The 867,574-nt window shown below is 38.5% G+C and overlaps 1 protein-coding gene across 2 annotated transcripts; it reads left to right on the top strand.

The window, feature by feature from the left end:
* Positions 1-20,758: 20,758 nt before the first annotated feature.
* NAALADL2 (N-acetylated alpha-linked acidic dipeptidase like 2) lies at positions 20,759-520,607 on the top strand. Of its 2 annotated transcripts, XM_049803241.1 has the most exons (16): positions 20,759-20,792; positions 48,202-48,264; positions 120,734-120,812; positions 231,548-232,049; positions 279,603-279,873; positions 301,134-301,253; positions 332,361-332,511; positions 377,781-377,924; positions 388,324-388,416; positions 392,905-393,110; positions 394,622-394,741; positions 427,020-427,166; positions 447,618-447,713; positions 488,311-488,404; positions 499,216-499,414; positions 516,502-520,607. In XM_049803241.1, the coding sequence occupies exons 4-16, from the start codon at positions 231,556-231,558 to the stop codon at positions 516,698-516,700; spliced, it is 2,334 nt and encodes a 777-aa protein (XP_049659198.1). In that variant the 5' UTR covers positions 20,759-20,792; positions 48,202-48,264; positions 120,734-120,812; positions 231,548-231,555; the 3' UTR covers positions 516,701-520,607. The 2 variants fall into 2 exon arrangements, with proteins under 2 accessions (XP_049659198.1, XP_049659197.1); XM_049803240.1 differs by lacking the exon at positions 120,734-120,812 and having other exon boundaries at positions 20,766-20,792.
* Positions 520,608-867,574: the final 346,967 nt, after the last annotated feature.

Below are 867,574 nucleotides of genomic sequence, written 5' to 3'. Positions count from 1 at the left end.
TGGGGAAGACCATGGTGAGGCAGGCTGTCCCCCTGCAGCCCAGGGAGGTCCACGGGGGAGCAGATCTCCACCTGCAGCCCAGGGAGGAGCCCACGCCAGAGCAGGGGGATGCCCGAAGAGGCTGTGACCCCGTGGGAAGCCCCTGCCAGAGCAGGCTCCCGGCAGGACCCGCAGCCCTGTGGAGAGAGCAGCCCACACTGGAGCAGGTTTTCTGGCAGGACTTGTGACCCCGCAGGGACCCCATGCTGGAGCAGGCTGTGCCTGAAGGACTGCAGCCCGTGGAAAGGACCCACGCTGGAGCAGTCTGTGAAGAACTGCAGCCCATGAGAGGGACCCTACAGTGGAGCAGGGGAAGAGCGATGAGTCCTGCCCCTGAGGAGGATGATGTGGCAGAGACAAGGTGTGACGAACTGACCCCAACCCCCATTCCCCGTCCCCCTGTGCTGCTGGGGGGGAGGAGGTAGAGAAAATCAGGAGTGAAGCTGTGCTTGGGAAGAAGGGAGGGGTGGGTGGAAGGTGTTTTAAGATTTGGGTTTATTTCTCATTATCCTACTCTGGTTTGATTGGCAATAAATAGTTAATTTTCCCCAAATTGAGTCTCTTTTGCCTGTGGTGGTAATTGCTTGAGTGATCTCTCTCTCTCTCCTTATCTTGACCCATGAGCCTTTCATTATATTTTCTCTCCCCTGTCTAGCTGAGGAGGGGGAGTGATAGAGCGGCTGCATGGTGCTTAGTTGCTGGCTGGGGTTAAACCACGACAGCGAGCTCCGGTCCAATGACCAATTACGTATCTATCATTATATTTAAATAGTGTGTTACTTAAGGCAAGGTATTTGTGGCATAAAATATGAGTAGCCACTGCTTTTCACTCTACCAGCTGAAGGGTGAGGCAGACCTGCTGACAAGTAGCAAAATGCCACGTGGCTTATCTGCCCGACTACCATTTGTGACTTTCCCTACCTGCATGGTTTCAAGCACGGAATTCATAGATTTACGCTGCTGGGGCTGTTGCATGCAGGATGTTGAGACAGGCTCTCACGCACAGAGTATTATTAGCGGAGGCTGCAGCTGAGAACACACAGGAAGAAAAAGGAAAACTCACTCGTCTGTGGGCAGCTGGGAAGACCAGTGGTGGGGTCCCCAGATAAGTGTCCTCTAGGGGCTCTCTCCTGTGCAGCAATGGTGAGGATGAAGAGGAAGATGATGATGGGTTTTGGCATGATTTTCCACTATTTATTATATGCGTTTTTCAGTGGGATCAATTCAGACTCCCTCTTGGATGTTCCTCTTTGTGGCGTTACAGCAGATTATGGTAATTAGATAAAGTGTCGCACATTGGTTGTTAACCCTCTGTGCACATATATTACTGGATAATATTTTAGTATTTAAAATCCTAATAGTGTTTAGTATACAAATGCTGCTGTGTTGTGGGCTATGTTTTAGTTATCTCTAATATAAACTAACATCTACAAAAGGAGGGATGAAAAGGTTGGGGGAAAGGGCTGATTTTCACACCAGTGGTAATGGCTTCCCTTGAGAACCTGCCATATAACATTACTGGGGTTTGCAGGTGCAAAGCCATGGGAACAATAAACAAAGAGGTGAGAACAACAACGGGAAAACACTGCCTCAGCAGCTGATGTGAAAGATTACAGAGCTGCAAACAACAGCCCCTTAGCACTGCTAAGGCTGAGGCACTAAGGCACAGTGCAACAGGCCAGATTCAGTTTTCGCATAAGCAAATGGGATGTCATAATGCTCTATGTCCCATCTTGGCCTCAGACTTGAGCCATAGTCTTGCAATAGAGTATGAGAACATAGCCTGTACATCCAGATATACACGAGAGCCAGTATATTCTTTGGGTTTCATTCTAGATTTTTTTTAAATATGGTGTTTGGACAAAGGAAAAAGAATATAATCCTTTCTAAATAAACAAACATAAACTCACATCTCTTCCCCTCCTGCCGTGCAGAAATCGGGATTCTGTAGCCCACAGATCACAAAGTGAGACATGCTGAAGTACAGAAAATATAGCCCAATCAAGCTGGTAATACAACCCAGATTTTAGAGATGAAGGTCTCTAAATTAAGAGTGTTCTGCTGCTGACCCCCAGGCTGTTAAAGCTCATGACTGTTTGCTCCAGCACCACAGTTGCTATGGCAATTCATATAGACAAAAGCAGTAACCTTTCAGGATCCAACCAGGTAAAAAAATAGGACTTAAATTATACTCAGAAACAAACAGGAAGCTGATATAGATGCCAAAGAATCAATATACTGTATTCTTTGTGTCTAATACCATTTCACAGGCAGGCAGCTGCATTCTGTACAAGCTGCACATTCCCAATGCCTTTGAACACTTGCAGCACATAGAGCACATCATTTCAGGAACTCTGACTTGGAATAAAAATTTAAAAACTCATGTAAAGAAACTGGGAATAGGCAACAAATGTCTAAGCAGACCCAGACAATGCCTACTTGGATGCTATTCTAAAAAAAAAGTCAGATGGTGTCTTATTAGAAGATAGATATTTTTCAGATTTTTTGACGTGATGCTAAGATGGAACCCAAGCACCTGCAAATGACAAATCTCTTTAACAGCAGGGAGACAAGCATGTGGATATGATGGGATCTGTTGTATTTTAGAGATAGCAGGCTGGACCTTGTTTCCATTTAATTAGTGAATCCATCTTGTTCATGCTCCTGGGACTATAGCACCTTAAATTGCATTAAAATGTGCTTCTCAGTAGAAAGGGAATTGGAAAAGGAAACAGAATTGTCAGCAGTACTTTTATACAATTGCATAATCTTGGTATTGTCATCTCCAGTAATGAAGTCAGTGATATAAATAAAAGATTTATCAGATGGAGACCATAGATTTAGCATACTGAAACTTTCTTAGGTCCCTCACAAATGTCATCATAGTATGCAAAGTATCACCCCAAACAACAGATAGAACACGTACCTGAATCTGCACTTCTAAGAAGGATTTTCAGTCCCTGACTTCTTTTTCCTCACCTGGAAGTGCAAATGACCCAAAAAGGGTGACAGACAGGTACTCCTACCCTCCTCCCACAAGGCAGTCAGCAGAGCTTCTAGATGGGCCAAACCAGAAATGCTGCGACACCAGAAATGCTGCGACTCTGACAAGACTGTGGCATGAGAGACCTTCCTTATGGGGCACTATCAAGCTAGAAACAGTCACCCATGGCAAAGTTAGAAGCATGAACGTCTGTCAGCTCTCATCGACTGTCACAACAGGACTCACCCTGATTGTACGAAGAATTTGACCAAACCAGTATTACTGTTAACGTTGATGAGCATCGTTGCAGGGAAGAAGTGACTGTATCTCCTGTCGGGTGCAGCTTCTCCTTGCAAAGCAATGTGCTGGCACAACTCGGTACTGTAACATTTCATTCTTTGCCCTGCCCGCACATCTTCCTTCTCGGAGAGCTGCAGATACACCAAGTAAATCAAAGGTATAAGGATTTATGAAACCCAAAGCAGCACTGGATTTTTGGAATGACATCATGATTGTATATGGGTACTAATAAAAGGCAAAGGTTCCCTGAAGCCGCAGGCTATAAAGTGTAGTAGAGCAATATGATTAAGACAGAGTTAAGCTGTATTAAACTTTGAAGAAAAAGGCATTCCATAGTGACATGTTAATAGATCCCAGGAAAGATTTGTTAATGGACTAAAAATTGAGAAGCTCTTTGTAAGCAGCATTAAGGAAAAAGAAAATCACTGTTTCTCTATGGGTGAGATTCACTTAAAAACAAGCCGGACAAGGCAAAAGCACTGGGTACACCCAGAGCTGCCTGGCTGGGGCTCGGAGGCAGGAACGTGGGGCTGGTCCCAGCGCGCTTCCAGCCCCGGTGCTGCATCATGGTTCTGCACAGCCAAGCCTGGTTTAGGTCTTTCTTCGCATCACACTGAGCGTACGAAGGTGGTTTGGGTTGCAGTGATTTCCTGAAGACTTCTTCCAGAGTGTGAACCACAGAGTGTGTCACAAGATGTATCTAAATAATGACTATTTTTCAATTAAAAGACACTGCGGTTGGGCAATAGCTAAAAATGAAATACCATGTCATCAAAGTCTGAACCTTGTAAGGACACCGAGCCCAGTAAAAACTTGATCTGGCTGGTGCGAGATAGTAAAATTGACACTGATAGCCACCTGAAAGCAATTGTAATAAGGGCAAAAAAGTGGCAGTAAAATGTTTGTCTTGGCCTGATCTCACTTCTGTGATCTCCTTTCCAAGCTGACATATTGGAAGCAACAAAAGTGACAATATTTTGGAGCACGCTCTCCTCTGAAAGGCAGAAAGCACCAGAACGAGTAATACTGTCTCCTCTCGATCGTGAAAGGCTGATTTATTCTTGCTGCATTATCATAAAAGGTATCATATATTTTGTAACATGCTGAAAGCAGTGGGGGACCTTTCTTGGCCCATATCTTTGGCTCAACTTTATTTTTCTAACCAGATACTTTTAGGTTTCCACAATATTAAACAAAACCAGAGCAAAGGCAAACAAATCAAGCACATTTCTTCAAATTAGTTCATAATCTCCCCTGCAAGTGGTCAGTTTTGCATTAGCTATCAAGCATTTTTAAAACCAACTTTTATCCCACGGCAACGAATTCCATGAATAAAATTTCTGTGATGACATTCATATCTAAGAAATTAAAACCTCATGGTTGACTTTGTCCACGGGCTTAACTCTAGACAATTTCTTTTCTCCGCCACCTTGTCCAGACGCACCCAAGCTTCTCAGATTTCCTAACATAAAATCTAACTTGCTTTTCATAGACAATGAGAGAGTGGCACCAGGAATTTTGGATGTGGCTTCAGAGAGGACTGGATATTACCAGGGATAATTGCACAGCTGCTATCGTACCATCAAACACAGAGCCCTTTTCTGCAAAAGAGGCTATCCTATGTGTTTGATGAAGGTGAGCCATGTGTATCAGTGGTGACAAGAATTAATAAAACAGCTGGCTAAACACCAGCACTGGTACTACTGAGGTCCAGCCTTGCTGTGCTTCTGCTAGGATTTCTACAAATGGTTCTTCAGACTTTGTCTTCAGACCTGAGGCCGCGAGGCACCATGGCCCAGCAGGATGCTGAGGAGTACAGCACCCAGCTGATGCTTCGGTCACCCCTCGTGCTCGAACTCCAGCCCTGATGATGGTGTTCCTCTCCTGCCCTCATAGCCAGGTGTTTTGCATTTGGGAGCCCAGGTGATGCAGGCTTCTGTCAGGTAATTGCAGCCAGGTGTTTTGCATTTGGGAGCTCATGAATTACATATAGATGCCAAAGTAGGAATAGCCTGGTTTAGTTCTACGAGCATTAGTGGTTGCAGCCCGGTAGCTGGGATATACCAGCACTCCTCACCCCCCCAGGAGTCTCTACTGGAAAGAAACTTCCAGAAAGAGGGGGTAAATGGGAGATGTGAGGTGAGAAGGGAAGAGATGGGCAGGTGGCAGAGGGGCTGCAGCTCTGGGACCATCATCTCCTGCAGCTGCAAAGCAGGTTTGGAGGAAAAACTTAAAAAAATGAGACACCTGGAATATCTTCAGTGAGGGAAGAAGATTCTTCTGCAAAGGAAAGGGGGGATTTTGACTGTCTTAAGGGCAAGGTAGGAAGCATTTATATGGTTATTTTACAGATATTTCTAAATGGATGAGCCTTGGCAGAGGAGTGTGTGTGTGAACCAAGAAAGTCAAGGGAAGTGCAGCTGAGGAGCTGTACCCACTCACCTTGCTTGTTGTGCAGCAAAGCAATATAATGAGTCCAAAGAAGGAATTCAGTATTGGGGAGGGAAGGGTCTTTTTTTTTTTTTTTTTTTTTTTTTAAAGAAAAAGTCATACTTCTTTCTAACAAAGTCCTACACAGTAAGAAAATGCTTAAGTGTTGGCTTTCTTAGGATACTTATGATCTTAATTACTTTATTGATTCAAGGCTTGCACTATATATATTTTTTGTTCTATCTTTTTTTATCTCTCATGTTTTTACTACAGTTAGCACTAAAATTTAAACTATGCGAGATGGAACTGTCCTAGGGCTTTTTGTTTGTTATACATCGCAGGGGTTTTTTTAGATGATTTTCATATTGGTAACTACTTAGCTTTTTCTTCTGGCTTTTGTTTTCTGTGAGGAAATAATACCCCTTCTCTCCTTGTGGAAGAAGGGGAGTGACATGTGGGGTTTTGGGTTTGGGGTTTTTTTGTTGTTGTTTTTATATCAGTACATATTTTTTTTAAGTGAGAACAGTTCTCCTTCCTAAAATATCTACCTTTTGGTGAGCAGAGTAAATAATGAAATTATGTATTTATCATTTGTTTTTATTTTTTAAAGGCACACTAGAGAGGAAGGCTATTTAGCAAATCAGGTACAAAACTAAGATCTATGTTTTAAGAGCTGCGGGGGAGTTGGCAGAAAATTGGCTCTCGTGATGAAGCGTTATTCAGTCCATCACACATTTGAAGTCCAATTTTGCCCCTGAGGTGAAGAAAGTGGTATTTTTTTCCTCTTCTATATAGCCTTGGAATTTGGAGGATTTTCCTTGTGTGACTACTGTACCACTTGGCAGTGCCTCTGACACATGTAATGATTTGGGATGTGCTGAGAATGGCAGGGGCAAAACATAGGGGTTTGCAGAGCTAGGGAAGTAAGGGTAGTAGGAATGGGACAGGACTGTTATCCAGCCTTGCTTCCCCCACATAGCTGCTCTTCACAGTGGGAGAATGGGGATTTTACTGTTTTTGTTCTGGACCTCTTTCAGTTTTCATTGCTCTTGATAAAGAATTAATAAAAATCAGTGGTGTTTGAATTAACTTGTCTGTGTGCACAGGACCAGCCCAGAGGCCCTGAGCATTGTGCACGACCTGTTTAATGTATTAGGGAGTCATCAACACTTCTATATCACCCCAGCATTGCCTGTGCTTTAGGGCTTTGTCTGTGGTTAGGACTGCCTCATGCTTCCTAGCAGCAATTCGAAGGTAGGCTAAATCAGCCATTAAATTAAAAATTGAGAGACTAAGTCAGCTCTAGTTATTTGAATGATTGTATTGCTATAAATCATTAATAAATATATCCCAAGAGGTAGGAATGGGAGCATGGTGGGTCCCCTCCCAGGCAAAGCTTCAGCAAGCGGTATTTTCAGTATCCTGGAAGCAATGTGCGCTTTTGGAGGGCACGGCGAGCAAGAGGAAAGGGGGATGCACTGCAACAACACCTCTTCAGCATTTCCCTTCTTTCACGTACAGCTTATTACCTTCAGTGTCACCGTGATGCATGAGAGTGACTGTGAGTGATGTTGATTGTGTGCTGTGGGGAGGATGAAGCCTCAATTCTCCTCTTTGACTTTCCAGCACTTCTTGCTAGTACAGAGTAAGATTATTTTCCTGCCTTTTCCTGTTCCTCTTCAGAGCACTCTAAGAATACTAACAACGTTCTTGTTGCACTGTGCTTTGCTGAGCACCAGGCTACGAAATCCAGCTGGCACTTGCACAGAGATTCATATGGAAAACTGTCCTGGCTTCCTCCTCTTAACCCTCTATAAGGCCAGACATTCTATGTTTCAAGATATAAATGGAAAAAAAAAAAGGCAAGAATATAATGTAGAAACTGCTGTTGTGTACAGCTCCATAGTTGAGATTGATGTGTTAAGACTGTAGCTTGAAGATAGAGGGCAAATCTTGTGAAAATGTTAGTACTTTGCTCTGTAAAAGAGGAGAGAGGAGGGGGGAAAAAAAAAGTTTGGAGAGAAGGAAAAATAATTTGAACAACATTCTGAGCAAAAGTGCCAGAAGGAAGTCGTACATATTTCGGAGACAGATTGGGCAAAGAAGCCTGGCAAAGAAAATCCTTGTAGCAAAGCTGTTAAAATGGCATTGTCTTAGAGCGGTGAAACAACTCTGCTTTCTCGCATTTCTCTGCATGAGTTAACTTGACCCCAAGCCATTGTTTCCTATGGGAGTAGAATAACTTGATAGGCAGTGTGAGGCAAAATTATTTCAAGTCTTTCAGCATTGCTTCCTGTAACCAAAAAAGTAAACACGGACATCAGCATGTAAACAGGATGCTCAGCTGTAAATTAGAGCAAGATGTAGCTTGTTCTACATTCAGCTTTTCCAAAAATAATTCTGCTTTAGTAAATAAGACATTCTGTATGTGTATCCTACTTTAACACATTTCAGATTGCTGTCAACAAACTGTAGGAATTTAGTAGAAGGTGTTTGCTAAATAACAAGTAAGGCAAACTGAATTTACTAAATCAGACCTTCTCTGGTTTTGTTGCTAAACTTTTGTATGGAATATGCCTTTTCTGTTTTTGGATAAATGCTACCAGGGTTTTACTGTTCTATTTGTGAATGTGGCTGTTGTTATAGAGCAGTCTTATGGTTGAGATACTGGCATAAACAAGAGGTGGGTGTTCTAGTTCTAGCGCTGCATTACTGGGGGGGGGGTTGGCTCTTTTTTAAAAATAAAAATACATTTTTGCAAGTAGGGCTGGTTGGTTGTTTTTTTTTTGAACCTGATTCTTTTTTTGTTTTCCATTTTGCTGCTGGCAAAAATGTGAGCTCTTTGGTTTCTAGATAAAACTGCTGCAGTTTCTCTTGGAAATCATAATTTGGATATATAGAGCTGCATCTCATAAAATAAACCATAGTTCCCATGGTATACTGCATTGACTGAGTACAGGGAAACTGTGATACATTTGGCTCTATGGGGGACCTGACAGCAGCCTTCCTGTGCCTTTGAGGAGGTTGCCGAGAAGAGAGAGCCAGGCTCTTTACAGCAGTGCATGGCAGGAAGCTGAGAGGCAATGGATGTGAACTGGAATTACAGAGGTTTAGGTTGGATTTAAGGGAAAAGCTTTCTCATCATTAGGCTAGTCAAGCAGACTTTGGCCATAGAGTTTGTGTAGTCTCCATCGGCAGAGACTTTTCAAAACCTGATTGGATAAAGCTCTGAGCAGCTGTGGCAGCCAGACAGCAGTTTTGGATCATAATCTAACATTATTTTTTTTTGTCAAAACCTGGTGCAACTGTATAAACTTCCTTTTGAAGTATGTGGGTATAGTAGCAGGCAAAGCAAATTATAGCCCAGGAGTCTGGGAGATTTTTTTTTCCCTTGACATTACAGTGAAGGTGATGTTCTTAACATTAGATATATTGCAGGGATGTCGTAGGTACAGTGCAACATGGTGACTTTCTGACTTCTTAAATATCAGACCCTGTTTACATAAGCTACACTTGAAAGAATTTCCAAAATACTATTCTCATTAGAGTGTCAGAAGGTAAGTTGGATAACATCCTTGACAATGAAGGTTAGGAATAGGACAAATACACCACCTTTATTTTTTTTCTTATCCAGATACAGCCTATTTTGTAATGCATGCCACAACTGTTGTAGAGGTTTGCTCTCTGGTACCAGCAGTGAGTGATATTGCTTGGAGGGTTAAATCAAAGTGTGTAGGGCAAGTGTAAATATAAGGGAAAGAGTTAATGGAAAAAGGGTGGTTGCTTGTGGCTTGAACTCTTTCTCCCTCCATGTGTACATACATGGTGTTAATGCTACAGTTATAAACCAGTGTCCTGGTTTCAGCTGGGATAGATTTAATTGAGTGAGCAGCTGCATGGTGCTTAGCTGCTGGCTGGGGTTAAACCATGACAACCAGTCAGCTTACTGTACCTTTTTGGCTCTCGACTACCCTTTAGCTTCAGGGTGAGAAGTGTGAGGAGGCAAAATCGATGGGCTATGAAGACTTGTTTCTTTCTTTTTCAGATGTGTGTGTGTATCACTGCTAACACTATGTACTTAAGAGCTCATAAGTGGTCAGTCTCAGCATAGCTATTTACAGTGAGAACAGATGAACAGGCTCTTGGATATTGATTTACCTTGGTTGGTATCTTGGTGTAATTTGCACCTTGTCTGCACCAATATGTAGAGATACATCTGAGGAGTGGGTGATTTCCCACTTCTAGGAATGTAAGTGTTGCACTTGCCCCTGTAGCAGAGATTTTTGTGGATTTAAATATCCAGATGGTGATAGTTGGCGAAAGTCGTATCTTAAAAGGTTTAATTCATGCTGCAATTGTTCATTTTGATGCTGGAGATGACTTTAGAGTAGGAAGTGTTTTAAAATGAAAATGTTTGTCTAAGGACATTTCTCTTTCAAGTCTATGAGTAAAAAGAGGAGGGGGACCCAAAGGAGCAGCTACTAGCTGTTAATGGTGGGGTACTGATGTGAGTCTATTTTAAGTGATAGACCATTGAGAACAATGATGATGCTTTCAGCTCAGAATATACCCTTTTGAGCAGTCAGGCAGTCCGTAGAATGGCTTTGGCCACATGCCATCTTCATCTTAAGAATCATACTCCAGGCTGCTAAAGAATATTACACTGGTAGCTAAAAACTGGGCACGGTGCATGTCAAAGGTCTCGGTCTCTGCTGGGAAATTCTGTTCTCTGCATGCAATGAAAAACACTTATTTTTCTGGGTATGTTCTTAATGCAGTTCTGATTTTGCAAAAAAGGGCAAGGAAACCCCCCAGAAGAGTGGTATGAGACTGTCCAGTAACAGGCAAGGACCAGAAGACCCTCTGTTACCATTACCCAGTTTATAAATGTTATGCACTTCTTGGTTTAAGCTTTGTATTTTAAGAACATTGTTCCTCAGCTGGGTGGGGCTCTGAGCATCTCTGTTTACTGAGTGCTCCAGGACGGTATTATGGACCCTTCAGTATGAAAATTAGTATGTAGCTTGCAGCTTAAAATAAAGACAGATTTTTGACATTCCAATTCCTGGTTTAGGGGTGCTCTCATCACTCTGTAGCTTTTAATTAGAGGGAGAGTCTCCAGTTAGCAGTGTAATGTTGAAGAATAGTGCTGCATTCTTTTTATCAGTAGTTTTTCCTTGCACTATAGAAAAAAAATATCAAATCGTAGCACCGCAGACAAAGCCAGTGACACTGCGTGTTCTGTCACAGATGTAGGTGGTTAGATGGGGAACAGGCTAAAGGACAGTATAAAAACTCAATTTGAGTCAATTAGTATAACTGTTTGCAACACTTAGCACTAATTCTCTGTTAGGATATCCCCACAAGAAACTAAGCTGTAATGAAGACTGTTATCCATGTCCCAAACTTTGCTGGTTACAGAGTCACAGGAGCTCTGCATAAAAGGCAAGGAAGGTCAAACACATGAATATTAATGTGTCATCTGAATTCTAGATACTATGTGAAAAGGAACAAAGATGTCTGGAGGTGGTGTATTGCTCTAAAACATTTAAAGTGCAAAAGAGAACAGGCTCTACTCTGCCATTCTTAAAACATAAGAGGTAAAAAAAAAGTAAATATAGGATGTATTTTATTTTTTGTATTTTTATGGGCAACACCAGTACAGTTCTTAGTCTGCTGCCCAGTCAGCCTTTTGGCATACCACAAAGTCAGACTAATTGCTAAAATCATAAACATCCACATCTTCAAGTGGGTTGCTTAAAGTTATCCTGCTACATCTTTATAAAAATTAAGAAGTAAAAAAACCAAAAAAAATATAGCTTCCCCTTCCAAAATTCTCCTCTGACATTGTTGTTCTAATAAAGTGATTAGACCTCCTTATCCCAGCTAGGGATGCTGCTAAACGAAGTTGAAATACCCATCTTGCTGGGATTATCCTTCAGGCACAATTTAAATGACCCACCAGCAAATATATCTGCTTTAACTTGACATTTGTTGTCCTTGCTGCTTTCTCCTACTAGTTCTGTAAGAGAGTCTAATTTTTCCCTTGGAGTCATGAATAGTGTTTAAAAAAGAAAATATCTGTCTTTATTCTTAGAAATGACATTCTTGTTGATGAGCCCTCTACTTTCTTTCACTTGCGAACCTTAAATTGTATGCTGCTTTGACAGCATTTTTATCCTTGGAAGTATCCAGCTATATCATCACACTTCAAAAAAACTGACCGTTCAGAGCCAAATTGTTGTCTTGCTGCATGTGCTGGTGCTCAGTGTGAAAGTGAACCAGACCAATGAAAAGCTATTTTATTATATGATGGCATCTTCAGGCCAGTGTTAGTTTGAAGAGGTCTTTTATTCTACTTAAGTTACTACCTTAGCAGTCTGCATATTATGTTTTGCTTAAAAGGTAATTTAATCACCCTTACTCTTAAAAGCTTTGGCCACAGGGAGTGAAACTGTTAATATCCCAAGATAATACCAACTGAAATGAGAATCAATGAAAACACTAAACCACCCCTTCTGCCATCTAATAAGAGGTACTGAAGCAGTGCTACCTCTCACATGGTCTTTTCTGGATCCTTTCTACTTTCCTGTACTTCAGGTCTTTTTCTCATTTTGTTCAGGCCAGCATCTCCAGTTACTGCTCAGTACTTATTCCTTTGCCCAGCATTTAACAAAAAAAGCAAGATTTTCCTATAAAATTGGCATGTATTTCTTTTTACCAGTCTCAGCTATGGATTTGTTTATCCTGATTAGAATTAAAGCCTGTGCACTGCCAGAACTAGTGTGAAGAGATCAAGTGGGATTCAGTCATGTGTTTTCATTTAAATTGCAATCACAGAAGTGTGTTTGAAATTAAAAGGTTTAATAACATCTTCTTTACAGTGGCCTGCATTAGGACAAGTAAATCAGGTACAAGCTGTATTTTAAAGAAAACCTAAGCTGCGGACAAACAACCCCCCCAATTTATCCGCTTTAATCTGGGTTGGTTTTTTTATTGGCATGACTTCTGCTATATGCAACAAATGGGTAGCACTGATAGAAGCAGATAAGATTTTGATGAAATTCTGGTGCCCTATTAGGTTTGCAGTCATCTTCTAGTGTTTGTACTATTTGACTCCCTTTATTATAGTTTGCTTGGGAGCATATCTTGAAAACAATGAAGAAGGGAGAAGATTAACATAGCATGTATAGCCCCTATTTAAGCGTACGCAGTATTGTATAATAGGGGAGTTTGCACGAAACAAACAGCCAGGCCCTGCCTGGAAAAGTTTATAGTCTGGTGGCACAAACAAAAATACCCAATAAATACAAACACAGAATGGTATGTGGCCATTGCAATTGGTATTAAATAGAAAGAAATTAAATTCTTCTGTTTCTGTGACTTTGTTTTGCAAAGTGCATCAGTTATGATAACTTGTTATTGTTTCTTTGTATAGATTATCTGTTGATACCCTCCCCTTCTAAACATTAGCTCCTGTTTCAATATTCTGAATATTCAGCAGACACCTTCTTAAAACTTGCAACTTCTGTCCTTGTTTTAGAAACTCTTGTGACAATTTTGCTTCCAAGTTGTAGTATCTCTGCACCACTGGTGTTCCATATGGTCACTGTATTTATATGGTTCACTTAATTAGCTTCCTCTAATAGGGAAGGACTGCACTGGGCATAGGATCTAGTGACTTTCCTGATGGATCACTGGGCAAAGCCTCCACTTGTTAGGACTTTGACTGCAATGTGGTTTTAATTACTTCAATAGTTATGAAAAATAATCACAAACTACATTAAGAAAACAGTGTTGGGAATCTTCTTGAAAACCTTTAAAAAAGTGTAAAGAGGTGTCTAGAAGCTAGTTAGGCTTACATTTATTAAAAAAAAAAAGAAATTAGATTTCCTCCTATTTATAAGCAACAGTAGAAACATTTGGACAACTTTCTTATTCATCATTTTCTTACTCTTCAGAGAGTAAACTTGTTGGGATGAATCCTTTCCACAAAGTAGGCTCTTTTTTGTGTCTTGTCAGAGATAAGGTGATTGTGTGGAAAACCAGTGATGATAGGGATCTGTAATTACTTCTGACTGATGAGCATATCTGACATTGTTTCCTGGTATCCACTGATACTTCTAGGAGGTAAGGGTAAAACAAATAATTTCCTCTGCTGGCACAGTATATGTTTTGTGCTTGCTGTGAGCTTTTGGGCAGGATTGCTTGCTATACCACAGTGTGAAAATATTAGTAAAAACAATGCACGTCTGGGGACCAGCCTGTTAAATGTTTCTATCTTTCAAGTTGGTACAGAACGAGTAAAAAGAAAATGAGTCCTGTGAGACAGAGAGCTGTTTCAGATGTCAGTCCTCCAATTAACTCTGTAAGGGCAAATTAGAGCATCTTTGAGTAAAGGCCATCTATCTTTTCCTCGTAATAGGAGTGGTGGCAATATAATTATTTTGAGTGGTGAAAGCACAAGATTCTCTCTGGGACGAGTGTGTTGTCTTGATGCAAAAGTACTGGTGTATGCAAAATCAGACCTGGACCCTGTAGCAGCTTTAGTTATTTTAAGATAAGCATTTAAAATATATATGAGATTTTAAAGTTTCTAAGAAGTTTTAAAAATGCGAACTGGTCAAAATAAGGCTGAGGCCTTGGAGCTCAAATAACTACAAGCAAGCTTTCAAATCTACAAGTAACCCTCAAAACTACCTCTATCTGAATGGCTTAAATGAAATACTGTTCTCTGGAAGGGTAAGAGGATAATATTTAGTTTAACTGCACTTTATTTGGTACTTCACAAAATGATCAGTTGCAGGACAATCATTAAAATCATAGGCTATAAGTTACTGTCCTTTGAAGTAAATTATATGTTGCAAGATATGTGGGTCTTTGTCTTTTATCACACCAAATAGAATATGTCTAAGCCACTGGTGGTTGGTTTTTTTTAGGTTGTCCCTTATTTTGCAAGGCCTGCTGCTTCTAAAGAAAATGTTTCGATTTAATAAAGAATAAAACCTCTTACATTTGTGTTGGTTTAAAAATTGCTGTTTTGTTTAAGTATATTTTCTTGCTAAGTACTGACTATAATGCAGCTCCTGATAAAATCAACCAATTAAGTAATTAGGGGTTGTCTCCTTCCTCTTCTCCCCACAATCTCCTTCAGCAGTTGCCTCTTTTGTTCAAAAACAACTGGAAGCCAGGTTATGTGAAGAAACCCCATGATGAGCTAAATGATCAAGACCCAGAAAAGCCTGGAGCACTAAAATCCGTGGTGTTCCTCCTCCATTTGGAACAAATTACCTATCCCAGCTTCAAACCTCAATGGGGGTGAATATAAATTGTTTTTTATTTAGTCTTAATGTTGTATTCGCCACCCTACCTGTGCTCTGAGTATTTGCTGTAAGTGTGAGCTCTGCAGGTTGCCAAATGACCACTTTCAATGCTCTATCTTCTGTTTCTGTTCTAGTTTTTACTGTGTTAGCCATCCTAGATTAGAATCTGAATGCTGTGTTGAACGTGAGGTGGAGAAACCTGGAGAGGAGGGAGGGAAGTCTGTCTGGAGAACAGCAATGCATGTGTATCATGGTAAAAAGGCATAAGAGGATCTGAAACTGCCAGGCTTTGGTTAAAAATTGGATAGTTAAAAAAAGAGGTTATATTCTATAAGTAAGATTAAGGGAAATTAAATTGGAGGATTAAGGCTCAGGTTCTGCACTCTCATTTTCTGTTTCAATTCACAAACACCTTCTAAAACCCACCACTGAAGTGATTATTCTTTAAATAATTAAAAAAGCAGGAGGCAGGCTTTCTTCTTCATAATCTGTGGTTATAAGATTTATCATAGGAACTGTTTCTCTTGTGAAACAACTTAGAGTGTTGTGGAGATCTGCTTATTAGAGGTGTTGATTGTATTCATTCATCTACATCTCTTTAATGTTTTGGTCTATGAACATCTTGAAATGTACACCCTGAACTGTTTTAATAAATTAAAATTGCCTCTTAGGAACCCCCAAATGTGATCTTATTAAGTCAGTGACAAAACAACTTGCTTCTGGTAATGCATGAAAAATGTCCATAACAGCCTCAAGGATTTTAGAACAACTGATGGTACCTTCCATGTTTCTCAGTGTTTCTAAAATGGCAACGTTTTGATTAACAGTAATATTACAAAGATTGTTTATTAGAAAATAATTTTTTGGAAGACAGTGTACTGGGGCCAGTGTGGGCATGGGAGCGATTCTTCAGTAAATCATCTTGTTCTCTTTTCAAGTTCTTGTAATCTGAGAGGAGAATGGAGGAACACATAGTTGAGGGGGGCAGGAGGAGGAGACTTTTTGTTTTCACTTATTGATTTGCAATTTTTTTTCATTGGAACACATATATGTTTTAAATTTTTTTTAGTAAAAGCTGTATACTACAGGTATTTCCTTGTACTCAAAGCTGTTGTCTATCCTGGGCAGCTACCAGAACCCAAAAACTTCCAGAGTGGGTCCTCTGGTCCATAAAAACTACAAGCTTTGAATACTTAAAGTTATAAATAAACTAGGCACAGACTTTGGGGAATCACATTTTGCAACTTAGGATACAGCCTTCCTGAGTAGGAGGGAAAAGGCTGAGAAAGTCCACTGCAGAAATGCACTGATAAGAGATGGTGGACTTCCATTTAATTTCAATGTGATTTCAAAGTTAAAAGAAAATGTGGTACTTCTATGAAGTAGGGAGTCATTTCCTTTACAAAAAAATCCGGCTCTAGTGTAAGCTTGGACAAAAATCAGAATTGCCTGCTTTTGCTAGTTATTCTGCTTTGTAAGGCAAGGATCAAGGAATAAAAAGAAACTCCAGGCTAACTGCAGAACCACACAACGTCTTTTGTATCACTATGCACTACTTAAACAGTAATTCAACATGATTGGACATTCTTCCAATTGTGTAAAGCATGTGTACTCGCATGCCTTTTTTAGAAGGTATTTCACTGCTTATGGAATAATGAATAATTAATGGATTGTCTAAATTTGTTGCATTACTTGTTGTTTAGTTATCCTTTTCTAAGTACTTGGGGAAGCCATGTTAGCCTTCTAGGTGTAATTTTGTAATCTTCTTGCTTCCATAATGCTATACAGCTACACGATCCACTGAGGCCAGGTGGGAGTATAGTACTTTATTGTATAGGGGGTAGAAACATACTGAGCAAAACTGGAGTTATATTAGGGGGTGTGTTGAGGCAGGTATGTTCAATGCTTAGGATGCTTGATACATAAAGAGCAGGTCTAGCAAGTTTATACCATCCACTTAATGTCTTCATTTTTTAGAAGCTATTGCTATTTGCAGACTTTATAGGTAGATAGCACTCATTTTTGTTGGTTTGTAGTGTACTTTTCCAAATTCATTATTTAAAAGGTCATTTTCCAAGGTTGCTAGGTCTAAAATGACCACTCTTGGCAGCAGTTCCAACTGTCTGTTCATTTCATTAATTTTCTTGCTGAATCGTGGATTAGTTCTGTAAAATACATATATCCAATTAATTCTTCAGTATAAAAAGCAGAGACTGCTCATAAAAAGGAATTTTAGACCTTCAAACTACATTTGGCAGATGCTTTTAATGGTATTTAATTTCTCGTTTCCCCAGGTGGGGTTTCTGTTACTTAAATGTGTGGTGTCTTTAGCCTATGTAAGGAAACAAGCCTTGACATTGTAGGCATGCCTACAAGTCTTCTTGGTCTCTAGCTTCTTTGATTAAATACCGCGGGAGTGGACGATAAGGGGCAGGACTGTAGGTCCCTTTCAGACCTTTAAAATGACAGTTTGAATGCCCTCCTTCTCCTGCAGTGGAATAAATAGTCCTGCCAACTACAGTGATCTGTGTCCTCCAGCAAGGACTGGAGAATGTCACCCTTCATGGTGTCAGTCCATAAATGTATGAAATAGGTAGGATTTTTTTTTTGTTGTTCGTAGGCTGAAATTGTTTAAAAATAAGGTTTTTATGTTGGTACCTCTAATATGACCCGAAAAGGCAGTGTTTTAACATCACATACTAGCAGAGCCACGAGATGGCACTTTTGCTTCATGTAACAACTAAAGCTCAATCACTTAGCAGGCTGGTAAAAAAACAAAAAAGAAACGAACAAACCCAGCTTTAACCTAGAGAAGAAAAGCAAGCTTATTCTTGTGAACAGCAATTTAAAGTCAGTAGTTAAAAACATCAAATGGATTCCTTTCAACCTAGCCTTTTTGTGAAGCACAAACTCTCTTTCTTTCTGTCTTATCCAGTATCTCAAGACTGACTTAACATCTTCAAGCATAACATTCAACTTTTCCATGTTTCCATGAACATTTCCAAATTACCTGAGATACTTTTGATAAGGCAAGATGCATGTAAATAGTCAAGTGTTCTATGGATGTGCTATTTTTATGTGCTATTTCCTTTCAGATAAGTTTTATGTGGAAGCTTTAAATTTATATTTGATTGTCTTGTATGATTTTTTCTAGTCATGTCATATTAAGTTTTTGCAAATTTGTTATCAGTTGGAGGGGGTTTTTTTCTTCATAATTTAAATCTATTTCAGTTTTCCCAACTGTTGGAGCATCACGTGCTTTTTTGTGACTCACTTCTGGAGTGTGTCGTCCTGATTCAGTATTAAAAAAAACCCAAACATAATTTCCTTGCCAGTTGACTCAAACTTTTCCCTTTGGCTACACCTCTGTACTGTGGAAAGTGAATGCTTGCTTCTCTTGCTGCCTGTAATGAGGCCGATCCCTGGCAAAAATGTTGGGGGAAGGGAGGAACTGTTAGAATGAGAGCAGGAAGACAAGGGTTTGGGTAGCAAAGCTAACCTGGTTTTAGCGAAAGGGTAATGAAACTTTAGATTTGAGTGACTTTTTGATATTGCTCAGAGTAATTAAGAGGCCTGTCCAGTATTTTTGACGAAAATGCAGCAGAGGTCTGAGACCTCAAGCAGCCTGCTTTCTGGTTACCCAACTCCTTTGGCCCCTTGTGTGAAAGCATGTGGAGTCATGGCTGACACACTGATTTGCTGTTCGGACGATTTCTCTGCTGCAATGTTAGCTCAGACTTGTGCCAAACTCTAGACTATCTAGAAGTGGTTCACAGCAGAAGCAAGGAAATGCAGAACTGTGGTGGCAGTAAATCTGTTTTAAACTTAAGTCTCGGCCTTTCACATGGAATAGGCACGACTGGCTTAAGCTACAGGCACAAAAAAGTCTGTTAGTTATGGTGTGACTAACAAAACCAGTATATAGCTATGGCTCTAACTTGTAGGTGGTCTAGAAAAGAGAAGAATGTAGGATGGAGCAGAGTTGTAATGTGTTCTTGGAGGAGAAGTGAAAATTGTGAATGAAAACTGATGAATCATGCTTTGAGTATATGTATTTGTACACCTAAATGCCCGATGGATTTCTGTGTCTTTGGGCAAGAAAAGTATGCCTCCAGTTGCAGTTGTGTAACTTCTCCTTCTGCTTAATGTTGGAAAAACTGCTTTATTAATGAGGATTGTAGATTAGTTCACCTGCTCTTCAGTGATTGCATTGCTCTGTGCTTTCTGAAATTGCTTTCAGAGCTATAGCAGTCTAACCAGACTTTCCCATTAATACTTTATTAGCAGAAGCTACTTCTGTTATAAATGCCCAAAATTTGCTTTTCTGTCTGCTAGTATGTGTACCATATGCATGGAAGACTTTTAAAAGACACTTGTTTTCTGCCTTCTCTGCAGTAGCTGTTGGGTTAAGATGCCCTTTTTTTCCCCAATAGTAGTTCTTATCATCCAGTAGGGAAAACATTTTAATTGTTCTCACTTTTTCTTCCTTTCCCTCCTATGGGGAAGGATATGTCATAAATGCCCTTCTGAGTAATGCTTCTTGACATATTTTCCCTTTTTAAAATTAACATTTCTATTGCTGATTCTCTTAAACAATACTAACCCTGACTCAAGACAGTGAAATTTAAGAGGCTGTTACTTCTCCTGCCTTTGTTGAAGACAGCTGAGCCCTGTAGCTTGTGTGGTAGCACCCTGGATTACAGGACAAATTGTAGATTTAGGACAGGATGAACAGTAAAATGATTCCAAGCAGAACTAAGTCATTAATTGGTATTGAGGAAATTCCTTTTTTATAAGGAGACAGTATTGTAATGGGACTGCATTCAAGATCAAAGTTTAGCTATGGACATTAAGAGGCTTTGTGAAAGCAATATAATTACAGCAGTTCAGACACCTGTGAAACTGCGCTCTTGCCTTTCAGTCCTGCTGATTATGAGTGTCAGACGCGTGTCCGTAGGGCTCAGATCTTCACTCCCACAGAGCTGTGCTGGGAAAACCTGCGGGTCCTGCCTGGTGCTGGGTGCACTTGACTACTCTCCTCTCCTCTCCCAGGTGCCGGGTCTGTGGGTACAGAGTTTGTTACCGCCTAACCTGTACAAAACCCCGCGTATCGCAAATGATCACCAAAACCCCTTAAAACAAGGCTCGACCACGGCTGTGAGGTGGGGGAAATCCTCTCACCCCGCAGGAGCTACGCCCGCAGGCTCTGCGGCTTGAAATGCCGCTAACCGCCACGCACGTTAACCTGCCCGACCTGTTGCCACATCGTGCGAGAAGCTTTCCACAAACTTTCTTCTCCCCACGTTCCCCGTGGTGTCCCGCTCGCCTCTTCTGCTTCGGCCCCGGCTGACTGGGGAGGGGGGTGGTTAAGGGGAGGGGGGGTGTGGGGTTCGGGCAGGCCCGTCCCGTCCCCTCACGGCGGCGGGAGCAAGCTCTCCGCGCAGGTAGGGAACCCCTGAGGTGGGCGAACCGGGGTGCGCTGCGAAGACGAAGCGGAGGAAGGGCACGGCGCCCGCAGCCCCCCTGCCTGCCCCAGAGCGGGGTGTGTGTGTGTGGGGGGTAAAAGCCCGCTGCCTCCCGGAGGGCCGCTTGCCGGGGTGGCCCCTGCTCGGCCGCGGCCGCTGGGGGAGAGCGCGCTCCCCGCTTTACGGCTGCTGAAAACCTCCCTCGGCGAGCGCGGGGCGGCCGTACGGCGCCGGGGCACCCGGGGCGGGCAGGTAACGGCGCGGCGGTGAGGGGAGGAGGCGGGAGGGCGGGCAGCGAGGAGCCGGGGTTCGCCGGGCCCCCTCCCCCGGTACCGGTATTTCACCTCTACGCGGAGCAGCGGGAGGCCGGCCCCCGTCCGTCTGTGGGGCTGCTGGGGAGCCCGGCTGTCAGCCGGGGCTCGACCTCACGGCAGCGCCGTAGGCAGCGGAGGCGGGAGGTGGGTGGGTGGGTGGGGGGGAACTTTGTCGAAGCGAGGCAGTTTTGTGGGTGTTTTTCTGAAAGTAAGTCTAAACTCGGTAGCAAAAAACCAAACCAACAAAAAAAAGTAGCTCCGAGCCAACGCCGGCGGGCTCCGTGGCTGCTCCTTCGCCGCCGCCGCCGCCGTGAGGGGAGCGGGGAACCGCGCGCCCTTCCGCGGGGCACGCGCGGGCGCTAATTGCTCCGGCGCTGCCGTCTGCTAATGAAGGGCGGGGGGTTCAGGACCGGCGTGTCTCTTCAGTCAGCGCGGCGATGTTTTTTCTCTCCGGTGGCCGGGGAAGGAGGGTCCCGGGTTGAGCGCGATGGGACAGGTCACCCTGCACGGCCGGTGTGTCCTGCGGGACGGGGCAGCGGCTTCTCCCGCTCTTTTCCCGTTCCCGGCTCCGAGGTAACTCGGAGTGTTTTACTGTTTGCCTTCTGTTCGCCTCGCTATGGTGAGAAGTTAGACGCAAGCCTTGACTCGGCTAGGTTTAGCAGCTGAGTTCTGTGCTGAATTGTGTGCTAGGTCCTTTAAAGCTTTTAAATATTCAAAAAGAAACCCCGAAACGTAGTGGTTTGTGGCACTGCACCTTGAAAACTTTCACGTTTCAAAGCAACGAACTGGATGAAAACGTGCTTTCCCCTCCCTCGTTTTGTGCACGCTTAGATTACCTGAAACATACATGAGTAATTTCACAGATTTCCCTGTAGGATAACTTTGTAGTCCTGCTGTGTGATCCACAGTGTCTTGGTTTCTGCATCCACGTGGAGCTCCTGGACTTCAGTAGGTTTCTGTACAGTAGGTCTCCCTTAACTGAGATGCCCTCGAAATTGTAATTAAAACGTACTCTGTAAAGGCTATGGAGTTGACATTTGCAAACAGTGCTGAGGCATCTTGCTGACTTCAGCCGAAATTCGCAGCACTGTTGCTGAGTCATCTGGACAGAAATATTCAGGGGAAGAAATAAAGAATTTAGATTTTAACCTAATATGAACAGTCCGTTTCATGTTGGCTTATTTATTACTTGGTATGTATTTCTTGCATTTACAGTCAAATTTATTTGTTCGGTGGTTAGCACATGGAAAACATTAGATGACTGAAACTGTAACGATGCCAGAATCCTGTATATCAGGCAATGCTATATATATATTTTTAGAATTTTAATCTAAAGAGCTCTTGTATGAGGCCCAGTGCATCCGTAATGTAGCATTTATCTCCAGTATCCTCAAAAGACTGAAGAGTATCTTCTGAATTTTGATCTTGGATCACATTCCTAGTAGATGTCTTAACTGTGCGATAATCTGCTGTAAAGTTAGTCACCTGAAACAAGCCAAAGAATGATCTTTTGTAGCAGATATTTTGCAGGTTTTTTTTAGCTGGAATTTTTTAATGAAAAGCTGTAGAGATATACAGACAACATTTTCTTAGGAAAAAAAAAAAAAAAAGAAAAAATCAGGCAGAAAACCACTTTTCTCCCAAGTTTCATCAGGTTTTTCTTGTTTTAAGTGACTATCTAAACTTTGCAATTTTTTTTTTCACATCCTTAAAGTAAAAACACTTTTACTTTGTTGAAGATAGCTGAGACAACATTAACAGGCCAAATCGCTCCATAATGAAGCGATACCTCTGTGCTAATGGAAGGCTGTTTAGTTTGCTTGGAAGAGTTTGGTGCAGGTTGTTTGTTGAAACCAGAAAAAAAGGATTAAGTGGTAAAAATGTCAGAATTGTCCAAGTCGATAAAAAGATGCTCATGGTTCATATGAGCGTCACAAGCTGCAGATTTTCTTGTGGTATCAGCTCCTACTAGTCATGCTGAATCATATGACTTCCCGCTCTGTTAATCTTCATAGCTGAAGTCTTAGCTTGTCACTTACTGTGGTACATACCTGCATTATTTTTTCCCCTTCTTAAATAACCTCCAGGTATGAATGCATACTAGACAAAAATAGACCTTTAAGTTGCTTTTTCTTCCCCTTAATAAACAGATTTATTTCAGAGGAGTAGTTCTTAGTGATGTACGTGTAACCCTCCAGGGAATGTGTGCTGTAGGTCTTCATTATGGCTAATCTGTCAAATAGACATCTTCTAAATTCTCAGACTTTTTCACTGGCTCTGGAGCTCCTGCTCTAAATGTACTTTTGTTGGCCAAGATAGCATTCCTGCAGTACGGTGTATTTATTTAGTATGGAACGGGTGCATAGGCTGTTGTGTGGGGGTCTGTCCCCCCGCCCCCAGTGTGACATTTGCTTTGGTGCTTAAGTGTATGTATCTATAAATACACATATATTTATAAATAAGTTTATTAGCAGTATGCAATGTAATGTGAGGAAATCCTGATAGATGGTTCTGAATTAGTGATAAAACTTAGAACTGGGATCCTGGAAGTTGCCTTCCTGTGCAGGTAACTCTTTGGTTTGCTGATTTGTAAAACAAGAGTCATGACGCTTTCCTGAAGATGGCTATAATTAACACAGCAATGAAATACAGGTGTTATCTTGAGCTGTCGGAGACAGAACAGATACTGAATGTCTATTTTTTTGAGGGACAAAGTTGTTTTTTTCTTGCCATGTAGAGATACAGTGGTGCCATTCTTGGTTTTGACTTTTGTGCGTTTGATCTATTGGAAGAAGTAGCTTTCTGGGACTATTTTTGCTTGATTCTTTGCCTGATGTGTCTCGGCGTAAACCGCAACTGGTGTTGGGAATGTCAGTCATGTTTGTTCTAATACTATACGCCAAAACCTTCTGTTAGGTGGCTGCGTACAAAGGGGACCAACACTATATTTGTATCTTCTCAACAGGTTGTTGGCAAACCAGCAACCACTGAGTCTGTGTATGGACTGCCAAGAGCGGAACTCTTTTGTGTTGGTGTGACAAAATGCACTTCTATGGATATAAAATTTTGCACTAGCACTTCCGTGGAATGTGCACCACAGTTTAGTTCACAAGAGTGCTATGCTAGCTACCAGTTTCTGCAGCAAAACTGCTTTGTTGGTATTTGTATTTTTGTTTGGACCTCCTGTATTATAAATTTTTGAAACTTATGTATGTGTTCTTTTGATTGCAAACCAAACTTCTTTGAACTGAAATCTTGTAGGCATGATGTCTCTCCTCCCTCTGTCCACTTACATTTCTCTTCCAAAAGCTTGGGTAAGATTGTTAGAGCAGTAAAGAAAGCACTTGTTTTTGTTCCTGACTACTGTGGTTGTCTGTCTTTTTTTGTGTGGGGGGTTTTTTTTGCGTGTTTTTTTTTTTTTTTAAAGTCAGTGCTGGGTTTAGATTCAGAAGTTTTAGATTTCCAGAGCATGTCAGCATAAAAACTCACATCAACACAGCTATACTACTTAACAGTGAAAAAACCCTGATTCCCTCCACTCCCACCGTGCACTTAAATCATGAAGTGAAGTAAGGAGAAGAAACATTTTCCTGTCTCCTGTTTTTCCCTCTTTTTTTTTTTTTAAGATTTTCATGTTCCTTAACTGTGTTGCTGAAGTGGTTGAGAGTTGAAATTTGATGTGGAAATTGCCTCCATTGAGAAGTAACTCGGTGTTCTGACTGAGTTATGATCAGTTGAAAACAATGCACTCTATTCTTGGAGCCCTAGCAACATGTGCATTAAAGCACTTTGTTTCTCCTCAAATATGCACCTACTGCTTATGTCAGTTGCGTATGCTTGGTTAACATTACTGTGCAGGGAAGTGGGGAAGGTCATCGTTCATTCTACAGTAACTATATCATTCCTATAAAGCAAAAATCGAGTACAGTTCTTACAGCACGAGCTAAGTGCAGAACAGCAGTTATTTTCTATGAGCCATTTACTAGCCGTGGGTTCTGTTGGTCAGCTGGAATCTAGCAGGGAGAAAAATATTAAGACTTGAATATCTCAAAATGTAGTCAAAAGGTAATGAAATAAAGGTTCATGAACACTTTTGTTCTCGTTTCTTGTACAAATGTGCTTGCAGTTCTGTGTGAATATCTGAGAACCACAGAATATGTATGGGAGCTGAATAAAAGTGAGAATATGCTATTTATTATTGATCCATTACTTGTGTTGAAGATCAATATCCTGACTTTATTGACATTGGTTGTTGACCTCAGTAAACCTTGACTTTTAACTCAGACTGATTAACTCTAAACTCTCTACATTAGTAAGTGCTGCGTTCCTCCTTTATACAGAGCCAAAGGATCCAGCCATTGTATAGTTCTGCGGTTTCTGCTTGAAAATCAGAAGGAAATGCCACCCAAGCACATGTGTGTAGGGAGAGGGAAATATCTAAGAGTCATCTGGGAGGTTGAATCGGTAGGATCATTGGGTCTGTTCCTTTGTTCTCTCTTCATTGTTGTTTTTGAGCTTCTCAGTAACTATTTTCCATGTAAATACGGATTAAATTACGGGAGATCTTGAGGAAAAAGTTCAATATGTTCCAATCTATATATGATTAAGCAGGAAATGTACAGCATTTTTGTATTTGACATTAATGAGGCCACTCCAAGAATCCTCTGTGAAGTTTAGGCGTTCATACTTTAAGGAGGATGTTAAAGTCAAAGAGAATTCAGAGAAAAACCGTAAGAATGAATATGGGTTGAAAATAGCTCCGGAGGGAGAAGTTCCAAAAGCTTAGTATGTTAAATATTATCAAAGAGAAGGGCAAGGAGGGACTTGATAGCAGTGTTGAAGTGTGTGCATTGTGAACAGAAACTCTATGATGAAGCAGAAAATCTTGGTCTAACAAGATCCATTGGCTAAAATATCAGCAAGACACATTTGCAATAGAAATGAGAAATGCATCTTCAGCAATGAGGGTAATTTATTGCGGGTTATGGTATAATATTTATCAAAGGAAAATTTTAATTTAAATGTGGTATTTTTCCTTTAAGATGGACCCGAATAAAAATTGAGGGCCTATATCCATGCTCTATAGAAGTCAGAGTAGACAATCACAGTATTCATTCTGTTTCTAAATACATGAATTTACATTGAAAAAAAAAAAAAGTAATAAAATATGGTTCTTTAACCCAGGATACTGTTGAAATTAGAACAGAGCTGATGGTTAACTCGAGACTTTCAAAAATGTCTGGAATGCTTGGAAACAATGAACTTCTAGAATAAGTTCTGTACTGAAGATTGCCAAGTCATGTTGGCAGCAAAATTCTTCAGCAATGTAAAGATGTCATTACACTCAATTTCTGCATTAGTAGGTCTTGGTCATTGTCTCTAAATACTAGATTAACATGCCAGTTGCTAAGAGTCCTTTACAAGTTTCCATGAAATATTGTGGAAGTAAAGGTAGTTGAAGTCAAGAGTCTGAAAGAAAGGTGAAATTAAAAATAAATAAATAAATAAAAATTAAAAAATCCTGCTGTCTTTGAGTAGCCTGCATGGAAGAGAGCACTTGGGCTGCTTTAGAAGACAGCTGAGTACAACAGGCTGGTTAACAGAAAAGCCTACTCTGTGTGTGTGTGGGGGAATTATTGGAGGGTTTGCAAGGAGGGATTTGTAGATCCCGCAGAGATTTTGGGGAAATCTGTGTTATAATGCATTATCTCCTGCAGTGAAGAGCCAGCAGGAATGTTCTGAGGTTTTTAGTGTGCTCAGTTTTACATGCCTTTAGCAGGTGATGCTTTCAGGTCTTAGGCTTAGTGGAATTGTAGGCAGCATAAGTAGAAATAAAAGAATTGTAAATCAGAATAGTGAAACCTCCTTTTGAGACTTAAGTTTGACAGGAAGAGCAGAAATCAAGCTGAAGTGCAAGTCAGATAAGATATGACTGTCTTGTATAAACTCTTCAGCTTTTTGGAGAAGATATCGGGAATCAGCCTTCAGCCTTCAATATGATGAGAGGATCATCAAAACAAATGAAGGCGGCCCAAGCAAACCCACATCACTCAGTCTTTTTGCTTAAATCCCTGAAGATACTGAAGGAGTGACCAGGGAAGTGATTAGAAGAGCCTGGTTTGGCGAACTGACTCATGTATGCAATGAGGACCAGCTGCTTATAATACTGCAGCAAATTAGAGCAGGAAGAGTCTGCATCTGGAAGGATTTTTGAGAGTGTGAAGATGATTGTACTTCTTGTCTCAAGTGATAGGGTGCAACTATCCAGAAAGTTTCATGATATGCGCTGAAGAGAAAGCTAGATATTTGTTGTAGTATTGATCAATGTAAAAGTTGGAGATGTCTGCTAAAGTGGGTTTTTTAGGGCTCAGCCAACAAATTCTAAGCCACTTACTAGAAGAAACTGTGCAATGAAAAGTACTTAATGGCTTAGGAACCAGTGGGTGATAGATGAATGAAGTACTATTGGAAGAAAAGAAAGGGAGGATTCCAAATGCTGTAATTACAGAAAATCCTGCATGAGTGCATGTGCAAGGTAGAGATGTTTGACCATGCATTGTTTTTCTCCTTCTTAATAGCAGAAGGTAATTCATAGATGTGTACATATTTTCCTTCTGGGTTGTTTTTATTTCTTAAATGATTATTTCTTGTCTTAAGTTTATGTTTAGGCATTTTATTTAACGTTCTAAATAGCTCCACACAGGTTTTACCTTTTCTACTTCATATTTACATTCATGTTAGGGATTGCCTAAATTTGTTTCAAGTGTTTTCTTTGTAATGGTGATGAAAATTTAATGTTTATGAAAGAGAAGTCCTTTTTTTTTTTTAATGCACTGACTTAGGCCTAAGACTATTGTCAGTATGTATGATGTAAGGGGGTATAGGCCAAGTTTGTGGTTTGAAAAGGTTAACTTTGGCAAAACCGTAATGAGAAGTATCTGTGTGGAGTGATGGGTGAGAAATTCTTAAAAAAAATAATTATTTGCAGAAAACCATGTGTATACTGGCAATTTCCAAGTAGACTTGGGTGTATTTATCTACCCATTATAGTTCTTATTTTACGGATGAATATGCTAAGTGCTATTCAGAATTATTTGGCCATATGTTCCTGTTTTTATGGAACTTCATTTTGCAGGCTCTTTATATAAATAAAATTATTCTCTCCATGATGGCGCGTAGTAAGAGGAAGAGAAAAGAATGTTATTTCAAATGTTATACCTTTTGCAGAAGAGCAGATGGTGTTTGTATGTGGGGCTTCAAGTAAGTTTTACGCTTTGAAGCGACTGCTTTATTCCAGATAGTCTAAGTGGAAATTATTGTTTCTAGCTCCTCCGGAGCATACCAGGTTATATTACACTGGATGTCAGTACATTTTAAAGTCAGTAAAGACGTGGAGTTACGACGACCCTCTGTAGCTTTATTTCACTGTATTTGTATCATGTGGATCGGTGTCCACATGCAGATAACGGTTGCTTGCTGAAAGCTTCTTGTGTGCCATACTTTGGCAAGACGGGACTGAGGTGAGGCTGAATGATCTCAAGATCCTGCATCTTCATTTGTGCCTGTTTACAGATGAGCATAACACTTGACTCTTGTAGTCCTTGCGACTTCCTTCAGTTGCCACAACTTTGCAAAGCTGATAGGGCGGTCTTTCGGTGACGTTACCCAACTTCTTCAACACCTTTGGATGCATCCCATATGCTGTCACAGTTGGTTCTCTGCAGTCAATTTGATGCACTTCGTGAGCTCTAAATTTGATACAAAGCCCCCCAGGAAAAATAGTTGGCAGATGATTAATTTTCCTGTTTGTCTTTTAATGTGAAATTTGACATCCACTGATCAGGGCAATTGTGGAAAACAGTGTGTTTGGCGATAAAGTCTCAGATGAATTAATAGATGGAAACTGCAGGCTGCATTGAAACACTGTATTGTTAAACATGCCTTTTTTTATAAATGTGTTCTGAGAGATTTACATCTATGAATCACAAACATCATGCTGGTTAGAGACTAAGGGCAGGGATTTACATTGTATTGCTGTCTAAAATAGTTGTCTTTCACTATTCCATTGCTTAGTTTGTTGTTGTTTTTTTTTAATGGCAATATTTGGGCATGTTAAAACACATGCTTTCCTTGTGGTGATTTGCTTCAACTAACTTGGTTTTAGAACTATTTTAGTAGGAACAAATCCATATGAACTCTGCACAGAAATTATTTCTTGCATGAATATTTGAAACTGTAATTAGAGGGCAGCGAAGAATATTGAACTGCTGTAGAGACACACCTTATATTTAAAACAGATAAAGAATTATGCTGGGGACTTAGAGAATTTTGTAATCTTCCTGCTGATAGTGGCTATTGCTGTGGGAACCCTTGCAGAGCATCTATGGTATGAAGGAACTACTTCTGAGGAAGAAACCGGAACCTTGGGGCTCACCTGTATATAAAAGTGAAATGTACTGTGCCTCTGGCTAGTATAGTAGACTGCCTGAGGCTGAATTATGGAAGCCTGTTAAAATATTAGTGGATTTACTCATTTAGAGGTCTCTGAGAATACCTGTGGAAGAAAAGAATTGACAGATCAGACTGCTGTTTCTCTTAACCATTAAAGGAGACAGTTGCAATGCAGTGCCCTCTTCTGTGTTTTGTAAGTGGGACTGTAACAGCAACTCAGACTGTGCATCAAGTTGGGGAAAAGAAAAAAAAAAAAGCTCCAATTAAAAGGGGAGATAGTTACATATAGTGTCAGAAATGTGCCTCTGAAGTTTTTCTTTTAGTAGTGAGGTGCCGCATTACTGCGTATTTTTACTGTATCAAGTGAGGAATAAAGCCTATACAATATTGTTTACGTAAGTGCTTACACAAGAGAGGCATATGTTGAAATTCTCGGAGAAGCCTGGTCTTGTTTTCAGGCCAGAGTATTGGCCCAGAGCTGTTATGTGAGCATATGTTCCACATGCTGAACTACTGGTTATTCAGACTTCTTTCTCAGTCACAGACAAGCATGCAAAAGTACACAGTTTTCTCCCAGGATGGAATGAGAACAAATGCAAAGATATTTTTAAATCAGATTGAATTCTTGTTTTCCTACCAGTTAATCACGTGTATTAGATGTTTGATGAGTGTCTGCTATTTGAAAAACAGATATAACACGGGCAAGTATGTCTGGCACAAGCCAGATGGCTTGATTTTTGTCTTCATGGAAATAGTAAAAAAAAAAATAAAAAAAAAATAAAAAATACATGTAGTGAGCAAAGAGGCTGTGGAGAACATAGTGTTTCCGGCTGGGGGAAAGCATCTCTAGTTCTGATCAATTACCAGACTTTGCAATTTTAATACAGAGCTTTTCTTGATTACTGAGTTGTGGCTTCTTTTTACTTGCTTGATCCACCTACTTGTAACACTTTGAAAATGAGTACTTTGGGACATGCTTTCTCATTTTCATCCTTGGTCAAAAAGTTTTTTCTTGGTGTTTTCTAACAGCTGTTTTTCATAAGTGTGTGTGGAAAAATACTCATTTCCCGTGCAGTCTAACTGGCTTTTCTGCACTGTTAATACTCCACATAACAAAAACAGATTCTGCATAGATACTTCATTCTTGATGTTTTTTCTATGCCAGTACTTAAGTCCAGATTTTAGTTGAGTGAATAATTAACTTTGAAACTATGAAAGTTTAAATTCACTAAATTTGCATGTGTATTTTACATGGGTTTCAGCTTTCAAACCAGTTCTAAAGAATACTTCAGTTTTTTTAGATCAAATAAGGTCTGCTCTGCAGGAAAAGAGAATGTATTTCGAGTGATTTCTTTTTTTTTTTTTTTAATTAATATGAATGTTCAAAGGTCCAGCACTTCAGAAACAGAAATTCCCAGGAGCAAAGATTTTTTCCTGGAATGTATGTTCAAACATAGGATAGTTCTGTGGTGCAAGTGTGGAGTTTGTTTGGTTTTTTTTTTGTTTTGTTTATTTGGTATGGTTTTGGTGTGTTTTTTTGTTTTGGTAAAGTTATTTTATCATTGTTGGCTTTTGTTTGTAAAAAAGAACATACTGCTATTTTATTTTGAGTAATGTACAGATGGTTCTTGCACATAAAAATTATCAATTTACCTCTGGGTATAGGGAACTGAAATGAAATACACATTTTCATATATGTAGTGGTTATATACTAAAGTATGTAAGCATACAAGAATTTATGTATGTGCAATCTTGATCATGTAGGCTTGTGGCTTCTGAATTTGAAAATAGTTCCAGAAAGGTTGTAGAGAATATTTATAGGAGTTTTTCCGAGTTCCTATTCTAAGAGGAATCAGAGATGTGTTAAAGGAAATGTGTGTTTATTAGGAAATACATAGTTTGAACAATTACTGCATTGTTATCTCAAATTATGTGAAAGTAACCTGAAATGGTCTCCCTTTTGAAATAGGCGTTTGTGCTTCTCTTACAAACTGTATGTATAATGCGAAGATTGAAACGTGTGTTGTCTAGTTGCTAACAGATCAGGGTTCGACGGAGTTGTCTGTGTGTATTGATACCTTGAGAGCAGATGTGTTGACTGTCTTTGGAAGGGTGGGTGGGGTGAGGTTTAAGGACCTATTATTCAGTCTTCCTTCCAGCAAAAGACTTGTGTTCCAATACATGAAAGGAGGGGAAAAAAGTGGTTGCGAGTATCAAATTATAGTTGAATTATTACAAGTAAGATCCTTGCTCTTGATGCTGCTCCTTAATGCAGAATTGTTTTTTGTTTGGCATGTCATTCAAGCATAAATGAGAGATTTGAATAAACTTAACTCTTGCTTCATTTTTCTCATGATTAAGTATGTTTTTGAAAAATAATACTGATGTATAAGGACTACTTTCTGCTATAATATGTTCTAAGTGGCAAAGCCTTAAGTAATTTATTCCTTTTTCTAGCAGATACTTTGTGTGATTCAGTTTTGAAGTCCAATTCATTCTATGTTTAATAGAAACACTATTTTTTTTTTGGTTGAAAGGGGCTAATTAATGATACTTCCTAGAAAGATGAGATAGAAGCGTCACCAAAAAAAGAGGGGAAAAAAATTTCTTGACCTTTAGTGTGTAATTATTTTTAGTACCAGTTCAAAAGTCTGAAAATCACTGATGTCCTGAGAAGGCATAAAAGTGCCAGTGTAAAAGATATATCAAAGTAATTCAGTTTTTCAGAATTGAAATAAATGTGATTTAAAGGGAAACTGTCAAGATACTTAGGTCTTAAAACCACATTACTGGAAATTTGGTTTTTATTCTGTTAGAAGGCTTGCATTTACACTATTGGTTCTAGAATAAATTAACTGAAAGCTGTAGGAAAAAAACCAGAGATTATTATTGCAGTGCTCCCTAGAGAATATTAGTCCATTTATTGTTTATCTCTTGCTTTGGGGGAATTCCATCTAGAAACATTTATTTGGTTACCTCGTGCAATGTGAAAGTGTTCCAACCAGCTGTGTGAATGTACCTCTATTTAAAAGTGCAGATTGACACCAATTTATACTGGTTTATGAAGAAAAATGAAGAAAAACCCCCAGATTTTTCTTTGATACTATATGGAGGATGTTGTCTTACAGCGATATGAGATGTGCCTCACAAACTGGCTTAAAATGTGGACTGACCCTTGTTCTGATTTGCTTGGAGTGGAAACTTGGGTAGATATTTTACGAATAACAGGAAGCCGGCAATCTGGAAATAGATAAAACTTGAGTAAATCACTGGCAATCTAGACATCGGAATCTTCTTGTCTTGATTAGCTAAATAACTCTTCCTAGGAACATTTTGGATGCACCAACAAGTTCCTTAATTTACAGAAGCTAATGTAAATATTACCTCAGTCTTTCCTGGTAATCTTTTTTAAATCAGGGCTTTTCTTAAGACTTCATTTCTGATAGTCCTATAGGCACTGAGTGTACCATAACATGCAGTACAGTCTGTGTGTGATACCTGTTTGTTTCAGAAGTTTTTTTAATCCTCACTAATCAGGGTCTTCAGAGGTCTGTGCTGTACTTTGTTAGTTATTGCAGCAGGTTAAAAATTAAAAGGAAGTGTCAATGAAAAATAATTTAATCAGGAGTACTTTCTGCAGACTCAGTACTCAGACTCCGGTTTATGAGGGCTTCATAACAAGAACAGCAATACTAAGTAAAGAGGGGTTCAGTGTTTATCTAAGATACTGTTAAGATGAGAGATTTCTGGAGCTTTTCCAGGGTGCATTTTTGAAGGCTGTTAGAATTTTTGTAGTACTCGTGGATTTTTTTATGTACTCCCTTGACTGTGTCACCTGGACTGAACAGCAGGTCAGACTTGAACAAATTAAATATACACAGCCTAAAATTTGCAGGATTTTGCAATCGGATGTCATGAAGTTAGACCCATTTTTTAAAAAATTGGTGTTCCTTTAATGGATTCTAGATAAATATTGCAAATATATATTTTTAAAACCAGCCTGCTACTAAAATACATGCCTTGATTTGTAAGCTTCTAAATTATTTTCATTAGCAGCCCAGTGTCTTTCCATTATTTAGATATGAAAATCTGGACAAGATTTATTCCTTCCCCGTAGCCACTAACCTTTGTTTCTCTTTAGACTTCTTCTGATGTTGTTTTAAGCCCAGGTTTCCAGGATGGGGATCTGTGGGTGTATTAGGCAAAAGAAAAGACTTTACCTGGAATATGTACCAATCCAAGATGAACCTGAGGTATCTGGTATCTGAGGTGCTAGACTTTTGTAGTGACTGCTTTAGTCAGCCCAATTTAGGGGAAATTAAACTTAGATCTCTGGATTTACAGGTTGACCACCCAGTGCTTAAGTCAGGGCTCTTGCTCAGTAAAGCATTCATATTTGATATTATATGCTTCCCTCTGCTAACTCAACAGAATAATGTATAATGTTTGTTGAAATCTCAGTGACTCCACTTCTTCATGAGGAGATAATTATTTGTTTCACGAATAAAGATCTGCCGTCACTGGCAAACTCAGATGACTATAAAAGCTTTAGAAATGGCTAAAACAAAATAGGGGATGTCAGTGTTGCCCATTTAGTGCTCTGAATGCTTCAACAGTCCGGTCTGACTTCTCAGTTGAAGGTCAAGAGCTGATGTGAACAACCCCAGTTCTCACACCTGCAGGGTCCCTTCCCTGTAGTCCTTATGCACGTAGGTTGGCATAAGAGCAATACTTGCATAAGAACAGTACTTGTATTCTTGAAGTCAGCTTATTATGCTAATGTGAGAGTACAAAACTTGCATCTTCTTACGTCAGTGGGCATCAAAGGAATCTTTTTAATTAATAGTAAAAGATGCCATGAGGAGAGAGTGGGGTCTTGTTACACAGAGTAGAATATCATATACAAAGTAGACTTGTAAAGGGTTAGGCTAGAATAATGAGTACCTAAGAAAAGTCTGAATTGTTGAGATGCATTGCCGTAGTGCTAAGCTAGGGTGGGATTCAGTTAAAAAAAAATAAAAAATCCAGCAAACGAAGTTGGAATGTGTTTATAGTGCATTCTCTGCTTCAAGAGTAGCTGTCTGAATTGGATTCCTAGTGAGAATTTATGAAAGTTTTATGCATAAGTAACAAAGATTCATGAATAGCTTATTTCAATTTGATTTTTCCTCATCTCTGCGTGAGTTTATTAGTTTTAGGCAGGCCTTGTAAGGATTCAAACTATTTTTTTTTTCTAAAATTCAACTCTTAGTACTGTCAAATTTTGTTTCCTTTTAACAAGCAGAGATCTTACTTAGAGATTGCTAGAGCGCTGCAGCTCAACGCATCTGTGATTCATGCCTGTTCTCATCCAAACATGTTTGTTGTTAGACTCCAGTGGATTTGAGGTCAGACCTGCTGCAAATTTGGTAGTTTGAAGAGAATTAATTTGGTGGAAAGAAATGTGTGAAAAGACTTAGAGTGTTTTGTACTGCTGTTTTGACTAATGCAGACTTGACTAATACAAGTTAGTTGTGTCCTTTTCTGTTTCCCCCGCCGCCCCCCATCACATGATATGCTTTGACTGGAACAAGTGGTTACTAACAGAGGCAAATTAATGTTAATCAGCTTATAGAATGAGTCCAGTTTGAGAGGTGAATTAAAAAATGTAAACCCCAACCCCCCAAAAGCCTGTTTATAAACTAGGTTATAATAATATATTTATATATTACTGAAATATAGTTTCTCCAACCTAGTTCCAAGTTAATTGAAAAAATATTTTTCTAAATCAGAATTAAAATACCAAGAGCAGAGCTAATATTCTGTCTGAGTACAAGTTAGATAATTCTGCAAACTGTGCATGGTCAAACTAGTATTCCATCTACATAAAGCACAGAAGGATCGATTCCATGCAGCTGTATTCCTTACCTGCTGGAGTTACTCAGGAGGCTGCTCGATGCTCTGAGGCTGCAAGAGGCATGGAGTTCCCTGTGCTCCCAGTGTGCTGATTTCGTGGTGTTGCTGGATGTGTTAATGGGACTGGGAGATGTTAAAAGCAGCTTTCCATGGGTTGTAAGCCATGCAACAGAAAACTAGTAGCTCTGTCAAAGCTGGGGATAAGCTTTTGGGGAGCTCCTCAGATGACATAATCCTGTTGTTCTCTAGACTGTGTGGCTATTGGAAATGTAGTCATGAGCTTTAAGAATACTGTCTCGACTGCTTTTTTTAAAGAATTTGAGATTTTTTTTTTGCTTTTTTTGTGGATATTCTCTGTTCACAAGGAGAATGTCCACAATATGAATATCTAACTAAACAGAAGAGGTAATGAATTTAGATTTGGAAGATTTGGTCAATATTCAAATGCAGCCACTGTTCCCCTGTGTGGCCTCGGCCAAGGCTGCCTTTCTGTCTATAAAATGAGCGATGTTGTGCTGTCTTTCTAAAGAAATTTCAGAAATTGCAAGAAAAAGCAGTGGCTTTGATCTAAAGATTGTAGTTTTGTGTAGTCATATGACTTTAGAAACCTTATTATGTCACTCTAGTCATCAGCCAAAATTGTAATCTCATTGAATGAATGATGAAGCTTATTGTCAATGGCAATCAATGTATCAAGAATGAAAATGTAGCAAGACAGTTGCTAGGATAATGAATACTTGAAAATACAATTAAAAAAGACAAAGCAAAGGCAATATAAATAAATGTGACCTTGTTTCGTTGTGCACTCAGGTCAATGATCGCAACAGGCCTATGCTGCTTTGTACTGAATATTCATGGTTTGAATAGGAAGGCTAAAAATGGATAATTATGGAGGCAATGATATGTTTTGTCAGGCTGTGTTAATATCCTTTGGGCTGTAACTTAATGCTGATCTAGTAGTAACAACATCATAGTGTCTCCAGCTTCATGTGAACTGTAGTTTCTGATCGATGATAATGCATTCCACCGTGACTTATGCTTCTCATGTACCAGGCTTTAATGTGTTCTTTGACTTCCCCTTACAATGTATCTTATAGCATAAGCTCTAACTAGAATAATAGTAATAGAAAAATCTTTTTTTGATAATGAGGAAAGCTCTGCAAATATTCACAGCATATCACGTACAATTCCTGCATCAGGCTTGTCTTGAGAGACAGGTGTTCTTAGTCAAAGATAAATGTCTGGCAAAAGGATGCTTTGGTTCATCACCAGAGACGGAGTAATTTAAATGAAATTGCATGTTTGGATCTGTTTTGTGTTCAGTTAGATATTTGTATTCTGGACATTTTCCTTGTGAGCAGAAGATATTTGGAAAAAAAGGGAAATAAAAAAAAAAACCCAACAAACCAAAACAAACCCCAAACCTCAGACACTTAAGAAATAGGAAGTGTTTTCCAGAATGGATCATTGGGAGGAGCTGTTTATTACAGCTTTTATGCATTAAATCAGCAGCAAAGGAATGATGAGAGAGTGGGAAGGTGATACAGAGCCAAACATACTTTGTCATGAGTGGGGAATACTCTCCTTTAGTAGGAAGTGATCAATGGCTTCAAAAAAAAAAAAAAAGTGGTCACTTCAAGGGAAAGGACTAATTCAGTAAAATTGTAAAAAATCTTACTGTATATTAACTGTAAAATGGCAGTGCAGTTAGGCCACATCATATAGGAATGAGCTAAACAGGCAGTAGTTGTACAACTGTCCATTCACACAGTGGTGAGCTCATGAGTTCCAATTAAGACAAGAACTGTTCCTACTATTGGAGTACTCAAAGGATCTTTTTTAACAGTAATCCTAATATACCTGGAAGGTAACCCACCTCATAAAGACAATTTGTGTTTGTATCCTGATATGATAGAGTGAAAGGGGAAAAAATTTCTTTGTAAAAATTCTCCACCACTATCTCCATAATCTCTACTTGAGTGAGCACCAGCCAACTGAGAAAATGAAAAATTATAACCTGCCAAGCATCAGTGGCAGGCTGAAATGAAAAAATTTCAAGTTAATAACAGTGATGCCTCAGAAAAATTTGCTGGCCAATTTAACATTGCTTTATCCAAGGTCACATCTTGCAGCTGATTATTTTTAGTAATTTGCAGATGAGGACTTTCTTTTTATCTTTCTTATGGCAAGGGAAGATCAGGGAGATGCCAGGTATAGTTTTAAACTCAAGGTTATCAATCTCTTTGGATTAGAAGTAAATCACGTTCCCTGCTTATTTGCTTAAGACTGGGCACAGAAATTATTTCTGTTGTAGTGAAGTGGGATGTCTATGCTATCCTTTATGGCAGCAAAGTAACATTGAGAGTCATGGATTTGACGGGTGGACCACTTGGTGGATAAGGAATTGGCTGGATGGTCGCACTCAAAGAGTTGTGGTCAACAGCTTGATATCCCAGTGCAGAGCAGTGATGAGCGGTGTTCCTCAGGGGTCAGTCTTGGTACAAGTGCTGTTTAACATCTTCGTTGGCGACATGGACAGGGGCACTGAGTGCACCCTCAGCAAGTTGGCCAATGACACCAAGCTGCATGGTGGGTGGTTGACATGCTCTGGGGAAGGGATGCCATCCAGAAGGACCTTGACAGGCTTAAGAGATGGGCCCGTGTGAACCTCATGAAGTTCAACAAGGCCAAGTGCAAGGTCCTGCACATGGGTCAGAGCAATCCCAAGCACAAATACAGGCTGGGTGGAGAATGGATTGAGAGCAGCCCTAAGCAGAAGGACTTGGGGGCGTTGGTTGACAGAAAAGTCAACGTGACCCGTCAATGGGCGCTTGCAGCCCAGAAAGCCAACTGTATCCTGGACCGCATCAAAAGAAGCGTGGCCGGCAGGTCGAGAGAGGGGATTCTCCCCCTCTGCTCTCATGAGCCCCTACCTGGAGTACTGTGTCCAGCTGTGGGGCCCTCAGTGCAGGAAAGACACGGACCTGTTGGAGCGAGTGCAGAGGAGGGCCGGGCAGAAGATCAGAGGGCTGGAGCACCTCTCCTGTGAAGACAGGCTGAGAGAGTTGGGGTTGTTCAGCCTGGAGAAGAGAAGGCTCCGGGGAGACTCTAGAGCAGCCTTCCAGTACCTAAAGGGGGCTACAGGAAAGCTGGAGAGGGACTTTTTACAAGAGTACATAGCGATAGGATGAGGGGTAATGGCTTTAAACTGAAAGGGGGGAGATTTAGATTAGAAGTAAGGAAGAAATTCTTCACAATGAGGGTGGTGAGGCAGTGGAACAGGTTGCCCAGAGAGGTTGTGGATGCCCTGTCCATCCCTGGCAGTGTTCAAGGCCAGTTTGGATGGGGCTTTGAGCCACCTGGTCTGGTGGAAGGGGTCCCTGCCCATGGCAGGGGGGTTGGAATTAGATCATCTTTAAGGTTCCTCCCAACACAAACCATTCTATGAATACAAAAACTCACAGCGGAGTGAGATTGATGAGGGGGTTGAAAGTAGGAGAAGCTAAAACTTAGCAGAGTTTCTTCTGGACCACACTCTTGCTGATGTTCATGTGATGATTTTTACATAATCTTGTTAAAAGGGATTATGTTGCACTTTTTCAAGGTTTCTTAAGGAATGTGAACTTGTTGCAAGCTAATACAGGAGACATACTGTAAGTGGAGTCCTGTGAAATAACCAAAGCACTTTAGTGGAATCCAAGGTGTGAACATCACTAGTGAACTGTAGCTGCACTTAATTTCCTCTGGCACAATCTATACAATCATCTTAACATTAGAGTGAACCTTGCTACAACATTTGCAAAGGGTTGGCACACTGTCACTTACTCAAAATAGACCATTCTTCAACAAATGGAACATATCATTAGTTTGGGAGTGGAAACTCCTGCTCCGGGCCTGCGGTGCGAAGGGCTGTGCCCGGGGAAACCCTCTGTGCTGTTTTAATGTGGTTCTGTGGTCCTTCTAATGAAGGATATGCAACATCCTGATATGCTGAGTGTACACAGTGTTTCTAGGGAGATTTTGTGGTCTGGTAGTTCAAAAATCTTGTTTGTGGTTGACTGTTTCAGCAACTGAGTTGTTCCCGAGCAGAAAAGAGTCCAGTGCTTCTGTCTGGTGTGGAAAGTGAAGGGCACTCCTTACTGGAAGACTGATGGTGTACCCTATTTGTAGCTGCTCTGTTTTCTAATGGGATAGGTCTTCTCTGGCATTAAAATAATAAATATACTTAGGCAGGTCCATTGAAGGACTCTCCAAAAGCATTCATTTTTATTCCTGTGTGAGCTTTGTAAGCTAGGGCTATTCTGTGTTGAGATGGATGGAAGTGTTGCTGGAGTGCTTTTCAAGAACAAGAGGATTAACTCGCAAAAGGTGTTACTGGTGGTCGTTGATGATCACTGTGGTCAGAAGCCTGGGTTGAAGTCTTGGTGTCTAGAACCAAGTTGTCTGGGCATTTGCTCAGTAGGAATGGGAGCTGATCCCCAGCTGGATTTCCCAGCTTTCCATGGAAGTTCCCTATCGGATCACTCATATCCTGTCTGTTTTCTGAGATCTGACAAGATTGCAGCTTGAACCATGTTTAATTTTTCTGGCTGTCATGCAATGCATCATCTTGAGTTAGTTCAATAGCCCTAATCTAATGCTTACTGCAATGAAACTGTGAGTGTATCAATCGATACTTATTTCAGTAAATGTAAAGCAAAATGAAAATTCTTTTGACAACTTCTGTCCATTTCGTTATCTCTTTTTTAATCACAAAACTGTCTCTTAAAGTTTCCACACTTCCTTAAACTTTGTAGCCTGTCGTCTTTCATATATGTCAGGCTGATGCCAGCAGCTCTCTCCTCTCCCAAACAAGGTTCCATCTAATGCGTTAGGTTAATCTGCTGCGTTCCTGCAGCAGAAGGAGGCTGAATCTTTCCTGACATATCCAGGCAGCTGTGGTAGGCAGACTTCTGGACCTAGGAGCAAAAATTTCAGGGAACATGAGATTTCAAACTTGATGTTTTATTGCCTTGTTATTTTTCTTCCTCAAAAGTAGTCTTGCTTTAGGATATTTGCAATGCAAGCAAAGCAAAGAAGCTTTAGTATTGCTATTCTCTAGCATCGCTCAGTCTTAGCATCTAGTGTTATGGGATGTCTAATATCCAGACTCTGAGAGGGTGTGCTCTGTCCCAGGCCAGACAGAGCAGCAGTTGTTGGATTATGTTCACATGCAAAGTGGAAACCCTTCACTGAACTATGTGGTATTTTTCCCATTTATTCTAAGACTGCTTTCTGTTTATGCAGGGAATGATGTATCTGCGTGTAATATTTCTAAGTATATGCGCTCTCATATACACACCCTTTCCACCATTTTTATGGCAGTATAAAGGAGTCTTAGTGGAGATTAAATTTCTCCCCTTTTTCTGTAAAACATAGCTGTATTCAAATTTCTAGGGTAACATTTTCATTTTAATGTTGCAAATATTAGGAGGTAAACATACAGGTGAGAAGAAGAAACAAAGCATAGAGAAGATAAATATCTGTACACAGCTAGGCATGAGCTTTTCTTCATACCTTCCAGGACAGAACTGGACTAGTTATCCCTTTCTTCTATTTACAGCAGCAGTGTTGCTTTTAGATGCTTTGTTCTGCCTCCTCTCCATGGGAATGAAATGACAGGGCACAACTGTCTTGTGCTTACTTAGATATGACCAGCTGTATGGTATGGATGCGTAGTAAGTACTCTGTGGATGGAGGAGATGGCATTTGTGGCTTAAGGCTTGCAGTTGTAAAATTGCAGTTCTTTGCCAGCTAAGGGGGTGCAGCAGGCTGTTCTCAAAATCAGGCCATTTTTGCTTGCTGTGAAAAGATAGAGCTTGACTCCTTTTCAGAAAGCTTAATGCTTTTGCGCTCTCTTCAGCCAAATGCTGATAATAGGCTCTATAAGGGAACTTTTGTGCAATGATTCATTTAGGAATGAAATTGCATGTAGCAAAAGTGGACTTGACCAAGAGAAAGGTAAGGTTAAAGCAAGTATTTAGACTTTTTAAAAGCTAGTCAGAGTAGATTAAGGCCACTGAGCATGCATTAACACTTCAAAATAGAATGACAAAGCTGCACTTTTTTCCTGCAAAAACCTTCTAGAACATTGTATGTCTATTAATGAACTCTTCTTTTAAAGTCTGTCTCTTGTGGGAGGTATTTCAGTATGAGGGTTCTTGACTTGTCATTGTGCGGGAGGTCCAAATTCTACATCTTGATTGACCCTTCTGGCCTTAAAACACATGTAAGTACTTGCAGACTGTTGGCCTTTTGTTTTGTTTTCTTTTGAAAATGTTGTTTTAAGGTAACTCACCCTGTGGTCATACTTTTATAAGTATTTTTCTGGTAGGCCTTGTACTTTTGGGGCTGATAGTGAAATGATGGGAGAGATTTAAAATAGATTTCCTTTTTGAAGCTTGTGTGTGCTGATTATTAAAGTGTGTGAAAGGAGTTCTCTGACCCATTACAAAATAATTCTTTTGCCAACAGAAAACATAATGCATTCTGATGACACTTATAATTGCAGTACTTCTAGAACAATTACCCTGGTAGTTCATTTTCATATTGTTGGAAATCATATTAGCATGTTATATTAAATTGAAAATGGCATGCTTTGCTCTGTGCACATCTGGAAATACTCATTGGGTTTACTTGAGAGCAAATGTGTATTTACTTCGCAGGTAAGCAAACATTTAGCTATCTTGACAGGAGAATGCATTTTAGCATCACTTGCATGTGATACTACATCCCTATACAGCTGCGTTTTTCCAAGTTATAGCCAGTCCAAGTAGTGGTGGATACTGAATGCTTCAGCATATTGGTTTCCAATGGCTATGAAGTTTTGAATTGTGCCAGAAACCAGTTTGTGGTCAAGCATTAGCCTCTGTGTCCTCAGATTCATTTGCTGATGTTGCCTGTCTCCAGTTAAATTATGCACTTTTGTACCAGGTGAAGTTGTAGCTTTGTACTTGGTACAGAAAAAGGAAATAGGTCTCACAACTTTGAACAGTTGCCCTTTACTTAGCTTTTGCCACTCTTCACCCTGAGCTATGATAAACACGCCCTTTCCTTTGGCAAAGAGATGGTTGAATTTTTCATATGTAACTGAAGACACCTTGTTAATGGAGTGCCAAAAACTGAAGCAGTAAGGACTTCTCTGTAGAGGATGAAGAATAAAGGTAATGGGGTAATGCATTGGCACAGAATGAGAAGGCATTTTCAGAAGTAAAAGTAAAAAACAAACAAAACCAAAACCACCACCACAAAAGTTAACAGTGATGTCTAGGTGGCTGTGATTGGCCTGTATTAAAGTCAGGCTTGTAAGTTAAAACTAGAGTAAGCATAGCTTTTCCTGTGATGGACTTGGACATCCTAGAAGGTCTTTTGAACAGAGCTCATCTTGTATTTTGAGATTAAATTACCGTGATGAAAAGAACTTCTTTGTGTGCTTTCTGGACATGTATTTTAACCAGACTGTCTTGGAAAGAAGCCTGGGACTAAAATGAGCATTTTCTTGATGTGATGTCTGCGCGTTTTGTTTCACAAGAGAGGAGGAGGGGGCTCTGGTCATTCTCCCATTGGATGGGAAGAGCTACCTAAAGCAAGTTGTCAACACTCAATTTTTTTCACACTGGTAATGTTATTGAGGTTAATGATTTTTTTTTTTTAAGTAAAATTCACAGCTAAAAATACTGTCCAGAGTGTGAAAAAATTGTTAAATTAGCAGTTATTAATATGCAGGGATTGTAAGTTGAAATCAGGCCGGGTGTGGAAGAATTCTGAGTGCATAGAAATCGGTGTTACCATCTGACCTCAGTTTTTTCCCATTATGTTCTTTTCTAAAAGCCTTCTGCTTAACAGCTCTGTATAATGATTTATATTTCAGATAACTCCAGGTACTTATTCTGTATACTTCGGAATCCTTCTGCTGTGTCTTTTTGTCAGATAGACAAAATGCTGCCCTCTCCTAGCACTGCATGAGGCTACCCCAGTTTAACTTGTGATACAGCTAGAACTGACAACAGGAGTGAAGGTTTTGTTGTATGAGCACAACTGGGGATTGGAGTGAAACTCCAGTTTGTACATCCAGTGGGCAGTCACTGGATAGGAACTTATTTTGGTTGTTACCAAGCTGGGTGGCAATTATTCAGCATGTAGAAGATGCTGAACTAGCCAGTCTTCTGAAGCTGTTAGTGTCTGTCTTTTTAGTGACTAAATTTAAAAAAACAACCAATGTTTCTTCCAGCAATGCATACTGCTTTTTCTGTGTGTGTGTGTTCAGGATAAAAATGTGTGTGACCTTGGTTCAAAAAAAAAAAAAAGTACAAGATCAAATTCCATTGCATAAAAGTGCATCTGAAAAGTTAAATAAAAATCCTTTCCTCCAGATTAAGACTGCTGCCTTTCTCCTCCCTTTTAAACATTTAAACACACTCTTTACATGATGCTTAAGCTTTCAAGTCAAAGTTACGAGGTGCTTTAGCCAGGCTTGAGTCTGAGAACGAGACCCAAACCAGGACAATAACAAAATGACACAAAGATTGACTTCACTGTGCTTGCTGGATGAAGTGAAAACTGCTGAAATATAAATCCTATATCCTGGGATTTCACTGCCTGCTGGAACTAATCTCATTAACTTAAAACCACCTGAGGCTTAAGAGAGATATACGCTACCAGGAGAAATTATATTTATCTCATCCTAGGGGGAAATCCTTTCCCTCCCCCAGCTTACCTTACTTTTGACTTTGTCGTTCTTGAATTACCAGGTCACTTCTCCCCCATGGGAAAGTCGTCATAGCTCACAGCAATGCAATTACTGTATCTGAAGTTCACTGCTGTATGAATGCTGAGATCACTGCTCAAGGTTTTTCTTCTTAAATAATTTCCTAAAGAAAACAAAGATTGGGAAAACAATGTGCTAGCATTATACTTGAAATTCCTCCAGAGTTACAGAAAAAGATTCCAGAAATAAAGACAAGACTTAAGAAAAAGAGCTTATTGAAGATATTTAGGTGTTTATTGCTGTTGTAAACCAAATACTGAGTTTTCTTTAACCAGTAAAGTTTTAAGAGATTAGTTGCCTCTGATAACTGGTAATAGGATGCAGAAATTTCAAATGCAAGTTTGCAGTTTTAAATCCAATGAGTGTTGTCAGTGAGAACAGTGTAGTTATGTGGTTGATGGCTGCACTCTCATTTGGATTGAGACTAGATCCCAAATCTACGTTCATTATTAAAGTCCAGCCAGTAGAAATACTCCCTTTGACATGGAACGATTTTGGGTGATGCCTTATCTGATAGTCTTGTTGGACTTTGCAGCAAGGCAAAATGACCTTGTTCAAGTGTCTTTTAATGTTTGTCTACTTATGAAAAAAAATAAATAAATCAATTTTGAGTTATCCATTAAACAGCTCAAACATAGAAGGGTATTAAGAAGAAAAGTAATAATAAAGCTGAGTTAGCTCTCAAAACCAAAACCTAAAGGCCTGATCTCTGAGCCAGTATGCAGACAGCTATGAGGCCCTGTTTCTGTTTCATCCTCATCGTATGAGTGGAGAGCAGGATAGAAGGTTGCTTTGCAACACTCTTGTCCATCAGTATGGAGGACAAGATGAAGAAAAAGTTTGTGTATTCAGAATGTCCTTCTTCCTTGTTACTAAGAACAAAAGTGATGCTTCAGACCATTTGATTGGTATAACTGGTACTCTGTATCAATGTTGGACCCTCTCTCTCTTCCATGGAAGTCATGGAGTTTGGATGACAATAGTCTCGTTGCAGGCCACGTGAGGGTGTGCAGAAGATGTTTCCCTGTTCTTGAGAACAAGAGAGGTTTATACATTTCCAGCACAGAGAGGCGTGTTCATCTCCTAATTTACCCCCAAAGCCACACTGTTGTTTCAGGGAGGTTGAGTAGGGTATAGATTAGACTAAACTTGACTGAGCCATTACGGTGGTAAAATTTGATGCTTGACATTAAAAGGAAGGTGGTTTAGGCAGGAATAATGATCAGTGAATTTATGAAGAACGGATAGGATGAAGATTGGGTTGGGGGGGGACAGTAGGATGGTTAACTAGGGGTTTTTGGTTTGGGAGGGTGTTACTTATTTTATTTGCTTAGTGGACCTACAATTAATGTTTGATTTAGCAGTTTCTAGTAACAGATGGATATGAACTATAATATACTTAATGTTTCCAGCAGTGTTAGTAATAGCTCAGGTTAATTCGTGGTGCAGATAATCAGGAGTGTAGTGCTTGTGTGTTGTGACTTGTTCAGAAGCCTGAGTTCCTTGATAAATGGTACAGCAGTTTATTGGGTGAACTTTACTTTTTATATGCAAGGCAGTAAAATTTTGAAGGTTGAAAAACCAAGAACAAAATGTGGTGAGCACTCCAGTGTTTTAATGGACTTTGTTGTTCTCTGATATTTAACTTCTTTGAACATTCAAGTGTTCTACTCTGTTGGTGTGAATACCCCATTGAAGATATTTAAGGGACTACAATGAAATGCATATGAGGAAATAGTTAAGTGCATTTGTGTGTCTGGATCAGAAGGCCATGTAACTTACCTGGCCTATATAGTGCTAATTATGTATTGTTGTGATCTTGTCTAGATGTAAGTGAATTTGGTCAAGTGTTTTTGCTTGATTTTTATTGAATAATGAATAAATCAGTGAAGGTATAAATAATTATGGGTATTGCGTTGCTAAGAAGAGAGACTCTAGTGGTGTATGCTTTCTGAACTCTAGTGTACATTCCTTTTCAGTCCTGCATAAAGTAGTACAGCGTATTCTAGTTGATTTAGTGATGGACAGGCTGTTAATTCTTAAAATAGCTAAGGAGTAGGAACTCGACACCTTGAATGATTTATGTGTTTTCTTTGTAAGCTTGTTTCTGTTTTGTAACCTTTAAAATGTGGGTTTTATGAGTGGTATCATTAAAATTTATACTCCCTCTAGTATGTGATGTTAGTCATTATTGCTCTGCTGTGCCTCCAGATCACCTGTCTGAATTATAAAACAGACTTCCTTGGAGCTAAATAGTAATTTTTTTTCCTTTCTAGAGTAAATGCGTGTTGACTTCATTATTTTTCATTGGTGCTCCCATGCTGGAGCAGAGGCCAGAATCTGGCCTTTTCTGCTTTCCATCCAAATGTGAAAGGTTGCTAGTAGTAACTGTGTGTTTCTAAGAATGAAATATGAAGGGTCTTTTAACTTAAGAAATTTGATATCAATCGGAAGAAACTGCCAGAGAATTTGTTTTGAAGTGTTTTTTTGAACTCAGACTGATATGCTCAGTAGGTGATTTAATGTTGTGCTAGGCTTTGTTACGCTAATTTTAAGATGTTTCACTGAAGAGTGAATCTTCAGTAAGAGAAAATCCAAGCTAATACTGCAAGCGAATCACAGTCCTTCTTTCAATCAGTTGAGATTTTTTAAAAGATGTGATATACCAGGAACGACTTTGCGAAAGACTTCAAAGTTAACGCCTTTAGTCTGCATCCTCAAATTGAGGGTGCCAAAAATGCTTCTTTTAGAAAGCTCTGCCATATTCTAAAAAGTTGTGGGTTTTTTTGAAGCCAATGAATTGAATGGAAAATGGAAGTTTTGCTTGAGCCGTGGACTACTGCACTGGTTCTCTGAAGGTTGTCAAGCAAACTGCTCTGTAGCTCATGAAGATGACCCATCACTCTCTTATTTCAAGAAATGAAAGATCTTTATTCACAGTTTATGTAGAAAGATCATCTAGCAGATTGTGATATAGATAATTCATTGCAAACTCCCCAAACATGGCTTAGCCAGATTTCATACAGATATGATACGGCATTGTTCTCTGAAACACAAATAGAGGCAAATGTTTTTGTTTTTTTATCTCGAGCTTGTTTACCTCATGCAAAAGAGCTAAGATTCAAGCTCTTCCTAGCAATGCCAATATAAGAGGTTTTTTTTCTTTTACAAAAATATTGCTGTTGTAATAACAAATGTTTTATTGGTGTTAACAGAGGATAAGATGCTGATTTCAGTGCAGCCTGAGGCTACCATGATGTATTCAGTACTGTCATCTAGCTCCATTGACAGATATGTGATATAGTACTAGAACACAACTTTGAACAGCAAAAATAGTGTTATTGTTGGAAAACTTGGGAGTGAAATAGCTGCGATTAGAGGTATGTCAGAGTAAGCGCGCTCAAGCATTAGGTCCTCGAGCCAGTGGCCCCTTCGTGAAATATTTGGTATCATGCTGCATGTTGTTACGGTTATTAAAATTTGCTGTCTGCTTCTGTTCCCAGAATGATTATTCTCTCAATATTTGCAAGGCAAGTTTCCTGTCACGTTACAAATTTCCCTATTTAGTTTTGCAATAAAGAAAATGTGAGCATCAGAGGTTCCTGCATTGAACACTTCCAGTAACATAATTTTTACAGCTGTAAAGGGATGCTCTGTGGGCTTTTGCTCTCTCCTAATATCAACTAAGGTCTTTTTTGAGAGTCTTGTCCTCACCTCATCACACATGCTGCAACTAGACTTTGATTAAAGTAATACTATTGAGTTGAAGTTTAATTTGCTCTATGCTACTTAAGCGTATTTAAAAGAGTGAGCAGGCTCCATACATAAGTGTCAGTGAGGTAGCGAAGAAGGTAGAAAGAAGAGCTGTGATGCTGATTAGAGGAGGCTGAGTAGAGTTTTTCATAGGGTTAATGCTTTCCAAATTGGAGGATATAAGATTGAAAGTGAAGGGCACACTCCTTGTAGAGGGAAAGTGGTAGAGTGGTCCTAATGCAGAATCTCATTAAAGCAACTGTCAGGATTCCTCTATTTTACCATCATGTCCCCTATTCTATAAGAGTCAACTGTCGTTTTGAGTGAGCATACTGCCAAAGAGGCATTTACAAATAAATGAAAAATGTCACAATTGATTTTGCTCCTTTCAGAGTACTCCGTGTCAGCTTTGTCACAAACCCTTTGTTATTCTCTTTTTCAGATCTCTTGTCTGGACATTGGAAATAACTTTGGATGGTTCTGGGCTTCTTTCTGTTGACCCAGGGTAAGCTCCTGGGATTATGACTTTTTATTAACATTTGTGCAACAGTTAAATAATATTGACTTTTCAGTGCTTATAAAGGATGAAACGCTAGAAATTCATACCAATTACCTGATGAATGTATATCAAAGCTACATAGTACTATCCACACTTGAGAATGCTACTAACAGAACGGATTTATTTCTTAGTTTCTTCTATAGGAGTATTTGTGAATTATGGTAATTACTTTGCAAATGTTGCGTGCAGCAGTACTAGCCACGTAGAATATATATATAGCTACGTATTTTTATTTGTTTCTAAAGAATGTGTACTTCTAAGTTGATAGTGTTCTTCTCTTTAATATTTGTAATTACTCATTCTCTTTCAATGTATGTTATATGGTTATTATAGTGCATATTGCTGCTTGTAAACATATCGAAAGGTAAGCTGTTTTTCTTATGTATTTGCTGGCTGAGTAAGCGAACCTAATGGGTAGTATCAGTAAACCCCTTTTTAATGCAAAACTGTTAGCGCAAGAATGAATATCTGTTGGAATTTCATTATAAGAAATACTTGAGATGGTTTAGATAGTGAAGTATCTAAACTACTATCACTTCTAGTAAAAAAAGTCTTAGTTATTTTCTCCTTGAACTTCGGTTTTGCGATAGCAATCAAAAATGCATGGAGTGTTTTACTAAAACTGCTGTGAAAGAAACTTCATTAATGTCTATAGAAATGCCCGTGATTCCTTAAATAGGAGTTGAAGGTTTTTAATGACAGACCTAGTGCTACACTTATGAGTAATTTTTGTCCTTTTTGCATTTTCTGTGATGTCCAAGAAGTGGAACCTGCAAATAGTAATAGGACAATAGTTTACTACTATCTACTAATGTCAAAAGGTAAATTTGCACTGTATAGAAAGAATTGTTTTGTGACACTGAGTATTTCTGAAGGGATTCTTCAACAGCGATTGACACACGTTTTGCAATCTGGCAAACAACACAAAGTCTCTATTTCAGTGCATGTTACTTTTTGTCATAGCGTATTTTAAAGAGTTGCTGCATTTTATCACTATTGCTAATAACAGATTTTTAAAAACAGAATAACTGAAGAAAATGACATTGCTGCAATTTGTGTACTCCAGAAACTCCTAGGAAATCCAAGAAGGGATTGCAGTCTTTTAAGGGAAAACAAGAACAGTTTATGGTGTCACCTGCCCTGTATACAGATTTCTTTTACATTCCTCTTTTGTCTGAGATAGTGAGGTACCCTGATTAGCTCTACTTTTAACACAGCAGAAATATCTTTGCATTAGTGTATGCATATTTGTCAGCTCTTTGAGCATTTTTAATGTGTTACATTCACAGTAAGCTTTTACAGTTCTGATATACCCTTTGGTTTAATTGAAATGAAATGTGTTGAATTTGTTTTAAAACAAATTTTCAAATTAATATCTAAAATAACTGTTAACTTTCCTGAAAGTCTAGAATTTTTATTTTTGTTCTTTTAACTAGAAACTAAAACTTGTTCCCTAAAACTACCAAAGAATACCCTTAATTTGTATTTCGGACACTCTTTTGTCTACATGTTAGTAGAAATTTTGGGACAAAGCTCTGTAAGGCAGTCCATGGTCCTGTGTTAGCAGCGGGCTGTTCAACCTTGCTTTTCTTCTACTTGTATTAGAAGAAAATCTGAGATGTGAATCTAGTACAAAAACAGAAAATGAGTTCTGGCAGTGTGAAAACTGATGACATAATTTCAATGACTTAAACCAGACAGTTCAAGGCTGTTATATTTGTGTAATTAATTATTGTTGTTACTGTAAACAAAGACAGAAGGAAGGAAGGAAAACTTAGATGAAAATGAAGTAGAACTCAGCTCTATGCATCCCCCAAACTCCTCTCCCCACTTGACTTTAACAGTACAGTAAATTGTTTTAAGGTAAATCTAAATGGAATTCCGTAGCATTTCACATCTAAATGGGGCATGCACTTACAATTAAAGCAGTGCTGCAAAAGGAAATCTAGAACGCTTCCGTAATGCCTTGAAACAATAGCAAGGTATTGGCTAACTATGACTTGGCAGATTTGCAGAAGCTTAGACTTTTGATCACCAAATCTCTGCATGTAAACATGTTATGTAGTTTCATAATGTTACTGATGTTGATTTGTCCGAGCTTCTTCTATAGAGCTGGGCATACTCTGATGCATAGTTATGCATATGTAAATCTCTGTGTGCCAGCTGATTGCATATATGAGAATTACTTCCGTATATTAGTCTGAATCATAAGATTTCTCTCAACTGCTGGATGTCCCTACAAGCAACGGATGAAATGTACTGATTAGCAAAATTACCATGAGCTAGAATATAACTTTAGTGGGAGATTGTTGAAGATGTCCATCCATCAAATAGCAAACACAGATTAATAAAAAAAAAGAAACATGTGAACACCACAGCTGCTTATTTAGTTCACTAAGGAACATTGCAAGTAGGGAATGAGCCTACAAAGACCCAAAGGGATACACAGAGCGTTTGTTCCAGTGAGAACCCTTCTTCGTAGCTGGTGAAAGACAGTGCTGTACTGCTGTAACAGGTTTCCAGTACGCTTATTTTCAGCCAGGAGCAAGGGAATAGGGTAGTGAACTGAGAGCTGTATCTTTCGGAATCAGTTTCTGTTCTTTACGTTTTCATTTACAGTTTAAAACTATTAAAATTTCAGTTTAACTGATTGTGATCTCCCCCCACCCCCCCTTAATTAGGTTTAGCTATTAATAATGACAGTTATTTGTTTGGCTCCTGAACCCAGAATATTTCTTCAACACCTTTTCATGCACAAATGTCCCTTCCTATTAAAATTAATAAAGGTGCTCTATTTCTAGGTCATGGGGACTTGTTGGTCTCATATTTCAGCACGATGAATCACAGACCCTTCCCAATCCCCAAATAAATGACTCTTCATGGCATAAGATGACTCTTCTATAGATGAAGAAAAAGTACTTGAAGAAGGAGGGAAGTAAAGGAGGGTAACCTGGTCAAGTGGGGAAAGATAAGATTTGACAGAGTTATCATTCATGAGTTTGTCAATTAGGTCATTACAATTTCACTTTTAGAAGAAGTGTTTTAAAATCCTGAAGATCCTTGCTCATTAAATTCAGGCCAGTTTCTAGCACCTCTTCTGACTTGTACCATGTTACTCCTTGAGTGTCTGTGTTACTCCATTGACTTCAGGGAGATCACTCATGGAATAAAGAAATTGTTCCTCACCTCTTTGTATCTGAGGCTCTGTTCTGTGCTGCTGCTGCCTTTTAGCTGTTAGAAAACTTTATTATCCAACTGGTTTCCTCTGAAATGTTTTGTGTAGTTGCTTTATAAATAGCGTTGCTTCAAGTGGTGTAATAGAACTCATAGCAGAAAAGACATGTGAGTATGACATGCCCATGAGACAATGCTAACAATTTGCAGTTCCTCATTGCTGTGGCTGAATGAGTTGGTTTTAGGTAATTTACTATTCAAACAGGAATAACGAGGTAAAATGCGTTCTACTCATTTTCATTGTGGCACAGTGGTCAAGCCTGAACCACTTAATTTTAGGGCTTGGACAGAGCAAAGGAAATTGCTATTCACTTAATTGATCATTCTCTCATAGTTGCCTCTAGCTGTAACGTGTTAATGATGGTCAGAGAGATTAACCATTAGAAGATCCCCCAAACTGTATAGGAAAATACCATGAAGTAGCTTAATGGTGAAACAGTTTAATTGCTGCTTAATCAGCAGAGCAAAGGCAGGGAAGGAAGCTCACGTGCTGACCCCTGTGTTCCAAAGCAGTTTTTAGTCAAAACAGTGACTTGAAATGCATGTAATATGATCATCTGTGTATAGTATATTTGAGAGTGGAGGGAAGTGTCTTTGGCTGTGTTTCCTCGGGTCATCTTGGGAATATTTTCAATGCTCAAAAGCGTTAGTAGGACCTAATGCATTTTATCCCCCCCCCCCCCCCCCCCCCCCCCTTAAATTGTAGTATTTGTTTAAGCAACAAATAATGATAATTGCAGCTGGAGGGTTTTTTTGCATTTACTAGAGCAACATTGTTTGAAATTCCATAAAGGATTGGTTCCCAAGTACATATGCCTGCATATAGATTTGAATTACTGTAAGAAAATCAGTGAATTGCCATTGAGGTAATAGTATTGGCTCTATTTGATAAGCCTGTCATTGGGGCTCCTTTGAAAATTATGGCAATAATTAATGATGGCTGAACACAACTCCTATGACTTCTGTAGGTCTAGAAACATGTTATGCAAAGTTGTCCCTGAGTCCGGTGGTCTTCAGCAGAGCCAAGATTTCACACGTTGCCTTCATATAAAGGAAGCAAATACAGCCTTCCATCCCCCACCATCTGTTGTTAGGGGTATTCCCTTATTTTCCACTGTTTAGAGGAAGAATTTGGCTCAGTGTTCTCAAATTAAGTATAGACACATAATTAAGATTTTTAACATTTGTAAAAACTGGACTTACATGCAGGAGGTAGATTGTGACAGCCTGCTATGCCATACTAAAATGACATGTAAGTAGAGCAATGTTTTCATCAACAGAAATGTGTTGCTGTTTAAAGTTGATTCTCTCTATAGGGGGCCATAATGTAATTAAAAGACCATAGCGTAATCCTTCAGGATTGCATATTAATTCCTTAGAGGGACAAATTCATCTTTTCTGACTGTAGTGGTGTATGACTGACCATGGAAATACTATAGAACTATAAAATGGTCTGTAAAACAAAGTATAGGTTTTTTTAGACTAGTATATTTATTTTATAAAACTAAAAGGCTCATACTTCTAACGATTTTTTGCTTGTAGCAAACTGGAAGTGAAAGTATTTGTCTTAAAATTAAAAATTGACGTGGAATGCTATGTACTTTTCCTTAAAGAAACTGCATGTAAAATATGTCCTCTGTGAGGACTGAAGAGTATTAGGAAGTCTGTGCCAACACAAGAAGAATCTCTTGTTACAGATGATGGTGAGTTTTTGCAGCTAGTGTGAACTAATGCAGTGATAGCTGCATACTATAAATTTTAAGGATGAGAATTTTGAGCAGGTTTTTTTTTTCCAGCAGTGGGTGGAGAGCTGGGTTTGTCTAATTGAGACAGTGTTACAAATTAGCCTTGTTTGGATTTTTCTTGGATTTTTCTATCTTTTTTTTTCTGTATGACCAATGCTCTAAGTGTGAGTTTGTAGTAGAGGATTGTGCTGACTGGAAGGGGAAGGAAGCTGCCTGTGTGCTGCTCTGATGGAGAAAGACTAGGAATATTATTCAGTGAGTTTGATCAGAAAATACTTTGTGTGCAAGTCCCTCTGAGCTGACATGTTCCCCTGCTCATAGCAGGAATTCTGAAACCCATGAGGGCATTATTTTACTGTCTTTATTTTGCCCATGTAGGACATCTTTCTGATTGTGCTATGAAGTGTATCACACTTGAAAGGTTCTTTCCAGCCCACCACACTTGTGTGTTTCTGCTGTGTTTCAGTTTGTACTTAGAATTTTAATTTGGGCATCACCCCTTCCTTTACTAATATTTTCAGCAGTGGTGGTGGAAGTAAGTTGTTAGCAAGGCCCTTGCCTGTCATGTCCCAAAATGAGACCCTTTTCTTGGCGAACAAACTAGACCTTTGCTATGGCAAAGGCTTTGGGAATGTGCAACAAAAATTCAGAAGTCTAGTGAAGGAAGCATTGAATTTAAGCCCGGCCTTGACTACCTCATTCAGGTTGATGTTCAGGTTGTGATCTTGTTGGAGGTTACATGCCTTAGTGCAAAGAAGGGCATGAGTGTCTCCATGCATCCAAATTAGAACTGATGACTCTTGTGTGTGACACTACCTCGATTGAAACCAAAGGCTGGTTGTAGTGTAATCGCTATTTGTTAATTGATAAGTATCTGGAGTAGCGTGCAAAACAAATTTCAAAACGGCCAAGGTATTTGATCATTATTTCTCACATGTCTATTGAAAAATTAAAGAAAATACGGAAGTTTAAAAGATGCTTCTGACCCTGCTGTAGTTCAGGGAAGAGGTGTAATATTTGGCAGCCTCATGGCATTCTCAGTATACTTAATTCTTTATGACTATACTGTTCTAAATACAGGACAGCTGAGTTAAAAAGTGAATGTTTCCTGTACCTTAAGACCTAGGAAGGAGATAGTCTTCTTGGGAGAGTTTTGACATTTGTTTTAATGGAAGCAGGATCAAGCTCAAATGCTAGGTTAGAATGACATTTAAAAGTGATCAACAATACTGATCAGTGAATCGAGCTGTTCAAGGTGTTTAGTTTAAGAGACTCCTTTATGTAACGTATTGTCAACTCTGCGTTTTGTTTTTTTAATTATTAGAATATAGCTATACCTGTATGAATAAACCATCTTCATCCTGGTGACGTTGGTGACAAAGCTCTGATGGATTTCAGCAACATTATGAATCTCTCTGCTGGAGATTCAGTTTATATGTATAGATACAGTACTGTTCAAAGCAAAATATTTCACAGTCCTAGTATGAACACTTTCAGTGCTCTAAGGCATCTCAATGCATTATGGAAAAGAGCTCATCTCTGCCGAGAGAAATATTTTGCAATGGTTTTATTTTCACAAAAGCTAAAGCCATAACCAAGAAATGATGACCCAATTTTTGATTAAAATGCCAAATCAGCCCAGCTCCCCTCCCCTAACAAAACACCTGCACAGCAAATAAATAATACTGTAATTAAAGTAATGGAGGTTTCAGCTTCAACAAGGAGGATATCCAATATGTGAGGCTTGCAGAAAATGGAACTTAAAAGCCTGATGTTTCAATGCATTGTTGAGAGATGGGATCGAGGGACTTAACTGTAGGCAGGTCCAGCTTTTTGGGAAGCTTCTCTTCGAGGTTTAAGTATTCTTATTGTTTTCACCTCTTCTCCAAGTCCGCCTGTGCCTTCTATCCCCATCAGCTATGCCTGCTGTCTTCTTAAAACACTCTGCACTGAGAGTCACTGACTTTGTTACTGCAGACCTTATGGATTTGCTGGGAGTTCGCTGAGTAACACTTATTACAAGCTTTATGTTAGTGGTTACTTTTACGAAGTATGACTTTTTTTCAGATAAATAGGATCCTTTATCCTAGGTAGTACTATCACTGTTTTTGTCACCAGCTACATGATGAATATCTTCCAGAGAATGGTAAATTGGATTTTGGAGATAAAATTTCATGACCTCAGTTTACCTCATCTGAAAGACAGTTTTGTTGGTGCATCACTTTAGAATGTTTCCTTTAAAACATATGATGATGCTTCACATTCCCCCATTTAGAAGGTGCTTTTCCCCTTTACAATGTAAGTAATAAACGCCTTCTGTTCCTTTTTGGACCTCCTAAAACTTATTTAGTCCATTTTCTTTGCTTTTCTGTGTTTATGTTCACGTCTTCATTTATCCATTAGTTCTCTTCCTTTTAACACCACAGAAAAATCTGCCTAGTAGATACATGTTGAGATATGAGTAGAAATAAAGGGTGGGGGCAGAACTAAAGGGGCTGACAGAGACAGAGCAGAAGACAGGGGATGTGGCCCTTGGCATTTTCGTTTTGAATAGTTCAGTGGTTCTGTGACGTTTGTAAGAATACATCTGCAATGAGAAGTGAGAGTGCCTTGTTTTTTATAGCTTTTATAGTGACATTAGTTCCTTCAACCAAATGTGAGAAGCCTGCTACCTTCCTTTTTCCTAGTGTTTTTCATTTGTTTTTCCCATACCTCAGCTTCAGCTGAAGCTTGACAAATGCAGGTGTTCTTACAACTTGTCTTGGAGCTATACTTCTGATTCTTCTCTCACCTTCCTTTGCAATAAGAAATATCTGTTCAAATGTTTTTTATAGTTTCTTTATGATAGGCATTTCAGATACCTACTGCTGAATAAATAAAACTGCCTTCCTAGCTTAAGGAGCCTGGGATGTTTTTTCATTTGTTTCTTAAAATCTGTTGCAGTACAGAATGTAGTTGGTTGTCATAGTAAAGAAAGTGGCCTGGCATTGAAATGAGAACATAATTAAAATTATTTTTACTTTTCTCGGGACTTGGAACAAACTTACTTAAAGCTTTTCTTAGAGGTATTACACCTAACAAGCTCTCTTGAGAGAGATCGTGGCAAAGCAGCTAAGCTATCAACGGAAATACTGAATGGCTGCATTCCTTGGGTTTTGCTTAAATTTGAAAGTAGATAGGAACTGTGAAGAAATATAATGCAATCTGGTAAAGAAGCTGCAGCATAACTCCAGTGGCCTCAGACACAGTAATGTACTAGTATAAAAATCTCATATTAACCTGGAATATAGGTAACATCATAAAACTCTCTGAAGTTGCTTAGCTTATGTTCGTCCTTGATGCATCATCTTCAATGTCTTGTGATGTTGAGATCAGTTTGTGCTGTAAACTGTGGAATGGAAATCGGGTCTTTTCACTTGCTGTAGAAGAGGCCCCGTGACCCTTTTCTGGGCTGTGTTAGATTATGGCATGCTAAATGCAAAATGACCACTGAGCTGAAACAGCAGTCAAATAGTGTTATGTTCTTGGTTTTAATCTTATGGCAGGTTAAGGTTCACTAAGCTGCTGAAGCCACTCGTGGTCTGAGGTTTTCTCTCCCTGCCCACATGAATGTACATGTGTACATGATAGAGTCATAACACTGGTATTCTAGGGTTTGAAGCAAGTGGAGAGGGAAACAGTAATTCTTGGGTGTTTCAAATGTTTCCTGGTCCTTTTTTAATTGGGAATGCTTGTTAATCATGGAGTTAATTGGAATGTGCAATACTTGTTTTATTGTAATCCTTTCTCAGAGTTTGTGAATGTCTTCCAATACAGGATCAGTAGTAATGGTTTTGCAGAGTCACAGCCCTTCTCTTTCTACATCTGAAACTTACATTGAGTTGTAGCATGTCTTTTGTTTGTTGTTTTGAGGAGGAGATGATACAGGGGTCTTGGTGAAAAGCATGCTTGAATTTGAGGAAATAGTTGTTCTTCCAAAAAGTAGTGTTTTACCTGATTACTTTTGCCGGCTTTCAGCAGACTCTGGAAGATGATACCGTAAGCAGATTGTCTTAAATAAGAAAGAATGCAGCTCTTCATTGAATTATGATATTACATTCTCAAAAAGGAGCACAGCGATGTGGGGATGCATAGATTTGGACAACAGCTTTGAAGCAGCAGGGGACAAATCTGTTGATTATTGCCGTACACAGCTGTATGTCTCTCTCTTAGCGGTACGCTGTACTCCCAAGTGCTCTGACCGGATGGGTTACTGTTTGACTTTCGGTAAGAGCAAAGCTTCCAAAGACTCGAGCTGCAATGTTATTTAGGTGTGCCTCGTAGCATTTTTCAAAATTGCTAACATGCTTTCAAGACTAAAGTTCTATTGAACAACCTGATCCTTGTAAACCTCCGGAGCTAGGTAGCAGACCGCTCTAGATGTTTTGGGGAAATACCATTGAATATCTTTCTCCATTATTATGCATTCACACACATTTGAAAATCTGGGATCAGAATATTGGTGTCTTGCATATTCGACAATGATGAGAGTTGTGACTTGCAAAAATAGATCTGCATTTTACATAATGCCCCTGAAATCATGAAGCTTTTAAGTTCTGATTGAACTGTAGAATTGCTTCAGAAAACTGTTTGTTTTATTATTATTATTATTATTTAGGATTTATTACAATCTGATTTTTTTTAAAATGCATTGAGGGACGTTTTCTTGTACCTTCTAGACTTCTTGATGTTTTCATTGGAGCAGAGACGGTCTATTGTGAAAGGGGTTGCAAAACATCCCACTTTGACATTCTGAGCGCATTGTTTTAGTTCATACACAGGTGTGCACATACACACAGCAGGGATCCTACTAGAAAAAATTCTGGCTTGTCAGGAAAGGTGTACCTACAACTTTGCTTGAAATGCCTCTGTGATTCAGGGACCCCTGCTAGTTAGGCATGTTCTGTGTTAGTCTGTACATGTGTATATGCAAGAATGGGATGCTGCCAGATTGCTTCGCTGTGTTAAGTATTAAATGATCAGATATGCCTTTTAAAAATAGTGTGTTATTTGGGTTGGCTCAAGAAATTGAAGGTGAAGGGTTACAAAGCTGTCTTCACAGGCTGTATTATCGCCTTGAAAATAGAATTTTGTAATTACTTCACGCGCATGCATGTGTGTGTCTGTCCAATTATTGTCTGGTAATAAAGTTTGTTCAAAAAAAACAACCCAACAAACCAAAAAAATCAACCTTAATGAAACAATTTTAACATCTGAGTAAAATACAGAGAACGATGAGTATCAATGTAAAAGATCGTGTTGCGTGCAAGTTCCAGTCAGTTTAAATTGTCTGGCTTTTCTAACTATTCAAAACTTAAGTCATGCTGAAGGCATTAAGGTACTTCATGTTTAGCCAAACACATGAAAGAAAGAGTGAGTGACCGCAACAAGGAGCTTTGATAACTTAAATTTGAAAATGTTACCTCTTCTGGCAATTGAGGTGTGTATATTTAGCAGGAGCTGAGGAGTAGACTGTGAGCAGTTATGCCTGTGTTCAATTTCGGCCTTCTTCCTAGCCAGAGCAATAATAATTTGCAAGTTTACAGGGATAATTTTTCTTAAGGCTGTTGGTTCTTTTTGTGTAGTGTCTCCTGTTCAAAAAGTAGTAAACTGGAATCGGTAGTATCATTAGGCTTTAAATGGGGACAGACTGCTGAAAGTGTGCTCTGTTATTCAGCAAGCCAGGTAGGCATCATTAGCTAGTAACTCCCAAGCTGCAGCCTAATCTACAGCTTCTGTATTGCACCACTCAAAATGTAGATTCAATCCTGATGTGAAAGGTGGGAAGTGTGGATCAGACTTCATGCGATGCCTTTTCATTCCTTTTCTAATAGAAAACTAGTGAAATGAATTTATTGTCTTGCTCTTTTGTATGGAGAAATGGTGACTGAATGAAAAAGAAACCATTGTCAACTCCTAGAAATATGGATGGCTTTATTAAGGAGCATATGTATGTATACACAGGTGTCTTTTTCACGTACCTGTAGGCAAAAAACCTTCATTTTGTTTCTGTGAAGGTCAGTCTGGAATGATTAACTTAAAAGAAATTATCAGTATTACATACTGAAACAATAAAGCTTTATAGTGTGTTGGTTTTTTATGTAAGACTCCTACGACAATATAATTTTCATGACTGTATTAAAATGTCATTAATGTATTTAGTAACTACTCATCTATGTTCCATTAATTATAAAAGATGAAATTAGATACTAATGGAACTTATATTCTGAATTCTAAAAGAGTAACTTTATTTGCAATAACTGTAAGTATGTAATCCTCAGGTTCTGGTCTTAAACTATCTTATTTGATAATGTAACAAAATCAGTGATTCCAATGTCTTAAATTAGTATCAGTAAAATCCAATGCATGTTTAAGTGTAAAGATTTTATTTCAGAACAACCCGTTTTGTTGGTGCTGTATTGCATTAGTGTGCTGTGTTGCTACAAATCAATATGAATTTAAATGAAATAATTTGCTGCATCCTGCAACAGCAGGGAATTACTATGATAGTAGTTTAAGTCTTTTCTTATTTAGGGCATAGTTGGTCATCTCTAATGAGTTTACTTCTGACTTGGATCAGTATAACCAAAAGTAAAATCAGGTTCCTAAACAGCCTCTCTTTGTTAAAGAAATAAATATACATGCTAATTTTGGTACCATTTCTGGACAATCATGGCAGTTAAACTGCAGGATCTTCCCTCTTCCACCCTTAAACTTGCACATGGATGGGAGACAAACTGAGACCAACTCTTGTCCTGTTTCAGAGAGACTAGTAAAGTAAAAAAAAAAAAAAAATGGTAGAGCTCCATGTGCACTGGGGTTGCGATAATGCCTCTAGTATTTTGATACTGCTGTATAAAGTAGTCTTAAAATTTTCAATTGATAACCTTTCCTGTCTACATGTGAGTTTGTGAATTTCTGTTTTGTAGGAAAACAAACAACCCCAGTATGCTTAGTTGCCTCTTTCTTCCTGTTGTTGATTCTTTACATAACAAAATTACATTTAGACCTGTCTATGCTGTGGTACAATAGAAAATGGGAAAGAGTTAATTTTACTCTTCGCTCAACTTCCCTTTTGCAGAGAGCTCCATATGAGGACACAAGCAGAAGTATTTGATGCCTGTTGCTTTTTCTGCTGCATTTCATTAGTGTTAGGGGGATGAAACTGATGTGTTACAATTGGTGGCAATCTGCATTAGAATCAGGTTAATTTACAATTGGTTTCTAAGTTAGGTTTCGTTTTGATTTTTTTTGTTTATTTGTTTACAGTTTCAGTGAAGCTTGAAAGAAGGTATCATAATAGAGGGTGCATGAAGATATTAGCAGAAAAAAAAAATTGTGTCGAAGCACTTGGGGCTTTGAAGTTCAATAGAAGCAAACAGTAGAGGCAGACTGTTACTTAATAGTATCTCTTGCATTGTAAACATTTCAAATGAAAATGTTTTTTACATATTTTCCAAAAATCCAGGTGGGAAAAACTACTTGTGGTGGTGTTACTTCTGTGAATGTTAACTATTTTACAGATCTTCTAGTTTAACTCGAGTTGCACAATTTATATGGCTAAAGCTATTGTTTTATTTGGTATCACTTTCCATGACCACCCAATCCAATGACAAAACTCTTGCTGATTTCTGCGGGAGATGCAGTTGGCCTGTAGTAAACCTGGTAAGTCTATAGGTACTGTGTTGTAGAAAGATGACTTGATGTTCAGTGCACTGCAGTATTGCACAAAATAGGGTTTTCTGTAGGTACTGTAGATGTACACGCTTTATTCTGCCGACTGCATGTTTCTGTTTTTACTGGAAGCGTTATTCTGGATGCTTTGCTCTTAAAGGTTTCTCTTTTTCTCACAATCAGCACATTCATTTTTTTCCCACTACTCTCTCATATCCCTTGTGTTTCTAATTAACATTTCAAAATCACCGCCTGTCCTCTGTTCTGAATAATGTGTGCTTGTTTGCATTCTGGTAGCACACCTCTACGGTGAATGCAACACCAATTAATAAAATTTTCAGTTGTAAAAAATAAACAGTTTCCATATATGGGTTTATTCTTAAACCATAATATATTCACTAGTTTTTATCTGACAGGCCTTGAGTCCTAAGAGCTGGATTAGGCAAAAGTTTTAAACTCTATTTAGGCTGAGTAAGCAGATATCTTTGTCTAATCAGTTAAACATGCTGCACTTCCTTATAGCTCTCTACAGGAATAAAGAATTAAAAAAGGCAAGTGGTAAGTGAATATCTCAAAGGGTATCTATTGTTCGTTAAAACGTGCTTCACCTAAAAAAATATCCTTAATCTGCAGATTTCCTGTTCGCTCTTAGGTTACCAAATTATATATGAATATGAAATTCAAAGGCAAAGCTTAGTCACTGAAACTATTTTGCTGGCTTTTGCTTGCAGTTTTACTGTACTGCTTTTTTTTTCTTAAACTTGATCATCTAAAGTAATTGCTGTCATGAAGTAAGAGATAAGGTATAGGCGAATTTATGGCTAAATGCTTTGAAAAATAAAAGCTTTGTGACTTAAAATTTGCTTTCAAAATTTTCAGAGCTGTCTAATTTCTTCAAGAAAATGCCTTTAGCATACTCACCCTTATTTTATAAAATTCAGAACTATTTATCTTTTCCAAGTAGACGTAAGATATGACTTAACCAAGAATGCATTGAAATAATCAAGATGCAAAGCAGAGATATTATATGTACACATGTTTATGCCTATAACACAATGAAAAAAGAGGAGACTTTTTTTTGGCAGAAGACATCAGACCAACAGCAGCAAAATAAAGGACATATTTTCAGGTGGATTCTTTTGTCCGCTTGTCAGAGGCTTCCTTTGAATGTTAACCTAGGTGTTTCTCATCCAGGAAAGACTTTCAGTAATATAATTTAAGTATTATCGTAGTTTCTTGCTCTCATGCTTGGTTAGATCATCTCTTACCATGGGCAAGACTAGAACATATGGAGATATTTGGCAGCCTGTCTGAGGACACTTAGTTAGTTTATGGCTCAGTAAACATCCAAAATGAGAGATGGCAGGGTGGTCCTCTTCATGAGAGCTGTGAAACAGATAATTGTCCAAAGCTACTGTACTTGGAAGTTAATGAACAGAACCATGTAAGTAATTCTCACTATATGAGATCCGTGTCACCTTGGTCCCTGTTGCCAAGTGCTGATAGATCTTTAAGCGTAACACCTTTTGTTTCTCAGCTGTGTAACTGCGTGACATAAGTATGGCATCTGTAGTTTTATTTCAGAACATGCAACCGATTTTGTATGTTAAAATAAAACCGAATGCCTGCATGTGGAATTTTACAACAGTATCAGTGGTGTTTACTTTCTTAGAAAAAAATAACGTATTTAAATATATACTAGAGCTGACCCCTGAAAAAATTACTTCACAACCCCTCCTTCATGAAAACTCTTCATGAGGCTCTTGGAAGTACAACTTCTTTGATGTCTGTTAAAAAGTTTGCGTGAGATGTCACTTTTTAAATTGACAATCTTGAACACAGAATTATTGATCTCTGAGCTGCAATAATACTTGTGAGGAGGGCTCTCCCAGTATATCTTTGGTAGTTAGGCAGTATTCAATGCTTAATGTTTTTGCTGTACATTATTTGTGGATAAATTAGTTGGCTTTACAGAACTTGTTTGATGGCTGTGTCTCACTGTGTTTCCTTTTGCACAGAAGGAAAATTTGGGTCTAATATCAGGCCTCAGAACTGATGGGAAGTCATAATTGTCTTTTGAAAGCGAGAGGATTTATCAAATGCTTGAACCTTAGGAATCAAGTGGGAAATTTGACCTATGTACTAAATGTATGGAATAATTTAGTCCACTAGTTTTGTGAATCTGAGGGTCACAGCTACAGATGGAGAAATCCTAAACACTAAATTAACCAAATTATAGTATTGCTGGTGGTTTAAATATTTAAATCAAGGTTGTATATCATTCTAAAAGATGTCATCTAGCTCAGCTAGATGCATGTGGGCTCAGTGCAGAAATTACTGAGTTAAATTCTTTGGCCTGTGCAATGTAGAAGGTCAGTCTCAGTGATCACAATGGCCCTCTAAATGCTGTTTGTCAAAAACAAACATTCAGCTGAATGCATTTGAAGAAGCATGAAAACTGCATTTATTAGAAATGAGATGTCAATAGATTACATGGGTTGGAATAAGCAGATAATTGTGAAACTATGCAATTAGACTGGATGGATAAAATGAATGGCTTCATGAAACTGATGAAAAAATTGCTGGTTTCATGTGAGCTTGAAAGTAATATTGGTTTATCTTTTTAAACAAAAGAAAAATCTTCTCAAACTTCAACACATACATAGAGTTGACTGTTGCAATTATGACTGAGATTTACAAAACTAGTGGACTGTCTCTTTCCTTCCATATGTGTTTAGTATACAAAACAGGACTTCATGCATACAGTTTTTGTTTGAGTTCTAGTGTGCTTAAAGAATCTGGTTGCCTGAGGAAAAGGGAAGGTTCAGGAATCTGAAAACAGGCTCCCAAAAGCATACCACAAGGTCTGAATGTGCCTGTGCACACACCTGCACCTAGTTTGTTTTATGCGCTGTTGCACCTGAGTGGAGTCAAGTGGCAATAAAAGAAACCTTTATATTGACTATTTGTTTTCAAAAGAGTTTCAGATACCTGTGAATTCAAAACTTGTGGTAGTTTTTGGGTATAGTTTAGTGAGCTAAGTAAAACTTTCCGTGCTCAGAAAGAGCATGATTAAATCCTTAGCGCTATTAGTGTTACAAAAAATGTTGAAGTCAAGCAAAGTGGCGGTGTTTCTATTGTCTAGATCATGAAAAAATAATTTGCAATAAGCATAAATGCAAATGCTTTTAAATCAAATGGGTATTCTTCAATATGCAGCATATTTGTCTTATTTTCTGGGTGCTTTTGCTAATCCCCTTGGTGGTACTTACAGGTGAAATGTACTGCTAGTCTGGAAGGACATTACTACTTATCTTTTTGCTCAAAATATCCATAAACGAAACAGTGAGTGGCTTAGGAAAATGTAATTTTGTGTACTGGTTAGTGACTGAATAATACATTTTAACTTTAGATGAGCTGGGAGCTTAGATTAAGTTTTAAGAATATTCTTAACCTTATACGTTAGCACATAATTCTACTGTTTCACTTATTCTTGTGAACTTCTGGTCTTTGTCCCCTTGTTTTCCATGTGGGAAGCAGCTATCTGTGCAAACAAAAACAAGCTTACAGGAGTAGTGCCTTGATTTGTGTAGGAAGTATACTGGGTTGCCTAATCACCTTAAAATATGTCGGAATTTAGTAGTGACTTTTCCCATACCTGGAAATATTTAAACAGATGCCCATGGGGAAAATTGAACAGAGTGAAGCAAATTGAATCAGGTTTAAGAATTCATGACCTTTCTGTCCTACATATCGAATTCATTTTTCTCAAATGCTGTTCATATTGTGCTGCATATTAATTGCGTATTGCGTATTCTTTATTCATAATATACCACTGATAATAACATAAAATTACATTTTTAATTCCCAATGATACCTTAATTTAATGTTTCATTTACTTCTCTTCTTTAACTAATCTTCTGTCCTCTGAACAGATTTGATTAAAATCGCTACATTTATTAAAAAGAAATGGGCTAAAATATATCAGTTTGGTCCCACAAGGAGCCGGTATTTAAAAATTCTTTTCTGGGGGTATGCCTTTCATTGCATGGCAGGTTTTAGGGGTGGAGATGGCTGATTAAAGCTCAGAAATAGCTAGGATATTGGAAAGTGGAAGAAATTATCTGCTTTAGTTACTGCTTTCTCATTTTCCAGGTAAGCCATTCTACTTCATCCTTTCACTGGTCTCCTGAAGCTGTAGTAATTATGAATTTGTGAGATTTGGGATGGGATGCGGGAGAGTGAGGAGTGATTTCAGGTGATCTATTCTTTTTCCTAGTGCTGTTTGCCAGGAGACTCTTTCAGTCTGCGCCAGCTGTCAGGCAAGTGATGAGGAGAACTCACTCAGGGCTCGCTTCCCTTCTGCGAGTGTCAGGCTGGGCAGTCAGTGACAGGATCTTTAGGATGGGATAACGCAGCCATGTAAATGGCCCTGCTGCTGCAATTTGATATTATCTTCTGGTCAAAAGAGGCTTTTTCCTTTGTGACTCCAAAGCAACCAGCAAAGCCTTCTATGTGTTCTGGCATGGGATGAAGGCTGTTAGGGTTAAATGCTCTCCTTTCACTGCGTAGATGGAATTTTGGAGCTATTTCACCAGCACGCAACAAGTTTTTAATGTTTAGACCTTGTTTCTTTACACGTTCAGGTGAAGATACTTTGCAGTGCTACCTAGATGAATTGCTACAACTGTGAATGTCAGCCTTGCCGTTGTTATGATGCAGTCAGTATGTCGCACTTCACTTGTGCCAACATGCATAGCTCTGGGAATCCTGCAGTGCAAGCTTACTAAGTGATTCTGGATAGGTGCCTCAAAATCCTCACTTTGAAGCTTTTAGGGGAAAGGGAAAACTGAATGGGCCAGAAAGTTCATAAATGTGCATTGATTCTTGATGGAGGTTATTTACTGATGAAGGACGTCTGTCTTGATCTTTTGTGTTTGTACAAGACCAAAATCTTAAGTTTGTGTTTACATTTAGAAGTTGAATGAATGTCTTGTGATTTGTAACTTTACACTTATTTTGTTACTTTGGCTTTGATTTGAATTTTTAGTGGTTTAATCTTCTTAATTTTCTGTTGAATTATGTGATTATCTTTGCCCATTTGATGTCCTGCATTTCTGTGTAATTAGGATGTTGTAATCTTGTTTCTTGGTGTGTGAGAAGATTGAGTTAATGATATCTTCTTAGGAAGTATGGCATGACATTGGTAACTGGTTGTGTAAATTGGTAGGGAGGAGCTCCCTTATCAGTCAGTAAAATTTAAGCATTGGTCTTTTCCAAAGCTAGCATTATGAAGAAACACTTTTGAAATACTTGCGTTTATTTTTATATTATTTTTATATTTGTCCATCTCTGTTCTCATTGTATGGCTGACAAACTGCATTCAGAAATGTTATTTACTGCTTGTATAGTGACAGAGCTTTTTTGGAAGTGTGAGTTAATGAAATTTAATGCTGTCTGTGCTGTTTTTTTTTTAGGTCCTGCGAGCACCCATTAAGTAGGTTAGCTGCTCGCTTGTTAAGCACTTTGAACAGCGTGAATTACCAAGCATCCACCTTTAATGTGTGCACCTACTTCTCATATTCATTCTAATTTTCATTCATGATTAATTTTATCTCTTCCTGCTCCCGTCACCTTGATTCTGCAAATTCACAACTTAGTGCAGTATCCTCAGAGCGCTAGGCTTTACCTCATCATCATCAATACAGCTGTTTTCATGGTCATCAATGCAAAAGCTTGTCTTCTGAAGCCCGGTGCACCTCTGTCAGTAAGGAAGGAGCTGGTTGTGTCAGAACTGTGGCAATTCGATGGCTCGGCTGGGAGGCAAACTCTGCACAGGGTCCGTGTGTGTGCAGCTGTTTTTTGAGGAGCTGGATGGGTTTTAAACTATGTACAAGTCTTCGGTCTGTGAATGAATTTCAGTCATGGGGAATGACTCTCAGCTCCAGTGATGAGGCAGGTTTTTTATTTCTTTCTTTTGTTAGGAAGTCTTGGCCTGGTTTTGTAGATGTATGTATGTTTTTGTGTAATGTATGTATATTTGTGTGTAGAAGAATAATACATAGTAGTCATTTTGTCAGGCCTTATCTCTATAACATGTAGGTTCCTTACTGTAGATAAAGTGCAAACTTTGTTACTGTCCTACAGTGTGCAGCAATTAATACGGAAATATCCATTGGCTGTTTGGAAGTGGGGAAGGTCTTTAAGAGATGAGGTGACATGCTGAAACTTTCTGGTTTTAATTGTAGTTGTAACAATCAAACTCCTAAATTTAATAAATTTTAAATAGAAGACTACATAGTGATACTTCTAGCTGAATTTTATTCGTTTGGGCCTTTTCTTTTCTTGCCAACATTTCAATAATTGTAGCTTCTAGTGCTTTTGTGGGGAAGAGCATTTCAAGAATTGTGTATGTTTTTCCTTGAAAACCAGTGTGAGAAAGAACTGCCTTTGGGATACTGGGGCTGTTTTGTTGTCTAAATAGTGTGGCAAAGGACTTGTCTCCAGTGATAACCTTGTAGCATTTTTCAGTTTGAAGGACTGTGCCTAAGAAGTGGCACCGCTTCATGCCTCTGACAGTTTAGTAGTGGGCCCTAGAAGTAAAGCAAGAGGTGGCAGGAGCAGGCAAGCAAAACTGGTATTTGTATGATGTAGGTAGCCTTGCCTCTATCAGCTTATTTTCTGTCACTTACACAGTTCTTGTCCTTGTCTGACAACCCTTTATAACTTGACTCAGTCTGTGTTATTACTTTCATTTCTCGCTATTACTTCGTTCTTCCTTAAGATTCTTTTCTTAAAACTTTGAGTAAGAAATCTGTCTGGAGGGAAATACAGGTTTTGTATTCACTAGAAGGAGATTTGGCACTTCAAACTTACGCTGTTATGTTTCATTTGCAGAGCTCTTCTGATCCAATCTGTTTTATGGTTCTTTTGCAATTTGCATAGATCTTCAGTTTGCATATCTGCCTGTGATAATGGTTGCTAGTGTTAATAAGTTAAGAATGGGTTGAGAGAGTTGCTTTAAAATACATTCTTAACTGGTGCTTAATTTCAGACTAGGCATCAACCCTTTTGTGAATGACAGATTGGTTACTCAATGTCACATGCAGAAAATCATGCATATATCGGTGTTTGACAACATCTGTTTTTAAATAATTTTACAAAACGTTTGTAAAGAATTTTGGCATGATATTATGAGCGTAAACCCTTGGTAGTGCTACTGCCTTAACTTACTTCATCCCAAAAGGAGAACGGTTTAAGTGGTACTCATTCCCTGCCCTGACTTAGGCTTGAGTGAATCATCATAGACAATCTGCATGGATTAAAAACAGAGGTACAATAATGAAGTTTTTATAACTAAGTAGTTGTCCTCTGGGTGCACCAACTTAACTGTTGGTCATGGATGAACTTTTTTGCTGAATACAAAATGCTGTCTTGCAGGCATTTTTCTTGTGTGGTTATCGATCGTGGAGACTAGAACTCATCTATAACCTTCATTATACTAGTTTTGACAGTATATTTGCAGACGTGTGGAATTTGATTTTGAAAGAATGTTTTGTTCTTAAGTGATACCAAGTAAAACTATATTCTCAAACTTGAGTAACCATCAGTAAAGTTCAGGTGGGCATAGCTTCCTAATTGTCATTTATATACTCAATATGTTAAAACAATGAAAAAGAAGAAATACTCCAAACTAGTAATATTTCTAGGTACTTCATTGTCCTCCATATCAGACAATGACTTGATTGCAGTGATCCTAAATGATTGTAGATCCATAGCCCACTTACATACATTCTGAAAAACACTCCTTGGCAGCATATTCTTTCTTAATAAAGGCTTAAATATTTGTAGGTATTACAGTAAAATATGGAGTACTTGGCTTAGTCCAGGTTAGGCCCCTATTTTTTTGCAAGGTGTTATATAAACAGTAGAGAAATTCCATCACCCGTAGAGCTTATTTTCTAAGTACTCCAGGCGGGTAAAGGGTATGATCAGAAGCACAGAGAATACAGACCCACCTACGTTTGTCTGGCAGGCCATTGAAAAAACCCAGATTTCTGGATGTGAGTTGGGTGGTGATGCTGCTATGTGTATTACATTAACATCAGGAGGCCTTTATCGAGGACTTGATCTCTACTGTGCTTTATTGCCAAGAATCATTCCATAAAAAGACATTTGTCCAAAATAACTCGTGTATTAGATTTGATGAGCAGCAGCGGGCTGATGGAACAGAAAATGATGTTATGAAGGCTATGGTAGTGCAATATAGTAGTAGAGTTATAAATTAAATATATTAGCTTGCATAATAGGTATTAGGACTAGATCAACACCTGTGTGTGTGATATAACTGCCTGGCTTCTGTCCAAAGTAGTTTGTTTCTTAGTTCTTGACTGATGATTTTGAACACCTTTTATTTGAGTTTCAGGTAATTGACAAATTTATAGGAGGGCATGCACCTTTCTGGTTACGGTTGTTCCGTGTTAATATCAGTGTAGTTTTACAGGGTAAATGATGATAAAACCATTCATTTCTCTTCCATTGTAAGGAATAGTAGAAATTTAAGGCCACGTTTCTCTGTGTAGGAGGATGGAATATCCTAAAGAATTAGACTGTGTTCATCAGCACTCTGGATAATGAGAGCTTTGGTATGTAAACACAAGTGGGGGAAAAAACCTGGCTTTTTGGAAGTCTTTGTTAATGAGTACACACTTGCTGAGAGATAATAAATGATAGCCTTTTTGAAGGGGCTAGAAGAAATATCCAGATGAAAGCTTTTGTATTATAGAACAGATGCATTAGGTTAGTTCCTTGGCTGATATAATTTGACATATTGATGACATGGATTACACTAGCTAACAACCTGGAGATTATTCAGGCGTTTGCATGCTGTCTTTTTCAGAAGATATGAAGGGGAAGTCAGAGACCACTTAATTAGAAGATGTAAAACACTGGGCAAAAAGGAGGATAATGTAGTTAAAATATGAAGATGAAAGAATAACACTTTAACCATAGTGTCTTGTGGTAAGCTTATATTATCCTGCCAGTGTATTGGAGGAAACCATATGCCTGCTGTCTGAGTCCACAGCATGGAGATGTACGGGAATCTCACCATACACCACTCTACTGGTCTCTTATCTATTCTAGTGTGACAAATAATTCTGCTCAGCTTGTCAGCAGTGACAGCTGAGACTTTTTGCTTAGATGCCTTGACAGTGCTTGTATTAAGCAGCTAGGGCCATACACTCCATTAAGTTTTTGTAAAATGAACTGTCTGCGACTTGCTGTCTCGCTGATACTGGCAGCATTTGTGAGCTATAATCCTCTCCGGCTGCAGGCTGCCCGAGCGAGTGCCTTCAGCCACCTGACAGGTAGTGAGTCGGGGCGTTTTTAGTGGAGTCTTCGGGGGACAATATTTCCTTAGATGGACAAGATGGGATTCCACTGACAGTGGATGTTTTAAATGATGGTCAAAATATATTGTGGAAGACAACCGACTTCTCTGAAATGGAAAAAACCCAAAAAACCAACCAACCCCCAAAATATTGGTTTTTGATATGCAAGCAATGGCCATATGCAAATAAGTGGTAGGTACCACTGTATGGAGATGAGATATAGTCTGTGGACCACTTAAATCTCGTGATGCGATTGCTCTGTGTACCACCTACAACACACTAGATAAGTTTGAAAATGCAGCAACTTTTAGAGTTGGGAATTTCATTTTTATGGAAGAGAAATACTGATAGAGACGAGTTACATCTATAATTGCAAATGCAGCCATTAATAGCCTGATGATAAATAGAACTGAAGGTCCATTATTGAATTCTTGATTAAATATATGGAAGAAGTTGCAGAATGATTTTTTTTTTTTTTTTTTTTTCCTTGGTATCTCCGCTGTGTCAAGGTACTGACTGTTGTTGTGGTTGAGCTGCTTCTGCCTGTAGCAGATGGTGTAGCATTACAGATTCTCCAGTGATGCAGTTGCCGTATCTTGGCCTCTGGTTATATGGGTTAGTTCACTAGGGTCTTTCAGTGACACTGTTCGAGAAGTTTTAACTTCTGTTTGCTTCCCAAAGGTGAAATGTGAATAACATCTACTTCATGGAAGAGTAGAATATAAAAATTTCTGTTAGGATAGTGTTTTTAAAGTCTGAATTTAAAGGCATTTTCTGGATGTAGGTGTGCCCTCGTGCACACTCATGCAAGCACACCATTTATACTAAACAGTTTACTGAATATTGTACTAAAATCAATAGATACTTAACTTCTGAAACTTGCATTTCATTTTGAAACAATTTCCCCTTAAAATATAAATGATAACGACAGAAATGGGGATTTAGAAACTGTAACAGTTCTGCTTGATGTTTGAGTTGTACGTATGACTTAAATCAGTATTTCTTATTCACGGCATCATGTCTGTTCTGTCTACTTGGGCATTGCAAGAATTTGAAATTAGAGCGTACTGCTTATTAACAGAAGAGCACAAATATAGAGGTGAAATGAAGAAAATGGGAGTCCAAATGGATATTCAGAGTTCTTTCTATTTCCTTATAAATCTCTGTCTTTTTTTATTTTGCGATGTTTGTTCTTACATAAATATGTAGCATATATTAATATATTATACACATTAATGTAGGATATGATTTATGATCGTGTATGGTACTATTGTTACCTGTGGTTCATACAAACCAGCTATGAGGATTACAAAATGGTTAGTATGTGCTGTTGCACCTAAGGTGTTTCAGTATCTCTATCAGGAAAAAAGTTATTTTCAGAGCTTTGTAATATAACTGTAAAAGTTTGTGCATCCTGTGTTAAAACTTGGCATGAAACGTCTCACCAAAGGAGAACATACAATTTTTTTTTAACATGTGACTTAACGCTTTTTCCTCCTCCGTTGCAGTGATTGCAAAATGGAACTTGGCAGACTGACAGCGTAATATATGGGTTGGAACGTGCATCTTGGGCCACTTATATGGGTTTGTGTTTTTAAAATGTTAGGAGCAATGGAACCAATTTATTTAATGTGCTATGCGTGGAAAAAGCACATACTGAATATTAAAAGAGTAAGTCTTGGGAGAGTCTGAAAAAGTGGGGAGCCACAGGCCAATAACTGGCTTAACACAAGGAAATGTGCATTGAAAAGGATGGATTGAGCAATTGAAGATGGGATTATAATATGGTGAGTTGCAGCTGGTTCAGGAGAAGGACTGGCACTGAAGCTAAGCCCGATTCTTCAAAGCTTGCCAGAGGTTAGAAAAACGGAAACAAAACTTCTTGGCTGAAGTTATGGATGAGTTTTGTTGCAGCCTGGGAGTGTAATATCTAGATGCCCCGTGGTTGGGGGCAGGTTATGTTTTGTTTCTCATTCCAGTATGTGTTCCCCAGAAGAGATTTTTTTTTTTTAGTATAGCTTCTTACATGAACGATATTACATTGATGTGAGAGTTATTACAACTACATGCATGTGCTATCGAAGGGCTATGCTGCTCTGGCAGTACTGGTGTAATACTAATGTGCTGCTATTGTCCGAGACGGCGAAGGCTTTGCTTTGGATAGTGGTAACATCAAGTGTAAGTTATAGCTGTAATTCAGAACAGATGTAGGTCCTAGTTCTGCACTGAAATCTGAGCGGGAGGAAACTCACTCCACCTACGGCCATTTAGTTTGGGACACAAGCCTTGAAGATGGAGAGTGAACAAAGAGGGCTGTATCTGAATCCCTGTGTCCTCTATACCCGTCTGAGTATTTGTAGTCAATTATCCTTTACATGCTTGGTGCCTTTTTCCTTCATTGACTTTAAAAGTGTCTGTTTGTATGAGTGTGGGCGTGCAAGTTAGGTTTTGATCTCCTTTGCTTTCTGCAGAAGTAACTCTTGATGCCAGATTTTGTAAAATCTGGTTTTGTTAATGCTGAGATACTCATATGCCAATATTCTTCTTGAAAGAATATTTTCTTGACGAGCCCTGATAACGGAAATACTGGCATACCTGTACAAGGTACAGGCCTACATCAGTGTAATTAGAATTGGGGTTAGGAAAAAAACAAGATGCTTTTAAACTTAGATTTCAAACCATGAAATGAAAAGACTTGAATTTCTCACTTTTGGCAGGGAATGAATTTCAACAGTAGTATGATATTCTGAGTTTGACAACAGAGATGTTTAAGAAGTGTTTTGTTATAAATTGGAACCAGTGCTTCCCTATTGAGTGTGTAATTGAACTGTTTCAAAATAATTATTTTTTTGCTGTATTCTTAAATTGCCTGTTTCAGGCTCAGTTTCTTATTCTTGATATTTATTTTTATTTTTGAAAGCAAGAATTGTATCGCCTTTTTATACAGACTCATGAAGTATGATTATAGTTTTCATCTTAAAAAAAATATGCTGGCTATTGGAAGTCTGTTAATGAGTTAAAATGAGTTTGTACTGCTGAACTGCCAGGTAGCTGGTGACCCCCCCGGCCCTTCCCCCAGTAATCTTTTTACTTCATGTACATGTGCTTCTTTCACCCACTACGTATTAGAGGTGAAATGGAAAACAAAAAGACTACAAAGCTGTTAAGCCCTGGTAATGAAGGCTGGGTGTCACTATGTGATCAGGGGCTTGGTGATCAAAGCAAGAAAACCAGTGCAGGTGACTACGTCCTGCCTGCCTTGCATACATACTCAGAAATTACGTACCACATCCCAAAGAAATCCTTAGATTGCCTAAAGAAATCCTTAAGTTTTGATATTTCAGAAGGAGGTCATGTGTACATTACATGAGATAAAATTTTCTGTGCTTCTGATTTACTTTTTCCAACCTTCTGAGTTCATATTTTAAAGTTTGCAAGCATGAATCCGAGATGTGAAAGTATTATGTAAATATAATCACACGACTCCATGAAATGGAGTCTGAGGAAAAATGACCCATGCGTTTAAATGCGTTTAAAAAAAAATAAAAGACAATTTAACTGGAATGCTCAGCAGACAAGGCTTAAACTAGAAAGAAGTGCATGTCTTTTAATTGACAGTCTCTTTGTAACCTTGTAGTCTCATAAATTAACTGTTCTTAAGTACTAATGACCTGGGAAAGGCAGATGCTGTATCCAGCTGTTAAATGTTTTTTTAATGCTTCCTTTTTTATAGAGACAGTTAATTCCAGGGTAAAGCCTAAAACCATTTCATGAGAAAAATTCCTAATGTAGTCCTCAGATGACTAACAAGAACAATGATAGTATGCAAAAGCATCATGAACATCTAATATTAGCTATTAACTTTACAGCTAGTTCTAATACATTTTGGGGAGGAGGGAGACAACAGTCTTTACCCCTTATGCCCTGGCAACCTGCGGTCTGGCTCTGGGAATTGTAGCACTCGGTTCCCCGTTGAGCCAAGCCCCTGCACAGCAGCCCTGTGAGTTGTATGTGTACGGGTGGGGAAGGAGGAAGGGCAAATTAGGACTGGGGAACCCCATAGCTTTGCTTTCTCAGGTACCCTGCCAGAAGAATTGAGCGTTGTGCGGTTTGTGGCAGAAACCCGGTTAAACTGCTTGCAAGGTGACGGAATATTCTTTCAGTCTCCCGTAGGCGTCTCATCCTCACCATGTTCTCAAGGTCCAAACTTCTCCTGACGCCCCGGCGCCGTAGAGGAGAGCCGGATGACGTGGCAGGCAGGCGTGCGTGCTGCTGCTGGGTGTGCAGCCCAGAGATGTCTTCCAGGGTCTGACCCAAGGCTCCTGCCCTGGCTGGCAGGATTGCTAGAGCACGTGCCAGCGCTGGGCTTCTCCTCGCGGCACGTGCTGGGTCACGGTCATTGCTCTGGTGAATTGGGTCATTGTTCTTAACCTGAATGTTGGGACTTAAAGCACTTGTCTGCCTTCCAGACCTCCGAGGGGATTTTTGACACTCAGTTACGCAGCTTTCTCTCTCCACGTCAGAAGTGGGTTTTTTCCTATAATAATAAATTGTCATTTTAGAAGTTAGGACTGTGAGATCATAGAATAATTTCATTGACAGCAGTGCGGTCAAATGGTAGCGGGTCTGAGTTAGTGATACGCTTGGCAGTCCAAGTCTTACTTGCTTCTGGATCTGTGGTTCAGAACCACAATATGCTTCTTGGAGGTCTCTGGAAGTTATGTGGCTAGCTGAGGTCTAACTTACCCTTTAGCTGAAAGGGAGTTGCTAGGAGGAAGGAATTTTTAACAGATTTTGCTGACCAGAAGAAACTTGATTGCACACATCTGCTTTCAAAGGGGGAAGGATGGAATTGCTGAAAAAAAAAAAAAAAAAATCACTTGTCAAAAGTTTAGGGATATCATGTGTAGTGCTGCCTCTTGTTGTCTTTGCAGTACAAAGAGTTTAATCTTTAAAATGTGATTTTTTTTTTATAGTATTGGAACCAAATTTTCATTTAAATCAATGAGGGTGGAACAAAATCTCGCCAGCCAGAAATCATGAGAGTACTTGTATTTATTTGTAAATATTATGGTAAGATCAGTGAAATAGTTATGGTAAAACAATTGGCCGAGCACTTGGAGGAATAGTGTTTTGTCAGCTGTTGTGTGTTGATGAGACTTCTGATAATAGCTGTCACCTGGGCTATGCAGTAGGCACCTGTATGATCTTGGGGTGGGGTGGTGGTTTCCTATATCTCCTAAATGTTACCATTGCAAAATGAAATGCATTGTTAAAGTGAGTCTGCTTATTTCCTTCTAAAGAGTAAAAGCATGGAAATGCATTATACTGAAGCACAATAGGATTATTTGCTTAAAAAAATGCTTTTTTCACTTAGGTGTGTTCATTCTTTGGTACATTACCTAATGGACTGACAAAGGAGAGACCTTTGGTCTTAAGTTTAGCCTGTGACAGACTGCAGTCACAGCAGATTTTAAAACTTTATTTCAGTACCTCTTAGTTTTGTAACGATATTTAAGTACACTGTACAAACTTTGCTACTAATAAACCCAGGGATATGTTTTTACACTGCATTCGTCTCTTACTGGCTTCTTCACATCCTGGTTTCACATCATACGTTTAACCTATATTCATAATTTTCACTTTTTTTAGTTTGTGTCGTCTTCTATATTCCTCCCAACTGTGTCAGAAAGCAGTCATAAAACCAGTTTATTTTTACTCCATATGGAAGTTCTTGGGTATTCAGAAAGATTATATGAGGGTTTTAGTGCTGACTTCATCATCTGTGATCCTGTTCTTACTCAAATCCTAGCTGCCAGAACCAATAAAATAATGTCAGAGGACTTTTTTTATGTGTGTGAAGTTATGTAATTTGTTTTGTAATTATAATGAATACAAAAGCAAGAATAAACCCTTTGTCACTAATTATTACATGGGAAAACAAAACATTTAAATGTTTTAAAACTTTTATATTGTGGAGAGCATTGGGAATGATGCCATGTCAAATATTTATCCATCTCTTTCAGACTAAGTGTTGTGTGAGGTAAGAAAGAAAATGCTGCTAGAACAGTAGAAAACAGTTCTTACCACATTAGACATCTATCATCCTTACAGGGAGGAAAAAAATGTGCTCTGCATTACTTGAAGGTTCTGGGAGGTAGGATGGAGACTAGTTCTGTTATGGGAACAAATCATTTTGCCCTTCCTGTAAGAGGTCAGTGTTTTTGCAGCTGCTTTTTTTTCCTGAATATACTGCACTTAGGTGGCTGTCACTAGAAGCTTGATGGTTACCAGTAATACAGCTCTGTATTTGTCACTGCTGAGAAAATGTGGAGGAGGAGAACTGAGCAGAGAGGTTTCCTCTGCTGAGAAGGGACCTCTGAAGGATGGTCATGTTCTACTTTGGCCTTGACTGGAGGAGAAGCGTGCATCTGTCCTGCCGAACGGAACAAACTGAATTGTGCCATGTTTGAAAACAGAAAACAGCTAAGCTTAGGTAATCGGAGCCTTGGTCATTAGGCCGTGAAACTAATACTTGTCTGTGTATTTACCAGCCGCATGATGGAAATTACAAGGCAACAGATTTCTGTCACCAAATTCAATGCTGCTGCTGATATTACATGTTCCTGGTAGTCTGAAGAGAGGAGTCTAGCAATGTTTTTCTGTGTAGCAATCAAGTTATCTGAGGTCTGCAAGTGATTTCTTCAGCTTACAGGTACTTGCACAGCTGGCATAAGTGCTGGCTGTGGTCTTCAGGTCAGAGTCCCTGAAGACAGGCTTCATGGTCCTCCCATCGGTCTCAGTTGAAGCGTCTTGGCCTCTTCCTGAGCTGGAATTGTAGCCTGCAACTTACTTCAAGAAATAAATGAAAGAATACAAATGCAGCTGTATGAAGGCAAGAATTCAGCGTGGTTCTTACAATACATATGCTGGGTTGATCAATTTGTTTGACAGTTTCCTTGAACTTATGCCACTGATCAGAATAACATTGCTGTTATCTGTGTTGGTGGTTTCATCAAGCTTATCTCGTATCAGGCAGTTCAACTGTTTGCCTAAATAAAATATTCTTGATGTGTGTGGCTGCACTAGGAATTACTGTTGCAAGCCATTTAGGAACAATGACCTGTTTACCCAGGAATAAGGTGAAAAACTCCTGTATGTTTTTACATTAAAAAAAGTCTGATAAAATGGAGTATGCATTAACAAGTGACTAATAACAAAGGCTGTGAGCTTCAGGCAGCCTTCTGAGCTATGTCTGTCCCTTTTACCAACTACAGTAAACGATTTGAGAATCTGCTAAAAGGGTATTTCATTCAACAAGTTATTTGCGCAGTGGCACACTTTAAGTTAGAGGAACAGGCTTCTAAAGTGATGTTATACGAAACAGTAGTGAATCATAGGTCTATGTGAAATATTTGCTTTGTGAATTTTTTCCCCCGTGACATTAATCCAGTTTTAAGCATGTGAAACTTCTGTGAAATTGCAGCAATTTTATTTAATTGTGTTGAATAAAGTCTCGTATCAGGAGGGAACCAGGAGGCTGCGGATGCTTATTGGTCATGATATTAACTTGTATTTAGCTTCAATGAGGAAAAGCTCTTAAGCAGTGCTTAATTTTGAGCACAATAATCCTTGTGGTTGTCAGTGAAACTATTCTCCTGCTTAACGTTCAGTACACCTTGAGTGGTGTTTGTGAAGGGTTGTGTAATACCCCATTCCATACAGTTTTACATACTTTGTTGTCATATCATCTATAATTGGGTATTAAACACAGAACTTCTGATATGTAGCAGGCTGGTAAACTTAGGCAAAGTAGTAATTGCCTAACGACTGAGCAAACTACTGTGAAAGTTAATGTTAAAAGTTGGAAGATTGGAAAATTTATGTCTTGACTTGCTAAAATCCTCTCTATTTTGCTAAATCGTGGTTCTCTTGATCTCAGTAGTCTGTTAATTTCGTGGGCCTTTAGCTCTCTGCATTTGCAAAATGCAAGAGTAATTGTTTGAACTCTGGGCATTAGATAAAAGCAAAAAAAAAAAAAGCTGTAAATATGCATGGCCTTCATAGGTGTGTTTAGAAATAGGGAAATGAGACTGCTGATTTTTCTGCATGGTGTTGGGATGGGACACATTAGTTAGGAGGTTCTGTCTCAAAACCAAATTTAATCTGGGTCATTCTTTCAATTCCTTGAAACCAAATTTGCCCTTAAGTTAAAAAGTAGACTATTCTGGTTGTTGATTTATTGTGGTTTGGCGGCTCAGGCGAAATACTGAATCGGTACAGAAGCGTAAGGTTAAAAGTTGAATCACTACCTGAACAAGAACCACCCCAGGATCTATAGCTAGTGCCCGTTCTTCTATACCCAATGGACATCCATGCCAGAATCTCTTGCTCTGCTTTCCTTAACGTATGGCAATCCAGTCCTTGATTTGCTACAGTAGGGTCTTGTTTAACCTAGTTGGGACTATGGCTGTGCTGCTTGGGCTGTCTGGTCTTCTGTTACAGGTGTTTGCTAATGTAATGCTTCCCTTTTAAACTGAAGGACAGTCACATTTGCGAATGCTTGTGCTACTTTTTGGTATCGAAACTGTGGCCTTCACCATGACCACCCTTCCCACTTAAGTTGCTCTCCTCTTGGCTCAAGTCCTAACAGGAAGAGCGAGTTGTGTTATGTTCTAGAAACAGACCCAGAAAAATGGTTATAGGACATAGTTTGAGCACCTTGTTGCTCATTATCAAATACTTGGTATTACTTGCTGAAGTCAAGTGACTGAAATAAAGCAAGTCTGGAAAAAAAAATAAAAAATTCTGGTAATGTAAAATTCACATCAGCTCTCAGAGCTTTGATCTTACCTGGTTGAGTGCTGGTATGTACAAAATGTGCTCTATTCTCCTGTTGAATGAAGAACTTGCTATAGAATGAAGTAAACATTTTTAATTGCCCTGTGTCAAAAAGAATTCAAAGAGCTGACCTATATCAAAATAATTTGTACAGAAGGCATCAGTATGATAGAAATCTCTCTAAATATCCTGAAGATACACAAGTGTTGTCTGATTTGATTGGTTTCTTTAAGAAAACTGCTGAATATTAATTGTAAAACTGTAAGAAAAAGTTTGCCTTTACCTGTTCCCAAGATTGTAAATTTTAGGCTGCTTTAATAATAATTGCAAAAGAACAAAAATCCCCCAAACAAACCCACAAAAAACCCCTGTTTATCTTTGATTTGGATAGAACATTTCAGACAAACAGGATACTACTCAGCCATTCCTAGTTATTGTATTTGTTATAGAGGCTTTTGCCAACATTAGTTTCATGAAGCCAAAAATAACTTTGGCTGCAAAGAAAATATATTTAAGGAGAAGAAAAAAAAATCATAAACCCAATCAATTCTGAGAAGGCTCAACGGGTAGAACTGAGTGTTCCTCACGCAATGACCATAAGCTTTGGCAGTGTTAAGTGTAGCATTGCTTCCAAATAAAAACAATTTACCTTCACAGTAGTTAACTGTGTTTTACACCGCTAAGAGAGTTTTAGTTGTGTTGTGGTGGTAGTATTAAAGCCACTGTGCATCACTCCGCTGCTGTGCAGTTCTTTGGAGGAAAACTATTTAAATTAAAGGCATAATACTCATTTTACTCAGGAACTGCATAGAAGATATGAATGAAAGAGCTATCATGCTGATGAAGAGCTATGTTGAAAGGCATCAGGTAGAATTTATGTTGGAGCAACTGTCAGTGAAAATGGTAATTAATCGAGACCCTTACACACCCTTTTTTATTTTGATCTCTATGAGAATCCTATGAATACGACAATGGGGTGTATTCTTCCGATTAATGACTAGCCTGAACCAAAACGTTTCTACAATTGATCCATCAGATTGAGTTACTGTTTGTGATTGGTTTTCTGTCTAATGTAATAAAATATAGCTTTTTATTTTCTATTCAAGGACCTAATATTTTCAGGACTTCTCAGATTTGAAGGGCTGTGGAGAGGTAAATGAGTTTGCATGTCTTAATGACCAGAGAACAATTTAAAAAAAAAAAGAGGCTAAAACCACAAGACTTCATTCAAAAAAAGAATGTCACATAGATATGTATATTTATATGTATATAAATATATAACACATGCACATTGATAAATATACTACTAATGCATATTATTTTTACATGCATTAAAAAAAAAGCACAGTCTCTTCACAGCAGTTTGCCACTATTAAGTGCATCAGTATATAAAGGTTACGCCTGGCTCTGTATTTAGTTTATTGTTGATTTAGTTTATTGTTGGTGTGAACTTGATACTTAAGCATCATAAAGCATTTATATACTTTTCAGAACGCAGGATGCATTTACAGAGCGTGCAGTTTGCCTCTACCTCTTTCTTTCTCTTACTTCAGAGCCTGTAATACTAATTTTTGAAGTTTTTCATTAAAGTTTCTGACTTGTTCAGAGTTGGTCAATAAATGACATAAGTCGTGTGTGAAAAGAGAAGATTCTCACTAACACCCTGGAGTGTTTAAGCTGATTGGACTCTGGCAGTGATCGTAATTGCAGTGGGAATGACAAGCGCTGTGCTCTACTGATCCCTCATTGTGGTTTCTGTAAAAGGTTGGACGTACTATGTAAGATTTTTGTCTCCTGTAATTTTTTTTTAGCATTTATAAAGCTATTGCTGTTGTCTTAATTTTGAACAATTGTGAATGTCAATTCACTTCTACGCTGTACTTCAGAAATAAAAATACCCCCTCCCCCTATCAATTATTAAAAACCATTATGGTGCAGGCGTACCTGATTCTTCCTGCTCTCTGGAGCTCTATCGAACAGTCTGGGTGTTGCACTGTGAGCCAGGCTGCAGCGTGCTCATGGAAATTGTGCTGCTGACTCCAGTGGGAATAAAATTAGTGTTTATAGCCTTACGTGGCAAGGATTTTTCTTTTAGTGCAGCTCATGTTTGAATGAGCTTCCTCATTCCTGATTCTCAGCAGAGCATTAGACCAAAAGGTTGATTACTACTGCCATAAACCACTCAATGTATGTACTCTTTTTTTATTTGAGGTCTCCCCATCTCCTTTCAGAGGAAAAAAAAGGAATGTAATCCATTACCACCTACAACTTTTTTTACCAGTTTTCTGTTTAAATTACTTTTTCTGTATTAATTTTCACATTAGCTGTCTCTTTGATGTAATAATTGAGTCTGCCTCAGAGTGAAAGGGAAAGAAAAAATCAGAGGGATGTGTTTGAGATTTAATAAGAGGCCATTTGTAAAACTGCATTATTTATTAAAACTCTGGATGATTTCTGGTACTGGTTTTGGCTTTTTTAACATACTATTATACATAGAGGTAGCTGCCTAAGAGGTGACGGTATCTAGAAGATTTTATAATGTAAAGGGACAAAACTGGCATCTGTCCTTATAGAAGGGCAGATCTGTTATAGCTGTAATACTGATCTTACTGGAGTTCAATAACTTATTTCTTGTTAGCTTTAATGCGATTCATGTTAGTTAATGACCTGCAATCAACCTGTACATAACTCGTAAGTGCCCGATTAGTAGAACATTTGAACATAGGAGAACATGGTGTTAAAGGTCTTCTGCAGTGGGGCACAGGAGGTTTTTTGGGGGTGATGTTGACTGAAAATTTCAAAGCAGATAAGGAGGTCCTCTTGGTGACCATCATCTGTGCTTGTGCAAAATGTAATCAATCTGGGGGGTGCTGTGGTGGGGGAGTGGATCGAAACAGTTCGTATCTCGGGTAGTTATGAAATAATTTGTTCAACTTAGATTTTGCAAGCCATTACAAGCCATCACCTGGTGACATCGGGGTGCCAAAAGCCACCAATGACCAGTCATGTTATTTTCTAATTTTCTGTTATAAAATAACTGAATTTCAGACTTTCTTATGTCAGTGTGCTTATGCTCCTTGTTTTGTATGTATGTAAGGGAATTTTATATATATATATATATGCATGTAAAAACCCCAAACTACATACAAGAAGGCAGAGGGGGTTTGGCTTTTTTTAATAATTAGGTGAAGTAAATTATTTTTTTTCTTTTTCTAGACACAGTTGTTTATATAATAACCTGTGGGGTTAAATAAAGTGCCATTGGGCTGCAGATCCTTGGATATCACTAATCATAGTGGTTATCCTAAAGATGATGCATTTAGCCTTATCTTGTGCGTGTGTGTTATAGGACACAGGGTTGTCAGGAAAATCAGTATGGAGATACAGTTGCCCCAGTCATTAATAGCATCAGAGGAAGTGGATGCTTTCTGGTTGGAAGTCTAAGGAGATCCATGACAAAGGAAAACTCCAGACTTGCAGAGAAGAGAGTACTGTAGAGTACAGTGTGCCTCTCCTGAAAGGCTGGGCAATGGGGAAATGAAAAAAAAAAACCTTTGAATAATTGAATGTGGTATCCAAGGATACAGGAATAGGGAAAGGGGAAATGAAGATGACATTTTGCAGTGACACTATGACATTGATTTTCATAAATCTCCAGTTGTAGATTAATGAAATGTTTTATTTTGCACACGGGGAGTGCTGCTCTGTGCGCTCTGACAGCTCATTAGATGCTTATTGTGGTATAGGTGGTAGGAGGGGTGCTGAAAGCTCAGGGTTTAGGAAGGGAAGTGTTTGGTACTGTGCATCATACAATGTTGATTCTGGTGCTTGCTTCAAAGTTTTAGAGCGGCATCAATTTACTGTCTCGATGGAGTGAATCTTGCCTGGCGTTGGGCATGCTAACTAATGCAAATTTTAACTGCGTGATAGATAGCTGGAACCAGAAATATCTCCCAAGTCACCATTCTGCCACTTGAAAGCTTAAGGTGTAAAAATTTATGGCCGACTTGCTCAACTTGTGCCATCGTGGGGCATTCAATTATGGATCTATGAGGCTAGCTTGATATTTTTCATTTTCTAAACTTCCATGCAGTTATTCATTTCAGGACAGATTCAAAGTGTAGTGTTCTGGAAATTGTGTGTCCCTTCTCCCTTAAACACTGTTGAACTGCTGCTGAGAAGCCACAAGGGGAATAAAAAAAATAACCAAGCTGAATCAGATCACCAAGACTATTACATGCTGCCACCTGTTCACAGGGATGATGAGGACTATGGGTAGCGCCTGCTTGTTTAATGACCACTATTTTCTGTCTGGTCATCGAAACAACTCTGAATTTTTGCATTACAGTAGTTCCGTGGTTTTTGCATATATTGAAGTTACTTGAATTGGTGATGATTTGTTTGAAACTTCAACATCACAGTATTGTTGGACTTCTATGCTGTAAGCGGTTCAGTGGCTGCCGGACTTTACTCTGCTTCTTGCCCAGGGTTGTACAATCCAGATGTGCTTGGTTGGGCAATAGGGGACAGGACTAGCATTGAAAGGAAATTTAGCCAAGGGGATGGTCGGAGTGTAGCCGTCGAGGTCAGCAGGTCTGCGTGCCAATACATAGCTTTTCAAGTCTAAATAGGTTAAAACTGTTGGTAGGTTGAACATTATGGCCTGCTTGAACCATGCACACTGTTATTTGTAAATGTCTGTCTTAGGATTCTCTCTTTACATAGTATGTGATGTACGGTATGAACACCCTCCTTTTTTCCCTGCTTGTGCTGCTGAAATCCTAACTGGTTTTGTTGCCATAGATAATCATTAACTTCAAGCATTTTTGGTGCTATTCGTACACAGGGAAGGAAACAGCTGAAATACTGCCCGGTTTGCTTTGGCTCCCTGGGAAAAACCAAGCTTTGTTGTGGGGAGACAACTGGTCACCTACAGGAGCTGCTGTCTGAGGGCTTCCCTGAAGTTAAAACCAAGCCACTACTGCTGTGTTCAGGAGACTTGTTCCAGGTAGAGGGTGAGGGGACACGGTGGTGAACCACTTGCTGAGCATCTGCCAGGCAGATGGGTGACCCAAGTGGGAGAAACTATAACTGCTCTTTGTCATGGCCAGTGGAGAGCCTTTCCCACTCGCTATGTGGACGTGAGAGTAACTGGGTTTGTATTTTAAAAGAAGCAGTATCCTTTGAAGAATTTAGGAAGTGCATTGAATGGAGATGCCAGCCAGTCTGCAGATCTGTGGATGCTTACAGAGGTTTACCTGAAGTCTCGGTTATTCAGTGTTCTGTCCGAATACATTTCTCGGTATTTTGCAGACAGGGCATGCAGTTAGAAAGCCTGCCTTAGGCTGAGAATTCCCAAATGTAGTTGACCTAGTTGTCACTCTTGAGGATAAAACTTGCGTTGTACAGTGTGCTTGGCCACGTACAGGTCCTGGAGACACCGTTCCAGACTCCTCTTTTTCTTGCATATTACTTAATAGTAGTTTGTGTGTTGCTAGTTGTAGATACATGAACAACCTCAAGGGGGTTGGTGGTGAGGGTTGTAATCCTCTCTAGGTACTCTATTAGCTGGGAAAGAATATGCTTGTAAAACCTGATGTTTATTTTTTTTTTTCCTTAAATAGTTATGGTATTAAGCAATACTAGTGTAAGGTAGCGTAGATAGATGTAGCCCGTATCTCTGTAAATCTGTCTCTAATCCTGTCTAAACCCATGTGTTTGGCAGCTTAAGAGTCATAAGTACAGGATGCAAATGTGAAACATCAGGGATGTTTACACAGAGTGCTAAGGTATGATTCATACTGAAATAATTTTATGTTGTGAAGTATTAGCAGAATTCACATGACTGCCAGAACTTGATAATGTGTGAAAGCTGTGACAAAAACACTTGTGGTGCAGTTTTGTTAAAAGAAGTTTGAGAAGGCTCGTGTATCACTGTAAGAAATAAAATATAAAAACATTTCAGTGAAAGTGTTTTAAAAGTTCGACTGTCAAAGTAAATTGACGGAAACTCTACAGCGTTCTTTGGGGAAGCACATAAACATATGATGAATTTTAGGAGTTTGATTAAGCCCTGTTCACTCTGATAGCAGTTAAAAGTTTTCCTCTAGCAGAGCTTGTTCTCTGTAGATGATTCTGTGCTTCTCTGTTACGGTGTGGCTGCTCATACATCCCCAGAGGTCATAGCACACAGCTGAATTGTAGTGGCTTTTCATTTCATACTGTGTGTATTCGTTAAGGTAGGAGTTTTGGTTGTGTTATAGTTTAAGAAATGGCTTTCTAGTGTACGTAGCTGTTTTTATGCATTTGAAAGAATTGTGCATTAGAAAAATGTTGTTTTCATGGATTGGAAAATACTGATTTCCTAATACTTTAATGGAGGCATGTCCTTGCTAGAGAAAAGGAGACCTTACACACACAAAAAAGCTGCTGCTAGACAGAATATGCAAAAGCAAATAAATAAAACCCATTAGCAATGATTGAAAAAATGTGTTGTAGGTGATTGTTGCATGAATATCCTTTGTTTAAAATTATCTACATTTATTACTTCATTCCAGAAGAAGAAAGCTGAGGGGCAGAAGGAAGTATAGAAAGTTGTGGTGTTTTTTTGTTGTTTTTTTTTTTTCCCCCTAAGGATTTTCTTTTTTCTTGAAAGCAAAGCACTTGTCATTCTTCCCCTTAAGTAGGTTTTTGTTTAGTCGTAATGTAACTTACAGCAACGTAGGTAAATAGTTAATAGCAGGGAAAATAAGTATAAACCAGTTACTGGGGAAGCTGTCTATGGCAGCCTGTTCTCCATTCCTACAAAACTAACGGGCTTAACTTCAGTCACGGTTTAATTAATATGCAGATTGTTTTCACTACTACTAAAGCTGATGGGCATTCTGGAGACAGTCATCTGTTATTTAATTTTTTTCTTTTTAATCAGATTCCAAGTTCTTACTTAATCCATGCCACCTTGCATTCTTTTAAAAATACAATACATATAGAATACATTTATGTATAAATAGTTGTAAGTACGTATCAGTTAACAGTATTCAAATTTGTCACTTTACCTTGCTTGGAGCGGCACTTTGGGATACTTAATAGTGAATGTACAAAGCAAGCATGGCGATGCTTCCTTTGGCTTGAGAATTTAGCTACAGCGGAGCCGGGTTTTACATCACTTGAAAGTGGTGTGGGCTGATTATTTCAATGGGTTCTTTCCCAAATGGTAAAATAATATTAGTACTATTCCCAAATGGCCACATACTGTTGGTAATTTCTCGAAAAGGGGGAAAGTGAAAAATTTATTTTTGAGCAAGAAAAGCCAAGTAAGACAACATATGATGTGTCAAACAGCTATATAATTATAGGAATGGAAAGACGAAAATAAAGCTGAGAAATAAAAATATTCAAAATGAAAATATTTGATCTTTATCCCAAATCCTAAAATCGAAAGCTGATGAGAAGCTTCTCTTGCTTTGTAAAAGACTGACTTGCATCAACTGTCTCTATTTCTTGTGTTATTTTTCCCAGTGTTGCCATTGCTGCTAATCTTTCCTGTCAATGCTTTCCCAGCTCTCTTAAATCTCATGTTTTTTCCAGGCTTGCTTGAAACTGAGAGGTAGACTAATATCCTTCTCCCTGAGGTATACTTCTGACTGTTTGCCTCTGCTGGAGGGTAGAGGTTAGAGATCGAGCCTGCTTAATGTATTTACTTGAAGTTTTTCTTTGAGATGATTAGTGCTTGAGTTTACTGAAAGTATGAATCCCAAACTTCCTTTAAAATATAAGCCAGCAACTGGGGATAAGTAGTGGTTAACTACTTAAGGCTATTTTTGTTCTGTAGTTGGCGGAAACCTGGAAGACTTGATGTTTATGACATGAATTTCCACTTTCTTTTGCAGGTAAGCTTTCTGTACCAGCAGCAGATTATGAAAACATACATTTTAAAAAGTGGTGAAATGGTTTTAAATGAGTCTTAAAGCGTTTCTTTTTTAGAGATGAACTATCCTTATGTGCTTATCAAGTCTTTTGCAAGTTAAGATGGATGCTTGATTCTTTGGGCTCTTTCTCTGCAAAATAGCTAAGCAAGCTTTTTATTCAAATGAAAAGATTGCTATTGAAATCTATTTAAAGATAAATTGCAGAAGTTACTCTGACATGCTAGCTAAATTTTCTAGGAGTGTTTGCCGCTCTTAAGAGTGTGCTACAGAAACACACACACACGAATAGGAGAAGAGACTGGTAAAGGAAATGGTATGGATGTTTATATTCCCTTCTTATTAGCTAAAGCAGAAAAACAGACGTCCCAATTTTCATCCTACTTCTTCAGATTGTTTATCCCCTAAAACCAGAATTTCAACACAAGAATCCAAGCTGAGCAATGCAGCTGACAGAGACAGCAGGTTGGGAAGTTAGCAGTGAAGCAAACAAACCCTTTCCCATATCATACTCTTCTGTGCTTGCTACCCTTTAAAATAAAAAAAAAAAAAATTCTCATTCTCTCAACATCCATGTGATAATATGTAGTGCAATAAATGCACAGGTTCAGCTGTTTGTTTACTTTCTGAGAGTGGCCTGTACTTATCAGTTTATGTATTCAGCACAAGTTGTTGAAAGCAGTATAAGTAGAGACAGAACTTTAGGGGAATTTAGAAGTGCACACAGTATTTTCTTTAGAGATGGAGAAAGAAGAATTTGATACATCGGCAAATGAGTCTTGAGTTCCTGAGTTAGTTGTGAAGATGTGTATAGTGTGACTTGGCCTAAAGATGTTCTAACAAGTTGGACTTACTGGTGTGAGTGTTTTTTGTGATAGCTCCACTAAGTTCAACAGCTTTGCATTATTTATAGCCATCTGCTTGATGTGTTGAAGGCTCTGGCTCAATTAGATTACCTTTTAGCAGTAACAGCTCTCAGGAACAGTACAAACAGACGTGTCTGGCTGCTGCAGAATAAATAGGAAAGTAAATAAAGTCAGTGGTGTCTTCCTTCAAGTTTCTCTAACTGCTTACTTATAGAATAAAATGGACATGTAATGAAAATATCCCAACCCAAAATCTGTGGTGACCTTTGCCCTACACTGTGAAAAGGGAGTATGAAGGTATGGAAGTATCCATGTATTTACAAAGGGTTAAACAACAACAACAAAAACCCCAAAGCCCACAACCCAATGAGTTACAAATGCCTCAGCTTCTGAATTTTCAAAAATGTACATTTCAGTTTTGTAGGATGGAGTTAGTTATAAACTTAATGGGGGTGGGGGGGGGGGGAGGGCGGGTAAGAATGTGACATTTTAAACAAGGTGTTTAGAAAGACCAGCTAAGAAGGATGGAAACGGCAACATACTGTGTAATCCTGTGGGCACAGACAAGTCCTTCAGTCCTTTTTCAATCTCTGTTTCTAATAGCACCACTGGGAGAACAGAATTTGTCTTCTGCATGGTCTGGTTTGGAGAAAAATTCTGTTCACAAATGAGTCATTTCACTGTGGAAACATGGGATGAATGAGGTAAATTGCAGTGACTCCCTCTTGATTGTGGGTGGAGAAAGGAAACGAACATCTAATATTTTTAGAGAACTGTAAGTTGTAAACAAGAGTGGCTGGATCCAGAATTATTCTGTCTGCTGAATAATCAGGGTGAGATTGAGGGGCAAAACAGTATTTGACCTTTGCTGCTTTTCATAACAAGGCTGGAAAGTGAAAAGATGACTCGAAGTCAGCAGTGGTGTAATACCAAGGAGAGCTCAAGTATGCATTCATTTATTTGTGCTCAATAAAGCCATGAATAGATGCAAAATGGAGGATGTTAATCAACTAAGAGGTGTGAGTTCTTAGGTAAGTTGAACGTGACAGTGTTGATTTGCAAGAAAAATGTTGAGGAGTAGACTTCTAAGCTTATCGTGTTCTTGCCGAAAACCTGCACCTGTATGTAGGGGTGCCCTTTGTCAGCAGCCATTCCTGAGAGCCAACAGCTCAAAGGGGATGCAAAACATATAAGTCCCACGGTCAGTCAGGAAAATTCCTCTGGGAAAACTGTATCTTTAGTGGAAATGCACAGGTTGGTGTAGTCCTAATTTTTTGGTTTTTTTCCTTTTTTTTTTTTTGTGTTGAATTTGACATTTTTTTAACTGATCAAGAAAATCAACTTTATACTAAGAGTCAGTGTTAACGTTGACACAGTGGAGCAGTTTCTGTAGTTGGGAGCTTTTTTGCATTTTGATTATTGTTTGTTTACAGGGGAAAAAAAACCCTAAAAGAATGTGGAATTCTGCCTCCATGGAGATGAACAGATGCTGTCCACTCTAAGGGCCAAGGCTAACTGGAGCACACACAATATCAATAACATTCTTATAATTATGTGATTTGGGTTTTAGCGTCTGCCTCCTTCTTAATTGTGTAAATTAAAACTGATACAAATTATTGCGACAATGACAGTAATTGCAGATAGATAAATTAGAGGAACAAAGACGCTGAAACTAATTTGATTGCTCCCCTACATCATCTTGGGCTGCAGTTGTATGGAAATGCTGCCATTTGTTCATCTTGTGGAAGTTGTTTTTCACTTTCAAGCTGCTTCTCAATATTCTGAAATCAGCCCGTTATTATCTTAGCATGACATTTGGCCTGCAGTTCCCAGCTAGGAATGAAAAAGGCTATCATTGGTCCTCTCTGCACAAAATAGCTGGGCAGAACATTTCTGTATACAGGAACTGTTATTCTCACCTTTTGAAGAGCAATTTCTTTGATGACTCGGAGAATATTTGACCTTCAAAGTAAAAGCTGCAGGCAGTACAATTTGCCTTTATAGCAGTTGTGTAGGGGTTTTTTTTGTGTGTATGTGTCTTCCTTGTTAGTTTTGAGAATAATCTTTTTCACTTTTCTGTGAATTGTAGTGATCTTTGAACTGGTTAGTCCCATTTGGACTTAGAACCAAGTTACCAATAGTGGAGAACAAGTAATGTTGAAGAAAACATCCTTCTTTGAAAAGCTCATGTCATTTTTAAAAGCCTCTTCAGAGCTGTATAAGGGAGAATCAAGTTTCTTCTCTTTCTTATGTAAGATGTACAGTGATTATTTTTTTTCCTGAAAAACACCGTCTGTTGTTGCCTCTCAAGTTGAAGCTAAAGGAAAACATGTATGACGTGCAGATGGAAAACCTGTCCACAAGGTGGGTGTACACCAAACAACTGCAGGCCTTGCTTTTACTTGCGTTTAAGCACACTTGCCAACTAGCAAATATACGTAACCTTTCATCAAGTTGAGGATGACCTCATGAAGTTCAACAAGGCCAAGTGCAAGATCCTGCACGTGGGTCGGGGCAATCCCAAGCACAAATACAGGCTGGGTGGAGAATGGATTGAGAGCAGCCCTAAGCAGAAGGACTTGGGGGCGTTGGTTGACAGAAAAGTCAACGTGACCCATCAATGGGCGCTTGCAGCCCAGAAAGCCAACTGTATCCTGGACCGCATCAAAAGAAGCGTGGCCGGCAGGTCGAGAGAGGGGATTCTCCCCCTCTGCTCTCATGAGCCCCTACCTGGAGTACTGTGTCCAGCTGTGGGGCCCTCAGCGCAGGAAAGACACGGACCTGTTGGAGCGAGTCCAGAGGAGGGCCGGGCAGAAGATCAGAGGGCTGGAGCACCTCTTCTGTGAAGACAGGCTGAGAGAGTTGGGGTTGTTCAGCCTGGAGAAAAGAAGGCTCCAGGGAGACCCTACAGCAGCCTTCCAGTACCTAAAGGGGGCTACAGGAAAGCTGGAGAGGGACTTTTTACAAGGGTACGTAGCGATAGGATGAGGGGTAATGGCTTTAAACTGAAAGGGGGGAGATTTAGATTAGAAGTAAGGAAGAAATTCTTCACAATGAGGGTGGTGAGGCAGTGGAACAGGTTGCCCAGAGAGGTTGTGGCTGCCCTGTCCATCCCTGGCAGTGTTCAAGGCCAGGCTGGATGGGGCTTTGAGCCACCTGGTCTGGTGGAAGGGGTCCCTGCCCATGGCAGGGGGGTTGGAACTAGATGGTCTTTGAGGTTCCTCCCAACCCAAACCGTTCTGTGATTCTAGGAGTTGTGAGGCTGCTCAGTAGAGAGGTCAGTGCACCTAGTAGATAGGTCAAAGCAGATCCTGAGCCGTTTATAATTGTTAGGATGCTTCTTTTTTATTTTGTCTCCTGTCAGAAGAGCTGCAAGAAGGACTTCAAGGGAATTTGGATATATTGTTCATGGTAAATTTAATCTGGAGCTTATGCTTCTAAATTCTTGAGCACGTTTAAAAACTTTTTTCACTAATTTTTAAAAACTTTTATGTACTCTGGAACACTGTAGCACAAATAAACATTGTCAGCAATTAAATATACCACTTTTAGCAAAGGAACAACTGTTTTTGTATTGAAAAGATTTTTACACTAACATTCAAAGATCTCACTGAAAGAATAAATATTTAAACTTTGCTCTACTTTGTTAACTGTTGAGATTATTGATGTGGTCCTTAATTTTGACGCAGAAAATTCAATACATTGGCCTGACGGAATTAGTGTCACAGATGCACACCAGGCAGGGGGAGGGCAATTACTGTATCGAGGTAATAACTGTTCTTGGGACCCTAGTGTTTTCTAAAAAAGAGCTATTTCTATTGCGGGATAAGATTGTTGATTAAAAAAAGCTAGGGGAAAAAGTCCACACTAAATAGTGAATAGTCATTGTACAACACTTGTCTCATTAATAGCTACTGTATTGCAGTAGGTATATTAATATAATACTAAGATTTCAATTTCAAATTGAAACAAAATAATGCATATCAGCTTAGGATTGTCTTTTCTATCTGAATACTGTGTATTAACAGACAGTATATTTGTGGTTAGTGATTTAGGCAAAATCAGTGGAGTTTTGCTAGATCTATATCAGAATATGTAAACAGAATTTTGCCCTCTGTTCTATTAGATTGGCCTCTTTCATTCATTATAATATCTAGGGTTTCTTTAGCTCTGCTGGGAATAGGTTGAGAAGGTATCTTCTGCTCTGGGGTCTGGTTTTGGGCTGTAGAATTCTAAGCAGCTGTTAGAGTATCTAAGAAGTTAGTGTTTTGCTACAGTGTTGTCCTGCTTTTGAAATCCAGTTGTGTGTGTTACATATTGTATTAACTTTCATTCAGTGGTGAAGATGGACCTGGAAATTCAGACCTCGTCAGTTATCTACAGTTTCTTTCCCTTTCGTTTCCCTTTTGCAGGAGAGGGTTGCTGGTGTGGAGATTGCATCGCAACAGATGCAGTTTTTCAGAGTGACGTCTAGTTGCTTTGCTATTATGACATCTGTTCTGAGGAAAGAAGCTATTATGGTATATTTGTGTAAAAATGTTTTTGCTACCGCTTTTCCCAACTCAGTGTGTCTGTAGGAGGCTTGGGCAAGAGGCTAAAAGCTGCATTTTATGGAATGTGTGTTCAACTTCGTGTGACATTTGGATATATCTTTGGACAAGGAGCTGAATTAGTTCTGTGTTTTGGTTTCTGGTACTCTACTCCACTCTCTGCAAACTAAATGAATAATCTGTCCTCTTAATGCAGTGTGGGTTTTGATACACTGTTCTACTTCTTAATACAGAAAAACCTTCAACTGTTTTTCATTGTGGGAATAAATGTATCAAACTAATCAACAGGCTGGAAGAGCTGACCTTTGTAGCAGCCGGGCAGCAAATTCCTGAAAAGCATTGCTGGTTTTACTCCGTCCCTCGGGAATTGTTTTCATGATTTATTTTTATTCCCAGTAAATTTTATGTAACCAGAGGACAGCAAGCACTTGTTAAAAGTGCGGGGATCATTCCCCTTTGCTCACATACAGTCTTGATGAGAACCTGATGGTCCAAAGTACTATATGTGCTCCTTTTCTTGCGGGGGCGGGAGGATGCTTATTAGCCTTCTACAAGATTAGGGACTGTAAGAGCAAGTAACCATGAACAGTTGTTTACTGCTAAGTAAAAACACATGCAAGTTCTTCCGTAATACAGAAAAATCCATCTTCATATAGCCTCATCTTTGAAAAGAGCACTTTACGGGTGATTAGGGAGGCACTGTGCAGGGGAGATACTCCATACAGTAAGCTCAGCTTAAAACTATGAGAAATAGCAAGTGTCTTTCACAGGCACTAAGTTTGTAAGTAAAAATATGACTCCCAATGTAGAGGAGAAAGAAGACGTGCTTCTGAGAAAAAAGAACTATCTATTTATTTAGGACTATTTGAGTACTTTAGTTAGAGGTGAGACAATATACAAGTAAAAGGATGGTGAAATTTCTTCCAGACTAGTTGCTTAGAATAATTTTTAAGGCTTTTGTTCTACCTTGTCTTTCTTTCCTCCAAGACCTCGTTTAATTTGTAAGACACTAGGATAGTATTTATAGAACAAAAATCTCTTAACCGTAAGTCTGGTGATGTATTGGTATTTAAAGTAGTGGTAATGCTGTTAGCAAGAAGCTTTAATTGCATGATTATAGACCAACAAAATTAGGCTCACCGACGTGCAGTCATGATAACCTGGAGATATGCTAAACTCTGAATTCAAAGATAAGATTTCTCCTCTCTGCATCCACACATTGTCTATATAATGTTTCTAAAAGCATGTACTTCAGGGGATTTGGTGCTTTCCCCTGCATACTCCTTTGCCAGGCAGTTTTGTGATAGGTTGTATGAATTTCAGCATGTTGAAAAGGTTCAGCATCTCAAAGATGGTTATTCACCTGATGCCCTTTGCAAAATCCCTCTCTGTGTGCAAGTTGCCTACCTTCAAAATGGTTATCTTCGAGGGTACCGTGTGAATAAGTCTATCAGGAGCCCAAGGTGCACAGGGGTTATTGTAGCAAATCCCAGCAGTACCTGCAAGTTGGCTTCACTCACGAGCTGCAGCGGGAACGCTGCAGCCATGTGTTTTGTTAACCGTGCTGGAGAAACACCGTAGCGAAGGACTCAAATTGCCTGTTAACAGAAGACTGAAGGTTATGGTGACAGGTCAGTTGGTAAACATGGTTTACTGTTCTATCTTATTCTGTGTCTGTGCTAATCCATACCTACTTGCTATAAACTGAGAGCTTTTATGAAATTGTCCACATAATTTGGATATTGTTCTAGATTATATTGGTAGGGGTTTTTGGGGATGTGATTTTTGGGAAGCGTGAGTTACCAACAGGTGTAAGTGACAGGGATGGTAACAGACATGATAACAGTCCTTTTTCTCTCATAAAGTATTACATGAAGTCCATGGCACTGCCTGCTTTAGAGCAACATACTAGCTTTTTGCGTGGACGAAGCAGAAACATGCTGCTTATTATTGAGAGTGTGCTCAGCAGCACAGTTGGGAATGATTAAATGCAGCTCACAGCAACATCTTTGCTCATGATACAGTGATTCAGCACTTCTTCATGTTTCCGAGCAAAGAATAGGGCTGCAGCCATCCCCTAATTGCTGTCAGCCTCATACACAATGAGTGTTTTCTGCTTGGGTCCTGTGCTTTGCCCATCCTCCGCACTTGCAGTCGCTTAGTTAAACTATAGCAAGTTAACTTACATAGGTGTTATACCCTGGAGATAGCGGTTGAATAGCATCATTCATTAAAACAAAACAAAAAACCCTACATAGCCTCTGCTTCTTTTCATTTTGAAATAAGAAAATGATCTTGGCATAGGGCATTTCCTGGGGATTAATGACTGGCTGGGGTTAATGGCCCTTGGCTGCGCTGTGGGCCATCAGCTCCTCCCTGCTGGTCATTAGTCTGCAGGAAATGCCCTGTGCCAAGATCATTATTGTTGTATTTGGGTTCTTTGAGAGCTGAATTTGGGAACCCACACTGCTCTAATGTGTGAGAGCCTGCTGGTTTTTCTTACATTTAGGCCCTACACGTTGTTTTTTTTTTTTTTCCTGAGCTTCTCTGAAGTTTCCAAACGTTTCGCTTAATGGAAAGTGACTGTAACGCTTCAGGTCCTTTAAAAATATTTTACTGAGCAGCAACCAAGGTAATGGTAAACTTTGTGGTGAAAATAAAAGTTCTGTGTAGCAAACCGTTTTGGAGAGAGTATATACTTGGGGGTAGTCTGTGCCTTTCAGCAGAGCCACGAGCAAAAAGCAGCGCGTTGTACTTGGCACGGGAACTTGAAGACGGTCGTGACAGGCAGCGTGTCTGTGCTTTCTACTGTAAGGTAGGATTGCAGGACTCGCGGTCTGCATGAGCTGTAAACCACTTCTTCAAGCAAAGATGGTTCCCATTTTAAAAAGATTTTTGCTTTCTTGGAAAATTAAGAGTTAGAAGAGATGGGCTAATTTTCCCCCGTACCACCTGTCAACAGTGTGCAAGATGTGGGGTTTCTGTTCATTCTCCCCATATGATTTCAAGTTCAGAATGCCCAACTTTTTTTTAAAGCTTATGAAGCTTTGTTGTAGTCTGCATTGAAATCAGTTTAGGGTCGAATACAAAATTCCAGAAAAAAACCCCAAATCCTTCAAGTAGGTCAGTTAAGTATTGTGGCCTGGAAGTGGCAATTCATGACTACTGTCTTATTTCTTTAATAAAAAAAACCAAACAAACAAACAAAACAAAAAACAACCCCCACAAAACCAGACACCAGCAGCCCACCCCAGCTATGAGTTTTCTCCTTACGGAGAAACTATCTGATCATACTGGGTGATATTAGAAGTAAGGTTATAAGGAAGTGGAGCTTATATGGCAAGTTGTAAATGCAGTGTTGAGGAATTCAAATGGTAATAAAATTGGTACTATGCATACATCTAATGTTCCTGGATGACCATTTTTCAGTGAATTAATGAATTCACTAAAAAGAACAAAAATCAATGTTTTGCCCTTATTTTTTTTCTTCTGAAATGCTTTTTCCTTGCTCCTTTCTTTCTCTCCATGATTCAGACTTTCTGAAGCTCGCTCTTTCAGAAGTTTTGCAAACAGGCAGCCTGTGCTGTCCTCTTCCCAGTTCTCAGATGTATGCTGTGAAGCTGCTCTGGGTCAACAGGAGACCTTCGTAATGTGCTTTGCAGATCTTGAAAATGCCACAGTGTGCATGGGATTTGAAGACAGCAGGAAGCTTAGTAGAGACTGTCACATCTGTATAGACTTTTTGATGGATTTAGTAGGATTTCAGCAAAGAGAGGAAGAGACATTTCATGAGGAGAAAAGGTCCTGGATCAGGTCCACATACAAACTCCTACAGATATTCAGATTCAGTGTGGGGTTTGGATTTTTTGGGATGAAAGTGTATTCACAATCCAGCCCTTGTGCCTACAAGTCAAGGCTTATTCCCATTATTGTAGAGGAAACACTCCAAAGTCATTCTCTGTAGTAGTGATTAACTGTCAGTCTGAAATTTTTACCTAGAAAGTGTGATATGACAAGAAATAAGGCTTACTAATTCTTATAAGTAAACAATACTATTATAGCTCCTTAGGTAGCATTTTTATTCCAGAAGGAATGATAATTCCTACTCCATCATTAAGCCTGTAACAAGGAGAAGTCAGCCTGGCACGTTACTGGCTTGCCATGTGCTTTTAGAAATAGATGTTTCTGTTTTGCCATTTAGTGGTGAACATCATTGAGTATCTGAGATGATGTAGGTAAGTCAAAGTTCATATTGTTGTCGATGCTCTTGAGAGACTCCATTTGCGAAAGCATAGAAAAATGCAGTGAATAGTGAGGGAGAAATGACAGGGGTGCCTTTTGTTCACCTAATCCAGGAAGATGTAAAGGAAGGGGGAAAATTTCTGCTTGTAAGGAAACCTTGTATAAATTCCACGATATCTTCATTTTGTTCCTAGTCTGGTAAAGTCATCTTTTATTGCTCTCAGTCTATAAACTTTGCGCAGAAGGACCTAGTCTATGCTGTAGCCTTTTGGGTTGGTAGGCATCAGTTCTTTTTGCAAACCTTTGCTTACTTTCCCCCTTACTTTCTCTCTTTCTGTGTTTTTTTCTTTTTATTTCTTCCCTTTGGAGGGAAGGAGAGGGAAGAGGGGGTGTCGTAGGGGAAGGGCAATAAGCCGTGAGAAATGGATTTCCCAGCCTGTTCTCTCTTTGCACCCAGCCTTGATAATGACTGGTCAGAATGGGACCCTGGTACCAAGAAGCGGGGAATCCCCTCTTGGCTATGTTGACCTTGGTAAGGGGGAGGATAGTTGCATCTTTGTACACGAAGCCTCGTAAGTGGCCGCGTGTTCACCCCAGAGTGACTAGTTTTCACCAAACTGCATCCTGCCTCTATCTGTAGGCTCAATGAAATCCCATGAAACTCTCACCTCCATTGGTCCAGCTCTCATAGTCTAGTGAAGTGAACAGAAATGTTGCTGTGTTCTTGGTTAGAGAAGCCTTGAGCAAAAAAACACTCGGTGCGGTGCAGAGATGTGTAGCCTGCAACCTGACCTTCTGCTGCTGCTTGTGCAGTTGCTTTTAACATTGAGAGGTAGTTGTAATGCATCAGCATTCTCAATGCTAATGACTTGTATACGTGTAACTAATTTTCTAAAGTACACGCAATGATAAACCAGGCTCCGTATCCTTATTTGTCGGGAGATATATTTATAACAAACTTCAGTAAGTCTTTACTTTTTGTCAAATGTAGCTTTCAAATACTGTTTGTGTTGTCAGATATAACTCAGTATTTTACTTTGTTAGTCTCTGGATGTGAAAACAAAGGTATTAGTTCCTTGTTGCTTGTGTGCTCTTACGATCAGTGGGTTTGCAAATGGTTAAGAGGCTAACAGTTGTTCTGTAGTCAGCAGCATTAGCAAGGCTCAAGAGTTCAGTACGGTACTTATATCGGGTAGGGGTTGGTGCCGTGTTTACTGTACAGTTAGAAAACCTGTCAGAAATTGAGTAAATGTTAAAAAATGTTGTGGGCTGCCGATAACATTTCAATTAGAATTAATTTTAAACTGGGAATTATAAAGCTTTTTTGTTGGTGTTAGGATCATAATGAAGCTGAGTTAAGATTTTCTGATGTACAGAGCAGAATGCCAGTATTTGATTGTTATATGCCATACTTGTTTGACCTAACTGTGGTTTTGGATCTGTTTTCAGAAGTCATACAAGTTTTATCTTACTTAGGAATGTTTTTCTATTGTCTTAATATTTACAGAGCAGTATGTGCACTCCAGCTCTAAGTCAGAGCATGGTGAACTCTGGAAGCAGGATGATGCCCATATTTTACCTACTGTATTAATTCATTCCAAAGAAAGATTATTTCATTAGGTATTATTTTCGAATGTAAAAATGAATAGGTAGTTCTGTACATTTCTTAGCTAAATTTTAGCTACTATTTTTCTTTGCTTCTCATTTTCTACCTGCCAAACACTTGAATGTGTTATCCCAGTTACGAGAGGGAGCCTGTGATAGTGGCTTATTAATTGTAGAAAAGTAAGTAACTGTCAGTAACACTTTAAAAACAGTTAGCCAGATACTTGTCTATATATATATATATATATGTATTGCTTAGTTTTGTTGGCTTCAGCAGAAATTTATCATTCTCTTTGAAATGTGGAACATCTTAGAGGAAAGAAAGACTTAGCATTTGCAAACCCCATGATACCAGGAGAACTCAGTTTGCAATCATAAAGAGAAGCAGTCATGCCCAAGAGACATCACTCCTGGACTAAGAAAAATGTTTGCCAATCAGCAATATATAATGAATAATGAACAATATTTGTCATCTCCCTGAAAGTGGGGCATTGCAATGTGGATGGTACAGCTGTTATTCTTTAATTGCAGCTGGATTAATAAAATGTAATTTTTACAGCCCATTTGCAACATACCACTGGGGAATACGTTTTATTACCACTTTGGGTGTCTTTTAGATAATAAATTTGTGCCTTTTGAGCATAAGTGTTTGGCTTCAAATCCCAGATACAAGTTTATTAAAAATTGTAATAGTTCTTGGAGACTATAAAATGAAATGAAGTGCACAAAATGTGCATTTCCAGTGCTTGATTTTAAAACCATTTTATTACTTGACTGATTTCAAAGTTTCCGACACTAGAAAGTATTGAATTTAAATAATTATTAAATATTTAACCAACAAGACATACAGCATTATTTTCAGGAGAAGATTTATATTTGTTAGTAATTAAAGATTTAGAATGGCACTGAGACGATGTGGTCGTAATATCGAATTTTTAAAACTTGCACGATGTTTATGCAAAGCAGTGGCACTGTAGGGAAGCAGAACTAATATTTGAAGTCCGGAACAAGAGCAAGACAGTAGTTAAATGATCTGCTTTACAGAATAAGGCTGACCTGGTCAAAAATAATTGACAAGGCTTTTAAGGATAAACTGGGTCTTAATGCTGGTTGAGTGGAATCTCCCATTGAAATTGAGGCTAAATCAGTTCATGGTTGTTGGCTAATTTCCCTTTCCTTATCACAGGTAAACTCTCTGAGCAACTGTCAGAGATGCAAAGCTACCCCTGGACAAAAATGCTTCCCTACAAACTCCATCAGACAACCAGGGTAATTTTTCGGTTATTTATGAAAAGAAGCACCGCTCAGGATGCTGCTTTCCACATTTGTATTCTTGCATCTCTTTGCCATCTGTATTAAGCAGTTATTCCCATTCAGTAGGAAATATAGTGAAACAAATAGTTTTCTTATTTTTGGGATGCGAGACCTTTGCTTCCACTTTTGTAATTTTCAAGTTTTAAGATAGTAATATACAAAGGTGAAAAAGGTACCACAGTGCAGATGTTGCTTGTTGATGCTATAAAACCAGGTAGCGGCTGGCTTTTTTTCCTTTGCTCTTCCTGCTGTTCTCTAAGCAATCCATCTGTGTACATGTAAGTGAATGTTGTTATTTGGGGCCGACAAAAGCTGAAGGTACTCTCTTAGAACTGGGATGAGGTTTGTTGACTCTGATTTGGTTAAATAAGCATGGTACCTGGTGATTCCAGTCTTGTTTCTTTTACAGCATAGTATTATAACTTAGTTGGTTAAATTGAGCAAATATTGCTAGAATGAAACAAAAATAATCAGTTCTACTACTAGCATTTTAAGGGGACTTATTAAGACTGTGCTCACTGTTCTCTGTGTTAAAAAAAAAAAAAAAAAATTTTGGCAAACAAGATAGCCTGTCAGCTTCAGGGTGAAGGCTGAAGAGGAGGAGTCCTAGAAAAGGTGATACTCTGTGATGTTCAGAGAAACTCAATTTCAGTATTAGATTTTTGCCAGAAAATTGATTCTGCTCCTTGTTAGAGTAGTGCTTATAAACAGAGGTGAGTTAAGTGTTTGCAGCAGCCAGCCCCACTTTATGAAAGGTGCACAGTGATGTTGCAGCCAGTGTCTAGCACTTCTACATAATTACAAGCAACTAACTCTACCTTTTAATAAGCGACAGTGTTTAGCGTGGTTATCCAAGTAGTGACATGGAAAACCAGTTTTTCCTATGGTGTTTAACTGTAGTTTTGCTGTAGTGGCTAGACATATTTTAGATTGAATACGTTTCTGTTATTCCTTCATCCTTTTAAGGTTTTACTCTGAAAATTGAAGTTAGTCTGTACAGAGGGAATCATCTCCCATCTTTAGTTTATTCCAGTCTTATCTAAAATAATGCGTCACAGGCCAGGAGTAATGCAGCCCTTTTATGGATGACTGTTTAATTAAGAACAAGACCAAGGTGGGGAAAGAAACTTGGAGAGTTTGCTCTGAGCAAACACTAAATGTAATGTTTCTTTGTTACCCTCTGAGAAATCCTCTTATCTCTGAGCATTATGTGGAAGGGAGGGATAAAAGATGAACCTAGCCCTCGGTTAAATAGAAATTTGCTTAAAGGTGAGAGCAGAGTAAAAGGGACTATGTTAAACTTGAACTGTAATTACTGCATCTGTGTCAGGGTTTGAAGGCTCATACACTGCACTAAGCTTCTATAGAAAAGCAGTCTAGCTATAGTCATGGTTTTTTTGTTCTTATTTTCTTTGCTGCTTGATGAGTGAACTTGACTGGGTTACTTTACACGCGATGATTGTACTTGTGTGGAAAGAAAATTCTAATATTTTTTCCTTTTTTTAAAAATTTTTTAAATCTTTAAGGAATTTGAGGTTGAAAACTCAAAATGAGCAATAGATAGAAACTTGCTGTACCTCTTGCCACATAAAGGATTTTCTCAGAATTTAAACTTGAAAGAGAGACGAGCAGAGAACGATCTAACCTTGGGACATTACCACGTGTCATGTGGCTGTCAGTAAAAGATGATCTGTCTTGTGCGGGGCGCTCGTTATTACACCTTGACCATGGGAATCATGGCTGAAACCAGATTTTCTGTTAGCTTGACGTATGACCTGCTAGGTACTCTGCAAAATATCTATGTTGTTTGATTTTTAATCAGATGCAGTGGTACAGACAGATGCACGTGGTTTGTATTCAGTAATATGCCAGTGGAAATGTTGCGGAAGGATCTCCTGTGAATTAATTTTTCCTGGTAATTAATTGTCTGAAGACTTGAGTGGCTGAGTTAGGAGAAATTCGAGTATTGCATCACCTGGAGGAGAAGGTTAAAATATAGAAAGTCCATTAACCTGCTAACTCATGTTTGTCCCTTCTGAAAATTCTTCCTTCTCCTGTTTCTTTATTTTCACAGAAATGTTAAGATTAGGGGTACTGATTCAAAGCACTGTAGGAATTTGGATTTGCTTGTGGTGTTAGCAGTCAGATTTGTATTTATGTATTATTTTGAGGCACTAGGGAAATTGTCTGTGAGCATTTATATTAAATATTGTTCTGTCTCCATGTTTTTCGGTGTGTTCACTGCTATGGTATTATACAATCTTTGTGAATACAAAGATGCTTATGAAATGTTAAGGCTGACTGTATTTGATTTCACATCCAGAAGGACTCCCTGCCACAGTGTTCAGCTGAGCCACTGTGAGTAACCCTCAAGTCTTGAACACTGGTGTAAAGCGCTTTTTCGTTTGTGTCATGGGGGTGTTTTTGTGGATTTGAAGCCTTTTTGGGGTGTGTTTTCAAATGCAAAAGCAACTGGGCTTTCAGCTGTTCAGAACTGGCAAAGCAGGTTTGCTTGGGCCTGCTAAAGTGGCGCATGAAAATCTTGGTTGTGTGATTCAGTTTTGGGGGGTGGATATCTATGGACCTAAACAGGTCCACGAGTATTTTTTTATTTTTAGATATACAAATTAACTGTATATGTTTATTTCAAACGCATGTGCCTGACTTCAGTCATTGAGATTTCTTATTAATTTCTTGTGTCACTGTCAATGTTGGACTGTACGTGAACAAGATTTCCGTAGTATCATTTGAATAGTGTTTTGTAATGGTAGAGCCAGCAGGAAGATAAAATTCAGGAAACAATTTGGCCACAATTAAATGGGAGGAAAAAGTACGATTCTGACAATTAAATTGGATTCTTGTTTAAAACACATGAGGTAGAAGTATATGGTAGTCTTCAGGAAGCATAAAATGCAGTTAACTAGCACCAGCATTCAGTTACTTGCTAATACTATATGTGATTTCTAATTACTTCTGTAGTTTGTCATTGTTCAACACAATCAAATCTAATTGGCCAGAAAATTTTTCTTGGATCGTCATAGTCTATGACTATGTTTTTACTGTTATTGTTCCAGCTTCTTTTTCATCACCCCAACCTTTAGTGCTTCATTAAGTCTTAAATTAGATTTTGACAATCAGCCTATTTTATTAGAATTATCAAAAGAAATATACACAGCAAAGTCAAAGTGGTGGCTCCAGCATCATATTTTATTTCATATTAGCAGTTTCTTGAGGGTTATCAAAAGCAGGGATCCTTTATTTGTAATTAAATACTCCTCACTTTAAAATCATGACTAATAAATGTCAAGAGCAAGAAGAGGCACTATTATTCAGTGAAAGTCCTTGGATATGTTTTAGGGTGAAAACCTGTAGGTGTGAAGGTTGTTAGTTTTTTAAATGTTGTAGGGTTGCTTTCATTGCAAAATCCTAAATTTAACCTCTTCAGATAAAGCTCAAAAATCATTGAAACATTTGGGGAGCTCTTCTTACCCTACAGGAAGCTCTTGACATTTATGGTAATTAAAAGTGAAGGTATCTATTAAATACTTAAGTTGTTCGAATAAACACCAAACTGGCGTGCAGCTGTAAGAGTGTATGTATCTTAATTAGAGCTGGTCAAAACTGTTCAGTGAAACTCTTTCCTGGGTTTGGTGGTTGGGTTTCTATGTCTTAATGAGACCCAAACCTTTGAGGAAACATCGACATAAATGCTATGCAAGCGACCCGGAATGAGGTTTACCCTTCAAAAATATGCTTGCCATTGGCAGATCCAGTTTGGTTGTTGCAAAGCAAGGATCTGCAGTCCCTTCTCCCTCCCTTGCTCTTGTGTAGATGTTTTATAGTCTGTTTTGGGGTAGGTGTTCTAGGCCCTGTGTGGGTTTTTGGTTTTTAATGCAGAATAGGAAAAGAGACATCGATTTCATTCACTTTTCAAAATCTTATGTTTCTCTGTGGAGTAGAGCCTTGTTTCTCCAGTTGATCCTGGCCTCAGTGTCCCAGCTGCTTGTCCTGATCCTGACTTACCAGCATTAACTCAAGTATTGGGACTTCAGAGTGTCTAAAAAGAATTGGGATTAGGGCCAAATTTTGAAATGTCACTTTCCTATTGGGCGGTATTAGCAAAACATTATTTGTTCTTAGTGCAGTTTTAAAGGCTGCAGGAATTGGGGTCTAACCTGTAGAGAAAAACATTAGTGTTACCACTCATTTGACTGTAAGTCTGAGTGAAAGTTGCAGAGTGCACATGAAACGTGTCTCCTATTCTGTTTATTCTTGCCTATTACTAGAACATTTGGGTGTTTTCCTGCCATACAGCGAGATAGTCTCCAGGTTGTTTTTTTATGGGCTTTTTTGCCTTCTTTTTTCTCGTCTTGAAAGAATAAGTGTGTGGATTTTGTTTTATGTAACAATTAAGGATGCATCAAAAATATATCTGGTTGAACTAACACGGAGCAGATGCTTTAACTGTTGTGTTACATAGTAATAGCACTGTATTTGAAGCACAGCATTGTAATTGGAAGGGCATTTTCTTTCCAGTGATGAAAGACTCCCCTACAAAATGCTGAAGTCTCTTTCCAGTTTGTAGGGTTTTTCACACTGGACAGTGCATTTGGTGGTGATGGAAACAACCAGAATAAAATACTGGTTAGCAGAGGAAGCTATGGCACTTATTTTTAAGAAGTTATAATACAATAAATAATAAAAAATTGTTTTTTGGGTACCATTTTAATTTAGCTTAAAAAGTTACTTTAAAGATGTTATGGGAACATGTTTTCAATGCATTTCATAAGAGATTTTTTTAAGCATGTGACTTTTCAAATTTGATAAGTATGGCACTCTCCTCTGTTTGTAAATGCAAGTCTTTTCAGTGTACTTTTCTGTATATTAGCTTTTTTTTATACTTACTTTTCCAAACATGCTATGGAGAAAAGCATGCAGTCCACTGTTACTCTGAGGTAAACTGGATTTCAGTGTAGTCTGTTTCAAATTAAATGAAATTGTTTATTAGTTTTGCAGTTCTGGAGAGCAGAGGCACCCTTGGGTTTTTATTGAGCTGATGAGGGATATGTTAGCCTATACATCCAGAGAGGACTGATGCTAATTGGGCTTTTCACTTTGATAAAGTCCTTGGTTTCAATGATGATACGCAGGTCGGCTGCATCTTTTAATTAAAAAAAAAATAAAAAATTAAAATCCTATGCTGCAATTACCTAACTGTTGAGCAGTTTATATATGCAAGTATGCTCTCTTGTGGTAAGCCATTTTATTGAATCCTCCACCAGTTCTAAATTTTCATCAATTTCATTTAAAACTATCATTTTTCTAATCTATCGTTCTTTCATCATGCCATGTATTTTAGCAGGGTTTACAGTGTGATTAAAATGGCAGAGCTCGATTTGGTATGTGCAGTTGTCTATATTTTGAAGTTCTGTCCGGTGCAGGGAGTGATACTCAGTGCTTGAGCAGCATGTGACTTTTCTGGTAGCATCCAGCTTGATGTGGAATAAGGTGCTATTTAACTAACAATGATTATGTGATTTAGGGCAAGCTATTTGTATATCCTCTAAACATCAGGCAGTAAAGGAAGAGGAATTCTTGTTCCGAAGCATCTTTATCAGATCTTAGTAGTGGCATGATTTGTGCTTGTTACAACAGCTAAGATGTTGATTAATTGAGACTGAGTCTTCGAAGTTTAGCCTCTCTAGACTTATCCAGTAATCAAAGGGGGGGGGGGGGGGGGGGAGGGGGGGAGAGGCAAGACAACCCAGACATGGCTCTGATGTGGGTACTCCTGGGTGGCCTGAGCTGCAAAGGTGTATTCCTTCGCTCAGCATCGCAATAACGCTATCACAAGTATACATATAAATTCAAGAAGCTTAAAACCAAATACATCTCACTTGCCTCCTCTCAAAAACAATCAGCAAGACTGTTTTAATTTTCATGATTAGCCTAACATCCAGGAAGTATAATTTAATAAATAGCTAAGATACTTGTAATCCTCTAAATATTCCTCGTATTGCAGCTGGGGTTTCTACTCAGATTCTTTACTTAATGAATAATTTACATACAAATTTCCTTACTGTTTTGCCTGGAGGTGAGGATAGCCAAGCGTCAGTAAAAACATGGTATGTTCAAGTGATCTCAGTCATGCAAGTCTTTGTGTGTACTTTCCTTCAAGGGAAATAAGGTCCTAAAGAAGAATTTCAGAGAATGTTTCTTGAAGACCATGAAATTCTTGAGTCGACTTAAACCCACAAACACTCAGCACGCTTCATGTAAGCACAAGTGCCATTGACTTCTGTGGAAGTTTTGGCAACCTGGCAACTCAAAGATCACATTCCCGTGGTCACAGAGATGATTTAATGTGTGCTGCTGTGCATGAACATTTACTGTCAAAACAATCAATTATTCAGAAGGTATGTGCTATAGTAGAATGATCTCATTTGGCACAGAAGTTGGATAACGTGTAGGAGATGGATGGGATAAGAGCATGCTGGAGTAATACCTTCCATTTGCTGGAGCTTAATTTAGTTGAGGAGATGAACAGCATTTTTAAAAGAACTTTTTGATGCGTACATGTTACTTCTTTTGTTGTTCTTTAATTGCAGTTATGTTTTCATTAATGAGAACTGAAAAGCGCAATCACGTCTTCCAGTTTTCTTCCATTTTTATGTAACCTGAAAGAAACAGTGAGTTTAAGAGGTTGAGCATGTGACGTGTTGACTCAGCTCCTCGTGAGAGCTTAATAGGACCCTGAGCAGAAACCTGTGCTAGAAGCTTAATATAAATATTTTATGGAGAAATTGAGTAATATTTTAAGGGACAGAAGTTGGTTAAACAGCATCAGCAGTTTCAAACTATAGAAGGCAGACAATAAATTGCACTGTTCACAGTGATAACTTTGTATGAAAGGGTCACGTATGAATGTAGAGTTTTAAGATGATGCTGTATCACTGAACGTTTGCACACAACTGTATGCTAGCGATGCTGTTTTACTGCTTCTTATTACACATAATGTTCCTGTGCCCAGTGTGTTTTACTGGTAGTACGTGAGTGTTTTCAGCTGAAGACTTTTTCCATGGGACTGGTTGCTCTACTTGGCAGTCATCATCTCTCCTGTAGAGGATTTCAACTTTGCAGTTGTTTTTGTTTCCTGCTGTCCTTCACGCTTCTTTCTCCTCCATGTCCTTACCCACACTCCTCTTCCACCTCCAATACTTAAAAATCCCAAGAGTTTCAAAACAAAGAAATGTTTTCATTTGAAGTTTCAATTATCAGCTACTCAAGTCAGAAACACTTTATCCATCTTTGATATTGATTCAGTTTTCTGTAGTATATGTGTGTTATAGATAAGATGGTATACTTTTTTCTTCTGGTTCAATATGCGCCCTTCAAGCTTTCATTCTGATCCTGTTGGATCAGATTTTCTGTCTCTTCTTTCTCACCAGAGGGTACTGACAAGATAAATACAGAACAAGGCAACAGCAGCTTCCATTTTACCCCCCTGTGATGTCAATTTAGGACACAGAATGATGCATGGACTAAATAATAATAAATAGATGTGTTTGAAATTCGTAGCTGTTCAATGCTTGACTTTGCAATATTAATGCATTTTAATTATTGTTCAATTTTCTAGGCAGGCTGAATAATTCTAATCACTCATGCGATGCAGCATCATAGTAGTGCCCACAGAGTTGACCAGCATCTAGCAGCGTGCCTGGAAGCTACAGATCTGTAAACAGACCCTACTTGTTGTCTTTGAAAGAGCAAGACCTCTAGTAGTTTGTCCTGTCAACTTTAGGTAAGGATGAGGGTTGCGCAGCTTGTTGGTGTGGTTCACGTAAGCTTTCAGATGAGCAAAAGAAATTTATGGTTTGGAGTATGTTAGACTCTGCAGTAAGATTTTTTTTGGAGAGCATTGTTGACCATGAGTCTCACTGCTCTCTGTGTCTGTTTCTGCTCTCTTCTTTGCCCTCTCCATGTTTTCTCTGCCTCTTCTCCCCAACTTTTCTGGTCCCAGTCTGCTTTTGCTGCATGATGAACTCCATTTCCCTAAAAGCAGGCATGCTGTGGTAAGATTTCATGTTTGTTCTTGAATTAATGAAATCATGTCTTGGAAACCTGTTAGAAACATTTGCTCTTGGATTAAGAAATTCCGAGTTTTAACCCACAGAAGAAAAAACCTGGCAGTTATCACTGCAAGGCATCTGGTTCCATGTGCCTGTAAGTTGGGCAATCCAACATATAGTCAGTACTATCTAGTATGACTGCTAGCCATGTAAGCTATGTGAAAACAACTGTTACTTTTTTCCACTCTTTCCCATTCTGTCTTGTTGCCAGTACTACTTTTAGTGTCCAGTGCTCAGCACCTGCATTGCGTTGTCATTTTTATTATTTTTCTGGTACGATTATAAGCTTAACTGTCTATAATGCACATTCTTCTATGTCTAGAAGAATAAGAGAATGGAGGAGGAACTCCTAAAAGAAACTCCTTTCTGTAGTAGGTTAATGTATGAATTAATGGTAAGGATCCCTTAACTTTGGGCAGAAGGAGAATCATATGGGAGTTGTATTGGTGTTGGAATTGAAAATGTTTTAAGGCCTGAAGACCTATTTCAAATGAGTGATGTTTTATCTTTTCTCTACATACTTATTTTTACCCTTCAAAAGATGGAAAGAATCAGGCATCCTCCTTTTCCGCAATGAATAAAGTTATTTTTGTGTTGGAAATAAACAGCCAGTCTCCAAAGCTGGAGACAGTTTTTCTTCTAGGCGGGTGATTTTCAAATAATTAATTCAGTCATATGCAGAATACTCTTGTTCTTAGAAGTGTTCTTATTTTTGTATGTCTGCCGGCGAGGTTTTCTGTATATGAACCTTGAAACAAATTTCAAAGCTATCAATTTTTGTAGCCACATTTATTGGTTTGGCAGCAGTTCATTCTGAGCTTGATGCTAAACATGATTATTATAAGTTTATTAACTACACTTACTGTAAATAACACAAATCTGCCCAGCTGTGCTAGCAAAGTGGTGTGAGGCTCACAGGGTGGTGCTGGTATGTGTATTTGTGTGACATATGCTACTGTTCAGAATTTAACTTTATTTTCATGTTTTCAAGAAAAAGAATACTACTTGGTGGAGAGGGGAATTTTAAGCAGTATTCCTATCTTGTGAAGAAAATTATTGAGCATCTGGAGTTGCTAAGATTTTTTACTTTTTGTCTTTCAAAAATGAACTGTTTCTGTTCTATGATCCTTAAAATCAATCCCTCAGCTGAAAAACATGTAGAAATGACTGGTTACTCTTGGTATTTAAAGTAATGTTTAGAGGCTCCAGCTGGAGTCTGGCACCTTTTATATTTGGTTGCTGCATGCAAACAACCCCATCTCCCAACCCAACCTCTGCCCCAAAGAGCTTAAAATGAAATGTAATGGCAATGGGCATAGCTGGAGGAACACAAGTTAATGCGAGATAGCTGTGCCTGGCACAGTGAGCAGGAGTCACAGCTGCTTATCTGTTGTCAAGTGTTCATTGGGCATTACAGCTGAAACGGAGTCTTTTTGGGGCAAACTTCCAAGCGCTTGTGCCTGATTCTGTTCCCATATATTAGCTAGCTCCTGAGAAGTGAGGGTGAGGCAGAGGCACATGCTGCCTGAAAGGTGGTGCGTTAAAATCAACAAATTTATGGCGTATCCCCCTGAGGTAGGACGACTATGTGCAAATGTGTCAGCAGCAGAGCCATTCCTGCTGGATGGAGTTGTGAATGTGAGTACTGTCCTAGAAATCTCCTAAAACCAGGGAACTGCGTAAGAAAGAGAGAGTTAGTGATCCCATTAGAAAAAGCCAAGGGTTGAACTTTAGTAGGCGCAAAAAAACCCATCCAACAGGGAGGGAGGAAGAAGTTGAGGTAGAAGAGGAGAGATGCCACGCGTGTCCTACCCCTGGGAAGATCTTCAATCATGGCTCAAGCCGTGCTGTGCAGCAGAGACCTTGACCATGGGACTGCAGGAAACCAGCTTTCATTGCTTGCTTGACGTGTCTGCAGAAGGTTAAATCACATGTGCGGTGCGTGTTAGTGGCCCCTGGATATTTCTGTATTGATCTGTTTCTTAATAACGCATAATAGGCAATCAGAGCTTTCCTGATCTTTTCACAGACATACTATCAGTGAGAGTCTTAAATCACAGGGCTGGTAGTGGCTGTGTCTGACCTGCCTTCCACCAACACTAGAGTACCTTTTATTTCCACTGGGACTACTCCTGACTTATCTGATGGAGAATCAGGCGCTGTATTTGGAACAGTTGTAATTCACCATTCTATGGCCTCTCCGCGAGGCAAGATACATCTGCATTTTGTTAAAAATTTTATTTCAAAATAAAATTGGTACAGGTCGTAGATTTGATCTTTTTTTTTGTAGTATTTTTTTTTCTTCTAGCATGAATAGGAATGTTGGTTTTGCATTATTAGCCAAGGTGTGTGTTCTGCCCTGTTTAGTCTTTGCACTCATTTGTGAGTCTCTTTTGTAGAGTGGTTTAGGATGGGATTTTTTTTTTGGTTGCTGAACTAAGTGGGATTTTGCAATTCTGATATCACCTCTGTTCCACCTATTGTAACATTGACTTTTAGCAATGTATGCTCTTAAATCAATATGATGTTTATTCGTACTTGCTGGTGACACACTTAAGTCTAGCAGCAGCTAACTGCAAACATACATTGCAGTGGGGCAATGGGTTAAATTAGAAACCAAGCAAAGAAGACTTCAGAATTAGTTTTTACTGTTTGACACTATGTGTAATACTTGTTACGTGTCTCCTGGACTACAGGAATTCATAATTGATAAAATAGGTATATTGTCCTTTGCTTTTGCGAATATTTAGTTGATAGTGTAGGCCAACAGAAATTTGTGTAATTCTGTTACTGTCTGTATTGTGTGGAAGCATTCATGGTGCAAACCATTTCTTAGTTACCTGATTTTGCATTTGACAACATCAGAAGTTAACTGGAATACCAAAATAATGCAACAGCAACAATACCACAAAAATTTGGCATTTAGCACTAATATAAGTTTGGCTGTCTCTATCATCTCCTGGCTATTCCTTTTATTTTTTATTTTTTTTTCCCTGTTCTAGTAAAGGTGTAATTAGTCATGGCTTTTTTGTGTTGGTTCTTTAATAATAAAAAAAGGAAAAGGCGTTGGGGAGAAAACTAATTCAAATTTGCTCAGGAAGTAGGAGAATTGCAGGCTAATTTGGATATTTTGAGCAAAATGTTTAAAGTTTTATATCTAGTATAATAAATATGCTGACCAATAATAAGTCAGCAAAACTCAGTGTGGCTGAACTGTTCAACATGAATTGGCTCCTATTTTTCCTTTCATCTCAGACAGATGGTAGGCTGCTAGTGCTGCGGTTCACCGGGTGGATATCCCTGTGCCAGGGTTGTCCAAGGAAGCTGAAAACCAGAAGATGCAATGGACTGAAGCTGAGAAGCTCAGAGCGCCTGTCTGGGCAGGGGGAAGGGTGGAACCTGAGATGTAGGTCCCACATCCATGGCATGTCCTAACCACGAAACTACAGGCAGAATCGGATGGGAATCATGCCTCCTCTTTCCTGCTGAATCGGGGGCATTGAGTGGTCCTGCTCCGAAGTAGTGAGGAAGAGGAGGGTGACCTCCTGATGGGGCTGTCTCTCTAGAGGGGTGCTTCATCAGCTGTGATGAAAGCAAGGAAGAAGAGGCTCTTCTCCCTGCCCATCCCCTTTGTGAAAACATGGGATAACTATAACGCGGTGTCTTCTGAAGGATTAGATGAGGCAGCACAATTTAGGGCTGGGCAGAAATACCTAACATAATTCAGGGTAAGCTAGCTTGAGTGCAGTCTGGTTTCATTAGTGTACAGCTCTGAGTTACTGTAGTGTATTTAACATGCCTGAACGAGCTCATCGATTACTGCTTGGTGCATCTCTACACCACAAAACACTTCGCTATATAAAAATGTATCGAAAACTGTCTCCATGCTCTTTGTCAGCACTGAGGCTGAATCACCTTTTCCTGGGCTCACAAGCCCTCTGTGGTTCCCTGGACACAGGAGGATATTTTAAACTTGCCGAGTGCCCAAAGTCGCCTTTGCCTGTAAAGCCCCCCCAGCTGCTGCTGAACCCCTTGAGCTGTGTGTGTCCTGGTGGGGGACAGAACCCGGAGGATCAAGACTGAAGATTTTGTAGAGGTGAGCATGTGTAAAACGGCAGCTCAGCCTTTGCCGATGAGCCAAGAACGGTTTCCCTTTTAAAATTTGGCTGGCTGTGTGCTGGGGCAAGATGGAGAGGTATGGTCTAGTATTCTCCCCATACTTAAAAACAACCTGGGCCCTCAGTGTGGTGTGTTTTCATTGGAATTATATATATATTTTTTATTGCCAATTTATGAACTCTGCTGGTATAAGGAATTTAATAAAAATGCTGACAGATGATTATCTATAGTAGTGCTATAATAAACCCTGTTTTGGTGAGGTTTATAACTTAGCAGTTGCAAAAGAGAACAAATTATTAGATGAAAATAGTTATAAAGTCTGGAAATTGACTTTTTGCTATTTTTAATGATAACTAGTTATAGAGAGACAGACACATTTTCACAACTGGAATGAATCTTGATGAGAATACAAGTAAAAACCTGATGTATATTATCTGAGGGTTTTTTTTTTTTTGCCAAGGGAGAAAACAGAAACCATTTTGAAGATGAACCTGTTGTCTGTGTTCTGTCATCAAGAAATTTGCCTTTCCCCTCATTTGCTTTATTTCTTTGTCTGAATACACTGAGTGTATGAACCTTCCCTCTCCTTAAAGGAGAGAAGCTTAAAGATAACATATGGTGTGTGTGCGCCCACTAAACCTGATAAACTGATACTACTTTCCTGATATAATTTCAGAGGACATAAAGGACATATTCCAAAACCTGTTAAAATCGACAGAAGTTCTGCAAACTTAGTGCAATTTGGACAAGGCTGGAAGTGAAACCTATCACCGAGTATATCATTACAAGTTATTTTGTTCTCCTTCAGAATATTACCCTACATTGGTTATCTTGCGTTACGCACTTGCTGCTTTGAAATACTGCAGGGGGCCTTATTCTTAGTTTGTGGTGGTCTAAACTAGCAAATACTTGTTTTATCTCAGTATCAAAAACTAGACTGTGTCTTTAACACTGACAAGAAGCACTCTTGAGACAGCGACTGACCTTTTGAAATTGGTAAAGAGCCCTCGGGGAATCCCATTAGGAGCAGGGAAGGTAGATAACAGCTTCTTCTACCCAAAAAAGATATGGTGTTCTGCTGCTTGTTATTAGGGGCCCTTGTAACTAAACTCAGTTTCTTTGGCCTTCTCTTTTGATTCAAACCAGCCATCTTTGTCCCTTTAGTGGTAGATATTTAGTTATTTTTCTCTGAATATATAAAGACAAACTGTTGGGAGTTGTTATCTCGAAGAGAAAGCGCAATGCCACCGTAGGTTCTGTTTCTCTCCATGCAGTGACTTGTACTGGCTCTTTCTTCTTCCAGCCCTTTGTTGAGGACCAGAGATGCAGAGTGGATGCATCACGTGCTACAAGGGTTGGTGGTAGCACTGAAATTGCTTCTTGATTCCCAGCTGCACCCTGGCACTAGCTGGAGCAGTATATCTATCAAACTGTATGTGCCGCTGAGATTTGAATTGCATGTATTGATGTTTTTCATACATATAATATAAATATATGCTGCTCTACCCGTAATGTAAGAAGATGTAAGTAGTACTATGACTAGATGCTTTCTGGAAGTTTTAGATGGAAGAAATTGGAAGGGGGTGATAGGTTGGGTTGTTTCAATAGTGTTACTCCTCCACAGAAACTTTTAATTGTAGTTTCCTCAGTGTTTGATTCTTTTTTTTTAATTGGCCAAATTTTTCTCACTCTTAGGTGGAGGGGTCCTTGGAGAAGCTTCCTTCTTTTCCAGGCTTAATCTATCATGCCTTTAGGTCTTGGAACTTAACTTTGAAATGATAAAATAGGAAAATAGATACATCAAAACATAGCACCGTGCCAGCTACTAGGAAGACAGTTAACTCTATCCCAGCTGAAACCAGGACAATCAGCTGTAGGTATGAGCTGGCCATTTCCAGTAGCAAGACTGGAGATTTGTTGTATTTGTTTTGCCTGATTAAAAAAGCATGAGTTTTGGAAGACCTTATGAAGATTGAAAGGAGGCAATAATGTCTCTGTCATGCTGTGGTCTGAGAACTGGGTAGTAATCATAGCATTCTCGTGTTCTTTTTGCTCAGGGTTTCTGATTTCAGAGTTTACAGATGTGGCAATTGTGAATCCGAGGCTGAAGTTTCATAAGAAATATTGAATCTACCCCTAACTTTTAGACTTTTGGTAAATGAAATAATGACAGCACAAAGAAAGGAGAACCTTTTCAGTATTTACTGTTTGATCTGATTGCAAGTCAGAGATATTGCTGTAAATCTTTAATGGAGTACCAAGAATTAGAACAGTATTGAAATAGTATTATTTGGATAATGTTTTAATTGTTTCAAAGATGATAATAAAAACTGGGGTTTCTTCTAGGTTTGGGGGTAATAACTTCACATTATTGAAGTGTAGTAGCTTCATCAAGTTGATACTTTTCTTCCTTCACGAAGATGTGAAGAAAACTCTTTTGTACGGTCATTTTCAGGTTTTGTGTTCAAACCTTGGATTGAGAATGCCAACTCTTTTCAGAGGTTGAACAATGTTGTGGGAAAATTATAGTTTTGTTTAAATTCTTCCGTTCATCCAGTTGTATGGGTGCGTATTATTGCCTACACAGGGATTGTGTAGAAATTGGAAAGATATATTTGGATGGAAGGTTCTTCTGAAACACTTTTCTTTATTAAGAGAGTGGGAGAAATCCATGGTGGTTATCAAGATTTACTGCAATCATGCTTCTGTGTTTTATGTGTTTCAAAATCAGAAAAGTAAATGAAAGGAGTCAAAATAGGTGTTTCAAAACTTCTGAAAATCCATTCTCGCAATGATGCTTAGGCTATTGTTCTAGTCTGCTTCAGTTCTATGGTAGGTCATAACAGTGGGTAGTAATTTAGATATGCAACAAAGCCATCCCATTACTTCTTGGAAATAACAGAATATTTTGAGCTTTTATGCTTAGACAAAGACAATTTAATTGCAGTAAGCCCTTCTGCAAAACAGTAAAAAAAAAAAAAAAAAAATCAATCAAAGAAGAAAATGTTGCTTCTGGAGTCTTAAAGTGGAATGTAGCTCTGTATTTCTTAACTACAACTGAATGTGTAAATTGTTCTTTTAATGAAGTTACTTTGAATGCTAATCATAATAGCAGGAAATACACAGCAGAAGCTTATACCTTCCTGATTGTGTTGATTTGTGAACTGTCTGCTTTTGCAAAGACTGGGATGGCTGCACAGCTGGCTTGGGTTCATATTTTAGGCCATTGAAGGTGTTTTCTTGGCAGGGGTGAGACTGCCAGAAATCATATTTGTTGTTTTACTCCCACAAGGGTTTTCACATCACACACCACCTGCCTGACCACATGAACGTGACTGTTCAGGGCAGTCTGACTGGGCAAAGAGCAAATCGGAGAAGAAACTAAGGAAGAGATGATACCTAGTGATGGTGTATTTAAAAAATGGCTGTCGCTGGTCGGAGCCCTTCTGGTACTGGGAACGTAGGTTCCCGGGGAGCAGTTGAAGGTGATCCTGGCTGCTGCCAATAAGCAGCTCTGCCATTACCAGCTGCCTTGAAACTTTGCCCTAAACCTTCTCCTCAAATACACTCTGTCCATGTAATACGTAATTGGCAGGGTGGACCCGCTAGCTGAAAGATTAAACGGCTTGAAATGCCAATGTAGAAAGCTTAAAAAAAAAAAAAAAAAGAAAAAGGAGAAAAGAGCTAATTCGTTTGCTCTGGTACTCTCAAGTATTCACTACTGCCTTACTGTGACCGCCAGGTCTCGTGCTGGGACGTGGGCTGCTCCCCTCCCTTCGAGGGCAGGGAAGGCAGAGATGTACGCTGCGGAGGTGTCACGTAGTTTGGTGAGGGGCTGGTAGCAGGGGTTCACTAGAGGAGAAATCTTCAAAGTCTTGGGTCTACAAATGATGACATTAGTTTCAATTAGTACTCGCTGTGCGTGTAACCCTGCGTACTGTGTCTTGAACTAACACAACCTCTCTTCAGCAGGGTGAGCTGCGCATCTAGTAGCGGGGACTTTGCACTTGGAAGGCTTTTTGAGCTTGAGCGTGCTACTATATTCTGGCAATTCAGGGAGCTGTGTTTGGGAGCTTACCTCTCTAAAGAACAAAGAATAAAAGCCTGTAGCTGCGTTGCTTAACCTTAGTCCCTTACCTCTGGTGTCTTTGCTTACAACATAGCCCACCGGTGTACTCCAGACCCTATTGACTTTGGAGCGGGTCGTCTTCTCGTGCTGCAGCAACTTCTGCATCTCCAAGGTTATACATAGTGGTCTCTTGCACATGTGGAAATACCTTGTTCTCTCCTCTACAGTGGTAGGATCGAAAGATTACTCTAACCCCTCTTTCTTTTTTCAGCCTTTCAAGGGAAACTCTTTTGGTTACTGCTATTGTGTCTCCACATAACTTGTCAGATGCCTTAAGTTTCTATACTAATACTGCAGTATAAGACAGCGTGAGTAAATAAGATGGTGAGAATAGAAGTAGTTTCTGTAGATTGCCCTTAAGAACCAGCAGACCTACTGATACCTCAGGCACCATTAATTCTTGATTGGGGCATACCAGGATTGTCAGAGGAGCCATCTGCTACTTTGTTCTGTGTGTATTTATTTATTTATGAGTAAGGTGAATCCTGACATATCACATGGGAGAACTGTAAGGGGAATGATGTTTTTTATTGAGCTTCCTGCAGAACATCTTACTGAGAAGGACAGTTTTGCTTTTGTTGTTGATTACTTCTCCTGATACTCTGCATCATGAAGTGTTTCTTTTTATATTGTGCTCACTGACTGTTTTCTGACTAATATATCTTGATATTTGCTACTTGAAGCGGCATACAAAGAAGCTGTCATCACCAGCTGTGTAGAAGACATCTGAGAAAACCATCAATAAGTATTAAGAAGCAAATGAAAATGTCTCTGCTGCCCTACTGAATTTGACTTTTAGTACTTTTTGCCATCTTTCTCCCTTGGCTCGACATGCTTAAAAATACTTTGAGAGAGAAACATTTTGCTAGCTGCCTCTTCTGTGATCTCCAGGTGCACAGGCCTGTGCCCAATTTCTTGCAATGCAGAAATAAGCCGGTTGATCACATTTCTGTTGCCTTTCTGAAACCTGTAATCTTCAGGCCCTACTAAGATTTAAGGCATATCGGGATAGGTTACTTCTGTGTGCCTAAACATTTTAGATTGAAAATAAATGTTCAGGCCCTATCAGGAATAATCTACTGTTCTGTTAAGAAGGAAGAATAGCAAGTAAGCTATTACCACAGAAAATTTCACTGCAATTTTCTTTTGCGTAAGTTTAAATTCTGAGTAGAGAGGTTGTCAATTAGTGTGCAGATTTTTTTAATTGGCTATAATAAAAAGCTAATTGGTGTTTTGCTTAAAGAGTGAATTAAGAAAGTGTTGCTATAGAAACTTTGCATGTGTATAGTGCTGCTCTACATAACGGTGAATATAATAGTCTAATGACCTTTCTGAGCCAGCTGTATAGTCAAGGAAAAAGTGTTAAATTCAGTCTTGGTGAAGTGATCATTAAGGAGTTTGTGACTTCACCCATTTCATTGCCTGAAAGCATCTCTGGCATTGTCTTGCTGAATGTTTCTCTTGACTCGTGTCAAACCATATAATAAATGCTGGTCTCGGAAGACCTGAACTTTTGTAAAATCCAAGTGCTCCAATTTTCGATGTGTAAACTGATCTGTAATCTATCAAGCATGAAATGTACTACTGGGAAAATTTCATTTTCATAATCTGAGAAAGTGTGATGATGGATCGTAAGTGACAACATCTAATCCGTTAGCAGTTGTATTCCTCCTTCCTCTCCCCGCCTTCTCTAGCCCCTGAATTCTAAGCCTTACGTAAAACACAGGAGTTATAAGTCAAATTGGATTTCTGTTCTAATTTGCAACTTTCTCTCCCAGCAAACATGGTTATCTTCTCAAAAATATACTTTGCTGGGGAGAGAATAATTTCTTTGGGATTTGGGAACAGGAACTTTTTCCTTGGGCTAGTGCTTGCCTACCTACATTACTTCAGAGTTGTTATCGGTAATTCTGCTACCTGCTTAAAAGTTAGATACAGGTGGCATGGACAAAAAATTAGAAGTATATTATGAACATAGTCATGTCTGCAGAGGAAATTGGTCGGTCATGAAATAAGTGTCTCTGTATGGTACAGGGGAAAACTGAAACATGACCTGTCTTCAGTTCCCTGATCCCAAATCTCATTGTTACGACGTAAATGAACAAATCGTGTTGTCCTCTGTTTAACTGTGTATCTAGCAGATGCAGGGGAGTGAGATCCTGCAGTTATTAGTCACAGTCACAGAAAAACCTTAAAATGTTCTGCATGTTTTAAATGATGCTGTGACTATCTAAATGCAAAAGACTGGACAACTAGCTGTAGCCTGTGGAAGAGTTCACTGTGTTCTTTTTTCCTCTGGTTTTCCAAAAAAGAGAAACCATTCTGTGTCTGCTAAATTTGCCCCTGTGCTTGTTCTTCCAACTGGTAAAACATAAAAATCTTTTTGACTTTGAGTTTATGATTTGACCTTCTTTTGTCTCCCTTTTTTCTTCTCAGTAGATGCTTAGAAGAAATCCAAGATTCTTCTAAGTTGGTGAATTTCGGAGAATCTCTCAGAATTCTTTGGAATTGTACAGTAGGCTTCTTTCTGTACCTCTGGATCATGACTGAGTAGTATCATAACTTAGCGGCTATTTTTCCCTTGATACATATATGTAAGCCCTATTAGTGTTAATGCCTTTTTGAGATGCTTCCCTCATATATTCAATATCTGTTACTGATGGATGTCTAAACCCTAAAGTCTTATGAGTTGCATGGCATGTGGCTATCTCTAGAGCTTAATAGAAAGTTGGATTTAATCTCACAGTTCATCTTTTGAGCAGTAAAACTGTAAGACAGATAAAATGTTTTAATGTGAAGCTTTTATCTGAGACCTGTGAGCAAATAAGTCTTTTTTCTGATCCAGGGAAAGGACTGCTTTTACTCCCTTCCCCCCCCCCCCCCCCCCCCAAATCTTGCCCAGTAAGACCGTAACTGTAATGTGTGCTTCCATGGGCTTGTATAGTTTCAAGGTGAAGTTTTGCAGAAAAGTAGTACAATATTGTATTTATGACTGTCAAGGAAACGTGCTTTTTGGAACTCAGTAAATCCATCCTTACTTCATTTTAAATTTTTGCTGCTTTGCTTCAGTTTGTTGTCAACTGTTTTTGTGAAAAGGGGACCGGGTCTCTGAAGGGCAAAACATGAATCTATTTAGGACTGGTATTTTCCTCTTAGTTTTACATGACTGCACAAGGCTCTGAGCATCCTGATCTAATGTTGATGTTATTCCTGCTTTAAATGGGGGTTGGACCAGATGACTTTTTAGGCTTCTCCCAACCCAAATTACTTTATCTCTGGCAGGGTTCAAATCTACAATGATAAAGGGACTGTCTTCCTGTTCTTTCATTTTTATGAACTGTGACTCTGCGGGGTTACCTTGAAGGCAATTACAACAGCAACTGAAGTATGAATAGTTAAAGTAGCATCAGCTGCGGGTAGGTTTTTTTTTTTTAAAAGATAATCTATCTCCAGATGACAAATTCAAACATGTCTTTTAAAATTTTCTTCTACAGCTTTTATTCTCCCCATTATTTAAAGGATAACTTTGGTCAGACTTTTGAATGCATACCTAGGAAAAGATGTAAAAGCCAGTTCATCCCCCACCCAAAGCCCACCTATCTCTCAACCACTCTTTCTCACCTTCTTACCTGCATAAGGGGAAGCCTGTTTCAACATGGCTGGTACAGCCGATATGTTGGATCAGTAAAAGTTATATGAAAACCTAGTGCCTGGGAGACAGAAACTGCACTCCTGCTAGTTCAGTGCATTATTTGTTTGTTGGGATGAGTGTCGGCTGTGGTCCTACAAAATAGAGTATTGGAGGAGCCCAGTGGGTTCTGCAGTGTGGATGTCGATGGGACGCCTTGGAAAAGAAGCTGCAGCGCCTGCCTTTTTTATTTCTTTTTTTTTTTTTAAGGTAACTTCTTTGTTGCCCTGATATAATTGTGTTTACAGAAAATTACAATGGCACAATGTGGTTACTATTGATCCTTTTTTCCCTTTTGTTTTATAATTTATGTAGTGCAGCAATGGAGGGTTATTACTGGACTTATCTGTAGAATCTTTATAATAAGCTTTGATTAGTACTGAACTGCAGGGATATACACAGAGACTGTTTAAATATGTACTGAGCTACCTTGTTTTGCTTGGGGAAGGAACACACTGGCACCTTTTGCTTTTCATTAAAAAAAGGAGGGATATTAATGTGGATGATAATGAGATTGCTAGTGGGAAATAGGTGAAAAATTGAAATGATTGGAATGTAAGGGGTTTTCTGATAATAAGAACGCTTCTAGTTTACTGATGGATAAACAAGGCAATTCTTTATTGTCTAGTGTTCTGTAGTAGAGTAGAACTACCGCAGGTTCCCTGCATATGAACCTGCTGCTTCATGAACCAGACCTTGCTGGATGCGAGGACATTGGTTTTGACATTTTTGGCAGTCACTTCGTTTCTTTAAATGAGAGAAATACTTCATAACTACCAGCGTGTTTAAAAATATGTTCTACTTTGCTGCTGTGTCAGGAAAATGAGTCTTCTATTTATATTTACAAGTTACATCATTGCAAATGGTTAGGTTTCTATTTCAATGAATGGTATTATAAAATGTGATGTGTTCCTCTTTTGCAGAGAGTTAATATAGAGGCCAGATTGAAAATATGCCTTCGTGAAAAAGTCTCCACAAAACTCATCCCATCTTGGCTTTAAGGTAAATGAAAAAACTGTATCAAACACCTCTTCTAACTTTTCCTCTCATAGTTTTTCTGTTTGAAAGAAACGTGAGGATATTATGTGCTCAGAACAGAGAAAGAAAGTATTGTAAGGAGTTAAGTTGCAAAACTTAATATTTAGTCAAAATAAAGTGTAAGCATGAGCCAATAATTTGGGGTAGGCTTCAGTAATTAAGCCAAATGACAGTCAGTGGCATGAATGCTTATGTGTCTTACATACTGCCTTGGCAAGTGTCTGTTTTGTCTAAAAATTGAATATGCATATGAAGGAGAAATCACTATAATTCAATGGAAAATGTGAAATTACAAAGGCAGCAAAGTATAAATAATTGAAAATCAGGTTGCAACTCTAGCTTCTGTATTTCGTGAGCTCAGTTGCAAACAAAATTGCTAGAATGGGAATTCACATTTTTGTTGTTCTTAATTTTACTTTCGTGGTACCATACTCCTGGTATAGAGAGCAAGGCAGTGAAAATGACGAAGGGATAATTAAATATCTGTAGGAAATAAAAAGCCAAACCAGACTAATTTTCAGCACTCTACAACTTTCATTATATATGTATACACTTTGATTTCTCATGTATGTAGAAAATGTATCCTCTAACACTGCCTATTTTTAGTCTTCCTCCTCCAGAATTTTTTAACTTGCTGTGTTCCGTGGTAAGACTTAGCAACAGCTTGTTTTGTTTGTGAAACCATTGCAGGAAATAATTATTTTAATAACTTTATGAACAGTGAATTACTTGCAAGTATAGCTAAGTATTCTTAATCTTTACTAAATAGTCCTTTATGTCCATACCTTGTTTGACTGTTTACTATGTCTTATTCATTTGTTGAAATCACTCGAAATGGGTAAATTTCAGCGTTTGAAGCTCTTTGGATCTACTTGCCCTGCTGTGTCTGCAGATGAAGGGATCGGTGAGATTGCTGTACGCAAAAAGTGTTATTTTCAAGTGGCACTTTCTCCAAATTTTAACCAATGCTATTAGGCATAATAGAAACCATATGCTGCTTCATATCCCTAGTATTAGGGGTTGTGATACTGGCACTTGCCATAAAACCAAGTTCCAGGCAGCACAATAAATTCAGTTGTGTATTTGGTTTAAAGGCCCAGGTTTTGCCCTTAAGATCAGGTCGGTGCTTCTAGAACCAGATCAAGACAGAAGGGCTTGCAATGATGAAATACTTTGACTCTAGAACTTGCAAAAACATGCTTGTAGAACTTGGTCACAATTAAAAAAAAAAAAGGAAAAAAATACATTTCCCAGTAGTTCAGAGTGGTAGCTCTGTCTAGCCGGGATAGGTATCTGCACTATATACTCAAATATTTCCCGTAAGCATGGTAAGCGGTTACCTTGGTGTATGGAGGGTTGGGCTTGCGGAGAGGCTGCTGTTCCTGAAGATGGGGTCTCTCCCGATGCCTCTGGGCCATGTGGTCACAGCAAGAACAGTTTCAGATTCTTGTGTTTTCTTTCTTCAGCCTTCTTGATGCTACCAAATAAATTCAGCAGTTCCTTCAGTTGTATCGTGATGGTTTCATGGTTTAAATAGTTTTAAAGTCTCGATTAGACTGTGGCATCAGAGAGGAAATATTTAAGTAATCTGGCAGAGTAGAGATTGATCAGTATTGCATTTGTCTAATTAGCAAATAGGCACGACTATGCTTGTTATACTAAAGTAATTATAATATAAAATGGGCAACATAAAATCCATTTTTCTTGCACTATATACTTCGGGTGCAAATTATAGAAGTTTCATCTGGAACGTGAGTCTGTACAAATGCTTTTGTGCTCTAAGGAGCAGACAGTAGTAGTCAGGATGTTTCCTTCCATGCTGTAGAATTGTCTCCATCATCTAGTGTTTTGACAATAGAGTTGTTTCTGTGCATTACATATGCTTTGCTAAATTTCATTCATTTTGATGTCTTGGTTCATGAAGTATAACAAAACACCCAGGAGCCTTATAAAGGAATTGTGGGAGAGTAGTCATCCCGGGTGATAGCACTGTTCCTTCTCTTATCAGTTCTTCATGTCAACTATAGTGTGTTTTTTTCTCCTCTGGCAGTTGCTATATACAGACCATGGAATAATTCAAAGCTAGAGCAACCGATGTGGTTGTCCTGTCTGGAGGCAGTAGGCCTTCCTTGGAATAATTATTTCTGTGTGTTCTGTAACTGTACTTAAAGCAAAAGCCTCCAATCCTGAAGATACCGGTGATGGAAAAGCTGTCATGATTCTTGGAAAATTGCCCAACAGATTACACCGTTGGAAAACATTTTTCCTGTTTATTTCTTGAATTTGTCTGAATTGGCTTGAAGCATTGAAAATAGCACTTTTTTTTTCCCCTGCTCACCTGTGAAACCTTATGCTATCATATTTCTGATCCTGGCTTAATTATTTAGACTGCTAGTTAATCACACCCTAACTTCTATATAAATATCACATTAAGCTCTTTTAGCCTTTTCTTTGTAAGGGTGTTTTACAGTCGTCTTCATGGTCTCTGTCCTAATAATCTCTAATCAAGCTCCTTCTCCAGTGATGGGTAACAGACCTGAAAACATGTTCACATGGTGGTCTCAAAAGTTAAAAAAAAAAAAAAAAAAAGAAAAAAAAGAGAGATAGACAATGCATCTTCTTAGTTGTATGCTTAAGAGACACCTGCACAACATCGCACTGGGAATCTTGTGTTTTCCTGTTCTATAATTATGGATTTTGCAGTGTTTGATGTTTTTTAGTGCTTTGTAGTAAGTTTCTCAATATTTTAATATTTTTCTTCACTTGAGGAGGTCAGTTCTTTCTCATGGAAGCTAGCAAGTTAACAAGACTCTGAAATACCAAGAATGTATTACAGGTTTATTTGATGGTAGCGTTAAGGCGATAGAACTACGGACTTTTGCCGAAAGAGCTGTACCTTCCCCTCCGTCCTCAGCCATGGCCCTGCCACTTCCCCTGTGCCACGTGGATGCTTGGGCTGCAATGGGAGGAGGTGGATGAGAGCTGCTCTGGCTGAAGGTAACCTGGGGCTCGGGAGGGGAAGAGTTTTCATCTTCCTTTGCGTTGTCTAGCTCTCTTTATGGCTGCATAACTTACCTGCTAGTTGCCTGCAAGTGGAAGTTAACCTGTGGCTTCAGGATGGGCAGGCAGGAAAACTGCTGCTTTGGAGGTGGTGCATGTTTATGTTGATATTAAGGACAGTGGATCGGTACCTCTAGTGGTTGAAGTACTGCTTTGTTTCCATGGAATACATTAAAGATCGTGCATTTCTACTTGTGAGATCAATTGATTTTTATTTATCTCGACAAGGTTTAGAATAGCATTTCGTCATGTTCAGTGCCATTCTTCTGGAGTTAAAAAAGCTGTCATCTGTTATTTTATTTTTTACAAATTCAAAGGACACTTTAGTACTGTCAGCGTGAGATCATCACTGTCTAATAATAGACATTTTAGAAGATTTCTATTAATGTCAACTTTTAACAGAGCCCTCTTACTAAAAGAATTGTACCTTATAATCACGCTGTGTGTTTCACTACAAAGCAATTATAGGAATTGTGTGAATTGGCTAAAATCTATTAGCTATTAAAACTCGGAACGTAACTTCTGATCAGAAAGAAAGTGATCTTGTTTAACTCCCCCCCCCCCCCCCCCCCAAGTCTACGAGAGTGGGAGCCTGCGAGGGAGAAAAGAAAGGGAGCTGATGGTGGTTAATGGCTAATGAATACAGCTAAGGATACAGGAATGGTTGCCTGGCAACACGGGGAGGATGGGCTGAGGTCCCCTGTCAGTACATAGGAGTTGACAAATGGCTCATCTCTTGAGCTCACCAAGACTGACTTCTGCATTTTTTGCATACTTTATTCTCAGTAATTATCATAGCTGGGCTAGATTTGTATATTTTATGTTTTGTCTCTATGTATTTCATTCTTTAAAAAGAAACACAAGAAGAATGGAAGCAAATCAGGTGTTTTAGATAAAGAAACAAAAGATGTTGTGAATTCTGTCCCGTGCAGTTATTACGCTTTCAAGATGCGAGCCGTGTTTAGTAAGAGATTTGCCTAAAATTGCAAGCTCTTGGATCTAATTCCAGGTAAAGTTATGTTTTCTTAGCCTGAGAGCCCTCTGAAAATGACCATTGATACGCTCAAGGCTGAAAGATGATGAGCTGGGGTTTGTTTTATAATTGCAACCTTGAGAAGATTGCCTTTTTTTTGTTGTTGAAACACAGTTATGCACTGACACATCTACTTTGTTTCCCTTCTTACATGGAATGATATCAGGCTGCAAACTAAGTGCGTACACTGAGGAGCATGACAGACTTGACCTTGTACAAGTTGTTCTAATGACAATTCAAATGAATTTTCAATACAGGTGTCAGTATGAGCTGTAGATTGTACTGTAGATTTCTGCTGCGATATAATTGTACGTAGGCGGTACTTCGTTAGGGAGATGAAGGGTGGCCTTTGTTAGTTTGGTGTTCTCTAGAAGGGCTTAATGGAGAAGTAGATGGACATTACCACATGAAGGTGGTTATCATTAAGTGAATATTGGACTATAACTTTTTTCTTTCCTGTGGAGATAATTACAAAGGAAAAAGTTGCAACTGGCTTGCAGACCCAGGTTGCACAATATGATAGGCTGTGTAGTTTTGCTATTGCCAGAGGAAGTAATTTTCTCAGCCCTTTCGGCTCTCGAGAACAGCTTTGGTGCCTTAACGATAAGGTCAAAGCTGTAGGAAACAGGTTGGGTTCTTGTTTTGAATTGTTGGACAGGAGATCTACCTAGCCATTTTGTGCCTCTCTCTTCCAGGCAAAAATGAGGTCAATATGTGTACATCTGCAATTGTATTACCTTTGGAGTTCTTAAAAAAGAAAAAAATCTCTCTCCTACTGGTAAGAGCAATTGTCACTTGCAAAATGCTTGCTTCCATTTTTTCTTGTTGGGTTCAGTGTTTTTGTTAATGGTTGTTGTTAAGGCTGAACCTTTTTAGAGCATTTGGTGTATTGTGAAACCTGACCGGCTGTCAAAATGTCGAGTGTTTGTATGGAAATGTTTTAATGGAAGCTGCAAAGAAATCTGTTATGTTTACTGGATATTTTGTAATCATCAGACTTTGAATAATCTAGACAAAATCAGTGTTTTCATCTAACTTCTTTTTCTGCACAGTCTATTCTCTCTGTCCCCATGTAAACACACAGAAGCAAGATAGCAGCAGGCAACGGCATGAAATTACTTCCTTGTCATTGGAGATAGAAAATCAGGTGAAAGGTTGGAAATGTTTCAATTTGTGTAGCCAAAACCTTAAGGCAATTGTCACTAACAAGATGGTCTTCCTCCTTCATTCTTCATGTTGTAAACTGTAGCTTCTGACTTACTATTTATCTTTTTAATGGTTTATACTTAGCCCTAAGTTTGCTGCAGCGTATTGAGAAATGTTTTGTAGCTTATGATGATTCATGGGAAAGCTTGGGTGAACTGCTCTGGACTGTATTACTTGGTAACTTGTATTCTTAAGGGCAACTTTGGTCTGTAGGTAAGATTACTATTTCCCATCATCTGCATGTTTAAGTGTCTGCTGATACAATTGTATTAACTTAAACGTAACCGCCATGATTGAAGGAACTGCGTACTGCACTAGAATTATGGCAGCTTTTGGATCCAAGTGTTTGAAGGTGTGCTTTAATCTACTATATCAACGAAGGAAAAGATTGCAAATTTAAGATTGACGAATCTGTGTTCATGTCTGTCACAACCCGTGGTGGACAGACCAGGGAGGGGTCCTGTTGAGTTCGGAATTCCCTCGGGCTAAATTAAGGTGAAACGACACCAAATGATCACTTGAACTTTTTATTCATGCCAGAAGGAACCTGAACTTGGAAGGCGTAACAGTAGGTGGTGTGGTCTCTCACAACAGGAGCTGGCATGAAACTACCTCAGTAAACCGTGTAACCCGTGGTGATCACATAGACATCAATTCAGGGAAGAAAAGCAGGAGACCGTCCCGTTGAGTCAGGAGGTTCAGAGCAGACCCCCTTGCTTTCCAGACTTCTCAGAGAGGAGCCCAGGGGCGGCTGGATCTGCTCCTAGTCCCAGACTTCATCAACGGTTTATGTCTAAAGGGATGGGGTGTAGGGATTATGGGAAAGGAAAGAGAAAGAGAGACAGAAAGAAGAAAAAGAGGAAGATTTCGCCGGTCCTGGGTCCAGCGTTGCTCCAGCTAGCCTAAGAGTCCATTTCCAGTGGGTGCACACAAGTGGGGCTTCGATTCGTGCCCTTTTATCATCTCCTTGTCCCTCCTTCGGGCGGGCACTCAAACTCATTAGGCTAACTAGGTGTCATACATGGTTTGTGCTTCTAGAACCTTCGGCAAATGGGTTGGTCGGCTTGGGGGTCATTTGGGGAGTAGCTGCTTCTTCCCTGCGGACATGACCCTTGTTTGATGTTTGGCCATGCACGGTGAGCTGCCCTGCTCAGCACGTCAGAACAGGGAGCTGCGCGTCCTCCGGCATGCCCTCCCGTTGCCGATCGGCTTCTCACTTCTGATTCCTTGCTAGGCACAACTTGCCCCACCACAATGTTTGAGACATTAACTCTCTCGGTCTCTCACAATGTCCAAAATGTCCAAATTGTTGGCTATTTACTTCCCTATGATAGATTCTAAGATGGTAAAATACCTTAAAAATTATTATAATTGAACCAAGAAAATAAGTAAGGATCAATAAGTTCTTTTAAAAAAAATTGTGGCAGTTTCTCTATCTGTCCCATGCAGTGCTGTTGAAAAAAGTCTGGCCAACTTCTGTAATATCACCAAAAATGTTCTTTTATTTAAAACCAAATTAAATAATTTTAAACTTCAAATAATTGTTGGCCGGCTCTTGTAAGGAATACAAGTGGAACATATTAAATGTTTTCAGCATTCTTTCGGAATACCTGCTGGTCAGTGTCTTATGAAATTTCAGTATTATTAATCTATTAACACATTGGTTACATTGGAACATTGGTTAAGAAAAACTAAACTATGTAAGTTGTGTTTTAAAATGATGCTTTAAGTCAGACAGTTTTGATACTTTCAACTTACTTTTGCATGGGCTTTCTTTAATTTTCATCTACTGCCTCATACTGTAGTAATTCGTTGAGCTTTTGCTTTTCTTATAGGACTCAAACAGAAAAAGACAAGGAAATATCAACCCAGAGCAGGCAAGAGTTAAAGACTTTTTAAATTTGTTTAGATTAATTTTTTAACTTTTTTGTGTACCATGAGCATTGTTTGCAAGTGAGGTTCTGATTCCTTTCCTTAATTATGGACACAGAATTAACTTATCCTTCATTTTGGCTTCTATGCTGTTTTATTTGCCTTACATAATACCCTGTCTGAGATATGGAGACAATTTATTGATTAAGCATATGAAACAAGTGCCTGGTGTGTAAGCAGGGAGAAAGGGGCATGGGTAATGTATTTTTAGATCTCATTTCCTATGTTGCTTCTGTATTAAAAAAAATTATGTGAAAATATACTAAGCAATGCAATAACTGCATACTAGTAAATATAAAGCCAACAGCTGTGTTTTCCAAGAGTACACCACCGCAACTGGAATTGGGAAAAATAAAACTTTATTGCAGATTTGGGGAGAAATGGAAAACAATGCTAATCTAAAAATCATTTATCTTCCAACCTCCCCCCCCTCCCCCCCTCCATTGGGGAGAATAAGATTTTGCTGCCTTTACTCTCTCTGGAAAAATATAGCTCATTCTGTTCTTTAGGAGTATTGCATAGATAATTCAGAGGTGCAAACAACGATGAAGTGTGTTATTCCATACTAGAAATGCTTTACATAGGGAGTTACTTACAGTAAATAGTTGAACTAACTAGTTTGGAAGAAAGGAACAATTTATTCAGTCTGAAGCACAATTCAAGTGCCCTGCTGTCAAAGAAGGTGTGCCAGGCTAGAATCTGAGTCTCAGTTTGTATAGTCCAAGCGCGCATCACCTACCCCTCTGATTTTTGCAGAGTAGTTAAAAACTAATGAAATGTGCTTTACTATGAGATGTGCTTTATCTGCAGAGGGCTTAAGCAGATGTGATGTGGAAGTGTCTCACTGGAGGGGAAGAGATGGTAAATTATGGGTGTGCTGAAGTTGGCCTGCATGTATACGTGCATGCTGCACGGTGCAGCTGGATCAAAGAGGTTGCGCTCACCTAACAGCTTGTCAGCACCAAAAAAAAAGCTGTCTTGTTCCCGTGTTCTGCACTCCTTTGTGGGCTGATTAACGCTTTTTAAGTAGCAGAAAACTGAGAAGTGATAGGAAAAAAGTGGGTAGCTTTCTGCTGGTGAAAGCTTGAAGCTTTCTGCTTTCTACGATTACTCAGCTTATCGTCGCTTCAGAAGACGACCGCACCGGGCACAAGGAGGCAGCAAGTCTCCTGGCTATAAAAGCAAGAAACGGGTGTAGGAATATCATCTTAGTGACAACTTCTTGTCGATATGCCCCCTCATTTGTCAGTAAGTGTGTACGTATCGAAAGCATTTGTCAGACTTCCCATGCAGAGAGAGACTTGCTGTTTAGCCTGGTTGATGGTACGACAAGGCTGAGTTTTGTTGCTTTGCTTCATTTGGGAGGGAACTGTTCGCCAGCTCGTAGCACTCGATGGGGTGTACGTATTGCAGCTCATGGCATTTCACAAAATGGCTGTCTTGCTCTATGTGGCAGTCCCACAAAGTGAGGTAATCTGTTAGCATGCTATTGCTTCTTTGTAACATATACATACATCTATATATATTTATATATACATATATATATATAATTTTTACAGCTCTTGTGTTGGAACAATCTTTACTGTTTGAAGATTCACACGTAAGATTCTTCTTGGCTCTTCTATATTTGCTGGGGTAGAAGATACTTCAGAGTCCAAGTCTTCATTGGCTCAAAAATCCATCTCCAGATTAAATCACTGTATTTTATAGAGTATATTTGCTATAAAAGCTTAATTATGTGGCTGGATGCAAGCTGACCTACTTAAACCACACCTCTTCCCAGCTTTGCTAGATCTATCTAGAGATGAGTGTTCATTTTGCCAAAATCTAAACACAAGGTCACCCATTTTTGTGTTTCATAGAAGTACTTTCTCTAAAAGGCTAGAGTAAGGCTAAAATGGTGTTTTGTTTTTTTTTTTAACCCGATCAGCTTTTGATCCCCTGTATGAGGTTTTTAGGCTCTGTGCTTCCTAATGTGATCTTAGAATAGTAAGATTTACTTCTTAGTTGTGCAAGATGGAGTTCAGTATTAGCTAGCATTTATAGCATTAGCTCTCTTGCCGACAAATATTAGAAAAACATTTTTCGTTCCCTCGCTCTTTTGCTTTCCTTTTTTTAAGCTGCTTACTTTTGTCATTTGATTTATCCTTTGCTTTCAATTATAACTACAAGATTCATCAAGAATAGAGGTGGTAGAAATAAATCGTGCAGAGATTTTTTAGTAAAACAAACACATTTTTAAAATGCACTTGTTTAATTGCACTGCTTTTATAAATAATCAAGTGGATTGAAGGGCAGTGAAATTGGTACCCTTTTTACTAGATCTTCTATACTCTGCATTACCACTATCATTTGCAGGCCCAGATTATAACGTATCAGCTTCCACGCATCAGATCTTTATACTTGTTTGCATAAATTGATTTTGTTTAATACCAAAAAGACCAAATTAGAAGGAAAAAGGAGAAGCTAATTCTTCTTTTTTCTATCTTCTACAAACTGACTTCATACTAATGTGTTTGGCTTCTGTGCACTCATCTTTCAGCTGCTGAAGTCAGCTTGAGTTGTTGTTTATTTTCTACAGACTCATCTATATTTTCATTAAGTAGGAAGTCTAAAAACATTAGCAGTGAATCAGGAGGCCATTGCTGATTTTGATTGCTAACATTTTTTTGAGGTTTGGTTGCTAAATCTGTGTGAATGAAAACTGAGGAGCAGGAACTGATTAGGAGAAGATATTTAAAGAAACTTCAGAAATGATGTTTTGACAACGCACCTGTTTTCTGTGGAGGGAAGAATATCTCTGTTGGGGAAGGCTGTCACAGTGTTCTTGTTTCAGCTTTCCAAATCAGGACTTTGAGAATGGAGAGACAGAGACGTTGAGTTGTTTTCTTACCGTCATAAAGCTATCAAATGAGGTCACAAACCAAACTGTAGTCTTAGATCCCCCTCTACTGTGTTCCATTTGTCAGTCACGTCAGGACTGATAGACCTTGGAGAGACAGAACAATTATCCATGATTACGGTATTGCAAAAAGTAATATATGCATTATTAACAAAACAACAATTAATGAAAACTCCATGGATGTTTTGAACACTGTTTTCTTCTGCATACTAATAAATTCACCTGGCATGTGATTTTCTCACTCAGCAAGGGATCCTGGAGAGCTTGAGCTACCTGGTAGTCATTTTGCTGGATGTGCTTTTGAAAAAGGAGATTGCTCCTCTGTGCAACCATCCTCCAGGGAAGTGGCCAAGGGGGGGGAAGAAACCTCCTGTTGGGTCTGGAAGGCCTATGTCTTGGTTCTGCTCAGTCCATATCAGTATGTTTCAGGTTAGAGTGGTGGTTTGGAGCCTTTTCCAGTCTCTTAAAAAAAAAAAAAAAAAAAAAAAAAAAAAAACAAAACCAACAAAAAAACAAAAAGCTTTTTTGAACCTCAGAAACTTTCTTAATGGAAGACTCATTAAAACTAGGTCTTTTCACCATAAAATAGTTGTTTCAACTAAGTGATATTTTTCTGATGGCAAGTAGTTTTCTGACAAAAAAGTTGAAGTGAGCTGTAATTAGTGCTTAGAAATAAATGAGAACAAATATACTTTGTTTCCTGCTAAGCTCCAAAGTGGTGATGTTTGCATCTATATGAAGGTTTATACCATGGCCTCCTTGTAACTGGTGAAAAACTGTTTACTACAGCGAGGCATGGAAATAAAACTCAGACAAGCCGGAGGAATGTGGGATGAAAATCTCAGCCATGATGCAGTAAGTCTTTCTTGGGTTTTGCTCGCTCCTCAGCACTGTCTGTGTGCTGTCTCTGCCTGCTGGCACTCAGTTGCTCCTTTTTTTTAGTGCATCGTTTGCATAAACACTGAAAACCTATTTCACTGTGGTATTTGAGACTGGTTATCCTTGCTTTTGTATTTGATCCATTTTAATTGTGGAAGAAAATATTTTTCCCTCCCATCTCCTATTTTAATTGAAGTTGTAGGCTAAACAAGTACTTGTAATTTGGAGGCTAACCAAATAATGCTGTTCCTTTCACCGTACCATTTTCCATGGAACAAATAAAATAGCCATGTTGCTTTTAAAAACCAAACAAATAATCACCACCAACAAAAAAAACCCCAATCACCAGCAATATAAAAACCTGAATGTCAGTATCTATGCCCTTCTGTTTTGGTGAAGGAGACAGGATTGGCACTGTCCCTTTTCTCTTAGCAGTCCTTCCATTATTGAAGGTGAAATATTTGTTGTTTTTTTCCTGTGAAAAATGTCGGTCTGTGGTGCCAGGCGGGTAGTCGCTACAAAAACTTTGTGGACTGCTTCTCTCCAGTGATATGCTTTAAAACACTTTGTTATTAACTAGCAAGCTTACACAGAAGCTGGATCAGGGAGTCTCTTAGTGATTTGTGTAAAAGAACTCTGTGTATTCCCAGTGCTTACATTTTAGTTCTAGATGTGATTTATATTATCTGTGCAATTTCACATGTAATAAGTGTGCCTCATTATTGATGTTTTTGAAACAGTGAAACTATATTCTTTAGGAAAAAAAACCCAAACACCCACTTGTGTTTCTATTACATTTGTAGAGTATATGGCATAATACATCTGGGAGTTTGGAACATGTTACTGGTGAAAAATGACAGCAACTGTGTTAGCTGTTGATGACATTACTTTTTTTGTATTAATTCTGTAAAATGTCTAGATTCGTGAGTAGAAATGAGAGTCCTGAAAGCAATTTGGCCAGCACACACAGGAAACTTGTGCTTTTCTGAAGACTTTCAGTTGCGAGAGCCCCTGTCTAGATTTGCAGAGCTACCCAAGAAAACTTGTGCCAATATTCATATCCTCTAGCAAAACTTATCGGTATTGGTGGAGAGTACTCTGTTTCTAATAACAATTGAACTTGGGCTTGTAGTCATCCATGATGTTTGCGGTGTGATGCAGTGATCTGCTTGGCATGGCTCTACGCACAGCATACGATCTAGCTTTTCTCTTTTGTAGCCCCGATCGCTATCATCATCAAATTATATTTCTGCTTGTTGTCTGTCAAATGCGTTCCTTAGAATCAAGAAACATTGTAGTTGCTTTATGGCAAATCTACAGTATAACTTTTTCTTTTCTTCTGGGAGCAGAACAAAACCACTGCATTTTCACATTTGGGTCTTTCTAGAGAGAGTGACTGAATTAAGAGTTCCTCCTTTGGAAAGCACTCCGTTTAAATCATTGCACGCAAGTGAGCACGACAGACTGTTTTAGGAGAACATAAAACGAAGCTAGCCATTTCTCACCATCAGTCATTGTTGGAAGAGGGAGTGTGAAAAATCTTGAGTTTCAGTCCTTTTTGCACTATTCCCACTTGTAGGCTTCATTTGAAAGGAAAAAGTATTTTCAGTACTATCGCTCTCGTCTCTTGAATTCTTAAAAATATTTAAGAGTTAACAGAAGGTGATGCGATAAAATGCTAGAACTTAAAGTACAGAATACTTCTGTAAGTGCTAAAAGCATAAAATCGGAATCTTACTCTTTAAGGAAAGTGTTGGTACTCGGTAGCTAAGCAAAATGTTGGTACTCGGTAGCTAAGAGGAATAGTTATTTTTGTTGCTTTAGACTTCTGTTTTCTTTGGAATTAGTAGCTCTCTTTATATGGGGGATGACCTCATAGAATACAGTATTGAAGGTAAAAACTAATCATTATGATTTCTCCCACGTTTACAAGTTATAATAACATAGGCTATTTTAAGGATTTCTGTCTTTCAAGAGATGGACAGTTTGTGTTTGGAGAGGGCAGAAATACTTTAGATGCTTCTGTCTCATCAGCTAATTACCAAATATATTTTGCTTTGCACTGCAGAACTTCACTGATAAATAAAGTTGTTTTTCTTAATTATGTCATTTAAGTATAGAACAGCTCAAGCTTGTTTGAATATAGAAACTCAGCAGCAAATCTTTGACTTCCCCAATTTTGACGGTTAAGGAAGAGTTTCTGTACAGGTTCCTCCACTGTCCCCAGGAATGGATATGGGCAGCAGAGGTATTGGTTCCCAAATCAAACTAATAGTAAATGGTGCACTTGCCGTAGTGGCCTTGTTTGAGAGTTGAGATAAAGAAAGATCAGTGCCCAAATATTTTTCCTTTTCCTGTCTTAGGTGCGTTTTGTCAGCTTTGAAGATCGTGCAGATGTTCTTTTGTATTAGGGACCTGTTTGAAAAGCAGGAATAGACCTAGTCAGACCCTTTAATAAAGTCTCAATATCTGCTCTTGCATGGTCATTTCATTAACTGTACTACTGGGTACTTTCAGGAAAGGCCACTTTGGTTTTCACTCTTGAAGTAATCACAAAGCCAGCAAAGTTCTTGTTTATGCATTTCTTGCACACAAAAATAATTGAGTCTCTATCCTTAAGTAGAGGAAGCTGCATTGGAACCGAGCTGAAAAAGACCTCCATCCACTAAAAGGGTGTTTCGGTTGAATGTTTCATTCGTACTGTCAAGTGGAAACTTAGTAAATTAATTCAAGGTGATGTTCAGCATTGGAACTGGAAGTTGCTGGGTGTCTGCTGTGCAGTTGGGGAGGTTCCCCGGGTGTCTGGTGGAGTCTCACCTTCTGCACCGACTCTGAAATGGCCAAGGGCAGCTTCAGTTCATTGACGGTAAATTGATATTCTAGGAGGGATGAGCGTGGTGAAATGTAAGAACCACTGACTGCAAATTTTGGGCTGTGAGCTGATACTGAGGATTATGGGGAAGAAAGCTAGCAAAAGCTCAGCTAAACTAACAAATAAAATAATGGAAGGCTCATTTTTCAAACGTAAGTTTATTTTGCTTTTCTCTTTGCTTTCTTGGTAAGAGCCTATTCTGACTGTGAACTGGTCGATTTAACCCAGCTAATTTGCTAATCAGGCAAGAGTTACGCATGAGGCTTTTCTTGTAAACTCCTTCAGTTTGTGAACCAAGTGAGAAGTTGTTTTGGAATTCATTGTTCCAGATGATTCAGGTTTGGGATGTCTGACTTACCTTCTCTAGCAAAAGTCAGATGTTTAAGCATGGCTAAAAGTTAGTTGCATATGTGGATGAGGAAGGTGCTTGGTGTGTGAAGAAAAAGTTGACAGTGAATGACAAAAGGACATAAATATCTTTTTATTTCTGCCTATGTGATGATTAGCCTGAGGAGTGTTACCGTCTGGGGATATTCTTATTCCTAAAACAGACACTTGTTTGAATTAGCATAGTTTGTTTCAGTAATAGCACTTTAAATGTACATGCCACCTAGCCTGAATTATTTTGAAAAACTATCTTCAATTTTCCCCCCCTCTATGTTTCTGTTCTAATAATTATTTCAGTACTTTAAAAAAAGGGCTGAAAAAGACAATACAGTGTAGTTTTAAAAATAGACTTATTTTCTACTGGATTAAAATAAAAATTGTAATGCTATTGATTAGACCATTTTGAGTGTAATCCAGAGGGAGGTTAAGATTGTGAGAGCTACTTAGCTCTTCTAATTTGCCATTGTTTGTTCCTTTAAAATAGTGCTGTGGCTTCTCTTTGATTTTTGTCACTGGCAGTAGCAAATGTAAATGTTAAATAAAACCAACTTTGTAGGCAGAGACACAGGTGTACTTGTTCAACAAATTGATCACAAATGTATCAGACACCTGTTATTTGATTTCCAGAGCAGAAAAGACCAAATATTTTCTTGGAACTCAACTTGAAGTCTGGCTGGATAAGATTATCTTAAAAGTTTGTGTCCTTGTGCTGGAGGAGGAGGGAAAGAGGAGCAAAATAACCTTGTGTTTTGTTTATAACCCCTTTGTGTTCCGCAGTCTAAACAATCTCAAAATTACAGTGTTCAAGTAAAGCATTTTCCTTGGAGGTAATCTTTGTGGAAGGCAGGAGAAGGGTGGTTTTGGTTTTTAGGTTTGGGGTTCATTTGCAAAGATTTTGCCAAGGGGCACCGCATCTGCAGGGATCATCCCTCTCCATGACGGAGAGCTGTGGCTGCAAAGTTCCCACCCCACAGAGACTGGCTTGATAGTTACCAGTTAGTTTTCCTATGAAATGCAAGTTCAGAGGATCTTTAAAATCAGTTGCAAACTTTCTGCAGGCTTTGGCATTTCGACGAAAACACCTGCCGCAAAAGGGAAATATTCTTCAAATGGCTGCCAGTGTGAAAGTGAAAGGAAAGGGTGGGGAACAAATGAGTGGGAGAGTCCAAGAGGAGACAAAGCAGCCTTGCCTGAAGCACATGTTAATCAAAGGAGATCAAAGGATATGATGTCAGTTTATAGCGAAACAGGTCAGGCAAGCCCAGGTAGCTCAGGAAGCAGCATACTAATTATTCACAGAAGAAAGTCAGGTATACAGTTACTGGTTACGGTGCTGCAGTTGAAAGTCAGGAGGTCAAAACTTGCACAGCAACCAAGTCAACTTGATAAAACAGCTTGGCTCCTTACGGGGGGGGGGAATTTATCGTTTTCTGGAAATGGGAGAGAACGAATCTAGCGTATCGACTCCATCCCAGCGAGGTAAGCACGTGCAACTAGTGAAATGCTGTGCTCTTTGGAGGTTTGGGGCATTGTTGGTCTCTGCATGTGGGAGCTTGTTTTGCTGTCGGCTGTTGCAGCGTGAGCTGCGTGTCCACACAAGAGGACGTGTTTTTGCACGTGCATGTGTTTTTGGGAAAGGAGGAAATCCACATCCCTCATCTCTGCAATACATTATTTAAAAAAAAAAAACACTGCATGAATTCAGGAGGGTAAGGGAAGGTCTGATAAGATCGTGTAAGCGTTTGGCACTGTATTGTCAACAAAGGTTGCTTTAAACTTAAGGTGATCTGTGGAAGTTGAGGTTACTGTTCTGTAATGTAGTTCAGTGTGCTGCAATTTTTTTAATTGTTTTTTTGATAGGAAATGCTTTGCACAACTGTTTTGCACAAATTGAGTACCTATTGCGTGTGAGCAGGGCATGCTAGATGCATAAAGGTGAAAGATATTCTTTCCAGTTTGCATTCTTGGCTTATTCCAGGTTGTTGTCTTTTTTTTTTTTTTGATCTTCTGTGGGTTGTGCTAAGGTAACACCACACATGCATGCAAAATAGCCCGTGACAGAGTATTCTGGCCTAGGTGTTTTAAATTTGCAATAGAAGCCTGAACACAACAGTTCATACATCTTGCTTAGTCCTTCTTTTGCAACATCAATGTCAAGTTTTTGCTTTGAGAAGGAATGTTTTCCCAGTAGCCCTTTTTTCTTCCAACAGGCAGTTTTAATGTCCAAGGAAATATTATCTTCCTGAGGAATTATTCCATTATTTTATCTTCTTAACATTCAGTGGTTTTTTTTCCCCCTGTCATTCAACCTGTGCTTTTCTTCTGCTTGACTTTACCATTTTCTTCCTGGCCTCTTTTTCATGCTTTGCATACCAGGAAGGGATAAAGCCTTGTATCTATTTTAGGTTTTGCAAGAATCCTGGAGCTATTGTAAAAGTTGCAAATGATTTTCTGAGAGCTGAAATGGTAACTTCCTAGTCAACGAGAAGCTGTGTTACTATTATTCCTTGAAGTTATTCTTTATATACGTGCAAGCATGTTATACTGTAATTCAAATATGTGTCTCGGACCTGTGTTAATTGGGAGTAACTCCGTTAATGCCGGAGTAGATTTTGTTCACAGACAATTTCTATTCCACTGTTTTTTTTGGTTGGGTTGTTTGTTTTGGTTTATTTTTTTGATGTGTGTTAATAAGTATGTATATACTACACAGAAAACATACACTAGCAAATTCAATTTTGATCCAGACTTTAACTTTGAAAAAAGCAACAGTGATGTTGGGTGGTATACAGGTCTAAACACCATTTCTAGTGTGGTAATGAGAGAATTGGTATTGTTTCTTTGTTCTCTTTCTTCATTCAGGATCTGACTTCAGGTTACGGGGGTATGCCGTTCAGAAATATATCCAGCCTAATTCTGGTCTTAGCTTTCACGCTGTAAGTGAGGAGCTATTTCACTGTTGATGATAAAATCATATTGACAAAACCGATGTAACATGTTTTCAGGCCTGTTGTATTTTATACAGGTCTTTTGGGAGCCATGACTGTGATTCTTCCTTAATTTGTGCCTTTTCTCCATTAGCGTAAGTGAGCGTAGTCAAATGGAATTCCTCTTGATTTGCAGTAGTGGTAATGGGACAAGATTTAGGGCTGCACAGCAGCAATACTGTTTTTTTAAATAAAAATGTTCTTTGTGTACGCACATGCAAGCACACCCACCCCCAGTATAACTTTTTTCAGTTGCCATCAATCCGATGTCTTGGGTTATTTCCATGTGTGCTTGTTTTTAGAAACTGTCCAAAATAATTGGTGATTCAACTGGTATTTTTTAAGGAAAAAAAAGGTGGAAAAATTAACATTACTCAAGATACCTGTCAAAACCACTGCTAGTGAGACAACTTGCATTTCTTTTCATGTTATTTATTTTTAGAGAACTTTGTGCTTGTATGAATTACTAAAGGTGCCAGATTGACAGCCCTGGAGGCTGGCTTCACTTATTCATTAGCAAAAGAGGTATGGCCTGGGCAGCAGGTGCACAAACCTACTTGCTGTGCTATACCCATGTGTCTCAGTTTTGCTGTGGAAAAAAACCCACCCTTTTTGAGGATCCAAAGGTTTCAGTCCTGTTCACTCCTTGCCTTTCCCTGCAGCGTTTTCTTCTAAGGGCACAACATAACGGTCTCGTGATGATTAGGTTTGTGCACTAAACACTACGCAGAGACCTTTATTTGATTTCACCAAACAGCCGTCAGATGGTGAAGAAAGCTCGGGGCTTACATAAGTCAGTAATTCTTGCCATCTGGTCAATCAGTAAATATAAGGTCACTCTGCCGTCACAGCATTTTTGTTTTGCACCGAGTACAGTAAGCTCAGAGAATAAATTAGCTCTTGGTTCCATGTCGTTGTTGTGCTGCTACTTCGGTAAATGCTTCAGACCTCCCTTTCTGCGGAGGCTTGCAGCCTGGGTGTGACAACTGAAAAGAGCAAAGCCCAGAACAATAGGGCTTTGACTGCCAGCCATAAATTGATTCTTCGTTCAAGCGAGCACACTGAGAGCCCTTCAAAAATGCACTGCAACTAACTGAGAGTATCTTGTATTTTTACGGTGGTTTGGGTTTTTTTGCTTTGTTGTTGTTGTTGTTTTTTTTGCTTTTAGAATCAAGTTCAATTCTTTCACGTGTGGTGTTGTTTTCAGTCTTCCTCTGAATTAAGTACTACTTACTGGAGAGTATGACAATATTAGCCCCATAAGATGCAATTACTGTAAATTTTAATTTTATGATATTGTACATGAGTTGTAATTGATTTTACACTGCACTGTGTTGCCAGATGATCATAGTAGTTTTGCTTGTTTGCTAAGTGTGTGTAATACATGCTTGCCTCTCTGGCCCGCAGAGGACAGCGTTAAATTGACAAGTTCAAGTTAAAGCAGCCTGTTGTTTCTGTTCTCGGGGGGCACAGTAAGTCAGCAAGAATGAGAAGAGTCCTATGAGCATTATTAATACACCATCCTGAAAATTTTGGTTTTTTTCAGGGCTCCCTTATGTGCCATTTATTAGCATCTCTAAAGCATTTTAATAAATGGTTTCATTATATATACCCTTAACATAAACATATGATTAAATAAGTAGAATATTTCTTAAAATACTCTCCAGCAAGTTCACGTTCCTTCCGTAATTAATCTGGGCTTTGGATCAGCTCCGAACTGTGCATTCCTTAGGGTTTGTTCTTGTGTTCTGATGGTGATTTTTAGATCTATATATATATGTAGTCTCATGAAACATTTACAGACCATGTCTAAAGGAAGCAACTACTACTTCTTGCTGAGAAAGGTGATAGGAAAATATCAAGAACCTATGGAAAGAACATCTCATGCTTGCGTGGGGCAGTGGGAATTAAAAAGGGAGTGTCCCAGAAAGTGAATTTCAGAATAGTGGCTTTTCAGTCTCGAGCTTTCCTTTCTTAATGAGAGGGCTTCTTGGCTACCAGGTCTACCCTGCTTTTGACAGGCTATACGAAGAACAGTTTTGTTTCAGACTTGTGTTTTTGAGCAGGACTGAATAATGCTAATAAATGCTGTAATCAGCTGCGGTTATTAACTGTGGTGTTCTCTAACAAAAGGTGGTAACTCTGAGGGTCCACTATAAAAATGCTTCCTTCCCTCTTTGCGTTCGATGCCCTCAGTCCTCAGAATTGAGTGCCTGTTTGCGCTCTGGATGGTTATTAGCAGAACATCATTGGGTCCCTTCTTGGCTCTTTTTGAATGATAATAGCGAGGGTTTCCTGTGACAGCATTTCTTACCCAGATCGGCTCTATTCCCCAACCGGGTACAGTAACAATGGGTAATTTAAAATAATTCATTTTATTGCTGCCTCCTGTAGATTTTTGACTTTCATTTCAAAGTGGTGAATCTAGAGAGCTGGAGAAGTACGTTCTGATCACTATCCTGGTGCTGTGAAAAATATGAGATTCAAATAGTCCTGCAGAGCCATCAGCAGCTGGATCAGCACAGAGCACTCTTCTGACTTCATCTGAAATAATTCTAACATTTTCTGGGTGCTTTTAACTCTTTTATCACAGGTATGCTACTTTTTTTTTTTTTTTTAGCTTTAATTTCCTACTTTATATGTGCTCATGAATCGGGATTTGGGATTTCAGCTCTACAGAAATATCCTCACTAACATAAGCATATTAAAACTGAGAAAACTGCTTAAATCGAAGCATGTTAACTATGAATCTCTCTCCAGTGGTGAGAATCCACTGCAGAACTGGATATCAAACTCAAGACTTCCAGCTCCCAATCTGCTTTGTATTATTGTTGTTTTGCTGTTATAATCCTTTCTAGTTCTTAGAGGTATGTTGCAGATGATTGCATCCTAATATATATGCCTGAAAATGAAACAAGATAGCAACATCTTGCTGCAATAAATAGAACTGAAATTGAAAATGTAGTAGATGTATAGTAAAAGGATGATGTTTGCAAAGTGTCCGGAAACTTTTCCTCATAATCTTGATCATAAAGCTACTTCAAACTTTGAAATTCTACCAAATATCGAAATAAGCTCTTGTCGGCAGTAGGGTCTGTGAGATGCAGTGTTTGCCACTCGGGGAAGTGATCCAAGGGAAGCTGTTGGTTTTTCCCCCCGAAAACAGCACTCTTCAGTGTGTGTGGTAAGTGTTAGATTTATTTTGGCCGCTCCCGTACCTCTTTTCTCTGAAAGTATGTCACTTACTGGAGAAAAGTAAAGAACTGAGGTTGATGCAGAGGGAATATCTATGTGGTTTTAGCAGTTCAGGCAAAAGAAACCAAGGTTTATGTAAACTTCTTATGCAGATATGTCATAATCTAAAGAGTGCTCTGCATTCATGGCAGGTCCTGACATGGTCTCTTTCGTCCTCCTTCAAGTACTGGAAGCTTTCTGGAAATGGCTGGAATTTTTTCCACCTCCGTACAGGGATTGTATTCCATAATCCTGGTGGAAAAGGGGTGGTGGTGAGGGGGTTTATTTTATTTGTCTTTTTCCTGTGCTTGAAAAACCACATCTTTGCTCATCTCCATCACAAAGGAGGTGGTACAGTCCTGGGGACAGTATCCTGAACAGCATTCTGCCTTGCAGTGAGTTGTTGAGATGTGCTTTATAAAGACAGACAAGGTTGTCTTCTTCATTGCAATATCATTGTGATCAAGGTATTTAGAATTTTTTTTTCCCAAGTAATGGGTTTTGTTGGGGTTCTTTTTTTTTTTTCTGGTTGGTTTGGTTTTGGTTTCTTCCCCCAAGGCCTGTTTTCTTAATTAGTCCCTTCATACTTATGATATTCTCAATATTCCATTAGATATATGGACATCGACTGACTGTAATGTAGTAACGTTAGTGTAATATAGTATGCTTTAAGTAATGATGAAAAAGTAGGACAAAGTAGTTTTTATTGGAAGAATTTCTACTTTTCAGTGATCATATGTGGGTATTTTTTGCTCTTGGGTTATTTTTTCTATACCGTTGTCTTTGTAATTCAAGTTAGATTCAAGCCAATAGGAGAAACATCGGTTACTTAGGTCATCTAAGCAAAACAAAAAGCGTACTGGCACAATATCTGTGCAATAATGCTCTCCCGTGTAGTATGTCGTGGATTTTTAAAACATTGAAACAGGTCATTGTAGATTTGTTCCAAATTTGGAGACTTGGTTTTCTTAGTTCTCCTGATACTCCTACTGGTTCAGGGGGTGACTCAATGCATTTCCAGGTTGTTGTATGTATGTTATTATGTATTGTATATCCTAAGGTGTATGAAGCAACTCTGTATTAGTGGAAGGAAATTTTAGTGAGTGTTTGAGTAATTTTCTATCTCACTTGTTTCTAATCGTAAGGCCAAGCACGCTGTTTGAGAGAGAAGGCATACTGCTTGAATTTACCCTTCTGAAACTATTTACGGATCGTTAAACTAAGAGCACCCTGTGAAGTTCGTCAAACAGAACATGATAGACACAGAAAATGTTTTATGTCGTGTCGTTTGCACATGCCTTGAGAAGAGGTGAAGTGCAATGGGTAAAGAGTTTTGCCCTCACTTAGTGATGTTGCTTTTGTCCTACAGGTTTCGGTAGTTATTGGAAGAATCCATAGTCATGACAAGTAGTTAAAATAGAGCATGTGTAAAAAAATGTGGGGGATTTTGGCTATTCTAGTCTTATATACTAGGGAAATGAAGCTTATGCTGTCTGTCAGATGAACTTGAGAATGTTCAGGTAAACTTTGGGTATTTTGAATGCTACAGAAGAGTATTTTCCCAAATGATTTTGTCAGAGATTGGTTGATGTATGGTGCAGTAAATGTAGCTGAAGATATGTTTTAGGTATAGGTGGTTGGGGGCAGCAAACAAGTTTAATTACTTGTCAGTGACTTCAGATCTTCATAGCCTAAGATTAATTTTTAATTACACAAAGCTGTGCAACCCTGAGGAAGTCTGGGCATGTCCACGCTTACAGAACAAAATGCTGCCTGGTTTGCTGAAGAAGGGCGCGTGTTTGTCAGAAATACTGTGATTTCATTACCTGCTATAGTATTTTCTAACTCTAATTACTTCAGAGAAAAAGTAGAACTCTGTAAGGATGCAGTTTAGCTGTATTTAATGTCTATATCACAGTTGTGACAATTTTTAGGAATCCCATGGTTGTGGAATATATGGAACTGGGAACAACAACTGCAAAACTCTTTCTTTTGCATTTAGTCAGCAGTTGGAGAAGTAAGAAAGATTTACTTGATCTACATCAGGGAAGTAGCTAGAAAGCATTGGAAACCAGCAGTTAGCTTCAAGGAGACTTGTCCTGTTCTTCACTCTCAAGAAAGATGTGCGTGTTCTGTGTAGTAGTGCTGGAGCTTTGCGCTCAAATTTTTAATTTCTGGTTTTTTTTTAGAGTCCACTGTCTCCACTGTCGTGTTTACCTCAGGACGGTGTTTCAGCTGGTGCAGAGCCACGGCGTACCTTTGGACCTGCACCGGTACTAGGGGTCTGCTCTTGCAGAGTGTTGCTGCGGCTGCTTTTGCCTTTTTCCAGTTTTGTGTTTCTGGTTATATTTTGGTCATATATGGAAGCCCTTCTTAGCATTCAGGAGAATAAAAAGCATAACCTAAAGTTAACTAAATCCATCCCTGTAGAAACAGTCACAGAAAGCGGAGCTGAGATTTTTAGCCTGAATGTTACTGTGAATCTATAGTGTTAGGCATAGTTTCAAAATAGCTGGCTTTGTCAATTTGTATGTATATTCATCTTTTCCTTCAAACAGCACTTGTATAAAAGTGGCATTTCTGCTGTCTGTGTAAGCTCAGATTTTATGTGCCTTCATAACACAATTAAGTTTACCGCGTTTTATTCCTGCTAGCACTGCAAAGAGAGACTGAGTCAGACTATTTGCTCTTGTGCTTCATCAGCAAAAATGTTTACCAACTTTCTAGTTATGTTTTACTTGTGAAAAGGCAATGGAAGTAATGGGGTTGCACTGGTGTCAGAGGGTTTAATTTGGCCTGTGTTGCTATTAGCATTGATTGAGACATAGGAGCAAGAAATAATCCAGTTAGACTTCCCCTGCCCAAGGCTGAGTTTTTGGGGCTGACAGGAAACAAATATACGGCTTTTCACTTCTAAACTGAGTATGTTTGACCTGAAAGTCTGAGATATACAGTATCGTGGCCATGTTGGATGTGCAACAGAAGTGTTTGTTCTCTCTCTTCATGGAGGTGATGCGTAGTTGTTCTCGATTAACTGCACTCTCTTCTTGTTTGCTCTTCTTTTTCTCTTTGAGTCTCTTCTCAGTATGCCTTCGGTGGAAGAAAGCATAGGTGGATGGTGTGGGTTATAAATACAAAGCCATTCCAATACACCAGTAAATTAAAGTACAGACACCATATTACTACAGGTCCTGGCAGTGTCGATGACTCTGGTACCTTGCACGCCATCCCTGGGATGCTGCCTCCCTCTAACAAAGGCTCCACGAGCTCTTAAGGGACCGTTAATTTGAGTCTCTGTTAATTCATGTGCATTTTGGCTGTCCACCTGTAACTGTATGGTAGCTGATGGTTAACTAGCAGATAATTATATAAACTCATGTCCTCTACATACCTAAACAACAAAACGTTTATAACTGTTGCTTTCCTGGTACAGAGAATTTTTCCTATTTACTGTTTCTATACTTACCAAATTACATGTAAAAACCATAAAATCCTTTATATTATCCATAAACATAATAAAAAATGCTACACTACATAACTTTGACTTAGTCAATAATTCTAGGCTTAGCCTGAGGGGTTGAAAAGAAAATTATTCCTGTTACAAATTTTAATTATGCCATAAACTTTGGGAAATAGCTATTGATCTTCAGCATCTGGCATCAGAAATGTTGCCTGCTTTTTTTGGTTATTTAGTTTGTGAATAGCATTGTCATATAGGATAAAAATAAAAAATGTCACAAGAGATGAAGATGTACCATATGCAAATGAGAATATTTTGGTTTGTTTATGTACTAAAAATATTTTATTGCTGAAGAGTTTTTTGTTTCTTACGAGATTTTTTTTTAGCTATCTCCAGAGAAATTTGCATTTGAGATGCAAGAAAGCAAATTCTAATTCTATCAAAGACCCTTTCTCACCATGGTATGCTATAATGTGTACAGTATGTTTCTTGTCTTAGAGGTACATTTAAAATTGCAATTGCAATTCAATTGACTTTTCTCTGTTGTGGAAAAATTATACTTTCAAGGGACAGGTGAGGCAAAGGCTGAAACCTTTTTTCTATACTTTTTGCCTTAAACCTGGGTTGTTAGACGATGGGTGTTTGTGTAAAAAAAAAAAAAAAAAGTCTGGCTTAAAGTAGTACTATAGAAATTCTGATCTGCTATGAAATCAGTGGCAGAGCTAGCATTGCTCTTCAGCACAGTGAGCTCTTACTCGGGTGTCATGGAGTAGGAGGAAGAGGTTTTTAAGGCATTGGAATTTCAGAACAGCGTGTGATGAGCGCGGCATTAGAAATGCCGACTCCCTTTCTAATCATAATAAGGCCTAGAGCCAAATGTGTTGTTTCATGGCATGTCTGCTTATGGTTCGTGAGGTTTGACTGTAGGTGAAAGAAGAGGGAGAACTGAGGTGATCCCCGAAAATAGCCATTTCAGGTGACTGGAAATACAGGCTATACTCTCACTACAATTTCAGTACAAGAATCCTTGTAGGCAGCGTAAGATAAAGCTTCCTTTCTTTTCCCCCATCCAAAATAGTCTTTGAGGAGACGCTGCTGGGTGCCCTGCTTCTGAGGTAAATGGTGGAAGATAGTCTTTCCCATTCAGGAGAACTGGAGCTACACAGAGAGAAATGCTTTAGAGAGCTCCAAATCACTGGCCCTTGGAAGGGCGATCGAGGGCAACTCGCTGTGATGACAGAGAGCGACGGAGACTCCGAGTCCTGAGTATGTGCCTGTGGGACCAAAAAGTCCTTGCTTTCTCTCCAAATGTCTACATCGTGTAAAGCAAGGAGGTAGTTTGTGCGGTCCGGAGAATTGTGTCCTGAGAATGGCCAAATTAGTGCCATTTTAGTTGGTGAAATACAAAGATACAGTGAACGTAATCTGAGTGCCAAATATTACGTTGATGCATCTATATTAAAAGGAAGAACGTTTGTAAAGCTATAGCATATGGGTAGGCTGCTCTGTAAAGGAAACTCCCAGAACACCCTCAAGAAATATTGTACTTTTCTCCTTATTTCAGCAAGTGGTGGATGCACCCCTGTCACTTCATGCTTGTTAGTTTTAATTCGATTCTCATCTTTTTATCTTCATGCACCCCATGGTGAGCACTAATACCAAGCGGTATCTGAAGTTTCTCAAACTTTGTGCACGTTACAGCAATGCTGTGACCTCTTATTGAGTAAGTAAACTAAGCAAAGTAGGACAAGGATGACTTCAGAGAGGCAGCTTGTAGTAGCTGTTGCCAACTCTTCGGCAGGAAATTGCTCCCCCGTAAGAGTATCTGCCAGTGGCGTATTGATGCTTGAACCCTTCTGGCTGACTTTACTCTGCCCAGCCTTGAACAAAAGGGGTAGAGAAAAATATCATTGAGGCTTGCAGGCATTTGAGGTGGCCAAGCTGACAGGTTGCACTCCAGCAGGTAAACGGAAGCCTATTAAGAACACACAGAGACAAAATGTGTTGTGTGAGCGTCGAGTGTTTTGTTGAGATGAACCTCAGCGAGGAAGGCAGCTGTGGCGGTTTCAAGGACACAGAGCAATGTTGCGGTTTCTGAAGGCTTTCTGTAGCAAGTTCTGACTTCAATATTTTTATATAAGACTAAATGTCTAAATTGAAACACGCATCTGCATTCTCTTGACGGAGCACGACTAAGGCGGCATCTGTGTCTGGCTGCAGAGCCCTCTCTGTGAAATGAAAAACATCACGCCACCCCCAATTTTGTCTTCTCTGAAGAACCCTAATATCGCTTGAATAGTATTTTTTGTCTGCTTTCATTTTCTGAAAAAAACCTAGATGTGTGAAATGTATGCGTTTTTTATGTGTTCAGCCATTTATTGTGGTGACAAAGGGAAGCTCAATACCTTGAAAAAAATAAGCTCTAATTTTTATATACTCCAGTTTTTTCATGCCTTGATTATTTTTTTTTTCTTCCCCTCCACAGTTACCCTTTAGCCATTTAGTTCGGGCCTTGTAGTCCAGAAAAGTTCTGCTGTTTAAGTGTTCAGCCATTTATTGTGGTGACAAAGGGAAGCTCAATACCTTGAAAAAAAACAAGCTCTAATTTTTATATACTCCAATTTTTTTATGTATTGTTTCTGGCTGGCAGGTCAGATTTGTACTGCTGCCGTATGCAGCAACTTAAAATTCATGTTGGTGTGTCACTGCAGTTACTACACTTGAGCCACCACACCAGAAAACTATTAACTTTCAGTTAATGATAACAGAAAATGTTTTATAATAAACTGTGAAATAACGTAATCATCAGCAAAAGGTGTAAAGATTTTATATTAAAATGCAATTAACTTCTGCCTTTTTTTTTTGTTTGTTTCTTTTTAACAAATCGGTTATGTAAGACATGCAGTTAATTGGCTTTTGCTTTGGAGGGGATTTGTGTTTGCTATAACGTGGTGTCTGCTCCAACAAGAGATGACTGCCGCTAAATTTTCTGATGTTTACATGTAGGGAGATAGGGTCCCTTTTGGTAGGAAGAGAAGAAAGCGGTAGCTTGGACCTGTTAAAGCTAGGTGCCGAGTTGTACCCTGAAGACTCAAAGCCATAGACGGGCTAAGACAGAAGAGGTCACGTTTCAATTTTTGGCTGAATAACGGATAGTCTGTATGGGCTTCGCTTGCCCCTTGTCTTGCTTTGTGCTGATCGCTTGCTTTGCTTTTTACCTTAGATTCTCATTGGAGAGAGGCAGATAGGAACTGTCTGAGCTCTGGAGGCATTGTGGGGTTAAAATCTGTCAATAATTCTCAAGTGCCTTTATCTTAGCGAAGGTAAATACCAAAGCGTCAAGGACTTCTTACAAGTAGCTTTGTCGTTTTAATTGGCTTACTTGTAACAGTAAAAGAGAGTGTTCAAATGAAATGGAAAAAACCCGTGGTGTTTTATGCAAAAGGAAGCTTTCCTAAGAGGCGAGGTTGGAACGTGCTGAGCTATTAAAGATCAAGAGGAAGAGTAAAACTCTTACCATGAAGGATGGGAACTGAAAGGTTGGGAGAGAAAGATGAATGAAGAATTTGATAATTTGTTCAGAAACCACTTCTGCTGGAGTTGTGGTCAGTTATGAAGGCTGGTGGCACCAGCCACCTTCCTTTTGCACTGATGGGAACCGAAAATCAGGGAGTAAGTTTCCACCTTCCCGAGCATGTTTCTTGTTTCAAGACAGACTTTTCAAACACCAAATTGGCCGTCCGTCTGAAATGCTGTAGGCATGGTACTAATAACAGTGTTATAAAACAGGTTTAAAAGCAAGTCTTGATGTAATTATTCACATTATCTCCTTCCTATGTCATGTGGAAGATTCAGGAGAGGTTTCTGGGTGAAAGAGGGATTAGTTACTTGGGTGCCCTGTGTACAGCAGTTAAGTGAACGCTTTTCCTTCTCTCTTGTGCTTTAAAGCTCTGCGTCACAGTAAGTATCTAAGCATTCTCCAGAGGTGATCTGGAAGTGAAGGGTTCACTGTATATTACTTCAGTGTTGTTTTTTAATCTCCTTTATGACATTTCCAACTCATTTTATAATGCAGATATCCATTTGCTACAGAAGAGAATTCTTGTGATTTTTTTTAATTTTTTTTCATTTTTTTTTAAGAATTGAAAATAGAAATTTATCTAGCAGAATGATTTGATTTTTGGTTGACTAATGGAAATGCTAAGTATGTTAAGATGTCAAACATCTTTGAAAAAATTCTAGCCCCCTAAATTTACTTTTGTCAAATACTATCCCAAATACAGTCTTTCTTAAATGTGACAGCTGAGATTTGCTTTATAAATGCAGTGTTATTGTTCTGTTTATTCTGATATCACTGCATTTTGTATTTTTAAGGGTAAACTGTATTCTCCAGTCTTGGTATGGATGTCTTAGAGTCAGGAAACAGCAGGTACTGATCTTCTGGCTCTACTGAAGGTGGCTCTTCACCTCCTTGAGGGACATCTCAAGGGTCTATAAAGCAGTCTTTCTCTCACCATTGCATTCTTCAGCTGAAGACTAGAGATTACAGGTTACATACCTGTAAATCATGTCCCCAGGTTTCGTGCTTTTATAGGCATAGGAGTTAATCGATCTGTGACTTGAAATCCATCATACTTGGAGGCTTTGTGGTGGCTGGGTATATATGTCTACACATGCAATACAGTGATGTTGTTTTGCCTACAGCCATTTTTCATAGATCAATAGCATGTAAAGCACGTTGCCCACCTTGGATATGTAGTTTTATTTTGTGAAATTTTGCCCTTCCCACAAGAGCGTGATGGGGACAAGTGGGTAGAGGGTGAGGGAAGGTTGCGTAACTCCTTGTTGTACATGTTCTGTGGTTACACACAGAAGGGCAGTGGTTAAAGTTCATGGTTGTTTACACACTTAGCTTATTACTGTATTCAGCTTTAAATAATTTAGAGATGATGTTTCTTGCCTTTTCAATATGTGGTTGTACTGTTAACCTAGGAAGTTACTGATACTTTCACAGGCAATAATCATATTATTTCTCCAGTCATCTGCCTTAGTCAAGAAACCTTTCCTAAACAGTCTGTGAAGGTGGAGGAGGTGGGTTTTCTTCTTTAGATCTACCCAAAAGGGAGCGAAAAATCAAATTGATTCTAAAACCAAAAGAAGTCCTAGTGTCATGATGTAGATAGCTTTAGGGTGTTGGGTTCTCTGGTTTCTTTTATTTATGTAATGAGGAGAGTCCGGTGTAGCTTTATTTCTGCCTATTGCTTTGTCTTGAATGCAGACCAAAAGAAAACATTTTACTGAAATTAGTGTCTGTGTCCTATTTCTGCTGTGGTTACTGCTAGTTCTGCTAGGTTACTGCTGTGCTCCAACTAAATGAGGATAAGGTCCAACAAAACCTGGCTTTTGTCTGTTTGAAGTCAGCTGTTGGGTTTAAGAAACTGGGATTGTTCCTTTTTTTTTTTTTCCTAGTTTGGTGTCAGCTGCAGCTATTTGAACTGGATTGTATCTTTTATTGCAGTTACAGCAAAACTAAAAGATGCAGGAAAGAAAAATCACCTTCATAGTTCTAAAGAGACTTTTAAAAAAATAAAATAAAATGGGTTTTCTGTTGTCTCAGAAACAGATGTTTGTTTAAACCCAATCATGAACTTGCACTCAGATTTAATTTATTGTTGAATTTTGTTCCAGTCTTTTGTAAATGAACTGCCTCAGGAGCAAGTGAATAGGAGTTTTCTATATACTGAAGACTTGGAATGGGGCTTCTCTCAGCGGAGTTAAGTGTCCCAGGAAAAGAAAATTGCTGATGAAGCAGGCTCATGTATGGAGATATTTGTCAGGGTTTTAAAGGTGCAGTAACTTCAGTTTGTAGCACATCTCCAGTTAAGTCTGAGTAATTGAATTGGGTCCAAATCAAATCTCAGTCTTCAAAACTCAAACTTCTAAAAAGTGATTTTTGTGGTGTTTTCTGGTTTTGGCTGTGGGAATCTGTGGCCTTGGCTGTGTTCAGCTGTTTCATATGCAGCGCATCTGAGTGCAGACAGGTCTTAAGTGGAGGTGATGAGATACAGCTGGTATCTTTAAATTATTTTTGACTGGATGTGAAATGGGCCCACTGAAATTTCATGATGGTCATCTTGTTTTTCGGTATGGAAATTCTTACCTGATAAGCAAACACGAATGCTTGAGAATGAGGTTTTGTACCAAACCCAAGCTTGAAAACTTTCTCTGAATTGCAATCATGTACTCTAACAGATTATAGGTATTCTAAGCGCAAACATACATGCCTTTTTACTACATCTATGCAGTTTGTCCTAGCTATCATAGTCGATTTGAATTCTTTCTCTTGCAGATATTTTTTTTCTGCAGTCTTTATTTCATTTAATTCTCTTTAACTTGTCCATATTTCTTCAGAATTGGAAGAGGGAGGACCCACTCCATGTAGTGACCCATATCTGGCTTTTCAGAGAAACAAACAAAAAAAAAGAAATAAGTAATGTACTGACTATTTCAATCCTTAAAAAAAAAAAAAAAATATAAATACTAAATTTAGGTCTGGAATGCTCATTTGAAAGAATAAATTAGTTGATCGTGTATCATAAAAAAAAATAAAAAAAAATATCCTGTTAGCATGCTTCTATTAGACTGTTTTCAGCAAACATTTTTCTTGTTTTCTGTTTTTCATGGTATTTATGGGCTAAAAAGTTATATTTGGCTATATTTTTCATTCTGTGTTGGTTTTATTTTGGTATTTGTTTCATGAAGTTAGTGTTTAGATCTTTGAATATGCACATCTGTTATAAAGATGAAAAACTGATAGAGGCGTGATTGCTTACTGTAATAGGAAAAAATTAAAATCTTGTATTCCGTGGAATAGAATAGGAGCAGAGTGCTGAGATAGGACATTTGAAAAAGCATTTTAAATGTTACTGGATTGTTCAGTTATCGTTTGTAAACCCTGTAACCGTGAGGCATTTCAGCCATTTTAAATTACTAGTGTATAAATGTTTAAATTATACCAACTATAAAGATAAACATTTCTATTATGCTTCAAAATTTGAAGATCATCAGTAACTTCCTATTCTTCATAAAGTTCAATTTCATGCAAGAGTAGCTGATGTTTTCAGATGCAGTCAGTGATGCTGTGGCTTCTGCAGAGTTTTTAGTTGGTAAGGGAGAAGAAATCAAAGAGAAATAATTTTGAATAGCATATGGTTGATTTACTAAGGCCATTGTGACAGTGTATCCCGTATTGTGTTGTTAAACCCAAGCGTTATGATATTAGTCATTTTATGCATCATCATAATTGTATAATTATTGTATTTTATATACCCAAGTTTGTTCCCATTAGCTTTTAGTCTTAAATCATTAGAGGCAGAATTTAAATTCCCTGTGAGTTACATTTTCTTTTTTTCCCCCCTAATCGGGTCAGTCTTTGGAAAAAGCTCCTGTAGATTTTGACTTTACCCATTATTAAAGTTTTCCTTTCTCAAACAAAAACTTGGTATTTCTAAATAGTTTGTTGTCTTTTTATAATTAACTGAAATTAGGACATAGTGAAAATGTGTTTTTAACTATGTTAATAGTCCTATTTGAAATTATTTTCCTCTTTCCCATAATGAATCAAATTTCTAATGATTCTTCCTGTTTACTAATTTGCATTGTTGTCTGGCTGCCGTGCATTTAATCAGCAAGAGTAAACTGTTAATATATCACCAGGAATCTGTCAGGAGTATCTATGTAGCGCTACGACTGCTGACAGGATATGGAAATTCACTGGAAATGATGGGCTCAATCCACTGGGGATTTCATCTCTTGTCAGAAACACAATGACTGGCATCTCAAAATCTTCAAGTAGAAGATGCAGTAACCCAGCTCTGGTATGGGGCATTGTGCTTATCTAGCAAACCACCTGCTTTCTGTCCGGATTAGTATGCTGTTCTTATTTTGCTGTCTACCAGTAAGCAGCAGAAATATGTTTATTTTGGTAGTAAGCATTTAAAAAAAGGTCTGGGTTTATATTGTTGTTGGTTTATGTTTATTGTATTAACAGACGGCTATGAGTTGAGTTGAATTACTTTGCATGGTTAACTACAAAATAGAAGTTTTCAGCTAGTTCTAAAAAGACCCAAACAAACCCAGTCGAATGGTAATCGGACACTTATTTCCTTTGGTAAGAACCTGCTACTTATGGAAATTTTACAGTTGTTTGGTGTTCCATATTAGGCAAAATATCAGTGGTGATACTGTATACTCCCAACTTCCTTGCTGTTCTTATATTGCCAAAGATGCTCTAACATTAATAATGGTTCATGTGCTTAAAAAAAAAAAGAAATAAATTAGGAAGACAAAGTTGGGTTAAGATGATTTTTTTTTTTGGGGGGGGGTGGTGGTTTTTTTTGGTGGGGTTTTTTTTTTTTTTTTGGTAGAAGCCCAGAGACTGTACTGAAGTTAGAGGGATGATTCAGTCTTCATCTGATCACAGTAATTAAATCCAAAGTTAAAACAATAACTGACCATTAATCTTGGAAAAACTAATTAAAAAGTTCTAAAAGAACAATAAAATGATTTTTCCAACAGTAAAGATTCTCACCCTCTGTATGCATTTCTGATAAATAATGGAAGGCTCAATGAATGTGGAAAAAAGAAAGCAAATAAGTCTTACTCATAATTTTTTTGTTTGCTGCTTAAAATGACAGTAACCACGATCTCTGTGTGATTGCGCATCGTTTGCTGTCTGGTTAGGCTCTTATAATTTAGCGTAGTTCACAGATACAAATACTTGGAATAGTCCAAATTTTCCAAGTTGTGCAATACTACAACAAGGAACAATTATTAAAAGCTCCTAATCATTGGGTTTTTTTGGTGTTGGTTGTGTAGGTTTGGTGGTTTTTTCCTTTTTTTTTTTTTAATTTAATGTAATTACTTCTAACCCCAAACTACATCTTTAATTTCAATTGGAAAATGGAATACTTGGGGGGGGGGAGATTGTCATATTCAAATGATATGATAAACTCTGTCCCTGTTTGTCTGTACCAGGTCTCTTTGCCTATCACACCACCAATGAAGAAAGAAATTCGAGTGGTTTCTCCCATCTGGTTATACCCTGTTAACTAATTCTTAGACAATGGTAATATAGGAAGAAAAATAACTCTTTTGGTATTTCCAATGTTGCACATATTCCACAAATAATAAAGCCTTAGCTCGTCACTGTTTCTTACAATTTAATTTTGTTGTTGGCAATATCAGGGCGTAAAAATTATGAAAGCATATTGCAGTCTTGCTCTTGAACTTTATTTTTTTTTAATTGTTAGTAGCAGATCCTCAACACTATTTGAAGCTTGAAATATAGTTATTAAATTTATGTGATAGGGATGTTGCTGTGCTCTTTCTTTCCTAACTTTTGAGCCAGGTTGGCTGTGTGTTGTGTTAGGGGGAAGGAAGAGCGAGGGGGCTTTGTCAAGGAAGAGCCAGGAGCTTCATAACCTGATTATAAAAATGATTATTGTACACTGCCTGCATTAGGAAAGCATTAAACGCTCATTAGGGCTCTGAAGTGTTAGCCATTATAAACCTGGCTGCAGTGGGCATACAACTTTTATCTTGCGTGTTTTGCTTTGATGCAGTAATAAAAGTGTAAATTAGAAATGGGAAGATCCTAAAAGCAAAAATAACAACAAGAAAAAAAATTAGTATTTTATAGTCCTTTGCTACGGCAAAATATTTTTTTTTCCTCTTTTCCCGTTAAGAGGCAGAAAGCTAATCCTACCCAAGACACTTTTTTAAGTGCTTATGGAAGAAATTATACCATAGGGACTCAACCTGCAGTTACAGCTCAGAGTTAATGTGATACCATATATTAAAGTGATGAAACTACACTGCATCGCAGCTAAGTAGCATACATTTGTAGGAAGGACAGGTACGTGACCTAAAGGATATTTTCCTAAACCTGGAGCCTGAAGTGATGTACCTGGATCCTAACTGGCATGTCAGTGATCTGTTGTCACGTTAGTAATTCGTCGGTGCGTTAAGGCCCCGAAACTGTGCTCCGACAGGTCCGTGCAGAATCCAGCAGTCGTCTGTCTTCCAGGTTGTTGCACGTTTGCGACTGTATTGAAACCAGGCGGGTCTGTGACAGTGAAACCCCCTTTTTCACCCTTCTGCATTTTTTTTTACCTTGAGTTTTATTTTCAGTCAGATTCAAGATTATTACAGCTTCTGTAAGTATACCGGTAAATAGCGAACCAGTTCCATGTTACTTTAACAATGCAGTAATCTGTTAAAACTCCTAAAACATCGTCAGTGCTGGTATACACGTTGCAGCTCTAAAGTTACGGCAAACTCCAGCATCTCTAGACTGTTCCTAGTCTGATGTCTACTTGGCTGTTCAAAGGTCGTTACGGGTTGTTTCTCTCTTGAGAAATGCAGTGTGTGCTGGGTACACAACATTACGCAGAGTTTTATTCAGCAGGTGCTGATAACAGACTTGATTTGCCAGTTTGCTTGATGCTAGATCATGTTTCCTGCTTTGCAGGCCGTTCAGTGTAGAAATTGGTCTAATTTACTTCAATTTAAATGTTAATGATCCTCTTTTTCTCAAAGCAAAGGGAAACATGCACAATCGCTCTGAAAATAAAGACTTGTTCTGGCAATTCTAGTAATAACTTTATGTCTAAGTATCCCCTTTAAATACTTGTTTGGCTATTTGGCATTAAAATATTTATTCCGTAGAAAACATTTTAAAGGCATTGATCAGAGATTAAAGTTTTAGACTCAATCTGACAATATATGTACTTATTTGAAGCCAGTAAAATGCATTAAAATAGTTTGCTTTTGCTGCTCTCAGGTTTTTTTTGCAGCTCCATAATAGTTATGGAACTTTGAAAGTGCTTTACAAATTCTGGGAGTCGAAATGTCAATATTTTATCAAATGTGCCGTGAAGTTTTATCATATGCTTTATTTTGAAAACTTTGGCCACCTGCATTTATGTAATAGCGTGTTTTAGAACCCTTACTTAAATCGTGCGCCGAGTCTGCTTCAAAACCATGTGCTACTGTAAGAGGAAGCAATCCTTGCCTTGGTGAGCTTCCTTTCTAAGGAAGTATTTATTTAGAATAGAGCAGAATCAGGTATACGTGGTATACAATAAATTTTTAGAATAACGCAGAATCAGGTATCCATGGTGTACAATAAATAAGTAGTCACTTAGGATAAAGCAGGATCAGGCATACGTGGTACAAACTAACGGGTGGAGAAGAAGAAAGTGGTACGTGTAGTCGGACAAGCACGGGGACCCTGGGCGTCGTGGCTCGTTCCGCAGCCGAGTGAAGCGCATCGCCCCGTGCACATCACTCTTGGAGCAGTGCCGCTGGTGAGCCTCGTGGGCTTGAAACGAATGTGAGAGTACTGCCGGTGTGAAAACGTGACGGGGGCCTGCGGATTACTATGTTCTGCCACGCTGTGAGCAAGGGAGATAGATTTTTGACTGTTTTTCAGAATTGTTGTGATTACCAGCCTCTGTCTAGTGCATTATAACAAAATACAGTTGCAAAGCTGGTGCTGGAGTGGAATGCAAATGAGTGCCTGGGATGTTTTAATACCTTGATAGCAGGCTGGACTTGCGTTGTACATTAAAGGAGTTGATGAGAAATTAGCTAGTCTGTTCTTTAAAACATTCCAAAAAGTGCTAATTTTGTATTGCGAGTGGCCGTCGGTGCCTCCTCTCTCCCTTCCTTCCTTCTTTTCCAGCCTGGCTCCCTGGAAAAAAGGGTGAGGGTCAGCTTGCTGTCTTCAAAGCTACATTCTCGGCATCCATCTCCTCTTGTCACATGCATGTAATGAAGGATCAGCAAAGATATACCTTCCACATCCAGGAATCGTGCTGGATAAAATTGAATTGAATGTTAATGTGAATGCAAGTAACTTACGCCGTCAAGGTGCTCCTGTACTGTTCATGTCTTTCCATATGCCGTGAAGATGGAGAATCTCCCACAATTTTTATGCTGCAACTTTGTGTTTATTTTGCAAGACAGAGGGGAGTTTTTCCCCCTATGTTTATCGGTCTGTTCAAGCGGTTTGTGAAGTTCAGTCATTTTCAGTTGCTTTCTCATTCATTAAATGGGCACATGTTTACCATCTCATATACAGTAGGGTACAGAAAGTTGCTTGCTCTAAATAAAGTGAATGTGGATATTACAGAAAATGCTACGTGCATTCTAAACATAAGAAAATATGTCTGCTTTCTTTTAAAATGAAAGTACTGTTTCTGTTTATGGTAACAGCTGGGGCTCCCATTAATTTTTATTTTGTTCTTCAAATATTGTTTATAGGCAAAGGTGTTAAACCAGTTATAATTACATCACCACAGTTGCTGTTTGGAATATCGTTTATTGGCTTTGGATTAGGTGTCTTAATTACTTGATTGCTGTATTTTGGATTTGGGTAAATCTCTCCATTTTGGTGGCATTCCAAGTATGATTAATATCAGCAAAAAAATACCGGAGTCATTAGCCTTTAGTGTTCAACATTTTTCCGTTTTTGTCAAGATGGAAGAATGTGTCAATAAGAAAGCAATTTTCATTTCAAATGAGTGCTCATAAATATGTAGAAATTAAAAAGCAATGAATTGTTTTTATGAATTTTAATGGATGGTATGGTGCAGCATTATGCAAAGGAAATGAATGGCATAAATTACAGTAGTATATTAATTCATATCATTTTCCTGTAACTCATTTCATATGTGTTGCATCTGTGTACAACCTAGGCAAGGCGTTGTCACACACATTGTTAATCTTTTCACACAACACTGAAACTCATCCATTACTAAACTGGAACATGGTAATGTTTTTAATGGTGCTAATTAAAGCTGTAGCACTGTTTCAGAGGGGTTGAGGAAGGGAGGTTTTCTCTGATAGACAGTGTAAGAGGAAAGGATGTAACAAGAAGCACTGACACGTTTTAATGCTGTATTGGCATTGCTGTGGTTTCCTGCTATCTTTTAACCACATTAAATTTCTTAATAAGTTAAATAAATGTTAATGTAGAAAGTAACCAACTAACTGTATACATTTCACTCTGCATTTCCCTTGTTGAAAGGGACCCAAGTAAAGGATTATTTGACAAAGTGGTATTGTTGCTTTTTATAGTTATTTATTTTACATCTGTAATAGGGATAGAGCATTGTATGTGGTCGCAGGGTGAATTAATGGGTGATGATAGAAAGCGTCTTGCACAATTTGTAATGGACACCAGCAGACAGGAATTTTGTTTCTTCCTCTAAAATCTATGATCAGAGCGAATTGTGGTGTTCAAGGACAGAATAGGACAGTGGGTATAGGCAGGCATGTATTTAAGATGGAAAGATCACAGCTGTATCTGTTAAAAAAAAAAAAACAAAACGACAAAAAACTCCCTTATAAACCATCGTTCAAGTGTAGCTGTGGTTTCAGAAATAGTCAGAAGGCTACAGAAAGACCTATGTGCTGAACTGGGGAGGCAATTATTACTGGTCAGCTTCGGTGACTTTCTTTAGCAGTATGGAAAAAAAAACAGGTTCAAAGCAGAGTCATGCTGAGTTTCAGATAGATAGGTGCTCGCGGGGGAGAAAGTAGAAAGGAAGATAAGTAGAAATGAGGCAGTGACTTAAAGCTGGCAGAGTTGTTTTCAACCTGGCGGCCGCGGACTCAAAGAGTCAGTGCGCTCTTCTTAAGGATCCGTGAGGGTAATGAAGAAAAACAAAACTTGCCAGCTGACCTAAATTCGCTATACAGGAGTCTGAACTGGCAGGAGAAAACTTCAAGGGTCAATAAACTGGAAACCCCCTGAGTTAGAACTTAAGTGCCCAGACCTGTCCTCAGTGAGATTTGCTGGAACATTAATTACTAATAACTGATTGGATACTAGATTACTTCCCTACCAACACTTTAATTAACTGCAATTAAAATTTTAAGTTTGGATTGCACTTTGTACTAATGGCTTCCTACAAAGTTTTATTGCTTTGCTTTTGCAAAAGATGCTGTGCTTTTTTGATTAAAAAACTAACTTCCTGTTAAAAAGAAAGACCAGAAAAATTCTCTGTCCAGCTGCTTTTTATTTTAGCCATCTTCAGTGGGAAAATTAGCCTTTGAAAGGTATCTACACTTTGCAAAAAGCAGAACCTAGATTCTCTAGTGTATCCAGATATGCAAAAATGGGCACTGTAGAGCGCGAAGCTGAAAATCAAACACCATGTCACAGCTATAAAGGGATATCGCATACGTTGTACAAGACCTTTTCAGAAGTTACTTCATTAAAGTATTAACTCAAGACAGTTTTTAAGACCGTTCCTAATTTCAAAGGTAGTTACAATAATTCATTAGACATTACATCTTAAGCACTGATCTATAGATTTAAATCAGTAAGTTGCTGAAATCAGAAGACTCAGCAAGTTCACTAACTTGATCATCCCTGAAGATAAACCTTTCTAGTTTTTCACAGCGCTGAGAAAAATACCAATCTGTGACTTTCTGTTGATTTATGTAAATGAAAAATATATCCCCAAATGTATTCCTTCTGAAGAAAAAACTATTCATTTCCCTCCCATCCACCTTGTGCAATGCAGTATTAGGTAGCAACACATGAACATCTCGAAGTGGAAATCAGGTGTACATCTGCAGCCGGTTCATCTTGCAGCAGGCAGCGTGAAGATACCAGGTTACTCAATATTTGTTTACATGTCTCCATATCCTTCCACATTACATGATGTCAACTTGCCTTTCGAAACAAATTTATTTCAACTGAATGCAAATTTACATAGTGCAGGAAGGAGTGGTGCCTAGGAGCACATAACCAACTGCAAATATTTTCCAAGTATAGTTTTTCTTTCTTCTAGGTATGTTTATAGAGGAAGATGTCTTTCACTTCAGAAAAATTTCCAGTATTCTGTTGATTTGCTGTTTAAAATCAGATATGTTTTCATTCCAGAAGTTCATTGAGCAAGGACATTTTGAAGTCAGTAGCCTAAAGGCATTTGTTTCTTTTTGCAGCAATTTTCAGATATTTCCTTGATTCCTGACTTGTTTTTTTTGAGATGCCCATTCTCTAATATAACTTCTACCCAGCTTCCAGCTAGCTCCTTATATCAAACCGGTCTTCGTCCTTGTCCTTTTAATTTCCTTTATGCAAATTTTAACCCGTAGAAGAATAACAAACATACAGAAGAGTCAAATAAAACAACTCTACAAAGAAAGTCTGTTCATATCTGGAAAACTTAAATAGACTTTAGAAAAGAGACTGTTTTCATTACACTTGTGCCTATTTTTATGTCTCCTGAAATGGCTAGAACTAATATCAAAGGTTACATGCAGTATCAGTAGGCTTGTGGGGTTTGTTTTTAGAAAAGAAAAAGCTCTGCAGCTTGGAGATAAAATGTAATGTAGTAGTTGCTAGGGTAACTGCATGTTTTTGTGAATAGTGGAACAAATTAGGTGAGCAAAACATCTGTAAATTGTCAATATGTAGTTTAGAGCTGCCCTTAAGCTGCGGAAGTTAACCTCTTCAGACCTGCTAGCAAAGCCAAGGACCACGGAGGAGGAACGCTCCTGCTGCGCTCTCTGTAAAGCTCGTACTCTGGTGAACGCTGTCACCTCTCCTGGGGAGGCAGAGGTTTGCGGTGGCGGTGGTGGGTCTTCAAAGGGCCTGCGAGCAGCGATGAGTCTGGCTTGTGAGCGTGAAAACCGGCTGCTTTTGTTTCCCCTGGAGCGATAGAATGGGTTGGTTTGCTCGCTGCGTCCAATGTGCTAGTCTTATCTTCTGCCTCTAGCGATGACTGGTCTGTGGCTCCGGAGGCGGTTCTGGAGAAAGACAAGCTGAGCGGTCCTGCCCCGAAGGACGGGACCCCGTCTCCTTGTCCTACCTGGCTGCGTGAGGACCGGTGCGTGCCCCGAGCCTTGTGTCAGGGGTGGCCCGTTCTCATTTTCAGCTTCTGCTGGAGGTGGTTCTTGGTCGAGTGCGCTCCTAAAGAACAAATACAGACTTGGTCCCCCGGAGAGATGCATACCTGTAGAGGTTGAGCATCTCCCACCCGCAATACGACCAATACTCCTCTAAGAACACACAGTAGCTGAGTGCGTATGCAGTTACCTTTGCTTAACCTCACACTTTGACAGCTCGAAGTAGATGAGGCCTAGGCGTTATTGTCAGCTGCTTTCCGGACATAACCAGCTAGCTCTTTGCCAACTACGGGTGACCACTGGGACATGGTTTGAAAAGGTCTGAAACATAAATTTTACAGGTTGAAAGCCTGATGCTGTTATGCGATTACTTTAAAGAGTGCTGGCTTGGGGCTCCAGTCAAAATCTGACCCATATCTAGAGAGAGGTAGGCATGATTTTATCTGGGAGGAAAAGCTTAGTGAGCATCTTCTGGCACACCAGAGGCTAAAGACTAAAAACGAGAGCAGTAAGAATAGCAAATACCTTAATGGTTCCAAATCCTTTCACGATAATAATGATTGGCCTCATTGTCATTCAGAGCAGGGATTATTTTCCAGAAGGAAGTCAAAAAGTCCAGGTGTGTCTAGATCTCAGTAATTTTATGTGCCCATATTCTGGGCTTAAAGAAGATCTTTGTTTCCTACTTTTGACTTACACAAATTAAACCAAAGGTGTCTCGATAAGCAAGTAAGCTACAGTTGTTTGAGTTTTGCTGAATGCAAAGAACCAACAGTTCATAAGTAGAAAATTAGTACAGGGAAAAGACCTTCTTTCGTCCTATTCTTGTAGTTAATTGTCCAAAGTGTAAAATCACCTGAGAGTGGCACGCTATAGCAGGATTAGCACCTCCTGTGTAAAACAGGAGCAGCGAGGTTACGTGGTCGGTCAGGGTAATTTGAAATGTGGAGGCAAAGCTTTGTATGATTAGTTTGCAATGTTAGCCCTTTACAAGAATAAAATTAATTGTGGTTATGTGGAATGGGAGGTGAGGGGAAACACCCAAGCGTTGTGAACTAGGTCTTCCTCGTCCTGTAAGGCGTATGCTCGGACGACTGGACGAAGCATACAGCTACCTGCTTGGGAGAACAGCAATACCGAGGGAGCTCTGCAGGCGGCTTTGTCAAGACCATCTTCACTGCAGGTCACCTAGATGGATGTGAGGGCAACTCGGACATGCCAGTGCTGGAAACTCCAGCGGACTTGTTTTCTCCCACCACTAAATGTTTTGAATAAGCTGTAGCTCCTGCACCAAACGGAGCCCCACGTGTCGTCGTGTGAAGCAACTTCTGCGTGAGAGTTGCACTCAACTTCTCAGGAGCTTTTGTTATTTCTGATGGTGGGGCCAGTAGGTACCCGTAGAGCTGCACCTATTTTGGGTTAGATTTAGCCCAGCTGGAGCACACATCATCTTTATTCAGTAGATGGTCATTATGTGATGCAGCAGATGCTTTAGATCTAATGGGTCAGGTTTGCAGTTAAAAAAGTAAGTATGGAGTAACTTCATTTTAAGTCCATGGCCATACTTACCAATTAGCCACAAGTAATCAGTTGTAGAGTTTGGCTTGTTACAGTTTTGAATTGGAGTTGCAAAGCTAAGTGCAGCTTTTAATTTTCTAGGGTATTTGTTGTTGGTTTTGTTTTTTTATTATTTTTTTTCCCTAGGAAATTCCTGCAATTGCTGTTCCTGAAAAATTTTAATGAGAATTTTTTTTAAGCACATGAAAATTTTGACTATTAGGTTTTGTATTTAATAGTGTAAATTGACCTTCAGTAAAAAGACTTTGTGCTGTAGGGCATTATTTGTTGAACCTGCCTAAATAATTCAGGAATTAAGAATAAATAAAAATTAGTTTTAAATTGGGAAATGAGGCATAGACAGAACTACATGGGGTTTGGGTTTGCTGGTCTGTACACAGGTTCTAAAATATTGTGAAGAGTGCATCTCCATAAACAGGAAGAAATATATTTTAAAATTAGGCAGGTAACATTTTATAGAGAATTATTTGGTCTTTTAGTATAGACTGTCCAGATGAAAGAAGTCTATTTGTCCCAGCTCAGAAATCTCCTCCATTTCATTCCTTCTAGCTCAGTGATTACCAGAATCTCATTTTGGAGACACTTTCAAACCCAACCACCTGTGGTCAGAATTGGACCATGGGATTCTTAAAGATTTTATAAAAGCGACAATTATGTTAGTCTGACATTGCTTGCATCCATTCCCATGGTGTTTTCCACTTCACCTAACTAACTTTTTGTGTCTCTTCAAGCTAGTTGCAATCAGAATTGCTTTTTACAGTGAGATTTGAGACCATATAAGAAGGAATAAGTTATTAATGCGGGGCCTCATGCAGCCCCATCAATTTTCATTCTCGCTTTCCCAAAAGTGAGAAGAGGAGATGCTGAGAGCTCTCCCACGGAGGGTAGGACTTTGGGCACTATATTAAAAATGCAGGCAGATAGAGAAACAAAACCCAGTTTCTTGTGGCTCTCGTGTTTTGTTATTTTAGGTGGTAAATGCTTATTATGTACACTTCAAAATTGCACATCCCATATCTCTGCGCTTTGTAGCGTACGCTTCCAAATAGCATTATCAGAGTGGGGAGATAAACGTATTCATAAAATATGGAGCTTTATAAATATCTTATTGTTTGCTTTCTCTTTTAAAACACATTTATCTGGAGAATTTACTTTCATGACGTCCCTCTTCTCCCAGTGAGAACATAGATTTCTCCTCTGTAGGCCTCCTTTAAGAGCAATGGTTTTCTTTCTTTTCAGTCCTTACTTTGCTTACCGTAGTTGTTCTTGCTGTTAAGAATTCCTCAGTTTCCTTCTGGAGATCTCTTAATTAAAAGCCATGAGCCTTTAATTATCTACAATTCCAGCAAGGTCTCTTCAGAGGATAAATGATGTCAGTTCATGGCAAATGTTGACACCTGCATAATTTATACTACCTTTTGGATGAATGATGATTATTTCTCAGAAGAACAATCTCAAATCTTTATTGGAAGACTGTACTTGTTATTGGCCTCTAACAGGAAGATCCAGGCTTTTAATAGCTGTCAATCTGGAACGCATTTGGATCCTATCCAGAAAACACACTTTTGGCCTGTTAAACAGAATGTATGATTTTGCATGTTAAAAAACCCCCTCTCTGTAGACAGCAAATTTTATTCAGAAGAGTTGGACCTAAAAGGTAAAACTAAAGTAAGAATTTTCTGGGTTTTTTTCCAGCCTTATAGCAAAGTCTGTTTGCAATCTGTCAGTGGGAGAAATGAAAGAGTTGACCGAACATTTGAGTTTAGACATGATAGCTAAAAACCGTATTCTGGTTTTCGTCTACTTGATTGGTATTTTAGTAGTTTACTGGAGCAAAGACAAGACAGGTGGGGCAAACCCACTGCCACTGAAAGTGTAGCAGAATGATCTTATACTGTGGTCATAAATATAAAATATGTGGCTGTAGGATGGATGGAAAGGGAAGGTGTTTCCGTGCCTGATACCTAGGGGCTGCGATAGCAAAGAGAAGAAGAAAGAGTGACAGAGGTATGTATCCATCCATGTTGCATGCAGTTCCTTTAAACTGCAAGAAAGCGTTGGCTCTCTGTGTGGTTTGGTTTTCCCTTGTGGAATGTCATAACTCCTGAACTACCTTGAGGTTCTTTGGATCAGAGATATTTTTTTGCTTGTAGACAGTTAGAAAGAAAAGGTGTGGGGGGGAATAAATCAGCCTGATAACCAGAGACATGATAATCACAGTGGCAAATGGAAAGATACCAGTTACAAGAGAATTCAGGCTAGTTGTGGATTTAAATCTCAATGCGAATTGTGGCTGGTTCTGACAAACAGGAAGGACAAATTCAAGAGATAGTTTGTGTTGCCAACAAATGGAACAAATTCTGGAGGAAAAAAACACATTACCTTTGTTTCTGAAACTCATAACAATGACTATATTTATAAGGGGTTTTGCTGCAGCAATAAGTGCACAGCACTTATTGTGTCTCTGTCCAGAGCATTCATTTGATTGAATATTGCAAATATTACTTAAATGTGCTTTTAACGTGTATTACTTTGTTACAATAGAAAGTGAAGTTTTCATTCTGTACAAATGTATAGAAAAGCAGCGTGGTATATCGTGTGGTTGTTACAATTGAGAATGTAATACTGGGGAAGAAGTGCTTTATAATATGGGGGGTGGGCAGGATTTAACAGTAACTATGCCATACTTCACTATAAAAGTTATATTTTCTAACAAAATTACTATTTTAGATGGAGCCACAGTGTTTTTGAAGGGTTGAAGCATGGGGAAAGTTGAATTTGTGGTTGAATATAATGTGCTGCAAAAGGGATGTTCTTGATGTCTGAACTGGCTGCTAGTTAGTTTTAGATTAATGTGCATAAACTCCTTCTCTTTTCCTAAGGAGGTTCACAGGCATTAAAAGCCAGGGCATGTTGTGCTTCTGGAGTGATGTTAATAAGTACAATGCATTCCCTGGACTAATCAGAAAATGGGAAAAAAATTGATAGTACTGTTGTATTTACAGGTTGGTATTCTCAGTCAGAGATATATTGCTGAGATATATTTAAAAATAGCCAGATAACTTGCACTAATAATAACTGACATAACTGAATACATTGTCCAGAAGACACAAATGTTTGAAGACAGGAGTTAGCTTTCTTACTGTACCTTACAAATTTGGAACCAAGAATCTGAAGGTGGATTTGGGTTAATGTGTGCTGTGAATGCAGGAGTGGAGTGTTTGAGAATAAGCTCTTATAGACTGATCACCATTGTGGGCATGTGTTGAAGATTTGTGATGCAAATATGTGGAGTGTGGGGTCGAGATTAGAATCCAACTGATGACTAAAAGGCCAAAAGCTGAGATAAGATAGATCTAAGGGTTATGAACCTCCTGTCTTATGGGGCTTTTATTTGCGTATAGTCCTGGGATTTTAAAACTCTTCTCATCCCTCTGAATCACTAGCTGAAAAGCTAAAAACGTAGAGCTAAACATAGAGCAGAATAGGGCTGCGAGGCCTTTGGGAGGACAGGATGACAGCTTTAAGATGTAACGGTGGTGCTACTTGTGTTAATGTCGGTATATTGCTGATATTGAGGGGTATGTATCAAGTTCAGAGAGGTTTTGGTTGATAATAGAGGCCCAAGAAATTTAATGAGCGGAGAATATGAACTGTTAGGACACCTAGTACATACACCTAATAAACTATCAAGATGGTTGTACAAAGGGAAAAGCTTTTTTTAAAGAAAAATTACTATGGATGATAATTTAAAGGAGAAAAATTTTAGTATAAAAGGATCTATCGTTATTTAAAATGCCAAAATGCTTTATTACATTCAGGATCTCCTCTTATTTTAACTGCTGAAAATTCAGAGAAGCCCTTTTGACCTTCCACTGTTTAACAACTGTCAGTGGCTGAGCCATTATATTCATAAGCAGTTTTACAGTACATCTTACGGTACTTCACCTATTTATATTAATACCTTCATACCACAACCTGAAGCACAGCTCCTTTCTAATCAAACATTCAGTTACAGGTGGCCTACCAAAAAGATTAATGAAATGCAGACTTTATTAGCCACAGTGGAACGTGTAATTTGACTATTGAAGTTACTACTGTTGCTCACCTAAACCTGCACCTTTGACCACAGGAATTGAATGCGTTTGATCTCTGAAAGTGCTTAAAGAGGATAATTGGCTGATGCAGAGGATGGGAGCATCCTGAGGTAGGTGGCACTGTGTGGACCAGGTGAGAGGAGTACTTGCCTGGTGACACACATTCTTTCCCTCGTTCTGCTGCGGTCCTTTAGGCCAGGTTGCAGGTGAAAACTCACGTCAAACGGCATCAGCGCGTGCCGATGCGCAGCAGGGCTGCACGCTCGGCAAATGTCCGCCTTGCGGCACACAATTATATGTTAGGCAGGTAAACCCACGTGCTGCAAAAGAGAATTTAAAGGGCCTGGAGGAAAAGCAAAGTCAGGCTGGTTTAGTTTTTCCCCTACAAAATGTATAGGAATAACCGGAGTGCGGTCTTCTGGTAGGAACAGGAGTTCGTTGTTTAGATGCTGATCTAAGGAAGAAATAGTTGCGTTGTAGCATACGTTTTTATTAATTTTTTTTATTATTCTCTGGACAATACAGGTCTCCTTCAAAGAAGCCTGTAAGCCCATGTGGCAATCCTTGTTCATTTGTCTTTTATACTTCTAGATCCCAATGCAAAGAGACTTAAGAGATAAATCAATGTTCTGTCTCCTTCTGACTTGCTTTCAGATTTGTGCATTTTTAGCCCAGGCTTCTTAATAAAATGGATTTGTGTGGTGAGGCTGTGTCTGTAGGTGCATGCTTTTGTGCTTAGCATTAGCGATAGGGAACGCGCAGTTCGTAGAGGAAAAGGAGCCCAACAGCAGGTGGAGCAATGAACTATTTACATCACTGTATTCTGATATTGCATGTGCTTTTTTTTTTTATTATTTTGTACTTGCTCCATCTCCCTTTTCCTCAGGCTGTTCAGATCAATTGTCAAACATCTGCGTGTCAAAAAAAAAAAAAAAAAGCTTGCCTTTCTATTGGAAGATTAATTGGGTTATTTCAGTCACAGGAAAGTTGCCAGCTCTTATAAAAGTGGGAGGAGAAGGGACACAAATTCTAACAGCTATTGATTAAGAACAGATGTATATTCAACGGCATGCAAGATAAACTGTTCTTTCCAGGGATTTGATAGATAGGGTGCTTGCTTCCCAGTTTCCTGGGGAACACTGCAGGCCCCTCTGTTAGGCTGCAGAGGGTGTTACCTAATGAATTTCCATTGATCACACGATAGCGAGCATTGATCAGGTCTCTGTTGCCACTCAAGTCCCTACTCCTGCTGCTGCTTCTGCCAACCTTCCTCCAGTAGAAAATAACAGTTTCCAAAGGCTGTTTTCCTCTGTTTCTTTTACTACTTTGTCCTATTAAGGACTGACTTGAAATGATGAACGTTCCTAGAAAAGATCAAATCCTAGAAAAATCAGCCCAAAGAGCACACTCTTTTTATCAATTACTTTATTTAACACATAAAGTGTCCAGCAGAGTGTATAATCCAGTGTTTTGGTCAATTAGTAAATCGATATAATCCAAAGCAGATTTATAAACTGCACAGAGACAACCTGGGGAACAGGATCTTTAAAGCCAATAGCATCAGCCAGCGTGTCCGAAGTTATAATGACAAAAGGACTGGTAAGAGAGTAACTAAATGCTAGATTGCTTTGTCATGCCATTGTGAATAAAAGGGACTCTGCTTTTATACACAACATGAGGAAAAACCACTGTTGGTCTACCGTAGCGCTTTTGTGATTTTGTGTGCGTTAGCTCTATGTAGGTAGATAGCTACCTCTACTAGAAAGAATAGAGGAAAAATATAAAGAAGGAAAAGAAGAGCTTGATAGTAGAACTAGTAGGGAACTTCATGAAACAGTAATTCCTAATCCACTTGCAGAGTGATCTTGAAGTGTTTCAGGTGCCCTCTGCACATCATAAACCATAGATGTGGTTCAGGTTTTTGTTCTCTTCTGTCATTGGTATTGTGCTTGTTTGTCTTGCCAAATTAATTATTGAAATTTTTTGCACGTGTTTGAGCTGTGTTGTTCTTTGGATGAAATCTGGATTTATTTTTAAAGATTCCCTGTCACCTTTTATTCCTGCAAGTGTCCTGGTATTTCTCTTGAATTTCACACTGGGGCTCATACGGGACTACATTTTAGTACTGCTGCAGACTTCCTCATGTGAAGGCCACGTCGCCTGCAGATCACTGCACTATCAATAACTCTATAGGATTGACTAGCTGGCTGTTAACTTTTTGGTGGGTTGACAGGTATTTTCCTGGTTGTTAGCAATAGAGGTCAAACTAACATACCGGTCTCCTCCTGTCTACAGAAAGTACTGTTCTTTTTTGGTTTGGTCTTGTATTGTGCTGGGCATTACCAGCAGTGTCCAGTGGCTCACCATTTTAATTTGAAAAAAATTATAAAGGACAAATTTAATCCGGACAGCAAGTAGCTATTTGAAATCCAGCTCTTTGCTATTCGGCGTGGGTTGTGTGTGGCATTTTTTGCTCATCCTTTTTGGGTTTCTTTGCTGTTACGTGTATAAAAACTATCTAAGATGGTTGACTGCTGCGGGGTCACTGCACCGCAGAAGACAGGCATTAAAAAGATTATCTGTTCAACCTCTGGTTCAATTTTTGACCACAATCCCACCAGCATCGCTTCTAGCAACTGTGCTTCACCAGGTATCGCTGCAGCAACTCCCAAGTAGGGTGGCTGAATTGCAATGCTCCTTAACTGAAGGATGCTTGGATGAAGGGAAGGAAAAAGACCACGTGACTATGTGAAAGTAAATCTGTTGTAAGATAAATTATACTTTTTTCTTGCATTGTATCAGGCAAATTAAAATTGCATAAGCGTTGGTATTAGTTTCTAAATTTCAGTGACGGTACAGCTGAAAGAAATGCCTGCAAGCAGAGAGAAGTTAATTTAATGAAATATTCAAAGATTGTACTTAACCTCCTGACGTTGGCCCTTAGATGTGTGCACTGCGCACTTGTTGCTGGGAATGGGCTGCGCTTTTGCTGCCAGAGAAAAGTTGGCTGGAGTATCCAGAACCATCAAATTCCTGAGAATTTTCTCTTAGTGAAAGACAAGAACTTCTCCTTAAATGTGGAAATGATAGATGGAAGTATATACGATAATGTGTGTTAATTTATGACGCATCACAACCTGTATGGGACTTCTTTTCAGAGCATGATACTCTTTGAAAGAATTTCCTTTGTAGCTAGAAGCTGAGGAAATAACAATGGTTGTCAGAGTTTTGTCCGAGAGATAAATATTAATGAAATTCTTCATATAAGCTATGGTAAAGCCTCTTTGGAAATTCAAGCAGATCATTTCTATCATTAGCTGAGAGCTCGTTTGTCATTCATGAAGTAGCTCATTCTTCTGGAAGAATGTAACTATGTTATTCAATGAAAATTTCAAGAAATCTCTGTGCCGTGTGTCATGTGGTCTTCTCTAACTCATTTTATAAGAATAACTATTTCAATCAATTCCCAGATTCTGAAATTACTTTAAAATATCTGTATTAGTTATAAACATTCATGATGTTTTAGAGAACACTTTAGATGGTATAAAACTTATGGGTAGTTTGCAGGCACCTACAGAGAAGTAGCATTATTCATGTGAGAAAATAATTTTTTTTAATCACCTTGTGTTTTGGGGCTTAACTGTCTTTGAATGCCTCCTGAGAGCTTTCCTGTAATAGCATCCTCCGGGCCGATGACTCCAGCCTCTCCCGTATCTGCTGTCAGCCGTTGAGGTTCTCCACACTGTTTTTCCTCCTTAGCATAGCCATACCTGTACTTTGAAGTTACATTGCGTTAACTCAAGATGTTGTCTTCTGATCTCTTTCAAAGAAATAATAATGAAAATATAAAGGTCTTCGCGATTCCAGCTCCTCGGGCTAAACCACCTGCTAGCTGCGATTAACGGAGGCTTTCCATCGCTAGTATTTTCCCATACCGCCAAACTTCAAAGGAAATACATTAAGTGTTACTCAGTATTAATGATTACTTGTAATGTTATATAATGCAGTTTCTGGCTTTTCTTGTCTTGCTTAGAGATTCATGTAACTTTGCCTGTCAATTCATTTAGAAGTTTTGATTTGAGTTTTATGAAAATGGCTTGGTAACAAAGGCCGAGTAAGTGTTGTCATCTGGTTTGACCAAAAATCTGGCCAAAATTTGAGGGCTTTCTAAAGGGAGTAGGTTTTTTTATTTTGCGAGATGTCTTGTCTATGTAATAAATAATGTGTAAGTATTTCTTCTGGTGTTTGGAGAATTCAAGCAGAATTTATTTGTTCATGGTTCAAACCCTCCTTCAGTGTGCTTAACCAAAACGCACTTTGTGGGCTGAACTGGCTGTATCCTTGACTCTTTGATTCTCTGTCTTGACTCTTTTTTTTTTCCTCCTCTCTTCCTTGAGCATACATCCCTCCAATACAGCCTCTTTGTTCGCACAGTTAATATTATTCACAAGCTTGTCTTTGGGGTGGAGATGTGTCCCCTGTACTTTGAGAGTGCTGTCATTTTAGCTATCTCCGTCCAACAAGAGACTAAACACTGCCTTATATGCAATAAAGTACGGTGGTGAAAAGTCTTACCCGTTCAGCTCCAGTGGAATTTTATGCAAAATACAGCAGTATTCTTGGCTGTTTTATTCATACAGGTGAAGAGACAGCTACTAGGCTTAGAAAAATGGGGGGGGGTTATTTTTCACTTTGGAGCATCTGAAATAACATTAATGAAAGGAATAAAACTGTATGATTTGATCAGTACATGTAAACACAAAATAAAATAAAAACAAGGCTGACAGTAATGAGATAGAGAGAAAGCAGCAGAAGAATTACAGGTTCAAAAAAGCCTATCAGTGTTATCAAGTAAAACCCCACTTAAAAAACATTGCGGTGTTTTTACATCATAAGATCTCATCCTAAGATGCTTAAGTAGAGATAAGATCAGTCGTACTATAACTGCATGCATACTTGAATCTAATTTATTGCATTTGTAGTTTTCATTTACTCATCACCAAGACATTGATCCAACTTCCACATAGTTGTAGCGAATTCAAGTTTTAGAGCTGATTTTTCCACCATTTGAGAGACAAGAGTGACTGGTGAAATGCAACAGGAACTCTAGGCTTAGATTAAAACCTGCCTTGCCACTGAATAATGATAAATGTCCAGTTTTTATAAATTTGCAGTGGAGCTTTATCTCAAAAATAAAAGAAACCTGGAAGCTGAATAGCAGAGAACTGAGAAGGTATTGGGTTTATTTTTCTTCTGGTAGTCATATTTTCATTTTAATTCTTCTTTTAAAAGAACTGCCCAACTCAAATTTTTAATTCTTACGATGAAAGCTTTTTTGACTTAATAGATACTTTTGTTGTGTAACATTTATGAGTAATTTGTAAAAATCTTAGTTGTATTTTGGAAAGTTTGACTTTTTAAAAAAGTGTTTCAGGATGTCTTTTGTAGCTCTAAAGTAGTGTTTTTTTGTTTGGTTGGTTGTTTTTTTTTATTTATTTTTTTAATTCAATTAAAAAAAAATCCTCCAGAGACATACAAGTACAACGTTTTTCTAACAATGACATATACATGTTTTTCATTTGCCTCTAGATTTTAGTACTAACTTTGAGAGCAGGAAACTAAACCCAAATATTTCCTCTAATGTATTAAATCCATTTAAACCAAAAGGCTTCCTCTGTGAGAATTTTTTGGCATTATAACCTTCAGTTCTACCACTATCTATTATAGCACCATTTTGCAGCGCATAAGGTTTTTACTATAAATAAGCATTTTTTTGCTTGCTTATACTCCTGTGAAGTATAGCATTTCGGGATACTGTGTAGATCTTTGTGCTTTCCAGTATTTATATTCTGCTTCAGTCGCCCATCTGTAGCCATTACGACAGAGGTGATCATCTTTATTCAGATGATGGTAAGGCTTATGTGTATATAGTTAGTTTCCTGTAGCAGTCACAACTTTCAGAGAATAGCTTACTTGTAACTTACAGAAGGTTGGTTTTGTTGTATTTAGGAGAAATTTCTTTGTTTATATGCTTCAGTAATCTTCTCCAGGGTTGGTCCACGCTGGCCCTACCTGATGCTTCAAAACCCACATCATTTCTCTTGGAAATAGTTTACAGTGTTACAGTTTGCCGCTGTTGTTTTGGATTTATCCAGTGTTGTAGAGGAGCACCCTAGAAGCAATATGCCACAAAATAGTCAGTCATTAGGTCAGATTTGCAATTTCTTCCCAACTTGATGCTATGTAGTAGCCTTAAAATATTGCAAGAGGGACATGGTGAATCTGAGCTGTCACGCAGCGTTCACTGAGCATCTTCTCGTTGTTGGGAGTTTTGTATGAGCTTTTCGTACTCAGTCGGTGACTTGACGAGCTTTCGCTTTTCCCTCTGTTTTTGACCGTGCGGAGCCTTTCTTATTCAACTATGTTCATTATTCTTTTCATGACAAATTAATGGTATCTAAAAATAATTTCAAAACCAACAGCATAATGCCTTTCAGTAATTGTTAAGTGTGAGTGAACTGACTAGGCTAAAATAAGAATCAGGCTAATTAAAGCTCTCTTTGAGGACAGTGGTGCTTGTAATTAGAGATGCTCAGGAAATGTTTCTCTCTCACTCCTCACCACTCCCCACCTTTTTTCTCCCACAAGGTGACGGAAAGTGAAGGGAGAGTGCGCCCATCTGAACAGCCAAATGCTCGAGCGTTATAGTGCTCACGTGGGAAACTTCAGCGGTTTCCCCAGAATGTGAGACCTTATAGTGAGGTTTTTAGAATGCATTTCTGTGAAACTTCTTGGATTTTATTTTTTTTTTAAGAACCAGTGCTTTCTGAGGGAAAACAGTTTTTCTTAGAAAAATCTCAATAATCTGTTATTTGCAGTGGTGGAGAGGGGGTGTTAAGTGAAGACCTATGATTAGATAGTGTGGTCGTAATGATGCAGCAGGACTTCTGCTCTTATAGTATCAGCAGTGTGTGGAAACCTTACTTTAAGAATGCTTTACCTCTTTTGATCAATTTTTATTCCTCATTAACTAGGTGAGAAATTACATTATGAACTACATTGTAGGTGTACCATAATCTTCCCCTCCTGCACCTCAAGGTGGAACACACAATCTAATCTCGAGTTGCGAGGTTACTTCTGGAAATACAGAACGTGGAGAGAGCTTTGCGTGGGGAGGGGGGAGATGCCTGCAAGTAGGGGAGTTTTGTGTCTGTGTAAACCTCAGTTTGCCAAATTTTTCTAGTAGGCAAAAACCTATTAGATGCCATAAGGTGATTTTTTTTTTTTTTTTTTAATTATATTACATTAATCTATAGTCTCTGAAGAGAGCAGTCTCATTTGAGGGAAACATAAAATGAATATCTCTAAGAAACAGCTTCCTTCATGCCAGGAATGACATGTGGTCTTATAAAATGCAGGTTATGAGCACCAATCTGAAGATGATATTTCTTATTCTTTATTAGGCCTTTTAATCCTGCACTGCTTGCATCCTTTATCTAACCAATTTCTATTTTAACAATTGTAATTTTTGTATTAGCATCTTTGTATGGAGAATTGCAAACCTTGTTGTATTGGTTTTGTCTGGCAAGGTTTTGGTAGCAGGGCGGGGGGGGGGGGTTACAGGGGTGGCTTCTGTAAGAAGCTGCTGGAAGCTTCCCCTGTGTTCGAGAGAGAGCGAGCCCATACCAGCCGGTTCTAAGACGGACCCGCCGCCGGCCAAGGCCGAGCCAATCAGTGATAGTGGCAACGCCTCTGTGATAACATTTTTAAGAAGGAAAAAAGTTTGGACGAGTGAGAAACAGCCGCCAGAGAGAGGAGTGAGAACATGTAAGAGAAACAACCCTGTGGACACGCAGGTCAGTGCAGAAGGAGGGGAGGAGATGCTCCAGGCACCGGAGCGAAGATTCCCCGGCAGCCCGTGGGGAAGACCCTGGTGAGGCAGGCTGTCCCCCTGCGGCCCAGGGAGGTCCACGGGGGAGCAGATCTCCACCTGCAGCCCGGGGAGGACCCCACGCCGGAGCAGGTGGGTTCCCGAAGGAGGCTGTGACCCCGTGGGAACCCCGTGCTGGAGCAGGTTCCTGGCAGGACCTGCGGATCTGTGGAGAGAGGAGCCCACGGAGCAGGTTTTCTGGCAGGACTTGTGACCCCGTGGGGTACTCACGCTGGAGCAGTCTGTGCCCGAAGGACTGCACGACGTGGAATGGACCCATGCTGGAGCAGTTCGTGAAGAACTGCAGCCCGTGGGAATGGCCCACGTTGGAGGAGTTCGTGGAGGACTGTCTCCTGTGGGTGGGACCCCACGCTGGAGCTGGGGAAGAGTGTGATCAGCCCTCGTCCTGAGGAGGTGAAGCGGCAGAAGATAACGTGTGATGACCATAAACCCCATCCCTGTCCCCCTGTGCCGCTGGGGGGGCTTGGTGGTGAAATCCGGGAGGGTAGTTGTGCCCGGGAAGAAGGGAGGGGTGTTCTGAGATTTCGTTTTATTTCTCATTACCTTGCTCTGGTTGATTTGTAATAAATTGAGTTAATTTTCCCAAATTGAGTCTGTTTTGCCCGTGACGGTAATAGTGAATGATCTCTCCTGTCCTTATCTCGACCCGCAAGCTTTTTGTTATATCTTTTCTCTCCCCTGTCCAGCTGAGGATGGGGGAGTGATAGAACGGCTTTGGTGGGCACCCGGTGTTCAGCCAGGGTCAACCCAGCACACTTGTCCATTTGAAAGATCTTTGGTTTGCATCCGTTCTGGTTTTACTTGCTTTCGTCCTAACTTAAGGATGCCTGCGTTGCAGTAAGGTGGGTCTTCTAAAACTTTAAGACTGAATATCATGTTGAAGGTAGGAAATAGTATGAGAAGACTGTCTCTTCAAAAATAAATTCATATTTGTGAAGTGATGAAGCTTGCAGCAGCACTGAGCATTTGTCACTTCTCATTGTTCAGTAGTGGGCACGTGGTACAGCTGTATAATGTAAATTTAGCAGTGTAATTTTTTTTAAAAAAAAAGAAACTTTACACTGACTTTTCTCAGTGTGAACAGGTTCCAAAGTCTTCAAGGTTTTGTTGGTCCTACACTTTTTATGTCACCGCAGTTTCTAGTGTCTTGAATATGGCTTAATTGGCTCCCAGATGTGAGAACAAAATGGACCCTTTTTTCAGTTATGTGGGAAAACACGGACATAGGCAATTACATCGTTTGAGTGTATTGGTTGGGAACCCCATAGACTTTCTTTTTTATATCAGGGCTTCCTTTTTATAATCAGTGAGAATTTTGTGTGGAAGGTTTTGGGAATCCAATGTGGATGTATATTTCCTATTCATGCAGAAGTCTAAAACCCAGCATGACTTTGTCTTTGCAGTAAGTTATATTTTCCCTGAATTCTTTGCATTACAAACCGAGTGGTTGGATGAAAAACTGGTGCTACCAGCAGCAATGTTGGTATGATATATCCTTGTCTGTTGATAATATATTTTAGCATAGCACCTAAATAAGGACAACCCCTTACAAAAGAGTGCAAAATAAAAAGAAACGGGTTCTAGTATTAATAATTTAATATTGATGTGAAATTTAGCTCTTGGGATGTTTTTTAGCAGCCACCATTAGCATGAATGTAATTCCAAAAGTGGTTCATGATATTACTGTCTTTTCATGGTGGTGTTAGTACAGTAGTCTTAATGGGGCAAACATACTTCTAACTCAAGACCACCTTCACCCAATCGGCTGCTACTAAAACTCTCCTCGTGTTTAAGCCTTCTTCCCTTAATAAAAATTCACGGGAACAGAAGAGAGGTGAGTGGTGGCAATACAAAATATATACCATCAGACACAAATATGTTTTATGAACTTGTGTCATATGAAGCCTTGGGAAATCTTATACTCAGGAATGCTTTCACAAATTACGTATATCTTGTACGTGCACAGGAGCAGTTTACATATTTTTTTTTATTCTTCAGGGTGTCTGCAAGTGGGTCTATTCTTGCCGGTTCAGTCTGAGCTAAGAAATACATCAGTAAGGCTCTAGACTTTGCAAGGTCACTTCAGATGGATAGAGTTGTATGAAATTTCTTGTTGAGACTTGAAAGCAGATGAAATTCAGGTGGTTTTACTCTTCAGTATGATGTGAATTCCTTATTAGTTCAGGAAAGTAAGTAAAAGGTCTAGTCGAAGTGTCACAGAAGTGATTAAAATGTTCTTCCAGGTTCTGCTGTTACAGACAGGGAAGGAAACCATAGTTTTGGGAAGAGGAAAGTAAGCCCAATTACCTCTAGGTAAAAGTGGCAATTTCCTTTTTACCTCTTTCCCCACAGAAAAGGCATTAGAGGTTCTGTAGAATGGATCGGTCAAAAAAAGAGTTAAATATTGAAGTCAGTTACATGAGGCTTAATTACAGCATTATATATCGGATGCTTTACAGCATTAGCAGCAATGTCTCCCATGTCCCCCCTCCCACTGCCACAACTCAGGAACCTGGAGAACATGGTACCACATCATTTTTCATTGTAGTTATACCTTCTAGTTATGGAGATAGTACGATTCTTTCACTTAAAAGTTTGGTTTTTGGTTTTTTTTTTTTTTTTTTTTTTTTACATTTCATCACACAGAGGGGTGAATTACAGTGCAGTCGCGTCTGGGATGCATTTGATAAGTTTTTCAAGTATCATAAGTATTTTTGAGATTCTTCAGGTTAGTTGCAAGCTCTGGCATTTCAAGCAACGACAACAGAAGCAAAACCACGCATCTATGAGTAATTTGCCATTTCCCAATAACCTTCCAAATGGAATTGAGTGGGTTTTGCATAGCTTTCACAATTGCTTTGAAGAGCATTCAAATGTACCTCTCATGTTGAAACAATCTTGTATTTAGGTTTCCCACACACCAGCCGGTAGTGTGTCCTAAGTAGTCCTCTGCAGGGCATTCCCAGACTGGTGTGTGAGAATTTAGTGGTTGAACCACTCCTGTTTCTTCCGTGCAGCTGCCAAACCAGTTGTTTTAGCTATCGACTTTCCCTTTTAATCTTTGCGGTCTTGGTTATTCACATGTACTAAAGAATGAATGTTATTAACTCGGATGATGACAGAAGTCCTGAACGTAAACTTGTTTAAACTGGGTATGTAATCTGAAATTTATAAGAGGAATCTTCAAGTGGAAGCAAGTTCTCCGCCAATAGCGTTGTAGGTTCTGTTAGCTTTTCAATCTATATTTGAAAGTAAAACTTTCATATTTTCTCTTTAGTCTTGTGTCAGAGAGAGTCTTCTCTAAACTAATACAAAGACTGTTGCATTTAACTTAATACAAATAGGGAAACAGGACCTGCAGGGACCACAAAACACATGGCACATACCTTGGGACAATGGTACGGAGGAACACAGTAGGTGACTGGTCCAGGAGAATCTGCTGAATAGGTACTGCGCGTGCCCCCATGTATCACGTCAAAAAGCTCCCAGTAGAAACATGAGACCTATAGTAGAAGACCAAATGCCACAACCGTATTATGCTTTGCAATGCCATAAGAAAAAAGCAAGAGAAGTAAAAGTCATGGCCACTGCACTGGTTATTTGCAGTAGAAGAACGTTGTTAAATAATATTCAAGCAGGCCTAGGAATGGGCCATGATGAGGAAGGACGAAACAGAAATGTCAGTGGTCTTTGCCACTCTTGAGACAGATACTTCTTCCCTATGGCAATAGATATCAATATAGTTTGAAGTCTAATTCTTAATGAGCAATCCCTTAGGCTCCCTGCAGCTGTGGGAAAGTTTCTCATTATGTTCTGTAGGGCTTAATTTTCCATGCAGGGCTGTTCATGTTTTCAGTTCAAGAGAAAAAAAAAAAAAAAAAAAAGAAAGCGTTACTGATGAGAGATGTTGGAGAAAAAAGACTGCTGGTAGAGATACACTGAGCAAGAGCTTTCAATCCTTGTTTAGACTTAGACACTGAAGTTTCAGCATGTCTTAGATGGCAAAGGAAACTCATTCATTTGAATGTTACTGAAGGGCTTGCTTTTCCTCTTAACCCGTATCACTGTGTCTTGATGCTTGGGGACTGTGGTCCTTACTAGACGCCTTGCATTCAAGTGGTGGGAGAAACTTTTTGAGAGTTTGAGGATGGTAAAGAAGAGCAAAGAGCTTATTTTCAGCTGCTTTGCTCTAACCGTGTTTGTGAGTTGGCTTTGGCTTAGGCCTTGCAACTGTCTTCAATCGTTAGGTAAAACTGCCAATATAGAAGGCCAAATCTAAGGTATTAGAACTGAAAATATTTGATACTTACTTGGTTTCATAAGACTCTCCTTGTAGTCTCTCTCACTTGTAAACTATGTAATTAACTTGGTCTGTGTGATCAGTTTGCTTTAATATTCTTTCAAAATCACTGTAAAATAACAGACTTTGGAGTAGTAATCACAGAAGTAATGGGGAACTGTAATTCCTGTAAGTATTTTAGCTGTTACATTTTTTAATATGTCAATAAATCTTTGAAGTATTAGGACTCTGTTTTACAAACCTCAGGTATTAAATGGAGAACTTGTCATTTAAAAATGAGTTTTGGTGCATAGTAGGAGTAGTAATACAAGAAACTTGATATAGTACACGCTCTAGAAGCAGTGAGAAAAACAGTAAGGCCAAGGTAGTCAGCTCTTGAAGATCTATTTCTGCAGTATTAATATAAGCATGAAACTAAGTTCTAGTCCAATTTAAACAGCTCTTGAAGGTCCCGTTCTGCACTTTAAAATAAGCATGAGACTATGTTTTAGTGCAATTTAAAAATAATTAATCTCAAATAAATACATAGTGGCAGTATAATTGATGCAAATCTATGTAAATAGGTAGTTATGGTGAAGTAGAATGTAGTATTACTGAATGGACTGCTCAAGTTTTCATTATCTAAAAAGTCTGAAGACCCTGCTTACCAAGAAAAATATACTTTATTCTATACCAGTTGCTTTAAGTTAATTTGAGAAGCAGATGATCATTTTGGACATTAATCATAATAATTAGGGACAGATTTAGTGAGCTTTAGTGCAGTTCTCAACTAGACTAATAGTTGTGTAATCCAGTGTTTATTAATATAAATGAAGTAAATTAGAAGCATGCCATTATAAAGCGGAGGAAGAAACTTCAGGAACTTTCCTGGATCCGCCCAAAACTCCATTAATTTACAATGACACGTTGTTCTTCAGTAGTTGGCTTTGTTTTGTTTCAGTGGTTATTTCTCCTGTAGTAATAGTGCAATAGTGCTGCAGTTCAGCCCGGATAAGTAGCCTAAGAGAAGAATGTGTGCGGTGATCTCTAACCATGTTTACAGTTACTTGTATCCGTAGATTTAGATATTGGGGTGGAGAAGGGAGTAGAGAATTTACCAGCCACGGGAAGTTGTGCATTTTTATTTTGTACATATTCTTATCAGTAAGATCGTGTTCTTCATTCATCCGGAGGCTCTGAGCCAGGATTGCCAGCACATGCAAGATTTCATGCGTATGGAGACTCCCACCCCAGTGTGGTGCAACAGTTTATCTATGAGCGTTGCCACGCAGAAGCCGAAATAAGAAACACCGTGTATGGCAAAGTCTCCTCGCTTCTTCTCACAGGTAGGGGGGGAGCGAATGTTCAGCCTGCGAAGGACGCGGCAGCTGCATCCATCTCTGTCCGCCTTTACTTCAGAGAGGAGGTGGCGCGTGATGGAGCGCAGTGTAGGCGAGAGGTTTTCCCCAGCTCCAAATGTTTCATATCTTTCCGTTCCTGAGACCGGTCGCCTTCGGGAGTCCGGGTTTTCCCACTCTGGGGTTTGCCTGGAAGATAAACGCTTGCGTGTAACAAAATGCCCCAGTGTCTGGGCTTCTGCTGACCTTGCCCTGGGGTTCTGGCAGGAGGTGTGTGGGTCTCCGTGTGCTCCTGTGGATGGTGAACGGAGATTTCCAGGGGCTTTATGGAACTAGTGTGCTGAAGCACCTTCTGGTTGAGCCGTGTGTGTAGTTAAGGGGAAAACCTTGGATTTCTTTAGGATTAGCATCGGTTTCTCATTATAAACCTGATGTTTCAGCACTTGCGGAAACGCGAGGCTCTCCTGATGGCCTGCTTGAGCCTTGTGGATTCTAATTCTAGCTTTTCTCTTTCAAAAGTGTTTTTTTTTTTTTTTTTTTTTTTTTTTAAATTAGGAAGAAAATAATGCAGGTTTCACAAGATTAAAGACTTCTAATACCTGAAGGGTCAAAACGTCTATAAATTAAAAATCTCCATGTGCATTTAGCAGCTGGAGGAAATCTGCGTGCGTGTGCATGTCTTTTCCTACTTCCTCTGCCAAAACCCACTAACCAAACCGTTCCACAGATCCCCAAGAGCCGTCCGCAATTTCTTCCTCAGATTTTTTCCTTTTAAAAGTAACTCCCCCTTTCCCCCTGAAATGGAAGGCTTTTTTTTTAACGGCATGGTTCCTGACCTCCTTTCACCTTTTTATTTTGGATACACAGGCTTAGCTCTGTGTTGAAAATCGCATTGCAAATCTAAATACCAGTAGGAAACTTTAGAGCTCACTTTAGAAAAAAAGGGCAAGGAAGGCAGCAATTGCCGTATTCATGCATTTGGAACAGCAGTTTCTTCTAATGCAAAATACTGGACGACGGTTGTAAAGAAGATCATTTCTTATCCAATCCAGGCTCCTGCTTACAAATCACCTGACAAAAATATCATTAAGAAGTAGTTGTGTGACATGTGCTCATCCGTCACTCCGGTTATTCCACAGCAGCTTTCCAGCGAGCAAGTTGGGAAATAAGACCGGCTTTCCAGTGGAAGCTCCTTAGGGTAGGTGGTTTCAGTTTTGCCTCCCTTGGTTTGAATAAGACAGGCCTGTTTGCAGTTGTGAATTCTTTTGGAGCGTGCCTTCACATGCAACTTTTCATACTTTTTTGGATTGCCTTAAAAGAAATCCATACCTGTAGTTGACCTACTTATTCTATGCAATTATTCTACTTTGCTAGGGTGTATGCACATCTTGTTCTCATCTCCGTATTTTCTTCCCGTTTGGCAGATATTTCATTCCTTGTTAAAAATACCATATGGTTGGTAGTGGGAACCCGAGTTGAGTGTTTCTATTGTTACAATTACTGGCCAGAAGAATGGAGGCAGAAATCAGGCTACCGCTTTGCAAAATCACTGGTCATTCACTGCTGTCTTGGAAATCCTGCTGGATTAATTCAGAAGTTTTTAATAGTGACGAGTAAGGCAAAGGTAGGCCTGCTGAAAGCAAGTGAAATGTCAGGGATTGTTGGTTCTAGTTAAAAATGCACCAGTTTCTCACCAGAGCTTGATGCTGCACATCTCTGTATAAATCTGCTAAGAGACTTCCAAGAGCCGATGGGTATCTTGTGCCTAATTATCTTGTGTGTAATGCCAAATTTACTCATATGTTTCTTCTTTCCTGGCTGTAGTGCTACAATATTTTTCAAAGCTCCAGAGTCTGCAATCTACATAAATTGGGTGTTTGTGGATCAAATTGCATCTGAGTGGGGGTGTGTGTAGAGAGGATTCAGCCCTGGAAAACGCTGAATGCTCTGTGATCCAGCAGAACTTACTAACAAGCTAAGATTTAAGTAGTTTTCCTGAAGACACTGGGTCATTTGGTGTTTGTTACTGGCTTGGTACTGGGACTCTTACCATTTTGTATTATCTTTCCCTGAAACGATATAATTAAAAATCAGCAAATCTCTTCAACTGCTAAATATAAGCCTTCTTTTTTTTTTTTTTTTTTTGGTTAAAATTTACACTCTTCATTTGTTGTTAAATGATTACTAGTATAGGAAAGTAATGACGCTTTACTTGCCTTTTGTTACTAAGTGCATACAGGTTACTGTGGATCTTCATAGAACACAGAGAACAGATTATGGATAAAATAAAAATTAAATATAAGTTTTTAGCCTAGATATAGTAACTTTTTGGCAATATTAACATATGCAGAGGGAGGACCAATGACTACTAACTGCTTAGTTATGCAAATTACTATATGGCATCTAATACTGTCTAGTGAGTTGGTCACAGCACTTTTGACCCTGATGTTTTGCTTCACATTTTTCTTCTAAATGTTGCTTTCGTAGAGTTGCCCTAATAAATTCTTTCCTCTGTTTTCCAAAGTGTCGCTTTGCCCCTTGGCTATCATAGGGAAACAGCTGTGATTTAAGACATCAGCTTTGCTATTAACATCAAGTGGCTGCATAACAACTATGAATCATCTTTATGAATGTGTTCTGGCTAAATCATAGGACTCATTAGGTGTGGATGGATGGATATCTGAGATAGTGATATAGGTAATAGGCTGTCTTCTAAGATAATGAGAAAGTTTTCACCTTCACTTCTCTTTATATGCTTGCTTTGGAAATGGTGGCTTTCTAATACAAATACTTGCAAACATGCAGCTGAAAATGAGTCTATCACTGTAAATCCAGTCATATGCACAAGACTGATTCATATGATTGAATGGTAATTACTCACAATTGGGACTTCTGTAGCAGTGTATTTTATCAGACAAGAGCAAATTAAATTTATTTATTTTTTTTCAAGTTGGAAGTTCACTGGCACCTGATGGCCAAGAAAGAATCATCCCTGGTGTTCCGTGAGGGAAGGTGGGGAGATTTATGGTGCTGAATCACACAGGAATGTGCAGAAAACAAATTTCCTGAATTTTTCTTTTGCCAAAACAGCCATTTAAATAGCATGTATTCCTTCTACACAGGGTCTGTCTGGGAAAGTATTTAATCTTTTCTGTATAATTTATTAATTTCAAAGAAATTATTTCATTCTTCTACGGAAGAACCCAAAGATATAAGCAAATTGCCTCTTGGCCAAGCCATATCTCTTAACTCAGCAAAAACAATTCACCACCACCCTCTCCCCACCCCCCCCCCCACCCCCAAATAAGCTAGGTTAATCTGCTCTTCTTGGTAATTTTTTTGCTATAAACAATTTTTTTAATAGTTGCTCTCTAAATACTAATTTTAGTTTGATAAAGCTTTCAATTTATTTGCTGCAAAGAATGGTTATTTAACAACACCCCCCCCAAATCAGTCTGAACATTAACTGCCTCAAGACACAAACTCATTAGAAGCACATACTCAGATTGATTGCGCTGATACTGATGGCGATGATAATAATAATTGCATTACAGTAGTGCCTTAGGATTCTAGCTGTAAATGAGGTTCTCATTCTTGTAGGTACACAGCTAACATCTGCTCCAGCCCTGAAAAGCTTCAAAACTAGAAGTGAAATAAGAAACAATGAGAGCTTGAATACAAAGCCTCCATTTAAAGGGGAAAAAAAAAAAAAAAAAAAAAAAGAAAGAGAGGCCTATTTGGATCCTAACCAGATATGCCAAATTCTGTTCTTCAACACGTTCCGAAAAAGCAAAATATCTTTCAAGATGATAAACCGTTTAAAATAATTTAAGCAGAGCACTTACATGAAACACTGTCATGCAAGAGTATGGCGAGTTCTGCTCTCCGATTTGTGGTAAGCAGTTAATAAAGAAACAAAATAATGAATGATGCGGATTTCAACTGTAGTAATGCACCTAGTGCTAGTAATAAGCAGGGAGCACATACGCCTCTTTGAAGGATGAATGGAGGTTTATACCGAGCTATTGCTTTTACAGTCAAGCAGATGTCAGTAGGCTTGCTTTACAGGATATTATGATATATGAAACTGAAGGCTTTTGGGTAGTAAAAATTACTCCTGTCAATTCGTCTTTGTGTATGGCACTTTGATATATCATTCACAGCTTAATTATATTGTCGTAGTTGAGAGATTAAAACAAAAGTCAGGTTGACTCTTGCTTAAACCTCTCTCTGAAATAATGGTGCGAGGTTGAAGGGGGAAGAAATCCATAAGATCTATATAAAATTCCATTATAATGTATTGTGCCATCAATAACAGGTTCCTTCCATGATGCAGTTTCACATAGTGCAGTTAGGGAGATACTCATCGGCTATCACTCACTACACAGGAGCACAAACAACTAATACCAGACATACCAGGAAAAAAACCCAAACCCGAGAGAGTGGGAATTGTCCTTTGTACAAGCCCTGGAGTGGCTGGGGTGTGGGTTGTGCCAGTGGAATTAGGGCAGCTGAACAAAGACCCAAATCTGTCGGTGCAGGTACGGGACTGACCGTCACAAGTGTTTGATAACCCCATCTAGGAGGTCTTTTGTCGTCACCTTCGCCGACGTGGAGATGGCTGCGTGTCTGCAGAAGGGGACGTTGGGCAGGTGGGCAGCCGGGACCCCTTCAGCTGCCGTCCCTGGTCAGAGGGGACCCGAGGGACTCCCCTTCCCAACCCGGGGTTGGAAAGGCTTTTTTGGATGCCGAGCTGGGCTCAATTTGTTACCAAGGAGACGTGTGATTTTGTGTTTGCCTATTAAATGGCAAGCTACAAATGACAAAACAAACTCTCTAATCAAAATAAATTGCGGTATGTCATTTAGGCATGCAGGTTTTGAGGCTTAATTATTATCAACTACATTGATTAAAGCAAAACCAATCAAAACCCAAAGGAGAATTTTCTGTGTTCTCAGACTCTCTGGTACTCTTTGTGCTTGGGTATTTTATCTGCATAAAATAAGTTGCTTTTACATGAAGGTGTTTATTGAAGTGAAAGCATATGGGTACCTAATAACGGTCTATGTGGCATCCAAAAAGATCTGTGCAGTTAAAGTAGAAATTTTTCAGGAAGATGTGTTTGGCATGTTGCTCCTGCACCTTGTGTTTCTGGATGATACTGCAATGCATCTACAAATTGAATGTAATATTAACGATTACTGCTGGGTGCTGCAAAAAAGAAAAAAAAAAAAAAAAAAAAAACAACAAAAAACTAGACAAGTAAATGTAACTTAGGATAAAGCTGTTAATACGGGTCATTGTATTATTTGTTGCACATGTTTATATATATTGCTTCAAATGATGGGTTAAGACATGCACTTTATTTAGCAACTTCCTCCTGTAGCTGTGGTTATGCCCATGGGTGGCTTTCAGAGTGACAGCTTTGAAGGCAGGGAAAGGTTGTTTATCTTTGAACTTCAGGATGAGAAGGCAAAGGTGTGGACAGGCAGAGGTGCTGGCGATGATGCCAAGTGGTGTACGCTTGGTTAAAATGGCTATTGAGGAACTTTTTTATCATTGAAAGTGATCACTTTCAAACACTGTTGAACTGCTTCTGTGGGTGCAAAGGTAGAGCTGCTCCATATCCACCTGTCTGGGGAGGCGGCACACGCTGACAGTACACTTGACGGATATGCAAGAAAGTAGATTAATGAAACGTTGGTAAAAAGTTCAGACGTACAATCTTCTTTACTTGCTCTACTGCTGAAAGATTAGATTGGCTGTCAAATTATTAATCTGAGCCTCCTAACTGTACCAATTTAGTGCCTCTGCCTCCCTTTTCTGTAGTTTAATGAAATTGTTATTGTTGTTATTGCTTCCTTCAAATATTAAAGAATCTAGGAAATAAAAGAAAAGGAAGAAAACATTACATGATTCTATGGTACCTCAATTTAATGAAATGGGTTTGATTTGAATGTTTTCAGATATTTGCTTTGCTAAAACAAATTCTTTCCATGTATGCAGAGTACTTGTACAATGTAGGTAAATACCTTTTTACCCATTTTACATGTTTGGAGAAAAAAAAAAAAATTAGTATGCTATAAATTTGGAAGAATGGTATCATGAACTGGTAGATTGCCACAAATTGCTTGTAGAGTATGTGGCACGTGTAGGTGAGAATTTTAAGAAAGCTTCTGATCAGTGTCAGAAAACAACCCTTCAGCACTCAAAACCCAAAATTTCAGCTTTCTAGGAAAATGAAGACACGCCCCCCCCCCCCCCCCCCCCCCCCCCCCCCGCCATGCTGAGACCCCAGTTTGAATGAAGATGGACCCGTGATCTGATAGTATGTAATTTGAGGACCTTGCCCTGGGTGGAAATGTCTTTGTCGTTATTTAGAATTAACCTGCTGCCCCTGAAGGCGCAGTGTAAATTCATGTAAAATGTATTGAGTGATGTGATTTGGGTGTGTTAAAATAAGAATTTTAATTTTTTTTCCGTTACAGTTAAAGACTTGTTGAGAATAGCTGTCTTTCTGAAGAGCTTTTCACATCTGTTTTTATCTTGCTATTTTAATTGTCTAGTGCCGTATCTGTGTGCAAAGATTCCTTTTTCTTTTCTGTAATAAATTTATGTAGGATGCTGCTGAATACTGTTGTTATGTGGAATTGCCTGGCTTGACTTGGTGATACTAATGCTGTTTGGGTGATCTTTGTCTGTCTGATTGAGACATAATAAAACGAGTAAATGTTTCTTTCTTGGTGTGGGGGTAATTTGCTTTTTAAAAAAGGAAAGAGGTGGAGTCCAATGTTGTGTAGTGATGGCTGGCATAGTAATATTTTTGTTCCTTTAGAAAAACATTCACTGGGCAGGGGACCAAAAGCAACAGTTTACCTACTATTAATCTCTCTGTGGAATATTTAGTCTTCTCTTTTTGGAGGGATTTGCTAATAGAGTGGTTTGCCTGAGTAACCAATGTCTTCTGAAGGAAGAATAAATAGATTTGTTTATAGCAGGTTGATGAGATTTTTCATTTTCTCTCTCTGTATGTATTTATTACATTTTGTATGTAATATAGTAATACTGGCATCTTAGAGAATAAGTTTTGCAAATGAATGTTTCTAATGAACTTGAAGTTGTTTGTGTCTGTTTTTTGGCCACACGATATTGTACTGTTTAGCAGCCATCCTCATGTTTTGCTTTTGAATTCAAAACAAACATCACAGATGCAATTTAAAAAAAAAAATAATTTGGCAAAAGTGTATGGATATTGTATTCTTAAAGCGCTACAGGCAACCTGGAACTTTCAAAGATGATGAGAATGCAAGCGTAGCCCTTGCAGATACCGTGGCGTTAATGCTCCAGAGATATGCTGTGTCAGAAAGTCCCACAGACAGCTAATCTGCAAGAAAGGGGGTTCTTCAAGGTACTGATTTCAGTACTTTGGTCCTTTGTTTTTCCTTGTGTACCCCGTCGAATGCTAATATTGCCTGCCCTCTTGAAGCATAACGTATATCACACCGTTGGCCAGCTTTGCCGGTGCTCCTTGCGTGCTGGTTTGGGAGGTGAGGAGGTTGCGCACACATGGATCTGCTTGAGCCCTGTCTCGGCTGTTTCCAGAAGTGAATGGTAGAAGGTTGGAGGGATTTGGGGTTAGTGTGGCACTTTAAATGCAGGTGTTGTATTATTAGGCACAGCTGAAGGAATTTTAGGCCTAATTCACCCTGGAAGAAGTGATCTAATTTGCCTGTTTCTGCCCTGCCACACTGACTTCTGCAGGTTTGGCTAGTTGCATATATGAAAGAAATCTTGAAAGTCTTCATTTTTGTAAGTTATTAATCAAATAATTCTCTGAAATTTTTCTATTCTTATAGTGCGTTGAAGATTTTTAGTAGTTTTTTAATTTCATTCTGTAGTTGTACTTTGTAAATGATCATGTTTAGTTACTCTACTGAAAAGCTTATTTGATTTTCTTTACGTTTGTACTAGTTCTAAATCTTAGTGTTGTAACTTTTTTTTTTTTTGATGGTAGGAGCTCCTTGCTCTGCAGCCCCCTAGTTTTCTTTCTTAGGTAACTGTAAGATAGATGACTTTTTAAGTGATAAGATGTGTTCATGTGTTGTTTTGTAAGTAATGTATTTGATTATTTTGATGATAAATGATTTCTCCTACTGTACGTGATTTCAGCAGAAAAATTTAGAACTGGACTAAACTACAAGCCAGTACCATTGAACATTTCTGTGGAGATCTTGCAGGTTCTTGACTTGCTGGCTGGCTTGATGGGGAATCTGAGCTCATTCCTGAGTTTACCCCCAAAGTTTCCTGTGAGCAAACAGTCTCTCCTAATTTGCCTGTTATAGGGAAATGAAAGTAATAATCTTCTCTCAGATCAAACCTGATATTTAGCAATATTTTCAGATATTGAGAAGAAAAATAGATTTTTGTTGCCTGCATACATTTGTAAATTACTGCGCTTGTAAATTACTGCAGAATTGCTACAGTAGATTACTGCACTGTAAAATACTGCTTCTCAGTGGTTTGGGAAGATTTTTTTATGTACATGCCTCACTTAAGAGATACTGTAACATTAATCAGATTTATTTGAAAGGTATTATTAGATTTTGTGTACTTTGTACTGAATAGTAGCATATCCTTAGCAATGATTACTCATAAATCCTGCAATTATTTAAAGAATAGCCTCATGATTAGTAGCATTGACTGTGTTATCCTGTGTTATTACAACAGTATGGAAGCATTTTCATAATAACCAGGGATTTAATTGGTACAAAGACTTATTTGCAGAATACTAAACACATTGGTAAGCAAGGCATTTGAATTGTGCATTACAGGCACCCAGAGTATTATCAGCTAATTAGGTACTGGAAGGGCATATGTAGTGTTAGCGAAGGCTGTTCAACTTCTGAACACAGTTGTTCTTCAGTATTAAAATGGCTGGAACAATGATTATAAGTTTTATGTGACTTTAAGTATGTTTTATTACCTTCTGTGAACAGTTTCTAAAATATACTTTTAAGCAGTTTTCAGGGAACAGTGCATGATTAAGTTTTGCAATGAAGCTACTGATCTATATCTAGAAAATTGTGTAGGAGAAGTGTTTACATCAGTAATAGAATGGCATAAATATTTAATCTGTTTCCAGGAAAAGCTGGGTTTTTTTACCAGTAGATGTATTTTGTCAGGTGCTGGGAAAGTCTGCATATAGGTTGATTGGTCCAGGTAAAGGAGATGCATTAATGGGAGTGCGATACCTTGGGGAGTTCTTGATTATTAACCTGCCAGTTTTAAATTCCATCTGTAACGCACTAATCAAACACTTGTGACGGTTTAAGCTTTATTGTCACCCTTAAACCTCTACAGAAGGAGGATTTCCTCTGAAATCTGGTCTGTTTCTTACTAGGCATAATTAACAGCTGTGTGATCTGTTTTGTTAGTTTTTCCTGCCTTCCAGGGCAGTGTCATCTGCAGACTTCTTTTGCTTCAAGTCTGTGGTATTTTATCCTCTTTCCTTGCTGTTCCTCACTTTTCATTCAATTTCTTGGCAGAAATGGTAGCCCATAGAAGTATTTTGTCTTTTGTTCAAGCCTTTGATTGCTTATGACCAGTCGGCTGTCGAAACCCTGCATCTGCTGGTACGCTACAGAAGTTAGCCTCGCTAGAGGCACAGTTTGTTTTTCTAAGGAATTAAACATTTTATCGTATAGGCGTGGAGTTGAAAGTAGATAAAAATATATTATTAATGCTTTGCAGAGGAGGAAAACTGTTGCTAAGCAGGACAGCGTGGATTGTCATTTCATGAATAAGTGCCTTTTTCTTTTCAAGTGTCTGTGTAAGGCGCGGAGGTGACTCTCCTTGCCCAGGGCAGCACAGGACGACACGGCGTCCTTGTCCTTGCCCTTTTGGGCTTGCAGAAGGGATACTCGGTGAATGTACTGGCTGGAGAGACGTGTTCCTCTCTCCTTCCCGCTCGGGATTTGACTCGACGGAGCCAGCCGAGGATCCGACTACACCAAAGCTACGCCGTGTCCTAAGGGGGTGGTTGTAGACGAGGTAGCGGGCACCGGCAGCGGAGGAGTCACGGTAAGAGAGAGGGGAGAACACATGCCTTCTGCTTGCTCCGCAAACCAGACTTAGCTGGCCCTGGTGCGGGGCGGTGCTGGGAGGAGGGAATGTCCCCAAAAGCTGTCCGTGTCTGAGAAGCTGGGGTGTTGCGTCGGGGCTGGAGTCGAAATTCTGCAGTGGTTTGGTTTTTCCAAAGAGGGCTTCTTCCGACAGAGCTTGTGCGATAGTAGTGCCTCAGTACCTACGGTGGTGCTTGAGCCTTGTCATCTCATTAAAATGCCAAAGCTTACGCTGTGCACTTACTCTAAATTAGGTAGATATATTAACGTAACAGGCCAATTTTGTCCTCCAGTAAGTTTATCATACCTGCGCAACAAAACGAGTAGTCTCAAAATGGCAGAGTTCACTCTTCATTGTGCCACTGGCGGGTTATTTACTCGTTTGTTTGAAAGCACTGTCAGGATCCCCTTAATTCCCCCTGCCCCACCTGGAAAGGTCTTTTTCACCTATTAGACCAGAGCTGTAATGCATAAAGTGCTTATGGGGGGATATATTTCACAAGTACAGCTGAAGGTAAATGACTGACAGGGTGTTGTGAAATCATGCCGCTGGCAGAGCAGGCAGAGAAAGGATCTCACCGCTTTAACGGTTTTATGCTCTTCCAGCAGTTGGTGTGCCAGCCTTTCAGGGCATCGTGATACAATTTACTTATCTAATATCTGTAATTAATGCGCGAGTGCAGTCTCATTTTGAAGATAGAAGATGATGAACGGCAATAAGGAACTTTATTTCTGTTATGTGTACTACTGTTCAGCCAAATTATTGTTAAACCCAGATGTTTTATGACTTTTTGATAATAGCACAGGGTGTTTTATTCTTGGTATTAATTGGAGTTACATTTTTATAAAGTAGAAATTCATTCTGTCCTCCATTAAATGAGTGAAAATCACACTATTTGGCAGTTTATGATTCTAACAGTTCTTGCTTTTTAGAGTTGTGTAGAGGGAAATTCAAATTTATGTCCTATATGTTGCTAGTCTGGGACAGGCAGAATTAGAGGGCAGAAACATCGCATACTCACAGCTCAGCATATAGCTAGAAAATAAGTCCAAGACTAGTGTATTTTTATTATTTTGGTTGAAGAAGCTATTAACTGGTAGTACATGAGAGAGTTTTAAAAGAAATTGATTTGCTTACTAACAATGTTTTCTTGCCTGAATAAGAGCTTAATCATATTGGTGGGAAACAAAATTGATGAACCTTTAACATCAGATGGTACAGAAGTAGTGATTAGAAACAATTTGCCTACAGTTTAAAAGACAGAAATTTAGATTAAGCACAACTGAAACATTAATTTAATCTAATTCTGTTGAAGTCATGGGGAAAATCTGCTGCTGTAAAATTAATCTTACTCCTCATTTGCAGTTATGAGAAGGGTAAAATAATGTCAGTATAATTCCAGTGTAAAAGTCATCGATATACTTCTTTCGCCTTCGTACCTGATGCAAGAAGCATGCTTCTCATTTATGAAACGTCCTCCTCCTCCTGTGATGTTGCTTGCTTTCTGCCATTCACTATCAACAAAGCAGTCTAGATTTAGCTTTCCAAAGCCAAGGAAGTGAGATCCCAGCAGTGAAAAGCCTGCTTGGAACAGGATTTCACTAAAAAAGAAAAGTGATTCTCCCAGCTGGTCTATGGTCTTGAGCAGGAAAGACAGAACAACTGTGGTATTGGAGCTGTTTCCAGAAAGAAAGGCAAAAAAGCTCAAATTGAGCACTGTTGTTTTCTTCTCCTGCCAGGATTCTGGTCTGGGCATTCAAATCGTTCGGACTTGAACTCAGGTTGTCTTTTCCCCTTGTCCGTTTCCCACTGATTTCCGTAAACCATGGCGAAAGGAATCACGGGGGGTGGGGGTGTGTGTGTGGTGTCTGTCTCCTCTGCTGATGCTCTTTTGTGTTGTACAACTACTTCAGTATTCACTGCACTGTTAAGTAGTTTTGTTGTTTTGTTTTGTTGAGGGGTGGGTGGGGTGAGAGAGAGACTCTTGCCCTTTGACTCAAGCGCTTACTTCATAGGAAGGGCTCTCTGATTCATAGAAAAATGTTTCTTGCTGCCAAAACCAACAAATTAATTCGTTCAGTCTCTGAACTAAAAATGTGTTATTGCCTCCTTCATTGTGCAACAGCAAAATGGGAATTTTTGGCTCCTAGATTTCAACACCATCCTTCCCAAACCTCTGCCAATGGGTCTGTTAGAGGAACCCTAACAGTCTGGCCACAATTTATAGTGACCTTTTGTAGCAGAAGTCCCAGGAGACATGTGCTGTCTGATAAAGCTCATGAAACTGAATTTGTATTCCCTAATACCAGCAAGATCAAGTGTTGCCTAATGTACAGTTAAATCTTTGCACTTAATGTGCTTCTCTCTTCTCCTTTTGTCAAGAGTGGGGCATCAGGCTGGTTGGTTGGTCCCTCTTCCCAGCTTGTAATTAGTGAGCAATAAACCGTTTCCATTTAGCCAGGTTCAGAGGTAGGCAGGTTTTCCTCTTCTGTTTAAACTCCCCACTCCCAGTCCCAATTCAGCAGCTACATGCTTGTGTGCATCTGGGCTGAGCTTCCTGCGGTCATGACAAGAATTGCTGATTTGCTGAGAAAAGTAGCATCTACTGGGGTGTTAGAAGCTTCTATCATCTAAGAAGAGTGGTACGTCATCCTTCTAACATCTGATTTATATTCAGTTAGAAGCCTGTTCTGGGGTGTTTTGTGTAGGCTGAAGTATTGCCATGAAGGCTTAAAAATGAAGAGGTCCAATATTGTGATAGCTTTGTGACAGATGTGGTGAGAACTGGAGTGTCACTGCTAAGTTAGCTACTAGGCAAATAAGTCTTCATGTAGTCTCTCAAAGGACTGGCCAAGGTCTATGCAAGACGATTCTGGTACCGTAGGAAGAAGGTACTGACTGTGTGATTCATCTCTTAATTCGGGATATGTGTGGAGCAATTCCTGAGACGGCAGCAGCGTATCTAACAGGTTATATACATGATCGACGTAGCAAGACCTGTTCAATTTCTGTGGGCTAGCAGGGATGCAGTAACTGGCCGTGTTTGCAGAAATGCAAACTTAAACTTGACTTGGCTAAATCTGAAGTGAAAGAGGGCTTCGCTAACGCACGTTACCTTGCATTTTATGAGCTAAGACCAGGTGACTGGAGAGTTGCCGTAGCTCAGTTGATGTGGGTAATATATTAGCTTGTGACAGCTTTATCATGTGTCTGAGGTCTAACTACACTGTCTAAATATCTTTATTAGTGTTTGCAGTATACTGTACATACTTGCATACTAACGTGTGATTTCTGAAGGTCAGATATGTGAAAGATTATTATGCCTACGTACATAGATACCAGTACAAGTAAAAGCTAAGCAACATGAGCAGTTTTAACAATGCTGGCTTTTTACAAACTAAATGCTTTTGTGTTTGTGTGGAAGTTGTGTTACAGTAGAAAGTGTGCACAGGCAATAATCCTGATGCGCTAGCTCACTAATGCCAAGGCTTTCTGTTGATGACATCTGTCATCCCGTTAAATAGGAGACCTTTATTATCTATCTGCTTTGGAGATTTAAATCCATGAAGGACTTGCCGTCTGAAAAAACTGTGCTACGTAATGCTTTCAGATAACTTACCCAAATGGATGCATTTGTTTTATGCTTAAAAATGTTTCTTCAACAAAAAGTATATTGCTATGATAAAGCAGTGCAGTTGTTCATCTGTGGATTACATTTATTGCAGAATTCCTTTAAAGGGAAACAAAGTATTTCATTGCTCTCATCTACTAAAAAATATCAATTAGCGTGCCAGACTAATTAATCTTATGAAAACTAACAATCGAATACAGCACATTTCCTCCCATAGGAACAGACAGTACTTCTAAAGGTCACCATTTAGCTGTGCACCTCCTTTTATTACACTTTCTCTCTCTCTCAAAAAAAAAGGGGGGGCGGGGGGGAGAAGGAGTGGCTGGGTGATGAGAACTCGGATCTCTCTAATGCTTAATAAACTTAACCTTTATCGTGGTATTGAACTTGATCCTGCATGAAAGAAGAGTGTATGCTGCTTTAGAGGCATTTGTGCTGACTGTTAGTTAATCATTTTTATTTGCTTTATGGATACCACATGGAATATTTATTCAAATTCTTCAGAGCATAGTAAATATGAAGAGAGATTAAAGCAGCAGAGTAGGAAGGATGGCTCCTCTGCAAGGAGGGTGTGTGTGGATACAAGTGACCGTAGGGGATGCGTATTGACTCAAAAAAAGATTTCTTCGTGAGCAGTCATCCTGATGTCTGATTCTGGACATACTTAAATTCTTAAGGTGCAGGTAGACCTAGGTATGCGATTTATACAATATTTTTATCCAGGGTTCTGCTCTGTAATAAATGGTTAAACTTTGACATAACTGAAAAGAAATACTGAAATTTTTCTGCTCGTATGATCATATTAGAAAGTCTGTGGAAAAACAATCAGTTTGAAAAGAAAAAAAAGAGTATAAAATAGAATACTTTACATTGGGGTATTCTCAAAGCCCATCAAATTCAAAGCTTTCAAATTTCATCTCCGATCAGGCATCTTTTATTGCTGCATTGTAAGGAGTTAAGTATCTTTTCTCAAGTAGACTATAATTCTTCATCATATATGGTATGCTAAGTTGCTTTAGGAGGTAACTAGAGAATGAATTTTTTTTATTACTGATCCCGAAGTAGTGCCCAGAAACTCATAGGTTCCATAAGCGTTTCTAATGATCCATTAAAATCATCCTAACCATGATAGATTGTAGGATGCTATGTTTTACGTCATGATCCTCATCTGTACTAAAGTTAAGTTCTTGTTTCCTTAATTGAATATTAAATTTATTCTATTCCTTGGTAGACTAGATCCTTAGCAAGTATAAATCTGACTTTTCTTTGCAGCAGGTGCTAATCTTGCCCCAAATATACATGTTTACTGTGGCTCTTTTACCCAAAACTTCAAGTTAATTTGCCACATTGTGCTGACTGTGCGATAAATGGTCTCTACCTTCAGATTGAACGGAAATATTGTGTGGAAAACCTGAGTTCCTACTGGCAGGTAAGCTGTGGGATGGTGCTGTCTGTGCCGCATCAGGGATTAGGGTTCTGCAGATGACTTCTCAAACAACGATGGACCATCACGCAGAATTGAGAAGACTGTAAATGGTATCAAATAATTTTTTCCTTGTCTCTTGTTTGTGTGTTTTCCTCTGAGAAGACAAAGCTAAGCGTTGCTGAGAAAAGGCACTGGAGATGATGAGTGTGCATTTACCAGGCAGTAATAGAAATAGGGCATGAGAAGCATAATGTCCTCTACAATTTGTTTCTTTCTCTGTTCTGCTTCTGGTTTCACATCAATTTTTATCTTTTTCCGACTTGTTTTTCTTTTCCATAATACTGGTATATTTAGCGAGCAGCATCCCAGATCAAGAAAGTCTGTTCTCTACCTCAGGGATCCCAGCAGAACTATTTTTGGTTTCTTTGGGCTGAGGAGTGAGGTCAGGGCAGGGCTGGTGCCAGCAGTGAAGACGACGGGGTGAAGAAACAGTCGTCCTCTCAGCCGCATGCAGCAAAACCAGTCATTGCAACAAGCGTTAAAAAAAAAAAATCCTACCAGCAGTGGTAGCGGTTGCTCTTTGAAGTCACCTCACCTCCGTATTTGTTTTAGGAATGTCAATAATTCGTAAAATTTGACTTGCTTGTCAGTCAGTACCAGCCTTCCCAGATGTGTGAAGAGGGACTGGAAAGGCTCCTTCACGTTAAAGTCTCTTTTGTCACTGTCAGTTTTGCTGCGGAAAACATCCATCAGCGTCACTAGTGGGAGGAAGTTGTGCTGCCTCTGTCAAAGTCTAGTGCTCCTGCTTAGTGGATTTTTGTTGTTGTCGTCGTCTTATACTCCTCCAGGAAACCCACAGGATCACTTGTCTGACACTCTGTTGGCTTCCAGGGACGTAATGTGTAGCTTCCTCCAAAAGGTGTAAAGCCTGGTGTTTGCTCTCTGTGAACAGTAAGTGTCTTCAGAAGTCAGAAAGCTGCTTTCTGGCTGACTTTATTTCCCTGAGAAATATACGTGCAAACTTTTTGCTACCTTGCGCGCCTTTATAGGTGAAGTAAAATGTGCTGGCAATTGTGGCTTTAATTTTTGTGTGGGCAGCTGTTTCACTTACATAAGTATTACTCCTTTTGAGAAATTGCTAGAAGATATAAAAGTTTAAGTTCTCTGCTGGAACGTAATTCTTGCATTCATAAAAGACTTGCATCTCCCAGCCCCTGTCAGCATGCTATGCCCATCACATGCTTGAACATGTCTTGCTGCTCTTCTTAAAAATCTAACTCTCCTGCAGGCACCAGTTAACAGCGAGGAGTCAACTACTGAGAAAAATAAAAATAAAAAAAAAATGCAAAGCCTCCACCAGTCAGGCCTTTTCCTCGAAACGAAGGAGAATAAATTGTAATGGCTGTGTCCTCAGCGAGGTCGCCTGTCAAATCCCAAACAACCGCACTCCTTGAGGCAGCTACCAACACTCTTCCTTTACAGAAAACGTCCTGTCTTGTAGTTGGGCGCCTGTTTGATGGGCTAAAACACGCCTGTTGCTCTGTGGCCCACCCTGTCCGTGCTTCTCCACAAACGCAGCTCGGGGCTGCTGACCTGCAAGGTAGGGCTCGGTTCCCGGTCGGCAGATCTGCTAGGAGCCGCTCCAGGTCGCGCCGAGTTGCTCGTTGTGCGTCCCGCTCGGCGTTTGCGTCGTCTCTGCCATCAGCCGTGCTCCGGCTTGCTGCCACGCCGTCGCCCGCAACGTGCTCCTCCAGCTGCCTCAGCTCCCTTGTCACGAAGGGATAATTTACTGCAGATTTCCTTTGCTTATTAAAAAAAACCCCAACAAACAAGAAACAACCACCCAAAAGCAAACCAGAGCAAACCCACCATTTTCCAACCACGCCAAGGGAAGTCCTTTACAGAATCCCATTTTCCACCATTTCTTTACGTGCTGAAGAGACAGACTTTAAGCCCATCTCCATGGCAGCCTTTGCTCAATCCTCTTTCCTGCACAACACTACAATAGCACTGCCCACCTTCCTTGGCTCTTTTGGGCATTTTCCAGATAATTTACTAAGTGTAAATGCGAATAAACCCATGGGGCCTGATCCAGCTGTATAAATTTCTGTCCTCTGGTGTCCTCAAGGAGGGACCACTGCCTTCTGCCCAGGTCAGACCACGAGATTTACGCAAACTGTGTTTCTGCTGCGGTGGCTAAAAGGAACTTTGAACTTTCAGAATGGCAAAAGTACGTGACTTCTTGCGGGCATGTTAAGTGTGAAATGCTCTGTATTAAAAGTGGATTTAGAGGCGTATTATTTTTGAGGTTGCCTTCATTAGCTAAAAAGGTGATGTCGTTGAATGTGTGAAAGAATTAAACTGATAATTGTGATGCTTGAAATGTTTTTTACCTGTTAGATATTTGGATATTCAGTTAAGTGGCTGTGTAGTAAATATTTCAGGGATGTTGTTGAACTAGCCTTAACTGGCTGTGTCCAGGCTTCCTATAAAAGGGCTCCCCCCCCCCCCCCCCCCCCCCGGAAAAGGGACATATTTATCAGAGGGGAAAACTCTGTAAAATATGGAGAATTTCTTTGTGACTTTGTAACAAGGAGAGGTGAAGGTGTTTGCATGCAGGGTATCCTTTTTCATCTGCTGCAAGTATTTCATACAACTCTGGAACTCTGGCTGCAAGATATCAACAATACTTTTCCATGGCTTACTACTTAAGTGAATAATCAGCTAACAGTCCCTTTTGCAGTGGGTTTGATTTCATAAAATTTGCTACTGGAATGGTATTACAGCTTGCAAATATTTCAGAGTCAGCTTTAATATAAATTTTTATACTATGCTAGAGTGAAGCCACAGACTGAAATAATTTTACATCACAAGTGGTTCTAAATGAAAGTACTTGCAGATTATTTCCATCACACTTGTGGAGGAAAGAATCTATTTCTGCCTAAATAATATTTAAGTCCATTACCTTATAAGAAAACAGTCATTTCAAGTTTTAGCACCTGAGTGGTGCTGAACTTTAGTGATAGTAATAGGCAGGTAAAAGTGCTGAAGAATAAAACCGCTGCCTTCTCAGGAGAAACCTCTCTCCGAACAAACCTCGAGAGTCCTACTAGTAGGTCCTGGATAGGCAGAGTCCAATGCACTGAAGCCTGATGATGCGGCATCTTGGCTTACTTAACTTTTGGAAGTATATATAAATTTATTTTATTTTTTTTAATATGTATATATGTATAGATATACACACACGTATATACTGCTGATATTTTATACACATGTAATATCCATTCTGACAAAGGTGTCCATAGTTTTTCTGTGCTTCCGAAACCACAACCCAAATCACTGCCTCGGAAGAATCAGAAATCCGGGACCTCCCCTGCTCCGCATGCTGCTTCTGTAGAGGGAAACAGCCCGGTTTGGAATAGCTTTCCTACGCGGCGTCTTGCAGATGTGACGTGTTTTGTTTTCAGAGTTCTGACAATTTGTGGAGGAGAGAAGGGGTGGGCAGATACCAATCCTTTAAATACCATGCAACATTGACTGTGCACCTGCCAAAGCTCAGAGGAAGCTAATTGAATCATGATTATAGTCGTTGGAAAAATGACCAAACAACGCAGCCCCAGTTATAAATTTGATTATGTAAGTTCATGTGGACATGTCTCAGTTGAGGTGAGAGAAGGTAGTATTTGTGTGTGCAGGCGTGCTTAATTGTTTATTGCTGTGGCATTAAACAAGGTTATTGGCTTCAGGATCTCAGGTTCACATTGAGCCACACACCACTGAATTTTGAGACTGGGGTTTTTGCTTGACTAGATCAAGGAAAATAAAAATCTGTTTACGTTTATAAATTTTCTAAATGTCATTTGATTTGTGTAACAATTACTGGCAGAAAAAATACTTGTTTCTAAGGGTTGTTTGGTTGGTTTTTTTTGTGTGGAAATAACACTAAACAGTATGTCTGTAGCTATTCGTAATGCCAGTAATGAGGATGGAGGGGGAACTGACTTCTTATGTTAGGATTTGGGAAATGCCGTATCTGCAGTGCATCACTTATATAGCACTTATGATTTGACTGAACTACAGTATTTAGTTGTTGTTTTTTTTTATTTTTTTATTTTTTTAATGGCAATTTTAGAAAATTCCAAGTAATACATGCCAGTCACTTTCTGAGGTGGGCAAGGCCGCCTATTTCCAGTCTACAGGCATGGCAGAGACTGAGCCTTTGGTGTTTTCCTCGATGCATGCGTGCTCTTTATCATTCTCATGAGATTTTTTCCCTTAGATTTTAAGGATTGTATAAATACATATATGCTTTCCTGTATTTTCTGTTGAGGGCTAGGCTGTTCCGTGAATGGCAGCTGTGGCTTGCTAGGAAGCTTCTGAAGAATTGTAGTGTTAAAGATTAATTTTGTTCATTTACAGCATAGATGTAATTGAAAGGTATGTTGTAACAGGTCTTTGTATTAATAAATGAAACAAAAAAGTATTAAAGCAGAGTTTTGGAGTTTTAAGCCAACTCATTGATTTTTGTTTTCATAAACCACAATACGAAAGCAATAGTGATAATAAGAATATTCTAATTCAGCTAGGGAAAGTAATTATTCTGCATACAAAAAGCGAAACAAAAGCTGTCTCAGGTATTCCTGTGAACTTTAAAAGCTTGGCTATCTCAAGAAATGAAAGTATGCATGGAGAAGAGGTGACTTACGTTTTTTTCTTGCTTTCTGCAGTTTTGTTTTGTAATAGCTGCCAACAGGTTGTCTAGGCTGACAAAATTATATATATGACAGTACAAAGTACAGGCTTTTGGTTGTCAGAGCAACCCATATATTTTGGAGCAATGGGTAGTAGGGTGGATCCAGTGAGATTTCTAAGTGATATACAAAGAAAGATGAGAATTGAGCCTGTGTTGCCACCCACACTAGATGTACAAATGGATTTTATGGAGTGGGTTTTTTTTAATGTATTTATTAAGGTATGAGAAAGGAGAAGAAAGTGAGGTTGTCTAACGGCATGCGTTATCTTTTAAAATGATATAAGCTATAAGAGTTTTTAAAAGCAGTATTTCAAAAATGGCTTCAGGGCATTATTCTTTAGCTTGCTTTCTCCTTTCACCCAGTAATGATGATTGGGTATAATTTCCTGTATTTGAAAACCTTCTTCCTTTAAAAGAAAAAACTCAATATACAGCACTAGGAATATTCCAGTTGCCAGTCCCTTTTTCTTAACGTCTACTGTCGGCTTCTGTGGAAACATTTCATGCGTGTTCTAGAGAGTTGCCTTTGAACTTGCTGTAGCAGTAGCCCTGGAAGGATTTAGTGTGGTGCAGAGCTGCTGGACAGCTTGGGCTGCCGACCCTCAACTGCGGCGTGAGCGAAACGCATCCGTCTTTTCAAGGCTTCTCTCCGGCGGGGTTGTTACTGGTACAAGAACTGAACGAGTCTTAAGTCATGTCATTTGTGGGGAAACATTTGGGAATGCAATTTTGATTTGAGAGTTGGCTGTGGAAATGTGGCACTCTTTTTTTTTTTTTTTTTTTTTCTTTTCTTTTTTTTCCCTTAAGAAAGTTGCTCTTTTATTAAATATTTGGGCTGGGACTTCAGCCGGTAATCTACATTCTGTCTCTATCAAATGTTTCTGAAGCGGTAAGTCATTTGCATGGGGAACAGTAGGAACTGCTGAGTCAATACTGGAAGATTTAGCAAATCTTTGATGGTGGGTATACAGTTCAGGTTGAGTGAGCACAACTGTCTGCACCTTTCTATATCCAGGCAATCCTCACTTTACATGCTAAAAACCTGTTAATAGCTCTGGGTCTGTCTGTATTGCATAATATAGCGTTACCTATCTCAATGTTCTGGTTCAGCTTATGTGGTAGCGCAGTATATGGCCATTCAAAACATGATTTAGCGTTGCGCTATGGACTTGTAAGCCATAACCTTGGAGCTGTAGCTTCTCTCTAAGCCCTAGGGACAGCAATAGTATTCTTCACAAAACACTAAGCTGCTTTTCAAATTTTGCCATGGAGTTCAGTGCTTTCATTTCACCAAAGCTTTTGTATATCTGGACTGTTTGTATTTTAAAAATCAAGGATAAAGATGTTCCTACATCTCTCACATTGTTAAGTTTCCTTATGGTACCTAAACCAAGCTGTGGTTTCAGTGAGAGGCATTGAGCAGTATTGCAGTGGGAACAAAGAGAAACACTGGGTTTTGCCATACTTACTCTTGAACTCTGGCTGCCTTAAATTCGGTCCATTAAGTCTCGTTCTCCTGAAGAACAGAGAGATTAGAAAAATAGTATGATTAATAGGGTCAAAATCAGAAATTTTAGTGTACAATTAAAGAAATTGGTTTTCAGCCATAAACTGAGACACCGACATTTGCATACAGGAAAAAAAAAAATGTGTAAGTGTCTGCCAGCATGTAAAATTACCTGTCATAGTAACATATGCATATGTATTTTGTTGAGATGTAGTAGGTGCGCATGAAATCTGCCAAGAAGCTTGTGCTATTTAGGATGCTCAACTTTTAGTCCCTCTCTGGAGGCTGATATGTAGCAGTTTCAGATTTGTAATATATATTTGGTAATACAAAAGTATGAAAGTTATATTAAACTATCAAAAATGTATTTTTTAAAAATGTGATACTTTGTTCTTTGCCAAAGTCCATGGGAATTGTCGGACTTACATTAATGACCTCTGTATTTTGCTGTGTTTTAAAATGAGATTCTAAGTGAGAAAAGATGCTTATTGGAATTCCCTAAGCCAAAGTAACCTTTACTTTCTCAGAACTTGTTAGAGTGGTATTACCTGCTCAGCTTCTATACCGAGAAAAAAAAAAAAAGTGAGAAAAACAGCAACAAAAAAAAAAAAGCTGCTACTGACTTGAACGTGCCCTGGCTTAGTCAAAGCTAAAAGATCGAAGGAAAATACTTTTTCTCGTTTCTCTTTACAGCATAGCTATCTTTTTAAGATAAGATGTGAACAGCTCTGTAGTACTATCGAACATCTAAATTTATATGACAAGATGTCTTCTTAATTCATGCCAGATCAACACAAAAGGGTATTATTCTAATAACAAAATGGCAGATGGAAAAGATACATTGATTTTTTTTTTTAATTTTTATTTTTTTTATCTTAACTCATTTTGTCTAACCCATTTTTGTGAGTTACTTGGAACATTTTGCAGAAGAAGCTAAGGTTGGGAGGAAACTGTTGATGTGTTGGTATGTTTACGTAGAGGCATAAGCAGTTCTGTTCTTCAATGTCAGCAGTGGAAGCAGAGCAGATTATGAATACATGTTTATACATTTTGACTTTAGAAGCCAGTGTCGTTCATAGAAAATATTTGCAGAATTTTTATATTCTGAATAAAAGTTTTGAAAAAGGATTGAGTAGTCAGACATTAAATAATCTTAGACCTCTCAGGAGTCCATGTAACTACTGAATGTTACTAGTTTAAGCGTGTTGTTTCCTTATGAAATCTCAGGTCTTCTTGGACTAGTGACAGGGATGACATTGGGCTTTGAGGGGGAGGGTGTTTTTGTCCTGTGGGGTTTCTTTTGTTTGCTTTTTGGTGTGTTTGGTTGTGGTGGTTTGGTTTTTTTGTTGGTTTTTGGGTGGGGTTTTTTTTGGTTTTTTTTTTTTTTTTTCTTTAACAAGAGCATAGTGCTTTATGAAAGCCATCTGCTGGGTTAGCAAAAATTTCAAGCTCAGGATCTGTAGACATATTGCCAAAAATCGCTACCCTTGTTGCTGAAATATTCCCTTTTATGAAAGTAGATATTGGTTTATTACTCCAGCAGCTCTTTTGAAGAGGATCAGTCAGATCAATTGGAAAATGTTCTCATCTGTGTAGAGTTGGAAAGGCACGTGCAGGTGTATAAATCTCGTGTTTTGGTGTGTTTTCTTTAACCCTTTGACTCCCAATTAATAAAGTGGAGGACTAACGAGCTCTTCTGTGATTTTAGTGCCTCAGCATGTTCTGGTTGGGGCGATATAGGCATTATTTGTAAAGGAATTCTTGGATCATGAGATGCATGAAAATAATAGCTTTCCTCCCAGAGCTGTGCAGAAATCGCTGTATGAACATGAGATGGTAAGACTAGCCTGTAGGACTTGCCTAGTGTAGCCACAATTCTTATTTACGTCAATTACAAATGGGGTTGCTGATGCTCCTACTTACCTATTAAAACCAGATTTGTCTGTTTTTCTGCACTATACGAAGGAAAACTAGGGGAGATCTGTTATGCTTCTAATCTGAGCATTTGAACAAGTAACTGATAAAATGTCAAATGCTACCCAGACGTGTTCTGTAGGAATACGACATTTTTGGATGTTTGCCTTACTGTACTGTAAATGTTAACAAAAGTAATAGTAAGGAAACATTAAAACTGCTTGAACACAACTAAAAAAAAATAATTAAGAATAATACAAATAACGGAAAGACTTTCTTAAAGCTTTTAAATGTTATTTTTAATTTTAGCAGGTTTGTTATGTTTCAAACAGGTGTCCTTTTACATTGCACTGTGTCCCTTTAAATTCAGAGCCTCTTCGTTAGTCTAATGCTCCTTCTCCTTCCGAGCATGGTGTGTGCCTTCATTGTGCTTCATCTCAGTGTGCCACCTCTGACCATTAATGCAAATTGAAGGCCAGATAAGAGTGGCTCTGGTTTTAAATTGGTGCAACTCACAGCAGAATCTGTCTCCAGTTCATATTAATGACTGCAAGTGGGAGAAGCTGCCTGAACGGATAGAAAGCTCTAATGAGACCACGTTCCTTCACCCGTAGCTGTATCTGTGCCACCTAATCTCTTTTCTATATTAACTGCTGAATCAAGTTCATTTAATTGTATTTTCAGTTAAGTTCTGCAAAGAGCAAATATGAGAATAAAGAAGGAATCCTGTTTGCATGTCCAAACGGCTTTCTCTAAATTCAGTGCTTACTTTTTTCTTGATAATTGCACTTAAATTGCTCCACGGCATGCATGGCTGCTCTTGGGGGTCTGGTGGAAGGCGCTCTGTTATTTTAGTCTTGCTTCTTGGAGCACCTGAGGCATTGCAATAGCCCACACCCATAGCCTTTTTCTTTGGAGGAAATTCAAATAACCATCACGAGAATATTTGCTCGTCCATACCGCAGTTAATAGCAGAGAGATTTCCGTGCAAAGGCACAGTCTGTCAGCAGACCAAATATAGTATAGTGTGATTTTTGTATGCTTGACTAAGGGCAATATTTATTTCATCATTCGAGAGCTTGCATGAAGGATGTTATTCCCACTGTGAGTGTCAGAAGGGATCTTCAGGGTCTTGCAGCAGATACCCTAAACTCCTTTCTTTGATAAAGTACCTTTTGTCAGCAAGTGTGTATGTTGGAAATTAGCAGTTCCTTCAGCACGAAAACCTTGACATTGAATATAATTGAGGAGGTTAGTGTCGGCATGTTCGTAAGTATTACCTGTCATTTGAAATATGACAGTGCTATAACTGCAGGACCTTGGGGACTTCGGTGCATTGGCACTGCCATCTGACTGCCTTGGAGTCTGCGAGACAGCCTTCCGAGCGACTTCGACCCTGAGATAATTAACACGGCCCTGGAGGCTTCTGCCTTTTGCTTTTCTGCACTTGTTGTTTAATAAGATGTTTGTTGCTCTGCTTGTTTCTGATGCAGTGGTGTGCCTTTAGGGACACAGGGTCCTTCACATTCTGTCACAGTTAGTAGGTTTAGGTAAAGCTGTCTGCGCATCCATTTCTTTCATTTCCAGCAAATTAAAATATTATCATCAATTAGCCAGCTATACTTGGCTGGTGGCTTGCTTCGTTTCTGACAGGATGCACGTATTTATGTGGAATGAAAACAAGGCGAGAGAATGTTTGAAACCTGATTTTTTCTTCTGGCTGTTGAATCGTATAATAATGGTAAAATGGTTGAATGGTAAAATGACATCATGGGATGCAGAAATGAAAGGCAGCACGCAACGCTTCTGGCGGGGGGATGAGCGAGGGCTGAGGTTGTTGCTGGCTGGGAGGTGCAGCCTCGGGGTGGAAGGCTATCGGCCGGCCGCGGTCAGAGAGACAGTTGCTTGAATCGCTCACGTTGGTTGCTATCACGATAGTTGAGTCCATAAAATCTTTTTGGTATGGGACTGAAAGCAAAATGTGCTTTTAATAAGAAAGGGGAAAAAAGAGCTGAGAAGTTTGAAGCGTCTCGGTGAAGGCAAGCTGAACACAACGGGTTTTACGTTTCCAGTCTGTAAAACTGTGTTTTAAAGGGTTTTGAAAAATTCAGCTGTGTTGCTCCAAAGAGATTTGTGCTAACACGCTGACTCACATGGCTGAGCTTCTTTTTGAATATCGTAAGAACTCAAAGCAAATCTAAATGATCAGCTCCAGTGGATGGCATTATTGAGCCAGGGTGCTTTCACAAAGGTGCAGTTTTAGCCACCACTAAAGCTTCACAAAGTCGTCTTGTTTCTAGGGAATTGTCTGTTTCAAGGAAACAAGCCTAAAAAATACTCTCCTCCGTTTTTTTTAACGGTTGACTTTTTTTTTGTTTTAAAATGTGTTTATTTCTGAAGGATACAACAAATACAACGAGCATAACCTTGCGTGCGCAACCTCAGAGAGCTGTGGTTACGGCATTTAACTTTCATTTCATTATATAAGAACAAATGAAACTGGAAAGATGTCTCATTACACCCGTTTAGTTTGAAATACTTCTAATCTGTCTTGCTTGTGGGGAGTATCGTTCATAATTAGAACTGGGAATCAATGCAAGATAGTATCGAACAGTGAGTTTGGCTGTTTTAGAGAAACGCTTTTACTGGAGAAGCTCTATCAAATAGAGTTGCAAATATTGAAAAGATTAACATATAAACCACAATCCACCCGTAAGGACTCACAGTGTAGTAACATATTTCAAGTTCATTAGTGTATTATTTCCACTGTCATGCTAATACGGAATGAAAGAGGGAGATACAGCTGTTTTCTTCTAATAATCCTGCGCTAGTTCGGGAGTTAAAGCCAAGATGACTGAAAGCTACAATATACTAAAGACTCTTTCTCCAGTTCTTTTACATTATGAATATAAATATCTCTTCGGTTACAGATATTAGGCTTTCATTGTATAGCCCACCATTAGGCATAAAACATATGAGAAGGCTGTCTACGTTAGGTTATTGAAATTGTACTGATTTACAGCTCTTCTGTACCCTCACTTTGCAAATAATAAGGGAAAAGTAAAGGGAAAGGGTATTGTGATTTTTACATAAATACATTTATCTTTGACTTTCATTTAGGAGTGCGATGTATTTGGCTGACATGGACTTTTGTTTGTTTGTTCTAAAGCGTGACTCCAATATTTGTTGTTTAGTTGTAACCTGGCTGTCTAAGAAAGTAGTAGTGTGATACATCATTCTTCGCTAATGTAACGCCTTTAAGAATGGAGTTGTAGATTTTGATATACATCTTAAAGTATTTGGCTGGCTTGGGAAAGGAAAGCGCTAAACTTAAACCCAAACACAACAGAGTTCACATTTACTGGGTGTACATTTAAAATAATTAGTTGACTGCAAAATCACACGAGTATTCAAATAATTCTGAGTTGCTACTTTTCTCGCTTAAAACTGTTTTGGGGGGGAAGAATCATTTTCTTAGTGAAGATAATTAAGTGCAAGATGTTGATCAACTGTGGCTAATACTAAGTAATTACTGCTTGGATTTCAATCAGCAGTGACAGAAGACTTAAGCGCAAGAATGTACAAACTCGGGATCTATCGGATGTGATCCAAAACCGCGTTGAAGTGGGTGGGACTGTTCCGTGGGGCGCAGCCATTTAGGCATCTCGGGTCACACGCTGCTGCTTTCGTTCCGCCTTGTCCTCTGCTCTGAGGCTGCAGGATGTTTAATGGGAATTACTTAAATAGGCAAAGAATATGGGAGGATGTTAGAGGGCTTGCAATGGTGGAAAGAGGCATACTGTCCAGATGTCCTTTTTCACAAAGCCATTTAACTTTTATTTATCAGAAAATGATGAAGTTCTGTCTGTTTTCCCAGTAAATGGTAGAAAATAGCCAGAATTAAGTGAGTAAAATTAACAGTAATAAAGTTAGGGAAGCATGAAATTAAAAAAGTGATTGCTGTAATAAGGTGTAAAAGTTTTCCAGAAAAAAAATAGTACCCTGTTGATTTGGCGAAAAACAATATTAGTACTACTTATTAAAGGGGAATACATTTATATTATCAGTATCTCATCTGTGAGGTCTACATACTTTTTGGATTTGCCTGCTCCGTTCTATTTGATTATCTCAAATTAATGTCCTTTACAACTTCTAATCAATTTGTCCTTCTCATTTTAATGATAGGTAAGTATTGCTAGCTTAGTTTCGAAAAAGAAAAAAAAAAAAAAAAAATTGAAGCTGAGGCTTATGAGATAAGTAGTCAGAATCCATTAAAAAGGACTTCAGTTCTAGGTGCTGAAAGGTGTCGAGCTAGGTGTTTGCTGATACTTGAAGTAGCATTTAGGTACTTCAGTCTGCAATTTTATACAGTGACAACTCAATGCAAATCTATATGCAGCCCTTGAAACAAAAGCTCGTTCCTCCGAGGGAGAGCATACTTCCAGGGATGCAGGGAAACGTTATTTTAGCTTTTTATCACTTTTGCTCCCCCCCCTCCCCCCCCAAATACTCGTGTGCTCTGCACAGAGCTGAATGACTTTAACAAGGGAGTGGAAAAGGAGTGAGTGTGAAGGAATATGAGTGGGGAGCAAGACCGAGGTCATGGGTTGTCATATAGGAGTTCATTGCTATTCTAAGAGATGGCTTTGGATTTGAATCGTCTCGGGAACTGATGCTCCCTAGAAATTGCTGAACTTTAATGGGCTTGTGCTTAGGTCAGGAGAGAAGCAGACAGGCTGAGGGAGATCAATTTCTCCATCAGTCCTAGAGTTCTTCCACACAACATCTGGCATAGCCCAGTTTTCTCTTTAGTGGATCTTGCAGATGAATCCTGCTCTGTCAGATTTATTTATTTCTTCCCCCTCCACCAGCTTTCATAGTTTACAAGTGGAAGGATCAATGTAGGCCAGTAAAATTTTGGTCTAAGACTGAACAGCAGAACAGCGAGAAAACTGTGGTTTGTGTTATACAAACACAGCGTTATGGCAGCATTAGTTTTTTTTTTTTATACAGGTGTGATTAATACCATTGCACTGAAATCTGTTGAGATGCTTTTTCCCAAACATCTTCAGTAAAATGCAGATGTAACTATCCCAATAAACTTAGAGAGAGGAGATATTCAAGGGAGTGTCATTTTAATAAATTGTTTTCATGAAAATTAGGTTTCCTGGCAAATTAGTAATGGAGTTCCCTTGAGATGCTCTGCTTTCACAGTTCTCCAGTTGGCTGGTTCGTTTGGTGTTAAACAGCTCTAACAGATCCGGAGAAGTTGAAAAGCTTGATAAGGTCAGAATGGTGAATGACTGATGAAGACGCATGTTATTCACAAAAAAATGCATCTGGTTCTTTGAATGCATTTCTATTCATTTTTTATCTCCATGTTAGACTTTCACATCTTATATAGAAATGTCAGCACATTTATTTTTTTTTAATATTGAGCTTTGCAGAGCTGATCTTTATTGTTTTCTTGATTCTTGCCCTTTTAATAACCTTTAAATATAGGTCCACTTGTAGCTGGCAGACCAGCTATTTTGCCGTGAGGTTTTGAAAACGGACTCTTGCAGAAAGTATAGTGTGTTCCAGGCATCGTTAAATTTCCCCGTGTGTTGTTATCCGAGTCACATCAGCTCAGTGGCACATTAAGTAATAGGCTGTCATGGTCTGTTGTTATGGAAGAGTTCCCATGAAGTAGCAGTGGGTGTATCTTATGTAACAAGCCTATCTTTAGACTGACGTACAGGATTTCACATTCAGAGCCAGGCAGGGATGTAGCTGATGTTTCGTTTCCACCGTTACGTCCATTTTATAAATGCACATAAGTAGCACTTGGAAAGCGGATGCTGCTGCTTTTCGTGCCTGCTAAAAGGAGATAGTGTTTCTTCAAAACAACGTGTTCTGGAAAGAATAACAGATTCCAGATCCGTAACCGAAATGCCATAGCCTGGTGCCCTGCAAGAGATCAAGAATTTGTCCTGTGGCACAAAAAAAGCACAGTCTGGGGAGAGGTTGTTTCAGTTTTGGTGGCATTTTAAAGAATCGCTTCAGGACCCGAATCAGATGTTTCTTAAGATACCTACTGCCATTGGCGAATGCCTCATTTTAAATAACACGCTTGCCGAGTGACCTTTGAAGAAAATCACTAATATCTTTGTTTGGTGTACAGAGGGCATGGATCTCATAGAGCAGTTTCTGGTAAATGGAGTATATTACTTCTATATCAATGTCACACTGTCAGAAAGTGGCACTTTGTTAAGATAATGTGACCTTTAGAGTAATCATCTTTCAGTCCTTTATTCTGTCTTTGGTACTGTGAATCTCTACTTTAATTCTTAATGCTTTTTGATGAAGTAGCTGCAACACAAAATTGGAAGTACTCGTGTTATTGCCTTTCAGCTATCTAAGAAGTTTTTCTTCATAAATGGCACAGGTGTCATTTTGTCCGTGAAAAACTTCTGTTTGCTGACTGTAAAATGTACATCTGTTCTAAAATGTAAATTTGGTCAGCATTTACATATTTTATAAAGGAAAGAAACTGATATAATAATGGGTATCAACTGCTTTCCAATGGCTCTCTTGGAAAAAAGAAAAGTGGACAAAAATTGCCCTGTGAGCTTTGCGCAAGGTTGTCTGTCACAGGAACAGAAAGCCACCGTGCTGGAGCAATAATTATTTAAAAGGAGAATATGAGGCCAGGTCTGGGTTAGATACATGGATTTGATTTGAATACTAGGACTACTATCTGCTAGTATTTTTTTGTATTAAATTCCCAACGTATTTTTTTGAGGAGACGCCCTAGCTTCAAAATTCTTGTTCTTAATCAGATAGTCCTTACTGAGCATTCACTGAATCAGCTTGGTCTCTTTCCCATCTTCTTTCTTGGAGATGCTCCATTTAATACGAGTCATACAATGTGCTTTGGGTCAAGGAAGCAGACTTCTATGCTTCCATAAATATGTTTCAGTTTTAGAAACGAAGGTTCTTGTTGTTGTTTGTTGTTTTTTTTTTTTTTAACTACCAAAACATTTAGCTGTAAGCTTTCTGTCCTGCTGGGTTCTTAACCTGGTAACAGTGCTGGTTTTCAGCAATTGTTCTTTTTGCTTTCATGTCATGAGGCCTGTAGTCATAGAAAAAGATCCTACTACTCGGAATATGAACCAGAGGTATGCCTGATTGCTTTTTCAACCTCGCTGCTGTGATATAAGTCCAAATGGAGTAGAAATATAATAGCAAAATACAGCTTAGTAGCTTCATGTATGTATTTTTTTAAACAAAATTGAAGAAATGCTGACATTTCACTGGAGAGAAGAGCATTTTCAGAATAGAAGAAATCATTTTCACAGAGCAATGTTTCAGTAATTTTTTTTGGTTGTAATTGTACAAAAGCTGTAAGTTTTAAATACTTAAAATATTTCTACATTAAGATACCATTCCGACTTATGCCTGAATTCCTGTATAAAATCTCAGCATTATTACTGTACTTGGGTAACTGAACAAATGATTGTGCTGAAATTTGAAAAAATGTAACATATATTAACATTTCTGAGACAAAGAGGGAAATATTTTATTTTCTTTGTGCTTAAAATTTGGAAGTCGGATCCTGTGTTTAACAGCAGCTGTTTTGAGTCTTGTGTTACTTGAAAGGGGAAAAATACCCATTACTGGCAATATTTAGTGAGAATCCTGAGAGAAAGGAATTTACTTTCTAAGCCCCCTTTAAATCTTAAAATTGAAAATTTACAAAAAGGTAAGTCTTACGGGGATTACTTTTGATATGATTTTTGATACTGATTGCTTTTGACTGCTGAAATCGGAAACCTTGACACCCCCCCCCCCCCCCCCCCCCAAAGGGTCATCATGTGATCCAATTGGAATAAAAAGGTTAATTTTTTCCTAATGATTTTAAATGATAATTGCTAACGATAAACTTTCAGGCCTTGCAAATCGCACAGTAAAAATCTATTAGCTGCAAATGTCTCCTACTGTGGATGTCCTGCAGGACCTTAAAAAAGTGTTGGAGAAGAAATAAGCACAAATAATGATAACTTAGTCCCATAAACCTTTTAATAATATTTTAAACAGGTACTAGGTACACTGTAGATGTGTCGAGTTTGTTAAAGATAATACTTTAGCTCAGGGAGCCCATTTGGCACTTCAAGTGAATCTCCCAGATGGAACAATATCATTAAAAATTAATTGTATAACCACTGGACCTGCCTTTAAAGACTTTTGAACTGCTGAGGCTTTCTAATCGTATATTGTTGCTCTAGTTCACCAGTGAAGCGAATCCAATGACTTTTTCGGCGTATGGCCTACTTCTGTTAATGAAAGTACAATTTATTCACTTCAACGTATAGATTGTAAAACTAATCTCCTAGTTGACACATTATGCTCTTCTGCATGTTTAACTTCTCTTCACTGAGCCAAAAAAAGTATATAGTAAATCACGAGGGACGCATCGATCAACCTGGCATCATTTAAAATCCAATTAGAGTTTGGGATTGTAGTCGCTGTTGGTGTCAAATACTGAGCCAGGCTCTTCTCTGGCGTTCCAGGGTTGCGCTGAGGGGAGTTGTGTCAGCCGTGGGTCTGGCCCGTTATACTTTGTTAGGGGTCTTTAGCATTCCGGGGAGCTTAAAAAAACAAACAAACAAAAAAAACCCGATTTTTTTTTTTTCCCCTCCTGAAGAAGCTTGTTTAGTGTTTTCATCTTTTCACACTTTTTTTCCCCCTAAATGTTGGTATTTTATTTTAAAGCAAAGCAGCTATTACCTGTCCCAAACAGGCAAATATTCTAGTCCTCTCCTACATGGCTTCCATCGTAATCTTGCCCTTTCTTGTTATTTAACCATGAGAAATAAAGTCATAGGTCCTAGGTGCTTTATCAAAATAGTTTTTGAAGCCTTGGCAATGCTATTTCACCGGGTGTGTGAAATCTGAGGGTTACGGTAGAATCTGCGACGTCAGTTACTCCGGTTTCAATACAGCTGGTTTTCACCTGTAAAGATGACTCGGCATCTAACAACCCCAGAGTGGGAGTGCAGTGATTACCGTGCTGTTGTATCGTCTGCTCCTTTGACTTACGGTCACCGTATGCCACCTTTCCTTCCCACGGAGTGACTGACGCTGCGGTGATGGGCTCAATTGGGATATGTCAAGTATCTTGTTTGTCAGGATAGTGGCCCATTGGGTTATTGCAGCTGGGGGGGGAGAGAGAAAACTGGAAGGCTGAATCATACAGCATTTGTCATCTAGCAACAGTCTATGGGTGTGTTAGAGAACAGCTTTACACCTTGGGCTGACAGGATTTGCTTTTAGGTTTTGGTTTTGTTTTTTTTTTTATTTGTTTAGGGGTAGCGTTACCACTTCATTACTGTTTCATTCACTGATAGAGTTGTACCTCTGGGCTTTCTTTTTCCTTCCTTACCACTATTCACTATCATGAAATAACTCTCAGATGGTAAAATTAATCAGAAAACATCGGCGGCTGAAACAGTAGCGCTTCCATTTGTTTTGGTTCCGTCACTGCTGAAGGAGGACGAGATAGCTGAGCTGGCTCTTGGTTTACTTTCCGCTCCCTTTCCGAGGCAAACTAACTCATTTTGGCCTCTCAGCCTGGGGGGAAGGAGCCGGGGGGCTGCGGTTACGGCCGAGGTAGCGAGGATGCCGAGAGCTCCTGCTGCCCTCCGTGTTCACGCCGCCGGCCGAGCGGGCTCTGTCCTGGGGGCTCCCTGCATCTCCCACGCCTGTCTTTGTATTCCTGTGAGTGTGGACATCTCCTTTGTGCAGGACTCTGGTATTTTTTTTTTTTTTTTCCTGGAGGGCAGAAGTAGGTTGTTCTTCAGCTGGCTCTGCTGGCTTTATGCTAGCAAGTGCTTTCCTTCTCCTGTTCCTCAGCTGCCCAGTCGCAGCAGCTTTAAGGCTGTTTAGGGTCATTTTAATAGTCAGAAGCCTAATACTCTGGCACTAAATATTTAAACCCGACAGTTATTGCTGTCACTTTTATGTTTGAATATGGTATTTGTTGCCACAAAAATAGTTCAGCAGTAGTGTAGTTTTGTAAGTAAATACCAGATAATAATTTGAATTTATTCTGTTATATAGCTATAGAATATTCATGCACATATACAGTTGTGCGCATATATATTTGTGTATACTTAAGTGAATAATTTATGTACAAAATATCAGCCATTTCTAAAAAAAAAAAAAAAAAATAATGCCCCAAAACCTCCCAAACAACAACAGCATGGATGCAGTAGGACATGCAGAGGATTCTAATGAGACTCTGAATTCAGACTTTGTCTTTTCACAACACTTTGTTGTAGGCAGACTGAAAGGTAAGTTAAAGGTTCATTAAATAGCATTCAATTAAAAAAAAAATCCTGATTGTCTTATATGGTAAATGCACCATTACACTTTGAACTAGTATGTCATATTTGATTTGCACTTCCTTTTCTGTTCACAAGCACAGCACAGAATTATATCGTATTTATATATTGTTTTCATTATTAGGTTTATTTTAATGTACTTTTTCCGGTTTAGCTAGCATTTCAAGGTACAAGTCATAAACCTGCTTGGAAAAATGCTAGGGATTTTCTACATCAGAGTGACCTTTTGTGATGTTTCTGTTCTGTTTTGTTAAGTTATAGGGGAAAAAATTGTAAGAATCAAAAAATAAAATTAAAGCAAACAGTTATAAACACTTCACCTCGCTTTTTTAATGCCATTTACTTAGCCAATGAAAACTAGGAAGGAAAAAAATAAGGATATTGCAAAGACAAGGTGACACGCCAATCAGCTGTGCTGCTGTATTTCTTCTCCTGTGCATTCAAACAGAAAAGCCAGTCCCAAGTCTGAACTGATTGGGTGTACAATTTGGAAAGAGGTTATCTTCTTTGTGAAATTGAACATTAAATAATAAATGTTTTGTATGCTGTTTTATAGTGTCATAAAATCCAGAACCCAACTTCCACAATCCATTGCTGTATTGGAGTGAGTTTGCTGAGAAATGGAACTAAACAAAAAATGGTACAATGAAAGTTTGCGTTGTGAGCTGCTTAAATCGTAAGATTCGTTTTTTAATTCAAATTAGGCAAACAATTACGGCATTTGTAGTCAGAATTAAAATAACCCAATAGATTAAACTAGTGATTTTTATAATGTTTCTTTTATATATGTCTCTCTCTATATATGAATTATATGAATTACTACTTATACTTTGTGACTCAGATATACGACCCTTCAAGCTATTTGACCTTTACATAAAGAAAAAATATATACTGTTCTATGAAAAAATTGAAATCCTATGTGTACACTTGTAGGATAAATGTTTCACAACCATTAATTCCACCCTATTCCCCCCCCCCCCCCCCCTCCTTTTTTTGCCTCTATCTTAATGTCTCACTAGAAGACATACTGTAAAGCCAGCAGCGACTGGGATGTACTGAGTCTCATAGTGACAGTTCCCCGATTATTCCAATACATTTGCATTGACTTCGCTACGTATTTATGCTTCAATTTCTGCACATAATGCAAAGGGTGATACATCTGTGATATAATTCCAAATTCCTTAGGTTAAGATGACTCCCACTGACTTAGCAGACTGCCAATCAAACCTTATGTACTTTAGTGTTTATCTCAGCATCTTCGACTATTTCAGAGGCAGCAGTTCCTTTTCTAAAACAGTGAAGTTGCTATAATGGCATTCAGGAGAGATCCTTTTTTTCTCCTTCAGCCTTCATTGGCATATGTGGTATGTTAAGTAGACCACACAATCTTACACCCCCCCCCCCCATTTTCATTAAAACCGTTCAGTTTCTGGTTTACCTCTGGTATCTTGTCTGTATCATGCTTCTCCACTTCCATGCCATTCTGTGCTTCTGCATAAAATGAAGAATTAAGAAGACTAACTTTTCTTCATTGCTTTCACGCTTTAGCAGTATCAGTGTTCTGTGCTGATGCAAGAGCAGATGTTGTGTGTACATCTTTCTGACCTCTTTGTACCTGCAAAACTAATGATAAATTATCTTGTTCGGTGTTACATAATTATAGTTATTTTCTTGTCTTAAGAAACTTGCATTTTACGTTCCTAACTTTTTTTTAATGTTAAGTGTTGTGTTAGGAATAAACCATGGTATAGAACGTCTTGTTTATTACTGTTTCTAACTGCAGAATAGATGGGTGGAAAATCATCGCCAAGTCAACAAAAGCTATTACACTGCAATTAAAAGATCAGACTGGACATTGTTTATTCCCTCCCTCTTTCTTTTTTTTGGGGGAAACATGTTCTAGGAGTTATGTAATTAAATTATTACCTGCTGTACCACCATCTGCTTACATGGTTTTGAAACGTTTCTAACCTCTGTGTGTGTGTACACTTCATGACTTCAAGGAAGTGCCAAAAAAGCCGTGAACGTACTCAGCAGATGGACTGAGCAACTCGCAACCTCCAAGCAGTCAGTCTTGATTGTTCTGGGTATAATTAAGCGTATTTTCTCTAAATCTAATTATTTTGTTTCAAAACATGGCGGGGAGATGTTTATAGTGTAATAGTAAAATATTCCTTCTGGGATGAAGAACTACTCGAGTTCATGTCTGTAGATAAACGTTATGTATTTCCTTAGTAAGGTCAAACACCATTGTATATAGCTAAATAGTTGTATCATTATCTTCTAAGTTAAAAGTATTTCGACTCAATTCTTGCACTACAGTATGCCATAGGTAAGTCTTAAAAATGACAAAATAGATCCGGATACTCATAGTAGGCCTGCCAAAAAGTGGACTTTAGATTTCAATACTTAAAAGCTTCAGGTATGTGTTTGTGTTCCAACGTTATGGTATCTCACTCAAAATGATTGCAATATTCAGAGGCTTAAAGTTTGAGCATGTTGTGCAACAAAAAGCAGTGCATAATTTCAGTTTAGAGGAGAAATTACAGATATGAAATCTGCGTGGAAGAGGGAGGATAAAATCTGTCTCTAAAAAAGTAGTAGGAGAACATCCTCCCCAGCTGAGTAAGGGCAGGGGTTATTTGAGTGTGCTTGCTTGTAGATAACAGGCCACGAAGATCTTTGAAAACATCCCTTGGTTCCAGGTCTGATACTGAGTGAATGATGGTTTATTGGGGTGTTGCTGTAATACCAGCTTACGCTACCCGGCAACTGGATTCTTGCTAATTGAATGGGTTGTACTGCTAGCTGCTTGCAAAATCAGAGCTTGTTGCCAACAGACTGGCTTTGATCTTATGTTACATCTCATCTCAGTCCAGTAGCGGTCCTTATATTTTATTAAAATAGTGAAAGTAAATGGTGAGAAGCCTTGGTGATCATTGGCTTATGAGTTTAAACAAACAAAGAAACAAACCAGAAAACAAATATTATTATTAGATGGTAATGCAAGTTGTGATGTGTGATGGAAAACTATTGCTGGCTCAATTCCGCTGCATCTAGCGTATAGTTCGGAGAAACTGAGCAAATTAATTTCCTTGAATACTGGTGAGAGTTAAGGAGCCTCAGCAGTCCAGAGACATTCATTATGTGCCAAAAAAGCATAACTGATCCTCTCAAACACATGTAGGCTAGGAATTTCATAGACTGTTGTGCAATCATTAATAATCTCGGACCTTAGTCACAAACCAGAAGTCTTAAAAGGTTCATTAAATGAGAGTTCATTCTGGTTTTATTCAGCTGTGTGAAGTCTAAGTTGCCATAAGCCTGGAAGAAGTTTTTGCTCACTACCAACGTTATGTAACTTTTCCAATTTCTTACTCATTTTGCAGTCATTTTGACCTTGGTAAAACAGATTCAAACTATGTTCAAAGGCATTTAAGTACCTTTTTTCAGTGCTATAGTAAAAACCTCTGAAGTTAATACCCTCTCTATATTTCATACCCCTATATATTTATTTTTCTCATTCTCATTAATTTAATTAGATTGCAGTCCTTCTTTGCTCTTTACCGAGAGATCGCTCTGCAGGACAAATACATTTTTAACTTTGATGCCTAATGCTAGATGTGCATACTCATAGGTATCTACTCAAATAAAAGTGCCTGAAGTAAAGTATTCTCCTTTCCCTGCATACAAAGTTCTCAATACAGTCAGTAAAATTGCTAGGAGTTTTTGATAATCTACATCTCTAATGAGAAAGTCATCTCTTTACTTCAATGATAACTACTTCAATGATACATAAAAGTGCTTTAGAACGGAGGTCAATGTCTTTTATCCGGGTTTTGTTTTTGAGATCACCCAGCAGCTTAACAACCAGCCGGGATATAAAATTCAGTTCTCCAGCTCTTTGTAGTAGTCTGCACTAGGTAGCAAAGTTTATGGGCGTTTAGCCAACTGTCTTTTGAAGTGTTGCATCCACCTGTTTCGACATTAATCAATAAAAATAAATTCCATATGTAGCCCAAATACCCGTCTTTGTGGGTCCCAAATTACAATGGCAATAATTAAAATGTTTACTTTCATGTCCCAGATGGTCACTGTGGTAGATAATAGTATTCACTGCAATTATTTTGGACTAAGTTTAGCAGTGGAAGATAAAAATCCAGTATGATTTTGTAATGGCACACAATATTTAATTGGTTTAACTGTAGGCTTAATTATTTCCAGGTTCTAAAAGTAAAAGAAAAATGGAAATGGATTACAGGTCCAAACAGATTTATGGAGGGTTTACAAGTTACTTATCTAGACATGTGACATAATGGTCACTTTGGGGTTATTGTCTTCACATTCAATGTGGTAGGTTTTGGTCGTGACTTTGTAATGGTTATATTTGGGATATTTTTTGACAAAGTTATGAAGATGGCAAATGGAACCGATTACTTTTGATCATGCATATTCAGACCATACCCTTTGTAATATATAACAGTGCAGCTAAAGCCTTTGTGTCTGCATGAAGCAGACTCATAGCTTGATACTTTTTAAAAGAGAATAAAAAATTGAGTATTTAAGTAATGTAATGATTAGACACGAAATGTAATGTAATTGTAATGATTTTGTTTGTGTTGTTATAATATACCTAGTTGTTTCAGGCTGTATTTTGGTAGTATAAATATTCTGTGATAAAGCAGTGTTTTATGACTTGCTGAGTTTTACATTTTCATGCCATTTGCCTGACATTTGGTCTCAAAACAGCATTACTTTTAAGTGCCATTGAAGATCATTTATTTTTAATAATGTCCCTGTTCATAAATAAATTATAAAAGCTATGAGACGTACTTAAAATAGTTCACTGTGTCTCTAAATACCTTTAATAAATACAGAAGTATATAGGTATGCATGTGTATCTAAAATACAGGGAATTCTGTATGTTCACTGTTGGAGAAAAAAGCACATTCAAATTTTCAGTCTTGAGTTTCAGTTAATGTACAAACTGTTTTCTAATGTCATTTCTTGATTAATCTTAATTATAAATTTAGTTACTTTAAATTTTTTATGAGCTTGGGTGACTTTTCACTAGAGACTGATTTGCCTCTCTTTCCTTGCTGTAAATCATGAAAAACTTTGCAGTGTGAAGCTCGGTGGAAGACATTTCACTGTAAAAACCAGTAGAGATGAAGAAAGCAATTCTGCTTTTTCTAAATTGCGTGCCCTGATCCTCTTCCTGTGGAAGCTCATGGGCATATTTTGACGACTCTTTTCTTTTTTTTTTTTTTTTTCTTTTTCCCTGAGCTTGAAATTAGGTCATGTATAAATAAAGCTGATTAAGTTGTTTTGTGAGGGAAATATTCCCACTAAAAAACTAAATTTAATCAAAATGCACATTTTTAGTGAGGAAATGTTTATTTCTAAGAGGAATAATTAAACATGTAAAATAAAGCAGGGGGTATTCAGTTTTGAGTGACGTTTCTGGGGAAACTGAAAAATCAGTTTACCATTTTTGAAGTTGAAGAAAATTATGCATAGAGTTGGGGATCTGTATCCCTATTTCTGTACTGTTTGTTAGCTTGATATTTCAAAAGGGAAAGAAAGGCAGGAGAGACCAGGGACATACTGATAGCCACTAGAGCAATCTACACAATTTCCTAGAGGCCTGTAGAAAGACAGAAGCAGCATGCGAATGATGATCAGTTTATACATTTGTTTATTTTATGAAGACTTGTCTTCCTTTAAGGAGACACCTAAATATTGTGGTAGAAAAGAAGACAGGCAATGGGACTATAATTCATATTGCGATCAAAAAGTATTGGTACAATGTTGAAAATACTTGTCTAGGACTTTGCATTACTTAATAGTCAATTATCTTATTCAGAGTCGCTAATAGCGTGTTTCTTGGAGTCCTTTTCAGAGTCATTTATGGATTCTGTTTTCCTGAATATTGTGAAATTGTTTTCTTTGGAAACTAGCTTATTGATTCTGTTCATCTGGTGGGTTACTTTTTGAGAATGCTGGTTTCTTAATGGTTCCTAACACTGTTCAAACAGTGCAAACTGGTGACTGAGGTTAGAATTAGTTTGGGAATAAAGTCAAGCTTTACAGATTGAACAACTTTGAAATTTCCATGAAACTCTCAAATGTTTTGAAAACAAAGTTGTCTCGAGTAGCAGGAATTTCCATTCGTTTTAGTCACTTGGAAAATGCAAAGATAAAGCAGATAAATTGCTAGGAAGCAATTAAATGTCTTACTGCCAGATGAAAGGAGGAAAGCCTAAATCCTGATGGTTTTTGTCCTCCAGGATGAGGGGTTCGCTTTATGGGACCTCTTAGAAAGGAAAAGTTTGCTTGGTGAGGCTAGATCCTGCTGTCTGGTTTGGTCTTTCCAGAAATCAGCCTGTTGTCCATATCCAAACTTGCGGAGCTTCTGCAGTGAGTCCTGGTAGGAACACGTGTGTCTTCATCTCGCTCCAACTCAGCTGAAGTTACGGAAGGGTTTTTTGGAGATGTAGGATAGCAATAGCAAGGGATCGTATAAGACGTATGTGTGACCAAGTCTGAATTGACACAGCCCTTGTTTGTTTGTTTATTCTGTAATTTCTTACATAGATGCCTCTAAAAGGGGTGTTTTGTACACATTTTGGTGATGTACGTATTGTGTCAAAGACTGCAACGAATATGAGTCATGTAAATGAAATGCTTCATTTATCAGTGATTCAGGAAATCTGCATCGTTCTTGTGCTTCAAGGGTTACAAGTCAAGCAGTTTTCAGCAAGCTGCTAATCTGCTATGCTTGCTATATAGTTATAGTTGCTTGCTATCCCAGGAGTTTCCGGCAAATGCTCATACAATCTGATTAACATGGTTCACATACAAAGGGCGCTGGCCTGGGGACTACCACATCTCATTAATGGAAATGAATTTTTCATGCCATGGCTGCTATGTCTGTATGTTATGACTTTCATTTCTTTTTCGATTTCTGTCTTTTTTCTGTTTTGGGTTTTTTTCAGCTTATTTTATTTTATTCTATTTTTATTTTTAAGCAGGAGTGTTTGTATGAATTTTAACAACTGGTTATATTACAGGTTTGATGTTTTTTATTTTTGCATGCGGATGCTATTTTTACTAAGAAACAGATGTAGCAGCAGCAGCAAAAAAAGGAGAGAAGTGGCAAACCTTTGTGTTCATATTGAGCCCTTTAGCTCTGATTGAATACTTGATGAGTCCAGTTTAAGGATGAGGTGACTCGATCTGTTCTTGGCAGCAGTCCTGCTTTGAGTGGGAGGTGGGAGCAGGTGACCTCTGGAGGTCCCTGCCAGCCAAAATTTCTGTGGTTCTGTGAATTGTCAACTTTTCAGTATAACTTCCCAGAATTAAGAGAATTAGTGTGATTGACATATCATCCCATCTTTTTAAGAAGCTGTAACATCTACTGTGACGTGAATAGCGTTCTGTTTTATAGCTGAAAGCAGGGAAGAGAGGGCTTAGTCTTCTCTCAAAGCTGTTGCTTGGAGTCATTTTGGCTTAACGTTGCTTTTTAAAGGAATTTGGAAAGAAGAAGTAGTAGCTCCTATTGGCTGGTAAGCAAAGTATGCTCAGTTGCTGGTCATCCACAGCTGCTGTTCTGTGCCATTTGCTATTATTAGTTGTCTTGTACAAGAATGCGTACCTGAATGTGGGTATCCAGCATCTTAAAAGATCATCAAGACACGTTTAGCTGATGGTGTAGAGCTGAATTAGCACAAACCATCAGTCCTTCTGTTCATGCACAGTTCCTGCTTTAGATAGGAAGTGCTGAAATGCCCCTAAGCATCAATTATATAGTTTATAGCGTACTTTAACTGAGTATACCAAGCTGTATGTTTCTTGAAGACGTCCTCTTAGTTCTTGTCGTAATGCACACTTTGCTTATCTTCAATGGCTAATGTCTCTAAAGCAAAAAGTACTACAACGTAAACAAGTTAAGCTCTAATAGCTATGCCCAAACCCTGGACTAGTCTGAAAGAACAAGAAGGTTTATTCAAAGTTTTTCCTCTAAAGCAGCTCATCTGTTTATTTTAGATTGTGAAGTATGTGTTGTGCTCCTAAGGCTGCCCTGTTCATGCTGAAGAAGTAAGATATTTACTTTTTAAGAAATTATTGCTTAAGAAATTAGTACGGGTGAACTATTAATAAGGACTCCTCAGTTCAGCCTAATAGCAGTCTATGATAAATTCTGCATATATAAAAGTTTAAGTGTCAGCTTGTAGGTGTCAAAAGCAACTATAGCAGGCTGAGATGGACAACTGAGAATTGAGGTAGTCTTTAGGATAATGGACTTCTCTAGGTTATTTAATGTAATGCCCTCATCTTTGTACATCTCAGCAAGGCTGAGAGATTTCTGTAAGTGGTGATTGGGAGTCCGTCAAAGGCTGAACGTAAAACCATAGGCTGAGCAGCCGTGCCTCTTCTCCCAAGGCTGTGGTCACACTTGGGTAGGACTTGGCTGAAGAAGCATCAGATCTGGCTGCTCCTTGTGACACTAATTCCGTAAGAGCTGACATGAAAGTGTAAAATTCTCCTGGGGAGCTACTGAAACCATATATATTACTGCTATATAGAGCTTTACGTATAGACGTACTTCACAGATCTGAAACGTGTTGCAGAGTGAGCGATACTCAACTAAAGGAACAAATCAGTTTTTAATTTAATATACTTCCACAATGAACTCAATGCTGGCTGATGTGGAAAGGCGGTGTCAAGAGTGGCAGAGCTGCCTGACAGATATGTATGCGGACAAAGTGGCAGAAAGAAGGGATGCTTCCTTTGATTTTTGTCCCTGGAAATCCACTGAGGATTCCTCTGTTGACCTGAACTAACGCACCTTGGATTTTCTTTTAAAGAGAAATCATAAACTCATTTCAGCATGTAGATATTGGCAGATTCAGGATGCTGAATGTCACACCGTGTTGACTATGTGTGAAATAACATGTTGTGATAAATTCACAGGAATTGTACACCATGCAAAATTACACCTCCAGGCAGGCTCAAATGACCATACTCTGACATTTCTCAAACTTGACAGCTTATTTCAGTGGAGATTTATTAAAAAAAGGTCAAAGGACACCAAACATATTACTGCTTCACTCTTCGCCTGTAGCTATAGCAACACTAAATCTTCTAATATTACATCTTACGGCAAATTAAGGTTTCCTCGTTTAGGTCCTAGAAACAGGAGTAATGGCTTGAAGGTTTCATGACCACAATATGCAGAAACAACCTCGCGTTGTACCTATCATACGCGGGGCTGCTGCAGCTTAATGGCTTCAGCGAATGTCGCCTTGCCTTGCCAGGAGCCGAATCAGGACCGATAAGGCGTGAATAGCTCGATTGCCTTCTGACGGGAGTCTGGAGCGTCGGTGTGCCTCGGCATGTGTATACGGGTATATAAATGTGCTTTCATAAACATGTTCCCATCCTGGGTTGCAATAGCGGTTGCCTTGGCAACATCACTCTGTGTACTTGAGCTTTAACATTCGAGAGTTCACCCAGAAAATAAATTTGGCGTGATTATGAAGTAAACTTGCTTGTTTTCTGAATTCTTTGGATACAGATCGTTGAAAAAAGCAGAAAATTATGTTACTGCCTTACTGTGTTTTCTGCTATAAACCATACACAGAATCATTAAAGCTGTCATCCATCAAAATATAGTAAAATTCCAATAAAGCTAAATTGTAAATGTTACCATCTTCTGCTCCATAATATTTTATTTTTAGGGGCTCTATGTCATTGTTGAAATTGATAAAACTCAATAAAACCCCACTGAGCAAGAAATGAAAAAAAAAAAAATAAATTTCTGTAGAATGTACTCTGAAATAATGATTTTATTTTTTTAAGTTCTGACCTATTTTTCTACAGCAAGTTAGAAGGCCACAGGATAGTGACAGTAGAAACACTTGATTTGTGTGTATCAGTATTTTAAATGTATCATTTAAAAGCTGGTTTTATCCAAAAAATTATTCTTGACATGAGACATTAAGGCTTCATATGTCATGTGTATCTCTAATGTCCATGTGAAATCTTAATAATAGGAAGATTTGTCTTCTGTAACTGGGTAAGTTTGCAAAATTCATCCTATGCTCTGAAAACCAGCCTAGATAGTTTGATCTTGCGAATCACCAGGAGCAGCAGGGAGTTTGCAGGTGAAGTCCATTCTGCTCTCCCCCAGGCCTCTGTCAGCTCTGGTCTCTTCAGCAGAAGCCGTAGAACCAGGGTTTTCAGAGTATTTGCCATCTCCAGCTGGAGCCCCAGCTCTTCTATGGGAACAGAAGCTGTGCACAGGTCAGTCACACATGCAGGTTTTACAGAGGAAACCTCTGACTGTAAATTTATTCTTTTTAAAAACAGATTTGAAATATCGTCTCTTTTTAAATTGCCTTCCCTCATGTGTGCTCATTTATGTATCTGAGATCATTCTGCTTGGAGATGACATGTCCTAAAGTGTCGAAGTTGCTTAAGAGCTGGCTTCCTTGTAGAAGAGATGTGGAAGCAACTTACTGTCTGTAATCTACATTTTTACCGAAACTTGGTCTTGGGTCCTGAGCGTGTCTCACGCTTGCAGGTCTGCTGCCTGTTGTGTCCTTTTATCAGGGGGTAGATCCCTTCAGGGGTTAAACTGAAATTGCAGGGCTGACTCATGTCCATCTCATCTTTGGACTAGACTAAGGCAGATAATATTGTATCCCAACTGCTCTGGAGTCATCAGTCTGGGTTTTGGGTGTGTTTTTTTTGTTGTTGTTGTTTTTTTGGTTTTTTTTGTTGTTTTTTTTTTTTTTTTTCCCCACAGCAGAATGTGTTCATATTTTCATTGCTAGATTTTGCCAATTATTGTTAAAAACCAGGAATGGAGTTTACATTCACAATGAGGCCAGATTCCTGTTTGTAGCACATCCATAAAAGTGACCTTTTGGTTTTTTTTTTGTTTTGGTTTGGTTTTGGTTTGTTTAAAAAAAACATGGTTGAAATCATGTTGTTATTTTGTAATAAGGTGTTATTTTGCACCTTCTGAAGTATAGTAGGCTCCCATTAGCACAGTTTCTTAGAGTGGAGTAGCTTGCAAGTATACAGTTTGCAAATTTTTAAAGTTAAAATTACTTATTTTTTTGCAATAATTTAAATGTGATTGACTGTAATTAAAGAGAAAAAAAGATATTGGGGGTAGGGTAGAAGTGAAATGTGCCCAAATCAAAGACTGGCAATGTAAGAATTTCCAAAGCAGAAATGAGTCATATAAAATTAACTTTCTTAAGAATTGCTAGGGCCTGTTATTGCAGCTATTGCTGTCAGCATTTTCAAGTTAAACACCATTTACAATAATTTTATTTCACATCAAATTCAACTATAAGCTTAAATGCAAATGCCCCAATAATAGGTTTTGTCTTGGTAAAGCTTTATGTTTTATTTCTTTCAGAGGCAATTATAATGTCTGGGGAAATGTAATGCAAAATATATTATTGATGAAACCTTGAATTTGGAAGAAATACATATGCAGGCAAACTGAATATTAGGTTAGTTTACGGGCAGTTGGTATGAGGAGAGATGGGAAAACGCAAAGATTAACGTGTTCAAAGAGCAGTTTTGGGTGGGTTGATCGCAGGAGGAGGTGGTTGCTGCTGACCATCCCAAATCCCACTGGGCGTGAGGGGCAGAGGAGCTCAACAGCTGGCTTCAGCCAGGATCCAGCGGTGGCTGCAGTTTCACCCAAACTATGGCAAGGACTGGCTGAAACACATGGCTAAAAGTTCTTTTGCAGGGAACGCATTCTTACGTTTTACAACCGCATCCCTTCTGAATGCATTTTCTTTGCCGTAATTGTATCGTGTCTCCAAGTCCCTGAAATCCAAAGCAGGGATAAGAACTCCAGTGTTTTTTTTTTTTTTTTTTTTTTTTTTTTTTTTTTCTGAGGGACCCTTGGTGTCAGGTAGGCTTCCCTGGGGAAGCCAAGGAAGAGATGCTGCAGCCGGGTGGCAGCTCCATTAGCGGGGAAAGGAGGAGCGAGGGGCTTTGGGAGGGCGGTGGGGAGGGATGGCGTTGCTTTGGAGGAGCAGAGCCCAGTGTGCTGGGGATGGGGCTGGACAGGAGCTCAGGGAGAGGTGTGGGAAGGTAAATGGCGGGGAGGTGGTTGGGGCAGGAGAGGCTATGTGGTGGGGCTGTGACCTAGTGCAGATGAACAAAGGTAGGACATCATTTCTTCCCCTTACACCTAGTTTAAGAAATACACAACGCGCACCTCCTAGCGCTGGGAGTCCTGTTTCTCCATCCACTTTTTTGCTTTACAATGCTATCCACCGCCCTTCCCAAGGAGAACAGTGGGATCTGAGTGTTGAGCCCAAAGGAAAGGTGAGTAATTCATGGACTAAGGAACCGGGGTGTGGGGGGCTTCTCCCACCTTGTTTGAGACTCTTGTTCTGATGTTTGCAAGTGAGTGCGGTAAAGAGCGAGCAGCTAGAAAACTGAGCTGTTACCCACCCAAACTGGAGGGAAAAGCTGTTCTGAAAACAGAAGCAAAGCAAAGTCAGCAGCACAGCACGTACCACAAGAAGTGCGCGGACTCTGTAACAGAGTCATTTATAGTGATCTGATTACGCTGCAGTTTTAATAAACCTCCTAGGTAGGCTATGCATATATCACAGATGCTGTTAGCTTCTATAAGTTCAGTAAATAGTTCTGAGTTTTGTTTCAGGCAAATCGGTGTTTGCAAAGTAAACATGTCTAAGGATGGAAAAGATCTATGTTAGTAATACATGCCCAGCGTATTAGAGACCGGCTGGGTCTGCCTCGTTTTTATGGGATAGTTGTCTGCTCGGTGAGAAGGAGCTTCCTAGCAATTCTTCTTGTTCTGAGCCCCAGGCCTTCAAAGGTTCTGAAAAGGTGGCAAGCAAATACATATGTGTGTACCTATGCACACCTGGATGGCCCAGGATATTCTAGCTGAAGCAACCGATGATTTGATCACTGCTTTGACAGGCAAGTTAACTCTTGCTTCCAACTGGACTTCACTGTATGCAAGTCTTATCAATCGAGGTGCATTATAGACCCCGTTCTTGTCGTGTAGTCATCCTTTGTGTTAATATTTATGGTATCATGGTCCGCACGGCTGTCTGTGATATAATTAAATTGGTGAGAGATTTTGAAGAAGTTAAATATTCTGTTGTCCTGGTTAAACCACGACATCTGTATCACTCACATATGCCTAAAAGCACTTAGTAGTGTTATGTGAAGAGACAAGTTGGACTCACCTGTGTTCTACACACCTTCTTTCTCAAGTCTAATCTCTCTGTTCTGTCGTCTGCTACAACACTGCACGTTCTTCCAGTTTGTTTTGAGTCAGCTAGAGAAACGTGAACAACTGGAAAGTTCTGTCATTTGTTTTTATATGATGGTTGTGCTGAGTGACAAGGAACTTAATTGTCCTACTGTAACTGAACTGGTTGCCAAGCCCATATCCCAAACGTGAGGGAAGGGAAAAATCATTACTGCAGAAAATTAAGGAAGTGATGATGGAAATATCACATTATTCTTTGAATTACAGTGTAATGTAATGCCGCTGTTGACAAAGGCGTCATAATCTCTTCTGCAAAGAACTTTTGCAAGGTATTTATAACCCTGAAGAAGTTTGTCTAGGCTTGAAACTTGGCATCATCTCATCTAACAAAGTACTAAATTGTTGTCATATACACTGTAAAGACTTGTATGTGTGGTGGGTGTTGATTTCCATGACAAGTACAGCTATTTGCCTTTCAAACAGGTGACAGTATCTGCTTTGGGGGTTTGCCTAGACACAAAAAGATTACAAGGACTTAAAGCTAAAGTACTCCGTATAGAAGATACCGAGAAGATAATAAAAATTAAAGAACCTTTAAAAATGGGAGTAGCCAACAACCCTGGGTTTCTGGTTTTATGGCTATACAAAGAGGCCGCAATGCCTCTAGTGCAATTTCTGGGTAAAACCTGCCTTTTCAGTAATGAACACTAAGTGGCCCAAGAAGGCGTTTGCTATGGGCAGCATGTTAACACTTGCCACTCTTCCTTCTGTGAATGAGCCTGCTGATTGTCTCAGCTATTTATGAACTGGATTTAACAACTACAGCGCCAGTCACAAAGAATTTACTGTTATATATTCATAGTGGTCTTCCCTTGTAGGTTTCGTAAAATGCGTGTATAAGCTGACCTTTCTGTTGTGGAGGTATTAGAGAGTGGCAGTGATGCAGATGCAATACCTTTCATGTAGTCCTTATTATGTAGTTTTCAAAGGCTTCATTGATAAGGGATTCAAGCAGGAAAGCTATCAGAAAAAAAGTTTCTGATTGTTTCGTAACAAGATGTACCTATCAGAAGTGTTATTTTTAAGATCAAAGAACAGTTACATAGTTTTGAAATGGGCTCATTAAGGCAATAATGATCCGATAAAGCTGACTCTCCTGATTACTTGTGTACAGTCAATTGAAAGGATATTTGGTATTGATCTGATGGCTCTCTACAAACATTCTCCCCACAAATAAATGGAAGTATAGAAATGCACATCAACTTTATTGGTCGTCAGCTTGCCTCTGTCCAGTATTGCGGAGTTTATGATCCCCTTTGCTGTCCCTATAGAATGGCTTTAAAGCTCACTCAGTGCACATTTAGACTTCTGGCATTTTGCAGTTGCTCTTTTATCTTTATAATAAAACATGTATTTAACAACAATTAAATGTTGAAACAGCTTGCTGGCAGATGGGATAGATTTTCTATCTCCTGAAGTTTTCAAAAGTGGCTTTCAAAAATGTGTTCATTTCATGGTCTGTTACAGAGAAGACTGAACCAGAGTATCATCGTGGGTTTTTTTTTCTTGACTTCGTAGTTTATCCATATTTCTGTTGTCTGTTTTTTGTTGTTATTCTCCAAGTAGTGTTTATCCCTTTATTTCCTACCTAAAATTACATTTGATACATAATCTTTAAGTCACGCCTACTTCTTTAACCAGCCAAATACTAAACAGAACTGCTAATATAGATTACCTGGTACAAATGACTTGTGCCTTGAGGACCCCTTCCTAAAATCGCTGTTGGCATGGTTAAATACAAGGTGGGCCCTAATCTCAGGTACTTCGTGGTTACTTGTGTTTTGTTCTTACACTCAAATAATGAACTTAGCAATATTAGTAGCAAAAGCGAAGATGTTAACTGGGGCTACTCTTGCATTCTTTGCATTCTAACTAAAGTGAAGGACACGCATTGCTAAGAAGATCCCATACTCCAAAGAGTGGTTGCAAATATAAAACTGAATTGAATATTGATTTTTGTTTTAGTTTGTTTAGTTGTTTGGGTTTTTTTCCTGGAGTGAGGTAACTGGTTTTGGTGCCTTGTATCAAAATTGAATTGCTGAGATACTAAGCTGTGGAATGTGGTTACTACTCATCTGCGGTAACAACCATTTGAAGAAATTTCATAGGAATTTTTATTATGCATTTATGTGTAGATTTAAATAACCTTTATTAATACAGTCCATTGAACAATAACATACGTTTTTAAAATGACATACAGAGAAAACTTAACTACCATAGATATGCAATGGTCAACATTTATAAACTCAGCAAGCTTAATAATTGCCGTGCAACTGCATCTGAAAAACTGCCTTAATTCCTGTTCTATGGGTTAATACTGTACTAATCTGTTAAGGGTTTATTTATTTGGCTAAAGCAGTTTGTTAAATGACTGTAGTAATTCTAGAGTCAAAATTATGTATTTATGGAATACAGTAGTGATTTGTTTTGCTTTTAAAGGACAAAACACTTGCCTTTAATTTCTAATAAAAAGCAGTATGAAATGGAGTCAGAAAGATGAGGATGTTGGGTAGCTGATATTGTCTAGTAGTGACATCTGTCATTGATGGTTTGCAAATTAATTCCTCCACCAACAGGAGGAGATAGAGTGAAAGGGCAGAAAACAATTTGAAAATTAGTTAGCTCAAATTTCCAGAGAATATTAATAAGTCACTTGATATCCAGTTGGTGCTTGTTAAGAAGCTTAGCGCACCAGGGATCGGTTCTGGGGCTGACATTATTTAAATATCTTCCTTAACAACCTGGATGAGGAGACGGCGTGCTCCCTTGAGATATCTTGAGGTGATGCACAACGGCGGGGGAAAAGGTTGACCTGCTGGATTGTAGCGCTGCAGTTCAGAGGGACCTTCACAAACCTGAGGGCTGGGCTAACAGAAAGTCTGTAAAGTTCAGCCAGAACGCCTTTGCAGGCTAAGCCATTTGTTGACTCAACTGGAATTTAGAGACTTAACATTTGTTACCATTAGTTAAATCAATAATGCAGATTTTCACGCTAATGTAAGGTGCTTTAGTTTAGCTCGGGCTAAAGTCTGATGCTTCCAGTACATATAGAAGAATTTGGACTGCAGGTGGCGAATTGGTTTGCCAAGTGTGTACAATAGCTACACTTGAAACGTATACCTCAAGTATGGGCTCTCTTGACTGTTCGTAGACTGCCTGACGCTTACAGGCGAGGGATATTTCTATGGCTGTACAAGGAGATAGGATCTGTAAATTGGTACGGTATAGAGCGAGATAGTCTTTTAGTGGACAATGGGCTGTTTCATTATATTAATGCTTTCTAACAGTTTGCTCTCTTCAGAGAGCTTCAAAAAGCTAAATTCTACTTTGCTGTTAGAGTAGGTTCATCTATTATGTGGCCTCAATAATGCTATCTGGAGGTAAGTTTTAGAGAAAGAAAATGCCTTAAAAGGTAAAAATGGAGGAATAATGTAGTGTTGTAGGTGTCAGTCCAATATCCATCATTGTGAGAGGTTTAATATCTTTATCTTCGTTTTATTCTAATTGATGAGTCAGTCTGATGTTTGAAAAGCCCTAAATTACAGATGCTTATGTGATGGAACAGCTATTGTCAAAGTGTGGAGGAAAACGGCACCCTATTGTTGCAGTCTGTTAAAAATGATTTGTTGAAAATTGACTTTGAATGTTTGTACTGGAGGTCAGAGTTCCCTTTAGAGGGCTCGTACTTCCATAGAAATATCTCGAAGTGCCACAGATATGTCTTGCTATTAAAGGAATGATTTTGATATAAATACTTACCTGGCAGTGCTTTTGATTCATTAAAATGGGAAAAATAAGTGGAACAAAACAGCTGGGACAATTTCTAAGTAAATTCATCAGTCATTCAGGAACTATGCATTTAAAATACCTATAAATAATAGAATGCTCCATCTAAATGGAAGCCTTTTATTGATGTGTAAGTACAGTGTCACCCTGAAATTTCTTTTTTAACTTGTCATTTCCTTGCGTTTAGAATCAGATCAGCCAAGTTATATTATTTCTACTTTTTCAACTTTATTTTAACAGCGTTATTTCGTATGGTGTGTGAAATGAAATTGATACACGCAGTTCTTAAGCTTTAAAATTACTTCCAGGTAATAAATAATTGTTTTGGAAACTCTGTGCCTTCACTCAATTTTCTTTAATATTATCTTGGGGACTGACGAAATAATACGATAACTTTTGTGTTTTTGCCATTGGCACTTGTAAATTCCCTTTATTCATATACTTACAGTATATTATATTCCCTTAAATAGCTTCTTTCCCCTCTGTCGGTGTTCATGGGACTGCTGATCTTCTACAAAAGAAGACAGGACGATGGAAACGGGGAGAGTGAAATACTGAGAACCCCTTTTTTGCTTTTTATTGTATGTGTTTAGTTCTCCTAGGTTTACGAAGAATAATTAAATTGTTTATGTATACATAGGGAAACAAACACTTAGGGGTTTTTTAACTTTTGTTTTAATAGATAAAAAGATGGCCTATCACAAAGTGAATGCAGACCAGAGAGCTCAGGGGCACTCTCCGTACCTTGATAACGATGAGCTTCAAGCCACAGCGCTGGAACTGGAATGGGACATGGAAAAAGAGCTGGAGGAGCCTGGCTTTGACCATTTCCGACTGGATGGTGCGATCCAGCATCACCTGGGGAACTCCCAGAGCCCTGACCTTGATCTCGAGCCCATCCAGCCTTCATCTTCTCCAAAGGGAAGATTCCAGCGCCTTCAGGAAGACCCTGACTATCTCTCACACTATACAAGACAGGCACCAAAGAGCAACCGCTGCAGTTTTTTCCAGATACTGAAAGTATTTTGCACTGCTTTGATTTTATTTATTTTTGGAATTATGATAGGATATTATGCACGCAAGAAATGCCCTTCTTCCCCAACATCTCAAGAACCAAATAACCCTCATATCTACCGTGAAATTCTCAAGGAAATCAAAGCTGAAAATATTCAACAGATTTACAGGTATGTACCTTGACAACTTTTTGTCTAAATGCTAGGAGCCAATGTTAAGACTTTTTGTGATTTCTTTTATGTGGAATCTTATTTACAAGCCTTGACTTTTTCTTCGTGTTCAGTTCTCTCGTGATGCTTGGGAAGCTTTCATAAACGTATATGAAACTAGAGTAATTTTTAACAATGTGGATTTGTGTTAGTCCTTATAGTTTTTGCTTTAATGATGTTCTATTGCTAAATATATTAATATTAGCTTTAATGTATTTGAATTGAAAAATATAGATAATTCAAAGTGAATAGAAAAAGAGACGATAGACCAACTGTCCTAGATCCAGTTGATTGTCAGATAACATTGTTGAAAAGCAAGATTTTAGATGCTGTTTTGTAATATTTGGTGCTTTAAGAAATCCCGGTGTAGTCTCTGGCAAATAAGTGAATCCTGGCTTTTATTTTTAAATCTATACAGGAAGCAAGCCTTTAGTCTGCATGGGTTTGTGATGGAAAAATTGACCTCTGAAATGATTTTTTTTTTTTTTTCTGTAGTACCTGTTTTATGAATATAAAATGTTATAGGATATCTACTGACTGGGTTTGATTTTAATTTTTTTTCCCATGTGGAATCTTTTCACTGCTTTGAGAGTTTATATAACACGTTCGTATCGGAGTATAATCACTCTTCTGTAGCAGTGAATGTGGAAGAAACTAGGTTTTCCTGCCAACTTTTGAAAGTTATTTCTGTACGAGGGGGGAGATGAGCTTATTTCTGGCTTCTGGAACTGCAAGTTCCTTTTTCATGATAAAGGAAGCGCATTGCAGATTTTTTGATCAGTACCAGTTCAGAAGCAGCAGAACTTAACATCCTGAGGTTAGAAAGGACTGTTGTCATGGACATCCAAAGAGTTGTTCTTGCGTAGATCAGAAATAGGTTGAAAGTAACCATGGAAGTCTTCTAACATAATTTGTCTTTTATTACATTTGCTAACTCAAGCCTAAAATCCTGAAGCAGTTAGTACCACGTTTTGAGCCAACACTGTTAATAAAGTCAAGGGAAAAAAAATAGATGTGAAGGATTTCATGTCAGTTTTCACGTGATGAACTGTCTCTACTTTATACAAATCACACTATTTTCATAATGGGAAAGGGTATAGGTGATCAAAAATGTTGATTCTGAATGGCAAAAAATAAACGTCTTCTCAGAGAGTAAATTGAACAGAATTCTGTCATTAGGCTTAGTCATGAACAAAGTATTGCAATAAGCTAAGCCCTACTGGTTGGATATTACACAAATCACAGCAAATTGCAGAGAAGTCTGTTAGGATAATACACCAATACTTTGTGTTTGGGGACTGAGAATTGCTTGCCATTTTATTATTTCAAAGGGTGTTTAAAACCCTTCCTTTTCAAACTCTTCTTCACTTTTCAAACTATTTCAGCTAGCTATTAGGTTATTAGTGAGAATCTGGACTTTAGGTAAAATGAATTATATGAATACTTTGGAACTTAAAAAAATTACATAGTCGCTATCCTTTAACATAATTCTTAGCATTTGGTAATTTTTTTTCTACGTAATAGCATGTTTTCAACAAATGTGGTCAAGCATTAATTCAGCTACCTATCGATTCTCTATATAAATATATAACCAATGCTTTTAGTATACCACATTATCCAAAAGATTTTTCTTCACCCAACATTTTGATCTGAGACAGTCTTTATCCCATGTTGTGTTAATTTGCTTTCCCTCAACATCTGTTCGGCAAGAGTCAGAGTTACTGCAATGAAACCTGCGTATATGTAGCCCCACAAATATAGAGCACGCAACATATGTTGCTTGGGAAAGAAAAGGCCCAAACCTGACAAAACCAATATGTGTTATTGTAAGACTTCTTTCAATATAATGTACTTTGAGTTACTAGGAATAAGTGGCAGCTGCTTAGCTTGCAATTTCTAAATGTTACTGAGAATGACATTAATTTAATTTTCTTAGCTTACTACTTGGATCAGACTCAGTAACGGTAAGGGATTTTGCTAAACAGTCCTGATAAAGGACTTAGGAGAAAAAAAAAGTGTATAAAAGACAGAGCAGTGCCAATCATATTGCCCAAGCAGACATCATCCTAGTGTGCTTGGAGGTCTGGAGTGGGAGCTTCCTACTGCGATGAAATCTGCTGTGGTCAGATGAAGCTTTGAGGATTGGAACCCTCTGGGCTTCTGAAAAGGTTGCAGAAGCGCGCCAGGGAACTTGTGTTGATTTTGTTGGGATTTGGACCGGATTCTGTGCGAGCTGAATGAAGCCTCTCTACCAGTCTGTGTTAGGAGTGGAGAATCATGTAGGATAACAGCAGTTTGTCTGCTCGGGTTGCTGAAACGGGGGATGCAGGTGTTCCTGTCCAGCTTCTCCATTGGAGGCTCTTGGTCAGAGCTTGTGTGTCGCTCTTCTGTCAATCCCATGCTGGCTGTCTACATCAGCCAGGTCTGTCTTAAGTGTTTTTCCCAGCAGACATACTAGAAACGATTAGGTAAGAAAAGTAATTGTGCTGGCTTGCGTTCCTTCAACTTTGCACCTTGCTTCCCATGAAATGTCAATGCTACAGAAATTCAGTGCAATTCAGCACGATTGTAATTACTGGCCTTGGTCAAGTTGCCTAATTAATGATACAGCCTAAGTAAAGATTATCTCTGTAAGCCTTTTTGATCATCTCCCCTCACCCCCGTAGGGAAGCGCTTACAGTGTTGATGATAAAAAGTAGAAATCATTTTACTCCTGATATTTCAGAGGTTTGAAGAGGACTTTAGTTGTCCAAGGTGCCTGAAGAGGGAGAAAGGAGTCACCACAAAAAAATGAAGACTTTTCCTTACCCTGTACAACACATTTTACATGCTGACAAAAATTAGGATAAATATTGTTAATAGTATTCAATCAGAAAATCTAGCATTTTCGGAGTGTGAAAACTAACTTTGCTCTGAGAAGCAACCTGTTCCATAGTACGAGCAGAGTCAGAACTGGTAAAACCAGGCATAATTCTGCAAACATCACTGAGCTGATAGGAATCTAGTAGTAGTATATCTCTTTGTGCCATGATTATGACTTCTTTTTGGTTTCCTTTTGGAAGATATATGAAAAGGTTTTAGTTCATGTTTGGTGTAACTTAGCTCCCACAAGCCTTCAGGGTGAATATGAAAAGGGGAACAATCCCACATCCAAAAGAGATCAAATAGAAGTCGAGATACAGAATACCTTGGGCGCTGTTTAAAATTATATTTGTAACCAGCAGAACTTGCTAGGGCAACACAGGTGGAAAAACCTGGTAAAATTTGTAGGCTAAAAGTAGGCTATCTCCTGGGACAGCTAGGTTGAGACTCCATGGCAAGACTGAGTTTTTGGAGCCGTTTTAGAGAGGGTGTGTCAAGAGGGCATAGCTGGAGAGTAGTCATCTGTGCTTTGAGTCCGCGGTCTTGCTCCCTGAGGAATGTGTCTGCAGCCGCGAAATATAATTGTTAGAATAGGAAAAGCCCTGTTTTCAAAAGTGATGAATGCGTTTAGATGTGGAAGTATCTAAAGTTTATAATAAATGCTTAAGGTCATAAGAGGCAGACTTTCAAAAATACAGAAACGCCCAACGATTTTGCTAAGCACGCTGTTGGATTCTCAAAAGTAAACGAGCCCAATTTTCAATGAAAACTGACTTTTTAAAGCTCCTTCTTAAAACGGGATTCAGATTTCTAATACCACTGAAGTGCTTTTGAAAATTCAGCTGTTTTTTCCTTCTTGCTGTGTGTATAAAGGGCGTTGCTAAAGTGTATCTTTATCCTGTTGCTGTGCATCTACCAGATGCAGATTAACTATCCAATGGTCATTACCACGTAATTGAATTATTTGCAGCAGATTTGTGTTTATAATGAGTGGATTGATTTTTTTTTTTTTCCTTCTCCTTCCCCAAATTAAAGATGAGTGTGCCATTTGTGCGGTGTAGTGTCCCCTCTGCCTCCTGGGTGATTTTTTTCTTGCCCTACCTTCAGGAAGAAGACAAGGGAAAAAAAATCTGAGATGCCCTGGTCTGGAGTTAGAGGGAGTGTTGTCACTGACTTCAAGGTTACTGTCACTAGCTGCCAAGATTTTGGTCATCATATATGTTGCTAAGCTTTTATATTTTAGAAGGGTAAAACATTTCAGTGTTGTGCAAACTGAACTTTGGTGAGTGTTTTCAGTTAAGGTTTGATTTGAATGTTATTAACGAAATCTAAAGGGACAAGGGAATGATAGCATAGAAAGTAGCAGAAATGGTCTCGTCAAAGACCTCTAAGATTATAATAACTACTGCTAACCCGTTTGGCATTTTTTTCTTTAAGAAAATATTTTGTGTTGCATGTCTAACAGTGCCGAGCATTTCAACAGGGGAAATACAAAAGGTGATATTTTTATTTTACATGAAATTATTTTAATTTTGTTGCTCTAAAACCAGATAAAAATGAAACAATCCTAATTTGTTTGGAAATTGTGGGGCTATGATAATGTTTTTTAGCAAGTTGTAAGTTTGGCGTTGACTCTTGTAAATCAAGCCAATAAACAAAGATTCATGTCGAATAATAAGGGTAAAGAAAAATGGACAATTGTGTTGATGTCAGTGATAACTCTAGCTATACCTTTTTTGTCAGATTAGTTAATTCTCTCAAACATTATTTTTAAAATTCTTATAGCCTTATTCTGCTTTACTCTGTAATTCCTTTCAACAGTCGTACATCCTGGTTACTGTCAGATTCACAGTCCTCTTGGATACATTTTTCCATGATTAAGACTGGGTTGGGGGCCACAGTCGGAAGAATCTTTGCTTTGCTCTTCAACCAGTCTATAGAGCAGCTCCTACATTTTAACTCTGCTTTTCATCCTGTATATTCTGACTCAAACGCTTTCTTCACTATCATTTTTTTTTCCCCCTCGAGCAATAGGGAGGTTTAAATCCCTTCGTAATACATCTAGTTGTAACTAACTGTCCTTTGGAGGCATATCTGTTCCTTCTTCCAGCTGGCAATATCGCCTGCAGAATCTCCCAAATCCATCTCTAGCAAGAATTGATTTGTCACTGGTGCCTGATGCCATCCATAACTTAAGCTTAATTCTTCAAAGGGCTTTGGGAGAGTAGGCAGCAGCAGCTCTCCTACGCGGTCATGGACAAAGAAACAAAAGTGCCTACGCAGTGAGAAAAGGAGTTTACTTGTTTCTTCTGAAAGTGAACTGAGATACTTCCATACCCAAGTTTTTCTTGTCCCTGATCGGTCATAATCAGTACTGCTAAAACCTTGGAGCTTCAAACCTTTTTATCGGGTGAAGCCTGCGGAACACAGACCTCACAAGCAAAGAGAGCCTAGAACTTCTTGGAAAATTTCAGTTCTGGAGATTTGGACTGAATTAAATTTACAGGCTGCTGCTTGGCAAAATTGCCTTTGCTGTCCCAGGAAGGAGAAATTATGGCAGGAGCAGAGCCTCTTCTTCTAAAGGAAGGGTATGAGGAGAGAAAGGAGGGCTCTGGTGACTGCTTCGCTGAGGAAAGACCCATTTTGTCCCTACTGCTGTTAACAGCTACTGTTAATTAATAGGTACATACTGACATCTACATGGCTGATGGTAGCAGTCTGCTGGCCTAGACCACTGCTCGCTTGTGATCGGAGCGGTTGTCTTTGTGTCCCCTGTACACAAGAAAATTCTGGTTTCTTTTTGTCATGCCAGCAGTTGAAAAATGCATTGCAAAAAGCAAATCTCAGTGGGAAGTCATCCTCTTCCTTCCTGTATATCAGTCTCAGATATCTATTGTATTGCCATAAAAGTATTAGAGTATATGCAAGTATTAAATGTATTTAGACTGAGTCTGAAGCCCTTCCTACTACGTCGTCAGAAATGGATGTTGGCATGTTCCTGGGTGTAACCGGGAGCTAAGCGAGCTCTCTAGATTTATTTCATTCCCACACTCTGTGTAATCACTTGGGATTCTCTTTATTCACATGATAATTTTGAATGTGTATTTATAAGTACAAAGCCCCTTTTGAAAGGAGATAAGAGCAATGGCAAAACAGTGAAAGTTCCCACTTATCCTCCTGGTAGCTCCCCAGGGAAGAATGGCTCTGAGAACATGAGGAGGTGTCTTTTGTGGAAGAAAGATGCCCTGTGTGACCTGAGCGGTATCTGTGGAACGGTGACTTGATAAATTTAGGCTCCAGATACCCACTTATGTCAAATACGATTTTTTTTTTTTCTTTTTTAAGCAAAAAAGAAGGTGATGTCTGTACTTCAGAGGTGTTAATAGAAAGGCTTGTCTGGTTTATAGTTTTCTTTGGTTTCATTCAATTCCCCCCCCCCCCCCCTTTTTTTTTTAATAAGTTCCCAAATATAGCTCTTTCATTTGTTTTTCTGTAGATGAAAGAAGGAAGCATTATATTGATACAATGCTTGACAAGGAGGTGTAAGTTTGTTACTGTTAGGGTCAGTTACAGCATATGCTTATAAAATTCCTCTTCCTTTTTGAAAAATGTCTTAGCTTATGGTTTCCTTAACACTGAAGGGGACAGGTTTCATGTTTCAAGTCCCCTGTGTGGTTCACCGAGAACAATTTTTTCTCCGTTGATTTTTTTTTTTTTTTTTTTTTTTAATGGTAACCATAAAACCAAATTGATTTTTAGATGTTTGATTTGGGAAATCATTTACAGTAAAGTCTGATTTTTGTATTATGGCCGTGTCCTTTGTAAACAAAGGACACAGCATTGCTTTAAAATATTTTTTCAAAGCAATACACTGCTGTGATAATGAATTAGATCCAATAAGCTCTATTATGCCACATCAGCATAATAAGTAGAGTCCCTTGATAAATTTCCTTATCTGTCACAGCCCGCAAGAATGGCTTCTGTCTTAACTGCGCCTTTGTCAAAACCAACATACAGTTCTGTGCTAGGGAAAATAGAAAAATCACAGTTGGGCCAACTTACCGCTTAAGAAACTCTTTAAAGACAAAAAATGTATTTTAGTTTGTCTTTGAGATGTAAAAAAGTAAAAGAGAGATTTTCAAACCTCTGAGACCTCTCAAAAGAAGAGAAGCAGAAGGTTTTGTGTGGTTTATGTGATGTCCTGGGTGGACATCATATGTCATCAGTGTGAAAACTGAGAATGAGGCTTTTGAATATTTTCTTATAAACGTATCGTTCTAGGAGGTGTATTTTGTGGAAAAGCAAAATGTATAGATAAGCTAATTGGGAATTTTTGAAGATGATCTCCCCCCCCTCCCTCCCTCCTTAAATCTGCCAGGTTTTGTGGTACAGGTGTCTGTTTCGGTGCAACATTCCTAGGCTCAGGGTGGCAATTTGAGAGGGGGAGATGGGGGACAGCTCAGTACTGCCGGGCGGTTACACAGGACGTAAGGGACTGAGGGTCACCGTCCTGTTCTGCGGTAGGTGGAACAGAACCTGGCACCTGATCTTCTCCCATTGCAGTGCTTTCCTGCGTGACATCTCCGTGTTGGTACAGGGCATCGCGTTTTCTAAGAAAAAGTAACACTAGTTTTTGACAGGGTCCAGAGTATGAATGAATTCTGCTCTGATCACTTATTTTTGGGTTGTGTAATCCTACTTACTTTAAAATTAAAGATTACCTTGCAGTAATTGCCTCAAACTCGTCGTAGCAGAACTGCGGTTCGGATTTAGAGAGAGAACCAGTTTCCATGGCCATTACCTATCTACCTCTTTACCATGACTGCTGAAAAGTGTGGGGCAATTTAGTCCCAATTAGAACAGCAATTCTGAATGGTGACAAGTACTACTTTTCTTAATAGATGGTGAAATGAGCTGTGTCAGCATAGATGAGAGAGTAATTTGCGTTTTAAAGGTCTGGCATACCTTGGTCCCGCCTGCTTGGGGTAACGTAGGGATCAGGGAGGGACTGATGATACCTTGAATCTTCCTGTTTGCTGGGTACCCCAGGACATCTCGCTCTCCCCTTTGCGTGGGGCTGTTCGGAAAGCTTAAATTTTCAGGGGTTTGTTTCTGTTGCAGCATGACAGACTGGAACAGATAGTGAAACGAGTATGGATTTTTAAAATCCATACCTCTTAAAAAAACTTTTGGTGAGTGGTAGGCCCTGTTCTTGACTTTACCTGAAAAAGAGAAATACTTAACTAGACATTTCTGAGCGATTCTGACATTAATGCTGCCTGAAAGGCAGTATTTAGAGGCAACAGACTTATTTACGTTGCCATCTATCAGTTTTATAGATGTAACCAAACCATATTTCTTCTAACAGAAAGAATCTGAGGGAAAAAAGCACATGGCCTGCTGACATGACAACCAGTTTTCATTTTAGGCTGATTGCTTCCAATGCGGAAATACCGGAGGATACAGAAATTGGACAAAGTTGTCCTTCGCTGTCCAGTCCTCGCAACTCAACACAAGGAGAATCAGCAATTTTGGCTAGCGGTCCTAGGCACGTGCTATGAAGATACTGAAAAACCAACCTTTGAGAACAAAACCCCTTAACAATTTAATTAGTGGCACTAGATACGCCGACTATCTACTAATTACCTGAACGACTGCAAGAGTTTGCTCCTGCTGAGTTAACTGTATTGGCTCTCAACTTCTCAGCGATACAGCGTGCTCAGAGGGTGGCTGTTTTCTCTGAGGAGATGGTGGCACAGGGCATTGCAAAGAGTTCTCTTGTAAAATTTCTTAAGCACCAAACGCTCGCGAATTCCTGTTTAGGATGCATCTCTCATCAGCAGAGTGTAAAACTGAAGTCTATTGGTACTCTTGAGATACGGTGTTAGAGTGCTGTAATTCCATGGTATGCTCTGCAACAATTAGCAATTAGTTTCCTGCCTGTACACATAAATCAAATTAACAAAGCCTCGAGGGGAAAGAGTTTTCTCAGCCCTCTTTGGTGGTGCTTTGACATCCAGTTCCCTACAGTCAGCACCTATGACAGCTATTTACTAGAAGCCTGCTAATAAGTCAGACTGTTACCAAATTTACTGGGAGCAGCAGGACTGCCATTTGTTGTGCAGTATGAAGTTACTGTTCATACAGCGTTCGTAACTGAAGGCTACTAAGGAGCATTGCTAGGAATCGATCGGGGATAATGAAATTGATATTGTCTGAATAATAATCATTTTTAATAGGAGTCTTCTACAGTAGTCTTGCATTAAGGGGCTTCTGTTCTCAGTTCAATCCTCTTTGAAAGCTGATGAGTTTCTGAAGTGTAGTAGCTGCCACACTGAAACAAATAGGAAAGGTATCGAGGAGCTGGGGCTTTTCCCAGGAATATTGGAACTTGCACAGCGTTAGACTCTTCAAAAATTAAACAAGTTGGTTGGCTTGTTTTGAATTTCTAGAGTACTGTTTATGGACAAGAAGTTAAATAATGCAGGAGGTCTGTGCGTATGTCTGATTTTTCTCAGTCTCAGTAACGGGTAGTCTTTAAACATGCAAGAAGTCTCATCCTTCGTATAAGCTGATGTTTCCCTTGGACACATGTAATTGACACAAATTTACATGCATATGGATTGACGGATGAATTAGTTCCCGTCCAAGTTAAAATACTGACTTACACTCAACTTATTTTATGAGTATTTTTTCAGGGGTGAAAATGTTGAAATATTCCAGCTAGATGGAATTTTCTCTATCTGTTATTCTTTTCTTTTAGTAAAATATAAAAGTGGAAAAGCGAACTGAAATGTCACTATCAAATCGAAGTGTTCAAAAGGCTCAGAAGTAAAATTGTTTGGAAATCTTGTGTCTTGGAAATGTCAGGATGTTTATTCCTAGTTGGGGAATTTTGTGTGTGTGTTGACGTTTCCTGCCAAAGCAGTGTCTGGTCCTCAACCATCTTAACGTCTTTGTTTATCGTTTGTGAAAGTTGGTTACTTAACAGAATGGAGAAGATAACATTAACTGAAGTGAGCAGGTAACGTTTGAGGGTTTTGTTCATTTTATCTTTTTTTAATAGGTGTTCAAACTTTATTAGCCAGCGGGCTAATTAAGTGGGTTGTGTGAGGCTTAAGCGAAAAGGTCACTGCTACTGTGGGGGTTAGGATCCTGTCAAAGATTGACTTCTCTCCAGCAAATTTCAGAAAGCTCTTCAGAGCAGAGTTTGTATGAATTGTAGTATTTTTGCTGAGATCTGGATCTAGAGAAAGGAAGTAATTTGGGATGTCTTTCCTTTGGAAGTTAGGGTGTGGCTGAAGACTGGTGCAGTAATCTTCCTATATAATAGAGAACTGACCAAATGACCAAAGTTTTGAAGGATGCTGCCTTGTCTCAACTATCCAATACTTGTGTTATGCTCTAGGCAATAATGCATTTTGCTTCTGCTCGAGTGGTGAACTGGAGCCTGTAGACTGGAGAAGCCCAGGACTTCTCCAAAACGTGAAGCGGGGGGACAGTGGGAAGAAGGATTGATAATCCGAAATGGATAAGGAGTCATGAAAATGTCAGTATGCCTTTGATGGAAATTGTTTTCTTTGTTCCAACAGGGCAACTGTGATTTAGCAGAGAGCTCACATATTTACAGTTATGATTGTGGCCGACACAGGAACACGTTCCCAGCGGTTCTGGAATCTGTTTCCTGTCGAAGGCTACGTGAGCCAAGGCTGATGCAGTGCAGATTGAGACCATTCAATTATTTAAATAGCTGGCTGAGTGCTATTTGTAAGCAAAAGGTGGTGGCTCTGGGAAGTTGTTTGTTTCACGGCCATTTGTTAGTAATAGTTACTGAATGCTTTTATTTTTAATAAATGCTAAACTAGGTGATGGGCCCTGTGATGTGCATTATTAAATAAATAGACAAGCTTAGAAAAAGGCCATACGGTCGTGAATAAAGTTTCTGTTCCCTGTCAACTATTTAGGGAACAAAGCAAGAAACTGAATTATTCATGATATGTTTAGTGCAAGGCAAATGGACCTGCCGCTGTGTTGCTAGCAGTGCAAATAGTGACTTAAAAAATACAAATGGTTTTCTTTTCTATTATCATGCTTGTTTTTCCTCTGCTAATATTTCTAGAAACTATTTAAGAAAATTAAACCTCGTGACAGAAAAGAGTTAAGTCTGCATAGTTCCTCAGAATCCTAGCACAGACACTGTGGGGGTTTTGTTTCTAAATTATTCAGCCTGTGTGCTAAAAAGACACATATGACTGTGTTTTGGAAGTTAATACAGGTATTCCTTTTCTTCTTGTGGAAAACTTTTTTTTTCTTAATTGAAATAAGTTTTGTAAAGGCTGTTTCCTATAGACAGAAATACATATGTTTATATAACTTTCTATTCATTTGTATATGGGGGTTTGTGCATATGTGAGTACATGGATCTAATTTTGCTTAGTAGCTGAAGTTCTCTCATTTACACTACACTTCTCAAAGCTGTCATATATTCTGGTGCTCAGGGCCAGAAGTACTTCTTGTATTCACAGTTCCTTTGAAACTGTAAGAACTCAAAATACTATGATGACTGTGTTATATATGCCCAGAGAGTTATTAAGCACAGAGTTCTGCACTGGAGGATGGTCCTCAACTCCTAATAAAGTTACTTGTCTAGCATTTGATGGGAAATAAATATAGGTCGGGGGGCTTATTCATGTTAAAATAAGTATTGTATAAAATAAAAGATTAAGTTAGTCAATCACAGTGCAGAAATATTACCACGTGAAAATAGATACCTGGGTTGCTTTGTCTGGTGTGGGGAAAAAATACAACAAGAACCAGTGGCTGGAAGATCAAATTAAAAATAAAAGTATACAGCACAGAGAAGGTGATGAATGGAACAAATTTCGTTATTACTTTGTTATGTTGGATGGTCTTTAGCCAAACTGTGTTAACAGTTTTCAACAGAAGGCAAAATATATGTCTGTGGCATAGAAAAGGTGAGGTGAGATGATTTAGTGGTGTCTTTCTAATGTTTTTTTCCAGTCTCTGTGTTTCATCAGTCTTGTCAAAGATTTTATTGAAGCATACCAAGATCAGTCAAATTTGTTACTTGTACAGAAAAGATCTTAGTGCAAGTTTGAAAACTGATAGTACTTTGGATGTGGAATGAGTTCCTCAGCAGGTAGCGCTGTTCTTTATTTCCTAATCATCGTATAAGGACAATATGAAAATTTTTCCTGCTTTCAGATACAAACTCAGAATATGGATCCCCTTTTTTGAATTCCTCAGAGGAGTAGGAATTTTTTTGAAATAGGATTTAAAAAAAAAAAAAAAAACACAAGAAAGTTAACTCTGAATATTTGACCACATTTTAAAATTACACTTGGCATCTACGAACTGAGGGTTGGCGTATAGCCTGCACGTTTTGGTGTCTGTACCTCCGGGTACCCAGAGCAGGAGACGACAGCCAGGGGAACACAAGAAGTGATTTCTACATGTGTTCTGCAGCACTTGTAAAAACTCTTTCAGATGAACGACGGCGTGAATGCATCATATACCCAGTCTTGTTACATTGTGGGTCAAGTAAACTAACAAGCAAAGTAAGAAAAATCTTAAAAGCAGGTAGAAAAGATTGCACTCCAGTCTATTGTCCTGAATGGCAGTGTGGCCCGATTCTGCTAACTGTCCCACTGGTTTCGGGTGGCTTTCTGTCAGAGGAGAAAAGCGGTTCTTAAAACACACTTCAAAGGCTCAAGCCTGCGCTGTCGGCCTCTGCCTTTTGTCAGCTATGGTCAGATGAGATGGGATTTTGCAGTTCTTCATCATTTGGCTTCTAAAAAAAGGCAATGATAACTTCATCTGACAGAGGATGCTAGCATTCAGCTCCAACGTTTTTGGAGTTATCGCTTCTTTTCCTTTATTATTGAGCTGTTCTAGCTAGGATGCCTGAGAGGGTTTGATATTAATATTCTCTTTTGATTAAGAAAGCAAACTAGAACAGAGGATTTGGGCTGTGGCGGCTGCGGGAGGCGAGGCGGAGCAGGGTGCTGTCGCGGGGCTGCTGGAAGGCGCGCGGAGCTGTTTATAGCACTGCGAGGCGGTCGGGCTTTATCTGGGATTTGCAGCTCTCTGCTAGCAAAACTTTTTTTTTTTTTTTTTTTAAACAGGCTCTGTTAAAATAAGAATCATTTGGTATTATTTTAGAAATACAAAGCTAAATAAATTAAATCCGACTTTAGTCTTACGGATTTGGAAATTGGTTTTACATGCTTTCGTCACATCCTGGCCGGATTAATCTAACTCTATTTTTACAGTTTTGCCAGCGTTGCCGCTGCAAAAATTGTGTACAGATTGCAGCGGCGGCAACGATCAGCAGCTCCCCGAGGAAGAGCAAGGCTCGCAGAGGTTTAGGTCTCTTTTCTGTCTCTCTCGTTTTCTCCTGACTTAGTACGTCTTGAAGTTAAAAAGGTCTCGCTGTTTGGGAAACAGTTAATTGGATCAGGATGAGTCATACCCAGAGTTAAATGCTGGCGGTACGATTGGTTTCCTTCCCCTTAGTTAACGTAATTAAGACTGACATTAAAGATCAAATTATCCTGTACCAAATTAGGGCCTCAGGTAAGTGGGGAAGCTCTTCAGGGGCGTTCCTGCCTGGCGAAGGGGCCTGTGGGGGCCACGCCAGAGAAGCCCTGTGGTGCCCGGAGGAGCGGGGCTGTCCTCTGAGGCCCAGGCTTCAAACTCCAGCTGCCCCGGTGCTCCCCTCCGGGGAAGGAGGCCTGCTGGTGGCTGGCAGGGAGCGAGCCGGGACGCTGCCGCTCTTCTCCTCCCCTTCCCAGGCGCAGGTGGGACGCGGGTGGGAGGGGGATTACGGTGGTGACTCGCAAACGTGTGAGGAGCTGTCCCGGTGGCCGAGGGAGGCGCGGAGAAAGGTACGGGCTGAATTCGGAGCGTAAGGGGCCTGGTCGGTGCGTACGGGCCGCGGCCGGGGTTCGGAGCTCTGGAGCAGAGCTCCGAGGTCGCTTTGCGGCAGGTTCCTCCCTGCCCCGGCTGGGCACGCTGCCTCCCTGGCATCTTCAAAAACCGGCCGTTTCCCAGATTGTTTTGGGGAGGCGTCAACATTTTTCTAGCAGGACTGCGGGATTGTACGTACCGAATCTAAACGTCTTGCCGCTTGGCCGCCTTTCCTCAGTTACCCTTCCCCCAGCCACCTCGGGAAGATCCCTGGGTCCTTCCAGGACATCCCGGCGGAGCCGGGCACGCTCCTGCCGGCAAAAGGCGCGATGCCACCGGAGTCTTCTGACTTCTGAGGGACTTCGCGTGAGCTGTCTTCTTTCACCTATGGTTGGTTTCTCCAAAACAGCTGACTCTTTGAGATCTGGTCCCGTTTGCTTCATCTCAGATAGGAGCGGCTGACATTTCTGCAGCACCTTTTAGCATACAATAATAAATTTCTTTACACGCTTACTCAGAAGTTATTTTATCCTCCGAAGAATTCAGGATGTTTGCGTTTGAAATGCAGTACTGAATAATCCAGTCTACCGAAAAATAATTAACTTGAAGATTAGGTTATATACTGGATCTTTTGGTACATAAAGACATTTTAACGCCTTTTATTTATTGTGTGTTAAACACTGCTTGCTGGCTGCGTTATATTATGTGGCTCTTAGTTCAGCAGAGAGAGAAAACAGACTTATCTAAAGGTGAGTCTGAAGTATTTGTTGTGTGCTGTTGTGCCACTCATGAAGAGTGACTTTGGGATGAGAATGGTGATATTCCACCAGTAATTTGAGACACATTACCCCAAAGGAAAAGTTGTTACTTTTTCTGGAATGAGGGGAAAGTAATTTTATACGGAGAAAGATGGTAATAATTGTCATAAGGCTTACTGTAGTCGTACGCTAAATAGTTTGCTAGTTTCTTATGCCAGACTATGATACAGCAAGTAAATTGTGCCTGATAAAAACAGTAAAAAGATAACTTCAAAGAAAAAGCGTGACCTTAGCAAGAATGACAGGGCAGCTATTCCAGAAGCAACAAAAGCGTATCGTAGTACTGTCTATTTGTAATGCTTTAAGTAGATGACTCGATAGTAATGGAAAATTAGTGTTCTTTTCTAGATTTACCTCCAGCTAGAAGATGCATCTTTATGCTTTCTTGTATTGCAGACAATGTATTAGCTTCTCTTTCAATTGCAAATGCTATTGAAGTTTGCCAGAAAAGGTCTTATTTTTCTTTGCCCCCACCGATGTTTCAAATCATGGAAGCATTAGAATTTATTCAAGATTTGTTCATTATTGTTATAGCCGAGAGGGAGATAATTCATCTCTTTTAGCGTATTTTTGAGACCATATTTAAACTGCCCTGGGAATATTTCAGAATGCATAGTAAAATCAAATGATTTTCACTTACAGTATTATTTGAGCACTAACTTTGAGAAGAGACCATATTCTACTAGATAAGGAAAATTAAAATGAGTACTTGCTTACAGGTAATTATATGGCTCTGAGTGTATGTAATGGTGGAAAGCTCCGTGGAGAAGTCCTTATTTGATCTTGAAGGCAATGTAATAAAGTTTGCAGTTAGTTTTCCCTGCTTACCAGAAGAATTTCAGACCAACTGGAAATACTATATTTTACCAGCCTTGAATACATGGAAATGTTGAAGTACAGCTTCACAAAATAGAGCTCTCTATATAGTTGAAAGTTTGAATTTTCAGAGGAGGCTTAATTATTTAGGGAAAATGAAGATTGGATGAAGACAAGAAAGGCTTCTTGATGGTATTTTACTTGCATTCCTTTCAGAATGTGTATTCTATGATAGTGTTTTGATTTCATCAGATTAATTATGTTTATTTGATTTGTCCTTTAAAAAAAAAAAACAAAAAAAAAACCAACACCAAACAAAAGACAGGCATGAATCCTTTTCCCTGAATATTGTGTAGAATTTTTCTCATCATCTTGTATCATCAGATTTGAGGGGAAGGGAGTAGTCAACTAAATATGGATTCAGCCATAGCTGGTTTTTAAATTACTATGGTTCCAGTTATAGATAGAAATAACTTTAAAAACATAATAAAAATGAATTATGAATTAAAATGAATTCTAAGTATCATTTTAAGCAATATACTGAAGATCATTAAAATGGAGCTGTGGTTCTGAGAGGAGTAGAAAGCCACATGATGAACTAAGGCAGATGATATTATACTTGAATTCTCCTGAAATATTTTCCCTTGGTTTTGCCACTGAAAGATAGCCCCCCCCCCCGCCCAGTTTGCAGCTACCTTGGAGATGGTCTAAATATGTAACTAAGTAGCATGAATTTAACTTAGTCCTATTTCAAAATAGATTTAAACATTTGTTCTTGATTCCAATTTCAGGTTTCCTAGTATGCACTTATTTTCCTGAATTTCCCAGAGTTGTTCTGAATTTACTATCATGTACCTGATTTCAGAGTCTTTTATTTAAATATTAAGTATTTATGGTTAACAGAGTGACCATTTTAATATATTCTTTTTGTTAGGTGAGATGTCTAGCATGTCTTGGCACGGCTGAGCAATATGGAGTAAAATGCTGGGATTTTTTTTTTTTACTTAAAAAAATTAGCCATGACCATGCATAATTTTAAGATGGGTCCCAGGAAAATCAAGTTAGGTTGCTTTATAACATTGTTATGCACTTGTTTGTTGAAATCTTTTAAAAGAAATACTTCTGTGCATAGAAGGACCAAGTTAACTTAAGACCATGAGAGTATGGATTTTAAAAATCTGATTTATCAGGTATGTAGGCTGGAAACTCTTTGGGTTGGTGAATGCTTTTTGTAGCTGTATAGACAGTGGCCCATGTTTTGGAGTCTTGAACTCAAACTCCACTGTTTTGAGCAGTAGAATGCCAATAAACAGTAGTAACACTGCCTTTGTTTTCCTAAAATTAATGCCTGCATGTGTAGCTTATGCTACTTAAATTTCCAATGCACACTTAGCCATAATTGTATAAAATGAGAAAATTGTAAGCACGGAATTGGAGAGAGGGTGAAGCTACTGCTGCTAATGAGACCTTAATTGTTGAAGTTCAAGTTAAAGGCTGAATATTCAGAATTGTATCGTAGACTGTAAACCCCCCTAACACTTACTGCTTATGGCATTTAAAAATGATTGGGCACTTCAGTTTAATTTGCTTGGAAGGTGAAAAGTGTATAAGACATATTTGAACCTAAAAATAATTCTGACAGCTAATTTTTACATGCATGAAAAAAGTTTTATAGTGGAAACCTTGGCTTTTAGCGTCGTAGAGCTAGAGTCCTGCTGTCATAAAGGCCCTAATGATTTCTGACTTAATTATGTATCTGAACACTTAGGCTGATACACAGTCACTACCCTTTAGAGATTCATGTCTCGGTACCAAATACCGAATGCACTTTTGGCTACGAATCCTGCTCTGCTTTACCTCTCCAGCTGCACAGCTCTGCTAAGATGTAGGAGATGGATTCTTTTCTTGTTAGTATTTCACATCAAAGTTAAGCTTCCCACACGCACCTCCTTAATTTATTAATAAATGGCATAAGCACATTAGACCTCGTTTGCTGATTGTGTAAAATGCTTTGGGGCAACCGTTAGGAAAAGCCCTTCCGTATTTGTAGCAACCTCCTTCTACGTGCCCATCAGCGTGTTAGTCAAGTGGTTCCCAAAATGCTTTTGCACCCCTCTGGGGATCCACACTGCCTTATGGGGAGGAAGAGAGGAGCTGGACCTTTCAACCAGGTATGTCCCTCTTAAATGGAGAGCAGTGCTGGGACTGGAGAGATGCTGCAGCAGCTGGAGCTGCCCTCCGAAATGCTGCTTGTCTCTTTTGGGACAGGTACGTCCCTGGGAAAGGGATGTCCCAGGCTGACCTGAGAAACAAAGGAAAGTACGGCCAAATAGGATGGGGCATGGGGCAGGCTCATCTCTGGCTGGTTGTGGAAACAAAATGGTGAAGGAGTCATTAGTAGAAAGACACTTGTGGGTTTTTTGTTTGTTTGTTTGTTTGTTTTTGTTTTTGGTTTTTGGTTTTGTTTTTTTTTTGGTTTTGTATTAAACCTGCTGGTTTAATAGTTAAGAAGTGTGACATCAAAAAGGTTCTGCATCAAAAGTGCTTCAGGCACGTTTTTGAAAGATTGTTACCCTTTGGTTACAGTTAATTCCATTTTAAATATGTTTCTTTTCACTTAGAAAGTTCAGCTAGAGTTTGGATTGCTTCCCTGTTGAAGATAATTTGATTTCAGATTGCAGCAGTTTAGAAGTACATAGATAGAAGAAAAATTCTTCCATAAACGCTGCACTGTATGTAAATCATCCTGTTCAGGCAGGGAGTTTGGTGCTAAGTTACAAGTTATGTTTTACAAGTGAATGATTTACGGTTTTGATATAACATTTTAAAATTCTGCTGCGCATGCCTGTTTTTTAATAGCTCGTGTGTTATCCAGCTGGCACATACTATATCTATGTATGAAAGGGAATGTTGAAGTTAAAACAACTGAATGGAAATGGGGTTTCAGAAACATGCCGTGACGTTACTATTTTTTGTGTCAGACAGGCTAAAACTGATCGGAGTTCTCAGTAGGTTGGCAGAAACGTCAGTCTCGGACTATGTTGAACCTGTTTGGGTATGATGCATTATTTGCTGATGCCGTTTCCTTGTTTACATAAGTGGATTTGCATGGCTTGGTGCTCCAAATATTGGACTACTGAAAACCACCTGCATCTGCTGAGGTATTGAGACAGAAACTCTGGAGGCTGGCCAGGTTTCTGCAGTGCTTTTGCTTACGTGGTTGACAGTAACATCTGGTAACGCAGATGTTGAATTCTAGAGAGCCATAATTATTTTGAGAGTAGGGAGAAGTTGTCACACGTAGTTATTATCATGCTACTATCACAGGTATTAGAATCAAAGAGATCATTTTGTTCTTTGACAGCATATGTTTTCTCAGCTTTGGAAATGTGCTATTTTGATGCCATGCAATATGCAGATTAAAAATCATCTCTTTTTTTTTTAAAGCAGCTTGAAGGTTAAAGAAGAGCGAAGAGACTGTAAATGCAAAATGTTTTGTTTCTTCAGAGTACCAGTTGCATTGCAATTGTGAAAGGCTGCCAAAATATGCTTCTGTGCCCTAGAGCCCCTCATAAATAAGCATTGGATTTCGTACTAGTTGAAGGGAAGTGCCTTAGCTCTTGTTCATCTCAGGTGTTAGGGTTTTGGTTTTGCTTTGGTTTGTTTTTTGGGTTGGTTATTTGGGTTGGTTTTAAACTCCCTGAATCATTTTCAGGCACGCTATTATTGGAAAGAATAAGACAGCTGAGATGTTGGCAATTTATGTATTTACAGGGGTATTATAGAACAAATATTTGAATCTACTAAGAGATAGATTTAAACTCTATTAATAGAACAATTCTGGAAATTTTAATTGAATTGTCCAACTTGATATCAGGAATTAACATCCATTTTTATAAGAACCACCTTTCATTGAAACAGGAAAAAAATTGTTACTTCTTGATTTGTTCACAGTAAATAACAAATTTCCACCTTAAAGCTTTGTATTTGGACATCTGCACAAGTGGAAAGGAGCGACTTGTGAAATTTCTCAAGTCTAGTCTGATGCACGCTAACGTTTTAGCATTTTTTTTCAAAGCTTATGTTTGCAGTAATAACATTTAAAAACTTCTTGGACAACACAAGTTTCTAATGTGGCTAGGAACAAACTGCAGGCACTAGCGAAATCTCCCTTCTCCCTAGGTCTATAGGAGCCCAATCAAATGTACTTAAAAATCTTTCCACTATCTAGGACAAGTTGTTTGGGTTTTTTTGTTATCTTACACCCGCATATGAAGGTATGAAGAGAATTTGAGTAAGTGGGACCAAATACAAGTAAGCATCCCATGCTAAGAGTACAGATACTGTAAAGTTCTCCTAATGTCTTTTACTGTGCAGTTTAAATCTAAAATTAGTAGTGAGAACAATTTTATAATAATCTGTATTTATTCAGCATTAGAAATTGGTGCTTTTTTCTTTAAAACACAACTTTATTCTTATCTTACTAAAAATGTGTTGTTTATTTGAACATCTGAATCGTTTGTCTGAAGTTGCTTAGAAGTGTGTTAGTATTTTTCAAAATCATCGGCTTCCCTATCCATGTAGCTCCACAAATGCTCGGGCAGCCAAGAGGAAAGCGAAATCACAAATCGGTCGTAATTTAATTGTTTCTAAAATTGTCTTATTGTGCTGTCCAGACTTCTGCACATTTAACTTGCTTTTGTCCTCAGTTTACACTTACATTTTAGGCTGCACTTACCGCCAGATGAACACAGCGAACTGCTGACTGTGCTTGACAGTCACTAAAATAATGGAATGCCCTTCATCTTCTGGGGTGATGCTTCTATTTAGTTAAGATGGCTTTTTACCTGCTTTACTACTTTAACCAGTGCTCCAAGCCCTCTGTGGTTTCTGGCCTTTCCACAGTAGTGCCTATATATTGTTTTACTTTCTAGTGGCTTTGCATTCCTCACATAATCGTTTCCTCCTTTGCACACCGCCAGTGCCCGAGTTTCCCAGGGTGAGTCATTATGTGGGTTCAACTTGACTTTGAGGCAAGTGCTTTATTATTTTGTGATGTGTTGCATAGGAATGGTTACCATGAGACGCATATTTTGTAACTTTCTGATATGGTTTGTTGATGCAACAAGCTTAAGCGATTTAACATCGTTTTCTGCCCTCTAGTTTTACTGCTGCTGGATGAAAAGGTCTGTTTAGTTTTATTCTCATTTTTTATTTGTTGAGCACCTTGTCTTTGAACTGTACTTACGCAGTGCACTAGGTCAATTTTTAGTTTTAGATGCTTCTCAGTTGCCCTCATATAACTGCATCAGTTAACCCCGGACAAAAAATTGTGTCGTTTTTACATCTTCCATGCAACGTCTTTTTTCCTTGATTGTATAACTGCCTGTGACCACGTGAATTCCCATGCCGTCTTGCTAGCTGACATGTCAACACCCTCCTGCGACAGTTTTCTTGCCCAGTCCGTTCTTGGCGTTCCCTGCCAGCTTTTCCTCCTGGAAAGTGTAGTGGTCCATCCTTACTCCCTTCCATAATAAAATCAACATTTGCTAAGCGTCTACATTGACACTCTGCAGATAATTCCTATTCCACCTTATTTGAAATTATTGCACTATTTCAGACATACCTGAAAAGATTTGCATGTTTATATGTGATTACATATCCATATTGTAATAATGGCAGGTAAATTACACTTTAATATCAGAACTTTGTTCATAGTGTGGTTCTGTGACTTACAGGTCCATTTGATTACACTGGAAGCTTGCTTGTGACAGCACAATTCAGATGTATGTTTCCCCATTTCCTTTTTGCTTTCTTCTTAAATTTGGTCTTAATTTCTGACTTTGTGTTTGAAATGTGTGTGTGTGGGGGGGGAGGTTGTGGTGTAGAAAGCATCAGAATGGAGCAATACAGCAACCACCTCACTACTGAACTGCTCTGGCTCTTTGTTGGGCAGCTCTTGGCTGTAATTCCTGTTGCCCTGGACGGACCATGGATCAGAAGCAGTTGGTCTGTGAGGCCACTCTTCAGTTTACTTGTTGGGTTATTTTGCTCTTTGCTTCTTTACTGTAGCCAAAATATTAAAGCCTTGCAGTATTATCAGATATACTTTATGAACTTGAGACTTCATGTGAATATATTTCATCATTTCGTCTGATCCTGACTTTTCTGCTGGACATCTACGTATCCATATGAGGAGCCGTGCAACTGGGAAAAATCTGATTTAGCAAAGAAGCAGAACCAGGCAGAGTTTTTGTTCTAGGATGGCCCTTACTGTCTTACTAACGTTTTTCAAAATAAAGCAGGAGTTGCTTCTTTGTAAACTTTTTCATGTATGCGAGAGGGTATTTGAGAGCTGTTTTTTAAAGACTGGATTTTGCCGGCCTTGCTGCAGTGGGTCTGCTAATTTGTCAGTTAGTCTCCCTCTGGGGTATAATTGCCAGATGCTCTCTGATGCTCATTAAACTGGCATCAACATCCTTATAAAATCTGTAAAGATGGACCATAATGCTGCTACTTCAAATAGGGAAAAAAAACCCCTATTGTCAGCACTAAGAAATGCAATGGTTATAACATGCCACAGCAGACATCTTGACTGCAGTGGTCTTCTATGGGGGGAGGGGGGGGGAAGGACTAGTGAAGAAAAAATGAATTTTTCCAAATGTTAACAATATTTTTTGCCAGCTTATATACTCGTAACACTTCATACTTATATTGATGATGCAAAATATTCCATTTGAGAAAATGTGAACTTAAATTTTCAACAGCAGCAATATGTTGGGTAACATGGTTAATTCTGCCCAATAAGCATTGATCTTGGTATTATGTTGAAGAGAGACATAACAGTACTACTTGTTGTACTTATAATTTCTATCGTAATTATGGAAGGTGGGTTCTGAGAGTGAGATAGCAGAGCAAGCTCTCCTGAAGCCAATTTTTAAATTGTTTCTCACTTAAAGAATGTTCTGGTTTCAGGCAGAGGTTGGGTAAGTATCTTAAAGCTTAAAATATAATACAAGGTTACCTTATGTCAATATCAAACAGTTTTAAAATATTGTCTTTTTTTACATGAGAAATGAAGAGAATACAGAATTAGTGATAAAATTTGAAATGCATATTTCCGAATTTAACTATGCCCAATAATACGAAAAGGTGTGGACTCCAGTTTAGCAACCCGTAACACTGTGAATTAATTAAAACCAACAGCAGCAAAAAGGGAAGAAGATAAACAGTAGACATTTTCAGCATCATCTTAACTTTCACAGTTAAGACTGTGCAAGTTAGCCCCACTTCTGAAGATCAATAAACTTCACAGATCAGGCATGTAATTGAATTAGTTTACTGCCTCCTGTTCCATGCCAATGCCAAATGCATCAGAGCATACTGTAAGAATTCACAGTCAATAATTATGGCTCAGTTAATGGTTGTATTATGCCTTGAGGTAAAGTGTTTCTGACTCTTCTGCAAAAAAAAATATTTTTTGTAAGGCAAGTGCATATTTTCATTAACCATCTAAATGCATCGTTCTTTCCTAAATGTTGCCTAGCTGCTCTTTACAATATTTTTATTAAAGTGAAAAAAAAAGCGGCTTCCATCCATCATTTTTTGTGATAATTCTGCATAAGAGAGGAGTTTAATTGGGTGCAGAGTGGAAAGAGCATACAGCCTCTTGTGGTGGCAGATGTGACGGCTCTTGGGCGAGTAGCACCTTGAAGTGGCCTTTCCGCCATTTGCAGTAGCACGTAACGACGTTAGAGGAAACCTTGGAGTTGCTTCCTTCAGAGAAAAGTTTTGGTGTCCTGTCATAAGGAAGTTTTGCCACTTGTATAATCCAGTCTATTTTTTTTTTAAATCACCAAGCCTTTTTATTTTTTTTTTTCGAATTTTTCCAGAGACAAAGCCAAACTTATGTGCAGTCTGGGTGTTGTTGGAAGCAGTAAGATTTGAGATGTGTCTGCAATGACAGTTAGAAATGATTTTTATGTCACTCTAAAATCAAGACATACTTAACCTGGGAAGAAGGTGAAATACGTAGCCAATAACAATATTGATTGCTCAGAGGAAAACACGTGCATATAAGCTGTTGCATTCCTGGGCAGGGGTGTTCGTGTTGGGTGCCTGCAGAGACTCCCACTTCCAGCAGTGGCGGCAGGTGAAGCAGCGGGTTCCTCCTGGCGTACCCTAATGCTAGTGACAGGTTTCTTTAAAGATCTACTCCAGATAGCTCTCGCAAGTATTTATTTCCAGAGCTTAGTTATTTCAGGCTTTATTAACGATGCTAGTGTAGCCCTTTTCCTCTACTTTTGCAAATGAAGCTTGAATTGCAGGTCATGTAGAATCATAATTTAATGAAGAACATTATTTAATAAAACAAACTTTATCACTGACTTGTACCATGCTATTCCTTTAATAAGTAGCTGTTCCCTTTTGAATTTGTGGTGATTAGTTTATTACTGCCGATTTTAAAAAGACGACAAATATGTCTTCATATACTTTTTAAATATGGCTACAGCTTAAATTCAAACAGATTACTTAAAAAGAAGATTAGAGGTTATTGATTACATATTCTGCTCATGCAATGGAACACTGGGACGCGTTGCCTGCTTCCGAGTTAGGGAGGTCAGCGGTAGAAGTCCTATTCCTTCTGTCCAAAACTGGATTGCATTATCAAAATATGTATGGTGGCACGTGGTGCATAAAGGCGCAAAACTTTTTATTGAAAAATAGAGAATGTTCGGTGTATAACAGCATCTGTATTGAGGGTGAACGTAATCTTTCACGTATTTGCTTGCACACACAAATTTGAAGAGACTGACAGAAACAACCTTTATACATTATTTTGAAATTTTCTTTTAAACTGTTTACTTTTATCAATATACATTAGGTTTTTATGAATTTCAGAGGGATTTTATTGTATTTTGTAGCTGATAATGTAATTGCTAAACTGCCTTTGGTAATCAGTAAATCTGAAATGCAGAAATCTTTTCTGTCCTTTTCCTGCCTTTAGTATTATTGACATTATTAATTAAAAAAAACCAAACCAAACCAAAAAACCCACTTAGTTTAATGAATCAGCTGTGTTCAGGTGAATACCTTGGAAAATTATCAGCAAAACACAGAGTAATAATCAGTTGATACACTGTCATTGCATATAAGGAAATTTGAAGTTAACATGGTATTGATAAAACCTAGGTAGGTTGTTGCATGCCCCTTTCCAATTTTAATCATAACGTCTTCGTGTATGCATATAAGTTCATTATTTTCTTCTGGTATTAGTTTTAATAAATTGTTTGTTTGTAGTACACTTATTTTCATTTTGTTTTTCAATATCTTATCAGTGATATTGAACGTATCAGATTGGCAGCCCTAGAAAATTACAGCCTCTATCAAAATTCTCTGAAATAGTTTATTCCTGGTAACGTGTCTTGCTTTTCTCTGGAAGAAATTTTAGTCACCAGGAGGTTTTTGGTAGATTTTTTTTTTTTTTTCTTTTTCTCCTACTTCTTGATTGACTTGCGTCTGGCGGATGGTTTTGTGAACTTCCTGGGCAATGAAAGTCAGTTTGCACTGGATTAAGACGGCTATGCTTTTTATACATTTTTGGTGACATACTGATATCCTAAATTCTTAGATCTCTCTTTGGTTACTCTGGAGTAATTGTTAACATTTTTCCTAGACTTTGTGAATTAAATGTTGGTTTTGGTTTTGTTTTTTTTTTCTTCCTAAGGCCGTTTGTGTTCAGGTGATACTTAATTTAAATGAGTGCTTGTTATATTTGAAGTAGGGGCAGAATTTGGATGGAGGAGAATTGGAACTCACAGCAGTTAAAGTCAGAACAGGTGTTGATTGTTCAGCTCCCCTTCGATCTCCTGGGATTTGAAGTTAAAGAGTCTGGATTTTGCCGTAGTGTCAGATAGAAGATGCTCATTTCACTGAGTCCAAGAATAAGGGTTGTATGTGTAAGAGCTTTGATGGGATTGACCTTGATTTCCAACTGATTTTGAGGATGAGGGGAAACAATAGTTTCCCCTTATTTTTCAGCTCAGGGAAAAACTGATGGAAATTTTCAAAATTCTCATTTTGGAGATGAAAAAGGGTAATGCGTCTTTTCAATAATAGTTGATGTTGCCATTTCGCTTATTCACTGAAATGAAGACTTTTGCCCACCTCTTGGATCTGGACTGATTCGCTAGCATTTTCTGACTGTATTAAGATTTGCTAGATTGATAACTAGTATCACTTGGAAAGGTCACGATGGAAATCTTTGTATAAAAGTAAGAAAACCTTTTCTGGTTACAGAGTCCATAGGGGCCTTCAGATGCAGTTGTATGTATCTGTGGTTGTGACGTGCTGTCAGCGCAGGTGTCATAAAAAGTGAGGCCAAACCTGTCAGACACATGCATCGAGGATATATCTGCTTTTGAAACTATCAGTCTGGAGGAGACTGATAAGACGACCAAAAGTAATCTTGAGTTGAGAAAAGCGAGAGAACAGCAGGATTTAAGATGATAGGGGAGAGGTGAAGTAAACAAGAAAGACAGGCTTGGGGATGACAGCTTTGTACTTTTAGTGTTAATGAACAACATCCCACCTATCACAGCAGAGTGTGTGTCCGGTAATCCTCTGGTGACATCCCGGGAGCCCAGCCTGCGCCTGTGTGGCTTTGTCACTGTTGGTGGCTTTTTTTTTGTTCTCCTGCCACCTTGCTGTCCGGGAAAGGGAGACGAGGGCTGGGTCTTTTGGTCACCCCCGTTGCACATCGCGCTGTGTCGCTGCCGGACATCCCTGCTGCTCTGCTGCCTTGAGTGTAGGATCTCTGTCGAGGCTCTGTTACCTTTTCAAAAGCAAGAGGCACCCGGGCTGGTTGTATCCTTAGCGGGCGTTATTGTGTCATGATGGTTAGAGGAACAAAACCATCGTCTTCATCCTATACTCGTCTGATCCTGACTTGCTTCAGGTTGTACCGTCAGCCCTGGAGCTAGTTTGATAGTTTGAGCTCTGAGGTGGAGCCATATGGGACAGTGATATATGTGACACCTGCATGCCAGGTACCTAGTTGAATTTATGGAGCGCGTGAGGATGCCTCACAGGTCCCGGGTGGCTGTTCATCTCCTGCTCCCTTATCACGAGGATTTCCTTGGCTGCGTCCTTGCAGAACTTAAACCTCCTGAATGGTTCGGATATGTGACGCTCACCTATGGAGTCTCTGGGATTTGGGGGAGCGGGTCAGGTTGTTTTGGTATACTAATCAATTTTTATTTTTCTCCCTACCCTTTACTTAGTACTTAAAGTATTTCTTTTATGTTTACGCTTATTAAGTGTCTAGTGGTGAGGCACTGTCTTGTGCTGTCCTATCACACCTGTTAAAAATTACACCTGTTTCTTGTAGATAAGGCAAGAAACAAATTACTCTGGGGTGCCTTTGTCTGACATTTCATTTGTCTTCCAGATTGTGCAAGGGTAGTTACTTTCATGCCAAAATTAATTATGGACAACGCTGGAATTGCTTAATCTGTCAGAAGCAACAGGAGAAGAAAACATCCGTATTCGGTGCCAGAGGACTGGGTGAATAAGGAAGAGCGGGGAGGTTTCCAGACATAAATAGGAGTTTTCTCACTCCTATGTTCAGCTGATTTTTCAGAGTTCTCGCTGAAGTTGATAAAATTTCTGCATTCATCAAAATTGCTCGACTGTGTCTTAAATTAGCAGGGTGACACTATAGCAGATGGTTGAAGAGTCAAGTTGTTTTCCCTTTTTTCTATAGTAAATTTATTCGCAGTGTATACAGTGCTCACAACAAAACTATACTCTCCTTCAGTCGTTCACTGTTTCAAGAAGGAAATACAAGATTTATTCTTTGAAATGGCGTTGGCTGGATATCATCTTATAGTCTAAAGAATGTAACAGGTAACTACATAAATTACTGCTATATTCTCGGCATGGTTTCAAATGAATGACTTTATTCCTCTTAAAACCATTACTGTATGTCTTTTTCACCAGTAACAGTGTGTAAGGGACTGCTTGCTGTTTCCTTACACTGCTATGCCGAATACTCCCTTCAGTTTAAGTGCAGACAGTAACTTTAAACTATATTTATTTGTTTGGAACAAGTCGAAATCCGTACGCGGGGTTGTGGCTTTGCTTGTTCTTTCCTCTGCGAGTGCCAAACGATGCGCCCTCCATCTGGTGGCAGGATTACAGCGGAAAAGGAGAGGATTAGGAACACATTTACAGGAAAAAGTAAAAGCCTTTCACTGACTGTTGATTTAACAAGGTAATATCTCTGCAGTCAGAAATTAAATTGTTAGCCTGGGGTTCTTCTAGAATAGCCTTCTTGTTGTTTAGAATAATTTTCTTTATATTATAGGAAACGAGCAGGGCTTATACATATCTTATTATGTCCTTTTCCTCTCATCAGTGTAAATCGAAGTGGGGTTTGGCTCAATGTTCACAATACTCCAGACGCCTCTGGTTTTCTCCACCTCTTTACAGAAACATAGATCTTATGGTGTAGCATGCAGCAGCTATCCAGCGAGCATGAGGTAGAGGGTATTTCTATTCCATATACTGCTTTTATTTACTTCAACTGTGATTGCGTGCCTAGACTAGAGGAGTGCAGCCGTTCCTGGCAGAGTCCCAAACCCCACGCGTATTGAATATCTTCTAGTGGGTCTGTGCTTGCCGAATCCTCTGAGCTGCCACCAGGCTTCCGCAAGAAAAGGGACCCCAAAGGCAGCAGAGCTGGCCGGCAGCGGGTGACATTTCTGTGCGGGCCCTGCAGTGGTGGCCCCAAACCTGCCCTGCATTGGCAGGGCAGGGCAGGTTGGGTCATGGCACGGCAGCTTGCTAAGCATCAGATCAGAGGAGCATGAGACCGCTGTTCCTCTGTGTGACTGTCTCACTACCTTAATTTTTTTTAATATCGCATGATGCAGAATTGCCAACACCACGTGGCAATATGTTTCATCTTCTATCTGTTGTTACTTGTTCAAGCAATGAAAGAAATTCTGCTAAATAGGAATCCTTTTTTTTTATTTGGTGTCTGACTGCTGAGTGTTCTTGGGTCATTTCTGTCACATTCTCCTTTGTAATCCTAAAAGCTAACATATTTTTTAATAAAAGCTGAAAATCTGACATCACAATATTCCAGGAGCCGAGACATGAGATAAATGCAAAACAGATTTGCATGGCTAGAAACTTTTTATTTGTTGCTGTAGGCATTTCTGTAGGAATTGGAGAATAAGGCTGGGGGGAGTGGCTCCACTGTGAACCATGCATGACATTTCAAGTACTATTTGCTTGTCTTAGTAGTGGCAATTTTATTCTGTGAAAATCTTGCCAATAATTTGCCGCATTACACTGATGTGCCTAAAATGAGAGTTGTTTAATGGACAATGGTATCTTGGCAGCTCCTTGTGTCTTGCGCTTTTGCTCCTGTGCGCCAGCTTGTGTTTATAAAATCGCTTTAAGCTGTATTTTATAGGTTTGAAGCACTGACTGGACCTTTTCTGGGAATGTGCCAAACATTTTCTGGGTATTGTGAGTAATAATGGCATTGATATAGTCAAGAATCCCAAAACCCTTCTGAATTTTTCAGTTAGTACTTCTTCTTGAGTGTGCCTGTGTTAGGAGATTGAAAAAATGGCAATGTTAAAATTCATGTGTTACTGATAGTCTCCCACTCTCAAAAATAACTCATTAAATATTGTCTCCTTATGATCATATGTATGATGCCATATTCATTATGCATTCATCAGCTGTCAACTGCAACTCTTAATTTTAATAATGTTTCTAATGCTATGCTTAGCAGGAATTATTTGATAATCGGAGCTGTAATAATTGGAAATACTTGCTTGGAGTTGGGTTATCAGATTATGTTCATCTATCTATTTCAGGCTTTTTAAAGCTTTTTATATAAGTGACTTCTTTGGTTCCGGGTGTATCGTTTTTATGTTTTCAGTTATATAGGGAAGATGTATAAAAATTCAGTACTTGGCTACTGAGGGAGGCTACTAGAAGAAAATACTTTGTACATCATCGGTCCACCTGTTTTTGGAGGGTGGGCAAAATATTGGTTTGGTTGCTCAAAAGAATTTTCTGCAATAATGGTTTACAAATGTATTTTCTGATAGAAACAGGTATGTTTGAATTGAGTGCTTCCTAGGAGTAGTGCAAGAGAGAATTACAGTTGGTTTTGGCATTAGAAGATTTTTGAAGTATACTGCAAATAATGCTTTCTGTATGTGCCAACATTTGATAGGATTTTGTAATGTGAGTGTCACATTGTGGAACTGATGAATATGAAGATAGTATGTAGAAAGGCTTTGATTAATTTAAACTTTACCCTTTGTGTGGTACCATAACTTTCTGGGCTTGAATACAGGGGCGCAGCTTTGCTCTGTAATTAACCTGAGTGGACAGAGTTCAGTGTATGTGAGGTGGTCCTGTAATTTTTTTATCTCTAGGAGCTTACATTATTTTTTTTTTACCTAGTTGGATAGTGGAATTTTATTTTTTTTTTTTTTTTTTTTTTTTTTTTTAGCTCTGAAAATGCTTCTGTAATTGTCTTATTTCCAGAAGATACTAAGGAGTCATAAACTACCATCAGTAGGCTTGGGAGTTTCTCTGTGTCTTGGAAAATACAGGTCTTCAGCATGTTAAAATCCAAATACTCAAGGAAGACTAATCTTTGCAAATGGGAAAAACAGGTGTTGCTTTTGTTTACTTAAACTTTTAGTTGGTAACAAAATGTCTGTTTTTCTCCCTTTCAATCTTATGGTTTTGGCAGCTGTGACCCTGCAGAGTTAAACAAAGTCTTACAAAGAGAGCCAGAGAAACAGGTGAATATGTTTACCCAGCAGGACAGCCTAATGCGTGTTTTTTCCCTTTTGAAAATGGGAACTAACAACAGCTGAAAGCTGTTGTGGGGCTTTCTCCCAGGCTTTGGTGAATGGCACTGCCCGGTGGAAGGAGCAGCCCATTGTAGCTGTGTCTCCTGGGGTTCATGCTTCATCTGGCAGGAGACAAGTTGGACTGTAGCTAGAAGTGTCCGAGGGTAGAGAAAGCAGGTTGTGTTCCAAACATCTTGTTTGCTTGCTGTCATCTGGAGTTGCATCGAAATCTTCTGGTGTTTCTGCAATCAACCTTAAATTAGAAAATAACAGCTGCAGATTAAGCAGTTGTCAGGCTTCTTCCAGTCACAGCAATTCATGCTGCGTGCACATGCATGCACGCATTCAATCTGGCACACATGTATGCATGGCTTACCAGTTATGCCTATAGGTTTATATATATATTCTATATATTTATCTGACATTTGAACAAAGAAAATGCAATTGTTAAAATTTGCTTTCAAATGACGTGTTTATGTAAGAGACCTGCACTTTTATAGGAAGAAAATTAGGTATTTTTCTCTGACAGTTCATCTGGTTTGGGGTTTATCCTTAATTTAGCAGCATGTGGAAACCTGTATATTAACAATCGTTTTTTCATGCGTCATTGTTCTGGTAATATGAACGGATAGAAACAATGTGCCTTCCAATGTCTTTAACTGTGCTTTTTTCTATTCATTCACCAACACAGATGTATCTTTGTATTGTAAAAGCATATGTTGGTTATTGAAAACTGCTTTAGTTGTAGGAGATAGTCTACTTCATTAAGTAGAGACCACTTGGTCTCATTTCATGTCATCTCCTGGCTACTTACTGAGTTTTTTACCTGGTTGCTGGAGTCCTGCAGTTTATTTTATCTTATTAATAGCACACCTTTTAAAAGGTCAGGCCCATTCAGCTAGAAGATTTTGATGTGGTGATTTCATTTCAGGAAACAGAATAGCTGGTGCCTACTGTGGGTGCTAGAGAAATGCTGGAAGTGGGCTTGTGTGGGATGGTGGCTTGTTAAAAGATTGTAATTAATCTTACAGAGAGGATTTGCGACAGAAAGATACTTTGCTAGCTAGTTGATGAGCTGGAGTAACAAATATGTAGTGTTTAAAAATGTGTAGATAAACCCAGCCTATTTTGATTGAGGCAGGTTCCTTGTTCCATCAACAGAGCTGAATAAACAGTAATTTTCAGGTGGAGGGCAAAGGAGTAGGGGAGGGCTTGGGACAATAATCCCTTTAGTGGAAACAGCTGCAGCTGGAGATGCATGAGGTTATTGGGTGAATTTCCAGTACTGATAAGGTAGCAGCGTATTTGAAGGCAGAGCATTTGGTGTGTCTCTTGAGACTTAGGGCTGAGGCTGGAGCGAGTGGAAGAGGATAAACCGTTCGGGTACCGAAAGGTATGACACATCTTGTCCTCAGAAACACACGATGTTGCTGACTTGCCAGTCTTCCACAGGAAGATTTTATAACCGAGGAGGAAATAGGCTTCTAAACCAGCTACTTAGCGCTTTAATAAAACTCCTACATATGTGACCTAATTTTCAGTGCTCATCATTTTTAATTCAGGTTTTTATATGTCTAAATATGGATCTGGGATTCTAATGTTAACCATCCATTAAAAACCAAAATGAAGTCTTGGCTGGAGGCAATTTGATTAATCTGTTTTTTCCAATTGCTGATAGATACACTAAATATATACCTAGAGAGGGTAATTTTGTTGAAGATTCGAGAAATGCATCCTAGCAACGTACTATACAGTAAGCTATAAAGCTATTGTTGTCTTCATATAAATGTATCATTAAACTGCATATCCTAATATATTGGCCAAAGAGAAGATAATGCAGAGCAAGATTATTCTCATTTCCCATTTCTCAGCTCTAAATGTTCACGTCTGCCTCTGGATATCGGAGTTGTACAAAATCTTCTCATAATGATCCCTCCCCCCCAAAAAAACCAACCCTCTCAAATAAGCTGCTTTTTTGTTCCTCCAAAAAAGAGGTGGTGTATTAGTCATGAAGTGTATGAGTAATATTATCAAATAAAATTTAGAACCTAATTATCAAGTTGGAAAAATATTTCACCCATTTTTGTAAGAATTTGTGCCTTTTGTGAGCTTGGAGAGCAAACTGTCATCTCAGGTGACATCACTTTTAACTAAAATTTTAAAACCTGAGTTGAAGGTGGCAAAACACTTCCAACAAGCTAGGCTATTCCTCTCCCCACTCACCATCTGGATATTGCCAAGTAGATTATTTTTATAAGCCTATACTTCTGGAGTGTTTCCTCTTTCTGTCGTGATGTGCAGGACAAAGGGCTGGGGAAGGCGTATGTGGTCCAGCTCCCCTGTCAAGTTGAATTCTTTCTTTCTCCACTCAAGGTCTGTTTGCCTCACCAGTCATTTTTCAGTCCCAAGGCTCAAATATGTGATGTTATTTGTTTTTTGATCCTATCAGCTTAGTATACAGAGCAACATGTTATAGTGGAATAGTGGGCTGGAGTTGACAAGGGACGTTTTGGGGTGAAATGTGGCAGACAACAGATTTGAAGCCATCGAAGACTGAGGTTACCAAAGGACAGTTCATAGTGGGAAGAGGAGGATGGTGAGGAGAGGTGGTAGAAAAACTCTGACGAAGAATAGTAAAAAAAGTGTGTGACATGAGGTGACAGCCCCCCAACACATAACCCAAAATCAAAGCAAATTGCAAAACCTCAGAAAGAAGAGGAGGTATAGGCAGGACTTGACAGTTTTGACAGTATGGAGTTCACCGAGAAAGATAAAGCAAAGAGTTTTCTCTTTAAAATAACTGGGTTTAAGGACTTTACCTCAATTCACACTGACTGGCACGTATTTGGGTGACTGTAGCCTTTTTGCTCTCGCTCTATGTATACCAAGACTCTGCATTTACATAGCGTTACTGCCATTAGCTAAGGAAATTTGCTATTTAAAACAGTATATAGAAAAGATGCTCCCACATGCAATTCAAAATAGAAGCTTAAGTCTTTTTGCTTTCCTAAATCCTGTAGGCACTTTGGAAGATATTGCTTACATAAATATCACAGCTAATAGTGTATTTTGTTGACAAAACTATTAACTTCACTGAAAATATGCTTAGCGTCTTCCCTTGTGTTCTGTTACAATGATTTTGGATAAAGTGAATTTCGAAGCTTAACCACATGTGATATTTCTTTTAATTGGCGATCAGATTGAATAAAATCCACAATTTGTTTCACTCAATATTGCATGCATTTCCGGATCATTATTTTCTTCAGCAGCGAGGCTCACAGTAATGTAGTTTCCCTACTCCTTTTGCCTTTCTAACATGTCCTGAATTGCTCAGGTCTCATAGTAATTGGTGCTTGTACTTAAAGGGAAGTTTTAATTACAAGTAACTTGATTAAGCATCTAACCAAAATTCAGAAGTCAATAAATGCTATCCTAGTTGTCCTGTCTCTGCCCTGGAAGAAATTGAAGGAGTTGATCTAAATTTAAGTGTATATATTTTGGCTTGAAAGGAGCTTACTTGGTTCTAGTTTTAATTGGGATTGGGGGAGAGTTTGCAGTTTGCGCTGAGGTGATGTGTTACTGCTTTGTGGCAGCGGAGTTACGGAAACTGCTTGCGGGCATGCTTTCAGCCAGCAGAAAATGGAGAGAAGTAAAAGCCTCCAAGGATTTCACATTAAACAGAACAACTACTTTAAAGTCATGTCTACATATGGATTTGCACTTGTATAATTTAAATCATTTTATTAAAATAGATGCGTGCAAAATCTGTAACTTGCTATTAAGATGTGTGGCTCTGAGGAATAAATGCACATGAATTGTTGAGTTTTTCGCTGTCGTGTTCTTCTCTTTTTGGCAGAATTCTGTCCGCAGTGAAAGCGTCAGTGAGTACGCAGCAATACGGGCTGTTAATCTGAACCATTTGGGTGTGGGTGGAGGAAGAAGTTGAATGGGCGCAATCCTCGTTAGACTGCAGTGAAACTGTTACTGTGTTCCCATATTTACTAAGTAAGGTAGATTTGTTTTCTGAAGAATTCCAGTAAAATTCAATTCAATTGATCTTTAGTTTCCCCAAAACACAGACTTTACAGATACCTGTGTTTTAGTGGCTATTGCTTCAGGTATAGTTACAATTGTCAATTTTTACTTTTTTGTCTGTTTATACATTTTTGACTGTAGCTGCACTGCTAAAGCTGTTGTTTTACTTTTTCTTTCTCCCCTGATTCAAAACATCTGAAGCTGCTGCGTATGGTTCAGCTGGATTAAATATATTTAGACTTCCAACCCCTTATTAGTTTTTCCATTTTGATATTTACCCTTTTTACGTGTCAGCAAATGTGTCATATGCGTTAATGTCACAGATTTTTAAGGAACTCGATGAAACCTTGCGTCTGCATAATCCACGTAGGTAGCTTACCAAGAATACAAGTATTCACGTCATGTTAGTAGCAAATAGACCATCTGCCTCCCAGAATTCCTCCAGCTAGTAGATAGTTTAATAGATGACTTTGTCTTCATAATAGACGGAAGAAGCAGTGCAGGATGACCATGCCAATATTTTTATTTTCTGCAGTGTAGATAACGTGACTGTGATCTGTACATGCATACCCAGTGAAAAGCGTCTCCGCCGCTGAATTTCTGAATCCTGTTTCGTGTCCTTGTGTCTGTCTGTAGCTTCCTTAACACCACACTAAGAACAGACTCAGGCTCGGAATCATAATATCTTTGCAGGAAGAGAGACGAGAAAATGCACCAAAATTTACCATTGATATGTAATGATTCTGCTTTTTTTTTTTTTTTTTTTTATTTTTCTAAAGATTTAATTGATACTGCAGCTTTGGAATAGAGCACTTTCCTCTTTACTGCCTAGCAACAGCCACCCCCCTCTGGCCTTCAGTTTGAAACATCGCTGTACTACAATAGCCCATTTGTACTTGCAGTAAGCAATTCAGGTGATTGCACATTAAAGTATGTTGAATACTAGGGGGCATTTTTCAGCCTTGATTCCGATTCCTGAACATCTGCATATTGCTGTTGTTTTCATCTTTTATTTGTGCTTTATTTGCTTAAAAATGGGCTTTGAAATTTTAGTTAGGTCGTGAGAGAGGCTGAAAATGAATTAGACCTTTTAAGTATTACTCCATGAAGCCACCACCCACTGTTCCCGGGACGCTCTGTGTGGTTTATTTTATTTTTGGATAAAGAAGGGCCAGAAGTCCGAGGGAAGTCTAGAACAGGCAAGAAAATGTGGGTAAATAGATTGCTTTGGGGGGAGCAAGCTCCACTTTTGGGCTTGCAAGGTGAAAGGAGGGAATGTTGTATACCCAAAAGTGTAAAAGCAGGTGGAGGAGAGTGGGTAAGGTCCCTTTCCTGTGACTTTTTTAGGAGACTCTGCGCTGTGACCCCTACGTTTTGCCCTGTGTCGTAACATGCACCTTGAGGATGCACTTTACTGGAGATGTGTGGACTTTATAGAGCAACTGGTTTGGATTCTGTGGCACAGAGCCTGCTGAGAGGAGGCGAAGCGGGTAGATCAACCTTAGAAATGACAGAAGGGACTTTTTTGTTTGGACCTGAAGTGGACTGTGCAGATGGTTGCAACAGAGAGAGACTGACTGCAAATTTTGCTGGACTAAGAGCAAACTTCTCAGTGCAGAGTGATGACTTTGGAAGCCAAATCTCAAAGCAGCTCCAGACTTGAGATTGGCAGAGGCTTAGAACTGAGCAAGCAAATACTTTGAATTCTGCCTGCTTTAAAAAGTTTATCATCCTAGTTATAACCCTTGTAAAATTTACTTTTTGAGTCAGAGCCCGCTTTATGTTTTGGGAGGACTCGCTTCAATGCAAAGACCCAGCTCTGGCCAGGCCGGGTTGCTGTCTTGCACACACCGGTGTGCGATGAAGTCTGGCATGAGGCAGACTGCACAACAACTCTGGAAATCTTGCATTTAAGCTTAGTTATTTATGTGAGAGCTCTGGGGTTGTTTTTTTTTGGGGGGGGGCAGGGGGAATCTATTCTTAAGAGTGGATTCTCAGCACTTTGAAAATCTGACCTGTTTTATACAGTACGTAAAGATGCGTTCAGGACCATTCCTTCTTGCAGCAAATGAGTGATGAAATGAGGAGGCTTCTGAGGTCAACAGAGCTAAAGGACTTGGTGAAGTTACTGGAGAGGTATGGAGGTGAAATCGGAATAAAGGACAGCAGAGGAGTAATAATTGGCTTTGATGGAGCCAAGCGATAATTGGGTACTGATCATTCATTTCCAGTGCAGGTGACATATTCACAGTGTCCGCTTGTTGGAACTCGGTTTCAGGAGGGGTGGGGACATACTGGAAGAGGGTCAGAAGAGATCGGGGAGGGCAATCAGCTTTCAGGAGCAGGAGCTCTGAGGAAAGAGATGAAAAGACTAGCATTTGGCTTAAGACAAGATCAGATGAAGGGAAGGCCATAAGAGCAATCCTTAAGCATGTAAAAAAACTGTTGCAAAGAGAAAAAAGATCGGTCTGTTCTCAACATCAGTGGTGGAAAGGAGAAAATCAAGTGTGCTCAAATGCAGCAGTACGTAGGGTGATTATTTAAGACAGACGAGGAGTTTCTATATTTGGAAGGGGGCAGGAAAACATCTGCCTGGAGTGGCAGTCGGGTGAGCTGAGCCTGCCTTGAACCAAATGATCTCCTGTGGTCTCCTCCCAAGCCTCTCTCTATACGGTTGTATGCTTGCTCCTTTGAAGAGAGCTTTTGTATATCCACAAGCAATTTGATTTGCGGCACAGCATAAATAACTTCAGGACGCTGTTTTTGTTATCAGTGTTGATTACCTCAGTCGTATATTGGAACTGAAGGGTCAGTTCAAAGATGTCAGTATTTTCAGATAAAAACAAATTCAGCTGAAACGCAGTTCAGCCAGTGAGATGGAGGTTATCTGAACTAAGCCATGTGATATGACGTTCATGATAACATTTTCCTTGCATAAGTACGTCGAAATGGTGTTGTATCCGTTCTCCCATTTCTCTTTTAATCCGCAGTTTTCACTTTAACTAACACACCTGAATGCACTTTTAAATATTTTCACAAAACATCCGAGCTGACGTATCAGCTAGAAATATCTCCAGTTCCATTGGGATTGCACTGGTAAGTTAACATACACTGGTAAGGAAAAGAGACTAGTAGCAGAAAGGCTGCGTGGCATCATCTTGTGGTTATCTTAGGCTTTCCTGTATATAGGGTTAACTTCTTGAGATGCGTGAGGTAAAATGAAGGTTTTACCTTCCTTTTAATTTTAAAAAATCAAACATTTATTTGGGGATTTATCAAATTCCAAATAATCCTAAATTTTCAAATAATAGGTAGCTTTTCTAAGCATTGTGAAGTTTTTCTAGGATTTCGGGTTAGCGTGCCCTCTAAATTCCTCATTGTCCTTTGGGAACTGGGATATTATTCAAAAGTTAAATCGTACCGTTCAAATAAAGATGTCCAGTGCCATCAGAATAACACCCGGCGTTCAATCTAATTGCTTTTTGGTTTGTAGTGTAACCTAATGATTGGCAATCGAAGGAATAAAATACAGCCAGTTGGGCAGTATTGAGGTTGGGTTGGTTTTTTTTTAATCAGCGGATTTTTCTATATAAAAAGCAAGGTTTCAAGGTGGGTTTTTTTGATCAGTAGATTTTCTGTATAGAAAAGTGTTAGTGAAACATCCACTGCTATCTATTCACATACATACAGAAATGGTCTCTTGCTGTAAGTAAATGTAATTGTCTCTGACAGTAAAAGGTACCACTTGGACTTGATTATGCAGCTGGTCACATTTTATTGAGACACTGACATATTCCCTGTGGTCTGGGAAGAAAAGAAGATTATATCATTGTGAAGTTTTGCTGGGTCAGTGCTCTGTCTGAATGCAGGGCTATATGCAAACACTTTCAAGGTGGGGGATTGTCTTTTTACTGTCCTCCTTCAGCTGCAGCATGCATTGCCCTCGGCATTGTAACCTGTTGGAAAATGCAGGGCACAGTTGTTTGGAGCTTGGGACCTGGTTCTTTTCTTGCATTCGGAGAAAATAGTAGTAAATCCCTTTGTAAATTATTAGACCTATAAACTTTGAAGAAAATTATATTCCCTGTGCTGTATTTAAAACAGAGGCTAAGATATCCTTGTATATCCAAAATAAAAGTTCAGGTTAAGTGACACAGAGCCCTATTGTATCTTCAGGCATATTACAAGGTTATTTAAAATACTTCCGATGGAATTGTGCAAAGATGTAGATTGTGATGTTACACACACACGCACAATTCTGTATGCCATAGAGGAAAACCTGCCTCTTGTGACTAAAACTTGGCAGCCGTGGAAGTTAACAAGAAAAATAGTTGTAGTGATCTTACTGATTTTGAAAGAAAATGGCATCATTTTTAGAGATCCTCTTGCAAACAAAAGATTGTTTAATGAAAAAAAAAAAACAAAAAAACAAAAAACAAAAAACCCCCAAAACGTTTCTTCTGTAGATATCTCCATTCTGTATATATTTTGAAAAAACTTTTTTTACAGACAGTTTGTCTGCTGAAAACAGTTTATTAAAACCAAGAAATGTATGAAGGAGTAGATCAGTCCTGTTTGTTGTAAGTATTTAAAGACTTGAGCGCTCAGTATTAAGAAGCAGCAAGATTTGCTTGCTTTCCTAAAAGAAGAGCCTTTCACCTAAACCCTTTTGTAACCAAAAGAAGGATGAATCATGGCAATGTCGTCTTTTGCGCTGAAGTACACAATGTAAAAGGTATCTCCTCTTTCTTCTCCATCTGGAATTAACAGTCTTGGGATTTTGAAAAATAGCCCACTTGAGAGTCTGGAGCTGTCGTTCTCCATATTAAGGTTTCTGTGGTTCATTAACTATTCTGAAAATGGATAGTGATTACCATTGGGTTTTTTATGTGTTTCCAGAATGACGGGGGAGAAATGCTAAATTACATTCTCACCTGTCTCTACACTGGATAATTAACCAAGGTGTATGTCACAGAAAAGCGAGTGCTTTAAAAAAAAAAAAAAAAAAAAAGATTAAGGATGATTTTAAATAAAGTGTAAGGTGCTTTGATAACTGAAACCCACAAGTGTGAATCAGGCAATCTGGTTTCTGTTCCTAGCTCTGTCATTACCTACCTGTCTGCCCTTCAGTTATTTGCTTATACTAAACATTTTCAAAAACTTGCACAGTTTTGTGGTTTTCATTTCTTGGGCATCTGGTTTAATATCAAAGTCAACTGCCTTTCAGATTTTGCCTGCGTGATTTTAAGTGATCAAAAAGCAGTAATTTAACAAGTTATTGCATGACAGCAGAACTTGAGCTGATTACACATGCTTATAGTCTATTGCAAATTAAACATGTTTAAACAACCTTCGCTTTGGCCAATGTGTTTTACTGTACTTTTGTGCTCTGTTGATAAGCCAATTAATTCATAAAGTACTGCGGTAATGTTGATCTTTTGCCATCCATTTTCCATACTGCAAATAAAAATTGTTTTAAGAAGGTTTTTATTTTTCAAAGTCTGATGTATTCAAAACACTTTCTATCAAATTTACAACCCAGATAACATATTTTGCATATGTTCAAAGTCTTTTTGGCTGACTTGCAAAGGATCTGAATTAACTAAACCCTTCAGTTCTTTGCCCAGCAATTTCTGGACTCAAATGCTAGTGTACATATGCAACATTTTTTGGACTTTAGATGAGGGATTTTTATGACTGGCACTTGCAGATGCTGCTGATTCATGAAATACTGAGAGTATTCACTATGTTGCTTTAGAAGACCATACACAGAAGAGTGAAACAAGAACCTTCCTTGTGTTGGGATGCAATTTATACCGACAGTTCCTTCTGAAATTGTGACTTATCATGTCAGGAATTACTGAAAATCAGAGTAAAAAGATTTAGAACAGATACAGACTCACATAATTTCTACATGGTGAACATGTACTGAACTTCTTTTTTTGAACGTAATGTATTTGTAGATGGCTTGCTTGTTCGCAGATATTTACCTTTCAAAACTTGGATGCCTTGGATTCATTGAGGTGATTTCTACAAATGTTGATAATTTATTGGAGGATCTGGACACATACTCTGTGTTGTGACAGAGTTTAACTCGTTAGATTAACTTGTAAGTGGTATGACTGCTTCAGTTGCTGCACTTACATCATTCAATAAGTTTTCAACAATTTTCCTTCTCCATCAGTAATAAGATGTAATCAGTAGTTTTCTGTTAATAGACCATTAAAACGTGATGAGCTCTTGAACTTTGGCTGAACTGTAGAGCATACTGTTACATTAATACTATTTTAAAGTACTGTTATGTTGTTTCTGATTCTAGAATAGGCAAGGCGTGGGTGTTTGTTTCACCATGGGTGTTTGTTTCCACAACAGAAGGTTGCATAACTGGAAGAATTGTTGTTTATTAAACAAATAGATCTTAAAGAGCCCTTATGAGTTTAGAATGGCATGTTATTGCTGAAAAGTAAGGTGAATACTCTCTAAGAAGTCGCAGCTATTCAGAGCTATAGGTTTCTTTCAAAACTCTTCTAAGCTTAAAAATACTCTTATAGAGTAGTTGAGGGATTTTGTGTGTACTTGCCCTGTTTTTACCCTCTTCTAGGCAATCATTTCATAGACCCTTGGTGGAACTCATATCAGCATTCTAATGTTCTGAAGCATTTGGAAGATTTGGATGCTGGCTAGATGCCAGCATAACTGACATCCAAATCTCTTAGAAAGCTTTAGAAAGCTCACCTATGGCCAATTTATGACTTTGCAATGTTTAGTGTAGAGGAACAATGAGTTGCTTGTTTTCCAATAAACTGTGGAATCACAGAGTGAGAGAATCAGTCATTTTTCAATGCCTTCCACCATCTGCCTTGAATGCAAGTTTGGCTTCTATCCTGATGTTGGCATGTGAGATTTGAACTATCCCCATTAGTTTTATTTAAAAAAATATGAAAGGCGTTTGACTGTCTGATGCAGTGGGTAGTAGGAATATGCTTGGTAGCCCTGGGGGGGGGGGGGGGGGGGGGGTACAAAATAGCTAAGCTTGGAAGCCAGCATGGGCCGAGATCTGAGGGTGTTCTTCAATCCCATGACAAAGAACTTCTCAGGAAAATGAGAGGTTTGGCCTGAAGCTGTTGTGCATGTAATTATACTATGAGAGGAGAGGGTACATATGGTCAGCTACCCTGTGAAAGTCTAATACCCGGGTGGACCTAAACATAGTACAAAAATGCTATGAAGTTTTGTTTAAAAGTATTTTTGTGCCTGCTCATGGTATAATTTTCTAAATAGATGGCTGGAGGTTCTTTTTATCGAAAATACCCAAAAGCCATAGAGCACATAAGGTTTAAAAAAAAAAATAAATAAAAATTCAAAAGCATTTTTCTGCTAGAGAACTGTGCAACCACATCTAGAGCCAGTGTTCTGTTACCTGATGTTACATATTTTTTATGGTTTCATGAATTACATTTTTTCTGTGCCTGTGAAAAGTAAAAGCTGTCATAAATCATACTCCTATATGCTTTATGATAATAGCACAATATCTATATTGTAGGCGCTATGTAGCATTCGTAGAGATACGCAGGTGCAGATCTGTAAATGCTACCTTTGATAGTAAAAGCAATATGTTGTTAGCCAAGAATGAACGGGGCTTTAGCTTTCCCATCATTAGGACAGACCATGCATTTGTCACTGTGTTCTGATGAGCCATGTAGAAATTATTGGATCGGGCAGAACTGGATGACAGCGTTGGGTTGGCGAAAAGCCCTGCCTCCCAGGAGAGGTCCATCTCCAATGGAGAGGCTGCTGGGGGTGATGGGACTGGCTGGCCAAACCCAGGCAAACAGAAGCAGCAGCATCATGACATATAGCGGCTGACCCATATCTAGTGTCCAAATGTTATGTTTAACCAGAGCTTTCCATTGCTTTCATGCTGTTAGGCCAGTATCATTTTGTTTGTTTATGATTTAGGAAGCGTATCTGAATAGACTTACCTGTTCGTTTTGGTCATTGCTATGGTCGTCCAGGGACAAGAATGAACACAGTACCACTTCTTGTGAGCCGTGACTGCCACAAAATTAATGAGTAACAGTGCTAAAAATAAGCCCAGAACATCCGGAATGTATAGAGAGTGATGGCAGATGGGACAAAGGCCGTGTCACGGATCTGCTCTCTGGAGCAGTTGCTGGAGGCCTTGCAACGTAACCTGAAGAGCCTCAAGTGCCTCTGGATCCTGTCCTGCACTAAACTGCCTGTAGTCAGCTGTTTGCTGTCAGCAGGAGGATGTTTCTCTTACATACCCCAACCTCCTGATAAATATTTATTCTTTCTTGGACTTGGGGTGGGTTTATTTATTTTGGAATCAGCAGATTTGTGACAGTGAATTCAGACCATGGGAAATCCAATTGGGCAGGTTGGAGACAAGCCAGTTGAGCACCCTAACTAACAGGAACATGGAATGAAAATTTAAGCAGGTGTGGCTTGGGCACGTGGTGTTTCCTGAACACATTTAGTTTCCTGTGTGTACAAACTATATGTGATGGATACAAATGAATACTCTGTCTGCGACTGCGAAAAATACTTGCTCATATGCTGAGCAGTTGGTCTGTGCAAGTGCTGTGCACTCACCCGGCACTGCTGAAACTGTCACATCTCGGCTCTTAATGGACTGAAATGAGTTCTGAAATCCTGAACATATGTAAACATTTTTAAAACTCAGCCTGGACAAAGTTTGTGGGCAGGAAAAAAGGCATATGCATGGAAGTCTATAAATATAATAACCCCATATGACATGTCTCTTGCATTCTTTTTTGATTTGTCTGCTACCAGCTACTGTTGGAAACAGTGTATTAGGCAAGATAACACTTTGATCTGATGTAACTTTACAGAAAACGTTGTCTGGTGAATTCATTGTGATTCCCAAAATTTGAAAACAACTACTCGGCTGAAAAATCAGCCCATAAAAATTCCAAAATTGTATTTGTTCTTAGTTCTTACCTATAATTCCAGTAATTGCTTTATCAGCAATTGCGGCGAACTGCAAGAAAACAAAGAGTAAAAATTTACAGTCAAAATTGGGGAATAAGGAAATGAGGTAAACTTGTAACCGCAGAACTGGAATTCAGATTTTTGGTTTTTAAAGGCCATGAAGTGTAGGCAATTTCCCTTTCTCATTGCAGTACAGACATTTAAAGAAAAAGGCCCCCCAACGCCCACACTTGAAGTTCTTCGTATTTGAGGGAAAATTTTGTCCCTGTAGATTTTTAAGATCAAATCTGTAGAATCCTACTGCAGATCTTGATTTGTTTGGAGGGGGGTTGTAGCAATTTAATAGGATTGTCTGACAAGGAATTGTGTCACACAGTTGAATTATTCCATCTTTTGATTGTTAGTCACCTATTGTAATTTTTCAGTGTCTTTTGAGTGGTGTTCCGCAGTGTCCCACTGTATCACCAGCAATGAGCACCTGGCTTATTTGCAATACCTTGTTGTCTTCCTTAGCAAGCTGTCTCAAAAAAAGTGCTGTTACAGCAGATGACTTTCCATTAAAGTACTGCAGCTCCATGTTCCCTACGGTTACAAATTTGAAAATGAAATTTCTGTATTTTGTGCGTGTGTGCGCATGTGTTCATTTATCTTTTATAATCGTCTGTTAAAAGACTCGTCTTTTAAAGCTACAGAAGCTGCAGAAAGCCTGGCTTTATCACGGATGTATCTTTGTCTTATTTCAAATTATTTCCCTAGCTTTAGAACTTTGAATCTTCAACAGTCATGGTCTGCTGCTCTTCGCTGGCCAGGGCATTCAGCTGCTCAGGCAGTAAAATACAACTTCTTGTTTACAGAGGAAATCTAAGAAAGTGTCTTCATAAACATTTTTGTGATCTTGTCATCATATCAAAGTGGGAAAACTTTACCTTATTCAAGTGAAGTAGGGTATGCTTTCTGAGTTTAAAGTGCAATTTCATCTGTTTTTAAGTTCAGGAACCCAGCATATTTGAGATGGAGTAGAACGCTCATCAAACAAGTGTGTCCTGTTCAGATGTACGTTAGTTCAATATCTGATCTATATTAGAAAGTAAAGGCAAGTAACTTGTGGAAATCTCTTTGAGAGCATCTGATAAAGGCACAGGATTATTCAGACTGTTATTGTTGTATTTATTAACATTGATTCTAACTTGAGACCAAATCTTAAGTCTGTGGTGGCTCCACTTCAGTAAATAACGCAGATTTAAAGCAACTGAGATGTACCCGTTAACTTTGTCGTTATTCCCATTGACTGAACCTGAACAAGTAGCTGAATAAAGTATCTTTTTAATGTAAGGGAATCAAAAATTTGGCTGACGTTATTAAAGGCAGTATTATAAATCAAAATTGGCAATCGCATTGCTATTGATTCCTACTGAGTATGCAGCTGGCTGCAGAAGTGAGAAACACAGTCATCCCGAGGGCCTGTTTCTTTCCGCTGCTTAAATCTTACTACTATGAACCTCAGTGCCCTGGAAGTTTTAAGCAGCAAGTTAATTGACAATTTGTAGATAAGGACTATGAAGTGCACGTGAAGCATCGGGATTTTTCTAGGACGAACTGCCAAACTTTACCCTTTTCTGAATTTGGTCGGGTTTAGGAAATACTATTTTTACATGTTATACTTGTTATCCAACTAGTATGTAATAAAAATGAGTTAAATTACCTCTGACTTTAAATGCATGCAGTCAGCAGAATTATATCAAAGACAAGTGCAAGTGTGTGATTGTAAGAAATCTGAAAGGAAAAAAAAAAATCTTGCTGATGATGTTCATAAGATTTATCACAGCAGTCTAATATGTGCTGATTTATTGTAATGTAATGTGTGCTCATAATTTGCAATTTGATTTTAACATGCTATAAAGACATTATGGAGTAAATAGCGAGTGTGCTCATTTCTTTAACTTAATCAGATATGTTGTCACAAAAGTTTTGAAGACATGCTTATTTAATTATGAAGCGGAAAGTAACTTTGCTTCTATTACTAAGGGAGAGATTTGCTTATTGTATCTTCTTCTTGTAATGCTCAATTCCTTTATTGAAACGGAATACTTCTTGTTGTAATGTGCCATAACCTTACTGGCCCGAGATAAGTTTCTTCAGTTATTTATTCTATTAATGTTTCTATCACCTGAGGGAAATGCAGGTATTCTGTTAATGATTGTGTTAATCAAACAACTTTCTGTATTTCTGCAGTGCCCAAGTTTATGTCATTACATTAGCGGGCACAGGAGATGAAATTGGAAACTTGTAATATACTACAGATTGGATTAGCTCATCTCTTTTGTGTAGACTGCTTGAAGACTTATTTTAGATAATTTAAAAAGATTAAATCTGCAAGACAGTTATTCCTTCTGACAGGACCTCTGAAGTCTTCAATGTAAGTCCAGTGTTCTTGTAAAGATTTTGAACTTTGTACGCGAATAACCTTGCTGTTGCAATGCAGCCTGGGATACAACGTATTTCTTTAAACGGAGAATTTTCGTATAGTTTTTAAATCGTTTGGATGTTGGAATAATTATTTCATCCATATAGTATGACAGGCATTAGACTTTTGAATGTAGTGTACCGTTTTTTGAGCCATTTCTAGGCTATAATAGGTGTTATAACTTCACTTTTTGCCTTCTTAAGGTTTTGATGTTATCTAGGCAGGAAATGTTCTTTTTTTAAAGGTCTGTTGAACCACAAGATAGTTTTGTTGGGGTGGAAAAGGGAGCCTTTGTACTTGCTTTCTGTCATAAGGTTTCCTTGGCGGAGTTCTCCCTGGGGTTAGTGCAGACCCCCATGGCAGCAGTGCTGGTACCTTCAGCCGGGAGCATCCCGCCTGCAGCGTCGCAGCTGCGTTCCGGATAGCGTGGGGGTGCCTGTAAAGCACTTGGTGGGATTCTCGAATACCTATCATTTGCAATAATGGTTTTAAAAGGGCTATGCATTATTCAGCCATTGCTTTTGATGTGTGCAAGACAGCCAGGGTGGTTTTTAAGGTTCTATTAAGGACCCTAAAGCATCTAAATGAAATTGGCCTTTTTGTGAAGAGAATGTTGTGAACAAGAGTTTCAGGCAGTGTCAGTATCTCTGTGCTTGGAAATCAATACCTCTGTGATCCTTAGTCTTGTTCCTCAGTCCTGAGAGCTTGACAGACAAAAAAGAAAGAAAGAAAAAAATAAAATAATAATAAAAAAAAAATAAAATCCCCAAACCCAAAAGCAAATCCTCACAAAATTCAGCAAATATTCCATGAACTTTTTTGTACTGCATTTGGATAGTGCTTTCTATTTGAATAACAGTGCTTTTTATTTCCGCCCTGCTTCGCTTACATTAAGCACTTGCCTGCGTAAGGTGAGAAAGCCTTTAGTTGTCCCTACAGTATGTTTGTCCTCAAAAGTTATCTTTAAAATACTTTCTATACCTCGTATTATTTGGCATTTGCTGGGGTGAAGGGTAATCGTTCAGTACCGTCACCATTTTCATCCTAGGGCCATCTGGTAGCAGGTGTTAAACAGTGGTACAAGCCCAGTGATACAAGCCCAGACCAACCCATCTGAAGTCTCAGTTGGCCCATCTAGTAGATACTGCCAAAATAATTTCTAGGCTCCTGTCGTATGCTTGCCAAGCTGGCTCAGGTAGTCCTTCAGTGCATCAGGGCAGGTAGGAAATTGAGGAAAACTTTCTGACAGCTAGCACAATATTTGGTGGAACGGTTCCATTCTGTTTGGTAAATTTGCTTTCCTTGATGAATTTAAGCCAAACATATAATTACAACTAATTTTCAGCATTATGCCCTCCCTGATGTCCCAGAACTGTTGCTTTAGATTGTGTTCTTCATATTCAGTGGTTGGTTAAATTGATGCTATATCAGAAACTTGATCAGCACCAGAGAGATGAATTTTTGAAACAATTACTGTGATAATTTCTGTAGGATTCTTCATTCTTTGTTTAAATTGGATATGTTTCCTATGAGTTTTTTTTTCTTATTTGTATTTCCCAAAAGCAGTTGCTTTTGTCTCATAATTGGTAAGAAGTTATTTGCAAATTTTTTTTTTGCATGTTTGATGACATTATGAATAAAAGTATGGACTGATGCATACTAAGGTACAAGTGTCCTTGTGGGAAATAAACTAAACCTGTGTTTACTTGTGTATTTTTTCCAGAGATTTGTTACAGTTCCCTAGAGAAGATGATGTAGACATTGCAATGAAAATTCTGGTTCAGTGGAGTTCCCAAGGCCTTGAAGATGTCCAGCTGGTAAATTACTCTGTTTTGCTTGACCTACCAGGCTCTTCTTCAAACACAGTAACTCTGAAAAACAGCGGTGAATGCTTTTATCCTAGTGGACAACAATGTGACAGAGAGACCAAAATGCTTCATAGTCAAGACCTCCTGTACTCGTATGCAGCTTACTCTGCCAAAGGAACTCTTGAGGTAATATGACCGTTTGGCTCTGTTATTTGTGGTGAAATAGAGTTAGAAAACATCCGCTTTTGTTGAACTTGGCTGGCAAAGTACACATGGTGAAATGCCCAGCCTTAAACATATTTAGGTAAAATACGATGTGGCCAATCTCAATGCTTCATATGATTTATATTTTTTTTTTAAAGTACCTGAGTTTATGAATTGGCATCTTTTGCTTGGGTGCAAAAAATCTGAAAGCTGTGTCTAGAGCTACGTTTTATCCTTGTTGATGCGTAAGTGCTGCTGGTTTGAGGGATGCCCGTAGGAAGGCTAAGATGAGGTTTTCTGCAGTGAGACCGGCAGGAGTGCCGGGTTAATACCTGGATCTCGTGAATTATAGTCGTGGATCTCACATACTTTCTTCTATGGCAACTCAGTTGACACATCTGCTCCGTTTCGTCTTGAAAATCTCGATTTGTAGTTTTATCTCACTGTAGCTTTTGTTAGGAAGTTTTGTCAGTAAAAAGATTCTGCCTATTGGGATTTGTTACTTGCCAAGTGCAATAAGATCTTGGATTATCTTGGTTTATCCTCTTTACTGTCTTCACTGGCTGCCTTCCTATATTTGCTTTCTAAATATATTGGGAGTGCACAAAGGGGTCATCATTTTTGTTCACTCTTTTAGCTTAGATTTCCTATTTCTGAAATATAAAAATTGCAATTTCACTGCTAACTGCTTTACTGTTGTCTTTCTCCTTTGTAAAATATTGTACCTTTTTCCAGTGATGCAGGGTAGGGGCTCGGGTTTTTTGTTTGTTTGTTTGTTTCTTTGTTGTTTAAAAGACATTTGTTTTCATGACTTAGAACACTAATAGACTATATAGGAACAGATTGTGAATGGCTTTGAGTTTGGAGGATATCTCTTCCAAAACACCTTTATACTTTGTGAATATCTTAATATTTATAGCACATCAGTTCCTGAATTTCTAACAGTAAAATGCGACTGTTGTGTATTTTCCTTTTGTTTGTGACATAACGTTTCTTGATAACATGTAATGTGCTGTGGAAATCTTGTAATGAGTCAAAGTGGGGGAAGTTGCATGCTGTTAACTAACCCATTTTAGGGACTATTAATATAATTTTGAATTTTGGACTGTAGGAAATGCGAGGGATGGTAGAAAGTCAGATCCTTAAGTTTCTCATCCTGAAGTCCACAAGCCTCAGCTTCTCTTTCTTAAAAGCACTGAAGCTTTTTAGTCCAAGGGTTTTATTCCAGAGAGGAGAAGGAATGGAGTTCTTGTTCTCCTTTGGGAGAGAGGCTTCTCTCTACCTCCTGTTTTTTATGTACCTTACGTGCCTACTTTCTATATTGAGTCTCACGGTTATTATCTCCATACAACCTCTGTTCTGGGGCTCTATCAAGCCAACAACTTCAAGTTAAAGTTTGTTGTTAAGAAGTGAAATGAAGTAGGCAAGGGTAGGTCCTAACCTGCATGATGTATGCTTTAACTTATCCACGGGCAAGTAAAAAGTACTAATGAATGGGTTTGGCTTCTCACATTTATCACTTAGAAACTCAATATGTAATGTTATTTTCTCATTGTAACTTAATAAGAGTAACTGTAATGAGATAAAAGTACAGTTGTGGCCTTTGAGATTTTACTTCATGAAAATCAATGTGTTGCTAGCAAAATCATCAGATTAAAGGAAATCCAATGTTCTGGGAAAAATCATTGATGTTATTACCAGCAACCCATGTACCACTTTCAGTTATATTTCAGGGCAGTTTTTCTTCTACCAGTTCTGCAGGAATGAGAACTACGCACACAAAGAAAATGACTCTGTGTACAGTTTTACAGTCGGTTCTTTGAGATACCTAGCACCCTCACAAAAGTTCAGATATTTCCTTTTATTTTTCAAAAAGTCCACCCAAAGTGTCCTTAGCTCTAGAGTTTTGCCTAAAAGGGAGATTTCCCTATTTGTGTAGGCTACAGATAAGCTGGTAGTGATCTAACCTTCCTGACTTTCAATTCTACACAGTGATCTCTACTATTTAAACCAATGGAAGTAGAAAAACTCTAGATGAGACATAGCAGGTGGTGGCTGTTGCTGGGTTCAGCCATCAGAGGGTGACTTGATTGCTCGCAGTGGAACTACAAGTCGCATATTTTTAACATCTTGCAGTGGGTTGAGATTGCAAAATCAGGAGGGTTTTCCGGTGAAAAGGTATTTTTGTAACAGCTACTCATAATCTGAATAATATTCTTTCAAATGTGACACATCCTTAGTAGAAAATTTCTATTGTGTGTCACATAATCGAGTTGAATTGCTAATATTGCTTTGATGCTGCTGCTTCATTGTATCTCATTTGTATATTTGGTTTGCTAGAAGTTCAAGCAAATAAAACCATTAAGTTATTGCAGTCTGGCTACCAGCAGAGCTACAGCTCTGCTTTCATGTTGACAACATTATTTGTAGAATAGCAAGACTCATTTTCTTTGACCACCTGTCATGTCCATTCATCATATGGCCATTGTATATGAGCCATCCAATTTGTGCTTTCTGGTGAGAGTCTAAACAGCATTTGTGAGTAAAAATGTGAGCATTTGTGATCTGAAATCTACTTCAAAAACCTACTTAGTGCCATTGTGATGGATGGTGCACTTTACTACTTCTCTGTATTTCATTGGGCCCTGAAAAGGTGACACTGTTTACCCATCACGGTGACAGGCAGGGCAGCCTACAGTTCTGGAGAGGGCTGTCTAGTCGGTTTTTGAAATAGATATTGCAGCAGTTATGTAAATAATATATCGTAGAGTAGGTCAGTCTAAGGTAAAAATGACATACGTGAAATATATTTTTATTAAAACTTAAATATCATCCACCTTTTATAGAGTTTAAACCTTTTGTCTGCTTGATGAAAACAGGAAAGCTGCTCTGGCCAAAAGACTACATATATAAAGGGAAATTACATTGCATCAAATCTATGTGTTAAAGCAAAATGCATTGTCAAAGAGTATCTAGCCGGTCTCTGAGCGAGTGTAGTGTGGTGAATCTGAATGTGCTGCTCCCTGCCTTCGCGGTGCACTGCGATCTGAGAGCTGTGGCCGCGTGTGCTGTCACCGGTGGAGGGCTGAGCTGGGGAACCATCGGTGGGAGCCGAGGAGAGGTGTGCGTGAACCCCCCCGAGATCCGGCGTCCTCCTTTCGGTACCCCATCGGTAAGTAGTGTCAGCGTAGGTGCGTCTCGTAGCCCATCTGTTAACACGCACCGCAGTCACCCCCCAGGGCAGTGAAGCGTAAGTAAGGGTACGTCTGGGCTGGAAGCGCAGCAGAAGGCTGGTACTCTGGTCATCTGGGCAATTGGTTTAAAGCAGGCCCACTGAGTACAGCAAACTTCAGGGAGAAACAAGTGTTCGGTTTTGGTGTCGCAGTGTTCGTCTGCTCTGCTCCCTGTTCCTTTAGCAACAGTAAACAGAAAATTTTAGCAGATGTTGTTGGGACAACGTTCAAGGATAGACTAATTAAAGCAAAATGAAGATTGTATTTGCTTTGTATTCCCTGTTTTTCTGAAATTTTGTTTGTGTGTCCTGAAGTCTCCGTCACCTTCCTTTCACCTTACATTTATTTACTCTTTGCTTTATGGAAGCGTTACGGAACTTTGGGCAGTCCTAACTCTGCCTTAATACTTTGAACAGAGATACTTGGTGTCCTCTCGTTATATGGCATTGTCTCATGCTACACTACACTCCTCTGCCTCTTCAGGAATAACTGGCTGCTGAATGCACCAAATTCCTTTGCTGGTCCTCTGTCCTTTCTTTTTTTTCATCATGGACGCTCTCAGCAAGTACTGTCATGTTCTTGAAATGGGAATGCATATGCAGGCAGGGGTTTGGTGGTTTTATGGACAGAAGTGAGTCGTGCCCATCTTCAGCACAGTGGTCCCACCACCCGACTGTGTCTCCTTTGTGCTTTGACCCCTCTGTCCCTCTTCCCTGACCGCCTGGACTCCTCTGCTACGTCACCTCACTTCCCTGCCATCGTCCACATTCCCTGACTGGTTCTACCCATTTCTCTGTTCAAAGTGTGTACCGATTTTTAGGCATTTATACTCCCAACTCAGCCAGTGATATCTTTGATTAGTTTTGGAGGGGCTGCAGGGAGCAGACAAGTGAGAATGCCGACTGTTTGCTTCTATCTACAATATGCAGAAGAGATTCTCTACATCTGTTGATAGCATATCAGCCTGCTCCGGTTCATTTGTTTTGGTGACATTTTCTCAGCTAAATGAGAACCCACCGCAGAGATTAATGCAACCTGAAGCAGTACGAGAAGTACAAACCCATCTGTTAAGCTCACTCAGTGATCTTCCCACCATTTTTCAATCTTGGCAAGATGGGAATAAGGGAAGCAGGACTCGGATTGCTGTCAGATCCTCTTTCACGAGGAAGGGGGGCTTGCTCACTTCTGATCACATACCTCATTTTCTTAGGGCCGTGCTGAGATGTCTCCTCTCCCCATCCATCCCCTTCTTTCCCAGGTCCTTCACTCTGCAGGAGGACGGGAGTCTTCCTCTCCTCTACTGCCTGTTCCTCTAAGCTTTCCCCCTCGTTGCATGTTCCCCGCTTGCGTGCCCTACACTCCCCTCCCCTCTCTGCTAGGTCTTTACAGTACTGCAGCGCTGTTTCCTTGCGCTTCTTGCAGCTCTCTCTGTTTCCAGCTCTGCACCAAAAGGTTCCGAGTTCCTCTGGAGGGACAATGCGTCAGGAAGTCCTTGACCCGACAGCTTGCTTTCATTTGATTCGGTTTCATTGTGCTGGAAATGTGATTAGTACATCCTTATTATCTTTTATCTTCCCTCTAGCTAATCAGTGGTAATTTCCTTAACAATATTTCTGAATTAAGATTGGTGTCAGCGGGTTGGTTTTAGAAAATTTTAAAATCTTCCCAGGTTATTTTTATCCCCAGGCAAAATTTCCAAATGAGCCTTCCGCAGCATACTCGCTCGCACATCTTGAATTCCAAAGGCAGAGAGTGCATATAATTTAGATTAAATAATCACAGCATCTCACCCTAAGTCTTTCAGTCATTTTTGATGGCACATTGGTGCAAAATATCAAGCTAGAGGGAATCTTGATACATGTGCGCATTTAATTCTTTTAGGCACGCCAATTTAGTTCATTATTATCTTTATTAACATTTTCTAAAATTTCTTCTCTGAGGAGACCCGTACTAGCTAAAATGAATCCCTAGCAACTGAAATTGGTTTGCAGATGGTTAGGGCTATAGGTTGAATAACACATACACACGAATGAGAAGAATCATGTGGGTTTTGTAACATGTAGATGTTTTAGAAGAGCTTTATTTATCTTTTATTTATAGAAGAGTTTCTCAGAAACCTCTTCCACGAATAATCATAATTTAGACCACTACTCTGCATACCAAGCAGGCACAGCAAATTTTCAAGACAATCTCACTAAGAATATGGATTTTAGAATAGACTTGACCTTTAAACAGAAAACAGCATTCAACATTAACTACAGCATAGCTGGCACTCCGTTATAATTACATATAGAAAGCTGTGAAATGCAATGTGAAGGTTATATAATTTAAAATTGCAGTCAAGGACTACAAAAACGATCATTGAAGAGATGTCCTGCAGAACATCCTGTCAGTTTTCTGGCGTATATCACATAACCATTCATAAATAAAATTGTACAGTTCCCTAAAAATAATAGTAGTTCATCATGCACAAAAGCCCAGTTAATATTGCTGCAAGATTTTTGTATCATTGAAGGGTAGAGTTTCAAAGATGGGAATGGCTACTGCTGCCAGACCTTCGCTGTTTTATAATTCTGAGTCAATACTGTACTAATGTTTTACTAATAAAATATTAGTAATGACATTTTAGTAATAATATCATTAATAGTAAATGGGAGTTTTTAAAGGCAAAAAAGTGAGAGGTGAGGCATCTTGATATCTACAGATATAACAGATCACTGAGCACTTCCATGCCATTGCACATAATCAGCCAAAGGCATTTTGCAGTATGGCCTCTGTACAGTATTTGAGAGGGAGCAATATTGAACCATAAACATTATTTATATTCCAATTGCATGCTAAAAACTAAAGGGTGCAAACACTGAGGCCTTGGGAAACGGATTTGGTGCTTTATTCAGGTTTTAGTGCAAGTAAGATTTCTGCTGAAATCAATGGGAATTACATAATTTTTAACCAGAGTTGAATTTTGGCTGTTAGTAGTCCCTCTGAGAGGATACAAGTGGAAGTAACTTCTGCAAGTGCATGGATCTCTGAGAAATATTTTTCTCTTTAATTATTTTATTGTATCATTTAGACCTGTGAAGTTGCAATCACCTACGCGGTTCAGTAGATGTCTGGGTTGATACCTCCCCAGTTAGTGTTCTTTCATGCCCGCTTTTTGTTAAGGGTGTTTGGTGCAAACCTGAATACAAAGGTACTCCAAGACAAGTGGAAATCTTTCTGCCGAATCACAGGGCATCACGTTTTGCTTAGGTAGTGCTATCTTAACGGCTGCCTGTAATTTCTTTTACATCTTCTTAGTAAATATGAACCTGCCAACAACATACCTGTGTTGAGTTTCAGTTTGCAAAGGGAATATCTTCCTCAGAGGAGGAATTCCAAGTAAAAAGCTGCTTCTGCTGTGAGGTGTTTGGTTTGAGGTTTAGGAATCTTTTTCTTTTAAATTACTCCAGTATTTCAAAGGTTTAAAAATTCCTTGAAGGGATCTTGCTTACGCTAAAAACAAAAGCAAAAATTTCCTCCAACAGAGAGACTATAAAGCAAATATTATCAGCTTTTAAAAAATTGATAGGATGAGAAAAATGACATAAGAAGCAACTACAGCTGATATAATGAGAACAATAACAAAACAGTTTTGTATTTATATAATACTCAATTCTTGTCCCTAAAGCTACTTTGTAACTTCTTTGTTTAAAAAAAATGTAGTTGCATGCGTAAGCAATAAAGAACTGGATGCTACTCAGCTTTGTGGTAGTTATGAGTGACTGTAAAATGCAATATTGATTAAACTATTGCTTGTTCTCATTTTTTTCAGTTTGTTTTTGAGGAAGAGAAGCAAGTCCTAAAACCTTTTAAGGAACATTAGCAATACAAAACCATCTGTAGTTGGAGGCAGATTACATCTTACCATGCCTTATACATCCTGTACCTGGGAGCATGGTCATAAGATTTTGACACTGGTAGTCCCAGGCATCAGTCAGTCATCCATAAGAATATGGGTTAGAGTCACTGTAATAAAAAAAAAAAAAATAAAAAAAAAAAAAAAGCAAAACCACTTTTCTGACATACTGCACTTGATTATTTTTGAAAATAGAGAAAGAGTCTAAATAATGGTGGTGTCTCTTGTGACTTAGAGCTGGCAGCTGAAAAGAATCAGGAGCGACTGTTTTAATCTCCAATGCAGTGTGATAAATCTTATCGCTTGAAGCCTTAGCAATGTATTTTATCTTAGGAGTTATCTGTATCTACCAGGATAACTTTTACAGTCAATATTGGACAACATTTTGTCAAAACCTTAATAATTGATTCTTTTTCTATGTATAATAATATCTGCTCACTGAATGCTTTTCTACAGGACTCTTTTTTTTTCTCATTGGTAAGGTCTTTTTAATATTTTCAAATGAAAGTAGCATTGAGAATCCAGAACAAGTCTGAAGATTTCCTATCTGTGTTAGGATGTGGTAATATGAAGTTCAAATATAATCTAAGATGACCGCTTTGAAAGAGTGGAAATAAGTTCTTAAAAAAAACCCCAAACATATATGACAGGGTTTTAATTTAATCTAAACTAGTTGAGGATAAAGCTGCCATTGTATGAATAAATTGGTGAGGACAGATTTTTAGTGGCTTGTCTGACTTTTGTTGAAGAATTTTCCTATAAAAGAGCCCAGGCTGTACCTCTCTAGAGACTGCTTTGAGGAATGCTAGAAAGCTGGATACAGAGCCTTAATAGTAAGAAAGACCAAAAAGTGGAGAAGGCCTGTCTCGGAGAAAACCCTTTGAAGCAAATGTCTTGAAAGCCTTTCAGAGCACGATGAAAAAACGTGCAGCTGTGTTACAGCTGGTTGAAAGAATAGTTAAGAACTGAATTCTCGAAAATGTAAAAAAGAATAATAAACAAAAAAGACCCGGTTATTAACCATAGGCAATTCAAAGTTTGGTATCCAAGTGCAGTTGGCAGAAGTGCATTGGGTGTGTATGTGAACTGTCACAATGCCAGAGCCTGTTCACTGGCTGGACTAAAATGTCCTGAGAAAAAAAACTTTCATTCAGAATTTCACTTTTAAGCTGGTTGGAAATACAGCACTTCTGACTGTGCCCACCAGTTACAATCCCAGGAGAGAGGTATCCGCTTATAAATAATAAAAATACCAGTGCAAACTAAACAAAGCTGAAAATACATTGGTCTTCCCTTTTTCTGGAATTAGGCATTCCCATTTTTTTCTGTCTGATATACAGTCTCTTCCACTAAACAGAAATAAATCTCATGTCTGACACCTCACGTAATGAATATTATTTACTGTATTTATCTCATTCATTAAAAGGGCCTTAATGTGAATTAATCACGAGATATATCGGTTCTATTCTTATAATTATTTCTCATGTTCCTGTGCTCTGCAGTTCAAAGAGAAGGTTACTAATCAATCACCAGCTCGTGGCTGGCCCAAGAGTAGGTGTGTGTGAGAAGGAAGATGCTTTAAGGAATTCATCTTCCTTCCACTGAATTATGTTACCATATAGAGTTAGTCTTGTCTCCTGTAAGATTCACTGCTTCACGCTGATGTCTTCGAGGGGCAGACAGAGGTGAATAAGGATAGAAGAGGTCTGGCAACGGCTTCAACTACTGGAGAGCAAAGCTGCTTAAATATGCAAGAAAGCTTCTGCTGCGTTGTCATCCAGGAGAGATGTTCTTCTACCGCAGGTCAAGGCTTGCCAGCACAGTCTTTACTTGGGGAGCATTTAGAGGATGAAGTAGTATGAAAAGCTGGACATTATATTGCTAGCAAAAGAATCACTGTGGTGGTGTTCTAACCAAAATTTTTATTCTGAAAAAAATTTTCACGTCTTTGTCCATGTTATTCTTTTACCTATAAAATTCCTACATCTTCAAGCTAGAAGAAAATACTACGATCGTGTAGTGACACAAACTAACAATCTAGGATTAGAAACTATATCAGTATGGACAGTGTTAGGCTCAGGATCTGATGGGTCAGACTGATTCTTTCAGTTCAGATCTTACCCTGATGATCTTATTGCTGTTATTTTAATGACTGTAGAGTTGCTTTGCCTGAAATAAACTTTCGTAATTTTTCAATTTCCTCTGCAGACAATGAAGATAAATTGTTCACAACGTGTAGTGTTTGCAAAGCGGGTACCAAAAATGTAAAGAAAACTGAAGAAATACGGAGGGAACTTCTTCAGTAGACGATACAACTAGTGAATATTTTAAGGGATGACGGTTATGCGTTCTTTGTCTGAATTTTTTTTTTTTTTTTTTTTTCCCTGAAATTCAGAAAAGGGACCACTTGATGTTGGAAGATGGAGCGTCAAGGAAATTTGTGGTTGAATCAGTATTTCTGAGAGTGCGTACTGAGCTCCCTGTTTCTAGTTTCTTTTTGTTGATTGTTCAACATCCTGGGCAGGAGGGATCGTAACAGGGGGACAGAAAGAATTGAGTGCAGATTTCTATAGTAACTGATAGTTCTGTAATAATGTCCCTAACTGCGTTTATTGAAAACTGTACCATAAAGTACTGTTGCTACAATAATACTGAGCACTTCTCTACTGCTGTAAAGGAGGCTGACCTGGGTTCCAGGCTGTGTGGAAGATGAGGGGACCTCCGTTCAGATCCAGCTCCAGAGCTCCAGCCGGGCTGCAGTGATGGTGAAGCTTTTGTATTACCAGTGAAATCAGTTGTATTATGTCAGAGGTCAGATTACTCCTTCCTCCCCATCAAGTTGTCCAGATTCTGGTATCCCTTCAGACTTCCCCACACATTTAAATAATGTCAACATTTTCCCATTTTTACTTTTGAGATACGGTTTAATGGGATGCTACTGTACAAGGTGAACAATTCACTGGGACCTTTCCTAAAAAGAAGCGGTTCCTGTCCTTTGCATGGGATTTCCTCTCTTTCTCCAGGATCTTCCATTCCATTTGTGTGTGAAATTTGGCACAATTCAGGAAATCCTTCACCCTAACCTTTGGAAAGTCTTAGGATGAAGGCGAGCTACCGATTATGCTGCAGCAATCATACCTGGCAGGGCCCTATCCTGAACTTCCATTCAATCCTTGCTCTTAGTCATAAAAACAAAACATTTTGGAAGTGAAGGTTAGCTATTTCTGAAAGAAAAGATAAATGGTGCTGCCATATAGAAGCCTTTAGATGACTGAGCAGTGCAGAATACAGTATCACAACTAATGACCAAATGGCAATTCCAAAAACTTGAGTGCGTTTTTAAAAACAAAATTGGAAAGACTGTAACAACAAAGAACTGAGTTTTCTTCCTGGTACAATTTTACCTGAACCACATGCTACGTGTCTTTTGTAAAGTAAGCCTTCTTTCCATAACGTTAGGTGATTGAGAAATGGAAATATCTACTTGTTTAACCACATAGAGCTATGCTGTTCTCACATACAGCCTTCTTTTTTATTTGTCTTGGTCAATCATTTGTGCCACTTGAATTCATTATTGCTCAAGTATATTCCCTGTTTTCATTGGTGTCCTGTTCTTTCATCTGAATGCGTTTGTAGTTTTAGAATGTATTTTTCCCCGGTCCTTTTTCTAAAGAGGTAATTTAGAGACCTATACATCTGTGTAATAACTTAAACCAACAGAATTCACATCAGATAGGAAAGATGTAATGTTCTTTTTCACAACTGTATGTTTGCTTCTCCAGGTTTGATAAAATGCTGCTTTACCACTCAGATTGTGTTTAAAGCACTATGTGGTTGGGCATCTCTCTGATTATGTTCAAGTGCATGATGTTTGGCCAAGCAAGGGCTATAAGTACTCTGTGAAAGAGCATTTATTATACTGTGTAAAATAGAGTTCTCACTGACATTTCTGAAAGTTCAAGTGTTCTCTTGATGCAGTGGATGACCTCCTCTTGTACATACCCGTGATTATCTGCACCTTTAAAGTAGATGTCTATTTTATCTTTCTTTATCTATATACTTGCAGTAACAACAACTTACGTTTTATGTGTTTGCATAGCAAACATGCATAGAAATACAGCCAGCCTGTGTATTTCAGTACACTATGCATGCACTAGTATGAGAGTTGACTGGGAAACAGGCTTCTCATCCTACGGAAATTGCAGTTTTTCAAAATGCGTTCAGAATTGCGGCAAAAATTGGAAACCTGAAAATTGTAAGGCTATTTTCTAGATGTCTCTGTTTTAACACAGCCAGACTAACTCTAAAAATGAAACAATTGAACAAAGTTGAAATGCTACTCTCTAGGATATTAAGATATCAAATGTATTATAGTTATAAAATGAAATATTTAAATTTTACTTCGATTCAAAAGCACTTCCATGTAACGTTTCACTGCAGCTGACACACATCCTGCCTTTGATAGGCATTCACAGGACATTGTCCTTATGACCTGTTATTTCAGCTAGGAGATTACTTTCCCTCTCTGGACGTGTAGGTGCAAACTCATCTTTCACTGTTTTTCACGTTGACCCTAGGTAGAGGTGGAGGGGACTGTGCCCGGGGCCGTTTGGTAGCCTCTCCTGCCCGGTTGAGATGGACCCTTCCCTACAACAGCTGGCAGTTTCTGCTGCAGCCTGCAGAACCTATTTGTATATAAAGCGCTTCTAGGCACCTTCTGTAAGGTGCAGGCATCTTCTCTAAAGTCTCAATGGTTGTAGCTACTATAGGAGGGAATGCCTGGGTTTTATTCGATCTATGATAAAAAGGCCATTGAAGGAGGTCAGTCTGCAGCCTCTGGACGTTTTGCTTTCATTCTTTGTATTGGAGAGTAGCCAATAAAACCTCTGCCTCGCTGCAGTCCGGCCTTAAGAATTTGTTGAGTTGTGACATAATGGGACTGGGTTCTGACATAAAGTCATTTTACTGAAAATTTTGAAGCCAGGTTTAAATCACACCATTATAATTTGCTATGTACATACGTAGCTTATGATTCCTTTTTTAAGATGTCGCATCACAGCTGAACTATTCCGTTTCGTTTAGTTTATCCTTAGTCTGTGTAATTTGTAAATGTATATTTGCATGAATAATTACCCCTGAATAAGCTAAACCAAGTAGGCTGGCAAATACAGATTACTGGTTTTTCGTAGGAAAGTATGATCAACGTGACTATCCTTAGGGACTACTGCTACTAACTATCTTTGCAGTTAACTCTTATAAAGAAGGGGATATAAATAATACTAAACATGTATAAGAAAGAATCAAAATTTAAAATTTTGTTCCTAGCGAAGTGACAAATAATCAACACTGCTTAATGAAAGTTTGAAATAATAAACTTTCTGAAAGGGTTTTAGGTGTCAAATGATATTGTGTCCTTCAATGTTTTATAACCGAAGCAACATTCTTAGAGTTTTTAAAATAAATAAGTATCAATTTAATATGGCTGAAAGTAAGAATGTTATATTTCAGAATACTTGAAAAGCTATATTTGCATTTAAATCTAATTTGAAAGATGAAAAAAATGAATTTGTTGTTTGGATATCTCGCTGGATATCGTGAATTAAGAAGTTATATTCAAGTAATAGTTTTGCCTTCTGCTAAAGGGAAACACAAAGAATGTGATTTGGGACAGAGGGCGGGGGGAAGCATGAATTAAAAGAAGGAAAAATAATGTTCAAAATAGATATGGAGGGAGGACTCAACAGGATGAGCAATATCAACAGAGAACTGAGCTGTGTCAGCTGAGATTTATCTGGGGCTCTGTAACCATAAAACACAGAAGAGGTTCTTTTCTGTAGGCTATAAAAAGGCTTTGGTCTTAATTCAGCCTCCCTGGGAGTTGGTAGGAAAAAAAAAAAAAACTGCTATAAGCTGTAAAAAGCAAACAAGTTAAACTTCAGTGTCTTTTTAAAAATGGTACTGGAACAGCAAAAGCAACCTGTAGGAGAAGCTTCAGTAGAGCCCTGCCTGGAACGGAGCTGTGTTAGCTGGACAGATAGGATGAGGAAGAAGAGAGAGTGTGTAAAATGTGCCTGTGACTGAATTCGGCCTGCAAGGCCAAATTCTGTCAACTGAGGTTAAGGCACATCTTTTTTTCTTCCTGTTTTGGTACAAATTACAGTTTTAGCTGCCGTTGTAACGCAGTGTGCAATTTTATGTAATGAAAACTAGACACAAAGAATCCTTTCTGACTGTAAGCTGACACTGTGAGTCATACTGAATTACTCTGGTATTTTATTGTATGAGTAGGAATATTGAAGTAAAAAAAGAAAACCTCTGTAGAGTAAGGTGCTAACAACCACGAAGAAAAAAATGTCATGAATCTGTTTGAAGAGGAGTGCTTGTAGGTAAAACCCACTAGTTATTTAATGACCAGCTAGTTATTTAATGCCCCCCCCCCACACGTATCTTGTTATGTGGAGCAATATTGAAGTACTGTGATTTAAAGCTGCCCGGACGTCGTTGGTTAGGTGCAGGTCTCTAGGTATTGTAACGGAGTAAATTCATCTTCAGTTAATCCAGCTATGTAATGATGTGCTTTTTTGGGCTCAGACAGCGTGTTCAAATTCAAATTGCACAAATCATCTCTTTTTGGCTTGCCTCACTCAGTTGCTTGGAAATACATTAGGTTAGTATTTTTCAAGGCATAAGGTTATTTTTCACATTCCAGTTGTCTAATAAGACCTAAAAAGAAGCTCAAGGATAGGGAATCCTGTGCTACTGGAAATAGAGTCTGGGTAAGTAGTGTCCAAATTTGACCAAGAAGGTAGGGGAATTTACTTTTGAATACGTAGTTTAGTCATTCGCAGGATATCGCAGATGCATTTCTGTGTAATTACCCTAAAATTATCTACAAGATTTCCCAGACAGTTTGGGAATGGTCAAGTGTCACAGGACACACAAAACACTGCAAGTAGTATTTGCTGCCGGAAGACGCATGCTTGGATTTTGAGGCCTTGTACCAATTTTTCATAAAGTAAATAGAGAGTGGGAAGCTCACCAGGGGATTTCAAAGATAGTGTTATTTTGAAATTGTTGTAAACACTGGAGAGTGGTGTTTGCATGAAGACTGAGTTCCAAAGAAAGGAATTTTTGTTTTGTAGCAAAAGCAGCTCTGTAAGAAATTACTCTTTCCTGTGACACCCCCCACCCAGAGAACTCTCCTCTTAAAAATCTGTCATCTGCCTCAAGTTCTTTCCTGATTTGTTTGTGTCTTCTGTCAGACTTGTCTTTGTTTTACTAAATGTTGAATTATACCTTTGGTCATACCTTCTCAGATGTTTTCCTCTTCTGATACTGCTGAGCCTAGCAACATAAAACAGAAAATAAAACTTAGTGCACCTGCGCTAGGCTTCCGTGAGTCCTAACCGTGAAGGAACAGTCTGACTGATCCTGCTCATACCCAGTGTGATTACTGTCAAAGACATCAATAGTTAGGCACATTACTTTCTTAGTTCAACCTTCAGCACTTCACTTGAGCTAGAGACAGTCACCAGATGCGTGCCACAAAACCCACAGATGTGGAAGGTCCCTCTTTTTGTCTGGAACCAAGTGAAGGACAAAGTTTGAAAGGTAACTTTGAATATTATCATTTCTGTAGAAATACAGTAAGTATATAAAAACGGCTGTGGCTGTTTATTTTCTCTGGCATGCTCAATACGACAATGAAGGGGGCTTGAGTGGTTAGCAACCACAGGGAGACAGCTGTGGTTCCCTGATTATTGGAGGGATGCTTTTGGCTGAAATGGGAGCAGCGGCTCCTGTCTGAAAGCGTAGCAGAGTTTACACCAACAAATGATTTGGCATATTTGGGCACAGCTCCGTTATCTCCCTTTTTCTTTCTTCCTTTTCTCTAATTTAGAGAAGAGCTAGTTTTATGTTTGCAGCTTTCTTCGCGTTAGTTCATGTCCAAGCTGGCTGTAGATCAAAGCTGAGCTTACTTTTATGCTCTGCTGAATGGTGCCTTCAGCCTCAGTTTCAGAGCTGTGCGAATAAATTATAGTGAAATGTTTAATTAAAGGTAGCCTCATGTCCTGATTGCAGACTGCCGTGTTCTCAGATACAATTTGCAAATATATTTTGGAGTTTTTACTTAAGGCAGGGTGATAAGTTGAAGGTTATTTACTTGTGATTGATCATGCATTGGATGTTTGTTACCTTTATTTTGTGAACAACCTGAAAATAGTAGCTGAATGTTGAAGGATAAATAAAGGGCATGGACTTGAATGGAAGAAGGGGATGTAGTGAGCCTTGAACGGCCACAGAACTGTGGGTTTGATGCTTCTAGAATTACATATGTGCTTATTGGAGAAATTGTCTTAATCCTGAGGAATAAGCAATTCTAAATATATTCTATACATGGCATTTAAAATTTAGTTTTCTTTGATACTTGGAGTTTCTTTAGGTCATCCATTTCTGACACTCTTTTTTTTTTTTGGGGGGGTGGGTGGGGTGGGTGTCAGAATATGAGCTTGACTTTGCTACTGAATATCAGTCATTTTCACAGCTGCGGCTTCTATGGCCCTGACCTCCCAAATAGAAGCAGAAGCTGTTCATTAATATGGATCAACAGACTGGTATTTGATAAAATACATTCATAATTTGAGGTTACTGAACTATGGCACTAACAACAGGTAATATTGAGAAGATTTTTCACCACAGCCATTCTGCGTGCTACTTCTGGTTTTGTTTTCTGCATAAGTTTACACCTTTCAGATAAGATTCCTTTGAGATTGTGCAGTACTGACCTTAATATATTTTCTTAAGAAATAATAGAAAAATTATGTGTTTAGGTGTGGTGCTTTTCTACCCTGGGATTCCCAGCCTTGATAGGTAGAGCAGATGCATTTAAGAGCTGCCTTCTTATCTGCACTGACTCCATCTGCATTTTGGTGCTTGTGAGGAACATCTCTTCCTGGGTGTACTGGCTTTGAGGTTGTTTGGGGTTTTTTTGGTTTGTTGGGGTTTTTTTGCTGTGGGTTTTTCCCTTCATCTTTTTCCTGTCTTGAGTGCCCCTGGCAAAACAGCAACAATCTGTTTCTTAGCCAGTGTATTGGATGCAGATGTATAATGCTGTTATTAAATTCCTTTCCTCATTCAAGTGGACTGAATGATAACAATGAGACATGACAAACATATTTCCATTATTATTTTTGACCTATTTAATCTATCTTTTTTTTTTTTTTAATTGCATCAGCATTTCCAAAGAAAGCAAAGTTTTAAAATAGTATCCGGCATCTTCAAGACCGCAGCTGCCACCTGCTTCATGAAGTTATTCATACTTTTCCTTTCCAAGACTTGTCTTAATCTTTTTTGTCCATGACTGGATGAAGTATGCTGTTTTATTCTCTTTCATTTTGGAGATAAGTAGAAGAAATTGGGAAAAGATCATTGACTGTCTTGATTGTGGCATTTTCAGAGCGCTTGCCTTTAATGTTTTGGGTAGATTTTATCATAGTTTTTAAGACAGAATATTCACAACTCATTGAGCGTCATCTAGGGACTTAGAAACTAATAATAAGTCTAACATAAAATAATTACTTTTTCTAAAAATGATTGGTTTATTACCTACCCCTACTTCATTTCATGCATGGGGGAATACTACTGAACTCCATATTGCACATTGCAATTTGTTCCTAAATAGTCATATCTTTCAAACAGCATAGCATGAAACAATTCGAAGAGTAAGTACCCAATTCAAGTGGATAAAACAACTCATTCTTTAGCAGTTTCCCAGTTTTAGGGTAAGAGGATTTACCCTTGCATATCTAAACCAAGTACACAAGTGCTCTTTTTCGGCACCTGATAAAAGGATGAGTTCTCTTTTGTTTTTGAACAGAATTATCCTGCCAAAGGAAAGCGGTTTATCGAATATGGGTAGTTGGGGGTGGGGTATTTTGCTTTTTTGAAATCTGAAATGTGTAAAACAAGGATTATGTCATGTTGTAAGCATTTCGAAAAAAGAGAGAATAGAAAATTTAATCTTTATTCATTTTTTGAGATGTTAGGAATGTTGTGAGTAAAACAGGACTTCATGGAACATAAATGGACTGTTAATTTCTCGGCGGATTACTGAGAGGGTAGCACTCTTTGGATTCTATAGGGTTCTTTAACATTATTTTAAAGGTTTATTTTTTCAATATTTTATTTTATGCTAGAAGTGAAGGGTCCAATTAGTTGAGCCCCAGTGTATTAAATAAAAACAAAACTGACTATGAGCTGGTGTTGCTGTACTGTATTTGATGAGATGTTTTTATTAAGTAGCACAGAATATTTTGCTTTTTGTTACAAATTTCACTAAAGTATAGAAGGGTAGATGAAAGGAAGGAGTAGGAATAATTTTTTAAACTATTGTTACAATTTAGTGTTTACCTATTAGTTTCTGGACTGTACTGCCAAAATGTTATGACTTTGTTCTACGCTCCTCCAGCGAGTTGGTGACTTCATTTGGGAGGGGAGGAGCCATGTGCAGTTTTGCTCAAGAGAGGATTTTATTCCATTTTTCCGTTGCTTTAACTGAAGTTAGATCTGAGATTAGCGGTGCAAGCCTCCAGCTGCTAGGCTGTATGTGATGTTACCAGGATGTGATAACTTACTTTGGTAGGCATGTGCAATATTTTTATCCTTGGTTCCCCCAAAGGTAACATTATTTGTGATGAGAAGAGAACCACTTTGAAGTTACAGTGAAATGTAAGTGTGCGAGTTCCCCTAAAGTTGGACAGTAACAAGAGGCAAAGGTCATACTTATTTTCAGGCAAGTGCAAAAGACAGACTTCTAATACATTGAGCTTTGACATATCCTTCATGTGGAAGATGTTAATGAAAGCACATGTAACTCTTTGTTATATTATACCCAGCTGCTTTTTCATTACGTAATGACTTCTTACATGTACTCTCAATGTATGAATGTGTTTAATAGCTTTGGCATTGGGGCTTACTTTTAACATATGGAGCAAAGAACATGGCTTGCAGAGTCTTTAGGGCAGCAGGGAGTCAAGTTCTGGTTCTCACATAATTAAAAAATGAGCCCTGCTTTTGTAGGGCCTTTTATTCAGCTTGCTCTTGTTGAGCTCTCATGTTGCCTGGGAAAGACGGGTGAGCAGCTCTCGAAGATACAGTTTGCATCCATAAATTAACTAAGAACATCCAAGGGCAATTGCTAAGTGCATTAATAATTGTGCAAACATGTAGTTTTGTCATGTACAGAGTGGCGGATAGCACCTTGGAGGAGCAGCTAGCAAAAATGCTGTGAAGAGAGGAAGCGCGTGAGTGTAGATGGGCAGGGATCTCATTTTCACACAGGCATACTGTGGAAGCAAATGGTTTGATACTTCATTACGTTATGTCTTTGCGTATTGATTTTGCCTCAGGAAAATTCAGTGTAGTTTCTCTCATACGAATGATGAAAGCTCCGATTTTTCAGTTTGCTTGAGGGTAAGTGGGAAAGGCATTGGATCCAGAGGAAATCAGCCTACATACAACCTCTCAAGCTGTAAGACTTTTGAGACCCTGATAATTATTGCACTAAAGTGTATCTATTGACACATCTGTGGGCACAAATTAAAAAGAAGCTGATATCTACCTAATGAGGTAAAATTTGTGTCAGCTTCAAGGAAGTACACTGCTTAATACCCTTTCTTTATTTGGGGTGAACTCTTCATAACCATACGCATCAGATTAGATAAAATAGCTTCCACTAGTGTAAAAACTTCTTCCCTTGATTTTATCTTACTTTTCAAATACAATGATCACACAGGAAAAAACTTTTACTGGATTTCAGCGTGTAGTCACCACTTGAGTTTTCTTATGAAATAGTTTTCAAGTTCTTTAGATATTAAAACCCCCACATATTTCAGAAGAAACTGTATGAAGTGCAAGATTTTCCGTTCCTACATTTCAGTATTTGGTGTTAAATCTGATGTTCGCCTGTTACAGAAATGTTTTATAACTTTGGCTGACCTTTCTACATACTCGGTTTATATACAACTGATGACATGTTACAGACTTAGCATCCTGTTAACTTAAAAATTTAAGAAGACAGAAACCTTGGCAAATTTTTTGTATGAATTAAACGTTGAGGTGCAAACTCAGATAAAATACTCGGATACAGTTGTAGAAGGGTAAATATTTTCCTAAAATACCCATGTTCAAGAATCTAGTAAAATTTCACACATCCTACATACATATCCCGAACAGCTGTTGTTAGAATTTAAACGGTTTGCGTAGAGATGCCTAAAATCAGAACTGTTGCCTTTGGCAATGTATCCATACTTAAGTTACCAAAACTGAACTGAAATCTTGTACTGCTCCGCTTATTTTAATTTTTAAACACTCATGTAATATTCTTGTGTCTTGTTGTATTTGTGTTTTATGTGAACGCTGTTAGAGGTTCCAGAATGTCCTTGGTGGTGTCCTGAGAGCTTCATAACATTCTAAAATAATAATGTACAGACTGATTATCCTTTTACTTGGTCTTCGCCAGAATTTATTGCTGTAAATGTGTGAGAAAAATGCCCTTGGTCATTCATAAATTATATATATATATAAAAAATATCCTTGAAAACACTGTTGGGGATGGAATGATGCACTTCACTCACAAAACAGAAGCAACAATATATTTTATTGATTTAAAACAGTGAGTTAACAAAGTTCAGTGGTAAATGTGACAGTGATTTAATGAGATTTGATGGCAAGGTACACTTGATTATTTACTGCATAGAGGACAGGGTCAGACAAAACTGTCAGGGAGACCCTCCCATTGTCATGAGATTCAGAAAAGACCCCCTTGCATTCTAAACTCCTTCTCAGAGAGGAGTCTAGGTGCGGCTGGATCCAGACTTGGTCCCAGACTTGGTCAACGGCTTAGGCCTATATGCGCAATCAATTCTTTACATCACTTAGCTAAGATTTTAGAGCTTCAGCATGCTTATCCCCCATTCACTTACTGTGTATCTGACACGATAAGGATTCTCTCAACCTCGAGGAGCGGTTACCTTGAGAGATGTCCCTACTCAAGGGGAGATCCTAGTGTGCAGCCTGCTGCTGTGCAGGAGAGCTCAGCGGGCCCTGGGCTGTCCACTAGTTACGGAGTAAGATGATTGCCTTTTAGTGATATTTGCATACAAGCCGTATTTCGTTTGTCACGTGCTCAGCTAGCCCTTGGCTATTGTGGTGTTCTCTGTCTCCTCCGAATCCACTTTCAGCTGGATGCATGCTTTATGACTGCCACTGGTGGTTATCACTTGGGCAGGGTTATGGGAAATAAAGGTCAGGTTGGGGTGGGGGGGAGCACACCGTCACAAACACATCTTGAACTATTTTTCCATCGCTGCCAATGCTTGACATTTAATAAGAAATTAGACCTTTACTACATATTCTTGCAGTGTCCTAACTGAAGAGCTGAAGATCTTCATGCCCTAAATGCTTTTAATTTAGTTGGAAGTGACTCTAAATTATTTAAAAATGTGTATTAATAAAAGGTTTATGCATCAGAGCAATGTAGTCTGTTATCACTATGGCTATCGGAGTATAGTGCTTGGATAACTGATGGATTATAAGAAAATACTACAGTAGTTAACCCAGGCTGCTCAGGAATCATATGAGACTGCATAATAAAACTATATATTGGTAGAGTATGTATTATCTGTGTATTTTTGGAAGTGACCAGTATAATCATTCCGTCATTTTCTGAAATGCTTTAAAAGACTCTAAATCCTTTTAAGAAAATTAACAGAGGTGAGTTAGTATCAGTTACATGGTTTTAAGTACATTCCTGTAGCTAATGAGGGGACCTTCTTATCAGACTCAGCATCGCTTATTATAACCAGTGCCAAAAAAAAATTGGATTTTTATCACAGCTGATGAAAACTGGAAAGATATAAATTTATCTGTCAGATTGAATTCTCAAGCTCTTTGCTATTACACGTATTCCTGATTAGGAAGTTTGGGGTAAGGTAATTGCAGAACTCTGCTCAAGTGCTTGTACTTACGCAAACAACTTTGTTTCTGTAGAAGGAGCACCCTCAATGATGCATGCTTATAGATGTAGCCTGAACTTTTCCTTCTCTTTGCAGGCAGAACTTGTTGATATACAGTATGGGACAGTGGAAGACTTGATACGGATTCAAGCCATTACAAACGTGACCAAAAAAATTGCACTTTTGAAGCTAGGACAATCACCTTTGCTTTATAAGGTTGGTGAAATGCTTGTTGCACTTTAGCTGATTTATTTCTTGATTTTTTTTTTTAAGTTTCAGAATACCAAAGCAAGGACTTTCCTGTTCTATCCCAATAAGTCAGGATTTACTGGCATTCAGATTCTTCCTTAATACTAGCCACATCGGTCTGCGGTGCCTTTTTTGTGTTACAGTTATTTATTTGGTGCATATCTTACAGTGCCCAGTAGTATGCCGTATTTTCTCTAGGTGTACTATAAGCCTTTTGGCAAATAAAGAAATCCATAAAAGAAATAAAAAAGCGGGGGGGGGAGGCAACCGAGATTAGGGATGGCTGGATCTGTGTCTGCTAAAAACCGTACATATAACACCGCACTCTGAAATCTTTTGTTTCTGCGTAGTTGTGTGTAGTACTTGGCCTGCTGGCTGTAGTTTGAGTTTGCTGGAGAAGGAGACAGAGCACAGTGTGCGCTCATCTGACGTCAGGCTTGTGGGGGTCCTTCCAGTCCCCCTGGGTTGTGTCTACAGCTCAGCGCTTGGGGCCTTGCCGCGGATGTGCTGCTGCAAGCACTGAGGTTGCAAGGTTGTAACCGGTAGCGTACACTATAGGAGGACTAACATTGTTTAGCTTATGGATTTGTTTAAGAAATGACATCGTAATCTGATTTCACCACCACATAATATAGCCTTGCTCTGTGGAGAAGGTGCCTTCTTGGTTCTTTCTGCTGTCCTTAACCACCTCAGAGGGAAGAAAGGGAGCGTGAGTTGGAAAACAGCATTTACCTCTGTGGTAAAATGTGTAAGCAGACTACCCTGAGATCCACAGAGAGGCATTTATTCCCCCTGCCATCAATGGTCAGTCACTCCTGTAAAATCACGAGGATTTACTGGTCTATGGATGGGTTACCACCAGTTCAGAACGAGAACCGTGTTTTTCTTCCACTCCCTCCTTCCTTCTTCTTTGGTTGCAGCTATGTGTGTGTGTGTGCTCTTTCTCCTCTTACTCCAACGCTGGCAGAGAGCGCAGAGATGGAGCTCACTAGTCCACTTGTACATTAGACATAATAGACTCAACATATAAACCACATTTAAACTCTAAATGTCAAGAAACTGCCTTCTATTGCAAATATTTTATAAACACAAATGCTGTTTTGCCTCTTGGAAAATACACTAGCCCAATAAATATTTAAACAATTCATTCCCAATTCACAAAAGCAATTATAAAAGAACAGTAACTCCAGATCTTATAATTAAAGAGAATCAGGATCTGCTCTGTCGGCCATAGAAAGCACAATCAGGACCACAACACAGGCTCAGAAAATAACCACTTAATATTTTTTTCTTTAGGAATAATATTTGTCTCAATAAAAATGCCATTTTCAACGGAGTAGCTTTAGCTGTTTATTTGAATTATTTAGATGCAATCTAATTACACCCGTGAAAGGTCAGTTATCATTGTCGGAACTTGGCTGTTGTGCATCCTTTCCACCGATAGATCTTATACTGCATTTCACCACTAACTGACAAAAATAATGAAATAGCAATTTGGGCTCATAAAGTAGGAATTTGATAAAAGATGCAAAGTTTGCTGTAATAGTACTGTCTAAAGTGGCTATGAGATGGACTTTCTACAAATTTAATTTGTGTTCCTCTGAGCGCTTGCTGTGTCTAAATTAGCAAGTGGTGCAGCCTGAAGGAGTAGGGCGAAACAGTTGGTGCTGAGGACAGGGCCCATCTCAGGAACTTTTTGTGTGGGTTGGCTGTAGTCTGGTCCCAAGAAGTGAATACTAATTGGTGGCTGAGGTGTATTAGTCACACTTTTGGTGCCCATCTGCTATTCCAAAGGAATCCATTTTGCATGTTCAGAGTCTGCTACACAATATGAACCAAAGTGTGGTACGATCAGGAGATTGACTTTGAAGGCATGCTTGGGTTCTGAGCTAAAAATACAGCTCCCCAAACCTACTTCTTGTGGTCTGCTCACGCAGGTAGGAAGTTTGCCCTTTATTTGTTATTTCTTCTTTTTGAGGTTGTAAACTTTTTTTTTTTTTTTTTTAAGAATATAAATTGAATCTCTTTGGCTGTGAAATAATTGCAAGCTATTAAAAGTATGAGAAAATATGTAGGAAGATATCAGAAAAAGATTCTTCTTTCATAAGGAATATTTGAAGTGAAAGAGAAAGATTGCCTTAAACAGCAAGTCATGCTGGTTTAAATGGGCCCAGTTTGTTGCTACTGAATCCACTTTTTGTATCTTTTTTTCCCCCTAATGTTTATGTTTCTGTACTTACTGAGTCTTACATTTCTGTTTCAGCAGATACTTCCCTCAGCCTATATTTTCCTTATCTCTGTCTTCCACGTGCTTGGTTTTGCATCACATTAAAACAGAACACTAGTTCATAACAGAGCTGTTGCTATATATATATTTTTTTTTACTGGTTTTCTTTCCAATTTCTGTATTTAACTTGTATTTTTACATTTTAATAGTCTTTAATTTCTCATTATTATTACTTTATATTATACAAATATCTCACTCTGGATTTGGGTCTTATTTTTATAGATCCTGCACTGAGGTTTCACCTTCATAACAGAGTTTCTAATCATCTCTCTGTTTTTCAGCTTTGCATTTTCCCTTGCATGGGTATGCTTGTTTACTCTCTTTCACTGCCATCATCAACTGCTGCTTTTCATGCATTTTTCCTATTTTCCCCTTTTGTGTTTTTTATTTGCTTTTTCTTTTTTTTTTTTTAATCTGAACTGCTCTTTCTCTCCATATTGAATCCAATGGAAAAAGCCTGAAAGAAAAAATAAACTGCTGCTGGCTGAAAACTCACCATGAAAACTGAACAACATTTCTTTAGTCTTTGCATCACATTAACAGAAAGTAGTATGTGCTGGTAGAAAACAGCTTGATTTACAAGGGGATAATTAATAGAAATAAGCCCAAGTGATAGAGATTTGAATATTTGGAAAAATAATTTTATTTCTGACAATGTGTTTTCTGCAGAGGTTTAGTTTGGTATTTTATGGAGATTGGATAGGGTACAATATTTGGAGGATCAAGGTTGAAAATAATTTGGAGCTTCTACTTTCAGTGTTTTAGATTGGGCCTATATCTCATATCTTCAGACACACTGAAAACAACAGACAGGGTTCAGAGCTTGGAGTAACTTGGAATTGTAATATACAGGGAATTTGGAGTATGCAGAAAAGCCTGAAGTTAATGTGCTGTTAGAATATGCAGTTGAATCCTTAATGTGAATAATTCTGATTAAATTTGGTAAGGTTCATAAATTTAAGCTGCTTTGTGAGAACAAATTTGTAGAAATCTGACCCTAAGTAATTTTTGTAATTGAATATGATTTTCAGATTTTATTGGGAGCGTGGTATTTCTGTTCCACTGAAACAGAACATAGTATCTGATCAGGACAAGAGGGGCACTGGCTATGGCAGCGGGCACATTTCCTAGAGTACTGGCAGAGCCACACAGACACACCTCGATCCCTTAAGCTGGACCTTTTCAAGTAAAGAATATGTTACTACAGCCAGATGATAAGTTATACACATAAAAAGAAGGAACATGGACCCTGCCTTTATAGCAGGGTAAAGTATCAAAAACAGCATTGACTCTGGGGAAAAAAAAAAACAGGTAGATTTTACATTGCTGTGATCAAAAGAATAGATAAAAAAGTGATATGTACTAACGTACGTATAAATCAGAGCGGAGTGGAGGTTAGAAAGGGGTTTTACCATTGATACGGCACTATTAAGATCAGTAAGGGAGCAAGACTCTATTATAAAATTAATGTTAAAAGCGGGAGAAAAGAATGGTAGAAATGCTTCAAGGGCTGGACCAAGTTATAGTATGGCAAAGGCAGAGTCATTTTCAAATGCAACTGAAAGGTTTGGGAATTTACAGTTTACTACTCCCAGCACCCAGAGTGACAACTTCCTATAGCAACTCAAACTAAGCTAGCGGACTGAGGAGTGAAGCATACAGGGAGTACTCATATGATGCATTAACGTGGCATAGCCACGTGGCTAGTAATCTCTGTCACTCTAGCTGGAATAATTCACAGGGCTGAATAACTAAGAGAAGGAAGAATGCCTACGCCTGCTCCTGAAGGGGTCTTGTGACTACTCTGAGACACTTGTAAATGCTGGATTGTTCTGCATAAAGAGGGCACTGGATTAAGGAAGAAGAAAAACTTTCTTAAGGAGAAAGCTGAAATGAGACAAATGTAGAACAGAAGTGAAGCACAGCTTCTGGAATTAACTACCATAAAGAAAAGGTAGAATACTTGCTTCTTCACGCCTTCAGATTGAAAGTGACTGCCTCCTGGTTTTCTGGCTAGAAGGAAAATGTGTGTTTTGGTGGAACTCAGGTTATTGGGATCACTGGTGAACTTAGTAGCTACATACAGGAGGTCAGAGTAGACTCCCTGATGCGCTTGAATCAGGAGGATCTATAAATGTGGGGAAAGATGATGAAATTTATTACTAGCAATTAAGCAAATCCTTTCGTGATGGAAAACACCTTCTTGAGAAAGAGCAACTGTGTGTGTAGACAAGAAACGTATTCTAGTAGTGTAAAATGTGTGGTGACAAAAGATTGATGAAAGCACCTCACTAGCACCCGGCTCCTCTGCCCTAAAGCTCCTCTGAGTATATGTCACCACTGTGAGCACATAAAAGAAGCCAGAGGAGTCTGTCTTTTTCAGGGAGAACTGCATGGTATCCAGCCTCTGGATTCGTTTTTTGAAAAATGTTGTGAGTCTTGATCGTGATTTAATCTTTTGGAGTTGGGATTCAAGAAAAAGCCATAATTTCTGTCCTAAATTAACTTTTAATAGAGTAACAAAAGCCCTGAAGGCCAAACCACTTCATCTTTAAAATGTTCACATATTAACATTTTTTCTGCATCCATTAAATGAAGATGTTGTTCTACTGTGTAAATATCTATATTTATTTTAATAATTTACTGCCTTCATAAATATTCATAAAATTGCTTCTTAACTGTCATAAAGTTTAGAAATGTGGATGCTAGCATGTTTATGCTGAGGTTATTGGCAGGCACTTACGGACAAGGATTTACTAAGTAGAAAATATTAAAGATTCCCAGAATAAAGGCAATTTGCAAAAAGACTTCTATTTAATAACTGCTTTAGTTTTAAATAAGTTTACTTTGGAAAAAGTCATTTCACTTTTCTACTGTCTACATTGTTTATTTCTTTCCCTCTGGTACTTTTTATGGCTAGCACATATAGATGTGAAAATTACATTTTAAATCTCCATTTAACTAGGACTCTCTCCTTCCATCCCTTCCTCCCTCCGTATATATAGACACATATATGTGTGTATGTATGTGTGTGTATATATATATGAACATATATACACAGTGTGCACATATAAATACATATATATAAAAACTATAACGAACGAAATGATTTTTAGGGAACTTCAACACCTTATATAAATTTCATTGTTAAGGCTGCTGGAGTTTGGGTTTTGTTGTTTGTGGGGTTTTTTTTGTAGGATGGAATTTTTTCCAAGGCACCTAAAGTCTTTATATACCCATTTCCCATGTGAGTGCTGTAGGATTTTTAATGACATGATATCCCCTCCCAAAGCCCTTCCTGAAAATCCAAGCCATAGGTATAGGTAGTATGGGTAAAAGTTACGGAAACATATCAAACTAGACCCGGAGATCTGGATCTGAAGGGATCATCTGGTAATATCCAGTTGAATAGCATCCTGTTTCTCAGGTTTTCTCTAATTTATCATCCTTTTAAAGTCTCTTCTCAATTCCCCAAATCCTGCAAGTTCCTCTTGAATAATAAACTGAGTTCAGATTGATTGATAATGATCAGATATCTCGATGCGGAGTTTGCTGTTTAGCCAAATTATATTCCTAAAAATAAGCTAGTTCTTACTTTGTCTGCAAGGAACTATCAGTTACTTTGTGGTCCTTTTTCCTTAGCCTTTGTCTCCCCTGAGTTTATAGGAGATCCCCTGCTTCAAATCAGTTGCTTTTATTGCTATTCTTTATCCCTTCCCAACCCGAAAGATTAGATTTAGCATACTCATGTTCTTAACCTTCCCTCTCCTCAAACAGCTGTTTTAATCTGTTAGATATAATACAGTCTAAAGAAGGCTCCCTTTTAATTTCTTTCTCTACTTCCCATGTAAAAATCTTCTGTAGCAAGGCCTTCAAAAAACTTACTGAACAACAGACTATACCAAAAAGCTGTTTATGTAATTGAGATTTCACACTGCTATCAATCCTGTGTTTTGAATGACTCTTTTAGTTACCTATTTACCTCTTCCTGATTTCGTGATTCATGGAATGATGCACAAGCTATTTTGCTCTTTAGTGATTGCTGATAAAATTTGTTTGTTTTGAAGAAAGACCATGGGTATACCTTCATCTGAACGTGTATCAAATTTAAGAGGTTGGTAGGCATAGTTGTCAATTATATTCCTCCTGCTTTGACTGATGACAGTGCTTTCTTGTCCTTTTGAACAAAAGGAACAAGCCATAATAGCTAATTAGAGAAGCTTGGAGACACCCTGTCTCAATGTCACAAATCTGTTTTTCTGTGTTGGGGTGACTAAGAAATCCACCCCCCAGCCCATTGAGTGCATGTACCTGAAGATGAAAAAAACGAGTCTCTCTGCACAGATTTATCACTTAATGCTTCATCCTGAAGTCATAGTTTAATTTTTTATTGGTAAACTTAGTTTAAAACATAGTTTAAAAAAAAACAAAACAAAGTACCGATTGTGATACTTTTTTTTCCCCTCTGTGTGAGGTACTGTGGGAGAGAAAATTGAGAAATGATACTGACTTGAGAAATGTGTAGTTAATGACTAAAAAAAAAAAAGTCAAAAGACTGGTTTTGTATTGCTGATTGGAACCAAATCACGCTGAGCTCTATTGTTCAGTTCCTAGAAGGCTGTTACTGCACAGAATAATTTAAACTGAGCATGTCAATTTACCTCGTACTTAATCCAGCATTTGAAGGATGATGTACTGTGACCTGTACCACCTAAAAGTGAAACAATGCCAGTGCAGTTATAAATCCAATCCTTATCTGCCCAGATGAATATGAAACAGTTGACAAAAATTTGCTCTCTTATCCCTTTAGTCAAATGCTCTGCAGTAAATAAGAGTGAGAATTCCTTCTTGATACAGTATAAATGGGAGAAAGTAATTTGCTCTTGTAAGCAGTATGAAGAATAAGTGAGGGGTGGGGTAGGAGAAAAGCAAATGATGTCTGGAAGGAAGTGTAACGGTAGCAGAACTTGTCAATATTCTCAAGTAATTAACATTTTGGTTGCATCAGTAAAAGGACTCTTGGTTGTTACTCATTTCCTTTGCTGTTACAAAACCCTGGATTTGTTTGAATGGAAGGAGAAATGTGCTATTAGCAGAGTAAACAAGGGGACATGTAAGTTAATGACCAAAAGTAGGTATCGATTATTCTGCATTTCTGATGCCACAGAATTTTCCCTGAATGTTTTGAGAAGTCATTGCCATTTTGCAGACATATGTGTATTCCCAGCTATAGTTCCTATTCTTTTTTTCTCTTCCGGATTGGTAGAGAAGGTCCTGAAGTCCTCCTGCTGAATCAAACACTGAATTCTTAGCTATTTGACTGGGTACATAGTCCTGTTATCTTCAATAACAGTGAACGCTTAATTTTCTCTTGGGAATATAATTCTAAATATTCATATACTCCATTGGGTGTTTAATTGCACATTCACTACATATATTAAATGCATCCTTTGAAAAATTAGTCCAGCTCCCATTATGAATCACTATTTCCTGAGGGAAAGGGCTGACCATTTTATAGCAGATCTCCTCCTTTTAGTACAATAGGCTTAAATTGCATGAGACAGTAAGTGACTTCCATTCAAAAATGGTGGATGGCTGACTCATAAAAATTTCGTTCTGGGGTCTTCTGAAGCTTTTGTCAGATTTTAGAGGTGTGAAACCCAAGCATAATTTTCTATTTTATCAAGCCCTTAAAAAGTGAGTAGTAAATGCAATCATCCAATTTACCATCTGAGTGCTATGTCCTGATAAATGGTGCAAAGTCAAGTGAAATGGCTTTGCTGTGAGGCAATTGTTCGAAGCAGAGCTGAGCAAAGAAAATCCATTGCCTCAATTTGTACCTCGGAGCCCTAAATCCACACAGCTGATCAGCTACTTGTGTGCAGGGCATCATAAAATCTAAATCTCTGCAAGTCGTCTTGGCACTTTTTCTGCTGCTTATATAGGGAATGCAGGCATTTTTTTCTACCCAACCTGCTAATTGAGCTGGCCCTTCAGATTAGTTGAGCTTGGACTTCACAAAAGAGCCACTGACAGACAAATTATCTGGGCCTTTTTTCATCTCGTGTGTTTCCAGTACATAGTTTGATTTCAACAGCAGCTGAGAAAGTGAAAAAGAAAATGGAAGGTACAGGAGCTTTGAGTAGAGATGAGGAGTTGAATATATAAAATCTCTTCCTGCCACAACAGATGTATCTGCCCTTTGGTTCTTTGAAAGTGCCAGCCACTGGACTAGGCAAAGCAATGCAACCAATGCCATTAATCTTCAGAACCGCCCACGTGAACAACTCTTCAAAGGATAATTACAGATGAGTACTGTACATGCTGGTTATTTTCTATTTTCTGGAATAGTGACCAGAGGAAAAGGTCATCTTTCTTGAGGCAACAAGTGTCTTATAAGTACTTCCCTCATTCTGTAGTGGGTTTGAGTTGTACGGCATGTTCTGTAGTAGTTACTGGTTTAGTGTTTTATTAAAAAGAAGTTATGACTATTCTCTGTCCTTTGTCCTTTTTATGCTTGTTCAGTTGTTTTTTTTTCTTGTTTCACAGTAATTCTTAATAATCGGTTTGTTTACATGTCTGTGAACTGATTTGAAAGGTATCAGAAGTCATTATTGTAGTACAAAGTAATTATGTAAAACTTTATTTAAGAGATTACAGAAGTAAATAGTTCTGTTCCTAGGATCAGCATTTTATTTGGTGAACCAGGATGTCACAGGTTTACTCAACTGAAGAATGATTTTCATGCCTTGTGGCTTTTTTTTTTTTTGTCATCTATCCTTTAAAATGTAGTTAACACAGTTAAGAAAAATAATGGTTCAGTAACCCAGTGGGTTCTCTGAATAGAAATAGCTTTGAAGCTGGTTCTACAGTTTAGGAAATAGAGCCAGATCCAGACGTTGGTTGGATTTGCATTTGTTCTACGTGGCTTAGAGACTCATCTGTGAGAACTGGTTCACAAAATCAGCACTTCTGATTCATGTATGAAAATCTGAATTCTGCCCTTTCAAATACACCTGTAGTTTGTGTTGTGATCAGAACTTTGAGTAGAAACATGGTCTTGCTGAATGCTGATAGCCAACCTTCTCATTGGCATCAGTGGAACTAGGTTTTTTTATACTTTACATTCTATGGCCTATGGATGTTTTTTGTTGTTTTCCCTAGGGTTATTTGATGCACTTTTTTCAGATTGTCTGTAGCAGGATTTTGTGGAACATGGCTGGATAAAATACATAACTGCTTGTCCTCAGGATTTTGGGAGGTCTTTCATTTGGGAGGGTGTGGGGGGGGTAGCTTTTAGCATTATATTTTTTCATTTTCTTTTTCTTTATATAATGCTGAAGAAGCTGTAGAACACCAAAGTCAAAATTTCACTCTTAGCTGTTTGGGCCTCTTGATGCCTGTGCATGAATTTGAAAAGAAAAACACCCAAGTCCATCATTACAAATATAATTGGCACCCTCTTTGCAAGTACAGCAATAGCCACTTGGAATGTTTTGTTTCAATTGCCAAAACATTAAACCAACCTGCTGTGCAGAACGCAATTCTTCCACAGCAAATATATTTTCACTTAACAGGAGAAGATTGTGCGTTTCAATACGAGAACTCAGGCATTTTAATTTTCTCTTTAGGACTGAGTAAATAATTCACAGACAGCAACGTGTGCAACAAAGTTAAACTTGTTTTATCTAGACCTAGCTCTAAGTAAATGGCAACTTGCTTTAATTTATGTGTTATCCTACTACGTTCTCATGTTTTTCAGGGGGTTTGGGTTTTGTGTATGAGTTTTTGTGTCTTTGTTGTTGTTGTTTGGGATTTTTTTAGTGTTGAATTTATTCTAAGCAATTTTCTGAGAGCTGTTAATTTTCCATACTTGGAGTTTTGATTGTTCATGGTGATTGATTTTAATATTTTTTTTAAAGAGTTGGTTTTGATGCTTTTTGATACAAATGATCAGTCAAGGATGTTGCATACAAAAAGACTCCTGAGCTTCCAGATGTTCCTTGGGAAAGAAAACAAAAGTCACATGATCACAGTCAGTCATTGGAACCTTAAGTTAAAATTGCCGGGGGCTACTTTCCTAAGTTGGCTTAGGATGCCATATAATAATTAGTAACATTTTTTTCATTAATAGTTCCAATTTCACATCACTTTTCCACTCACATTTCTCTAAAAATCAGGTTCTTCATCGGATTAAAGAAAAACAACAACCAAACAAACCAAAAACCTCACATTGTTGCTGATGATAGCATTGTAATTGTAAATAATCGTAGTATGTGCACTGGCTGAGATTTGTCAGCACAGCGCACAGTTATGTCTAGATACAGGTAATATTTTAGATAGAGGACAGAGTATTTGCATTTTGTGAAGGTTGGAGGAGTGCCTGCACTGACAGTCAAACCTGTTATTTATGTTTTTCCACTGTAAGTTATTATGCAGGCATCATAAGAACTCTTACCATGGAGCCTCAGAAGAGACCTTGAGGTGACCTAGGGAGACCACCCTTTCAGTAAGAAGGAAGCATATTTTTCACTTCTAAGACAGTCATCGTTTTCCCTAGAGTGGGAATTGACTATGTTGCCTTTTATATCAGTATTCAGTTATATGTGATGGTTTTATGATATAAAATGTCCATTGGGGAACTGACCTGACAACTCATTTCAGTCAGGCCTTTTACCGTGATCTCAGAGGAAATACGATAACATTTAATCCACTTAACCACCTGACCATGTCCCATTCCTGTTTGTCATATTATAGAGTATAAGAAAAAAAGGCAAGTTCAAATTCACTAGTTCAGGCCATTCCTGGATCCAGATTTAAGAACATTTTAGGACAGATTAGAAATTAATTAGTCCTGTGCATCTGACTGCTGTACAGATTACTGTCTCCCAGTAACCACGTAACCCATCTTAATTTTGAATTCTCTACTAGCAATGCAGTTGATCGGTAAACGTGTGATATGTTGGGTCTGCTGTTTCCAATATCAGATGAATGTTGAGGCTTACACAGGCTTTATGGGCTCTTGCTGTGCCTGGCAATGTAAGTTGTCTCCGTGGTAAGGTGCTGTACATGTATGTTAAAAAATGAGATACAAGGAAGACATTTGGAATGCATTAGAAGAATTGTGAGCTGGGCTCCTTTTTCTGCCTAAGAACAATATGTAGCAATATCTTTCTTATTTTGAAAGATTGAAGAATAGCATAAGTATTCAATTTGCACAGTGCTTCATACTTGGCATTAAGGGGAGCATCTTTAAAAGATGGCTTTTGCCTTAGCCAACAAAATAGGGTTGGAAGGGCGATACAGAGTGTGATAAAAGCAGAGAAATTTTCACTACAGATTATTTAATTTTCTTTTTGTTCCTTTTCAGTGTAATGTGATTCATCAGAAGTCAGCTAATTATGACAGATTGAGGTCTTAGCATGTAAAAAAATGCATGTGAGGCTATCATACCCAGAAATCTATTTTGTTGCAACATTGTATATACAATATAATCTGTTTGCAAATGCCCGCAGCATTTTGTTTTCATCTGCACATTCTTGCATGTGTTTTTTTCTGGAAAACTTGTACTCTTTGCAAGTGCAAAAGGGGTCTCTCAAATAGTTTTAAATTTTTATAGGAGATTTTAATTTACATGATAATTTATTAATTTATATTGTTTTCAAGTAGACCTGACTGGGATGAATTTTGATGTGAGTGCCGTACAGATTCACTGAACGTTACAAGGATGAAATCTCGACGTTGCCACTCAAAGCGCTTTATTTTCTTTGAAGATGAAGTCATTTCAAGGCATGCAGGTTCAGAAAATAAGGTTTGCTTCTGACCTACCGTGCAGAATTGTTCAATGCTTTGGTGATAGCAGTGCTAACAGGGGAAGAGTAGCTTAAATGTCCTATTTCTCGCTGCTTCTGTTCAGCAAGCAAACAGAATGACACTTAAAGTACATTATTTAATTTGGGGAAAACTTATATATTAATGTCAAAATTAGTTTGATTGTTAATATGACAAAGTTTATTTCTCAGTAAAGAGATAAGCTTTATACAGTGAGGTTTCTATCACTCTGCTCTTGCTCCACAGGAATATAGAAACACAGCCTTTATATGTAAGCACCTTAAAACACACTTTATATTATATAAACAACATAATTCAGGGTGTTATTTATTATATTTTACAGGAACAATTCTCCTTTAGCAAGAGAAGCCGTGTCTGGTGTTTATTCAGGTCAAACTCTCATATGATGATAAGGTCATGGCCATCACATAGTACTGTTATTGTTGAAATATTGTTACCGTGAACTGTCATGGGGAAGTGCACAATCATTCATCCAGAATGTTCAGCTGCTTAGTCTTCTGTCAAGAAGTTCTTATTGACCAGAAAAAACTCTCCATCTTTTGCTGTGAGACCATAACATAAGAAATGTCCTCTGTCAGGACATCCCCTGATACCCTCACCTGACACAGCTCATGCTTAGGGGAAGACTGAGTTACGAAGCAAGTAGAAAGTGTTGGGGTTTTTTCTCTTTGGTATAGCTTTCCCCAAAATGGCAATCATTGGTGTTTTGACTTCCTGAAGTGGAGAATGTGTCTGGACTCATTTATTTATCATCATGAATATTCCATAAATTGGTGTATTCCAGTTCTGAGCCTGTTTATACTTACCTCTACAATATCTCGTGGTGTTGAGTTTCACTATGTAGATACTTACAATTTCTTGATACGGAATTGCACGTTTGGGAAAGCATGCATTTAAAACTCTGTTAATGCTTTACCACTTCTTACAAAACAAAAATGGATATAACAACCTACCTACAAAGTATTCCAGCTTCAGGCTACATATGAACAGACCAGAGTGAATGATACAATTCTGAGGGTACCAGCTGTGTGCTAAACACTGGTTTTCGCCCTTTGAGGATCTTGGAAAGAGATAAGCTTTTTCTCTTGGCCTCAAGATTAATAGTGTAATAAGAACTAGTGCTTCAGAAGTCTGTGCTCCTTACATAACACCCAAGCAGATTTTAAGGGTTTTTTTCTGAAATTAAGCTAGTTGGTGTCTCGTCGTCAAGGTGTGTTGTGTGATGATTTGGTTTGCCTCTGAAGATGTTTATAAATACTTGGAAAAAAGACATCTTTAGCATTGCTATTACCGTATTCTCTAACTACAGTCCAAGAGGGGAAAAAAAAACCAAAACCAAAACAACAACAACAAAAAAAAACCCTAAAAAACAGAAAAAGCCCAGACTTTGGAAAAAACCCTCAGAAAACAAACCAGACATATTTAAAGGGAGATGTGTGTCTTGTCCTTAAAGAGGAAGCAACACTTCCTTTTGTATCTTCTTGTGTTGACTTAAGTCGTTGAATGGTAATATGTTAATGTTTCAGTCAATTTGATTACAGATGGTACACTTTCACTTTGGAAATCAGTTTACTAATAATTATTTTTGGACAAAGCCAAATATCTTGAAATCCACATACATCAATTTCCTAGCTGAAACCATCTGGGATTTTTGTGCTGATGGATTATACATGAAGTTTATTGCTTTATGAAATTTAGAGGAAGAAGGATAATGTGAAGAGATAATGTCAGTAATACAAGTGTCATAATATATAGCTTTGAATTTTACTACTGTCTGAATAGAACTCTTGTACGTCTTAGCAAATTTATGTATTATAGATGAAGTTGAACAACACAAGCTGCATATAGACCTAGAAAGCATATGGCTATAGAAGATAATTGTTAAATAAATAAGCAATATACCATAATTTCAGCAATATAAAAGAATAGAAATACATGGAAGAAATGTCATAGGCATATCCTATTATTAAAGAGGAGTTTGTATATTGCTCCAAGTATTCGCTTATTAGCATTGCATCAGCATCAGTACAGTTCAGATCCACCTTCTGCACAGTTACCTGTGTGGCCCTAGCAAAGTTCATATGTTCTTTTTGCGTCTGTCTCAAAAGTGGGGCTCAGTGAAAGCATTTGGAGAGAACTACATCCATCACAGATTTGTAAATTCAGAACTGTGAGTGTAATTGATGGCTTGAGAGGATCTCTCGGACTTTGTATTGTCACCTGATCTCTGATCTCAAGTGTGTACCTCTGCTGCCTTCCTGTTGCTAGGAGATCAGCGATTCAAAATACCTTTCTCAAAAGATTGTGTTTCAGAATCAAAACATTTCAAAGAAGCGTACGAAATTTAAATGCCTTTTTTTTTCCTAAAGAATATTATCTCCCCCAGATTAATGCTGTGTGTAATAGAGAAATAAAAATAACTTTATTGACTATTTTGTTGTTGAAGGGCCAGCTTGGTAAATAGGTTAATCCAAGGAGACTGATCATTAGTTAACAGTGTCTTCTGCAAAATTACAGCTATTTTGTTCCCTATCAGAATTGCTCAGTCTTCAGAAAAAATGCAAAGCAGCAAATGTTTTAAAGGATGCCAAGACTAAAGAATAGAAAAAATTGGAGTTATTGTTGGAAAGCAGACCTCTTCACTGCTTTTTCTCAAGACTTTCTGCCCTTATTTTGAAGTCAGTCATAAAACTTCTTTCTCCAGCTGGGGTGAAATAATCAGTTCATTGTAACAGGTCATGCTTATGCCCTTTTCTGGAAACCAGTAAGAACCTCTTGACTTAGTGCCCTGTTGTACAATGTGTTTGTCCATCACCAACTTGTTGATACGGCTTCTGAAAGAAGGGTTATACAGAGATGGGAATACTTAGAAGAAGTTACACAAATGCTTGTACTTGAATCCAGAGAAGATCTTAGATGGTAAGCCTGGAACTTAACAGCAGTGACTGTGAGCTGAAATTAATGTACATGTTTCTAAGGCAGACTTGGAAGTTTTAAGTTATTTTCTAATAATCAGAGATTATTTTACGGGGTGCAAAGAGTTGCGCTGTGTTAGAGAAGGTTTTTGCTGTCAGAGCTGCCTTCTAAACTCAGTAAGTATTTTCATGGAATGTCACATGAACAGATCATTCTCTTCAGAAATCTTGTCTGAAAGGACAGTTTAGTAGATGCTCGCAAAATCTCAAAAAGGTAAATTTGATTTTAAAACATCTGTCATCCTGCTTTAAGTATCTTAACAGAACTGCTTAGCCATTCGGTGTCTCCTAATGGCATATAGGCTTTTGTTCGAAAGATAGACATTAATTAATTTGTTTCTCTGTTGATCTAAGTTGTCTCCACTTCTACAATTAACTATTCTTTGTGTACTTTGTCTGTTTTAGGATTAATTCTTTAGCATTTACCATCAAAAAGAATCATAATCTTTATATGTATATTAGATATTTTTCCATCTCCTGAGAGAATTAGCTTCACTACACATAGAATCATAGAATCATTCAGGTTGGAAAAGACCATTGAGATCATTGAGTCCAACTATAAACCTAACACTGCCAAGTCCACCACTAAAACATTTCCCTAAATGCCACATCTATATGTCTTTTAAATACCCGCAGGGATGGTGACTCAAGCACCTCCCTGCGCAGCCTGTTCCAGTGCTTGATAACCCTTTCAGTGAAGAAATATTTCCTAATATCCAATCTTAACCTCCCCTGGCTCAACTTGAGGCCATTTCTTCTCATCCTGTCCCTTGTTCCATGGGTGAAGACACTGACACGTAAAAGGTTACAAAGGCTGACTTTTAATTTCTTATCAGTTTGAAATTATTGAAATTGAGCGTGTTGGTGTAAAGCTGGTGCAATTAAATGCAGACTTAGACACCATGATTTCAGTAACTATAAATATTCGAAATATAATGGATGTAGTTGCATTTTACATGAATAAGTGATGAAAAAGTAAGCTTGCCATGTGACCCTGAACTGGCTTTCTTTTCATCTTTTTGACCAGTTGCAAGCAATGGTAAGTACAAAGATTAGTCATCACTGCCAATCTGTCGTCAGAGAAAAGGAATTCATGGGTGAGAACAGAAAGTTCTATTTATGCTGGTTTTGTTCCTTGTCTCATTTGCAAAGAGGTTGCATGAGAAAATGCTTGTCTGAACTTGGAACTATTCCCTGATCTTCTATAGGATCCTAAGCTTGTGCTAAACACCAGGGAATATGAAAGTCGTCTTCATTTCTGCGTCAGACCATTCATTCATTGCATGGCCTTACAGCATAACATTGTGTTGTGCTTGAGTTTTTATTTGTTGGGGTTTTTTTGTTGGGGTTTTGTTTGTTTGTTTCCCAGAGTAAAGTTGTGTATGCTTTAACGACTTTCAGTAAAAGTTCTATCTCAAGAGAAAACAGTGGTAACAGAAATTGATTGATCATGAGTTTCATTGTATTTCTTTTTCGTTCATCTTCTAACTATAGTATTCTGTGTTTGTGTCATTTAGAAGTCAGTTTAGTGGAGTTCTAGGAGCTGTAAGTGGTGCTAAATCTTTTGAGTGGGACCGTTAGAGGGAACTGTATTTGGTTTTATTTAACGTACAAGGTTGCAAAAGGTATTTTCTTTTGGTCTTTCCTTGCCTTCCCCAAGAAATTTTCAGAGAAAGACAAGAATTACTTTATTGTGGCTGCTGTCCATGACCTAGTTGAGGAGAAGAGTGACAGGGAGCAATAGTGTTACTAGCTCATCTTTCTTAACCACACGTTCTATGACCTTGTTTTGGTATTGGGGTCTTCCTTTCCTAATCACTGCACGAAAAATCTTTATGACAGTAAGTTGGATATATTTTTCACATTTTATATTTTTCACTCCGTTTTTTATGACAAGACAAGGGCATAATTTTGGATTGATGTTCTGGAACTAATTATGTACTAGTGTTATTGAAGAAGAGCTGAGGGTTGTTGGTTTTGGTTTTGGTTTGGGTTTGTTTGGGTTTTTTTAACTGATGGTGAATGAATGACTTCGTAGTGCTTTGTGACTGCCAAACTAATACAGCTGCCATTCCTGTTCTCATCAAGTACTTCAACCTTGGACCTCCTTCATTGTAGCTCTTTCTACTATTTCATTTTGGTGAAATAGGCTATTTAATAGGTCACAGGAGGAGCCAAAGCTCTGTTTTACTGACGTGCTGAGTGGGAAACAGTGAAGAAGAAAGGACGTGGGAAGAAAAAGCTGCAAATGTTGTATTTTTCAGCTGTTGTATTTCTGTGTAGATTTCCTGCAGTTTTGCTGTACCCCAGTTATACATAAAGTGGTACTTTGCTTTATTACATAATCCCCTATAGACCCTGATGTTCCATATGAAAGATACACTCATGGTATGTTTTGTGTAGCACAGTTCATGAATAAGGTCTTGTGGAAGAAAATTCTAGTTGCTGAAATGTCAGTCATGACAAAAAAAGGAAACTAGCCAAATTTTTAATTTTGGGATTTCTAGGGAAGCTTAGGAGTGGAAATTAGTACTGATAATTTATAAAGAACATTTATTGCTAAGGTTTTTAATAACTTCTTTAATATTTATAGGTTTTGAAAAAAACTTTATACACTGGGGCACATTCTTTATGATCATTTCTTTTATCATGCCTGGTTTGTGACTGGTTTTTCTAATAAGGAAGATAAATAAGTTCATTCTGAGTATTGATTTACTTAAAGGCATGCTAACCAAGTAGTTAAACACTGCTCTTCTCCGTAAATGAAAGTAAAATATTCATCAACCAGTTAATTATATGCAGTTTTCCTAGTTGATATATAGATATGCCTGAGGCTTACATATAGCATACTCTACATCATTGTATGTTCCACTTAGAAATATAAAATTAAAGCAAACGTAAATTTTAAAATACATAACAATGTTATACAATATATAAAGAAACTGATATATTATGTTCAAGATGTTATTTTAAAAGCATCAAACCTGGATACAATGTAATACCCCAGGAAATAGTTAAGCAGAGAACATGTTTTGTACTTTAAAAGAAATAGACTAGCTTTTCATAGAATCTTCCGAGATGATAATTACGAGAATAATAAAATAAGTGTAAAGGAATTCTTTTTCACAGGTCTAATGAAGGCAGTTGTATTTTAACAATCTAAGAGACGTCCTAAGATGCAATTACTTGAGGCAGCAAATGTGCCTTAATTAAAAATCTATGACTGATTGTTATGTGGGTTGTGAGAACATCTGCTGATATCTTGATGGATACCATATAACATCTACACTCATGGAGCTAGTAAAGTCATAATCCTACTTTTATCTTGGAGGTGGTTGGGTGACTTGGCTGTTTGCATTTCAACAGTACTAACTTTAAGTGTTGATGCTGGAAAATGTATACTGAAGGTACCCCAAGGATATCCCAAATACAGGCTATGTCTAAGTTGAGAAAAGATTGTTGAGAGAATCAAAGTTTATGAGTTTATATTGCATATGATGAACAATGCGGGTGTTTCGTGTAAGTATGTATTTCCCTTTCTTTCTGCTTATTTATTGCCCTAGTCTTGCTGATTATTTAACTGGTAATTTTAGAAGCAACATGAGCTTTTTTCCACATTGTTGTCTCCATTTTTTTGTCTCCAACTTTTGCTTTGGTTGGTGGTCTAGGGTCATTAATGTCCAAAGCCTACCTTGTTAGGAGAATTGTTTATGGAAACCATTCTTAATGCAGGAAATTATGTGTAATTAATGCAGAGCTTGAGTGGATAATGGTAATGACACCCAGAATCCCCAGGAGGAGTTGTAAGAAACAGTTAAGGTGAATCAAGCGCACAAAAGAGGACACGCTCCTGGCTTTTAGGTGCATGCCACACACAGACCTCTGCTTACTATCCTACACTAACAGTGTAGTATGTCTTGTACTAATTCTTCAGTCTTCCAGCCCACTTGCCACTTCTTGTAGCAGATATAGCATCAGAATTTGAGGATCCCTATCCTGAGTTTAACATATAAGCTGCTATCCCCTCCTATACTCTCAGTAGATGATTTCCACCACTACTTAGCTGTAGGGGTTTCCCTTACGGGCAGAGGGCAGTGGCTGTGGCAATCTGAATGACTTCAGAAGGCTGATGCTTGCAATGTAAACTTGAGACACAGCTGTTCCCTCCCTGTTGGAAGGGCTGCTTCTCCTTTCATCTGAAAACATATACCCGTGTTAATGATTTGTACTGCATATAACTGAGAAATAAAGAATACTCGACTCTGTAGCTTGAACATGGAATAACAAGCCTGACGTGTACTCACTGATGTTTGTTGGCTGGCAGCACTTAGGTAATACACTTCAGGTTATTTTAGTATTTTATTATTTTTTTTCTAAGACCAGGATGACACTGCCTTAAGTTTTTGTTCTGAGTATGGCTTTGAATTTAACAAAAAACTTGACTCATAAATATCAGAGTATGAGGATAACTCACTTAATCAGAGGCAAGTGTGGCAAAACTCAGATTTCGGTAAGTATCTGGTTTGTGACTTCAGCTGAACGTATCTATGACCAACAAATAAGTAACTTCAGTAAAACAAAATTATAATTTATATTTTCTTAATCTTTAAATTTTCCTGCATGCTGTCAGGTTACCAGTTTTAACGTGACTGTTCTGTGATGCAGATGCCAATCCACTGGCAGTGGGTTGCAGTGCCCATCTCTTCCGAACAGACAGCAGCTCACCACTGGAAGAAACACCAGTGTGAGCATATTTCCCTCCTCGACACTCACAGTGGCTTCACTAACTCTCTGTAGGTCAGTCTCTGTTTCAATAACTGGCAGGATAGTGTATTTCTGAGGGCAACACATGTAAACTGTAATTGAGATTTTTCTCAAAATATCTCTTCCTTAAAGAATGGACAATTCTCCAGAATGAAAAATGCGGGTTCATATTGGATGGAAGGTAAAGGTTAAACTGACAGGCAACAATAATTTTAAATTGACACATTATATGTTTAATAGTTCTTACTCTAGTGACAGATAAAATCCCTTTAATACACCTATTTGCACTTTATTTGTGGTACTATTTACTGAGTGTAAAGTATTACCACTCATGAATGTAATCACTTCTCTCTTGGATGACACTTCAGGGTTCAATTTGTAACTGAAGAGCTAAAAAAAGGAGCTGCTATGGCATCCGATGGGACTTCAAGTCCTGTCCTCTGTATTAACGCAGGGCGGGAGCCTCATCGGTTTGTTATAAGGCTTAGAGTACTGCAATCTAACATCTCCCTGGTTAACAGCATGGAGTTAGTGTGTTATTCTTCCTATGGTTAGCAGAAAACAAGGAGAGAAAAGACACCAGAGGCTAAATATATTATCCTAAACCAAGAATAATGGTGACCCTCGTCTGAGGGAGACCCCACAGCCACTGGCCCAGGCCGGGAGGAGCAGATGCCAATGGGCTTGAGTGCACCAATCAGGAAACACTCCACCCCCAGAGCGAGCGGGATTGGCCGAGCCTTGCCGCATGCGCTGCCCCGGATTAATCTGCCTGGCAACCCAGAAGCTTCCGGAAGGTGAGGCCTGTCATCCTGTGAGGGACGCTGAGGCGTGTTAGGGCGGGAACCGCCGCCGGCAGTGGACTGCCTCTCGGCAAATCCGCAAGGCGAGCGCTGCTCGTTCGGTGCAAAGGAAACCGTATTTGCCATAGCGAGGTGCCACAGCACTCTGTGGAGCTGCAGGTTGCAGCGGGAAGATTTTGGTTTCTGAACGTGGTTGCCTGCCTTATGGAAACCCAGTATGGCAAAGGGCAAAGGAAGCAACGGTCTTCCACATGTCCTGCCCTGAGTGCGAGCCACTAGGCAGTTCAGCAGTACTTGCAAGAGATCCGAAGTGAAGCCAGGTGCTGTAGTATGCAAGCAAGCTGATAGTGGAAGTTGGTCTGCCGCAAGTTGTTTCATGGTTGGGGTATCTCCCGGCTGGGAGCTTGCTGCTGGCTTCAAGAGTGGTGAGGAGGAATGGACTGCAGAGATCTGAGACCTCCCTGAAGTGGAGACTAGGTGGCCTAAATGATTGCAGAGAACAGCATGGCTGCTGGAACAGTGAAATTGCACCAGAGAAAACCTTCTGTGGTTTTTGTGCCCTGCGTGAGGTGCGGAAGGGCGATGTAAACTTGACACCGTGGCTCTCTGTATGAGAAGCCCGGTGTGCTGGGAACAGTGTTTGTAAACTGCATCTGCTGACTTTACCTCATCTTTCTAGTGGTAGGAAAAGAAATAAATAATAATAATACTAAAAAAAAAAAAATTAAGGGGAAATTGGCAGATTTGACTCAGGCCTGTGACTATATTGGCTGTTTGGTTGATTTGGGATTAAAAGTTCAGTAGAATGCATAAAATACAACTAAGGGTCTAATCAGTTTATTCCTGACGATTTACCAAGATCATAATTATATCTTTGTGTAGTTGTTTTTTGTATGATGGATCTTCAGCTCTATTCTCTCTATAATGGAGTCTAAACATAGACTGAAATAGCCATAAACATAATCAGAAACTACAGTTTCAGTATGAACAAGGAGATGCTATTGGCTTTTTGGAGGTCACTCATGTGGACATTCATCCAGTCTGTTTGTTTTTTCTTTTTAATGTTTGCTGAATATTCAATGATACTTATACACACAGTGCTCCTCTACATGCTTATTTAAAAGTGAGTAGTATTTCCTGGAGATGTAGGCATGCAATAGCAATATGAAAGACTTTGTATTATATACTCATCAAATAATGAAGCATTTTTTCTGGACTGTAAGCAATTCAATTATTTTGTTTCTGAAATAAATTAAGTAAAGCTTATTGAGTCCAATCAGCCCTTGTTTCTAGGGAATTGTAGTTCAATTTCATTTTTAATTAGATTGAACATTGTGATTTTCTTAGCAGTGGTAAGCAAGATGTGGCAATAAAATATGCACTCGATTTGTATTAAAAGTTCCTAAAATCTAGTGCAGGGAACTGGCAGTATATCTGGCTTATGTTTAATTGTCCAAGTAGCCTATTGTAAAAAATTCCATTTTTAAAAACTGCTGATGTGTAACAAATTACTTTTCTTTGATAAAACTGTATGGAAGATGAGCAGACAGCAAACAGAAAAAGTGTGGGACAAAACATTCAGTTCTTTATAAGCATAATACTACAATCAGGACCATGACGTTCAAAATTTTGCTGTGCAAAAAAATTACAGGATTAAACCAAACTGCTTTTTGGTTTAGAGGTGGGGGAGGAACGTCTCAAGAGGTTTTTCCTCAAACTACTATGGTTATCCAGAGGCTAGTGCCTAGATTTCTGGTTCACAACAAGCTGAATTGTGATTCAGCAATATACGTGAATGCTTGGAAACTCTTGATCTGGTTTGAGTTCTGCCAATTTATGGTAGTTCTAATTTATTCACCACTTTATTCCTTTTGTTGGCGTGAGTTTCAGCTTTGCACCAGAGAAGTTGCTGCTCTTTGCATGTGTGCTGTGATTCTCAGTGCTGATTGCCTGTCTTGCATTTGCTTTGCTTTCCTTTTTCTTTTGTGGCTATATATAGTCTTATCTGTGTTCAGACAATGCTGCTGGGCTTCTTTACAAAATGCAGGTAGTTTAGACAAGCTGGCCATTCTAGGGCTTTTGAATATAGCCTAACTTGTACGAAATTTAAATGTGGCTCTGTCACAGACAGCATCCTGAGCTATGGGGAGTAATTTCCAGCAGGGATTCAGGCGAACATCACTAGAACATTAGAACATGTGGGACATGTTAGAACATGTTGGTTTTCCATTTGGGGGTTTTTGATTGTTTGTTTGCTTCAGAGAATGAAAAGGGCCAGTTATACATATGGTAATGGATAACTGGTATATGAGAGATGTCTGTGGGAAGGCTGAGTATGTACATTTTGTTGCATGACAGCTTCGTTACGCCTGCTGCGAAAGCACTTCTAGTGCAGCTGAAGGGTTCCAGGGACTCCTAATGGCCACATCTAGTGCAAAAAGGGATTGAACTAACATGGAGATTTAATACTGCTCCACATTGATGGGCTAGGAGCCTTGAAGCCTATTTTGCTTCCCTCCAGGAGTTTCTTTTTAAGATATTCATGCTAAGGAAAAACAACTTACCTTATTCTTTTACTTCTACAAGCTGATATTCATGAACCTGCACAAATCAGTTTTCTTGTGGTTAGCGCTAATTTAAAACTCTGCTGCCCTTGAATAGCACTTATCTGACAGAAGAATATAGTTAAAAATGCAACTGATGGGAACTTTATGTACAAAGTAGCTCTAGCTCCTCACTGCCCTGCAGCCTCATCACTCATATGCAGATTTCTATGATTAACATTCCAAGGTTTCTCACCCTTCCTTCCTGCTTTTTCTCCCACATTCTGTAGGACATCCAGGAAACACAAGAGGGAAACCTCCTCTCCTTAGAAATACGTTTTAGATCTAAAAAGGATAAAATTCTGAAAATCGAAAATTGTGAATGACAATTTCAATTTGGAAAGTGATTAATAAAAATGTCTTGAAAAAAATCTTAGGTATGCATGTCAGACTCTTTCCACAAGTAAATGTACTTCATATTATCATTTCTCTGACAGTAAGTACATCAAAGTTTTAAGGTCTTGCCATGATGCAGAGCAAGTATTTGATTTTGTATTGATCATACATATGGCACCGTATGTCGGGAATAGTTTGTTTAATTTCAATGCAGTATGTTTTCTGCCTTCTAAGACCTTTATGGGACTAGCCTGTCGTTTATGAGATCACCGTTGTCTGCATTTCTAGCTTTTTGAGGTTTTATGCAGCTTAATCCTTTTCCCAGTCCTGTTTGTTCAATATAGCAATAGTGTCATTCCTTAGACAAGGACAGTGTTTGAGCTGAATAGGAAAGATGTATTTCTTTTCATCATCCCCATGTAGTCAGCCATTAAACTGGCTATGTCCTCCATCTCTTTTACTACCTTAATGCAGCACCTTGAGGATTGATCAGCAAAAGCCAAAACCTCTTCAGACAGAGATTTGCCACAGAATTCTTTTGAACACTGTCCCTAGATCTCTGTGATGGGAAATACAAAAGCAGGATTAAACATTAAGTGCAGTATTAAAAAAATCAATCTGAAGCCAAAATGGACCTTTGCCACCTTACTTGTTAAAAATATGCAACTTGGAAGAGTGGTATAAAAATGAAGGTGTTTGGTGCGGTTTTTTTCCTACCTTGAATCTTGTTTGTGTTACCACTGCATCTTCCAAGGACTCTGTATTATAGTAGGTAATTGAGAGGACAGTGGCATCTAATTAAATCTGCAGTATGCAAAGTCTTATTTTTCAACTCAAGCAGTCTGTTTCAGAAATAAAAAGAAGTTATGTCAGTGAGGTCTTCCAACATTTTAAATGTTGCTTTCCCTTTACTTGATAATTTTATATACTGCCAATTAGTAAAATGAGATGGGAGTTCCTTTCAGAGCGTCATGATTTTAACTGGAACTTCAGTAGAAAAGAGTGATTAATAACTTGTAGCCTGTCCCGCTAGTATCTGTGCCTCAGATTAATGAAGCATGTCTTTTGCACGTTGCACTACAAATTGAAAAATGCAATAGTTAAAAACTGGTTACTGTTGTTTGTGTAATTAATGCTGATCATTGCACTGAAGTGTAATGACAATAGGAGATACAGCTTCTACAATTTTTTATTAATATATTTGATTTTAAACAGAGTAATACATAATAGGTACATGTATGTATTTTTTCATATATCTTTGACATACTTTCTTTCTTCCTCTGAAGTATTGTTGTGTGTATCGTATTGTTTGTTTTACTAATTACTTTTTCTTCTTTAAAATGTTTTTTTTTGTTTCAATGCCCCATGTGTATTATGACCTTGATTATAAAATTCTGCATGTACTTGTTTGCATTACCTAGAAGGGGCAGAGAAAAGGGGATGATGATTATATAAAGGCAATCAACACATAAGCGGGAATATCCATTAAGTTTTTACTTTATGAATGTGTTATGTCCAGGTTTTACTGTGTTAGCACCTGAATGGACTTGTAATAAACAGTGCAATTATGAAGTTGGCTTTAGGAAGAGGAAGTAGAAAGGCCTTAAAAAACATCCGAGTAGTTTCAACGAACAGCCTAATACTATTTATTAATGTAAGTATCTATGTACAGGAGTGAGGATACAGCCAAGATACACATCTTCACTAATGTGAAATACATGCACATGAATGCCTTCTGAAGATGAGAACTACATTTTGAGGCACTCCTCGCTTGAGACAGCATTGTGTGCTGAAGGTCTTTTTGAAATGTAGACTTTTAAGTTATACTAGCACAGTATTGAAAATACATGATAACGAGGTAAAAGAGAAGTCTTAAATACTGTTGTGCAGCTAGTTTATTTTAATTACTGATACAGGTTAACCTTTATGTAAAGATTGAAAGTCTGAAGTCTTATGTAATATAGTTGAAAACAGAATTAGATCTAATAAGTGTCACTGGATTTGTATTGAGCCTATTATTCAGATGTAAAATGTAACAGAAGGGAACCTGTAGTAAAATGAAGAGATTTGGTTCTTTTTTTTTTTTTTTCCAGCACTAGAGTTTGATTTATCACATGCTGAAAAACTCCTGTTTATGTATATACAAATGGTGAAATGCAGTAGAAAGTTGCTGTATTTTAAATCAACTTTTCCAGACACAGTGTTAGTTCTACTTGTTTTGAGTAAGGGTAGAACCTTCCATGATGACAGTCACTTATCATATAGAATTGTAAGACAATATCTCCTGTACTGAACTGTGTTATCTTACATAATGTATCATTCGATAAGAGAACAGGTTGTTCCATGGGTTGGTGAACAGGTTTTCACAGCTTTGTTTATCGAGGTTGGGGTTTGTGGTGTCTAATTTGTGGTCCAAGTTTCTGTATTCTTTTCCATCTGTCACTCACTCTATTGTGATTTCTTACATGGTTTTTCCCCCCTTCCATAAAGCGGTAGGCTCTCTGAATTTTATTAATGCCTTCTCAGTGTGGTACGTTAGTAGGATCTACTTCTTGTCTACTCAATATCCCATTTTCATTAAACTTGCAGGAATACACTGAGATATTTCCTCCTGTGAAATAAGTGTTCTGTGCCAACTAATCAGTGGTTCAATCATTACTGTGGATAAAGACACTTAAAAGGACAAGCATAGAAAGCAGACTAAAGAAGCCTCGCAGAGGCAATATTTATCAGTAATGGGGCTGGTATTATACCTTATAAAGCATAGCCGTTACAACTTTAGAGGAGGGATAAAGGGGAGAGAGAAGAGATGACCTTCACCAGGAAAGAGAGAGGAAGACAAACTGCAATGCTGATATTGTAGCTGTCTGCACATATAACACCACGACTGATCACAAGGAGGTTTCACAAAGATGGAGAACTGTCTAGACAGTGTCACAGCAAGGTTCTAGGGAAGTTTGGCCATATTTTGGCACGACTTGCAAATATAGTGGGAAAAACTGCTAATAATGAGAAGCTGTTTTAATATGTGATTGGTAGGTTGATATAATCCACAGTTACCTGTGTCATCTTTTTTTTTCTAACGTATTCAAATTCATCGTTAACCATCACTTTTAGGAATATACTACATTGTGATGCACCTCACCAGTTGATCCTGCATTACTTCTTTATAAATAATTTGTAAACAGAACTATTACTGGGAATCAACTAAAGCGAGAGAAGAGATGCCATGCTCATTTAATTGTCTTTAAGTCATTAGGGTCTTGCTGGATCAGAGAAGATAGGGTGTTCAGATGCATTGAGATAATAGTTTAGGAAGCCCTTTCTCAGCTGTCTCTCCACTTGCTGTAATTCAGATTAGACCAAAGTGTGATGTGCTTTTTTGCTGTCTGCTCAGAAAATAACAGCTGAAACTCAACCCTGCCTGTGGCTCCCATGAACAGAACATCAGAGTAGTGCTGATGCAGTCAGGCTTTATTTTCAGCTGGAAAGTGACAGTACTTCTTAAACAGCTACATGCCTCAATGTGCGTATTTTTAATCTTTCTGGGGCTCCGTGGTTAGCAGGTAACCAGTCCAATGTACTTTCTGGACAAGACAGAAGCCTGATTACCTCAATGTTCTTGTGCTTTTTGATGCTTGGGGGGTACAAGGTTAGTCTCAGCTGGGAAGAGGAGAGCAGGGGAAGTGATCTTCAGTGAGGTGGACTTTGCTCTCGGCTGAAAGATAACAAATACAGCTTGAAGCCAGTGCCTGCTGCATTGCTTCCCTATTTGTAACCAGTCATTTAAGGACAGCTCTTATGCATTACACTGGAGTTTCATACAGAGAGGCTGTAGTTGCTTCTCTTTGGTAGGTTTGTTCCTGCATTCAGATCACTGACATAACCCCCTAATGAAGCACTCATTCAGGAGCACGCTAGCCTCAGGTGAGATAAAGCACATTAAAGTAATCTGTGAGAGGTAGTGGCCCCCTGCTGCTTGTTGCTTCTTTTTTCCAGCAAAGAGTTGTGCTCAACTTCCTTATTTTTTACTTAATACCTATCTGCCAGTAGGTTCGTGGCCAAAGGCCAACAGTAAAGCTTGGCTCAAATGTGGAGTACAGGCCTGTTCTCTGTTACCGGTGTGCAGATACAAAAGACAACTGTTTCCTCTGCAACATTCAGAGATGGTGCGGTTAAAATGGAGAAGTAGCTTTGAGTTTTCCTGTTAGAGGAAAACAAAGTTCTTTAGGCTATTGCTATCTGCCTGTATAAAGAGTTGGTTTTGTTTACTCTTCCAGGTCAGTTATGTTGCTCTCCTGTCCAGAAACTTGAAGATGTTATTAGGGTGCCCTCTTAATGTATCTAAAGCTGTTGACGTTGTAGCTATTGCACTTTACATTCAAGCAATACCTTATTATATAAGAATGTCCCTGAGTAAAATAAAGGCTTCCAAAATCAGTAGTCACTACTTGAAATAAAGATGTGTCTTTTCACTGCTTCAGCCACATCATCTTTAAAAGGCAATTTAATGGTGCCTTATGGTGTGTAGAGTTTACAAGGCTAATCTGTCCCCAGTTACACAACAGAGCCTTTGATAAAGCAGCAAGTGTCTCATACTAGATTAAACTGAGTCTAGAATGTTTTATGGGGCAGTTTAATGTACTGGATTGAGAGAGTTACTGTTTTTTAAGTGATTAAAAACTGAGGATTTAAGCAGCCATAAACAATGAAAGGGTTAACAGTGGACACCAGCATCTCTTTTCTTGTCAAGGGTTCTGCTGTTTCCATTTTATTCTGAGATGTTTGTGGCTTTGGGAGAGGGAGAAGGCATACACCCAAAACCATAAGGAGCAGATTCTGCTGTTGGTTGGTTCTACGATCCAAGATAATCCATTGATTTGAATAGATGTGTACCAGTTTACCTGAAGGACTTAAATCTACCGTCTTTAGCCATGTAAAAAAATACTCAGTACCTTCCTCAGATTCTTTGTGCTAGGGCATTTTATGGCTGTGAAGGTATTGACTTCTTTAAGATGAAAATGGAAGCAACAGTACTTGTTTATTGTTGACACAGTTGTGATGTCACTGTTGGAAATTTAAAAAGCAGCATTTATAGGTGAAACCTGAAAGCTGTTTTATAATTTCACATGTACAACACAACTCTTCACTAGAGATTGTAGCCATGGCAGCAGTGGTTGCTGCGCTTTGTGAATAACAACCGTGTAGTTACCTTCTCTCAGTGAAACAGAGGAATTTAATAGTGCTTTGTTAAGTACAAAGTTTTTAAAACTCTCTTCAAAAAAAAGACTGCATCTGTGTTCCCCATCTTCTATGCTATTAAATAAGACTAGAGATGAATAAAAACATGCTGGTTATGGATGCAGGAAGAGACAAGACAATTGTTATTTTAAATCCTGGCTGTTACATCATTTAGCTATGATGCGCCCTGCTTCTTGTATAGTGTCTCCACCCCTTTTATTGTGCAATCAAATCCTGGCTGAATATCTGAATATGAACATGAAGTGGAAACAGAACGTTGCAATAATAAATGAACCTACCATTTTGGAAATTTTTGGAAATTTTTATTCTTGCATTACGTTTAAGGTCTGTAATACATTTTTAACCTGTTACATTTCTAAGCATCTGTGCTAGTCACGTTCTCACTCTGCACACTCATATTCATCTGAATAGAGCTCTCTCAAAGAGACTATCCCTTGTCATCTCGGGGTTGCTTGAATAAGATATGTAAGATTACACAAGTGATTCACAGGTTCACTAGCATCTATTTATCTGAATTCAGATTATAGTGTCAAAATCTCAGCAAATCACAATAGTAGGCTGCTATTTTATACATTTTTTCCATCTTAACTTTCAAGAAAAGCAGAACTGAACATCAAATGCTTTTGAGGCTTAAACTGAATGCCATATATTGATGTAATACTTGTAATGCCACAAAGAGCTATGCATAAACATTCCTTAAAACCAACAGCTAGGAGTTAAACTGAATATATACATATATACACACAGAAAAAAAATGAAGGGTCTGAAAGACAGGAGGAGAAGGACAATGGAACTGAGAAATGGAGGTATAGTAACAAATTCTTGGGTTCCTAAAGAATGCGAGTTGTGCAGTCTAGAAACAACATATATTTGCAGTCATTCCTCAGACCATTTGGAAAGTCATCAGTAGAGCATAGTGAATAGTAAGATAAATCTTAAATACCAGAATTACTTCTGTCTGAAAATATTAATATAGTTTTGTGTCATTGTTGTAGTCTTCAGTCAATTCCAAATATGCAGAGCATTACACAGAAAGGTCATCTCATTTCATAGGAGCATTTGCCATGTTACAATTTGATTTCATCTGATTCAGAATAAAATGTGCTTATTTTTCCGTTCTCTATGAAAGGGAAAACCTGAGATTTTTCAGTCAAAACTGATCTATAGGCTGCTGCAAGTTGTGGCGCTTAGGTGCTTTCATCCTTGACTTTGGGGAAGTTTGCCTGATTTGCTGCCCCAGATCTACAGATTTTTGGAAAGGCTAATTACCATTACCAACTCAAACTATGATGTTCTAATGAGACAGAATAAAAGCTGTCTGTTTGAGAGGAGGCAGACTCCATGGTTTGGGCAAGCTAGACCACTGATTTTTTTTCTTTTTTTTTTTTCTCTGTAAGCTAAACTTCTTTTGTTTTCTCTCTTAACTGAAGAGTTAACTGTTTCCAGAAACCCCGTTCGAGACCGATGCCAGTGTATGCAAACATCTAGTACGTGCTATACACACTTAAGCATGTCCTTGAAGAGGTAAACTAAGCAGGAGTGTCATACTGCTAATAATAGGGAAAATATGGAAGATCTACTGAAGATGCTTTAATGAGATTAGTTTCAAAACTAAAGGCATTTTCAGGATGGTATTTATACCACATGACAATGTTAGCCTTGTAAGTCTAGCAAGTGTCCAATGAGTAGGGAGAAAGGTGGCTCCACTTTTATCTCTTTAGGTATGTTACTGAATCATGGCCAGGACCTCATCTGAATATCATCTCCAACCCACCAGTCTTATCTGACTGTCACAATAGAAAAGGTGAAGATGAAACAGTTGCAAATCTCAAATGCAACTGTAGTGAGTGTTAGCACTGTGTTTCCTCAACATGCTACATATAATTTAAAAGCAAGAATTCTTTTGTTGTTAGGCTTTAAAAGTAGCTTTTGACCTGAATTGGGAAACATGACTTTGAATTATTTTTGTGGGGTTTTGTTTTTGTCTTTTTAAAGAATAGCTGCTGGTTTTACATTACAAGGACTTTCGAACTTCACCTGTCTTTATTTGGTTTGTACAGAGCATAGGATGGTAAGAGCCTGATGCATGATAAAGCCTTTATCTCAACAGTTATTAAAATAAATAATAATGTGTTCGGCCATCATTTTTGTTAATAGCCACCTATGTTGTTTTTTTTTTTTTTTATCCTCAGCTTTCTCTGTTAGAAGATGCAGGGTTTGGTGGTGTTCTTCTTTATGTTGATCCTTGTGACTTACCAAAGACTACAGATCTTGCTGATAAAGCCTTTATGGTTTCCTTGAACAGTGGAGGAGATCCGTCAACACCTGGTTATGCCAGTATTGGTAAGTACTGTTCAAGGCATATTCACTTAATGGATGTTTTAATTCTTTGTAGATCATAAGTATGGGAGTTAAAACACTAAACCAAATCCTGCCTGAAATAGAAACTCAGTAAAGGAACACTGTGTAATGCAGCATGGCTCAAAGGATGGAATCCAATCTCAGAAGTGCTTTACTCTAAACTCTTGGCAGAAAGTCTGTACTCTAAATAATTTGCTTTGTTGCTTTTTGTATATGTGTATTCACACAGTGAACCATTATTCCTGCATGCTTATTCATATCCCGTGAAAAAAAAGAAAAGCTGTGAAGTACTAATCCAGTGGTTTCTGAGCAGGCTCCATGGGATCTAGCCCCACTGAAAGAAGTATTCTTCCCTTCATTCCGTCTTCCACCTTCATGGTGTTGGTATTGGAAACTTCTGGTCAACAGCAATGTAATCAGAAGTTTATATTTGAAAAGACTTAAGAAAAATTAATGTTTATAGTATCTTTGTGCAATTACACTTGAATAGGGTGTGTTCATTTAGCCTTCTCTCAGTTCTGCCTGCATAGACTTGGTTATCAATTAGGCTTTTCGAAATACATGTATTGTTGAAGTATGGGAAATAAAGAATTGATTTTAAGGAACTACACAGTCTTCTATAAGTTTAAGGGTTTTTTTTTAAAGCAATGCTAGCAATAAATAGAAGTGGCAGTATATTTGACTTGTACGTACTACTTAAATTTCTATTCTAGCAGTTCAGTGAATGTGTGTTCTGCTTCTCTGCTGCCTTTTCAGCTTTACAACCTTTTTTACTATCTAACTGTTTGGAAATGTATTAAGCAGCAGTCTATGAGTTTGTGACATGGCTTCATCAAGAATATTTGGTCTGGTTACTAGCTCAGACATCTAAAGTCTGACTTGAATTGGCGCTAAATCAACTGAGGCAACGCTGAGATACTTCATGACTAGAATGGCAGAAAATAGAAATATTTGCCTGGTTGTCAAAGAAGGGTGTTAGCTGTTCACAGCATGAATGCCTTGACAGCTCAGTGGGAAAGAAATTGCACATTTTCTCAGTGTCTCAGTGTACCTGACCCAGTGTTCTTAAAAGTGCCCTGGGAGCTACAGAGGTAAATATAACACTCTTTAAGCTTTATTCTTGCTCATTTCATGGAGCTATTAAAAAAACAGTTTGTCGCTTATCTATCTGGCTGACTCCTTAATGTTTTATTTACCCTACATGAAAAGTAAAGCTAATTAAAACAGATACACCAACATGAAGATGCCACTTCAGTGTCTAAACCTCATGCGTTGGTTTTCTGTCAGTAAATGATCTCGTTGGCAGTGTGCATTCCAATCTCCAGTTTGAGAGAAAGAAGCGTAATTATATGGAAAATGGTGATGTAAGCACGTGGATGGTTTGTACTAGAACCCTTAGTATGGCTTGCCTGTAGTTTTAAATCTCTGTGCAACATTCGCAAGCAGGAATAGGCTATCGTGTTCCTAAAATCATTTATATTTTGATCATTGAATGCAATGATGAGCTGGAAGGAGCTCAAAGGAACACTTGAGGAAACTCTTTTTTATAGTTCTATCGCTGGAAGGTAGATCAGATGGAAGTAATTTCTGTGTTTCTGATGATGATTTTCTTCTTTGGAGACTATGAATCAGTTTGGTTAGTGGTAACTTATGCCTCTGACAAATACATACGTCTGGAGCGCAGACTTTTGCCTGAGGGCTGTGCTTGCATATAAGGTAGTTAAACTGACTACACATAGAATAAAAGTGCCAGATACCCAGGGTTGCCTCTTATCACATTGATTCACAGAGTATAACATGCACTACGAGAGATTTTATTGGAAGCTCCTGCTTAAGTTATTGGCATATCTTTGATACCATCTGCACTTCACACATTGCCAAAAGAACTGTTACTATTGCAATCTCAGGGACTGCTCCTACCACCGTTCTCCCTTGTACTAGGAAATTCCTAGGAAGATGAGCGACCCAAAGTTAATCTTGTACTAGGTGAATAAAAGGTAGGAAACTTGTATTTTCATGCCACTAGTGGCCTATGTTTCTCACATTCTTTTAGTCTGAAAACAAATTTCTCTGTGGCATCAGAGTATTGGACTGCTCCAGGTTTTTTCCTAGGGAAAAAATCTTCAGGTGATACCACCATTTACAGATCATTTCTTAAAATTGACAACATTTTCAAATGGGTTTTTTGTTAACACTTCACAGAGAACTTTGGAGTTCTCGTGAGGTTTTACCTCAGATTTTCTGTTTCGTGAAGATTAAATGCTGTGCTTCTGCATATGAATTATTTTAGAATGTACAGAAATAGCTTGAGGATGGGTGTGAGATGCCTCCTACCTATGAGTGGAATGATTTTTTTGATCTCTGTTCAATAAAGGGAGAGAAGTAATGGTGTGGAAAGGGAAGTGAACAGCACTTATGTAAAAGTTTCTGCAGCTTTGATAATTTAATTCTTCTGTTCCTAAAACTCTCTTAATCCTATGTCATATGAGTCCTGAAACAATCATATGAGCCTTTGTGACCATGAGTTCTGTGTTCTTGGTTCTGATTGCCAAAGACTAGCATCGTCCATTTTTAGAAATCTTTCTTCTCTCTTCCTGCTTTTGAAATGAAATGGATCCAGTGGGTGGGACTCAATGAGTTAAACATATGGGATTAAGAAGCATGAGAGGGAGATAAGAGACTTATGTGGCAAAAATTATCCTGAAAATAAAGTTTAGAATAACAGCATAAAACTTGAGTGACTTCCCCCATCTACTTTTTTTTTTCCATTTTGACTTTTTGAACGCTGCAGTTCCTTTCACTTACCTTTGTACAGCAGACACATATTAGATTTCTCCATTGCTAGACTTCAGAGCCATTTTAAATCAAATTTGTTTTCACACAGGAAATGGCTCAGTAAACAAAAATATGGATAGAACCTATTTGTCAATCCTAGTATGTAAATAGAAAAGTGGCATTGTGATAAGCATTAAGAACCCTGCCGCCAAGATAAGGTACCTCATAATAGAATCCCTATCTGTGCAGTGGTGGAATAGAAATTATTTCATGAAGAATTCAGACAGCATCTTAGAAAATACTGTATGCTTAAAAATGCTGAAATATAACAGCTGTAAAATATAATCTTATGCTATCAGCCGGAGTTTCAAGAGTAATGTTGTTTTAGAGAATTGTTATGCAGAGGTTATAACAGTAAGGCGAAGCGGTATATTTGGAAGTAGTCCATGCTTCACGTCATTGTTAACAGCTAGTCATGTGAGCCATATTACAGAGATTGGGTGAAAAATCAGTAACACGGGGGAAATGCACAGTGTCCCTAGAATTGTGAATAGTGAACATTATTCAGGCAGAGGAATTGACATGAGCATTCCTCAAACATTGCTAATAGGATTTGATTTCAGAGGAAGGGACAAGGCAGACAAGGAGTTGGTGAGGTGTTGATCAGCTGCAGACCACAGCTGAGCACATCAGTGAGGTTGGTGGTGCCTCTGAAAGCATTTTAGAAAGGACAAGAATGCTGGGCAGGCAGGGGAGTGAAACTGAGCCTGGAAGAAAGCAGGGTGAAGGTGCTGTTATAATCTTTTGGGGTTTGTTTCTCACTATCCAAATCTGGTTTAATTGACAATAGTTGACACTGTTTTGCCCGTAATGGTAATTGATAAGTGTTTTCCCTGTCTTTATCTTGACCAATGAGCTTTTCCATCTTATTTTCTCTCCCTATCCTGTTCAGCAGGGGGAGTGAGAGCATGGCTTGAGTAGGTCTGAAAGCTGGCCAGGGTTAACCCACCACATTGGGTTCCCCATGTTTTGATAACTTACAGCAAAAGTTAAAGAACACCAAATATGCATCATAAAAAGCCCATGACTTTTACCTCTTTAGTCATGTGTCATTCTTTAATTTGAGCTTAGCCAGTTTAGCCAGTTCTTCTTCTGTGAACACAAGGAACTACTGCTACTACTTGGAATATGGCTAAATACGTGTATGCTGTGATGGAAATGTATGCTTCCTTTATTTTTAGTCAGCCCTGTGATTCTGTATGTTTAAGTGCTTCCTGCCTCATATCTAAGTTTGTCCTTACTGTCCTTTACTTCACGATATTTTACTCCTATGAAGCAACCAGCTGAGCAGAAGTTAACTAGAAAGTAGAATGTTGCGTAATAGTTTTAACCATGCATATGCAACATATGTTCTGAAATGTTTTGTTATATATCATCATGACTTTTTACAAGATGTCCTGAGCTCAGGTTTGTCTGTTCTGTTAAAGAACAAAAGACAGTTACAAGGATAGTTTTTTCTATGCTTGCCTTGGCAGCTGTGGAAATGATCCTGGGAATTTATTTTTTTTTTTTCTCCAGAATTTGTGTTTACTTTCTGCTAATAGCATCAGATAAATGAAATGCAAAGATAACTTGGTGTAAAATTACTGTCTACATTCAGGCTGATGGGTTTTTTGTTTTCTTTTTTTTCCTTAAGGGCAGACTGAAGCTGGGGAGAAAGAAAAGCTTACAGTGCCATGTTTTAATTTAAGGGTGTGTGTATATATGTTTACATATACTCTTGATCTTTTTTCTTTTTTTTTTTTTTTTTACTTATGACATAATTTTAGTGGCTGCCATAACCCCCCCACACCTTATCATTACCAACTGCATCGCTCTATGTGATATACTGTGTTATTTTTTGTATGAAAAAAAAATCTATGCTAATGCAGTAGAGAGGTAAATCTTTGGAAAATACTGGCTTTGGAATAGTGAACACAGTAAGTAATAATTTCAGCAGTTTTTCAAAAACACTAAGGGTTCAAAAGGTATCTGAATCCATGATCTGCCTCTTCAGATTTCGCAGGATACAATGAAGCAACTAAATTGGTATTTAAGTACCAAATTACATGCTCTGAATTTTTGGGTTTTGTGGTTAGTTTTTCCTCCTTTCTGGCTTTCAATTGGTGCTGCATGTATTTAAAACTGAGAAAATCAGTTGGACATCAAGGTATTTTAGGCTTACAAGTTTGGGCGTATGGATCTCTGTGTTGTATATAAGACATCATTTTATCTTCTATTAAGCTGCCTGTAATTTTATCTTGGAGGAAACAAATTTGAATTGAAAATGCAGTGAGTTTATCAATTAGAGTATTAGAAGAGGAGGGGAGAAAATACTACCAATGGTACTGCAATAGCTTGCTAGCAACGCTTGTATCCTTTGGCTCTTGCAAATGCCATACTGAACCATGTGGTCAAAACTTCTCAATTTCAAACAGAAAATTACCAAAAAAAGTGAATTTAAGAGAGTAGTGGAATGTACAAGTGGTAAACACCAAATTATTTGAAAAACAAATCGCTTCTTATGCTGCAGAGTTAGTTCAGTGGAAAACATATTGCGTAAATACTTCCTGACGCCTTAGAAGTTGGAGGGGACTCCTCAGTATTTTTGACATTTCGGACAGTTTCAAACTACTAAACAGGCTTGAGTCCCTACAGAACATTTTCCAGTGAAGCCACTTTGTCTCTCATCCAGCAAAACCAGCATTTTAAATGGTGTCCAGATTAAATTTTTGAAGCTACTCAACTCACAAGTGAGTTTAGCATATTTAAATTTTTTGTGCAATCATAATTGAAAATATTCTTGCCATAGCTTTACTGACATGATATTTCAGTTCAACGTAATTTGTGCGAGTGAGCTACTTTGCTATGTGCTAATTTACTATGTGCTCACGAAACAGCAAACATCATTGTATGGCAGTAAGTCTAGCTGGTATATTGGAATCTGCTACTAGGAAAGCATACGTGCCTGCAGAGTCCAGCTGAAATCATTTGTCCTTGCATGGGCTGAGAATCCAGGACAGGAGGCTGCTTTTATAGCATCAGGAAGTTTTGTGAGGACTCTGTTGCACGTTTGCTCACGTAGCAGTATATAATGATCCATTTAAAGAACCAGCTAAGCTCCGAACTGACTGTCAGCTAGAGGCCAATTTTATGGACCACTTCCTCTGTTGCCAGTCATTTGCTCCTGAACGCCCTTCTCTGCGCGTTACTGTGGTTTCTTCTAATCCTGTATCTTTCACAGCCTTTTCCAGTGGCTTCTTTGTGTTTCAGGTGGGGGTTGGTGCCTTTCAGAAACCAGTTAAGCTAATGTTACTTGAGGTTTTTTCATCCAGCAGTGTCTAGCATATAGGCAGGAAAGTTGAGCAGTATTTGTACATGAAATCTGAGTTTATAGCAAAAACATGCATAGAAAAAGCAAACGCATACAGTCACTTTCAGGTTTCTGCTAATTGCAGCCTGTAAACAAATTTCTTTGTTCACTGCAACTGAAACACTTGCTTAGACTGATATCAAATTGGTGATTACACCTCCCCATTGCAAGCAAGCAACAGTGGTATTGCTGGTGTTTGGAGATCCAGAAAGGGCTTAGAACAGTAGGTGGTTACCTTTTGAGGGGACTTCTTTCTGAAGGCTCCACAACTCTGGTTATAGTATTACAGTAAAACAACCTCAGGGTCGTAGGCCTATTTTTCGTGTGTTTCTGATATTTCAGTCTAATTATCACCATCTTTCATTTCAGGTGATACACATTCTAAAAAATGATACTTGTCAAAATTTAAAAGATTCTCTCTTAATATGACTGTTTAGGCAGCTTAGATTTAACACTGGCTGGTAATTTTTCAATGAAGAATTTAATTCATTTAAAAGAAATGCTGGGAGGCAGAATATGTTTGTGAATTTAGGCTGACTTTAGTGTTTAGTTTTATACACAGAAAGGGGATTTTTAAAAGTCATTAATTTCATTTTTAAATTTTAAAAAATTGAACTTTTCCTTTATATTTAAAAGTTGATGAAATATAGGGAACAGGCAAAAGGGTTAAGTGATTGAACATTTTGAACATAATGGGCCCAATTCACTATTAGTTGTGCCTTTTTCCTAATTTATTTTGTATATCCAAAGCAAATACCTGTTTTAGAGATGACTGTGTTTTACTCGAGTGTACTGCTAAGATGACACCTCAGAGTAAAAGGCAGGCATTTCTAGTAGGTGTTACTGGTTATTAATGCCGCTTTAATTGCCAGAAATACAACTGTCTCAAAGTACAAATTCTGGTCAGATTCAACCAAAAATTTTGGCCATGTGGAAGCTAAAGGGGAAAATGTCAGAACCAGAATGATTGTAAAGCAGTTTAGGTGCCCCTCACAGGAAGATAAAGCAGATAGTAGCTATATATGTATAACTAAAGGAATTGCACTTGCTAATGACGCTTGGTTAACTTTCCCATATCTTTGTGTATGTGTGTGTAATACAATGGTATTTTATCCTCTTAGAACTCCTGTGCACGAGTTGGGATACTACGATGTAACTCTTACATATTGCAGAGTTAACACCTGCAAGTGCACCTGTGTAGTATCAAGAGCACCATAAAGTCAGCTGGCTGATTGTTTAAGCAATTAAAGATGTAATTGGTTTTATAATTGAATTTTTTCTAGTGCAGTTCGAATACTGCAAGCCAGAATAAACCAAACCATCCTTAATTCGACTTGATCTCTGTTCCAGCCCACTGCTTACCATATTCAGCAGCTGCATAAAAAAAGATAATAGTACCTCTTCCTACTTTCAGACAGGTAGAAACTCCCCCAGAAGAAAACCTAATCATCTTAAAATGGAGATGTGGAAAATACTTTTTCGTTACATAAATGTGTACTGTCATATTATATAGTACTGTTCTGCAGAACACTAAAAGACGTAATTCATCACAGTTTGGGTTTGGCCAATTTTCAGAAGCATTTTGCTTGTACTTTTCAGAGGTTTTTTCCGACTTGCAGTGTTTTCCTTCCCTTCAGAGACAGAAGAATGCTCTACCTAGGGGGACTGGGGGGGTGGGGTGGGGAGAGGAGAAGCTGTTGGGATGGTTTAGTTGCTTGGCTAAGGAGCACATGAGTGGTGAAGGAAGCTTATGAGACAACAGGGTAAACGTTATGAGTACATCACGTGGTCAAAACCATCTAAACGTATTGGAGGTGTGATTTCAGTGACAGTGCACGTTCTTTCAGAGCATGGTGTATCATGGAGTGTCTGGGATGACTCTGATACTGATGTCAGTGAAGGGGTCGCAGCCCTTAGCACAGGAGAAAAGAATTGCAGGATAGGTGAGCTTGGAAGGGACATGTGGAGATTGTTCAAGGACAAGCCGCCAGCTCAAAGCAGAGTCAACTAGAGCAGCTTGCCCAGGACATTGCCCAGTTGGCTTTCAAGCATCAACAAGTACACTCCAAAGCCTTTCTAGGCCACCGCTTCCAGTGCTTGACCATCCTCACCCTAAAATAGCTTTCTTTATGCTTCAGGGGAATTCCCTGTATTTCAGTTTCCTCCTCCATCCCCTGAATACCACTCGAGGAGAAACTGGCTCCATCTTCTTCTACACTCCCACCGAGTATTTATACACATTGGTAAGATCTCCACAAGTCTTCTCTGCTCAAGGATAAACAATCCCACGTCTCTCGGCCGCTTCTCGTACGTCAGATGCTCCAATCCCTTAGTCATCTTCATGGCCCTTTGCTGCACTCGCTCCGTGTCTTTTCTGTACGGGGGGGCCCAGCACTCCAGCTGTCATTTCACCAGCGCTGAGTGGAAGGGAAGAATCTCCTCCCTTTACTCGCTGACAGTGCTATTCCTAAAGCAGACCAGGATGCTGCTGGCCACCTTTGCTGCCAGGACACGTTGCTGGCTCATGCTCAACTTGGTGTCCACCAGGACCTGCAGGTTCTTTTCTGCCAAGCTGCGTTCCAGTCAATCATCGCCCAACAGTTACTGGTGCGTAGGCTTGTTCCTCCCCTGTACAGGACGTTGCCTTTCCCTTTATTGAACTTCATGAGATTCTGGCAGCCCATTCCTCCAGGTTGTTGAGGTCCCTCTGAATGGTAGCACAGCGATCTGGTCTATCAGCCACTCTTCACTGTTTTGTATCTTCTTCAAACTTGTCAGTCATCTCATTGTAGAGGGCTATCAGGCTGCTCAAACGTGTTTTCCTGTTTGTAGATCTATTCATACCACTCCCAATGACCTTCTTGTCCTTTATATTTTTTGAAATTATTTCCAAGATTATTTGCTCCATCACCTTCCCAGGGACTAATGTATGGTTGGCTGATCCCAGGTTCTCCTTCTTGAAGGTGATAGGTAGGAGTGATATTTGCTTTTGTCATGTCCTCGTGAACTTCTTCCCATCACCATGAACTTTCTAAGATTTTTATGGCCTCACAATGACATCTGTGAGCTCCCTCATCACTCAGGGTTCCCAGCCCACCAGAGCTTGCCCTGATGGGTGAATTTACATCTTCCTCTAACTACTGCTCTCTTATGGTATTTGTTCCCTCTGTCATGCTTCTCAGTACCACAAGCTACACTTGTTACTGTAGTTTGGATGCTGAAGGGTAGTGGTAGATGAGGTTTCTTGGGTATGGCAGAATGTGTCCTTACAAAATGCATTTGGAGCAGGGAAGAAGCGAGGCATCATGTCCAGTGGTCTTCCGTGGATAAGAGGAGCTTCGTCTGCCTGATTAACCTCCACTGGATGGTCTTTAGGTGTGATGTTATGAACCACTTTAGACATATTGCCTACATACACTCACTATGACTCAACGTAGTGACTCCTTTCTATTAAGGGACATTAGATGCACGTACTGTTGCTGGTACAAAGTTGCAAGATCTCTTTCTGTAAGAGACTGCATCAGCTTTCATGCAAAGCTGTTCTCTCCTTTCCTCTACTAAAACAACTTGAAATGCTCTGATGTTTGTTCTGTGAAAGTGTGGAGCTTCATTTTCGGAAAGGGACGGTACTGGAAAAAGTATTTGGGGGTAGAGATGGCCAAGGGCCAGCTGTACAATAAAAGAGAATTTCATAGATGTGGGAGAATTTCTGTAACAAGGAGGCAGTCACAGCTTACAAAGCTTCTTTCTTCAGTGCTTTTGGAGTAGTCCTGTATGCAGTGATGCCAGTCAATATTTGCTGTGTGATGGGTACAATGCCAGAATGAGAAACAATCAGTTTGTCGCCAGATGCTTTTGTTATCTGAAATGTTTTTGATGTGCAAAACTAGGCTTTGAGAATGATTTGAATAAACCTTTGAAACTTTGATAACTGTTACAATTTCAATTAGGACGAGTATATGCACAAAATGTGTGTAACTTCCAATACCTCTTATATGCTAATTTTACATAGCTGACAGGTGGGTCTATTGTGTTAGTGGAAAAAAAAAAAAAAAAAGTGAAGCCTCTTGGGTTATTTAAAACCTCGTTGAAGTCATAGATCTTTTTAGAACAGTGATATAATGATTTGCATATTTATTTAAAATATCGTGCTACAGGGACCACCCTTTACAAAATATGTAGTGAACAAATGCTTGTGCTATCTACTTGGGAGGTAATTTTTTTTTTTTTTTCTTATAGCAGATGTCAGCTAAAGCTGACACGTGGTGACAATCTATTCCTTTCTGGTATAATGCTTATAACAAGAGACTAATTTTAGAACAGCTGGCCTACTCATGTGTTAAAATGCCTAGGGTTTTTTTTTGGTTTTTTTGTTGGTCTTTTTTCCTTCTTGCTTTCCAACCATCAGCAGTCTTTCAGCTAGTCCACTGTGTGATTTCTGCCAAGACTAGTTTAATCCAGGACTGCAAGGGATTTTCAGCAATATTTTGCATACTCTGAGAGAACTGAACCATACATTGCCAAGCATTTAGCAGTTAAAACTTGCGCAGTAGTAATTTTTGCATAGTATAAAATCCATTTTGCCTTTCATAGTAGTAAATGAAGTGTAAAGGTGAGGTAAAACTAAGAACTAATTCCGTTGTCAGTTACCTTTGCTCCCTTTCAGAATCCCTGTATTAGATACGACTTTCTCTGGGCTGTGGTATTATGTGCTGCTAATCCATTGAAAAAATAGGTACATCACCTGTCGTGGTTACCTTGAGGAATGTTTTAAAAGTTCCCCAGAAAGAGAGAATATAGGCTTTGCGAAGATAGCGTGAGTGGAGTATTTAATGATTTAAAATTAGGTGACTCAGGTGTAAGAAAAGTTGCATAAAGTTTATATAGATAATTTCATAAAAGTATTTCTGGTTTGTTGTTTTTGGTTTTTTTTTTTAAAAGGGGGGGGGAGGCAAGAAATTCAGTAATATAAAAAATCTAAGTATCAAATGACTACTACTGTGTTTGGTTAATTTTACTTTGTAGTCACATTAGGTTTGTAAGCCTTAGGTCCTTCAAAGCTCTTACCACTTTTTTGATATTAGCATTCTATTTTTTAAGTGAAAGCATTACATTGTGAGCTTCAGGATACTGGAGGACACCTACAAGTGCAGTTTGACTGCTGTCTAATAAAAAAAAAAAAAATAAAAAATCCCAATACAGAATGCAAATAGGGAAAACATCCATGGATTTTAAGTAGGTTTCATAACTGTTAGGCATTACTCATGCTTTTTAAATAATTTATTTCTTAGTACAACGTATCAAAGCATAGAAAAGAGGCACGCTTAAAACACTTAGGCAGGAGCAGTAGTCCTAAGCTGGTCAACAATGTTTTCTAGAAATTAGAGCTTCAGTTTTGTGGTTTGAGTTTCTGGAAATCTTGTCTTGTTAGATGAAACACATCTGTGTTTCTAGAGTCTGGATTTATCCTCTGATTTATACAATGGACCTGTAATTCTGAACTCTGAAGCCCTCATGTGGGAATCAGTGCTTTAAGATAGGATTCAGTTACATCTCTCATTTGCTTTGGAAGATGAAAAGTTGAATTACAAATCCTATAATAGATTTACAAATCCTAAAGCATGTGTAGAAATACTGCAAGAAATTTACAAATTGTAACATAAATTTTAATAAAGTATTTTTTAGCTATGCAAATCTGTACTAATTTCTAAGTTAAAGTCTCTGTGATCATAGCAGAGACCACTCTTGAATTTTAATATCTGTTCTGGGTCAGGTTCTTTATGATTTGTTTCTGCAGGACTTATATTTATTAAAATACTTTTTTTTTGTCTCAGTTTCTCCTTCAACTTCATAGAATTAAAAAAAAAAAAAAAAACAACAACAAAACCCAATATCTTCTACACAGAGAGAGGAGTTGCCATTCATAGAAGCTGTTACAAAAGCTGTTCCCTGATGGTTGTATTAGAGCACAAATGGGCAACTGAAACTTGCATAAAAGTACTGTGATTTAGTAAGATGTTTGTATCATAGTATGCACACCTCGCTGTGGATCGGTTTTTGAAAAGGCATTTTAACGTCTTGTCTCACCTTAAAATGAGAAAAATCCTAGCTTTAATTTTTTAGTGCCTTTTATTTGGGTTTATTGTGTTTTGAATATATGACTACTGTGAATACTATATTTACTGTTTGGGGGGCCAGACACTGGAACGGTTTGCCCAGAGAGATTGTTGCCCAGAGAATATATCCAAAATGCAGCTGGATGTGGTCCTGAGCAACTTGATTCAACTGACGCTGCTTTGGGCGGGGAGGTTGGACTGGGTGACTTCCAGAGTTCCTTTCCAAAGTAAACTATTCTAAGATTCTGTGAGCAGGTAAAAAAAATTCAGAATAAATTCAACCTGACAGCCAGTTTTTTGTTGACATGGATATTAAGGAAAAAAAAAAATAAAATAAGTGATCCAGGACAGGATGGCCTAAAAGAACCCTGGAACTGTGACACAAAGCCAGAAAGCCCCAGAGTATACCTTACAATGTTCTCCCTAATAGTTCAGCTGATAAGAGCTGGCTGGCTGTAACAATTTTGGAAAACACGTCTTTGTGATAGGAAGGGAAACAAAATACTGGGCTAAATATAAGCAATCAGGCCTGAAGAGTTTCTGCATAGTCTTTTCCTTTGCCGTGTTTAAATTCTGACCCAAAACTTTAATCAACAAAATGAGTTGTGGGAATAAAACATGATTTTGGCAGAAGTATAATATGTTTTTCCACTTTAATGAGAACTCAGCTCTTTTTGAATCATCTATTACAGAATTATTTTATTTGAATTGACTTATTATCAACGATGTCATACATTTCATTTCTTGGTCTTTAATCTTGATCAATAGTTTAACGGACTTCAATCTTTCTGAGGATAAAGAACAAGATGCTCTGTGTGTTGGTAGTATGTAGCCATTTAAATTGACCTTGATCTGGTATTGAAATAGGGGAAATCTTCTGTGACACCTATTGTAATTGGCACAAAGGAAGAAGTGACTGATTGAGCTGATTCAACATGTCCATCTAATGCAATATCAACACAATGGAAAGTATTTAAATTGTATAATAAGTATTAAATTGTTATAATTATTGTTTCTTAGTTTCTTTAAAAAAAACTTTAAATGGCTGAGATAATCTGAGCAGCAAATTGATGTGTATTGCATACACAGTTTATCTAGAAGCCTTGCAAGTTAAAAAAAAAAATAAAAAGCTATTCTGGACATTTATTGACTTTTTAATATAATTGTTCTGACAAGTTAATTATTAATTAATTATTGGCTGTCACAGGTATAAAGACCAAATATTGAAATTTGGAATTCCTGAACAGAAGAAAGGGATTTTACTGTTCCTGTTTCATGAGTTGTGCAGAGAAATGTGCAGGGATAAGGTGATTTGTTTTTCCTGACCATAAAGTTGGTCAAGAGACACCAATTCTGGATTCGTTCTTTTCATCCATTGGAATATGCTGCTTTTCTTTTGCACTCCTTTTAGTTTATTTGCTGCATGAATGTAGAGACATTATGGCTTTGGAAGAAGAAGAAAATTGATGTACTAATTTAATCTCTTGATTCCTCCCTTTTCTATTTTTTGGAATAAAACTGTACTAGAACATAATAATAACAGCAGTGTTGTGCTCAGATTTAGCAATTTTAATCCCAGTAAACTACTCCCCTCCAATATCTTAAAACTTTCAAACATTTGAAGTCTAGAAAGAAAAATAGTTAAAATGAAAGTGGAGATAAGTTAAGCCTTACCATGTTAACACTGCAAGGGTAGAATGACATTAATACTAGGGTAACACAGGAATGGTAGGAGAAATTCAGGATATGGGGAAAAGGACACAAACACGAGGTTGACTGACAAGTGGATTTCTCAAAATCCTTTCTTGCTGTGACCGTCTTGTTTTGAGAAGACTCAAGTTGAGGTATCACTAAGATACCAACATCTATCAAAGAGATGATCTTTAATCTATTTGCCACTTGTCCATTATTTGACCTGATTATTTGACCATCTGTTTTGATGATCTGTCATGCCCTAGTGTGTTAATTTTACATGATCTTCTCCCATGACTGCTGTGTCATGTCCTGAATTTGATGCTGGATCTCAAACAGTCTCCACAGAAAAACTTTTAATTCGGTATACCAGTAAGACAGAGGCAAAGACAATTTAGAGGACTGAAAACCTGCTCTGATTTTCACCCTACAGGATCAAAATGTGTTGTTTTATTAAGTCCTTTGAAGGAACACTCCTTGTTAAAAATAATCTCATCCCCAGGAAGCATATTAGAAATGCTTTATGAAGTCCTGTGGGACAAAACTATTTGATTCCCCCTGCAGCCTGAATTGTTTGAAGACTAAAATTATTGTAGGTGGTCTAGGGCTGAACAACCCCCTGGACATTTTCTCAAGGTAGTGGATGATGTTCAAATGGAATTCTTTGTAGACTAGGAACATTCCTGTGGGTGATAGAAATGCCCCATCTCCTATTTAGGGTGGCTTCAGTAGATTTACGGGGAGATATCTTTTGCATTCATTGGCCATTAGGCTGCGCAAACTTAATTACTAGGAGACTTTTTAAAGCATCTACAATTGAAAGCATGTTTTTTTAATCGCTCTGTCCTTTGGCAAAATGAACCAAGCATTTCCCTGAAGGTAAGATCAGTCAGATGGGGGGGGAAGACACATTGAAGCTAGGCATAGTATGTACCTGTCAAAAATGGAATTGATGGTGATGTGTGACAACTGGTTGACAAGACAGAGTGGAAATAGTGGTTTAGGAACAGATTCAAAAATTCCGTAGGTCTTGAAGTCCGGTCCAGAGGCACTTCCAGCTTTCTAGAAACTTTTCAGAACACCTTTCCAAGATGAAGACAAAGTGCTGTTCTGTAATTTTAACAGTTGTCTACTGGCCTGGCTGAATAATTCCTACAAAAATTTTTATTCCTTTTGCAGTCTTTTTCATATATTTCCCTCTGCCAAGCCTTTCATAAATGATGTTATTAAAACTGCCACTGTCTTATAAGTGACATCAGTTGTTCATCATTTATGAATTTTTGAACTTTACAACAACAGTACACCCAAATTATAGTATGTAATTTGTTTTAGAACTTGAAATGAATATGTGTTATGCCCAAGTAACTGTTTGTTGGCCTCTGATGAAAATACAGTTTGTCCAAAAAGAGCCTGTATTAGTTTCTGAACGATGCAGTATCCCAAACAAAGATTAGCTCTTGATGAACACTGTTCAGAACATGTTGCTTTAAAAAAAATCTAGTTTGATGAGTTATAAGTTATTTTAAAAAGCTAGTGAAAGAAATCTATAACCTTACATGTATATTTATAAATACACATAGATGTATTTTTGTGTACCATCCCATGGAATTTTTTAGTCGTTAAAATGATTTATGGCATAATTACATTTTAATGGAATGCTTATGGTTTTTTGGGTCCTGGTAAGAATTTCATACTTGCTCCCTGGGGAAAAATCTAAGCATTACCATGCCCTAGATGTTTTGTTACTTTAATAGTAGTGCAGGTTTGATTATGTGGATAATCTGGATGCACATTATTTTAGCTAATATATATCCCTTTCATTTTAATGTGTTGCCTATTTCTTACCTGTCATGGAAAATGGGATTAGCAGAATTCATAATAACGATACTTATTTTAATATTGTCAAGCTGTGCTGCTCAACACCATAGTCTGTTACTGCTGTGCCAGATTGTTATTGAATCAGATGAACTGTGGTTAGTGTAAGTCCAAAACAAAGTTATTGTACTCTTTCTTCAGTCATGCTTAGTCTTCTCTTCATTCTGCTTCCTTACATTAAAGGGTGTTTTAGGGGTTTTTTTATTTTTTTTTTTTTTTACTTTGTTAATGAACGGGTCTGTTTTCTGTTTATCTATTTCTTACACCAATGACTTTTCATGAAAGTTTCAATATGATAAAGAACAGTAAGAGTGGGCTATTACAATAGTATAGCTGACTCTTAGTGATGCTTATGCATCAGGCAATCACAAAGATAGGACTTCTACATGGTCTTTGAAGCTTGGGGTTTTTTTTACTTTTAGTGGAAATTACAATAACGCTTTATCTGATTAATTAAAACAAGTTAAAGAATTAGATCATTTATGTTACAATGTGGATTTGAGCACCTAATAGCCAAGGTAAATGGGGTGGCCAAAAGATGTCCTCACGACACCGATATCATTACAAGTTTGTTGGTTTTAGCTTAGTGAAAATGTTTATAGTTTCAAAACTGGAGTGGTTTAATATTTTAGTAATTATTATAATAGAAGTTGCCTCAAACTCAAACATGTGTTGTAACTGTTATTTGTGAGGCTGAATTTCAACTCATGTTGAAATCCTTAGCCTGCAAGAAAAGTAATGGAATAAAGCACAGGGAATAAAAGAAACTGAATGTTTAAATAAATATCTATAAAACATCCACATACAGACCTAAGGCACTAATGTGTACTGGACTAGATTTTGATGTGAGCTTGTTTCTGTTCCAAATATGAAAAACATGGATATCCCTTTAGCTAGAACTTGATGGGTGTTTTTCATATATCCACTCTTAATTAAGGTAGAAGAAAGAGCCTATGGTCTTAAATTTCAGTGAGGGAAAGGATTGTGTATTTCAAGCTTCTACTGAAGTACATTAGTAGGATTTACCAAGCAATATCCAGCATGATTTAAGGCTTGAGGGAGCACTTTTGCAGCTGAATTACCTTTCTTGTTGTAACTGTAATTGTGCCCATACATTGTATCTCTGACTGGATGTGGGTGCTGGTGCGTGCCCCTGGTGATTTGACTGTGAGATCAATTAGATATCCAGAAGCACAAATAGGTAATTAGAGCTCAGATCTATTCAGGCAGTGTATAGCAAACTTGCCTACTTCTGTTGCAGGTGCTACCTTCGTTGTTACTGAGCTTTGCATCAGACCCTGTAGGAGAAGTCACTTCTAAAAGGAGTGTATTGAAGGCAATATATGTTGCAGCTTCTAATAATACCTTTCAACATTGTCTTTCCAATATTGATAATGATGCTCTAATTGTTATGGAGTACTTCCTAAAAAATGCTGATGACTCTTCAGTCCATTGATCTGATTGAGACTGGTGGCTGTTCAACATCTTGCATATGTAATTTGCAAAAACTAAGCTTTATTCAGTAAATTGTTCTCAACTAGAGACTGTTGTGGTTCTAATTGCAGGGGCTGACTGCACTTATCCAGAAAAGTTCTTAAATTCACAAGGCATCTCTGCCGCTTACTTTGACTGAGGAGAGGAAGCAAATGCCTGCACCTGTGGAAGGGAAGCTTCAGTTTTCAGAAATGTCAGGCAAAATTTCAGGTCTGAGAATATCAGGCCAGTGATTTTGTATGTTCCACTGATGGTATGTGTTTCTTATGCTTCCATCAGTATTTTTCTTTGAATTATCATCTAGTGTCTTTTATTTTTGTGTTGGTAAAGGAAATTTTAATGCTCCCACTGTTAAATGCTTACTATAGATTACATCGTCCTTTTTCAATTCCTTTGACTGTTATGTTGTACCCAACTGTGGGATTTTTTAGCGTGAGGGCTAACAATGAGAAGAGTACTACAGCTGAGACTTTGTGTGCTTGAATAACTGAGCTGTGAATGTACTCTGTGTAGGTGATTCATGCTGCACAGTTGCTTTCAGGATAAAAACTTATTTGTGTATATGTGAGGGTACAGTTGCATTTCTGTTTAGAAAGCAGAGTTTTTATATATACTTGGATACTTCCTTTATATTCATTAATGCTCTTTAAAAGATGCCCTTCAAAAACATGTCTACGTATTTTTGTTTCTGCATAGATTTAATGTAACAGTAGAGCTAGTGCATGTAGTAGTTCTTCAGAATATTACCTTCAGGATATTACTACCTGGTAGTACTGGAAGTCCTGTCTTGGTTTACTGTACTGGAAAGCTTGATAATTAATAACTGCTTTTAAATGTATTTACAATTCAGTCATGATATTGATGAAAGATAGTTTAGGGATAAGATCATTTTGATTGAATTTATGATGTTAAATCTGGAGAACTGATTTCAGAATCAGTTGCAAAATGTGTGACTTTAGTTAATGGCAGCAAGTACCTCAGTTTCAGTTTATCTAAGTATAATTTATATTATTTAAAATTAGAGGAAACTCCATTCACCGCTGACTAATTAATTTGAAAGTTTCGAATTTTTTAGGTAACACTTTTCAATGCCAGATTATTTAGCCAGTGTATTATTTCCTTTTCAACACTGTGGTGGTAAACTACATGTGGAAATTTGGGGTATTTCTTTGATTAAGGCTTTAGTGGCCACAAGGAATAAATACAGATCTTCATAAATAGATCCTCAAGCGTCTTCAGAAGAAAGGTGCTACTTTGACTGAGATTTTCTTTTGGGAAGCATATTTTCTTTTTCTCATGCTCTCAAACTGTGCTCTGGGAATCTTTTAATTGACTGTAACAGAACAACAGGTTGTTGTGGTTTAACCCCAGCCAGCCACTAAGCACCACACAGCTGCTCACTCACTTCCCTCCCTCCCCCCCCCAGTAGGATGGGGAGAGAATTCGGGGGGGGGGGGCAATAACTCATGGGTTGAGACAAGAACAGTTTAAAAGGATAGAAATCAAGAAAATAATAATGATAATAACAATAATAAAATGACAGTACTAATAAAAGAGTTGGAATAATTGCAAAACAAGTGATGAACAATTGAATTGCTCTACCACTCGACAAGTGATGCCCAGTTAGTTCCCGAGCAACGATCCCCCCCCCCCCCCCCCCCCGAACAATTCTCTCCAGTTTATATACTGGGCATGATGTCACATGGTCTGGAATATCCCTTGGGTCAGTTTGGGTCAGCTGCCCTGGCTGTGTCCCCTCCCAACTTCTTGTGCCCTTCCAGCCTTCCTGCTGGCTGGGCATGAGAAGCTGAAAAGTCCTTAACTTAGTCTAAACACTACTCAGCAACAACTGAAAACATCAGTGTGTTATCAACATTCTTCTCATACTGAACCCAAAACATAACACTATACCAGCTACTAGAAAGAAAATTAACCTTGTCGCAGCCGAAACCACGATAACAGGTATAGAAATTCTAGCCTGCTATGCACTTCAGTGGTGTAGCATCAGGCTGGTTATTCACACCTGCAAGAATTAAGTACTTGCTTTGTTTTGCACTGATTGCTAAATGTATTCTTACTGTAAGAACAGGGTAGCACTTCTTTTAAATAACATACCTCTCTCTCTATTTAGTTCTTAGTAGCTTACTATTTATTCTTAGAAGCTTAAAAATACTATCTTATCAGTTTTAACCTTTTCCATCTGGCAGTCATTCTTTATGAAGAAAAATTTGCTTTGAAAACTAAGAATGCCGTTTTGGTGTTTATTTTTTTCTTTTTGAGGTCAAAATGGTATGTCTCTATTGTACACTGTGCAGATTAGTCAACAGAATTCTTTACGGTATCAATATGTCAACACCATTACATATCTTATTTGAAATGAATGGATAATTAGACAAACATTGAGTTATACGTGTTAGGAATCATATAGGCAACAATAAAATTTATCTCTTTATTGTCAAAGTACTTTATCTTTTAATTACCTAAAATAGGTTCAGTCTTTTCTGGTTGCTGTATTGGTTGAGATAAATGTTATAGCATGTCAGTGGCATGTGGTTTTCCATATATTTGTACCAACATTGTATTGACAACTCAGAGTTCTTTTGTTCCACACTGTAATCTTTGATGTTCATTACTATTTCACTCGAACGATAACAGAATTGACTCCTTCAAATCTCTCAAATTCTATCCAGGATGCTAGAGCAAGAGCATATTATGTTCTTACCCTCTGTTAAACATTGTTTAAGGTGAGGTGTTTACCAGGTGTCCTTTTAATTTGTCTGATACATTAAATTCCTAAGGTTCTCACTGGAAAACTGTTTTGCATTTTATGATAGCCAAAACACATACTGAAGAGCGACATCTTATGTTCCAAGTAGACATGAGACTATATGCTCCTTCTTCCAAATTATGGCTGGAAAAACCCTGTATTGCATATAAACAGTATTTGCAAAGGTAATATCGTTGTATTTAATGAAAAATGAAAAGGACTTTAATTTCTTAGTCAACAAAGATTATAGAGTAAAAATGTCAATAAACACCTGTTATTCCTTTTTATAGGATAAAAATAATGGAGAGATGCCTAGGACTGGAGATACAGTCTAGAGTTCTGGCCATTTAAAAATTTTTAGGAGTTTTCAGTTGACTTTAGGGTCAGAATTCAGTCAGAATTTTCCACCTCTGACTCACTGCAAGGTCAAGTTAATAGAGATAAAAAAATGTCACATCTGTGTAGCTGGTGCAACAGCATTTCAGAAAATGTTTTGAAGCTGGGTGTTCGGGAATTAATTCAATTTGCCAATGCATGTCCACACATCCTTCTCTGCTGTCATTACCTCTGCTTACATCTTTTCTCTATTATCATAAAGAGCCTGTCTTCTCTTTGGATTAGATACTATTTCCTATTTTCATACTAACTGGTAAGATTTAGTAAAATCCCTCTGAAATACAGGAGGAACTCATTCTTTCCCATTTGAAAAAGTTGTTGATAACTATGGCTGTTGCAATATATTTGATTTTATTTTTTAGTCTATACTCAAAACCTATTTTGTCTGTAGTTGACTCTTATTTTTGATGCATGCAAATTTCACCATTAGTAGTGTAAAATATTTCAGACTATATTTATCCATCCATCCACTCCTTGGTGGGGTCTGCAGTATTACTTCAAGAAGGGATAGTAATCTGTAAGACCTGGCTAAACTCCTTTGGTCTTGTTAATAGCAAAACTGCTGTCTAAATTAGCGTCTGTTCAAATAGGCAAAATTTCAGCTGAATTGTGGCCTTCCTTATACTGCTTGCTTGTTTTTGTTTAAAAATTTTTCCAGTAAGTGTTTTGATGACAGTAGCAAAGAAAGGCTCACTGTAGTCTGTCATTACAAATGACATTCTGCTGTTTATTGTCCATTACTTGTTATTTATTGTAGACTAAGCCCCACAGTCATTTGAAAGAGAATCTTCTGTTCTCAACAGGAGCACTCTGTAGAACTAGCAAGTTTTCCCGTGCTACTTTAATCTACATTTACTTTTACAGTCAATGAATATTAATTCTGTTTTGAAGAGACAGTTAATGCCATTCTAGAGGTGAAGTATTTTCCAAAAACATATATTTATTTTGCATGAAAATATAATTTTTATATGATTTAATGTTTTTTCTAATGCAAGAGCAGTAATTCTTTTATTAATCTCCAGGTAACTTGCGTTTTATACTTCTGATTTATTAAGTGCAGAAAATACCCATCAGTTGTGTTTTAGTAAATTATATGGGTTTTATTCTGAAATGATGAACTAAGGTAATGGAGCAAAGGGCATCACCTCTGCCTTTTGAGGGACATGTAACCAGGAGTACCATTGCCAAGTTAGGGTTATATTACAGCTGCTGGTGGTGCTGTGCTGGTGCAAGATGAACTCAATCCCTTGCTTTAGGAAGAACGGCTGTAGAGTTTAACATGGTTGGGTCATCTTGGGATATATTTGGACACCTGACCTTGCCATGTTCCCATTTAGCCATTGCAACTGTTTGTTATCTGTATGCTATTCATTTACATAACCCTGCCTATTTATGAAAAAAGTATTACATCTCTTGGCCATGAAAAGAGCAGTGAGGATATTATTATGTAATAATTTTGGTACCTGAGAAACATTATTTCATTTCTCTTAGGAGCAAAAAAAGAATTTCAATATCAGCAGATTTTCTAGTAATTAATAATTAAGTGTAGAGCGGATACTTCAGCATCTTCTGAGAGCTTGAACTTTAGAACACATTGCCCCATGAAGATCTTTAAGAAACATGGAACACAAAATGATTATGTATGTAACTAAATTGTATTTTGTCCAAGTTCTGTATGATTCAGTAACATTACATTGGAAAAATAGAATGAACACAACAAATTTGTTGTAATTAATCTTAATAATGAGCAGAAATAATGTAGGCAATAGCATTTTAGTATTGCAGATTAGCATTTGATTGCTTGAAATCCTGCTTAAAAAACATATACTTACTGTAGATAATACCAATACCCCACTATGCACAGTATTGCAAAATAATTAACAAATCCAACTTTACTCAATTAACCTGCCATTTGAAAACCAGCTGAGAAGAAGTTGGGCTTTGGAAGTACCAAGAGTACTTATGATTGTATTATAGTTCTCTGGAGTTAATTATTTTGACAGTATAGTGAAGTCCATGTCTGCACGTCAAACTCAGAGTAATTACCTGCACACTGAGCACCACGTACAGATACTTAATTCAAGGTTTTGAAATAATATTAACGATTCAGCTTCATTTTCAGAAATTGTTTTTTTAAGTCCTTATTTCATTGAAGGATAAAATGCTTTTTGAAAATGAGCATTCCTCAAAATACTTCAGGCTAAACACTATACTTCCAGTTGCATTTTCAGAATTCTGACCTAAGAATGTTAATATGAGTATTTGTTCATTCAGTCATAAGCAGGTGTAAATTGACTGCAGTAAAAATGTTGTAGTTTATACTAGTAAATTATTTGATCCTGTGACTGTGAACATAGATTATATAGCTCTTGAAACACAACATTGTACAGTAGTACCTGTAAAACAAAGATTAACTATCTTAATGCATAACAGAATGTTTATATTTGGCGTCAGATGCTCAGTAATAGTTACCTTTTAAATTTATGTGCCATTGAGTCCTCCTGAAGTAAACAAGGGACTATGGATTATGGAGAGACTTTGAGTTGAAACTGATGGCTTGACAGCCTCCCGCTATGAAAGGGAGGAACAGGGAAAGAAATGTTACTATGAGGCAACTTAAGAAAGCATCTCTTAAGTGATGTGTAAGAAACCTTAGATATTACAGGGAGGTTACATAATATAAGTGATCATTGATTATTATTTGTTTATTTAAAGAAAAGTTCCTTCTGAACTGAAAAGATTCAGAACTGAAAAAAAGAGGAAGATGACTACTAGATAATTTAAGGTAGGTCTGGGTGATTTGTCTTTGAAGTGAAAAGAATTGAAAACCTGCACCAATTTTGAAATCTTGAATTTGGTTCCTACAGATGTTTACCATTGTCAAAAGCTTTGACAACAATTTCCCCCTCTTTGCTTGAATAAATTGCATTTAAGAGAGCTTTTAGATGAGACTTTGAACTGTAAAAGGCATGAATATGTAGAAAAGTCTCCATTGTCAGTATGTTTTCTATTAGCCAGTCTGTCAAATAACTAAGCTTGACTCAACTCTGGATTTTACTTAAGAACTCATTCATATGAATGTAGATTGTGACAATCCATTTACATTAATATAGGTTCTAGCTACAGATCCAAGGAATACAAAAGTCCCTCTTCCCACAGTGCATTTCTAATCCTTATTCACTAAAAGTGACGGTTTACCTGGTGTACCGGATTTCTTTATCTGAGTGTCCTGAAGTATAGTTACAGACACCTTCCAGAACTTTACAAATGAATGTAGGTGAGCTGCATCCTAATCCTTAGTATTAGATTCTAAATGCAGAGTTTTGTTGATGTCTGTGCTCCCTAGCTGCTGGAGTATTATTGATGAAAACATTTCCAGAAGTCAATCGGGATTCTCTTTTCACTTACATAGCTTTGTCATCTAGCCATGGCAGGAACAGAGCACACATGAATTGGGTTAAGCTTAAGCTTCCAGCTTTGCAGATGACACTGATCCATAGATAGCTTTTTGACATTCTTTTAAAAGTACTATTTACTTAAAATAGTCATTGTGATTAAGTATATTGTCCTGTCCTTTTTATGGATCATTCTCGAGATAAGTAATTTAACTTGAAGAGGTTGGTTTCTGGGGGAGGGGGTTTGGTGTTGTGCGTTTTTTGGGCTTTTGCGTGGTTTTTTCCCCATTTCGTTTTCACGAATAAGGTTAAGATTGCTGTGGAATATATACGAATCTTTTTTTTTTTTTTGCCAGAGACATTCCAGTTGTCAGGTTCTACAAATGCCCACACTGTCATTTGCGATTAAGATTTGATATTAATACACATATATTTGACCATTAGTCAAGAGACATTTTTGTCTAATGTATGTAAATCTCCTTCTTTACCACTTTTCAGAGAAGGTATCCTTGGCCAATCTGATTTGCCCTGCATTTTAAATTACATTGGTGTCAGCCTTTCTATTCTCTTTTGATCATGCTTGGTATATATTTTAATACATACTGTGTAGTTCAATGACTGCTGAATTTTTGTTGGTTTGGTTACTTTAGAAGTTAGAATGTGCTGTTTCACTTTATAAGCTGGATGTGCCGGATTGATGGGTAGCAGAATTCTGTCGTGTCCTGGATATGTCTATTCAAAACTGCAAAAGATTTTCAGAACCCTTGTGGTAAAAAATATCTTACTGTGTGTAATAACTTAAATGTATAGGATTTTTTAACATAGTTTGTTAACATTTTGTTCTGTTTTCCTTTGGAAGATCTTAAAGTTCTTGATAGTAGTAATAGTGTATAATTAGCAATAGTAAGTAATGAGCAGTGAAATAAATATTATACCCCTTTGTCATAAGAACTGAAAACAATCAGAGGTTGAAGTCTGAGTCTGCATGAAAGCACTTGCTGAGGGTTGCCATTAAGTTCACAACTGCTGAATTAATCCCAAACAGAGAAATAGTCATTTGACCATATTAAGCATTTTTCTGGATTTTTAGTCTGAATCGTGCATGTTTGTTAGTTTTTAATAACATCACTTACGCGTAATGAACCTGAGCAGAGCAGTAAATAGATACATATTGCTTGTTGTTGAATTGGGGATTTGCAAGGTTGCTTTACTGGATTCAATCTCTTGCGTATTTTGAGGAAAAATGAGAAGTTTGCAGTTACATTTTTTTTTCTGTTATCACTTTATGTTCTTTAAGTCACTGGCATAATTATGGGTAGGTCAAGTAAAGTGGTATTCCAATGCAAGTTGGCATAGCTCTACTCTTAGCACACATAGATCATTGTTGGTAGCTGTAAGAAATTTTATTGTAATCGTATTGCTTTAGACTTTGACTAAAATTTGACTTGTATACTGAGTTACCAATAATTACTAAGTTGAGGTAACTAATTTTGTCAACCTAAGATTTGACAAGAAACTTCTCGGCACTTATGTAATGTCAAGTACTTTTCCCAGAAGAAATGTCTTTACTTTTCACAAAGCCAAAGCGTGACTTAACTCTTAACATAATATTTTGTATTATCCTTAATTTATTTTTTTTAATCTACATTATTAAAGAATTGGCAGAGTGATTTGAGGAACGGTAATGTCACAAGAACTAATCCATACTGTAGCTGTAGTTTAATTTCCTCTTGCCATTTCAAGAGGCGTGTACACTGTTTATCAGAAATATTTTTGTGAAATTTTAGGGCAGAACAATGCAATTGTAATTGCACGACTGACTTTGTACATAATCCAAGCCAAATAATTGTGCCATCAAGCTCATAATTTTAGTGTGTATCTTAAAAATGCAATAGGTCTTGATTATCTTCAGTGCTTATGCAGTGCCTCTGAATGAGTGCTTCTAGTATTTTGCATTTTAAACAAATACCTTCAGGTTATTAATTGCAGGTGTTCCATATAGAATGGCTGCATCTGTCAACCTGAAGCAAACCTCTGATACAGCTTTCAGTATTCTTTTTAAATTGTGTATAGACAGGAAGCACCACAGGTGATAGTATCCTTGGTGTAGAACTTTATGGAGGTACGCTAAAGCTAATGAGGGGTTTATACTTATAAAAGTTGCTCTGAAGAGGCACTCAGTTTCGGAAATTAGTCTGAATTATTTCAGTCTCTTGATTCAATGGACTATTTACTCTATTTACTTTTCTGATCTGAGGAAATTTCCACCTGTAGGCTGCCAGCTCTAATTCAGGTGGTTGGCCATTTTTGAAAGTGTCAAGTTAGGTGACAGTGATAAAATTAGTTTCTCCTGTAGGGAAAATACAGGTTTGCAACAGCTTGTGCAAAAGGTACCATATGTGTATCTCTGTGTTTATGGTTAAGAAATGGGTTAAGGAGGATTCAGCATTCAACCTTGGACATGAGATACATATTCTTAAGAAAACGCATTTTTAGTTACAGCTTGAAAAATATAATTGCATGCAGAGTCCAAAGAGCACATCAATATGAAGGACTTCAAGTTGGGTTAAGGATAGGAAAAAAACAGTAGTAATTGAGTTCATATTTGTGGGTGGTTGTAGAGGTTTGTATTTTGTTGATGAAGACTTTCTAGGAACAGCAGAAAATTGTTTCATTTTAAAATTCACTATTCAGAATATAGGGAACCAACACATAATGAGTACACTTCCAACCAGTAGTAGAAAAATACACCACTTTTCATTAGCTTTTAGATTTGTTTCTGGCTTTTTTGGGGGGGGACTTAAGCTAGAGGTTAACAAACAAAATTGGAAATATTTACTTACTTATGGTAGGAGACAGAAAATTATTGAACAGATTTTAAAGGAAGTATAATTAGCCCAATTAATCTAAGGCAATACCTTATTCTGCTCAATAAGCTCTGATGGGAAAATATTATTTAAGCAAGTTTGCATACATGACTCAAAAATCTAATTTTGTGATTAAGTTATATAGGTTTATAGATACTTGAAGTTTCATCAATACAGGTCCTGTACTATCTAATTATATATAAAAGAGAATTCTATAAGGAAGTTAAATACTAGCCTGTAGCAAAATTATATTAATATATTAAATAATGTGGGTGATTGTTCCAGGTTTGCTTTTCCTATGTTTTCTCTTAGCCCTTTAACACTTCTCAAGAGTCAGTGCCACTTTTTCAACTGCCATTCATAAGTAAGATTTTTGTGAGAACTGATTCAAGTAAGGGGTCTGATTTTTAAAAAGGACATATTTCCTTCACTTTTGTGTTTTCTATCAAATCGGTGCAAGCAGAATGCACAGTCTTTCATATATACATCTACTTAACTGAAATATATTTAGCATCTTCTCAGCTGCTAGTTTCGTTACTATGTACTCAGCACTGATGAGTGAGATGACTGGGACTGGCAAGAAAGTAATGGAACATCTTTCATATGCCCTCTCCATGCTTAGTCCTGAGCTACATTTTCAGTTCATTTTTAGAGGTTAACAGGACTTAGAAGTGCTTCACCAGATTAAACCAAAATTGAATAAAATTTAATTTTTGTTAAAATAGAATCGTAACAAAAGTAATACCTTGTGCTTTTTCACATAGTAATTTTTTGCTGGTTTCGCTACATTTAATATCTTTTCCACATAATTATAGTACTGATGTTCGTGCTAAAGCCACACATGAAGTAAAAGCACAATAAAAAAGATCAGTTCTCTCTACAGACTAAAGTAGTATTTTTGCCCTCTGATCTGTTATTACTTAAATATTAGACTTGTTTACTCCACTTGAACTGCAGGCAATAAAATGAAATTATGATTTGGTAACCTGAAATCATGTTAAGGAATACTTGAATTTTGGCCTTACAATGAACAGTGATGGACAACTGAACTGTTCAGTCAGTTCTGTCTCACTGACTTAAGTGCTCTCATACAGCATACCATGTTTGAGAATGAAATGTGCACTCTGCAGCAAGTACATGGGAAAATAATATTTGGTCTTTGAGTGGCTATAGATATTTTTTCTGAGCAGAAAACAGATACTTGAGGCACAAATTGCAACTTTGTTACAACACTATTGGCAGGAAATAGTTTATTATAAAACTGCAAATGCTAGTTTGCACACTTGCATGAAATACAGTACCTGTGACAATAAAAAATGATGTTACATATTGTAGAGGCAATCACATAATACATCAAGTGTCACTTTAATGGAACAGTGCCAATGGAATTTACAAATGTGGCATCTATTTATTTCTACCAGTACTGAGAAGGAGATGAAATAACATGGAAGTGATGATTACTTGTGACACATTCCTTTTATGAAAATAACTGCTTTAACCCATGGTGTTATAATAGTCCATGTGTTCTTTGTATTTCTTCATTTCTTTCAGTGAACCATATTTTTGTATATTTGTTTGTGCTTTTGCCTATCAATATGATGATGTTGAGAGCATCTATTATCTACTGTAAAGTTGTGGTGATAGCTTACCAGCTTTGTGCAATGTTGTGTAACTTGAGACAAAAAACCCATGGAACTGAATTGTGACAGTAAAGTAGTAGAATCAGAATAGAGGCAACATTGAGTGTTGGATTATCAAACATATCTTTTGAAGTAAGTGCTGAATGAACTTCACAATAATGATTAAGTAATGTGGGAGAGTAATGGTGTGTCTTTCCCACTAAAAAAATCCTGGGTGAAGCTCGTGTTAGTACAACAGCATGTCAGAGCTTGTTAACTCTACTCATAGGTAAGATTTATTTGCCCAGACTATGCTCTCCAGAAACATGATTATGCTGCTTCTAGATCTGGAGCAGTCACTGTCAATGGCAGCTCTAGTTCATGTGGCATGGGGTTTGGGGGCGGCGCACACATGCATGCATTTGTAGGCCATAATAAAGTCTTATTTAGGTAGCTGTGCCAGCACATTGTCTTAGTTATTAAACCAGAAGCCTGTGTGAGGAGATTTTGCTGTAAGATCCAGACACACACGAGTTCTGAGTCCTAAGTACTTTTAGAATTCATGTGTGTTTCTGTATATCTAACTTCAGGCATTTCAAGAGTCTTCTTGATAGATGTGGATGCTGTGGATCTTTGAAACCTTGAGGTCCTGTCTTCAGAGACGGGGATAGTCCTTGGAGATATCACGGGAGAATAAATTTTAACAGTAAGCCACTAAAAGGGAGACCGTTTATTAGCACCACCCACATTTATGAAGTTTTCAAGATACCACCATTGCAAATATCTGTAACATTGATGAAAAAATGAAAAAAGGAATGTTGTGCTTGGTACTGACCTGTAGCGTAAAGAGGTCCTCTTCTTGGTACAGTTTTTGCCGATACTTTGAGTAAAGTTTCTTCCGTGGACTTGCGTGGGTTTACAGAAGACAGTCTGGTCTATTGCAGTTTCAGCTTGTGAAAACAATTGACTTGCTGCAAGCTTTTTGCTAGTACTTACAGGAAAGTGGTGAATCTGGAATATCTTCTGTAGTGTATTATTACATTCTCTTCCAGTACCACTCTTCTTATAAGAGAGAGGGGGGGGGGAAGAAAAAAAAGAAAGAGGGGAATTGCCTTGTGTTCAGTGGTTTAGTTGAAGTGCAAATGCTATGAAGAGTAAGATTTGCATAGGCATTTCTGTCAGTCTGTATATATTCTATATGCTGCTTGGTATCATTTAAAATTCATTAAACTTCAGGGTAACAGTCAAAATGAAACTAGTTATGTATTGATTTCTTCTCCACTGCTCTTTTGGGATTCTTCTAACCTGTTCTTTGCTGTAAAAATAGGGAAAAAAGAAGAATGGATTTCCTGATTTGCCTGTGACTCGGGCGAGCTCTCCACATTTAACACTGCAGAAAGGAACAAAGGACAGTTCAATGCTGTAGTGTACTTCTAATCTTGCAGTAAGAAATGAGCTAGGAAAAGTATGTTCTTTGAGGGAGCTGTAGAGAGTCTTTCCTTTTTATTTCTTTTAAAAGGAGAAGGGACTGGAAATTATTAAGGATAACTTGTATATGTTAATTATAAACAATGCTTTAAGGCTGCCTAAGACAATGGGAAAAATGTATGGAGCTTCTCTGCTTATATTTTGCTTCTGAAATGTAGTATTTCAACAGAATACCACATGCATAGGCAGAAAATTTTAGAACACAATTAAAGCTAAATTAAAGAGTTTTGAAATCCTTTGAAGAAAAGGTAATGGAGGTTTCATTGTTATATTTAATCTGGTGAACAAATGTATCTGCTAACTTATGTATTTCAGTAGCTGATATCAGTATCAGGTTCTGGGGGTGGAGACGCTGATGTGCCTAGTCCACTATATGACTCCTATGGCATGCCATACTGATTATTTAGAAGGGAGGAATAAAGGGATAATATAGTTATACACTGAGATTCTGATGGGAAAATGGGCAACTAACAGCTACCTTAGGATAATACAGTTACACCGATGCCTTTCAAAATCAAAGCAACTGAGGTTGATAACTTTTGGGTTCACCAATTTAGTAGTTTCATTTTGCATCAAAGCAGCTAAAATATTTAATTTTAAAATATCCAATAAAGAGTTTAAAATATTTTTAACTGTAAAGAATTCTTAGAAATTCTTTTGGAAGATCACCAATTTTAATGTTTAAAAAAATCACGAAAAAAATTGCCAGCTCATTTTAAACAGTTAACTGTGGAGCACGGAAGAATATGTAATGATAGCTGTATGTGCATTATCATGTTAATTCTCCTGGAGGTTTGAGGGGCCATTAGAAGAATATGATCTGTGCCTTTTCTTAAATCATGGACAAATATCTATTTTTCAATATTTTAGCTTTGTTCTATAAAGTTTCTATTGTTTTTCATGTTCCTTTTTCATTGTTCTAGCACTATGTTTTCCTTTTGTCTTTCAAAGTTATTTTATTCTGTTAGTGTTTGGTCTTTTTCAGATCATTCTCTTTTTAAGAACCTGAGATCACAAAACTCCACGAACAGGTTACTGCCAGTGAATACATTCGTTTATATGTGAATATAAACTAGCCAAAAATATTAAAAAAAAAAAAAAATACAAAAAAAAAAAAAACAACCAAAACAAAAAAAAACCCCAAACAAACCAACCCAACAACAGAAAAAAATCCAACACCCAAACAACAAGAAAGTAGTGACTGCATGGTAACTTTGGGGGAAAAAAAGTTAATTTCAAACCAACATTTTTCTTCTACAGAGCAAAAATACAATGCAGTGATTTACAGCTGTGGAAATATAAGCTGTAACTGGAAATAGCACGGTCTGGGAGATTTGGGTGCACATTGTTTTATACCTGTGAAGGTTCCTTTGACTTGAGGAGGAAATTTATTTTGTAGAAAAATGTAATGTTAATCAATAAGGAGTTACTGTAATTCAGACAAGGCAAACATCAAATTATCTCTAGCATTTGAAATAAATTTCAGAACATTAAATGATTGAAAGGGACACTTTCCATTTAAATTAGTTTTAAGTAATAATTTCAATTATAATATTCGTATTTTCTGCAGCATTTTAATAGCTCTTTAATATTAATTATTTAATAGCTATAATCTCCATTATATTTGTGGAACTGTTGTTCTTAGGATTATTTTTCAAAGTAAATACTTAAGTAGCATTTTTCAAAGATTTATGTAGGAATTTGTGTTTATCACTGACTTACAATTTAAAACATGACCCTAAGTATAATATTCGAAACAATGCTGCTGTTCTACTCTTCTTTAACAAGAAAATTTTTTTTTAAGTATTGCCTCGTTTTCTTTTTTCTTTCAAATTTTCTTTGCTTCTGATCTTCCTAACTCAAATTGTCCTTGAATTTCAGGGTGTTTAGCCTAAACATTAACTAGCTCAACTCCGTTATTTCAACAAAATTATTCATTTTGCATGCCCATCTCTAGTAACACAAGCTCAGTTGTGTACGTTACCTCAGTGAGGACAGAAAGCTTCTTACAAGAGGTGGTTCAGGAATCATTTAGGGCCAAGGACTCCATTCAGAGCATTGAATGAATATTCACATACGGCGTGCTCTTGGGCGCAAAATAAAATCCAGTTCTCGTGGGTGTTTGTAATAGCCTTCAGAAGCTGAATACAGCAGTTACAGTAGTCAGCATGAGCATAATGAAACATTGCAAATACATAAGCAAGTTATTAAGTAAATTAAATACCAGTGTTTATATCTCTGAGGAGCGCTGCAAATGGATTATAGTTTATATGTCTCTGTTCTGTAATCCAAGTGAACCAATGCTTGTTATAAGGTTTTCCATAGGTTCAGAATTTTAGGATTTTCAGAGCATAGCTCTTTCTCCACTCTGTACTATAAACAGGATTAATTAAGGATCTTGAGAACACCCATATCTTCATTGTAGAAAACTCTCTTTTGAGTTTGACTTGCCAGGATTATTTTTTTTTCTTCAGTAATTGTAATCAAATTATTACTGGTACGTGACCAAATATATGTACTATATGTAATCTTGCAGGTGAAAGATTAATAAATTAAAGATGAACTCAGAACTTGGAAAACTTCCATTGCAATCTGGCTTTTTAAAAACACTGATTCTTCTCCTCTGTATTTTAGTTCTTTTAATTTGGATGCAAGCTCTTTAGAGCAAGGTGCAACCAGATAGAGATGGGTTTTTTTCAACTGCTCATATGTCTTTGATGCATATAGTAGGACTTTAACTTGAAGAAGAGCATCACTGCATTTCCAATGGCATGCTCCACTAAAACAATGTTGAATGGCATTAGTATACTTTCAATTAATAGACATGCATTATTAGAAATTTTTTGACATTAAGATGATACTAGTAAAATTAACACTGCAACTTCCCTATTATTTTGATGTTACAATTAACCCTGCTAAAACAGAAAAAAAAAATATTAATTTTGTATCATTTTCAGACAGAGTGTTAGAGGCTTTCTTCATTTTAAACTGTTTTCTTGAGTTATCCTGTAATGCCAAAAAAAAGGTTGTAACAAAGTTGTAGCACATCAGGGATGCTTATTACAGCATAATAGGAGACTATTAGCTGGGCACTAATATTTACCAATGAATTGGTTTGCCACAATAAAAACCAACAAACCAGCACTAGTTCGTATCTGACTCCCTGGCTATCTCAAATTCCTGAAATGTTATGGTTTTAGGTCAGAGTGTGTTTTTAAATCCAGCTATTATGTATGAGGCCTAAGTTATGAGTTAAGAAATTGTATTGGTACTTCAGATGGAGAAAATAAGTGCTTTGACTGCAATGCTTTGCATCATCTTAGGGAGACACTTGATTCAGACAGCTGTGTCCCTGATAGCTTAAGGATTAATAGTCCACAGTATACAATTACAAGTGTATCCCTATTTCTAGCTATTCCGCTTGCTGTGTGTGGAGTTAGGGTCTGCCATCACTGATTAGCAACCATTCCAAACCACTTCTTGCTTGGTTTATCTTGAATTCAGAAGAGGCAATGCACCAATTTGAGGCTTTACAGTTGCTGTTCTGCATGCAGCTCAGCACACCAGATCGCTGTGCTACCATTCAGAGGGGCCTCAACAACCTGGAGGAATGGGCTGCCAGAATCTCATGAAGTTCAATAAAGGGAAAGGCAACGTCCTGTACAGGGGAGGAACAAGCCTACGCACCAGTAACTGTTGGGCGATGATTGACTGAAACGCAGCTTGGCAGAAAAGAACCTGCAGGTCCTGGTGGACACCAAGTTGAGCATGAGCCAGCAACGTGTGCTGGCAGCAAAGGTGGCCAGCAGCATCCTGGGCTGCTTTAGGAATAGCACTGTCAGCGAGTAAAGGGAGGAGATTCTTCCCTTCCACTCAGCGCTGGTGAAATGACAGCTGGAGTGCTGGGCCCCCCCGTACAGAAAAGACACGGAGCGAGTGCAGCAAAGGGCCGTGAAGATGACTAAGGGATTGGAGCATCTGACGTACGAGAAGAGGCCGAGAGACGTGGGATTGTTTATCCTTGAGCAGAGAAGACTTGTGGAGATCTTACCAATGTGTATAAATACTCGGTGGGAGTGTAGAAGAAGATGGAGCCAGTTTCTCCTCGAGTGGTATTCAGGGGATGGAGGAGGAAACTGAAATACAGGGAATTCCCCTGAAGCATAAAGAAAGCTATTTTAGGGTGAGGATGGTCAAGCACTGGAAGCGGTGGCCTAGAAAGGTTTTGGAGTGTACTTGTTGATGCTTGAAAGCCAACTGGGCAATGTCCTGGGCAAGCTGCTCTAGTTGACTCTGCTTTGAGCTGGCGGCTTGTCCTTGAACAATGTCCGCATGTCTCTTCCAGGCTCAACTATTCTGTAGTTCTGACATTATCCAGACTGCTCGGTTTGTTTAGGGGCCACAAGCCACCTTCATATAATATCTGGACAATGCCCTCTGTTTGTGTTTCAGTCTTCTCTGGTAATTTTATATGAGACTATTATCTTTTCCAATGGGGATTATTTTCATAAGTTTTGCAGATGATGGCATATTTGCAGTTCAGAGATCCAATATGGAAACTTGCTAATTTCTCTGAGGAGAAGCTTAACAGATGGCAGTCAAAAGAGAAAGTAAGGGATTGGGGTTTTTGGTTTTGGTTTGTTTTGTTGGTTTGTTTGTTTTTTTTTACGAGTGAAATGCTAATATATACAGTTATGAACGAAGAACTTAGAAATATTTTGCTGATGAGAAAACAAATGTGGCAAGGGGGAGCTACAGAGCTATGCAGAATGAGAAGAGAATGCAGTCTAGGCCATCCTGATTTGACATTCATTAACACAGTATAGAGACAAAAAGGAGAAGAAAAAAAAAAAAAAAGAAAAAACCCTAAATGTGTACCTTAATACCAGAATGTACCATGCATAGAATTGTTGCTTTAAATCAGAGTATTCGCACAGAATAATAGCACCTCATACACCACTGCAGAAATGTTCCAAAATATCAATAGTAATTGTTCTTGAGGTCTGACTCAACAGAGTATGTGTAAACCAGCATTTTTTACATATGGATAGACAGTACTGTTGGTTTGCCACAATGCTGGCAGGAAGGAACCAAAAATATATGCAGAAGGCTGAGTCAATCTGTGTGCTGTGATTCAGTATTTATAATAGTCCTTGGGCTGACAAGGGGATTCTTGTTGCTTTTGATTCTGATTATGTAGTTGTGTGTACGCAGGCATCTGTCCATTAGGATCTGACCTGTAATTAATGTCTCATTTCCGATCAGTCATTACTCAGCTATTGCATGGTTATGATGGATTTACCAGTTAGTTCTTTTATAATCCAGACCCTAGCACACTAACATTTTTTATTTTTTTTTCCTATGTGAGGATTGTATTATCTGGCTCTGATTTTTAAGATGTAAGGTGAGGTGGTGCTCCCTTACAAATCAAAACACAAGCTGTTTTTTTAAAAAAATAAGAACCCTAGAGAAAATGGAAACTATAAAGTTGTTGTTTGTGTGTTTGTTTGTTTGAAACTGTAAGTAGTTTTTTCGATTTATGTACATATTTAAGTGTTGTTCTGTGCCAAGGAGCAGTCACCTTGTGTTGCAGAGGACAAAAGTATCCTGTGTAATTGTGGTTAGACAATACAAGGCTTTGGGAGGAACTGGAGGAATTCCTGCCGCCCCATCTACCTCCTCGCCCCAGTTTATCTCATACTCTTCTGATTTATCTGTTAAGAGCACTGCTGTGATATGGGTTGGGGAAATGATCCTAGCTTTAAAGAACTTAAAGAAAGTTTGCTGATCTGGTTCATAGTATGGCCACTGAAACAATTGTGCTGGCACAAATAATGGCACTGCAGTGTAGGGAGAGGAATGAGTAACAAGCTGTGGGAGAAGGGGGAGACTTCAAACCCTTGGATGACCCCATAAGTCATCAAACTGAACATGTGACTTTCCATGATTTCAAACAAATATGGAAGAATGAATCAGAGAGAGATATTTTTGTAAGAAAAGCATAGTGTACCACAGATAACATATGCAATTTTATTTCATGTTGTCCACCAAATATATACAGACAGCACGTGATTCTGAGTCATTGCAGTGTTCACTACATGCCATAAACAAAATAATTGGTATCCTAAACCTGTCACTTTCAGTGTTTTCTTAGAGATTTTCTATTTCCATTCCATTCCTTGTAGAGTGTTACAGGGCTTTTATTATTTTTAATAACAATAAATCTCATTATTTTGGGTAAATAGGACTCCATGGTTGTTTGTAACCAGAACAATGATGGCATATGTAACCTGATGTATATTCTGGCTGCTGCAAACATATTTCACCTAAAGCAAGACAGTTATTTTGCTGTTTGTAGTCTTGATCATCACTGAAGGGAAAGAAATCTGAATCAGTGTCTCATTTCCATGTTTCTGGTTTGTTTCGTCTACAGTGGCCATCACCAGTCTAGAAAACCAAGGTTTATTTCATGAAGGAACAAGCTGTAAGACCAGCCCATTAACTCTTGAATGTGCCCAAAGCTACTTATTGTTTGAAGTGGTTAGCAGGAAACAATTCATGCAGGAGGTGCTTTGCGCCTTCTCTGCTGGTGTGACTTAATGGTCCTGCTATTGAGCGGGATACCCATGCTTGGTGGCTACCGGGATCTTTTTTGCAGGAGGGAGAGAAATCTTTGATGCTGTTGGGCAACCATAAAGTGAACTGACCGATACATTAGTCCCTATTCTCATTCTTGCATCTTCTTCAGAAAACATGGGAGGGATAATAACCAGCCAATTACTATAACTAGCCATAACCTAGAGAAAAGCTGCTTGCCCACTCAGATTACAAGGGCTGCTGCATTATCATCTTTGCTGTTTTTCTCAGTGTGGGCTTCTACCAGACAGGACAAGGACACCAGTATCAGAAACTATGTAAGGTCTGACTGGAATATGGCACTGCAGATTGGAAAAGGCAGTTATAAAATCTGAGTATTATAACTTTCTTTTTTAAAAGAAATGTCATTTACTTACTTGGAGGAAAAAAGCATTATGGAAGCAAATGTAAAGTGCTTATGTTCAAGACTAAGTATGCTTCTATGAACTATATTATAAAATATGAAGTCTGGAATGGGTTTCATGTCACGTAGTAACTTACGTTTATATAATCTGATGTTTTCAAAATTCTTGCTTTCAACAAATATTTAAGGGAATGATCCAACCTTGCAGTAGCAGAATATGGGATCCGATGATGTTTTCCGTGTCCATTTCAACATAGCAGGCCAAATTCATCAGTAGCACAACCACAGTTAAGGGAGTGAACTTGAGCTAGGGCTGTGCTTGACCCAGGGCATGTAGACGGATGGGACAGACCCAAGTAGCTCTCAGAAACCAAAGTGTATATTTTCAATGAAACTGATAAAAAATTCTATAATGTGTTTGGCACTTGAATTCAAAATGTTCTATAATATTTCAGTTTTAAAAGCCACCTCTGTCAAGCTTAGTACATCAGTTTGATTTGTGTTCCCTCATGCACACACATGTACATACACACTTCCTTCTGAATTCTAGTTCAAGAACATCATATAGTTAATAGTCTGGGAAACACATTTTCTGGGAGCAACAAATAGGTACATTTCAAACATAGACTTGCCAATATAGGATTCGTGATGTAGTTTAAAAGAAAGATTTTAAAATTCCAAGTATCTGTCTGATACTTAATATTTTGGATTATGCAGTAATTCTGAACATCAGAGCAATCACTTCAAGCACTTTTGCTGAATTCCATTTGGTTAATACCTCTATGTATTTTAGGAAAATACAAAATATCAGTTAACAATAGATTTGTTGTAGAATTATTTTTTTATGCTATGTTTGAATCACTAATTTGGTGCAAAGATTTCAGGTTTAAGTAAGAATTGTGGTATTTATTTTTGCAGTCCTTAATGGTACTTATTACCCAATTCGAGAGTCAGATAACATGGTTGCAGCAGTTTGTGGTCAATTTTTTACGTGGCTAATGTTTTTGAGTGTTTCCAATGTTTTTGGCACTGATTATTTTCCCACAGACACCCTTACAGTGTGAAGCACCTGTGTTCTTAAATTTAATGAAGGTAGAAGATGCTAAGCAGATGTTTCAGTATTAAGAATACCTCAGATAGGATCCAAAATTAAATACAGAAGTTTTGAAGACACTGGTTTGAATTCAGCATGCATGCAAAGAGCGAATTATGCAGAAACAGAAATCTATGATTATTGGATTTTTTAATAAGCTTATTTTTAAGGTATTGAGGGCTATTTATTTTTTGTCTGGTACCCCATCCAACTTCTGTCAACCCTTTTGAATATCTACCATCACTAATAATTTGTATGTCACATGGCCCAAACTACTCTCAGTGGAGAGTTTCTTTCAGTTCAGTAGCAAGACTGAAATCTAGCATTTGCTAACACATGAAGAACTGAGAACTACCTTATCCTTTCTCCCCTGTTACATTCCATTGTTACTAGGACATAAGAATATGTTTTAGTTATTGGTAATATGTGCAAGAATTGCTCTTTCCTTTTTATGACTTAGTGGTTACACAATTATAGGATACACAAAAAGGAAAAGTTTTACTTCCATGTCAATTGGTGTAGAAGCGTAAAGTAATTTTGCTCTATTTTGGCCACTTCTGTGTCATTTGAATGATTAGCTACTATAACAAGCTAAGTGGAAAGGGGGATTCAAAATGGTGAGAGTATTGTGAAAAAGTTTTTTGGTTTGTTTTGGTTTTTATTCTTGCCATTTTATTAAGTATTTTTAGAAGGGAATGGGGGATTAATGAGATGTTTTTGCGTCAGTATGTCAAAGTAGTTTTGCTTTTACAAAATAAATGTGTTGCTTTTTATTCTATTTCTCTTAAAAAGAAACAAAACTGACAGTATTTTTAAAGTACATTAAGTAGGCATTAAGACAAGAGAGATTTGCACTAAGAGAGAGGGGAGTGACTTTTTTTTTCTCTCATATTGGTTAAGCACAATTCCTTGAGAGGGAGGGGAAAAGATGACAGTTCTGGAGGTATATTTTCTTCTCATTATCACCTATGGAATTTCTAGTTTTGTCTTTAGGGACAACAGAAAACTGTTGAAAGATACATTCTTGGGTAATATGTACTCATTTGCATCCACTCCATTGATAAAATGTGATGTAAAGAGAATACAGCAAATATACTTTGTAAAGCAAAACAATATCTCTATAGTGTTATGTATTTTTGTATGTATCAATGAATGTATGGTCTTGTTAACTCTTGGGAGTTGATCACAGGTGGTGTGATATCTTTGGTTTTCTTCTAAACGCTTTTTGTTAACTCTTGATGTCATGAGAATGTGGAATGTTTTAAAAAGTGTTTTTAAAGAAGTCTCTTTATCCATCACCCATGCAAATTAAAATTTGAAAATGTTTTTCAGATACTTTCTGAGTACTCTCAGTAACTTATTTTCCTTCTAGGTGATCCTCACTGCCTTTAAGTTCTGTATTTTCTGTAAATGTGTGTAAATCTTTTATAGGCATGGCCATCTTTCTCACCCTTATCACAAATCAGTACATAGTTCTAAGCATCCCTTGTCCATGTGTGAATCATGCATCCTGAAAGGCAAGCTGCCACAATGCTTTTGTAATTGGCAGAACAGTTCATCATCTCCTGCTTCATTACCTATAAAGCTGCTTTGAAAGTCCTTAGTTGGGGCTGCTGTTAAAATGCCTGGTTGCAGAATTTCAAAGTTCTTTTTTTACAAAAGAGAAGCAAATGTTTTTATCTTCCTCCATATTGCTATCAGTGGCTAGTGAAGCAAAGTACTTCAAAATTGATGTATGTTCCACACTGTAATTCTAGTGGATAATTCGTAGAGAACTTAATAAAGACATAGCAGGGAACTGCTTGTTACCACTTCTACTCCATGGGCATCTGCTTCGGGTTCTGCTCTTCTCTTGAGTAACATTTTTCTACACCAGTTATTTTTCTTATCCTTGACAATATTTTTAGCTTATACCTCTCAATATTCTCTGAGTCTGAGGCTATGGTCTTCTCCTTCCCATTAATAAAATCCATTCTGAGTTCCATTTTAAGCACCATAGGGCAATTAGTACCATTTTCTTTACTTTAGAGAGATGGAGGAAGACCTCTGCATTTGACTTCATATGCAGAAAAACATGTATCTGACTTTAAAACTCCAAACACTGAGCAGATGTGGGGCTTTCCCAGAATTTCCTGTTCATAAGTGCTTGGAGAACAGCATCGGTTTTTCTGGATCAGCATTCTCACTGTATCCATTTACAGGAAGAAGTGACAGCCAGAATCAGTTTATTTTTCTTCCCATGTTTAAAGAGAGAATTATGGAAGGAGAAAAAAAAAAAATGTTAGTGACTTTGTGAGGTGTAGCAGATGGGTACATTTTATATCAGAGGTTAGACGGGATCTGTATTCTGAAAGTCTGCTTGAACCAAATCCTGCAAAGTATGACTATACTCATGCTAATAGTGCCATTGAAAAGTGTATATGAAGTCAATAAGACGTCTTAGGAAGAGGTGTTACTTTGTGGAATTATTCATTGGAAGAGCAATGTGCAGAACCAGCAGCAACAAAAAAAACCTCAAATCTTGATGTACAATGCACCAGTGTGAACACTGCAAGCCTTGTCTAGCAGTATTAATTGATAGTGCGAAGGCTTAATTGAAGGCTGCTTTTTGAGTAGAGAGTCATGTCTGTCTTAAAAATGCTGCTTAGGGACAGTATTTTAAGCAGCTGTAGCTGAAGATGTAACAAAGTAGCTGCTGCATAGCAGAATTATGATTAACAGTAGTGATATGGTTTTAGTACCTAGAGCCACCAATCAGGCGGTGGAGTCTCCCTGTAGTAAGCACTGCACAGTCCCTTTCAGTCTGGGCGTGTGGTTAGCTGTAAGTGGGGAATACCACAGATAAACTGATTTTGCAGGGAAGTGTAAAGAAATTATCATGATGAGCTTTATGAGAAGCAGTGGAAGCCTAACAGCTGTTGAATGTATCAGCAAAGTTGGGAGGGGAAGCTGTATACAAGTTCAAAGTGCAAATAATGTAAATGTCTATGATGTTGTCAGGTTTTACATGTTTGGTTTTGTCATGGTTAGTACAAGGTCAAGTGTTGACAAAGGGCAGTGCAGAAGATATGCTGGGAATGCATAAATGGAAGAATACCTGTTTCACAGAAATGCATTGGACTGATTGTTCACTTCAGGCAATTGAATGACAGAATCATCTTATTTAACCAAACGCACTTTATTCTGTCTCTTATGCTTTAATTTATTCTCATCGTGTGCTGTGAAGTCCTGTTTGGAGTGTCTATTCTCAGCATAAAACTGTTTGTCAAATTTCTATTAAGCTTAAGGTGAAAAATTAATGAGCCATTCACTTCAGATATTTCAAAACTAATACTGCTCTATTATTAATGCAGCAGAAAGTCAAAGATGTGGGTATGTAAAATTACGGTTCAGTGTTCAGTCAGACTATACTTTTTTCCATATTTTGGGGGGACATCATTAAAACAGTATTTTGGGTCACAGAAGGAATTATTTTAATGAATTTTATCAGTAAATTTTTTAGCCACCTTAATTAATTTTTTGTTTTATCAGATCCTGGCAGAGGGTGACTTTAATAAACAGATAATGATGAAATGCAATAGTCTGTCCAATCTTTCTCTGAATCTGGAATTTAAATAAAAATGAACAGAAAGTTGATTCTATAGCACAAACTTTTTAGACAAAAATAAACAAAATCCTAATTGGGTGATACTGAAGAAGCTGTGGGTGAAGCAGTATTCTTTTGACTAGAGAAGTGTGACATGGTGACTAACTTCTGTTTCATGTGCTCTGATTTTTCAGCCTTGACAAGTCATTGAAACGATGGTAAAATTGTACTTTAACCCAGAATTGAGTGGCATATGGTACACAAGTAATACTGTTAAATTTTCCCAATAAAAACTTTTTAGAAGTCTCAGAATATGTTACCAACACCAGTAAGTTAAGTGGTAGAACACTACGAAATACTAGGTTACAAGTGTGTGTCCCAGACTGAGCAGTACGGAAACTGATGCTCAAGGTTTGTGCTTGCATTGAAAAAGAAACCACAAAACACAGTAACTGCAAAAGTAGAAAGGTAGTCCTCACTTTCTATGCAGAAACTTTCTAAAGATTGCCTCTTTTTGTGCTCCTAAAATTATCTTAATAATTCATGAGGATGTTCTTCTTGCATTTCAGTACCTTCTCCAGGGTCTTTCTTAAATTAATAGTGGTTTGGGGCCTGGCACAGTTAGATTGTTAGACTTGCACAGAGGAAGGAATTCTGTTTCTTGGAAGATTTTCATGCTATAAAACTAAATTTCATTACAAGCAAAATCTCAAATTTAAATTATTCTCAAAGCATTTGTTATGCTCACAGATCCTGAAAGCACTATGTGCTCCAAGGAGTTTGGCATCCAGCAGGGAAAGAGCAAGCTAGAATCTCACAAAGTTCTTTCGATACATTGGTTTCTTTATGAAGTTGCACTGCACTGTTTTGCAGTTGGAACAGCACCAAGCCCATGAGTATTTAAAAACTGAATGATTGTGCTTTTAACTAGTGGCCCTGGAAACCTCCAGATTTTTCAGTGCGCACTGTGTTTTACTGGGGAGGTTTGTCTTGAATCTTTCACTTTTGAATCCTGATCATAATGCAGATAGGTTTTCTTAGTCTCCTAAACAAGGTATTCTCATGGCAACTAATAAATGGCTGGCAGAGGGAAAGGATTTCTTACTTTTTTTTTTTCTTAAAGCATTTTTAAATCTTAATTCCAGAAAAAAACCTGCTTTTTTGTAAATAGTTCAGGAAGCTCAGTTACTAGAGAATCGTATAGAAATCAAGCCTGGATAATGTGTCAAGAGGTCATCTAATCTAGCACCTTCCTTCAGGGAGGGGATCAACCATATTTATGTCATTCCTAACAGATGTTTGTTTAATCTTTTTTTTTAAAAAAAGATTTCAGTTGTAGAGATTTTACCACCTGCTTAGCCAAGTCTTTATGAATTCCTCCTGTTAGAAAGTTCTTCTTCCAGATAACTTAAATCTCCCTTTCTATATTTTAAATCTTTTTTTTTTTTTTTTTTTTTTTTTTTTTTGGTCCCATACTTCAAACTCCATCTTATATTGTGGAATGATTCATTTTTAAACATGGGAGGTTTTCTCCTCTAAGTTGTTCTCCAAAGTGTATCTTTCACAGTTTATTCAGGTGTGAAGCTCAAGGTATGGGTAAATGGAGAAAGGAGAGAAGCTTTTCATCTGCAACATTTTGAGCTTCATTTCTCCTGTAATACAGTCTGTAGATTGACAAACAGCAGACAGAAAATAATGTCTCAGTTACATATCTCTGATGGATATTTTATGATTCTTTTTGATTCCAGAAACAAGATCTCAAAGCTTGAGCAAACTGATTTTACCATCAATTTTCTGAAGTAACAACTTTGAGAGATTTTTCAACCCTCCCCAACTTTGATAAGACAAAACTTTTTCTAAATTTGAACCAGTTTCACCTTTCCACTTAAAATTTTGTCTGAATCTTTCAGAGTGAACACTGGTAACATTTCCACTGTGTATTAAAGCTGAACAACACTTTTTTTTTTTTTTTTCCCCATAATTAAATGTTACAGCCTTGGTTGATTTTTGCATTGTGATTAAGGGCACACTGTAAGAAGTCTCAGGAGCTTCTAGCACAAAAAAAAAAAAAAAAAAAAAAAAAAAAAAAAAAAAAAAAAAAAAAGGAGGATGTGTGTGGATTTTTTATATTGTGGTTCAGTAACAATGTTCCTGATAGTAATTTTATAGCAATTTACTAGGATATGTGCTGCTGATTTCTGATAGCTTCTTCCCTTTGTGACTGTAGTCACACAAGATGTAAAGGATGCCTTCTGTTTGTAAAGAGCTCCATGTCAACAGAAAGTGTGGTATTTGTTTCACAGAGGTCTCGGAGAGAGGCCTTGTATTCCGAATCTCTAGTTGGAAGTTTGGAAATGATTCAGTGTGGGCAGGTATATTGGCAGGCCTTTAGATTTTTGCAGGTTGTTCTAGAGCTGTTTTCTGCCCTGTGCTATGAACCTCCCCTCCTTTTCCATGCTGGGTTTTTAGTCTGCAAGACTATTCTTGCTTTCCATGGGAAGAGATGATGCCTTTATTAGGCCAGCTGAAGTAGTTGAGAAAATCAGATGAGCATTGTGTCCTGAAGTGCTTCAGAGCATTTCCATGTGCAGAGTTTGCCTTTTTTTTCCAGTTCTGTCAGTTGGTCTCCCAAAATATCTCATCTCATCAGAAACCTTCCGATGCTTATGTGTTGGACAATTGTGTGTATGGAAACTCACATTTTTTCAGTTAAAGGGAGATTTTAAAATGTGCTGAGAGAATCTGCTGATACCGTGAGGTTTGTGCTGTGGCTTCTTAAGATCTTAAAGCTGTAAATAAAGTATTCTGGTGCTTTCTGATCCGTACCTTCCTCCACTTGATGTGTCTGTTTAGTACGCTCTTATTCCAGACCTCCTTCAGGTGAGCCTTCAACCTTCCATCACAGAAACACACCTGCATTTATAAAATAAATTATAATCAGTTTAGCTGCACTGAACTCACTTTGAGTCAATGAGATAATCAGATTATATTCTTTAAAAGAGGAAGGTATATATAAAAGTTTTCAGGCTTTTTGGTATATGCAGGGAAAGACGTCTCATCATGTTGCCAGTATATCATCACGTGCATCCTCTGTGATGTGTTTCTTGTCAATGTTCTCAGAAAACCTTGTTCCTGTGATAGCTCGCCCCTTGAAAAGTTTTAGTGCTAAGCACAACTTCTGTAGAATTTAAACATTTTGGCATCCCTAGCAAAACAAACAGCCTTATCAGTAGTAGCCATTCAGTGCAGACAGGTACTTAACGCATGATTTCAGACTGTTTAAATGTCTGCTCTTCCCTGTAAGGCTTACTTGAATTTGTAAGTTATTGCTGATCAGTAATCCTATTCTTCACCTATTCCTTTAACTACACAGCAACTTCATTTGTTGTGTTTAAGTCACATACAATCCAGTGTCTGCTTGGACTCTTTGACAGTTTTTTTTTTCTTGTGGAACTTTTCCCCAAATACTGTAATATATACATGTGGTTTTGTGGCACATGTTCTTGAAGGGATTTTTTTTTTTCAGGAAGTTTAGTACAAAATAGTGGCTGCTTATCTAAATTGGTTGTTTTAAGCTGTATTGTAGACATTTGCGCTTTTTTTTGTTTGGTTTATGCAGAAGAGAAATATTCTAATTCTCATTTACTAAATTGCTGTTTTCTTTCTGTCGTTTAAGAGGGAAGCTACAGACAAAATCGGCTGAACCTCACAACACTGTTAGTACAACCAATTTCTACAGTGCTTGCCAAAAAACTCGTTTCCTTACCTGAGGACACTGTCCAAAAAGATAGGTGTATTCCCCTTCAACTGCCAGCTACAGGTAATGCTTTTTAAATAATCTTTCCTTCAAACTATGAAATGTTCTTCAAGGACTCTAAATCCATTTTCTATAACTGTATATAACTAAGAGGTTTAGCTGATTATGAGTATGTTTTCCTTAGCTGCTTTCTAGAAGAGACTATGAACATTCTAAAAATTACACTCCCAAAATCTGATAGATGGAAGTTTTGGGTTTAAAAAAAAAAAAAAAAAGTCTCTTCGTATAGGGCATTAAGCTCTAATTCTTAATATTGATTTAAAAACCCTCTGTTCAGTTACCATCACTAGGGAGACTTTATTAGTGCTGCAGTACAGTTTGTTAGGCCTTGTTGTACTATTAAGAATGTGATTTTAACATTAAGGCACCGGTATCGGTATTAAAGTTATTCTGTATCTTTTTTCTGCTTCTGGCATAATAATATTATAATTCTAAACAGTGATGTGTCTTTCTGTGTTCCTTAATTTGTATCTGTTATAGAATAAACAGTGTATTGCTGTCTGAACCTTCACGCACCTTTTCCTCCCAAGTTTCACCAGGAAAACGGTCATCATGATAAGAACAAAATACCTTGTGTAGTGCTAGATGTAATGAAAGAATGCATTCAGAGTATCCCTTCAGAGAGAAAGCCATTAGCGAAGTCATACAAATTATTGCTTGAACAAACTTACTGCTTATGTGAAGGAATAAAGTGAGAATACAGTCTTCCAGCAAAGATCCCGCACAGTGTTTCAATGAAGGAAGGAACACCTTCCAGATAACATTCTAGCTGAGATGCATGTTTAAACAGTAATTCTGTCTTGGTTTTTGTGTTGTACTAGTCTATCTTTGACCAGAAAAAAATGCAGAAAAAATGGTATATTTTATTATAATGCCTCTTTAAATGAATTGATTTGAAGCGGTGGTCTTGGAAGGGGGGAGGCAAATTAAGTTAGACACTGTATCCTGTGCTAAATGCAGTTATGATAACAGTAAAAGCAAATTTTAAGGGCAACCATTGTACTATCACATATGTGCTGTATCACTTGTTTATTGCTTTTGGAAAGCTATTGTGGAAGAGGAATACAATACAACAAGTCATAAAAAAGGTTGATTAATTTTATGATTTGTGTTAGCATTTGTAGTTATACATACTAAAAAGAAAGGCAGAAAGAGCTCGCGCTTCATGGCTTAAGCTGTTGTGGTTAGGCAGGACTATTGCTTTCCATGCATGGCTGACCAGATACTTTAAAGATGAACTCATCTTCCCCACAACCAGTAGACAAAGACTAAATAAATGGGAAAAGGTCATTTTGGAAGGAACAAATGCTTAACTATGCCAGGTAGGATGTGTGAAGCTTGCTAGTATTATAGGAATTTTCAACAGCTGAAGTGTCTGAAGGAAAGCATGCATTTGGGCTGGCAAGTGACACTCATTTTAGAAAGATAAAAGGCTGCGCTGTGTCTGTTTCTCAAAAAATCTTTGTGTGGAGGCTGCAGGACAGAATCACCTAAAAGGGTACCTTATGCTACTTTTTCTGTGACAGGTGTGGCACGTCTGTTTTATTTCCCTGAGAAGGCACAAATTCTGTGTGGTAGAAAATTTCTGGAAAGAAAGAATATTCCAAGCTAGCAGTCTAGTAAGAGCCAATCCATGCCCGGCTTACTCTGGGTGAATACAACAGCTTGTGTCTGACTTCATGTAAAGCTTCTGAACCTCAGTAATCCATGTGGGATTTTTAAAAAAAAATCTTAATTTATTGATCAGGTAGGGTCTATAATAAGAAGCCTCGCCTAATTCTGTAATGCATTGTCATATATTGTGCCTTGAAATAATGGTGAAACTGTAGACGTGCCAGACCATATAGTGTGCTGAAGTGTTCAGCAGCAGCCTTAATGGAGGAGGTAAAAGATTGGTCTCATGATAAGAAATCTTGTATAACTATTTAATAATAACAATAATAGCTAAAGAGAAAATGCTGAACAGAGCAATGCATATGAGAACAGTGAAGGCTGAATTTGCAGTCTTCCTGTTGATTTGAAGAAGCTTAAGAGAGAGATAGAACTCATCACTTATCTGTCAAAAGAGGTGAATGAGCAATTCAGATGATGGGTTGGCTTAAAATTTGTTAGAATAAAATGATCATCATTCTCTCATCAGTATGTTTCAAAAAAGCTGAACAGCAGATTCATCAGTAATGATTAAACATTTATATATAGTTTTCTCCCATTGCCTCTTTTTTTCCCTTAGCCTTGCAGTTTTCAAGAGACATAATGTGACAGAGGGAGTGGGAGGATATGGAGAGAAACATCTGAGATATATCGAATGCTTAGAACCTACAAAGCAAATAGTGGGAATTGAAGATAGTTATTAGTTTTGTGTTAGTTGAAGTTAGTAATTAGATTTGCTTTTTGGTTAGTATGGTGCATCGTTGTTAATCCTCACTAATCTGAAATTCTGTGGTCCCATGAACTTTTTCCCAAAAATGGGCAATTAAAAGGAATTTAAAAGTGAAGTTTTATTGAGAAGCAGTGTGCTTCTGAAGCTTTCTTTTTTTACAGAATATTACTGGAACTATTTGCTAGAACATTGTGAAGATTGCTGTAAAACTAAAGCACTCCTATAAACATAAATGAAGAAAGTCCTGCTGAGTTGCAGTAAACTTTCTTTCCTAAGTTACCTGCCAGTTGGTAGATTTCAGTCAGGTGCAAATCATCTGTTTTCAATGAATCTCTTGAGTATTTAAAGTAAATCTGTGTAGTGGAACTTAATTTACAAAGTGTTTTTCATCACTAATGACCATGTACTTTGGTGTTAAATGGAAAGCCTGGTCGCCTGGAAGGCTGGTAGTTAAAAACGCTAAGGAGATATATGTGCAATTTTTCTCTTTGGCTTGAAGTGTCAGTTTTCGTACTCATATGATTTGCATCTGAGAAGATAGACGATGACAAAGATCTAGGATTTCACTAGTTAATCTCCAGCTGCCTGTGGCAGAAGGGCAGACCTTAGGATTTCACAGGCCAACTTGCATGATTAAATAGCTTTCATTATCATATGGTACTGTGGCGGTGCAGATGATATATATCTCTTTGTATCTGTCTGCACGCATGTGTGAATTCATCTAGGTATATTCTGTTGAATCTCTTTGTAAATGTTAAATTAATCAGTGATTAAGTGTTACTAAATCTTGTCATTTACCTCAAACTGTAAATGAACTTCAGACTGCTGCTACGCACACAATCCCTTAGACATAAACCTTTGCCCAAGTCTGGGACTAGGAGCAGATCCAGCCACACCTAAGCTCCAACAGGAGTTTAGAAAGCAAGGGGGTTTTCTCTGAACCTCCTGACTCCATGGGAGGGTCTCCCCTACCTTTCTGTACCCCTCATCTTTGTACAAATCATTAAAAATCAATTTTAACTCAATTGTACTTTGTGCATTTCTCCCTTACTGTTTTATGTTTCCAGTCTCTATATAAAACATTCTAGTTTTATTCTAACGTGATTTTTCTTTGTACACTTCACCCATGTATCAAGTAACCTTGCCATCAAACTTTGTAAAGTTGTGCTTTTTATAAATTCCTGTTAAATCATGTTTGCTAATACCTGTGACAGTGATTCTTTAAGCAGTCCAAACTACTCAACTGCGAGAGGTATGTAAAGAAGACAGTGCTGCATTTTTCAGAGGATGAATGGAAGGCTGAGGAATTTGTGTTGCCAGACTTGTAAACAGAGAGATCAAGGGAATACTGTCTGAAAGGTTCTTAAGTAGAGATACTCTGTAGAACTTAGGAAAAATAAGATGACATGGTATATGAAGAAATGTGTTCACATTTCTAAGTAGCTGTTTAAAATTATAGGAAACAATAAGCAAAATAAAAATTGTTTTTAACAGTGAAGAGATGAAGATAGTCACCAACAGAGATAAGGATTTGTGATGGAAGATGTTAAAATTATTCATAAATGGCTATCAATAAAGGTCCCTTCCCTCCTTCCCCTTCAGCCACAGGATATTGTGCCTGCTAAAAATTTATGTGATTCAAAAAGGGCTACTTAAAAATTCACTGAGGAAAAAAAACCCTAATCTAGAGAGTTTAAACAAACACACAGCCTCCCACCCCACCCCTTGACTAAGTAACTTTCAAGTCACTGGAGGACACATTAATGTCTTAGGAAAGAATCGCTATACACTCATCCTATTCTTACGTTCTTCTCCACGTACATGTTGTTGGTCACTCCACTTATCTTGGAGATAAGGGCCAGTTGGTCTGACCTAGTATGCCTGAGCAGTCTAACTCAAATTACAGGAAGTATAATGTAAGCATTCATGCATTGATCTCACTTAAAGGCTTCTAAGTTTCTTTAGCCGACTGATGTTTGAATCCATCCCTATTTCTCTCCTCATCTAGATCAGGATCACTGAGGTGTTATTTCAGAAAATATCAGTAGACTTAACATACACAGAAGAAGATCCCATTTCTTACGAGCTTTTAATGTCCTTTGCTGTGAAGAAGGTGCAGGTTTTTACATTTTTACTTATAAAATAGTAAAATCAAAGCATGAATAGTGTAAGTAACTTGAATGATATCAAGCACTGTCTGAATAATAGAGCCAGGTATACAAAGACTCCCAGCATTCTGCTGTAGCCAGTAAAATGACTCGGTTCAAAAAGCTTTTTAAGTAGAATAATTTGATCTTTTGTAACCTTTTTTAGCCTACAAAATACAGTTATTGATCAATACTGAATCATCTTAATGACTGCAATGCAAAACTTCATTGTAGGCTGCAAACAAATCCACATTCTCTGCCAAAAACGATGAGAGTGGAACAAATAATCGGAAGTGACTGTTACTGAAAAGGTTTGTAGCATAACATAAAGAAGAATTTTTGTAAGACTTTGAACATCTATTTTATACAATTCCACATGTCAGATGGTCATTATGCTGAGTTTTATAGTCAACTCTAATCATGTGAAATTGGAATCATTAATTATACAAAGGAATAATCAAAAGAGTCCTTTAGTCTCCATATTATACGATCATCGTCCAAGACAAATAAAGTTCTCTGCCAAGTGCCGCACTAGTGCAAATCAAGCCTGTCTTCAGTCAGAGGAAGGGCATGAAAAGATAAAGGATATATATATTCTCATATTAAGCTACAGCCTTGTGATGTTGTTATATGTGTTTCTCCTTTGTTGCTTACTACCCGTCAGAGAAAAGAAAGTGTACCGTATTTAATAAACTCTGGCTCTGTCATCATAGACTATTATCTCAATATGCAAACAATCCCATAATTTCTAAGTATTTGTGCTATGCTAAACATAAATCCAAGAAAACAAATAGAGAAAGATGCCAGCATATTGTGTGGCAGTGCACGTTACTGTAGAAATAGAATGATGTTCTGCAGATATTGCTTACTGGCATTTCAAAGTAGTATGTATTAAATAGGAAAGTCAGATGTAATACAGACATACTGTATATGAAAACGTACAAACGTTTATACTAATACTCTTGGATTTTCTTTTTGTGATTGCTTTAAATTCTGTTCTCTTTTTAAATAGAAGTTCATGAAAAGAATTAAGCATAAACAGTGTGAAGCATTTTTTTATATATCTTCCTCTTTATTCCTACCTGAAGCCTCAAGAATTTTTTCTATCAGAATTGTAACTGATGAAGATGTATTTTCAGAATTCTCTTCTATGCCATTATTTTTCTGTGCAACGCTTTGGTTTTGATTGCTGTAAAGCAGGTAAAAAATCTCTCAAACTAGTGTGAGATTATGAAATTCAACTAGGCAATATGAAGCATTCTTGAAATTCATAACTATGTGTGATATTGAGTGTGCCATATTTATTCTGTATCGCATTAGGCCATCCCAGCTTAGAGCCTCCTTAAAGGACTTTTTTGTAGACTTCACTTATTTTCAAAAGCTTTTCATCTGAATAGATTTATTGTTGGATTCCCTATTGTAGGTCAGGAAATACGATCAAATAGCAAAAAGTTTATTCATTAAACTCCACTGACCAAGATTAGGCTTGAGGACTCAGGGCCTATGAATATCTATTTAAAAAGAAGAATAGATTGTTAGTAAGCAACATGGTTAATCAAATAAAAATCTAGCAGGGAAAAAAAATAGGGATACTGGATTTCAAAGTGACTACATCTAGATGGTGTATTGCTTATATAAAAAAAAAAAAAAAAGGCTTTTTGTTACAGGGGCATCTGTCTAGGAGTTTTGACTTATTCCTGCACAAATAATTTTATAATTCAACAATAAGGTATATTGTCATAGATTCAGTATTGATTTTTGCATATGGAATTTGATAGTGTTGCACAATATTTTTTTCAGAGATTGTATCTAAATTATTAACTATATACTATTGTATAAGTTTATTTGCTTTTGTAACTATGTAGTTATGTTGCATATAGCATTTTTGTTATGTAAGTTGTATTGTTACATAAATGCTTATGATTATGTATCTTAGTTTAAAGTCCTATGCTTGAACTTAATTGAAACTTTTTATAAAATATGGAGTAGATAAGGTTTTGCAGTCAAATTGACATGCTGAAATACTGAGAACTAACTGAAATATATTTTTCACAGTACAGTAAGATTTCAAAAGCGCATTAACTCGGCAGTCTAATGAAAATGAAGCATTTGTTTCAAATGACAGCAAAATCTGCTTTTATATATGTTTTAATGTATACTTGCGATATCGGTGTATTTAACATGGTATTCTAAATACTACATACCAGTCTATATTATTCCATACAGTATCACCAATAGAATATAAGAAATATACGACTTATTTGATTATTCATTATATGTAAATAGCTTATGGTGTTTCTACATTGAGTGCGGTTAGTTCTTACAGTATCATGTTCTGTGGTATTTGATATTACTTTAAAGCCTCAGGTCTTGGGGCAAATAACTTTATGAAAACTATAGCTTTCATTATTAAAAAATAATTAGCATTCAGAGGTCGCTGAAAAGTTTGGTAGTATGTGCTCAAAAAGTGAGCAGTTGAGTTATTAGAGCCTGACGTAAGGTTTTTGAATGACTGGAACAAGTAATCTGTCGAATGCAATTTTATCCTGACTACCTCAACTGAATTAGTCTCCCCTAAGTAACATGGCCAGGGATGTTTGATGATGTTGGAAAGCTTTACTTTAATTGTGATTTCAAACTGATGTCTTTTTATTCAGGTGTGGTTTATATTGATTTCAGCAGGAATTGCATTCATGTTAAAAAGTGGGTTACTTGAAGTTACTAAATGTACCTTGTTTCTGCAGTCTTCCGAAATAACTTCTAGTTTTATGATCAAAGAACTATGTTATCGAAATGCATGAATTCAGTCAGTGCTTCATGCTTCTATACCAAAGTTAAATATTCATTTCAGGAAATTTTTGTATATGAGTACCAAAAATCTTCTCACGTGAGTTCAGGTTTCAAACCTGAGTCCCTAATGATGCTTTCTAAAATCCAGTACTCAAAGGAGTGCTCAAAAAACTGTCTGATTATAGGTGTTTAGTATGACCAGTATTCAAAAATTTAACTAACACGTTTGAAAATCAGGCTCAAACTTATACTCCTCTGCATTGGTATAAGCTTTGGATAAGGTTAAAAGCAAAAAAAGAAATAAAACATAACTCATTTTACAGGCTACAAGTAGTAGGTTTTTGCTCATCTGGCGTTCTAAAATTGTCAATCAAATGAGTTGGGAAATAACCATGCATTTCTAAAAATAACTATGCAATTGTGAGAGGAGAAGGAGAACTGCTATGAGACAGTTACAGATCTCAAGTCAAGAAATAAATAAAAATATTGACAATAAATACTTTTCTGTTCTTCTGTTTCAGAAGTAGCTTTTGGCTTACAGAAACTCAAACTGTATCCCAAATAATGTTAAGCTAAAGCCTCCTCGTAGTTTTCCAGAGAATACAGGAAAAAAGACAGGAAGTTGTCAAGATCTTTAAAATACAGCATTAGGAAGAGAGGTTTGTTGTCAGAACTGTTTAAAGGGGATTAAATTTCACTTGTGCTGTATAGTCCAAAGAGTACTTTCAGCCTTTTCATCTGGCATACTAAGCCTTTAAGCCCAAGTCACTTTAAGCTGACTACTGTGTTACATGACTATTAACTCGAATATCTGATTCCAGAATATGCATATTGCCAAAAGTTAATTTTCTATTTTTTTATTGTCAGTTGAAGACTGGGTACCCGATGTTGATTAAGAAGAAACGGTTAAATCAGTTGTCTTCAAAAAGATTTATCTTCTTTTTGTCTGAAATGGGGTCTAAAGAAACATATATCTAAAATGATGTAGGGTTAGAAAAGGAAAGGAAATCGGTTTTGGCTTGAAAACCTTTTTTAAGCAGAGTACATTGGCTCTAGGATGGTGGTAGGTGAGAAACAGCAGCAAGAAGTAACTTGCATTGTGGAAATTTAAACTGCTTAATCAACATGGACACCATGAGCCGGTTTCGCATTGTTTTAAAAGACCAAAAAAAGAGCATAGGTGACAGTACAGTGCTGGGAACCCTTTGGATTGATTTATTTTTTAAAAATTAAATATTTTTAAAAATTTCTAGAATAATATCTGTAGATTTATAGAGCAAACACAATCTGTTATCACATGATGTTAATACACCTTACAGTAATTTGCATTAGAAGACTAAAGTTAATTACGACTCAAACCCGAACATATGCATGACAGATGGAAATATTACCTTGCTGTGATTGGTTATTGCAAAATAGTGTGGTGTGGTTTAATTAACTGTGCTTGACTTGCATTTTCTTTACTGTTGTGTTCTAGCAAAGAGTTGTCACATAGAGGACACACCTATTGATAACAGAGGAGGGTTTGTCTGGGTAAAAAGTAGGATAAATATTGCATTTTTTAAAAAAACACAGATCGTAGCAGTTGGTTTGCTTTTTTCCACATATCAATGAAGAATAGTGAATGAAAATATATTTCATTTTATTTTAAGAGAATTTTAAAATAAATTTACCAGATGAAGTACCAGCAAATGAACCTTGAAGAACAGTATCGTAGAGATGTATTGTTTTTATTTCACATGTTGCAGTAAACTCCCCACTTGCGTATTCCACACATCTCAGGAAAAAAAAGCCAGGAAATAAACTGTTAGAAATACATCTGTGGGAGGATAATAGCCTGGGAGATAGAGAGCAAAATGGTCCGTGGAATATTTTCATTTTGGTCTGTGACAGTTGGGATATGGATGTTGAAGGAATTCTGGCTCAAAGATGCCTTTAAACACAGGTCCGTGGTGGGGTGGTGCAGTACTCTGGATATAAAAGGACCTCCCTGAAGGTCTAGGATGACACAGTGGTTTTTGTCAGACAATTGCTAGCATTTAAGTTAGAGCAGTTTAAGACATTTTCCCTTTTCTCAGATAGAAGTTCCCACCTTTTGGATGAGAAGAATGTTAATACAGTCTATTATAATGCAAATGAAACATTTTAAAGGTATCTGCAGCTCACTGTAGTTAGTTGTTTGGTTTCCATTGCCACAAACTGCAGGAGTTCATATGTTTAGTGTGTCCCACCTGGGGGACAGAGGGAATGACAGTAATCTCAGCAAAGGACTGTTAAATTTTTTTAAGGTATTTTAACTCAGGCATTTACTTTTCTCTAGCTTTATCCTGTGCTAATGTCTCAACTGGCATAGCAGTATTGGCAAGTCCCTTACATTTTAGCAGGTTTCGGAATTTTTCTGGCGTTGTATTTATACCATTTCCGCAGTTGATACCAGCTAAGCCAACAAAAGCTGTTTTCTGTTGGCATAAATCCATAAGTATATCACCAAAGGCTATGCTGGCAAAGTGATTAGTTATGCAGAGGTCTAACTTTTCTCATCTGATTTAGTGTAGGGGAATTTCTCCAGAAGAATAGTATAATATAAAACAGGTATATTTTTGTGAATGTTATTGAAAGATTGACCTGGACAAAGGATTAGGTGAGAAAAACCTATAAAGATGAAGACAAATTTCCTTATCATAGAATTATGTAAATCCTACTCTTTTAAATATTTTTTTTTCTATTGTATACTGGCAGAGTTTATTGGGTGAATTGAATGATCTTTTAACTCAAGGAGTAGAGATCTCTTTTGAGATTCCAGCTTTGAACACCACTGCTAAAATGGGATTAAGAAAATAATGTAGTATTTCATGTTTTAACCTCTGGTTCCTCTTTAGTATCTCCGCCCCCCCCCCCCCCCCCCTTCCCCCCCGCTTTGTTTTTACTTTTGTATTTAATGTGTAGGGAATTTATATCTGGGGCCTGTAGATTTCTTGGCTGGATAAACAAGTTTAACTTTTTTTTTTTTTTTTAATCTTGGGGCCTGTAGATTTCTTGGCTGGATAAACAAGTTTAACTTTTTTTTTTTTTAATCTATTAACAGGGGAAAAAATAATCAGTCTGAATATTCAGTCAGTCACAACTTACAAGACAATTTCTAATGTTATTGGATATTTAAAAGGAACTGTATTTCCTGGTAAGTAGCCCTTGATCATTTGTATCGATTATTTGTTTTCTACTGGCTGGGAGTCATAGCTGGGATCATGATTCCAGTTTGCCAAATAATGCACTAATACAGAGGAAGGAGAAAGCCTTTGTTGTATTCATTTTGTGATTTGATTTATGACAAAACAAAACATAAGGGTTAAACAGAGAATGAGCTCAAGGGGATATTATAGTTACAATAAGCATATTTTTACCCAACAAGCAGGAATTACCCGTAGACCATAGAGAGTATTAATATTTATGACAAGTAACTGTGTTGGTGGTTTTAATTTCAGGATATACTGTATTGTGTGATTTGAATTAATATGCAAGCTGTCTATACAACTTTAGAAAAGGTTTGATTTTTTCCTAATGTTAGCAGAATTTTGAGATAAATAAAACTGTGCTTCAAGTCCAGAACATCCTTATGTAATTCAAGTGTCTCACTGAAACCAAGGTGTAGGGCAGCATGATCTTTGGCTTGGTTAAGAATTTAATATCAAATGCGATTATAGTGTACAAAAATCTGTGACTAAGTTCTTAATCACACTTGCTACAGCCTTATTTGTTGTTACAATCATGCCTTAAGCTAGTTTTGTAGAAGTCTATGAATAATAATCACTGTTCTGTATGTCTAAGAATTAAACAATAAGATTCTAAGTGCAACTGTGACATAAAGCACCAACCCCCTCCCTCCTTTCATGCTCTATGTAGATAATATGATAATCAGGACATCATACAAATGAAGATCATTTTGACCTTGCTCTGTCTGCAAACGAATTTGCCTAAAAGTTGAAGAGTTTATGTAACATGAATGAACACTGTTGCTAGTTACTTACGTAGTGGGAAGTGTTGTAGACCCAGTCTAATTCCTAATGTACAAATGGCAGCAGCATCAAAACGTCATCACATTTGCCTTGATTAATAATCTCTTATTAGGTTCAGAAGAAAAATTGTAATTTTATCTAGAGTCCCTTAGGAGGTGGGCCACTCAATTTGTATTTGAAGTGATGGAACGAAGGATGTGGAAGAGATTTACATTTATTCCTGTTAGTGAAATGACGACTTGGTTTTGTGTGTGCTGAATGCTGTACTTTCTACCACAACAATTTAAAAAAAAAAAAAAAAAAAAGAAGTAGAAAACAATTAGCACAGTGAATTAAATCCTTTATTGAAATTAAACTTCCTTAAAGAATTTGAAGTTACTAGTCTACTATTGCTAATGTTTTGCAAATAGCTGTCATGGAATTTGAAAAGTAAAACTGCCATGTTTAGACATACTGTCTGCTGAATTGTGAAGCAGAAGCAAGACAAGTAATAAAAAGCATGCATCTGTTTCTGTTTAATAAATTCTTTATCTTCTCTATACCCGAATATTTCCTCTTATTATTGCATTCATAATAAGAAGCTACTTTTAAAAGGTATGTCAGTATATGCTTAACTTTAAGACTTCGAGGATATATAATCAAGTGAAGTCAGTAGCGCTACCCAGATGCCAACAGTTTGTCCTGGAAATGTCTTGCTGAACAAGGGCCATAGCAACTGGCTTCTAATGTAGGCACAAGTTAAGCATGTAATGCACCCTGGGTAACATTTTGTACAGAATCAATGTTAAACTTGCATTTGTTTCTCTGCTCTTCCTGGTTGATACTATAGGTTGATACTACATGCCCTCTCAAATGATTTGAATACTTGATGTTTTCGTGGCATTGATTCTCTGTAATTTTGGTGGGGTTTTGCTAGTTTCATACACCTGAAATTCACCTTCATGTTCCCAGAAATGCAGAAAGAAAGCAAAATTTATCTTTAGTGCTTAATGAAAGACTGCAGAGCATTACCAAGGGTGGATTGGTTTAGGTTGGTTTTTTTTTCCTTAAAGGCCTCCTAACACACACAAGAACACATCCATGCAATGGCGTTCTTATTTGACATTTGATCTGAGTAGTAACAATAAGCATCTGAAATCCAACCAAGATATTAAAAGATTTAGGAGCAGAGGAAATGTGGTAGTTGGTAGCCTTTTAAAACCTGAAAAACTTAACACTGATTTTGTAGCTCTATTGAACATGGTTGAAAATGGGATGTATAACAAGAGAAGACAGTATAAAGTCACTCTTTTTTAATGATAAATCCCTGTTGTCCAGCCCATCACTACCCTGAACACTATCCCATCTTATCACTCTCAAAAGTATCTGATGGATATATTTTTTCTCTCTCTCTAGTCCTTTCTTTCTCTTTTTTCTTACCATGTGATCTCTTTCTCTACGTGCTTCAGCAAATGTTTATGAGAAAGGACAGCTGCTGCCTCTGTAAGCATGACCATCCTTTCTCCTATGCTTTTCCTGTAGCCATTTGCTTCAGGGTATTGCCTCTATTCAAGAGGGAAAGATGTGCAAAAATGACGAATTTCAAAGGAGGCACCAGCTGTTATGTTTTACCCCTGTTCATTCAGCTGGCATCTCCTACAGTAAGTTGCTGCTTGTAGTTTTCTTCTCCATCAAGATGTCCTATACTATTTTACATAAGGTCTTTTTACAGTCCCCTTCTCATATGCTGTTCACAGACTGAACAAAGATTACAATACAGAGTAAGCATTGATGCTGTCTGATCACTTTATATTAATGGCGCTGCTTCTAATGACCAAGAAGCCTGTAAGGCCATTCATTTCTGTTCCCAATTCCTAACATTAAGTGAGTTGAAGATCCTATGATGTTTCACGGTCAGCGCAACCTACTATTAAACATCTCATGATGCAACACATACGTTGCAAAATTATGTGATTTAGATTGCATTTTGTTACATTAAATTATTATGTACACTTAAATTTACATTTTGCATATCTGCTTTTAGAAAGAAATTTTCATTTACATACCTATACACCTCCTAGGCAGCTGACTGAAAACGTTGTGTTATAGGTACATAACAGATCCCCTGTTTGTAAAACATTTTTGATTCCTTATAAAACAACATTGCCATGTATTTTGTTGAACAAAACTGGTAAAAGTCCAGTTTGATAGAGAATGGTTTTATAATCAAAGTATGTTGGTGTTCAGTTAAACTTGTTTCTAGGCAGCAGTCACTGCAAAAAAACACTGAGGAGTAGATACTTAATTTTATAAGCAACTATAAAACATGGGCATTTTACCACCTATGTGTTGCTACATTCCAGTGTACTGACAACAGTGAAGAATGAATCCCCTTGGATAAAGAAAGAAACCCAAAACTTTTTGCACTTCTTGGATCCCAGTTGACACCCAGAGATTGTTGTGGATCTGACATCACTTGATAACTATTCTTCTGTTCTCTATTGGTATCCTGAAATATGGAAAGAACACCTTTAAAAGTCTAGTTCTGGACCAGAACAAGACTTTACTAAGTATCAGAACACAACTAGTAAGCAATCCTTCCAAGAGGTTTCGGGTGTGAATTCATCTCACACAGGAGGTTTAATATTTTAATAAATCATTCAGCATAACTCTGTTTAGACTTCTTGACACGTTAGACGTGCTGGTCATTCATGTTGTTTCACACCACATCATCCATCTGGAATAAAATAAGGTTCTTTAAACTTGTGAGTTAATATTTGGATTATATATTATGTCTTGAGAGACGAAGATTTCATTTGATTTCTCTGAAAAAAATTGTGGGTTTTTTTTCTGGATAATCATGGGGCATGTTCTTTCTTTCAGGTTGAAACTTCTTGCTTTTCATTTTGTAAAATACTTTCTTCCAGTATCATCAAAGTTGCTAGGTCTGACTTACCGTTTCTATATCATTCATTATCTCTATTCCTCTGTCATGTCTCCTCTCTAAACCTGCAGTCCAGGTCTTTTCAATGTCTCCTTACATGGAAGTCTAAGTCCTGATATATAACCGTTCTGGTTACCAGCTTCTCAACTGCTGTTTCTGCAATGTGTTTTTTGAGATAGGGTGGTGAGCACTGAACACAGTCTTCCAGGTGAGGGAGTACTAATACTTTGTGTATTTTTCTCTATGTTCCTCATTGTACTACCACACCTTTTGTTTTCTCTTTCGGACGCTAATATGTATTGAAGATGGAGTTTCCTGCTTATTCATTTGTGGCTTTTCATAACGCTCTAACGTGAGCATGGAACTTTATTAGATTATCTATATGACAAAGTCCTGGCTGTGGTATATATCAGATTTATAAGAAGGGAGAGTAGTAAGCAAACAATGAAGGCAAGGGCACAGGGATTAAATTAGGGAAGTATATACATACATTTATTTACTAGTTTATTTTTAAGTAGTATTCAGTTTTATGTATGTATATTGTATGATTGTCTTGCACATGATCATATAATTTTTGTTGACAGCATTGTGTTGTATTAACGACATTACAGACTACTAATACAGTTAATGTTTTAGGTTTTTTTAAATTCTTTTAATGCTGGTATCCAGAAGAAATAAGATTCTCGTCTGTCTGTCTTTCCCCACCCCCACCTCCCACCCCCTATTACAGACAGATATGTCATCATTGGTAGTCATCACAACGGTTTGAATACTTATGGTGGACAAGAATGGGCCAGTAGCACTGCTATCATCACAGCATTTATACAAGCCTTGATGCTGAAGGTTAAGAGGGGCTGGAGACCTGACCGGACCATTGTTTTCTGCTCATGGGGAGGAACATCATTTGGGAACATTGGTTCATATGAATGGGCGGAGGTAAAATAATTTTAGAAGGATTCATTGCAATAGTGATTACTTTTGTTGAAAGCATGAAAACAGTACAAAATTGCCACACAGATATTATGGTTCATTAACTGGTCTGTGACATCTGTCTGTGTACGTTCATGTACTCCATAGCAAATGCAGTGCAAACATCTATAGGGGCAATTCCTGTGGAACAGAGCATGTGTGATAATGAGATGGCAAGTTGTTGCCATAGCTGTGAAGGCTGCACATACAGCACTTTTGTGAGCTGATTCCCCTCGCTAATGCAGCAGAGGACTGTAAAAGAGGGCATTGCCAGAGATTGGTAGAGGGGGGAAGGCCTCAAAAAAGACCTAGGCCCAGCTTAGAGGGCTGTTTCTCTTTCTTTGGGGGTTCAACAGTTACTAAGTTTTAATTTATAAGCTTGGTGTGGGGAAAACTGAATCAAGAGCACCCTGAATGAAGAGAACCATACTATAGTTTATGTTAATTACATAAACATTTCAGTGTCTCCATGGCTAGTGCTGATTCACTTTTCACATATTTGTGCTAAAGGAGTTAGATACAATCTGTCACAGACAAGTCCTTGGGCTCTTACTTTCAACAGAATAGAAATCAGCTTATTGAAAGAAAATACCTCATCAGAGTATTGTTGATCGTGTATGATTACAGTGGACTTCGGCTGATAAATTAAGGAATAGCTAGCAGAGAGGTTCATGGCTGCTGAATTAAAACAGTAGATAAAATGAAGAGTTAATTGCTTTTCATCATGCATGACAAGTGGCTAGCTCTCATTGAAGTTTCATACTTCCAACACGATTATTCTTCAAAAACAAGAGGGGGTGAAAAAATGAAATTGAAAAGATCCAGGCTGGAAGCAAAATTTGTTTAGTTCCACTTCAAGTCAGCTTTACATCAGATGTAATTGCGTTACACCCCTTCCGTTCAATATAAAGAGCTACTTCATGCAAAGAATAATTCATTACTGAGAAGGCAAAGGGGATCTTTTTTAAAAAGAGATAATAATTGAAACAGTTTGTACATAATATTTTTGTAGTCTAAAAAAATAATAAAATGAAAACACTGGGAAAGTTATGCAATTCCAATCTGAATTTAGTCTCTCAAAATTTGAGTACGTTTAACTCGTGATAATGATTGCTTTTGAAGTTTGTTTTCTGTCAGGCATAAGTTTAAAAGGCCATCACGTTGTTTCACAGCATGTAATGTTTTCATTTTTGGCCTTACAAATGTAGTCATTTTTAATTCCTCCCAGGCCTGATTGCATTTTGTTGAGATGATGTGTGAAATGGAATTATAATTTCTGCTATATAGAGAAATAACACTAAGATATCCTTTGAAGTTCTTAACAGCATATTGTAAGAAGTAGTAGTTAAGTAATACTTAGGGAATCACAGAGGACAAAAACGTAGGGTGCAGTTTTTCCCTAGAAGGAACTGAAAGAACAAAACAAGTCTTAATTATAATGATGCATAGGAATAACCATTGCTCTGCTTGTGTCATAGGATCTCAAGAGAGTTCTTCAAAGAAATGTTGTGGCTTACGTTAGCCTCCATGATCCAGTCAGAGGCAACTCAACTTTACACCCTGTTGCATCCCCTTCTCTTCAGCAACTGGCAACAGAGGTTAGAAATAAAATACTTTCTTTCACGTGTGGTTTATGAGGTTACATGGCTAACCCCCCTGATGCTGGTTGGTTTTAGATAACTATAGGTGGAGGTTGCTTTGTTTAAGCATTTTAACCTCACAAATACTGTTTCTACTAAGTAAGCACATTAAATTTTATTTAAAAAATTACAAGGTGTAATAAGAGGTTGGAAAGGATAACTTCAACAGCTCATTATACCAAGTCTCACCATACTTGCATGCCTTACAGGGCATTTTTCACCTTTTGGCAGCTTTGAAGTAGCATATTTTTTATTCTTTAGCACAAAGCACATTTTTCTCTTGCTAATCTGATCTTTCCAGACTGTTTCTCAATTTGCATTTAAACATGTATATTTACCAGATGTAACCTGACACACAGGGATAGTATTACTCTTACTATAATAAATACAGTCTAAAGTAAGTATGTCAGGTTCAGTGCTCAGCTATGCCTTTGTAACTAGTCTACAGTCAGAATATTCTGTAGTTACACTGGTGTAAGTGCACGTAGGCTTTAAAATAATGACATTATTGCCATTTCTGAGGTTGCTGAATTTATTAATATTTAAAATGAATTGAAAATAATATAAGGTACATACTAAATGATAAACACAGTGTAAAGTGGCCTGCATAAAATGGAGTTTGATTTGACTTTCATAAAGTATGCTTTCTAGATGTTTTTTCCATAAATTTGCCAAGCTAAAACTCATTGGGTTATTCTGATGTTTCTTTGACTTGCCTCTGAAGCATTTGCTACTAAACACTGCTCAAAGTAGCGTCTTGAATTAAATGGAATTTAAGACTGATCTTGCTTGGCAATTGTTGTCCAACTAAGTTAGTAAAATTATATCAGTCAGATTGCTTCTTAGCAATGTTTTAACCACTTCTCCTGTCCAGTGATTAGGTGGTAATTTCCTCATGGAAAGGATCTGGTTTATTCTGTGTAAGTATTGTGAAAAAAGCAATGCAAAATAATTTCTCTTCAGGGAGAAAAAGTCTTTTATTTGTGGAAATTTATTTATAATGTTGTATATATGAGTCTACAGGTGTTATGGATATGTCAATTAAGATTTTATTATAAGTTTTAGCTGCTGATTTGCAAAAAATACTATTGTGATAGGTTGCTAGCCTTTTGCTAACCTATTGGTGTTTGCAGTCCTATCTCCATGAAAACAGGTATTTGCCATTTAAAGGAATAAATTTATTACATTAGGTGCTTGAGCTATTTGGATTTTTCTCGTTTTCTTTCTTTAACTTCACAATATGATCCACGACAGTGATCTGAAAACTAAACTGTCTGGAAATGTGCAGCAGACACTTTCTTTATTATCTATTTATCACTTTCTTAAGATTTGATTCTTTTATTCTAACAAACGCCATATTAGTAAGAGAGTTAACGGTCACACCCTCTTCTATTTTAGAGAGAAAGCAAAGGAAATCTCTTTTTCACTTCCACTTTATGTCTGTGGTGCATTTGGGTGTGATGTTGTAATATTTTCTAAGTCATGTTGTAATAGCAGTTGTATCCTATTGAGCAGTACGAACACAGCCTCTCTTAGCAGTCCTTGCACCAGTTAATTGGTTAACAATCAGTAAAACATGACTAGAACTTCATTTTTGCTCTTCCAGTAAACACCCTCTATCTTACCGCTGATTTTTTAGAGGCTAAGCCTTTATTATTGAGATTGTATCCATTCTGCATGTTTACCTTGAAGCCCCATTTAAAAAGAAAAGGACAAAATGTATGCGAGGTAATCTGTATAGGGGTGGTTTTTTGGTTTTGGTTCGTTTGGGGTTTTTTTGTAGGGTAATATTATTTGTAATTAATGCAAACGTCATACAATTTGTGACATGAAAAAGATTTGCAGGAATTACTGCTTCCAAATGCTGGCATGATTTCTGAATTCATGTCGAGGATATTGACAGTGATGGAGCAGCCCAGCACAGATCTTCATTTGTTCCCACGGGTACTCACAATTTGCCATGTGTCTAGGAGATTTTCTCTTGAAGACTGATCTACTTATAAAGAATATTGATATTACTTCCAGTACTTGCCAAGAAGACAATGTAATTACAGATTACCACAAAATTATGATAGCACAAATGGGGTAAGATGTGACTTTTTGGAGCTCATCTCATCTTGAAGAAATTGTGAGTCCATTCATATGAGATTCTTGTTAACAGGTGCAGGTTAAAAAGAAGTGCTTAAAAAGTCCAGTGAGAGAGAAGGATCATTTTAATTTGTAAGAGTAATTCTCTGAAATTAGGTTTGTTAGAACAGAAAAGAAGGTGAAACAGGAATTTAGAATTAATAATATCAATTCATTTCAAAATGAAAAGAGAAAATAGCCAGTCTTGTTGAGTTAGATAGAAACTTTCCATAATTTATGGATACATGGAAGATACCACACTGTACCTTTGGATTCAATGGTAAAAGTAATACATCCATTTTTAGACCACAACAAAAGAGACCAGCTTGTATTATTTTCTCCTATTCCTAAACAGTGTTGAGGAGGGAAGATAGATCTGCTCACCATTTGCACTAAGGACAGAGTTGGGTTTTGGTCAACGCTCACTGTTGCACTAAAATTATGGGCACTCCATCACAGTAAAACAGAGGATGAATGTTTTCATAGGGACAAATAATACTTGTTACAAATGCCTACAAAGCTTAAGTGTTAGGATTCTAGGGAAACAATGAAACATTTGTCCTGGGAAAGAAAACTCGAGTAAAAATCACCCTAAATGTGGAGCACTCCATGAATGCTACAAGGACCGTAGCTTAAAGAGGCCTGTGGAGAACTGGCAAACTAAGACAGGCAAATGCATACAACAGTATTTACTTTCTGTGCTGAAGTATGTGGCTTTTCTAAAATAAAATTTTGGACATGTGTTAATCATTGCAGCTTCCAAAACACTTTTTCCTTCATTTCTGGAAACTGTGGTAAAAGTAAGGAAGAAGTTTTAGCTGAAATGTGGTTTGTATGAATATTCTAGACTTTCTGATAAAAAGAAGAATCATGAAACCAATGAGTTAGTTGCGTACTGTGTGAGATCTGCTGGTCAGTTAGAGAGTAGGATAAGTGCTTGGCTAATTAACAGAGACCATGACTTCTTAAAGATGTTTTATGTAAAGGGATTACATCTTTATTTTAGTTGCAGGTTTCAAAAGGGAGCTACGTAAGCAGTCTGCAAATAATAATTTTATGTGCCTATCAGTGGCATTCAGTGGGATTCTGGTTGAAACACCAAATTACATGAAGAAGCTAATTTAAATATTTGGATTAATTAAGCAAAGAGGAATTAAAACAATTCTGAGACCTTGACATGTTTAATTCAAATCTTTTTTATATAACTATGCTAATTAGTGTCCACATTAACAAGAGGGAAATACTGCCAAGTTATATTTTTGCCTACTATTATTTTGTAAGGAAAATGATTGTTAATTCACTTGCTCCGTTACTGAATCACCATTTGCTGGCAGAGCGTCATTCGTAAATTGGGTTGGTTTGATGTTGGCATTCGTTCTCTGTAAATAAGGCCATTAATGAATTTTTCTATAATTAACATTTTGCAAGTAAGAAAGTTGTTATAAAACATTAATTAATTGCTGTTTTCTTTTAACTGATTGTATGACCACTGCTCATCAGACTCCAGGTCTACTGTTATTGCTGAATGCAAGAAAATTTACTGCTCCTTTCTCCTAAGGAAAGGAGCCGTTTAAAGCTATCAAAGAATGAGTTGAGCATTAAAAATGACTGGACCAAGTATTGTTCCATGCTATTTATCAGTATTTGTTTCTATTAATGGAGTATAAGGCATAAAACATCTTTACATTTAAAGGTGATGTTATTGACAGAAACCTATTTTTCTTTTTGAAGTAGAACCGAAGATAAACTTCTGTATAGATTCTTGTTACTATTATTATTTCTTGATTTTAAAAAAAAACACCTTACATTCATGTCAGCAATGATTCTTTTCTTCCAACTTCTATGTGTTTCTCGTTTATTTTGTTTTACATTCAGCATTTAATAATGGATCTCTAAGCCTCAATATCAGTAGACTGTAAAGAAGAAAAAATACATTAAAAGATTATTTGAATTGCTTGTTACATGCCATATGACAGAAGATTATAGCTTCCCCATGAATTTTCAGTCTTTACCTATTATTGCTTTTAGTGTTAAAATTGACTGCTGGTGTTACTTTTTATATTTCTGTTGACAACCAAAAAAATCTCTTGACAATCAGAAATTTATGCTGCGAACTCCTGTCTGAGGAATTCATAACTACGTTAAAAGGATGCTGTTAATATAGACAATACTTCCTTGCCAGCTCTATTAAATTTGTTAAGATGCTGCTTCTCCAGTGTGAAAAGCAGTTTCATTTAATGGTGGATTTGATTTTGGAGTTGCAGCAGGTACTTTGCATCTGCTAACAATGCTTTTACTCTGATAAAATGTTGCTTTGTCCACTCTTGCATATTTTTTCACTCTTCCTGCAAATTAAACAGTTTTTAATAGATAAATGCTGATTCAGACAGTGGGTGATCATTTAAACCTACTCATACATTTTGAAGTTATGAAACTATATTGCTGTTAACCATGGGGGGGAGGAAGGTTTGTTTAGCAAGGAGGAATGCAAGTGAACTAGTTTTTATGCTGTGATCTTATTGGAGATCTGCCAAAAGTCCTTTGTTTCTAATGAATCGAGCTTTCTGCTTCCATGTCCTTCCCTATCTTTACGAAATTAAGATATTAAGTTCTTCTGCTAAAAGCATAAATGATGCATGTTTTCAGCAGGGTTTTTTGTTTTGAAATGTAAATGTAAACTTTGATAGCCATTGTAGATAAAATTTAAGAAATCTAGACATTTTATTATCTTTAAATGTAGTGCTGGATTATGGGAGATTTCAGTAATTCCTTACCGGCTGTAGAATGGATTTTGGTTCTAGGCTTCTGTTGTCTAATCTAATTAAAACTGTCCAATGTAATAAGCTGTACAACGCAATGGAATTATTTTTTCCTTCCAGAGACTTTATCCAGCCTACAGTATTAGAAAAGTTGACTTCAATTCTGTCGAAATATTCTGTTGCTTAATTTCGTCTTATTGCTCCTAGTTATTTCCCTTCAGAACTGACTTTCTGATAATAGAAAGACATTTTCGTAGTGATAGAAAACCTTTAATGTAGAGAGTTTAAAAGTAAACTCTAGTTCTTATGAAAGATGATGGATTGACAGCTCTGAGTATTTTAATTTTTCTACATAAACGCAAATCATTGAAAAGTCTCTATCGCTGTTTTTTTCTAGTCATCAACAACTATGGTTTTGAATGAAGTTGTCTTAATAGTTGTAAGCTATACAACACAAACAGCACATGGGAAGGAAATGCATGTGAAAAAATGAAAGTGTATGGTAAAATAACCAGAAAAAAAGAAAGCATCTTTAAATTGGAATCTACAAGACATTAGTATAAAATGAGATGAGAATTAAAACTATGTTATGTTATTTGGCTCATAACAGTTACAGCCACGTGTTCCTTGCTTTTGCATGTGGCAAACAATAATCCAAATTTTATGCAGCACAACACATTTTCTAGTTTGCAGATCAATGTGGAAAAAAAAAAGCATCTGAATAATGAAAAGCAGACCGTTTATTTGTCATAGGGTAAAAAAGATGAAATATTTTATGTAATGTGATATTTAACCTAGCCGAAAGCATTGTATATCTATTTTTTTAGTAGTAAGGTGTGGCCTTTCTAAGCGCGCTAACCTCGTATTTTGAAATGGGAACCTTTAAAGTGCTCTTTGACACACATTGCTCCCTCTATCTCAGTATGTCTTCTAGCTGTGATTATTCTTTAGACAAGCATGAAGATGTTTATTTTATGAAGCACTGTGACTTTAAATGATTTACCACTATTTTCTGTTGTAAAATTGTGTGCAATTTCATATGGTTTGAAACAGGTCACATATTGAGAAGTCAGAGGAATGGGAATAACAACAGACTTGTAGAAACCTGGAAAGGTTTGGGTTTGTTTTTTTTGTTAAGCTGTTTCTCCCAGGAAGAGTAAAAATATATCTGTAGAATACTAAGCCCATAACTGACGTGAAAGCATCGACCTGAGCTCCACTGGGAAAAGGGGATAGTAAACAGCATGGAATGCCTGCTCAAGCTGATAGATTTTGAGGTTGGAAGTTCTTTTCCAATATGGGCTCGTCATACATGGCTAGAGGGCTTTTGTGTGTGTTTTAGTGTTCAGATACACCTGCACGTCCTGCGGGATCTGTCAGATATGCTCAGCAAGTCCAGTTGCAGTGCATGTGTTAATTCAGTGGCCATGACTTTCTGAACTCATAATCGTTTAGTGCTTGATCCTTCACTTATATATTAGATGGAATTATTTTCAAAATAGACTTAAGTAACAAAGCTATAATTTGAATGGTTTAGACATCACCTTAAACTTATGGTGATTGTTATGTTTTGGTTACATGCCTTTCTTTCAGTACCCAGAGCTGTTTACATCTTAACCTCATAAATTCGTCACCCAGAGTGTCCCTTTAATTTCAGTGTCGGAGCAGTTACATTTCTTATATGTGAAAACAAAACCTTGATTCTTTTAAGGCTAGTAATTGAATTTCTGTGTCTATTCGATGAGCATAACTATATAATAAATACCCAAATTTGGGAAGAAAAAAGGCAAAACAAAACAAAAAAAAATGAAACTCAAACATCTGACCAGTTCAGTGTCAGTCATTGAAAGGGGAAAAAAAAAAATCATTCTTAACATTTAAGTTTAAGCATCTTTGTTGGTAAGAACTTAGTAAAAGCCTTTAATGACTTCTTCGGGTCTAAAAGTTTGTGTCGGCTAAAGTATGCATGCAAAATAAAAAGGGAATGCTATATAGTGATTCAAAATTGTGGAAGAAGTGGGGAAAAACATTCCATATCCATTTAAAGCTTTCATAGCTTGAATAATCGCAAGCATCAACTTGAACTATTCTAGGGATTCCCTGTTCATTCATTTTTCATGCCCTATTCATCTGTTCACGTCACCACCAGAATATTCTGGTGGTGGTGTCTTGCCCAGTGTGCAAAACTACTAAATAGGGCCAGAATGGAGGATAGCGGTACTCTTTGTAAACTGGAAATTTGAATTACCAGGAAATTTCAAAAGTAATTTCAAGCCAATCAAATATATATGAAAAATCTCAGTATTTTCCAAATTATTCATGAGGTTTTATTCAGTAATGTAGTTGAGATGCATTTTTATTCAATGAGTCAAAGAAGCATAATTCCCATAGTATTACTGCTCCTGTCTTTAAGTGCACACAGAATGTGACTTCACTGAATATAACAGGGAAAAATTTTGCCGCTGATAATCTGTGATGTCAGGAGAAGAAAAAATGCAGGAAATAGTTTTCTTGAAGTTTCTGCAAAAAGCTTTCTTTTGGCTGATAAAAGGTCATACAGTTCAAACCTTTGTCTCTTGACAGAGCCTTGGAGGTGATTTCAAAACCTGTTTTGTAGCCATCTATTTTAAGACTTCAATGCTTAGACTCTCTTTCAAGAAGAGCCTTCTAACATTTTGGAGAGATGCTAACTTCTCAACTTTGTATCATGTCTCCCTCTTCTTGATTAGATATGTTACTGTATAATTACTTGAAGAAGGCTGAATGTTCTACCTTCAAGAAGAAATTTGCCATTGGAAGAAGGGAATCTTCTAAAAACAAACACACACACAAAAAATCAAGTTAGAAACTAGCTTCCTCTCAGGTTTATCATGTTCATTTTTTCCTCTAACAATGAGAACAATCACATTTAATTTTAGTTGTAAAGATTTAAGAAAAGCCGCAGATCAAGTTCTGATTTATTGCTGTTGATTTTTTTTTGCATAGGCTTTTGAGCACTCCTAGAAAATTGTTGCATGCTGTGTCTGAATGGAAAAGAAAAATAATATTTATTATTAAGATCAATACACAACTCATGGGTTTGTGTGAATAGACGCTTCTTAGGCGGTCTTCCTGCTGTTTACATGTGACCAGTGTCTGTGATGGTCAGGAAGGGATTTGCTACATTCTGGTTAACTAGAATTTTCAAGATCACCTACTAATTTTGGTAAATGCAATCTGGAGTCCAAAAATAAGCCTAAGCATTTGTGGAAGAGCTATCTTTAGTTTATCCACATTTTCTAAGAGTGATAGTCATTTAATAAATATCTGTTCTGAAATCTCAGTAATACTCAAATAGTTTTTAACGTTTCTGTCATGAAATGGACAAGTGTCAAAAATACTTTTTAAAATCCTGTAACTTCAACACATGTTTATTTTAAACTTTTGTCAAAAAATTAAGAAGGTTGAAATTCAGTAGAAAAGTAGTAATTTAGGCTACTAAGCAACATACAAAAATTAATACAAAAATACTTAAAGTTGTTTTATTCTTTCCAGTTGGCACTAGGATGAGAGGAACACTTATTTAAAGTCATTTTAACTCTGAAACGGTAAAGCTGTAGTCTACCACATAATATCTCATGAACAAAAGAGAATATAATGTCATAGAGCATAGGCTGACATGGTAGCTAGTGTACATGAACTCCATAGTAGTATTAGGTTTTTAAATTTCTGTCTTTCATGCCAATTACAAAACATCTTATTTGATCTTAGATTCATTATTTTAAAAAAGCTTGTCTTGGATGGTGTATTTTATTGTTTGCATTTTATTTGCTCTATTTGGTCTGTTTATTAAGCTTTGTGTAGTGATTAGATTTTTATTTAAAACAAGTAGCGGTAGTTATTTGCAGTTGTCACTCAAAATATTTAATTAACTCGAAACACCACGAAAGTATCATAAATCTTATTTACAAAATGTCTTCAAATAAGCTTGTAAAACAGTTGCCTGCACAGCTAAAATGGAACTCAATGTACAGAATCGAGGGTGCTTTGGAACCAATTATATTGCAGTAGATACTTCTTTGGGGCTCTGGGGAATTGGGAGGAAAAAAAATTACATAAAATCTTTTTCTCCCTGTAAATTAATGGATCATTGTTGTAAATGAAACACAAATATGTAGTTTGCTTGGTTTCTTGTTTTTCCTAAAAAGGAAATGAGAATTTTATTTTACAGATTCCAAACATAAGTTGTGATTAGGTAAAATGTACATACAAATGAATATGTAAAGCACCTTTGGTGATACAGAAACAAAACTGGTAAGGAATTCAAGCACTCACTGGATCCAACTCCTCCTCATCCTACTGCAAAAATAAGTCTCTCTGATGTGTTTCAGCTTCCAGTCTACAAGTTTCTACAACTTTCTCAGATGACCTGAGCTTGTCTTCTATCACAGTAGCATTTGGAGATTTTGTTTTTCATCTATTGAAGTCATCACTGTTGAAGATTAATCTTTCTTTTCCCTTCCTTCCACTGGTGATCTTTATTCTTTCTTGCAACAACCTTTTTGCATATTGCACAAAAGTTATCATTATACACAAAAGAAAATTCTACGCTTTATACACTTAATATCAACTTCAGAGAGCTCATACGTCTTCCTCAAAGTATGAAATTCAGTGTTTGAAATTAATTTACATGTCTCAGACAAGCAAGTGAAGTCTCTGCTAAACCCTGGTTTTGCCAAAGATTACCACTCGAGGTGCATTGCACTTCAGCTAATATTTTACAGTGAGCTAAAATGGCAGAAGAATTTTTGTAGAGTCAAAGTGACTCTACAGAGAGTCTAATCAGAAAAAAACAACAGAAATATGTATTTCACTTTTGTTTGTTGTATGCTTGTATTGCTGTTAAAAACAGTATCCTGGTTGGTTATCTAGTGACTTAATGTCTCTTCAGAGCTCTGTAAACCAAAGTAGCTGACTAGCAAGTGAACCTGGAACCAAAGGCTTTTGATTAAACTGAGTTTAATCTGAGAGCAGCACATCTCATCCAAATGCCTTCTCTCTTCATCTGAATTCCTTTTTTAAAACTTTTTTTCTAATTCTCACCTATGTGTAATTCTCAATTTCCTTTTGATTCTCCTTAGATCTTTTTAAAAATATTAGTCCCTAGAGTTAGTTTCACAATTGTGGGGCATATCCCACTTATTCTGCAAAATGGCTTTGTGTTTGCATTTGTGGATTTTTTCAGTCTCATTGTGCTGACAATGGAGAAAAGGTTGGGAATGGAATTCTCGTTTCACTTGTATTTCTATAAAATGCTGTAACCCTGGTGATTTAAGTGTATTTTTCCTGATTTATACTGTTATACGACAGAAGAGAATTGGGTCTTGACTTCTGATTTATTTCCCCTGTAAGAATGACAGAGTCTTCTGCTTCAGCACTAAAAAGTATGGCTTGTATTCTCCATGAAAAGAGCATTACGTTTGCATTGACAGACATACTGAAGGCATCTGATCCTGCTCATCAAAAACTGGTTGTCTTTGTTATCAGCTAATCAGAGATGGACAGGTGACACTAGTTATCTTGAGTGATGAAAGAAATCCATTTGTTTCAAGAGAAGAAAGGCTGGGTATCATCTACACTGAAGTAGAATTAATTGCAGTACTAATCATCTTTCTTTTTACCCTGCTTATGGGGTACTTAAATGCTTGTTTTAAACTTCATGTTTTTCTCCTGAATTAGTCTTTCCTCCTACACATGAACAGTTGAGACAAAAGTCTGATAAGGTAGGTGATGTGTGTGGGTATATGTGTTAACTTAAGAACTTTGGAAACAAATATAATAGCATCTCTTTTAGAAGATAGAAGAGTTGTATAGAGATCCTGAGTGGCAGGTAATCAAAACAAGCAATTTTTAAAATCATAGCAGGGCAGCCCAATTAGGTTTCTCTAACAGGCATTTTAAATGATTATGTGCAGAATAGATCAGTTCAACAGTTCTGGCAAGTGCATATGGCAGCTTGTATTTTTAGGTGATCAACTTAAATCCATGCCGCATTTTTTTGCTACAAAGAAAATAATAGTATATTGTCCTATGTGTTGTTCATTCTTGACCTTTGTATTGATGCCATGCATGTGTGTTTTGCTGTCTGGCACCACATACACACGGTTTTTTTGGTGTTTTTTTTTTTTTTTTTAACTGTTTCTGCAAGTGGAGGTAGGAGAAATATCCATATGAACACGTGATTTTTTTATTATTTTTTTTTTTTAAGTCTCAAAATCTGATTCTTACAAAATGAAACCAAATAATAGTAGTAGTATTATCTGAAAGGGTCAGGTTACATGAATGCAAGGGCAGTATTTGTCCATATTAGTTGATTTGTCTACACAGCATCTGGGAACGTGGGACAGTGTTCACTACTTCATTGCTGTTGCTGTGGAATGAAAGATGTTTGTCCTGAAGAGAAAGGAAGATACAAGGCTCTCTTAAGGCACAGAGGAAGAAGGCAAATGGTTGAGGACATAATGTTAGATTGGCACTTTGCCAGTGCTTCCTGTGGCATGTGTGGGAGGTTAGTTGTTCTCCCCTAATGCAAGGATTATTTGTTTTAATCAGAGGTGTGACCTGAAGAGCTCATCCTCACTTTGCATTTTAAAATTCTTATTTACTCCATGAATTGAATTTTGCAGCTCTAAGGATGAAGATAGAATCATTAAGGTGGCAAAATTCACCTTTCCCTACTGTACTGAGAAGTCTTGCTTCTGTTCTGGCAACATCTGCTCATCCTAGGGTTCTCGAAGTAGGTTGTAGGCCTGCTGGCATCTGAGCTTGATGCTCTAGTATTTATTCCCTCTTTTAAAAGAAATTGGTAAATAAATAATCATAACTTCTGTGATCATTTCTTCTTTGTAACATCCTGTACTGCCCCATCAAAGCAGGCACAAGTATTATTGCAGTGTTCTTCCATGCAGATTTAGCGCTAGATGCTTGTGCAGCACTGCTTATAATAAGTAATGCTCTAGCTCAAGGCAAACTATTCTTATAACTTAACTTACAGCCTACCTATGACCTTTTAAAAAGAGAGCTGTAACACTATGTGAATGGAGGAGAGCTCATACATGACCTTTAATTAGGATAATGTGTTTATGCTCCACAAAGAACATACTCTCCCTTGGGCTTTAGTGTGAATGTTTTGGTCGTTATTTTGATTTCCTGTAAACTAACGTACACTGAGAGAAATTATATGAGGACTAGTGCAGCCACACTGATGTAAAAGTGGGGTAAAACTGAGAGAGATTTGAGGTTATTCGGTCACTACAGAAGTCTGGGTTTCTAGGAGAGGTGGCTTTTTTTTTCCCAAAATACTATCTGACATAGAGCCTTTTTTTTTAAAGTATTTTTTTTACCTTAGCGAGGACTTCGTAGTCCTTGGTAATTAACTGCTGAGATAGGTCAACTGAATCCCATTGTTATTGAGTAAAATACCCTCCAGTTATTCTCATTTTGCTGAAGGACTATCAAGCAAAATAAAGAAATATTTAAGTATTGAAGTAGTCTCTGAATCCCAGGCAGCATGAACACAGATTGTAGGATTCTTCTGGAGATCTTGAAAACCTTCTGTGATAGAGTAATTCATCACGTCCACGTTGTTCTCATGTTGTCCTGGAAGAACTGCACTACGTCTGTCTTGGTGGCAGCCATTAGCAAGTGCTTTCTTGCAGCAACAGGGACATGTGTTCCTTGCTGAAAAGAGTGGTGATATGCCCCTCACTTCTCTTGAAGATGTGCTGCCTCAGCTATCTCTCTTTTGAGTTGGGAAGCTAGCTATATCAACTATACCAGCATGATTACGTTCATTGACCCTTAAAATATTTGCCTGTATCAACATTTCTAATTGTACGAACTCAGATCTTCATTAATTTTTCCATGGATACATATTTTGTTCCTTCCTCCTCTGTTTCCTAAGGAGCACAAGCCCAACAAGGATCTTCGAGAATTTCATTAAATCCTTGTTAGTGTTTTCATGAGTATTATCATTCCAAGTCTGAGACTAGAGCTTGTTAATTAGCCAGAGCATCCTCTAGATCATTGCTTTTGCATCATACATTAACATTTTAAGGCTATTTTGGGTCTCCTCCATCAGAGTATTTAATTTTAAAACAAACGGATAGCTTGTGTAATTTAGTATTGATGATGATCAAATGGTTTCAAATTAGTATGAATTCCGAGTCTGATTATGCAGCATGTCAAACATGAAAGAGATTTTCAAAGATACAGGTAAAGAAAGGTGTGAAACTTAATTGGCTTTCAGTTGAATATACTTTCCTAATTGGCCTTTGTGCCTTTGAAAATTATGTCCTAAGAGACAATATGGACTAACAGTAGGGGAAAACAAAAATGATCTCTTTTTTACTAAAGGTAAAGTGAAGTATGGGGAGATGAATAGGACTTGACAAAGTCACAAAGGAGGAAAAGGAGAGGATTTAATCCAAATCTCATGGCAAATGACTAAAGGGATATGAATTCTCAGTCTTCTGTTCTACACTGGGACACTCTTAAAACATTTGGCATTAAGTTCACTCGTTAATCTTAAAAGTGCCTAAGAAGTAGCCGTTCAAATCAGTTTAAATTGCGTTATGTAAGTGGTTAATACAGAATTCAGGTGTAATGTTGAAAATGTCGTAATATGTTTCATTCTGTAAATGACTAATTAATGTAGAATGAAATTTCCTGAATGTAGTCTTTTCTGTTCATGTATTACTTCTGACCCTGATTTTCTCAAGTTCATTTGTTGTTTGAAATGGTTTGTGAAATCTTTTCTGCAATCTGTTATTGATGTGTAGGTGATCTGAAAGCAGTACGCATGTATCCAATCTTCTAGATTTAAGCTGGTTAATGTGGAATTAAATTTCTTTTTGATCCTTCATTGGGTGAGCTTTCTAATGCTTTAGGATCACATTTTCTACATTTTTATAAATTATTTCCTTCTTTAGTCAGGTAGCTGTCTCCAGATTTTTTGCAGCACTTGCTACAGTACCTTCCTGAAAGGCAGTGGTGTTAGTTCAAAAGCTGGAATTCAAATTACTCTTTTACTTTTTTTTTAAAATTTATCATTGGTAATTGATAATAATGACTTAAATAGGGATTCACCCTGGTGTCAGGCAATACTAAGCAATCTGAGTGAGTCTGAAATCAGGCTTCAGCACTCTTTTTTTAAAACCATTTGAGTTCAGACAAAAATTTGATCCAGAGTCTTCACTAGACTTCTTTCTTGCCTTTTCTTTTTTTTTTTTTTTTTAATCTACAGACTTTGACTATGTGTAGTCCACGCTCATATTCTCTGAGGAGCACACACTACACTCTGAAGCTGTCTGCCCTGGTTACATTGGGATCAGTAGGTAAAGCGCTACCGAGGTATGCTGGTGCTGAAGGTGAGGGCCAAATCAGCAGCAGGACTCAGGGCTGGCAGAAGGGAGGAAGAGGATGAAATACCGGTAGGGAGACTTGGCTAAGAAATGCTGAGGTACTATTGCTTTCAGGTTTGCTATGCAGATGAATGAGAAAGGTTTTGGTTTGGTTTGTTCTTTTTAACTCAGTTTTAGCATGTACTGTGTTGCAACTAAGTGGAAAATAATTCGTGACACAAAAATTCCTTTAATGCTTTTAGATGGAAATCCTTAGCCCCCTTAATGTACACTAATACTGGTTGTCTCCAATCTCTATATTGAACTCTACATTAGAAAGTTTGGGTTTTTTTTTTTCATAGCTCCTTTTAGTTCAGCAAGATTGGCTCAAATTGTAACCCATTTTTCAGTGTTTTGATAAGTCAATCAGACTGCACTCAAATGTGTTAAAATGAGGCACTTGAAGTGAAATTTACAGCTCTAGAACTCATCTGCATTGCTATTTTTGATCAGTCTTTAAAAAGCCTTATAAATAATATTCTCAGAGAAAATAAAGTACTAAAATTTCAAACTAGGTATGTCATCCAGTGCCATTCAGGAAAGCAGCAAATGTTAGCGTAATGGGTGATAATTACTAGTATTTCTGTATTGTGTCAACATGCAGATACTTAGAGAAACAGAATATTTGATTACAAATGAGTGTCCTGATGAAGGTTCCATTGCTACTTATGTCTTAGTGGCGTGGAGATTAAGAGAAAAATACAGTTTAAGGAAAGATATATGAGTAATTTGTTACATATCCTTCCTTTTAAAGAAAGGTTCATCTTTGGTTCTAGCTTTAGGTCAGCATTTTCTTTTTCTTTTTTTTTTTTTTTTCTTTAAAGGTCCAGGATTTGAGCTGTAGCTGTATAATGAATATCTCAGCTTTTTTTTTTTTTAAATACACTGCTCATACAAGAACAAGTAATTCTAATCTCTCTTTCCTTGTGACTGTTTAAGTAACAAATATTTGTTAATAAACATCAAAGAGTAATATATCTCCCTCAGCTTTATTCAGTTTGCATTGTTTTCATAGCTTTTCAAACTACTATTGACAAGAAAATCTGCTGTTTCTCAAGAACATCAGTGTAACTGATGGTCACTCAGCACTTCTGAAGATCTTAGCCTTTAATTTTAGAAGGCCAAATCAAAGATGTCAACTGAATGGTAAGAAGGAGGATAGCGGCAGATAGGAGAATTTTGTATTTTTCCAAATACAAAATATACAAATATACAAATATATTACAAATATATACAAATACAAAAATTTTTTTGTATTTTTTTTTTTTTTTTTTTATATTTGACTGGATTTAGATAGATCCTGGATGTTACGGTCTGGCCAATCTTGGCCTATATGGCCAGTTAGGACAGATTGATTATCTAGTATCTTTAGTCAAAATATAGAATTTGAATATCCACAGAATTGTTTTGGGACATACTTTTCAATAGTAGATACACTTACTCTCTTCATAAACATTTTGAAATTGGGCCAAACGATAAAATGTGTTGGCTATTCAGTCTGATCCAAGTGCTGATTGAAATGATCATTTATTGTGGAGAAGTTATATATATGCTGATCATTCATTATGTAGTCTTCAGAACAACAGGTGCATAAGATTTTCTTCAATATGCATGCATCTTAATTCTGTTGCTATTCATGTGATGTGCGTTTTTAAGTAATAGATATCCACTTATTTTCTGAGCTAGTACTTCATGGATCTTTTGAAATACCGTGTTGAAATCACGTAGTAAGGTGATTTTTCTTGCATAGAATTGGGAAATAGTGGAAATAAATAGCTAGGTTGAGTGGTTTATTTCCCTAATTGTAGCTCTTCTAAAGGCATACAGGAGGAAAGAGACACTAGAAACTTTTGATCTTATTCAGTGTCAATTCTGTTAAGAATTTGGTGCTTCAGTGATTTGCCTTTTAAAATGACAGTCTCAGATTAACATTATTCTAAAAAAATTCAGTCTAAGGGAGCAGCTGAATTTTGGACTAGTTTTTGCTGCATGACTAGCGTTTTTCTGATTAACTAATAGGAAATCATAAGTAGAGAAGACAATTAGGTAGGTTTGTCAGTCTTGCTACATAAACATTAAGTTTTTAAGTCTGTAGTTGGCAGTTATTAATGAGAAGAGGAACTCTGAATTGTTCTGTAGAGTTTCTAGATCCCGTAAGGCACCAGAGCCCAGAGTTCCAAACTGAACCGTAGGCTGAATGAGCTATGTGCACTGAAATATGGAGACTAAGGGTGTTCCAGAAGCTAAAAGAGTGCTAAAGCTGAATCAGCATTACCAAGGAGAAGTGCAGTGACCTGTATAACTGTAGATTGATTAATTCTGATAATAACCCAAGATAAATAGTGATAATTGATTTAAACAGGATTTAGAAGAAGGAGGGTAATTAATGCCAGTCAAAATTTTTTCACAGAACACATCTCTCTGTCATGAAACTCTTTTTTTTTTTAATCTTCAGAAGAAATGATATGTTTATTTTATAAAGGTACCAGCACAGACTTTTATGGAACATCTTATATGGTACTCTATGGAATTCACAATAAAAACAGTGCTTTAGGATAGTAGTTAATCACATGGATTTCAAATTTACACAAGCTTACTGATAGATCTTCAAAGGTATTATCTGTCAGTGGAGAATCATCACTGAATGGAGATTTTCCTACCGACGTTTTTCAGGCAGCAGCACTAGATTCAGTACTAGTCAACACCTTCATTATTTATTGGATAAAAGATTGCTACTCTTAAAGTATATGAATGGTAAAACATAAAGGATAGCATAAGAATCAAAAACTGGAAAATAAACCCATACAAATTCACATGTGAACTAGAAACCACTATTTTAAGAGTAACAACAATGAAACGTTAGAACAAATTACATTGGAAAAGGTGGATTATTTCATCTCTTAGTATCTTTAGATTGGCTTTTTTTGTATATGGTATTCTTTACTCGTGACAGCAACTGATCTCAGTAAAAGAATATTCCTTTTTTTGGAAGAAAAGGGTAAGGCAGACAATATAATTGTTGTGTTTGGCTTCAGACCCACAACCCTCAGTTGTTACAGAAAGGTTATTATTAAATACAGCTATGATCTTACATATGATTACTGTTAAGTACCAACCATTCCAACAACCAGGACAATGAAAATCGTGTCCTGGAACTTCCAGTCTGTTCATATTTTGAAAATATGTGTGTGTGTGTGTGTGTATGCATGCTTGATTTTCTGTCTCTGAATAATGCTTCTGAGCTTAGGGAAACTGTTCCTATCCATAAAATTATTTGCATATACAATTATAGCAGTGAGGCCAGAGATGCAAACTGTGGAAGATGGAGTGCACAGAGAAAGATTTAATATTGGGGAAAAAAATGAGCTCATGTTTATGTGATTCAATAGCTTTAGTCCATTAATAAGTATTGGGCTGTGAAGTAAATTTTTTCCACACTACTGACTAGAATCTGCACCTTTGAAAGTTCATGTAGATACCGTATTATTTGGTATTCTCAAAAATATGTATATGTAGCTTTCATTAGTCTTCCTTACCTGGTAAGACTAAGTAGCCGTAGACTGCACTTTACTGGATTTGTCAATTTGTTTTCTCATGTGTGCAGTGTAAACGTTTCTCTCTCACGTACTGTGAATGCATTGTTTCAGAAAGTTTGGTTACATTGCAGCAAAATTAACTTTCAAAGATCGGAATCTGGAGGATTAAAACCTGAAATGTAATGTAATAAATATTTTTCTTAGATGATAGTGTGCAGTAGTTAGAAGCTATCAGTTTTCAGTCTTATAGATCTGTACTAATAAATTCTGAAATAAAATGCATTATCAGCCTTTCTGGGATTTGCTTGCTTGTTATGAAGAAGTACTGACATATCCCTGGAACCTTGTAAACAATAAAACCCCACATTTTCTTAAAATTTAAATTTCTTTTTAGTCCTCCAGTACTTGACATGACATAAAAATGACAATATCCCTGTTCAATATTATACATAGGTTTTGGAAATATCTCAGAGAATACTCTTAATATTTCAGAGCGCAAAGGGACACGTCATTTCGGTGTATGATGAGTTTGGGGTAATAATTGGCTCCTGTATGTTTTGATGAAAATCTTCTTTTTGAAGTTACTTGGACTAGATCAGTTTCATGTGTCTAGTTAAAATCACATTTTACCCAATTAGTTGAAGCTGTGTTTCCAAGCCTTAATATTTCATAGCTCTTGAAACCAAGGTCAAGTGAACTTCTATGGAAACCAGCAAAAAAAAGTCATTTGACTGTAGTGGCACTGCTGCTTTCACTGCTCTAGCTTTTTTTATTCTGCTTTCCTGATTGTTAATTTTTTTCCATCCAGTATAGAGGCAATACCAATGATACTTATGGTGTAAGTAGATTGAAGTTGGAAGAGTCCAGTCAGCGAAAGCATCAGAGCATTACACCGTCTAAGTGAGCGTCTGCAGTGGTCCATTTGTCCCAAAGTTTTTTTGCACCATTGCTGTAGAAAATCAAGTCATCTAACTTCTTTTGGACCATTTATATTATCTACCAGTGGAGCCTGGAGACCAGTATTCGTGGTGCTGTCTGACATACTTTAATAAATCTGCTTCGTGATGATCATTCTGAAAATTGCAATTGATACAGGTACTTGGTACCTTAAGTGCAAATACTGTTGTTATTCCATTTGCCCGATTCCCACTGAAGTCCAGGAGAGGGGTTTTTTTATGAAAAATGTGATGGTAGCTTATTGACCTTCATGTTCCTATTAAGGAGTGACTTTCCATTTCAAAGAATGAAAAATATTTTGTGTATGTGACTGAGAAGGGACTGATTTGTTCATGCATAGTTGCTATCGAGAAGTTTAAATGTCAGACCAGAGGTTTCAGGGCAAGGTAAAGCTTTGCCAGCAGTAAGTACTTTGGCCTTATTCCAGGGTTGTGCCATGAGGGGAGATTTGCAATAATGTACCAATGTGGCAATAGAGTTCCTCCAGAGTATTACATGTGATTTTCTGTGTTCTGTTCCAAAAAAAAAAGTTCATTCATTTCTGTATGTTATAATTGAACTTACTCTGGTCTTTGATTACAGTAACTAAACAGAGATTTTTGACTACAAATTTCTCCTCCAGTTTAAAAAACCTGACTGTTCTGCTTATTATATCATGTTTATTTGTATATCTGTCCCCTCTTACTCAGATAATGTGTTGTTATGGGTCTGTCCTGCCTCTGTGTGTATTGTTAGAGATGTGCAATGTGATTCAGTAGGATTCTTAGGTTCCAGAAAAGAGTTGATATGATATGGAATAATGGGAGTGTGTGGGGAGGGGTAGGGAATATGTGGCGTGTAATATGTTCAAATGTGTGACAGGGATAAATGACTTTTTTATTATTTTTTTTTTTTTCCTAGCGATACACTTTAGACTATGTTGTGTTCATAGTAGCAGATTCTAGATCTCAGCACAGTGAAATAGTCCACTGCATGGGGAAAGGGTAGCAGGCTGACTTTCACGTAGGATCGGTTGCATCTGTTTTTCTGGGTCAGCTTTATGATAAGGCTCAGAAGGATGTCTTTGGTGAGCTGATTTCTGTTCTGACAAGTGTTTTTGGGGGGGAGTAGTGCTAGCAAACATTTCTGGTAGAAATACTACATATCATGAGTACTGTGTAGTTCAGAAAGAGGAAGTGTGGCATGTGAATGCTGATAGTTTGGGGAAATATGTGTTAGTTACAAACTGTAGTATCCATATAACAACTAACTGTGGGCCTAACTTCTAACATTAGGTGCTGCAGTAGAAATACACATTTTGCTCTGTGTGGTTTTGGTTTTGTTTGGTTGGGTTTTTTTAAAGTTGGATAGAGTGATGGGGTAGTTTGAGCCATCTGGTTAGCTGACTGAGAAACACAGCTTCTGCAGGTGTGTACTGTGCATACTAATAGGGCTAGTGTTGATCAGTAAAAATATCCATAAATTTACTTTCATATTTACTGTTCTAGGTGAGCCTTAATTCACTTTTAGTGGAAAGTATGTAGCGGGAGCTTTCTCTCCTGATTTTTTCTTTTTGTGCAACTATAATGAAGAACAGCAAACAATAGATTATAGCATATTCATTTGACATCCCACCTCACAATGACTGTCCTGTTTGGGACACTTAGGAGTTCTTGAAATATGATATAGCTCTTGAAATAACAGAGTGAGTGTACCTATCTGTCCCCTTTAGAGGGACAAGTAACTTCTCTTTCTGTTCCTGTGGGGTATGGAAAAGCAAGACTGTAATCTCACTGGCATGAATTATTTAATATGCATTTGGAGCATTTGAATGATGCATCCCAAAATGAGTAGCATGGCAGAACCTGATCATCACAGAGTTAGACTACACTGAAATGGGTTCACAGTCTTTCTGTCTCTATGTATTATAGAATGAGAACGCCTTTAGGTATTTAAAATGATTTACAAGCCACAGCTATTTCCATGGAGTATAAAATATCAACCATTTGAAAATGAGGTCTTGTTGTCAAATCCTAATCCTCTTACCTACTTAAGCAGTGTATTTATATTAACAACAAATGTTACTACAGCACAAAACATTAAGGAAGTCATGCAGTTCTTATCAAGTCCCAATTTATCAGTGGTTTATACTAAAACTTATTAATTTGCATTTTGGTTAAACCTAGGTTTCACAGTATCTCAGTATGTATGTGACAGCTAACACTGACCAGTGTTCCTGCTGCTGAATACCTAGAAAGAAAGGCTCAGATACCAGTAAGTCCAGGAAAGCACTACTTTTAACATAATCAAAAAATGGTTTGACTATATCCTTTAATTACAAAACAAGGGCAACAAGAAAAGCTTCTATAGGTACGTCGGTGACAAAAGGAAGACCAGGGAAAATGTGGGCCCTCTCCGGAAGGAAATGGGAGACCTCGTTACGTGGGACTTAGAGAAGGCTGAGGTACTCAATGACTCTTTTGCCTCTGTCTTCACCAGCAAGCGTTCCAGCCACACCACCCAAGACACAGAAGCCAAAGGCAGGGACTGGGAGAATGAATAACCACCCACCATAGGAGAAGATCAGGTTCGAGACCATCTAAGGAACCTGAAAGTGCACAAGTCCATGGGACCTGATGAGATGCATCTGTTGGTCCTCAAGGAACTGGTGGATGAAGTGGCTAGGCCATTATCCATCATATTTGAGAAATCGTGGGAGTCCGGGGAAGTTCCCACTGACTGGAAGACCTGGGGAACTACAGGCCGGTCAGTCTCACCCCTGTGAGGGCAAGATCATGGAGCAGATCCTCCTGGAAACTATGCTAAGGCATGTGGAAAATAAAGAGGTGATGAGTGACAGCCAAAATGGCTTCACTAAGGGCAAATCATGCCTGACAAATTTGGTGGCCTTTTACGATGTGGTTATAGCATTGGTGGGTGAGGGGACAGCAACTGACATCATCTACGTGGACTTGTGCAAAGCATTTGACACAATCCTGCACGGCATCCTTGTCTCCAAATTGGAGAGACATGGATTTGACAGATGGACCACTTGGTGGATAAGGAATTGGCTGGATGGTCACACTCAGAGTTGCGGTCAATGGCTCAGTGTCCAAGCGGAGAATAGTGATGAGTGGTGTTCCTCAGGGGTCAGTATTGGGACTGGTGATGTTTAAAATTTTTGTTGACGACACAGACAGTGACACTGAGCGCACCCTCGGCAAGTTTGCCAATGACACTAAGCTGTGTGCTGCGGTCAACATGCTGGAGGGAAGGGATGCCATCCAGAGGGACCTTGACAGGCTTGATAGGTGGGCCGGTGTGAACCTCATGAAGATCAACGGGACATGGACCTGTTGGAGCAAGTCCAGAGCAGGACCAGGCAGATGATCAGAGGGCCAGAACACCTCTCCTGTGAAGACAGGCTGAGAGAGTTGGGGTTGTTCAGCCTGGAGAAGAGAAGGCTCCGGGGAGACTTTAGAGCAGCCTTCCAGTACCTAAAGGGGGCCTACAGGAAAGCTGGAGAAGGGACTTTTTACAAGGGTACATAGTGATACGATGAGGGGTAATGGCTTTAAACTGAAAGGGGGGAGATTTAGATTAGAAGTAAGGAAGAAATTCTTCACAATGAGGGTGGTGAGGCAGTGGAACAGGTTGCCCAGAGAGGTTGTGGCTGCCCCGTCCATCCCTGGCAGTGTTCAAGGCCAGGTTGGATGGGGCTTTGAGCCACCTGGTCTGGTGGAAGGTGTCCCTGCCCATGGCAGGGGGGTTGGAACTAGATGATCTTTAAGGTCCCTTCCAACACAGACCATTCTATCATTCTATGAAATGTAACCATTCCATGCTCAAAAATAGTTTAGATCAAAAACTAGACTTAAAAATACAAGCTCTGAAGGAAAAAGCACCCAATATTTTCAGTGTATTCAGAGCTGGGTGTGGAGACAGGTCCCGTCTGCTAATGTTATACATTCTTTGCTGGGTGTTTGTCGTGATGTAATACAATCTTAAGCTGTGTTCTGAATTTTACTGTAAATAAAAGTAGTATACTGAATATTGAGGCTGAGCCTGTGGTTATGGAAAATGTTACTTTACCTGAGGTGCTGGAGAGCTTGCTTTTATCTGTGCTGATGAAAAAATATGGGAAAGGTTTTAATGCAGTAGTTTTCTGGTTGATGAGTATAGGAGTCTGGAGTAAGTGGATACTTTTGAGAAACACAGCTACCATAGGTATGTTCTGTAATTTTTTTAATTACTTTTCTTAAAGCTTGTAACTCTCTATATTTTTAACATACTGAGATGTTTGGATCTGCTGATGGCATTCCAATTGCCCTCTTGCCACTTACATAATTTATGCTATGTAATTTTAGGCCTAAATATTTGATTGCTGTGAAATTCTCTTATCAAATGGGAGCATACCTGCTTGATTTTTACCTCCCTTAAAAAAGCCATTAAAATTCCTAGCAGCTTGTACTGGGTGTTGGCAACAAGTATATCTGAGTTAATGAGGCATATGACTTCAATTTAGGTATAGGAAGGATAAATGTAATTCAGTAACATATAAAAAGCATCAGGAATCAGAGAGAGACTGTCAGTAGATAAAGTTAAATGAAGAAAAAGTCCAGTAAAGGAAATTAAATTTACACTATATAATTTTTTACTACCTTGCTTTTGTATTTATTACCAGTTTGATGTAAACTTTGCATCTAAAATGTGGTTCAGTCCTGTGAGGTCCCATTTATTATAAAAACCTTACACTGATGGTCATATATTTTAAAAAATAAGACAATGATTTCAAAACATGCAAGTGCTGCTTAACAGAAAACAAAGCCCTGAACAAGCAATACAGGTTTATGCTTGTCCCATGTTTTGTAGCTGTAAACTAAATAAAAGATAATTTAAATTTGTAAAGTAGTACAACATATAGCAGTATACTTAAATATTTCACACCATGCATACATATTTCTTCATGCTTTGTTTTATAACCGCTGGTATTATAGTTTCACAATTTTGTTAGGAGGTCACCATTAAAAGGCCAAAATTATTTTATACTTTATTGAAAGGTAAAACTGGAGTTTTAAGTATGGCACCTTGTGTTTCATAGTTAAACTGATTTTTTCTTGGTTCAGTAGAAATCTGAATACAGTATCAGAACCAAGGCTCGGGTAATCTCAGTTTGATCTGACCTTTTATAAGCACTGAATTTGTGACAGTTTTCAGTTTCCTTTGTCCCCCTGGGTGCAAAGGGTCTTCTCTGTCATGCAGGATACCTGCATGCATTTTCAAAGAACAATTCTTTGAAAGCCATGTGGTTTATCTGAGAGGCAGTTTTTTGCTTGTGAAAATACAATGTTCTCTTCCCACACAGGCTAACGGTTTACTCTTGGAATTTTCAGATGCAGTGCTTTTATGTAAGAAAACACAAAGTACGTTGGGGGGGAATTTCTAAGGGGCTAATGGTGATCCCTGGCAGCCGCGTGATCTGTTTGAGAATCATCTGCACTGTGATGGATATCAGAAGAATTTAAGATGATGCTAAATTCTTTGTCCCTGATGTCTTTAAATAAACACTACTTCTCGTGGGAGTTGTTTTTCCCTAGTGACAAGATAGTCCTCTCAATGGAATTGTGTGTGTACGAGGAACATCTCTCGTTTTACTGTGATAATACTGAAGAACCAAAACTAGGGAAATTTCTGAGAGTTAAATGCATCTTTTCTGTGACTGATTTTGCAGCGCTACAGAAAAATTTCACTAGGAGTCTTCATGTTGACCTTAAAGGTCAGTTAATAATGTTCAGATTTTAGATATTTTCAGTAAAGCTTCATACATGTTTAAATGAAAATAAGGATGAGGTGGAAGGAAATAGTTGCTGAGAAACTATGGATCCAACATTTTGCTCCTTTTTAATTAATTACTTTATTCTAAGTATAAAATTAATTAAAAGCAGAAGGTTTTAGTCACTCCACCTCAGAAGATTTCTTTGTACAGTTTTAATCATATTTATCTTATTCTGAACACTTACAGGCTTGGTCTACAGAGTGATCGTTTTTTTTCAATGTCTGTACTTTGTTGCAAATGTTGACTAAAATCTGCTAACAAGTAAAATAAGTATCATCAGTTCTTCAGTTGTGTTTCAATGCCTTACACAGAATCAAGAAGTCAAAGATCATTGTGAAACAGGGTTGTATGTGCTTTTTGGACTTTGCTGTCATGGCCAAAATGGATGGAAAAGACGTGCACAAGCACTGAAATGACAGCTTTTTACAATATCACTGTCTGCAGTAGAACTTTATAGTTTGTCCATCCCTTTTTAAATATTATGTCCCTAAAATACTGGAGGTAATCAGATGATTGCATTGTATAAATAGGCAAATACATTACATTAGTGGTGTGTAACATTTAGGCTATTTAAACCACAACTATTCTCTGTATATATAGCATAGGAATTGCCATCAGCGCTCTCAGATTTTCTTTTCCCCATGCAGAGAAAGGAGGAGTGGATATAATTTAGAATTATTTTTATGTACGTACTTGAATCATGACAGTTTGATAAGGCTCAGAATTTGGGAAATGTTGTGCATTTAATTTCTATGTAGTTGTTTTGCTCTGTGATGTTGAGCAAGACTGAAATATTAGGTACCTTGCTTGCCTTCAGTTGATTTGAAAAGTACTTTGAGGTCTATAGGGGAAAGTGCTGTATTAAATCTCCCTAATAATTTTATAAACAGCTGATTTGCATTAATAGTAATATATATGATCAATCAGCAAAGGCAGAGAGCAAAGCAGGATGTTTATAGCCAAACCAGATAATCAGATGGGAGAAAACAGAGGAGTATGCTTGCTATTGAATTAATAAAGTTCCTAAAAACTCCATGATTTTTTTCAGTCGATTTTGGTAGTCAGGGCAAGCAAACAGCTAATAATATTTTTTTTAAGAGCTGTCAAACCTTCTCACTCTAATGATTTGTTTGTCAGAGTGTAGCAGGTTTTTATGGATGGAGACATATACTTGTGAATCCTTTGCTATGCAGCTTCTCTGGCCTTTCCTACCTGTTGATGATGATTTAGCGGAACACATTTGCAGTAATAAAGATGCTAATCTGTTGTCTTCTGCATTTTTACATGGTCTGTGATTAATAAATTCTGTAGCTCTTTGTTTAGATAATTTTACTTCATCAAGATGGTGTTATCATGCTTCAGCTTCTTAAATGCATTTGCCTTGCGCCAGTTACTAACACAGGTGGCGATTCAGCTCAAGAAATAGAGAGTGATTATTCATGAAGAATAAGCTTCCTTGCTGTAGTTCTGAAGCTGGGATCACTGATACATTGTAAGAATAATTGGTCGCTCTTTATTTGTCCTGTTGAAAACTACTTAGACATTTTAATCCATTTTCAAAAGCTGCTAAGGGTTTAACTTCAGCTGGATTCACATAAAGGAAGGAGGGTAACCAGAACTGACAGGTACATGTCTCTAGGTGGAAGGTGAACTGTAGAAATGGCCAATAACTTATTATTTTTTTTTAATATAGGCTTTTATTTATACTAGGATCTTAACATAGCAGCAAAAGGCACCTATGAATGCTTAGCTCTAATTAGTGTTAGAATAAGGTCTGCAGTGAAGTACCACTTGATTATACTTTAGATGTGTCAGGTTTACTTTATAACATTAACCTAAATTAAATGTATTTAATGGGCCATATGGTACTCTTCATTTTTTCAGATTTGTAATATAAACCTGTAACATGATGCTGAAAACCAAAATGAACTCCAGAGAAATAAAATTATTCAATTACGAATAGCATGTGCATCCTTCCACTGACATGAACCACTCCTTGATTACTGCCTAACCACATGGCTTGATTTCCTTCCAGTCTAAAGGGAGGGCTTGATTGACACAGTGGAGACCAGCCTGAGCAACTGAGTGATCTAAATAGTGCTATTAGGTGTGCTTTACTGTAAGGCTAGCCAGCAGAAGAAATGTAGTTTGCCTAGTCTACAACAGGGAGTTAGTTCTTACAGAGCGTGTTGCTGATAATTTATTCTAGATGCATTTTTAAAGTTGGTTTTGTTTTGGGTTTGGGGGGGGGGGGGGGCCTACATAAAAGCTAACATTTAAAGGATCATTAAATATAACCTGACTGCAACTGATGAAGCAATGCATAGCAATTAAATTTTTTTTCCAAACTGGCAACTCACAAGTTGTTTTTTGCATATATGAAAAGAAAGATTGTGTGGACTATCAGAATTAAAATTAATCAAATTAAGTTATAAAGAGGGGTTTTTTTGTAAATGACACCATTTTAGATTTAAAGATGAAAAAATAGCAGATTGGGGGGGGGGGGGGGGGGGGGGGAGCAGAATGCCGAAGTGATACACAGTTGCTATTACATGATGATTAACAAATTATTTGGCATTGAAGAACTTTAACATGCTTTTAAATGTTGTGTTTCTGGACATTGGCATTGGTGTAATCTTCTCCCGCACCCCTGTCAATTCCATGGTCCGCATCCCCTGCTAGTCTTTTGCTTAGGAGTGACCTTCATTTCCTAGCAGCAGTAATTTTTTTGACAGTCAGTTTTTCACCTCTGTTCTGCATAGATGCCTACTTGCCTTGCAATAAGGATCAAGCATTCTGCTGCCAAGCATGGAAGCTGTCCTGCTTGTCATAAATTGCAGTTACAATTTGGGAAAATGATGTTTTCCTGGTTTCCTGACTGCTGCATATTGAAAGAAAGTTGAGACAGTGCTTGTACATTTTGGTAGGAGAGTGTTTCACATGATACAAGAACAATATTTCCAACTGGTTAACTAAGTGGACTTTGAAGTTGATTTCTGTGTCAGAAACAGTAGTGGCTTCAGTGCAAAAAGATCAAACAAAGATTTAGGATGGTTCTTCTAGGTGAGGATGAGGAGGGAAGGAAATGAAAGCAGCAACTACTGACACAGCCAGTGTTTGTGGATAATAGTCTTATAAACAGGTATTTGTAGGTATGGCTTCAGTTATGTGTCTAGCTGCTGGGTTTAATGTTATAAATGCAGTTGATATTAGACTTAATTGATGTTACTTTTACCTGCTGAACAATAATAATAAATACAAGACTGAGCTACCTGGACAATGACAAGCAAATCTGTATAAATAAAGGAACTCCATTCAGTGTTATAAACAAAAAAAAATTTAATCCCGTTTGAGGTCTGATACACTTCGTTCCCACAGATGCTGATCCAGCAAGATACAGCTTTCCCCTGTGTCTTGCTTTAAGTCTGTGTGAATGCCTCACGACACCTCAAATGGCATTAGACACCTGTATTTAAGCAAGCAGAGAGCCTAAAATTTCCTACTCCCATCTCCCATCGTTCTCATGCCTGCCATCACTCTTCTGCATGCTAAGACTATCTCATTTTTGCATCTTACTCCAGGTAATTGTTCCTCAGTTTCTTTTCTTGTAACTCTAAGATGGGCGGAGGAAGAGACTTGCTTTGCTGATTCCTTCAACTTATTTGCTTTGATTTGTTATTGTATGTGAAATACGTGGCATGCTGTATGGTCAGCTGTTCTTTTTGCACTAAGTTAAAAGCTTGCCTCTTAATTTATCAGCACTTCATTGATGGGAAATTTTTACTAACTGTAGGACATTAATATTCTTGATCTTAAGTTTCGTTAATTTGGGGAAACGTTTCATTTTTTTTAATGAAAACAAAACACACCACATGAACTTTGCAGTCATTGCAAAAGAAGAATGCTGGTGTTGCAGAGTCTGAGTAACAACAAAAATAAATTGGAAGAGAACAGTATCTTGCACAGAAAGCATTCCCCCATATTAGTGCAGTGTTAAATTTTTGTTCTTGAACTAGTCATTATCAGGGGTTTGTGTGTCAGAACAGTGAAAGTTGAACAAAGCAGTTAAACTCTTCAGATGCTAGCACTATTGAATTGAACAGTGCTGTTGTAACAATACAAATGCTTTACCGTGAACAATGGTGAGGTAAAACCCCAAAAAGTACTGTATCACATTGTACTCTTAACCAACTCTCTGAACATTTCATATGTAAAGTTCCATAAAAACTTTAAAAAAATATCTCATCATTGCTATAGTTAGCAAAAAAGTAACGGATTGTTTTTGAATAGTTAAAATTGAATGTAGTAAAGTGTTTTCAGAAGGGGCAGAATGCTGGCTAAAAGTCAGATTTGGTTTTCTGAGAAAGAAAGGTGTCTGGTTTTTCGTTTCCTGGGATGCTAGCAGAAATGGGGGTTAGTGCATATTCAGAATTAACTGACTACCATCATCTTCATCTCTTAAAAAAATACAGAAAGGGGAACAATATCAAAATACTCTGTTAATTAGCCATGTCCCTGCAGTATCTATAACCTTGATTGCTTTTTTTTTTTTGTGAAACCTAATCTGCTTAGTAGATGACGATAATGATCCAGCTTTCTAATGTTCTTGATAGTTAGCCAACAATTTTGGGGTATAGCGAGATGACACTAATGGAAAATGCCTTAGAACTTCATTTCTACAGTTACACCAGTTGACCTCTCACATATTAGATTAAAAATTTCTGGCATTTTTTGCTGTGAGAAATGTTATTCACTGTGTGAAACCTTGTTTTTGTTTTCTATTACCCTCTGTTACCTCCTCGCCAATTGGGAATTCCAGGTATAAATTCCAAGTCCACATTTGTACCTCCAGTCAGCAGCTTGCAGTAGTCCTTTTCTGAAAATCCTGTAACAAATTCTAGATATGAATACACGAGAGATGATGAAAGGTTAATGTTCGCTTAGTAGAGTGAAAGGTATAAAGATATAGATTGACAAGGAAAAATAGGTACATTTATTTCCCTGCTCAATTTCCTTACTTCTTTGAGGTATATATTAAGATTTTGATGGTCCTTACCGTGTTTCAAGATATCCCTTCTGTTGATTACTTCTTGAAAATTAGTTTTGGATAGTCACGATAGTTACATAAATTCTTAACCTGAGTAGGTGCAAGTAGCATTAACCTTGAAGAGCTTTGATGCCATTGTGTTTACCGAGCTACGATCAGGTCTTTTTTGAAAGGCAAGATCCTTCCACATAGTATGTGGCTTCCTTATGGATCACTGACTCTTCAGCGCCGTTTGTCTTTTCTGGTATTGAATTGTTTTTCCCAACAGTTTTATTGGGATTAATTTGGTCATTTAACTTTGTGATTTCCTTTGGTAGGTAACTCTGGGGTTTTTGCTTATTTCAGAGATTTTCCTATTGAACCAAATGCTGTATTTCACATCATTCAGTAAACTTTTAAATATTAAAGGAAGAACAGACTACTCATTTATAAACTTGACCAGATGTGTTGGGCAGTCTGAGGAAGTTAGGAGATAGTCTAATCTACACTGTAGTATAGTACACTGTGTGATACTTAAACATCTTATAATTCCTGAAAGGACCAATCACTTAAGAATGGATCTTCTGTGCATGTGCATAAAACTATAAACATGCCTTTATGCGTGGATGTGCACTATAAGTGTTTGTGACTGGGACAGTTTGTAGAAGATAAAGCGTGGTTATTTAAAAACATCTTTTGAAATGAGTATATAGTTTGGGCTCCTGCTGTTTCTGTTGTAGCTTTGGGTTTTGAAAAACAAGGTTACTGACTTTATTGAGACTCTTTAGATAGCAGGTGGATTTGTATGTCTTTGAACGGCCGCACTGTGATGTTGTTAAATGTCTTCTCAATGTGATTGAAACCATCTCAAGAATGGTGTAAAGGGGGAGTGAAACACCGGAACAAAAGTTGCAATTAAAGAGGTATCTTCAGGTTTAAAAACTTAAAAAAAACCTTAATCTAAATCTTAAAAAATCCCCCAAAAGCCATGATTTAAACCTTTGTCGGCAATAACAACTGAGATTTACAAATGATGGCTAAGGTTAATGCTACATTAATGCTTGTTTTTTATTATTCTTTTTTTTATTATTCTTTTTTCTTACTATGCCATGGAGAGCCAGAATTTTGGCTGCTGTGAATCATGTTGCTCCATGGATATCTTTAAAGAGGATAGTATTTTCTAGAGGTGGACTGCACATACAGAAGTGATCTCTTGTTTCTATTTTGACTGTAACTCTCAGTCTTTTTGGAAGGACCTTGCACAACCGTGAAGAAATGTTTAACAAAAAGAGAGAGTAATATAGGCACCTTTCAAAAATACGTATGAAAAGCAAGCTATTTCTTGAAGGTATTTTACAATAGTTTTCTCTGAGAATCTGCAGCCCTTACTTACACTGGGTAATATGCAATTGCGTTCTTCATAGCACTGAAGTGAAACTGTGAAGCAATAATTATGCTAATTTAAAAATGGAAAAATACCAAGATTTGTCTCTTTCTAAGTCTTAAAACATTTTCTGGCTGACATCAGGAACTTTAATATACAGAATCTGGTGTATTTTAGTATTAAAGGAGAACTAATCTTACACTGTTCTTGTAGCAAGCTCGTAATTTAGTAGGTAGGTCTGAGGAAGTTATGTTATACTATATAAACTGTTAGCTACGTGTAAATAATCTCTAGTACTTCAACTTCCTCACATTTCTAAGAAGAAACCTAAGTATCTTATTTCCTATAGTAGATGTTGAAAGCCTTTTTGTATACTGTTTATTAAGTGTTTAATTACCTGATGTATCTGAAAGCTACACGACTATCTAGCACTCAGTCTTGGGCTTGTTTTCCAGTTTTCATTTTACATTTATTACATTTGTGTTGCTAAGATTTCACCATTAAATACTTATGTGAAAGAAATACAAACATGTCACTGACTGGAATTGTTTTAAGTAATTCACCGAGAAAATGTGTATTTATGTGTCTTTAGCCTTTTAATTCTGTTTTACTCTTAACCCTTACTCTGTAATGGCAGCAAATTCTTTACATTGCCAGGATTTCATACACCATAGATATCTTGAATATGATTATCTGATTTAGCTTTTTGCTGTTAGAGAGCATGCTATTAACTGAATCAAGAATTGATTCCTTAGTAGCCATGAAAGATCTCAGAACATGCTTCCAAAAAGCACCATGATGACCTCTAATCTCCTGCCCAGTGTGCGACATTTTACGTGCCTACCAAAGGCTTCTTCTCTTGCCCTCCCCCCCCCCCCCCCCCCATTTCAATTAGATATTACTTTCATTGACCTTTGAAAGACTGAACCATGTTGCAGCACACTCTTCATTCTCTGCTATGTCCAATCCCAAAGAGTGCATGCAGGTTGTATCAACAGAGGGTGAAAGCTTTGTAGACTCACTCACTACTGAGTATGAATCAGCTAATACCTGTTTGCTCCAGTGTAAGTTCCAGCCTGTTCTTAAAACGCTTCAGCCCAAAGAATGTTGTGTAAATGAGATATCGATACATGTTGTTAAGAGTCTCGTTGCAAATAAGTAAGTAGAATTTTGATTTGTGTTTGTTTTTCAGAGCCAGAGCTTCAACTGTGTGGAAAAGGCTAGATGTCCAGGATCTAATGTCAGTTCTGTGCAGATACAGGGAGATTCAGATTATTTCATCAACCACCTCGGAGTACCTGCCACGCAGTTTTCTTATGAGGACATCAAAACATCAGAGGTAGTTACAAATGAAAATGGATGAACTGAAAATGGCAGAAAGAATTAGATTTTCTCAGGTTATATCCTTACATGACAAGCATTTTGTAGTGGAAAGTTTTGTCCTGTAAGTGGATTAACCCAGAGCTTCAAAGTGACTGATTTTATAGGGGTGTGGCATTCAAACAAACAGATACATGTTTAGCACAAATGAAAAGCAAAAAAAAAAAAAAAAAAAAACCAAAAGGGAGGATGTTATGTTAAAATGTTAATATTGCTGATAGTATTATAGGTTACATATCTAACCCAAGTTCTCAGACTGCTTTCAACATAGAGGAAATGAGTTTTGATGTCGTTTTTTGTCCTGCATGGTAGGATAAGGCAGCCTTCAAAATGAATTTTATATCAATTTTCATACTGTGGGCAAAATATGACTCTCCAGTATATATGTTGGTTTTACAGACCTGTATTCTTGATTAGAGTCTTCAAAACACCATGTTCTTTTTCAGTCCATTGTCCTCTGCAAGGTAAGTGGAAGGAAGAGGTGCGTTACACTGTTTGGAGACCAGGTTGGAATTGAACATAGATAAACTGTTAGGAAAGTTTGTCCTTCCTCGGCTTTCACAACTGTAGGTTATGTTTTCACCTGGACAGCTCAAATGTACCCTCGGTTGGTCAGCTGAGGATCAGGAAGCCTGGCATTAGTTTTTTCAAGATACAGCGGTCATTAGAAAAGGTGTGTGTTTTCTTGTAAATGGAACAATGCATTGACTTCATATTCCCCTCATTTCTCTTCTTGCATTATGCTTATCTACATTTGTGCACATCTTGCCAAGTTCGAGAACAAAGCTGAAGCTGAGTTGAGCTGGAATGCTTCCTGGCACTGCACGCTAATATGCTTCTATTTCAGAAATGCAAACCAAAACAGAAATATGCCAACTATTGGAGCATTGTTGTCATGTTGTTGTGTAAATTAAAATAGATTAAGTCAAGAATTTATATAAATAAGGAGGCTTCTGTTTCTAAACATCATTGCACCTAGTAGGCAAAGTGTTCTATTTCAGATTAAACACAAGGCAAAGACTGTAAGGAAAATGTGAAGGCAGAAGACCTAGGAGTGCAATGTTTATGACAGGCTTGTGGTCCAGTGCAGATTTCTGTTGTCACTTAGCAGCTATTCCACATAGTTTTCATTCCAGATCTGTGTATATAGGATCTATATAGCATGAGAAAGAATCTCCAAACTTAAGTATATCAAAATAATAAGTATTTCCCAGCAATGTTTACAATATGAACACTGAAGGTTCCCTTGGCTATTGTCTATTTCAATCCTACCAAAGTTTTTTCTTTGTGTTCAGTTAACTTTGCAGATGTGCATTTTCGTCTCTCAAAATGACTCAGCAATGTAATTAAAGTCATAAGAGAGTATTTTCATATTTGCTTCAATATGACACAGCAAATTTGATTCTCTGTTGAAAACTCAACTTTTGTCCTTCTTGCAAAATAATTTCCTAGAAATAAACTTGCGATAAGTATAATCTGCAGTCTTGAATTTGATGTACTGCACCTCTCAGACTGTAGGAGATCTTGACCCCATGAGATCTATTTCATGTGAGAAATAAATCTGCTTAGCAAAATGTGTAAACTTCTGTTGGCAAGAGGATGGATTTTTTCCTAAAAGTGAAGTTACATAGAGTGATTAAATTTGGATTATTTGCTATATTTTTGTTATTTATTGTACTGATTATTAACAGTCCTTCAAAACATAGGCTCATTGTGTCTCTCTTATTCTATCAGACAAGCAATCTGTTTACAGTTTACTGTTTATCGCAATTGTTTATTGGGGTTTCTGTTTATTGTATCAAACAGGGATAGTACCATTGTAACAGAAATTATTCTGGATTTACAGCCATATTAATAAATGTTGTAGGAATTTCTCTTGTGCAGATTAGTGACTGCAAATAATCTGTTGAGTTACAGGGAGGGATTTTTCCTTGTTTGTTTCCAAGCCATTCAGCTTTTTAAACTATGCCTCAGCTTTGTCAGCTTCATTGCAAAACAGGATTTGGATTTGGGAGAACAGATTTCAGAAATGGGATGTTTTGACGTGCTTTTGTAGACTATCATTTTTGCCAGGTTGGTTTCCTCTGCTGTCTCTTTCACTTCTGTGACCTAGTCAGGAAATTTTCTTCTTTTAGAATATACATCAGTTGTTTATTTTATCCACCTGTCAGAAGACAGCATGCAGTGTCACATAAAACTGACACTGTTCCATACTAACAAAAACCTGGTTTAGAGTAAAAAAAGCCCGAGACCTATGCCTTGTAGTCTGCCTGCAGAGCAACAGTTATAGGTCAGCTTTAGAAATGCATTTCTTACACAGTCAGTGTAACGCCAATCCTCAGGATTACGGAAGGTTGTAAAAGCTTTTCATTGGCAGGAACCTGAGGAGTAAATAGGAGGAAATAAAAGCTGTAAGAAGAAACATTCAGACCAGCGGAGTAAGTAAAACTGTCTTGCTTGAAATTACCTAGTACAGTAAGCCACAGCCTCAGGGAGGTTAAATCTGCATGGCAAATGCATGTGGTCAGATCTGTGAGCTAGTAAAGTGCATTCTAAGTGTTCAACCACTAGTATAAAAATGCACTGAGTGAAATGCAGCTCATTTATTTACTAGCAGAAAATATGCAGCATTTTAGTCTGCAAGTAAGAAGTAAACCTGGAAGAATTTCTCAAGTGGAAAACCCCATAATTTTAACCCAATTTCCAAGGATTCTCTTGCAGTTACTGAAGAAAGCCTTCCTCTCCTCCTAACCTCTGGTACACTGGCTTTACCTCCATGTGAGGGTCACATTCTGATTTGTGATGTATTAGGAGAAAGGCTGATCAGCTTTTCTTAATACTGCAGATTCTCTTACTTTGAGGAGGAGTCATGCTATTCAAGGTAATGATTAATTTACATCCAAGTGAGCATGTAGAGCCTCCAGAGAGAGAAGTAATGTTGATTTCAAAACTGAGTTTCTCTACTGCTGTGAAAGCCCATGATTATACGTCTATTAGTCCTCAGCTCAATGGAGAAAAACATTAGAAACTTCTTCATTTAGCTTTACATCAAGAGCGAGCAGCTCGTAAATAAAGAGGTCTTAGGTCACAGACTTGTCTTTGTTACTCTCTGCACTGCGATAATATCAATGCAATTACTCGATCGTATGATCATTGGTACCTCAGGAATAACAGATTTGAGCAAGTGAGTAAATTCAGATTTATTTTTTTTCACATGTGGACCTTTTCTGTGCCCTTGAAAATAGTCATGTTTGTATGACAGTGTATTTTCAAACCAAAATATGGTGTAACAGGTATAATACATAAATATCTTCCTTAATGTTAGAAAATACATGCATATAATGGACAAAACTATGGTTTTGGATACGTCACTGTTCATCATGATTCTGCTTAGTGTCTTAGATATAAATTTGTCAGCTGTGGTGATTTTATTTTGTAAACAACATGACTGAAGCTCAGCTCTTGGTTACTTGATTGTAAATTAGGAATAACTGAAAACACTGGATATGGTGGTATATAATCTGAAGAGCATGCATTTGGTTTCTATTTGATTTCTTCATTGTTCTTTCTGAAAGGATATACATTGGTTGTGTACCTGTGTAATAGGAAATACTGCTTTATCACTTAATAGCTTACCTGGTTTCTCTTCCCTTACACATCTTTTTTTGTACTTCTCTGTTGCTTTTGGCATCTTTTTAAATTTGCGCGTTAATGGAAGTTCTGGTATTAAATGGTTTATTTCAGTTGTGTGACTGATAACTGTGTTCTTCCATATGAAGCAACATTCACTGTAGACTCACCTCTGCTCTTGAGAATGACCTCTACAAAATACAAAAAAAGTGTTAAAAATTATTGAAACTTAACCTTTACAACAATAAAAGGCTGATTATTCAAATCTGTGGGTGTATTAACAGAAAGTGGTTTTAGTCACAGTGAATGCTTACTTATTAACTAATACGAAACTTCCTATATTTGGAGACATGAATGGAAAAGATGCATGAATCCAGAATACTCTGGCTTATCCTGTTTAACACAATTTGAGAAGTTGTTTTGTGAAGATAGAATGATTTATTTCAGAAAGTGGATACAATTGATGTGGTTTTGAGGCAATGGGTAGAAAGCCTATATGGAGGCATAGAACTTGTTGCTCAGATTCCTAAGTTCATTCTTTATCATCAAAGTAATTTGAAACTAAAATCCTTCAAGATGATGTTTGACACATGTTCTAGCTGACCATGCTGAGGTTTTTCAGCCATAAAATGTGCCAAGTTCCCACAACTCTGAGTAATGTCAATTGAATTTGTTAGTGTTTAATACCTCTGATACTCGATTGGAAATTATTTCATGTTCAGAGAACCAAAACAAACTTACTTTTTTTACTTAGTAAAAAACCTCCTTGATTTCTCTGTTGCTGTAGAACAGCGTTTAGCAGTGGTACTATGTGGAGTATTTAATCCAAATCTGTAAAGCACCTGTCATCATCGAAGTGATGTTTCTGACAAACAGTTTGTAGTTCTGGTCAAATCACTGCACTCAAAAAGTTTTGGTTGTTTTCCCAGTTTAGCTTTTGTCTTTCCTTAGTGGTTTTTTTTTCACACATTTGCATAATGGAGCAGTGCTACCTCTTGATGAAAGGCTTGAAATATAAACATGAGAAGGATTCTAAAAGAGCAAGGTATTCAGTTGGTAATCATTTTATTAAACTATGTGAAAGTTTCAACTTTTGGTACAGTTTTGGGAATTTTATCTATGAACTTTTCAAAAAGTTTTTTGGAATATAAATCTCATCACAGTGAGCTAATACTGGAGTTGTGGCTTTATTCAACAGTATAGATTACCTCTACTGCAGAGGCAGAGTAAAATAAATCACTTGGGGATCTGAGGGGGTTTTCGCCCCATTACTTTTTAGCTGCAATGAAAGCATCACCTGTTATGGAAAAGATGTAATTTAAAATGTAAGCTGCTGTTTACACAGCTGTTGGTTATAGAGATAGTGATTTCAGTCAGTATATACTGAGAAGGGCTAAACTTGCTGGGATATATTTTGATGAGGGCTGCTTCTGCATGTTTATGGTACCAGTTGTTTAAGGCTGCTGTGCACAAATAGGATATTTTTTGTGGAGGAGGAGAGTCAGATTCCAAAGGATCACTGAAACTCCGAGGCAAAATTAAGGGTTATTTTCTAATCCTGCTTCTTTAGTGGCCTCATCAAACATGGAAAGGAGAAGACAGATTCTGCTGTGTGAAGTATATGTGTGTCAGTACTCTTGAGGTATGGGGAGAGAGGACACGTGAGTCTTCCATAGTGTTGTAACTGCTGAGTGACCTCTCTCTGTCAAAGAACTTTCTGCTGATTTACTTAAAACAGATTAATGTTAATTTTACATCTTAAAACGTACCACATGTATGTCTTAAAATATAACATAGCTTTTGCAGTAGGGTGTCAAGGGTGTCTCTGGCCTTCTCCAGAACGTTGTTTGGCAGAAATCCTTCCTTTCATTCTTACACTGCATTTATTATATTAAAATAATAGCAGGACCCAACAGCATGGTCTGGAAAATTTTGTGTCGTCTCCTCTCTCTAGCCATAGTTTTACCTGTCAGAGAGACTCAGAACTTCAGCAGTTTATCCATACTTCCTCTTTTAACCACCTTCTGTTTCTCTGATTTCTCTCCTTTATTTCTTTAAGTTTTGCCTTGTTTTTTTTTTATATGAGCATCACCCCATATCATTTCCCCTCCTCTTGGTAGAGCACCTTAAAAATGTGGTTTGCTCTGCTGAACTCAACATTTTAATCTGATGGCCACACTCGCCTTTATTCCTTCATGAAAGGGGACAGAGGAAAGTAGTTTTTAAAAGATCTGTATTTGGAAGTGTAGTAGTGGGCTTCTTCACTGAAGAGAAAAGAACCAACCCGATAGTTGCAAGATAGTTCATTTTGATTATGTCTTTCCTAGCACAGTTTATAGCATAGTTGCTGAAGTACTGGTACATAAGTAAATCACAGAGACTGAAAAGAATAACCTTGCTGTGGCTGCCTAATGTTTGGGTACGAGAGAAAATATAATCTGGATTTGCCGTGGTTCCAGTTATAGATTTGTTTGTTTCTTCAGCGTTGTAAATCAAAAAACATTAAATTGTTCAGTATTTTGAAGCCGTTCCAATCGCTTGCAAACTTAAGCCAGTACAGGAGTATTTTGAGCTTTTTTCAAGATGGAAATAGACTGTTGCTATCCATTTCTGTGTCATTGCAGTCGACAGTTTCATGAGGAATCCAATTTTTTAAATTATAGCTGGATGATTTCCTATGTTATCTGCATATTATTCATCCTTCTCGGTGCATCCTATTACATAATGAATCCTATCTGATAACACAGACTCTTAAATCCCTCCTGTGATAATGAGGTAGATTACATCAATGTTAACATTATCATTTTGTTTTGAGAAAAAACAAGTTACTGCACTTCATTTAAAAAAAAAAATCTACCCTCTTTTTTTGTTATTTATTGATGGACACATATTTAGCATGAAATATTTTATGGTAGCTGTCCAAGTTTGGGTATGCAGGGCTTACAGAACATTTACTTTTACACCCAGACCATAAAAGTTGTTTTCCGTATCTTCACTCAAACTTAAGTACAGGAAAGAAGTATAAAAATTACCTGTCACATTATTCACAGGCTAGACCAAGATAGTGTAATACCATGGACCACTAAGCTAATTTAGAAGAAAAATGAAAAGAGGTTTCTTTATAGAAGGCATTTGTATGTAATATATGTAGAAGAGTTTAGAATTTTGACAGTTTGAGATTGTATCCTCTTTAGAGAGAATGCATAATGATTTTTATTTCTGTTGAAATATGCATAACTTTTTGAAGGTAACTTTCAACTTTCATTAGAGCCCTTAAAAGTGATTTTCGCCCACACTGGTGTGAAACAGAGGCTACTAAATCTTAACTCTTCGATGAATGTGGCTTCTCAGTTGTTTTTACCATCTGCTTCCGCTCCCTCCCTTCCCCCTGTCCTGCCCTCTTTTCTTCCTTTTTTATCACTCTTTGGGGAAACTTACTGCAGTTTCTTGATTTCAGTATTTACATGCTTAGACTGACACATCATGCACTGCTTTCAAAAGAAATCAAAAGCTTTCCAAGTTTTCTTTGTTACAAGAAAAGAAACAGAGGAGCTGTCCTTGATGGAGAGGACTTAGGGTCTAGTTTACCGAAAAATAACTCCCATGTTGCATGCTGCTTTTATCTCTTTCATGTGCTTGTGTTAGTGTAGAGGGAGGGCTTAGGCAGTATGGAGTGCTCTTCAGCGCATCTGGCTGTTGAAAAGTGAATGAGAAACTGGTGTTTATACCAATTTTTGTCTGTGTGGGAACGGTACTGAATGTCTGTAAGTTGTGGGGTCTGGTGTCAGAGATTAGGAGCACCATTTTAATCCTGTGTTATGGGGACCTTCAGCTGCTGTTTCATTTCTCGGGGTTCTTTGTGTCAAGGTAAAGTTTTGAACTGAACATACAGATTCGTAGAAATTAGAGTGGCATGGGGAAGTTCTGGGTGTTGGCCGTGTGTAAAGGGTAAGGACTCTATCCAGTCAGCTGGTTTGGGCACACTGGGCCAGAGTCTGTTCCCTATCATTATTGATTCACTGATGTACTGAGTTGGTTCCGGTTATGACCTTGACATGATGATTATATTATTAAATTTTAGTTCGGTGAAAGTTTCTAAGTAATTAGCTTCTGTAAGAAGTTTTATTTAATTTAAGTGGAACTTGTAGGAGGCATTTGGAGGCTTTTTTTATATTTTCAGATTTGGAACTGCCTTATCGATAACTGCAGCATAGGTAATTCAGTAGTGTGGTTGATGGCTACTGCCTTTATTACCACGTGAATAGCTATGTCCATTACCATTATAATCTCCAGCACACCGTTTCTTAGATTTCACAAAACAAGCAATGAAAATGAAGTTAATTTCTGCCTACCAGTGAGCTATTACCATTTCTCTGGCTGCCAGAATTTATTAAAAGCTACTGTTTCTTTGAAAAAAACAGTTCTCTGTCTCTGTATCTCTGATACAGAAAGGACTGTATATGTCAACAAAGCTGAAAATAACCAGTAAACAATTTGCAAACTCAAGGACAGGTAAACCCCAGTGACAGACAGACACAACCTCTGTCTTCTAACTACAAGGTCTGAGCTGCAACTTATCTGGGAATGTAACATTTATTGTAATGTGAAGCAGCTTGGATGTATCGTGAACAAACTGTGATAACTGTCACTGTAAATTTCTGACCAATGTTCTCTTACGTTCTCTCTTAGCAAAGTTCTTGTCAATGATTATTTGTATAGGTTATATGTATATACACATGCTTTATTTTTACATGCATATGTTTTATATATATAATCAAGGTGTCATTATGGGAGGCAGCAAAGTCTGTGGTATAGTTTTGCCAGCAAACTTTGGGTAAAATGAGAAATTTAACTCCACAAACACAACCTTGTACCTGTGTGTGTATATATAAAGCAAACATCAGTTGTCTGATCTATGATATCCTTTATTTGAGAGCCATTTTTGTACCACTAACATACTTCACTGGTCAAACAGTTACAGTGCTTAAAGTCAATCAGTTTTTATGTTCTGAAGTTTCAGATGTCTATATTCCTAATGCAGTTATCTCAATATTTTGCATCATAACATTAATCTCACTGTTACTCCATATCCAGATAATTTTATCCTTTACTTCCAGTATGTCCTCCAGTCCCTTTCCAGGCAGGAAAGAGTTAGTTACTCTCCTGAGATTTCTGACTGACTACTTGGATGATGTACAGCTGACCAGGCTCTTCTGGTAAATTTTATGCTGGTTTTCTTCAGTTATTATTTATGTCCCCCTGGATTAAGTGTCACCCAGTACCGATTAATTTATCAGATCCAAGTATATTTATCAAGAATGTCAATTATAAGCATCATGACATCATTTTCTTTGAAGGATTAAGGTAGACCATCTATGAAGACATGATATACTTACTTTAGCTTTATAGCTGCTCAAAACAGAACTTCCAGGCCTATGCCATACGCGTGAATGTCCTTAGAAGAGAATCAGCGCCAGTTGTTTGACCCTGATATTCCAGGGAGATTCCTACCCTAAACAGAAGCTGTATTTCCCCTTCTGTCTCTAGACTAATAGGGAGTTTGCGTAACAGCAGTGTGTTGCTGTGGTGATACGCAATTCGGTAGCTTTTCCATCTCAAAATATGACTCTGCATGGTTCCCCTCCTTCCCTGTTTTACTCCTCCTTTCTCCCTTGTATATGTTAAATTTTTTAAGGAAATACACAGCTGGTAGCTGTCCATGGGGAGCTATGGGAGGTGTTTCACACATGTATGAAAGAGTCAAAGTACTGGTGTGCTTAGAATATCAGAGAATACCAGAAATCCCTTGCAAAGGAGCAAACATGTATCAGCCTCAGACTGGCAGGTTGCTTGGGAGCCCAGGATCTCCTTTTTCTAAACTGTCTCTAGAGAATTTGGTGCTATTGCATTTGCTACTGGAAGATTTTATGAACTTTGTAGTAGAAATTTATGGTCAACAAGGTGTAGCAATGGGAGTTAGATGTGTCCAGGTGAAGAGAGAGGTTTCATTTTTTTTCATGGGCAAGTGACGAACTGCCAGTGTGCAACAAAATACAGTTCAAACAGTCCCCAGTAGATTGTCTTGGGACTCCTTGTGAAGGTAGGTCCAAACCACGGCTGCTTGTGTGTCTTGCCTTTCTCACTCATGGGCTATACTGCCTTTATAATAGCTATGCTTTTGTTTATTCATACCGTATTCCTTCTGACCAACATGTTTTGTCTTTTCTGCCCATCTTTAGCATAAATCAGTGCTTTTTAATTTCTCAGTACGTTCAGGGGTTACTCAGTGTAGTACTCACCAATAATACGTTAATACATTGTCCATCTGTTCGCTTGGACGCTGATTTAGTTGAATTTGGTAGTGAGAGCATGCTGAAATTGTTAAGGTTAATGACTCAGTGCTTTACAAGAGAAAATACATTTGATGTTCAATTGATTGCTTGAGTTGTTGTAGTGAATAATATGAATATTTAGCTACTTAATTTCATGGAAGAGCATCTTTGTTATTCCACTAATGTTGGTGAAACTGATGACATCCTCATCAGTTGGATACCTTGTTTTGCTCAAAAAGAATCAGTTTGGTCTCACAAATCCTAGTGCTTTGATGTCCCAAACATTCCATGGTGCATTCAGAAGGGGAAAATTCTTTACATAAACCTGCCGTACAGTAACAAAAATTCACAGCTTCTTTAGCATTCACCCTGCATGAATACATGTTGTTGCTGTAAACTGTCCTTGCAGATTCTCTCAATAGGCTCTTCGTTTTCTTGGTATTGATTGAGGGCTGTTGAAAGTCAGTTGAAGAAAGATAGCCTAGAAGTTAACAGAGTCAACAGGATATGGGAAAACATGTGAGAAATTTGCTTAGACACCAATTATTGCTTCTGTCTGATAGCCTGCTGAAGCATCTAGTTACTGAAAACATGTATTATCTCAGGACAGAAGACACTGAATTATCTGTCCTCCCTGGAGGAGTAAATGGCATGTTGCATTCAAGATAATGTTCTACCATTGTTGTTCTGAGTGGCTAAATTGAACAGACCAACTAAAAAAATCTTCTGGCAGAGTATCTAGAGTAAGTATCAGAACTTGTTTGCTGTCAGCAGATATTAGTAGTGTGACACTCAGCTTTGTCTTTTAATAGTTTGGGAAAAAAAATCAAGATCCCTGGCTTATCAAACGGCTGTGATTTGAGTCAATGATACATTGTCTCAAATAAAATTTGCAATGTTTGATCTATCTTATTGTGGCCATTAAAGAACTGTTTAATAAGGCTTTCAGTAAATAAATATTGTCTTTGAATCATTATTGTTGTTCTTAGCAAAAGCCAATTCTAATTCTTACTGCAAAATGATGAGCCTCCCACCCACACAATATCTGTACAGTGGATAAAATCAGATTCCTCCTTCAGTTTAATAACTTAAATAGGTTTTTAAAGCACTAAAAATAAAACCTGGAAATCGAAGGCATCGAATCAGGAAATAAAAGCATCGTGCTATATAATATTTGCGATTATGAAAGACATTGTCAGTGGGATTCATGTCTTATAGCAGGACATTGTTAGGATGATCTTACTGGCACTGCATGTTTTCCACATAATTTGAATACTCACAATTGATCATAAAAAGTTACAAAATGTTCTTGCACCCTTCACACGACATCCAAGAAAAGGTGTTCTCTCATACATGTAGTGAATCTGAACTGAGCCTCCTGTTTATAACCTTCTGAAACTTTGGGAAGATCCTCTGTGAGGTTCCAGATTTCTGGCTTGGGCTGCTTCCTCCTACTTAAACTGCTGATTCTGCTTTCAGTTTAAAAAGCGTCAAGGGAAAACTCTAGAGAGGAATAAAGCTATGCAAGTATCCTGATATCTTAAAAGTTGCTTTCTTTGTGCTGCGGTCTGTGAATTTATAGCTTTAGAGCGATTATTTCAATTCACTTGCTAATGCAAGGAAGAAAGCATTAAATTAAAAGAGATGAGAGAAAAGTGCTTATATTCTTTTCCTGTCTGATGACTGTTGGCTTGAGTTTTTTTGGCTACAATTGAGTTGAATAATAAAATAAATCGTGCAGCAGTGATTCCAATTCTGCCTCTTCTGTTTTCTGTCTGCTAGTCTTTCTAGTCTGCTTTGGCAGGCCTTGCTTATTTTATCCAGCATCTGGTGACATCACAAGGTCAGCGCACATCTTTACCAGAACATTAAAACAGAAAATAGATTTCATCTTGTTTCATTTCTAAAAGTTCTTTGGTAAACGGAAAAGGTAGAAATAGCAAAGAAAAGCCTCCTGTCAAAAACTCCTTCTGACATGCCCATTTTCACAACGTAGGGTCATTCTCACTTTGAATGAGATTTTTGACACACGTGAGGCTGTGGCAACTGCAAAGCTTTGCTTTCTAAAAATAATTTAAAAACACACACGTATTATGTCTTTAGTTTCATTTAAGTAATAACCAGTGGAAATCAACTTTTATGTGGCTTTATAATCCTTTTTGGATTTGGGGGGGGAATATTTAATTACATACCAAGAGCATTTGCTAGAAGGGGAAGAGTCAGCCTACTAGTAAGATGGAGAGGCGTGCACTCTTTTCTGCGATGCATTTGCAGCTTTAAGGGCCTTTATTACTGAGAAATCTATGCCATACATTAACGCCTGGTGTTATTCCATTGATTCAGTTTAACCTACGCATTAGAGAACGACACTTTGGCTTTGGTATGTTCTCTGCTAGATAATCCACTTTTTCAGTAAATATATTTAAAAATCTGTTTCAGTCTGCAGCACCCTCCCTAACTAAAAGTATTCCAGATAGCTGATGTTAAGCTATATTTTAGTCTATGAAGTACCTTTTTTCCATAACTCTTTTCTTGATCCTTCTTCCAGCTAACCTCTGGTTCAATCTCTTACACCCTGCCAGGAGAAAAAAGGAAAGTGGAGAAGAGATGGTCTTTTAGCCTAGCTGAGGTGAAACACCTGTTTCGCAAAGGAATACAATCGTATGCTTGCTGCCAAGACTTCATATGCCAATTGCTTGACTTAGGGTGAAATGGAAGAAGGAATTAGTGAGAGCCTGTAGTGCAGGTTTCAGAGGTATTTTTGTTCTTCTCACCACTCTGTCTTTATCTTTTCTTCTGATGAGGCTTTCTCCTTCATGCTATGACAAATTTTTGGCAATGGTTTTGAATACAGATGCAGACAAGTCCTCATGGAATTGTAAGCCTCTGGATTTCTGGATAATAGTTTTGGGCACTAGCATAACTTTATAGTGCGTGCTCTGCAGGTGAATTCAGCCTCCCAACTAAACTTGTTTCCCAGGTTGATTCTGAAAGTAAGCACTGACTACTTGCTTTATGTTTTAGTGACTGCACGTTTGTGTTTGTCCCTCAGGTTGCTGCAGTTCTACTCTTCATGCTGTTGTATTACAAAAAGGCAGAAAGGGTGAAACAGGTTAATAGCTCATAGAACAGACACAGCATAAATATGTGTGTATATATATATGGACAGGTAACATTATATTCTCAGTCCTGATGCAGCAGAAGCTTTATACCCCTAAATTCTCCTCTGCTAGACATTATTCTTTGGTCTATTTGAAGAAAATAAACAGCTTTCTCTTGGCTTTCATCCTTCTTTGGGGTATTTGCTTTGCAGGCTTTAGCAGTGTTACATTAGCATGTTTATACTGTTTGGCCTACCTGTACAAATTTCAGAAGGATTTTTGCTCTCGCTGCTTGCTCTCTGTTGTACCTTCCTACGAGGCTTTTACTTTTGTGCAGTACAAAATTGGTGGCACAAATATTGTGAAGTGCTGAAGGGCAAAGCTGGTGCAAATGCGGACAATACAGACAAATATTAACAAGGGTGAAGTCAAACTGATTAAAGAACTTTAGCCTAAAGACTGTGTTTTTCCAGACTGAGCATTATTGCTGAGTAGAGAAACTTCCACTGCATGTTATTTAAAAACAAACAAGCAAAAACATTCTGGAGGTATTTGTGTATTATTCACCAGGTTAAGGACACAGGGATGGTTTTTTTACAAATGCTGGAGAATATTCAGCTGGCGAGAAAAATCTCTTCAGGTATGGAATGAGAGCCTATTAAGGAATTATTAATTACAAAATTTGAGTTTTCTGACTGGTAATTTAACTGTTTCTAAAGTAATGGTCAAGAAAACAGGACTCTGTTGTGGATGCAGCATTGTCCTGGCCTAGTAAAGAAAATTGTTTGTTGTATGTACCACAGAACTGTTTCCAGCTCTAAAACAGTATGTGGAATTTTTTTTTGTGGTTAGTGACAGGAAAACAGATCTCTAAAGTATGTCTTGGTATTTACTCTGTTTTACATTAAGTCACCAGAAGTGCTGTGGGATTTTATTCATGATTTAAAATGCATTGGTTGAAAGTTGGCATATAAATTGAAGGTATGCTATAAGACAGTACACAAGGGATGGCAAATTTAGTACCTTTAAAAGGTGAAGCATTCTGTTCACTTAATTAGTTGAGGAAGGATAAGATAAGTTAGAAAAATGAGTCTAGTAAATCAGAAGTTAATTTTAGTGCAAGTGTCCATCATAAATAAGCAAGAGTAAGCCAAGTTTGGGGTTTTAAGGGTTTTTTTCCTGCATTTTCGATCTCCATTTAATCGATTCATAAATCAATTAATTACTGTCATGAGACCCGAGGGCAGCAGGAAATTGGGTTCAAATTAAAAAGAAAAGGAGGCAATTTGTTTTAGGATTGAAAGTTGAATGTTCAATCGAAGTTTAATCAGAAGTGACCCATTATTTGAAAAGTGGAACATCAATGTCTTTCTAATTTCACAGAATGCTTCATTAAATGAGTATTGAAAAGATCAGGTTAACTGATCATTCCAAAAGGAAGATGAAACAAAGGGGGGGAGGGGTTGGAAGCCCGCTTCCAAATAGATGTTATGCCTGTTCATTTCTCTTCTCAAGAGCTCATAGAGAAACCAAATCATTACACTGGGAATTCAAGGATTATTGACGTGGTCCTTTCTGAATTGTACAGACTGTATGATAAGAACATAGCTTCATATCAGAACAGCAAATGTTCTTAATCTGTTTGGCTAGCTGTGTACCTAAAGGACAATTTACAGAAGGCAAGAAGGACATTATCAAAGGCATGACTGGAAGCTGAGCTTCCTAAATTCTAGGGTCTCTCACCAGCAGTCTGACCTTGAAGAAGTTTTTCCATAAATTGATACGATGTTGAGAGCTTTCAGCTGCACAATACGTAGAACAATCTGCACATTGTGCAAAGTGGGGGTGATACTAGTGCCTGACTAGAAGTGAAGGCAGATGAATTTTATTTAGGAAGTGATTGTGGGAGAGTGTGAGGACAGCAACTGTAGCTGTAACTCCTACTGTGGGTAAAAAACATGAAGGAATAACATAATTGCTTTTAGTGCTCTTTGGATTAGCATGTCTTTTTCTTACTGCGTGTTTACTAGAAATTTGCTTAGCATATTGCTGTTTAAAAAAAACCCACTCGCTTGTTATGGTGAGCTTCCTGAAAGAATAAATGAGGAGTCTGATTCACTTTCTTGCTGTTGGAAAGTGTTGCTCTTGCTGTTAAATGCTGAGAGGTACTCTTGCAACATCGTCTAGACTCATAGCTCTGCCACGTGCTCCCTGGGATAAAGAGTGGGCTTCTGCTACTTGGAAAGTTATTTCACCTTTCTGTGATGAGCATAGTGCTTGAAAGACAATAAAAGGCAACAGAAACAATATGTTGGGCTTTCTAGTAGTTTTTTATTGACATGTCTTTTATGAAAAAAAAAAAAGGAACAACTGCTTTAAACATTTCCCTTTATAAGTGCAGAGCAAGCTATTTCAGATGTCAGCAAGTTATTTCAGATAGTAATCTTGGTTTAACTATTTGCAAGTATTATCTGTCTGTACACAATAGTAAGTGTTATCTGTAAACCTGTACAAATATATAAAATTGTAGTAATTTTATATATTTCATGTGCACTTCATAGGAACGGCTTTGTTTTCTAGGCAGAAAATTTAGTCACACAAAAATACTCACACCTGCTTAAAGCAGCGATTCTGAATGACCCCTTTTCAAGTTCTTAGCAAGCAGGGTCTTGATCCCATGATGAACGCAATGACTTGCTACTTCTGATGACAAAATGTCGTTTGATTTATATGCTGATTGTTGCTTACTTATGTTGTGTTCCTTTAAAAGACCGCGGCTGAGGTGGTAGCAAAGGCTACCTGTTCACCTTGCCCAGCTGCTGTGGTCTCGACTAGGTTGGAGGAAGCCTTTGGAAGGAGGGTTGATTGCTCAGTGGCTTTCAGACAAGGAAAATACTCATCTGGGAGAGTTTTCCAGAGCATAGGTGTGGCAAACAAAAAAGAGAGCAACTGGGCTGGTGTGAGAGGGGAATAGTAATAAAATCCAAAAAGAACCCCAGACCTTTCAATACAGAAGGGACTGATGAGAAGAGCAGGGAGGATATTCATAGTCTGACCACAAGCTGGGTAAAAAAACGCAACAACTTGGTTTCCTGGGGATCCCAGCAAGGGGCTGTGCTGAGTTTGTTGCAAAATGGAAAGTCGCTGAAGGGTTGCTGGGCTGAGGAAGAACCTAAATATAATGACTCCTTGTGCACAGAAACAACAAGCAAAAATTATTTCCAGAGTTGTTTTTATTTTGTTGTAGTTTTGCTTTTTAATAAAGGCTATTGTCCTAGATTCAGTTCTCATAAAACCTGGCTTTAAAGAAAACTAAAGTTTGTCTTTTCAGGTGTTTGCCTCCAGGCAGATACCAGGACTGATCCACATTAGAGCTCTAGCTGACTTGGGGTTCAGTCACACCACTCGCTTGTGGAATTCAAACACTTACGACCCAGTATTTCTTTCCATTTAAGTTGTGTGAGAGGAGCAAGACCTTCTGCTCCATGAAGGCACTTAATTTAAGAGAATGGGTATGTAAGTATACTTGCAGTGTGTGTATCTCTCACCATTGAATGTGAGATGAGCGTAGGACAACTAGAATCCTAACCTGTGCTCTGCAGGAGTGTGTCTAGAGTAGGGTGGGATAAAAGCCAGTTAAGCGGTGTTTCCCTGCTTTACAGGCATCTGATCCATCAAGTTTTAGATTCCAGAGAAAGAATATTTGTCTAGATGGAGCGATAATCTGATCTTGTGTAGCAAATCTAATTCAGTAATCATTCCCTTCACTGACTCTCAGTAAGGTACTCAAGAATGAATATAAATAATGTAATTCTTTTAAAGTTATTGATTGCAATTATGTGAATGATGATGAACAGCATTAGCACCACCGTAGCAGAATGACAGTGTTCCTCAACCTCCCCCCAGTCAAATAACATGGCTCTATAAACTAGTGTGCAAACTTAAAACAAAGATGAATAGGTGTTGGGAATTAACCTTGAAGTATGTATTTTATCTTTATAATAAATGACTTTGTGCATCTTCTCCCTGAGATCTAAAAAAACCACAAAAAAGTCGTTTTCTGAAGGGAAGAATGACTTCATTTATTATGCTGATAAATCTGTGACAAATTATACAACACACAGATGCATCATTGAACACAAAAATTTGTACAATTTGGTGCTAATTATATATATATAATTTTAAGAAAGTGGTGGGAGCTTACTACCAGAAATAATCTTCTAGAAATATATGGAAATACTGGTAGAATATAGATCATGGAGGCATTAATTTGTCAAAAAAAAAATGAACAAGCAAACTTACCAGCAATGTAATGTAGATTTTTGAGACATACCTTTCACTGAGTTTTCTTGAATATGTCTATGAGACATGTCACACTGTTGATGACATGTCATCTGTAGGGAACTATGCCTAAGTTGAGTAGTTTTGAGCAGAGCATATTGGCGTATCACATCAGTGATACAATGCATTTGTGTCCCACACTTGTTCGGGAAGAGAGCTAACAGTGCTGTGCCCAATTAAGAACTAGCTCTTGGATCCATGCAATATACTGCATTGTGCAGTACAAACATAATTCCGATACAGCTGGCATGTATCAGATACCACCATTTTATCCCCCAGGGGTACATAAGTAAGATACTTACTTTATATTATTCATTTTGAGGAAGAAGGTAGGGTTTTTTCTCTGCTTCTTTTTAACTACTTGAATTGACGTTAACAGCTCTTTTAGCTAAAGTACCATTTTTCTTCAGTCTTTGTATGGCTTAAAACCCAGCATGCGAAAGAGCAAAGCTCAGTCACATAAGAAGAGGTTGTACAAGCCAGAACAAAGCACCTAAATTGTTTGTCTCTTTCATTTGGTCCCTTCCTGATGTTTAAACAATAAACCCTACAGAGTGTTTTTAGCAAGTGAAAAGGTAGTGGAGTGCCAACCTTACAAATCAATCCTGTTAAAGCTCAGATAAGTTTTAATATTTTTTAACCAAAGCTTTATTTGGTCACTGCTCAGCATGCAACCTGTGAATGCATATAACGTTATGGCTGTTGAAGAATGTATTGGGCATCATTAATAAGTTTAATGCCCCTAAGAAGGGCCTTCACTTCCTGTGAGTACAGAGTATGAGTCTTTTTTGGAGTACAAGGACAGAAGCTATTGAAGATCAGTATATATCAAGAGGAGTAAACTGAAGATATATTAGTCTAGTAGATATGGGAAGCTGGTATTTGAAAAGGGCATGCTTCCAGAACGTTGTCAATATTGCCTTACAGTCTGGGAAATAATCTAAACCAGAAGAATTATTCATCTTAAATACAGGACCATGGGCTTCTGTGAATTTTATTTGGAATTCAATCTGAAAAGACTAGACATTTTTCAAAATTATTTTCATAGAGATGTAATCATAGTATAATCTCATGATAATTTAGGCATTTCTGAGCCAGGGATATTGTCAGCTTCTTACTGCTGCGAGTACTCTTTTATACATAAATCCCTAGAACATAAAAATTGCACTCAGAATTGGGGTACCTCTTATCGGGTCCTATGTAAAGCTCCAGAACTAGCATATGTGAAATGTTATGATTATGAATCTGGCAAAATATATTCATTACATGAGTCACACTCCTCTGCTTAACCTTTCTTAATAGGTCAGTTTTCTTATATTCTTTTTACTGTCTCTCTCCAGAAAAAAAACAGTGGCGTTAAAAGATGCATGCGAAATGTTAGTTCCAGGACTAGCCTAACTTAATCTGAAACTGGATACTTCCCTATAAATTCTGCCAGGGCTGTCGAACAAAGGACAAGACTAGTTTCCCAGCACTCAGATGCAAAGACATGCTACAAGGAAGCATGTTAATGAGAGGCTTGTAACCCCTCTGCAGTCCCCAATCAATCCCTCTGGTAAGCCTGTATATGATTCTACGTGGCACACAGTGCATTGTACGCTAAATATGAAATACAATAAAGGAACTCAGGATATTCTAGCTAAACACAATAATATATTTAGGTGCTGGTGTCCAAAATCAAAATCAAAACCCAGAATAAGATTCATGGACAAGGAAAGATTTAGGCCTTCCAAAAGGAGATACAAAATATTATGATGCTGAACTTAGTTGCCTAGAGCTAACGGGACTTTGGCAGAGGGCTTGAGGCAAAGTTTTGTTCCTTTCCAGGATGTAGGTAAATGTAGTGGATGCATCTCTGGCTATTTGTGCTTCAGAGTTCACTTTGAAGAATATGTTTAAAAGAACTGCTCATAGCTGATACATTTTAGAATGGCATGATACTCATGCACTTGTCACACCTTTCAGCAGATCTCTGAAATAACTTTGGCCATAGTTTCTGTGCTTTAATACTGAACTCATTGCTGTTGGTGAAGAGTGAGTGTATTCAAAGTAGGGTTACCAAATCAAGCATCTCAGTCCATCAAGGTGCCCTCTACACCTGTTTTTATACCAGGTGGGGATTAGATAGGCACTAGGTTCCTAGCGTTTCCCAGAGGGGCTGTTCAGGTCATGCCTAAAAGCAAAACTAGAGGCACTCCACAAAAGCAAGGATAATTTTAGGGTATATGTCTCAGGAGTTACAGGGATGTAGAGAAAGATATTTCTTTTCAGGTTAGTTTCTGGGTTATTATACCAGGTTCAGGAACACAGTTTTAAAACAATTCCTGGTTTAGGCATCTGTGCGCCTTTGAGGCTTGGGGTTTTGTTTTGTATTGTTTTGCTTTTTTTCAGTCCGCACCTGGGTATCAGTTTGTTGTTTCCTTGTGACAGCAAATATGCAACCTAACTTCTTGCTTTCTCACAGTACAAGAAGAGGCAAACATCTTGTACAAACAATATATTAAGATTGCCTGGTGTTAAAAAGAGTAGTCGACCTAAATGGTATAACTCTAGGGAATTGATCAAAAAGCCATATTATGTAGATGGTATTACTGTATACAGAAGTAGGATGGTTACAGAAGATAAAAGTACATTCTTTGATTATTGTGTATACATTTATTCCAAAGACTAAATCATGAGGTACTTAATAAAATCTCTGATTGCTGCCCAGCTCAGAATGAAACCTGTGTGAATATTTTTTATCCCTCTAGGCAAAATTTTCAGCTGCTTTGGGAAGTGTAATTATGAAGACAACTTCCATTCCAGAAATAAAGTCATAAGACTTAGGGGGGGTTGCCTCTTTCAGGGACTTGGAATCAGTTAATTAGATCAGTGAAATAAGTTTAATAACTGACAAAACTTAAGAACAATTTGAAGGATTTTTCAACCTCTGAACAAAATCCAATAAGCATTTGAAGGAGGAAATCAATGTGGAATCCTAAAAGGCTTCTTATTTCTTTCTCACAGAATTCTAGCTTTCTCTCTGAAGCTCTTTTTCCTGTACATACAACAAAAACTGAAGAGCTGGATCCCTCCTTCAGCCTGCACGAGACCATTGCAAAGGTAACAGAAAAGGGGATGTCATCTATACATACTTTCCATCACAGGGCCAAATTTGAATTTGTTAATAATTTTGAAAGATAATCTATATTTTTCTGTGAATACTTCGTATGTAGTTAAAAGCTGTGGAGTGTTTTTTTCACTGAGATTCACTTTTGGAATATTCTTTACTGTTACATTGGTCAACTTATGTGATCAAAACACTTTTATGTGCAAATGCTTCATTTTGTGTGTTTCAGTTGTATTTTGCATGGTTCACATTGAACTTATTGGCATGAATGCCAGGCATTGAGACTCACTAGATGGCAAGAAGCGGCGAATTTGTTGATGTCAATTTTGTCAGTGAATAGGGTCTCTGAGGGCACCTTCACATGCACAGATACTTGGTTTTACGAGCTGTCACAGTGATGCTCACATGGGAGGAAGGGGTGGCCATCCCATGACTCTGGAGAGTGCTCTACAGAGGAGACGCTCCCAAAGTTAATGTGTTCTGAATCCCCTCTTGTCGCTCCAATATAATATTCCCTCCATGTTATTTATTAACACAATCAAAATTACTCCTTGCTCTAAAGTGCTCTTTCTTCACTCTGTCCACTCAGCAAGCCCTGTTTTCTACAAAGAGACATGACTACAAATGAGTCCAACTTAATGGATTCGTACACTTCTTATAATTGGATTTCTTATAAACCAGAGCTATGTGGACATTACAAACAGATTTCTTTGTTTATCCAGAGCTACTTCTTTTGGAAAAGCAGCTGCTGTTGAAACATTTCTTTTGGCAACAACAAAAATATATTCACAAAGATCAGCAATGTGCAGATTTAGCATGTGGGCGGCTCAGCATCTTTGGAAAAATAGACAGTGACTGATCGTGGGGTTTCGGGGTTTCGGGGGGGGGGGGGGGTGTTTGTTTGTTTGCTTGCTTGTTGGGTTTTTTTGTTTGTTTGTTTGTTTAAAAAAGAAGCACATATTCCTAGACATGGTTTTGAAGCTTGGCAGAGTCTGACAGTTAAGGAACAGTCACAGGACGAGAGTCTTCTGTGAAGCCCTTTTAATGGAATTGGTGGGTTTTAAGCCATCCTTGATGCCAAACTAACTGAAAAGATTCACCAAATTTCTTCCCAAAGACTGAGGGAAGTAGGTATGTGATTATTTACTGTGTAATTAATTTGTGATTTACCATTTAGTGTGTGATGGGCCATGTGTAATCTGAATAATCTCTACTTTAGTATTTGCTCTATAACGTTGACTAACAAAAGAAAATTTATTAGTTGACTTGAAGCATTTTGATCCTGTTTAAATCATTAGAAATTATTTTGAGTAGGTTCATTGAACATTACAATTGCCTTTGATAAAACTTGATGAAGATTGCACTAGGATACAACTGTATTTCCATTTTGCTTTTCAGACTGTGTAGCCCAGGATGCTTCTGTAAAGGTGAATAGTATATGCAGCAGTAGAGTGAGATCGTCAGATGGTTATTTTGTAATTTTTAGCTTTTTTAAAATTTATTTTAGTTTTCTAAATTTCATCTATTGTTTACTCTTTTTTATAGTTAGATAACGGAGTTGTTACCTCTTGGTTCCCTCCATTCCCCCCCCCCCCCCCCCCCCAAACTTTTTCTCAGAGTAACTAAGTCAGCCATTGTCTTTCCCTTCTCCTGCAAGATGGGATTTCCTTTGCCCCTCCTTTACCCTAGTGTTTGTCCTCTGTTCCAACCTGAAAGCATTTTCTTCAGGTGAATGTCCAGAAATGTATGCAGTATTTTATATAAGGACTTAATATTTGCTTTGTGTGGTAACATTTGTCCAGCTTCATGCTGAGGCGATGTCGTATCACCTTTCCCTTCGTAAGATCTTTTTTCAGCCGTACATTTGATTCTAGTGGCTCCATGTTAGTGCAGACAAGCTGCTGCATATGTAGTCTGAATTCTAAAGAGTCATCTTTTTTTTTAGAAATTTTCTTTTTTAAACTGACACTGGTTTCCATGCTTTGGGCAACCTGAAAGATTACTGGGGCTCTGGTGGTGTTTTTTCCTATCTCCATTATCAGAACTCTAAATGTGTCCTCTGTACTGCGCACATATTGATTCTCAATGTGAGCCCTTTAAGGGGGAAAAAGCTTAATGAAGTTTTATTTCTTTGAAAAGAAGAAACACATATCAGTTTAGCTTTTATGAAAACAGCTATAATTACTACAAGAAAGGAAATTCAAGTCACATGGAGATATAAATCTTCTAAACAATACCTATTCTACACCGTTCCATGGTTGATCAGTTATCCATGGTCAGTGTATGAGTGCTAGCAGAATTCTACATGTTATACTGTGCACATGAATGATACAAAATATTTTTTGGCATTTATTAGTTACTCCGTATGCCTGGTGGTTGTCTTTGAGCTAGTATAGTTAATAATAAGTTACATTTTTATTTGAGTGAGAGAGAGAAATGGATAAAAACCCAGAAACGTTATATATCCTGAAATACCATTTCATCTTGTATCTTTGAAAACAGAGTTTTGTTGACTTTTCTAAGGAAGCTAAAAGGAAAAACACTTTTTATTTGGACTTTTAAGTTGCAAAAGCAAGTTATATTCATGAGACTACCGAAATTCTGATGCAATTCTCTGAACACCTCAGAAACCTTAGAGTTTGAGTTATTGAGACTTCTTAATAAAGTCTTTAAAGTAAAAATAACACCTGGATATGGGATTTAAAGGAAATGCTGTAATTTATTTGGTTAATGTCATGGTTTAACCCCAGCTGGTGACTGAGCACTACGCAGCCACTCGCTTGGTCCCCCCACCATGGGATGGGGGAGAGAATTGGAAGAGTAGAAGTGAGAAAACTGGTAGATTGAGATAAAGACAGTTTCACAGGGAAAGCAAAAGCCGTGCACGCAAGCAAAGCGAAACAAGGAATTAATTTATTACTTCCCATGGGCAGGCAAGTGTTCAGCCAGCTCCAGGGAAGCAGGGCTCCATCACACATAACGGTTACTTGGGAAGATAAAACGCTATCACTCCAAACATCCCCTCTTCCTTCTTCTTCCCCCAGCTTTATATGCTGAGCATGACGTCCTATGGTCTGGAATATCCCTTGGGTCAGTTTGGGTCAGCTGTCCTGGCTGTGTCCCCTCCCAACTTCTTGTGCCCCTCCAGCCTTCTTGCTGGCTGGGCATGAGAAGCTGAAAAAACCTTGACGTAGTAGAAACACCACTTATCAAGTGTTACCAACATTGTTCTCATATTAAATCCAAAACATAACACCATATCAGCTACTAGAAAGCCAAAACCAGGACACCTTCTATTTTGTTTCCTTTGGTAAATCTTAATTGCCAAATAAAAATCTGCTTAAGAAGCCAAAACGTAGTTAAGTTTCATAGCACTGAAAAAGTCCGTTTTCCATGTGTAGAAGCATGTATTTTACAGCTGCTTATGTGAGAGACTTTGTGTTCAAAATGACAGTCTCAGTTCATTTAGCGACCTGCTGAGACCTGATCTGAATGACTCTGCAACTATTGGAACATGAACAATAATTGGTATTTTTAAGGCACGGTATATATTTTTTGAAGCTCTACTTACTTTATGGTATCAAACTGAGGTTTGGAAACAGAAAATGTTGAACTCAATGCAAGAAGGCGTAGTGGTGCTGGATGGTGATTTTTGTAAAAGGAATATTTACTTTACTAAATTGAGATTTGTTAATTCAGACCTGCTAGTGAAGATGTTACAGAGTTGAGATATCTGCATAAAAAATGGAAATACCTCAAAAAAGCAAGTGTTAAGAAGTAATATCTATTACCAAATTTCTTGTCTATCAATGGTTTTATAGTGGAGGAGGGTTTGACCTGGTTGTGGTCTTTTTTTGCATATTCAAGAGTATTAGATATGGGCAAACCAATTTATCCAAGCTGACTGATTTCAGAAAAAGTTTATGTTATTTCTTGGTTGACCTATAGCCTCTGGATTAGGAATGGCCTCGCTATTTAAGAAAAAAACTCCATTTGGTACAAAAGTCTACCACTGGTAGTAATATGTAGTAGATTCTTGGGGAATAAATATGTAAAATCAGGGAGTCGTAGCATGATACTTGCTCTGGTATCCTTTCCCACTTACTGTTAGTTGGCAGTGCAGTATTGCTTAGGCTCATAATCACACCTCTACACCAATTTTGAGCTCTGTTACATGTGTAGCTATCTATGCCCTTTTTAAATTCATTTGCATTCTGACTTCCATAACATCCCATAGCAACATTTCCCACAATTTAATGCCCGCACCCCCCACCTTACTTTAAACTTGCTGCTTGTTTATCTCACTAGGGTTTTTTATGCTTTTGGAATGAGAAATAATAAACAAACATGCTGTATTTACTTTTTGATAACAGTTGCTTTCCTTTCTAAACTGTGTTGTGTCTGAGTGTGGTAACCAGTTTGAGCTGTCCTCATAGGTAAGTCATTCCTGCCTAATAATATGTTACCTCTGTACTTACGCAGTTCTATGGCATCTCTTTTGCTTTATGGTAATTAGAACTATGTACCGTATTCAACATGTTGAATCACTGTGGATGTATAGACTCTCTATGATATTTTCTTCTCTAATCCTTTCTCAATAATCTTCAACTTTCTATTGGTCTTTTTGACTGCTGCTGTCTATTAACTGTTCATGATGACTTTCTTCAGTGATATGAGCTAATACATACGTCCTGATTGTCTGTGTGTACTCATAGGTTGTTTTCTCTCGTATGCGTCACTTCATATTTTCCAACAATGAGCCTGCCATTTTTTAGCCCAGTGCTCAAATATTGTGCGATGCAGGTCAGGAAGGACACAAAGAACCAGTGTCTTTCAGTTTTGGTAGCAGAGGTGTGCTTAGTGTTCAGTTTGATGAAACTCATTTGCCACTGCATATCACTTGCAGTGTGCTTTGCAGGTATGGCCACTGACACTGTTGGAAAAGCTTTTCCTGGTTTTGGCAAGAAATTATTTCAGGCCCTTCATCTCTCTGAGGGAAATAGGGCTTTAATGATTTTCCTGTGTGAATGGCTTGATACTAAGTAACAATGGAAAAATTTCAACATAAATTTTTACATGGGATTCAGTGTAAGAACAAATAATCAGCTAATGGTGGCTTGTGCTCTCTGAAGACAGTAGTTACCTTAATTTCATGAACACTTTGAAAAGAAGGAGATTGCCAAATGTGGCAGGTAAAATGAATGAGAATTGTGCAGCTATTAAGGGAAGAGATCTGTAATCTGAGTGCTTAGAAGATCTAATTTGTCAGAACACTTGTTAGATCAATTTATCTCAGAGCTTGGCACTGTAAAGGTGGATTTAAGGTAGATTGCTCCAAGGCCCAGGCTGATCTGCAAGATTCAGAGAAGAGAAATACATGGGCTTCCTAATGGTGAAGAATCAAGGCATTCATTACAGCAGCGTGTTATAGTATAAAATTTAGTGATATCTGAAGTGAGATTTGTAGACCTTGTAATTTCAAGTGTGTTTTATAATACATTTATCAAGTATTAAAATGGAGAAATGTGTGCCCGTGTGGCAGTGAATAGATTTTCCCATCAGACCAGAAGTCAGGTGAAACACCATTGTTATCAAATGCATACTCAGAAAAGTATGTGCTATTTTTCAATAAGTTTCATCAGTGTTATTCAGCACAGTGTTTCATGGTAACTAGTCAATTGGGGTTACTAACAAGTTTGAAAATACTTTTGTGTTATGAGGTATGGTCACTAGAGTAGCCTAATAAGACTCAGATTATGCGGTTCTAATAGCTTTAATGGCAGTCCCCCAACAGGGAGTGCCACTGGAGCTGCTTACCCAGTATCAACCATGGAATAATAATAATCTTTTATTGATTTTTACTTTGGCAGGCACCAAAGTGTTGGAAGGTATGCCAGAAGTGACATAATTGGTTTTAGGATGACTTATGGGTGCTGACAGATAACTCTTGAGAAAATTATTAGGGATCCTGATTATTCTACGTTTCAGTTGCGGAGCTGCATAAACTAGAACTGTCTACCGTAATGCAATTAACTTCTAAACATTAAATAAAACAGCAATAGGGAGCAGTGTTTCCATTTCTAGGGGAAGTAGGGTTTTATTTTGTGTAACATACTATAGTATTTCCATTTTTTAAATATAAACACTTCCAAGAAGATGACAGGTACTGGACTGCAGGACTGTTGGTAAATGAAATTCACATTTTGACCACAGATAAGGTACAGCATAGGAATGTTGATCTGAGGAATTCTCTAAGAGGATCATATTGTTCTGTTCCTTTGAAGCATGGGAGGGATAATATATATTCCCATTTACTCATTGTCTAGTCCCATTAGTTCTCTAATACAAGCATAGGGAATACCAATTCATCTTGGCAATGCAGTGATATCCATAACTTTGGTAGTTCTTCGTCTGTAATACCCCTAAAAATCAAAATCTGTGGTTTGCTGCATGCTACCTCTGCTAAATATTTTCATCTTCCTGCATGGTATTTGCTAATGAGCTCTTTTGAATCCTTATGCACTACAAAAGCTAAAAGTAACTATGGAGATACATATCTATATATATATAAAAAAATTCTATATGAGATTGCCATAAATTATTGAAATATTAAATTTATGAAACATAAGGTGGCAAACCCTTACAGTCCCAAAGACTGAGAATGCAGATTTTGATTCAGTAGAAGAACAGTATTAATGCCGTTTCCTGCCAGAGTTCAAAAGCAACCCAAAATCTCATTGTAGTCAACCAGCTTGACATTTCTTTGCATTTCATTGAAGCATCTATTGTAGTTTTGGCAGGGATGCACGGAAACACTTTCACAAACCATGTACAGCAAAACTATCTTACAAAGTTTTACTAGAAACTTTTCTGCCAGCGTGTTATTACTGGCATAGCTATTTCAACAGAGTACAGTCACATTCATGTGTTGGTCCTACTACAACGTGCCCTTTTTGGTGTCAGATTGGTCTTGAAAAAGCTGTGAGGCATGGTGCTTAGGCATCCCGGTCGCCTCTGCATCAGGGCAGCTGTACATCTGGATTTCCATTGATGTATCTTCTGTTTTCATTTAAAAATTTTGTCTGTGTAGAACTAGAGGAATTCACAGAATTGTTTAAGAGTCCTGAACAGCAGAGACAATATTACTCCAGTCAGAGTTGCAGCACTTGAAGTGCTAAAGTGCTTGTATGGCGCATGCAGAACAAATCGGAAATATTCACAAAAAAAAATCTGATGCACCCAAGTATATTGCATACCCAAGCCAAGCCCAGAAAACCCTTTATCCTTGCAAGGTCCAGGCAGCTACATGGCAGCTTTCCCCTGCATCACTTTGTGGAGTGCTAACTGGAAATTTTTGCTGTTTGCCCTGGTTTCCATCATGAAAATGTGACACTTTGGAGTGTCAATTTTCACAGGTAATTTCTCCACTTAACTTTCTTCAGTGATGTATTCCTTTTGATGTAATTTTTACAATTCCTGTCTTCAATTGCGTATGCTAGACTTTCACATCATTTCTCAGGCTCTTCATCATCACACCTCCAATGACATGAGTTCTGCACAGACCAACAGAACTCTCATGTCTTTTTAAAGACAAATTGTGTTACGATTTTGTACTTTCAAAACAAATTATCAAAGCCTTCAGCCAAAAACCAGGAATGTGGACCAAGGGTAGGTGACAGACATGCTGAATGAAGTTAACATAACAGAAGCACAGCTCTCAGTGTATGATGTGAGAACCAAGCTGGGGGAGCAAATCATTATCCATATTTGAGACAATCTGCTGTTGATACTGAATTTTTAGACGTGGAGTTTGACCTTGTTTTCAAGATAGCAGAATTGTCTGCAGTATGGTTTGAATGCTCTGTCACACATAAAAGCACCTGTATGGGTTTTTTTGCCTGAGAAATTGCAGAATGACTTGGGGCATCTCTTAATTTTTCTGTTTGTCCTCCCACAGCTGGCAGCAATTCATGCTGTTTCAGCAGCTCTCATCTGCCCTAAGGTGACGGAGCAGCGTAGGTGCAGCGTAATGCACCAGTTCCCAAATAGTCTTTCCATAACTTAAATGACTTGCTTTGCTTTACTGATCAGCGTCTCATATACTGGTTCTGAGCATCTTACCGGTATCTATGGTTTAATGGTGTTTGAGACGTGCAAAGCAGAACTATATTGTCTGTGGTGACAGTCTGACTGAATTCGCACAAAACCAAACTTGCCCAAATTTTTCGGCAAAGAAGCATAGGCATATTTCACAGAAATGGTTTGATTTAGCACGTATTGTCTTAAGCACACAAGTGAGAGTTTTTGTTTTACTTTTAGCCTTCTTGCATGAAAGAACATATAATCCAGTTCAAGCAGAGGGTAAATACAAACCTGCTGAAAACTCCCTTCTAAACAATGTGTATTTTATTTTGTAGCTATTGTCAGCAGCAATAAAAACGAGCAAATCTGGTGATACAAACTGGCACAGTAACTTTGGGGATGCTGTATGAATTGTGGTGAACATAGAAGTAACAGCATTCGAAGGAAAAAAAAAAAAAAGCTATCTGGGGATTTTCTCGGCATTAGATGTGGAAGAGGTGACTTTGCTGCTAAAGACGTGAGGTATTCTGACAGACAGTCATACTGTGTTTGGCCAGACAGCATATTCTCTATCTGCTCTAGCCTAGTTAGGGTAGATATGCTTGGAATTTTTCAGTAGTTCTTTGTTCCTAAAAGCAAGTAGTCTCAAGGACTCTTGCACTTTATACATGAACTCTGATGGATAAAGACTAGGTAATAAAAATAGGCTGAAATTGCAGACCCTCTGGTAAAAATTTGATGAACCAGCTGCACTGTCCAACACAACTTCACTTGGTTCAGTCAGGTATTAAAAAACCCTATTCCCCTACCCCCCTGAAATTCTCCACGTCTTTCGTGCTAATAACTCCTTCAAAATGGAAGAAGCATTACAAGACAGAACTAATTCCATTTCCTGCTCTGCCCTTTATTCATGAAGTTGTGGAAATATGTCAAGACTCAAGTATTCCAAGATTTTTTCTGCACTTCTTTTTGAGTGGCTGCAATGTAATGTTTTCAGCTCAGACAACTCTGACAACTATGAAAATACCAAAAGAACCAGGAAACTTTGGAACCAATAAACAAGGGAAGCTGAATGAACAAGAAAACATAGCCATCATTAGCAGCATGGTTTGTGTAGAAACCATTCCCGTGGATTGTCTGTTCAATTCTCTGACTGTCAGCAGAGAATTAATTCTACATTCTTTAAATCTTTTTGATACTGCAGCAAGACTGTATGTTCTTTAAAAAAAAGTTAGCAGTGGCTTCTGTTGGAATCTTTCTTATCCAGATTGCTGTTTAGAACCACCACACAGTTCCTGAATTCCTCTTTTAGACCTAAATTCTACTCAGTTGCTCTCAAGATTTGTCTGCCAACTGTCAGTGAAAAAGGAAAAAAATCATTGCATCATTTTTCAAGCTAGAGTTGCAATTTAAGTGAAGTAAACAAATACATGTCAACTCCATCTGATCCAATCAAAACACAGGATAAACATATAAACATATAAGTTCATACATAATGTATCATTTTAAATCTTATGATAGAAACCCAAGATTGGTGGTGTTTGTACGTCTTATGTAAGACATCTTTTTACTCCAAATTACAGCAGCTGACTAAGCAAAAGAAGGTAAGTTAGAAATGAGAGGAAGTATTGTTTAATCCCCTTTTTAATATATGAGAAAGTGAAATACCATGGGTCAAAAATGATACTTACAGTAACTGAGTAACTACATCATCTCCTCACCTGAATTCAGCATTACCTTGCAGAATCTGGTGATTTGTCTGACACTGTAGACAATGACTGGGGTATATTTCAAAGCTGAAGCTAGGTTTCTGAAGTTGGAATTTAGCACGTATTTGGGATTTGCTGGAATTTCAACTACTGGCTGTGACCAACTGGGCATTTTTCTACCATGTGCTGAAGCCATGTGAGTGCCTGTGTTAGTGGGACTTACCCGGCTTGGAAAGAAGTTACATTGCCTACAGCAACGCCTTCATTTACAGTGCCTTATTTTGGTTATGTTGAGATTTGTGATCCGACTGCATCTTTCGCTGGTTACCAAGTGCTACACTGGTGACTGACTCTCAGCAAAGATGTTCATGACAGAGGTCTTTTTTCTGTTTGTTTTTTCTGGTGGTGGTTGGTCATGACTGTACAAAGAAGCCACTGCATATTTATTGCACAAGTCAAATGACTGTTTCCAATTTGTCCAACAGTGGCTTTTTACTGTGTAATGAGAAAAATTATTTTATATCCACTGCTTTTATTTTGAAAATGTAAGTTTGTCATGAGGGATGTCGAATAATTGGGCATATGCATGCATTTTTTTAAGGAATGTCAACATGTATGTTTATAGAATTGTAGAATCATTTGATTTATATTCAACCACTGAAATTCAACAACTGAAAAAACAAATCTGAAGCTTCCTACTCTAATAGATAGGAGTATGCCTAGAATTATTTAAATTTTCCACTATGTTTCCCACTGTCCTATTCTTCACACACTTAGTTACTGAATTTATCAGTGTATAATTTTATTAATTCCTTCGTTAATTAGTACTACCATAGACATTTGTTATTGGTTAACTTCATCTGCCAAACATTCAATTTTTATTCTTGGCATACATGTACTGAATTTGGTGGCGGTGCAAGGAAGATGAGTTTTTCTTTAAACAAGACACTAGCATTCTAGAGGGATAGTTCCTTTGGGTACTCTAAAAGTATCTTGTCTGTTGTATCAGCTCACTGTATTAGCTCTTTTTTGTCTTCAGATCTTTTGACAAAGATGTCGAATCAGACAATCCTTTTCCCAGAGCATGCCTCTTAAAACACTACGCTTCTACTAACAATAATGTAGTAACGACTCTTTTTTCTTTGTTTTTAGTTTAACATAATCCACTTTGCATATGAGTGAATATGAGGTAGAGTCAGTAGAACTTAAGTTTCTGCTTAAGTGCTTTTTAACAAGAGATGGAAATAGCTGCTTAAGTACTATGAATGAACTAATTGGCTTTGCAAACAACTTGCAGAAATACCTGGGGAAATACAGCTGCTAAGATGTATGTTTATTTGTTTATTTTATTTTTTAGACCATACTCATAACTTCCTTTGGTGTGCAGTTGTACAATGTATTATTGACATGTTTTGTCTTTTTTTTTTTATTTTATTCCATGACATAACTACAAACACATTGGAACTTTGCAGATGCTGAAGTTTCCTTCATGAGCTCAGTCCTGAATTCAAAACCAGATTTTCAAGAGTTTGGTTTCTGTTAAGGAATTTTAAAATGTAAGATTTTCCCAGGAGGCTTAGCCCAATTCACAGTTTTTTAAAACTTGTCTTTAAATGTCAACACCTATTTTAGCATCAGACTGATAGCTGAACTCTGCTGGAAGCATCCTCTTGATGCTGAGCCTTTCTTGGGATTGTAGCCATCCAGAGAGGGAAGTATAAGACCAAAATTACATATCTACAGAGTGCTTAAGAAGAAATGTGTGTCCTGGAAAAAAGCTCCTAAGAATGAACCTATAATGCTCTGAGTTGGGGGATGCCTGCAGGAACTTAATAGTAAAAATTAAGCACAAACTTAAATCTGAATAAAAACTGTACTCTTTTCTTCAGCATTGTAGCCTGAACAAGGGCTATTTACCTGATCAGTCTTTTTGGAATGTGGAGCTCTAACTCTGCTGCAAAGCACAGACCCTCTAAGAATTATCTTTGTTCTACATCAACGCTGTTTGATGTGAAAACCTTATACATTGTAGAAGCTAGGACTGCCACTTACCACACTGATCAGTAGGATACTAATACACACTCCTCTTTTTTCGTTATTCTTTTTCCAAAATCAGTGAAACTTGGATTCTTTGCTGCATCTTCATTGTTAGCAATGTATGATACATGCGTCTAGAACAGCCTGTAGCCTTGATGCACTATAGTATACTTTTTGGTAATGGAGGTTGCAGATTTGAGTTCTTCAAGCCATAGAAAGAAAGAAACTGGTCCAAAGGTTATAAAAGCTTGAATATGCTGAGAAAGGTGATTCCATAAATCCTTCCAAATATTTGTCAGGTTAGGTGTAGAATTTCTGCTAAAAAGACTTGTTAAATTTTTGGAAGGTTAGCCTTTATTTCCTGGTAAGAGCCAAAATGAACAGCCAGAACTTCAGATTTCAATATGCTGCATCATGAAATTCTCTAGCTGCATTTTACAGTCAATGTGGCAGTAATAGGAGCGTTTCAAAAGCCCAACTCTTTGATGCCTTCATTGCAGATGTACTGTGAAAATCTGATTCCACTTGCAGATAATCTTTATTTGAAATTCTAGTTCTGAATCATTTTGTTACTCTGGTTGTATATGAGAAACCTGATGTACTCTCAGTGATAAAAATCTTAAAGATGTTTTTGTAACATACTCCAGTGCATGGGACTGTAGTTTGCTCTTGCCCTTTGTTTTCTTTTATTCTGTCTCCTAATATGTTGATATGCAGGTGTTTAAATCAGATGTAACTGAAAAAGTACAGTTAAATGCTAATAGACCTGCTAAAATCAAGGATAGCAAAATCAGCCTGAATGAAGACTGTCTTTTCAAATACAATTGGACAATGCGAAGAAATTTTGTAAAGTGTAAAAGTTGTGAGACAAAACTAGTAAATACTTAAAAAAAAATTTATGATGAGTCAAAAAAAGAATGTAAGCTAAAGGTATTACAAAATCCCAGGAAGAACATCTTGTTTATTGATCTGTTTTTATCACAAGCATAGTCAATAACAATAAAAAAATACTGCCAGTTTGCGAAGACACTCTATAGCATTACAGCAGCTAAGATTATACCATTTAACGTTAGACTAAGAATAGGTGATTAGCTAGAATTATAAAATTAGTAGAAATGTCTTTCAGAGAATTGTGGACTGAAGATCCTATACCAGAAACAGTGGGGATGGTTAAACTGTTTCTTATTTCAGTAGGTACAAGGGAAGAGATTGTTCTGGAATAACATCAGAGAGTTTGGTTTTATGATCTCGTCAGCACCTTTGAGAAGAGAAAGGTTCTGCTAAGCAGTGATTATGAGTAGGGAATACTGTCTGTCTCCCTGTTTCACCTCTGCGAGCCTGAAACAAGATCTTAGTTCAATTGTGTTATAAAAGCAGTTAATTTTCTGCCCCAGTGGTAACCACACTGGAAGAGTTTAGTCTAAGCATGTAGTGTAGGAAAGCAAAACCGACCTTTCTGAGTGCGTTCCTGCTGAAGAAAGGTCACTGTTTAATGACTGAATAGGGCTTTCTGGCTGCCGGAGTCACACGGTAGATACAAGTATTCCCACTTGGGTAGCAAGAAGGGGCAGAGGCAAATAAGCTTGGACTTCTGGTCAGTTTTGCCTTCGGGACTTAGGAGTTCAAGTATGATCCTTTCCATTTCCATTTGAGTCCAACAGAATAGATTCAAGCCCATGGGTTAACGTATTGCGCGTGAGGTTTAGTCAATCAACAGGACTGATCACCCCATCCACCAGCAGTTCCTTGGGCCAGGCGCTGGGTATTACCTGCAGCAAACTAACCATAAAACCAAAGCAGTATAAAAGCTGTACTTTCCTACAGTGGAAATGATATTTCTATTTCATAAGCACAGACCATATACTGGCTATGAAGCTATTTTTTATTTTAATACCTTCTTGTAAAACTAATGGCCAGGAGTTTCATAAATTGCAGCCTAATTCCAACCATGCACATATAATACTGATTTTCAAAGATACAGCGTCTGTATTATCTATTGAAATAATTTTAGTTCAATATTTAAACTGATATTACCAACTACAGCATTTGGACCTAAAAATGTTTTAAGAAAAGAGTCCAGTAACCAATAAATGAAAAGCAGCATTTCTGAAGGGTGGAAGGAAAGGATAGAAATTGTTCTGGAATAGTGGGGTAGTATATTCTACTGTGCTGCAGCCTTTTCCTCATGTAAAAATAATATGATTATGTAGAAATAGAGATACAGTTTTATTGTTAACTTTATTTTGAAGAACTATGTCCTGAACGATACTTCCTTTGAAGAATCATTCATGAAAAAGTAGTGTTTTCTTATAGTTACGTGATAATTCTTCAATCTCAGAGAGTTCTTGTCTTTTCAGTAGATGAAAGGATAGCCCATTTACTTTGTTGCTTAGATATATCAGTAGTAGGTGTACATGGATAATGTATGTGTATATTCTGAGATAATTGTAAAGGTCTACTTAATCTTTTTTAAATTATTACAGATAAGCAATAAAATAATCTCTGTTTTGCTACCATCAGATGTGATCCATCAACATTTACGTGCTTATGTCTTTAGAAGAATGAAACTCTGAAAAGAGAACATTTACTTTCTCGTGACAAAACAGTTCTAATTCTTAAATGGCCAAATAAATAGCAATAGTTTTGCATCTGACTGATGTGGATGATGTTAAGACTATTTACTTTGAATTTCCTGATTAAGTTTTTTCTGATCAAATTTAATGTGAACTTGTGTTTACCTTTTGTTAATAACTTACGATACCCTCCTTTCATTCTGATGGGGCCAGGAATGTGTGGGTTTTTATTATTTGGGTAATGAAACTGGCAAATATGTAAATGCATAGTGACACAAATAATCACTATATTTTGTAGTCAAGGAGAATAATTTGCCCAAAATTTGTAGCCTCTCCTGCCATTTATCTCAAACTTGCCTGGGCAGGGAGAATAGTATGGTTAATCCATCAAAATTCATGAAAGGTCACTGGAATTTTGGAGCATCCAATCAAAAAATGGGCTGCTCAATCGAGGTAAGACAAAAATTGACATGTCCTAAGGATGATACAGGTCGGCATTGTCAGAAATGAATACTTTTTTCAAACATGTAATTATAAAGTAAGTATGAAAACAGTTGAATACAAACTGATTTTAATCCTTTTAGAGTGACTGTGACATCTTGTTACACTAAAATACGCTCCCTTTCTGATCTACAGCATTATATCAGCACATCCTTTTTAATTTGGAGTGAGGCAACCTTACAGATTTCACTTCATCTTGGATAAGTGTTCAAAAGTTTTGATATTTAAATAACTCAGGGGAAAAATTTGGGCAGTGACTCTGAGCAAAATAGCCTTCCTTTATTGATTACCAATATATTACCCAATCTTCTTGTAAAAAATGCCACCCAAAAAATAACCACTGATATTACAGATTTTTTCTTTTTTTTTTCTTTTTTTTTTTTTTTACATGACAGACATAAAAATATAATTGCTGGGTTTGGTTTTCTTAATGAGTTTCTAAGCATGGGGGGGTGGGGTGTTAATTAAAGCACTTAGTTAGCAAAATCATGCTTCTACTGCCTTAATTGAGCTATGTATACACACACACGCACACTCTTCACAAAATCCAAATACTTTGACAGAACAAAAGAGACTTTACTAAAGATTGTCTACTCAGTGATATTTTCTATATTTTTAAAAGATTTTTAAAATATAACACAATTTTGTTAATTTTTTTTATAATACTCAAATCAACAAAAGCTCAGCTTTCTAGCTCAACATACTTACAGTTGTACAGTATACAAACTGGCAGACTTTTTATCACAACTTTCTGAAATATCCAAGGCAACAAAAAAACCAAACAAATATTCAGTGGCTTCTGCTCAAATTATCTTATTGTTGCACTACTTAATGATTCTAGGAGTGTCATTGCCTTTTTTTTTTTTCTTCTCAAAACAGCTTTAGAACACAAAGGTGAATATTGCATAATTTTTTAGATTTTTTTATTTCCTCTGTAAATTCTTTCCTTGATACATCATTTTCAGGAATCTAATTTTAAATAACATTGTTGTATCTGTCAAGGTGCCAGCCTGTGTTAATCATTCAGATTTCACTTATTGAAACTCATGATTAGGGCCCTCTGTCAGATAAATGAACAGATGAGCCCAGATCTGATTTCCGTTACAGTACTAGTTCAGTGTACTTCAGTGGAGTTCACTCTTGCTTCAACCAGTATAAGAGCCAATGGCCTACATGAAGTGTGCATGTAAAGAAAAATATTGGTCGGATTTTTAGCTGCTCACAAAGTGTCTGAGCTCGTAAGTGCAGATGCACTCTCAGATTTTCAGGTGCAAAATGAGAGGCAGCAGCTGCAAATATAATTCATTATATTTCAAAATAAAATGTGTAGTTTTGTTCTGCTTTGTGAATTTCAGACCTATTTCAGAATTAAATTTTAAGCCACAGTCTGCATCCCATCAGTAATCATCCAGCACTGTGCTGCACTGACATTGCTGCACTTGAGAGGGGAATTCAGTCCCAAGGCTTAAAAGGAAGCAGAGGAGCACTCTGAAGACAAAAGACTAAATACTTACAGTTAGGCAACTGAAAAACTTGATTAGGCTCAGCGGAATAAATGTTCTGCTACAGAAGTTTTGGGTATCGTAAAAAAGCAAAATTGATAAATCAACATAAAAAGAGATAAAGTTCGTTTTTCTCTTCTTTATTTTCACTTCAAATGTGGAAAACATTCCCTTGCATAAGCAGAGCTTGTGGCTCAGCGTGCTATGACCTTTGATTTTTGAATTTTGTTCTCTGATGAAAGGATTTGGCAAATTAGTTTTTTAATAGAAAGTCCATAAGTAATATAAGGAACTATATAAATATAATTGAAGTAAAACCTAATTTATATAAGTACTTAAGAAAGATGTAGTAACCTTAAAAGTTTTACTGTTACGCATCTTGTTTTCAATATCATTTATTTACCTTACTGTGGAAGAACACTATCGGAATTTAAGTTTTCAGTTCAACGTTTTTACTATTTTTAAAGTATCTGAGGAAAAGTAAAAAATTCTTAAAATAACAAGAAGTGCTTTCTTTCCCCTGTCTTTGATACATCGCTTCTGATTTAATACCTCTTCCCTTCCTGTCACCTATATTCCATCAATTTATGAGCTGAACGTCAAGTTCTTAGCACCTGCTGTTGGAATTGGATTTTCGAAAGACTTTGAAACTAATGTAATAATTACGATCATCAGAAGTATCCATCAGTTGAATGTTGCTGACCTTATAGTTTCACAGTTCCCGTAAGCCAATCTGAATGGCACCACAGAGTGAGCAGGATTAAGTTCGATCTGACTGAAAAGTAATCATTTGATTTGTTGTTGGTTTTGCTGTAGGGGTTTGGTTTGTTTTCAGCTCTCAGATCTGATTTGCCATACAAGCTTTAGTGCTTGTGTAAGGATGACAGTGAGAAGAGCATGCAGAGAGTAGCATAGAAGCAGTTATTTCAGCAACAGCATAATTTTTGATAGGCTTTGAAATTTGAACTGAAAGGGTGTTGAAATTGGCCCAAGGAAGATGAGTTCTTCAGATACACTATGGCAAGTTCATTCTTAGAGCTGCTTAAAATACATGCCTTAAATTTAAGAAGTTCTTTTTGTGTTTGCTGTTGGTGTTATTTCAGTAGAACTGTAGAAGCATCATGGCTAAACTTGACAAATAATAAGAAACTGACACTTTTCAAAAAACCTACGGTGCTTTGTGGGTGGCATGTGATTTATTCTGAGGAAGACAAGAAACAGATTACAAAGCCTTTTATGAAACTCATTATTACATCTGGACTTCAGGAACTCACTGTGGAAGTTCTGATTGGAATTTGTAAAACCTAATTAAGAGTTAATGTGTAAAGGCTGTATTTGTAATTTTGGTGCTAACAGCTGAGACCCAAAATTGTGATTCAGAAAGAAATCGATTGCTTGTACCTGTGAAGCACACAGAAAAAATGTCTAAATCAAAACTTTATTTAGGATTTATTGGTAAGATTTGTGTATCTGTTACTGTTCTTGTAAATCTGTTGCAGGGTTTGTAAATATCCTTTAGGATTAGTAAATCTATTTGGACAATAGTTGCTGAAAATATAAAGGATATGCATTACTTGACTCTTAAGGAAGTATACATTTTAGTGAAATTCCTAAAAAAGTTTTCCCATTTTAGTGGTGGCAGTACTTATGGTGAGTTAATGAAAAGCGAATTCTTAGAAGGCAGATTTGCATCTCCCAATTTTATTAGGTAACCATTTTGTTTATTTACCATTAATAAACTTGTTTAATAATGCAGCTTTATGTGTTGCTCAATACCTAAAGAAAAATTAGTTCCTATGCTCTATGTTTAAGAAAGCCCTGTTTTAGAGTTAAATCAAACCACAAATCTGGTCAGACTTGAATTGTAGGGTGGTTTGCTATTTAGTTACTCAGTTTCTAGTGTTTTTGTTGTGCTATTCATTTTTTGCAAACTGTTTTACTTAACACAAACCATGGTTAAATGATCACAGTTTATTTAATTGGGGAAATTATACAAGTCAATGAAAGACAGATTAATATCAAGTTTTTAACAGAAAGCTATATGCTCAAAGGTATATTGTTTTGGCTTAAATGGCACTGCAAGCTAATTATTTTGTACGGCCAGTTTATCAGATACAAAGAAGAGATTATATAGCGGTTTAAAGTTTTTCCCTTTTCTATTTTGGCAAGAAGAGGACTGCAACCAGAAGGACTTTGTTTATGTGGATGCCTTCTGCTATGCTTTTTCCCTAAGACTATTCACAAGTCTGGAAAGGGAGTGCCAATGAGTTTTCAGCCAGCTTTATGAAATCTCATGATTTATAAGCTGGGTACCCCAGCAGTGCACAGTACATGTTTAATAATTGGCTCTAGAAATTTCCTTGATCCAAACATCACCATTAACTAGCTTTTACAAAATGAGAGAGCTAAACTCTTTGTGAAAAACACACTTTGTATCTCTAGCTTTTATTTAAAATGGCAACAAAATGAAATACAGTTAGTTTGACGCGTGATACGTCACATTGCATGAGGTGGCACCATGTTTATTGAAACCATAGTACACAGTGCTTAAAAGTTTCTTGAAATGGCTGCATTCCTCTTCGGCTCATTCATGTGAACTGCCTTCTTGAAGAAAGAGCTGTGATCCCAGAGCGGTGCTCTGATCTCAAACGATCAATACTTTTATTTTGACGTCAGAAAAAAAAAATTCCTACAGCCTCAAATATTAACAGTTGCCATTCCCAACAGCTATATTGTAATAAAAAAGCCAACATGATAATGAATAAGAGATTGTAAAATTATATGAGCACCTTAAAACAGGTATGTCTCTGAGAATCAGAGACTGATACAATGTGCTGTTTAGTTTAGCAACTATTGCAAATACAATAAAAACATAGCTATATGAAAGAAAGTGAATAAGGAGAATATATCTTTACTACATGACTGGAGAGAAAGCAGTAAATTTGAATATAAATGAATGTAGCCTGCAGAAGAACCTGAGATAAATCACCAAGATTTTGGAATTTTAATAATTTTCACACAGCCAAGTAAGGAAATGCTTGAAGATTGAACGTCAGGCCTGCTCTCCCTGGCCAATTCAAATTTGAATACTATTTATCTTCTGTGAAACTGCGATCCTAAAGAAAGTACTTCTCGGCTAAGAAAGTAGCACATAAAGAGTAATACATGTTGGAATTGTTGACCGAACACCTTCATGTAGCGCAGTTTGATTTGGGGGTAATTCCAGGATAAGGTTGGGCCTTTTACATAAATATCGTCTTCTCTAAAACTGATGAAGAAAATGGGGCCACAGCAAGATTCTGTCTAACTGACTTGAATGATAGTCCTTTGAACTTGATGTTCCAGCCAGTGCAATCCTTTTGACTGACGTATCTAAGGAAAATTTTAAGCTTTTTTTCTTCCTTTATTCTTGAGATAAACTGAACAAACTTGCAGCTGACAGGAGCCTCACGTGAGATCCTAATGAGGCTGAGAGAATGAAACATTTCTTCTTATGCTGAAGTACCAAAACCATGACATCGCATCATGGTTTCCAAAAAAATATAAAAATACAGAAACTTGCTTGTAACTTAATATATATTTTGCATAATGTGCAGGACTGAATGCTGAATGTTGAGGATATATATGAGTTAATGAAAACTTTTCTGTCTCCTCTCTTTTTTACTTTTTCCACACCAAGTTGGGAGTCTTTCATTTGCATTCCCTTTTTCTTGCAGGAAAATATTACCTGACCACAGTAAAATCTCCCAGGACAGGAAGAAACAAGAAGTATTTGTCATATGGAACTTTTTATGATTGTTTCCTAAGTAAGAATTTTTTTCCAGATGAAGTTTGTTACAGATACTCGTTCAAGTGCTTTTCTAAACCAGCTTATCTTGGAAACTCTGTGTTCTAAATGCTTCATTTACATCACTGCATTTGAAATAGAACATTATCCTAAATTAGTAAGTTATTTGCTGTTCCAAACAGCACTGCTATATCAATCAAACCCACATAAAAATAGCTAAATGTGAAAATAGTTAAGTAAATTAAATACTAAGTAGATTTTGTTGAAGTAACAAATTAAAAAATCAAAATTAAGAATTTAATTTACTTCAAAACTTTAAAAATCCTTCACTGGAAGGATTTTTATGTGTGAATGCTTTTTAAAAAAAAAAAAAAAAAACAAAAGAAATTGTAGATAATTTCTTTTCAAAGTTTCCCATTATGCCTTATTATAGTTAACTGGCAATGCAATGTTGACATGATTGTTAGTTACCCCATTAAGAATATTGCTGTATTTCTTTGAAAGGCTCTTGTTCCACTGATTTTTCTGTTGAAAATTGGATCACTCCTGCTTATGTCTAGAGATTTGAAGGGATGTAACTCCGTACAGAAATATTACTGCATTCTTCTCTACTGTATTAGAAGTAAACAAACTCACAGAATACAGTCACTGTAGGAAAGAAGAGAACAAGAGTATGATAGTATTTATGTCTTGATTATGAACTTTCCGTCTACTTCTAAACATTAATACCAAACCCCATAAAAATGCATAATCTGTGCAGAACGTATCCAAAACAAGATAGTTCATGGCCTGCACTACACAAATTACCTGCTAGAGCACCTTCTCATCACACCAGTGAAAAGATACAGAAAGGGAAAAAATGTGATAATATCATAACATCCATTTTTGTAGTATGGACCATGTTCTAGTGGATGCTGCCACACCAACTTACGACAGTGTCACTCTATAACATATGTGATTACAGTCTACCTCAGAGAGCTTATTTTTTTCCAGTTTACAATATGTAGTTAACAGTTAAGATTAATTTTTAATGAAAGAATTCCATTTAAAATCTTGTTTCTGTTTATCTGGCACATTTTTTAATTAATCTGTATTTGCTGGGGAAGGACAAGGATACTCTAGAGCCATTTGCTTTTCTTAGTGAAACAAAAGTAAACAAAAATAAATCTTGGGTACGGCCAATGTCTGAATCTACAACAAGTGCTTTTATCTCATCATACTGTTAGAGTTGTTATATCGTCAGTCTCTCATTGACTAGCTGTCAGAGAAGAGATTCAGCGTCTTTTTTTAAAAGCAAAACTCTTCCCGTACCTGGAACATGTAATTTTTCTCCTCTTCGTGCCTCCTGCCGGGCTCTACTGTCACTGGTTTTCCAGACCACGTTGCATGAGAGTGAAGAACGTTTTTTAAAGGTACTTGGCTGATGCGCTTCAGCACCCATAAGTATACCACTGGAAGAGACGTGTCCTGTGAGTCGGAAGGCCTTGACTTTTGACGTACTCAGCAGTCGTATACTGACGAGAATTTATTTTCTTGCTTGCTAGAGAAAACGGGTCCCAACATTGGTGGAAGGACCCAAATTCTGACAAGCTTTGGACAGTTGTGTTGCAATTATGTAACAGCAGACAGTGGCTACATGGGCGCATTTTTAAGAACTGAGTTCTAGTTCCAAAATAAAGAGCTATAAATCTGTGTCCCATTTAATATCTTATGCATTCAGCCTGTCCAGGAACAGATGATATGTTAGTGTTAACAATCTACTTTTCATCTTCCATTTATATGCACAATAAATTGCTGGTAAGTTTTCCTGGTGGACTTTTAAAAGCAGAAGAGATCAATACTTACAAATACATACAGAGCTTTTAAAATAGCAAGCCCTTAGAAAATAGTAGAGTGCATAAAGTTGTTTCCCAATATATTCACTAATAATGAAGTACTGCTATTTATGGGCATTTCTCTCTGTAACTCTGCCTGGTCCAAGTCTCTAGGGGAAAGTGAAGCTGAAGACTAGGAGTGCATTCTCCTCGGGACTGGAACATGGTCATTTTATTTTGTTTTATGTTGATGGAGCTGTGCTGACTGCTAGTTTCCAGTCTTGAGCACAATCCCCAAATGGCCAGACCTAAGACACTGAACTTAAGCAAACTTGTATACGGTACATAAGCTATTTTAGTAAATTTCTAAAGTTGAAAGGCATATGATGCTTTCTGTATAGTGACAGGTAGTATATGTGCAATTTTTTTTTACCCCAATTTGCTGCTGGTTTTGGTTAGCATACTATTAGTCAGACTGTGGTTGTTGTCTATTTGAAGATATCAGCTGTCCCAGATGCGCTGAAACAGAAACATTGTGAAGTCCCAGATGGACTGAAAGAGAAACATTGTGAAAACTCATATTATTTGCAGTAATAACAAATCTGGAAGGTTTGATTATTTTTGCTTGTTATTGCATTTTTATGAAGATTATTGTAGATATAGACAAAGCACTTCAGAATGTGGTTTAGTGGGCATGGTTGATGGCTAGGCTCGATGATCTTGAAGGTCTTTTCTAACCTAAATGATTCTATGATTCTATATTTTGCCCATGAGTAAGTTCTGCCTTCACTCTTAATGATTCTTATAGTCACTGAGGTGCTTCAAAATTGGATTAGGAACCAAAGTAAGGAAGTGAGAATCTTGGTGAGGAACACAAAAATGGAAACGTGGTTTTGCTCAGTGCATTCAATTTTAGAACTTTTTTTTCTGATTCTATTTCAGGCTATGTACTTTTACTCCATTCTAGCATTTGGAGAGGACAAAAAAGCAGAAATGATAACAAGAAATTTGCCATGTTCTTTCAGTAAACTGAGAATTCAGTTGTTCCGCTTCTGTGGAGACATTCTGTGAAATAGCCTAGTTCTTGTTTAGGGATAATTTTGCTACACAGTAAGGTACTAATTGATAAATCTAGTAGGCATGCTGTTGGGTAGATATTGCTTTTTTGCTATTTTCAGAAGCTGTCAAGAAACATTTTTTAAAGGCCCATAGTGTCTTTCTTCATATTCAGTAATTTTCACTGTGTCACCGTATTGAAAGCAGTATGATTCTATTTGCTGCTTGTGCTTTCTTTGTCTCAGTTACTATTAAGACTTACATGTAAGTTTAAGATAATTATGAACACAAATGAAATGAAAAACTTGATTCCATTTGGTGGAGAATGTGTACGTGCTTAGCATATTACTTAGAAAAGCTGTGACATACACTGCTGAAATATATTTCATTAAAAACCTTCAGGTTTTGTAGATTTCAACTTGAATCGGTTCACTGATGTAGATCATAGAAATAGAGCTGGTCTTCTGAGAATATTGTAGGAACAACAACAAACACCTTTTTGCCTTAAAAAATACACCCTTTACTTGTCATGACTTTCCAGAATCTCATTTAAAGCTATTTATATCATTATGTCTTTTATTATACTTAAGAAAAAAGAGATTTTGGTGAAACGTCTTAGAGCTTTAGTACTTTTGAAAGGCAAGGACATAATTGACCAAAGGAACTCTATCACAGTCCTCACTGCTATAAAGCTTTAGTCTGTAATCCTTGACAGTGATCATTTGCTGGATACACAGCCTACACAAACTGGAAAAGGCAATGCAGTATTACACACAAATTGAACAGAAATCAGTACGCTTACTACATGAGACCAGGAGGAGTCTCAAGATTTAATTTATGTTTGAGGAATCTGGCACTTCAGATATTACAATTACAACCTGGTGGTACTGTCTGTCTTTTCAATTTGCTTACCTACAACATCTCATACTGACTATAAATGTTCCAAGACACTGCAAAATGTCTTCTTTGACAGTACATAAGTAGGGCTCCTTGGTTGTGCTTAAGGATACTTTATAAGCAGAACACTTTTGTAATCAAGAAGCTGCTAACAAGCAGTTTCCATATCCTCATTCCCATTTATTTTTTCTTACTTTCATAGTGTCTGATATAATCTGTTAAGAGTTGTGTGAATGACTTTTAAACGCAGGATTGAAATATGTAATACCTTGCATAATCCTGTCTTTCCCTTCATTACGTTACTTGCAAGTTATGTTACAGACACTCAAATACGTAACAGCAATTCAGTTAGTAGTCTCACCTTATCTTTTAAACAGCAATTTAAAAGGGACATACACATAGAGAACACTCCTCTAGGATCTCTCTATTATGAGAAATTATTTTAGTTGCATTTCTATGTAACAGCTGAAGGTGTAAGTTTACTTTTGCATTTATTTTTTATTTGGGACATGTCTGACCACAGTCCTTTTCATGTACTTCATGCATTTCTGTTAGACGCTGTTGGCAGGGTATTAACCTGAGGAGCACTCTACTTTAGAACTCGGCTTTTACTCCATCAGAACATAAATCTTGTGTGTCACTCATATAAGGCATAGGAGAAACATGGAAGCAGTCATGAAAAACTGGAAAGTAAACAGGACAAAATATAGTCATTTGATTTACAGGTTAACACTTGTCATTTTCAGGAGAAGGCAAAGAAAACAGTGAAATTCCAAAGGTCCAGAGTTGAAGACAGTACTTTTTTAAAGTTTCTATTCTCAGCTTGGACAATTCCCTAAATTTTTATAGAAATGATAGAAAGCACATCCTTGATAGTAAGCCATGTCCTTCTACCAACTTCTAAGTTTTATTGGAACGCATGAAGCAATTCGAGCTGTTTGGAGAGAAGGTAACCAAAGTTTAATACTAACAGATGAAAATATTTTTTCTAACCTTACTTTCAGAGTCCTCTTTAATTCATTGGAATCTTTCTTTATTAGAAAAAAATTTAGCAACCATTTATTCTCCGCAGTCTTTGCCTGAGCTTTTCCTACGTACTTGAACTTAAGCTAAGCAACTCATTAGTAAAGTCCTACATGCCCAAACTTTTGATTTTGGGGGTGCATGATTTGCCTGTGTTTTCCAAAGAATAGAACAAAGCAAAGCCATTAGAAGGTATATACTGTGGTAAAACTCTGCAGTCTTCTCTGATCAGTAACTCTGTTTCCTGGACTATTGTTACCATATTTTCCATAGTTGTATTGGACTTTCAAGCTTCATTTCTTACACAACTAGTTGGATCTTAAAAATGATTAAACTGTGACTTTGAGAATGAAAAACTAATAACTTGACAATTACTGTCTGTTCCTATAATCTTAACTTTCATAGTGTCTCAAAAGGCAGCAGAACTAGAAATCTTGCTTTTAGAGGTCATGTAGGAAATACTTAGGATGATCTTGAGTCACATGGGTTTAATAGAAACATTTTTAATGTTAAGAAAGCAGCTCTTGCTCACTGTCTCTCAGTTTGGCTGGTTTAATCCATGGAGACTTGAGTTGCATTGGGTTTTTTGCAAGGCTTAGTGGTTTTAATTCGAAGAAAGTAATAAAGAGAAAAATGCAAAAAACATCCTTTACACTGCTAAACAGCAACAGTAATATGTTGATATTATTTATAAAAAGTATTGAACTGCGTAATCCAACACTCATTGAAACTGAATGCAGATTGTTAGCAATAGTATATAATTAGGCTTTGCTGACTTTTTTATTATTTTTTTTTTTTTAACCCGAGAGGTAAATAAGCCCCATTTCCCAGAGAAGCAGACTGTGAGCGAAGGGATGACAGTATCAGAGCTCTGATAAGAGCTAAGGTTGCCTGGTGTCCACTCACATCTTTGAGCTAGTAGTTGTTTTTGAAAGATTTTTCCAAGGCTCAAGTTCCATTTTCAGAAGTGACTGGTGGCACTGGCAGATAAACAGTGGGATCTTCCTGGCTTGCTGACTCTATCCCTTTCAGTTGCCGGCTTTTTTTAGTACCCTGTCATCTAACCTGGGGTAGGGAAACATATACTCCAGTTAACATCTCCAGTGACCCAAGTAGATTCTTCTTAGCAGAGTAAAAGCCAAAATTAATTCTGGAAATGTTTTCCTTTGGTTTTTAAAGTCAGGTTTCAGTCACACTGTCTTTAATCAGCAAGACACAAGAGACGAGACTGTATGTTAAGAGTTCTGCTGACCTTGAGTGTTTAAGCTAATGCCTGTACATAGTGTAGATGACTACACATAGTTCTTTTTATTTGCATTAATTTAGATGGACTTTGTGACATAACGTGCTGCTGACTATCTTCTCCCTCAAATATGAAATTAAAATGGAAATAAAATATCACGGATGAGATACTGCAAATTGTTATAACTCGTGCTAATTGAAGTTAGATTTCAGGACATATGAATTACCTTTACTCGTTAGCTTAAGATAAAGAACTTTGAGGTAATTGAGTCCATTCCTGACAGTACAGTACACTTCCTTTCTTCCGAGATTGTATTTAACCATCAAAGAGAAAGGTCTTTTGCCACTTTACGTGACGAACTGTTCCTCAATCCAGGATGACTACTCACAATTTTTTTTCCTTCTCTTATTCAACAAAAATAGTTTTTTCCTTAATTGCATTACTTTACTTTTTGGGTTGTTTCTTTTAATTTTTACTTGGAAACTTAAATTTCCTGTAACTACTGTGTTCTTAATTTCTTTGGTAAAAGAATCCTTTATTTTGAGATCAAAGAATTCTGATATATATTAGCACTTTAATTATAAACTACAGAATGATAACTGAATGAATAGGCTGAAGAGTCTTTTAGACTAGCAGGGCTGACAATTAAAAAGGCTTTTTTCATGACTTGCAGCATAGCCTGTTCTTTTTTTTTTGTTAAATATGGCTATTATTGTAATTGAAGATTAATAATCACTAATAGCTACTGGGCTCTTTTAATGTAATATTCTGCACAAATAAAACCCTCTGCTTAGATAGTGCTAGTCTCCCCCTTCATCCCCTCTTTTGCAAATGTCAGTTGCTACTTGAGCAGAATAAGCCAAAAAGGCAATAAACTCGACTGAAGATGTGTAGTTAAACCTCTGTCTCGGGGACACATGGTTCTGTGCAGAGGAATGCTGGAGGACTGGAAGTAAAATACATATTACCAAAATCAGCATAGTGTGGTGGTCTAATCTGATACTGTGTCTATTGTCTGCTAGTCTCTGTATGGAAGATTTAAACATTTGGGAATGGAGAGACATGGCGATGCCTACGGGCTGTCCCTTGGGACAAGCCTCCCGATGGTGGACTGTGACCACTGAGCAGTACGCAATTAGCAGCTCCTAGAAACCACAAGATTTAGAGTGTCGTTTCCACTTTTCTTGTTTCAAATAATTTAAGAGGCCAGTATTCATAATGTGAAATGGAGTTTAAAAGGTGTTAAAAAAACTTACAGTTTGTTACTTAATTTGGCTACTGAGTGAATTCTAAAATCTGTCTTTTTCATTAGGTTCGTAAATGAAAACTATATATAATTTTTATACTTTTTTTAACATAAAGTGTCACGTCCACATTCTGATCAGTTTCTCACCCCAGAAATGTCCCATATCCTTATTATTGGATGAAGCTTGCATGAAAATATTGTTAATTAGAGTTCAGAATCTGTTACAGCATTATGGTATACCCAAGAGACAGAACAGTTTCTGTAGGGCTTTTTAGTTTCTCTGAATATACAAATGAAAACCTTTAAAATGTGTTTTGTATTTTTGATGTACAATGTAGACATACTGCAAAACATTCTAGAAATTTCACCCTGATAGCAAAACTCTTTTGAGGATTATTTACGTTTAGTTTAAAGCTGTTCATAGTACACCAAATGCCTATACACATTGCCTTTCTACTGCGGGGAGGGGGGAGGAAGAAAATTCCTAGAGTCTACAAAGTCTTAATTTATTTTGAGGTCTGAAAATCTAATTTTATCTGTAACTGCATCTGTCTTCTATTTTAACATACAGAAGAATCTTGAGATGAGTCTTTCATCTATGTGTGCAAGTGCACTTAACGCACACACACGTGCCTGCATATATCACTTTGGATGCTATCAGCACTCCCACTGATTTGTTCACTATGTGTCAATGTCATGTTCTGCAGTACTATTTCAGTTCTGGGCACAATTTATTTGGAATTTTACATAGTATGGGGAAATTATGCTGAGTTCACACTGATTACAGTATGCTGAAGGACATTGTTAAGTATTTTCCTCTGATACATTTTCATTCTATGGTATTTCGAAAAATCCATCCTTTTCTCCCTGGCCTCGTGATCAAACCACTTGTCTGCATTGTAATCTTCTCTTGTCTTGACACATTTGCCTTGCAAGTCTTTTTTCTCCCTGCAATCCATTTATAGTGTTGTTGCCAAAATGATCTTCCTCAGCTGTCCTTTTAATCTTGCCATCTCCTCTTTCAGAAATTCCCCAGGCTCCTGTTGATGTTGTGCAGCAAATTCTAACTTGTTTTTCTTTCTAAATCTTTTGCCTTTTTCAAACCCCATCTCTTCCACTCTCCAGTCTCTTCAACAACGTGCCTTTCATCATCATCTTTCAGTACAGTCATCAGATCTCCATCCTTGTTGTCGTTATATTTGGAATACTCAGGAAAAATTTGTCTCCTTGTCTATTTGCCCATATTGAGATGTCTTACAAGGAACTCATTTGTTCCAGAAAGTTAATGTAAAACTGGAGACAAATAGGCATTCAGCTAAGCCAAAACAAAAGGAATCAATAGCAAGACCAGAAGCTAACAAAAATATGATGCTTACCAACAAGGTGAGTCCCGGTATTTGAGTTGTTCTTACAACAAGACTTGTCAGATAGGCTGAAGCAACGTGTGCCTTTCATGTGCCATACCCCCACTTCTTTGTTTGATTCTATTGGATAAGGTTAAGGTAGGCGACAAGCCTTTTAGAGTAGATGTCTTCTGAGTTGTTTTCCAAGGCATGTATTTTTTGGTGCTTAGACACTAATGATGATTATAAATAATAAGATATTTAAAACAGGTAGCAGCTGAAGCAACTACCATGGTGCAGTACTGTAGGTAAACAATAATTTTTATTATTTTTTTTAATAGCAACGACTGTTATTTGAGCAAGTAGTAACATTTCCTGCAGTGTTGTAAGATTATATGTTTTTTAAATGTGCTTCTCTATTTAATCTTTGTTGTTGCCATTATATCATGCTGCCTTTATAATTTTAATACAGAGCCCACATAAAGATAGGGTGCAGTGGAATGAAATGGCCATCATAATTTGCCTATCTTAGTAACAGGTGTATTATTGCAGCCCCAGATGTGGTAATAAATCTCAGTTCTACCTTCAGATAGTTTGAGTTTTATTGCTAGGGTTCCTTATGAATTTCGAGGGCCATTCTATGGCACAGGACATTCTTCTGAGTTTTCTTTCTCTGCTTATATAAATATTCTGTCATGAGAAACTATTTGTTAGGTCTTTATTCATTGTTGTTCAGGGACAAGTTTGAAAGGTGAGGGAGTTTCTTTTTCAGGTAAATTGGTAGCCTCAGCAGCTTGCCAGCTAATTATAAAATACTTCAGTAGGTTCATCAAACTGACCTGGGATTCCCTAAGGCTCAAAGAGTTTGTCAGACTTGGCATTTTCCCCAAGCCTGAGGGGAGCTTGCTCAGTCCCAAACATATTCATCTTTAATTAATGTTTTCTTTTAAAAATAAAACAACCAGTCTTCCCCCACCTTTATTTGTTAAGTTATACTATTTAATTACAGGAGGAGGTATGAGATCTCCTTTTGAGATATAAGTTTCGAATCATGAATGTAAGTCAAGTGATTACTTCTTATTCTCTGTGTCTTGCACAGTATACATTGAACATTGAATATTCTGATTTGAAAAGTACTGTGAAAAATTCACAGAAATTGCATCTTTTTAATTATGATACCAGTAAGAAGCCTGAATACCTTTCTGGCTTGGTAACTACCATGCAGGTATATCCAAGAGCAGAATGTAACCCTAATTGAAGTAATTGCCTACTGAGGAAATTGAGCCTCTTTGTGGGTACTGCAGTGTATCCTGGTGTCTGGGCGTAGCCTCGGTACATTATCCATCTAATTCTCCCCTGAAGTGGAACATGTCTATTTATGTTTATAAGTCTTTTCTTTGAGGCATATACTACAGAACTATGTATTTTCAGCTTCCCTTGCATCCTCAGCACTGTGGTTCACGAGTGTCTCTCCCTCAGGGCTCGTCTTTCATGTTTAATGAACTGTCAGTGCTCCAGTCCTCACTGTGATTCGGGTGACCTAAGTGGAAAAATTTGAGGTACCTTTGCATGAAGAGGTGGCAAGAGAGGAAAGAACAATATTTTTCTCTCCATAACCATTAAATATCTTAGTTTTCCTGAGTTTGAGAGGATAGGGAGACTTTAATATGTAATGTTCTCGTAATCTTTTCATAATGTTTATTCTGTTGAGTCAATGCTGAATTGACTGTCCAAGTTTCTCAAGGAAGCATTGCTTCAACACCTCATTGATGCTTTTCTTCAGGTTCTTCAACTCCTAGATTCAATTTCTTCCATCCATTGTCCCTAATTCTCCCCAAATCCTGTCATCTCTTTCTCCAAGGACTGACTGCTGCCTAGCATACATTCTTCTTTCAGTATGGCCATGTAGAAGACTTCATAATTGCAAGTAAAATTCAGGCAAAAGAGAGTATAGCGTAAGGCTCCTATTACAGCATTTCCTCGTCCTGTTCTCACAAATCTCCATAGTCAGGTCTGACACATTTTGAAGGTCATGCAATACAATGAGTTTTTAAGGATGGTGGCATATTAACGCATCTCAGACGATGGCATATTAACGCATCTCAGTGTCCTGATATCACAATCGTTAATGTTGAAAAAGTGTATAAGTTAAATGGAGATAGATGAGGAAAAATAGGAAAAAAAAATGTATTGTCACAATAATGGAAGAAAAAGAACAATGAGCATCGAGGAGAATGACTGTTAGGTACCGAAGCAGATTATATGCATTATTTTAATTAAGAGTGCCTAATAGTACATATGGTTTCCTCTGAATAATAATTGCATGCTGATGAAGTGTGATTAGAGACTTTTTTTTAGGAGTTCAATTAAAACCATTTCTGTAAAAGGGGAGTGATTAAAAAGATGATATCAAGGTCTAAAACTGAAAGCTGTGGTTGAAGCTTCCTATTGCAGATTTCTTCGTTATTGCGCTCCTCTGATGACTATTGGTTTTGAACAATGCCACAAGTTTCAGACTGAGCCCTGCAGATTCAGCGTAAGAACTGGCTTTACAGATCAAGTAGAAACTTAGCAAGTACTTGGGTGTCCTTGAATGTACGATCCTGGGATTGATCATAATTCAGGAACATTCTTGGTTCATGCATGTATCTTGAAGCATATGAGAAGATACTTTGATTAATTAGGACTGTAAGACAACATAGTGTTTGCTAGGCTGCTCTGTATTTCTGTAGAGTGCTTGTGAACCTGGGTGATTAAATGCAGACTTGCACTGCTGCTTATTTTATCTGCTAGTCATTACTGTCTGACTTGTAAGGCTCATAGACCAGCAGGACCCAGTCTGGCAACTGTTAACAAAATTATCAATTATCTTGCTGAGTCCTATCATCTTGTGCTTTGATTATCCTGTATCGTGAGTAAGGAGAGCTGGTTGTGCTAACATCCTGATTCGAGTCTTAAACACACGCGTAAGTCGGGCAAAGGTACAAACTGGTGGCAAACGCAATGAAGGCCATCAGTAGCATGGAAGAGTGTGATGATTTCTGGAACTATGTACTAAATGTCCAAGCTGGTAATCACAGCATCCTGTGTTTTCATACCAGTACACAGGAATGGACGCCGATATATCTTCTCTGGTATTCGGAGATGACATTTACTTTCTTTAACTTTAAACTTTCCTTTATAGCTTAAACCAGAAAAAATACTTAACATTTCTTGTCCTAAAGTATGTGCGCTGCTAGCTAGCTGCGTGTTCTATCTTCTAAATGTCTGCATTACACATGCAGATAAAAAAATAAGCTATGTAGTTTTGGTTTAAGGTAGTAAAGATATATCCAAGATGCAATTTCTATACGCGATTGTTGTCATTAGAGATCTTTGCCTCTGATGTGTGGAAATAAATTTTGCTTCATATTTTTTTATATACTTCTCTTTCTACCAAAACAATAGCTAAATCTATTTCCTCAGGACTGCCTGTAACCAGCTTCAGGCAGTTAACATTCCTTCTTTAAAAAGGATCTAGCACTAGTTTCCCCCTCCTCTTGCTATAGCTGAAGAAGGTCAGAGAATGAAAGCATTTAAAAGGTCACTTTCTGTGCAATGACGGCATCTTGGTTTATGGGAATGCTATTTGCAAATTATTCAGATTTAACTCAAAATTTTCTGTGTTTGTCACTCTCAAAGTCTGCAGCTGGTAACCAGAGCAACCTGGCTTTAAAGTTGGAGATAAAAAAGAATTAATGCTAGAACAAACTTTAAAATTCTCTTTAAGAAATCTAGTGTGAGGGTTTGTAGTGATGTAAAGATTTGTATCGTCGTGGTGTGACCTCTTCAGCCAGAGCTCACGAAGCTCTTAGTGCAGAAGAGCATTCTGTTACATCCTTTTGCATGCTCGTAACTATGCGCACTAGGGAAAAGTCTAAGTGACTAACTTTTTTTTAACGAGTGATTTGAGTCTAGTGGCCCTTCTAGAAGTTAATTCGACACTTTCTTTGCACCTAGATACCACTAAAATTTGACGTACGTAAATACAAAATACATGATTATAAACTCTTCTCAAGATTATTGCTACTTTCCTGCATACTTCAAAGACGTGCAATTTTTGTTTATGTGCAGAAAAAATAAGAATAAAGCACTTGAGAAACTCTCTAGCTATATTTCTACACTGCCCACAGAAGGAAATGTGCTTTACCGTTAACTTCATGGCTTCCTGCGTATTCTGCACAGACATAAAGTTGCTCTGCCTCAGTTCCAAACAAACCAGGTTGAGTAAAAGTTCATTTACACAATGCCAAGCCTAACTCAATAAAGCTGTTATCTTGGAAGTTGAGTTAATGATCCCTGTTGTCTGCCGCTGCAGTAACAAGAGCATGAGAACTGCCGCAATGGGCCCGACTTCAGCCCGGTTCCCCAGCTCTCATGGTAGGTAGCGATGAACGCTTCAGAACAAGTGTGTTTCCCCTGTGACCACAGTCAAAGTTTGAATCTGGAGCATCATTTTTAGTAGTCAGCAGTGCACTGCCCTGCATGAATCTGTCTAGTCCCATCTGAAACCTGGTTGCGCTCTTGGTGTCTGGCACGTCCCGTGACGGTGAGCTCCAGAGCACAGTGATGTCTCGCAGGACACAAGGCACCTCTGCCCGCTCTGTGCTGGGTGAAGAGAGGAGGACCCCTGGATGTCCTCACTCATATCCCTTTCATTGGTGATCTGGATGGAAGGTAGAAGTGAGTGGAAAGGAACTCTCTATAACCTTGTGGAGTTACAACACAGGGCGTGGGGTATAATCGCTCCCTAGAAATTAATACAATTTAAAATTTATTTTTTAATATACACATATTAAAAGATTCCCATAAATGCATTTAAGTATACACAAAACATATATTTGCGTATACTTTATAAACACAATTTAAAATGTATGAATTTCTACATGTACACAGAAAACAAAGCAGGGATAAGAATGAGTTTCTTTTTTGTGCAAGTAATTGAAAGCAGTGAGATGAATGATCCCTCCCAGCTGGTAATGAAATCTATAGAAAATGTAGTTTCACTGCTCTAAGTGTTGTGTATTGCTAAGTTGGTCAATAAATTAAATTTTAAGCAAAATAATCACTCAAGAGAATACTTAGGACCTTAATTTCTCAGTGCCTCAAAATCTGATCATGAGTCATGTGGAAAATGTAGCATAGGATCACGCAAATAGAGATCTTCCATACTCCAAAGTAAGTGGCCCAAGGTATCATAATACTGGCATATCTTAATATTAGGGATGCCTAATGCTGTGTGCCACGTTAATACAATTAGTTAAGTGTTGTTTGCTGTGCACAGGATACATGCAAAGAGGGAGAATCCATGTTTTGTTCACTATCACTTCCTAATCAGTATTTTCTATACTGAGAGTAAATAAAACAATATTAAATTATAGACAGAGGTGTTGAAATAAAGTTTTAAATATTTGTAAGAGCTCAGACTTGCCTTGGTCAGAAACAGCTATCTGTAATGAATTACTATGCTCTAGTTCACCTACTGTAGCTATAGACTCATCGTACTCTTTTCTCAGAGAGCCCTCTACTGACCTAAAATACAGTATGTCGAACTGAATGTCAGATAGCCCCAAATATCATTTGACCTGTAAATACGTGCCCTGGTGCCAAGGTAGATTTCAGTAAGAACAAAAGCGTACATGGTACTACTGAATTTTTGAGAACTTCTGAATTGTCAAAAGTTGACAGCTTTAGTGCAAAGCAAACATGTTTGTGACCAGATTTCTATTTCTTTGTCTACTCAAGGGAATGTGATTCTTCAGAAAAATAGAGGGTCAAAGAACTGGTGGTTTTCTCATGCTCCTGCCTCTGACTTTTCTTGTGTGAGTCAGTTAACGTTTTGGGGGGTGATGAATATAAGAAAAACAACTGTGTAGACTGATTATGCAGGGAATTTTACTACAGTAAATTGAGATCCTAGTATTAAGAAATGCTCATTCATTTGTCATGAGTTTCACAATTACTGCCACTCATCCAGTAGTAGTAGGTGCTGAAATTCTGTTATGGCCAGGGAATCACAGATTTCACTTAGACTCAATTTCTCATGCTTAATTAAAAAAAACTGATAACATGAAGGAAATGGCGGGGGGCGGGGGTGGATACGGACACCACCAGAAAGCAAATTCAGGAAATTTCCCTGTATTATTAAAAATACTTCATTAATTTTGTGGGCTGGAAAGGTTGGGGAGGGCTGATGATTTTTATATTTGAGATTGCTAATGTTGTGGTTCTGAGAGGGGATCTTAATATATGCAGAGATTTATTCCTTATTTACGCAGGGGTGGACACTGAAAACATTGTTTATGTTTGTGTTAATGTCAGATGATCTCAGCAGGTCACTCTGCTAGTCAGTACGTGTGGAAAGAGAGACCCCTTGATGCAAAGAGATGAACACCTGAGATTAGAGTGCAACAGCCAGCCACAGAAGTTATACCTTTTCTTTCACCTTTACAAAAGAAAAGAGAAAAAAAAAGTGTTATTTTCAACACATTGTTATTGATCGCTCTAAACAGCAGAGTATCTTTCCATGCTCTTTCTTCATCCATGAACCCCATGGATAATATGTGAAGGGAGAGGCGCAAGGTGCGAGGGCAAACGTGACTTGGCTAAAAACAATGCCTGATGTCAAAGGAAGTTGGGGCTCAGAGTTCAAACGAGTTAGTTGCCCAGTGTCACACACGGATCAGTTACAAGGATTGTTTGAGTCTGTAGCAGGGAGTCTTATATACAGAGGTCTATTGAGTCTGTAGTTGGGAATCTACACAGGTCTGCTACGCTTCTTTTTTATATTATCTGCTTTCTAATGTAAGTTGTCATGGGTTTGGTAGATTAGCTGCCATGTGTATCCTGGTTTTCTCTGAAAGTACACAGGTATCAGTAGGGTAAAGTGTTGTTAATATTCATAGATTAAAATTATATAATAAACCCCTGAAAATTAATAGAATGCAGGAAAGAAGAAAAAGTATGTTACAGAGGTATATGGCTTGAAATATAAAACAGCTGCCACTGTACAATTCAGGTTTCAAGTAGCTGTGTCTAATTCATTCCAGCAGGTATATGTTGGACTACAGCACTACTGAAGAGCAGTGTTCACAAAAGGATAAACATGGCAGTTTACCTGATTTTTTAAGTTATGTTGTTTGTAACTTGGCATATGAAAAGATCTGAGATGTCTTTTTAGATTTTAGCACTCTTAATGTAACTAAAAATGTCCTAAAGGCTCAGCACTTACACCCACTGAGGTTTACATAGCACGCAGGCTAGATACAGCACACAGTTTCAAATCTCACTAGACAAAAAAAAAAAAAAAAAAAAAAATGAAAGACTGGCATGTGAACTTCTGTGTTAAAGAAACTGCCTGCACACTATATGCTGATATTTATTCTAGCAGATTGATCTCTGTCATGCATAATATTTTCTTATCCTCATATCTGCTAAATATGTTTTCATTTTATTCATCTTACAAGTTTCTCATCGTACGACAGAATGGAAGATGGGTTGCCATGCCTGTGTTGTCTGTAAAACCAGATAACATTTAAGACGTGTCCCTGCAAGACATGATCAATAACAGCATGCCCCAAAAGCAAAACTGAATCTGTGTAAAAAAGGCTGAGTGGAGCCTTTCACATTTTTGTATCCTGGATTTTAAGTATTCCATTGTTTTAAAAAATTTTGCATGCCAATAGACGTGCTTTGAGTTGTTAGTAGGCAGCTTGGATATTTGAGGAAGCAAGTTGCCTTGAAAACTGAGTTTAAGTCATTGGAAAACCAAGTGTGACATACCAAAAAAAATATTTCTGTTATGAACCCTCCCCCAACTCCATTTTAGTTAGGTCCCTTATTTACATTGTAATACAGCTAAAATGATAAAGGATATTTATAATTTACACAGATGAACATATTGTGTGTATTTAAATTCTTTTGGAGACTGGTGCAGATTCACCTGATATCCCTGAGAGCTGACTTTTATTGTGAAATTAGGTTCATAAGTTGGGTAGAATTGCAAGAAGACATAGTTCGTAAATAAGTATTTTATAACACTTTGGAAGAGAGAAGAACCTACGGCTTTGTTTAGGAAGTGTCATGTGACTGAATCATTTTTAACACCAGCATTTTTGGAAGTTTGTGGGGGTTTTTAGCTTTTGGGATCTGCACAGTGTCAGAGAGGTGAAGTCAGGCACAGTAGTTATTTCCTTCCTACAAAGATGTTTGTGCTGTAAGGTAAAAGACCTTGAAAAAAATGTTACCTTGCTATAAACCTGTTTTGAATATTAAGATTGATTCTGCAATATACTTAGAATGATAGAATCATAGAATGGTTTGGGTTGGAAGGGACCTTAAAGATCATCTAGTCCCAACCCCCCTGCCATGGGCAGGGACCCCTTCCACCAGACCAGGTGGCTCAAAGCTCCGTCCAACCTGGCCTTGAACACTGCCAGGGATGGGGCATCCTGGGCAACCTTTCTGGGCAACCTATTCCAGTGCCTCACCACCCTCAGAGTGAAGAAATACAGTATAACTCTACAATTATTGTTATGTTTTATATTAATATTTATCTCTAAACTAATTGGAAGTTCATTAAATACATTTTAGTTTACTGAAGAATACTTTTCCCAAAGCCAAGTGCAGTGGGCATGTTATTCATTATTTTTTCATTTTAAATTATATAAGAAAAGCGTTTCAGAATCAATTAGCATTTGAACTATAATTTTTTTCTTTAGACTTGATAATCGTGCAAATGTTACATCAATTATTGTGTGTATTGTATGTGTATTATTATGTATAAATGTTATTCGAGAAGTTGTCATTAGCGTTATAACCAGTTCAGTATGGGAATAGAATCAATTATGCTGCTTTAGCATTTCACTTTATAAGAAAATTGTTGTCTTTACTCTTTGCTAAGTTATTCTTGCATTTAATAATTCAGTAGTCAGTCTGAACCATTTTTCAACAGGGAAAAGGGGGCAGAAGCTTGTCTTTATTTTCCATGTATATTCAGTGTTGTACTCAGGGGAACGGTATATCCAAAAATAAGACTATAAATAAGAAATCAGTAGCCTTTTCTGTCTTGCTGCATTATGTGGGTTTGATATATGCTTCTGCAGCATTATTACTTACTCTGTTCAAATCAATGCTCTCAGCTTTCCTTTATGTGATTGATTTCCTCCAAATTAGCCTACAAAGTACATGATTTAATAAACAACGCTGTTACCTGTTTACCAACACACAAATGTCCACAATATTACATCCAGAGATGCTATGCTGCAGTCAGTCACAAGATTTTCATAGTATAACTTTATTTGAATGAGAAAGAGAGAACAACTTTGGTCTTACATAGTCAAAAGCAAAATAAAATTGCTTGGAAGTAAACAGATATAAGGCATGGACTTACAAAAATAAAGCCAGATTCTGTAGGAGATAATGATGAAGAGGAAAGACGCTTACTAGGGTATTCTCTTCTTTAATGCTGCTTTTATGCCTCAGAAAAGAAGCATTTTTTCCATATTTTTGTGTTCTTAAACATTGCAGTAGCAGATTGAAAAGTATCAGTAGCACTGTATAACTGTTCATGTCCCTCCCTAAAAATATACCTATGTATATGTATCTTGCATTACCACTTCGTGAAGGATTTTGCAGAAATGGAGTGTGAGGGAAGAATTCAAATGTTTTGTGTGATATAGACTATGTGATATAGTACTATTTAGGATTCAGTGGGTCTGGACTCCATATAGAATTTCTCCTCTTTGATAGTATGTTATTTCATTGCCACAGTTGCTTTTCCATAGCAATTTACAAGTTGTTAATGTTTTGGGCAGCTGTATCTTATAGTTCCGTGCAGGACAAGGAAGGATTTTGTATGGTATTTGGACATTTAGAACCAGATTTTTACTGTTGTTTATGGCTGGGTTATAGGAACCCAGTTTGTCTACAGTTTTGAACAGGTTTCTGTTTGCCCAAATGATTCTATTTTTTTATTTCCACAATACCTCTCTGATATTCCCAAGACTAATGTTTTCTCATGCTTTTCAACCCAGAGACTTTTGTGTATAATCACTGATAGAAAACGTGATGGCTTTCAAGCATTAATGGCTTGTGTAGTTGGGAATTTTGGAGAAAAGTTTTGTGAGATGTTACTGTGTAGTATTTTAACACAGATGTCCAAACACAGTGGTTTTCATCTTCCTTCAAGTTCACTCTTAGTTCTTTAGTTTTCCTGATTATGGCCTGCCATATTGTTATTCCTCCCTATTTTTTTCTCACTGTATATATGGTAGGGGTTTTTTTCTTCATGCCTTTTGCAATATTGTATTCTCCAGAGGTAAACTGCAATAGGTTCACGGTATGTCTCTGCTCAGATGTAGGTTGCAGCCTGATGTACAGCATGTTCCCTCAGTCTCTGTACCCAAATCAGTCTGTGGCTGGGTCATTTCTTTAATGCTTTCTGAGAAATGTTGTTGGGCTTCTATCAATCTTTCTCCAGGAAACTTGTATTTCTGATATTACCCTGTTTTCATCCACTTTCCTGGGAGATGGTTTTCCTCTTCAATTGCTGTACTATTGTTTTTAATATTACTTAGGATTGTTGTCTTTTCCTACTACTTTGTATTGTAGAATTAAAATGCTACTTTCAGCACAGCAACTATCGTATTGCTTTTGAAGGATAGATATTATTCTAACCCCCTCACTACCTTGGGAAGTGTTGTACAATATGATTTTATTCAGTCCACATTTTTATCAACACGATCACCATCACCTGCAGCCATCATTCCATTTTAGAGCGCAGCCCTACAGGTATTTTCTCCCTTTTTGCAATATCAAGATATGAAGAAGATGAATGAAAGTTTCCTGCATGTTTTTGTCAGTGTATTTTTATAGCTCCCACGAACAGTGATGGACTTGGCAGCCTAGAGACTGAAATCCTCTGTTTAATCACAGGCTAGGAATAGTTCGGCAGAAAGACATATTTTTATATACAACCCCTGTAGCATGTCTAAGCCTTGAGCTGGAGAGCCTATCTTCTATAAGTGAAAAAAAGCACTCAGGTCAGTCAGTCCCTGGCCTCATCTCTGGAACTGTTGAAAAGAAGCATTCATGCTATTGAGTTTCATGACAGGTGCTAATGTCTAGTCTGGAGTGGACTGAGAGTTCCCTTTCACTCATTTGGGAATTTCTTTCTGTAAGTTACTGAGAGAATGTAGTGTTCTATCCAGTTTGGAAGTTGTACATCTGTGTGCTTCAAGTAGTCACGTATCTCTTCAAAGGCAGTAGGTTTTCAGATCAGCTTGCATTTACCCATGGGCTTGATCTGAAGCTCATTAATGTCTGTGATTTTTTTTTTTTTTACTTTTTACTTGTGTAAACTCTCAAAATCTAATAGCTAAAACCAGACAACTAAGTAAAACAATAAAGCTCATTTCTATTTTTAGAATGTTGAGGTGTTTTATTTGAAAACAAAGCAAAATTAAGGCCTTTCAGAGATTCCTGCAGTATCCTAGCTCCACGGAAAAAGTACTGCACAGAATTCTTGTGCGTGGTCCCTTAATATTTTTTAATGTTGTATTAGAAGGGCAGTGGTCTAGGTCGTACTCCTTTTCACAAAGATGTGTTTATGGGGTTTTATTTCTTTTTCCCTGAAAATCCAATGTGATGAAAGTATGTGCTATTCCAAAAGAAGTGCTGGCTATTAAATCTGCTAGAAATTATTTGACTGTTTTTTTGGGTTTTTTTGTATTTTTCAGCTAACAGGACAAGTGACTTTGCAAATTGCCAATGAACCAGTTTTGCCGTTTAATGCCCTCGACATCGCGTTAGAAGTTCAGAACAGTCTTAAAGGTAATTTTTGTTAGAGGAATATTGTTCTCCATTAATACAGAGGGGGAAAAAAAGGATCATCTACTCCCTGACACAGATTCTCAATTTCCACTTGAATGATAGCCAGTGATTTTACGGGTTAAACAGTGTCATTATATAATGCTAAATAGAACACAGTTTTTCTTGCTGAATAAAGCCATAAAATGTTTATACTACTTCTGATGTTACTATGTCAGTTAAGCAATAATTAGTATTAAAATCTCATAATTACAGTGAAAGATAACAACCTCTGTGACTGAACTTGATTTTAATACCCTTCAAGGCTTTGGGTTTTGCAGGAGAGGGCTTCTAATCCTGTTGCCATTTGGCTCCTTAATTTTCACCATCATCTCCCTTGTTTGCATATTCCACTAACTCACCTTGTTGGCAGAGCATGCTAACTTTTCTCCTTTTTCAGGCGTGACAAAGCACGATAGTTTACCAGTATGTATTGTTTGAGTTGATTAAGCACTGAGATCTGGAGGCTCTGTATCTGAAACTGATCTTGGTCTGTTTGGGGCAGTAGGTTAGGGTTAGGGATAGGGACAAAAAAGTTCCTAGTCAGAAAGTAAACAAGTGACTGGTAACTTGGAAATGATGCAGATATAATTCTCATAGGCTCTGGATTTGGCACTGTTTGCTGGGTGTAGGATGAATGCCTTGATATGAGACCGCTCCATCAAGATCGTGGAGCCATTACTAATATTCCTGTGTTGCCTTCTCATTTTTGGCTCTTTCTATTCTCCTGTGGCCTTTTAGGGCTTGATAAAAGAACAAGCATTCTGCAGTCTTCTTGTCCTATGTTGACAACAGAACCCAATTAAGCCAATAGCCCTTGGCTTGAGCTGTATGAGATAACACACTTAAAGGGGCCAGTTGTGCATTTCCTTTGCCTCTGGGGGGGCTGTGGTTTGTTTGCTTGTTTCTCTACAGTTGGGAGAAGAATGTTGATATAAGGAACTAAACCCATTGTATGCTACTGAGATGTTCTCTGCTAATATCTAGACTACAAAAGAACAATAAAACTTCTTATCAATTAGGAAAAGAATATATCTTTGCTCCAGTCCTAAGCACTAAGGAGGGAGAGGAAGTCTAGGTTCTAACACTGTCCAGCGTCACTCGTCCATATAAGCTTTCTTCTTCAGTATCATCTGTCTTCCTCCTCCTATTCTGTCCCTTTCCCCTTACAGTTTCCTTGTATCTTAGTGTATTCAAATGAGATCCACCTCTCCTTCCTTTTCAAGGTGACTAGTTGGAAGTAGGCTGGATGTGGAGCGCACATAAGAGGCTTAGTCCTTAGAGATTAAATCTTTTGATAATTTAGCTGCCAAACTCTAACATAATTGTGGATAGAGATATTTCCAAAGCTGATATTCTGGTCAGAGTTCAGTGAACTTAAAAGGAATGGTAAAAGGTGTATCCCTGACAAGAACCCTCATGAAATTTGAAAGGCTACTCCAAAGCAAGCCTTTGTTAGAACCTCACACTGGAAAATGTAAAACTGTGTTGTTATTTCCTCTTCTTCAATTATGTCTCTGATACAGATTACCTGTAGTGTGCCAAGACATTTCAGAAATAACCTTTTCCTCTTTATACTGTGTGTATATATATATGGAACTCTCAAATTGATCTGTTAAATAATGGTGGAAGTTCTATAAAATCACACCAAAACTTTACATGTAGTTGAGCAGAATGTGACATCTTATCTCAAACTTAAAGATTTTTTGCAATCTTGAAGTGTTGCCCCTGCATTTCATTCACTCCCTACAGTGTAAAGTATCACTTTTGTGTAATACACATTCATAGAGGTATGATACCTTTTCTTTAATCTTTGCCATCCATCATTGTCAAGACCTAGGAGTTAGTAGGCTAGCATTGGTCTGGAATCAGTGAGCATCCAAAAAGACAAGTAATTTTAGCTCTGTTGTGCCATATAAATATTGGTTTAGTTCAGCCTAAACACAGCAGGGAATAATCATCAAATAAAAACTGTGGCTCAGCTGGTATTCCTTCAACTGAACATGAGATGTCTGGTATTGTTCTTCCTTTTTTCTTTATTTTGAGTAACAGAAAATTTTGATTTAAACTGATTTTTTCCTCTAACTTCAGTTAGATCATTTCTCTCAACCACTTCAGGGGAGGGAAAATTATTTTCTAGGCTGTAGGGCCAGCAGGATAAATTTCCTCTCAGCTGTTCACTTTGGAGTTTTGTTTAATGACTTTCTTCACGACTTTCATGTCTCGTCTATCTCTGACTTGTGTCAAATAACAGTGTATTTTTATTTTGGAAACCAATAAGACAAATGTCTTTTTTCTGGTTACTTAAATGAGGAGTTTTATTTTTTAACCTGGCTCATTAATTTCTTCATTCTTCAAAAGATTTTATGTTGTCTTAGATTTCAGTTCAAAGGTGCATTGTCTTACTAAACTATTTCCTTCTCCAACTTGATGCAAAATGTAAATGTAGAAAAGGCGAAGGGAAATCTGCATGACATGCTAGAAGATTTGTTCATTAGGCTTAATTTTGTGCCTCTGGGATCTGGTTCAGGCAATCAACGTACACATTTTATTGCCTGTTGAACTTTCTCACATTCTTGAAGTTAAATCGTATGTATAAATACTTGAGTCACAGTTTTTCAGTCTCCTGCACGTCCTCACAAAAGGATGTGCATGTCTTAATATTTGTTAATACTGCATTTACTTACGTTGCCAAAGGATTTAATACTGTAATATGGATGTCTGTACTCCTAGGTCTGTTAAATTCAATGGGACTACTCAGCACTTTATAAACCATTTCTTACATTCAGGATAGGCTGGATGGCACGTTATAGGGAAATGTCATCCACAACATGTTTACATCTGGCTCGAGGCCTGTACCTCAGAAAGGTGGGGAAATGGCTGTTAAGCGACATGTGTTCTCTCCCCTTGCGCACACCAGCACTCTTGGAAACAAGCTACTGCTTTTGGGTTTACCTGAAAGGAAGGGTTGTGACCGGAGAGACATTTCTTTTTGTGCATCTGCTGATGGTCTGATGTTTAACAGGAAACCTCGTGGTCATAACTGATATGAGATAGGTTCCAAGACTGAAATCCAGGTCCCTGGGGCTATTCAGGCTGTCATCTGTCTGATCACAGATGTGATATTTTAGAGAAATTCATAAATAGATGACAGTTTAAAGTAGTCTCATTAACTACACGCTGCAGTTGTGCGGTGTTTGTGCCTTTCATACATTTAAAACCAAAACCCACTGCAACTTGAATCAAGTACAAGAATATCTCACTAGACCTTGCATGCTAGGAAACCCAATTTACCTTTTGAGGTAGGGCACAGACAAGATGTCAGATCTTGTCTATAAATGATAAAAATGGTTCTTTTAAACACTTCTATAGAAGTGTTTTGTATGTACATGCGAGTAGAAATGTGTAAGAATTTGTATATATGTATTCTTTATGTATATAAGCGTTTTTGTTCAAAACATATTTGTATTATCCACTGAATGCTTTTAGCACTGTGCAGTCTGGACTTGCCCCTTGTAGCCTATCTTACACTGGATTTGACCCTCTTTAAAATTTAGTATATATCACAGCAAGCTTCAGGGATTGATGATGGAGGTGTTAAAGTGTCTCATTAGGATTAAAAGCCCTTTTATACCTTTGCACCTGACTCAGCAATAACAAGTTCAATCACACTGTTTACAAAAATGCAGGCAACCAGGTTTGATGCTAGCCATGTCTCTCTCTCCGGTGCCATCAAGTGTAGAAGCTGATATCGTTTCATTCTTTCAAGCCACTGGCCCCACCTAGATTCATGCAGACCTTTCAAAAATTGGTGTCTGTTGCCCCAGCCTTGGATTGTGGCTGAGTAACACTAGGCACACGTGCTAAGATTCCCTAGTTGTGGCTGTCATCACAGGCTGCTGAAGCTGGTAAGCAAATCAGATAAGCTGTAAGCCATCTCTAATAGCTACCGGCTGAGAGAGGCCTATGAAGACAAATTAAGTGCGGGTGAGATTTTCTGGTTTTCCCTGTACAGGGAGGGCAAGGGCTCTGTTTTAAAGCTCTTTGGCTGACGCACTGTCGGTTGTGCGTTGCTTCCTATCAGGCCCTTCCTTCTCCCCAGAATGGATGTTTTACAGATGTTACAGCAGCTGAAGTACTTGGCGTGATAATAGTAGGCAGTGCTAGCAGAAGTTTAAAAATCATCTGTTTTATGATACGCCATTTCCAGGAAGGTCTGCATGACTTTCCACAGCCCTTGCTCAACCAATACATTTAAAAACATCAGTCTAAACTTTCCATCCTTAGAAAAATCAATACAGAAACATCTCTCTGTCATTTACTTGATGGCTCCATACTTATTGTCTACAGCTATCTGCTAGTCTTCAGCCTTGCATCATTTTACCTGCTTGACCATATTTCCCTGATCATTTAGGGTGCTTTTCAGAGTTACTTTCTCCTCTGTCTGTAATGCTCAGAAAGTTTCCTTCTTTACTGTTCCCACCCGTTACTCTCCACTGCTACAGAGGTGACAAATGCAACAGTTAGTTATCTGTATATATAACAGAAATACCTTTTTTGCCATGAGACACTGACATCTCGTTTTCAGTATCCTTTCAAGGATGTTATATATTAGTACTGGCAAACCTTTCATCAGCCTTTAAAAAAAAAAAAATCATGGAAAAATGCATTTTCCGTGGACAAAGCATTTTGTACTGAAGGGAAAGGATAAGCATCTGTTCTGTATCAGTAGGCCATATATGTTTCAGCAGCTCTGTACAGTCATTGATAACTTTGTAGAATCATAGAGTTGTTTGGGTTGGAAGGGACCTTTAAAGGTCATCTAGTCCAAGCCCCCTGCAATGAGCAGGGATATCTTCAACTCGATCAGATTACTCAGAGCCCCATCCAACCTGACCTTGAATGTTTCCAGGGATGGGGCATCTACCACCTCTCTGGGCAACCTGTTCCAGTGTTTCACCACCCTCATCGTAAAAAATTTCTTCCTTCTATCTAGTCTAAATCTACCCGCTTTTAGTTTAAAACCATTACCCCTTTGTCCTATCGCAACAGGCCCTGCTAAAAACTCTGTCCCCATCTTTCCTAAAAGCCCCTTTTAAGTATTGAAACATAACAATAAAGTCTCCCCGCAGCCTTCTCTTCTCCAGGCTTCCTCTGTGTTGATATGCATAATAATATGTCACAACATGCCTTTTTAATGAAAAGAGCCTTGTAGCAACACCTGTGGTGAATTGACCCTGGCTGGATGCCAGGTGCCCACCAAAGCTACTCTATCACTCCCATCTTCAGCTGGACAGGGGAGAGAAAATATAACAAAAAGCTCATGGGTCAAGATAAGGACAGGGAGAGATCACTCACCAATTACCATCATGGGCAAAACAGACTTGACTTGGGGAAATTAGTTTCATTTATTACCAATCAAATCAGAGTAGGATAATGAGAAATAAAACCAAATCTTAAAACACCTTCCCCCCATCCATCCCTTCTTCCTGGGCTCAACTCCATTTCTGAATTCTCTACCTCCTCGCCTCCAGCGGCACAGGGAATGGGGGTTCGGGTCAATTCATCACACGTTGTCTCTGCCGCCCCTTCCTCCTCAGGGGCAGGACTCTTCACACTCTTCCCCTGCTCTAGCATGGGGTTCCTCCCACGGGAGACAGTTCTCCATGAACTTCTCCAATGTGGGTCCTTCCCACGGGCTGCAGTTCTTCACAAACTGCTCCAGTGTGGGTCCCTCTCCCGGGCTGCAGTCCTTCAGGCACTGACTGCTCCAGCGTGGGTCTCCCACAGGGTTGCAAGTCCTGCCAGAAAACCTGCTCCAGCGTGGGCGTCTCTCTCCACGGAGCCGGAGGTCCTGCTGGGAGCCTGCTCTGGCGTGGGCTTCCCATGGGGTCACGGCCTCCTTCAGGCACCCACCTGCTCTGGCGTGGGGTCTTCCCCGGGCTGCAGGTGGAGATCTGCTCCACCGTGGTCTTCCCCACGGGCTGCAGGGGAATCTCTGCTCCGGCACCTGGAGCACCTCCTCCGCCTCCTTCTTCACTGACCTGAGGGTCTGCAGGGTTGTTTCTCTCACATGTTCTCACTCCTCTCTCACAGCTGCAATTACTGCTGCACAGCTTTTTTTTTTTTTTCCCCTCCTTAAATATGTTCTCCCAGAGGCGCTACCCCCATCGCTGATGGGCTCAGCCTTGGCCAGCAGCGGGTCCGTCTTGGAGCCGTCCGGCATTGGCTGCATCAGACATAGGCGAGGCTTATGGCAGCTTCTCACAGAAGCCACCCCTGTAGCCCCACCGCTACCAAAACCTTGCCATGCAAACCCAGTAAAACACCAGATTAGTTTACTTGGGCAGTAGCAGTCATGGTAGCAAAATTGAAGCTGATGGCAACGTATTCTTTACACTGAGGATGTACCTGGATTTGTGTTTCTGCCCCCTTTAGGGTACTTTCTGCAAAGCTTTCCCACTCAGATTTTCCACTGCCAGGTCTGATCATCCAATTTTGCACAGCATGAAAAATCTTCCTAGTGTGTACAACGACACACCACAGCTGCTTCTTAATTTGCAAGCTACTCAAAACCTGAAGCCATCTCCCCTCTCTCTTACATGCAAGCAAATGTTCACATGCATGGACAGACCATCGTGCCTTAAACTGCTGATTTGTCTGTGCTCATTCTCCTGTAGGTAGGTACTCATAGGCAGGTACATTCATACCAGAGGGCACAAACACAATTTAAAAATGTTAAATCTCTAGCAGTACTTTTCATAAGAGCAATCAGTTACACAGGGAAAGGCTATTGTATTCAATGTCTGTAAAAAATAAATATCTATTTGGTGTAACCTGTTTCTGAATAAAATCCAGTTACATTTAGCAAGTGTAATGAAATTCAACAGTGTAATTCTCTGATCAAGAGTATACATACTCTTGAGTCACTTCCTTGTACTTGCAATTTTATTTATTGAGCAACTAAACAACTAGCTTAGATGATTCATCATGATTCATTCTGGAGATAAAAGGACAAAGAATACAAAATATAATAATGTGGCATTGTTTTCTCGAGTGAAGTAACACAGGTTTTTTTATTTTCTCTGTAGAAACATCACTAGGTGTTTAAGACATTATTAGTTAATGCATTTTTCTTTTCCTTAAGAATCATTTGCCCTTCCACTCCTAGCTTCTCAACTTGAGAAAAGCATAAATCACAGTTTCCCTTGGCATTGAAGTTCAGTGTGTTGTGGTAAAAACTACTGATGCTCTTAAAGCTATGTCCTTAGTTCTCTGTGGTAACACTGGCCATAGACTCTTCCAGGTTGTATACTGAAATATTAAAAAAAGGCCACAGTGTTTGTTTTATAATGAATGCTGGTGTAGAGTGTGATGTAAACAGTGCTTTTTACTCACCGCTTTTAAGTGGAATGTTACAGTGTTGGTAGATAAGGGAAGAGCAACTGGTGGCATCTACCCGGACGTGTGCAAAGCATTTGACACTGTCCCACACAAAATCCTTGTCTCTAAACTGGAGAGACATGGATTTGACAGGTGGACAACTCAGTGGATAAGGAATTGGCTGGATGGTCGCACTCAAAGAGTTGTGGTCAACAGCTTGATATCCCAGTGCAGAGCAGTGATGAGCGGTGTTCCTCAGGGGTCAGTCTTGGTACAAGTGCTGTTTAACATCTTCGTTGGCGACATGGACAGGGGCACTGAGTGCACCCTCAGCAAGTTGGCCAACGACACCAAGCTGTGCGGTGGGTGGTTCACATGCCGGGGGGAAGGGATGCCATCCAGAGTGACCCTGACAGGCTTGAGAGGTGGGTCCGTGTGAACCTCATGAAGTTCAACAAGGCCAAGTGCAAGGTCCTGCACATGGGTCAGGGCAATCCCAAGCACAAATACAGGCTGGGTGGAGAATGGATTGAGAGCAGCCCTGAGCAGAAGGACTTGGGAGCGTTGGTTGACAAAAAGCTCAACGTGACCCGTCAATGGGCGCTTGCAGCCCAGAAAGCCAACTGTATCCTGGACCGCATCAAAAGAAGCGTGGCCGGCAGGTCGAGAGAGGGGATTCTCCCCCTCTGCTCTCATGAGCCCCTACCTGAAGTACTGTGTCCAGCTGTGGGGCCCTCAGCGCAGGAAAGACACGGACCTGTTGGAGCGAGTGCAGAGGAGGGCCGGGCAGAAGATCAGAGGGCTGGAGCACCTCTCCTGTGAAGACAGGCTGAGAGAGTTGGGGTTGTTCAGCCTGGAGAAGAGAAGGCTCCGGGGAGACTCTAGAGCAGCCTTCCAGTACCTAAAGGGGGCTACAGGAAAGCTGGAGAGGGACTTTTTACAAGAGTACGTAATGATAGGATGAGGGGTAATGGCTTTAAACTGAAAGGAGGGAGATTTAGATTAGAAGTAAGGAAGAAATTCTTCACAATGAGGGTGGTGAGGCAGTGGAACAGGTTGCCCAGAGAGGTTGTGGCTGCCCTGTCCATCCCTGGCAGTGTTCAAGGCCAGTTTGGATGGGGCTTTGAGCCACCTGGTCTGGTGGAAGGGGTCCCTGCCCATGGCAGGGGGGTTGGAACTAGATGATCTTTAAGGTCCCTTCCAACACAAACTATTCTATGATCCTATGTAGTTAGTTTAGGGGCAAAAGATATGCTGTGGAGAAGGACTGAGAGCATTTACAGGATTTTTATGTCTAAAAGGGTGGTCTGGTTGGCTTCATTTCCAAATAGAGAATGATGTATTTTCCTTTGATCTCACCTTCCCTCTTGAAAAGGCATAGCTGAGATTTACAAATGTTTATATAATACAATAAAAATTATAGATGTTGTATGTTACTTGGAATATGAAGGGCTTTGCTGAAACCACAGGATTGTTTCTAACAGGGTGAATTTAAACCCTTCCATGCTGACACAAGTCCCAGAGTAAGGTATGCACAGTGCCTGGATTATATGCATGGAAATTAGAAGGTCTTCAGCTGTACAGGATGTTTGCCTGAGATTTGAAAATTGAGGATACTGATATTTGCAAAATATCCCAAATGTACCAAGTTTATATGCTGGGAGTGTATTTTTCTGAGGCATCAAACTAACTTAATCAGACTTTAAATTACTCCAGACTCAATCAGAAAGATACCAGTCCTGTACATCAAGGTACTACAGTGCCTGTTGCCTATTCTAATTAGGGAAAGGTGGACGGGTCAAGAGCCATTGACAAAGCAACCTTGTCCCAAGCCAAGACAGACATAAACCATCTTCTCTCACTCCTGTTCCCACAGGGATCTTCTGTTCATTGTTGAAATTCATCTTGATAGCTCAGGAAATCTGACAGTTTCTCTCACACCAGCATCTGTCTCTCCATGTATTTTTGATCATTTCGTATTTTGCTAGATTGTAATGCGTTAGTCAGCTGAATGACAGGAGTGCGTGTGGATCTATGAACTCCTTTCCCTTTGCTGAAATATACCCAGTAGCAAATCTCTTTTTCCGTACGAGAGGGAGAATATGTCATATGCAGGTGTTTCCTTGAATTTCTTAGTTGTATCTATTTGCTTTTCCATTCCTGGTATATGCTTACTTTTCAGACTCCATCCATAAGTAGTTTGAGAAATTAGTTAATGTTCACCATTTACTATTTCTGATCTCCTCATATATCTATTGGACAAGGACCTTTAGTAATCATTTGACTTGTGTCTTGAACCACTTTGTTGGATTAATCATCTCAGGCACTAGGATACTGAACTCACTGAGGTTCGTACATTCAACTAAAGGTGAGACAGCTTCTAATGCTGAATGGTTTGTTTTGATTAAATCATCATTTGAAAGATCTAAGGGTAGTTGACTTTCTTGTCCTTAATCGGCAAAGTGAATCTTGGCCTTAAAGATAATTTCTGCATCCTGGAAATGTTTTTGCTGACTGATGTTACTTTTGACTATATCAGGTTCAGACTCTGCTTTCTCTCTCCATGTGCTTGTAAAAATTAACACAGTCTTTGCACACACTGGGAAAGGAGGGCATGCTCTTCACCTGCACTGCAGGTGGGAATAGACTGCACATTCACAATGCTCCAATTCATGTATCACATTCTTCTCTCTGGACTACGAACAGGGAAGTACCGAAATAGCGATGCTGCTCCAAAGTGCTGTGGGCTTTTATTCTTTTGGTGTCTGTGTAGGATTACAAACACTCCAAGTTTAAAAAGTTTTGAAAGTATTGACTGGATTAAAACATACGTTTGGATATCAATTAAAATGTTAGTTGGTTCATTGACATATGATTTAAGTGATTAAGAGGAACAATTTCACATCCCATCTACAACTGTTGTTAATCTCTAGGATTCTAAAATGTTGAACAAAATTCAATTAAACTCTACATATTACGATTTTCTATACAGCAGTCCTTATGGAACCCAAGCACAAGCTTTCAAACCCGAGAGCAGTAGCATCAAATGGCATTGAAGAAATTCTGTCTCAAAAGGAAATGTTATAGTTACTGATTTATAACCATTGCTTCCTGCATGCCTGTTTTTCCAATGGTAGATTTCAACCTGTACCCCGAAATCATTCCTCATAGCTTATTACATCTTAAAACATCACAGCCCAAATTGATCTTCTTTGAAAAATAGATCACCGCTTATGCACAATGATCATCAGCTTTCCTTGATCCATTACATAATTCTCACAAGGGAAAAGAGGCTCGGATTTTAATTGGACTATTAATTTTGACTTGTAAGCAAGAGTAGTAAGTGATGTTCTCTGAATTGCTGGCAACTGTCTTGCTCTTACTGTTCCTAGGTGATGAAGTAGACATTCCTCAGTTGCTTGCAGTGGCATCACGTTTGAGGGACACTGCAGAATTGTTCCAATCCGATGAGATGCGCCCAGCTAATGACCCCAAGGAACGAGCTCCTATCAGAGTCAGGATGCTCAATGATGTGCTACAAAGCTTGGAGAAAAGCTTCCTGGTTCATCGAGCTCCTCCAGGACTTTACAGGTACAGTGTTCAACATGTTCTTCATTTGAGCTAAAGTGGTAATCTCGCATTGTTTGATTTTCAAAACTGTCATGCTCTTTTAAAAAAAAAATCTCAGTGAGTGTGCAAGACTAAAGCTACTTTTTCCTATCTCATCCTTTCTGCAGAAAACATTAATTCATTACAACACAAGAGGTCATTAGAATGCAGCACTGTAGCATTTCTGTCATGACATCACTGCTAACGATGTACGGTGTGATGGCAACTCAGGCAGCATAACAGATTCTTGTGTTAGACGGTACAGTAAGCTTTTAAAAGAAGAAAATACTTTGAAGTCTAATACTGCTTGACAAGCTCCACCTATATTTTATTTAAAACTTTTTACAGTTCATTGAAGATTCAGAATTATACAAGATACCGTGTAGCATTATTTAACATATTTAATTATACAGCAGTGTTCTTGGGTGCATTTCAACCAGTCAAAAGCAGTACAGTAGAGTGAATGAGAGGGTCTTAGTCAGTCACCATTCATAACATCTTGTCTCTGGTTAGAATTACTCTTCAATATGTGTTCGGCTGTACTACCCAGGTTGATTTTAAGATCTCATAATCATTCCATCTTTCACTTTCTAAGAAAGAAGTCTACAGGTCTGTATCTCTCACCATAGATTCCTCTACAAAAGAAACTGTGGCAATCTAGCTTAAAAGAAGTTTGAAAAGCAAGAATTGGCCAAGCCTGCCCTGAGTAAAGCCTGGCTCTCTGGCTGTTCAGAGAAGTAATAAAGTGTGAGCATGTGCTTCATTGCAAACTGTCTGAGGCACTGTATGGCAGCCCATCAATGTAGTGTTTCATAGCTTGATTCCAAGGATAAGTTTTGAATGCCATGGGCTATAGAGTGAGGGCATATGTGGGCTGTTTGACTTCACTGGGCCTACTGGGATTATTCTGAAGGGCTCTGTGGCTGAAGATAGCCAATGGCTCATCCATACTGCCCATTTGGAGGAGGCTTCCCCAAGTAAAACTGTCCCTAAAGCCATACCCAGGTTTTACTTTAGGAGAAGCTGGTTGGTATACTCAAAAAAGAGAGCTCGGAAGTGAACTGACATCCATACACAGGAGACAGACAGGGGCCAGGACACAGGAGTGAATGACGCATCTATGTTATTTAGGGAATATAAATGTACTTGCAACCAAAACTAACTAAAGTAATAAAACACTACTTTGTTGCAGTTGATGGGAAGAATTGTCAAATGTCTTGTGCAAGTGATTGTTTCAAGTGGGCACAAAATAGACAGATGGTAGAGGTAGACTTTGGAAGAAAAGCAGAAATCTACAGCATCAGGAGGAGATTCTTCCAAGCATTAGGAATATTATAAAACAAATGCAGTCATCTTTTAACAAAAACAAAAGAAAAAAAAAAGGAAGGTGAACTCAACAGTGTCAGTGAATAAAATCCCTACAGCTATAATAAAGAAAATATAATAATGCTATTTGGGGAGGGACTAATTTACTTCATTGCTGCTGTGACTGGATTTATAATATAAAGAAATAAACCAAAATGTGATTAAAGTCTAATATTCCAGGTTTTGCACTACTGTCTTTCTTGTCTGAACTGGTATGGTGTTGCAAAGGAGCTGTAAAACTGCTTAATATAATGTAATGTGTCTGTGTTGCATCACAACAGCACATTGTTGAATCTGGCCCAGTTCTTTACTTGTAAAAATAAATTATGCCAAAACTTAGGATTCCAATAAGAGGGGGTTTTGAGGTCTTCTCTAATATTTAAATTCTTGCAGTGCTTGCAGTATTAAGTTTGTTATTCATCAAGATGTAATTGCTAGATATGCAGGTATAATGTGAATTAAATTTTTCACCTTCGTGCTCTCAGCAGTACTTCTGCATAGAGCACAGTATTCCCACTGGCAAACTAGATCGTGTGGAAGTGAACATTTTGTAGTTTTTCCCCTCCTGATTCCATTAAATTTGATACAAGATTTAACAGTAGATGATAAGGTTACTTCAGAGTTTGTGGGAAAACATTGGATTTGCCTTTATTCTGAACTATTTTACCTAACATCATATGGAGTATATAACAGTAAAGTACACCTTGTGTATCATCATTTAAATACTTATTCAAAAAGAATGCATTCTTTGCACTATGCCAAGGTGTGTAATTGTAGTGTACATTTACCTTTAATGCAAACAGAATCCAGGACAGTGATAGATTTCTGAATTCCGTTCCTGCCATTAAAAATCTGCAGTATGGTTTCTTTTCAAGAAAAGCATCTAACAATATGTCTTTATTTGGGTTATTTTTCACTCTTCAGGGATTGAAAGTCCTTCTATTAATTGATGCAGTTATGTGAATCTATTTTGTGTTCTGAAGCTATAATTGGTATCACAGGAACACTAGAAGTACTTGAAAAACCTGATGTGCTTTTTTTTTGCTTGTGTAACTTTTAAGTTTTTCTTTTTGTAATTTGGTAAAGAAAACAAACAAAAAAATCAGTCTCACAGCCAGGACCTTGTATGCCATGTTTCATCCCAGTTGGAAGATTGATGGGCAAGTTATAAACCCCTGAAATAGTGGTTTATAATGGAAATGCTGGCAGCCCTTTAACTATAGCAGCGCAAGCAGTGCAGCAATAAATACTATGCTTCATCTGTAAACAGAAATTTAGGATGCAGTTTGCAGCCTTGACCTTCAGGCTCCAACTGTGTTTAGATCATTAAGATTCCATAAATACTGTAATTTACAGCCTTCTGAAGGAAGAATTTGTGTGCACAGTAAAGCACGTATTCTTCATGAAAAAATGATTGCTTCCTGTATACCCATTTGGACTCATATACTCAACCTCAATCAAAGTACTTGACAAATTTGCTGAAGTTGAGGCATCATTTTTAGGCTTGTGTTTGTCCTAATTCACAGCTCTCTGGATCTATACTATGTTTTCTCTTCTAGAACTTGAATTAAAAAGAAAGGTGGATTTTTTTTTCTTTATTTCAGGAGGTGGGTTGCAACCTCCTCGTGTTTGTCCCCTGCAGGGGAACTAATACATCTTTTCTATATCTTTTTTTGTATAGTTTGTACACTCATTGCCAGAGCTGCAGTCTCTTGCTGAATGTATGTCCTTAAAAAAATAGATGCCTCATTCCAGTCTATGTCACAGGGCAATATTGGGCTGTAATTGATGCATTATTCATCTATAAAGAGCGATAAAATTATTCAAAGTTACTAACAGAATTCAAATTACTTTAATTTTTTATAATTATATTAGGGTATCCTAACTAAATTTAAGTAATGATGATTGACGTTGGCAAGTTGTTCAATACAGTGTAAGTAAACACTCTATTTCAGATGATTATCCTTACTTGAACGTCATGACATTGAACTGAAAATTTGACAACAGCCTACTTTCCCCATGATATTCTGTTTCCAACTGAACTGGAAATATACAAGTACAGCTTTCATCAGGGTATTTTAGACTTATCCAGAAATTTAGGCAGAATGAAAAATAGGAGGTTGAGAAATGTTATCCTGCTTTGCAAAGATTAACCTGGAGCTTGATTTGGGGTTAGGATAAAATCTCTTGAGTTTTATTGTACCTGAAGAATTTCTGCAATTCCCAATAGTAACCCTGGGTAGACTTCTTTCTATTTCCAGAATAAATGTTTAGGAACAAAATAGGATAGCTATTGGTATTTTTCATTTATCTGCCTTTGCATCTCATAACATAATCGTAATATTGATAGTTTTGTGATTTAAATTTTGTCATTATTTTAATGGAATAATCAGTAGGAATTTGTATGTTTGTTTCTTTTCTCTAGCTATTTTCTTGCTTTCTACTCTTACAATGTATATTTGTGCTGAACATTTCTGTTTATTTTCTGATGGTTATATTTTGATACTAGTACTAATAACCATAGATTACACTGCAGTGACATGTATGAAGCTAAGGTAAGAACAGAGGTTCCATTACTTTAGCCACTGTGCGTAGACAGGAAAAAATAAAATATATGATCTCAAACATATTGTCCTCTCAATGAGATGGTCAGCCTCAGCAGAGATACAAGATGATTCTATAAATGCTGATATATAGTAAGAAACCCTGAAATTCTTATCCTCATCAGCATTCAGTAGAGCGGGTATAGTTGTCTGCTAGGGACAGGAGAAGATGCTTTATCTCTGTATCCTAAACAAAGGGTGCTTCAGCAGTAAACAAAGATGGAAGCAAAGACCTGGGGCTCTTTCCCTGGAATGAAAGCAGCTTGTCTGATAAGGTCAAGGAAGTACTAGCTGACACCTGTTTTGATTCTGTTTAACCAAATCTCTGCACGGCTTCTGACAGCGAACAAAATTAATTTCTGTAAATGAATGTTTGCAAGTTAGGTATTTGGGCAAATGCGTCCATGCCGAGTGATGTGTCTCCTCTTTGTCTCCTTCCTGAATATTTTGTGCATCGGCTAATCCTTAAAACTCTTAGACTCTAAAAGTCTACTGTCATGCTTTTGCATGCTTTTCCCTGCTTTTCTCTCTATGAAAATACCTGCCAAAACACTGACACCGGCAGTATCATGGCTAACAAGACAGCATGTATCTTCCTGGTGTTTATGAATACTCAGCTCAAATCTTATGTTTGCCTAGACTGAGTGAGACCATTCCCCCTGTTCCTCATATATTTTATTATATTTCTTGTATTTGCTGATCACCACAGCCTCTGACAATCTGTCAGCCTAATGTATCTGTCAAGTCTGTGTGCACACTCCTTTAGGTATTCACACAGAGAGCTTGTGTCTTTTTGCTGAAAGGCATAGCACTTCAATGGCATTGGAACAATGAATAATAATATTGCAAAGAAATGTGATAAACAACAAAACTTCATGGAGTGTCAGGCACAGGACAGTCAGTATAGTAATATGTCCTCTCTTACTGGAAGTGTTTGATTTCTTCAGGTCCATGTTTAATCTTCATATTTGATGGATGCTGTTGATGCTAGATGAATCCAGTATTAAGTATGCAGTGTTCCTAGAATACCCTGTGATGCTCCCACCAAAATTTCGACATCTAAAAGAGTCACTAAAAAACAGTTTGTGTCTTTGGTCTTTAAAAGTAACGTCCAAAATAGGCACACAAGGGCTCAGGCTGTCATTTCTGCTCCAGTTAGGTGGCTTTTATTCTTAATAGGCCATTGCTTAAGCATCAGTTGTGTCTTGATTGACAGTTCTTTTAACGATTTCATAAAAGAATCAAAGTCAACTTGCGTAAAATCTTTAATTTAAGAGTTTCATCTTCGCTTGCCAAGCTTAAACCTGTCCATTAAGGCTGTATACATCTGTTACCACTATTTATGGAGTTGTTGCAAGTGCCATTGTGCTATGTCTAGTAGATGTAATTGAGTGAATTGAGTAATAAGTAGGTGAAAAGTAAGGATTTTGAAAACAATCTGTATTTTCAAGAAAGACCTCCAGCAGTTTTTATTGCTCATTTGCGTAAGTTAAAATTCTTCCTTTTGCTTCTTTTTATCATGGATACCCAGGTGTGACATTAACACTTTGTTAGGCTAAAAAATTACAACAAATCAGCATGTTATAATGCACTGAATAAAATACTCGCTATAAGCAATGATAGATTGTGCACCCTGAATTTGCTGTAATGAAATGAAAGAACAATCAAAAGATGCTTTTAGCACCACACAAAAAGGTAATTTGCATCATTGCTAATGTCATGCCACTCAAGTGTTTGTTGTTCACCAGAACAAATGTTTTCCTTTCAGATTGAGATTTGTTATATACATTCCTGACATATGTACAGAGTCTACTGGATTTATATCTGTTTTGCTGATAAACTGCAGCAGATTCTCAGGTGTCAAAATTCACTTGCCCTAAGACTCTAGTTTCTAGAGATATGTTTAGTAGGAAAATTAAAGTCCTTATTAAATCTCCATGTGTAAACAAGTTGCTCATTGGATTTACAGAGGACAAGCATTAAAGATGCAAATATCCTGCTAATCTTAAACAGTGACATAGGTAAACATGTAGTGCAATGTCATTTGAAAAAAAAAACCAAACACTCTAGCCAAGAGTTTCTACAGAAGATAATAATTCTGTCTCATTGTATAAACTCTTTGCAGATTTGGGGTTTTGTTTTGAACTCTTCATTTGTGGCTTCAAGTAAGAAATATTTCTGTATACTTTGTTGTATTGTTGGAGACGGTTTTGACCAGCGTGAACCAAACACGTGGAATATATATTTTTTTCTGCATTGTATTATGTGGATCAGAGAGTGATTTGATATGGTGCTGATGATTCTTAGCGTGGGAAACACTGCAACAATTCATGTTGCACTGGCAGTAGTAGACAATATTCTGTCTCCATATTATCTGCCATGTGCAATTTGTAAATACAGTACTAGAATGATGTTCGGGGAGAAGGAAAGAATTCTGTACTGGTTTTAGAATAGCGTACCTCAGATTTTGCCATGCATTCAGGATAAATGAATTTTTGTCTCACTGCACAGCAGTGATTTTCCATCTGACTTTTCACCCTAATATCTTGTATCTTTCAAAATTTGCATCTCTTTTCCTTCTATAATTGTTCCACGTCTTATAAATGGAGTTATGGTTAGTGTTATTACTTGTTTCACTTACTAAATCCTTCACTGGTATTTCTTGGCTCTGCAGTTCTTGTTCAGTTCCCTTCTCTCTGATACATGTCCAAATGTATTTTATACACCTACAATATCTTCTCATTTTCTTCTACCTTCTTCCTTCAAACGCTACAGTGTTTGTGCAGTCTGATTGTACTTTGTGCAAGTATAAGTTAGAGATTACGAACTCCAATATTCAGGACAGAAGTGACACACAGTTTCACTAAGACTTGCTTCATCGTAGCTCACTTCATGAAGTACTAATGGCAAAAAAATGACAGGAAATATTCCAAAGATGGTTTTGTGTTCTTCCCCAGAATGTGGGAAGGCAAAAAGAAGTTTCATGAGATAGGTGAATGGTGGCAGCTAGGCACTGTCAGAAGATCTGAGATGCTGTGCAGTGCTTGGTAAGTCTTTAGTTAATGCTTACTTGGAAGATGAATTTTCTCCCAGTCTTTGGTAGCGGACATGGAATGAAAGGATTAGGTTCTTGGTTTACATGCTTCTCTAAGTAGATGTCGTGTGTCTGGTGACCAGGATTTATAAAAGTACTGAAAATGATGAGTCGGTATCTAGAGTTTTTACAGCATAGTCTGCTATCTTAAAAAAAAAAAAAAAAAAAAAAAAAGGCAGTAACATGTTTGGCACACTAATTCCAGTTTAAAATCATAATTTGAGTCAAATTCATACATCCAAGTCACTAGCAGAATCTGGAGTAACAACCTTGACATAAGGTGGACTGAAAGTGTTTTATTCACTGTATTCCATTTAAACATTGTACCCAGCTGTTACGCGGAGGTATAGCATGGGTGGGAGGACAAAGGAACTTTCTTCTCTCTTGAGCAGCTACCAGAAGCCAAACATAATTAAGATCACTTCCTATTCACTCAGATGGTGCGGATACTCAAAATGGGATTTGAGGGACTTGGAAGAAGATACAGTCATGAATCTGATCATTCAGTGGATCAGCATAATGTGGTATTGAAATTAAGCTGTAACTCTGAATAGCACAAGAAGCTTACCCCGGGATAGCTTTTGCGACCAGTGCAGCTCCCCAGAACAGGCATAGTTAGGAAAGAGTAGGAACTGTTTAATTCATGAGGGACCTGTAAGAACAATATTCTAGGAGCATGAGCATTCTCTGTGCACTGGGCAACTTTGGGAAGGGTCCTGGCCTAGTCCTCCCAGCCCCTCTGGGGGTGATTGAACGGCACTGTGGTTATTCGTTCTCTAGGCCGGATAGATAGAATTTCTTCTGCTGGGTTATTGACTGTTTAACAGTCGTCCGTGTGTGAAGCAGCACATTAATCCTAGCATACATCAGTAACAATTACCAGTTTGATAATGCTCTTACAAATTCCTGCTACGGTTACTTTTTTTGTTATGACTGATAATCGTGCTGAATTATGCCCTTTCTTAATATTGAGAGATGCAATAAAGTGAGTGTAACTCATACTCAAAACACCTGATCCATCTGAGTGGCAATTCAAATGTTTTTTCCTTTGGAATCACCAGTACATGTAATGACCATGAAGTAATGACTGTATTTGTTGTCTTGTAAATTTTTACTATTTAAAGAGCATTTGCTACATAAATACTACTGAATTAGCCATCTGCAGAGATGTAATTATGGTTGACTTTAAAGCTTATTTAAACAGGGAACATGAAAATCTTTTCGTTACACCTGCAAAAGCAGAAAACCACTGTAATTAGGGATTATGTCATGGCTGGAAACCAGCTTTCTCACTTCCCTGATATGAATGGTAAACCCGGGTGTACATACCTTAATTTATTTTTCCTCTATGTACTTCTCATGAATTTTCTTCCATCCTTTTAATTAGATTGATTTATACACTTACAGAGTTCTGTCTGTAGTATGCATCAGACCCATTATGGTTTTGATACAGTACATATTATTATGTATATTGTAATTTAACAGAGCATTGTTTGTCCTGAGGACAAGACTTTATCCAGGACGTACAATTCCTCATGGTTTCCACAAATGTGCATAGTCTTGACCTTGCAAAGAACCTTTTTTTATATATATATATATAAAATGACATTTATTTGAATAAGTGGCCTTATTAGATGTTTTAGCCCATTTCACAGCAGTTGTTCTGCTAACTGTAAAAACCTTTTCACAGAAGGCTATTCAGTGAGCTCAGTGCAGAGCTATCATGTCAATGCCTAGCAAGTCTTCCGATTAGGATAAAGTTTCCATCCATTTTCCCTTGCTGGCAGATCTTGCTCAGATCTGTGCTTATGGTGCTAAAGAAGCCAAGAATATTTAGTTACAGAGAAAAAATAGCCTATGATCTCAGAAAGTTATACAAAGTATTACATTTTTAATTTATTAAATCTGAAAAACTTAATATTTTATACATTATTTCATTTTTCTTATAAACAGTAGGGTCGATAACATTTTTTATATCCAAGAAATATATGGTTCCACACTTTTGGCCATGACAGATAAGAACCACTCATGTATGTTTGAATTATTAGCCAGGAACATTTCTCGAATATAGTACAAAAGTAAGTGGAATGCATTGGAAAAATAGTTAAGACATAATGCTCTCCCCACTAAAGTATTACCCAGGCAATAGGGCTTAGAAATTTGGTGATGAGATCATTAACAGGAAAATTACCCTAACTGGGATTTTAAAAAGTGTTAATTTTGTGTATATGCATGCTATTGAAGGTAATAAAAACGTAACTTTCAGTATGTCTTTAAAGAACATAATATGGCATAATTAATTTTTTATCCATAGTTAACTCTTACGATAATGACCTTTCTGATTTTGGCTACAATGATTATGGTCTCACGTCTTATGGTACGGAGTTACTTAAGATGATAAACCTAGTCAGGATCAGAACTGGAGATCAAGGTCAGGCCAGTTTCCTGCATCAAACACTGGACACTGCTTGCTGCTTTGTTTAGAAATGGTATTTCTCCTTAGGTATCGGATGGTTTACATGATTTCTAAATAAAAATTCCTCCGAAGCCTTCAGAACATCAGCTGTGAGCCATTTGGAAATAATTTTATTAATTCACTTCCCTCAAGTCCTTCAAAATAGTAGCACATCTGCTTTGAATTTCAGTATTTCAGACTGAGACATCCTTAAAAGAAAAATAGTTTCCTCCAAATTATTCAGCATAAGCATATGTTTCTTTCATTTGAAAAGCAAGTGTAGCATAAATCAATCGAAGAACAACATGCCCACATTTGTTACCAACAGCTACGTTGTTTGAAATTTAACAAAGTATATTTCATACCAGTTGCTGCCAGCAAATAAGGTTTTAAAATACAGTTATATTAATTTTGTTTAATGCATCATCACTGTTAAGTATAGATGCAAGCCCTTGTTCTAAGAAATTACAGAAAAAATATTGAAGGATTGTCAAGGAATTTTTACATTTCTGCAGAGTATATATCATTCTCTCATCAGCTGCATGTAGGGTTTGAAAGCTCTATGGCAAGGAGTCTGATAGAGTGTTTTGTGGCTTCTTCAGGAATTTCAAGATAAAATCGCTTGCTTAATATCTATAAAACCCTAAAGAAAATCATGCCTAATTAATTAGAGGAGTGCTCTTTAGCAGTGATAAATAATTGCTTGCAACTTCCGAAGAGCAAATGCATCCTAATGTTTCCTTTTCTTTCCACTTCTATTCTGTGAAGTCATTCTCTCCTGTTGAAGCTGTAGAATTGATTCTTCTTGCTGATCTTATTTACTCCAAAGAAAGAAAGAAAGAAAGAAGTTGCCTAAACTCAGCAAATTTTCAACAGGGGAAAAACTATGAGTGCAAGGTAATGTTGATGTTCAGCCCTTGCAAACAGGTATTTTATTGAAGCCTGATTTTACTCAAACTCAGTCTCTAAACTAGTCAGACTATTTAGCTCTATTATTCTTTTTTGAGGATGTTCCAGAACATCAGACCTCTTATGATTAGCGACTTGCATCAAGCTTCCAGCTTGCATTTGTTCATGGTTATTTTATATCATACTAGAAGCTGTTTTGCTATCATAAGCCACAAAAACATAAAAAAAAAATACAGGAAAAAAATGATATAATTATTGTTTATTTAACGAAAGTGAAAACATTAAGCTACAGGTTGTCATAGATACGGTATCCCATTTGAAATCTTTCCCAAGCCGTCACAAAGCACTGTCCTATTATCAGAAAACCAAGATTAACATTCAGTGAGCTTTCTTTTATGTCAGTCTTTTCTGTTGACAGTAATTTTTCAACTATCAAAAGAACCATTTTCTTATATGTTTCAGAACAGAAGGGAAAGTGAGTGTTTTCTGTGAATGTTGAGTTTTGATCATAAAAAAATCCCCAAACAACCTTCATTCGGCTTGATTTCTTTAACAGACCTTTCACTTTCTCTTTAGGGTTCTGAATACCCCTACACGCAAACTGGAATCTAATCTAGTAGATGAATCCGTAACGATCACGACGATAGGTTTAAAGGTGGGAAGGTCTGTAGCTAAGGTTAGGATGGGTGTTTATAGAGTCAAGTCTGATAGGGTCACATGTTTAGGTGAAGATTGTTGGGGGCGATGAGGGCCAGCTGCTCCCTGACGGATGGGGAGCCAAGCACGATTCCGGGGCCAGCAGGGCAGTGGCTGCTCCAGCCATGCCTGTAGTGCCCAAGCAAGGCAAGCAGGGGCGGCCGGGGAGCGGCAGGTAAGGCTGGTCAGGGCCAGGAAGATGTATTCGTGCACGCAAAGCCTTGACAAAGGTCTAAGGCTGTTAAGGTGCATCTGGCCGAAATTTACGCTAGAGCTAGGGTTAGGCTTTAGTGATAATTCAGTAAGAGATTAGTGTGTTCTACGCAATGCATTCATTATCTTTAAAAAAAGTACTGTGATCAAAGATAACTGTAGGGAAATAAAAGATAATGTATCTTGTAACCGGCTATCGTTCCAGTTTGACTCCTCTTTTTTTCCTTTGTTTATTCGTCAGGCAATCAAGCCAAACCAAGCCTCAAGACGCTTCACAGAGCTGCCAAAACCAGGATTTCTTTTTTTTAACAAGCCCTATTCTAAATTGGCCTCCCAGAAATGAATTCAAACCTGGAATAATTATGTCCTTGTAGTCCTATGTCCCAACAGGATTTTGTTAAATGCAGACTTACCATAACCTCCATTTGCCATAACTGACTCAATTAGAGGTGTCCTAACTCCTATCTCTTACGCAAGATAAATTTCTATCTGGCAGGGACAGAATTTATCTGGTTTACCACTGTCACATAACAATGCCTTTGAAATGCCTTTCAGCTGGTTAGACTTTATTTAGGTTTGATATCTAGATTACCTATAGCTTATCAACTGCTGATAGCATGCAAATACATATCTTTCTGGCAGACATTCACCTTTGAGTCTACATGTTTTAAATGTATCACTTTCTGTAATATATACTGGTAGAACAATTTGCAGCCCTATAAATGAGAGCACTAAGTGAAGGCAGTTGACGGCTCTTAAAAAAGGATAGGATGTGTAGCAAACAAAAGTTAGGAACAATGTATTACAGATAAAGGATCCTTAAATATGACATGGTGAGTTCGTGGGGACTTAGGACAGTGAAAGAATAGTGACATTTACAGCTAAGTTGCCCTAGAAGGTTGGCTGCCATATCCCCATCTTCCTTGCTCACGTGCATCTCGTTGGATCACTCGGCCCCAGAGCCAGTGAATTCCACCGTTCGATCCAGCAAGAAATGAGCATTGTAGGAAAAAGTTTTTCCTCTGGATCAGGTATAATAAGATGTAATGACAGTTGACCAGTGCATAAATTTTGCCCTGATAAAACTTAGTCTTACATGGCTAGCAGCTATACTTTTATAATTATAAACCTTCTGCCACAATAGTGCTGTGAAATAAAATAGGTAAGATAAAATAACTGTATGTGGGTGTCAAAAAGTTTTTTTTAAAAAAAGAGAGGGAAGGAGAAGCACTGTTGGAGATCAAAAGGATAAGGGACCCAGAGGAAGAAGGGAAGCTTTCTGTACCTTCAGCATGAAGTTTTCTGAGGTACAAACTAACGTAAATAAACTAGTATAAATCAGCTCATGCAGTTTCCAGGGAAGAAGAATTTGTAATATTTTTATGTCCTGCAATAAATAAACACCCTGTGGAACTGGTAGTCCCAACACGTAAATATTATTATTGGAATGCATTTATTTATTTACCAAGTTAATAATATTTTATGTTTTACAAACATGAATGAAAACAAACTCCTAGATGTAAGAAAAGTGCATTCAAAACTGAACATTATCAAGAGAAAGGGAAATGAAGACAATCCCTGTTCTGGTGTGTTTTTTGTCTTGGAGAGTACAAGACAAAATAGTTCAGGGATTTATGAAATTGAATTTGTGAGGATGCTGAAGCATCTCTAGTCACAGCACATGGTGTTATAACTAGAGTAGGCAGAGGCTGCCTATAGCATTTATCTGTAAACAATTCTAATGTGATTCCACAGAGAAAACCTGCACTCATTTCATGTGGGGCTATATACTTACCATCATGTCCTAATGATTTAATAATTACTTTTCAAAATTTCAAATGTAAGCTCTTAGATAGGAGACTATTTGTAAGTACCTGAATAATTCAGCTTGTGTTGTACGTTACCCACACGCAAACTTTTCTTGTAAGCTAAAAACCTCTTTTTCATGACAAGAACGATGTATTAATCTAGTTTCATCTTGTACGGTCCAGTTGTCATAATACAAGCTGCAAAATAGTTTGAAGTTGTGTTAAAGTCAGTATGTTTTTAGTGTGACCTGTCATTCAAGAATTTGTCAAATTCATTTTGGTCTGGTGGGGGTGACATTACATCCTTATTTGTGATAATGAAAAACAGCATTTAACTCTTAATGGTGTTATTTTGATCAATAATACTTCTGTTCCTAGGCCTTCAAAGGGCTCATAAAATTTGTAGAAGATCTTTTAGAATTCATTTTTATAGTTTTCTTTGCTTTAGTTTGCTAAGGCTGACTCTTTTTGTTGGAGCCATTTTACCTCTTTCAGTGGTACTGCCTGAAGTTATTAATTAGGTTTGCTACTTCCCTGTTACACTTTTAAGGTCACTGTGATGTGTCACTGAAACAAGCCCATTAAGATGAATGATGTGTATTGTAATTTCATTAGTGTCATCAATAATGTATTGCATTTTTCTGTTTAGGAGTCTCTTTTTGTTTTGTATGGGTCAGGCTGACTGTGTGAATTATATTTATAAGATCAAAATAGTTAAAGATAAAGGTAGATACTTAAGCAATTAGGCCAGAGGCTGGAATTGTTGTTTTAGAGGTATACGCTACAAAACCAATTTGTATCAAGGAACATTTAAGTAATTGAATTTCACAGTATAAATTAAAGTCTTTTGGTATCATTATGCATGTTGTGGTCACATAGTGATATCTTGTGCCAATGAAATGGCTAGATTTTATTTTTCAATTCATGTGTAATCTTTAATGAAAATGCTTTTCTGACTTGTAAAGGCTTGGAAGTAATAACTGGACTAGCCATTTTTTCATTTGATGAAGCTTGGACAGAGATAAGAAGTAAAATGGTATAAATTGACTCTCATGAACATGCATAAAGAGAGAAATCATTTTATGCAACAAAGGGGTAGCATGGCTTGCCAGGCAAAGATAAGTAATTGGAAAATGTAAGATCCTGGTGAGAATTCCTAGCAGAAAATCTGAAAAAAACAGGTGCCGTATAATGTTACTTACTATTATTTGCATACATAAAAATAACAAATAGCTTCTGTCATATCATGCAATCAGCTATGCCAGTCATATTACCATTGCAAAAGTTAAGATATTCTTTTAAATTATGACAGCAGACTGCTTGTCTCTTTCATTCATCAAACAACTAAGCTTTTCTCTTTAGACACTGATTTGTACTGTCGTCAGGTGGGATGGGCTAGGAATACTTGTCTTTTACAGTGGATCACCTGCCTGTGGATTAACTATGGCATCACCTGTGATTCCAGAACCACAGCAGTAGAGCTAAACTGTATTAACATCCTTGTATGTGAAAGTAAACCATCTTTTTAGCCTGTGTGCCTTGTTCAGAGCACATTTGAAGATAGGGTAGGAGAAGATCTGTTCCTATTCACCACAAATGTTTTCTTGGCAGTTCCCAGATGTTCCAGTCTTCAGGTCATCCTCTATTTAAAGTCTGATTTCTGGCAGTCTAAGTTAGTGTTGCTCTGCTGATGGTTGTTGCACTATGACTTTTTTATTAGTTGACATTACCCCCAATAAGGAATAGAGGGATCCCAATGCAGATCAAGATGCCAGTGTTGTAGGCATTTGGAGCAGAATTCTAGCTCACTCAAACTCTCCCAGGCACCAGCAACCAGATAAGACTGTTACATGCCTCCTGAAAGTAATGTGATTATCTCTAGCATTGCCCCGGCTGTTCAAGGGCTTTGAGGGGTTGTGAACAGGCTTCTGGCTCCCTGTGAACTATGGGAACTGTAGAGGAGGGTTCTTCAGAAGCCTGGTTCTGCTTGCACTGATCTCAGCAAGAGTCCCTGAATTGATTTCAGAGGGAGCAAAATCAATCCCTGCTTTGAAAACTACAGTATTTCCCATAGCACAGCCTATCCTTAAAAACCAACCAACCAAGAATTTATCTGGTTCTCAACATACACAGTTTTCATTTACTGTATCACAGAGACACTTTAGGGACAGTCCATAATATAACTTCAGTCACCTTTGAGCGTAAGCTGCATTGTAGTCTCAAGGAACAGTAGCATCAGCTCAGAACTGAGGAAGCAGGCAGTTGTCCTCTGCCTGCTGCAGTGCAAGCTGAAGAAGTGATTGCCACATCTGCTTGTTACTGTCCTCTTGATGGAGGTTTCTGTCCCTGCTGAGCTGTTCCTACAAGTGCTCCTAACCTGTTTCAGTCTAAATGATCTAGGTCAGTGATGACCTACTATTTAAAGGTCTATTTAAAGAAGCTATCGTCCTACTGCAGTGTTGGATTCAAACCGTTTCCTACTACTATGTATTGCATTGCGGAACATTTAAAATGGATAGATGTATTGCTGTCGGGATAAAAAGCTTACCCTTCCTATTGTGCATTGCTGATTTTGGATGTATGCCCACTACAGGAAGGTAAAAACATAAGGACTGAAAAATTGTGTTGCGAGGATAGGAGTTACTTCATATTTTTGAAAAATATTTGAAAAACATTGCCCCTCATGCAAAAAACACTTTTTCAAACTGGAAAACATGGCAGAATACTGTAGATGTTCTGTGTTGTCATTTATCGGGCTACTTCATTACCATTTCCCCTTGTAGACTGGCAATCAGATGATTCATATAATGCAAGATACACTTTTGTGGTCGTCTGTCTTGAAGGTACTTGGCAGTTTTAATACTAATTTGGAGTTGCCATTGGGCCTCTTCTGTCATGCAGTTAGGTTACTGACGGAGTATCTAAGTTGTCCTGCTTTCTTGCTGGCTTCATTCTGTGAAACAACTTCTCCCTGGCCCTGAACACCTGCCTCGTATTTAAGGATAAGGTCCTGCAGCGAATCACGTATAGCTTTGCTGTTTCGAATTTCACTCGCTTCTGTTTACAATCAAAGGAGCTCCTGGGTGGAGATTTATGATATTTACATGCTCTTCTAATTAGGGTAATGATTCCACCTGTTTTTAGATAACATTTATAGCCTGCTTCAAAGAGTCTCATTGAAATCACTGACTAGCTTTGAATTCTGAGCCTTCAACACCTCATGCAGATAACATTTCCAAGGGATCAGACATTACTTTGCATGTGTTTTTATATGAGCCATTAAAAAGTCTTGCAAATATTATAGGAAAACACAGATTTCATTTCATAAGGGTTTGGCTGTATGTTCCATTTATTTCCTTCCTCAAGTATGTGACATTAAAGATGGGTTGCTCTTGTTCTGATGCCACAAAGGATTATTGATGAAATAAAGGCTCTGCTGAAGGCAATGGGAGTTTTACCATTGACTTCAATGCTGCTAGAATTTCACCTCTGAAGTGTGAAATAAGTAACAGGAGCAGATAGGAAAAAAAAAAAAAAACAAACCATGCCTATGATCCACAGTAACAACCAAACTTTTTTAGAGGGGAATAAATGGAATCCAGCTGAGACATGAAATACTTCATGAGGGGTGTGATAGGCCTAGGCTAATGATTTTGAATAAAATCTTGAATGGTCAAAGAGGAATGTGAGATTTCTTTGCCGGATTTAGTGAATGTTTCAATGTATCTACACCTAGATCAATGAACAGATGTAGTTTACAAAGCTGTAATAAATATGCAGTTGTCTTGCAGTTTGCCATGGGTCAGCTTTATTGTGCATAGTATGTATCATCTGTAAAGTGGGGCTGATACTTGCAGAGTTTCTTGATGATTTCTGATGAATTGTTTTGAGTAAAAAGTTTACCATTCTCCATTGTTCTCTTTTAGAAATATTCTTTACAGACTGGATGAAAGGACAAGCCAGTTTTCAGTACTGCTAGAGGCACTGGAGCACTGCAAACTACATCAGTCAAATGAGACCATTCAAGCAGCCTTGTCAGAGGTGCTGAACAGCATCAATTCAGCTCAGGTTTACTTCAAAGCAGGACTTGATGTGTTTGAGACTACCTTAGCTGGAAAGAAATGAGAGGATTCTCTGCATTCTAAGACATTTGTTTACAACTTGCTAAACAAAAGTTCGACTTGGACCAAAATTTCTCTGAGGATGAAACCTTCCTCAATTTTTCTTTCAGTTGGCGCTTAAAGGTACTGCAATGAGTGTTTTTATAAATATAAAACAGTCTTTTGCACTGTTCACAATATATCTCAAATCTCTGTTTCTGAATGTATAAAACATAATGAGAGGGAAAAATGCTTAAGATAGGGTTTTTGGAAGGACATCTGCTGTATTTTTATATGTAAAATATATTTTTATGACTAAGAGCTCAATCTTGCAAAGTACCGAGTCCTGCAATATGCTGAAGACCAGGTTCTGAGACACCCCAGATGTATACCCAGGTGAGCTTTCCGTGCCTACTCTGTCAGAAAAATGTGACTTAGGTATACTCTTGTGTTTCTTAACTTCCTCAGCAAACTCATCTTCTACCTTACTCCTTTCAGACTAAGTAGCTGAAGGATGTGGCATTTCCTTGGGTATCCAGCACTGGAGTTAATCAGGAAATGCCCAAAACACCCTTACTGGTGCAATCTAACATCTTTACTCCTGTGGAACAATAAATACCTCAGTTCTGAGAATACAGATGAACTCTGACTATCCCATTTCTGTATGCAAAAAAGAGTTGTTTTGTCTAGTAATTCTTGGAGAGAAAATTTTAGTGATGATTTCAAATGATTTGAGAAGTTTGAATCGGTAATTACACTTGTACAAAATTACTTTGAATCTTTATGTTAAATAAAAGTACTGCCTAGTCTTATAAGGCTGCAAGCCTTATAAGTTTATGCATTACAGAGCAGCCCACTTCAAGGTCTCTCTAAATTTCCAGAGAGCAATAAATGAAAAGACGACCTCAAAGTTCTGGGAACGTTTTGGGGATTCCACCACTCGGCCGCACCACCCACTTTTCCAGGCTGGATCATTCCATCAGTAGTGCCTGGCATATAGGACCTGGATTGTTGTCAAAAAAGCACAAGGAAAACAAATTCATTCCCTACTGTAGAACCAGGAATTCACCTCTGAAGGCACAAGCTGATGAAGCGTATTGCAGGCCTAAAACTCAAATCTGTTTTGCATTGGTGGAAGCCCTATACAAAGGCTGTAATCACACCATTACGTTGTTGGCCTGAAGTAATCTGTGAATGAAAGGATCGGGAGGTTCAGTGTCCTAACCTCTAAGGGGATAATATACACACTTGAGAATTGCAGGTCTTAATAATATAAACAGTTGAAATTGTTAAGCCCTATTGGGTTTAGAATTTTACAATCTCAGATGATTCTGAGGTTAGAGCTTAAAAAATTAATTTTATGTAGATACTTAGAATTGAAACATAATTTATTTGATGGTAACATTAAATGTATTGTTACCCAGTTTGCCATGGAAACATTGCAGAAACATTTCAGGTTGCAATAAAAATGGAAGAAGTATCTGTATTAATGTAAAAAAAAATCGCCTTCTGGAAAATTTCAAAGTGCACAGTTTGGTGAAAGACTTTAAAAAGTGCATGTTCTCATAGCAAGAAATGAGAGTTGTTTACAGATCTGAGTTTTTATTTCAAAAAGTCCTTGGCAGATGGACCTCTATTAGCAATGGCCCGGGACTAGGTACATACAGCTATGCTGTCGCTACATTTCTTTGCAAGTTATAATCATAACATGGGCAAAAGCATCACAGGTCTGACCAGAGGCACAGCTATGCAGGTGTACAGCTACAACTGAAGTGGCAGTATGTTCACCATCAGTCAGCATGGCTGCATGAACTTAGACATGATTATCCCTTATCTTTACTTGGAATCTGGTAAGCAAGAGTATATGATTATTCTTTTGCTAATGCAGTTTTGCTCCTAAACAATTCTGTTTACTGCAGACAATTTGACTTCTGAAGAGTAACATTTTTTTCTGATACTATAATGTTTGTTCATCCCCTTGTTTCCATAGTTTTTAGTATTGTGATACTTAAATGGTTGGAATAGCCACATTTGAGTTGTATGTTTATTCTGTGATCATATTTGGGGATGTACTGTTCACACTACATTTCAATTGTATTTCCTAATCGGGATCACTCTTCTAACAGTTTGTTTAGTAACATGTTTTATTTAGAGTGCTGACTCACTGTGGAGCCAACATCTATGGTCTTAAATGATACAGGATGAGGTGCCATTAAGAGACCAAAAATAGAGATTAACACTTCCTTTAACTCTGCTAGGTGAATTTAATGACGGCTTCCTCATTTTTAGTATGTATGTTCCACCAAAACCACCTCTAATGTAACCAAAGTGTACTCATGCAAAATCAGTGAAATCTGTTGGGAAGACTATCCCTCATGTATGATTTCTCAGCCATGTAATTCCTCGCTAAAACATTTATCTTGTTTTCTCACTAATGTCCTTCTATAACCACTTTTAAAATAGCAGACTTCAGAGTACTCCACCACTATAAATGCCTATCTATTCTAGAGACAATCATATATTCTTGTTGGTGAGATGAATCAGATGAGCTATTTAGGGACCTAAATGCATTGATTTCAATGTCATCTCACACTTCTAGATCTCTGGGCTTTTATTTCAAATGTTCAAATCTTATATATGTGAGTGCTCAGTGATAATATTTGTACCATTATAGCTTTGGAAAAGGCACTTTTGAGCCATATCCTTCCATTGATTTTTAAATCCTACCTATTGACTTCAAAGAACTTATAGCAAGTTAAGGTCCTAAATACCTGGTGTGTTTCTAACACAGAATTTTTGCCCAGCCAGCTGTGGAACATCAGCTAAAGGAAGGTGTTAGCAAATCATAGTAGCTTACCCAGATTGAATTCATTCCTATATTGTGTTGTAATAAACGGAGCGCCCTTAAAGGCAGAAGTATGTTTGCAAATTGCCTGAATGATACTAAAAATTTGTTACCTTTTCAGAAACATCAAGTGCCAGAGACAGTATAGCAAATGCATTGATTGCTATGTAATCTAGAGTCGTGCTCACAGTGACCAGAAAATCCCTGCAACTTGTAATATTTATATGTTAAGACAGTTGATAATAAAAAGCTAATAAGATTTTATTTAGTGCGTATTTTAAAGAGTCCATAAAGAAGCTAAAGTACAATCAACTCAGATGAATAATAAGTACATGGGAGCTGGATTTTGAGTACTAACCTTAAAAAAGGCAGTGAATTGCTTTTATCATCCGAGAAAAACGGTATCTGTGCAAATACTCAAACACACAAATACGCAAATGCCTTATATCTTCAAAACATTGTACAAACACTAATTTACTTGCAGTAATATGATACACCTACGTAAACACAGATGTAAATAATAACTACATGAGAAAATTAGCAAACACTTTGCGCTGCTTCACTTACCTTTTAGGGAAGTATTTCAGTCTAGACATGTAAAAGAAAGCACTTCAGCCGACCTCAGTTCTTGCAGCAGTAGGTGGGGAAAGGTTAAATCTCTCAGGTATCACAAAAGGGACCTCTGGAGGTCATCTAGTCCAACCTCCCAGCTCAAGCAGGGTCACCTAGAGCCAGTTGCCCAGGAGGGACTATGTTCAGGTTGCTTTTGGATCTCTTCCAAGGATGGAGATTCCACAACTTCTTGGGGCTACCTGTGTCAGTGCTTTTTCACCTTCACAGAGAAGTCTTTCCTTTTTCTGTAGATGTAGTTTCTCCAAATCTCTCCCTATATTTCTTAATTGTTAAATTATTGTAATTAGTTTAATTGCAAACATTCAAAGGGTAACCATCATTTCATTCAGTGAAAACTCCTGGCCAACGTCTCTAGGATTTCACAGTTATTATGTTGGAAAGTTTGTATAAGATTTGTCCTTCAAGCAATGGGGGGAGGGGGGGGGGGGGTAAGTTGTAGAGACCAATGACTTTACCTTCTGAGGTCTTTTTATACGGACCCTGGTTCCCAGTTACAGGATTTCTTTTTAACCAAATTTCAGGCGCTCAGTGCAATTCTATGGCTTGTGTTATGCAGAAAGTCAGGCAAGATAATTGTATGGGTCATTCTGGCTTTAAAAGCTATTAAATACTGTAAACATAGTTATGTCAGTTATGTCAGGGCCTGTATTCTCAAGGGAGCTGTTAAGAGTTTCCTCAAAAGCCTTGTGTTACAAGCTGTTACCTGTGTTACTCAGAAATGGGTACCTCTAGCATACATTATAGTTGCTGTCTCAGGAAACAAGCATAGGTGGAAGATGTTCTTTCCCTTTAGCGCTCTGTAACATTTTAGCAGTATTCTGCCAGTCCCAGAAAGGTGAGTGATAGGAAACAAATGAGTAAGAATGAGTAAGAAATGATAGACAAACTTAATCAGAGTTGGCACTACCTAGTAGCTACCTACAAAATAAAATAAGCACATAATTTTTTCTGACCTTGTGCGTGTCATCCAGTACCTTCCATTACATGATGGCTACATATGGAAGTTACATGTGTAAATATACTGTATTGCAGCATTTCAAATTATTAAGGATAAGGACTCAAGCCATATGCACAAACCTGTACTTTAACATGCACACTTGAACCTAGGAAGTGCCTAAGAATAATGAATACTCATCTAGGAAGCAAAGGATTTAAGAATATCTAAATTAGACTGTATGTTTACTAAAACTATGGTGCTATCAAGCCTAACTTTTTTTTTTTTTCCAAATTTTAATCCCATTGCTGCTGGTTATTTCTACTATTGCTCATTCATACTCGTCATAACTGGAGAGTATGTACACCTGCAGATTTAGATTTACTGAAAGATTATGTTTCCCCTCAGGCTTACTGACTGGGTCTGGTTTTTTCAGCAGGGTTGACTTTACCATGACTGCTTATCAGGGTACTATTCCACATGAGTGAGGTCAGCAGAATTGGCCACTATGGAATTTCTCAAAAGATTTGGTATCAGAATATTTTTTTTATTTGTGTTTAGTCTATTCTTTTTAATCTCTCAACATATATAATTACAAGCAAGGGTATATTTTTCAAAAAATGGGCAGGAGTCTCTTGAACAATGTTAAGTAAACCCACAGGGCAGAATGTAAATGTGTGTGTACAACTGGTGTATTATAATCTAGCATTAACTTAATAGTTATTATAAATGTTGGCGTGGCTTAATGCACACATTCGCTTACGAGTTTCACGGATTGGAATTAATACAAAGGCTTAATTTAAGAAATGTAATCAGAATATAGGCATGGAACAATGTTTTTTGCTATGTAGATGTAGTATATGCTTACTCATCTGCCTAATCCATTTGGTTAAAACAGATTAGGGTGTTGTTTAAGCTACTTTCTCTGTTTTCTTTTCCAACAAGCCTTTGAGTATCAAGTCTTGCTCTTTATTTTTCTTTGAAATGTGTGCTGCCTTTAGTGTTTATGGAAAGCTTATCATGTGTTAAGACAGCGTAACATCTTCTTGTCTGGTCATTCCTGGATTACTTTATAGAACTAAAAGTGGTATTTCAAAGCATGGTCTTTGGAAAAAGGTCCTTTACTGACCAGTTAATGTATATGATATTATATGCTTCAGTGGCTGCCTTTACCATGCAATGGTATAGGTATGCAATATGATGCTTTAAGGCACTAATTTAAGACAATGAGGTTTTTTTAATAGTATTGCAGAGACCTGCTAATTTTCCCCCATTTGAAACTGTTCTCTCCTGAGCATACTGGTGATACAGCAATGTATTAAGTCCTCTTAGCACCTGCTATAAGCTCTTACTACAGGTGGCATGTTAGGGGGTTGTCTGAGCTGTCAGTGTATTTCTGCAGTTTTTAATTAGTGTCTCTTGTAGCTCCGCTCAGCTTTTATGTAGCACAGTTCTGATACCGGTTCAAATGACACCAAGGTGATATGGATAGGTCTGACTGATGTATTAGCTTGCTACAGAAACTGCTGTTGCCCCCTGTCCTTAAAAAGTTAAATATAATACTTGGTAAGTACTTCCCAACTTATGGTGTTTTCAGTCTGTATACTGAGGGTTCTGAAAAAGTACTGGAACACTGAGTTTTTTTCATGCAGTCTCATTTCCTGTTCTCAACAGCTGAAACATCTTGTAGTCTATGAATCCACTGGAGGAGAGATAAGGAGATGCTTACTATTTCATACTTAAAGCAGATAAGATGAATGCAAATTCTCTTTGTTTTCCCTGTGCAGTTTATGCAAGCTAATATGCAACATACTCTTATCACATACATTATGATTTGGTATTCTGAGACAAATGGAAAATGAATGTTGATTCCATATCCAGAGGAAGTATAATGAATTCAGGGAACACTTCACATTCAAGTATCTTAACCGTCTGCATAGAGTGAGAAAAAATGCAGGTGAAGATACTTGGAACAGATACTTTTGGGGGTTTTAGTACAGGTCTGGAAAATAATATTCTTCTGTGTAAGGCCAGATTTTAGCATTGCATTCATACCTAGCTATGTGGTAATGTATTGTATGTCCTTATTGTTCTGCCTTTGAGGATTAATGCTCAAATGCTGTTATCAGTGATCATGTTAGTCTCAATACGAACTATTATTTTTATGTCATGTAACACCTTACAGGGTTTACCTAATTGGTTGGAATATGCAAGTATCTCTGCCTTTTGTATGCAAAAGAGCAGCTGCCAAGTTGTGTTATCTTCGTCGAGCTTTGACATAGAATGTGAGACGCCTGAATGATGACTCCTTCATTCCATCTACTTCTAAATTTTCATGTAGTAAAATCAAGTTGCCACAATTGATAGCTAGTCAATTCAGAATATTAAGTAACTAGGTTTTTTGACCATGCAGTAATATAAACTTGATGCAGTGATTCCTGGAAACCAATAAATATCATGTTATGTGGAAATGTGCAATGAAAGGTTGATTTTTATAACACATTATAGAACGTTGAGTCTGAATAAAATAGGTTATTTGCAAAATTAGTTTACCTTGTATCAATTTGTACTTTTATAACATAGTGTAATAAAAAGGTAACATTGGCCATTAATGTAAGTAGATTCTATGTACTTTGATTAAGAAGCACGTTTTACTTTTTTGTGCTATGATGAATATGATTTTTGCAGTCCGTGGAGTGTTAGTACAGAAGGCACTGTGGACTGGAATTCAGTAGTAGACATATTGTGAAAGTGGTTGTGAATTAGACAATGTTTTTTCCATAGTTACATTTTTGCTAGAAATTAAACTGGAATATGAAGATGTGTATAATGTACATTGCACTGAATGATTTGGAATTATATTCATTTGCTTTTTTGTTGGTTTTGCTTTTCTTTTTTAATTGGTTCTGCCAGTGAGCTGTAACATATGCCTCTCAAGCTGCTGATTCAGTAACATGGATCCCAGGGCATTAAAACATAATGGGAAGAAGGCAAAAAGCAAGGGAAAAAAAAAAAAATAGCTAGACAGAACCTTAGAACCTGGGCTGTGATAATTTACTGACAGGTAAATTTTGAATTATCCACTTTTTTAAGTGCTCATATATAGAAAGCCCAGATATTCCGATAAATGGTCTTTCAGGTAGAAAGAAATTGTTCTTGTATGTTTTTGAGAATCAAGAATTTGAAAAGTAGTTAGAGACTTTGGATCAAACACAAAGTATTCAGGATGAGACCAAAAAAAAAAAAAAAAAAAGCTACTGAACAACCTTAATGCTATCGGATGAAAGAGACCAGTCCATTCTGAAAATCTTGACGATATGTAATGTTCAGATTATATTCAATTCAGATGATTAGGCTTTTTCCCATAGTTCAGAGGTCCTGAAATAATAAGGTGGTAGTTATCTCATGAAAATATGAATTCCATGTTTTGCTTTTAGTACATGAGAAGTTGGAGGCTTTTCTGTATTTATGAAGCACTTGAGAGGTGTAATGAAATAGTTTCATTGTAAATGAATGTGTATTTACAAATTTTATTTCCATTTTGTGTAGGGTTTTTTTTGAAACTGCTTTTCTGTTCACCATATTAAAAGGAAAGATAAAAGTGATACCTTGTTAATATTTTTAATCATGGCTAGATCATTAACCTAGTTTGATACATTAGCTCCGTACAAGGTGCAGCTCTGACTAGAATATCTCATGTAATATTAAAGACTAATTTTTGAAACATATTCCTTCAGAATATGTTTCCTTTAAGCCATATAAACTTGTGCCATGAAAATAAAAGCTAACTGTTATGTCAACGAGTTTATACAAGTATCTGATTTGCAATTCTTGCCTATAGATCTGTGGAAGTCAATATTACTGAAAAATGTCATTGAAACTAAACGTTCTTTGCCTGGATATCAAAATCTTCTTCTGTGGCTCTGCTTAGGAGATTGGACCATTATCCTCTTTCACTGAGTATTTATCTGAGCAAAATTAAAAAATAATAAATGTGTTTTTAACATACAGCGTTCCAAGTAGTCAGGCTTGGTATAGACCAGATTTGTCCAAGAGAATGGGAATATAACCAATCTTCTTCACTGTTTTCTTTAACCTTGAGATTGCTGTGGCATTTCTTGCACCTGTATTTCTCATTAAGTAGTAGCATAGAGATCCGCATGGGAGTGGAGTCTACAGGATCATGTAATTATGAAGGCATTTGCTCTTTATATGAAGTGCAGGTATGGTAAACCATGCAACTGAAGTAATGAATAATTTGACGCTGTCACAGTGACGTGTTTATATACTAGGCTGATGAGCAGGAAGGGAGTAGAAATGGATTCTGGCCAGTGGTAGCTGCCTGATGGGGCCAACAGTGGGTTGGAAGTCCTAAGAGTGCCAGAAGTGGGCACTGGGAAAGGCAGGTGCTGGTAAGACATTTGAATTGCACCAGGTGCCAGAAGGCACACAGTGGAGAGCTGTTTCTTGCCCAAAGAACTCTGATGCCAGTTTAACCAGCTCTGAATCTGTTCTGAATGCACTGCAGACCAGTAAGAGCAGTTCAGCCCCACACTGATCTGCTTATTTTGGAAAGGTCAAGGTGTGAAATAGCTAAGACTTTTAACACTGGAAACGATGGCAAATCCTGTCTTTGCCAGAGAAACCTGGGGCTCTGTGGGTTACTTTCTATATTCTAGCAGAAGAGAATATAAAAGTGACTGTGAGAGTGGTGCTGTGAGCTGAATCAATTTTGAGATACTTAGTAGCAGCAACTGGATCACCGTTCTCTCCCTAACAGGCGAGAAGTAGAATGGGTGATCCGGGGACTGGATAAGGTAAGCTGGGTCTAAATAACTGATTTTAAAAAGCCTTAAAGCCTTTGTTGAAACAAATACACAAAGGCACCAAAGCAAAGATTTCTTTCAGTATAGTAACCTTGAACAGTCCATTGACCTTATTTCTAATAAACTTCAATCTCTTTCTGCTTATAGTCCTCCTCTCAGCTGCAGAGGCTCTGGGCTGTATCTCAAGTGTTGTAAACCAAGATCGCTCCTTTGAGGCTGTCAGCTTACATCAAGTGAAGATCTGATCTGCTGTTTGTAGCTCAGCCTCAAACAAATGGAAGCATTTTCTGACGTGGCTTGACTCTCTCATTTCAAGAGAAATCTAGTAAGGTTTCTAACCAATGCCTCCAATTCATCTTTGGTATATTTGAGCTGAGGCCAGTTCTATGCCAGCGATCAATTATCCCATTGGGTTAAGGGTTACTTTTCCCACGCAAAAGAGGACACACATCAGAACTAACACCATGCCAATACTGACTTCCTTTTAACTTGTGTGTTGGTTTAATAGCAAGTATTGTACTTAAAATTGGACCTCTCCCTTAAACAAACTTACCTGTCATCCCTTAAGAATAAGCTGCTTTTATACTATATAATCCAAACCAGTTTCATACAGTATCCTTCTGTATACCTTAGCTGGGATTAGAGAGGAAGATGATGAGCACAGTGCCCTATCAGAACTATGTCACTGTATCTTCTATAGGAAGAAGGGGAAATAATGGGCAGAGATGTACTATAAGAGCTGAAAATACAGAAATAGAAAATACAAAACTTAAAACGGTAGAAGTGTTCACATGGTGTTGGTTATGCAATTTGGAATGAAAGTTAAAGAACTAATATCTAAAGTCAAACAAAATGGGTAAATACTGTGTCAATATTGACCAGAGACAAAATGGCTGAGAAATGCCTTTGATGGTATAAATGTGTGGAGGTTGTTACAGGACACACAGTTAAAAAAATGGTCTAAATCCGAGTTACATGGATATGTGTAAGTCGTAACATGAGAGAAGGTGTGCTGCCATATGACTAGTCAGATGTTGAAATGTCTTAATACCTATCAAAAAGGAACTGTTGTATTCCATACTGGAATATGGCATCCAGAAAAACAAGGAGAAAGAGATTGCTGTCTGCCTCTACCACAAACAAGTTGACATTTCTAACTGTATTTCTGGGGGTTTCCTCTGAATAATAATAGAGCTCAGTGTAAGAATTCATGAAGATGGATTTGTCTGTAGCCTGGGTGACAGGCAGGTGTTTGTCAGCGTGGGACTATATATGAAAGATGGTCAAATTAGCTGAGTAAGTTTCCACATATGTCATGTGTCACTGCATTCCTAAAGTGAAAGATCACTGCGTTATCTGAAATGAAGATGCGGAACTATGATGGGAGACCTTGATATGCAGGTGTTACTTATACAGTGAGCGTGAAAAATTAGATCATACCCCCACGCATGAAATTCACATTTTCAAATTCTAGGAGGATGACCCTATAATGAACACTGACTGAGTTCACTTTCAGGACTGTGCCATTCATAAAGCGCTTGTCACGCTCTCCTAGCACAACATAATCAGGGCCCTATGAGTGAGTAATAGCCTTGTATTCATAGCAAGGCAATTTATTATCCTATATGTAAAATGACAACTTCATTATCATTCACTATTATAAAACAGCAGGGAAAGTAGCAGTTGAAATAAAACGGCAGCTTTTTAAATAATTCTTTTTACAGTATGAAAATCCAATACATAAATTCGCCGCCTGTAACATTTTTATTAATCTATGAAGAATTTAACTTGATGTTCCATGGCATACTTCACTGATGCGTCATCATTAGATTTAGAGAGAAAAAGTTGTAGTGACTGGGTGCAGCATCGTGGTGTTTTTTCAACCAGCTATGTACCTCCTGGCTGCGCATTTTTAGATTGGCAGAATTCTGCCTCAGTTACTTTGCTGGCCATCTCAGGAATGACTCTAGGCTGTGATATTTGATGCAGCTTTGTAAACTGCAGATACTTAGTTCTGGTCACAATACAGTACAAAATATTTGACAGATGATTGGTATTCTCATGGGTTTTGCCTTTATTTCCATGAGGCTTTCACCATCCATACGCGGTAAGCAACCGTTCACTTAGCTCCTGCTGGTAATACTGGCTTTTCAGGGTAAGAGGAACTCTTTCTTGTCAGAATAATTATATTTACCCAACTTTTCTGTCATCTATCAATACTTCTGAGAAAACAACCTTTTCAAAATACATTAATTTGCTTCAAATTACATGTGTTGATGCCCATCATTTTACAAATCTAGAATAAATGAAAATGAATGATCAACCATGATAGGTAACTCATTAAGTAGACATAAAACAGATTACATAAGAAGGTGTGATCCGGTTGGTGGTTTGAAGATCCTTCACAGTATGGCAAGGTTGGCATCATTAACTGTAATGGAGAGCTAAGTCCATTGGGAGAGAGAAACCACAAACCATCAGATTTACAGAAGGAGCATGGGAACAGTGTGAAGTTGAAAGGGCTGGTACAACTCTTAATCTCCTTGTTTTTAGAATATTTAGGTAGGTTATTTTAATAACTTTTGTGCACCAGTTCTCTTTCCAGAGATCATTCAGAGGCCAGGCCTCAGCCAGGACACTTCACGGATCTCTAATGTAGCCCGCTTGAGGAACTACTTTACAAGTTTGTTATTAATTTAATCAAATATCATCAGAGAGGGCACTGGTTACTGCTGCAATACAATTCTTTTTGAAAAACGTCTGTCAGAGAATGTGTTTGCATTCCAATATGGAATTAATAGTGAGTAATCCATATGATGAAGGCTAAGACAGAAAGTTATACTGAACCAGCAAATAAATTTACTAGGAAAAAAATTACTCTTGTAAATCTTACATAAAAATAAATTGCTATGTTGTATGAGCACGTCAGGGTCTCTAAGCTGGTCGGTGTCACAACACCCTTATGACCTAAAGAGGTTTTCTATTTTCCTCTTTTATAGATAGTGGGACTAAGGTGAAGGCAGTTTGCAAAGAATGAGGAAGGCAGGCATCCTGGGGACCTCCTGCATTCCAGCAGAGAAGTGTAACGGCCGGACTGTCCTTCTTAAGCCTTTGTCAAAGACAGCGATTTTTGCCAAGATAAATTTCTCTAGTCAGAGAACAGTTACATACTTTTTTTTTTTTTTTTTTAACAAGAGGACATACAAAAACTTAAGAATTCTCTCCCTGACCAATTGTATGACACTTTGGATAAATCTTTATATGCAATAATACTCAAGGACCTAAGTAATACATCGTATTTGATCTGGCCAGGCATAAATCATTTATTCATGATGTATCATTCATAACTTGATTCATTGACTCATCTTTAGACAAGACAAGGTCAGTAGAAAAAAATGATTAAGCTTTTTGCCTGCAGGAGGAAGAAGCTTAAACAACAAATTCATCTTCACATCTGACCTCATGAAACTTGACAGAAGATTTTAAAAATAGAAGTAGACTTAAAAAGCCAACTTTTACTCCCAATTACACTAGTTTAAATCCACAGTCACTCCACTGACTATAGAGTAAATGGGAAAAGCCTGTACAAGTCAGTGGAATCATTCTGGAGTTCGTACCATCGGGGAAGAATTTGACTCTGAAAGAGGGGACTTGGACATTTGAAGTTGAAAACAATGTGCCTGAATATTTTATCGGATCAAAGATGGCAAGTCAGACTCTGTATCCAGTCATATCATTATAAATCTGGCAAGATGACATGAAATTTCAGACTGGTCTGAGCCTTCTGGCAAGCTGAACTGAACAGCGTCCTTGATTTACTGTTAATGTTTTTGCCTGTGTTACTATTGGAATTTCATTTCAGTGGACCTACTCCCTCCTGGAGTGTCCTTGAGAGCAGCGTCTTTAGAACAGGTCACTGTTTTGTTAAATAGCACAGGGTGCAAGAGTATGTCATTTCCCTGCAGTGTATCCATGGTCCTAGGACTCTGTCCTGAGACGTTTGCCAAGCCTTTGCTCACAGAAGAGGGCAAAATCTTCCTCATTCTAGTGCAGCACTGGTAACATTTGTTGTGGGGTAATTATTTTAAGGGGAAATAATACCACACTTCAAGTAAGGTAAGGCAGATCATTCAAACTAATTTGAAATTGTCCATGTGCTTAAGTGGCTGGAGGGCACAGTAATATTCAAATAAGCATCTATGCATTTATTCTAAAATTAAGCAGACTAAAGCAAAGTGTCAAAATTGAACTTGATTCCATTTGGTAGAAATCTCAACTTACTTGCAGTTCTCAGAGGTATTGAATGACTTATCAACAAGTGAAACTGTTAGAAATGGAGGGATGATAATAGGTTGAACCCTTTGGAATTCTATTTGTTTTTAAGAAATAGAGATGGAAATGCATAATTGTGAAAATAGCTGGAATCAGCATTTTATGCCAATGAACCTGGAAACAGATACAAGTGAAAGACAATGATACATTAGAAGAGAAACAGACTTTAAGATAGCTGATGGGGGGGGCGGGGGGGGGGGGGGAGGGTGTTTGCAGAGGGATTTTGAGGGTGTTTACATTCTTTTTGGCTTTTTATATTTCAGACTGTTGTATTACAGAGTAGCCTACCAAACATTACAATTATGAGTGTGAGCTAGAGAGTCCTTGAGCAGTGCATTTCCCCTACATATCATTCTAAAAACCTGTGCTAAATAACCTAGTGCTGATTTCACATCTCCAGTGTTCAGCAGCCTTTAAAATTTCTCATTTCTTTGCTCTGTGATTGTGCTTTAGGCAGTAGCATAAAACATAGAAATATATCAGCTCAAGGCATGTAATGGTATTTTCTTATATCACAGTTCTCACAAGGAACACCAGCTGTATATTTTTTTTTAATATGAATAATCATTTTAATCAATTTAGTAAGTTTAAAGGTAAATTCAACATAGGCAGCTAATGTAAGTACAGTACCACCACAAAAAAAATAAATGAAAGAAGACTAGAGGATGACAATTAAAGCAAGAATTCAGAGTCCAATCTTACTAAACCCATTTACTTTGTGAACTTGCAGCAACAGGTCTTTAATAAATAATCACCTGGAACACTCATGATATATCCAAGCCTAGCAAAATAACCATCATGTTTCTCTGATCATATAAACATATTTACACTAAAACAATTTTTTTTTTTTTTTGGGGGGGGGGGGAGGGGGGAGAGCAGTGGGGTTTAGAATGTAACTTCTTATGGTATGGCTAATGTGATAGCCTCTTCACAGTTTCAAAAGACTGATATTGTCTGCAATGCAGTGATTCACTCTAGAAGATGCTTCCATCCAAGGCAGCAATGACCAAACACCATGTGGATGAATGGTGCAAAATTCCAGTGTATCAATGTGAGCTGCTGTTCAAGGGGAAGAGGAGAACACAGATAGGGACCCTACCCAGCTCCTCAGGGCTGAGCAAAGAGGGGTCTAGGGCCGGTTCGTCCTAGAGAGAAACTGCGAAATAAACCAGAACGGAAATGGGAAGGTAGAGTTTTCTTCCATGTTAAAAATACTGCATTTTTGTTCCATTTAAATTATTTTGCCCTGCCAATCACAATAGTCTCATTACCTATACACATAATGACCCTAAAGAATGAGGAGGGCTGTGGCTCCCAGTGCCAACATGATCACGTAGCGATTCCTTAAGAACGTGGGATAGGAGGGCAACTAACTGATTTTGCCACAGCAAGAATTAGCCAGAAGGATTCACTCTTGAAAAGCAAGGACTTTCTCTGAAGCCTTTAGGTTCAGATTTGAATACTGTATCTCATCCTGCATAACTGTCACTTTGTATAGATCCTAAACTTATCCTGAAGTCTGCTCTATTTTAAGCAAGAGAGATGTAATCATTTGTTCAAAACTAGCCTGTTTGTTTCTCTGCTTCTTTTCTTTGTAACTCCTTATGCATAGATATCTATTCTGGTGTCATTTAAATTCCTGCAGAAGATTCCTAATTGCTTTCAAGGACATTGAGGCTTGACACTATTCTAATGACACCTTCCATTATTGCTTTTCTATTTCTTACCCATTCAAATGAAGTGTTACACTGATATTGTTAAACAGCTTGAATGAAATTCCTGATAAAACTTCACTGGTTTTGTCTGAATAAAACATTTCTGTAATATTGTCCAGTTAAACTTTACTATTATCTCATGATTAATTTCTCTAGCATAAGGCCTTTCGTTGTGGTATTATTCTTCTCAATGCCTGGGATTTTTTTGGTGAACCAGTGCCGTATTACCTTAGCAAATGTGTTTCTACATTCCAGTTCATTCCCGTTTTATCCACTGCAGAACATCCCTATTGCTCCCTTTCTTCCTGGTATAAATATTGTATAAAGTCACAGTCTTGCTTAGTTAATTTGCAGTATTTTTCAACACTAGAATTTTAGGCCAAAGCCCTGTTTGCTTAGAATTTGAAGAGATTACACTTCCTGAAAATTACCCACACACTACCCTGTAACTTGATATATTTTCTTATTTGGACTCACTCAGCTATGTATTTACTTTATAAAAAAAAGATGCCAAATTGAACAAATTGCTCTGCTAATAACCTTAGTCCTTGCTTAATGATTCCTTTTCAAGCCTTTTCTACCATATTAGACACATAGGGGAAATCCATTTTACAGGTCAATATTAAATATATGTAATCCCAGCATTAAACACATCTATTTGTTGTTTAAAAAAAAAAAAAAAAAAAAGTTGTTATTAACACCCTTTTTCATATTGCATTTTTTGAATGAGTAGAGCCATGCTGTAAGGATAGGAACATATCATTCAACATGTCTGGCTGTATTTCCCAATTGCTGTTAAGAACAAAAACTATTAATACTAAAACACGGTGCTCAACGGATAAGGTCAAATTCATTCTGCAGCTATAGTGACATTATAATTAATGAGAGATCTGTATATGGCAAGAAAGGAATATTGACCCATTAATACACATTTGAAAATCAAAGACCATTTATCTCCTGGTAATTCTAGCACGTGTTCAATGTTACATGATTTTTTCCCTCTAAATGAAGGACGGAAAAGCCATTTAAAAACTAAAAGTGGTTGAATCTATAAATGATACTTGAAAGTCCGAAACTTGTGCAGCATTATGTCAAAGCAGAACAGGAAGAGCACAGAGGGACAATATCTGCTGCAGCTGGAAGGCTACAAAGGTCTGTTCTGGCTTTCAGGTTGGGCAAGTGCTTTATCATATGCAGTAAGTGTTATTGTTCCATTACATGTACAGGGAAATTAAGCATAAATGTAATGCCCAGAGCTGTTCCTGAGAACACAGAAAAAACCTTCAAGCTGTCCAGTCCACTGTTGTATTCACTAGAAAACAGTGCTTTTCTGCATGCCACAGAGTGGCCTGGGCAACATAGAGAAACTTTTTAAATCAGCAGTAAGTTGCCTACTGCGTTCTGCCATCAAAGGCAGAGCACCCAGCAAGGGCAGCATGGCATGAGTGCCACCCCAGATGCCCATCTTAAGAGGGTGTCAAACTGGGAGCACTACAGGCTGTCAATGTCACTGCCTGGCAAGGTGGCATGTAACTTCATAGTGCTGTATCAAAGGAGCCCAAGGAAATTAACAAAGCAAACGGTGCCCCGAAACTGCTTATGATCCTATTCAAATGTGGGAATACTCACAATTTTTTGTTGCTGTGGTTCTTCCATAGGGAAAATATTACATTTTTGCTGTGCTGAGGTTCCTCTGCCGTGCTTGCCATGCTTGTATTTCTGTACCTCTGTCCTGAAGGTAAAATATTAAGTCTTACTATTTGTTTACTGTTTTGCATGACATAAACATTTGGGTTTTACACTTTTTTTTTTCTAGTTGACTATATGTTTTGAGATGCAGTTAACGCAAAAGTCTATGCGAGAGCATCTCGCTCACTACAAATAGTCAGGAAACCCTTTTCTATATAATTTATGATCTTTCTTCATTAAGGTATAATATTTTTCAACATTTCTCTAAAACGTTAATAGACTCATATCCATGATATGGTTATACCAAATAAAATAGAGCAAAGTCTTCTGTGCCTACTTCAGAGTTTTTATCATATTGTTCCCTGTGGCAAGTTCAATAAAACTAACAAAACCGTCATCTGTGGTTTTTTTAAGAATTGTTCCGTACAATAGCTAACTCATGTCTAACTCAAAAATATTCCATGTTGCACCAGCAAAAAGAATAACAGACAACTAAAATCCTTGTAAATGTATTCTGCTAGAGCCATATCGCCACTGTTAGGGGAAGAAGAATGGTTGTAATTTTCTAATATTGCTTCTTTATTGAAAAGATTTAAGAAAAAGATGTTTTTTATTGGAAAGATATCAATCTTAAAGCTCTTTACATTCAGTATTTTCAAGAACTCTTCCATCACCTGCAGGGGATCCCATCAATAACAAATAAGGCATTTTTGTATTTCTTAATCCATGCTGTGAGTGTATGCAGTTAAGAACTTCTTGCATTCCATGATCACAATATAAGCAGAAACACTGGCAATGTGTTTTGGTCTAACTCAGATAAAATAAAAGGGAAAATTAATTGTTTTAGTTAATTCCCCCATCATTTTGCATAAGTAATAAAAAATTATATCACCACTTTCTCTTTGCTTAATTTCATATTGAAACTGCTTTGTCACATGAAATATTTGCTGACCCCACAAGAATTGAAGTATGCAATGAATGTCACTGGGAAATGAAATATCAGCTGACTAGGGATGACTTAGTCATTACCAAGTTCCAGTGAATAACTGGTTCGTGGTCTACAAAAAACTGCATTCTCCGTTAGCTCTCAGGGAAAGCAACCAGCACTCTAGGCAGCAGGTGCCTAGGGATCCCAGGGAACCCACTAGCATTCTGCTTCTGTAGGTGGTGTCCTTCGGGTCAGAATACCAGTCTCCTTGCTGTAGGTCTTTTGGGAAAATGTCAAAATAAATTAAATTTCCTCTAAAAGGTACAGTTAAACGTGGATGGGGTATGGTACTTTTTCAGATGTATTGTACATTGTCAAGTCAATGTTGATTTTATAATGGTATTTGCTTCCCATGACAAATACGTGTATAGTTCATGTGAAGTTTTTAAGTCCTCGATATCTTTTTCCCATGAAAGGCATTAAACTGTGTAAATTCAAGTTGTTATCTGTTTATCGGTTGTGGGTTTTTTTGTAATTAGCATCCAGTTTCTCTACCCTGTAATAGAACAGCCGGAACAGTAAGATGAGAGGAGGACTGAAATAAAATAACTGTCTGGTTTGTATTCATTTTTTTTCTGTTTCTCCTTGTTTTCATGCAGCATATGTAATTAAGCCAGCATAGTATACTCTGCAGGTTGATCGGTACTGAAAAATAGAGAAGTTGCGTGTATCTATTAAGTATAATTTGTCTTATGAAGAAACTGTAATCTGTTACAGCTCTGTCTGAAATGAACCAAGATGCATAACATTCTGTATGCAGTCTGTCTTGCATCTTCTTAAAGGAGGTATAAATTTGATGCTAAATTGCCGTAGTTTGGGCTGTGTTTAATTTTGTATTTTTAACCTTGACCAGCCTGCAATTTACAGCAAAATGCAAAGAAAATATGAACTCCCATTAAACAAAATCCAGTGCCACTTTCAGGTTCTGTGCAGTCAATGTAGTGATAATGAAACTTTTTTGTGTGTCTTTAAAAATTATCACTCCTTGGTTTCCATCTTTCTGCTCAGACTGTGACTCCAGTGGCCTTGAAATGGATTAATTTTGTTCCCATACACTAAGATTATTTTTAAGAGGTTTATTTTATAATACTGACATTTCTGTCGTAGGCAAAACACTTGTATGACATTTTGAAGCCACACTTTTTCCAAATCAAGAAATGAACTATAAGATCTGTGAAAATATTTCAAATCCTTGAAATATTTGTGTTGTTTTCTGGGAAGAAGCAAAGTGTAAAGCTTTCAAACATGGCTCCAATCTGGATTTCTCTTCCAAAAGGCTAGCTGAATTAATCTTTGCTCAGTACATTGGGAAAAAATGTGAGTTCCGTTAGTTCTCCTGTTAGAGACATCTTCCTAATGCCGTGGCCTGGCTAGTTGGCTGATGCCAGGATGGTGCATGCAAAGGCCTTTCTCTAGGCATAATTTGTTTTAAAGTTGAAAATTTAAAGTCTGAGAAATAAATGGAAATCAAGAATCTAATTCTTTTCTCTGGCTGTGAATGTCCCTGGATAAACAAATAGAAGTGCTTGGTTTTCTGAAGGGGTCAGATATCTCAGGTTTAAAATATGATTTAGTAGCATGCATGTATAATCTCATGTCATATGAGGGAAGATGGGTAAAGCAGTATCAGCTGTATGAGAAACTAAGTCCAGTAATTAGCTTTCTTTCCATTTGGCAACAAATAGCTGTGCAGTAATATTAGAAGAACATTACTGAAACTAATTTTCACTAATGTGACTCCTTGATATTACAAATGCATGAATCCCATTAAATAAAGTTAATTGAATTTTAAAAGGCCACTTACAGCTCACACATCAGGTAGTTTTCTGTACCACATCATCAGAAATATTTCTTTGTGAGAGGAAAGCAGAACAAAAACAGAGTAACAAAAACGAAACAGCTCCCTCGCTGCCCCAGACTGATTACATTTTCTTCCCAAATGTCCTGCACACTTGATGTGTTGGCACTTCTCAATGGAGAAGTCTGCTCCTGACCCCAGTTACATAATGAAGTAGCATTTCACAAGAGGAAAACCATGTGCGTGAAAGATCAGAAAAGGATTCCCGTATCAAACAAGCAGTTCTGAAAAGAAAATGTCACCCTCTGTATAGTGTCAAGGAGAAATCAGAGAGAGGCTAAACAAAACCTGATGTAAGAAAGCTGGACAAACTATAACCTCATCCTGCAGACAGATCTGAAGACAGTCAATATTCTACACTAGAATAGTTGACTAGTGATCAATAAGAGCAGCCATGGAGTTGCCAGCCTACGTAGGGAAAAAATTTAGCATATACATCTTCAGAATTGGGACTTAACAGAAGAGGAAATAGCCACCCATTTGCAACATGAAAGCAAATGCTGAAAAGCTTGTCTGAGCTGTTGCGGGCTAATAGGAGTTTGGACTAGGTCATGGATGCTGAGAAACTGGTGTGAAAAAAATGGAAACATCCTTTCATCTTTTGTCCTAGTGAAAGGCCAGCTTGTCACCAGTATCATTATCTCAAATTCTTTCCAAAGTTTATTCCCCAAGAACCCGCCCACCAGCTGATGCTGTGGTTCAACTGTCAGTCTTATCAGCACCCACGGATTCTAGTAGTTGGGTAAGTAGTTGTCTCAAGCCCACATAATCACAACTTAACCCCTAGTAGCTATTTTTCAAAGGAAATCCCTTGGGAGCCACAAACCAGTTAAAAATGCAATCATTCTTGTGCTGCAAAGGAGAAAAGAAAAATTAATAATCAAAGCTGCATAATGAGCAGAATGGCAGCTTACTTATGGAAGGTGCATTTTCATCTCCAGCAAGGGAGGAAGAAATGACTTCTGAGAATATAAATGAGGAAAATCAAATACCTCAAAATCTTTGGGAGGAAATTTTGACTTATCAGATAATGAGCTAGCTTTTAGTGATGAGAATGATAATGATTCCATTACTAATACTGATAACAATAACAATGGCTGTGTATGAGCTTAGCAACATCAAATGATTTGCATCTGGTAAGAGAATAAATTGTTAATATAAAAATGAGAGATGTGAAAAGATACAGAGGTGTTTTTTTTTTAAAAAGCAGTAAAGACACAAAGAAGCCTAACAGTAATAATAAATTATATGAGAAAAAGAAGATAAAATTTGTTATTTTTATTTACAGAAACTAGAATAAAATTGTCACATAGAGGAAATATTACTAACTTGAATTCAAGCCTATCCTACTACCATCCTCAAGTTCGAATGCCATGATAAATAGTCAGATGGCCAGAAAGCTTGTTAGATGTGGCAGATTTGGATATCCTGATCACTTGGGGCTGTCTGGAGGAAAAAAGAAAAAAACAAACAAACAAACAAAAAAACCCACAGAGGCCAAAGTCAGTGTCCTTGGCTTTTCTAGAGCTGAGAACTTCCCACTTCTTTAAGATGATCCAATGACAATATTGAAAGCCAGTTAGACTGAAATATGACCTACTCTCCCTTGATAATAACTGAGCCTTCTCATAGACATCAATAGATATTGGAATGAAACCAAAATTATCAAGATGACTGATAATGACTGAACTAATTAGGATAGTTGGTTATCAAATATACACCTTAAACTGTTTCATAAATCACAGCCTGCCAGATTTAGCCTCAAGGGAAGGTTCTACAGAGTCAACATGAGAAGTTATGTTGATACAGAGAATATTATCATCTGCTGACATTTACCTTCCATCCCCTTATCTAAAATCATGCCTCTATTAATTCATAATCTATGATAAGTAAAATATACATCAGAGGAATACATTATGTAATAAACCCAGCATTGTAATTTCCAGCCAAGCTTGTCAAAGCTACAGTTTTAATGGACTTCAGCTTCTCACTTGGTACTCTGCAGGGAGGGAATCAAGGGACTGATTCCAGTGGCCCTTAATGATAGTACTTGCACTGTTCATCAGAATACCCTACTTCATGGCTCACCTGTAGTTTCTTGCCAGTAACATTCAGGGAGGAGACAAATTTAGTTAAACATGGACTAAAAAAAAAAAATAAGTTAGCTTCCTGGAAGCTTCAGCTGATGCTCTCTGTCACCACGGCTGCAAGAATGGCTTGCCAGTTACGATGACTACTGTACTGCTTACTGAGAGAATTTGGTGCTAAATGAGCAGCTTCAAGACAAGTTTTCAGGCCTGGCTGGTAAAATAACGCAAGTATATGACAAATTTTAAAAAATAAAATTAAAAAAAAATTGGAAACAACAAACCAGGTAGTTCACTCTTTTTCCTTGTTAGTTCATCCTTGCAGACTGAAAGCAGATTTAACGAAAGAGACCAAAGAATGGCAGAGAACTGGTATTTTCTCTGCAGTGAGTATTTTCAACTGCTCTCGAGACATGCTTTGTGTCAATTGTACTTAATACAGCTATCCTGTCAGACTATTAAAAAACCCTCTGATTTCTCTTTATTGTAGTTCCAAATTTCCTGTCCTGAAGAAAATTGGTGTGGGTGCAAATGTGGAAAAAGCAGTCTAACAGTTCAAAGGATTTATTCAAGAAAAGTTAGTCACACTTTTACAATATAAATTCCTGTGAGTGGAAATAAAATACTTTCTTCTTTTAGTTAAAATATTCAATGGATTCATTGTATACCAGTGCATGAAAGTTAGTTGTTACAATAAGGTAGGCTGTCTGACTCCAAGGGATATCCAAGTCTCATGCAAGCCTTTACTTTGCAAGTCGCTGTACTAAGACACGCTCTTAATAAATCTCTGCATTTTTTGTTGTGGTGGTGGTGGGTTGGGCTTGAGCTGTGGCCAGGCACCCACCCAGCCCTCTCACCCCCCTCCTCAACAGAGCAAGGGGAGAAAATGAGGTGAAAAAGCTGCGGGTCAAGATAAAGACAGGGAGATCACTTTATTACTGTCAGAGGCAAAGCAGACTCAACTTGGGGAAAAATAACATACTACCAATGAAAATAGAATTGGATAGTGAGAGACAATGACACAAATTAAAACACCACCTTCCTCTCGCCCCTTTTTCCCAGGTTCAACTCCACTCCCCTCTCCTAACCTGCTCCTGGGCGCTGCAGGGCGATGGGGAAACGGGGGTCACGGTCATTTTGTAAGAGCTCCTCTCTGCCGCTCCTTCCCCCTCACGCTTTTCCCCTGCTGCGCCACGGGGTCCGCCATGGGGTCCTCCCCTGGCTGCGGCCTGCACGGCTGCTCCACCGGGCTCTCCCCTCAGGCTGCAGGGAACAACCTCCTCCACCACCTCCTTCCTCGCTGGCCTGGCTGCTCGTAGGACTGACTCCCTTCCTCTCACACTTTTTACCTCACTGCCAGGTAGCATTCGGCCTTTTCTTAAATCGGCTTTCCCAGAGGTGCCGCCATCACTGCTGACAGGCTTCAGCTGTGCCCTGCAGCAGGGCCGTTGCAGAACCGGCTAGGACCAGCTGTGTCCAGCACAGGGCAGTTCCAAATCTCCTCACAAAGGCCCCTGCTGCTAACACCTCACCACCAACACCGTTGCTGAGATATCAAGCTTTATAAGGTACGTAATCAATGATTGCCTTTCTTTTATGTGACTGGAGTCATTGTTTTCTGAAGAAAGAAGGATGGATGGAGGACTTACCGTCTTGGCAGGAAAAAAAGAAGGTCAGTCTTCCAAAAACATGTTGAAATCTAATTTGCTAGTTTTATGTGCAGAGTTTGTTATAGTCTCTTGTCATAAGCCAGCAATGAAAATAACATAGCCATATATTTATTTCTATTTCTGAGTAAGCTAACCTGCATATTTACCAGCCGCCTTCTCAAGATGGCTCCTTTTGGCATGTTTCTACCTGTGGCTGCTCTCTGTGGAAAAAGCAACCTTACTTTTCCACTTTCTACTGCTCTCAGAGTGTCCTGAACATAGACTCTTTTTGCCTTTATTCCCCTACCTCTTTATTCCAGCCTGTCCTCTGCCAGCCTTGCAGACTAATGTTAAAATAGATGTGCCTTGTGTTTTACATAGTACAACTTGTGCTGTCTGAAATTCACTCATTCAGTGATCAGTGGGACCAGAGTTTTAAGAAGTACATAGTGACTCTTACAATTCTTATATTACACTCTTCCTTTGTATTTCTGTGTCTATCTCCTATGTTAGCTCTAATTTTGATCAGAACCTATTTAGCTAGGAATTTATCTTTTTTTCTAAAGAGCATCTGACTGGGGCCATTTCCATATGCAGTGGCAAAGGATTTTGCTTAATTTGATCTGTAAGTGGAGAAAGAGGGGAGTGGACAACATATCAGAAAGTGAATAAAGGGACTGTGACTACATGAAGTATATAGGACAGCTTTTAAAAATTTACATTGATTAATAGCTTGTATAAATTTAAGCATAGTAGTACCAGATGCAACTATGATTTATCAATATGTAACTGTGAGATGGAAAGCCATAAGTAATCAATAACAATAGACAGTTAGTATACTGAGGTAATTATGAGAATGGCAGTGGATGGCAAATGGGTCTAATCGTCTTACGAGATAACTCTGATGATGATAATGGTAATGGACAGCTATAGCAAACTACTTGGCATACAGCCACAGAAATATTCAAGACACAGTGTCATGGTCATGACAAGCATTCCCAAATCCTTGACTTCTCCCAGCCCACTGTGTCTCATCAGGCACCGCTCTTGGTCCTTAGAGTCCGCACTCACAGCACGGAGCTCCCAGCAGCATCCCACCTCTCATCCCAAGGTTTCCTGGAGAAGGTGTTCGCTTCCACAGCAGTTGATTCTTAGCAGCTGGGAGTTTTAATGCTGATCTGCTTCAGCTGATGCCACCTTGGTAGTTTTCTGAGTTGTCTTTTATTTCCTCAAGAGTCCATAACCTATGGCCTTCTGTTCTTTACTTCTTCAGTTTCCCAGACTGATAGGTCATTGTTTCTGCTGAGTCAGTTTCCCAGTATGGAGGTTTCTCTGTCTGGGAAATGTTTCTTTGGGAAACTGGTTTCCTGAAACCAACTCTCATATTTTCCCATTTCAATATTCTGTATTGACTTTCAAATTCCATGTTAACAGAGGCAATGTTCCTTTCAAATAGTTCCTTTTCCCCTCATTCTGCAGCTGTCTTAACTATGCTGTTGCTGCATTATTTTTCCTATGTGCTGTTTATTGTGTTAAATCAGCCATTTGTTAGTTCAGCAGTTACGCCGCGGTTTATAGATACTCAGGCCTTATAGTTATGCTAAATCAGCAATTTGGTTAGTTCTTGTCTCACCACAATTAATGCCGAATGTATTTTTGCAGGGTTAGCAAAAATTATACCATGGCCCATTTTGGCTTTAATGATCCCCTTTCAGCTACTGTGGTAAAATATTATGTTAAGGCCTATCCCAACTCATTGGTTCCATTCACCTGAAATAGCAAATTATGAGAGCGCCTATCAGCCTGTCTTGGCTTGCTGGTTCCCTTCCCCTGCTATGGACACAAAACACCTGTGCTGTTCTTAATTTTCCCCTTACATCATCTCCATTAGGAGAGCACTTAAAGAGAACTTACTGCCAAATTCCTCAGCTTACACAAATCATTTTAGCCTTATTGACCAACAGAAAATTTGTCTCATAGCTTGAAAATTGTTCTTTATCCTCTCTGATACTTTTTTTTTCCCTTTTCCTGGAAATACATTAGTTTTAGAATATTTTTTCAGGCAAATGGCAAAAAATCATGTCTGTAACCATAATTTCTGATTCTATTGCACACATATATAGTATTGGATGCTTGCATGATAAAATGGCATATTAGATGGCAAAACAATTGTAGCAAAGACATGTACTTTATTTTTTAGCTGATGAAGTTACTAAGATGCTTAGGAAAAAAAAAAAGCTGTCTACCAGTTCATCTGTAGTTGATAACTTTGAGACCTTTGCACTTTTCTGTAAAGAATGTAGCCATTGTTGGACACAGGATATGTATGTAAATGAATTCCTGGTATAGTCTTTTCATTCATGCCAATGAAATGGTAATCTTAGTATTAAAAAGATTATGATGTTGTTACTGAGACATTTTTATTATATAAAGATACAGTCAAGGCAGCCAAAGTAACTACAATTTTAAGCAGAGCCTAATTTTTATTTGTCTCGGAAAGCCCTTAGTATGTTTTGTGAGCATACAGTAGAAGGTTTTTTTCAGAATAGGGCCCAGGGGAAGAATGGTACATCATTACTTTTTGTACCCTTTACTATTCTTGTAATGAACCTGTTCTACCAAACCAGTAAGTACCAAACTGATTTCTAGACTTATAATAGAAATGACAATAAACTAGTTCATATTTTTTCAGCTTGAGATAGCTAACTTGTTTAAAATGTATTTTATTACGGGGAAAGCAGAGCCTGGACAACTTATGGATTAATAACAACTGAAAAATGTTGGTTATGGTTTAAACAAAGAATCTTGTCAGTCCTACTAAAAAGTAGCACACTTTTACTACAAGGTATGAAAGAAAACATTTGTGAAGAAACTGTGTATGTGGGCCAAATATTAAATTTAGGAGATGCTCAAAAGCATTGCTTTATCAGGCCTATTTGAACGTTAAGCATAAAATAGGGCAGGTTGTTTAAAGAAATGTATTCTCTACAGTGAAAGATACGGGACAATGTAAATCTCCCTTATCTCTCCTATTTCATCTTGGGTACTATTTTAAATATCCAGTAAGTCATTTGCAATAAATGTGATGGGAGTAAAACTGTTCTTGACTGGTAACTTGGGAGTATGCCATGGTTTTTGCCAATGCAGACATGACTCTACAGTATATTGTAGATGAATCTCTGATAAAGTTCCCTACCAAAGACTGTATCAGTAAATCAAAAGCACCTACTAACTTAATGCTTACAAAATCCATTTTAGTGAAAACTCTGGAGCAGTTAATAAATTGGCCAGCTGTTGTGTGGACTTGTGGGCGATATTCCTGTATCAGCAACATGTATTGTCACCAGCTTTAGCAGCAGATTACCTGCAGCAGCTAGTGCATACATGGCCAAGTTTCTGAAGTGAGAAGGACATTTCTGTTTTTCCAAATTATGTCTCAGAAACAGCTGTGAGAGAAAATAAGGCACCTATATATGCCACTGGATAAAGGGTAGGTGTCCATGGCCTTTCTGACCTCTCCTTGTAAGGATGGATTGATGGGGTTTCTTTCTGACACAGGCACACACAGAAGCCCAAAAGGACATCAGATGCTCTTGGGATGCCCTCCCTGTGGCCAGCTGGTATCAGTGATCCACTGCTTTGTTGTGATGGGAGTTTTGCCTATGCAGGACTGCAATACCATACTGCAATTTAGCAGATAAAAGCTGAAAACTTCCTGCTAATCAGAACTAAAGCAGTTGACATATTTATCATATTTTTTCCTAAAAATGTTTTGAAGGAATGATCTTGCATCCCTCAGTGAAATGTATTTGGAAAAACCCATGTTTGAACCTGCAGACAGACAGACAGACATACATATATATATATAGTGTGTGTCTATATATTTCTGTGTATATATAATATATATGTATACCCACACACATATGTAAAGAAACACACATATTCAATGCTTTTATTATGTGACTTCTGGTTTCATGAATAAGGTAGAACTTGAAAAAGCCCGTGGATCTTTTTGAAGTGTTTTTAGGAAGTTTCCAACTAATTTATTCCAGATTCGTTAATAAATTTACATTTTAAGATCCCATTAAAGCATAATTATTTTGAACAACCAAGGAAGGAAACTCAGTATTAAAAACAGAGCTAACATTTAAAGCACTAATATAAAATGTTTGTTATTTTCATATAGTTATTTACAACTGTGTACTGGCTGAATTAATGAGTTAATTTATTACCTGTATATGAGTATTTATTGTTGGTGTCATTATTATGTGACTGTAATTTTAATTAATTCCTTGGCAGACTGTCTGTGGTTTCTGTGCGGAACATTAAATGTCAAATTGACTTTCTTTGTTGCCTCATTTGTAAGTATTAAAGTATTTAAATACAGGAAAAAGAAATTAGTAACAATTACTATAAGAGATCTATTGCATATGCTAAATGAAAGCAGAGTGCAAAAACCCCACCCTGTTAAGATTTATACTCTTTTGGATTCTTTCTTTATACGTTAGGTTGCACGTAGGACATGATGAAATGCAAAAAAATGAAGCCAGGTATCACTCCTGTGTGTGTGTATATATATGTGTATGTATTTAATGGTATAGTTTTTAAAGAGTACGTTATAGGAGAGTATTTTCTACAGTGATATTGAGGAAGAAAGGATCTGAAGCGGGCAGCTGCAGTCACATCATTGGTGATTAAGTGGTTCTGTATGCTTGTTTTATTTGTATGTAGATTAGTGAGAATCAGCTCTTCAGACTAAGTTTATCAGAAGTCCTCACTTTCTAGCATATGAATCAGAACTTTTCCCTGCTTTTCAAGTAAGCATTATGTCAGTAGAGGTAGTTCCATATAGCTGGATAGTTACCGGAATAGCACTGAAAGTCTAGATACTACCCCATGCCTTAACAGCAGCAGCAGTAGTAGTATTAATAGTAGTAGTATGGCCCCGGACGTCTGGTTTTCATCTTAAACTCATAATTCTTATTGCATAACTGATAAGCCATTTTTATGGGTCCATGCTCTGAAAATTCCGTTCTAAAAATACCATAAATGCATGTAAGAACTAAGAAGGGTGTGGTATATCAGATGAATGTATTCTGGAACAAATTCTTTATCTGAGATGCTATATTTTCTGTCTGCTGAAAAGCTCATTACCATCACTGTAAGTCTTTCTATTGCTTCAGTCGTGTTTAGACAAAACTCTTGCTTCTTGCAGTTTTGAGGTTAAATTTCTCATTCAACAAGCAAGTTTTGAAAAGACTGGTGCCAAAATTTTGCAAAAATGTTGAAGCTGTAAGTCATTACTACAGTGTGTTGACACCCTGTGATCATTGTGAAGTCTCTTACACTTCTACTTGCCCAGAGTAGAATTTTACAACCAAATTAAATAAGCTCTTAAATATACTGAGTATATTTTAGCAGAAATGCCAATGTCACTTTCTGAGGCTGTTGAAGGCATTACTACGCACCTCTAGGATAAAGCTACATCCAATTTTTAGGTGGAAGTATTTGATAGTGAATTATAATAGGAAGCTTCTCATTTCTATTCAGAATGGTCATCCTTCTTTGATTGATTATTCTAACTCATTAGATTTTTTATTATCCAATTAGAACACTGTATTCCTACCATCAGTCGAATTTAGAATAATAGTTATAAAATACAGGTTGGGCAAGGCCATTTAATTAACACAAAAAAATTGAAAACATACATACTTAGAAGTCTAACCATCATTTTAAGTTGATGAGGTAGCCTGAATATATTTTTTTGTATTCCATATTTTAAATCTTAACATAATTAAAATAAGTTAAATCTTTTCATCTTTATATCTAATTTTCACTTTACACTTATATTGATAAACAATCCAGGAGATGCCAATGGCTTTATGTAACGCTGAGTGCAAAAGAAAACCTTTTTTCTCACAGTAGAAAAATCCACCCACATGGAATATTTTGAGTGGTCCAGATAAGGATCTTCTGTACTAATGAAGCTCATTTGCATGGTAAACATTCTTATTTTGTGTTTTCCTTCTTTGGTGTCTTATCTCAGCCTTTCATTTGCAGATTAAACAGGCAACTGAACATGGGATTTTTTTTTTTCCTGTAGAAACTTTTTATTTTTTTTTATCCAAGAGCATTACAGATCAAAATGCTGATGTTTTATGAATTCCCCCATACTGTTCATATTATATTACAGCCTATGGTTCAAAAGAGGCCAATACAGGTATATTATAATGTTAAAGGGATAAGAAGAAATTTCTTTAAGCTCTCTCAGATCTCTTCTAAGAATAACGCAGTGGTTAAGACCTATATGTAAAGTGTTCAGTCCACAAAGTTGCCATGTGGTTCCTGGAAGAGCTGGTATCTTCACACTGACTTCAGCATAACCACACACTGAAGAATTGACTTCATTTTTCAAAGCTTTGTCAAAATCTGAGTCACAGCTCTTTCAAGACTTGCGTATTAAGTGGCGAGTTTAATCTACATGGGTGTATAAATCCACACACATACACAGAGCCAGAGAAATTCCAGTAGCAGTAGAAAAACAGAACTGGTCTTGCATTTTGCTAGCTCTATCCCAGTTACCCATATGAAATTCTAGAGTGAGATGAGGAACCACTCTGGTGATTTAGCCTGGCCCTCTGCATAGCATGGATCTTTGAGCTTCCATAAATTAAGACTGGTTTGACCTAGAGCATAATATTATGGTAGTATTTAGCTCCCTTCCAGAGCTGGGGGATCATTGTTCTTTGCACAGCACCTGCATATAAAAGACAGATCTGCCCTAAAGAGTTTCTAGTCTAAATAGACCTGACAAATAATAGGAGGAAAGAGCTGTTATTCATATTCGTATTTTATACCTGGAAAACTGAATCATAGAAGATGTTATGAAAAGCCCATAAAAGTCAGGGAAAGGCTTCCAGTGACTTCAATGGATCTATGATATTATATCAGCAAAGCACTTAGGGACATGCTTAAATGATTTCTGACTCTAAGGCCTGTTCCATACAAGGTTTGCAGAATAGGCTGAAAACAGTACTTCTGGTGCCAGTACTGAACAAATTACCCACAAATCCTGTAATTTTGCCAAACAGCAAATCTATTTATGGAGGCCTATTTGGTCTTTCATCAGTTAGATGATCCCTTATGTATGGAAACATGCACCTTGCATTTCAGTTAAAGACCATAGATCTGATTTGTAGCCTATGAAAATCAATTCGGTTCTTCAGTAGACTTTGCACAGTGACCCCAGGGAATTTTAATCATTAATACAAGAATTCCAAAATTGATCTAATGTTTAAGAAAGCATTTCTTCCTTGCTACCACAGAAAATACTGTTTTTATATCAGCCTCAGAAATGTCTTACTCATTCTCTCTGAGTAATACACGGTAAAGTAGGTCATAATCTGGGGCATCCGAAATATCAGTTGTAGTGAGTCATGCATGCAGCAGCCAAGGGCAAGTTTCTCCCCACCAGTGCACTCTTCAGATCTCCATTGCAGAGTCTAAATTCAGACTCCCCACTGATGTCAGTAGGAACTCAGCCTGTGCTGTAGGTACAGATTGTGCAGGGAAGGAAATGGACAATCAGCTGGGAAGTGGGAAAGGAACAGTAATTAAAATGAGAGGGTAGCAAGTTATTAAAGAGAGGCTAGCCTGTTCCAGCATACTGGAACACCAAATTCATGTTCTGTTACGGTGGCATTTATTAGCATCACTAAACGTTATTAATTATGCAAGGAGCCAGAACTCATGCAATGCATAGTCACACACACACACAAAAGATCCTTCTTATCCCAGAATGTTTATCGCCTGATATTTTCATTTGGCCAGATGAGACTGGTCTGGAGTAGAAAAATGTGTTTCTAAGGCACCAGTCAAATTTGTGGTTTTGGCTAGAGATACCTACGCAGATGCTGTAAGAGGAACGAGAAAGGAAAGCAAGGTCAGAATCCATTGTCATTCTCACAGGGGAAGGGCATAACGATGCTCCGGCAGCCTTGATGACTGAAGTGGTGGAAGGAAAACAGAGATGACAAAAACCAAGGCAGGGCCATTGGCATGGATGGATTGGCACACTGCTCTGTTGAAAATCGTTTCATGAGAGGAAGTGTCAGAGAAACAACTACGTGGGGGGCAGTGGAGGGGAGGAAAATTGCCCTTGCAATTGAGCAACCACAGTGTTGAGTTCCGTCCATGAATGGGAAATAGTTTTTCCTCCCTGAGCTCCCTGTTGTCAGTAGGAAGGAATACATGAATGCCTTTGTATAGCTGGGGTAGCTTCAGCCATCTGATCACCACAGTAGTTGAGAAGATTTAACATTCAAATAACTTGCCTGTCCTTCAAAAATCTAGCATGTCTCCAAAATATGTATCATGGAGGTGAGACATTAATTTAATAGGAACTCTTTACTAAAGTTAACACTAAATATTTAACTACCCATGCAAGGCAGGAAATTGCAAGTTTAGGACTATAACTCTGGTTTTAGTATGTTGTGTTAGATTACAAGTGACACCAAACCTGAGTAATCTGAAGCTCTAGGTGCAGTCAGTGCTGCAATGTCAATGCAAAACTGGTTGCATTACAGATGCAGTCTCAGCCAGTTCTTTGAATTTTGTTGCTGTTGGGATTGAAGTGGAAGCTTTACTATCATAATGTTAAATGTTTTTGTTACAGTGTCCAAAGCAAATGATGTCTCATTGGACACACAGCAGCTCTTTAAGAAAAGTTTCATCTTGCATGTGATGCTCAAGAGTAAACACTGCAAATTTAATTTACTTAAAAATCACTTTTGTTATTGGAGATAGATCAGTGGGAATGCATAAGTAAGCATTTTTCAGTTTTACAGCAGGTAAATAAAAGAACCTTTGATGCTCTTGTTTTGAAAGAAACATTGTTCCTGTGGTTAATTTTTTACATAATGGGAATCTATCAGTTTTTACCTCAGTTTATATTGGGTGTTTCTCCGTGCCTTGATGACTGTAGTTGGTCAGAACAACACCTGCAGCCAAAAGCTCTGTTGACTTGTTTTGGCAGCCCTGGTTTGTGCGCTTGCCTGTTTCTGGCATGGTTGTTCATTCTGCTACATCTTTGCACTTAACTTAGGCTCACTACTAAAACAACGTGTGATTTCCCTTTTCCAAATGCTTTAATTTCTTGTTTACTGAAACAAATCTCCCTTAGTTGTCAATTTTCCGTAAAAGTCCTTGTCTCTTATTCTGGACTTGGATAAACGTTAGTGAATTCCAGGACCTTTTGCTATCTTGCATTTTAAGCAATTCTCCAAAACATGCCATAATGTTCAGTGGCAATGATAAGCCTTTGCCTGTCAACTTCTGAAGACGAGCTGGATAAATGGCCTCTGAACCTGTTTGATTTTTGAGTGCCACTGGTAGGTAAAGAAGCACTGCTGAGTTTGAACAGCAGATGCCTCAGTTCTTGTCTGTTGTGCATGTATTTAGTAGGATGCAATCTCCTGGGTCCAGAAAAAAAGTCCTATTAGGTTTGAATGTTACTCAGTACAGGGTCTCCAAAACTACTTGAGCATATCTGCATTGCAAATAGGCATTGGTAATAATTTGTGTTAATCATGTGGAACCTTTGGCTGCTAAAGACAATGTAACAGAGGTTGCAAACTTGGAATCCTACCAGTTTAGAGACCATCCCTGCTCTCTACAGGGGAAAATCCATCTGTAAGGATGGAAAAAAGAATGCTTTCTTTTGACATTAAAATTAATAGGAACTGGAAAACAAGGATTGACATTGTTTGGATATTAGGATGTTCAGATATTTAGACGGGTGTTGTCTGTTTAAGCCTGAGGGTTTATGATAGCAAATCTGCAGTGTGATGGGTCAGATGATCTGCTTTTTTGGGTAAGCAGGTGTGGAGATGCAGCCCTCTAGGGAATGCCACCCTGCGTGGTTTTTCCTGGGGAGCCGCACAGAGACCTTTTGCTAGGGGAAGGCTCAGTGAAGCAGTGTGTAATAATCAACACTGCCATCTTGTGAGCAAAACCTACCCCTACAGATTAATGCAAGAATTGTGGTAAGAGGTAGCTAGCAATAAAACATACATATATATGTATGCTGTTTCATTTTAGGACTATGCAGATCCTTCTGAGCAGCTAACTGTTCAAAATGCCAGGAATTTAGATTGTTTCCTTATATAAATAGACTCCCGCGCTAGCCATATCCCTTGAACTTGTAGGCAGGTTTTTTGGTAGTTTATTCTGTAAATCAATACCTGCTATCAAATACGGTAGCACATAGCAGTATTTTACCTTCCTGTGTCCCCCGTGGCATTTCCTCTTTGCTTTCTTATTGTCATTCAACAAGTAAGAGTATGTAAATTCACCATGAAAGACATTGTAGCAAATAATAGTCAATCCTACTTTATAAAGAATGATTTATGATATTATTTCTGTTACTTGTTATTGGCTCCACTCCTTGAGATGATGAAGGACCTATCTTTATTAACCTCAGCTAGCTGAAAACATTTCAGCTATGAGGGGGTTTTTTTTGAAGAAGAAGAAGAAATGCATCTTGGTAACTCATGATGGAAGGCATCTGTGCTGACCCATCAGCATTGCTATGACTTTCAATACATTATACTTAGTAACAAATAAGCATCCTTAGCCAGAAATGGAATCCTGCACTGCAGCTTGATTACATCTGCAAAGAACAATGATTGCCCTGACTATTTGAATACAGTGGGCGATGGTGAGCAAACACAATCTGTTTAAAGCCGTGCTCGTGAAATACCTTCAGTCCACAAACCAACGGTTTATCATTATTCCAAGATGGTGTGAGCTTCCCATTGATTGTAGTAATTATCCCTAATCTTTTGCCCTAGTTGGGGAAATAGTGATGTGGTGGCATTTTCCTCTGGAAATCGCAGCTGAACACCTCAAAGTAAAAATGAGGCAAAATGTCTTCATAAAAGATTACTGAAACATATAGTCAAGAGAAATAGCCATTGTGAATTTCTTCATGTCAAAGCTGGATACTGTCTGGAAGATACTGTTCGGTCAAATGTAACTATTGTGCTCAAGCAGAAGGAATGTGAGTAAAAATTTACTGTGATGCATTGCTGTTATTTGCTTTTAAATCCATTTTAAAGAACTAAGTGATACTTCTAAATTAGTTTTAGGGAAAAATCCTTAAGAATGAACAAAAGTATTGTAAAGCTTAGTACAACAGGCTGAAGCCTTTGATGACAAATTTATTTCTACCTTTGTTACGTTGGTAACCTCTGTGTTTTGAGGGCCTATGTGATTCTCACCGATAGTGATTTGATGCTCTGGATCTGCAACAGGTCAGACTAAATGGATCTCTAGTAGGTATCACCTGGGAGGTCACAGCTTGTACAGTACATGTAGCAGCATTCAACTTCAAAGGCATGCTAGAATTTTAATGTGTAAATATTACAATACCGAGTTTTTATGGAATAGCCAGATTCTTCCTCCTTACAAAAGCAATTCATTTGAAGAACAGTAAGAAAACAAAAACAAAAAACCCAAACCACACAAAACAAAACAAAAACAACGAAAAAAAAAAAAAAGAAAGAAAAAAGACAAAGAATTAATGAGGCTGAATCAATCTATGAGTTCAGTATGTTTTTCTTGGGATTTTGTAGAGTTGTCAACATGAATTTGAAGTTGTAACTTTTTTCACAGGTAAAAAATATGTGATGTTGAAGCAAGAGAGTACCTGTGTCTTTAATAACGGGTGTTGAAAATTTAACTTCCGCTAGCCAAAGGCTGCTCAGAGATCAGGTACATTTTACATGGCATTTTATGTGGTTCTGAGCATCAGCTCAAACTGGTCTATCATCTTCATTAGTGTTCTCCTGTGTTCTTTGTCTTACTCTCATTTTTTATTAACTTCATTTTCCTTTTGCTGGCTTGATTTGGTTTTCATACAAATCTCTTCATACTTAAATAACATAAAATTGGAATGTTAACCAATACTGAACTGTGAGACAATTTCAATTTATTTATTTACTTGTCTGTCTATCTATCTATTCATTCATTTTGCCAGTCATTTCGTACTCTTTACTCAAATATGGGATAAAATCACCATTTCCTTTAATGTGTTCTGCACTGGAGATGTTTACTGATCTCAGATAAATTGTCTTTAGTTAATTAAAATCTTCTGTGATAAGGTTTAATGATGAAAAGTCTTCTGTGAGAATTTAATGGTCATAGATAATTAAAGAATTTTTCTATACCATTGTAATGATCAAAATTCATAGACTTTCTGAAGAACCTATTCAGTTGTTTCAGACGTTTTTCACTGGTGTTTTTGTGACCAGGATATTGTTATAGTAGTGTTGTGTTCTGATGTAGACAGCAAAGAATTTTCTTCATTAGTGCTTGATTGATTTATTCACAAACACGTACATTTACAGTATATATAGCTGATGCAATGCCCAAAGTGAAAAAGAGTAGCAAAACAGACATTTTGGTGTGTTTGTTGTCAGGAAATGTCATGATTCATCTTTCATGAGCATCTGCAAATATGCATCTGCCAAATCCATTTCACTAAAAGCTTGTTCTCAGCCAAACGTATTCTCACCCCAAGAGTACAACAGTTTTGATTGACAAGTAGAAAAGGATTAATGATTACTTTAATGTCTCTCCAGATTCACACATTTCCATTTTCCACTCCACAATAGGAACAACTATCGTGATTCACTCTCACTGTCACATGGTAGGAATGACTTGAATGTCTTTCCAGTTCTGTACATATTCTTCTGAAGTGACACAGGGGGAACAAATGATGCCTTACAGGATGAAGACTAGGACCCACCCTCAGTGGTTAGTTTTGCCTAAAAATTTACTTAGTTCCTAACTGCTGTTTCCAGAGCATTGCATTCTAATCTGCATGAAGCACTACTGACATAATGAAATTTATGAAAATTGGTATCATTCTTGCTCTACTATTAAGAGGGTCTTCGGCAGTCCAACACATGAAACTGTAGTAATTATCAGGGTTCATCAGGCTACACTGTTTCGTTTGTCTTTCTCTGACTGCATCCAGCTCTCACTCTCACACCTAGAGAAGAAAACTTCCATCATAGCTGTGCAATGAAGTTGTAACTCATGTTTTGAGAAGATGAATACAAAAAATTGCACTGGAACATTAAACTAAAGTTTAATATTCTCTGATAAGAATATACTTTGCCATTCTGTGACTACCTTTCAGTTTGAGACTCTGTAAATGTTGCAGAGCACATGAAGTTGCTGCTAAGCTTCCTGACAGTTCTGAGCCATAATCTGTTGGCTTTCATTAGGAGCAGAACAGAGAAGGGAGAAAGATTCTTCTTATTTATTTTGGAACGTGGAGTCTTCAACATCTTCTGAAATCAGCAAACAGCAAGCCCAAACCAGGGACATTAAACTTTATTTAAGATTATTGAAATAATCAATGCCCCATGATTATTATTATTAGAACTCAGGCATCTTCACATCCAGTCCTGCTGTCTAATCTTAAAACCCAGCTACTTTCAATACAGAAATGAAAACAAACCCTCAAGACCGCAACTAAATGTGGATAATATGACATCATGGATTGCTGTGAGGATTATTTTTGGGTGCTGTAAATGATAAAGTGCAGAAAGATAAGAAATGACTTCCGAGTATTGTTTTGTGATATGAAAAATTAGAGATAAAAGAAAATATTTGGTTTCTCACAGTATTTGTTGACTGTTCCTTCATCATCCTTAGTGGTAAATTGACAGCACTCTATTAATTTATATTGTGCTCCCTTCCTCACCAGGTCCATTTCTAACTTAATCTGTTTTTTTTCCAGAGAAAAGACTGATTAACTTCATCTTGTTTAATGTTTAATTGTATTCTTATCTTCAAGTTCCCTCCTTAGCTTTTCTCTAAAAGTAGCACACTCATCAGCAAAATGAGGGAAAAATGGTTGCATGCAACTTTTAAGGTTTTTGTTATTTTGCTGGTACATATGTCATGTATTAAGGAGTAGAATATTTCAGCAGATGAGTAAGATCTTTCTCTGTACATCTGCATGAGGAGTTATAGTAATATGCTGAGTTCCCAGTCCATTGAAGTCAGTGACAAAACCAAATAAGACAAACTGACAGTAGTGGGAGGAAACCCTACAATGAGGCTCGATAGTGATCAGTAGGCATAAAAGGCAGTCTTATCCACTGTAATTAGCATGGGCTAAAAGAAGGTAGAAGACTAGTAAGGGTGAGGCACTTGCTGTTTTCACATGTATTAACAAATTTGGATAATTTCCAAAAGAGGTGAATATAACAAACTAGATTTTCTGCAGCAGAACTGTAGCTGACACCAATTATCTGTAAGAAAAAAAGAGAAATAACTCTTCCTCAGCTGGTGAGAAAGGCAAAACCTGCCTGCTCATGGAACACGGAAGCAGACATTTTCCAACTGAAATTTTTTCTGGTCATTGAATCCTACCAGGGCAGTAAGATCATAATTAGCTGCTAGTATAATTCAGAAGGAGGCTGTCCCCAAGAGCAAAAAGGGAGGAAAAAACATGGAATAACTGAGGGAAGGAAAAAATATCTGGGAAGTATAGTGTCCTTTCTGCAATAAAAGAAGTGGTTTGAGGTGCATAAATCACATGTTGCAGTCCACAAAAGCCATTAGAAGAACTGTCTTTTTTTTTTTTTTTTTTTTTTTATTTTATTTTAGTTTTGTTCATTTATCTAGCCTAAAAAAACATTCAAAACAACAACAAAACTCTGTACGGTTCATTTCTTTTTTAATGTGGGGTGAATTTCTGAATGTACTTTCTGTGCTGGAAATGCAAATGTCCATTTTGGCTTACTCCCTCCCCATTCTGCAGTCCACCCTTCTGGGTTACGTATTAGAGAGATGGTCTCCACCATATAAAGGATAAGTGAGTTAATAAAAAATAAAGTACATAGGAGGCCAGAGTAAATGGAGCATGTAATTTTTTCATGAACTGGTCTCTTAAGTTTCATTTTGCAAGGCATCGTGATTTTCTACCTATTTGTGAAAATACAAAATAGTGAACTTGATGCTTAATGCAAAACCTACTTAGCAATTTGCAGTAAGGCTGCATCTTGTTTTTTGTGGCAGTGCCTGCAAAAGATACTGGATTTTCTGACACAGAATATAGAAAGAGAATGATACTTTGCTGTTGCGAGATTCTGTAATACTGCAAACCTTCCTTCAAAACCGTTTGTCTTACAAAACAAGTCTACATGTCAGCTTGTTCCATTTAGTAACGTGCAAGCAAAAACATTGTCAAACTGATTGTTAAGGATGGAATATGATGCTTCAGCAATAAAAATTACTTAAGATTAATATCACTGTATACGTATACAGTAAAGTACAACTACTAAGAAAGACAGGTGAATGTTATCTTTTGAAAAACTTTTGAGATAGAGGTGGGTTTTTTCCTAGCATCTAGATGGTGTTTTCGATCCTGAGAGCTCTAAAGCAGTTTATAAAGATAATTAGGCATAAACGTCCCCATTTCACAGCTGTGCAAACAGAGGGAAACAGTTCTGTAACCTACTTACCAAAATCTTATAGAGGTAAGCAAATCTTGAGCCACCAGATTGCAGGCACTGGTTCATTAAGATCGCTTTTGTATGCCTACTGTTTTTTAGCTAAATTAATTAATATTGATATATCAAAGGAACAAAAGAAGTCCTAGATCTCAAGCTCTTAATATTACCTGTTTCAGTTCTGTGTGATTTCTACATTTCTTTGATAGGACATAAGCTTCAGAGCAATTCAATATATTTCAATTCACTGCCTCATTATGGTCTTTGAATACCACTAAAGTTTCCAGTGTAAAGTCTGGGCAGGTGTAAAATGAGAGCTACCTGGATATATCACTGCGGCAGCATAATACTGGGGAATAGTGCCATGAACTAGCCAGGTAATATCCTAACCACCAGTTGCAAGGCATTCAGAAAAAGTGCTTGTAAACAGATACGCTCCACAGTTTTCAAAGTACACCGCATATAGTCTCCTGCATTAGCAACATCTCCATGACAACTGCTTTATATATTATGTGGTATGAATTATAACTTTGCTGTTAAAAAACCACAAACCCTTGCAACATACTAACAAGGCCACATTCTTGAAAATTAAATGAACCTGAAAGATTTTTTTAGCAATCAATTAACCATTAAATAAAGCTTAAGGGACATTAGAACAGTAAGAATGACAATATTTATGGCTTTGATGTAATCATGAAATCCTGTTCTCTGCTTCTCCACCATTCTCACCATTTCAAATCCCTGTAATTGATACTGATACAACATTTAGTCAATAGCTATAAAAGGGAATGGGGAGCACAAAATGGCTTTTTGGCGTTTAATGAGTAAATAAGATTGCATGGAGCTTCGTATATTCAGAAATTGTTGCTAATCAATCTTGTTTTAACTTAAAGAGTTGAAGTGTTTGAGGAATATCAACAGGTTTGGGGCTTGGCAAACAATAGAAAGATAACAAAGATAATGAAAAAATGTTTTCTAATGTGGTGCAGAGAATTAAAACTATTAAAGTGGATTTCCCAGTTATTGCTTCAAAGCCAAGTTAACCAATCAAATAAAACTGCTGCTGTAAGACTAATAGACATTCTGACAGGTATGAAATCCAGTGTAACTTTAGTTCTGTAAATTTACCAAGATGACAGATGTATAGATAAATAAATAGGGAAAGGGAGAAACAGATAGCCAGATACCAAGTATTTACTGGCCAGGTCCTACTTTTTAAGAGTCAGAAAGAGGAAATAGGGATAACAGGGCAAAGCATGTTACACCTAATGGATTGTGAGCATCTTATTGTTCTGGTTTAATTGATGCCTGCTTGTTTTAACTTAGTAATTTTATTTTAAACATCAATGCTAGGAAATACTGGGATGCAGGTCTTGGCTCCTTCCATGGCAAAAAGGGAATACAAACCCATCATAAGATTGCTTAGCCATTTTTATGCAGACTTTTGTATTTGAAATTTTCTTTGTTATAATGTCTAGAATATCTATTGTAATAATTGGTTTCAGAACTGGGGTACAGAAACTACACAAGATATCAAACAGGAAGGAATTACCAACTGACAAGTAAAAGACTTCCATTGGGTTACAGACTTTAAGTTCTGTTAAAGAAACGTTCTGGAATGAGAAGCACTAGTTGAAAATGCAGGGACCTCATCATCAGACTTGTTATTGACTTAAGCGTACAAGTTTAACTTAGTAGCTACCAAAAAAGACAAGCCTAATTCTCTAGTGAGACCTACTTAAGAAACAATGACATTAGTGACCAAACAACAGCACCTGTGCAGAGCTAATCTCAAAGCAGGGTGCAGTTAATATGAGAAGCACATGATAGTTTGGGCTGTTTTCCAGGTGTCCTTGTTTACTGCATCTCCTCCAGTGGATGAGAGGAGACTTGAAGTAAAATATGCAGCAACAGTTCAAAATGGGACTGATGTTTCACTTTTTTCCAGGGTTCCAGGTATGCAGTATTATTTTGAGATTTACGTGACTCTGGAGCAGAATATAAATTGTTTGGTTTACAGAGAGAGAATTTTGGATTGTAAATAGACTAAATCTGGTGCTTAAATCTGAGGAATTGAGGCAATTCTTTATTTCATCTGTTAGGGGGGTTCAGGGGGTATATACTAATGTGTACTGTGAGATTTTGTTTGTCTTGATGTCCTGGTTTCATCTGGGATAGAGTTAATTTTGTAGAGTTAACTTTCTTCCTAGTAGCTGGGGTTAAACCAAGACAATTGACTGTCATTTTCCTCAATTACTGGACCTGTGCTTCTGCAGAGCACTCAGAATTTAAAAAGGGGGGAGTGGAAGAAGGGGAATGTTTTGTACAGCATAAGGACAGTTTAATTTTCCACAGCTAAAAATGATAAAAACTCCCAGTGGAGTTGAGCTGCATTTTTCTTTTAAACAACAAAAAAAATTAGTTTCTTTCAGTAGATTCTACAAGATCCATAGCCAAACTTCTGCTTTCAGTCTTAGCAGCAGGTTGCGCTAGAAATACTTAAATAAGGAAATAAGGATCAGTTGCACACAAATATTGATGCTAATGGAATGACAAAGGTGATGGGATACAATTTTATTGCTGACAATTCCAGCCAGAGTGACTGGAGCTCTGAGTTGACTAAGGACCAAAGGTTGGGCCTTCCACAGATTAACCTTCTCAGTAATAGCAATGTGAATTAGGGAACTCTTTTCTAGTTTCATTATGTTGACTGCTGACAAATATTTCTTTTTTTCTGACCATGTTATTCCATCTTTCAATTACTCACCTAGCCCTATGTTTCTATTCCTTTCCTCCTATCTGCAATCTATATAGCTCTGGCCTCCCATTCAGAATATTTCTTCCCTTGTACATTCAATAATTGCTCCGTTAATTCTTCCTTTTTCCTCTTTCTTTGAAGAGCTACTGCTGTGTTAAACAATCTTTCTATCTCCCTCTCTTCAACTCTTGTCTTTCCCTTTGACTTCTAGACTGTGTGCTGCTCTGAACATACTGATATTTGTGTCTTGTACAATGCCAAGCATACCAGTGTTTAATAGAAAACAGTACAGGAAATGCGCAATTGCTATAAGAGAATTAAACAGCTCGGGCAAACATTGAGATACTGCTGCCTTTGCAACAGCCACTGACTGCCTTAACTGTAAAATCTAACTAATAACAAAATTGTCCGTTTTGGTGTGTACTGAAGAAACTGAGCAATGGCACACATGCAGATGTTTACTTTGCATTATCCTGGTAACCCATATATCTCCTTCTGGTGCAATGTAAACTCCTTTCAAGATGCCATTTAAGAGGAATTTAATCTGTATGGAGCACTAACAAACTGAAGCACAGCGGATTTATTCATTTAAGAGAATTATTCATTTAATTTTCACCATTTAGTATTTATATTCATTTACCATTCATTTATTCCCTTCATTTTTATTCATTTATTCATTTATCAAATATTCATTTTAATGGCTTTCATTATCACTACAGTAACTGTAGGGACAGATTTGCAATAATTTTATTCTTTAAATAGGTTTATTCTTGGAAAATCTACAGAGCAGGGAAAGGCCACTTGTTCTGTCAGGTTCATTCCCTTTTCCTTTTCTCAGAACTGTTTGTCTCTGTACTCCCCTTGTTTCTTTACTGCCCTCCCTAGATTTCTCTTGAATTCCTTTATATGTTTTATGACAACAGCTCAGTTCAGTGATATTGGACCAAATGCTTGACTGGTGTGAATTATGGAAATCAAAGCATGTTAGTCAGTGCTTTGGACATAGATTTGGTCTGCTTGTTTCTCCGTACATATTTCTTTTCTTTTCTCTGTAGGATAGCTTTTCCTCTAAAACTCACCTCTTATTCCCTTTTAATGTCAGTTCCCTTTCCCCATAGATTAGTTCCCTACAAACCAGGCATCAAAGACTTTTTTAACAAGTGTTTTGAACTACAGCAGAAGAAAGTCTAGACCTCTAAAAAGATTAGGTTCTGTGTATTAATTTCCATTTGAGCACTGAGAATTCAGGTATTGTGTTTAAAAAAAAAAAAAAAGCACCATTTTTTCTTCCTGTGTGAGAACACTGGATGAGTAATACCTGTTAACTTCAATAGGCATCATATTGTTCTTTGCATGAGGAGAACAAGGACTGGATCATCTGATGCCTCTTGTATACAACCAGTGCTTTTGAGTTAGAATTATAGTTCTTCAGTTTTAGTTATATAGACTGATAAGAGCTTATGCAGTTCAGTCCCTGAACTATATTATCAGTCAACTTCAAGGATATCTTCTTATGTGTAGTGAAATTTTATCCTGAAGAGCAGGATATTTATGGGTGAACACATGCTTGTTCTTGGTGAATGATCAAGTTGTTTGTAGTTTTTGCCCCCCCATCTTCAGTGAACCCCCAATTTCCTATGAAACTTCTCTGTGACTATTTTAATGCTTCATTGTATTACAACTTTTAAACAGTGGCAGTTTCTAGTCTCCCATACCTTAAACTTTTCTGCTTTAATCATTCAGGGTTTTTGAAACTTAAACTCAATAATCTTTAGGCAACTCTAAATTCAAGCCATTCCCATCCTATAGTCTTTCACAGCCTATCTGCACTCTGAGTTGCGTCAGAAACTTTGGTGCTGTTTCAACAACAGAAACCCAGCTGAAATAGTTTACCACGTCATGATTGGTTGGATAGTACCTATATCTGACACTTAGAAATTTTTTATTTTGTATTTATAACTTTAGAATAGAATAATTTCCCTATCCTTGTAGAAAGCATCATGAACTGGGTATTTCCTACCATTGTACATTCAATAAACCAAACTGCTTTGGATATTTACATACTGAAGGTTATTTTTGTTGCCAGAAAAGCTAGAAGTAATTTTCTTTACAATGAGATCTTAAGTTTGTAGAATATGTTGTGACCCTGCAGAAAAACCTCTTCACACCCCAACCTGAGGCTGCAACTCTAATTTTGAGAACCACTGCTCTGGAGGCTTTTTATCAGCTCCAAAAATGTCTTATCTCTGGTTGCTTTTAGCTGCATAATAAGAGGTCATTTGAAATAGGTAATGTCTTCTTAAGGGTCTGTAAAGCCCGCAGTTGTGAAAGGAACATCTGTTGATTTCAGAGACTGTGGATCCAGGTATTTATTCCATAAGATGGGGTGTTTGCTTAGTAAATTCAGTAGTAGCAAGATGTGAGGAAATGGGACTGCCTATTGAAGCCAGACAGAAATATTCTGGTGGCATTTACTTTGTCAGATAAGGCCTTGAAATTCCTGTGAACCTAAACATTTTGCAGTAGCGCGCCTCTTTAATTAACCTCTCCCTGAGAAAGCAAGCCTCTTTGCAGCTCAGCTGCCCAGCTGCTCGCAGCCCCTGAGGGTCCCTGCAGCCCTGGAGAGGAAAGCCCAGGGCTCCTGGGGGGCTGCAGGACCATCTCTGGGGTTATAGCCTGCAGGAGCCTTGGGTTCCTGATGCTGAGGCTGACATCTCTGGGGGTGAACCTGGAAGGTTGGGCTCAGACACAGTGTAAAAAAATCATTCATGTCTATTTTTTTTTATCCTCTGACTAATTTTCTTCAGAATATTGAAACTTCCTGAAAAAGGATTTATTTTTTTGATCAATCAGCTCAACTTGCCAAAAAAAATAATCAAAGAAAGTGTGCATTCAAGTAAGAGAAACAATAGTTTATATTTTCTTCCATCTCATCTTCTCATGCAGTGTTTGAATGAGTTTTGAGGGAGTTCCACTCCTCACCCCCCAGCAGAGACTTATGTCAATGTGAAGAGATCTGGTGTATGCTTTAACCCTCTGGTGTGTGTACATTTTTTCATTAAATCTGGACATTAACCTGATGGCCTTTAGGGACAATACTTTCTGAAAAACTTAAGCATGCTGTTTATTGCTTGCTTTCCAACTCCAGTTCCTCTTGCAAACACTACAGGGACCTCATTAAATTCTGGGGCTATATTATCCTCCTTCTTTATTAAGTTCCTTCAAATACCCTGCTGTGGTCTAATGTCTTCTCTTGTCAGCTTCACTCCACTTTATACACCTGAAGGAGACTTTATTGTTTTTATTTCTTTGCTCTGAAAACTTCATTCACAGCCAGTTTTGACTTCTCAGGATTTTTTTAGCTCATCACTCCATTGTGTCAGCCTTTGTAGTCCCTTGATAATATTCTGTGCTTTTTAGGCATGACATGCATTTTTTGATCATTCTTTAATTATCTGATTTAAATCCAAATAGGGCAAGAAATACAGCAGAAATATAGATGGTCTGCTAATTTTTTCTGTTGTCCTCAAAAAAGGAGAACTTGCAATTACATGGAAAAAATAGTCTAAAAACCTGGAGAAACTTTAGCTTTATTTTTAGGAAGCTATTAGACCAGCAAGTAAACTAGTGGCTATATAGGGCAGCCCAATCCACCGGTGCATCCTAAAAGTTGGCACCAAAGCCACTCAGTGGCTCTCCAGTCTGGCCACACAGGCTTTTGTATCGATTCCCCCAATTCTAGCTTCCGCTCTAGCCTCTCTCAACCTTCATGGCAAACATTAGTATTGCCAGAAAGATTAAAGATGCTTTTGTGAGGGACCTCTGCCTATTATATCTGGTCTTAGCCCACATATTATCCTGTCTACAGAGACAAATTTCATCCTTAACTTTTTGGGTTTTTTCACCAGTTTCATGACAGTTTGTTTTACACACTTCACCTGAACGGACCATTGCTTCCTCACATTAGTTCCAATCTGTTTTTAGTAAAGAAAGATTTGTTGGGTCCTATATCTGTGTCTCTGGAATAAATGAACATATGAACATGTTTCAGTAAAGTTCAGAATACTGGAAAAATTAATATTAAACTGTTAATGAAAAACTGGAACTTATATATAGAGAAAAAAATATTCCAAGAAAACAATATGGGAAAAGAATATAACGATTATCTCATGCAGAGCCAGTTCAAGTCAGCATTTTAAAGAAGTCTACATATCTACTTACAAGTACTTATGATGCTCGGTGCAACCTGTAAAACAAAGTCAAGTATGCAAGACTAATACCAAATCAATTATAGCCACTAATGAGTGATACAAATAGAGAGCAGAAATATTCTGAGTTGTACATAGCATTCATTACAGGCAACAATAAATTCATAATTTGAGCTTCTGAAATTAATAGTCTGGTAAAGTTCAAGAGACAACTTATCATATGTTCAGACTTTCCAGTGTTAGTGTTCCTACCATGCTGAAATGGAAGTTGGATTGTTATTGCATTTTACAGTAACTTGAACATCCAGTGTCTTATTGGTGTAACAGATCTTCATTCTAATCACACAAGAATTGTTCCTGTTGATTTCAGAATGTTTCTTGCATAAGTTGGAATTAATTATGGGATGTAGAACTCAGCTTCTCAAATGATTCACAGGGGTTTATTAGGGAAAAAATAGATTTAAACATGCAGAAATTATGGGAGTAGCTGATAGGATGTTATAACCAGTATTTCAGATCTTGTGGCAATCTCTAAGGTTCTTTCCTTGGTCAGTGAACTATTAATACTTAAAAGTAATTTAAAACTATACCTTTTTAATCGTAATGCATTGCTCCAGCACCCTTGCTTTGCAGAGGCAAAAGCACTGAACCAGAGCTGGCATCAGAGGCGAGACTTTTGTGTAAAGCATAAAAGAGAATAGGTTGAAAACTGGATTAGGAACTGGACTAGAAGCTGATGCTTGTAATATGACTCCTGTTATTTGAACAAACAGACTGGACCTAGGGATCCAGAAAGGCCCAAGGCAAAACACTGCTGGGTAGGTACTTGGGGTAGACTGTGACTTGGAGGGAAAAGGTAATTCTGGAGAAGAAGGTAGATAAGCAAAAAGAGGGCTGGGTATAAGAAACCCCTGGAGTGAAACAAAGAAAAGAGGAAAGCAAGGAACAGAGTATGGCAGTAGGGATCCTCTGCAGAAAAGGAGTAGACGGAGTAGAAGTGTGGCTGGAAGGAAGGCAGAAGAGAATAACCTAGGCTGCAAAATGACTGTGTTGATGCTCCTATGTTTTTCTCCTCGTACACACTTGCCCACTGGCAAGACTTCATTCCATTGTAGCTCTGATCATTTTAGGGAATAACCATTGTTACCAGGAGTGTCATTAGTTCAAATGGCCTATGCAGCCTCCCACTCCCAATGCTGCTCATGTGGGTAATGGATTTAAAAACAATAATAAAAAATGCAATCATGCACAGAAAACCATCTTACGAGAACTCTGACAGAAGTGTAAAAGCATTAAAATACAACCTGGTACAGGCTCAAGTGTTATCTTTATAGATATCAACATGCCTTTTTATAAATGAAATTATAATGACTGTTGTACATTGCAAGGTGACCAAGGAATGGATTTGGCAGTGCATTTATTCTTACCTACGGAAGCTCTCTACAGAGGGTAGCAGTGTGATTACATTTTCACAGACTGATAAAGAGATAATCAGATGAAATGCCTTGCTCTAGGATGATCTTAGATCAATTAATAGGTAATCCCAGCTTTCCTGTGTTCTGCGTTATACTACATCACAGTATCCTCAGTAGTGCTTGATGCGATGATGGTACCAACACCACGTTTCTCACCTCTATATCTAAGCTTTTAGTGTTAAAATTATGTCCAAGAAAGATACTTCCAAATCCTATATTTTGAAGAATACCCATAGATAGATAGAAACATATTCTTCTTTTAAAAATGGTATTTGTTTCTCTTTCAGTTGGGTTCTCTGAGAACTTGATACTAATTTTTGCTGCTTATGCTGGTTAGTTCTTACTGACCACTTAGCTTACCCTGTGGCTGTGTGAACACAAACTCATGTAAGACCTGTGCAGGCAAGAAACCTGCAAAACACAGCAATAGTTTTCAAGTCCAGCAATACCTTGTGTATGTGACCTGCACTCACAGGAATCGGACTGAAAATTTGCTTTATTCGGAGTTAGTTGCTTGTTTGTTTGCAGAGAGTAAGCACAAAGGATGAGCACTGGAGATGGCTTCAGGCAAGGGCAGATCTAAAGCAGAGGCTAAGTCTGGGGCCATCTGGTGTGTCAGCTCACGTGGAAAATCAGGGACTTGGCGTGCAGGGCCAAATCAGTGACACCTACTAGAAACTGGTGATGAGGAGGAGGATTTTGCTGAATTTTTACTATCTTTGGATATATTCCTGCAGTAATTGGTCAAAGAGAATGAAAAGAGCTACTAAACCCACCTTTTTCGGAACCAAATAAAATTTTTAAGTCTTTGTCATGGCTGTAGAGGACAGAAAGCAGAACTAACATTTGTTTCTAACAATTAATCTTTATCTTACAAAACTGGAGGGTCTCATGCTACCATGCTGATGCAGTAAAAGCACAGTGATGTAGCTGTGCATAAAATGAGCACTGATGTACTACAGTTACTATAATCTGAATATTGCACCCTGACAGCTGTCCATATAATTTAAATGCTGGAGTTTTTCACCTGAGCAGTTATTCTTTAAAAATGGGTTCAGGAAAGATACTTTCTCAGGTTTCCATTTGTCTTGGAACATTTTACATTTTGGAGAGGAATAATTGTATTTTCAGCCTGTAGTAGAAATGACATTTTTAAAAAAAGCCTTATATTATGATTTACCTATAAGAAAAAAAGAATAAAGAAACGTAGCTAGTCTCTAAATAAGATTTTTTTTTTCTCATTGTCAGCTAAAATGTGCTTCTACAAGAGATAATACTTTCAGTTATTTTAACCTCAAAGGGCTTCCGATAGGGAAGCAAATGGATTTAGGCTAAAAGAGTATATCAAAAAGTACAAACAGTAAAGGGGAAAAAGCTATTTGTGAAAGCCTAAACTTTGCAAGCAGATGAACAGTTGACAAAATAAAAGTGCCTGATATTCCAGCTGTATTAAATTAAGATGAAGGCAGTAGGCATGACGCAGCCTACTGTTAATGAAGTGGCCATGGTTATAGAAAGAATCATAGTTAAAATGAAGTATTTTATACCTGAAATTGTCTGCGAAACTTAAAGTAAAACGTGGGTGGCTGAACCCTGGGAACATTTTGAAAGTGAACTAATGTTAATTGTCCATGTGAAGGTTGGACAGACATTGAGGTGCCACTACCACCTTTTGCTAGGATAAGGGGTGTGCAACTCATGGTGAGACAACTGAGCAGCCATTAAAGCTCCATGCTACGGATGATGTATTCAGGAACCTTCCGATAACATCAGTGGGCAATTCTAGAAAATTGTTGAGAGTTCTCTGCATGGACAGCTCAATAGGGTTTGATTTTTTTTCTTCTTTATCTTCAGTTGCTCCATGTTGTTTAAAGAACAAACATTTAGAACAGTCTGAATATAACTATGGAGCTGCACAGACAGATTGCTCCTCCCCCTGCCCTGATTTTGCACAATTAAGTTTTTAAGAATATCCAGTAACCTGATGCATCCACAGGACTTACTTCAGATACAGCATTAATAGATACCAAAATCTCCAGGCTTTGATGTTCCATTTTTTCCAAGGCAATCTCTCAGGCTAGCACTTCCAGCCTTGTTCCTTTAAACATAAGCATGAAAGCCTCGGCCACAGCTACAGCTTTTAAGGTTTCTATACACAGCTGACGCTCAGGCCCTGGAACATCTGAAACAAGCTCTCACCCTATCTAACTGTTTCATGCAGTTTCTCCCATTGCTACCTTTGACCCGGGAACCTGGGAAAATACCTGCTGAGTATCCTAGAAGCCCCAAAAGATGCTGTACAGAATTGACATCCTTTTCAGCTGTGGGTCCCAGCAAGCTTATTTCATATCAGCAATTTGATGTTGTTTAAGGAATACTTGAAAATGTTCAGAATTGCTCAATTTAGAAAAAAAAAAATAATAAATCTGCTTGAGGGGGGGGGGCATTCCGACACCTTATTACTAAGCTTAAACTAGACTTTGGTTATTTGCACATATGATTATTTTACTGTTTGTGAGAAGTCTCAGCTTGTTTGTTAGTTCTGCTGTGTTTTACTTTAGGATTTTCCTATATAAATAACATAGCATATGTGCACCATAACATAAACATTGTAATGTGAGTTTATTTATAAACTCTTAGAAGTCATAAAACGTATACTTTGAATAATTTATGGGTGTATGAATATATATCTTTTTGAACTTACTCTACTGTAAAGCTAAAGGTCCTCTGTCCTCATGTCCCTGACATGAAGTTTGGCACTGTGGTGTGGATAACCTGAATCTGTCAGCTCTATTGCATGTGTGAGCGTGTGTTTAGCTCATCCCCTGGCAGTACACAGTGTGGAAGTACTGGGCTCTCCAACAGCCTGTCAGGAATTCAGTTGAAGATATGTGTGAATCTCAGAAAGAAAGAGAGAAACGTTGGGCAAAACATTTTGGGTTTAGTGAATGGCATTTTCTGACAAAACACTGCTGTGTTAAAAATGTTTTCCAATCTAGTTCTGCTTCTCATGAAACTAAACTTTTTTTTTGTGACCAACTGCTGCATAATAAATTGATGTAAATTGTAATTTACATCAGAGCAGACAGGAACGGTATACAATGTCTTTGTTCCCAGTGAACAGAGGAGTTGGCCAGAGCAGGGAAGTGCTCACATCACAGGTAGTAAGGCCGGCTCTGTCACAGCTCTGCTATCAGTGCTGATCCACAGCTTTGCTGGATTCTAAAATTCTGGCTATGAAAGAAAGCAAAATCTAACACATCCCCAAATACTGCATTTTTTATCTTCAGTTTTGTAAGATATGATTGTCCTGCACTATTGAGTTCTGTTATACACTAGCTGTCAATACAGATTCTTCTGATTATTAGACTAGTAGTTCACTTTCCTTTTATGCCAACGTAAATAAGGAACAACTTGTCTGAAGTCAAAGGAATTACACTTCTTGTTTTATCAATGCAAGTAAAAAGGAGAATCAAGCCCCATATTTGTTTTATTCCTGGCTTAGCTTTCAGCAAAGTTTCAGGTGCTGTAAATACAATAAAAAGAAAATCCATGCTCCAACATTTCCAACATACGAGACAGCAGCAAAATATAGATTTCTTTCTGAGTTTCTTTGTAGCTTAGTGTATATATGAAATTAGTACAGGGCTCCAGAAAGATTTGAAAGGAGAGAGCTCTACCCAGGGAGCACGTAAACAGTGCCAAGAAATGGGTGTTGTACTGTGCTATTTTCTGTGCCCTATTTTCACAGACAAACAATTTCTGCCACCAAAAATGCATGAATGTTCAGAAATTTCAAGAGCCGGTCCAATGCTGTGAGTTGTTTTTTCTTCTTTTGTTGTTTAGTGGTGCTCTTAGTTTCTCCTAACAGGTGCAGGCATAAATCCCTTTTTACCTAAAGGGGAGTTCCATTCTGTGAGAGGAATTTCTTTGAATTTCAACAGGATCATATTAAAGAAGCTGTTACCTGCTCCTGTTTTCAGTTTCTTGAATATATAGCCCCTCTAAGTTCCAGGGTTTGGGTTGGGGGGAGCCCGTGTCTTCAGCTAGTGCTTTAAAGTATTCCTAAATTTCCAGTAAAAATTTGTTCAAATCAGGATCAAGGATAACAGATTGGTAAGAAATGTTTCCTTTTGCATACTGTCCCAGTAGCTGATTGTCCTGGTTTCAGCTGGGATAGAGTTAACTGTCTTCCTAGTGGCTGGTACAGTGCTATGTTCTGAGTTCAGCATGCAAAGAATGTTGATAACACTGATGTTTTCAGTTGTTGCTCAGTAGTGTTTAGACTATAGTCAAGGATTTTTCAGCTTCTCATGCCCAGCCAGGGCAGCTGACCCAAACTGGCCAACGGTGTATTCCATACCATGGGACGTCACATCTAGTTTAGGAACTGGGAAGTGGGGTCAGGGAATCCCTTCTCTGGGACTAGCGGGGTGTCAGTCAGCAGGTGGTGAGCTATTGCCCTGCGCATCATTTGTACATTCCAATCTTTTTATTACTACTGTTGTCAGTTTATTAGTGTTATCATTATCATTAATAGTTTCTTCTTTTCTGTTCTATTAAACCGTTCTTATCTCAACCCAGGAGTTTTACTTCTTTTTTCCCCGATTTTCTCCCCCATCCCACTGGATGGGGGGGAGTGAGTGAGCGGCTGCGTGGTGCTTAGTTGCTGGCTGGGGTTAAACCACAACACTGATGATTAAGGGAAGCCTCTGTTTGAAATCATTTCTTATCTGTATAAATGGGCATTCCTTTCTTCTCCCCATCAATACTTGTGTCTTTTCCCTTTCAGGCAGATAAACAGAGGTTTCTATGCCCCGTAGGAAAGCAACCTTCCTCCAGGCTTGCATTACAAGACAAATAAGTCAGTGTTTCCTCTGAAATCCTAAATGGCCTTTTCTGTAAAGTATTTCACAAGATCTGAGTCATACTGATCAATACACCTATGCCCCACAAATGCTATTTTAAGTACTTAGAAAGTATTTAAAATGCTTTAAAAAAAAAAAAAAAAAAAAAAGCCAATTCAATCAAATAGAGTATACCACCTGCTCCCATCCCCAATTTTCAAGGCCTGTCAGATGAATGTGAAGATTCAGGGCAATTACAATGTGATTTGGAAGACTCCACCCTTCTTTTGAACACTTTAGTTTTAAAGTGTTCCTCTACTCCCCACCCCCCTGCCATGTCTGTCTGACTGTCTCTCTCATGAAAAAATCAGTACTCTTCTGACATTCTCCTGATGTTTTTTTTTTTTTTTTTTTGATTGGGAAACTGAATGCAGGAGATGAAGTCCCCAAAGCAGTTGATGAAATTGAAGCCAAGATAGAATTCCCCGCAGTGTTCAGACCAGTTCAAAACACACTATTTCACTGGAGTCCAGCATGCTCTGAATTCAACTCAAGACCCCAGCATTAAATATGATACACACGAGTAGACCCTTTTGCCCAGCTGTAACATTAACACTGAAGATTTGCATAGGTCCAAGACTTGTCCTACACTAATTTAATCATGGGATTAAGATTTTAGTTTCTCTTTCTTACTAAGAAATCTGCAGTAAATTCTCATGTTATTATACAGAAGTGGGTCATTGGGGAAATTATTTTTTCCAGTTGTTTTCACTGGGGAAAGTTTAAACAAAAAAAAAAGGGGGGCAAACAAAAAAATCCCCACCTCATTTCAAAGACTCTGTGCCTTAGATTTCTAAATGTAGCTTTGTAGCTTTAATGTAAGAATTGGTAAATTTCACAAATAAATAGTATAATGTAAGACCAGGTATGCAATGTACTAATTTTACACCTTCTTATTGTAAGATTTCTCACTTCTGAAAAATAGCACAGGGATTAGCAGGAAAAGATACGGAATTTGAGCCACTAATACAGTGTTTTTTCCTCCTGGTCACTGCAGTAAATCTAGTTACCAGAAAGCTCCTCATATCTGGCACTGAACATATTCCGAGGCTCATGTGTCAAAGACCAGAGTTCACTCCTACACATGGGTCTACCAAGCTCTATGTACGTAGTATAACTAGAGTTTATTGAAAAATTTATAGCAGCTTTAAAGTAAGTGCCTCCTTAAGAAGTGCTCTGGGGTCCCCTTATTTGTTTTGAATGTGCAGTCAGTAATGTGTCAGGTGTCTAAGGTCTGGGGCACGTTTCTGGTTTGGGTGTAGTCACTAGCACAGTGGTTAGGTCCGAGGTTATCCCAACTGCTGGCCAACCACATGGTAAGTCTCCAAGAATTGAAAATCCTTCTTCTCTACAGCTTCACCCCTCAGAGTAGAACCATAAGAAAATTTTGGGAGTGGAAGTGAGCTCAGTAACTTCTGCTGTCATCCACAACGATGTCTTTACACCTAGGCAGTCAGTCCTACATTACTAACAAGCTCATTTGCTGTTCTATCTTTCACTTAAAATTGTAAATTTTAACCTGGCACATTCTGGATTTACAAAAGCTATCAAAATACAGCCATCTCTTTTCACTGGGCTGGTTTAACTTTAACTAATCACTAACAATGATTTTTTAAAATTTTGTTTGTTGTTGTGAGATTTATACTGCTAGTTCTAACAGACGTTGGCTTGTGACTGGAGCAATTTAATCCCTGAATGTGTCCCTTTAGTTCTCGTCTTTACCTAAAGGCAAAGATTTCATTACGGTATATGCCCATGCTGAACTGTATGTTAACCCAGCTTCTCATGTACAGTGTATTACATAAATAATGCAAGATTTACAGTCTCCCAAATCCTTTATCAGCTGGTAGCACAATTCTTTGAAAATCCTTTCCTAGCTTATGGTAATTTGTTACTTTTTATGATGAATCCACTCAGGGCTTTGCTAACAGCTTTGAGGGGAAAGACAAGCGATGAATATAGCAAGACTGCAGATTTGGGGGAGGGCATAGATTAAATGGGTCTTCCGTAAAATTCAGTGTAGAAGAGGCTCAGTGGACGGCTGAGAGGCATAGTCATTGTGTGTAGGTTGGACTACACAAGAGCACTTCTTTCAGTGATAATATTTATCCCACCTCTACTGTAGGGATGTCAGTGCTGGACAGAACAGTCTAGATACTGTACTGTAAATCAGCTGAAGTCAATAGAGTTGTGTCTTTGTACCACATGTGAAGATTTTTGTTTATATTAAAATAAAGTCTGCTCTTAAGGTCTGCAGCATTAGTCTTCCAAAATCTCTTATTTGTTATTAGCAAGTTACTAATGGGGAAAAGTTGTATTCATTTAAAAAGGAAACTTCCCAATAGAAATTCAAAACGTTTGTAAGGAGACTATGTCATCAAAACCATATTTTCATGTTGTAACCAAGACTTGGCTCAGCTCCACCTAGCTGGTTGTAATGTTTTTGTTGTTGTTGCCTGGTGGTTGATAACCCCCAAAACCCCAAAAATGTAGGAAATCAAATGACATAGTAAGGAGTCCAGAATGAGCAGCTTCTTTTCTCCAGTAGTAAAAAGCTTACTTGGCAGACCTTTATTAATTAGCACCTAAGTACTCACAGCACAGTAACAGGGTTCAAGATGGAGATACAGAAGAAAAACATGTGTATGTTTGTATATGCTTTAAGTGAGCTCAAAAATCCCTCTGCCATCCCTTGTAGCATCCTGCTAACTCAGTGGCACAGCCATGTAGATGGGCCTCAGTACTAAAGCAAATTCCTGTATCATGGAAGAATTTGAATTTAGAATGAGCAAAACCCTACAAACATACGTAAATTCTCTGCTGTTACAGTGGGAAGATCTAGCCAGATTTATTTCTTCATTGTTCTCTCCAATATTTCACCCTTAAACAGTTTTCTTGAGGCACAAATGGAAGGGAGATTAGGAGATTAGCATTCCTCCATGAGGATTGCTCGTTATCCTTCCTAATATTTAGACACTGATGTCCTTCATACATGACTATGTGGCACCATTCCCTGCTTGGGTGGCAAACTGCACCTCGTTAACAAGCTTGTAAGCTTAGTTGATAATAAGCTCTTAATTAATTTACTGTAAGGTAAACTTTCTCCCATGCCAGGTTGGTGGGAATGTATTGTTTCCTTAGTATACGCTCAAAGCTACATCTGAAATTAATGTAAAAATTATCCCTCCCACAGTTTATACAAGCATAGAAATGAAAACGGTATTATGCAGTTCATTAGAAGCTCTTGCTGTTTCCTATATACAGAGATAACCAGCTACTCCGGTGGCATGGAGGAAGTGACTTTTGGGAAATTCTTTCCAGGGATATGTGGATGAGGGAATGGGGGTGGTGGAGAATTTTTTATAACAATTTATAACTATTTTTCAGCAGAAAAGCGATACTTTTTCATAAATATGCATTGCACTGCAAATATTCTATAAGTAGCCTTGCATGGCTGGCTTTTTTTTTTTTTTAAAGCTTTGGAAGGGTTTTAGGGCATAAGGTAGGAGGAACTTTTATTTTTTTTTGAGGTATGTCCCAAAAGGATTTCAATATCTTGTTTGATCTAAGAACGTTTTTCTTTCTTTAATTGGTCACTACTACCGACATAGCTGATTAATAAAAGCAGAGCTGCAGAAATAGTAACAATTAGTACTGTCGTGGTTTAACCCCAACTAACAACTAAGCACCATGCATCCGCTCCTTCACTTCTTCCTCCCAGTGGGATGGGGAGGAGAATTGGAAAAAAAACAGTAAAATTTATAGGTTGAGGTAAGAACAGTTTAATAACAAAATATAATAATAACAATATTAACAATAAAATATAATAACACTATTAATAATTGTAATGAAAAGGAATATAACGAAAAGAGAGAAATTAGACCCAAGAAAAGATAAATGATGCACAATGCAGTTGCTCACCACCCGCTGACCGATGCCTGAGCAGCGATCCACCCCTCCTGGCCAGCTCCCCCCAGTTTATATACTGAACATGACATTCTATGGTACGGAATATCCCTTTGGCTAGTCCGGGTCAGCCGTCCTGGCTGTGCTCCCTCCCAGCTTCTTGTATACCTGCGTGCTGGCAGAGCAGGGGAAGCTGAAAAATCCTTAACTTGGGATAAGCACTACTTAGCAACAACTAAAACATCAGTGCGTTATCAACATTATTCTTTCTTACACTAAATCCAAAACACACTGGACCAGCTTCTAGGAAGAAAATTAACTCTATCCCAGCCGCAACCAGAACAAGTACCAATAGTGCTGTGCATCTAAGTACATAGCAAACATACAGTTTATCTTACTGTTTACCCATTAAATGGTTCCCTTTCTCAGATAAGCACAGCTAATCAAATGACTTGCTAGATCACACAGTGAATTAGAGGCAAAGCTGTGGAAACAAGTTTAAGGGCATGAAGCTACAAATACTTATGACTATGAGTAACTTTACTCTTGGGAGTATTTCAGTTGACTCCAGGAGGGATTGTGTAGGGTAATAAGCTCTGAACTTCATGGAAAGTGTTCTCAGGACTGGTCCCCAAGCATATTCAATTGCAGTCTTCACATAAAATGGCATAAATCTGTAGCCAGGGACTTTTAATAAACATATTCTATGCCATAAATTACTTTCTGAGAAGAATTTTTAGAGGCATAATTTTACAGCATTGACCTCCAATAGACTCATAACATTCTATCATGTTAAATGTATATTTAATAGCTTCAAACCTTTTATATTAGTGGTCCAATGGGCCTGAAGGACTTAGGACTGCAACAGCCTATTGTGTCAATGGATATTTAGAGAGGTTTAAAAAATGCAGATTATTGACTTTATTATTGATGCAAAGGAGCCATTATATCCTATCAGACAATTAAATGCCCTTTTATAAAGAGCTCATTGCAAGGAGACTGAATTTATGGAAATGATGAAACTTAATGGCTCCGTAGGAATCATTACATTGGGTCTAAAACACTTTTTGGGATATTATTATTTATTTTCACATCCATACTTGTAGTAATGAGAAATTCAGGAATTTTGTAGTAAATTACAAATATAAAGATGTAGATATAGAGCTTGCTATATTAAACAAATCCTAAAGGGAAATGTACTTGCATCATTTCCTCCTTTCTTGAAAGGTACAAAGTTAAACCAGCCCAGTGAAAAGAGATGGCTGTATTTTGATAGCTTTTGTAAATCCAGAGTGTGCCAGGTTAAAATTTACAATTTTAATTTTCATTTCTACATCTGATTTATGAACACTTACCCACACTTCATCCCTTTCTACTAGAGCCATAATTTTGCACATATTATCCTGACATATACTTTATAGCTATTGAAGGATTTTGGATGTATCCACATACAACATGGCATTGAACCTGGAAATTGCTCTGCTGTCTTCACTCGAGTCCCTTTGTAAATTCAGTCCTAAATTCAGCCTCCCAGTGAGGTCTCTCTGGTTTGCAGTTTTTTCCACTTCTAAGCATATTGACTGCCCAGGTATGTTCCCAGAGCGCCTTTTTTTTTTTTTTTTTTTTTTTCTTCTTTTTTTAAACACCCAGGTATTTAAAGTTATTTGATGTTAGACACAAAGGAGTAGAAAATACAAGAAGTGCTTCATGAGAATTGCACCACAAGAATGCAAGATTTTTGCAAGAGTTTGTTTCCTACTCAGGGTATCACATCACATTTCTGGAAAAGAAGCTGCACCTGTGTCAAAAATAGCCACATCATTAAAACCCATTAGTTGGCAGTCTCAGATGCTGAACCCATCTGAAGAGCTGTCTCTTAGTCATCTGTTAGAGTGTGGTCTGTCAGCTAGTGTTTTTTAGGGGTCTAGGCAATTAGGATTTTACACAACATGTGGCAGGTGTATGCATTTGTGTTTTGGGACTGTGTGAAGCTGCAGCATACCCATTACATGTCTATCCATACGCTTTCTTCTCTTTGTGGGCAGGCTGTAAGAAAAGATCTGCACTGAAGCTCACAGATAAGACATACAATCTCTAGGGACATTCACATTTTATCCAGGTCCATATAACCAACAGCAGGAGTGACTATAGGGCCAAGAGTCTCTGTTTCTCTGTTTTGTAGAGCCCACAGTACAAAATTCTTGCTGTATTGTGAGAAAATTACCTGCTTTTTTACCAGAAGTTTTACTGTAGCTCCATTCAATCTTTGCTCTCTCATCTCTTCTTATTTGGCAACAGAGGAAAATTCAAGGAACGTCATATTACTACAGCCTGTGCTGAATAGTCCCTGTGTAGATAAAATGTTCAAATTGACTACCTATAATTAAAATTAAAATGAAAACATTTGCCTATTTTCTTGGATTTGTCATCTCAAACACTGGTTTTTTACCTTTGTCTGAGATTAGCAAAATGAAAGCGCAGTAATGTCATTGTGCTGCCAACAACACTATTTTGCCCCTACTTGAATAAAGTTTTCTTAAATATCGTCATGTAAGTAAAGCCTGGTTTACCTATGTTACCAAGTTGCCCTGATTTTTTTAACCTTTTACAATGTTCCCAACTCGGTTATGGCTAATGTATATGCTGAAACATAGGTGCCTATATACATATTGGTAGACTCAGGGATAACACTCATAAAAGAAGAAAATCACTGAACAGAGACAGTCCTTCATAAAACACTAATTTAAGGGAGTGCTTAAGATCACAGTTAACTTTAGGAATCTCTTTAGTTTCCATTCAAGTCATTGATGAGATTTGTTCTTAACTTTAAGAATCTTTTATACTCAAAGGCTGCTCTGAATAAGGTCCTTTTTTGTAGACTAATAATTAAACCAAAAATTTTTGTAAAGGTTTTTCCATCTTTTACTCACTTTCTTACTGCAGGGCTATATGGACTGTAGTAATAATGCTGTAGTTCAATATAGGTTATTTCTCTGTTGTTACTGTGAAGAAGCTTTATAGACCAGTACAAAATGATCTAAGGTCCTTGAAATGTTTGTTTCAACTCTTTCATTTTGGAGTGGGTTGACCCTGGCTGGATGCCAGGTGCCCACTAAAGCTGCTCTACCACTCCCCTCAGATGGACAGGGGAGAGAAAATATAATGAAAAACTCATGGGTCGAGATGGGGACAGGGAGAGATCACTCACCAATTACCATCATGGGCAAACCAGACTCAGAATAGGATAATGAGAAATAAATCCAAATCTTAAAACACCTTCCTCTTACCCCTTCCTTCTTCCTGGGCTCAACTCCACTACTGATTTTCTCTACCTCCTCCCTCCCAGCAGCACAGGGGGACAGGGAATGGGGGTTGGGGTCAGTTCATCACGCGTTGTCCCTGCCACTCCTTCCTCCTCAGAGGGAGGACGCTTCACATTCTTCCCCTGCTCCAGTGTGGGGTCCCTCCCATGGGTTACAGTCCTCCACAAACTTCTCCAACATGAGTCCTTCCCACAGGCTGCAGTCCTTCAGGCACTGACTGCTCCAGCGTGGGACCCCCGCGGGGTCACAAGTCCTGCCAGAAAACTTGCTCCAGCGTGGGCTCCTCTCTCCATGGGTCCGCAGGTCCTGTCGGGAGCCTGCTCCAGCATGGGCTTCCCACGGGGTCCCAGCCTCCTTCAGGCACCCACCTGCTCTGGCGTGGGGTCCTCCCTGGACTGCAGGGGGACAGCCTGCCTCACCGTGGTCTTCCCCACGGGCTGCAGGGGAATCTCTGCTCCAGCGCCTGGAGCGTCTCCTGCCCCTCCTTCTGCACTGACCTGGGGGTCTGCAGGGTTGGTTCTCTCACATGTTCTCACTCATCTCTCACAGCTGCAATCACTGTTGCACAGTTGGGGTGTGTGGGGGGGTCCCTCCTTAAGTATGTTCTCCCAGAGGTGCTACCGCCGTCACTGATGGGCTCAGCCTTGGGCAGCAGCGGGTCTGTCTTGGAACCAGCTGGCATTGGCTCTGTCAGACATGGGGGAAGCTTCTAGCAGCTTCTTACAGAAGCCACCCCTCTAGCCCCCACCACTACCAAAACCTTGCCATGCAAACCAATATACTTTTTAATGTTTTTTTTTAATCAAAGATGTGCTGTAACTATAAAATAAATTCTTTTGTAGAAGGAGACTGTAGAGAAGTCCCTGAAGTGCTTCACTTTGAGGAGCTTTGTTAGTCAAGGTGGAGGGCTCTGTAAGCCACAAGCATTATAATTACCTGATTTTGCTCTTGTTGAAATCAGTGGCAAAACTCTTAAAGGTTGCAGTAGCAGCAAGACTGAAAGGAACTGCTGTGCTTTAGTTTATTGTTCCATTTTCTGATTAGCATCTTAAACTGCATTTTGATCATGTAGCTTCTACTGACAGAGAATGCCTGATGGTCTTTTGTTGATCTTCTGAGAGAACAAGAGCTCATCTTGATGCTTAGCCAAGACATCTATCATTTAGCTGTCCCTTTCAGTTACCATGTTGAGAATGCAGCACAGCCCTGTCTCAGAGCATCTCTGCTCCATCTGGTGACCTGTCGGAAGAGCTCTTAGACCTCTTTCCTTTCAGGATCCAGCAATGATTTTTATTATTTTTTTTTCTGCACAAAATGTGTTTTTAACTTTTTTTGTTGAGTAAATTCAAGAGGTCGTTCAACCTCAAAATAAGGTTACTATCGTTCAAAAAGTTCCTATGCACCAGTTTAGCCACAGTAACTGTCCAGAAGAGGTATTCTTAGCCTGCAGGAAGTATCATGTCATTTAACTGTCCCAAAGGTCAATGTTAGAAAATAAAAAGATGTCGTGTTACCTTACGTTTGCTGCAATAAGTAGTAATGGACAAGTGCTGAAGTCTAGCTAACATATATCAATTTGACTATAAGACTGAGCCATTTTGGCATTTATTTCTTCTTGTTTTCCTAAACAGATGGTTTTATTCCCACCATGCAATTTTTTCCTCCCCTGTTTTTTTGAGCTCTCTTATCTAGCTTTCATTACCTTTTGTTCTCCACGTAGTATTCAGGCAAGTGTGCTGCACATAATCTAGGATTGCAATTAAACAGAAATGGGAGCAGGGCAAAAAAAATGGCAGATCTGTACTAAAGCTTCTGCCAGAGATAATGGTAGATAGGTGCAGAGGTCCACTCTTTCTGTTACATTGTATGACTCTTTATTATGTGTAGGTATTAAACAGAGAGTTCCTCCCTTTCTCCCTCAGTTTCTTTTCCCTTTCATCTCTCTGCCTCCTACATGTGTCATATGAAATCCATCAGCGGTACAAAGGCAGTGTCACATGCTTAGTTATTGTTGCGAGTAGTAAAACAAAATCAGGCCCGTCTGACATGTAAAAAGCAGAGCCTTCTTTATTGCAGGCCAATAAGTGTCACCAACAAAATGCTTTGGAATTTTAATGGAAAGAAAGCACTAATGAATAGGCATTAATTGAAAATTAGGGCATGAAAAACAGAGAAGAGCTAAGACAAATCAATTGCTATACCTATAAGCCTGAGCTGACAATAAATTAACAGCAATAGCAGCAAGATGCATTGGACCAAATTAATCACAGATGCAAACAGTTGAAAGTTAGGTGTGAATAAATTAGTTTAAGAAGGGTCAACAAATGCTAAATAATTCCACAATTGACCATGAGTGGAGTAATTTTACAAAAGGATTAGAGCAAGTATACAAAAAGAATTTAACATATATGTCCTGCCCCTGGTAGAAGATACACTGACTGACTGCGGGAGCATGAAGAAACAAAAAACATGTGGCTCTTACCTTGGGGATAGTAGGGTCTGTCCCATATGAATTTTATAAGCCTCTGTAAAACCTTTGAGTCTTCCCTTGTGCTAAGCACAGATGGTTCACATGCCAGCACCAGGACTAGCAGATGGGCATGTGGGCATGAAAGGTAATGCAGAGGAGAAAGTTAGGTCTCAGTACCCTGGCTGTCAGGTGATTTCATTTGTGATTTGAGTGGGGAGAATTTACCAAATAACTCTGTGTTTCAACCGTCCTTTGTAAAATGATGAATGAGTTTTTTTGGTGTTGGAAAGGAACAGCCCTAAATATTTTGTTGGCTGTTTCCAAGCTTAGAGACAGGCATTGGGCAACTCAGGCTCAACGTGAAAGAGGACATTTAGGAAAAACTCGCAAGGTCCTTTACAAAATCTTTTGTTAGTTTTGTTTTGTTCTCCAACATATAAAAACTAGTTAGTATTATCCAGATAATGAGTACCTTGTACTGTTCTTGCTTTATACACTATTACTTATTTAACCTACATTGTGTTATGTCCACATGCATGTGCGCTAGGACATCTTGGAGTGAAGGATGTTACGCTCTTGTGATTGCTGCAAAGCAGCCAGCATTAAAGTAAGTTCTGAATTCTTCAAAATTAAATTACAATAATATTCCTGCTCTGCATTGGCATTGCTGACATCAACAAAAAACATTAACTGCAATTACAGGACTGATTTGGCTCTTATTAGGCATTTGTTAAGAGCTAAATATCTTGATAAAGCAGAATATGCTGCAATTCGACAGCAGAAGTGAAGCATTCTGGAGAGTGCTCCTACTATCTATCCTTCTTCTCTGGTGATGATGAATGTGCACCATGAAAGAGATTAGATCATTTGCTTCATTTGAGTAATAAAATGTTCTGTGCACTTTCTCTTTAGTCAGCTTGTTGAGTGTGATCAAGTGGGGGACTTGGCTGATCTTGGGATTCAGCTGATAAGAAAATGGAAATACTTGAGACTTGGAATTGACTGTGAACTACATGGTTTCAAACATTCAACTATAATGGTTAAAATATTGTATGGCCTTAAATTTATTGCTGTTCTTTACAATAAAGAGCTGTATCTGAATTTAAATAGTTGAATTGATTTTTCACTTTAAATTTCCTAAGGCACAGGAGCTTTTCTTTTATAGTAACTCTTACTGGTTCACACCAGAAGGCTGAGCCACAGGTATGGGACAATACACTGCTATACTCGGAGCACTTGCCTTTGCGCTGCTGTGAAACCTGCAGAGTCCACTTCCTGTACCTGGACAGCATTAGCTAACGGATCTATCACAACTTCAAATTTCAGGTACATAGAAACAAATGTTTTTGTAGAGAATATTGATATGTTTTTGTCTGATCTGAAGCTATTTGAGAATTCTAGTCGAATCCCATGTAATTAAAATCTAACCAGTGAGGCTGCTTTTTTTTTGTAGGATGGAATTTAAACTCCCATAACAGCATAATGGTTAGGGCCACGTATCTACAAAAGAGGCCTTGTAAGTTTATGTCCCCTCAGAAAAAGGAATGTTCCCTGTGACTCTTCTGGAACTTACTGTGCAGTTTAGAGGAAGGAAAAAAAAAAAAAAAAGTATCCTTGGATGCCTCAATTTAATCTAAAATACAGATATAATCATTAACTACTGTAATCATTACCTATTGTACTGCCCATTCACTTCAGACACAGACTAATGTGTTTGGGTTTTTTTCCTTTTATTCTGTGTGGTTTTGGTCTTAAAGATGTAGGAAGCAGCTGGTTGCTGAAAGTAGAAGAGAATAAGTGTTTGATTCAGTGCAATTTGTACACATGTGCTGCCTCATACAGAGCTGTTAGTTTAGCATTTGCCTGTACTGGGTACTTGCTGTATTCTAAAATAAGCAATATAGTCCAAAAGTATATGGCTGTCCTTTATGTGTCACACAGAAGGACAGCGAGTAATCAATGTAAAGATTAAACAACACTGTCAATTAATCATTAAGTTTGGAAGTTCTTAGATGACTCAGCAAAGGTTTTGAGTATCATTCAAGAAATAATATGGGGCACTGCAGTTTTCTTAAAGGCAGTCTGTACATTTTTGCCCAATGCATGCAGCATTTTGTTAATCCGTGTCCTTGCTGTGCTGTAAATACCTGAAAACTACACTTCCGAGTTATGCTCAGGTGACCTGGGTATGATCAAATGGCACCAACGATATGTCCCAGGCCTGCAATAGTTGGTGTCCAGTTAAGTAAGTCAAAAGGCCACTTGTCTCAATGCATTTTAATTAACAGGGGGAAACAAGTATATGGTAAGTATAGTGCCTCAGCAAGATAGTAATGTTATACAAGTGCTATGCTAAGAAGAATGTTTTTCTTGACTCTGAAATCTATTCTATAAGACAGTTGGCATGAAGATTATTGATTTAAAATGGCTTTAAAAGCCCTGCAGGCTATGTTCTTCTTAAAACCAGAGTGCTAGTGCCTTTTCTTGATGACACCAAGTTGGGAGGGAGGCTTGATCTCCTTGAGGGTGGGAAGGCTCTACAGAGGGATCTGGACAGGCTGGATCGATTGGCCAACGCCAATCGTATGAGGTTCAACAAGGCCGAGTGCCGGGTCCTGCACTTGGGTCACAACAGCCCCATGCAGCGCTACAGGCTTGGGGAAGAGTGGCTGGAAAGCTGCCTGGCAGAAAAAGACCTGGGGGTGCTGTTTGACAGCCGGCTGAATATGAGCCAGCAGTGTGTCCGGGTGGCCACGAAGGTCAACGGCATCCCGGCCTGCATCAGAAATAGCGCGGCCAGCAGGAGCAGGGAAGTGACTGTTCCCCTGTACTGGGCACTGGTGAGGCCGCACCTGGAGTCCTGTGTTCAGTTTTGGGCCCCTCACTGCAGGAAAGACATTGAGTTGCTGGAGCGTGTCCAGAGAAGGGCAACTAAGTTGGTGAGGGGCCTGGAGCAAATGTCTTATGAGGAGCGGCTGAGGGAGCTGGGACTGTTTAGTCTAGAGAAAAGGAGGCTGAGGGGAGACCGTATCGCGCTCTACAACTGCTTGAAAGGAGGGTGTAGTGAGGTGGGTGCTGGTCTTTTCTGTTGGGTGGCTGGAGATAGGATGAGAGGAAATGGCCTCAAGTTGCAGCAGGGGAGGTTTAGGCTGGATATTAGGAAAAATTTCTTTACTGAAAGGCATTGGAACAGGCTGCCCAAGAAGTGGTGGAGTCACCGTCCCTGGAGGTATTCAAAAAGTGCGTAGACAAGGGACTTAGGGACATGGTTTAGTGGGCATGGTTGATGATTGGACTCAATGATCTTGAAGATCTTTTCCAATCTAAATGATTCTATGAATCTGATTCCTGCACAGTTCTGTGGCTAATGCGCATCTGACCAAATGTGCTACAACACTTTGTGGTGGCTATCAAGAGTAAGCAGTGCTGGTCAGGGTGTAGCAGCATGATGTGTTTGCCTGTGCAAGCTACCTTGTGTTTGTAGTCTCTGGTCAGTAGCATATAAAACCCATGCCTCTACTTAGGTTGCTTAGGTTTACAGGGTGGGGTGGGGGGGAATCCAATATAATATGACAGGAAAACAGCAGGCATCCGTTGCCTCTCTAAGCAAGGAAAGAAGATGGTGAGATTTACATTTAGGGATGAGAAACTTCTTTCAAAACTTCTCTTTTCAATACTGTAGTTTGGGAAATATATACCAGTGAAAGCATGTTTACTTTGTGTAGAATTCATGTCATGATGAGGATAATAAGACCCTCCAAGGCAATAATTGCTTCACTGTAGGGTGCTTCTGCATCTCAAATTGCTCAGCATCTGGGTTTTAAATCATTTGTGTTCCTGGTGGGTAAAACTGCCAGCTAAACAGGCAGGCAGACAAGTAGCATTTTTAAACTTACACAGCATGATCGTGGCATGTGTGCATTTAAGGCTGAGCTTATTATCATCAGGAATTGTTATCTAAACCATAGAGACAGACACCAAAATAGATTCTAGATGATAGTCTCTTAATATATTGTTTTCATTCAAAAGGAAACCATTCAGCCTATGTTATAGATCTGGTACTGGTTTGGATATTTCTGGCAGACTGTCCGGCAGGAAAGCATTGTCTGCTGAGCTCAGAAAATGTGCAATAAATTCCACAGTTCATCTCTGCTCTGGTGAGCAGGTGACTGTCACTGTATGCCATGCTGAAGATCATCTTATGAACAGGAAGAGCCTCTGCTGTATTCACAGAGAGTTATGTTATTAACATGTAAAATAGACCTCAGCTTGGTAAGAAGTAAAGCCATTCTGGATACAGGAATCATTTATTGAAACTGAATCTCTGTTTCATTTTTACTGGGGCAGGGTTAGACTCTGCTGGTGAATATTCTGCCTTTGACATGTCCTTCTCTTGTAGTTTCTGAATGCTTACTAGGTATTTCTTAATGCAGACAATTTCTTCCATCCCCTAACCTAGAATACACTGAGTATGTCATGGTGCATATGGGGATCAGTGTTCTGGTTTCTATTTTTGAAAACTCCGCTTTTGGGAAGAACTCCCTCTGGTGGCAGTTTAGAGATGGCTGGAAGTCCAGCTTGAAACAGCAGGTCTGCACCTTATCTGAATGGTTGAAGTGTGGCAGCAATGAGAAGACTTGCACCCATGCTCTATCCATCTCAATTTATGGTTTAACACCTTGAGTTCATGCTTTTATATCCCCAAGTCCCAGTATTGGTATTTTGGACTTTGAATTCAAAACCTGCTGTTGCCTACATTCATCATACCTGTGATAGGACAGGCTTGTGCGCTGCTGTCTGTCCAGGCTGTAGGTCTTGAACACCAGGCCAATCTAACTGTTCTGAAACTGTGGGCTCAGGAGAGACCCTGGTGAGGTGGTGACTTGCCTGACATTTCTTTTTGGCACCAGTGGCAGCTGCTTTGAGTTTTTCTTTTCTTTTTTTTTTTTTTTTTTTTTTCCCTAGGTTATTTTTAGCTTGGATCAATTCCCTGACCTGATTCACTTCACAGTCACACAAATACTTGTATTGGCACAACGGAGGGAGCAGCAAGAATTAGCAGAGGGAGCGGTGACTGCACACAGCAGCCCTCGTACAAGAAAAACACCTTAAAGCCCTCTATACTGTGTCAATTTGAAGTGCCCTCATTCTCTCTCTGTTACAGGCTATTTTTTTTGTGTTGTGGATTTTCCTCACTTTGTTGCTACACAGGTTTTTTTTCCCCATACAACATGTTGTTTCAACTCTGCCAGTACTCATCTGCCATCTCGTTAGTTGTCTGCTGACTACTGAAGGACTTAAGAAAAGAAAGAAAAAAGAAGAGAAAAGAGAAAGAAAAGAAGAAAAAGTCTCTGTAGACTCTAAGCTGTGTTAGCAGGCAGTTGAAAATTAGCAGTAAGATGACCATCACCTGGTTTTTAAAAGGCAGAAATAATAATCACTCTCCTGGTAACCAAGCAATTCTGGCTAGAAGACTTGCTTGCTGACACAGTCACACATGCCGAGTGATGGTACCCACTCCTTGAGGGGATTTTCCCCTCTACAGTTAGAGAAAGAAAGGTTTGCCAAGCAAGCCTGTGCCAGGGCTTGCTGCTTTCATGTTTTCCCTGGTGGGACTTTGTGTTATCTACAAGGTAATGTGCATCAGCATGTTACTTGATGATCTTGAAGGTATTAATTATGATTGCTCCTGGTGGTCTGTTGTTTGGCTCTTTGCTCACATGCTTTTTTTCCCCTTTTTCCATGAAGAGAGGTTCAATCACTTGGAAGGTTACTCTGCTACCTAATGTCATGATTCTCCAAGTCAGTAATCATTCTTGATATAACCTTCTTAATTTACCTGAGAACATGCTTTGTTAGTTCTTACCCTCAGTTTTGGGAAAGGAGAGAAGTTATTAATAAATAATAGATGTTTGACTCTTACGTTCACTAGATTTCAGAAAAGATTCATAGTTAGGGCTTGACCCTTCTTGAACCAGTGCCACCTTGAGTCATCTTTTATACCACTACAAAGTGAATAAGGACATGACCCTGCCTTTCTTCTTCTGTCATTTGAGAGTGATATAATGAAGTGGAAGATGTACAAGTACCAAACCTTATCCTTACAAAATACTCTAATAAAACACAGATTTGCTGAAAACTCCAGCATTCCTGTTGCTTTTTGTTGCCTTCTGCTTTGGCAATATGTGGATTCTGGGCAAAATGGAGGTTGCTTGGTAGCTGTGAATAACAATTGATTTATAGGGTTTGTAGCTCAAATTGTAGACCAGAACCTGGGCTCCATCTGAACTGTACTTGGAACTCTTCAATTGAATAGGGTGTTTGAAAGTAGTGTTAAGAGTGGAAAAGTGCTCAGATCCTCACTATGTCCCAGCATAGAGCAGAGAAGCTATTGTTTGTTTCTGGGGCACAGAGCAGCCTTGCTGTTATTTAATGTCCAATAAAGTGTTCACCAGGAAACCAGAAATCAGTGCTGTAAGAGCTATTGTGGTTACCCTTTGTCACGAAATGATAACTTTCAGCAAAGGGAATTTTTATTCAGTCAGATCCAGTAGATTACAGACTTGTACCTGAAGGCAGAGAGATTCAGGTTTTTTAAGATATATAGTACACAAAAGACTGATACAGTTTCCACCAGGTTAAGAAAGTGTCTAGAGACTTACCTTTGAAGGAACTTTTTTCTGCTTTTACCCATATAGGTCTAAGGCAATTAATCAATAAGCAAGGACACAGGGTGAAAACATATGGTCTTTGATATTTAATAAATGGATTAACAGAGTCCACCACTTAATATTCAGCCCCTGCCTTAGGAGTATAAATTAATAAGCATTAGGCCCTTTTTAATGAGGAATTTTCCCTTTTAAAACCTGAATGAATTATCAAAAAGAGCTCTGGCAGAATTTCAAAGACATTTTCTGACCTTCTAGTATTCTGGCCTGCATGAATTTTTAACAAGATGCTATATATCTGGAAGGTCTATTAGAATTCGTCTGCATGAAATCTATCTGCCCTCTAGACCCTCACCCCCCTTTTTCTTTTTTCCTTTCTTTCTTTTTTTTTCCCCTTTTTTTTTTTTTTTTTTTTTTTTGATAATCAGACAACTGAAGCAGAAAAAGGAAAAGTATCTATAATAGCAAGGGAATGTTTAATTTATGTAAATGAAGTTTTAAAAAAGAGTCCTTATTCAAGTTAATAAAACCCCACACATTGCTTTTAAATATTAATAGTGGCTGGCAAAAATCCTTTATTTATAGTGACATTTTCATTTATATTCATTTTTGAATAGTATCAACAATGTAAAGTGTTCCAAGATCTGTTTGAAAATGCATATTTTAAAGTGCATAACATGCATAACTTATAATTAAATGCACATGGCTATGCTTTCAGTCCTGTAAAACATTCTTTTTTGCTGGTTTCTATTCCAGAAAACCTTTAAGAAATCTTTTTGATATCTAAATCTGTTCAGAAGATAAATGTAACAGACCAAAGCAGGTGTTTTAAGTATTTGTAGGCTGATTTTCAGCATACTGAAGAAAGCCTACTGTCATTATTTCTTGCTTTATTTTTTATTTTTTAAATGGTTGTTCTGTGACATTTTGAAAATGCAGAACACCCTTTTTCATAAAAGGTTGTAGTTACCTATGCAAGTTTTTACTGATGATGCTTTGTAATCTAAATGCCACTTCAGAAAAATACTGTATACTTTAATGAAAACTGAACTGTTTCACTTCTCAAAATCACAGTATCACTTGGTCCTACGGATGGGATAGTCTATTAGCAGGTTATTGCTCTGAATCATTGTAGCAGATTCCATGCTTCAGTAGCTCACTTTTAGCTTCTATTCAGTACCCTGGATTAGACACCTTCTCCTGGAGCTACCTGGAGTTTTTGATCTTGCCCACCTGGAATCTGCTGAATAAAAAGGACTTAGGAACAACTCTTGCTGCTGGAGGTGATTAATGTGCAGCTCATTCCCCACAAGGATCAGTGCCTATGTGCATTAGGAAAGAAGCAACCATTAGGTTTTAGTAAACAGATTATTAGAAAGTGGTTGTCTTTAGCCTGTTAATCAATAAAGGCAGGAACCACTAATAGGATTTCCATGTCACTATTTCTTTTATTTCACTTGTTTCAGGGGAAAGTTCCCTTCTGAGTTAATCCTTTTGAGCTAAATACATCCCCAGGGTAAATCCACAGGAACTGTTGCAGTTGATAGAATTGCACCTCAGATGGAGCTGAGCCCCTGAGTGTCACTGAATGTAAAACTGGGAAATTCAGAGTGTGCTTCAGACGTTCAAATGCTAACTGGTCCCTTGAGTCTGGAGTTCGCTGACATTCCCCGCCCTGGCTCTTGATTAGGACACATGAGAGTAGAAAATGATGCTAAAAAACATGGCTTAATAAAAGCTGGCTAATTATTTGCTCATGTTACTTTGGCAGGACAGCTAAACTCTGGAACAACTCCACTGTGTCTTGGTTTTCAATAGGCAGCGTTGAACAGACATAATACCATGTTTCTAATTTTTCTTTGTGAGGATGAGGGAGATACAGTTTTAAGGATGTGTTGATTTAATTGTTGAGACTAAGACCTGCAATAGCTCATGCTAGTACTTGTCTACCTATGTCAAATACTTTCAAGGACACAGAGCAAAAGCTGGATGCCTCGCTGTTATGAGAGGGCAGTAGTGGACTGTATCCCTGTTGTACCTTTCACCTTGTCATCACTGGCTCTCTGTCTTTCATCTAATTCTGCACATACAACAGGCAGCTTTTCTGAGCTCATTGCCTTTCTGCAGACAACCTGACAGTTCCCTTCCAACTCCCTGGCGGAGGGATGACAGGGAAGTGGGGTGGCACTCTCCACAAAGTGTTTTCCACTAGAGTGAGAGGTGATACCTGGTGTGAGAAAGAGATTCCCATGGGGGCCGTTTATGCTAGTTTTTATATGGAACTCATGGGTGCAAAAAGAAAAAGGCAATTGGACTGACAGGTGAGGGGCTGCACAATGACAGTATCCCTGAAAACCAAGATAGTGAAACTAGAGAGGATCAGAATAAAGTCTCAGGCAGGTAGGTGGCAGGAGCCCTAAGGGCATGCAGTAGCACAAAGGGCAGACCTCTGTCTTAGACGTTCTTTAGCTAAATCAATGGGGTTTGGTTTTTAAAATGTATTACTCAATCCTTCTTTGCTAAGGCTCAAAGTAAAATAAGTTTGAAACTTCTAATGACATAAGTGCTTTGGCATGGGCTCCTCATTCAACGCCAAAAGGGTACATCAAGATGATTAATGCTTGTACCCCAGAGCGTTTGCTGTACTGGGCAGGATGCATGACACAGCATAACACTGCCCACACAGACTGACAAGCAAGCCTTTGCAAAATTCATGCTAGAACTGGCATATGCGGTGGTCTGGAGTGCACGTGCATTTGATGGTAGAGAAACAAAAAAACAGAGTTCGTTTGGTACACTGGAGATCAGGCTACTCAAAACAGTACTATTTGGAGTGGTATTGTGCAATCGTCATGAGCAATCAGTTCTAGTAATAAGGGTTACCATAGGCCTATGTTTCTGACTTTTAAATTTCATTTTCAAATGTCCTCACGCTTAAGAAATCAAGGATAAGTGTGCATGAGAAGATGAGCAAAGGAATAGTAGAACTGAAGGCAGAGTCCGTATCTCTTGATTTCATCCTAGTGAAGTCTGTTAGACTAAGCCATGTAGAGAAAATAATGATGGGATTTTGAAAGACACCCAGAGATGTTAATCACCCAAATGCGATCAACAGTACTTGCGAAATACTTCCACATGCCTCAATTCAAACAAAGAGACCGTCAATATCTACTCAATTAAGTTGGGTCTCCGTGACAGTGCTATTGACCACAAGGGAGGGGAACGTGCTACGTAGATGATAAATGGTGGAATAATTAAGAAACTGTTGTTCTTCAGACGAACTATTATATTCCCCCCCAGAAAGCAATAAATGTGGGGCCTTTTATGATGGAAGTGTTTTCTAAGCATGATATCAGTGGGTTAGAGAATAGAAAAAGGGATAATTCTGTGAACCATCATGCTTATCTTTAAGGACATTAAAATAAAAATATTCCGTGCTTTACATCTGCAGGCTGCATAGGACTGCATTTTCAAGTTATATTTTTTCTGAATAAGCCACTGCACTTGCAAGGACTAATTTGCATTAAGTGAGTTAAATGAACAGGTACCTGCTTGTATGTGGAGAGCATACACCAAAAGAAACTGGGGAGTGGAGAGCATTGACATTTGCATAATGAGCCAACACTTCTCAGAGGTAGCCAACTCTATAGCTGAGCAGAAACAAAATTAAAATTATGTTTTCAGGTGGCCGGCGCAGCTGCTACCTTTGAGTTTGCCTTTGCCTTTGTCGCCTCTGCTGATTTCATAGCATTTCTTTATATGGCATGACTTCTGATTTATGCCATGTGACAGAGGGCCTAATTGGTTTTTCTGAAGTTTAATATGACTATTGGGTTGCGTGTTTGAAAGAGTAAATAAAGCCGGGAGGCACAAAAAAAGCCGCCTTGCAGTCTGTTGTCTGGGCTGCCCTTTCTGCAGAGCTTTACCCAAGAGCAACTGGGTGTGCTCTGGAGGGGGGGTGAAGTCCCTGGGGTGCTGAGGCTGGGCGGGTCAGGCAGGGCGCAGGGTGGTCCCCAGGGTGGGCAGCGGCACCCGTCAGGGACTAGACCTTCCTGGGAAAGTGGGACCGCAAGAGGAGTCAGTGCCGCGTGACACACAGGAGAGCAGGGGGTGGCTTGTTTTACTATAATTTGGCTTGCCGGTCATCGGAGTTAGAATTCTGTATTGAACGATATCCTCATGGGAGAGAAAGGAGTAGCTTCAGCTGCTTGTTTGGGGGGGTCATGCAGCTCTGCCCCGAAGCCACCGGGAGGGAAGGTGTGTCAGGTAAGGCGGGTTAGTTTGGGGGAGCGCACAGTGGCTGAACACCACTAGTTTGCACTTCTCCAAGTTTTAGTTTCACCATCTATGGTGGAAGGCTGATACTGTCATATAATCTCCCAGCACTCTCCTAGAGACTTCAGTAGTTTAATACAGGCAAAGAATTGCACATTCTCTAATCTTTTTCAAAATGGTGAGTTGACGGCTAATTGGGTAAATGCTGCTATCAGAAATATCTAGCCGCTGGATTTCTAGTGCTCATTTGTGCTGCCGGATGAGTGCAGCTATCAGTTGATTCAGGTTTCAGGGAGATAAAAATGAAATATTTCTGGAGGGCATATCAATATGTATACATTAGAAGAAAAAACAAATGAGCAAAGGAAATGTATTAGCTGTTAAACGCAGGCATTGAATCCCAATGTTTTGGTCAACTATCCTGTTTTTCAATTTGTTCAGAAGTGCCGCAGGGGAACAGTGCAGACAGGTTCTGCGTCTCGCATGTAGCACAGAAGTGTTTAGTAGGCAAGTACAAAAAATGCACAAAAGTGAACTCAAGCAGCTGTACTGTCCCTTCCAAATGTGGAGAAACAGATTGGAGTTATGCTCTCTGCCAGAAGCGAGCGCGGTGGGTGAGGGGCAGGTGCAAGTGAAATTGTGTGAGAATCTGTTGTAAATCCAGTATTACCTATGGCCTGCCCACTGATAACTTAAGATCCATTGTCACAATCAGATGAAACCACAACTGCCTGTTACCTTTACATTGTGTGCTGGGTCCCTTTGTAGACTCTTGCACATACTTATCAAAAAGCATTTATAGTGTGAAGGCTTAGATGTGTGTTCATGCAAAACATTCATGGGAATACCAATGAAGACATAATTTTGCGTAAAAACTTCTGTGTGTCATGGTTTATCGTAGTTTATTTCTGTGGCACATTTTAGGTTGTAGCATGGTGTCTCTGCTCATTTACTGCTGCCTGTTTTGTTTCTCTGATGGGTTTTGGCTGATACATCTGTCCACACAATCCTAATGGAATTATCTTGATGGAAAAGAGCAAGTGCATATTTAAATGTTTACAGAAACATGATTTTTTTATTTTTTTTTACTTTTCATCAGATAGGCTGACTCTTATGTCATCTCAGGATATTTGCAATGCATTTTATAGATTTTAAATTAATGATATGTAGTATGAATTCTACTGAAAAGTTAGGCATACCTGAAAGGAGTTGATTGCCCTGTATAAATAAGGTTGCATTAACTATGCATGGAAAACCAAAACCAATTAGCAATAATTGGATATCTGTGTTCTGCGTGCATGTAGTAGGAAGAAACAGCAATTTTATGATGTTAGGAAAGAGACTGGGAATGACAAACTTCTAATCGTGACTCAATATGTGTCAACTCTGAAGCCATTGCATGTCCCTCAGACAGCACAAGTCGTCATCCTCCCTGCCTTTTTCCATGTCTACATCTATAGGGCAGTTGAATACTAGGATTATTTCTTTCTCTCTCTCCACAAATAATGATTTGAATTTCAAAAGGTTTTGCTTTGAAACTGCTATCACCTTCTTTGTTTTTTCTTTTTGCATATATTCCATGATTTTGCTGGCAGGGAAATTCATACACAGCAAGTATTAAATAATTAGGGAATATTAACAGGGAGTGAATTTCAAATTAGTATATATGGCATTTCACACAATTTATTCTAAGTCATATGCTCTTCCACTCATAAGCTAGTAATGTACTGTGTAATTTATGATGTATGTCAAATGGGCTACTTCACAGATTTTAAATATCAGCTCATAAATTGTGAATACTCATATTCACAAATATTACTTCTAGAAATTAATTAAAATTAGTAGTAAATCTGTATACTAATTGTTGACCTCTGGTGGCAAAGACTATGCATATGGAAGAAGAAACATTTTTTTCTCAATGATTTGCTGCACAATTGCTCTAATAGGCACTGACTATGAACTGGAATTTCAAGGCTTAAATTAGGTATTAAGTATGAAGCACTGGGAAGGTAGGAAGGTGTGTTGTTTGTTTTGCACTGTGGTGACAAGCATGCTACTTTTATAAACTTAGTTCCAGCAGTCAACTGCATTGAAGAAACACTAAATTCTCCATGAAAACATAACTGCTTTCTGGAATGCAGCAGCAGAATAGCTCCATGCTAATTGAACAAATGCAGAAATTCACATATAAATGACTGCATGTGATCTTTCATTTATGTGTATTGATATATGATTATGTAAACCCTTGAGATTTTTGAAAATTCTTTTTCCATCTGCAGACTCAGATATGCTTTAATGATTGGTCTTATAAAACAGCTTTCTTCAGGAAATTGGTTTGCTGCTTTACTAAAACACAGTTGAGGATGCCTTGCCCGGAAGGAGCCGTGTTTTTTTACTTTTGTGCAAGTATTGCCATTTGTGTTCAGAGAAACTGTTCACTTGGCTAAGGATTACCTCTGCAATATGAATCAATGGAGCAGGGTTTTTTATAACTTTATTTATATCAAGCACATGATGCGATTGAAAAACAGAACTATACTCTCCTTGTTTAAGACTTCTTATCATTAAAGAGGTTAAATATATGGCCAACATAAAGCATGTTTGCAAGTCCTCTGAATTGACTTCAGTCTGTTCATGTGTTGTTTCCCTTATCTGTAAAATGGGGGGGGGGGGGAATGGATACCCATATTGCCACTGTTTTGAAGGACTGCGAGCAATGGTTCTGAATCATTATTTGTGAGCTGTTTGGAGATGCTTTGGTGACAGGAGGTTGAGAAATGCAAAGTGCTGCAGAGTTATGTCTGTTGTTCCCTTAACACTCAGGGAAGCGACTGCAGGAGGTTTCCAGGCTCAGGTCTGCTTCTCTGTTAATTTCTCTATTTATCTTTCTTACAGCTATCTTCAACAGCTTTTTTTTCCCACTGTCTGCTTGTTTTCTGACCCTAACATATGTCTAGGCAGGTGATTTTTGCACTCTATATGGTCTGTAAGTTTCATCTATGCTTAAACACTTTTCCTTATGAATACTATTTCATTTGATATAAATCAAGCCCTAATTACCCTTGTGTCTATGGTGTTTTTCTAGCAGTTTTGTATGGTGCTTGGGTTTGGGGAGTGTGTAGGAGTTTCCCTAAAAACTTGCAGAGCAGGTTTCAGAAGACAGCAGTAGTTGACATAAGCCTCAAAAAAGAGAGGAAAAGGGGCAGAGACAGGGAATAAAGGGTTCCTGTCTTTGTTTCTTGTTATAGCAAAGCTACAGCTGTAGCCACTCTGCAAAACGGTTGCATAGCAAGATGAAAGCAGCTAAAGCACTTCCATGAAACAGAAACAGATCCTGAATTCAGTCTACAGTCACTTAAATGAGCAGCAAGATTTTTGCACAGGGGAGGTGTGATTGCAAGGAGAAAAAAAAAAATTGAATCTGAAGGCATATGATGGACATTTTAACATGGATACAGAGTACCAAAGGGAGAAAAAAATTAGCCTGCTCTGTTGCTTTAGTCTCTCTGTGCTGTAAGGAGACTTCATTGTTCCTCTGGGTTTGAAAGGAGTTCTTAGCACATCTAATTGAGTTGAACTTGCTCTCTAATAATATATACAGATCAAAGATTTCCTTGATAGTGGCTATTAACACCTTCCCGTATAACAAAAATGATCTTCAGCTGTTTCAGAATAAACCAGAGGACACACCTTGGCTAGTCTATTATTATGGATATATGCATTTTCTACCCAGCAATTCAGTGTTCTTTTAAGGATAGTTTAGGTCCTCAGCTGGTAAGTGCACTTTGTTAATTTTAGCAGCTGAACATGTAGCTCAATATTTTTTTTTCTTTATTTAGTTGCAAAACAAACAGGGGTTTTGTTTGTTTGGTTTTTTTTGTCTTATTGTTTTCTTTTAAGAGAAAAGCCCAGGGGACCCAAGGAACAAATACATCATATAATATGTTTTCTGGTACTGCACAGATTTATTATATTTAAAATTTGTTAGTCATTCTATTTCTTACTAGAAGTAGCTCTTGTTTCAGGATTGCACAAAATCTGTTGAGGATAGAGAAATAAGATATTTATGGAAACAGACATCTTTCTTGAGTTACTTTATTGGATTAAAGAAGAAAAATTGTGGATCCGAAAGGAAAATGAAAAGAAATGCTTATTTGTACTTGAGATAATATGTTAACACTATTCCATTATGTGTATTTATCTCCAATCTGTATGACTCAAAAGATTTGAATATAATAAAATTCTGGTACACCAAAACCAAGAGGTGATAAGAAAACATTGTTCTAATTTAATGTATTTGACAAATTATGTCAAAGACAAAAAATTACTGCATTTTTTTATTTTCTTTTCCAGTGTAGAAAAAGCCCGTAACCTTATCAGATTACAATTCCTTAGCATTATAAACTTTGTTCATAATTAAAACAGCCTGTGCATCACTTGTTTTTTTGTTTCAGAATACAATTCAACCTGATTTCTGTTACATCAGGGATAAACAGGGATAAAGACTTTGCTGTTCAAGACTTTACAAATGAATTCAAATGGTGCTTTACCTAAGAACCACCAGACTGGTATACTGCCCATTTCTACTAGCGCACTTATCTGATTTTACTGCATTTGGTGTAGGTTCTGCAACATTTTAGCTGGAAAGTACCAGCGAAAGCATTAATCCCCTCATAGCTAGGGAGAGTTTATTCACTTCCACACAAATAACTTCTCAAGAATAAGTTTAAAGAAATTAACTGGAATTGGCATGGGCAGACTAAGGAAAAAAACCTTAAAAATCCCACAACAGCAAGTAAAACTTTTTTAGGGAGATTTTTATGTGAAACCTCCATTTTCTGCAGAGAAGGTGTATCAAGTCTGTCCTTGGCCTCCATTTTGTGTTTGATTAAAAAAAAAAAAAAAAAAAAAAGACAAGGTTTTCAAATTGACACACGAGATTAAACATGATTTTAAAAATTGTTCCATTAAATTAAAAAACACTTGGGACATAAAGGGACACACATTAGGCATTAGGGATAATTGCAGTACATCTGCTACATAGAACTGTGACAGTAAGACCAGTGTAGCAAAAGCAGTCACCACTGAAATGGCTGAAATTTGATGAGTGCAATTTGTACACATAGGATTAAAAAAACAGCTAACAAAATTTCAGTTCCCCAAATAGCCTTGTGCATTCTGACACAGGTTTGCAACAAAGCTGGGCCTATATTAAATCTGATATATCAGATGCCTCAGTGAGTTAAGAAAGCAGTATTCTAACCCAAATAGAGATGTAAGAGTATCTAAAAATGTCTCTATTGAATGAACTGGCAAACTGAAAATTCAAGATCAGATCAAGTCAATCAGCAGTTTAGCTTTTTAATTGAAATGTTCACTTTAGTGGTTTGACATACTTCTTGACAATTTATTCAGGTTTGAGTTTCATCTCTTGTATGTTGGCTGTCAGGCTGCACAAATTGAAGGACTTTTCAGCCTGTGGTCACATACAGGGTGGTGGTCAAAATATGTCTTTTGACTAGTCCGCTATCTTGGGATGTTCAAAGTAGCTATTCATACCAAGGTAATTGGGAGAACCACATTTCTTCATATCCCTTAGATTTGGGCATGGATGGAGTGAAGGAAGTAGCTTATCATTAAAAAGTAAATGGGGGAAAAATGCATTCAAAATAACCACTTTAAACCAGGCTGAATAAAGTATCAGGTGCCTAAAATAGACATCTTCCTAGCGTGATCCAGGACAAAACACAATAATAATAAAAAACTCTGAAAAAACCTCTTATCTGAGCCATTTAAACACAGGCAGTGTTCATGACATTCTTACAATAGCCGCAGAAGATCCTGTGTGCCTGTAGTCACTTCACATCTTAATATAATAGTCCTTGATCCTCTGTTTCTCCTAAAGTATGTCACAGCCTACCTTGCAATGCACTTGCTAAAGAGGAGGAACGAAAAGGATAAACCATGCGTGCCAGTGGATGCTTCCTATCTTTCTGGTATGGTTATATCTCAACCTGTGACTCCAGAAGAAAGAAGATGAGAAGGGCAGTGTAGATGAGGAGTGCTGGAATGTACAATCAGTTGACTTTATGTTTTTGTTCCCTGGGGTTAGCAAACCACTCTTGAAGAGTTCGATTTGAAGAAAATTCAAAGAACCGTCGTTTCTTTGTCCTACCCTGTTGCCTGTAGGATGACTTCTTAGTTTGGCTAAGTTCCTGGAAGCTAAAAGTCACTTACACAGACAATTTCTGTCAAGGACATGCTTAATCAGCTGCACTCAGGTAGGAGGTAACAGCAGCGCTCTCTTGGGCTTTGTAGTAAGTCTTCGTGCAGATAAGCAACACGGTCCACTGGCAGCTTAAAAGTGTCTATTCTGTTTGAAGCAAACTCCATGGACTCTAAGCTATGTTCAGAGTTACTTTGATAAATGCATAGCTTAAATATTCTCAGCCAGAGAAAAGTTTTTAAAACTGGTGGACCACCTTCCCCAAGCTAGTGAAAGCTTCATGTCATTTGCCTGTTCTATTTCCACTTTTTTCCCCACATCCAAGGCTAAAGGAATAAAGCCCATTATACTTCAAGAAATGTATTTTGATTCCTTTTATGTTGTCGTCTTTAACTATGTTATATGACAGTATTATTGTAAATCTGAGAGTGATTCTCTTTCCTTTGAAGCTGAGATCTATTCTTCATTTTAATGTGTCTACTAGCTTCATGTTGCCTGCTCTGCAAGATTCCTGTGAAGATGCAGTGCATCTGCTTTTGCTAACTCTGTCATCTTCTTCTCAAATGTAGAGTTGAATTTAACTTTGATATGAGAAGGGTTTAGCGAAAAAATTACTCTCTGCCATGGGAAGTCCTTATAGTTTTTGTTAGTATCCTTCTATTTATAGTCTGTGCTTTAGCATTACTGCATTCTGTTTGACTCTTGAATTTTCCTCCAAAATGCAGGTATTTGTTTGACTAACTTTGAAGAGTGCTTGCACTTAAAATGTTACTGTGTCTTCGTAAACATACCTGAGTAATGTGGACAGTGGAATCTTTTTCTTTTCTCTTTCTTCTGCTTTGACTAGGAAATATCACAGGATTATTACATTATAACTTCGGGTACATATCAGATTTTTGATAGCAACTTCTGTGGGTTTTTCAGTTTGGTAAACCTACATCCATTAGTCAGAATTTATTTCATGATTTGGTTATTTTGGCTTCATTGATTCCCTTCACGTTTCCCTAATGCTAATAATTTTTATGGAGTACACCAGTTGCTGTAATATCATTACAGTGAATGTGGGAGTGAATAATTCTATTGTTACTGCCTCAGGGCAGTCCCTCTCCTCCATCCTGAAAAGTTTGTCTTCCAGAAAGAAATGCCTAGGTGGGAGTATAAACACATTGATCACATATTTTCTGAATATGCTACTGTCAATTATCTGGGGGAAGGGACAATGAATTTGAAAGATGTCTTCTAGAAAACAATTCAAAGTAATAGATTAACTTGGGGTAATTAACTGAGCTTCCATGTGTAGGTATGGGTATTGTATTGTATCCAGTATCCCCCTGAAAAGCTCTGCTTTCTTCCACTGCTTCATAGTCACTATACCTCAGGCCAGATGAAGCCAACATGTGACCTCTTTTGGTAGTTTAGCAGCTTGTCTCAGAAATGATGAAGGCATGAATCTCGGTGCTTGGCAGGTTTGGGATAGCTTGGGTAATGGGAATGGGGAGGGTTTGGAGGAGGAGAGAAGGTGGTATCTCAGATCCACTCTGCAAATAGCAGGTGAAGTTCCAAAACCAAAAACGCTACAGTACATGCTTGTGTCTCTTCATTTTGGAGTGATCTCTTCACAGGGGTTTAATGGCAGTTGTTTCTCCCTTGTCTTTTAAATCCTTTAATCTTCGTATCTAATCAGTCTCTGCTTTCTCTGGGTTAACCTGTTTTTTTCTTCCCTGCTAGTATTTTTGTTGGGATGTCAGCTCTCCCAGAAGAGTACTGCCTGCTCTGGATGATGAGGTAGTCAGCCAGGTAACAAGAGTGTGCTTTTGACATTTGAACCTGTAACGTCTCACTGCGCCTCTACTAGTTTGATAGAGCTATCAAAAGGAAAGTAAGAAGGGGAGAGATTGATCCTATAGTGGGACATCCACCATCAACAGTTTGAGAGGATATTTATCTATGCAAGCAACTGTTCCAGAATCTCTCTCTCTTTCTCCCAATTAACTGTGTTTGTGAATGTTCTTATTCCTTTAACTCTAACTATTCCTTAATCTGAAGTGCATTCTGCTGCAAGCAAGCCATAAGCAAGAATATAGTTGAATGATTTTCTTGAAAATTGTTGGATTAGATGGTTTAGCTACAAATGCCTATGGTAAAATTATTTTAAAGAGTTATTAGGCTATCTGCCTTTCTCTGTACAAAAAACTCTTGCTGTCTGAGTTTATACCAGCCTGAAGGCTTGGCCCATGCATCGAAGCCAACATTTGACTTTCTTTTCCTTATGTATAATTCATTTGGCATATCTAGTCTTTGGTATTAACTGGGTATTTTTGTTTCTAGCAGGACACGGATTTTAACCTTCATGGGTATTTTCAAAAATTTATCTTTCAGATTCACATTCACAAAGTGAAGCTCACAGAAATTGCCATGAGAAGGAAATAACTAGTATGTGAAAACTCTTTAACTTTCTTTTTCTGCTAATGTAGTGTTTCAATTGATTATATAGTGCTCATTAGCCAGTAACCGCTACATTTTGTGTATTGGCAATTAGTCACTGTCTGGGATTTGGTGTTTAGACTTTTTTTGTCAGGTGGTCCTTTGGCTAACTGCAGTACACATTGAAATTGCTCATGGGTAGTTCTCACATGTGCTGTATTTTGCAACAAGGATTTAACCTGGTGGCACCAGTAGCCAGCTTCAGTCTTATACTGATCTATGATTATTCCAGTCTAGTAAAACTCCCTACCTGATATGCATATGTGAGGCCTGCTAATTTTTATCCTTAGCGCAAAAATGTAGCATTTACTTTGCTTAGCCTACAGGGCTATCCCCCCTCGGTGGAAGAACAGGTTGACTTTTTTCCCATCAGCCTTTTAACTCATTGCGATACTTGAGCCTGCATATTCTTTTGATACTTTTGCTTTGATGAGAAGACTGTATGTTAATATTAGCAATTAGCAGCAGCTAGTTATTAGGGATCAGTGGTATTGACTGATCCTCTTAGGAAAGTTCTAGCTGTATCAGTCTGGTTCTGTAAAGCAACCAAAATGTGCCTTACACCATACTCTAACAGAACAGGTAGCATGTGAAATAGCAACAAAAATCATCATGATTGATTACATCTTGTTACTACTGCAGGTGTTATGTCCTGGCCTTCTGACTTGTATAGTAACTTTCTGTGCTTTTGAAGAGTTTTGCTCAAACGTTTTCTACAACCCTTTTAGCATTTAAGCAAAGAGACTAACTCACTAACTTCAAACCACCTATTTCCTTGGATACAGAAATCCATGCAGGGTTTTGAAGTAATTGGAAACCTCTTCTTTGGTTTCCTCAAACTTTAATGAACTCTTGATTTATAACTAGTATCAGTTTAAGTTCTGTACATGAATCTCTGTCAAGCTGTCCTGGTTTCAGCTAGGATAGAGTTAATTGTCTTCCTAGTAGCTGGTACAGTGCTATGGTTTTGAGTTTGGTATGAGAAGAATGTCGATAACACACTGATGATGTTTTCGGTTGTTGCTAAGTAATGTTTAGTCTGAAGTCAAGGATTTTTCAGCTTCTGATGCCCAGCCAGCAGGAAGGCTGGAGGGGCACAAGAAGTTGGGAGGGGACACAGCCAGGGCAGCTGACCCAAACTGGCCAAAGGGGGATTCCATACCGTGTGATGTCACGTCTAGTATATAAACTGGGGGGAGTGGGTGCAGGGGGATCACCACTCAAGGACTAACTGGGCATCAGTTGGGGGGTGGTGAGCAATTGCATTGTGCATCACTTGCATATTCCAATCCTTTTATTATTACTACTGTCGTTTTATTAGTGTTACTATTATCATTATTAGTTTCTTCTTTTTTGTTCTATTAAATTGCTCTTATCTCAACCCAGGAGTTTTACTTTTTTTCCCCGATTCCCTCCCCCATCCCACTGGGTGGGGGGGGAAGTGAGTGAGCGGCTGCGTGGTGCTTAGTTGCTGGCTGGGGTTAAACCACGACACAAGCATTGCAGGATGTAAATGCAGATGCACTGATGTTGGCTTACCACTTGGAGATATTGTTTATTAATTGATGATGTTATGGTACCCATCAGCATTGGCCCCAAGCAGTGGGGATGGCACCTGAGAGTTTCTACAGTTATGGTTTTGCAGCGGGTTATTTGAGGCTATGTGCTAAAAGAGGTCTGATCCTTCAATGTGCTATGTGCATTATTACTCTGTTGTTGCTGGAGAAAGGAAAAAGTTATAGTAATATCATTGTTTATTATAGCTTAAATGAGTTTAGCTGCCTGAGATACACAGTAGATACAGAATGAAAGACAGTATAAGAAGAGTCAAAATATGTATAAATTCCTTTGTCTATCACCTTTTACTGACTTATTTATTGCACTTTTCATTACGTAGGGATTTCAAGCTTGATTTCATTTATGACAAGCTGTTATGATATACACGTTGAACTTGCGATTTTATGCTATCAGTAACTGATGAAAACTAAATAAGTTCATAAAAATGATTGTGTTTTTTTTACCTTTGAACCATTTAAATGCAGATTGAAATCCTACAAAAAGAATTTGAGGATACTAATTAATTCATAAGGATATTTTATATTTTTATTTTGAAAGTAGTTTGGGACCTGGATGTCACAAAGTCATTTCTCTCCTTTCCATCACTCTTGGTTTATGTTTGTAGTTCTTATACCAATGCCCCTTGTGAGCATTTTATGTGGTTTCATGTGTATGACTCCCAGGATTTCAGCCTGCGTGAGCTGTATGTTACTGAGAACTGCCTGCTGTCCAGAGGAACCAATTCTGACTTCTTTTCTATTGTGTCTCACCACACCAATATAGATTAAGTATTTATAAACCACATTTTGTTGCATATAGGTAACATAGAGGGTGAACTATGTGTGTCTACTCCATGTAACTTATGAATGCAGGATGTATGTACAATGTGCTTATTGGGGTGTTTACCTGACAAAACCATGGGGTTGCTAGCAGCTAGGCAGTAAGGGAAAATAACGGCCTCACGTGATTTGTCACAGAGAGAACACTTCAGTATGGTCAAGAGATGATACTGACCTACTAGTTGGGTTGATTCTAGCCCCAGAGTCCAATCAAGTTATGAAACTTGTTTTTTCCTGTAAGGTCCGTGCTGGGAGTTAACAGATCAAAGGTATTAAAGATTATTAAAAAGATTGTCTAGAAGGGAAGCGGATGTACAGGGTAGCCATTTGTGGCCTTCTTGCATTTCATTAGAAGATGCTATTCTCAAGGTAAGAGATGTGTGAATATTGATGATTTAAAACCTTTTTTGCTTGTTGTTTAAGATTATTCACTGATTAGGATTTTAAATAACGTATCTGGTAACCACACGGAGTTGGTTGTGACCATTAGTTGAGTTGCTGGTTACAAGTTTCCTTTTTTCAATTTTTTTGGGGGGGGTGGTGGTGGTGAAATTTGACTTCTTTGAGAATTTCCATGATATAAGTCGAATTATTTGTATTGGTGAGCAGGCTTTTTGTTGTTGTTTTAAATTCCTTTATGTTATTGTAAACATATATGAATGCAGATTCATCCCTTAACACTTCTCAAGTTGCCATTTGGTACCACAAAAAGTAGGTTTTTGTGTGAAAACAATAAAACTTTCTGATTATTTTTAGGAATTTTAACTAAAAATGTGTTTCAAGTAAAATCTAATCTGAACCATGTGATGAATGTTCTTCTGTAAATAATTGTGCCTTTAAAACACAGAAGTAATAATAATAAAATAAAAAACCACAAAATTTAACTCCACAAGAAACCTTTGATAAAAGTCAGTGCAGGTTATCTCTGCAAGGAAAATGTAATGTAAAAAAATGAAGGCCTAAAAAGCATCTTTGTATCAACTTGCTATCATGAAGTGAATGTAAAAACAAATAGCTTCCTCCCCCCACCCCCCCCACCCCCCCCTTTTTTTTTTTTCCATGTGGAGTAAAATACTTCCTTGCTTTGGACTCATTTCTAATGATAATAGAGTTCAGTTCACAAACTTGTGTTGGTTTTCTTTTTTTTTTTTTTTTTTTTCCTTTTCCTCTGCTACAGGGGTCTGGAGGTTAATAGTTATAACAAGTGTTAGAGAGTAAGTTTCACATGCAAATAATGGCATTTCAGCGATAAGAGGTTCAGTTGCCAGTATAAAAATAGACACTTTCTTATACCTTTGTACCATGTCATTTATTATTTTATATTACTATCTGTGAAGTGTTATTTAATGCTCTTTAGTGCTGCATATGTGGCTAAGTGGCACAATGAGCCAGATCAGACTGACAGACCTTGCTCTCCTTTCAGCTGAAAAGCCAATGCTTGATGCAGCATCCCTGAAAGAAGCAATCAACAGATTTACAGAACAACACAACACACTAAATTTTACTGCCCGTCCCCAAATCATAATATTAAATTATGTGTTAAAAGGATATTAGGAGCACAGCCTTTGGAAGAATCCAACTTGCATCCAGATCGAATTAGCATATAGATGAGCTGAAGTCTGAGATGAAGCACAACCTAGATGAGTTTTCTAGCATTATGCTGCTTTGTATGTTAGCTCTGTCAAAATACAGCTTTGTGAATAGAGCTTTACACACACACTTTTTGAGGTGTTGCATAGAAAGTTGGGAAGACATAGCAGCAGACACAAGAGAAGGCATTCACCTCTATTTCCATGCTTCCTCTGCCTTTCTCAGAAAGGCCTTCTCCTACCTGGCTGTTGTGTGTTCTCTTCCAGGCCATATATAAGCAAAAAGATGCAGATTTCTCCCCACATGGAATATTGAAGCAAATACCTGGGTACTATCCAGAAAGGAGATATGAGAGAGGAATAATTATTTTTCTGAGTACTGTTGGCAGGGAGAAATTTTTTATTACTAGCTTCACATCATCACAATAAGAATTAGAAAAGAATTATTAAGTCACTGATGGCAGCATAATGAATTATTAATCCCGAGTAGTTTATAAAAATGCATGTTTACTTATATTGGAAGTTCTCTTTGAGAATGTGGGTAAACTAGAAAATATCTTTGCTGATTCAAGACTAATCAATACCTGAGGGATCTGTTAAGGTCTTAGTGCAGACCATTAGGGTTGTTTGCTGGAGTCTTACTGAAGTCAGAACATAGTATCAGACTGTCTGTTGGTTGAGGACAGTAAATGCTATTTACTTGCATTTGCTTTACTTTGTTTACACCAGGGAAGTAAATATGACTTCGAAACCATCACTGCTTTTCTTCCGTCCTCCTTGCAACATATATTATCAGATCGGGAAAAATTAGTGCTTTCTGTGTTTTGCTTTTACTTAAAAGTTACAAACAAAAATCAAGGAATGGAAAAAGCCAGTGTTTTTTGTATTCATTCTTTTTTTAAGAAAAATATTTGTTTATCACACCTTTCATCAAGGATTTCAAATGCAGCTGTGAATGGATTCACATTCGTGAAGCTACGTGCTGCTGTCACGTATTTCTCCACAGAGTCCAGTTGACTCAGAAAAGATGACTGTGCCTCATAAAAGTTGTAACAGTTCCAAATCTAATTAAAAGCCTATCACTTTCCCTCTATCATATTGCAAAGCTTGTAAGTAGCAAAGTACTGGGACTTCACTGCTGCAGTCCTGCTTCTCTGTGTGTGGGTGACCACTGGGAAGGATCCCAAGAAAGACTTGTTTGAGACTGCTTATTGCTAATCACATTTCACTTGGGCCAGGCTTTGCTGCCTTCCAGGCACTTTTGTGTTTGAACATCTGTCGAGAGAGGTGGGATAGCTGGGTGGGAATTACCATTGGAGGGGAGTTACCATTAGTTTGAGAGGCACGTTAGGCTTCGTAAATCATAGTGAGTATTGATGGAATGAGAATAATGGGCATTCTTACATTGTGTTTTGTTTTTAAAAATAGCCAGTTTGCTCGGTCCTTGATCCTTGAAGGTATTTAAGTGGCTCACGAGTAGGTCAGAGCAATATAGTTCACTCATTCGTAAACTTACTTTGACATGCTGTAGTGCAAGTTTAAGTAGAATGGAAGGTGAGAAAACAGGTGTTACACATACAAATGTGGACAAAGAGCAAACCTGTTTTTTATATCTGTCTGAAAACGATAACCCTTAAATGAATTTGTTATAGTAATTTTCAGCTTTTTCTTTTTCCCCAGAAGCATATAGCTGAATTCTGTCATGTATGTAGAAAATCTGTCTCAGATTAAAAAACTGCTCTTAAAAATATTAGGTGGCTTAAGGAAAACCAGGAAAAATTAGCAGGAATTTGTGTAAATTGTATTGAGGGTGGGCGAATGAGATGCTGCTCTGACCAATGCCCTAGACATCCACTGTACAGACATGTTTTATCTGAATTTTAGCAGGGAGCTTTTTGTACACTTTTCCATATATAGCTCGCCCTGTACATAGGAGAAGGTGTTTGTTCCACAAGAAACAATAGCAACCAGAAATTACTGCCAGCTCATCAGATGCAATTGAATAATAATGAAAGCTAATGCAAGACAACATTCAAGGTTATTTTTAAATCTTTGTAAAGGTCAATGTATTCAATGGTATTCAGTTCCAACTGCTGAAAGAGTTGCTGTGTTTAAATATGATGCCCTTGTTGTTTAGGAAATAAGAGATCCTTACTAGGAAGGGTAAACAGGACAAAGGTATATCTATGTCTTCTCATCACATAGTTTAAGAAAACAATTTCGGAAGTATCAAACACTGGTGATTACTTTCAGTCTCAGGAACTTGTCTACTTTTTCCTCCACCTCAAATTGCTAAGTTCATTGCCAGAGAAAGAGCAAGGTGCCTCCCTTGCGGACCTTTTCTATCCTGGGTAGCCATAGAAAGCAAAAACTGTCTCAAGACTCTGACTGGTCTAACCCCTGGATGGTCTGGAGATGTCATCAGGTAATCAAGTGGCCACTGTAAATATGTCACCATGTAAATGTTGTAATGTTTATGGTCTTTTGTAGTCATGGCTTCTGTCCTCACCACTTTTTGTCATTGTGCTAGTAGCAGGAGAAAAAAACCCCAACACTCAGAAATGGAGAAATGAGGAATAACAGGAGGGGAAAAAGAAACAAACCCAAAACACCTGAATGGACTTGCTGACTTTAGCTAGCTAGAGGTGTGTGCATCATCTCCTTTATGTTGTTAATTGTTGAAGAATATTACAAGTGTGCTCCACAATATCATATAGAAAATGCTGCCAATGCATCTCAGAGGGAAAAATGCCAGCATGGAGCCTCACGCAAATGCAGAGTCCCTTCCCTGTAAGCGGAATTCTATAGCATATCACAGCATCTGTATCAATGGCAGTAACTGTAGTACATTGCTGTAAATGAGATACTTGCTGGCTAGGTGATCGTACAGCCAAAGAACAGAAAGGCACAGGAGTATAGATATGAGACATCATATATTTTAACTTTAGAAATATTTGTTATCAAGGTTAAGATTCTAATCCTTTTTTTTGTAATTAAAGATAATAATAGTGTAGTCATGATGTATATGATTAATGAGCTAGAACAATTCTCCTGGAGGGAATCTCAAACTTTTCTTTTATCCAGATGCTCATACTCTCTGTTATACATGTTGGGCTACTCATACAGCATTTCACATATTTATTTGCAACTCCATTTGTTAAAGGCTAAGAAAAATCATTACAAAGGTAACTTAACAATGTTAAACTCACAGCAGATAATTCTCAAGTAGGATAAGTTTAACTAAGCTCCCTTTGAATAGGAAAAATGTTTTTACATAAAGATTTATTATGTCTTTGTAATGTAACACAAGCAAAGCAGTTTAATACATAATGCCTAGAGACAGCTTTGCATAAATATTTAGTTACCAGACTCCTTTTTCCAATGGCAGATAGGCATTTAAATGCTTTTGAAGATGTGGACCTTAAGAACATCTAAGAAGGTCTGGTCGTTGTACAAACTTGCTGCTTTCTACTGTTCAAATAAACCATCTGGATAAAGGTTAGGTGCAAAGAAAGAGACCATTCAAGTACAGACAACAGCTGAATGGCAACGGTCATTAGGTCTGTAATTTTTTTTCCAGCCCTTCCAGTGGAATTGCACAAAGCGATCATACTGAAGGAAAAGAGGAACTAAAGCAAGAGGGTTCAAAAACAATCGGCAGAAACAACAGGTGGCCCAGAGGAGATGATTCAGAGAACAGTTTTACTTTAGTGATGTCTGTTAATGTGTGCATTGGACTTTGCTGTGCCTTGCTGTAACTTGTCTGGTTTTGGTGAAGAAAGACATTTTGATTTCTTGGATAAGCCAGGTATTATATGTTTCTTTACATCCACCTACAGGTAATTGGACACAAAATGAATAAGTAGCAGATGTTTGCTTTATAATTACTGACAGAGATTCAGAAATTAAACTGGAAAACATACAGGAATGTTCAGGGATCCTGATGTTTCTTTGTTTCCTTGTTTGAGGAAAACTCTCATGAAATGGTTGGATAATGCAATAGGTGTGATATGTAATATTGCTATCCGGTATCTCCTTTCATCTCCAGGGAGACATGCAGCTCAGGTACATTTATTTGACAGGGCCTCATTTTCTTTGCTGGGCAGTTTAGGCCAATGGGTGCTTCACAGCAAATGTTTTCAGGTAGCTTGGGAAACTTCCGTGCTTCATTAGCTTACTGGAAAGCATGTGTAATTAAAAAGCAAAGAAAAATAGTCAAAAAAGACAGATAAGTTACAGAAGCAAGAAAGGTAGCAGCTAAAGGGAGATATGGCATTGGAGGAGATCTCTAAAGATCTCTGAACATAGACACAGTAAACTTATTTTACTACCAGAAGGATGAAGGGAGAGGCTGGTGGTTTCCAAACTATAGGAGCTTTTGTTTGTGATTAGAAGCAGCTTTTCTTCAATTTCCTTTGTCTTTTCAAGGAGGAGTCAAGACTAACAGAAAGGCAGGATTTTCAACAGCAGGAGAGAGAATGCTGTCCTCTGGCTTATCAATGCTGGAAAGTCCCTGGGAGCTCTTAAATCACGGTGTAATCATACTGTCTTGAAAGTATGCAAATAATTGAATAAAATTCTCTAGAAGTCTTTTTAAGGACTATTGAACAGAGCTAATTTAGAAATGGGATCAAAATATGCTTATTTGCTTTTAGAATTCTTGGCATTTATGCAGTTGGGTATTCACTTTTACAGTTTTGCTTTCTCCTGGCTTGCTAAAGCGCATGTGCCTTGAGACCACTAAACTAATCATGGAAATTGCTGAAGAGCATTTTTTTTTTCCCCCCATCTGTGTTTGACTCTCTGCTGGTTTGTTTTCCCTTTGTTTGTATAAGCTTCTACATTTAAAATTTCTACATTTAATCCATTCTACTACATGGATTTACGAGAGCCGTCTTTTGCAATTTGATTGGTGTTTGAAAGGATTCCTTTGTTTTAAGAGAAGCTTCAAGAAGTGCAGTTAAAGGAGCTGGTCAGGCTGGGAGAGCTACATTAGAAATGAAGCTGCCAAGAGAATGATCTGCTTTGGATTCTAGTTAATCCAAGGATTTATGGATCAGCCTTCAAAGGAGAAGTTAAGACAATATTTAGGAAAAAATGTCCCCCACAAGCCAAGCCTTTGCATCTTTTGTCAGGTTGGACTTGACTAATTTCTTCTAGATTATACTGAAAAGTTCAATTTGAAGATACATGAGTAATATTGAACAGTTAACAGAAATTGATCCAGAAACTTGAGGGAAAAATGAGTGTGAAGGTTAGAAAAGATGGCCACTGAAATTTGACTCCGAAGTCTGACACATTTAAATGCAAATCTCCTGCATCCTTTATCCATTTGTATCCCACCGAAAACCCTGCCCCCCTTTCCCCTTTCCCCCTTTTAATTATACAAGGGCCCTGGGAAGAGATGAGGTTCTGCTCCCGACTTTGCCTTTGTTCAAGTGCTCCCATGTCAGGTCTCTTGAACTCTGCAGTTCAGAGTTCAGTTCAGATATCTGCAGATATCAATTTTGCTGGGGATATAATTTTTTGTCAATGTAGCAAGGTGTGCTGGTATTGATGATGAAAAGCATTAGGCAAACCTGAAATATTCTTATTAATTGAGTTGCTAACTCATCTTGGCCAGTTATAATGTCAGCAATGCTCTGGAGAAATTTCTTAATCAGTTATGTCCTGGTCTATGGTAATGGCAATATCTGCATCAAGCTTGATTTCAACTTCTTTTGAGATACTACACCATAAAAACTGATCCCAGCGTGAACATAGCTGTGCAAAAAACCAGTGTCTTAAAACCTAGCCCATAAATCAGGAAAACTGTCATGAATGAAAATGCAGTTTTGCTGGTTATATTCAAGTCTTGCAGTGGGGCTGCATTCTGCGTGCTTGTATCAGCTAGAACAGACATGGTCCCTCTTGGCAGAAGCCTTTGTGGTAGAGGCCAAGGGTCTTTACTGCCTGTTTTTGGTTTTTTGTGTTTTTTTTTTTTTTTTTTTTTTTTTTTTTTTTTTTTTGTCATTACTGACAGCTATTAAAACTTCAAATTAATAGGTATGTGGAGGTATGCAGTTCCAGCGATAGTGTGCAGGTACCAAAGCTGCATTTATTCCAAGAGATTGAGAGTCATATTGATGGCTGTCTCTGGTAACTAATGCTGGAAGGGATGCTGGGTGTGCCACCTTCTGCCATGTAGAGCTCCACGCTGAAATGCAGAGAAGAGTGCTAGAGGTTGTTTTAAAGCTGATGTGATTCCATTAGTTGCAACAATATTATTATCACCAATTAACTCAGGTCCAAGGAGAATTTGGTGCAGCATTATTTTACGTATTTCTCTGCAGGTTTCTTCCTGTACCAAGTACAGCAGTGTGAAAGAACAGCGTCATGTCCTTAGAACTTACCAGTAAGGAGAAAGTATTTACAACGTGTCTCTGAACAGCATTGCATGGATGATAGAGCACTTCTAAAAGAATATCTGTGAAGGAAATAAACCCATTAATTGAACAGAATTATTGCACACCAAAGCTACATGTTTGAGAGGTCTCTACAGTATTCAAATAACTATTGAACCGTTTGGCACATCCCTAATAAAAACCTTTATCCATTAGCCCCATTGGTGCATGCTTAGGCAAATTAACTCTTTTATATGTAGAACTAAAGAAAATGGTGTGTTATAATTAAATGATTCTTTTGGGGGCAGTAAACTTCTCTTCAAACAGCTTGAATATTAGTGCAGTCGTTTTTCTTTCAGCCCTACTAATCACAGCAAATTTAGCTTGCACAGCCAGAGTCAGGGTGCATGTTACAGGACATTCTGGCAATGGCGATGAACAAATCCCATAAGTACTGGGGTTTGGTTTACAGAAGGATTTTATCTGAAGTTAATGTAAATTTATCTGGATTCTTGCTGTTTGTGAAATCTTGTTGCTGTTTTAGGATGTCTGGTACTTAAGATATGTGTAGGTCAGAGCCCACCCGATAGAAGCCTGTTGTATGACTGACTTTGCATTGAATGAGAGATCTGGAGGATAAATGGCAATTGTAGTCATTAAATTTTAAAAAAAACACCACCCCCCCCCAAGTCATTCAAGTTTTTCTCCCCGGTTTCTAAATCATTTGAAACTTATTTGACTTAGATGAGAGTTTGAACAGTCCTTATGCTGGATGGAAAAGACATCAGATAGTGAATCAGAATGGAAAGACCCATAGTTGCCTAGATTAATATTTAGGCCAGGATTTCCTGATGTGACTACCAATTGCTGGGATCTGATACTTTGAACTATGCCTCATTTACTGAAAGTGCTGAATACCTGTTTTCTGAAAACTGGGCTCTATGGACATGACCTGTTCTGACTTCTAGTTATAAAGCTAAATGTGCCACATTTAAATGCTGTAATCTCCTGGGACTGCACAAAGCTGCTTCCAAAAAAACAAATGTATGTGTTAAAGACCTTAGATTTTTGTCTAGTATATAGAAGGTAGTCTTTATATTATTATCAAATTTAGCCTCAGATTTCCGCAGATATCTACTGGAATTAACAGGATGAAAGGTGTATTCAAACCTCCTTTTCTTTACTGTCTATGTCTTCTATTGTCAGTCTCGTGGGTGTGCTCCTGCTGAGTGGGGCAGACGACTGCTCTCAAGCACTTCCAGTGCAGTTAGTTGGATGGCTGCATCTAGCACAGTCCTCTGTTGGCAACTACATCACGTTATTGGCAATGAGGATCTCTTTTTTATTATTTTATTATTATTATTTTTTTTTGGAGGAGGAGGAATAGAGTTTACAGGGACTGCAAATGCTCTGGTTTGCCTTAAGGCCCATCTCTGCCTGCATTTTTATGGTTTTCTAGAGAGTGGTGAGCTCCCACATGAGCCAGTGTCATCACCCAAATCTCCTTTTCCCCCCGGGCTTTCTGAACTACCTGGTAAGTGTCTTGGAGCTTTCAGCTATGTAATGACTTCAGCATCTGACATCTGAGGTCAGGAAGCTCAGCTAGTATCAAAGTAGAACCATTTAAATAGGACTTCTGATAGTACGGAACGTAAGTAAGTTTAGGAGCAAGATGTGGTTCAAATATCCAACTCATTATGGACACTGTGATTTTGAACTCCAGTAAGCAAAGCAGATTGCTTTTTCAAATTATATGCTGCAGGATATAAAAGAGCAAACAGTTTATTTTACAGGACCATGAGTTGCCTTTGGTTTGCACATGCAGCTTACACTGCGGGGAGTCCCAGCATATTCTGGGGGCATGATATACAGTCCAAACCTGACAAATCTCTTAAGGGGAGCAGTGTTCCAAAACGACCCATCCATTTTGTTTGGCACTGCTTTAAATTTGAAATTAGCACACTTAAAATGGCTAAATTCAGCGTGCATGTGGATGTCTCAGGCTGCTGGTATGGATTCTGGAGTACAGTGTGCATGTTTTCTGTTAGTGGTGTTCCCATTGTGCTTAAATAAACAGATCGGTTACAGTGCCCAGGCTGATCACTTGTAAAGCATCTGAGGAAAAGCAGCGTGTTTCTGTTCTGTCCTTTATGGCATCCTATTAGTCACTTCTAAGGCTCATACAGATTTACTGAGAAGCAGAAAAGAGACCCCTGCAATGGGTCATGGTTGCCACTAAATTATGGGTAAGCAATGTGTAGTGTGGTGAGAGCCTAAAGGGTGGCTGAGGTAGCCCCCTACTTCCACTGAAGTCGGTGAGATTACAGTGGTTTCTCTCGTGTATGATTCAGTCCCTAATTTAATACAACTTTAATTTCTTTCTAAGCCCTTTATGTGTAAGTCACACTGATGTTTCTGGTGTGCATTTGCATTGCTGCCACCTTAGACTTTCAGGATTTTTATTCCCACCTAAGAAGGATGATTTTCTCTTCGCTCCTGGTCAGGCACTGTTTAACACTGTGCACTGATTTTAATTAGTCTGCCTCGACTTTCCAAAGGTGGTAAGAGACATAACTTCCAAGAAAACTTAGGAGGTGTTTCCTTGCTCATTGATTTCATGAGACGAAAATTTATCCATTATGAATTTGGTGAAGGTTAGGAATTGCAGAAACATTATGGTTAGTCAGTAATTGATTTATTGCAGTGCTCTGTGTTTGTGAGGGTCATCAGTTCACTTCCAGGGAAGTGCAGCTTATCTCCAGCTGTAATTCATAACCATTGCTTCAACTCTTAGCATCAGAGGGTTGTTTAACCTTGAGGCTACCTGCAGTATCAGTGGTGATGCCTAGTGTGGAAATGTGCTATTTTGTAATGCAGAGATTGTACCTCAAATGTCCTACCTTACAGACTACATTAAGTTTTCTAGAAGGTGAAGCATTATTTTCCACATCTCCCCTGGGATGTATAGAAAGCCTACTGAATTCTTTAAAGACTTGGTATTTAGTTTGCTTACCAATCTCTTGCTATTATCGGATACCAATGAAAATACATAACGTAACACACAAAAAAAGAAAAGATGTTTCAGCATTATGTAAAAATCGCCGTCGTTCCACTTACTTTGAGATGTTCTCTGAATGCCAAAAACAGTCCTTTGGCATCTTATGTAAGTATTAATTATTTCCACATCCAGTAATGTTTCCTGGTAGTAGGTGGGCCAGACTCTGTCAGGAATCACAGGTGCCAAAATGTAGGGTCATGGGTCTGACTTGAGAATGACTAATTTCAGACCCAAAGGAGGCTAGAAACATTTGGGATATTCAGAAGCAGAAAATAATTTATTCCCTTTTCCCCTTCTTCTTATCCCCCAAAAGAAATAGTCACCAAGTTCTCATGGCAGTTCATTGCTCAGACTCAGGCAGTGACCAGGTTTTACCACTTCACAGTTCACATTGCGCCAGCTGATGATGAAAAGCCACAGCAGTTTTAACTGTTCTGAAAGTGACTTTATATTCTACCTAAAAAGCAAGAAGCAGCTACTGTTAAACTGGCTGGAAATTTTCTGAAGGCTTGTGTCTCTATTTAAAGCGAAGGTTTGTTGAAACTGAAGCATGTGAAAACTGGTTGAATCTTTGACAAATTTTTCGGCATGATACGAAGGTAGATTTTGAGGTTCTTGAAGCTTGTAGATTCCCTACCATCTAGTTCCCAGCTCTCTGGTTTCCTAGTCTCAGTGATGCTTGCTGGGGGAATAATTGTTGCGGTGGTGGGGAAAGAGGGACTGAACTCTTAAAAATAGCTTCCCTGCAGTTCTGCTCTTTAAAAAGTAGCTCATATTCTGCCTGCACCTTGACACCCAAAAAATTTTACATGCAATTTATTCTAAATGTGAAATTTTCTATGCAGGGGGTAATTTTGGCACAACTTGAGACTTTAACTTTCTGTACTAATTGCAAAGCCACTTTGTTAGCTTCTTATGAACTTTTTACTTATAAGCATTTTTCAGGGTAATTAAACTGTTTAAGTAATTCAGCTGATACTGTACATAGTCTTATTTACAATGTAATTAGGACCACTACAAGAAGAGTGAAAGCAATTAGTGATTTAACCCTAGTAAAGTGTGTTTTGTGTTTTAGGTTTGGGGTTTTGTGCTTTTAATCCCTCCATACCTACCTCTCTAAGAATGAAGGTAGAGGAATACACAATGTGTTTAATATTATTTCAAGGGGAGAATCACAGTCTGGGGAGCAGAACTGATTTATATTAGTATAGGTTGCAAATAGAATAGGGTTTTTTTCCACATTAAGCAGTGTCCCATTGTCTTTCAACAGGTACTTGGCATTCCTGGTTTCCTTTTCTAACTTGGACATTGATTCACTGTCTGGCCTTAGGTAATCTATTATCACACTTTCAAATTTATGTGCCTGTAGCTACATTCAGATACTCAAATAAGTGACTTGAAGACTGTCAAAAAGCAAGTAATTTATGTAATTGTGTAACTATGGAGCACAACCTCAGTTCTGCAAAAGCCGAGGATATGTAATTTTACACTGACAAGCGCTGTTCACTTAAACATGTGCATAACCCTTAGTAAGAAGGGGAACTGGGTGTCTAATTTGAAGTAATAAATTTTGAATGCTCTGTCATTCTCTAAGCATGTCAGTTTATTTGTGTACAAAATATTTCTATTTCTACCATGTCTCTGAGTCTACAAAGATTGTTTTTTCTGTATTAGCCCAGTCACCAGCAATTACAACGTCTGTTGAGTGTGTGTGAGTAGAGAAAAGTTGCTTAACTAATGAAATGATGCTATGATAGCTATTGGTAAGAAAAAGTAAACAGCAGCTTCTTTTCATAAGTCTTCTTTCTTCAGTGAAAAATGTACAAGTATTTGGGTAGCAGATACTTCTTTTTAATGAATAACCTTTTGGAAAAAAGACACCTGTATTAAGTATCTGACTCCACAGCTCCCTTACTCTTGCCCTAACAAAAAGCATTTAGTGAGATGTCAAAAAATTCTCCTGTAGACTAAGAAAAAACCCCACTGTGGACATTTCTTACATTTCCATAGTGGGGGAGAGGGGTTAGAATATGTATGCATTTGTATCTATATAGATAATCTTGCAAGTGATTTTGGTTTTATCCTCAAGGTAAATAAGTACTATAGACCAAAGGTGCAGGTGTGGACAGGCAGGATAAGTTTCTGAAGCAAGTATTTCTGTGATGGAAATAATGACCATCCCTGTGTGACCAACTTCCAGCTATTCCATCCGTTATGTACCTATTACAGTACATGCAGCTTTGACTGCAAATTACATATATGCCCTCCTGTAGTCTACATCCCATTTGCTCCCTTGCTTCATTTTCAAGAATAGCTCAGATTTTTCAGGCTTAAGTAAAGAATTAAGTTATACTTTGAAATGATCAGAACTTTTCTCTTAAAAAATACATGACTTGATTTAATGCTATGTTTTGTGAAGGAAGTTAAATGTGGTTTGCTGCATATTTAAAATGATGACCCTTTCTTTTAAATTGCTTATGATGTTTAATCAGCAAATCAAGACATACTTCAACTCTAATTAAAGCTCAGTGGAAACGCAGAAGGGTAATGGACGTAGGGCAGGCAATCATCTGAAAATTGAAAAAGTAGTACATTACAGAAAATGTTTATGGCACATTTGCATTTTCAGAAGGCAGATACAGTTGCTTCTGCTGCATCAATTATCAGGAGTTTTAATAATTAGCTGCTGTATAATTAACCATTAAATCAAGGAAGTTGTAGTCTTGTTTCCTTGATAAGAGGTTTCAATATTTCTGTATTCACAGTATGAAACAGCTATATCTTTGTTTTAAATTACTCTAGTAGAGCTTATTTACATTCCCAAGCATGAGTAAATTTTACAGCCCTCAATATTACATTATTGCTGTTTTGTATGAGCTTCATTCCAGTTTCTGTCAATGAAATCCCTTTAGGTTGGGTTCAGAGTCATGTTAGGTCTTTGTGTATTTGGCCAGGCCAACCTGGCTAGAAGCCATCTGGCTTCATGTAAGTTGTGCCATTCACAATAGCTGAGTGTCAGGATCCTCTATCTTTTCATAAGTCTTGTTAAATGTGGGGTTGTGGCAGCTCTAGATGGTTCTGAATCCTGGAGTTGCTGATTCTTGTGCCCTTGGATTAGCATCTGTGTATCTTTTTTCTCTCCTCCCCCCGCCCCCCATTTTTTCATTGACTGTGTGACTACAGTAGCAAACATGGTGAAGTATACTAGGGTGGATTTGTTGCTGGTGTAGTTTCAGTAACTTATGTTTTTTTGAATTTGACACATGATGCAGGAAGATTATATAATGATTTAAGGGGTAGGAGGAAAAAAGTTCTTTTTCCATGAATATATGTTTAAATTCAATAAAGATCCTGTGGGATGGGTATGGTTTGTTAGACAAGACAAACAGAATTTTATTTTATAAGTTATCACAAAAGGAGTGTAACTGATCTCCATTTATAAACTACATGTGAAACAAGTATTGCAATCTCTTTCTAAATAATTGATTATTTTTTTTCCATAACATTTTTTTCTTTTGGACTAGTATTGATAATATATTGGTCCTGCTCAGACATTACTTCTTCCTCCTCCCCTCCCACACTTCCCTTAGGAAAATGTTGACAAAATCCTTTTGGCTTGTGCAGAAACAAAGAAAACCAAAAATTTCTCACTTATTGCCTATGTGTTACATGCACAAACTAAACAAAAGATAACCACTGCATTTAGTTTGCAGTTTGAGTGCATTCAGTTTTGAAGTGAATCATACTGAGACCTGAGGACACACAGCTCTGTTGTTGAGTGCTTCACTGGCTTTTTCTGATTGAGTAGCAGAATTCAGAACTGGTGCAAAAAGCCATCGAGAAGTCTACTCATGCAAGGTTTGATTCTTCACAGTGCCATGCTAGGCTAAGCACACGAAGCCCTAAAATACATGATGTGTTTTAGAAAAGTCTTATTTTCTTAATTTAGGAGTTAATGAGGTTTTTATGATAGGCTTCTGGGTCTAAATTAACACTACTTTCTCATACCATTTTCTCTCTCTGTAAGATCCTTGCAGCACTATTCCATTTGCTCAGCTTTTGATTCTGGCCATATCTAGAACCTTGACAGATGTGCTGCCTCGTGCATAAGGTGCTTGCACCAGCACACAGGAGATTATAGTCTAGTTTCAAGCTCAATTTCTGACCTATCGGATGATTTGAAAGAAGCCGTTCTGGTTGCACCTTTAGTTAAGCGGAGAGGATGCTATGAACTGTCTTTGTAAAGAGTTATGGTTATCTGTAGACAAAGTACTACTTCCTAGCCATTCGTTACAGCTTTCAAGGTTAGGGGATGGGTGGCTAAATACTGCTGGTAGGACAGCCTGCTGCTCACGAAAGAGGTTGCATGCCAAGCATTTTTAGTGTATTAGAATTAGAACAAAAGGAAGACACAAGTGAGATTTCAGAGGCATTTTGATTTCTAAGGATTTTGCCCAGTTTGGAGTTTCCCCAGTAAAATAAGGCATGTTCTCTGCATGCTGCTGGAGATTCTGGGTTTTGTGTTGGTGGGGTTTTTTTGTTTGTTTTGGTTTTGGTGGGATTTTTTGTGTGGTTTTTTTTTGTTTGTTTGTTTTTTTGTTTTGTTTTAATCAGATGTGCTGTTCTGAAGTTCAGTGTCTACATTAGGTATATATTGCAGTAAATGATGGGAATATTTTTGCAAGAGATATGCGTGACTACATATAAAACAAGAATGTCAAGCGTTTCCTATTCATGAGTATGGTTCCAAACAAGATGTTTATATCTTATTAAGGGCAGGGGGGCAAATAATGAACACACACACACACACACACACACACACACCATTTTTTAAGCAACGAAAAGCAGGAAATTCTTGAGAAATGAAACATCCATATTTTTCTCAGCTCTTAAAATTTACATGATTAACAAGAAAAAAAATTTAGTGACTAATTAAAAATATTAATGAATAAGTTTGAGTTAATGTGAAATTCATTCTTGAAGTAATTTTTGTAAGTCTTATTTTACCCAGTTTTAATAACCACATTTCTCATCAAACCATCCAAATTCAAGGAGGATCTGACAGTTATTAATAACATGAAACTTGTGTTAAAATAAACAGGAGGAATTAACATGTGATGCATATAAATGTAATTCTGAATGATTCCTTTTGTTGAAGTTAGTTCACCAGGAATTTTGCTGGAATTCATGATTGATGTTTTCAATTTATCTTACGTTGCAGAAAAGTTGTATTTAGTAGATGGAAGGGTTCTGATGAATGCAGCACTTGGTTTTTCTGCTATCCAATAAAACTGGAATGACACTGTGTGAATCTAGGAGCTCTTGTAATCTGTGAGAAGTCAGGAGAAATTGTATTACAGTAATTGACTTCAGTAGGATCTAGACTTTCTTTAACAATTCCATGGGGCTTTAAGTATTTTTGCAGTCTATTTTAAGACATGTGCACACTGGTGGAAGTAGTGCTTCTAATCAAAATGGGCTATATTTTATTCAGACCTTGGAGACCAAGTAGGTAGAGCTAATTGGCTTATAACTGACCTGCTTAAAGGATGTCAAAATTGGCTGTTGGCTGTTCCTTTATAACATTAGTTTGATTGACTAAGAGTCTGGCAGCAAGATGTGAAATATTATGAACCCAATTCATTAAAATTGTCCTCATTTTAGATCGTTACATATTTTCAGAACAAACGGAACATACTTGTAGTATAAAAGAAATATAGATACATAAATTACTAATCCATCAGCCACCTCCTTCTCTTTCTGTTCCCCTCCCTGGAATAAAAAACTCCAGTTGATCATATGAAAATAAGGGGGGTGCAGTGGGACATAATTTTTTCCCATGGTATTACACAAAATAAGTGTCTTAAAAAAAAAAAAAAATCTTTAAAGAGGAGTATCATGGGCTTGATTTTCATTATTTACTTCCAAGTTATCTGGTTGCTTGTCATGCAAGGACTCAATGCAAGAGCAATGTGCATATAGATCTACCATTACATCAGAATTCTGCTTCTCCTGTTTATTGGGATAGTAGTTTTATTTCAGCTTTTTTAAATCATTGACTTTTACTCTGCTAGGCATATAGCTGCCTTTTCTCAGGTAACTGGTCTTATTACACCGTTAGAAGGATTCAATTTTGAATGTGGCACAATTAGGTGATGGTTAGATGTAAGACACATGTACTGTTTGTAGTCTGAAGAAACTGCAGCTAGTGGTCTTTCCACCATGTAAGAGGATGGGAAATGGGGAAGTTTCAGTGTCTTGCATGCACATATGTTTTGTATATATGTACAGCTGTACTTCATACCTGAGCACTAATTGGTATGGAGGAAGATACTGCTCTGCGCTCTTAAACTGAGCTGTTAGCATAAAGTCAGGACCTAAAGGATTATTTTAGTTAGAAAAATTAGTGTTGAAACTGGGTACCCTTATGTTATCCCACCTGTTTACCACAGGGGGTAATACTCTTGCGGAGACAAAGTATTCTTTCTCTGAATGCAGAAGGAGGTGGGGTTTTGCTAGCTGTTCATCTTTTCAGGTAGTGTTTATGCTAGGAATCATCTCACTGAAGTTTGCTTAGGGCCACATTCCAACTGCTGCATTTTCCAATGTCCTTGGCTTTCTCCTCTCTCAGGTCCTTGGCTGTATCCTTTGCAAACAGGATCACTCAACTCTATTGAAAAATAGCCACAGCCCTCCAGATGCCCCTGCATTACACCTTGTTTCATAAGGATGTTCTTGTGTGTATGTGTACACAGGTAATATTAGTATCTTCTTCATTCACCAGTTCCCAGAAAGTGTAATTTAAAGCGTATCTAGTCATAGGGTTGTCTTGCAAGTTGCGTGAAGCAGGCTATGTTCTCTCAAGGGTGTTTTACGTGCGCCTTGTGTAATGGAGCTCACCGCGCGAGCCTGCAACCCATCCACACGTGACGGAGACAGTGGCGGAAGGGAGGATCTGTCTCGCGCCAGGCTCGGAGTAACCTTCTGCGGCATCACCTGGGGTGCCTTAACAGAGCCCCGTGCAGGGCCCTGCAGACTCTGTGCTTTACAAAGCTCCGAGGCACCCTGTGCTCTGCCTGCATCTCCCCCGCTGCTGGGGGAAGCTGCAGCCCTGCTGCTGCCTCTCTCCTGTTGCAAGGAGGAGCAGTAGGGTGCTTGCTACAGTGACATCGCGGGGCGCAGGTGATCTGTCCCTTGGCCAAAGAAAGGCTTCTGGTTTTTTAGTGCAGAATTATGTGCAGAACACAACTAAAATGGCATTAAAAGACATTTGTTGGCCACCTAAAACTGTGTTACACACAATATGTATGATATACAGTGGTGTTATTCCATGTGCATTTGAACTATGCGCTTTATCCAAGCCTTTGGAGTTGCTCATTAATATATATTGTTGTTTATTCATTTTGGCAAATGCCAGAAAATCCTACAGGGGCCAAACCTAACTGAAGTCCTCATTAGCTCTAATAGCAAATGATGCATTCAGCATCTGTAAGCTGAACAACTTAGTCCCTTTTTCTTTCTTTACACATTAAATAGCTTTTTCAGGTTCTGCATTTGAGCACAGAAGGCACAACATAATGAGTACCAGTCTTCTGAAAGAGGCAATGTGCTGGGGAGCATTTGCCTTTTGTGGTTTTGGGTTTTTTTTGGTTTTTTTTTACTTTGCAATTCCAAATGTAGCAACTTTCAGAAATGTTGCTAGATGCTTATGTTCATCTGTGCGTTCTTTAGCAAATACTTTGACAGTTGGTAAAGTGAGAATATCATTCTTTCATTGTTACATGCTCCTGCCACATCAGTTACCCCACGCACAAAGTAAAAGTCGCAGTCATGTTCCATTCCCATTCTTTGCATTTCAAATCTCTGTTGGGATGTAGGTGGCTCAGGTAGAAGTCTGGTATCATTTGCAGGAGCCTTGTAAACATTTTGCGAGGAAAATAATAATGTGATTAAAATGATGACGTATCTTGGTAATCTAAATTTAACCTGTGGTAATGACCAAAAACTGGTTACTTGTGCTTCATGTTCTGTGCTGAATGGTTTTCATATTCTCTTCCACTGTCATCACGTAACAAATTTTAAAACAAAGGCACAGCAGCCAGCATTAAGTAGTGGGGTTTTTTAAGAAGGAACAATCTCTTGCTCTTCTCAGCAAACCTTCACAGCACAGTGAGACCTTCCTTTTCCTTGACTTTGGCTGGAGATACACTTAGTTCTGCAATGAGCCTTGCAGCCAGGCTCTGGGGAAAAAGGGGGAATCTGAGGCTTTGGTAGATGCTGGTTAGCAGGCATTTCAAACTTCCCATTCTAGTCCCTAAATTAGTTGCAATTATGACAGCATCATAGTTCAGAAGAAAAATGCTGATTCAGACCATCTGCTACATGTAACTACCGGACTTTCTCATATGTAAATAAAAATACTGTTAATGTGTAGAAGTAGCTGTGATGAGCGTTTCTTATGAGCATATAAGTGTACACGTGTGTATAATGCGTAAAGGCAATTCACGGTAAAAAGCAAGGCTTATCCAAGTTTTGTGAATTGTTTCAGTCATTTTGCAAGAATAATGGATTATAAGAGACAGGAAGTTCTCAGTTCTATTTAGTGCATTCTTTAAAGAAAGACGAACCATTTTATCTCCCTGCATTTCATTCAACCTTTCCAGTGCTTTCTTTTACTGATGAAAACTTATATTCTTTTTTTCATCCTAGTGTACTAAATGCTCCTTTTCTTACACTGTTAACAGTATAATACATTGGATACTTGATACAAAGCACAATGATTTGCCTCCAGTCTTTCTTCTGTCCATCTCAAGTACTAGTGCACAACCTGCTTCTCTCTATGTCAAATTCATGTTGTTTTCCGTGATTTACACAGAGTGAGGACCAAAAATCAGGTAAATGTAATCTATTTCCATTTTATACTCCCTTGAACCGTTTTTACTGATTTGAGGCCTTGATATTAATCACTGTCTCTCAGTATTTCTCTTGTCCATTACCCGTATATCTACCATTTTCCCTTTCAAATTCGCCTGAAAACTCATTTAGTTTTTTCCTACCATCTTTTCTCCAGCACTGTGCGCATCCTGCCTTAACCAGACTGTCTTTTTTTCATTTGTCTTATGTATTTATGGATCGGAATATGTCCTTTGCTGTACATTAAATCCTTTGGTGCTCCCTAGCCAGCCTTGACTGTGTGAATTTAATGAGAGTTGTGTAGTGGTTGGTGTCGTAAGTTATCTTAGGCTGATTTTTCAACTGTCTGCTCTTGGGCTAGTTTATCGCTTTCCTGATGTGGCATGCATAAGGGTGCCCCGAAGGCTGCTACTTAGAGCAGCGATCTCATTCTCTGAAGTCTATGGCTCATCTGGATGCAGGGCTGCAGCTGCCTTCCTCTTAGGTATGCATTTATGTTACAGGGTGGGACATATGTAGTGGAAAAAAAATGTCGAGGGAAGGCTTGTATCACCTGAGCATCTCTGGAGTGCAGGGAGAAACATCCACTAGCAGAATGATACTAGAAGCATATTTTAGAGCTCCAAGTAGTCTAGCCCATTTGCAGACTAAAGAGAGGTTATGAACAGGGATGATTATGATCCTGACAGTTCCTGGACTGCTGCTTTTAGTGTGGGGTGTGAATAGCATTGCCTTTTTACTCCCGTTGAGTGATCGCCTCTTCTCAGGAAGAGCTGCAGTTCTTCTACAGTCATGGAAATTGTTCCTGCTTACAAAATATGGAGGAAGATCAGAACAGAAATTTGAAATTTTGTTAATCATCAGGTAATCAAACCTAAATAGGAAAGTTCCAAAACTGTAGTCAGGCGTAGCAAGAATCTAATTACATGTCTTCTTGCAGTGTAGAATAAAATCCCCATGGGATAATTGCACTTTTTTTATACCCTGTACGTGTTCTTAATTTTATCTAAACTGACAACACATCAAAGCAAGTTCTTGCTGGTGTTGTACTTGAGTCTTTGACTGTCCCTTGTAAAACACGCCACACTGCTGTGGCACAAATCATTACCAACATGCTCTGTGACACTTCTTGCGTATCTTGAAGGTAAGTCAGGAGACTTCTGCAGGATAATGAGCTACAGTTCTCATCTTCAGCCAGCTTACTGTCAGAATTACATCTGTTTTTAGTAACTGATTGTAAAAGATGACGTAGGGCACTGTACAGCTTTCTTCTGACTGTTTCCAGGCATATTTATGAGGAAAACTGTACAGCTCCCAGGTTTATAGTGGAGCTGTAGTCAGACAATTTACAACAAAAAGTGCTGTCCTTTCCTGTGCTTTCCATCTATATCCTCTAAAGCTATCTTGTGAGACTGTGGTTAGAGTAACTATGATATTTTTAATGCTTTGTTTATGCCTATTTGTGGTATGCAATACAGTATTGGTTTACCGTGTTACAATATTATTAAGCAGCTTAGCTCTGAATATGGAGCTGATACCATATCTAACAAAAACATTGGTGCAACTTGGGTGATTGTAATGCAGTTACTGAGCTAATGTGAAAACTAGCTTGTCTCCATGTGCTTTTTTGGGTGCAACTAATAAACAGACTTCAGGTTGTTGGGAAAAACCATTTTTATCTGAGATACCTTTCATAGATACCCTATGATTGCACCAGTTGTGGTTCACTGGGGACTCCAGTTGTCATCAGTGTTTTATGGGATCAGCATTTTAGCAAAAAGTGTGCACAGTATCCCTGAAAAGTGTTGTGGCGTGGGAGTCCAGGGTCTGTACCTCACCCTTCCATTGATCTGCACCGCAAATGCACACAAATTGCTTCACCTCCCTATGTGTCAGCTTCACCACCTGCTGAATAAAGATAATTCACACCTTCCCAATGACGTGCTTTGTGACCTCTTGTGGTATAATAGTTTGTCAAATGGTCACTGAAGATCTGGTAGTTCAGACAATTAATAATGACTTTTTCTTGAATCCCAGTTTCATTTTTATCTCGTTTGAAGTCTGTTTCCTTTGTTTCCCAAACCGTACAGTATGCTACAGTTCCCTTTCTGGGCATTTCCTTTTCTCTTCTTATCTGACGTGGAAGGCAGTTTTATCTGGCACACAGTACTTTGTCTAATGACCTGAGCAATCAACAGAAGAAGTAATTAGGCATTTAAAGTGATTCTCGGAATTTTCTAAAGATAAAATATTGGTCAGAGGCTGGTTTTGTGGTTTCTGAGTTTGTACCGTAAATGTTTGGGTCCTTCTGTGCCCATTCTGCCCTTCCTCTCAGTCTTTTGCATGCTTCTTTTGAAAACAAAGTTCTTTGAAAAGCTCTCATGATAGTTAGTACAAGCTGTCCTTCACTTTAATTCAATGAGTGCATAGTGCTAGTTAATCAGTCCCTAAATGTGGGATTTGGGTTTCATACTCTGGTCTTCTGTGCATTCATCCAGGTGAGATTTGGATACTTCGGTCTTGCTAAAGCCTATGGGCTGTTTTTTTTGTTTGTTTAGCACATTTTGTTGTGGGTAGTGTTTTCTTTTCCCTCTTGTTCTACTGAAAGCATTTGTTCAGAAAGATGTCTTCGCTTTAGTGAGTTTTCCTAGCACCTGGAATTCTCAGCTGCCAAGTTGACCGTTGCTGTCAAAAGATGTTAAGGCAGGAATGGCACTGCTTCTCCACTCATTGCTGATCCCAGACCCACTAGGGAAATGACAAGGCTGAATATCTTCATCTTTGGCAGGCCAAAAGGCTGGTTCACTTGAGTCCAAATCTCTTTCAAAGCAGCTTGACCTAAGCTTACCACTTGGAGCTGTAATATGAACTTTTGCAAGTAAATGTGTATAACTTTTAATAAGTCAAAGCACTTGTATGCCAAAAAGCCCCAGGGATTTACAGATCTTTTCAGAAAGATTTTTTGTTGTTTGTTTTGGTTGGGGTTTTTTGGTTTTTTTTAAAGACATCTTGTTCTTTTTACCCTCTACTAAGGTTATCTGGAAAGTCTCAAGGTAATTACATTCAGCAGAGGTTGTGGGGGGAGGCAAAGGGGACACCTATACTGCTTTTACTTTCAGGATGGTTACTTGTCTTATTTCATGTCAGTGAGCCAAACTCTATTCTTGACAAAATGAAACCCCAAGGTCAACCAAATGTGGATTTATGATGTCGAGCATCAGATGCAGCACTGCAGTGGGTGCTTTCTGGAATCTATATGGCATTATGAGAACATTTCACTGAAGCTGTGTTTATTATGTGTGTTGTGGACATGGAGGTTTTGATAGACTCAAATGACAGATGCCTTTCTAAAATAACTTGGCATGACAACCTGCTTAGCATAAACCAGCAGAATTTAATAAACAGTTCTTTTTTATCTTATTTTATAATTTTTATGATTTTTAATTGGGTGTCGTGGTTAAACCTCAGCCAGCAACCAAGCACCATGCAGCTGCTGACTCACTCCCCCCCATCCAGTGGGATGGGGGAGGAAATTGGGGAGAAAAAAAAGTAAAACTCCTGGGTTGAGATAAGAACGGTTTAATAGAACAGAAAAGAAGAAACTAATAATGGTAATGATAACACTAATAAAATGACAACAGTAGTAATAAAAGGATTGTAATGTACAAATGATGCGCAGGGCAATTGCTCACCACCCGCCGACCGACACCCCGCCAGTCCCCGAGCAGCGATTCCCTGCCCCCCCTTCCCAGTTCCTAAACTAGATGGGACGTCCCATTGTATGGAATACACCGTTGGCCAGTTTGGGTCAGGTGCCCTGGTTGTGTCCTGTGCCAATTTCTTGTGCCCTGGCTGGGCATGAGAAGCTGAAAAATCCTTGACTTTAGTCTAAACACTACTGAGCAACAACTGAAAACTTCAGTGTTATCAACATTCTTCACATGCTGAACTCAAACCATAGCACTGTACCAGCTACTAGGAAGACAGTTAACTCTATCCCAGCTGAAACCAGGACATTGAGCTAGAAAAGATGATTTTCAAGACATCAAATGATGAAGCATACCTGTATGCACAACTTAATAATTAATTATCCACACAAAATATGTATTCTTTACATCCAAATATAAAAGGTTCATGTTTTCAAAATCTGAATTTTGTTCTGACTTTGCCTAAACAACTCTTTATGATCAGGAATCCACTCACTTCTCGCTTAGATCTTATGTATGATACTACAGAAGAACTTTCCTTAATTTTTCCAACTTGTCAGGAAAATTTGTATAGATCAGATATAGTGCTACATGTCCAGATTCACCTCTCAAGGAAAATCCATTTTACAAAGTGGCTTAAAATATTTTGAAAAAAGAATGGGTATAAAACGTCTGTTGGGAAATTCTGACGCAGTTATTGCTACTTCAATACTGAAGTCACAATACTGTTCCAGACAGGTTTGAAATGAGCAGTAGGGTGTGTTTTCACTAGCTAGATGTAGAACAGTGCTATGTGGAAAATCCTCATTCCAGTGTTGGGTATGGCTTGGCAAGATCGAGACTTATCAGTCTTGGGTACAGTAATTTTCTTAGGAGAAGTCAGTATAACATAGAGCAGCCCCAAATCTCTTCTGATACATCAGAGGCAAAAGCAGAGGTATGGGACATCATATGGTTGCATTTGCACTGCTCATCTTAGTAGCAGCAAGCTTTATTTTAAGGATCTGTCCCACTAGCTTCAGGGTCAGATCAAGACTAACATGTTAAATTGCTACGAGGAAGCATGTACAATAAGAATGTACAGCTTTCCTAACAAAATTTAAGGTGCTTTTTCTTTCCATTAACCATTTATTGAGAATTCATTTTGTTTGATAATTACCATGTGTTGGATATACCAATAGGGATATTTTATTCTACTACAGGTGCTATCTCTGCTTCCCTTTGCTTCACCTTTAAATATCTATAATTAGATTTGGAGAGAGAGTCTTTCATTCTTAAACTTATTTAAAAAATGGCATTTTGCTATTAGACCAATTAAATTCTTCATGATAATGGTGTTCTGAACTTGCATCTATTTTCGGAACATTAATGATATTCTGCAATGCTTCCTGTGAAAAATCAGAGACAGATACAAGCATTAGTATGTGTTAATTAAATCTAAGTTAATATTATATTTTTGGTCAGAGCTCTGCACTATATACATGGATATGTTTGCTGGTTAATATTTTTTATATTATTTAGCCTAGTTGTATTTCCATATTAATGAAATGGAATATAGTAATTTTTGTACATGCTAGATAGAATTTGATTCAGTCACGTCAAAGTTTGCTTCTATCTGTGTTATCCAAGATCAATCTCTGCTTTACACAGAGCAGAAAAAATGTGTAGGGGCACTATTTAAGACAGGCTGTTTGTCAGAAATATTAAACTGAAAGTCCTGTTGATTAATTGTTCTACAATTTTTCATAATGATTTCTTTTAAAAAAGTCAAATCTCTGAGAATCTAAGTTTTCATCCAAAACTGAATATGCTGTTTGGTTGGTTGTTGGGTTTTTTTAATGTTGCTGAGATTCATCTTCATTTTTGTAAACTTAATTCACAGATAGGTTTTCTTATGCAGTACTTTGACCAAGTAAGTCCATGAGGCTTTATATTTGTGCTCTGCATTTCCCTTTTTTTTATAAGGACATCATGGAAACTATAGTGTCAGCTAGGAAGCTGAGTATATAGATGAGACAGTGTGCATGAAATATTCATGCTACAGTTCCCTGAAAGCATTTCATTGAAGTAGAAGGGCTTGTTTTCTTTCCCTTTCCCTCATCCCCCAGTATTTTACATTGAAAAATGGGCATTATCTCAACAGCAACAACAAAAACTGGGTCAGGAAGATGCAGAATGTGTGCCTCTTCCTCCTGTGCAGCAGGTCACTGCTTCTAGCAGGTACGGGAAGAGAAACTCATGAAACCTTTTTTGACCAGTCTCATGCTCCTGTTCTGTACATCAGGAAAAAACAGCTGAATGGTACTTGTTGCGCTTTGCTCTTCGTCTGCTTGTTTAATCTTCTATATATTTTCAGACTGAAATCTATTTTTAATTTCTCTTGCAATGCATTGGTGCAATTGACTGCAAAAAGGTTTCAATTCTGTATGTTTATGATGTTCAATGATTTCAGTCTGAAATTCTCATGAAAATTTTAACTCTTCTTGCAAACAGTTTATACAAAACTATTGTGGGGTGCTAGATAATTTGGAATATTTTTCTTTTCTTTTTAAGGATAAATTTATTAAAATTTCAAGAAGTAAACCAGTTTTGAGCCCGAAGGCTCTCCATTTAGAAAATGTAATAATGAAAATATGTGACTTTCAGCACTCTCTTGATATTCTTTAAAAATTGCAATATTCTTGGTAACTAAACTGTGAATGTGTGTTGAAACATTATTTTCCACTGAAAATAAATTAGTTGTTAGAAAATTGTTACCAGGTTTATTTATTTATGGATTCTTGTGCACATAATCTGGAACTGTAACCCTAATTTACTTATATTATTCCAGACAATGACAGGAAATATTTTGGTTTATAAGTTACAAATTCATTCAGATTTCTATTGTTTGAGAAAAAGTTCACTGTTGTCTGAGAAAGCAAGTCACATGCTGTCTGAAAGACATTCCAGATCTAATTGCTGTAGGCAATTAAACTTTTTAAACTATTCTTCTAAATAAGCAAACAAGCCTGCCTTTTAGTGGCACTGTGCTGAACAAAAATAATGAACAAATATAATTATGTAATTTAGAATAATTAAGTCATTAATTGATAAATGGAAGTGCAGGTATAGAAATTTTTGTTGGAATTTGAAAATGAGCTTGGATCTCCTTGTGACTTATTTGCCTTTTTCCTCTTGGGTTAGTAAGATGTTAGCAATCTTTATTCATGAACATGTGGAAGTATGCCACTGAGTTATACAACCTCTTAGCAGAATTAGTCCAGCATTTTCCATTATTTGTTCTTCATCAGAAAACGTGGGAATTAAAATTGGTTATGTCACATAGTCTGTTTTCTAAGAAGTAAACTCATTCTAAGATTAAGAGGAAGAACTTTTTCACACCTAAAAGCTGCTCCATGGGAGTTGCAGACTGAGGGCTGCTGCTTTCATTGTCTCCCTCAGTCAGGGAACATTTTCCATGTTGCATTACCGTGATTTACTAAGAGGCAAGGTGGTCCCACTTTTCGGAAGATGGAGAGCTGCCCAGACGTTCAGTCTGGTAAAGGATGGAGGGAGATGGAGTCCGGTAAGGATGAGCAGTGACAATTGTGCGTCAGCATGAGGGACGTGCAAAAATTTTTGGGTTTCTGGTATTTGCTGATGAGTCAAAATTTGTAAAGGAGAAAGAAACAGGTTTTCTACAATTTCTACCGTTATGTTCCTATTATATCTGTGTCTTGTTTGATAGTCTGTCTGTTTGCAGGAAAAGAATATCACTTAAACTGTTGGCTATTACTGCTGAATATTCCTATTTTGGAAGTCTGCTTTACTCTTACAAGGAAAGATCTATGTTAATTTACTCATGTTGTGGACCTAAAGCTAACTTGTTAGATCTTACACACTGTTTCAAGCATAATGAGTCTTGCATAGATTTTGCACAGGCAGGTTTGAAAAGCATCTGTCAGCGACAAAGTAATCAAATATTCCTCACATCAGACCTTAGCAAAGCAGAGGATAATCTGTACAAACTGCAGTTACTGATTGCCATCCCCTCCCCTCCAAATAATAAATAATTTACAGCTATCACATGTTCCTTCTACAGTTAAGTATATAGGCAAAAAAAGAAACTATCTACATTTCATCATTAGCTTAATCAAGCCAGTGTATCAGTAACCTGCCGTGAAACTGATTGCTGAAGAGCAGGAAGAGTTGATGTCTGTGTAACAAATAATTCTGAACCTTAAGGTTTTTGTATTTTATACAATTTTAACTGAGGTTTCTAAAAACTGTAAGTTCTTTTCTGTGAGAAGGGATAGTATTTTGAAAAGACTCTTTGGGAACAAATTTTCAAAAATACTCAAATGCAAAAATCCTCCTGTTCTTTTTTTCTTGTTTGTTTGTTTATTTGTTTGTTTCCACATGAAATGGAAGTCTTTGACCCTTGGAGGAAAGGGTATCCTTAAAACCCAGCAACCTTGACTGAAGCGAGGGGCTGCATATGCTCAAGGCATGCTCTTGGCCGCACAGCATGGAGCCTGCAATTCTGGAGTGCTGCTTTTTGTAACAAAGTTCTCTGGGTTTGCAAGCTTCTTACCGTGGAGCTGAGAGTCAAAATCCAAGGCCTGGGGAAAACTAGGGCTTCTGGATTTCCAACTAAAATGGAGGAGTGTGAGCCAGGGAACCCAGACTCAGAGTCCCAGAGAGACAGATACCAAAACGGTAGGGATACGGGACCCAGGTCAGGTTAGTCTCCTAACTAGCTAGGTGGATATGGCTGTTCTTGCATCATTATCCACCTGTATGAAAAAATATCTCTGTCCTGCTTTGAACTATGAGAACTATTTCTAGACTAGTTTAATTTTAAATATTTGTTTTAGTGTTTATGCAGTGGAAACGAGGGATGTGAGCAGGAAAGCTAAAAACTACCACAGGTCAGTTTGAAAATGTGAATGAAAATAAAGGATTAGATTTTTTTTATTTGGAACTTGTATAGATAATTGTGGTTTGGAGGCACAGAAGGTGGAATACCAGAAAGAATTTAGGGGTCTATAAAATTGTATTCACTATCCAAACAACTTCAGAGTTATGGTTTGTCTGAATTTTACCCTTAAGTATTTTGGGTTTGGATGATGAAGATGGTGAATTAACTGCACACTTCTCCTGGAATTATCATCTTTCTCTTTCTTCTATAGTTGTCTTTTTTCCCACCTTCCTCAAGACACCCTGTGCCCTCTTTTGTTCCTCTTGTCTACCTCCAGATTTTTTTATTTTTTTTTTTACTTTCTAGGGTTTTGAAGCCCTCAGTTTAAAAAGGATGTAGAAGACAAATCTGAAATGCTCAAGAGAGTTCACATCCTGTAAAAACAGGAGTGAAAGTCAAATGGGAGAAAAATTATGGAAAAGCACAATGCATAGGACCTAAAGGTTTAAAGAAGACTTGAAAAGAGACCTTCTAAAACAAATTTTCCCTTTGAGAAATATTCCATCAAAATGTTCTTTCAGTTTCTTTTATCTCCTGTGTCTTCAGTGAATTATGTTTTAAGACTAAAATACTCCCTTGAGCATATGTAAGCTCAGAAATGAATTGAGAACTAACAAGAGATGCAGAATTCTACTTTGTACCCTGGATGCTCTGCTTTTTTTTCCCCAACTGGGCTAGATATGCTGGATTTTTCTAGTTCAGGGATACAAGTCATTCTGGACTAATGGGTAACAGCTTTTATTTTCCATGATAGAGTTAATTCCTTGCACATGTTTTGATGCTTTTAGGCTTTTCTCAGCATCCAGCCACAACAATTTGCCTCATGTTTTAGAAAACCTACAGCATAAGATGCAAGAGTGCATCAAGATAATGACAGTATAATAGTGTCAAAATAGCTAAGGCGTTTTGGGGGAGAAGCTGCTAGAAATGACAACAGCAAACAGCAAAATTATGAATTAAAATTACAGGAATATAAAATATATTGACTAAACATAAGCATTATTTACAGTGGTACGGGAGAGATAGACTAGTCAGGTGCAAATTCTGGGCTGCTTTACTTTTCATATGATCCCACTAGGCCAGATTCTGACCTGCATCAGATAAATATCAAATCAGAGTAAATAGGTAGAAATTAACCAGTTTATAGCCATTGAAAGAGCGATAAGAATTAAAGATGCTGATGTCACTGTAGCTGCATCTGATACAACTCATTTCAGATTAAATAAAACATTAAATACCTTCGTGCTTCTCTCTATTATACGGAATGCTCTAGTTATGAGTCTGAGCGTCCCCAGGTATGTTTCAATGCAGAAATTTATTTGGAAAAGGGCCTGCTGAGGATTCTGTGCTAAGTTATCTAACAAAAAATAATTTAAAATGAGTCAGTGTTTCATATGCATTACCGCCTTGCTGAACCTGTTACTGTATTTGGTGAGGTTTGAACAAAGACTACTGTTTTATAGGTAATCTTGTTTGATAGCAGTATTAAAACATTGAAAAAGGACTGCTGCTGGTGGATAGGCTGATGGAGGCTAATGGTGTGAGAAGACAAGTGGGCACTTAGTATTTTTTAATCGTAGGAGTAAGGATGCCCTTCCTGTGTTGGAAGGGTTTAGTCTGAGAACTGGACCTGTGAGTTTCTGGACCTTGCCAAATATTCTCAGTATTTTTTGTGTTCATAGAAGTGATTTATCATTACTTTTATTGCTGGTTGGATTATAGCTAATTTAAAGGCCCTGCACATACATAGAAGTTCAGAATGGGGATTTTATTGTCTGGTATCCACATAATGGCTGGATAGGCCTTGAATTCAGAGTTGGTCCTGCAAATAAGCCCAGATAAGATTTTTATTTAAAAAATAAACAAATGTACCATTCTAAAACAAAAAGAAAATTTTTCTTATTTTCTTCTTTACTTAAGGAGAAAGTAAAATAAGAAGGCAGTGGTAAAATGCTGTGATTGTAGAAATGCCAAGGAGATGTATGAATGATGCTGATAAATCCTCCTTTCTAGCTGTTGGAGAGATGATGTTTGCTAGACACAGACTCAGTTAAATGGCATAGGAAGCACAGGATTCCTCAGTGTATGGGAAATGGGAAATCACAAATATTTATTGGGTCAAACGCTTGATTTGCATTCAAATAGGGGTGAACGAAACCCCATTGGTTTGACTGGCTGACTTACTGAAGCCTACAGTTTTTATTTATGAAAGTTTCTAAAGCTCTCAACATTGCTCTCATCAATCTGAACAGATGGTGTGTGTTGGTGACGGCGGTATGCGGTGCTCTCCTTTCTGTTGCAGTGCAGGTAGATCTGCAGCTGCCCGCGCCCTCAGCTGTGCTGCTGCGGGTGTCTGGGCAGGATGCGTCCCGCAGAACCCTCTGACAATGCATCTCACAACATCAGTGATCTTAGCGCTAGCATCAAGATATTCTGTCAGCTGTATGTGCAAGTAGAAATTGTGGGTGGAAAACAAAACACCATAGGATCTCCTCACAGATTTCTTTTTTCTTTTTTTTTTGTCTGAAGTAGCTCACATTCTCATGTTGCATTTGAATTCCTGCTAACAGTTTTTTTCAGAATTTCTTCACCAAAATAATGTGTATGCACCTTATTTTAATGGTTCCAGAAGGAGACCTTACTGCACAAGGCACTCGGAGGAGATGGGCAGGCAAATTTCCCTGGTGTGTAAATGAAACCTTCAGGCCAGTAGATGTCTTTTGTTCTAGTGAGGGAGTCATTTTTCCACCCCTTTAAGCACACCAGCCCTGGAGCTGACATATCCTTAGTTCTGGCAGTGAAGATCAACTGTAGATTAATCAAAGAATCCCTAAAAGTCATGTACCCAGACAATTCTGCTAATATTACCTGAAAGTTTTACCATTTAAAGCCACATTGTTCAGGAAGGTAGAATCGAAATGCTTTTCTGCAATATTACATTGATTCTCCATGCTACATCCTGATGAACTTCAATCATTTTTTCCCCCCAAGTGATCACTGATTAATCTAAAAACTGTGAAATTAAGTTGTCTGAACCAGGAATTAAAAATTTCCAGCAATTAAAAACAAAGAAACAAACCAAAACAGCCACCACCATTAGAAAGTGATTAAACATGACAACAACTGAGATGCTGAAATTAGTTGTCCTCATTCCAAAGGGTTCGTAACTGCTATGATGTTTTTGAAGCTATTAAATGATAGTTAAACTGTGTTATTATTTGTAAAGCAGCTACTTTTGTATCCCAGGCCCACTGAGTGAATGTCTTGCACAGCAGGAGACTGGAAGATAGCAAGCCTAATCATTGTCATTTTACTGTACAAGAGGCAATTTTAGAAAATGATTCCTTAAATTATAAGATCCAAACAAAGACAAGGCTCTGCAGCTGGGAACTTTGTTCTTTTCTGTCATTGAAAAGTGTCTTTCTTTTACATTCTGTGAACTTAGGGTGGCTTTGCGACTATGACTCTCTAAATACGGTAAAGGAAATTTGAAATTTTGCATTTTTAATAATCTTTCTACTAGTTAATGTAAGTATAAGGATTTGATGTACTAGGCTCGCATTGAGTTGTCTGTAGAAAGGGTACCGTGCAAATGAGGAGCCTGATTCTCTCCTGAATTGCTCTGGCTTGGCTCCAGTGTAATTGTGCTGCGATCAATAACATGACACTGCTGTAAATTTAAAATAACATAGAAAAGAATCAGATGTGATGAATCTAACATTTTGGATGAGAGTTTGCTAATAGCTTATATACTTCTAGTAGTCTAGACTTTAATCATTACCCCTGGTTATGCATATGAAATCTGTTTTACTTTTGCTACATGCCATTTGGAAGGTTTTAGTGTACTACACACAGTTTGGAAGCTTTTAGGGGGCTGCTCACCATAACTTCCTTATCTTCCTATTAAGTGTTTTGCAGCATGTGCTGTTATAAAGAATATATTTCATTTTTGTGTGTTTTGCTCCAGTCCCATTACCTTACATTTTTTTCATATATGAATTGTATAAACTATTCATTAAGCTCCTAGTTCATTCAGATAATTTTAAATATTTTGTCATCCTCCTTTGTGCTGACTTATCTTTCACCCTTAGCAAAATGTCACCTCTGGCTGGATGTATTGCTTTTTCTAGCTGACAAAAAATGTGTTCAAAATAAGTGCTAGTTCCGAGGTCCCAAAGTATCCCATTGTGCTGGCATTTTTCCCTCTCTGCAGTGGGTGTAAATACATTACTCATTTTTATGTGATAGCATTTTACACCCACATTGCACAGATGCAGATTCCTAATGCAAGGTGCAAGGCAGCAAGAATTAGGCCTACAGTACGCTGGGAGTCTCATGACAGACAGGAGTGGCTGAAATCTGGATTCTACCACATCTCATTACTTTACTTTCTGCAAGGCATTCCTTTGAAATGCTGTTGGTGGGAGAGAGCTCTGTCTTAGAGCGGCAGCATCTCTCACTGGCAGCTAATGAAACTGAAATGAAATCCAAGGAGTCACGTGAGGAACACAGACAAATAATTTAGCCTGCTATTAAACGTCAAGATTTTTTCCTTTTCTTCCATCCTGACTTCCACTTGGTCATCAACGTTCTCTTAAAGTGATAACTGCTACTGTTACCAGTAGGTGTGTGAGAAACTGCTTGTTGTCATTAGATCACCTATTACGTACGCACTGAGGATTTATACACCCAGCAGGTGACAGATTTGAGAAAAGACTGCGTGCAGAACACTGCAGCTGTGCACAGGGAAGAGTTTGACAGAGAAGCAAGAAGGATCAAACAACTACTAGAGTTGCTAGAGGGAAAGTTTAATGTCAAGTTACTGTGACATTTATGACCAGATTGATTATAAAGACTGAATAAATCTATGGTATATTTCAAGAGTGTTACTGTACGACCATCTGATACAGGGGTTGCCATGGTAAGTACGGATTTTCTATTAATCAGGAAGGTGAATAGTCTCATAAAACCCATGAAACTTGTTAGCGAATAAATTGCATATGAGAAGCACCTCTATTGACCCCTATGGAAATTTAGAATTTTCAGACAATGCTGTAAAGAATTTTTGTTGGTTATTTCTAAAAAACAGTCTGTGGTACTGTGAAATCAAAATGTACCATTTCTGGTATTCCCCATGTCTTGGATGACAGCTTAGACAGATTGGAAAATCATCACTGAGCTAAAAATACTAGTGTGGAGGCAGCAGGGTAAGAAAGTAAGTTACTGAGTATTGTTAAATAGGACTTGCTCTACAGCTTTGATACTTGATAAGGTTAAGATCTCCAGCATTACAAACTGAGAATTAAAAAAAAAAAAAAGAAAAGGACTGCTTATTGCTCGATTATATAACATCTGAGAAATATTTAAGGAGTCAGTAAAAAACAGGAAAAAGAATTATTGTTAATGCAACTTAAGAAACTGAGCATCAAGCATTAAATGATAACTCATGCACGTTTCCCTCCCTATGCTGTACGTACATAGAAAAGAGTTCCCCTCGCTTATGTGTTGTAACCCCACAGAAACAATGCAAGGGTAGAGGGAGGGTAAAGCTATGTGGTGTCTTGCTTAGGCCCAGTCGTGCAGTCACACACAACTTGATGTGATGTGCTGGTTGAAGCAGCGTGGTGGGAACATTGCTGTGCCCTTGCCATCTTCTGTACAATGTAGTACTGCTTTCTTCTACAGCAGTTTAGGTTTGCAGCAGAACCATAAATTTATTACTCAAAACTGTGGTTTTATTGTATCTCACAGAGTGTAAATTGGTCAGTAATTGATGGTCATAGGAAAGTCCAGTGGAATACAGAAAAAGCGTTGGTATTTCACCGGGCAACAGTCCTGGCTGGTGGCAAGAATTTCTGCAAAGGGCCAGGTCAGATGCTGACAGCCTAGAAGGCAGTCTGTTGCAGCTGTGGATGCATTAACTGATTTGATAGTGTATGTTCTTTACAGTAAAGGAAGGTAGAATCACTAGTTGTGTCCCTCTGTTCCTCTTTCTCATTCATACCGGAGGATGTCTGCTTTGACTTCTATTTCCCTGTCTTTGATAATGGCAGCTTTGTCTCACTGGCCACTCAGCGTGTTGCAAGTGCACTTGCTCAGGCAGAATAATAACTACTCGGAGACAACACTGTGTAGTAGTGACCATGTAGCATTCAGTGAGGTCTGATTGTCCAGCAGCATGAATCCAAAGAATTGGAGTCACAGCTTTCTCTTATCTGCAGCAGGTAATTTCTTTTTCTCTACATCAGGTGCATTTCTCTTAGCAATCATTTTCAGTCTTGTACATTCTTATTAGCTATTTATCTTATCCATATGCTGAGTACCTGCTCTAATAATTAGCATTGCTGTGTACTCAGTTCATACCATATCTTTTTAAATGCTGTACGTTCCTATTTCCTAGTCCACGTATCTTCCTGCAAGCAATACCACAGGTGTTTCGTTTAGACCTCCGTTAGTCCTTTGAACTACAGAGGTTCAGCTTGTTAGCCTGCTGTCTCACTTCTTATCAGTCACACTCGCTTCTCATTACTCCAGTTGCACAGCTACCATAATTAGATTTTATATTTTTAGGCATTCATAACACTGCTTTAGTGTACGCTGTGCTATCAGAAGCATTTTAGACAAGCCATAAGACCAAACTAATTAAAATGTTCCACAGAGACTTTTTAAAGGAGAGTTATTGTTACCGCTAAATTGGTAAATTCATGCACACACAGATGTTAAGGCCAGAGAAGGCTGATAGGACAGGTTAGTCAGATCTCCTGCGTACTGGAGGTCACAGCATCTCACCCCGTAATATTTGCTTTCAGTCCATTATGTCTGATGTCTTTTAGGAGAAGATAAGCCAGGTTTGGCTTTAAAGAGCTGGTTTTTTTCCCCTCCCTGATATAAGCTTCCCTTTTCACTCTTGGAAGTTCTTCCCTCTCGCCAAAGGCTATACAGAGATCTTGAGCTTCTAATTTTGTTCATCAGTACCAGGTAATCCAAACACTTCTCAGAAACTGCAAATAGGGTTACCCACCGTATTCACAGATTGTATTTTCTAATCATTTTGGGTTTGGTTAAACATTTGTAAATATTATTTTAATCTGAATTTGCACAGTTAAGATTCTACTAGCTATCTTTCATTGCATTGTCTATTACCAGTAGTGTCCTGGTAGGGATTTTCTCACCAGAGGTATATAACTCTGCCTTTCTTTCCTTTCCTTAGCAGTTGCATTTTCCTCCTCCTGTGGGTGGCTGTTGTCTTGTTCCTATTCTCCAAGGAGAGGAAGGTCTTAGTAAATGATGGGCTGAGACTGTCTTTTCACTCTGTGTAGAAGATAGCTATAGATAGATTGCATACAGTGTGGTCCTTTGTGACAGTGAGGGAAATGGGTCTGGAAGGCACCCTGCGAGGTTGTGCGTACCTGCAAGATAATTATAGAATTACTGCTTCTGTTTTAAAATGTGGCTCTGTGCAGCAGCATTTACCACACAGCAGTATCTTTTGAGATGTAAGTTAACTTCTTGTACAGTCTCTGTATGGAATGGGTGGGTTTTAGATGGGAGAAATTTTGTACACAGGAAGCTTTAAGTTTACTCTATTTACTGAAATATTTTCTCTCTCTGTGTTGAATATAATCTGAGCTATTGAATTTCATTGGTACCTAAAATAATATACACAGATGTATTTATATTTATGTTTTAACTTACAGAATTTGTATTTATAATGATATATTTTTGTAAACATTCCATCTGAAACAAGAAAAATGACCTGGCATTGTGGTGGGATGCTCATTTCCCTGGAAACCCAGCTTCTAACCTGAAACTTACTTGGAACAGGTGTAAGCATTCTCCATCCTTCCAACTCATTTATTTAGTCTCTGCTAGTACTATAAATTGTTGCTTTGTGTAACGAACAACACTGTATTCTACCAACATAAGCATGTTCCTCTGTCATTCATTTACTTATTTTAGAGTTAGCGAAAAAATTAAAGGTATATTTTACAAGAAGAACTCAATTACTGAAATCTCTAAGGGGAGTAAATAGCAGCAAATACGGGACAAGCATATGATAATATTTAAAAATAATAGCTGCAGTGCAAATTTACATAAATAACTATTGTTCTTTCAGAATCCAAAACAGTATATTTCTCTTCCCCTTCCTCTCAAATTGAGTGCTTGCAGTTGGATTTCTGTAATTATCAACTGCAGTTTGGGTAGCACAAGTGTTGACTTCTGATTTGGAGTAACTCTGAAACCTTTATCATTTGTATTATACCATGTTTTGGTAATTGAATTTTCAAGACCATCCGTATAAGTGAGTTAGAAGCCACAGATTCACTAAGGGCCATTGTTTTTGCTCTTTTTAGTGGAACCGGAACTCCAGACTCAAGGGCTTTGGGATACCACACCTTGATATACGCAAATATATACACAAACTGCAATATTGTTTTCACATGGTGAAGTACTCTATATCCTTAAGCACACACAAAGAAAGTTTCCACAAAGTGTCTTTTTTGTAATGGGTTTTCATAAGCAGGATTTTGTCTGCAGGAATCTTTCTGGAAACAGAGGTTTCTTTGTCAGCTGATACTCCTTGTGCTGAATCCATCATTTGTGCCTCATGCATCTCTGGAAAAACAGAGCTGGAGTGTAGCCAAGTCTGTAGATGCACCAGAGGAGTCTCCTCTTTTACACCCCATAAAGAGATTGATGTTGTGCTTACTGTAGAAACACACAGAATGTTAGTAGATAAACAGGTGGGTTATACAACAGTGTGTAGAGAGCACTCCCAAGGGTTCCCATTGACCGTGCTCTTCCCATATTTTCATGGGGTAGCATTTAGAGAAACCCTGAGCCTATCTCTGTGGTTTTCATATGCTTAAAGCAGTAAATAAATTGATGCATCTTTTTGTTGGCCACTTAATGGGCTGAAGTACTCCATCCACGCACTGTCCTCCCAGGAGCTGTCGACAGAGCAGATGGATGAGACGGCACCATCTGTCAGCTTGGAGACTGTCCCACACAAGATCAAGACAGGTAAACTCCTTGCTCCTGCTGCAGATTGAACACTTTCAAGAGGATTTACAAATGGCAAAACAACACTTATTTGACTCAATACCTCAAACGCAAAGCACAGGCAGGGAGGGAGAAATAGGCTGGAGGAACTGAGGCAGCGTGCCTTGACAAAGCAGACCTCTACCCCCATCAGCAGTAGAAAAGAACAAGCAGATGTCACTTGAAAACTGTCGCAGCTGGTGTCTACCTTTCAGTTAGGTGGAGCAACACAAGGAACCAAACACATTCATCTTTCTCATAGAAACTGGTGTCACAGAAGCCTTTGGTGTTAATGATTTCCTCACAAAAAAAAAAACCCAAACAACCAACCCCGAAAAAACCAAACAAAAAAAAGCGTTTTGGGGAAGATTTACAGAACCCTGGTTCATGAAGCTGCTCTACACTTAGGAGAGTCTTGTTCAAACCTAAACATGAAATATTTACAAAAGCAGGCGTGTTTAGAAACCAAGAGAAATGAAAGCAACTGACATCCTTGTTTCAGAATTTGAGTACAAGACTTTTTTTCTCCCTAAAGATAGGAAGTTTGAGGGAAAGGATGCTCTAGATAACAAGTTAGCTTGGTCAAAAATCACTCAAAGGAGAATGATTAAAGAAAATTTATCTTTTCAGACTGCCTTTTGCTTCTCTTAGTTAGCAATTGGAATATTTATTTCATGATCCTCTATTTGTTCTGTATTGCAGATCAAGTGTATCGTCACTGTGGACTCTTACAATTCAGCCTGTTTATCCTGTAGTTTTAAATTGAGAAAAGACCCTGTGTACTGCAGTGCGAGGTAGTATTTTGTGTTCAGGTGGGGCTAACCACATCCTGTGCACATGTTCTGGGCTCTCAGACAAGTTGCATTTGCTCCTTTCTCTTGTTGTCCTCTCTTCCTATAAAGTGTAGGTGCCTTTTCCTACAAACGGATGGTTTGCTTTGTCTAGCAAAAGTAAGAGCTTCCATTGTTATTTCTGCCTTAACAGCTCAGCAGAGGTTTCAGTCTATTTAAAGATTCTTGTAATGATTTCAGTGATTTTTTTATGTGTATACAGGGAGGGTTTATTGATGTATGAAAGGCAATATTAAGTGTCAAAGGCAAGAAGTAAGAAACGTGCCCACATATGTGGGCTTTCTGTATAAAACCTACAACCCCTAATCAATTGTTAATGATGTGGATTTTTTTGTTTCTTTCCTGCCATAAGAAGTATTTCTAAGAGGCTTTACAGCCTTACTGAATCCAGCTGTGTCTTCTCCACTCTTTGTCCACGGCCTGGTGATGACAGGAACGATCATTGTCACTGCCACAAGAGTTTGGATCAGGGTCTGTGTGCTGGTTCTGGTTCTTCATCTGAATTCCTCTCAGGTGTCTTCTGTTTTTTACAGGCTTTTCTCCCTGTATCAGCTGTCAGTTCTTCATTTATACTGAAACCGTTGCCCTTTCTAACGCATTTGTCTCTAAAAATATGCTCCTTCCTGAAGCTTCACAGTCACTAGTCCTCACTGGGGACCAGCTTCTGTCCTGCTGAGGCAGCAGTGAGCAGGTGGCATTCATCCTAGAGGAGATGTGATCTAGTACAAGCAGGAAAAATACAATAAAAAGGCAAATTAGCGTAGTATAAAGAAGCAATACAACGATTATGGCCATATTGACAGTTGGCATTATCAGCACAGTCTAATAGGATGAAGTGCCTTTTGCTAGCCTTTTTGTTTATCTCTGAAGCACTGGTCCAGCAGTTGGCTGTTATATGGCGTATCTTGCTTAGTCCACAGGAAAGGAGGAGGTGTTATCACAACATGGCTTCTAGAAGGCTGTAATTTGGATATCAGAGTAGGAAATGGAGTTGTAGCTGGCATGTTCAGGACAATTAAGAGATGTGACTCTTAATTTATATCCTTACTGCACGATTAGACAGCCGTCAGGAAAAGCAATTCTGCATTTCCATCTCTGAATTTTGAAGGAGAAGATGGGAATAAAATCTGTTATCCCTCTGAGAAGAATGTTTCTCATTCGGTAGAAGTGCAGTCATCCTTTCTGATGCAAGGAAAAATTATTGGTGAACTGCAAATAAACCTTAACAAGAAATATCCTTTGAAGGATAAGAGAAAATAGAGAGCTTAAAGAGTCTGGGACAAACACATGCTTTTCTCCTCAAGTGGATTAAAATCACTGAAAAAACAATTCCCTCTAATAATGGCATATAAGCCTTTTAACCAATGAGGTGTTGTATTAATTTTTTTTTTTTTTTTACTTTTCTTATGTAGGGAAAAAACAGTGGAAAAAAATCTTATGGCGCACTCTGCCCTCTGACTTAATAAGTCCTGGCTGAGATTCAGTGGACTCAATAGGTTATTCTCTACCCAATGCTCAGCATAAATACAGACTGTCTTGTCACATCTAGATTAAGTAGGTGCAGGCTGCAGCACACTTTACAGTACTCAGGTTGTCAGAACTGGGACCTGCTCATTTCAACACCTTTCTGGCTCACATACAGAATTTGTCCCCCCCAAAATAAGCACAGTAAAGACTGATGCAGTATTGGATCTTGCACTGAGTCAGTGGTAGCTGTGGTGCATGTTCAGACTCTTCAGCCTAGAGGTGCTTGCTCCCAGGGCCACCAGTTCATACCTATCCTTAGAGGCTATTATTTTTAATACAGCACAACGATCCTATTGAAATGTCGTGGGAGATAAACAAGAAATGAGAATATTTCAATGTTACCCTTCTCCATTTCCAAAGTATTAAATGCAGACTGAGTCCCTGTCATTGAGTCAACGTACTAGTCAGGGATTTCTGAGGCTACATCAACCCAGGCTTAATAAACAGTGTTATCAAAGTAACAATTCTCTTTCCTTTTCTCAAGGCAGTTAATTGTACTTGCTGTCAGAGCAGTTAAGGACATACCTGTTTATCTTACTAATGGGGCTGTAGCAGCTATCATTCAGCAGTTGCTGAAAATCTTTGGAAAATACTACCTACGTAACAGGCATATAAATTTAACAGTTTACTAAGACTCCTGTTTAAATCCTTTGGCCTATGTTTTGCCTCATTTCTTGCAGACATTTTTTGGAGTGTGACATCAGGCAGAAAAATCTTTTCGCAGGTTCGCTCTGTTTGAGGTCAACAGTGCTACAGAAAACCTTCTTAGGTCTAAACCATTTATAATATATCAAATATGTGTAAATTCTATAGATGGAAACTACCTTATTTCCACAGTATTTTCTGAAAACATACTGAAAATTCACTTAGACCATTAGCTAAGCTGGAACACTTACATACAAAGAGATATGCTTCCTTCTCAGCATTACAAGAAAGCAATTAGTTAACACTGGAGGCAATAGCTTTTGCTAATCAAAAGAACTGACTTAACTTGTATAAGCTTAAGCAATTCTGTTGTGGAAGAAAGGGGAAAACCAGCCATACTACTGGACTATCAATTAAAATGAAAACATGCAATGCAACACAATTCATTCTGTTAAAAGCAATAATTTTCCATTCATAGTGCAAATCTGTTTGGAAAATGACATGGCTACTACTCAGACTTTGAATGATGTATATGAATGACTTTTTAAAATTCAACCTTGCAAGTTCATGTCTGTTGATATTAAAATAATTTTTATCTAAAAGCTTATAGATCATTGATATTATATTTTCACCACCCTTTTTCATTTTGATCTTGCTATTGACAGTGTATTCCACCTTGCCTTCATCATCACATATTCTTTGTCTTCCGTAAGTGAGACTTGTTGAACTTTAAATAGGGCCCTTAGGGAGAAAAAGTCTTTTTCTGTCATAACAGGATTCAACTGAAGGAATCTCCGCCCCCCCCCCGTTTTTTTTTCTCTTTACTGTAGTGAGCTTATAGGACATAATGGAAGTCCAAATTAACTTAATATTCTTAACATTTTAAAATATAGTTAGCATTTTTCATGTTGCAGACAACAGGCACCACAACTTGTCTTGATAGATGTATTTCCAGCCATAATAACTCTGATTTAATCTTTATATGAAACATCCCTACACAGGGATTTTTATTATTCATTTATACACTAGTATTAAGGAAGTCACTGTCCTGGAACTTGGTGAGATCTGAATTGAATTCTTGACTTTGCAACAGTTTTCTTGTTTGTTCGTGTGAAGTTGCTAAATTTATATACCTGAGATGAGCCCTTTGGTGAAGAGAGTCCTGTTTTCCACTCAGCCTTTTCTCCCTAGTCTCGACTGTAAACTGCAAGCACCAGGGATTGTCTCATTTGCAGTATGTGGTTCTTACTTGGTATCAACTTCTTGTTTCTGAAACTCAAATGTAATATTTATTACTGTAGAGTTATTTCTATCTGATCAGTCAAAACCCCAAACCAGAGATTACATGTTTAATCTCCCTAGAGTCTTTTCATAGAGCATTTGTCTCCTGTTGAAGACAGAGATCTCAGTAGCTTGGCATACACACTTTAAAGACAGTTGAGTATTCTTCATGGTGGGTTCACCAGTGAGAACCAACCGTTATATAGACAGACTAGTAGAAAGATGGCATTTAACGATCAGTCTGGTCTTGGGGCAAAGGGATGAATTGAAAGAATTCTTGTGGTCCTTTCCTGTCCTATGCCTATCTGTGTCTAAAATAACCTATATCATAGTCTTTTCTAATGTTCTTCATAAAAAAGGAAGATGTAGCATTCAAAAACTTCTAACTCATTTTCCTATAGTCTCCACACGGAGACTGTTGATTAGAGAGAAAATATGTATAATCTAATGTTTTGCCTAAGAGGTGATGCCTGCTTCCCAGATTATCAAAATGTCAATGGAATATTTTCCAGTCTGTTTTCTCTTTCTAATCAAGTTCCCTATCTCCCTGCTGCCCTCCCACCCCCCACTACCTTTTTTGTTCAGCTCCCTCTCAAAAGTACAAAAGGCACTGGCCGGCTTTCTTCCTGCTGTGAATGACAAAAACTCAAGATAGTGTTAAACTGACGTGGACCGTGCTGCTTTGCCAATCTCTGAAATGTCATTGCCCAGGCAGCCTGCTGGGCTCAGCTCAGAGTCATGGTGCCAAGACTGCTAATAAAAAAAGAATAAAGGTTAATGAGGGAATGGGTTTTTTTTTATTATCTAAAATAAAGTTGCCTGTTTTTTATCTGTAAGGTTTGTTCAAGGCATAAGGTTTTGGTTTTTAATTCTTTGTTTTTCCCCTTTGCAGTGTTTTGTATTTAGTTTGTAGGCTAAATCACAGTGGATGCACAGGACCCACTCTACTATCTTGCTTCCAACCTGGTCTACTTGTTGTCTCTAGCAGTCCTTGAAGTAGGAGACTACTAATGGATAAGAGCGAGTTATCCTCAGCTGACCCTACCTGATTGCAAGGCAGAAAGTGATACTTTTTATGGCTACAGAGGTCCCTGTTTCAACAGGCAAAAAGCTAAGAATGCCCGAAGCCCCGCTCTCTTAGTAGAGCTGCTTCTTGCCTCTCCCAGTGTCAAGTGTTGCGAAAGACACAGATGTTCCTGTGCACTGGCTCCATGTCGCTGTGTGCTGTTTGGTGGCATGGGGATCTAGTCATAGCATTGTTACTTCTCTATTGATTAGTTTATATCGTTTATATTTTTTTTCCATCTGTCCAGCTACATCAGAAGGATGTGTTGCCATGAATATGTGTGAAATGTAGCGGTTGAAAGGAAGAAGAAGATAAGGCAAAGACCATTAGACATACTTTTTTTTTCTCGTCTGTCTGTGCACAGTAGCTGTATTTCAGCTCTAACACACCTAGATCCTGCTCCCACCACCAACTTATCAGTGCAAAGACCATCTGTTACTGATTCTCTCCCTCCTGCTATGCCCTTGCGAGTTGTCAAATCCAGGTGTTCGTTTATTTTTTCCCACACCACTGGTCATATACAATACTTCCATACTCTTTGTACAATACAACGTGACACTCTGAGGTTAGCCTACAGCTAGTTCTTGCTTCTGTTTTTTTTTTTTGTCTCTTATAGTGGCTCAGTCCTTCTGATCACAGGAAGCAGATCTACTCTTACTCTCCACCTTCTATATTTGCTTTTGTCAATGCAGTCACAGCCGGCTTGTCACCACAAAAAAGTGCACATATCAGGATTTTTGTGAGTCTTTGCATATCAAGTCCATGAATCTGTTTTTACAGTGACCCTACAACTTTAGGGTATTGCTGGCACAGAACTGCATCATTCTCAACTGCAGTTGAGATGGAGACAATTAAGTCTGTTCTAGGGTGAATTTTTATTTTAGAATTATGAAAAATAACTTATTTTATGAAGGTAAGGATGTGTCTTACCTCCCATTCCACCTTCTTTTAGTAGCCCCCTGAAAAGCACACTGGGAAGCTGACAGAAAAATTCTCCACAGTAGCAAATAACAGTTTGAAGTCTGACAGCTAGAAAATGTTCTCAGCTGTAAGTCATACTTATAGTAGTGGAGAAGTCTGAAATAATTCTACTTTTTTATTTGTTAAAAAGCTGGTCCCAACTTAGGTGATTACTGCAGTTATTGCATCTCTTCCTTTTATTGTAAACTATTTTGGCAACTATTTTTTTACTGCTTTTTTGAATGAATGAAAAGAAGTAATAGCACCATGTGAACAGTTTAAATTTGTGTGAGACTAGGATAAAAATGTATAAATGGATGTGTATATAAATGTCTCAGTGCATGTACAAACCCATCAGTGCATACATACAGATACACAGATTTATCTACAGACGTGTATTGATCAAAAAGACCAGGCTCTATTTGTCAATGATTATTAAACTGGAGGGCTCCAAAATTAAAAACAAGAGCTATCACAACTGGAACTAACTAAATGGTTCCCAGAATTTGCAGTTCTACGATGTTATCCTTTGTTACTTGAAAAATGACAAAAACTTACAGTTGTTGCTACCTGTTTATAAAATGAAGCGGGGGAGGGTGGCAGGAGGAAAGGAGGCTATGTTTTTTAATCCTCCCTTGCCATCAGTACAACATTAACAACAGAGAAAGTAAATCTATTCTTTTAAAAAATAAAAATTACACCTTACTTGAAGAGTAGAGGGAGTTTGTTGGGTTTTTTTAAAATTATATTCTGTAGCGTTGGGTAAAATGCCAGAGTAAAGAGCATATCTAGTAGTGAAAGGTATTATCCAGCTCTCAGTTAAGTCACCGGAAATCCTCCCATTGCATTGCACACTGCGGAAGGCAGAATACAAAATGAGAAGGAAAACATAAACTAAGTATTATATGTAGATACACCCAAGTGTTGTATTAAATGATTTTGTAGAGTGTTATATGATGTAGTAAAAATGAATGACAGTAAAATATAACTAGGATTACTATATAGCAGCACTATAGAAATAAAATCGTTTAAATCGGGTAAAAGAAATAAAACCAGATATTATTAAGGTGAAAGTAGAACGTGATGGTGAAGAGGAAAAGACCATGCTAAGATGGGGTTTTGGTTGAAAATAATTTAATATAGAGCTTTATATTTTCTCTTTAAATAGGGCAATGTTTTAGAGCCTTCTTCAAAGAACTACACTTTTGAGACTAACACAGAGGAACTTCGAAACAGAAGAGCAAAACTCCCTTGAAGGCAGGGAGCAAGAGTTCTAACTTGCTTTGGAGAAGCTGAAGGAACACAGTTCTTGCAGAGGTCCCTCCCCTTCCCTTAATTTTTATAGAGGTTTTTCACAGTCTACTCAAAAAGTGACACTCCCCAGGGCATAATTTTCCAACCCCCATTCTCAGCGTGACTAGGTCAAATGCTGTCACTCCTTAGTGAAGGGTAATTTGTCAAAGACGGAAGCGTGGTTGCTATAGGTGTGCAGTGATAAGTGTGTACTGATACCACATCCTGTGTGCCAGATCAGGCATTTAATTTTCTGATTGTGCTTTTATAAACTCTTTACAGCCTGTCCAATAATTGTTCTTCTCATTTATACAAACAGTAGAAATTTACTTGTGCTTGTGCTGTAACCTGATTTCAGTTTCTTCGGCTGATAAATTAAAGGCAGGATAAATTTCTCCCTTCTTCCTCTCTCAGAGACCCACCCATGAGGACATCAGTTTGTACAGAGGCTCTTTTGTTTTGTCAGAACTGAAAAAGGGGCATATACATGGCCCTGTGTCACCCAAGGCGGGGTACAAGAGAATGAGGCTTATGGCTGAGTGCGGTGTTTCCTCTGATTTCCATTTTTTTCATCCAGCCCTTTTGAGGGATGGGGTGAGATGGTGGTGAGACAGGGGATCAAGTCTCCTTATTTTTTGATCAGGCCTAAGGGGCAAACTCAGGTTTAGGCATATTTGTAAAATACAGGTTCTGCTTCCTTTATTAGATCTGTTTAGAAAAGCAAAGAAAAACGATGTTCCACTGATGTTCAGTGCCTCTAATTGTAATTAAATTTCTGGCAGTGAAGCACTGAGTTTGTACTTAATGATTAAAGAAAAAGTTTGCTAGTTCAGCTGCCTGTTGTTCATGAACTTGACTGAATCTGCACTTAGAATAAGGGGCATCACAGAGGAAAAAACTTCTCTTCTACTTAGGGGAAGTAAGTCTTGATTTCTTTTAACTATTATTTAAATTAGCTAGAGCCTTCTGGCCATATCTGTCCCTGCTCTCATTCTAACCAGTGGTTTCAAAAGATAAGTGAATGAATATAGTCCCTTGTTTTTATGAACTGGAGTTAAAAACAACTAGTTTTCTTTATAGAGGGAGTGCCTTTTGAAGCTATTCATGAATTGCAGCTTTTTTTTTCCCCCCTCCTCAGTTATAGGAACCACTGAATTAATCCAGAAAATCAGAGCCTGCATCCATTTGTATCATCGTTGCTGGTTTTGCTTGAGGTAAGTACTTTCCTTGTCAGCCTTTTTTGCCTATTTTAATATGAGTTTTGTTTACTCCATAGCAGTAAATACCCGGAATACCTATATTTGGTTGGAACTGTACCATCTGTGAGCTTCATATGTGTGGGACATGTGGCTGGTAAATCCATGCGTAACACTTTTCTGTTTTGCTGTGGCTGCAGATGGGAATTCCTTTTTGATGAGCAGTTGATTTTTCTCAAGGTGCTGTAGAATCATAGCGCTGCAGGGTAGATTTGGTATCCTTCAAATGTGAGGCCTAATATATGACCCTGACTCAAGGCAGCTTTTCTTAAGATACCCCCCACCCCCCGCCCTCACAGGTTTTAAGAGAACTGAACAGTACATATGAAAATGTTTGGGAACAATTTCCTAACGTTTATCCCAGTTGCAATCCAATATCTACTACTTCACTGGCAAGAAAAATTGAAAATTATATTCCTAGAAGAGTTGGTGTATCTCTTTCTTTATGTGGGGCTAAAGGTCAAGAGCAAAATGGATTTTGTTGCACGTGTCATACATGTAAGGTAATTGGGGATAAATCTGAGCTGTCCCTGAGTGTGCAGAGGCTGCCACCAGAATCGCAGGAAAATCCTAAGCACAGACACTGGAACTGACTGTATGTGGGCCAGGTTGGGTATATATCCTAACATTTCACCTAGCATTCATCCCACACTGTTTCTGCTTTTTTGCATATCAGAGAGCACCAATTACTACTCATGAATTTTGTTAAGATTACCTAAAAGCAGGCCAGATCTTAGTACCTTGTGGTAGAACCCTGTTTCTGAGATTGTCTGTCCAAGGTTGGAACTGGGAATTACACTTTTTTAAGCAGGATTGGCAATAATTTTGGAGAATTCAGGCGAGTCTTCACCTTCTGCTGCTTGTCAGGGGCATGATTCACCTCCTGAGTGAATGCAGGTGTATTTAACGTAACTTCTGTAGTGTTTTGCCTTATTGTCCTTGATTGTAATACCAAAACTGGATAATGAATTTGGTGAACTTTTTACTATGTAGGTATTACTGAGATCAATATGGGTAAAAGTAAGGAAAACATAAGGAATTTTGAAATACTGAAAGGAAGCATTCTAAAAGTTCCACAATCTATTAAAAAAAAATAATAATAAAAAATTAGTAAAGGCAGGATTGTGGAGGACAGATTCTATGATAGAATCCTGAATATTTAGGGATTCTTTAGAATGTGTGTATTAGCTCAGAATCCTTTAACTGAGTTCATATTCAAAGACCATATTATGCACTGGAGAGAAACATTAACTAAGACCCTGTTCAAATATCCAATTACAAGACAAAAATTTGCAGTTGAAAGAGCAATAGAAAATAAAAATATATTCCAGAACCAAGGCAGAAATCAGTGGTCTTCCTCCTGGAAAATACCTGGTGCTAAACTGCAGGAGATTTATGGTGTTCATTGGGTTCAAAAGCATGGGATGGATCCCTGCAGGTACCAATGGATACCTGTAGAAAAAGGAACCTCCTTACCATCCACTTAGAGGAACATGAATGGACCAGGACTCTGAGATCACAGCCTGTATAATCAGTACCTTCAAAATAAGAATTGTTATGGATACTTTAATAATGCTATGGAATGACCATATGATATATTGAATATACACATTCTTGGGCAAGGAAGGGAGTCTGTGAAGCTAAAAAGTACAAGTATCAATCCAAAGATCCTAATGTTGCATTTTAAAAGTGCCAGTTGATTTTCAAGGCTTCTGTGGAATTTGACATATGGTTTTATTAGGTTAGCACAATTATCCTGAAACCACTTATGGACATCACTGACAAATACGGCTCTTGGGAGTGTGTTTGGGAGAAGACACTCAATGTTTCTGAAGTGTCTTCTTTAGTAGTACTTGAGCAATTGACGTTATAGAGTAATAAGACATAATCTCCAGACTATCAAGAATTAACCAAGTAATTATTTCTTGAGCTCTAGTTCTGTACAAATATTTAGGGGCTTTTGTAGTGCAGTCACATTTTAGATTGTACAGAATTGTAAGGAATACGCCATGCTTATAACTGCTCAGCAATGGGTGTATTTATGTGGGATTTTTCAGGCAGATGTTGGAGCACTTTGCCAGGCAGATGTGATGTTTATTCGGTTGAAGTGCCAAGCTGGCCAGCAGTACAGTTCTGAGCTCGAGATAATATGCTCTGCCTTTCCATGGGCCTTATTAGCTCAGGCTCTGTGCCATGCTAACTGTGGCTCTGCCCTGGAGCTGATTTATACCCAGCTGGCTGGGAGTGTGATGAGAGTTTACAACAAACACAACGTGGACTTTCCCAGTAGACTTATCCAGTACCTCTTTCTCTCCCCAACAGCCTAATCCAAGCCCTAGCCAAGTCAAAAGAATGATTCCCATTTACTTCATTAGTCTTTCAGTCAGACCATGATAGGAGGAGGCATTTGCCCCAGTACTAGAGTATGCTACAAGGCATTCACAAGGCTGAGTTTAGGATGAGTTTATCCTTACTGTGTCACACTTTTCTGATGTTTTCTTCCTTGCCATAATACTTTATCTTTTTCCTGTGATTACAGCAACTGCAATTATCACCCCACTTCAAGTATTTCACCCATGGCTATTTTTAATCTGTTTTAACCTGCTTGCCTACCTATGGCTAATAAAATCTGAACGTGCAGCCGGTTTTTACCAACTGGTAACATGGGAGAAGTGATCTCAAAGTTATTAAGTTGCTAAAGCTTTTAAGAAAATAGGCAGCCAATGTAGAGGTGAGGAAGAGAAGGTGTAAACTTAGTGCTCATCAGTGAAGGAATACTGGCAATAGGAGCTCAGTTTCTTGTGATTAGAGCATCAACATGATGATACTAATAGAAAAAAAAGAACTGATGAGGATATCATAATAATGATCTACATAATAGCGTAGATCAAGGTGCTCTGAGCCCAATGTTTAGGCAAAACTGGCATTTGTAAAATCCCTAGCAAAATCTACAGTAGCTTAGTACATGCTTGGTCCAGCAGCATGCGGCTCCAGGAGGACAACGCTGCAGTTCATCACAACAACCCATTGTGATTTCTAGTTATCTCGGCCTACTTCAAGTGTGAACTGGAAACCTGGAAGGGGTACCACAGTACTAATCATATGAGTCAACTAGTGCTCTGAATCAAGAGCCATAGTACAGTATGACAAACTCTTGCCTGGAGTTAATGTTTATGGCTAGTTTTATAAGCTGCTGAAAAGCAGGACGTATTGCTACACCCTGAAATATAATGGTGTCGGTGACTGCTGGTATAATAAACTGCAGCGCCTCCTCCCAACCTTTTGGATTAAGTAATAAAAGAAAATGATTAAGAGGGCAATTCCATCATTTTTCTTTTGTTGAATAGAACACTTTTTTTTCCTTCCTGACTCACTAACAGAGACAGCCATGAAAATGAATGATTTGGCTTCACCCAAAATGATGGATAATCCTGCTAGAAGAGCATGACGATGATAGACAGACATCTGAAGGAAAAGGTAATAGAAAAGACTGACACTTTGATAGGCACCATGATGAACAAGCCCTCAGGGGCTGTGACTTAATAGGTTAATAGAAGTGTTCTAGCTCTCTCAGCCCCCTTCTATCTCTGTGCTCCTTTTAGAGCTCCTTCAGCATCAAAAGAAATAACGTTATGAACAGAGGACGGATACATTTTGTAACGCAGCAATGTGCTTTTTGTGTGCTTCTTAACATTGAAGTGAAACACAGAATGAAACTACTTTCTTAAGTGAGATGTAGTGAATGCTTACTCTGCTCAGCTCTTATTAGAGCCTTTACTTTTTCCTCTTCCATCTCTTAGACATTGCTTGCAGGTAATATAATGTCCTAAGGATATTGCACATGTTGAGTTTAATCACCTGTGAAATATATTGTCAGAGTCCTGCTGAAGTTGATGGTGGGCCACATTCTGAGGTTGACTAAACCAGAAGATAGCCCAAATAGTTTCACTGACATCAACAAAATATGTGGCTGATTTCTTGGTTGGCTGCTAACAGAAATATTTCAATCCTCTGAAAATAAAACCCTAAGATTTACTCAAAATATTTTTAATTGGATATAGCTTTTCTATTTTTTCTCATAATTTTTTTTTCCTTATAAACCTGTAGCATTTTTTCTGATAACACAAAGCCACTGATGTATCAGTATGTATTTTATTATTTGTTGTATGTATTGGTGGTTTTCCTTATTAATATCTGTTAAGAGGTTATGATTTTGCAATCACCATCTTGGCCTAACAATTAAGCTAGCATATTCTCTACTAGGTTTTAATGTCTTTTACATTATGGAGTGTTTTGACTTGGACTAACATTTTCTTACCCAGTTTTCAAAACCAACTGCAAGAGTAGGTTTTGACAGGCAGGGTTTGGTGCAATGGGGTTGAACAATTTTGTAGTAAAGTTATTAATGTAAGTCAAACTAACATGAAAAATAGTAACATAAGTAAATGAATAAAGAGGTAAATAAATAAAAAGGAGATATATAATGTCAGTAAAGCATGCTTTACAACTAAAAGAAAATAAGCTAATATATTTCAGATCAAAAGAATGTGATATCACAGTTGGCAAAGTCTCTGTGAGACTACAATGAGAAGTCATAGTGATACACTTGTTTGTGTTGTTAGTACGAAGAGATGGTTCATTGTATAGGATAGTGGAGGACAGGTCAGCTCCCTGACATGCTGCATGAACTTGGATGTACAAAATCCTTTTCTGTACTTATCTTTTCCCTTATTTATTTTTAATGCTCCCAGACATGTATTGTCGATATGTCTGCCTATACATGCCACACTTCTGTATAACCTTAAAAGGCATTAGTGTAATCCAAATAAGCTTGGGCTGTGTATTTTTTAAACACATGACAAATGTGCTTATTGATAGATTTCTAGTCTGGCTTCAGGACATGGCCAAGTTACTATAAAATTTCAAGTTCCTATAGAAAAGAAGTCTATGTGAATTTAATTAGTATAACTAAACTCTGTATTTGAATGGGAAAATGTTTACCTCAAATATTAGTTTTTGTGTCGGCTTGCTTATATAAGAAAATTTTTCATTAAGTGTATCTATTGCTTTCTCTTCATTTACAAGAGTATTTCTGATCTTCAGCAGAACATAACAGGGTTGTTATCCTGTTATTTAAAAGAATACATAGCTATTACATCAATAAGTGTAACCCCAGAACTAGTGCAGAGCAAGTTGGGTTACATCAGCTTGTTACTAGACTTTCTAGTATATGACTGCAGGTTGCTAAGCAGGAGGATTGTGAAGCTCAGTTTCATACTATGGAATAACATCCTTTAAGAATTACAAATCCCATTACCGTGCTGGCCTTCAACCTGACCCCTCTACATTAAGCAACAGGTTATAGGTATGTTAAAACTAAATCAAAACACTTGTCAGAACAAAATACTTCATGGCACAAAGTATGTCCTTGTGTAGAGAACGTGAAGAGGCACCACAGATGAGAAAGGGGAGCTAAATTGCTTCCTGTGCTTTTGGAAGTTATTCAGGTCCCAGGTGATGAGGATTAAGAACACAGCAGATTATGAAGTTCAATCTGTTTTATTTCTTCTCACAGGATATTGCGTATTTTTTTTTAAAATCTGTGATTCTTATGAGTTAATCACTAGCTACTGTGGATGGTACCGCACTTTACAGCCCCTGCTCCAGGGAGCTTACACACTACATCAAATAGCACACCATAAACAGAGAATACAACAAAGTGCCATACAGATAAATTGATTGGAAGAAGATAACCCAGAACTAAACCTCGTGGGTATTGTATCTGCCCCATTTTCTGTCTAGCAGTGAACTGGTTAATTCTGTCTTTCACTTGTAGAACCTAAAAATGCTCATGTCAAGGGGCTATGCAAACTTGTGTTATATAAACTAATGATCTATTAAAAAAAAAGACATTTATCCTTCTGGAGCAAGTCACGACATGTTTTTGTACCTTGGTTTTCCCATCTGTAAAATAAAAAGAATGATTCTGACTTTCCTTGTAAAATGACTAAAAGATACACAGCAAAAGGGATATGCTGCTCTTCTGGAATTTTAGCATGGATGCACTGGTACTTGGGTCACCGCTGTGGTACAAGGGAAATGAAGAAAAATTTGATTGCAGCTCATTGCCTTTCCAGCACGTGCTGGCTGTATAGCAGTGACAGTCCTGGCAGGCCCACCGTAGTCCCTGTCTCACTGGCAAAGGAAAAGAGATGGGGTTGAACCAGCTCTGTGATTTACTGCTGCCAAAAAATGTGGAGCTTAGAGGTACTTTTGGCTTTACACAGATACTCAGGGCTGTGGTGAATTATCCACGTATGCTTCAAATGTAGGCTTATTTAGAACTTATGTTTTTTGTGCTGTTCAGGCTAATAGGTTCACGACAGGGACTTGTAGCTAAAAAAAGGCAATTCAAGTAATAATAGTAATGAGTTGTAGATGTCTGTGTTTTGACAGCACACTGGCCTGTATGCAACCCATTGATACTTGAAAACAAAAATGCTTTTGAACTAAAACCCATTACACCTTTATTCCAGGACACTTCCCAGATCACAGATTGTCCGTTTCTTTCATTTGTAATATGCCCTCAATGCCAATTATCTTTGTAGTTTACAGTTCTTTTTTACAGAATAAGGCAGTCAGCCTTAAACTATGTTCTAAAAGAATAGGCTGATCTGAATGTTAAATTAATACATATGCATGCATGCACATATATCTCTATTTTAACTGCAAGGCAGATATTTCAAATGTATCAGAGGATTTTGTCATTTACGTATGAAAATTAATTCATAAATCTTTTTTGTATTTACAGCAGTCCTGACAGAGTTTATCAAAAATGAGTTGCCTTACGGAACTATCAATGGATTAATAAAAAGAATCTGATCTAATATTCATGACACAGGAGACAAATGTAAATGGCCAGGCAACTTCATCTTTTTATTGTTAGAGAAATGTTGTTTTTTTCATAACTTTTCCTTGTAGATTTTGTTTTCTCATTTCATAACTGCTTTAACAAAAGAACTGTGCCATCAATTTTGCTGTATTGCATTATTCATGTAGAAGTATACACACCAAATTCAACGCATAAAGAAATACAAAAGAACATACTATATTATTATTCATATAAAAGCAAGAAAGCTTTCAAAATCACACTGTCCTGTTATATTTACGACCCAATAATATTCTTCAACTTTGCAGTTCCTAATGTCCAAACACATCTTGCCGCCCTGTTGCTCACAGGAGATCTTAGTTATCTAATTGTTTATCCTGATTACCTCTATCACTTGATTTTGCTCTGAGACCCAAGCAGCCAATAACTAATTTGGGGAAAGGATCATTCTTATACTCAGGTCTGTGACCTGAACTGCTAGTTGTAATGGAAGTTATTAGTTTCTTCTAGAGGAATATGCAAATAAAATATACTGTTGTTAAGAAAGTGATTGTACTCATGCTGGACTCTCAAGATTCTTTTGGAAAGCCATTTCTATGCTAATGGTGTTGGGTTTAGGGTGTACTTGGAATGAAGCTTCTTTAGCTCAGCCCTAGAAACACTCCTGTCTGAACTGATGGCTCTGCTCAGCATCCTGCCCTTATATACCTGTCAGCCTGTTCCTTTCCTACTGGTGAAGTAGCGAACAATAGTGGACGCAAAATATTTCTGAGAAACCTCACAATCTGACCTAGCTGGGTGCTTGGAAGTTCATTAAGTCTTTGTATCACTACTGCCTAATTTACGTGGTGGTGCTTAATAGCATTTCTGGGCCAAATTGTCATTTGCTGAAAAATGGCGTGGATGCAAGGTAGGCAGCTTTACACACATGGAGTTCCTGCCCCAGAGTGGCCATCTTAAAGTCAGTACTGCTATCACGCTATAGGAGATGTAACATTAAGATTTTCCAGTCATGACTAGCATAAAGTGGTCTGCTCACGTAATGTCATCTTCCATTCAAAAGTAATTAGTGTCCTCAATATTGCAGACATACCATTTACTTACTTTCTAATTTAGTACTATACTAAGGACAAATTACTTTCCAACAGAAAATGTCAGTGGTTTCATAGCAACCAGAAGTACCTAAGAGTTTTTCTTTCATTTTAAATCCCATCATAAGAGCGTCAAGCCTGGTGCTTTATACCTCACGTTGGTACTAGGGACTGACTGCTGCATCCAAGCAGCAGAGCAAGTCTCCGAAATCTGCTTTTCATTGTGCATGCTAGAACCAGAATTCGAGAGGCCACCAACTTGTTCTGTCAAAAGTTGGGTGGTTTATTGTAATTAATTTCAACAGTTACTTGTATAAGACAGAAGGCTCTTTTAAGTGGGTTTTATCGCCAGATCCCTTCTTTGGTGTAATGGCTTGATTTCATGCTCAGAAACTGTGAAATGAGAAGTTCCTGAAAAAAAATCAGTCAATACTAACTACCTTCCAACTGCTTTCTTACAGAAACCAAATGGTAACCAATACCACAGCCTGATCCAATACATACAATTTGAAATGCAAATAAAACCAGCTAATTATTGCTTTTTATAGTTATTGGAGTTATTGCACCCTATTGATGTCTCTTTTTGCCATAAACTGAACAAAGACTAGCTTCATAATTTTTAAACTAGGGATCTCCTAGGGGAAAAGCAAGCTCTGGCATTATCAGCTTTAACCCAGGGCTGTTCAGTGGTGCAGAAGGCAGGAGAAAGCAGAAAGAGGTGGGAACCCATTGCACTGTGAGCCAGCGGTAGGTGATTCCTTTTGCTGTTACAATACCTGGGAGGTACGATGATACAAGGTTATGTTTGCCTGGGCTATTGCCTAAAGACAGACATTAATTGCCAGTGGTTTCTCCATGTTTACAGTACAGAGCCGTGGCTCTCCAACTGTTGAGTGCAGGTTACTCAGCCTCGGTAGGTCCACCACTATGTGAATGTGTATTTTATTCCCCAGAAACATGAATATACACAGGGGAGCTCTTCCCTGAGCAAGTGCAGAAGCTCATCTCAGCACTTGAATACTCTCTGTGCACGTGCAAACAAACAACAAAAGCATAGGAGTTTGCAGATGCTTTGTATCGGTGTTTTTGAAATATATACTTTTTTCTCAGTACTTAATACAAATTAGCTGTTTAATTCAGGTTTTATTGACCGAATCTCTACAGGCTGTTATAGTGCTTGGGCAGTTTTGGGGTCAACTTAATAAAAAAAAAAAGAAAAAAAAAGGACTTACTAACATACTCCTGTTTTCACTTTTGTCAAAGGTCTCAATACACAAATCAGAACACAAAATAAGAAATTTGTCTTTGTTAGGCTTTGTATGTGGACAGAAATAAGCTTCAACTGAAGTGGGATTTGGTAAAATTAAATATGCCCACTGGGGAAAGCTGTTATTGGATTTCATAAGAAAAGATTGATTTCAAAAAGCTCAGACTGTCATATGAACAATCACTAAAATCGGTATTTTTACACAGCAAAGGCATAAAAATTCCAATGACAAAGCAAGGCACAGTTTCTTCATGGAAACAGGTTTCCAAAGCACCCTGAGAAGAATGAGGCAGTTGCCCTAGGGTTGGCATGGTGATCTTTCTTTTACTGTACACCTGAACAAATGAACAAATTAAATTTGCACGTTACTTGACATTGCAAAGCTTCTGTTGCCTTTTTAGCCATCTTTTTTTTCAGTATGTTTTTCTTCTGAACATGATTTTATTATTTTAATGAAAGGGTATATTTCATACTGTATCTATGCTATTGCTAAAACTTTCATTTCCTCACCTTCAGCTTCTCCCAGTTGTTACTAGCTTATAAAAGATACTTGGGCTACACTTATGTAGACTCTGTGTATTTGGATGTGCAGAAAATGATTTTCACCAAATAAAGCACTTCATAGCAGCAGACTGTCTGTGAGGTAACATTATCTGAACTTTGATTGTGTTTTGAATACAGCGTGAAGTGATCCCTAATTCTTATGGGTTTGTTTGTTTGTTTAATCTGAGTCAGATTTGGGGACATACTAGATTTGACCCAGTTTGCTTTCACTTAAACAATTGTATTATTGGCTGTGTTAGGAATACAAAAAAAGCATTTAAGTCTTTGATGGACAGCTGTGCTTAGCTACAAGTGCAGTTATAGGTGATAAAAATAGACTAAGGATCTTTTAAAAATATTTTATAAGTAACACATTTGCATGTCACACATCACTTTATTTTTGATAAGCTCAGAATTAAAATTGTGGACTGTGACTGGTAAGGCATAAGAAATATATAGACATATTTAAGATTTAGCAGAATTGAAGCATGAAAGTTGCAGAGCTAAAGCTGATTCTCGTAAGAATAATAAATCCATGGAAATCATAGAAACGCAGATCATTGCACAGATACAGACCAATAGAACAAACCAATGAACAAAAGGATGCTCAAGGAAGAAGGTGATTATGAAAAATAAAGGAAAAGTTATGCTAGTATAAATTCATAAGAAGGAGAACAAGAGGATGAAAGTACAAAAATTAACTTGAGTATTGGTACTTTGGAAGAAAAAAGTATTTCCCTCAGGCTGTTATCCATCTGGTGCCCAGTTTGTGTCGTACAAACCAAGGTCATCTTCACAAACGTGTAAGCATATTCACGGCTAACAAGATTTGTAACCTGCATTGTTTTTCGTGTTTATATGTTTTTTATTTACTTGGCTGTATTCCATGAAAATTAAGCCGTGATTTCATAAGCTTCTGAATTTGTTCCACTTCTGTGAATTCCCTACCTTTCCTCCCAGTAATTTTACATTTTAACCATTTATAGTGACTAGCAGGAAGAAAAGCTGAACTGTTCATGTTTTTAATCAATATTAGTAAATGATTAATTGATTGCCAGTACCATGGTCACCATCAAAGTCTGTATCAGGCTGTTGGGGAACAGTATATCAATTTGGTCATCCATTCAACGCTTGGGATATTAGAAAGTTACCATCATTACCATAACGGCAAATGCAAAACCAAAGTTCCGTCATGGCTGTAATAAGTTAACCTGAGTTGTCTTTTTTCTCCTCCCTTTCCAGATCTTTCCAAAATATGATTTGTTGGAAATCTATGTATGCTTTTTATGTAAGAAGTCAATGTTTTTTCCAGTACTACGGAAAAAAATTGTAATGTGTGGGCTGCTTATACAGCTCACTCTGCCAGGTAGCCTATAATCTGACCTATTATTTTGGCTTCCTTCCGTACATTTGCTTGCATTTAATGCCTCATCTCTTTTCCCTCATGATTTCAATGGCAAAATTTGCTCAGTTTTCATTATGGTAAAGATTCCACTAAGGTTCTGGATAGGAACAGAATTTAAAGTAGTGTGGTGATTTTAAAGTCTCTAACTGTTACAGATGAGTAGCAGAATATGGGGAATATTCCCGCTATCTGTGTTTCAGAGAGAAAAAAAAAAAAAGGATATGTACAAAGTAGAGGTATAAGAAGGTTTTGGTGGGCAGAGAAAATACATTCCAGTGGGAGATTTCTGTTGAGCTTATAAAAAAGAAACTTAAACCTGTATAAACACCTTTCTGCAAAGAAAATATGAAATATTACAGGGTTCTTTAATCTACCAAAGTAACATAAAGCAAGGCAATTTCAAATTAGAAATAAAGCACATGCTGTTGCTTTTTTCTCTCTGTTTCACAGAGATGGTAAATAAACTTCAAGGCAGGCTACATTGCAGTAGAAAATGGTAGACATCATCTCTGGAGGCTTTCAGATACAGTCTATCTGCTTTCTGAAAGCTATTTTTTGGCTGAACACAAGTTATGGGGGCTCAATATCAGAGGTAATTGCATTGAATGTAAGTATCTGTGAAACAAAGACTCAGTGTAGATGAACGAATCTCTTCTCCTGGCCTTAAATGTATGAAAATATAGATTACATTACTGGAATGTGTTTGTTTCCTATACCTAAGTGGTTTTCTTTCAGGGCTCAAAAAAATTTTAGTCACTGCAGCTTGCATCGCTAACCTTTAAGAATTCAAAACAATGTTCTTTACTGCTTGCTGAATTGTCACATACTATATGTCTCTGAATCCATCTGAATGTGCAATTTCCAACTCCTGATTAGCACGAGGAGCCCAGTCAAGGATGACAGAGCAGCATCCAATTTTGCTGATTTCTACTACAATTACAATAGTCAAAAGCTGCATAAGTGCCATCCTACAGCTTAAATCTCTTGAGGAAAGAAATGCTTGAAAGCATGCTATATTGCAGGGATTATTGATGGAAATAGGGTGATTGCCAGAAAATTTTTAAAAAAAACCTTCCTAGGGTGCATTACAGCCCAAAGGTGTAATCACAAAGAATGGATTGTCTTTAGCGTGAATCCTCATGGATAGATTCGCCACCAAACACTGGATAGAAGGCACTGCCATACAGTTGCAATAGCTCTGCTCCTGGAGCAATATGCTTCCATGATTCCAAGGACACTGTGCATATTTTGATTTAAATTTTCCATATTCTGTCTGAGCAAGTCAGAAATTGCACTGAGATTGTACCAGATGTACGACAGCGAGAGTGTCCAGGAGAACTGGTGGTGTAGGGATAAGCCGTACACTAGCCACGTCCAAAATGCCATATCAAGAAACTTAGAGAATTATTTTCTCAGAGGAGTTTCAGCTACTGTTGCACCACTGATTTAATACAAAAATGTATGCACCTACTCTGCCTGAATCCCCACTCTTCCTTGTTATGCCTTGCTGTATTCATCTTCCTCAGCTTTTACTACCAGAGTGCAAGTGATTCCACTCTTTCAGGCATTTTTTGTTCTGATTCAGTTTGTCTCATTGGTTATTTATCTTCTGCCTATTTCTGATTGCTACTGAAGTTCTTTCTCCCACAAGATATAGTCATTCATTTTTTTTTTCAGAGTTTATTAATATCAGGTTGGGAGAAAAGTATGATAAAGAACTGTGACTGTAGACTGTTACTGGAATAAATTGTTAAAGATACTTAAGAAAATTATGCTGTTCTTCTAAGCTATGGTCTTTATAAAAGAATGAAGTATACCATCATAAAACTTTCCTGTCTAAGCTATTAAGACAAGTGTTGAGAATGCAACGTTTTGCTTACTCCAAACTTGAACATGGACAGATTATTGACAATTGGCTTTTCCCAACTCCTGTCTATCTGTGAAGACCTTTTCATGGTCAATATTGCTAACAGCCCTACCTCCATGCTTTCATTGCTTCTGATCTAGATTTTGTTAACAGCCAGGACAATGGGAAGAGGAGGGATTTCCCACAGAAAGGCCAACGGTGCTTTAGTTCCCCCCAGAAACTTCCCCTTGTAATGCAGAATTGTAAAAAAAAAATAAATAAAAAAAATTAACCTGTCAATCCTGACTGATCTAAACCTTCAAGCCCAACCCAATCCATTTTGTGGGTTTGACCTGCCAGCTGGTGGGATGCCTGAGGTTCAGTGCAAGAGTCACAGTGTCCTCAGGTCCCAGTTGGCTTGCACATTTGAATTTAGGGGTAGATAGTTCACCTGAGAATGCAGTTAATTTTTTAAACTCTTCATGAATTTGAATCCTAGCTTGTGCATCTTGTTGTAAATTGAATGCATTATCTCCTCTTTCCACCACATCCTATTATATAAGTTCTTCTTGGGTAAGAAATTGTCTCTATTAACATTTCTGTCATGCAGAACAAGTGTTCTGTCAGTGTTGGCAGCTCTTTTTTACTACAGGTCTCAAATGTGAATTGAATTTTGTATAAATTTCATGCTGCGACTTAAATTGTCTCCCTTGAAGAATGACTACCTGTAACACTCCTTTTAGTGGAGAGTTCTCAAAGAATCCCAACTATGGGACTCAGTAGTGGAGTTAAAAACCAAGAAGCAGGTTTTAGGTGAAAGAACATTTTATCCAAAGCATTTTGTCACAGCAATTTCAGCTCTTTCCTTCTTAAGGAGGAAGGCTAGCTATGATTTTTTAGAATGCCGGGTATTTCTGATGTTCTACATTCCTAAATATCAGTTCCCAGGTGTGAAACTTGGCACTAAGTTGTTAAATCATTCTGCTTTTGAAATCTTCTTCAAAATATCCTTAACGTGTAAGGAAAGATAATTTTGGAAATCCAATCAGCAACACATATGGCGTCCCGGCTGTATTTCTTATACGTCATATCCCTGCAGAAGACATGGGAGAAGCTCAGGGAAATTTTTCATTGATTTTTAGTGCTGTCCGGGATTTCACCCACAGAGGATTAGTGGTATGTCACAACAGATACCTTTTAATAGTTTTGTTCCCAGAAACTCCTCTTTGGAAAACAAACAAACAACAACATCACCCACACGTGAAAAAGTTCTTGTTCAAAGGCCAGCAACTTCTCTGTCCTCCTTCCTGTAGAGGAAGGAATCTGAAAAAGCTTTTGAAGGTGTATGCATTAGAAAACGTTGTGATAGGAGCATTTGGAAAACACGTTTAAGAAGAGCTTTTCTTGTGGTTACCAGTACAACAGCCAGTGCAGATTTGCAATCATGCTCCCTGTTAAAGAGAATTAAGTTAATTCATTTTCATGTTGTGACCTGCAACAGCTTAATTTACCTTATACTATTCTGCTTGTTAATACAGGCTGGACAAAAACATGATAACTTCAGGTTATGTTAAGTGTCTGATTTGTGATGCAGTCTACCTCTGCAATGACTGCACTGTTCAAATTAATTAATACCAGATCATTATCTTTAGATGGCAGGCAGCTGTTGAGGTTATGGTGTTTGTGAACCCTAAGCGCATTTTTTCTTCTGTGCAGATCATGAGCAGTTGCTGTAAAAATTGAGGATCCAAGGTCTAGGCCTTCTGGCAGTCAATTGGTTTTGTAATTATCTTAGTAATAGTTCTCAATTATTATTCAGTAAAGGTCGTCTTTCCTCTGCTAATGGGTCATGGCACCCTCTAGGGATCCATAGATGGGCCAGTTCTCATTTTTCTCATGTAAATGACTTGCCATCTGTGTGCCATGCAGGTTCATCTAAGGCAGTTCTGAAAACGCTCATTATTAATATCAAAGTTGCAGGTTCTGACAAGATTGTCGAATTACTTTAAATATTTTAAAAGACGGGCTTTGTTTCCTAAAATTTTCAAGAGTTTGTTAAATGTTGTGGACAGATTAGTGGCAATTCTCTTGAAGTAATACAGTGATTAAAAATTCAAACTTTTTTTTTTTTTTTTTTTTTTTTTTTTTAACTAGGTCATGTGTTTTCTACCTGCTTATCTCTATCATATATCTTCAATTTAATTCACAAATTATTATGGTTGGAACACATATTGGAAATGCTTTTCCCTTGAAAGTAGCTGCAGTCTGTAATGTTTGCATTCAGACAGATTATTGATGTGCATGGCAAATTTCCCAACTTTTGGAATGTTTAAATATTTCCAAGTCCTTTAAAATCATATTTCAGGCTTTTAGTATTTTTTTTTTTATGCCAGTCAATATAATTCCTGTATATGTTGATTCAAGAGGGGTTTTTTTTTCATAGGTATGGTTGAAATGCAAGGTCTTCACTGTTACAAGGAAAACCATTTTTTTTTTCCAAAGGAGTAGCGAGCATATATTGCAGACTATTTCTCCAGAAAAATACAGACTTGGACTTTAATGGAAGCTATACTCCAATACAAGGTGGTTATGCTGAATTTTCCTGCTCTGAAAGTCATCAAGTGTGTCCTTCTGGTTAGCTTTTCCCATAGTCTGATAATTTTGTACTTCTGTTTACACCACAAGCTCAAACAGGCTCTGAATCAACAAGCTGAAAACATACACGCTGTCACTGCCCTACACCCCCCGACAGTGCAGGTTGGATCACGTGCTGTAGGAGGTGTGAGGCTGTGGACGTGCCTTTCTCCAGCCACGCCGCTGTTAAATCCAGCGCTGGCGTTACCTAAACGATTGGATCCTATGGAGGGATCCTGCCCTGCTCTGTCCCTCTGTTGTCATGGCTGCTGTTATTATCTGTGGTGATGTTACTCTGCCTCTCCTTCCTTTCAGTGGCACTTTCAGCAGGCTTTTATAGTTAACAAACCCTGATACCCTTTTTTCTGCTCCATCCTAATGCTGACCTGCCTGCCTTTATTTCTGCCCCATTGTATTTCTGCCAGTGATTGCCTGGGGGACGTTAGGTTCCTAGCCAAAGTTATTAGACTTGCACAAAACTTCTTTATTCCTTTCACTACATCATGTTTACAATGCAGGCTGTGCTAACAATGAATAAAATGGAAAAGTTAACAAAACTGATAAAGTCATCATTTGCTTCTACTCTATTGTAATAGCCATGCTGTAATTGGCGCTGTTTCATATAAAATTACCATATAAATTGCGCCATCCAAAGCTGCAACAGAAACGGCAACAGTATTTACAATAAATGGCAAATCCCTGTTAATTATTGATAGCCTAATAAACACACCATTATAATTCATTCTTATTATTCATTATTAATAATAACTCTTATTTAGTATTCATTGTGTAAGGATCAATTATGATTAACTGTTCTAAAAATGAATGGTCCACATGAACGTTTCTATTTTCAGGGCCTTTTCCATTGAAGGAATGGCTTTCCATATTAAAATGCTTTGTGCAGTCAACAGGACAAAACGTGACTGTATCTATACAGCCGGCCCGGTGTCCTTACCCTCGTGTCTGTTCAAAGCTGTTCAAGCTCTGTCAGAGGCAATTAAGGATATTGTTTCTTTGGAGGTCATTATTTGCCCCTAAGTGGCTGGCTTATGACCTAAAGCATGAAGTTATGCAAAGTAGTATTTTTTCTATCCGTGGATGTCCATAAAGTATTCTAATCTGTACTTCAAATGGATTGGTCCTTTAGGATGGGATTCAGGTGACTATATAAGGAATGTAACGTAGGCACATGCAAGTGATGTAGATGCTCTTTTTTTTTTTACCAAATAAAAAAATCTAGCCATTGCTGTTTAAAATATACTTCACATCATCCTAAGGTAGGTGCCTGCATTTGGGCAGATGAGTTGTGCCCTAAAGCTCACTGAATGAATCAGCTAGATTTCTGTTGGCTAGAATAGGAATCCAGAAAACTAGTTCAGATGGAGGCTGGTATATTTTGTAAATATATAAATGTAAATGAGATCATAGAATCATTTAGGTTGGAAAAGACCCTTAAGATCATCGAGTCCAAACATCAACCTAACACTACCAAGTCCACCACTGAATCATGTCCCTAAGTGCCACGTCTATGCATCTTTTAAATACCTCCAGGGACAGTGACTCCACCACTTCTTGGGCAGCCTGTTCCAATGCCTGACAACCCTTTCAGTAAAGAAATTTTTCCTAATATCCAATCTAAACCTCCCCTGCCGCAACTTGAGGCCATTTCCTCTTGTTACTTGATAGAAGAGACCAGCACCCACCTCACTACACCCTCCTTTCAGGCAGTTGTAGAGAGCGATACGGTCTCCCCTCAGCCTCCTTTTCTCTAGACTAAACAGTCCCAGCTCCCTCAGCCGCTTCTCATAAGACTTGTGCTCCAGGCCCCTCACCACCTTCGTTGCTCTTCTTTGGACACGCTCCAATGTCTTTCTTGTAGTGAGGGGCCCAAAACTGAACACGGTATTTGAGGTGCAGCCTCACCAGTGCCGAGTATAAAGGGATGATCACTTTCCTGGTCCTGCTGGCCATACTATTTCTGATACAAGCCAGGATGCTATTGGCCTTCTTGGCCACCTGGGCACACTGCAATTTACCGTTAATAGTAAAGAAATTTTGCTTTACTGCTTAGCAATGACAGAGAGCTCTTTTTAAAATAAACTCAGCCCAAAATTCGTTGAGGCATCGTCATAAATCCTAGTGGCTTCAAACCTTATGTTTGCTGGGGAAGGAGGCTGAAGTCCAGGTGTTACAATGACAATGTGTCCTTGTGTGGGTCTGCAGGGTTAGTGTCTGGCGTAGTACGAATGAAGCTGTCTTCTCCAGAAACAATAAATTAATTGAGCCCTTGGTCTTATAATACTTCTCACATAGATGCAACCAGCACAGTATTTCTAGACTGCACTGCTAGAGTCATGACTTTTGCCATCTGGAGATGGTAGTGTCACTGCTGGCTGTAGGAAGAACAGGACTAGAAGTATTGACAGCCAGCATTATAGATGGTTTGTTTGTGGGTTTTTTTTCCACACATTTGATATTTTCAGACCTTTGTTCTGAGTGTGGCTCAACAGCTAATTGTCACTGAGAAACAGCAACAGAGGATACTGATTTCTTACAATGCAGACCTAATATCTACCCTCTTTGTTTCAGCTTTTAAGCTTCTGATGAGACTTTGGCTCATTTTTTGCTTTGTCACTTGTTTCAGGTTTTCGATGCGCTGGTAATTCCACCGCATCTCCTGTTCGATGTCACGTGCTGCAATGTCCGTCTGTTATGAAATGCGCTGAGACTATTAATCAGTGCCCACCAGTGCACGTGCAATGTGCCCTTAAGTGTGCCACAGGCCTTGGAAGTGCCCTGAAGCTTTCACAGTGACTTTAGTTGGACAGAGGGCAGAAGTATGATCACTGCATGCCGAGGTGAGACCTCTCTTCAGATGTGACTGTATTTCGGACTGCTTTATTAGGAGGACTTTAAAGTACAGTCTGCAGGCAGCATTCTTGACGTATTCAGAGTTTCTTGGCACAGAGTAATTTCTGCATATGCACTTTTTGTTTGACAAGCATTCACCACTGTCTTTCCCCAACTGCCCACTTCAGAACTTAAAATACCTAATATGCTCTGTATTTTTCCATGATGTGCCAGTTCTCACCAGCTGTGGTTTTCCAAATACAGTGATGCACTATAAAGCAGCCAACTGACTTGTAAAAAGATATGAGTTTGTGTGCCAAGGAGGGTTTAGCATAATGATTCAACTGGAAATATAAAACATAATTTCAAAGAATGAAGAGAAGAAATTCAAAATGTATATAAATATGATAGATATAAATATTTTGATATTTTAGAAACCCAAGCTTCATTTTTTTTTCAAATAATGTCTTACTCTGCTGTATATATAGCATACAAGACATACTAACAAATTTCTGGCAGATAAGTAATGATTCTTTTAGTTAGTGGACACAAAGTAGTATATAAAGCATGTAGTTCAATAAATGCTTTCTTTCCAATTCTTCTGTGCATTACACTGTGATATATCTGGAATAATTCCAAAAAGTCATTTAAAGGTAAATTCTGGCAGAAGAATGAAGATATGACAGTAGTCTGAGGAGTAACTCACAGCACCTCTATCAGCAGCAGCCCAGACAGGCTACGGAATGGTTAATCCTCTGGAGTGTGGATTAAACAACAGGTACATGCCTCATGCTTCACACCTTTCATGAAGTTGTGCAAGGCCACACTGAAGTGTCACTTCTTAACCACTGTTTTCATTGCCTGGGGGAGGTGTCTAGCATGCTTCCTTGCACAAGTCACACCATCATATTGAGGCGTTGACGCATCTTAAATAAGAACAGAATTTGATCTCTCTTTAACTGATCAGTAGCCCTTTACACAGAGTCGTTAGGCAGTTTTCCCAACTGCCTCATGAGGTAATTAACTATTGATCTCCCTGCTTTTACAGATGATGAAAATACTCATGCTGTGTTTCAAGAAATGATCACTTTTACACAGTCTGTTATTTTTCCTGATCAAGCGAGCAAAATGCACAACCTTGGAAAAATATTTTTTAATCTAGTTTTGTCATGCAGAATTCTAAGTGAACAACCTGAGAGTTTATTCTGGGTCAGTGTTCGTGATCAGAAAAAATTCTGGGGGCAAAATTTTCTTCTGTCATCTAAAACCCTGTGGTAAACTGAGGACATGCTCTAGAAGCCATCTGATCACCCATGGCCTTTGGCTGGTACATGTATGTGTAAATAAAGCACCTTATAATTGTCATATACCCAGACTCCACAGTTTTCATTTCTCCTTCATCAAGAGACTTACTGGACAATAATAACGATCACTTCTTAATGAATTATAGCTTACTCTCAAGGCATTTAATTACGTATTTCATTTGATATAATTTTCTAATTAATATATCTCTAATTAACCCTTACAAAGTCTTTCTAGGAAAAAAAAAAAAAACACTCTAGAAATACTAGCTAGGAGTGAAACTGTGACCATCTACTATTATTGAAAACAGTCTATGAAAACATTTTGATATTTTAAATTAATTTTCTAAATGTCAGTGGTTTAAAGAACACAACCAAGAAGTTGCTATTATTATACATGCTTTTATTATGCAGCTTAACTGAAGAGCAATGTTGTGCTTAAAAACAAACAAGCAAATAAAAAATGAAGGATTTTGATCACAGAGAAATCAGGTTTACCAGGTGCTGCAAATATTACTGAGGCAGCAGCATGCCTACTTTTCAGAAGCCAGATAACGAACAAAATGAAGTAAGGAATATCATGAATCATAATTCTTTGTGAATGCAAAATATTCAATATAGTTAGTCCTTTCTTTTTCCTTTTGTTGTTGTTGTTGTTGTTTTGTTTTTAAGTAAGGAAATATACATATTTTGATCACTTTGCTGAAACCTCAAAACATGGAAATCCAGCAACAATGAGACGTGAAAGCTACATCAAATGCCTGCTGGAAAGTGTCTTTGTTGCTGGGGCAACTGCAAGAGCTTTCACTATTTTTTTCAACTGACTAACATTTGCAGTATTTCCCACCAACTGCAGAAAATGGTGCCTGTTTGCATAAACATATATTTAAGGCTTAAAAAAGCCAACTTTGAAGTTAGTCCAACTCTTAGTGTTTATAGAAGAACCAGTGTGTCAGGAAAGTAGCTGCCTGTTCATCAGCTTACTGTGGCAAATCTGCCATTGAATTTATTGAGACAAGAGTTAACCTTTTACTCCCGTTGCAGCTAATATATAAAACTCTGGTGCAGTGTACTCCTTTTCCATCCTCCACGTTTTCTTTTGTGTATGGTAGCACTATAGTAACTCTTGCATTTAAGTATTATACTTATCTGAAGGCCACCTGGGAGATTTTATATTTGCAACGCCCATTTCATCCTTCTGCAATAAAATTATATACTGAACATAGGGGGCACCAGGCAAATATCAAAATGTCTGATATTTAGAAGATAAAGGATGAAGAATATGATATACTCTTGTAGATAAATGGAGATTGGTAGATAAAGAAAGGCAACTCAACTAGTTAAGCCCAATATTATTTGACAATTTAATTACTAGATATTCAATAAATATTTGCTTATTTGTCAGGTTAAACAATAAGTTAAATTAGTCTTCATAGCATGGGAATGATAGAAATGTTCAACTTCACTTTTCAATTTAAGCCTTTCATATACGCAGATTTTGATAACCTAGGAAAGCAGAACTGTGCAATTTGTGATTGCCTTGGGAAAATAACAGCACCAAGGAAGTTATATTTTAGGTTTTTACCACAGAGACAAGTTCAATAAACAGGTCAGCTTTCCTAGGAGAAAAGAAAGCAAATAAACCCAGCCTCCCACCCGAACTTAATTTGATACAGATGAATGAAACATCAGTAGGCTTTTGGACATAAGTTAATAAGGAAACAAATAAAAGGCAGTTCTTATTGTTGTGAGATAATTTTTTGTTATTTTACACTTTTATGATTTGAAGCCTTCCTGAAAAAGTGGAACTCAAATATAGCTCTTTGTTTTAAAAATTATGCTTTTCTTTTATATGAACACAGGAAACTTGGGAATAACACATTTTTATTGTATTTGAGATTATAAAAAAAAAATACCTATAACTTTACATGCTGTATTCCTGTGCCATATACCATTTTAAGAGCAATCTGAGAAGGTCATTAGGACTCAAGTATAGTTGTTATGCATTTTATGCAGGGGTTTTGGTTTGGTTTTTTAATCGCTGAATGATTTCAGTAAGGTTTTACTAGGGATCCTTTCTACCATTACTTCTAGACTCCTTTCATTCATGCTATATTATGGCATCCACAGTTACATTTACTACCTTAAACTCTATCGGTCTGGAAGGTTTCACAGGAGAGCTTTTAGCAAGTCTAAGTTATAGATATAATTTCAATTTTCCTGCTTTTAATTTTTGAATAAATTTATTTTAGGGAGAACTGAAGCAACTGATTGGCATGCTAGACTAATGCTTTCCAGGCATATCCGTACAATTCTAGGTATACTTTTCTGACTTTCTCCATTCCTACTGCTGCAGGAAGCAGGAACTTCCCAATTTGATGAAAAAAATATTTGGTTTCTAAACTGACAGAAAACTAAGTTCCATAATAATACCATTGCAAAGGATTAACTCATTTTAATAATTGATTTAGTAAAGGTCAATTCTTTAGGGATTAAATCTGAAACTTATTTTCCTTTGGGTGTATGCCAAATTTGTTTATAGAACCAAACTCATATAATTGACTTCAGTCTTCCTAAAAGCCTAAATTACGATCACTTACTAAGATTTTTCACTTCACCACGTTTCCAGATAGCAAAGATTCATGCCACAATTGATGATCTATGTCATACCATCCTTTTCATACAGCACTGAAGACAGTCATCTGCAGGTTGGCTTCATGGATTCAGACCTCGGGATGGCCTGCAATGGTGTGACAACAGCTTTGTCAAAACCTGAAAGTGGTAACTAGGCCCTAACAATAATTTAATATTTCAGACTTTTTTTCTTTTCTTGGTGGGGGCTGGAGGGGTTTTGTATGTGTCTAATGTGAAGGAAGATTTTTGTAATGGGAAACAATGCAAATTGCTATTTTTGAAGTTGTCTCTTTACGGAGCTGGTAACGCTTGTTTTACATAAACCATAGGATGTTTAATTTGCTGTGAATAATTAATATTTATCATAAGAAAATTAACTTTCCATGTACATACAGATCTGGGGTAGCAGCATTTTGTTTTTCACAAATGTTAATAAACGTATGTGCACATAAAAAAAAATAAATAATTATGTCTGGCCTTCATCTACACTGCCAGCCAAGTGGGCTTTTTTAATCTGCTGAGTGACATTCATTAAAACAAGGTATTTTCTTTAGCACTGAACACATTGAATTGATAAATAATTCATTCCATTTGGTAGAAATGAACTAAATATTATATTTGAAAGAGTATATTTACTCCTTTTTGGATACATTCATACTTCAGGTTCGGTAGTAGAAGCCAAACATTGTTTCTATGTCATTTTAACCAAAATATTTGCTAGTCTCTTTCTCAAGGACTGAGACAGGGAGAAGGAGTTTATATCAGGCCAATTAAGTCCTAACCGTTATTGTACCAGTTAAATTTTAACCCATTCTCAGCGCAGTACTTTGAGCCTACCACGCTGGTGCCACTGTTAAAATTTACAGCATTCGAGTCTAAACCTCTTGTTTTAATGACATTCTCCTCTCAAAGCATTGGTTGTGTTGCTGATGAATATATAACACTGTTCAGTACACCCTGATGTAAAAAATTTCCCTCTCCGGTAGCTGTGCCATATAACCTGGAACCTGCACACGCACTTTCCCAGGCAACTGAGTACGGACCTTGTGCTCTTCCAGCCCTGATGTGCCTTTGTCTCTGCTTCTCCCTCTCCTTGCAGCTCAAGCGGCTTTTCCGGGGGGAACTGTCAACGAGAGCATGGTCCACAGAGTTGCTTTGCTCTGGACGGCGCCTCTGCTCTCATCTCAGGGCGAGAGCAGCCATACGTGCAAGTTCCATATTTTGGAGGGAACGAGGTGGGTAGTAGAGAACATGCTGTTAAGGGCAAGTGAAAGAGAAGAAAGTCCCGAGACTGGAGTGGGTGAGGGGATTGGGCTGAGCGGAGGAAACAGATTACAGCAGCGAAACCTACTAATTCCCAAGCACCTTTTGCTGCAGTTTTTTACTCCGAGGTGAAGAACTTCAGCGGCAATAGCTCTACCAGTGGGGGGACCAGTAGCTGTTGTGAGCGGAAAAGAATTGAGGGATCATTTTATTCTTCTGAAAACCCAGTTATTCCGTGTACAGAAAGTGCAGTTAGTATCACAATACTTAGAGATACGTTGGTATATTTTCTAATATTCATAGTGGGAAAGAATCAAATTAATCCCTGTTTACTCCTGGCAGTATGGAAGTGCCTCCAGCAGCCGGTGCGAAGGACTGAGCATGGAAACAGCAAAAAGCCTTAAAATGCTTATCTAACCCTATAGTCATAATGAGCTCATCCACTGCCCCAAGCCTTTCTAGGAATGCAGGTATACACAGCATTCAGCACATTGAATGGCATGGTTGGCTGCACTCACTGTGGGTGCTTCATAATGCTGACAAATGACCTTAGGGATTTAGTTAACCAAGAGCATGAGTGATAACAGAGCTAATGTATACTTTCTAACCCTGCACGCTATATTTTGTTTGCTTTTAATAGTGTAGCCAAAGTGTAAAAAAGGATGCAGGATTTTTAAAACTTCCCAATAAAGAGAAAACATTGTTTGAAGCTGTGGAAGCTGCATATCCACTGGCACAGCAGCTAATGCAGCTTGCTTCTCCAGTATTGCCCTAAAGAATCTTTAGAGATTCATATATAAAATGCAAGTACCTAACCTGCTGTAAAAAGCTACAGTAGTGCCTTTGGCAAGTTTCCCTGGCCTGCAGAGGATAATTCCTTGTGGAACACAAGTACAGCTCCAAACTGAACCTGACGAGATGTCCAGCTTTTTCTCATACAAATACCATGAGATCTATCCATCCTCATAAGAGTATCTGTGATATCTTGATGTGGAATTTTGACTTTAAGAGCCTAATCAGGGCTCACTTTAGCAAAGGAAAAACAACCTAAAGGGAGAAGATACTTCTCCCATCAGTTACAAGAAGGATTTAGAGAGGTACGGAGCACTGTCAGGCCCCACTTCCAGTCCGGTGTTATCCTCCAAGTCAGTAGTGCAGCTGGAGATGCAAGTGAGCCAGAAAGGCTAGCTAGTTCTGGATGGAATCGTGTCTAAAGCAAAGGCCAGCTTGGAAATATAGCTTTGTGTTTCAGCCAAAAACCAGACAGAAATTGTCACAGCTTAAATGTTACATTTAGCAAAATATACTTGGGCCTTGGTTATTCATCACAGCTAACCACAGTTAGCTGCTTAGGAAGGCTTGACTTTTAAAATTTGTTCTTTACAGGTAATATTGTGAATGTTCCTATGTGGTTCCCATGAATACCATGGTTCCCGTGAGTACTGTATATAACAAAAAAAAAAAAAAAAAAAAGGAGAAAATTGCATTTTCAAGATGCTTCCACAATGTTTTAAGATAATTTTGTGATTGGGCATTTTTAGGCATTTACCAATGCTTTTAATGGAATCACGGGGTTTATGCTATTAGATCACCCTATTGGTCTGTCCAGACCAGATGGTCTTTAGTCACGGCTAATGCTTCAGCTCGTCAGAAATGTTTAACAGAAATGTCTTGTGCTAGAAGAATTATGGTGTTCCCCAAGTATTCATGGAAATATGTGAGTTCTGATAAAAACTTTAAACCAGCTAGATCACTCCTGTCCAGGATGGACTTTGCTGTGGAGTTTAAAAAAGAAGATTATGCAGGAGAGAGCAAAGATGTCCAACAATTAGTGAACTCAGATGTGGAGGAATGAGATTCAAGTATCATTTATACAGACCGAGTTTTGACACATATGCAGGGAAATAAAATATACATTACAAAAATTACTGGATTGAAAACCCGAGCAATTTGATACAGATTTGCTGTGTAAAAATTGAGGTGCAATATTTGTAGTTAAACGTTTATATAAATGAAAGCTGTGTGCAAATTTCTGTACAAATGATTAAGATGACCCTGATTTAAGTAATTCAAAAAAAGAACATTTAAATATGTAAATCAGAGATTAACTAAGTTTAGGGAGGGTTATCAAAAATGTCTGTTATCTTTGAACATGAACATATGCTCACTATGCTAATTCTGGAGGCTCCTTAGATCAAATGCTGGCGTATTTCAGCGTTTTGCATTGCTTTAAATTTTAACTTCAGATACCATCCCCAGTTTTCCTTTTTTGTATGGTTTTTTCTATTACCAAATGCCAAATTAAGAAGGGCCATCTGAAGGGAAAAATCTTACTGTATTCCTGTGTTGGACTCTAGATGTTGCATCTTGCTGGTTACTGACCTGAGAACTGTCCAAAAGAATATGAGACCACAACTTGGCCACTCCATAAACTTATAAGTAAATATAAAGTACTACAGAGGATAAACTGTATTTAATTTTTTCCTTAAAAATCCGTGCCTTTAAAATGGTTAACATCAGAGAGCCCCAAATTTTAAAATACATTGGTGTCTGAAGGTTGTTGATGGCTCTATGTATTAAAAGACTAGTCAGTCATTGTTTTAGGAGATGATATTTGTCACAAAAAACCCCAATGTGATTTCAGGGAAGGAAACAAATTCCTCAGCTCCTGGTTGTGCAAGAAACTTTACTGCAGGTTTCTTCCTCGTAAGTTACAGAAATAGACTGTGTGGTACAATGGTAAGATGAAGTTTGACTGCTGTTTTATAAATCTCACTACTATTTGGGTTTTTTTCTTTAAGATGAAGATGGTAGCATGGTGAGTAGTTTGTTTTCATTTCTTACATAATCCACAAGACATTTTTTTCTGTTAGTTTAAGCACTTGCATCTCTGTCTTTTGTGCCCCCCAAGAGCTCTTTCATTAAGGTGTAAATATGTTCCTAAAATAATGAAAGTGTCATTATCACCCTTTTATTAATTTAGGTGCCCATGAAGGGAACTGAAAAGGCATTTAGCTAAAAGCATACTTTTAGTATAAAGAGAGAACATTAACGTAAGAGTCTCTGCAGATCATTAGTCTGATTGTTCTCTAATGTATACTCCCTTGAGTTTTGTTTGCCAGAATACAGTGTGAGATAAATGGCAGGCACATCCGGGGACAGACACTAGGAGTTTTCATTCATTGCTCACCTCTATCTCTCAGCACTGGCCTGATCCAGCAGAGTATTCACTTGCATCCTTATCTCCAAACTGACGAATAGCCCCCGTCTGTATCTTGTATGGCTGAATCCCTCCAGAAAAGAACAGGTCACTTAGGACTAAGTGATATTGTAAGACTGCTGACTTATGTCTGAAGGATAAAAACCACAGGAGACCCTAAACGTTGTAGATGAATCCCCAAATTCTTTATTTCCTACAGAGTAGGCAACTGGGGTTTTTTTTTGAGGGGGAGGGGGTGGGTTCCACATTGTCCGCAGTATGTTCCCACATGGTTCCTCCTGGAACAATGTGAGCACTGTACGTCGAGGGACCTGGTAAAAAGCCTGAAGTACTGTTGCAAAAAGATGTCAAAATATTTCACTTAAGAAAAAATGTTCTGATTTTTTATTCTTTTTGAGGTGATAGTATTTTGACTTTTTGGAAGAAAAGACTTAAAATTTTTATTTGTTCTTCGAATGAAATGAGTAATCCCTATAGGGATTTTAGGTGTGTTAGTATCCATTGCTTCCCTAGGTAAATTGTCCTGCTGGCTACCTATCTGTGATATACTCCTTTGAATTTGAATTTGTCTAACATTAGCTTCTAGCCATTGCATGAAATTGCACTTTTTCCTACCCACTATACCAACCATAAAAATGCACTTCAATCTCTGAAAATTTTACAAGACAAGTGTGCAAAATCAGCCAAGCTATTGGTTGCAAATACCAGTGTTTCAAATCTTAAAACATTTACAAGTAGCTTTTGATATCAGAGACAAAGGTAATGGCTACTAGGAGTTACTGTGAGGTTTGCCTTCATGGAATGGACTCAAAGTACAATCTTGCTACCAACCCATGTGCACATAAAAGAAAACAAAACAGATAAGCTTCAACATCTTCAAATAAAAAACTTAACTCTGATATTCTGTTGTCTCTGTGCTTTAGAACTGGAAGTGGCAATGCCTCTCTAACACAGGGTTGAATTTTTTTTTGGTCAACTAACAGCCAATCGTTGTTATTTGACTAAGGTTGCACTCTAATCTTGGCTGCTATATGCATTTAAAGAGAGCTAATGAAGATTTGTGGAAAATGGCTTGGCATTTGTCCATTACTACTAATAGGATTAGAGAGGTGATGATTTGCCCACTGGAGGTTTTGATACCTCTGAATAAAGAAGGCAACCTGCAAGCAGTACTTGCAGCCCAGCCATTGCTATTTACGGTGCAACATTGTTTGGATGGCAGTGCTGTTTCTTTTTCACCACTCTTAACCTCCACTACCATTTTTACAGACTGATCCGCACAGGTTAGTCACCCTTTCTGTATCCAACAGTTGCTTTGCAGTATGTCCGAAGCTGCAGGAGACAGGGAGTCAGGATCGATGTCCGCTTTTCATAGAAAGGAAAAAAAAGAAAGCAAGAAGGAGAGGTGTCACAGATTTCGTAGCCTAGAAATTGCACAGTTGTTGAGCTGATCAAGTTACAGTGTGGTAAGTCAGCCCCTGACACTTGTCCAAGTGCTTCCTTTTAAACTGAGGAACATGTAAACTAGTACGAGTCAGTGCAGTCTGTGATGAGAAGGTTAAGTCGCATTAGTTTATTGTCTGTGTTTAACAGCATGTACTAGCTTGCTCCTGGCTTATCCCTCATGTAACACTTAACTAATTTGCTAAATAATGTGTCTGCATGTCCAAACTTTTAAAAGTTTTCATGAAAGCAGCATTTCATGCGATTCGAATAGTTTTCCTTATTAAGTTTTGTTCACTCACAATAGATGTGATGAGAAGGAGGAGATTCACACCTTTTGCCTGTTTATGAGAAAGAGGTAAATTAATATAGCTATAGTTGGTAAGACCTTTTGAGTTACACCTTTCTTGGGTAAAATAACAAAATCTAGCATATTAAAACCCTGACATTCGTGAAAAAGAGCATCTTGAAGTTTTTTGACTCAAATACACTTCACAAAATATTTCAAAATTATCAAGACATTTCATTAGAAAACTTTTTAAGGGCATTCCAAAGTGTTATCAATTAATAATATGATTGAAATCACCAGGGAGTTGCTAAAGTCCTGTGTACAGCCCCCATAGGTTAATATTTAAAAAACGGAAACGATAACTAGACACGATTCAGGGTTTAGGAACTAATTACTAGACAATGGGGCTTTATGTTTATGTCAGAAAAGGTAATGGATTGTGGTCTGGTCAATAAATCTTGAAGAACCGCTTGGAACTGTTAATATTAGGGAAGAAGTAGGTAAAAGGTAATTCCTACAGGGGGAGATCACGACCACCAACTCATTGACCACCTTCTCAAAAGAAGACAATGAAGGAAGAAGACAGAGTCTGGGCACTAATTTACATGAGGGGCAGAGAAGAAAGAACCAATCATTAAGGAAAATAAAAATGAATATGTATCAGTTAAATGTATAATTATGAGGATTTTTGAGGCAAGGGTGTGCTGTCTTAAGACAGGCACCCATTCATGCACATCAGTGAAATTGGTTTGAAAATACCTGGACTCTGTGTGTCATTGGCTTGCACACCAGGTAAATGAACCCCATTTGTGGGACAACAAAAGCATTAATTTGGTTTTAATTTTAAGCTAACTAGGTAATGCCGTTTACAGGGAGAAATACTCAAATAAAATGAAAGATTTTGAAGTTATTACAATAAACATAGGTTATTTCATATTTGACTTCACGTCAGTGTGAGATTGGGAAGTTTCCTTCCATTTATTCCCTATTTAAAAAAAAAAAATGTGAATGTAGTGATACTAAAATAAGTCAGAGCATTACTTCTCATACCAGAGAGTGCGATTTTCAAGGAAGTGCTGAGAAAATGGGTTTTCCCAGGGAAAACAAAACAAACAAAACCCAAGCCTTGATATTTGCAAATTGTGCCTTTTCTGAAAAAGTTGACAACAAAAGTAATTTAGAAATGTTGCAATAGCGTTATCTATATGTCTATGTTAGTGTGATTAATACTTTTGTTCTCGCCTATGAATTCCCTGCCTGGGTTGCAGTTCCCCAGATGTTTCACAATGTCTCCTTCTCCTTAGCTACTACTATGCATCACAAGAGCCTCTATACTACCAAAAATGGGGAAATCTCTTTTTTGCAGAGGAAGTAACATGAAGTCACAGTGGCCTCTTTTCTTTGGCCAAAAAATAAGACTTTAAGGTTTTAAGTACTAATTCTTTAACTTGAAAGTTATTTCCCCCTCCACAGATAGCACTAACATCTCAAAAAAGTGAAGAAAAGCATGCCACCAAGAAATGTCATCAACAGCCACCACCATGACCACAAGTAAATGTCTGATCGGCTTGGATTTTCTTTCTACCTACCCATCACTGTTCCTCCGAGTGGACTTTATTTCCTTATTTTCTTACTCTGATGTACTAGAATTAAGAAAGGACATTTAAAAACATTTTCACGTAGATCATCAGTTGGTTTTGGTGTTTAAATCACTGGCTAGCACATATCACTGACAGTCCTTGTCCAACTAACAAGTGGTGTACGTTTAGACATAGCCTAACCTGTAGAAATAAATCAGCCCAGGTTCATCACAAGCCTTTCAACCTTGACCACATTGAAGTACTCTATGAAGACACATAGAGGGAAATTCCAGAAAAGTCAGCACTTAACTACCTTACTAACACTACCTTAACACCAAGTAGTGTGTCATGAGGTAAGTTGATCCTTTTGGTTAGGATAGGACTCGAAAATGGGAGCAGCAACTCAGTCAGCTTAACAGAATAATTTAAAGAGATATACAGCCCGTTTTCAATACCACATAGTACCAGAAGAGCAAAGCAGCAGAAGTAATGTATACATCATTGATTTTTATCCCTTTCAGAGCAGTCTTTCTTAGTACTTTTAATGAAACATTAAATGATTGTAACGTAAACTGTAACAGAATGGCATACTTTTATACTTTCTTAATTGGATGCTAATATCCATGTCGGTATTTGCATGAAAAATGGTGTACTAAGCCAAAATATCAAGGTTTTTAAAACTCATAATCATTCTTCTGCTGATACCATCTGTCAGCTTAATCTTCACCTCCCAGAATTCAAGGAAGAGGGTGCCTTCAGGGAAAGGAAAAGGAAAAAATTACTGTTATGAAAGTACCGTAAATTGAGTTTAGACCATGGTCTTGAAATCCCATCTGATTAGATAGGACTTATTAGTTATTAATTGTCAGAGTTGGAAAATAATTAAGAATTACTGTTGGGGCACTGTCACTCATCCTCCCTGAAGAAGCTGTAGGGTTCCCTGGAGTAGGCGATGGAAAGCGGCTCACACGCACAGCCCGCCCAGCAAGCCGCCTGCAGAGAAGGTACAGAGGCTGTCTCTGAGATCGCTTGGCTCAGCTGAAATTCCCTCACGAGCAGTGAAAGTCTGTGTATCCTCTGCGCTGCAGTGGAGGGCAAGCGAAGGAGTCTGAATCGCGTATGCAGTGTGCTTGATTCTTCTTGAGCTTGTTATTTTTACGGTGACCCTGCATCTGAGTAACCTGCATATAGCTTTTGCTTGCGACAAGCCACCTGCTACATGTACATCCTCCTTCAGTGTCCCATTAGATACCCAGTAAGAAAGTCAAATCCTCATGAAAAAAAGGGAGGAGTGGAGCTGGAGAGCACATCACCTGCTGCAATTTATTCTGAAATTAGAACATATGGGCAAAGCAAGAACGTATCTTCTTCAAGATTATCTCAAATCTCTGCAATACTGCAGGGGCTACAGGCCAACTCTTTCTTAACAAAAGTAAGAGGGTGCATTTTCAAATATCTCCAGCTGTTAGCAAATTCTCTGACATATAGCTACTTTACTAGATTGCCCTAAAGAAATTCAAAAGCCATTGTTCTCTCAAAATGTCGCTCTTGTTCGAATTTTAGAGGCAAACAAATGCAGCTGTACCTCCCCGGCTTCCACTGAGGTGCTCGGTCTCTGGAAACACCTAACTGGAGGTAATCCCTGCCCATGGAACAGTACAGGCGAGACCTGGCTCCTCTTCATCGCCAGGGATTGAATTGCAATAGGAGTGAATCTACAGAGCAAAACAGTGTGCGCTGAGGTCTGTATCCTGCACGTTTGGGGCTTACTCTGCATTAGTTCTGGTCTGATCACGTTGAGCCCTTAGTGAGTGGAGTGTGTTGTGTGATCTCAGTGTGCATCCTCCAGTTCAGGCTCATACAAAAGGAATCTGCTTCACACATTTAGGGAGAATTTTGCAAGCAAGCCCATGCACAGTCAGTGGGGAAACTAGTAAGAACTGCTTCAAAGGTGCCCATTTAATCCAAATGAAATAAATATACTTTATTTCTTTTTTTCCTTTACTTTAAACCAGTATGAGCTTTGAAAAAAATATACAGGGCATTTTAAAATGATTTTATTTTTAAACAAACAAAGAAGTCAAAGTGTTTTAATGTTGCAATGCTTCAATTTTTTCCTCTTTCTTTTTTTCCTCCCCAGGGAATACTTACAGCTTTTCATACTGCTTTGAATAGCTGGTCAGAGGAAAGGGTGGAAGTAAAAACTTGATCTACTAATTGCTACTCTGCTGCCCTCCTATCTGCTGCTGCTGTCTTGCTTGCTTGCAAATATGTGCCACAAACAATTATGAAAAAAACCTAAAGCAGCATATAAGAAGTGTGTAGCCCTTGGCATGTGCATAGAAGGTGATATTTGCAAGAGCCTCCAAACCAGCAGGTAAGAAGTCTTTGCTTCAGGTTTCCCAGCTGGGGCAGGAGGTACCGTGGGAGGAATGTAATTCAAAGATGACAAGGGGAAGTAGAAATGGAATTTTGATATGCAAAATTCTTATTTTGGCAAAGAAAATCAAAATTGTTCCAAGAAAATTTTCTTCCGGTACGTGGAATCAATGAGAAGCTGCCAATGCCCATGACCCTCTCCAGCTCCTAACAAGGCAGACAGGATTGGACTGTATCAGGGCTCCAGCACCAGACAACCAAGATTTTTTCATTAATTTTTTTTTTCATATTGTCCAAACCTAAAATTAAGCATGTGGTTAAGTGAACAGGACGGACCAGTTGGCATAAGAAGAAATACTGTTAGGTTCTAACTTGGAAAGCTGTTCCACGTAAAGTGGTCTTTTTTTGTCCCAAGAACTACATTACATAGATATAAAATCTTTGTACAGAACAGCTTGCAAATTTGAGGTTTCATAAGGTTTTTGTATATATATGCACATATAGATATGTATATATTTTTTTTAGTTATATAAATGGCATTGTACTTTTCTTTTATTCAACTGCCTCCCCACATCTCATATTAGCTTTCTGAATTTTTTTGTGCTGTGTTTGCTTATCTGTAATCCCAGCATGACTTAAAATGATCCTACTGACCAAGTTTCCCAGAATTAGAGTCCTCAGATTGGTGTTCTGGTAATTTAATGGCAGAAGACTGACTTTCAGAATACTAAAAAAAAGGAGATCATTATTTTGCATTTCTCTTTCTTTCTCCCTACCCTTTCATTCAATAAATAATTACTAGATTAAAAGAGGGAGGGGAGCGTTTCACGTATACCCTTGTAAGTAGTTATAAAGCTCAAGTAGTTTATCCTACTTCCATTTATTAATACAAGACAGAGTCTAAAGTACACACAGGCACAACACATATTCATTTAGCAGTGACAGGTTAACCAGACTTTCTAAACAAAGAATATTAAACACTGTTCAATCAGTGTCATCCGCCACTTCTTTGTTTGGTCCATTATCTGGAATCTGAAAGAGGAATTAAACTCCCACATCAGATAATAATCAGTCATTCTGATGCAAAAGAATTTCCATAATTTATCCTCCAAGGTGAAATTCCACCCTGTGCAGAGGACCTGCCGGAGGCAGACAACCCACTTCAGCCTGACGTAAATCTATTGAAGCCTCAAATAACACATAAGGCCCTGTGCTGCTCCTTGCAAAGAGACTTTTTTCTGCAAGACATCGTATCACCTCCCTTCCAGAGAAGTTAATTGTGGTTATACTAAAGGCCAAATTAATTTCATCATCAGCTTACAAATCAAAGTTGGGTCAAAAAGGACTATCATACCACTTCAAATAATAAAATCCCTTATAAGGTGAGGAATTATTTGCCCTCCCTCTGAAGTATTTCTCTTGGGAAATGAAACAGAGAAGGGCAGAGAATGGCAACTCCATCTATTTCATACGTTCTCAGTGTCCTTTCACATACTTAAGCCCTAAAGCCAGAGCTTCTTGGCTGTCCATGTTGTTTAAAAGGTGATTTGAAACTTTTTTTGTGAACATGCTGCACTTAGTTTTGTGTGTCACTGACATATTTCTCTAGAAGATGTCCTAGTCTGAACTTTAACTCAGGACCTGGCAAGTAATTTAGCACTTATTTATTGAAACATGTGCATAAGCCTTAAAACCACCAGACAGTTCCAGCACAAACATCTGTCTTTTCCAAAGATAACACACTGTCAAAATGCCCCGGAGCTGAATCTCTTCCTTTGGTTTGAAGTAGAAGCAGTAGCAGCTACAGTAGTTAGACAGCAAGTATTTTTGGAAAGTGACAGCTGGGTTGTCAGACATTAATGCTGAATTACACAACGCTTGTATGTTACAGCAGAAATGCAATAAGCAATTATTCTTACATTATCATATATAGGGCTGCCAAACTACTGTCTGAGAGGTAAGATAAAGGACTTGGGGTATGTACCGGTTCTACTGATGTTAGGGGGTTTCCATCAAGTGTAACTGATGTTAGGTCTCTTTTCACTCTTGTCATGTAAGGAAGTATCAGCTTAAAAATCTGTCATGGAAAAAAAATCAACGAGTAACATCTCCAAGGCAGAACTATCCCCTGCATGAGAAAAGCAGGCAAGCTTGTTACTATAACTGCTGCTGATGGGAACTTAGCTTCTTCATCAGCAGATTTAGTATACAGAATAAAATCATATTTACTTAGTCTTCAGTGTTGGAAGTCACCAGCAAATTTTATTGTATTTCACATATGTCATTTTTACACAGCACTATTAAAAAAATCACTGCAGTCTTCAAGGAAGTAAGGGGTCTCTGGGTAGTATTTATTTAGATATGTTCTTGTCTTGAAACAGGAAATAAAAGAACTCAAGCCAGAGAGAAGGATGAGCAAACGTATTCAATAACCTCTTTGTCAAGGAAAAAAAACCAAGCAAGCCTGGAGGTGGAAAAGAGATAACCGAAGTTGATATGACACAGGTCTGTGCAATCATAAATGAAGAAGTTAATAAAGTTGTTCATTGTGTCTCAAAATAGAAGAACTAGGGGACAACAAATGGACTGATTAGGTAACAGGTTCAAAACAATCAGGAGATAAATTTCCATCATCTAGTTAAACAGTTGGTTTAGTTAAACTAGTTAGTTAAACATCTAGTCAAATTCACGGCTATGAGCCAGAAATATATTTGAAGTAAAAAGGTCAGCAGCCAAACTGATAGAAGAAAAAAGATCCATTGAGGACTTCAAAGGTATAATCTCTGTCTCAGTTGCAAAGTCTTATTCTTATATTTTTGCCCAGGTATACACTATTGGTCACTACTGGAGAGTGGCTAATGGCCTAGACCAGACCTGACATGGCTCTTCTCATTCTCTAAATTACAAGGCTAGAAATTCGATTCACTTCAATTGTCAGGAAGCCACCAAAGTCAGCTGACCTATGCAGATTTATTCTGAGGACCTCTCTGTATATTTTTAACAAACTATCATAGAAAAGGAAGGACCTTAGGAAAAGAAAAAAAATACAAAAAGAAAAGAAAGAAAAAAAAGATCTTAAGAAGTCTTTTCATTACCTTAAGGTATCAACTATTAGAAATTCTGTTTGAAATACTTATGTGGTTTTCCAAGGAGCGACATTCAGCAACTGCTCCATCTTGCCTCCTGGTAAAGCTTATATAAGAAGGGCAGTTCTCCAGACCTGACTCTGCTAAACAAGGGCAGGGGGTTAGTTTCAATCAGACTCCTTCTCTGAAATGATGTCATCTCACCCCCCTGGTTTCTTAGATTTCAGCTCAGATTAAGCAGTAACTCAGCTCCAAAGCAACCAAAGTTACTTAGGCCAAATCCAACACAATGAAATAAATCCACAGTCAAGTCATGTTAAGAAACATCGGTGTGTTTCCTCTTCCATTTGGGAACCATGCAACACGAAACTGCCCTGTTGTTTCCTGGAAGAATGAAGGTCTTTGAGCACGGTAACAGCTAAGCAGAAACATTACTTAGACTATCAACTGAACCAAAGGTTGCTTATGACATCTGAAGTCAGTCTTACGTGGCGTTAACATGTAAATATTAGGTAAATACATCACTAAAAGTCACTAAGTATTTTTTCTGATGTTAAACACTATCTGCTTCCCCTGTTTCATTTTTGAAAGACCCAAACCCATGACATTCTGCTCCATATCCACTTTGCCAAGCTGGGAGCGAGCTCTGTGGCACAGGCAGCTCTCCAGCTGTGGGGTTCACATCACAGATTCCTATGACCTCTGTGCCAACGCACCTCTTTTCCAGCTGGGCTTTGGCTTCATCCTTCCTCTGGCTGACCCACTGTTAGACTGCTAATGTTAGGTGCCTAATGACAGTCAGGGATACCAAATGCAAATACAAGTGAACCCGTAATGAATCCCTATTGTAATTCCATCAGCTGTACAAAGTACATGGTTTAAATACTACTTGCCACACAGATTAATGTTTTCTGGGGTGTGTATTTATTGGTAAGGAAAATTGACTAGCAGGGTACCTGAATTTTATTTATAGCATCTATTCATAGCGCATGGACCCGTTCTACAATTGTAGTCACTATTAAAAAAGTCAACAAAAGGCTACAGTATTATCTGAACTTCTCTAGCAATTTCCTCTCTCACATTAGACGTGCCTTACTTTCCCTTTGTTATCCAAGGAAATATTATTTGTATAATGTTCCATTGTGCTTTAAATAGTTCCCTAGTTCCTTTCTCAGATGAATTAAGAATAAAATTATCTTTTATTAAACAAACGCTATTCCTTTGTTACCTCAGATTCTCAGTTTCAGATGTGCTGGGGTTAAAAAAAAAAAGCCCTCTTCTCCCTAACTCCTGCAAAGCCCTCCAGGGAGTCCCTGTCACATTTAATCTTTCTCTAGCTTGCTGGTTCTCGGGGTGTCTTCTGAATAAAATCAGTTCTATTTTATTTGCTCCCTCTCTTACACACGTGCAATTCAAGAAAAGTAATTGAAACTGTGGCATCTCACCTTGCAGTATCTGTGTAGTTTGAACAGCCAAGTATCTAGAGATCAAATTTCTGCTTATCAGCTGCATAAATGTGATCCAAAGCCTGGAGACATCAGTGAACTCTGCAGGAGTTCACTTGCTGCACAGGTGTTCATGGCCCATCACAGGAAAAGAGGTTTGGGCTAGAAATAGCTTTTTACCTCTCCAGACTGAGTAGCTTTTGCTGCAATTTGTACCTCTGGACCTACCAGTCAGTACAGTAACATCCAGGTTACTCTGAACTAGACTGGCAGTCCAGGCCAAACACAACAGTGGAGCATCAAACAATTGTGTGTCTCCTGCCCAGGTTTTGCTATGCACATAAACTGGTGACGCTGCAGGAGCTCTGTATTGCCACACTGGAGCCACAGTGGCTGCAGTGAGAGCCTCTTGCCATGCCCTGATACATAGACTTGTAGGGCACCTGCCGTTCAGAAACTTTCTCACATTTTTTACACAACTGACCATCTCGGTTTTAGCCACGCAATTTCTTTTTTCTTTTTTTTAAGTTGAAGCTTGATTTAATTTTTTATTTTTTTAAAATTTATGTTAACTTCTAAGAATTAAAAAAAAATCACCAGTGTTAAACTCCCGTCTATAGAAATGAGACAGCAAACAGGCTGGTCAGACCTCATCAGCCAGAATAGTTTTCTGTTGAAAAAATCCCACCCTGCTATTTCCCAGAAATTGAAATATCTCATGAAAAACATTCCTGCATCTGGAAACACAGGTCTGAGCCACGATTCATTAAGCATCTAGACTGCCTGTTACAAAGGAGAGAATCTGTTAGCCCTGGGAAATGCTTTGAAGCACTTCTGGCTCCGAGGCAGCTTCTTCCTTGAGATGCCTCAGCGAGGACTCTCCTAAAGCCTGTGGGCAGCCCTGCCTGCGGGTCACCTCCACAAAGGGTGGCTGGCAGAGCACCCACCCTCCAAAATCTGACCCTGTGTGTGTGGCTGTGGGGGGAGGAATTCTCACCGATTTTTTTTTAGGATTTTTACATCATCAATTTTTTTTGCATAGTAGTGTTTCCCTTGCATTGAGAACCCGAAAGCCACATGAAGGAACACAACAGGCTTTTTTGGCTGTTCTTCTGTGGCCAGCTGTGGTGTCTCAGGTCCGCAGAGCTGTGAAATCACCGGAAAGTTCTTTCGAAGTCTGTCTGAGCTGCCCAGGATTTTGGAAAGCACCTGAAAAACATGTTTTACTCCTTCCATACCATCATGGAGCAAAATTCGGTTGTACCTGCAATTTTCTAATTTGAAGCCTTTTTGTAAAACTGCAGTGCTGGATGGAACAATTTTGGACCTTGAACATTATCAGAGAATTCAATTTCCTAGACATCTCCAGTGCTGAGCTGCTCTTGTTTCTAATAGTGTGTGCCTACGTTCTCCCCTTGCTTTTCTATTGACAGAAAGACATTTAGAAGCTTAAAGCTGATTTTTTTTTTTTTTTAACCTAATAATTGCATGTTAGGCTCATGAAAGTCTCTTCCAGGGATTTATGCTTTAATTTCATTCTCAAAGTCTCAGTCTTATTAAGCGACAGTGATCTTGGGATATTAAAAAGTCAATTACGTGATAATTTTTACCAGTCCCATCTTCTTTCAGAACCTCACAAATTAACATTTTGTTATTATGGTCTGTGGTGGAAACCTATTCTTGGTGTGAGTGATAAGACAGGTGTTTCTCATTTTGAAGACTCCAGTAAAGGTATTTTAAGGCAGTACTTAGCAACATAAATTTAGTGTTGTCTAATAATCTATGTGAAATGTTCAAGAAGATTTTTCCATTCAGTTATAAAAATAGACTAGGGAAATTATCACACACTTTCAAGCTTGGATGAGGTTTTTCTGTCTTTTCGTAGAGCAGTTAATTTCTGGCTATTTCTTTTGCGATAGCAGGATGCACCTCCAGTTGCTGGCTCTTTCCAGAGTTAGGACTCCGGACACAAATGTCCGTGCTGAATGGCACAGACTGGCAGGTTACAGTGGCATCGGTCTCCCAAGCAGATCTTTGGAAGTATGCACCATCGCTTGGGATCACTGTGTGGTGGGAGGTGTGTGGTTCCAGAGGGGAAAAAAAGGATCACAGTGAAACACCAGCCAGAAAACAGGTAATTCAGGGATGGAAACGTTCTCATGCACCACTTCTGACTACTGCACTTCCTCTGCAGTACATTTTCTTGAGCTTTCGTCCAGCTTGTTTTGTGTTTTACTGTGTCCAGTGAAATAGTTTTGACTACTTCCCTTGGGAAACCATAACACAGCAACCACACAGCATCTGCTGTCAAATATTTTTTTTAAATTTTCACTTGATTTCATCCCTGCTATTTAGGCAATGCTTCATAATTCTTTGTATTTCAGTTTTAAGTATTTCCCATGCAAACGCATCCTTAAAATATCTGCTGGCTGCTTTCCCTCCTCATATCTATATAATCTTGAATTTCTTTTTTTCTCATGTTAGTGCTTCAAATTCTATGGCTAGGGGTTTTGTGGGGTTTGTTTATGCTGTAGTTTGTTACCCCTCTCACCACCACCACCCTCTCTCCTGCCATCAGTGGGCTTATGGCACTGTGATGTCCAAAAAGGCAGCTGCTGGATCACACCGTAAGGACTCCCGCTGAGCTCCTGTTGTGGCAGTGCTGGCATAGACAAGGAAAAAAAAAGCTACTTTTAAGGTAAGGTAAGATAAAAGAGAGCAGCTGCAGCAGCACACTGTAAGAAGCTACAGCGTTGCTCTTGCTCCCTTACCATAGCTGACTGTATGCACACTGTTTGTCTGGACTGCCCATTTCTATTTTAGGCATTCCTTAGAATGGGGCCTCTTTTTTTGTAAAAGATCATTCCTTTGATCTCCAAGTGGAGGTCCAGGCACAAGCACGATTTGCAATTACTTAACAGTAGAAATTACAATAGTAGTTGTGTTGCCTTTTTTAAAGCAAGTTTTCTCTCTGCTAGTGAATATCTGCAATTTGAGTTATGGTTCTTCAGATGTAGGGGTTTTTTTTCCAATGAAGAATTCTAACATCAAGAAATTGGAGAGTTCTTTGGGTAATCCTCCTTTAATCTCTTTATCCTTCCACTTGGATTGTTTATTCACTATAGATAAAATAATAGAGATGAAAACCTTGCAATATTTCACTCTTAATTCACAATGAGGTCAACATAACACAGGTGGCCTTTTTCCTTCTTTCTCATTCAGTTTTGAGTAGGGTTAGTGAGTGGGTGTGGTGGCCAAATGACATGGCCACAGGCCACTGTACTAATTTCCCTAAGAACAATAAAGCTATTAGCTCGGTTTCCTTGTCTAGCTGCACATTTGTAGAAGCCTTGGGAAGATTTACCTTCTCAGCTAGGCTATGAATTGCCATTTCAGTTAAAATTTATTCAAACAAAAGGAACACAAGTCACTTTAAAAAAAAAAAAGTTTTTTTCTTTGTTTTTTTCTTTTTTAGTTTAAAAACTCTTCACTCATTAGGAAAAAAAAAAAAAAAAAAAAGAAATCAGGTTTGCCAGCAAACCGGAGATCCATATGGGAGGTTTAGATAATAGGTAACCATTAAAAAGAAGTTCTAGAGCTGGAGCTTCAAATATTATACAATATTTATATTTTTCTTATTTTACAATCAACTCTCCTAAATAATGGAGTATTGTGATAACATACCCTATAAATACCTTTACGTAAATGCAGCTGACTAGATGTATTTTCTGCCTGAGGCTCTGGATTAGTACATGGTTTGAAATACTGCTAGATTGCTTTAAAAAAGTAGAAAGCCCAAATATTGTTGCTGTGAGCCAGAAGTGATGGGGTACTTGAGAATATGACTGGTAAGCAGTTACTTAGATTAATGAGCAGGATGTCTGCAGTCCACTAAAGAGCATTGGCGATCACTCAGGCACCTGAGATACTGCACAGTGGGGATTTTCAGACCAGAAAAAGTTCAAATATAACGCTAAAAAATATATAACATTTTTGCTAATAAATGAAGCTTGGAGTCATGCGCAGTGTCTTCATGAACTAATTAACAAAGGAGGTTAAAAGTGAGTGGGAGATGCATGACTAGAGGTATAATCAGTAGGAATACACACAGTAAAAAGAATGAGAAGCTGATTAAATGGATATAAACAGGGATTGTGAACTGGATTTTGGCCTCGTGGTATGTTGCTTGGCTGTCTCTGTGCAGTGTTGCACTTACTAGGTACTGTTCTCCCTCAGTAAGTGGATCTGGATGGCAAACCCAGTCCTGAAACACTGTGCTTAGAGATAACTGAGTGAGCAAGACTGTGTTTGGTCTTTTGTAATGAAGATTTGTTCCAGGGACTGCAGAGGGGAGGAGAATGAAGGGTCCAAACGCGCATTCCTAGACCAGTTCAGGCTCAATTAAGTGACCTTTCTGCCTTTGTAATTCCCTATATCTTGATAGATAGTAGTTAATAATTTTAATTATCTACAACCAAAACAACATGGCATCTTGATATGAACAACTTGTCACGGCAGGTAAAGGCACAGGGCTTTATAATGTTGACAGTGTCTCTCTAGGTAGCAACTGCTCTTGACGGAAGGTCCCTGAACTGCTTAAGGTGCCTTTGAAATATTAAAAAAGAAACAGTTGGCGTTTTTTTTCTGGCTAGCTCCAGCTTGAGCACTAGGTCATGTCAAAGTCAAAGTGTATTTGTTAATGATCAGTGCTAGCTGTGACGCTGAGCCTTGAGGGATGAAATGGGAAAGGAGGATTAGAACTAAATCGGCATATCTTCTAGATGTTGGGAAGAGAAAGGCAAGCAGAAACTCCCAGGGCGTGGCAGTGATAATGTCCCCTATTCACTTGTCAGTGTATCTCACTCAAAACCAGAAACAAAATGACTTCACTGACACTGAAGAGATAATCCAGCCTCCATGCTTGTGCAGCAACTAATATTAATCGCCATGTCTAGTTGGACTTCAGACCATTACTGGCACCATGAAGTGTGTCCAAATTTAAGGTTATTTTTCCTTAATCAACCACTGATTTGTTTCATCCAACAACTTGTCGAATGACACGATGACAAGTTTGGGATAATTAAATAAATATATGTAAATTAATTCCCAATATTCATCCATTCCACTGCTGCAAAAGGTGGAGGAAAAATAACTTTAACAAACACATTTTCAAGGAAATTATAATTTTCTTTGTATTATGTGTAATACAATATTAAGCACGTACCTCAACTCTTGAATTATGTCTGCATCTTTGATGTTAGTGATCAAATATTCATTGCCTTGATTATTCAAATAATTAGACATTTTATCAGTTTCTTTGAAAAACTCAGAAGTAAAAAGGCAAATCCCTTGAAGGGGTGTTCAATATTTAGTTTACTGTCAGTGGAAGAGTCACCAGGCAGGAGAATACTGTGACAGGGAAAAAAAAGTTGTTTGTTGCAGAAGGTCTCAAATTTTCAAAGTGAATGCTTTATGACTTTTGCTGTGTTGTAGCTACTTCTTGCTCAAAAACTGGAGGCCAGATCCTCACCTGGGGATACTTATCACCATTCCAGTAGCTCTAATGGAAGCAGAGCCAGGCCAGCCCAGGGAGTGTTGGTCTTAGATGAAAACCCTTACACAGCTGTAGGGTCTGCTCAAGCACCCATTCCGCTTTGACTTAAATGGTGTTTCAAGACAATACCATGAGGAAACTCTGCATTTCATCCTTGCAGAAGAGGTGACAAATATGCATAAAAATAGAATTAAAGATCATGTATAATTAAAACGAGCTACGTAAATTCCTTAGTTTCATTATGAACAACAAACAGTGGCACCGATTAAATCCCACTGTTTTTAAGGTTATAATTTAGCAGTGGCTTAAAAAGAAAAATTACATATTTAGATCTTTATTATGCCTAATTGTTTCAAGCTTTCTGACTACTGTGTGGATGTTGTGGAACATTAGAATAAAATCAGCTCAATGCTCTTGCTTAATGTGGGAGAAATTTTTTGTTTGTTCTAATTTCTACCCTTTTATATTAATTGTAATATGCAGAGAATGGAGACTCTAGTTGTCTTGCTGATGATAAATACAAATATAGCAACATTTTTTTTCATTCTCGTTATTTATTTATTTCAATCTGGATGTACTCCGTGCCAAACATATCTCTAAAGAAAGAACAATGGGAGCTTGTCAGTGTGCATGCACTGTAGAAGTGGGTGTGAATGTGTGTGTATGGGTGTGTCTGTAGAATGTATGTATGGGTTTTTTTATTGAGAGATAAAATATAAAAGTGCTTTCCATCACTTTCTGCTACAGATTTTTCTTAGGGCTCCATGCTCCAGATGCTTATGTAAGCATGCAGAAATATATTCTCAAAAAAGACTGAAGTAGCTTGACTTAAGTGTTAATTATTTTACAGATTCAATCATGATAAACGTTATCTATAAAAAAAGAGGTCAGCATGAATGCTTTATAATAAAACACTGTTACAGCTATACATAAGTACAGCTAATATCTTATGTTATGGCTCCATGCCATAACTACAAAATGAGTTTAGACAAGAAACTGAGGAACATATGAGACAGAATAAATCTATCACGTTGTTTCTAGAACACCTTCTCTTTTGGGACAGTGCATATCCATTATAGCTATATCACAGAAAACAGAATAGTGACAAGCAGGACAAAACCATAACTGTAAACATATTTGCATGGTACTTCTGAGCCTGTCGAAGGCCATAAAGGTCTGGAAACTCATTTTGCCACCTTTTGTAATTTTATTCCTAATGGACCACAGGTTGCGAAACTGCAGACAAAACGTGGTCAAGGACAGGCATGTGAAGTCCTCAGGGCTGTGTGAGCAGAGGGTGACCGGTCTCGCAATGGAGGAACTTCTTCCGAGTCCCAGGGTAGGTGACCAAGTCTGATGTCCACTGTCACTGCTCATGCACTCCCCAGCTACAGATGCCAGGAAGGTCAAACCAGGAATATGCCAACACACCTGGGCCATTTGGTTTCACCATCCTAAACTACCCCATTGCAATAATGAATAATACAAAGAGTTAAAACCACAATCCTATTTTTTTTTCCTAGCTTAAATTTTTGAAGTACTTTTATGAACATGGAAATAGTTAAGTAATTTCTGAAGAAAAATACATGCTTATCCATATTCAAGCACTACATTTTCAAGAGGCTTTTCTTTTTCCTCAATACTGGATCAGAAATAAAGATTGCAGTTGTTACAAAAAAGTCAAGGAGAAAGAGGACAACTGGGAGCATTAAAAGCAGGCAAGTGTTTTTATTTTCATTTTGGTTTTGTTACCCTTCAAAATAAGACATGACCTCACTATGTTCTTTCCTTCAACAATGATTTTCCATTCATACTGAAAGAATCCAGGGTTTCTATGAAACTCAAACAAAATACTAAACTAATTCTTTAAGCAATATATAAAAAATTCATTGTCTTGCGAAGGCCGACCAAGTTTGAGTGCCAGCAAAATAATGCACTGGCTCTCTCTGATGGACATTATTATTGCTGAATAGCATGGGTTTTGCACAGATGGTATTTATTGCCAGCAAAATACATGAAATGACTGGCTGGCGTCAAACTGGGCTTCGTGGTTTAACACCAGCCAGCAACTAAGCACCATGCAGCCGCTTGCTCACTTCTCCCCACCCAGTGGGATAGGGGAGAGAATTGGAAGGAAAAAAAGAAAAACTCGTGGGTTGAGTTTATAACAGTTTAATAGAACAGAAAGGAAGAAAATAATAATGATAATAATAACAATAACAAAATGACAATACTAATAAAAGGATTGTGATATGCAAAACAAGGGATGCACAATGCAATTGCTCACCACCCGCTGACCGATGCCCAGTTAGTTCCCGAGCGGTGATCCCCACCCTCCCAGGCCAACTCCCCCAAGTTTATATACTGGACATGACGTCACATGGTATGGAATGCCCCTTTGGCCACTTTGCGTCAGCTGCCCTGGCTGTGTCCCCTCCCAACTTCTTGTGCCCCTCCAGCCTTCCTGCTGGCTGGGCATCAGAAGCTGAAAAATCCTTGACTTAGTATAAACACTCCTCAGCAACAACTGAAACCATCAGTGTGTTATCAACATTCTTCTCATACTGAACCCAAAACATAACACCATACCAGCTACTAGGAAGAAAATTAACTCTGTCCCAGCCGAAACCAGGACACTAGGCCATGGATTGGAAGCAGTGCATGAGAGAGAGAAGATACAAATTCAAAGGAACACTTTATGGAAGTGCTCACTTGCCACGAGGCCCTGCCATTGACTCTATTATAACAGTTTCAGAGCCATATGATAGCAGTTGTTGTCAATCCATATCACTTGACATAAGGAACAATGGTCATGACACCATTTGAGTGTCTCCTCATTTATTTTTGGATGTTTGTAGCTCCTTTGTAAATGGTTCATCAGTAGGAAAGGTGACAGACTATTGAATAGAGATTTAGTGTACATTCCTCGAATAGGATGTACTTAGGATGTAGAAGCAGAGGTTTTGCTGATTGCTTCCATAGCAAACTACTAAAAGGGTTTTCGTAAGAGAGACTGTGGATATCCTATAACCGCAGAAGACCAAAGAAGAAGGAGGGGAGGCCCATTGTCTCTGATAGCTCAAAGAAATGGAGCAAAGAACATCTATCCTCTACACCAGCCCACAGAGGAGATGGAATTCTGCACAGAGGACCCTAAATCTGCCAGGCAATCAAGTCAACATACCTAACACCAAAAGAACCTTTCTGAATCCTTGTTTTCTTTTTTTTTGGGGGGGGGGGGGGGGTGTGTGAGGGGGGGGAGGTGAGGGTGAGTGATCTCTGCAGAGAGTGACTTTGAAATTGAGTTAATGGCTATGCTTTTCTATTCCTCGTTTAGTCCTTAGTCACTGCAAGATCTTACACAGAAGCCTGCAATAGTGAATATGAGCAAAAAATAGAGCCACAGAAATATTCTGCTTGAAAGGAGCCAGTTAAACATGTAACTCTTTTTAATGGAGAGAAGTGAGTAAACAAAATCCTAAGTGGAAATTCAACATCTTTTTGTATTGTTTCATATAACGAGACATAACCTTCATAGTTCTCCAAGTGAGTGTTTAGAAAGCTGCGTGCATAGGTCTAGAACAGACCTTGTCCTAGAGAAACTGCTGAGCACAGCTTTTATATTGTTGTATTAATGCAATTTATTTACTGTGAAATGTTCGCATTATTGAATCCTATTTTTCTACCAGCTGGTCATACTGTGAAAAGCAAACCATCCAGCTTAAATAAATAAAACAATACTATTGTGCTGGTAAGTCAGAAGGTAGGCTATTCTGTATAATGGAAATGCAAATATGAATGCAATTGTTATTTCATGGATAAATGGAACTTACAGAAAGGTGGTGCAATGTTTTTCCCCTCTTTTGTTCATATAATCGTTAGGTCACGTACTAATCCATCCTTTGTTTGCTGTATACCATACATTTTAGTGCACTGCTGTTATGGAAGAATGGTATTTCAAAAGGGCTTATGAACATTTCTTTTCTGAGCTAGCAGCTTGGTGACCAGAGGTTGAGGTATCGAATTACCAAAGGTCTCCAAAAGTTATTTCACAGACACATCCTCTTAGCTGAAGATTTCTTGAGATAATAGCTGTTTTCCTGTGGGTCTCTTTTTCATGTTGGAGAGTATTCTCAGTACAGCATCCTTTTAGGTAGCTCTCAGCACTCCAAACAGTCAGCTGATGACCATGCTACTTACTCACTGTGTCCTCTGTCTATTTTTGCAACTCATTTCAAGGTTCAGGAATTACATTAAGAACAAATATGTAACCAGGAAAACTGAAGATGACCGTTAACTTTCCAATAAACATTTTTGTTGCCATAATATTTTTTAGAGTTCTAAAAGACTGGTGAATATTTTGCTAACATTACTTTTTTTTCTTTCTTTTATTTTTCTATGCACACTATGAAGTTCAGAAGGGGCTGGGGCTGTCAGAATTGGAGGGTCGCAAAATCTAAGGTAGGTGGAGGTAGCACATAACTATTGAGGGGCAGGAGCTGAAGGCTCTGAGCTGGGCAGGCTTGTGGACCACGAAGCAATGCAGAGTGAGGTATTTAAAGTGTTGGTTTGACGGTTATCCTATTAATCCTACTTTAATACCTCTAATACGTACGCTGGCCTTGAAGAAAGGGACCTGTGTACAGAACATTCCCTCCCTGCCATCCGTGACTTTGCAGCTCTCAGATGCATGGTAGACCTACTTGAAAAAGCAGCTACATTTCTTGGTGCTTATCCAAGGCAACTGAAACTGTGAAACTTTTGAGGATCACCTTTCACATTAAATCTATTTTCTTCAGGAAATAAATTCTCACTTCAGCTTGGCCTGTGCTATAGACATATACAAATCAAGACGTTTTTCTGATTGAAAGGGCACACAGAGATTGCTCCAGGCAATTCTGTGTAGAATAAAGAGAGATAACCAAGAGAGGGCTCAAAAGTGATAATACACACAGAGTGCCATTTTTCCAACACAGCACACCTTCATCACCACTTGCTTATGGAAATAGTGCTTTCTTTGTATTTTAGTGACACTTACAAGGATTCCTGCTAAAAGTTGTAAAGGCAGGATTCGTACCTGTATTAAGGCTACAGTATTTGAAAATTTGCTGATGAACTACACTAATGCTGTCTCAAAGATCTGGATGAGAATGGCAAAATATTTTAATTTCAATACACAGTTAATGCTGAAATGAAAGAGGAAATTCCAAACTTTCTTCTAACCTAGGACTTTTATGCTCCTATCCTCAATAGCTTTGAATCTGAATTTCATTTTATCTTCCAGTTGAGTCTGATTCAGTTCCCCTATAAAGGACAGAAAACTTTCCATTGGTTTCAGTGGGGGCTAAGTGAGGTGTCATGGGCAAGGTCGAACAGGTGAGCGAGCATTTACAGAATCAGGTAGGAGCATTCACAATTCACAAATGGATGATATGGTAATACATAGTACCCTGTGGGAATGTTGAACACCTGGAGAATGATGTTCATCAGGCCATGTCCTACTTTACAGCTGGGACTGTCTCCTCTGAGGTCATCACAGTGTATTCTCTAGATACGCCCACATCAGCCTTATACAAACTACCATGGATCAAGACAGTGCACTGTGCAATGACACAACATAAGTGCAGCACCCAAGAAGTGGGGTAAATGAGTCTGTGCTGGGTTCTGTGTTGCAGCATGGAGCCTGAACCATTTCAACATCGTCTTGGCCCAAGAGTAGGTCTATGTGCCTGAATGGACCATATCTTTGGGATGGTTATTTTAAAATTCTACTTCTTCTCTATATTCTGTAAAGGTATTTCTTTAATTCAATATGGTAGAACCAACAGTGTTACAAGGTGCTTCTTTCATGCTTGTTAAATAATACTTTCCCAAGTTGTAGGTAAAAAGGTCCTCATCTCCAGGAGATAAGGGTAGGAGATAGTCCTGTCACATGGATCATTTTTGCTTGCCTGTCTGGAATTTTTGTTACAAAGCCAGATCCTCCAGAGGGCAAAGAAAATGACAAGGAAAGCCTGGACAGCATTCTCCAGTGTCTGCTGAGGTCCTTAGCCTTTAAATATTTCAGGCAGCATCTCTGATTCAGAAAGAAAATGGAAAAAGGAAAATACGGACTGAGTTTTTCAGGACGGGAGTTGTGGGAAGAGCTGGAGATGAGATTTATCAGGGTATGGAATAGGTTTCTAGTGGAAAGTTATGGCAAATTAGCCTGAATATAGTACTCAAATATATGGCAGGAAGCAATTCCAGAGACTTATGGCAATAAGCAAAGTACCTTACAGGTCTTTTTCATCTGGACAGTTTGGGAATGAGTCTGTGATTGGTTTCTCTCACAGTGCAGTCTACAGCTGGTAAGGAAGGAGGAGAAAAAAGACAATATTTTTTTTTAAAGTGTTCCCATTATTTTGTACTCTGGCCACTAGGTCATCCAATTCTCCATGTACTCATTACTGTGTAAGTCGAGTTGCCCACCTACCCTATAGCACTCTGGAAACAATTTTGTTCGTAGAAACAACCAACAGTATCTTGGAGGTGGCGACAGGAAAGTAGAGGGACAAAAACAGAAGGGAAAGACCGAAACTGTTCATCTCGTGTCTCCCCTCACTGCCATAAGAGCATTCAGCTCAAGAGAACGTTTTTTTAGGCCGTGTTCAATCTGCTGCAGTTTTAAATGTCTCAAGTGGTAGGGAGTATTTTCTCACTACTTACTGAGAAGTTAGAGTGTGTCAGTTCAAACTAATAAATATGTGGTTTGACGGTGACATTTACAAGTTGCCTGCTCCACTGAGCTTGGTGCCCAAGTTAACAGCTCACATTCTAAAGTCAGTTCCTTAATTATCTTGTCTTCCCCCAAAAGATTTGTCAGGAAGCCTTCTGGTGATATCCCAGATAGATATGCTATACCAGTGAAGCATGGTTTTGACTTTGACAAGTTTTCTGGGTTCCTGAAGACGCTTTGCATGGTAGGAGGAAGTGACTCAGCAGTTGTTCTAGTGCTTGTTCCTCCCACCCCCATAAAATTTTCCTTAAAATGTGTTCACTTGAGGGTTATTTAACTTTTTCATCATATATTCAACAGAAAGAAAGAAGAAAAATCTTCGCTTGAACAATGTTCTCTATTATTGAAGGCAGTTTGAGGAAGAGATCTCGTATCTAGGACAGGGTAGAATATAAATTAACATGGAAAGGACAAAAGGAAGTTTAACACAGTGTATGGAATCCAGATTTTTTTTCATAATGAAATTCTTGCTTCTTAAATAGACCTGGGCTCTTTTCCTTTCTTCACAGACTTTCCACTGAAAATTTTTTATTAGCAGTCACAAGGCAGGGAGAGAAGAGACCAAAAGATCCTATTGCTATGTGATTTCACGTATTTTTCTCTCTCCTTCATGAAACATTATGGAGGACAAAAAGATATAAATGTTAGGCTTGCGGAATGATACCTTCTGGATATGCAGAAATTAATTACAATTCCTTCCAAAGTAAATCCTTATGATCTCATCAAATTATTGTATTAAAAATCATGATAAAATTCCCTTTTCATGTGAGACTCTCAAATACACAAAATGTAAATTAATTCTCAGAAAACTAGCCTGAATGAATGCATTAAACCTATTCTGTGGATGGTTATACAGACACTTTGAAAATTTTTCTTTGTCATATCTACAATCACCTACAGTGTCACAATAACAAAATCCTTAAACCCTCCATCTTATTTGCTGCAACCATGGCACAGAAATTGGAGAGGAAACTTTGGAACAAAAATACTCTGTGATTTTGTTAAAATATTTTACTCCTGAGCACCTGAAGTAAAAAAAAAACCAAACCAACAAACAAAACACCAAAGCCTCAATATGTTCTTTGACAGCATAATTGCTTGGTGGATAAGAGATGCAGAAGGGGGCGTGTGTATTTGCCCCAGCAAAGCTATATAGCATCCATATAAGCAAGGTGAGAAAATATATACTAGCACTAATCAAGAGTACTACCGAAGTGGCTGAAAATACACTTTCCTAGAAGATTTAATACTTTGCTCTAAAGCTAGGAAGGTATTTCAGACAGAGGTCTGTCAGTGCTTTCATTAACTTAAATGATGGAAGCCTGTACTCAGGTAAAATTTGCAGTGTACATTAAACTATCAAGGGTAACAGCATTCCTGAAGCCAGAATTAAGATTCGAAATGATCCTGACAAATTGGAAAGATTGTCAAGATTCAATGAGATGACATTCAAAGTGGGCAAGTGGCAATGTACTATATAGTATCACAAGAGAAGACCTGAGCTAAAGTGCCTGTCAGTGGTGTAGCATCGTGGCAGAAGTGCAAATCTCATCATGCTATATGTTAACAGCAATGTCATATATAAAACATGGGAAGTAATTATTCTTTGGTACTTGGCATTGATGAGGTCTGATCCAGAGAATTTCATTCAGGACTATCCTATTTTGACAAAAAAAAAAAGTGTAGGTAAATTGGCAGGAGTTGAGAGGCATCAAGAACAACAGGAGTTTTACAAATGTTTCTGAGTAAAGACAGAATAAATTGGAGCGTTTTAATTTTTTAAAAAGAGAGAGAGAAAGAGAGACAGCAACACAGAGACAAAGAAACACAGACAGAGAGAAGGGAGAAGGAGAGAGAGCCAGGCACACAGACTAGGGCTGGTGTTGGGGTCAGGCATAAGCTCTGCCTGCCAGTACTTGGAAGTCGTTAAAATCAGTCACTGTCTTCTGTGTTCCACCACCTGCGCTAGAGGAAAGAAAAGGCAATATCACTGTGGTTTTTGAAAAGTTTACAGTCGGAAATTAGCAAACATTTTCAGGTTTATTGAATGGATGAACAGACAAAATATGAAGTGTGAATGATGGGTCAGAGGGCTCCTCTGTCCAGGAAAGGCATCTGGCACTGATGGGGTGGCTCCCTGGTGTCCATAGCAGATCAGAAGAAGGGAAGAGCCAAGGAAAGTCTAATGCAAAAAGTTATTTTTTGTCTTGATTTTCTCATACATTAATTTGGTGAGAAGTATTGGCTTTGTGTGGCAAGGTTTTGGTAGCGGTGGGGGATGAGCAGGGGGTGGCTTCTGTGAGAAGCTGCTGGAAGCTTTCCCTATGTCCAACGGAGCCAATGCCAGCTGGCTCTAAGACGGACCAGCCGTCGGCCAAGGCTGACCCCATCAGTGATGGTGGTACCGCCTCTGGGATAACAGATTTAAGAAGGAAAAAAAGTTGCTGGGACAGACAGAAGTGGCAGCCGGAGAGAGGAGTGAGAACATGTGAGAGAACCAACCCTGCAGACCCCCAGGTCAGTGCAGAAGGAGGGGAGGAGACGCTCCAGGTGCCGGAGCAGAGATTCCCCTGCAGCCCGAGGGGAAGACCACGGTGAGGCAGGCTGTCCCCCTGCAGCCCAGGGAGGTCCACGGTGGAGCAGATCTCCACCTGCAGCCCGGGGAGGACCCCACGCCAGAGCAGGGGGATACCCGAAGGAGGCTGTGACCCTGTGGGAAGCCCACGCTGGAGCAGGCTCCTGGCAGGACCTGCGGATCTGTGGAGAAAGGAGCCCACGGAGCAGGTTTTCTGGCAGGACTTGTGACCCCACGGGGGACCCACGCTGGAGCAGTCAGTGCCTGAAGGACTGCAGCCCGGGGGAGGGACCCACACTGGAGCAGTTCGTGAAGAACTGCAGCCCGTTGGAAGGACCCACGTTGGAGAAGTTTGTGGAGGACTGTCTCCTGTGGGAGGGAGCCCATGCTGGAGCTGGGGAAGAGTGTGAAGAGTCCTGCCCCTGAGGAGGATGAAGTGGCAGAAATAACATGTGATGAACTGACCGTAAACCCCACTCGCCATCCCCCTGCACCGCTGGGGCGGTAGGTAGAGAATCCAGGAGTGAAGTTGTGCCTGGGAAGAAGGGAGGGGTGGAGGGAAGGTGTTTCAAGATTTGGTTTTATTTCTCATTACCCTACTCTGGTTGATTGGTAATAAATTGAGTTAATTTTCCCCAAGCTGAGTCTGTTTTGCCCGTGACGTTAATTGGTGAGTGTCTTTCCTGTCCTTATCTCAACCCAGAAGCCCTCTGTTATATTTTCTCTCCCCTGTCTATCTGAGGCGGGGGGGAGTGATAGAACAGCTTTGGTGGGCACCTGGCATCCAGCCAGGGTCAACCGACCACATGAGATCATACACATTCGTCCTGGAAGAAACTATAAGTTCTGTATATACACAGAGAAGAACAAGTGGAGCCAAGGGAAGAGGCTTTGGCCCTTCCAGCTCCCGGTCACCTTCATATTGGTACCTCCAGCACTTCCCAGGTGCGACTGCACTGGGAGGACAGAATATGTCCATGCTGTCACAGCAGCAGATGACAGTACTAAATGGAGGGTACAGATGCCTCAAGATCCCATCTTGTCACTGCTTACCAAGAAAATACATGCTGGGTGCAGTTTCTTTAATTTGAGGTAAACACAAGGTTAAACAAACATCAGTTGAGGTTAATCAAAGTATTCTGAGTTCTTTCTCAATACAAGGTGATTGGACTAACTGTTCTTGAGGTCTTTCCAATTATTCTGTAATCACATACAAAGATTAAAGCATACCTTGCGACCTATAATCTAAGGTGAAAGCACTGAATGTAATCATCCTGAGGTAAAGCCAACAGACATTTCTAAGGGACAATGACGCTTGTGACATTGAGGCTATATAACCATCGATGGTTTTAATCTATACTGTTTAAGTATCTAATGATGCAACTGAGGACAGACCTACCCCAAAAGAATGAAGACTGCAATGTGTTTATTTTGCTTAAAAGGCTCTTAAAGTAAGTTTTAAATGCAAAGAGCAATAAATGCAAGATAAAAACTGTAACCCAGTCTTTGCTCAAGACATAGTTCTGTACCATTTTTTACTTCTGAGAAACGCCATGGCACTTGTACAACAAGGAAGCTAAACAGTAGAACTGGCATTAATCATACATTATTCTCCACTTCAAATGTCCAAAAAATTATCTACATTATTCACCAGGTTTGACACTTGCCATAATAGTCAAACAAAGCCTATTCTTCTTTCTTTTTCACAACTCAGCCTACAAAACCTCTCTCATTACTGCTAAGGACAAGACACAAGAATTATGATTGCATCCACCCTCCTACAACGATAAGCTCCACACAATTCTTCCAGCCATTCTTTCCCACACTTCTGACACACAATATAGGCTGAGAGATTTAGATGCTGAATCCCATGTAATGCTGTTAACCGCAATAACAAAGTAACTCTGCTGACATATTTTAAGGCATTTGCAGTCACAGTTAATAAAGCCAAGCAGTCAGTACTAGATTTAAAAAAATGCTTGAGCTAACATTACAGATTGGGTTTTTTTTTTTCATTTTACAAAAATGTCTGATTTGTATATTTAATAGTGGCATTGACTAAAGACTGGAAACCCTGTACCCTCAGTGGTGGAAGTGAAAGTGGTACCCATCTTTAGATCTAAGCAAATTAAAGAACATAATTCTTATAGGCTCTCATATTTGGATACTTAAGGTGGATTTTGGAGCAAAATATTAAGCACAGATCTCTTTTAGTAGTTGTCATAATCAGTGAGTGTTAATGCAGGAGGTATTCAAAGGATACAGGTAGCATTCAGGTATCTTTGTCTTAATGAAAAACTATGGTGTTGACAACCTGACTGCCATTCATTTGGAAATATCCCTAGCCTTTGGTAGAATTTTTGAAAAACCTCTCCTGGGTGTCTCAGTGGTCCATACAGTGGCTGTTTGGGCTGAGCAACTTCATGGTCTTTATAAATTAATCTTTTCAGATACATCAGCTAAATGTGAAATGAGTATTCTTTGCCATTTTTGTTTTGCCCAGCTCCAACTTCAAGCGAGTGGCATGCTGTTGGTTATAAAACAAAAAGTAAGCTTGGGAAGCACTTGCCGAGAAAAAGGAAATTTCTGAAGAGAAAGGAGAATGCCAGGGACTGACTCTGGCGTTTTTGCCTAGGGAAATAAAATAATAGGAAGTTCTGGGGAAAGGTTAAGGAATGTATGACTACATGGCAAAAGAGAATAAATGCATAGGATACATTCACAGCTGCCATCTGAAACACACTTGCGTGCTTTTTCTGCCCAGGAAAAGGCTATAGTTTAACCAGATATTAAACTGCTATCATTTATATGCTTCTTGCATTGAGAGAGGTCCAAGCAGTATTTATACTGTACATACTGATATTTTATGCTATGTGTGCTATATCCAGTTCATTACCAGGGCACTGCCAGATGCACTAAAATACAAGGTATTCAGTATATTACTTGGGAGCCTTCTGTGGGTCCTTCCTCAAATTAAGGGTTTGTGTGTTATTTAAGTGTCTGATCCCAGTCTCTGGTGCAGCCCGGAGAGTGCTCCGATGCCAGCTGCATACACGCTAGTAATGACCGTTCCTGAAAGGAGTTTCTGCCCAGTTTGGATGTGGATGAAAATTTTCTACAGATTGTGTGCTGGAAATCACTTAAAGGACTAGAAATCCCTTAAAGAACTAAAAATGCCTCTCCTGAGCATTTCTTGCCTACATTTATCCTCTTTCCTCCTCTTATTTCTATTTCTTTTGCTTTTCTGTTGTCTCTCCACAGTCACAGAGCTGGGTGATCTCCCATGGCAGGCACAGGCTTTGAGCAAAGGATGCTGCATATTGCACTGTCTCTATTTATATGGCTCCCCAGTAACCAAAAAATACATCTAAAGAATGTCATTGAAGCATCTGTCTTTTCTGTCTGGATAACTGTAGCGTAGACCTGACCACAATACAGGGGTTTCTTCACAGCAATATTTGTGGTCAAAATACATTTTAAAAAGCAAAGCAGATATTTTTTAACAAAAACACAATAACATTTTTTGCAAAAAGAAAATCCCTTCTCTCCAAAAACAGTTTTGGGAGCAAACTACTTCTTGGAAGCCTCCCTGCGTTGGTCAAGTCTCTCCTGGCAGGAGGTTTTGAACAAGATATAACAATATTGTCTCATCTCAAAGCTTTTCCTATGAAAAATGTGTCACTTGGTCTTGTTAATGAGTCTAAGTCAGTCAGAATCTGCAGAAAGAAACGGAGACCAAGAAGAATTGTAAACACTTATTTTCACACCACCTACTGAAAAAAGATCCGCTGTTGAACTAGCGGAAGCAACAGCGCAACTGGGGTGTCAGAGATGCTTACAGTTAGAAACCCCCCATAGCCATAAACTTCACAGTGCATATACAGCAACAGCCTCTGCACAAGAGACAAGGCAAAGAAAATGAGGCTATTTTCTGAATACAAATCACCCTCAGCACTGGCAATGAGACTGCCCATGCCTTACCTGAAGCAAACAAACAGAATTGTTTTTGCTTTAATGCGCGTTCACTCACTATGAATTGTTTTCAAAGTCACCTTCTTGAACCTGGTAAGTTCCGCTTGCCATTTCCACCTCTGTCCTGTGAAAGGGTGGGAGAAGGACGTAGTGGCCAAATTCTAATTCTGTTCTCAGCTCTGTCCAACAGCACGTGTAGACTTAACCTATGACATGGTGGTATTTGGCCCAGTGTTTTTACGGTGTTTACTTTCTTCTTCTTGGTCAACTGGAGCTTCAGTGCCTTATGTCCAGGATTCTCCTTTTATGTTCACCTGCTTCTACCTTAACCATTTGGGACATCAGCCTTTCAGAGAAAGTGCAGTCCTTTTTTAGGTACATGCTTTTCTATAAGATCATTCAAATGATGTGAAGTGAGATATTGGCTGATAAATTAAGATAAATTCAGCTGACTGCTTGTTTTTCCTTTATTTTGTATCATCTTCTCCATTTTTGTGGTTTAAAAAATATGTTAACATCACCTAGAGCTTGAATGCCACCCCACTGAGGAGGGAATATTAGTCAATAATGTGAGCTTAGGTATTTAAGCAGAACATCTAAAATAACACTGTATCCTTCTGTATCTGATCCACTGATCCACTGTATCCTGAAGGGATATCCTTCAATTCTCAGAATTACCACAGATAATTAAAGTTTTATTTTAAACAGACTGAAATACTAATTATTGCTTTAACTGAGATTCCATTTGTAGCAAACTACATTTAACATTTCATCAAGGAAACAAGTGCAAGAAGGATCGTTCATATCTACCTTGTTTGTGGGGCAGCAATAAGTTCTGTTTTTCAGTAAGGTATTCAAATTAATACAAAAATGAACCAGCACATTTACCAGGAGAAAATTTCTTGTCTTTTCTGAAGCTCAAAGAAACCAGAAAGCGAAGGGGGGTGAGGGTGGGAGGGGTGGGGGAAGTTTATTACATCTCAAATCTGAGGCAGTAAATTATAGGATTTTTTTCTCTACCCAAGGTGGAAACTCAACACAAATAAATAAATAAATATCAACAAGAAAAATCTGACACAGACTGCCACTTCTTTCCACATTCACTCAACTAAGTCATCCTTCGTGCTTTGATGAACTTAAGGAGCAAACTAGTTTCCTTTCTAACCTAAAGATCTAAAGAAGACCACCTGTAGAGTGGGGAATGCAGGAGACATTTTGGTAATTCCTTCCATGAGTTGGTACCCAAATATTTTGGCCTTGAACAACAAAGGACTAGAAAGAGAGAGAGTTCACGGAAATAATTACGGAATGTTGCAACTACCCGCTCTTTCAATGCTAGTTTAACCTGCACCCTGCAGGACTCCTGTTTACCTAAAAGACCTCTGAAGAACTAGATTACTCTTGTCAGCAGGAGTTAAAGACGCTTAAAAACAGGAGGAACAGAAAAATCACAACCTTTACGAGCCACCCTCACCTGTCTGTCAACCAAGAATTGCCCAGATCTTATGGCCTAAAGACTCAGTGCAGGACCTCCTAGCGTGGAAACTAATGCCAAGGAAATAGGAATCCTTCCTAACAGTAGCATAGGGCCATGCTCCCTAACAATCTTTTCCCTTATTGAACCATATTTTATTAGGGGAGGTTTTGCTCCCCAACTCACCTACTCCATCGCAGATGGGAACTCAGGAGATTTGGGAAGTGCAGCAAGCCGTCCTTTTGAAGGTCGTACCCCTCAAACTCTCGGTTTTTCTCTGTACCATGACTGCAGAGTGCATGCCGCTGTTCAAGACACTTTCTGTGCACCTGCTTATGCTAAATTCCTCCCCAAACTTCTGTTGTTTTCTTCCTCTTACTCCTATTCGTTCACCGTTTCTTGCAGTCTGACGTGCTTCTCGCTTTGTGGGAGACAGGCACCATTCGCAGCTTGGTGGCTTCCTGGGGATAAATCTTACTGGCTTTTAATTTTGTGTTTTGAAGTACATACCATACTTTTAATAAAGACTTAGACCAGGCGGTGTTTTGGGAGCGATCTCAACTCAGGTAACCAAGAAGCAGCAGAGCTCACTGGGTAGGACAGTGGCACAGGTCTCTGAAGACCTGGGTTCTGCTTCTGTCTCCAGCCCAGGCACATTCAGCAGCTGTGGATAAGTCCTTTCATCTCTCTGTTTATGGACTCTTTGCATATTTGGCATTTATTTGCAAAGCTTTTTTAGATTAAGAGCATTCATTCCCATGTGCTTGTAGAGCCCAATATAATGCGGCCCTGATTTCACTTCAGTTTACTGAAGTATGAAGAAATAACTAGAGGGGTCCTGCATTTCAGAGAGGCACATAAAGGCTAAAATCAGTAGTACAACTGCCAATTCTTATTACTGCCAATACACTTATTTCTTAGCTAGCTCTTTCTTTAAGACATGGTCAGAATTATCTCCTTTGTAGTGTAATAGAAGAAACCTAGCAAAAAAAACCAGCCTTTTAAAACCAGAGAAAGTGTGTGGTATAAAAGAAAGAATTGATGTGTGTTGAGGTAAGGAACCAAATTTGTTTGCTTATTCTTGTAAGAGCGCAATGACATGCTTCCAGGTTTAGAGATTATTTACTTTCTGAAATATTTTTTTAGAGAGTGTATTATGGTCATATTCACAATTGGCCTTAGAGAAGGACATGCACTTGGAGCTTGTTCAGAGTAATTTAATCACTTATACAAAAAAGCAACAGCCAACCATTATCGCCCAAGTCAATACTAAAATGATTTCCCAAAACTCATTTCAAAGTCACTTCCAGGAAACAACTGGTAGTTTCAAAACTCCAAGGCTCAACTATAAATTTAATTTTCTTTAAAGTCTGTAATTGAGCTTTTTAAAATAAAAAGTATAGTGTACTGCCATTTCCTTTAAATAAGATATTGTGCATTGGGTGGCATGTCGCTGTGCTCCTGCTAACTCCTCATTTTTTAGCTTGAAACAATATATTTTTTAAGGTTGTTATCACCTCATAGTGACTAGAAATATAAATGCAACTCATTTTGTTACAAGAAAAATAAACACATGGCATAAATTCAATCTGCCTGCCTACTTACCAGATGGAGAAAAGAACAGGGCCAAGTCACTGATGGACTAACTGTTTAATATCACATCAGCTTGTTGTTGACTTACTTATAAATACAAACGAATCCACTTGCACCTTTGGGAACTCACCATGTTTTCTCCCAGCTTCTGAAACTGCATGGCAGTTCATACTGTATGCACAGATTAGACAGAGACACAATATGATCACGAGAGAATGAGGAAATAACATCTCTATTACTATTGCCTTATCTGGATACCTGTATCATAACTATATTTGAGAGTTAAACTGTTCCATTTCATGCACGGCGTCTGCGTCCGATCAATTTGAAAAGTCTCGTGTTTTGATGAACTTTCGTTGTAAGTAAGTACTATGAATAAGTAATTCATAGCAATTTCACAGGCAGCATCACTTACTTCAGCAAGCTGTTTATTCAGGCACAATCAATGGATGTTTAGACACTGCCTTCACAGGATAAGGATTTGGTCAATGCCAAAAGTTGTATCAGATTGTGGCTCAATTTTGGATGCTTTAGTTCCTGCTTAAATCAATGAAATTATTCTGTGGGATAAAAGGATACCCAGAGGAGCAAAGAATGGTAAATGTTTGTCTCAGAATACCCAATGTTGGTTACGGAGTAGGGAGGGGATACAGCTCCCGTAGCACTGCTGACTTCTTGTTAAAATATTGCCTGTAAAAAAGGCAAATTCTGCCCTTCCAAAAAAGCGTGATGCCTTGTCTAGTTGTTTGTGTCACTGCATTGTCATTGATATGATCTACCTAAGCAATCCTCACATGTACTACAAATCAGATAAATTGGACTCAGGGGGAATATTAGGGAACAAGAAGAGGAGAGAGATGTGTTGGAGAGAACAGGTGGGACCATAAACCAAAAAAAACTCCACACATTTTGTCTAGGACTGCAGGAATGTCAGTATCTGCCTACCATTAGATGTGTCCAGGAACTTTCCGCATATTTTAAAATTCCTCAGTTTAATTGTGAATTTTGTCTTCCACCTCTCCCCTTTGTTTATTTTCTCTCTCTCTCTTTTTTTTTTTTTTTTTTTTTTTTTTTTTTTTTGAGGATGCAAGGAGAGAAAAGTGAGAGGGTGGATAGGAAGAAGGAAAAAAGGAGATAAAACTTCAATGAGCCATTAAAGATATTACTAACAGAGTAGGAAGATTACCATAAACTCTACATATACCTTTAACTCCAGGGAAAAAAAAAAAGGAATCTTTTGTCTGAGAGCTTTCTTAATGTTTCTGGGGTACATTTAGAAAAAAAAAAAATCTTTTGAAAATATCATACCCCAAATCAGCTGCAAATTTCAAAGAAAAAATTACTTTTAGAACTACTTACCCAAGTACCTGGTAGATCTCGTATATTTTCTATCACATAGTCTTTTAATAAGCATTGGAGGGCTTTTTGAAAAATACACTGTAATTCAAGCAGAAATTACAGGGCTGATGCAGCAACCACTGGGTGAGGTTCTGTGGTCTTTGCTGTGCAGACAGTAGGACTACATTATTGTAATGGTTACTTCTGGCCTAAAATCTATGAGCCTATGAATCATGGTAATGATACTGCTGCCAAGTCAATTAGCGGCATACATTCCAGGAGAAAGAATTAATTATCATACATTCACCTTCTGCCTTGACACCTGTGGAACTTTCTGTTGGGTCATTTATCTGTGCTGGATTCTTTGAGTATTTCACCCAGATCACTTCAGCTCTGGTCTCTGGATTCAGAGACCTACAGAAACAAAGCTTTTGGCTCTCTTGAATTTCTTACCTTGTTAGTTTTGCTGACAACAGACACAGTGTATCTAAGGATTTGACAGACATTTCCCTCCCATAGCTATGGATATGTGGCACAGGAGGTTACTGGGATCGATACAGATGATAACAACTTTTCATGAAATCACAGAGAAGATTGAAAACATAATATGATAAAATGCATATGTACATGGTTTTGTGTGTGTATATATCCATGTCTGTAATATATGTGAATTTGAGAGGACAAGAGCTTCTACACAAAGACAAAAATGTTTGTGTGTGTGTGTGCCTACAAATAGGATTGGGGGAGGCTATTATTCTAGCATTTAGGAATCTAACACAATTTAGACACTAGCCTACTTCTTTCAGTAGTTTCTGATATGCATTCAAATAACTATGGAGTAGAAAGTAACCACAGTTTAACTGTCCCATTTCATAAACTCAATCTACCTCTGATTTGAAAAGTTGCAGGAACCAGTTTTGATGACCTTCACAAGGTGTGTCAGACAATATTGGATCATGAAGTGCAGCGGGTCTATGAGGGAGTACTACCAATTCTGTGTCTCAAGTGAGCAGCTCCACGGAGTCTTGCCTGGACCCTCAAGAGACATCTCAGTTTTCTACTCCAAAAAGATTCTCGAGTGCTCCAAAGCCTGTGCTCTTGCTGAAGAAAAGACAAATTATTATGACTTTTACCATTTATGGGCTACCACTTTTTTTCTTTTAAAGAACGAACTGTACTTTCAAAGAAGCATTTTTTTGGTCCTTTATGGATTTTGCACAAAGCTCCTTATGGTGAACTGAAGCAAAGTTAGGAGCAGGGAGGACATGCAAGGGTTCTAGCCCCTCTCAGATTCAACAAATGGATCTATAGCAGATGGCTAATTACACAGATAACTATTAACCAATCTTAGTAACACTTAGCTTTTCCAAAAATGTCATGAAGAGGTATTCTGGCACACTGTGTTCCAGCACTGCAACTGAAGTGAGCCAAACATTCTCTGCCCTAGGCTAGTGCAGAGATTGAAAAACCAAAATATCTGTTGTCCTGATGGCTTATTTTAATTCTCCCTAACTGCGACCCTTTGTCAGCCACGGAGCTTTATTCAAGACCAGCAAGGGCTGAATAATTGGATTTTCTTGGCAGGTAACCTTTCTTACTCTGCCAATTAATCCAGCAGCAAAAACCCACTACTGACCTCCTGTGAGAAGAAACACCTAAGAGATCAAAGACTAGATTCACTCTCCCAGCACTCCTGCCATTGCCTACATGTGATGTATACTTGGGCATCCTGCTCATGCACCATACAGTTGGAGTGGGCACATCATCAGGATTTCGACTAATCTGGAAGCTCAGTGTGAACTACTGAGGAGCTGGACATTCATCAATATGGAACAGATGCCCAACTTCATCAAATTTAGCCTGACAATATTTCTGGCTGAAGAAAGGGAACTTGTCTGGTAAAGGCGTATGATAATCTTAAAAGTGCGTGCTCTGATGGGCAGGCCAGTGCAATGCTTTTTCCTGTGCTCTCTGGCCAATTAGTCTTAAATGCTTTTCTGCAGCGCCCTGTTTTCCACAAGATTGTCTTCCCTCTCTTCCCCCTTCTCCTGCTCTCGCAAAGTCTTTACAGAGAGCGAAACACGGATTCATACCCTCTTAGGCAGGTAAGAATATTGACTGTGGACTGCAAACTTGCTGGAGGAGCAGATCAGCTTTTAGATGACTGCAGAGAAGGTGCAATGCCCCACACCGCGGTGTTGGGAGCGGAGGGCTGGCTGGGGCTCTGCGGCTGTATTACACTGCTGGGATCATTCACGTCTCCCCCAGACGCTTCTCTACTGGGTGGCTCATAGCTCTTTTAGCCTCCCAAGTAAATCTACACTTCAGTTGATGACCCCTGCATCATGAAGACTTGTCTTTTTTTTTTGAGGGAGCCAAGGCTCTCTGAAAGTAAAGGCACAGATGCTGATTCTCCACGTTCCTGAGCTCTCGAACCGGGGTCAGACATAGGTGTCACCTTTCTGCCCCACGCAGCACACCTGATAAATAGGATTCCTGCTCTCTAGCACCAAGAGGCTGTTCGTTTAGCATGCTGGCTGCCCCGGGTAGCAAATCTGAGCCATCCAATTTGTCCGCCTCACTGCACAGGGAGGCCTGTGCCCTAATATAGTTTTGTATTCATTCTTGGCAGCTGGGCTTAGAAAGGTGGGAGCTGCAGTGAAGAAACCAGTCATCGGCTCTGACTGAGCCAGACAGCAAAGAAGAGGAGCTGTGCTTTGGATTCTCTGTTGTTGATCTTCAGCTAATGTAAATCAACTTGATTCTGCTGGCATCAGTGGAAATGAGCTGATTCATGCCATTTATAGTTTCTTCTTGTTTACTTACTGCATCTTAATGACTGCCAGGCACAAAAACACCTGACTGAGGACATTAGATACAAAGGCTTTATACCCTTAATGTTTTGTTCGGTTAAAGACTAACAAAGAAGATGACTTTAACTTCTGATGAGAAAGCTAGGCCCCTGAACACTTAGCACTAATAAGGTGCTTTTCAGTTTCTAAGTGCTTTACAAACATTAATTAATTATTCCTTTCAACAACACTTGGTTATTTTCTGTTACTAGAGTGCATGTTTACCAAGTTAGCTCTATTTGTGCACAGCACGTTGTTGGCAGCAGGCAGGAGCATAAATTGATCTATAACCACACGCTGTAATTTGCAGCAGATTTGCTTCACCAAACACCATCAGTACAGATACAGAGGCAGGTTGGAGGAGTGACCACTCCTCCCCGCGTCCTATGGTGGTGACAACCTTTACCTTCCCTTCTACACTGAGAGGAAACGCAAAACCTGTTTGCTGCACAATTCAGCCAGTTCCACAGAAACATGTCGAACAGGAGCTTCCAGCCTGACACAGCTGCAAAAAGCAGTAACAAATTTTGTTATGTGTCACGCCGTAATACCCATTACAGTACAGACTGACACAGAGAATAGGCAGAATTCTAACAAAACACGAGTGAGACAGCAGAATTTCCTGCATGCAACAGATACTAAATATATAAAATACTCCTGGACTGTATCAGGTAGTTGCCAATAACTTCCCCCCCTCCCCCACAAATGAAAACCAACCAAGCAATCAAAAAAAAAAAAAATAAGGATGAGGTATTACCCATCCTAAAATAGCCAAGAGCCCAGGGGGGCAGGAAGATGACCAGAAGGCAGGAGCCGGAGTCTCACATCCCTGCTCTGTTCAAGTCACGACACCAACGACCTGGACCAGTGTTTGGCTTTCTAGAAGAGTAGCCCTAGCCACTGAGTTCTTGTGTATTTTCACATCCCCGTCTCTCTCTCTCTCTCTCTCCCATTACATTGCATGCTAAAGGAGAGGAATGCTTTCTGGCAAAACTTGTGTCTGAACCAACAAGTTTCTGCTGGAAATAATAAGCGTTTCAGTGAACCGTGGCAGAAAATAGCACCTATTGCCATAGGCAAGATAATACCTCTGCAATTGAAAACAGGGTCTTGGGAAGTGTTAAGCTATCATATTTTAATTAGAGCTGCCCAAAATTTTTCCGGAGAACAGATTTCTGGCACAAACCGCTGGAAAACATCAAGCTGACCATACCTGTCAGGAGAAACCAGGAACGGCTGTCTGCTGCGTCTCCTGCCCACCTCCCGCGCAGGCAGTGCCGCTTGGGGGGCCCAGGCCCCAGTGAACAAGGGATTGGTGCACAGCAGGCACCCAGCCGAAAATTGCATGTACCTAAATGTAGTTTCATTGAGAGTTCAGAGCAGCTTGCTCTGTACTGCCTGCTGCCAGCACCAAGGTGGCTCCATCTGTTTTCTTTCAGTTTCTTGAAGCTCTCTTTGCTCTGGTCAGCTTTAGACGGTGTAATCTGACTGACATCAGTGATGTGGCTTAGCGTCACGTACACAACGTGAATTAAGATCGCAGACTCAGGAACTACATCTTTCAGTATCAGCAACCTCCATCCCAGGAGTGATAAGGAACACCAAACTTTAACGCTCCAAGACATGCAGTCTAATTAGCCATCGTTCTCCTTGTTCGCATTTAAAATGTTTTGTCTGCAGGTAGAGCTGCATTGGCACACGCTGGAAATGTGGCATGGAAAGCAGCTTATACTGGCAAATACATCTTACTGTAGATCTTTAAACAGAAAGAAAATGTATTGGCAAATAGATTCTTTTGCCTGTGTAACTGTATCCATACCTGAGCTTTTGTCAACACAGCTATTTTCTCACAGTCCTACTCAGTAAAGCCTTCTACTGTATGAAAGGCCTGAGATTGGTTACTGAGCATTATCTTCTACATGGGTGTTTACAGTTTCCAGCATCTCTCCTGAAAGAATCTCACTAAAGTAATACACAAGTATTTACTGGAATCAGGCAGACAAAATTCAGTCGATTTTCAGTCTGAATAGTTTAAACCACGCTCTGGGATTCTTTGATGGTTTGTTTGGGAAGAAAACAAACACCCCTCCTGCTGATGAGTTCTAATTTGCCTCCATCTATGCTTGGTACAAAGAAACGGTGAGGTAATCGTACATACTTCTGCCGTCTGCTCTGCAAATACACGGAGCTTTCATTTGAGAAAATGGCACATTGCGCAATTATGCAAACAAAAGATTTGAGATTATATTCATTCATTGCAAGCCAAACACAATAGTCATTTCTTTTCTGAAGTGTTGAGAAACAAGAAAGCCTTTTTATTTAATGAAATACGAACATCTCTAGCTATTAGAAATAAAGTACAATTTTAATCTTAGAGCAGAATTTTCAGCTTCTGATATATAGTTATATTCCTACTTCAGACTTCAGGAGGTTGCATGCAACTACCATTTTTCTGCATGGTAACATTTAGTGCATAAAACAATTAATTAAACCATGCGTCGCATTCTAAATGATACCTTTTCATTGCTTAAATACACATACATATCAATATATTATTACACTGATATGCACTGTGAAATAATCACATGCTAAAAGCACAGTAATTACTGTAATACCCCATGTGACTTCAGGATAGAGGTAATAGTATCCCAGACATAAGCTAAGTAGCTGTTTGCAGCAAATGCATTGAGTTACACAAAGGATACCAACCAGTAATGTGCAAAAGCTACTATAATATCCTTCCTACAAAGGAAAAGATTTGGCTCATGCCGTGAAACATGAGGGAGTTTCATCCCTTTCTGAAACTGGGTTTAACAGCTGGCCCCCGAACTCGTTCTAAATAATTCACCTGTGGATGTTCTCTTTATTCAAAATATCCCCAAGTTTGAGACTTTTGCTCTGCTTTTGGTCCCTGTTACATTCCTGGCAATTAAAAAACCAAACTAATTTAACATATACAAAATTTACTCTTTTCCACCTTTTGAGTTCACTGAATATTACCCACCACCACTTGAGAATGCCAGCCAATTAATACAGTCGTCGTAGTAATAACCTGTACAAAAGCATCAAAACCTAACAGTAATTTTCAACAATGTAAACCTGTGATTTACTCATGCCATGGAAAAGTATTTTGGCTGTTTTTTTATTACCGTAGGACCTGAGAGAGAGCTAGCACTTGTCTCTTATGAATTTGTAGGAGAACAGAGCAGGAAAGAGGAAAATATGAAACATGTTCCCTCTTGCACTTCTCCAAATGAGGGTGTTGGATGTGTCTGCAACGTAACTCGTTGCAGCCGATTGGCACCAAGCCCTGACAAGCTCCCTCTCTAATAAAGTGTGTTTCTCTCAATACCAAAATCTAATCGTCGGAACTCGCCTGATACATTCAAAATGTAAAACATGTTAAACATCCTAGATACTGAATATGTGAAAAGGATCATTATTCACAGACTTCTAATCAAAGCTTCATTTCATGTCATTATTTGTTTGGCTTTACATGTTTCCTCCTTGCTTGAATGAAAATGTCTGGTGTTGGAAAATGTCACATCTAGCTCGGAGAAGCTAGGCAAGGAGTTGTGCTGCATTCAGAAACGCCCAGGCATAATGGGTTGTTTGTTTTTTTTCTTTTGGAAAAGTCTGCACTGTTTGCTAGGTTGTAAATTATTGATTTATTTGGCGATTTACTTTGCAGCAAATTGAAGCTATATGCAAGCTAAATACAGCTTCACTTACTTAAGCTAATTATGATGATGGGGGCTATAAAGATTCAGAAATAGATAATTGTATTTGCTTGACATGTACACTACAAGGCAAAAAACATACCCCTCTTCCACAACATACTTGCTATATAGAGGGAAGGTAACTTAAACCACATTTATTTCATTAACAGTTGCAACTTCTCTGCCTGTGAAAGCTTTAAGGTGCTATGAAGCAACGACATGGAAATATTTTAGGCTCTCCTGGCTTGCCTGTAAGGACACATCACTCCCATGTCGATGCCGGGGCCACAGAGGGTCTAAACCAGTAAGTGGGGCTAGGGACACCATGACCTCCCCATGGTTTTTTCACTGAAAGTCAAAACACAATCAATCAGTAGTATTTGCCGTGTGAAACACGGAACGGATTATCTTTCTCTTTCTGTACTTGCTGGGGCCACAGATGTTCCTCACAAAAATAGATTCTGAAGGTACAAGCATCTGGGTGGAATAACTGGAAGCCTGGCACCGAGCTGGTAACGGCACCGAGGGTGGGCTGCAGCGCAGAGATCTCACCTGTGCCTCGCTGGAGGCAGAGTTCAATCCCTGGAGTTTCAGGGCTGAGCTCATGGCTTTCCCAGAGAGAAGGGAGGTTGACTTTTGGTAAGGATTTTCTCGAAAGGAAAACACGCCACTGCAGATTTCTCTTTCAGGATCAAACACGGAGCGATTGCATCTGGAGCAGGATGCAGATGATGTGAACAGAAGTCCACGTTCTGTCACAGATGCACAACAGATTTTGGCATGTTGGCTACTGATGTAGACATATTCTGGCTAACGTTTAAGCTAACTAGGCGCGATACCTATAGCAGCATAAATCTGCAAGTGCCTGGGTGGGATTCCGAACCCACAGCTTTCTGTACTTTGTCTGTACTTTTAAATCTACGCTGCTGTAGGTATCCTGCCCAGTTAGCTCAAGAGTTAGCATCAGTAGCCAACATGCCAACGCCTGCGCTGCAGAACAGAAAATATTCTGAAGTGCACCTCTACATCAGAGCGTGAGGAGGGACTGGGATCCCGTTAGCGAGAGCCAGCACCACGGCATACACAACGTCATGTTCCCACCCAGCCTGACGGGTGAGCTCTGGGAGCCAGAGACCTGCAAACATAAGCTCCCATCGCTCTCAAGGCTTTCGGAATTTCTCCTCTGAAACCTAGCGCCTGAAAGCCCTGACTCTAGCCTGAAAAGAGATCCTTTCCATCCCATACTCTTGCCTAATGAAATCAGTATTCCGGTCAGCTCCACCACTAGAAAAAGCAGCTGCAGTATGCAGGGGAACATATTTCGTTTTCCCAGTTCCATGTGCTAGTGTTTCACAAATGAAATTTTCCCTGACTTTCAGGCTGTATAAAATCTTGAAATTAAGATGAAATGTAATTGTCAATGAATGGCAAGCACTACTTTTTGGCCAGCTCTATTTGCACATATAAAATATCCTAGACTTCTCAAAGTGTCTTTCATGCCATCTCAAATTATTTTCCTTTATTTTTTTTTATTGAGATCTCCAAAGCCAGCTGCTTAAGGGTTTTCAGTGCCCAAATTCCCACTCATTATTTCATTTGACACTCAGATCCCTTGAGCAGCACTGAAAAATTACTAAGCCTTAATATCTGTGCAAGACTTCCAAACAATAGCTACAACGAAGAAACTGGTCCTGGCACTAAAAACCAATGAATATGTAAGACAAATTGTATCTGGAGAGAGTAAACACATTAAAACAGGCTACCAGTAGCGTCTTTCAAAAGATATACAATGTAAGCCGCGTACTCTTCAATAGCTCAAGGGGCTTATAGTCAATAAATTTAACAGGCTGCAACCAAAAAAGTCAAAGCTAAAGTACAGTATGTAAATGGAAGCTAGAGTGCACTCTTCTTTTCAACCTTAGGACAGAGTTAATAGAGGGGAAATGACAAAATACATAAAAAGGAATACACAGGATTTGACAGAGTATGTTTTTTCATTTAACTTCAAGGCAAACTACCAGACTATTTTGGTTTACAGATAAATCAAACAAAGAACTTTTATCAGTTTGCATAAAAGTCTCATTTTCAGCATTGAAAAGATTAAGCTTCAGAGCCTTATTCTGTATGTGCATGTGGGGATTACAAGGGAAGTAGTGTAAATAATGACCTTGCCAAAAAGAGATTAGTTTCAATGATTATATGGTAAAATAGTTGTGTTTTCTGTACTTATGGATTAAAATATCCATTGACAGGTTCTGTAAACTAGTAAAACTCATGGATATTTGTGGTAATAGGGTAATGACAGTAGCATTATCTGACAGCCCCATTGCTGCCTCTTGACATTATTCATGGTATTCTGATGCTCAGTCTGGGGAGCCGGATCCTCTGCCTTGCCAGATTTGTTTGCAGTGGCTCAGTGTTTATATGACAAAAAAATGTTTCCTTTAGGAATTCCCTTTGCACTTACGTGGTCATGCTAAATGCAAATGTCTTGGACCCATCTTGTCCTTTTGATTTTTCAAGACCTACCCCTGGCTTCTCCCAGCTGACTAAGAGCACGTACGGGTTTATTCTTCACTGACTTTTACCCCTCATATTGACATCGACACCTGTTTAAGATGTCAGTAAAATTGAAGTAGCTGGACTGTTCCCACTGAGATTCTCTTTCCTCAAAATTTTCTCTTATTTTGCTGTTTCTAAAAAACTCTTGTGAGGATGATGGGAACTATACAGGTGGAGCAGCCAAGACCCTGGTGTTGGATATGACAGGCCTAGTCCCTGCTCTAAATGGTGACTCCTTGGATTTAAAAATCCTGCTCTGAGAAAGGCAGAGCAGAAAATGGTGTGGAGGTTCTTGCAGCCCAAGTCAGTATCTTAATACAGAATATAACAGGCAGAAACCCCCTCTCTGAGTGAGCAGCTCAGTGTTTCTGAACACATTCTAGCTAGCTTACTGTTCCCAAGGAAGATGAAAATAAATTCACCAGAAATTGTCAGCTACTTGTCTCTGTGCCTATAAAACGGTACAATAGCAAAATTTCTGTTTACCCTTGTGATATCATCTTAAAGTTTGCAGATATATTGGCAGCTGTATATCGTGCAGGACAGTGAAGGAAGAGGCTCACTTTGTTTACTTGCTACTTACGCACAGTAATCTCTGTTGTAAAGTAACTGGATAAAAGAGTAAAGACAATCTGGTTCACGAGAGAAACATACCTGTATGAGGGACAGCACAGTACAAACTCCTGTGGTTTGTCTAGGGTGGTCCCAGCGTACACTGGGTGGGTTCTCCATGCAAAGCAAAAAGTGCAGTCTTTTGTCTAGCATACAACCTGGCAAAGAAATCAGGGCTTTATAGCAGCCTGTAAAAATTCTGTTGCACTAGCAAAATTGGTTAATGTTTAATTATGTTCAATGGAGAAAGATTTAAAAGTCCTAGGTTATGCCTTCCTAAATCGTTTCTACTACAGATGCAATATGTTAAGATTTTTCTTGAACAATATTATCTGTAGCAAGTCTATTAAGCTGTGTGATATAGGGCCTGGATTTCTGCTCTTATTTCATGACAATGGGAAGTGAGATAAGTAGATAGGAAAGAGAACTGCATTGTCGACCTGGGTGGGTTTTTTTTTTTTTTGAAAGTATAGCACAGAACTAGTTTTAGGCAGGTCCATGAAATGTAACCATCAAAATTGATCATTAAGTCTTCAGAAAAGCTGGTAGTCATAATTATGGGTATTTGTACTCGCAGTATGCCATTTCTCAGACTGTGTCTGTACAGCAGCGTGTGGCTGCGGTGCAATGGGGATGTGGCCAAACAATATGTAAAGCAGTCACATTGGGCAATGGCAGCAGTCTGTCTTCAGAAGCACAGAGCACACAGTTCAAGCTGCGAAATTCATTCAGAAAGCTGAAAAAACAAGGAGGTTAACCTATGCTGAACTCGGTGTTGCTCTAGCTGGTTTAAAACCTAGGCTGTGTTTACACTGAAGTTTTGTAATGGTGGAGACACAAAAAAACTGAGCCTCAGCTTTGTGCATGCCGGTAATTGGCAAAAAAATTGGCTGTCTACCCTTGATCAAGGGAAAGGTGCACGGACACGCACAGGGTGAGAGAAGAGCTCTCGATACAGAAAAGTATTAGTAACTAGCCACGCAGGGAAGGTAACAGGCTAATCAGAGAGTCCAATGAAAACAGAAATCTTTCAACAGACATAAAAACAAACCCTTTCATGCAGTTAAGCTGAGGAAACTTTATATCATGTAGCTAATCGAAAACACACATCCACTATGATAAATGTAGATCTTCATACAGCTAGCAATTCACTTTTGCTTGTAATTACCTTTTCTCCCTGTTGGTTCTCCTTGTTTCTTTAGTGTGGTCATCTCATGGACAGTTTCACGAAGACCATCTTGAGAACAGAGAACTTGCTGTCTTCTAAAGAAAAGAGAAAACAAAAGGTTTCTTGGGGCTATATTCACCATACCATATACCCAGGTGACTTCACCCACCACCTAACTGCACTGGCCGATTTTAGCAGGAAAAAGGCAAAAGGCAAATATACTCTCGATGTCCACAAACTGGGAGATAGATAGGAGGATGTTGTTCTTTCAGACTGCCTAAAAAAAGCGAAAGATTAAATGCTTTTGCTTTTCTTTACTGTTGCTTAAAAGTCTTTGAGGAAACACTTGTTTTCCTTTTAGTGCACTTTTCCCAAGGTTTTCTTTTCCAATGGTTTTGGTCCTGCGAGAGCTGCTTTTAAAATTCTGGTGACGATTTTATATTCTAGAAGAAATTTGAACGCGTTATCGCACGTTCCAAAATACATTGACTTGCATATTACTTAACATTAAAAAAACCTGGCTCATTACATTCATAAAACTAGAAGCTTTAAAAACTCTACGTTCTTTTATGTAAACTCATTTACTTGTCAATTCTGTCTATTTCAGTAAAGAAACACCATTTAAAATATGGTCATAATAGTTTCTTTATGCAATAGTAATCATAATTTCTAACTGTAGTTAGCCAAAGAGTATTTGAAATAGATGTGATCTGTCTTTGCTTTGTCTGATCTTTGCCTTTCACTGACCTGAGGAAAAAAAAAAAAGGCAATTTTTGAACCAAATGATTAAAAAGTTAGTATTCAATTAGACAGAAAACAACCTCTCAGGCAAATGGTATCATATGGAGTAAGCAAGGTCAAATGGATATGAAATGGGATATTAAAACACAGGTAAAAAAGTTAGCTCTATCTACAAATAACCAGTGAATGATTTGATTTTCAAAAGCCCTAACGAAATTGGTTGGAATCTCCTGCTGACCATTGCCAGGCAACTCTGAGCAGTATGGAAAAGTTTAACCCATCTATCTAATTTTTAAATTTATGTGTTCACTGTTCAAGATTATGCATCTATAAATAAATTATTGTACAGCAAAGGTTTATCCAATTTACTGTTGGATAGTAAAGGGATGCAAACACTTGCTGTAAGACGTTCTATACAATTAATTATTTGTGAACCAATTTTATCACTACATTAGTGGCCACTTGCTATTCTTGAGTCTACACTTGTGGCACTGGCTATCTAATATTAGAGAGTAAGGTTTCTGTTTTCTACCTTTTCTTTATTTTTCTGAACAAGTATATATAAAGAAATGTTAAGTTGATGGTACAAGAACAAATAAGCTCGTCTTGCCTTTTCTTACAAACTGAGATAGGGCTTTTATTTCAGTAACGGTAAACATAAATTTGGAGCAGACGCTTAGTACTGGTGGCCAGAACGACAGTGACCATCAGCTCTCCAGCTGCAGGACAAAAAAACCTGCTAAAGTAGAGACATTCCCAGCTGGGTGGAGACTATTGAGCTGTCTCTTGAGCTATGCATGCATCTGATGAAGCGTGAGAAAAGTACTGGAATAAAACTCCTGCCTCCCAGGCCCACCACAGACATGACACTCGGGCCAGGGCTTTTGCCCTGAGCGAGTGGCAATTGCTTGAAGCAAAACACCACGCGGCCGTTCTCTCACTAGAGGGCCTAAGACAAGACTTTTGATTTCCTTGAGCCCAAAGGTCTTCAGCACAATGACACGGTAATAGCTTTACAAGCGAACAGTATCTCACAAGTGACTAGATATAGACCTGTTTTCGGCAAACTGCTCACACTGCCGTAAGTCTGTGTCATCATCTCTTCCATCAACCCACATACGCTGAAGGGGCCATAAAAATCCGTTCAAATCTAGGAGGCTTCTCTTATCAGCTTACGAGAAATGAAGCACTGCAGGTCAAATCTTGATTCTAAATTGCATCCAAGTGCCTTTTAAATTACAAAATTATGAGAGAGCTGAGCATCATCATTATCATTAGATGCGACCCCTAAAAAATGCTGGAGAAACATTGCCAATTGTTCCTAGGAAGGAAGTTACTGTTACAGAGATATTACAATTACTGAGTACGTTATATCATTTAACTATATATTTAGCTTAATTGTGGTAAAACTTGATAGTATTCTGTTGATTTCATAATTACTAGAAAAACTGCAAAATAAAATACATGTTTGGGGGGACTGGGAATTTGATGTGGTTTATAATCAACAACATTGTTCACAATGATGGATCTGAGTATACAGAAATTATTTCACGTCGCAGCACTGGTGCTAACACTTGCTTTTCCACTCGCTTTTCATTACCATTGCAAAGTAGTTTTCATAGACAGTGCTTATTTTAGTCATGGCAGAAACTAATGAATTTTTCAGACTTGTGTCTGGGTTTTATTATACTCCTATACAATCTTTTATTATACTCCTACAAAATCTGTTTTTTTTATGTATTGTACTATCAAAGAGTGGGCTGAGGATGCCCTTACTTCCCTTTGAATCTTTTTTACAACTTTATAATTCAGAAATTTAAGCTTCTCTTTGCCCATTATGAACTGCTAACCTCTGAGTCTGGCCTTGCTTCTCCCTCTGGGTCACTGTGAAAATTATCTGCATGACGGTGGCAGCCAGAGCCTCCCTGCTTTGGCCCTGTTGTACTAAACAATGTTAAAACCAGGTTGTAAATAGTCCCACTCTCAAGAGCCTGCAGTCTAGAATGTTTACAGGACAGATTTTAGCGAAGTAAAGAGACGGTTGAGCTAATTCATTTCAAGCTAACGTTCATATCTCTACTACGTACTGGAGCGTACGCATGATCTAAGTTGGTAAGACAAGGGAGATGGGACTGGGTGCTAAATAAGTGATAGGAAAAGGGAAACTCATAATTCCTTCCTCCACACGGCTGACATGAACGTGGTATTCGCAGCAAGAGATCCAGCAGAGAAGACAAGACATTTTGTGTGAGCGACTGTCAGTCTGAACATCATTTTACCCTTTCTGAAAAATCGTCCTTTGAAGAGACACGAACACCACCGGGGTGATTCACAGCCCTGTTAGATATCGAAGCTGCTGGAGAACCTCACCATAAGGCAAAACATGTGGCTGCCCTGGTGCCCAGGGAAGACGGCAGCACTGAATGCATTGATTAACTTTGTGCTGTTTTCTAGAGAAATGTAAAGAGGTTAAAAAATGTGAAAGGGAAAGGGAAAGACAGTTTGTTTGGCCGATACTGCAAGGCACGAACAGCCGACAGGCTCTAAACCCTAGTCCCTATTTCTTCCGCTGCTCTCACTCGATCAGCTCATTTTCTTCCATCGATCGATTTCCTTATTGGAAAAAAAGACTGACAAAGGTCTTTCTTACCTCTGTCTTTCCACTGTAGCCTGTGGGATCTGTGAGTGGAAAGATATTGCAGATGTGTAATGTGTGATTGCTGTTGCGTACGTAGGTACGTCCTGCTACTGATTAGGTGGAACCAGCTGTTCCCCTAGAAAGTATATCCTGAGTGCTGAGCAAGCAGATCCCAACACAGAATTTGCCTGATATAAAGGTGTGGAGAGAGCAGTGTTAAGGGAAATACTGAATGTATGCTCTAAATTTGCTTTTTCTTCCTTGTACAGATGGGGTTTGATTGAGTACCGCTTAATGCAGAACAGAAGAAAGGAAGGAAAGATATTGTAGTAGTAGAAAGATAGACACTGTGGTGAAGAAGGGCTTTAGAAAACGAAACGCAATTGAAACAGTAGAAAATTGAGACCTTCACATGAGTAAAACAATGTGGTTTTTTTCTCTCCTATCATCTGTTGTTACAGAAAAGCGCTCCTTGCCTAGTCCATGCTCCTCTCACAGCCTCACACTTCTACTGTCCTGGCTGGTTTTGCAGGGAACACTAAAATAATAAGAGTGGAAAGGCAATAATGTTGGCATTTAACGTTGCAAAGAGCAAATGCAGTTAAAGCATTTATTTAATTTGAGGGTGGATAACCCTCTCAACTGAGAGCCATATACTGACAGTTGTAAGACCTGGACTGCAAACCTCAGAAGACCAAAGGAAAAGCCAGCCGTGGGAGTCCTGGTAAAAGATGGTAACTGCTCTACATGGACCCATGCCGAATCTCCTCCAGAGCAGGTTAAGCCAGCCAGCAGCGTCCCCGGCTCCCTCCTTACAGACAGGAGGATAGCTGGGGAGAGGAGAGCGACGTTGTCCTGCTGGTGAAATGCAAGTAAGACTCACCAGTTATTTCTTCTGTTTGAAAACTGCCAGGTTTCTAGTTAAACATACACAAACCAACTTGTCAACTTGTACAAGCTTTCTGGGGAGAAAAGTAACAAACAGGCAGTCAGGTGGAGAAGGATATAAAGGAACATAAAAAAATCCCATAAGAAGCCAGACTTTTACTTCCAGTGCTTATGGCAGTGATCTTCTACATGTGAACACCAACGCTGCACTAATTCAGGTAAGAATGATGAACGCCTTACTTTACTTTAGGTTAAAGTAATGTGACAACTCAGACAACATTGCAGACCGCAGTTAATTTCAGGTTCTGTAAAACGGTTGGCATCTACATACTTTAACACCATACTTCCTGCAGCTTAATAGAAAATTATAACATGATTTTTAATAGCGTAACCTATAATTTATTTTTCATTAACTACTCAAGTTCAATTTTGATACTGTAGAACTAAATGCATTTTTTAAGCTTTTACTTTCATCAATCATTTGATTTTTCTGACACATGGCATGTCTTATTCAATGGTATTGGCTGCTCTGTTTTTAAATAATATTCTGTTTTCCAGAATACCAGCATGATTGTATTTAGACATCTTTAAAAAATGTAGTGACAGCAATTTCAATCAAAAATGGGAGGAAAAAAAATACTTTCTTTACAATGAATACTGAACTGTAACAAGTTAGAAATAAGGAAGGCAAAAACTAGTATTGGAATACTTTGGATTCATTCATACTGAAGTTTGTAGTGGTGAGGAAGAATTATATGGGCCTTGTATATAAGTTAATACTGCAGTAGATCACCATTGCCATCTCCTGGTAAATAAACCATATAACTGTATTCTGGAGGTTTTTCTAAACAGCCATATATTGTACTGTAGAGAGATTACACCATAAATAGGCAATAAAGAATTTAGGGTATTTATTGTGAGACTATCATTGCATTTTTATTCTTTGCTCACATAAGACCTTTATAAAGAACTGCATTACAGTTGATAAATAGTGGCATTTGTTCCAATGCACTCTTTATGCTGAAAAGAAATACTGCTAGTTATGACTCCGTAAATTAAGGTGAGACGATGGGTATTGTTGTGATTGAAACAAATACCAGGGCTGCTTAAGAAAAACTCACCATAACCAAAACAAATACACACTCAGAGAGAAGGCATTAGTTTGCACTGTATTGTGATGGGACTGCGCTACGGTAGTCAGCCAAGACAATGTCAAACAGCATTAAGCCACGCTATGAAGCGACAGTAGGGATAACGGCAGTGACAACAATAAGCTGTCGTTTCACTTTCTGGTATTTTTAATCCTTTTATTTCCTTGCCGGTTTCATTGTCCTTCCCGCTGTCATTTCCCATGCCGCTCCCTCTCTCTCATCGATGCTCCCTTTTCGTCTTTGTGCAGCTACCTGAAACCTCCTGGTAAACAATAGACGTCCTCTCCTGCTCGGAGGGGCAAGGAGGGGGCCGATCCTCCGGCGTGGACACCCGAGCACCCCCAGCAGAACTGCCCGCGTGTCACGCCGAAGCCTGCAAACGCTCACCTTGCCCTGCAATCTCAGAGTCACGTGGGGAAGGAGAATGAGATGCGTCTACAACTCATTGCCCTTCGGACCAGAGGGCAGCGTTCGGTGTGATGTTGAGCCTTGATAAATCATCCTCTCAATCAAATCAGCAAACAGAGAGAAATGCTGCCTAACTGGCAGTAAATTTCGGACAAGTTCAGCAAGGAGTGACAGATGAGTCGAAAGCTTGTGCCTCGCTTTCTTCGTGTATTGCTTTTGCGACGCTTCTCTCTGCAGCTGAGAAAGTGAGCTCCTTTACCTGCAGCTGCGGAACTGCTGCCAGCATTGCCAATTAATATGACGGGGAACGACCCCCTTAACAAGTTTTTGCTTTTTCCCATGGAAGCGAAGGAAATGTTTGCAATATTCAGGGCTGACGGTTTTCTGGTAACACTGAACTTTCTAAAGCCAGAGCTTTAGCTGCATCATGAAGAGCGTCTACTTAAGAGCAGTCTTCGCGGCGGTGACAATTCAGTTTTTGTTTGTTTCAGCTCAGCAGCCACACAGCCAAGACTGCAGTGCATGGGGTCAATCACAAACACTGAAAAAGAGGATGATAAATGCGGGCAAGTGCAATGGCATTTTAGAGCTGCCATAGTGTCAGAAAGAGTAAAGATTAACTGAAGCTCGGGAAAAGCTGCGAAAAGTTGCTGGCTGTAGATACCTGGAAGGAAAGGAGAGTTTTGGAATGAAAGTGAGAACGGCATCTTGAGGGACTAACGAGAATACTTTTTTTGCTCATCATCAACCTAGTTCCCTCACAAGGGGACACGGATTTGGTCTTGGACTCACAAAGGCGTTTAGAAACCAGAGTCTATGGCAGGTTACACCTAATGATCATAATAGCTATTAAGGCCAAAAGGGACTGGAAAACACAGGCTTAATTATTAGACTATCCCAGGGGATCTGGAATCAAGACACAGCGCTAATGGCATCTCCAGTCATTGTTACTAGATTATGCCTAGAAGCTTTTCCCTGAAGCAACACTGTAATTATGTATTTATTAATTTATTTTTATTCGCTTTAGCTCTTCTCCACTCTTTAAAAATATGCATACTTCCTATTGCAAGGAAATTTAAAACAAAGTCATCGCACTGAGGAAATGGGTAAAAACCTCCAAGCTCTAACAAGAGAGGGGTAGAACTAGTAGCTTCCTTTGGAAATTACAAGGAAAAATGTAAATGCCTTTATTTGAGAAAAGGAGAAGACAGGTGAAAATTAGAAGCTGAGAAACTTTACCCTTTCTACAGAGAGAGGCAGCCAGGTCTGCAGCTGAAATGAAATCAAGGACCTGCTCACTCTAAGGGGCTGAGAAGAGCATGTGCCCCTCAAGGAAATCTGGCCTTAAAACAAACTAGTACAAAAATGGGGAAAGAATGCAATTCCCATTGCCCTGTCTGTGGTAAGTTACTCGGTTTTCATGAGACACATGACAGAACGTGCTCTTGTTGCCTCCCACGCTCTTGCAGGATTGAAATATGAAGTTTGGAGTGCAGTGTAAGCCTGATCCTATGTGAGTGTTTTGGCAGCCAAGGTCGCTCTAAAATATGTGAGAGACCTGGAACATCCCTCTGCCTTTGACCTGTCGTAAGTACAGGAATACTGCAAGTATCAATGGGCAGATAATAACTGGAAAGAATTCCCAAAGCATTTCAGGCGGCGAAATGTAAGATCAGTCAAAGAAACAATAGTCACAAGCACTGGTTTGTGTAGCGACAGTGCCGTAGGCGTGTGGTCTTCCAAGGCACAGAGCCTGGTGCCACTCTCTTTGCAACGTCCATAGACCCATTCACTCCTCAATCAGCTCCTTTCTGAGAAAAATTGTTTTACGATATCAAACCAGCCAGCAATATACGTTCCGGGCAGTGCTATCATGGGTCGGCAAACTTAAGACGCAAAAAATGAAGGTTTAATGACACTGAGCATCAAATGCATGCAGGACACCAGTAACAAATGTTGCAGTGAATTGCTGCTGGTGGACGTTCATGCACTTACCCATCCCTGCCTACTTGGCAGCACCTGCATTGCTGAATAATGCTTGTCTGTTATTTGCACGTGTTGGTATCAGAACAAGGGGATCAACTTAAGGCAGATTCAAGCTGCTATCATTTTCACTTCTTCCAGTGCTAAATATCCTGTCAAGGAGGAAATAAACTTTGACTATTCCCTTACATTTAGGTTGGCTATTTCCTTATGGGAAACAGTTTGACTTGGCATGCTGGAGTCATTAACCACAGATTGACTGTCATCAGTTCCTACAAATCATCCCACTATTAAAACTGAAAACATGGGGATTCTCAGAGGCATTAAGTTTTCAGTGGCGTGAGGAAAAATGTGGATAGCATGAAATCTTTAGGGAATAAACATACGTACACATATATATGAGAGAGAGAGAGCACCTTAGTCTACACTAGTAACCACATTCTATTTCCAAGGCTATCCATGCATCAAGAAAGGAGAGAAAGTCTCTGATCTTTTTTAAAATGGGTTTAAGCTCTAAAAATCAGGAGGTGAAAAATAACCATAAGCAAGTTCTTTGCACAATATAAGCAAGGGCTGCAAGACTGTTTAGTCTTTCCCTTGAGACTGCATTTCCCCTTTCCCTTGAGACTGCATTTCAGTAACTGTGCTTAAAATATATTCCTTAAAGAAAAGGAGGCGGCAGTAAGGGGGGACAGGGATAAAACAATGTTTCAAAGACTTAACGAAACACAGATCATTGCTGACTGTCCATTTTATCTTCCTATGCCACATTTTTGAGGATTGGGAGCTAAGCACTGCATATTTTCCCTGGCATACATGGGTGGGAAGACAAAGATTCAAACCTTTACATTGCAAAAGAAGGACACTTTAATACAGTCTTTAGGACAGGTAAGTCAGAGGTACATTTGAGAAATGCAGAAAAATGCACCTTCATAGAATTGACTGTACTATCTAACAAGACCTATATAGGAGGATTATACTCTATGGCTTACAAGAGTATTGATCTGTGTGTACTCCTCAATGGTGTTACATTCATTTTAACATTGATCCCTGTTTCATTACGCCACTGCATCATGCACTCTCAGTGTCATCTCAGTGCCTCTCTGAAATCTTGAGTGTCTTCTTTTGCTGTCAAGATGTACAGACGCATTGTGCAGCTTCCAATTCAAAACATCAATTTCAAAGCCTACTTATTCACACATGCACCCCCCTTTTAAAATAATACTAAGGACCTACTATGCCTTAACGCTCCGAAGCGAGGTAAATATAGAGTGAGGAAGACATTGGCAAGTGCTTTTTCTTCAAAGATTTTTTTTACTCTGTGCATTGTTTGTGTTACCTTTCAAAGAAGCTTGAAAATACCATTTCTTTTCCTCACGGCTTCTTTCTATTCCATTTGGAAAACATTGATTTTGCTTCCCCCTGTGATTCTTATGCAGCACAAGTAAACATGGCTCTGTTTAATATATGTCCAAGTCTGTGCAATGCCATCAAATTCACTATAGCTCTGGGAGAGAAACCAGTCCCTTTGTTGGCTTCTAGCATTGCTACAACACAATGCAAAATATCACGGTTCTTGCATGTCCAGAGAGGTTACTGGTTTGGTTAATTTGCTTATACATGCTTTATTCTTCAAAGCACATGACTGGGCACCAGGGCCTCATAAATTCTGACCTCAGCTTTAATAACTTGCTGTTGTTCAGTTGCAATACAGTTACAGAGCTACAAGGATACATGGATCAAAAGCTAGTCGCACGAAACGTTGTACAAATATATGAGCAAAAAGTCTTTTTACCTAATGGATTAACAAAATTGTACACCTGATCTTGGGCTTATTACCTAAACCTCTGCTCCAGGTATTGCTTACTGTTCTACTGGTGTAAGTTAGAGATGAGTCTGTTGTCTTCAGGCTGTTAAATATGAGAACAAAACCCTTAGGAAACCTACTACAGGTCCCTGCAGGGGTTGGCTCCTTCCCTGCTGAGTGTGTCTTCAAGATCATGTGCTGTCTTGCTAGTTCCCACCATATTCTGTAATTCTGGGCAAAGGATATCTGTTCTTGCAGCTGTCTAATTATGCCAGCCTGGGGAGCTAGTGCAGGACATTTCAACATTTGTACCTCGGCTACTCCAAAATAATCACCTTTGACTTCACTGTGTGATGTACTTCTGTGTCCTATCCTTCACACCTTTGAAACAGATATAGTATTTATCCATCTGAGTGGAGAAAAATGCTTTGTTTTTCCCTTGCACGTATGTTCTAACAGATGTGAACAAACTGGAAAAAGCACCTATTATTTTAATCTTCATGATTCCCAAGTTTTTTCTTTATAAATTCCCTTTTTCTGCCTTCACACAGCTCTTGCTTTTTCTTGTCAGTATTTCACTGTGAACCTATGTTCTTGTAGCCTTTTTTTGCTACTTTGAAACAGTAATGCCATATTTTATTGCTGCCAATCCAAGCCTCAGCACTTCAGCTACTGCACCATGGACCCTGATCCAGTGTTTAAAGATGGGAATCTTTCCAAGGACATCCTTAGGCGCTGGCACTGGATCAGACACTATATGCAAGGACGGATTTCTCATATCTGTAGGTTAACTTCTGAAAGAAAAAGGCTCTATCCAGAGGGAGAGTTACTTACCAAGCTAATATTTTATGCATTGAGCTCCAGAGTGTCGCAAGATGATTTTAACTATCACAGCAGAGTCATTCCACATAATGAGTTAGTTTTTTAAACTGTTACCTCACTTACCACTGAAGCAACTAATCAGGACAAGAACAAAACCCAAAATACTGCCTATGCACTGATGTACTACAATGCATTACTGCTCACATCTCAAATTCCTTTTCTTACAGAGATCTCAAAAACCCAGAGTGCTTTTACTTGCTTGCACTGCCCTTTTTTAATTGCATACAATAGGAGCTGACAGGCTACCAGTCAGGGAGATGTCATTTTCACAGAAATTGCATATAAAAGATTCAGTAGCTGTGTAAATATAAACATGTAATTTATAGAAAGGGGTCCATCTTTTAAAAGTATGGACGTGTAACACCGTTCTTATGTTATAATATCAACAACAACAACAGAAAAATCATTTCAGTTCACCAGTTACTACTGTGGGCATGGGCTGACCAGAGGCAACATGGTCCTGAGCAAAAGAAAACATGCTGGCTGATTCCAGAGCTACGGCTTGTTAATACATGGTCAAAGGATACATTCAATATTTTCTGATTTATTTTGAAAATACTTACAAGACCATCCCCCGTAGGGATTGGGGCTTGCTGTAGCTAGTGTGGTCAGCATTCAGACGCTGAAGCTGTGAACGTCAACCTTACCCAATCGACTTGCTTGTCTCTGCTGGATAGGAGACCATCCTTTTCGCTATGTTGTGTCATAAAGACGGCGTAATTGAGGAGGAGGAGGAGGAGAAAGGGGATGTCATTTCAGAAATGATTCCGTTACAGTCATTCTTCTCTTCCCGCTTATTTCACTGAGTATCTGACAATCGAGAAAGGTGCAATTATCTAAAGTGAAGAAATGACAATATTAACAGAAATAGTGTTTTACCACAGAGATTAAACATGGAATTTCAAGGGCTCATTCATCAATGGGTTGCTTACATGTTACAGGTAATCTCTGAAAATCAGTAGAGTTATACTACTGGGAAAGACAGTGATTAATGAGATCCTGCCTCTGAAGGACGTATTTCAGGTGAAAAGAAACAAAAGTAGAATAGACAAATGGCAACAGCCAACGAGGCAAACTCTTAACTGTAAACATCATGAACTAATTCACAGATGGGTTATAGGGCTACACAAGATGCAGAAAAATGTTGTGGGATTTTATGCTCTTCTACTTTGTACGTACAGCAAAGAAATGGCCAGTCTACATGGTTGCCATAGTAATGTAAACTCTTATTTAAAATACATTTCTAATGCCGGGAGAAATTGCATAATCGAGGCTCTAAGCAGCAGCATATTGTGCAAGCAGGTCCTTCCACTCCCTCTGCACTTTGAAAGTTTTAGGAAGTTTTAGCTGAAGAAATGTATCTTCCTCTCTCTCTTCAGCCTACAGCTTGCCTTTGTTTGCATCTCAACTTTTCAACACTCCTTTCAATTTGTAGTCTTCCTTCGTTTTACTTCTATTACCACTTGCCATCCAGCTTAATCCCTGGGTATTTTATTTGCCCTGGTTCCACTATTCTCTTCCAGTTTCCTTACGGTAAACTTTTCCTTTACTTTTGCAGCCCCCAGCACTGTGACACCAGAATGACTTTCAAAAAGTAATTCATTAGCAGCTACCATAATAATAACTTTCCATCAAGAATGACTAATTGTAGAGGATTGCCTTGATGGGCATAGTGATCCGCTTCACATTCAGAATCAATGGCTAGTGCGATGAAACCTCAAACCCGTGTTTGGATACGTGACCCTCTATTATAACAGATATTCAAATAACATTAATTTTCTAATTTCCTAATCTTCCACTCCAGCATTCGGTCAGATAAGGTCCCGACAGAAAGAAGGCACATGCAGATGAAAGGAGGAGAGAAATGGGAAGTGTAAAGGGAGAGGCAGAATAAACTGTGAAGCTGTCAGCATTTCCAAAATGCCCTCCCTCAAAGGTACCATTACCAGCAGCTGCTCTGCCCTCCACCCCACCCCAGGCTGTTAAGCTTCAGCCAGATGCCACTACTGTCAGTCCAAAAATTTTAGTTACTTGGAAGTATTTCAAGTTGCGGGAGATTATACTATGTCCATTAGGCTTGAAAAAGTTCTTCAGTAGATGGAAACTGAGACATGCTTAGATGACACCGACAGGCAAACAAACAGCACTGCAGAGAAATGTGGAATAATCCCAAGGCTGCCGGCACCAGGAGGAAAGGGAAAGCTCTTTCCCTTTCACTTTCCCAAGAAAACAGAAGTCTGGTCTTCCCTTACGTGGCTGAGTATATGGGTGCAAACGAGAAGTCAGGTCAAATTATTGGAGTTTCCTAGGTATAAGATCAATTACAGAAAGCAGGCGCTTAATCCCATGATAACTGTATCCCATCCCTTTGTTTACGGCCTCTCCTCTCCCTCTTGGAATGGTGTAGCACAGCTCAAAATTCGGCCGGGTGCTGAGGCAGCCCATCTGGGAGTCCGCACACCCACAGGCGGTGCGGTCAGAGCATCAGGTGCTGAGGACATCTCTGACTTCCAGTGCTGCGGGAAGCAGAGCTGGTTTGGAGAAGGGATTGAAACGAAAGCAACATCATTACAGAACCCACTGCTTCTGCTATCTTTAATGTGGTGCTGGCACTTTCATTATAAGCTCATATTTCCAGGTTCTGTAACTCAATCATAAAAAAACCGCCGAGGGCTAAATATTGGCAAGCAGCTCTGCTTGCCAAAAAATGAAGGATTTCCAGAGTGCAGAGAGAGGGGGGAGGCTCAGACTCTGCTTATTCCAGTGGGAAAGTGATTCCAGCGTGAATGGGGCTATGCCAACAAGCAGCCCCTGCCAGAAACTTTGCATAATACGCCAAAAGGCCCGTAGCCACAGGCTAAAGTCACAGGCACAGCCCATAGCTCCTCAGTCCAGAGGCACTTCACTCCAATCCATGAGACAAAATCGAAAAGCCAGACTTCTCGCCAGATTTCGGATACGATACTTGCTTTTCGCCTTAGATCTATTTTGAACCACAAAAATAATTTTATAACCCACTGATGGTACCTGGCATAGACCTCCAGCTGTTTGATGCTGCTGTATGAGCCGACGTCAATATTCAGCTCCGATATTGGGGTGGTCTTTGACAGGCCTGGTAAGAACTGGAGCCCAAAGCAGCAACCAGGCAAGGCAAAAGGGGTTCTGCCTCCAAGGTTTCCTGCATCGGTTCTCTGCAACGCAGCCTACCTGCACGGATCACAGTGCCGATCTGGGATCTGGGATGCTGCATGTGAACTGAAAGGTGCGAAAATGAGAAACATTATTAAGGGGATATATGCTCTCATATGAATATATGGAGTTTCTTTAAAAAATTACAGACAAACAGAATGGCCTCCACTTTTTTTTTCATAGGATAGTACCTGTAAAGATCAGTTTCAAAACGTAACCATATATATATATTATGGTAACCATATATGTATATATGTGACCGCTGTGACCTTATCATTGTACTGCAATCAAAATTGAAAAATAGAAAAATAGTGTCTAGGAGAAATAACAGAAAGACAGAACTAATGAATACCACCGTCTCACACCCATTCCCTCTCTTCTCTTACAGCCCAGTGATCACATCAGCATGAATGGCTTTCATGAAGTTAACGGGTTTATGACAGAACTACGCTATTTCAGATGCAGTATTTTATATGCTGCTTTTTAAAGTAAAACCAGAATTTATTGAAAAAACAACAAAACAAACATTTACTAAGACAACTATAATTTTTTTAAAAAAATGCAGGCTATAATTTCGTACCAGACTCTGCCTCTTTAAAGATCTAAGTGGCGTATACATGTCTTTGTTGTGTGATGCAGTGGTTACCATGGAAATTTTTTTTTTTTTTTTTTTAAGTTTAGTGAAGACGATGCAGTCAAAAACATAAATAGCCTGAGCCCCTGGCAGGCTAAATTTTACAACGGCATTCTAGAATAAATTTACATGGCTTTTTTTCTGTAAGCAGATATTAGACACTAATAATTCTTTGTGAACAAAAATACTTCACTTTTTTTAAGATGGCAATTATAATTTTTAACTGCACTTGCTCCTGGATGATATTAAATTATATAGCCCTTCATGTGCCCATAATCTATGGTTCCACAAAAACAGTAATCCAGGCTGGTGGGTGTGGGAGAGTTTCCTGCAGTACTGCCTGGTTAAAAGTTTTTTTTGAAGTTTTGCAGCAACGCTATCAGAGAGATTTATACCATGAGTTTTCTTAACAGCTTAGCTAACAAAATCAGAAATGTATCCTGGAATAACTAACGGAGTTGTAGAGCTGTAGAGATCTCATACCTATATGTTAGCCTGGAAGCCAGGAAATTCATTTGTGTCTTGATTAGAAAAAGAAAGACAGTATTTTTAAAGTTGAAACTTTTGTTTGCCAGAATTGTTTGGTAATAAGAGTGTTGTACAGGAGCTGACAAAAGCTCCAGGTAATGTAACATCCTGTCTCCAGCAATGGGCAAAAAAAAGATACCAGGAAAGAGTCTAAGAACGGGGCAGACTGATGAAATACCTTACCTACGTGCTCCCCCATCCTCCAGTCATTTGCAGTTCACAGACATCCTGGGCCACACACAGTTTCGGCAACCTCAGTAGATTTGTTTCCTTAAGCTTGTCCTTGAAGTCCAGCAACTTTTCAGTTTCCACAGCGTCCTGGGGCAAGAAGTCACAGTTAAGCTACCAGGTTGTGTTGTATCAACAGTAGTCATCACGATATTGTAATTAATGTAATGTTACTTTTATGAGCGGCTAAATATCTAATTTTACTAGCGATTCTGTGCACAGAATTGATGTGTGATACATGGTTAAAGACAGTTTTAAAATGCTCGAGCAAGGTGAACAGAGGAGGTTAGTAAAAGGGCATTTTTAGTCCACTGGTCTTTGGAGTTACTTCTCCAGGCTAATAGCTATTGCATCTTGCCAGCTAAATTCTTGCAGAAACTAGAAAGACAGCTATCAACAAAGCTAATAAGCTGGAGCTACTCTTTCTCTAACTCTCCTGCTTTGTCATGGACAGAGATTACTACTTTGATTTTTTGCAGTGAAAGAATATTGTCTCATATCTTGGTTTGCCTTCTACTGGGCAAAGATGCACTTTCTCTGCAATGATTTTAAACTCATTAGGATGAATCTGGCAAAGCAACAGATGTTTAACTAACCAACAAAAGTGATAAAAGTCTCATTCCTGGAGGAATTTCTAATAATTATATCACACTGAGTCATCCACATATCTTTTCACCTGGTACAAATTAGTGGAGCTCTGTTGATAAAAGGAAATTATGCCACTTTTAGTACCGCTTGAAAATCTGGCCTCTTCTAAATTCACAATAGGATATGTTTATTAATTAATTTGAAAGTAAGAGGTCTTTTAATAATACATAGCTGAATTTCTATGCAAGCTTTGTGAAATACCGGAATACAGTAAATTTTTTTTTGTCTTCATAAAGTCTTTCTCCCTGATGGGTATGCAAGAGAACTTTTTGAGGAAATGGACCAGCAAAGAAAATCTTACTGTCTTGTATTTTATGAGCAGAATAACACATTCCTTCCAACCGTCCTTATTAATTTATAAACAGCTATGATCCTAGGTTGTTCTGGTCGTTCAAATTTATGATCAGAATAAAATTACTCTCAATTGAGAGAAAAAAATACCTCCTCTCCAAAGCTTCATAACGAGTGATAAGGATTCACTGGACCATAATTATGTCTTTCTATTTTTCCTATGCTGTTTCAGGTTTTAAATTTTTTTTAATATCAGCATTTTAATTAAGCTTTAATCTTCACAGCACTAAACTAAATTAAAAGGAACTTTATAGTGTTGCTTTGGTAACTAGCAGAAAGGGTAAAATTACCTTATCTGTTTGTTCACCATGGTGCAACTGTAAACATCACGGTTATGGTCTTGAATTGACTCATTTTCACTAAAAAAAAAAAGAAAAAAAAAGACACGTGACACTGAAACCAGTTATCACTGTTGGAACAATCCTCTAGTGGCATCTCACTGTGCTCATCACGGACAAATATGTAGTAGGGAACCCTTTGGTCCAAGAGATTAAATACAAGCTAATTAGGCAAGACACAAAGCAGGCAGAGACAGGTGAAGCAGCAGTACCCATCACAGAAGTTCTCACCTTTTTACCCTTCTGTCTAGTCCCCTCTATTTCCTTCAGCAATCTGCAACACAGTAAATGTTAAACATAAACTTCATATGAGGTTCCCAAAGCTTCTTGCAGATAATTAGCAACAAATCTTCAAAATGTACCTGCCATGTACCTGCCATGTCATTGTCCCATTTTATATCTAGGTAAAGTGCTAAACAACAAATTGAGTTGTCCAAGTTTATCAGCTAAACACAATCCTACATTATAACACTTTAACAGAAACATGCTGAAGACATGAAAGCACCTTAGACATTGACAAGCCTGTACAACTTGAACTATGAGTTGTGGAATAGGGAAGAGAAAGAGGAAGAAAATTATGAGACCTTTCTTTTAATGCTGAGATATCACTGCTCAAAACAGCAGTACGTTCTCGTCACCTTCAAACAGAAAAAAAGAATGTTTCATAACATCACTTGAAAAATTTATACTTTTATATGATTTCAGAGATCTACATGTCTGCTTCTCTTCTTGAACCTTTCTCTGTTTGATTGAATTCACCCTCATTAATGGCTGACACTCACTTTCATTAAAACGCTAACCCACAGATACTGGCTACAGCAGCCTGAAAATGCAGTTTAACCTAAGCTTCCACCAGCTCTTAGGGAACAGCCCTCTAGACTGAGAGTAAGTGAAGAGCCGTGCCATCCCACTGAAAGTCAGAAGCGATGTGGATATCAGCATCATCCAAAGACACAGCAGGAATTTTCACATCTGTACAGATAAGCTTTTCCAGCCATAGGACATAAACCAGCACACGTCCCTTCTCCCTCGCTCTGCTGCCGATGCAAAGTCTTTCTAGGGAAAATCCTTTCCTCCAATACTCATTTGCTACGAATCATACTCCTTGAACCTGACAGTTTTTTAGAGGGAATGGATTATATTCAAAGCACTATGGAAAACCCTTGCTCCTGCACGTCTGAGTCCCAGTAGCTTCTGCTGCCAACCTCTGGCTCCGAGGCACAGCGCTCTTCATTGCCAAACTTCTCGGAGGGGCAACCTCTTTGCAAAGAACACGACTTTTAGCGCAGTCAAAGATTCACATTCCACAGAGATTCAGCAAAGTCCAGTAGATGATGGAATCACTTCGGAGTCATTGTGCCACTCAGTTTGACTCTCCGTGTGTATTTTTTCCAGTGTTCTCAGTAAAGTAGTTACAGGCTCAAGTCCATCACCATAATTATCAGCTAGGTCAAATGTTCAAAGTTTTTTTTTTTTTTTTTTTAAAAAAAAGGTTCATTTAGCAAAAAGGGTTTAAAATGTGCAGCAGTCCACAACAAAGCTGTCCTACAGCTCTGATTGCAACCTGTTTTGAATTTTCAACTTATTTTCAATTTTCAGCTAAATAAACATGAAACATCAAAGCCTGTAAAACTAAGGCATAAAATGAAGTGCTGTCAAGCTGTGACAAAGTCAGTCTTCACCAAAGATCCATCTTCTCCCACTGAGAGATCCTAAATTTGAGGCTGAACTAAGAATGACAGAACAGGCAGCACTGAAAAGCAAAAGTTTTCAATTGGTGAAATTTCTCTGTTTTCTGATTTTGATGGACAACAAAATGGTTGAAAGTTACAACTCATTTAGAGACATGAGAAAAATGACAGAACATAGACGATACGGAATAAAAAAACCTAAGAACTGTCAACCACTGAATATAAAAGAAGGGGGAAAAAAAGACATTTTATTTTGCATCACCTTATTTATTATGTACTGGAAAAACCTTTTTGCTCAAGTCACGTACATTAAATACTTTTTGTCCATCTTCAATAATCCATAGAAAAACAAATTCTTAAAGTAAGCCTTAATGTAGGCCTCATGACGTAGTAATTAAATATGAACTAATTGTGAAAAAGAAGTCCTATCACTCAATATCCACTAAGAGAACTTTCCCCCCAAGTATTTCACACAACATATCCTACTTAGAATCATGCAAACAGATGAGCTGTATTGATCTCACTAAGAACAGTCTGAATCTTTTTTTTTATATAATGGCTTTTTTCCCCCTAGGAATGTAAGGAATATTTAAGTAGCACTTAAGCAAAATAAAATTACTCTGTTCAACACACCAAATATTTCAAAAAACTACCTGTGTCTGTAATCATGCCACAGGCTGTTTGCTGATTGCTAATTGTTACCATCATTTTTATCACACAGGAAAAAGAAATACCCTGTAAATATCCTGTTAGCACTCTAACAATGATCGCAACGCATCAGGGTAAAGCAGCTGCCAGAAGTCAGTCAGATCAACGGTGAGCGCGTAGTCAAGCTCTTTGTGTATACTTAGCAACTGTCATTATTGAGAACCTAAGGATGCTTCCATCTTTCCTTGTTGTTGCTTCTATCGTGTAAACAGAAAATGAAAGCCTCACCAAGCAGGGACCCAGGCTACAGACTGAGAGCAACATGTTAACCTACAAGCAAAGTGCTTTCCATAGGCGATCTAAGGAGCATCTCGTAGGATTTAGTATAATCCATGAATTGTAAGAGCAGCCGTGGCCACAGCTGGATTCCACCTGTTTGCCCTCTCTGACAGATGTTCAGGGCCCTTCAACCCCTCTGCTAAATACCAGCTGTACCTCAGCGAGACAATAGACCATGTTACCACAGAAATGCTTTCCTGAGAATATTGCCAGGCTGCAGGAATTGCCCGACCTGTCAGCCTGCTTGTAGGAATAATCTACCCCCGAGAACCACCTTGACATCTAGACCACTTCCCCCGAAGGTGTCCCGTCAATGCAAATTCTCGTCTACTGGTCCCAAGCAGAGATTTCCTTCACAGAGTCTGACTCAAGAGCAGAGAAACACATTTGTTCGTGCCAGCCATCGCCTGATGTGCATTTACTCGGTAGCAGCGCTAGATGACGGAGTCTGTGCTCATTAGGACGTATTCCTACCCCCACGAGGCAGTCTCATCATCAGATCCATGCAACGAATTGGATCAGGAAGCAAACCTAGCTGAAAAATGACCAGAAGACTAAGTCCGCAGAGTACTGATTTTAAGCAGAATCCTCTCCCCACCCTATTCACCAGCTCGACAGAAGGGACAACACAGGCTGAGAACAGCTGAAAAGCCAAAGGCACAGCAACTAAATGTTTAAGCACTGCCTCAGCTAAAGTGGCTCCCCAAATATTTCTTCTGTGGCACGCTCCCAATAATTAGAATTGCCTACAAAAGACAGAAGACTGACACTGGCATAGGTCTTGTATGCAGGAGAGATCTCTTCTGTAATACACCCTAGTATCCTGGAGAATTTACTTGGAAGTTAAAAATAGAATTATTTTTTTTTTAAAGCAGATTTCATATTAATATTTGACAGCTAGTCTGTACAGGGAAAGGTTTTCTTTTTAATGAATGTCACTTTTTTTTTATATTACCCTTAAAACTTGCAAAGCAGTATGTATTTAATACAATAAGCACTATCTATTGGTTTTTCCCTGATGTTAATCTTGCATATCTGATTACTTCTTTTTCAATAATTGAAGAAAATTACCTTGTCAATTATATTGCTTTTCCTATGCTGAAATATTAGAAACTAAAAGGCAAATTCAGGAGAATCCCATTCCAAAGATGCACTGGATACTGGTTTATAGCAAGCACTCCTAGACTATGACCATTAAAAAACATTCTCTAAAAGAAACTGGGTAGTAATCTGGACGATTTTTGGATATTTGAAATTTGAAATCTCTCAAGCTTTTGCTGCATATTCCTAATCACATCATTTCTGCTTCTCTGAGCTTAGTTCCCATTTTCTTCTTCTATGATTTTCTTTGTAACATATATTAGTTTATTTTTAGCTTCAATAAAGAAGTCTCTCAACATCGTATTTTCATAATCTCTCTCTTTCCAGCTGCTGTATTGCTGGGGAGGTCCTATTAGAAACTCATGCATAACAGTTTAGTCTCCCTGCAACCTCAGACAACTGCTCCACGGATGCGATACTTTACTTAGTAAATTATAATGTGATTTTCTTGAGAAATATATTTCTTCCTTGAGGTAATTGTCAGGAACGTAAGATGGTCATCAAGCTCTCCCTTATATTTAAAGAGTTTCCAGGCAGAATCACAGACTATTTTGTTGTTGCTGCAGTTATTGTTTTTGCAGTAAAGATGGAACCATCTGTTCCTCTGAAGATGTGCCAAATCAGTTGAAAATAATTCATTCAGGTAGTCAGTGAACCACAAAAGCTGATGGTTTAAGGATTCTGGAAGGTTTCAACAGGGAACACCAAGCTCACTTTGCCCAGTTTGGATTAGATTTTATTTAAACAGTGAACTCTGAGGAGTTCAGGAAAGTAATAGCTGGACAAGAGAGACATCCTCTCTTTCTCTCTACCTTATTCCCATACTAACCTACTATAATGAGAGTCAACAGTTACACATCACGTGAACATGACTAGCTCACACTATTCAGAGGATAATTATAAATGATGGCAATGACTTTGGTGTAGTCCTGCATGTCAGAAATATACCAAAGGGCCAAGTCATGGCTGTTTCGTAGTTGTTTTACGCCCCCAATTTGTGCTTTTTTGGCAAAGATCTGCCCTGATGGCCATATCTGGTATGAGTATCAATAGCAAGTATCTCACCGATGGGGACATTTGGGCAGAGCAAGTGTAGGGCACCACAAGCAGAATGAGCAAAGAAGAGGAAGGAAGGCCTTGTAGTAGAGATGTGACTTGAGCACTAAAGTCTATCTAGAACTAATCTGTGAGTTTGGACAAGAAGATGTTTTGCTTGACAAGTCCCTGATAACACAGAGCAGCGGCAAATGAACATAAAAAAAATTTAGAGGGCCACCTGAGCCCGTAACCATCTCTGTTTGCAATGGTTTTCTGATTAAACAATTGGTAAATTAATATTAGGTGGTGTCCGAGAGAGGATAATTTCTGAGGCATTTTCTACTACGGGTTTTATCATGATGAAGAAAAGTCTGCATGAATTTATAACTGAGTGGGTTAATTAAATATTACCCCTGGGCATCTGAAGGTTGAAAAGTGTGTCTCTGTTCTGAAAGGAACACATAATGCTTCTCAGCCTGATGCTTTTACTTTATTATTTACTAATAAAGTTGGCAATTTATTTATTGCAAGAATTATTTATTATAAGCATTGTGGAAAACCAGTGGCTTAATAAGGTGTATTTTACTCACTTTTTAAACTGATTGTGGTGGTAAATTTTAAATAATGAAAACCTACATTGTAGCATTCTTTTATTCTGTAAAAGATTGGAAACAACTGAACACAAACATGACTGATATTAAGCAGTGTTTAAAAGCAACGATGAGAGAAGAAATAACTTATTAAACCACTGCATAACACCTTCCAAAGCTGTGACAATTGAACATTCATTAGAACGTTGTTAAATAGCTGTTCTATCAATAGTGCTAGCATTACAATGCAGTAGCTTAATTAGATGAAGTTTCTTTCATCCCTTATTTATTAGGTTTTCGAGCCACAATAATAAAAAAAAGATTTGCAGCTCCAATAAAGTACCACAATTGCCATATTTCTTTCATATATTAGTAATCTGTTAGTTAACATGCATTTGCATTTTCTGTATTTTGTTCATGATAGATGGGTACGTCATTACCAAACACAAAAGCAGAGAGCAACTCAAAACATTTACAACATACTATAATTTCCTTTGCAGCTTAATGTCATAATTAAGTAACAACTAAGCTTATGAATCACTTTTGGGTGTTTGCAGGTCACGAGGGTGTGGTGTTTACATAAACTACAATCTCTGAAAGAGCTATTATCGATCACACTGCAAAAAATCATATACCTCCCAGAAGATTTCAAATAATTTTGCTATATAACAAAGTGAACTTGAAAGTTGCTTTATCTCATGACTTAGAGACAAATGACTTTTCATCCTGCATAGAGAACAGCTTTAGGTCTACACAAACCCACCAAATTCTCACTCCAGACACTGTGATTCATCAGATATTGAAGCTAAACCCTGTCACTGGTCAAGAACACACTGTTATCCTCTCTGCACTTCAAACTATTCTTTTTTAATTTAAAAAAAACCCAACACTAGAGATTTATGTATTTTTTTTACATTAGCTGGTTATCTTTAAATAGACATATTTGGATTTATACGGTTGAAATAATCCTGTGAGATACAGATTAGCAAGAAGAAGGCATCAGAAAGGCAAGATGAATTCAACGGATCCCGCTGTGCCGTGGGGAGGCACTGCCATGTGCCACATGCTCTCCACGGAGAGCTGCTTTAGCAATGCTTTCCTGGGGCTTTCCTTTTTTTAGGTATGGGGCCAGCATGTCTTGCACTCTCCCTCATTCAGCTGGCCTATATGTGCTGTATACCCACCTCATCTCATTATACCAGCGCTCTTCCTACACCAGGATACCTCCTGGTCATCTGAGATACCCATCACCCACCATGGGATGCAAAAGGAAAAAAGATACTCCTTGCTTATCAACCTAATCTTGAAACAAGTTAAGGTGCCCAGCCGCTAATAGCAAGGATGCTGCACAGACAGTGGTAAGCATCCTGCAGTTTTAAAAGCAAGCAAGCTATTTAAGCTTGGCTAGCACAAAAGCTTAGGACATCTTGAACAGGGGCTTGTAACAATATAGAATTTGGCACTATTTTAGGACTGGTGCCTTTAGAAAATACCTGTTGGTTGACAGCAAATTTCTGCAAGTTTTCAAGGTACTTGTGATAGGAAACTATCTACAAAGAATATATAATTTCCTGCTTGACATCCAAAGAATAAAGAAAAGATGAGCAATGTATATTCTGCTGTATAAAGAGAACCTGCCCGCAAATATGGAGTTGGTCTCTGGTCTGAAGTTGGGGGAGAAGAATGGGTGAGCCCCACCACCACTGAGATAATGATCCCTGGGTAGCCCTACAGAAAAGATGTACTTGAAGGTGTTTATATATCCAACCCTTATTGAACTTTATTCAAATAACTGTTTCGGTGGCCTAGGGCTCATTCGCGAACAGTCCAAGCCTTCTGCAATGTAACTATGACTGAGGGGTATGGTGCTTTAACTTAAACTTCTTTAATCATTATGAACCTCTTAACAGCGGATGGATTCAGTTCTGATCCACATCAAATTCCAGTTAACTAAGATTGTCAGTATAATAATTTTCTGGCTGGATGTAGCATACAATTGGCTAGCCCCAGAAGGTTAATGGGCATTTAATTTCAGTTCAAATACCTAGTACTGTAAATGCTTTAATCAGGCAGCTCTCATTAACAAAAAATCAACAGCCGTCCCTTCTAAGCTGTAGTATTTACCTGCATTCCAGCCCTTTGGAAGTGAGCACTGAATGTCTACATCTGTATGTATATGAATTGGACTTCTCTATTCATACTAATTCAATGAAAACACACACATGCAGAAATTGCAGGAGACTTTTGACTGAATGGATAATTATGCCATAGGGAAAGGGTTAAGTTCATCTTGTAATTTGTGAGAGTTGTACTTACACAAAACTCAGGCAGCTCTGGAGTAGTAATGAGACCAATCATCACTGATAAAATAATTTAGTTTTTAGAGTGCAAGCAAATACTTGAAGCAGAAACCTAATCAGCCTTTCTGGGAGGACAGATTCGCTTCATATGCCTTGGGAGGTCTTAAAAAAGGTCACTGAAAATCCATGCCCTTGGAGAAGAGGTTCACAGGAAAAACTTTTCCGCAAACGAGAATGTCTACTGAAAAAGGTGCAGGCAGACCCAGTAAGATATTCTGCAGCAATACGTGAAGCAGAACCATGGTACAGACCCCACATGGATTTAAGAGGATGTTGCACAGCCATATGCTAAGCAAATGTTCGAAAAAGACATTCATCCGCCCCCAGCACAGAAGGGAGCGAGTTAGGGAAGCAGCTTCTCCCACATACGCAAGGAGGCAAGTAGGCATGTACAGCAGGAACAATGTGGTACTTTCCAAAGAACACCGAGGTTGATTAAGCCTTGTTGGAAATGCAGAGATAAAACAGAAGGAGAAAATAATCTTATGTGCTTTAGTTTCTTACTATTTTCTCTTTTTTTGCCAGAAGCTGAATCAGTGTAAATAGCAAGCTTTGTTTTTCTGCTTCTAGAACAAAACACTGACTGCCAAAACATACAGGTTTTTAACCTTTACGGTGTTGCTGTCCTGCATTCTAAAACACTTCCAAACCCCTTTCTTTTGCTACCGATTACCTGGTTTGAACCAACATCTACATGTCATAACTGCAATTAAAAAAATATTATTTAATTAATGTCATTCATTTGTATGCACAGTAACTCCCATTTGTATGCATACAACTCACTCAGTCTGTGGTCTAGAGCTGGCAAATAGCACCACTTAACAGCTGTTAAATAGGGTAATCACCTGTTGTTATCCACAGGTAGCTTTAATTCAAATGCTAATTGCTCTCAGTGCTCTACTTAGAAACTTGCCCCAATGTCAGATACTGTATGTGCCACACCAGATGGATGCGAGCCTCAAACGGATTACACTGTCCCTCTGCAGGAAGAAAACCCGAATTATAAAAAAAAAAACAAAACCTTGCTACCCTACAGTGTTGTGGAAAAAAAGATGGCACAAGAATTAAACAATGATGGTCTTTCGGAGAGCAAGAATTGCAGGAAAAAGCAGTGAATGGGGAAGACGAAGAAAAGGACTGCAGCCAGGACATTAAATATTGTATGAGCTGGTGCTTCAGCCGATTTACAACTGAAATGAGTTAACATTCACCATTAGTAAACTCAGTTTGAGAAAATTCAGAAACAGCTGTTGCAGATGTAAGCCAGGGTCAGCCTAAACTGATAGGAAATAAGAGCTAAACTGCTTGAACGGGTCAGGAGTTTGCAAAGATCCAACTGGAAAAATCAAAGTTCTAGCCTGATAGGGGTAAATTCTTATTTTTCCAGAGACATAATTCTCCACAAAACCACCATAAAACGTTTCTCTCCTTGGTAGAAATACCTCAAAACCACACTGTACTACTTATTCCTCATAGCAAGAGGCTTCAAAGTATTTTTTTCTAAAATATCTGCAATTCACACAAGCTCTCTGGAGGCACAGTCTCATGTTGTGCTTAATTTCATCAAACTGTGTGTCACTGCCAAAAGTGATGGTTTCATTCTGTCTCCTTTCCCCTCTTAACTCCATTGACGTGTTCCTCACCCTTTCCTCATATTAGATTTAGTCATTCACTCTGTTGCTGGAATATGACTCACTGATCTGATGGGAAAGTAATTTATTTGGAGGAGAGATATACGGGTGAGAGTCCGCGGTCAGACTGGATTAAGCCTGGTGTGGAACAGTGCCCTGAATTGTCCTGTGTTTCTTGCTGCTATACAGCAAAGAAGTTCCTGGCTGCACAGCTGTAGGTTTTATTTTAGATCCCAGGACTGTAAAAGGGCCATTCATTCCATAATGCTGTCGGATTTCCACACTGTATTGGAATGACTTCCCTGCCCTGCTCTCTGAAGGGCTGCTTTTTCGTGGGCGAACGAAGCCATCCATCAGTCGCTCAATAGCAGAAGCTCTTTGCTCCGTTTCTACCCTTTGATCTGTTCAGCTTAGATAATTCTGCTGGGAGCCAAAATGCCAACCCAAACAAACCTCACCTCTGGAGGATGCATGCCTTTCCATTGGGACAAAGCGTCGACCTCTGGACATGACTGTTAGCACGAGGCTACGTTTTCCTGTCCCCAACATATTTTTCAATTAAATAGGAGATAAACATCATCACAGGTGAAACCTAGCTCTGAGAAAGGAATCAAAGCATATAAAAATCACATATTAGGTAGATCTGCAGCAGGTATAGACACAGGCTTCAGTTTTGTCCTGACCTCATTATAAAGTATAGAGCCCTGGCCTTGGAGAAAGGAGCGGCTCAAAATTTCCAAACACAAAATTAAATTTACAAATAAGTATTAGATAGTGCCCCAGTTCGCTGATATCCTGTGCTTATGATGGGGTGAGGGAGGGATGAAAACAGTGACCTATTAAACCCCGTTCACTTTATCTCTTGGTGTCCTGCTTCAGGGCCATAATTGACCTGAACATCCAGTAGCAACCGCCACTTATCTGTGAATATTCATTTTAGCAAAGTCAATTATTTTAATCATCGAGGAAAGAACCACTTGTTTGTTTGACAGTTATGACTCAAATTAACATACATTTCATTTTGATGACCGTTTTTTATCTTGTTTTGCATATTTTGCTTATAGGAAGGGAAAAAAATGTACAGAGTATTCACCCTTCCAATTTTTTTTCTGAATTGAGACATGACAATGTACCTCTTCAAAAATGAAGGAAAGAATGAATCTCCCCTGTCTTAAATTCAAATGGATAAGGAAAGTTATGGCAGCTGAGATAGAAAAAAAATTGCAAATATTCACAGTGAGCTCAGATGAGATCCTCACCCCCATTTTACTGGTCAAGGAAGCTTGAGTTGTCAAAGGTAGAACATAAGAGACGTTGAATATTCTTCATTACTCATAGCTGGAAGAAAAAGGTACCCATGGCATGAACAAAAGTCAGAAATGATAAAATTCCTCTCCAAAGCAGAGCTTATGAGATGAGTTGCACAGCCAGCCTGCAATTGCTGGTGGCTTTGCATGTTAAATGATATACGGCAGCTTCTAAGGGGAGGTTTTCTTTTACTATATACATAAAGCTACGTTGTTGGCCAATGCACTGGCTCTTCTGACATGTTCTTGTGTAGGTTATGTCTGAGATTCACAAGATGCTTCCTATGGTCATAAAAGCCTTACCCTGGTGTCTTTACCAAGACACACCAGAAATAAGGGGTTTACTGTCAGAAAGTTGGAGACGATCTGGAAAATCAGAAGCTGAATAATAATATTTCTGCAACGAGCAGAGAAGGGGAAAGGTGGTGAGCTTCTCAGGGGCAGGGACTGAGTAGAGGAATGTTCTCCATGTTGTTTCATGACTGTGCTATGCCCTGCATAAATTTACCTGCTGTAAAGATTGTTTCTTTTCCTTGCAAAAATTCTTTACAAAAAAGTGAGGTGCGCTTGGACTACATATCCGTAAGCACGCCTTGTGACAGTAACACTGATCTGGAACTCCTTGGAGAAGTTGTCACAAGTCCAAACTTGTTGGGTTAAATGATGTTGGCTATTGCCTTCCTAACATCGTAAGTGTGCTAAAAGGTCAACAGTGGGAAGCAAAAAAATTAGGGAAAGAAATAAAAAGAAGAACATTGACTTTTTCGAGAGAGGAAAGAAAAACATTTAACCCACTGTCTGGATAGTTTCCTCATTCTGTTATTTCACATTCAAAATACCTGTGGTTACCAGGTAGTCCCAGTCTGTTCAGTACAGGCTGATTAGCTGAGACGCCCATTAAATCATATAAGCACAATTCCCTACTAAGATAAAGTTTATGTTGTGGAGTGTGCCAATCAAGGATGTTGTCAGAAAATACAGTAAACAAACTTGCCCCCCTAAAATATTAATGTGTCACTATGCTCCTATACTCCCTTGTTCATCTGTGACCATCCTAGAAAATACTATTCTGAAAACAGTTCATCAAATAATAATGTAATTCACTGTCATAGTTAAAAGCTATAACAAGCTTTTCTTATGGTACTTCCTTAAAGAAAAACTTTTCTTTAAGTTCTTTTTTAGGTCATTGATATTTACATGTTCTGTTGCTGCAAAAGAAGTCTTTTTGACCTGACATACTACCTTAACAATCTTGTTCAATGCCTCTATTTTTTTTCTAGTTTTAGCCTCTGTCGGTATTCTTAACTGGAGTATTCCTTCTATTTTATCTTGTAAAAGGAAATATTTGTAAAAGGAGGTAGAGTTTGTGTTTTGATAGACTTCTAGAATCTCAATAAAAAGCTGTAAGTAGGTTTGCTTTGCCTGTATGAAAACTACATTATGTCTGATTCTCTTTCAGACTGTGAATAGAACAATAAAGCTGAAAAATATAGTTGTAAAGTTGCAAATAAAAATAGTTATATGTAGAATTATATTTTAAATATAAAAATAAACTTTAATGTTTACTCAAACTTGCACGACAAAACAAATCAAAAAAGCTGAGTAGATATTTGAGTGGTGTACTTTCCTTATATAAGTCAAAATCAATCCACATTAGCATTTACTTTTGATCAGAATTTGAAAACCAATTGGTCAGATTATTCTTTCATTTAACACTGGCTGTATTACCAAAAGGAAATAATTCAAAGAGGGATTTTTTGCCACTTCTCAAGGAAAAAAACACATAAATTAATAATTAACCTAATTTTTCTTCCATCCCAGAGATCACAGTTCAAGCTATCATTAAGTACATTCCATTCTGAAATGATGGAATTGCACAATTTACTCTTCCATCACTTATACTAAAAGATTAAAGATGGCTTGATGTGAGGATGTGCAGAGATAGGAAAACGTAAACCTCTGGGACTGAGCCACAGCTTTTAGTCAATTCCTGAAGTCATAACTCATTTTGTTATGAGTCACAAAAGGCTACTGCTATCATTTGTATTACTGTACAGATTAGGAGCCTTACTCATATCCTTCTTTTTCTCCCACAGATTAAGGTCAATGACTACTTTTGCTTACACTGACTCTATACATCCAGTATCATTCATTCAGGACATAAATTCATCTGGAGCACCCTATCTATTTGAAAGTCTGCTGATGGTAATTTTAATTCCAGAAAGCAGTAAGCTGTGTCATGCACAATGTGACATAACAATTAAGTAACTGAGCTCGTTCTGGATACTGCCAGACCCATATTTTGTTTCCCTAGAGGCATATAAGGAAGAACGCATCAACTTTATCAAAAGCTGAGAGAGAGGAAAGACCAGAAAGTTGCAGTTTCAGAGCAGGCTTCTCTCAGATCCTCTTTTTTATGCTACCAGTGTTGGAATGATAAATTTGCACCCACCAGGCTCAGTGTCATCCTGGAAAGGCGTGTGAAGTGTAGAGCGTGAAGCCACTTTTAAACAGGGAACAGGACCTCCACTGCAGCTCGGACTGTGCTGGTGCTCCGTGTGGGAAGGAGGTTATGGGCAGAGGTGTTGGGTCAAGCGGTTATTTCTTTTCTATTTATCTACGCATATGAAGAGTGCCTATATGAAGTTGAAAGATGAATTAAATATGCAAATAGGCAGGTATAACTTTTGAAAGCTGTGTACTGGTATTCCCTGATATAAGCATATTGAGGGTGGTGGAAGCTGTTTTGGGGGAGAAAGACAATTTTGTTAGCTATTCAACATCTACACAGTGTTAAATATCTTCATTGTGGGGTGCTGCCTACCTTATGAGATTTCCTCCTACAAGAATACCTCTCCTACCAGCTCAGGATGAGCAGTGAAAGGCCACTCTATTACTTTAAATTTCAAACTTTAAAACTGCATTGCAAAATTAAATGGGGATTCCTCTTTCTGTATCACTTAGTTTGGGAGAAATGGGATGAAAAGTAGTAAGATCCTAACAGAGAATTTCACAATTTTTTGTAGATGTTACTGACCTCAAAAACTCTTCTGAAGAAAATGGCAAAGCTGAGAATAAAAGAAAATTTCCTGGTTGCCCTCAAACATAGCAGAGGTGGTACAGTATGAACAATGCAAGTCTCAAATACAGAAAGTCATGAAGTACCCACGCATTGGGATTACCAAGGCATCAGGCAACGTTACAACACTGGTGGCTGTGTTTAAGTACAGTAGATTTCTGATGTGAGGAACCCTAGGTAAATGGACAGGTGAGAACAAAATGAGTGGCTTAGAACCTGAAGAAAGAAAAACTTATTTGGGGATGAACAATAGAATTAAATACACAACAACTATATCATTGAAAGTCAGAAGATTTCAGATTTCTAAATAACTTCATGTCTCCTGGATTGCAATTCTATATAATTCTGTTTAATAATCTACCCCTGTCAATGAACATGGAGTAAATTCAGCTTTGGAGCCAGTTTCAGTTAACAGACAGAGGTGAGTTAAGCTGTTTTCACCGGTTTTGTTCAAGAAATCTGTCAGAAGATGGGAGCAGCAGTTGATAAGAGAGACATGACAGCAGTTTTGAAGACTAAGACAGCAGGGAGAGATGAAAAGAGCCAGAGCAGAGATGAAACAAAAAGGAGAACAGGACATAAAGGATTGGAATCAGGAGATGGACGTTTGGAAAGGATGTGTATCTGTTGAACCATCTCATCATACGGCAGAGTGGGTGAGCAGGCAGATGACATTAAAAATTAAGTGACGGAGTTTTGAAGATTAGATGCCTGGCTGAAAGATTCTAGCTACTTTTCATTCATATCGCTTGACTAAATGCGCTGATCCTCCATTTGAGTATGGACTGCGTATAGAGAGCAGAAAGCTTTCACCTCATTTCCTGAGCTGCTCCCTCTCATCTGCTCAGAAATATCCAAGGGGGACTGCTCACAGTCCCCACTTCTGGAAGCAGATGAAGCTGATTTTGAGTCATGAGTTACAGACAGGCACTCGTTTATTATCAGAAGTATTATAAGGTCTGGTCCCGGGCAACACTACACTTGACAATTAATTTACATTATATTGGGCACAATTTCTTCTCAAATCTTTCATGTCCACAGATTTTTATTAAAATTATTTTATAATGCTCTTTTTTTACTAAAATGAAATATGAAAAACTGATACAGGAAGACCAGATGCATCACCTGACAAACAGACATCACGATGAGACTCATGTCTGATCACCCTCATTTAACACTGCCATTGTGAAATGAAACACATCATGTTAAATCAGGCTGATAAGCCACAATCTTATCAATGACCACTTTCACAGAGACATCAATTAACCCTTTTGTTGCTATTGTCAAAGATTCCCCTCTCTACTTTATTTATGTCTAAACTTCTTGCCCTGCCCCACCAAATTCAGCCCGTTTCCTGAGGCTTCACCTTGTTCTGTAGCAAAAAGGGCAGACAAAAAATTTATTTGGTACAAACAACTGTCAGGAGGAGGAAGACCTAAACCTCAGTAGATGTATCGCTATTTGGCTAGAAACTGTGTCTGCTTTAGAAGGTAAGTCTTCCGCAACTCTCGACTTCACAACTTGACTGAAAACACACAGAGTTGTATCAAATCCTGTATTTTTTATAAGAGATAAACAAAAGCCTAGCAATAGCTTTTCCTCATACAACAGCTTGTGGAGTAGAGGTAAGCTCCTCTTTCTCAAGGCAGTACCTAATTTTACAAGTAGCGTTTAATATTGATGTTCTCGGGTTATGAGTCTCCTTTAACAAGCATTAATGAATTATAACAACGTCACAGATCTCCGGCTCTGTGCCACAAAGGAAGCGAGCGTGTCCGTGTAAACCTTCTCAGGAACTACACAAAGGACGGAACGCTGCCCACGTTCCCCTGCTCGGCAGCCTCGGACCACGACTGACCAACAACAGCCTCCGCCACCCACGACTCGGTCACACGGATGGCAAATGGTAGCCAACGGCCGGGAACACCACCACGTTTATGGCCCGGGTGTAAGGGCAGGGGGATGCAACAAACCCCCCTTGCTGCAGTCAAGCGGTGTCGGTCCGCAGCGGTTAAATTGATCCAGTTACTAAAACTTTTACTTTACTTTAAAGTAAAACTTTAAAACTATCACACCCCAAGGACTGAATTATGTTTGGGAGCTGGAATAAACTGGGGAAAGGAAGATTCCTTTTTCTTATAAATGACAAACTTAACCTATTATTAATCTTCAAACATGAACAAATACTTCTAGTTCCTGAACCAACTGAGAACTTATTAACTGTCAGAGTATTAACAGGCATACCTAATACATTTTACAGACTGCAATTGCTGATAAGTGCTCATGGAATAAGGCATTCAAGGAGACATGATGTGAATCTGGGCATGTCTGTCAAACATCCTGGCAAATGAAATATTAAGAAATCAATCACATTGTAATCTACAGGCACAGAATCTTTGGAGTATAAGAGTAAAAATTGGTTCCCTTTCCTCATTCTTGTAGAACGCCACTTATTTTCCAGAATACAAGACCAGAAATTTTGTACAGTTTTTACAAAACAAGAGGGTTTTTTTCCTTCTTTCAAGATTACTTAACTTTTCAAATTCAGATTTCCCCCGAGTTTTACCTGTTTCAAAATTGTGCAGCTCCACAGACCAAGACGGCATGACAATTCACCTGGCAGCATGATGTCAGTTTTGCTTAGTATTGTTTACAATTTTCTGTTCAGATTAGGTGGCTCTCATGGAAAACAAATACAAATTCCAACCTGGTTGATTTAAATTTAGGGAGATTTGATCAGTAGGGGATGTTCTTTCCAGGATAAGACTGCAGGGGTAGAAGGAATCTTTTTTTGTGCTACAAAAGGGAAGAAAAAACTACATCGTAGAAGATTTCAGAAATGTTGCAAACCTGTGTGAAGTTCACCTGTAAAAATTACTTTACTTGGGAAGAATTATAATTAAGAGGGAATCTTTTTCAGAGCTGTGCTCCAGCAATGCAAGTCTCTCTCACCATGTGCCTCCTCTTCTGTGGAGGGAAACTCCATTTCTAACACCCCCAGATGGTAAAAATTTATTAGGCTGCATTGACCGTCACGCGTATCTCATGTGAGAGAGACACATGCTTGTTAAGACTGCATCATCAATGCAAACATTTAACACTGCCAATTATCCCACTTGTGTTATGCTCACCTATCCCTGTAATATCCTGCTAATTAAGTATCTACAAGTATCCACGCAAAAGTCATCTTCTAAAAGAAATAATTACTGTTGAAGGTCTCTGTAGCATATACTTAAGAAATTAAACAATCCAAAGTTCTTTATATCAAAAAGTGACTGAAGAGCTTAACACATTATTTTCTCTACAACCTGTTTACTGTTTCTTCCATTTTAAGATTAGTTGAAGCATTTTCCCACTCATTTACAAAAATTACAATGTTTCAAAGACATCTAATTGTAATACATTAATTACCATAGCTTCTTATAAATTCTGGCATGAATTTAAAGTCTGATCTATATTAATTGTTATATTCCAGTTAATTCTGCTATGAAAGTGAAATGTGTGGTACTTCCTGGTTCATCAATAGCAAAACTTCATTTCCTTTGAGTAGTATTTCTTTCTGTTCCTCAGGAAAAATTCTGAATCTATTGAAGTTAAAATACTGATGGAAATTAAATTATCCTGTGAATAAAGTCAATATTGCTTTTCTCTAAGGAGGAACAAGCCGCATATTTAACATTAATCACCTGATAAAGACATAAGAGATAAAGAAAAGTGCAAGTCAAAAATGAGATCTTTTCCCTAACGGTAGGGACTTGATTAGATAGGTCAAGAAGCCCTGAAAAATAATTATTACTCCTCCATTTGCAATGATAACCACTTTTAAATGGGAATTTGTTGCCTGGATTCCCTTCAGTTACAAAAAATTAACCACAAATAATCTTTTAATTCTTAAAAATTTCGCATTGTCCATATGAAAAGCACAGAACAAGAAGGCTGTTAATAGTTTTAAAATCAAATCAATCATCTATGGGTACTCTTGTACTTCTGTTACAAAGGATAGTTCTTGTAAACTTTCATTGGAATTAAGCAGAAACTGTTGGGGTTAGAAGTCAAATTAAAAATATAACCCCAATATAAATAATGTCATAAAAATATGGTACATCTGTGTCATTGTCTGGCTTCATTAAACTCTTTGCTACAGATATAAGTTGTCAGAGAACTATAAAATTTCATATTCTTCCCCTTACGAAATGATCTATTAATACATCAAGAGATTAACTTACTATAATAATCTATTTCAATGATTTTTTTTCCGAGGTGCAGTCTGGCTTGTGTGTGAAAGACAAATTGCACATGCCTCAGTCTTGTTCATTAGAATTTAATCTAAAGGAAAGGGCTAAAATGAGTTTCTTTTAAGTGAATACATATTTGCGGAATAGAGTTCCAAAGCTGTATGTCCTTCACACTAGGAGATGGAAGAAAGCTCTAGCTCAGTGTCTACCTGCACATATCTATTTATATGCCTAGAATTATACACATGCAGACACGCTAGGCTCTGTGCTTATGTGGAACCAGGGCTCATATCCTGTTGCTTTTCAGTCTCCAGTAAAGCATCTCGAAATGCTTTGTGTGAAAGTCTTCTGTACAAAAAAAAATAAATCTGTAAGCCACAATGTAAATGATGATAAAAATTTTTCAGTAGGAAGGTTTGAAATGAAAGCCCTTGTTTCCAAATGCTAATTCAAAGTAGATACTTACCTTTAAATAACAGGTTTGCTTCCATTGAAATTTTGTACTGATATTCCAAAGGATTTTTTTTCTATGTCTTTTTAATATTTAAAAACTTTTCATTTGCTTTCAAAGAAAACTAATTTCAAGATGTCAGCAATTCCTACAGAGAAAGCATTTCTGTTCCTGAAGAGAGCTGAAGTCTTTCAATATTTTCTGCACTGCAGCTGGCAGAATTCTGGCTTATATTTTACAGACATCCAAAAAGCCCAGTCACTATAAGAACAGAACAAAACACATGAACAATGTGATGTATGTGTGTTCAAAGGGAACAGGATAGCATAAAACAGACTACATTTCCATGTAACTCCCCCCAAACCCCTCCAGAGCAGGATCTGAGTCTCATCTACAGAAATGTTAGTCTTGTCTTTTTTAACCAGCAGTGGGCCTTAAATTTAAGTCTGAATATCCATGTTCTAATTTAATCAAAGGCCACTTTTTTCTCGATGTGTAGTCTTTCAGAACACTGACTGCTAACTGCCCGCACCTCCGAGAATCCAAATAGCTTGATTTTACCCTTCTCTAGGGAAAACTCAAGGACAAGCAATAGTGCAAAGAACAGGTAATTACTGAATTTGATTGTGCTTTGAGTTTATTCCTCCTTAAATAGTACAAGTTCTACACTCAGCTGAAAAATGATTCTCTGAAATGGTCTTGCTGTGCTAAAAATGACTAGACAGATATTTAGCTGGTACAATTTTAGAAGAATTATGTCAGTTCACCTCTGTAAAGTCCCATCACTATCATGCAGCTCCTTGACGGATTGCCCTCAGCAGTGCTTAATAAGGAAGCAGTCAGAAATCAGTGATAGCACAAAAAATGTTGAGACAATTTATGCAATGATAGCAAGAAATGCCATATAATATATGTAAGGGTTATTAGTCATAATTTACTAAATGCAATGAAAGAGACACTGACTGTAGTTATTTTCATATACAGGAATCACGCAGAAATAGAGGCAGCCAGTTATGCACACTTAGAGCATAAAACTTTAAGGTCACTAGCTTTTCCTTTGTGGTAATCTGTTAAGTCTAAATGAGGATTTGTGATTGTAAGCTTGGATAAAGTCAACATTTACCATTAGATTACAGAGAAATCCTGCTGTATTTTGGATTAGGCTGTCACGCAAGTGATGACAAAGCAGGTTTTTTAAAACTATGATTATCACCTAGACTTATCACCTCTGCACAATGAAGATTTAAAAGCCAAATCGCAAAAGCCAGGCCAAAGGAGTCAAAGGCAGCCCCTAAGGTTTCTGATAGCTAATGCTCTGTATTGCTCTTGCTCAAAGGCCTGCTATCTCTTTATGCCTTTCCACACCTGAAAGCAGTTAGGAAATTTAAGTCATTGACACACACAGTGAGGATCTGCACTACGCGGAGCGCGGTCTGCCTGAATACGGCTCCTTTTGCCCCATCCCTCCGTCTGAAGAGTCAGCTCCCTCAGCTGGCGTGAAGAGCTCCAGAGAGCACATCAGATTTCGTGCAACTTCACGGTGAAGAGAGGCCAGGAGGTCAGGGGGTTAACATCTGCTATAAATACCCACGGGACTTCTTGGCCCGAATTGCAGAATGTGATTGCTTTATGTTTCTACACTGCACCGGGCTGTTTCACACTATGCCTTACCGCATCCGCGTGACATAACGCAGAGCGGGGAGTCAAATACAGAAAAGGAATAACGCACCTGGATTTTCTCACGACGGAAACATGCTGTGGGAGCCTGCACGTGTGAGAAATGAGTATGTCAAACCAGCAGCATCTTAAAGCAAACTGAGTTGCAGTTCTCGTTCAGCTCTTCGGTCAGGTCTGGATTACACACTAGGATAGTGAATTTATTAAGGGATATATATAGATATGATCTGAAGCAACAGACTGCAAAAAAACGCACTGAAAGATCAATTTTTGATTTGAGTATTGAGGTCATAGCCTGCTCCTATTCCATTAAAGAATGTTTTTTTACTGAGTTCAGTGGAGCAAGAGTAAGACTAACATTTACTGCTAAATGGACGCTCAACTGGCAGCCTTTGCGGCACTTTGAACGGTTATTGGAGAGTGGCAGATCACTGAAAGGCTCTGACCTGCACTGCACGCAACTGTCAGCACAGCAAAAGCTGAAAGCTTTTTCATATGTCTTTCTCACATATTTGGTAAATGCAGTATAGGAAACCAACTTTAATGTTTCCCATACACGGATTTTTATGTGGGGATTTTATCTAAAGCAAATACGAGAGATGCTTACAAAAATAGTTGAAGGCTGGTTTAAGCTATTTCTGCTAATCACTAACTGTCTAGCCATCAACTTTGAAAAAACATGAGGAAGTTGCAACAGTTAAGTTGGAAGGACAAGGAATAGTAGCTAGGACAGATAATCCTGAAGAGAAGATCAGAACAGGATGAGACCATCTAGAGCGGTGTGAAGACAGGGTATATAACACCAGATAACTTAAGGTCAGACTTTGGTCTCACATTGATATATCACTTTAATAACCTTGGTTGCACATGTTATAGCCTCAGAATTTACAACTACACAAAGAAAGTGTTGAAAAACATGAGGTGGTGGCTGTTAAAGATGGCAGAGAGTCCACATCATCCTAAGTATGTGTTCCTTTTTAAATCCTGTTTTATTCTGATTTGTAATACTCAGCCTTTAAATAAAACAGGATTTTAAAAGGAGATTCTGGGTTTGTTTCACAAATATATTATTTCTTCCCTTTCTTATAGTACGTTGGCAAAATCCATGGTAGGCATTAACAATGACTTTACTCCTAGCTCTAAACTGTATTGCAGTTTTCCCATTCCAGCATGTGTTGCCACTGCTATTCAGGAAAGGGAGAGGAACGAAGAATCCGGTATTCACATAATGTGAGAATGGGATTCAAAAAGATGTCATAAAAAGCTACCTTCTAGGACGTAAAAAACAATGTCTTTTTTGCTGCCTGTAGAAGGATAAGCCAACATTTTTCATACAACAAATCCTTCATGCTTTAATGTAAAGAGGTGGGTTGTAGAGCTGAGGGGAAATCACTTCTTATAAAAATACTTGAAGCCTGTGTATTTCAGTAACTGGTTACTACCTACTGCCAGGTAGCAAGCTTGTTTATTCCAGCAGCTTCCGAGCCTTGCTGTCTAATGTACTACAACCAAAACCATATTGTTTAACATTCTTGATTAAAGGTTTAGTCCTTTTACAGTGCATTGCATGTAATTGCGTGGGTTATAAAGGCATTGATGGGCTGTACTTTAAGAGAAATAGAGATAAAAAGCTTACGTATCCTTCATATAGTTTGGAAATAATTTCACCGTCTTCAGTAAAAGTATAACTGTCAGGAGAATGTGGCCTAAGGTAAATACATGTATGAGATAATGTAAATAATGCTGGACTAATAAAGGTAAAGTGTCCAAAAATTTATTATGCTTCTACAGAACTAGTGAAAAACTGAAAAAATTGTCATTGCTAAAGGAGAAGTTAAATTGCACCTAAGATGTTAATAACATATCACATATGCAGTGTCTACATTATTTTAGTTATAAAAGCATCCTCCTCCACCTACGGCGTTAGGTTTTTGTGGTATAATGCTACTTCTTTTCTGTCAGCATGGTGAGTTTTTAAAAAGAGTACATCTAATGGGTAAAACAACGTAATGTATATCAAGAGTGTGACATACGCCAACTGCGCCACCCCCCCGCTTCACAGTGCCTTAGCTTCACTGTCCGCAAAATGAGATAATACTTCCTTTGAAAATCAGTTGTAGAGGCTCGGATGTGAGGAGAGACAACATAATGAACAAATGCTATTGTCATGTAGAATTAAATTCAGGGACCATTTTGAAAGAGTCTACCAGTTCCACAGAATGTCCCCATAAGAGAGTGAGAGGATAAATCACAAACTGCAACAGCCTTTCAAAATGCAACAGTCTTGCATATAACTGTATAAGCATATATAAACACATATGCTAATTTATATACCGTAACATGAGAGTTGTCCAAGTATAAGTCCAAGAGATGTAAATTATTTGTGAATGCACCAATTAGAAGTGGGTGCTTTCTGAAGCTAGCCAGTTTTATGACATGCTAATCCACCAAATCATTTTATATATGACACAAAAAATATTTCACAAATATTCTAGACAGCTTTTTAATTGTATGAGTTTCAAATGAATTTTAAATACAGTCTAAGCCAGCTTTTCCCTCTTTAACAGTGTCATCCAGCCTAGTTTCATCAGATCCCTGTTTTCATCTAGTTTTACAGAAACAGGCATTAGAGTTCCACGGACAAAATGGGCCACTTTCTGTAATTTATCAAATAGAAGAAGACTCAACTTTTACTGTTAAGACCCTTGGGAGATTGCAATGAAAAACATTCCATCATAATTTCTAACAAAAATCTTCTCTGAAGTACAGTAAGTAAATATTTAGGCAACTCAGTAGATGGGACTTAAATTTCATTCCCTCATATTTCCTAACATGTCTCCTTACCAATATATTTTTCAGTTCAACTTTGACTTGCAGAATCTACAAATGCTTGATGTTAGTTTGCTTATAAAGATACATTGTTTTTCCCATTTGAGCAAATCATATTTGTTCTTCTATTAGAGCAGTGTCATGAACTTTCTTCCATATTTTCAGGGGGAAGACAGACAGCTTGTTAAGAATCTTTGAAAACTGAAGATTCTGCTTTAATAAAGGTCTCTTGAGTTTGATGCAGTATTTTAATAATGCCTAGCACTGTAGCAACTAAGGGAGAAAATCATTAAGCCCTCACTGTCCACATGCAGAACTCCTTTTGTGTAAGAGAAAAAAACCCCAACAACAAACCCCAGAGCAAATGCTTCACTATTTGATTCTATTACACTGTTTTAACAGTGCTATGGCTTAAGTGTGAAATGAAAAACCTGTAAGTCTGATTCACACACTACTCTCCGTTTGATTCTCATGCATTTTCCCATGATGCTCAGTGCAAGTACTCAACACTGTCATGACTATCTTGGGATCTCACCTGCAAAAGTCGTTGTGACAAGGAGCATCTATCTTATTTATTGCTGTGTAACCAAGAGAAATATGAAGTTAAGACTGCTACAGAACACCAGCATGGGGATACTATAATGTAATCTAACCTTGCTTTCAACTTTTTAACCTGTTACGGAATACAAATACCGGAAAGAGAAAGAATGGAGACAAATATTGATCAAAAAAAAAAAAAAAAAAAATCATAGGAGAACATTTTCCTCTAGGAAAGATCAAAGAAACAGTAACAGTATTTGAAGATAATCAAAAAGTTGCAGATACAAATTAGGAGAAAATACTGACTTCTTTCTTCACAACTGCATCTGAACAAGACCAAAAATGCCCAGAAAAATGACTTGAATGACAGTTCAACTGCTATGAGATGCAACCATGCAGCTGAAAACAAAGTTTGAATTTTTTATGATTTTTACTTTTTAGTCACAATGAATTAATGAATCAAGTAATGATGTTAAGCTACACAGGAAACTGAATATACTCAGTAAAATTAGAAGCAAGCTTGTAGCATCCTCTTTGCCTGAGGCAACAGAAATGATGGATGATAGTCTGAGGAATACTCTTTGTGTTCTGGACTGCTAAGTAAGTAATCTCATTAATCTTCTTGTAGCTTTTACCTTTTACTTCTGCTTTAGCTACATAAAACCTGAGAATTTGGGATGGTTTTTACTTGAATCTTTGATATTGCATAACACCAGTTGGATGCAATGGGAGTTAAGACAATTACAAAGGCACTGTGCAATGTTAGGTCTACTGTTTCAACAAGCAATTTCAGTGCACAGTAAGAGGATAAAAATACAGTATTTAATTCAAACAAAACTTAAACAATAGAAAATACCCTTGAGATGGAACATTTCCAGTTCTGTGCTGGAAATTGTAATACAATTCTGAAGACAGAGAACCAAGAGAAAGCGTCTGATATGACAGAATAAAGCAGGAAGCAGAGCAGCGCAAGTGATGGAGTTCAGCTCTTTCCCACATTCTGTGGAACCGACACTGGGCAGGCTAAGGTAACTAATACTTCTATTGAGTACTTTTATTCTGAAATTAATGCTTCTAGAAATTAACAGAGCTCAATATTGAAGATTACCAACAGGAAAGAAGTTGGCTGAACCAGCAGCCAAAATTCTCATCAGCTAAAATCCACTCCTAATCCTGAAAGCCAGCTACAGTTTTCCTGCATAAATGAGCTCACAAGTTACAGATCTTCATGATAATTTATATTCCAAAGCACACAGCAAATTTGATAGACACAAGAGACTTTATCAAATAGGTTCAGGCCAAGATGTCGAATGGTTCCTTTTAATTACGAAGGAGGGAAAAGCCAACGACACCTTGAAGTACAGTAGAAGCCTCACTGTGAAGATATATTATTGAGAGTTTTTGGAGGCAGCAGTGATGGGCTGCACAGAAGCCCATAGATTTTTACATTCAAAGTCCCAACTGCCTACCTATACAGTAATCACAGCAGATGGATAATGTGCTGTGTTCAGTTTTTTTAATAAACATGTCAAACATTAAACATCCTGTTCACAGATGTACTATAATAAAATGTCTTTGCTGTGATTTGAAGTCATGCTGCCTCAAAAACCCTACAGTTTTTACTTCAGAGAAAGAATCCAACTGCTGCACGCACCTTAGCCATGACTCATTTTACACCTTGCCTACGTAACTCTAGAGGAACAATTTCAACCCCAATTATGCCAGCCAAGACTTTAGCTGTCAAGTATAAGCCATAACATGATGATAAGAGCTACGAGATGCTGTGTGATTGAAGGTACTTTGCCTTACAACATCCATTTTGCACATCTTCTATTCGTGGTCTTTGGAGACCTTACAGAATTTTTAGTAGATTCTTTATGTTTCTAATCTAAACATGGAAAACTGTGTTGGAATTCATTGAGCTTCTACAGCATTCTTCACATTTATGCACTTACACATCACGAGCAGCACTCTCAACATGAAAAAACAAGAGCTGAGGGAAATATTCTCAACAAATTAAGATCGAGGCAAACATTTAATCTTGAGTTAAGCAGAAGGTCAGTTTAAATCCTACAAGCATTTTTACCTCAAAACTCAACTTTTTTTTTTTTTTTTATTCTTTGTTAACTCAGAACAGACTTTGCAAAGATGCAGCAAGGATATGAGCTATGGGCTTGGCCACCAAAAGTGCACAACCGCCCGCAAGTGTGCGTGACTAGTCCTTCAGGCACCGTGGGGCCCTGACACGCTCATAGTCCTCTCAAAACTGAATTATTTCCCCTCATTCTCCTCTCAGTTCTTCTAAAAGTAGCTTTCAATTTTCTTCCTTTGTTTAAATTAGAAAGAAATGTGCGGTTATGTAAAAATTTTAAAACAGCTACTTAGGGTTTTTGCTCCCCTTTTGGCAGTGCTGGCAGCGAAGAGACAAACTCTCCGAAGCCAGCCGTTCCCAGCACATTTTATCAAATGCACAGGTTCCCTTAGCAACATGCCCCAAAACATCCTGGAGTCCTTCACTCCACGTGTCCTTGGTAAAGTATCTTGCTAACATGGAAGTGCACAGGCCATCAGACACCTGTGGCTTTTCTGCTTAAAGTACATTATGGGTTGGATTTTGGGGTATTGTTTTCTAGATGCAAAATAATTGGTTTATTAGCTGAATGTGCAATATCTTGTCAAAAGAAATTCAGCCCAATATTTCAGGTTTCTGATGTCTTCCTGGTGAAAAGGTGATTGCAGCGTGCAAGTTATCATCACAGGTCCCAGAAATCTCATTGCATTAAGCAGTGTGTTCAGAAAGCAAAAGCAATCGAGACCACCTGTGTAATGAGGAAATACAACTGCAATAAAAAAATACCAGCATTCAAAGAAAGGCAGGGCCACAGCAGACTCTTTAAAATCAGTAGAAAGACTCATTGAATTTATCAGGCACTTTTGCCTCAGTGCTATCTGTGCTAAACGGATATTCCTGACTTTTCTGATGGCTGATACATGCCCAGGTTTGGGGTGAAATATGCAATTTGTATGTATGCACATAATTAAATAGAATTTAATATCTTCTGCTGCTCATACTCCCAGGCAAGGCAACAATAATATATATTTTCAAAGCTCAGTATGGCAGGTTGAGGAATAGATAGTTATTTGCCCAAAAGGTAGAAATGCCTGTTCAGAAAATTATTTGAGTCATGACTGAATGTCAGAATACAACAAAAAAACCCATGGATACTAATCCACTTGCACACTTCCTTTTTTTCTTCGGAGTTGTTGGGGCTGGGTGGTGACCAGTCTTACTTACTCTAATAACTTACAGCTTCTCTTCAAGTGCAGATCAGTTGTCTGAACTTATGTACAAGATTGCTCCGTTGAATCAGCTACAATGTCTTGTTTTAAAATATTACAGCATTTGGGAGGACAGCAGAGCATGTGTCAGACATGAAAAAATATGGAATTGTTCAGAAAAGTGAGGAATTTTCCTCTTCCCTCCTATTCTGCAAATCCTTTGGGTCCTGACACATTACATTTCAAGGGGAGCTGATGGTGGTCTCCTACAGCAGATGAACATCTGTGGGTAGCCCTACATCCACCAGCATGGAAAACACAGGCAGTTGGAGATCCATAGCATGTGTCTTCCTCACCTAAGACCACAAGTAAGAACAGAAGGAGGGCCAACCACAAATCTCCCCTTATGTTAGCAATGCACTTCAGTCCTGATGTGATTCTCATTTCTGATAATTGATCATGGCAGTATCTGGTGACAGAAGAAAGAGGGGCAGGAAAGAAGTCTTTCTAGAAAACATCTCATTTCTTGGGTTTTGTTTTTGGGGTTTTTTTTGTCACAAGGACTTTCGTTCCTTGCACATTCACATGTAAATTGATTCTCATCTGAATCTAAAAAAGGGGTTGATTTTGTGGGGGTAAGAAATGCTGCAAAGAGCTGAAATCTTCATTATCAGCCCACTAATCCTTCTATTTCTTTTAAGGGTTCATCTGCCAAGTAGATTCATAGTAGAGAATCTCAACTTTCATTAGAAAAAAAAGTGTTTCTACATTCTGTAAAGGAGAAGGAAGGCTTGAAAATGCCCTCACTGTAACTGAAAGATTCAGAACTCAGAAGATAAATTAAAATACACACATATAGGCATACACATAATGATTTTGAAAGCCAGCTGCACATTTTTTTCATATGGAGAGCGGATAACAGAGAAGAAGAAGGCCTTGTACCATATCAGGGAAATGCTGTTTGGCTGTGCAAGAGTTCTGCAAATATAAATGCCTTATCTGTTACCCTTCTGATAGGAATATCTCCTTATGGTTAGGTAACTGTCATGGTATTCCCATACTAAATCCAAAACCCAACACTATACCAGCTACTAGGAAGAAAAGTAATTAACTCTATCCCAGCTGAAACCAGGACAGCAACCCAGACAGTATCAACAGCTCTTTCCCAGGCTTCCACAACACTGTTTTTATATATGGGTTAATTTATACACAGGTCAAGACTTCTGCAATGATTTTTGTCATATTTGACATTGGTTAATCCTGAGTTAACAAGCAAATCTGGTACAAAGACAATATGCTGTTTGTTCTTAGCATGATCTTTGCCATATCTTTGCCAGATATAGAAAAATGTAATATTTAGGGAAAAAATGGAGTGGAAACATCCTTAAATTAATATCTCAGTATGGCTTAATCTCTTTGCAATCTGCTTTTTTGTTTGTTTGTTTCAGGTGAGTTCAATCCACCCTTATTCACTTGCCATGTGAACTAAGTAGCCAACATACAACTACTGAAATTATTTTTTCTAGTTCCACATAGAACATGGAGGTATTTAAACTCAAAAGTGAAAGGAGAGGTGCTGGAAAGTATTAAAAGAGCTAAAGCTTCACTATATTAAAGGTAAGAGCAGAAGGAAAATGACTGATGGTTAAAATGAAACTTCTCCATCCATCTTCAGTCTTCTAACTTCTATCAACACCATATTATAAGCAATTACTAGTTTAGTTTCAAGCCAAGGACCAATATATGTGGTATTTTAGTTGGTATTGTCACATGCTGGGCATTTTTCAAATAGAAATCAAGTTTATTTGTTTCAAGAAACCTTCTATTGACCATTTCTAGCCTCATAGTCCCTCTCAACTAGATTTTTTCTTATGCTCTCTAGAAAATGCAATAGCGTCGCACCAAAAGAGCTAATTTCACGCCTACTAGGTAGAATGGGCTTAATTCTACTCTCATTACTAGTAAGTCAAAGCTATTCTCCCGCATAGTGGGAGCTCAGGCTTCGTCCTATAATACCTTCTGTCCCTGAAGAAAGAATGGTAAAGTATTCCAGAGATCACTGGATGTACTTCAGGTTAGATTAAGAAATATGTGCAAACCATCAGAAACTTTAACTCTGCTTTTGCCACTGGAGGACAGCCACTGGTGCTGTATTGTCATTGCAAGCTGCAGATCCAAAATCATCCCACTTGACTTGATCAATTTTTCAGCTGAGTGCAGGACAAGAAAAAGTCCCTGGAAAGTTGCTCATTTCTTGGTTTCTAAGCCCTTCTGCTGGATCTCGGGCAGCCCCCCTTGTTTTTCTGGGTTTTTTTCCATGCAGCTTTATCACAGAAGGCACCTAACAGAATTTGAATAAATCCCCAGTAAAACTGGAACATCTAGTTGTAGAAAAGTAGTGGTAGGAAAGGCTGCTTCTCAAACCACAGTAATTCAGTAAATTCCTTATCTAGGTCTTCATCCCCAAGGTATGAAGAGGAGCTGGGTGACAAGCTTCCACATCATTCACTAGGCTTTTGTGCAAACAGCAGCCTTAACATGCAGGACTGGAAGCGTGGCCAAAGAGATGGATAAAAGAAGAAAGTTCTGGGGGAAATTGTAGCAGTCACTGGTTCTGTAGCAAATTAGAGGCAATTTATTGGCAAATGAAATTTAACAGGCTTGATTCTTCTTTATCAAACATGAAGTGAATTAACTAAGTGTGGAATTATGGCAAGGCAAAAGTAAAGTTGTCAAAATGAATGGGATGAAAAGCAAAAATGAAGGACCAAAGCAAGGAATGGCAAATAATGAGAGCAAGGGAAAATAGCTGTGAAGAATGAGGTACAGAAAGCAGACAAGAAGGGGTAATATGTCAGGCACAGTGTGGGAAGGACAAGATGGGAGAAATGACGGAGGAGGGGAGAGGAGGTCTAGTCACTGACCCAAAGCCAATTTCTTCACAGCTGAAAAAGAACATTTCATTTATATATATCTGCCCTTCAGAAAACAAAACAAGTGAGGTATCAAGCAAAGGACAGAAATGCTGGGGAAGGAAGGCAATGTAACACAAGGCCTGAAATTAAAAATGAAAAAGAAAACGGGAATAACTTTTAAATTTTAAAGTGCCAATAAGTTACTAATGATTAGAAGGTGAAAATCATGAAAAGAACATAAAAGAATTTATATAAATTAGTGGAGGACAGACACAGTCATCATCAAGTCGCTGTTGCTGCCATTAGCTCAGGTAATCCCTGAAGCAGAATTGTCAGAAGCCAGAAGGCTATATCCTGGGAAAAGTTTGCTCTATATTTATCTTAGTGGTGTATTCGCTAAACATTATATAACACTCAGTACAATATACAGCATTATATTCTCTATAATGTTCTGTATCGGCAACCAACATGAAGTCTACTGCTGGCTTGTGCTTTTCTAGTAACTAGAAGCTCTCTCTACTAAAACAATCAGATATGAGAGTCTACATTTTAGTACTTCAGAGGCAGATTTGCCTCCAATGTTTTCAGAACCTGAGTTGCTGTTTTATGTATGCCACATATGTCCTCACCCAAACTTAGAGGTTTAAAAATTTTCCAGATACCTAAAACTACTGTAATACTTTTAACCTATACATTCCCATTGTAATATCTCAGTTATTTCAATTCCAAATTTTAACAAAATGGCAAACCAACATACTAAAATTTTGTAGTGGTTTAATTTTTGAATCCAATCTTATAGTTCCTATATCAAACACACGGTAGACTTTAGAGAGGAGACTAATTAGTCCCTTCCCTTAGTTCCTAAAGCTTCCCATCACGCGCTCAATTTTTTTCAAATTTTGTGCCCTCACAATATAGCAAGACACATCTTCCTTCCCCTCATGTTCCCCCCATAATAAAGGTCAGCATTAACATTGTAGAATTTCAAGCACTTTGGAAATAAGTTTGAAATATGTAGGTAGAAGTTCAGTTACTTGCACTGCCTTGTGGATCTTTATTACAAATTCTGCTCTATCTCCTCATTTGTAATTCCCATTGAAACATCACCTGCTACTATCAAAGCCGCTGGCTGCCTAAGGTTTTCACTGCTGTTCTTTATCCTTTCTTTCCTTCCCCACGCTTATTAAGTTATCAGCACCCAAATGCACTCAGTTGGGCAAAACACAGAGAGGTCAGCACAGTATACCACCTCTTTGGTCATCAAAATGGGGCCAGAATAAGACTAAAATAGAGAATAACTCTTATGACGGCACATTGCACTTGGTTAGCTATCTTCGTGCATTTTAGAGAAGAAAAAAAACCTACAGACTAGTAACCATAAATTTTGAAAGATACTGAATTTGAAATAAAATTCATTTCAGGCAGGAGCAATTTATACCCATTAGGCAGATTAGCCAGTTTGTGCCGAAAGCATTACCTTCAGAAGAGCTATGGGGGGGAGCTCTGGGTGACTTTCATCTTGTGGGAAATATTTGCATTTCCAACATTTTTCTTTTTCAGTCAGATTGGGTAATTTTCTGTAGCAAAAATATTCTTCCTCAATCCCAGGACAAGAAATAATCATAAATCACTGCAAAACAGACAGACACAGACAACAATTATAATCAGCAAATGGCGATCCAGACAGACCTAATCTTACTCCCTTACACAGTTATGGTACAGCACAAATTGTTATTGAAGCACTTAAGTTTTGTCAAGCAACACCGGGCCACCTCTTTGCAAATTAGTTTGTGTGTGAGTTCTAGATGTGGCAGGCACGAATTATGCAAAAGAGATTGCCATGATGAGAAAAGGATTTGATTACTAATATTTAAATAAGGATCCCCTGAGCTGCCTCTCTTCTGTAGGAATGGTGTTAAATATTTGGCAACAGGATGATATGTCCTACATAATTTAAACCGTTCCATTTTACTGGGCACACAACATACATATGCCTGCAATTCATTAGTTCCCATGCACACTTTCAACCAGCATTAAATATGCATGTAAGATGAGCTACTGCTGTGTCCATCAATCTCTCCTCTCCTTATTACTTACTTTATCTTTTTATTGTTGACTTGGCTTTTACTCCAGGTAACATATCAGCACTTTTCTTTTGTGTATTTGTGAAGCAAGAGGCCTCAAAAGCTCAGTATTTGTTCTCTTCTTATGTCTGACTGTCTTCAGTGCTGTCACATCAGTGGAAAGCCCAGTTCATGACTCCAAAGACAGCTTCCATCCCTCCCTGCCTGGCTGCAACTTATCAGCTTTGTCCGGTCTGAGCTTATTTTATTTATTGAGAGTCAGGAGGGAGCAAGAAGATGATAGGATGTAAAAGGAGACGTAGTGAACAGAAAAGTTCAGGATCTATTTAATGAAGACGTACAATGCCACTGCGCAGCAACAGACAGCCTCTCCTTGCCTCAAACAGGAGCAAGCAGTTAAAACAGAGAGAAACGTCCGCTGATTAAGTCCTTTTAGGCCTTTTATGGAACAGTGATGAATATTACTTTTGATGCATGCTGGAGGGGGTTAGACATAACTAGATGTGTAGAACACCTGCTTCCAAAATGTAAACAAGTGTTACTGCTATCTGCTTTCCACAGCTATGATAAATTGCTTTGACTCCAACACCACACCAAGAAATGGTTAGGTAGCCACTACCTAATGATTTCAAATTATCATCAAGAAAGTTTATAGGGTTGTTTTTTTTTTTTTACCATGTCAAACTTCCCAGGTTTTTAAACAAAGTTTTATATTAGATATGTCTGATCATCCTAGTAGTCTCTTTTTTTATTTCAAAACTGAAAAGTTCAGTAGTCAAGTTCTCCCTGAAAAAAAGAACAAACTTTCCAGTGAAAGATGAGAATAAGTGAGGAAAGAATGTATAGTTAACACAAATTCCTGTCAAGCATAAAAGACAAGCACGAGGTATGGAAAAACAAACAATAAGGTCTAGCAGCACTGCAGACATGTCAATGGAAGTTGATGTTTATATCAGTCACTGTCTCTAGCACAGAGACAGTACAACAGAGTCCTTCCCCACTGCAGATCTGGCATTGCCATATTTGTCTGCAGGGATGCTTTACAAACAGTAAGCGCGTACAGAATATGCATTAATATCTACTTTAAGATTAAATAACCAATTTGCAAAGACTTCTGTCCAAAACACGTTACACTAACAGAGCACAGCCCTGTAATATGACAGCAAATGTCAGACTACACTCTCACACACTTCATAAACCACCTCTGCACTCCTCAGTAGGAAGAAAGCCAGAAAATATAAACTGTTCTGCAAGAATTAGAAACCAGAGGGCAAAGATAAACAGGTCTATCTATTAATTTTTTTTTAATTGTAATTATTAGGAATATCGCCACCACTGGAGTAACAAATCCAGCGAGAAAATGAGTGAAAACTGTCACAGGAGGATGTGAAAACTGAACACTGGTCGCTATTGTTAAAGACACCAAGCAGTACTTGGGCCACCATGCTTGGGTGCTGGAAAGCCTTTTAGTTCAAACCACCTATTAAAATAGCAATGCTCTAACAGCACAGGACCCAAAGACTCCTAGAGAATTATAGCAGTGTCACAGAAACTAAACTTAAAAGACAGCTGATCTCCTGACTGCAAGCTTGAGAATATCCCTTCTCTACATTTTATCATCATCTTCAAAAAAATTTAGCTTAAGGTAGTGGAACTGGCTAATTAGGTTCACATGTCCAGGACAAGATGCTGAAAAGAAGAATCCCTAAAAGGTGTCAGGATATGTACAAGTAGATTTTATTGTGCAAAGAGTTTCTGACAAGCTTGTTAAGATAACAGCAGAAAGAGATAATAAGGTTTCTTTTATTCTTCCCTAGGAGCTGCTGTTGTGCAAGGGGAAGAAAGACTCCGGAGTCCACCCTCACATTAACAAGGAAAACAGCTGGCTTCCCAAATATGGCCTTTGCAGAAGGACTGGAAAAACTCACATGCAGAAGAGCAGCACGCTGGTGTTAAAAAACTAGAAACCACTGCTAAAGCTTGTATGCAATAAAGGTGACTTCTAATAACAGTCCAGGCATTAATGAGTAAATCATAATAAAATATTTGGGTCTTCACTGCTTAAGATGAATTGCACAGTCTCACCCTCTGTATTGGCTTTGTGTGGCAAAGTTTTGGTAGCAAGGGGGGAGGTTACAGGGGTGGGTTCTGTAAGAAGCTGCTGGAAGCCTCCCCTGTGTCCGACAGAGCCAATGCCAGCCAGATCCAAGACAGACCTGCTGCCGGCCAAGGCCGAGCCCGTCAGCGATGGTGGTACCACCTCTGGGATAACAGATTTAAGAAGGAAAAAAAGTTACTGGGACAGACAGAAACAGCGGTTGAAGAGAGGAGTGAGAACACGTGAGAGAACCAACCCTGCAGACCCCCAGGTCAGTGCAGAAGGAGGGGAGGAGATGGTCCAGGCACCGGAGCAGAGATTCCCCTGCAGCCCGTGGTGATGAAGACCACGGTGAGGCAGGCTGTCCCCCTGCAGCCCAGGGAGGTCCATGGTGGCGCAGATCTCCACCTGCAGCCCGGGGAGGACCCCACGCTGGAGCAGGGGGATGCCCAGTGGAGGCTGTGACCCCGTGGGAAGCCCACGCTGGAGCAGCCTCCTGGCAGGACCTGTGACCCCCACGCTGGAGCAGTCTTGTGCCTGAAGGACTGCAGCCTGTGGAAGGGACCCACGCTGGAGCAGTTCGGGAAGAACTGCAGCCCGTGGGAAGGACCCACGTTGAAGAAGTTCATGGAGAACTGTATCCCATGGGAGGGACCCCACGCTGGAGCAGGGGAAGAAGCGTGAAGAGTCCTGCCCCTGAGGAGGATGAAGTGGCAGAAATAACGTGTGATGAACTGACCGCAAACCCCACTCCCCGTCCCCCTGTGCTGCTGGGGGGTGGGTAACGAATCTGGGAGTGAAGTTGTGCCCGGGAAGAAGGGAGGGGTGGAGGGAAGGTGTTTCGAGATTTGGTTTTATTTCTCACTACCCTACTCTGGTTGATTGGTAATAAATTGAGTTAATTTTCCCCAAGCTGAGTCTGTTTTGCCCGTGACGTTAATTGGTGAGTGTCTTTCCTGTCCTTATCTCAACCCAAAAGCCCTCTGTTAAATTTTCTCTCCCCTGTCTATCTGAGGCGGGGGGGAGTGATAGAATGGCTTTGGTGGGCACCTGGCGTCCAGCCAGGGTCAACCCAGCACACCCTCCAAAGTGTGAAAGCCAGTGTCTATGTGTGCATGTATGTGTGCATGCTTGTAGGACAGGATACAAATTGTGTGAAGATAGGGATCCAGTGTGATTTTAGGTGCTGTGGAGTATCTGAGACATGTGCATGTAGCCAACAGTTGTAACGCAAGGTCTGCAAGCAGACCTCTGCCCCGGATCATCAGCAGAAGATCCTATGGGATACAGCACAGCACAAAAAAAGGCACTAGATGCCAATCTTTATTCGACTAAACCACACGTGAGTGTCCCTACATTTAGTACTGAGAAAAGTACTAGGGCAGCAAAAATTCAAAGGATTATCATGGAGAAAATTTTAATCCCACACCTACACAACACAAACATATGTTGTCCTGCTTTAACTGAAGCATGCCTATGCACCACCAAAGTGATGTGAAAATGAAATACTATGTTCCAGATAGGTGAACTCTGTAAATATGATGAACACAAAGTACAAAAAAAGTTTACATTAAGTGAGACATGACAGACTGGCTTTTCTTAGGATATACCTATATTGATTCAGTTTGTAAACCACAGCTCAGAAACACATTTTCTTCTTAGATCCATTCACTATTCTAAATTCATGCTGCTAATTGTATCAGCAAATACACACACTGATAACTGCTTTTGATGAATTTAATTAATACAATGAAAGAAGGAATAATATGTAGCTATCATCATACTTCTATGGTGCATTGTTATTTCTCACTGAGCAACTGAAAAAATAACGGATTGTAGTTCTGGGTTATTGCATAGAGCCTGAAAAAAATTACTTCATTCCACATAAGCACTTAACAACATGCTATATCTCGACTCTAAAGATTTAGCCTAAGTTAAAGTGCTTATTATTTTTATTTTCTTGCATTTTTTTCATTTATTTGTAGGTACTGAATGTGTCTGGATATTTCGTGGGGCTACAAACATTTTACAATAGTTTTATGCAGCACATACCTTATGCTACCAAAGACTAAAGAGCAATTCTTTGAAATAAATGTCCAATTCCTACTTTGGATCAGAGTGTCAGGGCTCAGCATGGCCAAAAGCAGAGAGAACATAGACTACTCAGAGAAGCCCAAGTTAACATTCTTTGGAAAAGGGCCTTTTTAAGCATCATGCCCCATTCAGAAAATTGAGTTAGAGCCTCAGCAAATGTGGACTAATTTCGCAACAGTCAGTACTATGGGATGTGCAGATCTGGCATAAGATGTCCAAACCAGCCTATTTTTGTTATGAAGATGACTAATCAGGTAATTTCCCCCAAGGTTTTCTAAGGAATTCCTTGCTTTTCAAATCATACCTGCTACTAGAGGTCGCAAATAGTTACGTGAGAAATAGTTCTTACCTTTGTGGCAAAAACTTCCTCATGGTGTAACACTTTCGCCTTTTCTTTTCTTTTGAAAATATTTACCCACAATTTACCCAACTTCAGTATTTTGCAAATAATTATTTACGGTTTGGCAAAAGAGCAAAACTCTTAGTTATGACTGTATACCTGGAAAACCAAGGTGAAAATCCTAAAATAAAACTTCTTGTATAAATTATTCTCTAGGTATCGTTTCTGCAAAGGATTCGATTCCCATCAGAACATCAAAGGTATCCAATTCCCAAAGGCATTTGATGATATCAGATAGTTGCCTAGAAAGCTATCTGTATGGTTGGAAGAATTTGAACACGGAATCCTCAGTGAGGGGAGGTGGATGATGAATACTTGCTTCTTCCTTGAGACTTGCTGGGCTTCTGCTCTTGATTTCATACCACCCTTACGACTTCTGCTCAGACGTTCGCCCTGTGCTACATGTGAGATAAAAGAGAAATCTGTCTCCAGTACTTCCAGGGTGCTGCAATATGCAGGTTAAGGCAATTATCTATTGATAGCTCACATGATATGAGCCTTCCAAAAGTCCTCATGTCATGGGAAACACAAGATATTTTGAAGAGGTGAGAAAAAGAGATGGAAGAGGGCTGGAGTCCGCAGATGGAGACCTCTTAGCTTTCTGCAGGGGTAGCTGCATTATGTGGCCCTGGAAAATAGAATTACTGGACAGGTCTGGGAAATTATAGGGTTTTTGACTTCAGGGAAAACAGCGGATACTGATACATACTGAAAAGGATAAGATTCTCTGTTATTTAGCTAGAGAGAGCACTACTAAACCCATACATGAGGCTATTGTGTAACTAAAGAGAAAAAATCCTATTGGTATTTCCCTTAACATATGAGACAAGCTGAACACTCACTCCTCTGCAGAGCTAAGCTGACAAATCTGAAAATTAAATTCTAACACTACCTGTGCTTCAAGTGTGGACTTCCCTTCATTACTAATTTTTCTTTAACCCCCAAAAAGTCCATCATTCTTTTTGGTAAGTGCTGGAGGTGGGTGAAAAATGTAAGACCTTTTCCCAAACAATCAGGTATAACCTGAATTCTGCATCCTGTGGTTACAGTCCTAAAATCTGGCATCACTGCAGTTGCAGAGAGGTTGCTGACAATAGTAATAAGTTTTCAGGAGCTGCAGTGAATAAGTTGTTTGGCCCAGACTTGACTATTGCACGTAATAAGCTCAGTTCTACAAAAATCAAGTCATTACTGGAACTCCAGGAGTCAGGAGTACTGTGGCAGACTGCTAATTAATTTTGCCTCTGAAACTGTCAGTAATAATTGGATCAGGGAGTGACACATGCATCAAAAAGCAAATGTATCCCTGTGAAGCTGTTTGGCCTAAGAATTTTCTTAATATATTAATAGGAATTGGCTTTATTTTAGAAGGCAGATTAAATCCTGTGTTCATGTCCTTCTCTAGACAAAATACGGGCTATTTTTACAATTTTTTTTCCACTGTTGCATAAGTAAAAGTTTTTACATTTGATGGCCTATCTGAACTGTATCAAAAGGTGATATTCGTGATTATAAGAGCCATTCCTCTTGAAAAATGCACTATCACTCCAAGCACTAAAATGAAGGTAACAGAGGGGGAAGAAAAAAAAAAAAGAAAAGCAAGCTGTGGAGAGAAAAAGATGGGAAATGAAAAAGAAATCGATCTAAGGAGGTATTGGTTGGTAGTTGCTTTCTGTACAACAAAGCCTATTCAATTATTGGGCCTTCTCTAGGAGCAAACTGAAAAACTTAAAGTACCATCTATTTGTTGGCTATTATGAATGAGACTATATGTTTTATTTTCATCATGATAGCACCCGCAAGTTTCAGTGAATACAAGGTCTCATTGCTTAGCTGTAATACATATAATAAAAAGCATCCTCAGGTGTCCTTTTTCTTCCTCCGCCCTACTCAAAAAGCAAAAAAATGTTATGGAAGAATACTGGCTCAGGGAAATGAAGAAAATCCCACAGGGCAAGTTTGCAGCTGAAAGCAAAGCCCTGTCTTTCCCAAATTACCCTTATTTACTCAGTTACACAAGAAGCCTTGAAGATAAACTTGTAGTAGATCTCCAGGCCACTATGTAGTGGCACAAACCCTATATTGTTCGTGACCACGCACAGAAATTGCCCACCCCTTGTTACCTCCCCCCCCGCCCCGATTTCTGTATTTCGCTCAGCTCCGTCCTGCCAGGCTCTTCCACGATTGCACAGCTCTCAAAGAGGGTTAACACACCTTGCAGAGAACATGATAAATTGAGCAGCTTCAAGAAACCTAATATATAGTAGTTTCAGTAAGCTAACTGTACTGCAGAAGAGTACTAATTTCATCTTATCTCTGATGTACATAGCTCAGCATTGCTTTTTTGTACCGTTGACCCAGCAAAGCCTGACACGGACTTTGCTTTAGGGAGACTCTGTAACGGTAAGCTGGGGTCCTCAATGTGCAGCCTTAGCTATCAACCTCTTCTGATTGACAGGATTGGCTTCTCTAACAGAAATGTATTTGAAACCTATGCCCACTATAGCCTTACTTCCCTAGCAGACATTGCGAACAGTTATCAGGAAAGCACAGCTTTCAAAAATTAGTGGGAACTCCCATGTTAGCCACCATTTCATGTGTGGGTAATGGACATAAAAAAAGGGTGGGGGGGGAAATCAGCTGTCTCGCATGACTCAACAGCACAGGTCACCTTTGGACTCAAGGCCATCTGACCTTTCATCCCACGCCAGACTCGTAGCCTTCAGGCCAGGACACAAAGCCACATCTACTACAAGCCCCAAACCGCCTGCACTACACTTTTTAATGTCTCGATGATGCAGAACACAGACCTTTCAGGGAACTCCTCCCTGGTCATCACAGCGGTTCTGAGCCCCATGGTTCTGTTCATTTGCCATATGCAAAAATGCCTTTGGTCTCCAAGGGCAGGAGAAAAGGAAGATCAAAGTCAAGCCCCACTGCATAGGTCCCAGAAGGGAATTTGTCATAATCCCGTGTTCCATCTTTTACCTTGAAGCACAGAGCAAATGAGAAAGGAGAGAAAATTATGGCTTAATAGTGTATGCAATTAGCAATCAGAGGGAATTCATCCAATAAATTTTTCCAGATATTGTATAACTTTTTGGAAGACACGGTTAACCCTCTCTGCTACAATCTGCTCATTTGAGACATAATATTTAATTACTTCTTGAAACCTTGATGGCAATCCACTTCTTTGACAGCTTTGTACCCAGAAGGAGAGTTTCTCTCATGCTCATCCATAAAGTCACCACACAGTTCTGAAACCTCTTGGTGGCATATACAAGAACAGAAGAAATATTTGTAATGGCATCAGCATGCCTGATACTCTCCATTCTTTCCCAGATCTTTACAAAATGTTTTGTTGAGTAAAGAGGGTTGTATTTACCCTTTGTATATCTGAACTCCAGTCCAAGAAGAAAGCTTGCTGCAGCATATGATCAATCACAATTATGATGCCCATACAGTCCAAGTTATGGTCTAAGTTTCAATGTCAGTGAAGCATTGCTGACTTGCATTGTATTTTAGAAGAAGAAAGAGAGAAAATTTAAAAAGAAAAGGAATACAATACTTGAATTTGAAGACCCTAGATATTTTTGTGCATGCTTTATTCCTCTTAAACACCTCTGTCAATACTAGAAAGCTTTGAAGAGCTGTATTTTCCATCATAAATCTTTTTAAATTAAAAAAAAAAAAAAAGGCACAAACTACAGAATTGCCATTTATAAAAGCAAAGAGAAAACTAGTCTGGAACGGTCAAATCACTGCATCTTCTGTTTGCAGGCATACCTGCTAAATCAAAAGACCTAAAAAAGCTGTTGAGTAAGGTAGCAAAGCATTATTTTTTTCCCCTGTTTTCCACTGCTTAAGCTTCTACTGGGTTTGTACTTAGAAGGATGCTGAAAAGAGATATCAGAACTGCATTCTGCCTTTTAACTACGACTGTCTTTCCACCCAAGCAAAAACCCATTAGATTAAACTTATTAAAATAGTAGGTAAAAAGTATAGAATTCTTCCCGCAATTGGTCAACCAAAAAAGGGAAAAGATTTGAAAGCAAGTTGTTATAATGACTAGTACCACGTTATCTGAGAGAGCCAATATGCCGAAAATGCTGAAAGCAAGTTATTCATTTAAACAACAAAAGAAGAAAAGGTTGCAAGTATGACACGAAACATGCCTGTAATGGTCTGGGGTTAATTAGACTGAAGGAAACAGCTTGGGCTCTCCATTGTGCTTGAGCTGACAAAGACCACAGGCAGCAAAGAGCACCGTAAAAGGAGACAGGCATGCCGGCAGGACAAAAAGGTCTTGTATAATGTTTAGGCTGCTGGCAATTTTAAGATGGAAGAGGTCAGAGAAAAAAGAGGAGTTGTTCTGGAAATTTTGAGACCAGAAGATACTTGCTATTTTAAGACTCCTTTGAAAGTATGTTGATTTTGTGTGTGTGTATCGACCATTTGTATTTTCCCCAATAGTAATAATAAAAAATTCCAAGTTGATACATTTTTAATAAACTATAATAATTTCAGATTAATATGACAATGACAAAAGTGAGAGTAATAGATAATTGTGTATTTACCAACTACATATACATATTTAAACAAAAGTACCATTTCTAATATTACAACTTCACATCACATTTCCATGCATCAAGACCCAGTCAGAAAAATGAGTAACCTTTCACTTATAAAAAAACTGGCTGAAAGGTCACCCTTTCCCCAAACTATGGCTAAATAGATTTAATCTTCTTAGTCTAGTATTACAGCCAGACCAAAGTGTTTATGATCAATCCAATTAAAATGGTAATTTCAGGGGGACTGGCAGCTCTCCTAAACTGTAAAGAGTTCTAGTTTACTTGAAATCCCATAGCACAAGGTAATAACACAGGATGTTTGCTGTTTTGTCACTGTGGTAATTTTCCATGATATTACACTGGAACACTTGCACAAATATAGCTGCAGATAACACACGCAAAAAGAATTAAAATATTTAATTTTAATGTAATTATCACATCCCACTGAAAATACATGACTAAGATCAAAAGATCATTGCAGTATAGACCAGTGAGAGCACTGTATTAATCACAAGGAGCTCGGATTCAAAGCTATTCTGCTTGCCAAAATGAATGTCTTGTTGGGTCAAACAAGATCGCCCAGCTCCTTAGAACAAGTCCTTGGAATTACATCATTATTTTTTGCTCTTGCAGAGTTTGATAGTGTAACAGACCCTGAAGCAAAGCTTTGCCTCTAGTTGCAATGATATAAACTTCACAGTTTTTACCACAAGTCCTCCTGAATGGTCTTTTGATAAGCCATAAGCATAATCTGGTAAGCAATTGTTGTTACAGAGATCTATTAATAGATATTTCACTTTAAAAAAAAAGGTATTCACATTCAGCACTGATGCACAGGGCATTTTAAGAGATTTTAAAGGGAAACTGTCAACTTGAAATTTCATTTCCTTCTGATTATTTCAGACATGCCCAGAAGCTCACAAAAAGGTTGAAGATCTGGGTTTTCTTACCATTCCCTCCTCTCCTCAAACCTTCTCTATTTGGCTGGTGAACCTACTTTCCAAATTTGACTGTCTCTGCTAAGTTCCATGTTTCATTGATGGCAAACACCTTGTCATTGAGTGCTCTGAGGCTGAACACTCGCACAGACACTTTCCCTGGCTATGCAGAAAGCAGAAGAGCAATGTAGGAGTTGAAAGAGATTGCCGTCAGATGGTAAATGCCATCTTGTTTGTTATCATTGTTCAAGGTCTACCAAAAAGACCTTTCAAAAGAAGTATTGCTAAATGAGTGGAAATGCCTTCCAAATGACACTAAGAATTTTTCAAAAATTTCTTCTAAGTAATACATGGTGTTTAGAGGTTGCTGCATTTGGACTTTAGTGAACTAAAGTTGTAACTGGTTTTGCATTTAATCCTGAAGGTGGTCAGGTGACATAACTGCAAATTCATGAACATCATTTTGAAAGTCGAATCTCTGTCTTGCTTACACTGCACTCTCTGCTGAGACTGAAGCCTGGCTAGATGTACCCGTCTCAGCCTTCAGCTAAGTAGCTGAGAAGAGGATAGCTGCAGGAAAAAAAAAAGCTCAGTCTGGACTGCAAAACCCTTCTGAAAAGCAGAGCAAATATTTAGATTGCTGGCTTGCACTGAAATCAGCACTGCTATGGCTAAGGGTGCCCGAGCCAACTCAATGTGATTACACACTAAAAGCTCTTAGCAATATAGTGTTCACATACCATTGGTCTTGATATACCTAGAAGTGTAGTGACTGCAGAGCTCACTCAATCGGGAGGGGGAGTAAAAAATGTAGCGAAATCTGTGCCAATTTGCTGAGTGAAGATGCATGCAGCCAGCACAGCAAGAAAATCGCAGAACCTTACCTTTTTAATGGCACCAAATACAGAGGTAGTAAAAAAAGGCTTTTATTTTCTGTTAAAGCTCTAAGAAATCTAACCAAGCAGTTAGTGATGCACAAGTAGAAGGCCCAAAACTAACGGAAGTTACTCTCTAAATCTTTTGTTAAATTCAATAGGTCTCAAAGTAGCCTCTCACAAGTGACACGTTATATTTCACAAATCCTTTAGCTGCTTCGTTTATGATGACCTGTTTGAACGTTCAATAATTGCCTGAGACATTGGGTATGCTCCTGAGTTAAAGACGTACAGACGGGACTCTGAGTGATACACAAAGTAGAACAAAGTAAAAAAATTACTGTCCTGGTAATATACAAAGTCCTTAGTTTAGGACAGACACATCAGGAGTGCAGCTCCTAAAACCACTGCTCTCAGCTTTCAGCAGTCACTTGGCTCAAAAGGCCTCCAAAAGGAGTCCAGTGTAAGAAACCAACCTGCTTCTGATTCTTAGCACCATTACTTTTTAAGATGCAGGTGATGGGGAAACTGAAAGAAACACAACCACCTTGAAAAAATATATACCAAAGAATGGGCAACTGCAAAAGGAACCGAGGAAAAGTGTGTAAAGGAAAAATGAACTCACTGTGTCTTCAGGAAGTCCAAAATATTCTGATAGTAGTAGTAGTGTAGGCATATTATTATTTAAACATATTCAAATCAGTACATTTACATTCAGCATCTGTTCGAGCAATGACAAGAATGGAGCACTGGAGATGAGACGGCCTGGGGGACAGAAACCAGAAGACAATGTTTGTTTTGGCACTGAAATTTGGGATGTTAGATACCTAAAGAGACTCAATGTGTTGATGTGACATTTTATTGGCTGTGCTAGTTTTGTGGTGGTTGGCCTTGGCTGTGACTTTTATGTATATATAAAAGTAATGTCCGCCTCCAACTCTCAAGCAATTAAATGACCCCAAAAATATTTCTGCACCTCTATGTTCCTTCATTATAACAGGATCTGCCTCTGTTTCTATTAATACAAATCCTGTATGCTGGTAAGAGCACATGGGCTAGCTTCTCTTCAGCTGAAAAATTACAGGAGGAAGCAAGATATTCTAGTCAGATTATAAAATTAAAAAGCTCATGTGGGAGATCTTTTTAAAGTACTTTTTCTTCCAAAGGAAAAAAATTACCCTCTCTTCTGTGTAGCAGGAAGATACAGCTGTAGTTAAAAGCAGGAAGAATATCTCAGGGTTTAGACAGGATTTTTTTTGGCATTTAAAGAATTTTCTCTTTCCTTCTTTCTTTCTGACAGTAGGTTTCTTTGCCAATTTTATTCTTCTAGAGTTTATAATTCCCTGAGCTACCGTACTTTCAAGTACTGTGCTGGGTATATGGATAATTATTCCTGTGGCTATTTGGACTCAAGTATTGATAAAGCTTTGAGTGTTTTGAAGTACCCTCCATTTCTTATACTGATACATCTTCACAGACCTTTGTTGAAGTGCAACATTTTCCACACAGAAGCAGAGAACTTGAAAATGTAATATCTGAGATTATTCCATCTTTGAAAAATCACGTAAACACGATCATCGTGCCTGCCTTCAGTATTCACTCAGGATTTAGAATGTTTGCCAGCTGGAAAACGGGAAAAGACAGGAATGGAAATGGACTGAAAAAACCCACTCTATAAGAAAAAAATGCTGGCATTACCCAGAGAGCATTCTCAAATCCCAGGGAGCCTCGGGGAAAAAAATTAAAATCCAGGCAAAAACTGTAATAAAAAATGGTTCGATAGAACCACGTTGGTTTGGGGGATAAAACCCAACTAGCCAATTTGGATTCAGACCCAATTTCTCACAAAAGAAGTGTTATCATTGAATTGAGGACCAAAGACCACAGTTGGTTCTGCTGGCAGATGAGCAGGGGATGAGAAGACGACCCTGAGAAATGAGGAGCCAAGGAAGAGAGGCAGAAGGATACACTGCCAGCACCAAAAACTATGGAAGACAGCTGCCATCCACCACACCGGTGTGGATCTGACCTTACAACATGAGGACCAAGAGACTGAAGAGATATTAAATGACTTTTTGTGGGGTAGGAAAATTTCTACCAATGATATTCAAAGTCATTGATAAAAATTTAAGAATCAGTGCTTATCTTTTTTTAACAGCAGGCTCAAACCATCCGCAGACAAAACATTTGAGCGAAACAACAAATGAAAAATTTCAGGAGCTACATTTCTGAACCACGTATCATTTATAACCAACCTAACAACATTATTGTTTCAAGGCAGGCAAAAGGACACCTTTATAAAATATATGGCCAAATACCCAAAAGCTCCTCCAGTTTTACTTCATGCATATGGCCTTTCAGCACTATAATTTATATTTCTACTGCTCACTTGCCCAGATGGGCTTTTACAATATCCTTCTCATAGCTCTCCAGGTGTTGCAAATAAATAGAACACTTTATTTCAGAGAGATGAGAATAGACTAGGTACCAGTGAAAGTTGCCAATACACATATTTTAGCAACAGCCACTACAAAAATGTATTGCAATATTATTATTAAGCATGCCAAGTGATTCTGTATATTAATCAAATGTCATGCATGACAAGTAAACCACAAAAACTACTTTCAGTAAACTACTGAAATCAACAGCTGACTGCAGTTAACGATTCTGCCATGGTGTCCAATTCAATAAGGAAACTTATGGAGTATTAGCATCAGAATGATCATTTGCCCACCTTGCCCTATGAGATATACTGTGCCACTAATATTAACAACAACAACAAAAAATGCAAACGATTCAGTGAATTTCTATGTGAGTAAATGGCCATCCCTTCACAGAAATTCAGGAAGCAGAAGAGAGTCTAAGTTTGTTGCATGAATTATTTGTTGCAAACCATTTACGACCTCTAGTCTACAGTATATTAATTATTCACACGACTTGTTCAGAATGAAAAAGGATGGAGCATGTGAGAAGTGATCCTGAATCCTCAGCAGTTTCACAAAAAGTGGGCTCTGCCCACAGTCACGAATTCTTCCAGATTACTGGGAGAATATTAAACACTTCCGTCTTATTATTTGAGACAAAACACACTTTTAATGTAGGAGCTATTCTAATTACTTGAGTGTATTTCTTATGACACTGGTTTTTTGTTCACAAAGGCTCAGATTCACAGAAATTATTTCAAAGTTGTCTAAATGTCCTTATATATATGCCCCAAGTGACAAAACAGGTTGGTGCTCTTAAGTTCTTTAGTGCATACTGTAGTTAATAAAACAAATCCAGTAGTATTATTCAAATGTATATACCTATACAAACAGTTCATTACCATTTTTTAACTGAAAAGGCATAGTGGTATGTTAGCAGGCAGAAATGCAGATCAGAGAAGCAGCAAAACCATCAAATGTTTCACATAAAGCTGACCACGCATACAGCAGTAAAGCCATCTACGGCACTTCCGATCCGTAGATCTCAAATGACTGTAATCTTATCCTGCAAGATCAATTAGTTGTCGATAAAAGTGTGGATTTGGACAGAAACATAACTTTTGAAAGGTTTAGGTAAAATTAATAAATTACACAGAACTGTAACCTTGATCAAAAAGTCAGATGTTCAAAAGAAACTCGGAGTGATCAAAAGTATAGGAAGAAAGCAAAAAGATGAGATTCAGCCTTAAAATATGTGACTTAATTTGCAAAAATTAATCTAACACCTACATGCATTTCCATTAGAGACCATAACCAATGCTAAGTGCCTTCAAATTCTCTCCCCCCACCCTTCTGGAAAGAAAAGCCCAAAACTTAAATCTAAAATGAAATTAGACGTATTCTTTCCTAAATAGGCAGCTAAGGTTTGCACAGAAAAAGGCAGTCAAAGCTGTGAAATAAGGCATTCAAAAGTTGAAACATTAGTAAAGCCAAGGTCACCTGAGAAGTATTAATCCCATACACTGTTCAAGTGTCATTCCTAATGTTGCATACCCTTGTCATTTCTAAAACTATATATATATAAATATAGATAAATAAATACGCATTTGTAGATATATGCATACACATAGTAATATAGAGCTGCCTATGTCCCTGGGTCTTAGGGCTAGCTTAGATCTAGCCTCAAATTTGCAAAAGGGCAGCCTTGATGACTTAAACCGGTGAGAGCAAGTAGTTGGCACGGAGTTTTTGTATCTGACGCATCTTCTAAAGAGGAGTATCATTATTATTTATATTTCTGCAGTGTGAGAAGGGGGGCGGGGGGGAGAATGTTTGTGGTTTTGTTTTGCATAGAAGACTAAAAATAAGCCCTTAGAGACATTATAATCTGAATAGACAAAGGGGAAAAGATGCTACACAAACCACAGAGCAGTGAGATGTACAAACATGACTAGCATTTAAAAGTTTATGGTATAAGGGGTTTTTTATGGTACTACAAGAGAACTCATGTCTTTTTTTTAAGAAAAATAATACTTCTTTTAAGCAATGCTAATGCTTAACATCAGGCCAAATTAATATGTGTTTGAATATAATGAGTATTCAGTCAATTGTATCATACAATAAAGCGGAGTCTCCTACGCTATTATTATCACATTTGCCATTGTACTTTTACATAACATGTAAACACAAAGAGCTGGCTTAAAAGAAACATATTTTTCTCCTCTTAACTAAGCATATTTACCAAGATTATTGGTTTTTGACCAAATTAAAAATTATCATCATTATAATTCCTCTATTCCGGTGCCAAAAATGACATCATATGATGGGTAGCATGGCAGTGTGTCTTAAAATATTACTTTCTTTTTTTTTCCTTTGTTCTATTTAGCATTCCTGAAAAGAAGTCTGCCCCTATAGGGTGCTGCTGTGTTTGAAAAGAAATGGTAATTCAAGAAGACTGGAAATGAGAAGATGATTCAGTGACGATATCTCCTCACCTCTTTTCCCCATATTACACAGTTAATATTCCTGAAAGAGGAAAAAAGATATCCTGTACTTAGACATGTAACACTCCTGCCACAGTGGAAGTTTCTCCACAATCTAACAATGATACTGGAATTAGGCTAGATCTTTTTCTTAAACAAGGCTGTAATTAAATCCGGATGCCTCTAACATCCACTCCTTTTAAAATATACTTGGATACCGCCTATGATTACAAGCAGGTATCCAGTATTTCTCAACTTGTCACAAAGGGCACACAATAACACTGCGTCTTAATATATTTAATTTTATCACATCAGTTTGCTACTTTCAAGCCACCTTGTGTTCTGAAATGATTTCTGCGGATTGGCAGGGAGTCTTTACAAACTCAACGCCTACAAATTGACCCACTGCTGAAAATACTCTCAGTGATTCAGAGGTCATTTCTTAATTTCTGGGGAGGATGAGAACAGAGAAGGAAATACACTTATGCTTTCAGAACAGGGACACTTCAGTCATTGCTAGCACCTTAGGAATGACACATGTTTAACTTGTACGGTGCAGTATTGTTGTCATTGAAAGGATGATAACAATATTCAAGCCATCTTAGCTTTGCAAAGCATAAAATAGTCTAATGGTTACCATGTGGCATAATACTCATTACGACAGTATTTGTTCACAGAGGAACGGTAAGATTTTCCAGAATCATTTAGGAATGTGACTTCTATTGATTCTGTTCAGTGTCAACAGTGTGCTAATATAAATTCATATTTATTCCTTTCTCACTCTTTCTTTTAAGGGTCCAGATAAGAGAAGGTCACACAACTGAGACCACCAGAACACAGGCATTCATTGTGAGCTTCCTCTTTTTTTTTTTTTTTTTTTTTTTTTTTTTTTTTTTTTATTCCCCAAAGGCACTGTTACAAGAAATAAGTGTCTGTGGGCATGTAGAATGAGGACAACTCTTCAGGGGTGGCTGGACACGCTGCATACATGCACATGGCCTGTGCAGCTGGGCACTGAACTTGATATGGTCACTGTACATACGTGGCATGCTCTCCAGAGCTTTGGGAAAGGTCGTGGGTCCACTGTTCCAAAAAACTCATGCCAGAACCATGCCAGAAATTAAATGATCCAGATTAAGACCTGACTGCTGTACATTCATGAGTATCTCGCACCCAAAGCAATTACTGCGTAGAATATGACAGCAAAAATGATAGATGAACTCTGCACCCTCCCAATAAACCTTAAAGTAGGAAGTTTTCAAGGAATTCTATTTTAGGCAAGGCCTGCCTGGTGAAGCCAAGAAAACAGTTTTAACATTTTCTAAATGTCCCTTTCTCTTTTCTAAGTTGCTGTTTCTCCTTGAGAGTTTCACAGTCCCAGGGACAGCTTCAGACTCTTCCTGCGCTATGTTTATTCAATACAGAGACAGTTGCAGCATTGTGTGACTTATCACAATGAGCCCACAAGACTTGCATGTTAAATATTGACTACCAAATAATCACAACAAGCCATTCACCAGGAAAAGAGTAAAACAAATGGGGGGAAAAAAAAACCAGTCAAAAAAACAACTGATAAGCTGTGTGAAAGCATTATCTCATCTCAGAGGACCATCCATAAATAGAAAACTGAATTCATCACTTGTTCCCTGAATTAGCGGCTCATCTCCAAGAGATAAATTAATCAAATTATTCTAGAAAGAAAATAAGAAGACTCATTTCAAAATTCAGACAGAGGTTCAAGAGATTGTTAGTTATGGATTTCTCATCTTTACCTGGTTTCACAGTAATTTCCTGAGTTAAAACTCACTGAAGACAAAGGAAAGACTTTCTCGTATTTAAAGTAGCCTTGAGACATATTGTAAACACATAATATCTAATCTTGTGACCAGTGAGCTTCTCATTTCCCTTCTATCTTTCTTTGTACATCACTGATGCTAATGGTGTTTGAGTGGCATTAAAAAGGTGCTCAGTGAAATGAGGCTGAGGCTTGGAAGACCATTGCTGTGCTGGTGCTGGGGGCTCACTGTTAAGCCAGGCACCTAAAGCTGAAAGGAAGACACACATTTGCTGATTAGGCCCCAAATCCATTTAAAGACTCACTAGTGCTATGACATCCATAGGAAATTGAAAAGCTTTTGTATATAGACAAATAATAATAATAATAATAATAATAAAAGCTCCATTTTTACTCTTTCATCAGAATGTAGCTAACCATAACTTCAAGTTTACTTGAGCTCGAAATAAAAACATCTTAAACCTTCCCTTCGACCAGGAACAATGTCCTTCCCCACTAGTTACGTTCAATCTTCCATTTCACTGTGGTGGGGTCTGCCTTCAGCAGAGCACTACTCCTGCATACAGCCAGATCATAGCGGAGAAACTGTTTTACAGAAAAATGTAGTTTGTCAGGGAGCTTCATTTTTTAACCGGTCACTTCACAGGAGGTTAGGAAACTGTAGAATACAGTCTAGAGAGAGAAGGAAACTAGCATTGTCCTGAACAGAAATATCACTTTATAGTTATGCCATGTTTCTGACAATGGCATATTTCCACGAACACAAGGCATTCAGACAAAAACAAAAGAAAGGAACCAATTCTCTTCAAGTTGCTGTTCTTGTGAAGTCATTGATGTGACTGGAGCTATAAAAATGTAAAACTCGACACCATTGTAGGAGAATTGGTCTGGAAGCTGGCAAACTGAAGGAAACCCTGAATGTTTGGTGCATGTTTTACAGAAATGTACAGTGCCAAAAAAGAAGTGTGATTGTGTCGGGTATATGATTTGTAGTCACAGAAGTACAAGCTTTGCCAGAAGTCTTAGAGGGAATTCACTCTGAAGGTTAAAAAAATTTTGTATAAAATACCAGTGTCCAAAGCAAGACTCACTAACACTGAACTGTTTTACAGCCTCCTCCCCAAATTTTGTTCTTCCAAATGCATATGTACGTGCAATTCCCCTCCATATACAATGTGAAGCCAGCCAAGCGGGGGACAAAAGATGGATCCTTTCCTTTCCTTTCCTTTCCTTTCCTTTCCTTTCCTTTCCTTTCCTTTCCTTTCCTTTCCTTTCCTTTCCTTTCCTTTCCTTTCCTCTCTGTGTTGATCTTTTGAATAAACTGTCACTTTCTCCAGCAGAGCACACCATCCACGTTGCCCCAAAGGAAGACACGGCGCACATCCCCATTTCACATAGACTTGCTAAGTTTCTTAATGCAGATTGAGCAGGGCAGCTGGCAGTGTGCGATTCTCTAATCCATCCACCTTAGCTGGTGGCTGCGTTTCTCTTCCTGAGCATTAGACTGACTTATTTTGGTCTGTCAAAAAAAAAAAGCTTAGTAATGTACAGCATGCGTGTTGAGTCATATCATCGAGAAGCTCTGTGTGCTACTGATGGTTATCCAGTGCCCTGCTCCTGTCGGTGCCTTTGAAAATCTTTTCCAATGAATTTCCTCTTAAATAATCATTCTGCCAAATATCAGTTGTCTAGAAGAGCTTGGGTTTTAACAAAAGGTCAAACAAAATTGCAATGAAAACCCTAGGGATACTTGCAAAAGGTCACTTAAGACAAAGGGGATTCCCAGCTGTAGTACAGGCTTTACCATAGTGTATATATTCTGTGGGCTACCTTGTCAGAGAAAAACTTTAATTCATAGTCAAAATTAATGCTTACAATTTTCTGTGCACAATCGTTCGTACGCCCAGTAAATGAAACAGTCACATCCAACTATGTGATTTGCAGATTGTTACTCAGGCCTCCAAATAAAACACTCTATTCCACAACTGTATTACTTATGATGGCAAATAAAGCTGCAACGTGATGATACTTACAGAACTGTAGTGGCCTGTTTATACGAAGCTTTTTAAGACCTCTCCTCAAGAAGTGTATTTTCAGTTCTATGCTTGTTGAGCTGGATGAGCATTTCACAGTCAATAATTTATTTGATTAATTTAGGACCATCATTGGTTTACAAAATTTCTTTGTGCTGACTTCTTTGGCCACTTTGTTTATTATTTGATGTTACGGAACAGATGGTTTGTTCACATATATTTCTGCCTAATGATTGCTCATAAACTCTCTGTCCTGGATAGTGCTTTGAATATTTGCTATGCAGGCTCTGTGACTGGATTTTTAACTCATACAGTGCATGGACTGGATTCCCAACTCACTCGTTTATTGGGTAAGCTAACTAAATATTTTCCCAAACCACAGAATATCTTCAAGATAGTGAGGGTGAAAGTGTCTGGTTTAAAACAAAGCTTCTTAAAGATAGGTGCAGCTTTTGATTTCTGAATAATCTAACCAAAGCTATGAAAATCCAGGCATTTATGTACAGATAGTTACAGATATAGAAACCTGTATGCAAAGGGCCTGATAAAACCGTCTACCAAGCAAAATGAGACTCAACAAAAGATTTAGAAAAAGCAAGTAAATGGAATAAAAGATGTCTGGGAAGTAAGCAAAAACTGACAAAAATTTTACTATTATTGCCAGGAGAGAGTCAGAGCTGGTCCAACAGGATGCCATGCTTTTAACTGGAACACTGACAGCTCTCCTAGATGATGATGAGCTCTTCAAATGAATGGCATCTGCTTAAAGCAGCTAAGAATTTGGGCAAAGTGGCTGTTGTTGCATCATATACAAAAATGCTGTAAAAAACCCCTAGCAAGCATGATTCCTCAATAAGTCCATATAAGAACAAACAACAGTGATCCAATCAGGCTTACATTTTACTACTAATGATGTGTTTATAGATATTTACCTCTGCAGCAGTTTCAGAGACTGTATCTTGAATTGCTATTAATGCCTTTCTTCACTGATTAATAAAGAGTGAAGCTGTTGAGATGTACGGTTTCCACTCGTCTTTACACCAGTGTAACACTGCCATCTACAGGACTTACAGCACAGAAGCTCTCCATTATTTGAAGACTGATTTTTACACTCCAGGAAAAGAAGCCACTGAAGTTGAAAGTGTAGGTGTCCAAAATTCACCCTGTTTGATCAGTCTGACAAACTGCTATTTTACAAATTATCCAGTAATGGTATAGCCCACCAACAAAAGCAGTATATTAACCTGCTGTCTAGCAAGTTATGAAGCTGTGGAATTTCCTTTAACCTAGTTGAATTATACAATCGTAGAATGGTTTGGGCTGGAAGGGACCTTGAAGATTATCTAGTTCCAACACCTATTATGCATTAGGACAAAAAGAAACAATTATTAAGTACAAGGGGCTTTTGATTTAGTTGCTCATCAGAAACGCACATAAATTGTTTTCATACTGTCATACAAAAATTTTATAATTTTCTATTCTACAGAGGATTCAGAGAATTCTTTCTCAGCATCTATCTGTCTTCTCAGCTTTGAAAAAGGATTTATGCAACACAAATTGTTATTCACCACACTAGACTACGGATATCCCTTCACAAGTACTAAGTATACTGTCCAGAGAGCCAAAAATGCACGTATGAAAGTGCTTAATTTTAGGCAGCTGCTTAATTTTAACCCTGCTGTTTAATCTCTGTCCTAAAGACATAATATTTGTTATTTTCACAATGGCATCGATTCATTTAGATCTTAGTCTTCTAGAGTTAATTCTGAAGCTGGTTTCACAACTTTTAGCATTCTTCTAATGAAAGAAAATGTTTTCAGGGCTCAAATGCTGTGTTAGCTGAGCAAGCACCCCAAAGAAACATCACGAACAGGGGTGATATGTTATTGAGGGGCACTGAATTAGGGCTGCTTCACTAAAATCTCTTTTAGTGTGACAAGGAAGAAAAACAGAATTAAACAGTGATCAATAAGTACTGGGGAAAAGCTGGAGAGGTCATAGGAGGCAACTTGAATGAAACAATCTGATTGAAAGTGTGATCTTTGATGTCAGAAAAAGTGGTTATTGACTTTAATTCAAGGAAGACAGAATGCTGCAAGACATTTTCATTTTTGAGAATCGAAGAAAAAAGTAAATCAGGGGGGGAAAGAATCAGCAGCAATAAAACAGACAAGAGATCTCAAATTTGAAATGGATACTTTGTATGCAGAAGAGTCATAAACTTGAATGCTAGTGCACTAAGATGGCTCTCTAGTTGTTGGGAACCATTAGATGGATTTTGCCTCCTTAATTTATAGCTAGGAAAAAAACCCACAGCCAGTTGCAAAAAGAAAAATAAAAAAAATCACATTGAACCAAGCTGAACATATTTTCATTTTTCAGTTCAGTGGCCAAACTAGAAAATCAATTATGTTCACAACTCTATCTAGACATTCTTAGTCCACGAGACACAATTCTGGAGCAGAATGGGGAAGAAGGAGTAATTTTGCTACATGCAGAGGCACATTCTGGTTTCAGGTTTCTCTTCTGGCAGCTTCACACTCGTCTAGTTGAGACAAACAGATCACAAAAAAGCTGATTTATTTCTATTTCCAAAACTGGCAGTCTCCCACACTTAAGGATAGCAGTAAGGCTGTTAGCAGGGGGTTGTCAGCATTAAGATATTAAGACCATTAAGAGACCTTCCAGATTGAGCTGATGTCGGTTAATACTTGAAGCCAGCAGCTGAGCTGTGAACAGAGAGCATCTGTAACAATGCTGAAGATGTTGAGGAGGGCACAAATTTAAATGTTAACCTGCCACTTAGTTTGCTCCATCTGACTCTGCATTGTTGCAAGCAGCTGATATAACACTACAGGTTTCAGAGAATGATGCAGAAGAAACTCTTATCTCTGTAACAGCCAAGAATTGACAGACATGTTTGGAGAATAACCCTTTGCAGTGTGGAGTCCGGGGATGAGATTTGTCACTACAGCAGCTTTGACCAGGATACTGTCAGTAACCACCTTACGACTGACACAAAAAGATGCAAGTGGCTATCTAGGGATGAATCTTTAGATAACCGCGGTAGTAGCCTAGGTCATGATATCTAGAGGATATGGTGGTGGCAGTGTTCTTCTCCCTTGGTGACGCTCTGCTGTCACTAAATTAGTAGTAGAAAAACAATAACAAGTGTCTTGAGAATGCTCATTAAGTCTTTTCAGGACCATTTTATTGCCCTGAGCAAAAACTCAAGCCCTTATTACCAGGAATGTTGACAGAAAACAGATTTTAGTTTCAGGTTTGTGTTGATTATAATATTTACAATTTTCATGCTGCTTAAGAATCACCAGTTGCCTAAAAATTATTTGTGAATGAACTTACATCTCAGAGTATATTTCTTGCAGATGATACATCTCAGAATTTTGAAATTATTTGCAGAAGAAAAACAATTTTAACATTATTAAATTTGTCATCGTACGGCATTGTTTCATTTTGGCAACACTTTTCCTTATGTTATAGAAGCAGTAATTATATATTAAAGGGGGGCTAAAAGCCTCTAGGCTATGGTTTTCACTGTTGTAAGCACTTAAAAATACAAACTCAGAGACAGCTGCCTCCTCTGCCTCATCAAAATCACCCACACGGTAGAGATAATTCTCCTTGTGCCCTTATGTGGGATGGACATTCAGGCTCAATGGATGCTCAGAGGAACACGCTCAGCATCACGCCGGTGCCTACAGCAATGCCCAGGAGAGTGCCCAGCAGTCTACCCTCACACCTTCCCCAAGCTACCTTCCTTCCCTCTTTTGCGATCTTTAGAAACGTTTCCGATTTTAACTTTTAAAATGCTACTGAAAGACCAGACATTTACACATTCTAGATGCCAAGATGCTTTACAGAAGTTAAGGCAGTTATAAAGTCAAGAGATACAATACAGTGGCGGGGGAAATTCAGAGCAATTAAAAAAAAAGGGAACAAAGTTATTTACACCTCCGATTCCCTAAGGAAGTTCATGAGGTGGAAAGATGGCCACAGGTCACGGCCAGCGATGGGCACCAGGACGGTGAGGGGTCCCACAGGAGGAGTGGCAGGTCTGTGAGGTTAGGAAGGGGTTGCTGACACGAGCCTGGAAAAAGAGCTGAGGGAGAGAGGTTAGAAGCAACATTTAGAAGGTTAGGCAGGAGCACAACGCACACAACCCGTTGCATATTTTAGAATGACATACACCAGGAAGGCAGGGCACGTACAGCACCAGCCCAGTGGATCTCTTGAAGAATGAGGCTGATCCTTGCGCGCATCGCTTACTGTGCCGTGGCGGGTCCTGCTGACCGCGCCAGCCGCCTTTCCTCCCCCCCCGCCACCTCCAGCCCCCTGCCAGCGTCCAGCACCTCAGCCAACACCAAAGGTGACTCCTGCCTCCCGCTGCTCCTGTTGGTTTGGTGCGTTGGGTTTATTTTACACCGTCTTTCTGATGCGCAACGTCCTAAGCGGTAGGTACGCGCTACCGGCTCAATCCAGCATGCAAAGGGGTGCTACTTTTTACCCAAATCTGGCCTCTCTGACTATTACGAGATCACCTACCAAGCGGTTGTACTAAGCTCCTCATTAAAAGTATCTGTCCTATAGAGGTTGACTGCCATGATTTAGTATAGACCGGATCTTGTAAAGTGCACGGAGCTCACACAATTCCAGTGAATTAGAGGCAGTGAGATGTCCTTGCCAATCTATTGCTGCCTCTGCCCTGATCCCAATTCAATTGCTTGTAAGTCACAACAGGGAAGCGGAATAACGATGCTCTGATCACAGTAACCTTGGGGAGTTAGGCTGGAATATGGTAAAATTACAGTAGTCAAGGCTGTGATAAATGCCTATTCTTGAATAGGCAATGAATAACTCTGCATTACAATTGTAAAATATATGATATTTTACAATTTATATTTTACATAAAATATGAACTTCTACTGGGCCTTTGGGAAAAACTTGCAAAAGCTTGGTTAGCATTCACACTGCTAATCCCAGAGATGGATTGGACACCATTAAGTAGAACAAAAATGTTACTGAATAAATAGTTAAGGCTAATGGCTTTCTATGCCAGAGAGGAAATAAATTATCCAACATGAGATGTTATATTAGCCATATCACAGAATTGTTAAATAAAATAAGGGACTCAAAAAACTGGTCTAGGAAAATGATGTAGTATCTAACTGCATTCTTGAAAAAGAGAGAGCGACTAATTAAAGAGAGAGAAAAAAAAAATATTTAAAACATGATTGCTCTTACTGGGATCAAAGACACCCTCAGATGATGAACAAAAGGGCAGTCCTAAACAGAAACCCTAGGGAGCCTAAAAGCAGTGAGCCAAGGAAACCTTTATTTTAGTGCCTGTGGGGAGCAGAACCTGCTCTGTAACAGATGGTCCCTGTCTGCCTTCTGACATCTTTAGCAGTATTAATCTGAGGCGCGTTTGTGCTCAACTTTCCTTTATTCTCTGTCTGAGGACCACAACATGACCGCATGTAAACAGCTTCCACTGGAATAAAGGTTCATCCACACAGACATCCAGGTACACTTTTGTAACCAGCACTTGAGAACCTACCCTGGCATCATTAAAACATTTGATTTACACCCATTCAGAGTCATTACAGTTTGATAAAAATAACGACAACTAATTCTCATGCAGGCTGTTTGGATATTCACTGCTACTACATGGTCCCGCCTTATCATGAACGAACAAGATGAAGTCCTATCACAGAATAAACCACCAGCAGCAGATGGGACAGCGGAGCATGTATGACTACAGGTAGAAGGAAGAGGCTACAGCAAGACCCCATGTACTACAGTCTAAAAGAATGCTCGTTCTTTGTTTTGGAAGGCTTATCCTTTTTCCTTTGATACCAATACATTGCACAACTGCGCAGTTCTCTGTCTAATCAATGTCAGTTCTCTACAAATGTTAGTCCCCTCAGCAGCCTTTGAGGTGGGCAATTTCACAATTTTAGGTGTAGGAAGTGTGATTGCAGAGACAAAAAAAGAGCCATCGTTTCTCTGTGCCAGACAAGAAGAGCTATACTCAGCCTCAGGCAGGTCTTGCAAGGAACATTTCCAGAGTTCTCACTCTAATCCATCTCCTTCACAACACAGCAGCATCTACATTTACAGAGCTAATAGTCTGAGTGACTTGTCTGGGTCCCTGGAACTGCGATTTGAACTCACCCTGTGGAACAAACAGCCCCGAGTCACTGCACCAGTTGTCAGACCCCACCTGTATTCCCTTGCTCTGCTGCAAATTGCAATCAATGAGAAATTATTCTGAGGTTGTATTTTATAGTTAACGATTTCCTGGCCTGCGTCTGAGCTAGTTAAGATGAATTTTGTCTAACTAGCTCCTCCCTCCCTCCTGCTTCGTGAGAGATTCAAATCTGTGGCTCATGAAAGCTCTTAATTCTGTGTTACAGCTAACTTATACTCAACAACAGCTACACATACCACGTATCTCAATTAAAGATCCTCATATTTTAATCTCTAAAAACTAACGGCTAATACTCTTTTCGAATAAAAGAGACAATGTAAAACCGAGCTCTTGGGGGCCTCATTAATCCCTGCTGTAGCTAGACACACTTCACGTTCTATCAGGAAATGCACCTGACCTCCCATGACGTTATTGGGTACCAAAGTGAGTTTGAAGGATCAGCCTTGTTGTGCCAGCCATTTACGTGACACTGCGAAAAGCCCTTCAATTTCCATGTGTCCTCATCTCAATACAGGGACAATGTCAAGGGCTAAATTTCCAATATGCCAGAGCTCTAAGTTGACCAGCTCTATAATACGATGTGCATGAAGGTCAGAAGCAGCTGTCACCTCAGATGTGTATTATGCACAGAGTTATTTTCTTAGCCGAGAAGTTCACTCGAGTACGTTACTAAACAGAGAGAAATAACACGAGAGAATGGGAAGATGCCATGTAAAAAATGAGGCAATCAGGCCAGAAACACCAGTTCATTTTGACTGCATTGGCATGCTTGATCCAACCTCTAAAACAGCCTTAACAGAGAAGTATTTTTCCTGTTTGAATTGCATTAAGAAGTGGAATTAGCTTTATAAATATAAATCAGTTAAGTATAATGCAATATTTATGCCATGGTATCTGATTTTTTCCCCTTTAGGATTCCATTTAAAAGGGAAATAACAAGGAAACTTAGCACTCTCAGAAAGAGAGTGGTTTTACAATTTATGCTAATTAATTTTCATATTGACACAAACCTAAACCCTGCATTTTATTTGATTGCAGCAAGGAAAAAAACCCAACAGATTAAACCAAATAGATTTTTTTCTGCAACAGATAATGCTGTAAGGAAAAATCTCTATTTTTTACCAAAAATGTTAATTCTCATTCAGTGATTCTTCTACTGCCCAGCATGCAGGCCACTGTGCCCAAACCAGTACTTACTCCCTATCGCAGTTGCCCAGACACAAAGGCAAAGGTATAAGCAAGAAAAATAGTTCACTTTATTTGAAGCCATGAAAGGCTCCAATCAAGATCAAGAAGCCATTATTCTAGGCACTATATAAAAAGAGCAATAGCCCATCCCTGACCTGAAAAGAGGTTCAAAATTTTCCATTAAATCAAATAACATCATTCAAAGTTGGAAGAAAAAAAATCTATTGCTAGCAAAGATAGGAGAAAAACCCAACATCATTCTGTTAATAAAAAGGCTACTTGGAATTTGCAAAAAAAAACCTACCGGTTGGCTAATTCCATATATATTCATTGAAGAGTCTGTGCCAAACTCATCATTGTTCTAACTTGCTGGGCTTCACTGGTGCTACATCAAAAAGAAAACCAGGTCCACTGAGGTCTGTTTTCTATTAGAATTATTCATCAAGGATCTGCAAGCCTGACCTGAAATTTTCTTCCAACTTCAGCTGAATCAAATTCTTTCTGGTGTTCAAACAGATTCATTTTTCTCTTCCCATTTCCCACGTGTATGCCCTGTCTCATTCAGGCAGCAGTGAAAGGTTCTATACTGCTAGAAGTGATATGCGGTATTATGTCTTTATTTTAGGGAGGCAGAAAAAAGCCGAGGAGCAGTAACTCCACTTCACTGACCAACTCAGGCTCTGTCAGCTTTGTCCCTTTCCTCAAAATATTTACTCTTCTTTGCTATACTTTAATTATTTGGTCAGGTTTTTTGTATTGTTAATAGAATTTGCCCATCATATTGATTAGCTTACTTTGTTCAGCTGGATTCACAGTGTAAATAAGACTTCTTTGCAATTTAAAAATCCCTTTGCTCCGATGACTCCATTTTGGTTCCCCCACACACACTAATTTTAATAGAAGCAGCAGCACTAATTACCTGCCCTTATGTCAATGTGTCCTCAGCAGCATCCTCCATTATTGAATTGCTGGTTTCCTTATTCTTATTGTCATTAGCACTGAAGTATTCTTATAAGGAAAATTTTATTCAGCCAGTCTGAGGTTCTTACTTCTGCTACAGAAGAAGAATAATTTCTTAGTTAGAATCAGGATGTTGTCTATCCCTAATGACACAGCAACATGACTAGAAATGGAGATATTTTCCAGTTCCCATCCACATTAATTTTAATCCACATCTCACTGAAGTAAATGCAGGCTTGTCCTGAGATGCATGTTGTGCCTATTCACAAAACAAACAAACAAACAAACAAACAAAAAAAACAGTAAATTCTTTATCTCAGGTTTGCAGCTTTCTCAAACATCATAAAATCCTAATTCAATTTTCCTTATTTTAATGGGTTTTCCCAGTACAGTTTTCAGGCAGACATGGAAGCTAGATCTATTCATGTCTGGCAATAGCGTGATGCTATCGTCCTCAACTAAACATGCTGTGTCTGAACTATACTGTGCAAAGATATCTACAATATTAGCAAAAAGGAGAGGGGTATAGTTGAAAGTATGATAGCAAATCCCTCAGCTTAAAATCTATCATCTCCTACATCTCGTCTCAGCATAAGAATAAATGATTTTTTAAAGAATTTACCAGAATAGCTGTTTAAGAATTTTACTTGATTGAGATAGAAAGCAACTCTACTCCATTGCCTTTCTATTTTAAATATTTGCTTTAGTCACTGTGTCGCCTTACATCTTCCCCATTAGTTAAGTCATCTTGAATATTTACAGATAGTTGACTTTGCTAATCCTTATACAATCTTATTTTTAAAATAGCTGCCAAATGACTTGGGATGGGAATGCTATGAAATATATTTAGCACCGATTTCTTACTAAGGAGGACAATTTTAGAAAGTTTAGTAGAAAAGGGAAAGACTAAGTCTTCCTCCAGGGAAGGGTGAGACACTGAAGGAGGTGACACAAAGGACAGAGACCTGTAAGGAGGTGAGAGGCAAGGCAATTGTACTTATTGGAGGATGAGGATGACAAATTCAGGTGGCATAAAGCAACACGGGAATTCTGTTTTCTCCTGTATAAAACATTGCTGGGGACAATAAACTCAGGAAGACGTACTGCAGAGGCATTAATCAGCAACGACAGCCTAAATGGCCAAACTGAAGGACAGCGGAGCTTTTGGGGGGAACTGAAACCTAATCTAAACCCAAGCAGATGCGTGCTACAGGTTGCCAAGAGCCGGCGAGCGCAGCAGTTCGCTCAGCTTGGGCTGGGCTTGCGTGGCTCAGCAAAACCAGGACTTTCTTCTAGCTGCCCCATACAGAACATCCTCAGAGGTTAGCTCCATGCTCGTCTCTGGCCTACCAGGCAAAGTCTGGTACGGTTTCAAATCCTGACACAGAGGTACAGAGAGACTTGTCTAAGATCTGCGTGTCATCCCCACGGTTGTCTAGTGCATTGCAGCTGAATGCGTTGAAATGGTGGCAAACGTCACTGATAAAACCCCAAAATGCTAACCATCGTTAGCATACAGGTAAATGCTTTCATCTGAATATGTACACAGAATTCACGATTATCACCAAAATTCTTCAGAATTCTTGATTTCCAGCCTGTTAATAATGCCATATAAAGAGTGTCCACGGAGCACACTCTAAGTTTGTCAGCATGGGAGCAAAAGGGTTAATTCAAATGAATTTCTGAAGTGGTTTAGCTAAATTGCATTAGATAGTTATGCAGACATTTGTATTAAGAATTAAAAATGCCTTGATTCAATTTTCTTTACCTGACTTCCAAAGCGATATAAGTTAAAATCAAATTAAAGACATTTTATTTCTGAATATGAACGTGTGCACAGAATTTAACACAGTTTAGCTAAATCTCCTTGCAAGCGACTGAGGCAGAGAAGGAATACTTGACAATTGTCACAGCTTCCAAAAGAAATCAAAACAACTTTCTCTAACAACACTTCATTTCTTCAGATAGTTAAAATTTTTCTTGTGGATTTAAGGAGGGATAGGAGGGAAGTGGAAATGTATATGCCTTACGCAATAACATTATATAATGCCATCCAATACCAGAGGCAGACATTGGACTATTTAGTCTTATCCCATATGGCAAGACAAATGTTCTCCCAGTTTATTATTAATAGTGCTGTGACAACACTGTGACTCAGCATCAGAAATCGTTATTTTAAATATCTTCCACCAGAACTGCCTTGGCATGAGCCTTTTTTCCACAGAAGGTCAGTCCTGACTAAAACCCTCCACCCAGTGCCGAGATTAGCACGGTGATGCAACAACCTGGTGATCCACTTCCACATTAAAATAGACGCATGTCCTAACCTTCGAGGAGTTGATATAGCATTTTGAATTATAGATCAAGGAGAAAAATTTAATGGATAAATGTTAAAATCATTAAAGTAGCTTTTCACTGCAAATAAAGAGTGAATGACTCATCCCAAGTCAGCTATCAGATGTATCAGTTTAGGTTTTTCCTCCCAAAGTATGCATAAATCTCTTCAGTCTCGTCTCTTGTCATCTTCTTGTCAAAAGAAATTTCGCATCACTTCCCCCCATCATTATTCCCTCTGGCTCCTGAAAACATTCCACTTTAAAATTTTATCACAGAAGGTTGGTTTTTTTCCCTTCTAGGTTTCATGGAGGGTTATGCTATGAAATGCACAGAAGATTCTATTTATTTATTTTTTTTTAAAAGGGGGCCTTAATACAGTTAATAAAAAAAAAGAATAAAAATCATAGAATAACTGAGCAACCTTGATATTTTCCCTCTCTGAATCTACCATCATTTCATTTCCAAAGTCCGACTGAAGCTGCAGAGTTTGATGGGCATTTTCCCTCATTAGAGTGTATGTGACGCTCTTAGAGGAGAGAATAGATGGATCTGTCACCCAGGCAGACCCCCAGCAACTGCTTCCTTGTGACATCCCTTCCTCAGCCACGAACACCTCCTTCATTAGCTCGCAACAACTATGGCTAGTATCTAAAGGCTGTAAAAAAAAAAGAAACACCATCAAATGACAGGCATCCATTTTAAAAGACTCGATAGTTTCAGTTACTTTCTATGTGTTTCTCCACCTAATTTTTTGCACAAGGTAACACACACGTTTCTGCAGTAAGCAGGGTGGTGGGGAGATCAAGAGTAACTTAGCTTTATAAATGCACATGAGTAGGAGCTGGCAGCACAAGGAAGATCGTCTACGTTTATTAGAGCAGGCATATGACACATGCATAAGACATATAAATGCAACCAACAGCTTCTCAGTACCTGTAGTTGGTAAATCCCATTGGAAGATCATTTCCTACTGCAGATATAGTCCTACAAACTCCAGCAGATGGGATGTACTCTCCTCACAACTGCACCCATATGTAAGCAGCCAGTACGTTCACTGGGCAAGGTGACAGAAAGATGGAATGAGCCTCTTCGCCTTTATTTCAGCAGAAATTGTGTTTTAAGGGATGAGACCTTGGGTAAAATATTGCCTGTCATCTGCAGTTTTTACAGAGTGTTAGAAAAGGGAAAAAAAAAAAACCAAACCAGAAGAAATAACATAATAATTTGCTCATAATACTAACCTAATATTCATACTTCATTCTGCAACTTCGATGATCATCTAACATTGTTTTCTATGATTTTTTAATTTTTTTTTTTAATCTTTGGAAGTAACTCTTAAAAGGGGATGAGACACAAACTTTGCTTTTAGATTCCACAGACACTTGCAGACAAAAGAAACAATGAACTTGGTTGCCTTGAGCTTCCTCAAAGTTTTGTAAGGACCCTTTTGTGCTTTGCTTTTCATGCCTCTGCCCTTTCCTCATCCTCATTTCCTTTCCTTAGGATTTTCAACCCTATCTCAAATGCCATTATCAAATAGTATCGATTCCCAGCTTCACATCCTATTTAGATCTATTCCTCCTCTTTGACTGTCTTCATATCCCAACCATCATCCCAGGGTGTAATCTAAACTCACTTTCTGCCCACAGCCCCAATCTAATCCTTTTTTTCCCCTCTTTGGCTCAGCCACTGCCAAGTTCCCTCTCCTCTACCCGAGCCTTTGCCAGGTCAGTACCTGTCCTCTTACCCTTCGCCTCCTCATTTTCTCTCTTTTCTCCTTAATCTCTCATCTGATCTCAGTGCAACTCCCAAGAATTGGCTTCTCACTTCTCCCTCTCCCTTCCCTCCAGCACCAGATCACCTCTGTATTCACTCCTGCCCGAGAGCTCCCTCGCTTCTGTGCTCCCTTTTCGTCTCCCCTCAGCCCCTGCCCCGTCCCTTTGAATTTCTGTGAGATGTCTCCTTCCCACACTGCCTGTCCTGTGGGATGGAAGGAGAGGAATCCCATTTTGATTGCATTTTGTCACTGGGTAAACTGGGTAAACTCCAAGCCCAGGAGGTTTCATTGCTTTTTTTATTTTTCTTGATTTTGTTGTGACACTGATTTTGAGACAATTTTAAGAGTAGGCGTATTGTACATCATAAGCACACAAGAGCTTCTGGCTGTAACCCAGCAGAAACCTCCTACATTTCACAGGTGGTTTGTGAGCTGCAGATGGAGAAATTCTGTGTAAAAAACTTAAAAAAAAAAAATCATCCAGCCTTATTCGTCCTTTAATTACACTTGGTTTTCACCACTTCCTCAGATTCTCTGCCTTTCTGAATGCTGCAGAATTGCATTCAACTTAAAGAAAGCTTTTAAAAAATAATAAGGTCTTTTACTCTGTAACAATATTCTCACTGCTACCAAACTATTTATTTCATTAGCTTCCATCTTTCCTATTCTCCTTCGTGCTGTTGCAGAGACACTTGGTTCTTGGCTGGCAATAGGCGTGCACACCAAATATTGCCCCAAAGGGGCTTCTATAAAGAGAAACATAGTTTGCTGGTGACAGATCAAAACAGCAAGGGAAAAGGTACGAGTGACGCAGCATACCTTCGACAGCTTAATCGGACACCAACTCAGCAACTTCACAATATAATTTTGCAATGATTTTCACAAGCCACTAAGCTGCCAGTTTTCCCTGCCCAGGCTAAATTTTCCCCAGACATGGCTCTTCCTCAAGGAATGCTTCTCTAACAAACAAGTCCCCTTGCAATACCAGTTTTAAGCTTTTGATCCTGCTGCCCAGTAGGCTGCTCTGCCAAATTTTTGCTTCCAAATAGAGTATTAAAGTAAGAGCTGCTGGAAAAACCAAAATCTGTTCACAAAATAGTGAACCCTGATATTGCTGCCTGTAACACTACTCCTCATTGCACTGGGCAAGAGCATGACTGAGGTTTACAAAGTCATGAACACCGTTGATAATGTCAATGCAGAACCTTTATTCACCACCACCACCCCCAACGGTAAAATGAGAAACACTCAGACTAGCATGAGATATGCAGATAATAGGAAGTACTTTTTTACATGGCTGGTAGTGAACTACTGGAATTTGTTGACATGAGCTTATCAAAGTAGACCGTAACATCAGGTTTAAAAATGCATTAGGCAAGTTCATGGACAACAAGTTCAAAACCAGATACAAAAAAGAGCATCCTTGACCCAACAGTTGTGGATGTTGAGGACATACAAAGGGAAGGGGCTGCAGAAAGTGGCCAGGCTTACATGCTCGCTTCAAATAATAGCTTTTGTTGTCGCCACTGAAGCTGGATACTGAGCTACATCAACCCCGAGGATACATGACCCAGCAGACACTGAGGTTCTTGCTGGGCAGTTCAATATCAAAGACAAATGGAGAGTCTGGAGGGAAACAGGAGAGGGAATTTTTATCTGTCCAAGTAAAGCTGGAATAACAGTCTAAATACTCTAAGAATAGCTATTTCCCCTTCTTCGTGGCCAGCCCGCAACTCAGTAATGAGAGAATTATTTCAAAGAACAACTCCGTTCTGACATAGTTTACTGCACAGTTCTGCGATTCAACAATGCACAAAAAGTTGAGGCAAGCACTCAAGGTTTGAGCTGCGACCCTGGAAGCTTCCCACGCGTCTTTTGTCACTGCACAGTGGGCAACAGCGATACGACTGCTGTGCTCAGAGGTTATGAGCCCTGGTCCTCTTCACTCTCTGATGTAAATCGGAGGTAACTTCCATGATAGACAATGGGCATAAGCTGCTCTAAAGAGTGATGAGACGAGAATCAGGTCCTTCATGTTTATTTGTAAAAGTTGGTGGAAGTTAATCATGAATAGCTGTTGTTTTCCGGATAACCCCTGCTGAAACTGGAGGTGATTTACTCTTTCCCATTAGGAATATTTCTCGGATGCATTACTTACTATGACACATTCTGGCTATTAAGTTGCAGCATGCCTAGAAGACAGTGTCTCAATACATACTTACCTAACCATTTCTTAAGATCTACTTTTCCTAGTAAAAAATGCAATATCCTTTCCACTTCCCAGCATAAACTAAGCATTTTATCCAAAAAAAAAAAAAAAAGGCAAAAAATAGCTCAGTGTTTTTCCAGCCAGCTCATCTGCAACAACGACTGGTTTCAACCAAAATTAAAGCTGAGAAGAAAAGGGCATTTATCCTTAAATTGACTTTTCAAATTTGCTTCTAATCAACTGGGAACTTTGTTTGTTACCCCAAAAAACCAGCTAAGTCAAAAGGAGAATAAAAATTTATTTCAAGTCCCATTGCTTTTGTTCATTTTAATCAGACTCAAGTACTTAAACTCTCAAAGTGACATAAAATAGTGAAAATGGTATGCATGACAGATCAAATAATGCACCCATTGCAATTATTTTATAATTAAACCCTGATGCATTTAGAAAGAGTCAACCTACCAGTTTGAAATCAAAATCTATAAACACAGAGCTGGATTTGCAAGGGTCCAGCTTTTACTGTTAGTGAAGGAGAAATCAAATGAGAATAGGATGCAGAAATTCTATATATCTGTATCTTGGACGTATCTTCTTGGTGATAGCATATGCCCCACTTAGAGAAACAGCTTAAAGAAAGAGATAGGCAACTAATAGAAAGAGAACAGTAGACAGGTGCTTGCTTCTTTGGTTTCAGGATCCAGCAGTACTCTAAGATCACTTGCCAGTGTTTCACTTACTACTTTCCACTGGACCAGTATTTGTATCCGTATCATTCCATGCTGCCTAGATAACAAGTAAACATAGGTTATCGTCTTCATCTCACAAGGAAATTCAAAGAATAATATGGTCGTTTAACCCGACCCCTTTCCATGCAGCTGTAACCTCTCATTAAGCAGCAACCTCAAACAGACTTGTTAAGTTTTGAACTGTCACTGTGTCCATGTTACTCGAGAGGTTGTAAATGTGCTGACTGATCCCAGCATTCCTCACTGTTGATAAATAGGAAATCCTAACAAAGCAAAACACCCATCCAAAGATCTAGAAGTTACCATCAGCTATTGTTTACAGGTAACTCAGAAACAGTGCCAAATAAAGTTCAAACCAAAATACACAATGATAATAGCACAGGCTATATCTTCAAAGAAACTCTAGAGCTGGAGCTATCAAATGGAGACATTTAAAGTACCCATTTTTTCATGTTTTGCATATGTCATCCTAAAATAAAAAAAAATCCATCCATGGCCGACTCCCTGGGATACTGACTTGATATTCTTTTTTACTTATATTAGTGGAAAGTAAATTTAAACTGTGTAAGGGGAGATGCGAACTTCAGAGTCACCAGGTTCCCCACTCAGAGGCCATAGATTTAAATAGTCTGATATACAAACAGAGAACAAGTTAATTTTGCATCGCCTCAGCAAACGGACCTGGTTTTGAAGAGTTTAGTTATCATTTCAGTTACATGCAGAGCTCACCTGGGCCCTCTATATAGGGAAAATTCCGTTATAATGCAAAAATATGGCTAAAAATATTTTCAATCCAATTCTAATTTGTCTTGCCACACAAAAATAGCATGCAGCACAATTAATATGCATAAAATATAAACCCATTAATGGACTGCATTTAGGTGAGCTAAAGGAAGTGAACCAAGATCATCTTAAATCTTCTTATATGCTTTTTGCTGATACTATGACAGCTAGGAATTAAGCATGCAAGGAACTTTTATTGAACTGTCCAGATCCTGTTTATATTCAATCAAAGTAGCCCACTTCATCATGTTGCTCTTGACATTACTGCAAAATAGATAACAGCTAAATCAGAGATTGTCAAACTGAAGTAACTGTCAGGAATTAAATGGTATTGCTGAATAAAAGCCATAATTGAAATGCACAAAACCCCCTCTAAAACAATGTGGGAAACTTTAGATGACATTGCAGAGACATCAAAAGTCCCTGATACAGCAATAGAATTGAGCAGATTGTTTGGGCAAAATGTCATCATTTGAGCTTTCTTGTGCCTTATTACACACAGACATCATCTGGGACTCTGCGGAGTACTGAATTACTATTTACAGCATTTTGACCTTGAACATCACAGTTGCATTAATACAGTCCATTCACTGGAACAGACAGATAGTTACAAGGTCAGTGAAAATGTATAACAGAATTTTGTATTCAAAGAGGAAAAAAAAATAATAGTAACTTGTATAGATCCTAAAAGGAAGCATCTGTTCATAAAACACCTGGACTAACAAAGAGCAATCTTTTCTACATAACAGTTAAGATGCAATATATTATTGATCAAGCATTGTAAGAGGTTTAGCACCCTTTCAGATCTCTCATGATACTCTAATTATGTGATGTAAATTAGAATCTCTAAAACCTGTAAGTTTCTTGAAGATGAAATTTAGTCACCCTCAAGCATGCCTTATTAACTAAGTGACAAAGAATTGTAAGCAGGAGTTTAAAATTCAGTATTCATTCAAAAGAAACCAATTTGAGAATTTCAAATACTCCACTAACAGCAAGAGACTAGCAGTATATAGCCTGATTATTTCACATCCTAAAGCTTTTTTCACCCCTACATTTATAGTGACATCTGCAAGCGCTAATAGAGTTCTCTCTAGGATGGGGATCATTAAGTCAAAGTACTCAAGCACAATGGGCAATGAAAGATTGAATTTGTTCGTGCTCATAACAATTGACAATGATGCTAATATACATGAGTACTTCATTGAATTTGTGCAGCATATTCAGCATCTGGAGACTCTTCCCTGGATTTCTATGCAATCAGTATAAAACTTTAAATAAATACTTAGTAACATACACATTTCAAATACATATCTGTAGCCTGCTTTTCATTATCTGGAATTGCCCATAAAGAACTTGGGGAATCAATGGGAAAAGAGAATACTGAGCATTTTTCTTACTGCAGGCAGTCAAAAACCCAGTACGGTGAAGTCTGCCTTTCCTACATGCGATACCACCAAAATGTCCATTTGAGACTCGATTCAACACCGTTAACATCAGTGGGAGTTTTGCTACTGGTTTCTAATGAGTTCAAGAGCTCACTCCTTGAGGTATTTTCATTAGGGAGGTGAGAACCAATGAAGAGAAACCCCCTTACTTTTGAGTGTTTAGTCACACTCAAAAAAAAAAAAAAAAAAAGGATCAAAAGATTTCAAGTAGAGAATAAGAGTGAAGGTTCATCTAGCACCTTAGGTCTGACACCAGCCTGCAGGAGATACTTGGGGAACCAGCTAGGTCCAGTGCACTATTAAATCTGTTTGCACTGGGAAATGGCACCCTGAGTCAAGTGAATACATAGAAGGTTTGAGGTGCAGAATTCACTGTACGTTAATTCTATTAACAAAACGCAAAATAACACTGCAACAGGACCACCAAAAGCCTTCCTGTTAAAACAAAGCTCTTCTATCCATCTTGAGATCCAAAAGACACAGACTGCTCAGTTTTCCTCCACCCTGAGGAGAATACATCCTCGACCATAGATACAAATACTATTGTGAATGTCCCTCATACCTGTTTGCCTTCAAAAGGCAAAACTGAAACCAAAACCAGATTGAACTGCAGGAATTGTATGTCAAATTCTCTTTTGAGCTAGAGGCCATCATTCATTTATTTATCTACACACATGGAACTGATCATTTTCTTGCACAATCATATTATATTTATTTCAAAAAAGGAGCTTTTTCATGAATTTGCATCTTGAATAGATTACTGAGTGTGAATGTATATGCTCACTCACATGCACAGGAAATTCTGGGATATACAGTGTTATGCATAAAGCTCAGTATAAAGAGGTGATGTTGTGGTTCTTCCCCTTTGCAACACCTATTTGTATTTCTTGCAGTAAGCAATATGAGTATAATCCAAAATATTTGCTGAAGAAAAGTGCTGACCTACACCTCCCATAATAATTTTCTTTGTTTAAAATCTGAATACCATTTGCACTGATTTAAATTATTTAAAAAACATTTAATCAATGCAAATAACATAAAACAGTGGTTTATGGTTTACCCTTGTATAAAGACACTCATGTTTTTATTTGCTTTTTAAATTACAGAATATAAATGTAATTTTTTTTTTTTAATAAATAATTTCTCTATCAGCCTTTCATACCATCTTACATCATTTGTCAGTAAGAAACAACTGCAGTAGAATTAGACACCTCAAAAGCCATAGGACAGGTTTTATGGCATATGGCAACAGAATCTTGTGTCTCTTAAGAACAAATAAAATTATAACCTGCTTCATCACGGTTTTTCACAGGTTGTGAAATTATGCATTTCTTTTCAATCCAGCGAAAATTTGGACCATTTCTGCTCCGTATATTCTTGTCTTTCAAGATCAGCAGTTATTCTTTTCTCAATGTGATGGATGTTGCACTGGATTATACAATGCAACTACATCTGTTCTCTCATTTTCTAGATATTACATCCATTGTATTTCACAGCATGAACTCACAATCAAGATCCTGAATATTGCTTCATGATAAATATCACAGATGAAGAAATGGTCCAGTGCCAATGTTATTTTCGTGGTGCTGGCACGTCTCCTGAGCAATGCCTCTTACTGCTTATCGCTGCATTTGGTAGTAAACACTACTTCAGTTTCAAAAAAATTTCAGGCACTACTCTAGCATTCAGTTGGAAAATAATATTTACAAGTATTTTAATATACTTCATGGTTTTTTCCTTCGGCACTTCTTTCTACAAATCAATACTACTCTTTGCTTCTTTGAACATTTGTAGAAGCAGGAGTTGATCCTGTCAATACTTACACCAGCGAGCAAGCTTAGCTACGTTACTGCCCCGTTACATTCAGTAGCACTACACATATAGTGAAATTCTGGCAAGACTCGTAGCCTTGATATATCAACTCAGCTCTTCACTGAAATACAACCATCTCTGGGGTAAAGCATGATAAATATTCAACAGCACAGGGAAACACTACACTGCAGATTTAAGGCTCAATCTGGCAAATACTTACACAAGAGTATATTTTCTTCACACTGCTAAAGAAAAATACTTACATACATAAACGTATTCATAGGCACAAGATTGCAGAGTACGGGACCCAAGAGAGGAAGGAGAATGAAAGAGGAAGAGAGAGCCTTTTCAATGCACTCCAGGGTCTTCATCGTGTATTGAATGTCTCACCAAAACACAGAGGCCACAAGGTGATCGACGCGGCAACAGCTGGAACCAAAATTATTCGGGAATGCCTCTTACCAGGAATAGGGATGCCAGCCCAGCACTGCCAACGTCCAGTGAACCAGAGAATCTGACTGAGCACTTCTGATGCCAAACCAGGCTGTTGAAACGTCTGTGCATGAAGATGGAAATTAGGAGTGAAAGCCCTTTTCTGACATACAGTCGCAGGATCTCTCTCGATCACATGCCCCTTTCAGTTTTACCTCTCTCCTAAAAGTTGGTAAAATTTTCCAAATAATGCAAAGTGCCTGACACTCTTCAGAAAGCTCCACTCATCCACATTTTCATAAATTAGATAATATTCTGTGTGTGCAATATCTAGCCTTTGGACATCTGACCAGGTATATTTCCCATTTTCCCTCGGGAAACTGAAATTTCTTTTCCAATCTAGCTTCATTTCAGCACTATTAAAAGGAGCCAGTCAAAACTTTCAGCATGAGGTTAAATTTTGGGGGGGCTGTGTCACATGCTTGAATCTCCAGAAATGCAAGGCTACTACTAGGCAACATTATTTCTGTTCCTTGAAAGAGAAATACGTGGCTACTTTCTATAATTCATATATAGTTATACTCAAACTATTATCATATTTTGGTTGGAATCCAAAAGGAAAGAGCAAAAATCAACACATGACCGAAAGGTCAGTTCATGATTTTTATGTCACTCATCCTCAATAATGAAAAGGAGACCTTGTCATAACTAACTGTTAACTAGTAAGATGGAGGACAGGATACCTACCTCTGAGACAAATTACACACTAGCTAAGATATGGCTGTCACAACTCAAAGTAGTATACGCATTCACTCTGTACAGCCACACTATACTTTTTTCAACGTTTTGCACAGTCCTTTTGCTCTATTTAAATTCTTAGTGAATTAAATTTCTCATTTTATATCTCAGAACTTTTTCTGCACTTGTCAAATCAACTTCAGTAGTGGTCGATAAACCACCACAGAGATTTATGGAGAAGCTAGAAACCATATTCATATCAGTATGTCACTCCTTGCCTTTCTGTGTCTTTTCTTCTATTATTTTTTTCCTCTAAAGTTTTTTGATCTTCTGCACCTATCCTCTCCTGTTGTAATTTTTTTTTTCATTTCTCATGTCTAAAATTCTTCTCCTGACCACCAACTCCTAATAATTCCTCTAATCATTTATATTGCTAGAGAAGGTTTCTAGGACAGCTTCCCCCCCCCCCCTTCCCATCTTTTTGATTGTATAAAGAAAATGAAACAATGAAATTGCAAGAGAGCCAAGACTTTGAAAAGGGCAAGTGAAGGAGGAGACCTCAAGAGATCGTACAAACTTTCCATTCACAATCTAATCTGTCTGAACAAGTCCAAATTGAATAAAACCTCTGAACTTTTAGACATTTATGCATTGAGTGCATTGAATGTGTTCTTTCTATATTTTCAAGCACTTTGAAAAATATTAGCAACGTTTACCATTTTAAAAATGAATGTGCACTTCAGTTTGGTTTTTACAATACATAGAAATTGGGTTGATGAGCATTTCTTCTAAAATTGTCTAATGTGTTTCTTCAGCCAACATCCTGCAGATATATTAGAGTCACCTATCATTAGAGTGACAGTATTTGCATTATGCAGTAAAATAATGGGGATATAGGAAAATCTAGCTCCTGAAAATGTTTGAAAGTGGCTCAATAAATCTTAGATCTCTTGGGGCTCAACTTACCTTTATTTTTGTGTGTAATTACCTAAGCCATTTGGACCATTTATTTGGGACTTCCTTTTGAGAAGAATGAATATTAAAAACTAATGTTGCCTCCTTAGGATACAAATATTCACTTTTGGAAGTAAAATATACAAAAGGCAAACTCCAAATTGTTTAAGATCTATGTTACATAGTGCAACCCATTCAATATAGGGAATATGATTTGCTTCTAACAGGTTTTGCCGAAGAAAAGACTTGGTTAGATAGAATAGTCACTTGTCAGCACATTTTCAAATGAACAGTACTTTGGACTTTTGTTGTCCCTTTGGTTCCAATCGATACAATGGCTTCATGGGATTAAATTAAATGCAAACTCTCCAAATGTCATAAATTATTGGTTCAAGTAGCCCAAATTAATTGATGTATAAAGATCTCTCAGTACACTGAGAGAGACCTAATATTCCTGAGCTGTTAAATTTCAGGACAGCCTCATGGGTAAGGGTGTAGCTTATGTCGGGTTGCGTGAAACACTGGAGATACAGATTTTCAGCCACCCACATGGAAAAGGAGTGAGAAAGCTATCTATCTGCTGGCCTGTCACTCCCATCAAAGCCTTCAGCAGAGTTACGGTGCCTCTGCAGCTTCTTTAGATTTGCTGCCAAGATTGGATTGTGGAAGAGAAGTTTGGGAAGAGGTATTATGTACAGGTACCAAAAAAAAGAAACACTTCTAGTATCCACACACACTGAAAGATATAAGTCACTAAATGAATTGCTATGCTAAAATTTAAGGAAAAGAGGCTAGAGATTATGTAAATACTTGCATCTCCATATGCAAATCCTAGACAACATTAATTGGTGAGCAGTTATCCCATACGCACTCAATGCTTGGCCCTATACTCTCAAAAATGTCACTCTAAGGTTACGTCCCTATTAAACGCTACTGGTAGACTACTTTAGTGAGGCAGGGTCACCCCTGCTGCTCATGTAGATACATGTAGGGTAGCAGAAAAACTGCAATTACACAAGTGCACCTTATTTTGTTCAAAGTTTGAAGGATATGTTGTACCAGGGTATGTTGCATCTGTGCCAAGAGGACTTTGCTGGTTTGACATACTCCCATACATGTTTTTCTTATAAAGTGGCCCTTGTTGGAAAAGCTTTTAAAAAAAGAATATCGGCAAACAATGAGGTAGATGTGAGGCAATTATAATTCTCAAGCTAATGAGAGTTTTTATCCTTGTATTTTCTGGGTAAATCATTTTCCTCACACTAGGAGGGAGTGGCATAATCTGCCAGCAGCACACTTCTGTAGAACAGGGCTAAGCTTAGACTATTTTAGTTTTTTTAAAAAATCCTTTACTTTTTAGGTATTGCATTTATATGTTCAAGATTGCACCTGCAGAATGAATCTTCATATGCTTCCAGCCCACCCCAGGAACCTTTACGTGCTTCTACTATTCCACATAAGAATTTAAATAATATTCACCGCTTGCACCTAGTACATTTTTGTTAGCTCAAGAAGCAGAAAATATTTTTAGCCAAGAAGTTCAACTTATGTAGGTTAAACTCCTACTCTATAGATAAAGCTATGTAAAGGTTTGTCCTATACAGAAGGGTACCGTAGCTTCCCATTTCACATGATTGTACCCTTTTCTTTTCTTGCTTTTGTCCAAGTAACATTTCAGGACTACTTTCCATGTGTAGCTCATTTCTGCAAGTATGCTGAATCCTGCTACTCTGTTCATCTATGATACTTCCGTCAAAAAAAATCACAAACAAAAATTACAAATAAAAATCTTAATTACTTCTCTAAGGGGCAAGTTGAGAAGATGTCACATAAAATCTCAGCATTAAAATTTAGCCTCACTTACCTGAACTTCAATCAGTTTCCATCTATGTTGCCTGACACATGCAAAATGAAAAAGTTTATAATTGTAGTGTAATTGTATTTCTTAGGAGGGAGGGTTTGCACCTTACCTGTTAATTTCCAAGAATGAATCCAGAAAATTTTTTATCCAGGTGCTGTTCGGATGCACAAGAGAAGATGTAATACAGAGAAGGAGTGGAGGGAACTACTGTCTGCAGGTGCCTCCTTCGGAGGCAGGAGGCGTAGGCAAGCTCGTCAATGGTAACTGCTTTCCAATGATGGAGAACAATATTGGTATTCGATGGTGACAGAAGCACAGTAATCCTACAAACAGCTGCTGCAGCAACTCTTTGGCCTCGTGAGATTGTGATCCAGTCCATGGTCCTTTTGCCTCATGATAGAACGAGGAGAAGCACCAAAGCCACGTATCTTACAGAAAAATGTCCTCAGAAGTTTCTGAACAGATAAGAAATCTAAAAAGATACAAGTCCAAGTTTACCATTCCATTACCCATCTCAAGTTCACTATTATGGATCTCTATGTAGCAGCCTAGACTTTCAGAATTAATTAACTATAGATCTCTATTCTGGAACTTGATATGGCAATTCAGTCTTAGCTCGTCCTACGTAAAACCTATGGGATTGATGAGTATACTTGCATCTTTTTTTCCCCCCATTCTTATTCTCAAAAATTCATTTACACATTAGAAAGCCTCTTCCTTTGTGTCTTTGCCACTTGTGTGTCATGGTATAATAGCCTATTTCTTGTGCTACAATTGATTACACTATATAGAGTAGGGAGAGAAAGTTGAAAGCCTCTGATAATGGGAGTACTTGTCTAAAAACATGTTTATAGGAAGTCCATCATCTAAACACTAGATATTCTCATTTTCTAGCAAAAGCCAGGTTCATCCTTGTATTATAGTGAGAGGACAAATATCATGTGAATGGGACCTGTAGTCTAATTAAACGAATATATTAAAAGTTTCTGGTTTTGACAGGTAAGAAGTACCAGTCATTCTTTTCAGTACTTTGTGAATTAAAGTGCTGTCCTTCATTATCCCAAAAGATTATTATTACTCTGTTTCTTGTGAGTGCAGTGAGCTAGAACAGCAGAGATAATAGGTTATTATAGGAAAATTTGGCTTTGACATTTATATGATAAATTTGAAGTCAATTAGAGGAAAAATACTCCATTAGATAAACTGAGTGTACCAATTACTGCACTGAAGAGCTATTGCTAATAGTATAATTGAAATTTATAGAGTCGTGGTCCCAGCATTGTAGAATTAGATTGTATAAGTGATGGCAATAACAAGGCATGTAAACATCTTAGTTCCTAGCCATTTGCACACTCAGGATGGAGGGATTTTTTTTATTAGGAAACTACTTCCATTCTGATGTTAAAAATCCACTACAGAATTACCAGGAAAGGGCTTACGTGACACACTTACTTTTCTCCATAAGTTCTAACAAAAGAAAACAAATAGTCCTTTTTAGTAAAACATATGTGAATTTTCATGAAAATGAAGTACATGTATAATGAGAAAAGAGAAAGTAAAAATAAAATTTTCCCCAACAGGGGAAATTTTTTAGTGTTGAGAGAATTAATCAAATGTAAAACACAGATTAACAGGAGAAACTTAAAAAAATATTTTGGTCAAACTTAGGTAGGGAGAAGGCAAAACCGGTTTCTGTCTTAGATATTGGAATATGAAATAGTGTTGTGAAGCAACTATGTAAGATTCAATTTACAGCAGTTCAAAACTAGATGGAGAGACATGCTGGCAGATAAATACTACAGAAAACGATGTTAGAGTAGATCAAAAGGATGGGTTAGTAGGATTTTGATTAAAAACTTGCCATTCATGCTTTTAAAAATTCTGTATTTTCTAAAAGCTTTAAGACAAACACAGCAGTCAGGAAAACAGTATAAATAGGCAATGTGCTGCAATCACTGTTTGTGATGTGCTCTTTTTCTTTTTGTTTCCTTGGGCTCGTATCCGATCGTTCTCTCGTGTCTCACCCCCTCTCAGATGCTCCCTCCCTGCCGATGGAGAACGAAGCACACCACGGTTGCGTTGCGGGGTGGCAGCTCTTGCTGGATACACATCAAAGGGTAATGAAAGAGGCAGGTGCTCGGCTAGAGAGCCAGAGACGTACCAGATGCTGCGTCTTGATGAAATAGAATTTCACGCTTCTCCTGCGACTCGATGGGAACACGAAGGCAGGTCCGGAGTTTGGTGGCAGGACCTAGCAAATGCTGGGGTGCAAGGGGCAAGAGGAGCTCCACGCTCGTCGCCCCATACCTCTGCAGGTTCAGCCCTAATTCAGCTGCCGAGCAAAAGCTAAAACAGTAATCAGTGTACTTTTCAGTGCCATGGCGGGGCCTGGCTATGGTAAATGAGAATTACCTGCATGAGGCCCGAAGGGAAGTGCACGCAGTGCATATTTTTTAAATTCTGTTGCCATCAAGTTAGACTACCAAAGCTATGTTTCGATACAAATGGGACCCACATTTCAAATATGCTGATCATCTCCACCGACTTGGGTGGAATTTGGAGGTTCACATCCCCAGAAAGTCAGTTCACTATGTGCCGAAATAGGAGTTAAGGATTAAATTGAGGCTAACTCAAGGCCCTCAGCTTTGATTTTTTTTTTGGGGGCTATGGAGTATTAACCTGAAAAAATTTGGTGGGCATGCAGATTTGGATCAGTAACACCATGCTGGGCTCTGGTGAAACCTAAAGAAGTCCGCTCTATTTTCACCCACTCCATAGGAAAAACAAACAACTACAGGTTTCCTCTGGGATGTTGTCCCATGAGTAAATAAGATGTTCTTTGAGCGGCAGAACCCAGAAACCTGGTTCCCTACAGATTTGTGTCTTTTCTCCTCTGACCCCCACACTCTATTCGCAGCAACGCTGTTCCTCCTTCCCTCTTTCCCCTTCGCTCCTCCTCTGCCCCCAGGTGTGAACTCTGCAGGTAAGAAGCAATCTCTGCTGAAACCAGTCCGGAGGCAAACACACTTCCCAGCAAACAACTCCCACGGAATAAGTATGCGGTGCGGGAGTTCAGCCTGCCGTTTCCTCCGGGACTAATCTGGGTCTCTCCTTCTCGATCTGATGCCAATTTTTACAATTAGTTTGTGGGAATATAATTTACTTTCTAGCTCTACTTCAAGTTGCCAGCTGGTAACTGGAGAGGAAAAAGACCCAACAATCACATATGTATTGTTTCTTTCGGGAACTAGCTTAAAAATAAATTTAAGAGTCACTATTTTTCACTAATGTAGATAAAATAAAACAGCAGATATTTATCATGGGAGCATAAATATGTGCTGAAGATAAGGTTGCTTCATTGCTTCCATTATGAACTCTATTCCCCAAGCTGTCATCACTTCTTCACTGGAATTTTGCTGCCTACTGAGATTTCTGCAGTTGGAAATAAGGGAAGCAATACTCCCCGCACGACTTACTGCAGGGGAAGGGATGAGACAGCTGCCTAAATCATTTCCGGCTGGCCTGCTAATTCCTTCTTCACTTATCCCACTTATGGGACCCCCTGTCACCCCTGCAGCTATTGCAACCCGAATAGTAGCTTTGACTGCACTGACATTTCTTCTCCGTTTTCAAAAGCCAACTGTACACATTTTCAGATACAAAATATTACCAGTTATTTAGCTCTGCACACAAACCCCATTACTTCCAAAATGCTCTCTCACCAATCCAGCTGTTACTCCTTCTCAATCAAGTTTCTACTCAATTCAGTCTATCAAAAGAAATATTCCAATTTCTCTTCCGCGAGCATCGCTTCCCCACTCCCATTCCATCCAGCGCAATCAGACACTTGCGGCACTGCCCTCAGTACCGTGCCAGTCTTGGCGACTGATTCACATGTCCCTGAGGAAAAGTCATTCCTTCCCACTAACGGTCCTTACCTCTTCACCCTCTATAGGGACACAACTCTTAGAGAAGAAAATCACTAACCTCAACCTGGTGATCCAGAATTTCCTTAGGCGCCACCAATGGCTACGTCTAAGTGATGGACACTTCCAAGGAACTGCTTTGAAATGACTGTGCCATGTTATCTGGTATGTCAGCTTGTATGTTCTTGCGAGACTTTTTTTTTTGCCTGCTTCCTTCAACAGCACTCTGCAGTCATTAACGCATTAGTCTGAAGCATGCATGTATGTACACGGAGCTATACTTTTATTTCTGGTTTATGTTTAATGAATGAAGCATGCTGAAGTGCCACTGGGATTCAACCTATCCAAATAACTTGTTCTAAGGATGCTAGTCTGAGCTTCAGCCCCTTATGCTTAATGTTATACAAGGGACTTGTTGTAGAAATACAATGAAGATTGCCTCTTAATTGTGACTTATTTTCATTTTACGTAAAACATTGCCATTTGAGAATGCTAGTGTGGTTCCTTCCTCCATTTCCCTCCATTTAACTCATAATATGCAACTAAAATTTCACCAGATTAAAAGGCTTTTAATGTACTGGGTTTTATTTGCCTTTTTATTCTTTGTTTTAAAAGCTTAGTGTTTCTCCATGAAATTCATCCTGTGAGCAGGAAGATGCTTAAAGGACAGGCAGAGTTTTAAAAGCTCCAAGGATGCAACTGGAACTACAGCGGGGAGTTTTATTTATGATAAATATTGCTGACTCCATTTGGTCTTTTAGCCAAGGCTGATCTAGCTCAGCTCACTATTTCTAGGACTCCTGCCAAAGCAGAGCTTGCTTTTGTTTAACATGCTTAGTGTATTTTTACTATCACATTGGTACTGTATCCTTAGCCCTACTGGGGATCTTTTATTTCAGTACCAGCTTGTTATTAGATAGAGATATATATGGGATATATATAGATATATATATATGGGATAGCAAAATGAAAGGACAACTTGCTCTTTCATTGCTCCATAGCTCTTGCTACAGTAGTTGAAGAACTAGTTTCAGGGTCAAAAGAACTGGGCATTTGATAATTTATTAACAAATGCTTTGGTTGACCAGCAAAATGATTTTTGGCTACAAGCCCCTGTTACCAGCTGACACAAACACTATAGCCCCAATTCTCTTTCCTTTGCTGTAAACCAAGAACAACAGAAATAAAGGTAGCAGCCTAGCACAGAAAGTGACACTGTATCAAGGTTTATTTTCATCACAGTAAAATGAGAATAAACTTATCTGTCCCATTTTATCTCAGTCCAAATGAACCAAGTTAAAATTTAACCAATTCTTTAAAATCACGTAAGTCTTCCAGGCAGCATACTCTCCATTTCACTTTTCCTTCCCCAAATACCAATTCTAAACAGTGTATGCCAGATACGTACATTGAATAAGATACCCAATTACCTTCTATTCAGTTACTCCCTGTATGCAAGCACCCTAGACATCTTTGGACTAAAATGATAAAACTAGTATTGATGAAACAATTTACTTTAGCTTTTATGTTCACACTCAGGGATGGATCAAAATAATCTCTAATGGTCAGATTTCAAAAGAAGTTGGTGTGAGAGCTCCCGCTGGGAACAAAGACAGAAACTAAACATGCAGCTCTCAGAAATGCAGACTGATGATATCCAGCATTGTGTATCATTCAGAACAGTATATTTTCTTCTTTTTGCCTCCTTTAAAACTACATAAGCCTGTGTTTACTAGCTGCTTTACAGCTTCCTCTACAATGTACTGTGTTGTCTTCCGGCCAACATCCATGTAATCATTAGATGAATTACCCAAGCATAGAAATTACTACAGAACAGATGCTCCTTCTTAAAAAGACCAAAAAAAAGAAAAAAAAAAAAGAAAAGAAAGAAAAAACCACATTCCTACAATCATGTAATACACTTTCTTTGTATGTCTGTTATTTTTGTAAATACTGCTGGAACAATAAACTCGCATTTGCAGTGCAACTTTTTCTTCAAAAGAAGCAAAAGAAACTTTTTTAAAAGGTATTGAAATCTATTTTTCTCATAGCTAACACCTAATATAGAAGAGGTCAAAATAACATGGAACATTCAGATTGTAAACGAAGAAAATACAAAGGTTAAAATTTTTACAAGTGTTTGAGGGACTTTGGAGTTTGTGCCCCATTTTTAATGCACCTTCGTCTGGATGATTCCAAAGAGACTGATAAGCCATAGGAACCTACATCCTGCTGGTCCTCCATGACAATTGGACATTTATAGTTTTGGTTTGTTTTTTTTTACAAGTTAGGTTTTCATGCCAAGTCCATTTTGCAATAATCATTGCTGATGAGAAAGCTGTGTTTAATTTGCTTTGAAGATGACAATGACAACAGTACAGGGATCTATAAAAGGGTTATTGTGGAACACTTACCAACAAAAACAAGCACCTCCCCTATCATTTCCATTCCCTGCACCTCCTTTTGGTCATTTTTTGGGAAATCTCCCCACTTGCTGTTCCCAAAATGTTTTCTTCAAAACATGTAGTGTTTTAACATCTGGGGACTTCGTGTTTCTCCCTGTTCTACGTGATCCATGTAATGCAGCAATCACCAAAAGCAAAGAAACCCCTCCTCTCTTTTTATTTCTTTTTCCATCTGTTCTCGATGGGTACACTATTGTAGACCATAAATGGGAATATTAGCTGGTAAATCTTGCTGAAATTATTTTGTTGGCATGTAATTCACACTTCACATTTTTAGAGGTTATGTCCTTGCTCAAGCAAAATACTCACTGAAGCCGGCTGGTTTTTACCTGGAAAGATTACTGGGATCTGGCTGCAAGTGGCTTCCAACAATATTGTGTAATTTTGTTTCATTTTCACTTTTTGCAAAGTGCTTTTAAAAAGTCAGTTTAGCAAGAAATTTCATTGTCTAATGGGCCGTGACTGTTCATGATAGGATTTCATTTTAAATTCAGTTCATTATGCTGTCATTAGGGAAGATATGACTTGTCTTATTGCATCTTATCATTTACCACGATTTTTATGTTCATTATTAGTTTGGATTTTCAAAGTAAGATATTCACTCAGCACCTGATTAAATGCACAGCATAAGCCAAAGAGGAAGATGGATTACCTTATGGCAAAAAGGCAATGAACTGAATCTCGACAAATCTGGTCGTTTTCCAACTCTGTCCCATTGTTACTCTGGACATGTTGGTTTACCCTTTGCTGTAAAGCTCCTTGTCAAATGCAAAGACAAATACTGCATCAGTCCCACCTTTTAGCCAATCACTTGAGACTAAATTCTTGAGGGAAAAGTCTCTCATCCTGCATCACGTGCAACACACAGTGGGGTAGAATCGCAGCCTTGTTGAGCCTGTTGATGCTGTTCTAACTCAGAACGGTCAATCGCCATGACCAGGTTTGTATTCCTTTACAACGTGGTCATGCTGATGCCTTACCTGCTCTTCACAGATCATTCCCTTAAGCATTGCTGCTTTGCTTCTATCAGAATGCTGGAAAAGATGAGATTTTCGCTTTATGGACTGCCTTTGCTTCCTATGTTAGCCACCACTTTAGCCTCAGAGCATCCTTTCCTACTGAGACCACTGCAGCATCAAGGTCAACTGCACTTCTTCTAAGCAAGCAAACACTCCTTTAAAATAACTGGCTACTGTAACAGTGTCAAGGCAACCAATGGCATTTCAAAAATACATTAAGTCTCAGGAGATCTTAAGGAGAAACTAGACTTCTTTTTCCATTGCACTATATTTAGAACAGAGACGCAGCTAGATGCTGTTTACTTAGATTTATAGTTGTGCTCAAACCACAAAAAAATAAATAACATGAATGAACAATTTAGGAAAGATGTTTCAAAAATCTTTAAGTCTCATTTTGTCAGCAATGTTCTTTTAAAGCTGACCAATGTGTATTTTTTTGTGGCTGGAAATGCAGCTAATTCACTCATCTTTTGGATAAAATTTCAAAAGCTACAAGGCATCAAAGGCTCTATGTTCCCTCTTTTAACAGGACAGTAACAGCAACATTTACCTATCTCCCACCAGTTCTGTCAGCACTCTTCAAGGCAAAGGTGGGCAGACAAAGTCTTGAAAAAGAGTGAATTCATCCCCAAATGCTAATACAGTACAGCTAGCTAAAACTACTTGCAAAATCTGGTCCAAATGAAAGATAATGTCAGTCAGAAAAAAGTGGATTTTTTTCAAAATACCTCAAAATTAGATTTTTCAGCTTTTCATTTTTCTTTTTAAAATACCTTTTTTTTTTTTTTAGTGTTTAAACAAAACTAAACCAAACCCCCATGAAATTCAAGTATTTTAATTTGCATTGAAAAAATTGTTTCAGGCTAAACAAAGCAGTTTTTCCAAGCCTCGTCACTACTTCTCCATTCATTGCAAAACTAAAAAATACCAATTATAGCCACCTTGTTTTGATTGTAATTGGGTTTTTTCCCCTTCAGTTTTCATTTTGGCCAAAACACTGAAAAAACCTACATTTGCCAAGCTCTATTCAAACACAAAGGATATGGCTGAGTGCTCTGGAAACCTCTTTAGGACTCTGGAAGCTGAGAAGTGCTCCAGTACATTTGTTTGTATGTGCTGTAAGAGAGGTTGTGGACACCACATTTCAGTACCACATATGTTTGGGATATTCAAGGATGTTCTCCAGGCAGTCGCTTAAGCTTATTGTGGCATTTAAAGTATGGGAGGCTTTTTTTTTTATCAGGTTTTCATGTATTAGGATTGAAGTATCAGAGCTAGACAAGGTGGAGATTTGTTCAGTGCCGAACTCTTTCAAAAAATCTGATCCACATTTCTCAGATGATAAGCTGATGCAGCAGAAATATCCAGCGTACTAGCAGCTTCAAATGGCATCTCTCAGGAAACAGCAGATCACATCAGTATGCACTTTTAGATCTATTACAGCAATATCAGCAGTCCTTGATTTCTCAAAATGGTGTTATTTGTGCAGGTAGAGCAAGCTGTCACAATTTGACAGGTTTAGATTATTTCACAGGGGACAACCCACTGCAAGGCACAGACAGTAATTGATTCATTTCTCCCCACACGCGAGGCTCACCAAACTGCCATCACACGAGCTCAGCGCTTTGCTTACTGCAGAATGAAGCTGGGATAATGCAAAATTAAAAGTTACCATCTTTGTGCAATCTTTATTCACAAGCCGTAAATACAGAGTAAAGCCCTGTTTATTGTTATAGTTTGCATTTTAAGTGCCTCACTGTTTTACTGCCAATTAAAAAAAAATTTTGGAGAGCTTTAAAATCTAAAAAAACCTGTGCTCCTTTATTCCAGAGCAATCCTGCATATTGTAATCATGCCACATACTGAGCTGACACTTCACTTGGAGAATCAGTGGGTCAAGGCCAAGAACAAGCAAGTACTCGATACAGTTTTGCCCCTCAATGATTAATTACCTTGTGCCTCTCCACTCCTGTCTGGGAGAATAATGCTCCAGGATTTTGTCTTCTAATAAAGATTTAAAAAATTCAGCACAACTTAACTCTTTAATAATGATTTGCATCCACATTTTTGCTGCATTTAGATATTGCTAAATCATCAGAGAAAGAAAAAAAAGTCAGTAATGACAAATATACATGCATACTCGTGCACAGATACCTGGTTTACTAGATTTGCCCAGAACATCTATTATCATTTAAATTATGAGACATTGATAAGTAATATTCAGAGATGGTGCCAGCCCTATTGTCAATAACTTCACCTGTCGAAGGAAAAGGTTTTATGCAGGATCTTGATCTTCAGTGAAACCCTCAAACTTTTGATGATCACATTCAAAACTATCAGATCACAGCCTTTTAAAATAACCTTTGAGAAACACAACCTAAAGGTTTCCCTTAAGTGATTTTCTAGTGTGTAGAAAGTGTTGTTTTTCTGCATGGCTGTGTTTGCCTCCTTCACCATCTGCAATGAGCCTGGTTTTAATTGTTGCTATACCTCTGTGACTGCAGCTTCCCTATTGCTTTGGGGTCTGCTTTTGATTTTTAGTGTGACTTGTGTCACACAGCATAGAGGAAAGAACAGGCAATCTCCTGGGAAACTGAAAGAAATAAGTCTATCTGGAACAACTTTTACTGGATAATTTTATGAAGAAAATTAATAGACTGGCACTCCTAAAGATGCTTTTACTCCAGCATATAATACAGTAAGCAGATGTCATTTCATTTGTCTGGCATGAAGTAAGTCAGAAATGTTTTGCATGTACATTTACAAATCCCTTAAATTCAAAACCCAAAGCATTTGAAAATCAATAAAGAAAAAAGCCCATACTTCTGTAGAAGCAACCCCCCAAATTAATGGTTTCCAAATGTAAATAAATGTGACAAAACCTTTCACCCACATGGAAAACTTGCATTGTGCCTAACCACAGGACATACTGAATGAAAAGGAGGACAACAGAAGGAAAAATTATTATCTCACAGCTCATCCCTGAAGTGCCACCCCTGAGAATGGAAATCTGCTCATCCTCTGACCCAGAACCCCTCTGCAATATTTGCCAAGCACTTTTCTCACATGGGACCACTCCTGGTTTCCAGCTGCCTGGGCTTGGGCACTTGCAGTCAGATTGGCAGGACTTGCTGAGTGCCATCAGCTGCAGCTGAGATCAATTATAGCTGAGTTTTAAATGCTAAGATGTCTTAAAAAAATAAAAAAACTAGAGGAAAAAACAAAAAAGATCTCTACATTTCAGTTTAGAAACCCCAGACTGGGTGACATTTCCTATAATTTTAGAATTTTAGACTTGACCTTTCCAGGCTTCAGTTCCCCTGATGTAAAACAGCAATGTCATCTGCTACTCTGAAAAGTGTTACATGAAGGTAAGTTCATTTATATCCATAAAAGCTTTAGAAATAATATTGAAAGCACTAGAGAAATGCAATGAGTAAGTGAAGTTTTATTCAATGCAGTATTTGAATAGTTAGTAAAAAGTCCATTCTCAAGGCCACACACTGAATGTGGGGAGTGGAAAGAGATACCGTGTAAATCCCCATAGAATGACATGAGAGCAAGTGGAGAAGGCAATAAGTGATAATTTATCAAAGACCAGAGGCAGTGCAAGGAGTTGACCTGAAGGCTCATGTGCATCCTTAATTCTGAGCTTTCTCATCTGAATGTTTGACTTTTCATAAAACATTCTTAAAAATGCTTTTTTGCTTTTAGTATTTAAGTTATTTCAGTCAAGCTGACTGAAACAAAACAACTTGAGAGTAAAAATACAAAATTTTGCATGTCAAGGAAATCCAGCTAGTGTGGAGCTGATTTATCACCAATTACTATGGAGATGACGTGTCTGAAATTGAGGTCTCTCTATCAGGGAAAAAATGTTTGTGTCGTAAGCAGCAATAAACAGAGGACTGAATCCATCAGTGGCCACTCAGAGGCACTTCCAACACCACACAGGAGTTTAAACCTTTGATGCTAACAGTTCAACCTGTGACATGTCTTCACAGACACAGAAAAAATGCTTAGGCCACGGTCAATATTTCTTTAAGCATAAAGGAAATTTTGCAGCCGATTCTTGGTTATGTTAGCAGGGCAGGAAGATGATGTGACAGTGAAATACTGGATGCTCCCACCTCCTTCCTGCCTTTCACCCAAGGGAACACTCAGCATGTCATGAGATGCGGTTTCTTCCACAGGTCAGACTACTTGCAGTCCAAGTACATTTCCAATTTCTGTGCTGAATAACAATTACAGCAGTGACTCTCCCTCAGGCTTATGGTAAGCACATACCCTAAACCAGTCACACAATAGTACTTGGTGCCCTTGCTGCTTGCGTGCTTTTAACATTTGATTTTTCCCAGCAAAAGTTTACTGAAGATGTGCTCCAGCATGTCTGTAACCCCCAACTGTTTATAAAGATCTTGATCTCCTCTCTCCTGATCTCCCACCTAACGTTATTGACCATGCATCAGATACAGCCTTTTCTTTCAGTGGGACCCTCCAGAAAAGAATGACAACTCCCATCACATACCTGACATTTAATCAAACATAAATGACTGCAGGAATACTGCTGCATTTCTGCTGTTGCAGGATGGTGTTGCCCTGTCCCTGCACCAAAGCTCTGCACAGCTACACTCTTTCATTTCTTATCTGTGCCACTCTGAAGCCAGTGGAGCCCAACGTGAACACGAGCATGTCATTGCATGCTGAGACAGCATAGCACTATGTGGGGTAAAAAGCATAAATTCCCTTACCACATCCCAGTAGATCTAAGCCTTCTACCATCCTTTGGAAATAGAGCTGGAGTTGCACGTGGGCAACGAGGGTAAAAAAACTTAAGACACTGGAAAGGCAAAAGTGGGTCTGAAGAAAGCAAAAACCACAGATTAAGTATATAGATAAAAACTAAAGATCAGTTGCTTTGCAGCCTAGATACATTTAATCTGCCTATCACAAGTTAACAATAAATGCAGAATTTCATTGCGCCTCATTTGCAGACCCACTCTTCCTAGTGCAAAAGCACTTCAAACACAACTCATACATCATGGAAGCCTGAAGCCTTGATGGCTTCTTGCCAAGATAAAGGTAGCTAAATGTCATATGATCTATTACTTTGAAGGAGTGGCTTTTACCTGCCACATTTATCACATTAAATAATGTTTAGCATTGTTGATTCCAGTGAGTGTTTTCACAGCGTGTGGGGCCATTACACAATATCTGACTAAGGATGACAGCAACTGGGACCTAATTATTTCATGAGATGCACTGACTTAACATCACTGTCTTGTTTTCAAACCAGAGACTTGACTGAAGCTACTCCTTACTAACACACACACAGAAGATTTCCTTCCTGCCTGGCAAATGTAGGCAGGGATTAGTGGGCGCAGCTGAAAGTTAAACCCAACTTTTCCCTTCCTCTCCCACCACCACGGACTCTGCATTGTGCATTGCAGAGGCCACCCCAAAGCTCACCACTGCCCAGTGTGAGAAGAGGCATGAGAGCAGGATGGTTGTTACATCCCCGTTGTGCAGTCCAGCTCTCTTCCACCCTCTCTCACAAGCTGTATTTTTAAGTGGCTCCTTTTGCCAAAGCTCTCACTTGACTTTTTTTTTTTTTTTTTTTTTGAGTGAAGTGGATTAGCCCAGATAAAGGCAAACTATCCTTCAAAGCTGTCTATTTTGGTGGGGTTTAGGTTATATTCTCTCTTTCAGTGAGATACAAACACATGAGCAGTCCCACCTGTTAAGGTGCCTGGTTTTGTCTTCTGGATCTGCAGTGACTTCTTCCTCCAGTGTTGCACAGATTTTGCTGGGGATTTTCCAGCTACACTTCCGCTGAGCAGTCAAGCTGCCTAACCACAAACTGCAGAAAGTTTTAGCTATAGACCCATCACTCTGTTGAGCAAATCTCTTTGGAAAAGACAACACAGTGAGTCTGTGTGTTTGTGTGTTGTCCTTTTTTCTAAATCAAGTAACGTCCCTATCCTCGGGTCCAAAAATCCATTTGTTACCCTTATTGCAGCAGGGCAATAGACGCTTCCAGATACCTCTTATCCAATAGATGTTAGAATATCATCCATTCAATCCATTCATTCTTCCACTTATCTAGGATGCCTAACATCCAAATCACAAGACGCTATTTCTCCCCTCTAATCCAGTTACATTCTGGCTCAAAACTCTGTGCTATTCCTAAAATATCAACTCGATTAATTAGTTACTTTCTAGTGAAGTAACTGTTTTCTTCTTTTGTTTTGTTTTTTTTTTTAATCCTAAACACTTTAATTTTGGTTGGACTACTAACCAAAGCTACATGGTCTCCACGGTCACTGTTTCACTCCAGCCAACTGGCACCAGAGCAAATTACTTAAATTGGTGCCATATGGGCCATATAGTATATGGGCCATAAAGTAGTCTTCGCTTCCTCTAACATTCTATCACTCTAAAATTTGTGTTGAGCTTTGGCCAAAGTTGCAGAGCGATGGAATTTTATTTTCCTCTGGAAGAAAAGTAAACCAGAGGATTATTTTCTTTATGGCATGGAATAATTTGCACCAGGAATTTGAAGGAGTGCAAGAATGGCAATTCGCCAAAGGATATGAAGAGACTGGTCAAGGTAGCTGGCCTGTAATAGCAAGTCCTATTTCTAGTTCTTCAGAAAGCACACAAATTAACTGTAACGTTTTACTTCAGCTGAATGTCCCTTCCATCCCCTGCTCTGATAGCTATTTTAAGAGCAGCCTTGCTGTGATAGCATCAGATTTTCCGTACCACGCCTACCATACCCGTATTTCAATTATCATGTTCCATAGGACATCAGCAGTGAACAAGTTTAAGCAGCTTTTTCCAGCACAGTTCTGTGGGCACATGCAGGCACAAGCAGTGATGACATCTAATTCATTCACACTATTGTTGTGTGCGATGAGAAACAAAACTCAAGGGGACTCAACATGGGAAGTGAATGCTTTAACTGTAATCTGTAGCCCTCCAAAGAACTGAACGTTCTTAATATAAAAACAGCTCTGACAGAAAAGAGACATATTGCTATTATATTCAGTGTTAAAATCTGTCTGCTACTGGCACATTATGGTTTACTATTTAAATTCACTATGCTCAGAAACCTCTTCCTTTCTCATCTGTCTCACTTTTTCACTTGAATTGCTCTCCTTTCCATTGCCGAAATGTTTTTTGAATACGTTCTTCTAAACAACAGGATGGAGGGACATCCAAACAGTAAGTGTCTGGCAACAAGTTTCTTCCTGCATTAATTGTACTCATATTAACTTATTCTTATTTGCAAGCTATATGTAATGCTCAATTTCTGATCCAGCATTATTTCCTCATAATAAATTAAGTCTGACTTTTTAAGTACATCTTTTATCACAAAACACTTTGTACACGGTACACTTAGTGTTCCCTTTGCAATAAAAAGAAATGTAATTAAAAAGCTGACAATAATTTTCTATTGCAATACTTTCTGGTCACAGCCAAAAAGTTTGCATTCAGAAATAAGCATCGAGTGCCCACCTTTCCTTCTCTGGGCTAGCTTTCATTTTCCTTCTTGCACCATTATCACAGACTCTTAGGATGCAAACTCACATGATGTTCAGTAGGAAAAGACAGTGATGTGTCTTGGGGCACAAGGACTCAGGCTGAAATCCTGAAGCACCAGCAAAGCCCTTGGAAGAGCTCTTCTCAGATCCAGACCAGGAGCTTTTGGCAGAAAACTGCAGTATTCAGTCCCAAATTTTTCGTTCTTAGTTTCTATTCTTTTGACAAAAAAGCAGGAAATTACAAAGTCCCAACCAACATTGGCCCTGTAAAGAAAATGAAGTCATTTTGCATTAAAGTTGTTGGTAAGATAAACACTGATTAACTCACAGCTTAAATAAGCACTGCCAGTGCTGCCTAGGCTCTGGTTACCCACTGAACTTCTCCATGTTATGGTATCACCTGAACGATGATAAAATGTATACCAATAGCATAACAGTGAAATTCAGTCTCTACTTCGCCTGGGAAGGCACAGTACTGGGGAAGGAAGTAGGTTTGAGCTGAGGAGACCAAAATGCAATTCTTTATTTCTAAAGACTAATTTGAAACACGTTATGAGAAAAAACATCCCATCTGATCTGCCAGCCACATTCTCCATACTGCAAACTACAATACTGTTGGATAAAACAAGCCAACACTGAGCACACTGCTAATCCACCCAGTGCTACTACCCGGCACTATGACTCTCCAACTCGGTGCTTTTAGGTAACACAAATGAGAGGGATGTGGTATACAACCTCAGCTACCTATTGCACAGGCGGTGGAGGACTGGTTCCAGCCTGCACACCAGCTCACTCGCTATCAACTCTTTGTTCACAAGTGTGCCAGTCTTTCGGAGTGCCCCAGGTGCTGAAAGAGCTCTGGGTTTTTCTCCCTCAGAAAGCACTTTGTTTTTTTCTTCTGGTTCTGGCAACCCTAACACGAGGTTTATCCTCATTTTGGCCTTGTGTTTCCACTCCCCCTCCCACCCATGTCATTGCTGGCTCAAGCGTTGTCCTCTTTCATTTCCCTAAGAGTCTACCATTTGTGGAGATATATACATCAAGCCTCTTCTATTAACTTTCACCCAGTAAAGTTCAAGAGGGCCCTGGCTCCTTCAGTGCTGCACCTCTCCATACTTATTTGCAAAACTATGTCATTGCCCTCCTCCAAATCCTTCCTGAAATTCCCATCCTACAACATCCCCCGCACCTCCAACCGATCAGGAAACTACCCTGGCTAGGCAGCAGCCCCTCCTGCCAGCAGCAACGCTCCTGCTTTCCCTTTTATCCCTAGTTGTCTTAGATCATGGGATCTTTAGGCACAGGGGATATTTTCTGTTATGTATTTATAGCATGTCCAACATAATGACTGCAGTTCCTCTGAGATACCAGGGGCAATCTATGTGAACATTTTTATTTGCTTTTCCCTTTCATTTTCAGTTGGTTGCTTGATAGATCCATTATATAAAATGCTTCTAATACCCCCCAGAAGAATACTTCCTTCCATGCACAACTTTCTGTTTTGTTATTTAAATGACTCGGTGCTGATCTTCACAGGAATAGCAATTTTTTGTAAGAGAGAGGAGGACGGTGAAATCCACCCTTACACCTCCATCCCAGAAGGACCCTGTGCTCCTTTACCAAGCTTTTGCTAATGTCCTTATTGCAGCCTCTCTGCCAGACGTATTATTTGGCCTAAGAAGACAATGAAGTAGTATGTGGCTGCTCTGGTTATGACCACGTGCAATCAATTCCTATCACTTGCAGATGGCTTACCGTCCTCTCTCCCCGCAGCTCCATCCCGGGAGCAGAGCCCCTGCAGGCATCTAGGACCACAGATGGGCAGCAGTGATGTGAAGAAATCCTTCTTTCCAGCAATCATTCACCTGAACAGTGTCCTGCAGTTTTACTGCTCTATCTGGCACTCTTTGGAAGTACCAGATTGATCGGTAAGAACTGAATCAACAATGCCGTGAGGAACATGGCCCATGTCCAAATCTCTTTATGATTTACCAAGTCATTAAAAGAATCATCTACCCTTTTCCACATGCTGCATCCCCACACATGCTGTCCTGTCAACAGCAAGAGGTGAGTCACCAGTGACCCTCCTGTTGTCCTCCCAGCCACAGGGATTACCTGTCCCACTGCACACTGATGGGAATCATAGCTTTCTCGATTCAGATATTGATTAACTTGTCAACACTCTGTCCAGTATATTCCCAGTGCTGCAGGTTTTGACCAGTCTTTGTGCATGCTTGCACAATTTGTCCAAGTTCTTTGGCAAAGAACTAAGCTAAAAAAGATATGGTCACTGGAAAGTCTTCCCTTAAAAGAAAGAGATGAAAAAAACTACAAGCAAGTTCACTGGAAATAAAAGAAGCAATCGTAATAACACTGAAATCATCAGCTCTGAGGATAGCAACCACTCTCCAATAAGCAAAGCAAACACGATGTTTGATTGCATTAAGAAAAATAATAGAATTTAAAGCCACAGGTAACTGGATTAAAAAAAAAAAAAAAATCGCATCAATTTCTAAGAACCAGCGTCTATCAGTTCAATTATGTTCTTGTGACTAATAAAAGTAATACAAAAAAGAACAAGATGTAGAGCACTCTATCATAATTCCAAGGAGGTAAGAGAAAGGAAGTACTAAGGTAATTTAATAATGCAGTTGTAAAATACCTGTGTCTGGGTCTGCAAAGGGATTACTAGGTTTATAGAGACAGGAAAGCAAGAAGTCAGCAGGACATTTGAGAGAGGGGAGGGAGCGACATCTTCCTTCCACAGCAGTGTTTTTTGGTTCAATGGGGTGCCACATTATAAACTAAATTATTATTTGTAACACTCAGTAGGAAACATTTCACATATAAACAATTTTGCTGAGATAAATCTGCCAAAATGTGGTGCACTGATTTGTATTTTTAGCTACAGATAAAATGATGCCCTGGAAACTCAATACCAATCTAATATGTTTATATAAAGAGAGAAAAGAAAAAAAAAAGCAGTTATTTTGAGGCTCTTGAACTATGCTACTTTTAAGTGATGCACATGTTTTAAGCCCATGTTTCACACTCGGCCTACTTGCTTGTCAGAGGATACCAACTGCAGCAAACTCACAAGAAACTATGAACTGCAAGGAACTGGTGATGTGGATTTTAATAACTTAGAGCAAACAAGACGCTCTCACTTGGGACTAAAGTAGCAACGTGAGCGCAAAACAGAGCAACTCCATTTCCACTCCGCCAAGTGTCATCACACCTGCAACTCAGTGGGATGGAAAACATTTGGTCAGGGGCTCGATTGCCAAGACAAGCCAAGCCTAGCATCCTTTTCCTTCTCTCAAAGTTGTGGAGCTTGTTGTCAATTATTAGAAAGCAAAACATGAAAGGGAGGATGTAGGTGCATGCTAGTGTTAAAAAGGTCTTTTGGTGACTAAAATTTCTGAGACAACCAAGGTGCCTTTAGTTCATGTAAGTAAAGACATCACTTAGAATGACAAGCAGACACACAGAAGATTAAACTCCCCATAACAATGCAGACTTTTTCCTTCCTTCCATTTTGCTGTTCATAAGGATCATTTTATATTGCTTACTTGGAAAACAGTTGAGAAATTATGTGTAATAAATAGTTCTTTAAATTGAGCTGGCAGAATCTATTTCTTCTTTTAAAATATATTGTTCCCAGTTTACTTATTACTCTGTGCTGGGACTTGCCTCTTAAAGAGAAATATTGCTTGAGGGACCACTCCTCATTTAAACAAATGCTATTAAGCCAGAGTGTGAAGATAGTGCGGAAACTACCGAAAGGCTTCCCTGGCTGCACTAAATCAAAGCTAATGGCTTGAGATAAAGTAAGTGAAGTTGTTCTTCTGTTCTTTGTCAGTATTAATATTTTAAGTTACAGCTTCTCACTAGACTCTCTCTGCTTCTATCGCCCCTTCTTTTGGGCCAGAAATTCCAGAAGGCTTCTCTTAGGCAGGGCTCACACTTTTATTCCTCGTGTTTGGCCGTTGCTGCCAAACTATCTCGACTGCCTGACATTTACTGAGCTTGGAGTGGTGCTCACACGACATTCAATTTTTCATCTGAATGCCATGTTAATCACAAGCAAGCACTGGGCCAATTGCAAGCACAATTTACCTGGAATATGTGGTCTGGTAAACTGATTAGGGCAACATGGAGTGCTAATGCCCTACTTCACAGAGGGTAATAACATAAGGAATGAAGAGCTTTCAGGAGCTTTTGCTGTTGAACTACAAATTATTTCCTGACCTTTAATTATTTTTTTGCCTTGCAACAAGCATGGTTTCCGTCTCCATAGCCCACATCTCTCTCTTGAATGCACCCCGGCATTAAGTATTCTCATGACTCTTTCCCACCCTTTTTAACTAGAAAAATCTCTTCAGAGTTTCTTTCCTGAAAGCATTAGATGGCCTTTTTGGCTGTTTCTGAATAAAGGATTTCTCAAAGACCACAGAAACTTTCCCCCATATATTATAGTGCTGCAACCGCTTCCAATAATGCAATTAGATCTGGGTGAAATTTTTTCAGAAAGCAGTAAAACCATTAGAGAGTGCAGCTTTAGGGGCACAGAAATACTCATAAATTCAGTTCCAGTTTAGGGAACAGATTCTGCCAAATTGAAAGCAAGGAGACATTTTTAGAAAAGTCTAAGCACTAGCTTTTGTAATTTGTTGGGTACCAAAGTCACTCAGTTTGGCAGCCATCATGAAGCGGTTGCCTATGACTAGCAGCTCTTGACTCTTGGGTGGAGGTTAGGGGGAGAATGGAGAAGATAGACCATGGATGGACAATGGTCAGGAAATGTCTACAGTGTGGCTGAAAAATAGCAGCTACGTGAAAATAAGTGTGGGAGGAGGACAAGCCAGGACAGTTTAAGAAAGGCTGGGAAATAAAGAAGTGTTTAGAGAGAGGGTGTTTTCTTTTTTTCCTTAGATAAGTTATTTTAAGTAGTTAATGTTATAGAGAAGTTACAAAGAGCAAGAACAAAATGCGATGTTTATAGTAGAGACTAAAAGAGAGCGTATGGACAAAATCAGAGAGATCAAGGCACACAGCAAGTTCAAACCAGTAAAAGATGTGAAGAACAACAAGAAATCACTCTGAAGTAACGTTAGGAAGAGAAGGAAGACCAAAGAAAAAGAATTTGTCATGATGAACACAGGAAAGCTATCTTCAGAGGGGAGCTCTGTGATTTCAGTGTTTTTTCTGAATCAACCTTTACTTAAAATGTCACCTTGCAAGTAAATGGTCAGCACAATTAGCGCTCTTGAGAAATGAGCAAACTTTTAGACAGACAGGGCCTGACAAACATTACTGAGGGTGCCGAAAGAGCTGGCTGAAGCAATCGAAGAGCTATTAGCATTCATCTTTGTGATCCTAGAGAGGAGGGGTGGGCTACTGGAAGACTGAAAAAAGATCAGCATAGTGCAGTTCTTTAAAGAGAGAAAGGAGGAGTAGCTGAGAGATTTATAAATCAATCAGATTAACTCCAGTTCCCGCAGAAACAAATCAAACCATTTGTCAGAATCAGGAAGATAACAAGGAGATGAGATGCAGTCGGCGGTAGATTTGTTAAGAGGAAAGCATGCCAAAGAAAATATATTTTATTTCTACAGCAGGTAACAAACCTTCTGGAGGTGAGAAACAGTAGACACCATCGATCTCAAAGTAAGGCTTTCAACACTGTTTCACTCACCAGTCTCAGAAACAAACTAGGGGGGGGGGGGGGAATTTGTTAAAACTTCTTCCATGTGATAGGTAAGCAGATGGTGACAGGGTGGCTGTATCCATGGCACGATCTCAATACATAAGGTTATACTGATGGGTGCTGCAGGACCTGTCCCAGGTCTCATTTTGTTATCAGTATTTTCATTAATTATCAAGGTGATGGAATTGGGAGCATGTTACTAAATTTTCAGGTGAGAGGAAACCTGGAAGGACTGCGGTCATACCAAATGACACATCCAGAATTCAAACTTATTTTAAGAAATAGGAAAAATTATCTCTGGCATTCAACCAAGAGATGTACACTGTTCCTTACCTTAGGTAGGAATAACCAACTGCTGAATTCATTTGGAAATCCTTTAAAGAAATAAAATTAAATTAATCTGAGGGTTGTGGATTACCAGCTGAAGATGGGCTGTGGAAAAGGCAAGTACCCTGTTGGAAGGTTTTAATGGGAGGATAATCTGCAAACCATACCCTGTAATCCTTCCTCTCAGTACCTTGCCCAGCATTAATAAGGTCTCAGCTAGAGCACTATGTCCACATTTGTGCCATGTGGGTACCAACTGATGAAAGGTCAGCGGAAAGCCAGAACAACTAAGAGTCTAGGAAAAACACTCCATGAAGACTGAACTACATGTTTTTTTTTTCATTTGAAGAAGAGCCTGCTCTGCTGTGGATAGATCTAGCGGTAATAGATTTAAATCGCAGCAAAGCAGATTCACGTTGAATATTAAAAAGCTCTCCAATGGGAAAAATAAAATACTGAAACAGACTGCGAGGGGAACTGCAGTCTTCACCACTGGATGTCTTTAAGGCTGTTAGACAAACTCTGTAAGGAGTAGCACTGATGGAGCTGATCTGCCTTAGGACACGGGTCGCCAACTAAGCAACCTGTTCTCCAGATTCATTTGCCACAAACCTACACTCCAGCAGATTTGCTGTCTGAACACACATGCTTGCAATGAGAAGAGGAAAGCCAATGAGAAGAGGAAAGCAGAACCTTGCTTGCATCCTCTGAGCTGTGTGCTGCAGGCGGTGCAGGAATGCAGGGGCAGGGGCTCCCGCTCAGGGCTGCACCCAACTTCTCTCACTCGCAGGCTGACAATTTGCAGGTGATACTCTGCTCTCTGATCCTTTCTTCTTTTACGATAATCAAATCTCCTCTTATGCTAATTAGGTAAGACTAATAAAAAGGTACTTTTTTTTTTCAGAAGCTCCTAGCTGAGCCCATAACATGGTGGGTTGTCTTTTGGTTGCTCTCTCGAGGTATTATGAGATACAGGTAACAGGTATGCCTAAGACCTTGGGATATTATGTAAAGACACTATGGACAGCAGGTGAGGGTGTCTCGATATCAGGCCTATGAGGCAAGCAGCACCTCCTCTGAACACTGAGCACCACATGCATTTTACATCCTGTGTGGGTTTTTTAGAGGATGGTCCCTCACTGTATCAGTGAGAGAGCACGTCACCTTCCCCTGCTTTGGGCTAGAGTCATCTGAAAGACTGTAAAAATCCTAAAGAAATACCAAATCCTTGAGCTGTAATTTTTTTTTTTTTTATATAAGTAGAGCATAAAACAGCACTGATCTGGGAGCAAAGCATTTCTCTCTCTCACTTTGTTTGAGTATCAATCGCATCTCCATGTATCTTGTTGCTGTCATCCCCAAACCCCTCATTTGCAGTGATCCTCAGTCTCCTCTCAGGCAGTTGCTACAGCCCAAGAACAACTTTTTTTCTGGGAGATGTGTTTGCTGTTCATTCCAAATTGGTGGAAAATAAATGGCTGAAACTAAAGCAAGAAAACAATTGTTGGAAAACCACAAAATAATTTTCAAGAATTCAGAGAATTTGATAATACTGAGCATCCAGACACAAACCAACCAGAAGAAGCACAAACTCAGCATGTGACCTGAGCTACTGATGGGTGAAGTACACATGGGGCAAAGGAATTACTTGGTTCTGGCTGGCAACTAAGAACTGCCTAAAACCTTATTCCAAGTCTTGTTATTCCAAGTCTAGTATAAATCACTAAAGCACTAGAGCAGTGTACTAATCCTCCCTTTTATATGAACATGGAACAACTCCTGAAAGCAAAGTCAATGGCATTGATTTATCATGGGGATACGTGCTACCCTGTAGTGTAAACACGAGCTAAAAGGGATGAGCATCACTTACAAGCCCCATCCTCGGTGGAGGCACCAGGTTCCCCTTCCCTATGAACACGCTCTTTCATGTAGAGCAGGTGATGATACCACTTTTGTCCACTGAAGAAATTTTTAGTCTTTTCCTTTGAAGTATTGTAGGCTTTGCTCTCTGCAGGTAGTGCCTCAGCAGTGCGGTCCTGGTTGTGGTTTGTGCCAAGGGAGATCTGGTGTGCCTGAAAAAGCATTTTTAGAATCTGTCAAAAGCAGCCTCAGCTTTGAAGCAGAGCAAAACAGAGCAGCTTCTTTGTGGATCCAAAATTTGCATATGAACAATTGAGCTGAGATGCTGAATCCTTTCCTAGTTCAGAGACATCTATGGTTACACGGTTGCTAATAGAGATTTTCAGGAGCTTGAGTGCAAACTTGCAATATCCAAGTCCCAGTTTAAGCTTTTTTGGCTCTACCTAGGAGTCAAAAATATCTAGACATGTTTTCACAGCTGCAGTTCCACCACATCTAACTCAAATACAGACCATACTGTTTTCAATGTCAGCAAGTGCTCCGGCACACACTTGAATTCTGCTCTGCCACCTGAGACCCCTTCCCCATGGTGGCATTCCCACCTATTGCTCACAGTTACAGAAAGCTTAAAACTTCCGTGCATACCTATTGAAAGCAACAATATACCTAAATGCAGTTGAATAAAACAGCTCTGCATGTGTGTCATAGCTTGACACTGCCTAGCGTTAAGGAACTTACTTTTCACAGATGCCTGTCTGTAAAATCATGCCACCAGGCTCAGCTGTGCATCATGAACCTTTGCTGCCTCAGCTACCAGAGGTTCTTCTTGATTTACTGTTAGAAACTCAAGGATTTGGAGCACAAAACTTTGGCTGCTGCCACAGCGAAACTCAATGTCAGGGAGCAAACAATATGGCCACTGGCAGCAAAATTACACAATATTTATGGTTTCCTGTGCAAAGCAGTAATTCTAACCAAGCATGAGCACTCCTATTTTCCTTTATGGTCTAATCTATACATTCTTGTGCATGAACACCAAGTCAGTTACTAAAACGTATTTGAAAACAATGACTGTGTATTTGGCTTCAAATGAAGAAATCTCTCTCTTTTTTTTTTTTTAATCCAAGTCTCCAGCTTGGGAATTTCACTGTGAGAAAAAGCTTTCAAGAGAAGCGACTTCTCAATACGCTATTGTGCTGCCTTCTGTTGCCAACTGGAAGGCCAGCTCAAAAGGCAGAAAATGCAATGCTTCAGAAGATAGCGCATTGGAAATGATTCCACATTTAGCCTATTCATGTTGATGGGAAGGCCTTCACACATGTTTGAAAGAGCCCAAAAGAGAAATCCTGTGGGAGGAAACACAGGACTGTAAGCAACACTGAAAGTTGTCCTAAAGCTTTAAAAGAAAATCATTGCCACCAAACAGTATTCTTCTTCCTAACAGGTTTAAGGGAAATGTCATTATTTTATTATAGTGATCCATCTGTTCCTTCAGGATTGGCTTTGCGGCAGTGCTCAGGATTCAAGCTGATGTTATGAGGTGCGATCTCCAATATAAACCTAAAAGAAAATACCCACTAAAAATATTTCTTCAGCAGTCCCTAAAAGATGTGGTCAGACATTATCATATAGAGGATACTATCAGCTTTAATATCAATGTCTCCAGCCTGGTGGAAAGGTGCCTCTGTCTGTACAAACAGGAAACACCAAGACACACAACTGAGAAGAAAATTGAAAAAATACCTCAGAGAAGTTGCAAAAAAAGTATCAAATGCAATACCAAACATGCTTTTGGCAATTTCTCACCTTTTATAGCACACAGGTCTCAAGACTCTTAGTTGGTAAAAAAAGAGCTTTGGAGAAAGATAAACCCACCAATGCCTTCTCTGGGCCAGATTTCAAAGGAGCTTTCTTCACCGTAGCATCGCACATACCTAGGCCGCTTGTGAGATCTGGCCCTGCGTGTGATGCTTATATGGGAGAAGGGCTTTTCTCGAGACCCTGCCCAAAGCACAGGAGCATGCTTGTCCTGACGTGACTGAGATGAAGATTGGCTACAGATTGCATGGTAATGCTTACTAGACTTTGCACCATACTGCTAGAATAAAAAACCATTTAAACTTCAGTCTTCAATTTTTTTTAATCTGATAAAACTGAGTGTTTGCACTGGTACAAAATTCCTGTGTTGGAACAGCAATTCAAGCTTATGAGTCAAATTCTTATATCCCTAAATTTAGGTGGGGTATAGAAATTAATATTCACTGAGAATCTGGCCTGGAGATGGGAATATAATCAGCCTCTGAAGAGAGCACCATATGTTCAGTCAAACATTTTGCATCTCCTTTTCAGAATCTTTAACTTGACACTGAAATCAGAATTAAACGAGGTACAACTGGTGGATGTGGCATGCAGGACAGTGTATATCTGCACCCCACAAGCCAGCCTGCAGGTTCAACAAACATCATTTTACTGGTCCCAGGAACGATTAATCAGACAGGGCTTCCCTCCAGTTCAGCTTCTTACAAACAGCCTGACTAAGCCAGTGATAAATAAAGCACACTTTTCAGCTATGACAGCCCTTTCCTCCTTCAGCACAAGCAAGCAGGATGAAGGAGACTTAATGAATTTAACGATACCTTTCTATGCAAAATGCTGAGCTTGTATGTGTGAACCCTTCTTGCTTTCGACGTCTCCTTCTCCTCCACGGCACAATTCTCAGAGGCCTCTTGGTGGCCTTTCCAAGTCTTAATATCAGCATAGTAGTTATCTTGTTACACCTGAAGGATAATGCTATAATAGGGACTTCAGCTTAAAGGAAATTAAATGTGAGTCTTATGTGTGCAAAGGAGACAGCTTGTGTTTGATAAGATGCACACTGCACTTAGCATTGTTAGTGAGCAATTATTTTAGAGGCTCCAGCAGCCTCATTTATCTTCAGATGCCACAGCTCACCCAAGTGTTCAGTGCTAGGCTTACATTTAACAGCAGGATTTTCATTTCTTCCTTCCAACCTGTTGTCAGTGCTGAAAGCAAGACCCATGATCTTCCTTAGGAGGAGAAGTGCCACAACATGCTCCTTCCCATTGAGAAGGTTACAAGGGCCAAACCCCAGCACCCCCCTCGTGGTTCCACAACCAAGACTTAGCTACCCTTGTTACCAAACTGGCCTCATTGAGACCGGGATGATCCCCGTCCAACCAGCACGCTGCTCTCTATATTGTGTTTCCAGGTCTCTCTCTGTTGCAGGCCTCTGGTGCAGTTTTGAGCCAGTCATTCAGGATGACGAGCGCAAGTAGCACATCTATAAAATAACAAGAGTAATACCCTTTACACAGGGCATTTATCCTTCTAAGAGTCTCAAAATTATAAGCTCATGTAATGACCTAAAAAGGATCCCAGCTAAACAGAATAATTTCATTTTCAACAGTCTCTTGATTGGGGGCCAATTACAGTGAAATGTTAAAGAGCAAAAATTACCATTTAGTTATGCTTTTCTCTCTGTAAATATCTTTATTATATATGATATTTTTTTACATAGGAAATCACTGTCTTTCTTATTCTGAGATGCAATTAGTTTCTGATATTAAAATCACATCAGTGCATATTCCTGTCCTGTGCTCTGCCACTCCTCATTTCTTCCTGGAGCATGGCTATCTATAAACAGTGATTTCCTTCTCACTGTGGCCTTCAAGATAAGAACTTGTGGTTTAACCCCAGACAGCAATTAAGCACCACACAGCCGCTTGCTCATTCCCTGCCCCGTTGCAGTGGGATGGGGGAGAGAACTGGGGGGAAAAAAAGTAAAACTCATGGGTTGAGATAAAGACAGTTTAATAGGACAGAAAAGGAAGGGATGATGATGATAATACTAATAACAATGATAATGATAATAATAATAAAAAAAAAACAAGTGATGCACAATACAATTGCTCACCACCCACTGACCAATGCCCAGCCATTCCCTGAGTTGCGGTGCCCTCCGGCCAACTCCCTCCAGTTTATATACTGGGCATGATGTAATATGGCATGGAATACCCCTTTGGCTTGTTTGGGTAAGCTGTCCTTGCTGTGTCCCCTCCCAGCTTCTTGTGCAATCCCAACCTTCACTGGCAGGGAAGTATGAAAAGCTGAAAAGTCCTTGACTTATTACAGACACTGCTTAGGAACAACTAAAACATCAGTGTGTTATCAACATTATTCTTATCCTAAATCCAAAACACAGCACTATACCAGCTACTAAGAAGAAAATCAACTTTATTCCAGCTGAAACCAGGACAGAACTATTTTAAATGCTGTACACTCCAGCTGACTTACAGACAAAGGCTTCTGCACCAACATGAGCAAGTTAGCCAGACTGCTCGAGTCCCCTGTTCCCATCTCATGAGACTCGTGTGTCTTTTATCATCTCAGAAGTGCCAATCTAAGGCACCTAAAGCTGGCAGGTGCTTGCACTTCTGCCTGCTGGCATCCCCCTCCCACACGAACCACGTGAAATGACGTCTGGAGGGAGACAGGGTTTAATAGAATATCCTTGGTGAATGGCAGTGTACTTAGGGTGACATTTGGCCCTTGGACTTTCCTGCTGCAAAATGACACTTCAGCTTGATTTATTTTGCCATTCTTCCATTTCCCTCCTGGTCGTGAGTACTCGTTTGGTTTCACCAGCAAATGAGTGTTTGGCCTTTGATTTTACTGGGGACCAGAAATTCAGTGCTTGCCCTGACTGCTCAGCTCTGTCACCCAAGTATTCAGAGAATATTAACCTTTTCCAACTCTCCTGCAAGCAAATCTTACCCTGGGTCTTGGCAGTAGAAAAGCTATGATTTGATTAATACTAAGCATGGGGTGGCTATAGAAGGAGCATTTCTTGTAAGGAAAATGAGCTCGCTCTTGTCAGTAAATGAATGCTAATACTCTTTCCCTATTAAGGCAGACTCTTGCTTTAAAACTTTTATGTCTTCCATATATCATGTTTTTGGAAGAAAGTTTTGCTATTTAAATAGCTGCCAGAGTGTTACAGGTTTATATGATTGCAATTTACAGTACTTCATAAATCAGCAGACCTCAGATGCATTGGACAGACAAGACTTTAAATTGACATTCTGTCTTTTTATGAACATTAAAAGGCTTGATCTCATGACATATTTACACAGAAGTATCCCTGCTGCCTCGGTCAAATTGTTCCTAAAGTATAAAGTACTTTACATGAATGAATATAATGACGACAACCTGAAGCTTTGTACTTTAAATTATCTAAGTGTTACAGCTAGTCCAGAGGGGTTACGTCAAGACCAGGAGAGATCTCTGCAGTGACTGTTGCTCCCACATAAAAATGGTGGAAATTTTTCCTTTAAATAAGAATCACATGCAGGAATCCCATGGGCAGAGGTGACCTTGGAGACTGGACAAAATACATCCATCTCCACTTAAACAAGAGCTTGCAGAAGGCTGGGGCATCCTATGGACAGGACCAACTTCCAAATCAACACATCTTGGCATGGCAGTGTTGTGGTCATTTGATGCAGGCATGTCAAAAACAACAGCATGCCTGAGTCATGCCTCCCTCTCAGACGCCTCAACTAGACAAAAGAAATCTCATCTCCACTGACATCCTGGGTGGGTTTTGCCACTGCCTTCAGCAGACCCTTAGTACCAGCAGTCTCGCTGAGGCACCGTTTGGTTCCTGCACAGCCACTCCTGACTCAGTACTGATGCTATTTTCTTACAGCCAAACTGGAAAATTGTGGTAAATAGTTCTTCTCTCCAGGGTGGCTAAAGATGACTATGGGAAGACATAGAATTTATAGGATTTTTTTTTTTTTTTTTAAGGCGGAGTGAAAAGGAACATGTAGAAATGTTCTGCTGAAAGAAGCTGAAGGGTCTAGTACCTCTGGACTTGAGAGTGAAGACGTCAGAAGCAGTGGAATATGCCACAAAATAAAAAACTGACACGGAAAAACAACTTCTTATTCTTACTCAAAATGTTTCAAATAATCAGGCTTACTTTCCATATGAGAATGATTTCTTTATACTTCTGGAATGCCTATATGAAGTGACATACATGATGAGAGTTGACCTTGGATGCTGGGGAACCCCAGTTCAAGTTCACTCAACTTTTCCATCCTGGGTTATTTTGAATGAAAGATGAAGCAGTACAATTGCAGGGAAGGGACCCCCCAGCAAAAATAACAAAGTGACTTAGCTGATTGAAACAGAGCAGGACCCAACATGTCTTAGCTATCTCCAAGAGCCAAGTATGCATGCTCTTTTTCTAATTGACTTGGATCTTCCTGCATCTCTCTGCAATTGGAAGGTGCCTTTTCTGCCTCTAGCTGACAGGATAATCTGTGCAAGCATCCCAGGTAATTGGAAATGCACAACCCTCTGAAGCTTCGAAGACCAGATTTCAGTGCAGACACATAATGCAGAGCTGGATGCCATCAACTACATTTCTACTAGAGCAAGCACACTTTCTTGCAAAACTTACTCTTTTGAGAACATAGCCTCAGTCAATGCTCTGGCCCAAATCCTCCAAACACATACACACACAAGTAATTTCATCTAGCTATGGAGCTCTATTGAAGAAAATGAGATTACTTGTATACATCCAGCAGTGGAGTTACATACTAGCCATTTTAAGAAATATGTGGTGTGGAAAAGACAAGAGGGTGACAAGCACAGGACAAACTCCCTTGAATTAGAGTAAATCCTGAAGTTCACAGACACAGTGACTTCCCTCCAGGACCACAGTTTATTGCATGCAATTGCTGTTAGTCAGATCTTTTCAGGCTTTTGCCTCGAAGTTGCTTTTTGGGGGCAGCTCTTTTTGCATAGCCAGAGGCTAAATGTTTACAGACTGGGATTACCTCAGGAGAAAAATAATTTTGAGCCCCTCGGCATTCAATTCACCCACAAATCTATCTGATGCATTTCAAGTAGAAATCAGAGTTGAACATTTACATACTATTACCTAACCAGGCTGGCCATCTTTTAATTACTACATATTGCCCAGCGAAGCCGGAGCCAGGTATTCCAATCAGAGGGCAACAGTCCACTTCTCATCATGAAGAAAAATGAGCAAATAAGCCAGGAAAAAATCATCATATCATTGGAAACAACCCCAGGAGGTAGTCAACTGCCTTAAATGATGTGACTCATATTGGTTGTCTGTGAAACGATACCAAAGAAATTATTTGGTTATTAAAAAGCACCAAGCAAAAGCAACCACCCTCTGGACTTAGTTGCTGGCTCTAATCAAATAAACATTCATGTACATCCCTTATCACTCAGACACACACTCTGAAAGCTGAAAGAACAAAACTAATCAACATTAATAATAAACTCTAACTTGCTCCTGGTAAACGTCACTCACTTTTTTAGTTATATTTATATAACTCACTTTTTTAGTTATATTCCCCACTTAAGAAGGTATTGCTTAAAGAAATCATATCCTCCCTCTTCCCTCTTGCCAACAAGCACTGTTAACAGAATTCGTGTAAAATATTACAGCTATCATTGTTGTCCTTGTATGAGCCAGCCATCCTGAATAGCTTCCCTTCCCTACAGCAACAGAGCTGAATGGTTACAGCCAAGAGAGGAGCAAAGAGCAAGCTCTGCTATTAGTTACGCTAGTGCAAATGCCAGCAGAAGCTGAGCCTGTCGTTAACATCAGTGGAATTATTGTTACGACCAATTCGTCTCATGCTCAGGGTGTGGGTTCATTTTTCTAAGCACCGTGGAAAAAAACAACACCTGCTCACAGCCTCTTCACTGACCGTGATGTGCAGAAGTTGTACAGGATCACGGTATGCCTCAGTCTCAAAACATGGCTGAATTATGGATGAGGGGAGTCAGGCACAGAGCTGTTGGAAGACATTAGGCACCTAAATGTACAAGGAGAAGGAGACTCCTAAATGTGAATGGATTTAGCTTCTCCGCTCTCCAGTCAGGCAGGTACATCTGCATTGCCTGCACTACAAAGGGAAATTATGGTGTAGACAAAAAAGTACAACGATTTTAAAGGTATTTTTGACACTTCAGACTAAGTCTCCCCTATCTAGTCTCAGGCACCTGATTGAGGCTCTTAAATAGTGGCTATTTGGCAAACCAAATCCCCTCTGTAGAACCCATCTCCCTCTCTTGACCACAACACTCCTGACCGCAGTTACCTCTGTTATGTGTCAACGGTTTGACGGCAGAATTGCATCCCCAACTTCCCCAAATGCAGTCACATCCTAATTACCCAGAGCTCAGCCAAGTGGCAGTGCCAGGACTGAATGGGAGCCAGGTCTGGGCCCGCTCCCGGCCACCTGCCCGCTGAAGGGCTCTGCCCCTGCAAGCATTCCTACCCAAACATCCCGCCTGCCAAAGCAATACGCATTTTCTGTCCCTGCTGCTCATTTCCACGGGGCAACAGACTATGCAGCAAGATGGCTCACATCATGTTTCATCCATTTGCTACTCAATGAATATAGCAATTGCATTCACATGATTAAGTAATCTCCAGATAGGGCATTAAATGTATAAACTCCAACACTGAAGTACGGTCCCAGACACACCTACGTCATCATGGTCTTGCTCACATCCTCAGAAGAGCCTTTTTACAAAAGTAAACTTGGCAGAGGTGCAAAAGGACCTTTCTTTCCTATAAATATGAGTTCAGAGAGCAAGCATAAGAAAATGTAATAAACTTCATAACAAATATACACCATAAGAAACTCTATAATCAGTGCAAACTCAGTGGATATTTTGGATAATTCGGTAGCACACAGGTAGCAAGCAGAACAGAAGAAAGTAGGAATACCAGTGCAGTTTCTCCTGATCCCAATATGGAAACTTAGCACAGCGCACATGCTTTTTGTTTTTAGCACTAATTAGCGAGGTTAATCCAATATCTACCTTGATCTTCCTAACTGCTGTGAAGCACCTTCATTGAGTGTGTAACAGTTTACAAAGCACTGCCAATTTTCAATGATCAAAATCTTGACTGCAGTTGCCCCAGCATCATGGCACAGTCTTTAAAATCATGAAGCTAAATAAATAAATAAATAACAACAGCATTTAACAATCATTTGTGGATGATGTTTGCTTTCCTGGGTAGGAACTAACTTCTGATCTTTGAAATGCAGGCTCATATTTGCTTAATGTTTTAAACCTTTCCCTGGCTCAGGAAGATGAGAGCCTAACCTTTTCTTTTCTTTTTTTTTCAATGAAAGCTGAGATTTGCCTAAAATAATGTGATTACAGCAACCAGACTAGTTTCTATCGTTGCGGTATTTTTAGTTGTGAGACCAGGTGATATGACTGCAGCAGAACCCCTTCGATGGCACCCATTCAGTTTATTATTGTTGCGATACAGTCAATACCTACCATGTTACTGCCTATTTGCTCTAAAGCAATGACTTACCTATGGCTGATGTCAGGTCCCTCTTCTGCAGCACCCGCACATTGTGGCAGCGGAGTTTCTGTCCCATGGGGACACAGCAGCAATAATGCAACATAATGGGAAGACGGAGAAAAGACATTTTATTCCCTCTTTATTCCTGGGAAAATAAGGCACAGCGAAAAATATACAGTGTGTCATTATAGACCTTTTCTATTAAACACACTGTGCTCATGCTCAGAAGTGGTTGGACTCAGGTTAGCTCTCCAGCCATGGCCACAGAGTGTTTGCTTAAGCCTGGCATCATGTCCAGGTCTGAGCTGGCTCCCAGCTAGACAAATCAGAGTTTGGGCAGCATTGCCTCACATCAGCCCACCCAAGACTGTGCTCACCAAGGAGCGGGGACTCCTGCCAGTCAAACTGTCCCTGCCACTGGCGTACACAGGATCAAACCCACAATGCTGGTAAGATCCCTCAGCATGCTCCTCTCAGCTAGGTGCTAGCCAAGTTCTGTGCATGGAAGGGCCGGACACATGGGCAATTGCCAACAAAATGTGTTTTGGTGTTACTGTGGGTATATTTTGTCCAGCTTCTCAAGTAAGTGTTGCTGTTGGTCCATGTCCCTTGTTCCTGGGGCCACGCTGCATGTATGCAACCTGCCGGACTGTGACCAGCGAGCCCACACATCCTGCTCTGAGTGTGATACCTCTCTAACTGGAAGTCTCTTGCTCTGATCTTTGGAGGCCTCTCATGGAAACGAAATCTTGAGGACAGGAAAGTAAATATTTCCAGGATGTTTCTATCTGGAGCTGTCCTGAAGAGGTTCTGGAAAGGACACAGGGAAGCTGAACTGCCCTCAGGAAAGCCAAAAGATGGTTTTCCCTTCTAAGCCAGCCCTGAGGGCACAACAGTGACTGGTGGGGTCCTTGCCCCAGCACCACCAGGCCTCACGCCTCATTTCTCATCAATGCACAGATAAACACAACAGAGGAGTCCTGGAGAAGGTCAAGTTATTTGTATATATATTGCCATGAAAAAAATTCACACTAAGTAAGTGTACTCACAAGCAAACTCTGAAGAGCACTTTTCTGAGCTCTGTTTTTCTCTTCCTCCCCACAATCAAAGTTTATGTCCTTCTGACAATGGTAAAATACAGAGCTTTTATCTTTCCAGCAAAAACTTCATGAAACTAAGTGGTTTACATAGCTACAGCCAAAGGTTAAATTCACATGTTTTCCTGCTGACCTCACTAGTTTTAACCTTTGAAGTTTGGTTGTGAAAATCCCTAGCCCATCCACGTAAAACAAACAAGAAAAACTCAGAGAGCAGTACTATTTGGGATTATTCAGGCATGTTTGAGAAGGTATTATCTTTGCCTCTCTCAAAGCGCTGCAGAAATGGTTTCCCCCCCTGTAAAAAACCAATACATCCCTTTCTTATGTGTGTGCACCCCACACACACACACACTTGCACAGGGGCAGGACAGAGAGGCAAAGTTACTGTGTACCCTCCCTATTTTAAAGATAGAATTGAATCATTCATCTACCAGCCTATGTAATACGCCCCAGCCACAACTACTTTCCTATATCGGAAAATGCCTCTTGAACAGGGATGGCTCCCAGCAGGTTCAGGACAGGACTTGGATGCCCCAGCATACCAGGACAAGCAGCAGTCCTACACGGATCTGTGAGAGCAGAGCTGCTCCAGGGAGCTGGTGAGGACCTCCGGGACACAGACTTGCAGATGAGCCATCTCGGTCATAGCTACCTGGAAGAGGGCTGAAAAGAGACAAAAGGTGGGAAATTTTGGGGTATGTCTTCAATAAGGGAAAATTTTGTTCTTAAATCAGGTTAACTAAACAGACAAGAGCCTTAAGTCTAGACTAAGGTTTTTCTGTATTCCTGTGGCCAAACTCAAGCCTGAGAGGGAACAGAGCATTCGCAGCTCTCTATAGGTTCTTCCGAAAACCCTGCACTGCTTTATTGCTCATTAAGGGTCTCCTCTCGCATCAGCTCAAGAACATGTTTGTGCTAGTAAAGACAAGGTCTTGTGTGCCACGTGCGATGAGCAACAGAGAGGGGCAGAGCTCTATAGAAAGGGAATTTTGAGGATTACTCCTCACAGGAGGGGGTGTTGGAGCAAGCAGGAGTTATTTTCCAGGAGTGTGGTACATCTAATTACGTTTAATATTGTCCAGTGAGGGCTGCCCTTCAGAACAATGAATTAATTTTTTGCCCAGTTTGGGTGCATCCATCTCCTTAATTTTTAGCATTCTCCTGTCAGCAGCATCAAATGCCTATAAAATCAAACATACCTGAATTCTGCAGAGATCTGCAGCATCGGGAGCTGAAGGCAACGTGTCCCACAGTCTGGGTCAGTGGGAATCCCAGGCCCACTCTGATACCTGTGCAGAACTCAAGCAGCTTATTGAGCTGAGACTGGCCAAGGGCACGAGTGTCGTTGCCACCTGTTCAGAAAACATCCTCATTACAGAAAACATCGGTAGCAAACAATCAATTAAAGGAACAAAGGAAGAGTTCAGAGCCAGGACTAGGAACACATCTGCATCTGTTTCTCTTTTGTCACAAGTGTCACCTTGTGCTTCCTGAGGGTCTGATCCTGCTTTTGATGCAGGACCATCAGCAGGAGCTGCATGCACATAGCAAGGAGAGAGCAAGACCCCATAAGCAAAATCACTCTGCATTGCTGGAGCATATCTCGGGCTGATGACAACGCTTCTGACAAGGGAAGAGATGCAGAAGCACACCCGTAGATGCAGTAGATAGCATATGTCAACATCAGCGCTTCCCATGTTTATGAAGAATTTGATTGAATAAAGGGCCTGGCAATAAACCACATGAGTGATTCCAGATTGAAGCACACATATCCATCACATGCCTTTTCTCCCCCAGAGTATTATATTTCACCAAATTGGTGACACGTGTTAAGTGCCACAGACTGTCGACCACCCATGCAGCGCAATGGTTCCCTCACTGCTTGCTGCTGCACCTTCCCAAGAGCAGCGATTCCTCCAGATTCCCCAAAGCCACCGCATTTCACGTAGGTATGTTCCTCCACCTTTAGTGGGAACATGGCACGGGTACATGAACCTGTGATAGTAAAACGTAATTTGTTCAGATCTTTGCCTTCAGGGTGAACACTAAGATGCTGCCATCAGCCAGAAAATTTGTGATCTAATTTAGAGGCAGCGAGGCATGTCTTTTCTCTGAGGCTTTTGGAAAGCAGAGCTGGGTTCCCACTTTTACATGATCTAGCAATTTTTATTTTTTTTTTTTGAAGTACTAAACAATGTTCATCTTTTCTCCATAGGTCAGCGGGCTGAGACAGAAACAAAGGCACACTACATAGGGCTCTTGGCTGGGCATGCAGCCCCATGCTCCAGCCAGGATGGCAGGTCATGCACTGGAACACTGAGTTTGGTGCTGGGGTCCCTCAGACCTGAGTACCTTTTAGATGTTTTAGATGGCTGTTCTATAATTTTCTGTGCACTTTCTCCTTAGCCCTCAATTTTCAGGAACAGTGCAGAATAATATGGCTATAATAAGTGATAGGAGGTTTCAGCTGCAATTTTAATGCACAGCAATCCATTTCACCTGTTTAACCCTGCCTCCTGCGGAGTGTTAGAGATGGGCTTAGAAATATCACACAAACAGGCCAGGCACTCTTTCTCCCCTCTTTTAGAAAATCTCTGGGTAAAGTCTGCTTCTACCAGTCAAGCTAAAAATACTGCAGAAAGAGTCTTTCATTGTTGAAGCAGCACTTGGAAAGGTTTCCTAAAGGTCACAGACTGGGACTGAGAGTTTTTGCCCCTGAGATTTACGCTTAGCTCTTGCACTGAACTGTTATGTGTTATATGGCTTTGTTCTTCTTTGCCCCTGGTGTACTCAGACAAGTGACAACTGCAGGGTCAGAGATGCCAGCGTGTCGCAGCTTACCCATGCCCTGTCCAACTGCAGCTGGAGCATGAGGTACCACCACACAACCCCGGGACAACAGGCTTGCGATGGAGGCATTGCCTTGGCCACTGGTAGTTTAGATGAGAAGCCTTTTTCTTGGGTACGGCTGTCAGGGGTGGCACTGCCCCAGCCCAGCTCAGTCTCCCATGTGATACTTTGTTCTGGCTTTGTCCCCAGATCACCCAGCAGATGACCAGTACAGAAGTATGTTTGACACCAGAAAGCGCTGGATTTGGGGCAAAGAAACATAAAGATGTCCCACACCTTGGCAGATCCATCCCTTGTCCTAACAGAAGAGTTTCCCCTTTCCACTTTTTCTTCCCAGGAGCAACTCCCTAGGGGCACCAGGAGACTTGGCAGTGAGGTGATCCACATCCTCTTTGCTCACTAAGGCAATGCTGTATTTTACGCCACGGGCATTTCCTATCTGCGCCTGTCATAAAAAAAATGTGAGTTTTAGTCAACACCATTACCATTCCTCCTGGCTCCCCTCGGATCCCCCCATTGCAGGGGAGGAGACTTGGAGATCCAGGGCCAAAACTGAGACCCCAAGAGGAAACCCTTACCACCAGCCCAGCTCCTTGCTCCCACCACGGTAGAGCGTTAGAAGACTAACCTAATTTAGCAGGAAGCATTGCTGCTTCCGTAGGGATAACACTTTAGAGGTAAAGCCACTGTCTTACAAGAGCCCAGCTGCTGTTAGGGAACCCGCACCCCCTCTCCCCGAGTTAAATACAGCTTAACACAAGGGGATGCTTCCATGTCCTCCGTTTGGGGCTTTCAAGACAGGCAGATATTCAGCGGATTCATCAAGAAAACCCCAAACCGAGTCCCCCTCCTGAATACTAATTCCCCAAGAGCTTCTTAACTACACAACAAAAAGGTTTTCCGGACTTTTTTATATTCTTCCCCGCAATTCAGCAGCAAGCACCGGCAGGAAGACAAATACAATTCTCGCCGTACAGCGGGAACGTATTAACAAGTGAGAAATAAGTGTGAGCCGCTTGTTCGGGGCAGACGCCACCCGCACCTTCAAACCACCTCAGCGGTGACAAGGGGCACCCGTCAGGGAGGCGGCTAAAGCTCCGTGGGTCCCCCCCCCGCCGGTCCTCTCAGGCGTAAAGGCGGGAAAGCCGTTCTGCTCGAAGCCCCGCGGAATCGGGTCCATAAGAACCATTAAAGCGCGCGGGCTCCACCTGGCGGCGGCGAGCGGTGCCTGCAGCGCGGGATGGAGGACACCCCCCCCCCCCACCGCCTCAGCAGCGCCTGCCGCCGGCTCCTTTCTTTCGGCTCGGCTTGGGCAAAATTAAGCTAAGATTCGTCCTCGCCCGCCGCTGGGGAGCTGGGGGACAGCCAGCGTCCCGCTCGGGCCTTCCTCCGCCAGCATCACCTGGCAAAAAAAAGTGCCGAAGAGCCGGTGACGGCGTATTTATGGCGGCAGCCCGCACAGCGCAGCGGCTGTGGGGCAGGCTGCGTTTGCCCTGTGGTGCCGGGGAGGCCAGCGGTCACCTGCCCACCGCCCTGTATAATAACTTATATTATTATAAATAGCGTTAAGTTATCAAAGTCTCCCACAGAACCTCTCACAGCTGCGCAGGCCGGGGACGTCCCGGCGGCACCTGAAGCACAAAGCCGATTTCACCGTCAGATTCAGCAAGTGGGGTTTCGCTCCTGAGGCGGCCATCTTGCCACCTGGAAGAGCCGAGCCCACACGAGTTGTATTTATGAGACACTTTGCCTGGTGGCTGAGCGGCAATCCTAACACGGGGCTACGCATCCAAGCCGGGGCGGTGGGCTGGGACCGGCTCCCTGAGCCCCATCCGCCCCAGGTGGGTAGGCTGAGGCTGGGAGACGGGTTTGGGTGTTGGGGCATCAACACCTCCTCTGGAGAACCAGCTGCAAGCCAAGGTGACAAGAGGAAGCGAGCTCCGCCATGCCCGTTCCTAGTTCCCGACGGACTTTGTCTCATCCACAAAGCACCAGAATAAGAGCTGGCAGAAATGGCTGTTACAGGCATTTATGTTCAATTCCTGCTCTGCAGGAACTGAGCTCTTAAAGCAATTAAAGAGAGTCAGCAGTATCCTAGATAGTGTAAACATTTGCAACCAGTAATTACAGATATCACTTCCCCATCTGAGCTGCTGAATGACTGCTGCCATCTGATACCCCTCCACTTTTCCACTTAAAAAAAACCAAAACCCAACAAACAATTTTTCATTGCTTGAGCAGTCACAGCCCGCCATCTGAGACACACTAGACTGTATCAGTGTTTAAATCATATCAGTAAAGATCGTTTGAAAGATACTGTTTTAAGCCACTCATGTACAATGGTGTCGTCCAATTCCGCAGGCTAAGGGACCTAAGAATATATGTGAGGACCTCAGCTGAAGTCTCTTGGCTATGCAGCTTTGTTGGCTTTCGAGGTGAGAACAGCTGGAACGTAAAACTGGAAATTCATATTTAATTCTTAGCTGTTCCCTGAGGCTCCCTTGGCTCATCTCAGAGACCCTCCCCAGCACCACAACCTGGGCATACAAATGAGCTGATCCTCAGGGCCTGGAGTGAGTATTTGTGATTTTGGGTGAGTTGTCCTGTGGTTCAGTTCCCTAACCATGATGTGGGAAGAGAGATGACTGCTGCAGAGGCTTGTGTGAGACTCTGGTACATGAATTAAGCTGGTCACAAAAATTTCCCTTCCACTTCTCACCCATCTGAGGGAACAAACATGTCACCACAGTGCCTCGCTGCCAGCCTGGAAGAGCAGAAAGAAGATGCAAGATATGACCCAGAGCAGCCTGCTCCCCATATTGGCACAAGCTGGCTTGCAGTTGGGAAGCTATCAACTGGCTTTTGCAGATGCGTTGTACAAACATTTACATTTCTCTGCAGACCTCATTTGTATTTGTCTGTGTATTTGAGCCTTTCCGTTGTAGCCAGTTGGGAGGGAAGAGGGTGATTCCAGACCACACAGTGAGGAGCCATCACTGCTCCAAGCTGACAGCCCTAAGCAGGATCGCAACTAGTATGAGGCTAGGGGTATTCAGCATCACCAGGGACTAAAGTGAGCATGAAGCGAACAGGATTCAACGCTATGTAAAGGTCAAGCTGCACACTTGAACAGTGTCTTACCTCAGAATTGCTTTTTGGGGAGTATTAACCCAATCTCTGTGCCTCCTGAGGATGCACTGAATAACCAGTGCTGTTCCCGTTTAACAGGTGGGTAAGTGGGGTGGAGACAAAAGGACTCACTTGCCCAAATACCACTCCACATGTCCCACCAGCAAACTCCACGCCAGCAGTTACATCCAGGAATTCCCCGGCCCTAAATGTGGCTTTTATTCTAGCTGCTTTTCACCAGGAAGGGTGATTTAAAGGTGAAATCTCATCAAAGGTGAGTGACAGAGTGTTTTCACAGTATGGGAAAGTTTTCATCTTATATAAAATGAAAGCTTTCCAGAAAGCTGAATTTCTGAATTTCAGGGGAAATACTGACATCTCAAAATTTATTCTTAATCACTATTAAGAGAAAAGCAAGCTCTCCCATGAGACAAAGTGACAAAATTGTTCTGTTTCCATAATGTTGAACCATTTCATTTTGATAATGTCAAAACAGCCTAAAATATTGTCTTATACAAAATAGTAAACAGATTGACCATTTTAATAAGCCAAAATGAAATTCATTTACACAAGCAAGTCAGAATTATTTGTTTTGACTTCCTCCTTTAAAAACTGTCAAATTGCCAGAAACCTGAGATTTCAACACTAACAATACTGCCTTCCAGGCTGCGTTTTAGACCAACTCATCACATAACAGCCAGACTGACTTCAGCCCCAGCAATACCCATTGCTCTGTTGATACATGGTCCAAACCCACTCTTCTGGAGCTCCTGAAAGGGACATGAGGCCTGTGGTGAAAGAGCTGACCACAATTACAATGTGTACAACACTCGTACTGTACCATTAGGGCTGCCTTTGCTTTGTCTTCTGCTGGTCCCAGGGACTGAGCAGCAAAAACTGAAGAAACTGGCACCTAGGTGACAGCTCAAAAGAAAACTGTACCCACCAGAAGTAAGAGCCCAGAAAGTAATAATTATCATCTCTGTGGAATCGCCAAGTGCACATAGGGCTGAGACCGGTCACTTCAATCTTGACTTCTAGAGCTGTACCAAACCACTCAGGCTGTGCTAATTTGTAATTAGGAGTGGGTGATTTATTGCACATTAAAAGCCTTGTAGATCGAGCTGAAAAACTGGGCCTGTCAGAAGCTGTCTGTTAGCATTTCCATTTCTTTCTACGCTTACTGCTACCGAAGAAACTTCAGACTGTGCTATTCCAAGTTCCACATTCCTTTCACATGTCATTTTCCAATATATCAGCTCCCATGAAAGGGCTGAAAAATCTGGTTTTTGATGCTACAGGTCATGGCCCAAAATATTCCCCCCAAGTCTCTTCCTCCTGAGAACACAAAAAACCTCTCCCCATCTACTGCAGTTCGTGTCCTGCATTTAAGAAATGAACAAAACTTCAAATACACTCAGAGATGAGCTGGTTACAGCTCCCAAAAGCAGCGAGGGCAACCAGCTATAATGCAACACAGGCTCAGAAAAACAAGAGAAAATTTTAATTTCCACAAAACCTCTTGCAAGTCTGTCTGCAGGCAGCCTGGCTCCCTGCACACATCACACGAGATCCCCACCTGCTGCTGTAGACTATTTTGACATGGGAAGGATCGTCTCTTTGAGACTTTGCTTTCCATTTCCCTTGGCTGCGGGTTTCCCCAGAGCTCCAGCTGTTGCACGCACCACCTCCCCTGTGTGAACACACCGCTGCGGTATTAGAAGTTTTCTCCATCTATCTTACAGAAAGGTGGCAAAAGAGAGATCCATAAAACATGCAGTTAATATATTTATACTAGGTAACTACTCCCCGTCTGGTCGCTGGTGGTTGTAGGAAGGACCACAAAAGTCCGGGCACATTTTCCCCATTGCCTAGTTGCCCCGTGATGAGCAGTGTGGCCTTCTCTCACTTCAACACTGTATTTTAGTTTTCAGGAAATTTCTTCCTGACCCCATCAAGTTGTGCCCTGAAACATGAAAATAGATAAACTGAGAGATGACAATTTTATTTCAAACCATATTTTTTGTTTTCATAAATGTCTTCTGTTTAAGGTTCTCAGCTGTTTGCATACTAAATAGCCTTCCTTGTTTTCACTTCGCCACATCTTTGTATTATATTATTTTTAGAGCTGACAAGCACCATTAGACTATGGGAACGCTGTAGTGTCAAAAGCAGATTGAATTTGCTGATTGCTGGAGTTCTTTGTGCTGCTCACACAAAATTTCTTTCCCCTATAATACATCTGTTGTTTGTATATTCGATAAAGTTAATATCTATGAAATCAGTCATTTCCCTTAGCTCTAAATTATACCGCAACAGACAGAAGATTGACTTCATTGTACTGACAAGAGAGAACTCTCAATGCTTATTATTTGTGGTGACTCGGAGAGATTACAAAAGCACACAGAACGGCTTTATCAGGGGAGTATATTTCTATAAAAGCTGATAAGGTGATGTACGCACATTAACAGTGGGAATAGTTAGTTTTTAACAAACTTCAACTTTTCTAGTATTTTGAGGAGGAAGAACTAAAGAAATAGCATAAATCAATGTATCATTCCCTTCCTCTCTTCATGCCAGTATCCTGTTTAACACTGATCTCATGTGCAATATTTATGTCTACATAAATAATTCACAAACTAATTAATCCAATTCTTTTATAATTACCTCTTATAATGGCATACAGCCCAAATCCCAGAAGCTTAATTGCTACTTAATGGAGATATTTATGACACCGACACTAGTAAAGAATATAGGCGCTCTCACTTATTTCAATTAGCGATGAGGCTTAAGCTACTAAACTCCTGATTTGGATTTCAAAAACCTCCGAAGGTCTCGCATTTGAAGACACCTGGGCTTTTCACTTCAGAGCAAGAGGCTTCAGCTCTCCTATTTCACACGTGACCGTATATCAGGGCACAAGAGTCAGCACTCATTTACTGCAAGATGATACCACAGTACCATTTCTCTGATGCTTTGACTCTCGCAGTAGGGCTGTAATGGATTTTGGCCCCATATTGCTAGATACAATCATGTTGACCCAGCTTGACTTAACAGATCGCAGACATAACCAAAGCACAGATCACCCTGAGCTCAACCCATAAGCCTTGCTTAGTACCTGGGAGCAGCCTGAATGTTAAGGTCATCTCAGATGGGAACAGGATGCGATGCACTATGAATCCTGTCTTAATGAACCACTACAGGGACCAAATTGGACGCTTAGCTGAAGAACATCACTCAAACAGGTGAGAGCAGAAACGTATTGTGTAGATCTGGGAATGTTAGAATCAGGTGAAGATTTCTTGTGTACCACTCACCCCAGTCAGATAGCAAGATATGAGGGAAATCTCCAGCTTGCTTGGTCTCCTCACCCTTATGCAGGTTCAGTAGTTTATGGTTTTCCCTCTGTGGCCAGCATCATAGTGAACCAGCACGCCAGAAACCTGCTCAACACAGATAGTGTCTGGTGCTCGACACAGCTGCTGACACCAATCCCCAATTACATTTTCACAAGGGTGGAAGGAGAGTGTACCCATGGTCAACAAGGGTTCATTCAACCATGCTCCTCCAGCTCTCACAGGGCCAGCTAAAGCCGTGGAGGCAGCTGGCAACGAGAAACCCTGACTGCTGAGTGCTAAGTGCAGGTCAGCAGCATGCAGCGGGATGCTCCTGCAGAGATGGGAGCCCCATTCCCAGCAGCGCCATGCCACCCTGGCCAGTCACACAGAAAGGAGGAGAGAGGTCTGGGATTTTGCTAGCCTGGAACCGTTTAAGGGTTGGTTTTGCTTATTTTCCATGTGCAAATACAAAGTTCAATAACAACACAACCTTGCAGTAGATGCAGGTAGCGGCTTAGTGAGTATTTATGATAGTTACCTGCAAGAATTGGATAACCAGCTTTCTCAGCTAGCCGTAGATTAGAAAACACTTGGAAAAGTAAATAGCATATAAAGGGATCTTTCTGGGCATAACTCTGTGGAGCTTTTGCTCTAGTCACATCTGTTGACATTTTGATGTTTAATTTATTTTATGGGGTCAGGTTAATAAGGGAATTAAGATCACGAGCAGAGTCATGAATAATCAGGTGTCACTGGTCACATCCTCTTGTTCTGTTCGTTTATGTCTCAATAGGGGAAAACTGCCTTGATTTAGAAATAAAGGAAGGTTAGCTCTCCCTGCTTCAGCTTAACAGGCCTGCAATTTTCCCGTCATCCCTTCAGAGGAAAAAGTGAGAAAGAAACCTTGCAAAAGGAATAAATGTTTAGTAGGCTATCTAATTTGGTAGTCATATTCTTAAACATGATTTCAAGTAAGTAGGATATTTCCTGAGCACAGTTTGACACACACTGCCTGCTATATGAGCATCTTCTGAGGTTGTCTCACACATCACTTAAAATAAACCTCCTTGAAAATACGAGAGCATTCCTTGGAGTGCTGTATAATCAAATATGTGGTGTCTTTTCCTTTGCGTATGTCGCATGTCTCTTAGGCTGGCTGCACACGTGTCCCGGCGTAGCTCAACATCCAGAGCGAGGAAGGGGGAAAAGCCTGGAGTGGGACCTCACCCTTCCTGTCAGGGATGCCCCATGGTCACAGCCTGTTTTAAGCACCATGTTACAAGATCAGCCTGGGAAAGGCACCGGTATTCGGGTAGTCAGAGGTGAGTGTGGCGTTTCTGAGTAAGGCTTTGTCTGTATTGGGTGGCCTCATCAATCTGGTTTACTTCAGCCTCAGAAACAACAAAGTTTAGGCAGTACAAACAGCTATAGGGATGTATGCATTTTGGATTCAAGAGACTGCATTTAGTTCAACTTGAATGCATTCTCGATTGATTTAAATTAAGGGAAAATAAACAATTCTTAAATGAAAAATGAACACCCACAGATTGCCTGGCACAGGTTTAATTATACACACAGAAAATACTCCTTCTACCAGTGCAATTTTCCCATTGTGAAGAAGTTCTAAAATGTTAATGGCTTTCAACTTACAAAAACACAATGCCCTGAAACTTCACCCTGTTACTTTTAAAGTGTGCTGTACGAACAAGTAGTTGATAATTAGAGGGAATGTGCTGGTGTGAATATAGAAATCTCATTTTAAAGCATTTAAAAGCTTAAGAATACAGTTTCAAACTGAGAGTTACTTGGTTTTTATGATTGCTTTTATCTTTACTAGCAGCTAAAGACATCCTCTGAAGTCTTAAACTAGTCCTAATCAAATGTTTTAGTCAGTGTATTTTCATGAGACCTGGCAAATTTATTCCATTATGCTGCTATTAACTGGTGGATATTTATGCATTAGGATGCAAAGGAGCAACTCCTACAACTAACATTTCACTAAAGAAGGTTTCATAATTACACCAAGAGATTGGGAATTAGGATTCCTGGGTTTCTGCTGAGCTGTGGGACAGACATAATGTGCTGTCCCCAAAGTGAGTCACTTTGATTCCCCTATCCACTGAATGCATAATAATGTTGATAAGAAATTATTATGAAATGTGTCAAGATATGTTCAAAAAAAGGGTGACTTTTTTGGCATTTAGTCCCCTCACCTGCATGCTCGCTCTAGGGCACTTTACTGCTGGTAAGGTTCTTTGAGATTCTCAGGTGAAATGCACTGTTAAAAGCGCTTTTATTGGTGTTTATGGGTTGTTAATGAATTAATCCTTTTCTCTCTGACCTGAGTCACAAAAAAGGGAAGCTGAGTTTGAACCAACAACACCGGATAAGTAGAACAGAGATGTTTACAAGGAAATTAAAGAGAAATTGAGTTGTTACTAAAAGTGTTTTCAGATAAGCGCTTTTTACTTGGGGAGATGATTACATTTTTCTGGATCAATCCAACTTTTTAGAAAGAAAAAGAAACCACCTTCACTCCAAGACCCAAAGGCTGAAAACCTCTCCATTTCTAATAAAATCTTCCAGCTTTGCTTTTTCAATAAAAAAAAAGAAAGTCTGACCTTCTATGTACATGCTCGTAGATCCTTCGCTTCCAGCACTTGATGAACAGACAGGGCAGACGAGCACTAGCAATCGCCTGAAGAACATCATGCAGCAGTCAGCAGAGGTCTCAGAGGGACACCACCTCAGTCACCTTGCAGAAATCCCAAAGGGTAGCTTAGAGGGAGAAAAAGCTTTCCTCTCCCATACCTGCAGAGAGCCGGGCAGACAACTCTTGCCAGATATTGTTCTAATCTCAGCTCCTTGTTCTTCTTCGATTTCTAATAAACTTGTCCCCAAGGACAAGGATATGAACAAACCCCTTAGAGAGTCCCATACTTTTTAGCATTGTAAGCCTTGCTTGTTACTCTTAGGAGAACTTGATCACCAGTGGCACTACACCAGGACTGTACTGTACTAGTACTGTCTTGGGGGGCCAGTGCTGATCTCCAGTGTCCTAGATTGTCCTGGGAACCGAATAACCACTATGAAAATTCAAGATACGGGAACAAAACTAAGCCCTGCCAAAACCTTTCATGAAAAATGGGAAGAATCCCATGCCAGCATAGCTTTCTACTGGTGTCCTCACAGCAGTCTGCCACATGCCAGACAGGCAACCTAACCTTTGGCTGCTGCATGTGCCAGTGCAGTCTCGAATGCAAGAAACTGCTGGGTTGAAATTTTCCATTGAAACGGCTCTATCTGGCTGAAATGTTCAACAAAACACTTCACAGAGAAAGATATTTTATACAAAAGAATGTCTTGAGTTTAGTAACTCCACTGACTTTGGTTGAAGAAGTCTCCTTTCTGAGCTGATGGTGATTTATCTGCTCTATTAAGTCCAATGACAAAGTGCACGGTGCTTTCAATGGGACCAGAAATTAGACTGTCTGCGAAAAGGCAACGGACGGAGGTTCCACCTCAGTTACTCTGATTTAAATGCAGAGAAGCTCCTGTGACTTCTTTTGTGTTATTTCAGCCCTAAAGGAACGAAATGGAGAGCAGAGCTGTGCCAATGAACAACAGCTGCAGGTGCTTAGGCTGAAAATAGCAGATAGTTTAAACAAAAATATTTTCTTTTATCATGGAATTCCCAAGTATATTTAGGAAATTACTGATTCATTTCTCAAAAGTAACATAAACTCTTCTCATTTACTGGAAAGAAAAACAACAAAGGAAAAAACGCACACAAAATCCTTTGCCCCTTCTCACTTATTTTAAGAATATTCTTACCTGGACTTGTGCATCTTATTTCCACATTTCTCTCAAGGTACAATTCAGCTAATAATAAATACCAATATCTTATCCCTTGTATTTAACAAATAAAATTCTCTGGTAATTTCATAATCAACAATGCCTGGTGTTAAGGATTTCATTATTAAATCTGATTGAATATGATTAAATATGGCTCATGCTTTCCAAAATCGGTTGCATGATAGATTTAAATGAACTCATTAGTGGTTAATGCAGCAAAGCGCTTTCTAAATGCTAATGTTTGGCTGCCTTTGGCTCGTTAATTAATTTGAAGATTGTGTAATTATCAGAGCTTTCGATTAGCATACGTCGTCTACTTTTTATTCCCAAATGACAGTTGCTTGCGTGTAACTATTGGAAATTCAATTATATTTATAATAAAAATAGGACATCAAACTGCCCAAACAAGCACACTCTGCATGGGAACAGCATCTTTTCCTTTAAAGTCTTTTTTTATTACTGTTATTTTCAAAAAGAACATAGGCTCAGCAGCTTTCTCTCAGCACAGAGAAGGGATAGCAAAGTACATGGCTTTGCCAGAAAATTACATTCCTCTGAAAACTTGTGTAAGATGCATGAGGTCTGAATAGAGCTTGGAAAGAAACAGGAGCAGAGCCTGGCTTATTTATTCTTGCGCGCTTTTTGGGGGGTGTGGGGGGGGCTGGTTGTGGTTTGTGGGTTTTTTTTTTATTTTTTTAAACTTTATTTTATTCTGTACTTCACTTTTAAAGGCCAGCAGCCATGAAACGAGGCAATACAGCCCAAATGGCCTATCCAGAACAGATGAGCTGGCATGTATGTAAAGACACGGCACAAACCTGGGTTGCTGGTGGATGTGCAGAACCACGGAGCCATGGGCTTCGGTGCAAGCTGGGCAAGTGTCACCTGTTAAATACACTGTGCTGATACTTAGGGCAATGAATGTACTGGCAGCTCTACTTTAAATAACACAAAAGCATGGAAATAAAGGAGAAATAGTCTCTTAAGCAGATATTGGGCACAACGATGGGGCCATAAATGCAACAGAAACTAAGAACTGAATGAAGTGTTACAGTCAAGGCTTGTGGCTGTAAGAGAAAGACATGGGTTATGAGATACAAGCGCTTCATAAACATTAGCGTGGACTCACGAGAGATGCCATAGGGATAACTTGTGTCCAAGTTTCCTTGAGCTGTAAGGCTCTCAGAAGAAGAAAAAGAAGTTTTATCTTCTGCAGGCATTTTGAATGACGATAACTAAAAAATGAAATCAACTGTCTGGCTCATTTCTCCCATGCTTTTTAAAGGCACGTCTGATTTTTCTAACAAGTCTCCCATGGTTGTCTTCACAGCACATGCTGAATTAACATCAGTCCTTACAACTTTTAACAGGGAAATTTTTTGTCATCAATACATTTTTTTTTCCCTGTTAAATATGGGATTCTCTGCTGTAGTTATCCAAGGCCACAAACAGCTGGAGTAGTAGCACAAGCTTAAAAGCCAGAAAAACAAACCTTGGGGTTCATTAGCATGCATGCCGTGAAAGGAGCCCTTCTCTGCCAGCAGCTGCAAGAGCAACAACGCATTAACATATGGAATAATTAAGCCAAATAAGTAACTATTACATTTTCTAGTGAAATAGAACAACTTCATTTTCTCAGTCAACTTCTATCTCAAAAACATCCAACATGCATCACTTAAATAAATCATCTGGTGAGTTTGTTTTTTAAATTGCCATTAATCATGGATCTTCATCTTATGCACTTTTATATGGATATTTATTATTAAAAAATGAGCAGCTAGGCACAATTAAGTAGATAGCACTTCATACCGCCAAAAACCTCAACCCCCCAAATCTTCATTCAAGGGAAAAAGGCAAGGAATGATTATGAAGCAAAATGTGTCACCCTTAACTTCTAAGCTATTGCTTGTTTCAATGCAAAAAATTTGTTAATTCTTTGGTTTTCACTGAATTAGCTGCCTTGCTACGCAATTCCTATTTCAGACAGAGGTCAAGCTCAATCAGTAGCAGGGGGATTAAAAAAGGTAGGGCTAGGTTCCATTAATAATTTACAGTGAAACAGGGAAGCTGAGATGGGTATCTTTGAGAAAAATCGCACCTCCAGTGGAGGCAAAGGCCTGTCGCCAGCTTTACTGTCGTACGGGAACACAGGTGGATCACTGGACAGGTTATCCAGTGCTCAGCCAATTTGATTAATGCCTGCAAATCCTTTCAGCACTGGCCTCCCATCTCCAAAACATGCAAACCCAGGTGTTTGCAGCACGTCCTAGAAGATGGCAGTGAACCCCAGCAGCAGCTCGCTGTCGGGTTTGCTGCGTGTGCAAGGCCACCTCCTTCCCTCAGCCGCCACCACCAGCTTTGAGGGAAAGCAAATACAGACAGACCAAGGCGAAAGCTCACCCAGGAGCAGAGTACACAAGACCTGTTGGCTGGGCTGAACCACTGCTGCTTCCCAAAACACTCTTCCTCATCCATCGGACCGCCGGAGAGCCACGAGGGTGTTGCGGAGAGTTTCTAACAATGTTGCAGCAATGCCCATTTTAAGGCTTCAGCCACCTCCGTGGCAGCAGCATGTTGGTTTTCAGGCACGAGATTAAGAATTCAGATAGGTTTAGGGATGAACTGCTGCACGGAAATGTCATCTCTTAAGGCAGCTGGAAAAGAGAATCACTAACTCAGCAGCTGTCCAAAACCAGCAGAAGATGCAGGAATATAAATGGGCCCATCAGGGAAACAGGCCAGTGAAGAATATTATCGCTGAAGGGTGCAGGGACAGGCAACAAACAGAAAAATCAACAGAGCTTTTGCCATAGTCTCTGACCGGGAAGGCAGGGAGTGAGGAGGAAGGAACCAGGCAGCTCCTAGCACCTGTGAAGAGTCTCCTGGACTGATGAAAAATAGAATAAAACTTAAAATATGCACTTAAACCATGGCATTGGCTTCAGGAAAAGGTGCAGCACAGTTTAGCAGAACACCACTGAAAAAGAGACAGGGAAGTAGTGGATTTTAATGAAGAATTGCAACCGCTGTCTGAGGCAGAGGTCACACCAAATGTCTGTAATGAATTTTTAAAGATAGTCAGAGAGACAGAGATGAAAATTTTGTTGTACTGAAGTTCCCAGCGATTTGGCTACTGACTTCCATGGAGCAGGCAGTCAGCCACCCTAGAAAAATCTATAATACCCAGAGGGAAAACGCCTTCCACCCTCCTGGGGTACATTTATGGATGAGAGGGGCAAAATGTGGCATTGCTGAAATACCCCTCCCTGTTGTTGGTTAGGAGACCGCCTCTGATATTAATCACACAGACATCACTTAAATCCTGCATTTAATGCTAATGGCCATGGACTGTGCCCCAGGGAGCTAGAACAGTGGGAAGAGGCAGCACTCCTGCAAGGCAAACTAATGCAAGGAGACGAGAGGAAGGTCAAGTGCACAGTAGCTGACCTCAGTCTCCAATGACAGCTGTGCCTGTGGAAGTTTCCCCATCGTTCTGCAAAGCTGACAGCCTGGTACTCTTCATGAAGTCCTAACCTTTCTCTCCTTCCCCCCCTATACATCTACACGCACACACATGCCTGCTGTAACAGCAGACTTTAGAAGAGCACCCCATCCACCCATCAGTTGAAAGGACTGTGGTCCCAATGCATCAACTGTTGCATCTGCCTTTTAATCTCCTTTTTTCCGTACTTGAGGCATACTCTGGCATCTTCACTTCTGCAGATAGTGAGGGCCTGTATGCTATCATTTACTCGGCGGACGATGAATCTGACAGTCTAATCTTAACTTCTTAACAGCTGTGTTTATTTACTAAAGTAGTAAATTGTTTCCTCTAAAGCACAGAGGGGGTTGGTTTGAACAAACTAACATCTCTGCAATTTGGTGAGATTTGGTACTTGCACATGCTTTCTCTTGAAACTATACATTTTTCTATCACTGAAGTATTTGAATTATAGGCAATCTTGGGATCCAATCTTTGTTTTAATGACTCCTCCGGCTGCTGTTTTGTATAGAGGAAAAGGAAGGCTGGAAGTACAGTAAATTGGCTTACAGGAAATGGGAAATAATAACACTACTTATGTTCTAAATCTTACTGACTACATTTGCTCCCGTTCTAAGACACTTTTCTCTTTCCTATTTGTAGTTCAGTTCAGATGATGAGTCCTTGCAACACCACGTCGCTCTTTTAGCCTCTCTCCACACTTAGACAAACTGGACACTGGATAGTTGCGCACAAGAAGCAATGCTCTAGGTCAGAAGAGGTGTTAGGACATCTTAAAGAGTGTTACACACCTGCACCCTGAAACTTAAAACTCAGCCCTATTAGTCCAGACCAAATTCTTTTTTGAGTTTCTGGAAATCGCCTTCAATATGAGGCAAGTCTTGCTGGGATGCCTGGCAGCAGCTCCTGAGTTGCAGGGCTTGCACTGTTCTGTCAGATGCTCCTGCTCTTGCCCCAGGACCACAACTGCTCAGGAGCCTGTACAAAGCACAACTAATGCCCTAACACCAGGGAAAGGAAAAGAAAATTAAATCGTGCAGCTTATCGTGAACCAAGTATAGCATTGTGGCAGCAATCCCAGCTGGAGTAGCAAGTTTTGGAAAATAGTAGAGACACACAAACCTAATGGGAAAATAACACATCCTTCTTGCTCAGCAGCAGTGATAAAATAATGCTAATAAAACCTCCTCTTCTATTTTCCACTTTTCCTTGGGGATATGGAAGCAGCTGAGAATACAGTACATACCTACCCCCTCCACCACCGCTGAGACTGTTTGATCCTTAAAATCCATCTCTCAATTAGGGCTGATAAAGGATATGTCTTTTCTTCTGACTTAATCCCCATGGCAGCAGCAGTCATGCTCAGGCCCCTAAGAAGAAGGGCCCAGGTTGCTCCCCAATACAGGCAAGAGCAGAGCAGATAATAACAGAGAGCTAGAAGTGATCTGCATACTGAAAGTAGTTTATACCTCTTCACCATTTTTCAGTCATTCCCCACTTACCCATAGACATGGAAGCAGCCTCAGGTGCCCATTTGCTGGAGAATACATCCAGAAATCTCAGCATGTATCAGGCTGTTGTGCTTTAGCCCCAGCTGGCAACTAAGCCCCACAGAGCCGCTTGCTCACTCCCCGCTGGTGGGATGGGGGAGAGAATCAGAAGAGTAAAAGTGAGAAAACGCGTGGGTTGAGATAAAGACAGTTTAACTGGGAAGGCAAAAGCCGCACACACAAGCAAAGCAAAACCAAGGAATTCCTTCCCCGCTTCCCATGGGCAGGCAGGCGTTCGGCCATCTCCAGGACAGCAGGGCTCCATCACACCTAACAGTGACTTGGGAAGACAAACGCCATCACTCCCAACGTCCCCGCTCCGTCTCCTTCCCCAGATTTACATGCTGAGCATGACGTCCTATGGTCTGGAATATCCCTTGGGTCAGTCGGGGTCAGCTGTCCCGGCTGTGTCCCCTCCCAACTTCTTGTCCCCCCCAGCCTCTTCGCTGGTGGGGTGAGAAGCAGCAAAGCCCCTGTGCACTGCTCAGCAGGAACAAAAACATCCCGGTGTTATCACCCCTGTTTTCAGCACAAATCCAGCACACAGCCCCATACGAGCGACTATGAAGAAAATTAACTCTACCTCAGTCAAAACCAGCATGGAGGCTTTTGCTCTAGGTGCAGGCAGGTGCAGGAGCTGCGTTGGTCTAACAGCCCACCCTGCTGCTGGGCAATCCCGCCACTTCCACCTCTGCTATTCCACCCTGGAAAGGGAAAAATATAAAATAAAACCATCCAATGTTTTTCTGCTGGGTCAGTGAGCTGAAGCAGCTCACAGACAGGAACCTTCTCTCTCCTTCTGGGGACTTTTAACCTTTCCTGTACTCAGGAACACGTGCTGGATGCTCTCTTAGCTAGGATGGGTAGATGCCATGTAAGCAGCCTGGAGATGGCTGCTCTGGTGGCCTTTCAAGGGCTGTTTCACAGTGGTCAGGGTTGCAGCCAGCTGCGACCACTAAGCAGAGAACTTGAGAGATATTTCAGATATTTGATTTTTACAACCCACACTTTTTCTCTCAAAAGTTCCACTTGGATTGAAATTATTTATGTGCGGTCTCAGTTGAGAAATGACCTCTCGGTTAGTTTGCAGATATTTGGGGTTCTCCAGTTCTAAAAAGTGGTACGTGTTTAAAGCTTTTTATTTACAATAGATTTGATTATTTTTGAATCCTTGTGACATTGGTCTATTAAAAAGCAGCTCTTCAGGAGGCAAAATAGCTGTGTGGTCAGAAATCAGGAATACGTAGATCTCCACGAGACAGAAGCAGCCTTTACTGAAATATATTTTTATCACATTAAAAAACATTTACTGCCTGAAAGCATGTTTAATATAAGGCAGCAAAAATTCTTTCTCTATCTCTTAGTACTCTTACCAAGCATGTTAGAATTATCACTGGAGCATTTTATGAATTCACACTTCTGTTTTGTTTCAGTTCAGGCATCACGTACATCTCCACTTCCCAGGGTGCCCTTCCCCATTCTCACAGGTTCTGGAACATTTCTGTAGCAGAACTGGTTTGGGAGGGTGGTCCCACATGGAAGCCATGGGCAGATACAACCCTCAGCCTGGTCCTCCCATCCTGTTTTAGGGGAAATACCTTCGGAGAAGGGAATTTTGAGTTTTATTCCTAGCTTTGCCGCAGACCTGCTGGGCAACTCTGGACAAAACCCACCACTAGCTGAAACCCAGGAAGGGGGATCAGCGCAAACGAAGGCTTGTAGAAGAGAAAAAAGGTGTTTATGTAAAACTTTCAAGAACAGTGGGGTCCCGTCTTTGCTGGGACATCAGTAATGCAAACTCATAAATTATTGAGCCATTGTTCATATTTATTATAGCAGAACTGCAAAAACTAGGAGTCTTATTTCATTTTCAGTTTCCCCCCCTCTCTTCCTCACTCGTGCCAGAGAGCATATTTCTTATAAACATGATTCTTATTTCAGTATTCATTAGATTGTTTGTCAAGAAGAGCAGCTGGTGTTGATGAATTGATTAAGACGCACTGAGGACGGTTCAGCCTAAAGAAGAAAAGACAACAACAGATTTCAAATATGTAAAAGGCTGCTGTAAACGATAAAGAAACAGCTTCTTCTTTCCCCCCACATTCAGGGTGGACAAAATAGTAAGTTTTTAATTGCAGCAAATAAGATTCAGATTAAAAAGAAAAGTGCTTTAACATTAAGACTATCGCAGTATTGGAATAGATGGCTCAGGAAAGCCTTTGAGACCAGACTGGCAGCTGTCTGTCAGAGGCAGGCACATGCAGCCTGCCTGACTGCTGACTTCTCTTCAAGACTACAACCACGGTCATTTCCCCTTGCCTTCCTAATTATCTGACAACTCCATTATTTTCAAACAAAACCTCCAAAAGCAAAAGTATTCAATTTGATCCTGCTTATTTAAAAGTCCTCCTAAATAAAGTGGAATAAAATGGATGAAAAGCTGGAGAGACAGAAGTCTTGGAATTCCTCTGTCCACACATGTAAAATGTCATCCAGCTGCAAACGACACAGAAAGCCACGTAACGGGCTGATGTACAAACTAACAGAGCTCTATGGGCACAGATTTCTTATTATTTCTCATTTCTTGTCCAATTCAGAGGCATAACTTACCTGCAACGAGAAAAGCAGCCGACAAACACTGAGATGATTTATCCACCCAGCCGAGCAAACAATAATAAGCCAGCAGTTAAATAAATAAATAGGTCAACAAGTATTTTGCACTTGAATGCTCCAGATAAGAAATCATATACCTAAACCGCAAACTCAGAGGCATATGCACTGTCCAGGCAACAGCAACAAACTATACCTCTATTTAACTGACACTTCAAAAGGGTACTGAACAGGAAATTTCCCTGCTTTAACAGCACACCGTGCAAAGTTATAATTTGTTCTCTATGAAAACTATATTGAATGATTTCCTGTAAAATTAGCTGCAGGAACTAAACTGAAATTGAATATTTAATAGAATAAAATAATAGAATATTTAATTCAGCACACAGAGCAAGATTTACCGATTTGAGCACGAGATGGTAAACAACGCAATTGCAACCATACACACTCCTACTTCTTTGCCTTGGGAATTGGCTTCTGGCTTCAAATTACTTCCTGCTAGAAAGCAGTTTGTTCCTATCCACCTAATCAGCACCTGACTTTGCTGCAGTATTCAAGCAAACCGAAGATAGATGAGATGTGGCAATAGAGAGTGAAAGAACTGCAAAACTTTCAAATAACAATTTAAAAAGTAAACTAAGCATCAGTAATTGCAATTCTGCACTATTTTCCTGAGATGGGAATTCCCTACCTTAAAAATGATTCACTTACAAGAAATTAAGGGATATACGCCAGAATCTACTGCAGCTCCCAATTTAAGTATTAGGAACGGATGGTTATTATATGATAAAAAAAAGTCTTTTTCCATAAAGTGTAAAGCCACAATGCAGTTCAAGCGTAACAGCTAGCAGACATTATGCTCCTAGTAGCTTTTGTAATTGCAAACGATGCAGCACCACAACTCCATGAGCAAGAAAAAGATTGTAAAGACCCAATACAGCTTTGGAGAACCAACAGCCACATTTAGATGACTTCCACCCTACCCGTGCCTGGCATTTATTAAAGATTGACCCTACACCTTCAGATGTTCTTGTCAGTAGAAGACATTTAAAGCAGGGACAAAGGTAGAAATTAAACTAAATGGAGCCTGCAGATTTAATGTTTTCTATGAAGGCTGAGACAACATACAAGAAGAGCAAATGGTGCCTTAAGATTTGTTTTATGTGCCCTTCAATACAGCGGAATGAGAAACACGATCCTCAATAGATGGATTTTTAATATTTGTCAGAAAAACACCCTTCATCCACCAACATTTTTTTTTCAGAAGTGCGGCCCTAGGTCTGCTTGCACTGAAGTAATTGGAAATTTCCCCTCAGCATTGCTGTGAGCAGGGACCTTTTGTTCTCTAACTGGGAAAGGAGAACACTCAATCCGAGCTGTTGCCAGTCCAGTGAAGAAGTCTTGAAATGTGCAAGAACATGTAATTCAGAAAGCTCAAAATGCAGCTCTCTCAAGGCAAAAATTAGGGTTCTCAGCATCTAGAGCAAGTCAGAAAATCTCTGTGGAAACAAGAAAAGAGTCTGTTGAAAGTACTTGACCTCTGCTGAGACTTCTTGACATCACCTTGAGACCAAAATCTTGACTTGGTATCTGAAGAATGTATCTAGGAGCTGAACATTTTCACATTACGTCTATTAAGAAAACTTGTATCTTTTTTAATCCTTCAAACAATCCTTTATGGTACCAATTTTCAGTTAGTCAGATAAATAAGAAAGCCTCTGCACTGCAGATCTCCTGGGTCAGCTTTCCTTAAGGACAAATTGTACTAACTGGGGCATCATTGTTCTCTGCAGAATAAATTCCTCCTAAATTATTATTCTGTTACGGCTGCCCTGTGCTGACATCAGGGAACCAAAGGTGTTGCTTGGACTTCCATTAAATCATTTCCCTACAAGGTAGGGAACATGGCCTTTATGAATACCTGAGATCATGAGTTCCTACAGCATTACAAAACCCAGACTGTTACAGCATGAGGATAACTAAACTTCAAAGGGAAGATTTGGGTGGGAATGGCAAAATGCACCTACCTGGACTATTGTCTCCTCCTCAGGGAACAGAGGCGGGCAGCACTACCATGCAAGCGTAATATCTACATACTGCACCGCCACTCCGTGGTTCCTGCATCTCGGGGGGGGGGGGGGGGGGGGGTATACTCCAGAGGGGAGTGTTTGGCCTAATGAAATTAAGACACACACAAACTTTCTGTATCGTGTAGTTAGTACAGTCTGACTCAAAACCATGAAATTGCTTCGATATTGCTCTCTCAAAATTCAAACGATGACAGAGAAATCCTGAAGTGCACTCAAGACTCCAGGTGAAGGGAATCCAAGACTGGTTCTACACTTATAAAATACAGTCCCTCCTCCATTTTCAATCCATTATGTATGTTTTTCAACAGCAAATTTCAACATATTAAATTAAATTGATTTTGATAACATTACTGAAATAAGACAGCTATTAATTTTGAACATATCATAGCAAATAAACAGTCTACATGAAAAAGCAGTAATTTCACCATAAAGTTCTAGTGACATTGAAAATAAACCCTCTGGGTTCGCTCTCTTGGATTGTGACACGGCCCACAATTCCAAAGGAATTAAAACATCATTATGTATAGATGGATACATGTTATTTCATGTGCAAAATCTAAATGGTTTCAAACATCTGAAATACAGTAACACAAATAACATTCCTTTCCCTAATCAACGTCAACCACTCCGTAAGAACGGATCTCTCTGACGTGAGATTGCATTACCAAACAGGAGCCTGCTCCCACGCCTCCGAAGTCTTCTAAACAGCTGGAGTGTGGCTGTGAATGTCACTAGACCCAGTTTCTTTTCCGCAAGTGTATGGGTAAGGAGAAGACGAAACACGTAAAACGCACACGTGAGAAAGCAGTTCGTCTAAACCAAACGCGTAGCGGTAAATGGTGGCAGAGGATAGCTTCACCGTTTTCAGAGGATCTACTGCGTGTTCATAAAGAGTATGCAGCTGTACAATGTATTATCTCCCACTGCTGCTTACCTATTGTCTTACATGAAAATGTGCCAAAATAAGTATTAAACATAGCGTTTCAGTCTACCACTACCCCAACGTAATCATCTGCAAATCTTCTGAACCAAGCATTTAAGATTACATTCAGCCAAGGTAATATCAAAATATATTTTATTCTGGACCTCTTTCAGATCTGATTCAAATTACAGTTGTCAAAGCAATACAATGCAAAGGGAAACTGCAACAGAAA

This window comes from Accipiter gentilis, chromosome 6 (genome assembly GCF_929443795.1).
Source record: "Accipiter gentilis chromosome 6, bAccGen1.1, whole genome shotgun sequence".
Taxonomy (NCBI): domain Eukaryota; kingdom Metazoa; phylum Chordata; class Aves; order Accipitriformes; family Accipitridae; genus Astur; species Astur gentilis.
This window is presented reverse-complemented; position numbering and strand designations above follow the sequence as displayed.

Bases quoted from the DNA above. Each gene is read 5' to 3' on its own strand.
- NAALADL2 (XM_049803240.1), top strand. From the start codon at position 48,234: ATGGTTCTGGGCTTCTTTCTGTTGACCCAGG. The intron at 377,925-388,323 runs GTAATGCTTTTT...ATCTATTAACAG, and splicing joins CCTTCAACTGCCAGCTACAG to GGGAAAAAATAATCAGTCTG. The intron at 427,167-447,617 runs GTAGTTACAAAT...TCTTTCTCACAG, and splicing joins AGGACATCAAAACATCAGAG to AATTCTAGCTTTCTCTCTGA.